Source organism: Geotrypetes seraphini, chromosome 2 (assembly GCF_902459505.1).
Source record: "Geotrypetes seraphini chromosome 2, aGeoSer1.1, whole genome shotgun sequence".
NCBI classification, from domain to species: Eukaryota; Metazoa; Chordata; class Amphibia; order Gymnophiona; family Dermophiidae; genus Geotrypetes; species Geotrypetes seraphini.
Window position 1 is genome coordinate 214,049,745 of NC_047085.1, and position 1,153,433 is coordinate 215,203,177.

Consider the following 1,153,433-nt stretch of genomic DNA (forward strand, 5'->3'; position numbering starts at 1 on the left):
ACTGCTCTGATGGCGGCCCTGACCGTACGGCACACCAGGCAACATCTCGCGGCACACTAGTGTGCCGCGGAACAGCGGTTGAAAAACACTGATTTAGAGGTGATTGGAGCAGTATTTCAGTGACCAGACATCAGAGTATTTTTTTGGAAGGGTTACAGAAACTTTGGATTCAATATGCCAGGTGTGTTGAACTTAAGGGTGAATGCTGAATGCCATTATACCTGAGAATGCTGAATAACTTGTAAGTTTCATGGCTCCATGTCATTTGCTTCTTGGATAGGCTGAGAACTTTTCAGCATCCCCTCGTAATCAGCGCCTATAAGTGAGAGATAGCTTTCACGAGACAATTGTGTCATGATGTAGTTATGTATACAAGTGTCCCCAGATGGTGCAATGTGTTGCCCTGTTGTATATAGGCAAGGACTCATTTTGCATCCTCTCAGAAAATAAGGCTGCTTGGTGTACTCTAATGCGGTACCTATTTTAAGTCATACACATGCATAAATATCATTTCCATCAGTTTCTTCGACTCAAGAAACTTTTCAAACAATTTTTTTAAAGTTTTGATTACTTTTTTTTTTTTTTTTTGCATAGCGTAGATAGTTCCAAATCTAATAGATGCTGGCATTGTCATCTGGAAGTTGGGACGTTAGATGATTTACTATACTATTGTCCTTTGATACTAAAATTCTGGAGATCGATTTGGGATCAGGTTAATAATTTATTAGAAAATCCAGTGGCATTATCATATGATACCGCTTTATTTGGAACATCTATGAGGGCAAAAAGTCAAATTTCGACATAAAATAATAAACTTTTGTTTATAATGACTGGAGTTGCCACGCAGCTTATTTTAAAGAATTGGAAAAATTGGGATAGATTAAATTATTCATTCTGGTAGGAATCCCTATGTTATATCTTTAAAATGTCTTGATATAACAAAACAATACAAACTTCAAATGGTATTATATACACAAAATATGAAACTATTGAAAACCATTTGCACAATATCAAAAATGGACACTACTTCTATAATCCAACTTATTAATTAGATTTACTACTTAAGTAATTGGATTTAATAATATGACTGTTGACTTTTTGACTTTTTAATCACATTACATTAATTTAGCTTCTAATGGGGACAAGCCTCAGACTTAGGAGAACATTTTTCCCAAAATGAGATTACTTAAAGAGAGAAACACATTACTCTCTTATCTCCTTATAACATCACCCGCTATTACCCCACCTCCCTACCAATATAGATAAATTAACTATTTTATTCTATCTCTATTTTTTAAAAATACATTACATTAATTTTAATAAATAATTCTAATTACTATGCCTCCTCTTTTATTAATTTAAATCCTTAAAAACTTATTAAATTTAAACTACAAGAACTATTTTGGTATGGTTGTGGATGTAGTAAAGAAGGGGAGGAGGGGAGGTGATTTTAAAAAAATCTTAACGCAGAGAGAACAACGTTGGATCTTTAAGTTATATTCTGTTTATCCTAATGGTCTTAACAAAAGCCTTGAATGGCAGCATTTCTATTAGTTGATAGTTAAATTGGAGCTTGTCTCCACTAGGTAGTGCTGTTCAAACAATATGCAGGGGTTTTGAATCTATTACGTTCTGTCTCTTTAAAAGTAATGGAAGAAAGTGTGGTCTTGCCAGTATAAATAGAGGGTGTATAGCCATTTTGTCTGTTTGCTCGAGTCCAATGTGATGAAGAAGATATACTAAGGTAAATGTGTATAGTGAATGTTTGATCAAAGTTTCTTTGTTCTTAATAGAATTTAACTCATAGCTTTTATTTCAGCGTTGCTCAGCCATTTCCCTGAAGCAGCGGGGGTGCTGAGTTTACCCTGTGAAACTAAGGCCTGGTCGGATATAAGTTAGAAGCAACGATGATGATTTGACAATGGGCTACTCGAGTTAAAGAGCTAAGTATTTGTAAAAGACTACATTAGTTTATTATATTAAATGGAAAGCTAGAAGTTATAAGCTACAATTAATTTCCTTTTGGATATAAGTTAGACGCAACGATGCTGATTTGATAATATCCCTTTTTTCATATGAACTACAAATGAACTTCCTTCTTTTCATTTGAACTTTTTTCAAAGCAAACTCAATTTTTGCTAATGAACTTATTTTAAATGAATGTTTGAAGAAATGTTTAAAACTTTGATAGGAAAGTCATTGATTTAGTGAATTTAAGATTGTCTCTGAGCATTTTTTAATATATTTATTGTATTTATAATATTGAAGCATTTTCACTGAGCACTTTATATTATGCACTTTAAGTATTAGTAACATTGTTAAAAATTTTGTGGTAATTAGTGAAATATATAAGATACATGAACTGATGAAAACAATGGGATGAACTATAATTAACAATAAGAGGAAATGAATTGCAGTGAAATTGAATAAGAATTTGAGATGAGATATCTTGGTTGAATTTGATTAGGTAATATATATGGTTTGATATGAGTTGGTCCTGAGTTTCAAAAATGGCATGCTGATCTATTTTAAGTAATATATATCCCATACCAAAATAGTTCTTGTAGTTTAAATTTAATAAGTTTTTAAGGATTTAAATTAATAAAAGAGGAGGCATAGGGGTTCATAATAAAAAAACAAGTCTAAAAAGTGTCCTAAATGGCTACTTGGATGATCAAAAAGCCTGATCATCCAAGTACCCATAACCAAAGCTGGTTTTTAGACGTATCTAAAAACAGCTTAAGCCTTTCCCCTGCCTCTAGATGCACAGAGAGAAAAGAGGCATGTTTAGAGGAGGGGAAAGGGCGGGCAGTGGGCGGGAGGTGGGCCGACCTACACATAGGCGTACAACAGGTATAACCAAGTCGGCACTTAGACCTTTTTGACTTAGACGAAGTCAAACCAGGTCTAAGTGCCGAAAAAGGGGCTGCTGAGCTGATGGCCACTGGCGCGATCAGTTCAGCGGCCCGGCAACCTACCCACCGCAACCATTGCGGCAGAAGAGATGCCTCATCTCCCCTACTGCAATGCAATCACCCCTCTACCCGAACTGCCGCAACCCGTGGCAGGAGAGATGCCCAATCTCTCCTGCTGCGGGTTGTGGAAGTTTGGGTACAGGAGTGATCGCATCGCAGCAGGGGAGATGGCCAATCTCTCCTGCCGAGATACATCACCCTCCCCCACCCCCGACAACATCGGGGCAAGAGGGAGCCCAAGCCCTCTTGCCCCATGGCACCCCCGACGATATCGGGGCAAGAGGGAGCCCAAGCCTTCTTGCCCCAGCGATCGTGCCCCCCCCGACTTGATATGGCCAGGAGAAAGCCCAAGCCCTCCTGGCCCCGGTGACCCCCCCCCTCCGATACAACGGGCCAGGAGAGAGCCCAAGCTCTCCTGGCCCCTGCGACCTCCCTCCCAATACAAAGGGGCAGGAGAGAGTCCAAGCTCTCCTGGCCCCGGCGACCCTTCCCCCTCCGATACAAAGGGCCAGGAGAGAGCCCAAACTCTCCTGGCCCCGGCGACCCCCCCGACTGGATTGGGCCAGGAGGGAGCCCAAGCCCCCCTGGCCCTGGCGACCCCCTACCTCCCACCCCCCACTACAATACGGGCAGGAGGGATCCCAGGCCCTCCTGCCCTCAACACAACCCCCCTCCCCCAATGACCGCCCACCCCAGAACCCCCAATCGGACCCCCCGGCCGACCCCTGGGGGGAGTCGCCGGGGCCAAGAGGGCTTGGGCTCCCCCCTGGCCATATCGAGTCAGGGGGAGCATGATCGCCGGGGTAAGAGGGCTTGGGCTCCCCCCTGGCCATATCGAGTCAGGGGGAGCATGATCGCCGGGGTAAGAGGGCTTGGGCTCCCTCTTGCACCGATGTTGTCGGGGGGAGGGGGTCGCTGTTCAACGGGGCAAGAGGGCTTGGGCTCCCTCTTGCCCTGATGTTGTCGAGGGGGGGGTCGCGGTTCGACATGGCAGGAGGGCTTGGGCACCCTCCTGCCTGGATCGTTGTGGGGGGGGGGATTCTGTAATTGGTGTTGTTTTTGACAGACACCGGTTACAGAATCCAACTTTTAGGTGAAGGACTGGCTCCTCCTTCGCCTACAAGCCCTTTTGTTGGCTTAGGCGTTTTTTTGATTCATTATGGCCAAAAAGTGTAGATGTCGTGGGAGTGTACTTGTAGACGTAGTGGTGATCTGGGCGTTTAGTAGAGGCAGGCCATAATCAAAACAAGGATGTTTGTTTTGGTTATGGACACTTTCCCTGCTTCTGCTTTCGGGCACATGAGGACATTGAAATCATCTTATTTTGCCTTGGTGCACCTCATTTTTCTCCACATGTACCTGTTTGTAGATAGAGGTGACAGTCTTCTGTGCTGGTAGAACAGCTACCTCTGATGGAGGATGCAGAGGACTTCTAGGAGTTCACTCTCCTCAGTTGAAAAGTTTTGCTGTCTCCTTTTAGCCATGTTGCACATCTGGAGTTGTTCAGAATAGGGGACACTATACTGTGTGGATCAGAGACTGGGCATTGTGGCTCACGTTGATCATCCAGAGGATGATTCCCCTCCCACTGATTTCCCCCCCAGTCTTCCAAATATAGTACCTTAATTCTTCCTCCCATTGAACCTCCCATCCAAAAAACTACTGGTGGTCTAGTGGGCAGAGCCAGGCCCCCAACTCAAGGACCTAACTCTCCCCCCTTCATCCTGGTTGTATGGTCTAGGACCACCCCCAATAATTAGATTGGAAGATCCCCCCCCTTGCACCCAGCTTTGAAGACCATCAGGAAGGTTGACCGCTCCCTCCTGCCTCAGGGACCACCCCTTCAAAATGGTGGCCCTGGGACGTACTGGGAGGGAAATTAAAAAAAAAAAAAAAAATTCCTGTGTGCACTAGACATTGTCATGACTTCACACGTCTCCCCTTTTCAGCACAGGGAAGGATATACATGTTTTAGAATTTAATTTAATTTTAATTTAATTTATTTCTTATATACCGCTATACCGTGAGGTTCAAAGCGGTTTACAAAAAAGATACATTAAAGATACAATAAAATAAAATAAATAAAGATAGGTACTTGGAAGTTCTCTTACTGTCCCAAAGGCTCACAATCTAGCTAAAGTACCTGAGAAAAGAATGTACAAATAGTGGACAGTCAGTTTCCAAAGTGGATTTTTAATGAATAAAATCCCATTTACAATGGAGAAAAATATGCCCTGGATGATATGGAGCAGATACCAATTCAGAATCCATGTCAAGGGGCACATTTGCCTTTCCCAAGACAAACAGGGACTTCAGGGTACAGCTTTTAACCCTGTGTGACAGCGCCATTTAAAGAATCGCACCTCTGGCAAAGGTAGGAGCAGGAAATGATCCTATCCTCATGTCTATCCTTTTGCATCCCGCTCAAATCCAGCCTGGTAACAGCACTGAAATATACTAGTTATTGCTGTTAATGTATAGGTATTTTGCAGTCCTGTGTAATAAGATTTCCTGCTTGTTCTGCATTTAATTTTCATTTCTATTGTGAATTATTGCATCATGTAAGGTGATCTTTTCATCCTTCATTGTTCTTTTGAGATTAAGGGGCCCTTTTTGTAAAGTTGCTTACGTGTGCATACCACAGCAAAAAAATAACTTCCTGCAGAGCATGCTGAGGCGTCCTTTGGCATTTTAGCTTGTGCATGTTCTATCCCTGCACTAAAAAAATAACATTTCTTTTTTTAGTGCTGGGGTGGGTCTGGGGAAAGTGGATGGGGAGAGTGTAGCACAGTGGTCAAAGCTACAGCCTCAGTACTCTGGGCAAGTCACCGAATCCCCCCATTGCCCCAGGTACTTTAGATAGATTGTGAGCCCACCAGGAAGACGGGAAAAATGTTTGAGCACCTGAATGAATTCAAGTACACCATTATGAGTTCCCCTGGGAGAACAGTGTAGAAAATTAAATACATATTCTGCCTTTCTGTGGTTACAATCAAAGTAGTTTCTTGTATTATATACATGTACTTATTTTATAGCCAGGGCAATGGAGTGTTATGTGACATGCCCAGAGTCACACGGAGCCATAGTGGGAATTGAACCCAGATCCCCAGGCTGTTGTTCTAATTGCTAGGCTACAACTCCACTCTGGATATGCTCTGCACTAATCAGTTAGAGCAGCTATTTCGCCCTACACTAACTGAGCAGCAAATGCACATGAACCTTTAGGCCCGGATTCTCCAAACAGCGTCGTTATCAGCGGCTGCCTTAAAAGCAGCCGCTGATTGCATGTCAATCGTGTGACAGCGCCATTTAGAGAATCGCACCTCTGGCAAAGGTAGGAGCAGGAAATGTAGGCTAGGGGTTTCAAGGCCTACATTTCCGGTGCCTATCTTTGATACGAATCGCGCCTCCAGAGACGTCTTCTGGCTCCTAGCGCCACTGCAGGCGACAGCCACGCCAACAGTGGCATTAGGTGCCAGTAGCTACCTCCAGAGGCACCTAAGTTAAGATGCCATTTATAGAATATGGGCCTTATTGCCTACATGGGTGGTGGTCGTAGGGATTAACACACTAATGGCCATGCACTAACATGCAAAATTAGCATATGGCCATTAATAAGGAAAAGAGAAAAGTTGACCATTTCATCCCAGCAGTAAAAATGGGCTTAGCATACGGGAATCACTAGTGTAAGGCTGCACTAAGATTGCTGTTTGGTAAAAGGGCCCCTGAATTATGTACACGGCACACAAATCTAGGTGGAGGCATTGCCGTTACAATAAGAATCTGTCCCCAGATTTTGTAAAGGATGCCCAAATTTGGGCACAACCCAGAGAAACATGTGCAACCTAATTGATTACTAAGCCAATGAACATCAATAATTGGACAAAACCCATCATTCACTGATGCTAATTGGCGCCAGTTAGGGGTTCCACATGTATTTGGTTGTATGCTATGCTATAAGCCTGGGCACCCACATACCACAGCACACAGCCCAAAAGGGGGCATGGCCATAGGGAAGGGTATGAAAGGATCGGGGCATTCTCAAAAGATGAGTGTAGTGTTATAGAATTCTGGTGATCCACCAGGTTTCAGCCAAATTTGGGCACAGGAATCCCCTCGAGGAGCTATGCTATAAAGGATGCCTATCCTGGAATGCCTTTTATAGAAAACCACTGAGCGCTGATTTTCCCCAGTGCTTATTTTTCAAGACCAGGTACTGAATCTGGCCCCTAGTTCCTTGAATTCAGATGCTATTCAAAGTTGTCATTCATTGGGCTCCATTATCACCTTTACAAACAAAAAAAAAATAGCAGTCTGGAGACAGAGAAAGAATACAATGAGGCTACTTTTATGGCTAAACACGGGAGAAAAATAAGCACCTCAAATAATCTGGGCCCCCCCCCCCCAAAAAGCCAATGAAAGATAACTACAATGAAAAATTCACTAACCCCCTCTTCTATGAAACTTCACTAGCATTTTCTAGCATGGGGAGCCGCGCTGGATGGCTCGCGCTGCTCCCGACGCTCATACCCCCTCTTCTACGAAACTGCGTTAGCAGTTTCTAGAACAGAGAGCCATGCTGAATGGCCTGCACTGCTCCCGATGCTCATAGGTACTCTATGAGCGTCGGGAGCAGCACAGGCCATTCAGCATGGCTCTCTGCGCTAGAAACTGCTAGCACAGTTTCGTAGAAGAGGGGGTAAGTATAATTTGATTCATTGTCACATGCATCAGCACCAAAAGTCACATTTGAAAAGAGCAGGAGAGAGACTGAATGATCTTATTGGAATTCTTTTTGTTGAACTACAGAACAAGCACAGATCTGTTTTTGCTAACATCATTAAAAAAAGAAGCCCTGGTTAGATTATTCTAAATATCAACATACTTGTTTCTTGGCTCTTTTTTCTAGAATGGGTTATTTCATTTTATTTGAACTGTTGTAAGATTCAGTCCATCTAACTTCAGGACTCATAATTTCAGCCAAAAGATATTGTTCAGTTTTTCAGATCAAGTGACAGCATTTGAATAGAGTAAAGCTTCTCTGTTTCTCGGGAACAAACCACACCCTCTGGCTCTTTTCAGACTGAGAACAATGAGGGAAGGAGGTGTCCGGGGCGGTGGCACCACCTGTGTCCTACTCTCCGTCCCCCTGCTCCTTCTACACACCCCACGCCACACTCGTGTCTCCCACTTCACCCCCATACCTCTTTAAATCTTCACCGGTGCAAGAAGCTTCTTCAGCCTGGCACTGGCATTCCTTCCGATGTCACTTCTAGCCCTGTGACCAGGGAGTGATTTCAGAGGGATTCAGGCCAGTGTTGAGCAGCAGACCAGAGAAGTTACTTGTGCTATCAAAAATTTAAAGAGGCCAATTGGCACCAATTTGGATTTGCACACATACCTTGCTACACACAATTATATAACTTTTTGTATATATAAATTAATATATTTTATTGGTTTTCAAGAAAATACAAAGCAAGACAAAATACAGAACATCTAAGTGTACAGACCAAACAAATGAGTCTCAACATTCTGTCACATTTCACCAGGATGTTCTGCACCCCTCCCCCCTCCAGGTATACCAAAAACAGCAAGTAACAAGCCATAAGCCCCATATATAACAATGTTTATGTTTATTGTCATTTGATATACTGCCCTTCTTGGTGAAGTTCAGGGCAGTGTAATTTTTTTTTTTTTTCCTATCAGGTACTTTTAAGTATTTTCCTTATCTGTTCCAGCAGACTCACAATGTAACTAAGGTGCCTGGAGCAAAGGAAGGTTAGGTGACTTGTCCAGGGTCACAAGAAACAGCTCTGGGCTTGAGCCCATAACTTCAGGGTGCTGAGACAGCATCTCTAACGACTAGGCCGCACCTCCACTCCAGTATGTGCTCATATCCCCTAGTGAGCAACCCCAAAAGGGGGTGTGGCCGTGTGAAATGCTTGGATGGGTCAGGGGCATTCCTAGAATTGTTACACAGTGTTATATGCCCCAAATTGGACACCAGGCATTGCGCGTGGTTTCAGCAGGCATATATCATAGAAACATAGAAAGATGACGGCAGAAAAGGGCTATAGCCCATCAAGTCTGCCCACTCTACTGTCCCACCCCATTAAGTCAGAGTGCTGCTCGACCCACGTAGAGATCCCACGTGGATGTCCCATTTATTCTTAAAGTCAAGCACGCTAGTGGCCTTGATCACCTGCACCGGTAGTTTGTTCCAGTGATCCACCACCCTTTCTGTAAAGAAATACTTCCTGGTGTCACCACCAAATCTCCCTCCTCTGAGTTTGAGCGGGTGCCCCCGTGTGACTGAAGGTCCCTTAGGAAAGAATATGTCGTTTTCCACCTCGACACGACCTGTGACGTACTTAAATGTCTCAATCATGTCACCCCTCTCCCTGCGCTCTTCTAGAGAGTAGAGCTGCAACTTGCCCAGTCTTTCCTCGTATGAGAGACCCTTGAGTCCGGAGACCATCCTAGTGGCCATTCGCTGGACTGACTCAGCTCGAAGTACATCTTTACGGTAATGTGGCCTCCAGAACTGCACACAGTACTCCAGATGAGGTCTCACCATGATTCTGTACAGTGGCATTATGACTTCAGGTTTACGGCTGACGAAGCTTCTATTGATACATCCCATCATCCTCCTTGCCTTGGATGAGGCCTTCTCTACTTGTTTGGCAGCCTTCATGTCTGCACTGATGATTACTCCCAAGTCCCGTTCTTCTGAGGTCGTAGCTAGTGTATCTCCATTCAAGGTGTATGTTCTGCATGGAATTCTGCTGCCGAGATGCATCACCTTACACTTCTTTGCGTTGAAGCCCAGCTGCCATGTTGAGGACCAGTTTTCCAACTTGATCAGATCCTGCGCCATACCATCCATGAGATCGCTTTCACCTACTATATTACACAGTTTGGCGGCGTCGGCAAACAGCGCTACATTTCCCTGAAGCCCTCGGGTCAAGTCCCTTATGAATATGTTAAAAAGGGATGGTCCCAGGGCTGAGCCCTGCAGCACTCCGCTAGTCACCCCCGATGTCTTAGAGAGGGTGCCATTGACCATCACCCTCTGAAGTCTTCCACTCAGTCAATCATTGACCCATGCCGTTAGTTTCTCACCTAACCCCATTGATTTCATCTTGTTTAATAGTCTACGGTGTGGGACACTGTCAAACGCTTTACTGAAATCCAAGTAAACTATGTCCAGAGACTCTCGAGTCTAGCTTTCCTGTCACCCAGTCAAAGAAGCTGATAAGATTGGATTGGCATGGCCTGCCCCTAGTGAATCCATGTTGACAGGGATCCCTCAGATTCTCCTCATCCAATATCGTGTCTAATTTCCCTTTAAGTAGAGTTTCCATGAGTTTACACACTATTGATGTGAGACTTACTGGTCTGTAATTCGCAGCCTCCGCTCTGCAACCCTTTTTGTGCAGAGGAACAACATTGGCAGTTTTCCGGTCCAGGGGGACTCTCCCCGTACTTAGGGAGAGATTGAAGAGCATGGCTAACGGTTCTGCCAAAACATCGCATAGCTCTCTGAGCACTCTTGGGTGCAGATTGTCCGGTCCCATGGCTTTGTTCACCTTGAGCCTTGACAGTTCTTTGTAAACATCAGCTGGTGTGAACTCAAACTCCTGAAATGGGTCATCCATGCTTTGCTTTGCATCCAGCCAAGGCCCGTGCCCTGGTGTCTCGCAGGTAAAGACTGAACAGAAGTAATCATTCAGTAGTTTGGCTTTATCGGAGTCAGTTTCCACATAATTCCCGTCTGGCGTTCTAAGGCGCACTATCCCATTGGTGTTCTTTTTCCTGTCGCTAATGTATCTGAAGAAGGATTTGTCCCCTTTCTTGATGTTCTTCGCTAGAGTTTCTTCCATACGAAGTTTGGCCTCCCTGAATGCCGTTTTGACCGCTGCAAATTTTGTCTTGTATTCAACGTTTGCTTCTTTTTCCCCCATGCGTTTGTATGATAGAAATGCTCTTTTCTTCTCCTTGACGAGGTATGATACCTCATCTGTGAACCATTGGGGTTTCCTTTTTCTTTGTTGTTTGGTTACCGATTTTATGTAGCGGATAGTTGCCTCATGAAGGATCGATTTCAAGGTTGTCCACATATCTTCCACATTATCAGTTACTTTTTGAACCTGCAGCGTCTGGTAGACGAAATCTCCCATGCGTGCGAAGTCAGTGCCCCTGAAATTGAGTACCCTTGTTTTTGTTTGTGATCTAGGGAAGCCTTTCTTAAGGTTAAACCATACCATGTTATGGTCACTGGTGGCTAGTGTCTCTCCCACCGAGACGTCCGAGACGCTTTCCCCATTTGTAAGTACCAGGTCCAGGATGGCCTGGGCCCTAGTGGGCTCTAGTACCATTTGTTTGAGCCGTACTCCCTTCATGGACGTTAATATCCTCCTGCTATCACAAGTTGTCGCTGATAGTGTGTTCCAGTCTACATCAGGCATGTTGAAGTCTCCTAATAGAACAGCCTCGCCCCGTAAGGTGATATTCTCAATGTCTTCAATTAATTCTGCGTCCTTTTCCTCCGATTGTCTCGGAGGTCTGTATACCACACCAAGGTACAGGCATTTTTCTCCACCTCTGGCCAAGTTTACCCAGATGGATTCCCCAGTATACTTGATATCTGTGATCCTGGTTGTCTTAATGTTCTCTTTGATATAAAGTGCTACCCCACCTACCCTCTCTATCTTGTCTAATCAGGTTGTATCCTGGTATGGTTATATCCCACCCATGAGAGTCCGTGAACCATGTTTCGGATATTGCTACTATGTCTATGTCTGCATTAACTATTTCTGTTTCTAGTTCTTGAAATTTATTCCCTAGGCTGTGTGCGTTAACATACATAGCTCTCCACTCTTTCTGTTTGCTAAGCTCCTGTTGTGAGCCACCCATTTGAGTCAAATTGTCTCCTAGCGATTCGTTTGCAGTAAGGGTACTTACCTCAGACCTAGAAGCGTAATGTTGGTTCGCTACATCAGGATTGTTACTTACTGCTCCGGTGTAAAAGTGGGTACCCACCCCCGACTTACCTAGTTTAAAGCCCTTCGAAGTAGGTGGGCTAGTCTGTGTCCGAAGACATTCTTACCTCTGTTGGTCAGGTGGAGTCCGTCTGGTCCCTGTAGTCCCTGCAGTGTCTCTCCGTGATTCAGGAATCCGAAGTTCATCTCCCGGCACCATCGTTGTAGCCACTCATTCGTCTTCAGGATGCGTTCGTCCCTGTCCCTTCCTCTGCCCCTAACAGGAAGAATGGAAGAGAATACTACCTGTGCTCCTATCTGCTTCAGCTTCTTTCCCAGAGCTCCGAAGTCTCTCGCTATGTCCTCTAGGGTGTTCTTGGCAGTGTCATTCGTTCCGACGTGGATGAGCAGCATGGGGAAGTGGTCCTGGGGCCTGAGAAGTCTATCGAGACAGGTGGTCATGTGTCTTATTCTGGCTCCGGGCAGACAGCAGACTTCCCTCGACTGCATATCCGGTCTGCATATCGGTCCCTCAGTGCCCCTCAACATGGAGTCCCCAATGGCTATTACTCTACGCTTCTTTTGGGGGTGTCGATCCATCGTCCCTGGAGATGGAGAAGTGTGTTGATCCTGGCCCACGTCGGTAGTCTCTTCTTGCAAGACCTGGAATCTGTTCTTCAGGCTCAGCTGTGGAGTCGATGTGGAGCTGCCCTGGTGAGAGAAAGAGTGAGAAGGTGAGGAGATTGTAAATAGGGGGGGGGGGAGGTCTCCTACGTTTACCTGTGGAGGAGGTCACTAACTGCCAGGAGTCAGTGTCTCTATCCATCTCCTGAACTGCAACAGTTGTTTTCTTTGTCGGCGTCCCTGGAGTCATCATGGGTGATCCGTCACGGGCCCGTTCTGTGATTTGGGATAGTTCCTGCACTATCCCATCGATGTAGGCCTCATCCTCTCTAATGCCTCTCAGACGTTTCACCTCCTCTCTAAGGCTTCTTAGTTCCTGCATGATGTCTTCATCTCGCTGACCGACCTCCTCTGTCTGTGTAGAGGCCGTGACGTACTGCTGTGGGTTGGCCTCGGTCTGCGCGGAGACGTCCTTTCCCGGGGCTGTGTTCTCCTCCGTCTTTGTATAGGCCGTGTTCATCTCCTGGATCATGTCAGTGCAGGGGATGCCAACCTTGCTTGTAGTTTTCACACTCCTCGTCCGCCCTGCCATAACAAAAGGGAGAGAGTAAATGAGAGAGAGTAAATGTAAGAGTATGAGAGATAATATGAGAGAAGAATGAGAAGAGGAGAAAAGTACTTTTTTTTTTTTTAAAGATAGGTTTTTTTGTTTTAAAAGATTAGAAAATTAGGTTTGCTGCTGGGCTGCCTGGTCTCCTTCTCAAGGCTCCTTCGCAAAGGCGCTCTCGCAGCACGCCGAACGGCTGGGCGCCGTTGGCTCCCTTCCTCTTAAAGGGGAGCCCGGGCCGATGTGATCTGTGATGCGGTGGGGGTGGGCGGAGCTAACTCTCGCCACGACCCCGGTCTGCCTCCCTGCTAGTTCTCCTCCCTTGTGCGTCCCCGGCTCGCCTCTCCTCTGCCTCCCCACCTGGAACTAAGGGGAAAAAAATAAAAGCAAAGAGAAAAATAAAAGAAAAAAGAAGCGCCGCTGCAGTTCACCTCGTGTCCCGGCTCCCTTCCTCTTAAAGGGGAGCCCGGGCCGATGTGATCTGTGATGCGGTGGGGGTGGGCGGAGCTAACTCTCGCCACGACCCCGGTCTGCCTCCCTGCTAGTTCTCCTCCCTTGTGCGTCCCCGGCTCGCCTCTCCTCTGCCTCCCCACCTGGAACTAAGGGGAAAAAAATAAAAGCAAAGAGAAAAATAAAAGAAAAAAGAAGCGCCGCTGCAGTTCACCTCGTGTCCCGGCTCCCTTCCTCTTAAAGGGGAGCCCGGGCCGATGTGATCTGTGACGTGGTGAGGGGTGGGCGGAGCTAACTCTCGCCGCGACCCCGGTCTGCCTCCCTGCTAGTCCTCCTTCTGCACTCAAATTTGGGGTGCCAAAATCGGCAATGTTTTTCTATAATGAGCGCTCATCTTTGAGTGCCCTCTATGAAATAGCGTTGAGTGCCAATTTAGTACAGATTTTTGAGCTTAATTTAGGCCCCCTTTATCAAGACACGTTAGGGGTTTCTATTGCTATCTGCTGCGATAAAAACTCCCATACGCATAGGTCTTCTATGAGCGTCTGAGCTTTTACCATAGCAGCCAGTGATTTTAAAAAACACCTAACATGGCTTGATAAAAGGGGCCAGAAATAAACTAAAAATTACCAATACCAAATAATCCAAATACAAAAAAATTGGTAATATCCTATCTAAGCACCAAAGTCTGAATCTTCAATGGCATGCACCAAGCATGACGTATAGTACGTTGCTATGGGCGGGGCTTCAGGGTTGTTCTTAAATGAGCCCCTCCTTTCTGTTTTTTTCAGTGCCAGCGTGACTGTGCCGCGGCCTGTGTAGCGCTCAGACCTTTTATTAGGTTCTGGCTCTCCAGTTTACCATACTTAATACATTGCATTGGTGACTCTTTTGTCTCCCTCCTGATGAGGAAATTGAAACAGGACCTGTCGAGTGGAGACACAACACGGACGAGTATCCACATTGAGTGTTCAACTCCAGCTGTTTCATCTAAGTACCTTAATTTTTACTGGTTCTGTGAGGTGGATTGGTTCTATTTATTTTATCATCACGTTTTATTTTATCATCACTGAATCATCTCACAAGTGGTCGATTCAGCTGGAAGTTACAGTGACTCTTTTAGTATTAAGTTTTGTTCACGGATGGTATTCTGCCTTTATTTTTGATATTGTTTTTCACTATTTTCTTTTGTTATTTTGGACACCCTTTCATATTCATCTTTACTAAGGAAGGACATTCTACATAAAGTTCCACTGATTGCTTTTCACTCCTGGTATTTGGAACGTGACTGTTATGTGGACTATGGACTATTTTGTGATCTCATTCTATTTATTCATTTGTTCTAGCGTTTTTTGATTGATAGACTTTTTGATTTTTTTTCTTTTCTTTTTATTTAGGTAGCGTGGGTTGTTTTTTGGAGGGTTGATTCATCTTCCCTGTTTCTTATTTTGGCTCCTTCTGTCTCTCCTTTGGTTTTGCTCAAGCACTTGATTTTTCCACCAGTTCACTAACATATAATTTATAAAGGCACGATGATGTACGGGGCAGGATTTATTTAGACTTTGGTCTAAGTGTTCATCACTTAATAAATACCTGCCTGGGGCTATTGGTCATCGCGAGAGAAAATCAAGCCCGTACTGACTAGTGCATTGCAGTTTGCTTCATTTTCTGTGGCCTTATTTCAGGACCTGTTGGTGGTGCTTGGTGCATGCCATTGAAGATTCAGACTTTGGTACTTAGATAGGATATTACCAATTTTTTGTATTTGATAAAAGGGGGCCATACTGAATCTAGCTCTAAATAATTTAGGTACCTATATGAATTGAATGTGTGCTCACAATTGTGCACTCCTAGAGAGGAGCTAGGTAAATATTATGACTCTTTAGCATAATAAAGCATCTAGGGCTGATGAATTCCTTTCAGAACGGCATGTCATTTAGCTATGCTGCTGGCGGGATTAAAGTAATGAAGTACCAAACTTACTAATGCTAGGTTTCTCTGTGTTACAGATTGTCTTACTTTTCTTTTTGAATACCAGTAGAAACATTAACGCTGCCTCCGAAATCCACTTAACAATTCCCGGTGGAAAGGGAAAGATCTTAGGCTTTCCATGCTGCTCACAAATAACCATTCAAGTCAGGCAGAACAGTAGGACACATTAATCAACAATGACAAAAAAGAAACACACCCAAGCAAGTAAGCAAGACAAATGGCTCAGGTAATTAATGTAAAATGCAAATCAAAAACGGAACACAACCAGAAGAGCCCCTCCCCCTTGCCAAAAACATCTTCAAATAATTTGCAGTGAAGCAGTTTGCAGGCCCCGTCTTTGAGTCGGAATGTCAAGTAGGCTTAAAGTAGTAACATACAATATAGGTTGTGGGAAAGCAAAACATTTCTATGCTAGAGTCGACAAAGCTCCCTGTAACAGCACCCTCTATTTGGAACTCATTACCATTACATTTAAGAGTAGAACAAAATTTGGTTAAGTTTAAGCGCAGCTTAAAATGCTTCCTTTTTAAGGATGCATATGATTAATGTAGCCCATCTAATCTTGATGTATCCTATATAATCTTAATACATCCTTATTTTTAATCAATTTAAAAAACTCTTCCCAATCCTTTTCCTTCGTTTCTTTCCACTGTTTATATTTTTTTTTAAGAATTGTAATTTTTCCCACTCTTCCCTTTTGTTCTATTCCTTCCCCCTCCCCCCCTGTCTGTTCCTGTATTCTTTTTTTTTTATTCATTCTTTATTTTTTATTTTAATTGTACAACACTTTGAAATGTAATGTAAAGCACTTTATCAAATTTTTAATAAACTATAAACTATAATTCTTCTTAATGCACATGTTTATTTAATTTCCAATAGTAATAGACTTTCTGCCTGTGCACTATTTCTACATTACTTAATAAAGATATCAAGTCACTGATAATAACTCACGCTGTCAGAGCTGTGAGAGTAGTGTCAGTTCTGCCTAACAGAGAAAGGCTATATCACCAAAACAGAAAATTTTCAGAAACAATTTTAGATATTTGATCCACTCAGTCAAACCAGCTGAAGACCTCTCGTACGGTATATATTAATATTTTTCTGGCCATAAAAGTATTGGAGAAATATTCTGAGGGCAGAAAAATACCACTTGATCCATTTAGTATGCCCAGTTATACTGGTCCACACCCCTATATGTCAAAACCACCAATCACAAAACCTTAACTAGTAGATTGCTTCTTTTTCTTTTAGATATTTATATACTGCCTATCAAGGTTATCTTAGTGGTTTACAGTCAGGTACTAGAGCATTTTTCCTATCTGTCCTGGTGAGCTCATAATCCAGGGGTGTCCAATGTCTGTCCTCGAGGGCCGCAGTCCAGTCGGGTTTTCAGGATTTCCCCAGTGAATATGCATGAGATCTATTAGCATACAATGAAAGCAGTGCATGCAAATAGACCTCATGTATATTCATTGGGGAAATCCTGAAAACCCGACTGGACTGCGGCCCTCGAGGACAGACATTGGACACCCCTGTCATAATCTATCTAATGTACTTGGGGTAATGGAGGATTGAGTGACTTGCTCAGAGTCACAAGGAGAAGCACAGGATTTGAACCCACCTCCTCAGGGTCCTGAGATTGTAGGTCTAACCATTAGGCCACTGTCTTCCTCATGGAGAGTGTACCATACTACAAAACTTAGTATAACCCCCAATCTCACCACCAAGCCCTGCCAACATTCCAGCCAAATTCAAAACCTAGTGAGGGCTCTGCATAAAGATCATGTTGCCTAGATCCCCATGGTCTTCCTACAGTAGCATCAGCTGATATTGATTTTTTGGACATTTGGATGCAAAGAAGGCCTTTGATCGTGTGGAATGGACTTTCATGTATCAAGCAATGGATTGGTTTGTTATTGGGTCTAGATTTATGCAAATGATTCAAACCTTGTATAGTTCTCCTTCTGCCAGATTATATATTAACTAGTCTTGAAGCCCGTTACATTAACGGGTGCTAGAATAGATGTCTGTCTTTCTTTCTGTCTGTCTCTCTGGCCCCGTCTGTCATTGTTTCTCTCTGCCTCAGCACTGTGAGGTTCTAGACAATGACACGGTGACAGAATCCGTCACTGCCACCGTCCCCACACATAACCGTGGGAAACCATCCCATGCCATTCTTTAGTGTTTATGTCAATTTCAGTCCTTTTACACTAGCATTCTTCATATCATGGAAATGAAAATACTTTTAGAACTAAAAGGAGGAAAAAAAATTTTCACTCATAGAATAGTTAAGCTCTGGAACACATTGCCAGAGGTTGTGGTAAGAGTTGATAGCGTAGCTGGTTTTAAAAAAGGTTTGGACAATTTCCTGGAGGAAAAGTCCATAGTCTCTTATTGCGAAAGACATTGGGGAAGCCACTGCTTGCCCTGGATCTGTAGCATGGAATATTGCTACTCCTTGGATTTTGGCCAGGTTCTAGGGCTACTAGGCTTGATAGACCATTGGTCTGACCCAGTAAGGCTATTTTTATGTTCTTAACTTGTAAGTTTCATGGCTCCACATCATTCTCTTCTTGGTTAGGCTGAGAACTTTTCTGCTGCCCCTCAGAATTATCTGAGCCATTATCTGATAATGACTATTTAAGGTACAGAGAGTTTGGTTCTAGAGACTGGAGAAAGACTGAGGCACCTGTTCGGGGACCTGCAAAATACTATAGGAAAACAGACTCGGAGGAAATGTTTCATATCTCACAGCCTGAAAGAGCAATTATTGGGGACTTTGACTTTACCCTTTGGAGTTTTCTAATTACTTTTACCCTATTTTGGAATAATTATATTGGGGTCACTCTAATCCCATTTCTGGTCACCAGAATTCCAAATTATAGAAAGCTAATAGCAATGCAGAATGTAATTCCAAAATGTCAAAAAAAAAATATAGGACTGGCATAAGGACACGTTCATGTATCTAAACCATGTTATCTACAAACGTTTGTGATAGGTCCCATACTGCTCTGGAAAAACGAAGCCTACAGTGAAGGAACACAACAAAGAAACAAAACAAAACTGCAGGAAAATGGACAGGGTGCAGGAATTTATTAAGATAACAGAAAATTAAAACAAATACATGAGCAACACAAAATACATCCAAAGAGCTGGTCCTAATATTCATGTGGACCGGACCCGACATGGTCCGTGTATCGAAGAAACACTTCTTCCTCGGGAAATTTTCACGCTTAAGGCCCATTTTACAAAGCCACGTTAGCGGCTGCTGCACGGTAACGGCCCCGAAGCCGATAGAGATTTAAAGGTCTTCGGGGCTGTTGCTGCACGGCAGCCACTAGCGTGGCTTTGTAAAACAGGCCCTTAGTGTTGATTTTGATTTAGTTCATGCATTCTGGTTTTCTGATAGTCTAATTATCAACATTTTGGGACCCCCTGAGGAAGAAGTGTTTCTTCGAAACACGGACCATGTCGGGTCCGGTCCACATGAATATTAGGACCCGTTCTTTGGATGTATTTTATGTTGCTCATGTATTTGTTTTAATTTTTTAATTTTCTGTTATCTTAATGAATTCCTGTCCATTTTCCTGCAGTTCTGTTTTGTTTCCATACTGCTCTGGCTCCATAAACAGTGCATTTAAAAATTTTTAAAAAACCTACAAAAGAAAAGAATGCTACACAATAATATGTGCCTGACAATGTTGGTGCTTTTATTTGCTGAGTGAAAGACAAAGAGTAAAAATGTCAGGCTCCCTTTTAAGAAACTGTGTGCTGAGCAGCAGATGAGAGGCAGTTATTCTGTCAATTCATAATGGCAGCCTTTTTTAATATTATTCTTTGCCCCAAGGTCATTTACATTGTATATTATTATTATTATTCCAAGCATCTGTGCATCTAGGAAGGGATGCTGAAAGGTTCTCAGCCCAACCAACTAACTTCCTAAATTCTGAGCGTTATTTTGCTACTGTAGTGTTATCTTATTTTGTTAAGTGCCAATCTGCAGAAGCAAAATTCTATGTTTTTGACATTGTTTCAGTTCATTGATTGAACCATATCCACTTCATTCTCTTCTTGGCTAGGCTGAGAACTTTTCAGCACTCCCCTTGTATTTCCTCTGATATGATCTCAACAAGCTTTGAGGTCTCAACAGAATTCTCCATTCTGTGAAACAAAAGAAAAATTGCTTTTAAAGGAACATGCACTTAAAATCTACTCTGCAGATCAATGTTCTTCTTTATAAGGCATTCAAAGGAGGCACCTTGACAGGGCTGTTTGTTATCACAGAGTTTTCTTTTGTTCTTGCTGTCCTTTAAGTATTAAACCTAAAATATGTTGAATGGCATTGAATGGTGTGGGGTTCATTGAACTAAACATTAGCAAATAAAAAAAAGAATACCTTAAAAATCTAGATCTAAAGGCCAATGATTGGAGCAGGAGCATCTGAACTACGCAGATTTTTCCAGTTTATGACTGTGTTGCTATGCGTAGGCTCCATTTCTGAGGCCGTATAGGATGCCTGTATGTAGAAAAAATTTTGCAACACTAATGTGTATGGTCCGATAGAGTGGTATTTTGTTACTAGTTTTGTGTCCTTTAAGTATGCCATGTTCTTCATCTCAATGACGGTTTGTAAACAGCAATGATCATCTCACCCTTTCTGCCTGTTGTTGAATTGTATATTTTTTTTAAATATCCAGTTTTGAATTGAAAAGGCTTTGCAGTTTCATATTAACAGTTTTTTCCACATTAAATCAGAACTATTTCTTTAATGCAAAAGCAACTGCCCGCTGGACCCGCCTCCTCATCAACTGCTCTAAGCTCCTTGCCTGTTTCGCCAAGCAAAGTAGTGGCCTGCTGGACCTACCACCTCATCAGCTGATATATGCTAATATTAGCCCTACAACTTGCGGCACATGCCGCAAAGACGTGTACTTAAGGAGCAGATGATGCTCCTTTGTGCACAACTTTGCACGCTACTTTAGCCACCTTTTTTTTTCTTTTCCGGCTTTCTGACTTCCTTGGCAGTTTATCCTAACCTATTCAAAAGGTTTTATAGAAAATCCACTCTCTATCCTTCGCCTTTTTGCTCTTCCTAACCGCATTTCACATCTCCAGTGCCATGGAATCCCAGCCTTTTCAGATTCTGGTCTTTGGGGGTCACCGACCAGTTCGCAATGCTAACTCCATCATTCCCCACCCTTCTAACCTAACTTAAATTTTACCCTGCTCTTATTACAATGTTCCCTTTTCACTCCCCCTCGGTTCCACACACAAATCCATAAATATAGGTTTTATTAATGCTAGATCAGTGCGTACGAAGTATCGTATTCTCAAAGACCTCATCACTAACCACTCTCTGGACCTTCTTTGTGTTATTGAAACCTAGTTGAGTAAAGGATATGAGGCATACCTAGCCTTTGCTAATCCCCCAGGTTATAACTACTGCTTTAATCATCGATCAGGCAAGAAAGGGGGTGATCTTGCCATCATCTTTAAATCTTCTCTTTCTGTGAATGTCGACATATCTCCTGCTAAATGTCTCATCGAAACTATACAACTCAAAATTAAAACCAGCCCCATCATTGACTTATTACTGCTTTATATTCCTCCCTCTGTTAGCCAAACTACTGTCACTCAGGCTTTATCAATTATATCTGACTTTGTCACCCTATTGTAATTTCCATTGATTTTAGGGGACTTCAATATTCACTTTGATGATCTCAACAATACCTTATCCACAGATTTCCTAACTCACCTACATGATCTCAACTTCTCTCTTCTAATCTCTGATCCAACCCACTCAAAGGGCCACATGCTTGATATGATTTTCACTCTCATCCCCCAAAATTTATACTTTATTAAACCACATATACATCAGGTTCCCTGGTCAGATCATAATTTCATTTCCACATCTTAATCCCTACAACCAGCCTCTTCTGTTTCTTGACCGCCGAAAACTGTTTCCTCTAGAGATTTTCGCAACCTTAATGACTCCTTAGCCCAGGGGTGTCCAACCTGCGGCCCGAGGGCCGAATGTGGCCCTGTGAAGTATTTTGTGCGGCCCCGGTCGAGGGCGATGCAGTGTTTTCCTCTGCTGCCTCCGAGTGTTTACCGTCTTGCCGGCTCCCTCCTCTGTCTTGCTGCAGTGTTTGCGCGGATCCAGAAACATTTTTTTCAGCCAGTGCGGCCCAGGGAAGCCAAAAGGTTGGACAACCCTGCCTTAGTCCCTTCATTACTTTCAATTGATGCCAAAGCTTTTGAAATCACGTATTCAAATGAACAAATAAGGATCTGTGACACTGCCTGGTGTTCCCTCCTAGACAATATAGCACCTGTTATTACTCGCACTATCAGTCCAAAAAAGCAGCTCAACCCCTGGTTCAATTCTTCCCTATGTCTTCTTAAATGACAATTACGCTCCCTCGAATGTAAATGGCACTCCAACCCTACTCTAGTTAATTACAATAAATACAAGGAGCACTTACAGCATTATTGACTAACTTTAAATGAGGTACAGAAAAAATACTACTGAAAGAGCATCTCCAAAGCTAAGAATTCCTCTGCCTTTTTCTCTATCCTCAAAAAACTAACCCAATTCAAACCAAAACAAGTTATCACTGTTGCTGACTCCCCCTCAGCCCAAAACCTTGCCAACTTTTTCAGGTAAAAATCAATACAATCAGGAATCAGTACCACTTCTGCCATCAACGAAGCCAATTCCAATTTTTTGACCACAAAATGTTCAAACTTCTTGCTAACATCTCTTACTGACATTCAACATATTATGCATTCTTTCAACACTAAAGGTTCCAACATTGAGATTATTCCTCCATTCATCCTAAGATGTTATTTCTCTATCATCAGTCCTTATATCCTTAAACTTATCCACAAGAGTCTTACAACAGCCAGTTTGCCTACTGCCTGGAACATTCTACTATCTAGCCCATCATCAAAAATCCCAAAGAAAGCCCTCAGAACTGCTCTAATTACAGACCCATTGCCAACCTACCATTCTTAGCAAAATTAATGGAAAAAATCGTATATAAATCAAATCTCTGACTTTGTAGCCAAAACTCAAATACTCCACCCCAACCAAATGAATTTCCATTAAAACCATTCCAAGGAACATTCTCTTTTAGGTCTCATAACAACTATTCAGTACTATCTTGATCAACACAAATTGGCTTATCCTCATTTCTCTGGACCTCGCAGTGGCTTTCGACACCATTAATCACCAGCTTCTAATTCAAAGACTTGCTTCGATTGGAATCACCAATCAATCTCTTGAATGATTCAGATCTTATTTTTCTGGTAGAACCTCCATAGTAAATTTCAATATTTCCACCTCTTCTTCCTTCAGAAACAATTTTGGCATCCCACAGGGCTCTATACTATCCCCGCTACTCTTTAACACCTATCTCTCTCCTTTACTTCACACTATCATCTTACTGACATCAATTTGATCAATTCTAAGCTGGAAAGAATCAGAGTGTGGTTAAACACCAAAATGCTTTCTCTCAGTATCACTAAAACAAACTGTGTACTTTTCCTATGGAAGGATAATCTTCAACTTGCAGCCCCACTGTCTATCGAAAATACTCCGATTGAATCACTCTCTTCAACTAAAATCTTAGGCATCATCATTGATAATAAACGTACTTATCGCCCCCAAATCAGCGCTCTTGTTAAAAACTGTTTCTACAGTCTTAAAATGATATGGTCCTTAGCCTCCGTCTTAAATTCCCAATCTCTTAATATTTTGATTCACTCCCTAGTTATTTCAAAAATCAATTGCTGTAATTCATTGTATAAAGGTTTATAATCAAAAAGATATGAGATGTCTTCAATTGATCCAAAACTCTGCCATTAAAATCATTACAAACTAAAAAAATACGATCATGTCACTCTGTTATTTAAAAAAAGCACACTGGCTACCCATTCCACATCGGATTACATACAAAATTGATCTCTTAACATTTAAAACACAATAAAAACCAATGAACCAGCCTTCTTAGACCGACTTCTGATTCCATATGATCCTCCCAGAGCATTAAGATCCACCTCTCAACAAACACTCTATATCCCATCACTAAAAATTATTGGTACCCATCGGGCCTCCATTTTCTCTGTCACAACATCTATGACCTGGAACTCTCTTCCATGTTATTTCAGAGCTGAACAAAATATAGACAAATTTAAAGGAAATTTAAAATGCTTTCTTTTCAAGGATGCCTATGAGTAATCCTTTCTTTCTACTATTTTTACGCCTTTTACCATTACCCCTTCCCCCTTGTTTTTTCCCTCCTTGTCTTATTTTCTTTACAATATTGTAGTTTTCCTTCCTTCCCTCTTGTTTGCAAGCCTTCCCTTTGTCAAGTATGTAAAGTCCTCGTTATGTTCCGTTTGTAATTTGGAGTTGGTTCTCCTTTTTATATATTTATCTAACTGTACAACGCTTCAAATTTTATGATTTGCGTTTAATCAAAATTTTAATAAACTATGAAACTATAAAACTAGCTTGCTGATATCTAAGAACATAAGAAGTTGCCTCCGCTGGGGCAGACCAGAGGTCCATCCTGACAAGCGGTCCGCTCCCGCGGCGGCCCATCAGGTCCACTGCCTGAACAGTGGTCTCTGACTAATTTTATAATTTACCTCTAATCCTGTCCCTATAACCTTATCTCTACTCCTATCTGTACCCCTCAACCCCTTTGTCCTCTAGGTACCGCTAATCCTGTCCCTATAACCTTATCTCTACTCCTATCTGTACCCCTCAATCCCTTTGTCCTCTAGGTACCTGTCCAGACCTTCTTTGAAGCCCTGTAGCGTACTTCTGCCTATCACATCCTCCGGCAGCGCGTTCCAAGTATCTACCACCCTCTGGATGAAAAAGAACTTCCTGGCGTTTGTTCTAAACCTTTCCCCTTTCAATTTCTCCGAGTGCCCCCTTGTACTTGTGGTTCCCCTTAGTTTGAAAAATCTGCCCCTGTCCACTTTTTCTATGCCCTTCATGATCTTGAAGGTTTCTATCATGTCTCCCCCGAGTCGTCGCTTTTCCAGGGAGAAAAGCCCCAGCTTTTTCAGTCTGTCAGTATATGAGAGGTCCCCCATACCCTTTATTAGCTTAGATGCTCTTCGCTGGACTCTCTCAAGTACCGCCATGTCTTTCTTGAGGAATGGCGACCAGGTCCATACAGATAAAACAAGGAAACAGAACCCCACAAAAAGCAAAGACTGAAAAAGAGGTGGAGATGGAACAGTACATATCAACCAGAAATTTATACATGGAATTATGTCTCAGTAATGAAGAAATGCACTTTATTGATGTAAATAGACCCAACACAGTCCTTGTTTCGGCTCAAAAGCCTGCCTCAGGGGTACATATATTATGGAGTAGGTGATGATCTAGGAGCTTTACTGGTTCAATAAATAAAGGTTGCTGAACCAACGCTCGTCGCTGTGCAGCGCGGCAAACCACATTCATGTGCTATCGACTCCCAACGATTTAGTAAATAGACCTGAAATGCAGGAACGAGTGCTTGTTTCAGATACTAAATCACAAGCAGTCGACAGCACATGAACGTAGTTTGTCGCGCTGCACAGCAATAAGCATTGGTTAGATTTCTTCATTATTGAGATTTAATTCTGTGTATAACTCCCCGGATGACGTGTACTGTTCCATCTCCACTTTTTAAAAATCTCTCATCTGACCAGAAAACTTTCACTAAGAGAACTCTTTACTAAATCACAGCAAGGTTGTTCAGTAAATGTACATTAACAGTGAAAGCTCCCTTATGGTACCTGAGGGCATACGCTGAGTGGGAGTTCTCCACCTACTTTCCTACTTGTTTCACTATCATATTTTCAATAGTGAGGGACAGACAAGCTTTGGAGAACTCCAGAAAACCTGCCAGTCTCAAGACACTGAGAACTCAATCATTGGGTAAGTGTCTCTTATCTGTACCCTTCTCCTCTACTGCCAACTCTAGACTCCGTCCCTTCTCTCTTGCTGCACCATATGTCTGCAACAGACTGCCTGAGTCAGTACATCAAGCTCCATCCCTGGCAGTGTTCAAATCTAGGCAAAAAGACCACTTTTTCAAGGCTGATTTAACTCCTCTTACCAATGAAGGGCATAATCAAAACTTTAAAACATCCAAAAACCTGCCTAAGTTGGCACTTGGATGTCCTAATAGCAAGGACGTCCAAGTACCGATAATTAAAACAAACTTTCTGGATGTTCAGTAGCACTTCTAAGCTGCTGTGCATCCAGAGCTCAAAGGGGCATTTTGGGAGGTGTGATATGGGAGGGCATTGGACGGGCTTAAACTTGGATGTCCTGGAACAATAATTGAAGCTTTCCCAGGACATCCAAGGCAGCACTTACACACCGGGACTTAGACGAATGTAAAACAGGTGTAAGTGCCCCAAAGGTGACCAAACTGAAAAGATGACCACTGGAGGGTTTAAGGCATGACCTCTCCTTACTCCCCCAATGGTCATGACCCCCCTCCCACCACCCAAAGAGTGGGAAAAAAAACACAGACTTCTTATCAGTTTATCGTAAGGGAATTCCAATCAGCTGAGCCAGTTTCAGAAAGTCCTGTCAGCTCATGGAGGATTCCCCTGCCAATTCCTTTCTCCCTCCCTCCCGCTCACCAATCCCACAGCCTTCTACACAGAGAACCTTACCCTACACTCCTCCCCCCAACATCCCCTGACAATTCTCATGCCCACCTGTACCTTTCCTCAGCACAATTGGCAGGAGGGACGCCCTCTCCTTCCTGCTGTCAGTCCCCGTCAAACCCTGATACCCCACCCCAAACCGTAGTACCCCCTGAAACCCCTGGTACCCCCCCAAATACTTCCCAAACTCCCAGCACCCCACTCCAACACTCCTCAAACTCCTGGCACCCCACTCTATCAACCCCATACCTTCAATGACAATTGGGCGGGAGAGATACCCACTCCCTCCCACCAGCAGGCCTGCTTTCATAATGACTTTTCCCTTTCCGCTGCATCCTGGGAGGCACCATAGAGGGGCCTAAGTCTCTGATTGGCCAAGTTTTCTAAAACCTCTTCCAGAGGAGGTTCAGGGAGTGTCAGGGTGGAGTGCCTGGAGTTCAGGTAGTGGACACCCCTCCTACCGATTGTGCTGAGGAGAGATACAGGGGTGTGGGAATTGTCAGGTAATGTTAGGAGAAGGGTGTAGGGCAGGGGTCTCTGTTTAGGGGGCTGCGGGATCAGTGAGTGTGAGGGAGAATTGGATGTCCAAATGCCAATTTCAAGATGTACAAAACATGAATAGAACGTCTAAATAACCACCTTAGGGCCTCTTTTACAAAGCCGTGGTAGCAAGGCTGCCACGGTAAATGCACCAAAGCCCGTTTAATTCCTATGGGATTTGATGCATTTACTGTGGCAGCATTGCTACCGCAGCTTTGTTAAAGGGACCATTAGTATGTTAAAATTGACGTATCAGTGCATGTTCTTGCCTGTTTTTTGTTGGGGGTTTTTTCAGTTCAAATATTTTTATTGATTTTAATAAAATACTAAGTTCTTTCCTGGTTTTAACTTGGTTTAGCAACCTGTTCTCTATTTATTTTTTATTTTTTTTACTATTACTGTTTTTTCTTTCTTTTGAATACTTCCTTTTTCAGAAGTTGCAAGAAGTTAAAAGCATGGACAGAAGGTATACTTTTTTTTAACTTTATTTAGTTTATAAAGCCAACAAAAAGTGCAATACAATTTATATATTAATAATGATAATCAACCAAGCACTTATAATCAATCAGTATCTATACGAAAGATAAAAATTCTCTCCCCCATCCATCATTACCATCAGTTTTAATACCAAAACAAAAGATGTACCCCCCTTCCCGCTCCCCCCTCCCCCCCCCGGATGTATGGGTGAAAAAACAATGGAAAGATAAAGATAAAGGATAACTATAGCAAATCTACAAAAGACGTCAATGGACCCCAAACTAATTTGAATATCTTATTATGCCCCAGCATGTCAGCATTCATTTTCTCATATTTATAAGTTAAATATAAGCTTGCCCACCAAAAAGGAAAACTAAGGTGATCCCAATTCTTCCAATTGCAAGTAATCATTTGCATGGCTATCCCAGTCATAATAAGGAAAAGCCGGCATTTATAGCAGTCCATGGGGGGGCTTAATATGCAATAATGTTCCACATATAACTTCCTCATATGTCAATGGAATTGATGCCTCCAGTATGGTATTAATCTGTCGCCATATTGAATTCCAAAAGTTAAGTATCAAAGGACAATAGAACAGCAGATGATCCAGTGTCCCTACATAAAGATGACAATGTCAGTATCTATTAGATTTAGAACAATCTAATTTTTATAAACAGGGGGTCCAGAAACTTCTATGCAACCAAAAAAAAAAACCCCATGTTTGTCTCATAGATGCTGATGCTGTACATCTCATCCTCCAAATCCAAATTTGTATACTAATTCAAACTCATGTAAGCATTTTTATTTTTGCGTCATTTCTCCAGGCAACTTATATCTATCCTATGTATCAAGTTTCAAGTTTATTAGTTTCAAGTTTATTAGACTAGTAGTTTGTTAGACTAGTAGTTTTCTTTGTTGTTTTTGTGGAATGTGTGAGAGTATAGGTATGTCAGGGAAGTGTTAAATTTGTCTACTGGACAAGCACAGTATATGTGAAAGGTTGATAATAGCAGTAATATATAGGTGTTACTGTGTATGAATTTAGAGTGAAAAAGTACAAATGATTATACAATGCTTTTGACGCCTGAACTGAAGTCAGTATAACGAGAAAAGGCTTTGTGTAAAGAGCACAGTGTGGCCTAGCTGGCAGCAAGATGAACATGATGGAATGCTCACATTAAGGCTTGAGAGGTTGTTTTCTCAGAGACTTGTTTAGCTTTAGAAGGCTGAGGAACTATGGAGCTTATTTTCAAAAAAGATAAACATCCAAAAGAAAGCATAAACTGGCACCTGGACGTTTCACTAGTCAAAACGGCCAAGTGGGCATTCTCACAACAGACTTTCCAGACATCTTTCTGGCGGTTTTGTCTCCAATGTGTCTAAGGGCTCCTTGTTCTACGCTGCGATAGCGTTTTTAGCGAGTGCTGAATTGCCCCGCGCGCTAAACCCGCGCTACACGGCTAGAACTAACGCCAGCTCAATGCTGGCGTTAGCGTCTAGCGCGCGGGGCAGTTCAGCGCGCTCTAAAACCGCTATCGCAGCTTAGTAAAAGGAGCCCTAAATCTTAAGGGGGGCTGTTAGAGGCATGTTTTGAGTGGGCTTAGAGCAGGCTTAGGACTTGGACATTTAGCAGGGATAATAACACCTTTAACAATACATCCAGGGCTTTTTTTTTAGATGTTTTGAGTTAGACCTGTTTTAAAAAACAAATAAGGGTCAAAAAAGTGCCCAAACTGACCAGATGACTACTGGAGAGGCATGACACCCCTTACTCCCCCAGTGGTCATCGACCCTCTCTCACCACCCAAAGATGTGAAAAAAACCCAGTACATTCTAGCCTGAATTAGGAGGGGATGCTGAAAAGTTCTCATCCCAACCAACCACCTTCCTAAATTCTGAGCGTTATTTTGCCACTGTAGCTGAATAGAGCGTTATCTCATTTCGGGGTCCTTTTACTAAGGCCCGCTAACCGATTTAGCACACGCTAAATGCTAATATAGCCATAGAATATAATGGGCGCGTTAGCATTTAGCGTGCGCTAATCATTTGCAGAATGTTTTGACATTGTTTCAGATTGCACCATATCCACGTCATTCATTTCTTGGTTGGGCTGAGAACTTTTCAGCCCTTCCCCCCTTACAGCTCATTTGACCACATAGATAGCTGAGCCCAGCACAGAAGAGTAGAGGGGCGCTCTAGGGGGTACTGTAGTGAATGTCACATTTAGAAGTCGCAGGTACACGTGTCACTATAACCTGCTTATATTTAAAAATGAGCCCTCCAAAACCACCAAAAACCTATTGTACCTAAATAAAGCTGACACCTGCAGGCATAAGGGCTATTCTTGTGGTGTACAGGTGGGTACCAAGTTTTGGGTGGGTTTTGGAGGGCTCACTGTACAATATAAGCAGGTTATAGTGACATGTATACCTGGGACTTTTATATGTGACATTCATTGCGGTACCCCCTAGAGTGCCCCTCTGCTCTGCTCAAATGTCTGTGTGGCCAGTTCGCTATGAATGCTGTCCGCTTGGACATCTGAAAAGCTGACTTTTGTGTGTTTTTCATATGGCCATCTTTATATTCAAGAATGGCCAAAAAGAAAAGATGTACTGGAGACTACCTGATCTTGAGGTGTAGTGTTTGGAGGACTGTTTCCTGTGTTCCCGTTAGCAGTGCTCTTTTTAACAACTAGAGCTGGTGACTTCAGATGCAGAATCTAGGCGGGCACCCGTGGAGACAGAAGCCCTGACATCAGCCGGGTCCTGTACTCGAGAGTGAAAAGGACACTGCTACTGCCTGACATCGGAGACTACCTGATCTTGAGATGCAGTATTTGGGGGACTGTTTCCTGTGTTCCCGTTAGCAGCGCTCTGTTTGACAACTAGAGCTGGTGAATTCAGGTGCCGAATCTAGGCGGGCACCCGCGGAGACAGAAGCCCTGACATCAGCCGGGTCCTGCACTCGAGAGTGAAAAGGACGCCACTACTGCGGCGCGTGGCCACAGGGCGTGGCCTAAGGGGCACGCCAAGCCCCTTGGGAGCCCCTTGGAGACACTGGGAGACACTATAGGACACGAGGAACTGTAAGTACGGAAATAATTATTTAAAATCTAATGGGGAAAAGGAAAGGGAGGCGAAAGTATCGACACCAGTAATGGCTGGCCCCATAGACAGACACCTCGTGTCTACTAATATTACTGGAGGTAATCGGGGTGCTGACTCCCTATCGGGGGCATCGTTCAGCCCCCTACATGAACTCCTCCTCCTGCACCGAATACAACTGTCAGTTTGGATCCCAAGAATGGTTCCAATTCTCATCCCGTGGTTTCTTTAGAGCAATTGGTACCTTCCTCATTAATCTATGAGGAGATACCTAAGGCCATCACCTTTCAGGAGGAGGCTTTAGTTGCTCTGGGGACCTGGAATGAGCCACAGGAAGTTTCCCTTAAAAATTTGTGGTTAATGAATACCAGAGTAAAGGGGTTATTAATGTCAGTGGTAACACAAAATGTTAAATTTTCAGAGGAAGCAGTTAATAAGTTGGAAAATATTGATTCAAACTTGAAAATTATTGAGAAATGTACTTTGACAACAGAGTCCCAGGTATCAACATTACAAGCTTTATCGTCTTCAGTCCTTAAAGATTCACATATTACCTATACTAGATTTGAGAAGATTGAAAATCTTTTACGGGCAAAAAATCTACGTCTAGTCAACTTTCCAAAAACTCATTTGTTGACTCCAGAAATTTTGATTTGGAAATATTTTAAAGAAGTTTTGGGGCTGACAGAAGCAGATACTTTGCCCTAAACAAATCTATATTATATTCCACAGAAAAAGAAAGTTCTGGCAGAATTAGGTGTAGACCAGTTGGAACAGATAGAATTTGACTTAACAGGTTTCCTGGAAGACTCACAGGACATAATCCAAACTAGGTCTACCCTATTAGTCACTTGTGCAAGAGAGTTAGACAAATCCTTAATTATGAAAGCTTATTTTAAAAATAAGCTAACAAAGTTTTGTGGAGATAATGTATTAATATTTCCTGATGTGGCCCAGGCAACACAACTGAGAAGGAAAGCATTTTTAAACTTGAAATTAAGGGTGTTGGCTCTGGGAGCCACATTTTATTTAAAGTTTCCATGCAAATGCTTAGTGAAATTTAAGGAAGGTGAATATGTTTTCTGGGACTCTATGCAGCTGGAACAGTTTTTACAGCTTCGTGAAACTAACACATAGTTCCCATCTGAATTAATTATAAATGGAGTTCAGTAGTATGTTGCACCATAAAATTAGATCTTAGATTAGATCATGATTATATTTTATTGTATTCCTAAGTTAATTTCAGTAATATTCTCCCATTATGTGGACTAGAGGAGATCAAAGGGTAATGTTGTAAGGAATATCCTTCAATGTTTGTAAAATTTTGGTATTTCTTTTTCTCTTTTCTTATTATTTGTATAAAATGATAATGTTTAAAATTGATAAATAAAAAAAAAAAAAGATGTACTAAGGACCAATACGTCTATGTAGGTCATTTTCAAAACAAAAAAGATAGACGTCTTTCTGTTTTAAGAATGGACATTATCTCTACTGGATTTCTGGCATCTTTTCCAAAACGTCCAAACTCAGACTTAGACATCCTATCAAAAATGCCCCTCCACACATTGGCCCATGTAACATTATCATAGATTGTGCGACTTTGAAATCTACAATCTGTATTTTAGAAAGCTAAATGATCCATCATTCCTTGCATCCCCCACTAATGGCTTTTACCGTTGGCTTTTAGCTCTCTAGTTTTTCTTTGTTTTGGCAACATCATTCATTATTGTTTATAGTTTTTGCTGTAATTATGGCACCTTTTAACCAAACTGTGGTTGAAAGAAATGGCATTAGTGCAGCCATACGTGGGTCATTCCCATGTGCTAAAGCTGTTTTTACCACGGGGTAAAATGGCCGATTTTTTAATTTTCCGGATTAATGACTATGGGGTCCTTTTACTAAGGTGCGCTAGCCGATTTGGCACACGCTAAATATTAACACATGCTAAATGCTAATGTGTCCATTATATTCTATGGACGCATTATTGTTTAATGCGCGCTAAGTCGGCTAGTGCGCCTTAGTAAAAGAGGGGGTATGTTTCCTGTTAGCATTTGACAATTAGCATGTGAGCCCCTACTGCCACCTATTTTGTAAGCAGTACGGGGTTCACACGCTAATATGTGGCAATGAAGCTGTACTGATTGGTTCAGAGCATGCCTATTTTCCAACCCAGCATGTCTATAGACAGCACATGTATGATTATATATCATCGTTAGCACACATATGTGTTCATAGAGCCAAATAAGTTTATAAAAGCTTTTTTCACTGTGTAAAACAGGTTTTAAACATGGAAAAATCTTTATAAAATTACCCTCTACAACAGTAATATAAGGAAGGAAGGGGGAGGAGAAACACAAAATGTCACTTTCCCTGCCCACCACTCTCTGATGAACAGAGTCATGTTTCAAAGTCTTTCCCAGCTTTTGTATAGCACTTGCAGCCCAGCAGATATTCCAGTGTCCTCTCCACACAAGTCCATTTGAATATTGACACTGTTTGTTTCTTTTGTGGTAATTTTGTAAATGGTTTTTCTTTTTTTTTAATGTTTTATTTTATTTATAACTCGCCTTTCACAAGGCAGCTCACAGTATAAACATGCACAATAAAATATACATAAAATACATATAGAAAACACAAACAAATAAATGACTTAATGCCAATATTTCATGTTACAGAATAGGTGTCTTTTCAGTAACTTCTTTAAAACATCAAAATTATTATGCTTTCAAATGTACAAAGGTAACCGATTCCATTCCTGGGGGCCCCTGCAAGAAAACATAGAAACATAGAAAGATGACGGCAGAAAAGGGCCACAGCCCATCAAGTCTGCCCACTCTACTGACCCACCCCCTTAAGTCTATACCCTAGTGACCCTATTCCTTATTTTCACCCTTGTAAGGATCTCACGTAGGTATCACATTTAGTCTGGGATGCTTCTGGCCTTGATCACCTGCACTGGAAGCTTGTTCCAATGATCTATCACTCTTTCCGTGAAGAAGTACTTCCTGGCGTCACCATGAAATTTCCCTCCCCTGAGTTTGAGCGGATGCCCTCTTGTGGCTAAGGGTCCTTTGAGAAAGAAAATATCATCTTCCACCTTGACACGTCCCGTGATGTACTTAAATGTCTCAATCATGTCTCCCCTCTCCCTACGTTCTTCGAGAATGTAGAGCTGCAATTTGTTCAGTCTTTCTTCGTATGAGAGACCCCTGAGCCCCGAAGGCCTGCACCCCCCTGAAGGCCTACACCCCACCCCTGAAGGCCTGTCCCCCCCCCGAAGGACTGTACCTTCCCCCCGAAAGGCCTATGTGCTCCCCTCTGGCATCCCGCACCTCCCTTTACCTGATTGCAGCATAGAGCAGCCTGTAGAAAGGATCGCGGGTACTTTAGCGATCCTTGCAGGTTGCCATAGGCCTCAGGAGCTGTCATCCCTCTGCTGCAATCCTGCCTCTGATGTCAATGGAGGGGTGGGACCGCGGCAGAAGGACGATAGCTCCTGAGGCCTATGGCATCCTGCAAGGATCGCTAAAGTACCCGCGATCCTTTCTGCAGGCTGCTCTCTGCTGCAATCAGGTAAAGGGAGGCCAGGGGGGAAGCCAGACATTGCAGCACTTCCCGACTGACCCTCCCCCCTCGCCCTCTAAAGCAGGAGCAGCAGCGCCGGCCAGCAAGAGGCAGCACTGCCGATCCTGCTTTAGGGCGCGATGGGGAAGGGTCAGACAGTGAATCGGAAGGCCGATTTTTTTTTTTGTTTAGAATCGATTCACCTGAAATGAATCGGTGAATCAATTTGAATCATGAATCGGGCAGCACTAGTGCTTAGCATTCACAAGAAACAAAAAACAAAAGCTTCAGTGCAAAGCACTATTTCTTATGGGCTTTATCAGATAATGATTCAGGTTAGAGCAGACAGAGATAGAAGTAATCCCACAGCTGGAACATTTCCCCTCAGTCCGTACTGCAGAGGTATCAACCCATTCCCCTCTCTGGGCAACAGCCACAGCAAGCTTTAACAGTGTACAAACAGTAGCCGTTCACTTTTAATGTTAACAAAAATGCATTTACAGTTCCTTAGTTCCCCACCTTTTTGCTTGGCTAGCAGCACCTCCATAGCTACTTGCTCACCAACCCCATTCTGGTGATTACATGCCTACTCGGGGGGTAACTTCCATAGGCTGGGGCTGTTCTAATGGGGACTCTCCATTGCTCTCAGCAGCATCCAGCATTTCTATGTCTGCTTTCTCCTGAAGGCTGGAGCTTTCATCCAAGTCCTCCCTCTGGCAAGCCTGCTGCTTGTGTTTGGATTCCTCTCCCCTTGGTGTAATGAGGCACAACCTGATAAGGCTTTCCTCCCCTCACAAGTGCTTCAGCTGTGTATTTAGAATGGCCATGAATCTCCAGGGACCCTGGTGTTGCTCTCTTTTCCTTCCCCTGGGAAAATGCAACCCAAGGTCTAGTTTGACAGCTAACCTCTCTCCTGTCAATTTGAGAGTTTTTATTTTTACCCACACCCTGTCATTCTTGTGGGTTTGGGATGCCCTGGCACCTTCTGGGCAAGGAATATAGGTCCCTTTCTGGGTCTTCTTAGAGCACACGGGTGTTATGGATGGCGCTGTGCTACCCTGCCCGTGACACTATGCTGCACTAATAAATAGGTTTTCATGCGTGCTAAGCTCATATCCAGCTTGGCCGAACAAGAGGCATTTTTCTATTTGTTATATTTCTGACATGTGCTAATGTTAGCATTAGCACATGGCCATTTTTAAAAAATTAACTTGGGAGAACTTACAGACTCCTATTTTAGAAGGCACTAGCTGATGCCCCGGCGTTGCACGGGTATTTAATTATAGCAATAACACTGTAAATGGATTCAAATAAAGATACTTTATAGTGGTGAATGAAATTATTTTTTTACAGCTTTATAAAAAGTACAATATTCAAATTATAATGTGAAATATTTGACAAAATGAATACAATACAACTAACACAAAACTTGATTATAAACAACATTTTTAGTTTCACCTCCAGGAGCAAGAACATATAAATTCTTGGGTGAAGAGACCCCCAGAACATATCACCCCAGTTAGTGAGGGATCTGCATACCAAGTTTCGTTCAAATCGGTCAAACCGTTTTAGATTTACTGTGAGAATGGCAGCGTTTTACTTTTTTTCCATTGACATGAATGGGTGAAATCTGATGTTCTGTTTGTAGCTCCGCCCACGTGTGCAGGTGGGCCGCGAGACCCCCAGAACATATCACCCCAGGTAGTGAGGGATCTGCATAGCAAGTTTCGTTCAAATCGGTCAAGCCGTTTTTGAATTACTGTGAGAATGGCAGCGTTTTACTTTTTTTCCATTGACATGAATGGGTGAAATCTGATGTTCTGTTTGTAGCTCCGCCCACGTGTGCAGGTGGGCCGCGAGACCCTCAGAACATATCACCCCAGGTAGTTGGAATTACTGTGAGAATGGCAGCTTTTTACATTTTTTCCATTGACATGAATGGGTGAAATCTGATTTTCTGTTTGTAGCTCCGCCCACGTGTGCAGGTGGGCAGCGAGACCCCCAGAACATATCACCCCAGGTAGTGAGGGATCTGCATACCAAGTTTCGGTCAAATCGGTCAAGCAGTTTTTGAATTACTGTGAGAATGGCAGCTCTTTACATTTTTTCCATTGACATGAATGGGTGAAATCTGATTTTCTGTTTGTAGCTCCGCCCATGTGTGCAGGTGGGCCGCGAGACCCCCAGAACATATCACCCCAGGTAGTGAGGGATCTGCATATCTAGTTTCGTTCAAATCGGTCCCACAGCTTTTTACATTTTTCCCATTGACTTGAATGGGTGAAATCAGATTTTCTGTTTGTAGCTCCGCCCATGTGTGCAGGTGGGCCGCGAGACCCCCAGAACATATCACCCCAGGTAGTGAGGGATCTGCATATCAAGTTTCGTTCAAATCGGTCCCACAGCTTTTTACATTTTTACCATTGACTTGAATGGGTGAAATCTGATTTTCTGTTTGTAGCTCCGCCCACGTGTGCAGGTGGGCCGCGAGACCACCAGAACATATCACCCCAGGTAGTGAGGGATCTGCATATCAAGTTTCGTTCAAATCGGTCCCACAGCTTTTTACATTTTTACCATTGACTTGAATGGGTGAAATCAGATTTTCTGTTTGTAGCTCCGCCCACCTGTGCAGGTGGGCCGCGAGACCCCCAGAACATATCACCCCAGGTAGTGAGGGATCTGCATACCAAGTTTCGTTCAAATCGGTCCCACAGCTTTTTACATTTTTTCCATTGACTTGAATGGGTGAAATCAGATTTTCTGTTTGTAGCTCCGCCCATGTGTGTAGGTGGGTCGCGAGACCCACAGAACATATCACCCCAGGTAGTGAGGGATCAGCATAGCAAGTTTCGTTCAAATCGGGCAAGCCGTTTTTGCGTTGGCAGCTTTTTACATTTTTTCCATTGACATGAATGGGTGAAATCTGATTTTCTGTTCGTAGCTCCGCCCACGTGTGCAGGTGGGCCGCGAGACCCCCAGAACATATCATCCCAGGTAGTGAGGGATCTGCATACCAAGTTTCGTTCAAATCGGTCAAGCCGTTTTTGCGTGATCGCGGCACATACACACACACATACAAACATACATACCTCCGATTTTATATATATAGATTAAGGACTTCTCTGTTATGGATGTACTAACCAGTTAGCAGGCCGATGAAGTCAGCATGCTAGCTGGCTAGTGCTTCCATGCAAACAAAGTATTTATTTATTTAATATCCTGTTCTCCTCAACAAGCTCAGTATAGGTTAACATACATAATATATGATTGAACTGGTTACAAATTTCCATACTTACAGTATTATACTACACGTTCATCCTAACTCGACATATACAGAGGATCTAGTTCAACATACATTTAGCATACATTTCTCTTTTTTTAACCATATGGCATTAGACAAGGGGTTTAGGTGAAGAGGTAAGTTTTTATTACTTTCCTAAAGCTCAGAAACCCTTCGAGGGATCTGATCCCTCGAGTGGGCAGTTGACTCCAGTAGTTTGTTATGAAATGGGAGTAGGATTGTCGCCTGGTATTCTGGAGTTGAAGGGAACGACCAGGGGGTATTTGGAGACTTGTTTCCTCCTGGGAGCGGAATGGCCTGTTTTGGACAAATAAATACTTCACACATAGGGATGAATTTAGTAAATGGTTGCCAGAAAGATCTATGCAGAAACTGTATTTCATAAAGTGCACTCCCGTGCCATGTGTCATTTATAGGATAGCGTTTAGCGCTGATTTCAGCAGCTTTGGTGTAAATCCTGATGTGCACGTTGAATGCGCAACCCAAGAATTCTATAGCATCAGTACTAAATGATGGAAACGCCCGTGGCCTGTATCGGCCCTCCCATGACCATGCTCCCTTTTAGTTTGCATGTGAGACTATTTGGATGCCCCACTTTATAAAATCTTAGTACAATACCAGTGTTCTTGTTATTATGTCTAATTCCAACCTTCCTTAGATAATAATAGAAATAAACATGGTTGGATATCCAGAGGATAAATAATTAATTCTTCTAAAACACCTCAGCCCCACCACTCCACCGCTATGTTCACTTCAAAACAGCGGGAGAGTTTTCCACGGAAGTTTTGATTGTGAGTCGGATGACAACGGCGGCCTCGGGAGACCCTTGAGACAGTACGTTTGTACGAAACATGTCGGGTCTGGCTCCCAGGTCCAGCTGTGTGGGTTAAGAGCTAAGTATACCCATAACTTGTTTTATAAAAAAGATAGACATACATGAAAAAAGATATTATAAGGATAAAAAAATGAAAAAATTGTCTAAAATTGGCACAGCATTAAGTTAGAAAAAAATACCGATGATGAGTTACCACATAAATCTCCCGCTGTTTTGAAGTGAACATAGCGGTGGAGTGGTGGGGCTGAGGTGTTTTAGAAGAATTAATTATTTATCCTCTGGATATCCAACCATGTTTATTCCACTTTATAAAATGTCAGTCTCTAACCCGAAGCTCCAAATGTAATCTTATCACCACTAGTAGTATCCAATATCTCACTCTGAGGAGACCTCAGCCCCACCACTCCACCGCTGTAGATCATTCAAAAGCGGGAAGAATCATGTGGTGCCTTTCATCATTGGTCTCAACATGTAACATAAGAACATAACATAATAAATGCCTTCACCGGATCAGACCGAAATCCATCAAGTCCGGCGATCCGCTCACGCGGCGGCCCATTTAGGTTCTCTATTATGAAAACCTGAAATTACCGTATCCCTCAATATGATTTGCAAGAAGGTGTAAATCCAACTTGTGCTTGAAACCCTGAAGAGTAGTCTCCGCCACAATATCCTCAGGATGCTTTGTTTAGGTCATTTATAGAGTATAAATAGCATGAAATAGTATAACAAAATATACTTGTATTGATAAATATTAATATAAAGCACTTAGTTCAGCCTTAGAACGGGAGTTGTGCCCCAACATGTTTCGCACACATAGCGCTTTGTCAAGGGGCACCCTAAAATAGAAAAAGGACAGGTGTAAAACCCTTATACAGCACTCCCCTCTTTCATTCTCAAATACATCTAATTCTAACTCATCCATATCACAAAACTAAATTCTCTTACTGGGGCTGTATCTGTCATCCGACTCCCAAAGTTATGTGAAAGGAAGCCGACGGCGGCATGCAGACCCGCTGTTTAAATAACAGGATACTACTAGTGGTGATAAGATTACATTTGGAGCTTCGAGTTAGAGACTGACATTTTGATACAGCTCCTGATTGAGATATTCAAAATATTGCCATTTGTTCCACTTTAAAAAATGGCACAGGTAAAAGGACATGTAAATAAATCCAAATAATTGTTAAGTAATTTATGGTGCACGTGTGCATCTCAGGATCACACCCAAAATTTCAGTGACCTTTATAGAATTGAGAGGATAGTGGAAAACATACCCCCTCTTCTACGAAACTGGGCTAGCAGTCTCTAGGGTGGGGAGCTGCGCTGAATGGCCCCCGCTGCTTCCAATGCTCATAGAGTTCCTATCGCAGTTTCGTAGAAGAAGGGGATAGTGCAGAACACTTTAGCCCATTTTTCCTGCATTAGCCTTAATGCAGTTTGGTGAAGGGGGTGAGATTGGGGCTTGTTTACTGCCTTTTTGTGGCTATAGAAACATAGAAACATAGAAGATGACGGCAGAAAAGGGCTACAGCCCATCAAGTCTGCCCACTCTGCTTACCCACCCCCTGTCTATGCCCTAATGACCCAATTTCCTTATCTTGACCCTCGTAGGGATCCCACATGGGTATCCCATTTATTCTTAAAGTCTGGCACACTGTCTGCCTCGATCACCTGCACTGGAAGCTTGTTCCAATGATCAACCACTCTCTCTGTGAAGAAATACTTTCTGGTGTCGCCATGAAATTTTCCGCCCCTGAGTTTGAGCGGGTGCCCTCTTGTGGCCGAGGGTCCCTTGAGAAAGAAAATATCATTTTCCACTTCGACACGTCCCGTGAGGTACTTAAATGTTTCGATCATGTCTCCCCTCTCCCTACGTTCCTCGAGAGTGTAGAGCTGCAATTTGTTCAGTCTCTCTTCGTACGAGAGACCCTTGAGCCCCGAGATCATCCTGGTGGCCATCCGTTGAACCGATTCAATTCTGCGCACATCTTTACTGTAATGTGGCCTCCAGAATTGCACACAGTACTCCAGATGAGGTCTCACCATGGCCCTGTACAACGGCATTATGACTTCAGGCTTTCGGCTGACGAAACTTCTATTGATACAACCCAATATCTGCCTTGCCTTAGATGAAGCCTTCTCCACTTGATTGGCAGTTTTCATGTCTGCACTGATGATTACTCCTAAATCTCGTTCTGCTGAAGTCCTAGTTAAAGTTTCTCCGTTCAAGAAGTACGTCCTGCATGGATTTCCGCTTCCGAGGTGCATGACCTTACATTTCTTAGCATTGAAGCCTAGCTGCCAGGTTGAGGACCAACTTTCCAATGTAAGCAGGTCCTGCGCCATATAATTCTGTAAACTGCATTCACTTACTATATTACATAGTTTGGCGTCATCGGCGAATAGTGTTATTTTACCTTGAAGCCCTTGAGTCAGATCCCCTATAAATATGTTGAAAAGGAGTGGACCCAGGACCGAACCCTGCGGCACTCCACTGGTCACCTCCGATGTTTTAGAGAGGGTACCATTAACCACCACCCTCTGAAGTCTGCCACTCAGCCAATCATTGACCCATGCAGTTAGTGTCTCTCCTAACCCCATCGATTCCATCTTGCTTAGCAGCCTGCGGTGTGGAACACTGTCAAAAGCTTTACTGAAGTCCAGGTACACGACGTCCAAAGACTCTCCCAAGTCCAACTTTCTTGTTACCCAGTCAAAGAAGCTGATGAGATTGGATTGGCAGGACCTACCCTTGGTGAATCCATGCTGACTGGGATCCCGAAGATTCCCTTCATTCAAGATCGTGTCCAATTTGCTTTTAATTAGTGTTTCCATGAGTTTGCACACTATTGATGTGAGACTCACCGGTCTATAATTCGCAGCCTCTGCCCTGCAACCCTTTTTATGCAGAGGAACGACATTAGCTAATTTCCAGTCCAGGGGAACTTTCCCCTTACTTAGGGAGAGATTGAATAGCTCAGCCAACGGTTTCGCCAGGACATCGCTCAATTCTCTGAGCACTCTTGGGTGCAAATTGTCTGGTCCCATGGCTTTGTTCACCTTGAGTCTTGCCAGTTCACTGTAAACTTCACCTGGTGTGAACTCAAAATTCTGAAACGGGTCTTCTGTGCTTTGTGTTGCCTTCAACTGGGGACCGTGTCCCGGTGCCTCACAGGTGAAGACTGAGCAGAAGTATTCATTCAGTAGTTCGGCTTTATCGGAATCTGCTTCCACGTAACTTCCGTCCGGTCTTCTAATGCGTACTATCCCGCCTGTGTTCCTTTTTCTGTCACTAATATACCTGAAGAAGGATTTGTCCCCCTTTTTAATGTTTTTTGCCAGAATTTCTTCCACACTTCCACACTATACACCACACTCAAGGTGGTCTTCATATACAGTATATACACAGGTACTTATTTTGTATCTGGGGCAATGGAGAATTGGATTCTTGCCCAGGGTCAAAAGGGCAGCCCTGGGATTTGATTCAATGATTTCACTTATTAAAGAAGCATCTCACATACAGATACAGCAAAGAGAATCGTCTGCTAAAGTGCTAACATTCGTAGTGCATTTGCATCTGTTGAACAGCAGAGCTGGCGAATATGCCAACCATCATCTGCCATATGTTCTTTTTATTAAATCTGGATCTATTAATCATCTGTCCTCCATAAGGTTGATAATATTCAAATTAACAAATCAGCCCTTCAAAGCCTGCTTCATATTGTTTCATACCATGGAATTAAAAATGTCCCGAGTGTTTTGTGTTCACAAGCAGGATCTGGAATGTCTGTAACATCAACAGTTGCAACTAGAATAGCAGAGTTTTAGGTCACTGTCACCTGTCTGTCAGTTATTTGAAAAAAAATAGATAGTGACAGTGAAACTGACATGACCTAGATTTATGGTAGTTACTTTGAGAAGCATTACATATTTTTTTCTTCGTTACATTTTTATTAGATAATACACCGAAAACAGAAATTACAAAATAAAACAACCTTCAGGTGACATAGCTAAAACTAAAGAGAACAGATATCAACTACATTTCAATAATAAGCATAAAGTAAATTGCTCTAACAATTTCAACCCTTCATCTGCAATAAAAGTATGGTAGGTATTTAAAATGTAAAGCTAGCTATCCTCTTCATAACCTCTAATTTCTTATTATGTCCTTCCCTCATTTATTGAATTTACCTGTAAACCGTGCCTAGCTCTATCTTTACGGAGATGATGCGGTATTGTGAGCCTGCCGGTGCCGGGATTTGCAGACGGCTCCCGACCAGGGCTCAGCAAAGACCGAGCTCTGCCGTGCCTTCAAAAGAGGTTGAAGGTCCTGCTGGTTCTTATGAGTGAAACAAAAACATGGCAGGAACAATAAAGCTTTTAACAAAACTGAGTCCAACTTTATTTCTCTCAAATAGCAAATTGTCCCAATTTGGACTACGAATTCAAAAACAATCATAAACAGAAAATTTGGGCATACAAAAAAATACAGCCCCCACCTTTCGTGCAGGTAAGTTCAAAATGGTTCTATTGTAGCCTTGCCCTAACAGTCTCACAATCAAAGAAGGCAAAATACAGCTACCGGAACACCCAGCCTTTTCCCTGGTTATTCCCAAAGGTTTTAAACAGTCCAGAACATGCTACCTAGGCCTGGTCTTTAACAGGCCTTCCCCAACCAACTTCACAAACAGCTGGTGGGGGAGGGGAGTAGCAGAATCCACTTAATTAAAGCTTGCCAAAAAATTGGCCCCACAATCCCGCCCTGAGGATCTTAAGTGGATTCTCCCCACTACTATCCCTTTCGCCCGGCTAAGTCCAAAGCAACATCCAAACAGGAAAAAAACCAAAAGTCCAAATGTTCCTCAAAAAAAAAACTTCTTCACTGTCCCAGGCAATAAGGCACACCTGCAGCCGTGAGCCTAGCACTGCCCACGCTGCACACACTATCCTGGTGCTTTCAGACAGCCCCAAAAGAAAACCAGATTCAAAAGTCAATAAAGAAAATAGCAAAAGAGTCCAACTTAGCTTTGGTCCATGTAGCTTTCTTCTGGTTTCAGGGAAGTATCCATTAATTCTATGGTGTCCTGGCTGGCTGGCTGGTTGACCTCAGGGACAGTGGATGCCTCAAGCATTTCAACATCCTGACACAATGAGGATTCAGGAGCCCAGTCACTCGAGCCTCCTTCCTGGGCTGACCCAGGGCATACTGAATTGTTTTTCTTCAGTGCAGCCTCTAAAGCCCTGAGCTGGACACGCCCTAACCTGTAAGGGGGAGGTACAACCTGTTGCTTCTGCTGAGCTTTCTGATTAGCCTTAATTGGGCCCAGCAGTTGTGCCTTAGCTGTGCTGGGAGCCTGCCTCTTAGGCTGTTCTTTTCTGCCAGGCACCTCCCGCTGCTCCAGGCTGTTCTCCCACTCATCTTCTCCTCCCCAGGGTTCTGTATCCTGGTGTTTCAATGGGAACTCAGACCCTATCTGTTTGTCTGAGCTTAGCCTGTCACTCTGATTAGCCATTTTTAGGGTAAGGCTTGGATTTGGAGGAGATTGACCTGGCACAACCCTAGTCTTAATGCTGGGGTTGTGACAGTATAGAAACAGTATATCCAAGACCTTTCCCCGTACCCATTTTCAATTTTTTCCCCCAAATACCCATCTCCCCACCGAAAACCTCACATCTAACAGCTTCTACCTGTATGAATGCTGATATCCTCTCAATCTAAACTAAAGATAGGCACTATATAAAATATCAATAGTGCTTCTAGATAATTGATTATGGTGCAAATTATATACCTGTGTATATATGCTTATCATGATTCTTGCCTTTACTGTACAGATTTTTCAACAGTTTATTATAAATTCATAGTGCATGGATTACACCGTACCAGATCCCCCCAATGGCACCCTTCTCATCTTTCCATATCAATACAAGCAGGTGACCCAAATCTGAAGACTGACCAGTGTTAGGATCCCATCATGATGTTACTCCCATGATGTTTTTATGAGCTCAGTCTTCCCCAGTCCAATTTCTAACTGTTCTCATACTTTCTACCAATATATTTATAGTAGTGGTAGTGCCAGAGCAGAAAATGACATGGGGACATCCCCACCAGAATTCAATTTCCCCATCCCATCCCCGTGAGTTTTGTCCCTGCCCCATGCCTGTAAGCTCTGCCTTAACCGCACAAGCCTCAAACACATGATTTTAAAGTGTCCAAGGCTTGTACAAATGAGGACAGAGCTTGCAGGAATGGGGCAGGGACAGGAAAAGGACTTGTAGGGATGGGACAGAACATAAGAACATAAGTAATGCCTCTGCTGGGTCAGACCAGAGGTCCATCATGCTCAGCAGTCCACTCACGCGGCGGCCCATCAGGTCCAGGACTGTATAGTAATCCTCTATCTATATCCTTCTATCACCATGGGGGATGGGGAAAAATGGGGGATGTCCCTGTGTCATTCTCTACTCCAGAGTTCCCCTCTCACATTTCTCCAATACAACCCTTGACTTCCATCTCCAATTCATTCACCTTTAACTGGGGGTGCAAAATTTCTGTGAATTAATTGGAACCAAAGCTGATTATAATTAGCAATTACAATACATTTATGTTATATGTTATAATGGATTTAGTCCATCATCTCCCTTAGGTTCAAGGCACGATACAAGAAGACCTTACTGATATATGGCATCAGGAATCACAAAAGCACATATTAAAAAAGCTAATTTAAAAACTTAGAAAACAAATATGTTTTCAACATTTTAGAAAACATCCAGGGCAGAATTTGAAAGTTGGGGCTAGATCTGTTTTTGATTTTTGGGTTTTTTAAATAAAATTTTTCAAGTAATCTCAAGACAATTCTTGATAATGAAAAGTCTACACAGCAATAATCAATAGACAAATCAAGCCAAAAAGTAAGAAACCAAACAATCCACTAAGCTAAAGAAATAGAGAAAGAAAAAAGAAGGGGAAGGAGATACACAAATACTAGATAGTAGGAGAAATTTAAACTAGCATCATAAAGAAAATTGTAAGAAATAATCGCATATCAAATCTGGAATGAGTGTGTATTTTGCAGTTTGGCTACTGAAGCTCAGTTTCTGTTAAGTTTGTAGCATAATCTATAATGTACATACATGTGATAGTTTTTTTTCTTTCAAGATAGCAAACCTAGGGGTCCTTTTATTAATGTGTGCTAACCGATTTAGAAACATAGAAACATAGAATATGACGGCAGAAAAGGGCTATAGCCCATCAAGTCTGCCCACTCTAATGACCCACCCCCCATGACTTTACTCCCAAGTTTCCAAGTTTATCCAAGTTTATTAGGTATTTTTGATTTATCGCCAATTCAAAATTCAAGGCGATGTACAAATAAAATAGTTGGTGACACACTTGCAATTATTAAATTAAACAAACAATTATCTAAAATACAAATAACACAAAAAACATTACATTTAAAGGTAATTTAAATAGGTTATAGTGAAACATAAGGAAAAATTATTTAATGGTTACATTCGATAATACAATCACTAATTCAAATTTAAAATATTTAATTAAATTCAGGGGAAAAACAATAGGAAGGGGGACAAAGACAATTGACCTTTTAAATTATGGATGCGGAGAGAAAAAAAGAAAAATCAGTTATTAAAGGCGTCAATATATAGAAAACTTTTAAGTTCTGACTTAAATTTTGTTAAGTTTTTTTCCTGTCTTAGGTACAATGGAAGATTGTTCCAAGATTGAGGGGCTGTTATGGAAAAGATAGTGTTACGCCTTGTGTTAATAACTTTTAGTGATGGAATAGCTAAAAGTTGCTGATCTTGAGATCTAAGAGATCTAGAGGAAGTATAGGGTATTAAAAGTCTAAATATAAAGGCAGGAGTTTTGTGTTCTAAAGCTTTAAAAATGAGTAAACATTGTTTAAATACTATTCTATGTGCTACTGGGAGCCAGTGGGCTTTCTTAAGCAGGGGTGTGACATGATCGAATTTTTTAGCCTTATAGATTAATTTAATTGCGGAGTTCTGGATTATTTGTAATCATTTAATTTCTTTCTGTGACAAACCTGTAAATAGAACATTACAGTAGTCTAATTTAGACATTACAAGTGAATGAATTAAGATATTCAATGATTTTGAACATAAAAATTTAGATATCGATCGGATCTGACGAAGTCTATAAAAAGTAGATCTTACGACTTGACTTATATGATCATGAAAGGACAATTTATTGTCAAAGGTAACGCCAAGAATTTTAACATTATTAGTCATTTTTAACGAAATGCCTTTAATAGTTATAACAGAAGAAAGTGTTTCACCGTCTTTCCAGGGAAAGAACATAAGATTTGATTTTTGAATGTTTAAAGCTAGTCTATTGGTTTCAAGCCAGTCATAAATTTGATGTAATTTCTCATTTATTGATATTATTTCTTGCGGGTTTTTGGTATTTACAGGATGTAATAATTGGATATCGTCTGCATACGCGTATACTGTAAATCCAATAGATTGGCAGAGTGTTAACAGTGGTGCTAGGAAAATGTTAAACAAAATCGGCGAGAGTATTGAACCTTGTGGGATTCCATACGGAAGGGAAAAACTATTCGAGGTAGTATCATTGAAAGAAACGCTAGATGTGCGGTGATCAAAATATGACTGGAACCAAAGTAAGACTTGGTCTACTATCCCGATTGATTGAATTCTATTTATTAAGAGGTCATGGTCAATGGTGTCAAAAGCAGACGATAAATCGAGAGAAATCAGTATGAAAGAACTATGGTGATCTATTAGAGATCCCACGTGAATGTCCCATTTTCTCTTAAAATCTGACACGCTGCTGGCCTCAATCACCTGCAGAGGTAGACTGTTCCAATGATCGACCACCCTCTCTGTGAAGAAGTATTTCCTGGAATCACCACAAAATTTCCCTCCCCTGATTTTCAGCGGATGCCCTCTGGTGGTCGAAGGACCTATAGGACAGAAGATATCATCTTCCACCTCGATACGGCCCGTAACATATTTGAACGTCTCAATCATGTCCCCCCTCTCTCTTCGTTCCTCTAGTGAGTACAGCTGCAATTTATTTGCAGCTGGAGACCATCTTGGTGGCCATTCGCTGAACCGACTCAATTCGCCGCACATCTTTCCGGTAGTGTGGTCTCCAGAATTGAACACAATACTCTAAATGAGGTCTCACCATGGATCTGTACAGTGGCATTATCACTTAAGGTCTCCTGCTGACAAAACCCCTACGGATACAACCCATCGTTTGCCTTGCCTTGGAGGAAGCCTTCTCCACTTGATTGGCAGCCTTCATGTCATCACTAATGATAACCCCTAAATCACGTTCCGCCGTGGTCCTAGCCAAGGTCTCACCATTTAGTGTGTAGGTTCTGCATGGATTTCTCTTACCCAGGTGCATTACTTTACACTTTTTGGCATTAAAGCATAGCTGCCAAGTCGATGACCACTGTTCCAGTAGTAGTAGGTCCTGCGTCATACTGTCAGGCAAAATGCTTGCATAGTTGCATAGTTTGGCGTCGTCGGCAAACAAAGATACTTTTCCTCTAATCCCTTGGGTCATATCACCTATGAATAAGTTGAATAGAATCGGGCCCAAGACCGAGCCCTGTGGTACTCCACTGGTCACGTCTGACGTTTTAGAGGGGGTACCGTTAACCACTACCTTTTGAAGTCTACCGTGTAGCCAGTCCCTAACCCATGCAGTTAGTGTGTTCCCTAATCCCAGCGATTTCAGCTTGTTCAATAACCTGCGGTGTGGGACGCTATCAAAAGCTTTGCTGAAGTCCAAATATATCACGTCCAGAGACTCCCCGGCATCCAGTTGTCTAGTTACCAAGTCAAAGAAGCCAATCAGATTAGATTGGCAGGACCTGCCCTTGGTAAATCCGTGTTGGTGGGGATCACATAGGTTTTCTTCGTCCAGGATTGTGTCAAGTTTCTGCTTGATCAGTGTTTCCATAAGCTTGCTCACTATGGATGTGAGACTCACTGGTCTGTAATTTGCCGTCTCTGTCCTGCATCCTTTTTTGTGAAGTGGAATAACGTTGGCTGTTTTCCAGTCCAAGGGAACTCTTCCGGTACGTAGGGAAAGATTGAAGAGTATGGCTAACAGTTCTGCCAGGACTTGGCTCAACTCTCTGAGTACCCTGGGGTGTATGTTGTCTGGTCCTATGGCTTTGTTTACTTGGAGTCTTGAAAGTTCGTAGTAGACGCTGCTGGGCGTAAACTCAAAATCTTGAAACGGGTCTTTCTGGTTGTCTCTTGTCCGTAACTGCGGACCGGCTCCCGGCGCTTCACAGGTGAAGACTGAGCAGAAGTATTCGTTTAGTAGTTCTGCCTTGGCAGAATCCGATTCTGCATAGTTTCCGTCTGATTTCCTAAGGCGCGTGCTAAATGCTAAGGCATCCATTATATCCTATGGGCATCTTAACAAAAGGACCCCCTAGTGCGGAAAGTTGATTGTAGAGGGGTGGGAGAAGAATTCAACAGTAGATATAGTAAGGAATTTGGGATGGGGTGTGAGGGCAGGACAAGGGAGGGGTAAGGGTGGGACATGCAGTAGGGCAGGAGTCGAGGTTTTCTTTGTCAAAAAATTGTCAACCCTATTCTAAAGTGAGCAAAGGAGCAAAGAAGAAAAGCCTGTATGAGGGCTTTGAGAACGGAAGATGTTGAGTCCTAATGGTTGCAGCGAGTGGCTCTGCCATCCGTATCAGCCACCAGCAACCAAAATGCCATCAGCCTGAGGAAGTTGCCCCAGGGCAGCCTGCTGGAGAGCCTGATGCTCCTTCTCTTAGCCTCCTGCATGTGTACTTGGAAAGGTAAAAAAATAAACCATTAGTTTTTCTCTCCTGTATGCCGGGCTTGGCCCAGTTCTTCCTTCCTTTGGCTATTTTATGGTTTCCTCCTTGCATCTTTTACTTGCAAGATCGGGTTCATTTATCTTGCTCCATATAATGTCAGTCTGTGTATAACTTTGAAGAATAGATTTTGGGAGAGACTATGGCAGCCATTTGCTATGAGTGATCTGCACGGGGCAGGAGCGTAGGAAGATCACTCCTGCCCCGAAAGCCCGCTAGACCACCAGGTAAAGCCTGGGATACTGGGAGGGAGGCATGAAGGTCCAGAATGAGGCGAGGGTGGATCAGAGCCAGCCAAAAACTTATTTGCGATTTTTCACACTTCGCTCTGCACCCAACCAAGTTTCCAAGTTTATTAGTTTTTAATATCCCGACCATCAAACAAATGTCTGTCCGGTTAACAATAAAATTAATAAAGAGTTTAAATGTAGTAGAATGTGCATGAAGAAATCTAAAATTAAACATAGATGACAAAGACTTGATGTACTGGAGAGTGAGGGTAATAGGGGAGGAAAGGGAAAAAGTTACATTGTATAGAAGAAATGGGAAAAGTGGGGGGGGGGGATTAAACGAAGGGAAGCGAATACTGAGGGAGCAGTCTATAAGATGTTATTTGTTTGTAATTGTCGATAATTGCATTATGAATGTCTTCTGTCACTCGCTTAGAATTGCAGGATGAGCAAGTAACACATTTTTAAATAAATAAAATAAATAAATAAATAAAAGGGCCTCTTGTGTTTTGTGTGGAGACCCCTAAATGTCTTAATCTCTAGCTCGCTGTATAGCTTGCTCACTGTATAGCTGTATTCACTCTGTTGTGTTTTCCTAAGAAAGTCGTTCTTTGCATCTGCAGCTCCAGCTTTTAATTCTCAGAAGGCCCTTTGATTCTTTCAAAATGGACACCAGTTCTGCTGTTTCAAAGGAATTTTATGCAGTGCAATGCAAAATGAAATGTATACAGGGAAGGTCAACTCAGTGCTAGACAGATCCATTATTCTCAGCATATAACAGTGCACAAAATGGAGCAGAGAATCATATTGCTTAATAAAAGTTTAGAGAGCAATATGTCAGAGCAGAATTCATTCAAACCGTTACAATGACAAAAGGAGCTTATAGTGCCTAGAATGAAATACATAAAGAGATCTGTTCCTCTCAGTATGCAGCAATGTAGAAAATGGAGACAGCACTTTGGCCTACATTTTCTATAGAGTGCCGATATCAGCGGCCACATAAAAAGCAGCCGCAGATTGCATGTTAATCATATGACAGCACCCTATAGAGAATTGTGCCTCTGCGAAAGATAAGCACCGGAAATGTAGGCCAGAGTTTTCTGGGCCTACATTTCTGGCATCTATCTATGCTGTGAATGCCATTTCTGGTATTAGCCACGGCCATAGTGGCATTAAGTGCCATAAAGCACCTATGTAGGTGCGATTCTGGTGTCTTTTATTTAGGCGCCGGTAGGTGCTTTATTTTTACTGTGTTATTTTGCCATTTTAAACGGCATTTCTCAATTAATTTAGGTGCCAGTAGAGTACCTACTGGCACCAAAGTTTCAGTGCCATTTATAGAATATCCCCCCTTTAAGACCAACAAATAAGCTTGCATCAGTTGGCATGCATTCTTCTAACACAGGGGTTTTCAACCCAATCCTTGAGATGCACCCAGTCAGGTTTTCAGAACAACCCACATTGACTATGCCTGCGATTAATTTGCTTACAATGGAGGCAGTGCATGAATATTCATTGTGGGTATTTTGAAAACCTGATTGGCTTTGTCCCAAGGACTGGACTGAGAACACATGTTCTAACACAAGGATTGATTTTCATGCTGTGTTACCTACAACTGCTCTGCATGAGTGAATTTTTAGAGGGTTACCATATATGTTAAAATATACACTCAGGTAACTTTTTTTCACCAAATAAAGGCGGGGGTAGGGGGGGAATGTTGAATCAAATATAAACCGAGGTTAAAAATTTGGGTTATCACGAAGACCAGACATAACATTAGCATTCACCTACAACTTAAAGCTCAACACCATCAATCAATAATCACACACCTCAATTTTGTTGGAGCTATTTGGTGTAAAAAAAATAGCTCCTGTTAAGTCTTTAAAACTTATAACATTCCCCCAAACATGACCAACGGTGATGCCAGGCCATGCTTCACTTCCCCCCAAACATGACTCATGGTGATTCCAGGCCATGCTTCCCCTCGTAGCGGTGTTGCCTACGAGTATTACATTTATTTATTAACTGCTCATCTCCCAGATCCAACTGGACCAAACCCCATTTTCCACATCACCCAAAGCTGCAACTGCCTCCCCCAACCCCAAAAGCTCAACTAAACCCACCCAAGTCCACATGAAACCTGTAACCTCCCCTCCCCCCCACCCAACACTGATTCAAAACATACCACCAGCACACATGGGAGGGAAGGAGGGATTTTTTTTTTTCTGAAAAGAGTACTCTATTTTTCCCCTTTCCTCACCGAACTCCCTCCAACCTGCCACAACATCTAACCAGTACCAACATCTAACCAGTACCAAGGGGGGGAGATCAGCCCCGGGTGCACGCCCCAAGGGAGTGCACAACTGGCCACCCACCGGGGAATAGGCTACTACCGGGGAAAGGCTACCACTGCAGGAAATTATTTTTGTAAAATCATGTTTTGTTATGTGACTGGCATTATTTAGACTTTAATTTCTATGAATGAATAGAATGAAAATGATATAAAATTACTTGCTTGCTTTTATGTGCGTGCGCTGAAGGAAAATGGAGAGAGAGTGGGCTGAGGACGCTGAAGGGAAATGGGGAAGAGAGAGTAGGGAGAAGACGCTGATTTATAAATTGACAATTGTACAGAATATTGTTTCTTTTTATACTTTAATATAATAAGTTCAATATAAAACAATTCAAGGCTTGTATGGATGGAATCAGTGGTTTGCGGGGATGGGGACCGAGCTTACAGGGATTAGTCCAATAAAATGGCATTTTCTTGTTTCTCATTATTTGTTTTATTTAATTTGTTAATTTGTAAAGTGGTGATTGTTATGTATCAGTTTTTTAAAATTTACATCTACTGTCTTTATATTTTGCACAGTATTAGAAATGTGTTACTGTTTTTGTGGTGTTGTGGTGTTGCATTGTATGCAGAGTCTGGTTTCTTGGCGGTTCAGTTTAACTTTTGTCTACATATTTCTATTTTTAGTTTGTGATTATTCCATATTGGGCGAGGGTGTATTTCTGTTCTGTGTGTATGAAAAGAACATAGTTTTCAGTTGGCATTGACTACAGGATCAATTGACTGTGTGGCATCTGGCTTGTTTATTTTTACAATGTATGTGTTGGTGTTCACTGCAGTGTGTAAGATGCTGCCCTTTCCTAGGTACACTCTTGTTGTGCGATATGTGGATTGTTACTAAAAATCATATTTTTCATATAGATGAGTACTCTATTTTTCCCCTTTCCTCACCGAACTCCCTCCAACCTGCCACAACATCTAACCAGTACCAAGGGGGGGGGGGGGAGAATAGCCCCGGGTGCACGCCCCAAGGGAGTGCACAACTGGCCACCCACCGGGGAATAGGCTACTACCGGGGAAAGGCTACCACTGCCGCCATCAGGAACAGGCCAGCGCCGAGTTCTCTCTCCCTGCTTAACTTCACCGCGGGGCTGACCAACTCTCGCCACCCGACTTCAATTCTGATGTCGGAGAAGTTCTGGGCCAGCCAATCACTGCATGGCTGGCCCGGAATGTCCTCTCCGACGTTAGAATTGACATCGGGCGGCGAGAGTTGGTTGGCCCTGTGGGGAAGAAAAGCAGGGAGGGAGAAATCGGCGCCAGCCTGTTCCGAATGGCTGAAGTGGCAGCCTTTCCCCGGCGGCAGTGGCAGCATCATGTTTCCCAATGGCGGTGGCATGGGGGAGGGCAAGGATAAAGAAAGAAAGGGGGCAGGGTGAAACAAAGAAACAAAGACAGACATAGAGAAAGAAAGGGGGCATGGGGAGAGAAAGAAAAAAGGGGGCAGGGTGAAACAAAGAAAACGTTGGGGGAGGGAATGAGGTCTGGAGGAGAGGAAGCATACAGGAGGCTGAAAGAAGGGAAGAAATATGGGAGCACAGTCAGAAGAATAAAGTGCAACCAGAGACTGATGAAATTACCAAACAAAGGTAGGAAAAATGATTTTATTTTCAATTTAGTGATCAAAATGTGTCCGTTTTGAGAATTTATATATGCTGTCTATATTTCGCACTATGGCCCCCTTTTACTAAACCGCAATAGCGGTTTTTAGCGCAGGGAACCTATGAGCGTCGACAGCGAAGCTCTCTGCGCTAAAAACCACTATCGTGGTTTAGTAAAAACGGAGAGGGGGTATATTTGTTTATTTTTGTATAGTTGTTACTGAGGTGACATTGCATAAAGTCCTCTGCCTTGACCTCTTTGAAAACCCGCAAATTATAAAACATAATTAACATTTTCTCTGCGTACAGTGTGCTTTGTGTTTTTAAAATGTTATTGTTGGTAGATCATTTTGACTTGGCCACGAAGGTAAGGGGGAAGGAGGGAGGGGAGCTGCTGAAAGACATCTAGTAATCCTTGCAGGCCTGACTGTGCAGGAAATTATTTTTGTAAAATCATGTTTTGTTATGTGACTGGCATTATTTAGACTTTAATTTCTATGAATGAATAGAATGAAAATGATATAAAATTACTTGCTTGCTTTTATGTGCGTGCGCTGAAGGAAAATGGAGAGAGAGTGGGCTGAGGACGCTGAAGGGAAATGGGGAAGAGAGAGTAGGGAGAAGACGCTGATTTATAAATTGACAATTGTACAGAATATTGTTTCTTTTTATACTTTAATATAATAAGTTCAATATAAAACAATTCAAGGCTTGTATGGATGGAATCAGTGGTTTGCGGGGATGGGGACCGAGCTTACAGGGATTAGTCCAATAAAATGGCATTTTCTTGTTTCTCATTATTTGTTTTATTTAATTTGTTAATTTGTAAAGTGGTGATTGTTATGTATCAGTTTTTTAAAATTTACATCTACTGTCTTTATATTTTGCACAGTATTAGAAATGTGTTACTGTTTTTGTGGTGTTGTGGTGTTGCATTGTATGCAGAGTCTGGTTTCTTGGCGGTTCAGTTTAACTTTTGTCTACATATTTCTATTTTTAGTTTGTGATTATTCCATATTGGGCGAGGGTGTATTTCTGTTCTGTGTGTATGAAAAGAACATAGTTTTCAGTTGGCATTGACTGCAGGATCAATTGACTGTGTGGCATCTGGCTTGTTTATTTTTACAATGTATGTGTTGGTGTTCACTGCAGTGTGTAAGATGCTGCCTTTTCCTAGGTACACTCTTGTTGTGCGATATGTGGATTGTTACTAAAAATCATATTTTTCATATAGATGGGGAGGAGGTGTCAAAAAATGATGGGTCCCGGGTGTCACATATACTAGGTATGTAATAGCTACTACAACTCAGATATATTGAAAACCAATGTATGTCAAAACAACACTTTCAAATGGGAGACTAAAGTGGTCATAAGATGTTATAATAATATAAATTTCTGCAGAAACAAATGGGAAACCAGTATTAGCTTCTAATTGCTCAAAAAGAAGGAAAAAACCTCAGAAAAAGGCCTCCCCACCACCACAATGGTGTCATCAGATCCTTCAGAGGGTGGATCTCTTTCTAATTCCGAAGAAGATTTTTTAGAACAAGGCCAACCTGGAGGGTCAGTACACCAAGGGACACGGGGAAAAACAAGAGGGCGGAGTACAAAACGCCCCGGAACCAGGGCACAGACCAGGGGAGAAACCAGCAGGAACAAGTAGTGTTCAATCTTTCCACATATCCCCTGAATCAGACAGAATTTTCTTTACTGTCACGAGGACTAACTTTTGTGCCAGTTCAACCCCTCAGCACCTTCCAATTGAGAATTGACCTTGAGAGATTCTTTAGGAAGCTTCATTTGAAAGAATATTTCATACAGTTTCCCCTTCATGATTCTGATGACTCTATAGTACGTAAGAAATCGACATGGGTTCCTCCCACTCCTCCCAGTCCTCATTTGACCCTGTATAAAGAGCTAGTCACAAGAGATGTTGGAAAGCAATTTGACAAAAGAACTTTCAGGTATCAACCATACAATTTATCTAAGGATGAGTTTAGCACTTTAAAGAATTTGAAATCTAATAAGGACATCAGGATCTGTAAAGCAGATAAAGGAGGTGCGGTAGTGGTACTCGATATGGATCACTATAAAATGATGGCATTAACATTATTACAAGAACCTTCAGATTATTTAGAGCTACAAGAAGATCCCACTTCCCATCTGGCAACTCAAATAAGGGATTTCACGTTGGATGCCTTGGACAAGGGGATTCTGAACAAAAAAGAATTCGATTTTCTGAACATTTTAGAACCTAGAGTCCCAGTTTTTTATGTTTTGCCAAAGATCCATAAAAATCTGAGCTACCCTCCCGGACGCCCTATTGTGTCAAGCCGCGGCTCCTTATTGGAACCTTTGTCCATTTTTGTTGACACTTTTTTACGTCCTTTTGTATCGAAAGGTTTCTCTTATTTGAGAGACTCCTCTCATTTTCTTTTAAAATTGTCTGAAGTACAGAACATCGAAGAGATAACGTTTTTTGTGACTTTTGACGTAAAGTCTTTATACACTATTATTCCCCATGCAGAAGCTGTTGATATCATCAGTGAATTTTTAAACAGTACCGCAATACCTCGCATTCCTGTTGATTTTGTGATCAAACTAATGTCTTTTGCAATGGAGAAAAATTACTTCAAATTTCAAGACAAGTTCTTTCAACAGGTTTCGGGGGTAGCCATGGGAGCGACTATGGCTCCCTCTGTAGCTAATCTGTTTATGCAGAATTTTGAAAATCTCTGGATAACTTGTAGTCCATTTTCCAACAAAACGACGATGTGGCTGCGTTTCATTGATGATATTTTTGTCATCTGGACGGGGACTAGAAACGAACTTGAACAATTTCATTTGTGGCTTAATTCCAGACATCCTAGAATAGAATTCAGTATGACTTGTCACTCGCAACAGATTTCTTTTTTGGATGTCTTAGTTATCAAGAACAATGATACAATCAATACTTCTGTGTTTAGGAAAGCCACCGACAGAAACACGTTTCTAGATTTCTCTAGTAACCATCCATTACCATTGAAACGCAGCCTTCCTACATCTCAGTTTTTTAGATATCGTCGCTTATGTTCTGAGTTGTCAGACTATAAACAGCAAAGTAAACATCTGTATACTAAGTTAAAAACCAGGGGTTATCCGGAGTATACTCTCAAAAAAGCTTACAAACGAGCGAAGTATCTGAACAGGGATCTTTTGTTTCTTCCCAGAGACAAAACAACAGAAGACAATATAGCTACATGTATTTTACAATACTCTCCGAGTGTGAATGGGATCACCAAAATTTTGAGGAAGCATTGGGAACTCATGGCAGCACATCCTATGCACTCTGAAACCCATCTCAGAGTAGCTTTTACCAGACAAAGAAATCTGAAGGAATTATTGAGTCCTGCCGACATCAGTCTAGTCTCATCTCAAACAAGGAGACTAAGTACGGAATCTACAGGACATTTTAAGTGTGGCAAATGTCAGACTTGTGCCATCACTGTCGAGTTCACCAATACCTTCACACATCCAGGCACAAAACAAATTTATCAGCTTAAACATTTTACTTCATGCTTCACCAAGTTTGTAGTATATGTTATTTTCTGTCCGTGTCTGAAGATCTATGTAGGACAAACTACACGGACCTTCAGAAGGCGCATCACGGAGCACAAGAGTTGCCTACACAATAACAAGTTACAAGCTCCTCTGGTAGCACATTGTCTCGAGTACAACCATACCTTTGAGGATTTGCATTGTTTTGTCATCGATCATATCAAAGAAGAAACAAATAATCGCCCCATCCGTCTATTGAGAGCTGAGCAATTCTGGATTCACTTACTCAACAGTGAAGAGCCTTTTGGGTTAAATCAGAAATTGGAATGGAGTGCTTTCTATTAATCATCACGTAGTAGCAATATTATTATTCTCCATTTACACATTTTTTTCTCAGCAATTACGTCACTGTTTACTCACTTCCGGTGGTGACGTGTCCCACCGTGAAGATTTAAGATTTGAAATCCCGAAGCCGCTCCTTGGGAGCCATTTTTTGGACTTTTTGTGAAGCGTTCACATTCGCTCTTTACAAGGTACGTTACAGTTTTGTTAAATAAAGAAGTAAATCCATTTGAGAAACTGCTAAGTTCCTTTGTTTTTCTTCTTTGTTCTGCAGACTGATCGGTCGGGTCACACCCTGATGTAGCCTGTCGGTGAAACGCTGGCCTTCGTTGGTGTGCCGATCAGCCTCAGATAAGTGGATTTTTCCTCTATCTATTATATATATGTGAAGCACAGTTTTTTACCTTAAACTGCTCAATTTTGAATGAAGGTTTTGCCTATGAGGTTATCGCCTAACCACTTGTATATCCACCATTGTGGTGGTGGGGAGGCCTTTTTCTGAGGTTTTTTCCTTCTTTTTGAGCAATTAGAAGCTAATACTGGTTTCCCATTTGTTTCTGCAGAAATTTATATTATTATAACATCTTATGACCACTTTAGTCTCCCATTTGAAAGTGTTGTTTTGACATATACTAGGTATGCCACTGCATCCAACCAATCCCATGACTGCTCCACCCCATCACCTCAGAAACCTCCCCAATCCTTTTTCTTTCTTATAAGCTGTCTATTAACCCTTTCTCAACTCCTCTTATAAACTTATCAATCCTTAATCTATAGACTTTTGACATCATTTCATATATTCCCCTCACCCTCTGAACCCCCATTTCACCCACATTATCATCCAATAAATATTACCAGCAAGTGACATTAGCTCAGCTAATGTTAGAGGCATAGCCAACTGTTAGAGGCATGTGTAACTGTCAGAGGCATGCGTAACTGTTTAGATGCATGTGTAATTGTTAGATGCATGAGTAATTGTTAGATGTATGTGCAACTGTTAGATGCATGTGCAACTGTTAGATGCTTATACTAGGACTTCTTAAGAACTATATCTTGTACTAGGTCTTCTTAAGAAATATATGCCCCTGGGTCACCTTACTGGGCCATCTTAAAGAGCCATATCAATCCGCCTAACAACCATACAAACTATAAATCAAGAATTCTAGGGAAACTAATACAGATTTTTGCGTCAGGAAGAAACAGACTACCCTACAATCATGAATCTCCTACTGTTCTTATTGATCTATCTGATAAGCGGTAGCATCAAAGACGTTAATTCACTTTACCCACAATTACAATCAATCCACTACCCTGATCTATCAATCATGCACATCATTAACCCACAGGAAGACACAATAAATCACATTAATGTTATCTCAAATAAAAAAAAGACATCAACGAACCCTTAAAAAAGAACAAGGAAAGTAAAACCTATCAAAACCACCACCTCTACCGAAACTATCACATCCACATCTATTCCCTGTGCATATCTTAATACTAGATCTGTCAGGAATAAGGCTTTCCTAATTAATTATTGGATCATCAGCAAGCAAATAGCCTGCCTTTTTCTAACCGAAACATGGCTATTGTCTGAAGATGATCCAATAATAATTGATCTCTTACCAGATAATTTTAAAATCCTTACACTAAATCGCGCAGGTAAAAAAGGAGGAGGATTAGCAATTATTCTTAAAGAAGGATTTAAGTTTAAACTACTGGATTCCAAAGTGACCGACCAACTAGAAATCTTAGCCTGTAAAATCAACAACAGTCAACTAGAAGAATTCCTATCTTGCATACTATTCTATGTCCCACCAAAAAGCTGGCCAAAAGCCAAAGAAGATTTCTGTGAATTTGTCCTACATAATTCAATTGGTCCTTCCTACAATATCATCGCAGGGGACATAAACATACACCAAGAGAACAATACAGACACGAAAGAATTTAAAAACTATCTATCCCTACTCAGCTACAACCTCCCTGTACCCACACAAACACATGAAAAAGGCCATCACTAAGATGTGTCCACAAAGGAAATCCTTGACCCCGTCGTCTCTCTACCTGAAGGCACCTGGTGTCACGACATCTGGTCTGACCACTTTACTTATTATTTCAAGTTGATCTGGTCGCACCGAAAATCAAAAATACGTCCGATGATAAAAAGAGAACATCACACAAGAGGTTATTTTAATCCAGAAGAATACTGGTCGCAATACGAACTGCAAACGGAGATAGAAGAAGGAGTCGACTTCTGGGAACATTGGACGACAACCAGCACATCCATTTTAGATAAAATTGCCCCTAAGCGTAATAGCAAAAGCAATGCAAATAAATATAACAAATGGTTCGATACCAAACTTCTAAAAACAAAACAACTAGCTAGACGACTGGAAAGAATTTTGAAAAAAACAGGAGAATTGGCAGACCGTAACAAATGGAGAGCTAACATAAAAATCTACAAACAATTGATAAAAGACAAACGTAAAGCATTCTACTCTACTAAAATCAACCTATCCAGCAATGGTTCCCAAGGAATCAACACAAAAGAGCTGTTCAACCTGATCACAAATCTATTTGACACCACTCGCTACACTATACCCTTGCACAACACTAAGTTACCCTCTGCAAATGACTTAGCGCTGCATTTTGATTCAAAAATTAAAAACCTAAGAAATAACTGTTTAACAAACGTCCCTAATGATCACCAAGTAGCTAACATACAAGGAAATGAAATACCAGCAGACATGATCTGGAGTTCCTTTCAAGATTTAGATTGGAATAACTACACCAAACTATATAACAAATACTCAAAATCTCATTGCATTCTGGACTCGTGCCCCCCGGAAATTATGAAAGTGGCGCCATTAGAATTTAAACTATCGTTGCTACACTACTTAGCCCATAATCTAAAAAATGGGAAGTTCCTCATTAAAACGGTCACATAATAATAACCCCAATCCTAAAAAACAGAAAAGAATCATCAGCACTAATAACCAAATACAGACCTATAGCATCCATCCCATTCATTGTAAAAGTCATGGAGGGATTGGTTCACACCCAATTGATGGAATATCTTAATCAGTTCTCTCTCCTACATGAAACTCAATCCGGTTTCAGACCTTTATTCAGTACAGAGACAGTAATTGCGGCTATCTTAGACAACCTGCGCCTATTGTTTAGCAAGGGCCTCAATGCCCTGATCATGCAATTCGATATGAGCTTTGCCTTTGATCTGGTAGACCATTGGAAAATGCTACAATGCCTAGATGCCATTGGTATCAGGGAAGAGGTGTTTAACTGGTTTCGTGGCTTCCTTACATCTCACACCTATCAGGTACGTTTCAACTACGATCTCTCTGATACCTGGAGCAATTCATCCGGTGTGCCACAAAGGTCACCGATATCCCCATTGCTTTTCAATGTCTACATGTCCTCATTGGATGCAATTAACCCTGCTGGGGATAAAACTATTCAGTTACGCAGATGACTTTACGATCATCATCCCATTTTCTAACTCTTTCTCGGAAACCATTCCCAAGGCATCAGAAGCTATAAATGTGATGGAGCAATGGATGACAGACTTCAAGCTCAAACTTAATCCAGAAAAAACGAAATTCTTCATTGCCTCTCCTCAACCACTTGACACCAAAACCTCACTATGCATCAAATAACTTAGTTACCCTATTCAGTCCACCATGATGATATTGGGTATAACTCTGGATCAATGCCTAACCATGAAAGACCAGGTGGACTCCTTAATCAGAAAGGGTTTTTTCACTCTCTGGAAACTTAGCTCCGTTAAATCATATTTTGATACGTCGGCATTCAGAATCCTGGTGCAATCCCTCATACTAAGTCAACTTGACTACTGCAACATCTTCCAAAAGAATATGCGACGTTTACAACTAATGCAAAATGCAGCGGTCAGACTTATCTTCGGGTTAAAGAAATTCAATCACGTGACACCTTACTACCTGCAGTTGCACTGGCTACCGATGGAAGCACGCGTAAAGTTTAAGTTCGCCTGCCTCTGCTTTAAAGTACTGTATGGACTTGCCCCCAAATACTTAATGGACCTCTTTTCCTTCTCCACCAACAGACGCAAGAGAAGCTCACATTTGAACTTCGTTTCCCCCCCCAGTTAGAGGTTGTAAACTGAAAAAACACCATGAACATCTTCTCTCACACCAAGCAGCATTATGGGGTAAAGACCTAGAACAATTGCTCTCGCCCACTACTTACAAGGAATTCAGGAAGTGCCTAAAAACATACTTGTTCCTGTTGTATCTAGACAACTGACCTGTACATCTCCCTCTCCTCAATATCGGTTTTCTAGACCTTTTACCCTCTCTCGTTCACCTCTCTTATGTTCAATCATTTTGAACCTTCTCTTAATCATTTGTAAACAGCATATAACTTCACGGTATTGTGGTATATAAACTGTTATTATTATTATTATTACCAGATGAATCTGGTGTTCTTCCTTGCCATAAGTTTTAATAAATTATTTAACTTGACAATGTCTCCTTTTAATCTCTTTGCTTCCCTAACCACCAAGTTGCACTTACTACCCATGTTCAAGACATTTATATTCATTTTCTGAACTTACACAGAAAGAAACAGGAGAAGAACCCTGAAAGCAGTATATAGCAAAAAGACAAAAACGAACAGTGAGGTGTAAAAACTCAAAAGACCTCCGGTTGATAATGAAATTATATAGAGAAGGAATCTTTTGTTCACAGGAGAACATAATAAAGAAGACTATTCTTCTAAAATCATCAACAGTCTTTCATTCTGAGCTGGCATGGTGTCCGGCCATGAATTTTAACTTGAATCAGTACCTGTACAGGTGGCAGTGTTAAATATACAGATAGTGCAGTCAAGGAGAAAAAAAAAACATAAAAGGAAAAAGATCATGAAAGCTAAAAGGCCTGAAAATATTTTCTTGACTCATCATGTTGCAGTCACAACTGAATGGGTGGGAGAGTAAAGCTATTGGAGTTGGATCGTGGAGGAGTCTGAGATAAAGAGAGGAAAATAGAAAGTGAGTATGTCTGAGAAGTAGGAGAGAAATCTTATATCTTATTTCCCCCCTCCCAGACAATTCCTTGCCAGTCTCTGGGTAAGGAGACAATCTCTTCCTCCTCCAGCTATGCCAGTTTTACCTTCCTACCTCATCGCCAACCAACTGCTGTTACCATAATACCACATCATCCAACAATGAGTTCCAGAGCTTAACTATTCGTTGAGTGAAAAAAAATGTTTCCTCCTATTTGTTTTAAAAGTATATCCATATAACTTCATTGAGTGTCCCCCTAGTCTTTGCACTTTTTGAAAGCATTAAAAATCAGTTTCAATTTTTCCTGTTCTGTACCACTCAGGATTGTGCAGATCTCAATCGTATGGATGGTCTGACCTAGTATGGATATTCTTATGTTCTTAACAAGATAAATTGTGCCTATGTCAGCTCTACAATACATCTCAGAGTCCAAGGTTATGTAGGATGGATGGCCATGGAGGCAGAGTGGCATAGTGGTTAGAGCTACAGCCTCAGCACCCTGAGGTTTTGGGTTCAAATCTCACGCTGCTCCTTGTGACCCTGGGCAAGACACTCAATCCTCCATTGCCCCAGGTACATTAGATAGATTGTGAGTCCACTGGGACAGATAGAGAAAATGCCTGTGTACCTGATTGTAAACCACTTAGATAACCTTGATAGGCAGTACATAAATACCTAAATTAAAAAAAAAAAAAAGTCTGCTGGGCAACATGGAGCAAAGAGCTGGAAGGAGTAGGGGGAGAAGCAGGGTTGTGGAACTAGAGTGAACCTAAGAGATGGTTAGGAAGGAGAGAAATTCAAGGAACAGGTCTAGAAAAGAAATATGAGTTTTGAGGTGGGGGAATGGCTAAAGCAATGATCGGGATGGGGCTAATATGCCAGGCTGGTCACAATAGGACAGCAGGAGCATAAATAGGAACCTCTGGGAATGTCACTGGGTAACAGCTAGTATTTAAACTGATTTGCCCAGATATAGGGCTCCTTTTACTAAGGTGCGCTAGCGTTTTTAGCGCGCGCTGCATTACCGCATGCGTTAACCCCGCACTACGTGCCAAAAATTAACGCCAGCTCAATGCTGGCGTTAGCGTCTAGCGCGTGCTAAAACCGCTAGCGCTGCTTAGTAAAAGGAGCCCTTAGTAAAATAAATTGTTCAGCCCATACCAATATAAAAAAAGGAGTTGTGATTTGCCCCAGTTTTCTTTGACGCTGTATCATAAAAATAAAGCCCCAGCAAAGGAAGTGCAGTATGTGAATCTTTCAGATGAAATGTTGAAGTAAGTTATCCATGTCACTGTGCCGGGGGGCAGAATTTCCAAAGCATCTCTGTTTGAAGCCATGCCTGTAAGAAGAATGCTGCCCTCTAATTCTTTATATCAAAGGACGAACAAAGAGGCCTTTTGATATTTTTCAGTAGTGGAAATTTTTTTGGTTTGCCTTTTCACTCTTAACAAAAACTTACCCTGGAAACCATAATAGCAACAGTACAGAAACATCAGGAAACATTCTGCTCAGATATGACTTTAAAAAACCCTATTGGAAATAACATTATAATGTAAATCTTATTCTGTAAGCAAGTGTGCTTCAGATGCAGATTCTCTCATTACTTGGAATCACATTACATTTCATAAATACTATACTGGTCATAAACCTCCCAAAAAGTCAATTTATAGAAAAAATAACATGATTTGGCATGCCAGGGTGTATCCATTAGGTTATGTCTGCAAAACAACGTTAAAACATTTTCATTCTTCATGATGATTTTTTAAAGGTTAGCTTATGAAAACAATCCTTCCAGTGCCATGAACTATGACATTATTTAAGCCGAGAAACATTATTGGTTTAATGAGAGTGAAAGGCAGTGGATGCACATGCCATAGATTTTAAAAAATTAAAAAAAAGAAAAATCAGCTACAAGTCATAAACAGTGTTCTCATTTTTTTATTGAAAATTTTCATGCCTACATATTTCCATCATAAACACAGGAAAACAATCTAGCCCACAACAAGGAAGGAGAGAAGAACAAGCAATTATGTTCCTTGCAGTCCGTTAAAAGCTTACCTCTTTGAGACTGCTTTCAACTCCTAACTCTTCTCACCTTGGGTTTTGCATCCCAAACCCTCTATATCATGTCTCTCTGTCCTAGATTGTAATCTCCTTCGAGCAGGGACTCGATTATTTAGGCCCTGATTCTCCAATAGTGCGTCCCGATTTTAGGCAGCTGTAGGCGTCCTACAGCTGTCTAATCAGCCAATCGGGATGCACGTTTTTTTAAAAAAATGCTCCCCAGGCAGGCCGCCTATATTGAAGGCGAGGCCCGCAAGACACCTAAGCCCTGATTCTGTATAGGACGCCCGGGAGAGGCGTCCTATTCAGAATCGGCCTAAACTAAACCCCGATTCTGTAAACCGGCGTCCATGTTACAGACGCGGGTTAGAGAATTGGGTTAAATTAGACACGGCCAATCAGACCTTAGACTTAGTGGGGATGGGCGGATCCGCTATGCCTAAGGCCTGATTGGTCCAGGCTTCTAGAGCCTGGGCCAATCAAGCCTTAGGCTTCGGCGGGATGGGCCGGGAAGGGGCGGGCCCGCCTCATTTCGACGAGGCTTGCCTGCCGGCTGGACGTGCAAGACCCATCTCGCCGGAAGAACAGGTTTGGTGGAGTGGAGGTTTGGGGGTTGTTAGCGCCAGGGGGGGGTGCGTCTTCAGGCAGGAGGGATTGGGCACCCTCTGCCAGCGATCGATATTGTCGGGGGGGAGATTGGTAATGTCGGGGGGGGGGAGGGCGGTCGGTAGTGTCGGGAGGGTGCGTCTTCGGGCAGGAGGGATTGGGCACCCTCCTGCCAGCGATCGGACAGGCCGCGGCCCACTATACTTATAGCGGCAGAGAGATCCCTTGCCGCGATAAGTATAGCGGCCGCATCTACTTACAATGTAGACCAGCATTTTGCTGGCCTACATTTTAAGCTTCTCCTCTACTAGGGAGACGCGTAGGGCCGCCTAGGTTCAGCCTAAGGTCCTCCTAAGGCCCTTAGATGAGCTTAGGCATCTTGCGGGTCTCCCTAGCTCCAGGGGGCACCTTCAGGCCTGCCTGGGGAGCATTTTTTTTAAAAAAACCGTGCATCCCGATTGGCTGATTAGACAGCTGTAGGATGTCTACAGCTACCTAAAATCGGGATGCACTTTGGAGAATCAGGGCCTTAATGTCTATTTAATGTGGTTTGCTGGAAGTTACATTGGAAAGAGAGACTCAGCGGCAAGAAGGTTCCTGGAGCACCACTGCATGCAGGAAGCTTCCACCTGGCTGGTAGGTCTGCCCAGGGAGGTGCGAAGGGGCTGACCCAAGAGAGTCGCAGGTTTGTTAGATTTTTTTTGATTTTTTTTTTGGGGGGGGGGATTTGCCACTGACTTTGGGGAAACCTAGAGAGGGAAGGTGTGAGGGCTGTTGGGCCCATGCTAGGGAGGGAGGGGGCTACTGGACCCACAAGGAGGGCTGCAAACCAGGAGGAGTGGTAAGGGAGACAAATCGCGGCAGATCCTTTACTGCGGGGACAAGGCCATTCACACGCTGCAGTAAATTGCCTTGTCCCCATACCCATGGCAACCAGTTGTTTTCTTCCCCTGTTCCTGCAGGTTACCCATGGGAAACAGTCACTGTGTCATTCTCTAGCCTCAAAATCCATTTTGGACCAATTCTGGTGGGATCCTCTGAGATTTTTGAACCATCTCGTACCTATGGATGAAACTTGGCTATATATACTGTATATACAGTATGATCCAGAGACAAAAGAACAATCTGAAGAATGGAGACACAGTGGTTCTCCATGTCCCAAGAAGTTAAGACAAAGAAGTCATCAAACAAGGTGTTAGTGTCTCCCTTCTTGGACAAAGATGGAATTTTGCCTATAGATTACCTGGAAAAGGGTCCAACCATCAGACAAAATACTATGTTGCACTTTTCAACAAACTGAAGCAGCAACTGGTCTTCAAACATTAAGGCAAGCTTTCAAAAGGAATCTTGTTTCTTCAAGATAATGGCGCTCCTCACAAGGCAGCCATTATGCAGAAGAAATTGGCAGATCTTAACTTTGAAAGTTCTGAAACACCTGGCTTATTCACCTGATTTGGCCCCTTCGGACTACAACCTCTTTCCTAACCTCAAGAAACACCTTAAGGAAAGAAAGTTTTCAAGCACTAAGGATGAGTGGTTTGCAATACTATCAAAAGAATGTTTCTTGGATGGGTTAAAGAAGTTAGAACAACAAAGTCATAAATTTGTGGAGATTAGTGGCAAATATGTAGAATAAATACATTTTTTCAATTCCCCAGCTTGTTTTTTGGGATTTGTTTGGTTTGGTTTTTTTTTTACAAAGTCAAGGGCTTCTCAGCCCCCTCTCATACCTACCACCTGTACCAAAATATATGTGAGCTGCAAGCCTGCAATGGTGGACCTCTAGGTACAGTAAATTTTCTCTGTTCCTGGAGAGCTCACCATGCAATATGAAGGGGTTTAGGTGGTATTTATACCTGGGTCCTTTTATGTGAAGTTCATTGCCGTAACCAGTAAGCTGCCCTTCCGCTCTGCTGGGATATCTGTGTGGCAGGATCACAGGCAATGCTGCAAAACATATGTCCCTATGGCTTATTTGTCTTCATTTTTTCATGGGACATAATGAGGGTCTTTTACAAAGCCACAGTAGCGATGCTGCAGCAGTAAATCCACTGAAGCCCATTCAAGTTGAACTTTGACATCACATCAAAAATGCCTTTATAGGAGAGGAATGGGTGTTAACTGTTTTATTGCGTACTAACAGCACAATCCAAACACTAAAGATGCCCATTATATTCCTATTACATTACATTAGTGATTTCTATTCCGCCATTACCTTGCGGTTCAAGGCGGATTACAAAAGGAGTTATCTGGCCATTTCCAGAGGAATTGAAGAGTAGAGCGAGTTGCTTCAGAGAATTGGGAAGGGTCTTACGTTGTTAGTTTGTCTTCATAGATTTCTTGAATAGTGTGTTTTTTATTTCTTTTCTGAATGATTTGTAGTCTGGGCTCATTAAAAGTAAATTGGAGAGTTGGTGGTCCAGTTTTGATGCTTGTGTGGCTTGATGTCTCTGATTGTGGGATGCATGAACGGTTTGTGGGTTCTCCTATGTCTAGTTGAGGTAGTTTGGATTAGTCGGTTGTTTAGGTAGGCTGGGATGGGTGTCTTTAACATTCAGTGTGCACTAATCATCAAAGGCACTGTTGATGAATTTACACCTCAGTGATTTTGGTGCACTGTTTATTGAATAGCAAAAAGCTCTTACACACAGAAAAGCTGATTACTGGTACCAATCACCCCCTAGAGCGCTACTATTTTATATACTATGGCATCTTTTTACTAAGCTGCAGTAAGCACTAGTGCTTGCTTACCACAGGTTAAAAAGGTACTATCATGGGATGCTAACCACACGCTATAAAATATTTTATTTTTTAGTGAGGTGTAGAGAATGATATAGGGGTGGTAAAGAACCCATGGGGCAGGGACAGAAGCAGAGACCATGGGGACGGGGTAAGAATTGAGACAGATCCTGCAGGAATAGGGTTGGGACAGAGAATGTAGGGATGGGGATAAACTGTATCCCCATGTCATTAATAGTCTAATTATCTTCCCGGATGATGTAAACACAGGCAACCAAATCTTTGGGAAGGCTGCACCAAAACTAAATCAAAATGTAAGGCTTTATTTGTGATTTACAAACAGTTGTACAGAATATTGACTTTTTGTATTTTAATAAATATTGACCCTATTTATATTTTAATAAAAAGATTTAAATATAAAATCATAAGCATTTCAGGCATGTGCAGATGAGGACATAGTCCATGGAGATGGGGTGGGGACAAGGACAGGGCCCAGGAGAATAGGGTGGGGATGGGGACAAACTTTGTCCCCATGTCATTCTCTACTGTGGGGGTATATTTGGAGGCAGAAAGTAGGTATGCCATGTGCTAATTGGTTAGTGCAGGTAAATAGTCATGCACTGACCTATTATCATAAGGTTAGCATGGGAGTCTTTACCGCCTACAAAATAGGTAGCATCAAAGGCTCATGCAGTAAGGTCATGTGCTAATAGGGAAATTATCATGTGGCCTTTAATAAGAAAAATAAGAAATGCAGCCACTTTACAGCTGTGCTAAAAGTAGCCTCAATGTGGGGAAAACCCTTAACCACATCATTCATTCCTTCCCTCTCCCCAACCTTTTTTGGGGGTTTCGTTGTAACCTACCAATTCCTTCCTCTTCTGACGTTTCTATGGTTGTCATACTGTTTCTCCAACTTTCATGTTTTGTCTATTTTTTCCCCTACTCCATTTTATTTAAATTCATTTTATATTTTATTGTAAACAGCTTAGATTTACCTTGGTTTTATATTTGCGGTATATTAAATAAATTGAACTTGAACTTGCAAGCCACTTTTTAGCACAGCTTTGTGAAAGTGCTCACCTTTCTGCGATAAATAAACGGTCAAATCAAAAAACCATACGCATTAAAAATCAAGGGCTCCTTTTACGAAGCCGCATTAGCGGTTTAACGCGCTAGACACTAACGCCAGCATTGAGCTGGCGTTAGTTCTAGCCACGTGGCGCAGGTTTAGCGCGTGCTAAAAACCTGCATGCGCTAAAATCACTAAAGCGGCTTCGTAAAAGGAGCCCCAGATGTGCATACAGAAGTTGAACTTAGTACATTGGCATGCTGAGTTGTTTCCCTTCCTTTTTTTAGTTTTATGTTATATAGAATGAAAACCAGTGAATAGCAGAATATCTTGCTGAAAGGGCAGAAAACCAAAAGACTATCCCAGCTGGTTTTCTACAGCGAGAAACCATTATTCAGGGCCCTGAGAAAACAGAGCTCTAATGCAAGGTGAACAGATAAGTGAAAAAGCAATTTAAGACTGGTAATCTTTGAAATGGTTCAGCTATAAGTAAGATAAATGAGAGATTTCTTACAATATTCTAACTTGCAACTGTTGCATTATTCAATATATAGCTCTTTATTTTTCCCATAGTCTACTGACCTTGAACTGAACTATAAATTAGCGTTTTGTATTAGGGTCTTTTTTTGGAAAACAGTCTGTTTAAAATGTAAAATACAGTAACTGCATCAACAAAAGTACAAAAAAATTTTAATGTGATCTATTTAAAGGAGGAAAAATCCATATTTTAGGATCTATACAGTAGAGTAACTAGCCAAGTTTGTTTTAGTCCTTGAGTTTGATGTGAAATAAGCCTTTAGTATTATTTGATTTGGGATTTCGTTAGTAAGTAGCTCAAGGCAAGTTACATTCAGGCATTAATTTATTTCTCTGTCCCCAGAGGGATTACAATCCATGAATCAGAAACTCGACAAGTATAACCTGATATGAAAGAGGAAAACCATTTAAGAATCAAACTAGAAATTCCACACAAAGCAAGCCTTGAGATCAGAAAAATGTGACTTACCACGTCAAAGGCAGCAGTCAAATCCAAAAGGAATAAGAACTACATAACCCCTATTAAAAAGTAACTGAATATAATTAAGAAGTGAAGTACGGTAAGTGAACTAATCTAAATCCAGACTGAAATGGGTGAAGCAAGTGGGAAGACTCAGAATGCTGTATCAATTGAGTACATATGATTCATTATATAGCTTTTGCCAACAAATGTAAGATGGAAATAGGTCTGTAATTCACAGGTTGAGAAGGATCAACAGATAGATTTTTCAAAATTGGTTCCAAAGAGAAGGAACTTCACTAGTGTTAATACTTATATTAAACATTGTCATAGCCAATGGTAGAAGACTATGGGCTGGGACTGAAAGCCATTTAGTCTTTCCATAAGAGCTGATCGCTTTAGAGAATGTGATCAGTAAGGGAATATTAAATTTCGACCATGAACTGGAAAGGGATCCATCTAAAGCCTCTGCTTGACAAATCAGAAGAAAACAAATCCCAGTGAGTAGAATCCAAAACAGGAGAAATTGATTCAATCAACAGGAGATGATAGAGAAGGAACCACAGACCTGCAATCTTTGATGAGAAATTTTTTTGGCAAAATCAGATGCCAAATACCTCACTCGGTACATTTGAAGACAGAACAAGGGAAGACAGGTATGAAACTACCAGAAACAGTTGCTTTGGGTGATTACTAGTTTTATTAATGGATTCAGAATAATGCTGGTATCACAATTTTCAAAGCTGGGAGCGGTAAAAATAAAGAAGTTGATTATAATGTTCAAGATCAATAGAAGACCTAGTTCAGTACCAGTGACATTCTACACATTGCAGGTGCCTTTTTAGCACGGTTCCTTCTAAGCCGAGCGGGAGCCCTCCAGTTCCATTGCTGCCAGTGGGGGCTGGTGCTTCAATATTGTATTTTCAATCTGTAGGGACAGTCAGGTTCCCTTGAGTCCTGCAGAGCTTGCCTGTCCCTCTCTATTGAAAATAAAATAGTGAAACAGCACCCCCCTCCCCCCATAAGCAGAATTGTAGATGGAGGACTTCTGCTCAGCTTAGAGGGAACCGTGCTTTTTAGTACACAAAGATCATCCCTATACCGTGGTTTCCTACTACTACTACTACTACTACTACTGATAACACTAATTTCTATAGCACTACTAGACATATGCAGCACTGTCTATCAAAACGTAGACGCGACAGTCTCTGCTCAAAACAGCTTACAATCTAGTCAAAACAGACAAGAAGGTGCATCAACACAATGTTCAGGTGGTGGAATTTCAGAAGGAATGATAAGACATATTGGTGAATAGGAGTTTGGAATCGAAAGCTCCCTGATGAAGCGAGATGCCCTACAATGGAAAGGCACAAATTCATCCACAATAGAATAAAGAGCAAAGTGTCAGGTGTTAACCTGAGTAGGTAAGAGTGTAGAAATGAGAAATGAGAGTAAAAAAGTGGAAGACTAGAGGGGTCTGTTGATCTAAATTCCTGTACTGATGCACCCTGGTTAGCAGTACATTGAGAAGTAACAGGGAGAGTCAAATGAAAAGTTATATGATAGTGAGCAGTCCAAGGCAAAGGAGTAGGAAAAAATCAGAATAAAGAAGGAAATCTGAGAGTTGAGAGAGCACCATATCCAAAGTGTGACGTGTTACATGTGTAAAAAAATTAAATGTGTTGCATGAAATCTAGTGGGAAAAAATAGTGAAGAAAGACACTTATCAAAGGATTGGGGTGGATTATCATAACAGATATTAAAATCATCTAGAATAATTAGATTTGAAAACTGAATTTCAGCCTCATAAATACATTGCAATAAATGTTCTTGTGAAATTGAGCACAAAGGAGAAATATAAAATTTAAAAAAGTGAAAAGGATAAGAGAAAGTTCAATGAAGCAAAAGATGTTAGAGAATTAAAAAAGAAATTAAGAAATTTAAATCAGCAAAAGACAAGTTTGATAGGGCCAGTAACACCACCCCTCCTCCTCTTCTATTTAAGGAGCAGATGAGAGAGAAGGCTAAATAATTAGCTGGAAAACACAGTAAAGGCTCTTCACCATCACGCAACCAGGTTTCAGAAAGGAATAAAAAAATCATGGCTGAGCAGACAGAAGATCATAGATAAGGTAAGTCTACAATTAATCATTATAAGAGGAAAAAAGAAAGTGGGAATGCAGGAGGAACAGAACAAAGATAAGAACACGCTGAGTTTGGAATCAGAGAAGAACAGGTGTGGTCACATTCAATCAAATTTTGAGGTCTTAGAGCAGCCGGAGTACAAGGATTCTGGTTGTCCAAGATAATCGGAATACTGTAGATGCCATCAAAAAGGACATAGCTGTAAGAAAGATGCCAATAAGGTAGTAATCTAAACATTTGACTCGAAATGGAGGTGCCTCAAAGTTGACCCAAGGAGCTCACACAAGCAGCATGTCCTACTCCTTGGATGTGCTCTTTGGGCATAGATGCTATTAGTATGATTAAATATATCATGACAGCAGTGGAAAGAATAAACTAATTTATTTTTTAAAAATTATATACTGCCTAAACTCCACGCAGTGTACAAACAACAAACAAAATAAATAACAATACAATACATACTCAACAAAAGGTATCCTACATCTTCCATAACTTACAAAGCTTATTTCATTCATAGGTATGCATTAACAAATAGCTGTATCTTCAAAAGTTGTTTTTTTTAAATATCCCTGGGATTACATAAACATAACTGGCCTGTCAGTGCATTACACAATTTCACTCCTAATATTTAAAACAGAGTTCCCAACCCTTGCATACATCACATTCCTTTCTCACATCAATGATAATCTCATCCCATGTTCAAATTTTAATTCCTTTCTTGGACAGTTCAAACGCTAATAAATCTTGAAAACATCCAGGGGCTTTATGATACAAGACCTGATAGCACTTTATATTGCACTCTTTGCTGTATAGGAAATTGTACTCTGATAGTTCCCAGTTCCCTTTACAGCATAGAGGACAGCAGGGCACAAATTCTGATCACGCCGGTGGAGAGAACATCAATCCAAAACAATGTCCACCTACTAGCGGCTGTGATCCCATTCCTCTCACCCTAGCCCCTCAAAACCATCAATACCCTTCATTCAGCAATTTGACAAATATCCTTGCAGTGCCCTAAACAAACCACTTCCCCTCTATTCCCTAGGGTGGGCTTATTTCTCCCACTATTTCCCCATACCCTATTCCAACCTCTCCTTAACCCTCAACAAAATTTGTTCAGGGTGATATGTTCATATAATGACTCAGAGTCATATACACCAGTTCCTAGTTACTATATTAATACTAGGTCTATAAAAAAAAAGATGAAAACAGTATCTTAACAGATCTCCTAGAAGACAACCAACCAGGTTTTCTGGTTTCAATGGATACATGGCTATCGTTAAATGGATGGTGCAAAGTTGAGGAATTTATGTCCAGCAGTACGTAAATTTTTACACTCAACGAAATAACCAAGAGGTGGTGGATTAGAATTGATTTATAGAGAATTTTTAGCATTGCAATTTTAGATTCAATTAGCTTGCAAGATCTAGAAATCAATGATAAATCATTTGAGGATCTTTTTTGTTGTATTTTATTGCTGCCTGGGCAGCAACTGAAAACAGATTTGATGAATTCATTGCAAGTATTGTCATGAAATTTGACCATAGTTTAATGGCAGGGGATGTGAACTTACATTTAAAAATTAATTCAGATCCTAAGACAAAGAACTGATTTGGTTTCCTTGAATCTTTAGGATTCAGTGGTTTGACTTCTATACTACATACATTAAAGGGCATCAGTTAGATTGTTTTTCATATTCCAAACATATTTCCCAAAATATAATACGGTAATTCAAGCTGGCTCGTGGCAATCTCTGGCGACCTGTGATGCTCAATCTGTTTATTCACTGTTAAGACCCGAAACGTACGTGTTTTGGCCGTAAGGCCTGCCTCAGGGGTATTGTTTCCAAAAACCAATTAAGACACTGTTAGAAGCCTGATCACTATACTGGCAACAATCTCACGCATCACTTTGAGTGGATGCCTGAGATTGTTGCCAGTATAGTGATCAGGTTTCTAACAGTGTCTTAATTACCATCTTTTTAGATAAGAAGCATATGTGATAAATTGTACTCCATTGGAAACAGGACTCCTGAGACAGGCTTTACAGCTGAAATACGTATGTGTCGAGTCTTAACGGTGAATAAATAAATTGAGCATCACAGGTCGCCTCTTTTGTCTTCTTTTGTTATACCTTGAGGAGATAGAATCTCCTTCGTGTATCATGGCAATCTCTACCTTGATCAGATTATTATTTATTAGAAATTATTATAAGATGGAAGGCAAGTCGGTACATTATCCCAGATAATCATATTATACAAGAAGTACAATAGACCCATTTAGAGCATTTATGGAGAGAAATTGATGACGTCATTGATAATGATAAAGAAGTTAAACATCTTTATGATTTAATAGATAATTGCAATACGGTATTTATATCATGGAAAAATCCAAGTGATACATGAAAACCTCAAGATGGTTTAATGAGGAATAATTCCAGATAAAAAAAAGAATGGTAGAATAGTCAGAACATAAATGGAGGGATGCTAAAACTGTAGAAACAAAAACCAATTAGAAGAGGGCAGTTATTCTTTATAAATTTCATCTGGGAAAAAGGAGTATTACTCTAATCTAATTGATTTGGGGATACCCGTCCAAAAGAAGCTATTTGGAATAATCACTTATACCCTCCCGCTCCACAAAGCTGTGGTAGTGGCTGCCGTGCGACAAACTCTCCGATGCCAATTAAATTCCTATGGGCATCAGATCAATTACTGCAGCAGCAACCACTACTGCAGCTTCATGAATGTTCATGAGTTGATTACGCCTTCAAATTTTTCAGTACCTGATGCTGAAGATCTAGAAAACAGTTGAAAATCTCAGAGACAAATTACCCCTCCCCCTTTTACAAAGTCGTGTTAGGATTTTTTTTTTATCACCGCCTCCAGCAGAATTAGCTCCAACACTCATAGAATTCCTATGAACATCAGAGTTAATATCTCCATGGTCAACAATTTAAAAAAAGCCTAATGCGGCTTCATAAAATGGGGTGAGGGGGTAATTCTATTAAACAGATAGAGGCTATTGTATGTTAGCCACTTGTACTGCAAACCTGATGCTTGCTGCTTCTCATTCCTTTCCTGGAGCATTGGCCATTTGGTTAAATCAACATTTAGGGCTCCTTTTATCAAGCCGCGCTATCGGGGTTAGCGCGCGTGACTTTTAATCACGCGCTAACCCCCGCGCTGGCCAAAAAACTACCGACTGCTCAAGGCAGGTGTTAGCGTCAAGCGCGGCTGGCAGTTTAATGCGCACTATTACACGCGTTAAACCGCTGGCGCGGCTTGATAAAAGGAGCCCTTAATGTTAGGAAAATGTCCTGCCTCTAAAAAGGTGAAAAAAACATTTAAACTTTAATTTTAAAGAACAAATGAGCTAAAATTCATGGATTAGCCAACTATAGACCACTGGTTTCTATCCTCCTTTATGTAAATATTACGGAAGGTTGGGTGACAACCCAATTGGAGAATTATTTAGATAAATATGGTATTTTGTACACTTCTCAATCAGGCTTTAGGAAAAAAATGTAGTACAGAAACAGTTATGCTTTTGTCTTGCTAAAGGGAAATCTTTGTTAAGTTGTAGACAAATATTAGTGATGCAATTTGATTAGCTAGTGCATTCCATCTTGTTGTTCATGCTCTTTTAATATACCTCTTTAGCGATTTGGATTTATCAGGAAATATTCTGCAGTGTTTTTTTGGTTTTCTTGGGGTTTTTTTTAATCAGAAGGACATATAAGGTCAATTTGAATGACATTTTATCCAAGCGATAGAAGGCCTGTTATGGCATTCCCCAGGGTTCACCGTTGTTCCCTATTCTGTTCAATGTGGTAATGCAGTCTATTGAAGTGGAATTTGAAATGTAATGCTCATCTATGCAGATGATATTATAATGTTGCTCCCACTCACTCTAGGACACCACCTTAGAACTGATGAAAGGCTGTATGGATATCATTGAGGGGTGTGTTACCTCACATAAACTAAAACTGAGTAAGGAACAGACACAAGTTTGACTAAATGGTTCTCCAAATCATCCTCGGAATCGCTTGTTATTCAAGATAGATAATTTTTTATAGCAATTTGATTCTAATGCACAGATATTGGGGATTCAAGTTACTGCCAACATTAAATTACTATATGGCTATGCCCATGGACAGAGTGGAGTTTGGTTTGCACAAGGCTAGCATGTTTGATTGTGTTTATATATAAATATTTGGGTGTGCGGGGGAAGTGTTTTACACATGGGGTATCTAAGGGGTATCTAGTTGTGCTGCTATGTTTACCCTCCCATGTGGGGAGGACAATTTGTATTGATACTTTATGTGTATGTGCGCTCATTGCCACCTTAAAAAAAATACTTGAAAAGAAAATTACTGTAATTATGTATATGCTATGTATATGCAGATTGCTCACCGTCTATTTTGAGAAAGTTACAAATGATCCAGAATATAGCAGTCGGAATACTCAGCCTGAAAATTTGATAGAATTACACTGTTTTTCTTATGCCTTCACTGATTACCAATGCAAACAAGGGTGACATTTAAGTTGTATATTCTTAAATTTAAAATTCTATATGGGATTATTCCCTCTTATATGATTAATCTTCTTCACCTTACCTTGTGAGATAAGAAATCATTTTCATAACCAGATGACCCGGTCAACATTGTATATCTGGATTTTCAGAAGGCGTTCGACAAGGTCCCGCATGAACAACTACTTTGAAAAATTGTGAGCCATGGAACCAATGGTGAAATACTCACTTGGATTAAAAACTGGTTGGCGGATAGGAAACAGAGTGGGAGTAAATGGACAATACTCGGATTGGAAAAGCATCACGAGTGGAGTGCCGCAGGGTTCCGCTTGGACCCATGCTCGACAACATATTTATAAATGACGAGCAAGGTGATTAAATTTGCAGACGATTTGAAGTTATTCATAGTGAAGACACAGAAGGATTGCGAAGGGTTCATAGACAATTGCGCGCAAGACAATCACGCGCGGACAAAATTGTGCAGACAACCGAACGCGAGACAACTGAGTGCAAGACAAATGAGTAGACGACAATTGAGCGTTAAGACAAGTGAGCGCAAAGACAACCAAGCATGAGACATTTGAGCGCAAGACAATTGAGCGCAACTTATTTTCCGAAATGTGCATGAGCGGGACAACTGAGCGCAAGACAACTGAGCGCAAGACAACTCAGCGAAAGACAACTCAGTGCCAGCAACTGAGCGCAAGACAACTCAGCGCAAGACAACTCAGCGCAAGACAATTTCGCGCAAGATAACTCAGCGCCATGATGCTGAATTGTCATGGCGCTGAGTTATCTTGCGCGAAATTGTCTTGTGCTGAGTTGTCGCTGCGCTCAATTGTCTTGCGCTCAAATGTCTTACGCTGGATTGTCTTTGCGCTTACTTGTCTTGCGCTGAATTGTCTTAGCGCTGATTTGTCTGCGCGATTTTGTCTGCGCGCGATTGTCTTGCGCGTTTTTGACCTGTCACCATTGCGAAGACCTGCAATGTGACATAAACACGCTTGAGAAATGGGCCACGACATGGCAAATGAGGTTTAACGTGGATAAGTGTAAGGTGATCATGCTGCTATACTGGCCCATGGTAAGCCCCCACCTGGAAAACTGCGTCCAGCATTGGTCGCCATACATAAAGAAGGATACAGTACTACTCGAAAGTTTCACCCTGAAGTGTCATTAGGCGAGCTTAAGCAGCCATAGGCATCTCCTTAGGGCCACGATAGGTGCCTGAAATGTAGGCCAGCATTAGGTTTTCTTTAATTTATTTTAAATGTAGGCCAGCATTTTTCTGGCCTACATTTCAGGCACCTATCGTGGCCCTAGGGAGATGCCTATGGCTGCTTAAGCTTGCCTAAGGATACTTCGGGATGAAACCACACCCACGCCTAGCCTTGGGTGAGCTTAAGTGTCCCTAGGCACCTCCCTGCACCCACAACTGATGCCTACAGTGTTGATGGCCTGCATTGGATTGTTGTTGTTTTTTTAGAAAATGTGCATCCCAATTGGCTGGGTGGACAGCAGTAGGATGCCTACCACCACCTACAGTCGGGATGTCGTTTACAGAATATGCCCTTCTGTGCTCCTCCAGATGAGATTTGAGTGCATAATTGTTCAGGGATAATTTTCAAAGCAGCACTGCATGTATTCTTCCAGTTTAAGTATCCATCAAAGTTTGAAGTGAAAAAGCACAGGTGTACTTTTTATTCATGAGCTCCTTTTATAAAATTATCTTCTTTACTTAATGCCATGGCAACACAAACATTTTCTTATATGTATGCATTTTATTTATTAGGGGGGTTTCACGCCTTTTTTTCAGTTACAGCTCTAAGTAAATTATATTTAAGTACTGTCATTGCCATTAGAGTTTCTTGAACATGAAACTACTTTAACTCTTAAGGTCCACAAAACCAATATTTAATTGGTTTGTCTCTATTTCAAGTTTATAGTTATTTCCCATAATGCTTGTTGTCCAATTGAAAAGAGTATAATACAAACCTACACAGACCTGCTTATATCAATCACTTAACACTTCCAAATCTCCAGTTACTAATGAGCACAATTTGTGATGTTTCCACCAGTAACATGAAAATCTGTTTAAAATAAATATCTTCTGACACTAATGAGACTGATATTCTTGCACACCATGGAAACTAAATGTGTATCCTTTCAGATTTTGTACTATTCACAGAAAAAGTTGCATCTGTTTATGCATCTTTAGAGATTGTCATTGAGACATCAACAGGCTTGTTCACATCTGTGATTTTCATTTTTTAAATCTATTTATTGAGATTTTAGCCCATTTTAATAATAGTACCCAAAATGGATTGTAATATTAAAATATGATTTATACAATGCTTAACACAAATCCACAAAGTCAAGAATAGCTGAGGGGCATTAGAAAGGTAGAACGGATTTTGGATTTCATATGGAAATCTGTTTGCAAATCAGGGTGTGTCATTTCTGGAGATGTCATTTCTGCAGATATCATAATTTTACCCTCCCCCCCCACTTTCTTTTAGCACCAGCCACTGCAGTAACAGCTCTGACACACACAGAATTCCTATGAGCGTCGGAGCTGTTACTGGTGTGGTCAGTACTAAAAACCGTGCTATGGTTTTGTAAAAGGGGGGATTAGAGTGCACTAGTGAAAAATGGTACAATTTCATGTGGAAAATCAACAACTAGCTTTAAATTGTGTGTAATATGCTATTTACCTACCTGTAATTTCTAGGAAATTATGCAAAAATGTATAATTTTTTTAAGTCAATCAATTTTTATTGAGAAAGTAACATAAAAAAAATAAGAACAAAACAGCTCATGACAGCAAAATAAACAATCCACTAATAAAAAGGTAGTGGTGACAAGCTCGCTGAAATACAATGGCATAGCAGTAACAGTCAGTAATATTATCAAGAGCACCAGCAATACAGTACTGTAGAAAAATAAAATAAAATAGAGTAAAACAAAATAAGATGCATCGCAAAAGAATAACTCACGTGATACACTCACAGTAAGCAATCAATGGAGACCAGATATTACGAAAAGAAGATTGAGAGCCTCTACACTCAGCCACTCTAGCCTCATATTTATATGCAGAAAGAACCATAGACCACCATTGAGAAATAGATATTGTTTTTTGTGTCTTCCAATTAAGTAGCACAGTCTTGATGGCCAAGCCACAGAGTATGTCAAACAAGGTCTCCATATGTCGAGGAAGAGGAGGTTCAAGTGCTGAAGATCGTAGTATTATCAGGTCATAGGACAACACTGCCGGAGAAGGAATAATATGACTCATTATATCTCCGACGTTCACCCAAAAGTTAGATACGAAGGAACAGTCAAAAAGCATGTGTTGTAGAGTTCCAGCAGCCAAAAGACATCTCCAGCACTCGCTAAATGAAGTGGACATAGCTCGTTGTTGCTTGATTGGAGTCCATAATGATTTGTGAAGAACAAAAAACAGAGACTGTCTAATAGAGGCTGAGTGCAAGGGTCTATTGGAGCGTCGCCATATCTGGTTCCATTGACTCTCAGAAACTGAACGAGAAAGATCCCGATCCCACAATCGCTGAACAGGTAACAAGGTGAGCGGACCCTCAGTCCGAAATACATTATATATCACAGACATGACATGTGGTTTGTTACTCCATGCGGACAACATAGGGATAATAGGAGATATAGGAGTGCGATGAAGACGACTTAAATCATTCCCAAAAGTAGCAAGTATGCTATGTCTGAGTTGTAAGTATCTATAGGCTTGAGTGGGAGGCAGCCCATAAGTGTACTTCAACTGTGTAAATGACATCAGGGTGTCCCTCCTAAATAGGTCTCGGAGGTACCAAATCCCACATTCAATCCAAACAGACCAATATATCTTACGGGAGCCCACAGTAATCTTGGGGTTACCCCAAACAGGTGAGTAAAAAGAAAGAGAAAGGGGAAAGCGCAGCTCTCGTCCAAGAGTCATAAGTGCTTTCTGAGATATAGAAAGAGTCACCCATTCCCTGAAACAGGGAGTCCCCATAGAAAAACAAATCCTGTCTAAAGAATAGGGAGTTACCAGATCTCTCTCAAGTTTGCCCCAGTAAGGTAGATCAGGACTGTCTGGGGGCAAAAACCATTTGCTAACGCCACGTATTAACGCCGCGTAGGCGTAGAGAGAGAAATGGGGGAAATTAACTCCTCCCATGTGCCAATGCTTCTTTAGAATAGATAGTGCAATGCGAGGTGGCTTCCCTTTCCACAAAAATTGTACAAGAATTCTATCTAATTTTTTAAAGAAAGTAGGGGGAAACAGAAGAGGGAGCATTTGTAAAACATACAATATTTGAGGAGTCATCATCATGCGTATGGACTCTAATCTACCCCACCATGTCAAATGCAAGGGGGACCATTGGTTACATAGCGTTTGGATCTTGGTCAAGAGGTTCGTAACATTCAGATCAATTGTGTCTTGCCAGGTGTTACAAAAACGAATGCCCAGATATTTAAGATCATGGGGACACCACGTGAGGCCAAAAGGGGATATCATTGCCTGAGTACAATGCGCATTCAGAGGGAGTACCTCAGTCTTATCCCAATTGATAGTATATCCTGACAAAGTGTCAAAATCAGAGAGAAGTGTAAGCACGGCCGGCAGAGTGACTTCTGGATTGGATACATAGAGAAGCACATCATCTGCAAAAGCGGACAGATGCACCTCTCTGGGGCCAACCTTTATACCCTGAATAGCGGCTGAAGTATCCAATCGTCGCAATAAGGGCTCCAGGGCCAGGTTGAACAGGAGGGCGATAGGGAACACCCCTGACAAGTTCCCCTGGTTAAAGAGAAGTAAGAGGAAAAGTGATCATCCACATTCAACCTGACCCTAGGACTAGAGTACAATAGGCGTACCATATCAATGAAGACATCACCCAGTTGGAACCAGTGTAGGGTATGACATAAATATTTCCATTCCACATAATCAAAAGCCTTTTCGGCATCTAATGACATCACACATTGAGGGATGGAAACATGACTGGCAGCCTGCAATACATGACAGAGTACTCTAGAATTATCAGCTGTAAGTCGTCCCTTGACAAAGCCACATTGAGTAGGATGTATAAGCAAAGGAAGAACCTTAGCAAGCCTATCTGCAAGTATTTTAGCATAAATTTTACAGTCATAATTGAGCAACAAAATTGGTCTATAATTTTTAGGGAGCAAGAGATCACGCCCGGGCTTGGGAAAAACCACTATATCCGCTTCAGCAAAAGTTCCTCCACTCGAGCCCTTCATCATAAAGTCATTGTAAAGCCGAAGGAGTAATGGTATCAATGTGGTTTGAAAGGTTTTATAAAAGCCCAAAGGGAGGCCATCACCTCCCGGGGCCTTGCCTGTACGTAGTCCACCAATGGCAGCACTGATATCTGAAGGAGATAGGGGTTGATTGAGTTCTTCATGAAGTTTAGATGGAATAGAAGGTGGCAACAGGTCTCGGAAGAATTCGTCAAAGTCAGTCTCAGAGGGATTAACTCCCGAAGTATATAGTTTCTCATAGAAAGAACGGAACTGATCAGTAATAACAACTGGGCCTGTAATGAGAGAGCCCCCCTGCTTAAGGGCAACGATATGACGAGCTCGTTTTTTTTGTTTAAGGTAATTAGCTAACAGGGTACCCGCTTTGTTTCGATGTTCATAGTATAGAGCACCTTCGTGTAGCAACATTATACCAGCTTGCTCAGATAGAATGGTATTGTATTGGAACTTTAGCTTACGTATTTGCATTAAATCCGAGGCGGTCGATGAGATATGGTATCGGACCTCCAGGGATTTTATTTGAGCATCAAGATCAAGCAGAGTTTTTTACGTAATTTGGCAAGATGGGCCGAATAGGCTATGATGCGACCCCTTAGATACGCCTTATAGGCATCCCAGACCATCTGATAAGAAACAAGTGGTGTATCATTGTACAGGAAATAATCAGCTGTCCATAACTCAACTTGGGAAAAGAATTCTGGCTCTATCAAGAGAGCAACATTCAAACGCCACGAGGGTGTAGAAGGCGAGGGAGTCAAGAGATCATAGGATATTGATATGGCAGAATGATCCAAAAGAGGGCAGGAGAGTATAGATGAAGAATGAACAGAGCGTATGAGCGAATTGGACATAAGGAAGTAATCCAGACGCATAGCAGACACGTGGGGCGCTGACCAAAAGGTATATTCTTGATCTTTGGGGTGAAAGAGACGCCATACATCAGCAAGGTCATAGGATTGAATTATATTTCGCAAGAGCAAATGGGTTGTAGGTAAGCGATAGGAGGAATGAGATTTACGGTCTAAGTGCGAATCCAACACCAGATTCCAATCACACCCTACAATGATATGGTCAGTAGAAAGGGAAGCCAACTCCTGAGAGATCTCGTGAAAGAACTTTGGATCTGCAGTATTGGGTCCATATACCGAGAGGAATGTGTACTTGCTGGAAGCTATATCAAGGGTGACTGATACCCATCGACCTTGAGAGTCATGGGAAGAGCCAATTATAGTGTAATGAAGATGTTTGGATAGTAAAATAGCGACCCTTCCCTTAGTTGAGACAGCTGGGGAAAAGAAACAATGTGAGACCCAATCCCTCTTCAGTTTGGCAGATTCAATGACATTCAGCTTGGTTTCTTGCAAAAAAACCACCTGTGCAGCATGATGTTTACAGAATAGCAACATTTTTTTCCTCTTGATAGGATGATGCAAGCCTCTAATATTCAAAGATAAAACATTACACACTCCCATCAAGGTTAAGTAGCATCAGAGTCAATACCAGTAACAGTACAGTATTATTGCCGAAAAACACATGCCAAGCAATTCTCAGAGTTGTAGTCTGCTGTCTAGAGCTGGAACAAAAAAGAAAAAAAACACCATACATACCCACATTCATACCTCCCTCCCTCCCCCCACCAGTCATAACAACTCCCACCCGCCCACAAGACAAATGCCTTGTAACCAACCCGCCCAAAAGGTGACCCGAAGGCCTGCGGAGGGGAGGAGACACAGCAACAACACGGAGGCTCGAAGTCCTCTCACCCCCCCCAGCAATCCCCCTGAAAAAAGATGAGTCAAACATTAAACAGCATTGGTGAAACACAGCACCTATAGCCACCATAGTGGACTTAAAATAGCAAAACAATTATGCAACCATCTGCACACATATCAGTTTTGGAAATCATGGCATGAATATACAGATATAATAATAATACATAATATCAGGTATCCATACGCACAAGGTCCTCTTGCTCTTTCAAAAACTTATCCACTTCAGTAGGATCCGTGTAAGTTTTGGTTCTATTTTGATATGTGATCTTAAATCGTGCAGGAGCCAGGAGACCGAAACGGGCCTCTATTGCACGCAGTCGAGGGCGCAGGGCAAGAAATTTTCGGCGCTTCTCTGCTGTATCTTTGGTGTAGTCTGCAGATATATAAATCGACTGCCCTTGCCATTCCACTTTTTTCATTGATCTCATTTTATCCAGTATCATAGCAACATGTGGAAAGCGCAGTAATTTCAACACCATCGGGCGTGCACGCTGGGAGCCTGAAGACATCTTGGTTGGCACTCTGTGGGCTCGCTCCACCTCAAGTGCCCGATCAAACTTAAGGGATAACACCCTGGGAAGCCAGTCCTCAAAAAATTTGCAGGCATCCGACCCTTCCGCTCCTTCATGTAAGCCATTGATGCGAAGGTTCTGTCTCCTGCCGCGATTGCCAAGGTCCTCCAGCAGACTCTCTAGCGCGTGCAGGGCTCGGCGATCCATCTTCTGGTTAGTGGCAAGCTCATCGACTACCTGATGTTTGCGTTCCAGTGCTAGCAGTCGGGTATCCATCGCCGAGAACTTTTCAGTTAGGTTAATAATTTCATGTTTGATGTCTTTAATATTGTCTTTACTCTCTGACATCATGTTAGAAATTAGCTGTAATTGCTCCGAAATCGTTAGGTCAGGATCGCCACGTGGTCGGGCCGCTTCCCCCTTAGTAGGCGTCGGTGGGTCCTGTTTTGGTCTTTTTGCGCCCGCAGTGCCGGCGAAAGCAGCCTCTATTTTACCCTGCTTAGGTTGAGGCATCGTCACGATCATAAAAGAGCAATGTATGTGCAGGTTAAAGTTGATGAAATGCGCTGTGTATCGGGATCGCTAGCGGGAGCTCGGGACCTAAGCCTCCATCTTGTTCGGGCTCTCTAGCGCCCCCCCAAAATGCATAAATTACTGAAATATGTTTAAGCATTATGGGGGTAATAATAAAAAAAAAAAAGTCTACAAAGTGTCCTAAGTGGCTACTTGGACGATCAAAAAGCCTGATTGTCCAAGTACCCATAACCAAAGCTGGTTTTTAGACGTATCTAAAACCAACTTAAGCCTTTCCCCTGCCTCTAAACGCACAGAGAGAAAAGAGGTGTGTTTAGAGGAGGGGAAAGGGCGGGCAGTGGGCAGGAGGTGGGCCGACCTACACCTAGCCGTACAACAGGTATAACCAATACAGTTTAGTCGGCACTTAGACCTTTTTCACTTAGACGAAATAAAACCAGGTCTAAGTGCCGAAAAAGGGGCCGCTGAGCTGTTGGCCGTTGACTCGATCGGGTGCCAAACCTGTCCGTCCGGCCATTCTGATTGGCCCAGGCGCCATTCTGATTGGCCCAGGCGCCTTAGTCCCCACCAGTAGGTGGGGCTTTGGTACCCTCTGGGCCAATCCGGCCCCATTCTTCGGTGGCCTGCATGCCGGACGGACGGGTTTGGCACCCGTCTGTCCGGCCATCGACGAAAAGGTACGGGGAAGGGGGTGGGGGTGGGGGGGTCGTGGGGTCGTCCAGGGGGGGTCGCAGGTCAGCTGGGGGCCCGATCGGGGGTTCTGGGGGGGACGGATGTTGGGGGGGAGGGGGGGTTCATCAAGGGCAGGAGGGCCTGGGATCCCTCCTGCCCATAATGTAGTGGGGGGGTGGGGGTAGGGGGGTCGCCTGGGCCAGGAGGGCTTGGGCTCCCTCCTGGCCCGAACGTGTCAGGGTGTAGGGGAGTCGCCTGGGCCAGCAGGGGTTGGGCTCCCATCTGGCCCGAATGTGTCTGGGTGTAGGGGGGTCGCCCAGGCCAGGAGGGGTTGGGCTCCCTCCTGGCCCAATCGATTCAGGGGGGGGGGTCGCGGCTTCAACGGGGCAAGAGGGCTTGGGCTCCCTCTTGCCCCGATCGAGTCGGGGGGGTGGGGGGTCGTGGCTTCAAAGGGGCAAGAGGGTTTGGGCTCCCTCTTGCCCTGATGTTGTCGGGAGGGGGGTCATGGTTTGCCATGGCAGGAGGGCTTGGCACCCTCCTGCCTGGATGGTTGTGGGGAGGGGGGGATTCTGTAACCGATGTTGTTTTTGACAGACACCGGTTACAGAATTCAGCTTTTAGGCGAAGGACTAGCTCCTCCTTCGCCTAAAAGCCCTTCTGTTGGACGTTTTTTGGCTTAGGCGTTTTTTTGTTTCATTATGGCTTAAAAGTGTAGACGTGCTGTGGGGGTACTTTTAGACGTAGTGGAGATTGGGCGTTTAGGCAGGGGAAGGCCATAATCAAAATATGGACGTTTGTTTTGGTTATGGACACTTTCCCTGCTTCTGGGTTGAACGTTTAGGGACTTAGGCCAAAAGGGGACTTAGACGCTTTTTTTTGATTATGCCCCTCCACCTGTTTGCATTGCATATTAATGTATTTTTGTGCTTCAAATATCAATTCATCTTGCAATTATTTACCCATATTGACGCTAGCACATTAGTTTCATTTTCTCATTCACAGGTTTTCAACATAGCCTCATCGTAATCTACTACTAAAAATGTCCAAAAGACAAACAAGACCGCAAGTTTGGACTCATTTACATCACTTGGTATGGGTTGTATGTGAGATATGAGTTGTTTGTGAGAGACATCAGTGACGAAGGCAGATGAAATTATAGCACTGATGAACTGGATTATTTGCTCAGTGGTACAAAGCAAATAAAAACTTCAGTAGTCCTGTTATAAACAGCCATGTTAGGATTAAAGCAAAGGTGGTTTTTTTTAACTCTTTATTAATTTTCCATTCAAAAACAGTGCATTAAAATATACATACAATTGACTTCAAGATAGCACTTACAATCGATCAAAGAAATACTACAAAACATTTCCTCTCCCACCCTAATTCAAGAACAAAAACAAAGTGGATACATACAGTAAAAATGATAAACAGCACTTTCATTTGGTCAATGAATACAAGAAAATATAATACCACCCCCCCTTTCTGGATGTGTAAATCAAATTGGAAATAAGGGGATAATCCAGCTAATCAGTGTTAATAAAATTTTTCAATGGACCCCATGTTAATTTAAATAGCTTATTATTACACGTAATTTCTGAATTCATTTTCTCATATTTGTAACATAAATATAAAGAACCCCACCAAAAGGAGAAATTAAGGGCTCCTTTTACAAAGGTGCGCTAGCGTTTTTAACGCACGCACCGGATTAGTGCGTGCTATAGCGTGAGCTAGCTAAAAATCTACCGCCTGCTCAAAAGGAGACGGTAGCAGCTAGCACGCGCGGCAATTTAATGCACGCTATTCCACACGTTAAGGCTCTAGCTCAGCTTTGTAAAAGGAGCCCCAAGTCTATCCCAATTTTTAGTAACCATTTGCATGGTCCCAGTCATTATGGCAAATAGTCTACTTTTATATCTATCCAATGGAGATTTAGGTGACAACAATGTACCACAGATCTCCACCTCAAAAGACTCCAGAATCAAATTGATTTGTCCCCATATTGATTTCCAGAAGTTGAGTATCAAAGGACAAAACAACAACAAATGATTAAGTGTTCCTATTTCAAGATGACAGTGGCAGCATCTATTAGAGTTTGAACTAACTTCTGCAAACGAACTGGGGTCCAAAAAACTCTATGCAACAGAAAAAAAAACAAGTTTGTCTCATAGATGCTGACGCTTTACTTCTCATCCTCCAAGTCCAAATCCGTGGCCATTGAGTAGCAGAAATCCGCTGCTTTATCTCAATGCTCCAAATGTCTTTTAGACTAGTTTTAGGCTTCTTGTTCAAATATTCAGATATTCATTTATACCACTTGGCAGCCTGATGCCCTAGCAAATCTGTCTGGAAACATAGGCCCGGCAAGCTATACAGAGTTTTTAAATTTCGCCATTCAGGGAACCATTTCTGAATGTCCTGTTTCAATTGCAACCATTTATAAGCTTGAGACTAAAGCAAAGTTGAAATCCATGTGAGAACAAGCAAGCAAAATTTCTGTGGGCAGAGCAACACTGATTTGTCCCTTTTGGCAAATTTTTTTTTGAAAATCTTACACTGGATGACTGTGAATAAACTTAAATGCTGAAAAAAAATACTTTGATATGAGTGAGAGAAGAGACTGGTTAAGAATATAAAAATTGCCATACTGGGACAGAATGAAGGTCCTTAAAGCCCAGTATCCTGTTTCCATCAGTGGCCAACCCAGGTCCCAAGTAACTTGACAAGATCCCAAAGAGTAAAACAATACCTAGCTAGAACCCAAGCAGTAAAACTGAATCCTGCTCATCCTAGGAATAAGCAATAGATTTCCCAAGCCTTTTTTTAAACCCCACTAAGCTAACTGATTTCACCACAGTCTCCGGCAATGAATTCAAGAGTTTAATTACACGTTGTATGAAGACATATTTTCTCCGGTTTTTAATCTACTACTTAGTAGCTTCATTGCATAGTATTTTGGGAAAGAGTGAACAAGCAATTCACATCTATCCACTCTACTCAGTATTTTATAGGCCTCTATTATATGACTCCTAAGTTATCTCTTCTCCAAGCTGAAGAGCTTCTAGCCACTTTAGCCTCTCCTCATAGGGAAGTCATTCCATCCCTTTTATCATTTTTGTCACCCTTTTCTAATTCTGTTATATCTTTTTTTCAGGTGCAGAAACCAGAATTGCACACAATATTCGAGGTGCGACTGCTTAATATCTTCATTACGATATAAATGATGCCATCTAGCATCTACGAGGCTGGCAGAACTGACTTTATATTTGTTTCTTTGAAAATGATAATCACCAGGCAATGCTGAATAATTTATAGATGTTTTATCACATCAAATGCTAGGCATATGTCCTACTGACTAACATATAAATTGACCATGTTTAGCTCTAGAGCAAAGGTCTTTCATTTATAGCCTCGACAAAAATGTATGGTAAGATCTGAGATAATAAATTAAGCTGTAACATTGTTTGTATGTTATATGATTTACATCAATATTATTCTTATAATTGTTACTCAGACTGAATCTCATTTTACAATCTAATATAGAAGACTTAATTTAATCCTTTTAAATCCTGGTAGTTTATGGTTTGATAAAGTACATACAAATCAGTGGATGGTTATATGACATTATAATCTCTTTTAAAGTGATTTGCTTGTTAAAATATCCATTTGTATAGTCATATGTTAAAGGATCGCTGCTATTATGGTATGTGAATACCACTGGGGTTATGCCTGGAATGGCACTACATTGTTAAATTATAATTCTCAGTTTTTTAGTATTTCATCAAGTAATGGTCTTTGTTGTTTTCTTTTTCTCTCTTTTAATTCGGTAGTCTGGGTCAGTACCTGTCAATCTGTCAAAAATAAATCTCAGATGTTGGTAAAGACAAGAAAGGTGACGCATTCAACTTTAAAATTTTCCAGATTTCCTTTCTGTTCTTATCACATTTCATACATTGTTGGACTTGACAAGTCATTCTGTTGGGAGAGTGTAACCTAAACAGTGATATAGAAGACACCAGAATGAGCTGGTGGAAGATAACATTAGCTGATCCTAGTTACCTGCTAGGAGTAACGAGGAGATGGGGTGGGGGATAAGAAATGGGTTAGTTTAGGTGATGAGGGTCAGGGGAGTAAGGATTGCAGGTTGTTTGGAAGCAGGAGATAAAGGGTTAAAGCAGTGGTCTCAAACTCAAACCCTTTGCAGGGCCACATTTTGGATTTGTAGGTACTTGGAGGGCCTCAGAAAAAAAATAGTTATTATCTTATTAAATGAATGACAATTTTTCAAGAGGTAAAACTCTTTATAGTTTATAAATCTTTCCTTTTGGCTAAGTCTTAATAATAATATTGTAATTTATAGCTAAAGAAACATCTGATCAAGAAACTTTTGTGATTATGACAAACATACTGAGGGCCTCAAAATAGTACCTGGCGGGCCACATGTGGCCCTCGGGCCATGAGTTTGAGACCATTGAGTTAAAGGCAGATGTAAAAATATATGTGATTGGTTGAGGTAATGGGAGATTGGAGGAGCAGTGGTTTGGGATTGGTCAGGCGTTTTAGTGGGTTGGAGGAATAGTGTGAAGAAAACAGGGAAGGTATGTAAAAATTAAACCACCCTCCCTCCCATGGGTTGTGTTTTGTTATAACAGGATTTCTAGGTTTGGGTGAAGGTTGGGCATTTTGGGGAAAATTCTGTATAGGATGCCGGTCTCAGTAGCCACATAAGAAGCGGTTGAGAATTGCAGTGATCCATCAAATGTGCGCAGGACATTGGCACCTCAACAATTCCGCCCGATTTGCATGCAGGACAAATGCTCACCACCCTAAAATCTTCACTTTCCGTTCTCAAGGAGGGTTTGGGGGGTTTCTCGCGCTCTAGTTGAGGTGGGGTGAGAACCCCCCCCCACTACACTCACGCACTCATCAGGGGGCTCTCATTTCGAACATTGCTGCAACCGCCCCCCCTATAATTACAATTGCGCTCTGAAAATCTCGCTACTTTCATGCGCACACTTGTCAGTGTGCACATTTGTCGGAGCGGAATTGTCGGAGTGCAATTGTCCTGTGTGCCACTGACGGTGTACCGAGAATCACACACCAGCATCCTATACAGAATCACATCTGCCCTAATGGACAGATGCCTAACCCCATCTAACCGCCCTGATTCTCTAACTAACGTCCCTGTCACAGACACCAGTTAGAGAATCGTGCCTGCCTGATTGAGGGATCCCTTGCAATCAGCTGATCCCGGCAAGGAAATCCCCCTGCCATGATCAGCTGAGCAGTTGCGGCAGGGGACCACCCACAAGTCCCACTGAAATTGGCAAGAGGGATGCCCACTCCCTCCTGTCCCTGAACCCCCCACCCCAAAGCAAAAAAAACAGTAGAGATGCCCACCCCCTCCTGCCCCTAAACTACCACCAACCTCCCATTGAAGACCTGCATTAGGGATGCCCACTCCTCCTGCTGCCAATCCCCCATAACTACCCCCCCACCCCCACCCCCAGAACCATTCTTGGATGCACCAGAGAGGGGCCTAAAGACCTGATTGGCTCAAATGCATAAGGCCCCTCCCATAGCAAGGACCTTAGACATATGGGCCAATGGGATGCACTGGGAGTGGCCTAAGACTCCAATTGATTCAGATGCCTAAGGTCTCTCCCATGGGAGTGGGCATCCCTTCGTCAATTTTGGTGGGACTTGTGGGGGGTCCCCTTGGCTCAAATGCATAAGGCCCTTACAATAGGAAGGACCTTAGTCACCTGGGCCAATCGTATTCTTAGGCCTCCTTCCCGGTGCATTCTGTGATGCACTGGGAGTGGCCTAAGACTCCAATTGATACAGATGCTTAAGGTCATCCCTTCTTCCAATTTTGGTGGAACTTGTGGGAGGGTCTCAAATATACACAAAAATCCAACTACAGGGAATTATCCAGAGAATCAGACACCAATCTGGCTAAGGAATTAAATCCAATACCAGGTTTCAATGGTTCAAAATTTCCATCACTGACTCTATGGCCTCCTCCTCCTATTTTTATGTTTTTTCAAACAATGATATTATATTTTTGCATTATCAATCAAAGATTGCTTATCTTAAAAAAACAGACTTGCTGACAAGTCCGACGGGAACCCGTTTCGCCATTTACATGGCTTTTTCAAGGGTTCTCAGGACGCTCTGCCAATCTATAAAATACAAACATTTAATCACCCATTTGAAAGTTTATTTAAAATTTCTCTAAAACACCCCTAAACTGTGTTTCAACTCCTCTCCGTACTTAACATTTCAAAACCACCGGTTTGTGAAAGAGCTCTCACATATCATTTCTGACTATCTATATCATTTAAGAAGATCAAGTGTTTACCCTTAAATATTATAAATATATCTAAATATACATTAAGAATCTTAAAAGACACAGCTCACATATAGCACTTGCTTAATTATGCATCCCACCTTACTTAGGGCCAGTATACTGCTAAATACAGTGTTCTAAACTGCAACACCACTTAAGGTTAATTTAAGCCCCTGTGCAGTTCATCTGTGAACATAGCACATGCACATCCCACATTCTAAATTTCCACTTCCAGGCAAAACCATGCCCACGCCCAGCCTCGGGCGAGCTTAAGTGTCTTGATGCATCTCTCTTGACAGTGACAAATGCCTACAGTGTAGGCATCTGCCTCATAGTTGGTTTTATTTATGTGCACCCAAATTGGCTGCTAGGTAGCAGTAGGATGCCTACCACTGCCTACAATCGGAATGCACATTTATAGAATCAGTCCCTTTTAGCATTTGGGTCGGGAGGAGGCGGTCACAGCTGGAAAAGGGGCGGAAAATGTGGTATTGGCCCCAGTTGCGGTTGGGACATCAGCAGTTAATTAAATGTAACACTCGTAAGCGATGCCGCCACCAGGGGAGGCCTGGCCTGGCATTGCCATGGGTCATGTTTGGATGATGTTATATAGTTTAAGAATTTAACGGGAGTAGCTCCCTGGGGATGTGAAAACTGCATTGGGGGGTTGTTTTTGTATGATATGGTTTGTATTTTGATTATGGGATGATGTTAAGATCGTTAATACAGCTGTGGCCAAATGGTTCTTCTACAAATAAGAGTTGTGTGATTATTTAGTTGTAGGTGAGTCATGCTGCTGGTGGCAGGTAACCGAGTGTGAATGCTAATATTATGAGATTTAGGTAACTGACTTGCTATCAGTTGCTGCTATTATTTCACATAACATAACACAGTACTTCTTAACTGTGTAACCATAAATTTTGAGGAAGGGGAAGCAAATGAAGGACAGAAGACCTGTGCAGATGTATAGGCGAAGATCATAAGACCTCCATGAAAGTGGAGGTGAAGACAGACCCCTGTGAACCTCAGATTAACAGATATATGGCAATACTATTATAGGCCTGAAAGCACCCTGAACAAACTATTAGAAGAGTCACATCTCTCATATGATTTCTCTCTCTGTTAACATAAGCAGGTTTCATGCAAAACTCATCTTTCACACAGAAACTAGGAAATATCTGCTGACTATGACAAACAAGAAGTTTGTTTGTGAGAATGGAAATTTGCAGCATCAGAAGGGAATTACCACATCTCTATAACTTGGGTCAAGTGGACTTACCAGAAAACAATACCAACCATAAGGATATGAAATTGATAGCTGTGCAAATAAATACAGGAATAGGATACGCCTTGCTCAGAAATTAGTGATTCTTGATATCAAAAGCACATATGTCAGGGAAATTATGCAAGCCATTTGGCCATAAGACATCACGCTTCAATATGGCTCAGAAAGTTTAATAATGAAATGATAATTATGAATATCCAATAGAAATCAAGAACGTAACATGTACTAACGTGGTCTTAGGTTGTTAAGAATGTATAAAATATCAGTTTACTAGTGTATTAGAACAGACACCAGGTATACAGAAGGCAAGCATTCTGTATATTTTCTGTTAACCCAATTGCAAGCTATTATTGATTACTAATAAATATATACATTATACAGCTAATTGGGTTGTCGTGTGAGGTCACTGATCGATGGAGGTTTCACAGCGCTTCCAGTTCTATGCGGTTTATGAAAGACAATTTAAGGATGACAAAAAGAAATTGTTTGACTAAGTATTTTGAGAAGAGATGAGTTTTCAGCTGAGTTTTGAAATGTTTATAAGAACAAACTCCAAGCGGTATCAATCGAAATTCTCTATCATGTGAAGCCACTTGGAATGCTAAAGTATGGTCAAGAAATTTCTTGCTTTTACAGCCCTGTACTTATGGAAAGGTAAACAGGGCATGAGATTTTCTACTATATTTATACGATGCTACAGAGAATCTGTAAACCATGTAAGACGGAGCAGTACCATACATAACCTTATAGCAAAAGCAACCCAACTTAAACAAAACGCGAGCCTCCTTTGGCAGCCAATGCAACTCACAATAAAATAGAGTTACATGATTTTTTAAGACCATAGATCCTTCTAACCTCTGTATTCTGAATCAGTATGAGTCTAACCATGTCTTTCTTAGAAATTGTTAAATATACAATATTACAGTAATCCAAAAAACTCAGTAATAAAGATTGTTTCAGGAGTTTAAAAGCAGAAAACTCAAAAAAGGATCTAATGGTACGCAGTTTCCATAACGTGTAATAACCCTTACGTACCATAGCATCTATTTGTTGTTTCATGGTCAGATGCATATCCAAAACGACTCCCAATATTTTAATTGTTGGTAGAATTATATACAAGGTAGAGTTTATACTAATCGATGGCTTGTGAATGATCTTATGTGGTGACACAACAAAAAACTTTGTCTTATTTCCACAGTGACTTACTGGGTACATTTTTAATAGGAAAAATTCATTTGATCTATAATACCACAATTCAGGGAAAGGAGTTGACTTAAAGTTCTCTGAATAGTATTTTCTCTTTGATGGATTTCTGAAGCTTATCTTAATTACCTCTTCTATATATCACCACTAATGTTCGCACTGTTGTAACAGAATTGTATTTTATGGCCCTATACAAAGATTTTTGATTGTTGTCCAACATTTTTTTTCTCTATCTAATTTGTATGAACATTGATCCTGATTGGTACACTTAACCATTTCCCCTCTTTTCTATCTTTTTCTCCAGGTTAATTGCCTAGTTTCTCAAGTTATGTTTTTCTAAAAGTATCCGTCTTTCTTAGCAAAAAGTATTAAACTGTCATAGGCACTTGGTATAAGAGTTTAGGATTTCCCAAAGTCTAGTAGCTCAGTTACAGAGCTGGCTCATGTGTATGATATCTTTGATTGGCAGACAAGTGCAGTACTGCTCTGTACCTCTAGGGGCAAATTCTATAAATGGTGTCCTAATTATAGGTGGCCTACTGCTGCCTAACCAGCCAATCAGGATGCATGTTTTTTATTTAAAAAAAAAAACATCTCGAGGCAGGCCACTTACATTGTAGGCACATTTAGGACCCTAGGGAGGTGCGTAGGCACACCTAAGCTTGCCTAAGGCTAGGCTAGGTGTGGCTTTATTCAAAAGTGGCCTTAGGTGACCCTACGCACCTCCCTAGGACCACAGTAGGTGTCTGAAATGTAGGCCAGCAAAATGCTGGCCTATATTTCAAGTACATGTGACTACTGAGCTTATCACAGCAAGGGATCTCCCTGCTGCGATAAGTTTAGTGGCCATGGCCACCCATCCCCCCCATGAAAACTAATGGAAGAAGGGATGCCCAATCCCTCCTGACAGAATCCTGTACCTCCACGAACATTGCCACAAAGACCATCAGCAGGAGGGATACCCAGTCCTTCCTGCTGGAACCATGGACCCCCCTCCCAAACATTGTCGGCATGAGGGATGCCCAATCCCTCCTGCCGGAACCCCTCACAAACATTGCTGGCAGGAGGGATTCCCAGTTCCCCCACCCCATAAAATAGCCCCCCCCGTACCTCCCCTCTTCCATCCCCAGCCCACCCTCCAGACTCTACTTTACCTATCCCCTGGAGCCCCAGCCCACCTGGACCTTCCCCTACCTTATGCTGATGGCTGGCCAGAGGCATCCTTCTTTCCTCTAGCCGGCTGGCCCACCTTCACTCGAACGGTGGGCCTGCCCCTTCCCAAGAGGGGCCTTAAGCACCTTGGATAATCAGGGCCTAAGGCCCCTTCACAGTGCATCCCACAATGCACCGGGAAGGGGAAGGTCCACCATTCGAGTAAAGGCAGACCAGACAGCTGGAGGCAGGAAGGCTGCCTTTAGCTGGCTATCAGCATAAGGTAGTTTCCAAGTTTCTTTATTCTTTGATATACCATTTATCAAATATGTACCTGAACAGTTTACAATAATGTTAAAAAAATAATAAAAATAAAAATTATTAAAAAGGGAGAGCAATATAAACAGACTTACTAGAATAAATGGGGGAAAGAAGAGAATATAAAAGTAAATAATTACATTGGGGTTAAAAGAAACTATAAGAAGGAGGGAATAATGGAGAGGGGTAAAAACAATAAGGTAGGGTTCGCTTCATAAGAAGCATTTTTATTTAGTATTAATAAGACCATGGATTCAGTTTGAACTGGAGGAGATCAGAGGTTGTAAGCATCTTTGACAAGGAATGCTTTGAGTTTTGACTTAAACTTGTCAAGAGAAGTTTCTAGTCAGAGGTCCAATGGCAGGGCATTTTAAAGAGGAGAGGCAGTGACTGAGAAGATGGTTTCATGGGTTGTGTCAAGAAATGGTTTGCAGATAGAAGGGATGGTAAGCAAATTTTGATTGTTGGAACGAAGAGTCTGGGAAGGAGCATAAGGAATTAGAAGTTTGTCAATTAATGCTAGTAAGTTGGAATGTTTGGTAGCGGGTTCCAGGTAAGCTGAGTTGGGTTGGGGGTGGAGGAGGGAGATCCAGTCAGTAGAGGAGGGGGGTCCTGGGGGGCTATTTTGCAGGGTGGGGAGGTGTCTGGCAGGAGGGACTAGACATCCCTCCTGCTGGCAATATTTGCAGGGGAGATGGGGAGTTCCAGCAGTAGGGATTGGGCATCCTTCCTGCCAGCTATGTTCAGGGGGGGTTCTGGTATTTTGACTCAGCTTTAGATCTTATCTTCAGAGCCTCAGCATTGAGCGGTGGAGTGGTGGTATACACTTGGAGACATTTATGTGAAATCACTTTCATATCTGGCATTTTTCAGTCCATTATGAAATCTGTGCCTTCTCATCCACTGGATCCATTCACATAGGTGACTTGAGTGATATATTGTTTCCCAAGATCCCACACCAACAAAACTAGGATCCTTGTTGGGACATGCAATTACAGAATTTAATAAATAAAACTATTTATGGCTGGATAAGGACTTCTCTCTTGCCGGTTTCTCATTGGCTTATATCTTGGCACCAAGTTTTACTATTGTCCCAATTAAAAATTATGGTAGATAAGGACTAAAAGACCCATCCAAACGGCCATTTTCTTCCCCAGTTATCCTCTGCCCTTCTCTTCACTTTGTTGCATATAAGACTCTCGTGTGCTTATTTCATGCTTTTTGGGTTTATTCAGTTCCTGTTTCTGTTTCTGTTTCTGTCTCCACCATTCCCCTGATGTTGCTCCTGGGTCTATTTGAAGTTTCATGCCATGACCTCCTGTTTCTATAGCATACTTTACTCTGAAAAAAAGTTTGCTTCTTTGCAGTGTTTTCAAGGACAAATGTAATGCCCTCTGTTTTGGAACGTGGTTCAGGGGCTATACTTCTTATATTCACAGACTGTTACATGTAAACACAAAAGCACATTATTGCTGCAAAATACAATAGTTATCAAATCATACACCATGCTTTGGGTGACCTATTGGAACCTCAGCAGACCACCGACTGCTTACATTACTTCTTAATTACTTATTTTTATATCCTGATTCATTCTGTAAGATAAGAGAACGGTGAAGTTTCAGCAATATGACATCATAACCAGTAATGGTTGGTTGCTGTTGAATTATGGAGCTATAAACTGCGGAGCCTGTGAAGATTTTTAGATTTAAAAACTATTAAAGTGATTCACTTTTTTTCATTCTTCTTGTGAGCTAAGATGCAATGCTTTCCAAGTTAGCATATTAAACTGATTTAAAAAGGCAATACACCAAAACATAAAAATCACATATGAAGGCATAAAACAGATTCATATTGGTTATTTTTCAAAGTTGCTCAGCAGTGGGGCAGTCATGAAGTGAGACTAGCATTAAAGATGGATAAAGCACTGTAATTATTACAAATGTAACTACAGATGAGAAATGTCATTAAATATCTCTCTAACCCTGTAGGTTAAATAATAAAAGAGTTTTGTTTGCCTCAGACATATTTCTTAGTAGCCAGTCATGTCAAGAAACTACAGCATCTAAAATGAAATGTTTTGTTTTTTTTAAATTAAGTTTAAACATTATTAATTACAAATAATGACAAAGAAAGGATTTTACAGACAAATCATATAAGAAACAAAAATATACCAATTGGTCACTATATCCTCTAGTCCACATCTTGGGAAAATAACCTGATCAGCTAAGAAATACAAACATAATCATGATTAAAAATCAAATATCAATGGTGCATAATATTCATTATGAACTCCTATTCTATTCAAGTCAAATGGAAACTATTTATTAGATTCATGATATTGCAAAAAATTGTTCAAGCTGTACTGAATCCCAAAATATTTACATGGAAACTTAAGATAAAATGTGGCTTCCAGGGCCAATATTCTAGATTTTAAATCCAAAAATGCTTTCCTTTTCAATTGAGTTGCCCTGGTCACATCTGGAAAAATTAAAACTCTATCTCCACAGAATTTTACATGTTTATTTTGGAAATAAGCTTTCATTATTAAAGAGTTTTTTAAAAAATTTATCATTTTCATATTTAACCTTGACTTCCAAAAAGCCTTCAACAAGGTACCACACGAAAGACTGCTTAAGAAGATATGGAATCACGGGATGCAAGGGGAGGTCCACCGATGGATCAAAAACTGGCTGGCGGACAGGAAGCAGAGGGTTGGAATAAAGGGACATTACTCAGACTGGAAATGGGTCACGAGCGGAGTTCCGCAGGCGTCAGTGCTGGGACCGCTCCTGTTAAATATCTGCATAAACGACCTAGAGGTGGGAACAAAATGTGAGGTCATTAAATTTGCGGATGACACCAAACTATACAGCAGGGTTAAAACCATGGAAGACTGCGAAGATCTCCAAAAGGATCTAACGACACTGGAAGAGTTGGCCATAAAGTGGCAAATGAGCTTCAACATAGGGAAATGCAAGGTCATGCATGTGGGGAAAAAGAACCCGATGTTCACTTACAAAATGGGGGGATCACTACTAGGGGTAAGTAACCTTGAAAGAGACCTGGGAGTAATGGTAGACACAACACTGAAGGCGTCGGCGCAGTGTGCCACAGCCTCAAGGAAAGCAAACAAAATGTTGGGTATCTTTAAAAAGGGTATCGTGCAATGGTGCGGCCGCATCTGGAATACTGTGTCCAGTACTGGTCGCCGTACCTCAAGAAGGACATGGCAGTACTTGAGGGAGTCCAGAGAAGAGCAACTAAGCTGATAAAGGGTATGGAAAATCTCTCATATACTGACAGATTGAAACAGTTAGGACTGTTCTCCCTGGAGAAGCAGAGACTTAGGGGAGACATGATAGAAACCTTCAAGATCCTGAAAGGCATAGAGAAAGTAGACAGGGACAGATTTTTCAAATTAAGGGGAACCACAAGTACAAGAGGGCACTCGGAGAAATTGAAAGGGGACAGGTTTAGAACAAACGCTAGGAAGTTCTTTTTCACCCAGAGGGTGGTGGATACATGGAATGTGCTTCCAGAGGCTGTGGTAGACAGGAGCACATTATAGGGCTTCAAAGAAGATTTGGATAGGTTCCTAGAGGACAAAGGGATTGAGGGGTATAGATAGGTGTAGAGGTAGGTTATAGGGATAGGAGTAGAGGTAAGTTATAGGAATAAGAGTAGAGATAGGTTATAGAGCTAGTCAGGGACCACTGCTCAGGCAATGGGCCTGATGGGCCGCCGTGGGAGCAGACCGCTGGGCGAGATGGACCTCTGGTCTGCCTCAGCGGAGGCAACTTCTTATGTTCTTGTACAGAAAGCAACATAAGCACAGATCAATACATAAAAACCAAAATAAATAATAATGCTTAATCCAGCTCTAGTCCCCAATAGTGAGATCCAAGAATTAAACTAGTGGAATCAAAAAGAAGAAAAATATACAGAAGAATATAAGGCTGATCAGGTTAAAAATCTAGTTGAAATCAAGCCCCTCATTGTAAAACTCTATTATAGGGCCATTCAGCTTTTTTCATTTTCCTTCTCCAGTCGCAAAAGTGATAGGAAAATAGATAGCTGGAAAGGTTCAAAGAATACATACTATTGAGAAGACTAATAAACAATACATTTACATGGGTGATGTAAGTAAAATGTCATCCCTAATGCAAGAACCCCAGGCTTTAATAAAAGAAAATCTGGCCAAATCTGGATACTTTCGTACTTTTAAACCTAAGAAATCTTTCTGCAATGTTTAAAGAAATTTTTCATCAGCCAATTTTTCATTATTAAAGATTTATCTATTTCCCTTGCACATGTCACCAATAGAGTTGCTTTAGAATGAATTGTGTCTTGAGAGTCTTCAAGGAAACCTGTCATATCAAACTCTATTGGTTCTAATTGATCTATTCCAAGATCAGTGAAAAATTATTTCTTCTGTAGGATATTATGAATTTGTATGGGCAAAGTTTCTGCATCAGTCAATCTCACAACTTCTTTAAAATATATTTGTAACAAAATATCTGATGTTAGCAAATGAGTTTTTGGAAAATTGACTAGGCGCCCTCAACATATTTTCCATGAGTTCAAATTGAATATGAATAATATGTGAATCCTTAACAGCTGAAGAGGAAACCGCTTGTAATGTTGTAATTTGGGATTCAGTTGTTACAATATGTTTCTCCAAAACTTTCAAATTATCATCAACATTTTCTAATTTATGTACTACTTCTTCAGAAAATTTCATATTCTGAGTTACTACTGACTTCAATAACCCCTCCACTCTAGTATTAATCGCCCACAAATCTTTTAAGAAAACATTCTGAGGCTCTTCCCGGTTCGCCTGTGCAACTAAAGCCTCGTCTTGAAAAGATAAGGCTTTAGGCATCTCCCCAAATACCAATAGAGAAGATAATGATTGCACAGGAGAGCCAGACGGAAAAGAAATGGACCCACTTGTTGGATCCCTACCTCCAGAGGTATTGGAGTACGCTGTAAAGGGCTGAATGATGCCCCCGAAAAGGAATCAGTGTTCACAATTTGACCAGTCACACTAGTTGGCACAAGGTGTCTAGGAGTAATGTTAGGAAAAAAAAATTTTCACTGAGAGGGTAGCTGATGCCTGGCATGCCCTCCTGAGGGAGGTAGAAGCAAAACAGTAACTGAATTCAAAAAAGTGTGGAATGAATACAGAAGATCTCAAATTAGAAAATGAATGGTATTTACTGCAGTGAACTATGGAATTTAGTGGTAAGAAGGGAGAAGCTTCTGCTTGGTACAAATTACTGCGAGATTATAAGTACTCTGTGTCTACAGCATTACAAGATATATGGCATAATGATATTCACATTGCATTCACGATGGTAGATTGGGAAAACATCTGGCTTTCTGTTCGCAGATCCTTTCGCTCATCTGCCATGGTTCAAATGATGTTCTTTGTTTTACATAGAGCATACTGGACTCTATATAAATTATCAAAAATTGACAAACGACAACCTAATGTTTGCTGGTCTTGTCTTATGGACATTGGTACTTTTGAACATATGCTATATTATTGTCCCAATGTCACTACTTATTGGTATCATGTGTGGGAAATTATATGTAATATTTTACCAATCAAATCTAAAATCTCATTTCCAGTGGTGATTTTTGGGTCATTAGCTGATATATTAGATACTCACCAAACTAAACTTCTGTCCTGCTTGTTACAACTCGCACTTAAATCAATCTTCTCCAATTGGATGGACTCTGCATCCCTAAATACCAATGTATGGTGGAATACTGTGTGTTTATTTGTTAAATTTGAGAAAGTAGCTGCGGAAAAAACTAATTCATTGTCTTCTTTTACTAAGGTTTGGGCTCCTGTTACTAACATATTATCTGTACCCTAATTATTTTCGATTTATGATATGTATGATCAGACTTCTGTAAATTCTTTACTGTGCTTACTGCTTTTTGCTTGGTTGTACAATCTTGTATCTTTCTGTAGTTTCTGGATGTTTTGACACAGATCTGTAACTTGCTGTTTCTTAGCATTGTTTTCTTATATACCTTTTTTCTAAAATAAAGAAATACATTGAATTGAAAAAGGAAATGAATGGTATAAAACCAAATCTTAAAAAGGTTACCTGCATGTTTCATGTGTCAAGTGGTGTTTTAAATGAACTTAAGGTTGGTACTGGGCAGATTTTCAGTCTGTGTTCCGTATATGGCCTTTTGGTTTGGAATGGGCAGGAGATGATTTCAACAGAAACTCCAGCAATTTGGAATACGAGGACAGTGTCGAGCAGACTTTTTCAATCCATGTCCTGCCAATAACAAGATGCTTTAGATAGGCTGGAGTGGACTTCGATGGCAGCTCCAGTAATTGGAACCTAAGGAGAGTGCCAGGTGGACTTCTAAGATTTATATCTTAGAAATGCCAAAGAAAGAGTAGTGTGGTCTTAAGATGGGTATCCTAATTGGGATCTCATTTAGTCGGACTGAGATTGCAATGGTGTGTGTTAGAGAGTACCATTGGGAGGGGAGGGGAAGGGGGATTGGGGAGAGGAAGTAGAGGGTATTGAAAGGTTTGAACGCCTAGTCATGTATAGATTAAGTGGCATTATCTAGGTTCATAAGAGTCAATGGCTTGGGAGTGCCTTCTCTCCCTTGCTCGCCATATGTAGTGCAGAAGGGGGGAGAGTTAATTTGCTGTTATGTTTTATTTGTAAATGTTTATTATATTATTGTATTCGATGCATCATTATTGTACTATGCACCTTGGGGTGTCCTTATGTATTATTTGATGCTGTTTGCATCAATAAAAATTGTTTGAACCTAAGAGTTTGTTTATTGTTTATTCAGATTTTTGATTAAACGTTTTATCGATACTACAAAGCATTGTACAAAGTTTAATATAACATTAAAACAAAATTAACGATTAAGACATATCTTTATAAAAAATTTTACTGTACTGACGGCAATTACATACAGGGTAATTAAGGGCCTAAAGGCTCCTAAACACAATTAGGATAGGGGGAGAAATACAATTGATATAGAAAATGTGAGAAACATTCAAGGAAAACACGAAAGGGACTGGGAAGTTAGATGAAATAATAGAAGTTAGTATATCTCAGAATTTTGGATAATCAATTAAAGGCATCTTTAAAAAGTCTTTATGTGCTGTCATTTACTATGTTACTACAAAGGACCAGTAGGCATCTAATTAGGCACTATTATATAAAGATGTGTAAGTGCCTATTTGTCTATAAAGTAGTAGTGTGACAGAATTCATGCTTACATTGCAGGTGGAGACAGATGCAGGTGGAGACAGTTATATCTGTTCATGAGCAAATGTAAATATTCATGCCAAGATTTTTAAGCATGTAAATTAGAGCATTTTATAATATCACACTTATTTTAAAAGCAGATGGGCATCTCAAAATTCCCCCCCCCAAACATCCCTCTGCCCAAAACATCCAAATTGTGATTTTGGAATGGTAGAATTTGGATGTTCTATACTGCAGTGCATCCAAATAGCTGGAGGGAGGGGGAGGAGGTGTTGGGGCATATTTTGGGAAAGACTGAGAAGATTGTCCCAAAATTAGGATATCAAATGGAAGAAAGGTTGAAGTCTAAAAAAGTAGGGCATTTTTATTTAGGCCTGTTTCAATCAGGGTACACAGGGTGCTCTGATTGAGTATCAGCACCTCTTTGTGTGTGTATTTGCAAGTCTTGACTATGCTCTACCCAAACTCTTCCCTTATGCTACAGTATGCTCCATCATGTCAATGTGTGCACTTTTATGCAAGTCTGAATTTTGTAGGAAATTACAAAAAGGAGCCAAGAAGACCACATCAGTATGGTCAGAATTTTGTAACATGTTATTTACACATATATGTGGCCATCTATGCACAAAAATGCCTTTATAACTATACCTCTTAATTATCTAATGTACATGATCAAATATAGCCACAATCTACCAAAAAATTCTACTGATGATACAGCCCTGATTCTTCTGAATTATATTTTTCTTATTACTTTATCTTATGTTATACTGGATATACTTTTCAATTACACTTTGAGGGGCATAATCAAAACTTTCACAAGTCCAAAACCTGCCTAAGTCAGCACTTGGACGTCCTAATAGCAGGAACATCCAAGTGCCAATAATCAAAACCAACTTTCTGGATGTGCAGCAGCAGCTGTGTGTCCAGAGCTCAAAGGGGCGTGTTGGGAGGTGTGTTATGGGCAGGAATCGGGCAGGCTTAAACCTGAATGTACTGCAGCCATAATCAAAGCTTCCTAGAGGGAATTTAGACACCGGCAGTTAGACATGTTTTAGTTGCGTCTAAGTGCCCCAAAACTTTCCATTCTGACCAGATGACCACTGAAAAGATTAATGCATGATCTCCCTTACTCCCCCAGTGGTCACTGATCCCTTCCAACCACCCAGAGATGGGGGGGAGGGGGGAAATAGCACATTGAGGGCTTGCCATCAGCTGATCGCAGCAGAGGAATCTCCATCAGCTGAGCTGGTCTCTGGGATTCCCTCTGCCGTCAGCTGAGCCGCGGAGCCCTACAATCCTCCCCTGGCATCCCCCAACATTTCTGCCCTCTCACATGACATGACACCACCTGACATCATTGAACATCCCCCCCCACACACACACATACACACACACGCATATCACCCAACACTCCCATACCCAACTCAAGAGAAGCATTGAAAATGTCAGTCAGTGAAGCTACCAGAACTTCCCTAACTTCCTTCAACACCCTCGGATGTACACCATCTGGCCCTATCACAGAGAAAATTTTGTACCTGCCCACCTTGGATTCAGGCATACCCAAAATTGGCTGTCTGGATATGTCACTGGTCCATTTGCTTTAAAAATGAGCCTCTTAGTCAGTTAAATGATACTCCACACTTAACCGGCTATAAAGTACCACATAAAGATAGGACTGTGTTTTAATCAGTTGTATTTATGTGATTATCCTAACCACTTAAGGGATGAATATCTCTGGTTAAGTTCTGACTCTGCCCTGGGAATGCCCACAAAATAGGCTTTTCAAACTGAGATGGGAAATGAAGATTTTCTGAAGGCTCTTTGTGATTAAAAACATTGAAAATATTATGAATTCAAGTACTTTGAAAAGATAAGTACATGATTTTCAATTATTGGATAAAGAAAGTTTATAATATTGTACTATGAAAAGAAGAATTTATAAGATGCTGTACTGAAATAGTGTTTAAGGTTTTGTAAAAGAAAAAATATGGACCAATGAAGAGATGCAATGGATTCATATTGATCCATGTTTGAATCAGAAAATTTTAATCATCTGAAGGACCTTACAGAGAACAATAGTGTGTTTGAGATCTATTGACGCAAATACCACAGTAGTCTGAAGCTATAGTCATTTTATATTATTTCATGAATAGCTTCTTAGCTATAAAGGATCAGTTTGAGCACAAAATAGCTTAGGCACTAGCCAGGCATTTTCAGAGGCACTGTCCAATTAAGTGCCATTAAATATGCCCAGTTAGCCCCAGATAAGTGATTTAAATGGTCAGAAGCCAGTTCTGGCCATTTAAATCACTTTGAGTATCTATCCCTTACAGCCTTTTGCCTCTGAAATGTTATGGATCCTATAGGAGCTGTTCAATATACATTATGATGGGACATAATTCCTAGATTACAGATACACATTTAGGGGGGAAATTCTATAAGTGGCACCAACATCAATAAAAATCAATTTCAAAACTGGCGTTAATGACATCATTAATGAGATTTAAAAGCTCATAATGGCAAAAAAAAAAAGGTTAATTGTGTGGTAGGCATCTACACCCAGGCACCTACCACCATGAAGGCATGGTTAGGGGTGGATATTGGGTATTTTTTTTTAAGTTAGGCTTTGGTAGGCTTCTTTAACAGAATTGTGCCTACTTTGTGGGCGTGGTAAACAGTGACCTAAATTAGAGATGCCTAAAATGTAGGCATCTACAATCTAGGCATGATTTTGTTAGAGAAGCGTAACGTGTGATTGACACATCTAGATGCCTCAATTGTAAGCAAACAAAAAAATTCACCAAATAGTTCCACAGTTTAAAAGGGGCAACCAAGAAACAAAACAACACTGTGGAGCCGATGATCTTGGATAAACAGTTTATTGTGTAAAAGTCTTCATAGGTAAGAGCGGTGCATATACTAAAAAAAAAAATCCAAATGTTACATAGTATCAGATCTGTGGTATGGACACGATACAGTCCATGTTTTGGTAATAGACAGCCTCGGGGTCCGTTCTTATAAAACCACAAAGAATAGAAACGCTTGAAAGCGTCCAGAATACTATGTAATAAAGTAGAGAGTGCAGCCAACACGGTCTGAATCCAGCAGTGACAGCGCCTAAATTGTACGCGAATACAAATTAGGTATCATTAACAGAATCTGGCCCTTAGCTTACTTTTGATCATCCTTCTTTCAAATCGTAGAAATTTCAGATACCAACATCGATATCAAGCCATAGTATTTCGAGCATTCATGCTTACTCTTCCTACGTTGAAAGGCATCATCTATACTGGAAAACTAGGGAAGTCTCTTCTTTTCAAAATTACTGAGCTTTGGAATCATTTTTCTGTCCAGTTGCGTGATCTGGGCTCTCTCCAATTATTCCGTAAACATCTGAAAACTTGGCTTTTTTCAAAATTGTGATCTTCGTTTCCTTCTATATTATCCCTATTGTATTTATTTTTTTCTTTAATTTTCTGTATACCATGTCAAGCTCAGTTCTTATAGAGAAGATGTGGTATATAAGCTTAAGGTTTAGTTTAGTTTAGGAGTTTTAATTGCTTATTTCCCCTCCTCTTGTTTTTTCCTTCTTTGTTCTCTTTTACATATTGTGGTTCATTCCTCTTCCGATTGTGTTTCAGTTCATCTGTCAAAGTTTTTATGTCTGCATTTGATTGTTCAATACATGTTATACGTACTCTCCCCTTTGCTTAACTATTATACATCACTTAGAAGTTTGGATAAGCGATCAATTAGATTTTAAATAAACTTGAAACTTCCGTTATAGGTCAATGCATCCCTCCTGCCCACCAAGAGGAGAAAAAAAAAAAAACATCCAGAGCTACATGCTGACTGAAAACTGGTTTGTGCATACCAAATATAAGACCAAACCTTTCTTTGTAATACTTCTTTTACAATTCTTTTTACTTCACTTCTTCAAATATTTTATATATCTGGGACAGTTCAAATTAGATATCATTAGGAAAATGGATTTTTCTATCCACTATGATTGGTTGTTGCTCTGCAGCTTGGCTGTTTAATTATACCCACTAACATTTCATGCTGGGTACTGTAACTGCAAATGAAATGCAATATCGATTCTTAGGAAATATGACTCAAATATGCTCTGTTAATGCAGTATCCCTCCGCTAAAGAATGTCTCCTAGCAAAAAGAAATTCACATGGTTGAGTATTAGGAGATGTTTAGAAATGAGGTTTTCTTAATAAACAGCTGAAAAAGATATTCACTAATATTTTTCTGTTGTGTACTTGCTGGAAGATATCGATTCAAAAATTAGCCTGACCTTGTTTTTTTTATATGCTATGTACTAGAATTAAACAAAAGAGTAAATGCTATGTTTATTTAGGTCAAGCAAGTGTCTTATAAAATGACACCTATTAAATCTTGTTTATTGCTCAGTTATTTATCAGAAATTATAGCAGGACACAGTTAAAAATACATCAAAGGTGGATTGGCTCAGTGTCCCTCTAGTAATTATGTCACGCTGTCATGCAGCGTACCTGGTTTATTTCCTGAACCTGGTCTCTGCTATTTATGAGAATTTTTGTTTTATGGCCATTTTGTTATTATTGGAGCAATGTCCAGTGGCGCAGCATGAGCATGCCTGGGTGAGCATAGGCCCACCTACTATGAGTTCAGGCCCACCCAGTAGAAGCACAGTTAGTTTGTGACTGGCAGGGATCCCCAAGCCCTGGCAGTTGAAAACTCCCAGTAAGCCAGTGTCTCTTAAGTTCAGTCCCCCAACCACATCCAGTACCTTTTAAATCTATTATTCCCATATTTTTCTCTGGGAAACCCCGGACACATGACCTTGCCCCGTTCTGCCTTCAACCCGCCCAGTTCTACTCCCTGCCCCGCCCCCACAAAGCCTCTTCTCTTCTTCCAGATGAGCTCCCATCGTATCTGGAGGGCCTGGGGCATGCACAGATATGTGTAACATCATCTGCACATGCTGAAAGGTCCTCCAGATGGGGCCAGAGCTCATCAGGGCTTTCCAAAACCCAGACAAATGCTGGGTTTTGGAAAGTCTGTCGGGAGCCTGGACAGTCCTCTAAAAAGTGGACATGTCCGGGTTTTCCTAGACATCTGGTAACCCTACCCCCACCCACCCGAACATACACAAGTACTTTTTAAATCCTTCGGTGCTGGGCCAGCAGTGAACAGCAACTCATACCTGCTGCTGGCGCTGACTCTGAACCTTTCCCCTCATGCTGAGAGATGCTGGTCAGGGTTCAGGGTTCAGGGTTCCTGTGCCCACCCACTTGCGGCTCAAGCACACAAAGGCGCTTTTTTTTCCTGCATGTTTTCATTCATTAACAACATGCAATTGTATGGGATATGTCATTGCAAACAAGAGCCTATCCCTAGTCTCTGCTCCTTGACTCATCCAGGTCTGTGGTATTGCAAACACTAGGGTTACCAGACGTCCGGATTTCCCCAGATGGCTTTTCAAAACCCGGCACTTTGTCCGGATTTTGGAAAAACTTCTTGTCAAAATCTTGTCAGAAAAGGGCATCTGCGCATGCGCGGATGCAATGTCATTGAGTCGCGTCTGTGCGTGCGCAGATGCCGTCTGGGGCTGGTGCTGGGGGGGGAGGCGGAATGGGGTATGATACAGGCAGAACTGGGCAGGCCTGGGGGCATGGCCTACGGGTCTGGATTTTCCTTCAGGAAAATCGGTGTCAGGTCAAAAGCGCGCCGGGACAAAGGCGCGCCCAGACAATTGAGCGCAGCGCGCGCCGCCGCGCTGCTCTAAATTACTGTTTTTAGCGCTCCGACGGGGGGGCGTGGGGGGGAAACCCCCACTTTACTTAATAGACATCGCTCCGCGTTGTGGGGGGCGTGGGGGTTGTAACCAGTGTTCCCGCTAAGCTGCGCTGGGGTGCGTTGGCGCACAAAATATTACCTCGCAGCGCACAAGTTTCTCGTCACAGCGCACACAGTGTAGAGCACAGTTCTTCAACCGCCGGTCCGCAAACAAAATCTTGCCGGTCCGCGAAGGATTCGGTCCCCGCCGCAACGAAAGGCCGGCGTCAGCTGACTTGCAACTTCCTGTTGCAGTTGCAGTGCCGGGACTCCTGCCTTCGCCGGGACTCCTGCCTTCCACCGCGTTTGCCTCCTGCCTTGTCTCCGCACCTCCAGACCAGCAGCGGCAGCTGTGTATGCTTTTAACTTCGGCACAGAGCTGCCCCTAATCAATAGTTTAGCGCGGTTTCATAAGGCAGCCTCGGGGCCTTTGCTAGGCCGGCCCACATCGCATCATCGAAGCGGGCCGGCTATCAAAGGCCCCGAGGCTGCCTCATGAAACCGCGCTAAACTATTGATTAGGGGCAGCTCTGTGCCGAAGTTAAAAGCATACAGAGCTGCCGCTGCTGGTCTGAACTCTTGGGCCGCTGAAGGAGGGCAAAAAGCAGCTGTCCTGGAGGTTTCCCTTCCTCTCGCCTTTACAGGTTCCTTTTTTCCACCTTTTTTTTTTTTCCTTCAAACGGCAACGGGCCCCAGCATCGACATCAATCAAGTAAGTTCCACTGTCAATCAAGCGGTTCTGCTCGGCCAAAGCTTCCCCTGTAACATGAGCCACCCTCAAGGGAAAGAAAGTGACCCACAAAGGTGAGGGGAAGGGGGGCAGATGATGGAAGTTGGGGGGGGGGAGAGAGAGAGAGAAGGGGCAGATGATGGAATGGAGGAGATGAGAGAGAGAGAGAAGGGGACAGATGATGGAAGTGAGAAGAAGGGAGAGAGAGCAGAAGGCAGATGGATGTCAGTTGAGAAGGGAGAGCAGATGCTGAATGGAAGTGGGGAAAGAACACATACTGGATGGAAGGAGGAGATAAATAAAGGGGGAAGAAAATAGTAAGATAATGGAGGGGTGAGGGAAAGGGGTGACAAGCTGTGTGTAGACACAGTGAAAAGAGGGAAACGGGACTAAATAGTAAGAAAGAATTTAATTTAGATGGAGGCAGAAAATAGAGAAGGAAGACCAGAGAAGAAAAGGGAAGAGAGAGCAGAGAATGATCAGATCTGAGTGGAGGAAATGAGAAGAGAGATATGCTAAAAACCACAGGGGGGAGGGAAGGATAGAGATGCCAGACCATGAGGGGAACAGAAGGAAGATGATGGATGCTAGACCAAATTGGGGGGGGGGGGGGGGCAGGAGGAGAGATGGCAGGGAAAGACAGACAGTGAATGGAAGGGGCAGATGCTGGACTGAAGAGACAGAGAAGGTTATCATGCTGCTGTACCGGGCCATGGTACGCCCTCACCTGGAGTACTGCGTCCAGCACTGGTACTTTAAGAAGGACACGGTACTACTCGAAAGGATCCAGAGAAGAGCAACTAAAATGGTTAAGGGGCTGGAGGAGTTGCCGTACAGCGAAAGATTAGAGAAACTGGGCCTCTTCTCCCTTGAGCAGAGGAGATTGAGAGGGGACATGATAGAAACATTCAAGGTACTGAAGGGAATAGACTTAGTAGCTAAGGCAGGGAGAACGAGAGGGCACTCTCTAAAGTTGAAAGGGGATAGATTCCATACAAACGTAAGGAAGTTCTGTGGTAGAAAGCAACATATTTATTTGGCTCATAACTTGCTGGCGCCCGATATTTTTAGCTCACAGTGAAAAAAGTTTGCTCACAACACCCGCCCGCTTAGAGGGAACACTGGTTGTAACCCCCCACATTTTACTGAAAACTTCACTTTTTCCCTGTTTTTAGGGAAAAAGTTCAGTTTACAGTAAAATGTGGAGGGTTACAACCCCCCAAACCCCCCATAATGCCGGCACGATGTCTATTAAGTAAACTGGAGGGGTTCCCCAACAAAAACCCCCGTCGGAACCCCTAAAAACTGTAATTTAGAGCGGCGCGGCGGTGCACGCTGCGCTCAATTGTCGGCGCACGCTTTTGTCTTTCGCGCCGTTGTCTATGAACCGGAAAATCTGGTAACCCTAGCAAACGCAGCATTCATAGACCTGGGGAAAAGGATTCTCAGTCACTGTTTTTAATGCAAACAAAAAACTTAGAGCCCTTTTACTAAAGCTTAGCTTGTGCTAAAAACTACGTGTGGTATTTTATACCTATGGGCAGCATGACACCCACTGTTTATTAGTATGCACTGAGCTTTAGCGAAAGGGCCTCTTAGAGTCCATGATTCACCAACAAGAAGTGTACTTGTCATGTTAAGTGACAGAAGGAAAAAGGGGTATGATGATGAACAGTGGGAGCAAAAAGCGCAAGGAGGGGAGCTTATGGCTGCCCGAGTTAAAGAAATTTCTGGTCAGATGTGCATTAACTCTTCACCAATACCCTCCCCCCCAAGGGATGCGGTACCCATCCATAGACACACTCTTTCTCCACTGGACAAACAGAGCAGCAGAGGGAATGCCAAAGCTGGAATTGAAATAGAGGCCAGTATGGGCCTAAAAGGGGGCATCCAAGCATCTTACCCGCCTTTTTTTAGCTTCCCTGCTCTCAACCACTCATAGACTTTACAGATGAGGTTAGGGGACTTTTGTGTTTCTTGCCATTTTGGAGTAGGCCTGTAGGCAGTTTGGCACCAGGCTACACCTGACACTTTAAAGGCAATGGCAAATCCAGGAGACCATCTGCATAAACTGGATACCAATCCTGAACAGGATCTTTTTTTTTTTTTTTATAAATCTTTATTAAGTTTTAAATATTAACAGTGCAACACACAAGTATAAGAACATATAACAAGTCAAAAAAAAGCACATTCAACTTACAGATATTCATAACCAATCATTTTATCCCACCCACCCCCTATTGATTAATCAATAACACAAATGTATATACCCTTTCAATAACCTGTTCTTATTTAAGATAATATAATCATATTACAATCCCACCCCTACCTCCCTCCCCCCTGGATGTGTAAGGACATAACACAGAAAATAAAGAGAAAGACAACTATAGAGAAATAATAAAAGATGTCAACGGGCCCCAAAGCATTTTAAATACATTACCATGCCCCAACATTTCAGCATTCATTTTTTCATACTTATAGCTGGAGCATAAGTTCGCCCAACAAAAAGGAAAAGTGAGGCGATCATAATTCTTCCAATTACGTGTTATCATCTGCATGGCTATCCCAGTCATAATTAAGAAAAGCCGGCATTTATAACGGTCCATAAGGGGGTTTAATATGTAATAATGTTCTATATATTACTGCTTCATACGTCAATGGAATTGATGACTCAAGTGCAACATTAATTTGACCCCATATCGACTTCCAAAAATTGAGCATCAAAAGACAATAGAACAACAAATGATCCAGCGTCCCAATGTCTATATGACAGGATCATTTTGAGCCCCCCCCCCCTTCTGATTCAGAGAGCATGCTTGGCCGGGCTACTCTGCAAGCTGCAAGCGGCCGTGGAGTTGGCATTGGCAGCATGTGCTTCTACAGCTTCACCAGCTACAAGTGATGCACTTAAGAATACAGCACACAGGAAGCACACTTGTTTTGTTAGATGATGCTGCAGCCACAGGAGAAAGGAAGAAGTGTTTTTCCGAAACACAGCCCGTGTCGGGTCCAGTAATTTCACACATGATAACCACTATGGGCTCCTTCTATGAAGCCGTGTTAGCGGCTTTATCGCACACGACTTTTTATCACGCGCTAACCCCCGCACTAGCCGAAAAACTACCGCCTGCTCAAGAGGAGACAGTAGCGGCTAGCGCAGCCAGCAGTTTAGCGCGTGCTATTACACGCGTTAAACTACTAACGCGGCTTCGTAAAAGGAGCCCTATATTTTATTAATTTTAATAAAGTATCAGTTTCACACTGTGCAGCAGCAAGCAGGAAACAATTTGGCAGTATTTACTGTCCACTGATTTGTCGTATTCATTTCTCAATATCCACGGTTCTCTACAATTGTGATTTTATCCCATTTGGACCCCTGAGGAAGGCGTGCTTCTCCGAAACGCGGCCCGTATTAGGTCTGGTATTTTCACACATGAGAACTACTATTGAGATTGCTGTATTTTATTAATTTTAATAACGTAGCCTGGCGCTTTGTACATCGCCTCTGCAGTTCTTTCCTTTTTGTCATCCATCGCTTGACTTGTTTACTGCAGACTAGTTGAATTTATTTTTTTTTATAAATTCTTTATTCATTTTTAAATCAAATACATAGTGCAAACATTTGAACAATCAAGTAATATAACATATTGCACTCTACTCCAACAAATAATATGCAGCTATTAAAACCCTCCTCCCACCCTAACCCTCCTCCCCCTCCCCTCCTGGATGTGTATAACAATATTTCATGAATCAAAGGGAAATAATATTAATAATTCATAACTTATAATATTTTGTTAACGGGCCCCAAATTTCCTTGAATTTGCTATGGTGTCCCTTCTGTATAGAATTAATGTTTTCAAACTTATATATTTGACATAAGGATTCCCACCAGAAACTATAATTTAAGTTATCCCAACTTTTCCAATTTTTCATTATCATCTACATGGCTACCCCTGTCATGAGGAGGAACAATTTATTCGGATTTGCATTTATTGGTTTCTTGGATAATAATATTGTTTCAAATAATATTATATCATATGCTAGTGATAATGGAACTTCCAATATCGTAATAATTTGACCCCAAATGGATTTTCAAAATTTGAGTATCAAGGGACAATAGACTAGTTGGATTGCAGATTAATTGGATTGTGTTTTTTGTTTTTCAGACACAGGAGGAGACATCAGAAACATTTCATATAGAAACTGGGATCAGAAAGTGAAGGAGATAAATGAGATGCACAGATCAGAGAAGTCACCATATGGGGCTCTACAGTTCCAGTGATCAACAATTGGCAGAACAACTCCGTTTATAAAAAGCTTTACAGATGACAGCAGGATGATTTTTGGCCTGGATAAATGTGCTAAGGTGACATTCTGGAGAGCAAAATTGAGTAAAGCTGAAAACATTCCTCGCACTGGTGATTGTGCCATCAAAGAACATGAGCAGAAAGGGGTATATAAATATCAAGGAACAGAGAGAAAAGACCAGCCAAGAATTCTACAGGACGGTAAAATGGTTCTGAAAAGTCATCTAACATCAAAGATACAGGCCATCAATAAGCTTGTGATTACTGTACTGTTTTATAGCTTTTGAAATTGTAGATTGACCTCTTAAATATCTTGAAAAACTGGATGTATGAACAAAAACACTTCATGCTTAAGAGGTAGTCTATAAGAATCAGTATATATCAAGACTACATTCCTAGGGCTGAAGGAGGAATGCGTCTCATAGAAATAGATTATACCAATACACAGGGTTGGGCAGTAATATATCACTGGTCATATATTATCATAAAATGTTACTTTTACAAGTAACTTAATTCTAGATCTTAGTATCATAGAAGTTTGGTCGGGATGCAGCGGTTCAATACTGAAGGGGGGACTTCTTCTTGATAAAGCCCTTGGCAAAACATGTCGGAGTAGTCAAGTCCCTTCCCAATGTTTTAAGTTAAGCAATTATTCAGCAAAAAAAGCTAAGTAACAAGTTTGGTTCACATCTGAAATATGAACCATTTTAAAAGTTTATTTTCCTTTAACTGCACAAAGAATGCACTTTAGCACATAAGAGCACAATTATAAATGGTATAAAACAAGTCTGATGAGGATGAACTTGCCATAAAATAACTCAGCCAGAAAATCAATTGGCTGGTGGTGGCACATTCTGAAGACTTACCAAAAAATGTCTTCAACATCTTCATAAACGATCTGGACATAGGTATGACGAGTGAGGTGATAAAATTTGCGGACGATACAAAGTTTCAAAGTTGTAAAGACGCAGGGGGATTGCGAAGATCTACAACGTGACATAATCAGGCTCAAGGAATGGGCTGTGACATGGCAGATGAGGTTTAACATGGACAAGTGTAAAGTGTAAAGTGATGCATGTTGGTAACAAAAACCTCATGCACAAATACTGGATGTCCGGGGCAGTACTTGGGGATACTTCCCAGGAAAGGGACTTGGGAGTTCTGATTGACAAGTCGATGAAGCAGTCCGTATAATGTGCAGCAGTGGCGGCGGCGAAAAGGCCAAAGAGAATGCTAGGAATAATAAAGAAGGGAATCACAAACAGATCAGAGAAGATTATCATGCCGCTGAACCAGGCCATGGTGTGCCCTCACCAGGAGTACTGCGTCCAGCACTGGTCGCCGTACATGAAGAAGGGCACAGTACTACTCGAAAGAGTCCAGAGAAGAGCAACTAAGATGGTTAAGGGGTTGGAGGAGCTGCCGTACAGCGAAAGATTAGAGAAACTGGGCCTCTTCTCCCTCGAACAGAGGAGACTGAGAGGGGACATGATCGAAACATTCAAGCTACTGCAGGGGATAGATTTAGTAGATAATGATAGGTAGGGAGAACGAGAGGGCACTCTCTAAAGTTGAAAGGGGATAGATTCCGTACAAACGTAAGGAAGTTCTTCTTCACCCAGAGAGTGGTAGAAAACTGGAACGCTCTTCCGGAGTCTGTCATAGGGGAACACAGCTTCCATGGATTCAAGACAAAGGTAGACAAGTTTCTGTTGAACAAGGACGTACGCTGGTAGGGCTAGTGTCAGTTAGGGCGCTGGTCTTTGACCAAGGGCCACCGCTTGAGCAGACTGCTGGGCATGATGGACCACTGGTCTGACCCAGCAGCAGCAATTCTTATGTTCTTATGTTAATTGAGGTATTTAAAGTCAATAAGTAAAAGTTTTGTTAGCTGCTTTATATATAAAGTATCTAACAGACTGGCAGCTAATACAATTAATGGGTTATATCTCCATACTTTATACATTATTTTTCACAGTAACCTACCTAGACTAATAACTGTAGCATATTTCTGTTTCCTGTAGCATATTCCTCTTGTATTATCTACGCTTGATTACTGTCACTCCATCCTCATAGATTTAACTGCACATTAGATACATTGATTGTAATTAATACAAAATATTGCAGTGAAACATTATTGCTTAAGGAAATATGATCACTCCCCTTCTCACTGCTGAACATATGCTTCCAGTTATTTATAAGATTCCTTTTAAGATTATTGTCTTTGCTCAACAAATTCAATCCTCTAGCTTACCTTCCTTCTTAAAAAAAACCCAAACAAACCCACAAACAAGAAAAAATCATCTGCAAAAAACACAGTACAAAAAAAGCAACACAGCAGTGCATATGAAAAAACCAAGGTAGTCAAAAAAATTCTTAATGTATTTTGACAAAATTTTTTTATTATTTTTATTATCATTTGTATTTTTTATGTGAGTTATCTGTTCATCATACAACAAAAGAGTCATCTGTGCACCATATATATATAATTGATTCAACCAATTTTTTGACTACAGAGGAGAATGGACGGGGCAAAGCAGAAAGTTTAGGAGGAAAGAGGAGCAGTTCAGTCATAGACATGCTTAGTTTCAGGTGGCAGCTGGACATCCAGGCAGCAATGTCATTTAACACTTTTCCCCCTTTTACAAAACCATGCAAGAGGTTTTAAGTAGAGAATGACATGGGGACCGTGATCACCACAGTAAGTCTGCAGGAATGGAGATATTTGCAACTGGTTTACTGCAGGAATGGGGACAAGACCTTTTACTTCCCCTGCACCTGTGTCAGACTCAGCATCTCCTCCCCAGCTCCTCTTGTGCCTATTTTACCTTCAGAGGCCAGCCATACCACGATGAAGACAAAAGAAACCCAAAATCAAAGCCTGAGACCAATGCGATTTGAAGAATAAAATTACCAGACAACAAAAGGTAGAAAAAATAAATTTATTTTATATTTTGTGATTAGAATATTTCAGATTTGAAATATGTATCCTGCTAGAGCTGGTATTAGATATAACTGGGGATTGCAAAGCCCAGGCTGTGCTTCTTTAGCTTCCAGCTGGCTTAGGGCTCTCTCAGACCAGGGGGCAGTTGCCCTAGTTGCATTCCTCTAACACTATTCCTGCCATGTGTGACTGAAGTTTTCTGTTAGCTTGATTTTTCTATGTAGCATTCTGTAGTACAGTAATTTGGTTTGTTCAGTTTTCACAATAGTGGAGGGGATATTTGTGAAAGGGAGGGGAGACAGGGTTTTGTTGATCCTTGCTCTGTATTATTTCTGTTTATAAAATGACAATTGTACAGAATATTGCCTCTTTTTATACTTTAATAAAATAAGTTCAGTATAAAATCATAACTATTTGAGGCTTGTGCTGATGGGGATCTGACAGTTTGCAGGGCAGGGACGTGAGTTTCAGGGCGGGGATGTGGACTAAGCTCGCGGGGACAGGGCGGGAATGGTAATAAATTTTTCCCCGTGTCATTCTCTAGTTTTAAGCACTGGCACGCTGAATGCTCTGTGCTGCTCCGACAGTTATAGAGCTCCTATGTGGGAAAACGGCAGTTCAAAGCATTCAGTGCTAAAAACCTCTTTAGCAGTTTTGTAAAAAAGGGAGGGGGGAGGTCATTTCCCTATATACAAAATAAGTACCTATCTAAAATATGTAAACCACTTTGATTGTAACCACAGAGATACAAGACCCATCCCCTTTACCTGATTAAGCTCCCTTTTTTACTAATGCATAGCGCGGGTTTTAGTGCCGGTAGCAGCGGTAGCTGCTCCGATGCTCATAGTATTCCTATGAGCATCAGAGCAGTTACCGCAGCTGCCGGCGCTAAAACCCAAGCTATGCATTAGTAAAAGAGTGGCTAAGGTTGTAAATAGTCAATCACTTTGGATTGATCAACTCTATATTTTATTTTAAATGCAATCGATTTAAACTTTACCCTGGCTTCCAATGGAAGCCAGTGCAAACATACTAAATATGATGTTATTTTGTTAACTTTTTGAGCTGAATATAGGTCTACCCACTGTGTTCTGGATCATTTGTAACTTTTTTAAAAATCATCGTAGAACATCCCATATATACATAGTGTGACTGGGCATGGCCTTGCTGGAAGTGTCCAGGGACCAGGGCCCGGGTCACTCAACCTCGGCCGAGCGAAGGCGAAGGAGTTGGTAGATTGGGTTATTGCAAAAAAGGTTCCAAGAAAACAATCCAAAGTTTTTTTTAAAAAACTGCAAAAAAACCTGCTTTTATTCAGTTCTTCACATACAGTGCACATATGTGGAAAACTCAAAACATTCAGTGTATGGTCCACAACAGAGAAGGACTTTCCTTAGGCCACAACAAATGAATGCACTCCACCACAAACACAGGCCAAACTCAGCAGTAGGTATGAAATGTTACAAAATATTCTTCATTTGTCCCTGAATATTTTGAGTTTGCCTACAGGCTTCAGCCAAGCCTTAGTCTGCTGTGCCAGACCATCACTATCACACAGCATCTTGCTAACATGGAAAAACAACTTCTCAATCTTCTAGCTCTGTTTTAGCATCCACAGTCCCTGCAATTTCAGCACCAGAGACTTTCCTTGGGTTTGTCTTTTATCACAACCCCCCAAGGCATGGGATCTATCCACCCAAAAGATCAATCAGCTTGAATTAGATTATTAGACCCCCCCCCCCTTCTGAAATTCCAACCGGATTTTACTTCTCAACAATGTCCTTTCCTTTTTTTAAAAAAAATTATATTTAGAAGAAGAGTAGGAGCACACAGTACAATCAGCAAAACAATATATATAGTCAGCATCACACCCACTCTCACCCTTCCCCTGTTTGAACAACTCCTCAAACCCCTACCATCCCCCCTACCACAACAGCAGGTAAACAAGAGAAAAAAGACATAACCCCCAGAATATATGACACCTGTTACCTTGAGTAAAATATCTTCCAAATCTAGTGATTTTTGCTGGAGGGGGTGTGGGCAACGGGGTACATTCTTCCATATGTGGTGGGGCTGTCCGGAAATTCAAGTGTCTTTTTCAACTGCAGTACCTGTTCCTAAAACAGGCTTAAGCATGTAGGTCTTTCCTCAGAGCAAAACAAAAGGAAACCACACAAAAGTAGTCTTTTCTTCTTTACCCAAAAAATAAGGCTTGCCTTCAGGTCTGCTTCCCTGTAAAATTGCCTTTCTTAACATAAACAGTTTTCTTTAACAATGGTTTGTATATTATTTCCAATTCAGTTCAAACATACAGCAGTTTCTTCTGTCAGCCACTCTCTTTAACTGGTTTCTGTTCATCTCAATTTCCTCACAGCTTAGGGCTACTGAATAATCACTATCCCCTTCATAGGAACCAAGGCTTTCTTCCATCTCTACTTCTTCTGGGCAAACAGTTAAAAATTCCTCTAGAGCCTCCCAATCCTGGGTTCCCTGTTGCTCCTCTGTGCTCAGCTGCAGAGGTCTGAATTCGTCAGACTTGCTAGGAACTCTCCAGTTATGTGGCTGCCTTTTGCTGCTAAGGGCTACACCATTTTCTTTGCCTGCAACTGGGTAATTAGTTCTAGGTGCAGGTGTGTTCCTAATCCTGACTGCTCTAGCATTCTGTGGCTTGTTGGGCTGATTTAGACTGGCCCTGAGTCTAATGGCTACTCCAGCCCTGGGTTGTGGTTTAACCAGCCCCTGCCTAGCTGGGACTTGTAGTTCTGTCTTTACTAGTTTGTGTTCTAGGAGATGATAAACAGGTTTTAGAAGACTCAGACTCAGTCTGAGGCCTGTTTCTCAAAGGGGTTTGTTTTCCCTGCAATTGCACAGGGCCTGATGGTTGTGGAAACCTGTGCCAACTCCTTGCTTTTGGGTTTTGCTCCCTGATACTGTGGGTGTTCCTTTGAGCCCACAGTGTCTTCCCTGTGACAACAGTTACAGTAATCCAACTGGGATAATAGCAACAATTGTACTATCAGAGTAAATTTTAAGTAATTCAAAATATTGCCTAATCCTCAGTTTTCTTGACAAAAGGAAGAATTTATTTACTTGTGATTTCATTAATAGCTGGCTGTCAACTTGGATCCTCAGGACCTGATTCTGCAAAATGCGTCTAAAGTTAGATGCCGTTTTGGTGCCTAAGTTAGGCGTCCTTTGTAGAATCGCGCTCAGCAGAGTTCAGAACTGTTTAGGGGCCTACATTTTTAGACATCCTTTAGAGAATCATGCTTTATGTGAGATTTAGACGTCCAAACAATGTCCTTAATGTTAGAATATTTTATTATTATTATATTAGAATGGTGATTTTATGCTGTTTTTCATTATAATTGTAGTACTAGGAGTTGGATCTGTTTAATCCTTTTATTTATTTCTCTTCCATCAGACAGAGTGACTGGGATTCGAACCAGTAACATTACAATAGAATGGTATAGGTTTAACCAGTGTGCTATAGAGTGAGCTAGCAAGCTGTATAGCAATTGTAAAACTGAGTCTTATAGGCATTGTAAAGACGTCTACTTCTGAGCACAGTTAGACCTGTGTTTTATGGACAGAACTTAGGCACCCTTTGGACATTCTTCCAGAACTTAGGCACAGTTTGGATATCCTTAATGAGATCTGCTAAATAGCTCTCTGGGTTTTTATTTTTGCTTTAAGCTCAAAATACATTTAATAAGGCGCCACATAAACGGGGCACATCAAAACAGATATACAGTACTCCCCCGATATTCACGGGGGGTTCTGTTCCAGGAACCCCCCACGAATCTTGTAAAACAGTGAATACGGTTTTTCATGGGGGAGACTGGAGAGGGCAGCGGGAGAGGCAGGAGAGAACAGCCGGAGTGTCGGCGAGTGAAGGAAATCACTCGCTGTATGCTCCGACCGCCTCTTCCTGCACTAAAGTCGGGCCTTACCAATCAGGAGCTGCATGTCAAAGCAGCTCCTGATTGGTAAGGCCCAACTTTAATGCAGGAAGAGGCGGTTGGATCATACAGCGAGTGATTTCCTTCACTCGCCGGCACTCCGGCTGCTCTCTCCTGCATCTCCAGCTGTCCTCTCCTGGTCGGCGGTTCGCAGTCGGAAAATACCGTGAATGACCGTGACCACGAACTGCCGACCACGAATGACCGGGGGAACACTGTATTGCATGCAAAACCTATTTTTGTGGACAAACAGCAATGTTATTTGCTAATTAGAGGAAAAGATCCATTAACTGAATCACAGCACATGAAAAACATAGCTTTAGTTTTCCTGCTAAAAAGCTACCCTTTTTTCTGATTAAACAGTGCTCCAATCAGCTGATTCTTGAAAGCAAAGAAAGCACATGACAAAAATATATAGATTGCATACATAACTTCATTTGCAAAAGCTTAAAAACAGAAAAAGACAGATACAGACCTTAGCATGGCTTCTACTTCATTGCTAATGGAGGTTTGCAGCTGCACAATGGTGACCTCATTGTGAGATCATCAAGGTGCATCTACAAGGTAATAATAATAATAATAACAACAGTTTATATACCGCAGGACCATGAAGTTCTATGCGGTTTACAATAAATTAGAAAGATTTTACAAATTGAATGGAACATTCATAGTTAGAGATTAGTGGTTAACAGTTTACAAGATCAGATTTGGGGGTGGGATTGTGATGGGGTCTATTGTTCAGATTCGTTACCTAGGTATTTCAAGAATAGGTATGTTTTTAGGTGTTTCCTAAATTCACCATAGTTGTTTGTGTGTGAAATTCGTTTTTCCAGGTCTTTGCCCCATAAGGCTGCTTGATACGATAGAAGTTGTTGATGATGTCTCTTAAATTTGCATCCTCTAGCCGGTAGGGAAACAAACTTCAGGTGTGTTCTTCTCTTATGTCTATTGGTTGAGAAGGAGAAGAGGTCAGTTATATATTTAGGGGCTAGACCAGATAGTACCTTGAAGCAGAGACATCCCAGCTTGAACTTCGCACGTGCCTCCATTGGCAGCCAGTGCAGGAGTCGGTAGGAAGGGGTTATGTGATTGGACTTCTTCAACCCGAAGATCAACCTGACTGCTGCATTTTGTATCAGTTGTAGTCTCTGCATTTGCTTCCGGGAGATTGCCAGATGGGCAATGTTACAATAATCAAGGTGGCTTAGTATTAGGGATTGTACCAGAATTCTGAATGCTGAAGTGTCGAAGTATGCTCTAATGGACCTAAGTTTCCAGAGAGTAAAAAAACCCTTTCTGACTAGGGAGTCCACATTGTCTTTCATGGTTAGACCTTGGTCCAGTATTACCCCCAGGACCTTCATTGTAGGTTGAATAGGGTAGTTGAGATTGTTAATGCGTAGTGGTGTTGTAGTGACAGGTGGGTGTGGCGAGGCTATAAAGAATTTAGTTTTATCTGAATTAAGCTTCAGTCTGAATTCTGTAGTCCATTGTTCCATCAGGTTTAGTGCTTCTGTTGCCGTGGGGGTGATTTCGGAGGGAGAAGTATTGAACGGGATAATGATTGTAAAGTCATCCGCATAACTGAATAATTTTATACCCCGCTGGGCCAGCTGCACGCCTAGTGATGATATATAGACGTTGAAGAGTAGTGGGGATAATGGAGACCCCTGTGGAACGCCTGATGGGTTTCTCCATGTTTTAGAGAGGTTGCAGTTGAAACGTACTTGATAGGTGCGGGTCGTAAGGAATCCTCTGAACCAGTCAAATACCTCACCTCTGATGCCTATTGCGTCTAAACATTGTAACAATTTCTCATGATCCACCAAGTCGAAGGCCGAGCTCATGTCAAATTGCATGATTAAGGCATTATGGCCCTTGCTGAATAAGTTGCGTAAGTATTCTAGGGTCACTGCAATCACCGTCTCGGTGCTAAACAGAGGTCTGAAGCCAGACTGGGTTTCATGTAGTAGAGAGAACTGATCAAGGTAGTCCATCAATTGGGTATGTACTAAACCTTCCATTATTTTTACGAAGAATGGAATGGATGCTACCGGTCTATAGTTGGTTACTGATGTTAGGGATTGTTTATGATTTTTTGGAATTGGGGTGATTATAATGTGACCGTTATTCGTTAGGAATTTTCCATTTTTGAACTTATTGGTCAGATAACTCCACAGTGTTAGTTTAAAGTCTAATGGGGCTGCTTTCATAATGTCAGGGGGACAGGGATCTAGAATGCAGTGTGATTTAGTATACTTGTTATAGAGTTTTATGAAGTTATTCCATTCTAGATCCTGAAAGGAGTTCCAAAACATATCCATTGGTATTTCATTTTCATGTATGTTGGCTATTTGATGTGCATGTATATTGTTTGTTGGACAATTGTTCCTTAGGTTCATAATTTTTGAGTCAAAGTGTAGTGTTAGATCGTCTGCTGATGGAAGTTTCGTGTCGTGCATGGATTGATTGTGACATATGGTATCAAATAAATTTGTAACCAAGTTGAACAGTTCGTTAGTGTTGACTCCTTTTGAACTCATATTGGATGTATGAATTTTGGATGAGTAGAATGCTTTTCGTTTTTCTTTTATCAATTGTTTGTAGTACTTTATGTTGGATCTCCAATTGTTCCGGTCTGATATTTCTCCTGTTTTATTCCAGATCCTTTCTAGTCGTCTTACTGATTGTTTCATTTTTAATAGTTCAGAGTTGAACCATTTATTATATTTATTTGAGCGGTTTGTTCTGTTTCGTTTAGGGGCAATTTTATCTAAGATGGATGTGCTTGTTTTCGTCCACTGTTCCCAGAAATCATCTTCTTCATCTATTTCCTCATGTGATTCGTAATGTGCCCAGTATTCCTCTGGGTTGATGTGGCCCCTTGTGAGATGTTCTTTTTTTATCTTTGGGTGAGTTTTTGCTTTTGGTTGATTCCAGATTAAGTTAAAGTAGTAGGTGAAATGATCGGACCAGATATCGTGGCACCAGATACCGTCGGATAAAGAAATAGAAGGATTTAGGATCTCCTTTGTGGACATAGCTACCACATCTAACTGATGGCCTTTTTCATGAGTTTGTGTGGATGAAGGGAGATTGTAGTTGAGTGAGGATAGGAAGTTTTTAAAATCTTTCGTGTCAGGATTGTCCTCATTCTCTAAATGCCACAATTAAAATATGTGCTGGGGAGCTGGTTGGGATTTGAACGTATGACCTCTGGAAGAGGAGCACAGGGCTTTTAATTATTGAGCTATAGCAGTTTCCAGGCAGGTATCTTTGACTGCCCTGTGATGACTTAGGTGCCCTTTATAGAATCAGGGTGTCAGTGTCTGTATAATAGAATAGTCTGAATCATTATCTATTTTGAAGATATAATTGTTCCAGGAATGGTTTGATGAACCTATCAGCAAAAACTGAAAAACAGGAGAAAAAGCCAGAAAACAACAGCAAATGCACAAATGTAGTGGGAAATATAAAGTATTATTCCAGGAACAATATCCAGGCACATAAATGATTATGAAACAAGAAACATAAAGGCCAAATGGCTCATCCAATGTGCCCATACTGTGGCCCACTGTAGTCCAGGACAGGACTTAATAGCTCATACAGTGGAAACCACAATATAGCACTCTGACGTGTGACTCAAAATGGAGTCACCCTGCAAGACCGGATTCCAAGCAGGAATCAAAACAAAACAAAGTCACCACAATTACCATTCAAAGAAATAATATTGTTTTATTCCTTCTTGTATCCAGGTAAGTAGTCTTTCAAAATAGCCGCTAAGCTTGTCAGAATGTTCTAAACAGCAGCACAAAGAAAAATAAATAGCAAACCAAGCAAGCAAAAACCAGCATACAATAAAGTCCTTGCCTTGCATTCAGCAATGTTGCAACCTCAGCTGTGTCTGAGGGTTTCAGCTCACCTCAGCACTAGCACTGACTGCTCCACAGCAGGCAGTTTCAAAAACCAAAAAAAAAACAAAACAGTTCAAGGCACTTATCTCACAGCATTAGTGTTCCAAAGTTCCTTCAAGCCTCTGGCCAGTTTCACTCACTGCCAGGAAAAGGGGAGTGACAGGTTTTGCACACTAAAGTCCTTAACTTGACTTTCAAAATTCCCTTCCAAGATATAAGCAAAACCTCACCCCAAAATCACTCCCTAGCTTGCAAACAAAATGTTCCCCACACAGTCCAGCACCAACAAACTCCACTCACTGTTTGAGGGTGGAAGCAAAGTCCACCTGCATGGCTTCAGCAATCTCAGGAGCAAACTCTGCCAAACCTTCTTCATATTCCATGGGCTGTTCTCCTGGAAACATTGGCTCCTCAGCCTGACCCGCCTCCAACACCTCCATCGGAACGGGCTTGCTGCTCCTGCTTGGCTGAGGGGACTCCCTAGGGAGAAAAGGCTTAAACCTCCTCCCTAGCTTGCTTCCCTGCCTGTTCTCTGCAACAGGTTTAAATACCTTAGGGCGACACCCTGCTTTGTCAGCCCTGGCAGTGTTCCAAGGCCCTCTTGGGCTCCCCCGGTGGTTGGTGTCATTATTTTCCCAACTATGATCCTGAGAAATCCTGAAACTTTCTTTCCTGGATTTTTCCTTAACTTTTCTGGTTGGTTTAAGAGGATTCAAGGCAGGGAACATACCTTGTTGGTCACAATACACAGCATCCACTATCTTCTCCTCTCCCTAAGAGAGTTTCCACATGCCTGTCCCATGCTTTCTTGAAATCAGACACAGTCTTTGTTTCCACCACCTCTACTAAGATACTATTTCACGTATCTACGAGTACCACCCCTTCTGTAAAGACTTATTTCCTTATGAGTAGATTACTCCTGAGCCTATTACCTCTTAAGTTCATCCTATGCCCTCTCCTTCCAGAGTTTTCCTTCATTTGAAAAAGACTCACCTCCTGTACATTAACACCACTGAGATATTTAAACATTTCTATCATATCCTCTCTCTCCCATATTGCAAAAGTGTGGAGCTCACTACCCATTTGTGCAACCAATGTATAGGCACTTTTCCGCGCAAGTCAGAAAACATGTCTACAAAATACTACCATAGCTTGCATAGTACAGATCATGAATAATTCATCAACTCTGCCAGAGAGGAAAATTATTGGCTACAAAATAACTGCGTCTTAAGTAGTTTTCTAAAGATGCCCTTTTCATGGCAGTTTCATATCTGATCCACCAAGGAGTTCCATATCTTAACTCCTGCACAACAAAAAGTCATTTCACCAGTCTCAACAAGCCTTGGATTCTTTAGTAAAGCTAGATTCTCAGAGCACAATGATCTTTTTGGTGCATAATTAAGTATATTATTTTTAAACAATTCTGGAATGTTTCCACACAAGAATTGATGACAAATCATTACTGCTTTATACTGTATTCTGAAGGTGACTGGTAGCGAATGCAACTTGGAGATGTGGCAAAATGTGATCATATTTAGACAATCCCATTATCAATCTTGCTGCTGTGTATTGTATAACCTGCAATGCTCTACATCTTGCTTTTGTTATCTCAAGGTGCAGTAATCAAGTCTCGACAAAACCATGGCCTGGACTATAGTATAGAAATCATATGGTGCTAACATAAAATGAATTTGTGCGAAACACACTTGTACGGTCTTGATTACTTGCAACTTCATTGTTAGGTCAGAATCAAGCCTTACACCTAAGATGGTCATAGACTCATATATCGAAAGAACATCATCAATAACTTTCACTTCTTTAGGCCACTGATGATCCGGCTTTCCTACCAACATAAATTCAGTTTTATCTACATTTAATTTGTGAGGATTCAGCAGGATATAAGAATGCATGTAGCATAACATAACAATTATGAGGCAGTAATTGGTTTGTTATCCAATTAAACTGCATATGGAAATTTCCACATGCTATTTTTAGTGCCATTTATAGAATTAGGCTGAGTTTGTGCAACACTAACCCATTTAGAGAAATTGCCCCCAAAGCAAATTACTGACACCTGTACTTTACGCCATAGCAACAGCACAGGGTTGTCAGGCTTGGGGTGCATAGATTATGGGTGAATGATCTCCTTGAAAATGGTTACTACCAGTGGCATAGCGAGGATGAGAGATGTCTGGGGCAGTGGTGCCCCTCCTCCACCCTCATCTCTGCCCCCCACTCCTTCCCCGACTTCCTCTGCCACACAAGCGTCTCCCCTTCCCTTTCCCCATACCTTTAGTTGTTCACCACCATGATCAACAATTTCAATATGCTCCTCACGACCGCGTCGGCTCCCCCTCTGACCTCACTCCCTCTGACATCACCCGGAAGTGATGTCAGTGGGAGCTGATGATGCTGTTGCCTGCAACGGTGAGCGACTAGAGGTGCGGGGGAAGGGAAGGGGTGCACAATGGGGGGGGAGGAGTAGGAAGAGGCAGGGGGCAGACAGGAGGAGGGGTGCTGCAACTTCAATGTGTTCCCTATGACCGCATTGGCTCTCCCTCTGATGTCATTTCCTATGCGCGGCACCCAGAAGTGGCATCAGCGGGAGCCAACGCAGTTGTGAGGAGCATATTGAAGTTGTTGCTCATGGCGTTGAACAACTAGAGGTAGTGCGGAAGGGAAAGGGGCGTATGTGCGGCAGGGGGGGAAGAGTGGGAAGAGTCGGGGGGAAACAGGTGCCGGCGCCCCACCATGACAGCTCCTGGAGTGACTGCCCCCTCCCACCCCCTTACCATGACATTGGTTACTATACATGAATACATATTAAATAACATTAATGTAAGATGGCTCCTGGAGGAGCTAGAGTTTGGAATCCCAGGCCAAAGATCATTGCTGCAATAGTTGGGATAACCCCCACATGAAGGGAACTTTACAAAATGACCCTTCTGTTGCATACTTTGAATTATGTCCCAATTTTAGTAACTGTAAAGTACATGTTTGTTATTTATTTATTTATTTTTTAAATTTCTATACCGGTTTTTTCAAAACGGTTTACACAAAGTTACATACATAAAATATAAAAATCAAAACAAGATAGGAACATAAACAGACAGATTCAATCTTTACATAAGGTCAATTGCTCAAAGAAATGCATCTACAAATAGTTGTGTTTTTAACAGTTAAATGATTTATGTGCTATATTTTGTGGACTTGTCCTGATCTATGCTTGTTATATTCTCAGTTCCTATCTTTCCACATGTTTTATCTCGCCAAAACAAATTCTTCAGCACTGTAAGTCACAATTTACTTTGTCTGGATCTAACTGTGCATAATTATTTAGCCAACAAATTCTTCCATAAATTCAAGCTGACACAAGTTTTTCAGAACAATTCATGGAAGATAAAACATCTTTTATTTTATTTTATTTTTTTAATTTGGCTTCAGCATGTCACATTGGATATGGCCTTGTTATGCATAAAGAGGAACAGATCTGTCACAGGATGAGCAACTTTTCACAGCTAACTAATAAGATTGGGAATTTATGATACTTCAGTTTTATATTATTCTTGTTAATCCGTGAATCTAATTATTTACCTTCTACGTGCAGCTGATATATCTTTGTGCTCCTGAACCATTGTGGCATGCAAGACAGAGGGGTTGAAGCATGTAGGAGTCAATCAAGCCCCTTATTTCTTTCCCTTCATCAACGTTTATATTGAACTGGACTGAAGACCAGGAAGAAATAATTCACTCTGGCTTGCTCAAAAATCTATAGAGACACAAGCAACCTATAGGTTTGATTCAGTTATACCTAGCTTCCCCAGTCATTGCACATGGGCTTGTCGTGTCACTGGGGCTTAAGCACATCCAAGAAACTGAAAGCTATGCCATCGGAATTTTTATTACCAGCAGGGCCTCTCAAGGTGGATAGGTTTCAGTGGAGATGTCAATCTAACGATGTACCACCCATCTGGACTGCAGCAGATAGACAGCAGCAGCAGGAACTCTATAAGTGTCGGGAGCAGTGCCGAGCATTCAGCACGCCAGCCTGCGCTAAAAAACGTTTTCACTGTTTTGTAAAAGGGGGAGGGGTTTTAGTGAATAGCACACCAGCGACAGTAGCATGCTAGCTGGTTATCATGTCCATACCCATTTTCCATCCCTGACATAGCCCATTAAAAATAAATACTGCATGCTTCATGCACACAGATGGCAAAACAAATACAGAACACATTAGCACATCCCCCTTCTGGCCATTTTAGCTGTGTTAGATAATGCAGCTTAATAAAAGGGTCCCTTAGATAGAATACATACTCTAGTCTTCACTGAATTATTCACTTACCAGTTAGTTTCAAACTATCTTTGGATGAAGTTGATGGAAGACATTTCATTTTGCAATTTAAAACCATTTAGTAAAGTCATGGGTGGCATACGAAAGTTAAATGAGAACTATTCTACAGGATGAAAAATCAAGGCTTATGAGAACAGATAAATTTAGCTCTGAGAAATCATAATGCAGGACAGAATATCAGTCTGCTGTAGAAAATGTATAAAGGAAAAATAAGCCTTAATGAGCGAGAAAGATGATTCCTGGTGAAGAAGTTTAAAAAGCAAACAAACACAAAAAAAAAGCATTATGAAAAATTATGAAAGGAAAGAATTTCAAGTTTATTTGAAATTTCTTACACCGCCTAATCAAACCTTCTAGGCATTATACAAAAATGTTATAACCATCTAATAACTTAAAAGAACAATGAGGGAGAACATGAAACTGCAAAATAAGGAAAATGCAGAGATAGAGAAAGACATGGAATAGAGAATGGAAAAACTTTGCCACCCTAGTCACATTAAAAAATGAAACCCCTTTAATATTTTAAAAATAGAGCTTAATCCTAGATGGTGTCTTACTGAGAAGCATGTAAGGTCGGCTTTGTTGAGGCTCTGTGGTGGTGAGTGCGTCAGTTCTCCTGCTAGAGAGATGGGCAAGAGAAAGGAAATGGCAAAAATCTGAGTCCCTTCGATTAGCCAAGTCCCGCCAATGAAGCAAATTATCTTGGAAGATTTCAGAACTCCAACCAGACCCACGCCGGTGGATTCTTCTGCTCAAGCGCAGCACATGCAAGTGAATGGCACTAGTGGCAACAGGATCTCATTGAGTCCCAAGAACAGAATGGCACTCTTGCAGCCTGGAAGGAGTCTACTGGATGGAGAACTGTAGTGGGGAAGTCTGGGAAAAATTATTTTGCTGTCCTGGAATCTCTCCCCGATAGAATTTTCTCCCCCCACAGCAAGGTTCGTTGGCGAGGGTGTCCACTCCACAGACTGTATCAAGCTAAAACTGTGAATGGGGCACGTGGGAGGAAAGATTTTTCTAAAAGTACTACAGGTGTGCAAATTAAGAAACCAGCTATTATAACTTTAGAAGTAATTTGGGAGGCTATACAGGAACTAAACTCCTCTTTTTAGATAAGAGTGAATGGAATTGAAGGTGAAATGAAAAATGTTTCTGAACAAATTGCTGCTCAGTCCCAAAGCTCAGCTCAGCTCAGCAACTAGAGAAAGTAACATCTTTGGAATAGAAGGTTGAGGAGATACAGAATCTGGGAGTGGCATTGGTGAAAGATAAGACCTTAACCCAACAGAAGATCGAATACTTGGAAAATCAGTTAAGGAGGAATAACTTGTGTTTTTAAAATTTCCCAAGTCCCCATTGATATTTTCAGTGGACTTGGTGAGACGATACTTAAAGGAGTTCCTTAAGATACCGGATGAAGTATTCCTCTGATAGTAAAAGCTCAATATGTTTCTGGGGGAAAAAACGGGAGGGGCTCGGGCCTCAGGAAGATCAAATCCAATGGTGAACTTAACTGACTTTTTTGAGTCATCTCTTGAAATAGTGACCCAGAGATTGACTTTAGCTGTAACATTTGCTTTGGAACTAAGTAGATCACAATAATGTTTTGTGTTTATATTTCTGTAATATTAATCAGCAGTTTATGAGGTCAAGTATTTGGATTTTTCCTGATTTATCTAGAGACACACAAAAGAAGCGCCAGTCTTTCTTGGCTTATACACCAAGAATGAATGCTTTGGGTGCCAATTTTGTATTGAAATTTCCTTGTATTTGTATTGTATTGCTTGAGGGTTCTACTTATACTTTCTTTGACCCAAAACAGCTAATGGATTTTCTTGTAGCTAAAGAGGAAGTTAAGGTGACTGTGTAACTTTCCAATTTGAGAGTGAATGCTGAGAGTGGGCTGAGACAATGGTGAAGCTTCCAGAAAAAAAAAATTTGTTTATTTCATCACTGATTATTTCTAAGTATCTTGTATCTTATTCCTTTATATTGTGGACTGTTCTAGATTCTATATACCTGATATTTCTTGAATTATTTTTGTTGTATTGCTGAAATTTCATTATCATGGATATATTGAAGTGATTGAAAAATTGAAATGTTAGAAATAAAAAAATAAATATATTTTTAAAATAGTTTATTTATATAACTTATTTTATTGTAAACTATTTAGATATGTATGATTGATGGTATATCAAGAAATTAATAATAAACTTGAAACTTAGGGCTCCTTTTACAAAGCCGCGCTAGCGGTTTTAACACACGCACCGGATTAGCGTGCTAGCCAGAAATCTACTGCCTGCTCCAAAGGAGGCGGTAGCAGCTAGCGCATGTAGCAATTTATCACGCACTATTCCGCGCGTTAAGGCCCTAGCGTGACTTTGTAAAAGTAGCACTTAATAATAATCAACTTGAATAATAGCGTAGTCCAGTATTGTGTTAATTTACCATGGCAATATTTAAGTTGCAACGGATTACATAGTAATGAGATTCAAAACTGCTAATGTATGTTTTATATCTCATTAATATGCAAATACCTTAACATGATTTACATTTAGGAGCAACCACTTACACATATAAGAGGGAGCCTTGCCTATGTGCTGCCCATACTCTGGCCCTGTGTAATCTATGGAAGTTTACCACCGGATTCTTCTTCCACTTTCTGAAGGATTCTCTTTTATCTCTAATAGCTTCCTTCACCTCACTCATTAACCAGCCTGTCAGTGTGCGCTAATTATATGCTATCTGTAAGGAGCAGGTAATGGGCATGGAAGTGTTATCCAGTGAGCATGTTTGCATTAGTGTGTGCTAATTGGATAATGCAGACTTAATGCAGAAGCACTTAGGTCCATATTTTATACATGGCACCTTAACTTAGGCACCTGTACATGCCCTACCAGTGCCTAAGTTAAGAGGAAAGGGCCATTTAAAAGACTTTTCAGGAGGCATTTTACGATGCCTAATGCCACAGTAGGCGGGGTCAACACCGGAAGTAGCATTAGGCACCATAAAGTACCTCTGTAAGCATGATTCACATCAAAGGTAGGCACTGGAAATGTAGGCCTTGAAAATCCTGGCCTACATTTTTGCGCCTACCTTTCCTTGAGGCTCTAAACTGTGCCGTTGCGTGATTGACAGGCCACATTTAAAATGGTCACTGACAACGGCGCCATTTAGAGAATTCAGGCCTTAGTTCCTCAGTGTTCCCACATTTTATGTTTTTGCCGGTCTCTTTTGCTAATGGAAACATTAGCACAGGATCTGCAAAAAGAAAAAAAAAGGGACCTATTTTGGGCCATTTAGCATACAAGAGAGTCCCACATTAAAACACATTAAGCCCTTTTATTGATGCACTTTAAAAAAAGGACCCCTGAGTTCTTTAGTCCTGCAAATATACTCCATATCACTAACACATATATTTAAACAGAATAGAAATTGAGAGGAAAGGAATACTTGCTTTATAAATGATTTTCAATACAGTATTATTATCAGTGGACTTTGTGTGGATTGTAGTAAACAATTACTTGTCTACCACACTGTAGCTTAATCATGGAAATTTATTCCTCCCTAATTCACTCAAACCTGCTATTTTTGATGCACACGTAGTCATTTTTGATGCTTATCCCTCTAGATTCTGTAGGTAACAAAAATCTCATGCACGAATACAGGATGTTTGGGGCGGTACTTGGAGAGACCTCCCAGGAAAGAGACTTGGGAGTTATGATCGACAAGTCAATGAAGCCATCCGCGCAATGTGTGGCGGGGGCGGCGAAAAGGGCAAACAGAATGCTAGGAATTATAAAAAAGGGGATCACGAACAGATTGGAGAAGGTTATCATGCCACTGTACCGGGCCATGGTGTGCCCTCACCTGGAGTACTGCATCCAGCAATGGTCACCATACATGAAGAAGGACACGGTACTACTCAAAAGGGTCCAGAGAAGAGTGACTAAAAAGGTTAAGGGGCTGGAGGAGTTGCTGTACAGTGAGAGATTGCAGAAACTGGGCCTCTTCTCCCTTGAAAAGAGGAGACTGAGAGTGGACATGATCAAAACATTCAAGATAATGAAGGGAATAGACTAAGTAGATAGAGACAGGTTGTTCACCCTCTCCAAGGTAGAGAGAACGAGAGGGCACTCTCTAAAGTTAAAAGGGGACAGATTCCGTACAAACGTAAGGTAGAAAACTGGAACGCTCTTCCGGAGTCTGTCATAGGGGAAAACACCCTCCAGGGATTCAAGACAAAGTTAGACAAGTTCCTGCTAAACCAGAACATACGCAGGTAGGGCTAGTCTCAGTTAGGGCTCTGGTCTTTTACCAAAGGGCCGCAGCGGGAGTGGACTGCTGGCACGATGGACCACTGGTCTGACTCAGCAGCGGCAATTCTTATGTTCTTACTTTCCATCATTTTCTGGTCTTAGATATAAGTATTCTTTGCTATTAGCTTTTCATTAACAAGCAGTTCAAGTTTAGTTCTCTTTGCCAGTCGATGAGGATTGAATCCACTTATTTATCTTTGTAGATAAGACTGAAGATCCATCTGTTTCAGAAATCATATTTCTAATTTTCGATTAGAATCTTTTTTATTGTTAATCCACTTTCAACCTACTTATTGGGAGTAGGTGGATTATAAGCATCATATCACATCACATCTTAGCATATGTCTTCTCATTACTATTGTGTTTCTTACTCAGATGTAGCACCTCCAGAGCCAACCTCATTCATTTAGTGAGAGATACAGGTATAGATTTATCATAACATTCTTACAAAAGTTATTTATTTTATTTATTTGGATTTTGCTCAAACCATTTTTAATTGTAGCTCAAGGCAAACTACATTTGGGTATAATAGGTATTTCCTCTGTTCCTAGAGGGTTCACAATCTATTTATTTAAAACAAGAATTTGGTTATTTTTCTCCCCTCCTTTGAGGCCCATTTACTAAAGCTTCGCACATGCTAATGGAATTAGTGTCAGAAGGATGCTTGGGTGCATAGGGAGAGGAAAAGCCAGTAGGAAAAAGGAGGTATTGATGCCCCTGTATAAGAATCTAGCAAGATCTTATTTAGAATATTGTATACAATTCTGGAGACCGCACTTTCAAAAAGATATAAACAGGATGGAGTTGGTCCAGAGGAAGGCTACTAAAATGGTTGGTGGTCTATATCATATGGCGTTCGGGGATAGACTTAAAGATCTCAATATGTATACTTTGGCAGGAGAGGGGGGAAATATGATACAGTCATTTAAATCCCAAAATTTAACTACAAAATATTACTCACCAGAGATGGGTTACACCCCCCCCCCCCCGATAACCATTTCACAACAAAGTAGAGAAAAGCCTCAAAAATTTCAACGAAGCAATAAACAACTTCAATACTGTTTAAGATTCAAAGCTGCTTGTGTACTATCACTGGCAAAAAACTCCACCACCACTGAAATGTGATTATCAAAAGGGTAATATAGCCATCACTATGCACAGGAAAAGCAAAATCAAAAAAAGTTTTACTTAGCTTGGGACCATGGTCTGAAACACTGTGCTGTACTGATAGAGAAAGTCTGGCCAAGTACACGATGTCCAGGGACTCCCCAACATCCAGCTTTCTTGTTACCCAGTCAAAGAAGCTGATCAGATTTGATTGGCAGGACCTTCGCTTTGTAAAACCATGTTGATGGGGATCACGTAGATTCTCTTCGTCCAGGATCGTATCCAGTTGGCGTCTGATTAGTGTTTCCATAAGCGGGTGGAGTGGGTGGCATTTTTGGGATGAGTGACAGTTTGAAGAATGAATGGCAGTTGTATGGACGAATGGCAGCCGTTTTTTTGGCTGCTGTGATGACGCTGTAACCCGGAAGTGCCACCGGAAGTCGGATCCTGTAGTTCTTTTTAGCAATGGGCGTTTCCTGTGCCGGTGTGCAAGGTAGAGGAGTGAAGTTTTCCAGCTGACATATTCCCTAAGGAACCCTTTGAGAGGCAAAACAAGGCACTTGTTGGAGGATTGGGCATGGATTCTGGTGCCGTGGTGTTTTCATCGACAGTCTGTCCACTTTCTCTATCAGTACTGCACGGCGTTTCAGCCCATGGTCCCAAGCTAAGTAAAACTTTTTTTTATTTTACTTTTTTTTATTTTGCTTTTCCTGTGCACAGTGATGGGTATATTATCCTTTTGATAATCACATTTCAGTGGTGGTGGAGTTCTTTGCCAGTGATAGTACACAAGCAGCTTTGAATCTTAAACAGTATTGAAGTGGTTTACTGCTGCGTTGAAATTTTTGAGGATTTTTCTCCACTTTGTTGTGAAATGGTTATCGGGGAGGGGGAGGGGTGTAACCCATCCCTGGTGAGTAATATTTTATAGTTAAATTTTGGGATTTTTCTATTACTCTTAGGTTTTTCTTGTGAGACAGTCATTTAAATACCTATGTGGCATAAATACACATGAGGCGAGTCTCTTTCAACTGAAAGGAAACTCCAGAGTGAGAGGGCATAGGATGAAGTTAAGAGGTGATAGGCTCAGGAGTAATCTAAGGAAATCCTTTTTTACAGAAATGGTGGTAGATTCATAGAATAGTCTCCCAGTAGAGGTGGCAGAGTCAAAGACTGTATCTGAATTCAAGAAAGCGTAGAATAGATGCTGGCATTGTCACCTTGAGGCTGGGGCGTTAGATCATTTACTATTCTATTGTCCATTGATACATAGTTTTTAGGAATCCATTTGGAGTCAAGTAAATAATTTATTGGAAAATCCGGTGGCTTTATCGTATGATACGGTATTATTTGGCACATCAATGAGAGCGAAGAGCCAAATATCATCTAATAATAATAAATTACTACTTATCATGACAGGAGTTGCCATAAAGCACATTACAAAAAATTGGAAAAATTGGGATCGGCTAAGTTACAGTTTCTGGTGAAATTCTTTATGCCATATCTTCAGAATGGAACGTGCTATAGCTATTCAACAGGGGCATTTTAAGAAATTTGAGGATGTTTGGGAGCCATTAACTAATTACTGTAAAGAATGAATATTACTTTTTCCCTGTGAATATACACATCCAAGAAGGGGGTGGGGTGGGGATGATTCATTGTTTTTTTATAATTGAAGTTAATTGTTTGGGTATTAGGGGGATGGAATATTCAATTTGAATTAGTTTCTGATAGAATATTAAGTGATCTTAAAGTATAAACTGTTTTTATCTTATATTGCACTTATTGAAAGTTTTAAAAATGAATAAAGAATTAAAAAAAAAAAGAAAGCGTAAAATAGGCACATGGGATCGCTTAAGGAGAGGTGGAGATAGTGGATGCTGCTGTCATGTTTCTATGTTTAAATGCTCAGAAGCACATAGGTATAAAATGAGCTTTTCAGCATTTAATGCAAACTAATTCTGTTAACATATGCTTAGCTTTAGTAAACGGGCCCCTTTATGTCTTAACTAGCATACACAATGGTATAATTATTCTAATATAATTATTTTAATACTTTTATTTTCATCATTGATTTTTTTTAACCTCGGCCTTTTTTGCTTCTTACCTTTGTTCCCCTGTAGATTTATTAATTAATTATTTTACTGCATTCCACCTAGGTGACCCTTCTTTATAGGTGATGTATCAAATTAATAAACCATAAAAATCCCTCTTCTCTAGTTGTTTCTTTCACAGATAATTACCACTAATGTCTCATCTCTTAATGCTGCCCAACTGGATCCTGGGAAAACTGTTTTCTGCTCTCAGATTTAGCCTTCGTGTATAGTTCTGCTACCCTACAAAGGTGGGAGGAGTAAGTGAGGAGGCCAGGTTGCAGACCAGTGACTTCATCATTTCTGCTGGTTTTAAAATATAGCAGCTACTGAGGCACTATCAGACTAATTACCAGACAAGACTGTTTTCTGTAGCCTTTTTTTAGCTTTGTGTCCTGGTCTGCTAGCCCACAGGAGAAGAGAGTGGCATGGCTAGGTCAAAAACCAGTAATAGCATCACTTCTGCCAGTTTTAAAATGCCACAGCTACTGAGCCATCGTGCTTCAGGCATCTTGACAAAGGGGCATACCAGAGGGGTAGGACATGAACTTTTGAGAGCCCCTTCATGAGTCCTTTAAGAGCACTGTTTGAGGATAAATTGTTGTTTAGCTTTAGCTTTTATTCTTAAGACTGGGTAAATTCTCAGAATGCTTTGTGTTTTCTTTATCTAATTCCCCAGTTTAGAATCTCAAAACTTGAACATCCTGTATGTAGTTATATATTGAAGGGAATTGACTTAGAGAAAGAGAGATTGTTCACCCTTTCCAAGGTGAAGAGAACAAGAGGACACTCGCTAAAGTTATAAGGGATAGATTTCATACAAACGTAAGGAAGTTCTTCACCGAGAGAGTGGTGGAAATCTAGAACGCTCTTCTAGAGGCTGCTATAGGGGAAAGCACCCTTCAGGGATTCAAGAAAAGGTTAGATAAGTTCCTGCTGGACCAGAACATACGCAGGTAAGGCTAGACTCAAATAGGGCACTGGTCTTTGACTTAAAGTCCGCTGCGTGAGCGGACTGCTGGGCACGATGGACCACTGGTCTGACCCAGCAGTGGCAAATCTTATGTTCTTATGTTAATTTCTCCTAAATGCCTTAATTTTGCATTTAAAATCTCAGGCATATTTTCCTTTAATTTGGCAGCTTTTGTTAAAAATAAATAATATTTTTTGTTAAAAATAAAAAATACATTTTACAATGTAAAGGCTTGAAGCAACTTTGTTTTGTTCTACTTTTCAGCATTAGATAAGTTATTAAGGGGTTTTTTTCTTCCTTATTTTAAACAAATCCACTATCAGACATTCCAGAACTCCACAACTTAAATGGTTTGAGATACCTGTCACAATGAGGAACATAAGGATTATTCACCCAGGCTCAGTGGTTAAATTTTCTCTCATTACATAATGATAAACTCTACATTTTTCAATTGCTTTTACTGTCTCTCCCTCAGGTGCCAAAAGGATCTGAACACTTTACTAAGAGGTGCTCTCTTGACTTTTAAAAACAGTCTAACTTTATTTTTCAGACCTCTTAGCTATTGTCAGTTTTCCAGCCTTGCCAACAAGTACCATTATCTTTTAAGTTTAGTTTCTAGGTCTGCATCACTGACAGTTCTTTAAAAGATGCCAAATTTTCCCTGGAAGTGAACTTTAGCTCAGTAGACTTCTCAGAAGGGAATGAGGGCAGCCCTGGAGGCCCTACATAAAAGAAGAAAAAGGTCACTGGGTTTAAATCATAGAATCTCAATGCAAGAAAACCAGACATCACGGCAGGGGAGAAAAACACCAAAATGGCATTGATAATAGAGGTGTCAGTGCCAAGAGATTATTCTGTGAATCATGTGGAGAAACAGAAGATTCTCAAATACCAAGAAATGCAATCAGAGACCATAAAACATATGGCAGAAAGATACAGAAATACTTTCTATCATAGTAGGTGCCACAGGCTTGATTAAAAGCAGTTTCCAAGCAATCTTTGATAAGTTGCCAGTGCATATTACATCCTATGATGTCCAGAAGGAAAGTTTTTATGGAACAATCCAAACATTACAACAAGTATTAGATGAACAAAAGAGAGTATAAATAAAATGAAATCAAAATCCAGATTTATACCCCATGGGCTCTTAATTGGTGGTACCCAATTATAGAATTCCCCCATTAAGAGACAATTCTATAATGGGAGTCTTATATTTATGCATACATTACTCTTCTATATGTTCAGAATACTGAGACTGTCATGCACATGTGCGCACCTATGCACATAAAGAAAAAAATCACTAAAGGCCTCAAAAATTGGGACTATTCTTTAATATGTTACCGTATTTTTCGCTCCATATGCCGTACTTTTTTTTCCCAAAAAAAGTGGGAGGAAATAAGGGTGCGTCTTATAAAGCGAATACCCCCCCCCCCCCCCCAGTTATCTTATTTTAATTCTGGCTCCCTCCCTTGCTGGATGTGGCTGCCTCTTTAGCGGCAGAGCGGTGCACAAGGCTGCCTGCCTGGTGTCATGCCACTTCTCGTGAGAACTTGTGCCTTGTTATCTGTGACATCAACAATCAATGCATGATAAACTACATCCATATTAACTGAAGGCATTGTCCATACTATTCTCTACCCATTACACATCAATAATAAACAGTAGAGAATGACATGGGGATAAAGTTTTCTCCATCGCACAGGAACTCAATTTCCCCATCCTGTCCCCGTGAGTTTTGTCGCTGTCCCCATTCCTGTAAACTCTGCCTTAACCACACAAGCCTTGGACACTTATGATTTTAAAGTGTTTGAGGCTCATGCAGCTGAGGACAGAGCTTGCAAGGATGGGGCAGGAACAGGAAAATAACTCTCATGGACAAGACGGGATGGGAAAATGAGCTCCCGTGGAGATAGGGAAAAATTTATCCCTGTGCCATTCTCTAGTAAATAGCGACTTAATGAGAATTAGTAAATACTCCTTTAAATATGATTTAAGATGATGCAAGGGTCAAACATTTGAACAGCCTGCTCTCAGCTGAGCTTATGAATTGCTTTTCTGTTCATTGTGTTTTTTTTGCTGATATGGGTAAATGGAAGGCTAAAGTTTAAGCTGTGAACCTGATTGCCTTCCTGCCCTGTCAATCTTCTATTCTGCAGTTTGTGGCTCTTTCGCAAATTAACCAATTGCTGAGACTGTTCTTGAGGCAATGTGGAGAGGGGAAGTCCACCCTTTCTGTTCGACTGATTAACCCCCCCCCCCCCTCTGCTTGCACCTACCACTAGCTACTACCCAAAGGTAGGAGTGATTGCAGGGCTGGCTCCAGAGAATGATGTGACAAATACAAGAAGTAGTGGTGCAATCAGTGTGATAGTGACAGGAAAAGCTACTAGCGTAGTGGCTGACAGGGTTTCTCAGAAGCAGAGTTGTTTGGTGGTATTAGTAACAAGATTTCATGCACTAACTCTTCTTATTGTCCCAATCTAACTACTGGAACCCCTGGAGTACACAGCATACCTAGCTCTACCTTTAATCCTTCTCATGTGGAGTTGCCATCTAAGCATCCCTTCTTCTCATCGACTGATGTTCCTGTTGTGACGTTCCATCCCATCCAAGGATTGGCCCGTTTCTTATTGCAATCATTTAACATTGGAGGAGAGTGTGGCGTAGTGGTTAGCGTTACAGTCTCAGCATCCTGAGGCTGTGGGTTCAAACCCCATGCTGCTCCTTGTGATCCTGGGCAAGTCACTCAATCTTCCACTGCCTCAAATGCATTAAATAGATTGTGAGCCCACCAGAACAGATAGGGAAAATGCTTGAAGTACCTGTATATAAACCACTTTGAGTGTGATTGTCAAAACCACAAAAAGGCAGTATTCAAGTTCCAATCCCTTTCCCTAAAATTCTACTGGCCTCCCACCTGTCCCAAGCTGGGAGACATCACTCCTTTAGTCTTCACACTATTAAATTCACAATGACACATGCAGTAGCATACCTAGGACCAATCATTTTTTAACACCACCCCAATATAAAAAGGGATCAGAGGATCACTCCCTGAGAGCTGCACCATGGGCAGACTGCCCCACCCCACCCCCACCCCAGTCCTGGCCGCATTATCGCAAGGATGTGCTGAGACTGGAGTCGGTGCAAAGAATGGCCACCCGGATGGTCTCGGGACTCAAGGATCTACCATACGAAAAATGGCTTGACAAATTACAGCTATACTCGCTCGAGGAGCGCAGAGAGAGGGGGGACATGATCGAGGCGTTCAAGTATCTTACGGGCCGCATCGAGGCGGAGGAAGATATCTTCTTTTTCAAGGGTCCCACGACAACAAGAGGGCATCCGTTGAAAATCAGGGGCGGGAAACTACGAGGTGACACCAGGAAATTCTTTTTCACTGAAAGAGTGGTTGATCGCTGGAATAGTCTTCCACTACAGGTGATTGAGGCCAGCAGCGTGCCTGATTTTAAGGCCAAATGGGATCGGCACATGGGATCTATTCACAGGGCAAAGGTAGGGGAGGGACATTAGGGTGGGCAGACTGGATGGGCCGTGGGCCCTTATCTGCCGTCTATTTCTATGTTTCTATGTTTCTATGTCCCGTTCTCCCACCTTGCTCACCTTCCCTTGGTATGCCACTGCCTGAGGAAGGGGATTTGGGTCTCCAAAAGTTAGGAAAAAATGTATTAAAGTGTTATCAGAAAACAATATTGACTGCAGTTTGGCTTCAATAATCAGAAGTTTAGGAGTATATTTTGATAACAATCTTTCTCTGTTGTCCCAAGTCAACATGTTAAACAAAAAATCATTTGTTCTTTTTTGGAAACTAAGAAGATTAAGGAAATATTTAAAACACCATCAATTCTGTTTGCTGATGCAATCATTATTCCTGCCTCTATTGGATTATTGCAATATTACAATTTTAGACTATCCCAGAACAATATTTAAAAAAACACTATAAACTCTGCAAAATACAGCTATAAGACTAATTTTCAGATTGAAGAAGAATGATAGGATCACACCTTATCTACAAGAGCTTGAAGCTAGGAGCTATTATAAATGTTATTGTATATTATCTAAAACTCACTATGAGGACACTCCAGATTATATACCACAACTTTTTAAGTTCTCCACTGAGACAGCTTTTAATTTAAGACAAAACCATCCTTTTAATTTTCCTGAAATTAAAAATATAAAATATACCAGAATTTATAATTCAACCTGGGCTTATCAAGAAGCTAAACTATGGAAAACTCTACCTATTCAGCAAATTAACTTTAAGAGTTTTAAAAAAGGTTTGAAGACCTATCTTTTTGAGGAATCTGTAATTTAGAAAATATAATCGTAGGATAGCCAATCCACAATTTTTGTATTAACTCATTTGTTTTATGTAAACTGCTGTGAACTTCTTTGAGGTATTGATGGTATATAAATAAAGATTGTTTTGTATTGTATTAAAATTAGTCCAATAAAAAAATTACCTTATTTCTATTTTCTATTTATAAGTGTTTATCAATACAGCTACAATACTACTTTATTCTAAAGCAACAAAAAAAATATTTTTTCTACTTTTTGTTATCTCCGGCTTCTGCTTTCCTCAAGAATTTACGGGAGCCAATCAGAAAGCCACTCAGCGCGAGCAGCACCAAAGCAAGCTCATGCTTGGAACCGCTCAGTGGCTGAAGTTGGAACTCGCTGCAGCGAGTGACTGCCCATGTTAGCAGCAGGGCAGGAGCGCAGACAGCTCGCTCCTGCCCGTTACACCACTGAACCACTAGGGATTCCAGCAGTAGAGGAGATACGATGAACAGGGCAGGGAGGGGTGACATGGTGGAGAGCTTGGGTCAGAGGGAGGGAGGGAAGGGGGCTGGGCCTGACAGGGGAGGGAGGGGTTGCTGGGTGCAGATTCTGGTAGGACAGAGCACTTGAATATTAAGCCACCCGACATATTCGAGTCAACCATTTTTCCTATTTTGGGGGGAAACCGGGGTTCTCGACTTATATTCAGATCCACTTATATTCGAGTATATACGGTAAGTGATGCTAACAAACCAAAAGTGTGCTAATAAATGCCCATATCTACAGCTGGCCTTTTTTTTTTTTTTTTTAATGTTTCCTTCATACTACATCATGCAACAATCAGAAATATGCATACATCAAAGTACTATACTTCCATTGCAGAAAACAAAATGCATACCAATCCATATCATGGAGACCCAAATGAGCTTCAGGCATCCCTTATGAACTATAAGAAAATGTATCAGGCATAATGAGCTAAGATATATAAACTCTTAATTATCTACACGTCAAAAGAAAATACAAAGAAAACAAATTCATCTTTTCCTTCTCTATCAGAAAAATATCCAACTAAATCAGTTTCAAGAAAATATACATTAATTATTTCCATATGTTATTGAACATTTACATGGAAATTTAAGAAAAATAAAAGAGAACATAAGAATAGCCTTACTGGATCAGACCAATGGTCTATCAAGCCCAGTAGCCCGTTCTCATGGTGGCCATTCCAGGTCCCTAGTACCTGGCCAAAACCCAAGGAGTAGCAACATTCCATGCTACCGATCCAGGGTAAGCAGTGGCTTCCCCCATGTCTTTATCAATAACAGACTATGGACCTTTCCTCCAGCAAATTGTCCAAACCTTTCTTAAAACCAGCTATGCTATCTGCTCTTACCACAACCTTAGTTTCAGCTCTAAGAAGGCCTTTTGCCTAAGTTCAGTAGGTCTAGAACATCAGAGAAAATATAAATTTTATGTGCGGATCCTGCACCTATATTTAAATTAAAACCAACTAATGCTAATACTTGTTTAAGAAGTCAATTATCAATGCTAATCGGCTAAGTATTCAATTAAGTTGAACCCATTTTTGAAATATACCATATATACTCGAATATGTCGATCCGAATATGTCGAGACTCCCATTCCCCCCCAAAAGGAGGAAAAATGGTTGACTTGACTAAAAGACGGGGCTTAATATTCAAGTGCCATGCCCTGCCAGGATCTGAACCCAGTGTCCCCTCCCTCATGCCCTCCCCTGTCAGGTTCTGCACTCAGCCCCCCTTCCCTCCCTGCCCTGCAAAGCTTTTCACCCAGCCCCTTCCCTACCAGGCTCTGAACCCTGTCCCCCCTCCATGCCAGGCTCTGCACCCTGTCCCACCTTCCTTCTCTGTACCCTCTTCCCCCTCTAGTTGTCTATTGGTAGGCCGCGATAGGAGGGATCCCTCTTGTCTTCCGTCCCGGCCGATACTAACAATTACCCCCCTCCTCCTCCCTCCCTCCATCGTGTACCTTTTCCCTGATGTTCCAGCAGTGTATCCCACGCTGAACCCCTCCTGCCGATCTCGCAGCCAGCAGCCAGTGGCTCACCCGGGCAGGCATGCAGGAGTGAGCTTTTTGAGCTCCCACCCGTCCCTGCACCGCTCCCTGAATGGCTGCTGTGAGAGCCGGGAGAACTGTGAGTCTCACAAGAACTGGTGGCAGCCTTTCAGGGAGCAGCACAGGGTGAGGCGGGAGCTAGAAAAGCTCGCTCCTGTGTGTTGGCCCGGATGCGACATTGGCTGGAGGGGTTCAGCGCATGATACACTGCTGGATCATCAGGGAAAAGATGCGCGACGGAGGGAGGGAGGAGGGTGGAGGTAATTGTTAGTATCGGCCAGGATGAGAGACGGGAGGAATCCCTCCTGTCCTGGCCTAACGGCAGGCCTTCAGCAAGTCCGGGAGGGTGTCGGGTGGTTACTGGGTGATGACCCGAATATAGGATGAGACCTCCATTTTTGGGCCATTTTATTTGGCCCAAAAATCTCATCCTATATTCGAGTATATATGGTAATTCTGTAAATTTGAGCTGAAATGTAACTCAGTGCAAATACAGTTTTAACATATTATATTATTTATACCAGTGACCTGAAATTGCCCATTCTTGTTTTTTTTGTTTTTCATGTTTTGTGCACCTTTCAGAATTTCTTCATGTCTGAATTACCAACCCTGAAGGCAATCTTTATCACAGGCTGCCTATGTATGAACACCACATAGGAACCTATTTCAAGTCTGCTTTATGACACACAAAAAAATCCCAACTGGTAATGTGGAAGAAATCACAGCTAGAATTAAGCCACAGACATTTATGCCTGCTCTGGAGTAAGCATAAATGTTTGTGTGAAAAAGTATGCATAATATACAGCACATGCTTATTTAATAAGCCCAATATTCAAAGTATTTATGCTCCTAACTTTAAGAGTTATGCTCATAAATTGTCCTCTTTGAAAATTTACTAGGGCTGAGTGCACAATCTTATACTCAGAGTCCAATATTCAAACTGATTTTAAACAGGTATGAGATGATCCTGAGCTATTAAATCACACTCAGCATCCTGGCTACTGATATTCAGTGGCACTTAACCAGGTAATACCATTGAATATTGATTCTGACTGCTGTGGCACTGCCTGGTTAGTCCTGGCTTAGTCTATGGCTTGAGGTGAGAGGAGCCATTAGTTTGAGAGACACTATATAATGTGGCTATATTCTGTACAGCTAAGCAGGCAGATAGGACTTAACAAAAGCAAAGCCCAATCCTAGCCTGTGTGCCAGTACTAAATGTTGGATGACTTCCAAATAACATTCCAATCCACAGCTGACTCTGGATATTCAATGTTGGTGTTTGGACATGACTCAGATTTAAATATTGTTACAAATCCACACACAAGCGCAGTCTTCATGATCTATCAAGACATGACATGCTTCTCTCTTCTACACATCTACAACCTCAAATGTCCCCAGTGAGCCAGTGCTTGACTATACCACCAGACTGCTTTCAAGGTCCTGATTTTGGTTTGCTTTCTCAATCAGAGTGAACAAACAAGTTTTTCATTCTATTGTCAGCAAAACTATAAACTCATGAAGATTATGCTATAAAAGTTCATCCAATAAGCTTTAACCGTTGGATTTCTTCCTTAGGAAACTTTAATCCAAGGATTAAATCATCCATAATTTATATGCAAATTAGTCCCAGAGGCATCTAGTACATTCCCTTGTATCTTCTGGCTTTGGGCTTCTCCCCAGCTTTACAAGTTCTGGAGGCTCTGACAGCACCTTCCTTTGGGATAGTTAACTTATCAACTGGCACTATCTTCCATCCCATGCTGTCAAACTGTAAATTCTAGTAATTCTATGGGTAATCCCCCTTTCTCATATATAGTCCTTATCTCAGGGTACTGTTCAATTGGCTGCATCAGAACAGTTCATAAACTCTACCTCCTGGACTGGATCATCTTCTGGAAACTCGTACTTCTCCACTTTCATTACCTCTTCACTTCTATTGGAGTGGGTTCTTCATGCCATTTGGGACTCATTGGGAGCTCACCTCCTCTGGAGCTGCTGCATTTCATAACATATTGGCTGGAAATCCATGGAGGCACATCTTCCTCAGGGCTATTTTCCTCCTTAACCTCAATCTTGCAAAGTTTCTTGGGCATCCATGACCCTTCCTCCCCTCTTTCTCAGTCTGGAAACTCCCTGGCTTCTAGTGTTTTTGGTGTACTAAAACTTCTGCTCTACATGGGAAAGGAATTTAGGGTCAAATTCATGGACTAGGATATGGGGACACTCTTAAATATGACAATACCCATGCTTAATTCTACCCCCAGACTATAAGCTGCTTAAAATCCACTGACATGGGCTGACTATCAGCCTCATTTTTTTAAATGCATATGAAACATGACTCCACATGTGATCTGCCCAACCTCTACTTCTAAACATGCTTACACATAGACCCCTAAATTCTGCATATGGCACAAATCAGTGCACACAGCCAACTTAATTGTTTAACAAGTCAAATCAACTCCTTTGATCAAATTAAAAACTGCTGTTTTTAGACTGATTTTGAAGAGCTCTAAACTTAATCCTTTTCCTCTAGAGAATTACAGGCCAATTTCAAATCTTCTATTTATTGCCAAGATCCTAGAAAAGATAGTCTTTATTGCAACACGTCTTTCAATTTGCACCCATATCAATTGAGCTTTAGGCCTGGACTAAGTACATAAACCTTCACCATGTCACTCATTAATGTTTATCATAGTACTTTTGAGAGTGGGTGAGCTGCGTTTCTGGTGTCATTAGATCTCACTGCTGCATTTGGTCTTATTAACCTTGAGATTTTGCTGTCTGATGCAGTCAATTGACTTTCTGGTATAGGCTTTAAATGGTTTTCCTCATTTCTGATCACACTATGAGTTCTGTTGCATACCTAAGTTTAGCATATGTAATGTGTGCCATTTATAGGAGGGTTGATTAATATATCATGGCAACTATTTTTTTTTCTGTCAAAAATGTGCCAACGCTGGAAAACTAATATATATGTTTGAAAGTGTGTGACATGTACTTCTTAATGTTGCCACCAGATAAGAGATACAGGCACCTCTGGAAGGGGAGAAGCAAAAAATATTACATTTGAAATTATCATTTTATTATAGCTTACAATGTACAACATGAACAAAAAAGTACAAGTACAAGCTGTTGACATCCTTCAAAGTAGTCTGCCAGGTTGTCCACAGTTTGTTGCCATCGATGGGGAAGGCGGTGAATACCATCAGCTGCATTTGATTCGCTAATATGTGCCACCTGTCGCCAAAATGGAACGTTGCTACTATTTGGGTTTTTGCTAAGTACTAGTAACCTGGATTGGCCACTGTGAGGATGAGCTACTGGACTAGATGGACATTGTTCTGATCCAGTAAGGCTATTCTTATGTTCATGTGAAATACAGTTAAAATGGCCTGTTTGTTAGCAAACGGTTTCCCATGCAAGATCTTCTTCACTTTAGGAATCAATTGTCACTAATTATTGGCCACTAATGAGCAATTAACGGCACTGATTGGCAATAATTAGCATTTAAAGGCACAACTTTCTAAGCATATTCTAGGAAGTAATGTGCATAGGGGATGAGACTTGATATACTGCATTTTCTGTGTGGTTTTATACGATAAAAGCAGTTTACATATTTTAAACAGGTACTTATTTTGTACCTGGGCCAATTAAGTGTTAAGTGGCTTTCCCAGAGTCACAAGGAGCTGTAGTGGCAATTAAATTCACAACTTCAGGGAGCTGAGGCAGCTGCTCTAACCACTAGGCTACTCCTCCATTCTACTCTACACCATAAATTCTACTGTGTGGATTTGAAAAGGGGTGTGACCATGGGATTCTCATAGGTGGGCCATGGGCATTCCTAATAATTACATGTACAGTTATATAATACTGTGCTGTATTTAGGTATGGGCATTTATACCAGATTTTAGTTGGTCTAAATGGATGTGGTTAAATTTTATTCATAGGGCCGGACACTATGAATTATCTATGAACCAGTCCCAACTTTAGGCACAATTTATAGAATAGCACTAAGCATGGTTTTTTTTTTTTTCTGTGCTGTTATTTTTAGCACTATATAGAATGATAGGGGATAGTTTTTTCACCTCCCACCTAAGCATGCCACCTAGGCAGAAACAGGAAGTGTGTCAGAAGAGAGGCTTTGAGGCGCGGGACTTGTGAAAATGGTTACCACATCTGGACACCTCAGAAAGAGAAAACTGTTGAAGAGCGCCTGCGAAGGTGAGGAGAAGAGAGGGAGATAGCTAGACGAAGGGAAGAGCCGAATGGATGTTTTTTTGATTTTGGCAGCGGCGGGAAGAAAGCAAGTGTTGGGATCACGAGGAGGGCTGCAGACTGGTAGAGGTGGGAAAAGAAGCTCAATGAGGGGAAGAGTTTGAGTAGCAATGAAGGGAAGTGGAGAGAGAGGGAGGAGCAGACACTGGATGGAAGTGGGGAGGGGAGAGAGGGAGCAGACGCTAGAAGAAAGTGGAGAGGAGAAAGAGAGAGCACATACTAAATGGAAGGAGGAGATAAAGAAAAAAGGTCACATGCAGGATTGGAGAAGAGGATAGAATTAGTGAGATACTGGACGGGGTGAAGGAGTATTGCGTCCAGCACTGGTCGCCGTAAATGAAAAAGGACATAGTAATACTCAAAAGGGTCCAGAGAAGAGCAACTAAGATGGTTAAGGGGTTGGAGGAGCTGCCGTACGGTGACAGATTAGAGAAACTGGGCCTCTTCTCCCTAGAACAGAGGAGATTGAGAGGGGACATGATTGAAACATTCAAGATACTGAAGGGGATAGACTTAGTAGATAAGGACAGGTTGTTCACCCTCTCTGAGGTAGGGAGAACAAGAGGGCACTCTTTAAAGTTGAAAGGGGATAGATTCCGTACAAACGTAAGGAAGTTCTTCACCCAGATAGTGGTGGAAAACTGGAACGCTCTCCCGGAGGTTATCGTAGGGGAAAACAATCTCCAGGGATTCAAGACCAAGTTAGACAAGTTCCTACTGAACAAGGTCATACGCTAGTAAGGCTAGTCTCAGTTAGGGTACTGGTCTTTGACCAAAAGGGCCGCCGAGTGGGCGGACTGCTGGGCGCGATGGAACACTGGTCTGACCCAATAGCAGCATCTCTTATGTTCTTATGTAAGAGGTGGCAAGCTATAGGTAGACATAATGGAAGGGATATTGAGTACTGGAAAATAAGAAAATAAACAAGAGGTAGAAAACAAATTGAGAAGGAAAAGCAGAAAAGGAAGGGAGAGGAGAGAGATACCAGATCTGATGGAAGGAAAGGAGGAAAGAGATGCTAAAAACCACTGGGGGTGTGCAGAGGGAAAAAGATGGGTCCCAGACCAATGGGGTAGGGGGGTAGGGAGAGATTGAGGGGAAAGGCAGACAGTTTCTGGTACAGGCAAGTAGAGCATAAGGAAGAGGAAGAGAGAAGGTAGACAGTAGATGGATGGAAGAGAATGATGAGAAGATGAGACAAGCAGAAACCAGACAACAAAGGTAGAAAAAAAAATTATATATTTTTTCTTTTTTTTGCTTTAGTAGTAATGTAGCTGTGTTGATAAACGTTTATAAACAAAGCCCTGCCAGCTGAAGATCTCTTCCTCTAGTTCGGCAGCCAGAACTCTGATTTATAAAATGACAATTGTACAGAATATTGTTTCTTTTAATACTTTAATAAAATAAGTTCAGTATAAAACTATTTGAGGCTTATGTGGATGAGATCAGATGGTTTGTGGGGATGGGGCGGAGACGGGGACTGAGCTTGCGGGGATGGGGCAGAGACAGGAACTGAGCTTGCGGGGATAGGGCGGGGACGGGAACCGAGTTGCGGGAATGGAGTGGAAACGGGGACCAATTTTTTCCCCATGTCATTCTCTATTGCACTATTCCAGAGCCGAGGAACATCAGGCAACCCAAATGGTCAACTCAATGGTCCCAGGAAACATCTTAAAGGGACCATGGAGCTGTCACTTCACCCTGGACAGCACTCACACTTTTGGATTACAAATTCCTGCCCTGTTGATAAGTCTAATATCCCCCAAAGCACCTCTTCTACTACTACCATCAGAATCCTATTGGCTCATACTCCTCGGCATACTCCTTTCAAAAGTTTAGCATGTTTTACAGGGGAGCCTATCCCAACACATTCCTGTGACCTGAATTGTTTACTGTTGGAGATAGGATACTAAGCTAGATGGCGCTTTGGTCTGACCCTGTAGGGCAATTCATATGTTCTTAGGTAAGGACTGAAAAGAGAAAAAAAGAAATAATATAATGTGAATAGAACATCAAGAAGCACAAAATTTAAGAAATACATATATTTTCAGCTGATCAGGTAGGAGAATCGATGATACTAGTTGGGATTAGGGTTGGTGGGGGGATAAAGAGATTGTGAGCTAGAGTATGTGTGTCTACTGTGGATGGGTGGAAATGAGAGAGAGGGGGGGGAAGTCTATACTCTTTCCTCTTTTCTGCCAACCCATGCCAAACTGAAAAAGGAGAGAAGATAGCATTAACCCCATTAGTCTAATATTCCTATATCTTCATCCTTCCCCAGTTAAGCAGATAATGCTTATGGAGTTACTTTGCTTTGGCCAAGGATCCACATTTTTTGTCAGATTCAGCAAACTTTATTTTTAGGTATATATTTCACAGTAGTGAGTTTGGATAAATGAAGCCCAACATTATTTAGTGGCCTACTGTGTGTGGTAAGACACATGCAATAACAAATTTGAAAAGAAAGAATAAGGAATAAGTCTAGGGAAACCAAATAAATCCAATTTTTTTTCTTGCACTGCAATCCCCTCCCCCACCAAAAAAAACATAACTTCAGACAAATGGTAGTTAAAAAAAACAAAAAACTGGAAAGAACAAATACATGGAGATTGCTACCTCAATGTTTAGTTGACATTCATGTGCCATATGAAAAGAGCAATGAAATCAACTTGTCAGAAACTTTTTTTTTTAATGCTGTACTGTGAAAGAAATTGATAGCTAATGCTAGATTAGACAGGTGTTAATTAAAAAGTCACCCCTGTCTACATCTAGATGATGTAGAGGGCATTTCGCAGAACACTATTAGACAAATTGGAAGCTGTTGGAAGGACAGTGTTATGTTAGATGTTGTTCAGTTAGTCCCCTGAATAAAAAGTGCACTGCTATCAATGTTCATTTTAAACTTTCATTGGAAAACTTTAATGAGTAAAAAATATACACTGTTGATCCTTTTAGCAATGAATAATAATAATAATAATAATAACTTTATTTTTGTATACCGCCATACCCAAGGAGTTCTAGGCAGTTCACATTTGTTTATCAAAAAAATTACAAGTGGTTCACAACAATTGAACAAAGTTAGAAGCAACGAAGTAGTTGAGGTTAGAGAGAGAAGGGAGTGTGTAGGTCGGGGGGGGGGGGTGGAGGATTGAGGTGGGTAGGCTGGGTAGAGAGGTGGAAGGGGAAAGGGGGAGGTTGTGGTTCATTGGAGAGGGGGTGTTAGGTGTCTTGTCCATGGAATAGGTGAGTTTTGAGAGATTTTCTAAACCCGAGGTAGGTGGGGGCCTCAAGGACAATTTGGGCTAGCCATGGGTTCAGTTTGGCAGCCTGGAAGGCAAAAGTTTTGTCAAGGAATCTTTTGGAGTGACATAGTTTTAGGAAGGGGAAGGCGAACACCTGAATTCTGCGGGAGTGCTTGTTTATGCGATTCAGGTAGAAGTGAGGGTTTATGTAGCCTGGGGATAGGCCAAATACTGTTTTATAACAGAAGCAGGCGAATTTGAATAGGACTCTGGATTCAAAGGGTAGCCAATGAAGTTTGTAGTAAAAAGGGGTGACATGTTCCCATTTTTTCAGGCCGAATATGAGGCGGACCGCAGTGTTCTGGATCATTTTAAGTCTCCTAACGGTTTTCTTCATGGAGCTCAAGTAAATGATATTGTATGCTAAGGATGGAGGATTGTACTAGCAGGCGGAATGAGGTCTCGTCAAAGTATTTTTTAGTGGTGCGGAGTTTCCAAAGCACCAAGATGCTTTTCCTGACTGTGATATCTGTGTGTTTCTCCAGGGATAAATGTTTATCTAGTGTGACTCCCAGTATTTTTAAGGTTTGTTCGAGGGGGAAAGTAGATCCTTTCACTTGAATTGTGGTGTCTTTGATTTTGTCATTGGGGGTAGCTAGTAAAAATTTTGTTTTGTCGGGATTTAGTTTTAGTCTGTAGGATAACATCCAGCGTTCTATCTGAGTGAGTATACGTGAGAGTGAGGTAAGGAACTCTGGTGTGAAGTTGGTTAGCGGGATGACTATTGTGATGTCATCCACGTAGATGAAGAATTTGAGTTTGAGGCTTTGCAGGAGGTTTCCTAGGGAGGTAAGGTAAACATTAAATAGGGTGGGGGACGGGGGGAGCCCTGTGGAACTCCGCAGGAGTTGTCCCAGCTGTATGAAAGAGAGTCGTTCTTAAATACCCTGTATGATCTGTTTCGTAGGAATCCATGGAACCAGTTAAGAACTTGGCCGGAGATGCCAATGTATGCAAGGCAGTCTAGTAGAATGGTATGGTCGACTAGGTCGAAAGCACTGCTGCGGTCGAGTTGGACGATCAGGGCACTAGAGCCCAGGCTGAAGAGTGTGTGAAGGTGGTCAAGTAGAGAGGCTATAATGGTTTCAGTGCTGTGATCGGAGCGAAAGCCTGATTGATTGTCATTTAGGATATTGAATTTTTCCAGTTGTATTGTTTATGTGAAAATATGTACTATATAGGAGATGCAGTAGAAATATAATTCAATTGCACCATTAACTTTTATGTATAAATTTTATAAAACTCCTAGTTCACACATGCAAAAGCCCAAGGATAATTTGACAAAATGAACCTGGGCAAGTAAAACAAACATAGGGACCCATTTACAAAGCGTTTTAGTGTAGGCCGGCACGGTAAATGGCCCGAAGTTCATAGCGATTTAAAGGGCTTCAGAGCTTTTGCCGCACGACACTCGCTAGCTAAACTTTGTAAAAAGGGGCCATAGCTTTCTGACAAGGAACTGGAAGTTCACTTGTCATGTAGAAGGGATTGGTTCAAATTATACTGCATTTGTTTCCACTTTAAACGGAGCTGGTATTTTCCTTTAAAAACTAGGAATTAATATTCCCAGAAGGCATTGAGAAAAGAGGTTAGTAGGATCAGTCTTGGAGAAAGCCCCAGCTGCAGCAATCAAGAATTAATTGCTACCTGCTAGGAGATCCCACCTGCACTAAATTAGTAACTCTGGTTGAACCAGAAAAAGCATTGAAAAAGAATACTTGTTTGCTGGAAGAGAAAGAATCTCTGGATCTTAACTAGCCATGATAGCAAAGCAGGGCAAGACGTCGAAAGGAAAGGCAAATTTGTACTCTGAAGCAGAGCAGAATTGCATGGGGGCTGGGGAATTGCCCACAGAAGCAGGAAAAGCAGAGAGAAAGCAGAGTTCTGGATGGAGATGTTGCTTGGGTCTAGAATTACCAAACATCCGGATTTACACGGATTGCCCAGGCGTCCGGACAGGTTTTCAAAACCCGGCACTTTGTCCGTGTTATGAAAGCCATTAAGCTCAGAGCCACATCTGGAGAGCATCTGCGCTTGATGCCATTACATCGCATACTAAAGTATCTAAAGTACTATCTAGACAATTGATCCTCTCTTCTCTCTCTCCTTTATAGCGATTAACTTGTTCTATTGATCACTCTCTCCTCAAAAATGGATTTCCTGTCCTATTAACCCTCTTTCTTCCTCCCCTCTTAAAGTCAATCAATTTGTACCTTTGCTTAATCTTTGTAAACCGCATAGAACTTCACGGTATTGCGGTATATAAACTGTTATTATCTATATATATAAAATCGGAGGTATGTATGTGTGTATGTATGTATGTGTGTATGTGTGTATGTGCCTCGATCACGCAAAAACGGCTTGACCGATTTGAACGAAACTTGGTATGCAGATCCCTCACTACCTGGGGTGATATGTTCTGTGGGTCTCGCGGCCCTCCTGCACACGTGGGCGGAGCTTCAAACAGAAAATCGTATTTCACCCATTCATGTCAATGGAAAAAATGTAAAAAGCTGCCATTCTCACAGTAATTCAAAACCGGCTTGACCGCTTTGAACGAAACTTGGTATGCCGATCCCTCACTACCTGGGGTGATATGTTCTGGGGGTCTCGCGGCCCACCTGCACACATGGGCGGAGCTACAAACAGAAAATCGTATTTCACCCTTTTATGTCAATGGAAAAATTGTAAAAAACTGCCATTCTCACAGTAATTCCAACTACCTGGGGTGCTATGTTCTGGGGGTCTAGCGGCCCACCTGCACACGTGGGCGGAGCTACAAACATAACATCAGATTTCACCCATTCATGTCAATGGAAAAAATGTAAAAAACAGCCATTCTCACAGTAATTCAAAAACGGCTTGACCGATTTGAACAAAACTTGGTATGCAGATCCCTCACTACCTGGGGTGATATGTTCTGGGGGTCTCGCGGCCCACCTGCACACGTGGGCGGAGCTACAAACATAATATCGGATTTCACCCATTCATGTCAATGGAAAAAATGTAAAAAGCTGCCATTCTCACAGTAATTCAAAAACGACTTGCCCAATTTGAACGTAACTTGGTATGCAGTTCCCTCACTATCTGGGGTGATATGTTCTGGGGGTCTCGCGGCCCACCTGCACACATGGGCGGAGCTACAAACAGAAAATCTTATTTCACCCATTCATGTCAATGGAAAAATGTAAAAAGCTGCCATTCTCACAGTAATTCCAACTACCTGGGGTGATATGTTCTGGGGGTCTCGCGGCCCACCTGCTCACGTGGGTGGAGCTACAAACATAAAATCAGATTTCACCCATTCATGTCAATGGAAAAAATGTAAAAAGCTGCCATTCTCACAGTAATTCAAAAACGGCTTGACCGATTTGAACAAAACTTGGTATGCAGATCCCTCACTACCTGGGGTGATATGTTCTGGGGGTCTCGCGGCCCACCTGCACATGTGGGCGGAGCTACAAACATAATATCGGATTTCACCCATTCATGTCAATGGAAAAAATGTAAAAAGCTGCCATTCTCACAGTAATTCAAAAACGACTTGCCCAATTTGAACGTAACTTGGTATGCAGTTCCCTCACTATCTGGGGTGATATGTTCTGGGGGTCTCGCGGCCCACCTGCACACATGGGCGGAGCTACAAACAGAAAATCTTATTTCACCCATTCATGTCAATGGAAAAATGTAAAAAGCTGCCATTCTCACTGTAATTCCAACTATAAAACACTTTCTATGACACTATAACCACTAGGGACATCGTTTCTATTCTACCACGGACACCATACATATAGAGTTTGTATGTTCTAACTGTGTTTGTAACTGTTTCCTTCATGCACCCCAGTTCATAATGTTATTACATTACATGAGTACTCACATATCCTGAACTAGAAACACAGGTTCCATTCTGAACCGGGAACAAACTACATGGAGTTTCTTTTCAACCTGAGTTTCCACATATTGAGTTGTTTAAATCAATACTGAAACTTTTGGATGCCACTTATTCCAACAGATCTTCCTTTTCAGTTTAAGAGATTGCAAATTCCAGTGAGACTTGCAATCTCTATCACAATCAACAAATCACAGACTATTACATACTGTGGAGTGGATTTAAGATCCCCCTGTTTTTCCCATGGACAACTCTATGTTGCTTGATCAAGGGTGGGTTCACCCAAGAATTTATATGTTCTTGCTCCTGGAGGTGAAACTAAAATTGTTGTTTATAATCAAGTTTTGTGTTAGTTGTATTGTATTCATTTTGTCAAATATTTCACATTATAATTTGATTATTGTACTTTTTATAAAGCTGTAAAAAAATAATTTCATTCACCACTATAAAGTATCTTTATTTCAATCCATTTACTGTGTTATTGCTATAATTAAATACCCGTGCAACGCCGGGTTATCAGCTAGTTATTATTATTATCGCATCCGCACATGTGCAGATGCCCGCCAGATGCGGCCCAAAAGAGACAGGCTTTGTGTGGGGCCTGGGTTGGGGGCAGAATGGTGCAGGGCTATGGGTGGAAAGAGGTGGGGTCATGGGTGGAACAGGACAGGGCCACACATCCTCTTTTTCTTTTTTTTTTTTTTAGGACAAAATCTCACAACCCTACTTGGGTCTTAACTGACAAAGGGAGGCTTGAGATAGACTCAGTATAAGCCTTGTATTTAATTTTGTAAGCTGGAGGGATGACTAAGTGCTGAAAGCAGGGAACAGAAGCTGCACTAAAGGGTCAGAGATTTGATATGCTACCTTTCTGTGGGTACAAAGTGGTTTACATGTAGATAACTGTTTTGTCCCTAGTGGTCTCCCAATCTAAGTTATGTACATGGGGCAACAGAGGGTTAAATGACTTGCCTAGAGTCACAAGGAGCTGCTACGAGACTCAAACCCAGTTCCCCAGATTTTCAGCCCATTGAACTATCCCATTAGGCTACTCCTCCACTCCAGACGAAAGGAGGAAGAGAGAAACATTCTTCTGCTGTTCTAGGAGTTCAGGGCTTTAGAGTTCCACAACGCCTGAGCCTGGAGAATGGGTTTGCAATTGCTGGAGCTGCTAGAAACTGACTGTTAGATATTCTCTCTCTCTCATGTTATAATATTATGTGCATATCTTCATGCTTAGTGTGCAAAATTGTGCATATGCAAATTATAAGATGATGCAAGTTATGTGCATGTGAACACTGGACCAAACTTTAGTGCAAACTGCATTGCTCAATTTGTATTATGTGGGGGCTATGTTTTGCTGCTTATTATTATGCAGCCCTCAGTGGCTTATGCTAACATGATTTACAGTAACAGATGTCACACAACTATCCCCTGCTCTGTCTGGCAGGCGGTTTAGCTGTGCCGAATCCTGACCTGTCGGCATGGCTTCCCCGGGAAAGAGGAAGGCTTTTCAGGTAAAACAGACCTAGGCACCTGCCAGGCCACACTGCCTGTCTGCCAGGTCACACTGTCTGCCAGGCTTGTCTGCCAGGCCACACTGAGATACTTGGCCAAAAAGGAGACACGATTCAGGTTTGTTCAAATTCATATACTTAGGCTTTATTGAACAGGGGGTCTGAATATTTTCAGCCACCCTCATGGAATGCAAAAATTAAGCATAAAACAAAAATATCATACAGCTGTCAGAACTGTCAGAATGGCTTAAAGTTCAAGTATAAAGAGCGGATCAATTTATGAAATATCCAACCCACACTCCAATGTATACAGATCAAAAAGATGGGGGGTCTAGGATACCTTATGCCAGTGGCGTACCAAGGGGGGGCATGGGGGGCGGTCCGCCATGGGTGCCAAGCCCTGAGGGGGTGCTCCCGGTCCGGTCCGGTTCCCCCCCCCCTGCGCCGGGTGTCGCGTCTGGAAACAGCCTGCAGCAAGATCGCGATGTCAGCGATCTTTGCCTGCTTCGGCTGTTTCCTCCGCCATGGTCCCTCCCCTCCTCTGACATCAGAGGAGGGGCGGGACTGCGGTGGAGGAAACAGCCAAAGCAAGCAAAGATCGCTGGCATCGCGCGATCTTGCTGCAGGCTGTTTCCCCAGGGAAATGAAGCGGGGAGGCCGGGGGAATGAGCAGTGCTTCGTGGTGGTGGTGGTGGGGCCGAGCGATCCTTCGAGGTAGTGGGGGGAGGGCAGCAGGCCTTCAGGGTGGGGCGGGCAGGCAGACATTGTGGAGGGGGGGAGACAGGCCTTCAGGGGGACAGGCCTTCATGGAGAACAGGCAGGCAAGCCTTCAAAGGGGGAACAAGCCTTCGGGGGGTACAGGCCTTCGGGGGGGGACAGGCCTTCAAGGTGGACAGGCAGGCCTTTGGGGGGGCAGGCCGTCGGGGGGGGGGGGTGCAGGCCTTAGGGGAGGGACAGGCCTTCCAGGGAGGGCACAGGCCTTCAAGGGGGGGACAGGCCTTCAAGGGGGGATAGGCAGGCAGGCCTTCAAGGGGGAGACAGGCCTTCGAGGGGGTGTAGGCCTTCGGGGGGGTGCAGGCCTTCGGAGGGGGGCAGGTCTTCAAGGGGGGCAGGCCTTCGAGGGGGGTGTTGGCCTTCGAGGGGGTGTAGACCTTCGGGGGGGTGCAGGCCTTCAAGGGGGGGGACAGGCCTTCAGGGGGGGCAGGCCTCAAGGGGAACAAGCAGGCAGGCCTTCAAGGGGGGGCAGGACTTCGAGGGGGGTGTAGGCCTTTGGGGGGATGCAGGCCTTTGGGGGGGGGTGCAGGCCTTTTGAGGGGGGTTGCAGGCCTTCAAGGGGGGGGCAGGCCTTCAAGGGGAACAGGCAGGCAGGCCTTCAATGGGGGACAGGCCTTCAGGGGGGTGCAGGCCTTCAAGGGGGGGACAGGCCTTCAAGGGGAGCAGGCAGGCCTTCAAGGGGGGACAGGCCTTCAGGGGTGGGATGCAGACCTTTAAGGGGGTGACAGGCCTTCAGGGGAGGGGGGCCCTGGTGTAGAAGTACACGGAGGGAAGGGGGAGGGGTTCAAAGAGACGTGCATATGCTGGACTTTGGGTGGGAAGAAATAATGGGTCTGAAAATAGAGGAGAGAGAGAGAGATGATGGACATGGGTTTTAGGAAGGGAAGGAACAGAAAGGGAGAGAAGTTGGAAACAAGGGATGGTGTAGAGGGGGGGGATAGAGATACTGGTTAGGAGGGTAGTTGGGAAAAGAAAGGGAGGGATGGTGGACCCTGGGGTGGTGGGGAAGGAGGGAGAGCTGCTGGATGAAAGGGTAGTTAAGCAAAGATGGATCTGTGGAGGGAGACAAAAAAAGGAAAGATGCCAGACATCCGGGGGAGGGAAGGGAAACGGAAGGGGAGGACAGAGATGGCAGATGGATGGTTAGCATGGAAAAAAAGAAAGAAGGAGACCCTGGCAAGCAAGTTATCAGAAGACAACAAGAGCCTTGGACCAACAAGATTTGAAATATAACCAGACAACAAAAAGGTAGAAAAACTAATTTTATTTTCTGTTTTGTGATTACAATATGTCAGATTTGAAATGTGTATCCTGCCAGAGCTGGTGTTAGACCGCAAACGTGAGCTAGGATTTAACAGAAAGAGGAAAAGTCCTTTTTGTTTCTTTATTTTATTTACACCACAGCGCCAGTGTGATTAGGAGAAGCCAAAGGGGGGTGAAAAAGCTATAAAATAAACCCACCAGGATGTTTGAAAAAAACACCCAATTGGGCAGGAAAATCGAATCGATAAACCAATTCAATAGGCTGAATCGAATCGAAATTTTTTCCCCTGAATCTGGCAGCACTAGTTTGCGCTACTGTCTTAGACTTTAGGACCTGGGATTGGGGAGAGATGGCATCCTCAGTACTTTATAATGCAAGTGAAATGAGGATTTGGTCAGATTTTTGAAGGGTCTGCACTCTGCAGAAGAAAAATATTGTATAGGCCAGGGACATGAGACAGCAGGAAATGGGAACTTTTCTTCCTTCTATTTTTGTGAATGGCAAGGCTGAGGATGTCAGAGAGTTCAGTTAAAATATGTGCTTTATAAGAAAATATAATAATGTGTTTTATAAAGTTTATAGCATTGCTGGCCTACCCAGTGAGGTGTTCCTAGTGGTGGTGGCGGCAGCGTGTCAATGTGTTGAGAGGAAGAGGTGATCTGGGAAATTCTGCTGAGCAAACTCCGGGCCCATTTCCACCCCCCAGTTAGTCCACTCCACTCAACTGGTTCACACACTGAGTGGGTCTTTGGGTGTTGTTCCTGGGTAGTTGTTTTGGGATCTCTTCCACTGGTTTGTCAGTATCTCCTTCTAGTCCAAGGAAGGAAACTTTGTTAACCTTAGCACTGACCTACAGAATATGTTTGTAACAGCGCTGCTTGTGTGGCATTAGTCTATGTAGTGATCGAAAGAAAAAACCAGACCTTTACACATTTTTGCACTATATGGTGGGTGTATGAGGAGATTCACATTTCCTGCACAGCTAAGTCCGTGTGAAGTTACCTTGTGCTGTATTTGACAACTAGCAAAGTCTCTGTTTGGAAGGAAAGATCTCAGCTTAAAAATGAAGTGGCCAGAAGTTATGGTAAAAGCAGATAGTGTAGCTGGTTTTAAGAAAGGTTTGGACAAATTCTTGGAGGAAAAGTCCATAGTCTGTTATTAAGACATGGGGGAAACATCTGCTTGCCCTGGATCGGTAGCATGGAATGTTGCTACTCTTTGGGTTTTGACCAGGTACTAGTGATCTGGATTGGCTTCCATGAGAATGGGTTACTGGGCATGATGGACCATTGGTCTGACCCAGTTAGGCTATTCTTATGTTATGTTCTCATCTGTAGGGGCCTTTGTTTTCACTTCTTATTTTAATGTATTTTTTTTCTGAGAACTTATCTGTGTTTTTTATAATGGGAACAAAAATGGAAGAGAATTAATGTGTGTGGAATGGGGGGGGGGTAACTAATTTCTTCAGCTAAATAATTCAATCCGCCTCAACCAGACATAGGAGAACTCACGCACCATTCACACACACTCCAACCAAAAACGTCAAAAGAAAAAAACTGTTCGACAACCTCCTAACACTCAACCCCCAACTCTACAACCTATTGACCTCGACCACAGACTACAAAACCTTCAAAAAAGAAATAAAAACCCTTCTATTCAAAAACACATAAAACCGAACTAACACAATCAGAACTGTCCCAAGCATCACCTGCAACTACTCCATATGTACGTCTTATGTCATGACAATTCAGACATAATTTATGTTATGTTATGGTATGTTTGGAATAATGGTTACATATATGAGGTTCAATAAAAGAAAATTGTCACTGCCTGTTTCTATTATGACCATTTATTCAGTTTCATGGTTATTACAAAAAATATTTTTTTACATGAGGGGGGGGGTTGTAAAAAAATGATGGGCCCCGGGTGCCACATACCCTAGGTACGCCACTGCCTTATGCTACCTTAAATATAATTTTTCTCTTACACCTAAAGTGCTTACAGACATAAATGATTAAATTTATTAACCCACTTATATGAAACCTATAGACAATAAACTGATTTACAAAATAGAACTCATGCCCAAACTCTATAATGAAGTTGAAGTATCATAAGTATGCATAATTCTCAGTAAAGAGACCTCTTATAACCTAGATGTTATTTCAAGTCTTCATTCTGAAAACAAGACAAGAAGGTCCATAAGATTGGAAGGCAAGTGGCACAACAGCAACATTGTCCCCCGAGGAAGGCTTTTCATTAGCTGAAACACTCTGAATCAAATGTGAGCGTTGGGCAGTTTATGGTCCCCCAACGTTGGCTTTGGCTGGAAAGCCATTAAGATAAGTGTTGTCGCTCTTGCATAAAGTTATACTTAGAATAATTTATACACTTAGAATAATCCATACATGAATTAAGCTCAATAATCTTAAAATTGTATTCCTCAGTTAGTTAGTTGTTTTTTTTAACCATTTTATTAATAAATATTTCAATAAATACTCCATATGGCCTGTATCTACCTTCATTGTGCATGCTTTTATGTTTGTTTCTGATTCCACAAATGAGGTTAATGTTGATATTCCGTTGCAGTGCCCTCTTAAGTGTAGGTGAATATTGGTTGCTAGACTGCGGAGCCCAAAGGGGGCACAAACTTTTCCTGCTCATTTAAATCACTTTCAGTATTGCCTTCTTAGTTTTTTTATATATTTTTCTCATTTTTAAAAAAAATTGATACCCAACACTAGTTTTTTATCTTTATTTTTAAGCAGTCTTTTCAGTAATGACTAATTTGATCATGCTGTGATCATTATTGCATAGCAGCCCTCTGTCATTATACCTTGCACCAGATGTTGAGTACCAGAAAGGACTAGATCTAAAATAATTTGATGAATATTTCCTAAATAAGGCAATTGTTGTCTGACAAAGCTCAAATTTTTTTTTTCATATTTGCCCCCGAAGCTTAAAAGAATTCAAATGGAAGTACCTTAAATCTTCCAGAAAGAGACACCCCCCAATAAAATCATGTAAAAACTGCAATTTAACTGATTTGTAGGTATTAACACTTTTTTCCTTGCCCTACTTTCCTTTAAATTTTAAATAGATTTTGTTGTTGTTTAAAGCTTTTTTTTTTTTAGCTTTAAAATAATACAAGTGTGCATTCGAGTGCCTCTCAACAGTAAAGTTTCAAGAAGATGCAATTAAAGTACCTTCTCTTCAGCTTTCAAACACACACAAAAAATACTGTGCAGTTGAGAATTCCTCTGCTCACACTGTCATACTGAAAGGTTACTCTGACATTTCCAAAAGTTTTCTTTTCTTGCAAATGTGAATGAAATGTGCTTGCTCCATAGCCTTGTATGGAACTGACATTTGCTCTCTGCTAGATTTAAGATAGAAATATATCGGCAACATTAATTTTCTCATTGCCAGCTTGTCACTTTGTAGGGGCTAAGATTATAATGTTCCTTGGCAATGCATTCTTCATTTCTTTTCGTAAATTGTAACTTCCTAACCTTCAGAAAACATTTAGATTATTTTAATTTTTTGCCCTCATTGTTCTTTTGTATATTCTGGTAAAGAATGCAAACGATGGTATACAGATCCATATCATATTGCATATACCAAGAGCACAAAATTCAGTTTCAAATCTCACGAAGTTCAAACTAGGATGTCTCTGCTTCAAGGTACTAAATGGCTTAGCCCCTAAATACATTACAGACCTCTTCTCATTCCCAACCAACAGACACGAAAGAAAAACTCACCTGAAATTTGTCTCCCCACCGGCTAGAGGGTGCAAATATAAGAGTTACCATCAACAACTACTATGGTATCAAGCAGCCATATGGGGTAAAGACTTAGAAAAACTAATCGCACATACAAACAATTATGGAGAATTTAGGAAACACCTAAAAACTTACCTGTTCTTGAAATACCTAGGCAACGAACCAGGACATCAGCCCCCCCTTGTAACACCATCACATACCTGAACTTGTAAACTATTAGCCCTAACCCCCAATCACTAACTATGAACCACCCCACTCAATCCATAAACTATTTCCAATTCTTTGTAAGCAGCACGGCACTTCTTGGTCCTGCAGCACACAAACTATTGTTATCATCATTAATGTTGGTATTTTCAGATGTATACTACTAGACTCTTTAATTCGTTGTATTTACAGCTTCTCTTTATTGCATTTACTTACAGTTTCTCTCTATTGTAAACCACCTAGAAGTCGCAAGATTGTTGGCGGTATATAAGAATAAAGTTATTATTATTATTATTATCATTGAGATAAAAGCAGGTGAATACAATAAAGTACTGTAGTTTAAAAACTATCTGGCCTTAGCACTTAAAGATACACAGAAGAGTATACACATGGGATCTTCTATGAAAAATAACTTATTTTTGCAATATTTCCTACTAAAGAGAAGATGAGTAGCTTTAGTTACCTAAATTGGTTTTAGAGTGCTGACTAGGTTAGTGTAGCTGCCTCAGTGCAGGACACAAAAGACAGATCCAAGTTTATAAGGGGGTGTTGGAAAGTTCTCAGCCCAAACAACCAGCTTCTTACATTCTGAGCATTATTTCACCAATCGTGTTATCTTATTTTGTTAAGTGCCAATTTGCAGAAACAAAATTCTATGTTTTGACATTGTTTCAGATTATTGATTGTACCATATCCATGTCATTCCCTTCTTGGTTGGGCTGAGAGCTTTTTAGCACCCCCTAGTACGTAGATAACTAATCTTTGACTGCCTAGGTTTAGATAAAATTTATGCTGCAAGATAATTTATTGAACTTAACCAGAGAGAGGAAGAGATAATGGTTGCTGGGGATGGGCAGACTGGATGGTCCGTTTGGCCTTTATCACCCATCATGTTTCTATGCTCCCCTGAACACCACCCCCACTCCATGACACCCCCTCCCCCCATAACTTTGCTAGACGTTGAGAGCTAGAGGAAAGCACGTCCCTCCAGCTCCAAGCCCTGCCTGTGTAAAATGATGGGCCTTCCTGTCCCCAGTGCACCATGTGATACACCCTCTCCTTAGGGCCTTAGGCATCCCTCTAGCCTTTTTTTTCAGGAGGAAGGGGAGGGCCTCCATTGGCAGGAGGGAATGGGCATCCCTCCTGCCAATTTTATCTCATGGGGTAGGGATTCCCAGATATTTTGCGCATGTAAACACATGCAAAATATCTGTGCCATTGAAAAAAAAATGAAAAAAACAAACAAGGCAGACCAGAGTTTTTTTTTTTTTTGTATAGCCAAGTGATGTTAGTGCATCAGTCGCTTGGCTACTTTGCATTGGGTTTTAGCTAATTTGCATGGCCAGATCGGAAAATGGGCGATTGAGGGAAAAACACACAGTGAGCTGTTTTGTGTATCGGGTTGATAAAAGCGATCGTTGCTAAAACTGAGAAAACAGGTTTAGCGATAATCGCAGACTTTAGTGCATCTAGCTCTTAGAGAATGAGAGAATACGAAGAACACACACGACTCGGTTAAAGCTAGGCAATGACTCAGTGTGTGTGTGACAGAGAAAAGTTATAGTCTTTGATAGAGACCAGTGGCGTAGCGAGGGTGAAAGATGCCCAGGGCAGTGGCGCCTCCCATTTTCTTCTCTGCTCCCTGCTCCTATCCCGCACCCCTACCCTTCCCCCGTACTTCTTTAACTTCCCCGGCATGGGCAGCATCTCCATCTTGCTGCCCCGTGTCAGCCTCAGCTCTCCCTCTGATGTCACTTCCTGGTCCTGCAATCAGGAAGTGACATGAGAAGGAGAGCCAAGGCCGGCGCGAGCAGCAGGTTGGAGCTGTTGCTCACGCCAGTGAAAAGCTAGAGATATGTGGTGGGGAAGGGAAGGCGCGCATGTGGCAGGGGAGGGGTGGGAAGGAGTGTGGGGCAGAAAGGAGGAGAGGTGCCAATACCCCCACCAAAATGGCGCCTGGGGTAGTCCGCCCCCCTTACTATGCCCTGCTCCGCCCCCCCGATCTAGCCGGAGGACATATTTGATTAAAAAAGACACAACGCACCACTGCACAGAGGCCAGCCAGATCGGGCCGGCGTGGGAGCCCTGCTCCGCCCCCCCGATCCAGCCGGAGGACATATTTGATTAAAAAAGACATAACGCACCACTGCACAGAGGCCAGCCAGATCGGGCCGGCGTGGGAGCCCTGCTCCGCCCCCCCGATCCAGCCGGAGGACATATTTGATTAAAAAAGACACAACGCACCACTGCACAGAGGCCAGCCAGATCGGGCCGGCGTGGGAGCCCTGCTCCGCCCCCCCGATCCAGCCGGAGGACATATTTGATTAAAAAAGACACAACGCACCACTGCACAGAGGCCAGCCAGATCGGGCCGGCGTGGGAGCCCTGCTCCGCCCCCCCGATCCAGCCGGAGGACATATTTGATTAAAAAAGACACAACGCACCACTGCACAGAGGCCAGCCAGATCGGGCCGGCGTGGGAGCCCTGCTCCGCCCCCCCGATCCAGCCGGAGGACATATTTGATTAAAAAAGACACAACGCACCACTGCATAGAGGCCAGCCAGATCGGACCGGCGTGGGAGCCCTGCTCCGCCCCCCCGATCCAGCCGGAGGACATATTTGATTAAAAAAGACACAACGCACCACTGCACAGAGGCCAGCCAGATCGGGCCGGCGTGGGAGCCCTGCTCCGCCCCCCCGATCCAGCCGGAGGACATATTTGATTAAAAAAGACACAACGCACCACTGCACAGAGGCCAGCCAGATCGGGCCGGCGTGGGAGCCCTGCTCCGCCCCCCCGATCCAGCCGGAGGACATATTTGATTAAAAAAGACACAACGCACCACTGCACAGAGGCCAGCCAGATCGGGCCGGCGTGGGAGCCCTGCTCCGCCCCCCCGATCCAGCCGGAGGACATATTTGATTAAAAAAGACACAACGCCAATGGCGCGCCGCCGTTCGGCGTGCCGACGCGCCTTCGTGGAGCACCTGAGAGGAGCACTGGTGGACCTTGGAACCGGGAACACCTTACGCCCAAAGACCACCCACAAGACCTCCTGCCGACTCCCAACATAAGGTAAGGAGCGTGAGATCCCCGCTCCTCCCCCTCCTCCCAGCACGAAAAAACCAGCCACTCTCAATCCAGCCGGGACTCAAAGGGAGAACCATACCTTCTACCTAATACTCCGAACCAGACATCAAAAATGAAGCTCTCCCTGCACACACACACACTAGCCACCCTTTTGATAATCCTCCTCATTTCTAGTTGGAAAGCAGCAGCAAACAACTTACCCACCACAACCACATCCTCCAGTACAACCAACTTCCAACTTCCCAACAGAAGAATACTCACATCAAGAAACTCGAACCACCACGCCAGCACTCAACACCCCATCACTGTTACCTGGAGAAGAAGATCATCACTTCCGAAAACAAAATCTCATCCATCTCCCACAACACTCATATACCCGGAAACAACTCACATTCCCCAGACTGACACAACCTCCCTTACATGTGCCTATGTTAACATCAGAGCACTAGGACCCAAAACAGAAAACATAAAAAATTGGATAAAAACTGAAAAACTTGACTGCCTATTCCTCACTGAAACCTGGTTAACCTCAGACACAGACCCTAGAATAAAAGAAGTATGCCCGCCGGGATACAAAATAACAGTAACCTGCAGAGAAAAAAAAAGAGGAGGAGGACTAGCAATAATATTCAAGAACTCCCTAACTCTAAACATACTTGAAAAAACATCCACTCCACAAATGGATTTCCTAGCGTGTCATCTCACAAACCCAACACTAAAAAACTCACTAAACTGCTTGCTCTGCTACATAACACCAGGAAACTGGACCACAGTGAGACCTGAATTTGAAAACTTCATCTACCAAAACTCACTAACAGCAGAATACAACCTCATCCTAGGAGACCTAAACCTACACCTAGAAGACACAACCTCCACACCAGCAAATAACTGTCTATCCTTCCTCAATGCCTTATCCTTCCAGATCCTAAACCCACAAACCACCCATGAAAAAGGTCATCAACTGGACATTGCTGCATTCATGACTCACCAACCATCCAATCCAGCAATCCAAACTCCTAACGGAACATGGTCCCCATCCCTATGGTCAGACCACTACACATACAACTTCAACATCAACTGGACCAAGACCAAACACACACCTCAATCTAAAAAAACTACATATACCACACGCAAACATATCGACCCAACCATTTTTTGGTCAAATGTAGACGAAACTATCCAAGACTGCGACCCAAAAAACTTCATCTCCCACTGGAAAAATGTGTCCACCAACATCCTTGATGATCTGGCCCCCCTACAAACCAAAACCAGAATAAGCAGGAAATCAGACCAATGGTTTGATAATGAATTACTCCAACTTAAAAGACAGTGTAGAAGATTAGAAAGAAAATGGAGAAAAAAGAACCAAGATCAAACAAAAACCGACTGGAAAAAAATCAACAAACAATACAAAAATCTACTAAGGGATAAGAGGAAAAGCTACTATACCAATCTCATAGGCACGGAAACCCAAGATTCCAAAAAAAATTCCAAATCCTGAAAGAATTAACAGACACCAAACCATACACAACCACGACGAACACCCCTCCACCATCACCCACCCTCTTAGCAGAACACTTCAAGAACAAAATTACCAACACCAGAGCCACTCTCATCCTTAATCCATCCCATCAAAACACTATCACAATCCACCCTTCAGGAAAAGAGGCAACTGCAGCAGACAGAATTTGGACTCAATTCCCCATCATACAATGGCCAGAACTCAACAAATTCTACAAAAAATACAGTCATGCCTCCTGTGACCTCAACCATTGCCCCTCATATCTCCTTACCACCTCTAGTGTAAAATTCCGCACCATAATTCTACAATGGATTCAATTCACGCTCACAGAAGGCACATTCCCTGCTGACCTCAGTGAAATCGTCATCACCCCAATCCAAAAAGACCCAAAAGCACCACAAAACCACCCATCTAACTTTAGACCTATAGCCTCCATTCCGCTATATGTCAAAATTATAGAAGGCCTAGTAGCCAAACTCCTCACCAATTACTTAGACGACCACAACCTACTCCACCCCATGCAATCAGGCTTCAGAACAAACTTCAGTACAGAGACACTACTAGGCTCCCTTATGGATACCGTAAGACAACACCTTAGTACAGGGAAAAAAATGCTTCTCATACAACTGGACCTAACTGCGGCATTCGACTTAGTGGATCACAACATCCTTCTACAGATCTTAGACGCAATAGGCATCTCAGATAAAGTATACTCTTGGTTTGAAGGATTCCTAAAACTCAGAACCTACAGTGTAAAATCAAACAAAGAAAAGTCAGAATCCTGGTCAAACCCCTGCGGCGTACCACAAGGATCTCCACTATCCCCTACCCTCTTCAATCTCTACACCGCTTCTCTAGGAACGCATCTGGACAACCTGGGCATAACCACCTATAGTTATGCTGATGACATCACCATCCTCATCCCATACGATCATTCTACACCTACCATGACAGACAAACTTCACCAAACACTTGAAACAGTCACAACCTGGATGAAAAATCACAAACTTAAACTCAACCAAGACAAAACCAAATTCATCCTTCTCGAAAATGACAAGGTCCAAACCACAACCAACTTAGAGATAAACGCAATCAAGTATCCCATCCAAACCACCATAAAACTGCTTGGCATGACCATAGACAGATGCTGCACTATGCAACCGCAAATAAATAAAACAATTCAGAAATCATTCGCAATCATGAGAAATCTAAGACAAGTCCGAAAATTCTTTGAAAGAACACAATTCCAACTCATAGTACAATCCCTAATACTAGGTATATTGGACTACTGTAACATCCTCCTCCTTCCTTGCCCTGCAGGCTGCAACCACAATTAGACAACTCCAAACAATCCAAAACACAGCTTTGAGACTCATCTACTCATTGAGAAAACATGACCACATCACTGAAGCCTTCATCAACTCACATTGGCTCCCAATCCAAGAAAGAATCCAATTCAAATTCTACTGCATATTATTTAAAACCCTACACGGAGACAGCCCCGCATACTTGAACAATCGCGTCATCCAAGCACCCACTACCAGACATAGAAAAACGCACTCCCCATTCATACCACCCCCAATCAAGGATGTAAAAAGGACAAAACTACACGACGGCCTCCTAGCCACTCAAGCCGCAAGGCTGGACAACCAGATCTCCAACCTTCTGATGACCACCCCAGACTATAGGACGTTCAGAAAAGAAATAAAAACCACACTTTTCAAGAAATTCCTGAAGCAGCAATAACATCACGACCTCTTTGTAACTCTAAAACTGACATCTGATCTACCCATCACTGCACTAATAATAACAAAAGAACCTCCACTATGACCACCTATTAATTCTTTTACAAACCACCTCACCCTCAACAACCCGTTAAATGTTTAAAAGATCTACAACTTACCTCTCTAGCTAATCATTGTAACTCTGTTTTTTATTTAAATTAACCTTTTGTAATCCGCCTTGAACTGCAAGGTAATGGCGGAATAGAAATCCCTAATGTAATGTAATGTAATGTAATGTAATATTGCCTGTAATTCCCTAGGGCATACCCTGCTTATATCTTTGTGTCTTTTAAGCACCAGGTTTTTCTTTTGGGGAAATTATTGTACTAACAGGGAACAGACACCAGTGCATTTTTTTTTCTAGGCCATTCTACAGGAGTGGGGTGATCACTGAGGGGCCAAATCCTGCAGTAGACAGCTCCCTGCAGCCAGCCACACAATCCATGAAAAGGCAGCATTGAGTGTGCAGAACCTGGGCTCTTTTATTAATACTTGGGGATCAAGGGTCATTTTTATCAAGCAATGGAAAAGGTGCCATTACTCAGTACCCCTGAGTAACCCCTCAAAAAAGCCCTGACAGACACACTCCATAGGGTCAAGCTTGCTAGAAAATAAATTGAAAAGAGGAATGCCCTTTTTTGTACCACTGTACTCCTCTTCTGGTCCTTTGGGGGTCTTCCTGCCATCATTTTTTGATGGCACCTCAGGGTCTTCTTGTCAGTGTTGGTTTGCCTCTCTCCCAGTACCTTGGGCCTCTTTATTTCATTGGGCTGTTTTGCCCGTTCACCATTACTTACAGTCTTCATGCCATTATTAGAGGCTTTTTTCACTCTTGTGGGTCTATAGAGTCTTCCTGCCATTCCCAATGTCTTGCAGCATTGCAATGTTGTTGTTTTAACTAGCAATAATAGGGCAGAGTACGGTATTGGGGTTCAAGAAAGGATTGGACAATTTCCTGCTGGAAAAGGGGTTAGAGGGGTATAGATAGAGGATTACTGCACAGGTCCTGGACCTGTTGGGCCGCCGCGTGAGCGGACTGCTGGGCACGATGGACCTCAGGTCTGACCCAGCAGAGGCATTGCTTATGTTCTTATAATGCTGATGATTTAGCTGAAAAAACAAGCCAAAACTGCAGATATGTACAATGATGTAGGCAAAATTTATTGTGACAACCAAACTATATATTAAAACCTTTTTACCAAACAGGGGACCCAACACGGTCCGTGTTTCGGACAACCTTCATCAGGGGTCCATGGTAGAAAAAGGAAAAAACATATGTCACAACAAATGTATATAATAAAGCGATTTTTACTATTCACAGTGACTCTCGGCGTTACATAACATCAGTTTGGCTTTATTATATACATTTGTTGTGACATATGTTTTTTCCTTTTTCTACCATGGACCCCTGATGAAGGTTGTCCGAAACACGGACCGTGTTGGGTCCCCTGTTTGGTAAAAAGGTTTTAATATATAGTTTGGTTGTCACAATAAATTTTGCCTACATCATTGTACATATCTGCAGTTTTGGTTTGTTTTTTCCTGGTTGGTTTTTTCACTGCAGACAAGGTTGGACTCCCCTCTTTTTGTTTCTGATGATTTAGCTGACACATTTTTTTGCAGAAGAAGTAGATTATTTAAAAGAGGGTGAAGGCCTATTTTATTTATTTATTTTGCTCAGGCTCTTGCAGGAAAGATATCTTAGTTATGTCTTACTGAAATCTGTGATTTGGTTAAATGTTCTGAGTGTATTTATTTTAAGGACTGACAGGATTTTTGTAGTTTTTAATTGATTTAAAATAGCAGCACCTGAACTCTAGCAGTACATTGGGATACCCTAATAAGGAACAGTCTGCCAAAGAAGGCAATGCATCCCTTATGGGAAAATTGCCAAATAATTATATATTGGTATAAAAATAAATCCTAAGGGGTTCCTATTCCGTGTCATGTAAGGAGACAGGAGAGACTCTTGCCTGCTTACATTACAGCATGCTAAGTTGGCCAAAATTCAATGGCACTTAAGTGGGTGGTGCTGCTGAATATCACCTTTAACCACTCATTCAAAATCTGGGCACTGAATCTGAGGGCAGAGTCAGAGAGAAATCAGGAGTTATGAGGGGACCAATGATATTTTCTGCTGGTGCCACCATAGCTAAGTGATCAGATAGAACCTCACAAAAGGCTGCCCTATCTTTGGCAGCTTAGCTATGGGAGGGGGGGGGGAGGTAAACAGCTCCGGATATCAGCCGGCACCTGCATAATTTCCAGGTAGCAATCTGACACGTTCTGTGCTGTCTCCTCCCTCCTGCCCTTGAAGAAGAGCCAACTACCTCAAAAGCAGCGCCCCGTTCTGCATTCCCCAACAGGAATGTTTCCCGTAGGATCCCCCCCTCCCAAACAGTCTCCCCTTCCAGACCCCCACTAGAGAATAACACGGTGGCGGTTACCCACAGCTAGCCGCGTTTAGCCACGGGTAACCCACCGGAACGGGGAAAGAAAAATAGCAGTCGCTGCGGGGACGGGGACAAGGCCATTCACCGCCCCGTGGAGCAGTGAATGGTCTTGTCTCCGCAGTGAGGCATCAAGGATCGCGCGGTCCCAGCAGCCACCGCCCGTCGGTAGCGTTTAGCCAGCTCCCTCCCTCCACCTCACCTTATATTCCGAGTTTGACGGCTTCCTTTTTCTCGAACCGCATACGTTCAAAAAGCCGTGCACGCACGACTGCGCCAGTCGATCAATCTTCTCCTCTGATGCAACCGGAAACAGGAAGTTGCAGGAGAGGAGAAGTTTGATCGACTCGCGCGTCTTTTTGAATGCGTGCAGCTTGGGAAAAAGAAAGCCGGCAAACTCGGAATATAAGGTGAGGTGGAGGGATGGTGGGGGCTGCTGGATCGCATGATCGCGTGTGTTTCCGGCTCAAATTAGGAAGCAGGGAGTGAAAGGTAAAATGTACTTCAGGCAATCTGACCTGGCTTATCAGTTGCTGATCATAGGGTGCTCAAGCACTGTACCCCATCATGCTGTTTATCCTTAATTCATAATGGTGGTCCAGAAGAGTAGTCTGAGCAGAAGCAATCCCCACTAGGTCCTGTCCTTGAAAGCTTCAGTCTCAAAATTGCTGAGGGATTTATACTGTTTTGCATGTCATTTATGTGAATTTTTGTTTGGTCATTTTATTGTTTCTCAATTCAATACAATTTTTTTTTATATATCGCAAATACCTCAGTGACGTTCACTGCGGTTCACATAACAAGAGATGGAGACAGCGTCCAGCATTACAATGTCCAGAATTAGCAATTGCAAATAGCAAATGCTATGTGAAAAGAGGGTGCACTAACTTTCAGAGTTTGCACATGAACTCTAGTTTGCACATACACAATTGTTCTTTTATGCATGGTGGTTCTACTGTCAGGCAATAATATGCATTATTTCATATGGTTTAAATTTTTTATTGATTTTATAAAAACATCTTACAGAAAGTGTAACATATTATTAATCAATAACATTCTTAAAAAAGCACTTATGTACTATTATGAATACCATATAAAACAATCTCCTCCCCCCTTTCTGGATTTGTATGTTTTTATACAGCACAGCATAGATGGAACTTGGATGTTGTGACTTAGACCATTTAAAACATGGTCTAAGTCACATAAACCCACCTAAAGTCACCAGATAAGCACTGCAGACACAAACTACAGACCCCCACACACTACCCCAGTGATCACCCCCAATCCCATAAAAATCGTAATCACACCTTTAAAATTCAGCCTCCAGATCATCATCATCTGGCAGCCTGGCATAGGAAAGCCTAGTCAACCTACACAGAGGGGCTTAAGTTGTCTTGGGGGTGGATTAGGGACCTATGGAGAGGAGGACCCATGCCCATAAGCCCCTGTAATCACTGCATTGATACTGAAACATGTGCACTCCTCTATACATCCCAAAACCATTTTGTACTGGCATATAAGTGGCTCCTGCAGCCATAAGGGCTATTGGGGTGGTAGATAAGTGGGGCTCTAGGGGGATTCTGGAGGTGGTTTTGGGGGCTCACCATGACCTATAAGAGAGCTGTAGTGAGATGATGACATGGCACCCTTTTTGTGATGTTCACAGCAGTGCCCTGTAAGGTACCCCACTATTTAGGTGCCATGTCTGGGTGTTCAGTCCATCACTTTGCAGACTCCTCCTACATCCAACAGGGCTTGTTCTAGGTGTTTTTGAGTTGGACGAAAAGTTGGACGAAAATGTTGTATAAAGATGGATGATTTAGCGGCTTGGATGATCAGATTGGCAGGATGTATAGTTAGACAATTTTCATAACGAAAAAAAATTTGAACGTATTTTTTGAAAATGTGTCCTACGCTGTTTTTTTTTTTACTTTGGATGACTTGCTTCTTAGACAAAAACGGACTTAGGCATTCCTTTCGATTATGCCCCTCCACGTGTGTAAGTTGGAGACGTGTCTATGCCCTTCCTATGTTCTACCTACTATTATGACCCCCCTTTGTAGTTATGCACTAAGGTACTTATACACTACCTTATTGAACTAGGCACAGTGCAATTATGGGTGTAAGGTGATTATTTATACACTTGCCCTGGAAATGTTTAGCATACAACTCAGAAAAAATAGTATGTGTACGATATAACAATGGTCATGTACTCGCCAGTCAATACAGGGCACAGTGGTCAGCGTTTTTCTATAAGCTGACCACTAGGGGGCAGAATTAGACATAACCAACTCCATGCAAAGTCCAGGCACAAGCATTTAATAGCAGGATCTGACCACAATAATGATAGTTGCTGGGACTTAGGTGGGTCACAGCATTTATATGGGTCCTAGCTTAATACAGGTCAGGACCTGCATAAGGTAGGCCACACACACCCTGATCAGCATTGGAACCTCCTTCCCATTCCTCAGTCAACATCAGGACCCCATCTGCTCATATGATCAGCACAAGACCCAACAAATAACATCAATACCCCTTTCTAATCCCCCTAATCAGCACTGACACACCTGTCATGCCCCTGACCAACATGATTTTTCCTGCCTCCCCCAATTAGCATCAGCATCTTCTTGTCTACTGATCAGTTTTAGCACCCTTTACCAGCCCCACTATGAGTAACGTGACCATTTATTTTTTTCATCAAAACGAGGCATTTATTAATTGTCAGTCCCACTCCTAATCCCGCCCCCAATTTCTTCCATTCATTTTTCATGTACACATAATATCTTATTAATTCATAATGGTAACCATAAAATTAACCCCCCCCCTCACAAAGCACACTATACACTGAGAAAATATTAATTATCATTTATATATGTGGGGTTTCAAAGATGTCAAGGCAGATGACTTTAAAATATGCAATGTCACCTCAGTAACTATAGAAAAATAGACAAATATAGTGTAAAATATAGACAGCAGATATAAATTCTCAAAACTGACACATTTTGATCACTAAATTGAAAATAAAATCATTTTTCCTACCTTTGCTGTCTGGTGATTTCATGAGTCTCTGTTTGCATTTCCTTCTGACTGTGTATCCTTTCTTTCATTTCTTTCTTTCTGCACTCGGGCCCAACAATTGTCCCTTTCTATTCCCTCCCTTCTTCCTTCCTTCTTATGTCCTTAATGCCCCCAGTACCTCCTTCCTATGTCCTTAGTGCCCTTTTTTGTGTCCTTAGTGCCACTTCCTATGTCCTTAGTGCCCCCAGTGCCTCCTTCTCATGTCCTTATTGCTCCCAGTGCCTCCTTCCTATGTCCTTAGTGCCCCTTCCTATGTTCTTAGTGTCCCCAGTGCCTCATTCCTATGTCCTTAGTGCCCCTTCCTATGTTCTTAGTTCCTCCTTACCATGTCCTTAGTGCCCTCAGTGCCTCCTTCCCATGTCCTTAGTGCCCCAGTACCTCCTTCCCATGTCCTTAGTGCCCCCAGTGCCTCCTTCTCATGTCCTTAGTGCCCCCAGTGCCTCCTTTCTATGTCCTTAGTGCCCCCAGATCCAGTGTACCTTTGTTCCAGGTCTCCCTATCTCTCCCTCCTCTGTTATGATCTTGCCTCTCTATGCTCTTCCTCAGGGTCTCTCCCCCTCTATCTGCACCTCCCATAGGCCTGCATCTGCCTCCTGTCTTTCCCCTTTGGTCCAGGCCTTTCTCTCTCTAGTCTTTCTTCTGCTTACAACCCCCCTTTCTCTGCCTCTTTCTGTCCTTCCTCCCTCCCTCCTATGTCCCCTTCACTGCCTTCCAGCATTTGTCCCACCCCCTCCCCCAAAGCCAGCCTGCCTGCCTACCTCCCTCCCTCCCTGCCACGCCAAAGCCAGCCTCCCTCTTTTCATCGCCACCCCTGGTCTGCTGCCACTGATGCAGCTTGCTAGCCTCCCTCCTTCCCTCCCTCCAGTGCTGTTTCAAACCACCACCACCCCCGGTCCTCCGCTGCCGCAGCTTGCTGCCCAGAAGCCTTCTTCCCGACGTCAATCGCTGCCTGGCTGGCCCGGAACTTCCTCTCCGACATCAGAATTGACATCAGGAAGAAGACTTCTGGGCGGCAAGCAGTGTTGGCGGACTGGAGGGGGGGTTTTGAATCGGCACTGAAGGGAGGGAAGGAAGGAGGCTGGCAAGCAGCAGCAGCGGACCAGTTGGGGGGGGTGTTGAATCGGGCGCTGAAGGGAGGGAAGGAGGGAGGCTGGCTTTGGTGCGGCAGGGAGGGAGGGAAAGTGATCCCCTGTTCCATTGTCCCCACGCACAGCTTCAGGACACTGTCTCTGAAAACGGGACATTTCAGCGTCCTGAAGCTCTGTTGGGGACAACAGGACAGGGGATCTAAAAACGGGACGGTCTTTTCAAAACGGAACGTATGCTCACCTTAACCATGAGCCCTAGAAGGCCTCTAGGCCTACCTATAATCCCTAGTGGTCCAGTGGTCCATGGGGCAGAAGCAAATCTCCTTGTAGTTCCTTGAAGAAAATGGTCACCATGACCTCTGTCAGTAGTGTTGCAGGGAGTGGGATGGATTAGAGGGAGTGACTATACTAATCAGGGGGAAGGGAATACCAGTGCTGACCAGTGGTTGTGGGAGGAAAGATCACCCCAGATGGCTACCTGGGTGTCAGCCAATATTCAGTGCTGGCAATCACATAGCTAAGTGACCCAATTTAGGATCGCCATTTAATTAATTCTCTTTGGTTGCTTAGCTCTGCAGGCACCAGCCTTGAATATTCCCAGTACCTGCATCGCTCCAGGCTCCTCTTCAACTCTGTTTCCAGAGTGCCTAGTGCATGTATCACTCAAGCTTTACACTTATCAGGCCTTAACCCTTAACATATGCTGGTAGTTGCTCTAAGTGCAAAAACTTGCCTTACTATAATAAAAGACACCTGACTATGAAGGGGTTATGATGCTCCTTCCTGCATGAAAACAAGGGGTTCTATAGTCTGATCTCACCCTCTATTTCTTCTACAGAAATACAAACACCATATGACCCTACCTTCTTCTCATCTCTTCAGACATGAAGTGAAAGGCCACATATCCAAGCCTCCTTCTCCTCCCTTTAGAGCAGGGACTCTCAATCCAGTCCTTGGGGCACACCTAGATAATCAGCTTTTCAGTGGTATGGAAAAATAGAACTGGAGGTCAGATGACAATGATAAGACAGGCAGGAGTTTGTTATCTTCTGTTCTACTCTTCCTTCTGCCAAGGAAGAAAGGGGTCTGACTATCAAGGCATATGGCCTTTTCCCTCAATGGCTGGGGACACTGGAGAAGGGATTAATGCATATGTCTCCTTCTTTACCTATGGGAGAGGGGACTGATTTGGAGATCAGGGCATTTGGCAGCTTGATTTTCAAGCCAACATGTGAGGAGATGGGACAGATCATCATGGTGCAGCAGCTCATTTACCTTCTATGGAAGCCCACAGGACAAAGGATGATTTGTACCAAAATTTTATATGCACAGTACAAATAGAAGACATGGTACAAAGCATGGGCCAAAGTTTTTATCTCTGTCCAATTCTATGGTTAATGCTAATTTTTATAACACCCCAGTTTATAAAAGAAGTTATCCCAATGTTAGCCCAATCTTTATAATAGGAAGGGATGTCTTAACATGGCACTGAACTTAGGAGATATTGTAGATCACCCTTAATACCGTGTAACTATAGTTACAAGGTATTAAGGGTGATCTACAATATCACCTTAGGGAAATAATTAATAGCACCTTGTAAGAAACTACAGTTTAAACCGATTGTCCTAACTGAACTTAGGAGGTCATTTATTAATTACACATACTAATATTGCTATCATTGGGCCCATTTTAATCAACAAGTGATAGCAGTATTAGCATGCACATTCAACAATGTTAGCATGTTGATAATAAAACACTATCATTATTTAGCACTTACAATACGATCTCAACATGCAAATTAAAGTTTATTGCATAGGCATCTTAATCTATATATATAAAATCGGAGGTATGTATGTGTGTATGTATGTATGTGTGTGTGTGTGTATGTGCCGCGATCACGCAAAAACGGCTTGACCGATTTGAACAAAACTTGGTATGCAGATCCCTCACTACCTGGGGTGATATGTTCTGGGGGTCTCGCTGCCCACCTGCACACGTGGGCGGAGCTACAAACAGAAAATCGTATTTCACCCATTCATGTCAATGGAAAAAATGTAAAAAGCTGCCATTCTCACAGTAATTCAAAACCGGCTTGACCGCTTTGAACGAAACTTGGTATGCCGATCCCTCACTACCTGGGATGCTATGTTCTGGGGGTCTCGCGGCCCACCTGCACACGTGGGCGGAGCTACAAACATAATATCAGATTTCACCCATTCATGTCAATGGAAAAAATGTAAAAAAACAGCCATTCTCACAGTAATTCAAAAACGGCTTGACCGATTAGAACGAAACTTGGTATGCTGATCCCTCACTACCTGGGGTGATATGTTCTGGGTGTCTCGCAGCCCACCTGCACACGTGGGCGGAGCTACAAACATAAAATCAGATTTCACCCATTCATGTCAATGGAAAATATGTAAAAAGCTGCCATTCTCACAGTAATTCCAACTACCTGGGGTGATATGTTCTGGGGGTCTTGCAGCCCACCTGCTCACGTGGGCGGAGCTACAAACATAAAATCCGATTTCACCCATTCATGTCAATGGAAAAAATGTAAAAAGCTGCCATTCTCACAGTAATTCAAAAACGGCTTGACCGATTTGAACAAAACTTGGTATGCAGATCCCTCACTACCTGGGGTGATATGTTCTGGGGGTCTCGCGGCCCACCTGCACACATGGGCGGAGCTACAAACAGAAAATCTTATTTCACCCATTCATGTCAATGTAAAAAATGTAAAAACCTGCCATTCTCACTGTAATTCAAAACCGGCTTGACCGATTTGAACAAAACTTGGTATGCAGATCCCTCACTATCTGGGGTGATATGTTCTGGGGGTCTCGCTGCCCACCTGCACACGTGGGCGGAGCTACAAACAGAAAATCGTATTTCACCCATTCATGTCAATGGAAAAAATGTAAAAAGCTGCCATTCTCACAGTAATTCAAAACCGGCTTGACCGCTTTGAACGAAACTTGGTATGCCGATCCCTCACTACCTGGGGTGATATGTTCTGGGGGTCTCGCGGCCCACCTGCACACATGGGCGGAGCTACAAACAGAAAATCGTATTTCACCCATTCATGTCAATGGAAAAATTGTAAAAAGCTGCCATTCTCACAGTAATTCCAACTACCTGGGGTGCTATGTTCTGGGGGTCTCGCGGCCCACCTGCACACGTGGGCGGAGCTACAAACATAACATCAGATTTCACCCATTCATGTCAATGGAAAAAATGTAAAAAACAGCCATTCTCACAGTAATTCAAAAACGGCTTGACCGATTAGAACGAAACTTGGTATGCTGATCCCTCACTACCTGGGGTGATATGTTCTGGGTGTCTCGCAGCCCACCTGCACACGTGGGCGGAGCTACAAACATAAAATCCGATTTCACCCATTCATGTCAATGGAAAAAATGTAAAAAGCTGCCATTCTCACAGTAATTCAAAAACGGCTTGACCGATTTGAACAAAACTTGGTATGCAGATCCCTCACTACCTGGGGTGATATGTTCTGGGGGTCTCGCGGCCCACCTGCACACATGGGCGGAGCTACAAACAGAAAATCTTATTTCACCCATTCATGTCAATGGAAAAAATGTAAAAACCTGCCATTCTCACTGTAATTCAAAACCGGCTTGACCGATTTGAACAAAACTTAGTATGCAGATACCTCACTACCTGGGGTGATATGTTCTGGGGGTCTCGCTGCCCACCTGCACATGTGGGCGGAGCTACAAACAGAAAATCTGATTTCACCCATTCATGTCAATGGAAAAAATGTAAAAAGCTGCCATTCTCACTGTAATTCCAACTATAAAACACTTTCTATGACACTATAACCACTAGGGACATCGTTTCTATTCTACCATGGACACCATACATATAGAGTTTGTATGTTCTAACTGTGTTTGTAACTGTTTCCTTCATGCACCCCAGTTCATAATGTTATTACATTACATGAGTACTCACATATCCTGAACTAGGAACACAGGTTCAAACTACATGGAGTTTCTTTTCAACCTGAGTTTCCACATATTGAGTTGTTTAAATCAATACTGAAACTTTTGGATGCCACTTATTCCAACAGATCTTCCTTTTCAGTTTAAGAGATTGCAAATTCCAGTGAGACTTGCATTCTCTATCACAATCAACAAATCACAGGGACAGACTATTACATACTGTGGAGTGGATTTAAGATCCCCCTGTTTTTCCCATGGACAACTCTATGTTGCTTGATCAAGGGTGGGTTCACCCAAGAATTTATATGTTCTTGCTCCTTGAGGTGAAACTAAAATTGTTGTTTATAATCAAGTTTTGTGTTAGTTGTATTGTATTCATTTTGTCAAATATTTCACATTATAATTTGATTATTGTACTTTTTATAAAGCTGTAAAAAAATAATTTCATTCACCACTATAAAGTATCTTTATTTCAATCCATTTACTGTGTTATTGCTATAATTAAATACCCGTGCAACGCCGGGTCATCAGCTAGTCAGCTTATACAGATATCTTATCAATGTTAACCCCCTTAATCAGCTTATATTTATATCTTATCAAGGCTAGCCAAAAAAGTAAGTATACAACAACCATATAATGTTTTAGTAGACATCTGGCAGAGAGGCCAGAGGAGAACAGGGGATCTGATATTCAGAGCAATTTAAGCATCAGGAGAGGTCCTTCCCACTTAAAATTCATTCAGTGAGCCAGCTGCTGATATTCATTGGCAATTAACTGGGTAGCGCCACTGAATATCAGCATTAACCAGCTCCTAATGGCTCTGGATAAAAATGGTCACCGCAGCCTTTAGTGGTAGTCTCATAGTACAGCTGCTAGGGGCTTACTTTTAGTGGTAGAAGTTTACCATTAGAGATTGGGGTGGCCATTTTTTATTCAGAGCCACTAGGAACATTAATGAATATGCTTCACCCCTGCCTATCCACCACTAGATCACCAGGCCTGTTAAGGTAGGCTCAGGATGGCCTGCTGTGAATTCATGTGTGTGTGTGTGCTGCTGAAGGAGTCCTTTCCCTGGGTGAGGGGTTCAGGCAGGCAGTCCAGTCATAGTGGATGTATAGTTGGGATATGTGGGGAAATCTACTGTATCTCATCTTGGGAGCACAGGAGGGAGGAGGATCAGAACTTGTTGTGGGAGGGAGGAATAAATAATCTTATGACGGTACTGGCTGATATTTAGCTGGTTTGTCACTGGCTGTAATTTTCTACAAAAAACTTTTATCCAGTATAAATCAATATCGTTCTCAAAAAAGTATCTACTGGATCAAAACGTTTCAAATCCCTATATATTTTATTTAGGACGCCTCAGCCCCACCACTCCACCGCTGCAATAGATTTATTATTATAGCGGAAAGGCTGTGTGGTGCCTCATCATCGGCAGTCCATTATTTAATTTTTTATTTTGTTATTTTAAAGTAGTGAGTCACAAGTGTTCAAATATTTCTCAACCGAAACTCTTTTAGTGCAAATACTGAACTTAGTAAAAGTATAAATATTCACTTATCTCAGCCACCTTGGGAGCCAGACCCGACATGTTTCGCACTACACGAGTGCTGTTTCAAGGGTCTCCCTGCGAGATAAAGGGAGAAAACTAATATTTAGCTGGGCCTTGCATAACTCCCTATAGCCAGCATATGCTTGGTAAGAGCTGGATATTCAGTAACCATACCTGGACATGGCCCTGCATTCAATAGCTGGGGCTAATGTACTGGAGACAAAGAGAGAAAACTGATATTTAGCTGGGCCTTGCATAACTCCCTATAGCCAGCATATGCTTGGTAAGAGCTGGATATTCAGTAACCATACCTGGACATGGCCCTGCATTCAATAGCTGGGGCTAATGTACTGGAGACAAAGAGAGAAAACTGATATTTAGCTGGGCCTTGCATAACTCCCTATAGCCAGCATATGCTTGGTAAGAGCTGGATATTCAGTAACCATACCTGGACATGGCCCTGCATTCAATAGCAGGGGCTAATGTACTGGAGACAACCTGGGATTCTGATGTTGTGTCCTTAATGCAAAAGGTTTGTCATCAATTGTTGCTTGCTGCAGATCCGGTCATGGAGCTCCCAGAAATAGAATTTGAGAGAGTTCATCGAGCACTTGGAGTTCAGCCCTCTGACCAGCCACGGGACTTCGTAGCCTGCTTCCTACATTTCCGCTTAAAGGAAAAAATTCCTCAGATGACCAGAAAAGTTCAACATATCCAGCTAGAGGGATCAAAGGTGGAAATTTTCACTGACATATCTGCTGTTCCTCTACAACAGTGTTGCGATTTCCGAGAAATTACTAGATGTTTGACAGACCATAGCATCCGCTATCGCTGGAACTACCGTATTTTCACGCATATAACGCGCGCGTTATACGCGTTTTTACCTACCGCGCATACCCCTCGCGCGTTATATGCGTGAGCGCGGTATACAAAAGTTTTAAAACATAGTTCCCACCCCGCCCGACGCCCGATTCACCCCCCCCAGCAGGACCGCTCGCACCCCCACCCCGAACGACCGCTCGCACGCGCTCCCACCCGCACCCGCATCCACGATCGGAGCAAGAGGGAGCCCAAGCCCTCTTGCCCGGCCGACTCCCCGACGTCCGATACATCCCCCCCCCCGGCAGGACCACTCGCACCCCCACCCCGAACGACCGCTCGCACGCGCTCCCACCCGCACCCGCATCCACGATCGGAGCAAGAGGGAGCCCAAGCCCTCTTGCCCGGCCGACTCCCCGACGTCCGATACATCCCCCCCCCCCGGCAGGACCACTCGCACCCCCACCCCGAACGACCGCTCACACGCGCTCCCACCCGCACCCGCATCCACGATCGGAGCAAGAGGGAGCCCAAGCCCTCTTGCCCGGCCGACTCCCCGACGTCCGATACATCCCCCCCCGGCAGGACCACTCGCACCCCCAACCCGAAGGACCGCCGACTTCCCGACAATATCGGGCCAGAAGGGAGCCCAAACCCTCCTGGCCACGGCGACCCCCTACCCCCACCCCGCACTACATTACGGGCAGGAGGGATCCCAGGCCCTCCTGCCCTCGACGCAAACCCCCCTCCCCCCCAACGACCGCCCCCCCCCAACCCGACCATGTGCCTCAGGCCGCGCCCCCAGGTGGGACCTAAGGCTCCAGGGCCTATTCTGATTGGCCCACGCGCCTTAGGCCCCACCAGTAGGCGGAGCTTTAGGATGGATGGGCCAATCCGGCCTCATTCCTTCGTTGGCTGCCTGCCGGACAGGCGGGTTTGGCTCCCGTCTGTCCGGCCAACTACCAAAGGTACGGGGAAGGGGGGTGGGGGGGTCGTGGGGGTCGCCAGGGGGGTCGCGGGTCGGCTGGGGGAGCGGTCGGAGGTTCTTGGGGGGGGCGGTCGTTGGGGGGGAGGGGGGTTTGCGTCGAGGGCAGGAGGGCCTGGGATCCCTCCTGCCCGTAATGTAGTGCGGGGTGGGGTTAGGGGGTCGCCGTGGCCAGGAGGGTTTGGGCTCCCTTCTGGCCCAACTACCAAAGGTACGGGGAAGGGGGGTGGGGGGGTCGTGGGGGTCGCTAGGGGGGGTCGCGGGTCGGCTGGGGGGGCGGTCGGAGGTTCTTGGGGGGGGGCAGTCGTTGGGGGGAGGGGGGTTTGCGTCGAGGGCAGGAGGGCCTGGGATCCCTCCTGCCCGTAATGTAGTGTGGGGTGGGGTTAGGGGGTCGCCGTGGCCAGGAGGATTTGGGCTCCCTCCTGGCCCGATATTGTTGGGGAGTCGGCGGTCCTTCGGGGGGAGGGATGTATCGGACGTCGGGGGGGGGCATCAGGCTTTCAGGATGGGGACAGACCTTCAAGGGGGGACAGTGCACGGAAGTCAGGGGGGGTGAACGGAGAGTCGGAAAGTCAGGGCGGGCGAAAGGAGCGTCGGGCAGCATGCGCGGTATACCCGTGAGCGCGGTATACCAAAGTTTTTGTACATATCATCGTGATTTCTGCGCGCTATACCCGTGTGCGCGTTTTATACGGGTGCGCGTTATTTGCGTGAAAATACGGTACCCATCTGATCTTTCTTTCACCCTGGATAATAAGCTCCATCAGGTGACTTTAGTACAAGAGGCACAGAATCTTCTTTTGCTGGCTAAACTTTGGCAGGATGATCAGTCTCAAAAGCACACGGACTTCCCTGAGGCATGTTCATCTGGTGCTCAGCGCTGACATTGTGTGGATCAGAAAAAACATTTTCAATAGAATGTAGACACTTCTGTGAATCCCCCAGTCCAATGGGCCTGAGGGCACACTCTCTGAGTGTGCAGAAAGTCTTCTAGTGGACTACTCTATGTACTGTGCTCTCGTTTTGCTGGTGCGGTATTTGAGGCTCTCCTTTTTTTCATATGGTTTTCATCTTTTCTGTGGGTATTGGTGGAATGCTGTGGCAGTGACTTCACTGGGTCCTGCCCTCTCTTTTTATAGGCTATTTGATGTTGGGTGGCTATTGGGGTAGGGGGGAGTTAGAATGGTTGGGCTGCGAGTATGAGTGGGGATGTATGGAAGAGTGGATGAATGGGAGTTTGAGTGGGTAGGGGAATATGGTTTTGAACTGGTTGGCATACCTCTGTATTTGGAAAGGGGGTTTCCTATGCTTCTGTTCTTTCTTAATTTATGTCTTCTGTTATGAATGTTTGTATGTCCTTAAATGTATGGGTCCTTTCGTATTTGGATGTGTGCAGTTTGAGTACTTCAACAGCCTTTTCAGTTGCTGGTGCAGTAGGCTGAGATCGTACCCCTGATGCAGCTCAGCGAAACGGAGAGTTCCCTATCGGGTATGAGTGGCTGCGGGGCCTGAGCGGGCTGACACCGTTCGGGTGTGTGGAAGACAGCTTGGTGACCGTCTGCAGCTAAGTTATTTGGTTTATCCTGCTTGCCACTGACTGTGATTAAGACTGTTTCATGTGCTATTTACTACACTCGCCCTGTTGAGAATTTTTGCAGTTATGGCGTGCTAATGTTTTTTGGTGGTTCCCACGTGGGCTACTATTGTGTTTTTCACTGCTGTGTCTTGATTGACACTAATTTGGACCCCACTTGGTTATGTTTTTTGAAGTGGAGTGTTTTGCCAGATGAAGATGAACTGAGGCTTTTTCTCCACAATTTTTGTTATTTTCTTGGGTTGTGTGTGAGAGTGGGTCTTTGTGAAAGTGCAGTGAATGGACCTTGTAGTGTCATAGTGGGTTCCTGGGTTTATTCCAATAGGGTATACTTTTGAGTTAAGATTGGATATATATGCTCTTTCCTTATTGTTGTTTTGCTTAAATTCCCCCCCAGAAATATCAACTTTATTTAAGGAAGCGGTGCACTTAAAGATATCCATTGGCTTTGTGCAGGAGACCCATCTCTTGCCTTCTTTTGAAAGATATTTTATACATAAACAGGACAAATATATTTTTTGCATCTATTAGAACTAAAACAAAATCTAATGGTGTGGCTATTATTTTTGCAAATTCATTAGCTCCTATAGTAAAAGAGATCTTTCGAGATCTGGAAAGGAAATATCTCTTATTGAAGGTGGTTCTAGGGGGTCAGTTGTATACATTATTGAATCATTAAGCCCCCCAATATCAATCAGAGCCCCTTCTTTTAAAAGATTGGGAAGCTTTTGGTGGCTCATATGGAGGAGGGATTGATAGTGGGTGGAGATTTTAATTTAACCCTAAACACTACAAGAGATAATTCCACTAAAAGAGTGGAGTATGACGGTCCTGATAGAAAAAGAGGAAAGTGAGATGTCTAAGTCCAACCAAAGATGCTACATTTATTAGGCAATAATGAAGTCCAACAAACAGAAACACTCTTCTGTTGTGGTCCCAACTAGGATCCCAGTTTCAGCAAATGCCTTCTTCAGGGGACTACTGAGATACTAAAATAACATAAAAATAATATCTAAACACATAAATAACATGAAAATGGTATAAACACAGTGATAATAAAATTAACATAATTTAGTCAACTTGGAGAAATAAGAGAATATGGACATCATCATAGCAAACAAAAAGCTAAAAAACATACCCGACTGAAGCTAAAAATTGAAAACAATTAAAAATACATCACAAAATGAACTATAAAACAACTAATACGATCAACTAAAAAGGAATAATATCATTTAAATAGAGAAATTAGAGGAAAGGAAACAATGGAAAACACAGGTGGGAGATCACACTGCTTAACCGCAGCATACGCACCACTGTGTCAGGTGATTATGGACACATAAGCGCTGGCCGGACATGTATAAACAGAACACTTCCAGAGACAGCCTTTATCTTTGTTCTGTTAGCATACTGTGTCTCTTGTGCATACACAGTCTCAGATGGCTGTCTCTGGAAGTATTCTGTTTTATACATATCCGGCCAGCACTTATGCGTCCATAATCACCTGACACAGCAGTGCGTATGCTGCAGTTCAACAGTGGGATCTCCCATCTGTGTTCTCCATTGTTTCCTCTTCTCTAATTTCTCTATTTAAATGATATTATTCCTTTTTAATTGATCTTATTAGTTGTTTTATAGTTCATTTTATGATGTATTTTTAATTATGTTTTCAATTTTTAGCTTCAGTCAGATAGGTGTTTAGTTTATTGTTTGCTATGATGTCCATATTATCATGTTTCTCGGGGTTGACTTTATTATGGTATATTATCATGTTTCTCGGGGTTGACTTTATTATGGTTAATTTTATTATCACTGTGTTTATACCATTTTCATGTTATTTATGGGTTTAAATATTATTTTTATGTTATTTTAGTATCTCACTGGTCCCCTGAAGAAGGCATTTGCTAAAACTGGGATCCTAGTCCCGAGCAGATATACCAGGTGTTCCTTCATTTTTATCAACAACTTTACACACCAGAACATCAGTGCTCGTTCCCTGATATACTGTACATAGTTTTTTTGGACTGCGTGAACCTACTGAAGCTTACAGAGACTCAGGCCGACCAGTTGTCGCAGCCTTCACAGAAGATGAAATTTCCTGGGCTATTAGAGAGATACATTTTGGGAAAGCATCAGGTCTTATAGCTTTTCAGTGAAATTTTACAAGATCTTTCGTGTATATTTGCTAAAGTCTTTGGTGCGTCTTCTTAATAACTTAGAGGACAGGGCTCATTTACCCCTTCCTGGAGATTAGTGGGTATCACGATCCTTCTAAAGTCAGGGAAGAATCCCTCCCTTTGTGGCTTTTATTGATTAATATTGCTTTTGGATGTCGATTATAATATCTTCACGAAAATCTTGGCCAAGCAATCGCAACTTTATATGTTTGCTGACAGATCCCTCTTCTTCCTTACCAACAGTGATGCAGCTTATGGAGGCCTATAGCTGGGTATCAGGTTTTCACTTTAATATGGCAACATTTGAAATCTTAGATATAACCCTAACTGAGCAAGATAGCTGGTTTATTTGAGTTGCTTTTTCTTTTCATTGGGCTGCCACATCCTTACATTATCTGTGAATTAATTTAACGCACATATGGATGAGATTTATGCAACCAATTAGCCGTCCTTACTAAAGCATTTGTGGGAGAATCTGGATAGGTGGCAACATCTCAACCTTTCTTGGCTAGAGAGTTGGTTTAGATCAGGGATCTCAAAGTCCCTCCTTGAGGGCCGCAATCCAGTCGGGTTTTCAGGATTTCCCCAATGAATATGCATTGAAAGTAGTGCAGGCACATAGATCTCATGCATATTCATTGGGGAAATCCTGAAAACCCGACTAGATTGCGGCCCTCAAGGAGGGACTTTGAGACCCCTGGTTTAGATGGTGTTATTACCCAGGCTGCTGTATCTTTTCTCGCATTGCCTATTCTATTATCTGGGGCTTTCTTTCAGCGCTTAGATAGGAAGGTATTTTCCTATATGTGGAAAAAAAGAAACCTCCCAGTGTGCATTATAATATGATCTATCAACTTAGATTTAATGGGGGCATGGCGGTTCCTAATCTTCAATATTATTATCAGGCACCACAACTTCGGTATCTGGTTAGTTGGAATTGGGAGCACCAGAAAACGGGTATGTTCGAGCAAATGTTTATTGGGTAGGACTCTTCTGTGGGTTGTGTCTTGGCTCCCCTTGGCTATTTTGAGAGACCTTTTTATACAGAGAATCCCATTCTAGTTTGTCTTCTTTCTCTGGGCCTTGCCAGCATTTTCTAGGACATAAGCAATACTTTAGGTGAACTGCTATTTCATATGCTTCACATTTTGTCCCCAGAATAGCTGGATTTAGTGTTCCAGACCTGGGCTGGTAAGGGCTTGGGCATTTTGGGGTAAGTTTTTATAGAGGGTTCTTTGCTTCCCTTTGAGACCTTAGCGGAAGAATATGAATTAGGCCCCAGAGACCTTTTCTATTATAGACAGTTGGAGGATTTTATTTTAAAAAAACATGCACTCTCGGATTTAACGTCTCCAGATTCTCTTCTTGAAAAAGCCATGTTACACTGCAGTGGCAGAGGTTATATGGCTAGATTTTGTAAGGCCCTCCTGGTATATTATCAAGCGCCTCTAAAATATAGATCTCAGTGGGAGGCTATTTTGGGCCATAGTTATACTGAGCAAGAATGAGTTAACACTTTCTATTCTTTATTGCAGGTTTCGCTTGCTAGCTAGTAGAAAATGGATTCTGTATTACCAATGGTATTATACCCCAGTGAGACTTAAAGCAATTTGGAGTACTGGTTCTGATCTTTTCTGGAGGGCCTGTGGGGCACATGGCACTTTCATCCACATATGGTGGTTATGCCCTAAAGCCCAGCTCTTTTGGGATCAAGTAATGAAGTTTATCTCCACTGTCTTGAGGGTATCCATTCTTAAATCTATTGCATGTTTGTTGAATATGGGTCCCCTCTTAGTGCCCATCAAAAGAAATGGGTACATCAGGTTGTAATGACAGGTCACCTTCTTCTGGCATCTTACTGGAAGATGCAGGAGCTGCCTGACCTACCTTTGCTTTTGCTACAAATGGACTCTCTCCAGCAGATATCTAAATTGACAGCTTTGAAAAGCCATCGGTTGTCCTACTACCACAAGGTTTGGGGTAGCTATTCTGCATGGCGTGAGAACACTCAATTAAAGCCTTCTTAAATGTTTTCTTTTTCTTTGAAGCGCTCCCGTAGCATAGTATATGATTTCCCCCTTCTTTTGTGTGTGTGTACTCCTTCCCCACTTTGATTAGTATCTTATTTGGCTAGGGGGAGGGTGGGTGTTGGAAATGGTGTGGATTAGCTTTGCATTTTGCTTGTTCACAATTGTCATGTACTGAAGAGTTACAGCACATCATGTTTGCTCTTAATTTGTTTCTTTTTTTTTAATAATAAAATATTTATATGAAAAAATATTTTTTTTTTCAGTGGGCCAATGGGACATGTTGATCTGAAATGAACAAAACAGGAAGTGATGTTATAATAATATACCTCCTCCTTTACAAAGTTGTGCTAGCGTTTTTAATGCCAGCCAAGGCGGTAACAGCTTGGATGCTCAAAGGAATTCTATGAATGTTGGAGCTATTACCACTGTGGCCGGCGCTAAAAACACTATAGCGCGACTTTGTAAAAGAGGGGGATAATGTCAGAAAAAAATGTCAGTCTTTCAGGCTTGCAAATCTCCCAACAAAAAAACAGATTTGCACTGGAAAAAACTTGCCTTCTTCTCTCACCTAACTGAAATCATTTTAAATCCAGACTCTCATGCTCTCATCTTTCCAGAGAGAAATGCAAAGCAGCTAGTTGTAAAAACTGGTTTATTTCTCAAAAAATAAATACAAAAATATAAATATAAAACATTGGCAAATAGAATTTGATGAAACAAAGGTACGGACTTCTTGTTTTCACCAGCTGCATATCACACTTACTAACAACATTTGTACATTTTTTTCCAATTTTTATTTTTCAGTGTACAGAACAGAACATAGTTTTTCTTATTCCCTTTTTTTTCTAACTGTAGGTGAAAAGTCAGAGAACATGCCTAGCAGAAGCAGCTCATACATGAGGTTGCATGATAAACTATGATCCTGTCCATATTTCTGAAGGCATTTTTCACTCACTTGACCTACAACAATGCACTTCCATAGCTCTTGAGTCCTGGAAGTTGATTCAACAAAAGATGTTCCTCAAGTGATATCCTTCTAGAAAGAGATAATAAAATAAACAAGTTAGAAGAACAATGCTGGGGGTTAAGGGAAATTGTTCCAAATGTTAATATTGTCCAGAAGAGAAGTCTGAGTTAATTCCTTGTAGATTTGAAAGCAAATGGATTAATATCCCAAGTTAACAGTCTTTGTCGCTCTCTCCGCCACCATACATCTCAGCTAGTTTGTTGAATCGGGGACCCCATTCCTTGAGATAGTCATAGTTTTGGTCTCCCTCAGTAGCAGCAGACTCTAATGAGCTCAAGGACTCTGCAATTGAATCATTGCCTTCATATGCATACGTTGCAAGTGAATCATATGGTGGGGCAGTTGGATCAACATCGTGCTCTTTCAGCCTTTGGTTAATGAAATCTCTTACATCCGTATTGTCTGGTACGGCAGCAGTTCTGTGTGGTAACAATAGTGTGTCAGGGATAATATCTCTCCTAAGCTTCTTATCTTCAATAGCACCAGGGTTCCTAAGTGTACCAATATCAAAGGCTTGTGTGTCTTCCTCTCCGCCTCCTTCATCATTGTAACTCACAATGTTGTCTCTGATGTCCTCCTTAGATAAGATCAAAGGCTCCTTCTTCCTCTGTCTCTTCAGTGCAGCAAACAGCACCACTATCACTAGGAAAAGAGAAGAGAAGAAAAGATGTACTGCAGAGGAGAACAGAAGTTTATTCTGGCTTTACGGAGTGAAATGGATATTCCTTTAATTTAAGACATCAAAACTTCTACAATTGTTAAAATAAACTAGTGAGCTGTTAGGGTAAGGAAAATCAGGAAGATTATCTTTTAGTTTCCTGGCTTTTATTTCGCCTGGGACAAGAAATAATTGAAGGTTTTAAGATGCTCTTGTTCATGATGCTGCAGCCTCTATAAACTGTAATGTAACTGAGGTACTGTGATGATATATATCATGCCGCACCCATCGCATCAGGACTCTGAAATAATTAAAATAGAGCAGACTATGAACTCACTGTAAGTAACTGATGCCATGATCACAATAAATGATGTATATCATTGCAAATAATGACAGCAGGCAAAAATGGGAAAAAATGTAATAGATATGAAGAGAAATAGAGATTTTGGATTAAACAGTGCAGATTAAAGAAAGGAGTCAAGAAGCAGAAATGTTGAATTACGCAGGCTTTTACTGAACTGTGTTAGAGGCTTCTATGGCAAGCCAGCGAGGTAAATGGTCTGACCCTTTCAGAATTCCTATGAGTGTCAAAACATTTGCCTCGCCAGGCTGCAATGGAAACCTCTACCGCAGCTTTGTAAAAGGAGCCCTAAGTAAGGAATATGGATAATGCAGCTACTCACCATTATTACCATAATAATTGGAAATCAGGCATATTTATCAATTGTCTGATCTTAGTGTCTGTTTTAACCCTTGCAACTGTGCTAAAGATTACATTATATACTGTATTTCCTCACATATAGGCCGCTCCCCTGTAAAGGCCGCAAAAAATGCCTATACGAGTTTAAAAACTGGTAGATAAGCTGCCCCATTTTAGTAGCCGCGGCTTATCTACCAGTAACTGGGCGGCCTATAGAGCATTTTAAAATCATCCCCTGCCCTCCCTCCCCTTACCTCCCTTGCTGATGGTGGCCTCCTCGAATCGTGCTGCCAGCATTGCAGAGGAGGAGCGATCTTTGCGTCTGCAGGTCAGCCTCGTGCTGCTTCCTGTATAGCTTTGCCGTCAGTTCCTGTGAGTCCTGTGAGAACTGATGGCAAAGCCATACAGGAAGCAGTGTGGGGCTGGCCTGCAGATGCAAAGATTGCTCCTGCTCTGCAACTCTGGCAGTGTAATTTGAGGAGGCCGCCACCAGTGAGGGAGGGAGGTAAGAGAGGGTGGGGGATGATTTTAAAATGCTCTATAGACCACCCCAGATATGCAAGCTGCACCCACTGGGCCAGCTTACAAAACCCATATATAGGCCACAGCCTATATATGGGGAAATATGGTAACAATTTTTCTGTTCCTGGGTAATAAGTATTTTTTCTTAATTGCCTATGCAGCTACAGTATAGAAAATGGCTATCATTCCTTTCAAACTTTGCTTTTGTGACCAGGACATTAATCTTTTGAAATTTACCTTTTTTGTAGAATATTCCAGATTAATTCCAAACTGAATAAACTTAGGGTCCCTTTTATTATGGCACAGTAGGGTATTATTAATAATTCAGTGCACCTCAACAACAGCATCAGGACTTTACTAGGCACCATGAAGTATGATGAGTACGGCTGAGAGGTCATCAGAGACTTCGAAATGATGGACTTCCTAATGGTTCTCCAATGTGGTTTTACCAAGTTACTATCTCTGCCTTTGGGACAGCAGGGACACAAAGGCGCACTATCAAAAGCAGGATTGGCCACAGCAGACTGGGTGAGAAACAATGTTAAATGGTGAACCCCTGGAAGATGCTGATGCCACCACTGCACATCAAATTGGGCCTATTGAAACAATTTGTCAGAGCTCTAGGTAAAGAGTCAGCAGCTTTCCAGTACCTTCAAGACTTCTTCCCTAATCTGTCTGAGGCAAAGGTTACAGCTGGTGTCTTTGCTGGACCACAGATAAATGGAGATCCTGAGAGTGCAAAGAATTTCCCAAGAAGGAGGAAGGAGAAAGCGGCTTAGAATAGCTTTGTTGAAGTGGTTCGGGGCTTCCTGGGCATTACAAGGTTGAAAACTATGTGGAGTTGTTTGAAAATCTGGTGAAGAATTACTGTAAAATGGGCTGTAGGATGTCTCTCAAAGTCCAAGTCCATGATGCTCATCTTGAGACATTCAAGGAGAACATGGGTTCGTACTCAGAGGAGCAATGGGAGCGCTTCTACCAGGATATACTGGACTTTGAAAACTGCTACCAAGAACAATATAATGAGAACATGATGGGAGACTACACCTGGGGGTTGATTCATGAAAGTGGCTTCAAATATAATCGCAAATCTCAAAAATATACACACTTCTAGATTCCGGAACTTGGAGATGCATCTGTATTGAGGTGTAACAGCTGAGTTCTTATTCCTAGATATCTTTTCCCTCAAAACTGATACATCTATATATATAAAATCGGATATATGTATGTATGTGCCGCGATCACGCAAAAACGGCTTGACCGATTTGAACGAAACTTGGTATGCAGATCCCTCACTACCCGGGATGATATGTTCTGGTGGTCTCGCGGCCCACCTGCACACGTGGGCGGAGCTACAAACAGATAATCGGATTTCACCCATTCATGTCAATGGAAAAAATGTAAAGAGCTGCCAACGCAAAAACGGCTTGCCCGATTTGAACGAAACTTGGTATGCCGATCCCTCACTACCTGGGGTGATATGTTCTGGGGGTCTCATGGCCCACCTGCACATGTGGGCGGAGCTACAAACATAAAATCAGATTTCACCCATTCATGTCAATGGAAAAAATGTAAAACAGCTGCCAACGCAAAAACGACTTGCCCGATTTGAACGAAACTTGGTATGCAGATCCCTCACTACCTGGGGTGATATGTTCTGGGGGTATCGCGGCCAACCTGCACATGTGGGCGGAGCTACAAACAGAAAATCAGATTTCACCCATTCATGTCAATGGAAAAAATGTAAAACCTGCCTCCGCAAAACCGGCTTGCCCGATTTGAACGAAACTTGGTATGCGGATCCCTCACTACCTGGGGTGATATGTTCTGGGGGTATCGCGGCCAACCTGCACACGTGGGTGGAGCTACAAACAGAAAATCAGATTTCACCCATTCATGTCAATGGAAAAAATGTAAAACCTGCCTCCGCAAAACCGGCTTGCCCGATTTGAACGAAACTTGGTATGCTGATCCCTCACTACCCGGGATGATATGTTCTGGGGGTCTCGCGGCCCAACTGCACACATGGGCGGAGCTACAAACAGAACTTCAGATTTCACCCATTCAAGTCAATGGGAAAAATGTAAAAAGCTGTGGGACCGATTTGAACTAAACTTGGTATGCTGATCCCTCACTACCTGGGGTGATATGTTCTGGGGGTCTCGCGGCCCACCTGCACACATGGGCGGAGCTACAAACAGAACATCAGATTTCACCCATTCATGTCAATGGAAAAAATGTAAAAAGCTGCCATTCTCACATTAATTCCAATTACCTGGGGTGATATGTTCTGGGGGTCTCGCGGCCCACCTGCACACATGGGCGGAGCTACAAACAGAACATCAGATTTCACCCATTCATGTCAATGGAAAAAATGTAAAAAGCTGCCATTCTCACAGTAATTCAAAAACGGCTTTACCGATTTGAACGAAACTTGGTATGCTGATCCCTCACTACCTGGGGTGATATGTTCTGGGGGGTCTCGCGGCCCACAACTCTATGTTGCTTGCTCAATGGTGGGTTCACCCAAGATTTTATATGTTCTTGCTCCTGGAGGTGAAACTAAAAATGTTGTTTATAATCAAGTTTTGTGTTAGTTGTATTGTATTCATTTTGTCAAATATTTCACATTATAATTTGAATATATGTATTTGTGTGTATGTATGTATGTTGCAGCATAACTCTTCAATGCATGGACATATTTCAACCAAACTTGACATACACATTACTTACTATCTGAGGACAAACACTGTGGGGGTGGGAAGGGGGGATATGTAAAAATGATTGAAAATGACAGATTTTAGTATCTACCCCATAGTGTTTTCGGGGTCACAGATGAATACTCAGCATAACTCTGAAACGCATGGAGAGATTTCAACCAAACTTTGTACACATAAGACTTACTATCTGGGAAAAAATATTGTGCAGGTGGGACGGGGTAAAATACTGTGGGGGTGGGAAGGGGGTGATATGTTAAAATTATCAAAAGCGACAGATATTTATGTCCAACCCATAGTTTTCGGACTCGCATAGATAAATACCGACACTCCCGATGCCGTTTAAGTCTAAGTTCAGCCCCATAGAGAGGGACATTCCTTTGGGTCATGTGGAGGGTAGGGGGTTGGGACATGGGGGTGGGGCATATGGGACATGTGGGGGGGGGGTAACGTGGGGGTGGGACATGTGGGACATAGGGGGGTGGGACATGTAGGGGGTTGGACATTTTGGGATAAATAAATATCCGGGCAACGCTGGGTAATCAGCTAGTAAAATTATATTAATGGATGTCTTCTATCAAGCAAACCAAAGTTGAGATGATTTCAAACCCAGGAGGAAAAGCATAAAGGCAAAAGGCAGATCCACCTACTCCTTCTAAAGTTAATTTACCCATAGATGCCCTTGACATGATTGAGGTGCTGGAAGAATTAAGAAGCATTAAATCAATGATTGTTACAAATACTGAACAGCTAGCAAACCTGGAACAGAAGATGGATGTGGTAAGCAGTAGTGTGGGGCAATTAGAAGTAAGAGTTGATAAGATTAATTGTAGAATTTCAAGTGATATATCTATGTTAAAATGTTAATACCACTGCTGATGTACTTGATGTAAGTTATAAAATGAATAAAGAATTATATATAAAAAAAAAGAAGAAGTAAGAGTTGGAAAAATTGAAATGGAGCAGGCACAATTTAAAAATGATCACAAAGCTATTCAGGATCTAGAGAAAAAGATGGTGGATATGGAAAATAGATCTAGAATAAATAATATAAGAATTTTGGGTTTGGCTGAAAATATTGAAGGAAAAAATGTGGTTGCCTTTTTAGAAGATATGATACCAAAGTTACTCCCCATTAATCTAAAGGTGCCACTGGAGATTGAAAGGGCACACAGACTGCCAGGGAGAAGGGCCAATGGACAGGCACCTAGACCACTGATTTTTAGGGTATTACGTTTTTAACATGTGCTGGAAATACTTAAAGTGGCAAAGGAAAATAGAAACCTTACTTACAAAGGTTCAAAGATCCTTTTTGTTCCAGACTTTGCAAGGGAAACAGATAATAAACGTAGACAATTTTTGTCAATGAGAGCAAAATTACAAGAGATTGGAGCAAGGTATGGCCTTTTTTATCCTGGTTTAATGCGAGTTATTTACAAAGTGAAAACTATTCAATTTGATGAACCCGAGAAACTAAAAGAATTTTTGGAGCAGCAAGAAACACCAATGAACTGAATTAAAGGTCCTGTGACTGTCTAAGCAAAAACGGATTTTTTTAGGTTTATTTTATGTGAATTTATAAGCAAATAAAACTTTGATCATATGGCAATATATTTTTGTTTTTGGTTTTAATAATAACAACAATTAACGGTTACTTTGGGTTTTCAACTGCCATGGAATAGAAGATCCTGAGGGCAGACAGGAAGTTAAAAAAGCAGACAGACGTTGGAAGAAGTTCAGAGATGTTGATGATTTATAGAGTTACAAGATTCACCTGATGGACTATCTTCATGACTGGCACCTTGAGGTTTTGTAGGAACTTGCTTCAATTTAGAAAACTGCTTAAAACCTCCCTCTTTGCACAGGCCTTTATCATCTAGCTCTATGCCTCTCTTTAATGATTATGCTACCTTCATTAAGATGATTATAGTACAGTGCCTGTCATTTTGGCCTCTACCTTTTTTCCTGCAATATATGTGTTGCTCTAAATCATATGAGTCAAAAGCCACATATGTTGAATTGTGAGCCAATTTGGTATAAAGTGGATTATAAATGTTTTAAATAAAATAAATAAATATAAGAGCATTCTTCCCCCTTTTTTACATATCATTACATGTCATTCAGTAAACATTGATATGAAATCTTATCAAATGTTAGTGCAAACAAAAGTAGTGCTCTAAAATTGGAATAAAGCTGGCACCCACTCCATACAGAGTGGGTGTAATAACAAGACTGAGCCTGTCCTTCCTTTCTTCCTTACTATTTAATTAAAAGTGTAGTGATGAGGCTGGGGTGGGGAGAAGGTATACAGTAGGTTGGGGTAGTGAAGCTTAGTGACAGGAAGGGACAGATATGATTGATGTGCTAAGCTGGGATAGTGCATCTATCAGAGAAAGGAAAGGCTGAGGTGAGAACATTTTTTGGCAAGCTAGAGCCAGGGATGTAAGGTGCTGTCAACCCTTCCCCCTGTCCGGTGGTTCTGATGTGTCAACAGGGTCCAGGGGGTTGGGGTTGGGGCTGGAATGGAGCAGCTTGTCACAGTGGTAATTTTTTGGACTTTCTATATTGAATAGCACTATTTGGGGCATAAGGTGTATTTTTTAAATTGGTGAGTCTAGAGAGGAAGCAATGGGGTCGCATGTGCTACCTTAATGAGTCCTTGGGTGACAAGGCCATTTTGAATTTACAGTACTTGTAGAGTTCAGTTAGTCTGTTACTGTCTGGTAAAAATTTTAACTCTTTAATATTGTTATATAATGTTAGAATGTTTGAAAAAGATAAACATGATTCTTTGGTTGTAGCCAGGTCTTTTGAGAAGATTAATGAAGGGTTTAATTGGAAGTTAATAAAGCTGCGGCCAGATGTTTGCCAGAAGCCTTTTTTGTTGTCTAGTAATTATTTTTTGATTTCTATTTGTTTTGTTCTTTTCATAAGAGGTTAGGGTAGTGCAAATGCCTATGTTAAGGTCTGTAGCAATCTATCCTGGTTGAAAAACAAAGCCAGTGATGTAAGACATAAACCTTTATAATAGCTAGGCTCCTTAATATAATAGCTTTTTAGAGATGCATTAAGGCACTTGGAGAGGTAAAGTATGGGAGGCAGTTAACATGTAGCCACACACAGTAATGTGACCACGCATTAATGAATCATTAACACACAAGCCCTTTGTTGTTGCTGAGACATCCCATCATGCTCTAACCTTGCTAGCATGTGCTAACATTTGCCATTAATCAATGATAGTGGAAAAAACTTGCTTCATTTTAGTAAGATAATGCCATAGTTAAACGCAGCCTACCATAACAATTAATTTAGCAGATTAAGGGGCCCTTCTACTAAAGAGCATTAGCATTTAACCTGTCGTTAATCTGCAGGAAAAGGCTACCATGTGATTGAGTTCAGGGATTTTGCAGTAATTTGTCTGTTTCCACGCCTTGAACTGTATGTTACCAATTTGTTGAAAGTTTTCTTTTGGGACCATCGTATGGGTGGAGTATAGGTGTGGGAGCATTAGTCAACTAGCACGTTCTTACATGCTAACTGATTAATGCAGAATTAATAGGGACCATTTATTACTTCCTAAGAGGAAAACAGCAACAATTTATTATTTCTGTACCACTATCAGGCACACACAGTGCTATACATTGGACATTATTTCTGTGCCTGCCACTAACATCATGGGTATAATAATAGATAGCAAACTGACCTACCGCCCACAAATCAGCGCTGTAGTAAAGAATTGTTTCATTAGACTAAGGATGATTCGATCTCTTGCGAACATTCTGGACATTCAATTTTTCAATATTTTAATATATTCTCTTATCATATCTAAACTCGATTACTGTAATGCGCTGTATAAGGGTATTTGCCAAAAAGATATCCGTTGCCTACAATTGATACAAAATACTGCCATAAAAATGATCACAAACAGGAAAAAATTTGACCATGTCACTCCCCTGTTAAAAAATGCACACTGGCTACTTATTCCACACCGAATCATATATAAAATAGCCATCCTCTCCTTCAAGACTCAAAACACTAAAATCCGGCCTTTATTCACAAACTTCTTATTCCACATGAACCTACAAGAGTCCTAAGATCTTCCTCTCAGCATCTTCTTTATACACCATCCTTGAAAATCATTAGTACACATCGGGCCTCCTCATTTGCAACTACGGCCTCCACAGTATGGAATTCCTTACCACTTCATATCAGGGCAGAAAAAAACTTAGACAAATTTAAAGGAAATATAAGGTGTTACGTCTTCCAAGATGCATATGACTGCTAAATAGACTTGGATACAGATAAAATTGTTTAATAATTCTTATTCCCTAGCTTCCCTATTGTGGCTTACCTTTCAGGTATTCTTTACTTTTAAATTGTAGTTCTCTCTACTCTCCTATTGTTTTATGTTTGTCAAGTATTGTTTTGTGGGTATTTATTAGTTTATTGTCTCCCCCTTTTTAATACAAATTGTAAAGCACTTAGAAGTCTTGATTTACGTTTTATCAAAAGTTTAATATACTTGAAACTTGAAACTTGACCTACCGCCCACAAAGAGACAGTCTGCCAGAAAGAGCTTACAATCTAATTATGACAGACACACAGGGCAAAAGGTGAGTCAGAACATAGTGCTTGTGGAGGGAATTAGAGGGGGACTGATGAGGCGGAATAACATAGGACAAACAGGAGAGTCTGGACTTAGTATTCAGAGCAGGCTAAAGGAGGCACTAAGGGACATATTCTGTAATTGGGTGCCTAAAAAGATAGGTGCCTACAGTTAGGTACTTATTTCATGACATTCACATTTAGATGCCCATTACAGAATCGTACCTAAAATGTAGGACAGGGTTTTAAATGCCTACGTACATTACAGAATCACACCTAATGGCACCTAAGTCCTTCTCCACTCCGAAACACATCTACTTTGAAGTTAGGTGCCGTAAGGCACCATAAGATAGGCGCCTATCTTATGTAGAATCATACCTAAGAAGATAGGTGCCCATCACCCAATTAATTTTTTTTAACTATTATTTATACATTTTTCAAATTAAATACCAGCATATAATATATTTGAATATAGATTCATCAAGATCCAAGAAAATTATATTTAGTGAAAAAACTCCACCAAAACAGAAAACTAACAACCTTCTTTACAAAGATGCACTAGCATTTTTAGCACCAGCCACTGCAGTAACAGCTCCAACGCTCATAGAATTCCTATAAGCGTCTGAGCTGTTACCACTGCAGTTGGCACTAAAAACGCTAGCGTGGCTTTGTAAAGTAGGGAGTAAATTATTATTTAGTCCACAATCTTTAGGGGTCAAAGAGAGAAAACTAGTGAATAAAAACTTACAACATCTTTGCAGGGGACGGTCTTGGTGGTGTTTAACCGACAGCTAGTTCACGTTAATCTGTGGGAGGGGTTACAGATCTTATTACTACTTCTCCCCCTTCTTTAGCCACAATGAAATCTAACAATTGCTTTGGTTCAAAGAAAAGAAAAATTTTCTCACCAAACGATACGCAGCATTTTGCAGGAAATTTTAAAATAAAAGCACCCAGAGCATGACCTCTAGGCCGATAAGCCAGGAAATCCTTTCTTCTTCTTTGTGATACTTGTGATATAGCAGGAAATAGATGAATTGCTAAACCAAGAAAATGCTCGTTTATATGTCTGAAATAAGTCCAAAGATCTAAATCTCTATCATATTCCAAAGCGAACGTCACACTAAGAGCTGTTCTTTCCACTACAACTTCCAGAGAATTTTCCCAAAAATTAGCCAGATAAATTTCTTCATGCACAGCTCCAATATTGACAGATGGAGTAGAACTTCCTGGTTTATTCTTAATGGTGAGATAATGAGCCCTCAGAATTGGTGGTAAACTTTTCAACAACATCTGCAAAATCTCACGTAAATATCTTTGCATCATTTCAACAGTTGATACTATTGGAGATCTAGGAAAGTTCAACATTCTCAAATTGTTTTTCCTTTGGTAATTTTCTATATATTCCAACTTTTTTTTGAAAAAACCCCAAAAAACCACCTCTCTTTAATAATATCCATTTCTAGCTCCTTAATTTGCTTAAGTTCTTCATGTTTTGCTTTGTTTTTCCAATTCTTTATTCATTTTAACAGCCAACACAAAGTGCAACAGATTAACCAACATTGATACAAAAATAAAACAGCACTCATTACAATCAAATAACAAGATAAGTACATATGCCCCCCTCCCTCACACCCACCCACCCATCCTGAATGTGTATAACCTTCATTCAGAAATCAAAGGGTAATACTAATAATCAACTCTTCCAAATTTTTGTTAATGGAACCCAAACCTCTTTAAAATTTATTATAGTGTCCCAATTGTAACGAGTTCATACGTTAAAGCTTATAAACCTGGCATAAGGTTTCCCACCAAAAGTTATAGTTTAGCCTATCCCAATTTTTCCAGTTTTTCGTGATTAACTGCATAGCAACTCCTGTCATGATGAGAAGTAATTTATTCTTATTTGCATCAATTGGACTCATGGGCATTAAAAGAGTTCCAAACAATATATTGTCATATGACAATGACAGTGAAACTTCCAATGCCATATTGATTTGACCCCATATGGATCTCCAAAATTTAAGTATCAAGGGACAATAGAATAGCAGATGATCCAATGTCTCTATATGAAGATGACAGTGTCAGCATCTATTAGACTTAGACCTATCTAACTTTTGCAAACGAACAGGGGTCCAGAAAATTCTATATAACAAAAAAAAAACCAAGTCTGTCTCATAGATTCTGATGCTGTACATTTCATTCTCCAAGTCCAAATCCTTGGCCATTGAGTAGCAGAAATTTGCTGCTTTGTCTCAATGCTCTAAATGACTTTTAGACTAGTTTTAGGTTTTTATTCAGATGCTCAGATATTAATTTATACCACTTGGCTGCCTGATGCCTTTGCAAATCTGTCTGGAAGCATAGGCCCGGCAAACTGTACTGATTATTTAAATTCCGCTAATCAGGGAACCCCTTCTGAATGGCCTGCTTCAACTGCAACTTTCATGTTCTTCATATTTTTTAATACTCTTACTGTGTTCCCTTAAGGTTTCACTTTGGGTATTCACCAAGGAGTTGATATCACCACAATCACTTCTCAATACTAAAACAGCTTTTTATAGGTTGGAGTCCAAAAATTTAAACTATCCTTCCCCTCTTTAAAAGGCATATCCCATGCAGGAAAATTAGGGACATCCCTCTTCTTCAGGATCACCGAACTCTGGAATAGCTTTACTATCCCGCTTCGGAGTCTGACCTCCCTCCAACTCTTCCGAAAACATTTAAAAATATGGCTTTTCTCTAAAATGTAACAACCTCTCCCTCTTCGATATACTAAGTCTCTCTAAACTTCTTTGTACCAAGTTCTTCTACTTTTCTTTGGAGTTCCTTTCAATATCAATTCCTGTAAACCGTGCCGAGCTCTACTTCTGTGGAGATGATGCGGTATACAAACTTAAGGTTTAGTTTAGTTTATAACTTGACACATGGAACGCGCTTCCGGAGGTTGTGATAGGCCAGAGCACATTACAGGGGTTCAAGGAAGGTTTAGATAGGTTCCTAAAGGATAAGGGGATTGAGGGGTACAGATAGAAGTAGGTTAGAGAAATGGTCAGGAACCACTTCACAGGTCATAGACCTGATGGACCGCCGCAGGAGCGGACCGCTGGGTGCGATGGACCTCTGGTCTGACCCAGTGGAGGCAACTTCTTATGTTCTTATGTTCTTAATAGCCTTCCATTTTGATTATAGCAGGCTTCACCATTTCTCCAAACTACAAGATCTCATTCCCAGAAGTGGCTCCTACTTTAACTTCCAAACAGGATGCCGATGGTAAGGGTAATGCTCTTTAAGAGCTTCCCTTGCTGTTCCTCCAGGGCAGCAGTAACAAACTCGAACCCTTTGCAGGGCCACATTTTGGATTTGTAGGTACTTGAAGGGCCGCAGAAAAAATAATTAATGTCTTATTAAAAAAATGACAACTGTGCATGAGGTAAAACTCATTATAGTTTATAAATCTTAATTGCTTCTGATAATTTCAGCGATACACAGCTGAAAGCAGTGCAACATGCAGAAAGTGAAGTTTAGAGTTTTTCACTTTCTGCATGTTGCACTGCTTTCAGCTGTGTATCGCTGAAATTATCAGAAGCAATTAAGGAAAGATTTATAAACTATAAAGAGTTTTACTTCATGCAAAATTGTGATTTAGTTAATCTAAAGTATTAACTGAAAAAGACAAGAATTTGGTGTAGTCTTCTAGGCTTTTTTGTAGAGGAGAGAATCAATATCCGACTTGTGCCTGGAAAACTTGTGCCTTAAGTGTCCGGTGGTCGCATCCTCAACCGCCTTCAGCTCTCACCTTCTCCAACACCTGACACAACCGCCATCTTACATTAAGCAGTCACGGCCAGGGGAGGTGTCGAATTTCACAAGAGTTCACGAGATTACATACACACGCACAAGCTGCACTGCCTCCAGTGGTTACCTTACGTTCTGGAATGTTGCCCACCTTACTGCTGTAACCTCACGCAAGCGCTTTCCTGCATCTTTATGCGATTGTCCTCTCCACTCCACCTCACAATTGCATACAGATGCAGGAAAGCACTTGCATGAGGTTACAGCAATGAGATGGGCAACGTTCCAGAACAATTGTAACATACTGAGGGCCTCAAAATAATAATAATAATAATAATAACTTTATTCTTGTATACCGCCATACCCAGTGAGTTCTAGGCGGTTCACATTAGTTGAACAAGGATTACAAAATAGTACCTGGCGGGCCACATATGGCCCCTGGGCCGCACGTTTGAGACCACTGCTCCAGGGCATGGCATAGCTATATCCTCTTGGGAAATCAAATCCATTACTGTTCCTCTTGAGCTCACACTTCCGGGCTGGAGAGGGGCCTTTCTGGAATCCAGGCTCAGCGAGGCCCGATCACTGCTAAGGTTCACTGTTTTATCCAGTGTCTCTCCTGAAGCCGGTTGCATCTCCTTCACAGAACACAAAACCGCCCTCAGAATGGTAATCTTAACAAGACGCGTCGATGCCACGAACGCTGGAGGACCAGTCGAGGTATCCCTTTTCGTTTCCCCATAAGGAAAACCACAAAACTTCTCCTGTCCTAAGATTCAACCATTTTGGGTCCAAATTTGGTCCTGTATTTGTGAGATAACTGCTTGTACTGCTGATCTTTCTTTTGCCATTATCATATTACGTTCTTTACATCCATGCTTTAAACTTTGTACATGTGAAAACAAATTGATTGATATCATGATCTCAATAGGCATCCAACAGGTTCTTCAGAATTGGAAATCGGCGTCTAGATTGAACTTTACCTTCTGGTGGAATTCCCTATGCTTATACAAGCGATTTGAACAGCATGCAGCAGAAAAATTACATTATCATCAGAAATTGTCCGTTCAATCTTTGTGGACCCCCATTGACAGTTACTTGCTCACGTTATAAGTGCTTTCAATTTTATTTATTTATTTTATACTTTATGAGCACTACATTGCATCACAACCTTTTGTGAACTGTTGTTGTTTACTGAATGTTCCTTTTTCTAATGTAAATGTTGATTTTCAATAAAAAGATTGGAACTGAAAAAAAGGAAAATCACAAAACAAAGGAGAGATTTGTGCTTATGCATCTGTCCCCGATACCATCTTGGCCCTCCACCCAATTAGTTTTTATTTTTTTCAATTGTGAGTATATTAAAGCTCATGAAGCCATTAGACCAATTAAGTTAGGTGCCTAACATAGGCATTTATTTATTTATTTAGGCACCTAACACCTGGAAAACTTTACTTTCCACTCCTTCCCTTCCCCTTCTTGAATTTCCGCACTAATAATTCTTCAGCTTCATAAAATAAATATTTGATTCCAAAGAAAAAGAACCCAGCAATAGCACATGTGCCACAAAAATATTGACACATGCTTGTTTTGTACTTTCAAGAAACTATTAATTAACTGGAAAATAAACACCTAAATTCATGACCACCTAAAAGTAAAAGTCTTATAACTAATAATTATTATTATTAAACTGTTTGTTGGTTCTTCTTAGTTTGGAGATAAAGTTTTATGACAGAAAGAAAGGTACATTCATTTTGAAATGAAATGAAAAACATAACAAAACACTTTTTTTTCCATTTTTTCATTGCAAAATAAAAGATGCCTCTCACAATAATATGTGCTAGTCTGAAAACGAAACCCCAATATGAAATGAGAAAAAAAAGCCTGAATAAAACAAATGAAAGGAAACTGAAAATATAACCATACAGACCCCTGAAGATTAGAAATTGAGAATAAATCAGGTTTATTTTGTTGTTGTTCAATAATGTTTATTAACATCAGAGTACTATATACTAAACTGGGAACAAGTACAGATCTAAGCAGCAGTAGAGAATTCAACAGAAAAGAGAAACAAGAATTTACCCCCTTCACTGCATCGTCTCTTTCAAAGTATGCAATTTTGTTTTGATTGCCTGTCAGCACTTACCTAGAAATAGTAGATTAAAGCACAGCTAAACTAAAAAGGATGCTTACATGTGAAAATTAAACTGACCACCAAACAAAAGATTTCAAAACTGTACCAGTAGAGAAAAAAAAAAAAGTTCTGAGGGAGGAGGGGGGGAGGGATCGATTACCATCAGCATCTAACATCCCTTTCCTAGCAGAACATATAAAACAGATAGGTTGCATTTAATGACTGACTAAAAGAAGGAAACTAGCTAGATCCATGTTAATCTGGCTTCAGCCTGGGTATAGAACAAAAACAGTTTTTAGATTCCTGCTGGATGATCTCCACACAATACTAATGATGCTGTATTTCTCAGCAGCCTTTGACCCTGTGGACCACAATATGTTTGCATGGTGGCAGAAATAGTTTTCAGTGCCACAGTATTTGCTTGATTCAGATCTTATCTATCAGACGGTTAACAATCAGTTCTATTCAGCAACACCCCATCATCACCTCAGGCACTGAATTGTGAGATACCATAGAGATCCCTACTGTCACCTATTTTATTAAATATCTACCTCAAGCCTCTGGCTGAGCAGCTTTCATTGATAGGCACACAATTCTATAGCTACACTGATGATATAGAGCAGGCTTGTCCAACCTATGGCCCAGGGGCCTGAGTATGTTTATTTTCTGGCACTCTGAAGCTTGGTAATTCATGTAGTACTTATAGCAAAATTCATAGGAGCTATCTTTTGAAAATGATTAGAGGTGCTGAACTCAAAACTCACATCAAATTTCTCCTCACACAGCAAAGAAAAACAAAATACATCTGGTGGTGAATGACAAGCCAGTATCTAAATGTCAGAAGACCTGTCTTTTGCAGCATGTAGTCCTGCAGGCAGGAGGGAGTGGGCTTCCCTTTTGCCGATTTTGCAGCGCAAGGTATGGGGGTGTCGGGTGGGGGTGTATATATTGCCAGTGCTGTCGGGGGGTGTCGGGTGATGTGTGTGTGGGGTGTTGCCAGTGCTATCGAGAGTGTCAAGGGATGTTGGGGAGAGGGGTATAGTCCGGGGTCTCTCTGTGGTGGGAGCTGGAGGATTAGTGCCTGGGAGGGAGAGAGGAATCTCCCTGTCAGTTCAGCTGATCCTAGCAGGGGGAATCCCCATCAGCTAAGCCGGCTCAACTGATGTGGATTCCCCTGCCGTGATCAGACAAGGTAGTTGGATATGTCTACAAAACTTGCTTCTGTACGTTTTTCATGTGGACATTTTTATTTTTGAAAATGGCCACAAAAGACGTCCTAAGGACCAAAACTTATGCATAGCTCATTTTCGAAAATAAAAGCTTTGAAAATGGGACATTTTTTCTACTGGTTTTGTGGATGACTTGTCCAAAATGTCCAACCCAGCCAGCTGATTAACTGTTCCCCTTGTTTGTCTGTCTTGCCTGTTTAAATGTAAGCAGGGACTGTTTTCTTACTCTTTGTGACTCTGTACAGCGCTGCGTGCGTCTGGTAGTGCTATAGAAATAATTAATAGTAGTAACCTCAGACTTAGACATTCTATCAAAAATGCCCATCCACATATCCCTTCTCTCCCTCCCTCCATCTTTGTCAACCCTGCCACCTCTTCCTACTGCTACTGCTGTGATATTTTTTTAAGCTCACATAGCCCAGTGCCTATTTCTACTTCCTGTGGGATATAAAGGGGAATAATATTTTTAATTTTTGTGAGGAATTGGAACAGTGCTACTCTCCATTCCACTTCAGTTCAATCCCTGACCACAGCCCCTCTCAATACCAGAGCTGCCAAGAAAAAGTAAAGTTTAAAAGGGAGATTTCCAGTTCATGGAATTCCATTTTTCTACAACCTTGTTCCCTTTCCCCATTCTTCTAATGAAATACCTTATATAATACCTGCAAGTTTGGAATAAAAGAGCAGATATGTAAAACTTGCCCAACTCAATGTAATACATTCCTACCCAGCTTGGGCTTGCTCAGTTGTGGGAACAGCTGATAGAAACATGCCTCCACAAATCTGAAAATTATCTTAGCTTTGTTTCTTCTTGATATTTTTCTTCTTAGTTTCACTTCTTCTGCCACTTTCATCCCTCCAACCTCATCCTCTCTCTTCTCAGAACCTTTTTCTCAGGCCCCCTGCTCTTTGAACCCCAGTCAAGTATGCCAGAAGGAAGATACAATCAATATACATGTAAGATCCAATATGGGTATCAAAAAAGAACTTGACTTTTGCAGGTTTTGTTCACTACTTTAGTTCCCAGGTTGTATACATACTGTACATGCCTGACACAGCCACATTTCTCCAAAGGAGCTGTTTCAGTAGGTGTGACAGTTCAAACTTTACCAAACTGGTAAAAACTGTAACTCAGACATGTCCATCTCAGATGTTTATGCATAAAACCTGAGAGTTAATATAGTGAATAAAGCCTGAGAATAAGTTATGGGAAAGAAAAAGAGGAAGGCTCAGATTTATCCCTTGGTATCTGAACCCTTTCCCTGGATGGACCAGGCAACACTCAAGGAATACTAGCTCCGACCTTCTGGAATGGAACTAGGCTTGGCAGAACAGAGCTTGGGTGCCCACAAAAACACTTCTTGATTTTAAATGGTTACAAAACCAAAATTTATTGGAATATTCTTTCACCTTTGAGGCTACAGTTTCATCAACTCGTAAAGTTTCATATGGTATCTGTTGATTACATACACTCGATGTGCACCCCACCTGTTACTCGGCAAACATCGATGCGATAATCGAGCTCGGACTAGACTCTCCGAAGCATATCCGGCGTGATCACATTTATAGCTTCATAGTAACATAGTAACATAGTAGATGACGGCAGATAAAGACCCGAATGGTCCATCCAGTCTGCCCAACCTGATTCAATTAAAAAAATTTTTTTTTTTTTTTTTTTTCTTCTTAGCTATTTCTGGGCGAGAATCCAAAGCTTTACCTGGTACTGTGCTTGGGTTCCAACTGCCGAAATCTCTGTTAAGACTTACTCCAGCCCATCTACACCCTCCCAGCCATTGAAGCCCTCCCCTGCCCATCCTCCTCCAAACGGCCATACTCAGACACAGACCGTACAAGTCTGCCCAGTAACTGGCCTAGTTCAATCTTTAATATTATTTTCTGATTCTAAATCTTCTGTGTTCATCCCACGCTTCTTTGAACTCAGTCACAGTTTTACTCTCCACCACCTCTCCCGGGAGCGCATTCCAGGCATCCACCACCCTCTCCGTAAAGTAGAATTTCCTAACATTGCCCCTGAATCTACCACCCCTCAACCTCAAATTATGTCCTCTGGTTTTACCATTTTCCTTTCTCTGGAAAAGATTTTGTTCTACGTTAATACCCTTTAAGTATTTGAACGTCTGAATCATATCTCCCCTGTCTCTCCTTTCCTCTAGGGTATACATATTCAGGGCTTCCAGTCTCTCCTCATATGTCTTCTGGTGCAAGCCTCCTATCATTTTCGTCGCCCTCCTCTGGACCGCCTCAAGTCTTCTTACGTCTTTCGCCAGATACGGTCTCCAAAACTGAACACAATACTCCAAGTGGGGCCTCACCAATGACCTGTACAGGGGCATCAACACCTTCTTTCTTCTACTGACTACGCCTCTCTTTATACAGCCCAGAATCCTGATGCATTCCTGCAGATCATCCATAGTTGTGGGTAGTGGAGGTACTTACACTCTCCCCCTCTTTGACAAAGGTGCGCTAAACTTTTTAGCGCATGATATACATGCGCTAAACTCTAACACGTGCATGTTATCCTATGGATGCATTAGCAGTTAGCACACACATTGATTTAGTGCATCCTAAAATGCTTAGTGCGCCTTTGTAAAAGAGGGCCTCTGTCTTTCACGTACCCCCAAAGGAAAAAGTCACACACAGTAATGTCTGGTGATCTCGGGGGCCACTTGAGGAACACCTGGTCATTTTGTCGCATTGCATTGTTTGAAGGTTGTAACTTCTGCACCGATTGCAGCTTATAAGGGTGAAAGTTCAATCAATTGTGTAAGATCTTGCTAACCATGCTTTTTAGGACTTGTATTTGCTGTCATCTTATTAATAAGAACATAAGAACATAAGCATCACCTCTGCCCCATCGTGCCCAGCAGTCCGCTCCCACGGCAGCCCCCCAGGTCCATGACCTATAAGTAATCCTTTACTTAAGACATTTTGTCCTGTATAGTACCCCTCTAACTATACCCTTCAATCCCCTTTTCCTTCAGGAACTTGTCCAACCCCTTTTTGAAACCCAAAATCGTACTCTGCTCTACCACCTACTCTGGAAGTGCATTCCAGGTATCCACCACCCTCTGAATGAAGAACTTCCTAGCATTTGTTCTGAATCTGTCTCCCTTCAATTTTCATGAGTGTCCTCTTGTTTTTGTTTCCCCCGCCAGTCTAAAGAATCTGTCCCTCTCTACCTTCTCTATACCCTTTATGATCTTATAAGTTTCTATCATGTCCTCTCTAAGTCTCCGTTTTTCCAGGGAAAAAAGCCCCAGTTTCTCCAGCTTCTCAGCATATGAAAGGTTTTCCATGCCCTTTATCATTTTTGTTACTCTTCTCTGGACCCTCTCGAGTGTCGCCATATCCTTCTTAAGGTACGGCGACCAGTAATGAACACAGTATTCCAGATGAGGGCGCATCATCGCCCGATATAGCGGCAGAATAACTTCTTTGGTTCTGGTAGTGATTCCTTTTTTGATAATGCCCAACATTCTGTTCTCCTTCTTTGAGGCCGCTGCGCGTTGTAACCCCGGCTTCATTGTTTGGTCCACCAAAACCCCCAAGTCCCTCTCTAGGTTGCTTTTCCCCAATACCATCCCCCCATCGTGTAGTTGTACATCGGGTTTCCTTTCCCGATGTGTGAGACTTTGCATTATAAGCATATTCCAATAAATTTTAATTTTGTAACCATTTAAAATCAAGGAGTGTTTTTGTGGGCACGCTGTATATATATATATCTAATATAATAAAACGGTAAGCCGCGCATGCACACTTCCTATGCGTGCGTCTGTTTTCCGTGAGCTGTAGCACACATAGGAAGTACGCATATGCGGCTTACGGTCTGGCCTCACGCGAGGCAAGACAAGTGGCATGCGTGCCCTTCCCTGCTCTCCACCGCTGCCGGCCGCTAGCACCTCCTGCCCTCTCCGTCACCTCCCGGCTCCAGCGGCGTAGGCAGCACTATAAACACGCTGCTTCGCGCCCTTCTCTGCCGATTTCCTCTGCCGCGTCTCTGATGACATCATTGGAGACAGACGCGGCAGAGGAAATTGCCAGTAGAAGGCCGCGAAGCAGCGTGTTTAAAGTGCTGCCTACGCGGCTCGAGCCCCGAGGTTTGTCGGCGGTGGGAGGGTCAGGAGCAGGCCGGATCGACTTGCCGCAGGGTCTAAACATATAGCCAACTATTCATTGCTGGCCAATATCCAAGTATCAGTGCTGAATATGCGAGTCTGGAAGCAGTCACCGCTGTTATGGCGATATTCTGTGCCACTATCCAGATAAACTCAGGGCAGCTTGCTTGCTCTCCTAAGTTAACACCACTATCTGTGTGTTAAATAAAGTCAAAGAATATAAGGTGATATCTTTTTTATTGGACTAACTTAATCCATTTTGCCCGAAAGCTAATCAAGAAATATATTGTTACTCCAATAAAAGGTATCATCTTAGAAGGGGGAGGGGCCGAACGGAGCAGGGAAGATAAGGTAAGAGAAAGGAAAGGGGGAGCAGGGAAAAGGTACTATTGGACTGGGGGAGCAAGGAAGAGGGACGGGGAGCAGAGAAGAGGTGCTATTGGACCGGGGGAGCAAGGAAGAGGGATGGGGAGCAGGGGAGAGGTGCTATTGACCGGGGGAGCAAGGAAGAGGGACAGGGGGAGCAGGGAAGAGGTGCTATTGGACTGGGGGAGCAAGGAAGAGGGACAGGGGGAGCAGGGAAGAGGTGCTACTGGGCCGGGAGAGCAAGGAAGAGGGACAGGGAGCAGGGAAGAGATGCTATTGGACCGGGGGAGCAAGGAAGAGGGACAAGGGGAACAGGGAAGAGGTGCTACTGGGCTGGGGGAGAAGGGGGCTGCGGGGGGGGGGGGTAAAATTGGTTTGGAGCTGGAGCTGAGGGAAGGAGGCTTTACTAGCACCCGTTAATGTAACGGGCTTAAACATATATGCATGAATGAATGTGATGATATTTGGATGAGGGGTGATTTGGTTTGATTGTGAGAATGGTATTTACTAACAGTAAACCTGACTGCCAAAGGCTGGAGTATCATTAGTAGGTTCATGATAGAAACACACTATTACCGTAAGAACAAGCACATTTTATTTGCACCGTAAAAACATCTCCAAATGAGTGCAGCAGGGCTACATTTTGAGTAACTCACCCAATAATATAATAATGCAGAGCAGGATAGCAATTAGAGCTCCAGTGCTGAGTCCAGCTGGTAGGAGCAATGCCTCAGCATTACAGGACTGCATGTTCCCTTGAATGTCACAGGCACACACACGGATAGTCAGGGTGCCGGTGCTGCTCTGAATGGGGTAATCATTGTCTGATATCACCACAGGCAGGAGGTAGGTACTTATGTCATGCCGGTTAAAGCCATTTCTTCTTGTCAAAATTCTGGCAGTGTTGTCTAAACAAAATAAAACACAATTTATTCTACTTGGTGCAATCATTAGTTATCCAGAATTTATAGGGGAGAATTTTTTTCAGTGTTCAGTTATACAAATGCTTGTGAAAGTCATTATTCCTTCTTTTCTAAATAAACAGGAAGGCCACAATGACAGTGATCCCTCAGGCTGAGAATGTCGGTTACTCATTTCTGTCAGAGCCCTGTGCCTAGACTAAAATAAATATCACTTTAGTATTCAGGTAGCTTGTCAAGCTACAATAATTATTAATTAAAATGCAGGTCACAAATTTGCAAATAGTTGTCAACCGAAATTAATTTGCTCCCTGATTAATGCTGTTATGCTTGGCTTGCCAGTTAAGAAACAGGAAGGAATGCAATTTGGAAACCTTAGGAAAATATAAAGGCTAAAGGAGATTTTCTAGAATGAAACATACTTAACTAGAGGTTGCAGTTCATTTTTCTGGTAGAAACTTCATCATGTATATTCTAAAATAGTCAGCAGTATACATTATAGTACAGAAATTTAGGAGTTAGTCTTGAAGGTTTAGACATTAAACTGACTCCAGAGGGATCATTTTATTACTGCCCACATTGATGAAAGAATAAGTGCATGATTTCCACTATGAACGCTGCTAGATTTTCTTCCTGTTTTATTACAATTATTGCATAATGTATAACTCAAATATATAAACAGCCACTTAGAACTATCAGAATAACAATTACAAATGTACATTAAGATATCATAGCAAAAATCAGGAATAAACACATCAAAATGCTCTTGCAATCCTCTAATTAAACCTCACAAAATTGAGAACTTACACGAACTAAAGAGAAAATAAACATAAAAAAAGGAGTCATGCAAAATAGGCACAACAATTTAAAAACTAGAGCTACTGTACATCCTACCAGAGTGCTAAATGTAAAGCTAGATATCCTCTTCATAACCTCTAATTTCTTATTATGTCCTTCCCTCATTTATTGAATTACCTGTAAACTGTGTCGAGCTCTATCTTTATGGAGATGATTCGGTATTAAGGTTTAGTTTAGTTTAGTGCTATCCACTTCTGAGCCAGAGGAGGCTAGGATGCCATGTTGTTGGGCAAAAATGCTATTAGCCGAGAGGGGCCAAAATAAAATATGCTCAACCCCTGAAATTTAACAAGACATTTAAAAGGATATCTCAGTATAAAAGAGGCCCTCAATTTTTGAAGACATAATTTAGGGCCTTGCTTGTCAATCTTTATCTTGCTGTGACCCTATCTGTGGGGTCCTTTTACTAAGGTACGCTAGTGTTTTTAGCGCACTCAGGAAATTACTGTGTGCTACACCGCGCGCTACGCTTCTAGAACTAACGCCAGATCAATGCTGGCGTTAAGGTCTAGTGTGCGCGGCAATGTAGTACGCGCTATTCCACGCGTTAAAGCCCTAGTGTACCTTAGTAAAAGGAGCCCTAAGGTGCATTAACCAATTTAGCATGCACTAATTGATTTAGAGGGCGCTAAAGATTAGTGAACGCTAAATGCTAAGGCACCCATTATATTCTATGGGCACCTTAGCATTTAGCATGCGCTAAATCAATTAGCATGGTTTTAAGAAAGATTTGGACAAGTTCCTGGAGGAAAAGTCCATAGTCTGTTATTGAGAAAGACATGGGGGAAGCCACTGCTTGCCATGTATTGGTAACATGGAATATTGCTACACCTTGAGTTTTGGCCAGGTACTAGTGACCTGGATTGGCCACCGTGAGAAAAGGCTACTGGGCTTGATGGACCATGGGTCTGACCCAGTAAGGCTATTCTTATGTTCTTATGTACTAAATCAATTAGAACGCGCTAAATCGGTTAGTGTGCCTTAGTAAAAGGACCCTTGTGTGTAACCCTAGAGGTATAGAATAATGATATACCTATTTCTTTGTGAGCCCAAACACAAGTTTTGTGATCCCATTTGGGACCCCTCCCAACCCAAAGTTTGGGAAGCTCTAGCTTATGGGACCTTCTAATAAGCTGAGCTAGTAAATCAGCTTAGCATATCCTAACATAGGACTTTCCAGTGAATTAATCCCATTTCTAGCATGGCCAGAAATTTTTTTTTTTTTTTTTTATAATTTAGTTTTCTGGACGTTCACTAAAGTTAGCATTGGAAAAAAAAAAAAAGAATGTGGTTGCGAAATCCCTTAACATCTCTTATTTAGGAAGTGTTAAAGGCTTCCTCGTTAAATTAGCATTAATCAGTTAGTGTGCGCTAATGTCAACACGCTAGCTGAATTACATTACATTAATGTTTTCTATCCCGCTTCAGTTCTAGGCGGTTTACAAAAAAGAATTGGTCTGGGCATTTCCACAGAGCTTACAAAGTTGATAGAATGATCTTGCAAGAATTGATGAATAGCATGAGCGATGGGATGAATAATACTCTCGTGCCCATTCCCTGCCCTTGACACATTTCCTCCCTACCCCCCCAAACATATAAATGCTTTGTGGTTTGCAAACAGCAAAACTGATGCAAAATGCTTTAATGAGTCCTGTGTTAGGCCATTTTTCCTGCCTTAAGCACACATTTTTGCTTAATGCGATATGTGAAAGTGTCCCATAATTAACAAAAATTGTTCTTTTTTTGTGTGCAGAGAGATACTTCAGGAAACACAAGTATTTTACAATTCTGAAAAGAACACTACAGTAGGTATGGGCAAATTTTCCTTTTTTTTTTTCCCATGTCATTTTCAGCATTGTTTTTTAAGTGTAATTTGATTAGTCTTTATTTTTGTTTGGTGGGGCAATGTTGTTAAAGTGTGCAATATTCTGACACTCTTCCACTAGGGTACGCAGTGGCATGATATACATCAATCCTTAAACAATTTCCATGCTATTTCGAGAAAACCCAGCACAGGGATGTAAATCTGAAGGAACAACTTTTCCATCACATCAGGTGCCATCTATGAATGATGTGGACTTACAATGCCCCCCCTCCCCCCTTCCTCCATAGAGCAAACCTATTTACTTGGAACACTGGTAGCTTAAGGTCTGGCCTGATGATGAGACTGTGGACCCAGTATGCCAAGGAGTCTATTGCTATAATCTCAAGGGCTCTGAAAGATAATGCCTAGGATCACTGATGTTGGCCTATGCTACACATTGCATCTTTCCCCATTCCTTTGTGACCCAAGCTAAAAGCTTCAGCTTCCAGAAAGAAATACAACAGTATTCTTTCTCCCATGGATCACACATTTATTATTTTTATTTTATTTAAAATATTTATAATCTTCTTAATGCCTAAGCGGCTCACAATAAACATATACATAATATTCAAAACTTAACATATCTCTCAAATTATATAAAAACAACATAAAACTAACAAAAAATAAAAACAAAATTAAAAGAAATTTTCCCTTCAAATTTAGTCATCCTATCTTTTCCAAGGATTAATTTTGCATCTCACAGAGAATAATAATCTCCTTATATTAATAAAAGGGCAGCATATAGCATTCCAACTGGATGAGAGGTTTCAGAAGAACAGGCATTGTGCCCCCCCACCATGGCTTGCCACCCCTCTGCCACTCCCAGGTCCATCAGGCTCAGCATGATCTCTCTCCCTCCCACTGCCTGCCTCTGAGTCCAGCCCTTGGTAAGAACATAAGAACATAAGAAGTTGCCACCACTGGGTCAGACCAGAGGTCCATCGCGCCCAGCGGTCCGCTCCCGTGGCGGCTCATCAGGTCTGTGACCTGTGAAGTGGTTCCTGACCATTTCTGTAACCTACCTCTACATCTATCTATAACCCTCAATCCCCTCATCCTTTAGGAACCTATATAAACCTTCCTTGAAACCCTGTAGTGTGCTCTGGCCTATCACAACCTCCGGAAGTGCGTTCCATGTGTCCACCAAACTCTGCGTAAAAAAGAACTTCCTAGCATTTGTTCTAAACCTGTCCCCTCTCAATTTCTCTGAGTGACCCCTTGTACTTGTGGTTCCCCACAGTCTGAAGAATCTGTCCCTGTCCACCTTCTCTATGCCTCTCAGGATTTTGAAGGTTTCTATCATGTCTCCTCTAAGTCTCCGCTTTTCCAGGGAGAACAGCCCCAGCATTTTCAACCTGTCAGCGTATGAAAAGTTTTCCATACCATTTACCAGTTTAGTTGCTCTCCTCTGGACTCCCTCAAGTACTGCCATGTCCTTCTTGAGGTACGGCGACCAGTATTGGACACAGTACTCCAGATATGGGCGCACCATTGCACGATATAGCGACATGATGACTTCCTTCGTCCTGGTCGTGATACCCTTTTTAATGATACCCAACATTCTGTTCGCTTTCTTTGAGGCTGTCGCACATTGTGCTGATGCTTTCAATGTTGTGTCCACCATCACCCCCAGGTCTCTTTCAAGGTTGCTCACCCCTAGCAGTGATCCTCCCATTTTATAGCTGAACATCGGGTTCTTTTTCCCTACATGCATGACCTTGCATTTCTCTATGTTAAAACTCATCTGCCACTTTTTTGCCCACTCTTCCAGTCTCGTTAGGTCTCTTTGCAGGTCTTCGCAGTCTTCCGTGTTTCTAACCCTGCTGCAGAGTTTGGTGTCATCAGCAAATTTAATAACCTCACATTTCTTCCCCGTCTCCAGGTTGTTGATAAATATATTGAACAGGAGCGGTCCCAGCAAGGAGACATTAGAAGGCTTGGCACCAGCACTAACGTCAATGCTTAGGAATCTTCAAGCCTATCTGCTCAGGAGGCCCTTTTGGAACTACCCCTCTGATAAATATGTGTCAGAGAAGGCAGAGCCAATGGGGCTTTATCAAGCGCATGGGCTTGAAATTTCTTCATCGTTGAAGTTAGCGCCGGTACCAGGCCTTGTTCTATTTCCTTACTGCTGGGGTCTGGACTCAGTGGTAGGCAGTAGGATGGCAGGAGTGTGAGTAAGGTTTTAGGAAGAGAAATGCTGGATTTGGCAGGAGTAAGGGAGAGGGAGAGAGAGGGGCATTGTTGGGCTGAGGGAGGTGGGGTGATTCAAAGAGTAGGTAAGGTTGAATGGGTGGGTGGGAGGAAAGAGAGTAAAAATGCTAGACCTGAATGATAGAGAAAGGAATAGGGGATTTGTTGTATATGGGATTGAGAGGAAGGGAAGAAAGGAGGAAGAATTACACATGGAAGGAGGGAAGGGAAGGGGGAACTGAGGAAAAAGATAAAAATGAACATGGATTAAGAGGAATGGAAGAGAGAGAAAGATGTACATGGATAGAGTGGTATGGAAGCAAAGAGAAGAAGGCAATGCCTGTGGATGGAAAGGAGTGGAAGTGAAGAGAGAGGAAAAGCTGTACATGGATGGAAAAAATAGGCAAAACCTGGATATTCCAGATCCACTAGATCCATTCTATACCTCCTCCAGTCAAGTCCTCATAGGACCTGGTTTTTAGTTATATACTGCCCTAGATCCTCTGCTGCCTCTGAAACGGGGCTCCAACTTGTCTTGTTTTGCCCCAGATCTACTGCTTCCTCAATTTGTTCCAGATCTTGTGGCTATCAAGGCCGTGTCTACATCTTTGTGATTTTTTTTCTTAATATTAAAGGTGGATTTGGGAATCTCCTAAGGATCCAACTTTATTGCTGAAAAGTCAGATCCAGAGGAGACCCCTAGATCCAACTTTAATGTAAAATTAAAAAAATAAATAAATCCTGAAGCACCTGGGAAAAGTAACCTGCTGAAGCAGAGCAAAACAGGTGGAGAAGCAGCCACAGCAGCCAATGTATCTGGGACAGGCCAAGGCAGCAGAAAATCCAGGGTAGCACATAAGCAAAAGTTGGTTCCTCCATGGACCCCTTTGTAGAAGGTACAGAGCAGATCCAGAGGATCTGGTTTTTAACCAGTCCTGATGGATTGAGATGCACATGGATTGAGGAAAATGGAAGAAGAGACAGAAGGAGGATATACCACACATGAATGGATGAAAGGGAAAGGGAAGAGAGAGGGAGGATATGCTGCACATGGATTAGGTGAAGGGAACACTTGGAAAACTAGAATTGACAAAGGACAGAAAAATGGAAGAAAGCTGAATCTGAAAGTTTAGTCCCAAAGATGTACATAGGGTAGGAAGTGAAGAAGAAAGGGGACAAGTAAAGAAATAACAAATGGACAGGGGGGTGCTGGAAACTAAATTTTTTTAATTCAAATTTTTATTGAATTTTGGACAGAATACAGCAAACAATAGTGAAGAAAAAAGATACCATCATTAACAAAGTATAATAAAAGTCAAAGTAATAATAGCTTTCATAAAGCATTAACCGTAAAATTAAAAAAGAAAAAACGACAATGGGAATTAAGTACAGTTCTTCTGTAAATATATATCAAGCAGAGTCCAAATTGAGTGTTTAGAAGAGGGAGAGTGAAGCATTGAGGGAGGGCTGTTCTTTTCCTTTGCAAACTATAGATTTTGGAATATGTCTAATTTCAGAATTTACATCTGCTGTCTTTATAATACGGGAAGAAAAGTGTTTCTTTCTGTTTTCCTGGTGTGGTGTTGTGCTGCACGTAGAGTCTGACTTCTAGAGATTTCAGGTTAATTTTTGTCTGTATTTTGAAGAGAGGCTATCTCTGTTCTGCATATGTGACCGCAAGGCCAAGGGCTCCTTTTACAAAGGTGCATTAGGGCCTTAACGCACGGAATAGCGTACGCTAAAATGCCCCCCGTGCTAGCCGCTACCACCTCATTTTAAGCAGGCGGTAATTTTTCAGCTAGCGCGCACTATAGCACACGCTAATCTTGTGCGTGCACTAAAAACGCTCGCGCACCTTAGTAAAAGGAGCCCCAAGTGTCAGAATGGGGATCTGTTGTAATTCAGCTTGTTCAGTTTCTCAGTGGGTTTATGTTTTGGGGCTCATTGCAATATTTATAGTGCTATATTTTCCTAGGTATATTCTTGTGTGGGTTTTGGAAGTTGGTGACTGTTATAGGGATTTGTATTACTTCACAAGATATCTGATGCTGGAGAAGGTTTATGTTGCTGTTACTGAGATGACATCAAAATCAGACATTTATTTTGTGTGGTGATTTATATGGGGAAATGTTCTGGTTCTGCTCTGAAACTCACAGTAAGGCTTCTGTGAATGCAGATTATATGTTTTTAAACTGAAAAGCTTGATGATCCAGTGTACAGGGTCAGGGATCATTATTGTCCAGGCCACATAAAATAATTGCAACAATTTAAGCCCTTTTATATGCTCTTCTGCTGATAAGTGACTCCTGTGGGTAGAGCCATGGATAGTCACACCTTCCCTTAAGGGCCCTGTATGAGTACCAGGAACCTTTTTTTAATTCTAGGGAAAAAAAGTACTGGGTAAAAGCAGTCTACTCTGGTCCACAGTTTCCTCAGTTCCCCTCCCTTAGTGCAGCAGCTCTGATACCCCACTCACCAGCATCAGCACCAGTATATAAATAATTATGCAGCATTACTTTTAGGGACCTATGTATTAGACAATTTTCTCATGGACACCATCCCTTGGTATACAGTATAGTATAACAAGTCTTCTGAAGTATGATTGACACCTCCAGAACAGAATAGCTAATTACAGTGCCTCCACTGATTTCAGCTAATTTCCTTGACCTACTTCCAGCTACAGCTATGCAGCAAAACAATGAATGCACATAGCTGGCATGGATAGTGCCAATATTAGAGAGACAACTGGATCATTATCAACAGAGAGTATTACTCGAAAATAATTTAAACTCTAGATTGTACAGTAGAAGAATTGTGTTACTATTTAGTATTGTGAGAACACTGTACTTTATAACTGTTCAGGGCCTTCGTGATTCTTCCACAAAGAGGATATTCATTATTTTGTAACAGACCAAATTATCCAATCCAATCACGGTTTTATCACAGGCAGTTCCTGCATTGTGTAATGAGTTATTGTCCAATATGCCTTCCAAAAGACACTCTACACAGCTGCTTGGCAGTTTATGGAATTGCAAACCCATGTTTAGGGCTGATACTGGAACAAACATGCAAAATCAAGAGGAAATGTCTTCTTAGGTAGTGCTTGATATTCATTGGCCTGTGACTCTCTATTATTTGGACTATTCAAGTTTGAGATGCAGGAACTGGTGGATTCACTTAATGTACTTCTCTTCCAGCAGTCCTTAGGATTAAAAGTCAAAAGACATAATGCACTGGGAATTTAATAAAACAGCCTGATATGTAAATACCACAGTAAAAGTTTTAATTCTTTTTTTTAAATGTTGGGCATGGCAGCTAAATCATACCTGTATATCCAGTGCTGTTATCTCAGGGATGAAACCCTGTCAGGTTTTCAGAATCTCCCCAATGAATATGCACGAGATCTATTTGCAGGCAATACCTCCATTTGATGCAAAAAATATCTCATACATGTTCACTGGGGAAATCCTGAAACCCCACTGGGCGCAGCCTTTGAGGACTTAGGCTGCCCACCCCTGTGCTATCTGGATAGTGAATGACGCTGGATACGCATGCAGAACAGTGAGCACTGCTGCTATTAGATAGTGATGATATGTCTGCTATCATATAGCTCTCTGATGACTTAAAGATACCATAAATGCTGTCCAAGCTATCCAGATAACTAGATGGATAGGAACAGTTCATAACTGTGTGCCTTCGTTTATTCACTCCAAGGTTGAGCAGTAGAAGCCTATTCTATAAAAGAACTTAGCCACCTAGATTCCATTTTAGAATACGAGCATCACCCGGTATCAGTGTGCCTAACATTTAGGCGCCGGCATTTATGCCAGCCATAGAGCAAGAATGTATGGATACCTAAAGATGGAAGGGATACTTGTAATTTGTAGTTACACATGTGTGGGAGCCCTGCTTATATCAACCTTATATTTAAAATAGTCCGGCAGACAATTGTTCTTTCAGTTCTTGATTACTGTAGTTTGGTACTTCTGGGTATACCGATGTTGGTGTTGTGTGTGCTCCAGGTAGCCCAAAATTCAGTGATCAGAACTCTGTTACGGTTTGGGAGATGAGAACACGTGACAAGCACAGTTACTTACTGTAACAGGTGTTATCCAGGGACAGATATTCTCAAACATGGGTGACGTCACTGACAGAGCCCTGGTATGGACACTTTAAAAGTGCATTGCCACTTTAAGACTTTAGAAAGTTCACGATAGCATGCACTGCGCATGCGCGAATGCCTTCCTGCCTGATGCAGGGCGCGTATCTCCTCAGTTAAGATAAGCCAGCTAAGAAGCCAACCAGGGGAGGTCGGAGGATTGTGAGAATATCTGCCTGCCATCCCTGGATAACATCTGTTATGGTAAGTAACTGTGCTTTATTCCAGGACAAGCAGACAGCATATTCTCACACATGGGTGACCTCCAAGCTAACCAGAATGGGATGGTGAAAGTGATAGCCTTCAAGAAAATAAATTTTGTAATACAGACTGGCTGAAATGCTCATCCCGTCTGGAGAAATACTTGGGGTTGGATTAATGAATAGGCTCAGTAGGCATGTGCCTAGAGCCCAAAGTTGTCAGGGGGGGCCCAATGAAACAGAGGACTCAGGTGTTGTTTGTTTATTTTCCTTGGCAACGCGGGCCCCCCTGGGAAAGATCGGTAGTGCTGGCCTCCCCCTCTGGGAAAGATCGGCAGCGCTGCCCCCCCCTGGGAGATCGACAACGGCGCCCTCCACCCAGCATCGACATCAACGAACCAGAATAAGTGATGCTGGAGGGGTGGACTAGGAGATACAAGGAGTTGCTGCAAGGTCTCGGAATGACTGCGTCTGCTGGTCCAACCCCTCCAACGTCACTTACTTCTTCACTGAGCAGAGCCAGCAGATGCAGTCATCGTGGGACCTTGCAGCAATGCCTTGCATCTGCTGGTCCACCCCCTCCGACGTCACTTATTCTGGTTCGATGATGTCAATATCGGGGGGAGGGCGGCGTTGTCGATCTCCCAGGGGGGGCAGCACTGTCGATCTCCCAGGGGGGCCGGCGTTGTCGATCTCCCGGGGGGGGGGGGGGTGTTGTCAATCTTCAGGGGGGCGGGGCGGTGTTGTTGATCTCCCATGACTTGACTCAATGCAACTAAGACATGCGTCCCTGAGGATAAAGTCCAAGGAAACTATGACACCGGAGTTGACATCGCAGATCGCTGGATCCTACGGTGTTGATGGATCCTGATAGCTGAGACGTGCACCCTGTGTTGGGCAGGAAGGCACTCGCGCATGCGTGGTGTGGGCTATTGTGAACTTTCTAAAGTCTTAAAGTGGCGATGCACTTTTAAAGTGTCTGTACCGGGGCTCTGTCAGTGATGTCACTCATGTGTGAGAATATGCTGCTTGCTTGTCCTGGGATAAAGAATATTATGTGAGTTTGTATTGGTTGGGGGAGATCTGCTGTCTGCCTGGAGCCAGAATATGAGATGTGACCGCCTGTCTTGCTAGACTTCTCAGGCCCCAAGACCACTTCCCCTTGCTGCTCATTCACGTCGGAACGAATGACACTGCCAAGAACACCCTGGAGGACATAGCTAGAGACTTCGGAGCTCTGGGGGAGAGGCTGAAGCAGACAGGAGCACAGGTAGTTTTCTCTTCAATTCTTCCTGTTAGGGGCAAGAGAAGAGACAGGGATGAACGTATCCGGAAGACGAATGAGTGGCTACAACGATGGTGCCGGGAAATGAACTTCGGATTCCTGAATCATGGAGAGGCACTACAGGGACTCCAGGGACCAGACGGACTCCACTTGACCAACAGAGGTAAGAACGTCCTTGGACACCGACTAGCCCGCCTGCTTCGAAGGGCTTTAAACTAGGTAAGTTGGGGGAGGGTACCCACTCATATACCAGAGCAGTAAGTAACAATCCTGATGGGGCGAACCAAAACTCCGCTTTTAAGTCCGAGGTAAGTACACTCACTGCAAAAGATTCTCTAGGAGACACTTTCACTCAGATGGAAAACTCTCTACAGGGGCTTAGCAAACACAAAGAGTGGAGAGCTATGTATGTTAATGCGCGCAGCTTAGGAAACAAATTTCTAGAACTAGAAACAGAAATAGTGAATGTCTACCTGGACTTGGTAGCAATATCCGAAACATGGTTCACAGACTCTATACCAGGATACAACCTGCTTCGCCAAGACAGAGAAGGTAATTTAGGAGGAGGGGTAGCACTCTACATCAAAGAGAACATCACAACAACCAGGATCACAGATGTCAAATACACAGGGGAATCCATCTGGGTAAACCTGGCCAGAGGCGGAGAAAAAGCCTGTACCTTGGTGTAATATACAGACCTCCTAGACAATCGGAGGACAAGGACGCAGAATTAATTGAAGACATTGAGAATATCACCTTACGGGGGGATGCTGTTCTGCTAGGAGGCTTCAACATGCCTGATGTAGACTGGAATACACTCTCAGCGACAACTTGTGGTAGCAGGAGGATATTAATGTCCATGAAGGGTGTACAGCTCAAACAAATAATACTAGAACCCACTAGGGCCCAGGCCATCCTAGACCTGGTACTTACGAACGGGGAAAGTGTCTCAGAGGTCTCGGTGGGAGAAACGCTAGCCACCAGTGACCATAACTTGGTATGGTTCAACCTTAGGAAGGGCTTCCCTAGATCACAAACAAAAACGAAGGTACTCAATTTCCGGGGCACTGACTTCTCACGCATGGGAGATTTCGTCCATCAGACGCTGCAGGTTCATGAAGTAACTGATAATGTGGAAGCTATGTGGTCAACCCTGAAATCGACCCTACACGAGGCAACTATCCGCTATACAAAATCGGTAAATAAACAACAAAGAAAAAAGAAACCCCAATGGTTCACTGATGAGGTCTCGTCCCTCGTCGTGGAGAAAAAAAGAGCATTTCATTCATACAAGCATACGGGGAAAGGAGAAGCTAACATTGAATACAGGGCAAGGTCTGCAGCAGTCAAAACAGCAATCAGGGAGGCCAAACTTCAAGTGGAAGAAAATCTAGCAAAAAACATTAAGAAAGGGGACAAATCCTTCTTCAGGTATATCAGTAACAGGAAAAAAAACCACAAACAGGATAGTACGCCTTAGAACACCAGACGGGAATTGTGTGGAAGCAGATTCGGACAAAGCCAAACTACTGAATGATTACTTCTGCTCAGTTTTTACTTGTGAGGCACCAGGGTACGGTCCACAGCTGGAAGCAAAGTCAAGCACGGAAGACCCATTTCAAAATTTTGAGCTCACACCAGCTGATGTTTACAGCGAACTATCAAGACTCAAGGTGAGCAAAGCCATGGGATCAAACAAATTGCACCCAAGAGTGCTCAGAAAGCTGTGCGATGTCCTGGCGGAACCGTTAGCCATGCTCTTCAATCTCTCCCTAAGTACAGGGAGAGTCCCCCTGGACTGGAAAACAGCTAACGTCGTTCCTCTGCACAAAAAGGGTTGCAGAGCAGAGGCTGCGAACTACAGACCAGTGAGTCTCACATCAATAGTGTGTAAACTCATGGAAAAACTACTTAAAGGTAAATTAGATACGATCTTGGATGAGGGGAATCTAAGGGATCCCAGTCAACATGGGTTCACTAAGGGTAGGTCATGCCAATCCAATCTCATCAGTTTCTTTGATTGGGTAACAGGAAAGCTTGACTCGGGGGAGTCTCTGGACATAGTGTACTTGGATTTCAGTAAGGCTTTTGACAGCGTCCCACACCACAGACTATTAAACAAGATGAAATCGATGGGGTTAGGTGAGACACTAACAGTATGGGTCAATGATTGGCTGAGTGGAAGACTTAAGAGAGTAGTGGTCAACGGCACCCTCTCTGAGACATCGGAGGTGACCAGCGGAGTGCCGCAGGGCTCGGTCCTTGGTCCTTTGCTTTTTAACATATTCATAAGGGACTTGACCAGCGGGCTTCAGGGTAAAGTAACATTGTTCGCCGATGACGCCAAACTATGTAATATAGTAAGTGAAAGCAATCTGCAGGATAGTATGACGCAGGATCTGCTTACGTTAGAAAACTGGTCCTCGACATGGCAGCTGGGCTTAAACGCTAAGAAATGTAAAGTCATGCACCTCGGTAGTGGAAATCCATGCAGAACTTACACCTTAAATGGAGAAACATTAGCTAGGACTTCAGAAGAACGAGATTTGGGAGTAATCATCAGTGCAGACATGAAAGCTGCCAAAAAAGTGGAGAAGGCCTCATCCAAGGCAAGGCAAATGATGGGATGTATCAATAGAAGCTTCGTCAGCCGAAAACCTGAAGTTCTAATGCCACTGTACAGAACCATGGTGAGACCTCATCTGGAATACTGTGTGCAATTCTTGAGACCACACTACCGTAAAGACGTGCTTAGAGCTGAGTCAGTTCAGCGGATGGCCACTAGGATGATCTCCGGGCTCAAGGGTCTCTCGTACGAAGAAAAACTAAACAAATTGCAGCTCTACACTCTGGAAGAGCGCAGGGAAAGGGGAGACATGATTGAGACATTTAAATACATCACAGGACGTGTCGAGGTGGAGGACGACATCTTCTTTCTCAAGGGTCCCTCGGTCACAAGAGGGCATCCGCTCAAACTCAGAGGAGGGAAATTTAATGGGGATACCAGAAAGTATTTCTTCACGGAAAGAGTGGTGGATCACTGGAACAAGCTTCCTGTGCAGGTGATCGAAGCCACCAGTGTGCTTGACTTTAAGAATAAATGGGACATCCATGTGGGATCCCTATGGAAGTCGAGTCAAGGATCTAGGTCATTAGCACTCAGACTTAACGGGGTGGGTCAGTAGAGTGGGCAGACTTGATGGGCTATAGCCCTTTTCTGCCGTCATCTTTCTATGTTCTATGTTTCTAAGTTGATGGATAGAGTTCACTTTAAGCTATTACTAACTGTTTATATGTGCTTGCACAACTTTGCTCCTAAACATCTTGTTGAGAGCATTTTGCCACATGTCCCATCTCGTCCACTTCAATCTGCAGAACAATTAGAGCTGCAAATTCTATCTGTAAAATTGCTGAGGCTAACAATGTCAAAGGATAGTATATTCTATTGCATAGGGCTAGAATGGAACAATCTCCCTGAGTACATTCGTCGATAACAGAACATACAGGATTTTTAAAAACTGCTGAATCAGCATATTTTTTGCCAGATGAAATACGGAGTATAAGACTGTATGGTTGCTTTGTTTTGTGGGTGTATTTATTGTTCATTTTGTATGTAATTTTTAGTTTTGTATGTTAGTTGGTATCCCACCCTGGGTATGGGCGGGATATAAATAAATAAAGTAGCCTGAAGAAGGAGGTCAGGAGACTACAGGATCCAGGAGCTGGAGGGACTCCGCACCGTGGAATAACCGTGGGAAATCATGGAAACTGAGGATATCACCAGAGAGAGCCACATCAACGAGCAGGTTAGAGAGCTCGAGAGATTCATCGAGGAAGCCTGCAAGATGGTGGAGACACAGGAGCACCAGCAACCTAGAGGGGAACCAACAGAGGAAGACAGAACCCACCAGATCCCAGGGGGGAAGGATCTTGCGGAGGAACTGAGCGAGCAGAAGAGGCAGAGACCCAACAAAACCCGGAGGAAGGATTGGAGGATCGAGCCACTGATACAGACCTGAGACCCAAGAGGAAGCTGAAAAAAGGGAAATCTGCAATCATAGTGGGAGACTCAATCCTGAGGGAAGTGGACAGTCATGTAGCAGGAGGCAGAGAGGACAGACTAGTGACATGTCTCCCGGGGGCAAGGACAAAGGACATCTCCGACAGAATCGAGAGAATCCTTGAGGGAGCTGAGATGGAGGAGACAGCAGTGATAATCCACGTTGGAACCAACGACATCAGCCGAAGGAACTACAACAGGACCACACTGACCGAGCAGTTTAAGATCCTGGGGAGGAAACTGAAGCTGAGGACAAGGAAGATAGCCTTCTCAGAGATCCTGCCAGTTCCGAGGGCGGATGCAAGGAGGCAGACCGAGCTGCAAGCAATAAACGGTTGGTTGAGGAGATGGTGCGATGAGGAGGGTTTCCACTTTGTACGAAACTGGCCAACCTTCCGGGGGAAAAGTAAGCTCTACAGGAGAGATGGACTGCACCTGAGCATGGCTGGAACAAGGATGCTGGCACGCAACATCCAGAACGGCATAGACATGACTTTAAACTGAGGACAAGGGGAAAGCCGAGAGTTGAACTGACATCGACACATCGGACTAGAGTATCAAACAAGGATACTGAACTGGGAAAAGGTGATAGAGGGACTGAGTGGACATTTTTTGAAAAAACCAAGGACAATAGAGGGACTGAGTGGACATTTTTTGAAAAAAAAAAACAAAGACGCAAAGCAGGGGCCCAAGGAACAAATGAAACTAAAGAGCGGAAAAAAGAGGAAACAGCCAGAGCCAGAGGGACATACAAAAATGGAGAAGCAGGCTGAGGATGAGTTAGACGCACCACAGGAGCAGGGCGAGGACGAAACAGACACACCGCAGGAGGAGGATGAACGAAATGAGGCTCGGGGGCTGACCAACCATGAAGGGGTAGGCAGGAGCACCAATCCACGAGGAAAACAAGCAGAAAAGGTAAACAACAGGGACTTAACTTGCCTATACACAAATGCTAGGAGCCTAAGAATCAAAATGGGGGAGCTAGAAGTTATAGCCAGCAAGGAGGATCTAGACTTAATTGGAGTCACAGAGACATGGTGATCCGAGGACAATAAATGGGATGTGGTCCTACCAGGGTACAAACTCTATAGGAGGGACAGGACACATAAGAAGGGTGGAGGAATAGCGCTATATATAAAGGACTCCATTCCTTCAACCAGGATGGAAACAACAGTAAGGGCGGACGGCTTGGAATCGTTATGGGTTAAGCTGACAGGAGGAAAGGGAGCAGACATAAAATTGGGGCTCTACTACCGCCCACCAGGACAACTGGAAGCAAACGACCAGGACCTGGAAGCTGAATTGAGGCAGGTATGCAAAAGCGGAAGTGTGGTGGTGATGGGTGACTTCAACTACCCTGGGATAGACTGGAAAACTGGACACTCAAATTGCACGAGAGAAACAAAATTCCTGGAGGTGGTGAGGGACTGTTTCATGGAGCAGCTGGTCAAGGAACCAACACGGGGAGATGCCACTCTTGACCTAATACTCAACGGGCTAGGGGGACATGCAAAGGACGTGGTAGTACTAGAGCCATTAGGAAACAGCGATCACAGCATGATCCAGTGCAAGCTAGAAATGGGAGCATCAAAGGTGAAAAGAACTACAACAACAGCATTTAACTTTAGAAAAGGAAATTACGAGGCCATGAGGAAAATGGTGGGAAAGAAACTCAGCAACAGCTCAAGGAAGATGGAGACCGTAGAGGATACCTGGGCCCTACTTAAGGGCATAGTGCACGAAGCACAAAACCTTTATGTCCCCAGGTTCAGGAAAGGGTGCAAAAAAAATCAAACCAAAAACCCGGCGTGGATAACAAATGCGGTGAGAAAGGCGATAAGAGACAAGAAAACATCATTTAGAAAACGGAAAAAGGACCAAACAAAGGACAACCAGAAGGAACACAAAAGGCACCAAAAGGACTGTCACTGAGAGGTTAGGAAAGCAAAAAGAGAATATGAGGAGAGGCTGGCGGGGGAAGCAAGAAACTTCAAACCATTCTTCAGGTATGTGAAGGGGAAACAACCAGCCAGGGAGGAAGTGGGACCGTTAGACGATGGAGACAGGAAGGGAGTAGTAAAGGAAGAAAAAAGAGATAGCTGACAGGTTAAACAAGTTCTTCTCGTCAGTCTTCACGAGAGAGGACACATCCAACATCCCAGAACCCGAGGAGCACATAAACGGAAACCCTGATGAGAAGCTAGTCCAACTAGAGGTAAACAAAGAGGATGTTCTCAGAAAGATAGACAGACTGAAGAGCGACAAATCACCAGGTCCGGACGACATCCACCCAAGGGTATTAAAAGAACTGAGAAATGAAATAGCAGATACACTAAGCCAAATATGTAACCTATCCTTAAAAACTGGGGAGATCCCAGAAGACTGGAAAATAGCCAATGTCACGCCCATCTTTAAGAAGGGATCAAGGGGTGACCCGGGAAACTACAGGCCGGTGAGCTTGACCTCGGTTCCGGGAAAGATGATGGAAGCACTAATCAAGGAGGCAATCTGCGAATACATAGAAGGCAATGGACAACTGAAGGCGAGCCAGCACGGCTTCTGCAAGGGAAGATCGTGCCTCACGAACTTACTGTATTTCTTTGAGGGAATAAACAACCAGGTGGATAAAGGGGAATCCATAGACATCATTTACCTTGACTTCCAAAAAGCCTTCGATAAGGTACCTCACGAAAGACTACTTAAGAAGCTGTGGAGCCACGGGGTGCAGGGGGATATCCACCGATGGATCAAACACTGGCTGGCAGGGAGGAAGCAGAGGGTTGGAGTAAAGGGCCATTACTCAGACTGGCAATGGGTCACGAGTGGAGTTCCACAGGGGTCGGTGCTGGGACCAGTCCTGTTCAATATATTCATCAAAGACCTGGAGACGGGGACGACATGTGAGGTTATCAAATTTGCTGATGACACCAAGCTTTGCAGCAGGGTTAGAAACGCGGAAGACTGTGAGGTCCTGCAAAGAGACCTAACAAGACTGGAAGAGTGGGCAAAAAAATGGCAAATGAGTTTTAATATAGAGAAATGTAAGGTCATGCATGTAGGGAAGAAGAACCCGATGTTCAGCTACAAAATGGGGGGATCACTGCTAGGGGTAAGCAACCTTGAAAGAGACCTGGGGGTGATGGTGGACACAACATTGAAAGCATCAACTCAGTGCGCAACGGCCTCAAAGAAAGCGAACAGAATGTTGGGTATCATTAAAAAGGGTATCTCGACCAGGACGAAGGAAGTCATCATGCCGCTGTATCGTGCAATGGTGCGCCCACATCTGGAGTACTGTGTCCAATACTGGTCGCCGTACCTCAAGAAGGACATGGCAGTACTCGAGGGGGTCCAGAGGAGAGCAACTAAATTGATAAAAGGTATGGAAAACTATTCGTATGCTGACAGGTTGAAGATGCTGGGGCTCTTCTCCCTGGAAAAGCGGAGACTTAGAGGAGACATGATAGAAACCTTCAAAATCCTGAGGGGCATAGAGAAAGTGGACAGGGACAGATTTTTCAGACTGTGGGGAACTACTAACACAAGGGGTCACTCGGAAAAATTGAGAGGGGACAGGTTTAGAACAAATGCTAGGAGGTTCTTTTTTACCCAGAGGGTGGTGGACACATGGAACGCGCTTCCGGAGGTTGTGATAGCCCAGAGCACATTGCAGGGTTTCAAGGAAGATTTAGACAAGTTCCTAAAAGAAAAGGGGATTGAGGGTTACAGATAAAAAAGAAGAGGTAGGTTACAGAAACGGACAGGAACCACATTACAGGTCATAGACCTGACGGGCCGCCGTGAGAGCGGACCGCTGGGCGCGATGGACCAATGGTCTGACCCAGTGGTGGCAACTTCTTATGTTCTTAAACCAAACCAATCTATGCTTTACCCCTTTGTTCACCCCTTGCAAATATGGACTACATACATTAAGTGGCTATTAACAGAATAGTGCTTAGGCAGAATATTGGAATTGTATATTCATATTGCATGCATAAGGAACATAGTTATTAATGTTAAGAAGTGTTGTTTTACTCTTAATCCTAGTGTTGTAGCATGAGTGAAGAAGGTCATAGAGATAGGTAAGACAAGCTACACACACTCAGCAGATTACAGTGGAAAGCAAATGACTCCCCAGTTAGTAGTGATATAGAAGCTTTCAATAAACAATAAACTAACTCAAGCTAATGGCAACTGTTATCTGATTAAGGGTCTATGAAAATCTTGCCATTTGAATATCTAGGTCTTCTTTGTTCTTTCAGAAAACCCCATTTCATAGTGATCATTGATCTCATGACAGTTTAGAATCTGCTCCAGTTTGAAAAGGGGTGACCAGATTTCAAGAAAGAAATATGAAATGGCATAGCTGAGTTTTCTTGTTGAGGCACAAATCAAGAAAATACTCCAAGACTGGAAGGAGTGATACAAAATAGAATCTCATTATAACAAACACATATGCAACGTAATGTGGATGTTAGACCATATACTGTATATGCATTAGGTTGACTAGGTGGTCTGCCCCTCTTTTTTCCCCACTTTACATTTATTTTGTGTGGTTAAGTCTTGTTTCTCTTCTTCTCTTTATGGAGCTCTTACCCTAGTGATCTCTAGGCTTGATTATTTCAACATACTGTATAAAGGCTTTTGTTAAAATTCTCTCAAACATCTTAAACTACTATACAACACTTCAGAGTATGATCATTTCTCTCCCTATGAACACTGCTTCTCAATCTCTGCCCTTGTCAAATTCTTTTTTTGTACATAGTCCTTGCTGTCTTGCTGATCATTTAGTTCATAGTTCATTACATTCTACCCGTCCTCTTCAATTCTCTCAGCCAGCTTTGCTAACATTTCCATTCCTTTCTCATATTCATCTAGATGTTGCTAAACATTCTAGACTTGATATTCAGCCTACGGCAGTGTTTTGCTCATGGCCGACAGAGTTATTTCCAGATATTCAAAGCCTGACTGGGCTTTGACTTTGAATATTCGGTTATTTTTGAGCCAGCTAGCACCTAGTCACTTAAGTTGATATTCAGCCTTTAAACAGCTATTTCGTAGTGCATAAAGCTAGGACAGACTTTTATGTAGTCCCATTTATGCAATAAACCCAATCACTTGAGGGCTGAATATCAGCATTAAATGGCCACGTACCGTCTCCGCCCCTGGAACACCCCCAACATAGCTGGCTTTGCATTAGGCACTAACCATGAATTTAAGTGACACAGCCGGTTGAGTGCTGCTGAAAATTAGTGGCTGGTCTCGACCAAGTGATTTAACTAGTCAGGGCCTGATTCTGTAAAGGCCATCAATCGTGTGCCATTCACACAGTGGTGTCCTTTACAGAGTCGCGGCTAGTTTTCCTGCCAGACACCTTAAACATAGGCCAGCATTTTGCAGGCCTACATTTAAGGCATCTGTCTTGCATCTATAGAGAAACGTAGGGACACTTAAGCATGACCAAGGCCATTTCTAGGTGAAACCATGTCCACGCTCCACCTTGGGCATGCTTAAGCATCCATGTATATTTCCGTAGATGGACTACAGGCGCCTTTCTCTCAGGTGTCCTTCCTCACAGAATTTTTTCTAAAAACGTTTTTCCCGATTAGCTGCCAGACATCAGTAGGATGCCTACTTGCTGCCTAAAATCGGGGTGCAATGTTCGAGAATAAGGCCTTTAGTGGCCAGCTAAATCGCTTTGGATATCAGCTGATCTGTTTTTAGCTATTTTGGATCAAACCTGGAGTATAGTATAGGAGTAGCCTAATAGCCAGTAAAGTAGGCAGCCTGGGGAACTAGACACTGGTCCCACTACAGCTTCTTCTGACTCTGTGCAAGTCACTTAACCCTCTGTTGCCCCAGGTACAAGATTTAGATTGTGAGCCCACAGAACGGTGGTATATCAAATCCAATGATCCTTTATCTAAGGAATTTTCTTCCTCATTATTGATCTTGAACATTCATTTCAAAAATAAAAAAGTAACTGCTTACACTTGAATATTTCCCCTGACCTTTTGCTAAATCTTACTTTCTGCTTCTCTCTTATTTTATCTATGCCTCTGTGCGTCACTTGAGTTTGTGATCCCTTCTCCATACAATTTTTCCTTAATCTCTTCACCTTCCTTTCTATTTTCTTCCTAATTCATCACACTTCTTTCTTCCTTCTACTAAATTTTATTGTAAACTATATATTTGTGCTATTGTATAGTTGGCTATATACTATATGAAGGTTATATAAATAAATAAATATATAATTCATTGTTGAGATCTTGAAAACCAGATATATTTCTGGGTACTGAGGACCAGAGTTAGTCATGTCCTTTCTAGGAAGTCATTGTTTTATGATTTAGGATTACAAATAAAACTCAAAGATATAGTGAAAACAAAAGTGGTTACCTTCATTATCTTGGACTGTGAAGTTTGGATTAACAGCAGCTAAGCTGAAGAAAAATTTTTGACCACCTGGAGGTTCATCTTTGTCTATAGCACTTATAGTCTGTATCAACTAAAACAAACAGAGGATACAAATGTCAATCATATCTGTACATGAATACTGAGATTTATATTCAAACCAGCCTACTTTTGAAGCTAGCCATGCAAATGCCAGTGGCTGAAATTTTCCCCGCCCCTGACCTCTACAAATTGTTTCATGTTAGACTTTCAAGCATGTTCAGTGCTTGTAAGCTAAAAATGTTTGAGGAATCCAGTCTATCTGAACAGCAGGCCTAAAGTTACCTGGACATATAACTTTGGCATTCACACTTCCAATTCTGAAGATACAATTCAATAAACACAACAACTAGGCATGTGGCAATAACAAACTGCAAGTTATTGAAAATTTTGAACATACAAATATCATACCATTCCCCATATCAAACATTCATCAAAACCATTTTGGTCCGGATTGTGTAAACAACAGCCTCCTTAAAAATAGCTGTCAAACACGTGTTAATCACACATCAGCACCTTTTACAGAATTGCTGCTATGTAGAAGATAGTCACTGGAAATGTAGACCAGGATTTTTAAGGGCTACATTTCTAACACCTATTTTCCATGAGAATTGTGTCCACAGAGTGAACAAGATGACTAAGGGAATGGAACTCCTCTTGTATAAGGAAAGACTAAAAACTTTAGGACTCCAGCTTATAAAAGGGATGGCTGAGGGGAGATATGAGTAGTGTAGAATGGGTACAAGTGGATCGATTTTTTTGCTTTGTAAAAAATTACAAAGACTAGGGGCACTCAATGAAGATACAAGAAAATACTTTTAAAACCAAAAGGAGAAAATATTTTTTCACTCAGGGAATAGTTAAGCTCTAGAATGTGTTGCCAGAGGGTATGGTGAGAGCAGTTAATGTAGCTGGTTTTAAGAAAGGTTTGGACAATCTCCTGGAGGAAAAATACATAGTCTGTTATTGAGACAGACATGGGGAAAGTCACTGCTTGCCCTGGATCGGTAGCATGGACTGTTGCTATTATTTGGATATTTGCCAGGTACTCGTGGCCTGGATTGGCCATTTTGAGGACAGGCTACAGGGCTTGATGGACCATTGGTCTGACCCAGAAGGCTATTCTTATGTTCAGCAAAACCTTTGAAACGGTTCCTCATAGGAAACTCTTGAATAAACTTGATGAACTGAATTTAAGACCCAAAGTGGTGAACTGGATTTGAAATGGGTTGATGGAGAGATGCCAGAGGATGATGTTTAATGGAATCCACTCAGAGGAAGGAAAGGTGAGTAGTGGAATGCCACAAAGATTGGTATTGGGGCCAATTCTGTTCAATATATTTGTGAGCAACATTGCTGAAGGGTTACAAGGTAAGTTTTGCTTTCTTTGTAGATTGTACCAAGATTTGTAAAAGAGTGGACATCCTGGAGGAAGTGGAAAACATGAAAACGGATCTGCAAAATTTAGAATGGTCTAATATTTAGCAACTAAAATTTTTGTCTCCCTTTTTTATATTTATGGCCATTTGCTCTTCTGCTTGTGCTTTCGCCAGACGTATCTCTCTCTTGGCTTCTTTCACTTTCATCCGATATTCCTTTCTGTACTCCTCTTCTTGAGTTTTTTTTATATTTCATGAACACCAATTCTTTAGTTCTCTCAGGATTTCCACAGCTGGCATTGTGCTTGTTGCAGGTTTCCGGGTCTCGCTGAGAGAACATCTAACCCAGCTCCATGAGACTTTTTCCATTCTATGGATTTTCACAACAAAACTCAAATTTCTGACCAACTGACTTTCCCGCCACAATTCAAATTGTTGGACTGCCCTATTCCTAATCAGGTCAGTGAACCCACTATTTACAAAGTCATACTGCAGACATCAGAGCATACCCTGAAGAAAGCCACAGCATGGTGGCTGAAACATAGGTTTCTACCTGACAAAGACACAGCGAGACCCTGAAACCTGCAACAAACTAATTCTTTTGCCACTAGTTTGGAGAACCATATCGGTTTCCTTTATCTCTTATTTTTATTTATTTTCTTCCCATAAAAGTCAGTAGCTCAAGTTATTGCACCTTTCAACTTGGACCACTGTTTTTCCACTTCTCTTTTGTCTTTCAATCCATTCAGCTCTTTCATTTCATTTCAGCTACATGTACAGTCACAGGTTCTGACTGTGGGGCATAGTTAAAAACATGGGAAAGCATTACAATAGGTTATTTTATTGTACTGCAACAGCAGGGGTTCTAGTTTGGATATGGTACCGGACAGGAAGGAATGACTAAGGATTGCTCCTGCCCAATTACCACTAAACTAGCAGAGAATTCTATTGATTGATCCTGTCAGGGGTGGGGGGCTGCTTTGGGTGTTCTGTTGCTTGGATAGGAGGGTAGGGATGTATTTTTGGGGGGTGGGAGATTGGATTAAAGGGGATATTAAAGGGGAGGGCTTGGATTGAAGGTGGGTTGGGAAAAGAATCTGGCAGCCCTCAGTCTTCAGCTCAGGAACATTAGGTCATGGCTTTCTGACCCAATTCTCCCAGGTGGTAAGATTACTCCAGCTCTGTTATTTTACTATGATTTCTGGGCCATAACTTGACTTGCAGTTGACTTGTGGGTGGTTCCAAAGAAACTATCTATACGTTTTATCCCTTAGTACATCTATCTTTTTTGACATTCCCATATATAAAGACGTCCACATGAAAAACAGAAAATCAAGCTGTTCAATGAGATACCCAATTGTCCTACCCCATCAGAAGATCTTGCCATCAGCTGATTGTGGCAGGGGAATCCCCATCAACTGAGCTGGTTTCGGGGATTCCTGCTGACTCAGCTAATGGGGATTCCCACCTGCCAGGATCAGCTGAACTGGCAGGGAGATTCCTCTCTCCCTCCCTCACAGTCACTGATTCCTCAGCCCCCTCCATAGAGCCCCCTGCACTACACCCATCCTCTCCAATATCCCCTGACACTCCCCCGATATCCCCAAACACTCCTAACATCCCCCACACCCATGTATAAAAATCATCAAGAAGAATGCCCACTTCCTCCTGCCACCGGGCCCCATCAAACCCCAACACCCCACCCCAAACCGCGGCATCTCCCAATCTCATGGCATTTCTTTTCTTTGCATATTGCCTTCATAAATCCTAACATGTTTCATTAATAAATTACACCAATACCTTGCAGTAGTTAGTTTGATGGAAATATGATGTTTTTTTTATGGGGGAGGAGGGGTTGAATCAAAACTTTGTTATTGAAAGATTTACTAAAATATCTGTTGTAATGATCACATGCATGTTGATAACAGTTTTTTAAATGTACTCTATCAATATAGAATTTTAAGTACCTAGTTGCCATAGAGGTTTCTTGTGAAATACAGTTCTAATTATGTTTACAATAATTGATCTATATTCAAGTTTATTTAAAAAAATTGATTAATCACCTAATAATATATTCAAGGTGATGCACAATGTTTTCGTAGACAAACAAAATAGTAGATGCTTACCTGTCCTGCTCTTGCATTTTCACAAACAAATGTGTCATAGAACATGGCAAACTGAGGTGCGTTGTCGTTGATGTCCAAAATTTTGATAAAAACAGGTGCATGGGTGGTCTGTTTGGGATTGTCTATATAAAAATACATACATACATACATAAAAGTGAAAAAATATTTTAATATGATATTCATTGAACATTTATGTCTACCCATAAATGGCCCTAGTTACTGCAGTGCAGTAAACGTTTTTTAAAATTTGTTTATAAAATGGATATCTCAATTTATAGGCGGGTTCAAATAAATGCATACAAAATTACTAAGGCATGCTAATGGATTTAGCGTGTGCTACTGATTAGTGCAGACATGGGCAACTCTGGTCCTCGAGGGCCGGAATCCAATCAGGTTTTCAGGATTTCCCCAATGAATATGAATGAGATCAATTTGCATGCACTGCTTTCAATGCATATTCATTGGGGAAATGCTGAAAACCCGATTGGATTCTGGCCCTCGAGGACTGGAGTTGCCCATGTCTGGATTAGTGTGTGATAAAGGTCATGCAGCCCATAGGACTACAATGGCTATGCATCATTTTACTGCATACGGATTGTTAGTGTGCGCTAAATCTGTTAGTGTGCCTTAATAAAAGATTCCCAAATATTAGTCTGAAACAGCAGTCCAAACTGTAAAATAAATCAAATAAGACCAATAAAAAGTATAGCATAATATACGATAATCATTAAATTAGATGCCTGTCAATGGTGTCATAAGGAGGCGGGATAGGGAGGTGAACTGCCCTGGGTAGCGTCATGGTGGGGCGCTGGCACCTTTCCACCCCCCTCATCACTTTTGCACCCCGTACCTCTTTAAATCTTTAAACCAGTGCAAGCAATGTCTCTGGCCTGCTGCTTGTGCCGGTCTGGCTCTCCTCTGAAATCACTTCATAGTTGTGGGGCCAGGAAGTGACATCAGAAGGAAAGCCAACACCAGTGCAAGCAGCAGGCCAGAGAAGCTGCTCGTGCTGCTGAAGATTTAAAGAAGTATGGGAGGAAGGGAGGGCAGAGAGGAGGTGCCATTGCCACGTGTTCCTTCTACCCTCGCTATAGATAGAAACATAGAAACATAGAAGATGACGGCAGAAAAGGGCTACAGCCCATCAAGTCTGCCCACTCTGCTTACCCACCCCCTGTCTATGCCCTAATGACCCAATTTCCTTATCTTGACCCTCGTAGGGATCCCACATGGGTATCCCATTTATTCTTAAAGTCTGGCACGCTGTCTGCCTCGATCACCTGCACTGGAAGCTTGTTCTAATGATCAACCACTCTCTCTGTGAAGAAATACTTTCTGGTGTCGCCATGAAATTTTCCGCCCCTGAGTTTGAGCGGGTGCCCTCTTGTGGACGAGGGTCCCTTGAGAAAGAAAATATCATCTTCCACTTCGACACGTCCCGTGAGGTACTTAAATGTTTCGATCATGTCTCCCCTCTCCCTACGTTCCTCAAGAGTGTAGAGCTGCAATTTGTTCAGTCTCTCTTCGTACGAGAGACCCTTGAGCCCCGAGATCATCCTGGTGGTCGTCCGTTGAATCGATTCAATTCTGCGCACATCTTTACTGTAATGTGGCCTCCAGAATTGCACACAGTACTCCAGATGAGGTCTCACCATGGCCCTGTACAACGGCATTATGACTTCAGGCTTTCGGCTGACGAAACTTCTATTGATACAACCCAATATCTGCCTTGCTTTAGATGAAGCCTTCTCCACTTGATTGGCAGTTTTCATGTCTGCACTGATGATTACTCCTAAACCTCGTTCTGCTGAAGTCCTAGTTAAAGTTTCTCTGTTCAAGAAGTACGTCCTGCATAGATTTCCGCTTCCGAGGTGCATGACCTTACATTTCTTAGCATTGAAGCCTAGCTGCCAGGTTGAGGACCAACTTTCCAATGTAAGCAGGTCCTGCGCCATATAATTCTGTAAACTGCATTCACTTACTATATTACATAGTTTGGCGTCATCGGCGAATAGTGTTATTTTACCTTGAAGCCCTTGAGTCAGATCCCCTATGAATATTTTGAAAAGGAGTGGACCCAGGACCGAGCCCTGCGGCATTCCACTGGTCACCTCCGATGTTTTAGAGAGGGTACCATTAACCACCACCCTCTGAAGTCTGCCACTCAGCCAATCATTGACCCATGCAGTTAGTGTCTCTCCTAACCCCATCGATTCCATCTTGCTTAGCAGCCTGCGGTGTGGGACACTGTCAAAAGCTTTACTGAAGTCCAGGTACACGACGTCCAAAGACTCTCCCAAGTCCAACTTTCTTGTTACCCAGTCAAAGAAGCTGATGAGATTGGATTGGCAGGACCTACCCTTAGTGAATCCATGCTGACTGGGATCCCGAAGATTCCCTTCATTCAAGATCGTGTCCAATTTGCTTTTAATTAGTGTTTCCATGAGTTTGCACACTATTGATGTGAGACTCACCGGTCTATAATTCGCAGCCTCTGCACTGCAACCCTTTTTATGCAGAGGAACGACATTAGCTAATTTCCAGTCCAGGGGAACTTTCCCCTTACTTAGGGAGAGATTGAATAGTTCAGCCAACGGTTTCGCCAGGACATCGCTCAATTCTCTGAGCACTCTTGGGTGCAAATTGTCTGGTCCCATGGCTTTGTTCACCTTGAGTCTTGCCAGTTCACCTGGTGTGAACTCAAAATTCTGAAACGGGTCTTCTGTGCTTTGTGTTGCCTTCAACTGCGGACCGTGTCCCGATGCCTCACAGGTGAAGACTGAGCAGAAGTATTCATTCAGTAGTTCGGCTTTATCGGAATCTGCTTCCACGTAACTTCCGTCCGGTCTTCTAAGGCGAACTATCCCGCCTGTGTTCCTTTTTCTGTCACTAATATACCTGAAGAAGGATTTGTCCCCCTTTTTAATGTTTTCTGCCAGAATTTCTTCCACTCGAAGTTTTGCCTCCCTAACTGCATTTTGACCGCTGTAGACCTGGTCCTATATTCTACTTTTGCCTCTCTTTTCTCCGTGCGCTTGTAGGAGAGAAACGCTTTTTTCTTCTCCTTAATGAGGTGCGAGATCTCCGCGGTGAACCATTTGGGTTTATTGTTTCTTTGTCGTTTATTTACTGATTTTATGAAGCGGCTAGTTGCTTCATGTATGGTTGATTTCAGTGTTAACCACTTAGCTTCTACATCATCGGTCTCCACTTGGTCCTGCAGCATTAGGGGCAGGCTTAATAAAGGGCATTAGGATTTAATGCTGGAGCACTTAGGGGGTAATTCATCATTGTGTACTAAGCAATTTAGCGCATGCTAACCTCATTAGCACACGCTAAACATTTAGATATCAATTATATTCCTATGGGTGTCTTAGCATTTAGCAAGCGCTAAATCCAATACTACCCACTGATGAATTCTCTCCTTAGTAACTCTTACGTGGGAGCCGCTAAAAGATCCAGTGTTAACTCAGCTGTTACCTATTAGCATGCATTACCTAGAATATACTAGCAGGTTAATTTTTCCATGCCCATACCTCCCTTTCTCCCAAAAACAGTTCCTAATCTGCACATCAACAAGTATATTATAGCGGAACGCCTTAATGCCATCATGCGATAACCATGATAGAGAGTGTTAAGGGCTTAATGCCCTTTTAGTAATCATACCAATTCATGTTTTATGACTAGAGAAAAATAAACTGGCATCAGTATGGCTTCGTACTTTACCTTTTAAAACTAAACTTGCTTCAACCAGGACCCTCAGATATGTATATTGCATGGATATTTCAGCTAGATGGCAGTGTATGCTTAGCTATCCATTATACTTCTTCATTGGTCCAGGAAAAATTTACTTTACTATATATTTATTGTTTCACTACTTCAATACTAGAGAAATTACTTAGCTTCAGCTTTCTCTCTTTCAAATTCAAATATAAACATAATTAGACAACAGGGCTGATTCTATAAATAGTGCCTAAAACATAGGCCCAAGGCAAGCGATGCATATTGCATGTCATAAGAACATAAGAATTGCCATACTGGGACAGATCGAAGGTCCAAGCCCAATATCCTGCTTCTAACATTGGCCAACCCAGGTCCCAAGTACCTAGCTAGATTCCAAGTAGCAAAACAGATTTTATGCTGCTTAACAGTGGATTTCTCCAAGCCATTTCAATAATGGCCTATGGACTTCTCTTTTAGGAAATTATCCAAACCTTTATTAAACCCCTCTAAGCTAACTGATTTTACCACATTCTCTGGCAACGAATTCCAGAGTTTAATTACACGTTGGGTGAAGAAATATTTTCTCCGGTTTGTTTTAAATCTACTACTCAGTAGCTTCTTCACATGCCCCCTAGTCCTAGGATTTTTGGAAAGAGTGAACAAGCGATTCACATCTACCCTTTCCACTCTACTCAGTATTTTATAGACCTCTGTCATATCATCCATGAGCCAACTCTTCTCCAAGCTTTAGCCTTTCCTCATAGGGAAGTCAACCCATTCCTTTTGTCAATTTTGTCACCCTTCTCTGTACCTTTCCTAATTTCGCTATATCTTTTTGAGATATGGCAACCAGAACTGCACACAGTATTCGAGGTGCGGCCATACCATAAAGCAATACAAAGACATTATAACATGTCACTCATGAGTTAGATGCAGTTTATAGAATTGCACCTAGCAGCGCCTAAATTGAATGTAAGTACTCATAGGCATGAAAACCTTAGGCACCCCCTATCCATGCGATGGTTTTCTTGGCGTAAATAGTGGCTCATAAGTCCAATTTAGGCGCCTACATGCAAAACATCTCCATGGTCTGACTTTAACCATGCACACTTTCTGGTAGGAGCTTTGAACTAGGTGCCTAGCTGAAAGTGATAGTCGTCTACTGAGTTAGGGATCTAGAAAGCAATTAATTTTAAGCCAATTACGCTTGCTATTGGCACTGATTAAGCTTTTGAAATAATTAAGCGTCTAGACTTGATAGGTGCACCGATCTTGGTGCCTAACTTTAGGTGTCTTTTATAGAATCGGGGCCCAAATGCTTTCAAAACAATAACTGATTTGGCCGATTTGAGATTAGAATCTTGTTTGTCACACTCAGCTAAGTGAATTTTAATTTATGTATTCTACTCCTACTTGTTTACATAGCTCATGTTTTTCACTTTGATGTTTATGCTATGCAAATCAAACACAGATTTCAGAGTTTCAGATTGTGGGAACATCCTTAAGTATCTTCCCCTTCAGAATCCAATAGTCTAGGACAGGGGTAGGCAATTCTGGTCCTCGAGAGCCGAAGCCAGGTCAGGTTTTCAGGATATCCACAATAAATATGCATGAGATAGATTTGCATCTCAAGGAATTAGTGCATGCAAATCCATCTCATACATATTCATTGTGGATATCCAGAAAACCTGACCTGGCTCTGGCTCTAGAGGATTGGAATTGCCTACCCCTGGTCTAGGATGCTTATAAAAGAGGCTAGAAGGGCAGGAAGAAATCATATGGTAAAGGCTAATTTTATTTCTTTATATAAAAATGAAAAACACACACAATTTGACTTAAAACAAACAAAGTTTAGGGGTTGCCCCACTTCGCTATGTTTTAAAACTACCGCTGAGCTGTAATTCTTGTGCACTCAGCAAATCAATGGTCTATGAAATAAGAGCTGCCTTTGAAGCAGAAGGAAACTTAGCTGAAGAACAAATTGTTTCTGTTCTTCATCTTTTGTTAAAGTATTATATTTTTCAATGAGACATTCCTCTTTCTGTATTCTTTTGCAGTTGTTTGAAGCTCAATTCCACTCATACAGCAAGAAAACACGTTCTGTCTTTGCTTCTGTAGGAATTCTCAATATTCTTAATGTTTAAGTTCAGTCATAACATCTTTTTTTTGAAATATCAAACTGAGTTCACTTTTTTTTTTTATTATTATTTATTTATAATTTTAATACATCCTAAAATACAAGATGTTTAAAGGAAATACAGAAAATATAATACTCTCTTAGTCATAATACAAACCAAGAACTGAAATTTAAACATCCATAATAAATCAACTAATACAGTCCACAACCTGGGAGATGGAGACAAGATGAAAATAAAAACCCCTCGGGAAAGGGGAAATATACAAAGAAATAAAGATATTAAGAAATAGAGCAGCTAGTTCTTATCCTATCCAAAATAATAATACCGCATAATTAACCTGTATCATTCGGGCTGTGTGGAGATTCCTTTACCTTCAAGGAAAAAACCTAATTGGGCAGGTTCAAAGAAAATATATTTACTCCCCGGATAGGAGACAAAACACTTACAAGGAAATCGCAACTGAAAACTTGCCCCCAAAGCAATCACCTTTGATCTATATAACAAAAATTATTTCCTCCTAGATTGCGTCCACCTTGAAACATCAGGAAATATGTATACCCTTTCCCCCAAATAGGTAATCTGCTTTAAATTGAAATATAATTTCAGCAACATCTCTTTATCTTGAAGAAACACCAACGAGACCAATAAAGTTGCTCTTCCCAAAATTTCAATATCTGAAGACTGCAGAATAGCGGAAACATCTAATTGAGCATTTTCCTCTACTAAAGCTTTTTCTTTCTGCATTTGTTTTAAATAATAAGTTCTTTGTATCGGGGGAAGGCTTGCTTCTGGTACATTTAGAACATTCAACATAAAGTTCTTAAACAGTTCTTGAGGTGACATAAACTTGGCAACTGGAAAATTAAGAATCCTCAAGTTTAAATTCTTCTGCTGATTTTCCAAGTTTTCAATCTTTCTCAAAATCATCATTTTATCTGTTGTTTGTTTGGTAATTAAGTTCTTAGTCTCTGTTGTTACTTTTTCTAAGTTTTTTAAGTCCACTTGGTGTTGCTGGGTAATAGATTCTAAAGAGCTTATCCTGGAAGTAGAATTCTGAGTTATAGTAACAAAGTTAGAACATACCAGGTGAAGATTCTCAATCGCAGACCAAATAGAGTCCAGGGTAACAGCCTGTGGTTTCACCAACGGTCCAAGGAGGGAGATACCAGCCGTCTTTGGTACGGCTCCTGCTCCAGGAATGAAATTCTGGGCTCCTGCAACCTCCCCACCGCTGTCTACCGACGGCTCCTCTCCCCCAGAACGCTGCTTCTCCAACATCGAGGTCAGCGTGTCTGTTGTATGTTTCACTTCCGGGTTCGCTTCGGAGAGAGAGCAAGCCTCCCCCTACACACCGGGGGAGCCCTCTAGCCAAGTCTGCTGCTGCAAAGATTCTCCAGGATTGGGAGGGGTGTGCGGTCCTCGTGGGCTCAGCAAGAGAGACATCTCGCTGCCCAAGCTGTGGAGTTCCCGCTCCCCAGCAACGGAGACGCCCGATATGGAAGGAGGGACTGTAAAAGCTGTTATTACAGTCTGCCTCGGCGTCGAGGAGCCCGAGGTAGGTAGAGGGATACCCCTCATTTTTCCTCTTCGTTTAGGCATGGAAATAGCGTTTTAAGAATGAAATAAAGAAAATTTTCCCCTAGAAGAGAGAAGTGCTCCTCTCAGCGTCCTGCTCAAAACGCCATCTTGTTCCTCACCCCTGAGTTCACTTTTAAAGATGTCTTCATTCTATCACTTTCTTGTTGATGAGTTCTATTTCTTTAGGGACAAATACTCTTTATAGTTTCTTCAACTTCTTAATGCAAGGGTCTATACATTGTGTCAGTATCCTGGCTCAATCCCATACTGCCATCGCTGACTTATACGCCAACTTATACTGTTAGCTTTCCAGTAAAGGTTTTCCTTCATCATAGTGATGAAAATTAACCAGTCGAAGAATATCCAGTCCAGGTGTCAGCCTAGCAGTTGACAGCTGGCAGACTGACTTTCCAAGGAGCCAATTTTTGGGTGCAGATCGCAAACTAGATGATGCCATACAAACTAATTATGCACTTTTTGAGTTCTGGCGGTATAGAAGAATAAGGTTATTATTATTATTATATACACAACACACAATAAAACAGTGCTTTCTGGGGGGACCTCTAAATATTGTCTAATCAAGCTGAAATTTGACACATGAGTAAGACTTACCAAGTGGACAAAAATAAGCCTTGTGGAGACAAGGTTTGACAAGGTTGATTTTTTTGGATGGTACCATGGACCACCCTTTTGAAAGTGTGGTCTACAGAATTGTACACAATATTCCAAATGAGGTCTCACCAGAGTCTTATACAGGGGCACCAATACCTCCTTTTTCCTACTGGCCATTCCTGTCCCTATGCACCCAAGCATCCTTATAGCTTTTGCTGTCACCTTTATAACCTGTTTTGTCACTTTAAGATCATCACATACTATCACACCCAAGTCTCGCTCCTCTTTTGTGCACAAAAGTTCTTCACTCTCTACACTGTAGCATTCCCTTGGATTTTTGCAGCCCAAATGCATGGCCTTGCATTTCTTAGCATTAAATCATAGCTGCCAAATTTCAGACCATTCCTCAAGCTCCACTACATCCTTTCTCATATTTTCCATACCATCCGGGGTGTCTTCTCTATTGCAGATTATGGTATCATCTGCAAAGAGGCAAACCTTACCAGTCAGCCCTTCAGCAAAATTGCTTACAAAAATGTTAACACACTTAGACACACAAAGTACCATAGAAACCTATAGTGTGTTTCTTATGTGTTTAAGGGTTAGATGCACTTAAAAAAGTCGTTAAGACCATGCGGATTGCTGTGAGCTGACTTTTTTGACCAATTTCTAAACAGCAATTGATGTTCAAATGGCTGCACTTGCAAATGAGTTTTGCAGAGGCAGGCATAAGCCAATCCAATCACTTAGAAACTAGCTCTCACACATGTGCAGAGCCAGTTTGGCTGTTGGGGCTTTTTTTTTTTCCTTTTCTTTTTAATGGCACACATGTGCATGTGTTGCTTATGTACAATATCTGTTCCCATTTTTTTAAAATGTGAGCCACACCCCTGGTGATGGAGTTCCCCCTCCCCACAATGACAGTTCCCCCCGATGACACCAGGAACCAAAATAGAGGCAGGAAGGATACCTACTCCCTCCTACCGCCATGAAAACCCCTGCACCAAGCCAAACTGCACCCCCTCCCTGCACTTAAATAAAAATCAGCAGGAGGTATGCGCACTCCCTCCTGCTACCATGATCCCCCAGCCAATTGCCTTCCCCCCCAGGACCTCCTCAAACCAATTGCTCCCCTCCTCTTCCCTACTTTACAAAAAATCAGAAGGAGAGATGCCTACTCCCTCCTGCCACTGGATGCCCCCTAGCCCCCCAGAACCACCCCGACACCCCTCAAACCTTACCCATACCTCTCAATTATGATGAAAGCCGGAGGGATGCCCACTCCCTCCTGCTACCATGATCCCCCAGCCAACTGCCTTCCCCCCCAGGACCTCCTCAAACCAATTGCTCCCCTCCTCTTCCCTACTTTACAAAAAATCAGAAGGAGAGATGCCTACTCCCTCCTGCCACTGGATGCCCCCTAGCCCCCCAGAACCACCCCGACACCCCTCATACCTTACCCATACCTCTCAATTATGATGAAAGCCGGAGGGATGCCCAGTCCCTCCTTCTTACAGGTCCACCAATCCGAAATGGCGGGCCTTCCCCTTACCAGTGCATCCAGGGATTTATGAGGATGTGCCTAAGACCCTGATTGGCTTAGATGCCTAAGGCCCCTCCCAGGGGAGCAGCCTTAGGTTTAGAGAATCACGCCTCCGGCAAAGGTAGGTGCCGGAAAAATAGTCCAGGGTTTTCAAGGTCTACATTTCTAGCACCCACTGTTGACATGAATCACACCTCCAGAGGCGCCTACAGTGGCATTAGGCACAAGTAGGTGCTTCTAGAGGTATGACTCTGGTGTCGCTTTTTAGGCACTGGTAGGCGCCTTGAAATTTTTTTTAAAGTATTATTTTAAATGGAATTTTGGACTTAACTTAGGTGCAGGTAGGGCACCTACTGATGTCTAAATTAATGCACCGTTTAGAGAATATGAGCCTTACTGCCATCCATTTTTGTGGTGGTAAGGGCTCACACGCTAATTCTGCACTAATCAGCAGAGAAACACTCACTTTTTGCCAAGACACATCCTCTCTGTCAAAATATTAAACATATTTTTTTAGCATGCGGATTGTGTACATAGATTAAGAACTTACCACAAGAAGTCTAAGTATGTCTCATGGTAAGCCCTTTTAAAGCTGCAGTAAGCATATGTTTCAGGGTTACAAAAGTTTAGTAAAAGGGCCCTTATAAGAATGAAACATCTTAGTTGTCTTTTAAAAAATGCAATATAGTAAAAAAAAACATCTTCCTTCACAATTCTGAAGAATTAAAGTTTCTTAACCACCACCTTCAGATACGTCAAGAACATCTAAGAAGACATCTATTAATTCTTCTGTTAGCTCTAGGGAATTAACTCTTTTTTTTTTTTAGCTAGCTACTGTACTTGTAAAGACTATTGATTTCAAACACCTACAGAATTTTATTGACTCATTATAAGAAGTTTATTTTTTTGAAGGCTTACTGATCTCGGTAGCTATAACACTAAGATTATGCCATTGCGACAGTTCACGATCAAGAGGCTTCGCTGTGTAAATAGATCCATTTCCAGAGTGGATATTAAAAATTCTGTCAAGGTCTGTATGACGATCCAAAGTAAACCTATGCATAGAATGTGAAAAGAGAACACAGTAAGAGAAACATGGAAAAGTGTATTTGATTTTCAAATGCAATATACTCATCCAGGTTTTGGAATTATTTGAGAAACTCTATTGTTTCCATAGTTTGTAAGACATTTTCTTTTGCTCATTCATGCTTTCAGTGTTTCGGGTTACACAGTGAATTTTTTTCCCCACCAGTACTTTTAAGAAGCACAGTAATCACTTTTCAGGGAAACTGATTTGTGCATGAGGCAAAATCACAATAAAGTTGAAAGACAAAAGGAAGTTATCTATTTCTACAAATATTTCCAATCCTCAGCTGCTATCAAAATAAGGAGAGTCAAAGTAAATCAGTTCCCTTAAGAAATACGAATTACGAAGGGATGCTGTAAAGTTCTCAGCCCAATCAAGAAGAGAATGACGTCGATATGGAAACAATGTCAAAATATAGAATTTTGTTTCTGTAAATTGGCAGATAAGGAAATAAGCTAATGCTCTTTTCAGTTGCAGAGGCAAAATAACACTCAGAATTTGGAAAGTTGGTTGGATGGGCTGAGAACTTTTCAGCACCCTCGTAAAAAGAATAAAGGAAAAATGACCTCAGACACCCAAACACAACTGTTGGTTAATGTCTACCTGGGCTTCTAACTTTTTCATTGGTCCAAAATCCTCTCTTCACAATTACTCCCCCTCTCCCCCTTTTACTAAGCCATGGAAGAGGTTTCTACTGTGGCCCAGTGCTAAATGCTCTGATGCTGCTCTGACATAGTAACATATAGTAACATAGTAACATAGTAGATGATGGCAGATAAAGACCCGGATGGCCAATCCAGTCTGCCCAACCTGATTCAATTAAAAAAATTTTTTTTAATTTTTTCTTCTTAGCTATTTCTGGGCAAAAATCCAAAGCTTTACCCGGTACTGTGCTTGGGTTCCAACTGCCGAAATCTCTGTTAAGACTTACTCCAGCCCATCTACACCCTCCCAGCCATTGAAGCCCTCCCCTGCTCATCCTCCACCAAACGGCCATACACAGACACAGACCGTGCAAGTCTGCCCAGTAACTGGCCTAGTTCAATATTTAATATTATTTTCTGATTCTAAATCTTCTGTGTTCATCCCACGCTTCTTTGAACTCAGTCACAGTTTTACTCTCCACCACCTCTCCTATGAGCAGATTATGGATGGAGTTGTAATTTATGTATACCCTTCTCCCTCTGAATCTGCGGTTTCAGTGTCCGCGGATTCAGTTATTTGTGATTTTTTTTTTTTTTTGGGGGGGGAAGAAAAGAAACGCTGCATCCCGAACCTCACCTGGTAGTCTAGTGGGCTTTCGGGGCAGGAGCGATCTTCTTACGCTCCTGCCCCGTGCAGATCACTCATACAAAATGGCTGCCATGAGTTCCCGTAGTCAACAATTCCCCCCTGAATGGCTGAAAATAGGCATTATATTGATAAATCTTGCACTGTAATTATGTCAAATTTAAACTGTAAACTATATATTATGGGACTCATAATCGAAACTGAAATACATCTAAAAACCCACTTAAGTTGGCACTTGGACGATCTAAAAGACAGATCATCCAAGTGCTGATAATCAAAACGGCTTTTTAGATGTATTCAGGAACATTTTAGGCCTCTGAATCCCATTGTGCACCCAAACGCCTTGATGTATAGAAAGACGATTTAAATTTTTTATTTTTATTTTGGACGTACTTCTCTATAATAATAATAACAGTTTATATACCGCAGTACCGTTAAGTTCTATGCGGTTTACAAAAGATTAGTGAAGTACAAGTTGAGTTAACTTAAGGGATGTGGGAACAATGGGGAGAAAGGGCAGGAACACCATTAGAGAGGGGAAAGAGAGAAGTGGGTCAGCTGTCTAGGGATTTCAGGAATAGGTGAGTTTTGAGGCGTTTCCTGAATACCTCATAAGTGGTGGGCAAAAGGAGTTGTTCTAGGTCTTTACCCCATAGAGCAGCTTGATGTGAGAGAAGATGCTCATGGTGTTTTTTTAGTTTGCATACTCTAACCGGGGGAGAAACGAAGTGCAAGTGGGAGCTTCTCTTGTGTGTGTTGGCTGAGAAGGAGAAGAGGTCAGTGATGTATTTAGGGGTTAGACCGTAAAAAACTTTAAAACAGAGGCAGGCGAACTTAAACTTTACACGAGCTTCCATCGGCAGCCAGTGTAGCTGTTTGAAGTATGGCGTCACGTGATCGAACTTCTTTAGACCGAAGATTAGTCTGACCGCAGTGTTTTGCATTAGTTGTAAGCGTCGCATATTCTTTTGGGGGATTGCTAAGTAGACATTTTGCCGCTGCTGACTTTGGGCAACTAGCGCCCTACATCCAAATCGGACTTAGACATTTCTTTGATTATGCCCCTCCATGTATATTGGTATTAGATCCCTAGGATATATCAAGTTAGGATAAAACTTGTATTGAAAAACCTTGCACTGTGGAAAATTGTAAACTGTAAACTCTGTATATTGGTATTAGATCCCTAGTATGTGTTGAGTTATGATAAAAACTTGTATTACAAAAAACAACCCAAACAAACTTGTAACTATGGGCAGATTGTAGCCTGTTAACTGTATATTATATATGTTAACCTGTAACCCGGTCTGAGCTCTTTGGGGAGAATGGGATAGAAAACAAAATAAATAAATAAATTTGCCTGGTTTTCAGATATAGGTGTCCTGTTACAAAAATGACCTTGGGCATAGCTAAACATAATCCATATAAGTGCCTATGGGCTGGTTTCCATAAATGACAATGAAACAGCAAGATGGAGAACTCCAGTAGTTGGGAAGTAGGACTAAGGCCAGCCAGACTTCAACGGTTTCTGCCCCTAAAATTGTCAGGGAGATGGAGATGATTAAGTAAACCAGGGTTTAATCGTGAAGTGGGACTTTATCAGAGTGGCAGGGACCGCGCTGGTCACCTCGTTGGGTGGACTGGATGGACTGTGCAAGTCTTCATCTGCTGACATTTACTATCTTGTAATGCTTTAACCACATTTTATAGTCTAAATTATAGTAGAACTCTAGAATCTATTCAAAGTTCACTTGCATTTTTGCAGATATTTTAAAATATATGAGCAATGTTCTAAAGCAGTGGTTCCCAACCCTGTCCTGGAGGACCAACAGCCAGTCAGATTTTCAGGGTAGCACTAATGAATGTGCATGAGAGAGATCTGCATATAATGGAGGTGACAAGCATGCAAATCTGCCCCGTGCATAGTCATTAGTGTTACCCTGAAAAGCCGACTGGCTGGTGGTCCTCCAGGACAGGGTTGGGAATCACTGCTTTAGAGCAATGCTCATATATTTTAAAATATCTGCAAAAATGTAAGTGAACTTTGAATAGATTCTAGAGTTCTACTATAATTTAGACTATAAAATGTGGATAGGCTCTCAGTTGTGAAGAAGATATGATCCTAAAATGCCTATATCTCTTTCTCTTTGAATTTAAGTTAGATAGAAAAAGTTTGAAACTGCCTGGGAGGGTTGCAAGCTGAAAGTTAATTTCACAGAGATCCTTCTTTGTAGGCAATCCTTTTGAAATTTGGTCCAGCAGAGCACAGAAAATAGTTGGGAGGCAATAATCAAACTGCTTGCAATGGAAGAAACTGCATGGGTTATTTTTGACTCGTGGATCTGTACCAATAATCAAAACCAAACTGCTGGCATTGTACAGATATATTGAAACATTGCTTTGATTCTTTCTCCTTGCATAGACCTGTTCTTGGTTTCTCTGCAGGTCATTTTTTGAGGGCAAAAACAACACAGGCTAATGCTATTTCAAAGTCCCTACCCTATCTCCACGCCAAGAGCACATCTAGATAATGTGAGCAAAATTACCTGCATTGTTTTTTTTATTTTGTTACATGAAAATAAACATGTGGTGTAAGATCCGGTCAAGCTAAACCTTTAACACTTTTGAAAAAGCCATGTTTTCAGATTTTTTTTTCAAAACAGCATATATAGTGGTTATCAGATATCAGTGTAACACATCGCTTGGCTGTGTATGTGTTTAGCTATTGGTTAAATATGTTAAAATTCTGTTATTTTCCATAATAATGTCCAATGACGCAACCAAGCAAGTTGTTACACTGATAACTGACTTTGCCACTGGCATCACCACAGACCCAGTGCAGCATGAGGCCTTGTTGCAAGGAGTTGAATGCTTGGAATGAAATAAAGTACACACCAACGAGTGGACTACAAAAAAGCATCAAGTGCCTCGCAGATTGGGATAGTAGAGTGTACTTTTGAGCACCTGTGGTATTTCATGCACTGCGGACTTTAGGACTCCTCAAGAATACTATTCACTGAAACACAGACTGTGTTGGGTCCTTGCTATTTTAGATTTTAATAAATTGTTTCCTGCTGTTCCAGACTTTGGCTTTTTTTATGTTTGGATTTCTCCTTTTCAAGTGGGATTTGCTTTGCCCCTTTTTTTGTGATAGGGGTTTAATGGCCAGAAATCAAGTGGGGTCTTTTATGGCACAGTAGAGAAGGAGCTAATCTTTCAACAGTTATTGCATTGCCATGTTATCTTGCAATTTAATAAATTGAAAGAATCTGATTGCCAGCCCCATGCAATTAAATTATTACTTGGGAGCGCCTCTACTGACATGATATCTTATAGAGATGAACGGCAGCTTTGAAGCACGGTAATCATATATGGGAGCCTCAACCCTGACGAAAACTATTTTGAAACATGTGCATGTCGGTAGAGGCGCTCCCAAGTATTCATTATATTGATCAAGATAAGTAAATTTAATATAAATAATTTTTTCACTAATATATATCAAAAGATACATAATATATCAACGATACATAATATCGATCCTATGACGATCAGGTGATGGTGATTTGTTTCACAGAAACCAAATGGGCTTTGGTGCCCTCCAAGGATCACTTTATATGTATATAGAAAAACTTGAAAGACTGGAAGGTGTTTATTGATGTTTAAAATAATAGTGACATCACAAAGCAGAAGTGTGAAGTGCTGGTTGGTGATGGAGCTGCAGAATTGGTGTGGGGGCATCCAGAGATGCAGGGCTGGCGTTAGGAGGGGGGGTGCGAACAGGGTAGCCAAGCGTGCCGGTCCTAAGTCGCCTTCAACACCGCTGACATTTTTGTTAAAGGGGAATGCCGGCTGTAGCAGTGCCTCTGAAACGCAGCCTGAGGCCTCCCTCCCCGCGTTCCTTGTGCCGTGTTCTACCCCAATGATTTAACTTCATTTTTCAGCCCGGATGGATCGTGGCGCAAGGAATGAGGAGAGGAAAGCCGCAGGCTGCATTTCAGAGTCGCTGCCACAGCCGGCATTCCCCTGTAACAAAAATTCTAACAGAGGTGAAGGGGGAGGAATGCTGGGCCAGGAAGCCCCAGGACTGTTTTTTTTTATAAGTGGAATGGGGGATGGGTTTCAAAGACGTGCCAGGTGGGGAGTGAAGGGGAAGGACTTATAGAGCCAGAAACATGGGGGAACTAGCGATGGTCTGGAGGGATAGAAATAGAGAGTAGTTGGAAGTGAGGTGCTGCGAAGGAAAGGAGATACCAGAAAGGAAGAATGAAAGAGAAAGGCAGAAATGGTGGACCTGGGGATGGTGTAGAAGGAGATATATAGGAGGATAGGATAGTTGGAAAGGGAGAGAGATATGGCATGGGAGGGCAGGGAAGAACATATGTTGCTCAGGCTGGTTAGGAAGGACAGATTCTGCACTGGCTGGGGGGAGACAGGAAAGGATAGATGTTGCATGGGCTGGGAGGAGGTTGGGAATGACAGATGATGCATGGATGGGGTGCTGGGAAATGAGGGAAGGAATGAGAGATTTGTATATATGAAAAATGAATGGAAAAAAATAGTATTACAATTAATACTATCATTATTTTGGGGATGGGGTCAGGGGCGGAGCTTGGGTGGGGTCATGGGTAGGTCTAGGTGGAGCTCTTGGGCCCCCCCAAACAAAAAAATGTTCCACTGCCAATGTGCTTATCTACATAGAGTGATAGAAATACAAAAGAGAGTTTTTTGCAGGCTAGCAAATTGGTCTTAACATGGGCATTCATTTCTTTCTTGCATCATAACACCAAACTCAAAATTTATTGGCTGCAGCTTTATTATCAGAGAACAATTTATAAAGTTCTATAACACATCAGTGCACAATATAGTCCTAGGTTGTCTTTCCATGTTTCAAGACTCAAATTTTAGCTCTTTTTTTTTCTCCACCCCTTTTGGCTCTTTCTGGGTTAAAATTTTCACTTAACCCATATTGCAAGCGGTGAGTACCTTAACTTATAGTCTTTTACTTATTACCATTCCCCCACTGACTGCATTGTGGCCCCTCTGCTACTATGACTGGGATAAAGTTATACCGAGCTATAATCTATTCAGGCAGGACAGGGTAGGAAAAAAAGGAGGAGGAGTGTCATTATATGTTAAGGATAATATTAAAGTGACAAAATTGCAGGAATTATGAGTAGAGAATGACACGGTGACAAAATTCATCACCATTCCCGTCCCCGCGGATAACCGCGGGAAACCATCTTCATGTCATTCTTTAAGGAGAGAGGAAAGAATCAGAGTATAATTGGGCACAACCACTGACCCGCAAGCTTTGCTTTGAAGAATGCTGGTGTAGAAGGACCGAGCTTGAAATAGACACTAGAAAATGACATGGGATTATTTCCCGCGGTTATCCGCGGGGACGGGAACGGTGATGAATTTTGTCACCGTGTCATTCTCTAGGTTAGGAAAATGCATTGCAGATTCTAGAGGTCATCCAAAGTTGGGATTTGGTACACTTTACAGAACAGGGAATGAGAGGAGGAAGAGTATCCAGAGCAGAGGAGCGAATAGCACTATTGGAAGAGACATCCTCATTAACAGACTAGGAACGATAGTGTAGTGGTCTCCAATCTTTTTCATATAAAGAACCACAGTGTGAATTTGAGAAAGCTCTGAGGGATATCAAAAGATTTCAAACTTACGCACACGACTAATTTTGCAAACCTCCTTGATCCGCTTGTTCAGATGGATATTAAAAACATTTAAAAAGTAATGCCTATATTGATTCTACAATACTTCAAGGATATATTTCAAAAACTCACTTTTATTTTTTGGATCGTGAGCAGTAACACATTCCATGCATGAGACACCTGATCAGTTGCAGTGTTTGTCTGTCTTAGTTTCTATAACTTACTTTTCTTTCCTTTTAGCACCTAATCTCTTTGATACCTTTTATATTGGCAAATAAAGTTAGCTGTCCTAAGGTTATACATGCTAAGGTCCTAAGGTTAGATGCCTTTTTTGGCCAAGAAGTCTACAAGCAGTCAATTTTGTTTTTTTAAAATTTTTGACAGCTAGCGTTTTTGCCTATCAGAAATGCCCCTTCATGTATTATATTAAGCACTCTAATCATTTTGGAATGTTGGTTCCCATGCCACTATGTGCTCCTCTCCCCTTCTTTGATCAATCCCACCAGTCTTGCACCTTCACTTCCTTATCTTGCAAACATCTTAACCCCTATCCACTCACCCTCTTCTCAGAAGAGGATTTCCTTGTTATTTACTTTCAGACCACCTTTATCTGCTTTGATTCTCTTTGTTACTGCATTACTTATGTATCCATGTAATTTGCCTTTTGACTATGAAACATTAGGAATGTACATTCATTTGGAAATGAAAAGAGAAATGCAAGGGCACAGCCTTATTTTGTTTTGTTTCATTTCAAAATAGTTATTTTGTTTTGGAAATGGCCCAAAAAGAAACAAATGAATCAGCAAAATCCCAAAGATGTGATTAAGGGATGCCACCTTTCTGCACTCTCAGCATGAACACAACTCTTGGAGTGCATTCTTCTGCTTATAATGAAATAAGATTAAAAATGTATAGATGATACCTTTTTATTGGACAAACAACACATCTTTGACAAGCAATGAGCTATCCTTTCTTTATCAGGCTAGTGAAGAAACAATGCAGCTATAATGGGGTTAAAAAGCAGAAACTCATCTAGATTGTAGGTAGAGAATGACACAGGGACAAATGTTTCCCCGTTCCCACAGGAACTCATTTTCCTGTCCCGTGAATTATTTTCCTGTCCCTGCCCCATCACTGCAAGTTCCATCCTCATCTGCACAAGCCTCAAACACTTTAAAATCATAAGTGTTTGAGGCTGAGCTTACAGGAAAGGGGCAGGGACAGCGACATAACTTGCGGGCACGGGACGAGTAAATTGAATTCCTGCAGGGATGGGGAAAATATGTCCCCGTGCAATTCTCTAGTTGTAGGTTCACTGGGTATGCTGTTACAGCTGAGTGAAAGGTGGTGGGGGTGGAGGATAGACAGAGGTGATGAACAGTAACACTTTACAGTTCAAAAGATTTCTATCTGATAATGGGTGAGAAAGTCAATGTCTCTATTGAGTCCCTTTGTGTCAATCTCAAAGAATTTTGAAAGGTTTCCATTCCTGTGTGCTCTTCCTTTAAGCACCTTTATTGTAAATCCATTAAGGAAGTGACCTTCTGTTGAGAAATGCTAACCTATTGAGCTGCTATTCTTTCTTTTTTTTTTCTGTAATAGTTTGATATATCTATTAAGACAGAACATGTCCTCAGTTTTTAACTTCTTTCTCTGATGTAGCATCCCCCTTCACACTTTTTGCATTAGATCGCGTATACTCCTTGCCTGATTTTTCAAACTATGGGGAACCACAAGTACAAGGGGACACTCAGAGAAATTGAAAGGGGAGAGGTTTAGAACAAACGCCAGGAAATTCTTTTTCACCCAGAGGGTGGTGGATACATGGAACGCGCTACCGGAGGATGTGATAAGCAGAAGCACGCTACAGGGCTTCAAAGAAGGTCTGGACAAGTACCTGGAGGACAAAGGGAGACAGGGGTACAGATAAGAGTAGAGGTAAGGTTATAAGAATAGGATTAGAGGTAATTTATAAAATTAGTCAGAGACCACTGTTCAGGCAGTGGGCCTGATGGGCCGCCGCGGGAGCGGACCGCTGGGCGAGATGGACCTCTGGTCTGCCTCAGCGGAGGCAACTTCTTATGTTCTTATGATATTCAAAGTAAATTAACAGAGGAGAGATTCCTGCCTGTTAAAATTGCTTGTGTCTGACTAAGCACTGATATTCAGTCATACCTAACTAGACAGAGACATTGAATATCATTACTAAATACTACTGCATTGTCAGGTTTGTACTAGAGGGGTAACTGTGGGCAGAGCTTTGGCAGAGCCTGGAAGGGCAGGTTAGTAATGATATTTGTATCAGCAAATACACTATCCTAACTTCAGCTACAGAGGTAATTGGGCTCCATTCTGAATATTGGCAGTACCCGGTTACCTGTCCTTCTCCAAATGTTAGCCCTGGCTCAAGCCCCCATCCCACATCCTCAAGGTAGTCCCAGGGAAGGTCTATGAAGCTACTTGATGGTCTAGTGCAGTATATCGCAAACTGTGTGCCTCCTGAAATTTCAGGTGTGCAGCGGTACACTGGGGAAGAGGGAGAGGCGCGAAGAGAGATACGTCCTCTAAGCAATCTCCCGATGTCGGCACCTCTTCTTTCTGCAGGTCCTTCTCTCAGCGCAAGGCTCATGCATTGACGTCGGTGCGCTGCGTGACATCAACATGCCGATGCCAGTGCACTTCCAGGTGTCTCGAGCCGGGGACACTAGATTTAGTGTGCTCTGGCTCGAAAAAGTTTGCGAGACACTGGTCTAGAGGGCATATGCACAGGAATGATTCACTCCTGTCTGTTGTGAGTCCAGCCTCAAAATGGCTGCTGTGACCCCCTACTGAGTCTGCCCTTAGAGGTCACAGTGGCCATTTTGAGGCCAAGTCTGTGAGTTAGCATCATTTCTACCTGTATTCGTCATAGGGTATGGAGTGGGTGCTCAGACAGGACCTATTGTTTGGTTCAGGTGGAGGGAGAAACAATCAGGATGGGTGGAAGGACACACCAATGGTACAAACTAGCCTCCCCCCCTTCAGGTGAACTTAGGAAGAAGCAGCATGAATCAACATTTGTGTACCAGGGACCCAAGATATGGAATGGTCTCCCTCTCCACCTATAACAACCATGCCAGTATTACATCTTCGGGAAGAAACTTAAGACCCACTTTTTCTCCTAGGACACATAATGAAATCTCAGGAGCCTAGTTCCTATCCTTCATTCAGTGTTCATGTCCTCAGTTCTTAATCTTGTTGTAAACCACATTGAATCCTAGTTGAAATTTGTGGTGTAGATGAAAAATGTACAGTATGGTATGATATAAGATGTGACACTTTGCATTTGCCAGCTGAGTTTTAGCCAGATCCTCATCATTTTTTTTATGCAGACCCTGGCTGAACATCCACTGGTAAGTGCATAAGCTCCACTGGTCTACTCAGTATGAGTTAGCCCTGGATATTCAGTACTGAGTCCCCAAACATGGTCCAGCATTGAATATCCAGGACTAACTCTGTCCACAGTAATCAATGTTTAAAAAACACTGACCGCTTCAATATGAACTTATCATTCTGTCTTTCCTATGTGGGTAAGTAGGGTCCTGTGATATGCACTGGCCTAAAGATTGCATTGTGGTATCTGTCAAGGTTTTGTGCCATTTTCTTACAAGTTTTTGTTTCAGATTAAGTGATTGGAGGAAGGTTAAAACTGAAAGAGGGATGAGAAATACCTGATTTAGTAATTCATCATTCAGAAATAGGCATTGAAAATCTATAACTGAGTGTGTGCAGTTGGCCTCAAAATGGCAGCACATGTAGGTGCACAGAAAAATGTCACTTATGGCCATAAGTGTATTATGTGCTATTTATAAGGGTGCACATAAATGCTATAGAGCGTAATTCAAAGAGAGGTGTACACATAGGCTGAGCATGGGAAGGATAAGGGCAGAGCTTCCTTAGGCAGCTTATAGAATACTGCAAATTAATGCTGCCCGATTCAGGGGAAAATTTTTCAATTCGATTTGATTCAACCAATTGAATCGATGATTCAGTTCGATTTTCCTGCCTAATTGGGTGGATGTTTTTTTTTTTTTTTTAAACATTCTGGTGGGTTTATTTTGTAGCCTCTTCACCCATTCCACCCCCTTTGCCCTCTCCTATCCACACTGGTGCTGTGGTGTAAACAAAATAAACAAACAGAAAATACTTTTCCTCTCTCTAAGTCTTAGCACACATTCACTGTCTAACACCAACTCTGGCAGCATACACATTTCAAATCTGACATACTGTAATCAGAAAACAGAAAATACAACTTTTTTTCTACCTTTTGTTGTCTGGTCATTATTCAAATCATGTTGGTCCCAGGCTCTTTTTTCTGTTTGTCTTCTGTTAAGTCTCCTGCCCATTTGATGTTTTCTTCTTTCTCCGTGCTCACCATCTATCTTCCATCTCTGTCCTCCCCTTCTGATTCCATTCCCTCCCCCGGAGGTCTGGCACCTCTCTTTTTTTGTCTCCATCCCCGCAGTCCAGCATTTCTCTAATGACCACTTCCCCCATGCAGTATTTCTATCACCCCTTCCTCCATACCATCCCTTGGGTTCAACTTCTCTCCCTTTCTTTTACCTCCCTCCATTCCATTGTCCACCATCTCTTTCCCTCTCCTCTGTTTTAAGACCTATAATTTCTTTCCCTTCTCCCTACCCTCAGTCCGGCATGTGCCCCTCTCTTTGGATCCCCTCCCTCTGTGTACTTCTAATAGCTGCACCAAGGGCTTCCTGAAGGCTGGCATGTTTCCCCTTCTCTCCATCGTCGTCCAGCTTTCCCTGGCCTCCCGGTCTCACTTTCAAAACTAATTATGGCCTGTAGAGGATCCCCGGTGATATAGCAATTCTAGCAGGCTGCCGTCAGCCTCCGCTGCACGTTCCCTATGCTGTGATCCCGCCCCTCCTGTGATGTCACGTCCTGTTTTGGTCTGAGATGGACCACACAGAGGGAACATGCAGCAGAGGCTGACAGCAGCCTGCTAGAATCGCTACATCACCAGGGATCCTCTGCAGACCGTAATTAGTTTTGAAAGTAAGACCGGGAGGCCAGGGGGTAGCTGGACGATGGTGGGGAGAAGGGGGAAACATGCTGACCTTCAGGGAACCCCCTAAAGCTCAAAGTTAAGGGTACCCACAGTGCTGGCATCTATGCAGCACTTTCCAACCAACACCCTCACACCCCCAACGTGAGCTCTGATATCGGGCCTCCTAAAGTAGGAGCAGAAGCGGCAGTGGATGATCAACAAGAGGCAACGCTTAGGACAGGCTTTTTGCTGCTAGAACACTGCTGCTCCTGCTTTAGGAGGCCTGAAGGTATGCAAGGAGGAGGGTTGGTCAGTGTATCGGAAAACCCAATTTTTTAAAAGAAAATAAATCGATTCGAATCTGGTGAATTGATTCAAATCAGTAATTCGGGCAAATTGCAAATGCTGCATGCCACACTTAGAGGCACTATTTACAGCTGCCATTGACTCTGTATAAATGAGCAGGCCTACATTTAGGAGTACCAATACAGGTTTATGCTAGTATACTATAACATATTCTGGACTGTTATAGAAAAAGCAATCGAAGCAACCAGAGAGAGAATCCCAAAGTGCAATGGACAAAGCACTGCACAAAAACAGTGGGCCCCAAGAATTTATTAGAGTACCCGACATGGGCCATGTTTCAGCAAAATACCTGCTTAAAGGGTCAGCTTAGAAAGGGTTCCAACATAAGTAAATTGTTTTCATCAGTTAAAGATGGATTAGTCCAATGAGAAAACAGCGTCACAAATAGTAATTTCAATTCAGCGTGTGTCAGCAGAAATGAGTAAAAAAGTGTTTGGTGCCACATTCTTATACCATTAAATTGCAGTCCCAGAAAACAAATTAGTGGAGTAAACCCATGGCATCAAACACTTTTATTTGTTTTGCTGACATACACTAAATTGCTTCCGACTAATTCTTATGGCCCTTTGCGCTGTTTTTATATTATAGAGTAATTGCTAGAATGACAAGGGGACAGAATTTGTCCCAGTCCCCATGGTTAACTGTGAGAAATCATCCCCAACTCATTCTTTATGGAGAGATGGAAGAATCAGAGTATAAATGGGCACAGCCACTGACCCTCAAGCCTGAGAACTGAGGTTGAGATAAACACTAAAGAATGACATGGGATGGTTTCCCATGGTTATCCGTGAGGATGGGGACAAATTAAAGAATTGCCACCTAAGTGTTTTGAGTGAAGATGCAATTTTCTTGGTTGTATCAGAGGAGAAGCTTCCACTCACACGGAAGTTATGTCAGAGGAGAAGCTTCCGCCCACACACACGCGACTGCAGGGAGGCACAGGCAGGCTTCGCCGGCTTCAATTTCTTTTCTAAAGTGCCACAAAGGTAAGGGGGAGGTAGGGAGGGAGCTATGTGTGATCGGTGACCGCGCGCCTTCCCTCCCTTAACTGCAGGGACAAGGCCATTCACTGCTCCATTGGGCGGTGGATGGCCCTGTCCACGTGCCCGCAGTGAGCACTTTCCCCCCCCCACCGTTTCGGCGGGTTACCTGCGGATAGCTGTGGGTAACTGCCACCATGTCATTCTCTAGTCCAAAGTCCATTCTCGAAAAATACGTCCAAAATATTATTTTTTTCAGAATCATCTACTTGTACGTCCAGCTGTTTGATTGTCCAGACCGCTAAATCATCTTTCTCTATACCCCATTCTCGTCCAAAAAAATCATCCAAATCAAAAATGTATAGAACAAGATCTTTTGGACATGGGAGGGACCAGCAAGTGATGGACTGGACACCCAGACATGGCAACACAGTAGTGGTATACCTTATAGGTTACTGCTGTGAATTTCACAATAAGGGTACCATATAAACATCTTACCACAACTCCCTTATAGGTCATGGTGAGTCCCCCCAAAACCTACTATACCCACCTAACTACCACCCCAATAGCCCTTATAGCTGCAGGTGGCTCCTATATGGTCGTACAGTAGGGTTTGGGGGGGGTTGGTGGGTGCACATGTTTTACCATGAATGCAGTGGTTAGAGTGGCTTATGGGCCTGGGTCCTCCTCTCTATGGTTCGCTAGTCCACCTCCCCACCCCCACCCCCGACTACATAAGACACCTCTGTGCAGCTCTACTAGGCTTTCCTATGGAGGCAGGTATGTACTTTTTTATTCTGAGTTTTTATGGTGATGGGGGGACAGTGATCACTGGGGGAGTGTGTGTGGATCTTTACTTTGTCCCTGCAGTGGTTATCTGGTCACTTTTGATACCTTCTGGGCACTTAAGCCTGTTTTTAAATCACCTAAGTCACAATGTATATGTTACGTCTAGGAAGTCTCGTTGAATTTTCAATTATCGCTGCAGGATGACTAAGTATAGGCCAGCCCACATCCTGCCTACCTCCCGCCCTAACCACTCCTTAAAAAACACCCCTTTTCACTCTGGGCATACAGCGGCAGGGAAAAGGCCTAAGCTGCTTTTAGATACGTCTAAAACCCGTTTCAATTAGCGGCACTTTTTGATCATCCAAGTGCCGATTTAGGTGGATTTAGATGTATTTCTGTTTCGATTATGAACCTCTTTTTGTTTTGTTTTATTTCTTTTTATTTCTACATATTATCTTTAAATGTATGAATAAAGCAAACATTTTAACTTTCTCTTTACAAAGCATTTAATTTCTGACCTCCACATTGGCTTTGTACTCTACCTATATAAAATCGGATGTATGTATGTTCCAGCATAACTTTGAAATGCATGGACAGATTTCAACCAAACTTGGTATACTGTACATATCAATTACTATCTAGGGAAAAATACTGTGGGGGTGGGAAGGGGGTAACATGTAAAAAATCATTGAAAAAAGACAGATATTGCTTTGACCAATTGTGTGAAGGTTGGGCAATGAAGTGACCAAGTCATCTCCAAATGGCCCCCAAGTGACCAAGTACAATCAAAGCTACATATAGAGCTTCAGAGATAGTCCAGCAGCATAAGGCCTGACTATAGGATATGAAACAGAGAGGTGCTACATCTAGAGCTTCAGAGACAGTACAGCAGTGTGAGACCCAACTACAGGATATGAAAGATAAGTGCCTAATCCATAGTTTTTGGGTTTGCTGAAACACTCCCGATGCCGTTTAAGTCCAAGATCAGCCCCATAGAGCCATTCTTGCTGCTGAGATTGGGATATCTGGGATTGGGATTTCCGGGACTGGGATATCCGGGCAAAGACAGGTGATCAGCTAGTATTTATATAAGTTTTTGTATTTGTTAACCATAAAAATTGATGTCAATTTACAAGGATGATTGTAATGCAATATGAGCCTACTCATATGAAAAGGTGTTAGGAAAACATAGTTTTCACACACTTTTCTGGAAAGCAGTAACCTTCTGTTTGGTATGAAGAATATAATAATGTTGCATTAGAAGACTAAAATCTGTTCCACTAGATATTTGTTTGCTCCCTGATGCCTCTTTGTGACTCTGATCATCAGCTTCACTGTTGAAAAAAAACAACAAAACACACTCAAAGGTTGCTGTTTATCTGCAAATAAGCAGTTTAATGTGTAAGTCTTAAATCCCTATAGAAATAGGCAGAAAGTGAGGGCAGCATTCAATGTAAGGGGGTTATGGTGAGATGTGTACCTGGGCTTTTCTATGAAGTTTCACAGCAATGTCTCCTAGAGCAGTGGGATACGTGGCCTGGCCGCCTCTGGGGATCCCTCCCTGCCTCCCGCTGGGCATCTCTGCCTGCCCCCCCCCCCCCCCGCTAAAGCCGCCGGTGCCGGAGATTCCTCCATATCTCCCTGTGTGCCCGCCCACTGCACTATCCCCCACCCCTGAAGCCAACCTTCCCACCTCACTGGAGCTGGCATGCTCCATCACACCACCAGCAGCAACTCCGCACAGAGATGGACCAGGCCACATGCAGCAACTCACACACTGCATGTGGCTGGCCCACAAGCCTTCCCCCAGACATCAATTCTGACGTCTGAGAGAAGGTTTCGGACCAGCCGATCACTGCCTGGCTGGCCCAGAACCTTCTCGCCGATGTCAGAATTGACGTTGGGGGGAAGCTTTGTGAGCTGGCTGTGTGCAATGTGTGAGTTGCAGCATGTGCCCTGGACCATCCCTGTATGGAGTTGATGCTGGTGGTGATGGAGTATGTCAGCTATGGTGAGGTGGCAGGGTCGGCTTTAGGGGTGGGGAGTGATGCAGTGAGTGGGCAGGCAGGGAGGGATCCCCTCGGCAGTGGCTTCAGCGGGTGCAGGCAGGGATCCCTGGTGGCACCTGCGACTTCTGTAGACAGGTTGGCTTCAGGGGGAGGGGCATGAACTCGATACAGAAGGAGGGGAAGAGGCATGAAGATGAGGGCACTAACTTGGGACAGAGGAGGGAGGGAATAGAAAGGGAGAATTGATCAGCATGAGTGTGTGAGAGATGGTGCACATGAGGAAAGGAAGAAAGGAAAATTGGGCATAGAGAGAGAAAGGAGTGAGATAGAGATGCATGGGAAATAGAAGGATGAGAGGGATAAATGTTGGATATGGTGGTGGAGAGGGAACAGAGGGACAGATTGAAGGGGATGCAAGGGGGAGGAATGTTGGACATAGTGATGGAGGGAGAGATGTGGCATTGTGCTGGAGAGGGGTAATAGAAGGAGAAATGGGCATGGGGCTGGTAGGCAGTGGTGAGAAATGCTACACATGATCCAGGAGATGGGAGAGGGATAAATGATGGATGTGGCAGTAGATGAGGTGGGAGAGATGCCTGGATCTCTGAAGACAGATGGACAATGAGAGAGAGAGACAGAGAGAGAGAGAGAGAGAGGGAGACATATTGCAAATAGGGGTGGAAGAGAGAGGAAGAAAAGTTGGATTCATGAAGGGACAGAGAGAGATGTTGGTTGGGAAAGGAATGGGGTCCAGAGGAGAGGACGCGTGCAGGAGGCTGAAAGAAAGAAATATTGGAAATGCAACCAAAGACTCATTTAACCACCATACAAAGGTAGGAAAAATAATTTTATTTTCAATTTAGTGATCAAAATGTATCAGTTTTGTGAATTTATATCTGCTGTTTATATTTTGCTCTATATTTGTCTATTTTTCTATAGTTGTTACTGATTGCATATTTTAAAGTCATCTGCCTTGACCTCTTTGAACCCCCCCCAAATATAAATGATAATTAACATTTTCTGTGCGCACACTGTGCTTTGTGGTTTGTTTGTTTTTTATTTTGTGGTTACCATTATGTATTAATAAGATTATATTGTGTGTATATATTAATAATAATAATAACAGTTTATATACCGCAGTACCGTTAAGTTCTATGCGGTTTACAAAAGATTAGTGAAGTACAAGTTGAGATGACGTACAAGTTGAGTTAACTTAAGGGATGTGGGAACAATAGGGAGAAAGGGCAGGAAAAATGGATGGAAGAAATTGTGTTACAATTAGTACTATTATTTTGGGGGTGGGGTTAGGGGCGGAGCTTGGGCAGGGGTACTCAGTTGGTATTTGTTAGGCTTAGGGGGTACTTGGCTTGTAGTTGAGAAACACTGCCCTAGAAAGCTCCTGCTCTGCTAAGATGTCTGTGTGGCTAGTCTGCTACAAATGCTGGTCCTCCTATGTCCCAATGGCTTTTTTGTGTGCATTTTTCATTTAGATTTTTTTTTCTTTCTAAAATAGTTCTAAAAGATAAACATCCCGAGCGCAATCATATCTAGGAAATGACCATTTTTTAAAAACAAAAATATAGATGTTTTTCAGTTTTGAAAATAGTCATGGATGTTTTCTGCAAAATGTCTAAACTCAGATTTAAATGTCATTGAAAATGCCGTTCCATGTCAACCATAAACATCATCTATTTTGTTAAATGAAGTATGGGAGCTGAGTTAGAGTAAGGAGTATTGGGGATTAGCATGTAGCATTTATTGAACAGATTTTAAGGTTTGTGGAGAATATTATGGTTTTAGTAGTATGAATCTTATGTATATATTGTATGTCTGTATTTTTATTGTTTATGTTTATTTTGTTCTCCGCTTTTTACAAGGTGGATTATAAATTTAAAAAAACCTATAAACTATAAAAAAAATGTTTAAAACTTCCTCAAGTGATAAAATTAAAAATGAAACCTCTTAGAGTAAAGGTGCAAGGTATCAGAGAAAGAAGCCATATTCCCTGTTGACATTCTGAAAGAAACCAAATACAGACTCAGGCCTTCTTTCACAAAGCCAATTACTATGGTGGTCCACGGTAATTGCACCGAAGCCCATTGGGAATGAATGGGCTTCGGTGTCACTGCCTGATAGTCAAAATTATTTAACTGGCCACTGACTAGTAAAATCACTTGGTTGAGTTAGCTGCTAATATTCTGCGGCATTTATGTTTATGTTCATTAAGATTTGCTATACCACCTTTGCTAATTGGCAGATTTGAAAATATTGGGAATAATTCTGGATCGCAGTTTGACTTTTAGGAAGCATACGGATTTATTAATTTAAAAAAGTTATGCACTATTATGGAAGTTGAGAACAATTAAGAAGTATTTTGATATGGAGTCCTTCCTGTTGTTGGTCCAGTCTATTGTATTGTCTACCCTGGATTATTGCAATATTATTTATTTGGGGTTATCAAAAAAGATTCAGAATGCTGCAGTTCGCCTGATCTTTGACCTCAAAAAATATGATCACGTTAGTCCTTTTTATGCCAGATTGCACTGGCTGCCTTTTGGGGCCAGAGTGTTTTTTAAGTTTGGGTGTATCTGCTATAAGGCTCTTTTTTGTTTACTATCCTCTTATTTGGTAGCTTCTCTGAACTTGTTCACTTCCAAAAAATGTACCAGAAATTCAGGTATGTTCATCTTCCCTACCCCTAGGGCCTGTCGTTACAAAACGTTTTGGGACAGGACATTGGGATATCAGGCGGGGAAGATGAACTTCTGGATGAGCCCGTTGATTGCTCAAACTTCTTCATACCTTACATTTAGGAAACTACTGAAAACTTATTTATTTGAAAAATAATAATGCTGATTCTTATTCATATATTTACAGTGGCGTTTTAATTAGGCTATGTATTTTTATTGAATTTTAGATGCTGTATTTTAAATGATGTAGTATTTACTGTTGTGCGTTTTTGAAATTGTATTTTGTAACTGAAATGTTTAAGTTTACTGTTGTGAACTGCCCAGAACTGTCGGTGGTGGCGGTATACAATAAAATAAATTATTATTATTATCATTATTATTATCAAAGTGGTTAACAATTTAAAATCAATAGAGAGGAGAAAAGAAGTACAATATCAAATAGGACAGAGCCATACATTAAGAACAATTGGGCTAGATTCACTAACTTGTCCGAATTGGAACAATCCGTTTCTGATTCAGGCAGGTCTGACAAATTCACTGACCTACAATAAGCAAATGGGGGTTGATTGGATGTGGCTAACAGTTTCCCCCTCTCCCTAATGAACGAGGCAGGAGGGATGCCCAATCCCGCCTGCTGAAAGACCTCCCACCCGCCCTCGACAATCGCCTGCAGAAGGGTATCCAAACCCTCCTGCCGGTAGGCCCCCCCGCCCCACCACCTCAGACGATTGTGGCAGGAGGGTGCCCAACCATTCCTGCCGGTAGGTTCTCCACCCTTTCCTGAAGATCGCCAGCAGGAGGGTGCCCAATCCCTCCTGCCATACCCCCCCATCGAACCCCCTGTCCCTGAAACCCCCTAATGAAATGACCTACCCCCTCCGCGGAACCCCCTCAAACTCACCTAGCAAGTTGGCCGGCTGGCTGGGTACTCGCACCTGCCAGCAGGCAGGCCCATCTCTGTCCAAATGAGGTGGGCCCACCCCTTCACTGCCCAACCCATAGGAGGCGGGCCTTCCAGCCGGCAGGTGCAAGGACCTGTCCATCCATCCATCCAACTTGCTAGGTGAACCCATGAGGTGGGTTCCGGGGAGGGGGCGGGGGGCTTCATTGAGGGGGGTCCAGGGAAGGAGGTTTGGGGGTTTATGTTAGGGGGATTCGGGAATGAGGGGTTTCGTTGAGAGGGTCTGTCAGGAGGGATTGAGCATCCTCCTGCTATCAATCTTCGGAAAGGGTGGAGAGCCTACCGGCAGGAGGGGTTGGGCGCACTTCTGCCGTGATCGTCAGGGGTGGGGTGGGTTTGGGGGGCCTCTCAGCAGGAAGGGTTGGGAAACCTCCTGCCGGCTATCATCAGGGTTGGATGGGGGGGGGGTATTTCAGCAGGAGGGATTGGGCTTCCCTCTTGCCTCATTCATTTAGGGGGAGGGGGGCTATACTAATTGCAGCAGGGAGATCCCTTGCCACGATTATATATTGTAAGCATTGCCCGCTCTACTAGGGAGATGTGTAGGGTTGCCTAGGTTTGCCTAAGGCTGCCGCCTAGGCCTCCCTAGGCTTCCGGAGGCACCTTCAACATAGGCAGCCTGCCTGGAGAGCATTTTTTTTTTAAATGTGCATTCTGATTGGCTGATTAGACAGCTGTAGGACGCCTACAGCTGCCTATAATCAGGACGCAGTTTGCAGAATCCAGGCCAAAATGTCTAAAACTTGGATTTGAATGTCATATTGAAAATGTCCCTCTATATCAGCTAGTAGCGTCATTGCTGGAATGATATGTCCTTTATAATGAAAACTATAATATTGTATAAGAATGAAGTAAAACCTATGCTATTGGCTAGATGTTTAGTAAAATCAGGATTACAGGCAGTGCAAGAAAAATAATCTTTGGAGATACAATGAACAAAGACATGAACTCATATTATCTCAATGGCCACATATTTGGGCTTGGAGGATGAGATGTACAGTGTCGGCATATATGAGACAAACTTGTTTTTTTTCTGTTACATAGAGCATTTTGGACCCTAGTTCGTTTACAGAAATTAGATAGCTCTAAATCTAATAGATGCTGGCACTGTCATCTTGAAGCTGGGACATTAGATCATTTGTTATTCTATTTTCCATTGATACTTGCTTTCTGGAAATCAATATGGAGTCAAATAAATAATTTGTTAGATAATCCGGTGGCATTATCCTATGACACCGTATTGTTTGGCATGTCAAAGAGGGCTAAAAGCCAAATATCCTCTAATAATAATAAGCTTCTACTCATTATGACAAGGGTTGCCATACAACAGATTACGAATAATTGGAAAAATTGGGATAGGCTGAATTATAGCTTTTGGTGGAACTCTTTGTGTCACATTTTCAAAATGGAAAGGATAATTGCCATGCAGCAAGGAAATTTTAAGAAATTTCAGGTTATTTGGGAGCCATTAACAAGATACTCTAAAGATTGAAATTACTGCATAGAGCAAATATTAATTTTTCCCTTTTGTTCATACATGTCCAGGGTGAGGTGGGGGTGGGTGGGAATATTTCATGATTTCTATTGCTTATGAATAATTATTGGATATAAGGGAAGGGAAATATTTGGTGAGAGTTCAAATTTGATGATATATTAAGTGATGTTAAAATATAAAATGATTGTATTTTATGTTACACTTATTGTGAGTTTTAAAAATGAATAAAGATTTATAGAAAAAAAAAGACATGAATTCAGAGATAATCAACTTTTAAATGTGTATTTTTCTTTTAAAATGACCTGGTAGGACTGGAAGCAGCATCAGGATCTCGAGCCATCACAGTCCCTATAATTGTTCCCATGTCAGTATCTTCCTGGGCTTCAAAGAGGTAAGACGATCTGCTAAAGATAGGTGGTTCATCCACATCCTCTATCGAGATTTTCACAGTAGTGGAGTCCTTGAAAGGCCCAAGATAGTAAAAACGTGGATCCACATGAGTGTTCATTGCCTCCACTTTCAGAGTGTACAGTCGCTTGGCCTCATAATCTAATGGCTTGGAATGGAAAGGAGGAGACAAATGGGAAAGGAGTTATTATGACTGCTTTGGTTGAAAGATAGATTGAAGAAAAAAGACAATGTACATAATTTTTCAGCTAAAACTACTAAAGCATAAGGAATAATAGAATTCACAACAGTTGTAACTGGATAGTATAAAAACTCGTCAGCTTTCATTGTCTTTTCAATTTTGGCCATATAAAATCATGTCGGTGACATCTGAGACCTCTGGCATGACTCATTCATTCATTTGGGGCTCCTTTTACAAAGGTGCGCTAGCAGTTTTAGTGCACGCTAAAATGCTGCGCGCGCTAGCCGCTACCGCCTCCTTTTAAGCAGGCTGTAATTTTTCAGCTAGCGCGCGCTAATCCAGTACGTGCGCTAAAAACGCTAGTGCGCCTTTGTAAAAGGAGCCCGTTATGTTCGTAATGTTAGAAATGTCCATCTGGCATGAGTCAGGTATTAATACAACTAGAATGTATCTATTTATTTAAAAAATCTATCACACTTTCACGTTTTCCAAAAATGTCTGCAATCTAAACTGTGTATGTACTCTTGTAACCCGTTCTGGGCTCTTTTGGGAGGATGGGCTAAATAAATTAATAAATAAAATGAAGTAGGTGCCCTATTAGGCATCTAATGCTAGGTACTTTTTTATAGAATTATCTTCTCTATAGAGCTAAGCACCTCCATTTAGGACCTCATCCTTTAATGGCACCTGAGCACCCAGGTTCTGTTATAAATTATTAGTATAACCCAATATCAGCATGGCTAATGTTGCTAGCAGTGTAAAAGAAGCTCTTTATTATGTAATTTGATTTCAATCATATTATTTAGGGCCTCTTCTATTAAACCGCACTAGCGGTTTTAGCGCCAGGAGCCGCGCTCAATGGCCCGCGTTACTCCCGACGCTCATAAGAACTCTATGAGCGTCAGGAGCAGCGTGTCTCCCCACACTAAAACCGCTAGCGCGGTTTAGTAGAAGAGGGGGTTAGTGTTTCTTAATAATTTTGTCCTGCTGTACACTTTTTGTAAAATAAGTATCTGACAGGTGAAGTTTTTGAAAATTGCCCAACCCAAATATATTGTTTTCAAAGAACTAATCCCTCTTCAAACTATAAATGATCTTTTTTTTAGTTTTTTTTGGAAGAGATACTCATGTATGACAAAGCTCTAAGGCTTTGGCAATATTTTTTTAAATTGCCCTTAAGAAAATGGACTATCAAAGTTGCTTGCCCACATCATGCAAACCCTTCTTTGTAAATTCTACAGTGTAATAAACCAAAAAGTGATAAATATTTATATTCATAAATGTCTTCCAAATTAGACAAATATCTTCAAATTGAAAAGTCTCTCTTAAATCCAGAGAATGAAAAATTGTGCCACTCCATATACCACGTGTAGCAGGGCTGATTACAATACCATAGAAAATGTACTTATCTGGTACAAATAAAAATGATGGTATGAGAGTCCAACAGAGCACTCTGTTTTGGAGAATCCTTCCTCAGGGGCACTTCAACGTTTTCCACTGTTCATACAAAGTCTTTTGCCAACATAAGGAGGGTCATTCAAATGGCACTAAGCAGCTTGCTGCATGGCATTCATTTCCTTGTTCCTGAAGGCAATAAAAGGATCAGTTAATGTAATTACATCAGAGAAACCTAGGTAATGATTTGAAATGTATCAATGTTCAGGCCAATAGACTCACACGATTGTAGACCATTCAGTACAATCATTCAGGCCCTGTGGATCTACAGATTGCAGTTCAAAAATCCAGTATTGTTCCCTTAGCATTAAATAGAAGATTCTGACTCCCTGATATGTAACTGGAACCTGCTAAAATACAAACCACGAGAAGAGCAAAGAAAAGCACAAGGGTTCTGGGCAAATAAATGTATTGGGCCATGCTTCAGCATATTCACCTGTGCCAGGGGATGGACAAATTAAACCATCCAACATCAAATAATCCCTTTTAGACGATATTCATTGAGACACACATGAACATTTCTAATGGTGTGTTCCACATATAGGCACATGAATAACTATATAGCAAATGTAGAAGAAAATATAGTTGTATAGTAAAATCTATATGTTTTCAAAGTTGTGGGATGTTGCCAGATAGAACAATTGAAAGACATTGGACAAGCACTATAGTCCTGATTCTCTAACCCTGCATCCTGATTTTAGGCAGCGATAGGTGTCTTACTTCCATCTGGCAGCCAATCAGGATGCACGTTTTCTAACAAAACTCAGGCGAGGAAGGACAATTACATTGTAGATGTCTATTGTGGGTCTATGGAGATGCGTAGGGACACTTAAGCTTGCCCAAGATGGGTTGTGAGCATGATTTCACCCAGAAGTGGCCTTGGACGTGTTTAAGTGTCCCTACATGTTTCCATAGACGTACAACAGATACCTGAAATGTAGGCCTGGAAAATGCTGGCCTACGTTTCATAATCGTAAAAATAGACACTACAGCCGGTTGAGCTGATCATGGCATGGGAATCCCCGATCAGCTGAGTCAGGAGGACTCCCCTAAACTGTAGCTTCATGGAGTCCTGCCGACTGAGCTGATCAGGGGAAATTCCCCCGCCATGATCAGCTCAATGGATGCAGAGGGCAAAGGACACCCGAACACCCACCCCTGAGATTGACAGGAAGGATGCCCATTCTCTCCTGCCTGAACCTCCCCCCCCCAATATCCCCCAAGATTGTCAGGAGGGATACCCACTCCCTCCTGTCACCAGGCCCCTGAAACCCACGACTTCAACCCATACCTGTAGAGGAAGACCGGCAAGAGGGATGCCTAGTCTTCTCCTTCGCGGTGCATCCTGATATGCACCAGGGAGGGGACTAAGACCCTGATTATCCTAGGTGCCTAGGGCCCCTCCATGCACTGGGGTGGTGCCTAAGGCCCTGATTGGCCTAGGTGCATAAGGCTCATCTTATGGGAGAGGCCTTAGTCACCTGGGTCAATCAGGGCCTTAGTACCCTCCCCGATGCATCCCAAGAGGCACTGGGAAGGGAAAGGCCCACCATTATGAAGAGGCTTGCCTGCTAGCAAGAGTGACTAGGCATCCCTCTTGCCAGTCTTTCTCTACATCAGGGGTGTCAAAGTCCCTCCTTGAGGGCCGCAATCCAGTCGGGTTTTCAGAATTTCCGCAATGAATATGTATGAGATCTATTAGCATACAATGAAAGCAGTGCATGCAAATAGATCTCATGCATATTCATTGGGGAAATCCTGAAAACCCCACTGGATTGCTGCCCTCGAGGAGAGACTTTGATACCCTGCTCTACAGGTATGGGGATGTATCAGGGGTTTGGGTTGGGGTATCGGGGGTTCAAGGGGGCCCAGTGGCAGGAGAAAGTGGGCATTTATCCTGCCGAGCTCAGGGTTGGCGTGTTGGGGGGGTATCAGGCAGGAGGGAGTGGGCATCCCTCCTGCTGTTCTTGTGTGTGTGTGTGGGGGGGGGGGGGGTCAGGGTGTGTGTGTGTTCCTCTACCCACCACAGCTGATTGCGGCAGGGGAATTTCTCCCTGATCAGTTGAGCTTGCAGGACTTCCTGAAGCCGCAGGTTTGGGGAGTCCTGCTATCTCAGCTGATTGGGGGATTTCCATGTTGCAATCAGCTGATGGCAAAGGATCCCTTTGCAAAGATAGGTGGCTGAGACAGCTATCTTTATGATCAGACAGGCACAATATTCTAACTGGTGCCAGTTGACATGAGTGCCAGTTAGAATTGAAGTGTAAGGCATCTGTGCTTTAATGTAGATGTGATTCTGCATGGGATGCCGGTATGTGATTGACACGTGATTTTCGGCTGCTTCTTAGGTGGTCACTGAGACCGGCATCCTATACAGAATCAGGCCCTCCATGTTCCAAAAGAAGTATGTGCATGTTCATGAACCATCTGAACTTGTTGATATTTAAACTTCACTGACATTACAGTAAATAATTGGCCAAGTTCTTACCCTATGAATATGCTATACAAGGTCCCTCTTGGAATACAGAGTACAATTTTAATACATGTCAATGCTGATATATACTCTGTGCTATAGCCAGAGCTAAATTAGAATATGACAAAATGCAATGCAGTATGCAGATGACGCTATCATGCATCCTCAGTCTTCTTAGATTTCTGTAGGTCCTTTGGATCCTGCTATTGCCACTTTTTGAAACCTGATTCTGAACGTCATTAATACTTTGGAGACCAATCCTAATCGAAAATCTTATGTCAATTTGTCCACTAGGGAATTTAAAATGATTTTATTTATTTTTCTATACCGTTCTCCCAGGGAGCTCAGAACGGTTTACATGAATTTATTCAGGTACTCAAAGCATTTTTCCCTATCTGTCCCAGTGGGCTCACAATCTATCTAATGTACCTGGGGCAATGGGGGGATTAAGTGACTTCCCCAGGGTCACAAAGAGCAGGGTGGGTTTGAACCCATAACTTCAGGGTACTGAGGCTATAGTTTTAACCACTGCACCACACTCTCCCATTTAATGATTAAGCCTGCAGATAAATGAGGATCTATAGTTTTCTTACACCGTATAGATTATCAGAAGGAAATAATTGATCACTTAATCCCACATGGAACACCAAATGGAAAGATCTCATGTCTGACATTGTGTCCGAAATAGCAAAGATAGTAAGTAAGGCTTACTGCAAGGGACAGTTAATAAAGGCAGAAACAAACCCCCTCTTTTACAAAACTGCAATATCAGTTTCTAGCGCAGGAAGCCACGCTGAATGGCCCGCACTGCTTCCGATGCTCATAAAAACTCAATGAGCATCGGGAGCAGCGCGGGCCATTCAGTGCGGCTCCTCACGCTAGAAACTGCTATCGCAGTTTCGTAAAAGGAAGCCTAAGTTTCTAAAATTTTATTATTTATGTAAGAGTTATAGTCCACCTGAAACCTAATCTAAATATACCTATGTTTTACATGGTTCCTAAAATACATAAATCTATAAAGTCACCTCCAGGTAGACTCATTGTTGCTCTGGGAGGCTCAGCAGTAGAGCTATTATCAAAGTTTTTAAGAGTACTTTTTTTAAACCATTTGTTCTGCAACCTTTCTATATTCTGAAAACTACTCTTTATTTTATGGCCAAAATAAGACCAGTAAGAGATCTTCAAAATATTGACATTAGTCACTATGGATATCCATAGACCAGAATTCCACAATATGTAGCACTGGTCCTAGTGAATGAAACATTGAACAAGCACAGTATACCAACTCTGGTATCTACTACTTTTCTAACAATATTGACTAAGTTTATTCTGTTTATATACCGCAAGGCCATAAAGTATATATACCGCAATGCCATAAAGTTTATATACCGCAAGGCCATAAAGTTTATATACCGCAAGGCCATAAAGTTTATATACCGCAAGGCCATAAAGTTCTATGCGGTTTACAATAGTTTAAAAAAACAATAAAAGAAGTTGAATAGAACTAAAAAAGTTAAAAGCTAATAATTAGAGACACTAAAACGATCAAAATGGTGCACAATAAAATTTTTATGAATTAGCTGCCTAAATACTTTGAAAACGGATATGTTTTTAGATGTCTCTTAAATTCCCCACAAGTGTCAGTAAGCAAAAGCAATTGTTCTAAATCCTTACCCCCCAGAACGCTGCTTGATATGAAAAAATATTTTGATGATGTTTTTTAAATTTACATCCTCTAACAGGCGGAAAAACAAAATTCAGATGCGAGTTTCTCTTATGTCTGTTGGTTGCAAAAGAGAAAAGCTCAATTATATATTTGGGAGCTAAACCAAAGAAAGCCTTAAAACAGAAGCAACCAAACTTAAACTTCACCTGCGCTTCCATTGGCAGCCAATGCAGTACTCGATAGGAGGGCGTTACGTGATCGTATTTCTTCAACCTAAAAATCAGCCTGATTGCCGCATTTTGTAGTATTTTATGCTCCACGGTGAATTTTATGTTCAACGACAAGGAATAGCTATGAGGACAGCAGCTTCCCCAAATATTGCCAATTTATATAAGTATCTCATCCTTTGAACATAAACACATGTTTCCCTTGCATTATTTTTCTACCATAAAAATTTGGGTATGTTTTATTGATGACATACTGTTCATACAGCAGTCCACTGAATAACATTTATACAAGTTTTTTTTAAAAATTGAATAAACACCTTGGATGTCCATTTAAAACCGTCCATCAGGTTGTGCTTTTAGTTATTCAGGTTCCGAAAGTGGGACATGAATTACAGACTACTGCATATCATAAGAAAATTGAGAAAATCAGTTATTTGACATATACTAGCTGTCATCCTCAACGCTTGAGGACAGCGATCCTTATAATACAATTTTTGAGGAGTCATAGAGTTTCAGAAACAAGCTATGATTTTAGGCCTTTTTATTGACTGGAGCTACCCACATACTGTAGTGCAAAAAGCTTATTTAAGGGTTTTATATGCCAATCTGAACTTATTTTTTTAAGATCTTTTAAATGGGAGCCTAAAGAGAAACATATTTGTGTTTTTTGTCATATTCTAACAGCTCCGGCTGTAGCAAGGTATATCAACCCTGGCATATATTAAAATTGTACTCTGTATTCAAAGAGGGGCCTTATATAACATATGCCTGAAGCAAGAACTTGGCCCCAGTGAAGTTTAGATCTCAACCAGTTCAGATGGTTCATGAACCTGCACACGCTTCTTGTGGAATATGTAGTGTTTGCCAATGCCTTTAAATTGTACTATATGCCAACATCCCACAACTTTGAAAACATATAACTTTACCAAACAACTGATTGTTCTTCTACATTTGTTATAACGTGGTTGTGTCACAAGTTGTATGTGGGACCCACCATCAGAAGTATCTGTGTGTGTCTCAATGAACACTGGAGTCATTTAAATACCATTATAGCTCCAACGGTGGCACATTTTATGCAGTATTAACACAAATTGGTTTGCAGTTAAGCAGGTTATGGTTACATATCAGGAGACAGGATCTCCTGTTTAACACTTAGGCCCACACTCTATAAACAATAGCTTAAGTTAGGCACGGTACGCTAACTTAAGTGGCAAAGCCATTTAAAAACTGTTCAAAAATCATTTAAAAACAAAAATGTAGGTGCCTACAAAACCAGTGCCTAGATCACATTTACAGGGGTGCCTTAGAATGCCTAAAGTCAAAGTAGGCTTGTATTATGCCGGAAACAACCTTATAAATCCTTAGGTACCTCTGTAGACGTGGTTCACATCAAACATAGGCACCAGAAACATAGGCTTTGAAAACCATGGCCTACATTTCCAGTACCTATGTTTGAGGTAGCTACAATTCTACAAACGGCGCCATTGCGTGAGTGACATGCAATTGGCGGCCATTTTAAAGGTGGTCACTGATAACGGTGCTGTTTGTAGAATCTGGCCTTTAAGAAACAATATTGGATTTTTGAATTGCAATCTGTAGCTCCACAGAGTCTGAATGATTATATTGAATGGTTTACAATTATGTGAGTTCATTTGGCCTGAACGTTGATAGACTTCATGTCATTATGTAGGTTTCTCTGATGTCATTACGCTAAGTGATCCTTTTATTGCCTTCAGGAATGAGGGTATGAATACCATGCTGCAAGCTACTTAGTACCATTTGAATGAGCCTCTTTATGTTGGCAGAAGACTTTGTACGAACAGTAGAAAACACTGGTGTCCCTGAGGAAAGATGGCATCATTTTTGAACCAGATAAGTTCTATGGTTTTATTTAATTGTGGTTAGTATGTCCCTCTTATCTGTACCCTTCTCCTTCACTGCCAACTCCAGACTCCGTCCCTTCTATCGTGCTGCACTGTATGCCTGGAACAGACTGCCTGAGTCAATACATTAAGCTCCATCACTAGCAATATTCAAATCCAAGCTAAAAGTCCATATTTTTGAGGCTGCTTTCAACTCCTAACTCCCCATCACCATAAGATGACTATGTCCATCTTATCATTTCTCTGCAGGAAACTCCCCAACTCCTATCTGCCCCATCTATTCTGTTTGTCCGTCCTAATTAGATTGTAAGCTCATCTGAGCAGGGACCGTCTATTACATGTTAAATGTACTGCACTGCATATGCCTTTCAGTGCTATAGAAATGATAAATAGTAGTAGTAGTAGTAGTAGTAGTAGTTGTAGTAGAAGTAGACGACATGGAATATATAGAGTGGCTTTATTTTTCATTATATGGATTTAAGAGAGGCTTTTTAATTCAAAGATATTTGTCTAAATTGGAAGACATTTATGAATATCAGTATTTATCACTTTTTTGTTTAATACACTGCACATTTTAAAAAGGAGGGTTTACATGATGTGTGCACACACCTTTGATGGTCTGTTTTGATATGGGCAGTTTCCAAAAATATTGCCATAGCCGTGGAGGGACATAATTGAAAGGAACGTCTAAGTCCGTTTCATCCAAGTCGCAAGTCATTCAAAGTAAAAAACAGTTTAGGACACATTTTCAAAAAATATGTCCAAATTATTTTCCATTTCAAAAATTGTCTAACTATACGTCCTGCTGATCTGATCGTCCAAGTTGCTAAATCGTCCATCTTTATACCACATTTTCGTCCAACTTTTCATCCAAGGCAAAAATGCCTAGAAACAGACCTTTTGGACATGGGCGGGGTCTACAAAGTGATGGACTGGACAACCAGAAATGGCACCTAAATAGTTGCGGTACCTTATAGGGCACTGCTGTGAACTTCACAAAAAGGGTGCCATGTCTTCATATAACTACAGCTCCCTTATAGATAATAGTGAGCCCCCCAAACCACCTTCAAAATCCCCTAGACCCACCTATTTACCACCCCAATAGCCCTTATGGCTGCAGAAGCCACTTATAGGGCAGTACAAAAGGGTTTGGTTTTTTTAGGGGAGTGCACATGTTTAACCAGCAGTGCAGTGATTACAGTGGCTTATGGGCATGGGTCACCCCCAAGACGACTTAGGCTGCCCCTATGCAGGTCGACTAGGCTTTCCTATGCCAGGCTGCCAGGTGATGACTGTCTGGAAGCTGAATTTTAAAGGTGTGATTACGATTTATATGAGGTTGGGGGGGGGGTTGGTGATCACTGGGGTAGTATGTGGGGGTCTGTAGTTTATGTCTGCAGTGCTTATCAGGTGACTTTAGGTGGTTTTTTTGTGACTTAGACCAAGTTCTGTTTATGCTGTGCTGTATAACTTTTGGTTATACATGCAGTACAACTAAGTCTAAGCCGACCCATGTCCCACCCAAATCCCGCCCTTGACACTCCTCCTGAAATGCCCCATTTAGCTATGGTCGTTCAACAGCACTGTGAAGGCCTAGGTCATTTTTAAATATGTCGAAAACCTGGTTTTATTATTGGCACTTGGACGTTTTTGACTTATGATTGTCCAAGTGCCAACTTAGGATGGTTTTTGGACGTTTTTCTCTTTTGATTATGAGCCCCTTAGAGCTTTGTCACATGTGAGTATCTCCTCCAAAAATTTCAAAAAATATTCTAAAAAAAAGTTCTCACATAGTTTCAAGAGGGATTGGTTCTTTAACAGATCTGATTGTTTACCTCTCTTTATTGGGGTTCTATACTGTTTGAAATTCTTTTCATAAAAAATATAGATTAAACATTATAGGATATTGGTAAATCAGGGCATTTTATAAGCTGACAACCAGAAATATGCACCACTTATAATAGGTACATCAGAGACTATTGATTGACAGGCAGATAGTACCTAAGTGCCATAGCACCTCCTGCAAACGGGCATATGTGTGGGCAGAGTATGGATGAGCCATGGGTGTGTCTCCCAAATATGTGCCTAGTTTATAGAATACTATAAATTGTGTTTCATTTAATTCAGTTAGGTACATCAGCATACATCTGTCACTGACATAGATGTACCAATTAAAATTTACTCCAGGAATCTAAAGATGTCATTATAAAACTGATGCTAAGTCATGGCATTGAAGTGCCTAAATTTAGGCATCGCTATGGGGAAGCACAGGGAGGCAAATCCACCCCTGAAATTTTAGTTGCCCCCCCCTTATGTTTGCCACCCCAGTGACAGGCCATCATGCTGTGTGTGCCGTGGCTGCAGGGCCACTTTTACTAAAGACCTGCATCTCTCCCTGTCACATCTGCCTGCTCTCCTCCCACTCCCAGTCCTCCGTACTTTTCCATCAGTGGTGATTGAGATAGGCAGTGTTCTGCTGGCATTTGGGGCCTCTTCTCAAGCATGCACCAGCAACTCTGATACAACTTTCTTTTTTTTCTGCATAGGTCGTACATGCCCAACAAGCCCCGGTACCAGAAGAAGCCTTCCTGTTTCAATTGCTACTACTAGAGAAGTATGAAGGGCTGGGGTACAGAAAGAGCAAGTGGAAGGGAGAAGGAGAGATTCAGGATGCGCTGGGGTGTGAGAGAGAAAAGAAAAAGATAGATACTAGATTAGAGGAGGGGAAAAGAAGGGAAGAAATGCCAGACTGCTTAGGGGTGGGGACAAGCTGGGAAGAGAGAGATGTAGCAGTGGAGTGACATGAGGATGGGTGGGCAGGGCAGTGCAGAAAGAAGGGAAGGGAGAAAGGAGAAGCCAAAATTGGCTTCCAATGATAGAGAGAAGAGATGCTAGGCAGGGGTAATCATTGGGATAAGAACAGCCACTCAGTGGTGGACACTGAGAAGATAGGGACAGTAGAACACAGAGAGGCAATGCTAGAAAAGGGGGAGATGGGGGACACAGAGTGGAAAGGTGCTGGAAAGGAGGGAGATAGGGATACAGAGAGGGTAGATGATGCAAAAGGGTGGCTGAGGACACAGGCAGGAAAAGCGAGCATGAAGACAATGAGAAGTCCAGAGGCTGGAAATGGAGGTAGATGGGGGCACGGGGGCAGAGGCTGGATAAAAGGACCAATTATTATAATGGGGATCAAAGGTATCAGCACTCTTAATGACTACTATTTGGGTTTTTTGCCATGTGCTGGTGACCTGGTTTGGCCACCGTGAGGATGGGCTATTGGGCTGGATGGACCATTGGTCTGACCCAGTAGGGATGTTCTTATGAAGACAATGTGATGGGACCCGCTGAGGTCTTTTTTCCCCCTCCTTAAACACTTTTATTTTGATATGTCTATATAAAGAAAGAAGAAAAAATATTTTTTTATTTTTGGAAATATATATCTAGGATATCTTGCATTTCAGTTTCTATGTTCTTGTTTGGTTTATATGCAGAATCTGACTTCTTGAAGATTCCAGATTAGTTTTTTGCTTTCATATCTGCGGTGTCTTGTTTCATATTTGTTGAGGGTCTGTGCTTTGTGCTTATGACCAAGATGCGTTATCCTGCTAGAATGTAGAGCTTGTGTAGAGATCTTGTTGCAGTCCATTTATTTGTGTCTCTTTACACTAGATAGAGTATTGGTGTTTTAGGGCCTGGATAATATTTACAGTGCTGCCTTTTCACAAATAGGTTTGTTCTTTTTTAATTCCTAGAAGTTAGTGCTGTTAGGATATGATCAGGTTCTGAGTGTGTCTGTTCACAGTGTTTTGCAGTTGGCCTTACTGAGATTACATCACAACAACCTAAAATTATGTTAATGTAATATCAAATAGGATTTAAGAACATTGTGCAGGATCTGATATTTGTCTTATAGCAGACTTTTGTCTGATCAGGTTTAAATTATGAGATACTGCCTCTTGAGGAGTCTATAAATAGAGTTGAATTGTTTGCATAGGTGTGTATGTGATGTGGAGGGGCATTTTCAATATGATGTCAATTTTGAACATTTTGGAAAAACATCCCAAAATTCAGTAGAGAAAATTACCATTTTCCAAATGGCCAACTATTTTTTTGCCTCCCCCCAATGGTCATTTCCTAGATGTGTTTGTCCTCAGTACATCAATCTTTTTCAGCCATTTTTGAAAATATAAAGGGCCTCTTATCAAGCTGAATAGCATGAGCCAGTGCAGTAAATGCACTGAAGCCCATAGGAATTGAATGGGCTTCGGTGCATTTAATGCAGCTGCTTCGTTCCTTTCATCTAGCTGCCCCCTATGCCTGGAATAAATTACCCGAGTTTGTCTGTCAATCCCCTTCCCTTACTGTGTTTAAAAGCAGACTGAAAACCCACCTTTTTGATATAGCCTTCAATCCATAACCCTACTCCTCTGCCTCCAACCCAGCCAGCCGATTAACCGTTCCCCTTAACTGAATCTTGTTTGTCTGTCTTGCCTGTTTAGATTGTAAGCTCTTTCGATCAGGGACTGTTTTCTTCTTCTTTGTGACTCTGTACAGCGCTGTGTGCGTCTGGTAGCAGTATAGAAATAATTAATAGTAGTAGTAGTAGTAGTAGTTTTAGGTCATACATGTAGGTGGGGTTGTTTTACCATGATTTCATGACCTACTGTGCACACTGCAAGTTGTGTTATGGGTTTTTATATAGTAACGAGCTGCTTTACAAGCATTTGTAGGTTTTGCATATCATTCTAAGTAATTCATAGTGACCTAAATATCACTGCATTAGGACATGACAACCTGCATTAGAGGTCTTTAAGTTGCATTAAGGGGCAATTACCATGACTTAAGTCCCTATTGCAGCTTGGTAATTTTCCCCCTTAGTGTGCTTTAAATGAAAAAGTGCTTGTTAAGATAAGATGAAATCCCACAATATGAAAATATTCATTCCTAGTGATTTATACTAGAGAATGACACGGTGGCGGTTTACCCGCGGCCACCGCATTTTAGCCGCGGGTCACCCGCCGAAAACGGGGAAGAAAACTAGCAGTCGCTGCGGCGACGGGGACAAGGCCATTCACCGCCCGCGGGGCGGTGAATGGTCTTGTCCCCCGCAGTGAGGCATGAAGGATCGCGCGGTCCCCGCAGCTCACACCCGCCCGCCCAATCGATTCCAGTGTCCAGCCAGCTCTCTCCCCTCTCCTCACCCCAGTCCGCAGATCCTCCTCCTCAGCGACCCGCATGCTACCAGAGAGCCGCGCACACCTGCCGCTGCTCAGCCTCGATCTTCTGCTCTGACGCAACCGGAAACAGGAAGTTGCAGCAGAGCAGAAGATCGAACACTGAGCAGCCGCGCGTGTGCGGCTCCCTGGGAAAGCGCGCAGGTTGCCGAAAAAGAAAACCCACAAACCAAGGTGAGGAGAAGGGAGAGAGCCGGCCAAACACCAGGATCGACCGGGCAGGCAGGTAGTGGCCGCGGGGACCGTGCGATCGCTAGTGTTCCCGGCTCAAATTGGAAGGAGGGAGTGAAAGGAAAAAGGCTTATATGGATGCAGCGGGGACGGTGACGGGGCGGTGAATGGGATGGCAGTGGCGGTGACGGGGCGGTGAAAGGGATGGCGGTGACGGTGACGGGGCGGTGAAGGGATCGGCGGTGACGGGGCGGTGCAGAGGATGGTGGGCCGGTGACGGGGCGGTGACGGGGACAGATTTTTTCCCCGTGTCATTCTCTAATTTATACCACATGCATTTTATGTAATTCTGACTTACAAAATTGAATTAGATAAGCTACCAAGTTGTGGTCTATAAATTCTCTATCTGTATAACTCAGATCTTCTTCATACCTTCCTTGCAGTTATGACCCCTTGCTGCGTGCTTCTGTCTGTCACAATCTCAAACATATCCATTTCATTTCCATCCGTGATCCTGTATTCAACTTCTGCATTTTTCCCATTATCTGCATCAGATGCTTTAATGTGTCCAACTGAGGAGCCAATCGGTGACGATTCTGGAATTCCGAGGTGATACGTATCTGTAAAAGATAATCTGCTTAGAAAATGGATCAGTGACTTTCAAGGATCTATAATGCCCTCAACCCCTACTACCACTGTTCCACCTTGAGACCATCATTGAAAAGCTTTTTTATAGTTTATGTCATTTTTGCCCATTCAGAGGAAGGTGTTCATTCTAGAACACAATTCTAAAAATGTATTAATTAAATCTAATAAAAGCTATTGTGTCATAGATCCATGGTGAGGCCCCACCTGGAATACTGTGTGCAATTCTGGAGGCCGCATTATCGCAAGGATGTGCTGAGACTGGAATCGGTGCAAAGAATGGCCACCCGGATGGTCTCGGGACTCAAGGATCTACCATACGAAAAACGGCTTGACAAATTACAGCTATACTCGCTCGAGGAGCGCAGAGAGAGGGGAGACATGATTGAGACGTTCAAGTATCTTACGGGCCGCATCGAGGCGGAGGAAGATATCTTCTTTTTCAAGGGTCCCACGACAACAAGAGGGCATCCGTTGAAAATCAGGGGCGGGAAACTACGAGGTGACACCAGGAAATTCTTTTTCACTGAAAGAGTGGTTGATCGTTGGAATAGTCTTCCACTACAGGTGATTGAGGCCAGCAGCGTGCCTGATTTTAAGGCCAAATGGGATCGGCACATGGGATCTATTCACAGGGCAAAGGTAGGGGAGGGACATTAAGGTGGGCAGACTAGATGGGCCGTGGGCCCTTATCTGCCGTCTATTTCTATGTTTCTATGTTTCTATATCGGTGTATTGATTGAATGATTGATTCTGTAACCTTTAATTTTGTGCCTCGGAATACACAGGTGGGGTTTATCAGCCTGCAGTTTATGGCGTTAAGTGGGAAATATTTTTTCTGGATAAAAATAAAGCTTCTCTATTTCTTAGAACTTAGCTCCCTGTGCTTGTGCAAGCTATTCTGGATTTTTTTTGTCTGAATATGTTGTAACAACTCCAGAAGTCTGGATGACTATAGTGGTACAAGTGGCCGCTAAAAAGTTTTCAGCCCATCCAAGAAGAGAATGATGTGCAGTCATGAAACTTACAAGTTATTACACACTTCTCTTGACACTTTTCGTTTTAGTGAGGCAAATTCTTCTAGTAAATGGGCACAAGTATAGGGAAGCCAAGCCATTGTGACATCACTGCTGAGGTTGACTCTTTAGGTATTGGTGGAATGAGGCATTATGACATCACAATACGAGGGGCCACTGAAAAGTTCTCTGCCCAGCCAAGAAGAGAATGATGTGAAGCCATGAAACTTACAAGTTATTCCACACTTTTCTTGACACTTTACATTTTATTTCATATCATTGAAATAAAAAGTGTCAAGAAAAGTGGCCCTTCATAATTCTATAAATTGGTGCTAAGATTTAAGCGCCCCCAACACTATGTGCATAGCACTAATTCTATTATGGCATTTTGGCACCAAATTGCTGTTATAGATACTAGTGTAAATTGGCTTTGTTGAATCTAATGTTAGGCACTTACAGTTATACCATGTGGCAATGGCAATTGTAATATTTGGCACCTAAGTGTGTCCTGAAGTGCATGCATACTATTCTATGAGTATAAGTTATGAGTTTATCTCAGAGACATGCTTATGATCCATTCATATTCTGCCTATGTTTACGTACCCTTGCACTTATGCACTAATTGATTGTCTTCACCAGTACAATTGTAAGTCCAATAAGACATTTTCACCTTTCACCTTACTACTTGCACTATAATTGTATGACAGGGAAGGCAAAGTCTAAAGAATTTTAACCCAATGCTATTGTTTATCAGACAATAATTTGCATTCGGGGGGGGGGGAAGTGGGGGTAAAACCATTATCAGTCAGAAAAACCTTCCCTCCTTTATTCTTGTACTAGCTGATCACCCATTGTTGCCTGGATATAAATTCCCTTGAGGAACATTCACTTGAGAATTAGCATCCCACAAATTTTCAGTTTTCACTTTCTGTTTAGGCTTCCCCACACCACACCACACCACACCACACTTCACCACATCTGCACTTCTTTATATACTGTTAAATAATTTAGTGACATCATTCCTGAAGCTGGCACCTCTCCTCTCTCTGCCCTCCACCTCCCCACCTCTCCCATTGCTCCCCTCCATGTATGTGCCCCCTTTCCCTTTCCCTTTCCCATATCTCTAGTTGAAGTTGTTTGCGGTGTTGCCCGGATATAAATTCCCTTGGGTTTTGGTTTACATTCACTTGAGGATTAACATCACACAAATTTTCATTTTCTGTTTAGGCTTCACCATACCACACCATACCACAGCTGCACTTCCTTATATACTGTTGACGTAACACTGTTGCTTGTGCAGATCAGTAAGCTGTTTGCAGTGGCATAGCGAGGGTAGGGAGTAGAGAATGACACACCGTCCCTGCAGGAACTCAATTTCACCATCCTGTCTCCGCGAGTTTTGTCATTGTCCCTGCCCCATTCCTGTAAGCTCTGCCTTAACCGCACAAGCCTCAGATGCTTATGATTTTAAAGTGTTTGAGGCTTGCACAGATGAGGACAGAGCTTTCAGGAACGGGGCAGGGACAGAAAAAGAACTTGTGGGGACGGGAAAATTAGTTCCCGCGGGGACAGGGAAAAATTTGTCCCCATGTCATTCTCTAATAGGGAGAGCCCAGGGCAGACTTCCACACATCCCTGTTGCATGCTCCCTCCCCGCTACCAAAACCATGACCCCCCTGACATTCCCTAACACCAAGTGCCCCCTCCTTCTGATCACCCCATCCCCTCCCACAAAATCCTGTGGTCTAATGGGCTGGGTTTTTTTGGGGGGGGATCAACCCCTCCCCACCTTGAGAACCCTCCATCCTCGAAACTGCCTCCTTTTACCACCAGCATGCATTGGGGGGGGGGGGGGGAGAGGCAAAGGTCCTAATTGGCTCTTTTTCCATGGCTGTCAGCTCCTTAACTTTCTTATATACTTCCTCAGTCAGCCTTTTCTCCATTTCTTTGCATTGGACAGTTGGAACACTCTTCTCCAACTGTCCTTACAGTTCCTGCACCCTGCAGATTACTTCTTCCTTCACTCTCGCCTAACTGACTTTTTCCTTCACCAGTATACAATATTCTCCTTTAAGCTGGGCTTCCTTCCAGCATAGCTTTTCCATCTGCAGTTCCAGTCACCTGTACTGCTCATGTGACTGGCTGACATTAACAAAGGTATTCTCCCATTTCTCCTCTGCAACCCGGGTGAGCTCCTTTATCTTTTCCTCTGTAGCAAGCAGCCCTCCTGCCGCTTCTGCAGCATTTCAGTGGAGGATTTCATACTGGTTACCTGCTCCTGAAGCTAGGTAACCTCTTCAGTTTTCTGCTTCAGATAGTTGCTCAACTCTGTGATTTCCTGTCCTCTCTCATATTTTAGATACAAGACTTCCTGGACCTTCAGCTGGGCTCTCAGCCTTGCATTCTGGCACTGTGCTCACTATCTCTCTTTGTCTAGCTGCTCCTCTCTATAGCTTAAGGGGTTTCCAAGGCTTGGAGATCCTTCAGTCTTACCTGCATGCTTGCCCCTGCAGAGTTCCTCCTTAAAGATTTGGCACTCAGTTGCCTTATCTTCTCAGTCTTCTGTTCAAAAGCTCTGCTTTTTATATTTCTATGTTCTGCAACATGCCTTCATACTCGCTCATTTTTCCATTTTGACTTTGCAACTGGTCCTTAACTTCTACCATTTGTCTCTGGAGGGTCTTCTTTTTCTCCCTTAATTGACCCACATACTTAGCAGCTTGCATCAACTCATTTGCCAGCATCTCAATATAGCTGTTGACCTCCTCCAACTTGCTAACTAGATCCTAAGATGGGTCCGAAACCTTTAATGGATGATCTTCAAGGGGTTCTGTTTTTTCTCCTGATTGAGATACCATGGCAGACAACCAATCCAAGTCTTCTGTCACCTCTAGACTATAGTGGTTGACTTCCTTCAACCTCTTTTGCTGCACATTATACAAGCACTTAACCTCTGTTTGTTGTTCATTAACAGGTTCCCTTTTGCTTCTTGTGGATTCTTGGCTTGGGTTGCAACTCACTCCTTTGCCCAGGCATCCATTTGCTTTGCTTCCTGGCCACTTGTTTGGCTTCTGGCTTTCTGCCTTAGTCAGGGCACTTAACCTCCTGAAGCCCATTGACTTTTGGCAAAATCTTGCCCTACTGTCACTTTGCTTGCTCCCTCTTGGAGACTCCTATCGTCTGGCCAAGCTTACAGCAAAAATTGTATTCAACCAGCTGTCTCCCTTCCTCGAAAAAATGAATGCACTACATCCTAACCAAAAAGGGTTTAGGCCCCACCACTCAACGGAAATGCCTTTGTTTGGCCTCGTTATCGCTATCAAATACTTTCTTGACCAAAGGAAGTCAGTTCTACTAGTATCTCTAGATTTAACAGCGGCATTTGACATCTTTTTACTAAAGAGACTTCAATCATTGGGAATCTCAGGGATGGCACTAGATTGGTTTAAATCTTATTTCACGGAACGTACTTATTAGGTGAATCTTCAGGATTCAGTTTCTGAGCCTTACATCCAAGAATTTGGAGTTCCTCAGGGTTCTGTACTTTCGCCCATGTTGTTCAACCTTTTTCTGGCCCCACAATTGACTATAGCCCAATCAATTGGCTTTACAATCTTCACTTACACAGACAATATTCAACTTCTTCACCCTATCCAAACACAGAACATCATTGAGCTTCAGGAAATCAATCAAAAACTTGACATAATCCATGACTGGCTTGCAGAAAACATACTCTCTCTAAATATTGACAAGACTAAAGTCTTCTTATTACCAGCAAGAAATAACAAATCTCTGAAGATCCCTATTTGTATCATATTAACCCCAATTAAATTTGACACAACCATAAAGCTTTTAGGTGTTATCCTAGATGAAAAACTTTCCTTTGACAAACAGATCAGCTCAGTAGTTTGCAAGTGCTTCTTCAAGCTTAAAATGATCTGTATCTTACATTCTCTTCTAGATACCAAATCCCTTACAATTCTTATTCATTCGTTAGTGATCTCTCATTTAGATTACTGTAACTCACTCTACCATGGCATCACACAAAAGGAAATCAGAAGGCTTCAAATCATACAAAACACGGTGATTAAAATCATTTCAAGGCCAAAATATTTGATCACATGACACCCCTCCTAAGAAGCACATTGGTTGCCAGTAGCTCAGCGGATCACATTTAAAACATTGTTTCTCATGTTTAAGGTACATTCTGATCACTTTCCAGCTTTCATTGATAGATTATTAACACTAAATACCATAACCTCAAGGATACTTCAATCGACCCAACAGTTTCTTCTCACAATTCCCCCTATGTGCCAAATAGTTTACGACACCACCTGTAATACCATCTTTTCAGTTGTAGCACCATCACTGTGGAATTCCCTCCCTATCAATTTAAGACAAGAGCACTGTGCCTCCAAGTTTAAATCAGGCCTAAAATCCTTTTTATTTTCAAGATTCTTTCAATGTCTGAAGAACTCCAGGTGATAAAGGCCAGCAGCGTGACGGATTTTAAGAAAAAAATGGGATACTCTTGTGGGATCTTTAAGGGAGTAAATTCAGGGGGGGGATACTTGGAATGGGCAGACTTGGTGGGCTATAGCCCTTTTCTGCCGCTGTTTCTATGTAACTTCTTCAGCCTTAGAATTTCCCTCACTAGCTTTCACGTTTCTCTTCTTCTCTCACCTTCTTCCTCACATTTTACCCACCCTCTTGCTTTATCCCCTTCCCTAATCTTTTGTTTGATATGATGTATCCTCATTCTGTTTTCCCTTTTGTGTCCAGTGACATCCTTTAATGTTTTAATCAGTGTACATCCTTTGATTCTGTTTTTTAGTATTTTAAAACTTTTGTACAAAAGTTTTTCTTTTATGTAAACCGCTTAGGATTTTGTAGGCGGTATATCAAATGCAATAAACTTGAAACTTGGTGTGTCCTTGGCAACCCCAGGTGATTCTTTGCCATTCACTCCTCATTGCTGTTTCATGGCGCTCTCTTTGGCCTCTTCCTGGTCCTTAACTGTGCCCATTCCCAAGGCTGGTAGCCCTCTGAATTCATAGGACATTGCTGCAAGGTTAGCCAGGTGTCTTGCCATTCCTGGTCCCACACTTTCATCCTGCAGTCTCACTTTTTCATTTCACAAACTGGTCTCCCACAAGTATATTCTGAAATGCTGACTTTTGAACAGTTACTCCACTACAGGACCTCCAACTTCTCCAGTTGCAGCGGCAACAGCTTCTATTTTCTCCATAGCTTGGAGTCTAACTCCTTCTCTAGCCTGCTGTGAATTAAAGAGCTGGCTTTGTTTCAGGACACCTATAATAGCTCCTACTCCATTCTGTAGTCTGTACCAACTTTCCTTGACTGCTTTGATTTCAGCAGTAAAATTTCACTTTCACATAGAAGGCGATTCCCCCCCCCCTCCTTATTTTAAACCAACTTCTTTGGCAGCTACACTGAGCTACAATCACTGTGCTTGATTAGAGAAGGCTCTCTAGCATGTCATTTCCTCACTCTCACTCCATGCATTTGCTCACATGCTGTATTTGCTCACCAGGTGCATTCAGCAGCTTGATCAAGCTTCAAGCTTGTCAGAACCCTGCCACATTTGTTGCTCTCTCCCTGAATCCACAATCTACTCTCATTACTCTTCCCATTAGGAACAGTCTTCAGGATTTCACTTTTCCATGGAAGCAGTCTTTGTTTCAGAATAGCTTCTCTGAAAATCACACACAGGTGCACATAATTAAGGAAGCCTTCTGTTTGCAGCTTATTCTGAAGCTTCCACACTCTTCCACTGTTCCACACTCTTCCACTGTTCCATTGTTCCACTGCCCTTCCAATAGGAACAGTTAGCATAACAACATAAGAATTGCCATACTGGGACAGACTGAAGGTCCATCAAGCCCAGTATCCTGTTTCCAACAGTGGCCAACCTAGGTCCCAAGTACCCAGCTAGATACCAAGTAGTAAAACATATTTTATGCTGCTTATCCTAGGAATAAGCAGTGGATTTCTCCAAGCCATCTCAATAATGGCCTATGGACTTCTCTTTTAGGAAACTATCCAAACTTTTTTTAAACCCTGTGAAACTAAGTGATTTCATCACATTCTCCAGCAATGAATTCCAAAGTTTAATTACACATTGTATGAAGAAGTATTTTCTCTGGTTTGTTTTAAATCTACTACTTAGTAGCTTCATCGCATGTCCTCTAATCCTAGTATTTTTAGAAAGAGTGAATATGTGATTCACATCTACCCTTTCCACTCCACTCAGTATTTTATAGACCTCTATCATATCAACCATGAGCTGCCTCTTCTCCAAGCCTTTCTTCATAGGGAAGTCGTCCCAAACCTTTTATCTTTTTATTTGCCCTTCTCCTTTTCTAATTCTGCTATACCTTTTCTGAGATAGGGTGACCAAAACTGCACACAGTATTCGAGGTGCGGTTGTACCATAGAGCAATACAAGGGCATTATAACATTTTCATTTTTGTTTTCCATTTATTTCCTGATAATTCCTAACATTCTATTTGCTTTCTTAGCCGCCACCGCACACTGAGCTGAGGGTTTCAAGGTATCATCAACAATGACACCTAAATCATTTCCCTGAGCAGTGACACCTAACTCAGAACCTACAACTTTGTGTTATCAGCAAATTTAGTTATCTCACTAGTTATTCCCATCTCTAGATCATTGATAAATATGTTCAAAAGCAGTGGTCCTAGCACAGACCCCTGGGGAATCCCGCTATTTACACTTCTTCATTGAGAATAAGGACCATTTAAACTCACTCTCTGTTACTTTCTGTCTTTCAACCAGAAACATGATGGCAGGTAAAGGCCAAATGGCCCAACCAGTCTGCCCATCTGCAGTAACCATTATCTCTTCATCTCTCTAAGAGATCCCATGTGCCTATCCCAGGCTTTCTTGAAGTCAGACACAGCCTCTGTCTCCACCACTGTTCCACGCATCTACCACCCTTTCTGTAAAAAAGTATTTCCTTAGATTACTCCTGAGCCTATCATCTCTTAACTTTATCCTATGTCCTCTCATTCCAGAGCTTCCTTTCAAATGAGACTCGACTCACACATATTTATGTCATGTACGTATTTAAATGTCTATCATATCTCCCCTCTCCTGCCTTTCCTCTAAAGTATACATATTGAGATCTTTAAGTCTGTCCCCATATGCCTCATGATGAAGACCATGCACCATTTTAGTAGCCTTCCTCTGGGCCGACTCCATCTTTTTTATATCTTTTTTGAAGGTGCGGTCTCCAGAATTGTACACAATATTCTAAATGAAGTTTCACCAGACTCTTATACAAGGACATCCATACCTCCTTTTTCTACTGGCCATACCTCTCCCTATGCACCCTAGTATCCTTCTAGCTTTCGCTATCACCATAGAAACATGATGAATCATAAATCTAACTTTTGCTGTTCCTACTCATCCTTACCCACCCCATCTTCATTTCCTTTCATGTAGTGCATTCTCTCCCTGCCCCATGTAGAATCTCTCTCTTGCCCCCCACTCTTCTATATAGGTTTCCCTCTCTTTTCCACCTACCAAGTTCCTTGCAATGTTTTATTTTTCCCTTCTCATTCTACCTCCCTCCCTCTCCAGGTTTCCTACCCCATGTCTCTCTGGTGGGTTGCCATATAGCCAAAAGGAGGAATTGCACTTAATAGCACATTAGTTCCTTTTACTGTGAGTATATACAATCAATCTTCTGTTATGAACTGGATCTCAGCCTGTATTGGATCTTCTTTATAGTGCCTTTTGCTTCTTGTAAAAGTAATTTAGCATTTCAGGGAAGCATATTACAGTGGATATATCTCTATCTATCCCTCTTGTATTTAGAGACAAACAAAAAACTCAGGTGAATGAGAAGCAATTATAGAATTAACTTCTCTAAAGCACTTTATACCACATCCATTAAAATAACTCCTAATAAAGTAGACTGAGACATTGAAAGACTAGAAGTTAGACAAGCATTTAGCAACAGTTCTGTTCAGCTGATTAGAAGTTAATATAGTGTGTGGGCACAACATTTTGGTTTCGTTTTATTCACTTTTGACTTTTTTTTTCTATTTTTATTTAATTAGTTTTCATTTTATTTAATAATTTATAGGTTTCTTCCTGGAATCCAGAAAAAGGACCTGCTCAAAGCAATGTGTAATTGAATAAGATAAAACCAATGACTACAGCCTGTATAGAGGGCTATTTACTAGCAGCTAGCATTCTACAGGGCATATGATAGATACCACATGATAATGGTGTTTGTACATGCTGTAGTACACCAAAGTACTACCCCCAAAAATGAACTATAAAGGGCACAACATATTTTTAAAAACACAAAAAAACTAAATAAGAAAATCCAAAGGGTGGAGAATGGGATTTCTTCATAGGTTATTTTATTTTCCATTCCCCTGCAGAGTAAGGGAAAGATAAAAAGAAAATTGAAACATATGGGGTAGCTGTAGCAAAAGGCGTGTTCCAAAGCAAACTTTTTTTTTTCTGGATTTATCAGTGAAAATGTTGCATTTTTGTGATTTAGAATTATTCAATGAGCAATAATAGACCACAATTACTATACTACCATATAGGTGACACTTACAACCATAAAGATTATTGGGGTGGTAGGCAGGTGGGTACTGAAGGTTTTGGGAGAGTTTTGGTGGGCTCACCATATATTATAAGGGGGTTCTGGTAAGGTGAACACCTGGTACCCTTTATGTGAGGTTTACAACAGTGCCTCCTAAGGTGCTCCACTGCTCTGCTGGTGTGTCTGTGTGGCCAGTGTAGTATAAATTGTGGCCCCACCTACATTCAAATTGCTTGGTTTTGGATGTTTTAACTTTTCTTTTTGAAAACAGTTGAAAAGCATGGACGTCCTAAGGGCCAAGAAGTCTAGATAGCCAATTTTAGGGGGGAGGGGGGGAGATAGATGTCTTGTGGTGTGAAAAATGGACATTTTCATTTCCCGATTTTTGGATGCATTCCTCAAGACGTCCAAATCAGTCTTAGATGGTCTCTACATAAGTTTTGTTTGTTTGTTTTGTTACTGGGTAATAAGTGTTCTTTCTTAATTATCTATGTCAGCAAACTATAGAAAATGGCTATCATTCCCCTCAAACTTTGCTTTAGTGACAGGACATTGATATTTTGAAATTTACCTTTTTTTCAGAACACTCCAGATTGATTCCAAGCTGAATAAACTTAGGGACTCTTTTACTAAGGTGCAAACATCCGGCAGTTGCATTTTTCTATGTATGCATCCAATATCAAGACAAGAAGGAAAAAGTCTTCCATAGAAGCATCTGCTAAGAAGTGTGATGCTTACAAGGCATACAAGTATTTTGGCATGCTTGTTGGAGATCAAGTCAAACCATGGGCACCTCACTTCACATGCAAGCACTGCCAAGAAACTGAAAGGTAAGACCATTTTGTTTCTCACTAGGATGGCAGAATTTTCTGCTATAAAATTTCTTAGAATGTTTAATTTTTCATTTACTTTCATTGTTTCTTCCAATGTACTTTTTATCCAAATACCTAAATATTTTCCAAAGAAAAGGGAACGTGCCAAATAATCCTTTTGGGCAATGTACATTTAATGGAAGTACCTCTGATATACTCCAATTTATTCTGTACCCTGAAAATTTCCCAAATCTGTCAATCAGATCTAGCAAATGTGGAATGGTAGATTCAGGATTCTTCAAATGAAGCAAAATATCATCTGCATACACAGAGATTATGTTTTCACGACCTGCATAAGGAATGCCCTGTATTCCCTTTGCCTGTTGAATAGCCAATAACAAGGGTTCCAGAAAAATATCAAACATCAAAGGAGATAATGGACACCCTTGCCTAACTCCCCTCTCCAGACAAAAACTTTCTGAAAAAGTATTATTAATATATTATCTAGTAGAAGGGGAACTATATATGGTGGGCAGGTTGCCAGGGCCACTGAGCTCAGCAGCCCCTTTTCGAAACCTGTTTTGACTTGGTCTAAGTCAAAATGTGTAAGTTCCGACTAGATAACCTGTTAAAGGTTTTGGTTATACTTGCTGTATGACTAAGTCTAGGTCGGTTGGTCGGTCACTGCTATCGCTGCTGCTGCCGTTGGAGGCCTGAAGGAATGTCACATCTAATGGTGATGGTGGTGGGGGTGTCAGTTGGGTCTGGAGGTGCTGCACAGGGGGATAGGAGAGAGGGATATAAAGCTACTGCACATGGGGGGGGGGAGAGAGGAAGAATTGTTGCACATGGGCTGGAGAAGAGGAAGGGAGATGCAACAAAGAGGTAGAAAGGGGTGAGAGAGAAAAATCCTGCATATGGTGGAGGAGAGGGAGACATGCATGGAGGAAAGAGAAGGAGACATATTGGACATAGGGTGGAGGACAGGGAAAGATGGTGCATGAGGAGAGAGAAAGAAATTTTGCACATGATAAGAACATAAGAATAGCCTTACTGGGTCAGACCAATGGTCGTCCATCAAGCCCAGTAGCCCATTTTCATGGTGGCCAATCCAGGTCACTAGTACCTGGCCAAAACTCAAGAAGTAGCTACCTATACTAATACAGGGCAAGCAGTAGCTTCCCCCATGTCTTTCTCAATAACAGACTATGAATTTTTTCTCCAGGAACTTGTCCAAACCTTTCTTAAAACCAGGTACGCTATCCGCTCTTACCACATCCTCTGGCAATGCATTCCAGAGTTTAACTATTCTTTGAGTGAAAAAAAATTCCTCCTATTGGTTTTAAAAGTATGAGGATGTGATAGGACAGAGTACGGTATTGAGGTTCAAGAAGGGATTGGATAATTTCCTAAAGGAAAAGGGGATAGAAGGGTATAGATAGAGGATTAATATACAGGTCCTGGACCTGATGGGCCGCCGCGTGAGCGGATTGCTGGGCATGATGGACTTCTGGTCTGACCCAGCAGAGGCATTGCTTATGTTCTTATTATTTCCCTATAACTTAATTGAGTGTCACCTAGTCTTTGTCATTTTTGACGGAGTGTAAAATCGATCCACTTGTAACTGTTCTACTACGCTCACGATTTTGTAGACTTCAATCATATCTCCCCTTCAGCCGTCTCTTTTCTAAGCTGAAGAGCCCTAACCATTTTAGCCTTTCCTCATACAAGAGGAATTCCATCCCCTTTACCATCTTGGCCGCTCTTCTTTGAACCTTTTCTAGTGCCACTATATCTTTCTTGAGATAAGGAGTCCAGAATTGAATGCAATACTCCAGATGAAGTCGCACCATGGAGCGATACATGGGCATTATAACATTCTTAGTCTTGTTAATATCCTTTTTAAAGTAATTTCTATGATCCTGTTTGCTTTTTTGGCCGCTGCCGCACATTGGGCGAAAGGTTTTAGCGTATTGTCTATAATGATAATCCAGATCCTTTTCTTGAGCGCTAATCCCCAAGGTGGACTCTAGCATCCGGTAACTGTGGTTCAAGTTATTCTTCCCAATATGCATCACTTTGCATTTGTCCACATTAAATTTCATCTGCCATATGGATGCCCAGTCTTCCAATTTCCTAAGGTCTGCTTGCAATTTTTCACAATCCACATGCTTTTTAACAACTTTGAACAGTTTAGTGTCATCTGCAAATTTAATCACCTCACTCATCATTTCAGTTTCTAGATCATGTGTAAATAAGTTAAATAGCACCGGTCCCAGTACCGCCCCTGCGGCACTCCACTGTTAACTCTCCTCCATTGAGAAATATGACCTTCTGTTTTCTATCCGATAACCAATTCCTAATCCACAACTGGACTTTGCCATCTATCCCATGACACTTTAATTTTCTCAGGAGCCTCTCGTGAGGAACTTTATCAAAAGCTTTTTGAAAATCTAGATACACTATATCAACCGGCTCACCTTTATCCACATGTTTATTCACACCTTCAAAGAAGTCAAGCAAATTGGAGGGGAGGAAGGGAAAGATGATGCATGGAGGGGAATAGAGATGTTTGACACAAGGCACAAGGCAGGAAAAGAGAGAGAGAGAGATGGTAGACAGTGGGAAAGAAACAGAAATGTTGGATATGGCAATAGAAGGGAAGGTACAGATGGTGAGCATGGAGAAAGAATAAAAGTCAAATGGGCAGGCAACCCTGGCGAGTGCGTTAACAGAAGACAAACAGAAATCAGAGTCTGGGATCAACATGGTTTGAATAATAGCGAACAGACAACAAAAGGTAGAAAAAAATATTTCCTATTTTGTGATTACAGTTCGTCCGATTTGAAATGTGTATCCTGCCATAGCTGGTGTTAAACAGCAAGCATGACCTAACAGAGAGAAGAAAAGCTTTTTTGTGTTTATTTGGTTTACACCACAGCACCGGCATGGGGTTGGAGAGATTGTAACCCTATGTAATGTTATAATGCAACACTGTGAATGTTAAACTGTAATCCATTCTGAGCTCTCTGGGGAGGACAGGCTATATAAATAAATAAATAAAATTACTAGAAATATATATATTTTTTATATTGGGAGGAGGGGTTAAAAAAATGATCATCCCCTGTTGTCACTTACTCTAGGTACGCCACTGGGTCCTTTTACTAAGCTGCATTAGAAAGTGGCCAGTTTTCTATTTTTCCTATTAATGGCCACACTCTAATGTCAATAGCGCTCGGCCATTAAAAACAATTACCACGTGAGCACTTACTGCCACTCATTATGTAGGCAGTAAGGGCTCACCCGATAATCCTGTGCTAATCAGTAAGCACACAGTATTGTAGAACCACTCTCTTCCTCCAAACACGCCTCATCGACCAAAAAAATAATAAATATTTTTTAGTGTGCAGGTAAAGTGCGCCAAGTTGGAACTTACCACAGGATGCCTGAGCATTAGAGATTGGCATGGGGACAAATTTTTTCCCTGGCCCCGCAGGAACTTAATTTCCACGCCCCCGTCCCCGCGAGTTTTATTGATGTCCCTGCCCCATTTCTGCCCTAACCGCACAAGCCTCAAACACTTATGATTTTAAAGTGTCTGAAGCTTGTGCAGATGGGGACAGAGCTTTCAGGAATGAAGCAGGGACAGGAAAAGAACTCGCCAGGATGGGAAATTGAGTTCCTGCTGGGACAGGGACAAATTTGTCCCTATGTCATTCTCTACTGAGCATGTCCCCAGTAAGCATTTTTAAGCAGTGATAAATGCACACTAGCGCTTAGCTTAGTAAAAGGACTTCAAATTACTCTAAATGCTGGACATGAACAGTCTTACATCGGACACTAGATATACGTAATATAAAAAGCAGGTATTCCTATTCCCACGTGTCCTAAAAGAGAGGGTGATAGCTGCATTCTGTGGATTGTCCTGACGCTGTCCCTCTAAGATCAATACTGAGATGAATGGGATAATTCCTCGAGTACCTTGTGAAAAGTGCAAAAGTAAGAAGCAGATCCCAGAATATGGGTGTGCATTCAGTTTGCATGTGTGATTTAATTGAATCAAAATCTGGCATCTTAATGAGCAATTTATTGGTGCTAGCTGATGCCTTCGTCGGTGTCTGTTTATAACACTGGGCGTGATTCTATAAACTGCGCCTAAACATTAGGTGCCGAGGAACGTGGTGGCTTACGCCTGTCAATCTTAAGTCAGGCGCCATTTATAGAATTGCACCTAGCGGTTTCTAAAGTGCACTTAAGGCACCAGAAGGCCAGTGCTTTCTTGGCTTAAATACTGACGCCTAGGACCACTTTAGATATGTACCGTATTTTCACGCATATAACGCACACGTTATACACGATTTTACAAACCGTGCATAACCATGTGCGTTATAGGCGTGAGCGCGTTTTACAACTTTTTTTTTACATAGTTCCCCCCGACGTCCGATTCACCCCCCCCCCCCCCGCAGGAAGAGGAAGCAACGCAGACGCAAGGCTCACAGAAGGGCCGGGACCACCGGAAGAGGAAGCAGCAGACGCAGGGCTCACAGAAGGGCCGGGACCGCCGGCAGAGGAAGCAGCAGGACAACGGTAGGAGCTTCTCCATGATGGGAGGGGGTGGGGAGGCTGTGGGGGTACGAGCGGTCCTTCGGGGTGCGAGTGCGAGCGGTCCTTTGGGGTGGGGGTGCGAGCGGTCCTGCGGGGGGGGTGTGAATCGGACATCGGGGGGGGGGGGCAACAGGCTTTCAGGGTGGGGACAGGACTTCAAGGGGGAGAGGAGAGTCGGGGCGGGCGAAAGGAAAGTCGGGGTGGCCAGAGGAGAGTCGGGGCGGGCGAAAGGAGAGTCGGGCGGAGACGGGAGAGTCGGGACAGCATGCGCGGTATACGGGTGTGCGCGGTATATAAAAATTTCTTTACATAAATTTGTGTTCCCCGCGCGCTATACCCGTGTGCGCGTTTTACACGGGTGCGCGGTATATGAGTGAAAATATGGTACATGCAAAACGCCCACAGTCTTCCCACAATTTGCCCCGAATCACACTTACTTTTGATAGGTACCTTGGACTAGGTGCCTACCTGAAAGCAATAGGCACCTACCGAGTTAAACACCTATCACCCAATGAATTTTCATTTATGCCAATTATAAAGTGCTAATTGCTTGTTATCGGCTCTGATTAAGTTTTTAAAATAATTAAGTTAAATGCCTACATTGACTAGGCGAACTGATTAGGTGCCTAACTTTAGGCATCTTTTATAGAATCAGGGCCTTAATCTTTTGAATGACTGCACTTTATTTTGTCCTAATAGTGCATTTATTGTGAATGTCAAACTCCCCACATTCTCAAAGGCTGCACTTTCAGAGCATCATTAGTAAATATGCATATGATATATTTGCGCACAGTACAGTACAGTACAGTACAGTACAGTACAGTATATTTGAGACAAAGTACAAAAATATAAATGGGAGGGGGATAATCTAAAAATGGGGCCCTCTGCTAAAATAGCACAAATAATCAGAGGGAAGGCTTCCGGGTCAGCGGGCTGCATGCACGAACCACCGATCGCATCCTTGCAAGACCAGGGGACTACGTGCTGGAGCCGCTGCTGGCGGCTTTGACAACATGGCTGGGAGGAGGGAGCTGGCAAGAGGAGGTAAATGTGGGAGGCCCAAATTTGGGATGCAGAATGAAGGAGGACGACGAGGGGTGCATTGGGACATGGAGTGAAGAGGTGGGTCGCGTTGGGACAGGAAGGGAGGAAGAAGGAGTGTTAGCACAGGAAGGGATAGGCAGTACACCGGTTCATAAGTATGAGTTTAACGTAAGTCGAACATTCTTAAACCGGGGTCTGCCTGTATTATTATTCTTCTTCATGTTATACATTAACCAGTTAGCACATCTATATTACCACACACTAACAGGTTAGTACTTGGATAATGCAGGAACCCTTGGAGCCTACAAAATATGCTAATGACAACATTAATATGTGGCCATTAATGCTAAAACTGGAAAATCAGCCATTTTATGTCTGTGGAAAAATGGCTTCAGAAATTGAGAAAAGGTCTACAGAAGGACATGCTAAGGTTACTTTTTGCTGAAGTTTAGTAAAAAGATAATACGAAAAAAACTCCCACACACCAAGAAAGAAATTCCATCATCAATGAAATGTACTTGCTTCATGACTGTTTGTTTGTTTTTTAAATTACCTCCAAAGTCTACAATGTCTGAAAGTTTATGTAAATTCATAAATAATAATCTTCTCATTATTTGAAAAAGGGATAGGCCAACATGTCTTCACATATAAGAAATCTGCATGTCAATAGGTCTAGTTATCCTTTTTCATCATCTTTGGAACAAAATTTCCAGTGAAAGTTTGCCACCTGCTCAATTGAGAAGGAGGCCACTAATTCACGAGAAATCCAGTGGGTTAGTATATCAGCCTCTTTGAGTTTTATTTCCAATTGAAAATAAAATTTATAGCTATTTGCTGTGATATACTAACATAAATTAGCAATTGCACTCATGTTATAAGAAAAATATTTGCAATTAAACTACTGTGATTTGCCACGTCTATATGTATTATTTTATGAAATATTACAGCACATAGGGTATGGTACTTGATAAATAAACTTTGATTTAAATTTTTTATGATATAACTTAATTAGCAACTGAGCAGAGACACAAAAAGAAAAATGAATTAAAATGGGGAAATAATTAGCTATTAAAAATGACCTGCTATGCAGCACAATCAGATCCATTAATCATTAAAGCTTTAATGTAGAAACTATATTACAAATATTTTAAGATTAATTTTGTGACAAAGGGAAAGAAAAACCATATTTTTACAAAATTTATCATCAAATTGTCATTCTCCCATTGGCCAGATGTACCATTTACTACTGAGTTTGCTTTAATGATTAGAATATCAATTTCTACTATTACAGACATCATTTTTAGGGTGATAAAGCACCATGACCATGTGTTCTAGTGGTGGTATCAGTTCAATTGCTAGTGCAGAGACTGCAGCTCATGCCAGCTGATGATAACTGAGAATCTATGCCAGTAGCATCTCCTGGCTCCTGAATCTCAATGACTGTTTTGCTTGTTTTCTGCATTTCTGAGACACTGTGATAGTGTGTCATTTCAATAGAGTGGGTGTATAAAGAGAAGAGAGGGCCCAGGACAGAGTCTTGAGGTACATTGATAGACAGTAAGATGGCAGCAGAGGAGGATCCACCATAACATACATTGAAAAGAGAGGAGAGAAAGAGGAAGATATTCTTTTTCCAAGAGGACATTCTCTTTCTGAGAGGAGGAAAGTAGAAGATATATATCTCTGGGTAAATATACATTATTTTGCTCTGAGCTTTGATAGGTTTGGGGAGAAAAGCTAAATGGTAGGTTCCCTTTTATAGACAGTTTATATCTTAAAAGAGCAAACTTTACTTAGCTAGTCTCCATAGAATAATAGCCTTTTTTATAATTCTGCAGTTTGGTAAGCTTGAAACTTCTGCTAGAGATAGTCTCTGGCAGGTAGAACAGGGTCTGGCTTAGTTTTCATTGAAAAAAAAAATAAAAATAAAGGCACATTTAAGAACTAGTTAATAATAGAGTATACAACCCTTTCCAATAGTTTTAAAAGGGAAATGTTTTACCAGAAGTAAAACCTAAATTGAAACAGTTAAAAGATTTAAAGTTAGGAGCAGTGCTCAATCTTTCTGTTTAAAACAAACAGAAAGTCAGTTTCTGTCTTGCCATAAGAAACAGAAAGCAGTGCTTCGATCTGAATTATGTGTTAATTAGGTTCTGTGAACAGGGATGAATAGCTGTAAAGCTCACTAGGGTAATCTGATTACTGTGTTAGCTTCAAAAGGTCTATTTATAGCAGTCCCCTAAAAATTATATTTATATAAAGAGAGGAAAAGTCCAAGGTTGCATTCTTTTTGAGAGGAGAGAAAGAAGGAAGAGGACATTATCGTTCTGAGAGGAGAAAAGTAGAAGACATATCTCTGGGTAAGTATAACATTTTGCTCTGAGCTTTTATAGGCTTGGGGAGAAAAGCTAAATTGTAGGTTTCCTTCTAAAGACAGTTTAGATCTCAAAAGAGCAAACTTTAGTCTCCATAGAATAATAGCCTTTTATAGTTCAACAGTTTAGTAAGCTTGAACATTCTGCTAGAAATAGTCACTAGTAGGAAGAACAGGGTCTGACTTAGTCTCCATTCCCTCCCTTCCACCCTCCCTCCATTCCCTTCCTCCTGCCCTCCCCTCTCCCACATACCCCTGGCTCATTTCTTTACTTATAGTCTTAATTTATAATCAGTTATTCTAATTAGGACATTACCTGCTAAGAATCAAACACTAAATAAGCATATAATATAATCCTAAGGCTCTCTATACTAGTCTAGTATATTCCTAGTAACTTAATAAAGTTTAATTAATTAATCAGCTCAATAATAAGATGTAGACAGCAGTCCATCAGCAAGAGGGGCACTATCCAGTCTTTTGCAAGAAGTGTCACATGTATGATTTTCTCCCAGTTGACGAGAAGATATAAATGTGTGTGCTTACTACAAAGAGCTCCTAGCTGTCAGAGAACGAATGTGTTCCCTTGAGGCTAGAGTAGCAGACTTGGAGGAGCTGAGGGAGACAGCGAAGTACATAGAAGAGACCTATAGGGATGTTGCAGAGGAAAAGTCCATAGTCTATTATTGAGACAGACATGGGGAAGCCACTGCTTGCCCTCGATCGGTAGTGTGGAATGTTGCTACTGTTTAGGTTTTTTCCCAAATACTAGTGAACTGGATTGGCCACCTTGAGGACAGGCTACTAGAATAGATGGACCATTGGTCTGACCCAGTAAGGCTATTCTTATGATGGGGGAGAGATAGGAAGAAAACCAGGAGAGAACAGAACTCAGCAAAAGATAGCATATCAAGGAGCAGGTGGTGATCAACAATATAAAAGGCAGCAGACAGATCGAGGATGAGGATAGAGTAGAGACCATTGGATTTGGCTTGGAACAGGTCATTAGACTTTAGCAAGGGAAGTTTCCATAGAATGGAAAGGGTGAAAGTCCAATTGAAGTGGGTCAAGAGTATCTTGAGAAGAAAGGAAGTCTAGGCAATGGCGGTCAACAGCACGTTTGAGTAGTTTGGATAGGGAGGGGAGGAGGGAGAAGAGGCAATAGTTGGAGGGGTTGTACAGTCTAGTGATGTTTTTTTGAGGAGAGGTGTAACTACGTCATGTTTGAATGGCATGGTGCCATTGTCACAAGCCTGACTCTTGCTCTGGCCTTGTGCCAGGTTTTATTCTCAGAATTCTGCTTGCACTTCATTTCCCATAGTACAGAGAAAACAGGATTATGCACCTTTAAGGGCGTCCATCTTGAAATTGCTGGCTAAACAGGCTGAGAGGCAGTCAGAGCTGAGCAGGGACCATCCCCTGCGCAGGGCTGGGCTTAGCTCTGCAGCATTTAGATGTCTGGGAACCACAGTCAAGGAGGCAGCACAGGGAAATTCCTATGCTGGTGGAGCCTCCACAGACCCAGCAACCGGAGGATATTGAAATGCAGACACCTGAGGCAGGAGAGGATTTTCAAGAGGACAGTGTGCCTGAAGCCATGGAATGGAATGCCCTGCTTAAGCTTCCACTTTCTGAAGCAATGGAAGTGAGTTGAACTGACTGTTGGCTTTTTGCCAAGGTTTTTTTTTTTTTTTTTCTGCATGAGTTTTGTTTTTGTTTGCTACTAAGGAAGTTTGTTGGCTGAAAGTTTTCACTGGGATTGTATGAACCTTGTTGGGACTTTTGGTAGGGAAAAGTGTTCTCCTTGAAACCTGGCAGTGAAAGGTGGGGTGTTTTTTTTTTTTTGCTGAAGGTTTTTTTTTCCTTCTGTTTCAAGATGGCTGCTGCTGCAGGCAGGAGCTCTGCTACAGTTAAGCAGAGGTAAGACTAATGTTACCTGGACAGTTTGCTTTGTCTTCATTGGAGCTAAAGAGATCTTAAGGTTGGGGGCAGTATTTGCCCGTCATCTCAGAGGAGGGTTTTGTGGGTTTTATGCATTTTGTTTTTGCAAAGTGACGATTTGGCAGAGCCACCAGCCTTGCTCTCCTTAAAGCATTAAGAGGAGTAAAGTTTTTCAATGCCTGAAGTGAAATGTTTGTTTTTTTTTTTATGCTAAAGAACTGAATAATGAGGATGTTTTGATTCATGTTTTTGTTAGAGCTGGAAAATTTGCTGAACTTACCTGGGACATGAACTGAGCACTCAGGGTGCTTACTAGCCCAGGCAGAGAAGTTTTGATTTTTGTTTTTGTTATATGATTGGCTGTACTCCAGAATGCATTTGTGTTAACTTGAATACCAAATAAATTCTGTTTAGTTTTTGAAAGCTTACCTATTGGAAGCCATTCTGACTGTTATAAACTAGGTAAGCCCACCACAACAGGGACTTCCTCCTACTTAGATATCCTATCGAAAATGACCCTTTAAGCATTTTACAAGTTTTTCTCATAGTGACAAGGATTCTTCACTTCTTAAGAACATAAGAATTGCTGCTGCTGGTCCATCGTGTCCAGCAGTCCGCTCCCGTGGTGGCCCTTAGGTTAAAAACCAGTGCCCTAAATGAGTCTAACCTTATTTGCATACGTTCTGGTTCAACAGGAAGTTATCTAACTTTGTCTTGAATCCCTAGAGGGTGTTTTCCCCTATAACAGCCTCCAGAAAAGCTTTCCAGTTTTCCACCACTCTCTGGATGAAGAAGAACTTCCTGTTCAACAACATCAAGTGGACTTAAAAAATTTAGAGAAAGTAACAATTGAGACCAATAATTTACTTACTAAACAAATGACAGATAAATTGATGATCTTGAGGAAGATTGAAAACTTAGAAAACCAACAGAAAAATCTGAATTTGAGGATTCTTAACTTTCTGCTTGCTAAGTTTATGCCACCTCAAGAACTGTTTAAGAATTTCATGTTGACTGACTTAAATGTTCCAGAAGCAAATCTTCCCCGATACAAAAAATGTATTATTTAAAACAAATGCAAAAGGAGAAAGCTTTAGTAGTCGAAAATACACAGTTGGATGTTTCTGCTATTTTGCAATCTTCTGATATCGAAACTCAGGGGCGGGCAACATTATTGGCCTCATTGGTATTCTTACAAGATAAAGAAATGCTGTTGAAATTGTATTTTAATTTAAAACAGATCACCTATTTAGGTGAAAGGGTATATATATTTCCAGACGTGTATAAGATTTTTGTTACCAACATGCATCACCTTACACTTATCTACGTTAAACCTCATTTGCCATGTCACAGCCCATTTCTCGAGTGTGTTTATGTCACATTGCAGGTCTTTGCAGTCCTTCTGCATCTTCACTACTCTGAATAACTTCATATCATCTACAAATTTTATCACCTCGCTCTTCGTACCAATTTCCAGGTCGTTTATAAATATGTTGAAGAGTACGGGTCCAAGCACCGAACCCTGCGGCACTCCACTCATGACGCTTTTCCAGTCCGAGTATTGTCCATTTACCCCCACTCTGTTTCCTATCCGTGAACCAGTTTTTAATCCACATGAGTATTTCACCCTCGATTCCATGGCTCACAATTTTTCAAAGTAGTCATTCATGCGGGTCCTTGTTGAACGCCTTCTGAAAATCCAGCTATACAATATCAACAGGGTTTCAAAGAAGGATTGGATAAATTCCTGAAGGATAGGGGGATTGAGGGATACAGATAGAGGTAGAGATAAGTTATAGAAAGAGTATTGATAGAAGAATAAAGGGGATTAAAGGGCCTAGACAAGGAACACCTTACAGGTCATGGACCTGATGGGCCGCCGCGGGTGCGGACTGCTGGGCACGATGGACCTCTGGTCTGACCCAGCAGAGGCAACTCTTATGCTCTTATGTTCTTATGACCGGCCACCCTTGTCTATCTGCCTGTTAACTCCCTCAAAGATGTGCAGTAGAGAATGATACGGTGACAAAATTCATCACCATTCCTGTCCCCGCGGATAACCGCGGGAAACCATCCTCATGTCATTCTTTAAAGAGAGAGGGAAGAATCAGAGTATGAATGGCCACAACCACTAACCCACAAGCTTTGCTTTGAAGAATGCTGGTGTAAAAGGACTGAGATTGAAATAGACACTAGAAAATGACATGGGATAATTTCCCACGGTTATCCGCGGAGACGGTAACGGTGATGAATTTTGTCACCGTGTCATTCTCTAATGTGCAGCAAGTTTGTCAAGCAAGATCTTCCTTTGTTGAAGCCATGCTGGTCCTCATCAGATTGTGTCTGTCAAGGTAGTCAATGATGTGGTCCTTTATCAACACCTCTACCATCTTTCTTATTTCCTCTTTCAGTAGATATTAGGCCTGACTCTGTTCCTCATTCATTGGAAGCCCATATATCTTAGCTTTTCGCTACGCTGCAGTGTGCTCCCAGTCTGGTGTCTCATTCTATAGTTGTGGGTCCACAGATTTGACTGGTAGCTGTATGGTAGCTGGCCTAGAACTCTACTTCCTTCAATATCTGCACATCTTCGAGACTTGAGTTATAGTTCATTGTACCAGTCCACCTGGAATGCATTGAGACAGCAACTCAGTCTAGCTTGCTTTTTATTGTATGCAATGTCTTTTCAGGAGGCAAATTTAGTAGACACAGGATGATTGTTTTCTCCTGTCTTCTCTCATTATGCATGATTGGGAGATTTGTCATTTTATTTCACATATCACTATAGACCTCGGTGGACCCAACGCAAAAATGTATGTATCACTTTATGCAAAATAGCTCTCATCTGTCTATATTTACTATGCAAGTATATGTAAAATTATGCACCGATATTGAAGTTAATGAGTAATTTATTTGTGATATGCATAGAAACATGATTATGCCAAGGAATCTCACACATCTGTGAGCCTAAAAGGGAGAAGAATCTTAAAGCAGTATGGTGCATATCACTAGTCAGTTTGTCAGCAAGTAGGGTTTCTATGACTAGGTAGACGTGTTATCAAATGTAAAAAAAAAATGAAAATAGGAAACTCAGAGAAAAAGGAATGAAAAATGTGTGTTTTTAATGCTTTCCTTTGCCCCTAGCTCTTCAGTGAACATAAGTAACAAGTAATCAGAAAGAGGAGATTGTGTAGGCACTTTTTTTAACGAGTCACCCATCCCACAGCTGCTCGCTGATCGATCACCCTTTAATTCAATCTCCACTGCTAGGAGCAGGGGAAGATTCCGTTTTTCTGTAGCCGCTTTTGAATGCAGAATTAGTAGATGGTTTTCTAGTATGAAAAATCATTTGCAGCGTTGCTCAGTAATACATTCTCCCTGCTTCCCTTCCGATCCACCCTTATTTGAGTTCCATCAGTAAATTTCCAGATCTTTATGTGACAATGACTACGAATAGACATAATCAGCACGCCAATTTCAGTTTGGTTTGAAAATTATATCAGCTAATGCTTTTTTTAATGCATATTTGAGGTAGAATTCTCATATATGACTACCACAAAGATAGATGATTTTATAGATCAACTTTCTTCATTCTACATTCCCTTTCATTTGTCTTACGTAATAGTTTTTACTTGGTGCCATCACATGGGTTTTTCTGATGCATAATATGAATAGTAACAGATAAATTGTAACAGATTGGGAACTTGTAATCAATTATTGATTATTAAGAGTGTGATTGATGTCTCATGACTATGAATTACATAAAAATATCCAAAAGGTGAATTATTTTGTCACCAAAAAATTACTTTATAGTATTAATGCACCTATGACAAAATTTGAAAATACTGTGCTGTCATGTGCTACTGGATTTTCCAAATCTTTATCAAAACCATGCCAGACAATCAAGCTAGCTGGCAAGAGTCCAATAATCATAGGCTCCTCTTGTGTCCGGGTGTAATGACAGCAAAAAAACTCTGAAGTATCCAAGAAAAAAACTGTCATTCACCCGGGCACAGAGATATACTCTCTATAGCACAATGCTACAGAACAAAATAGTGTTAAATAATTTGTGGTGAAAAACAAAATACCCCCCCCACACACACATACACACACAAAATTACCAAAAACATGCAAAAATGCAAAACAAGCCAAGTACTTAGCTGCTAGCAGGAGGGATTTGAAGAGCTAGAACTGGGAGAAGCTTCTCTTAGAACAGTGTTTTTACGCGAGATGTTGCCTGGTGTGCCGCAGGGCCGCCATCAGGGCAGTACTACCAGTCTTGCATTCAGGGGCCCGGAGCTGACAGGGAGCCCGAGGCAGGGGCGCCAGTAGCTCGCCAAGGCAAAGTGAGTCGATCACCCAGGACTCACTTTGTCTTGGCGATCTAATCCACCGTTCTTCAACCGCCGGTCCGCGGACCGGTATCGGTCCGCAGGAAATTTTTGCCGGTCCGCACAGGACCGGCAAGATCAGCATCGGAAGCGTGCGCTTGGCCGGAGAGATCTTGGGGAGCCTCCGACAGTGGCTTTCTCCCCTCTCTGCAGCTCTCCTTTACTTCCCAGCGCAGCAATTCACGAAGGCAGCCTCGGGGCTTTTGCTGAGTCGCGGCTGCCTCTGATGATGCAACTTCCTCTTTCCTCAGAGGCGGCGCGACACAACAAAGGACCCGAGGCTGCCTTCATGAATCGCTGCGCTGGGAAGTAAGAAGAGCTGCTAGGAGGGGAGAAAACCACTATCAGTCTGGGAAGCTGCTGGGCAGGGGAAAAAAGGGACAGCTGCTACTGGAAAGGGAGAAGAAGGAGAGATGCTTCTGGGAGGGGAGGAGGGAAAGGAATCTGGGAAGCTGCTGGGCCAGGAAAAAAAAGGACAGCTGCTACTGGAGAGGGAGAAGAAGGAGAGATGCTTCTGGGAGGGGAGGAGGGAAAGGAATCTGGGAAGCTGCTGGGCCAGGAAAAAAAAAGGACAGCTGCTACTGGAGAAGGAGAAGGAGAGATGCTTCTGGGAGGGGAGGAGGGAAAGGAATCTGGGAAGCTGCTGGGCAAGGAAAAAAAAAGACAGCTGCTACTGGACAGGGAGAAGAAGAAGGAGAGATGCTTCTGGGAGGGGAGGAGGGAAAGGAATCTGGGAAGCTGCTGGGCCAGGAAAAAAAAGGACAGCTGCTACTGGAGAGGGAGAAGAAGGAGAGATGCTTCTGGGAGGGGAGGAGGGAAAGGAATCTGGGAAGCTGCTGGGCCAGGAAAAAAAAGGACAGCTGCTACTGGAGAGGGAGAAGAAGGAGAGATGCTTCTGGGAGGGGAGGAGGGAAAGGAATCTGGGAAGCTGCTGGGCCAGGAAAAAAAAAAGGACAGCTGCTACTGGAGAAGGAGAAGGAGAGATGCTTCTGGGAGGGGAGGAGGGAAAGGAATCTGGGAAGCTGCTGGGCAAGGAAAAAAAAGGACAGCTGCTACTGGACAGGGAGAAGAAGAAGGAGAGATGCTTCTGGGAGGGGAGGAGGGAAAGGAATCTGGGAAGCTGCTGGGCCAGGAAAAAAAAGGACAGCTGCTACTGGAGAGGGAGAAGAAGGAGAGATGCTTCTGGGAGGGGAGGAGGGAAAGGAATCTGGGAAGCTGCTGGGCCAGGAAAAAAAAAGGACAGCTGCTACTGGAGAAGGAGAGATGCTTCTGGGAGGGGAGGAGGGAAAGGAATCTGGGAAGCTGCTGGGCAAGGAAAAAAAAGGACAGCTGCTACTGGACAGGGAGAAGAAGAAGGAGAGATGCTTCTGGGAGGGGAGGAGGGAAAGGAATCTGGGAAGCTGCTGGGCCAGGAAAAAAAAGGGACAGCTGCTACTGGAGAGGGAGAAGGAGAAGGAGAGATGCATCTGGGAGGGGAGGAGGGAAAGGAATCTGGGAAGCTGCTGGACTAGGAAAAAAAGGGACAGCTGCTACTGGAGAGGGAGACGGAGAGATGCTGCTGGGAGGGGAGGAAGGGAAGAGAGTTACTGCTGGACAGGAGGAGGAGGGAAGGGAGAATGAAAAAAGGAAGGAAACAGCTGGCAGAGAGATTAGAGGAGGGGAAGGGGAGACACAGGCATGAGAAAGTAGAGAGATTGATGATAGGAAGGGGTCAGCAGAAAAATAAGCAGAGGGACAACGATGATAGATCTGGTGTAGGAGAGATAAAAATGAAGAGAGCAGTGAAGCTGGAATGAATCATGTAAATAGGAGAGAGGGGCACAAGCTGGATGGAAAGGGGAGAGGGACATAGAAAGAAGACAGATACCATATGGAAGGGGGAGAGGACAGATAGTGGATGGAAGGGGCAGATGATGGATTGAAGAGACAGAGAGGGCATACGCTGGAAGGAAGAGAGTGAAAAAAAGATTGAAAGCAGAAACCAGAGACGACAAAAGGTAGAAAAAAATAATTTTATTTCTATTTTGTGATTAGAATATATCAGATTTGAAATATATATCCTGCTAGAGCTGGTGTTAGACATAACTGGGGACTGCAAAACCCAGGCAGTGCTTCTTTAGCTTTCAGCTGGCTTAGGGCGCTCTCTGACCAGGGGGCAGTTGCCCTAGTTGCACTCCCCTAAAACTATTCCTGTCATGTGTTACTTCAGTATTCTGTTAGCATGATATTTCTGTGTAGCATTCTGTAATAATTTGGCTTGTTCAGTTTTCTTGATAGAAGAGGGGATATATGTGAAGGGGAGGGGAGACAGGGGTTTTGTTGATCCTTGCTCTGAATTATTTGTATTTATAAAATGACAATTCTACAGAATATTGTTTCTTTTTATACTTTAATAAAATACATTCAATATAAAATCATAACTGAGGCTTGTGTGGATGGGATCAGATGATTTGTGGGGACCGAGCTCGCGGAGATGGGGCGGAAACGGGATTTTTAAATTTTAGTCCTAGTAGTTTGCCGGTCCACAAAATAATTATTTTTTTTCTGCCGGTCCACGGGTGTAAAAAGGTTGAAGAACACTGATCTAATCTATTGAGCCGATAAGTCTTCTTCTCCCCGACGTCAATTCTGCAGTCGGAGAGGAAGTTCGGGCCAGCCAATCGCTGCCTGGCTGGGCGGAACTTCCTCTCCGATTGCAGAATTGACGTCAGGGAGATCATGCGTCGGCGTCGGCTTTGGGGCCTGTTATCCATTGGTGGGTCCTGTTCCCCGATGGCAGCGGCAGTGGCAGTGGCTTGGGGAACGGCAGGGAGAAAGAAAGAAAGGGGGCAGGCAGGGAAACAGAAGGAAAGAAGAGAAACAGAAAAAAAGAAAGAAAGGTCAGGGAGAGAGGAAGAAAAAGTTGGGGGAGGGAATGAGGTGTGGAGGAGAGAAAGCATACAGGCTGATAGAAGGGAAGAAAGATTGGATGAACAGTCAGAAGAAGAAAGTGCAACCAGAAATCACCAGACAAGGTAGGAAAAATGATTTTATTTTAAATTTAGCAAAGTGGAGGCAGTATTACCACAGTTTTCAAAGGAATTTGCCCAAATAACTTAATAGTTAACTGGGTAAATTCCCAGAGATGAAAACTTCCCTTCACTTACTATGCACAGTTCTGAATTTATATCTGCTGTCTATATTTTACAATATGGTCACCTTTTACTAAACCGCAATAGTGGTTTTTAGCGCAGGGAGCCTAGGAGCGTCAAGAGCAGCGCTGGGCATTCAGCGCAGCTCCCTGCGCTAAAAACTGCTATTGTGGTTTAATAAAAAGGATGGAGGGTATATTTGTCTATTTTTGTATGCTATAAAAACCAAATACAGAGAGAGACTGAGAGCTGTTGACGAAGAGCTACGTGTGTGTCTTTCTTCGATTCCAGCCAGAATATCAGCTTTGTGTTCAGCCAAACAGGCCCAGGTTTCGCACTGAATAAAGTATTTTATAATTTTTCACTATTCTGTTTACTTAATATTTCATAATAAAGTAATTATAAAATACTTTCTTTGTGTTTATTTGATTCCTATTCAAGAGAATTACTTTATATATAGTCAATATAGGCACAGAGTTAAATTTTTTAACATTTTCTAATGGTGGTGTGCCTCATGATTTTTTTTCATGAAACAAGTGTGCCTTTGCCCAAAAAAGGTTGAAAAACACTGTCTTAGAACACCAATCTTCAAGCAGGTCACATATATAGTCCACTGCTGTCCAATGCTGTCCTCCTCAAGTCCTGGTATGCTGTGGACATTGCAGATTTCAAGACTGTTTCTGCGCTGCCAGAGGGTGTCATAGGACAGAGTATGGTATTGGGGTTCAAGAAGGGATTAAATAACTTCCTAAAAGAAAAGGAGATAGAGGGGTATAGATAGAGGATCACTATACAGGTTCTGGACCTGATGGGCCGCCGCATGAGTGGACTGCTGGGCACGATGGACCTATGGTCTGATTCAGCAGAGGCACTGCTTATGTTCCTATGAGTTGAGGAGGGCAGCAGTGGACTATATATTTGACCTGCTTGAAGATTGGTATTCTAAGAGAAGCTTCTTCCAGTTCCTGCTCTTCAAAGTCCTCCTGCTAGCAGCTAAGTACTTGGCTTGTTTTGCATTTTTGCATGTTTTTTTGGTAATTTTGTGTGTGTATGTGGGGGGAGGGGGTTATTTTGTTTTTCACCACAAATTATTTAACACTGTTTCGTTCTATAGCATTGTGCTATAGAGAGTATATCTTTGTGCCCGGGTGAATGACAGTTTTTGTTCTCAGATATTTCTGAGTTTTTTTGCTGCCATTACACCCGGACACAAGAGTAGCCTATGATTATTGGACTCTTGCTGGCTTGATTGTCTGGCATGGATTAAGTTCCTGCCTGTTGTTCTGAGGCTCGTTTTGGTAAAGATTTGGAAAAGCCAGTAGCACATGACAACACAGGGCTCCTTTTACAAAGGTGCATTAGGGCTTTAACGTGCGGAATAGCGTGCGCTGAATTGCCCCCCGCGCTAGACCTCAACGCCAGCATCGAGCTGGCATCAGTTTTAGAAGCATAGCGTGGGTTTAGCGCACGCTAAAATCCTGCGTTCACTAAAAACGCTAGAGCACCTTAGTAAAAGGAGCCCACAGTGTTTTCAAATTTTGTCATAGGTGTGTTAATACTATATAGTAATTTTTTCATGACTATGAATGCCAGACAAAGAAAGTCACAATCACAGTATAAAACAAACATGCACACTACTTATTAAAGCTAATGAGTAAATGTTGAAAATTCCTTAGGGTAGTAGTAGATGAGAGCGATAAGTGAATCTACAAGAATTTCCATGGATATGCTAAAGGGGCCACATGTATATCATAATGCAGTTCAACACTACATTTCCCGTACAACTTTAATCAATATTTTCTATATCTTAGCAGCATTGTTTAATTTGTTTTAGGAAACTGGGACAGAAAGCATTCCTAATAGCATAAACATCATTAGAAATTATAATTAGAACAATCAGATTTCTAAATGATGTTAATAATAAAGGAAATAGCATTAATAATAAGGAAGTAATCAGAAAATTAATTTCCAACTCATGAAAAGTTTACGAGTTTCTACCAACATTCACAAAACTGATAACTTAACCAGTAATAATAACCGCAGGTTAAATAACTTGCAAAGGAGAATAAGAAATTGTGATTCTGACATTAAACCTGCAAATGAATAGCTGTAAATAGATATTAAAATGTTTAAAAATATTAAATTCAAAGCTTTTAATTGTGTTTGTTATAACCTGAACTATTGTGATGATGTTACTACTCTGTTTCCCCGAAAATAAGACCTAGCCCGAAAATAAACCCCAGCATGATTTTAAAAATGCTCCTAATAGCCCTACCTCAAAAATTAGCCCTAGTTAAGATCAACCCCTGAACATCCCCCCGAATGTCCCCGACACTCCCTGACTCCATCCCTGACACTAGTGTTGCCTGATTTGCTGAAAATATCAGACTCATTGATTCAGCAACCCCCAGTCCTGCTGCTTTAGGAGGCCTCGGAACGGAAGTATGTCAGTCTCACGGTGGGAAGGTCGGTAGGTTTCTGCTGCACAAGGGGATGGGTAAGAGGAATGATACTGCACATGGTAGAGGGCGGAGAGAAAGGAAAGAGAAAGAATTGAGGTATAGGAGAGGAAGAGAGAGATGAATGCTGTACATGAAAAAAATAAGTCATCCCCCAAAATAAGCCCTAGTGAGCTTTTTGGACCCAACATTAATATAAGACACTGTTTTATTTTTGGGAAAACACGACATATGGTTCCCAATCACTGATGCATGGCTGGCTCAAGGGTCTGTGGCACCCTGAGCCATCTTATGCTTTGGTGTCCCGTCTCCCATCAGCATCCCTCTCCTATGCATTGGTATATACCCCTCCTCACATCAGGATCCACTGCATTAGCCCTATTCTAGCCAGTCATCCCACATGTATAATCTTGTCTCAGCCCATGAGTCCCAGGGACAGAATGAATCCCCAGTTCTTCTTATTCTGGTGGCTGCCTTCTTCAAAATCGAGCTACTAACCCCTTCTTCTACAAAACTGTGATAGCAGAGAGCCACGCTGAATGGCCCGCGCTGCTCCCGACGCTCATAGGTTTCGTAGAAGAGGGGTAAGAGGTTCAAGCTGCCATATGAAAGAAAGAAAGAAAAAAGCCTTTATATAGCAGTTTAAACCCCCAGTAGTAATATTGCAAGACTGTTAGGGGTCAGCAGCACCTCTGTGAAGACAAGTCTAGATTAGAACATCAATACACCTACTATGAAATCTAAAAAGTCAAATTACTAATATCCCTATATAGAATTTCCAATGCTAACAGAGTACTTGAAGAGGTGCTGAGTGAGGATCTGCTAAGGGCAAGATAAACTCCATTGGAATATCTTACCTGTTGGCATTCAAACTTGGGAAAAGGTAAAACTTGGGCTTCAGTAGGTCATTTCATTGTCCTTCTCTTTTACTTTTTTAGCTCAGTACTCTGCTTTCTGCAAAGTAGTTTAGGCAATAGTGTAGCCTTTAGAGTTTCTGTTAGGATTTTTATATAAAAAGTGTTTAGTCTACATTAATATTTTAGGTTGTATTTCAGAGCCTAATATAAAATCAGATTAGGACACAGATAACAGATGAGGATAGCCTTTTTTTTAGTGTTTAATTCTCAAGCCCCTTCCCAGCTTACACCCTTCCAAGGACCCACCCATCCCTGGCCTGATCTCTGATTGATAGGCCCTTTAACAAATTAGAAGGCTAAAAAAGTAATCGGCTAATCTCTATAAGATATAAATGAGCTCTTAAGAAATAGTCTAAGAAATACTTGGAGAGTAACCTACCAATTACAACATTACAAAATAATGATAAAAATTAAACATTTCCATAGCCTAACATATAGCTAGAAATCTTATGGGACCTTAGTGTACATATTCCAACTCTCATAGCAACATAACAAATAAATCACCAATATTAACATGCAGGCAGCAATCCAGCAGCAAGATGGGGGCTATCCAGTCTTTTGCACTGAGTGTCACATGTTTGATTATTTCCCAGTTGGTGAGAGGTCTTATGTGTGTGCTCGGTTCAAAGAGCTCCTAGCACTTAGGGAACAGGTCCGATCTACTGAGGCTAGAGTAGCAGACTTGTGAAGCTTTGAAACATCTAATACTTCTTTAGAAATGATTCCCCTCCTAATGTTTTTGCCACTCCCCATTTACTGTCCTTTTTTATACATTTGTTTTGATAGACGGTATATCAAAAATAAAGAAAAAAAACTTGAAACTTGGAGAAGTTGAAGAAGACAGAGAGGTACATAGTGGAGATCTACAGGGACATTGTAGAAAAGTCTCACCTTCAGTGTGGCAGCTTCTGTGCTGCCTCAGAGGAGGGAGGTATTCTTAAAGGAGAACATCATCCTGATGAAGTAGGAGGCAACCCTGTATCCAGGACCAGACCACCAGGGGATGCAATGCCCTCTTGCACCAAGGATGTGTCTCCAGGGGCTTCTGCCCAGGAGGGAAGGATTAGGATGACTGTTATAGTGGTAGATTCAATCATTAGACATGAAGCTAGCTGGGTGGCTGGTGGACGTGAGGATCACTTTGTCACTTGCCAGCCTGATGTGTGGCAAATCTCACACATCACCTAGATTTTAGATGGTGCTGGGGAAGAGTCTGCTGTCTTGGTACATGTGGGTGCCAGTGACATAGGAAATGTGGTAGGGAGGTTCTGGAAGCCAAATTCAGATTCTTAGCAGGAAGTTAAAATCCAAAACTTCCAGGGTAGCATTTTCAGAAGTGCTCCCTGTTCTTCACGCAGGACCCAAGAGACAGGCAGAGCTCCAGAGTCTCAATGTGTGGATGAAGCAATTGTGCAGGAAGTAGGGTTTTAGATTTGTTAGGAACAAAGATGGGCTCCACCTTAACTAGGGTAGAACCATGCTGCTGCAACATTTAAAAAGGAGATAGAACAACTTTTAAACTAGAAACTGAAGGAAGGCCAACAGCTGCTCAAAAGAGCATGGTTTGGAACAAGGTATCTTTAAAAGATATCATCATGAAAGGGACGACAGAGCATACCAGTAGCTTGAAATACAGGCCACAATATACCAGATTTCCTTAAATACAGAGTAGGCTGATTTTAAAGATTGCAAATCACCCATGCCAACTGCTAAGCAAATTGTAAACAGATATGCTAAATATTGTTTGAAATATCTGTATGCAAATGCCAGAAGCCTAAGAAACAAGATGGAAGAGTTAGAATATATTACACTAAGGGCTCCTTTTACAAAGTTGCGTTAGGGCCTTAACGTGCGGAATAGCACATGCTAAAATGCCATGTGCACTAACTGCTACCGCCTCCTTTTAAGCAGGCTGTAATTTTTCGGCTAGTGTGCGCTAATCTTGTGCATGCGCTAAAAACGCTAGCGCACCTTAGGAAAAGAAGCCCTAAATGAAAAGATAAGATGTAATAGGCATGTCTAGGACCTGGTGGAAGAAAGATAACCAAAGGGACACTTTCATATTGGGGTACAACCTATATCACAGTGATAGGGTGGATCGAATTAGTGGAGGCATATTGTTATATGTTAAAGAGAGCCTTGAATCAAAAGGACTAAAAAATTCTATAGGAGCAGAAACACACCATGACATCCATATGGGTAGAAATTCCATGTGTAAAATGGAAAAGGATAGTGATAAGAGTCTACTACCAGAATGAATGGACAGATGCTGAAAAATTATCAGAAATTAGGGAGGCTAACAAACTGGGTAACACAATAATAATGGGTGATTTCAACTACCCTGATATTGACTGGGTAAATGTAACACCAGGGCACGCTAGGGAAATAAAATTCAATGATAAAATCAAGGACTGCTTTATGGAGCAGCTGGTACACAAACCAACAAGAGGTTAATCAATTCTAGATCTAGTTCTTAGTGGAAAGCATGAATTGGTATGGGAGGTAATGGTGCTGGGGCTGCTTGATAACAGTGATCATAACATGATCAGATTTGATATAACCCCTGGAATAAGTGTGCACAGAAAATCCAATACAACAGCCCTTAATTTTAAAAAAGGAGACTATGATAGTCCTGGATGAGGGACTTTAAACTCAAACAACCCAGATAAAACAAAAATCTTTCTGGTCTCACCTTCCAATGAGATCACAGAGAACACCATAAAGCTGGATGGCATTAAATAGTCTATTATGTCAGTCATAGACATAATAGGGATTTACTTAGACTGAAATTTATTGTTCAATGTTCAAATTAATGTATTTTAGTCAGGAAAACTCACTTTATGCTATGGAAATTGCAATTGATCAGGGCATATTTTGATTTTTCCTCTTTTAGATTGCTGGTAGAATCATTGATTTTGAGTACTCTGGATTACTGTAACATAATTTATCTAGTCTCCAGTAAAAAGAATATCAAAAGGTTGCAGTTCATTCAGAACATGGCTGTTCGGTTGATTTTCAATTTGAAAAAATTTGATTATGGCTCCCAGTAGAGGCAAAAATATAATTCAAGTTAGGCTGCACCTTCTACAAGACAGTACAGTCAAACCTCGGTTTGCGAGTAACCCAGTTAGCGAGTGTTTTGCAAGACGAGCAAAACATTCTCGCAAAACGTGTCTCGCAAACCGAGTGTTGACTCGATTTGCAAGCACCCCCCGATAACCAGCATCGCTCCCCCCCATTCGCAAAGCCCCCCCCCCCCGCTCAAACCGGCACCCCCCCCCGTGTGAACTGGCACCCCCACCCGAACAACTTGAACTTACCCCCCCGTCTGGCACCGGCACGCAGCCCACAGGACGTGCCGGTGCCGCTAGAAGATCTTCCTCAGCCAGCCTTGAGCATGCATCTGTGCATGCTCAAGGCCTTCTAATTCTCCCTCTCACCGAGAATCTTGGCGAGAGGGAGAATTAGAAGGCTTTGAGCATGCGCAGATGCATGCTCAAGGCCGGTAGAGACAGGAAGATCTTCTAGCGGCACCGGCACGTCCTGTGGGCTGCGTGTCAATGCCAGGTGGGGGTGGGTAAGTTCAAGTTGTTCAGGCGGGGGATGCCGGTTCGCACGGGGGGGGGCCCTTTGCGAGCGGGGGAGGGGAACAGCACCGCTGGTCTTTGGGGGGGAACGTATCAAAGTGAGTTTCCATTATTTCCTATGGGGAAACTCGCTTTGATATACGAGTATTTTGGTTTACGAGCATGCTTCTGGAACGAATTATGCTCGTAAACCAAGGTACCACTGTATTTGCTCTTATGCCTATTTATATTATTGATCACTTCAAATTTACCGACAGAAAACATTTTTCTAGACATTTAAGATTATTTACATTTCCTAAAGTAAAAGGTTGCTTGAATAAAAGATACTTCAATAGATTTCTATCTTTTTAAGCTGGATCAAAGGGACACTATAAGCCTCTTATCTCTCCTTTAGAAAATTGTTAAAGACCCACTTATTTGACAAATTCTTCTGAATGGGATTATAATACACTGTGCTTGTACGGTCTCTTAATTGTTGCAAACCACATTGAACTGAGAGGTTACTGAGGTATATAACTAAACTTGTTATGTTATAACATGAGGAGAATAGTAAAAAAGAAACTTAGAGGTACAGCAGCAAAGGTCAAAAATATACATCAGACATTGCTGTTATTCAAAAATACCATTCTGGAAGTCCAGACTAGATATATTCCATGTATTAAAAAATCAAGACCAAACGGCAGCCATGTTGGCTAATGAGCAAGGTGAAGGAAGCTATTAGAGCTAAAAGAGAATCCTTCAGAAAGTGGAAGAAGGATCTGACTGAAAATAATAATAAACACAAGGAATGTTAAGTCAAATGCAAGGTGCTAATAAAGGAGGTGAAGAGAGACCTTACGCTGAAGCAAAAACACACAGTATAATCTTTTTTAGGTATATTAAAAGCAAGAAACTTGGAAGATAATCAGTTGGACCAAGGTATATAAGAATGAGTTGCACCAAGGTATAAAAGGGTCTCTCAGGGAAGACAAGGCCATTGCGGAAAGGTTAAGGGTTCCTTTTACGAAGGTGCGCTAGCGGTTTTAGCGCACGCACTGGATTAGCATGCGCTGTAGTGTGCGCTAGTTGAAAATCTACCACCTGCTCAAAAGGAGGCAGTAACGGCAATTTAGCGCGCACTATTTCACGCGTTAAGGCCCTAACGCGCCTTCATAAAAGGAGCCCTAAATGAATTCTTTGCCTTGGTGTTTATCGATGGAACATGCTATAGAAACTATTGTACAAGGTCAATTCAATTATAAAATCTATTTTTAATTTATAATATTATTGATAATATTTTTGCAATTCTCTCTTTTCTTATTATTAAACTTACAATTTATATTAAACTTTATATTGCATTGTACCTCCCACTGAGCCTCATTACATACCCAGCACATTCAATGCAAACAAACATTCAATACAACTAACATCATTAAAAAATTTGGTGTTAAGTATTAACCACTTATCAAATTCAGTTTGAAGAGGGTTATCTTTCCAGTCAGTTGTTGTTACATAGGTAGACAGTTTATATGCCTCTGATTGCTTTCCATCTAGTCTTTTCCCAGTTGAATCACACTCCCACTCTTCACGCTTCTATGCATACTTGTTTCGGTAAGCAAACCATTTCTTTATATTACCTCCACAAATTGAAAATCAAGTTGTTTAATAATTGTATACTGCAGACTGTCAAAACTGTGATGCTGATTCATACAATGTTTGACAACTGGAGCCTCCACTTTCATTTTATGAACACATGATCTATGCTTAATAATTCTAGTATGAAAGGCTTTTGAAGTTTGTCCTCGTATATATCAAATCACATGGACACTTAATAAAATAAATGATATTTTTAGATGAATATGTAATAGAGTCAGAAAGGGCAATAGTTCTGTCCCCTTTAGTCCAGTGAAAAACAGTATCATTAATTGTCATCTCACAGATTGAACATTTCTTAAGCCGTGTACCCATCTCTTGTCTTATACCAGTTCAAACATCTGCTTTACATAGCCTATCTGCCAAATTAGAATTTGGTGGAAAGGAAACCATACAGTGACAGGCACTTAGGCCTGGATTTTCTATATCAGTGTTTCTCAACTTCTTCAACCCATGTACCCCCTAAATCTAACAAATATCAACTGGGTACCCCAACCACAAACTGCCCAAGCTCCGCCCCAGACCTCGCTCCATTACTAATTGTAATTCAATTTCTTCCATTCATTTTTCATATACACACAATATATATAGCAGATATAAATTCTCAAAACTGACATTTCAAGCATTATATTGAAAATAAAATCATTTTCCCTACCTTTGTTGTCTGGTAATTTTTCCCAGTCTCTGTTGCACTTCCTTCTGTCTATGCTCTTAACTGTATTTACAGGGACTTCTTATCCATTGATTGTTTTTCTCTCCTTCTTCACTTTCTGCCCTGCATCCATTTTTTGGCATTAACTTTTAACATTCAACTTTTTTTCCATTTTCATGCTTTCTTCTCAAAATCTATTTTTCCATCCCTTCCTATCTCTCTCTCCTTCCCTACTTCTCTCTCAGTAATCCAACATCTCACTCCTTCCCTCCCTTTACCCCCAGTAGTTCAACATCTTTCTCTTTCCCTCCCTCCTCCCAGTGGTCTGACATCTCTCTCCTTCCTTTCCCCCCTTCCCATAGTCTGGCATCTCTCTCTCTACTACTACTATTATTATTAATTATTTTCTCTAGTGCTACCACTCCCCTCCTTCCCTTCCATTTCCTGGACAGGCATCTTTTACTTCCTTGAATCATCTCTCCTCCCCACCCCCACCCAATGTAGCATTTCTCTCCCCTTCCTCCTTTCTGCCCCCTGTAGTCCAACATCTCCCCTCCCTCCCTCCTTTCTGCCCCATCTCACAATTCAACATTTCTCCCTCCTTTCCACCAGTCCAACATTTCTTTCTTTCTTTCTTCCTCCTGCATGCTTCCTCTCCTCTGGCCCTCCTTCCCTCCCCTAATCAACATCTCTCTCTCTCTATGAGTCCAACTTTTCACTCATTGCTCTCTCCCCCTTCCCCTGAGTATGACATTTTTCCTTCCCTCCTTTTTGTCATCCCCATCCATCTCTCCCTCTTTCTCTCTCTCTATGAGTCTAATACTTTCTGCCTCCTGCACACTTTCTTTCTCCTTGCCCCTTCCCTCAAGTGTGACATCTCCCCTTCCCATTCCTCCAGTCTTTCTCTCCCCAACCCCACTCATAACTAACATGCTCTCTCCCCATGCACCATTTCTCCCTCTCCTCCTCCCCAATTTTTCCCTCTCTCATCACTCACTCCTGCAACAATTTTCCTTCCTTCCCTCCCCAACCATACTCACAACTAATATGCTCTCTTCCCCCATGCACCATCTCACTCAATGTGCAGCACCTTTCCCTTCCCCTCTTGCCAGGTCCAACAGCATCTCTTCTCCCTTCCCCTCCTGTCCAGCAGCAGCTCTTCTCTCTCTAGTGGCAGCTCACTGTGTGCTTTTAACTTCCCCACACTCCTGGCGCTAGTGTTAGTTTAGCCATCAGGTAGCCTTGGGGCCTTTTCTAGGCTGGCCCACGTCTGATAAAAGATTAATCATCGGAGGTGGGCCAGCCTAGCAAACACCCTGAGGCTTCATGATGGAATCGCCAGCTCAACTAATGCTAGTGGCAGCTGTGTGCAGAAGTTAAAAGCACAATGTGCTGCTGCTGCTGGTCCAGGAAAGGTGGGGGGAAGGCTGGGGAGAGAAGATGAGGAATATAGGAGATATGCAATGGCAGAAGGAGTTGGGAGACATAAAGTGCCGGTGTCATGTACCCCCCTTACAATGGTACATGTACTCCTAGGGGTACACATACTGCATATTGAGAACCTCTGCTCTACAGTATATGACACCAATATGGGAGACCATCTTAAAAGCAGCCGCCAATCACATTAATCATGCAACAGCACAGAGAATTGTGCCTTTGGGAAAGATAGGTGCCTGAAATGTAGGCCAGGGTTTTCCAGGCCTATATTTCATGCACCTGTCTTTGTCATGAATCATGGTGCCTAACGTCACTTCTGGCATTAGTCAGTAGATGCCTCAGAATTGCGATTCCAGTGCCTTTTCTTTAGGCGCCTATAGGCGCTTTAAATTTAAAGTCATTTGCCATTTCAAATAACATTTCCCTATTAACTTTGGCACCGGTTAGGCCTAAGTTAAGACGTCATTTGTAGAATTTCCCCCTTAGTCTTTCAAGAACAGATAAAGTTTGCCAATGTTTCTTGTTTCTTGTTGCATAAAGTTCATTTATATGCTTTCCGTACTACTTTCTTGGGATATCTTCGTTGCAAAAACTTGTCACTAAGACCTTTTATCATCTACATATACTGTGCTTTCGGGTCACAAATATGATAAAATCTAAAAAATTGTGAAACCGGCAGATTGTTCTTAAGATGCACAGGATGCATACTTTTATAACTCAAAAGAATGTTACGGTCTATAGGGTTGGAGTATATAGAGGTGAACAATTTATTCTGTTGTTTTTGAAATACCACATTCAAAAACACAGTTTCAATCAAATAGCTGAAATCAAATTTGATCAATGGATGGTAAGCATTCAACATAGAATAAATTGTTCCAATTTAAACTGATTCCCTTTCCACATAAAAAATTATCATCTATATATCGGACCCAGCACATAACAAATTCATATTCTGCTAAGAACATAAGATTTGCAGCTGCTGGGTCAGACCAGTGGTCCATCGAGCCCAGCAGTCCGCTCACGCAGCGGCCCTTAGGTCAAAGACCAGTGCTCTATTTGAGTCTAGCCTTATCTGCATATGTTCTGTTCTAGTAAACCCATTTCTGCTCGCATTCTGCCATAAATAAATTGGCTACAGAGGGAGTGAATGAAAATACCTGTCACTGCACATGAAATTTGACCATAGATGACATCATCAAAAACAAAATAATTGTTTTTCAATGCCAACTGAGCCAAACCAATTCAGTAGGCACTTGCCAAAGTCTTGGTCTAGAATTAAACACCTTTTCCAAAACTTCAATTGCTTCCGCCTGAAGGATAGATATATACAAGGAGTGTACATCCATTGTTCTTGGATCCAATTTTCCCCTACCTCCTGGTATTGGATCAACAAATTTTAAAAATGAGTGGTATCCTTCACCAAAGGGTTTAAAAAATAATTAAAATACTTGCTCACTCTTTTCAATAAAGAACCCTCGAGGATACGATAGGCCAACCTTGAGGATTTTCCAAACTTTTGTGTATCTTTGGGAGAATATAAAAAATGGGCAACTTAGATTCCCTATAATTCAAAAAATAAAATTCATTCCCTATAATTTAAAAGGTAAAATTCATTTTTTCTTCCATGCTTCTACAGTAAGATTATTAATCTTTCATAACAACTGATCTGTAAGGTTTACTTGTAATTTAACATTTGACAGTTAGTGATTTACTTCTCACATACAATTGGTTTTATTCATCAGCACAATAGTGCCACCCTTGTCGGCCCAGTGAATCACAATGAAAGGTTCTTCCAGCCTCTTCAAAGCCATTCGTTCTTGAAATATCATATTATTAGGGTCCTAATTACAACCACCCTTCAATACAGCCATATCTCAAACTGCCAACTGTTTAAAAGTCCAAATTGCAGGGTCAACAAGGCCAAACCCAATCTCTCTTACTATTTAACCTGACACATTCCTATGTTGTAACCTATCTGCTTGAAAAAATAATTTGAGTTGGATGATGCGGATAAATCTTTCAAAGTTCACCCTAAACTTAAAAGGAGTATGTCTCTTTGTGGGAACAAATGACAAATCTCGAGTTAACACATTTTCTTCCTGTAGTCAGACAATTGAACACAGCAAATCATTCTGTTTCCTGGATCTGGTATTTGGTCTGTTCCGGTATGAGATTACCCCCCCGGTCCTTGACCTCTGACTTTCTAACCAGCTTGAGTCAGATGGTGTATCTTTTGTCCCCCGCCGCCCCGATTTTACACTATTGCCATTATCTCCACTAGATGATTCAGATGTTAATTCAAAACCTACATTTTTCCTAACCACAACATCTCCTCTAGGTTTCATCCATGTGTATACATAGCCAGTATAGTAGTTCATAGCATCCCACTGAAATTTCCTATTCCCCACTCATGCTCCTTCCTTGGGAATATCCCTCTAAAAAGTACATGTTTTGCCATTTTAGTAACTAATTAATGAATAGTGCTTAGGTATACAGTTAGCCCCGTATTCTTTATATGGTGCTCAAAATTGTGTGTGCAAATTTGGATGTGTGCCCAATTTAAGTAATGAACCAATTAGTGTCAATAATTGAGTGCTAATAATCAATAATTAATTTGGATTTAAGCGCTTATCATGCTAAGCATTATTCTATAAAGATGCAAGCGTACATCTTTCAGCATACAACTGAAAAGGAGGTGTGGCTATGGGATGAACATGAACTGGTCAAAGGTTTTAACTAAAGATGCATGCACCATTTCTAATTTATATATGAGGGTTTACCTCAGATATCAGTTGGTGTAAACCCTCATACTCAAACTTGTTCACAGATCCTAGCACTACATACTATTCCATACATGACGCCCAGCTCAAAACTCTATTTCTAGAATAGTGTTCAGTACTCTTTTTTTTTGGCGGGGGGGGGGGCAGAAACTTATTTGGGCCTCATTTATAGAATCTAGGCCTTATCATGTAGATAGCAGTATTCTATCAATTTAAGTACACAAAAGGACCTGATTTGGTCTTTGCCACGTATTTGTGACCTGGATTGGCCACTGTGGATACAGGTTACTGGGTACGAGTAGATGGACCACTGGTCTGACCAAGTATGGTTGTTCTTAGGTTCTTAATGAGGGGTAACTGTATGGGAAAATACAGGACATGTCTCCAATAGTCATCATATAAGCTTTGCATGTACCACATAGTAATCTGGATACTTATCATGTGGTAAATGTAAAACATTCTGTCATGGAATGATAACCTAAAATAATCTCTCCAGAAGATAAAGGAAGAGGATCTTTTTTTTTTTAAATCTCATAGTGCATTCTGATTATGTTCAATACATCCTATAGATTATTAGTTCCATATGTGACAGAATAACAGGCTATTAAGAGGGGAATTCATGAAAGGGCGTTAAGCGCGTTAGCGCATATGCTCACATTAGCATGCACAATTGTTTTAACGCTCACTAACCGCTAAAGATGTCCATAGGAATATGATGGGCATCTTTAGCGGTTAGCACATGCTAATGTGATTGTGTGTCCTAATACATTAGCATGCGCTAATGCACTTAATGCCCTTTCAAGAATTTCCCCCTAAATGTATCATCCTGGTTGAGATCTACATCGTACTGTTATATTTTATGGTTAAAGGTGAATAAATCCAGACACAGAGCCATTGTTTGTGTCTGACCTTAAAGCTTCAAAGTAGTTAGATGATCATTACATTATTTCCATCCTGGAGTTTAGCACAATGCTGGAGAACTATGAATTGTGGCTTACGCTGGGGGAATCGAGGAGGATTGTCGTTGACATCTGTCAAAGTGATATTCACTACTGTGGTCCCAGATAGTCCTCCCATTTGACCGCCCATGTCTTTGGCCTGGATAACAACTTGGTAGTGCTCCCTGTTTTCTCTGTTCATGTTTGGCAAAGCAGTCCTAATTATACCTTTAAAAATAAAATAAAAACATTTGTTATATGCCTCTGAAATCAAACACCACACACATTTAGGATGTCATTGTTATAAAGAGTCAGGTACTTAAGTGGTAAAGTAGGTGCCCATTCAATTGCATGTTATTCAATAATGTACTTTCACATGATGTTGCATACTTTGATGGTGGGCGTCCGCATGGGTGGGGTGCAGAAATACGCACATTGGGGCAGATTCTGTATAGGACGCTGGTTTCAGCGGCCGTCTAAGAAGCAGCTGAGAATCGCACACTGGAATCCTATATAGAATTGCTTCTGTCTTAAAGAACAAACGCTTTACCCCCCTGATTCTCTAACCAATGACCATGTCACTAGCGCCAGTTAGAGAATCGTGTCTTCTTGATCGCACAGATAGCCGACTATGTTTGCCAAGAGATCCTTTCAAATCAGTTGATCCTACCCTTGGGAGTGGCCTTTGGTATCTGGACCAATTGGAGTCTTAGGCCACTCCCAGAATGCTCCGAGCAGGGGGCCTAAGGACCTGATTGGTCCAAATACCTAAGTCCCTTCCCATTGGATGAGGTAGGCCTGCTGGCAGGAAGTGGGCATCCCTCTTTCTGGCCATCTTCTAAAGGTACAGGAGGGAGATTGTAGGTTGTCAGGGTGAGATATTGGGGTGTGGAGGGGTGTTGGGGATTGTCAGGGGTATCAGGGAATCAATGGGACCCAGCGGCAAGAGGAAAAGGGCATCCCTCCTGCTGATTGGATGTGGGGGAGGGGCAGTTGGAGGTGTTAGACAGGAGGGTGTAGGCATCCCTCTTGCCGCACAGATGTACATGGGGTGTGTGAGCATTGGGGGTGTTATGCAGGAGGGAGTGAGAATCTCTCCTGCTATGTGGATGTGGGTATCTGGGGGTCCTCTGCCGGCTCAGTTGATCACAGCAGGGGTATTTTCCCCCCAATCAGCTAAGCAAGCAGGACTCCCTGAAGCTATGGCTTTGGGGAGTCCTTCCAGCTCAGCTGATTGGGGATTCCCTTGCCGCAATCAGCAGCAATGTCTACTTATAGGATGAAATGTAGGCCAGCATTTTGCAGGCCTATATTTCAGGCGTCTGTCAAGGCTCTAGGGAGATGCATAGAGATGCTTAAACTTTCCTAAGACTATTTCTGGGTTAAAATACGCCCACACCCAGCCTTGGGTGAGCTTAAGTGTCCCTACACTTCTCCCTAGACCCGTGACAAACACAATGGTGGGGTTCTGCCTTGGGGAGTTTTTTTTTTTTTAAAACGTGCATCCCAATTGGCTGCCAGTTGGTGATAGGATGCCCACCACTGCCAACAATCGGGACACCCATTTGTAGAATCAGCCCCATGAAGGGCAATTCTGTAAGGTGTGCTTAAATTTAGGTGCCATTTATGCATCCATATGTATACAATAATAGCACTTCCGCATGTGCTTGGCATCAATAATTGGCAGTTACATGTGGAAACAATGATTGTTATTCTATTAAATGTACGCTTTAGTCCAGTGTTCTTCAACCTTTTTACACCTATGGACCGGCAGAAATAAAATAATTATTTTGTGGACCGGCAAACTAATAAGACTGAAATTTTTTAAAACCCCATTGCCGCCCCATCCCCGCGAGCTCAGTCCCATTAACCATCTGATCCCATCTGAACAAGCTTCAAATAGTTATGATTTTATATTGAACATATTTTATTAAAGTATAAAAAGAAACAATATTCTGTACAATTGTCATTTTATAAATATAAATAATACAGGGCAAGGATCAACAAAACCCCCGTCTCCCCTCCCCTTCACATATATCCCCTCTACTATCAAGAACACTGAATAAGCCAAATTATTATAGAATGCTACACAAATATCATGCTAACAGAATACCACAGTCACACATGGCAGGAATGGTGTTAGGGGAGTGGAACTAGGGCAACTGCCTCCTGGTCAGAGAGAGCCCTAAGCCAGCTGGAAGCTAAAGACGCACTGCCTGGGCTTTGCACTCCCCAGTTATGTCTAACATCAGCTCTAGCAGGATACATATTTTAAATCTGATATATTCTAATCACAAGATAGAAATAAAATTATTTTTTTCTACCTTTTGTCATCTGGTTTCTGCTTTCATCTTCTTTTCACTCTCTTCCATCCAGCGTCTGCCCTCTGTCTCTTCAATCCAGCATCTGCCTCTTCCATCCACTGTCTGCCCTCTACCCCTCCCCCTTCAATATGGTATCTGCGTTCTTTCTATGCCCCTCTCTCCTACACCAGATCTAGCATCTTTGTCCCTCTTTCCTTATTTTTCATTTGATCCCCCTTCCCAGCATCAATCTCTTTCTACTTTGTCATTCCTCTGTCTCTCCCCTTTCCCTCATCTGATCTCTCCATTCCATCCTGACTCCTTCCCCTCCTCTAATCTCCCTGCCAGCTGTTTCCTTCCAATGTTCCTCCTCCCCTGTCCAGCAGTACCTTCTCCCTTTCTTCCTCCCCTTATCCAACAGTAATTCTCATCCTTTCCCCTTCTCCCCTGTCAGCAGTAGCCCCTTCCCCTCCCTTGTCCAGGAGTACCCCTTCTCCCTTTCCTCCTCCTCTTATCCAACAGTAATTATCATCCCTTCCCCTTCTCCCCTGTCAGCAGTAGCCCCTTCCCCTCCCTTGTCCAGGAGTACCCCTTCTCCCTTTCCTCCTCCCCTTATCCAACAGTAATTCTCTTCCCTTTCCCTTCCCCTTCTCCCCTGTCAGCAGTAGCCCCTTCCCCTCCCTTGTACAGGAGTACCCCTTCTCCCTTTCCTCCTCCCCTTATCCAACAGTAATTCTCATCCCTTCCCTTTCCCTTCTCCTCTGCCAGCAGTAGCCCCTTCCCCTCTCTTGTCTAGGAGCACCTCTACTCCCTTCCCTCCTTCCCTCTCCAGCAAATGTTTCCTCGATGTAGGTTAGTGGCAGCTCTGTGTGGTTTTAACTTCGGCACACAGCTGCCCCTAAGCAGTATTTTAGCCGCGGTTTCATGAGGCAGCCTCGGGGCCTTTGGTAGGCCGGCCCACTTTGATGATGCGATGTGGGCCGGCCTATCAAAGGCCCTGAGGCTGCCTCATGAAACTGCGGCTAAAATACTGCTTAGGGGTAGCTGTGTGCCGAAGTTAAAAGCACACAAGCTGCCCCTGCTTGTCTGGGGGTGCGGAGAAATACGTGGCAGGAGTAGGAGATGGAAGGCAGGAGTGCCGGCATAGCGACGGCAACAGAAAGTTGCACGTCAGCTGACGCCGGCACTTTTTGCTGTGGCTGGGGACCCGAATCCTTCGCGGACCGGCAACATTTTTTTGTGGACCGACACCGGTCCGCGGACCGGCGGTTGAAGAACTGTGCTTTAGTCCATTAGCAGGCAACTTCATGGGATGTTAACATCATAAAGTTTGAACATGTTATGGACATTTCACCTAGTGACATACACAACTTTTAGGTTGCATAAATGGTAAGGAGTGGAGGTGTGGCCAAGTGGTTAGAACTGCTGCCTCAGCACCCTGAGGTTGTGAGTTTGATCCCAGCCTGCTCCTTGTGACTTTGGGCAAGTTGCTTAATCCCTCTATTGCCCCAGGTACCACAGTGAGACTGTGAGCCTGCTGGGAAATATAGGGAAATTACTTGATTACTATTCAATGTATTGTAAACTGCTTTGGGCGAATCTTCATGAAAAAGGCAGTTAATAAACCCCAATAAATAAATTTTGCATGTAAGCATTGCCCTCTTATACCTGTTTTAGAGTTGACAAAAGTGTCTACACATTGACCACTTTCCTGCTTATTCTGCTTTTTCTAGAAAAAAACACACCTCTTGCTATTGCATAAGCCTTTCTTATCACACTGTTTAGAAATTATTACTGCACTTGCTGAGAAAGAAAACACTTTTCATTGTGGTGTAATTTTTCTCTTTGTAGCAGATAACTTTGAAATTTTTTAAAAAAGAACCCTTTAGTCACATAAAGGTAGTCATAAAAAGATATGCAAATTTCTGACCTGTTTCAGGTTCCACAGAGAAATAGGGCTGTCCCTGAAGAATACTGTAGATGACTTTGGCACTATTCCCATAGGAAGGATCATCAGCATCCACAGCGGCAACTTGCACTACAAAGGTACCTGTAATAATCAAATTCAGATTAGTTTTCCTTGGTACAAATGAACTATTCTCCATGTGTGCACAGAAAACTCACTTTTTTTCCCATAGGAAAATTGACTAGAATTTCATTGAATAATATTTTAGGTCACTGTTTCCCAAGTCAGTCCTAGAGTACCTCCTTGCAAGTCAGATTTTCAACATATCCACAATGAATACGCATGATTTGCTACACTGCCTTATTATATGCAAATCTCTTTCATGCATATTCATTGTAGATTGCTATAGCAGGAGTGAAGTTGTGGAATGGCTTACCTGGTCTTTTACGATTATGTGAAAATAGATAGTCTTTAAAAACAAAAATGCTTAAAATCCAATTTTCCACAGCTGCTTTTTTATTATCTAATTAGATAAATGTGAATTGCTGAAAAGCTGGGTAGGAGCAGTTTATGTGGGGTTTTTAAAAAATTTATATTTTCATATTATGTAAGTTTTTTGTAAACCACCTAAGTTTAGGTGGTGTATACATTTTAAAATAAATAAATACCTTCCTCCCCCATTTACAAAACTGTAGTGTGTTTTTTAGTGCTGGCTGCAGCGGTAACAGTTCTAATGCCACAGCTGGCGCTAAAAAACGTGCTATGGTTTTGTACAATGGTGTGTGTGTGTGGCAAATAACTATCCTGGAATACGGCTTGGAATCTAAGCAAATTTCACTCAAATTAATTTCAAAGTATGTGTGGGTGTCCATTATCACTAAGGGGGGACATTGTGGAACTGGCATCATAAATTTGGCATCTAGAAGCAGTTCATTGAGCACTAGTTCAATAACAGCGTCTGGACACCCATATTTCATTATGGAATACTAGGGTAAGTTGTCATCTATGGAGTTGATATTCAATATGACTTAACTGGCAAGAAATGGCTCCTGGCCAGTGAATCACCCATTTAGAGCTAACTGGTCATTTTCAGCACCATTTAACCAGTTAGCACAGCTGTAAACAGTCAGTTAGTACCGAACCCAAAACCGGCTATTTGGGGGACATTTCATAGGCAGTGTCAGCACTTGACCAGCTAAGTGGTGATCGAGCGGGGGCTGTGGGGGGCAGAAGTGCAGTCTCCTCGCTCCCGCCTCTTGCCGCAGCTTTAGGAATAGAATGGTCCTTCAAAATGGCTACCGTGATTTCTCACAGCAGTTCACGGTACTACTGGTAGTATGCGGCTGCTGGCCCGATATTCAGCTCAAAAGCAGTCCTGAATTTGGCCACTTAGCTATCCGGGAGCTGACACTGAATACTGCCAAGGCCGCATAAGCTGGGCCTCCTCTCCGGTGCTGTCCCCCAGCACCAACCCTGACCATTTTTTTATTTGGGTGATCTGAGGAGATGTTCAACAGCACTCTCCATTTTAAGTGCCACCAAATATCCCCACTTAGCTAGAAGCGATTTAAGTGGGCAGGAGGCGCTGAATATCATCCTCTTGGTGTCCATGTCATTTGTAATTTCTCTAAGATATTGTCCATGTGTGGCATGTATCCCCAGTTAGCCTAAAAGGTTTCTAGCTTTTCAGTTCTGTACTCACTTTTCTTCTCTTTCACCATTGTGATGCTCTCCCTGCAAACTCTGATTCACATTTTCTCATGGCTGACCTTGATGTAACTGAATCTTCATTTCTCCTCCTCTTTATTATTATTAGTAGTAGTAGGAATAGTGGTATAGTTACTATCATAGGCATCCAAGAATACCTAACAATATTAACAGACTTAAATACTCAGGATATAATTTCTTTGAAATTATATCAGAAACATTAATATTATATATTTGAGAGGCAAAGGTGGATGATTTTGGCAGTGGCAGGGATTGATAGTACTAATTGATTGCTTGCATGCTGATCTAGAAAATAAAAGGTTGAAAAGCCTCTCCAAAGAGGATGTCTACATGCTATCTACTCTATATGACCAATGGGTGAAAGGAACTATCACTCCCCATGTAACATATCGATTTACTTATTTATTTAGATTTTTATCCCGTCCTCCCAAAAGCTCAGAATGGGTTACAAAAGCTCAGAATGGGTTGCATTCACAATGCAAAAACTAACCGCCCCTCTTTGTCTTCGAGGATTACATTACATTACATTAGTGATTTCTATTCCGCCATTACCTTGCAGTTCAAGGCGGATTACATCCAAACTAAAACAAGAATTACATTCAAAATTTGAAGGAATAAAATAAGCGATGATATAAAATTTTTAAGGTAATGAAAATGTCGGATAAAAGAGTTACCAAAGGGAAGTAGAAGTCTTTAGGAGATAGGAATAGGGTGAATTGTGGGGATTTTAGATAACATTTGGTAAATATAAGAAAGTTAGAGAGTATTAAAGGTATAGAGAATGTTGGATATTGGGTTGGGATTGGTCGTACCGGATAGGTTTTATGTATTTTTTGAAGAGTATGGTTTTAGTATCTCTCTTGAATGTTTTGTAGTTTGTAGTTGAAGATAACAGAGTGGTAATTTGTCTGTCCAATTTAGCTGCTTTGGAGGCTATTAGGTTGTCATAAAGTTTTTTTCGTTTGACATTTTTGGATGATGGGTGGGAGAATAGTGAGTGGGTTCTTCTGTGTCTGGTTGAGGAGGATTGATTTAGTCAGTTGTTCCAGTAGGTTGGGCTTTCTCCGTTGATAGCCTTGTAAAGTAAGCAGTAGAATTTGAAGTGCACTCTCGCTTCTATTGGAAGCCAGTGTGAGTCATGGAATGCCTGTGTGATATGGTCATATTTTTTTAGTGAATAGACAAGTCTTAGGGCTGTATTCTGTACTGTCTGCAATTGCTTCATCATGGTCGCGGGACATGGTAGGTATAGTATGTTGCAGTAGTCTATCATCCCAAGAATAAGAGATTGTACCAATAGTAGGAATTGCTTCTTTTCGAAGAATGTTCGTATTTTTCTTAGATTTCTCATGGTCATGAACGATGCCTTTATTATTTTGTTAATTTGGGGTTGCATGGTGCAGCCTCTGTCAATTGTGATTCCAAGCAATTTTAGTGTAGGTTGTATTTCGGTATGAGAACAAATTTATAACAAGATTAGTTAATGTTGGAGTTTTGTTGTTTTCTAATAGGATGAAATTTGTTTTGTCAGGGTTAAGTTTTAATTTGTGCTCTGTCATCCAAATTGCAACTGATTTGAGGGTTTTGTGTATTGTGCTTGTCATAATGGATACTGGTTAGTGGAAGGGTAGGAGAATAGTGATGTCATCTGCGTAGCTGTATGAAATTATGCCAAGATTATCCATATAGTAGCTGAGGGAAGCTACGTATATATTAAATAGTGTAGGTGATAGGGGTGATCCTTGGGGAACTCCGCAGGGGTTGGACCATGGTTCTGATTTTTCTTGCATTGTTTTGATTCTGTAAGTTCTTGATTGTAGGAATCCTTTGAACCATATAAGTACTTTGCCTGAGATTCCTATTGAGTCGAGGGTTTGTAGAAGCATGTCGTGGTCTACCAAGTCGAAGGCTGTAGAAAGGTCTAATTGTATCAGCAGGATTTTCTTGCCAGTACTGAGGTGTTGTCGTGCAGTGTCCATTAGTGTTCCTAGAAGTGTCTCCGTGCTGTATTTGGTTCTGAATCCTGATTGTGTGGGGTGGAGTATGTTGTGATTCTCTAAGTAAGAGGCTAAAGTTTTTGCAATAAGACCTTCCATCAGTTTGATGTACAATGGGATTGAGGCAATGGGTCTGTAATTGGATGGTTGGTCTGTTGCTCCTTTAGGGTCCTTTAATATCGGAGTTATTATGATTTCGCTTAGTTCTTGTGGGAAATAACCATCTAGTAGTGATGAGTATATCCATTGAAGAAGCACGGATCGGAATAATGTGCTTGATGTTTTCAGTAGGTATGGGGGGCAATGGTTGAGGTCACAGCCTGCATGGCTATATTTATTGTAAAGTTTGTTGAACTCTTCCTCATCTATAGTTGAGAAATGGGACCAGGTTCTATCTGCTGCTACTGATTCTTTTTCTGTTGGTGGAAATGATGTCTCTATGCCTCTATGTCTCTCAATCTTTATATTTTCTAATGTTGCATGCCAATTAGACTCCCATTTCGCATGTGGAAAGCGAAACCGAGACCAAATCCTACTTGTTGGCACTGCAATAATGACGAGGGCAATTTAGCCCATATTGCTCTTCCATTGTGATAAGGTTAAACCTTTCTGGATTCAAATCTGGAAAACTACAGATATTTCTTTTGATGTTATAGTTCTCCGCTCACAACACCCCTGTTTTACTGATCTGGACTGCCCACCTAAGCTGATAGATTTTCTGTTCGCCATTGGCATTCTGCAAGTTCTTAAAAAATAGGAAATCAGCACCATTGTTGAATTATACGTTTTGGTGGAACTCAGTATGCCTATATAAAACATATGAACAGGCGGTTAAGGGCAAAGGAAACAGCCTCCCACCAATTTCTCATCTTCGTTCACCTTGGACATATCTGGATTATTATGTAAAAGAAAACCTCATTCCTACTCCATAATTTTCGGATATTTTCTTATTTGATTTCTTCTTCCTTTTCCTTCCCTTTCTAGATCCTTATCCATGTTTTGATTTTTATGACATGAAACATGTTAGAGAGATATTTGTTGTAATGTTTGGTTTTCATCGAATTGTGAATGTGTTACTTTGAATGCTTTATATGTTTATTCAAAATTCAATAAAATAATACAAAAATTTAATTTAAAAAAATAATAATAATAAAAAAAAACAATGCAAGAAGGAAATGAGGGGTACAGTTAGGAGAAAGGAGTCTGTCCGCTGGGCATTTTAGCAGAAGAGCAAGGTGAAAAAAAAGTGCAAGAGGCAGAAGGGCAATGAGAAAGTAGCAGAGGAAAGAGTAGGCAAGCCTTCCAGCAGTAGAGGCAATATGAACAGTACCCGCACAGCTACTACGCCCCCTTCTGCCTTTATGTTCAAGTTCCCCATAAGCCCCATCACACAAAGAATCTTTGGTGACAGAGGCCATACTTTACAGTGATAGACTGCAAAGCCCAGATTCAGCTAGTCACTTGTGAAACCCCTGATCTAGATTCTGTAAATGCCTCCCTGCAGGGCACATTAGTGCCACAACCACAAACTCCTTCATATGCTGGACACATCAGTTTGAAGGTCTGGGCAAGTTTACCCTGGAATTCATGTCCTACCTAGAACCTAACATGCCCAATGACCATATATTCTCTGTGTCAGTGGATATTGTGAGTTCAAATCATTCACACCTAGCACTAGACATGGTAGAAACACTGGTGTTTCTCAAGAGAAACTTCCCTTATTTAAATTTTTCAAATTCTATGTTCATGCCATTAGTGTCTTGATTTTGTTTTTTGCCTGTTTTCACTGCAGTTTCTACGATCCGCTTCCTGATTTCCAGTTGGTACTTTTTGCCATTTCTTTCTCTATAACATCAACACAATGAATCCCTTACTTTCTTAAAACACTACCAAAACCCTTATCACCTCAACTTATCCCCCCCCCCCCCGTTTTACAAAAACACGATAGTGGTTTTTAGCGCAGGCTGGTGCACTGAATGCGCTGCTCATAGAGTTACTATGAGCATCAGGAGCAGCACAGAGCACTCGGCACGTCAGCCTGTGCTAAAAACCGCTATTGCGGTTTTGTAAAAAAAAAAAAAAAAGGGGGGGGATTTAGATTACTGTAGTTTTCACAATTCTCCCACTAAACCATCTCCTCTTCACTTTGCTCAAAATTCTGCCACAAGATTTATCTTCCGCCACATAGTCTGCGGAACACTTTTTTGTTTAGGGGAAGGGCCCAAAAGCTCCGCCACAGACCCGCCCCTGACTCCACCCCCAAAATAATAATACTAATTGTAATGCAATTTCTTCCATCCATTTTTCATATACACACAATATAATCTTATAAATACATAATGGAAACCCCAAAATTAAAAAAACAAAAAGCACACTGTACGCAGAGAAAATGTTAATTATTATTTATGATTGGGGGTTTTTCAAAAATGTCAAGGCAGATGACTTTAAAATATGCAATGTCACCTCAGTAACAACTATAGAAAAATAGACAAATATAGTGCAAAATATAGACAGCAGATATAATTTCCCAAAACTGACACATTTTGATCACTAAATTGAAAATAAAATAATTTTTCCTACATTTGTTGTCTGGTGATTTCATGAGTCTCTGGTTATACTTCCTTCTGACTGTGCATCCAACATTTCTTTCATAATCCAGCCCCATCCCCTTTGGATCCAGGTCTCTCTCTCTTTTCCCTCTGCTTACCCTCCCCAGATCCAGTGTCAGTTCTCCTTTCTACCTTCCACCATCTTTGTTCCAGGTCTCCCTATTTTCTCCCTCCTCTGTTATGATCTTCCATCTTTGTTCTTCCTTAGGGTCTCTCTCCCTTAGTCTGCACCTCCCATAGTCCAGCATCTGCCTCTTGTCTTTCTCCTTTGGTCCAAGCCTTTCTCTCTCTCTGTCTTTCTTCTGCTTACAACCCCCCACCCTTTCTCTGCCTCTCTGTCTCCTCCCTTCCTCCCTCCTCATTCCTATGTCCCCCCCTTTCAGCCTTTGTCCCACCCCCTTCCCCGAAGCCAGCCTTCCTGCTTGCCTGCCTCCCTCCCTTCCTGCTGCGCCAAAGCCAGCTTGCCTGCCTCTCTCCCTCCCTGCTGTGCCGAAGTCTGGCCTACTTGCTGCCGATTCTTACTTCCCCCTCCAGTCCACTGCCACTTGCTGCCTGCTGCTTCAGCAGCAAATCCAAGAAGGGAAGGGAAGAGTCAGGTAGGTGCAGCAGTGCTGGCTCACAAGCCTTCCCCCAATGTCAATTCTGACGTTGGAGAGAATGTCCGGGCCAGAGGCTTGTGGGCTGGTGGCATGCATTTGCTGCATGCGCCTGGCTCTTCCCTTCCTGCAGTTATGGCGGTGAGCGGTGGCAGTGGTCAGGGAGCAGCAGCAGTGGTGGGTGGGTGGCAATCAGCCTGCGTACCCCCCCTGACCCACGGGATGGGCAATTTTTGGGGAGGCCATGGCCCCTGTGGCCTCCCCCGTTCCAATGCCTATGTTCTGCCATTATTGTTATACCTGCATAACTCCTCTCTTCAAGCCATTGGCTCCCTATCCATTTCCATATGTAGTTCAAACACTTTTTATAATAATAATAACAACTTTATTTTTATATATCACAATACCACAAACAGTTCAGAACGGTTTACAGAGGAAGAGACTGTATACAGACAGCAATATTACAAAAAACTTTCAAAATTACATTAGCATGGTAAGATAATCAAATTTTTCCTGGAAGTGTTTTACTGACTTACAAGTGCATCCATTCTGCATTTCCTCTGTATCTCCAAAAAAGCTTGTTATTGAAGATGAAAAATATTTCAGCCATCATGCTGTGACTAGAGAATGACATAAAGACAAATTTGTTCCCCATGCCAGCAGGAACTCATTTTCCCGTTCCATCTCCGCAAGTTCTTTTCCTGTCCCTGCCCCATTCCTGCAAGCTCCATCCTCATCTGCACACACCTCAAACACTTTAAAATCATAAGTGTTTGAGGCTTGTGTGGTTAAGGCAGAGCTTATAGGAATGGGGCAGGGACAGGGAGAGCAACAAAACTCATGGGGATGGGATGGGAAAATTGAGTTCCTGCGGGGACGGGAACAAATTTGTCCCCGTGTCATTCTCTAGCTGTGACTTTCTTCAGGGTATGTTGTGAGGTCTGCAGTTTGTCTTTATATAGTGGGTTCTCAGACCTGATTTGGTTGAATTTCGAGCTGGGTGGATTTCTCAGGAAGGCAAGAGATTTTCAGCAGGAAGGTCCATTGGACATTCATTGGAAAAGTTCTGATTCTGGAGATGGGAGGAATTCCTGTAGGTCATATACTGAAACTTTGGGAGGGAGGGAAAAAGATTTTGTTCTCAATGCCAGTCCTTTTTGTGCTAAATTTCTTGTGAATGAATAGTTGCCAGACTTTGTTGAAGATGAGCCATTTGTCTCCATTGAAGTTATTAGGGTGTCTTGCTCTCTTTATTGCCTCTTTAATTCTTCTTTGAAGATCTTCTTTGTCCAAGATCTTTATTACATTACATTACATTACATTAGTGATTTCTATTCCGTTTGTGCCTTGCGGTTCTAAGCGGATTACAAATTAGAAGATATCTGGACATTACCGAGAGAATTATATAACAAAGATTCAAGTACATTACATGATACAGTTGAGAGTTACAAATTAGAGGATATCTGAAGTTATCCGATGGAATTACATAGTAAAGATTCAAGTACTTACAGGAAACAGTGGAGAATAACAATATATTCGGGTAACTCAAGAGGATTACCTAACATAGAAGGGATAGGTTTATTGGATACATGTGGTAGATGCTTGTTTAGTGGTCTGGATATTTTTTTGGTAGGTATGATTCGAGGAATTGACTAGTGTGTTATTCACGGGGGAGAAAGCATGTACGAGTGGGAGGAGATTAGTAAGTAAGGACGTGTTTTTTGAATAGAACTGTTTTGATTTCTTTTCGAAACACTTTGATGTCTGTTGTTTCGATCATCAGTTTGGTGATGGTGGGGTCAATTTTCGCTGCCTTTGTCGCCAGAAGGCTGTCGTAAAGTTTCTTACGTCGGGTACCATTATGTGGGGGGAAGGTGAATAGGTTCTGAGTTCTCCTTGATCTGGGTTTCTCAGATCTAATCATGCGACCAGTTGCCTTAGCATAGAAAGCTACAGCTAATTTTTCCATGTTGCAGAACTTGTGGTGTCTCTTATGTTCTATGTTACAATTTGTTGAGACTATATGGGATTTTATGCAGTCCTGGGATTTGAAGCAGAGGTAACCAGTCTTTCAAATGTGTGAGAGTGGATACTAGCTTTTGTATGCTGCTCTGACGTTGTTCATCTTTAGTTGTTTACATATGCAATCCATCACTCCTTAGACATAGAAGAGCACTACAAGTTTTTGTTGTGTTGTGGAGGTTATCATCTATTCATAGCTGTTAAATCACATGCGGACTGTGAAAAAGTACAGGAAAATCTAAGGAAATTGGAAAGACTGGGCATCTGAATGGCAGATGAAATTTAATATGAAGAAATGCAAAGAATAATTCAAATTCTCACTGCTTAAGAGTCGAAAATGTGCTGAAATCTTCTGTCCAGTATGTGGCAGCAGCCACCCCCTTCCCCCCAACAAACAAGATGCTAGGATTATGTATTAGGAAAGGGTTGTAAAATAAGACCAAGAATTTGATAATACCTCTGTATCGCTCTATGGTGCAGTTAGGTGATACACTAACTGCATGGGTCAGCGACTGGCTAAGCGGGAGACTTCAGAGGGTGTTGGTTAACGGTACCCTCTCTGAAACGTCGAGGGTGACCAGTGGAGTGCCGCAGGGATCAGTCTTGGGCCCGATCCTTTTCAACATATTTATAGGAGACATGACTCAGGGGCTTCAAGGTAAAATAGCATTATTCGCCGACGATGCCAAATTATGTAACACTGTGAGTGACACCGCAAGTAAAAATGATTTGTCCGACAGCATGAGGCAGGACCTGCTTTTACTGGAACATTGGTCCACAACCTGGCAGCTGGGCTTTAATGCGAAAAAATGCAAGGTCATGCACCTTGGTAACAATAATCCGTGTAAGACATACACACTGAATGGTGAAACCTTGTCCAGGACTACAGCAGAGCGGGATTTGGGGGTAATCATTAGTGGAGACATGAAATCAGCCAATCAAGTGGAGAAGGCTTCATCTAAGGCTAGACAAATGCTGGGATGTATCCGTAGAGGCTTTATTAGCCGGAAGCCAGAGGTCATTATGCCGTTGTACAGAAGCATGGTGAGACCTCATCTGGAGTACTGTGTGCAATTCTGGAGACCGCACTACCGTAAGGATGTGCTGAGAGTTGAGTCGGTTCAGCGAATGGCCACCAGGATGATCCTGGGGCTCAAGGATCTCTCGTATGAAGACAGGCTGCACAAGTTGCGGCTATACTCTCTCGAGGAACGTAGGGAGAGGGGAGATATGATAGAGACGTTTAAGTACATCACTGGTCGAATAAAGGTGGAAGACAACATTTTCCTTCTAAAAGGACCCTCGTCCACAAGGGGACATCCGTTGAAAATCAGGGGGGGGAAATTTCATGGGGATACCAGGAAGTACTTCTTCACTGAAAGAGTGGTGGACCATTGGAACGAGCTCCCGGAGCAGGTGATCATGGTCAGCAGCATACAAGATTTTAAGAATAAATGGGATGCCCACGTCGGATCCCTACGAGGGTAGCATAGAGGAGGGCAGCTTGGGGACTAGTGATAGAGTGTAGATTAGGGGAGGGTTGTTGGAGTGGGCAGACTTGATGAGCTATGGCCCTTTTCTGCCATCATTTTCTCTGTTTCTATGATCTCACCTTGAGTATTATGTGCAGTTCTGGTCACTTTGTCTCAAAAATGATATAGCGGAATTAGAAAAGCCTCAAAGAATGGCAACCAGGATGATAAAAGGGATGGTACTCCTCTCATATGATGAAAAGCTAAAGAGGTTAGAGCTCTTCAGCTTGGAAAAAAAGAGGGATAAGTTAGAAGTCTATAAAATCTTGAGTAGTATAGAGTCGGTAAAAGTGGATCTGCTTTTTAATAACAATAATAATAATAATAATTTATAATAATAATAATAATTTATTCTTCTATACTGCCACAATCTTGCGACTTCTAGGCGGTTTACAATCAAAAGTGCTGGACATTCAGCGAAATACAATAAGTAGATATTCAGAGGAAATACACAGATCAGAGACCTCAGGAGGCAATAGTATAGAAATTCAATTTGCTGAACGAAAATGTAATATGTACATTTTAGTAGGTAATGTCCGACAGAACCTGTTGGGGATAAATAGCAACGTAAAGTTACGATAAGATGAAGATAACGGATTATATTTATAAGAGTGCTGTAAGTTCAGGTGGAATAGGGAGGGGGGAGGGAGGGGGAGAGCGGGTCAATTGTTTAGGTATTTCTGGAACAGGTATGTTTTTCAAAAAGTACAAAGACTAAAGGACACTGATGAAGTTACATGATAATATTTTTAAAATTTATAGGAGGAAATAATTAAGTTAAGCTCTGGAACTCATTGCAGAGGATGTGATTATAGTGGTTAACATATTTAGGTTTAAAGCAGTTTTGGACAAGTTCCTGGAGGAAAAGTCCATAGTCTGTGAGAGACAAGATGGTGCCATAGTGGACAGCAGTGTTCCCGCTAAGGTGCGTTGGCCTGCGCGCGCGCACAAAATATTACATCGCAGCGCAAAGTTTCTCTTCACAGCGCACACACGCGTCGCAAAGGTAAGGGGAGGTAAGGTAAGGGGACGCATTGGGGGGATTGCACTTCCCCACAATTGCCATGCTTCGGTTCCTCTTCTTCCTTCCTTCCTCCCCCCCCCCCCCCGCGGGACCCTGCGGCACCATCAACTCTTACTCCCTCTAATGTCGGCCCTGCAGCTCCAGACTTCCTCGCACCTTCTCCCCTCCCCCTTTGGATCGCTATTATTTTAAATGTTATAGCCGCGGAGCTGTATCCATCAGTGGAGATGTCTAACCTCGGCCTGCCCCGGAACTCTTACTGCAACAGTGACTTCCTGTTCCTGCCTAGACGGGCGGCTGCTGCAGTAAGAGTTCCGGGGCAGGCCGAGGTTAGACATCTCCACTGATGGATACAGCTCCGCGGCTATAACATTTAAAATAATAGCGATCCAAAGGGGGAGGGGAGAAGGTGCGAGGAAGTCTGGAGCTGCAGGGCCGACATTAGAGGGAGTAAGAGTTGATGGTGCCGCAGGGTCCCGCGGGGTGGGGGGGGAGGAAGGAAGGAAGAAGAGGAACCGAAGCATGGCAATTGTGGGGAAGTGCAGAGCTGCAGGGAAGAGTGTTGCGGTACCCAGCTGGAGGGAGAAGGAAGATGAGGGAGGGAATTAAAGGAGATGCCAGGGCTTGGAGCATAGGAGGAAGGTATGCCAGTCTAAGGGAAAAGGAAGGGGGAGATGTGAGAGCATGGAGGGGGAACGAAAGATGGAAGAAAAGGAAAGGAGAGAGATGCCAGAGAATCAGGGAAGGGGAGATACCAGACTATGAGGAGAGGTGTGGGAGAGGGAAGGCGAGGAGAGAGATGCCAGACCAATGGGGTGAAAGGAGAGATGGAAGGGGGAGGCATACAGTTTCTGGAAGGGGCATAGAAGGAGAGAAGATGCCATATAGGGGAAGAGAGACGGCAGACAGTGAATGGAAGGAAGAGAGTTACAAGAAGATGAGGAAAGGAGAAACCACAGAAGACAAAGGTAGAAAAAAATTTCTATTTATTTATTGCTTTAGGAGACATGTGTCACTGTTTCTGTGAAGCATTGTATGCAGAGTCCAGCTTCTTGCTGGTTCAATTTAACCTTTGTCTATGTATTTTTATTTTATCCCCCCTTTTACAAAACTGTGAAGCGTTTTTAGCACCAGCCTTGGTGGTAGCAGCTCTGATGCTCAGAATTTTATGAGCATCAGAGCTGTTACCTCCGTAGCTAAAATCCACACTACAGTTTTGTAAAAGAGGGAGGGGTTAGTTTGTGATTACATATTCCTTACTAGGCGAAGGTGTTTTCTGTGTTCTGTGTGTTCGAAAGACATGGTTTTCTGTTAGGATTGACGGTGTAGGATTGATCTGTGCTGGTCTGGCTTGTTTAGTTTTACAATGGGTGTATTGATGTACTGCTCACTGCAATATGTAAGAAGCTGCCTTTTCCTAGGTACTCATGTGTGACGTGTGGTTTGTTACTAAAAATCATGTTTTTCTTACAGATGGGGGGGGGTGCCAAAAAATGATGGGCCCCGGATGTTACATATGCTAGGTACGCCACTGTATGTAAAGATACCAGAAAGCTGGCGTAGCAAAAACTTCTAAGTTTTGAGTATTTAACCCTCCCACAATCTCACGGGCACTCGTTTCAAGTTTATTGAGATTTTGATTTAAACGCAATATCAAATATTTTCAATGCATATAACAAAAATAAATTTGGGGAAATAAATAAAACCATTTGAACCAGTGTTCCCGCTAAGCTGCGCTGGCGTGCGCTGGCGCACAAAATATTACATCGCAGCGCACACGTTTCTCGTCACAGCGCACGATCGGAAGAGGCGTACGGCAGATGGCAGGGCGGCGAGAGGAGAATCGGGCGAGTTGGCTCATAACTTGCTGGCGCCCGATATTTTTGGCTCACGGTGAAAAAAGTTTGCTCACAACACCCGCCCGCTTAGAGGGAACACTGGTGGACAGATGTCCTTAGTAGAGCTCCTGCCTGTTGGGGGAATTTACCTTAGTTTCTGTGATTGGAAGCATTTCTGCTATGCCAAAGAGAAGGGGCAGGGTGGCGGTCTCAGCCCGACAATCGGAACCTGTTCTAATGCGGCATGGAGTTCTCATGGGCTTCCTCTCCTCCTTGCCTCGGGGCGCTCCCACTGAGCTGGAAGTGAGATCACGCTTAGCCCGATGGGACCAGCGCCTCCCTTGCAGCCGAGAGAGAGGGGAGTGCTAGCAGCAATGGCGGCGGTACCAACACCACCTGTGGAGCTTTTGGGCTGACTGGCCTCCTAGGAAACTCTGGCTGGAGGATCTTTACCGAGGGAGGAAATAGCAATCTCAGCGCAGAGAGGGGTAATGCTATCTATTCAGCCCCTCGTTAGACCCGCTGAGTTTACTTTGGACTTGATTTGGACTGCATTGGACTCCCTGTACCAGGTATGCCTGGAAAATTTCTCTCATGTTCAAGAACAAACTTTAAAGGTGTAAAGTGTGAAGAGGAATTGAAGACCCAAGGGGAGAAATTCAGTGATTTAGAGACATTAGTGCAAGGTCTTCAAACAACTTGTAGAACTGCTATTCAGGATAAGTTAGTTCTATTGAGGAAGATGGAAAATTTTGAAAACTATACGAAACAACTGAATTTAAGATTGCTGAACTTTACTAAAATGATTACTATGTTACGTAAATAAATATTTTACAAATTTTTGAAGGAAGGTCTCTAGTACCCTGAAGAAGGTCTTCCTCCTCTACGTAAAATATATTTCTTGCCAGTTTCTCCTAAAAAACCTCCCACGGGAGATTCGCTTTAAGTGATTTCTTCTACTCCATTAGATATTTCTAATATATTGGAAACTTCTCAGGAGGAAGTTGTACTGCGCTCAACCTTATTGGTAACATTTGTATTCCAACAGGTTAAGGAAGCACTTCTTTGACTTTTTTGTAGGCATAGAGAAGTCTCCTTTCTGAATGGAACGATCTCAGTTTTTCCAGATGTTTCAAGATCCACACAAACAAGAAGGAAGAGATTCCTGGAGATGAAAGAATATGTGAAAGTATTGGGGGTGAAATTTCAATTACGTTTTCTGTGTAAATGTATGATTTATTTGGATCAAAATACTTATGTGTTTTATGAACCCTCCCAATTACAATTTTTCCTTGAAGGAAAGGGAGTATCATTGTAAGTTTATATAAGAATTACCATACTGGGACAGACCAAACGCCCATCAAGCCCAGTATCCTGTTTACAACAGTGGCCAACCCAGGTCACAAGTATCTGGCAAGATTCCAAACAGTAAAACATATTTTATATTGCCTATCCTTAAATTAACTGGTGGATTTCCCCCGCATCCATCTTAATAATGACTTATGGATTTAGGAAGTCACCCAAACCTTTTTTAAACCCTGCTAAGCTGCTTTCACCATATTCTCCAGCAACGAATCCCAGAGTTTAATTACATAGTGAGTGATGTTTGTTGGCCTGAAACATTATATGGATACGGCTCATGTATTTGATATGATCAAAGCAATTTAAATATCACATACAGAAACTTTCTTTCAGTGACTAGAATCCAGCGAGATGCTTGAGGTGCTACAGAAAGCCCATATCTTGCTGTTTAGATAACCTAGCAGGCAGCAAAATCTTTTCTGACTACCTAACTTTCACTACTTTAAAGACCGTCAAACCCTAAACCACAGTGAAAAGCGCAGACAAATGACCTTGAAACAGAAAAACACCAAAAGCCTCACCATATCCACCACACCCCCTTAAAGATCCCACTCAATCCCCCCACAAGCACCTCCTCCCCCAACTGCTCTTTAATATATGTCATAGCATAGTCTGTACCCCCTCAAAAGGAAGAAAGAGGAAGCCAAAACCTGCCAGAGGCAGATAATCTGTCTTGCGTTGCGTCACGTCCATATGAGTTAAGTGATCATTATGGGAAGATGCAACCCAATGGGTAGAGGATGTGATGCAAGACATGTGCATCCCTAGCCCTAAATTGATTACAGCTTTTCTTTTTTGGAAACCGCCTAGAATTCTTTTGATTAAGGCAGTATAGAAAAATAAAGTTATGTTATGCTCCTCAGAACTTTGCTTTGTGCCAAGCAGACTGTCTCTGTCATGAGCAGACAGGTCTGCTGACCTTCAAGTCCAGCTGGGTTTCAGCAGCTGAGATTAGCAGCCAATCAGATATTTAAACCAGCAGGCCAACTGCCAGCTTTCCAGCACATGGCTGGCAAGTGACCTTGCTTCAGGTCTGCTTCCCTGAGAAAACCCCAGTGCCCTGCTCTCTCCCTCAAGAAACAGGAGCAGACCCCCTTGTGGTCCCTCTTCAAAGGACTATCACCCACCGTATCACCTATAAAATCATCTTACTCTGCTTTAAAATTAAACAATCTCATCAACCTTCATTCCTTGACAAACTCCTGATACCTCAATGCTCCTCCCGCACTCTAAGATCCTCTGATCAAAAACTTCTTTTCATCCCCCCTCTAAAAGATTTCTATTATACTCGTAAAACAAATTTTGCCGTAACTGCCCCTACATTATGGAACTCCTTGCCACAATACCTCCGCGACGAACAACAACTTGTTAAATTTAAATCTTGTCTAAAGACTTTCTTATTTCATGACGCTTATAACCTAACCTAGATTTTCTTCTATCCATTTTCTCTCTCTTCTCTTTTATTTCTATTCTCTCTCCTCTTGCAAGCAATTATCACTACAATATGCCCTTACCTTCACGTTTTTCCCCTACCCATTCTTCCCTTTTCTTCTTATTAAATGTAACTTTTTCCCCTCCTCCCTTACTATCCTCACAGTCAAGTCTGTCTTGTTTTGTCATTCATGTCCCACTTAAATATTTTATCCATTCTTCCCTTTTACTCCCTTTTTTAAATTATATTGTTAACCGGCCAGATATTTGGTTTATGGTCGGGATATTAAAAATTAATAAACTTGGAAACTTGGAAACTTAGTTACATGACTAAGGGCTGGGTTCTCAAAACGCATCCTGCCTTTAACGGTGGTTGTTAAATCACTTACTCTCCTTAAATGGTTAATGTTTAAAAATCGAATTACTGTAAGACTCTGTTAGGCCCATGAGGACTCATGAAACAACAAATTGGCTATTTTAGCTAGTTATTATCAATATGGGCAGTGATACACATCTTTAGAAAACATGCTTCTGGTACTCACAGATGCAGACAAATTCCCTTGTTTATATATGGAAGGTACTAAATGTGCTTTGACTTTGATTAATACATTCCTGTTAGTGTTGCAGAAGTTGAAAAGTGTCTAGAAAGGGATGTCATGCAAGGAACATTAAGCAGAATGCTGTAGCTGAAGACTCAAACCTGTATGCTTTGGCTTTTATTTGCAGAGCAGATGTTTATGCTGTCTTGCTCCGGGCTGTTTCTGCTAGGGAGATTCCTGCCATTAAGCTTCTGCTGCTCCCTCTTCCACTTGTCTGACATTTTTGCCTTTTCCTAACATTGCTTAACACTCATGCATAATCCAGGTGATCTGCCCTTCTGATCCTAGCAACCACGCTATCAGTTTGCATCCTCTGCAATCAGCCGCAATAGGTGTCTGCCTTTGATTTTCTAACTCTCTTTGGGCCCCGAGTTTTCATTTGACCTCTGTTGGTACTGTTTTATTCTTCCTGTGGTACCATGTGATCTTCTCCCCTCCATGGAATTTAGAAGAAACGGAGATAATTTATTTATTTACATTTACTATACCACTTCAATTGTATAGGCCAGAACTAAGCAGTTTACATTCTAAAATTTTAGAAACAAAAAAAAAGAGGAAAAGAATGCCATTGTGTAAATGGGAAAGAAACATATCAGAAAAGGCAAGGGAGGTGTCTTCTCAACCAATGATAAAGTCTTTATTTGGCAATCAATGATAAAATCTATGTTAAAAACAATAGTACCAACAAGGATCCCAGTTTTGGCATTTAGAAGACACCTTCTTCAGGGGACACTTTAGTTTAGTGAGCTCTTCACAAACATAATCCTCTTAAAATCAGTCAGGTTCTGCCACACCTCCAATCCTATTTCCTTTGTGTTTTCTGCTGTTCTGCTCCTGGCACTTCAGCTGGACGGCTTTTTATCAGCAAATTTCATCTTCACTTGTCATAAGATCTGAGGGGAAATATGATTGAAGTCTACAAAATACTGAGTGGTGAGGAATAAGTACAAGTGGATTGAATTTTTACTCAGTCAAAAATTACAAACATAGAAACATGATGGCAGATAAAGGCCATCCAGTCTGCCCATCCACAGTAGCTATTATCTCTTCCTCTCTCCATGAGATCTCTATCCCAGGCTTTCTTGAATTCAGACACAGTCTCTGTCTCGATCACCTCTTCTGGGAGACTTTTCCATGCATCTACCACCCTTTCTGTAAAAAAAGTATTCCCTCAGATTTCTCCTGAGCCTGTCACTTCTTAACTTCATCCTATGTCCTCTCATTCCTGAGCTTCCTTTCAAATGAAAGAGACTTGACTCATGCGCCTTTACATCATGTAGATATTTAAACATCTCTATCATATCTCCCCTCTCCTGCCTTTCCTCCATAGTATACAGATTGAGATGTTTAAGTCTGTCCCTATACGTCTTATGATGAAGACAACATACTATTTTAGTAGCTTTCCTCTGGACCAACTCCATCCTTTTTATATCTTTTTGAAGATACGGCCTCCAGAATTGTACACAATATTTTAAATGAGGTCTCACCAAAGTCTTAAACAGGGGCATAAATACCTCCTTTTTCCTACTGGCCATACCTCTCCCTATGTAGCCTAGCATCCTTCTAGCTTTCAACCTGTTTGGCAACATTAAGATCACCACATACAATCACAATCGTGCACATAAGTTCTTCACCCCTTAAACGGTATCGTTCCTTCAGGTTTTTGCAGCCCAAATGCATGACCTTGCATTTCTTTATTTCTTTATCAGTTTTCAAATTAACAATATCAAGAATTGGCCAGTACCTCTGGCAGCACTAACTCTTGTCATCACAGAAGGCAGTGCCCGCATCCAGCGCTCATGGAGGGGTCCTTGTTGGCCTCATTAAAATCAAAGGGAGCCATGGTACGTGGCCCACAGTTCTGAGTCTGAAGGGGTGTGGCCAAAGGGGCAGGACATGCCCCTTATGAGCCCCTTCAGAGCCCATGAGGAATCGGGAGAGGACTGAAACTAAATCCTTCTACCATGGGTAAGGGGCAAAAATTAATCTTCTAGCCTCAGGAATGGGTCCAATGGATCACTATCTTTTGGCCTCTTCTCTACCAAGGGTAAAAGAGCAGGTAACTTTAAGTATGCAGTCAGCTTCCCTTTCCTCAGGAGGGCCTTCACCACCTCCTCAGCCGTTAATTCCTGTTGGAAAAGTAGAGACATCCTCTAATGTTGAGGATGTAGCTTCTTCCTCACAATTTTTTGAAACAACTGGAGCAATCAAGTGGGGTGAAGACCAAAGGATTGACTCCTGTCTAGATGGTTATGGAGTCAACTCTTAATGTTCTTCTTAAGGACAAAGTTATCACTTTAAATGATGTATGGCTAACTGTTAATAGAACTGAGTCTTCTTTGCAAAGCACAGTTTTGAAATTGTGCCATTTCTCCTCAGATACTAGAGTTAAAATGAATGAGCATGAAAATCAAATAACAGAGCTAGGAAATAAATTAGATAAATTGGATGTCTTTTTTAAAAATCTTTATTACATTTCCAAACTACAATTATGCAAACAAATAATTTATATATATATATAGAATACTAGTGTTTAAGACCGTTACATTAACGGGTGCTAGTAGAGCCTCCTTCCCTCACATGTGCCCTATTTTCTGCCCCAGCTCCAAACCCATTTTTATGCCCCTCCCTCCCACCACGGTCCAACAGCACCTCTTCCCTGCTCCCCCGGTCAGCAGTACCTCTTCCCTGCTCCCCCGGTCAGCAGCACCTCTTCCCTGCTTCCCTGGTCAGCAGCACCTCTTTCCTGCTCCCCCGGTTCCTCTTCCCTGCTCCCCCGGTCCCTCTTCCCTGCTCCCCCGGTCAGCAGTACCTCTTCCCTGCTCCCCCGGTCAGCAGTACCTCTTCCATGCTCCCCTGGTCAGCAGGACCTCTTCCCTGCTCCCCCGGTCCCTCTTCCCTGATCCCCCGGTCAGCAGCACATCTTCCCATCTTCCCATCTCCCCCGGTCCCTCTTCCCTACTCCCCTGGTCAGCAGCACCTCTTCCATGCTCTCCTGGTCAGCAGCACCTCTTCCCTGCTCCCCTGGTCCCTCTTCCCTGATCCCCCATCAGCAGCACATCTTCCCTGCTCCCCCGGTCTCTCTTCCCTGCTCCCCTGGTCAGCAGCAACTCTTCACAAATCTCTCGCCTGTAGCAGCGGCCGCAGCACTCTACACACGCTGCTTCATGACCTTCAACTGCCCTGATTTGATTTGCCACATCTCTGATGATGTCATCAGGGACGTGATGGAGCAATTAGGGCAGTTGAAGGCAGCGAAGCAGCGTGTGTAGAGTGCTGCGGCCGCTGCTAGAGGCGAGAGGTTTGTGGGGACCGCGTGAAGGGGGGGCGGCAAGGGAGTAAGGATAGCGGTCAGACCGCGTGAAGGGATTCGTGTGCGCGGGGGGGGGATGGTGGCGATGACACACGGATACCGACTCCTCCTGGGGTCCGCGGGAAGGGAAGGGTGGGGTGGCAAAGGACTTGGGTCCCGGGCGGCGGGGTCAGTTTTTTGGTTCGTCCTGGGGGGGGAGGAGGCGGTCTTTGTACCCCAGTCCCGGCTTGTGGAGTCGATCGTCGGGTGGCTTGGAGAAGGCTTGTGGAGGCGATCGTCAACGTGTGAAGAAACTTCCATATTGTGAGGTGGCTGTGACATAAAACCCGCGCATGCGCACTCGTGTTTTCACGACGGATCAGGGAACACGTTTTTTTTGGTGCACATGCGCGGCCTATCATTTTATTATATTAGATTACAAGAAAAGCACATTAAACATACAGACATTAATGATCAATTATTTTTTCCCCACCCTCTCACCTAATATTCCGGAAAAATAGATACCTACAAGAAACTATCCATAGATTCTCCAAATCAAATTCCCAATGCAAAACCCTCCCCCCTCCCTCCCACCCTGGATGTGTATGTTTAAAGGTCAATAAAATAAAGACAGTTATCATTCCTTACAGAATTTAGTCAATGGCTCCCAAACATCCATACATTTCTTGCAACGTCCCTGCTGTATGGCCATCAGACGTTCCATTTTAAAAGTATGACAAAGAGATTCCCACCAGAAAATGTAATTTAACCTATCCCAGCTCTTCCAATTCCTCAAAATAAGTTGCATGGCAACTCCTGTCATTATAAAGAGAATAATTGGATAAGTCTGTGGGTAATCTACAGAGTATGGCTCTATCTAATATTAAAGAAAGTGTATTTTTCATGCTAAGATAGAAATAATGGAGAACTATATGAGAGCTAGGAATCTTTGTTTCTTAAATTTCCCTATTACACACTTCCTATCCCTTTGGAGCTAGTAAGAATGTATATGAGGGAGATTTTGCAATATTCTGATGTGGATACTTTTCAACCTGATAACCTCTATTATGTTCCAAGGGCATCTAGGGAGGAAGGAGTTGAGGGGAAAATTAATAAACTAGTTTCTCCTGATAGTTTAGATCTCGCTCAGTTTTTTGAGTCATCTAAAGACATAATTACAAAACGTGCCATACTTTTGGTAGTTTTCAAAACAGAGCTAGAGAAACAAACTATTTTGAAATTATATTTTACTAAAAAAACAAGCTCTGTTTTGTGGCCAACAAAGTCTTATTTTTCCTGAGGTCTCTAAGCAGACTCAAATGAAGAGGAAGCAGTTCCTGTTCAGATAGTACCCTAGAATTAATATTTTTTGTGGGTTTTATTTTCCTACTAGGAAGGATAATTGAAGAAATATATCGGTGTCACATTCTGCCTGCTTAGAAGTTAAAATGTGGTTTTTTTTATACTAAATTAAATCTGCTAAAGGAAAGGTACTCATGACCAGATAATGCGGGCTAGATTGCTGAATTATTTTATTTTCCTTCTTTGTAATTTGATATTCCTGAGTATGTTATATAAATTGTAACAAATGAATAAAAACAAAAATTTCCAAGTTTATTTAATCTTTAATATACCGTTTATCAAAAACATACCTAAACGGTTTACAATTATCAGAGTATTGTTAAAATAAAATAAAAACTTTAAAGTTAAAAAAAGTGGGGGGATGACAAAACAAAAAGACCTACTGGAATAAAAAGGAAAAGTGGGGGAATTAATCCTGTACAGAAAAGATGGTGTAGTCTAAACTACTCCTTCTCAAGTCCACATTAATAATAAGATCCTTGATTAAACATAAGTGGAGATAGTACAACTAGTTTACCTTTGAAATGAAAAGTACTTAAATAAATTAAATTCCCAACATCTAATACAATAAATTTTAATTCCTAAGAGTTAGATCTTCATACCCTCTTCGAGGTGTTTTAAAGACAAAAATGCAGTTAAGTGAGCAGGTTCAAAGAAAACATATTTCAAAGACTTACGGTATATTTTGCTATACATTTACATGGGTATCTTAAGTAAAAACTACCCCCTATATGCAAAACTCCTGATTTTAAAAGCAAAAACTGCCACCTTCACTTTTGGGAAGATCTGAACTTTAAGACCTAAAAAATCTTTGTGTCTATTTTGGAAGAACATCTTCATTATTCAAACTTTTATCCTGTAAAAGAACTACTGAAGCTACTAAAGTAGATGATTTAGCAACCTCTTTATCAGTTCTGGTCTAATGGCTCCTCATTTTTTTTTTTACTCTGGTCAATATTTTGCTGATCTTGTATCATTTTTTTGTTGGCAAGTAATAAACCAAGGAGAAAGAAGGAATAGATGTTTCTGGGACTAAAAAAACTTCTAGAAAATACCTTCTCAAGATTTCCCTCGGTGTTACTATAGGTACCCGAGGGAAATTCAAAAAATGCAAATTATTATTTTGTGCATTATTCTCTAATACTTATATCTTTTTCCTTAGGTTTACATTATCTTTAATCATAACTTTCTGACAGGCAAATTTCTCCTAATTCTTCATCCTCCTTATCCAGTCGAGGGGGGTCATAGATTCCATTTCAACTCTCAATTCTTTTATTTCTTCTTCTTGGTTTTTAATTCTTCCATCTAGAACAGGGGTGGGCAACTCCGGTCCTTGAGGGCCGGAATCCAGTCAGGTTTTCAGGATTTACCCAATAAATATGCATGAGATCTATTTACATGCACTGCTTTCAATGCATATTCATTGGGGAAATCCTGAAAACCCAACTGGATTCCGGCACTTGAGGACCGGAGTTGCCCACCCCTGATCTAGACTCTGTATTTGTGGTGGCAAAGATTTTCCAAGATAAACCACTAAATCCCATAAAGCTTCAAGGGTAACTTGAGGGGGGCTTATTAATAGGAAAATCTAACTTTTGTATAGTTATTAGTTGTTCATTACTGTGCACTTCCTCTTGAACACCTTCATCAGAAGTTTGGTCCAATTCAGCAGATATTAAATTTACAGATTTTTCAGATGGCAATTCCCCTCCTATAGGATAACCTGCATCTATGGTTATCTCTTTAGGGGGCCCTGGGTCAGGAGAGAGCTGAAAGCTTAACACCTCCTGACTCTGCTTTGGAGAGCTAGTAATCTGAGGCTGAGAAGGAGGAACTCTAGCATCAGGACCTGAGGTGGTTTCTAGCCCACAGAGATCTGTCGCTTCCCAGCTCATAGCCGGTATCTATAGTAGGCCTCTCTCTGATGTCATACCATTCTGGACTCTTGTCAAAAAATTATCTAAAGAGCCTGAAGCAGCAGGTACTGGCTGCTGTGAAATCCCAGCAGTATTTCTACCTCGCTACTTTGGCATTAGTGGGCAAAGTCTTTTCCCACCCCTAATTAATCAGGGAGGTAAAAAACAATTGTATTAAACAAGATCACTCCGATGTTAGATACTTAAAAAAAACAACTCAAGGATCTCAGAGAACTCAGAATCTTTGGTGTTGTCAGCACAAAAATAAAAAGGGAAATAAGACCATAAAAAGGAATTAACCTATTACAGTCCCCCAATGTCCTCCCAAAGGAGCACTTTTTTTGTTGCTCCTTCGTCGGTGCGAGAAGGAGGCAAGAAATGCCTCCAGCGCATCGCACCTCTGGCACTGTCTTGGCCTTTTTCACCTCATGCTTCCTAGTTACATCACCCGTAGGTAGGGCCAGAGATCGTCTAGGCCAGAACAGACTAGCAACGGCGTCCCTCCAAAGTTCTCTCGGGGGCAACACAGAAGAGTAGTTGAAGAACAGATTTTCACTGACAGACAGCAAGTATCCAAGGAAATCTCTGTTGACCTTGCATTTCTTAGCATTAAATTTTAGCTGCCATATTTCAGACCACTCTTCAAGCTTCAATCAAACTAATCATTTCTATAGTGCTACTAGATATATGCAGAGCCATACGCTTGATATGCAGGTACTTTCTCTTTCACATCTGTTTTTCTACTTGGGGCAATGGAGTATTCAGTGACTTGCTCAGGGTCACAAAGAGCTGCAGTGGGAATTGAACCCAGTTTCCTAGGATCAAAGTCCGCTGCACTAACCATTAGGCTGCTCCACTACCTCTTCTTGTATCTGCACATATAGCAGACTCTCTGTTAACCAGAACTCAATTAACCAGAACTCTGAAGCAACCCAAAAAAAATCTAAGAAATACTGTAATACTTTAAATAAAAATGAAAATAAAATCAATTTCTGGCAGAAATGTAAGTGCAAATTTGGCATGCCACACCTAATTATGCCCACGCGTTGCCTACCACATGTCCGGTAGTTTGTCTGGAACAGTTTATGGTATGGTATAGTATGGGGTATAGTATTAGTTAGGCCTATTTTTAATAGTAACTCTCAAGCAACCAGAAACAATATCTATCAATCCATCAATCTCCATGGGTGCCAGTTAACTGAGAGTCTACTGTACAAGTATTTGAAAAGGTATGCATGCTAGTTCTAATTTTTCCTCAACCTCACTCCTGGGAGCATCTCTATTCCTGTCACATAGGGCTCCTTTTACTAAGGTGTGCTAGCGTTTTTAGCATGCGTAAAATATTAGCGTGCGCAAACCACGCACTAAACGCAAGCTCTTTGGAGGTGTTAGCATTTAGCACGTGCGTTAAAACCACTAGCAAACCTTAGTAAAAGGAGCCCATAGTTTATGTAACTGTAGGCCCATATACTCTAGCCAACTTAAAAAAAAGTCTATATTTGAATTGAAAACATTGTTTTGCCTTCAGAAATATCTTTCAAAATTACCCCTAGAAGTCAGAAATTCTATTATGGGACTTCTTTCTTCTTCTCTTTATTATTTTATGTGCACGTGGAGTGGGGCTATTAGTGAACATAAAGTTTGAATTACCTAAATAAGGCAATGAATGGAATATGCATTAAAAAAACACCTTCTCACTTACCAACATCAGACATTTCAGGAACATTTGCAGTGTAAATTTCTTCTGGGAATCTTGGTTCATTGTCATTGATGTCATGGATTTTAATGACAAACTCAGATTCAGGTTCCACTGGTCTGCCAGTTCTTCGATTAACAGCCTGGGCACGCAAGGTATAGAAGGCCTTTTCCTCCCTATCAATTCTTCGAGTTGCATGAATGTCGCCTGTTTTTTCATCAATAATGAAAAGAGTTCCAGCACCATCTCCTGAAAGAATATACTTCAGAGTTCCATCTCCTTTATCCTGATCTGAATGAAGCTAGAAGAGAGAAAAAAAAAGTATTTTCATACTGAAATTTAATTATTGTGATCAGGGTTGCTACACATGAACATGTGGTATGTACAGGGCAGAGATTTTAAAATTCCTGGAACCCAGTGGCATTCTGAGAGGAAAACAGGCAAACAACTAGTAACACCAAAGCAAGATATAAGTAGTAATGAACCGAAAGATAAAGATATAGAACATTTCAGAATGTACAAAAAATAATGTGCATTTCATTTTCAGATTGTACTTTTACCTTTTATCATTTATGATTTTTATGCATTGTAAATTTTATACCCTCCTTAAAAAACAATTTTTAGATATATTCAGTATAGGTAAATATGTTTCTAAATATAAAAATGAAAAGACTATAAAATAGGCATATAAATAGGAATAAGTGAGAAAGAGGATAAAGAGATTTGAAAGACATGATAAAGGAGAAAGAAAATTGCAGGATATTTATTAATCTAAGAGACTGAGAAAGAAAATTGTGCTATTTTTAATGTGCATTGAATTATGAATTAATAAGAGTTATGCTAAAGAAAAGTTCCTGAATACAATATGTAAACTGCTTTGGTTGTATCACAGAATGGCAAAAATCAAGAATCTAATAAATATAAATTTTGCACTCTTACTGAAATGCAGATTTTTCAACTATATACACAAATAATTTGTACAGTAAGCTAAAAAACGTAGGGGTTGATATTCAAAGTGATTTAAGCAGTCAGGAATGGCTTCTGGATGGTTAAATCACCTGTTCAGGTCTAACCCGTCAGTCTCAGCAGCACTTAACCAGTTAGTGTCGCTGAAAATGACCAGTTAGTGCTTAGAGCTACATAGATTCAGTAAATGGTGCTAAAAAATCAGCACTTATAAAAATAAAGGCTCAATGTTAATTTTATAATAGGCACTGAAAGATATGCACTAGAGAATGACACGGGGAAAAAAATTCTCACCGTTCCCGCCCTGTCCCCGTGAGCCCATCCCCATCCCTGCCCTGTCCCCGCAAGCTCAGTCCCCATCCCTGCCCTGTCCCCACGAGCTCAGTCCCTGTCCCTGCCCCATCCCTGCGAGCTCAGTCCCAATCCCCGCCCTGCAAACTGTCAGATCCCACCCATACAAGCCTTGAATAGTTATAATTTTATACTGAACTTATTTTATTAAAGTATAAAAAGAGACTATTCTATACAATTGTCATTTTATAAACACAAATAATACAGAGCAAGGATCAACAAAACCCCTGTCTCCCCTCCCTTTCACAAATATCCCCTCCACTACAGTGAAAACTGAACAAACCAAATTGCTGCAGAATGCTACATAGAAAAATCAAGCTAACAGAATACATCAGTCACACATGGCAGGAATAGTGTTAGAGGAGTGCAACTAGGGCAACTGCCCCCTGGTCAGAGAGAGAGCCCTAAGCCAGCTGGAAGCTAAAGAAGCACAGCCTGGGCTTTGTGGTTCCCAGTTATGTCTAATACCAGCTCTAGCAGGATATATATTTCAAATCTGAAATATTCTAATCACAAAATATAAAATAAATTTATTTTTTTCTACCTTTTGTTGTTTGGTAATTTTATTCTTCAAATCACATTGGTCTCAGGCTTTGATTTTGGGTTTTTTCTGTCTTCATTGTGGCATGGTTTCCTCCTGAAGGTAAAATAGGCCCAAGAAGAGCTGGGGAGGAGATGCCAAGTCTGACACGGGCGCAATTTTTTTACTACAGGAGCAGGACTTTTCACCGCTTCCACGGGGTGGTGAAAAGTCTTGTCCCCATTCCCGCGGGGCGGTGAAAGGTCTTGTCCCCATTCCTGCGGTAAACCAGTTGCAAATGTCCCCTTTACTGTGGATTTTCTGCAGTGACCATGGTTTACTGCGGTAAACGATCCCTGTGTCATTCTCTAATACGCATATTTGGGCACACAACCCTGGTATTCTATAAAACTGTGCACAAATTTTAGGAACACCCCTGATCTACCCATGTATCTCCCATGGTTATACCCCCTTTTGAGTTATGCTCTACGGCCCCAATTTTACATACGTCACCTAAACAATCGACACCAACTAGTGTGGCGTTAAGGTCAATTCTATAAAACTTAGGTGCACTGTATAGAATCCTGCTTAGCATATTAGCTGTTCACCACCAATATTTAGTAGCTCGCTGACTAAGTTTGGCACCAAAGACAAGCATCTATGGCCTTTGAGACTTAGCCAGGTAGCCACTGAATATTGGCACAAATGGCTATGTTTCAGATGGCCAAAAATAGACCCAAAATTAAATTCCAGTGGCCGGATATGGCAACCGACATTGAATTTCTGGTTGCTTTGGACCATGGGAGTTTGCTGGTGATCTGCCATGGCCTGAATATGAGCCTGATCATATTTATGTCAAGATTTTTTTTTGGCCTAAATGCCTGTGCCTAAGTTAGATGTACAACAATACCTAAGTCAAAAACAGGTGTCTAACTTGAAAACATGCCCATGATCCAACCCTAACCATGCCCACTTCTAACTACATGCTTTGGACTAGGCACCTATTTTCACAGAATCGTGCTTTGTGAGTTGTGCACCTAACTTTCAATTAGGTCTAATTAATATAAGTGCTAATTATTGGCACCAATTAAGCCTATTAATCAATCAAGTTAGGAGTCTACATCTTGCTGATATAGGCACTTAACTTTTGGACTAGGGGACATGCATTGAAGCTACTAAGTAGTAAATTTAAAACAAACTGGAGACAATATTTCTTCACACAACGTGCAATTAAACTCTGAAATTTGTTGCCGGAAAATGTGGTGAAATCAGTTAGCTTATCAGGGTTTAAAAAAGGCTTGGATAATTTCCTAAAAGAGAAGTCTAAAGGCCATTATTAAGATAGGCTGGGGAAATCTGTTGCTTATTCCTAAGATAAGCAGCATAAGATCTGTTTTACTACATAGGATCTAGCTAGGTAATTGGGATTTAGGTTGGCCACTGTTGGAAACAGGATAGTGGCTTGATGGACCTTCAGTTTATTCCAGTATGGCAGTTCTTATGTGAGCCAAGCAAAGGACAATCAATTCACTGTGACATCACTGATGAGTCTAGCTCTTAGGCATTGGTGGAATGAGGAATTGTAACATCACAATCTCAGCTCTGGAATGTTGCTACTATTTGGGTTTCTGCCAGGTACTTGGGACCTGGTTTGCCACTGTTGGAAACAGGATACTGGGTTTGATGGATCTTCAGTCTGTCCCAATGTGGAAATTCTTATGTTCTTGTTTTATAGAATTTGGGGATATGTAATTTGGGTGTACATTGTTATAGAATAGATGGTGCCAAATTGTGTTAATTAGTGCCTAGTTATTGGCACTAATTGGCTTGAGCCAATTTAATTAGACATACTTCTTGGATCGATGCCTAGTTTGGGGCGTCATATAAAGCACCTGGGGGTTAAAGTAAAACTGGTCATTCTGAGGTGTTCAGGGGATGTAGTCGGTTAAGTGTCAATATTAATTACTTAACCAGCCAAGGTAACTGCATAAAAGGGTTCGCATGAAAGTCAGTCTTATCTTTATGCGGTGTCTCATTGTCGGTTAACTGCTGAATATCACACGTAACTGGCTCTGGTGTAGCAGGCTCTGAAAAGCCATAAATTCAATTCCAAAGCCTGGACTTGACCTTGCATTAAATTTCCAGGCATAAAGACCACAATAGTCAGCAAAATGCTGGGCACCATTGGCTGAATATCAACTCCTGCATCAAAGAAATCACCAACAGTAAAATACCTTATTATCATGTGTTTTTTTTATTTGGGTTTTTTTTTAAACCTTATCTTGAAATAAGTAACAAGTGGCTTGGCAACCCCTTTCCCCTTCATTCACCACTCCCTCCCCCACCAAACAGATAACAGGGTCTCTGTGCTCTGCTTCTTCTCAACCCCAAACAAATCAATGAGCAGGAATATCGATCCCCACTCCATCCACTTCACTCCTACCAGGAAGGAACCCTACAACCTACCTTTCCAATGAGAGATTTAAAAGACTGGGGCACAAAAGACCCTTGCATTGGCTTGAACGTTTTAACAATATCATTAGTTTCCCGTTTTTGTGCTGCTCGACACTTATAGAATGTGTACATCTTACCACATACTTGCAGTTGCACTTAAGTGCTTACAGTTAAACAGAACTGTAGGCACTTAAGTGCAACTGCAAGTATGCTGTAAGATGTACACATTCTATAAGTATCAAGCATGCGTCTGACCTGCCCTTCTCCCTCCTAGGTCCACATATTCCCATTTCCAGATGTGTGCTATCAAAACAGCATTCACAGTTTGTAGAATAGCAGCTAGGGGCAGTTACACACATGGCTGCTAATTAATGCCAATTATTTTTATGTTTATTAAAATTTGATCCTCTGCAATTTACAAAAAGAATGCCATAATTAATAGGAAAGACCTAACCTTACTAACACTAATTATACCCAAGAATTGGTTGTTAAAGATAATTTAACATCTGATTATTTATGTTGCATGTGACCTTATTCTATAAGTTGGATGCCAACTTTGCATACTAACATGTCAAGTTGGAAGCACAAATTTATAGAATGAAGGGGTTAATGCATATCGCATTATTATGGACCCTTGCTAAAAGGACTCGGTGTGCAAGTTAACCTTTCCTGCATAGATAAGGGTGTCAAACTGCAATTTTGTAGGGTTACAATATATCCCTAATAAATATTCATGACTCACAAGAGAGATTTGCATGCAGTGGCTCCATTGAATTCAAATGTAATTCATGCATGTTTACTAAGCGTATCCTGAGTGAAATGGTGTGATGGTCATGTTAGTCCAGTCTTCAAGGTAATATATAGAAATAAAACAAAAACATAAACCTTTTAAAGGTAACCCCTTCTTCTTCAAATCAGAAATAAGCAAATGTTGGTAGTGGTAGCTGGAGACTAAGAGGTGAGAGTTTGCCGTCCTACTCCAGGGCGCCTCCAACAGATATTCCACCAGAAATCTTTTTCACTTAAAATTCCTAGTATGCAATAACATAAAGTCTAGCAGGCAAATTACCTTCCCATCCCGTCCCATCCCGTATAAATGAGCAAAATGCTGGAACCAGCTACCACTTACACTACGATTTTGTGACTACTATTTGAGGGTCAGAAAACTTAAAAGCATGTGCATACCAAGACAGGGAAAACAAGAGAATTGACCCAATGATCTCCACAAACAAATCCAAGAAGAAGCATAAAACAATGTGGAGAAATGAAGTTCCTGAGATAGACTTTATTAATATTAAAATAATATTAAAATTTGACAAACCACATAAAAACCTCTAGAATGCAGTCCGCTGAAAAGCTTTGGACCCTGGACCCAACACGGTCCGTATTTCAACAGACTGTCTTCTTCAGGGGTCCCTATGAAGTCATGTGGTCAAGATACGTGGATAAAAATGCCAATTGGAAATAAACTGATCCATAAAAGCTGAGTGCAGGACAGGGTTTGCCAAGTTTTAATATTATTTTAATATTAATATAGTCCATCTCAGGAACATCATTTCTCCACATTGTTTTTTGTTTCTACCAAGACAGGGAGCCAGCACTGAAGTAACTGAAATGGTAATTGTAAAAGCCCAGTTCTAAACTGTCTAATGCAACTCCTAGGACATAATGATGAGCCAATGATGGCCTACTTGAACTTGTAACTATGTATTTGTAACTATGACCTAAATCTATTAATGACTGTACTAATCTACCTGTACTAGCAAATCTATTGAATGTCCTTGTCAAACCGTCCATTGTAACTTCTTGGGTATCTGACCCAACCTCTTGTAATATAATCCAATCTTGAACTGAATAGTTAAAGGCGGAATAGAAAACCTGGTTAACATAACTTAACACTTGGGGCTCCTTTTACAAAGGTGTGCTAGCGTTTTTAGGGGACGCACTGGATTAGCATGCGCTATAGCGCGTGCTAGCTGAAAAACTACCGCCTGCTCAAGAGGAGGTGGTAGCGGCTAGTGTGCGCTATTCCGCGTGTTAAGGCCCTAACACACCTTTGTAAAAGGAGCCCTTGGTATCTCAATAGCTGTTATTGTGTCCATAACAAATAAAGCTATTCTTCCCCATTTTACACCTAACCCATTCTTCCTGAAAAATTATATTCATTTCCCAGTCCTGATTATCACTGAACTGTGATTCATTTACTGCAAATATATGAATGTCGTCTTTCACTATTGTGGTTTCAGATCAATGGCCTTGCTATATAATTGAAAGAAAATGCAAAAATGGGGATGGAACAGTACATATCAACCAGAAATAAAACAGATGAATAAATATTTATTAAGAACCAAAAAACAATCCCTATCATATATTACATTCAATTTGTGTTGTAGACCTGACATGGTCCGTGTTTTGGCAATGGTATCTGCCTCAGAGGTACAAGAGACATCCAGTAGATAGGGGTCTTGTAACATCAATGATTGCTTGTAAGTGGTTCGGACACAATGCTAAAAAAATATATCCCTCCAGGGAAACATGCAGCAATTCAAACTCCCTAAAAGCTTTTGAACTGCTGTGTGTTTCCCCAGAGGGATATATATTTTTTAGCATTGTGCCTGAACGATTGTTACAAGTAATCATTGATGTTATAAAACCCCTATCTACTTGATGTCTCTTGTACCTCTGAGGCAGGCACCATTGCCGAAACATGGACCGTGTCAGGTCTACAACACAAATTGAATGTAATATACGATAGGGATTGTTTTTTTTTTTTTCTTAATAAATATTTATTCATCTGTTTTATCTCTGGTTGATATGTACTGTTCCATCCCCACTTTTGCATGTTCTGTTAGTTTCCCGTGGGGTTTACTTCTTAGCTTTTGCTCTGCATCTTGTTATATAATTGACAGGCAACATTCCAAGTTTTCATTCTCTCTCTCTATTTTGTTTCCTATTTGTTCCATTGGGCTTACACTAATCATCCCACTGTAATCTGACCTGTCTTCTTGATTTTCTCAGTTTGCAGCCTTTTATTTTATGTCTTGTATTTTTAACGCCTTACAATTTACTACTGTCTGTGTCACATCTGCCAACAGAGAACTCTCTAACTCCCCCTATTCTCACAATCTCATTACGGTTTCTGCATCTCCTGCTTACCTGTGGGCTTATATCACTATTTCCCCAAAATGCCAGCTAAAAGCTCTTCTCAATAGGTTGGAAAGTCTGTGAGCAATGATAGTATTGCCATACTTTGACAGGCATACCTCTTTAATGTCTCAGTACCTTCTACTTATCATGCCATGATCCAGAAAACCAAAGCCCTGTCTTTGATACCATACATATAACCATGTATTGATCTTCTAGTTATGAGTCCCCTGCCTTGATCCCATTGGCTTTTACTCATATTTATAGTGACATATAGTTCTGGTTTATCTCTTCATGGTTATACCCATGAATCTGTATTGATTTTCCCCAGAACACACATTATTCATTATTGCTCAGGCATGTAAAGCTTTGCAGTAATGGCACAGAGTTCAAGGATATTTCATAGCAGAACACACACAGAAGTATTTTTAGTGAGTAGAGAACACCCACAAAATTTTCCCCTTTCCTAGATATAGGGGGCATTTGATAATTTATCTACCTGAATATGAAAGAAAGTAGCAAGTGTGTTGAAACAAGTCTGTGCATATTGTGACATGTCTCAAGGTTACTCATTCACAGTTGCGGCTCAGTGTGTGTCTAACATTCTAAGAGACATGATGTCAGGAGAATCCTCATGTGAATCAAGTAAGAAAATGTTAGCTTTGAAGTACCATTCTGTGATGAAATTTCTCACAAAAGAAGGGAAGAAGCCAAAGGAGATCCATGAATGAATGACTCGTTTATGGTGAGTCTGCCCCATCCTCCTATACAGTAAAAATTTGGAGCAAGCAGTAGGAGCAATGTGGCGTAGACAGTCCATTAAAGGTAATCCTCAAACTGGATGGCCTGTGGAAGCAACTTCCACAGAAATGTGCAAGAAAGTTGAGGATTTAATTTGTCAAACAGATGAATTGAGGTTTTCTGAATAGCTGAAGAAATGGGCATCTTGGCAGATACAGTTTGGAAAATAATTCATGAAAAGTTGGGCATGTCCAAGGTTAGTTCAAGATGGGTTCCAAGAATGCTGATACCATGTCAGAAGACCAAGAGACTCCAGTGCTTTCAAGAGAACCTAGAGATGTTCTGTGAAGACCAAGTGAATTTTCTTCAGTTTGGTGACTACAGATGAGACTTGGGTCTATCACAGAGATCCTGAGTCCATGATGGAGTCAGTGAGGGGAGAACACAATCCCCACCCCAAAAAAGTTCATGACAGAAAAATCTGCAGTCAAGGTGATGGCAGCTATCTTCCAGAATGATGAAGGACTTCTGCTTCTGGAGTTCATGCCACACAAGACAACCATAATCAGGGACAGTTACACCAACACAATGATGGCTATGCTGGAGTCAATCAAGGAGAAAAGATGAGGAAAACTCACAGCAGGTGTTCTGCTTCTTCACAACAGTGTGCCAGTATATATGTCACGGTAATCACAGGCTGTCATCTGAGAATGTGGGTTTCAGCAGCTGAACCATCCATCCTATAGTCCTGACCTGGCTCCCATGGACTATTTCCTGTTTAAAGTTTTGAAGGAATCTCTCTATGGACAGCAGTTTTCAATTGATGAAAATGTCAAGAAAGTTGTGATGTCCTGGTTTGAAAGTCAAAGAGAAGAATTCTTTTCATAGGAGTTAAAGTCATAGCAGAAAAAGTAGATGAAGTAGATGGAGCTATCAAGGGACTATATTGAAAATAAAACAATACTTTTTTGAAAACTTCTTTCCTACTGAGATAGATAAATTATTGAACACCCCTCGTATCATGGGTGAAAGAAAAATGTAGATATCTCTCAGAAACTCCATCATTCATGTTATTGTTACAGTGGGAAGAGGAGCCACGGAGGTTTATGGAAGATGGAAGATGCCAGAGAACAGAAGACATAAGGATACATTTTTTCTTTTCATTTCAAGTTGAAATAACCTATTTATTTTTTTCATTTAAGACCATATTATATTTATAGTGCCCAGCACCTACTAGAAAAGCACTTACTGCTATATGTACCTTATAGAATTGCTCTAAGCACCAGTACATCACATAGGGTCACTCATTTAGGCCAAGGAAAACCAAGCCTAAATATGTATGCCTAATTTGTGCATGAATTGGGCATATTCTACAGCAGTGCGCATAAATTTTAGGAATGCCCAAAATATGCCAATGCTCCTCCCCTGGCCATGCCCCTTTTCAGATTCACACACTATTACTGGCATACTGTACAACTCCAAGTTTCCAAGTTTATTTAAAAATAACAGCCTCCACCGGGAGATAGCCCAAAAGCGATCATATTCCTATAACATACCTAAACTATGGAATCAACTCTCTCCTGCCACTAGGGCAATTGATATAACATAGTAACATAGTAGATGACGGCAGATAAAGACCCGAATGGTCCATCCAGTCTGCCCAACCTGATTCAATTTAAATTATTATTATTTTTTTTTTTCTTCTTAGCTATTTCTGGGCAAGAATCCAAAGCTTTACCCAGTACTATGCTTGGGTTCCACCTGCCGAAATCTCTGTTAAGACTTACTCCAGCCCATCTACACCCGCCCAGCCATTGAAGCCCTCCCCTGCCCATCCTCCACCAAACGGCCATACACAGACACAGACCGTGCAAGTCTGCCCAGTAACTGGCCTTAGTTCAATATTTAATATTATTTTCTGATTCTAAATCTTCTGTGTTCATCCCACGCTTCTTTGAACTCAGTCACAGTTTTACTCTCCACCACCTCTCTCGGGAGCGCATTCCAGGCATCCACTACCCTCTCCGTAAAGTAGAATTTCCTAACATTGCCCCTGAATCTACCATCCCTCAACCTCAAATTATGTCCTCTGGTTTTACCATTTTCCTTTCTCTGGAAAATATTTTGTTCTACGTTAATACCCTTTAAGTATTTGAACGTCTGAATCATATCTCCCCTGTCTCTCCTTTCCTCTAGGGTATACATATTCAGGGCTTCCAGTCTCTCCTCATACGTCTTCTGGCGCAAGCCTCCTATCATTTTCGTCGCCCTACTCTGGACCGCCTCAAGTCTTCTTACGTCTTTCGCCAGATACGGTCTCCAAAACTGAACACAATGCTCCAAGTGGGGCCTCACCAATGACCTGTACAGGGGCATCAACACCTTCTTCCTTCTACTGACTATGCCTCTCTTTATACAGCCCAGAATCCTTCTGGCAGCAGCCACTGCCTTGTCACACTGTTTTTTCGCCTTTAGATCTTCGGACACTATCACCCCAAGGTCCCTCTCCCCGTCCGTGCATATCAGCTTCTCTCCTCCCAACATATACGGTTCCTTCCTATTATTAATCCCCAAATGCATTACTCTGCATTTCTTTGCATTGAATTTTAGTTGCCAGGCATTAGACCATTCCTCTAACTTTTGCAGATCCTTTTTCATATTCTCCACTCCCTCTTCGGTGTCTACTCTGTTACAAATCTTGGTATCATCTGCAAAAAGGCACACTTTTCCTTCTAACCCTTCAGCAATGTCACTTACATACATATTGAACAGGATTGGCCCCAGCACCGAACCCTGAGGGACTCCACTAGTCACCTTTCCTTCCTTCGAGCGACTTCCATTAACCACCACCCTCTGGCGTCTGTCCGACAGCCAGTTTCTGACCCAGTTCACCACTTTGGGTCCTAACTTCAGCCCTTCAAGTTTGTTCAACAGCCTCCTATGAGGAACTGTATCAAAGGCTTTGCTGAAATCCAAGTAAATTACATCTAGCATATGTCCTCGATCCAGCTCTCTGGTCACCCAATCAAAAAATTCAATCAGGTTCATTTGGCACGATTTACCTTTTGTAAAGCCATGTTGCCTCTGATCCTGTAACCCATTAGATTCAAGGAAGTACACTATCCTTTCTTTCAGCAACACTTCCATTATTTTTCCAACAACTGAAGTGAGGCTCACCGGCCTGTAGTTTCCTGCTTCATCCCTGTGACCACTTTTATGAATAGGGACCACATCCGCTTTCCTCCAATCCCCAGGAATCACTCCCGTCTCCAGAGATTTGTTGAACAAGTCTTTAATAGGACTCGCCAGAACCTCTCTGAGCTCCCTTAGTATCCTGGGATGGATCCCGTCTGGTCCCATCGCTTTGTCCACCTTCAGTTTTTCAAGTTGCTCATAAACACCCTCCTCCGTGAACGGCACAGAATCTACTCCATTTTCTCGTGTAACTTTGCCAGACAATCTCGGTCCTTCTCCAGGATTTTCTTCTGTGAACACAGAACAGAAGTATTTGTTTAGCACATTTGCTTTCTCCTCATCACTCTCCACATATTTGTTCCCAGCATCTTTTAGCCTAGCAATTCCATTTTTTATCTTCCTCCTTTCACTAATATATCTGAAAAAAATTTTTATCTCCCTTTTTTACATTTTTAGCCATTTGTTCTTCCGCCTGTGCCTTCGCCAAATGTATCTCTCTCTTGGCTTCTTTCAGTTTCACCCTGTAGTCCTTTCTGCTCTCCTCTTCTTGGGTTTTTTTATATTTCATGAACGCCAACTCTTTCGCCTTTATTTTCTCAGCCACTAGGTTGGAGAACCATATCGGCTTCCTTTTTCTCTTGTTTTTATTGATTTTCTTCACATAAAGGTCCGTAGCCATTTTTATCGCTTCTTTCAGCTTAGACAACTGTCTTTCCACTTCTCTTATGTCCTCCCATCCTAACAGCTCTTTCTTCAGGTACTTTCCCATTGCATTAAAGTCCGTACGTTTGAAATCTAGGACTTTAAGTATCGTGCGGCCGCTCTCCACTTTAGCCGTTATATCAAACCAAACCGTTTGATGATCGCTACTACCCAGGTGAGCACCCACTCGAACATTAGAGATACTCTCTCCATTTGTGAGGACCAGATCCAATATCGCTTTTTCCCTTGTGGGTTCCATCACCATTTGTCTGAGCAGAGCCTCTTGAAAGGCATCCACAATCTCCCTACTTCTTTCCGATTCCGCAGACGAAACATTCCAGTCCGCATCCGGCAGGTTGAAATCTCCCAACAGCAGAACCTCCTCTTTCCTTCCAAACTTTTGGATATCCACAATCAGATCCTTATCAATTTGCTGCGATTGAGTCGGAGGTCTGTAGACTACACCCACGTAGATAGAAGTTCCATCTTCTCTTTTCAGAGCAATCCATATCGCTTCTTCCTCTCCACAGGTCCCTTGCATTTCGGTCGCTTGGATATTGATCTTTACATAGAGAGCTACTCCTCCACCTTTATGACCATCTCTGTCCTTCCTAAAAAGATTATATCCCGGTATGTTTGCATACCATCCATGTGATTCACTGAACAATGTCTCTGTGATAGCAACAATATCTAGATCTGCCTCTAATATCAGGGCTTGCAGATCATGAACTTTGTTGCTTAGACTGCGAGCATTTGTGGTCATCGCTTTCCAGCTATTTTTCAGCGATAATCTCATTTTTTGTATGGATTTTTGTGTCGTTTCACTTTCCGTTGCAATACTAAGAAATGAGTTGCTGATATTGCTTATGTTGCAGCCTTTACTACTATCACATCTTTTCTTTTGCCGGGGGTGGTCTCTATAATTGTCCTTCGTACATACACCACCCCCACCTTCTAGTTTAAATGCCTAGAAAAATATTGTCTAAATTTCTCTGCAAGGTTTCTTTTTCCTGCTGTAGTAATATGTAGCCCATCAGTGCAATATAGCTTCTTGTCCTTCCATGTATTTCCCCATCCTCCTATGTACCTAAAGCCTTCTTGATGACACCAGGCTCTGAGCCATCTATTAAAGTCCTCTGTGTTTTTCACTCTTTGCTCTCCTTTTCCATATGCAGGCAGTATTTCAGAAAAAGCTAAAGTCTTTACAAAAGGTTTCACGCCCTCACCAAGCTCCCGAAAAGCTTTCTGTGCTGCAAGTGTGGAGTTGTTGGCCAGGTCATTTGTTCCCAGATGGATAACAACATCAGTGTTAAAATCCTTAGTTTCTTCCTTAATTATAGTCAGTATTTGCCTGGAACTCCTGGTAGCTGAGGATCCTGGAAGACATTTCACTATTTTGGTCTCCTCGCCCTGTGTTCCAAGGTTAATGCCTCTGATGATGGAATCCCCCAACAGTAATAGTTTTCTGTTTTTGGCTTTTTTATTTGTACTTAGGGTGCGCTTGTTCTCTTGAGTTACCTTCATTGGTTCCAGTCCCACCTCCCTTCTGTTTTCCTGAGTATCGCAGTGTACTAGTGGAGCGAAGGAATTCTGTAGAGGTAATATTAGTGAAGGTGGAAGTTTCTGTGTTACATGTCGCAGTCTTCCTGAGCCTACTGTGACCCATTTATTCCTGGGCTGTTTTATTCTTTGAGGTAGAGGTGGTAAGTTGGTATGATTTTGTGGAGTGATGGAAGCTGCTTTAATTGTATTCAATTCCTGTTTAAGTTTGTAGAGCTCCTCCTTAATACTGGCAAGTTGAAGACAGATGGGGCAAGCCTTAAGCCTCCAAATAGTATGTCTTGGAATTAAAGCACCACAGTGATTGCATAGAATAAAGGTCATCTTGATTGGTTGTGAAGTGACTTGATTTGAGTAGTCCTGATTATATGGGTCTCTATATATGAATAGTGGTCCCTGGGGTTGGTGGGACTATAAGTAAGACTACTAGTAAGGCAGAAATATAGGCTCTATACTACCTAAAACACAGTATTTTAAACAAAACTGCAGGTTCTATCAGTGCTACCCTAAAACACAGGATTTATAACAGATTTTCCCTACTTTAGTCACCCTGAGCCACAGGCACCAGAAATATAGGCTCTATACCACCTAAAACACAGTATTTTAAACAAAAATGCAGGAAGAGGAAATAAGATTTAACAGAGGAAAGAGAAGGATTTTTTTGTGCTTTTTTATATTTTTATATTTTTTTTAGTAAGAAACAGGGAGGAGAAGAGAAATTAAGCAGATATAATGCTGAAAACCAGTCAAAAGAGCAGAATATGAAATGCTGAGTAACTTAGCTTTTAGATGTTTACAGGGCAGCCTTGTTCACAGCAATGTCCTACTGATCTTCCTGAAAACAGTAAAGACGCTTCTTTTCATGGACCGGATTAATTCTGGTCTCAAACTTTAATAGACCTTGCTTCAACGTACCTTATCTAAGAACACCTTATCTAAGAATAGTGCCTGCTAACCAGTTCTTCTACCATTCACTGCAGATATGTTAATAGCCATTTGTGACTCTATGCTTTATTTTCTTAGATTCTGCAAAGCATGTGTTCTTAGTCACATTCTTTATAAGTTGTAAGTTATTGATTCTATAGCTTTGTGTTTTGATCCTATAGCATGTTATTGACTCTCAAATGTACGTATCTCTGTTCCTGAAAACTTTGGGCTCCTTTTATGAAGCCGCATTAGCGGTTTAACGCGCGTAATAGCGTGCGCTAATTTGCCAGCCGCGCTAGCCTCTACCGCCTTCTCTTGAGCAGGTGGTAATTTTTCGGCTAGCGCGGCAGTTAGCGCACGCTAAAAAATTGCATGCGATAAAACCGCTAACGTGGCTTTATAAAAGGTGCCTCTTGTGTATGTATCCTTGTAACCCGTTCTGGGCTACTGGGGAGAACGGGCTATAAAAATGAATAAATAAAAAACATTTTCTATCCCTCCCTAGGGAGAACCTTCAGGGCGGCTTATAGTCTAAAACAGTGTTCTTCAACCTTTTTACACCTGTGGACCGGCGGAAATAAAATAATTATTTCGTGGACCGGCAAACTACTAAGACTGAAATTTAAAAAAAAAAAAACATCGCCGCCCTGTCCTCACGAGCTCGGTCCCACAAACCATCTGATCCCATCCGCACAAGCCTCAAATAGTTATAATTTTATATTGAACATATTTTATTAAAGTATAAAAAGAAACAATATTCTATACAATTGTCATTTTATAAATACAAATAATACAAGGCAAAGATCAACAAAACTCCTGTCTCCCCTCCCCTTCACATATATCCCCTCTACTATCAAGAAAACTGAATAAGCCAAATTATTACAGAATGCTACACAAATATCAAGTAACAGAAAACCACAGTCACACATGACAGGAATGGTGTTAGGGGAGTGGAACTAGGGCAACTGCCCCCTGGTCAGAGAGAGCCCTAAGCCAGCTGGAAGCTAAAGACGCACTGCCTGGGCTTTGCACTCCCCAATTATGTCTAGCAAGATACATATTTCAAAGCTGATATATTTGAATCACAAGATAGAAATAAAATTATTATTTTTTTACCTTTTGTCGTCTCTGGTTTCTGCTTTCATTGCCTTTTCACTCTCTTCCAGCCAGTGTCTGCCCTAAGAACATAAGAATTGCCACTGCTGGGTCAGACCAGAGGTCCATCATGACCAGCAGTCCGCTCACGCGGCAGCCCTCTGGTCTAAGACCAGCACCCTAATGGAGACTAGCCCTACCAGCGCACGTTCTTGTTCAGCAGGAACTTGTCTAACTTTGTCTTGAATCCTTGGAGGGTGTTTTCCCCTATAACAGCCTCTGGAAGAGCGTTCCGCTTTCTACCACAGAACTTCCTTACGTTTGTACGGAATCTATCCCCTTTCAACTTTAGAGAGTGCCCTCTCATTCTCCCTGCCTTGCAGAGGGTGAACAACCTGTCCTTAGCTACTAAGTCTATTCCCTTCAGTACCTTGAATGTTTCTATCATGTCCCCTCTCAATCTCCTCTGCTCAAGGGAGAAGAGGCCCAGTTTCTCTAATCTTTCGCTGTACGGCAACTCCTCCAGCCCCTTAACCATTTTAATCGCTCTTCTCTGGACCCTTTCGAGTAGTACCGTGTCCTTCTTCATGTACGGTGACCAGTGCTGGACGCAGTACTCCAGATGAGGGTGTACCATGGCCCGGTACAGCAGCATGATAACCTTCTCTGTCTCTTCAGTCCAGCATCTGCCCCTTCCATTCACTGTCTGTCTTTTCCTGCCATCTCTCCTCCTGCCCCCCCCCCCCCCCCAATTTGGTCTGGCATCCATCATCTTCCTTCTGTTCCCCTCATGGTCTGGCATCTCTATCCTTCCCTCCCCCTGTGGTTTTTAGCATATCTCTCTTCTCATTTCCTCCACTCAGATCTGATATCATTCTCTGCTCTCTCTTCCCTTTTCTTCTCTGGTCTTCCTTCTCTATTTTCTGCCTCCATCTAAATTAAATTCTTTCTTACTATTTAGTCCCGTTTCCCTCTTTTCACTGTGTCTACGCACAGCTTGTCACCCCTTTCCCTCACCCCTCCATTATCTTACTATTTTCTTCCCCCTTTATTTATCTCCTCCTTCCATCCAGTATGTGTTCTTTTCCCACTTCCATTCAGCATCTGCTCTCCCCTCTCAACTGACATCCATCTGCCTTCTGCTCTCTCTCCCTTCTTCTCACTTCCATCATCTGTCCCCTTCTCTCTCTCTCATCTCCTCCATTCCATCATCTGCCCCTTCTCTCTCTCTCTCCCCCCCCAACTTCCATCATCTGCCCCCTTCCCCTCACCTTTATGGGTCACTTTCTTTCCCCTGAGGGTGGCTCATGACAGAGGGGAAGCTTTGGCCGAGCAGAACCGCTTGCAAGGAACAGTGGAACTTACTTGATTGATGTCGATGCTGGGGCCCGTTGCCGTTTGAAGGAAAAAAAAAAAAGGTGGAAAAAAGGGACCTGCAAAGGCGAGAGGAAGGGAAACCTCCAGGACAGCTGCTCTTTGCCCTCCTTCAGCGGCCCAAGAGTCCAGACCAACAGCGGCAGCTCTGTGTACTTCTAACTTCGGCACAGAGCCGCCCCAAATCAATAGTTTAGCGCGGTTTCATGAGGCAGCCTCGGGGCCTTTGATAGCCGGCCCGCTTCGATGATGCGATGTGGGCCGGCCTAGCAAAGGCCCCGAGGCTGCCTTATGAAACCGCGCTAAACTATTGATTAGGGGCGGCTCTGTGCCGAAGTTAAAAGCATACAGAGCTGCCGCTGCTGGTCTGGAGGTGCGGAGACAAGGCAGGAGGCAAACGCGGTGGAAGGCAGGAGTCCCGGCGAAGGCAGGAGTCCCGGCACAGCGACTGCAACAGGAAGTTACAAGTCAGCTGACGCCGGCCTTTTGTTGCGGCGGGGACCGAATCCTTTGCGGACCGGCAAGATTTTGTTTGCGGACCGGCACCGGTCCGCGGACCGGCGGTTGAAGAACCGTGGTCTAAAACAAGATTTAATAGCAATACAAAAATAAAAACAATATAATGCATAAAATTAGGATTCAAGGGGCGAAATGCAAAAATTATAGCAAAGGAAAGGGAAAATAACATTAGGGACATTCTTCTCTGTTTTCCAAGATGCCAATAGCGTTGTCCATTAATCCTTAAAGTAAGGTAGGTTTTCAAATTTTCCTTGAACTTGTCAATGGAAGTTATTGATTTGAGTGTCAAAGGTATTGAATACGCCAACCAAGTTGTACACATCACGTTTTAAATAGTGCCAATTAGCATCAATTCCGAGGTGTTAATTGACAATTATTAGCGCCAATTACGGTTATTAAACAATTAAGTTGTGCCCACAAATCAGATCTATACGCCAATTTATGTGCATGACATAAGCATCATATACAAAAATTGGGGGTTAGTGAGTACCAAATAGTGAGTGCATACTCTTATTGCCATATGCTGTCACCAGAGAGTGAGCAGTATCTAGTAATACCATATGCTATGTATTAAATCATTCACACTAAAAAAAAATAATGTGTATTGAGAAAAAATAAAATAAAATAATTTGTTATAAAGCAAATGAAAAGTTTACTGCCTAAACACCTCTATAAGGCTGATATGTGTTCAGGGAAACGGAGATTTCCATGTAAAAAGCATTACTGGAGGAAAACTCCATCCTTATTTTAATATATACAGTGCCAAAATCTGCGGAATGCCATGGAAGGGCTGAGGGTTGCTGAGGCAATGTGAAATCAGTGTCATTTAAGTCAACAGTGCAACACTTAGGCTTACTTGGCAACCCAAAATACATCTGTGACACTAATAGACTGGAAACTAAAACACCCCTCACTATAATTTATACAAGCAAACTGACATACCGCTCCCCCCCCCCCCACACACACACACACTTTACAATAACCACATAGAAAATGTTTTTTTTCAGCAGTATGTTCCTAATTCACCAGCGAATTTCACTTGGCTCATAACAACTCCTGTTTGATCAAGGTTTTGCAGTGACACAGCAAAGAGACATTTAGCATGTACTCTGTCACAGAACACAAAAGCACTTGTCTTCATTCTTAGTTTTAAACGAGCTAGTCTTAGCTGGATTGTTGTGACAGATTTTAGTTTCCAGCAACACCTGCTCTCCACTGAGAAACATTTGCACCACAAATCTTAAAGGAGAATTTTATGCTAATGCTGACCTTTTCTTTCCTTAAAGAAAGCCTGTTAAAAATGCACAGCCTGCTGTGGTAGCTCTAGCGCCAGTAAGTTGATAAAGGACAGGGCAGATACATGACAATTAAAAGAATGAGAACGACTGGTATCATTGCACATTTTCTATTTTTATTTCTTGCAATTTGTTTCTTTTTTTTAATGCTTCCTTAAATTGGAATACATATCAGTATCAGCTGCCTTGAATGGCAAAGAGGGAAAGCTACTTATTATGCAATCGGTATGGGTTTAAAAGAGACTGGTTACTTAAACTAATTAATATGCTTCTTTTCCCGGTAATGTCTTTAGCATGAAAAGTACTACTAATGAGAAATAATTTCTATTAGAATCTCCTCTCTCTATAGTTACTTCACTGTTCAGGGATGGCAAGGTCTTTGATAACAAAATGATAATAGGAATGATTATAATGTGGATTAATTTAGACTTCCATATGGATTAGTGAAGTCCTGTATCAGATTGTGTAATAATAAATGGCCACCTTAAAAGTGCAGAGGACATGCAAGATGCAATCTTTTAAAGAATTAACCTTTTCCTTTTAACCCATTTCCCTTCCCTTCATCAGGACTAACGATTTTCCACTTGATAACTAAATGTGCTATCAAATTCTGCAAGACACGCTCTGGGCTCCTTTTACTAAGGTGCGTTAGGGCCTTAACGCGCAGAGTAGCGCACGCTAAATTGCCACGTGTGCTAGACCTTAACGCCAGCATTGAGCTGGCGTTATTCTAGAAGCGTACCGTGCAGTTTAGCGTGCGGCAATTTTGTATGTGCGCTAAAAACGCTAGCACACCTTAGTAAAAGGAGCCCTCTGTCTCTTAATCTCCCAGGGCCAGATGCACTAAAGTCAGCAATCGTCTAACTATTACCGATCCAATGCAGACAATGGTTCACCGTGTGGTTTTCTGCACAATTGCTCATTCTTCGATCAGGCCATGAAAATAAGTTCATTAACACTGAAATGTCATGTAAACTAGCAGAGCGATTGATGCTCTAATATGGCTTCCCGATGCACAAAAAAAGCGATCCCCAAAAAGTGACTGGTCAAGACCAGTCACTTACCTGTCTAACCATAGTTTAGCTCTTTTTTTTCACTCGGCACAGATGCTGTGCATGCCAAACATGCACAACATCTGCCCCATTAAAAAAAGAAAAGAAAAAAGCCCCTCCCCCAGACCATACAAAACACCGCCCTCAGACTGATCTACTCACTCAGAAAATATGATCACATAACTACTGCCTTCTTAGACTCCCACTGGTTACCCATACAAGCACGAATTCAATTCAAATTCTACTGCCTATTATTCAAAGCGTTACATGGCTCTTCCCCTTCCTACCTAAACAACCGCTTAAACCAGATCTCCACCTCAAGACACAGAAGAACCCCAAACCCTTTTACCTTTCCCCCACTCAAAGGCACACTACGCAAGAAATTGTTTGACAACCTTCTGGAAACACAAGCAGCAAAACTCAACCATACCATCTCCAATCTGCTGACAACATCGGACGACTTCAAAACATTCCGAAAAGAAATCAAAACCCTGCTTTTCAAAAAATTCATCCAAATATCTTAACCATTCTTCACCTACCTCAAGATATTACGTCCCCAAATAACCCACCTAAACACCTTCCAAGCAAACAGACCCCAAAAATTAGATGGTAATCTTACCTACTCTAACAATATTCTCTTTGTCCATATCACACAGTTCGGCACTGTCATTTTACTATCCAACCCCTAAATCCCCTTAGGAATCTATCCAGCTATCTCTCCTCTGTCAAAAAAAAAATAAAAAAATTGTATCTTCACTGGAAAATGTCCAGTCAAATCTTTTGTAATCCGCCTTGAACTGCAAGGTATAGGCGGAATAGAAATCCGTAATGTAATGTAATGAATGCCCTCCCCGACATCCCCCCTGATGAATCGGCACAGGGAACTGCCCCATCCAATGGAAGTGAAAATGGCAGGAGGGATGCCCACTCCCTCCTGCCATGATGCCCCCCTCCCAACATGAGAGAAAATTGGCAGGAGGGATGCCCACTCTCTCATGCCACCGGATGCTCCCCCAAACCTCCCTGTACCTTTTTCTGAAGATGCAAGCAGGAGGGAAGCACAGTCCCTTCAAGGCCCACCAATCCAAAATGGCTGACCTTCCCTCCTTAGTGCATAATGTGATGCATGGGGAGGGGCCCAAAGCCCTGATGGGCTTAGACGCCTAAGGCCACTCCCAAACATCTGTGTCTTTCCAGAGTTTAAATGTTACCCTTGACATATGAGGATGCCCTTAAAATAAGGGCCATTCTTTATACCACAAAAATTCTCAAAAACAATAACTCTTAGAAAAAACTAAAAATACCAGCTCCTCTGACCTCATCACATGTCTTACATATGAAGAAGCAAAGAGATTCTGCTCTGCCTGAGGTGCTGAGCATTTATAGTTTACTAGTCACACATATGGGTGACATCAAGGGCTCCTTTTACTAAGCTGCAATAGCATTTTTAGTGTGCGCTAAACCTGCACTATGTGGCTAGAACTCAATGCTCAATGCTGGCGTTAGCGCATAGCGCACGCTAAAACCGCTATCACAGCTTAGTAAAAGGAGCCCCAAGTGATTGTGCCAACATTGATATATTTCCCTGAGTTTTCTAGGAAATTCATTGAGTCTTCATAGGAATGTATACTAGTTTTCATACTTCAACACCCAAACATTGTATATGTCACTTGTATAATTAAGTTAATGAACTAAGATACAGAAAAGAAGGAAGACTAAAATGGTGCAGGTCTTCATCATAAGGCATATGGGGACAGACTTAAAGATCTCAATATGTATACTGAGGAAAGGCGGGAAAGGGGAGATATGATAGAGACATTCAAATACCTATGTGGTGTAAATGTGCATGAGTCAAGTCTTTCTTTTGAAAGGAAGCTGTGGAATGAGAGGGCATAGGATGAAGTTAAGAGGTGATGGGTTCAGGAGTAATCTAAGGAAATACTTTTTTATAGAAAGAGTGGTAGATGTGTAGAACAGTCTCCTGGTAGATATGGTGGAGACAGAGACTGTATCTGATTTCAAGAAAGCCTGGGATAGGAACATGGAATCTCTTAAAAAGAGGAAGAGATAATGGTTACTTTGGATGGGCAGACTGGATGGGCCATTTGGCCTTTATCTGCCATCATGTTTCTATGATATCTTCAATGAATAATAAAAAAAAATATATCACTATTTAAGTATATAGAAAACAAATGTGGGGCGTGGGCTTTCCATTTTGGAAAAAGAAATAATACCATTAATCATAAAAATTAGCCCTAGGATTGCTGGAGTTGGGTTGTAACCTTCAAAAAGACCCTAAAGAATAGATTGTTCACATCTGCTGTCATTTCATGTTTGCTGTCAACAAAAAATAATGTGAATGGGCAGGTTGAATTTCACAGTTCATTGTACAGTACATTTACTTGTATCTTCCATACAGTTGATCTTAGAAAAGCTAGCAGTGCAACCATAGCCTTGTTACTATGTACCTTGTAATACAGTTCTAAAGTTTACACTTGTTTTGACATTAGTGAAGGAATTTTTATGTTCAACCTGACAATTCCAGAATTTTGGAGCAAAAGCAAAACAGAAGCTGGGTAGAGATTCTTAGATCATTCATCTGCACTAGATATAATGTAATGTAATGTAATTTATTTCTTATATACCGCTACATCCGTTAGGTTCTAAGCGGTTTGTAGAAAATATACATTAAGATTATAAATGAGAAGTAAGAAGGTACTTAAAAAATTCCCTTACTGTATATATATATATATATATATACTGTATATAGATATAAGAGGAAGGGTGATAGTTCTCTTGAAGTTCAAACGTGTAAGACTGTTTAACGTTTTGCTGGCAAAAGACCTTAGGAAAACATGATAGAAGGTTGATTGGCTGAGTGTGTGGGGAGAGTGCGGTGCAGTGGTTAAAGCTACATCCTCAGAACCTTGAGGTTGTGGGTTCAAACTCACTTCTCCTTGTGACCCTGGGAAAGTCACCTAATCCCCCCCTCATTGCCCCGAGTACATTAGATAGATTGTGAGCCCACCAGGACAGATGAGAAAAAAATGCTTGAGCACTTAAATAAATTCATGTAAACCATTCTGAGCTCCCTTGGGAGAACAGTATAGGAAATTGGATGAATAAATGAATTAAAAGGGGAATCCAACACTATCTTAGAAAAAATTTGGGATACATCTAATTTTATTTTTTGTGTTTTTTTTTAAGAGGCAAATAGTTTTTACTTCATATAAGTAGCCTGATGGCTAGAGCAGTGGGTTGAGAGCTAGGAGAACCTGGTTCAAATCCAAGTGTAGTTTATTGTGATCTTGTGAAAGTGATTTAACCTTCCATTGCTGAGGTACAAACTTAGCGCTCCTTTTACAAAGCTGCAGTAGCAAATCACACATAGCAAATGCAATGCAGCCTATTAAATTCCTATGTAAGCCAGTATTTTGCAGTCCTACATTTAAGGTATCTGTCTCGTGCCTACAGAAATGTGTAAGGATGCTTAAGTATACCCAAAGCCAATTCCAGGCAAAACTACACCTACGCCATGCCTTGGGCATTCTTAAGCGTCCCTACGCATCACCGTAGATGTGCTATGGATGCCTACAATGTGGGTGTCCATCCTCACTCAATTCCGTTTGGCTGCAAGACTGTGGTAGGATACCTACCGCTACGTGCAATTAGGATGCACATTTCGAGAATCAGGCCCTAAGTGGCTAATACAGAGTTTACTTCTCACTACTAGGCTACATTTTAATTATCTTGAGGCAATCATCCAATTCAAAAGCAAAAATCAACCTCAATACAATCTTCATTACCGTATTTTCACGCATATAACGCGCATATGTGTATAACAAGCATACGCGTATAGCGCGCGGGTCCAAAGCATTTCTGTAAAAAAATTTTTATATAGCATGCTCACGCGTATACCGCGCATGCTGCTATAACCTACTCCCACTCCCGCTTACTCTTCTGGCCTGCGAACCGGCATCCTCCCCTCTGCTCGCGTCACCCCCCCTCCCCCGTGATCCTACATCCCCCCAAGCACCGCAAAACATCTCTTACCCGATTGGGCACCGGCACCAGCACCAATGCACAGGACGTGCCAGTGCCCGAAGATCCTCCCTCGTTGTTGCTGGGCTGAGCTGGCCGGAGAGAGCGAGACCAGAAGGCTTTGAGCATGCACAAATGCTCAAAGCCCAGTCCAGCCCAGCAACAATGAGGGAGGATCTTTGGGCACTGGCACTGGCACGTCCTGTGCATTGGTGCTGGTGCCGGTGCCCAATCGGGTAAGAGATGTTTTGCGGTGCTGGGGGGATGTAGGATCGCGGGGGAGGGGAGTTACGCGAGCGGGGGGGAGGATGCCGGTTCGCAGGGGGGATGCCGGATCGAAATGAAAAAAAAAACATTGTACAACGCGCTCACGCGTATAACGCGCAAGGTTATGCACGGTTTGTAAAAATCGTGTATAACACGCGTGTTATATGCGTGAAAATACGGTAATAACTCAAGAACCTCAGAGACACCACCCAGGACTCATAAAACTCATCCTAAGTTTTATATACCATCTCTTCACCAGTTCAATCAAATTTCATCAAAGAGTAAACAGCACTTAGCTTGTGGTCTTGAATGTCAGGGAGAAAGCCAACATGTTTTACTTCCTGCTCTTTCAAGGCTAGTCCCCTGTAAACATACAATTATTTTATTTAATTTCACACTTTTAACTTTATCTATATTCAGAAATTACCTATAAAACCTTTAGAAGTACTAACCTTTATCTCACCAACATCCGTCCTGACATCCGTCCTGACATCACCAACATCCGTCCCAACTTCCTCATTCAAGATGGCGGTGGTGTTCTTACTACCTCAATTTAAAACCAGACGCTGCCTCCGGTAACCCTACATCCCTTTTAGCTGAGTCAATGATCGGCAGCGTCGGGCTACCCTCCGCTGCTATTTTGAATGAGGACGTGGTCAGGATGGATGTTGGAGAGCTAAAGGTTAGTATTTCTAAGGGTTTTATAGAGTTAAACATATGAAATTAAATAAATGAATTGTATATTTACAGGGGACTAGCCTTGAAAAAGCGGGAAGCGAAACATGTTGGCTTTCTCCCCGACTTTCAAGACGACAAGCTAAGTGCTGTTTACTCTTTGTAAAATTCTTTAAAGCTTGCAATGATGAAATTTGATTGAACCGGTGAAGAGATGGCACATAAAGCTTAGGACAATGAGTTTTAGGAGTCCTCTGTAGTGTCTCTGAGGTTCTTGAGTTATTAATGAAGATTGTATTACTTGAGGTTGATTTTTGCTTTTTTAATACAGAGTTTATGCAGGAATTCCTATCACTTTCTACATAGAGGGTGCTAAGTGATCACACATTAACTTTCTGCAGGTACTAGGTACTAATGTAAACATTAATGCACACTCTGAAAATAATAATTTTAAAAAACCCTAAAAGTTCTATGTTCTTAGAGTGCATTATAATATGTTAAGACTAGATTTCATTGCATTTTAATAAAAAGGCCTCTAAAAGTTTCCAGTGATGCAGCAATACAATAAGAAACATGTGCTGCCTCTAAACCCATGAATGTACTCACTTTTCACATCTGCATGACAGGAAGTCTTTGTTAGGGAGGGAGTTGGAGGCAGTGGCGTACCAAAGGGGGGGTGACGCGAGCGGGGGGGAGGATGCCGGTTCGCAGGCCAGAAGAGTAAGCGTCAGAGGAGGGGCGGGACCGCGGCGCAGGAAGCAGCGCCGGGATAGCTGACGTCGCGATCCTGCTGCAGCTGCTTCATAGGCGGTGCAGGAAGGTCAGTGGGGCGAGCGGTCCTTCGGGGGTGGGGACTGAACGGCAAGGCCGGGAGCATAGGTAGTGCTGCTTCATAGGTAGTGCGGGGAGGCCAGGGGGGCGAGCGGTCCTTCAGGGTGGGGCAGGCGGGCAGGCAGGCAGGCTTTCAAGGGGGAGGGGGGTGACAGGCAGGCAGGCAGGCCTTCAAGGGGGGACAGGCCTTCGGGGGGGTGTGCAGACATTCAAGGGGGAGGGACAGTCCTTCAAGGGGGCAGGCATGCCTTCAAGGGGGGGCAGGCAGGCCTTCAAGGGGGGACAGGTCTACAAGGGGGTGGGACAGGCCTTCAAGGGGGGACAGGCCTTCAGGGGGGTGCAGGCCTTCGGGGGGGGTGCAGGACTTCAGGGGGGGGTTCAGACCTTCAAGGGGGTGCAGGCCTTCAGGGGGGGTGCAGGCCTTCAGGGGGGGTGCAGGCCTTCGGGGGGGTGCAGGACTTCAGGGGGGTGCAGGACTTCAAGGGGGGGTGCAGGACTTCAAGGGGGGGGACAGGCCTTCAAGGGGGGGACAGGCAGGCAGGCCTACAAGGGGGTGGGACAGGCCTTCAAGGGGGTGGGACAGGCCTTCAAGGGGGGTGCAGGCCTTCGGGGGGTGCAGGTCTTCGGGGGGGACAGGCCTTCGGGGGGGGTGCAGACCTTCAAGGGGAGGACAGGCCTACAAGGGGGAGGGACAGGCCTACAAGGGGTGGGGCAGGCCTTCAAGGGGGGTGCAGGCCTTCAAGGGGAGACAGGCAGACCTTTAAGGGGGGACAGGCCTTTGGGGGGGACCCTGGTTTAGAAGTACATGGAGGGAAGGGGGTGTTCAAAGAGACGTGCATATGCCAAACTTTGGGGGGGAGGAAGAAATAATGGGTCTGAAAATAGAGGAGAGGGAGAGAGATGAAGGACCATGGGATTTAGGGAGGGAAGGAACAGAAAGGGAGAGAAATTGGACACAAGGGATGGTGTGGAGGAGGGATAGAGATACTGGATAGGAGGGTAATTGGGAAAAGAAAGGGAGAGATGGTGGACTCTGGGGTGGTGGGGAAGGAGGGAGAGATGCAGGATGAAAGGGTAGTTAAGAAAAGGTGGATCTGTGGAGGGAGATGAAAAATAGGAAAGATACCAGACTTCCTGGGGAGGGAAGGGAAATGGAAAGGGAGGACAGAGTTGGCAGATGGATGGTTAGCATGCAGAAAGAAGAAAGAAGGAGCAAGTTATCAGAAGAAAACCAGAGCCTTGGACCAACAAGATTTGAAATATAACCAGACAACAAAAGGTAGAAAAATTAATTTTATTTTCTGTTTTGTGATTATAATATGTCAGATTTGAAATGTGTATCCTGCCAGAGCTGGTGTTGGACTGCAAACGTGAGCTAGGATTTAACAGAGAGAGGAAAAGTCCTTTTTGTTTCTTTATTTTATTTACACCACAGCGCCAGTGTGGTTAGGAGAAGCCAAAGGGGGTGAAAAAGCTATAAAACCCACCAGGAGTTTTGAAAAAAATCACCCAACTGGGCAGGAAAATCAAATTGAAAAACCAATTCAATAGGATGAATCGAATCGAAATTTTTTTTCCTGAATCTGGCAGCATTAGTTTGCGCTACTGTCTTAGACTTTAGGACCTGGGATTGGGGAGAGATGGCATCCTCAGTACTTTATAATGCAAGTGAAACGAGGATTTGGTCAGACTTTTGAAGGGTCTGCAGAAAAAAAATATTGTATAGGCCGGGGACATGAGACAGCAGGAAATGGGAACTTTTCTTCCTTCTATTTTTGTGAATGGAAAGGCTAAGGATGTCAGAGAGTTCAGTTAAAATATGTGCTTTATAAGAAAATATAATAATGTGTTTTTTAAAGTTTATAGCATAGCTGGCCTACCCAGTGAGGTGTTCCTAGTGGTGGTGGTGGCAGCGTGTCAATGTGTTGAGAGGAAGAGGTGGTCTGGGAAATTCTGCTGAGCAAACTCCGGGCCCATTTCCACCCCCCAGTTAGTCCACTCCACTCAACTGGTTCACACACTGAGTGGGTCTTTGGGTGTTGTTTTGGGATCTCTTCCAGTGGTTTATCAGTATCTCCTTCTGGTCCAAGGAAGGAAACTTTGTTATCCTTAGCATTGACGTACAGAATATGTTTGTAACAGCGCTGCTTGTGTGGCATTAGGCTATGTAGTGATCGAAAGAAAAAAACAGACCTTTGAACATTTTTGCACTATATGGTGGGTTGTCACAATCCTATCCCTAAAACGCAGCTTTTACCAGGGCAGGTCTTAGTGAAACCTGGCCCTTGGATACAGAGGGCAAACCACGGGGATAGGATTGTGACCAAGCCTAAGGAAAAACCTAGCTTTCCCTTGGATACTGAGGTGATTGATCTCCAGGGAGGAGAGGAGGAGCTTCAGAATAGCTCACAACAGCCACTGAGGAACCTCTCTCCCTCTGGTGGATATCAGCTGAAGGGAATGATTAGGCTCCCAAAGTCAGCCAGGAAAAGTAAGCAGAAAGCTCCTCCCCCTCAAAGGGCAGGGCAGTTTCCCTTGAGTACTTTGGAGGCTGCTTTGAGAGGGAGAAGGGCAGGCTGTCCTGAATGAGCTCAGGGAAGGATCTCCCCTCCTGAAGGTACTACAGGGGCTGAGGACTGGGAAATGCAGGAGCCTGACACAGACCCTTTGGACAACCAGCTACCCGGGGTGGAACCTATGGAGTTCAGTGAAAGTTCCAGTCTGCCTGAAGAAGTCCTTATGGAAATCAGCTAAGTGGCAGGGCTGGAGAATGTGAGGCTTATTTCCCTACTGGGGCTGGGGTTTGCACTGCTTTGGAGGAAAAACCCTTTGAAGGACTTGTGCTGGCAGTGCCTGCACTGCTTGAATTAAGCAGAGGGAAAAAAAAAAACACGTTTTTTTTTTCTTGTTGCAAGTTTGATTGGTCAGCTGGGTTTTAAGCTGACTGTATTTTGTCAGGGATTGAGTGAAAGCCTGAGGGAAGTAAACTGGGAAAGAATTCACTAAACAACTGGTTGGGTTAGTGGGGCCATTAGTGGCAGGTCTGTTATTCAGATTATTTAATTGGTGAATTCACTTGCTCCCCTCCCCCCTTACCAACTCTGGTGGAGCTGGCTGGGGAAGAGGCCAGAACATCGAAAGGCCTGAGGCCCTGCACTGATTCAGCAGTGCTGTGAAATTGGACTTTGTGTGCCAGTAAAAAGAACTGTCCATGCTCTTTTATTTTTCCTTTGATAATGGATTTTGGATTACTTACCTGACTAAAGGTCTGAGTTGGTCCCTTTTGCTTTTGGAGACCGCTTCCTTTTGAGTTCCTGATTTAAGGTATTTGCTTTATGACTGTGTGGTTGGGAACAAACTATTGGACAAAGTTTATCAAACTTTCACCGAATAAAGTGGATAATCAAGGATTAATGAATAATTGACTTTTTTTGTCTTTTTGCTTTACTGAAAAGCCAGAGAATAGTATCCAGCAGGACTTCCCTCAGTTAGGGAGGCACGTCGGAGCAATGTAACTGTGAGCGTGGGCCGGACCTCGTTGATCCACAGGTACCGGCTCCGCTACAGGGTGTATGAGGAGATTCACATTTCCTGCACAGCTAAGTCCATGTGAAGTTACCTTGTGCTGTATTTGACATCTAGCAAGGTCTCTGTTTGAAAGGAAAGATCTAAACTTAAAAATGAAGTGGCCAGAAGTTATGGTAAAAGCAGATAGTGTAGCTGGTTTTAAGAAAGATTTGGACAAATTCCTGGAGGAAAAGTCCATAATCTGTTATTAAGACATGGGGGAAGTGTCTGCTTGCCCTGGATCGGTAGCATGGAATGTTGCTACTCTTTGGGTTTTGACCAGGTATTAGTGTCCTGGATTGGCTACCATGAGAATGGGCTACTGGGCATGATGGACCATTGGTCTGACCCAGTTAGGCTATTCTTATGTTATGTTCTCATCTGTAGGGGCCTTTGTTTTCACTTCTTATTTTAATGTATTTTTTTTCTGGGAACTTATCAGTGTTTTTTATAATGGGAACAAAAATGGAAGAGAATTAATGTGTGTGGGATGAGGGGGTAACTAATTTCTTCAGCTAAATAATTCAATCCACCTCAACCAGACATAGGAGAACTCACGCACCATTCACACACCCTCCAACCAAAAACGTCAAAAGAAAAAAACTGTTCGACAACCTCCTAGCCATTCGAGCTGCAACACTTGACCCCCAACTCTACAACCAATTGACATCGACCACAGACTGCAAAACCTTCAAAAAGAAATAAAAACCCTTCTATTCAAAAAACACATAAAACCGAACTAACACAATCAGAACTGTCCCAAGCATCACCTGCAACTACTCCATATGTACTTCTGATGTCATGACAATTCAGACATAATTTATGTTATTTTATGTTTGGAATATAAGAAAATTTTCACTGCCTGTTTCTATTATGACCATTTATTCCGTTTCATGGTCATTACAAAAAATATTTTTTTACATTGGGGGGGGGTGTCAAAAAATGATGGGCCCCGGGTGCCACATACCCTAGGTACGCCACTGGTTGGAGGTATCAAGAATCTGCATGCCTACATTAGCTCACAGGCCCTACATGCGACTAATATGGTTAAGGGGCTGGAGGAGTTTCTGTACAGTGAAAGATTAGAGAAACTGGGCCTTTTATCCCTCGAACAGAGAAGATTGAGAGGGAACATGATCGAAACATTCAAGGTACTGAAGGGAATAGACTCAGTTGATAAGGACAGGTTGTTTATCCTCTCCAAGGTAGGGAGAACGAGAGGGCACTCTCTAAAATTGAAAGGGGATAGATTTTGTACAAACTTAAGTAAATTCTTCTTTACCCAGAGAGTGGTAGAAAGCGGGAACGCTCTTCCGGAGTCTTTTATAGGGGAAAACACCCTCTAGGGATTCAAGGCAAAGTTAGACAAGTTCCTGCTGAACCAGAACGTGCTCAGGTAGGGCTAGTCTCAGGACACTGCTGGGCACGATGAACCACTGGTCTGACCCAGTGGCGGCAATTCTTATGTTCTTATGCATTACTGTTGCAACCTGTTGCAAGTTCAGGGTTGTATCTGGAAGAGAGGGAATATATAAAGACATAGCTTAATTTGTCGGGGAAAGGCCTGGAACTTAGTTCCTTCACTTATTTCAGCCTCCAGAGAAGCAAGGGCAGAATGTTCTCGTCTCTCCTTTCCAAGCAGCCTGCAGGGAAGAGGAAGGTAGGTTGTGAGCTTGGACCACGGGAGGATTCTCAAGGTAATGTGCACGTGAAGATTCTTAAGTTTTGTTTTGAAAGGAAGCAGCAGTTGAAAGCTGGAAGTAGCAGCAATGAAGAGCTGTGTGAAGCAGCAGTTTTGAACAGCAGCAGCAGCAATGGAAAGCTAAATTCAGCAGCAGGTGAGAGCTGAATTCAGAGCTGTTTGTGGTAGAAGAGTACTCCAGGCATCCAGTGTGGCATCCAGGCATCATCCAGTGTGGCATCCAGGCATTCAGTGTTTTTGTTCCAGTGCTAGCCAACACAAGAGAGGTTAACTTTATTTTTACTGTGTGCACACAGAGTTAATTTTTGTTTTTTTTTCAATCCTTACTTGAGACATAGTTAATGTTTTTTTGAATAATTTACTTGAATAATTTTTATGTTTAATTTTGTTTTGTATAATAAACTGTTTGTTTATATATGTTATTAAAAGTATTAATCTCTTTCCTTACTGATATTTTTGCTGGAGACTACACGTAACCTGAAGTTTCCTAAAACCTCTGCAGCAATAAGGTGGAAGTGAGCCCTGTCTTAGGGATTTTAACACCATTGTGACACATTTTCTATTTCTGTGCGTTAAGACAGGGATGCACTGAAACTAAGGGGTGTTACAGGATTCTGGGAGAAAAGTGTGATATGGGGCATAGAGGGGATATGGAGGAAAAGGGCAACTTTGTGAGAAGGGAAACATGGAAAGAGGATAAATGAAAGAGGGTAGATACTGTCAGGATAAAAAAAGAGGAGGGATGCAAGGCAAGGGGGAGAAAAAGAGGGGAGACACTATATAGGGGAGAAGGACAGAGGAGATAGTAAATGGATAAAGACGAGGAAGGATTCTGGGTTCAAAGATAGAGCTTGAGGGGAAGCTGCTGGATGGGGGAAGAGAGAGTGGAATGCAGATGTACCTTAATTGCAAGTGGAGTGTGTTTTGCTTCTCACACTCTTGAATGAGACATTCATTGTATTCATATGACCTTTACAAAGTCATCATATGATTCTGAAAGAATGCTACCTAGTGTTGAAGGGTAACATCCTGAAAATGGATTCCACTATAATGGTCTTAGATCTAACAATCGTGTACTGGAAGCACCAGATTTCTTTGAACATTTAGCGGAAGCGTTAACTACCACAGATGAGCATTATAACTGGGACTATCAAATTACTCAACTGCCTGGACATGATATTTGACATTCAAGTTCTTATCAATCAGAAACAAATTGCATGACGTTCATCCTCTTACCTATGTGCTTACTATAGAGGATGCAGATAAGTATGGATTAAGGAGACAAAGCTGACTTGGATTTAGTCAAGGAAAATCTTGTCTCACTAATCTACTACATTTCTTTGAAGGGGTGAATGAACATGTGGATAAAGGTGAGCCAGTCAATATTATGGATCTGGATTTTCAAAAAGCATTTGACAAAGTATCTCATGAAAGACCTCTGAGGAAATTAGAATGTAATGGGATAGGAAGTGGCATCCTATTACAGATTAAGAACTGGTTGAAAGAAAATAGAGAATAGGGTTAAATGGTCGATATTCTCAATGAAGAAGGGTAAATAGTAGGGTTCCCTAGTGGTTTGTGCTGGGACTGCTGCTTTTTAACATATTTATCAATGATCTAGAGATGGGACTAACTAGTGAGATAATTAAAATTTGCTGATGACTCCAAATTGTTCAAAGTTGTTAAATTGTAAGAGGATTGTGAAAAGTTACAATATGACCTTGTAAGACTGGGAGACTGGGCATCAAAATGTGAGATGGTTTTTAATGTGAGCAAGTGCAAAGTGATGCATGTGGGAAAGAGGAACCCAAGCTACAATTAGGTGATGCAGGGTTCCACAATAGGAGTCACTGCCACGGAAAAGGATCTGTCAATGTTGCAGATATGTTGAAACCCTTAGCTCAGTGTGTGGCGGCGGCAGTGGCTAAGAAAGCAAATAGAATGTTAGGCATTATCAGGAAAAGAATGGAAAACAAAGATGAAAATGTTATAATGCCTTTGTATTGCTCTATGGTGAGGATGCATCTTGAATACTATATGCAATTCTGGTTGCTGCATCTCCGAAAAGATATAGCGGAATTAGAAAAGGTATAGAGAAAGGCAACAAAGATGATAAAAGAATCAACTCCCTTAGCAGCTCGATTTGGTTTACAGTTCGTTAAAAAGAAGAATAACATACTAATAGGCTGTATAGAAAGAATACTATTAGTTAAGATTAGATAGATGGTAAAGGTCAAAAATAGAATATACTTAATTACTGTTCATCAGCTAATAATCTTGGATAACTATTGTGAGAATAATCAGGTTTTTAAACTTTTTCAAAATTGATGTAATTGACCTAACAGTCTTAAAGAATCTGGAAGTCTATTCCAAATTCCTACCAATTTAAATGTAAAAGATTTGCTGATCTTCCCAGCACATTTAAGTCCTTTTGACGATGGAAATGATAATTTATAGATTGTTGTAATCCTTGAATAGCAAGATCTAATAGAATTCCAACTAAGAGGGATCAAAGGATCAAATATTCCATAAAGGAATTTAAAAACAACACATGCACATTTGAATTGTATCCTATGACGGACCGGAAGCCAATGATGTGTTCTCAACAATGGGGATATGTTATCATACTTTCTCTTTCCAAAAATAAGTTTGGTCGCTGTATTCTGAATCAACTGGAGATGATCTGTTTAATACCCAAATAAACAGAGTTACAATAGTCCAACTGAACAAGCACAGTGGACTGTACCAATAGTGAGTAATGTTCCTGATAGAAAAGTGACTTAACTTTCCTCAACATACGCGGACTGAAAAAAACATTTCTTTGCCAAAGCGTTTATCTGGTCACTAAAAGGAAGAGAAGACTCCAAAATAATACCCAAGACTCTAGAGGTAAAATCAAGTTGTAATATGAAGCTTGACTTCAGTGCAACATTAACAGGGAGAATTTCTAATTCAGGTCCAATCCAAAGCAATTTAGTTTTTGAAGCATTCAGTTTCATTTGGATGGAATTCGCCCAACTCTGGAGTTTGGAAATGCAGCTATCTATACCTGTAACCAAGTCACTGAGATCATGTTTAACTTCCAATAGAATAAAAATATCATCCGCATAGGTAAATATAGTCTCTGCAGACGAAAGACAAAAAAATTTCAATGAGGTCATATAGATGTTAAATAAAATAGGTGACAAAGGGGAACCCTGTGGTACCCTACATTTGAGTGTCCATGAAGATGAGATCTTGCCCTCTAAGCATGCCTCATAAGAGCGTTGCAAAAGAAATTTGCTAAACCAATCTAGGACCACATGTGTCAGTCCTATATCAGCCAGCATGCAAATCAGAATATCATGATGGACCACATCGAATGCGGCAGACAGATCAAATTGTAACAGCACTGCATACTTATTCTGCAGCTGTAAATTTTGAATCTTTGCAATTAATGATATCAGAAGAGTTTCTGTGCTGAAATTAGGTCTAAATCCATAATAATGGAAGATATGGATGGGAGGGATGGGAAAGGGGAAGGGATAAAATTTATATAATGTACCAATGATTGTTTATAAGTGATATATTTATTGTTACTTTGAATGAATATATTTTACACTTAATGTAATTTTGAAAATGAATAAAGAATATTTAAAAAAAAATGGTAATAGGATAGAAAACTTCTCTAAATAGTTGGAAAGTTGACTAGAAATATTTGATTCTAACATTTTTGACATTAGAGGTATATTCGCAATAGGACGATAATGAGAAGAAACTGAGGGGTCTAGATCGACACCTTTTAACAAGGGCGTTAGAACAATATTACCCATTTTCAATTAAAAATGGCCAGTGTAGTTTAATAAAGAAGTCGGCCAAGTAATAGCCTGTGAAGGAATATTACCATACAGATAGGAAGAAAAGGGGTCTAAGGTACAGCTACACCTTTTCAATTTATCACATAATTTTAGAACTTGAAGCTCTGAGACAGGGTCAAATACATTCCCAAAACGATCCATGTGGATTAATGTAGGATCAGTAGAACCTAAGGAAAAGTCATCAGGATTGACGGCTGGAAAGGTGTCTCTGTTGAAAAATTTAGGTAGTTCCTTAGCAGTTAGAATGCTATTTTACTACTTTATTTAATGAATGGGTTTTACACTTCTCCCTCCGTATTCACGGTTTCCGTATCTGCGGTTTCGCTTATTCACGATTTTTTAGCCGCTGACTCCGCCCCCCAAAAAACATCATCACTAAAATTTTTTCCTTTTACTGTACAGTACCAATAAAAAAAGTTTATCGCTTACCATTACTGTAACTCTGAGAATCGCTGCTTCCATTTTTTCTCCCACAAATTTGCTGCTTCCATGTTTCCTCAATGTGCACTGAGAAAAACGCTGCTTCCCAGCATCCCTAGAGAGAAAGGCTTCCCAGCATGCATGAAATCGCTGATTGGCTGCCCTGAAATCACTGGTTGGCTGCCCTGACATCGCTGGTTTGCTGCCCAGAAATTGCTGCTTGCTTGCCTGCCCTGAAATCGCTGGTTTCAATAGTTATTCGCGGTTTCAATAGTAAAAACGATGGCGCTTTTCCAAAACCACGAATAACATGTAAAAAAGTTATTCACTGTTTTTCCATTTTCGCGCCTATTGGCTGCCCCCATCCACCACAAATACGGAGGGAGAAGTGTACTATATATTGTTTTTAAATGAATAATTTACTTACCTCCCTTTTCATAAAACCATAGCACAGTTTTTTGCGCTGGCTGTGGCGGTAACAGCTCCAATGCTCATAGAATTCCGATCAACATTGGAGCTGTTACCACCGCAGCCAGCGCTAAAAACTGCACTACGATTTTGTAAAAGGGGGAATCAGATTTTTGTACAAACAATAATATAACACCATACAAAGGTGCTTTCTGAGAAAATTAGAGTATGACATTTTTGAGGTGGAGTCAGTTCACCAGTTAACATTTTTCAGTGAATTGTATAATGACTGATAAACAAACTAGGTCTGCTCAGTCGAACCAGGCTCAGTTGGCAAACAGGATAAGTAAAATTTCAAGTCTTTTATACTGCACATCTCTGATATTTCTAGAGTATAGATACATACCACATTACCCCTAAAGCATCGCCCCATATTTTTTTTAAGCTACAATTTAAAGACAAAAGAAATATGGCATCAAAGATGGCATACTCTAAATAACACTATATATGTAGGCTGCTGCTCGAGCCACACTTCTCATTTAAAAATTCCTCATAGACCTTTATAATAAAATAATTTCGTAATGGAACTCAAGCGCTCACATTTACAATGCCGTTAATGTATTTTTGGGCATATAACTTTAATGTGAGCTTTCATCGGCCCTTTTATTCTTATTAATTATTTAAAATTTTTATTTTGTTTTATTTTAACTATTAACTGTAGCCATTTACTACAAAAATTTTGTTATATCGTTATTGTAGTAATACTCTTAAATAACCACACATAGGAAGAATACTGGAATAATGGGTTACCGTAAATCACTGGAATGCCATCCCACTGAAATCACAGAGGCAAAATACATTTGCCGATTTGTGCCTGGCGTGTTAATTTCTCATTTTTTAAAAATCATGGCAAAATCCTGACTCAAGCAAGCTGCAGCTCAGCATACTAAAGTATTTGCCACATATTAGATTTGCTCATAGTTACAGGAGCACATTTGTGAATTCTGAAATATTTATGTGTATGTGTTACAGCAGGAATCACCTGCAAAGCCTTCATTATAGACACAATAGGATATGTCATTCATCCCCCCATTGCACACTGTGGTATTACTGTTCTTCTGAGATACAGTAAATGTGTTTACATGTTTCTTTTTTTTTTTTAATGGTATTGCTTCTTTTTAAAATCCAGGGTGCTGTTTTGCTTTCACTTCCATCTCTGAAGCTGGGAGCGATGCCAGTGTCATTCACTCTCTGATTATGAAATCTGCAGATTGTCAGAAATATACCCATGAAAGCTTCTGGCTATCTTTTCTAAAGTAACAGGTCTTTGAGACTCCTCTTATACTCTGCTATTACGGTTGTGCTGAAATGGCCGCCACTTCACTGCCAGATGAATCTGATGTCATTAAATAGTTGGTTGATTGTTAGCTTAGCTACTTATTTTTTTGGGTCTTTACATACACATTTTAAAATATGAACAGCTCATGCATAATGTAATGGACAAGATTAAGACAGTCCTTCTTAAGTATGATGTTTTTCACGTGCAAATGCATTTCAGAAATAGGAAAAAAAAAAACCAATATATTATCAGCTGCACGTTATGGTAGCCTCTGTTCTTTTCACTCTAGAATTTAGTTTCATGAATGTTGCCATAGATACATAATTGGAGAAATACTTTTGAAAACAGATCCCTGTAATTTTAAGACTTACTTGCCGTTTGCTACTTATGCTTGCCAGCACAGGTGGAGGACAATGATATACAGGTTTTTACATGTGTGAAGCCTGCATGAAAGGGGTTGTTGTTTGTTTGTTTGTTTTTTGTAAGATTGCATGTCTTTATACATATGCAAAATGTGAGTCAAAAGATGTCATGCACTTTAAAAGACTATGGGGCTCATAATCAAAAGAAAAAAAACGTCTAAAAAGTGGCCTAAATGGCTACTTGGATGATCAAAAAGCCTGATCGTCCAAGTACCCATAATCAAAGCTGGTTTTAGACATTTCTAAAACCAGCTTAGGCCTTTCCCCTGCTACTAAACGCACAGAGAGAAAAGAGGCGTGTTTAGAGGAGGGGAAAGGGCGGGCGGTAGGCAGGAGGTGGGCTGACCAAGACCTAGGCGTACACCAGGTATAACCAAAACTTTAGGTAGGTTGCCTAGTTGGCACTTATACGTTTTGACTTAGACCAAGTCAAAACAGGTATAAGTGCCAAAAAGAGGCCGCTGAGCTGATCGTGGCTGCTGCGATCAGCTCAGCGGCCTCAGCAACCTGCCTACCCCCTACTGCAACGTATGCTGCAGGAGAGATGGCGATCGCCCATCCCCCTCCGAACCGCGGCACTTTGGGGTGAGCATCGCGGCAGGGCATCTCCCCTGCCGGTGATCCTCACCCTGAAGTGCCGCGGTTCGGAAGGGGGTGGGCGATCACCATCGTTGGCAGGAGAGATGAGCCATCTCTCCTGCAGCGATCAACCCTCCCTCGGCTCTTATGATCGGGCAGGAGGGAGCCCAAGCCCTCCTGCCCCACGATCCCCAACCCCCCCCCCCGATTACGATCGGGACAGGAGGGAGCCCAAGCCCTCCTGGCCTCTCGCCCCCCACCCCCTACAATATTGGGCAGGAGGGAGCCCAACCCCATCTGCCCAGGCGGACCCCCTACCCCCCACCACCCACTACAATACGGGCAGGAGGGATCCCAGGCCCTCCTGCCTTCCACACAACCCCCCCACGACCGCCCCCAAACCCCCAATTGGCCCCCCCATCAATCCGCGACCCTCCCGCCGACCCCACAACCCCCCACCCCCACCTCCCTTCCCCATACCTTAAAATGTTGGCCGGACGGACAGGTACCAAGCCTGCCTGTTCGGCAGGCCAGCTGTCTCCGGAATGGGGCCAGATTGGCCAAGGTGGCTGAAACCCCACCCATAGGTGGGGCCTCATGCTCCTGGGCCAACCAGAATAGGCCCGGGAGCCTTAGGCTCCTCCTGTGGGTGGGGCCTTAAGCACATGGGCCGGGTTGTGTCGAGGGAGGAGGGCCTGGAATCCCTCCTGCCTGTATTGTAGTGGGGGATGGAGGTAGGGGGTCCGCCTGGGCAGGAGGGGTTGGGCTCCCTCCTGCCCGATTGTGTAGGTGGGTGGGGGGTGAGAGACCAGGAGGGTTTGGGCTCCCTCATGGCCTGATCGTAATCAGGGTGCCGCGGGTGCCCGGGGCAAGAGGGCTTGGGCTCCCTCTTGCCCCAATATCGTCGGGGAACGTCGGGATGCCGCGGGGTAAGAGGGCTTGGGCTCCCTCTTGCCCCAAATGTAATCGGGGGGGTGGGGGGTCGGTACCACGGGGAAGGAAGGCTTGGGTTCCCTCCTGCTCCGATGTCGTGGGGGGGGTTGGTGTGGATTCTGAAACCGGTGTTGTTTTTGACAGACACCGGTTACAGAATCTAGTTTTTAGGCGAAGGACTGGCTCCTCCTTCGCCTAAAAGCCCTTGTGTTGGACGTTTGGGGCTTAGGTGTTTTTTGGGTTCATTATGGGGTATAAGTGTAGATGTCGTGGGGGTATAAGTGTAGACGTGGTGGTGGTCTGGGCGTTTAAACAGCTGAATGTAGAGGCAGGCCAATATAAAAAAAACCTTCATATGGACATTTTTTTTGTTTATGGACATTTTCCCTGCTTCTATTTTCAAGGTTTAAGGCCTTAGGCCAAAAGGGGACTTAGATGGTTTTTTTTTTTATGCCCCTCCACGTGTGTAGAAAACACACATACATCTATACCATCTTAGGAGCAGGTATACTTTTGTGTGTTTGGACTTGTATGCTACTGGAGCTAGTTTTGGAGATCTATTTTATAAATGAAAATAGGCACAGAATTTGCCCTTATAAAACGGGGATAGGAAAAAAATCACCTTCTGGGACTCTCAACATGTGCATCCTATTAGAAAATTAGTTCAAATTATATGGCTTCTATGTTTCTAGTTTCAAGTTTAATTTATTTTGATATACCACATCATGACTATGCTTTCTGAGCAGTTTTCAATAGATAAATACTAGCTGATGACCCAGCGTTGCACGGGTATTTAATTATAGCAATAACACAGTAAATGGATTCAAATAAAGATACTTTATAGTGGTGAACGAAATTATATTTTTACAGCTTTATAAAAAGTACAATAATCAAATTATAATGCAAAATATTTGACAAAATGAATACAATACAACAAATACAAAACTTGATTATAAACAACATTTTTAGTTTCACCTCCAGGAGCAAGAACATATAAATTCTTGGGTAAAGAGACCCCCAGAACATATCACCCCAGGTCGTGAGGGATCTGCATACCAAGTTTCGATCAAATCGGTCAAGCCGTTTATTATTTACTGTGAGAATGGCAGCTGTGTACAATTTTTCCATTGACATGAATGGGTGAAAACTGATTATCTGTTTGTAGCTCCGCCCATGTGTGCAGGTGGGCCGAGAGACCCCCAGAACATATCACCCCAGGTAGTGAGGGATCTGCATACCAAGTTTATTCAAATCGGTCAAGCCGTTTTTGAAGTACTGTGAGAATGGCAGCTTTTTACTTTTTTTCCATTGACATGAATGGGTGAAATCTGATGTTCTGTTTGTAGCTCCGCCCACGTGTGCAGGTGGGCCGAGAGACTCCCAGAACATATCACCCCAGGTAGTTGGAATTACTGTGAGAATGGCAGCATTTTACATTTTTTCCATTGACATGAATGGGTGAAATCTGATTTTATGTTTGTAGCTCCGCCCACATGTGCAGGTTGGCTGCGAGACCCCCAGAACATATCACACCAGGTAGTGAGGGATCTGCATACCAAGTTTCGTTCAAATCGGTAAAGCCGGTTTTGATTTACTGTGAGAATGGCAGCTGTTTACATTTTTCCCATTGACATGAATGGGTGAAATCTGATTTTCTGTTTGTAGCTCCGCCCATGTGTGCAGGTGGGCCGCGAGACCCCCAGAACATATCACCCCAGGTAGTGAGGGATATGCATACCAAGTTTCGTTCAAATCGGTCAAGCCGTTTTTGAAGTACGGTGAGAATGGCAGCTTTTTACTATTTTTCCATTGACATGAATGGGTGAAATCTGATGTTATGTTTGTAACTCCGCCCACGTGTGCAGGTGGGCCGAGAGACCCCCAGAACATATCACCCCAGGTAGTTGGAATTACTGTGAGAATGGCAGCTTTTTACATTTTTTCCATTGACATGAATGGGTGAAATGTGAATTTCTGTTTGTAGCTCCGCCCACGTGTGCAGGTGGGCCGCGAGACCCCCAGAACATATCATCCCAGGTAGTGAGGGATCAGCATACCAAGTTTCGTTCAAATCGGTCAAGCCGTTTTTGCGTGATCGCGGCACATACATACATACACACATACCTCCGATTTTATATATATTGAGAAGAGATAATACACGCAACAGGAAAAGAATGGCAATAATTATAGGACAGGGGAATAGGGATGTGGGAACTATGTCTTGCAGATTTAGCCTAAAGATATGTTGACTGTATTCTACCAAAATCAAGGCAGAATTAACCCTTTAGTGAGCACTCCATTGTGACAAATATATTTGAAAAAATATCCAAACGGGACCCTTTGTGATTCTGACTGCAGAGGAAAACCAGCAGAGGAAGAAGCAGGCGGGAAGAAATGTTGCTTGCTGTCTCTTCCTGCCCAACTGGAGGCCAATGAACAGGAGGCGAAAGAAGCAAGCAGCAGCCAGTTTGGTTCTCCCTTCCCCCATCTTTTTTTTTCGCTAGCAACTGACTTACATTAGCTTATCTGAGAGAGCTCCACCTAAACATTTAGGGGCTGATTCTATAAATGGCGCCTAAATTGGCTGGTGCCGGTAAAAATGGCACCAGCCGTGTGTCAAACTTAGGCACCGTTTACAGAATCGTGGCTAGCGGTGCCTATGTAAAAACTTAGGCACCTGAAATGTAGACCAGGATTTTGAAGGCCTACATTTCAGACACCTACATTTTTGAAGAATCATGCTTAGCAATGCCTAAGTCACGTACCACCCATAGAAATGCCCACTTAGGCACTAGGCACTGCTAAACGCCATGCAAATAGGCACCTCTCATTAACAGAATCGGATAGGTACCTATCACCAAATTTTACTTTTTTTTAACAACTATTGAGGCTATTAAGGATATTTTGCCAATTAAGTTAGGTGCCTAACTTTAGACGCCATTTATAGAATCAGGCCCTAGGGATATGCCAAGTTTGGCAATGTCTTAATTCTGCCTTGACCAAAAGTATCATTCTACCTAAAGGTTAGATGTAAATACTTAAGGCCCTCCTTTTATCAAGTTTGGTAGAGCGTTTCAGTATGGGCTGGCGAGGTAAATGCTCCGACGCTCCTAACAACGGAATGAGCATCAAAGTATTTACCTTGCAGGCCCACGCTAAAATACTTTACTGCAGCTTGATAAAAGGGGGCCCAAATTATGATTTTCTGGTGATATCTCTTAGTTTTCTGCTTAAAAAAAGTATACTTTTTACTACTGTGGTTCCTTAATCCTCTCTGTTACAGTGTAGCGCATACAGCTCGCATGGCCTCATTTATTCATACTCTTGTAGATATCAAAGGATTATCCAAAGATGCCATATCAACTACTAATTTATTACATATGCATCTGGTGTTTACAAACTAACCTCCCCTCCCCCCGAATGCTCCATGTGGCTCCCAACGCTCAGAGTTCCTATGAATTGTTTTTTTTTTTTTAAGTGGCAAATCCCAATAAATAAAACTAAAATATCAACCTTCAGGAAATTCATCAATGAACGCTACTGCGTTAGCGTGTGCTATCCATGTTAGTAGATTATTGTGTGCTAAACGCTAAAGATGCACATAGGAATATATAATGGATGTCTTTATCATTTAGCATGCATTAATGTGATTAGTGCACACTAAGGTCTGGATTCCAAAAGTTAAGCAGCGGTAGGCATCCTACCGCCGCCTAACTTTTTAAATTGGTACTAAATGAGGTGACAATTGACCATGTCATTTAAAACCAATTAAAAAGTAATTACCAAAAAAAGTGCCACTACATGGCCTCTGGGACCAGTGCCTAGATCCATGGTGGCTAGCGGCACATAGTGAAGGATGGCGCTGGACTTTGGCACTACTATGCGCCGCTAGCTATGATTCTGATGGGACCCTAGGGGCTGGAAATGTAGGCCTGTGAAATCCTGGCTCAGATTTCTGGTGCCTAGGGTCCTGTCAAGCTATGACTCTAGAAGCAGCGCCTGTCGGTGATTGACATATGGCAGGTGCCTGTTTTGTAGGTGCCTGCTGCGGCAGGCACTACTTGCAGAATCAACCCCTAGCTGTTTTTTTATGAGCTGATGCTTATCACTGTTTTATTGCTGTTTTATTGTTCAAATTTTGAGTGAACCACTGTGATGCCATTTTTGGCCACTCTGCGATATATCAAATTTTAAAAATATTATACAAGATATGATAACACGGTTAGCACCAGTTGATGAATTTCCCCCCTCAAACTCTTGTATTATGGGAGGCCGAGCCAATTGCTTAGAAGGGGGGGGGGTTTAGGGTAATGGTATGGCTTAAGTTGGTGGGGGAGTGGTTATTAGTATTTGAGGTGCGGTATTGGTGGGATGTTTAAGGTTGGGGTTAGTTGCTAAGGTAAGATAATTGGGGATTGATGGAGATTGGGAGTTTGCCAATTGGTGTGTATTAGGTGGGAGACTGTGAGGAAGAAGATGTGTTGTAGTAGGGATATTTGGGAGGGTAAGAGCTAACGGGGAGAGTTGGCAACTGTTGGGGATTTCTGAAAGAACAATTTGGGTAGTTTTATTTTGCTCTTCCCTTCCAACTCTGATTGTTTTGGTGGTGGCGTGTGTGGAGAATTGAGTTTGTCTTTATTGATTAGAACAAATAGGGAGGGTGTTTGATTGCTTTGACCTCTGGTGGAAGGGAGGCTGGGAGAGGTCACAGCTGCAGGCAGGAAAGGGGGTTCTTTCCAGGTGGCAGATAGCTGTGAGGCCTGGTGACACCGTGGGTCTAGCAGATGGGGTAATTTTTGGAATTTAACATGAATTTACTGGTTTTGCTGGGACTGAGCAGCTAGGTTGAAACCGACTATCTGATGGGAGGGAAAGTTTATGGGGCCCTAGGAAGAGAAGGTGGGGGAGTGTGTGGCGCATTGACTAAAGCTACAGCCTCAGCACCCTAAGGTTGTGGGTTCAAACCCACGCTGCTCCTTGTGACCCTGAGCAAGTCACTTAATCCCCCCATTGCCCCAGATACATTAGATAGATTGTGAGTCCACTGGGACAGACAGGGGAAAATGCTTTGAGTACCTGAATAAATTCATGTACACCGTTCTGAGCTCCCTTGGGAGAACGGTATAAAAAATTAAATAAAAATAAAAGTAATAAAAAAGAAATGTTCATTGTGGTTGAATTCTTGTGAAGTCATTTAAAGCTGCAAATATTAGCCAAAAGTTAAATTGCAGGGCCAGTTATTTTGGTGGCTGATTTGGTTATGTGAGTGCAGTGGTAAGAGTGCAGTGGTAAGAGTGTTAAGATGTCTATTGTAATCTCTGTGTGTTCAAAGGAATGTATTGTCCAAGTAGGTTAAGTTAAAGAACTTTTTCAATACTGCTTTTAACTCCTGACTCCAACCCACTTGTAGAGTCTCCATGTCTATTTCGTCACTCCCTCTCTTATTTCCCTACCCCCAATTGTCCTGTTTGTCTGATTAGATTGCAATCTCTGTTGAGCAGGGATTGTCTCTTTATGATTAATGTAATGTACAGCAATGCGTGTTTGTGGCAGGGCTATAGAAATAAGTAGCAGCAATAGTAGACTGACTCATCCGTATTAGGATCTCATTCAGAGGCAATGCCTTTATAAAGCCATCATTTAAGGTACATTTGGCTTGATTTGAATATCTTGAGAGACAATTTCACTTTTATATATAGCTCAGAGAAATCAGTATGATTGTACGCTGCTGCTTTGTACATTATGGGCTCCTTTTACTAAGCTGCATTAGGGCATTGACGCGCGGAATAGCATGCGCTACAATATCGCCCGTGCTAGACGCTAATGCTAGCATTGAGCTGGCGTTAGTTCTAGCCGTGTAGCGTGGGTTTTGTGTGCGCTAATCTGCTGCGTGCGCCAAAAACGCTAGCGCACCTTAGTAAAAGGAGCCCTATATTTTGGTGGAATGATACAAAAGGACTAAAATTGCCCAATATTCTGCAATTTTGCAAAGCTTCAACAGTAATATGTTGGTTCATGGAACAAAAGATAAAAGTTAGAGAGGATTTTGCAACGAACCCATATGTCTGAGTTGCAGTAAACAATAGCAGGCTGCCAAAATGATGTCATTTATTTAACTATTTTCATTCAAATACATCAAAAATCTTCTCTAAAAGAAATAACTGCCAACAATTTGGCCCCCTTTTATCAAGCCACATTAGGGGGGTTTTATTGCCGACCACAGCGATTAAAGCTCCGACGCTCACAGAATTCCTTTAAGCGTTGGAACTTTTACCGCCAGGGCCAGTGATATAAATCCCTAATGCAGCTTCATAAAAGGGGGGATTTATTTGGCTGGATTTGTTTTTAAGTTTATTTTATTTGAAGCTTCCTGATACACCACCTATTGCACAAGCTGCTGCTTGGTGATTTACAATTTAATAAAAAAACAAAATAGGAGGAAACAGTGAAAGAGAAGGGGAGGCAAGGTAGAAGAATACAATTATATGTAGCCTAATTAGCTATAGCGATTTCATTGACTAAGAAGCTCAAACACTAATGTACATTGCATCCTGAAATCCAATTAACTGAGTAGTAATTCAGCTTCTTCAGTTTTGAAGAACATTAATTTGTACAGGGCTATGCTTGGGTGAGGACAAATTAGTATGATTGCCTAAGCCTCATATTTTGGAAGGCCCATGCTCCATGGTGACCTTATCCCTAGGAAACATAGATCCCAAACCTACCACCATGCAGTTTGGTCATGGTTAGAGAATGACATGGGGACAAATTTTTCCCTGTCCCCGTGGGAATTCATTTACCCATCTCATCCCCCCCAAGCTCTTTTCCTGTCCTGCCCCATTCCTGTAAGCTCCATTCTCATCTGAACAAGCCTCAAACATTTTAAAAATCATAAATCAAGGCAGAGCATACAGAAATGGTACAAGGACAAGGACAGCGACAAAATCATGGGGATGGGACGGAGAAATTGAGTTACTGCGGGAAGGGACAAATTTGTCCCCATGTCATTCTCTAGTCATGGTATCATCTTCTCATTCATCTCCCAACCTCCCTCCTATTTGCCAAGATGCATAAAAAGAACAGTGCTCTTACTTGTGTTAATTATTAGCTACCTAGAATTTCTAGGAAATTATGCAAAAATATACAAATTGCTGAAATATATTTAAGTGCTCTGACAACACTATGTAATGTGAATTTTGTTCCTGGTCAGCAAATGTAATTTCCTAATTGCTCATGCCTGAAATGTATAGAAAATGTCTGTTATTTCCATTTTGCAATTTACCTATTTAAAATGTAAATATGCCAAATTTTCATATTTTCATTCTTATAGTCATAAAAAGCAACATCTGAATCACAATTAACATGAATTTATTTTGAAGTTATACAAAGATAACCATAGAAAATTTAGAAGTAAGCAGTTTTTTGAGATTTGCAATTATAGTGTAAGTCAGTTTTATGAATTAGCCTCTAGATGTATTTATTTATTCAATTTTCTATACTGTTTTCCCAGGGGAGCTCAAAATGGTTTACATGAATTTATTCAGGTACTCAAGTATTTTTCCCTGTCTGTCTCAGCGGGCTCACAATCTATATATATAAAATCGGAGGTATGTATGTATGTATGTGTGTATGTATGTGTGTGTGTGTGTATGTGCCGCGATCACGCAAAAACGGCTTGACCGATTTGAACGAAACTTGGTATGCAGATCCCTCACTACCTGGGGTGATATGTTCTGGGGGTCTCTTCACCCAAGAATTTATATGTTCTTGCTCCTGGAGGTGAAACTAAAAATGTTGTTTATAATCAAGTTTTGTGTTAGTTGTATTGTATTCATTTTGTCAAATATTTCACATTATAATTTGAATATTGTACTTTTTATAAAGCTGTAAAAAAATAATTTCATTCACCATTATAAAGTATCTTTATTTGAATCCATTTACAGTGTTATTGCTATAATTAAATACCCGTGCAACGCCGGGGCATCAGCTAGTCTAATATATCTAGATCAATGGAGGATTAAGTAACTTGCCCAGGTTCACAAGGAACAGTATAGGTTTGAACCCACAACCTCAGGGGGCTGAGGCTGTAGCATTAACCACTGCGGCACACTCTCCCATCATGTAATCAATATTTTTGAGTGGGGCATAAAACCTTTATAAGTGGTGCCATTTTCTCTAAGGTCTTAGCTAAATGTGTATACCAACCTGTTCTGACACTGCAGTTGTCTTTTCATCAGCATGAAGATAGTTCATGGCCTCTAGAATGTTCTCTGCAGTCAGCTTTTTCTTGTCTCTGATCTCCTTCCAAACTGTGGGAGGTGCCATTTGGTTCAGTTGGTCACTTAAAGAAAACTTAATTAGAAAATGGTTTGTCCACGATAGGGGTGCTATTTCAATATTTATATCCTGGTATTCTGGAATGCCAACCCTTTTGTTGAATATCAAGTCTAGTGTGTGAGCCCTTTTATGCCTTGGAGAACTGATCTTCTGTGTGAATCCCAGAACTGTCATTGTGTCCGGTAAGAAAGCTGTGGTGGTTTCTGGGGTTTTGATATGTAGATTGAAATCTCCCATGATTACCATCCTATGATAATTCATAGTCACTTGTGTATATAGATCAATGAGTTATTGCACAGATGATGTGTTGTTAGAAAGTACTTGGTATATTATGAGCAGCCAGTTTGGTTTTTCCTCTTATAGCTGGATTAAAAGTGATTCTGATTCATTTAACTGTGGAATGGCGATTCTGAACAATCTCGAATCAGCACTGCTATCCCTCCACCCTCTTCTCTTGGTCTTGGTTGATGTTGTTGAAACCTGTTGAGCATAGTCTAGTCCAGTGTTCTTCAACCTTTTTACACCCGTGGACCGGCAGAAATAAAAGAATTATTTTGTGGACCGGCAAACTACTAGGACTAAAATTTAAAAACCCCGTTTACGCCCCATCTCCGCGAGCTCGGTCCCCGCAAACCATCTGATCCCATCTGCACAAGCCGCAATTATGATTTTATATTGAACGTATTTTATTAAAGTATAAAAAGAAACAATATCCTGAACAATTGTGATTTTATAAATACAAATATACAGAGCACGGACCAACAAAACCCCTGTCTCCCCTCCCCTTCACATATATCCCCTCTACTATCAAGAAAACTGAACAAGCCAAGTTATTATAGAATGCTACATAGAAATATCATGCTAACAGAATACTGCAGTCCCCAGTTATGTCTCTAGCAGGATATATAATTCAAATCTGATATATTCTAATGACAAAATAGAAATAAAATTATTTTTTTCTACCTTTTGTTGTCTCTGGTTTCTGCTTTCATCTTCTTTTCACTCTTTTCCTTCCAGCATCTGCCCGTTCCATCCAATGTCTGCCCTCTCCCCCTTCCATATGTATCTGACTTTTTTCTATGCCCCTCTTCCTTGTCCATCCTCCTCTCTCCTTTTTACATCATTCATTCCAGCTTCACTGCCTTCTTCATTTTTATCTCTCCTACACCAGATCTAGCATCTTTATCCCTCTCTCATTTCTCTGCTGACCCCCTTTCCAGCATCAATGTCTCTCTACTTTCTCATTCCTCTCTCTCCCCTTTCTCTCATCTGATCTCTCCATTCCACCCTGACCCCCTTCCCCTCCTGTAATCTCCCTGCCAGCTGTTTCCTTCCTTTTTTTCTTTCTTCCTACCCTCCTTCCTTTTTTCCCTTCTCCCTTCTCTCCTCCCTCTATCCAACATTAACTCTCTTCCCATCCCTTTCCCTCCTCCCCTCCCAGCAGCATCTCTCCTTCTTCTCCCTTCCCTCCTCCCTCTATCCAACAGTAACTCTCTTCCCATCCTTTTCCCTCCTCCCCTCCCAGCAGCATCTCTCCTTCTTCTCCCTTCCCTCCTCCCTCTATCCAACATTAACTCTCTTCCCATACCTTTCCCTCCTCCCCTCCCAGCAGCATCTCTCCTTCTAACTCCCTTCAAGTCCAGTAACAGCTCTCCCTTTTCCAGATCTTCCCAGCCTCCTACAGTGGCTTCCTCCCCTTCCAGCAGCTCTCGGTACTTGCCTGCAGGAAGTTGCCGGTAAATCACTTCCCTGGCAAATTGGAGAGCTGATGGGAGGGGAGACAGCCACTGTGAAGGCTCCCCAGGATCTTGTTCGCACACGCTGACCATCTCCCTCCACCTGCACCTGAATTTGCAGCTCTCTCCGGTCTAATTGCAACTTCCCCGCGGCCCTCTTCAGCAACTCGGCAGGGGTGGCGATCAAGACACGCTGCCGACGTCGGGACCTTCACTCTCTGAGTCCCGCCTATTTTGTTTCAACTTCCTGTTTCCGAACAGGCTAGACTCAGAGAGGGAAGGCCCCGACGTTGGCAGCCTATCTTGATCGCCTGAGGCTGGGAGAAACATTAGTCGGGAGGAACTGCAGTCGGCAGGAAATTTAACTGCCGACTTGATCTCGCTGGCCCTGCGCGGACCGGCAGAAATTTTCTGCGGACCGACACCGGTCCGCGGACCGGCGGTTGAAGAACTGTGGTCTAGTCAATGGTAACCCTACAGCCCCCACTTTCATCTAACCAGGTTTCACTTATTCTTAAAATGTCAAGATGCTCTTCAAAGATGACATCATGGATCACTGAAGATTTTCTAGCTGCTGATTTGACATTCACTAGTCTTATAGTTCCAAAGGGTAGTCTGGGGATGCTAGAAGTAGTGAGGTGATCTTTTGATTTCTGTAATATAGGCGTTTTACCTCTTGCACATTGGTCTTCTCTTTGGTTGATGTGGATTATTGTTTTCTCTACCACACACAACAGGGATCCCTGAGGTCTTTTGGTCTGCTGTAGTGCTGCCCGATACAGGGAAAAAAAATTTGATTTGATTCAGCCTATTAAATCGATTTTTCGATTTGATTCGATTCGATTTTCCTACCCAATTGGGTGTTTTTGTTGTTTTTTTTTCAAACATCCTGGTGGGTTTATTTTAAAGCCTCTTCACCCCTTTTATAGTCTCTTCACCCCCTTTGCTCTTTCCTACCCACACTGGTGCTGTGGTGTAAACAAAATAAACAAACAAAACAGACTTTTCCTCTCTCTGTTAAATCCTAGCTCACATTCGTGGTCTAACACCAGCTCTGGAAGGATACATATTTCAAATCTGATATATTGTAATCACAAAACAGAAAATAAAATTATTTTTTCTACCTTTTGTTCTCTGGTCATTTTGCAAATCATGTTGGTCTCAGGCTCTGGTTGACTTCTGATAACTCACTTACCAAGGTCTCTTTCTTTCTTCTTTCTCGGTGCTAACCATCCATCTTCCATCTCTGTCCTCCCCTTCAGTTTTCCTTCCCTCCCCCAGAAGTCTGGTATCGTTCCTTTTTTCATCTCCATCCCCCCGCAGCTGCAGCAAAGGACCCCACCATCCCCAGATCCACCATCTCTCCTTTTCTCAACTACACTTTAATCCAGCATCTCTCCCTCCTTCCCCACCACCTTTCCCGACCAGCTTTCCCGACCTTTTCCCGACCAGCTTTCCCTTTCTCTTCCCAACTACCCTCCTATCCAGTATCTCTATCCCCACCTCCCCTCCACACCATCCCATGTGTCCAACTTCTCTCCCTTTCTGTTCCTTCCCTCCCTAAATCCCATTGTCCATCTCTCTCCCTCTCCTATGTTTTTAGACCCATTATTTCTTCCCCCTCCTTCCCCCCACGTATCTTTGAACCCCCCCTTCCCTCCCTCTGTGTACTTCTATATCAGGGCCCCCTCCTGAAGGCCTGCCTGTTCCCCCAGCATCCCTGTCCACCATCCATCCTCCCTCTGAATCCCTTATCTATCATATTCAGCATCTCTCTTCTGTGTCATTGTCCCTATTCTCTCCAGTAGTGCCCCCTTTGTGTCCCTGTTCCATGTCCAGCATCTGTCCCTTTTGCATTTCTCTCTCCCTCTCGCCATTAGTCCAGCATCTCTTCTCTGCTTTCCTACCCCTTTTTTATGGTTTGGTCTCTCTCTTCCCTTCACTTCACCCCAGGTCTGGAATCTCCCCTCTACTCTCTTACTCTCTCTTACCCCTTCCTCCTCCTCTCTCTGCACAGGCCTGGCAGGCATCTCAAAATCTTCAACATATGAGTATTTCAAATGTGTTATACTGCTCCCCCCCCTCACCATGAAGGCCTGCTCCTCCAGTGAAGGTTTGACCCCCCTGCCGCAAAGGCCTCCCCCCCCAAAGCCTGCATGCTCCCCCAGCTTCCCCGCTTTTACCTTAAGCTGCAGGATCGCTGGTGCTGTAGTGATCCTTGCAGCTGTCGTTGTCCTCAGCGACACATTCTCTCTGGTACAGTCCCGCCCCTCCTCTGACATCCGGGGCAGGATCATAGCAGAGGGAACGTGCCGCTGAGGATGACGGCAGCTGCAAGGATTGCTACAGAACCGACGACCCAGCAGGCTGCTGTATTAACTTAAGGTAAGAGCGGGGAAGCTGGGGGAACATGGAGGCCTTTCCAACTGACCCTCCCCCCTTAAGCAGGAGCGGCAGTGGATGGCCAGCAAGAGGCAGTGCTGCGCCCTCTGCTTTAGGAAGGCACGGGTGGGGGGAGGGTCGGTCTTCGAATCAGGAGGCCAATTTTTTTAAAAAATCAAATTGATTCAAATCGATTCATCTGATTCGAATCGGTGAATTGATTTGAATTGAAAATCAGGCAGCACTAGTCTGCTGGGTCAAGGCACACATTTTGGGTCAGAAGCTCCTTAACACCAACACCCATTATAGACAATAATTGGTTGTTAATGCAAATTAGCAGCTAGTTATTAAATTAAATTATATGTGTAATAGACACTTCTATAACTTGCATGTGGAACTTTGCATGCAAAGCATAAAATTATGCTTATAAGTTTATAGAATTATATAGGCTTAGCATCTTTAAATCAGTCTCCATATGCTTTATTTTGAAGACTATTGACTATTTTAGTAGCCACCCTCTGAGCTAATTCCATCCTTATATCTTTTTGAAGGTGTGGGCTTCAAAATTGTATACAGTGGTTCAAATTAGGTATCAATAGAGACATACTGAGGCATTATCACCTCCCTTTTCCTGTTGGACATCCCTTTCTCTATGCACCCAAACATCTTTATGACTTTTGCCTACTCTTATTTTTACCTAATTGTCTACTTTATCATCATCAGATATGATCACTCCCAGCACCTCATTTTTCATGCCCAGAAGTACATCTCCTAGTATCCTGCACCTCTTCCTTCAGTTTTTGCAGCCCAAATGCACCTTGATACAAAGATTCTGGTTCAACTTCTCTAAAATTTTATTATACACCCATCCAATCATCTTAGGAATATTCACCATGTAGATATCTAGATGCAATTGTACTATCACCAGTCATATGCTCTACCATTCCATTCAGCTCTTTCTTGAGTCTTACAACTTCCTCCTCTTTTACAAAGGTGCACTATCCTTTTTAGCATGTGCTAAATATTACTGCATGCTAAACATGAGCTAAACGCTAATGCGTGTATGTTATCCTATGGGCGTATTAGCGGTTAGTGCACATATTGATTTAGCATGCACTAAATGCACGCTAAAACGCTTAGCGCGCCTTTGTAAAAGAGGGCCTTAGAGTTTTCATACTTGTAGTTCCCCCAGTGGCATAGTAAGGGGTGTGCAGGGGGTGTGGACTGCCCTGGGCACCAAGTCAGTGGGGTGCTGGCATCCCTCTGCACCACCTTGCCACACCATGCCACCTCGCGCCATCACTCCCCCCACCTAGCACCTCTGTATTATCTTCACTAGTATAAGCAACTTCTTCCTGATTCTCACACCAGCCTGGTTCCCCTCTGAATCACTTCTGGGTCACGGGGCCAAGAAATTATGTCAGAGGGAAATCTAATGCTGGCACAAGGAGCATACTTGCAGAAGCCACTTGCGCTGGCAAAGATTAAGAGGTACAGGGGGAGGGGGGAAGAAAAGCGCAAATGTGGCATGGGAGTGGGAAGGAGTGGGGGGCACAGAGAGGAGGGCACAGTGGGAGCACCCTTACTATGCCACTGAGTTTACCTCATGAGAATGGAGGACATTTGGGATGAAAATATATCTGGGATGAAAATGAATTTTGTTGGTCTGTTTCTATATTATCTATTATAGTCATTTTCTACTCCATCGCCAGGAGTTTTTACTGACAAATTCTTTAAACAATCACTCAAAAGCCACTGTTGAATTCAATCAAATCATATACTTATTGTGTCCTTATAGATATCACATAAATCCCTAGTCCTAAGTCTAATGGACTATTGCAATATCCTCTACCTTCCTTGTCCCACCTACTTAATAAAACAACTACAGTGCAGAACACTGCCCTCAGATTGATCTATTCCCTTGGAAATTTGACCACATCACCAACGCCTTCCTAGATTCACACTGGCTTCCAATACAAGCCCGCATCCAATTCAAACTATACTGCATATTATTCAAAACATTAAACGAAACGGCACCCTCCCACCTAAACAACCGCCTAAATAGGAACCTCTCATCCAGACAGAGGAGAACCCAGTCCCCTTTCTCCTACCCCCCTTTTAAAGGAACTAAGCGCAAAAAGATGTACGACAACTTACTAGCAACACATGCAGCTAAATTGGACCCCTCCATCACCAACCTACTGACAGCTTCAACTGACCTCAAAGCTTTCCGAAAAGAAATCAAAACCATACTATTCAAGAAATTCATCCAAATGTCCTAACCCCCATTCTTTTCCCCTCTCTCTCCCTCTTAGTATCCTCCCTTCAAAATTGTTTTAGACCTAACGCCTTTACTTGTATTCCTCTTCCTGAAAACGTCCAGCTATCGTTTTGATGTATTAGGCCCAACGTCTTTAATTGTATTCCTCTTCCTGGAAATGTCCAGTTATCTTTTTGATGTAATCCGCTTAGAACTGCAAGGTACAGGCGGAATAGAAGTCATTAATGTAATGTAATGTAATAAAGGGACTAGCCACAGATGTTATCACTTAAAATTTGTATGGACCTTCAGATGGCACCCGGGCAAAACACACCCGGTTGCTACTACTCTTCGTTGGTCCAGCCTTTATTAGTTTATTCATATAAGACTCATTTTGTGATTTTTTTTATATATATCTGTTTTCATTTTTATTTTTTCCCTCGACCCTGAAGAAAAGTTTCAATATGAAACATGCATGTCGGGAGAGGTGAATACAAGATATAGGACAAGATCACTATAAGCTAAGTGCCGGTCTTTTTTAAAAAAGTTTACATTTATAAAAATTCTAAGTAAAAATGAAAACAGATATATATTTAAAAAAATCACAAAGAGTCTTATATGAATAAACTAATAAAGGCTGGACCAACGAAAAGTAGTAGCAACCAAGTGTGTTTTGCCCGGGTGCCATCTGAAGGTCCATACAAATTTTAAGTGATAACATCTGTTGCTAGTCCCTTTATGTGATATCTATAAGGACACAAAAAGTATATGATCTGACAAATTATTTAAAGCATTTGATCACATAGAAGACTGCTAAGCATATTTCTACCACAGGAAAATGGTAGTATAGACCATAGAGTTACAGACACATTGTTGTTGTCTGTACTCTAAATATTTTCTCTCTATGACCTACCAATAGCCTATTGGTTAGAGCTCTGGACTTAGAACCAGTAGAACTGGATTCAGTTCCCACTGTGGCTCCTTACAACCCTGAGCGTATTTATCCTTCATTGTCCCAGGTACAAAACAGATTGAGAGTCCAAAATGTCACTTCAATTTTCTCTTATGGTTTTCAAGTTTGTTACGAAGTTCCAAAATATTTATTTTATTTCAATCTCTAACAAACATTTCTTTGCTTGCAACGCATTGTTGTGGTAACCTATTGCCTTCAAATACCTAAGCCAGAGAGAACACATACGGACACATTGAAATTATTTCAAATATGTCTGCAGTTCATCAGTTCCAAATCTGGTCTCAGCTGCAATATTTAGACTTTCCATTTTTTCAAGTATGTTGAAAATACCTGGCAGATGTGCAGCTATAAAATGTATACTTTCAACCCTTGCAGACCATTGGGTGTTAGACATTCTATGAAATTACCCATTGCTTTTTTCATAAGTATTTTCCATCTTTGAGATCTTGAGCCAAATAGGGAATATAAAAAACATAACAACCTGAGAATTGCATTCTGCTGCCTGGACTTCATAAAAATTTAGACTGTGATAAGCATAGACTGAAAACTCAGTCAACTGATTTATTTTTAATATGTGAACATTAGCACCACTGTAAACTCTACTCATGGTGCTACTCATATCATATCCCTGCCCCCCAACACTTGGAAATTAGAATGTTGTGTTTTCAGAGAACCTCAATAATTAGATTGACTAATATGTACTTTTATTGCAGTACAAAGGTCCACTGACAAGTTCTCAGCCCAACCAAGAAACAAATGATGTGGAGCCATGAAACTTACAAGTTATTCCACATTTTTCTCAGCACTTTTTGTTTCAATGATATGAAATGAAACAAAAAGTGTCAAGAAAAGCGTGGACTAACTTGTAGGTTTCCTGGTTCCACATCATTCTCTTCTTTGTTGGGCTGAGAACTTTTCAGCGGCCTCTCATCTAAACTCAAGAACTATTTCTTCAATTTCAAAGTATCCTGTTTTCTTCTTCAAAAGAACATATCTTAAGATGAAACTAGATTGTTCTATATGAGTGGAATCGGAAGTGACATCAACAATGACAGAATTATATTTTGCCAAATTTATTTCCATAAAAATTCTGTTCCTAAAATGATCAGCACAGCACTCTGTGAATTCATTCTGAATGTCAGAAAGTGAACTTGTATCTGAGAATGTTTCTTGTGATTCTTTTACTTGCTTGAGGCAATAGCCAAGAAGAGAATCATACTGACTTAACTCCTGCGTGCTATGAAAAGTTCCCTTATTTGGATCTTCAAATGACTATCTTTTCTAAATGCCAGACCTCTTTCCACTAAGATAAAATGTAACATCAGGAAGTCTCTGAAGTACTTGTTTCACAAGTATGCTTATCTATCTCTATCTTTTTGCAAATAATGGTTGATGTTTCACCACTTTTCAGTCCAGATACTATTTTGTGCTACATTACATAGCATTTTTTTTTTGTTCTGAATTTGCCCGATGTTCTGGAAGTTTCCTGTATAGCTTCTTCCATTTCTGGGAGCTGGAAATTGATGACAGTGTTGGATGAACATCTTGACTGAGAGTTGAGAAAAGGTGACAAAGAAAGCAGTCCAATATCTGCTTTGGTGACTCCACCCTGATCAGTCCCTTGGTATAATGTCCCCATTTTTTATGCTTGATTGTCAGGAGTGACATTGGGAACTGCTGATTTTACGAATTGAGAAAGATGGCAGTGAGGCTGAGGACCTCTCTCTACACATCTTCTTCTATTTCCTGGTTAGTATGAATGTAAGAATTCCGACATGAAGATGTGTCAATGCTTGTATTCAGCGAAATTGCAGCTCCAGCTTGTCCTTTATCAATTGGACTTTGTAATTCACGTTCGAATAACACTTAAATATGTGCTTCTTTTCTTACCATTACTGTTGTTGATGACAGCTCCTTTTAATAAGCTGCGCTAGCGGTTTTAGCACGCGCTACACACTAACGCCTCCATAGAGCTGGCGTTAGTCTTTTTTTGTGTAGCGCGGGGTTAGCACGCACTAATCTTTAGCACATGCTAAAAGTGCTAGCGCAGCTTAGTAAAAGAGCCCTTAGTACAGGGATCTCAAAGTCTCTCCTCGAGGGCTGCAATCCAGTCGGGTTTTCAAGATTTCCTCCATGAATATGCATGAGATCTATGTGCATGCACTGCTTTCAATGCATATTCATGGGGGAAATCCTGAAAACCCGACTGGATTGCGGCCCTCAAGGAGGGACTTTGAGACCCCTGCCTTAGTATGTGAGTATTGTTTACTTATATTTGCTTGATACATGTTTGTCTATTTCTTCATCCGTCTATATTACAAATGAAAATCCTAAGTTCTGAAGAGACTGTTGGCCCTTTCTAGCTTCGTCATCATGGGTTTTTTCTTTCCTTAGCATTTTTCAGATCCTGTTTTATGATGACAGCTTGTGCAGATACTCTAGTACAGGGGTCTCCAAAGCCCCTCCTCGAGGGCCAAATCCATTCAGATTTTCAGGATTTCCCCAATGAATCTGCATTGAAAGCAGTACATGCACATAGATCTCATGCAGATTCATTGGGGAAATCCCAAAAACCTGACTGGATTTGGCCCTCGAGGAGGGACTTTGGAGACCCCTGCTCTAGTACTATCTTTTTCTGCACAACATAATATTTATATCCCAACATAACATAATTGGCAGATCAATTAAAGAGTTTAATTCGAAATTTTCACAGAAAGCTATTGATAAATATTTTTTTTCCTAAAAATTAACCACAGTGCAAAGCATATTTCACTCCAAAATCCAGAGAAGAACTGAGCCTTGATGGCCAATGCCACAGAGTCATTGGTAACAGTCAGATCAAATAATAAAATAAATCCAAACTACTCTAACGTGCTATACGTTAGATTCAGTGCAATGACCTTGATTTCAAAAAAGTTAAAGGTACAGAAAATGGGGGAAAAAAGGAAATCAGGGATGGAGCCGGATGCCCAATTTTAAGTGGGCTTGGATCCAAGTTAGATAAGCAGATCTTTCCTTTCCCTGCCTGGACATTACACCCCCCCTAGCACTCCAGTGTCTCAAGCTGTTACCCCACTCTGGTGACTCAAGCTCCCTGCCACTGATGCATACCTTTTAGAGAGGAGATCTCTGCTGGCAGCGCTGCCTATGCTGTCCCCACAACCTGTCTTCTAACACAGCTTCTTGTTTCTGCATAGGTGGAGAATGTCAGAGGAAAGGCTATGGGGCCAGTGAAAATCTGTTGTTTAAGGTTATTTGGGAGCAAGAGGTTTTGGAATTTTTTAGCAGGCAGGGCTTGGGGATCCCCACAAGCTACCTCATAGGCGTGCTGCTACTGGGTAGGCCTGAGGCCAATATAGGCGGGCCTGGGCCCACCCATGGCTATGCCACTGAATCATAGATTACCTGGATTTCAATATAATTATTTTATCCACAAAGAACTGTTAATCTTGCAATAAATCATTTCATTTAATTTTACTTTCCTAAGAACAATTCAGAAACAATATTGTAGGCTATCCAGATGTTCTGCCAATTGGTGCCCTCTAAAAGGTTGAGGAAATTTTTGTTTACTGTGTTGGTGGTATTTCATTTAGTTGTCAGCTGAGCCCTTCTTGGCGGTTGGGCCTTATCCCCTCTCTTGGCGGATCTTATAGTACAGTAGCATTTTCTAACACATTATTCCCAGTCTTCCTGTTCATCTGAGTGGCTACCAAGTATACAAGGATACAGGGTTCAAAGAAAAAAAATCAGATGTTTGGAGATACTTTTGTGTCCTGGAAGATCAACGCTTTGCTGTTTGTGTGCACTGTAAAAAGTATGTGAGCCATGGAAAAAAATAATTGGCCATCTTCCCACTTCTATGAAGTACCACTTAGAAACATATTGCTTTCAGAGCAAGCTGGAAGTACTTCAGTTTAGAGCAATGAAACAGTAGTGTCATGAAAGAAGCAGGACAAAAAGGGAGGGTCTCACAGAAGTGATTAACCTACTTCCTTCACTACTATCAACAATTACAATGCAGGACCTCCCTCGGGCACAGAGATACAGGTTACAATTGAGGAAATTGGATGGTGTCTTACTACCCTGCCCCATGCCAAGAGGGCAGGCTGCATCCAAAGTGATTTAACATAACATAAGAATATAAGAATTTCCATATTGCGACAGACCAAAGGTCCACCAAGCCCAGTATCCTGTTTCCAACAGTGGCCAAACCAGATCCCAAATATCTGGCTAGATCTCAAGTAATAAAACATATTTTATGCTGCTTATCCTAGCAATAAGCAGTGGGTTTTTTTCCAAGCCATCTCAATAGTGGCCTATGGACTTCTCTTTTAGGATATTATCCAAACATTTTTTAAACTCTGCTAAGCTAATTGATTTCACCACAGTATATAGGTGCAATGATTGCTTTAGATGACCAGTACCTGCAGGTTTTAGAGAATGTGGGGTTTAAGCAGCTGTTCCACTTATTATCCCCAAATTAAAAAGTACTAAGGAGAACATTTAGCAGACATAGGATAGCTACTCTGTTCACTAGGTGGCTACTGGTGGGATGTAAGGCACTGGGTGGGCACCGGCAGTGACATACTGGAGTAGGTAAGAATGGAAGCAGGAAAGGCACTGGGTCCAGAAGCAGCAGAAAGGGTACTCTACACCAACAGTAGGCAAGGCTCTGGCAGAAGGGCCTGTCTGTTCCCTTCTGCCAGAGTGTTGCCTACTGTAGCTCTGGTAGACACAACATTCTATGAACCTCTGCTCAGGGCAGGATTAATTTGTTGAGGGCCCCTAGGCACACAAGTATACTGGGCCCCCTAGCCCTGCCCCGCCCACATCTCACCCACACCCTACATCCCTGTCCCGCCTACATTTATTTACCTGTTTTCTTATTTACTTCTTTATTTCCACTTGTATTTCTTTTTTTTTTTTTTAGACTCTGTATGTTATATAGATTGAGTGAATATCTTACAGGTTATTCAGAGCATTGTGAGCCCCTGTTTTAATTACTGCAATGGCTTAATTTTGGGTATTTTGCAGAATTTGATACAAGCCCTTCAGGTAGGTCACAATGCAACAGCATAACTTATTTGTGCAGGATCACGATACAACCATGTGACATGAATTCTGAATTGACTACATTGGTTGCCAATTTGGCAGAGAATTGAGTTTAAGGTTACTGTTGGTATTTAAGGCATTGAATAACTCTATATCTGATCATTGCATCTAGTCTAAAATTGTAGCAGCCATCCAGAGTTTTGAGATCGATGACTCAAAGCACAATTAGATGTGCCATCTTTTTAAATAGTGAGATTGGAATATTATCGCTCATCAATCTTCTTCATCCTGGGCCCAAAGCTCTGGAGCACATTATCGTTCTCTCTACATACACTACAGGAAATGAAGGAATTAAGAAAAGTTTGAAAACCTTACTGTTTCGGAAAGCATCTTATATTTAAGAACATAAGAATAGCCATACTGGGTCAGAGCAATGGTCTATCTAGCACTGTATCCTGTTTCTTATGGTGACCAATCCAGGTCACAAATACCTGGCAGAAATCCAAATAGTAGCAACATTCTATGCTACCAATCCAAGGGCAAGCAGTGGCTACCCTCAAGCCTATCTGAAAAGCAGTCTATGGACTTCAGATTTACTAGCACCTCCTATTCTCTATTCATGTTTAATAAAAGGACATTGACCGTACTGATGTCTATATCCATTAACTTTCTAATCTATATCTGATTTATATTTATAGTTGAAAGAGTACATAATTGTGAAATAAATATATATTATCATACATAACTGAGACTTCTTAAAAGTCTACTAGCCTTATGTCTCACTGTATTACAGTTGAGGGCTGATGCTGCATGGAAGATGCCAGATTCAATGGAATTAATTCAGTTTCTAAATAATTCAGTGGTGAAAAGTCATAGTTGGTGAAAAGTAGCTATTTTAGAAGTTATGCCTATCAAAGATGTCTTCCTCTTTCCAAAACAGAATGAGACTAATGTGATTACCTTTTCTAAAAGGTAGAAAAGCTGTCTGATACCCCCCCAATAAAGTTATAGCTGAGTCTTTTCTCTGCATTGTCTTTATATTGATGATAATACTGTATATATCTTGGCTTATATGTTGTCCTTCTTTAAAAGTCACCCTTCTAAATTAATATGCTTCCTTTAGACTAGATAGAAGTTATATTTATCATACATTTGCATTGTATTGAAATGAGTCCCCAGGGGCACCAACAGACTGGGATAGCACACCAATTCTGTCTTTTGTTTCTGACGTGGTCTGGTATTATAGACTGCTATTGAAGGTTACGCAAGTTGTTTGATGCCAAACATCAGTGTGGCTATTATTTTCTAGGCTGAGCAACTGATCATTTTGCGTGTGGTTTCAAGAATAATATAATACTTTAAAAATTGTGATTAATGGTTTCCTGCTGGGATCTCCTCTGGCTCTGTCGCTATTTATACTCATGGTATGTCTGTCCTACAGTGTAAGGTCATGATTTTAATAGAATATAAAGGTCACCCACTCTGCAACTGAAAGAATTAGAACATTTCCAAAGCATCGTGTTTTCATCCTTACCTAGACAAGATCATTGTCATTGTTTAACATCTTAATAATAAAAAAAAAAGCAAAAGCAAAGCTTGGAGTTAGCTTGGTTGTAATCAAGTAAAGAAAGAAACATCCCACAAATATTTAAGAATCACCTTAGACCCCAGTCCGTCCTACCATGCAACCCAGAAAGGACCATTTATAAAATAAATTCACATAAACCTCACTTCTAAATTGACAGGCAGCATATGGAGGATGGATTCTAGAATCAGTTACTGTAGTGTATAATCTTGCAAAATATTGGGCAGCCAAGTAGAATAACAACAGCTATCCAAAGTGCTTATATGCCATCTTAATTGGTACAATGCATCTAGTACTGGCACTCTTACTCCTATTTCTTTATCTTGGCTCACCATGCTGTCTAGTATAGCATCCCTCCCCATCCCCTCCCCCATATTCATCATCCAGAGTTCTTACTAGATAAATAAAAACAGTCAAGTTAAAACTCATAAAATCAAGCAAAGGCCAAACAGATTACAATATCCTTCGCTAGAGTACTTGGAAGCAATCATACCCCCCTTTTACTAAGCTGCAGTAGAAGTTTCTACCAGGTCTCAGAACGCTACATGTTCTGAAATTGCTCCGACGCTCATAGAATTCCTTTGAGTGTTGGATAAGCATGAGAGCTTTTAGTGCCCCAGGCCGCGGTAGAAACCTCTATTGTGGCTTAGAAAAAATAGATCTATAGATAGGTAAATAGGCATAAATCAGATAACTGAACCACATCACCGCTGTCATGATGCTTTGTTAAACAACTGTGCTTTTCAGACTTAATATGGTAGGCAGGTAATTTCACAACAGTGGAGCTATAGAATAAAAAAACAGATAAGCATGTGGAGATGCTGGCACTGTCATCTTGATATAGGGACACTGGATCATCTGCTGTTCTATTGTCCTTTGATACTCAACTTTTGGAAGTCAATATGGGAACAGATTAATACCATACTGGAGTCATCGATTCCATTGACATATGAGGTTGTCATATGTGGGATGATATTGCATCTTAAACCCTCATTGGAGAGGTATAAATGTTGGCTGTTCCTTATTATGACCAGGATAGCCATGCAAATGGTTACTCGCAATTGGAAAAATTGGGATCGCCTTAGTTTTACTTTTTGGTGGGCAAATTTATGCTTAAGTTATAAGCATGAGAAAATGAATGCTGACGTGCTAGGGCATACTAAGATATTCAAATTAGTTTGGGGTCCATTGATGTCTTTTGTGGATTGGTTATAGTTGTCCTTTATCTTTATTTTCCGTTGTTTTAGCACCGCACATTGGTGGGGGTGATATATCGTTTGTTTGGTATTATTCCCTGGTGGAAAATGTTGGGTGGGAGAGGGAGTTTTATTTTTGTACTGATACTGATTGATTGTAAGTGCTTATTTGATTATTATTATTTGTATGAATATTGTATTGCACTTTTTATTGGCTTTGAAAACTACATAAAGATTTATTTTATTTTTTTTAAAGATGAGCATGTGCAATCCAAATGGGCATGAGACACTAGAGAATACACAAATTACAGTCATTTAGGGGTTGATATCTAAAGTGATTTAAGTGGCCAGGACATCTCTCTCTCCTTCCCTCTACCCTCCCATGATCTGGCATCTCTATCTGCCCCTTCCCTTAAGTCTGGTATCTTTCCTTTCCTTCCCCATCCTCGCAATTCAACATCCCTTTATTACCTTCCCCATATCTCTCTCCCCTCCTTTCCTTTCATCCCATTGCCTTGTATCTCCCCCTCCACATGGTCTGGAATCTCTGTTCTTTCCTCTTTCCTTCCCTTTGTTCCCTTGGAAGTCTGGCATCTTTCTTTCTTTTTCCTTCCCATTCCCATGGTCCAGCATCTCTCTATTACTCTCCCCGTGTGATACACTCCCCCCCCCCTCAAATCTTGTGCTTGTTCACCATTCTTGTTCCCAGCAATGCTGCTCTTACTCTTCGTGCCACTGGCATCAGTGAAGTAAACCTGCTGCCTTCAGCGGCCCGGAAGCTTCCCCTCTCTTACCGCTTCCTGCCTATGTGGGGACAGGAAGCAGAAGCAGAGAGAAATGCAGCATGCTTACTTCATTCACGCTGTCAGCAGACCGAAAAATAAGAGCAATGCTGCTGGGATCAAGAATGGTTAGCAAGCACTAGATCTCGCTGGGTGGAAGGTGTCTCTGGATAAGTGAGCAGGCCATCCTGAAGGTCTCCGTGGGCCACCATTGGCACTCTGGCCTTGCACTGAAGATCACTGACCTAGGTAGAGCTCTCTAATAGGTTATCATGTATTTTCTATTTACCTCAAGAACAATTAGAGGGAGGGGGAAAATCTGTTCCTCCCAGCATGCCCAGAGACAAGAGGTAATAATAATGCTCCAAAAGGCACTGAAAGCAGAACCCAGGTGTTCATAAAGTCTAATCACAGAGGACAGTAGACTTCAGAGACGTGGTCCATTATACACAGATTAATAAATATACAGACACGTAATTGGTTACATACAGACAGCACAAGCTACCTTATATAAAGAGGACAGAATACTGAATATAATTTTGTCTTATATGATACTTTATTTCCTACCTAAGGGACCCTTTTATCAAACCATAGGCCAACGAGGTAAATGCTCCAAAGGTATTGCCAATTTTGCTTCATGTGTACCTGAAAGGGGGCAGACATATGGGTTGGCCATGGGTCAGCACACAATATGCACAACTTATAGCAATGTCTCTCAAACTTTTTTGGCTCTGGCACATTATAATTGAAATTATAAAATTGCAAAACCAGCAAAAAATTAAATTTGAGAGTTATTTATTTAAAATTCTTTAAACTATGTATGGGTAATTGTAATAAAGTGAAACTAAAGTAGAGAGAATAGACTTGCAAATCAATGCAATAGATGTGCTTGTTTTTGAGTGCAAATTAACTCAAAATATAGTACAGTAGTCAACAAGCAAACACACATTTCATCATTCACCACCTCCAGTCATTCTCTTTTTTTTTTTGTAATTTAATTTCTATCAGAGCTGAAAATCCAAGCTCGCAAAGATAAGAAGATCCAAATGGTATCAAAGCCTCGAATGCTTTGTTGCTCAAGTTAGGATAACTACTGCATAAAAAACAAAAATAAAATGACTTGCCATTAGTTTTCAAGGAGCAATCACGCCAAAGAATGATGCTTGTCTGAGCAGTTGTTTCCTTACGCATGCAGACGCTCATACCATTGACAGACTCATGTATGCAATGTACATGTCATCTATTCTAATGTATGCGAATGAAGGAAATTTTCAAAAATAAAGTAAAATTCTAGAATCTCTCATGGCAAACTCTTTGGGGCACAGTTTGAAAGACACTGACTTATAGAATACCGTCAATTCTGTAAATTGCATGGTACACTTAGGCACACCAATTTACAATAGCCATTGAATGTGCCAAAGTTTCAGTGACCAGACGTTTACACTAGTATTGTGTCACAGCTCAGTCATACTAAATTGTCAACATAGAATTAGTGCTAAGCAAGTCCCATTGTGTTTCCTATATTGAGGAGCCAAAGAATTACCCCCCAAAATGTATTACATTATTTAGGAAAACCACAAAAAAGTTGCTAAAAAAATTTAAAAAAGCTCATATTGAAGCAGTGTAATGATTATTATCTGAAGCATCTGATCCATGTTGGCACAAATGATACTGCGACGTGCACCTAATTCTAGCTTTTATATTTCTTTAATGTCTGCAAGCTCTTTGTTATTCACAGCTGCATCAATTTCAAGTTGCCCACAACAACATTTAACATGCTTCTGAACTGAGCAGCTGCCGGTATTTATTTTCTATCATGCCTTTAGCGCTTGGACATGTTTATGATTAACTTTGCTCCCTATGGTTTCATTAGTTAGGATTTTTGACCTTTATGAAGCTGTATTTATCTTTTTGCCAACAGCCATGTTTTTGTCAGGGGCGCCATGCATTATTACGGTGCTTCTCAAACCAGTCCTGGAGGCACACCTAGTCCCATCAGGTTTTCAGGATATCCACTGAACATGCACAAAACAGATATACATACAAAGGCGGCAGTGTATGCAAATCTTTCTCATGCATATTCATTGTGGATATCCTGAAAACCTGATGGAGCAAGATATTCCTCAAAGACTGGGTTCAGAAGCACTGCATTAGTAGACAAACTTGGTCAGGCGTTTCATTTCATTAGATGTGTTCTTTGTTTGATTTCAATTTATTTATCTTTCTCATGTGGAGGGTAATTTTACAGTAGTTCTCTTAGATAGAAAATCCAAGTTAGTACCTAACTTCTGGACTATTTTATAAAGGCAATATAGACATCTATGTGCCTTTATTTAAAGAAGCCTTACAAAACATGCACCAATAATGGATAAATGAACCCACATACATTTACACCTGCTTAGGAACCAATGTACAGTAAATTTATGCAAGTGAAGTACATGTATACATGTAAGGGACTGACATTCAGATGGTAGAGATCAGTGTTTTGCTAACTGCCGCCGAGTCTATGTCCAGGCAGAAGTATTGAATTTATAGGTTTGCGGAGTTGGCTAACACACAGGCAGTTACCGTATTTTTCGCTCCATAAGACGCACTTTTTCCACCCCCAAAAAGGGGGTGGAAATGTAAGTGTGTCTTATGAAGCGAAGATACAAATTTGTTAAGCCCGCTGCCACCATCGCATTTTAAATCCCCCCCACCGCCGCATATTTAAAACCCCCAGCTGCCGCGCCACCACATATTTTTAACCCCTCTGCCACTGCCACATCTTTAAAACACACCCGCTGCCGTCGTACCTGGTGGTCCAGCGTATTTCACAGCCAGCGGCGCACAGGCCAGAAGCGCAGAGATTAGGAGCAAGCCCTCCACGCTTCCACCTGGGCCCATGCCGATGGCTATAGTTAGCTCTTGCGGGACTTGTGAGAACTGACTGCAGCTATACGGAGATCGGTTTCTGGCCTGTGTGCCGCTGGCTGGAAAATAGATGAGGCAGCCGTCTAAGGAGGGAGGAATTAAAAAAATTACCGGTGATATGATTAAAGGTACAGGGGGGATGATTAAAAAAGGTACTGTGAAGTATGTGGGGGGATGATTTAAGGTACTGGAGGTACGTGGGGTATGGAGGATGATTTAAGGTACTGGGGAGGGGGCACATGGAAGTATGGGGGATGATTTAAGGTACTGGGGGGGTACGTGTGAGTTATGGGGCCTGCCTGTCACTAGGCCACTAGGCCTGCCTGCTCTGTGCCTTGTCCCTGCCTGCCCTGTGCCCTGTCCCTACCTACCACTAGATCACCAGAGGGAGGAACAGGGTACAGAGCCTGGCAGGGAGGGGGGCAGTGTTCAAAGCCTGGCAGGGAGAATTTAGTTCAGAATGTTTTTTTCTTGTTTTCCTCCTCTAAATCTAGGGTGCGTCTTATGGAGCAAAAAATACGGTAAGTAAGATATTCAGCGCTTAACCAGCTAAGGGTTACTGCATAGAGATAGGCCTGACTTTTATGTGGTACTATTTATGCAGTTAACCTAGCTGGTTAAGTTTTGATTACACTATGAAGCTCATTTTCAAAAAAATGCAGGCGTCTAAAAAATGACATAAAATGGTTCTTGGACGTCTTAATTGCCAACACATTCAAGGGTCAGTTTTTGAAACTGACTTTCTGGACGTCTTGCTAGGCTTCCTAGCCACCACGGGGCTCATAATTAACACTTTTAAATGTCCAAAAACCAGCCTAAGTTGGCACTTGAATGTCCTAATAGCAGGAATATTCAAGTGCCAATAATCAAAACCAACTTTCTGGACATATAGCAGCACTTCTAAGCTGCTGTGCATCCAGAGATCAAAGGGGTGTGTTATGGGTGGGCATCGGGCGGACTTTGTAGGGGTGATTCCTGCTTCACCTCAGACTTATGTCAAGCAAGACTTATGTCAAGCAAGACTTATGTCAAGCAAGTCGTGAACTATCTTTGCTGCCTTGAAGCATTCTGGATGTGTTTACAAGAACAATGGGTGTACAGTCAAGGACATTTGTCTATCCCAGCGTGTCTCCTCCTATGCGAACACAGAGGAGGGTTACTTTATGAACTATGCTTTGTGCTCTTATCATCTGTGGGGCCCACCAAGGCCTCTGCACAAGAAGAAGACTATTCATTCTTGTTGTTCTGCTTTGATTGGTCCAGGAGGGTCATTTGACACTATCTAAGGATTGAGGTCCTTTTCTCAGGGTTAGACAATTTTGAATTTGGGTGAACTCTGATCTAAACTTGTGTTTCTCCTACTTTGCACTGTTTTGCAATAAGAACTGATGAAAGGTTTCCTCTTGTGACCAGCTCTCGGTGGAGATTGAAGACGCAGAACTGTCTTTTGGACATATCTGAAAGTACTCTGGTTTACATTGCAAAAAGAAACTTTGGCCATATCTATTACAGCCATATCAGTGATAAACAACCTTGTCTGACCGGATGAAGATCTACAACATGCTAGAAGTCAGAGAAATTCCGTTCCCCAGGTTCTGCCGACGAGGCTATATCCAGTGGTGAGACAGGAATTATTTTATAGTCTTGCTGGGTTAGATAGAATCTTGTTTGTATGGACAGGATGTTAGGTCCCCTTGGTGATAAGCTCTAATAAATTGCTGCTAACTTATCAGGAATCAATATTGTAAGGAAGGAAGTATTAGTCATATATTTACTAAATTACTTAGTGATTACCGTGTATTAAATGTGTGCTGACATTTATATATTTGTATTCAGAGATATTGTGAATAATTATTAGTTTGTTATTTACTGCATCGTATTATCAGGCTGTGACTTAGTTAAACCATGTTTTTTAGGCACATTCTAATTATAAGGTCCATCAGAGCAAAGGTATTTAAAACTCCTTTATCTTAACCTGTTACATTTAGTTTATTTAGCTTCTGATTATGTTTTCTAATGTTGCAGTATGGTTTTAGACAAAAATGCACTCTTCTAGCACTTGTTAACCATTATGCCCTCTCATTCTTCTTGCATGTCCCCTGTTAACATGTTTTTACAGTATCTGTTATCATGATTGTTCATTATTTAGCATTGGGCACTATTATTATATTTGATTCATTGTATTATCTTTTTTTAACAAGTATTTATTTTGACAACTGTTCATTTACATTCAATTAGTTCTTGTTTCCATTATGTTTCAATTGAGTCTGTCATGATTATGCTGGATCTGCTTTCATTAGGTTTTATCAGAAGTTTGGTATTATTAGCTTGATTAATATTCGTCATCAACATGTTTTATCGAGTTTTAGGGTAAAATGTGAGTTTTTATGATATGTTTTTTAATAAAATGTTTATTATGATATGTTTTTATGAATATGCTTGTTATGATATGATATGTTTTTATGAAATGCTTGTTATGATATGTTTTTATGATTTTTTTTATTTCTAAATTTTCCAATATTACATTGCAAACATAATGAGTAAAGAAAAAAGGAAGCTGTTACAATTACATAAAGGAAAAACACATCATTTCAATATTTCCTTTCAAGCCCACATCAATGAGGTGCCACACTAAAACTCCCCCCCCCCAAAAAAAAATAATAGGTAAACAGTTGAGTGAAATATGAGTCCATAAAATAGACAGATTCAATCAAACATATCTAGAGCAAAATTATATTTATTCCTCTAATATCTGTTATAGGTAAACAGTAATTATTTCATTTCTCTTGCCAGCAGAAATTGTTGCAACTGAGTTGGATCCCAGAACACAAATTCCGTATCATGCAATTTAACTATACATTTACACGGGAATTTTAAATAAAAAGATCCTTCTAGGGCAATCACCCTAAGTTTTAATTTCAAAAATTATTTTCTTTTTAATTGGGTGGCTCTGGAGACATCAGGAAAAATTCTTACCAGTTCTCCACAAAACTTTGTTAATCTATTTTTGAAGTATAATTTCATTAGTAATATCTTATCCATTTCACTCATGCAGGTTATTACCAGAGTAGACCGAGTCTGGATCATATCTTGACTATCCTCTAAAAATTCTGTCAGATTCAATTCAGGTGATACCAGTTGGTCAACATCCTGGTTAGACTCAAGTTTTTTCTGAGGAATATAATAGTAATTATTAATAGGAAAGGTCTCAGCATTGGGTAAACCCAGTATCTCCTTGACATTTTTTTTTAACAATATTTCAGGTGAAAGCAAATGGGTCACTGGGAAATTAACCCAGCAGAGATTCCTTGCTCTATAATAATTCTCCATTATTTCTAACCTAGAGTGCATAACATATGAATCCTTAACTGCTGAAGTGGAAACAGTTTGCAAAGTAATAACTTGTAATTCCACAATACTCATCCTCTTATCCAAAACACCTATATTGGAATCTATATTCTCCAATTTATGAACAACTGCTTGTGAAAAGTCCATTGTCTGTTTTACTGTTGACCTCAGAAGCCCCCCCACTCTAATTATTACTAACCACAAGTTTTTAAGTGTAATATCTTGTAAACTTTCTGAAACTGAATGAGCCTCTGGATCACTTGAAAATTCAAGTACCTTGGGAATTTCAGCATAAACAATTTTGTTAGTATCACCGGAGAGAACTTCCGATTCAGTAGGATTAGTGGGACTTGCTTGAGACCCACCTGTATTCGATATTGGTTGAGGAGGAGGATTTCGATCGAGAAGGCTTAATGAAGCTCTAGAGAGTGAAGATGAATCCGTAGGGAGAGCCACTACTGAGGTGTTATCAATAATTTTTAAGTGCTTGTCCATTGGTCCTGTAGTTGCTGGAGTTGAACTTTTAAGTTTAGGTTTAATTTTCCTTTTACCCATACTTTATCAAAAGGCTACTTTAGAGTTCAGAGTACCTGTATTTAGATCTTCCAAGCTCCTCTGCTCCTCGTGGCTCCAAGGGGCCTGGCATTTTCAGCCACACCCTGCAGCCATTCTGCAGCTGCACTATCTTTTTTATGCTGGGAGAGATGGATCCGATGACGTCAGCAGTCCATCTCTACAAGTGCCTTCCTAAAAGCCTGCACCGGTCCCAGCAGGAAATTTCAGAGACGTTAAGGTAGGCAAGTGCGGAAGGCTCCGGGTCTCCAAACAAATCCTCTCCAGTGCCCTGCGATAGAGTATGGCTCCCCTTATAATATGTTTTTTTTATGCAACACTGGGTAAGAGCGAACAAGAAATGGACCTGGGTGTACTGATAGATAGGACCCTGAAACCGTTGACACAATGCGCAGCAGCAGCAAAGAAAGCAAATAGAATGTTAGGCATGATAAAGAAAGGAATCACGAATAGATCGGAGAAAGTTATAATGCCGCTTTATAGAGCAATGATCAGACCACACTTAAATACTGTGTCCAACATTGGTCTCCCAACCTAAAGAAGGATATAAAACTGCTGGAGAGGGTGCAGAGATGAGCAACAAGCTAATAAAAGATATGGAGAACTTGGAATACAAGGAATAACTTAAGAGACTGGGATTGTTCTCCCTTAAGAAAAGGAGATTGCGAGGGGATATGATCGAGACTTTCAAAATACTGAAAGGAATCGACAAAATAGAGCAGGAAAAAAATTATTTACAATGTCCAATGTGACACGGACAAGAGGACATGGACTGAAGCTAAGGGGGGACAAGTCCAGGACAAATATCAGGAAGTTCTGCTTCACGCAACGAGTGGTGGACACCTGGAATGCTCTCCCAGAGGAGGTTATTGCGGAATCCACCGTTTTAGGATTTAAAAGCAAACTATATGCACATCTCCTTACGAGAGGCATAGAGGGATATGGGTGACTAAAATTACGCCAGGTGTACACCTGGCTGGGCCTCCGCGTGTGCGGATCACCGGACTTGATGGACCGAAGGTCTGATCTGGAGATGGCAGTTCTTATATTCTTATGAATGCATTCTCGCTGAAACATGGACCATGTAATGTCCGTCAGGACAATCATACGTGTATTACTAATTCAGACTTTTATTTGTATTTTTATTGTGAAGAGCGAATAAAATCATCTTTCAGGACATCCACATCCACAGTCTGTTGTTTTTATATTTGGGTTGTTTTTACTGTGGATCATTAGGTCTCCCTTTTAATTTTTTCTTTTAGTGCAAATGATAGAGCATGCCACTATTTAAATGATGACCCAGTCGTTTTTCTTTACTGATGACCTGAAAGTAAATGAATTTTGCAAAACTCTGAGCTTCAACTGCTGTACAGCTCCACAGCTCTGATTTTCTCTGTGATTCCTTCTCCCTTCAAAAGGGAACTAGGAAAGAGAATAAGTAGAGTGAAAATACCATCAGCTAGAGCTGTAGCAGACACATTCTGGAGGAGATTAATATGAAGGCCCTGTAGAGCATAGACAAGAAGCAGAGTAGCTACACAACATGCAGGAGAATCTGGAAAAGGCAAACTTCAAAGCTATGGAATAGGCTGATGTAATAAGAAAGATTTAGAAAATGGATTGAAACAAGCCCCAAACTGGAAGATCCCTGGCAAAGGAGTGACCAATTTTTGTCTCAAACAATTATCACCACCAAGCCATGGCAAATTGCAAAACTAATTTGGTCAAAACACTTCTTGTTCAAAAGAGACATCCAGATAACATCCCTAAAAATTATACACGCAATGGTGCCCAAATTTGGTTGCTGGGAAAAATTGACTCTCAGCAACGTTCCAGGATGAACACTCTTTATAGAATAGCACTGGGCCTTGAATTATGTACCCAGTTACAGGCAGGAGAACCTACGCCACTTGGAACCTGTTGTAAATCTTTCCATGCAAAGTTGGGTGTGCATATGTGGTATTCTATTAAAACACATACAATTTTCCAGAATGTCATGGATCTGCCCAGGTTCCTCCCTTTGAAGTTACACTAAAAGACACTTGGACATTATTCTATAACTGAGCATGCATTTTCATCCCAATCTGCCTTTTCAGCCCCGCTGAGGCACCATGCATCCATTAGAATTCATTTCCACACCAAAGTTAGGTACCTAATTAGTGTCTAACTTTAGGCACCATTTATAGAATTTCCCAGAATGTGTCTACCTACAATTTAGAAGCTATTCACTGCAATAGATGCTAAAATAATATATGGTTATATCAACTCTAATATCATCTTGGCAATAGAACAAAAGGACATGAAAGAAGGACGGAGAACCAAGAACCCTAATAAAGCCATTATAGCCAGTGTGAAGAAAAGTAGACATCTCAATACAGAATGACTTGATTATAAGAAAGCCTTTGATGGCATCCCACTTTCCTGTATGATGAATAGTCTTGAAATGTGCAAAATAAACTCTGGATTCATTAAATGTGGAAAACCACATCCCACTTGCAACATGCAGATGGACATTTTGCCATTCCAAAAATCAAGATCCAGGAAGGCATATTTAAGGAAGACTCACTGACACTATTTTTTTTTAATGACACTCTTCTTTAGGATATGGTTTTAGCCATTCTTCTAAACATAGCAAATGATCCTGAGGTTACATTACACTATTTGTTGATGGCCTGAAGCTGTACAGAGTTGAACGAGAATTAGTGAAACAACGAGTACTGGAAAGTTTATCAGTTGATTTAAAGATAACTTTTGGTCTGGACAAATGTGTTAATGCAACTTTCCTTAGAGGATATGAGCAAAACTGAAAACATCCCTTTGACTGATGTTTGTAAGATAAAATAACTTGAACAGGAAGGTGTACATAAATAGATACTCACTGAGAGAAAAGATAAGTCAATAAATATTACAGGAAACTAAAGTACTCATTTTTGAACATTTCAAAAGGCCAAAATGAACATCTGTATGCTTGAAACATCTGATTTTGCAAAGGCAGACTAAGGATGTCAAACACTGCAGCATGTCAAAAAGCAAGGGGATGTTTTCTGGGTTATGTTTGAGCAGAACCAGAGAGGACCTGAAATCTGAATGCCCAACAGTGATTACAGGAGCGGAAGAAACATCCATGTCTAAAAATAATACCCTTATTTAGACCTGTTTCAGGAATGTCCAGGCTTACAAGAAGGTGCTATGATTGAACAGCTGTCCACTTGGAGAATTAAGACATTGACAGCTCTTTAATAGCACTTGGCTATTGTCTGAAGATGATCCAATAATTACCGATCTCCTTCCTGACAATTTCAAAATCCTTACACTAATCCGCGAGGGGAAAAAAGGAGGAGGATTAGCAATTGTTCTCAAAGAAGGATTCGAGTTCGAACTATTGGACTCCAAAACATCCAGCCAACTAGAAATCTTAGCCTGTAAAATCAGTAACATCCACTTAGAAGATTCCCTTTCTTGCATACTATTCTACGTCCCACCAAAAAACTGGTCAAAAGCCAAAGAGGACTTCTGTGAATTTGTCCAACTTATTAGTCCATCCTACAATATTATCGCAGGCGACATAAACATACACCTAGATGGAGAGGACAATACAGACACGAAAGAGTTCAAAAATTTCCTATCCCTACTTAACTACAACCTCCCTACCCCCGCACAAACTCACGAAAAAGGCCATCATCTAGATGTAGTAGCCATGTCCACAAAGTAAATCCCAGACCCCGTCATCTCCCTACCCGAAGGCACCTGGTGCCATGATATCTGGTCGGATCACTTCACCTTTTACTTTAAGTTAATCTGGTCCCAACGAAAACAAAAAACACGTCAGATAATAAAAAAAGAACATCTCACGAGAGGCCACATCAATCCAGAAAACTACTGGGCACAATATAAACTCCAAGCAGAGATAAAGGAAGAAGTTGATTTCTGGGATCACTGGACCACTACCAGCACCTGCATTTTAGATAACATTGCACCTAAACATAACAGCAAAAGTAACGCAAATAAATATAACACATGGTTCGACATCGAACTCCTAAAAATGAAACAGCTAGCCAGACGACTAGAAAGAATATGGAAAAAAACAGGAGAATTATCAGACCGTAACAATTGGAGAGCCAATATAAAAACTTACAAACAACTGATAAAAGATAAATGCAAAGCATTCTACTCAAACAAAATCAATTCATCTTGCAACAGACCACAAGGAGTCGATACAAAAGAGCTGTTCAATCTGATTACAAACTTATTTGACACCACCCGCTACACTCTACCTACACACAACACTAAATTACCCTCTGCGAACGACTTAGCCTTACACTTTGACTCAAAAATTAAAAACCTAAGAAACAATTGCTCCACAAAAGAACCTAGTGATCACCATATAGCTAACACACAAGGAAATGAAACACCTGCAGACATGATCTGGAATTTGGAATAACTATACCAAATTATATAACAAATGCTCCAAATCATATTGAATCCTGGACACATGTCCCCTGGAAATCATGAAAGCGGCACCACTTGAATTTAAACTATCAGTACTGCACTACTTAGCCCATAACCTGAAAAATGGGAAATTCCTCACCAAAAACGGCCACATAATAGTAACCTCTATCCTAAAAAATAGCAAAGAATCCTCAGCCCTAGTAACCAACTATAGACCAATTGCTTCCATTCCACTCATCGTAAAGATCATGGAGGGATTGGTACACTCCCAATTGATGGAATATCTTGACCAGTTCTCTCTCCTACATGAGATTCAATCCGGCTTTAGACCTCTTTTCAGCACTGAAACTGTAATTGCGGCTATCTTAGATTACTCGCATCTATTGTTAAGCAAAGGCCTCAATGCCCTGATCATGCAATTCGACATGAGCTCCGCCTTTGATCTAGTAGACCATGCAAATATGCTACAATGCTTAGACGCCATTGGCATCAGGGGTGATGTGCTAAACTGGTTTCACGGCTTCCTTTTATCCCGCACCTATCAGGTTCGTTTCAATAATGATCTCTCCAACACCTGGAGCAACCCATCCGGTGTACTGCAAGGGTCCCCACTATCCCCACTGCTTTTCAATATCTACATGACCTCACTGAGTATTCAATTAACACAGCTGGGGATAAAATTATTCAGTTACGCTGATGACTTTACGATCATCATCCCATTTGCCAACTCCATCTCGGAAACCATTCCCAAAGCATCAGAAGCCATAAATTTGATGGAGCACTGGATGACAGACTTCAAGCTCAAGCTCAATACAGAGAAGACAAAATTCTTTGTCATTTCACCACACCCGCTCGACACCAAAACACCACTAGGCATCAACAAACTTAACCACCCCATACAGCCCACCATTAAAATACTGGGTGTAACTCTGGACCAATGCCTAACCATGAAAGACCAGGTGGACTCCCTAATCAAAAAGGGTTTTTTCACCTCTGGAAGCTCAAATCCATTAAAGCATACTTTGATAACTCTGCATTCAGAATCCTGGTACAATCCCTCGTACTGAGTCAACTTCACTACTGTAACATCGCCTATTTAGCAATCCCCCAAAAGAACATGCGACGCTTACAACTAATGCAAAACACTGCGGTCAGACTTATCTTCAGTCTAAAGAAATGCGATCACGTGATGCCATACTACAAACAGCTACACTGGCTGCCGTTGGAAGCTCATATAAAGTTTAAGTTCGCCTGCCTTTGCTTTAAAGTTCTTTACGGTCTAACCCCTAAATACATAACTGACCTCTTCTCCTTCTCAGCCAACAGACACAAGAGAAGCTCCCACTTGCACTTCGTTTCTCCCCCGGTTAGAGGTTGCAAACTAAAAGGCACCTTCTCTCACATCAAGCAGCTATATGGGGTAAAGAACTAGAACAACTCCTCTCGCCCACCACTTACGAGGTGTTCAGGAAACGCCTCAAAACTCACCTGTTCCTGAAGTACCTAGACAGTTGACCCGTTCCTCTCTTTCCCCTCTATAATGGTTCTCTTGCCCTTTCCCCCTCTTGTTCCCCCTTCCCTTAAGTTCTCTCAACTTGTACTTCACTAATCTTTTGTAAACCGCATAGAACTTAACGGTACTGCGGTATATAAACTGTTATTATTATTATTATTATTTAATTCCCTAGTGGTTGCTGTTTCACTCCCTCTCCACTGAAAGTGAAAGTGAAAGGGGATACTAGACTCTGTGATATTATGGACATTCTTAATAAAGCCGGAAGCAGTGTTGTGTTGATTTTGGGTTTTTTTTAATTGTGAGTTCTCCAGGATACCTGAATATGTAAGACACCTGTAAAAGGGGGAGAGGTTAGTTTGTGATTACATATTCCATACTAGGCAAAGGTGTTTTCTGTGTTCTATTTGTATGAAAGACGTGGTTTTTTTGTTAGCGTTGAGTAGCCTTGTTTGGTGAAATGCATCAGGCATGGTTCTTGGGAGCACCTTGAATTAACCTGATTTGTATCTCCTTATTTTTCTGCTAATCTTCTTTTGTTTCATGTTGGATTCTTTGGTGGACTGCTTGCCTTGTTGTTTCATTGCAAGTTAACATACATGGAGTGGAACGTGCTAGAGGAGTTACAGATTTGGTTGTTTATACATAGTAACATAGTAGATAACAGCAGATGAAGACCCAAATGGTCCATCCAGTCTGCCCAACCTGATTCAATTTAAAAAAAAATTTAAAATTTTCTTTTTAGCTATTTCTGGGCAAGAATTGAAAGCTCTACCCAGTACTGTGCTTGGGTTCCAACTGCCAAAATCTCCATCGAAACCTACTGCAGCCCATCTACACCCTCCCAGCCATTGAAGCCCTCTCCAGCCCATCCTTCCCCAAACTGTCATATACAGACTGTGCAAGTCTGCCCAGTACTGGCCTTAGTTCAATATTTAATATTATTTTCTGATTCTAGATCCTCTGTGTTCATCTCACGCTTCTTTGACCATATGGGTTACAGTTGGTTGTTGTAGAGTGAGGCAGTTGGGAGGCGTTGTAAACTTGGTTATTAATATAGACATATTTCGGGTAGTATTACTGCTTTACAAATATTTGAACACTTTTATTTATGCATGGAAAGGGTTCAGAGTTAAAGTCCTAGGTAAGTAGGTGGGAAGGGAAGGAAGAAGGAAGGGGGATTTGTTCAGAGATGTTTAGGGGTTGCATGGAAGAAAAAACTGTGCACTGGTATGCTAATCTTTGTTTTGAATTAAAAAAAAAAAAGAAGAAATACAAGGGGAAATAAAGAAGTAAATAAGAAAACAGATAAATGGGGGCAGGATAGGGGCAGGGCATGGGCAGGGTAGGGGCGGGGCAGGGCCAGGATGGCCCAGCGTACTTGGGTGCCTAGGGGCCCTCGAAGAATTAATCCTGCCCTGTGTTTAGGGGAGTGCACGTTTCAATATCAATGCAGTGATTACAGGGGCTTATGGTTATGGGTCCTCCTCTCCATGGGTCCCTAACCCACCCCCGAGATGGCTTACGACGCCTCTGTGCAGCACGACTAGGCTTTCCTATGCCAGGCTGCCAGATGATGATGTTCTGGAAGCACAATTTTCAACTTGTGATTAATATTTTTATGGGGGGAGTTGGTGATCACTGGGGTAGTGTATGGGGGCCTGTATTATGTGTTTGCAGTACTTATCTGCTCACTTTAGGTGGGTTTTTGTGACTTAGACCATGTTTTAAATGGTCTAAGTCACAACGTCCAAGTTCTGTCGATCCTGTGCTGTATAACTTTCGGTTATATATGAAGTACGACTAAATCTAAGCCTGCCCATGTCCCGCCCAAATCCTGCCCTCGACACTCCTCCTGAAACATCCCATTTAACTATGGTCGTTCAGCGGCACTATGAAGGCCTAGGTCATTTAGAAATACGTCCAAAATCCATTTTTATTATCGGCACTTGATTTGGACGTATTTTGACAATGTTCGTCCAAGTGCCGACTTAGGCCATTTTTGGACGTTTTTCTCTTTCAGTTATGATCCCCAAAGTGTTTTTCAAGGAGTCATTCATTAATCAAAACTGGACACATGAATAGTTAAGGAAAGTTGAATTGAAACTTAAGGATGAGTGATTGAAAGTTGCAGCTCAAGATAGTAGATTATAGATGAAATGGTGTAAAACAAGCAGAGAGAAACAAAAAAAACAATACAACAGACTTCTGTAGATTCCATAAGAAAGAGCTGGAAACAGTCATTCATCTCTTAGCTAGCTGCAAAATTCTGATGGCAGAAAATTACTATACAGAAAGGCACAACGAGGTGAAAGTCTCATCCATTATAATCTTTGTAAATATTACAATGCACTATACTGGAAAAAAACACTCTAAGAGAATTATGAAGAAAGAAGAGGTTATGATCATATGGGACATCCCCATTATGACCAATAAAAAAGATGGATGCACGAAAACGGAACATAGTGGTACAAATGAAAAAAAAAACACACACATACCAAAACATATTTGATAAGATGTCAGACCCAAGCAATTACTCTACAAATTGTGTACAGAAATAAAAGATCTCCAAGTACCAAGGAATGCAGTCTTAGACCATAAAAAAAAGTGGCAGAAGGATATATGAATATTTTCTGTTATTTTGGGTGTCACAGGCCTGATTAAAAGGCATTTCCAGGCATACCCGGATAAGTTGTTAATACTTGTAGCATTATATGAACTCCAGAAGGAAGCTCTGTTTGACATTGTGTAATTACTACAGCAAGAGTTAGCAGTAATAAGAAGAATAAATATATATAACCAGTGAGAGACTGAGATTATACTCTAGGAGTGAGGTTCATTACTGTCATGGCATTTGCAAAATAATAATTTGGAATCATTGCCCCTAGAGAAAAAAAAAGAAACAAACAACAGGACAAGAGGGGCTTTAGGTGGCAGAACTGTTTTTGGGTTGTTGTTTTTTTTTGTTCTGGTATATCTCCTTCACTCATTATTTCTCCCCCTGTATTAAGAAACATAATATTGGAAGAACTTACAGCACTGTTATAAATATAATCTGTTATCTTCATCTTATCGTAACTTTACGTTGCTATTTATCCCCAACAGGTCCTGTCGGACATTACCTACTAAAATGTACATATTACATTTTCGCTCAGCAAATTGTATTTCTATACTATTGCCTCCTGAGGTCTCTGATCTCTGTATTTCCACTGAATATCTACTTATTGTATTTCGCTGAATGTCCAGCACTCTTGATTGTAAACCGCCTAGAAGTCGCAAGATTGTGGCGGTATAGAAGAATAAAGTTGTTATTATTACTAGTGTTTAAGCCCGTTAGATTAGCGGGTGCTAGATGACCGTCTCTCCTGCTTTTGAACCTGGGCAGGGGCAGAGGCAGAGCCGGGGCGGGAAGGGAGGGGCTAAGAGGATGAAGCTCAACATATTGGTTCCTGTTATTCCAGGACTCACCTTGAAGGCAGAATACAAGGAAACAGTATAAAACACAAATCAGGGAGCAGTAAGAGATTTATAAGAGAGTGATAGAGGCAAGGAGAATTCTGGGGTCAAGGAAGATAGATGGAAAATGTAAAATAATGGCCATCATTGGAAGGAGATAAGGGGTGGGAGAGAAAGAATATGTGTGTGAAGAAGGCCAACTTTGTTAAGATACAGGGGGGTGTCGGGGGGTCGGAAGGTGGGAGTGTCATGGGTTTTGGGGGTGATTGGGGGTTCAAGGGGTGATCGTGGTGGGGGTGCATCAAGGGGAGGAGGGCCTGGTATTCCTCCTGCTCGTATTTTAGTGGGAGTGGAGGGTGTTGGGCTCCATCCTGCCCCAATTGTGTCGCGGGTGCAGGTGGGGGTTTTGGCAAGGCAGGAGGGATTGGGCTTCCTCCTGCCCCGATTGTGTCACGGGTGCAGGTGGGGTTTCAGTGGGACAGGAGGGGTTGGGTTCCCTCCTGTCCCGATCTTGTTGTGGGTGTAGGTGGGGGTTAAAGCGGGGCAGGAGGGGTTGGGCTTACTCCTGCCCCGATCATGTCACGGGTGCGAGTGGGGGTTTCGGTGGGGCAGGAGGGGTGGGGCTCCCTCCTGCTCAATCTTGTCGTGGGAGCGTGTGGGGGTTTCGGTGGGGCAGGAGGAGTTGGGCTCTCTCCTGCCCTGATTGTGTCGCAGGTGGGGATTTCGGCAGGGCAGAAAGGGTTGGGCTCCCTCTTGCCCCGATCATGTCATGGGTGCGAGTGGGGGTTTCAGCGGGGCAGGAGGGGTTGGGCTCCCTCCTGCTCAATCTTGTCGTGGGAGCGTGTGGGGGTTTCGGTGGGGCAGGAGGAGTTGGGCTCTCTCCTGCCCGATTTTGTCATGGGTGTGGGTTTCAGCGGGGCAGAAGGGGTTGGGCTCCCTCCTGCCCCGATTGTGTCATGGGTGTGGGTGTGGGTTTCAGTGGGGCAGGAGGGAGCCCAACTCCCTCCAGCCCCGATCTTGTCGCGGATGCGGGTGGGGGGTTTGGCAGGGCAGGGGGGGGTTGAACTCCCTCCTGCCCCAATCGCGTCGGGGGTGTCTTGGGTCACCGGGGCATGAGGTGTTGGGCTCCCTCCTGCCCGATTCAATTGGCTATCTCTCCTGCCACGATCATTGCTGAAGGGGAGGGTGGGATGGATTCTGTAACCAGTGTTCTTTTTGACAGCATCCAGTTACATAATCCAGCTTTTGGGCAAAGGACTGGTCCCTCCTTCACCTAAAAGCTCTTGTGTTGGGCATTTGGGACTTAGGCATTTTTTTTTTAGTTGATTGTATGTTGTTAGTGTAGATGTAGTGGTGGTCTGGGCGTTTAAACTGCTGAACGTAGAGGCAGCTGAACATAAAGGCAGGCCATTATTTTTTTTTAAACTCATTTTAGATGTTTTCTTTGAGAATGGACATTTTCCCAACTTCTACTTTCACCATTTAAGGCATAGGCTAAAAGGGGACTTAGATGTTTTTTAAAAAAATTATGCCCCTCCATGTTTATGTACCGCATCCTCTATATAAATATAGAGCTCGGCACAGTTTACAGGAACTTCAATAAAAGGAAGGAAAAACATAATAAGAATTAGTGATTATAAGGAGGGTAGCGAGATTTACTTTTTTTTTTTTAAAATAATTCTTTATTAAATTTCAAAGATAACAAAAAGTGCAGAACAGTATATAAATATGAATCATAAAGTAAGCACTTATGTTCATTCAATAACCATACATAAGACTATATCCTTCCCCCTATCTCTTCCAATATATTCAATCAAAGATTAAAACAAATCAAAGAGATATCCATCCCCCCTCCTCGCCTCCCTTCCTCCTGCCCTGGATGTGTGTGCAGATCCCCAAACACTGAAGATAAAGACAATTATAACATGGTAATAAAAGACGTCAATTGGCCCCAAACCAGTTTGAATAGATTACTATGTCCCAAAATATCAGCATACATTTTCTCATATCGCTGGACTTGATAGACCGAAGGTCTGATCCGGAGATGGCGCTTCTTATGTTCTTCATAAATTTGCCCACCAAAAAGGAAAACAAAGTCAATCATAATTTTTCCAATTACGAGTAATCATCTGCATAGCTACCTCTGTCATGACAAGGAGTAGTTGATTTTTATATTGGTCTAGAGGGGGTTTAGGAAGTAATAACATTCCACATATGACAATATTATATGTCTGAGCTTGCTAAGAAAACAAATCTTTCCTAGCCAATTGTGAGAAAATCTCATTATATTTATATTTAGCTGTCAACAGAGCATTCAACGTAGTTTGTTCCCATTTTAAGGCCAATTGCAATTCTAAAGTCAAAATAGTTTGATCCAATTTTGAGAATTCTAATTTTAACTTTTTCTTAATGTATGCCAAATACAAAATTATTTGCCCTCTCATTGTAGACTTGAAAGCATCCCATAAAGTTTCTACAGAGATTTCCTCCGAGGAATTAAGCTGAAAATACTCATTCATTTTTACTTGAAGTTCCTCCAGAAAGTTTGAATCTGCAAGCAATGTATTATTAAATCTCCAAACAGGTCTAGTTGAATCTATTTCAGTAAGTTGAAATTCTATCCAAAAACCAGCATGATCTGTCAAAAGGATTGGACCTATGATGGCTTTTGTAACCTGTATAATTAAAGGATCTGATACAAATATATAATCAATTCTCGAAAAAGATTTATGAACATGAGAGCAAAAGGAAAATTCCCGAGCATTACAATGAAGAATCTGCACAAAATTTTCTAAACCTAATGATTTCAGTTGTTTCATAGGTTGTTTATCTAATAATGGGTCCATGACAGCATTGAAATCTCCAGCCACAATCAAATTAGAAGTAGCCCATGATAGAACCAATTGCTTGAGTGATTTAAAAAATTTGGCCTATTCATATTAGGAGCATATATATTCAGAAGCGTCAGAGTATCTTTTTCTGAGGTCATTTCAACATGAATCCATCTACCCTTAGGATCAGCTTTGCAATTACTAAATACAGCGGAACATTATTTGTTCCGCTGTACACCACACCAGCCTTTTTACCTACTGCAGGCACGAAAAAGCAATGTTTAACCCATCCAGATACTAATTTATTAGCTTCCAAAGGTGACAAATGTGTTTCCTGTACAAAACAAATATCTGCCTCCTGTTGCCTCAGGAAGTTAAGAATTTTTTCCCCTTAATGGGGTTATTAAGGCCATTGACATTTAGGGCTCCTTTTACAAAGCCACGTTAGCGGCTTTAGTGCGAGTGATTTTTCATCATGCACTCAAGAGGAGATGGTAGTGGCTAGCGTATCCGGTGTTAGTGCATGATATTACGTGCATTAAACCACTAATGCGCCTTTGTAAAAGGAGCCCTTAAAGAATATAATTTTAATGACATGTTAGTAAATGTTTATTATTATTAATATGTACACCACAAAAATCTCATTAATCAGTTGTTTATATAATAATAGTTCTATACACATCCAGGACCCAAATAACCCCCCTCCCTTATCCTCCCCTTCCCCCCTAAAATAATATGCATACTTGGATGCAAGCATAGGAATAATAGCCTCCAAGCCCTCCCCCTATGCCCAACCAACCTATACTCCTAACCCAAGTGCCTTATCTACTGGATATTCTCCTCTGTGAATAGAATACCCATGTCTTCTAACACCCTATGCTCCAGCTAAGCTAAACTAAACCTTAAGTTTATATATAAGAGTGTATGAGTGAGATCGTAAGAATTTCGAGAACCAGTCTACAACTGTGGAATCAATGCTTATCTCAGAAAGTTGGTAAATTAGAATATCGTGGTGGACAACATCAAAGGCCACAGAAAAAAGATAGAGCTCGGCACGGTTTACAGGCATGGCACGGTTCACAGGAACTTTAATAAAAGGAAGGAAAAACATAATAAGAATTAGTGATTATAACAAGGTAAGCGAGATTTACATTTTTGAGAATAGCCAAGTTTTCAGATGCTTTCGTAATAATTGGAAGGAGCCCAGATTCCGCAGCAGGGCAGGAAAGTTATTCCAAAGCTCAGTGATTTTGAAGAAAAGAGATTTAACTAATTTTCCTGCATAGATAACACCTTTTAACGAGGGGAAAGATAGTTTAAGTTTTTGGGTAGATCTGGTAACATAGTAATATAGTAGATGACGGCAGATAAAGACCTGAATGGTCCATCCAGTCTACCCAACCTGATTCAATTAAAAAATTTTTTTTAAATTTTTTCTTCTTAGCTATTTCTGGGCAAGAATCCAAAGCTCTACCCGGTACTGTGCTTGCGTTCCAATTGCCAAAACTCTGTTAAAACCTACTCCATCCCATCTAAACCCTCCCAGCCACTGAAGCCCTCTCTAGCCCATCCTCCACCAAACGGCCATATACAGACACAGACCGTGCAAGTCTGCCCATTACTGGCCTTAGTTCAATATTTAATATTATTTTCTGATTCCAGATCCTCTATGTTCATCCCACGCTTCTTTGAACTCAGTCACCGTTTTCCTCTCCACCACCTCTCTCGGGGTCACATTCTAGGCATCCACCACCCGCTCCGTAAAGTAGAATTTCCTAACATTGCTCTTGAATCTACCACCCCTCAACCTCAAATTATGTCCTCTGGTTTTACCCTATTTCTTTCTCTGGAAAAGATTGTGTTCTACGTTAATACCCTTCAAGTATTTGAACGTCTGAACCATATCTCCCCTGTCCCTCCTTTCCTCTAGGGTGTACATATTCAGGGCTTCCAGTCTCTCCTCACACATCTTCTGGCTCAAGCCTCCTATCATTTTTGTCTCCCTCCTCTGGACCGCTTCTGGTAGTGTCAGGTCTCGTAGAATTCCAAGATAGTGGAACGGGGAGGGGGGGAAGAATTCCATGTAGGATCTTGAATGTTAGGCAGGCACATTTAAAGTGAACGCTAGAAATTACTGGAAGCCAGTGAAGTTTTGACAGAAGCGAGGAAACATGATCAAATTTACTTTTTGTGAAGATCAACCTAGCTGCAGTATTCTGGATCCACTGAAGGCTTTGAAGACTTTTCTTGGTTAGACTTAGGTAGAAGAAGTTGCAATAGTCCATCCTGGAAAGAATGATTGATTGTACAAGGACAGCAAAATGTTGTTGGTGGAAGCAAGATCGCACTTTTCTCAACATGTGAAGATTAAAAAAAACATATTTTTTACCAGAGAGTTGAGAAAGTGTAGAGTCAATAATGAAGGAAATAGGCATCTCTCTTGCCGGTCATCAAATTAAGGTATGGAGGCATTTGTGGGAGGGGGTAACAAGGGAATATGCTGGTGTTGGGTGCACTCAGGGAGTATCTGGGGATCTTGGAATGCTGAGGAGTGTCAGGGGTGGAGTCAGGGAGTGTCAGGGTAGAGTTGTAGAGTGTCGGGTGGAGTTGGGTAGTGTTTATGGGGCTTTGAGTGATGATGGGGCCAGAAGCAGGAGGAAGTGGGCATCCCTCCTGCTAGGGGATGTATCGAAGGGTGGTGGCAGGAGAAATTGGGTAGTTCCCCTGCCACGGACATTTGAGAAGTGCTTCTGGGGTTTCAGCAGGAGGGACTGGGCATCCCTCCTGCCGGGGAATGTCTCAGATGGGGGTGGGGTGGTGGCAGGAGGGAGTGGGCATCTCTTCTGCCAGAGGATGTCATGGGGGTGGTGGCAGGAGGAATTGGGCACTTCTCCCTTCGCAGACATTCGGGGGGGGGGGGGCTTCAGGGGTTCTGGCAGAAAGGAGTGGGCATCTCTCCTGCCAGCCAATTTCATGGGGGGAAAGGTTCCCTGCTGTGGCCACAGCCGCTAAACTGATTGCCGCAGGGAGATTCCCTTGTGGCAATCAGCTCAGCGGCAGCGCAGCTCTCTAACTGGTGCCTGTGACATGGATGCCGGCTAGAGAATTGGGGTGCTTAGGTGGGGTTAGGCGTCTGTCCATCAGGATAGATGCGATTCTCAAAAGCCGCTTAGGTAGCTGCTGAGACCGGGCATCCTATATAGAATTCAGCCCTAAGTGTATAGCCCTCAATAAAGACTGCCCCAACTTTGTTGGTTGGGCTGAGAACTTTTCAGCAGCCCCTCATATAAAGGAAAGTACAGTAGGTACCTGCTTTCGTTTATAGAATACTAGCATAACCAGATATATACACTGGTGCATGGTTAGTTATGATCTCCAATGTCAGACATAGAGCTGGTATACTGTAAATATGTGTCTAGATGCCAGAGATACCTGTTAAACTTATATAATATTCTATAAGTTACACGTGTGAGTCTCCCTTCATACTTTCTATCCAGACTCTGCCCATATGTATAATACATGCTATAGATGACATGCACATAGTAACAGAGTAACATAGAATTTGGTATTTGCTTGCATATATGCACACATGTATACACTGATTTTCTAGTCATTTATACACATATTCGATGCATAAATGTTAGTGCCTTCTTTATTGAATTACCCTCTCAGTGGATCAGCTAGGCTTTTAGGCCCGGATTCTCTAAAAGGCACCAATTTTGGTTGCCACCTAAAAAGCAGCCGCAGATCATGTATCAATCATATGCCAGTGCCATTTACAGAATTGTGCCTCCGGGAAAGATAGGTGCCAGAAATGTAAGCCAGGGTTTTCAAGACCTACATTTCCAGCAGCTATCTTTGCTGTAAATTGAGCTTACATAAGTGCTTTATTGTGCCTAATGCCACTCCAGCATTATCCACACCTATAATGGCATTAGGCATTAGGTAGGCACCTCCAAAAAAGCAATTATGGTACCTTTTTAAGAATGCACCAGGAAGGGGAACGCCCACCATTTGGAGGTGGCAGACCTGCCGGCAGAAGGGAGTGGGTAAAACTATGCCCATGCCTTGCCTTGAGCAAGCTAAAGCGGTCCTAAGTGCCTTCCTAGGCTCATGAAAATGCCTTCAATGTAGGCAGCCAACCTCGGGGTGTTTTATTTTTGTTTTATTAAACGTACATCACAATTGGCTAGTTAGCGGTAGGACACCTATTGCCGCCTACAGTCGGGATGATGTTTATAGTCCAGTGATTTTCCACTTTTATTATTTAACTAGTCTTATAGCCCGTTACATTAACGGGTGCTAGAATCTTTGTGTGTGTGTCTGTCTTTATTTCTTTTTCTCTCTCTCTCTCTCCTTAGCCGCTTTCTTTTTCCTTGGCTGTCCATCACCACCCCTGGCCTGCTCCCCCTGTCCATTGTCCCTTCCTTTTACCTCCCCTGTGTCCACCACCACCCCTTCACTGCTCTACTTATGCAGCAGCAGCCCTTCTCCTTTTGTTTTACCTCCCCCCTGTCCAGCAGCACCTCTTTCCTTGTCCCCCTGTCCAACATTAGGCCTCTGTTCCTTTTTCTTCACCCCCCCTGTCCATCAGCACCTCTTTCCTTTTCCCCCTGTCCAGCAGTAGATGTCCTTCCTTTTTCTCCCCCCCCCTCCTCCTTCTTCTCCCTATGATACACTTACCTTGCTCTGCCCCTGATCAGAGGTTCCCGACAGCCGCCCAGTTGCACCCATTGGAAAAGTTCCCTCTGCCGCATCCCGCACCCCTCCTGACGCGACTCCCGCTGTCTTTCTTTCTGTCTGTCTCTGTCCCTGGCCCCCTTTGTCTGTCTGTCTTTCTGTGTATCTCCTTGCCCCTGTGTCTTTCTTATTTTCTTTCTGTCTCCCTTCCTCCCTCTGTCTGTCTGTCCGAAGCAGCATTCCCTCCCCCTCCATTTCTCTCTCCCCACACCAGTTAACTGTGTACCTGCCCCTGTGTCTTTCTTATTTTCTTTCTGTCTCCCTTCCTCCCTCTGTCTGTCTGTCCAAAGCAGCATTCCCTCCCTCTCCATTTCCCTCCCCCCACACCAGTTCCCTGTGCAGCAGCATTAGCATTTCCTCTACCCCGACTACAAACGCGGTCCCAAGTCCTTTACCGCCCCCCTTCCCTTCCCACGGGCCCAACTACAAACCTGGTGATTCAAGCAGCGTGTGCAGCAGTCTTCACACGCTGTTTCGGGTCCTTCTACTGCCCAGATTTACTCTGGCACGTCCCTGAAGACTGCCAAGTTTGTAGTTGGGCCCGCGGGTAGGAGGGGGGCGGCAAAGGACTCGGGTCCCGGGCAGTGGAAAGTTGCTGGGCTCCTCAGTAGGGCGCTGAGCGGCCGCGATCCCTCTCCTCCGAGACACACACCCCCACCCCGCTGGAGGAACGGAGATCGGCTGCTGGCTGCAGTCCCGGCTTGTGGAGGCGATCGGTGGCTGGTGACGTATAAGCGTGCATGCACACTCCTCCGGCCACAGACCTACTGATCACGGAAGCACGCAAATAGGAGTGCTCATGCACAGCTAGCCTTTTATTATATAGGACTGGAAACATATGGAATGAAAAAAGTAGAAAATTCCTGGACTAAATGTATAGCCCTCTATGGAGACTGCCCCAAATTTGTTAGTTGGGCTGAGAACTTTTCAACGGTCCCTGATAGAATAGGCTTCTATTTAGTGCTCTCTAGGTGCCCCCCTCATAGAACTGAATAAGGCAAACGTTTGTCCTGATCACTCCTGTTACAAAGAGTGACTCTGCCAACCATAATAACTGAAATGCAGTTTAAGGCCCACAAATTCCTAAATGATAACAGGACAGTTGTTCCCCAAGTTTGGAACATGCACTAGATGATACTTTATGAATAATACCTCTGAAGTGGTTATTGGTGAAATGGGGAACTTTATCTGGGATTTGCTGCTGTAGATGCAGTTTCTTAACAATTTGGAAATTCTTTGATTTGGAAGTGTCTGGGCTGTTAATTGAGCTTTCAAGATAAATGTTGGACAGTGATTGTTAAAAAGCTTTTTATAGATTATAATAAATTCACAATATACATATTAATGAGGAGTTTTTTATGACCTAAGATTCTAATTCTCAGTCTGACAGGCTATCATTTAAGATTTGAAGGCACTTGAAGTTCTGACATCTTTTCTCCTCATTTGCATCTTTCATGCACTTGCTGGGAGATACATTTTTACTTTATTGATAATAGTATCATTATTTGCATCACAAAGTTTAAAATGGCATCTTCTACAAAAAATGATAATGCAGAATTACTAATTACGGTATTTACTGATTTTAGGCTATTGAAAATCATGGAAAAGTGAATATGGCAGATGCAAAAGTTGGAAATAGTACTAGCTGATTTCTATTACTGTTTAAAATGATATTTAAGAAGACTTATACCAGTCATTTTTCAGCCTGTGACAGCCTTTTTTTTGTAATGCTTACCACTGTAAGTAGAATTAGCCCCAGATATTCAATGCCAGATCATATTCAGGTGTTGCCATTGAATATACCATGTAACATTTTTTTTTTTGTTCCTCAATAATAAGTGTTCCTTCTTATTTGCCTATGCTACAAATTATAGAAAATGGCTATAATTCTTCTCAAACTTTGATTTTGTGACCAGGACATTGATATTTTGAAATTTACTTTTTTTTGCAGAACATTCCAGATTGATTCCAGGCTGAGTAAACTTAGGAGCTCTTTTACTAAGGTACAAGCATTTATTTATTTTTCTATACCATTCTCCCAGGAAAGCTCAGAACAGTTTACATGAATTTATTCAGGTTCTCAAGCATTTTTCCCTCTTTGTCCCGGCGGGCTCACAATCTATCTAATGTACCTGGGGCAATGGGAGGATTAAGTGACTTGCCCAGGGTCACAAGGAGCAGCGTGGATTTGAACCCACAACCCAGGGTGCTGAGGCTGTAGATTTAACCACTGCGCCACACTCTCCTCCTGGCAGATGAGCTTATGGTATTGGCTGTGTTTTGACTATCACATAGTACTTTGGATTCAAATCAGCATTTTTATATCTTGTAGCCTGCAAGGTCAGATTAAAGGGTAGGCCCAGTAGGCACATGCCTCGGGCCCAAAAATATGAGGGGTGATCTAAGGCCGGTGTTAGCGGGGGGCAGCAAACAGGGCAGGGGCCTCCCGACTGCCTGGTGAGGTGAAGTCACTTCCCTTCCACTCCCTCACTGCCTTCTCACCCAAGCAAACTAAACCCAGGCCATGAGACTCTAACACTGCACATTCTGGCTTCCCTTCTCCTATAAACAGAAAGTGACATCATGAGAGGGGAGGGAGGAGAAGGAAAGCCGGCATGCGAAGTGTTAGAACGAAATGAACCCAGGCCACGGGGCTCTAACACTGCATGCGCTGGCTTTTCTTCTCCTCCCTCTACTTCATGATGTAATGTCCTGTTTTGGAGGAGAAGGGAAGCCAGCATGTGCAGTGTTAGAGCCCCGTGGCTTGGGTTCAATTTGCATATGGGCAGCAGGCAAGAGGGCAGCGAGGGAGTAGAAGGGAGGGAAGCTGACCTTACCTCACCTCACCAGGAAATTGGGGGGGAATAAATGCTGCTGCTCCCAACTGGGGGGAGAGAGAGGGAAGGAGGGAGAAGGAAGACCAGGGAAGGTAGAGGAGAAGAAAGAGAGATGCCAAGACCATGGGATGGAAGGGAAGGAAAGGAGTTACCAGACCATGGAGGGGGAGGGAAGGGAAAGAGATAGATGCTAGACCAAAAGAAAAGGAAGGAGAGAGATGCCAGGCCATGGGGTTGAGTGGGAAGGAAGGAAAGGAGAAGAGAGAATTGTCAGAGCATAGGGGAAGGGATGGAGACAGAAAAATGGAGAAGGGGTGAAGCTGAAATGAATCATGTACAAAGGAGAGAAGAGGCACAGAACAGTAATGAAAGGACAAAGAAAGAGGGAAGATGCCATATGGAAGAGAGAGAGAGGGCAATGGATGGAAGGGGTGAGAGAGAGGGTGGATAGTAGATGGAAGGGATAGAGAGAGGGGGACAGACACTGAATGGAGTGTGGGGTGGTGAGAGAGGGGAATGATGCTGAATGAAAGTGTGGAGGTAATAGAAGGGGTCAGACATTGAATGGAAGTGTGAGGGGAAGGGGACAGGCATTAAATGCAAGGGGGGGTGAGAGAGGGGAACAGACGCTGGGAGGAAGTAGGGAGAAGAAAGGAAAAAGGGCACATGCTGGATTGGGGAAGAGGATAGAGCTGGATACTGGAAGGGGTGAGGGAAAGAGATGGCAAGCTATAGTTAGATACAGTGAAAGAGGGAAATTGAGGACTAAAAGTAAGAAATAATTTTGACAGACAGAATAAATTGAAAAGGAAAACCAGGGAAGAACAAGAGGAAGGGAGCAGAGAGAGAAAGAGAGAGAGAGAGAGAGAGAGAGAGATGCCAGAACAGGGGGGAAAGGTAGGAAACAGATACCAGACCTGGGAGGTGGAAAGGAGGAAGGAGACAGATACCAGATCAGAGGGTAAGAAAGGAGGAGAGAGAGATAGAGAGAGAGAGAGATGCTAAAATCTGCTGGGAGGGAGAGATGGAAGGGAAGAAGATAGATGCCACACAATTGGAGAAGCAGAGAGAAGTAGATGGATCCCAGACCAATGGGGAGGGGAGAGATGGAAGGGAGAAGCAGACAGTTTCTGGAAGAGGAATAGAAAGAGAGTAGGTGTCATATGGAAGAGGCAGAGAGAGGGCAGACAGTGGATGGAAGGGAGAGAATGATGAGAAGATGAGGAAAGCAGAAACCAGACAACAAAGGTAGAAAAAAAATTATATTTGTTTTATTTATTTTTGCTTTAGGATAAATTATTATTGTAGCTGTGTTGATGGTCAGAACAGGGATACTGTAACAGCAGTATTGTTTACTGACTTGAAGAAAGAGGTTTTAAACTCAGAAAGTTAATTAAGAAATGTATTAGTACAATAAAACGATGGACACTAAATTTTGTTCCCGCCATGCCCCATGCCTTCTACCCAAATGCAAAATATAAATTTGTGGGCTTCCCAAAGCCCTGCCAGCTGAATATCTCTTCCTCTAAGAAGGAAGGGGGGATTTGCTCAGAGATGTTTGGAGGTTGCATAGAAGAAAAACTATACACTGGCACTGGTATGGTATTCTTCGTTGTTTGTTTTGAATTTTAAAATAAAAGAAATAAAGTGGAAATAAAGAAGTAAATAAGAAAATAAGAAAATAAGTAAATAAATGGGGCTGGGCATGGTGGGTGGGGCATGGCATGGCGAAGGGGTGTGCTAGGGTGGGGTATGGTGAAGCAGGGGGTGGGATGGGATGGGATGGGGCAGAGGGCCCAGTGGACTTGTGTGCCCCGATGGCCCCACAAGTACAGACCCCAGAAGAAGGTTTTAAGCCATTCTTTTGATATATTAAGGGGAAATGACCCACGAAGTATGCGGTGGGGCCGTTAGATGACCAGGTAATAAAGGGAGTACTGAAGGAGGACAAAGCCATTGCCGACAAACTGAACACATTTTTTGTGTCTGTATTTACCAAAGAGGATATATCCAATGTACGAGAAGCCAACAGGCTATACACAGGAAATGAAGATGGGAAACTGACAGGGTTGACGGTCAGTCTAATAGAGGTATACAGGCAGATTGATAGGCTCAAAAACAATAAATCCCCGGGACCGGACAGCATCCACCCGAAGGTAATCAAGGAACTGAAAGCTGAACTGCTTCAACTAAAAGCCAATTTGTTGATCAAATCAGGAAGGATTCTGGAAGACTGGAAAGTGGCGAATGTTACGCTGATCTTCAAGAAAGGTTCGAGGGGAGATCTGAGAAACTACAAACCGGTGAGTCTGACCTCGGTACTGGGAAAAATGGTAGAGGCGCTAATAAAGGACCACATCATTGATCACCTAGACCAGGGGTGCCCAATAGGTCGATCACGATCGACCGGTAGATCGCCAAGGCAAAGTGAGTCGATCACAGAGCCCATCCCGGGCTCCGTGATAGACTCACTTTGTCTTGGCGATCTACCGGGCCAATCAGCCTTCCTCTCCCCGAAGTCAATTCTGCCATCGAAGAGGAAGTTCTAGCCAGCCAATCACTGCCTGGCTGGGCTGGAACTTCCTCTCCAACGGCAGAATTGACGTCGGGGAGAGGAATGCTGGTCAGCCTGACACAGGGAAGCAGGGAGAGCTCGGGGAGGCCGTGGCGGCGGCTTTGGGGCCTGTTATTGGATTACGGTGGCGGCGGCTTGGGGGTCTGTTCCCCAATGGTAGTGGCAGTGGCTTGGGGGAGGGCAGGGAGAAAGAAAGAAAGAGGGCAGGCAGGGAGACAGAAGGAAAGAAGAGAAACAGAAAAAAGAAAGGGGGCATGAAGAGAGAAAAAAGAAAGGGAGGCAGGGAGAAAGAAAGGGCAGGGAGAGAGGAAGAAAAAGTTGGGGGAGGGAATGAGGTCTGGAGGAGAGGAAGCATACAGGCTGAAAGAAGGGAAGAAAGATTGGATGCACAGTCAGAAGAAGAAAGTGCAACCAGAGACTCATGAAATCACCAGACAACAAAGGTAGGAAAAATGATTTTATTTTAAATTTAGTGATCAAAATGTGTCTGAATTTATATCTGCTGTCTATATTTTACACTATGGTCCCCTTTTACTAAACCGCAATAGCGTTTTTTAGCGAGGGAGCCTATGATCTTCGAGAGCAGCGCTGGGCATTAAGCCCAGCTCCCTGTGCTAAAAACTACTATCGTGGTTTAGTAAAAAGGGAGTGGGGGTATTTGTCTATTTTTGTATGGTTGTTACTGAGGTGACAGTGCATAGAAAAAATCCCGGAATAGCAATGATAATTAACATTTTCTATGCGTACAGTTTGCTTTGTGGTTTTTTAAAAAATTTTTATTGTTGGTAGATAATTTTGACTTGGTCATTTTAAAAGTAGTTCGCAAGCCCAAAAAGTGTGGGCACCCCTGATCTAGACAGACACAATTTGATGAGGACCAACCAGCACGGCTTCAGCAAAGGAAGATCTTGCTTGACGAACTAGCTGTACTTCTTCGAGGGAGTAAACAGGCAGATAAACAAGGGTGACCCGGTCGACATTGTATATCTGGATTTTCAGAAGGCGTTTGACAAGGTCCTGCATGAACGACTACTTCGAAAAACTGTGAGCCATGGAATCGAGGGTGATATACTCACATGGATTAAAAACTTGTTAACGGATAGGAAACAGAGAGTGGGGGTAAATGGACAATACTTGGACTGGAAAAGCATCACGAGTGGAGTGCCACAGGGTTGGTGCTCGGGTCTATGCTCTTCAATATATTTATAAACGACCTGGAAATTGGTACATCGAGCGAGGTGATTAAATTTGCGGACAATACAAAGTTATTTATTCAGATTAGTGAGGACACAGAAGGATTGCGAAGACCTACAATGAGACATAAACACGCTCGAGGAATGGGCCATGAAATGGCAAATGAGGTCCAAAGTGCATAAGTGCAAGGTGATGCATGTCGGTAACAAAAATCTTATACACGAATACAGGATGTCTGGTGCGGTACTCGGAGTGACTCCCCAGGAAAAAGACTTGGGAGTACTTGTAGACAAGTCAATGAAGCCATCCGCACAATGCATGGTGGTGGCGAAAAGGGCGAACAGAATGCTAGGAATGATTAAGAAGGGGATCACAAACAGATCGGAGAAGGGAATAGACTTAGTAGAGAAAAAGAGATTGTTCACCCTGTCCAAGGTGGAGAGAATGAGAGGGCACTCACTAAAGTTAAAAGAGGATAGATTTCGTTCAAACATAAGGAAGTTCTTCTTCACCCAGAGAGTGGTAGAAATCTGGAATTCTCTTCCAGAGGCTGTTATAGGGGAAAGCACCTTCCAGGGATTCAAGACAAGGTTAGACAAGTTCCTGCTGAACCAGAACATACACAGGTAAGGCTAGACTCAAATAGGGCACTGGTCTTTGACTAAGGGCTGCCGCGTGAATGGACTGCTGGGCACGATAGACCACTGGTCTGGCCCAGTAGCGGCAATTCTTATGTTTTTATGAAACACAGACCATGACAGGTCCATGCCACAGGTCTTTTGCTATGTATAATTTGGATGTGTCAATTATTTGCATTACTTTTACCTGTTAAGACTTTTAACTTTTTAGAATAAACTGGTTGAGATCATCGTTTCCACAATTCTGTCTTGCTTTTGGTTGTCTCCTTCTCACCTTAGAAGTATTTGGTGAATTCTCTTTGTTTTGCCCTCATATAGCATTCACAGACCTGAAGGATCCCTGTTATCTGCATCTCCAAAATAAGCATAGCCTGAGTGCTATATATATATATAATACCAATTATTAATAATTTTATGATTTATTCACTACTCAATTCTAAATCTTCTGTGGTCATTTTTGTATAACTTCAATAAAAATACATGTTAACTGTGATTCATATGTTACTTTTTATGACTGTATAAGAACGAAAATATGAAAATTCTACATTTTTCACATTTTAAATAGTTAAATTGCTAAATTTGACTACTATGTTCACAAAAGTTTTATGGAAAGAAGACATTTTCTATACTTTTTAGGCATGAACAATTAGGAATTTACATTAATTACTCAGAAACAAAAAACGTGTTGCATAATGATATCTGAGCTATTTTGGCTGTTTTACTAAGGTGCGCTAAGTGTTTTAGCGTGCGTTTAGTGTGCGCTAACCGCTAACACATCCATAGATTAACATGTACGCGTTAGCGTTTAGCACATGGTTAGCACGCATTAAAAAGCATAGCACACCTTAGTAAAAGGAGCCCCAATTGTTGGGTCTTATATGGATCCCAGCCCCTATTCAGCAAGGACACAAATATTGCATAAGACACTTATGAAGGTTCCAGCTGAATATTGGCTAGGACTCACATAAGGGTTTCTGTCCAGGTTCCCCTGCCCCCACCCTCGGAACATCATGAAACATTTCTTATGATCCTCCTTCCTTCCTTTTACAGCCCCACAACATCAAAAACCCTCACCATGATCCACTAGGTCTACCCCCCGGTATCTGTTGTTTCAAGGTTTATTAAAAATTTGTTATACCACTTAATCTGAAATTCAAAGCGGTGTACAATAAAATTCATTGTCATCATACAATGACATAAAAACAATAAAATTCATTATCAGCATACAATGACATTAAAACAATTGATTAAAAACAGAACATATCATTACGGGGGATATGTCAGTAAAAACAAATGTACATACACCAGACAAAAGTAACAAGAGGAAGAAGGGGAGAACTACAATCAGTAAAGAAAAGACAAATAAGGGAAGAACAATAATGAAAGGGTAGACCTGAAAAATAATGAAGAAATTGTTGCCCTAATGAGGCCAGTTATGTCACAAAAGTGTCTATGAATAGGAAATTCTTCAACTTAATCTTGAAAGGGCCTACGGACAATGGACAGGAACATGCCATTTAGCTCCTGCAAATCATGGCTGCCACTTCAAAATGGAGACAACTCTGAAGTACTATCAAAGTGCAACAAAACTGCTGCTAGAGGTTATGGCAACCATTTTTTAAGGGGCAGTCATTCCCTGCTAGACCACCAGGGATAAGGCAGGTAGGCTCAAGGAAAATCACGGGGTGCAGGGTTTCTTAATTCTCTTTGGGGATGGGAGAGAAGGGGGCATTTTTGATATTCTGGAGGGATGGGAGGGAAGAAGGTAGGGTTTCCTGATGTTCCTGTGGGTGGGAGGGAGGGAAAGGAGATCAAAAGGGTGGGTTTCTTGATGTTCCAGAGAGGTGGGTAGAAGGGAAAGAGTGAGGGAGTGAGGCACACTTCAGACCAGTACCTGAAAATTATATGAATGCCAGCTAATATTTAGTGCTGGTACCTATTTGCAGAATCAGTCCTCCAATTTTTGTTCTAAATGTTCATAGCTTGCAGTTTCTTTTTTCCCCTCACTTTCTTGTCTAGTTGTCAAAGTGCAGTTAAAGAAAAAGTATGCAATATTATAAGCAATGTGCAGTTACTCTAGTCCACATCAAGGAGTGAAGAAATCAGAAGAACATTTTCTCAAAATAGTAATATTTGGGCTTCAATTTTTATTTAAACCCCAATCAATAAACCGGGCTAGTATGGTCCAGTAGCTCTCCTTCTATCTGAAATCCCCCCCCCCCCCAATGCTGGTGATATAGGGCACCAAAATCCTGAATCCCTATCCAGTATCTCTCCCTCCCCGCCTGCAGAGGGGATGAAAGAGAGAGAGAGAAAGATGCCAGACTGGGAGTTTGGCACCCTTTTTCGCTGGCATTCTGGGCTCTAATAGAGCCTCATCTGGTCCAGAGGCTGAGCCAGTCCTGTCAAATAACTGCTAAAAAAAAATACAGGAAAGATAAATCATAATAAATTTCCCCAGTAAAAATAATTCCAATTGCAATGGGTCATAAAAAACCAACAATCAGCTATTCCCCTGATAAGTATTAACACACTTGCATGAAAACATAAGAAAAAAAAATGTTGCACTCAGCTGTAACACTTAAGACTTCAGAGTCAAAAATAGATCCTACATACCTGTGTTTCCCTGGATACATTAGGAAAAATGTTAACTTTTGACTACAAAAACTTGCATTCTTGTGCTGAAAAAAATAAATTAATACAGCTATTTGATCTTCCTCTTTAGCAAAAGAAATCATACCAGGAAGCATCTCTACCAAGGCTGTTAAATGAATTGACATTCCATCCATCAGCTCCCTTCCTTCTTCACCATCCTTGGAAACAAGTTTAGCAGAAGAAATACTGTAATACACGTTAAAAATCAAAACAGAATCAACCTTAGGCAATTCTAGTACTGTACTTCTTTTAAGTATTTTTTTTAAACAACTTCTTAGGGGCTAGTAAATAGATTTTAGGAAATTTTGAGTCTTAGATTCCTTGCCCGATATGAATTTACTAAAAGCTCATCCTGCTTTTGTAGGAACAAGTATCCTTAATAAAAGAAACATTAGCAGACTGAATAACTGAGACCTGATTCTCCAAAGACTCCAAAGATGACAAGAGGTAATCAGTGACCACTGGGTGATTAAGGGGGAGGGTCATGTCTTTGTCTTGTCAGTGGTCAACTAGTCAGTTTGGGCATCTTTTTGGCACTTAGTCATACTGAAGCAGGTCCAACTTAAAACATCTTATTTTTAGCACTGGACATTTTTACGGTGTCAGGTCAAAAGCGCGCCAGGACAAAGGCGCGCCCAGACAATTGAGCGCAGCGCGCGCCGCCACACCGCTCTAAATTACTGTTTTAGTGCTCTGACAGGGGGGCGTGGGGGGGAACCCCCCCACTTTACTTAATAGACATCGCACCGCGTTGTGGGGGCGTTGTGGGGAGTGTGGGGGGTTGTAACCCCCCACATTTTACTGAAAACTTCACTTTTTCCCTGTTTTTAGGGAAAAAGTTCAGTTTACAGTAAAATGTGGAGGGTTACAACCCCCCAAACCCCCCATAACGCCGGCGCGATGTCTATTAAGTAAACTGGGGGGTTCCCCAACAAAACCCCCGTTGGAGCCCCTAAAAACTGTAATTTAGAGCGGCGCGGTGGCGCGCACTGCGCTCAATTGTCGACGCACGCTTTTGTCTTTCGCGCCGTTGTCTATGAACCCATTTTTACAATATTCCACTATTGCAGAAAAACATCATAGTCAGAAGCCCACCTTAGTCCTACCCAAAACAAGCCTCCAACATGCCCCTTGAGATTTAGATGTCTTGCATATGAACTGCATAGAAAACCACCTGTAAAATGGGTTGTGAAAATAGCAATTTGGATATTTTGGCAAAAAAAAGTTCATCTGCTACTTTGTGTCCCTTTTTTGGACATTTTTCTGTTTTGCAAATAAGCCTTGTGGGGGGGGGGGGCATTTTTGATAGGGTGTCTAAGTCCGGGATGAAGAAATGCCCCCTTTTTTTTTTTTTTAAACCGATGAAAATGTTATGGGGCTGATTCTATAAATGGTGCATAAATCAGCCAGTGCCTAGAAAAATGATGCCAGCCACGTGTCAGTCACACTTAGGCACCATTTGCAGAATCGTGGCTAGCGGCGCATATGTAGGCGAGGGTCTTAATGGCCTACCTTTCAGGCACCTAAGTTTTTGGAAAATTGCACTCAGTGGTATCTAAGTAACGCTTCAACCATATAAATACCCTCTTAGGTGTTAGGCGCGGCCAAGTACTACACAACAGGCTCCTATCTTTTATAGAATCGGACAGGCACCTATTACCCAATTAATTTTTAGATCATCAGGAGTGTCTTAACATGGCTAAGCTGCACAATATTAGTGGATCCCCTCTTTTTTCATCAGGGTTGTTGGCATTTTGGTGGCTTAGGTTTTCCCTGCCTCTTCCTCTGCCTTTTCCTAATGTAATCAATTGGGAGAAAAGAGGGAGGGGAGGGCAGAGTGAAGAATAGTTTGGATTCAGTGAGGTATGATTGGTGCTTGAGTAAAGTTGAGCACCATGTTTTTATTAGGCTGTGTTATTTTTTAGGGAGCTCGAGCTAATTGGTCGGAGTGGCTGGAAAATCCCTAACTTCTCTGGTTGCCAGTCTGCTGATCTAACCATTAAGTTCAGGCAGGGTAAAGCGATGCTCTGCCAACCTTATTTGATGACTTTGCCTAAACAGAGACAAGATAAATACTTTCTACACATTTATCCTTTTGGACCTCACCTCGACATTTGAAATGATTGGCATTTATCTTACTAGTTAAAATTGTTGGCCATGGTTGGGTGTATCGTAAACTGATTTGTGTCACTGTTTTTCACAAAAGAACTCAATTTGTTCATGCCCATTCCCCATGTCTTCTGGCTTTCTGCAAGGTTCTATTGTTTCCCCATTTCTTTTTTAATGTATATTTATTACTACTTGGCCAGTTGATTAGTGATCTTAACTACATAATTTCGGTACATAGGCAATTAGGAATCATATCTGCTGTTGGACTGTGATCAGGAAGCTGCCTTTAGAGAGATGGCTAACAGTTTGCTAGGTAGGAACTTATTATAGCTTAATTTGATGGAAATGGAAATTTTATGGATAGGCAAGAATGATCTTAATTGCCTGTAACATCTGCAACAGTCTCTCTGTCTAGAATCCCTTTAATTCTAGAGCCAGGAAGTTAGGCCTAATCTTGGTAATTAGGGCTTTTCTCCAGAATTTTATTTTTAGGGTGCCTCTGATGTTGATCCTAATGCTTGTGAGTGAGGAGGAGGGGAAGAAATCCTGAATCTTTTTTTGCAGCATTGCCTTAAGCAACACAACAGTTAGTTCTGATACTGGGACTAAGATTACTAAATATGTGGGCTTTGTCATGTTGTGCATGCTTAGCCCTATGTAATTGACAAAACAGGTCAGCACCTTTTAAGGCAGAGGTCAGCTGAAAATGGTAATGACTGTATTAGTGCTCACGAGATTAGATTGTAATAAGCTCTTGATAGGTTTGCTGAAAAAAGTACTTGCACTCTTTTCATCTGAACATTGCAGCCTGCGCTATTTTTGAGTACCTGAATGTAAAACTGCTTAGAAAACCTCCAGTGATAGGCAGTATATACACCCCCCCCCCCCAACAGAGACATAGCTTCCAACTCTCCCACACCTGGAAAGGAAGGAGCAAGCGTGGGTCCCTCTGGCAGGATTCCAATAATTAACCCTATGTGGGTCCACTGTTCTGTTCTCCTTCCTCCAAAGAACTTCCAGGTTGCTGCAGAGCTGTTCTATGTATTGGGATCATGGACTGTGGACTACAAAGAATATTACAGTCCCAAATGAATAATTTAGGTTCTTAGTTGCCTCTGTTCATGCTTGGCACACTTTCATGTTAAGCTGTCTTGAAACTATAACATGTCCAGAAGTTGAGGGAAATAATGGTACCCTTCCTCTACTTCCTCATAATTACAGAGAATAGAATGACCCCAAACTAGCTGCAGAAGCTCAAGTCAGAGCATCTGTGCCTGATACTATTGGTCACCCCATCCCCCTTGTTTCTTGTCAACAAGTACTTATGTACCGGTAATTATAAAAGGCCTATCTATAACTCATTTTATACTGGCATCTAATTTAGGTAAAGACAAGGCATTATGCCAATATGTTGAGTGGCAGCTATCAGCAGTAAGGAATACAAATCTTGAAAAATAAGTAGAAAAATTTTGTGCTATTGCATCTAGATTATATGTCAAAATACCTGAAGAATCTTTAACTGCTACTATCCTACATTTCATTTTTATAGGCCAAATTAAAACAATTTTTGCTTTATTAGCCCCTTCACATTAAATGTAATAGATTCATATATTATACCATCTTATCAGGTTCCATAGCAGTCAAATCTCCCTCAACTTTAAGTAATTTTTGAAACATTACTGTATTCCCTGTCTTTTTGTAATCAGATTCTAAAGTAGCCAGAGTGTCACATAGTGAATTCAATCTTTCAGTTACTTCTTGTTTTATTTCAGCTGACACATTTGAAATTGATCACAAAGGACTGCCTTGCTGGCATTCGAAAAGGTAAATCAAAGCTTTCTTTAAATATCAGATAGTGTAATAACTGCCTATTAAAAAATGACTGTTGCCCTGGCATAGAAGGCCTGATATTCAGTGCTATTTAGCCAATCAGAAATTTTTCCCAGCTAGCTAAAATAGCACATAACTGCTATCCACCAATATTCAGTGGGAGATTGCTGGATATTATCTACTGAATATTATCTACTACTGAATATCCTGCTCGGCAGATAGCCTGATGTGTGGCTATGTCATGCGACCTAGCTAGTCCCTGCCAATAATCAGTGATTCACCAGCTAAGTTCAGCAGCAAAAAAGCAGGTCAATCTTTGGCCCTGATCAACTCATAAATATTGGCTTAGTCAGTTATGTTTTTGGCTCACTCAAAAAATATCTCAGAAATTCAATGCCAGCCGCCAAATATGGCGTCAGCATCGAATTTCCGGTTTAGCCGCAGACCACAAGAGACCGCTGGCTACCCACCATAGTGTGAATATTGGGTGGAGTAAGGCCAGAGAAATCATATAATTCAAATTCATTTCTTTCAAATTATATCCCATCCTCCCCAGATAGCTCAGAATAGGTTATGTGTCTAGTTTGATTGTTCTATATTAGCAGATGCATGAAGCAGGCACAGGGAGAGAGCCCATAGAACATATATGAGGAATATTGTGGTCTGGGAGTTAAAGTCCGTGTGCTAGCTTGTCCTGAGGAGGTAGATTTTTATTGTTTTTTTCTAAAACTCAGAAGCCCATCCAGGGATTTGATGTCAGGAGGTAGTTAATTCCAATACTTTGGTAAGAAGTGAGAGTATGACTTTCGTCTAGCACTTTCTAATTGGAGGCTTTGACTAGGGGGGGATAATTGGAGATGTGTTTCCTCCTGGGAGTGGAGGGGTCTGTTTGGGACATAAGGTGGGGGTTTGGCTGATATGTAGCTAGGAGCCATGTTGCGTAAGTACTTGAAAACAAGTACTAAGTCTTTGAATATGTAGTGTTTGGCTATGGGTAGCCAGTGAACTGATGCTAGTGCTTGGGATACTGAATCATGGGTGCAAAGGTTCTTCAGTAGTCTAATTGCTGTATTTTGAACATATTGGAGACATTTTTTGCTGCATTTTGAACATGTTGGAGATGCTTTTTGCTGTCAGTCTGTTGAACAATGCGTTGCAGTAGTCCATACAGGAGAGGATGAAGTCATAGTGAAGTTGGGTGATGCCTGGTTCGGAGAAATAGTTTCTTATTTGAGGTGTTTAGTTGAAGCTTGTTTGTGGACATCCAGATTTTGATTTCTGAGACACAGTTTTGCAATCTGGGAGTCACAGTTCTCTCCTAGTGGAAGATATAGTTGGATGTCATTGGCAAATGAATGAATCTTGATTTTTATAGGCTATATCCAGGGTGGGTGTAATATAGAGAGTAAACAGCAGAGTGGATAGTAGTGCTCCTTATGTTACCCTGTACTTGATTGGTTTTGGTTTTGATAAGGTGGTATTGAGAAGCACACATTGGGATCTGTTGTTTAGGAAGGATGCGAATCAGAGTAGTGCCGTATCTCGGATGCCAAGCTCCGCGAGTCAGGTGAGGAGGAGAGGATGATCAATGCTGTCGAAGGCTGCACTGAGGTCCAGTATGTGACCGGGCATGGCCAGACTGGACCGATCCAGAGACCACACTCTGGACACACAAACTTTAGCCGAGCAAAAGACGAGGTATTTGGTAGCTTGGATAACCACAAGAAAAAGTTCAAAAGTAGTACTAAACTCAAATAAGCAATAAATGTGGCATTTATTCAATTTATCATATATTATAGGCATGTTGTAAAAAACAAGGGCTTGGTCCATCAAAACCACAGACACAATAAGTTTCACTTTCAATTCAGGTTTGGCATAGCAATATCTGTTCACACTTCAGAAAATAATTGCTTTCTGACCCTGAGTACTTCTTTTCCTTCCTTTGAAGCTTCTAGCCTGACTTAACAACTGTGTTTATACACCAGTGTATTGCAAACTGTGTGCCGTGGCACACCAATGTGCCTCCTGAGATTTACGGTGTGCCGTGACACACTAGCGAGGAGGAGAGTCATCCACACTGGCTGCCTGCCTACAGGACGTGCCTCTCACGTCAGCCGGCATGGACGACACTCCTCCTGGCCTGCATCTCTCCTCTTCTCCCTGCACCTCCCGGATCCCTGTAATGGAAGGATCATGGCAAGACAAGCCTCAACACATGCGTGGACGTTGACATGATGACATCATGCATGCGCATGACATCATCGTGTCGATTTCTGCATTCAGTGTGCCAACGGCCGGAAAAGTTTGCAGGCTACTGCTGTACACTATTGCACACAAAATCTTGCAATTTGAAAACACCTTTCAAACTTTCAACTCAGTCTCCAAAATTCTACAGTCTTTGCAAACTCAGACACTGGAGACTTTCCTTGGGGTTTGACCTCTATCACCATCCCCAAAGCATGGGATCCTTTCCTTTCCCAAAGATCAGCTTGAAACAGATCCTACCCGAGACCCCAACAGTTTTTTTGTACCTCCACAGTGTCTTTCTCTTGCAGTGCCTGTTCTACACACAGGCTTCAAATGGTAGGCATTTTCTCATAGCACAACGAAAAAGGAAAAAGCCACAAAAAGGTCTAACAGTATGGCTGCCTTATTACATACATTAAACATTCACAATTAGCCTTTGTTTCCTTTTCAAAGCCAGTTTGGTTCACACATAAATACATTGCTTTAAACAGTCACTTCAGCAGGTTCTAGCACATCTCCATCTCCTCATAGCTTGTAATGCCTAAATAATCCTCCTCCATTCCACAGGAGCTCAGACTGTCTTCCACTTCTATATCACTTGCTTCAGTATATAAAATGTCCTCGGAAGCCTCCCAATCTTAGGCTCCTACCTGTTCTTGCTTAAGTAATGGAACTTTCTGCTTCACTACACTTGGCTGTAGAGGTCTGACATCCTGAGTTTGGTCAGTAGCTCTGCAACTCTTTGGCTGCCTGCTGCTCTTGAGAGCTCCACCCTTTTCTCTGCCAGCTACTGTGTGATTAAGCCTAGTTGCAAGTATGCCCTTAGTCCTGGCTGCTTCAGCATATTGTGTCTTACTGATCTGGTTTAAACCAGTTCTAGGTTTGCTGGCAACAGAAGCTACTCCAGCCCTGGATTTGGGTTTTACCTGTCCTTGCCTTGCTGGGACTGATAATTCCATCTGCTTTTCTTCAGCTGGCTTCCTAGGAAAAGACAAACAGGTCCTAGGAGTTTATGACTCCATTTGTGGGCTGTCACCATTTGGCCCGGATCATTCCCTCTCTGCTTTCCTTAGTTCTCTTTGCTTAGTTCTTAGGTTCTCAGTGTACCAGGGGAGGAGAGATTGTGGGTATAGCATTTAATTTCTTTGAGTGAGGCTAGGCCCTCATAGAGGTTTTTGTTTGGGTGTGCCAGGTTGTGGCAATTTCATCGATGGATTTGGGTTTTGAATTTAGTGTTCCTGCCAGGTTAGAAAGGCCTGAGGAGAGATTCTTTAGGTTGATTGAGTCATTTTTGTAGACTTTCTTATGTTGGGTTTGTTTCTTAGCTGATATACTGTATGCTTGATCTGAGATGTACTGTAAATATTTCCACTATTGCTAGGTGTGATTTTATATCTAAGCTTATTAGAAAGAAATCATTTGGTCTATGTTTCTGATTGGTTAAATAGTGTTTTAGTACCTAACAGTAGATATTCTGCAAGAGATAACCGGCTATCTCCAGGTGAATATTTGCAGTTAGCGGCTAGCTGCTAACCATCTATATCGCGTCACATAGGTTGTGGTTAGGCATAGATATTCAACGCTAAACTATTTTTAGCAGTTAAAATAGTTTGCATGAATAGCAGGCCTATGTTTAACCACTAAGGGGGAAATTCTAAAACCTACTGACGCCTAAGTTAATTGAAAAAACACTCATTTGAAATGACTAAAACAACAAGGTTAAAGTGCCTACCAGCACCTAAATAAAAGGTATCAGAATGGTCCCTATGTAGGCGCTTTATGGCATCTAATGCCACTAAGGGCATGGCTATTGCTGGAAAACTCAGACATACATTTCCGACGCCTATCTGCCCCAGAGGTGTGATTCTCTATACGGTGCCATGGAATGGCCCAACATTGAATATCTGGGTTACATGTCAGCGGCAGTCAAAATGTTGCCCACTGCCGGCCATATATCAGGCCCCACAAACCTATTTGAGGAAAATTAATATGCACTGCTGAAAAAAAAAAAAAAAAATTCCTCTCTCCTCCATGCACGCTTCTCCAAACATCCATTAATCTTCAGTCTTTAACATGAGACGAGATATTTATAGCAGCAGCATTCAATTTAAAGGAGTCTTATGATTTATCCATTGCAGCAACTACACAGTTAAAATTTCCACTAAGACATAAAGGTTCTTTAATATGCAATGCTAAAGTCTTTAAACATTTACTAAAAAAAAAGGAAGAAAGTTTTCCTTAGGTGCATAAATATTGGCTGATGTTAAATATTCACCATCTAATCTGCCAGTTATGATTACAAACATGCCTTCAGGATCAGTTATAGCAGAATCACAAAGAAAGTGGCAGGTGTTTGCAATAAGAATTGCTATGCCTCTCCTAGCTTTAGAGTAAAAAGAGAGAGAAAAAAACCTGCTCTATTTAGCCACCTTCCAATTTAAGCTGTTTATGCTCCTTGGGGAAAATTCCTGGACAACTCCCAATTTTTGGTATGTGCTAAACTCATACTTTTAGCTCTTGCACTGTTTCCTTTCCTTTTCTACTTAGGGCTCCTTTTACTAAGCTGCGCTCGTGGTTTTAGCGCGTGTTTAGCGTGCGCTACAATGCCATGCACGCTAGACGCTAATGCCTCCATAGAGCTGGCGTTAGTTTTTCCACATAGCGTGGGGGTTAGCGTGCGCTAATCTCAGCGCGTGCTAAAAACGCTACCGCAGCTTAGTCAAAGAAGCTCTTAATTTGGCTTTTGTACCTTTTTTTGGGAAGGGGGGACATTGTCCATCTTCTACCTTAAACAGTGCCCCTGTAATTTGACCTTGTTGCCTGATCCTGTGTCTCCCTACTGACACGGGGGCCCTTTTTAGCGTGTGCTAAAAAATTAGCATGTGCTAAATGCTACCACATGCAGAGGCGTCCATTATATCCTATGGATGCGTTTGCGTGCATTAGCATTTAGCATGTGCTAATTTTTAACGTGTGCTCAATCGGCTACTGCGCCTTAGGCCCTCTTTTACTAATATTTATCGTGCACTATAAAGCATAGCGCACCTTAGTAAAAGAGGGGGGTTAGTAAAAGGACTACATTGTTTCTCTCATGTGCCCTCCATTTTGGTCCCACATGGACTGTTTTATTCTGCAAAAATATGAGTTACACATAATAATGTCACAGGGAATTTTGATGATCCACTGCTCCTTCAAAAATTTGTAGAAGATTCTCAATCTACTGCAATGAGCCGTTAGATTTATTTTGAGGGGGGAATGTGTCAGTACTTCTTTCTAAATGTACAAATTGGATAAGAGCTGGTTCCATTCAGATGTATGAGACCCCGATGGAGTGCTTTGCTTTTTTTTAACTTTAGTGTTATTTGATTTGATTTGTAATGTTTGTTTTTCTCTGCAAGGTATATCTTTATATATCACTTATAATGGCCATTTTTGCCCAAATATTGGTAATTATTTTTTATTTTTTAATGGCTAATATTAATATTGTATCCTTAACCTTTTCCTATCGTGTGTCCCAGATGACGGGACATTCCAAAAATGTCGTTGCCATCGTATGTCCCATGGCATGGGACATACAGTACACGACAGGAACACAAAATACAGTCAAACCTCAATTTACGAGTAACCTGGTTTGCGAGTGTTTTGCAAGATGAGCAAAACACTCAGCAAACTTTTGACTCGTAAACTGAGCATTGACTCGATTTGCAAGCCCCACCCGACCTGACCCGACTGCGGGAACCAACAGTATTGCTCCCCCCGAGGCCACTGGCACTGCTCCCTCCCTTCACGATCGTCTCCTCCCCATCTACCGACCGGCCCTGTCCTTACCCATGTGCCACCGGAGTTAGAAAGTGCCTGCCGCCAGTCTGCTGCTGAGCCTTGAGCATCAGCGCATGCTCAAGGCCTTTTGGATCTCATCCTCACCGAGATTCTCATGAGACTCGATGTCTCATGAGAATCTCGGAGAGGGTGAGATCCAGAAGGCCTTGAGCATGCGCTGATGCTCAAGGCTCAGCAGCAGACCGGCGGCAGGCACTTTCTATCACCGGCGGTGCAGAGGTAAGGACAGGGTCAGTCGGGGAGAGGGGGGGAAGAGGCGATAGCAGCACCGGTGGCCTCGGGTGGAGCATGGGAGTCGGGGTGCATCCTGCAGGATTGAGCCAGCACCTGAGAGTCCCAGCAGAAGGGATAGTGGCATCCAGGTGGGGGGGGCAGCGTCCGGGAGCGGCAGAGCCAACAGTGTCCAGTCAGGCTCTGTTGTGGCGGCAGTGGCGGCGTTTGCTTAGCCAGCACCACCCACAGTGAGAGGCAGCGCACAGCAGCAGAGGAGGAGAATTGGAGGAGCCGCGTGGATGGGTCTGTGGCAGAGGCAGCGGTGGAGGCGACCCTAATGGTAATTAAGTTTTTGGGGATGTGGAACAAATTTTTCAAGTTTACACTAACTCTTATGGGAAAAGTTGCTTTGATATACGAGTGTTTTGGTTTAAGAGCATGCTTCTGGAACGATTTATGCTCGTAAACCAAGGTACCACTGTATTTGAATTTATAGACAAGACTTATTTACATTATGTTTACAACAGCCGTAAATGATAACGGTGAATAATACAAAACTTTGCTAAAATAATTATGATTGGAATCAGCGTAACATAAAATTTATTACGATAGGAAAAGGTTACATGTAAAGGGTATTTCCCATCCAATTAAAAGAAAGAAATTTTGTTCTATTTAAAGAAATTAAAAGCTGATATCTGTTTTTTTTCACAAGAATCCCATGTCTCTGTGGTAGAAGCTAACCAAGCTCTCTGGAGGTTGGTTTGACCAATGCTATGCAGCTCCAGCAGATTGGAAAAAGAATGGGGTAATTATGCTTATAAGAAGATCTTTTCCTTTTGTTTTTTTTTTCCTCTAGACTTGAAGGTCACTTGGACAATAAACCAATTACTCTTGTTAATGTCTATGCTCCAAATTGTGATGATCTGGAATTTTTCAATTTAATTAACACCTCAAGCTATGCCTCTTTATTTTCTCATACTATAATTGGAGGGGATTTCAATTTTCCAATTGATCCATTTTTGGTCAGAACATCTACCTGAATGCCCACAAAACTTTGGATACATTCTGCACTAACAGCTCTTATGAATTTAAATGATTGGGTTGATTGTTGGCATCTACTCAATCCTACAGTAAAAGATTATGGGTCCTTTTTACTAAGGTGTGCTAACGCCTCCATAGAGCTTGCATTAGTATGTTTCATTTAGCATGTGGTTAGCACGCTAATCTTTAGCGCGCGCTAAAAACGCTAGCGCACCTTAGTAAAAGGAGCCCTATATGTACATTCTACTCTGCTCCCCATCACTCATACTCAAGACTTGATTATTTTTTAGTCTCTAAGGATTTGGTCCCTATGCTTCAATCTTCAAAAATACATGAAATTTCAGTCATGCTGTCTTCTTTGGTCCAGAGAAGATTCTTCAAGGTTTTGGATATTGAATACAAATTTTATCTCTCATTTTACCAAGTCAACTGATGATTTTTTTGTGTGTGTGTGCTCATAATGATAACATCTCCTTTTCTACAGTTTGGGAATCTTATATGGCATGGCTGCTGGAGAGGTTACTAGTTATGCTGTCTTTCTCCAGGTTACAAATTTCAGAATAACAAACTGCTTTCCGGCATTGTATCTGCTATCACTTTTAGACAAACTGCAATATCCTACGCTGAGTTTAATGAAACAGGCAAACTTTGGCTTCTTATATTAAAGGGAAAATAATTAAACAGAGACATCTTATTCAAGTAAAGTTCATCTTCTGATATCTTACACAAATTTCAAACATTTTACAAGGATCTTTACAGCACTGGATGTCAAGCGTCTGAAGAAGTTGAGTCATTCTTTTCAAAAATTGATCTTCCTAGGCTTTCTTCAGAACAAGAATGTTTTAAAAAATGAAATTACAAATAATATCACTGCGGCTATTGGTTCTCTTGCTCTTCCTTAGATGTTTCTTTTGATTAAACTCCTCCACATGTATATGGGACCTCAGAAAAATCAAAATTTATTGGCTGCTTTTTCAGATTACAGTTTTTTTTAACTTTATAGAAACAGAAACAGAAACAGAATATGACGGCAGAAAAGGGCCTACGGCCCAACAAGTCTGCCCACTCAAATAACCCTCCCCTCTAAGTTCCTCTTTGAAGTGAGCCCACGTGTTGATCCCATTTGATCTTAAAATCAGTCACGTTACTGGCCTCAACTACCTCGTGGAAGATTATTCCAACGGTCGACCACTCTTTCGGTGAAGAAGTACTTCCTAGTGTCACCATGGAATCTCCCGCCTCTGATTTTCAGCGGATGCTCTCTTGTCGCCGTAGGGCCTGTAAGGAAGAAGATATCTTCTTCCACCTCAATGCGGCCAGTAACGTATTTGAACGTCTCTATCATGTCACCCCTCTCTCTGCGTTCCTCGAGAGAGTAAAGGTGCAACTTACCTAGTCGTTCTCCATAAGGGACATCCTTGAGCCCTGAGACCATCTTGGTGGCCAATCGTTGAACCGATTCCATTCTTAGCACATCCTTCCGATAGTGTGGCCTCCAAAACTGTACACAGTGGTGACATTCAGATGGATCCTTGAGGCACTTATGATCTGAACAAGGGAACTGTTTCTCAAGTGTTTCTCAACAAGGGACGGGTCAACTTGTTGAGAAACACTGTATAGTTTATACAGATTTGATTTGAATTGTATTACAAAGACTCTAAATAGCAGCACATGTTGGGTAATTAAACTGTGGCACATATGATTGAAAATGTAATAATCAGAGTGGCAAGAACCGCTAAACTTGATATTATGCTAGCATCAGAGTATTTAAACAAAAGGTCAGAATCATTGTGGTACATGTGTCCAGAAGAAACACAGGTGGAATAACACTTTAATCTAGACTTATGCCAGCTGAGCAGAATATATATATACCCCCTCTTTTACAAAGGTGCGTTATGCGCTAAATATTTGCACACGCTAACCACGCACTAAACGCTAACACGTGCATGTTATCCTATGGACCCGTTAGCGTTTAACGCGCCCTAATCACACGTTAAAACGCTTAGCGCACCTTTGTAAAAGTGGGGGTTAGTTTCAAGATTGATACCTGCTAAAGGTAAATAAAAGGTGTATATTGTCAACTCCATCTTTGCTGGTCTTGCTGCAGAAAAGTTCCCTCCATCTCTCCAGGCCTCTTCAAAATGAAGAGATATCCTCCTTCCATAGGCCTAAAAAAAGCTTCTTCTTCTATGGGCTTGAGAGCCATGACAGGGTCCTCTTTATGTTCAAGGCAAAATACTTTAAATCAAAAGTCAACCACTCAAATATTAGTTCATCTCATCCAACTTATACAACATGAGGAGAGTCCGAGCCCTTCCTGCTTAGGAACACCTCGCTTACTCCCCCAGTTTCCTTCCCAAAGGGAATTTTAGTTCCATAAGCAAATTGTTATGTAAATCTACTTGACTCCAGAGTTCAGTTCATACCAGGATGTCAAGCATTTGTCATTTCCCACCCACCTACCACCCTTTCAATCCCAAGCAACAAGGGATAGTGGAGAACATTACTGTTCTTAGATCTGATCCATAACCTGCAGTTCCTTTGCAGGTTCTAAGCAATTCTACTCCATTCTCTTGGGTTCGGGCTACCCATGGAGGCCTGTTCTCCTCCTTGTGCTATCTCCCTCATAGGACCCATGACACTACCTCCATGAGTAGGAACAGTATATTGCTTCCAAGCCCATTGGAATTCATCCTTATGGGGGCTTCTATACATGGCAGGGGTCTTAGAGTCCTGCCCCAGCCAAGGACCTGCGTCCTCCCTCTCATCTTTTTCACAGTAGTATATATTTGGATGAATAGGATTTGTAGATATGATTCTGGCAGTGAAGGACATTAATGGAACAATTATAATAACTCTTGTGCACACTGATTATCCTTCAGAATATCCCCATTCAGCCCTATCCAAATCTCATGTTTTCTGAAAAGTCTGAATATCTACCATTATTTATCTTTCAGAGATCAAAATGCTTTGCATTTGTTTTCAGAACTTGTTGTGATATTTGTCCTATTACAAGCTAAGAACTATTGATTTGACTCATATAAAGGAATTGAACAGATTAGTTTAAGGATTCATGTTTTTCTTCTATCTCACTTGCTTATTTTTCCCTGTAGAATAATAATAGGCATGCATAATGTAAATCTCAGGCAGCTGGGGTTTTATTCACCATTTGTTTTCAGTTGTTGACTATTTTCCTTCTTATATTCTTTTAAGTACCACAGAGAAATAACCATAATTATTTTACTGTATTCTATAGTATTGATTTGTTTTGACTGCAGTGCATTTGTTCCACAATATCATTTTGTAAAAGCTGAAACAAAAAACCAGGGCATTAAGTATTTTCATTTATACTCTTCAGATGAATCTATCAAAAATTGTCTGTTTTCTGCTAAGCTGCATCTACTGTAGAATCAGCTGAGATTTACTTTGAATAGGAAAGAATGAATGCTATATGCCAGTTTGAGAGTGAGTATGTTTAATTGGTAACATCCCTCAAAATGATGTCATGTAGGATTATGGCATGACGCATGTGGTACTGCAGAAATGACTGGTAATATTATGCATTCACAGTGTGTCCCTGATGAACTGGATGACACACACGATAATCTGGGTGACTACTTTGAAGGATGTAACAGTTAAACATTTTATACTTGTACTTTGTTGTTCATGTTCTACACTGAATGCAATAATAAAGCGATGATTTCAAATATCATGTTTTTGCTTCTCCCCCTACTAGAGACCACTGCAATCATCTCTCACCTAATGGCAACATTAAGAAGTACATGTCACACACTTTCAAATGTTTATATTAGATTTTCAGTGTTGACATATTTTTGAGAGAAACAAAATAGTTGCCATTTGATATAGTGTATCTAGATTTTCAGAAACACTATAGGGCTCATAATAATAATTTAAAAAAAAATGTTCAAAAGTGGCCTAAGTTGGTACTTACAGGTCGTCCAAATACCAATAATCAAAGCTGGTGTTAGACATATCTAAAACCAGCTTAGGCCTTTACCCTGCTTCTGAATGCCTAGAGCGAAAAGAGACTTTTTTTTGAGGAGGAGCAAGGGTGGAAAGTGGGTGGGAGGTAGGCCGACCTAGATTTAGTCATCTGTCAGCCATAACTAAAAAGGATTAACAGGTTGCCAGACGGAACTTATACGTTCTGACTTAGACCAAGTTAAAACAAGTATAAGTTCATAATCGGGCCACTAAGCAATTTGCAGCTGCTACAATCACTCATCAGCCCAGAGAACCTGTCCCCCCACACCGGTAACAATTGCAGCAGGAGAGATGCCTAATCTCTCCTGCCACGATCTCCCCCAACCTCCCTGGCAGGAGGTTAGCCCAATCTCTCCTGCCGACAGCTGACCAGGAGGAGGGATCCCAGGCCTGCAACCTCCCCCCGACAAAAATGTGAACTGGCAGGAGGGATAACAAGCCCTTCTGCCGGCAAACGCACCCCAACACAACCACCGGACCAAACTGAGAACCGGCAGGATGGATCCCAAGCCCTCCTGCCGGCAAGCACTACCCCTTAGAAACCCAAACCGGCATGAGGTAGCCAAAGCCCTCCTGCTGGAAGGTAACTCCCAACCCCCAAACTTGCCCCCCTGGAACCCCCACAACTAACCTTATCAGATGGCCATCAGATGGCCGTCTTCTAAATGGCGGGCCTGCATCTTCCCGGTGCATTGTGGGATGCACTGGGGAGTGACCTAGGGCCTGATTGACTCAGGTGCATAAGGCCCACCCATAGGAGGGGCTTTAGGCAACTGGGCCAACTAGAATTGGGCCAGTTGCCTAAGGCCCCTGCTATGTGTGGAGCTTAGGCACATGGACCAACCGAATCCTTGGTTGTTCCATGTGCCTAAGGCCCCGCCCTTAGGAGGCCTCCTATTGGTGGGCCTTAGGCGCCTGGATAAATCAGGCCATAGGTTCCTTCCCGGTGAATCCCACAGTGAACCGGGAAGGGGCAGGCACGCCATTTGGAAGACAGCTAGCCTGCCATTTGATAAGGATAGTTGGGGGAGTCTGGTGCACATTTGGGGGTTTGGGGGGTTCACCTTCTGGCAGGAGGGCTTGGGCTCCCTACTGCCAGTTCGGGGGTATGCTTGCCTTCTGGCAGGGGGGCTTGGGCTCCCTCCTGCCAGTTCTGGGTTTCTGAGGGGTGTCTGCTGGCAGGAGGGCTTGTGATCCCTCCTGCTGGTATACGGTTTTGTTGGGGGGGGGGGGGTGTTGCTAACAGGAGGGCCTGGGATCCCTCCTGCTGGTCAGCTGTTTGGGGTTCAGAGGGTTGTGTTGGCAGGAGTGATTGGGCATCTCTCCTGCTGGGGAGGTTGGGGGGAGGGGATCACGATCGCAGCAGGAGAGATTAGGCAGCTACAGGATTCCGTAACCAGCGTTGTTTTTACAGACGCTGGTTGCAGAATCCTGATTTTAGGTGAAGGACTGGACCCTTCTTCACCTAAAAAGTCTGGTTTGGGTGTTTGGGACTTGGGCAATTTTAGGGATAGGAATGTATTGTAGGGATAGACATAGTGGCAGTCTGGGTGAGTAGATTGCTGAATCTGGAGGTAGGCCATTCTAAAAAAAACCCCTCATTTTGGACATTTTTTTTGAATGGACATTTCCCTGCTGTCTACTTTCTGTCTAGTGACTTAGGCCAAAAGGAGACAGACGTTTCATTTGATTATGCCCCTCCAAAAATCAGCACTTGGAGTTTTTTCTTGCTAAAATGTCCAAGTGCTAATTTTTGAAACCAGTTTTCTAGATGTCTTGCTAGAATTTTTTTTTTTTTTTTTGCCGAGTGTCCAAAGTTCAAGGGTGCACGTTGGAGGCATGTTATGGGCAGGCTTTGGATGGGCTTAGCACTTGAATGCCATGCGTTGATAAACATTTCCCTAGGCATCCAGGACACAATTTAGACATCTGGAGCTAGACCTGTTTTAAAAGCAGCTAAGTGTCACAAACTGACCGTATGACCGCTGGAGGGATTAAGTCATGACCCCACACACACCTCCAGTGGTCATTGCCCCCCTACCACCCTGCAAATATCTGAATAAAACAGTACATATCTGTCTGTAGAACAGCAACATCTGGTATGGGAAAGCCTAGTAGAGCAGCAAGCAGGTGTCTGGAGTAATCCGATGAGTGGTGGAGTAAACCATAGAGAGGTGGACCCAGCCCCATATCCCACTTTAATCACTCCATTTATGGTGAAAAGTATGAACCCACCAAAACATAAGAACATAAGAATAGCCTTACTGGGTCAGACCAGTGGTCCATTCAGTAATTCATCCTCACAGTGGCCAATCCAGGTCACCAGTAACTGGCACAAACCCAAATAGTAGCAACATTCTAGATTACTGATCCAGAGCAAGCAGTGGCTTTCCCCATGTCTGTCTCAATAACAGACTATGGGCATTTCCTCCAGGAAATTCTCCAAACCTTTCTTAAAACCAGGTACGTTAGTTTTCTTTTTTGGTGGGCGAGCTTATGTTTAATTTATAAATATGAGAAAATGAGTGCCGACATGCTGGGGCATAATAAGATATTCAAATTAGTTTGGGGTCCATTGACGTCTTTTGTAGATTTGCTATAGTTGTCCTTTATCTTTATTTTCTATTGTTTTTCACCCACACATCCAGAGGTTGTGGGAGCGGGAGGGGGATGGTATATCTTTTGTTTTGGTATTATTCCTGATGGTAATGACGGATGGGAAATTTTATCTTTTGTATAGATACTGATTGATTATAAGTGCTTGGTTGATTATCATTATTTGTATATAAATTGTATTGCACTTTTTGTTAGCATTAAAAACTAAATAAAGTAAAAAAAAACAACAACCAAAACCCAGCAACGTTAACTGCTTTTACCACAATCTCTGGCAATGTGTTCCAGAGCTTAACTATTCTCTGAGTGAAAACATATTTCCTCCTATTGGTTTTAAAAGTATTACCCTATAACTTAATTGAGTTTTCCCTAGTGTTTGAAGTTTTTGACTGAGTAAAAAATCGATCCACTTGTACCCATTCCTCACCACTCAGGATTTTGTAGACTTCAATCATATCTCCCCTCAGCCATCTCTTTTCCAAGCTGAAGAGCCCTAACCTCTTTAGTCTTTCCTCATACAAGAGAAGTTCCATCTCCTTTATCATCTTGCTCACTCTTCTTTGAATTGTTTCTAGTCTCGCTATATCTTTCTTGAGATAAGGAGACCAGAATTGAATGCAATACTGAAGATAAGGTTGCACCATGGAAAGATGCAGAGGCATTATAACATTCTTAGTCTCTTTTATCATCCCTTTTAAAATAATTCCTAGCATCTTGTTTGCCACCACTGCACATTGGGCGGTAAGTTTCAGCATATTGTCTATAATGACACCCAGATCTTTCTTGAGCGTTGTCTCACAAGGTAGACCCTAGATAGATAGATAGATAATGTCATCTACAGAGTAGGGGATAATCAGCCAGAATATGTTTGTGTTGTCTTTTTTTTCTGTTTTCTTTGTTGCTTTATATAACATGTCATTAACAGTGCATGTAAAGTCAACCATGTAACTGTGTACTTGATTATGGAAAAGGGAGAATTACATGTATAACATAATTAGCTAATCAGTACTAAACTGGTCCTTAATTGGGAACAAATACTAATAATTGGCCTTAATAAGCACTAATTAGCATTAATTAGCAGCTGTGCATGTAACTGATGTATGGTTCTGTTCTGTAAACTGAGGCCTGGATTCTCTAAATGACGCCATTGTCGGCAGCCTCCTTAAAAGTGGCTACCGATCACATGTCACTCACGTGATGGCTCCGTTAGTGAATCGTGCCTCTGGCAAAGGTAGGTGCTGGATATGTAGGCCAGGTTTTTCAAGGCCTACATTTCCGGTACCTACCTTTGACTTGAATTGCTCTTTCAGAGGTGCCCACTGGCGCCTAATGCCACTTCCGGCGTTAGCCACTTCTACTTTGGCGTCAAGCACCTCTGGAGGTGCAATTCTGATGCCTGTAGGCACCTAGAAAATCATTTTAAAACATCATTTAAACAGCATTTTCACTTAACTTAGGCTGTAGTAGGGTGCCTACTGGTGCCTAAGTTAAGGTGCCGTTTATAGAGTATGGGCTTGAGTATCTAATTTCTTTCATGCGCAACTACAAAGAGGGCATTAACAAAGGAGGAGAATGGGCACATCTGGGGTATTCCAAATAACCTTGCAAGTTCTTTATAGAATACTTGCTTTTACATGTCCATCTGCCAAATTTAGGCACCACCATTTAAATCAGTCATAGACATAGCATATGTGGTCAGTGGCGTGGTAAGGGTGAGCAGTGCCCGGGGCGGTGGCACCCCTCCCCCACCATCTTCCCAGCCTCCCCCGATGTGTGCACTCCCCCTTCCCTTTCTCCATACCTTTTTAACTTCTCCAAGATGAGCAGCATGCCCACGTCGGTATTGGCTCGCTCTTTGACATCACTTCCTAGACGCGGGTCCCTTAAGTGACATCAGAGAGAGAACCGATGCCAAGATGGGCAGTAACTGCGCCAGGGAAGTTAAAAGATACGGAGGAAGGGAAGGAGTACGCATGCATAGCAAATAGAGCGGGGGGGGGGGGGAGCGGAGAGGAGGAGGGGTGCTGCACCCGTGGGAAGACTATGCCCAGGGTGCACCACTTTTCCCCCACTCCCCTTACACCACTGTATATGGTCACACCTAAATTTAGGCATGATACTGTGAACTTACACTAGTATTCTAAAACAGATCTGGCATATAACTCTGACATCCCAGAATGCTAGTTTAGCACTCACTTGAGTAATATGTGATGTTAATTAATCCCCTCCTTTACAAAGCTAGCGTTTTTAGTGCTGGCCACCTTGGTAACAATTTGGATGCTCATAGGATTTCTATGAGTGTCTTTGATTTCTATGTTACCATGGTGGCTGGTGCTTAAAATACTAGCGCGGCTTTGTAAAGAAGGGGGTTAGTGAATGAAAAGATCAATATGTGAGACTTGATGAGGAACAGTGGCATCTTGTGAGATGACCTGTAAAAAGTGACTGGGCAATGAGAGATCTAGGCATTTTTAAATCCAGTGTGGTGCCATTTTGTATTGAGCAGCATTCCAAGCTAAGGGCTCCTTTTATCAAGGTGCGCTAAGGGGGTTAGCGCATCGGACATCTCATCACGCGCTAAGCCCCGCGGCAAGCCAAAAAACTAACGCCTCATCAATGGAGGCATTAGTAACTAGCACGACAGGCGGTTTAACGTGCGGTATTCCACATGTTAAACCCCTACCGCACCTTGATAAAAGGAGCCCTAAGAGTTTTGATATGGCTGAGGAGCCGAGAAGGAGCATTACATAAATATATCCTGAGGGTCTGTAGCAAGACGTAGGCTGCGGCAGCTGAAGTGATGACTAGCAGTTTTGCTGCGATTGACTTAATAGATGTCATCTGATCGAGAGGTTTGACTCAACTAATATTTATTTATTTTTTAAAATTTCTATACCGTTTAAAACTAAACGGTTTACATAATTTTAAAATAAACATACAAATAATCCTCAGAAATCATGTCTACAAAATAATACCATAGCTTTGCATAGTAAAGATCATGAATAATTCATTGGCTCTGCCAGAGAGGAAGATTATTGGCTAGAGAAAGGCATCTACAAATAACTGCGTCTTAAGTAGTTTTCTAAACATGTCCTTTTCACGGCAGTTTCGTATCTGACCCATCAAGGAGTTCCATATCTTAACTCCTGCACAACAAAAAGTCATTTTACCAGTCTCGACAAGTCTTGGATTCACAGTCGTCTTCAGTAAAGCTAGATTCTCAGAGTGCAATGATCTTTTGATGTCTAGCTAAGTATATCAGATATCAGATAAGTTCTCACTTATTTCAAGTTGATTTGAGAAAGTTGACTAGAAAGACTGAGATGTTATAGCTCAAACATTAGAGAGATGTTTAGATTAAGATTAAATAAATGGTTAATAGATACAACTGAGACCGAGATTGAGCAAATAGGTAATAGAAACAAACAAATTTCATAAGTAAAAATAGATTTGACTCAATGAACACAGGAGATACAAGATAAGTTTGCACGCATTTTTGAGTGGATCTGAGAAAGCTGATGAAAGAACTGGGATGCTACAGCTTAAACATGAAAGAGATGTTGAAATACTTCTTTAAAAAGAAAATAATGCATGAAACAATGATTTAATATTTAGTATTTTTAGGGGGATTTTTAGAAAAAGCAAAAAATAAAAAACAAAATATAGAAAATTAAAATTTTGAGGAAGGAGGTTTTTATGCCTATGATTGAAAACAAGGGTACTAAATATAAATTATTTTGTAACCCAATTGTTTTTCTAATGTTCAATAATTTTTATTAGTATTTAAAGAAAAGTCATATATATGTAATCACAATACAATACAATACAATTCAACATAGGTCATATCCATGAACCCCCCCCCCAAAAAAAAAAATCCACTAAACAAACAAACAACATTAATATAAAATTAGCGATTAAAATTGTTAATGATAATTGATACTTTCATAAATACATCAGAAAGAACAGTGTGGATGTACACCTTTATCAGACAAATCATTATGGTTTAATAGATGTGTGGCTATAAGATTACAATGGCTCCCATATTTTAGTAATTTTTTAGAGCTTTGAATCTCTCTGCAGCAACACGCTCATACTTGGCAGTTATACAAACAGTATTCCACCAAGTTATGTATTCCACCCTACAAGCATCCTTCCAGTGTTGCAAGATGATTTTGATGGCCAAATTAAGCAAAATTCTTAGTAATTTTGATTGATTATCAGATACTGACTGCTGAATCCCAAAATGGCCCAATACAATGATATTTAATGTGAGTGATTCATTGATATTCAACAAAGTACAGATAATATCCCATACTCACTTATGTGGTCACAGAAATATAATAGATGAATTAGAGTGCCAATCTCCTTTTGACACGACCAGCACTTATTAAATTTATCACCATTAATTTTGGATAACTTATAAGGCGTCCAACTGACTTTATGAAACACACACAGAAAAATAGATTGTTTAATTGCAGCCGATTTTAGTGATTTGTGAATGGAAGTCCAAATTTGTTCCCAACACTGCTCAGAAACAACCTTCTTGATGTCAAATTTCCATGTATCTTCAGTACCCTTAGGATGTAAAAATGAATTAACCTATAAAATTTTGTACTATTTAGAAGCAGCCTCTTTTTCAGATGTTATCACTGACATAAAAGACAATAAACTCGGTGTGGAAGAACTGAGAGGTTTATTCTTCAGTGTTTTCTGAGGCTTTTCCTCCCCCTTGTAAAATCAATAAGCTGGTAGCGTATTTTGTATGATTTTTCGGAGGGGGGATAGAGTGGGATTTTCTTAAGTATTAGTATAGAAAAATATCCAATCATAAGCCTATCCTAGTCCTGCCCCTATCATGCATTTAACACCCCCCCCCCCATTAAGATTTAGATGAACCACTTATCAAAAGCATCGATATCTGTTTAGAGAATAGGTTTTGAAAATAGCGATTTATAAGGGTTTGCAAGAAAAACATCCATCTGTCCCTTTATGCCATTTTTTGGATGTTTTTCTCTTTCGAAAATGAGGCCTAGAGCCATATAAGTATTCTTGTTCTTCTAAAGTAATGGTTCCCAAACCTACCCAGGGGGATCCCCAGCCAGTTAAATTTTCAGGATATCCCTAATGAATATGTATGAACCAGTTCACTGCAGGTGCCATCTTGGTGGGGGTTTTTGGCACCCATCCATCCTCTCCACCCTCCACTCCTTCCCTGCCCCTCCACCCCACTACTGCATGCGCACACACCCCTTCCCTTCCCACTTACCTTTTTAACATTCCCAGTGTGAGCAGCAAGCCTAACCTGCTGCTTATGTCAGCGTCAGCTCTTCCTCTGACTTTACTTCCTGGACCCACACCGTTCCCAAAGGCATGATTCTATAAACGACGCAATCATGTGATTGATACGCGATCGATGGCTGCTTTTAAGGTGGCCGCCATTTATAGAATCCGGCCTATATGCAGAAAACTAGCAAAATAGAAGAAGAAACTGTAAACATACATGAAGAAAGATATATTTCTATTTTTGCATTTCATTGCCCCTCTAAGAAAATAGTGGGAGAACAATTTTTATTCACAATAAATGTTAATAAATTCTCTTTAAAATCAAAGAATTATAGGTATTTCTATACTGCATTCTGTGAGTCACATCAAAGCAGTTTATAATATTTTTCAAATCATCTTCACCTACTTTTGGTTTTTCTAGATTAAGATGGAAGAGCTGACGGTGGCACGAGTAGCAGGTTGGGGTTGCTGCTTGCGCTGGGAACATTAAAGAGGTATAAGGGAAGGAAAGGGGTGAAGGGGTGGGGAAGGAGCAGATGGGGGTGGGGGACAGAGAAGAGGGCGGGGGAGGAGCACCTCTCACTTCTCACGCTCACTACACCACTGCTCCAGAACAAGTTTAAAAACTGCTGCTTTAGAAGAACAAGAAGTGTATTAATTAATTTAAATAAAGTGATGAATGAAATAATTTTTTTCAGAACTATTTTTTCCCTGTGAAATTAAAACTTTATATTAGTTTACTTTACATGGATGCTCATTTATCCTTTATGCATCTGTGTTTAATATGTATGTAAGAACATAAGAACATAAGAAGTTGCCTCCGCTGAGGCAGACCCTTGGTCCATCCTGCTCAGTGGTCCGCTCCCGCGGTGGCCCATAAGGCCCATTGCCTGAGCAATGGTCTATACCTATCTATACCCCTCAATCCCTTTTTCTTCTAGGAATCTATCCAAACCTTCTTTGAAACCATTTAATGTTTTCTTGTCTACAACAGCCTCTGGAAGCGCGTTCCATGCATCCACCACCCTCTGAGTGAAAAAGAACTTCCTAGCGTTTGTTCTAAACCTGTCCCCTTTCAATTTCTCCGAGTGCCCCCTTGTACTTGTGGCGCCCCTTAATTTGAAAAATCTGCCCCTGTCTACTTTTTCTATGCCCTTCAGGATCTTGAAGGTTTCTATCATGTCTCCTCTAAGTCTTCGTTTCTCCAGAGAGAAAAGTCCCAACTGCTTCAATCTTTCGGTATATGGGAGATTTTCCATTCCCTTTATCAGTCTAGTTGCTCTTCTTTGTACTCCCTGTATTATCTGTACTGTAAACTTTACTTTTTGTTATATTTATTTAATTAATGTTATATTTCATATCTTAAAATTCCAAGAAAAAAATTTCAAAAACTGGAAAAAAATAAAAGAAGAAATTAAAACTTTAGGGCTAAGCAATCAAAATCAGACAAAAGGATGAGTGAATTGTTCCCTAAGGATAATGGATTGAAAATTGCAGCCCAGGACAGCAGATTGCATATGAGATGCTTTATAGCAGTTATAGAAAAAAAAAAAAGAGGTTAAAACAGACATCTGTACATTCTCTTGGAGCTAAAAAAAAGTTACTCATCTCATAGCTGGCTGCCAAGTTTTGATGGCAGATAATTCATATACAGAAAAATACAATAAAACGCCATGTCTCTCCCATTGTAAACTATGTAAACATGACAATATTATGTACCAAAAAATAACCGGGATCACAATCTAAGAGAATTACAGGGAATGAAGAGATTATGATCATTTGGAACTCTCCAACTGATAAAAAGCTGGATGCAAGAAAACCAGACAAAGCGACAGAGGAGAAAAACGCGAAAACTGCATTGATAATAGAGGTGTCGGTGCCAAGCAATTATGCTATAAATTGTGTTGAGAGAAAGATCTTAAAGCAGCAAATATGGCAGTTGGAGACCAAGAAAAACATGCAGAAAGATGCTGAAATATTTCTCATTCAGGATGCGAAGGCTTCATTAAAAGGAAGTTTCAAACACACCTTGATAGGCTGCTTATACAAGTTACATCTTTTGCACTCCAGAAAGAACCATAGGGGTCGACTTTTCAAAATGATTGGGGGTGCTAAACTGAACACAAGTGAAATGCTTTCTGGTCATAGTAATGGAGTTTGTTCAATAAAGAAACCCTCACAGTTTGGACCATGTGGGTGCTAACACAGGTTAGCTGCCACTGACCGTAACCTTCTCTCTGCTGCAGTCCGTCCTTGTGGAAGCAGGAGGTTACGTCAGAAAGGGGTGGATGATGGCAAAGAGAAGGTTCCAATCAACACACAACAGCCTATGTTGGAGCCCTGTAAGGAGAATGGAACTTTTGAGATAAATGCTTGTGGGAGGGTGAGGTCAGAGCCTCACCCCCAGGCCCACCCAGTTCTACCCAGCCCTGCCCCATCCCATCCAAGTCATGCCTCATTCTGCCCCAGCCTCACCCCCCAGCCCTGCCCCCTCAACTTGTTCTTGTGCTCGGGGCCATATTGGGAAGGCATCTGCGCATGTACAGGTGTGATGCAATGACATCACACACATGCACACATGCTCATGATGCGCAGATGCCCTCCAGACATGGTCCCAAGGTAGAAGCTTTTCAAAACCTAGACAAAGTACTGAGTTTTGTTGTTTTTTTTTTTTCTTTATTCATTTTTAAAACTATAATTGTGCACAGTATAGGTGCCTAGCCTGGGACAATCAGTTCTTAGGATTAGTGGGGATGGGCGGACCCGCTATGCCTAAGGCCTGATTGGTCCAGGCTTCTAGAGCCTGGGCCATTCAGGCCTTAGATTTAGCGGGGATGGGCTGGGAAGGGGCGGGCCCGTTTCATTTCCACGAGGCAGGCATGTCGGCTGGACGGCAGCAAGACCCGTCCAGCCGACCAACATGTAAAGGTTAGTTGGGGGGAGGGAGGGGTCGTCGGGCTTTCTGGCAGGAGGATTGGGCATCCTCCTGCCAATTACGAGTTTGTGGGGGAGGGGGGTTCCAGGGGGGTTCTGGCAGGAGGATTGGGCATCCTCCTGCCAATTACCAGTTTGGGGGGGAGGGGGGTTCCAGGGGGGTTCCGGCAGGAGGATTGTGCATCTTCCTGTCGGCGATGGGACAGGCGGCCGCGACCGCGGCCGCTATACTTATTGCAGCAGGGAGATCCCTTGCTGCCATAAATATAGCAGCCGTGTCTACTTACAATGTAGACCAGCATTTTGCTGGCCTACATTTTAAGCGTCTCTTCCTCTACTAGGGAGACGCGTAGGGCCGCCTAGGTTCGCCTAAGGCCCTTAGGCGAGCTTAGGCGTCTTACGGGCCTTCCTGGGCTCCCGGAGGCGCCTTCAATATAGGTGGCCTGCCTGGGGAGCATTTTTTTAAAAAACGTGCATCCCGATTGGCTGCCTACAGCTACAGCCTACAGCTGCCTAAAATCGGGACGCATTTTGGAGAATCAGGGCCTAAGTGCTGAGTTTTGAAAAGCCATCCCGACGCCCGGACATGCCCTCTAAAAAGAGGACATATCCGGGTAAATCTGGACGGCTGGTAACCCTAATCATTAAGATATATTATTTTACGTTTACCCAGGTTATTAGTAGCTAGATTTCATTGCATAAAATAGATATTTTACCTGTACTAAAACACCACAAGTGGTAAAATAATGTGTCTTAACAATGGCCCAAATTGATAGCTTTCCCTTTAAAAGATAGACTATGTTGATAACAACAGGGTCCTTTTCTTATGCCTAATGCAGCTTAGTAAAAGGGATCTTATGCTCCTTAATTCATTTTAAATCAACTCTGAGCACGGACATTTTGAGGTGCGCTAACAAACTGAATGCATACTAATAAATCCCTAGTTACAGATATTATTTATGGCACGATATGGCTAATAATGGCATTTCTTGTTTGTCTTTTCATACCCTATACTGGTCGTGCATGGTGTAATCTAATAGATCTGAGTGATAAATTATCAAAGGTTTAATTTGAAAGGGCCATAAGAATTAAAGACAAATATATCTACTGTATATAATTCAAATGCTTTATAATATTTATTTTTTTTGCTAATCTTGGCGGTCTTGACAGATAAATGTGGTAGAATCATTGAAATAGTTTGACTCCAGTTAAAAGGTTTCTGGCTTTGTACAAAAATACCCCCTATATTTTGCAACATATAGTGTAATGAGAAAGGGAAGGAGAGTGAAAAATCAAGCCTATGGGAGCAATAGATAGTTGCTAGTATGAAAGATTGCCTATATCATTTCTTAGATTTGTAATGAGAAAGATAAATTCAGACAGGGAACTGCTTTAAAAAATATCCCAAAGCAATATGTCCACTAGTTTATATTGTTATCTTAAAAATTCAATATACCATTACTAAAAAAAAAAAAAATCTTCTGTAGGAGATAGTGATAAAGTGCTGTAAGACAAGAAAATCTTGTGAGAAAGGCTAAATATAATAGAAACATAAGGAAGCAAGGATAATACAATCACAGAATGAAATAAGCCTGGTTTTAGTGCCATAGCAGAGACATGAGCAAACCAGAAAATAGAGAATTTAAAATATCAATATGCGACATTAACTATGGCACCCATGTATCAAGCCGTGTTAGGGATTTTTATCACCGGCCGCTGTGGTAAAAGCGCCAATGCTCATGAGCATTAGAGCTTTTACCTCAGTGGTCGACGATAAAAAAAACCCCTAACATGGCTTTGTTAAAAGGGGGCCTAAAATAGTGGCTACCTTGAAAGCAATATGTAGGTGATAATTTTGGTTAGACATTGTAAACAGAAAGGTAGATTCAAGAAAAAGCGCAAACATTTAGACACTGGGATAATGCACTCTAAGCAATAAATCTATAATGGCAATTCTGTACAGAATTGCCATTATAGAATACTATCACAAGTCTGCACACCTAACTTTAGGCACAAGCATTTAGGTGCGTAACTCTGCATTCTATAATTTTTACGCCAAACTCATAGGCATGCCCCTGATCTGTTCATGCCTCTCCCAGGTCCATGTTGCCCTCCCCCTATAAGTTGAACACAATAGAATCTGCTTGTGCTATGTACAGTTCTGCTCACCTTATCTCAAAAAAGATGCAGCGGAATTAGAAAAGGTACAGAGAAGGGTGACAAAAATGATAAAAGGGATGGGACAACTTCCATATGAGCAAAGGCTAAAGTAACTAGAGCTCTTCAGCTTGGAGAAGAGACGGCTCAGGGGTGATATGATAGAGGTCTATAATATAATGAGTGGAGTGGGAAGGGTAGATGTGAATCGCTTGGTCACTCTTTCCAAAAATACTAGGACTAGGGGACATGCGATAAAGCTACTAAATAATAGATTTAAAACAAGCAAGAGAAAATATTTATTCACCCAACGTGTAATTAAAATCTGAAATTTGTTGCCGGAGAATGTGGTGAAATCAGTTAGGAAAAGTGCTTAGGCCATTATTGAGATGGATTGGAAAAATTCACTGCTTATTCCTGGATAAGCAGCATAAAATCTGTTTTACTACTTGGGATCTAACTAGGGCCCAGATTCACTAAAGATAGTGATTCAATCGCTGTTGGCTGATTTTAAAACATTGATTGATTCACTATCTTTTTTGCATGCAAACTCCCGACTCAATCGCTCAGTGAGCGATTGAGTCGGGGCAGAGCCCTGACAATAGTGACATGAGAAGCAGCCTCCTGTCACTGCTGTCAGGGCTTCTGCCATTTTTTTTTCTTTCTTCTTTTTAATCGGGCAGATATTTTGCATTTATTACACATGCAAATATCTGTCCGATTAAAAAAAAAAAAGCTCCCCCTCCTGACAAAGTGCCCTCTCCCCCCTCCCTCCCCGAACAGATAGCGTAACTGGTTTTAAGATAGGTTTGGACAATTTTCTGGAGGAATAGTCCATAGTCTGTTATTGAGCAAGACATGGAGGAAGTCACTGCTTGCCCTGGATCAGTAGCATGGAATATTGCTACTCCTTAGGTTTTGGCCAGGTACTAGTGACCTAGATTGGCCACCGTGAGAATGGGCTACTGGGTTTCATGGACCATTGGTCTGACCCAGTAAGGCTATTCTTATGTTCTGCCTATTGGGCAGACTGGATGGATCATTCAAGTCTTTATCTGCTGTCATTTACTATGTTATTATGGAAATGCCTTTGACATTTCTTATTTCATTTCAAATGGATGCACATTTTACTCCAAAATAGTCCATTTGTAATGAAATTACAGGCAATATATGATTCTTGGTAGGTACTATACATCTCAGGCAGATAAAGAAAAAGACCTAACTCCACATATGTACTGCTGAAGAAGTCCTTGAAAAAAGACCTAACACCACAAGTCCTCTTCCTTCCCTCCACTAGCTCCACAACCGCCCCCCCTCCCGAAATAACCTACTCTACTCTTTATTTTCCTGGAAAATGACCAGACATCTTTTGTAATCCACCTTGAACCGCAAGGTAATGGCGAAATAGAAATCCCTAATGTAATGTAATGTAATAATGAATGCTTTATTTGTGCTGTTAAGTAGAGCATGCAAGAAAACCAGACTTTGCTCATGGTAGGTTTAATTACCTGAATTTTGATCAGCGTAATAATTGCTCACAAAAACAGCATTGTACCACAGAGTCACTTTTTAAGGAGTTGATGAACAGCCTACATTACTGAAGAACTATTTTGGAGGTAATACTAAAATAATGTTTGGCATAATTGTAACAGTCACATAACTAGGATTTGCACTTTCATAAGGTTTGTGTGGTGCACTGGGAATAAACAATTGTTTTGTAAGGATGGATAGTTGAAATATTATTGAGGCTTGTGCTGGGAGTTTTAGTACCTGATTTACTAAGGCTTCCCCCCATCCCACCCCCCTGACACATGAACTATTCAGAATCTCAGATAAAATCATCATTTCCATTCTATGTCTAAGCATAAAGCCCAGCTGACATGCAACCTTTGCAACTGAATTGGATGCAACTCGTAGCAAGATTAGAAATAAAGTAATTTAAAAATGCCTGAAGAGCAAGGCCTATTGCTTGTTTCTAACCACAGGGGACTTTGACATAATGATGATATCAGAAAAAAAGACCTATAACTGAAATTTATTTCTGGATATCCATCTGGATCCTTGGCTACTGGGGTTAAGTGCAGATGTGAAGATGTGCTGACAAATGAATGGGTGTGATAGTGTGTGTAGGGAGGGGGAGTTGATCTGGCAGTATGGGTTAGTTCTACCATTAAGCTACTGTGCTCATCACATACCAGACTAATATCAAGCCCCCCAAACCCTCATAAATTACTAAACTGCCAATATCTCCTTCCTCTAAACCCTCAAATATCAAGAATGATTCATCTGATTGAAGAGTCAAGATCTGCTCTAGCAATGAGTTGTCAGAATGAAAGTGCTGCAGTACATTTAGCTGATACTACCGTGTTTCTCCGAAAATAAAATAGTGTCTTATATTAATTTTGGGCCCAAAAATGCACTAGGGCTTATTTTTGGGGTAGGTCTTATTTTTTTCATGTACATGATCAACTCTCCCTTCCTCTCCTTTACCCCAATTCTTCTTGTTTCCTTTCTCTCCCCCACATGTGCAGCATCTTTCCTCCCCTCTCACCCATCCCCTTGTGCCTTCCCACTGCAGCATCTATCTATCCCTCCCTATCATCCCTCAGGCAACAGAACCCTTGCACAGCTTCTATCCCTCCCTTCCATACAGCATCTTTCTATCCATCCCTCCCATCCCATTCATCATGCGGAAGAACCCTTGCACAACTTCTATCCCTTCTTTCCGTGCAGCAGAACCCTTGAGTAGCCCCCCTGCCCCTGCCCCACTACACAGCCAAACCCCTACTGACCCTCAAATCCTTCCATCTCTCCCTCCCATCTGGACCCCGCCGACCGTGAGACCTACATACCTCCCTCCAAAGAGCAGCACCCTAAACAGGTTGATTCACAGTCTTCTCCCGCCAGGGCCTTCTGTACACCATATTACTGATGACATCATCTCGAGGTCGGAGGGTCAGTTGGGTTTGGACAGGAGGGAGAAATGGAAAGATGCAAGGGTCAGTGGGGGATCGGCTGCGCGGCATGGGCGGGGAGGAAGGGCTGCTGCTGGTGGATCCAGGGACATTCAGGTTAGGCTTCCAGGGACAAGGGTTTACTTTTGGGGTAGGGCTTATATTAAGATCTACCCCGAAAATCATGCTGGGGCTCATTTTCGGGGAAACACGGTATTACCTTACTTCCAGCAATCTCCCTCCTGCTGCCAATAAGTGTCCCTCATTTCTCTTTCTGCTCCTGCACTGTTACACTGGAAAGTGAAGGAGGCTGCTGGTATGGCACAAAAGCCATCTTAAGGTCCTAGTCATTAACTTGGGCTACCAATAAGACATTTGATTTTACTGTTAACACCAGCTATTAGTAACTAGGTCTCATTGCATAAAATAGAACCTGTACTAAAATAACATGGGTTACTGACGAGTCTTAATGGTTGCTCATGTTGATAGCTACAGTCCCTAGTTTGTTGCTTCATGCCCTTCATCCATCAGTTCTAGCAGCTATCTCTCTTTTCTCCCTCATCTTGACTAGGGGGTTTGCCAGTTGTGGAGCCACCATTGCCCCAGCAGCCATAGACTGTTCCCAAAACCGCTGTGCTTGTGACTATCCCTGGGTACTTTCCTTTGTCTTGTCTTTTCCTTTGAGCGATGCTTCTTTTTGGCATGATGGATTTTCATAACAAGGCTGTCATAGAGGTGTAGTCTTTGTATAGCTGGTATGTCTACACAGCTAAGATTTCACCTCATTGATTCTTATTGAGCAGAATGTACCACAGAAAAAGAGTCAGGTGTCTATGTCCAGCAGCTTGAATGGCAGGTAAGTTAATTGGGTATCTTTATCTGGTCAACTTTATTTGGGTGTTTGGCTGCACTTAAATGACACCGAATACAATTGGACAAGGATAATTTAAATGTAGGCAGCTGTCTGGCATGACAAGAGTTGTCCAAGTTGTAATTGAAGAACTCTAAATATCAGCAATGATTGGTTAAGGTCAATATATAGCCGCTCCCCAAATTATCTTACACTATCTCTTAAGTGGCAGGGCATACAAATCAACACTCAGTATATTGTGTGTGTGTTGGAGGGGAGGAGAGGGGGTGTTGGGGGAGGGAGGTTGGGAATGGTTGTGAAAAAAAACGATTTGTCCAGTTAAGTCCTGAAGTTATCCACTCAAATCTTTTGAATATATCAGCTTTATTTACAGTTTAAAAATTGCTAACTGTGCTTGTACGGGAAAACAAAAACGCTTTCAGGAAGCGATACCCCTTTTTTTCCTCTTGTTTTATCCTTCCCTTCCTCCCTTCCTTTTATTTTTATTTATACCATGTATTTTTTTAAAAAAACTTTCCCTTCCCCTTTCTTTCCTTTTGTCCCATACCCATTGTAATCAAGTCTATGTTTTGATCGTAACCCCCTTATTTTTAAACTTTTTTTTTTTGTTATACATAATTTTAATATTTTAAATAATTTTTTTTACTTTTTATTATTGTAAACCGACCAGATACTTGTGATGGACGGTATATCAAAATATTAATAAACTTGAAACAATACAGAATTAGTTAATAGAACAAGGTAACAAAGCTTACTAAGGCCCTCTTCTATCAAACTGCAATAGCAGTTTTTAGCGCAGGGAGCCGCACTGAATGGCCCGCGCTGCACCCGATGCTCATGGGAACTCAATGAGCGTCAGGAGCAGCACAGGCCATTCAGTGCGGCTCCATGCGCTAAAAACGGCTATCGCAGTTTGATAGAAGAGGGCCTAATTGTTCTTTGATTAATACTAGAGATGTGCACAGGAAATGAAAAATTCTTTTTTTTTAAGCTATTTGACCTTTTCCTAGTTTTCAGTTTCATAGATCCATAATAACAATTTAAAAGCATAGTTTACAATGTTTACACACATTAATCCATAAGTGAGATCATGAAGAAATTATTTTGCACACATAAAATTTTTAAAGAAGGCTAACAAATTGAATGCTCCATCAAATGCATATCCTTAGTGATTACTTCCTTTTTTTCTGCCTCTGAGATCTGCTGATCCTGAAATATGACACTCCAAGCCCTACAGTCTACTGCAAAAGTCTTCAGTTCTTCTTTTATATGGTAGAATTTCAAGCTACAAAACCACCCTAGGGAAGCCAAGAGAGCTGTTTGAAGAATCCTGCTTCATGATTGCTTCCCTCCCTCCCCACTGGGTCAGTCAGAGAAAACACCTGCATTGATTCCCCTACAGATTTCAGTGGAGAATAGGACGATATAAAGAAAACATCAATAGAGATTCCGTTCCATTTTGGATGCAAATGACATGAAAAGAAGCAGATTTTTTTTGTAATACATTGATGCTTTTGATGTGAGTATCACAAAAGGTTTCTCTTATTATTTTGATCACTGTCCCCTGTTGACACTGAGTTATAAGGAGAGAGAAGGACATTTATCTTGGACGTTTCACAGTGGGAGATGTCTTTTAAAATATATATATTTGTGTGTGCTATTTATAATTGAGGAGCCTACTTGAACTGACTTTCTTTTTCCTTTCTCCTCATTTCCACCTTAGCAGTGCTCTGAGGCTGAAGAAAAGAGCTCTCAGGAACTCAGGAAAACAAGTAAGAGTGTATGTGTGTGTGCATGGTGTATGGTTGGGTGGGCCAACAGGTAGGATGGATAGGCACTAGAGTTGTCAACTTTTTGCAAGAGAAAAACTTGCAACTTGAAGCACTCATGTCACGCCCTAGCCCACCTCCAGTAACTGCAATGAGTAGCAATGCAGACATCAGTGGCTGGAGGCCATATGCAGTAGATGGCTATGAGAATTACAGAAGATTGTTACAATCTTCAGCCTCCATTGGGCCACAATCCAATAACATTCAGTACATATGATTCCCTATGTAATATTAAACTTCATTCAATTTTCTTTACTGTTCTCCCAGGGGAACTCAGAATGGTTACATGAATTTATTCATGTACTCAAGCATTTTTCCCTGTCTGTCCTGGTGGGCTCATGATTCCTGGGGAAATGGGGGGATTAAGTGACTTGCCAGGCTCACAAGGTTTGAACCCACAAACTCAGGGTGCTTAGGCTATAGCTTTAACCACTGTACCACACTCTCTTCCAAATAAATTCTGCATCCATAGAAACCACTGGCCCTCCCAAACGATGGATGCAGATCAGAGATAAGACATTTCCCTCTAATACTGATCATACAAAGACATTTCTGATACAACCATAAACTCACTAAGATTAATATATATATAATGCCCTCTTAATACCAGGCATTGGGGATCAGATTATTAAAACAGGTCTTGTCAAAAATGTCCTATTTCCCCCAGAATGTTTTCATAATGTTCCATTATGGTAGAAAAATGTCCAGATCATAAACCCATCCTAATGTCACCCAAAACATGTCTCCAACACACCCTCTTGAGATTGAGATGAACTGAATAGAAAAATCTTAACATGAGTTTCAAAATTAGCTATTGGGACATTTTTGTAACAAAAAAAGTCTTATCTTTCACTTTGTGCCCTTTTTTGGATGTTTTTCTTTTTAAAAATGAGCCCCTATGATCGTTAGGGCATACTTGGTGAAAAATGTTGTTAATTTGTTCAATGTTCCTGAGACCAGTTCATTATTTTGTTATTTATAGCAATTATAAAATACAAGAAAAAATACATAATAGCAAGGTTGAAATGAATAAAACAATCAATGCAAAGTTCACCAAAAAATAAGTAGGAGGAGTAAAAATGACATCATAACTCAAGAAAATGTATGACTGAAAATATAGAAATATAAATTAAATAGAATGTTCCTTATGTCCTCAACAATATAATGCATTAATAGAAAACATAACAGTGAGGAAGATTACCACAGATTAGATCAGAAAAGTGGAGAAAAGACCTCAATGTCACATTGGATTTAGTAAAAAAAAACAAAAACGAATCCTCCGGACAAACCAACTTCAAAAAATATTTTGAAGATGTAGACACATCCTCAGTCTAGAAAAACTCCAATCTCTTTAGGTTCTTTGAGTAAAAATATTAATCAGATAAGTAGCGTAGTAACTTTCAAATATTTCAACAGCTCAGTAGCTACATAACATGAGTGAATATTTGGGAATGAGAGAATGAAATAGCAAAGATTGTGTGATTGTATTTAACTGAAAACTTTTATAAGATTTAAATTGGGAAAATTTAGATGAACTGCAACATGTAGAAATTGACCTTGGTGAACTTTAGCTAGGGACTTTGTTACCATGGAATTTTGTGTAAATTACTGTAACAAATATAACTGTTATATCTTGTAAACCTTTCCTTTAAGCCTGTTCCCTGTAAAAGGCAAATTTGTGAGTGAAAGCCACTCCCCTACCATGTGTGAAATTCCTTATATGGTAGGAGGAATATTTTAGCCAATCATGTGAGGGTAGGGACAAAAGGTATATAAAGACTGTCGGCTCCGGGCGGCTTTCCCGCAAAGGAGAGAATCCTGCATTCACCGTGGACCTCATCTGGGGCAGCCTCCTTGGAGCGGCTGGGGCACAGGCAGTGTGTCTGGGAGGGAATACATGGATGGGAGAACATCGCAGGGGAGGAGACATAGGCATCCTGGGACTGTCGGCCAAGTCTCTTCCCTGAAGAAGCCCTTTCTGGAAACGTCAATCGCTCCTCCTAAACTTACTTGCTCCACTTCATCACTGACGCTGACCCATTCTGCTTCTATTCCTTTCTCTCCTCTCTTCTACCTTCCAAAGTATTTAGATCAATGCTGTCTTGTTAAAATGTTTATTTTATTTTTATTTTTCCTCTAACTCTACTTTTCACTTCTCTATTACCCTCCAGGTACTTTAGTTAGATTGTGAGCCTTCGGGACAGTAAGGGAATTTTCCAAGTACCTTTCTTATTTCTAATCTTAATGTATATTTTCTGTAAACCGCTTAGAACCTAACGGATGTAGCGGTATATAAGAAATAAATTACATTACATTACATATAAGTGACAGAATTACTACGGCATATTGGAATTCTTACCTTCAGCAAGTTGAAATTACACTGCTGAAGAGATGGATTCCCATTGTGTAAATGCAATCAAATGTATGAGCCTGTGTTGTAAGATTATCCCCCTCTTCTACAAAGCCGTGCTAGTGGCTGCTACGCGATAATGACCCCAAAGCCCATAGAGAGTTAAAGGGCTTTGGGGCTGTTGCCGCGTGACAGCCACTAGTGCGGCTTTTTAGAAGAGGGGGTATGTCATTAAATGATTATGAATAAATTAAAATTAATTGGTAATCATGTGTCCGTGCTCTTACTAAAACCCAAAGGGGGCATGTATAGAAATTGATGGCATCTTTGGAAAATTTATAGCATATAAAGTCCTGCATCACACCATACTCTCCAGATTTTCAATTCTTCAGTGATATCACCACGTTATTTTTCATAATACATGACAACCAGAACCTACATAACTTTTTTTTTATTTTCTCACAGAGCCCACTTCATTCTGGGCACCCTCCCCATCTAGCGATGACATTAATAATCTCCCACCCCATGGAATGACTTCTTACCCCCTGCCTTGCCTACTTTCTATCTTTGTTGGTCCATTGGGGGTGATGGCTGCCACAGCTTCTTGTGACAGCATAATGTTATCTAAGGCATTAGTAAGGGTAGGAATGAGAGGGATTCTCTTCTTCCCTCATCACCCCCATTGGAGCACCAGGGATAGGAAGTAGTACTGGGAGGTTAACAAACTCCAGGGGGGAGAGATATTCCAGAGGGAGAGGGATTGGTGATGTGGACTGGGGGAGGAAGGGGATACTTCAGGGGCTCTGGGGTAAAGAAAAAAAGTTGTTTGGGTCCTGACCAGTATTCAGCCGGGCCCTAGCTGAAAATCAGCTGAGACTTGCATAAGCTCTATTGGCTAGCCTTATTGAAATTAGCCTCTGATATTCAATGTTGATGCCCAGATGTGACCCAGAACTGAATATCTGAAGCTAATTCTGCCCACAGTTATCAGTGTTTAAAAAAAAAACCCTGACTTATGTGGGCTGAATATCTACCTCATTATTTGTAGATACTTTGGGCCGGATTCTGTAATTGGCACCTAAAAAAGATATGCAACTAAGTTAGACGCCTATCTCTTGTCAGTCACTCTTATGTGCCTATGTACAGAATCATTCTTAGTGGCGCATAACTTAAAACTTAAGCGCCTGTTATGTGGGCCAGGGTTTTAAAGTCCTTTAGAGAATTGCGCCTAGTGGCACCTAAGTCATTTTCCGCCTATGAATACACCTACATTGAAGTTAGGCGATGCTAGGCACCTACCTTATGTAGAATCATACCAATGAAGATAAGCACCTATCGCCCAGTTAATTTTATTTTTTTCAATTATGAGCTTGTTAAAGCTCATAATTGAAGTCAATTTACTAATTAGGTTAAGCACCTATTTAGACACCTCTTATAGAATTTCCCCCTTTGGAAACAGAGGTATGTCTACTAAAATGCATTAGTAAATGGAATTAGCGTATGATAACAAAGGACTTTTCACCTGTCAAGTACATTTACTAGTGCCCAGGAAATAAGGCATTTTCAATTATCATTTTCTGGCCATATACTAATGTTTGCATTAGCACATGGCCACTGATAAAAACAATGTGGGAGCACTTAGGTCCTTATTCTATTAATTCCACCTAAAGTTAAGCACTGCTATAGACACCAATTCTATAAAACTTAGGTGCCCATTATAGAATCAAACTCAGCATCCTAACAAGCAACTAACATTTAGGCATCCCCAATTTATGCCAGGGTTTTCTATTTCTAAAGTTCGGCGTTGATATCAGAGCCTAATGGCACCTGATTCACATAAACAAGCCCATGATCCACTTCCTAACCACACCCACTTTTAGTGTAGGCACTTTGGGCTAGGCATCTACTTTATCTAGAATTGAGTTTTTTGAGTTAGGCGCCTAACTTTCAATTAAGTTCAATTAAAGCTGACTGTGAGATGTTGAGTGCCAACATAGGCATTGATTAAGCCTATTGCTCATTAGGCGCCAATATCAGCACCTAAGTTTAGGTGGACTTTATAGAATCAGAGCCACAAATGTTGGCTTATTTGTTGAATAGCATATCTGCACCCATTCTTTGCCCCTGACATACCTTCTCAACAAATTAATACAAATAATATAAAAATAGTGCTCTTAGCCCATGATAAGAGTTTTTATGCAAAACACTTTAACTCACTTTGGGGTCCTTTTATTAAGGCACGTTAACCGATTTAGCGCATGCTAAAGATTAGTGTGTGCTAAATGCTAAGGCATCCATTATATTCTATGGGTGCCTTAGCATTTAGCAAGTGCTAATCTTTAGCGTGCGCTAAATGAATTAGCACGCCTTAATAAAAGAATCCCTTTGTGGTAAGTGTTTCAAGTCATAGTGTTTTACACCATGCCCAAGAAGTAAGCAGATGAATGATGTGAACCCCAGGTCTAAAAAAGCCCTTACTTTATTTCAAGTTCCTTATGATCAGAGATATTCCTTGCACAATAATTCAATATTTCCATTCCAACTTCAAAAGGGAAGACATTTTAAAAATTATATATTTCCTCCTTTGCTGGTCAAGCTGCTAAAATGTGGAAAGCATTAATGACCAATCTTCAATCTATTTCCAATTATGTGATATTTAGGAAATCTTTAAAAAAACATTTTTATTTCATAAATACTGTCTACATAATTGAAAGTTTATTCAAGACACTGAGGGCCAGGTTCTCTAAATAGCACCTAAGTTAGTGCTTAGATTGGTAGCACCTAGAAACACTTGACTGAAATTTGCTTGAAAGACAATTTGTTTTAATTCAGTTTAATTGGAATTTTAATTAAAAATGCCATTAAAACTCAATTAAAAAATGATTTAAAAAATAAAGCTCTTGGGAATTTTAGTTAGGCTTCACTAGGTGATTGGCGATGCCTAAACCTAGGCACCTAGGGGCAGAGAGTAGGTGTGTCCAACGCTATTTGATTTGCTCAGCTATATCGCCGTATGCTAATCGATTAGAGCCCTTTCTGTCTAGAAAATAGGTGATGGTAAGGGCTCATGCGCTAATGGAGATAATAGCACATGCCCATTAGTAGAATAAATGGAAAATGTGACCATTTACAGATATGCTAAAAGTGGCCTCGGTGCAGGGAAAAGCCCAAAGCTACTGACAGCATTGGACACTTTTTAGTGCAGTCTTAAATAGGGGATATATGAACTTATATATAAAGCGCCACCTTTTTTGGCAAATTAAGTATGGGTGCTAAAGTTATGCTTTAAAGAGGAAGGTGTAATAGTGTCTGGTATGCAGTATTTATTGGAAAAGTATTTTTAAGGATTTTGTGTAACAATTTGGTTTTAGGAGTATGAATTTTATATATGCTTGTACATTTTATTTGTGTATGTTTTTTTGTAATCTGCTTTGTATAAAGTAGACTATAAAATAAAAACTATAAACTCTATCTAATATTGATGCTTGGCAAAAAAATAAAAAATAAAATATTTCTCCCATCATATTCAAGTAGGAAAAATATTGTGTATTATGCATAATTGGAGGTTTTTAGTAACTTTGTTTTCAGTGTCAAAGTTTGTAAGCAAAAACAGTAGTCTCTGTTCTTTAAAAGATGTTCTCTTTCAAGATGTACCGTATTTTCGCGGATATAACGCGCACCATTGTAAAACGCGCACAGGGGTATAGCGCGCAGAAATCACGATGATATGTACAAAAACTTTTCTATACCGCGCTCAGGCATATAACGCGCATGCTGCCCGACTCTCCTTTCGCCCGCCCTGACTTTCCGTGCGCTGTCCCGACTCTCCGTTCACCCCCCCTGACTTCCGTGCACTGTCCTCCCTTGAAGTCCTGTCCCCCCTTGAAGGTCTGTCCCCATCCTGAAAGCCTGATGCCCCCCCCCCCGACGTCCGATACACCCCCCCCCCCCGGCAGGACCACTCGCACCCTCACCCCGAAGGACCGCCGACTCCCCAACAATATCGGGCCAGGAGGGAGCCCAAACCCTCCTGGCCACGGCGACCCCCTAACCCCACCCCGCACTACATTACGGGCAGGAGGGATCCCAGGCCCTCCTGCCCTCGACGCAAACCCCCCCCCCCCAACGACCGCCCCCCCCCAAGAACCTCCGCCCGTCCCCCAGCCGACCCGCGACCCCCCTGGCCGACCCCCACGACACCCCCACCCGCCTTCCCCGTACCTTTGTGTAGTTGGGCCAGAAGGGAGCTCAAACCCTCCTGGCCACGGCGACCCCCTAACCCCGCCCCGCACTACATTACGGGCAGGAGGGATCCCAGGCCCTCCTGCCCTCGACGCAAACCCCCTCCCCCCCAGCCGACCCGCGACCCCCCTGGCCGACCCCCACGACCCCCCACCCCCCTTCCCCGTACCTTTGGAAGTTGGCCGGACAGACGGGAGCCAAACCCGCCTGTCCGGCAGGCAGCCAACGAAGGAATGAGGCCGGATTGGCCCATCCGTCCTAAAGCTCCGCCTACTGGTGGGGCCTAAGGCGCGTGGGCCAATCAGAATAGGCCCTGGAGCCTTAGGTCCCACCTGGGGGCGCGGCCTGAGACACATGGTCGGGTTTGGCCCATGTGCCTCAGGCCGCGCCCCCAGGTGGGACCTAAGGCTCCAGGGCCTATTCTGATTGGCCCACGCACCTTAGGCCCCACCAGTAGGCGGAGCTTTAGGACGGATGGGCCAATCCGGCCTCATTCCTTCGTTGGCTGCCTGCCGGACAGGCGGGTTTGGCTCCCGTCTGTCCGGCCAACTTCCAAAGGTACGGGGAAGGGGGGTGGGGGGGTCGTGGGGGTCGGCCAGGGGGGTCGCGGGTCGGCTGGGGGGGAGGGGGGTTTGCGTCGAGGGCAGGAGGGCCTGGGATCCCTCCTGCCCGTAATGTAGTGCGGGGTGGGGTTAGGGGGTCGCCGTGGCCAGGAGGGTTTGGGCTCCCTTCTGGCCCAACTACACAAAGGTACGGGGAAGGCGGGTGGGGGTGTCGTGGGGGCCGGCCAGGGGGGTCGCGGGTCGGCTGGGGGACGGGCGGAGGTTCTTGGGGGGGGGCGGTCGTTGGAGGGAGGGGGGTTTGCGTCGAGGGCAGGAGGGCCTGGGATCCCTCCTGCCCGTAATGTAGTGCGGGGTGGGGTTAGGGGGTCGCCGTGGCCAGGAGGGTTTGGGCTCCCTCCTGGCCCGATATTGTTGGGGAGTCGGCGGTCCTTCGGGGTGAGGGTGCGAGTGGTCCTGCCGGGGAGGGGATGTATCGGACGTCGGGGAGTCGGCCGGGCAAGAGGGCTTGGGCTCCCTCTTGCTCCGATCGTGGATGCGGGTGCGGGTGGGAGCGCGTGCGAGCGGTCGTTTGGGGTGGGGGTGCGAGCGGTCCTGCTGGGGGGGTGAATCGGGCGTCGGGCGGGGTGGGAACTATGTTTAAAAACTTTTGTATACCGCGCTCAGGCATATAACGCGCGAGGGGTATGCGCGGTACGTAAAATCACGTATAACGCGCGCGTTATATCCGCGAAAATACGGTACTTCATTAGGCCCTCTTTTACTAAGGGCCTCTCTATCAAACTGTGCTGCTTCCGATGCTCATAGAGTTCCTATGAGCGTCAGGAGCAGCGCGGGCCATTTAGCGTGGCTCTCTCCGCTAAAAACTGTTTAGATAGATAGAAGAGGCCCTAAGCCTTGATAGAGGTTTCTTCCACAGCGTGGGGTGCTAAAAGCTCCAACACTCATAGGAATTCTATGAGCATCAGAGTAGCATCAGAGTAGCACTCCAGACTGTGGTATAAACCTCTACCATGGCTTAGTAAAAGTGGGAATAAGTAGGGTAGGGTTTAGAAAGGAAAATGAATATTTGGGTTAAGATTGTGCCATAGAGAAATTTTTTTTTTTAATAGCCAATTCCTATTGGTCATTTTCCATTGGTGTATTTATATATATACTAATATTTTAGCCTGTTATATTAACGGGTGCTGGAATATATGTCTGTCTGTTTTTCTTTATTTCTGTCTCTCTCTCCCTCCCACTGTCTTTCTTTCTATCTCTCTCCCTGGCCCCCTTTGTCTGTCTGTCTTTCTGAGTCTCTCCCTGCCCCTGTGTCTTTCTTCTTTTCTTTCTTCTCCCTTCCTCCCACTATTTGTCTTTCTTTCTATCTATCTGTTTGTCTCTTTCCCTGCCTCCTATGCAGCAGCATTTCTCTCCCCCCACTTTCCTGTGCAGCAGCCACAGCAGCATTCCCTCCCCCTCCATTTCCCTCCCCCCCACACTACTTCCCTGTGCAGCAGCAGCGCTTCCCCTACCTCCCTTTTCCCTTCCTGCAGTCTGGCAGCTCCCTTAGTCCCTTTCCGCGCCCCCCCTTTCCCTTCCCGCGGTCTCAACAAACCTGCGACTCCAGCAGCGTCTGCAGCACTCTACACACGCTGCTTTGGGGCCTTCTACTGCCCTGATTTGCTCTGCTGCGTCTCTGATGATGTCATCAGGGACGTGTCAGAGTAAATCAGGGCAGTAGAAGGCCCCGAAGCAGCTTGTGTAGAGTGCTGCAGGCTGCTGGAGTCGGCAGGTTTGGAGTCGGGACCGCGGGAAGGGAAGGGGGTGGCGGGAAGGTACTAAGTGAGCCGGTCGGATTGTGGGAAGGGAGGGGGGGGTGGGAAGGGACTGTGAGCCGGTTGGATCGCAGGAAGGGAAGGGGAGGGGCAGCAAGGGATTAAGTGAGCCTGAAGCCGAGCCGCGAGTGTGGGGCCGTTTCGGCAGCGGCTAGAGTTGGAGAGCAGGGATGCTTGTCTGGCGCGCATGCGCACTCCTACCGCCACAGCCCGACAGATCAGGGATCAGGGAAGCACATGGTAAGAGTGCGCATGCGCGCTTAGCATTTTATTATTATAGATATATATATATATATATATATTTACAGTAGAAGAAACAATTCTTGACAGAAAAAAAGTGCAGAAAATTTGTTCAAAATACATACCTTTCCTACGTATTGATAATCATTTCCTGTATATTCCTCCAACAAGAAAAACTGATTCCACATCCATCCTCGTTTGTGACGATGAAGCACTTTTCCGTCATCCCCAGATAAATGTGCTATTAGCTCATGTGGCTGGTAGTCGGAAATCCTCCTGAACACTGTTTCTGTGTGGCAGGAATTTAGGTGGCAGATCCAGAGGAGCAACAGTATGTTCTGGTACCTTATCATAGTTTTGAACTGTGAGTGAATCAGCAGAGAGGTTCTATGCACAGGGGTCTTCACTTCCTGCACTGGGCCTTTGTATCTGTTTAACTGGCAGGGCTGCCAAACGGTTTTCTATAGTTCATCTTTATTTGATTCATGCTTCCAAACCTTGAAAACAGAAAGAAAGGGAAAATGTGAAAAAACATCATTTTTAATGCTTTCTATTTTCCCAATGAAACAAATTTACTGTACTTAGAAACCCCCCCCCCCACTACTTTCTACTATAGTCACCATTAAAAAAAAAATCTAGAATGTGAATTCTAGTCACTAGAAAATATAGTATGAATGAAGTATAATGTAGTAAGAATATAGTATAATGAAGTATGAATGAAGTATAATGTTAGGGCCCAAAATTTGGAACTGCCTCCCAACCTGCTTACATCAGACCTCCTCAAATTAGGAAGATGCTAAAAACGCTCCATTTTCATTATAGTCTTGCTATGATTCATAATGTCTTTGTTACTAACCTTAATAATCTTATGTAAGCTGCAGTGATTCCCAGCTGACATTTGCAGGGTATAAGAAACAATATGGTATGATGTCAGACTAATAATATACCACCCATCTGGGCAGCAGCATATGGGCAGTGTTGGAGGTAGAGGCGCTTGATATGACAACGGTTACAATATTGAATTTATACTACACAGAAGAAAGGCCCAGCAATCTACTTCTACATTCTGCCATGAAAACTTGATGATGAGACATCGACATATAGTGCTAGAAGATGGTCAGAAGGCACTCACCATATTACTATGAAGAACTGGCCATCTCCCAAAAGTATGCCCATTGTTTATGAAACTGATGGATCAAAGCCACCAGGACATCTTGATACTATCAACAACTTGTATTTCTTTCCCCATTTCTTCCTTTTGTTTAATATGTTTTGTCAGGTTAGTCTTATTCGTTTGTTTTGTTTCCCCTAGAAATTTTGTAATTTTACTTTTTTTGTACATTGCTTAGAATTTTGAATAAGCGATTTATCAAATTTTTAATAAACTTGAAACTTGATGTTGCTAGGCAGAAAAGGGAGATCAGAAGCTGTAAAGATCTTTTCAACATAGGAACATGGAATGTACGAAGCATTAATCAAGAAAAAGTGGAAATTGTTAAAGATCAAATGGAAAAAAAACCAAAATCGATTTGATAGGAATCAGTGAGCTCAAATGGACAGGACAGGGCCATTTTCAATTAAACGAGCATTGGATCTGTTACTCTAGTCATTAAACACAGGAAAAATGGTGTGGCATTCATCCCCAGTAATAAGCTTTCAAATACGGTACTCAACTACAATGTTATCAGTGATAGAGTCATCTGCAGGGGAAGCCAATCAATGTCACCTTGATCCAAGTATTTGCTCCTGTAGGGGTGTTTCCTTATTCACACCTGAAGATTAGGCCTCTTTGACATCATAAAGCATGAACCATTGTCTGCAAGAAATCTTTCCAGCCTGAACCATGCAAGGAGAGAGAAAGGAAGAAAAACATCTTTGCTGTTTATGCCTGCCGATTCATTCTGGGTATGTACCAGAACTGTATTCTAGTCAAGAGCATCCAGCTATGCCTACATGCTCAGCCTGTGTGAATATTGGGGGAGGCATTTCTCCTGTTCTGTTCTTATCTCTCCGAAGGCGCCTCTGTTACACAGCCTGTGCGAGATTCTATACAGAAAGGCTATTCATCTAAGTTCTGTTTCTGGATTGGTCCTGAGAGGTCATCTGACGAGAACCAAGTAGAAGGTGATTAGGCACTCTGTGCTAGGATGTAAGGGAGCTTGCATCTTATCATAGGGTTCGCTACATGCATACCTTCTAATAATTAAGACCTGAAAAGTTATTTCTTGTGACTCTCTGCCTGAGAGAGAGAAATTGGACTTTTATCCAGATCTGGATTTCATCACATAAAGGAAACCTTGGCTGCCAACCTACTTTACAGCTGTTCCAGTGTCTATCAGGCTTTGTTCCTGATCTGAGAATTCATATCTTCCGTGCTGAGTAGAAGATAAATTTCTTCCCCCGGATTCTGTGCTAAGGCCTAATCGGATGGTGAGATAAGGAAATTTATCTATCTTATCAGCTGGGGTTAGATAGAATTCTATTGTGGTACGGGACATGGAAGTGAAGTACTCTTGGTGATAAGCTATTTGTAGAGTTGCTGCTAATCAGGAATTATTATTATAAGGAATTATTTAGTGTGTAAGAATTAGTTTTACTCATTTATCTAGCAAGTGTTGTGTAATAATTATGTACTGAGTTTCATATATGTATTTGGATATTCTGTGAACAATAGTTATTTGCTGCTGGCTTATGAATTATATTTTTCTATTTTCATAATAAAAGTATTTCATATATCCTGGGTCTCTTTTCTTAGTATAAACTGGCAAAATAACAAACCTTGGGTAAGGAGTTTATGATTTTCTCTAGAAAACTAAGAAACACGTAACTTATTTATGTTACGCTAATTAGTACAACTATAAATCTACCTACATCCTAATGACAGATGCAGAAGATGAGGATGTAGAATTGTTCTATGAACAACTTCAAAATGTAATAGATCAACACCGAAACAAGATCTACTGATCATTATGGGGGACTTCAATGCAAAAGTAGGAAGTACATCTGAAGACGCACATCATAGGTGAAAAAAAATGAAGGTGGTGATAGTACAGTTTTACAAAACAAACCAACTATCAATCATGAATACACATTTCCAGAATCACAAACGTCACCAGTACACATGGACCTCTCCAAATGGCATGTATTGAAACCAAATTGACTACATCTTCATAGGACAGAGATAGAAATTTGTAGTTTTGACTGCAAGGACTAAATCAGGAGCTGATTGTGGAAGTGACTACGAGCTTTTGACATGCAAGATCAAGGTGAAGCTTTGCAAGAAAAAGATCATTAGAGACCTCCAAAAATATGACATTGAAAACATTCCATGAGACTATTGGATAAACTGAACAACAGGTTTGCCTTGCTTGATACAAGAGATAGAGAGCCCAAAAGAGTTGTGGAATGACATCAAAACTGTAATTAGTGATGAAGCTAAAAAAAACAAACAAACACTCCAGAAGAAAAAAGAAAGCCAAGAAATCACCTTGGATCTCAGAAAAAACCAGAAAAGTAGCAGAAGACAGAAGATAAGCAAAACTATCTGGTAATAGAGAAAAAAGTATCACAAATGAACCGAGAGTTTTAATGTCAAGTTCGGCAAGACAAAGAATGATATGTCAAGGATATTTTTCAGAAAATTGAATCAGAACATGTAAATGGATAAACAAGATTAATTTTTCAGGAGATCAAAAAATTGCAATAGAAATTCCAACCTCGACTGGGGATGCTTAAAGATAATGAACTATAATCAGTACACACTACTTCCTTCAAAAGAAGTGGACACCACCGCTAGTATATCACAAAAAAAGTGGAGAAAAAAAAGACCTCAGTATTTAACGTGCACTTCCGTACAAATATAGCATGCACTTTTCATTCATTGGTCTATAAACACAACTCTACTTAGCTTTTGATAAACACATGGCAAATCCAACAAACTCTGGGATTATCAACAAAATTGTAGTCTCTTTAGGTAAGTAATAATGCTGATAAGACCTATAGTTCAGTTCAGCATAAACATCATAGAATACATAACCACCCAAAGCAGTACTTAACTTAGTCCATCGGTTTTATTCAATAGTCTCACCAACGGCTGATAATACCCCAACAATCTGCTGCTTCCTATCTTAGGGATGGGTTTTCATCCAGCCCAAGCTGAAAATAATTGTAGCTGTTCACTGCTCAATCACCAGCCATTTCCCTATATTCTCCAGCATACTCCATTCCCAACAGGCGTACCCTGTTTCACAAAAAGCGTATTCAAGGGAAGAAATCCAACTAAGAGAAAAAAAACAAACCTCGGCTAGAGGTTTCACACAAACTGCAACACGATGACATCATCCTACACTTTCCCATCCATAGCCATCATGGAGGAGCACAGAAGCAAGCACCAAAAAATGAAAAACAAACAAACAAAAAACAGAACAAAAAACAGTATTGTATTGCATAATCATAAGAACATAAGAATAGCCTCACTGAGTCATACCAATGGCCCATCATACCCAGTAGCCCACTCTCACGGTGGCCAATCCAAGGAGTAGCAACATTCCATTTACCGATCCAGGGTGAGCAGTGGCTTCCCTCATGTCTTTCTTAATAATAGAGAGAGCCAACCAGCAGGTAAGCTGGCTGGCAGCAAGATGTCACTCCTTCAATAGTCCTGCCTGAGGCTGCTGCCTCAGTTGGCCTCATTATAGGGCTTGCCCGAATGCTCTCCTCCAAAGACCTGAACCATAAAACTGACGAAGAGCTTTTTTGTCTTATTAATTTTTCAGCTTTTCAACAGCACATGCACAGACTCTTCCCGGAGTTCCTTTCATATGGACAAAAGCTTGTTTGCGGTTTTTACTGATCTCTTCTTCATTTGGGACCCCTGATGAAGGTGTGTTTTCCGAAACACGGACCGGGTTGGGTCCATTGGTTTGTTTGCCTTTAGGCAATGTTTTAAACCTCATTTTAACCATTGTCACAATAAACTTAGCCTGCATCATTGTACGCCTGTCTGCAGTTTTTCTTGTTTTGGTTTGCCCTTGTATCTTTGACTGCAGACCCTGTTGGTTCCCCCTTTTTGTTTTTGCTCTATTTTATTAATTTTTAAACCACCTGGTTATAGGTTTTGCCGTCTGACATCTATTATCTAAAATTTAATTATTTAGTTACACTGTGCTGTCTCTGTATCTGTATTGTGGTGTTCCATGAGCGTTGGAGCATTTACCATGCCGGCCCACATTAAAAACCTCTATTACAGCTTGATTAAAGGGGTTGTTAGTTCCTGAACTGGGGACAAGCTCTGCAAGGTTTATTTTCCATTGCCAATCCTTCCTAAGAAAGCACCTTTAGTCTTGCAGCTGGTTTATTGTACAGCTTTTTTTTTTTTTACAGAGCACAAAAACACAGGAGTTTTAACACCTGACGCCCACCTTTTCTCAGAGCAGAACATAGATTGTAAATGGCAAATGCGCTTTAACATGGAAAAATGCAAGGTCATGCATATAGGGAAAAAGAACCCATTGTTCAACTACAAATTGGGGGGGGCATTGTTGGGAGACAGCAGTCTTGAGAGAGACTTGGGTGTGCTGGTGGATACATCACTGAAGCCATCTGCACAGTGCGCAGCAGCCTCGAAAAAAGCCAACAGGATGCTGGGCATCATAAAGAGGAGCATAACAACCAGGACGCGGGAAGTCATCATGCCATTGTATCGAGCGATGGTGCGTCCACATCTGGAATACTGCGTTCAATATTGGTCGCCGTACCTCAAGAAGGACATGGCGGTACTTGAGAGAGTCCAAAGGAGAGCAACGAAACTGGTAAGAGGACTGGAACACTGCCCATACGCTGAGAGGTTGGATAGGCTGGGACTCTTCTCTCTGGAAAAAAGGAGGCTCAGGGGAGATATGATAGAGACCTTCAAGATCATGAGGGGCATAGAGAGGGTGGATAGGGATAGATTCTTCAGGCTGAAGGGGACAACAGGTACGAGGGGGCATTCGGAGAAACTGAAGGGAGATAGGTTCAAAACAAATGCAAGGACGTTTTTTTTCACACAAAGGGTCGTGGACACTTGGAATGCGCTACCGGAGGAAGTGATCAGGCAGAGTACGGTACAGGGATTCAAACAGGGATTGGACGGATTTCTGAGGGATAAAGGGATAGTGGGATACTGAGAGAGGTGCTGGGATGTAACACAAGTATAGAAAGCTAACCAGGTAATAAGTATAGAAACCAAATCAGGTCGTGCATGTGTAAGACCGGAGGGTTAGGACTCCGATGGGAAGATAGGACTTCAAATGAGAAACCAAGGTGGCAAGGGAGCCCCTTCTGGTGATTCAGACAGGTCGTGACCTGTTTGGGCCGCCGCGGGAGCGGACTGCTGGGCAGGATGGACCTATGGTCTGACCCGGTGGAGGCACTGCTTATGTTCTTAGGTTCTTATGTAAACCTGAATGCCACTGAAAAACAGTTGGGTAAGAAAAGAGCTAGTCAGCTTCAATTCTGAAGAAATTTTTTTTACACCTTTCAATGAAAGGAAGCCAAGAGGAAAAGTGACTTAAAGTCAACAGAGAATCTAGCAGAAAAGAATCAAACTTCTGAAAATAGTAAAGGAAAAGAGATTTTTATTTTTTAAACTTTACTGTCTAAGAGAGGTGTAGGACCAGTTATGGAACTCTGGTAAACCTGATGGAAAAGCAAAAGAAGAAAAAAACGGATGTGGAGATGAAATGGGCAAATATAAAATCCATACTAAGAGCAAAATCAAAAATAAAGGATTCATAATGACTTAGGAGTCCTTTTATCAAGCCGCACTAGCGGAGTTAGCACGTCAGACATTTCATCATGCGCTAACTCCCGCGGCCGGCTAAAAAACTAATGCCCGCTCAATGCAGGCATTAGCGGCTAGCACAGCAGGCGGTTTAACGCGCAGTATTATGCTTGTTAAACCCCTACCGCAGCTTGATAAAAGGACCCCTTAGCTTTCAGAGATGTCTATGAAAGCTTCAGAAATCATGCCTGATTTTAATGTAACACACTCTTCAAGGCACGATATGTTACTACTTCACATATCACAACACTTCTGTGATTCTGGCATGCAATTTACTTCTTCACCTCGAGGGACTTTAAAACACCACCCAAATCATTACCCAAATCAGCATGATTGGCATGGCAGCACTCCTCACAGGTGAGTGTTGTGATTTTAATGTAGGCATTTTATAAAGGGAGCCTAAAAAGGTGGAGTGGCATAATTTAAAAAAAACCCAAAATGTCTCAGTCCATTTTGGGCCTAAGTTGCAAGTCGCCCAAAGTTGGAAACGTCCAAAATCCATTCTCGAAAAATACATCCAAAATATTTTTTTTGAAAATTGCCTACTTGTACGTCCATTCATTTGATCGTCCAGAAGGCTATGCCATCTATCTTTATACACCATTCTCATCCAAAAAATCATCCAAGTCAAAAACACCTAGAACAAGACCTGTTGGATGAGGGAGGAACCAGAAAAGTGATGGACTGGATACTCAGACATGGCAACAGAATAGTAGGAAACTTACAGGGCACTGCTGTGAACTTCACAAAAAGGGTGCCACATAAACATCTCACCACAACTCCCTTAAAGGTCATGGTGAGCCCCCCAAAACTTACTATACCCACCTGTTTACCACACCAATAGTCCCTATGGCTGCAGGTGCCACATGTATGGCAGTACAGTAGGGTTTGGGGGGGTGCACATGTTTCACCATGAATGCAGTGGTTAGAATGGCTTATGGGCCTGGGTCCTCCTCTTTATGGTTCACTAGCCCATCCCCCAGACTACATAAGCCACCTCTGTGCAGCTCTAGTAGGCTTTTCTATGCCAGGTACTGATGTTCTGGAGGCAGGTATGTACTTTTTTATTCCAATTTTTATGGTTGTAGTGGGGGGGTCAGTGATCACTGGGGGAGCGTGTAAGGGTCTTTACTTTGTCCCTGCAGTTGTTATCTGGTCACATTTGATACCTTCTGGGCATTTATACCTATTTTTAAATTGACTAAGTCACAACGTATAAGTTCTGTCTAGGAAGTCTCTTTGAACTTTTGATTATCACTGCAGGATGACTAACCCTTTCTTCTACAAAGCCGCACTAGCGGCTGCCGCGTAGTAACAGCCCCGAAGCCCATAGAGATTTAAAGGGCTTTGGGGCTATTGTCGCACGGTAGCCGCTAGCGTGGCTTTGTAGAGTAAGTCTAAGTCAGCCCACATCCTGCCTACCTCCCGCCCTTACCAGTTCTTCAAAATTGCCCCTTTTCACTCTGGGTGTACAGCAGCACTGAAAAGACCTAAGCTGTTTTTAGATACGTCTAAAACCCGTTTCAATTATCAACACTTGGACGACCTGTGTTTTGGATCGTCCAAGTGCCGATTTAGGCTGGTTTTTAGACACATTTACATTTTGATTATGTACCTCTTAAAGGCTTTAAGAAGCTCTTAATTGAAAAAAATGAAAATGAAGTGGGCTATAAGTACCTATCTTCTTAGGCGTGGTTCTACAAAAGATAGATGCCTATTATATGATGCCTAGCAGCTCCCAACAATAAAGTAGATATGCTTAGAGGTGGAGAGTGACTTAGGCACTGCTAGGCGTGATTTTGTAAAGAACTTAGGGGCCTAGAATGTAGACCTTTAAAACCCTAGCCTATATTAGAGGCTAAGATTCTGACGAGTGTAACCAATTGGAAAGTTAACAAAATTATTTTAAAAAGAAAATATGATGTACTGAGATAATAAATACAATAAAGTTAAATAAGGACCTATGAAGAATTGAGCAAGTCATGACGCTATGAACTCTCTGAAAAAAATTACAACCGAGGACCAGTTAAAAATATTAAAATGCTACTCATATGTTGTACATAAGCTAGAAAGTTTGAGAAGTATTGAATTTCAATAAGTGATTAATATTTTGTTGAAAATAAGCATTAACATATTTGATGCAGGAACTCTTACAAAAGAAATTTCCACTGACCAGGAAATAGAAGAAGGAGTACGGAGAGAGGTCCTCAGCCTCCATCTTTCTCAATTCCCTAATGTTTTTCAGAATTGTCAAATAGTTATATTCCCTATTTGTCTCTTAGGGCTCCTTTTATCAAGGACATAACACGCTAACCCCTGCGGCACACCAAAAAACTAATGCCTCGTCAATGGAGGCGTTAGCAATTAGCGCGGCAGGCGGTTGAACGCACAGTATTCCGTGCTTTAACCGCCTACCGCATGTTGATAAAAGGAGCCCTTAGACTTCCAAAATGGGAAATAAAAGTTTTGAAAAACATCAATGAGTCATTGAATAGAATGTCTCTAACACCCATCGGTCTGTACAGCTGCCACACATTTTGAAGGCACTTGATGAAATTGAAAGTCTAAACATTACAGCTGAGACCAGATTTGAAACTGATGGACTGCAGACACCCTCCAGGGATTCAAGACAAAGCTAGACAAAGTTTCTGCTGAACCAGAATGTACACAGGTAAGGCTAGTCTCAGTTAGGACACTGGTCTTTGACCTAAAGACCACCACAAGAGCGGACTGCTGGGCACAGTGGACCACTGGTCTGACCCAGAAGTGGCAATTCTTATGTACTCTACCAGTGTCTGTTGCTCAAGCCAAATGTTCATTCTGCACTTTGAAAAGAGTAAAAGGTGTGCTTTGATAAACGACGAGGCTGCAGAGAGTCAGCAGTTTAGGATTGCTTGCCATTGAGGCTGAATTAGGAGGACACATCAACTTTGACAGTGTCACATAAACATTTGCCAACCAAAATGTTTGCAAAGCAAACCTCCATTAGACAACAAGTATGTGAGAAGCCTATTTAGTATTCTATATAATTACTGCAGTATATTAAATTATAACTGTGACTGTGGCAGGGAAGGGGGCTTGAAGATTGTTTGTCTAGGACCCGACTTTATCTCTTGGTGGCCCTGACCCAAACAGGCAGTCTGAGACCAAGAAACTGTGAAAGAAGGATATAAAAATACATATTTCCTATAGGTTTGGGTTCCATAGGCTTTATTATAATAATTTCCAGATGCCTATATATTTAACATCTTATGAAGTCCAGAAGGAAGCTCTCTTTGGCACAATATTAATACTATGGTGAGCATTAGCAGTACCTGTAATCCATTCTGAGCTCTTTGGGGAGAATGGGACAGAAAAATAAATAAATACATTTCAGAAACTGAGATCACATGCCACATGCCTGACTTTGAAAGGAGGTTCATTACTGTCACGGAATGCACAATAATAATCCATTTGGAGACATTGTTCCTGAATTAAACAAGACATTTTATTTCCTCTTTCTTATTTTGTATGTTAATTATAAACTGCTTAGCTTTTTAAGAGGTACATACATTTAAAAAAAATAAAAATAAATAAATAACCCATCAGCCAGATGGGGGGTGAGGAAGGGAAGGCAGCTGGGGGACAAGTATCTCCTCTGATGAAGGCCCCTGGCCACTTCTCTGCCCTTTCCTCCTTGGTAATTAAGTAGCAGAACACAAAACAAAGAGGAAATGAAAAGAAGGAAAAGAATAAGGAGTAATGAGAGGAAGATATGAGACAGAAGAGGAGGAATAAAATGCTGTTAAATTATTCTGACAATATAAAACGTTAGTTCTATAATAAGTATTCAATGTTTCACATCCCAGTCTGTGAACTATGCTCACATTTCTCTAATTCAATTTATTATCCAAGCATGAGCTATGATGAAACCATGGGATGTATCATAAAATAAAACAACTTTGGTAAAAACAGACTGAGTACCCACAAGAGAATTACAGCTTATGCTCTGTGGCCTTTGGGCTAATGATGCATGATTTGCTGGAGTAATTACAGTCACCCAATTGAATTGTGTTCTGAGATTGCAATTAACGGATTGAGAGGTGCCTTATAGGTCTCTGCATATATCCTTCTTGTGGCATGGAAAAATGCCTATTAATATACCTGGGAGATTCAAGAGAGGATTTAAGGTGCTCTACTTAATTATGTATTCAATTTTCTATACTGTTCTCCCAAGGGAGCTCAGAACGGTTTACATGAAATTATTCAGGTACTCAAGCATTTTTTCCCTGTCTCTCCTTGTGGGCTCACAATCTATCTAATGTACCTGGGGCAATGGGGGGGGGGGGGGGTTAAGTGACTTGCCCAGGGTCACAAGGAGCAGCATGGGTTTGAACCCACAACCTCAGGGTGCTTAGGCTGTAGCTTTACCCACTGTGCCACACTCTCCCAAGCCTTCCAGCTATTGGGATCTAATGAGTTCCTCAGCAGCACTGTGAAGATTCTAAGAAATACAGCCATCTCTACTGGCATCTCTGTTGATGTGCCAATGCTTGTAAATAAGTGCATCAGCGATGCCATTGCCAATACCAGGCAAATATCTTATGTCAACAACATATTTAATGATGGACAATATAAAACAACTAAACACAGGAACTCCACAAACAGTGGGCAATGAGCTGATTGTCTATTAACTGATTTGAACCATAGTAATATTGTTCTATTTATCAACCTTTTGCACCAAATGACCAAGCTGGAAACCAGGATGGATGCATTTATGGGTGGGTGGAGAATGTTGTGTTTTTATGAGAGGCTACAGGAGTATGTGTATGTTTTGGAGACAGGTAAGAATGAACTGGAAGAACTCGTTATGTTTTCATGAGGAATGGATGGATAGGAATATTGATAGGGGTGGGAAGTATATGGGAGTATGAAAGGGCCATCTCTTATCCTTCTACCAATCTGGCTAAGCCTATACACACCACTCTTCTCTGAAATAGATACCAAAACCATGACTCCCAGCAGAATCTGTGTGTAACTGCTGATCCATGTTAGACTGAGGGGCATATTAAACTGAGTCAAAAAGATATTCCACAATTCTAAATCATCCCTTACTCTCTGCAGAATCCAAATATGATAATGTTCTGCACACTTATTATTAACAAAGCTAAGCAGTGAGTAAAAAAAAAAAAACACCCTCTATCCATTGGAACGACCCTCAAAGCAAAACTGAAACCACTTAAGAACGACTGAATCTAGTGTGACATCAGCTTCTTCCTTCCAGATAGTCTATCTATATTGGTCCTCAATGCTCATACCTTGTCACCCTACAGATGAGACGCCATCCTCATGTAGTCCAATTTCACCCTCCAAAACATCAATTTAGTGCAAGAACCCTCAGACTTTTCTGCAAAAGAGATGCAAAGCTTAATTGCCACACTATGAACATCAGCCATCATCTGGCCACATTACCCAGATTGCATCTCTTCCCAAACAAAAAGAAGCTCATTTTCAACAAGGATAAACTTTCAAAAAGTGGCATAAAGGGACAGATAGATTTTTTTTTTTTTGTCAAACCCTTCCAATACACTATTTTCAAAACCTATATTCTAAACAGAAATCTATGCTGTTCATCTTTAGTTCATCCAAATCTCTAGGGGGCATGTTAGAGGTATGATTTAGGAGGACTTATGACTTGGATGTTTTTCTGCCATAATCAAACATTTAAGAAATAAGTCCAGGGCACAAATTAGACATCTGGATCTTGACCTGTTTTAATAATGAATAAATGCCAAAAAGGTGCCCTAATTGACCAGATGACCACTGGGGGGGGGAGATGCAAATGACCCCCTCACTCTCCCAATGGATAATGACCCCCTTCCCAACCCCCCCAAAGTTGTGAATAAACAGTACATACCTGCCTATATGACAGCTTTAGATGTTATGGCTAGTCCTAGTAGAGCAGCAAGCTGGTTCCTAGAATAGCCTGGTGGTAAGTGTAGTCAACCATAGAGAAGGGGACCATGGCCTATACATCATTCTAACTACTACACTTATGGTAGAATATATGAGCCTTCCAAAAACCCACCCAAATCTGACTGTACCTAAATATAGATGCCACCTGCAGGCATAAGGGCTATTGGTGTGGTGTACTGTTGGGTCAAGTAGATTTTGGGTGGGCTTTCAAGGGCTCATGATACATTATACAAGAGTTATAGTGAGATGTGTACCTTGGACCTATGATGTGAAGTTCACTGCAGTGCCCTCCTATGGCCCCACTGCTCTGCTGAGATGTCTGCGTGTCCATTCTAGTACAAATGCTGGCCCCTCCTACATGCCAATGGCTTGTTTTGTGTGTTTTTAATTTAGATTTTTTTTTAATTGAAAATGGTTCAGTTTTGCAGTTTTGAAAATGGACATGTTCACTACTGGATTTTTATGCATATTCCATAAACTGTCTAAACTCGGATTCAAATATATCAAAACTGATTCTTTGCCCCTCCACATCATCCAAATAATGGATAATGGTCAACAATCTGGCTTGTTGGTCCATAGCTCAGTGAAGAAAAATAGAAAATGTTTCAAGATATGAATAAGAGGCTGAACACTCCCTGGGCATACATTTATTTAAATTATACTGGCTGTCACATTTAAAAACCATTTAAAAAAGGGACCATGGATGAACTGGAAAAAAAACAAAAAGCCAATCCAATATCAGCCTTTGCCATCAAGGCATGAGAGCCCCAGACAACTCAACATTGCAATGGCTCAGTCAAAGAAAGCATATTGAACAAAACAAAAATGGCTGTTGATATAAACAAAATAAACAAAACAACTTACATTGCATCCCACTAGCTAAGAAAGATTGTGGATCAAATGGTACTTGTCGGACTCTTAGGTACTAAAAGGGAGATCATAAATTGATCAATGGAAGGTACCCCAAAAGGTCCAGCAATCTGACTCAGTCTCAATTCTTCAGTTAATTTTATCCTTCATGACTATGGCATGAACACTTGCAGAAGCCACATTTCCATGCTGATGGAACAAAGAAGGACCATCAAAAAGAATGACTAAACCCTCAACAACCCCTCACCTCAACTACTCCACATCATGTTGATTCAGATAATGACTAAACCAAGAACAGAGGGCAACTAAATTAATTGGGGAAATAGCCCTAATCAAACACTCCTGGAGCAGCAGGTAGTACTTGTTGAACTGCTTGATCCTTACCAACCACAATACACAACTGGGTTGAAACCATTATATGACTACCTCTATGACTGAATTTATACCCAACATGCTCACAATGTTTAGTGAACTAGAAACATATGCTAGCAAATAACCTACCTCTCTGCCTAACTAGGACTGCAACTGGATATTCTCCCCTGTGAATAGAATACCCATATCTTCTAACAACCTGTGCTCTCTAACACCCTGTGCTCCAGACTAAGCTAAACTAAATCTTAGGTGTATGAGCAAGATCGTAGGAATTTCGAGAACCAGTCTAAGACTGTGGAATCAATGCCTATCTCAGAAAGTTGGTAAATTAGAATATCATGGTGGACAACATCAAAGGCCGCAGATAAAGATAGAGCTCGGCACGATTTACAGGAACTTTAATATAAGGAAGGAAAAACATAATAAAAATTAGTGATTATAAAGAGGGTAACAAGATTTACATTTTTGAGAATAGCCAAGTTTTCAGATGCTTTCAGAATAATTGGAAGGAGCCCAGATTCCACAGCAGGGCAGGAAGGTTATTCCAAAGCAAAGTGATTTTGAAGAAAAGAGATTTCCTTAATTTTCCAGCATAGATAATGCCTTTTAACGAGAGGAAAGATAGTATAAGTTTTTGAATGGATCTGGTAGTATCAGGTCTTGCAGAATTCCAAGATAGTGGAATTGGAGGAGGAAGAATGCCATGCAAGATCTTGAATGTCAGGCAGGTGCATTTAAAGTGAACCCTAGAAATTACTGGAAGCCAGTGAAGTTTTGACAGAAGTGGGGAAACATGATCAAATTTGCTTTTTGCGAAGATCAACCTAGCTGCAGTATTCTGGATCTGTTGAAGTCTTTGAAGACTTTTCTTGGTTAGACTTAGAAAGATGGAGTTACAATAGTCCAGCCTGGAAAGAATGATTGATTGTACAAGGACAGCAAAATGCTGTTGGTGGAAGCAGGATCTCACTTTTCTGAACATGTGGAGACTAAAATTACATTTTTATTTTTTTTTTATCAGAGAGTTAAGATGGTCATTAAATGAAAGTGTGGAGTCAATAATGACGCCCAAAACTTTGCTTGAGAATTCAATCTGCAGTGTGGGTACAGAAGGTAATGAAATGAGTGAGGGAAGCTGATCTAATTTTGGGCCAAGCCAAAGTAGTTTTGTTTTGGACTCATTCAACTTCATTTGTACAGTGAGGGCCCAGGATTGGAGTTTTTTTTATACATTTTATTATATTCTCAATGAGGTTAGTAAGATTTGAATCTATTTCAGGAAGGACAAGGATGTCATCTGCATATGTATATAATAGTTGGAGATATAATATAGGAGATAGTTGGAAAAGTTTCAAAGTAGACATATAGATGTTGAAAAGAATAGGGGACAAAGGTGGTCCCTGCGGGACTCCGCATAACGGCTTCCAAGGAGATGACATGGTGTTATTCATATTAACAGTGTATGAGCGAGATCATAAGAATTTTGAGAACCAGTCTAAAACTGGAATCAATGCCTTTCTCAGAAAGTTGGTAAATTAGAATATTGTGGTGGACAACATCAAAGGCCGCAGTTAGATTGAATTGTAATAAGATTGCAAACTTATTACAAGAGTGTAGTTGTTGAACCTTTGAAATTAATGAGACCAGTAATGATTCAGTGCTGAAATTGGGTCTGAAGCCATATTGGCAAGCTAAAAGAATGGAGAATCTCTCTTAGTAAGATGAGAGCTGAGTAGATATGATAGACTCTAGCATTTTGGTCAGGAGAGGAATATTCGCTATAGGACGATAGCTAGATGGCAAAGATGGGTCTAGATCAGCTTTTTTTTCAGTAATGGGGTTAGGGCAATGTGTCCCATTTCTACAGAAATTAAGCCTGATAGTAAAGCAGAGTTTATGGGGTTCATAATCGAAAGAGAAAAACATCTAAAAACCGGCCTAAGTCGGCACTTGGATGAGCATTGTCAAAATACGTCCAAGTGCTGATAATAAAAACGGGTTTTGGACGTATTTCTAAATGACCTAGGTCTTCATAGTGCCGCTGAATGACCATAGTTAAATGGGGTGTTTCAGGAGGAGTGTCGAAGGCGTGATTTTGGCGGGACGTGGGCAGGCTTAGACTTCTTTGTACTGCATGTATAACTGAAAGTTATACCGCACAGGATCTACAGAACTTGGACATTGTGACTTACACCATTTAAAACATAGTCTAAGTCACAAAAACCTACCTAAAGTGACCAGATAAGCACTGCAAACACATAATACAGACCCACACACACTATCCCAGTGATCACTGACCCCCCCACCCCCATAAAAATTGTGCCTCTAGAACATCATCACCTGGTAGCCTGGTAGTCGTGCTACACAGAGGCATCTTGGAGGTGGGTTAGGGACCCATGGAGAGGAGGCTCCATGCCCATAAGCCCCTGTAATCACTGCATTGATATTGAAACATGTGCACTCCCCTATACACCCCCAAAACCCTTTTGTACTGGCATATAAGTGGCTCCTGCAGCCATAAGGGCTATTGGGGTAGTAGATAAGTGGGTCTAGAGGATTCTGGAGGTGGTTTTGGGGGCTCACCATGACCTATAAGGGAGCTGTAGTGAGATGATGACATGGAACCCTTTTTGTGAAGTTCACAGCAGTGCCCTGTAAGGTACCCCACTATTTAGGTGCCATGTCTGGGTGTTCAGTCCATCACTTTGCACCCCTCCCAAGTCCAACAGGGCTTGTTCTAGGCATTTTTGACTTGGATGATAATGTGGTATAAAGATGGATGATTTAGTGGCTTGGATGATTAGATTAGATAGACGATTTTCAAAACAAAAAAAATTTGGACGTATTTTGCAAAAATGTGTCCTAAGCTATTTTATACTTTAGACGACTTGCGACTTGGATGAAAACGGACTATGCCCTTCCACAAGTCTGGTGAGAGATGAAATAGCCTGCTTGGGAATTTTCTCATTTAGGTAAGAAGGAAACAGGTCCAAGGCACATTTGCAAAATCTTAAATTGTGGTACAATTTTGAAACCTTGGCCTTGGATACATGCTCAAAGATTGGCAAGGTTCTGTCTACTGGAATAGGGTTAGTGTTGCTGGAATGACACAGTGACAGAATTCATCACAGTTCCCGTCCCCACGGATAATCACTGGAAACCATCCCCTTGTTATTCTTTAAGGAGAGAGGGAAAAATCAGAGTTTGAATGGGCAGAACCACTGACCCTTAAGCCTTGCATTGAAGAATGCTGGTGTAGAAGAACTGAGGTTGAGAGAGACACTCATGAATGACAGTCTCTGGTACCCAGTGATGTCATAATGCCGTTTTCCACCAATGCCTAAGAGCCAACCTCATCAGTGATACCACAATGGCTTCATTGTCCTATACTTGGCTCACATAAGAATCAGAGTATGAATGGTCAAAACCACTGACCCTCAAGCCTTGCATTGAAGAATGCTGATGTAGAAGGACTGAGGTTGAGATAGACACTAAAGAATGACATGGGATGGTTTCCCACTGTTATCCGCAAGGACGGGAACAGTGATTAATTCTGTCACCATGTAATTCTCTACAGAGTTTAGACCCCCCAGCCAAGGGTAAAGAAGATCCTGAGGAGGTTTCCCCCTAAAAACAATAGCAATAGATACAATCATTGCTGTCATGTTAGCCACAAATCAACATCATTGAGATTTGCAAAAAATAAAATAAAATTACATTCTACCATACACCAAGGCAGATTGTTTTTTCAATCCTCAGTGGCATACTATGGATCTCTGGAACCTGGATGCAAATGTTTACATTTTTGCTCTTCATATATATCATATTTAGCCACTCAATGAAGTGCAGTTTTATTTCTGGTGGCTTTCCCATAGCACATTTCCTTGTGAAAGAGCTCTTTAGCTTCCATAGCAAACCTTCACATGCCCAGGCCACTAACTTATGAGATTAGTGTGTGGGCCAACTCATAAGGGAAGTACCCACTCAAGTGAACTTAAAAGACCTGAAAACCACTAATTGCTGTAAGAACTAATTGTCTTTCCTTTGAACCTTTAATTTAAAAAGCTTTTAGAAAAATGTCAGAAAAAGACATTGAATGAATGCTCTGTCACTGGTGCTGTGCTTATATACCTAATAGCGTTTTCTGCTTGACTTGGTTTACAAGAAATTTGGTGTTTTATTAATCTTATTTTCAAGAGACCTGCAGCTAATGCAAAGTAGTTTTAGAAACCACTGGCATGCCAAAACACATTGTCCCTAGAGTACTTTAAAAGGCAGCAGAGAACATCAGAAGAAATTTGACATGACAGTAGCAAACTTTTTAATATAAAATATAACTTGGCTGTGTTAGAAAAAAAACTAATGGAAGTAAATGGGAATTCAGCCTACACTTCATAATGTTTTAGAGCACAGGAACCAACTTAGGTATAGGGGAAGTGGGAGTTTAGTTAATTGGATGAGAAGCAGTGGTTGAAGGGGGTGGGAGTTGAAAAGGGTTATTGGGTTGGAGTGGGGCTAATATATTTTTCTGTAATGATGGTACGTTATTATCTCTATGATTTTAATATTAGCTGTTTTAAAGTCTAAGTGGCCATGAGCAGCTTATAAAGAATGAATCATAAATTAAAATACAGTTCATTATTATTGGCTATATTTTGTTAGGTATTGCTCCCAAATTCACAAATGATATAACCAGTGAATACCCACCTCAGACTCATAACATTTCAACACAGTTTCTACAATAACTAGGTAAGTTTTTTTATGAGCAAATTTTAAAGAAAAATTATAACCATAAATATATTATTAGAAAAAATGAAAAGCTACAAAGTTAATATGAAAAAATATTGTTGAAGCAGCAGATTGATGACGACCACAGTGCACAATTCTGTATTGCATAAATACTGCCTATCCTGTACATGGCTGACGATCTAACCTTCAAAGTATGAATTCTCTCTGTGATGAAATGTTATATGTTTACGGTGGGTATTCACTGGTTATACAATTACCGTGTTTCCCTGAAAATAATTTTGGGTCCAAAAAAATTCATTAGGGCTTATTTTCAGGGAATGTCTTATTTTTTTTCATGTACAACAATCTCTTCCTTCCTCTCCTCCACCCCAATTCTTCTTATTTCCTTTCTCCCCCCTCCCATGTGCATCTTTCTATCCCTCCCTCCTATCCCCCTGTGCAGCAGTACCCCACCGAACCTCCCACAGTGAGACTGACATACCTCCTCTCCGAGACCTCCAAAAAGAGCAGTGGCAGTAGTGCTCTGAATGGGCTGCTTTGCGGCCTTCCCTGCTGGGGCCTTCTCTTTGTCATGTCACTGATGACATCATCAGTGATGGCTTATTTGGGGGGTAGGGTTTATATTAGGAGTATCTTTAAAAATCATGCTTGGGCTTATTTTCAAGATAGGTCTTATTTTCAGTGAAACAGTAATATATGAATCTTTAGATAAACTAGCAAACCTCAATCTTTTCAGAAATGTTTATTGTCAGATTTTCTTGTCATTACTTTTTCATCCTTCTTGTCTCACCTTCTTCCCAAAATTTTTAAACAAAATTTCAAGACATTGATAATTATTTATTTAAAACTATTTGCAATCCATCAATCCAAATACAGCTAAGTAGTAATTCTATGATTTGTTGAAAAACTTTATGCACCAATAAATACACACTTAGGACCAGATTCAGTAAATAGGATCCATATTTGGGTACTAGAAAAAATCATTGCCTAGTGCTATTCTATAAAGGGGCGCTCCGGGGTGTGTGTGTGTGTGAGGAAGTCACTGCATTGGCAGGGGGAGGAAGTGGGTAGGGTCGCTACACTGTGAGGTCTGGCAGGGAGGGAAAATTCATCCTGCAGCCCAGGAGCATTAGGCTGCAACTTTGCACAGCTAAGTGTTCCTGGGCCACAGGACTAATACTGCTTATGAGGTAGCTTACAGGCAGTGTTATTCCTATAGGACAAAATTTAGCAATCTGTAGTACTAGAATACTGCAAGTTGCTAAATCCTGCAGTGCATCGAGGTGAGGTAAAGGGTGAACCTTTACTGCACCTTGATGAATCCCTTCCTTAGTGCCAATTTTTTCTGGCACTAAGGCCCTCTTTTACTAAGGTGTGCTTAGTGTTTTAGCGCGTGTTTAGCATGCGCTAACCGCTAATGTGTCCATAGGATAGCATACACGCGTTAGCGTTTAGCGCATGCTAAAAAGCATAGCGTACCTTAGTAAAAGAGGGGGTAAGTCTTGAGCTGACAATGTAAAAAAATATTACACAGGGAAATATCTCATCATGCAAAGTGGAGAGAAATTATAGGTAATGTGCAAAAATAATACTTTATTCCCATTCATATGATACTACATATAATAATGATATTTCTATGAACAGAATTGTGCAAACGTATAATATATGCTCAAAGACCCGGAATCCACCTGACAGTTGGACTTTTTCAATTCAATAATTAAGCAGTGAAGCAGAGATCTACTGTTTGAAAAAAAACAACAAAAAAAAACAACCTATGGGCTTTGATTCGGGTTCTCTGAAGCAGCAGTTGAAACATGGTTCATGTTGGGACCTAAAAAGTTTTTTCAAGATAACTTTGTTCTTTACATTTTTTGAGGTTGTGAAATGCTTGGAGGTTTTTTCATATGAAATATTTCTATATATATATATATATGTACTATGTATATGTATATATATATATATATATACACATACAGTATGGAGCTCTTAATAATAATAAAAAAACATTAAAAAGTGACCTAAATGAGTACTTGAATGATCAAAAAGCCTGATCGTCCAAGTATCCATAATCAAAGCTGGTTTTAGACGTATCTAAAACCAGCTTAGGCCTTTCCCCTGTCTCTAAATGCATAGAGTGACAAAAGGCATTTTTAGAGGAGGGGAAAGGGCGGGAGGTGGGCCAACCTAGACTTAGTTGTAAAGTAAGTATGACCAAAACCTTTAACAGGTTGCCTAGTCGAAACTTATACATTTTGACTTAGACCAAGTGAAAACAGGTATAAGTGCTGAAAAGGGGCAGCGAGCTGATCACGGCGGGAGGTGGGCCGACCTAGACATAGGCATACAGCAGGTATAACCAAAAGTTTAGGCAGGTTGCTAGTTAGCACTTATACTTTTTGACTTAGACCAAGTGCCGAAAAGGGGCCGCTGAGCTGATCGCTGCAGCTCAGTGGCCCCAGCAACCTGCCTACCACCTACTGCAACTATCGCTGCAGGAGAAATGGCTCATCTCTACTTCCACGATAGTGATCGCCCACACGTTTGAACCGCGTCACTTCATGGTGAGCTTTGTAGCAGGGCATCTCCCCTGCTGGCGATCCTCACCTTGAAGTGCTGCCGTTCCGGGGTGGGTGGGCGATCACCATCGTGGCAGGAGAGATGAGTCATCTCTCCTGCAGAGATCCACCCCTCCCTGCGACTCGATCTGGGCAGCAGGGAGCCCAAGCCCTCCTGCCCCAGTGATACCCCCAACAACAAGATCGGGCATGAGGGAGACCAAGCCCTCCTGCCCAGGTGACCCCCCCTTGACAAGATCTGGCAGGAGGGAGCTCAACCCCTCCTCCCAGGTGACACCCCCCCAACAAGATCGGGCAGAAGGGAGCTCAACCCCTCCTGCCCAGGCAATACCCCCCCCAACAAGATTGGGCAGGAGGGAGCCCATGTGTCTAAGGATAGTTGTCGGGGGTGTGTGTGTGTGGGCTTGGGCTCCCTTCTGCCTGGATCATTGTCGAGGGGGGGTTCGCTGGGGCAAGAGGGATTGGGCTCCCTCCTGCCCAGGTCGTTTTTTTTTTTTTTGGGGGGGGGGGTTGGATTCTGTAACCGATGTTATTTTTGACAGAAACCAGTTAGAGAATCCAGCTTTTAGGTGAAGGACTGTCTCCTCCTTCGCCTAAAAACTCTTGTGTTGGACGTTTGGGACTTAGGCTTTTTTTGGTTGATTATATGTTGTTAGTGTAGACATAGTGGTGGTCTGGGCATTTAAACAGTTGAATGTAGAGGCAGGCCATTATCAAAAACAACTTCCTTTTGGATGTTTTTTTTGATAATGGACATTTTCCCTGCTTCTTCTTTCAACGTTTAAGGCCTTAGGCCAAATGGGGACTTAGACTTTTTTTTTACTATGTCCCTCCACATGAATATATATATGTGGTGGTGAGACTTATTTTGTGGGAAGATTTTCCAGGTGGTCTCTGAGCATATTATACATTTGCAACATTATTTTTACAGAGATATCATTATTATATGTAGTATATTGTGACTGGGAATACAGTATTATTTTTGCACATTGCTAAATTTTGAGCACCATTTATAGAGCTGCTGGCAATCACTTAAAAAGGCAGCAATTGATTCAGAACTGCTACATCCAACCCCACATCAGCTAACGGGCTTAGCAAAAGTTGATGAACCACTAAATTAAATGCATCTGAAATGTCATACTGCAAACCACAAAGTAGAACACAACTCAATTTTAATTTATTGCAAAAAGGCTGCTGAATAGTCAAAAGTCAGAACAGAAAGTTGTCTGTAAAAATCTCCCACTGAACATGTAATCATTTCCTTATCTCCCTCCATCCAGGGGCCAAATTGAAGATTTTGGTACCCATAGCCAATACCAAACAGCAGATCTCAGAGAAAGTGGGTGGGGGAGCATCAGAGATGTAAAAGATTGAGAACCAGAAGCATAGGGAGGCTATAGAGCCACAGTGGCATCCGTTTAAAGCAGCACATGCACATGACTTAATAGCAGGGGGTTCTCAACCTCTAGCCAGTCTTGTTTTCGGGATACCCAAAATGATATGCATAAGATAGATTTGGATACATCAGAGGCAACATATGCGAATCTATCTCATGCATATTCATTATGGAATTCTCAAAAACCAGGTGTGTCCTGAGAACTGGGTTGAGAACACCTGGCGATTAGAACAGCCAATTTAGGATGCTTTTTGGATGTCTATGTTTTTTAAATTATGAACCCATTAGGCTATAAGTGGTATATAAGTACTTAAAATAAATAAAACCTAGAAGAATCAGTCCTTGCTTAAAAGAGCTTACAGTCTAGTCAAGACAGACAAAGTGGATCAGAATGGGCTCTTTATTGGCCCAGGTATCTAGTGCCTTCAGTTGGCTGCTTTTTTTTCTGCTTAGGTTTCAATTCCAATTCTGCCTTCAAACATGGGGTCCTTTTACTAAGGGATGCTAACCGTTTTAGCGCACGCTAATCGATTTAGCGTGCCTATAGAATATAATGAGCACGCTAGCATTTAGCGTGTGCTAATCGTTAGCGCATGCTAAATTGATTAGCGTGCTTTAAATCAGCTAGGGCGCCATAATAAAAGAGGGGGCTTGTGACTTTGGAGGTCAGGATAGATAAAAGAGCAACAAGATATTGCAAAGAATGAGGCTGCAGATCTGTGTCAGAATTTGTCACCATTCTAGGATAAAGAGAGTAATCCAGCACCTGAAGGAAATTTATAAAGATCGTTTTAAATTGCCCCATAGTTACCTAATCAGAAGAAACCAAATATCTTGAGCTGGAAATTAAATTTGTGGAAGCTTCTGCTCTGTTTTCACAATCTTTTTATAGCATTCACCTTGTTTGGCTTTCTTTTATTTTTCTGAACTCAGCGGTGCCATTTTGTCTCACAATGAATTCTTATTATGATATTACACGGTATTTTACTGAAGTAAATCCCCTGCTGACCTAGAAAGGACCTTCCTCTTACAACAGAAATAATATTATATATAGAAAACGGTGGACAATGTGATTGCAATTTCTCGAAGGTATACCTTTATCACAGTTTGGCTGATTTTCTAAACCTTTTAAACTTTTAACCTGAAGAGATCAGTCCAAAACCAAAAGGATAAAAGCCCTGACCATATAAACTTTTTGTATTTTATGTTTAGCGTGATGGTGGGGGTGGGTAGGGGAGAAGACCATTGATGAATCAAAACTAAACTACCTACTGAGCTTGGTGGAGATATTATTGTTGGAGAAAATGAATGAATTGGGAGGAAAAAAAACAAAACCTTCCTACAGATGATGTAGATGTACATATTTTGAAGGCAAGTTGTGGAAGGATTTATGAAGCATGAATGATCTCATTTTTTTTTTTTTTAGTAAAATGATAACCAAAGGATTTGAACAACATAAGATTGGTGTTGGGTTAACACAAGGTTAACAGTTGACTAAGGAGTCCTTTTACAAAGTCACACTAAAATGTGGCCTGAACTTTGATTTGCATGTGGGTTTCCCCGTGCACTGAGGCCACTTTAGCATAAAATGCCCATATTTTCCACAAGCTCAATAATGGTTACACGCTAGTCTTCCTATTAGTGCATGGCCTTTAGCACATGAGCCCTTAACTACACCTATTTTGTAGGTGTTAAGGGCTCATACACTAAATATGCGCTAATCGGTTAGTGCATGGTGTTATATCTCCGCTGATTAGTACTGGGCATGCTCTATTCTCCGTCCTCAAACACACTCCCAGCACTAAAAAATAATTATTTTTTTTTTAGCATATTGGAAGCATATGTAGATATTGGAAGAATATGTAGCATATTGGAAGCATATGTAGATACCAAAACTATCTGAGATGACTGAATACATCCCACAAGAGTGGATTTTAACCTGTAGTAGAAACATGATGGTAGATAAAGGCCAAATAGCCCATCCAGCCTGCCCATCCGAAGTAACCATTATCTCTTCCTCTCTCTAAGAGATCCCACGTGACTATCCCAGGCTTTCTTGAAATCAGACACCGTCTCTGTCTCCACCACCTCTACCGCGAGACTGTTCTACACACCTACTAACCTTTCTGTAGAAAAGTATTTCCTTAGATTACTCCTGAGCCTATCACCTCTCAACTTCATCCTATGACTTCTCATTCCAGAGCTTCCTTTCAAATGAAAGAGACTCGACTCATGCGTATTTACGTCACATAGGTATTTAAACATGCTTGCTACAGTTTTGTGAATAGACCCTGAAATCTGGAAAGAAACAGCTATGTGTGGATACATTTTCCAACATGTTATGCTAGTTTTCAGTATACTGACACATTTACACCACTTTTGGAGTAGGCGTGTGTGTGCTGGTGTTGCCCATTATTGGAGATGGTTTGGGGAATCTATTTTATAAAGACACATGGAGAGGCATTTTTGATATTGTGTTGAAGTCCGACTTTGGATATCTTGAGAAGTGAGTCCCAAAAAATTGGGTGGGAAAAATGTTCATTTCCAAAACCACTAGTCGTCTATTTTTTTTTAAATGACCTGTTAGATGGCTTGCACCCTCAGTGTACCTATATTTTCTGTCCATTTTTGACCAACAAGACGTCCAAATGAAAAACACACAAAACAAGCCATTTGGATGTAGGAAGGGCCAGAATTTTTAATAGACTGGACTCATGGCCATGCCAGCAGAGCAGTGGAGCACCTTAGAGAACACTGCTGTGAACGTAACATAGTAACATAGTAGATGACGGCATCTAGTCTGCCCAACCTGATTCAATCTAAAAATTTGTTGTTTTTTTAAATTCTTCTCCTTAGCTATTTCTGGGCAAGAATCTAAAGCTCTGCCCGATACTGTTCTTAGGTTCTAAATACTGAAGTCTCCGTCATAGCTCACTCCAGTCCTTCTATACCCTCCCAGCCATTGAAGCCTACCCCAGCCCATCCTAGCCCAAATGGCCATATACAGACACAGACCATGCAAGTCTGCCCAGTACTAGCCTTAGTTCTTCAATATTTACTATTATTTTCTGATTCTAGATCCTCTGTGTTCATCCAACGCTTTTTTTAACTCGCTCACCGTTTTCCTCTCCACCACCTCTCTCAGGAGCTCATTCCAGGCATCCTCCACACTCTCCATAAAGAAGAATTTCCTTATATTGCTCTTGAATCTCCCACCCCTCAACCTCAAATTATGTCCTCTGGTTTTACCATTTTCCTTTTTCTAGAAAATGTTTTATTCTACGTTAATACCTTTCCAGTATTTGAACATCTGAATCATATCTCCCCTGTCCTTCATATAAAGGGTGCCAGATATGCAACTCACCATAACCCCTTTATAATATATGTTGAGCCCTCCAAAACTCCCTCAAAACCTACTGCACCCCAACCTGTCTAGGACCGCATTAGCCAATATGGCTGCAGGTAGAACATATATGGCAGTACAGTAGGTTTTGGTGGACTCACACTTTCTACCATAAACTATGGGCCTGGGTTCCCCTCTCTATGGTTCATTACCCCACCCTCCAGGCTGCTCTACTAAGATTTCCCATTCCAGGTGCTGCTGTTTTACAGACATGTATGTACTGTTTCATTCAGATCTTTGGGGGGTGAAAGGCTGTCAGTGACCACTGGAGGATTGAGGTGATCATGACTTAATCCCTTCAGCAGTCATCTGATCAGTCTGGGTACCTTTTTGGCCCTTATGTGCTTTTAAAACAGGTCTAGCTCCGAATGTCTAAATGGTGTCCTGGGTGCCTTGGTAAATGTTTGTTTATTGCCACAAGATATCCGAGAGCTAAGCCTGCCCTAAGCCCGCCAATAACATGCCTCCAAGATGCCTCTTTGAACTTTGGATACATCGCAGACAAAGCCAAGCAAGATGTCTAGTAAGTAAGTTTTGAAAATGGTGATTTGGACACATTGGCACTTAAATGTCCAAATGTCACTTTATGGGGTTTTTTTTGTTGGGATTTTTAATGTCTCTATGTTTTGAAAATAAGCCCCTTAGTTGCTTATGCTGTCTTTATTATGTAGAAATAAGTGTCTTTTTAGACTAGGTAGGTGGTCTATAAATATTTAAAATAAATAAATACATTTTCACATAGACACCCTGCTATAAAATCAGACCTGATATTGCAGACTTTGTTAGTCATATCAGGTGAATGATTAATGGACTTTCTAGAGCAAAAGCAACTATACGTTCAAGCTGTATTTAGCTTTGCATATTGAGTATACTACAAGTTAGACCTTGTGAAAGTTCTCTCAGTAATCTCTCTGGTATTAAATCAGACATGTTCGTTCAATATGCTGTGTGATTTATTCAGGTTGATTAGTTAAGCCATGCAGTTGAACTCCAATTCCAGTCAGGGATTGATACTTTAATGCATGCATTTATTTCTGCTACATAAACTGGATTACCTGTAAGCAACATCCCTCTAAATAACAGAGCTTTTACAAGAAAACAAAATGCAACATCTTGCTTTTAAAGAAAATAGAATAAAGTGAATTCCAAGAAACCTATACAGCTTAGGGGGGCAACTGACCTGATAGGAGTCTTATCATGAAACTATTTACAAATGCCTCGGTCAAAAAAATCCTTCTTCACTCTTTGGAAGTTATGTATGATTAGGGGCTCCTTTTACGAACGCGCACTAGGACCTTAACGCGTGGAATAGCACGTGATAAATTACCGCATGCGCTAGCCGCTACTACCTCCTATTGAGCAGGCGGTAGCTTTTTGGCTAGCATGCGCTAATCTGGTGTGTGCATTAAAAACGCTAGCGCACCGTTGCATTCAGAATACTGGTCTAGTACTTAGCATACTGGACTATTGTAATTCAGTTCATCTGGCAGGCCTTCGATCAAATTTACATAGATTGAACAAAATCCAGAATGCTGCTGTGCATCTATTTTTTGGTTTAAAGAAATCGAATCATGTTATTCCATATTATAGACAACTCTATTAGTTGCCTTTTGAGGCCAGGGTTTGATTTAAATTTGGGACTCTTTGTTACAAAGCCATATATATGGTCAGGCACCTGGTTATTTACTAAAGCAATTTACCCTTTTTAAGGTGGATCGTCCACTAAGGATAACTTCATTGTTTGTGTTCCCTCCAGTGCGAGAATGTCTTTATAAAAACGTTTTGCATCGAACAATTGCATATCAGGCTGCTAGCTGGGATTCGAAACTGCGTATTTTGGGCTCCTTTTACTAAGCTGCGATAGCGTTTTTAGCGCACGCAGCATTTTAGCGCCTGCTAACCCCACGCTATGCGGCTAAAACTAACGCCAGCTCAATGTAAACCGCATCGAAATGGAAGGTATTGCGGTCTAGAAATGTATTTTAATATAATGTAATGTAATTTCAATTCCAAACACCAACCCACCTTCTAAGCACCAATACCTGTCTTATCATTCCCTCTGTAATTTCCCCCACCTGAGCACAGTGTGTTGATGCACCTTCTTGTCCAGTTTGTCTGTCTTGACTAGATTGTAAGCTTTTTTGGGTAGAGACTGTCTCTTCTGTGTTTTGATGTACAACGCTGCATGTGAATATGTCTAATAGCACTACAGTATAGACTTGATTATTATTGTTAGTAGTATTTCCTGGAAAAGGAAAATCAACCAACCGAAAACCAACATTTCTCACAATGGTTTGCAACCACTATGACCATTCACTTCTTCTACTGCTTTTTTTTTTTTTTTTTTTGGGGGGGGGGGGTAGAGCTCACTCTTATTTTTCATTCCCTGACAGGCCCTCTTCTTTCTTCTTTTCTTCCATTATTTCTTCTTCTCAAAATTGTTCTCATCTCAGTTTCTCTCCTTCCTAGGTTTTCGACACCGATTTCCTAACCATTAGGTAATTAGTCTCTAGCTTATTTGGTGGTTCTCTCAGAGGAAAAGAAAACACAGCTGTTCTACTGCTTACTCACATATTTTAGTGACTTTCTTATAATATTATGCTATTCTTAAAAATGAATTTTACCCCATTAATATTGAAAAATAATGATTAAGAAACTATAAATGCACACTTAAATGGCTTTCACACTTTAAAAAAGGCACAGAGAGGGCAACTTGCAATGAATAGCCACCCTACTGAGCAGAAAAAAATGGTCTTTATCTGTCTTTATTTACTATGTTATGAGTAATATGTAAAACCACAGAGCAAATTCAATAGCAGCAGTTAATCATAAGTCAGAACTTCAAAAGAGACTATCCCACACTAATTTTGTACTAAATTGTGGAGCAATCACAGATAAGAATTGCAATTTTGTAAACTTTTATCCAAGGCACCAATTTATTTAAAACCCAATTTTCTATAACCGTGGATAGCTAGCAAGCTGCATTCAAGCATCAATTTCAAACTTTGTGAAACATGAGGACCACATCCAAGATGGCAAAGATCCTAGAGGTGTGACAGTGCTGGTCTGTGAAACTCAGCAACTAATCTTTTGTGTGTGTGGGAGGGGAGGGGGTTGCTTTTCAGGGTGTCAGGTCAAAAGCGCGCCGGGACAAAGGCGCGTGCAGACAATTGAGCGCAGCGCGGAGGTGCGCGCCGAAGAAAAATTACTGTTTTTAGGGACTCCGACGGGGGGGCATGGGTGGGAACCCCCCCACTTTACTTAATACAGATCGTGCCGCGTTGTGGGGGCGTTGTGAGGGGTTTGGGGGGGGTTGTAACCCCCCACATTTTACTGAAAACTTCACTTTTTCTCTGTTTTTAGGGAAAAAGTTAAGTTTCCAGTAAAATGTGGGGGGGTTACAACCCCCCAAGCCCCCCACAACGCCGCCGCGATATGTATTACGTAAAGTGGGGGGCTCCCCAACAAAAACCCTACAAACAGTAATTTTCTTCGGCGCGCGCCTCCATCTTGCGCTCAGTTGTCGGCGCATGCCTTTGTCTTCCGCAATTATGTATATGAACCGCTTCTCAGTATGGGTAAGAGGAAAGATTAACCCCTTCTTTTACTAAGGTGCGCTATGCTTTTTAGCGCGTGGTAAATATTAGCGTGCGCTAATCACGCGCTAAACGCTAACACATGCATGTTATCCTATGGATGTGTTAGTGGTTAGCGCACGCACTGATTTAGCGCGCACTAAAACGCTTAGCACACCTTTGCAAAAGAGGGACTAAGTCTGGGTGCACCTAGCAGTGTCTCTGCCTGTGGTCCAAACTACCATTACTAACCCCCCCCCCCACACACTTTTTTTTTACAAAACTGTAGCACAGTTTTTAGTTCTGACCAGGGTGGTAACAGCTCCGATGCTCATAAGAATTTTATGAGCGTTGGATCTGTTACCGCTACAACTGGCAATAAAAACGCCTTTATAAAAAGGAGGGAGGGAGTAAATTTGTAGAGTGTGCAACTTAAAAAAAAAAAAAAAGTCATATTGTTTGTTTTCCCACGATTTTTGTCTCAGCAGTAGTGTTCAATCTCAAACAGCAGATGCTTAGGGCTCCTTTTATCAAGGTGCGCTACGGGGGTTAGCGCGTCGGACATTTCATCACACGCTAACCCCCGCGGCACACCAAAAAACTAACGCCTCGTCAATGGAGGTGTTAGCGACTAGCGCGGCAGGTGGTTGAACGCGCGTTAACCGCCTACTGCAGCTTGATAAAAGGAGCCCTTAGTAATGGTACTCCTATAGTTTAATATAGCACTCACTCTGGTTTGCTGCTATGGCCTCTACAGGATCAGCCCCATCCAATGCTTTGACAGCAGCTCCTGATTGGTGAGGCCCGACTTTAGGGCAGGAAGAGGCGGTCGGAGCATACCTCGAGTGATTTCCTTCACTCGCTGGCGCTCTAGCTGCTCTCTCCTGCTTCTCCGGCTGCCCTCTCCTGTCTCCCCCAGCTAAAAAACGTATTCGCGTTTTTTCAGCACTCATGGGGGTTCCTGGAACGGAACCCCTGTAAATATCGGGGGAATACTGTAATGCAGTTCAACGCTGGCCTCCTAGTAAAGGACTTGGCTTTGTTGAAGGATAGAAATCATGAAAGAGGAAATATTTCTGTGGACAGAGGTTGAGAAGACTGTATTTAGCCTTTAGGTAAATACTAGCATGCTGAACTGGTCAGTGTGATTCTAATTAATTATTTATTTTAAAAATTTCTATACAATTCTTATATACATAAAATAATAACAAATACATCAACACAAATTAAAAGACAAGTTACATTAGACTACCATGTTCCTGTTTCTAATATGCCAAGGGAACCTGAAACATACCCCAATCTTCAATCAGTTATGAAAGGCTCTCACAAATTTTATAGATGTTTTATAAGACAAAGTCTGCACATAGTCGCAGTGAACCTTTCAATGAAACTTAGAAACATATAAAGCATAGATAAAGCATAGAAGCAGATAAAGGCCCAATGGCCCAATCCAGTCTGCCCTTCCTAGTAAGTTAACCCCTGTAACGCTGCTGTATCAAATTTATAACAAATGTAACTACCCAGAACATATAACCTAGCTGCCAGATTAACTTCCCCATACACTTATTGTCTAGAATGTATAGGTAACTTGACCGAATATGTATCGTCTATAATGTAAATGTAACATCAACGAAATTGTAACTTCGCTGTAAATGTACAGTCTCTTCATCTGTTAACCGCATAGAACTTCCATGGTAATGCGGTATACAAGAATAAAGTTATTATTATTATTATTATTAATAACCATTATCTCTTCCTCTCTCTAAGAGATTAACTTCATCCTATGCCCTCTCATTCCAGAGCTTCCTTTCAAATGAGACTCGACTCATGCACATTTACATTACGTAGGTATTTAAACATCCCCCATACACCTTATGATGAAGACCACACACCATTTTAGTAGCCTTCCTCTGGACCGACTCTGTCCTTTGTATATCTTTTTGAAGGTTAGGTCTCCAGAATTGTACACAATATTCTAAATGAGGTCTCACCAAAGTCTTATATAGGCCATACCTCTCCCTATGTACCCTAGCATCCTTCTAGCTTTCACCGTCACCTTTTCAACCTGTTTGGCCACCTTAAGATTATCACATACAATCATACCCAAGTCCCGCTCTTCTGTCTTCTGTTCTTCACCCCCCCTAAACTGTACCATTTGTTTGGGATTTTGCAGCCGAAATGCATGACCTTGTATTTCTTAGCATTAAATTTTAGCTGCCAAATTTCAGACCATTCTTCAAGTCTTTATTTTTCAGGTCTTTATTTATGTTGTCCACACCATCGTGGGTATCTGATCTATTGCAGATTTTGGTATAATCCGCAAAGAAGCAAATCTTACCCAACAGCCCTGCAGCAATATAGTTTATAAAAATGTTAAAAAGAACAGGCCCAAAAACAGAACCTTGAGGCAAACCTTTCCTCAAAGCGATCTCCGTTGATCACTACCCTGTTGCCTTCCACATTCTTGGACCTGCCACAGAGACAGATGCTATACAGTTGTTGGTTTTTTTTACAATGTACATCATGATTGTTTCCCAAAGTTAATCTCATTGCAGATTCTGATTGCAATGCTCTATTTCAGAACCTGGGTCAGATACCCTGGTGCCTTCCCATACAGTACTTGATTCAATGGGCAACCAGTATGAACTTTTCAAAACTGGAGTTATATGATCATACCATGACAGTCCAGTGATGAGCCTTGCAGCTATATTCTTTATCAACTACAGGGCCCGAACCCTTGCTTTAGTCTATTTTGCTGATAACAAGACTTTGCAAGACAATTTGGAAATCTATCACTGCTAACATTGGTCTAAACTCTTGACAGAACCCTCATCTGCATGAATGCTGCCATAATTATATACAGAATATGATTTTCTATAGATATGATTTTCTATAGACAGGTGACTATCTAAATAAACACCTAATAATTTCATACAAGAAGTAACAACCAGTTTTACATTTTGCAATTCAGCTTCCTACACCTGTAACAAATACTCATTATTCCCAACAAACATCAATTTTGTTTTCTGTATATTTAATTTCATCATTTATACCTGTGAATATATTTTTGTTTACACTGACAACATGATCAGCATAAATTTATTGGAATATATCAACCTATCCTAGATAAGAAGAGTGTGCCTTATGATTTGCAGCTGGGCTCTATGTACGTGCAATATACAGTTCAAGCTCCTATTGCTGACCTACAAGTGTGTTCATTCGGCTGCCCCTCAATATCTTTCCTCTCTTCTCTCTCCTTATACACCTCCCAGAGAACTCCGTTTCTCAGATCAGCTGCTTTTAGCTGTAACCTTCTCCTCCAATTCCAAACTTTGTTCCTTTCATCTAGCTGCTCCCTAGGCCTGGAATAAACTACCCGAGTTTGTCTGCCAAGCCCCTTCCCTTCCCTTGCTTAAAAGCAGACTGAAAACCCATCTTTTTGATATAGCCTTCAGTTCATTACCCTATTCCCCACTGCCCTCCAACCCAGCCAGCAGAGTAACTGTTCCCCTTTATTTATTTATTGAAAATTATTTATAACCCGCCTATCTACAAATCTAGGCGGGGAACAATACACACATACAAAATCAGTCCAAATGACAAACAAAAATGCAAATAAAAACAAAATTAAAATAACTTGTTCCCCTTAACTGTATCCATGACATATCGTTTGTCTGTCTTATCTGTTTAGATTGTAAGCTCTTTCGAGCAGTGACTGTCTTCTTCTTCTTCTTTGTGACTCTGTATAGCGCTGCGAATGTCTGGGAGCACTTTAGAAGTAATTAATAGTAGTAATAGTGTGAAGAGTTTCAGTCTTTGGGAAGCAGAGCTGAGATTGTGATGTCACAATGCCTCATTCCACCAATGCCTAAGAGCCAACCTCATCAGTGATGTCACAATGGTTTGATTGTCCTGTACTCCCCTCTGCCCTCTAACCAAGCCAGCTGATTAACCGTTCCCCTTAACTGTATCCATGACATCCTTTATGTCTGTCTTGGCTGTTTATATTGTAAGATCTTTCGAGCAGGGACTGTTTTCTTCTTCTTTGTGACTCTGTACAGCGCTGCGAACATCTGAGAGTACTTTAGAAATAATTAATAGTAGTAGTAGCATGGATGGGCATAAACTTTTTCTTCTGTTATCTACTAAGCTTTCTTCAAGTAAATTTTGGAGTTATCCATATGTATTTGTTTATCATATTTGCAGTTTGTATATTATGACTTGATTTCCTACTGGTAAAAAATCATGCTGCTTTGCATCCTTAAATCTGTTTGGATGAAGATACACCATTCTTCTTTCCTGTAGTGGTGACTCTATTTATTTATCAACTACTGAGGTCAGACAACTTGACCTGAAGTTGCCTGGATCCTTTTCCCTAGTGCCACTTTTATGAAGAGAGAAATTTACTTCTGATGTACTGTATACCGTAAAGCCATTCCAAACTATATATCTAGGGCAACGTCCCGCAAACGTTTTTACTCGGTGGCACAATAAACTCTGGAGGGTAAACAGAAATGCGCAGACATTGACATGATGATGTCACATGCATACATGATATTATCACATCGATGTCTGCGCATGTACAAAGGTCCTGCAAACAGGGTCCTGAGCCGCCAGTGTGGGGGTGCTGGTGTAAGAGAGGCACAGAGAAGAGAAGAGGCACTGGTACGGGTGCCGGCTGACTGGCTACAGGATGTGCATCTCGCCATGAGAGGCACGTCGTATAGGCAGTCAGCTGGCGCCTCTCCTCCTCACCGGCATCTCATGGCACACCAGGAATCTCATTGCGACACACTAGTGTGCCACGGCACACAGTTTGCAATACACTGAACTAGGGGCTGATTCTACAAACGGCGACCCGATTGTAGGTGGCGGTAAACGTCCTACCACTGTCCCATAAGCCAATTGAGTTGCATGTTTTAAAAAAAAAAATAAATCCATGCCGCGAAGGACGCCTACAATATAGGCATCTGAGTCATGCCAACGAGGGCATGCGCACCATTAGTATCAGGTTAAATGTTTACTGGCATGTGCTTTTGGCTAGCTGGGTACTTTGTTCAGCTTCTTGTGAACAAGGGTTGGAGCTCCACAATTGGCACCACTGAGCTGGTTGTCTGGATACAGGGTGAGGGTAAGGGTGGGGAAAACATGTTGCTCGCAGACTGGACATGGGGAGAATGAGAAACCAGCAGGTTAGAAACAGAGGTACTGGACAAGAGTGGGGGAGGGGTTCAGAAATAAGATGCTGGCAGGTTGGATGGGGTAGTGAAATGCGCAGGGGTGAGAAGCAGTTGAAACAATAATAGCTCATATCATTACATTTTGGAATCGTTTCCTGTTTTCCAACTGAAGCAAAAATGAAGATGCTGTTTAATGGTCAATTTATATTCAAAGAAACAGCAAGCAGTGATTTGTAAGTTTTGTAAAGGTGAATTTAAATATTTTCGCAGCACATCATCTTTGTTTTACTATCTCAGCACTGGGGAGGGCTTCAATAGCTGGGAGGGCGTAGATGGGCTGGAGTGAGTTTTGACAGAGACTTCAGTAGTTGGAACCCAAGCACAGTACTGGGTTGAGCTTTGGATTCTTGCCCAGAAATAGCTAAGAAAAAAAAAAAAAATTAAATTAAATTGAATCAGGTTGGGCAGACTGGATGGACCAATTGGGTCTTTATCTGCCGTCATCTACTATGTTACTATGTCAAAAATGTGTTTTCTTCACAGCAGCAATTGAAGGATTCTAGCCAGTGTCAGCCCACCCTAATTCAGTTACAAGAAAAGAGTCAGACCAAGCCAATTGATTCAAATAAAAATGAAAATATTAGAAATGCTTTCAATGGAAGTAAAACCTGGATTTCTAGATTTGTCCTCCTTTTTCTGGAGCCATATGGAAACCCTACAGGGATGTCTGTGTGGTCATTCTTCTAAGAATGTTGCCAGACAGATGTCCTTGTCCTTGCTTTTTTGTCGTGCATATGTTAGATGTTTCAGTTTATAAAATAGTTGTTCATGCTGGAAGTCCTCAGCACATGGATGTCCATCTCACAAGGAAGATGGGCATCTGTTTGGTACGTTATGAGCTGGAGATTCTATTCTGACTTGGATGTCCTTTCAAAAGTGCCCCTCCACATTAATGTCTCTTTACACAATAAAATAGTTTTGAAGTAAACACCACCATTCCTGCCAGGAATTAATCAGTATTTCTGTCTCTTGTGTGCAGGCAGTTATTTGGACTGTTCATAGCTGCAAACGGGTTCAGTCATTACTCCTACATAAGCTGTATCTACAAATTGGCATCAATGTTATCCTCTCGTCTTCCTTTATACAAACATTTATCATTTTCTGTTTTGGTACATTGCCATTCTCTTATTATATGTGTTCACTTTTCTGATGGAAAATCAGAGTTTCTCTTCTTTTTCTAATCTGGTTACATTTAGCCTTGTGTAATATCCAAAGTGGCTTACAACTTGTAGAGAAGTAACCATTTAAAATGTCAGCATAAAAGGAAAAATATTCAACTCTTAAAGGATACAGTCAAAGAAATCAATAGTGGAGTCACATAAGAGAATTTTGTCAATTTAAATATTAATCTGGCAGCTTTTTTTATGTTTCACAAAGCTATTTGGATGCCGTATAAATTATCAAAAAATTAAAAGTGTTAAATCCAATAAATGTTGGTCATGTTTAAAGGAAGTGGTACCTTAGTTCACTCACTATACTATTATGATAATATTCGTGATTATTGGCTAAAAATTTGGGATATAATCTACAACTTGTTGAAAATCAAAGAACTATTAACATTAGATGTTAATGGTATTGGACCATCTTGGGCTCAGGCAACCAATATCTGTGGACCAATCAAAATGATTAAGAATATTGCTTAATTTGGCCATTAAAATTATCTTAAAACACTGGAAGGATGTATCGATGGTAGAATATATAACTTGGTTGAATACTGTGTGTATGACTGCTAAATTTGAGCGTATTGCTGCTGAAAGATTAAGGGCCTCTTCTATCAAACTGCACTAGCAATTTGTAGTGCGATGAGCCGCGCTGAATGGCCCATGCTGTTCCCGATGCTCATAGAGTTTCTATGAGCGTCGGGAGCAGCGCGGGCCATTCAGCACAGCTTTCTGTGCTAAAAACTGCTAGCGCAATTTGATAGAAGAGGCCCTAAATGCGTTAAATAAATTTAATAAAATATGGGAGCCTTTGGATTATTACAGTTATGCGCTTGTTAAAATAAGAGGATTTGTTTTGCGTGGTATACTTTACTGTTGTATCTATGATAGCATTAATGAGTATTGTTATTTGGTGTTTGTATTGTAATGTTTCTTTATTATCGTTTATATATACATTTGATTCAAGTTTTAATACATTGTATTGTATTATATGCAAATTTTAATAAAAATTATTGAACTATAAAAAAAAAAAATCTAGCAGCTAAAATGTGTAATAATTGCAGCAATTAGCCCTGTGGAGATAATGTTATAAAAGTCGATTTGCAGCAATATCAATTGTTGAGTTAATATTGCAAAAGAACCCTCATGGAAATAAGTTTGAAAGACTCTAAGGCCCAGATTCTCTATCGCTGTTGGCAGCTGCCTTAAAAGTGGCCGCCAATTGCATATCAATCATGCAACGGTGCCATTTAGAGAATCGCGCTTCTGGCATAGGTAGGCACCGGAAATGTAGACCAGGGTTTTCAAGGCTTACATTTCTGGCAGCTACCTTTGATGTGAATTGCACCTAATACTAATTCTGGCGCTAGTCATGTCTACAATAGCATTAGGTGCTAGTAGGCACCTTATAATTTTTTAAAGTAGCATTTTGAATGGTGTTTCCCTCTTAAGCACTGGTAGGGCACTTAACAGCATCTAAGTTAAGGTGCCATTTATAGAACATGGGCCTGAGTTATTTAAGAGTGAAAAAAACTTTTTAAAAAAAGTTAATTATTTGAAGATCAAAACAAAGATTGATTTTATAGCTTACACTTCCCCCAGAACACAATGAAATAGATTCAGGCAAAAGTTTAGCACTTTTTAACAAATCAAAGTATATTGGGGTAGATATTTAATGAGTGGCAGTCAGAATTATTGCCCACTAAACCGCCGGCCGTGCTAGCCGCTACCACCTCCTCTTGAGCAGGCGGCAGTTTTCCTGATAGCGGGGGGGGGGGGGGGGGGGGAGTTAGCACGTGATGAAAAGTCACGCGCATTAAACCCGCTAAAGCGCCTTCGTAAAAGGAGCCCTAAATTAGCCCTAGATGTTCGTTGCTGGGCCATGTATGGGCATTGGCACTGAATTTCCAGGGTTAATTATGGGCTAGAGTTACCATATGGCTCCAGAAAAAGGAGGACAGGTTGAGACATCTATTGCAGTAACCCTAATTTGGGTTGCCCTGGCCACTGAAGCTTATGAAGGTCCCAGCCGATATTCAGCCAGGACCAGTAAATATCAGCTACGATCACTCCAGGCCACAACAGGAAGACCCTCTCTGGAATAGAAACCAAGAATAGATCCCCCAGTCTCAGTAAGCTTCCCGGACTGCGTTAGCTCTCTGGTGGTACAACAATGGTGATAGAAGCAGGAATGAGGCCCACTCTCTCCTGCCCCTTGAGGTTAAAGAAAATGTCTGCCATGATCTCTGGTGGCAGTTTGTGGTACTTATATAATGAGCCTCAATCCTGCGCCTATTGACTCCACTGAACTACCAGGGAGCTAAGGTAGACTCTGGGGGGGGGGGGCTATGTTACTAAAAGATCTATTCTGGGTGGGAGGGGGGGCGTTCTTCCTGTAATGGGCTAAGGGGAAGGAAAAAAGGGTTGAGGGTGTATTTGGAGGGTTTCAGGAAAACAGCACATTTTTTCATGCCAATATTTAGTGCCAAAGCCTGCATAGTTAAATGGATGAATTTAGGATCAATTTTGAGCTGTCCTAAATTCTCCTCTTTAGCTATGCGAGTACCATCACTGAATAATGCCAGCACCCACATACCTGCTGGTGCCTCCTCAACACCACCAGTCAGAAACAATATTCAGCGGGCATTGCCTGGTTAAGTATTGCAGAATATCAGCGTTTGGGCAGCCCTGAGCAATATAAAAGGACAGGACCTCTCTATTGCCCACTTAAATTGTTTTGACTATTAACCAGATTGATTTTGGACTCGTGTTGCTTCAACCTATGGAAAACGGCACATCTTCGGTCGGAGGTTAGTTGAAAGCATATTTAAATAATGTAGTGTGGTGAATGAAACATGGGCAAGCGTTTTGACTTTAGTTCATGCTAGCATCGTGCTCTTATCAAGATCCATAAAATGTATCCCCTTTTCTGAAATTATACGAACTACTTTGTATGTCCAAAAAGGGATTAAGGGGCCAATGTACATTGGAATGAAAGAGAACAATGCAAGCAACATATTACAATGCAATACGATCCCTTCGCTCTTCATCACAAGGACATTTAATGATTCCATCCTTGAAGATAATTGGCACCAGACGGTATGACATATTTTCTGTAATGGCCCCCCAAACCTGGAATAATTTACCACTATATATAAGAGAAGTAAAAGATCTCAATAAATTTAAAACTATTTTAAAAACTTTTTTATTTAAAGACGCTTTTAACGTTTAAGAATGCTCTATATTTAATTACTATTCATCGATTTTTCACATTCCCTTTCCGTATGTCTTTTCCTACCCCCTCTTTTTTCATTTCTTGATTAAATATTGTAACTATTCCCTTCCATTTTTTTCCTTCCTTATGTATCATGTTAGTCTGTTTTGTCTGTTTGTATTTGAGCCTCATTTATTGTTTTACTACTTATTTTACATAAATTGTTAATCGCTTAGCTTGTAATAAGTGATCAATCAAATTTTAATAAACTTGAAACTTGAAACTTGTATCCAGTCTCAAAGAGTTGTATAGTGCCTCTCAATTGCCTTTTTTTTTTCCAGAGAATACAATTATTTTTATTTGTTTGGTGCAGCAAATCTCTTTGGTTGTAGATTATTTTAAGTCTCTAGCAGTAGGTGAATCAAGCCTATATTGTTTAAGTAGAACGTATTGAATACAGGAGGCATTTATTCTCATTGTCAGTTGTCATGCTTGTCAGTTCAATTTAGTTCTCCTTGGACATGAATAGACACTGACAGCGGCTGATAAAATGAAAACGGCTGATGTGTTTATAGTCACGGCACAGCAGCAAAAAAAAAAAAAAAATATGCAAACCGATGCAATAGAGACTCAGCTGCAGTTCATCACAAACTAGTTTTCCAAGACTGGCCAATTCTTTTGCTTCACTTTGCAAATCTTGGCTGTAAACCAAATAGGATTTTGAAAGCAAAACAGAAGAGTCAAGCAGAGGCATATATAGTATGTTCCTCATTCCTGGGGCACGCACAAAAAATGTAATTTCATTTCATTTTCCAAGACACTCAATATCCAATCGCCTTTATGAAAATATCAAATGAGTATCCTCAAAGAGTGTCGTGAAGCTGCATCAGCATACAGATCAATGAACTTCATAAAAGGCAAACAGTAAGAGCAAAAATAAGTGGATAGTAGATAGAATGAAGACAGCCTAGATGGTACTAGATTGTTCCAGAAGGCTGTAGACAAAACTAAAGAGTAATGAAGTGAACTCTGTTTCCCGTGCGAGTGATTCATACATTTCACATTTTCCTCTCTTTTGCGCTTGATGCAAATGAGAAAAAAAGTAATTGTAAATAACCTTATTGAATTGTGCAACACCTAAAAATGTTAGTACTCATCCTATTTTTGAAACATTGACTAAAACTTCAGGCAGCAGCCTCTCTTTAAGAGCCAATGCTACTTTCCAGCAGAGGACTCCTGTTCTTTGCCATCTAAAAACTACTTTGTTCTCTCCCCAAAAGCTAAAATCTTAACTATGACATTCACACATTCTCTCTTATGCTAATCTGCAGACGGCTTTCCTTGAATCTCCCTCTCACACTCACCCGGTAACATTTTTTCATGCTCACTCTTTATTCTGTATTTGGTTTTAATATACTGCCACAACTCACAAGTAGGACAATGTATTGAAGAGGCATAGCCAGGTTTTGATGTTGGGGGAACACATTTTTGAAAATAGACACCGGTTGGTATCAGCTAGGCTGCAGTGCCAGTGTTGTTGCTATGGTGCTACGGCTCTGGTGGGCAATGATTAATGCAGGTTGCTACTGCTGTGCCCTGCCTATGAAGAAATAGGAGGCAGGACTCAGCAGAGGTCCCAGGACTATCCAGACAACCTGCCTTCTTAACTACAAGTAAAAAAAATTCAAATTGTGACCATCACTTCAGGAACAGCACACACTCTGCTAAGACACCTCTGCTTTTGTTTGCGTGGTGACTCTATAGCATATGGAGACCACTAGCCCTGAGCATTTTGATTTTGGGTAACAAGGGCGGCCAAAGGTGGCCCTTACCTCAGAGTTCACTTTCAAATAGGGTCAGACACTTTGTGAAATAATACAATACTCTGCAAAAAGACACTCAAAACCTATACTGAAAACTTACCACACCATACCTACCTATGGAACGGCAATGCTATGAATATTACGCTTGGCCCTAGAGCACAAATATACCAACTACTGGGAAACTGGAACAAGCTGGACTCTTACAGATTCCTACACAGACATGGTAACACAATCCTTCACCTCAGCTGCACACGCAGAACATGGACAGGCCCTTATTTATTCATTCATTTATGTATTTATCCCATCTTCCCAAAAGAGCCAGAATGGGTTACAGGAGTACATACACAGTATAGTCGAGATAAATGTGGACAAAATGTATTTGGAAAGCACGTGGTACAATGATCGAGTTATGGTAAACAGAGATCACCTGAGAAGCACTAAGAAACTATATATGCTATCAGAACATAAGAATAGCCTTACTGGGTCAGACCAATGGTCCATCAAGCCTAGTAGCCAATTCAGGTCCCTAGTACCTGGCCAAAACCCAAGGAGTCCAAAATCTAGTTCAATAAGATTATTTTTTACACATCAGTGTCTAACTTCTTTTTTGTAAATAATCTATTGTTACTAAGAACCAATTTTTTATCATATAAAGAACAGCCATTTTGTGACAGCACATTTACCCCATTGTGTAAATTAATTAAATTAAGAGGCTGAAGTATCATAAAGGATGCATAGTTCTCGGTAAAGAGACCTCTTATAACTTAGATGTTATTTCAAGTCTTCATCCTGAATGCATATATTGTAATCATTTACTTCAGACCTCCTCCTACCTTTATTTTAATTTAATTGATTAATTTAATTAGAAAACTATCAGCTAACTAAAAGTACAAACTTATCTTTTGTTTAAATTAAATTAACAAATATATGTTATTAATTTAATTGTGATATCCTAACTTAAAATCATTTTGTTCTCATTTTATTCAACTTATCAATATTATAGAAAATTTTAATTGTAGTATCTAACACTAAGGTCAATTCATTCAATTCATCCAATATGTTTCTATATGTTAAAGAAGAACAGCAACACTTATCTTAGTGGCTTCCTTGTTAGTCAAAACCCAAGGGGTAGCAACATACTCCTTGCTGCACATACTGAAACTTAGTCCAGTGCCTTATATTGTGTTTAATTGTTGCCTTGAGTTTAGCCATCTATTTATCCCAGCTGACTCTGTACTACCCATCTTGTCACCATCTATACATATGTTCTGATGCATTGTGGGAGATCTATAAACCAGGAAGCCAAGAAATGTTAATTAACTGTCTTTTATGAATGCACAGTGCAGGTTTTGGCGCCGGCAGTGGCGGTAACTGATCCGACGCTCATAGGAATTCTATGAGTGTCGGAGCAGTTACCACCGCTAAAACCTGCACTATGTGTTCGTAAAAGAGGGGGTATACTTGCTGTTGTAGATATAAACATCTGATATGCATTTTAACTATATATGCTAAGCATCCTAGATACACTAATCAACTATAGTAGAAATAAATATGTGATACTAAATAGGGAACCATAAAAACCATGCACATAAAAACTGAAATCGAGACCCCCAAGAAAGCCAGACTTTATAAGCAGTGCAAATGCTGGTAAAACAAAAACAGAAATGTATTTCACATAACAGGTATATCTCAGTCTTTAAAAGTATTAAATAAAAATACAGTTTTCTTTTCTACTTATGTTATTTGAGCCTTTTATTTTTCTTATATTGGACTGGCCCCAGTCTCTTTTCTACTCATACTTTCCATGTGTCAGTCTTCTCCCAAATTCATTTCCAGGCTGGCTTTCCCTTTTCAGCTCTTGCCTCTTTTCATCTCTACATCTGTCTGGCATGGATCTTTCACTTTAAGTTTCCCACTTTTCTGCATTTATCTCCCTTTCTTTTCATCCTCTAGTCCAGTGTTTTTCAACCTTTTTTGGGCAAAGGCACACTTGTTTCATGAAAAAAATCACGAGGCACACCACCATTACAAAATGTTAAAAAATTTAACTCTCTGCCTATATTGACTATATATAAAGTAATTCTCTTGAATAGGAATCAAATAAACACAAAGAAAGTATTTTATAATTACTTTATTATGAAATAAAAATTATAAAAATTATAAAATACTTTATTCAGTGCGAAACCTGGGCCTGTTTGGCTGAACACAAAGCTGATATTCTGGCTGGAATCGAAGAAAGACACACACGTAGCTCTTCGTCAACAGCTCTCAGTCTCTCTCTGTATTTGGTTTTTATAGCATACAAAAATAGACAAATATACCCTCCATCCTTTTTATTAAACCACAATAGCAGTTTTTAGCGCAGGGAGCTGCGCTGAATGCCCAGCGCTGCTCTTGACGCTCATAGGCTCCCTGCGCTAAAAACCACTATTGCGGTTTAGTAAAAGGTGACCATATTGTAAAATATAGACAGCAGATATAAATTCAGAACTGTGCATAGTAAGTGAAGGGAAGTTTTCATCTCTGGGAATTTACCCAGTTAACTATTAAGTTATTTGGGCAAATTCCTTTGAAAACTGTGGTAATATTGCCTCCACTTTGCTAAATTTAAAATAAAATCATTTTTCCTACCTTGTCTGGTGATTTCTGGTTGCACTTTCTTCTTCTGACTGTGCATCCAATCTTTCTTCCCTTCTATCAGCCTGTATGCTTTCTCTCCTCCACACCTCATTCCCTCCCCCAACTTTTTCTTCCTCTCTCCCTGACCTTTCTTTCTTTTTTTTCTTCTTTCCTTCTGTTTCCCTGCCTGCCCCCTTTCTTTCTTTCTCCCTGCCGTTCCCCAAGCCACTGCCACTGCCGCTGCCATCGGGGAACAGGACCCACCAATGGATAACAGGCCCCAAAGCCGACGCCGACGCATGCTCTCCCTGACGTCAATTCTGCAATTGGAGAGGAAGTTCCGCCCAGCCAGGCAGCGATTGGCTGGCCCGAACTTCCTCTCCGACTACAGAATTGACGTCGGGGAGAAGAAGACTTATCGGCTCGATAGATTAGATCGCCAAGACAAAGTGAGATCGACTCACTTTGCCTTGGCGAGCTACTGGCGCCCCTGCCTCGGGCCCCCTGTCAGCTCCGGGCCCGGCGGCCCTGCGGCACACCAGGCAACATCTCGCGGCACACTAGTGTGCCGCGGAACAGCGGTTGAAAAACACTGCTCTAGTCCTTAGTCTCCGTGTAATTTCTCATCTTATTGCTTCTCCATAACTCCCATTGCCCCTTATTAGGTGCATTTTCAAAACACTAAGATGTTCAAGAAACAGCATAAATCAGCACTTGGACATCTTAAACGCCAGGAGATCCAAGTGCCAATTTTCAAAACCATTTTTCTGGATGTCTTGCAAGGCATCCCAGACTATGTGTCCAAAAGTAAAGGGGGCATGTTGGAGGCATGTTCTAGGTGGGCTTTGGGTGGGCTTAGACTTAGACATCTTGCAGTAGTAACTGAACCTTTCCCGAGATATCCTGGATGGAAGTTAGATGTTGTGAGCTAGATCTGTTTTAAAAGCATCTAAGTGCCAAAAGGGCATAATTGGGGGATGGGGATTAAGTTATAACCACCCCCATACTCCCCCAGTCGTCATTGATCCCCCTCCCACCTCCCCAAACTCTGAATGAAACAGTGCATATCTGTCTCTAAAACAGGTATGTACCTAGTATGAGAAATCTTAGTAGAGCATCACACAGGTATGAAGTAGCCTATTGAGTAGGCTAGTGATAGGGTTGCCAGATTTTACAATAGTAAAATCCGGACCCCCCTAGACCCGACTCAGGTATACCCAGTTGCTCCCTACCCCACCTGTTACATCCCAGTTCCACTCCCCAAAACCCGCCCCAGCCCCTCCCCCCCCTCTGCCTACTCTTGTCGGGCAGGAGGAAATCCGCATGTGCAGATTTCCTCCTGCCCAACACGATTTAGAGGAGGCTTTTCAAAACTCGGAGAACTTGCTGGGTTTTGAAAAGCCATCCAGACCCCCGGACATGTCCTCACAAGGAGGAAATATGCGGGGAAATCCGGACATCTAGTAACACCTTAAAGTGAGCCATAGCGAAGAATACCCAGGCTCATAAGCATCTCTAACCAGTACATTTATATGGAAAGTGTGAGACATGCAAAAAGAGAGACACCAGAACTAAAACAATTTTGAAGGTGGGAGTGGAAAAAGGATTGTGGAGAATAAGTGGTGGGGGTGAGGGAGAAGGAAAGTGGACACTGACCTTTGTTATGGGTCTGCAATGGAGGCAGTTTCAAATTGGGTCAGCAATAGTTTGCTCTGAATATCTGCTGTTAGGTGCCTTCAACTCATGTTCGATTCCTAGTGACTTGATGAACATCATCAAGTTTTTGGTGGCAGAATACAGAAGTAGATTGCCGGACCTTTCTCCTGGGCAGTACAAATTTGATGTCACCGTTGTTGCATCAAACGCGATCCTCCGCCTACAACACTGCCCATTTGCTTTTGCCCAGAAGGGTGGTATATCGTTAGCCTGACATCTCCGCTGAAACCCGTCTGCCATGGGAGACCCTGCTGGTAGTGAAACTACCGACAGCATAGCTTTCAGCTTCTCAGATACATGCAAACCCCAGTAGCATACCAAGCCCATGTACCATGACTGGAGTCTGAATATCTAAGGGTAAATTATTCCAAAGAGCAGAAGTGGTAAAGAAAGGACTTTGCATCTTGTTTGTCCATGCTGAGCCTATTTAGAACCGGAAAAATCCATCAGATGATTATTTAAAGAGCAAAGTAAATGGGTGGGTGCATAGGGAATTATGAGTGGAATAAGGAAACACAGAAACATGACAGCAGCTAAAGGCCAAATAGCCCATCTAGTCTGCCTATCCACAGTAACCATTATCTCTTTCTCTCTCTGAGAGATCCCACGTGCCTATCCCAGGCCCTCTTGAATTCAGACACAGTCTTTGTTTCCACCACCTCTTCCGGGAGACAGTGCCACGTATCTACCACCCTTTCCATAAAAAAAGTATTTCTTCAGATTACTCCGGAGCCCATCACCTCTTAACTTCATCCTATACCCTTTCTTTGCAGAGTTTCCTTTGAAATGAAAGAGACTCGACTCATGAACATTTATATTACGTAGGTATTTAAATGTTTTTATCATATCTCCCCTCTCCCGCCTTTCCTCCAAAGTATACAGATTGAGATCTTTATGTCTGTCCTCATACGCTTTATCACAAAGACCTCACATTGTTTTAGTAGCCTTCTTCTGGACCGACTTTTTATATCTTTTTGATGGTGCTGTCTGCAGAATTATACACAATATTCTACATGAGGTCTCCCTATGCTTTTGCCTTCACCTTTTCAACCTGTTTGGCCACCTTAAGATCATCACATACAATCACACCCAAATTCCGCTCTTCCATTGGGCACATAAGTTCCTCACCTCCTAAACTGTACCGTTCTTTCTGGTTTTTGCAGCCCAATGCATGACCTTGCATTTCTTAGCATTAAATTTTAGCTGCCAAATTTCAGACCATTCTTCAAGCTTCGCCAGTTCTTTCTTCATGTTATTCACACCATCCTGTGTGTTTACTCTATTGCAGATTTTGGTATCATCTGCAAAGAGGCAAATCTTACCCGACAACCGTTCAGCAATATCATTTATAAAAATGTTAAAAAGAACAGGCCCAAGAACAGAACCTTGAGGCACACCACTGGTAACATCCCTTTCCTCAGAGCGATCTCCATTGATCACTACCCTCTGTTGCCTTCCATTCAACCAGTTCCTGACCCAGCCCATCACTTTGGGACCCATGCCAAGGGCATTCAGTTTATTTATTAGACGTCTGTGTGGAACACTGTCAACTGTCAAAGGCTTTGCTAAAATGCAAATACACCACATCTAGCGTACATCCTCTATCCAATTCTCTGGTCACCCAGTCAAAGAAATTGATCAGATTTGTCTGACAAGACCTACCTCTAGTGCAGGGGTCTGCAACCTTTAAGACATAAAGAGCCACTTGGACCCGTTTTCGAAAAGAAAAAAAACTTGGAGCCGCAAAACCATTATAAAACAAATCTAACACTGCATATATTGTTTCTTATCTTAATGCTATATACAGGATCACTAAATTGAAAATAAAATCATTTTTCCTACCTTTGCTATTTGGTGATTTCATGAGTCTCTGGTTGCACTTTCTTCTTCTGACTGTGCATCCAATCTTTCTTCCTTTCTTTCAGCCTCCTGTATGTTTCCTCTCCTCCAGACCTCATTCTCTCCCCCCAACTTTTTCTTTTTGTCTCCCTGTTCCCCCTTCTTTCTGTCTCCGTGCCGTCCCCCAAGCCACTCGGTTTGCTGCCACCGCAATCGGGGAACAGCCCCCAAGCCACCGCCGTCCCAAGCTTTCCCTGCAGAAGTGTTGCGCTGACCAGCATTCCGCTCCCTGACGTCAATTCTGACGTAGGAGAGGAAGTTCCGGGCCAACAAGGCATTTCTCCTCATTCCATCCAGCCTGAGCCCCATCTCTCCTTGATCCAGCATTTCCCTTCTGTGTCTGTCAGAATTACCATTCCACCTATTTTCCAGCATCACCCTTCTTTGTGTCCATCTCACCTATATCCCTATCTCACCACTTTTTCAGAATCTTCATTTGTCTCTGTCCTTATCTTTACGCCATGTTCACCAATTGCCCTTTCAATGTCTTTATCTCCCCCCACACACTTTTTCAGCATTACTTCTATGTCTCTATTTCACCTCCTCTTCATGTCCCCTCTGTATCTCTATCCTTATTCAGTAGGTCCTGCTTACCCTTTCTCTTCTTTGTGTCACTATCTCCATTTTCAGCTTTCCCCCCCTTTTCCTTTGTTACTGCACCCTGTAGCTAGAATCTTTCCACCCTCCCTCCACTCCGGCCCAGCCCAGTATGAAAGATTTCCTTTTGTTTCCCTCCCCTCTCTCTTTCTCTCTCTCTTCTGCTCCCTCACCCACGAGTCCTGCATCTGGCTCTCTCCCTTCTACCTGCACCTGGCAACACCCCCCTGCTCCGCGGCTCTCTTCAGCAACTCGTCAGCAGCAGTGATCAAGACAAGCTGCCGACATCGAGGCCTTCCCTCTACGAGTCCCGCCTTTGTGGAAAAAGGAAGTTGAAACAAGCGGGACTCGCAGAGGGTAGGCCCCGACGTCAGAAGCTGCTGCTGAGTTGCCGAAGAGAGCCGCGGAGCAGGGGATGTGGCCGGAAGCAGGTAGAAGGGAGAGGGAGATAGGAAGGCTGTAGATCTCCGGAGCATGACACCGACCCCGGCCAGGATGACTTCTTTTTCAGGCACCTTACAAGTCCAGCGTCGCGGGGGAAATAGCCATGCTGAGCAGTGAGCTCAGCACTACACAGATGAAAGCCTTGCTTGCTGATTGGTCCGGCGGGGCGGGGCCGCCGGACCAATCAGCAAGCAAGGCTTTCATCTGTGTATGTGCTGAGCTCACTGCTCAGCATGGCTATTTCCCGCCGCGACGCCGGACTTAAGCTGCATGCCTGCGTGACACACTACCGGAGCCGCAGCAAAGGTGGAAAAGAGCCGCATGCGGCTCTGGAGCCGCAGGTTGCCGACCCCCGAGCTAGGACTTAGCGTTGTTGGTGCACAAGGATGGTACTCGTCTCTCTCGATTCCAGTTTTTAGCTGTTTTGCGTTATGGCACGCATTCTTTCCGCATTGGGGCTGCTACCAGTGCATTCGCTGCAGGGGTCCCTGTTGCGGTTATTCGACGGCTGGGACGATGGTCATCGGAGGCTTATCGCAGTTACATTCGTTCATAGGGTTCAGGTCGAGTGAGGATTCTAGACGGGTGGGTTAGGTCCGTTGGGGGAGCTCTTGGGTGGTGTCGGAAGAGGGATGGGGCGGTTGTGATTTGGGGCAGGGGTGTGCATGGGAGTGTTGGGTCACTGCATGGTTGTTCCTTACTAACCTTGTGGTTCTGGTGCTGTTGGCGTGACTGCTGAGTTTTGCTTTGCAGATGCGGTGCGGCTTGGCCTGTCAGTCTGGATCATTGGGCACTCCTTCGTCCATTGGGCTGGGGAGCGTGCAGTTGTCCGACCGTGTGGTCAGCTTTTGGGCCTTCGTCACCGTGGAGTTTTTGTCTCTTGGTGGGGACAGCGGGGCATGCGGTGGCATCAGCTGCTTCTACTGCTGGAGGACCTTTGGCGTCGTTCTCGGCGCCCGGATCTTTTGTTAGTGCACCTTGGGAGTACTGATGTTGACTCACTTAGTGGCAAATATTTGATCGATCCTGTTATCGGCGATTTGGGGGTGATTCAGGGTTGGTTTCCTGGTGCCCGACTGGTTTGGTCTGATATTATCCCGCGACCGAAACGGTTGGAATCATGCCGGTGGACCAGGGGGCTCACTAAGGTGAATCGCCAGATTGGCCGGTGGGTGGAAGCTCGGGGAGGGGTGCAGATTACACATGATTGGGGTGATGTCTCTTGTTCTGGGTTGTTTTCTAGGGATCGGGTGCATCTTTCCGACATTGGGTGGGACCTTTTATTAGACAATTTTGCCTCCTGTTGCGAGCGTGTGTTGACCCCTTAGCCGCAGCTCTGTTCATTGGGGGGGGGGGGGCCTGTAACGAGTTACAGGCCTGTGGCGGTATCCCAAGCTACTGGCTGCTGGGGTCATCAAGGGATGAGTGGTGGGCCGGCTGGGAGCCGTGCCTGGTGGGTCAGATGACCCGGGATAATGGGGCATGTGGGGACATGCCACCCCTCGGACCCTTGCTTAGACGGCGGGGTCGGGGGCCTTTTTACATCTGTGATGGTAGCTCGGGATCTGGGGCACAATGGTGATACCATTGTGTTGGTTTAATTCAATAATGTTATTAATGCTGTTTGCAAGATGTTTATTTAAGATATGTTAATAAGTTATTTAATTATGTTTATTTTCAATAAACAGGGCTGCGGCCAAGTTTCTACCACACAGGTGTCATTGTTTCCTTGGTTTGGGTGCGGATAAGAGATGTTGGGGGGAAGTCTTGCCTTGAGGTAGCGGGCCGTTCCAGGTTCCGCTGTTATGTTCCTACTAATAAAGTTTTATTACAGGCTCTTTTCAATCCCCATCATCATCAACCTTTTCTGCTCAGGATTTTGCCATTTATTTTTTAGACTGAGATTCTGACTGTTAGCAAGTGTTATAATTGAACTGTGTCAATCTTTAGGGTTAAATCTTCTTTTTCTTTGGAAAAACGTTGTTTCAGTTCCTGGGGTAGTTTTAGATATTGTTCAGAGAACTAGTGCTACTACAGTACATTTGCCTTTTTACCTTGATTGTTTAGCATGGCAGGGGCTGCAGTTTGAATTTGTAAAAAATTATAAATGGTTCTTTACAGGAAGGTATTTTCCCCTCATCTTTGAAGCAACTGTAGTTAAGACAGGACCAAAGCAAAATAGGGACTGCAGTTATTGGATAATATCAGGCCTCTTGCAAACCTCATGTATATGGGTAAACTGATATAGAGAGCTGTATCTGTTAGAATTTTTGAAGCAGGCTGATGTCATTAATTCCTTTTTCTTGATTTCATAGCAGTCATAGTACTGAAATGGTACTTCTTTCATAACAGATAATATGTTTCATTATATGAATGAAGAGTGGGAAGTTTTGGTCATCTGTTTAGTTATTTCAGCTAATTTCGATGTAGATCATTGCCTTGTCTTGGAGACATTTGACTTTTTGGGTATGGGAGCTTCTGTTATTTCATGGTATTATTCCTTAGAAGGGATTAAATAATAATAATTTTATTTTTCTATACCGCCAACATCCAAAGAGTTCTAAGCGGTTTACAAATAAGAGAACTGGACAATCAGTGATAAGATACAGATATGTAAAAATGTTTTTAAACAAGTAGGTCTTTACTAGTTTCCTAAAGGAACAATATGATACAACTTGACGGATGATGTCATCTAACGAAGATTGGAGTTTGTCTGCTTGAAAGGCCAAGGTTCTAGCAAAAAACTTCTTGTAACGGCAATTTTTAGGATTAGGAAAGGAAAATGGACAAGAACGACGAGTAAACTGATCTATACAATTCAAACTGCGAAAAATGGTAAAATGGTGATAATCCAGATAACAGTTTATAGCAAATACAAGCGAATTTGAATATTCTAGCTTCAACTGGTAGCCAGTGCAGTTGTTGGTTATAAGGGCTGACATGTTCTTGTTTTTTTTCAACCTGATTAAGCAAACTGCTGTATTTTGAATTAACCTTAATCTTCCAAGGATTGTTTTGTAAGATCCCAGACAGATTATATTGCAATAATCAAGAATGGACAAGATTAATGCTTGAACTAGTAATCTGAAAGAGATTGGGTCAAAATATTTTTTAATAGTTCACAATTTCCATAGTGCAAAAAAGCATTTCTTAACAAGTATATCAAATGACGATCGAATGTAATTCTCAGAACTTTAAGAGAAGTGACTATTGGATATTCTTATCCTGTTAGATAAAGAGTCTTGTCCTTAATTTTATCATTGGGGCTAGCAAGAAAAAATATTTTTTTCGGTATTTAATTTCAGCTTGAAATCGATAGTCCACTGTTCAATCTGATTTAAGATGAAGGTAATCTGATATTTTATTTCAGTGGTAAAGGAAATAACTGGTATCAGAATAGTAATATCGTTGGCATAAATGTGAAATATTACATTTAAACTTTGTAATAGATCAGCCAGAGGGGCAATATAAATATTAAACAAGGTAGGTGACAATGGTGAACCTTGAGATACCCCACACGGATTGCTCCAAGAATTGGAATATTGACCATTACTGAAAACTTGATACAATCATTTTTTCAAGAAACCTTAGAACCAATCCCAAACTTTTCCAGATATTCCCATAGCATTCCCAGTAGGATCTCATGGTCTACCAAATCAAAAGCACTACTAAGGTCTAGCTGAAGTATTAAAACACTAGTGCCTTGACTAAACAGGCAATGGATGTGGTCAATCAAGAAAGCTATTACAGTTTCCGTACTGAAGCCTTGACTAAAACCAGATTGACGGTCATGAAGAATATTGAATTTTTCTAAGTACTTGACTAGTTCTAAGTTAACCAAACCTTCCATTGTTTTACAGAACAAAGGTATACTTGCAATAGGTCTATAATTTTTTTTTAACAGATATAGATTCTTTATGATAGGAATAACAAAAATATGACCCAACCATCTGGGAATAACCCATTTATCCCCAGATGAGTTGGGTCATATTTTGGTTATTCCTATCATAAAGAATCTTAAAGAATGAGGATCTGACTTTCAGTTGACTTTCAGTTGGCAACCCTAGTATGCAATCCCTCAGGGCTTATTTTACTCCCTTATCATTTTAATATTATTGTAGGCAAATGTTACTTGTTTGGGGAGTTCAGTTTTACATGGTTTGTTGAAGACATCCAACTTTGGTTTTCATTACATTGTGATTCAGTACATGAGCATGAATATATTGTTTGTACTGGGCAGAGTTCAACAATGGTTCTCAAGGCCTAAATTAAGACTGAACCTTGCTAACACTGAGGCTTTTCTGGTGGGGAACTATGTCAGTGCTAGACTGGTGTTGTGAAATTGTGGATAAGAGAAGATTTTTTTTGAAGTATATGATCATGGGGAGTATGTCTTCAGAATTAGGTGGTATCCAAAAGAGGAGGGATTTGGAAAGTAGGTTTGAAGAAAAGTGGAAAAAAGAGCAGCTTGATTGAAGGGTGTGTTTATGGAGCTGGGGAGAGGAGCTGGGTCTTCTACATTATTGCCATTCTTCGGGAGGTTCCTTGTATGCCTGAACAGGTTCTAATGTTTCCCCTAGCCCAGGGGTCTGCAACCTTTAAGACATAAAGAGCCACTTGGACCCGTTTTCGAAAAGAAAAAAAAACTTGGAGCCGCAAAACCATTATAAAACAAATCTAACACTGCATATATTGTTTCTTATCTTAATGCTATATACAGGATCACTAAATTGAAAATAAAATCATTTTTCCTACCTTTGCTATTTGGTGATTTCATGAGTCTCTGGTTGCACTTTCTTCTTCTGACTGTGCATCCAATCTTTCTTCCTTTCTTTCAGCCTCCTGTATGTTTCCTCTCCTCCAGACCTCATTCTCTCCCCCCAACTTTTTCTTTCTGTCTCCCTGTTCCCCCTTCTTTCTGTCTCCGTGCCGTCCCCCAAGCCACTCGGTTTGCTGCCACCGCAATCGGGGAACAGCCCCCAAGCCACCGCCGTCCCAAGCTTTCCCTGCAGAAGTGTTGCGCTGACCAGCATTCCGCTCCCTGACGTCAATTCTGACGTAGGAGAGGAAGTTCCGGGCCAACAAGGCATTTCTCCTCATTCCATCCAGCCTGAGCCCCATCTCTCCTTGATCCAGCATTTCCCTTCTGTGTCTGTCAGAATTACCATTCCACCTATTTTCCAGCATCACCCTTCTTTGTGTCCATCTCACCTATATCCCTATCTCACCACTTTTTCAGAATCTTCATTTGTCTCTGTCCTTATCTTTACGCCATGTTCACCAATTGCCCTTTCAATGTCTTTATCTCCCCCCACACACTTTTTCAGCATTACTTCTATGTCTCTATTTCACCTCCTCTTCATGTCCCCTCTGTATCTCTATCCTTATTCAGTAGGTCCTGCTTACCCTTTCTCTTCTTTGTGTCACTATCTCCATTTTCAGCTTTCCCCCCTTTTCCTTTGTTACTGCACCCTGTAGCTAGAATCTTTCCACCCTCCCTCCACTCCGGCCCAGCCCAGTATGAAAGATTTCCTTTTGTTTCCCTCCCCTCTCTCTTTCTCTCTCTCTTCTGCTCCCTCACCCACGAGTCCTGCATCTGGCTCTCTCCCTTCTACCTGCACCTGGCAACACCCCCCTGCTCCGCGGCTCTCTTCAGCAACTCGTCAGCAGCAGTGATCAAGACAAGCTGCCGACATCGAGGCCTTCCCTCTACGAGTCCCGCCTTTGTGGAAAAAGGAAGTTGAAACAAGCGGGACTCGCAGAGGGTAGGCCCCGACGTCAGAAGCTGCTGCTGAGTTGCCGAAGAGAGCCGCGGAGCAGGGGATGTGGCCGGAAGCAGGTAGAAGGGAGAGGGAGATAGGAAGGCTGTAGATCTCCGGAGCATGACACCGACCCCGGCCAGGATGACTTCTTTTTCAGGCACCTTACAAGTCCAGCGTCGCGGGGGAAATAGCCATGCTGAGCAGTGAGCTCAGCACTACACAGATGAAAGCCTTGCTTGCTGATTGGTCCGGCGGGGCGGGGCCGCCGGACCAATCAGCAAGCAAGGCTTTCATCTGTGTATGTGCTGAGCTCACTGCTCAGCATGGCTATTTCCCGCCGCGACGCCGGACTTAAGCTGCATGCCTGCGTGACACACTACCGGAGCCGCAGCAAAGGTGGAAAAGAGCCGCATGCGGCTCTGGAGCCGCAGGTTGCCGACCCCCGCTCTAGTGAATCCATGTTGCCTCCAGTCCTGTAATCCACAGGATTCCAAAAACTTGACCATTCTCTGTTTTAAAAGTGTTTCCATTAATTTGATTACCACAGAAGTCAAACTTACTGGCCTGTAATTCCCTACTTCTACCTTACTTCCACTTTTTTGGAGAGGGACCACATCCACCCTTCTCCAGTCCTCCAGTACCACTTCTGACTCTAGAGACTCATTGAAAAGGTCAGCCAGCGGAGCCACCAGAACTTCCCTAAGTTCCTTTGGCACCCTTGGATGTACACCATCCGGCCCCATCGCTGAAGCGAGCACCTTAAATGCCGACAAGATAATTTTAATGCAGGTTGGTGGAGAATGAAGTCTGCTTCTTCACCATACTTTTTATTCACTACACAAATTAGTACACACATCAAATCATGAATACTGTATGTGTACTCCTATGCCCATAAGTGGCAGCAAAACACCTAAGTGCTATTTTACAAGAGTGCACACAAGTTGCATAGCACATAAATGCAAAGGGGGTGTTCACATACAGTGGCATAGTAAGGGGGAGGCAGACCGTACCGGGTGCCATATCGGTGGGGGCACTGGCACCTTTCCTCCTCTCTGCCTCTGCTCCATCCCACCCCTCTCCTATTGCACACACACCTTCGTTTCCCCCTGTTCTTCACCGGCATGAGCAGCAGCTCCAACCTACTGCTCACACCAGCCTCGACTCTCCCTCTGTTGTCACTTCCTGGTCGAGGGACAATGAAGTGACACCTTCAGATCATTCAAAACACCGCAATGAAAATCATCGCCAATAAGAGGAAATTTGATCATGTCATACCACTTTTAAAGAATGCACACTGGCTGCCCATTAACCATAGAATAACATACAAAATAGCCCTAATAACCTTCAAAGTTCACATGTCAAAAAGCACCTTCATTTCTGGAAAGAATACTCATTTCTCATACTCCATTTAGACCATTAAGTTCTGAGGATAAATATCTACTCTCAGTTCCTTCTTTAAAAACTATCAACACTCGAAGGAATACAATCTTTTCTGTGACAGCTCCCCATTTATGGAACTCGTTACCTGCACATTTGAGAGAAGAAACTAATCTAAATAGATTTAAAGGAAATCTTAAATGCTTTCTTTTTAAAGATGCATGTGAATGGTAAAAGCTGCAAGGCCACCAAATTACACGTGTTTTAACCTACTGTTGTTCCCTTTTTATGCTCTCCTTTTCTTTATGCATTGTAGTTCTACCCCCCTTCCTTTTGTCCGTGTCGTCGTCTATTTGTCTAAGTTACAGTCTTACTCTGTTTCTCACTCCCTCTTTTAAATTTTGTACATCGCATTGAATTTATGATTTTGCATTTTAATCAAAATGTTATTAAACTTGAAACTTGAGCCAAGGCAGGCAAGAGCAGCAAGTTGGAGATGCTGTTCAAGCCGGGGAAGTTAAAGAGGTACCGAGGAACGGAAGAGGCGCTTGTGCACGGTGGGAGGTGTGGACGAATTAGGGGGTGCTAATGCCCCAGGTGCCTCCCACCCTCAATATGCCATTGTTCACATATATAGAGCATAGGGGACTACCACTTATGTGTGCATTAAGTTATGAACATCCTTGATGCATTTGTGTCCCCATAAGGTTTATGGCCAATGTAACAGCTAGATCTTAAATGTATGGATGACCCTGATTTGCCCATGCCCCTCACATGGCCACATATCTTCTTGAGATCTACGTGAAACCAGTTGGATGTGGTTGGTGCAGCAGGGTGTGGTATCATTAGCTGCTTGTTAACACTAACAATTTCCCCAGTTATCCAGTAATTGACCCAATGAAGCAATTCACCTGCAAATTTTGGCACCAATCTTTTGGCGTCAAATATAGAATTCAGGGGTTAGTGCTTCCTATTTCAGAGAGAGTATGTGGTCCCGTGTTAACTGCATGTTAGCATATGGTTAGTGCCACTCTCCACTAGCCCTTTAACAAAATTGTGAGCTAGCAGTTAAAGCATGGTAAACCAGGCATTAAAAGTGGTTTAGCAAAAAGGACCCTAAGTCATCTAGCAACGGAAACACCCATTAACCAGAGCTAGAGCTCCACCATCTCAGGGTTCTCCAGACAAAGATCATTGTTATAATAGCTGTGAGTAGAAAATGGATTACCTATTTTCTTATCAGACATTATTACTATATTTAAAATTTAAAATAGCACACATCAGATTTTCAACATATTCAAGTACCCAAATTAAACTGATTTTTATACCAAACATTGGCATGGATAGATAGACTGATGTCCTGACATCTTGAGAGCCAGTGTACCCAAGATCTTAGACATGAATTAACAGACTTCATTTAATCGAGTTCTTCTCAATGTTCAAACTGGGCAGGCACTCTACTTTCATCCCACATTACACAATATCAACACACAACAAATTGTCTAAGAAGAAGAGTGGATTTATTATGGCTGTAGCATTGAACTGCATAAATATGTTAAACACGGTTTACAGTATGTTGCAATTACATTCATGAGTGTAACTTACAGTATAGTGCAGGGGTAGGGAACTCCGGTCCTCGAGAGCCGTATTCCAGTTGGGTTTTCAGGATTTCCCCAATGACTATGCATTGAAAGCAGTGCATGCAAATAGATCTCATGCATAGTCATTGGGGAAATCCCGACTAGAATATGGCTCTCGAGGACCGGAGTTCCTGGTATAGTGCAATTACATATATGAATCCTTGCAAATATTCTATCTAATCTAATCTAGCTTTGGTTTATATACCGGGTCATCTCTCATTGGAGCTCGACTTGGTTTACAAGTAGTCAGGAGACCAGAATATACATAAAATAAGGAGAAGTAAGGATAGTAGAAATTAATTTAGTCTATCATAAAAGTAGACCTTGCAATGTTAGCGATTAGTAGATTCTGCAGGTAAACTATTTAGGTACTGTGAAAATAGCAGGGTTTTTAAGGTTTTTCTAAACAATTGCAATTGGTCTATCATTCTAATAGAAACAGGAAGTCCATTCCAAATCTCTACCAATTTGAAAGCAAAGGACTGACAAAGTTTCCCATAGATCATTTCAGGGCAGGGTGCCTAGCCTTTTGAGTCACATGGCTCCCAATATTTTCCATCTTGCACCATAAAGCACAATTTTTGCCCTGTATGGGCATAGATTGTACAAATGCCAACACACTATCATCTCATTAGGCATTGTTATACAAGCATAACCCCTGTCAATGCATTACTATCACTTCTCTCATCAGGAGTTGTCATACAAGCACATTCCCCTACTTAACCATTAACTCTTTTTTTTCATGATGCTTTCTTCCCCCCCCCCCCCCAACACACAAACACACATTTCATCAAAGTCTGAGGTAAGCACCATTGTCCTTCTGTTTCTCTGGCACTGGCCCCCCTCCATAGACGAAGGGAACTGTCCCAAGTCTTTTACATTGGCCATGTCATTGTTAGCATGTGACAAACAGGTGGGGTGAAAGAGAGCAGTTGGAGCTGCAAAATGGTAATTGTGCACTTGCAAACTCCCCTCTCCTAGTCTCTACCCTTGACACTGACTCTTAGGTTTTCCCTCATTCCTAACTGCAGCTACCCTTTCCCCTCTATACCCTTAGTAATCTCCCATTTTCTTATTCATGTTCTAACCTGCTTAGACCTACCTATGACCCAGTCCCTTCTTTCCTATGTGCCTTTCTCCCGCTCACCTACTGCCCCCAAACCCTTTATCCAGCTAAGTGCTAGGCTGCCGCCCATTTGTGTTTCTGACTTCCCTATATGGCAAGGTAAGTTTCTTTCTTGGAGACACACACAGCTTCTCCAGATTACCATAATGAATATGCACAAGATAGATTTCCAAACAATATATCTCCAATATCAGCAATGTTATCGCATGCATATTCAGTGTAGTAAATGTTATTAACTACTGTGTTTCCCTGAAGATAATGTGGCAGAGTGTATTCACGGGTGGACAAGGCCGAGGCAGCCTGTTTAGAATACTGCCAACTTGATGCTGCTTAGGGAGGTATGTAGGGCTTACTCGTGTTCGGCGGGGTTCGGATGGGAGGGACGGAAGGATAAGGGTTCGGCTGTGTGGTGGGGGCGGGTGCTCACTCAAGGGTTCGGCTGCACAAGGGAGGGATGGGAGTGAAGGGAAGCTGGGCCAGCATCCTGCTGCACGAGGGATGGGAGGGAAGGATTAAAGCTTGGTAAGGGTCCTGCTGCACAAGGGATGGGAGGGAGGGAAAGTAGAAACTAGGTAAGGGTCCTACTGCACAAGGGATGGGAGGGAGGGAAAGTAGAAACTAGGTAAGGGTCCTACTGCACAAGGGAGGGGAGGGAGGGAAAGTAGAAACTAGGTAAGGGTCCTACTGCACAAGGGATGGGAGGGAGGGAAAGTAGAAACTAGGTAAGGGTCCTACTGCACAAGGGATGGGAGGGAGAGAAAGTAGAAACTAGGTAAGGGTCCTACTGCACAAGGGATGGGAGGGAGAGAGGAAAGATGCTGTACATGTGGGGGAGAGAAAGGAAAGACGAAGAATTGGGGTGAAGGAGAGGAATGGAGAGATGATCACGTACTGTACATACCCCAAAAATATTTTTGGGCCTAAAATTAATATAAGACACTGTCTTATTTTGGGGGAAAACATGGTAGGTGTGCCTTCAAGAAAGGTTAAGAAACACTGATTTAATCAATAGTTCTTCAGCTTTATTGTGGGGTTTTTTCACTTAATTTTCATATTAATTTTTCATTCACCATCTAATCTGATTAAAAACTGTATTTGCACTTAAAGTCATTGTCATGATGTAGGATATGGACTAATTCTTGAATGGTACATAAGTTAAGAACATAAGAATTACCATACTGGGAACAAATTGAAGTCCAATCAAGTCCAGTATCCTATTTCCAACAGTGGCCAACCCAGGTTCTAAGCACCTAGCTAGATCCCAAATAGTAAAACAGATTCTATGCAGCTTATCCATGGAATAAGCATTGGATTGCCCCAAGCCATCTCAATAATGGCCTATGGACTTTTGTTTTAGGAAATTATCCAAACCTTTTTTAAAATCCCACTAAGCTAACTGATTTCACCACATTCTCCGGCAATGAATTCCAGAGTTTAATTACATGTTGTGTGAAGAAATATTTTTTGGGGTTTGTTTTAAATCTACTATGTCGGATCATAGATAGGAACAAAATCAACAAACAGTCTGCATACCTTTTATTGTACTGTACTTTATAAGCTCAATAAAAATATTGGACTTAAAAAAATCTACTATGTCTCCTAGTCCTAATATTTTTGGAAAGCTGATATGTCGCTACCCTTCCAGTTATTCCCTCTTTTTCCATATTGGGGGTATTTTAAGTTCTAGTTTTACTAGGCATAACATTTCCTTCTCAAATATGTCTTTGGTAATAGCAATCCTTTTCTGTAGTCTACAGAACAAAGTAAATGTCTGTTGTGCTCCCTGCAAAAGAAAATGTTTTTATCAAGATAATCACAGAATGCCATTTCTTTTATTTGCAGACCCAGAACATATAGAGGAAATCAATATATGTTTGGAGTAAAATAACATCAGAAATAGTAAATCACATTAAAATCGCCAGTAGTGGATAAAGCTATGACAGTCTGAAACACATCATTATCCTTGAATTGTTTATAATGCTTTCATTTTTATATGCTTTTTTCTGAAGTATTCCCACTTTCAAATCATTACAACTCAATCCATTATATTGATTTGCTCTAATGGTCAATACTGCTGACTTTTCTTAATAGAATGTATATTTGTTTTCCAAAACAGCATGTTATCCTGAGGCCTAGGCTGAAATGAATGCAAGTTCGGTTTGGAGAAAACTGCAAATGCATTCACATTTTTCTAAACAGAACAATAACCTTTTATTGTACTGACACAATAGCATTTTCAAAATCACAGCTGCACCTAAGTGAATGTCCTGGGGTGCCATATGACCTTTATTTGCAAACATGAAAACAAAAAATTCCTATGTGATTAGAGAAATGCACACCTGACAGTGAATCCCCAGCACTAAATGAATGTCTTTATAATTTGATCCATTCACGGTTATGGTCTTCTTGTCTGTGCTCTGTATTACATTCATCTTTGTATGGGGTTTGGATAGCCAGATGAAAAATGCACAAAGCCAAGTGGCATGCTAGGGCCATCAAACAGATTGCCATAAAATAAAGAAACATGTTTTAAACCCATTAGTGGTCTTGGATGAAAAAGAGAACTCTGTTTTAGATAGAAATCCCACAAATCCAGTTCAGTAAACTGCAGAGTTGTTTACTCAGAAATGTTTGTTTTGGATCAGTTTTTATTTCATTCCTGTTCTAGCCTCCAGAAATTATTTGTATTAATTTGTTTCATTTGCATATATTACCTTCAGTGGGAAAAAAAAAACAATTTTGGATATTGGGGTTTTCCATTTGATATTTCTGGAACTTGTTTGAAATATGCTGGCAGGTCTCAGCAATAGACATATGAGCCACATAGGACTCCAAGATTAGCAAAACACCCCACAGCACCAAAAAGGGGATAAAAAGACACCAAGTGAGGCATAAACAAATAGCACAGATATTGGCATGGAAAACCTGGAAAATCAAACAAGAGCAAAACATCACAGTGTAATTAATACTCCAAAAATACCATAGAAAGAAAGAAAGTCATCACAACAGTAGAAGGAACACCTTGAGGCACCAGGACAGGGGCATTATCACTAGTATCAATGTTCCAAAGCTCTGTGAAAAGGGAAAAACAGTTTAAGGCTATGAACACCCCAAAAATCCTTAAAGAGGGGCAAAGAAACACCTGAAGACTATGAGAAAGTGTTGAAGCAGCACTAAACAGGAGTATGAAGACCCTAAAACACTTGAATAGGAGTCAAACAGCACCTTAGTGGCATAAAGATGAAAAGGCACTGGGAGAGGAGCAAAGCAGCATCAGTAGAGACAAGAACAATTGAAGTTGGGCAAAGTAGCATCTGCCAAAATCTGCTCTATATTTTTCTTAAAAGGGAACAAGGTACAACTATGAGGGTGAATCAAAAATTAAAGGCAATTGTCCAGAGGAAATCAAGATGGCGTACTAGACGTATGTGTTGATCTGAGCTCCGGAGATAAACCTTTTTTCTTTACCGGCCACTCGTTTGCCCGACCATGTTAAAGTTCCTGGTTGCATTTTATACAATCGCGCTTCAATTTACCTTTAAGATGGGGAAAAGAAAAGGTAAAATTAAGGCTTTTCCTCCAGGGCCTTCTGCGTTCCCTGCTTCATCCATTGAACGCTTTGTGGTTTGATCAGCGCTATCCTCTGGAACTGGTGCTGGCAGAGAGGCGGCCTTACTGGAGCTGAATGTTACTCTTAGCCCAGAGGAGAGACTCTCGCCCTTAGATTCAGGCATGGGGAAGCTCTGAGAACCATTGATGGAGCTGTATGAGGCAGGTAGCCTAGCGGCTAGGAAAACATTTATCGGAGGAGACAACCGGAGCTTAGAGGGAGCAGTTGGAGGAAGTAATGCCGTCGTCATAGACTGTCTGGAACCATTCCCTGGACAGCTGGAGCTTCTGGAGGGTTAGGTGGCCAGTTTACACCGGATCCTTGAGAGAGGAATTGAAGAACCATCAGAAAGATGGTGAGCCCTCTCTCTCCCCTTTGGTTAAACCTACTCATGTTACACTAGAATCCATCTGGGATGTAGTTGCCCGATTGGAAAACGTTTTTCTGGGAAATAAAGTATTAGTGGACATTTCCTTACAAGAATGTAAAACGCGACTGGTCACCCAGAAGGCAAAGAATTTTGAACTGAAAAGAAAAGTTGAGGAAGTTCAACAAGATCTAAAAGTGTTTAAATCAAATTCCTTAGTATTTGAACAAGGATACATGGGATTCAAGAACAAAGTGGAAAAGTTAGAGAACTACACACGGAGGTTAAACCTCCATCCGTTTGGTAAACTTTCCTCAGGTAAAAATGAGGGCCCCCATAGAAACTTTCAAGAAATATCTAATAGAGAATTTGGGGGTAATTAAGGAAGCAATTCCTCCTGTTTCCCAAACATATTTTTGGCCTGGGAAGAAGCAGCTGACTTTGAGCCAAGAAGAGCTATCAAGATAATGGCACATAAAGGAGGGACTTACCAGCTGAGCGGAGCTCATGGGGGGAAACATAATGGGAGAAATACTGCGGGGCAGCCGAGTGAATGCATTTGTAGGTCAGTAAGAGGAGTTTGAATTGTATTTGGAAATGGATGGGAAGCCAGTGAAGTGTCTTTAGGAGAGGGGTAACATGAGTATAGCAGCTCTCACAGAATATGAGTTGTGCAGCCAAATCCTGGACGAATTGGAGGGGAGAAAGATATACTTGTTTCCTCTGGAAAACAACATTGGCTAAACATAATCATTTTTCCTTTTTTCTTCTATTTTTTTTCTATGACTTTCTTTTATATTTAAGTCATAAATGGAAAGCCTCTTTAAAAAAGTATGTCTTAGAAGCAACCTTAAATTTCTGATATGATGACTTACCTCTAATCTCACGTGGAAGTGTGTTCCATAGCGATGAGGCGAGCCAAAAAATAGGATCTGTCCCTAGTCATCGCCCAATGTGCCTTAGTCAATGAGGGCATCAGAAGCCTGACGTCTTGTAAAGATCTAATACATCTGACTGGTATGGATAATGTAATCCGTCTCTGTTGATAAGGAGGCTGTTCTTCCCAAAGTGATTTGTGTGTTAAGCACAAGATCTTAAATTTACTTCTATATAATGCTGGAAGCCAGTGACATTTAATAAACAAAGGTGTAACATGATCATAAATTCTTGCTTTGGCCAGAAGTCTAATGGCAAGAGGTTTGTAAAGTTTGCAAGCATCAAAATTGTGATTTAGGGAGCCCAGAATACACTACATTCCCATTATCTAACCTGGATGTAAATAATGCATATATTAAGGTATGCATTGCTTCATCATTAAAAAAAAAAGTGATCTGATGGATCTTAATTGTCACAAGAGATAAAAACCCTAACTACTCCTGATATTTTGTCTGACATAGTAAGAGCTGAATCTAAAATGATCTCCAAATATCTAAAACTAGAAACTGTAGGAATATCAACCTAAAATAAATTTGGTGTAAGTGAGGGATCAGTCAGATCCCTAGTCATCCAGCAAGTTCTAGTTTTATTTATATTTACGATCAATCTATTGATAAGCAGACATAAGTTGGCTGCATGTAATGCTTGTTGCAAGTTTGAGAGATCTAAAGTGACTGATGATACTTTTGCTAGTATTAGAATGTCATCTTCTTAGCAATAGACATTCAGGCCCAGATTCACAAACAAGTCGCCTTACATTAAGCACTGGAAGGCACCTATATTGCGCCTATAGGCACCTAACATAAGTAGACACTCTACTAACGGCAGCAGATCAAGTTCGCAGCCTGGGAGTAACCCTAGACGGACACCTTTCCCTATCTGCCCACATATCCCAAGTAGTCTCCACCTCCTTCTACTACCTTCGCCAACTGAAAAGGATCAAACCCTACATCTCCACACCAGACCTCGCCCAACTCCTATACGCATATGTCCTCTCCAGAATGGATTATTGTAACTCCCTATTTAATGGACTAACCAAAAATAATATCAAACGCCTCCAACGGATCCAAAATGCAGCCATCCGCCTCCTACACAACCTCAACTACCACGATTCCATCTCCCCGGCACTCCATGCTGAACACTGGCTCCCAATCAGCCAACGCTGTACTTTCAAAGCCCTGGCAATTGCCCACAAGAGAATTTATTCCACCACCCCCTCCTACATAAAATCCAAGCTACCCATCTACAACCCCACTCGCACCCTCCGCTCAAAGTCAGAGATACGCCTTTGCACCCCCCCCGGAAGATCCCTGCTCACAGAAACAGCCCACAAACGATCCTACAGCCACTTCATTCCTCACCTTTGGAACCAACTCCCCCCCCAACTTAGACAACAGAACTCATTATTAACTTTCAGGAAATCGGTAAAGACCCTCCTCTTCAACTAAAGCTCTCCTCTGTCTTCTCCCCCCCTTACACCCCCCTCCACTCTCCTATCTCCCCCCCAAAACTCCAATATAACCCTCTCTTACTCTCTCCACCAACAAATTGTATCTAAACGCATATAACTTTCCTTAAACTAAACTACTGTATTTCCCCCTTCTCTCTTTCTGCTATACTCTCCCTGTACTTAATTCTCTCCAAATTCTATAAATCCAATGACTAAACCTGTTGTATTACTTATATGTCTATTTACTCTCCACTGTGTATGTTCATTTGTAGACCGTTCTGAGCTACTGGGAGGACGGGATAGAAATCCAAATAAATAAATAAATAAATAAATAAATAAAAATAAATAGTTTAATTTGGTTTAAGTGGCACCATAATTGGTCACACCATTAAAACACAATTAAACCCTTATTTTTAAAAAAATAGTTGTCACTATATGGCCTCTGGGACTGGCACCTAGGTCCCTGGTAGCTAGCAGATCATAGTTATGCCAAAGCCAGAAAGTGGGCATGTTTGGTGCGACACTGGACTTTGGCGTCACTATGCACTATGCACAATTCTGATAGGATCCTAGGAGCCAGAAATGTAGGCCTGTTAAAAAACCCTGACCTACATTTCCAGTGCCTAGGGTCCCTTGTACCGTGATTCTGGAAGCGGCGCATATCCAGGATTGAATTGCAAACTCCTAGAGCAGTGATGGCTAACCTTTTTGAGCCCGAGTGCCCAAACTGCCGCACAAAACCAAAGAATTTCCTCAAAGTGCCAGCACGTCAATTAAACCTTAATAACAAGATTTTAGTATCTAAAAACTCTTTATAAAGTTACCTGAACTATGTAACATCATTTTTAATGGTTGGAATCTTTGTATTGTCAGAGAATCAATTTGATTCACAATCCTTTGGTTTTCATTTCAATTTATTGGCAATTTATAATGTTTTAATGATTTCATTCATGGGCCAAATACACACATACTTTTCTCTGTCACCGCACTCTTTGACCAAAAGATTTGTAAGCCTGCAACCATGTCAAGGTAGACTCTTTCAGCAGCTCCCCTCCCTCCCCCTTACCTTTGTGGCCAAGTCAAAATGATCTACCAACAATAAAATTTTAAAAACACAAAGCACGCTGTACGCAGAGAAAATGTTAATTATCATTTATATTCCGCGGGTTTTCAAAGAGGTCAAGGCAGATGACTTTATGCAATGTCACCTCAGTAACAACTATACAAAAATAGACAAATATTCCCCCTCCCTTTTTACTAAACCGCAATAGCGGTTTATAGCACAGGGACCTGCGCTGAATGCCCCACGCTGCTCTTGAAGCTCATAGGCTCCCTGCGCTAAAAAACGCTATTGCGGTTTAGTAAAAGGGGGCCATAGTGCAAAATATAGACAGCATATATAAATTCTCAAAACTGAAACATTTTGATCACTAAATTGAAAATAAAATCATTTTCCTACCTTTGGTAATTTCATCAGTCTCTGGTTGCACTTTATTCTTCTGACTGTGCATCCAATATTTCTTCCCTTTTTTCAGCCTCCTGTATGCTTTCTCTCCTCCAGACCTCATTCCCTCCCCAAACTTTTTCTTTGTTTCACCCTGCCCTCTTCTTTCTTTTTCTCTCTCTCCATACCCCCTTTCATTCTGTATGTCTGTCTTTCTCTCTCTCTCCGTGCCCCATTTTTCTTTGTTTCACCCAGCTTTCTTTCTTTTTTTTTTTTTTGGCTCCCTGTCCCCCCCTTTCTTTCTTTCTCCTTGCCCTCCCCTATGCCACCACCATTGGGAAAATGCTGCCACCGCCACTAGGAATAGGCAGCCACTGCCGCTATCGGGAACAGGCCAGCGCCGAGTTCGCCCTGCTTGTCTTCCCCACGGGGCCGACCAACTCTCGCCACTCGACGTCAATTCTAATATCGGAGAGGACGTTCTAGGCCAGCCAGGCAGCGATTGGCTGGCCCAGAACGTCCTCTCCGACATCAGAATTGACGCGGGTGGCGAGAGTTGGTCGGCCCCACAGGGAAAAGCAGGGAGAACTTGGCACCGGCCTGTGTAGCTGTTTTCCAGTCCAGGGGGACTCTCCCCTTTTTTAGGGAGAGATTGAAGAGCATGGCTAATGGTTCCGCCAGGACATCGCACAGCTCTCTGAGCTCTCTTGGGTGCAATTCGTCTGGACCCATGGTTTTGCTCACCTTGAGTCTTGACAATTCACTGTAGACATCAGCTGGTGTGAACTCAAAATTCTGAAATAGGTCTTCCACGCTTGACATTGCTTCCAGATGTGGCCCTTGCCCCGGTGCCTCGCAGGTAAAAACCGAGCAGAAGTACTCATTCAGTAGTTTGGCTTTATCGGAATCTGTTTCCGCGTAATTCCCGTCCGGTGTTCTGAGGCGTACTATCCCGTTTGTGTTTTTTTTCCTGTCACTAATGTATCTGAAGAAGGATTTGTCCCCTTTCTTAATGTTCTTTGCTAGAGTTTCTTCCACTGCAAGTTTGGCCTCCCTAACTGCTGTTTTGACTGCTGCAGACCTGGTCCTATATTCAATGTTAGCTTCACCTGTTCCCGTACGTTTGTATGAAAGAAACGCTCTTTTTTTCTCCTTGACGAGGTACGCGACCTCTTCAGTGAACCATTGGGGTTTTTTGTTTCTTTGTTGTTTATTTACCGATTTTATGTAGCGGATAGTTGCCTCGTGTAGGGTCAATTTCAGGTTTGACCACATGGCTTCCACATTATCAATTGCTTCTTGATCCTGCAGCGTCTGATGGACGAAATCTCCCATACGTGCGAAATCAGTGCCCCGGAAATTGAGTACCCTCGTTTTTGTTTGTGATTTAGGGAAGCCTTTCCTGAGGTTGAACCATACCATGTTATGGTCACTGGTAGCTAGCGTTTCTCCCACTGAGACCTCCAAGACACTCTCGCCGTTTGTAAGTACGAGGTCTAGGATGGCCTCGGCCCTAGTGGGCTCTAGCACCATTTGTTTGAGCTGTACTCCCATCATGGACGTCAAAATCCTCCTACTACCACAAGTTGTCGCTGAGAGTGTGTTCCAGTCTACATCGGGCATGTTGAAGTCCCCTAGCAGAACAGTGTCCCCCCGTAGTGTAATATTTTCAATGTCTTCAATCAATTCGTTATCCTTGTCCTCTGTTTGTCTTGGGGGTCTGTATACCACACCAAGGTACAGGCACTTTTCTCCACCTCTGGCCAGGTTGACCCGATGGATTCCCCGGTGTACTTAACATCTGTGATCCTGGTTATTTTGATATTCTCTTTGATGTAAAGTGCTACCCCTCCTCCTAGCTTACCCTTCCTGTCTTGTCGATTCAGGTTGTATCCTGGTATAGTTGTATCCCACCCATGGGAGTCCGTGAACCATGTTTCTGATATTGCCACCACGTCTAGGTCGGCATTCAAAATTTCTGTTTCCAGTTCTAGAAATTTATTCCCTAAACTATGTGCGTTAACATACATAGCTCTCCACTCTGTGTGTTTGTTTAACCCCTGTAGAGAGTTTCCTATCTGATTCAAAGTGTCTCCTAGTGAACTTTTAGTAGTGAGGGTACTTACCTCGGACTTAGAAGCGCAGTTTTGGATCACCACATCAGGACTGTTTCTTACTGCACTGATATATAAGTGGGTGCCCTCCCCCGACTTACCTAGTTTAAAGCCCTTCGAAGCAGGCGGGCTAAACGGTGTCCGAAGACGTTCTTACCTCTGCTGGTCAGGTGAAGTCTGTCTGGTCCCTGGAGTCCCTGTAGTGCCTCTCCATGATTTAGGAATCCGAAGTTCAATTCTAGGCACCATCGCTGTAGCCATTCGTTTGTCTTCAGGATGCGTTCGTCTCTATCTTTTCCCTTGCCCCTAACAGGAAGAATAGAAGAGAATACTACCTGTGCTCCTGTCTTCTTCAGCTTTTCCCCCAGAGCTCTGAAGTCTCTAGCTATGTCCTCCGACGCGTTCCTGGCAATGTCATTTGTTCCGACGTGGATGAGCAGCATGGGAAAGTGGTCCCGGGGCCTGAGAAGTCTATCAAGTCTGGCGGTCACGTCCCATATTCTGGCTCCCGGCAGGCAGCAGACCTCCCTTGACTGCATATCCGGTCTGCATATTGGTCCCTCGGTGCCTCTCAGCATGCTTTAGATATAATTTTGCTTTAGGATTATATTCTTCCTTCCGGCAAGCTTTTTTTTCCAGATATTTTCAATCACCGGTAAACATTTTCAAAAGTTGTCCCTCAATTAGAAAACCAGAGATTTTGTTCCAGGCATAGTTAACTCCTTGTAGGTTTCTTAAATCTTTTGATCAAAAACCTTTGAAGGTAAAGTTGTTAGGTGCCTATTTATATTAATTGGTTTACCCATGGTTTGGTGGTAATTAGAAAAAAAAATGTTTCAATGAAGAAGTGCTAGTTGTAGATAGTGGAAAATCAGTGCCAAAGTATTCTTTCTAATGACCTGATTAAAAAAGGCTAAGAAGGAAATTGGAACAAATATGTCAGTTTAAATTAAGTTATATGGTGCATTTGGGAGTATATAGTTTTATGATTAAATAAACAAAACAAAAATATTTCACTGCTAAAATTTTTCAAGAAAAAAAAGAAAAGAAAACTGGTCAATTTTCAAGTAATTCAGGAGCACCAGGCCTGAGGATTTCTTGCTAATGAACAGAATTCAGCATTCCGTTTTGTTGTAATAGATTTTGCTAAGGCTTCTGAAGCAAAGAAAGGTACTGTTAAAGAAAATATTGTCATTAAGGCTATGATGTTTCCAAATAAGGTTAATCAGAGCGAGATAAATGAACCTCGCTCGACTATTCTTTGTCATTAACCTTGCTTCCTTTGAGTAGTTTTTATCTATATCAGAGAAAGAGATGCAAAGCATTGTCATTCCAAACTACTATATGGGTAATCTAGAGCAAGTGCCTGCCAGACATATGCATAATTCTACTGAATTTATTTTCTTTTTTGAGAGAAAACATTGAAAATCCTTCCCTGTCTAAAGGGCTCCTTTTACAAAGGCACGCTAGGGCCTTAACGTGCGCAATAGCGCATGCTAAATTGCTGCATGCGCTGGCCTTTTGAACAGGCGGTAGATTTTTGGCTAGCATGCGCTATAGCGCACGCTAATCAGGTACGTGCGTTAAAAACGCTAGCGTACCTTTGTAAAAGGAGCCCTAAATCTAAATCTCTTCCAAATAGAACCATGACTTAAAAAAAAAAAAAAAAAGATGCTGGTAAAATACTTTCTGTTTTACCAGCATTTTTTAAAAGAAAAAGTCATGGTTTGTTCTATTTGGAAGCGATTTAGAGTGTTCTAATAAGACTAACTATAAATCTATTTTGAACTTCCATTTGAGCAAATTGATTAAACATGCTTTATCAGGTCAACTCACTAAGGGCCAAAACGCAGAAAGCTGTGTATTAAGGATCTGCGCTAAAGTACAACACGAAATCTCCTAATGTATCCAGAAAAAAAAAACAAAAACAAATTGCAAGTAATACTTTGTGACATGGTTTATTCAACCCTGCATGCTCACAGATTTGGATTTCATTGTTGGTTTGTCATTTACCTTTTTTGGGACTTTAGCCAAAACACGGTCCGTGTCGAGTCCATGACTTGCTACGTGTTTTCATGATTGACAAGATTGCTTTACATATGGATTTTAAATTGAAATTTTGCTTTAACAGCGTCCCCTCCTGATGAAGAGCTGAAACTCGAGTCGGGGAGGGGGGGGGGGGGGTCATGGATACTGATATGGCAGTTTAATGTACACTTTTTAACATTGATTGGCACTTTCAAGCACATGTCACTTTATCACAACTGCGGCAGATTAAGTGCCCGACCCTCCAGTGAACCCAGATAAGTGGTTATCTTTTATCTTTTGTCGTTATATGCTTAAGGGTTGGGCTAGGAACATAAGAACATAAGTATTGCCCCTGTCGGGTCAGACCAGAGGTCCATCGTGCCCAGCAATCCGCTCATGCGGCGGCCCCTCAGGTCCATGACCTGATAGTGCTCATAACCTAAAACTCTCATACCCTTTTCGCTTAATGTCCTGTAAAGTAACCCTCTATCTGTACCCTGCAATCCCCTTTGCTTCCAGGAAGTAATCCAGTCCCTTTTTGAACCCCAGTATTGTACTCTGTCCTATCACCTCACTTGGAAGCGCGTTCCAGGTGTCCACCACCCTTTGAGTGAAGAAGAACTTCCTTGCATTCGTTTTGAATCTGTCCCCTCTCAGTTTTTCTGAATGACCTCTTGTTTTTGTTGTCCCCGCTAGTCTAAAGAATCTGCCCCTCTCCACCTTCTCTATGCCTTTCATGATTTTATAAGTCTGTAACATGTCTCCTCTCAATCTCCGCTTTTCCAGGGTAAAAAGCCCCAGTTTGTCTAACCTTTCGGCATATGAAAAGTTCTCCATTCCCTTTATCATCCTTGTTGCTCTCCTCTGGACCCTCTCAAGTATTGCCATGTCTTTCTTAAGGTACGGTGACCAGTATTGGACGCAGTATATCAGATGTGGGCACACCATCGCTCAATACAATGGCAAGATAACTTCCTTCGTTCTGGTAGTGATACCTTTTTTGATAATGCTTTCTTTGAGGCCGCTGCACATTGCGCTGCTGGCTTCATTGTTGTATCCACCAATACCCCCAGGTCTTTTTCTAGGTTGCCTTTCCCTAGCACCCTCCCTTCCATCATACAGCTGTACATGGGGTTTCCTTTCCCTATGTGCAAGACCTTACATTTCTCCACATTGAAGCTCATCTGCCATCTTTTTGCCCACTCACTCAGTTTGTTCAGGTCGCTCTGCAGTTCTTTGCATTCCTCAACAGTTCTGACCCTGCTGGAGAGTTTTGTGTCGTCCGCGAACTTGATAACTTTGCACTTCATCCCCGTTTCCAGATTGTTAATGAATATATTGAACAGCAGGGGTCCCAGCACTGACCCCTGTGGGACACCACTCGTGACCCCTTTCCAGTCAGAGTAGTGTCCTTTTACTCCTACCCTCTGCTTCCTGTTCGCCAGCCAATTTTGGATCCATCTGTGGACGTCCCCTTCCACCCCGTGGCTCCACAGTTTCTTCAGCAGGCGCTCATGGGGTACCTTGTCGAAAGCTTTTTGGAAATCCAGATATACAATGTCTATGGGGTCACCTTGGTCCAAAGAAATGCAGTCCCCTCAAAGAAATGCAGTAGATTCGTTTGGCATGATCGTCCTTTACAGAAACCATGCTGGCTTGTTCTCATCAGATTATTTTTTTCTATATGCTCACTGATACCTTCCCTGATCAGTGATTCGGCCAACATCTCCGGAACCAAGGTCAAGCTATAGTCTATAGTTCCCTGGGTCGCCTCTCGATCCTTTTTTGAAGATCAGTGTAACATTTGTTATCCTCCAGTCCTCCGGGATTACCCCTGTTCTCAAGGATAGGTTGCAAATATGCCACAGCAACTCCGCTGTTTTGTCTCTGAGCTCTTTCAGTATTCTCAGGTGGATCCCATCTGGGCCAGGAGATTTGTCAGTTTTTAATCTATCTATCTGCCTGAGAATGTCTTCGAGGCTTACCTCCATGCATGATAATTTTACCTCTTGATCCCCCTTGAAGATTTTTTCCGGTTCTGGCACGTTGGATGTGTCTTCTTTTGTAAAGACCAATGAGAAGAACTTGTTTAGTCTATCAGCCACCTCTTTTTCTTCCTTCACCACTCCCTTCCTGTCTCTCTCATCCAGAGGTCCCACCTCCTCCCTCGCTGGCTGTTTCCCTTTTACATATCTGAAAAATGGTTTAAAATTTCTTGCTTCCTTGGCTAGTCTTTCCTCATATTCTTTCTTGGCTTTTCTGACCACTCGGTGACATTCTTTCTGATGCTTCCTGTGCTCTTTCCAATTTCCTTCAGTTTTGTCCTTTTTCCACTTCCGAAATGATTTTTTCTTGTCTCCTATCGCTGTCTTTACTTCATTGGTTATCCATGATGGGTCTTTAGTCTGATTCTTTTTGCATCCTTTCCTAAATCTGGGTACATATAGGTTTTGCACCTCGCTTACCATGTCCTTGAGTAGGGACCAGGCTTGCTCCACAGTCCGAGCTTCCTTGGAGCTGTTTCTGAGCTTCTTCCTCACCATTTGTCTCATGGCATCATAGTTCCCTTTCTTGAAGTTAAACGCTGTTGCCTTGGTTCTCTTCCCCTTTGGTAATCCTATTTCCACTTGGAACAGAATCATGTTGTGGTCACTGTTTCCTAACGGTCCCATTACTTCCACTCCCTTTGCAGGTCCTTTCAGCCCGTTGAGGATCAGATCCAGGATCGCTGCCCCTCTCGTTGGTGTTTTGACAAGTTGTTCCATGAAACAGTCTTGGACGGCTTCCAGGAACTCTGTTTCCTTCGTACATTTTGAATTTCCAAGACACCAGTCTATCCCGGGATAGTTGAAATCTCCCATAACTATGGTGTTAGCATTCTTGCATTCCCTCCTCAGCTCGGCTACCATTTTTGTATCCTCTGCTTCAGTTTGCCCAGGTGGACGGTAGAACAGTCCCATCTTTATCTCGGATCTATTTCTTCCTGGTATTTTAACCCACAATGACTCCAGTTGTCCATTTGCCGCTGGTGTATCCACACTGGTTGAGTGAATGGTGTCCCTTATGTATAGTGCTATTCCTCCTCCTTTCTGATAAGTCCTGTCTTTTCGGTAGAGTTTGTACCCTGGCAGTAGTATGTCCCATTTGTTTTCCTCGTTCCACCATGTTTCCATGATCCCTATGATGTCTAGGCTCTCATTATTGGCTATGATTTCTAATTCCCCCATTTTGTTCCTTAGGCTCCTTGCATTAGTGTACATGCAGTTCAAGTCCTGGCATTTTCTCTTCCTCGCTATTTTCCCTTGTGCTTCAGTCTTCTTTCTGTCCCTTCCTGACCTGCCAACTCCTGAATATTTTCTCCTTTGTCCTCCCTTTGTGGTATGTTTCTATTGCCTTCCCCATGTGGTGTGTTCATATTTTCCTCCTCCTGTGCCTTCCCATCTTCCAGTTCCATTTTGACTTCCCCTTGTAGTATGTTTATCATGTCCTCCTCTCGCTTCTTCTGTCTCCCTTGTTTTTTTATAGTCTGTTGCTGTCCACATGTGTCTGCCCAGCATTTTCCTCCCTCAATACCTTCACTGGGTACTGTCTCCCGAACCGTCAATACCAGGTCGACAGTCGGCTTTCCCCTTCTGCTTAGTTTAAAGCTTGCTCTATCGCTCTTCTGATGTTATTTGCTAGTTGTCTAGTTCCCGCCGTGCTCAGGTGTAGACCATCCTTCTTTTAGAGCTTGTTCTTGCCCCATAACGCTGTCCAGTTCCTCACGAAGAGAAATCCCTCTTCCTCACACCATCTCCTCATCCATGCATTTATTAATTGTAGTTCCGTCTGCCTCTTTGTTTCTGCCCTCGGTACTGGCGATCTCTGAGAAGGCTATCCTCATCTTCAGTTTCCTTCCTAGGATCTTGAACTGTTCAGTCAGTGCATTCTTGCTGTAGCCTCTCCTGGTGACATCGTTCGTCCCGACGTGAACTATCACTGCTGTGTCTTCCGTCTCTGCTCCCTCCAGGATTCTTTCAATTCTCTCGACATTGTCCTTCGTTATTGCTCCCGGGAGACAGGTCACTAGCCGATCCTCTCTCCCTCATGCTAAGTGACTGTCTACTTGCTTTAGGATTAAGTTTCCCACCAGGATTGCAGATTTCCCCTTTTTCAGCCTCCGTTGTGGAGGTCTATGTCCCTGGTGTTCTTCGTTTCTTCTCTCTCTAGGCACTGAGAGTGCCTCTCCTCTTCTTTCAGCAAAATTCCTCCGTGGTATCCTCTACCTTGGTGTCAGATGTTTCTTGTCCTCTGCTCTGTGTGTCCTCCTCATTTCTGCGCTTCTCGTGTTCCTGCTCTTCCACTCTCCTGTAGGCATCTTCGATGAACTTCTCGAGCTCCCTGACTTGTTCCTCGATGCGCCCCTCCCACATGGGATCTTCAGCTGTCTGGAAGGGGTATACTGAGATGTAGAGTCTCTCCAGCTCCTGGATCCTGAAATTCAGGTGACTGACTTCACTCTTCAAGCTCTTCAGTTCCTGACAACGGCCGCACCTGTATGACTGCAACCCGGAGGGGAGGTAGTCATACATGTGGCAGTCCATGCAGTACACTGGGAAGCTTTTCCTTTGGGTTCCTTCAGATTCCATTCTTGTCCGCCCTGTAGGAGACCTGGTGCTAGTATGTTCACTCCTGCGCCTGGCTCTTCCTTACCTTCTTCGTCTTCCGCTCCCCTTTGCTTGTGCGTGTGTGTTGTTTGCCTCTTGTTTGCCTTGTGCTTGCCTTCTCCGCTTGCTCGTGTATTTGTGTTTTTTTCTTGAGTCCGCCTTTTCTTGTCCTGCTGTGCTTGTTGCTGTCTTTGTATATGTGTGTACGTGTGCTACCTCCTTGGCCTGCCTCTACTCTATCTTCTGCCCCTACTTCTTGTCTTCTGCCCCTGCTTCTGTTCTTCAGTGCCTTCCTTGCCTGTCGTTTCCCTTTATGTGTGGTCCTCCCTGGGCCTACTCTATCCTTTCTTCTGTGTTTGCTGCCCCTATGCCTTTCTTATTTGTATGTGTATGTGTATACTTCCTTACCTTACTGTCTTATTTTCTTGGGGTCCTTAGATGTAGCGACCCGGCCCTTCTTAAGGCCCTTCACAAAGGCGCTCTCGCTAAGGCGAGTGCTTTTGCCGCTCACCTTTGCTGCGCGCCGAATGGCTGCGCACCGTTGGCTCCCTTCCTCTTAAGGGGGAGCCCAGGCGATGACGCTGCGCTGATGCGGTGGGGTGGGCAGAGCCTCCTCTCACCGCTACCCGCTCCTCGCCGCTGGTAGATGGTCTCCGGCTCCCCTGGCTTCTCTCTCCGGCTCCCCTCTGGCTCCTCTGGTCTCTTCGCCGCTGCTTCCATGCGGCTCAGGGACTATAAAGATGCTATGATGGTCCCTATCTAAACCACAGTTTGGTGCCATCACTAAATTAATGGTTATATGGTCTGAGCACTTTATATTCACTTTTTTATAATTGATAATCTTTATAAGAGCTGTGATTGTTTTATGGTCTTGTGATTCTTCATCACAGATTCAAATTAGTTATCTCACTATTCTGTTGTGACAAGATTGCCTTACATATAGATTTTGTTATTGGTTGCTAATAAAGAGGGTTCTGAAGACCAGGCACGCTATGCTTTTTTCCTTTGGACTTGGTTGCTATTTGTGCAGAGGTGACTGTCTCCATTGTGGTTGTATACCTTCCAATGCAAATTATTTTACACATGGAGTAAAGAGGCATTATCTTCCTAATTTTATAACCTTAGGGGCAAATTCTATATACATCACCACCCCAAAAAAAATCAGTTCTGACTACAATGGCACTTAGCACGATTCTGCAAGGTATGTGTACCTTTTTTAAAATCATGCTAAGTGCCAGTACGTCACATAACTTTTAGGCACCTCTATTTAGGTCAAGGAAAACCAGGCTTAACTCCCCGAGTCTAACTTGTGCACACATTGGGCATATCTATAACAGAGCAGCTAACTTTTAGTAATGTCCATGATCTGCCCATGCCCCCTGTTTTAAATTGACACACTAGAACTGGCACACACTTTTTATAAACTCACACTTTCTAAGTTGTATGTGTTAGTGTTAGTTACAGGGTGTCAGTTGCCAATCATAGGCACCAATTAGGCCTTTTAAGCAATTGTTATGCACGCAAATTGGTTGTGTACACCAATTTGTATGCACAACCTAAGGCACCGTATACAAAATTTGCGGGTTAGTGCCATTTGTGCATTACAGTTGTAGAATGATAGTACTTCCGCACTTGAATGTAACATTTCTGCATGTCTGTGCTAGGCATTGGCTCAGCAGTATTCTACGATGGAAATGTACAAGCCGTCGAAGCCAGACTCTATAAATGCTGCCATAAATTTAAGGCTGTTTTATAGAAAAAACTTTGGGATGAGCATTCTGTCGAACAGTGTTGAGTACTGAATTTGACGCTCAGCTTAAGGCACAAGGCCTTATACCAGCTGAAACCTGGTATAAATCCTGGCACCTAGGTTGGGTGCAAATTCCTACTATTCTGTAACACTGTGTATACCTTTTGTGAATGTTCCTGACATGCCCATGCTCCACCCATGGCCATATTCCCCTTTTGCTTTGCACTTAGTCGAATGTAAGCGCCCATTGTTTCAGAATAGCGCATAGCCAGATCTGTGCCCAAATCATGCCATTTTTTACCATGAACATTTAAAATCAAGTGCTAAGTACTAAATCCTAAACATAGGGTTCAAATTATACTATAAGCATGAATGAATTTGCATTAATTTTAAGTCTCATCAGATATGCCAAATATGAAAACATAGGGCTAATGAGATAATTAGATATTATCTTCCTCTTTGGAAAAGCACACACACACACACACAAAAAAAATTAGTGCCAGTTACGTGCTTGTTAGCTCTAATAATTAACTCATTGGAGCCTATTAACAAACTATTTTGGAGTTTGGTGGAGGATGGGCAGGGGAGGGCTTCAATGGCTGGGAGGGTGTAGATGGGCTGGAGTAAGTCTTAACAGAGATTTCGGCAGTTGGAACCCAAGCACAATACCGGGTAAAGCTTTGGATTCTTGCCCAGAAATAGCTAAGAAGAAAAAAAAATTTTTAAAAAAAAATTTAAATTGAATCAGGTTGGGCAGACTGGATGGACCATTCGGGTCTTTATCTGCCGTCATCTACTATGTTACTATTTGTTACTATGCTGATATAGGGTCTGTGCCTAAGTTTGAGTGACCATTTAAGTTTTGTTTTGTTTTTAGACCATTCATTTTCTAATTAGAGATCCTCAGTGTTCATTAAACATCATTTTGAATTCCGTCACCATTTTCGTCTCCACCACCTCCCTCAGGAGGGCATTCCAGGCATCAACCACTTTCACCATAAAAAAAAATTTTTCCTGACACTACTCCTAAACCTACCACCCTGCAACCTCACACCGGACACTCTATTTTTTAACAAGAACATAATAGCCATACTGGGTCTGCCCAGTAGTCCATCTGGCCCAGTATCTTGCTTCCACAGTGGCCAATCCAGGTCACAAGTACCTACTATTACTACTACTATTTATAGGGTGCTACCAGATGTACACAGCACTGTACAGAATCACAAAGGAAATGGACCTGCTCGATCAAGACAGACAAACAGGATAGGGGTTGCAGTTAGAAGGGGACACTCTATTTTGTACCAGAACTAGAATTAGATTTGTTGGTCGAGAGTACTTTATAAGCACTGTTAGGTAGTATATGCACTAGAAATCTTAGTGGTTAATGGGTCAGTAATTTTACAAATAAAATGATATTTTTTAAAGTACATTCTGCTGCGTGAACTCTTGATAGAGACCAGCAGCTTGTTATAACATATATGCCCTTGGGGTGCACATAAAACAACAGTTCAAAGGAATTGGGGCAAGTTACAATCCCTAACAGAATGAATTGGAAATTATACAGTAAGTACACCATTTTAGCTCTGCATGCAGGATGAAAATTCAATTCTTTATTATTTAAAGTACCATATCAAATGGATAAATGTATCCAATCCAAAAGTTCCCTAGAGGTAAAGTAGAACATTTTAATGAAAATATATTTTATTTTGCTAGAAAGCCTATATAATAATCCATGCTTTTTTTTACCATGAACATTTAAAATCAAGTGCTAAGTACTAAGTCCTAAACATAGGGTTCAAATTATACTATAAGCATGAATGAATTTGCATTAATTTTAAGTCTCATCAGATAGGCCAAATATGTAAACATAGGGCTAATGAGATAATTAGATATTATCTTCCTCTTTGGAAAAGCACACACACAAAAAAAAAATTACATGTACTTTCTACGAGCAATTTATATTCGGCAGGAGATTTTTATATTACTGCATTCACACAACGTTTTGGCATGACAGAAAGAATGACATGTATTTATTATTTCATTAACTACCTTTAGCTTCCAAAATTTTCATAACAGACTACAAACAAATCTAGATGTCAAAATAAAGTCAAAATCAAAGCACAGACATAGCCCCACCGTACACATAGATAAAACGAGCAAATTGTATTCATGTTTATATTTAATTGTTAAATACTGCCTTTATAGCCAGGCAAATCAAAGTGGTGTACAAACTAGAAAAAACAGAAAAGATCACTATTGATCAAACAGGATAGGAACTGAGCAGATAAGCAAAGCAAAAAAAAAAAGGGGGGGAGGGGAACAACACATAAGAGTCAGTGTAGTAGACCCATTGAGGGGCATTTTCGACAGGATGTCTATGTCCGACTTTGGACATTTCAAGAAAAACATCCAAAATTGGGTGAAGAAAATATTTATTTTTGAACCCTCAAATATCTTTATTTTTTTCCCCCAAAAAATGGCCCAGCTAGATGTCTAATTTTATTTTGCTATTATTGCCATTATAACAACAAAAAAAGTTAAAAACAAAAAATGTCCAAATGAATATATTTGCATTTAGGAGGGGACAACATTTTTAATGGACTGGCCATACAGACATGCCAGCAGAGCAGTGAGGCTCCCTAGGGGGCACTGCTGTGAACTTCACGTTAAGGATGCCAGATCCACATCTCGCCATAACCCCCATACATTATAATGTAAGCCCTCCACAACTCATCCAGAACCTACTACAACCACCTATCTACCATCCCAATAGCCCTTAGGTATATAGAAGTACAGTTGTTTTTTTGGTGGTTTTGATCGACTTAAATTTTGTACCCCAAATATACTAGTTAGAGTGGCACATAGGCCACCCTAACTTCTCTGCAGTCCACTTCACTGCCCACCAGGCTACTCAAGAGACCTGCTTACAACTCTACTAGGACTGGTCATAGTATCTGCAGCTGCTATAGAGGCAAGGTGATGCATGTTGGTAGCAAAAATCTTATACATGAATACAAGATGTCCGGTGCAATACTCGGAGAGACACCCCCCCTCCCCAAGAAAGAGACTTAGGAGTACTGGTAGACAAGTCAATGAAGCCGTCTGTGCAATGTGCGTGGTGGCAAAAAGGGTAAACAGAATGCTAGGAATGATTAAGAAGGGGATCACAAACAGATTGGAGAAGGTTATCATGACGCTGTACTGGGCCATGGTACGCCCTCACCTGAAACACTGCGTCCAGCACTAGTCACTGTACATGAAGAAGGACATTGTACTATTCAAAAGGGTCCAGAGAAGAGTGACTGAAATGGTTAAGGGGCTGGAGGAGTTGCTGTACCTTGAGAGATTAGAGAAACTGGGCCTCTTCTCTCTTGAAAAGAGGATATTGAGAGGGGATATGATCGAAACATTCAAGTTAATGAAGGGAATAGACTTAGTAGATAAAGACAGGTTGTTCACCCTCTCCAAGGTAGAGCGAACGAGAGGGCACTCTCTAAAGTTAAAAGGGGATAGATTCTGTACAAACGTAAGGAAGTTCTTCTTCACCCAGAGAGTGGTAGAAATCTGGAACGCTCTTCCGGAGGCTGTTATAGGAGAGAACACCCTCCAGGGATTCAAGACAAAATTAGACAAGTTTCTGCTGAACCAAACTGTACGCAGGTAAGGCTAGACTTAATTAGGGCACTGGTCTTTGAACTAAGGGCCACCGTGGGAGCGGACTGCTGGGCGCGAAGGACCTCTGGTCTGACCCAGCAGCGGCAATTCTTATGTTCTTATGTAAATATGTACTATTTCATACAGACATTTGGAGGTGGGAGTGGAAGGGGTCAGTGACCACTGGGGGAGTATGTGGCGGGCCATATTTTCATCCCTCCAATGACCATCTGGTCAGTTTGTTTACTTTTTTGACCTTTATTTGTTTTAAAAGCAAGTCTAGCCCAAAATGACCAAATTGTGCCCTTAACATTTTGTAAAATGTTTATCGCTGTAAAATATTCAAGTGCTAAGCCTACCCTAATCCCAAAGAAAACATGCCTCTAACAAACCCCCTTAAGATTTAGGGCTCCTTTTACAAAGGTGCACTAAGCGTTTTAGCGCGTGCTAAATATTAGTATGCACTAACCATGCACTAAATGCTAACACGTGCATGTTAGTCTATTGATACGTTAGCAGTTAGCATGTGCGTATATTTAATGCGCTCTAAACACGCACAAAAACACAAAGCACACTTTAGTAAAACAGGGGGTTAAATGCACTGGAGACAAAATGACCAGAAAGATATCTAAAGAGTCAGTTTAAAAAACGTTTTGACTAGTAAGATGTCCAAGTTTATGCCATCTTTTGGACATCTATCTTTTTTTGAAATTGAGCCCCATTGGGTCTTTTCAAAATATAAGACAAACACAACTGGCTTTCAAAAGACTCAAATCTTAGAGAGGAGAGCTACTAATACTACTATTTATCATTTCTATAGAGTTGCTAGACGTATACAATGCTGTACTGTATATTAAAACATTCGAGAGAAAGTCCCTTCTCAGTAGAGCTTACCCAATCTAATCAAACAAACAAGACAAGTCAGGGATCAGGGAATTTCTCAGGCATGGGTACTTTACAATCAAGTGGGGTTAGGAGTTAAAAGCAGCCTCTCTGACTGAAGACCACATGGCAGTTCATTTCATAACACAGGAACAAGAGAAGAGAAGACACGATAGCAGTGTATCGCAAACTGTGTGCCTCCTGAGATTTCAGGTATGCTGCGACACAGGGAGGAGGAGAGGCGCTGGTGCCAGCTGACTGTCTGCATTACTAACGTGACCATTTATTTTTTTCATGAAAACGGAACATCTATTAATTGTCAGTCCCGCCCCAATCCTGCCCTAGCCCCGCCCTAATCTCACCCTAGCCCCGCCCCAATCCCACCCCAATTTTTTCCATTCATTTTTCATGTACACATAATATCTTATTAATTCATAATGGTAACCATAAAATTTTTTTAAAAAACTACAAAGCACACTATAAGCAGAGAAAATGTTAATTATCATTTATATTTGGGGGGATTCAAAGATGTCAAGGCAGATGACTTTAAAATATGTAATGTCACCTCAGTAGTTATAGAAAAATAGACAAATATAGTGCAAAATACAGACAGCAGATATAAATTCTCAAAACTGACACATTTTGATCACTAAATTGAAAATAAATTCATTTTTCCTACCTTTGCTGTCTGGTGATTTCATGAGTATCTGGTTGCGTTTCCTTCTGACTGTGCATCTTTTCTTTCATTTCTTTCTTTCTTTCTGCACTCAGGCACAATAATTGTCCCTTTTTATTCCCTCCCTTCTTCCTTCTTATGTCTTTAGCGCTCCCAGTGCCTCCTTCCTATGTCCTTAGTGCCCCTTCCTTTGTCCTTAGTGCCCCCAGTTCCTCCTTCCCATGTCCTTAGTGTCCCTTCCTATGTCCTTATGTCCCCCTCACTGCCTTCCAGCCTTTGTTCCATCCCCTCTCCTGAAGTCAATGGCTGTCCCGGAACTTCCTCCCTGATGTCAGAATTGACATCGGGAAGAAGGTTTGTGGGCTGGTGCCTGGACCTTACTGCTTTAGTATCGGCAGAGGCGGTGGACCGGGGCGGGTATTTGAAGCGGTGGTAGGCAGCAGCGGGGGTCGGTCCGGGGGGTGGGGGTGGCAGGCTTCGGCGCTGAAGGGAGGGGAAGTGATCACCTGTCCCGTTGTCCCCCACAGACAGCTTCGGGACACTGCCCCTGAAAATGGGACATTTCAGCGTCCTGAAGCTGTGTGTAACGACAAAGGGACAGGGGATCTAAAAATGGGACAGTCCCATTCATGTCTCTCACGGTGAGAGGCACATCCTGAAGACAATCAGTCAGCGCTAGTGCTTCTCCTTCTCTCTGCGCATATTCCCTGCCAGCACCCCTCACTGGCGGCTCAGGGCCCATCTGGAGGGCTTTCGTGCATGCTCGGACGTTGACATGATGACATCATATATGCACATGACATCATCGCATTGATGCTTATGCACTTCCAGATGCCTCAAGCCGTGGCCACTATGTTCAGTGTGCCACGGCTCAACAAAGTTTGTGAGACACTGCACTATAGCATAGTTTAGTTGAAAGACAACTCCAAAAATAAAATATGACCACCTCAAAATCCAGAAAAATAAGAAGCCCATGTTCCACTAAATTAAAAAAGTAATGCCAAGCTAACAAAATAGCAACAGAAAACAACACTAATAATAATAATAATAAAATACAAGGTTGGTAGTTAAAAGTAATTTTGTTGTTTGATATTGTAGCTTAAAAAACAAACTACTAAGGACCTCTTTTTACAAAGCTACGGTGCATTTGCCGGGGGGGGGGGGAGGGGCCGTGGCAAATGCACCAAAATCCATTCAGTTCCTATGGCCTTCAGTTCATTTGCCGCAGAAGAAATTGCTATTGCAGCTTTGTAAAATGACCCCTAAATGTGGCACTTATACAGATAGCTTTGGTCATTTAAATTCCTTTCTAATATCTAGCTTGTAGGGCAATTTCTGTCAAATAAAAACATTACGGTATATCCTCATCCACCTTATTCACTAGATATGGCACCATGTACTTTCTGGCTCTTCTCCAAAGTCAAAATGACCTTGAAAGGTAAACATTTTGAATCAATTCAGGACATCAAGGCGGCCACAACAGTGTAACTAAAGACACTCATGAAAGAGGACTTCCAGACAGTGGCGTACCAAGGGGGGGACATGGGGTGGTCCGCCCGGGTGCACGCCCCAAGGAGGTTCACAGCTGGCCACTCACTGGGGAATGGGCTGCTGCCGGGGAAAGGCTACCACTGCCGCCATCGGGAACAAGCCGGCGCCGAGTTCTCCCTCCCTGCTTTTCTTCCCCGCGGGGCCGACTAACTCTCACCACCCACCGTCAATTATGACATCGGAGAGGACATTCTGGGCCAGCCAATCGCTGCCTGGCTGGCCTGGAACGTCCTCTCCGACATTAGAATTGATGTCGGGCGGTGAGAGTTGGTTGGCCCACGGGGAAGAAAAGCAGAGAGGGAGAACTCAGAGCCGGCCTGTTCCCGATGGTGGCAGTGGCAGCCTTTCCCCGGTGGCGGTGGCAACAACATGTTTCCCAATGGCAGTGGCATGGGGGAGGGCAGGGAGAAAGAAAGAAAGAAGGGGGGGCAGAGAGCCAGAAAGAAAGAAAGGGGGCAGGGTGAAAGAAAGAAAGAAATGGGGCACGGAGAGAGAGAGAGAGACAGACATAGAGAAAGAAAGGGGGCATGGAGAGAGAAAGAAAAAGGGGGCAGGGTGAAACAAAGAAAGAAATGGGGCACGAAGAGAGAGAGAGAAAGACAGACATACAGAAAGAAAGGGGGCATGGAGAGAAAAAGAAAGAAGGGGGCAGGGTGAAATAAAGAAAAAGCTTGGGGAGGGAATGAGGTCTGGAGGAGAGGAAGCATACAGGAGGCTGAAAGAAGGGAAGAAATATTGGATGCACAGTCAGAAGAATAAAGTGCAACCAGAGACTGATGAAATTACCAAACAAAGGTAGGGAAAATTATTTTATTTTCAATTTAGTGTCAAAATGTGTCCATTTTGAGAATTTATATATGCTGTCTATATTTTGCACTATGGCTCGCTTTTACTAAACCGCAATAGCGGATTTTAGCGCAGGGAGCATATGAGCGTCGAGAGCAGCATGGGGCATTCAGCGCAGCTCCCTGCGCTAAAAACCGCTATTGCGGTTTAGTAAAAAGAGAGGGGGGTATATTTTTCTATTTTTGTATAGTTGTTACTGAGGTGACTGCATAAAGTCATCTGCCTTGACCTCTTTGAAAACCCGCAGAATATAAATAATTAGCATTTTCTCTGCGTACAGTGTGCTTTCTGTTTTTAAAATTTTATTGTTGCTAGTTCATTTTGACTTGGCCACAAAGGTAAGGTGGAGGGAGGGAGGGGAGCTGCTGAAAGACATCTAGTAATCCTTGCAGGCTTGACTGTGCAGGGAATTATTTTTGTAAAATCATGTTTTGTTATGTGACTGGCATTATTTAGACTTTAATTTCTATGAATGAATAGAATGAAAATGATATAAAATTACTTGCTTGTTTTTATGTGCGTGCGCTGAAGGAAAGTGGAGAGAGAGTGGCTGAGGACGCTGAAGGGAAATGGGGAAGAGAGAGTGGGGAGAAAACGCTGATTTATAAATTGACAATTGTACAGAATATTGTTTCTTTTTATACCTTAATATAATAAGTTCAATATAAAACAATTCAAGGCTTGTGTGGATGGAATCAGGTGGTTTGCGGGGATGAGGACCGAGCTTACGGGGATTAGTCCAATAAAATGGTATTTTCTTATTTCTCATTATTTGTTTTATTTTTATTTGTTAATTTGTTAAGTGGTGATTGTTATGTATCAGTTTTTTCAAATTTACATCTACTGTCTATATTTTGCACAGTATTAGAGGACATGTGTTACTGTTTTTATGGTGTTGTGGTATTGCATTGTATGCAGAGTCTGGTTGCTTGGCGGTTCAGTTTAACTTTTGTCTACATATTTTTATTTTTAGTTTATGTTTATTCCATATTGGGCGAGGGTGTATCTGTCTGTGTGTATGAAAGGGACATGGCTTTCTGATAGCATCGACTGTACAGGATCAATTGACTGTGCAGGATCTGGCTTTAGTTTTACAATGTATGTGTTGGTTTTCTAGTGCTCACTGCAGTGTTTAAGATTCTGCCTTTTCGTAGGTACACTCTTGTTCTGCGATATGTGGATTGTTACTAAAAATCATATTTTTCACATAGATGGGGGTGTGTCAAAAAATGATGGGCCCCGTGTGTCACATATGCTAGGTACGCCACTGCTTCCAGAACTGCTTCAGAAAGTGGCGTGAATGATGAGATGTGTTTGAAGTGAAGGGGAGTATTTTGAGGGGGATTAATGGTGATGTGTCTTTTACAATAACTGCTTTGTTTTGAGGATGTTGAATCAGATTGGAAGTTGTACAGTTTGAGATTACTTGTTCAGTTATGTTTGTTGTGTAGGTGACATTATGTGAATTTTATTGTTTTTCACTCTTAAATGTTCAAATTTGTATAACCTGTGATATGTTTCGATGTGATTCGTCTTGAATGTATGTCATTGGATTTTTGGCTCTGTTGAAGTTATAAACTAAAAATCAATAAAAATTTAAATATAAAAAATATATATATTTTTAAAAATTTAATATTCATTGTATTTTTTGATCACACTTTGTATTTTGTAGCAAGCATTTTTCCACACACTGTATTATTTAAATGGCATGCAAATTTATGTGCACAAACTGCATGCTGTCCTAAGATGTGCACACAACTAAATTGACTAATGAATTTATTAGCTGGTTGCTAACAATCTAATCTAATCTGGGATTTATGAGTTGCGCTATGCCTAAAAAGGTTCAGGGTGACTTACAGTACAATTTATGGACATACAGTTTAGAGCAGTGTGAGAATGCAATAGAGATATATTATAGAACCTTTGAGATTTATCATGCAGTTGAGAGATGCTGCTGGAAGTACATTATATAAACATATATGGAAAGGGTAAAGTACAGCGGAAAGAGCTAGTAAAGTTTGATAAAGGATGCCATGAGGTAGATAGAGTTTGCTATAGTTATTAACTGGCAGTTGGTAGTGTACTTGGCGCCATGGTGGTGATGGAGTAGAATGTAGTTATGTGGGTCAGTTTTCTTGGGCGTATTTTATGTCAAAGTCTGGTTTGGCTCTGATGGTTGTTGGGATTTAGTTGTTGGTAGAATATATGGAATTAAAGAGATAGGTTTTTAGTATCTTGCAAAACATGAGGTATTTTGGTTCACATCTGATGATTGTTGGGAGATCATTCCATGTTTTCGCGCCAGAGAATGTGAACATTATGTTGAATATGTGTTTATACTTTGAGGTTTCTTGTTGAGGGTAGGTTCAGCTGTGGAATGTGTTGCCAGAGGATGTGGTAAGAGTGGTTAATATAGCTGGTTTTCAAAAAAGGTTTGAACAAGTTCCTGGAAAAGTCCATAGTCTGCTGTTGAGGCAGACATGGGGGAAGCCAATAGCATGGAATGCTGCTACTATTTGGGGTTTTGCCAAGTACTTGTGACTTGGATTGGTCTCTGTGAAGATGGAACACTGGGCTAGATGGACCATTGATCTGACCCAGTAAGGCTATTCTTATGTTCTTATCCTGTTAAGATTTCTGGGCGGAGTATTAAACCAATGAGAATAAGTGAATAAGTGGTGCGGTGGAGTTTCCATTAAGTATGTTTTACATAATGCAGGATGTTTTGAAATTTATTCAAGATGAGATGGGTAGTCAGTTTAGTTGTTTGAGATAGAGACTGAGTCATTTTTTTTCAGCCTGAATATGATTCTTATTGTTATGTTTTGTATGAGCTGCAGTTTAACAATAAGGGTAGTGTTGATACCCATGTAGATGGAGTTGGAGAAGTCCAGCTGTGATAGGATTAGTATCTGCGCAAGTAGGGCAAAGTGTTGTTGATGAAAGTATGGTTTGATGAGTCTAAGTTGTCTCATAGTGAAGAATGTTTTCTTCCAGAGGTTGGAGATTTGTGTTTCAAGGGATAGTGTGGAGTCTAAAATGACACCTAGCACTTTGGAGGATTTTTCTACCACAAGAGTGTTTCCTGCTGCGAGGATGGTGTTTGTCAAAGCTGTCTGTAGTGAAACGAAATAATTTTGACTTTTGATGCATTTATTTTGAGTTTGTTGATTGTTGTCTATGTTTGTATTTTGTCTCTGTTGTCTGAGATTTTTTGGGTTGTATCAGATTGGATACTAGTTATTGGGATGAGGAGAAGGATGACATCCGTGTATGATAATATGCATTCATTATCTTTGAATGTAATATTGCCAAGTGAGCTCATAAATAAATTGAATAGGTTTGGGGGAAAGTGAAGATCCTTGGGGTACTCCACAGAAGGCCTTCCAGTTGTTGGAGAAGATTTTGTCTTTCCTGACGAGGTATTCCCTTTTTGTGAGGAAATTTTAAACCAATTTAGTACAATGCCTGTCACTCCTATTTCTGAGAGTTTCATTAGTAGGAGGTAGTGATCTACTGAGTTGAAGGCAGTGGAGATGTCAAATTGGAGAAGGGCTGCTTTCTGGTCTATGCTTAGTATCTGTTTGGTTTTTATGGTCAGTCAGGAGGAGTAGTTCTGTGCTGTGCTGTGGTTGGAATCCGAACTGAGAGGGATGCAAGCAGGAGTGTTGTTCAATATATGTTGCTTGCTTACATGGGTTTCCAGGGATTTGGTGAGTATGGTGAGTATGAGTATACCAGCGAAGTGTTTGTAATTTGAGGGAGTGGAAAGGTCTTCATTCTAAGATTTAGATATTGGAGTGAGAGCTGCGTATTTTTACCATTTCTTATGTAAGTTGATCCTGGTCTAGAATGTTATCTAGGGGTTTGGTGATCCACTTGATGATTGCTTCAGGTGCAGAAATGCGGAGGTAGGAAGGACTATTGTCTAGTGAGCTGTAGTGGGTGGATAGCTTGCTTAGTAGTTTGGTTTTTTTATGTATTTGCTTCAGAGGTCGATAATGGGGTGATGGAGTTTCAAATTTGGTCAGCATTGCAGGTCTCCTCTGGGTTCTTGTGTGAGGTGTGTTGGTTTCTGAGCGATGGTCATTTTGGCAACTTCTGTTTGAACTGTTTTGATCTTATTGAGAAAGAAGTCAGCAAGGTCCTGGACTGTTGGCTATTTTCACTGGGGCCATTTACCTGATGTTTTCACCCTAGGCCGGTGCCTAGGTAGCCTGAAGGATTCCTTGGTTGGAAGGAACGCGCTGGGAGCAGAATTAGTCGCGGTTAACCAAGCTCACTGCACTTATCAGGAGCACGGGTTGCGACACTGCCTAAAAGTGAGTTAAGTTAGAGGCAAATCATGGGCATGTTTTGGAGTTAGGTGCCTGTTTTTGACTTAGATGCCATTGTGCGCCTTACTTAGGTGCACATATTTAAGCCAAGAAAACCTTGGCATAAATACGATGTACCTAAAAGTTAGGACATCTAGCGATGCCTAATGGCATTTAGGCAGCACTAAATGTGATTCTATACAGTACGCCTACTTTTTATAGAATTGTGCTTAGTGATTGGCCTTGATTTTTTAGCCAACCTCTATAGAACCCTTTGTGTATAATACACATTATTTTTGATACTGTAAAACAATTGCGGAGATTCATAGCCTGGAATTCATTTCAACTAAAAATAACATGAAATGACAACGGAAATATTGTTGACAGTTCCCATGTTGTTTCAAATGAATATATAGTACATCCCTGATATGCACGTGTGTGTGCACGCACACACACACACAAACAGATACAACAGAGACAAAAACAAAGAGAAGGGTTGGAATGAATTCCATGAGGTGTGCTCTGCATGCTTTCTCCACTTGTTGAGGATCAGTGTTAAAGAGCCCTCAAAGGCCCTAAAATTGTCTAATTTTCAGCATATATAACATATATTTGTTTGCATTTAGTTTCATCTTTGTTTTTTTTGGACAGGTTTTTACACTGATGAGGCACTTTTGTTGCTGAAATGATCTTTTGAATTTATCTCTCTTTTGCCATCTGCTTCAATTCATTTGGATACGATCCAGTTTGTTCTAGGTCCCAAGGTCCCAGATTAAACCTGTTGTCCTATAGATTTTCATCAGTAGGCTGATTGACGAAAACTTGATATATTGCTCACAGACATTATGTTCTGATATGACCTGCCCTTGCTGATTCATATAATTAGATGATATCTTTATCAGCAGTGATTTGAATAACTCAACCTGAAACAAAACAAAAAAAAAATGCCAAATCATCAGACAGCTCAGCATGATCAATAGGGTTTTGGAGGCAATCCAATGTTCAGGCACCTGCCAGAAATAAAGTATACAGTACTCATTAAAGCCAACACAAAAAGTTTGATGTAGTCACAGAACTTACAGTACTCTATAAGCTAAGTATGTCTGAATCCATAAGAATATAAGAGCTGCCACACTGGGACAAAACGAAGGTCCATTAAGCCCAGTATTCTGTTTCCAACAGTGGCCAACCCAGGTCACAAGTACCTAGCAAGATCCAAGAATAAAATAGATTTTATGCTGCATAAAATAACAGTCTTAATAATGGCTTATGGACTTATCTTTTAGGAAGTTAACCAAACCTTTTTTAAACCCTGCTAAGCTAATTATTTTTACTACATTCTCTGGCAACAAATTCCAGAGTTTAATTACACATTGAGTGAAGAAATACTTTCTCTTGTTTATTTTAAATCTACTTCATAGTAGCTTCATTATATGCCCCCTAGTCCTAGTATTTTGGAAAGAGTAAACAAGTGACTCATAGCTACCCCCTCCACTCCATTCAGTATCTGATAAACCTCTATCATATCTCCCCTGATCCAGCTATTCTCCAGGCTAAAGAGCTTTAATCACTAGCCTTTGCTCATTGGGAAGTTGCCCCATCCCTTTGAGCATGTTTGTTGCTCTTTTCTGTACCTTTTCAAATTCCACTCTATCTTTTTTTTTTAGATGCAGCAACCAGAATTTCACACAGTATTCAAAGTATGGCCACACCATGGAGAGATGCAAAGGCACTATAACATTTTCCTGTTTGTTTTGCATTCCCTTCCTAACATTCTATTTGCTTTCTTAGTCGCCGTCACACGGTGAGCTGAGGGTTTCATTGTATCCCGAATAATGACACCTAGTTCATTTTCCTGGGCAATGACTCCTAATGTGGAAGCCTGCATCACATACGGTAGCTATAGTTCATATTCCTCCTTCTAACATGTATCACTTTGCACTTGCTCACATTAAACATCATCTGCCATTTGATTCCCAGTCTCCCAAGATCCACTTGCAATTAAACAACTGTGAATAACTTTGGGGCCTTTTTTACCAAGGCACGTTAACCGATTTAGCCCACGTTAAATGCTAAGGCACCCATTATATTCCATGGGTACCTTAGCATTTAGCATGTGCTAAATTGGTTCGTGCGCCTTAGTAAAAGGACCCCTTTAAGTCATCAGCAAATTTAATAATATCACTAGTTATTCCCATCTCTAGATCTTTGATGAATACAGTATGTTAAAAATCAGTGGACCCAGCACAGACCTCAGAGGAACCCCACTATTTACCCTTCTCCATTGAGAATATTAATCATTTAACCCTACTCACTTTTAACCAGTTCTTAATTCGTAATATGATATTATCTCCTATCCCATGACATTCTAATTTCCTTAGGAGTCTTTCTTAAGGCACTTTGTCAAATTATTTTTGAAAATTTAGATGCACAATATCAACTGGCTTACCAGACAAGAATCAGTTGGATCTCTAGATGATCAAGGGGTAAAAGGGGGCACTTAGGGAATTCAAAGCGGTAGTGGAGAGATTAAATTAATTCTTTGCTTGAATCTCCACCAAAGAAAATGTGGGGGAGATGCTGGTGTCAGAAATGGTATTCAATGTTGATGAGACAGAGAAACTGAACAAATCTTTGTAACACCGGAAGATGTAATGGGGCAATTTGACAAACTGAATGTCGGCTTTATCTCATTAATCTATGTTTATATAGATGCTCTACTGACGTATTGAAATAGCCCAATGTTGTTTATGACATTATCTATGTAATATACACCATCAATCCACAACGGCATATAATAAACTTCAAAGTGCCTAATTTCTAAGCAATCTTTTTTTCAGATAATACATTTCTTAGTACCTCTATGGTCTTCAGTTCCAGCCAACCACCAGCTAAATTATTTGAAGGCTGTTTTCTCTTTCTGGCTTTTATTCATCATCAGACCTTAGTTTTTTTAAATGGTAGGGCAGGGAGTTAACCATTTATAAATTAATTTTCCTACCCGGTCCCACCCTTCTTTTCTTTTCTGCTTCTGGATGGTGGTTTTTCTTTTAGTGGACTTGTGTAATATGTTGGTCTGGGAGTTTTTAGAAGAGGGGTGTGGTTCCAAACCATCATCTCTCTCTGACCTCCATTTTTTCTCAGTCCCTGATTGTAATCTTTCACTCAATTCTTCTTGCCATCCAGCCTTTTCTTCTTTCTCTTACTTCCCACTTAGCTTACCTTTATCCCTCTTCCAATTTTTCTTCAATCCCATTTCAACTTTATCTCATTCCTTCTACTGACCTTTGTTCCCTGAACATCTTCTTGTCCTTCCTAGATCCTTAATATCATCCTTTCACCCTTTCCTTCCCTCTTTGTACCCCTCTACGGGATCTTTACACCAAATAACTTGAAATACTATGAGGCCCTTTTGCTGAGCTGTCTTAATAGCTAACGTGGTTTGCCATGCCATAGGTAGTAGCATGAACCCATGCTATTATTTCCTGTGCTAAAAAGGTAACCACTGAAGTAAAAATCCCCACACTAGCTGCATAACATGGGAGAGGGTGGGATCTAGGTAAGAGAAGGGCAGAAATAAGAGTGGTTGGTTGTAACAGCTAGCACTCATGTCAACTATTTTTCCCTCTAACCTGAGTGGGAATCCTCCATCTATAGTTCTGCTAGTAGGTGGTGCTGTTTCACTATTACATTTTCAATCATGAGGAACAATGGGCTCTGCAGGAATCTGACTTTCCCTAACAATATAATGAAGCATCTCTCCATCCCACCCCTACCAACTGGCAATTTAGAGGAAGCAGTAGTCATAACCATATGCTAGCTGTTAGGAATGCCAATAGTTACTGCTGCCTCAAAAGGAGGTGATAGATACAGTGTCCTGTGCTACCAGCAGCGCAGGACACTGTTAATCACGATGTACTGGCATAAACCTCTGCATTTCTGTTTCCCCTCCTGACACCAATAAGCACAAGTTCAAATCCTGATTCCCTTCCTGATATGCCATTGCAGTTTAGAGGCAGTCCTCCACTTTCATAAGCCCTTCTATGTCCTCCTTCATAATCTGCATTCCATCCTGACAATCTAATTAAAGATAGTATAGTAGGTGCACTGGAAGGCCTGAAAAAGCTACTTCAGTGAATGCTGCATCATAGTCTACAGAAATGAACATGAGCTCATCACAAGTAAGGAGAAAAGCCAGCACTTTCAGCACAATCAGACATTTATTTATTTTAAATCATAAGAATTTATTGACTGGATTAGCAACAAAGTACAAAAACAAGCACCCTAAGCCTGAGTTGGCCAAATTTCAACATTATGCCTAGAGCTGCTTACACAGAATCTGTGAATGAATCCCACAGGAAAATACATCAGAAAACCCAATAAAACTAGGCAAAAGCAACACAATTCAGGCTATAATATTTTACACATTGGGGATTACACAAGTCAAAACATATGGAGGGGCATCTAAATCTGAGTTTAGATGTTTTGCAGAAAACATCCAAAATTCCAGTAGGGAGAATGACCATTTTCAAAACAGAAAAACATCTATGTTTTGTTTCAAAAATGGACATTTCCTAGATGTCTTTTTCCTCAGTGCATCTGTTGTTTTGAACCTTAAAAAAGTCCAAATGAAAAAGGAACAAAACCACCATTGAGACGTAGGAGGGGACCAGCATACCTAGTAGATTGACCACATAGCCATCCCAGCAGAGCAGTGGGGCACCCTGGGTAGCACTACAGTGAACTTCACATAAAAGGGCTCAGGTATACATCACATTATAACCCCCTAATATTATATGGTGAGACCTCCAATGTACTGTACTCAACTATATACCACTATAATAGCCCTTATGCCTGCAAGTATTACCTCTATGTGGGTTCAGTAGGTTTTGGGTGGGATTTGGAGGGCTCACACTTTCCACCACAAGTGTATCAATCAGACATTTATAAGCTGGAATTCATTTCAGTTCAAAACCACAGTCACACTTTGGGCCTCAGACACCAGCTAATCAGATTTTATTCTAATTGGATAAATAATGGTCTTAAATTTTCAAATTGTACTTCTATTCACACATATGCTTTCACTTAGCTTCTCTCAATCCTTCTAGACTTTAAAATGAGACTCTTATCTTCCCATTTCCTCATTACTTCTCTCCTTTGTTGAGACAATTCCACAATCAGAGGCATTCCTCCCCTCAGTCACACTTCTCCTCTTTTCAGGCTAATGGATTTTCCAGTGTTCCTTTGGACTATTTCATCAGTAAAAGTACTAAATCCACTAAAAATTGTCCCTATAATTATTTCTCCTTAAAAAATAAGTCACTTTTACATTTTCTCTAAACTTTCCTTAAGCCAAGAAATATCACATCTGCTCAGCTCTAGAATTACTGATGGCTCCCTAAGCTCTAACACTGAAGTTTCCTAAGTAACTGTGATGTTTCCCTCCCTCACAATGGATAATCTCCATGGAGATTCCATAGAAACATCAATATACTGTTCTTATGTGTGCTTATAAAGAATCTGGAAATATCACTCAACATCTTCTTTATTTGGAGCAGAAGTTTATATTCCAATGGCATACCTTGGCCCCCACAGGATTAAACAATGATATTGAATGGTTTCAATTATAATCAATCATGATGTCAGAAGTGATGATGTAGTAGGTAGTAAAAGGGGAGTGTATTTAAAGCGTGGCCTGCAGGGAAGTTCTTCTTGTCAGTAGTGCGTGTGTGAGCAGTATGGAGTGTTTGTGCCGGTAAGTTGTAGAGAGAGTGTGTACATTGAGTATTTCAAATGTAGTGTTTATTAAGTTAGCAAGCTGTGTGGTGCAGTGTTGATTTGAGTTATCTTGTAATTGTAGTACCCCTCCTGAAGAAGCCAGCGGGTGAAACCTAGGTTGGGGGGTCGGTATTGTGAATAAACGGAGGAGCCCGGAGCAGTTATGTGTACCATCTACACCATTCAAAGTTAAGTTGTTGTGAAATTTATGATTTTATTTTTATTTAAGTTTTATTTTCTGTTATTTAGTCTTTGTTTGGTGGAGGAGACTGTGAACAACTATGATGGTCTCCTTAACAGCTGCCCCGTGAACTTGTTTCACCGGACCTCAGCTGTGGGTCTGAGTGTTCACTTAACCACATCAGCCTTGTGTTGAAATTAGTGCTTGAAGTAAAACAAAGGTGATTAGTACAACAGTCACTTCTTTTTCTGGAGCCATATGGTAACTCTGCTTTAAAATTAAAACTCATCCTTATACAAACAGCTTCAGGCAACTCCACTCACCTCCTCTACATGTCTGGCAACTTCTCCTAGCAATCTTCAGCACTCCCCAAGGTCTTCAACTCCCAAATCTTGAAAAAAACAAAACAAAACATTACTCAGTTTATTTAAATATATTGTCTAGCAACTCTATAGCATTAGGCCTGTCTGCCCAGCAGGTGTCAGTACAGTTTGGCCCTTGCTTCCAGAAGACCCCGACAAACCATGGCCTGCCAGTTTGGACTTACCACACAGCTTCCTGATTTAGGCCTCTCTATGCAGCCCATACCAAATAGTATAGTGCAACAACATTGCTGCAGTCACTACTCAGAGCTAATCTAATCCTAATCAGAGTTCTTCAATTCTGCTTCCAGTCAAATAAGATTTGGACCAGATCACAATAATTCAAGCACTAATTTAAGGGGAGTTACAGATTATAAATCATTATAATCCTTTTTATTAAAATTTAACTTCAGTTGGTTTTACTAAGGTAACATATGTTGAAATAATACATTTTTAGAACCTTACAAAAAAAGTATATATGAATTGAGCAGTCTCAAATGAAAAGGAAGATCATTCCATACTTTAGTTGCCTGATAAGAAAATGTGTGCTCCAGATGTTTTTCTTAATCACATTTTTAACAGTTGGAAAATTTAATTTAAAGCTATGAGTACTTCTAACATAGTAACATAATAACATAGTAGATGACGGCAGATAAAGACCCGAATGGTCCATCCAGTCTGCCCAACCTGATTCAATTTAAATTTTAAAATTTTTCTTCTTAGCTATTTCTGGGCAACAAATTTACTTGGGATACATAATGAATGTGTTAATTGTTCTGTATGGTATCCATTTTGCGTGCCAATATATTTTGGAATAATTGCATTCTTGATAATATCTTCTTAGAAGCCCCACAAAAAATAGAATTACAATAGTCAAAATTTGGTAGTAATATAGACTGAGTTATTATTTTGAAAGTAGGTTGGTACCACAAAGACCTAATAGTCCTCAGTTGTCTTATATAAACAAACAACAAAAAAAAGAGATAAAATTAGATAAGGCCCTTAGATGCTAATTAAATTCTAACTTAGAATACACAATACCACTGAGAATTCTTGAAAAATTTTAAGTCTTGAAAACTGTAGTTTGACTTCTTTCACCTCTTGTTTCTCCACCAGGGCCTTAGTTTTCATGCCCTGAGAGTCAACTTATCTCAGCTGCAATTGGTGCAAGTGCTTAATTGAAGCCATCCATTGCTGCACCATCAGTACTGTGGCTTCTTTAACTTAAAAGCACTTTTACCATGTTCCCAGTCCTGATTGAGACCCAGTCTTTCTGCAGACCCACAAAACCTCTTCAGACCTCTACTTTCTCTTTGAAATCTGGTGCAAAACCCTCAGGTAAAAAATGTCCACATATGTTGCAACAATGAAAATTGCCCTTTTAGGAGTGAATTTATAACTGAGTACATGAGTTAATTGTATATACATATATTTTCCTGGGTTTGTATAGAAAATTTTCAAGGGCACTCAGGTCTTTTTAATAAATATGTACAGTACATACATATCCCTTTGTGGATACAGCAAAATTTCAAGGCCACTAATTCTTCTACTCTTTGAATTATAACATCTCTTTCACCTTTACTAGAAATCTGTTTTAGGTTTTGCCACCTACATAGGGAAAAAGTAGCTTCTTGCTATGAAAAAAGTATATAATTGAAATACCCAATCTTTCTTAAAGAACAATACCCCAGCTTGCCTTAACAGGAATGTAGATGAGAACCTGACAACGTGTAGGGCCCAAGGAAGGGAGTTACAGTAAAAACCTAATACCAGAGACAAGCAGAGATGTCTGGTCTTCCTTTTGGAAGAATTGCTGAGAGCAGAGAAAGTTTATTTGGGTCAATAGATATTACTTTTTGGGGAGATGTAGAAGGGCATTTTCAATATGCCAGTTAAATCTGAGTTTAGACTTTGGTAGAACAAGCACCAAAATCCAGTGGAAAATATCAATTTTTTTTGTTTCAAAAATGGCCATTTCTCAGATGTGTTTGTCCTCATCTATCATTGTAAGTACATATATCTTTTTGAAATATTGTTGAGAAAAAGTCCAAAAGAAAGTCGCACAAAACATGCTATTGGGATATAGGGGGAGACCAGCATTTTTAGTAGACAGGCCACACAGACATCCCAGAAGAGCAGTAGGGCACTGCAGTGAACTTCATACAAAAGTTCCAGGTACACATCTTACTTGCACCCTTATATTGTATGGTGAGCTCTCCAAAACCTACTAGACCCAGCTGTACACCATACCAATAGCTCTTATGCCTGCAGGCGATACCTATATGTAGGTACAGTGGAATTAGGATGGATTTTGGAAGGTTCACATATTCTACCATATGTGTAGTAGTTAGAGTGGGGTATGGGCCAGGTCCCCATCTCTATAGTTCACTAAACCACTCACTAGGCTACTCCAGAAATCTGTTTGCTGCTGTAATAGGATTACCTATAAAATCTGAAGCTGTCATACAGGCTGGTATAAGCCCACTCTATTCCTGCTCAGACCACACTTCTAACACCCCCTCCCCCCTTTAGATTTATATGCACTACAGACAAGCATAGAAATTCATGTAGAAAATAGGTTTTGAAAATAGCAAATTGAAAGGGTTTGTCCATCTGCTCCTTTATGACACTTTTTGGACATTTTTCTTTGTTGAAAATGAGCCCCTTGGTGGCATTGTCCAATAATGGCAGTAAAGCAAGTTCTTTACAAGCATAAAAAATCCTGGATATTAATTACTACTATTAATTATTTCTAGAGCACTGCCAGATGTATGCAGTGCTGTATAAAGTCACGGTGGAGACATCACGTGCATGCATGTACTTTGAAGTGTTTGAAGTACTGTGTTCAGTTTTGGATGCTGTATCTGGCTAAGGATGTGAAAAGACTTGAAGCGGTCCAGAGAAAAGCAACAAAAATGGTAATGAGCTTGTGCCAAAAGACACACAAAAAGAGATTGGAATAGCTGAATATGTAAACTCCAGAAAAGAGGAGGGACAGGGATGATATGATAAAGATGTTTAAACACTTGAAAGGTATTAATATAGAAACAAATCTTTTCCAGAGAGAGAAAAATGGTAAAACGGTAAAATAATTTCCTAATGTTGCAGGATGGTAGACTTAGGAGCAATATTAGGAAATTATTTTTTTGCGGAGAGGGTGGTAGATGTCTAGAATTCCCTCCCAAGGGAGGTGGTGGAGATGAAAACAGTAACGGAATTTTAAAAAAGCATGGGATTCACACAGAGGATCTCTAATTAGAAAATAAATGTTATAAAATAAACTAAGGCCAGTACTGGGCAATCCTGCAGACTGTGTCCCATATATGGTGATTTGGTTTAGGATGAGCTGGGGAGGGTTTTGATAGAAGCTCCAGTGACAGGTTGGTTAGGATAGGTTGGAATGGACTTCAATGGCAACTCCAGAAGTCGGAACCTAAAAACAGTATCGGACAGACTATTATGGTCTATTACCCAGAAATATTAAAGAATAGACAATTTAACCATAAATATACTGTGTAATGAGTGTGACTATTGGACAGACTGGATGGACCATTCATGTCTTTATCTGCTGTCATTTGCTATGTTACTATGGAACAGGAACTAGGGGCTCCTTTAACGAAGGTGCGCTAGTGTTTTTAGCGCACACACTGGATTAGCGCGCAAGGTATAGCGTGCACTAGCCGGAAATCTACTGCCTTCTCAAAAGGAGGCGGTAGCGGCTAGCGCACGTGGCAATTTAGCGCGTGCTATTCCACTCGTTAAGGTCCTAGCGCACCTTCATAAAAGGAGCCCTCGGTGTCATAATATGTTGAAATTTTATGCTTAGTGTGTGATGATGGAGAAAAATCAAATGAAATGTTAGGAATTATTGGGAAAGGAATAGCAAATAAAGCACAAATATAATAAAGCCTCTAAGTCACTACATGGTGTGACTGTATCTTGAGTATTACATACGTACAATTCTGGTTGCTGAATCTCAAAGAAATAGAAGAATTAGAAAAGGCATGAAGAAGAGTGACCAAAATGATTAAGGGGATGGAACAACCCTCATTTAAAGAAAGGCTAAGGCGATTGGGCTATTCAATTTGGAGGAGACTGCAAATGGGGGAGATACGACAGAGTCTATAAAATCCTGACTGGAGTGGAATGGTTAAATGTAAACTGATGGTTTACTTTTTTTCAAAAGTTATTGCCTTTCCTGGAAATTCAGTATCAGCATCCAGATATTCGCCAATACTGAATATTTAGATTTATGTTGCTGCAGCTAGCATTTTAAAGAAATATCGTCCACGATATTTAAACAATGACCCAGTATTTTCTAATAATCAAATCTAACAAAGTGCCTCTAGAGGGCAATAAAATATCCGCTCAATATTCAAAATGATTTAACCAGCTGCTGACTGGATAAATTTCTTCATCAGAGTTAGCTAATAATATCCAGTGGCACTTAATCGGTTAAGTGCCAATGAATATTGTGGTTAGCGCTGAACTCAAAGCAGGCTATCTTGGGGATATTCCAAGCGCAAAGTCAGCACTTCACTTAAGTGCCGATATACAGCACTTTAGTGACCAGGGTTAGAAGAGAAATGGGACTGAAGAAAAGTCTGCCCTATCCTTATGCAGTAACCTAGGGCCACTTAAGTACTGAATATCGACTTCAGTGGCAATTTGTTACCAGCTTAAAAATAATGAGATATTAAAAGTGAGGTCCGCCCAGGTCCCGACTTTAAATATCTGGAAATAAAACTGTTGATAGTGAGGAAAACATTTTCACCAGTAGGATATTTTGAGATGATAACAGGAAAAATAACCTACCCCGTTTGCCTCACAGAGGATAATTTGATTATCGATTTCTAAATATCTCAAGGAAGTACTGTGCAGCACTTTTATTCCCACGCATCTGATTATAGAGGGAATTAATAAGTCAAAATTTCCCATAACACTTGTACAAGTGTTTGGTGTATTCCCTGTAGCAATAGTGTTTGAAAATTAAGTTTGCATCCACTGGAAAATTTACTCAATTTCTACATTCTGTCTTTGTTTGGAAAAGACTATCTTGGCAGTAAGAAAGCAATTCTGTAGCCTGAGAAACAGCACCTTATTAAACTGCAAAGATCTACAGTCAGAAGGGGAAAATGAATGGCCTTGCCAGCAGGCCTTTTGCTTCGCAGTCTAGTCTATTAAAATTCCGTTTTCATTTTGTTTCAGCTATGTGCATTCACACATCTGAGGTGGCTCAGCTCCTCTGTCTCTGGAATAAGAATCAGAAGAGCAGAAACAGGTTGCGCTGTAATGCAGGTTCGTACTAACATCCATCATTGCGATCACCCGTGGGTACGAAGGCAAGAGGCCACTCAGAGAGAGAGACTCACAGCTTGGTTGACAAAAGAAGAGTGCTGCGATAAATACTTTCACCCTTCCCCTTCCACCCCACAGTTGACAAATATCCTTAAAGTAATTCTAAAGTCCTTAGTATAGAGATTTTTAATAGCTAGCGGGGAAACAGAGGTCTGTATGCCATTGGGTTTTTTTTCTCACGTAAATTAAAGGTTGTTGTATCATGTGTGCACCTATAAAATCACAGTGTATTGTTTAGCTCTTTTTAGTGACCTTCTTGTCTTTTTAAGAAACACTTTGGCTGCTCAACCCTAAAATATGTCAGTTATGTATCACTACTGTGGTACGGGAATGTATTTTTTGTTAACTTCTCTCACTGGCAGTACATAAATATATGTCACCTAGATTAGTGTGTGTTCCCTCAAGGCATACATTATTTTGACAGTCAGGGTAAGCATGGACTAAATGTACAAGTCTCATATAACAGTGATCAATCTTATCTGGCTGAGTTACTGAAGCAGGGTTTTTTTTCTACACCTGTTTTCTTTTGTTTCTTTGAAAGATTCATCTGTTGTGAAACGGAAGCTTACAGGTATTTTGAATAGTAATACCTCTGGGTTGTTTTGTTGTTTTTTTTGAAACCTAACATCTCAGGGAATGTTTAGACTGAAGTGGAAGAAATCTAGTGAAGGTATAATCCCGATTATCAGTTGGAAATGTCAGTGTGATAGGGGTTGTTGAGTTTTGGCTTGTAGTCAAGGTGTTGAGCAAAGGACAAATACAGCCAAATGTTTTCTGTTTTGCTTTCTGCTTTCAGAGATGGAAAAGATAATAGAGCAGAAATAAATCGGCTTAGTACTGGATGCTCAGCAGGACAAATGCATCTGCTATGAATTTCCAGTGTCACAGAGTCCATGGCATAGCCAGGGCTATAAAAGTCTGAAGTTGTACTTCATAATCCTGATTATTAGCCCTATGTTTTAATCAGTTCTTCACAAGAAGTGAAAATAAAAATTTTAAAACCCCTGCAAGCCGTAAAAATAAATGGGCTGATACTACAAAGGATGTCTAACGTTAGGTGCCTCTTAGGCACCTAACTATGGCCCCCTTTTATGAAGCTGCGTTAGGCATTTTTATCGCCAGCCATGGTGGTATTAGCTACGAAACTCACAGGAATTCTGTGAGCGTCAGAGCTTTTACTGCTGGGCGGGTGATAAAAAAAAAAGCCTAACATGGCTTCATTAAAGGGGGAGGGGGTATTAATTGGCAAATACCCTTAAACTTTTCCTATCGTGGGTCCCGGATGACGGGACATTCCAAAAATGACATAGAGAGTGGATAAACAGTCTGTATGGACTAATAAAGAGCCAGGAACACAAAATATTTGAATTTATAGACTTATGACTTATTTACATTATGTCTACAATAGTCGTAAATGATAACGGCGAATAATACAAAACTTTGCTAAAATAATTACGATTGGAACCGGCGTAACGTATAATTTATTATGATAGGAAAAGGTTAATAGGCTCTGTAATTGCTAAAATAAAATGTAATTGGATAATGGGCACCTATCTGATTCTATAAAAGATAGGCGTGGTGTTTAGCAGTGCTTATCGCCTTGGTGGGCATTTTTATGGGCGGAGCGTGACTTAGATGCCACTAAGCGTGATTCTCCAAAAACTCAGGCACCTGAAATGTAGGCCTTTAAATCCCTCTCCTGCAGGCGCCTAAGTTTTTATATCAGCGCCGCTAGCTGTGAATCTGTAAATGGCACCTGTGATTGACACATGGCCGACACCACTTTTTTTAAGCACCAGTCAATTTAGGTACCGTTTATAAAATCAGCCCCAAAAAGACAATCTGGAGACTCCCTTTCTTTATTAATCAAGTAGTGGTTTGATCAGGGCTGTTTAAATCACACATATTTTCATTATATAGAGGTAGAAGGCCAATGATACTAAGAAGTTTCTTTAGTTTCACAAAAATATGAAAAATACATTCAGTGTGTCATTCTACAGCAAACTGCTCTTCTGAATGTCAAACAGCTACTGTACTGTATAGAACTGGAATGAAGCTAGTACAGTGAAAGGTGACGCATTATGTTTCTCTATAGTATTTCAATTTCCTTCATTTTTATGGTACTGAATACTAAAACATAGTGCAGGACATACAATTTATATAGCAGGATTGGATCTGGTTGAGCTTAGTGAATACAGTAGGGATATATGTCGTTGCCAATGTAATTCAGTCACACTGAACTCTTACTGCATGAATGTAATAGTTATCTCTGTTTACAGGTGTGTTTTACAAATTATATTTTCCATATAAATTCTTGAATTGTTTGTATATGTTCTGCTCTGCAGGCTCTCCTGTTATTGAACAATACTTGTTTGATTAGCAATTTTATAATTTAGGACCTCTTCTACTAAACCGCGTTAGCGGTTTTAGCACAGGGAGCTGTGCTGAATGGCCCGCGCAGCTCCCAATGCTCATTGAGTTCCTATGAGCATCGGGAGCAGCACGGGCCATTCAGCGTGGTCCCTTCGCTAAAACCGCTAGTGTGGTTTAGTAGAAGAAGGGGGTTAATCTAATTTACTATAGTACTCAAGCTAGTACACAATAATTAATATACAGTATATCTCTTTAAAAGTGCACGAGTTGAAATTAAGCAATTACATGCTGTGGGATGATAATGCTATTCTGATTATTTGCATATTATGAAAATTGGGGGCACAAGATTCTTTTTGGTTTATTCATTCTTATTCTAAGGCAGATTACAAAGTCAACATGCATAATTTGACATAAAGTCAGACTAAAAACAATATCAAGAGAAAACAGCATTTGCTTCACTGTTCCTAAATAACTTCCTATTCCTCCCGTCTCTCATAATCTGCCCTATTTCACATCTCTTTTTGTTTATTAGGTATTAATATACTGCCTATCAAGGTTATCTAAACAGTTTACAATGAGGTACTTCTTCAAGGGAGTAAACAGGCAGATAGAGAAGGGTGACCCGATCGACATTGTATATCTGGATTTTTAGTAAAGGCAGATCTTGTTTGACGAACTTGCTGCACTTCTTCGAGGGAGTAAACAGGCAGATAGACAAGGGCAACCCTGTCGACATTGTATATCTGGATTTTCAGAAGGTGTTCAACAAGGTTCCACATGAATGACTACTTCGGAAAATTGCAAGCCATGGAATCGAGGGTGAAATACGTGGATTAAAAACTGGTTGGGGCATAGGAAACAGAGAGTGGGTGTAAATGGACAATACTCAGACTGGAAGAACGTCACCAGTGGGGTGCCGCAGGGCTCGATGCCATCACGGGACGGGTCGAGGTGGAAGACGATATCTTTCTTCTCAGGGGACCCTCGACCACAAGAGGACATCTGCTCAAACTCAGGGGAGGAAAGTTTCGTGGAGACGCCAGGAAGTACTTCTTCACGGAGAGAGTGATCGAGCATTGGAACAAGCTTCCAGTGCAGGTGGTCGAGGCACGCAGCATCCCAGACTTCAAGAACAAATGGGATACCCATGTGGGATCCCTACGAGGTCATGCCAAGGGATAGGGTCACTAGGACTTGAACGAGCGGGTCAGTAGAGTGACAGTATAATTACAATTATACTTAAGGGGTCAGAAGACTTAAGAGGGTGGGTAAATAGTGTGGGCAGACTTGATGGGCTATATGGCCCTTATCTGCCGTCATCTTTCTATGTTTCTATGATGCTTGGCCCGTGCTCTTCAACATCTTTATAAATGATCTGGACATTGGTATGACGAGTGAGGTGATTAAATTTTTGGATGATATGAAGTTTTTAAGAGTAGTAAAAACACAGGGGGATTGCAAAGATCTGCAACGTGACATAATCAAGCTCGAGAAATGGGTATCAGCATGGGAAATGAAGTTCAACGTGGATAAGTATAAAGTGATGCATGTCGGTAACAAAAATCTTATGCACAAATACAGGATGTCCGGGGTGGTGCTTGAAGAGATCTCTCAGGAAAGAGACTTGGGAGTTCTGATCGACAAGTCAATGAAGCTGTTCACGCAATGTGTGTCAGCGGTAAAAAGGGCGAACAGAATGCTAGAAATGATAAAGAAGGGGATCACGAACAGATTGGAGAAGGTTATCATGCTGCTGTATCGGGCCATGGTGCGCCCTCACCTGGAGTACTACTTCCAGCACTGGTTGCCTTACATGAAGAAGGACATGGTACTACTCGAAAGGGTCCAGAGAAGAATGACTAAAATGGTTAAGGGGCTAGAGGAGTTGCCGTACAGCGATAGATTAGAGAAACTGGGCCTCTTCTCCCTTGAAAAGAGGAGACTGAGAGGGGGACATGATTGAAACTTTCAAGATACTGAAGGGAATAGACAGTAGATAAAGACAGATTGTTCACCCTCTTCAAGGTAGGGAGAACGAGAGGGCATTCTCTAAAGCTGAAAGGGGATAGATTCTGTACAAACGTAAGGAAGTTCTTCTTCCCCCAGAGAGTGGTAGAAAACTGGAACGCTGTTCCGGAGTCTGTTATAGGGGAAAACACCCTCCAGGGATTCAAGACAAAGTTGGACAAGTTCCTGCTAAACTGGAAGTTATGCAGGTGAGGCTGGACTCATTTAGAGCACTGGTCTTTGACCTAAGGGCCGCTGCGTTAGCGGACTGCTGGGCACGATGGACCACTGGTCTGACCCAGCAGCGGCAATTTTTATGTTCTTATATTCTTTATGTACTCATGTTTTTTCCCTGTCTGTCCTGGTGGGCTCATAATCTATCTAAAGTACCTGGAACAATGGAGGATTGAGTGACTTGCCCAGGATCACAAGGAGCAGTGCAGAGTTTGAATCCACAACCTCAGGGTGCTGAGGTTGTAGCTCTTATCACTAGGCCACTCCTTCATTTGCTCTAACCACCAGGCCAGTTTCCTCAACAAGGCTAAAAGTTCATTCCCCTCTGGCCTACTCCAAAGGCTGTTTGATAAAAGATGACTTTTCAAAAGCTTTTAAATACAGTTGTGTTCGTCATCAGTCTTAATGTGGAGGTAAGTGGTTCCATTCTCCCAGATCAGCAATGGAAAATGTGTATCTCATAGTTTCCTCAGAATGTACTTTACATAAAGTCAGAATTGATAAATATTTTATCCCTGACCTTAGTAGTCTATAAGTCTTATGGATCTTACCATATATTTTTGATTCTAAGACACATCACAATTTTTCACTGCTGAAGTTTGAGATAAGTTTATATTGATTTTTGCTCTAATGGATTATGAAAGAAGATGATGAATATGAATATGTATGAAAAAGTAAATAGCAAATAAGTCAAAGGACATTTTTTTGAGGAGGTTTTTCTGATAGGTGATGGGGCACTAAATTTCCCATGGAGAGTTACATAGATAACTTGTGTTTGTACCCAATGAAATCTTTTCCTCCTTGAATTTGAATGTTCATATTCATTTTTATTTTGTATTCTATTGTTATGGAACTTTACATTTATTAGATTGGGGCAAAAGTGAAAAAGAAATAAGCATAAAAATGTAAAAACATAAACACATTTATTTGCAATTATAGTATGACAAACATATTCTTTTTTGACATGGTAACATTAACAGCACTAAATAAACTTACCAGTTAACTGCCATATAACTTTTGAAAAACAAAATTACCAGTATTCAATTAGGTGTACAATATACAATACCATATATTCTTCTAATCACTATCATTAGTACCAGCCAATTCCTCAGAAGTTAAGTCATCACTCATTACTCTTGGAATCACAGTTATCATTAGTTCCTTCCCATTTCATATCATCTTCATTCAATCAAGCACATTTGTTATAAAATTCATCTTAACCAAGTGCCGCACTATACCACTAATTATGTATGAAGTATATGTTTTACAAAATTGCAGGTATAAGTCCTCTTGCCTAAAATTTGGCACAGATCCCACAACAAAGGCTATGATATAAATGGCACCCAACTTGGCCTTCATTTTTTTTTTTTTTTTTTCAGTGCCAATTTTTCAGTGCAATATACTGAATCTAGCCCTATATTTTCTGGAACTTTTTTTTCCTAGGCAGCTGACACTCATTCTGCAATTTTTGAATAAGGTATGAGTTTTCTTTGATTTTTTTTCAAAAGGTGTCAAAGGAAGGTTGTTAGAAAATAAATCAGGTCTCATATTCTTCTCTTAAAAATGGTTTAAATGGGTTATTCACTGAAGCATCAACCCCTCCTTTTACAAAGCCATGCTAGCGGCTGCCACTTTGGTAAATCCCATAGGGATTTAAAGGGCTTTGGGGCTTTGACTGTACAGCAGCCGCTAGAACGATTTTGTAAACGGGGTCAAGGTGTTGAAGATGGCTTGTCAGACTATTCTGAATAATTACCAAATCACAATTGGAGTTGGGGTTGCCACTCGCGTCATGACCGTTAAAAAGGTATAAGGGAAGGGAAGTGGTATGCACGCAGTAGGAGAGGAGGGGAAGGAGGCGAGGGCAAAGAGGAGAATAGGTGCTGGTGCCAACATCAAGAGGGTGCCTGGGGTGGACCGCCCCCCCATACTATGCACTGTATATACTATCACCTTCCATGCATTTCCTGCACAATTAGCATATATTTGAGGGAAGGTTCCATGTTCAATATGCATTTTGTAAATTATTTTGCAAATTGTGAATGTCCAGACTGTGATGTTTTCTCTTCGTACCTTGACGACCTATGTAAAATATGAATTTCTAAAATAATTTATTAGGTGTATGTGGCTGCATAGGATCATCAGTGGCCTCTTCTTCGGTGCTGACCTGCATATAAGTACATGCAATGCCATAATGGCATACACTTTGCCAGGCAGTATATACTGGGGTGGAGTTGGGGCTGATGATGGATGGAGTTAACATCATGCACCTAGATTATAAAATATACAAATCTATGGGAGCAATTATATAAATTGGTGCCTAATTTCAGGTACCCCAATGCCTTGTGCTGAGCACCAATTCTATAATAGGCATCTGAACACAAAGATGCTATTATAGAATACCAGTGTAAGTCAGCATTGGCTTGCCTACATTTAGGCATCAACATTTGTGCCATCTCTAGAACGGTTAATGTAGCTAGTTTTAGAAAAGGTTTGGACAAATTCTTGGAGGGAAATTAAACTCTGGAATTTGTTGCCGGAGAATGTGGTACAATTAGTTAGCTTAGTGGGGTTTAAAAAAGGTTTGGATAATTTCCTAAAAGAGAAGTCCATAGGCTATTATCAACTGAGGACAAGGAAGATAGCCTTCTCAGAGATCCTGCCAGTACCGAGAGCGGACACAAGGAGGCAGAGCGAACTACAAGTAATGAACGGTTGGCTGAGGAGATGGTGCAAAGAGGAGGGTTTCCACTTTGTTAGGAACTGGACAACTTTCTTGGGGAAGAGCAAGCTCTACAGGAGAGACGGACTGCACCTGAGCACGGCTGGGACGAGGATGCTGGCACGCAACGTCCAGAGCGTCATAGACTTGGCTTTAAACTGAGGAGAAGGGGAAAGCCGATAGTCGATCTGACCTCGACACATCGGACAACAGTATCAAGTAAGGATACTGAGCAGGGACATTGTAAAAGAGGACTTGGGACTCAGTGGGAATTTTTGGAAAAAGGACATAAGGACGCATTGCAGGGGTCCAGGGCACAAATGGAACTAACAAGCGGGATCAACAAAGAACAACAGGAGCCAGAGGGGCAAAGACATTGTGAAAGAGGGCTCGGGACTGAGTGGGAAATTTTGGAAAAAGGACCTAAAGACGCAATGCAGGGGCCCAGGACACAAATGACACTAGCAAGCAGGATCAACGGAGAACATTGGGAGCCAGAATGGCAACCAAAAACGGAGAAACAGGCCGAGGACGACACAGACACACCGCAGGAGGAGGATGACCGAGACGAGGCTCGGGGACTGACGACCCATGAGGGGGTCTGCAGGAGTGCCAAACCACAAGGAAAAACAACAGGGAGGGCAAACAACCGGGACTTACATTGCCTATACACTAATGCTAGGAGCCTAAGGGCCAAAATGGGAGAGCTGGAGGTCATAGCCAGCAAGAAGGACCTAGACATAATTGGAATCACAGAAACGTGGTGGACTGATGACAATAAATGGGATGTGGCCATACCAGGGTATAAACTATACAGGAGAGACAGGACGCATAAAAAGGGGGAGGAATAGCGCTATACATAAAAGACTCCATACCCTCAACCAGGATGGAAACAAAAGTAAGGGCGGATGGCTTGGAATCACTATGGGTTAAGCTACCGGGAGGAACTGGAGCAGACATAAAATTGGGTCTGTACTACTGCCCACCTGGACAACCGGAAGAAATCGACCAGGATCTGGTGGCTGAACTGAGGCATGTATGCAAAAGCGGAAGTGTGGTGGTGATGGGGGATTTCAACTACCCCGGGATAGACTGAAATATAGGGCACTCAAACTGCACGAGGGAGACTAAATTCCTGGAGGTCACGAGGGACTGTTTCATGGAACAGCTGGTCACGGAACCAACACGGGGAGATGCCACTCTTGACCTAATCTTCAACGGACTAGGGGGACCCGCAAAGGAGGTGGCGGTATTAGCCCCTCTAGGAAACAGCGATCACAACATGATCCAGTGCAGGCTAGAAATTGGATCATCAAAGGTGAAAAGAACCACAACGACGGCACTCAACTTCAAAAAAGGGAATTACGATGCCATGAGGAAAATGGTAGGAAAGAAACTCAATGGCAACACAAGGAAAATGCAGTCCGTATTAAAAGCCTGGAACCTACTCAAGGACACTGTGCATGAAGCACAAAACCTGTGCGTCCCCAAGTTCAGGAAAGGGTGCAAAAAAAATAGAACTAAAAACCCAGTGTGGATAACACATGCAGTGAAGAAGGCGATAAGTGACAAAAAAACATCGTTCAACAAATGGAAAAGAGACCGAACAAAGGAAAACCAAAAGGAGCACAAAGAACACCAAAGGCAGTGTCACCGAGTGGTTAGAAAAGCAAAAAGAGAATACGAAGAGAGACTGGCGGGGGAAGCAAAAAACTTCAAATCATTCTTCAGGTACATTAAGGGGAAACAACCGGCAAGGGAGGAAGTGGGACCCTTAGATGATGGAGACTGAAAGGTAGTGGTTAAAGATGAAAAAGAGATAGCGGACAAGTTAAATGAGTTCTTCACGTCAGTCTTCACGAGGGAAAACACAACCAACATTCCGGAACCTGAGGAGATCGTAAATGGAGACCAAGATGTTAAGCTGGTCAAATTAGAGGTAAGCCAAGAGGATGTCCTCTGGCAAATAGACAGGCTAAAGAGCGACAAATCGCCGGGTCCGGACGGCATTCACCCAAGGGTACTCAAGGAATTAAGGAATGAAATAGCAGAGCCACTTCGACAAATATGCAACCTATCCTTAAAAACTGGAGAGATCCCGGAGGATTGGAAAATAGCAAATGTCACGCCCATCTTCAAGAATGGTTCAAGGGGTGACCCAGGTAACTACAGGCCGGTGAGCTTGACCTCGGTCCCGGGAAAGATGATGGAAACGCTGGTTAAGGACAGCATCTGTGAACACATTGAAAACAATGGGCAGCTAGAGTCGAGTCAGCATGGCTTCTGTAAGGGTAGGTCATGCCTTACTAACTTATTGAACTTCTTTGAGGGGGTAAACAGCCAGGTAGATAAAGGGGAATCTATAGACATCATTTACCTTGACTTCCACAAAGCCTTCGACAAGGTACCACACGAAAGACTGCTTAAGAAGATATGGAACTACGGGGTACAAGGGGAGGTCCACCGATAGATCAAAAACTGGCTGGCGGACAGGAAACAGAGGGTTGGAATAAAGGGACATTACTCAGACTGGAAATGGGTCACAAGCAGAGTACCACAGGGGTCAGTGCTGGGACCGCTCCTGTTCAATATCTACATAAACAACCTAGAGGTGGGAACAAAATGTGAGGTCATTAAATTTGCGGATGACACCAAACTATACAGCAGGGTTAAAACCATGGAAGACTGCAAAGATCTCCAAAAGGATCTAACGACATTGGAAGAATGGGCCAAAAAGTGGCAAATGAGCTTCAACATAGGGAAATGCAAGGTCATGCATGTGGGGAAAAAGAACCCGATGTTCAGCTACAAAATGGGTGGAATCACTACTAGGGGTAAGTAACCTGGAAAGAGAACTGGGAGTGATGGTAGACACAACACTGAAGGCGTCAGCACAGTGCGCCACAGCCTCAAGGAAAGCAAACAAAATGTTGGGTATCATTAAAAAGGGTATCACGACCAGGTCGAAGGAAGTCATCCTGCCACTGTATCGTGCAATGGTGCGGCCGCATCTGGAATACTGTGTCCAGTACTGGTCGCCGTACCTCAAGAAGGACATGGCAGTACTTGAGGGAGTCCAGAGAAGAGCAACAAAGCTGATAAAGGATATGGAAAATCTCTCATATACTGACAGATTGAAACAGTTAGGACTTTTCTCCCTGGAGAAGCGGAGACTTAGGGGAGACATGATAGAAACCTTCAAGATCCTGAAAGACATAGAGAAAGTAGACAGGGACAGATTTTTCAAACTAAGGGGAACCACAAGTACAAGGGGGCACTTGGAGAAATTGAAAGGGGACAGGTTTAGAACAAACGCTAGGAAGTTCTATTTCACCCAGAGGGTAGTGGATACATGGAATGTGCTTCCAGAGGCTGTGGTAGACAGGAGCACTGTACAGGGCTTCAAAGAAGGTTTGGATAGGTTCCTAGAGGACACAGGGATTGAGGGGTATAGATAGGTGTAGATATGGGTTGTAGGGATAGGAGTAGAGGTAAGTTACAGGAATAGGAGTAGAGATAGGCTATAGAGCTAGTCAGGGACCACTGCTCAGGCAATGGGCCTGATGGGCTGTCGCGCGAGCGGACCGCTGGGTGAGATGGACCTCTGGTCTGCCTCAGCGGAGGCAACTTCTTATGTTCTTATGTTCTTAAGTTGGCTTGGGGAAATCCACTGCACATTCCTAGGATAAGCAGCATAGAATCTGTTTTGCTACTTGGGATCTATCTAGGTACTTGGAACCTGGGTTGGCCTCTGTTGGAAACTGGATACTGGGCTTTATGGACCTTTGGTCTGTCCCAGTATGGCTATTCTTATGTTCTAAAAGTCCATAGTCTGCTATTGAGTCAGACATGGGAGAAGCCATTGTTTGCCCTGGATTGGCAGAATGGAATGTTGCTACTATTTGGGGCTTTGTATTCAGACTAACAGGGTTATTGGACATTTAATGATCAATTCATGTAATAATATTTGGCTTGCATATGCCTACAAATTAATATGTCTATTTAATTACTCCATTTTTTATATTGTTTTTCTCCCTTTCATTTAAAAATCATTTTATAATACCTTAGGTCACTATTCTTCATCCGCCGGTCTGCAGAAAATTCCTGACAGTCCACGCAGGACTGACGAGATCGACGAGCTGAAGTCCGCGCAGGGCCGGAGAGATCATGGGGAGCCTCTGACAGTGGCTTTGTCCCCTCCCAGCAGCTATACTTACTTATCAGCGCAGCGATTCAGGAATGCAGCCTTGGAGCTTTTGCTGAGTCGCGGCTGCCTCTGATGATGCAACTTCCTCTTTCCTCAGAGGTAGCGCAACCCATCAAAAGACCCGAGGCTGCCTTCCTGAATCGCTGAGCTGGCAAGTAAAGAGAGCTGCTGGGAGGGGAGAAAGCCACTGTTAGAGGCTGGGAAGTTGCTGGGCATGGTAAAAAAAAAAAAAAGGGACAGCTGCTACTGGACCTGGAGGGAAGGATAAGGAGAGATGCTGCTGGGAGGGGAGGAGGGATAGGAGTCTGGGAAGCTCCTGGGCAAGGGAAAAAAAGGGACAGCTGCTACTGGACCTGGAGGGAAGGATAAGGTGAGATGCTGCTGGGAGGAGAGGAGGGAAAGGAGTCTGGAAAGCTGCTGGGCAAGGTTAAAAAGGGACAGCTGCTAATGGACCTGATGAGGGAGAAGGAGAGATGCTGCTGGGAGGGGAGGAGGGAAAAACGTCTGGGAAGGTGCTGGGCAAGGGAAAAAAAGGGGACAGCTGCTACTGGACCTGGAGAGAGGGAGAAGGAGAGATGCTGCTGGGAGGGGAGGAGGGAAAGGAGTCTGGGAAGCTGCTGGACAAGGGAAAAAAGGGACAGCTGCTACTGGACCTGGAGAGAAGAAGGAGAGATGCTTCTGAGAGGGGAGAAAGGAAAGAGAAGGGAGGAGAGTTACTGCTGGACAGGGGGAGGAGGGAAGGGAGAAGGAAAAAGGAAGGAAACAGCTGGCAGGGAGATTAGAGGAGGGGAAGGGGAGAGACATGAATGAGATGGGAAGGGGGATCAGCAGAGAAATAAAGAGGGACAAAGATGCTAGATCTGGTGTAGGAGAGATAAAAATGAAGAGAGCAGTGAAGCTGGAATAAATCTTGTAAAAAGGAGAGAGGGGCCAGGCTGGATGGAAAGGGGAGAGGGGCATAGAAATAAGACAAATACCATATGGAAGGGGGAGAGGTCAGACAGTAGATGGAAGGAGCAGATGCTGGATTGAAGAGACAGAGAGGGCAGACGCTAGAAGGAAGAGAGTGAAAAGAAGATGAAAGCAGAAACCAGAGACAACAAAAGGTAGAAACAAATAATTTTATTTCTATTTTGTGATTAGAATATATCAGATTTGAAATATATATCCTGCTAGAGCTGGTGTTAGACATAACTGGGGACTGCAAAGTCCAGGCAGTGGCTTTGGGCTCTCTCTGACCAGGGGGGAAGTTGCCCTAGTTGCACTCCCCTAACTCTATTCCTGCTATGTGTGACTGCGGTATTCTATTAGCATGATATTGTTGTGTAGCATTCTGTAATTATTTGGCTTATTCAGTTTTCTTGATAGCAGAGGGGATATATGTGAAGGGGAGGGGAGACAGGGGTTTTGCTGATCCTTGCTCTGTATTATTTGTATTTATAAAATGACAATTGTACAGAATATTGTTTCTTTTTATACTTTAATAAAATACATTCAATATAAAATCATAACTGAGTCTTGTGCGGATGGGATCAGATGGTTTGCGAGGACCGAGCTCGCGGAGACGGAACGGAAACGGGGTTTTTAAATTTCAGTCCTAGTAGTTTGCCGGTCCACAAAATAATTTTTTTTTTCACCAATCCATAGGTGTAAAAAGATTGAAGAACACTGCCTTAGGTGATAAACTAGGAGGAGGGTATATCATATAATATTGGCAGTTCTCAGTGGATAGGACCTCACATAACATATGTTATCCCAAGTCCACATTCTGTCCACAGTATATAATCATCTATACCATGTCCTCTATCCCTTCCCTTAATCCTTAAAAAAATCCACTTTTTATTATTTTTAATTTTATAATTGTTTTTAATGTCTATCTCTCTAAATTAAAAATATAATTTAAATTCACTTTGGTGTCACACACCAGCAGGAAAGGAAAAGAAAATACACACTAGTTGTTTTATATAATTACAGTCAAATCTCAGTTTGCGAGTAACGCGTTTAGTGAGAGTTTTGCAAGACGAGCAAAATAGCCACAGGTAACCCGCCAAAACGGTGAGGAAAAACCTGTGTCCACCATGGCTACGGGGACAAGGCCATTCACCGCCCTGTGGAGCGGTGAATGGCCTTGTCCCCGCAGTTAAGGAAGGGAACGCGCGCGGTCACCTATCGCGCTCCCTCCCTCCTTACTGCCGCCGCCGAGTTGAAACAGCTCCCTTTCTCCCTCCCTGCCTCTTACATTCATGGTCGCAAGTCTAAATTTCCTTCTTAAAGCAGCTGGAGCTTTGAAGCTGCGTGTGGCTGCCGTAAAGGTCATGTCTGACGTAACCGGAAGTTGCATCAGAGACGACCTTTACGGCAGCCATATGCAACTATAACGCTCCGGCTGCTGTAAGAAGGCAGTTTAGACATCACCAGCCACAGGTAAAGGGCAGGGAGGTTTGTCGCACTGGGCGAAGGGTGAAAGCACCACGAAGGTAAGGGGCATGGAGGAGGAAATGTGGGATAGAGAGGAAAAGACACTGAAGGGAAATGGGTAAAACAGAGGGGGGAGAAGGACGCTGAAAGCACATGAGGGTGACAGAGGGGGGAGAAGGACGCTGAAAGGACATGGGGAAGAAAGAGGGGGGAGAAGGATGCTGAAAGGACATGGGGAAGATGGGGGGGAAATGCTGAAAGGACATGGGGAAGACAGGGGGAGAAGGACACTGAAAGCACATGGGGAAGACAGAGTGGGGAGAAGATGCTGAATGGAAATGGGGAACAGAGAGTAGGGAGAAGATGCTGCTGGGAAATGGGGAACAGAGTGGGGAAAAGATGCTGCAGGGAAATGGGGAACAGAGAGTGGGGAGGAGATGCTGCAGGGAAATGGGAAAGAGAGAGTGGAGAAAATGGCGCTGAAAACACATGGGGAAGACAGAGGGGGAGAAGGACGCTGAAAGGACATGGGGAAGACAGAGGGGGAGAAGGACGCTGAAAGTAAATGGGGAAGAGAGAGTGGGGAGAAGACGCTGAAGGGAAATGGGGAAGAGAGCGTGGGGATAAGATGCTGGCAGGGAAGAAGACAGAGATGCCAGACTATGGGGGGAGCAGAGGGAAGAAGGGTGCCAGACCAATTTGGAAAGAGGGAGAAAGGGAGAGGCACAGTAACAGAGCAAATAGAAGACACAGAGAGAAGAGAGACAGTGGATGGAAGAAATTGAATGAGAAGATGAGGAAAGCAGAAACCAGACTTCCTAACCTTTACTTCCCTTTAAGAAGGGAAGCCAGGGCACGAAGCAGACCTGTTGCAGGGTCCGTTCTTCTGTTTTTCTCTGTTTTTTTTTAGCGGCGGAGGGCAGGAGGAGGAAGCCACGAGGAGGTAGCCAGGGGAGGAAGGCAGAGCAGGCAGGAGGAACCGGGGTCGCGGTGAGAGGTAGCTCCGCCCACCCCCCACCGCGTCACAGGTCGCGTCGGCGCCCGGGCTCCCCTTTAAGAAGGGAAGCCAGGGCACGAAGCAGACCTGTTGCAGGGTCCGTTCTTCTGTTTTTCTCTGTTTTTTTTTTTTTAGCGGCGGAGGGCAGGAGGAGGAAGCCACGAGGAGGTAGCCAGGGGAGGAAGGCAGAGCAGGCAGGAGGAACCGGGGTCGCGGCGAGAGGTAGCTCCGCCCACCCCCACCGCGTCACAGGTCGCGTCGGTGCCCGGGCTCCTCCTTTATAGGAGACGAGCCAACGGCGCGACCTGCCTCGGACCGCGTGTTGAGACCGCAGGGCTGAGCAGACGCAGGGCTGAGCAGCAGGGGCGTGCAGAAGCTGGAGAGGGGAGACACGAGAGCCGCCGAGGAAGCAGGAGAAGGCGGGCAGGCAGGCAATCAACTGGGGTAGCGGCGAGAGGGAGCTCCGCCCACCCCCACGGCATCAGAGGCAGCGTCAGCGCCCGGGCTCCTCCTTTATAGGAGACGAGCCAACGGCGCAAAGCCGTTCGGTGCGCAGCGAAGGCGAGCAGCAAAGGCGCTCGCCTTAGCGAGAGCGCCTTTGCGAAGGAGCCTTGCGAGGGAGCCAGAAACGCCAAGTAATTCACTTTTCTCTTCTTTTCTCTTTTTCCTTTCTCTCTTTCTCTCTCTCTTACCCACAGCAGGAACACACCAGCACTTCACAAGAGCGATGGAGGACCCAGGATCCCAGAGGTACTTTCCGGTATACTGCACAGAGTGCAACATGTACGACTACCTCCCTTTGGGAAGGCGGGAGTACATATGCAGTCGGTGTCAGGAACTGGAAAGCCTGAGGATGGAGGTCGGCAGATTGAGGGTCAGGGTCCAGGAGCTAGAGGGACTGGAGGAACTGCGCACCACAGAGGAAACGAGCTGGTCTACCCAGAACACAGACGGAGCAGGCCCCATTGTGGACCAGGTGAGGGACCTCGAGAGATTCATTGAGGAGGCCTATAGGACGGTGGAGGAACGGGTTCAGCTGCAGCACAGACGGATGTCGGTAGACGAGAACCAGGATCCACAAGGAGATACCGAGGAAGGACCTAGCGGAGGGACAACGCAAGAGGAGGAGACCACGACACACCAGGACCCCGAGGGAGAGACACCATACTACACCGAGGACACGGACCTGAGGCAGAGGAGGTTGCTGAGGAAAGGGAAGTCTGCCATTGTGGTGGGAGACTCGATCTTGAGAGAGGTAGACAGTCACGTAGCTGGAGGAAGGGAGGACCGGCTAGTGACTTGTCTCCCAGGGGCTAAGACACGAGACATCACTGAAAGGATCGAGAGGATCCTGGACGGAGCTGAGACAGAGGAGACTGCTGTAATAATCCACGTCGGAACAAACGATGTGAGCCGGAGGAACTTCAGCATGGACGCACTGACTGACCAGTTCAGGGTCCTGGGACGAAAGCTGAAGCGGAGCACACGGAGGATAGCATTCTCGGAGATCCTACCTGTACCGAGAGCAGATGCAAAGAGGCAGGCAGACCTCCAAGCTGTGAATGCATGGTTGAGGAGATGGTGCCAGGAGGAGGGCTTCCGCTTTGTGAGGAACTGGACGTCCTTCTGGGGAAAGAACAAGCTCTACCGGCGGGACGGCCTGCACCTGAGCACAGCGGGAACCAGACTACTGGCAACCTATTTGAGGAAGGAGATCGAGAGGGCTTTAAACTGAGGAGAGGGGGAAAGCCGACAGCTGATCTGATGTTGACGCTTCGGACAACAGTATCCAGAACAGATGCTGAACGGGCTGACTGCAGGGAGGAAACAGAGGGACCGGAAGATCTCCAAATCAGACAGCGAGGGAAACATCAGGTAAAGGGAGCTTGCTGGGAGAGGACTAAGGGGCATGGGGACACAGGGGGACTGGGTGGCATAAGGGCGAAAGCCAAGGGTAATATAGAGGTACCACAAGGCGAGGGGGACCAAACAGAGGCTCAAGGGATGATAGCCCAGGAGGGGGCCGGTAGGGCTAGAAATCCCAGAGGAAAAGCGGGAAAGTGGGGTGGCAGGAATGTGGGGAAGCTGAAAGCTAAGAGGGTAAAGGCTGAGGGTAAAGCTGAAACACAGAGAGCGGGAAAACTGCCCGAAATCCAAGGGCAAGTGGCCCAAGTAAATGCAGAGTTGGGAGAAAAACGACGGGACCTGCGGTGCTTATACGCAAATGCAAGAAGCCTCACGGCCAAGATGGGTGAACTAGAAGTCATGGCCAAGGGGGAGGACTTGGATATAATTGGAATTGTAGAAACCTGGTGGACAGAGGAAAATCAATGGGATGTAGTGCTGCCGGGGTACAAGCTCTATAGGAGGGACAGGACCCACAAAAAGGGGGGAGGCATAGCACTATATATAAAGGACTCTATCCACTCGGTCGGGATGGATATGGCAACGAAGGCAGAGGGGCTGGAATCGATGTGGGTCAAATTACCGGGAAACAAGGGTGCGGGCATAAAACTGGGGCTGTACTATCGACCACCTGGTACACCAGAGGGAGTCGGACACGACTTGGAAGAGGAATTGAGACAGGAGTGCAGGACTGGAAATGTAACAGTGATGGGGGACTTCAACTACCCAGGGATAGACTGGAGTACGGGTCACTCCAACTGCAATAGGGAGATAGGATTTGTAGAAGCTGTGAAGGACTGCTTCATGGAGCAACTAGTCAAAGAACCGACGCGAGGGGGTACTACTCTTGACCTCATCCTAAACGGATTAGGGGGACCTGCAAGAGGGGTAGAAGTGGGAGGACCACTAGGCAACAGTGATCACAACACGATCAGATTCACATTAGAAAGAGGGACACCCATAGTTAGGAGGACCGCAACAACTGCGCTGAACTTCAAGAAAGGAAACTATGTTGCTATGAGGGAAATGGTGGGGAGGATGCTCAGAAACATCTTTAGGATGGAGACTGTGGGAAGCGCCTGGACCCTATTCAGGGACACCCTGCAAGAAGCACAGAGAATGTACGTCCCCAACTTCAGGAAAGGCTGCAAGAACAAGCGATCAAAGGACCCGGTTTGGATGTCAATAGAAGTAAAGAGGGCGATAAAGGACAAAAAAGTATCTTTCCGGAGATGGAAAAAGGACCCAACAGAGGAAAATCACCAGGCGCACAGGAAATGCCAAAAGGAATGCCACCGGGAGGTTAGAAAAGCAAAAGGGAAATACGAAGAGGGGCTGGCCAAGGAGGCGAAAAACTTCAAGGCATTCTTCAGTTACGTAAAGGGGAAGCGACCAGCGAGAGAGGAAGTAGGGCCGTTGGACGATGGGGACAGGAAGGGAGTGATTAAGGAGGATAAAGAGGTAGCTGAGAGGTTGAACACGTTCTTCTCGTCGGTTTTCACGAGCGAAGACAAATCTAATATACCAGACTCAGAGGAGCTCATGAGTGGGGAACAGACTGAAAAATTAGAGCACATAGAGGTAAGTAAGGAGGATGTCCTCAAACAGATAGACAGGTTAAAATGCGGCAAATCACCGGGCCCGGACGGGATCCATCCAAGGGTTCTGAAGGAACTAAGACAGGAAATAGCGGGCACAATACAACATGTTTGCAACCTATCCTTGAAAACTGGTGAGGTGCCGGAGGACTGGAAATTGGCAAATGTCACACCCATCTTCAAGAAAGGATCGAGGGGTGACCCCGAAAACTACAGGCCGGTGAGCCTGACTTCAATTATAGGGAAGATTGTGGAAGCTATGATCAAGGACGGCATTTGCGAGCACATCGAGAGAAATGGCCTACTGAGAACAAGCCAGCACGGATTCTGTAAGGGAAGGTCGTGCCTAACGAACCTTCTGTACTTCTTTGAGGGAATAAGCAGTCGGGTGGACAATGGGGAGCCCATAGACATCATTTACCTCGACTTTCAAAAGGCTTTCGACAAGGTGCCACATGAAAGGCTACTTAAGAAGCTGTGGAACCACGGGGTGGGAGGGGATGTGCACAGATGGATCAAGCACTGGTTGTCGGGAAGACTGCAGAGGGTTGGAGTAAAGGGTCAATATTCTGACTGGCGGGGACTCATGAGCGGTGTGCCACAGGGATCGGTGCTGGGGCCTTTACTCTTTAACATATTCATCAATGACCTGGAAAAGGAGGCAAAGGGTGAGGTTATAAAATTCGCAGACGATACCAAACTGTGCGGCAGAGTTACGACCAGGGAGGAGTGTGAGGACCTACAAAGGGACCTGGACAAGCTGGAAGACTGGGCAAACAAATGGCAAATGCGCTTCAACGTGGACAAATGCAAGGTCATGCATATAGGGAAAAAGAACCCGTTGTTCAGCTACAAATTAGGGGGGGTATTGTTGGGAGACAGCAGACTCGAGAGAGACTTGGGTGTGCTGGTGGATGCATCACTGAAGCCATCTGCACAGTGCGCAGCAGCCTCAAAAAAAGCCAACAGGATGCTGGGCATCATAAAGAAGGGCATAGCAACCAGAACACGGGAAGTCATCATGCCTTTGTATCGAGCGATGGTACGTCCACATCTGGAGTACTGCGTTCAGTATTGGTCGCCGCACCTCAAGAAGGACATGGCGGTACTTGAGAGAGTCCAAAGGAGAGCAACAAAATTGGTAAGAGGGCTGGAACACTGCTCATACGCCGAGAGGCTGGATAGGCTGGGGCTCTTCTCTCTGGAGAAAAGGAGGCTCAGGGGAGATATGATAGAGACTTTCAAGATCATGAGGGGCATAGAGAAGGTGGATAGGGACAGATTCTTTAGACTGAAGGGGACAGCAAATACGAGGGGACATTCTGAGAAACTGAAGGGAGATAGGTTCAAAACAAATGCAAGGAAGTTTTTTTTCACCCAAAGGGTCGTGGACACTTGGAATGCGCTACCGGAGGAAGTGATCAGGCAGAATACGGTACAAGGATTCAAACAGGGATTGGATGGATTCCTGAGGGATAAAAGGATCGTGGGATACTGAGGGAGGAGCTGGGAGGTAACACAAGTTTAGGAAGTAAATCAGGCAATGTGTATAAACTAACCTGGTCGTGCATGTGCAAGACCGGAGGGCTAGGACTTCGATAGGAAGGCAGGACTTAAATGGGAAACCAAGGTGGCAAGGGAGCCCCTTCTGATGATTCAGACAGGTCTTGACCTGTTTTGGGCCGCCGCGGGAGCGGACTGCTGGGCGGGATGGACCTGTGGTCTGACCCGGCGGAGGCACTGCTTATGTTCTTATGTTCTTATGTTCAGACAACAAAGGTAGAAAAAAAAATTCTATTTCTTTTATTTTTATTTTTTATTTTTGTGCTTCAGGATAAAGTAGTATATTAGTTGTGTTGATAAAAATTTATAAACAAAGCCCTGCCAGCTGAACTTCTCTTTCTCCAGTTCAGCAGCCAAAACTTTGATTTATAAGGAAGGAATAAGCTAAATATTGCAGTTCTGAGGCTTGTATGGATGCTGCGGGGACGGTGACGGGGCGATGAATGGGATGGCAGTGATGGTGACGGGGTGGTGAATGGGATGGCGGTGATGGTGACGGGGTGGTGAAGGGAATGGCAGTGATAGGGTAGTGAAGGGGACAGTGGGCTGGGGATGGTGCAGTGAAGGGGACAGATTTTTTTCCCCATGTCATTTTCTAGAGCAAAACATTCTCTCAAATCTTGTTTCGCAAACTGAGCGTTGACTCGATTTGCGAGCACCCCCCCCCCCATGAAACAGCATCACTCCCCCCGCTTGTGAACACCCCCACATGAAATGACACCCCCACCTGAACAGCATTTGGTCTTACCCCCCCCAACTGGCACTGGCACGCAGCCCCCAGGACGTGCCGGTGCCAGTGAAAGAAGTTCCTGCCTCTTGCCTGGGCCTTGAGCATCTGCGAATGCTCAAGGCCTTCTGGTTCTCGGAGAGAGCGAGAACCAGAAGGCCTTGAGCATGCACCTTGGGGGGGGGGGGTGTCCTCGGGAGGTGGGTTTGTGAGTCAGTGCAGTTCTCTCAGGAATGGGGAGACACTCTTAATTTTACTCCATTGGAAGATTAATCTGGTAGATGTGTTTTGAAGTAGCTGCAATCTTTTGCAATCCTTATCACTAATACTACAGAATAAGGAGTTGCAGTAATCTAGGTAGGGGAGAAGGATTGTTTGTGCAATTGTTCTGAAGTTCGACTGATTCAGAATGGATCTGATTGCTCTTAGAGAATGTTACCAGAGTAGGTCAAGTAGGGATTGCTCGTCATGTCTCCCAGTTTCCCTGGGTAGGTAAGAGCCCTAAGGATTGGGGACAGCCCTCAGATTTTGTGTTTTATGAGGTGATGTCTAGATGGGAGAGGTTCAGGGATCTGTTATTTTACATTTTGACCCTAGGTCAGAGCTGAGGAGCAGTGTTGCAGGGTTTCCTGACCCATCGGTGAGCAAATGTCCCCTAAGAAGTACTGGAGAACATCCTGTGTGAGCCACAGGGGCCCATCTTATTGCAGTTATCACTGAATTATGTGCCATTTTTATTTCAGTTGTGATTAAAAACTACTCCTCCAGTAATGCATTTCTTTATATGTGAAAACAAGTTCTTAAACAATACAATCAGTACAGAAGTGAAGGAATCACACTCAATAGTTTATAATCAATCAACTCCACTATTATAACAAAATCATCATCCAGTGTGCTCAGTTGAAACAACGGAGGATAAAGCCTTAGATTCCCGGTGAGCTAAAATTCAATAAAACTCTACCAACCAATATCACAAGCATAAAAAATCCTCTGTGATTCTTCAATAGACAAAAAAGTATGGGAAAGCCAAAAAAAAAAACCAGCACACAGTTGCACAACTTATCAATTGATTGTGTCTCAAAATTTGTGGAATCATACAAGTGGGGTTAGGAACTGTACACATCAACCAGGGATAGGTCAAATGAGTAAATATTTATTAAGATATTAATGTAACAATGTTTATCATATATTTATTGTGTGTCATGGACCCGCCACAGTCCGTGTTTCGGCTTAGAAGCCTGCTTCAGGGGTGTAATTGACATCTAATGAATGAATTTCATTAAAAAAAAAAATCAGCACAACAATGAATCAATACTGTTGTAAATAACAATAAAAATGTAAAATTACATGCAACGTGTCAGCAAAATAAAAGGACCCAAAATTATACAACCAAAACTATAATTAAATAAGGACAACAGAAGAAATATGAAAAGTATGGACAGGACAAAGGAACCCAAGAAAAAAGTATATCTATAGAATTTGTGCAAGGTGTCATATTATATAAATAAAATATGTAATGAAAATGTTAAAATATAATGTAATGTCAGGCGAATGGTGGATGTTTGACAAATTTTCACTACATATTGAATGTCTACAGTTCCTAACCTATGGTTACCATATATCCGGGAAGACTTGGACATGTCCTCTTTTTAGAGACTGTTCGGTCACCTGGAGGGATTTCCAAAACCTGGCAGTTTGTCCAGGTTTTGAAAGTCCTGAGCTCAGAGGCCATATCTGGAAGCCTTTGCGCATGTGTGGCCATCACCGTGATGACATCATATGCACGCGCGCATGCACGTGATCTCATTGCATCGATGTCCATGCGTGCATGAAAGCTTCCAAATGCGGCCTTCGAGCTCGGAGAAGTTCATGGGGGGGGGGGGGGGCGTGCAGCAGGGCAGGGCCTGGCTTCCTCTTTTTCAATGAGGAAATCTGGCAACCCTATCCTAATCCCACTTGTACAATTTCAATTGTTTCTCCGTGGGATTCATTTCCTTGTTTTTGCATCAAAATTTGTGGAACCGGCTCCATCTCTAGTTGGTAAATCTCCCTTAAATTAAAACTTTTAACATTTCTCTTCCTATCAGCTGAAAGGTTATTCAGCTTTAAGTTTACAATCTAGCATTCTTTTCAGTATTTTTCATTTTAACTCTCAAAGAGTTCATGCTCTAAGGCCCTCTTTTGGAGCATTTAGCACTCAGGACCAAGGTAGAAACCTCTACCCTGGCTTAGGCCCTCTTTTACTAAGGTGCGCTAACCGATTAGTGTGCGTTAATCGAATTAGTGCGCACTACAGCTAATGCATGCATGTTAGTCTATGGACGTGTTAGTGTTTAGCGCGCGCTAATCGGTTAGCGCACCTTAGTAGAAGAGGGCCTTAGTATGTGTGTGTGTTGGGGGGGGGGGTAATTACCAATTGAACATTCTGAACTGTTCTTACTGATTGTTCAACTTCCATAACTTCCCCAACATAGAGGTCGGTTTTCTAAGCTCTCAGTCTTAGTAATTTTTTACGAAATATTTTTAAATTTGTTATTGGTTTTAATTATTTGTTAGCTTATGTTACCTTGTGCTTTCAGGAGTTGTTGGGTTATTAGAACATACATGAATATGAGATTTTGGGGTATCAAATCTTATTAAAGGCAGTCTTGTATGAGAATATTTATACAGTACTAAACATTCATGTTACTTGGCTATAACAAACAGTAATTACAAAATAACACCCTCCTTTACAAAGCTGTTGCTAGCGTTTTTGCGCTGGCCCCGGTGGTAATAGCTCGGGCGCTCATAGGAATTCTGTGAGCGTGGGATCTGTTACCGTGGCGGCCAACGCAAACAAACGCTAGCGTAGCTTTATAACGGAGGCGATAAATGCAGAATTTCACATACTAAATAATTTAAAATTCAATCCTCTCTGAACGTTTCTACCCGCTTAGACCCAGAGGTCTGTATGAGTCAGAGGATATCTAGAGGCTTTTTTCATTTAATTTTTTTTTTTTTCTTTTCACATTCAGCTAAAAAGAGTCACTCAGAAAGCAAAAATACCATGGAGTACCATTGTTCTGATCATATATATATATATAATTTTTTTTTTTTTTTTTTTTTTAAAAGAACATTCAGCTAACAAAAGTGTTCCTATTGATTTACACTGGAGACATGAAAGGAAACTTACTTTTCAATAAAGTGCTATATGTTTATTGTGAATGAAAAGATTGGAAAGCAGTTTCGTTCTAAATGCAGAAATGATTTAACCCATTATTTTTTATAAGGACCTTATTAAAGTACAATACCGCACAATCCTGGACAAGCTAAGTTGCCATTCTTTCTTTAAACCCCTTTTCATTCCCAAACACAAACAGGCTATGTTGGGCTACCTTTATTATGACACTAAATTGAATTCTATCAAGTAGAGATGTAGGCTATTAAAGTCACTATGGTCATGGGTTATACTGTAGTTGGTGTAGAAAAGAAATCATTTTTGCTTGGAAAAAAGGAAACTATTTTACTACTTTAGGGTCCCTATTGCTAAAGTGCATTAGGCATTTACATTCTAATGCTATATATGTTCTTCAAAATTGTGCATGCAAATATAGGCATCTACCCAATTTGCATGTGCTATTTAAATGATAAATGAGCCAATTAACCCTAATGTTTGGGCACTAATAATTTATTGGCACTAATTGGCATTCATTTAAATTTGGGCACACATCTTTAGATTCTGGGATCCACATATACATGTTAGCCCTGATTCTATAAATAATAATAATAATAACTTTATTCTTCTATACTGCCATAGTCAGATGACTTCTAGGCGGTTCACATCAAAGAGGGCTAGACAATCAGCGAATTACAGAAAGTAAATGGTGAAGGTACAACATATTACACAAGGAATAGACAGAAAAAAAATATAAATTTAGTGAGGCTTCTGATTAGGAGATGAATCGGTCAAACAGTACGGTTTTTATTACTTTCCGAAAGGTGCCGTAGATCAGCCTGGCTCCATTGATGTAGTTACCTAGCCAGGAGTTAACGCTGAGCGGGACTTATGTATCCAAACTGGTGAGCCACAGCTGCTTCCTTTTGGTTGTGGAGGTTCCTACCATGAGAGCTTAGTGATCCTAGCCATGTGAAGGTGAAAATACCTGAGAAGATCATAGCTTGGCAGATCCCTAAGCTACCATATCAGATGTGAGGAAGAAAGATATTAGTGGAAGCTTCTGCGGCTCAAAGGGTAAAAGACCTGTTCCCATCTTCCAGAGGTCATAGGTCTAAATCCCAGCCCATATTTTAATTGTGGCATTCTACCTTGCAGGTGCACCTTGATGATCTCTCAATGAGGTCAGCATTGTGCAGTTGCACACCTCGATTTGCAATGAAGTAGAAGCCATGCTAAAGTCTGTATGTTTTTTTCTGTTTTAAAGTTTTTGCAAATGAAGTTATGTATGCAATCTATATAGTTGTATGCAATCTAAATATCTATATAGTTAGACATCTAAACAATGCTGAGCACCACTGAGCGCAATTCTACAAAGAACGCCTATCTTAGACATTCCAACACTGCCTAACTTTAGACACACTTTGAAGAATCAGGGCCTTAGTGATATAGAATTGAATTCCTTAACACACAAATTGGCACACATTAATTGCTACTGCACAAACATGGTAAGTATTTTTACATTACATTTTATAATTAGTTCATGCTAATTCATGCGTTAATGGCATTTTGGTTTAGGGGATGTAATTAAGCAGAGTATTGATAATGGGACAGATAATGGGCCTGGAGAGGATACCACCATGTGCTAGCCAACAATTTTGCAGTAAACGCTGGTCTACTTAGTGTCTCCTAAATTCCCCCTAGTAAGTACCACATTGGATTTGCACGTACCACAAAATTTAATGCACTTCAGTAAAAGGACCCTTAATTTCATAATATCAGCAAATTAACTAACAAATCAGTGAATATTAGTCTCATAAAGTGGAAAAATATGACAATCCCTACAGCTACTTCTATTACAATGAAAATAATTTCCATACACTACGGAATTTAAAAGTAAAAGTACAGATAATTCTACAGTATAGAAAATACATTCTGTATAAATTCAGAAAATACATTAGTACAGTGAATATGCATCTACCACTGGGAAAAGTGGAAAGCCAAAAGAAAACAAACAAGCAAACAAAAATAAATCAAGCCTAATGATACATTTACAGGCAAAAGTAGAATACCTTTGGGTGTATCTTTTGGCCTGATTAAGAGAACATTTATTATTCCTAAACTACTGCTTCTAGCTAACAGCATATTTTCCCCAGAGAAAATCTTTCAACTGTATGGTTTGGTAAATATAATGATCTTCCTCTAATTTTTTAATTAAGTATTTAAAAGGAAATTTAAGTAAATAAGCCATACTTAAGGAAATAATAACCTAACTTGTAATTCATAACTATTCAGAAATTCAGTTGTTCTCGTGGATTTTGTTTTCCCACCTTTCACATTCTTTCTATTATGTACACTTTATCAACAATAGAAACATAGAAATAGAAACATGATGGCAGATAAAGGTCAAATAGCCCATCCAGTCTGCTCATCTGCAGTAACCATTATCTCTTCCTCTCTCTGAGAGATCCCACATGCCTATCCCATGCTTTCTTGAATTCAGACACAGTATCTGTCTCTACCACCTCTTCCGGGAGACTGTTCAATGCATCTTCAACCCTTTCTCTAAAAAAAAGTATTTCCTTAGATTACTCTTGAGCTTTATCACCTCTAAACTTTAGCCTTTGCCCTCTAATTCTGGAGCTTCCATTCAAATGAAAGAGACACGATTCATGTACATTTACGCCATGTAAGTATTTAAATGTCTTTCTCATATCTTCCCTCTCCTGCCTTTCCTCCAAAGTATACTGATATCTTTCCTCCAAAGTATATTGAGATGTTTAATTCTATCCCCATATGCCTTATGATGAAGACCACACACCATTTTAGTAGCCTTCCTCTGGACTGACTCCATCTTTTTATATCTTTTTGAAGGTTTGGTCTACAGAATTGTTCACAATATTCTAAATGAGGTCTCATCAAAGTCTTATATAGGGGCATCAATACCTCCTTTTTTCTACTGGACATACCTCTCTTTGTGTTCCCTAGCATCCTTCTAGCTTTCGCCGTCACCTTTTCAACCTGTTTGGCCACCTTAAGATCATCACATACAATCACATCCATGTCCCGCTCTTCTGAATTAATGATTTATTTATGAACTGGCACAGATTTATGAAGACATATTTTTGAATTCCCTGCTGCTATACATGTCTCTAATTTTACTACTAACATTAATGTTTATTAACCCCTTACCCCACCCCCATTTTTAGCACTGGCCTGTGTGCTGAATTCTCTGAGCTGCTCTAACGGTCATAGAGTTCCTATGAGCATCGGAGCAATGCAGAGTATTCAGCACACCGGTTGTCACTGAAAACCTCTTGCGCAGTTTTGTAATGGGGGGGGGGGGGGGCGGGGTGTAAATTGAGACTTAAAAGCTCAGTTTTATTTTTAATATCAGGCGCTGAGCTCCTAAATTTAGACTCCTATCTTAAGACCATAAGGAGGAAGTTATCAACATAAGCTACCATTAAGGACCCATTTTATAAAGCCTTGGTAGCGATGCTGCTGCAGTAAACGCCCTGAAGCCCATTCAATTCCTATGGGCTTTGGTGTGTTTACCACAGCAGCAGCACTGCTGCGGCTTTGTAAAAAGGGCCCTATGATAGGTTATTGTACTGTTAGCTCCAGTCCCTTGGTATAAATCTGCTACTTTATTTACTGAACTCAGCAAGTCTTGCTTTAAAATTCCTAATATTGTTGCTAATAGGTGATATTAGTCTGAATTTGGATGATGATAGAAATACAGATGTTGCTAATTTTAAATCATCTATGTCATCACTAGTAATGATTTCCCCTCTGCCTAGCTACACTGATAACCTACAATTTCAAATTTCCAACTGTGAATGATAGAGTTTGCCTTGATCAGATCATCTCTTAGTCAAAAAATACATAAAACCACAACAGGAAGATTATTAAACCTAAAAAAAGGTTAATGTTGAGGAGTTTTGGTCTCATTTATTAGCTCATCCTGACTCCCCCATAGATTGTGATATTGATGATATACTGAATTTATGGAAGGGGGAATCAATAAAAACTTTTGACTATATGGCTCCTTTAATTTCCAAATCAGTCCATTATGCTCGAAAGGCTTCCTGGTTCACCTCTTGCCATCGTGAGCTTAAGCGTGACTGTAGAAAATTAGAACCAAAATTGGAAAAAAGTAAACCAGAGGCAGATTAATTGAATTGGATAAGAAAAATTAGTTTATAAATTGGAAATAAATAAAGCTCAAAAATCATACTATGGAAATAAAATTGGTAGATTTAAAGACCAGAGTAAAACCTTATTCAAACTTTGGAGATCTCTTACTAGTACCAATAAAGATAGCCATAAGAATAGGGCACCAAATGCTGATGAACTTGCAAAGTGTTTTGATGATAAGATCAAAACCATTAGAGCTCCCTTTCTTAATGCAAATCATAAGGACATACTATTTTATCTGGAAATAACAGTTTGTACCCCAGTAGATAGATACTGGAGAGAATTTGTACATACAGCCGAAGATCAGATTAGAACTTTATGTAATAGACTTGGACGAAGTAAATGTTCCTTGGACCCGTGTCCATTTTATAATTTTTGAGAAATTTCCATCCAAGCTGTCTCTTGGTTAACTTTAATGATAAATTATTTCTTAGATAATGGTTACTTTTCTGCATCCATGGGTCATATAGTTCTTACATCAGACTTATCTCCACCAATCACATACTTAAAATTCTTTATAGAGGAGAAGCCTCAGATCCCCGTGCATTGCCAGTGATTAACTATACAACAGCACTAGATATGGAACTAACCTCATTGGCACTCTTCCCCTCCTGCCTAATTTTAAGATGATATATATAAAAAAAACTCTCAAAAAACTGATAAAGAAATTAGCTTCAATTAGGCAGGGAGTTCTTGTAAGTTCTTATTGTATCCCATCATAAATTATCTCTCAGCTTCTGTTTTCTTTGCTTGACGGACCGTCAGCAGCTTTTGATGTGGTAAACCATGATATTTGGGCTCAATTGCTCTCAGACATGGGTTTGGAGGAAAAAGCTCTTAACTGGTTTAAAGGATTTCTTTCACTGCGTTCCTATGTGGTGAACTTTGGGAGCGCAACATTTTCTGCATGATCATTAGACTGCGATATTCCTTAGGGTTCCCCATTGTCTCCTATTCTTTATAATATCTATTCCGCCCTTTTACAAAACCGTGATAGCGGTTTTTAGCGCAGGCCAGTATGATGAATGCTCTGCACTGCTCCTGACACTTATAGAGTTCCTATGAGCATTGGGAGCAGCACAGAACATTCAGCACACTGGCCAGTGCTATAAACTGCTATTGTGGTTTTATAAAAGGTGGGTATATGACTACATTAAAACTCTACAAAATAAGTCCTATCGAATCATTGTTTACTTATGCTAATGACATTTTCATCTTGATTGAAGTAGACCCTAATTTGAGTAATTTTACAGCCAACATAAATTCTTGTATTACTAAATTACAGTCCTAGTCATTTTAGGTTCAAATGAAATTAAATACAACAAAAACAATTTTGTTTGGTTTGACCATGAAATTGTAAACCTTCCGAGTTCAGTCACCCTTAATTCTGGCGATGTTTTGTCAATTGAGCCTCTTCCAGAGTGTTGGGTATCTTTCCAGATTCATCTCTCTCTTTCCATTGTCAGGTAAATTATCTCATTAAGAAATGCTTCATCAGTTTACACACACCGAAAAGTATTTGTCACCTGTTTTATCAACATCATTTTGGCACAACTGGACTACTGTAATTCCAATTATGTTGGTTTAAGTAAAGGAAATGAGAAAAGACTTCAATTAATTGAAAATACCACCAAAAGGTTGATTTTTGGAAAAACAAAATTTGATCATGTGTCACCTTTGTTGAGGAGTTTACATTGGCTTCCTTTTCAATTGAGAGTTCAGTTTAAATGTGCCTGCATAGTTTTCAAAATTATATATGAACTCTTTGAGTCCTTTAATTCTCTATTTTTAAACTCCTCAAGATCTTCAGGTTGTAGAACCATTCATATATATAAACTTTCTTTTCCCTCTGTAAAAGGTATTAGATCTGCTAGCAAAATTGCTCAATCTTTCCCCTACATACTGATTTGGAATGACCTTCCTTTTCAAATAAGATCTTGTTTATCACCTCAGGTTTTTTTTAAAATTCATTTTAAAGCCAAAAATACTACTCTGTTTCAACGTTTTTTAGTTGATAGTTTTTAAAGATGGTAATGTCTCTCTTACAATATAACTATTGCTAACCGAGTCGAGCTCTATTTTTAGGGATGACTTGGTATATAAGTCCAAGATTTAGATTAGATTAGACATTTTACAAAAAACAACCAGAAAAAAAAACAGTGCCAAACTGGGTCTCTTCTCCCTTGAAAAGAAGAGACTGAGAGGGGACATGATCAAAACGTTCAAGATAATGAAGGGAATAGACTTAGTAGATAAAGACAGGTTGTTCACCCTCTCCAAGGTAGAGAGAACGAGAGGGCACTCTCTAAAGTTAAAAGGGGACAGATTCCGTACAAAAGTAAGGAAGTTCTTCTTCACTCAGAGAGTGGTGGAAAACTGGAATGCTCTTCCAGAGGCTGTTATAGGGGAAAACACCCTCTAGGGGTTCAAGACAAAGTTAGACAAGTTCCTGCAGAACCAGAACTTACACAGGTATGGCTAGTCTCAGTAAGGGCCACCGCATGAGCGGGCTGCTGGGCACAATGGACCACTGGTCTGATCCAGCAGCGGCAATTCTTATGTTCTTATGATATGACCATGTGACTCCACTTTTGAAGAAACACCACTGGCTACCTGTAAAATTTTTATTAATGCACAAAACATTAACATTGACTTTTAAAGCTTTACATTTAGGTACACCTGATTACTTATCAAACATTTTGGTACCATATAGACCAATTAGAAATTTACATTCTTCCAATACTCAGTAGTTGTCTTTACCATCAGTTCATTTGGCAAGACTGACTCCAACACGGAATTCTGCCTTTTTTGTATCTGCATCATATTTATGGAATTCTCTTCCTCCTGAATTACATATTGAACTTTCTTACATTAAATTTAGAAGTTTTTTGAAAACCTATATTTTCAGTTTAGCATATCCTAAGAATGACTTTTGCTCACTGTAATATGACTATTTGGATTGGACCCTAGGAAGGGATTCCAGACTGCAGCTTTTAGATGTTAATTTTTTTAGTAGGTTATACTTGTTTTATCTTGCTTTTGCTTGCGTTATCTTTTCTTTTGATAATGGAGTTCCTTTCTTTTGTGTGTTTAAATTTGTAAACCGCTCTGCTGTTACTGCGAAGGGCAGTCTATAAGTACTAATAAACATAAACCCTCGCTAAAGCTCTCTGAACACCAGAAGAGAAGGAAGTTGTTTGTGCTCCTTTCCACTACGAGTAACATCTAAGGCCTGGAGAGACACTGACACTCCCTTCTCTAGTGAATCTCTCAGTGGCCTGCCAACAGGACCCTAAGCCAAGGCAAAACTCCTCAAAACAAAGCCATCTAACAGACCAATTATATAGGTGGGGAGACCACGCTCTTGACTTCATGAGCCCATCCTCTCGTGTTTCGGCACCCAAATAAATGAATGTATGCTAATAAATGCACATTCAATAGGAGTTACTTAGATGGGGGATGTATTTTTTCTTCGATTCCCATGTAAATGTATTGTAAGATATTTGGATAAGAAATATGTGTTTTTTGAACCGTCGCAACTTACTGTTTTTTTGTCTCTGAAACGCTTGGAAAAGGAAGGAACATCAAGTTGGATAGACTAGGAAAGATATGCTCCACTAATCAGTCATCAGACATCTTTGTTTTCTTTGTAATAGACATTATGGGGCTCATAATAATAATAAAAAAAACATCTAAAAAGTGGCCTAAATGGGTACATGGACGATCAAAAAGCCTGATCGTCCAAGTACCCATAATCAAAGCTGGTTTTAGACGTATCTAAAACCAGCTTAGGCCTTTCCCCTGCCTCTAAACACATAGAGCAAAAAGAGGCATTTTTAGAGGAGGGGAAAGGGCGGGTGGTGGGTGGGAGTTGGGTTGACCTAGACCTAGGCGTACAGCAAGTATAACCAAAACTTTAGGCAGGTTGCCTAGTCGGCACTTATACGTTTTGACTTAGAGCAAGTCAAAACAGGTATTGGTGCTGAAAAAGGGGCCGCTGATCTGATCGCTGCAGCTCAGCGGCCCCAGCAACCTGCCTATCGCTGCACTGATTGGCATGCACTAAACGCTAAAGTCACCCATTATATTCCTATGGGCATCTTTATCATTTAGTGCATGTTAATCAAGGCTAATTAAGCGGTTTTTACAATCAGATACTCAAGCATTTTTCCACAATCTACCTAACGTACCTGGGGCTATGGAGGACTGAGTGACTTGGCCATTGAGACTTCTAAAGCTTCCCTCTGTTCCTGGCAATAGAAGACTCATAGCATGTGCATGAGTCGAGTCTCTTTCATTTGAAAGGAAACTCTGCAATGAGAGGGCATAGGATGAAGTTAAGAGATGATAGGCTCCGGAGTAATCTGAGGAAATACTTTTTTTAGGGAAAGGGTGGTAGATGAGTGGAACAGTTTCCTGGAAGAGGTGGTGGAGACAGAGACTGTGTCTGAATTCAAGAGGGCCTGGGATAGGCACATGGGATCTCTCAGAGAGAGAAAGAGATAATGGTTACTGTAGATGGGCAGATTAGATGGGCCATTTGGCCTTTATCTGCCATCATGTTTCTATTAAAAACAATTGTGCTAAGAATAGCAAGCAACAGACATGAAAGGAATTAAAGTGAAATAATTACATTAAATCAAGTGTAGAAAGTTCATAGGAGAGCTGGTGGAAAAGGAACTACAATCTCTGATACGAGAGCTGCAAATAAAGGAGTTAAAGGCTAGAAGCAAGTAGCATAAAGGGTTAGTATTGCAGTACCAGACCAGATGGATAAGAGCCAATGTCTGAGGTCTGGGGGAGTATTCCATAGATAGCATTACAGAATAGAAAAGGTTTTAAGGGTCCAGTGGCATAGTAAGGGGTGTGTGAGGGAACGGTCTGCCCTGTGTGCGATCTTCCTCAGGGTACTGGCACCCCTCCTCCTCTTCGCCCTCTTCCCACTCCTCCCCTTGCCACACAAGCATGCGCCCATGCCCCTTCTCCGTACCTTTTAACTTTGACGTGAGCAGTGACAAACATGCCGCCCACGTCGGCTTCGAGGTGACATCAGAGAGAGCGCCTGAGCTGATGCGGGCAGCACGTTTGTTGTTGCGTGGGCCGAAGTTAAAAAGGTACGGGGAAGGGGCATGGGCGTTCAGGCGTGACAGGCTGTGGAAGAGGACAGGAGAGGGGCACCACCACCCCAGGCGCTGGTCACCCTCGCTACGCCACTGTAAGGGTCATCTTGAATTTCCCCTAAAGATGTTTTCAGATGTAGATGTAGAGGTAGGGCATTCCATAGACTGAGACGGGTGATAAAGTAAAAAGTAACAGAAATGTTCTGCATACACACCCTTAGATTTCATCCCTTCCAGAAGCGAAGGCAGTCCGAGATCTCAGGAGAGTTCTCTGTTTGCGGTTGGGCAATGGCATATCTGAAAACCAGTTAGCTGCATCCTGGCATTGTTAAAGGAAAGTACATTTTATCTTACTTTGCTCAATTAAGATATCTAAGTGCTGTCTAGGCATGAGTCCAGGAGGGAGAGGTACGAGAAGAACAACAACATACTCAAGACAGAGCACAACAATCTTCTGTCCTTTAACATAGCCGAGCATTGGAAAACTAAGGTCCTGGGGCAGTGGTTCTTAAACCTGTCCCGGAGACCCCCGGCCAGTCAAGTTTTCAAGATATCCCTAACGAATATGCACGAGCCAGGTATGCATGGCTGCGCCTCTATTATACCACTTTTTGGGGTGCCCTAGTTGATCTCTTTTATCTTGTTCACATTGTAAATATCTTCCTGTAAACAGCTCTGATTTCTTGTATCTTGTTCTAAACCCTTCTTTCTGTAACTTGACCCAAAATATCTCGCTTCATATTGCTAACTCCTGTATTCTCATTGCCTGTATTTTCTTGCAAACTGCCCCATTCAGATGTACCCCGTTCCAAGCTTATGTATCTTAGATATCTTGTTCCAAAGCTTATGTATCATATATATATCTTGTTCCAAACATATGTATCTTGTTGTAAACATATGTCTCCTGCTGTAAACACTGCATTCTCTCTCGGCACGACTCTCATTGTAAACCGCTTTGAACTTAGGGTATAGCTATATATAAGAAATAAAATTATTATTATTATTATTATTATTAAATGAATTCCTAGATCAAGCCTTGTTGGAGGGTTATGCCAGTGAAAAATGCCAGATGGAGGATGCAGATTATTCCCTACGAATAATCTGTGCTAAATTATTTCTACGGAAGAAGATAATTATTGAGAAAATATTTATTGGAACACTACCTTAGATTCAAGAGCAATTATTTTCAGTCCAAGTGAAAAGATTGTCCTCCTTGCTAGCCCTGGAACATATTTTCCCCTGCTTGGAAAAGGATCTAGGCCCCCCCCCCAAAAAAAAAAAAAAAAAAGCCCTTCCTTTGTGCTGAAGACATGGGGGAGAAGCAACTTACTCCATATGTTTTAGACAGAATCACAAAATAAGATACAAGGGTTGCATTTTTTCAAGTCTATGGCCTGTTATTCTCCTTATAAAATCTACCCATATAAAAAACATGTGCAATGGTTTCCCACCTACTTTACTAATGCGTAGCATGGGTTTTAGCGCCATCAGGAGCAGTAACTGCTCCGATGCTCATATAATCGTCAGAGCAGTTACCGCTGCTGTCGTTGCTAAAACCCGCATTACGCGATAGTAAAGGAGGGGAGTTTGTTTCTAAGTTTGATATTCTGCTTTGTGCTAGGTATTATCATTCAAAGACTATTTATTGCTATGTAGCATATAATATATGTTCTATTTTCCGTCATGATTTAATCCTGCATCGGAAGTTAGCCTGTCCAAGAGATAGAATGAGAAATTTTTTAAAAGTAGCATTGAAAATAATATATTTGTAACAACCAAAATCATTTAATCTACTTTGTGCATGATTAAATTAGTGCTGTAGTAGTTTGGCTAATGATTTCTGCATGCAGATAGTACATAATTGTGAGGGATAGCATCAGACAGGAAAACTAAGAGTGCATGTGATGCTTTTCCTAAAGACCAGAAGATGGCACTATAAATCTGAAAATGAGCAGTCTCTTTCTCTCTCTCTCTTTCTCTCTCTCTCTTTGTATTTTCCATTGATAGTGGCTTAGAAGCTTTCAGAATTATTTTGATGCAGGAAGCATTAACACAGTGTCTGCCAAAGAATCGATAAAGTTTTTGTTTTACCTCATCCTGACAATTTGATGGATTTACAAAAACTATAAGACCTCTTTTTCCCACAATGTATTTTGAGTTTGTAGGTGTAATACCCAGACAGTTTTAAATTCTTACTTCTATCACCCTCAGGTCCCTTTACCTTCCCAAAAAAGGGAGAGCATATTGCTCAGACTAAGGGGTTCTTTTACAAAGGCGCGGTAGCGGTTTAACGCACGGAATACCGCGCGTTAAACCGCCTGCCGCCCTAGTACCTAATGCCTCCATTGACGAGGCGTTAGAATTTTAGGTTGCCGCAGGGGTTAGCGCATGATGAAATGTCTGACGCGCTAACCCCTGTAGTGCGCCTTGATAAAAGGAGCCCTAAGTATATTGGATCTCTAAGGGTTTGGAGGGGATAGCAGATGGCTTGGTTAGGTAGACCTAGATAGGCCATATGGTCTTTATTTTATCTGCCTTCATTTTTCCATATTTCTATATTTCCAAAGCAGGCTTTGGAATCCAGAAAAACAATTATGACTTCATAAACTATGAGTTGGCTTGTTCTAAGAAAACAGCATTATCACTCCTTTTTAAAATTAGTGTGACAGTTTTCTTGGATTACAATTTTACATCTTGCAAAGAAAAATCATTTAATTTATACAAGAATGTGAATCAAAATAGTCTGACATTCCAAAGGATTTGTGCAGTCGGTGACATTGCTGACTGCATGAAACCTTTTATTTTTAAATTGTCAGCATTTATAAGAATAACTTTCAAGCAAATAAGTCATTATTGGGAGCAATTCTATAAAGTTCCTGTTGCTAATTAAATATGCAAATGTTCAGAATCTCTGCGAGGATATTAAAAAGGTGGGCACACATTTAGACATGAATGCTATAAAATATGATAAGTTAACTTGGATGCATAAGTTGGGTCAGTAAAATAGCAAACCTGACTTATGTGTTTGAACATCAACATGCTTGCCGCTCAATTATTTATTCATTGGTGCCAATGAATAAGAGGGGGGGGGTGCTGAAAAGTTCTCAGCCCAACCAATGTTAAACCATAGAATTTTATTTCTGCAAATTGGTACTTAATGAAATAAGATAACACTCTTCAGCTACAGTGGCAAAATAACGTTCAGAATTTAGGAAGTGGGTTGGTTGGGCTGAGAACTTTTCAGCACCCCCTTGTATACAGTACATAGAACAGGCCTTGACAAATTTCTATTAAATCTAGCAGCCAAAAAACTTAGGAGCTAGCTGTTGAGACCTCTCTCACTTCTGCTTCACTAATCCAGTGCTCCCCCGCAAATTTGCGGTCAGCGGTTTGCGGTCCCGGTCATTCGCGGTATTTTCCGACCGCAAATGACCAGGCAGGGGAGGCAAGAGAGGGCAGATGGAGAGGCAGGAGAGGGCAGCCAGAGCGCTGGCAAGTGAAGGAAATCACTCGCTGTATGCTCTGACCGCCTCTTCCTGTACTAAAATCGGGCCTTACCAAACAGGAGCTGTGTGTCAAGGCCTTCTGGATCTCTTCTTCACCGAGATTCTCATGAGACTCAAGATCTCATGAGAATCTCGGAGAGAGTGAGATCCAGAAGGCCTGAGCATGCGCAGATGCTCAAGGCTCAGTAGCAGACCGGCGGCAGGCACTTTCTATCACCGGCGGTGCAGGGGTAAGGACAGGGACAGTCAGGGAGGGGGGTGGGAGAGGCGTTAGCAGCACCGGTGGCCTCGGGTGGAGCATGGGAGTCGGGGTGCATCCGGCAGAGTGAAACAGCACCTGAGAGTCCCAGCAGAGAGGGTAGTGGCATCCGGGGAAGAGGGGGCAGCGTCCGGGAGCGGCAGAGCCAACAGTGTCCAGTCGGGCTCTGTGGCGGCGGTTTGCTTACAGCCAGCACCACCCGCAGTGAGATGCAGCGAATAGTAGCAGAGGAGGAGAACTGGAGGAGCCGCGTGGATAGGTCTGTGGCAGAAGCAGCGGTGCAGGCGACTCTAATGGTAATTAAGTTTTTGGGGATGTGGAACGAATTGTTCAAGTTTACACTAACTCTTATAGGAAAAGTTGCTTTGATATACGAGTATTTTGGTTTACGATCCTGCTTCTGGAACGAATTATGCTCGTAAACCAAGGTACCACTGCATGTAAATGCATACCCACCAAGTTCCGCCTAAACTCCACCCACGTGAACAGCCACCTGAAAGTGACAGCACAACCTTGATGGATGAAGCAAAGAGGCAATTGCTTCTTCATTTCACAAATCACCATAGCCTGGATCCCCACCACTCTCTCTCTCTCATACCCCCCAGTCTTATCCAGTTTCTCTCTCATGTATCCCCAGCTTTTATCCAGTCTCTCTCGCTATCACTTTCTTTCATGTATCCCCCCTCCCCCAGTTTTTACCCAGGCTCTCCTTTTCTCTTCTCTCTCTCTCACACACACATTTTATTTTCTCAGGGCCTTATGGAATAGCAAGAGGATACGAGTTACACATTCAGCTTACGGACTACTGTTAGTTACCTGAATCCTGGTTGCATTTATGGACCCACAGTTATACCTGGATTATGGCTGGTGCAAATCCAAGTAAAGGTTAGGTGTGCCAATTCTGCATTATGCTAGTATTATGTAATGGAACCTGGGGGACCAGGTACTGTTATAGACATATACCATCCATCCTTGGGGAGTTTACATGGAAATATCCAGTTGTAGAATTGCCCTTATAAAATACCAGCACAAATGTAGCTGAACTAATGGATGAAATGGGGCTACAGGCACTTAACAATAGTTTTTTAAATTCTTTATTTCTATTTTAAATTTTTGACATACGTGGAGGGGCATAATAAAAAAAAATCTAAGTCCCTTTTTGGCCTAAGGCCTTAAACGTTGAATGTAGAAACAGGGAAAGTGTCCATAACCAAAACAAACGTCCTTGTTTTGATAATGGCCTGCCTCTACATTCAGCTGTTTAAACGCCCAGCCAACCACTACATCTACAAGTACACCCCCACGACGTCTACACTTATACCCCATAATGAACCAAAAAAAGGCATAAGCCCAAAATGTCCAACACAAGGGCTTTTAGGCGAAGGAGGAGCCAGTCCTTCGCCTAAAAGCTGGATTTTGTAACCGGTGTCTGTCAAAAACAACACTGGTTACAGAATCCACACCAAACACCCCCCTCCCCCCACAAACAAACACAACATCGGGGCAGGAGGGAACCCAAGCCCTCTTGCCCTGCGGCAGCCGCGGCACCTCCGACCATATCGGGGCAAGAGGGAGCCCAAGCCCTCTTGCCCCAGCGATTGTGCCCCCCCCCCCCGCCGAGTACGATCGGGACAGGAGGGAGCCCAAGCTCTCCTGGCCCCGGCGACCCCCCCGACTCGATATGGCTAGGAGGGCCCCTCGATATGGCTCCACTACAATACGGGCAGGAGGAATCCCAGGCTCTCCTGCCCTCGACACAACCCCTCTCCCCCCAATGACCGCCCTCCCCAAACCCCCGATGCCCCCCCCGCTGACGCACGCCCCCCCGGCCGCCCCATGACCCCCCACTCCCACCCCCCCTTCCCCATACCTTCAATGTTGGCCGGACAGGCAGGTGCCAAGCCCGCCCGTCCGGCAGGCCAGTCGGGTCCAGAGTCGCGGCAGTTCGGGTAGAGGAGTGATGGCATCGCGATAGGGGAGATGAGCCATCTCTCCTGCCGCGATGGTTGCGGTGGGTGGCTGGGTAGGTTGCTGGGCCACTGAACTGATCGCGCCAGTGGCCATCAGCTCAGGGGCCCCTTTTTCGGCTCTTAGACCTGGTTTGACTTTGTCTAAGTCAAAAAGGTATAAGTGATGACTAGGCAACCTGCCTAAGGTTTTGGTTATACCTGCTGCACGCCTAGGTGTAGGTCGGCCCACCTCCCGCCCACCGCCCGCCCTTTCCCCTCCTCTAAACACGCCTCTTTTCTCTCTGTGCATTTAGAGGCAGGGAAAAGGCCTAAGCTGGTTTTAGATACGTCTAAAAACCAGCTTTGGTTATGGGTACTTGGACGATCAGGCTTTTTGATCGTCCAAGTAGCCATTTAGGACACTTTAGACTTTTTTTTTAAAATTATTATTATGAACCCCTTAGTCAAATAAAGAAAAATACAATGTAAACAGAAATATTTCTATCAAGCATTACTTCTTGCAGAGAAATAAAACAATGACATGATAATCACAAAGTACAATCAGTCCTCAATAATTGGGGAGGAGCTGCAGTTAGGCTGAAAAATTAACAGGAAACATGGTTGAAGACTTTAATGCATAATCTCTGAAAATGCTTTGCGACTCTGTCAATACTATGCCTAGACTCTCAGTGGCGTAGCAAGGGTGAGAGGTGCCCAGGGTGGCCCCTCACACACCCTCATCTCTGCCCCCTCGCTCCTTCCCTGAACTTTCCTGCCGCGCGCACCCTCTTCCCTTCCCCCGTACTTCTAGCTGTTCACCGCTGCAAGTAAAAATTTCAATGTACTCCTTGTGACCCCGGCGGCTCTCTCTCTCTGATGTCACATACTATGTGTGATACTCGGAAATGAGGCCAGCGGGAGAGCCGATGCGATCGCGAGGAAAGCGCTGAAGTCATTGCTTGCGGAGGCGAACAACTAGAGGAACGGGGGAAGAGAAAGAGAATGGACGCGTGGCAACAAGAGGAGTGAGAAGGGGCATAAAGGTCGGAGAGGAGAAGAGGTGCCAGTACCGCCGCCAACATGGTGCCAGGAGGAACTGCCCTCTCGTGCCCCCTCACTATGCCACTTTAGACTCTTCTCCTAAACACTCCTATACCTGGGTCATGTGCAGATATGTACCTACTTGAGATATGTATGTATATACTTGGGATATGTATGTATATACTTGGGATATGTATGTATATACTGACATATATCCACCAAAAACCTTTTAATTAAATTATCCCCATGGTGTAGAAACACAAATTTATACCTTTCTCAGAGCAAGTGAAAATTTGTACATGGACATTTCTATGCTGTTGAGGCTGGTTAAAAAGTTAGTTGTATGACAACATATACACATCCTTGATGAATTTATAAAAACATCCAGTTCAAAAATGATCCCCATAAGGCTCAGGTCTGGTGCTTAACGTTATACATGTGGCAGACTCTCTGAATATCATTAAGCCCAAGGTGCCTGTCTCTCCTGTGCTTCAGCTTTGGAAATATGCCGTTCTTGCTATGATTCGCTTCAAAAATATTAAACCAAAATAAAAGTCTAATCTCTCAGTATGTTCAATAATAAAAAATCAGATTGAATGTGTCCAGCAATAATAGTCTGTAGTCTTTGCTTATCTTTTTACTTTCCCCTGTTACCATGCATTGCTATTTTTATCAGCAGTGAGTGTTATTCAAGATAAGAGAATTGAAATTTCACAGCATCAAATTGAGAATGAAATATTTGTTTTTTGTTTTTATTTTTTTCAAGTTTTTTAAAAACTAACATAGAAACAGGTTTAGGGGGAAATTCATCAACAGGTGCTAACTGCATTAACGCACACTGATTGGCATGCGCTAAACGCTAAAGGCACCCATTATATTCCTATAGCCATCTTTATCATTTAGTGCAGGGGTAGGGAACTCCGGTCCTCGAGAGCCATATTCCAGTCGGGTTTTCAGGATTTCCCCAATGAATATGCATGGAAAGCAGTGCATGCAAATAGATCTCATGCATATTCATTGGGGAAGTCCTGAAAACCTGACTGGAATACGGCTCTCGAGGACCGGAATTCCCTACCCCTGATTTAGTGCATGTTAATCGTTAGCACAAACTAATGTGGTGGCGTTCAATGATTAACTCCCCCGTAGGGTCTTATTTTTCTTTAGTATCAAAACTGACTTTGCAACCTTTAAGTTTCAAGTTTATTAGGTTTTTATATATTGCCTATCAAGGTTATCTAAACGATTTTTACAATCAGGTACTCAAGCATTTTTCCCTATCTGTCCCGGTGGGTTCACAATCTACCTAACGTACCTGGGACTATGGAGGACTGAGTGACTTGGCCATTGAGACTTCTAAAGCTTCCCTCTGTTCCTGACAATAGAAGACTCATAGCATGTGCATGAGTCGAGCCTCTTTCATTTGAAAGGAACTCTGCAACGAGAGGGCATAGGATGAAGTTAAGAGATGATAGGCTCCGGAGTAATCTGAGGAAATACTTTTTTTACAGAAAGGGTGGTAGATGCGTGGAACAGTCTCCCGGAAGAGGTGGTGGAGACAGAGACTGTGTCTGAATTCAAGAGGGCCTGGGATAGGCGCGTGGGATCTCTCGGAGAGAAAAAGAGATAATGGTAACTGTGGATGGGCAGTTCTATGACCTCACAATGCAGGTGCAAAGAGCCTTAGCCTATAGGAAGAGGAGATGCAAATGTTAAGAACCTTGGCCAATAGGGAGAGGAGGAGATTGTGGCTGCTGAAGATGGGTAGACTAGATGGGCCATTTTGCCTTTATCTGCCGTCATGTTTCTATGTTTTATAGGGTTGTGGGCCAGAGCTGGTAAAGCTGGAGAAGGTGGAAACTGTTCTCGAGCACCCTTTCAAGTTCCTATTGGATGTTTTTTAGGGATGAAGCTATCAATGTGGGTTATCATTAAGACATGTTATTCTACCTGTAACACATGCTATTTTAGAAAAGTGACATTTTATGCAGTGAGACCTAGTTACTAATAACCGGCGTTAATATTAAAATAACATGTCTTAACAGCAGCCCACATTAATAACTTCTTCCTTAACAGTTGCCCTCATTGATAACTGTGCCTATTATTTTACAGTTAACTTCAACATTTACTCCCCCACACACTTTTATTAAGTCATGTTAGCATTTTTTATCACCTGCTGTGGCGGAAAGAGCTCTGAAGCTCATAGAATTCCAATGAGTGTTGGAACTTTTACCATCAAGGCCGGCAATCAAAAATGCTAATGTGGCTTCATAAAAGGGTGTGTGTGTTAGTTATCAGTGTGGACAACCGTTAAGATGTGTTATTGTACCACCAACTTAGGCTGTTTTAGCACATGAATGGCAGGATCAGATAGAGGGGGCAAATGGCCAGTGTCTGTGGAACATAACTGTAGGGATCTTCCTTTATACTTAATCAAACCAAACCAAGTACAGCATGATTCTGGGAGTACATATCTTGAATTTGCAGGTTGTTCATACTGTTTTATGCGTCATGCTGCAGTGTGATCAGGATAATGATATAATTTCAAAAGAAAGCCATGTTCTGGAGGGTGGCAGCAGTTTGTCTGTTATCGTATGGGCTTTCATTGAAGCATGGAGACCAATGCATTTGGTGATGGTGAGATTGGTGTGGATGAGATGTGAGATGAGTGTGAGATGAGGTGTGCTGTGATGCTTCTGGTGAGACTTGAAGTAGGGGAAGACCCTTTAGCTTGGATGTGAAAAGCAGGACTCATAAGCCTTTTATAAGAAAATATTAATATTTCGAATTGGGTTACTTCTACTACCACTACTTATCACTTATATAGCACTGAAAGGTGTACGCAGCGTTGTACTTTTTGACATTTATAGACAGTCCCTGCTCAGAAGAGCTTACAATCTAACTTGGACAGACAGACACAACATATAGGATTGGGGATGCAGAACCCAAAGTGAAAGGAGTTAAGAGTTGAAAGCACTCTCAAAGAGGTGGGCTTTTAACTGGGCCTTGAACACTGGTAGAGACTGAGGCCGCCATAGGGTTTCAGGCAGCTTGTTCCAAGCATACGGCACAGCAAGGCAGAAGGGACGGAGTCTGGAGTTGTCAGTTGAAGAGAATGCACAGATAGGAGGGACTTACCAGCTGAGCAGAGCTCATGGGAGGGATCAATGGGGGAGATAAGTGAAGAGAGATAGTGAGGGGCAGCTGAGTGAGCGCATTTGTAGGTCAGTAAGAGGAGTTTGAATTGAATTGAATTGAATTGTTACCAGATGATCTCGATAATTTAGTGCTCAGATTTATCTATCTTAATGCCAGAAATGATTTTTGGTGATTGCTCTGTGTTGAGAGCTTGACTAGAGAGGTAGATTTTGGGCCTGAGTCTATAAATAACACCTAGGTTAGATGTTGCTAGACACCTTTATCAGCAACCTCTAGTGACTCCTAGCCGAAATCTGCACACAACTTAATTTAATTGACATGGCAATTGACCACACCATTAAAATCTAATTTTTTTTTTAATGTAAAAACTGATTAAAGTTGTGCATGGAATTCCATGTGGTATCTAGTGATGCTTAAGTTAAGGCATCTACCAGTACTTAACGATGCATACCTGAAAAGTAGGCATTGTTGGGGGGGGGGGAGAATAGATGTGGTATGACTTAGGCATGATTAGGGGCTCCTTTTACTAAGGTGCGCTAGCGTTTTTAGCGCATGTAGGATATTACTGCGCGCTATTCCGCGCATTAATGCCCTAACACAGCTTTGTAAAAGGAGCCCTAGGTGTCTAAGGTCAGTCCCAGTAAATTAAGCCTGGAAAACCTTGGCCTAATGTAATAGCGCCTTGGATATCTAATGATGCCTAAACCGCTAGGTGTGATTTTGTAAATGGTGTCTAGTAGTTGATTGACTCAACTGCACTGAGTGGCGCCTAGGAGTTTGGTGCCATTTATAGAATCAGCCCCTTTATGCAATGAGATCTAGGGGCCTACTTGCTAAAGTGCAGTAAAATTTGGGCGTAGTGCATTTTAGTGGGGGACTTTCACATGGACTAAACCCAGATTTAGGCCCTCTTTCACTAAGCCGCAGTAGAAGCTTCTATTGTGGCCCAGGTGCTAAATGCTCTGATGCTCATAGGAACTCTGTGAGCGTCAAGCAGCTTTGGAGCATTTAGCATTCTGGGCCACGGTAGAAAGCTCTACTGCAGCTTAGTAAAAGGGGGCGGAGGGTGTTAATGTGGCACTTTTTAGGGTTTTTTTGGGGTTTGTTTGTTGTTTTTATTTGCAGATTGTGCGCTAATCTTCTCATTAGTACCTGCAAAACATTAATAGGGGAGCATTTACTGCCTCCAATTTGGGGGGCACTAAGGGCTAGATTCAGTATATGGCACCAACAAATCTGCACTGAAAAAAAATCGGTGTTAAATGATATTCTATGAAGGGTGCTTAAGGATGGGCGCCCTTTACAGAACAGATCGCAACACCAGAATTTGTGCTCAACCTTTGGCATAAAGATTTGCACCAACTGAAAGCAGGTGTTAATCCCAGCATGGATCCCCTTAATTCTAGAACACTGAATACACTTTAAGGGAATGCCCCATATCCATCCATTTCCCTCCTTATGCCTGCTTTTCAGAACCACACGGATAAACTATAGGTACATAAGTACAGTTTTGTACGTAAGTACAGTTCTGCCTTTATTTTTTTTTTTTGGGGGGGGGGCCCATTTTGGTGCCTTGATTCTGCTATAATACTTTTCCACGCCATAAAATTGGCACAGAAATTGTTCCTGACACTAGATACCATATATAGAACTCCCTAGGATGTGTTCCTTCATTAAGGCACTCTTTTATCAAGCTGCAGTAGAGCATTTTAGCACAGGCCAGCGGCGTAAATACTGCGACGCTCATAGGAATTTAATGAGCATCGCCACATTTACCTTGCTGGCCTGCACTAAAACGTTCTACTGCGGCTTGATAAAACGGGGCCTAACTCTGCATTATCCAGTTATTTATTTATTTGGTTTTATATCCCATCCTCCCAGAAGAGCTCAGAATGGGTTACAAGTTTGCATACATAATAAAGCGTATTTGTACGAAAGTGATGGCATGGCAGACCATTGTCTGACAAATATGGCAAAATATAATATGACAAAACATAGGGGTCCTTTTATTAAGGCGCGCTAACCGATTTAGTGCGTGCTAAAGATTAGCACGCGCTAAATGCTAAGCCATCCATTATATTCTTTGGGCGCCTAGCATTTAGCGTGCGCTAATCTTCAGTGCACGCTAAATCGATTAGCGTGCCTTAATAAAAGGACCCCATAGTATTACAAGATGGCTAACCTAGTATGACATGATAGTACGACACGTAGTATGATAAAACCTAGCACGGTATACATGGAATGGCAAACATTAGGCTCCTTTTACAAAGGTGCTTAAGGCCTTAACGCGGTAAATTGCCACGCGCACTAGCCGCTACCGCCTCCTCTTGAGCAGGTGGTAGTTTTTCGGGTAGTGCGTACTAATCCGGTGCGTGCGTTAAAAACACTAGCGCACCTTTGTAAAAGGAGCCCATTGTGTAATAGACATAGCACATGATAATCACAATGTGTTAGCCAGATAATGCAGGAACACCCATTCTGCCTATCACATATCCCCTCTAAAAAATATTTTTGAAAACTCCATAACGCATGGGTTAGAGCATGCAAACAGGCAGAATATCACAAAATGCTTTAACGCGTTTCTGCATTAACCTGTTTGCGTTCACTAGTAAAAGGGCCTCTGAGTTGCTAATGAATGGGGTTAACAGTAAAATAATACCCCCCTCCTGCCCCCAAGTGGCTAAACTGTTGATACTTTGTCCCTCTGCAACACACCTTGTCTTGCAAACAATTTAGGCCTGAGGTAATGCAGAGCTTTGCACCGCTTGTAAACAGCTATGATGATGCACTTTTGTATTGTGTGACAACTACACTTGCTAGTATTTTATTTCTGCTCTCAGGTGGTTGTTTCCTTCTGTTATCCTCCCTGGACAGTTTGCTATGTTATTGACTATTCTTTGTGCTCTGGATTCTGTTTTCTTCTTTTGGTGTTGGCTGCATTATCAATAAAAATTATAAAAAAAAAAAAAAAAAGAATGCACACACTGCAATATTTCAGGAGAATTATAGCACTGGATTGTGTTTTTCTCCCACAATAAATCTTTATTTGTAAAAGGTAGAGCAATTTGCCCTGCATATTGTACAGTGTTCAACAATATGCAATTATTTTCTTCAAAAAGGCAGTAAATAAATCCTAATTTTAAAAAATAAATAAATACATTTAAACAAAATGTTAAAAGCCAGTTGTCTTCAGCAAACCAACGGTGTATCATAATGCCTAAATATTGTATACCCTCTTCCTTCCAAAGGAAAGGGAATGCATGAAATGATCCTTTCGTGGAATGCACATTCAAAAGAAGAACCTCCGATTTACTCCAATTTATTTTATATCCCGAAAATTTGTCAAATCAGTCTATCAAATCCAGTAAATGTGGAATGGTAGATTCAGGATTTCTCAAATGAATTAATATATCATCCGCATAAACAGAGATCTTATATTCCCAACCTGTATAAGGAATTCCCTATATCTCCTCTATAACACTATGACAGTAAATGAAAAATCTTTATTGCTGAAAGTCAAAGAAATGTGTGAGCAATGGAACCCTTTACATCTTTCTTGGTGGGGGGGAGTCCAGACTGTACAAATGATGATTCTCCCTGTAGTTTGTTACCAAATGAGCATGTTGCCAGTTTTTTTTCAGGGGTCCTTTTATAAATAATTAAATAGTATCCTTACGAAATTTATGTGGCTAGGTAAAAAGGCTAGAATTGAATTAGTAGCTTTACAGAAACCAATTGCGGCGGGTGGAGTAAATTTTCCAAACTTCTATAGATACCACCAAGCTTTTATTATGAGACAGGGTATGTATTGGATTCTTCCTGAAGTCTTGGAGCATCTTCCGGATTGGCTTTATTTGGAATGGCAACTCTTGTCTCCATTGCGTTTGAGTCATGTTTTAAGTATCAAGTTACCTAGGCTTTATAAGGACAATAGAATTTTAGTTTCCACGTGGCAAACATTAAAATGTATAAATAACCTAACACCTATTCCGATTTATCAATCCACATGTCAGTCCTTATGGTTGAACTCCAAGATTCAAATTGGCAAATATAAAGTCATCTGGAAGCATTGGATGCAGGCAGGTACACACACGTTAGATGATGTGATGTCAAATGCAAAGATGCTTGAGTTTTCACGACTGCAACAATCTTTCGGTATTTCAAAGTGCCAAGCGTTTAAATGGTTGCAGTTGAAGCAGGCTAGTCAGACAGGGATCCCTGAATGGCGGAATTTAAAAGATCAGTATAGTTTGCCGGTCCTATACTTCCAGACGGATTTCCTAGGACATCAGGCTGTCCAGTGGTTTAAATTAATATCTGAGACAAAGCAGCAGAGATTTCTGCGTCTCAATGGCCACGAATTTGAAATTGGAGGATGAGATGTACAGCGACAGCATCTATGAGACAAACCTGTTTTTTGTTGTTACATAGTTCTTTTTGACTCCTGTTAGGTTGCAAAAGTTAGACAGTTCTAAATCTAATAGATGCTGGCACTGTCATCTTGATGTAGGGACACTGGATCATTTGCTGTACTATTATCCCTTGATACTTAAATTCTGGAAATTCATTTGGGGGTCAAATTATTATGATATTGGAAGTTCCATTATCATTGTCATATGATATAGTTTTGTTTGGAATGTCATTATTGCCCAAGAGTCTCTCTGCTTTCCCTAATCACTAAGCCATAGGCATAGTTTGTTTCATATGGAGTGGCAAAGGGTAGACTGTGACACATTAGCATATTCATTTGCATATGTACATGTCATAGAGGCAGCACTATGTAGAAGATGTCTCTGGGCCAGCTTCGCCTAAGCCCTTCCTGTTTTGCATTCTGCCCATGATGCAACTTCCCTGAGTCAAGGAAAACACCCACCAATACTTCCCTCCTCAGAAGACTTCTCCTTCTTCACAGCCCCAGTGACCATGCAGACGAAGAATTGATACATTTGCTGTCAGCCTGCTCTGGTCTCACAAACATGACATCATCAAGAACTGACAGGAAATCACACAGATCAAAATACCAGTCTGCTTAAAACACACAAATTATGCTCTATCAAAACTTGATCCACAGATAGGGTTGCACATCGTATTAGCTGAGTCTTTGAAACAGTATGCAACTGGAACTAAAATGTTTACCCCCTGGTCTAAGGCACTTGTTACATTTGAGACCTTAGTGAGTGTGAAGAACAATACCTATATCATCATTTCTGAATTCTTTCATTTAGAGGAACCTACAGTATATACAAACGTAGGGTTAACATATGACTTCAGAAAAAGGAGGATGGATCGAGACATCCAGGTTTTACTTCCTTTGAAAGCAATGGAAGTAAAACTCAGGTGTCTCAATCCAGGTGTCAGGTCAAAAGCGCGCCGGGACAAAGGCGCACCCAGACAATTGAGCACAGCGTGCGCCACCGCACCGCTCTAAATTACTGTTTTTAGTGCTCCGATGGGGGGGCGTGGGGGGGAACCCCCCTTTACTTAATAGACATTGCGCCGCGTTGTGGGGACGTTGTGGGGGGTGTGGTGGGTTGTAACCCCCCACATTTTACTGAAAACTTCACTTTTTCCCTGTTTTGGGGGAAAAAGTTCAGTTTACAGTAAAATGTGGAGGGTTACAACCCCCCACACCCCTCATAACGCCGGCACGATGTCTATTAAGTAAACTGGGGGGTTCCCCAACAAAACCCCCCGTCGGAGCACCTAAAAACTGTAATTTAGAGCGGCGCGGCGGCGCGCACTGCGCTCAATTGTCAGCGCGTGCTTTTGTCTTTCGCGCCGTTGTCTATGAACCCTCAATCCATCCTTCTTTTTCTGGAGCCATATGGAAACTCTACACCAGTGTCTCTCAAACTTTTTTTTTTTAATCTCTGGCCCATTAAACAAAGTAAATGTATTTGCAGCATATTATAACTGAAATTATAAAATTTCAAAACCAACAAAAAATTTGAGAGTTATTTATTTAAAGTTCTTTAAGCTTTGTATGGGCAATTGTAACAACGGTCAAACTAAAGTAGATAGAATAGAATTGCTAATCAATGCGATGGATGTGCTTGTGTATGAGTGCATATTAACTTAAAATTTGGCTCAATAGTCTACAAGCAAGCATGCATTTCATCATCCACCATCTGCAGTCATTCTCTCTCTCTCTCTTTTTTTTAATTTAATTTCTGTCAGAGCTGAAAATCCAAGTTCGCAAAGATAAGAAAATCCCAACGGCAGCAAATCCTTGATTGCTTTGATACTCAAATTAGGATAATTAATGCATAAAAAATAAAACTAAAATTGCTTGCCGTTATTTTTCAAGGACTAATCACGTCAAAGAATGATGTTTGTCTGGGTGGTTGTATCTTTAATAGAAAGATGTGTTGTGGCCATTCTTTGTTCCAGACGCCCTCTGCACCATGGGAGTGGCTTTAGGTTTCACTTCGAGTTTGCTTTTGATGCTTGGATAAACTCTGGTTTCCCTGCTCTCTCCAATGAGAATTCTTCACTGCATCTTATAAGGAGTTCTTGGAGGGGGGGAATCCAGACACCAGATGCAGGGGGAGACAGTAGCTCAAGACACTCAGATAAGTTACTACGACCACTTATCAGGAGCCTGAAAATGTGTCTTTATCAAACCTGCAAAAAGGATAATTGATTACATAATCCACAAGATTTTTTAAAGGACTCTATTGGGACCCCTGAGGAAGACAATTTGGTTGAAACAGGGACCATGTTGGGTCCTCCTCATTGATTAAAGGATGGATTACTTTGTTGAACAACTAATAAAGTCTACATCAGGCACATCAGCTTCCAAAGCGTCTTTTGTTTCGGTTGTATCTTTACGCACGCAGACGCTAATAACATTGACAGACTCTTGCGTAAGCAACGACAAACATGTCATATTCTAATATATACTTATGAAGGGGATTTTTTTTTTAAATGAAAGAATAATGCTGGAATTTCTCGTGGCACACCCGGAATCTCTTCGAGGCACACCACTGTGCCATGGCACACAGTTTGAGAGATACTGTCCACAGAAACATCCTGTCAGAACAGTTTAATATGCACATTAGGACTTCTATGCATGGTAGACTATTTTTAGCATGTACAAATCATTCCAAATGTGCATTCTAAGCTTTAATGCACTAGCTCCTAGGTGACAGAATTTCTAGACAGCAGACATTTCTGCTCTGTGCACTTTGGTATTTGTGGCTTAGTTGAAAATCTGTACTACAAAAGCCAAAACTGATCTAAAGTGCCCTGCCCTGCGCCCCCCCCCCCCTTGCTCTTTGCTACAGGGTCACATGGTATTCTAGTTGCCAACTTTTGGAAACAGGGCTCTTAGAAATTCTATTTGTGGTGATTTGTATCAGGAGGACAGCTGCAGTCAGCGAAACTGGCAGGCTAACAAAACACAAAAGGTCTTTCACTTGCATTCACACTTTCAGCCTCAAGACTTTTATGATGACACATCATTGAACCAGTGTACAGCAGAGAGAGAGAGGGAGAAGTGAAAGGAGTGGTTATTAAATCCTAGTTGATGCTTTCAAGGGTACAGAAAAAAATAAAAATATATATACTGTATACTGTGCAAGTTAATGTGTGTCTATTACCCTACCTGTTTCTTTTCAGATGAAATGCTGGCATCTACTCTGTCAAAGGCTTATCTATAGTTGTAAGACTAAAATTAGGGAGCGAATATAAAAGAATTCAGCTTCAGATTCCTATAAAGCAGAGAGCACTTCTCAAATTCTGGAAAACCAATTAAAACTTGGCATTTGAAGCTGTAGTGGATTTTAAAAAAAACCTCTCACATATTATACTAGAAAATTGTTTGTTTGTTTTTTTTTTTTGCTGTTTTTAGCAGATTTTCCTTACTGTCAGAGAACAATCATATAGGTCTCAATGACAGATTACATTAATTAATGGATTTTAATTTATTTCAAATGTTAATATTCAACTTTTTGAAGTTAGGTAAGCCCAGCAAAGCTGTTTAAATAAAATTACTTAAATAAATATATATATATTTATTAATAAATGAAAATATATATATTAATAAATGAAAATCTTCTAAGAGAAAGAATAATTGATCATATTGTTATACCAAACACCCCAGAACCACAGCCTCAAGGGTCTCCAAAAGCCAGAGAGAATAAATAAGACTTTCGTGCTGTCTCAAATCACGGACAACTTGATTCATTTCTTACATGGCATGAATGTGAGTTCTACCCTGGTGCATCTAGTTGTGTTCAGACAGTTGGTAATCCTGGCCCATGGGTGTTGTAATTTAGACCAGTGGTTCCCAACCCTCTCCTGGAAGACCATCAGGCCATTCGGGTTTTCAGGAAAGCCCTAATGAATATGCATGAGAGAGATCTGCATATAATGGAGGTGCCAGGCATGCAAATCTGCTCCATGCATATTCATTAGGGCTATCCTGAAAACCTGACTGGCCTGGTGGTCCTCCAGGACAGGGTTGGGAATCACTGATCTAGATCTCTCCTCTGGGTCTTTTTTTTTAATTCCCACTCACCCTGCCTCTCTTGGGTTGGGCTATGCAAATTCAGCAGAGCAGCAGCAGGGCTCTTCCTCTCTCCCCTTAATTAGGGTTACCATATGATTCCAGAAAAAGGAGGATGGATTGAGACATCCAGATTTTATGTCCATTGAAAGCAATTGAAGTAAGGAGGACAGATTGAGACCGCTGGACTTTTCTTCCATTAAAAGCAATGGAAGTAAAACCCGGATGCCTCAATTCATCCTCCTTTTTCTGGAGCCATATGGTAACTTAATGGCTAGTGACCCACAGGAAATTCCCAAATCCTCAAACCATCAGAATGTCCTAAGAGTTACATGGTAATTAGAAGGAGGTGGAAGAGAACATTGGTTGATTAATTGGGATTTGATGGGTCAAGATGCGGGGAATAAGTAAATCAAAGAGATAAATAGCTATAGGTTTGGTGATCTTGGATTGCTATGTTTTAGTGTATATATGTTTTTATGTATGTTATTTTAGAAACCGCTGAGATTTTTGGAGGTATAGAAACTAAATAAATAATAAATGGGTAGTCCATTGTACAATATTACACATACAAGAACTAGGCACTAGGGGATAGATATTAAGCCTGCAAGAGTTAGTAAAAACAGGAACAACTGGGGATGCCTCCTTCCCTGAACCCCTAGTTACCAGATACGACTAGGGGTGATTGCAGGAGGATGAGGGTTCTTAGTGGGAAAAGTAGGACTCTCTAGAGAGTTGTGATTGGAGTCTGAGGGAGGGTTGATGGGACCTTCAGGAAGGGAGCTATTAGAAAGATTAGTTTTATGAGGAGGGCTTTAGGAGGGAGAATGTGTTTGCAGGGGGGCAGTGGGAAATTAAACTTTTATTGTCCAGACTCTATAAAATATGCCCTGATGCTCCTAGACCCTATAACACAGCTGTAAGGATGATTGCAATCTTGGCTATTAATGTACCTCAGAAGCCTCTAACCTGCTGTAATGAGGTTACTGCAGGTCAGTGATTCTTGCAATAAGCTAAGGTATGGTTAAAGCTTGACTTTCATAACATCTTAATAACTACTTCCCTGAGTCCCAAATTAAGACTAACAGATATTGGTCTGCTGTAAAAAAAATTCCCATATTAACTTGCTCTTGAATATTATCCTTATTTGCCAAATTGTTTAGATAATTTTGCACCTCTAATGTTAGATGACAATACAGTTATGGGGAGGCTGGATTTTTTTTTTTTAAAATTAGAAAAGACCCTGCGTATTAAGACACGAGTACATTTCATTCCTAATATCAAATATGGATGTGCTTAACACAGCTTGAAATGGCATACCATGGGACATAATCAGGCATCCTATGGTAACTGCCAAATTTGCATATACTAACTGCATGCTAAAAAATATATTTTTTGAGAGGCATGAAGGGGTGGAGAGTTACCATTTCTGTGCTAAACAGTTTTTTCATCTACATTAACTGATTAGAAGCATGACTCCTTAGGCCTGGATTCTCTATATGGCGTCGATATCGGCAGCCACCTAAAAAGCGGCCACCGATCGCGTGTCAATCACGTGACAACGCCAAATAGAGAATCACACCTCCGGGAAAGATAGGCACCGGAAATGTAGGCCAGGGTTTTCTAGGCCTACATTTCTGGCAGCTCTCTTTGTTGTGACTCACACCTATGTAGGCGCTTTAGGCTACCTAATGCCACTTCCGGCATTAGCCACACCCACAGTGGTGTTAGACGGACTAAAGCACCTACAGAAGCACAATTCCCATGCCAACTTTTTAGGTGCTGGTAGTCACCTTGAAACTCACTTAATAACGTCATTTAAACTGTGTTTATTTACTGAGTTTGGGCATCTACTGGTGGGGTGCGATTGGAGAATCAGGGCCTACTGCCTACAAAATGGATGGCAGTAAGTGCTCATGTATGTTTTTTTAATGGTTATGCACTAATGGCAACATAAGTGCATAATAATTAATGGAAAAAATAGAAAATCAGCCATTTTACAGTAAAAATGGCCTTAGCCTGTGGGAAAAACCCATATAAGGGCATTCTAGGGCTACTTTTCTTTTTTTTTTTTTTATCACAGCTTAGTAAAAGGACCCCCATCATATATTTAGGTTGGAATCCAGACAAACAAGATCTGACTAGCTTTAGGCCAACTATGAGTGTGACCAATGTTGTCCTTCAAAATTTAGGGTATCTTTTACTAAAGATTAGAATATGGTATCTCCCTATCCTATTTAAAACTGTATTTCTTCCCTTGTACTACTTTGTAATTACTGCTAGTCCGCACTGTCCATATGTACATGTATAATGTCTGTCAACGACTTTCGTTCTATATTACCCCCTTATTTTTATGCATAATTTTATCTTTGTAAACCGCTTAGAAAATGAATAAGCAGAATAACAAATTTTAATAAAACTTGGAAACTTATCTGCCATAGGACCTATTTCTTTTCCCTAAGGGCCCTGCTGCAGATAACATGAGCTAATCTTTAGTAAAAGAACCCCTTAGCTGGGTTACAATGAAAATCTGGACAGACTAAAACAAAAACCCAGACTGGAAACACCAAAACTGCTATTTCCTACCATCTGTGCATCCTGTAAGTTTTGGTGGATTTTTTTCAGAGATTTTCTCAGTAAAATTTCCAAGTCAGCTGGGTAAATCCTATGAAATCTGACTCTGCTCTCTCTAGCACATTATTCCCTAACTTCAGCATCACAGGCACGTCAAACTCTTTCTGTAGTACTGTGAGCTGCCTTAAGAGGTCACGGTAGCCATTTTGAATAGATGCCGCGAGAGGTGCCATGAGGGTACAGAGCAAGGGGGCCACACTTCTGCCTCCAAAGAACCCACTGGGAGGCCTACCTGGACATCAGGGGTGAAGAGATTTGTTCAGAGGGAGAGGAGAGGAGAGGGGACTTGTTATATCACAGGGGAGGAGTGAAAGGGGGAAGGGTTAAAAATGCCTGCAGGAGTTGATAATAATAATAATAACAGTTTATATACCACAATATCGTTAAGTTCTATGTGGTTTACAATAGATTAAGCGAGGTACAAATTGATTGAATTTAAGAGGGGGGAAGAGGAGAGTTAATAGGACCAGAAATGCATTGTTGAGGAGAAAGAGATTAATAGGACAGAGGAATCACTATGGAGGAGAAAGAAGATGAGTGGGTCAGTTGTCTAGATACTTTAGGAACAGTTGAGTTTTTAGACGTTTTCTGAATTCCTCATAAGTAGTGGGTGAAAGCAGTTGATCTAGGTCTTTACCCCACAATGCTGCTTGATGTGAAAGAAGGTGTTCATGGTGTTTTTTCAGTTTACAACCTCTAACTGGGGGGGGAGGAGAAAACGAAGTAGGAATGAGAGCTTCTCTTGTGTCTGTTAGCAGAGAAGGAGAAAAGGTCAATTATGAATTTAGAGCAAGTACGTTTACCGCTTTAAAGCAGAAGCGGTAGCCAATGTAACTGTCGGTAGTAGGGTGATACATGATCAAATTTCTTTAGTCCGAAGATTAATCTGACCGCTGCATTTTGCATTAGTTGTACACGTCGCATATTTTTTGGGGAAATAGCTAAGTAGGCGATGTTACAGTAGTCAAGTTGACTTAGTACGAGAGATTGGACCAGGGTTCTGAATGCCGACGTATCGAAATAAGCTTTAATGGATCTGAGTTTCCAGAGAGTGAAGAAACCCTTTCTGATTAAGGAGTCCACCTGGTCTTTCATGGTTAGGCATTGATCTAGAGTTCCGCCTAGTATCTTTATGGTGGGCTGATTAGGAGGAGACATTAAAAAAAAAAAAGTTATGTGGGTGCCGGTACAATATTCTGAGCCAGCACACACTTAGCGAAGCAGCCAGATGTGGGACAGCTTTTGAATATGCCGGCATCCATGTAACCTGAGGATCCTCCCCAGTGCCTCTCCCCAACGTTACCCCTGATTTGCCCAATTTATATTTGGGAGGCCTTAGGGGATATTCAACTGTAGTCTCCAGTTATGTGCACCTGAATATCCCCACTTAGGCAGCTGTAAACAATTTAGGCCTTCTTTTACTAAACCACAATAGAGGTTTCTACCACAGCCAGGGACTCTAAATGCTCCGACACTCAAAGGAATTCTATGAGCATTGGGGTATTTAGTGCTCTGGGCCACAGTAGGAACCTCTACCGTGGCTTAGTAAAAGGGGTGTGGCAGAGGATTAAACAGACAGGAGAGCTTCCTATCCACTTAAATCATTCTGAATATTGGCCCCATTAATTCTATAGTACCGATCCCTGGTTTTATTCTCTCATTTTTATGGGTTTCTAACTGCTTGATCCATAACGTGAGTTTAAAGAAACATAGAAACATAGAAATAGACGGCAGATAAGGGCCATGGCCCATCTAGTCTGCCCACCCCAATGACCCTCCCCTACCTTTCTCTGTGAATAGATCCCACATGTCTATCCCATTTGGCCTTAAAATCAGGCACACTGCTGGCCTCAATAACCTGAAGTGGAAGTCTATTCCAGCGATCACCCACCCTTTCAGTGAAAAAGAATTTCCTGGTGTCCCCGTGCATGATCTCTCTAACCTTTTTCTGATCTCTTATATTGGCAATGCACTTTGTACACTGCAATTATAGTTACCTTAATTGAAAGATTTCAACAACAGTTTCAACCGTTCACAGTGCTTCCAAATTGTTGCCTCTGAAAGTGTAAAGGAACTAACACTTTCACTGGTTAGTTGGTGAGACATCAAACATCTACATTTGTGTCAAAATATTGTTGTTTCACCTATGAAAGCATTTGTTTATCAGTTCTGTGGGAATCTCCATGTTTACCACCTTTTTCTCTAAAGTGCCAAAGCCCCCAAGTTTAGTTTAGATTATTTTGAAGGAAATGCAGTGCAAGTTTCTTCTGATAGTTTCCTGAGGTTTTAGAAATAGTCTACCAGCCATCAAAAATGTCCATTATCTCATCAGTGGAGATATGCTTTCATGTACAAACATGACATTTATGTCAGGGGAATGGTTTTATCTCAATTAAATAGAAAATTGTTTACCTGCCTATTTGCTTTGTGTCTTAAAATACTTACAGCAACGTATCGCAAACTGTGTGCCGCGGCACCCTAGTATGCCCCCTGAGATTTCAGGTGTGCTGCGAGACCCTGGGGAGGAGGAGAGGTGCCAGCTGATGGCCTACAGCAGGGGTGTCCAACCTGCGGCCCAAGGGCCGCATGCGGCCCTGTGAAGTATGTTGTGTGGCCCTGGTTGTGGGTGATGCAGTGTTTTCTTCTGCTGCCCCCGGGTGTTTACCGTCTTGCCGGCTCCCTACTCTATCTTGCTGCAGTGTTTGCACATTTGTGTGGCCCCAGAAACATTTTTGTCGGCCAATGCAGCCCAGAGAAGCCAAAAGGTTGGACACCCCTGGGCTACAGGATGTACCTCTCACGACGAGGGGCACATCATGTAGGCAATCAGCCAGTGCCAGCACCATTCCTTCTCTTCCTTTCCGGCACCCCTCACTAGTGGCTCAAGGCCCATCTGGAAGGCCTTCACACATGCGTGGACATCAACATGACATCACGCATGCACGTGACGTCATTGTGTTGATGTCCGCACACTTCCGCATGCCTCGAGCCGCAGCCACTATGTTTATTGTGCCACGGCTTGATAAATTTGCGAGACACTGCCTTACAGGCTGTGATGGAGTAGGGTCACAAGCAGTGTTCCCTCTAAGCGGGCGGGTGTTGTGAGCAAACTTTTTTCACTGTGAGCTAAAAATATCGGGCGCCAGCAAGTTATGAGCCAAATAAATATGTTGCTTTCTACCACAGAACTTCCTTACGTTTGTATGGAATCTATCCCCTTTCAACTTTAGAGAGTGCCCTCTCGTTCTCCCTGCCTTAGCTACTAAGTCTATTCCCTTCAGTACCTTGAATGTTTCTATCATGTCCCCTCTCAATCTCCTCTGCTCAAGGGAGAAGAGGCCCAGTTTCTCTAATCTTTCGCTGTACGGCAACTCCTCCAGCCCCTTAACCATACGTGACAAAAAATCAATTCATGTAGCAAATGCTACATTTATCTTTTGGCATGGCCCATCATGTAGCAAATGCTATAACTGATGGGCCATGCCAAAAGATAAATATATATATACTAAAAAATAAAAAATAAAAATAAATATATACTAGGAGTAAAGGGGCATGCAATAAAGCTTTTAAGTAGTAGATTTAAAACAAACCTGGGAAAATATTTTTCATTCAACATGTAATTAAAAAAAGATTTGGATAATTTCCTTAAAAAATCTGCATGACATTATTAAGATGGACTTAGGAAAGCCCACTGCTTATTCCTAGAATAAACAGCATAAAATCTGTTTTACTCTTTTGCACTGTTGTGCTTTCAGCAAAATGTTTTAAACACAAAAACAGAAAATCACATGCACAGGCATTAGGTCACCCAGGCATCTAGAATTAGCAATCTTGCACAGCCAGCCTATGATTGACAGGAGCTGCCAAATCACATTGAAAAGGATGATAAGGAAGGCAGATAAGAGATGGTGGAAGGAAGACAAAACGAAAAGGCAAGAACAAAACTGAAGTAGAAACGAGCCAAACATACAGTATAGCATACAAAAAATGTATGTTTTCCTTTGGCTTCCAAAAACTGATTGGCATCCAAGTTCCCTAAAGTTTCACACAGCCATCTTCTAATAATGTCACCATATACAGTTGGCTTGCCAGAAATATGTTTAGGATGCCACTGCAACTCTACCAACAGCATATTAACTTAACAGTGTAGCTTCAAAATAACTGCATCTCTATCCTTCCCTCCCCCCTGTGGTTTTTAGCATATCTCTCTTCTCATTTCCTCCACTCAGATCTGATCATTCTCTGCTCTCTCTTCCCTTTTCTTCTCTGGTCTTCCTTCTCTATTTTCTGCCTCCATCTAAATTAAATTCTTTCTTACTATTTAGTCCCGTTTCCCTCTTTTCACTGTGTCTACACACAGCTTGTCACCCCTTTCCCTCACCCCTCCATTATCTTACTATTTTCTTCCCCCTTTATTTATCTCCTCCTTCCATCCAGTATGTGTTCTTTCCCCACTTCCATTCAGCATCTGCTCTCCCTTCTCAACTGACATCCATCTGCCTTCTGCTCTCTCTCCCTTCTTCTCACTTCCATCATCTGTCCCCTTCTCTCTCTCTCTCATCTCCTCCATTCCATCATCTGCCCCTTCTCTCTCTCTCTCCCCCCCCCCCCAACTTCCATCATCTGCCCCCCTTCCCCTCACCTTTGTGGGTCACTTTCTTTCCCCTGAGGGTGGCTCATGTCACAGGGGAAGCTTTGGCTGAGCAGAACCGCTTGATTGACAGTGGAACTTACTTGATTGATGTCGATGCTGGGGCCCGTTGCCGTTTGAAGGAAAAAAAAAAAGGTGGAAAAAAGGAACCTGTAAAGGCGAGAGGAAGGGAAACCTCCAGGACAGCTGCTTTTTGCCCTCCTTCAGCGGCCCAAGAGTTCAGACCAGCAGCGGCAGCTGTGTATGCTTTTAACTTCGGCACAGAGCTGCCCCTAATCAATAGTTTAGCGCGGTTTCATGAGGCAGCCTCGGGGCCTTTGATAGCCGGCCCGCTTCGATGATGCGATGTGGGCCGGCCTAGCAAAGGCCCCGAGGCTGCCTTATGAAACCGCGCTAAACTATTGATTAGGGGCAGCTCTGTGCCGAAGTTAAAAGCATACACAGCTGCCGCTGCTGGTCTGGAGGTGCGGAGACAAGGCAGGAGGCAAACGCGGTGGAAGGCAGGAGTCCCGGCGAAGGCAGGAGTCCCGGCACAGCGACTACAACAGGAAGTTGCAAGTCAGCTGACGCCGGCCTTTCGTTGCGGCGGGGACCGAATCCTTCGCGGACCGGCAAGATTTTGTTTGCGGACCGGCGGTTGAAGAACTGTGCTCTACACTGTGTGCGCTGTGACGAGAAACTTGTGCGCTGCGAGGTAATATTTTGTGCGCCAGCACACCCCAGCGCAGCTTAGCGGGATGTCCGGGAAAACTTTGACATAACTACTTTTTAGAAGACCGTCCGGACTCCCGGATGGTCTTTCCAAAACCCGGAGTTTGTCTGGGTTTTAGAAAGCCCCTACAAGGTCCTGCTGCACCTGGAGCCGGAGCTCGTAGCAAAGAGAGGAGGCTTTCTGGGGGGCAGGACTAGAGGGTGGAATGGGGAAGGGCTAGAGGCAGAACTGGGTGGGGTTGGAGGTGGAACCGGTTAGGGCTGGGGCAGAATGGGGCAGGACTTGAGGTGGAATAGGGCGGGGGTTATGTGTTATGATAATCCTATGATAGGGGAAACTCTGTACTGTAAAAAGCCAGGGCATGGACCCATAGATCCCCCTTCTCTCTTCCTTCTCCCCTCCCTCCTAGACTTGAAGAAATCAGGGATGCATATGTCTCACAACTATAGCAAGAGGCAGCAATATGGTAGAACATTTTAAATGTAAAACAAATGTATTCTGACCAATGTCTGGTTTTTCAAAAGTCTTTCAGCTACATAAATGATACACAGAATAAGCCTAGGCATTCTTTGTTAAAATATGGCAAAGTTAAGTGATTTAGAACTCCATGACCTGCATGTGCATGTCCTCATGGATGGACAGCACTGTATGAGATGAGGTGGCATAGTTTGGGAGGGTGTAATTGGTTGAAAGGAATTAAAGGGAGGTATGTTTTTGTGCATGTGTGTGTGTTCTTTCAACCACTTCTCTCCCAGGAGCCGGTTTAGTGACCATCCTTAAAGGCACGATAAGATTTGCCAATCTGCTCCTGAGTCTTTTCTAGGTAATTTTGGAATTCTTTTCTTTAAAGTAGATTTTATTACATGTAAACTGCCTTGATTTGCATAGTAAATTAGGTGGCATATTACTAATTCATTCCAATGTATTTTAAGAAGGCGATGACTGTTTAGCATCCTGGTTGATCATTAACATCTGTAACGGTGTCACATTTGAAAAGTAATGATCGTCCGAAGTATGCAGAAACTAGAGAAGCTGCCTTTTGTTGTGCAGGGGTGAAATTCTGCACTCCTCCGGTCGCCGACATTCACAGGTGGGGGTGGGGGGTGATATCTTTGGGGGTCCCGGCGGGAAAGACTAGGCATCCCTACTGCTCGCCATGTTTGCGGGGGGGGGGGTGGGGTGTACGGGTTCCCTACCATGGCCGCTAAACTGATTGCGGCAGGGAGATTCCCTTGAGGCAACGCAATTCTGTAAAATGGGCTCCAGTTAGAGAGTCACGGTGGTTAGGCGGCTTAGGGTGATTTTGTATAGGTCGGCCATGTGCAATTCTCAAAAGCCACTTAGGCGGCTTCTGAGACCGGGCGCCCTATATAGAATCCAGGCCTTTAGCCCTGATTCTATAAATGATGCCTAAGGTTAGGCATGCTTAGCCAATCTAGGTGCCTTACATGTTTAAAGAGCTAATCAGTGCTGAGAATTGACAATTAACTCACAATTGACGTCAGTTGAACTTAATTGGATGGTAGGCATCTACCACTTTGAAGTAGGCGCCTAGTTCAAGGCACCTACAAGAAAATAGGCGTGGTTAGGGGCATATCATGTAGGCACCTATTTTGGACTTGGGAGCTAGTAGACGCCTAACTTAAGTATAGTCATTTAGACCAAGAAAACATTGGCATATATAGAATACCTACTGACGCCTAAGTCCACTTTAGGCACTAGTAAACATGATTCTATAAAGTGTTCCTAACTCTTATAAAAACAATGCTTAGTGTCACACTACTCGGAGACAAACTTTTAGGCACCATTTATAACATTTCCCTGTAAGTGCTATTCTCTAAAAGTGTCCCAAATTGGTCATCAATTGCAGAATATCACAAAGTGCTGGGATCTGCGCCAGCGTTTTTAGGTGTGAAGATTTATACCAGCTGAAACCTGATATAAATCCCTGTTCCTAAATTAGGCGCACATTAGATGTATTCTGTAACAGTGCCCACAAATTCTTGGAATGCCAATGACCCCCTCCCAATACTCTCCCATAGTCACACCCCCTTTACAGATCCTCACAGTAAAATTTACACACCACTTTAAAGGCGCACGTAAATTCTAATTGTTGGCAATTAATGTTGATAATTGATTATTAGTGTCCTCTAATTGGCACTAATTAGTTTGATATTTAATTGCAACAGAGAAATTGGGCATGTGCCCAAATTTCCACCTGAAATTTTGAATGCCATATCTAGAATCCCTGGGCATATGAGTGGTTAGCATGAGGCATTTCTCTAGCTTCATAACAGTCTCCTAAAAATCCTTAGAAACCCCATGAGACAGCATTGAGCCACTGGGGCCAAATGGGGTTTCTATGGGAAAATATTCTATACAGTAAGCCCTAAGACAGATGTTTGCTGTTTATCATGTATATCTACTTAAGAGTTTGATGAACCGAAAAATCAGGAAGATAGAGAGGATGTGCTGAAAGGAATAACATTATTTTAAAATGCATTTTGAAAAAAAGATTTACTTTATTCCATCCCCAAACTCAATGAAATCTATTTCTCAGCTATTATTTCATGTCTGAATGTGAAGATATGACAGAGACTTCTTGACTTGATATGCTGCAGGTGTGCTTCGAGTCTAAGGTATTAGCTTATTGACTTTGGCCACCTGGGAACTTTTCTGGCAGCCCAAATAAGTCTAATTTAGTGTGGCTTAATGCTGTCATTTTAAGGATTATTTTTATGGACTTTGCTCTTACTTTGTTTGTCTTAACTGAACAGGGCTTTCGTGCCATATCAATGCTTTCACCTAGATATTACAGTACAGACTCGTCATTGCAGGATGACTGCCAATCATACCATAATTTCGCACATTCAGTATTAATTATGTTATACTCATTCCAAGATTGTCATTAATATGTAAATACTCACTTCTAGATGGAAAGTGGATGTGAATCAGGAGCTAATTTTGCTGCTTCATTTAGCATGCAATATCACAGTCATCCCGGAATATTTTGAAGTACACTGATATGGAAACTCTTCATGCATGTTATTAAACATTGGGTCTTAAGATTTTCTCTCAGCTTTGCTGACAAATGTTATACATTGCACGAGGATCTAGCCTTTATTAAAAGTCTGTATGCTACATCTGATGAGTTCTGCAGAATTGTACTCATTTTCAAGGCAAGAATTTATCCATCCTAACTTAAAGTCTGTCATGACCTTTTGGCAGTAACGCAAAACAGGAGGATTGGATTTATTGCATTATCCTTTCCATAATGTGGCAGATGATTCAATGCCAGTGATAAAAACCATGAACTTTACAGAAAAGCGTAATTACATATAGAAGGATAACATCATAGAGTTGAATATGGTAGAGGATATATCAATCAAAAGGATTTTTGCTGTTGCAGTAATCTGTAAGAGTATATCTCCAATTTCTGTCTATATGCAGAATATTTTATGCTGATGTCTATACAAATCTTCTCTCTATCCTATAGTTGCTATTTGTTGATTAGGCAGAAAAGATCCAACAAACAAGCCTCAGGTGATTCTTTAGAGGACCTTAGTAGATTTCTGGCTAACTTTCCTTTCATCAGAATTTTTTTTGTATTGACACAGTAAAGACTACTCACATATGGATTTTAACTTTTTAGCCCGCCTTTCAAAGGAGCTCAGAGTGGACTACAAATCAGGTACTCAAGAATTTTCCCTACTTGTCCTTGTGACCATCTGTTTAATGCTTAGGCAGTTGAATGCTTTACCCTAGCTCTAGCTCTACCCTAGCCCTAGCAAGATCCTGCAGCATGACAACTCCCCCACCTACCTTCCCCGACCACTGAAATTTTAAATCTTCAAGCAGCCACTGCACAGCATCAATGAGCAGGCCTGCCCCAGAAGTCTTCATTCTACAGCGATGCTGTACAGCGGCTGCCCACAGATTTAAAATTACAGCGTCCATGAGGAGTTGGGTGGGGGAGTAGAGCAATAACTGACTATTCTGACCACCAATTTTGGGGGACCTCTGTGGCCACCCCCATTCCGACACCTATGATCTAATATACCTGGGGCAGTTGATGATTAAGTGATTTGCCCAGGATCATAAGAAGCAGTGTGGGGTTTGAACCCACAACCTCAGGCTTTAGCTCTAACAACCATGCTACCAAGCATTAACTATTAACTATTTTGTTGCCCTATATTTCTATATATCTAAGTGGACAAACAAGGACCATATTATTTTCACAGGCATAGACCTACATACAATGGACTCTCTGTGAACTGGACATCACCAACCAGAACTCTCAAGCAACCAGCAAAAAACAAAAAATCAAAGAAATACTGTAATACTTTAAAAAAACAAGAAAGAAAAGAAAATCAATTTCTGGCAGAAATTTAAGTGTAAACTTAGCACGCCACATCTGAGTATGCCCATACTTTGTTTACCACATGTTCGGTAGTTTGTCTGGAACAGTTTATGATATGGCATAGTATAGGGTATAGTATTAGTTAGGCCTATTTTTAATAGTAACTCTCAAGCAACCAGAAACTACATTTTCCAGGCATCTATCAATCCCCATGGTTACTTTACAAAGCTGCGCTATCATTTTTAGCACTGGCAGTGATGGTAAGAACTCCGACACTCATAGAATTCCTATGAGCATTGGAGGTCTTACCGCAGTGGCCAGCACTAAAAATGCTAGTGTGGCTTTGTAAAGGAGGGTCATAATCAGGTATAAGGCCAAACAATATCTTGTAACAGGTACAACCTAACTTAAATACTATTCTTGCCTCAACTGGGAGCCAATGTAGCTTCCAATAGAATTTAGTTACATGATCAAATTTTTTCAAGTTGAAAATCAACCAAACAGCCATGTTCTGAATGATCTGCAACCTTTTGATATTCTTTTTTTCTGGAGGCTAGATAAATGATGTTACAATAATCCATGGAACTCAAAATCAATGATTGTACCAGTAGTCTATAGCATAAAATAAGCATAGCATAAAATAAGTTTTCTTAACTAATGCATTAATTTGAGCATCGAGTGATAGATTTTGGTCTAAATAAACCCCTAAAATTTTTTATAAATGGCATAATAGAGTATGCAATGCTTTTCAACTTTAAAGTGTTCTCTGTGATCTTATTGGAAGATGAGACCAGGAAGATTTTAGTTTTGTCTGGGTTGAGTTTGAGTCTAAAGTTCTTCATCCAGGAATCCATAATCTGGATTATAGAAGAGATAAATTACATTACATTGGTGTCATCTATCCCGCCAATACCTTTCAGCTCTAGGCAGTCTACAACAAGAGATGGCCTGGGCATTTAGGGCTTTGAATAGGGTGCAGCAGAATTTGTATTGTATGCATGCTTGTACTGGGAACAAGTATGAATCTCGGAAAGCTGTATTTTGGACTGTTTGTAATTGTTTTAGCATGTTGGTTGGGCATGACAGGTATAGGATGTTACAGTAGTCCAGGAGTCCTAGGATTAACGCTTGTACCAAGAGTTTGAATTGTTTGTTGTTGAAGTATTTTCGGATTTGCTTTAGGGGGTTTGTTTTTTTCTAGAACTAAGAATTTGGTTTTGTCTTTATTCAGCTTTAATTTGTGGTCTCATCCATTTTTACACTGTTTCTATTGCAGTGTATAGTTTGTTTGTTGTGCTAGGATTGGTTTGGTCAAAAGGGAGGAGGATGGTGATGTCATCTGCATAGCTGAGCATCCACCGGTAAAATTAGGATCGGGACTACAGTCATTATATCATCCGCATAGCTATAATGTATGATTTTAAAGGAATTTAATCATGTTCCTAAAAAAGCTAGATAAAGATTAAAAAATGTTGGAGAAAGAGGTGATCCTTGTGGCACTCCACATGTATTTTTCCATTTAAATGAATAGTTTTCATCTTTATGAACCTGATAGGTATGATTCTCTAGGAAGCCTTTAAACCATAGGAAAACATATCAAGATATCCCTATAGCATCCAGACATCTCAGTAAGGTCTCATGATCAACGAGATCGAATGCACTGCTGAACAGTTGGAGAAGATAGTCTAACAGTGACATCATTAGTACAGTCTCTGTGCTATGGAAAGAGCAAAATCATGATTAGGATGGAAGTAAGACTGAGAATCTGTCTAGATAATTTCTCAATTCAACACTCACTAGTCCCTCCATTATTTTTATAAAGAAAGGAATAGCTGCAATTCTTGGTTATGGGTGTAATTAGAAAATGACCTAAATTTGCCAGAAATTTACCATTCTGCAGTAATATTGTAATCCAATCAAACATATCTCTTCTGAATTTCAAAGGAGCTGATTTTAAAATAACTGGACAGCTAGGATCACCAACAAAGATGTTCTTGATCATAAAAAATCCAGAGTTGTCTCTGGAAGGCAAGATTACCAGACAGAAACTAACCTATTTTGGACATGTGATGAGGGCAAATTCACTAAAAAATGATGTGCTACTTGGAATAGTCAGTGGTAAAAGGAAGTAGGGGAAACCAAAGGCCCATTGGCTAGATACCATCAAGAATGACACGGGAATGAACATCAAGCAAATGAAAGAAGTCGTGGAAAACAGGGAAACATGACGAGGACTGGCCTACAGAGTATCCAAGGGTTGGACAAATAAACATAAACAAAAAAAATGGATGCTTCGGCCACATGTAATGATGCATAAATATTCATTTCTTCATATATTTTAGAACAGGCTTTATGTCAGCAGATCCTGGGGGCCTTTCTACTAAGGTACACTAAAATGTTGTCTGAACTATTCTTTGCATATGGGTTGCCCACGCTCTGATGTCAATTTTTAAGCATGGTTCTAAAATGGCTGCAATTTGGCTTTCCCGGTTGAAATTAGCACATGGCCATTAGCACGTCAGCCCTTCCTGTCATCTATTTTATATGCAGTAAGAGTGTCTGTGCTAATACTGCACTAATCAATCAGCATGCCCAAGTGACCACATGCTAACCAATTAGCACAGGGCATGCCTACTCTCTAACCTCTAACACACACACAATAAGAAATAAAATATATATTTTTTTAGAGTCTGGGTTTCTTGCAGTTAGTGCATGGCTCCTGGCAATTATGTTTATGTTTATTAAGAAGTTTATATACCACATAACAGCCTAAAAGGATCTAAGCAGTTTATGATACACAATTCATATTCATCAAGAAAAGAACTCCATTAAAAATAGAAAAGGAAAGATTAAGAACAAAAGTTAAAAAAGGTTTTTTTTTCCATAAAATATCTTAGCAAATATCTCAACAGTAACAATTCTAATAGTAAAATAATAAAACACAGATCACAGTCCCAAACACTTCTAAGTTGAGAAAGCCAATTGGAAAAAATGTGCTTTTAAATGCCTATAAAATTTATATTTGATTCTTCTTTTCTCAAGTCTTTGGGCAGATTATTCCAGAACCGTGGAACTAAATAAAAAAATGCACAATCTCTAGTTGATGCAAGATGTGCCTTCGAAATATGAGGAATGACTACCCTATAGTCATTCAGAGATTGTAATAAATTAGAAAGTATGAAGGCTGTAACTGGAATAATGCTCTATGTGCTAACATTAAGATCTTAAATTTGATCCTAAATTCCATTGGTAACCAATGGAATTTTAAATACAATGGAGTCACATGATCACGAATAAACGCCCGGCCTAGCACAATATATAGAATCAGAGGAATTTAGGGCCTCTTCTATCAAACTGTGCTAGCAGTTTTTAGTGCAGAGAGCCACACTGAATGGCCCACACTGCTCCCAACGCTCATAGAGTTCCTTTGAGCGTCGGGAGCAGTGCGGGCAATTCAGCGTGGCTCACCGCGCTACAAACTGCTAACGCAGTTTGATAGAAGAGGCCCTAAGTGTTAAAAGAAAATTTTGTTATTATCCAAAGAAAAATTAACATGGTTCTCCATGTGGTGTGCTTACATCAAGGAAATAAAACAATAAATGGTCCTTTTACTAAGGTGCGCTAACTGATTTAGCACGCGCTAAAGATTAGTGCACGCTAAATGGTAAGATTCCCATAGGAATATAATGGATGTCTTAGCATTTAGCATGTACTAATCTTTAGTGTGCCTTAATAAAAGGTAGTGAACAGTAATAGATATCTAATCTATTTATAAATGTTAAAAAAGTAAGTTATATTCAAAGAATAGCTTAGGTAAAATTTGCCCTTTTGCAATTATCACAGCTTAATGCAGTATTTTACTGTAGGAAGCTGCAAATTTAATACAAGGGCATTTCTATTATATTTTTATTACATGTCATGTGTAAACATTATCAGTTAGAGCATGGTAAGTGCAGCTTGTTAACTACCATAAGCTTTCCACACCCACTCTCTGCCCATGCCATGCCCCTTGATGCAAACACCTCCCCCCCCTCCATTAACACCCAGTTTACTGCATGTTCACATCAAAAATACCATAAACCCCTTCACACAGCTCAATGCTAGCAGTTCACATGGTGTAAAACAGGTCCTAATGAGTAAGGGCTAAATTCACTAAGCCCACCATTCGTGTTTGCGATCATGTACTGACCCGATTTTCCTCCTATCCGATTCACTAACCTCCATGCCGATCATCCTCCGATCCGATCCATGCATGCAATTGAGGGGAAATGGCATGCAAAGTAGGAAGGCAGCGATTCACTAACCAAAATCAGGAACACCGACTGGGCTGGCCAATCAACAAAGAAGTGACTGCTGAGGACCAGTCTCTCACGTCCTTTCCGACTGCCCTGCTCTCTGCTGCCCTGCTCTCTGTCCCAACTCTCCTGCTCTCTGCCACACTGCTCTCTGCCCCAACTCTCCTTCTTGCCCTTCCCCACAGTGTGAGCCCGTGGTTTTAACTTGCGGGTTTAAAGTGGGTTAAAACCATGGGCTTGCGAAGTAAAAGTAAAAAAAATTTAAAAGTTTCCAGCTCTGTAAGCATGTGCAGACCATCTACAAGCAAAGAAGATGGTCTGCGCATGCATCAGGATTTTCTCTGTAGTCGGTGGGGGGGAGAGGGCGTGCCTCCGATTGCCCCCATTTAAGAACATAAGAACATAAGCAATGCCTCCGCTGGGTCAGACCTGAGGTCCATCGTGCCAGCAGTCCACTCACGCAACGGCCCATCAGGTCCAGGACCTGTGCAGTAATCCTCTATCTATACCCCTCTATCCCCATTTTCAACAGGAAATTGTCCAATCCTTTCTTGAACCAGATACCATATTCTGCCCTATTACGCCCTCTGGAAGTGCATTCCAGGTGTCAACCATACATTGGGTAAAGAAAAACTTCCTAGCATTCATTTTGAATCTGTCCCCTTTCAACTTTTCCGAATGCCCTCTTGTTCTCTTATTTTTCGAAAGTTTGAAGAATCTGTCCCTCTCTACTCTCTCTATGCCCTTCATGATCTTGTAAGTCTCTATCATATCCCCTCTAAGTCTCCTCTTCTCCAGGGAAAAGAGTCCCAGTTTCTCCAGTCTCTCAGCGTATGAAAGGTTTTCCATACCTTTTATCAAACGTGTCGCTCTCCTCTTAACCCTCTCTAGTAATGCCATGTCCTTCTTAAGGTACGGCGACCAATATTGGACACAGTACTCCAGATGCGGACGCACCACCGCCCGATACAATGGTAGGATAACTTCTTTCGTTCTGGTAGTAATATCCTTCTTGATTATACCTAGCATTCTATTCGCTCTCTTAGCGGCCGCTGCGCACGAGAATGCATATGAGAATGCGTTGAGAATCAGTTGGCCTGCCACGGATCGCCCACGGATCAGGTAGGATCAGTGGGCTTAGTGAATCTAGGCCTAAGTTCTATATACGTTGACTAATAAATTGATGCTGGAAAGGTTAGCACCTAGCATGATTCTATAAACTGCCTCTGGAATAGGCATGGTTTATAGAATTACATGTAGCACCTGTTCACGGGACTACCAATCAAATCCAGCCCTAAATGACTGTGCCTAAGTTGTGTACAGATCAGGAATTTTCTATAACAGAGTGCCGAACTTTTAGGATTGATCATGGCCCGCCTGTGCTTCTCCCCTGGCCACGCCCCCTTTTGAGATCTACGCTCTAGAATTTATGTGCACCACTTTATAGTATATGCTTAGAAAGTTGTGTGCGTAAATTACAATTTGTGCCAATAATTGCTTGTTAATTGGCAATTACTGTGGCAGATTAGCTTGTTAAACACTTATATTGCATGTGCAACTTTGGTCACAGTATACATAATCTGGGGGTAAGTGCATAATGGATTAAATAAAACAGTCTCTTAGATTCTTTGATGTGTGAATTTGCCTGATTATTAAGATTAAGAATGCTCATTTTCATTATGTTAAGCTTTATTTCAGCATGTGTTAATTTGTCTCATGTGCACCAAGTAATTCCCATTAGCACAAATGAATGTGCACCATGAAATAACACACTTAAAAAGCAGTTCAGTAACTATGGGCTAGATTCACTAACCTCCGATCCGTGTCCGATCCATCTCCGTTTGCATGCAGGTTGACAAATTTACTAAAGGCCTGCATGAAAATGGAGACGATCGTTGGCACACCCCCAGCCAACTGCAAGAATTTCTAAAGCCCTGACATTAGTGACAGGAGAAACAGCCTTCTGTCACTGCTGTCAGGGCTTCTGCCGGCTTAAAATTTTTTTAAAAAAAATCAGGCAGATATTTTGTGTGTTTTACACATGCAAAATATCTGCCCAATTAAAAAAAAAAAAATGATGCCCCAAACACCCCTCCCTCCCTGAACCCCCTAAAAAATTTGCCCCACAGCCACCGCCATTTAAAATTATGGCAGGAGGGTTCTCACTCCCTCCTGCCATCGGTCCCACCCACCCAAAAACTAACAGCAGGAGGGATGCCAACTCCCTCCTGCCCTCCCCCAGATGCCCCTCCCCATTCCTGGTCCCCTCCCCACCCCCTACCCCGTACCTTTAACGGAGCAGGAGGGGTGCTCAATCCCTCCTGCTCCAATGCCTCCCGCGATGAGTCTGAGGACAGGAGATGGGGGCAGAGAGCAGAAGATCGGGGCTGAGAGCAGGGTTTTTGCACAGGGTTTTTGGATTGGTCAGCCAATCAGTAAGTTTTGTGAATCATGTCCTTCCTGCTTTGCATGCCGATTCCCCTCATTTGCATGCACTGATCGTGAATGAATTGTTGGAGAGGTTAGTGAATCGGGTCGGAGGGTAATCGGGTTGCAAAGGGCTCGCAAACCGATCTGTACACAATCGGTTTGCTTAGTGAATCTAGCCTTGTGCCCCAACAATTGTATGCCCCTTTGCACATAAAAACTAGGAATTGCCCTGTGCTATAATGGGGTGCATAAGTGCTTTAGCCCATTACTCGTAAAGGGGTTTACACGTGAGTGAAGCATGGGCAGGACATGGGTTTGTGTTTCACTTACAAATGTAACTTACCAGAATACTGTAAGTTAAATGTGTTGTATGTAGGGCAGTACTGAATATTCATATGTGATTCGATTCAGCCCCAAATAGTACCCAAATATATTAATTGTAGTTGGCCAAATAGTGATTTGAATTTGAATATGAATATTCTGGGTGTCTACAGTGCTAAATCCTACTGAGATGCACACTTGATCTCTGATTTCACATAGCATCTTTTATTGGTGGTGGAACTCCCTTCCAAAGGAATTAAAACTAGAAAAGGACACCAAAAAGTTCAAGAAAGGAATAATGACCATCCTTTTCATAGACCACTTTAACTAATAAACATTCAGGGGGGAGTAGCAACAAGGAGGAAATAATGGTCAAACCCCCACTTGGAACATGACAGGATGAACACAGGAAAATTCATAAATGCAAAGTATATGATAAATAAAACACAAATAATAGAAGTATAATGTATATACATAAAATGAATGTATTATGGTGCCCAAACCCTCCTGCTGGAAGATGTCCCCCCCCCACACTACAGATCACCGGCAAGAGGGTGCCCAATCCCTCCTGCCGGAAGATGCTTCTTATGCTTACATTCTGGAGAAGGTGATTGATGGAATAACTCTCTTGATAATCTACCCCTTCTATCCTCAAAAAACATTTCTTTATCTTTGGCCATTTCTACATTACATGATCAACAAAACCTTCTCCACTGGCAATATGCCACCTCCATGGAAATTTGTGATTGTGTTCCCAATGCTTAAACAAACAAAAATATCTGAAAACCAAATCACCAATTACCGTCCTATCGCTAATTTACCTATTTTAGCTAAAGTAGCAGAAAAATTGGTCTTTAATCAGCTATCCAATTTTGCTGAAAAAACTAACTTGGCTGTTCGTCTGATCTTTGGATTTAAAAAGTTTGACCATGTAAGCCCTTTTTACGTGCAACTTCATTGGCTCCCTTTCGAAACTAGAGTTATTTTTAAATTTGGCTGCATTTGTTATAAAGCACTCTTCGGACTACTACCATCATACTTATCCACCCAACTAATATTCTCATCAAATAAGAACACAAGAAACTCGGGTATGTTTATGTACCCTGCTCTGAAAGCCTGTTTTAAAAGTTTCTTAGACAAAACTCTGGCTTTTCAAGCAGGGAAAATGAACTCTTGGCTGTGTCCTCTAATTGCCCAATCCCAATCTTACCTTGAGTTCAGAAAATAGATGATAACCTATTTGGTAAATTTATGCGATGATTTTACATTATATTACATTGTACTGCATCCTATTGTATTCCACTGAATTCTACTGTGTTTTGTATCTTCGTTGATATGTCTCGGTTCTCTTGCTGTGAACCGCCCAGAACTTCTGGTTGGGCGGTATATAAGAAAAAAAGAAAAATATGTAGGATAAATGTAGATATAGGGTAAATATAGTAACCTAAAATGCACACATATAAGTTGAAGATAGTGTTCAAATATTGTTCACTTATAAAGGATATGTAAATGCACCACTTCAGGATGCCCAAAATCACCAAAACCAACAATAGAACACTTCTGAAGCTCAAGTATGGATAACCATCACAGAAACACCCTCTGTACTAAAGCTCATATATCATAGCTCATGTGTTGTAAAACCATTACTGAAGCTCGTTATCGTAACATCATTATAAAAGCTCATACATAGCTTATGTATTGTAACACCATTACAGAAGATTGTGTATCATAACACTATTATATTAGCTCTTAAATTGGAGTTCATGTATTGTAACATCATTATAGAAGCTCATAAATTATAGCTCATGTATAGTAACACCATTACTAAAGCTCATGTATTGTAACATCATTTACTCATGAATTGTAACACCATTACTGAAGCTCAGGTATTGTAACATCATCATAGAAGCTCATAAACTGTACCTCAGGTATAGTAGCACCATTATAGAAGCTCATGTATCGTAACACCGTTATAGAAGCTAATGTAAAATGCTCTGAATTGACTACCCAGTCATTAGTAACAGTATAGAAGCTTTCAATAAACAATTATGTTTTATGTTAAAGCTCACTGACCATGATTTGTATTTGGCCAAATAATAATGTATGCTGTTCGGTACTACTACTACTATTAATTATTTCTATAGCGCTACCAGATGCACGCAGCACTTTATAGAGTCACAAAGAGTAAGAAAACAGTCCCTGCTCAAAAGAGCTTACAATCTAAACAGGCAAGATAGGTAAACAAGATGTCATGGATACAGTTAAGGGGAATGGTTAATCAGCTGGCTGGGTTGGAGGGCAGAGCTATATCAAAAAAGGTGGGTTTTCAGCTCTAATTGTACCACACCTAGTCGTATCCATTTGCATCTGCTACTGACCTGGTATAAGTGGATGCATCTACATTTAGATGCACCGATGAAGGTTTATGCTAGTACTCTTTACAGGAATCTGGGCACCCAGGTGTTGTTATAGAATAGGCATTCCTTGTGCAACAATGGGTCACTTCACGGGGTCACCCAATTATAGAATTGCTACTCCTTGGGTTTTTGCCAGGTACTAGTGACCTGGATTGGCCTCCTTGAGGCTATTGGGCTTGATGGACCATTGGTCTGACCCAGTAAGGTTATTCTTTTTTTTAATTATTTATATATTATTGCTATTTAAACATATTTTACAAGCTAACTCTTGCTTTGGAAAAACAGAAAAAATATTGTAAAGAAAATTACAGAGAAAAAAAAAGGCAATTAGCTAAGGGGCTCATAATCAAAAGAGAAAAACGTCCAAAAACCGACCTAAGTCGGCACTTGGGCGAACATTTCTCAAAAACGTCCAAGCGCCGATAATAAAACCGGGTTTTGGATGTATTTAAAAACGACCTAGGCCTTCATAGTGCAGCTCAACATCCAAAGATAAATGGGGCATTTCGGGAGGCGTATCGAAGGCGGGAGTTGGGCCGGACATGGGCCGGCTTAGACTTAGTCATTCAGCATGTAAAACCGAAAGTTTTACAACAGAGCTTAGACAGAACTTGGATGTTGTGACTTAGACCCTGTAAAACATGGTCTAAGTCACAAAAACCCACCAAAACTCACCAGATAAGCACTTCAAACACATAACACAGACCCCCACATACTACCCCAGTGATCACCAACCCCCCCACACCCATAAAAATTGTATTCACAACTTTAAATTTCAGCCTCCAGACCATCACCTGGCCGCCTGGCATAGGAAAGCTTAGTCGTCCAGCCCAGAGGCAGCTTAAGTCATCTTGGGGGTGGGTTAAGGACCCATAGAGAAGAGGACCCATGCCCATAAGCCCCTGTAATGACTGCATTGATACTTAAACATGTACACTCCCCTATATACCTCAAAACCCTTTTGTACTGGCATATAAGTGGCTCCTGAAGCCATAAGGGCTATTGGGGTGGTAGATAAATGGGTCTAGGGGATTCTGGAGATGGTTTGGGGGGCTGACATCACGTATAAGGGAGCTGTAGTGAGGAGAAACCATGGCACCCTTTTTGTGACGTTCACAGCAGTGCCCTGTAACGTACCCCACTATTTAGATGGCATGTCTGGGTGTGCAGTCCATCACTTTGCAGACCCTTCCCATGTCCAACAGGGCTTGTTCTAGGCATTTTGGACTTGGACAGAAAGTTGGATGGAAATGTGGTATAAAGATGGATGATTTAGCGGCTTGGATGATCAGATTGGCAGGACGTATAATTAGACAATTTTTGAAAGTAAAAAAAGTTGGACGTCTCTTTCAAAAATGTATCTTAGGCTCTTTTTAACTTTGGACGACTTGTGAGATGGATGTAAATGGACTTAGACGTCCCTTTCGATTATGCCCCTCTAGACCTTCCTTAGACCACAATAGATAGGGGGGAGGCCCCATTAAGGTAAAGAAAAACTAAAATTACAAATATTACAAAAGAATGGGCTTAACAGCTAGGTCCCGCTATCTAAACTGTTCATAATAAGTAAACATTCCGCGCTGTCAACTTTTTAAATCCAGAAAAGCTCACAACTGTTCAAGTGAAAAAAAACAAACATACCAAAAAACATATTTCAATCCAAGATATTTAACCATGCATTTATATGGCTAGGACAAAAGAAAAGAGACAGCCAAAGTCACTGTTTCAGTTCTCATCACCAGAAATAGTTTCCTTCACTCTTGTGTTTGTCTGGTAACGTCAGAAAAAATTCAAACTTTTTTTTACCACAAAACAAAATTTGAGAATTACGAAAATATAACCTTAATACTATGTTAACATCTTGACCAAAAAAAAATGACACTAATAAAGTAGCTCTCTCAGAAATATTGGATGCTGTGATTTCAAGCAAATCCATAACATTCAATGGTTCCTTTGCACATAAGTTTATTTCTTCTGCTTCTGGGGTTACTCCTACTTCTTTCTTTGCAGGTAAATAGTATATTCAGTTCACTGGCAGAATTTTTCAGGGGAAAATCTCAATACCTCAATTAAATACTTTTTCTATTGGAGTTACTCCCAGAGATTTTGGAAAATTCAAAAAGTGCATATTCAGTTTACGATTATAGTTCTCTTGTTGTTCCACTTTTCTATTAAGCAAAATTTTGTTCTTAACAATTCCAGAATTCAGGACTTGAAGACCTTCCACACTATTTTTAACTTGTTTCAATTCTAAGATGTATCATCAGGTTTTGTATCATCAGGTTTTCCCCCCAAAGCATCCACAGTACTCACAAGAGTTGCGACTTCCTGGGAAGACTTGATAACTAAGGCGTTCAGCTTCGAGAAAGCTTTCCAAATGATCTCTAGTGTCACCACCAATGGTCTTATTAGTTGAGAGCAAGCCCCGAGGCTAGATCCCAAATCTCACTGCTCCTTTAGATTTCTTGCGGCTTCAGCCCCTGGAATTGGGGTCTCCCCTGCAAGAGAAACTACACAGGGCTCCCCCAACTGAGCCATGATTGAAGCAGGACACAATGGGGGAATAGCTTCCAGAGGAAAGAAAGAAACCTCCAAGTCCAGGTCCTCAGCAACTCTTCCTACTGAAGACAATGCGGACAACTCTCCGGACTCAACACGGGAACCCATGACGCAGAGGTAGAAGTCCTTACCACAAGGGAATCAGTTTGGATATTCTCCTTGTATTTCGAATGAGGCATCTTGGTTCTGCAAGTAAAATTGAGTTCCTCTAGTGATCTCCTTTAGAGACACTGACACCATGCTGCTGCCATCTTGGACCACCCCTCAGTAACACTATTCTTATGTTCTTATCTGATCATGCAGTTACTGCACAGAACAGGTTTTTACCACATCAGAACATAAGAATTGCTGCTGATGGGTCAGACCAGTGGTCCATCGTGCCCAGCAGTCCACTTCCGCGGCGGCCCTTAGATCAAAGACCAGTGCCCTAACTGAGTCTAGTAAGTATATTGCTGATAGTGCACATGCCTTACCACACTGTGATGCACTTACTGTAGTCGCTGCATCTCCCTGCCATCAGCTCTACGTACCACCCACAACCCCCACCTCTTGTCATAGGCTCTGACCATCTCCTGACCTCTGACATACCTAACATAGTTTGTGACCACAATCCATCTCCCTAACACCCCTGCCTAGACAGCATCCACTGCCCCCACTCCCATGACATTCCACCCTCACAATTGTTGCATCTACAGTACAGAATTCTTTTGCTCTGTTGAAGCACTGCAATACTAAAGAAAAAAGAATTGAGATGGAACTGGAACCAGCAAAGGTAACTCAAGAAGAAAAGCACTCCCAAAGGGAAAAAAAGAAAGCTCAATCAAGAAAATTGTTGCTGTTAGGAGATTCCATCATGAAAGCCATTAATCTTGGAACACAAGTCAAGGAGACAAAAAAGAGTGAAGTGTCTCCCAGGATCCTTGGCTACCAGGAATACCAAACAAATACTGTCTATAATTAGAGAAGAATCTAAGAATTCTAAAGCTGAAATTGTTATCCACTTGGGAACAAATGACTTAACCAGCTATACTCCACTTGCATTACAGAAAGCTTTTCGGGAACTGAGGGAAGGGTTAAAGTGTTTTGTAAAGACTATCATTTTCAGAAGTAATACCTACATATGTAAAAACCTTTAACACTGTTCCTCATAAGAGGCTCTTGAATAAACTCCAAGGGCTGAAGTTATTGAACTTGATAAGAAAATGGTTGATGGACAGTCACCAGAGGGTGGTGGTTAATGGAATTCGGAGGAGGGAAAGGTGAGTAGTGGAGTGCCTCAGGGATCGGTACTGGGACCAATTCTATTCAATATGTTTGTGAGTGACATTGCTGAAGAGTTAGAAGGTAAAGTTAGCCTATTTGCAGAAGATAACAAGATTTGTAGCAGAGTTGATACCCCGGAGGGAATGGAAAACATGAAAAAGGATCTGCAAAAGTTAGAAGAATGGTCTAACGTCTGGCAATTAAAATTCAATGCGAAGAAGTGCAGAGTGATGCATTTCGGGGGGGGAGGGGGGTAGAAATCCAAGGGAACTGTATATGCTGGGAGGTGAGAGGCTGATAAGCACAGACAGAAAAAGGGACCTTGGGGTGATTGTGTCTGAGGATCTAAAGGCTTCTAAACAATGTGATTAGGTGGTGGCTGCGGCCAGAACGATGCTAGGCTGTATAGAAAGAGGAATAACCAGCAGAAGAAAGGAGATGGTGATGCCCTTGTATAGGTCATTAGTGAGGTCACACTTGGAGTTTTGTGTCCAGTTTTGGGGGCTATCTGGCGACGTATATAAAAAGACTTGAAGTGGTCCAGAGGAAGGCAACAAAAAAGGGAAAGGGTTTGAACCAAAAGAAAACCAAGAAGAGACTGAAAGACCAAAACATATATGCTTTGTAGGAGAGGACAGGCAGGGGAGATATGATACAGATGTTTAAATACTTGAAAGGTATTAATATAGAACCAAATCTTTTCCAGAGAAGGGAAAATGGTAAAACTAGAGGGCATAACTTGAGGTTGCAGGGAGAAAGACTTAGGAGTAATGTTAGGAAATTCTTTTTTTACAGAGAGGGTGGTGGATGGCTGGAAGGTCCTCCAAAGGGAGGTGGTGGAAAGGAAAATGGTGATGGAATTCAAAAAAGTGTGGGATAAACACAAAGGATCTCCAATTAGAAAATAAATGATATATATTAAAGAATCAAGGCCGGTATTGGACAAACTTGTATGGTTGGGGCCCATATGTGGTGATTTGGCTAGGAAGGGCTGGGGAGGGCATTAATGGGAGCTCCACTAATTTAGAACATGAGGATGTTACTGGCTAGATTTTATGGTAGATATCCTGCAAACAATGGAATGGTTGGATAGGCTGGAGTGAGCTTGGACGGTAACTTCAGCAGTTGGAACCTAGGACATTACCAGGTGGCCTTTAGTCTATGGCTCAGAAATATCAAAGAAGAGACAAGTTAATTTAATCATGGTAATGGCAGAATAAAAATCACTAATGTAATGTAATAACTAATGGGTAGATTGGATGGTCCATTCAGGTCTTTATCTGCCATCATTTACTATGTTATCACTTTACCGTTCTCGTCCAATCTATCATCCTGTCCAGACTGGACTACTGCAACTCAATCTACCTAAGCCTTACCAAGAAAAACCTTGATAGACTTCAGCGGATCCAGAATGCCGCGGCCAAGCTCATGTTTGCAAAAAGTAAATTCGACCATGTCTCACCGCTCCTGTGCAAGCTTCACTGGCTTCCGATTATTGCCAGGGTCCACTTTAAATGCACCTGCCTAATTTTCAAAATCCTTCACGGCATCCTCCCTCCCTTCATCTCACTCTCCTGGAACTCCTTAAATCTTAATACCACCAGACCCACTCACAAACTAAAATTATCCTTTCCTTCATTAAAAGGCATTTCCCATGCAGGAAAACTAGGGACCTCCCTCCCCTTCAGATTCACTGAGCTCTGGAACAACCTTACCTCCCCCCTCCAGATCCTGAGCTCTCTCCAACTCTTCCGCAAACATCTGAAAACCTGGCTTTTTTCAAAAATGTAATACCTACCCCATCTTTGGCATCCTAAGCCCCCCAAATATCCTTCTCACTATACCCTTTAACCTCATTGGAGTTCCTTTCTCTCTCAACTCTTGTAAACCGTGCTGAGCTCTACGATTGTGGAGATGATGCGGTATATAAACCTAAGGTTTAGTTTAGTTTAGTTTAGTTACTATGTTATTGGGAGTTTTCTTGATGTTTAGCAGACGGCAGACGTGATCCCCAGTTTCTCCTACTCTATTGATAGGCCTAGTGCGTTGCCTATTATTTGGCAGCTTGTCCCCTAGTGGTAGTACTATAAGACTTCTTCTAGAGGTCAGAGATGCCACAGAGAGCCCAGACTGCCAACAGAAGAGATGTGACAGGGGATAACTTCTGCTCCAACTAGACTAGTATAAAAATATAAGAGCCTGGTAAGAGCCAGGAAATGATGGTTATGAGGTGAAATCAAATATACTTTTTTAACAAAATATTTATTATTTAATATTTAGTATTATTATTGCCATCAGATTTAGATAGAGTCCAAGTGTAGGAAAAGCCTCAGAGTTCCACTAGGAGTCACAAAGAGAATTTCTCCAAGCTCCTTATACTTGGAGAAATTCTCTGTATGACTCCAGTGGAACCCTATGGCTTTTCCTACCCTCGGACTCTATCTAAATCTGATGGTAATAATACTAATAATAACATAAATATTTTGGTTAAAAAAAGTATATTTGATTTTGGTAGGCGATTTCTCCTATTTTGGAGTTGGTGCATATACAGAGTTGGTGCATACCAATGGTGTTATCAGTTATAGAACACTGGATGCAGGAATTTAGATTAAAACTCAATAAGAACAAGACAAAATTCTTTTTTGCTACTCCTTGTAAAAAAAAATAGCCGAACAAAGCACAGTAGTAGGTGGAATTTCATATCCATTAAGCCCAACAACTAAGATCCTAGGGATCACATTAGACCAAAATAATGTTTTCATACACTTTGGGAGCTGCGTACTATAAGATCTTATTTGATTATCCCACTTTCAAATTGCTGGTGTAATCTGTGATCCTCAGTTCTCTGGATTATTGTAACATTATCTATTATGCTGGCCTTAAGAGTAATCACCACAGACTGTGACTGATCCAGAATACAGCTGTAAGGTTGATTTTTAACTTGAAAAAAATCGGATCTTATCACTCCTTTTTATCGTAGGCTGCACTGGCTTCCGATTGAGGCCAGGGTTATTTTTAAATTCGGATTACTCTGCCACAAAGTGTTGATTGGTCTCACATCTGATTATTTAGTGGAACATTTTGTATTTGCTACATCTAAACGCTCACAACGTGTTCTGACATATTTTTCCTTTCCTTCTGTTAAGAACTGTCGACATAAAAAAATTCTTCGATAGACTACTCTCTTTTCAGGCAGCAATTAGAGACAAAGAATTTAGCCGGCTATTAATTAATGCTGTGTCTTCTACACATTTTAGAAAACTTCTGAAAACACATCTATGTGATAATTTTTTACAAAATTAGAACTGGATAATTTGTTAATCTGTACTTCCTGAGACTGTCTCAGCTTCTTCTAGTTGTAAACCTCATAGAACTGCAAGGTTATGTGGTATATAAATAATGTAATATAAGAGTAATTTATTTCCCTACTACCCAGTGTTTGACGTATGAGGTGAAGTCCAGGAATGCATCAGGGACTGGTGGTGTTGATAGTAAGGGTACATGGGTACAACAAAAAACTATTTACATATATTATATGCAAGTGTGGTTTAGATAAACCTACATGTGTAATGAAACCCTAAATAACTTGCTTTATGATACTAAAATACATCTAAAGATCCAAGATGGCACTTAGGCGGTAACTTTGTGCAGGAGCTCCGAATCGACTTTTAAAATATTTCTTTGTCAGGATCATCAGGTGGTACATAGAAATGGCATCACAGACAGTGAGAATACAGTAGTGGCAACTATCCTTTCTCCAGTGTTAATGTGCCAATGGTAAGAGTCCATACTCCAACTCTCTCTTCCCTCCTCCGCCTCCCCCCCCCCCTTTCCTTGGCAATAAGTTACTGCACAAATTAGCACATAACTAATTCACATGGTAATTGCTTCTCAGTTTTAATAAACAGGTTCCAATATTTCTTGTTTGATACAGTTTTCTTTTGGTGAACATTGTGTTTTGTTAAAGCACATAATTAAATGAGGCATTTGAAATAAATGAAAGTAAATTAAAAATTCACTGCATACTATATACTTAAGGGGATAGAATGAGGAGTATCCTTAGAAAATACTTTTCCAGGGGGATAGCCCCATACTGGGTCTATTACCAGTTGTGTGATTTAAGAGAGCAGTCTGGAGTTATCTGCCTTTTGTTTCTTCTTCCTGCTAGCAATGTGGTATTTATATTTATATTTTTCTTCTTGTTACTATGTTCTTTGATGTTGATGCTTGTACCGCATTGGTCCCAGATGCATATGTTTATATCTGATTTTACTGTATTCCACTTGTTTCTCTGGTTGACCTCATTCCTAATAAAAATGATTTAAAAAAGAAAAAAAAACACAAAACTTTTCCACAGAAAGGGTGGTAAATGTGTGGCATGGCCTCCCAGTGGAGGTGGTGGAGACAAAAAAATGTATCTGAATTCAAGAAAACTTTGCCTTAATTTTTTTCTTTGTTCGTTTTATGTTTTCTCCCTAAAGGTTGTGCGTTTTGGGTTGTTTTGGGTTTTTTTTTCTCCACAATATGTAGAAGGGAATGCTGAAAGGTTGTCAGCCCAACCAACCATCTTCCTAAATTCTGAGCATTATTTTGCCACTGTAGCTGAAAAGAGTATTATTTCGTTAAGTGCCAATCTGCAGAAAACGGCACCCCCCCCCTCGTATGGCTGGTGCATCTTCCACAGGACGTTAGGCAGGAACCCTCTTACTAGAAGTTTAAGAAAAGCTTGAAAAAGTGGTTGTTTAAGCAAGTTTTTTGTTTTTTGTTTTTTTAACTTGCAATGAGTCAGATATTGCGTTTTAAGATTATTGGAACATCAGATTAATTCATGAAGTTTGGCTTTCCCCCTCTTTTACTAAGGTGCGCTAACCGATTAGCGCGTGCTAATCGATTTAGCATGCGCTAAACGCTAGCGCGTGCATGTTAGGCTATGGACATGTTAGCATTTAGCGAGCACTAATTCGATTAGCCCACGCTAATCAGTGCACCTTAGTAAAAGAGGGCCTTGGTTCTAGATAGATGGTGCGATGATGGTTATTGGAAACTCCATCTTCCTTTGTAGCAGACATTTGAAATGAACTTTTATTTTATGTTATTATTACATAAATAATTGTTCTACTGTATATGTTCCCCTTCTTGCGTGTCTCCCTTTGTTGTGTTATGCTTTGGATCACCTGATCATCACAATGTTCTTTTATTTTCAATTGCTCATAATATTTTGTAAACTGCTTGGATATTGCCTAAATGTTAGATGTGCTGATACCAGGGTACACTAGTTTTCTGTTATGGAAACTAGCGGCCTCTTTTACAAAGCCACATTAGCGGCTGCCGCGCAGCAAGAGCCCCGAAGCCCTTTAAATCTCTATGGGCTTCGGGGCCGTTAGCGCAGCGCAGCCACTAGTGCGGCTTTGTCAAAGAAGCCGTAGGTGCCACAAAAGCAAAAAAGAGGTAAATAATCCAATCTGCAGTTACAATTGAAAGAAAAAAAAAAAAAGAGTAAAAAAAGGATACGGCTTAAAATGTGCTTTATTAATGCCCCAACAAAGAGTGATCCCAGGACACTCTTTTTAAAAACTGCTGTTTTTGATATTTTTTTTCATTTTTAAAATTTGTTTATTGAAGTGTTTAGAAAAAAACCCCCAAGAAAAACAGAAGTGAAGAAGGAAATTGTACATCAAACATGTTACTTATGTCAAGATGCAACGAGGTAACAATAGGAAAAAGCAAATCTCCCAAGCCCCAAAACAGAAACTGTGATCAGGGGGAGGGACTGCCCACAGAGACGATTGAAGTAGAAAACTACTTCCTTTCACCACTACTAAAAAGTAACTTAACTAATAACTCAAAATAATTTATAGAGAGCCCTCAGTCATACAGCCAACCTCCGGACACCGGAGGAAAAGGCTGCCACTGGTTTGCACCTAGAAGGTGTCAACTGTGAAACATCCTAGGGCTCTCTGTGAATTTAGGTGCTAAATAACACAAAAGTGCTGTAAATGCAAAAAATCAAAAACGTACACTGTAAGCAGTCTCTTCCCCTAAACCAGGGGGGCAAAAGAACAAGTGTCCAAATTCAATCTGTAAGCCAAAAGAAGGTACCTTGCTTTTTCCTAGTTTTGTTAGCTCCCATTGTTCGGGTTTTCTTTAGATTCACGAGGTAACAATAAGCATCCAGAAATAATCAATCTATATAAGTATATATATGAAGCTATATAAAGTTTCAAATTTTATTTTAATTTGATGAATCGCTTAATTAAATTTTTACTAAGCGAGTTACAACATTGAAAAAAAATAACATTTAGAGCTTTTATCAAGGCGCGCTACAGGGGTTAGCGCGTCAGACATTTCATCACGTGCTAACCCCCGCGGCAGCCTGAAATCCTAACGCCTCGTCAATGGAGCATTCCGTGTGTTAAACCGCTACCGTGCCTTTGTAAAAGGACCCCTTATTTTAGCATAATGTTTAAAAAATTTTAAATAGTAGTTAAGACCAACAGACTTACAGACCAACCGAGACACTAGGTAAAAAAAAAGGGAAGAACTACAATTCATTATTTTTAGAGTGCAGGAGAGAACCATAAATGGAAAAAACATTAGGAGGGGGGAGGTGGAAACCTAGAAGGTAATATAAAATTATTGAACATAATTTATAGATTAAAAGCATCTTTAAAAAGAAAGCTTTTTAAGTTACTTTTAAAATGACTCAAATTATTTTCCTCTCGATTGCTGAGGTAAACTGTTCCAAAGTTGTGGAGCCATCACCGAGAACATATCTTGTCATCGAGTTCCAATAATTTTCCGTGGAGGGAACCACTAAGAGTTTTTGGTTAGTAGACCAAAGGGAACGCGACGTATTATAAGGAATAAGTGATTTATTGATAAATTGGGGTTCATTAGTGAATACATCAAGCACACATGGAGACCTTATGAACATGACATATCCTAATAAAAATAATAAGGCTAGTAATGAATTAGGGTAAGCCTTGATATAAAACAAGCAAACCAGTTGAAATGACCGAATAGATAAGGAGTGAAGGGATAAATCCCTAAGTGGCGACCATATTTTATTAACTTTGTATATTTTTTGAGTGTTTTTTAATGATTTCCTGGTGATGACATCATCAATGATAGTTTTTGTGGGAATGTGATGTTTTTATACAGGATTCATGTTACAATGCCAGATTTTGGGCTCCTTTTACAAAGATGCGTTAGAGCCTTAATGTACAGAATAGCATGTGCTAAAATGCTGCGTGTGCTAGCTGCTACCACCTCCTCTTGAGCAAGCGGTAGTTTTTCAGCTAGTGTGCGCTATAGCACGCGCTAATCTGGTGCGTGCGCTAAAAACACTATCCATCTTCGTAAAAGGAGCCTTTTATGTTGGCACACATTTGTAAGCTGGATTTGCTATTTTACAAGTAAAAATGCTGTTTTTTTAATGTTTTTTTTAAATTGGGTTTTACTTTCACTTTGAAATTGTGGCTTTTTTAAAGCCTATTTTTTGGCATTTTTGAGCAAAAATAGGATTCTTATGAAGCCATGGACAAGAAAGATTTAGGGATCCTTTTATCAAGCTGCGACAGGGGCTTAACACGCGTTAAACCGCCTGCCACGCTAGCCGCTAACGCCTGCATTGAGCAGGCGTTCGTTTTTTAACTGGCCGCGTGGGTTAGCGCATGATGAAATGTCCGACGCGCCTGGCTTGATAAAAGGGCCCCTTAGTTTAAGTGGTGGTTAATTAAAATTGAAACATTTGTTTTTCAATTTGATTCAGCTGTTTTTGCATTTGATTGTATGAGCAGTGCTCCAGTATTTTGAATGTAAGATTGCTATTTTAATTTTTGTAATGTATAGAACCCTTAATAGTCCCCATGGTTTTTAATATTACTCTTATAAAGTCTACCACAGTTCCCCCTGTTGGATATAGAGTGGATTATTAAACATGTTTTTTAAATGTACTTGTGTACCATCAAGAGGTTTTTATGCTTTATTCACAGTACTCTGAAAGGCTCTTTGTACTGTGGTACAGTTTTGAAGGTAATTTCACCAACCTTTCGTGTTTTCTAATTTAATACTTTTTTTTTCTGCTGTTTTCTCTAATGATTCTAATCTACATTTTGTCTGTCTCTTATAGGAGGATATATATGTTTCTGGACTCATTTAATTGTTTGACTGTAGCTCCTGATGCAAGCGCTGTGTCACCAAAACATGTTGGGCATCGTGTAAAATTTGACTTTGAAGTCTGGACACAGATTCACTTGAGACATTAATAAGGAACATTCTGAGACTTATCCTTGTTTTGCTGCTCTTGTTCTCTTTGCATGGAAACTAAGGGGCAAATTCTATAAAAGACGCCTAAAAGTTAGGCATCGTTTAGACATCCGACAGTACAACACTTAACGTGATTCTATTATGCATAGACACACAATAGATAATCACTCTAATTGCGTCTATATAGTTAGGCGTCCTTTATAGAATCACTTTTTAGGCATTGCGCAGCAAGAATATAGACGTCCACACCTATCACAATAGACCAGGGGTGTCAAATGTCATTCCTCGAGGGCAGCAATCCAGTCGGGTTTTCAGGATTTCCCCAATGAATATGCATGAGATCTATTTGCATGTACTGCTTTCATTGTATGCTAATAGACCTCATGCATATTCATTGAGGAAATCCTGAAAACCTGACTGGATTGCGGCCCTTGAGGACTGACATTTGACACGCTTGCATTAGACGTTGCTTTTTCCAATGGGTATCTATGAAATTCTGGATGCCTATTCTGTGAATCGCACATAGCCTTTGGATATCTAACTTTCAATTATTGCATGTTAAAGTCTTTAATTGTGCTTATTATTCAATCTATTTGGATGCCTAAGTTGTTGGACGTCCACATTGCGGATGCCTAACTTTAGGTGTCCTTTTGAGAATTTGCCCCTAAGTGACCAGCTACTATTATAGAATAAGTGTTCACTGTGCGGCCTTGGGGTGCCTAAATGGAGATACAGAGGAACCTTGGTTTGCGAGCATAATTCGTTCCAGAAGCATGCTCGTAAACCAAAGTGCTCTCGGAGAGAGTGGGAGCCAGAAGGCCTTGAGCATGCACAGATGATCAAGGCCCAGGCCAGCGTCAAGAGGCAGGATCTTCAGGCACTGGCACGTCCTGTGGATTGGTGCTGCGTGCCGGTGCCAGATCAAGGGTAAGGGTTTGGGTTTGGGCGGGCAGGTGATGCTGGATCTTGGGGCGGTGTGGGGGGCGGCATTCGTGGGTGAGGGGAGGGAGTGATACCAATTCTCGGGGGAGGGCTCGCAAATCGAGTCACGATTTGCTTGAGTGTTTTGCTCGTCTTGCAAAACAGTCATAAACTGCGTTACTCGCAAACCGATGTTTGACTGTACTCAGTTGTAGAATTGGCCCTAAGTGTTTTGAAATATTTTGTGCATTAGCATTTCCAGGAATACGTGGAATTCTCAGTTGTGGCAATGTGCCAAAGAATTCTCTGAAATTCAGCTATATATGCAAATTAGCCAGTTGTTATCTGCAAGGATAGCTTAATTTCTCAAAACAATGATTGCTAGCACCTAAATATTTTGCAGATTAACATATTGACTCATATGCTTGAAGACATGAAGAAATAGATGAACTGAGTATCAATCATTAAAACCCACAATGGTATGTGTTATACAGCTCAACTACTTATAATTATTACAGTGCTACTAACATTTGCAGCTCTGTACATTAACATATACTAGGCAGACTCTGATCAAAACAGCTATCTAATCAAGACAGATAAACAGGACCAATTAGGAATTAAGGAATTACTTATAGAGGGAATGATAAAAGCAGATATGGGTACTGAACAAGTGAATTGGAGTTAAAAGCAGCCTCAAAAAGGCAGGCTTTTAACTTAGATTTGAAATACTGGCTCAGGGGGAGATGAAGTAAGCTTCACCACACATACCGCCAGAAAAATACTGCAGCATGCTGTAATCAATGAGCATGCAAATTACTGCCATGTTAAAATTGCAGTAGTAATACACAGATCAATGATTTAATATCACCTTTCCTGTTAGTACCTGAGTGGAGACTGGCTCAGACACTGACAGGCAGGTTGACAATATAAAAACAAAATAAAGGCAAGCATGCCGTGGCATTTTTCCAGTCTGAGCCGATCTGAACATTCATATGAGGGAATTTCTCCCTTATATGGCAGACTGGCCTTGCCTAGTACATCCCAGAATGCATTGGAAAGAGCTGCCATTTCAGAATTACACTAGAGTCAGAAGCCAGTGGGCATAGTTCCTGCCATTAAGATGTATGGGGTCTGGTTGAGGGTCAGATGGATGGCCCTAGATTCTGGTTGGGCAAGGTGGGAAGGGAGAAAGGCTGATTGGTCCCGATCAGGCCACTAGACACATGAGAAAAAATTGTAAAACCCTTGTTTCTCCAGGATGCTAGCAATGGGCACATAAAGTTTTTTATTTGTTGAGGACCAGAGCAGGAGCCAGCTCTTTAGGTTTGGGCTCCACAGCAAGTTTGCACCAGACTTCCACTCACTCCTCTAAATGAAATCAGATCACACCAATAGTTGAAAGAATAACTCCAATCTTTTCTTCTTCTTGGAATGCTTGAACAACAATAGTTTTTTCAACAGCTCCAAAATTATGTACACATTCTAAATCAGATACAAATAGTTTAGATACACTGGGATCCTCTTTGTTGGATGGATCCAGCTGCAAAGTCTAAAAGTCCAGATTTCTTGGTGTGGAATAGACCTAAACATAAATCAGAGTTTTCTGCTGTGATCGATTAGGTTGTGCAACCCATGTGACAACTTTCCGCCCAGAGCCAGGTCTTAAGACTCCTTAGGAGTGAGGTCACTTTTCTAAGACCATCCTCCAGATTTTACTAAAGCACTAAAGTAAAATCTACTAATTTAGTTAAGTAAAATCTGGTAATCCTATCAAGGAAGTCCCAAGAACTGGCTTGGCTTCTCATATTAATGTGTGATTTCTGGAAAATGATGGAAACCAAAGGCAGTTTGAAAGGTGTATGTCTGCCTCTACCTTCCAGTTTTCTTGGGAAACCAAGTGTAAGCAGCTTTTCACACACACACATACACACACACACACACACACACAGGTCAGAAGTTCACACTCCATCTGTAGAACACAGTAAAACAAAACACTGATCATTTTAGACTACAAATACCACAACATCAAAATGTTTACATCATTTACTTGCAGTCATGGGGAATATATACACTATTCTCTCTTTTTTCCTGTATATTTTGCTGGAATATATACACTACACCTTATAAAATTCACCCAGGGCTATACACTTTTTTTTTCCAAGGGATGGGGTGAGAAAACAATCTTTTTTTTTTTTTTTAATTATGATTTATTGTAGGAGTGGGAGAAAATGGGGTCAGGTGATTTGGGGGGGCGGGGATGGGACAATGCTGGAGTGGGACAGAAGAAGGCATGTCGTTCAGAATACTACAGTTAACCTCATTCACAATGTACATAAGTTTGATAGTGTCACTCCCCTTCTGAAATTGGAACTTTGGCTCCGTACTGATCACTGTATTTCTTTTAAAGTATTTATTTATTTGTTGCATTTATATTCTGCCTACAACCTAAGTGGATTACAGTAAAGACAAAGAAGCTTCAAGTTTCAAGTTCATTTGAATCTTGATATACTGCTTTTATAGTCAAAGCGGTTTCTGATTAATACAAAGTTTTAAAAAGATTTTTAAAAAATAAAATAAAGGGAACAAATTCACAATTACCATACAGACACAACATGATACAGATGGGCAAATGGGGAGGATACATTGCATAAAATATAAAAGGGGGAGGTAAAAAACAAAAGGCACAAAAGGAATCATTAATGTAAGGCCTGATGTCTGAGATTTTGAATTAAAAAATTAAGTATAAATCTCAAGTTCATCTCTGAAAAGAAATGTTTTAAGATTAGATTTAAAATTATTGAGATTCTTTTCTTGTCTGAAGGTCAGAGGTAATGTATTCCACAGTGTGGGAGCGGTCACAGAAAAGATTGTTTTCCGCGTTTTATCATATAACAGTTGGCGTATAGAAGGGACTACTAAAATGTTTTATTGGGAAGAACGTAGAGTTCTATGTGGATCATATGGGATTAGCATCCTATCTATAAAGGATGGAATGTGATTAGATTGAACTTTAAAAGTATGAAGTAGTATTTTGAAAGTAATCCTAACACACTATACAAAAATAAAATGTAGCAGAACAAAATTACAGCAGCTCATTCCATCACAGTAACAACTCTGATCCAACATGACAGCCAAATTCACCCTGTAAAGTAAGCTTGGCCAAACAAATAGGTTTTCAAGAACTTCCTGAACTGGCCTACAATACTGCACAACCTGAGCTTGCCAGGCAACTTATTCCATCAAAGAAGACCCATTATGGAAAAAAGCCATCAACCTTGCATATTATTCTCAGATCTTAAGGACCGCCTTGTCTGAAAATGCTGAATCACGGGACAACTGTTCCTGGTAACTGCTTATATGCTAGTTGAGGGAGAAGTACCAAGAACTTATATTCAATCTGAAAGGATATTGGCAGCCAGTAGAATTGTTTTAATCTTGGAGTCTTTTGCATCAGTCCACAACACCCCATTAAAATCCATGCTGCTGCATTTTCCACCACTTGCAATGCCTTAATCCTGGTCTGCGCCATTCCCAAGAACAATGCATTGCAGTAGTCAATCTTCACCAACACCATAGACTGCAGCATGTGTCTAAAATCATAAGCTTAATATAACAAAATCAATTGAGCCAAGACACCTATACTATTAGTAACACACTTCTCAAATCACATGTCTTACCTCAGTGTCAAGTGATCACCAAATGAGCATTACACTTATCAAATGGACCTCAGAATCCACAGAATATAACTCACAGAACCAAAAGGCTTCAAAAAGAGTTAACCTAATTTTATCATTGGTCCACTCCGGGTAAACCAGGTCAGAGAGAAAAAACTCCCTTTAAGAGAGAGAAAAGGTCTCTGGCTCAGAACTTGGGCTCAATTCAGAACTTTATAACTACAAAAGGGGGTCACCTGGCACTAAGGGCTTTTCAAATCTATATCTACAGAGTTAAGTCTATATTCTAGGGTGTAGCGTAAACCTCCAACATTAAATAAGGAAAGGAATTTCAGACTTAGATTCACTTTGTCATTGTTCTGTTGTATAGTCCTTTCCAGATAAACAATTCAGCCAACAATTGTACTCCAAACTTAGGCAAAAAACAGCCCGCCAACACCTAGGAATAGGAGCAACTATTTTTCAAAAGAGAATCCTTGTTTCGTTGACAGCATTGGCTTCAAAATGGCCCAACAGGTGAAGCTTAATAAATACCGATTTCACCTTCATTGCTACTCAATCTTGCATTTTCAACCTATAATCTAATATTATTCCCAAAACTTTAATACAGCATTCCACCCATAACACCATGAGAACATAACATAAAACCATAAGAGTTGTCATACTGGAACCATAAGAGTGGTCATACTAGAACCAAAAGAGTGGTCATACTGGAACAGACCAAAGGTCCATTAAGCCTAGTATCTAGTTTCTAACCATGGCCAATCGCTGCCTGGCTGGCCTGGAACTTCCTCTCCGACGTCAGAATTGATGTTGGGAAGAAGGCTTCTGGGCGGCAAGAAGAAGGTGCAGCGGTGGCAGTTGGACGGGGGTTTGAATCGGCGCTGGAGGGAGAGGAAGCGATCGTCTGTCCCATTGTCCCCGCGCACAGCTTTGGGACGCTATCCCTGAAAATGAGACATTTCAGTGTCCCAAAGCAGTGGGTCGGGATAACGGGATAGCCGGTCCAATAACGGGATGGTCCCGTTGAAAACGGGACATATGGTCACCTTACTCAAGGCTGACCAATCCCAGGTCAGCACAGTGTTTGGGCTTCTTCATTATGTCCTTCCATTGTAGAGTCATGGGATTCAGTTCCTAGTTGTGAATCCCTTAAGACATTTTCTTTTTCTTTTAATTTGATTGGTTGGACTGGCAGAACTTCCAAGCCTGCCTAACCAATCAAATTAAACAATAAAAAGCCTTTAGAGATTCTCTCCAGGCACTGAATTCTCCAAAGGAACTATGCTCTCCTGTGCTTTGACTGCTGGTTCGGGTTTGCCATTCACACCTTCCTGACTGCTGCAGTATTTGGGGGACCTCTGGAAAGGACCCCATGGCATAAGCATCAGAACAGGGGCCATGGCCTCCCCAAAAATTTAGCCCTGGTGGTCCAGAGGTGCAGCGGGCAGGAGCAAGCTTTCCGCGCTCCTGTCCGCTGCTAACTCGGTGGGTGGCGGCCACGGGATGTGTTTTCTTCTGCCGTTCAGCGGCAACGAGCACGAGTGTGCTCTGGCGCTCCTGCTTGGCGCTGAGTGGCTTTTAAGATCTCAGTTTTCATAATCAAATCAGTAATGTTACTCAGAAGTCTTTTTACAACTAAGCCTCATCCGTTCTATCCTTTCTCTATTAGACCCCCCTACCAACATTCTGATTCACTCCTTTGTTAGCTCCAACATTGATTACTGCAACACCTTATATCAAAGCATTACACAAAACGAAATTTGTCAGCTGCAACTATTGCAAAACACTGCAGTCAAACTCATTTATAAAGCAAAAAAATTTGACCATGTCACCTCCCTCTTGATCAAAGCACATTAGCTACCAGTTCTTCACCGCATCACCTAACATTTAAAACCAAGCAGTCCAATTCACCAGCATTCATTGATAAACTTCTTATTCCATATGCTACCTACCCGGAATCTGCATTCCATTACTCAAAATCTGCTTTCAGTCCCATCTATATGTGAATTATTTCTTGACACAACCCGCAAAACTATCTTCTCAGTCACTGCCCCTAGAACGCCCTTCCATCTGACCTTACACTAGAAACATCTCTCAGAAAGTTCAAATCTAAACTAAAAACATTCCTTTTTAAAGACACCTATACATTCTGACTTTTTTCATTTCAATAAGAGCCAAAAAAGCTTCTATGCAGTTGGTAATACCGAATTGAAACATTTCTTTTGAAGCGACCCCTACTCTAGTGTCTTAAGCCCCTCCCTCTTATGAGTTTATTTTTTATTTAATTTCTCACCATTTCCCATTCATTCCCTTTGGTACCAGTAAGTCAACATGTTTTGTCCCCCCCCCCCCTCTACTTTTATTTTTAACTTTTATTTTATTTTAATAATATTTGATAATTGTAAACCATTTAGGTATGTTTTTGATAAACGGTATATCAAAGATTAAATGAACTTGGAAACTTGATTTAGAGAAGTAGATCTGGGAGTCATCAGCATAAAGAGAATCCTGAAAACCATGGGAGGAGATCAGAGTAGAGGTCTGCACGGGAACGGGGATTGCGGGGATCCCGCGGGTTCCCCCCCTGGCCCACGGGACTCCCACGGGGACGCCCCCTGGCCCACGGGACTCCCACGGGGATGCCCCCCTGACCCACGGGACTCCCACGGGGACGCCCCCTTGCCCACGGGACTCCCACGGGGATGAAAACAACCTACCTAAATTCTGGCGATGCAAGAATGCAGCTTACAAGTCTGGCGTCGCGTCGGGAAATAGCCATGTTGAGCAGTGAGCTCAGCACGTACACAGATGAAAGCCTTGCTTGCTGATTGGTCCGGTGGCCCCGCCCCACCGTGCCGCCGGACCAATCAGCAAGCAAGGCTTTCATCTGTGTATGTGCTGAGCTCACTGCTCAGCATGGCTATTTCCCGACGCGGGCATTAGGCTGTTTTTTGTCATTTCGGGTGGGGGATGGCAGCGGCAGCAGCAGCCTGAAAAAGAAATCATCCTGGCCGGGTTCGGTGTCATGCTCCGGAGCTTCTACAGCCTTCCTATCTCCCTCTCCCTTCTACCTGCGGCTCTCTTCGGCAACTCAGCAGCAGCTTCTGACGTTGGGGCCTACCCTCTGCGAGTCCCGCTTGTTTCAACTTCCTTTTTCCACAAAGGTGGGACTCGTAGAGGGAAGGCCTCGATGTCGGCAGCTTGTCTTGATCACCGCTGCTGACGAGTTGCTGAAGAGAGCCGCGGAGCAGGGGGGTGTTGCCAGGTGCAGGTAGAAGGGAGAGGGCCAGATGCAGGACTCGTGGGTGAGGGAGGAGAAGAGAGAGGGGAGAGAAACAAAAGGAAATATTTCATACTGGGCTGGGCCGGAGTGGAGAGAGGGTGGAAAGATTCTGGCTACAGGGTGCATTAACAAAGGAAAAGGGGGGAAAGCTGAAAATGGAGATAGTGACACAAAGAAGAGAAAGGGTAAGCAGGACCTTCTGAATAAGGATAGAGATACAGAGGGGACATGAAGAGGAGGTGAAATAGAGACATAGAAGTAATGCTGAAAAAGTGTGTGTGTGTGGGGGGGGAGATAAAGACATTGAAAGGGCAAATGGTGAATATGGGGTAAAGACAAGGACAGAGACAAATGAAGATTCTGAAAAAGTGGTGAGATACGGATATAGGTGAGATGGACACAAAGAAGGGTGATGCTGGAAAATAGGTGGAATGGTAATTCTGACAGACACAGAAGGGAAATGCTGGATCAAGGAGAGATGGGGCTCAGGCTGGATGGAATGAGGAGAAATGCCTTGTTGGCCCGGAACTTCCTCTCCTACGTCAGAATTGACGTCAGGGAGCAGAATGCTGGTCAGCGCGACGCTTCTGCAGGGAAAGCTTGGGACGGCGGTGGCTTAGAGGCTATTCTCCGATGGCTGTGGCAGCAAACCGAGTGGCTTGGGGGAGGGCACGGAGAAAGAAAGAAAGGGGGCAGACAGAGAGACAGAAAGAAGGGGGAACAGGGAGACAGAAAGAAAAAGTTGGGGGAGAGAATGAGGTCTGGAGGAGAGGAAACATACAGGAGGCTGAAAGAAAGGAAGAAAGATTGGATGCACAGTCAGAAGAAGAAAGTGCAACCAGAGACTCATGAAATCACCAAACAGCAAAGGTAGGAAAAATGATTTTATTTTCAATTTAGTGATCAAAATGTGTCTGTTTTGAGAATTTATATCTGCTGTCTATATTTTGCACTATGGCTCCCTTTTACTAAACCGCAATATTGTTTTTTAGCGCAGGGAGCCTATGAGCATTGAGAGCAGCGCGAGGCATTCAGCGTAACTCCCTGTGCTAAAACCTACTATTGTGGTTTAGTAAAAAGGGAGGGGGTGTATTTGTCTATTTTTGTATTTTGTTACCGAGGTGACATTGCATAGAGTCATCTGCCTTGGGAAATGTATATGGCAGATATCTTTATTTTGTGTTCAAAAGAAAAGGAAATGCATTTCTGGTTTTATTTCTACAGTGTTGAAGTACTTGTTGGCCCTTGCTGTGACTGGTGGGGATCCCCAAGCACCGCCAGCAGAGGACCTCCTCTAGAGATGGTCAGAACTCCCCTCCACCAAGCGCAGCAGTCGCTGGCAGCATCCATGAGCCACTGAGGTGCCAGCATCTGTGACTCAGGGACGCTACTGCTGCCTGCCAAGCTTGGCAAAAGGGACCCCAGGCCAACTGCAAAGGAAGTCCTCAGCTGACAGTTTGTGGGTTCTCATCAGCTGAGTATTTATATTTTATATTTACATTAGAGGTTCTGGTAGAAACCCATTTACAAAGTATGTATTCTTCCCAATTAATATTTCCAAATTAATAGTCTCTTTGCTTATTTGTAAATGGGTCTCTACCAGAGCCTTTAATTCAGTAGCATAATTAAATAAAATAACTATTTCTGAAGTTTATAGGGAAGGATGGTGACGGAGGGGATTCCTCGCGGGGACGGGTGGGGACGGAGGGGATTCCTCGCGGGGACGGGTGGGGACGGAGGGGATTCCTCGCGGGGACGGGTGGGGACGGAGGGGATTCCTCGCGGGGACGGGTGGGGACGGAGGGATTCCTCACGGGGACGGGTGGGGACTGAGGGATTCCTCACGGGGACGGGTGGGGATGGGTGGGATTTTGGCGGGGACGGGTGGGGACGGGTGGGATTTCTGTCCCCGCGCAACTCTCTAGATCAGAGCACCAAAGGAATAAGTATAGAGAGAGAAGAGAAGAGGTCCTAAGATATAGCCCTGATGTACACTGACTGATAGTGGGATAGCATTGGAAAAGGATCCATCACTGCACAGACTAAAAGTGTGATGAGACACAATAACATTATATTGAAAGTTCCAGCATGACAAGCCTACAAGCAAAATATTTGGTGCAATAGTCCTTTTGCCTCAAGATATCATGAGAATTATGACATACTGTACAGTATTTCTAGCATATCCTAAAATGAATAAACTGTGCCCAGGTGAATGACTACTGAGAATCACAGTGGTGCGCATTGAGGCAATCAATTTATTGAGGCATGAACTTTCAGGGACCAGAATCCACTTCATTAGATGCACTGCAATTTTCCTTCGATTCCTTTATATAAACATTCCGATTTCCATAAAGTGGAAAATCTAAACAAAGTGTGATAGCATGTCTATTATAAACAAAACAGTATTTAAGCTATATAAGTACATTGCAATTCTTTTTCTGCATCTTGCTGAAGTTTCCTAAAAACTGACTCTCTGTCTCTAATAGCTTTCTCCTGTAATCTAAAATAATGTGTTTGAATTGCATGGCTTCTTTTTATAAACCAGACAAAGGCCCAGTTCCTCAACTAAAACTATTATCTTAAAAGATAAGAACAGTGCTTGAAAATAATCTGTTCAATTGCAAATGTTGCAAGCATAGGATCTAGATTTCTAATTCAGGCTGAATTAGCAATTATTGTTAACTTCACAGGTTATAATAATTTGCTGGGTAATTACAATACTGCTTACATAGGTGAAAGGTGCAGGTATAGTCTTCACTCTGCAGACCACCAGACTTTCAACATGAAAGCACATGTACTTTCACTTTGTAAATGATTTCAAGGGGGAAAAAAACACATTCACATCTGTTCACATGTGTGGTTGCTTTTTGCCTAGTTAAAATGCATGCAGACTTTTGAAAATTTAACCGTATGGATATACACTCATAAGAACATAAGAATTGCCGCTGCTGGGTCAGACCTATGGTCCATTGTGCCCAGCAGTCCGCTGCCCTAACTGAGTCTAGCCTTACCTGCACACGTTCTGGTTTAGCAGGAACTTGTCTAACTTTGTCTTGAATCCCCGGAGGGTGTTTTCCCCTATAACAACCTCTGGAAGAGCGTTCCAGTTTTCCACCACTCTCTGGGTGAAGAAGAATTTTCTTACATTTGTACAGAATCTATCCCTTTTTAACTTTATAGAGTGTCCTCTCGTTCTCCCTACTTTGGAGAGGGTGAACAACCTGTCTTTATCTACTAAGTCTATTCCCTTCATTATCTTGAATGTTTTGATTATGTCCCTTTCAGTCTCCTCTTTTCAAGGGAGAAGAGACCCAGTTTCTCTAATCTCTCACTGTACGTCAACTCCTCCAACCTCTTAACCATTTTAGTCGCTCTTCTTTGGACCATTTTGAGTAGTACTGTGTCCTTCTTCATGGACACAGTATTCCAGGTGGGGGCGTACCATGGCCTGGTACAGCGGCATGATAACCCCTCCATATTCGCGGTGGTTAGGGGCAGAGCCAGCCTGCGAATATTGAAAATTTGTGAATAACTTTTGGACCGGTTCTGACCCACCCCTACCTTCCTCCTGCCTCCTGGACCTTACCTGGTAGTCTAGTGGTAACACGTGGCAGAAGCAATCTTCCTACCCTCCTGCCCCCATGCAGAGCCTTCTTCAAAAATGGCTGCTCTAAGTTCACGTTGTAGTCTCGTCAGACCATGGGAATCAATAAGATTAAAACAGTTCAAACAGAAATTACCAAAATGACCATCGCCCCAAACCCAACACATCATACATATGAAAATCCTATGGAACCCATCAATACAGACCAAATATGGAACTCTGAGACAAAAAAAATTTACTAAACAAGCTTTCCACTCATTGCAGCCTCCTAGACAACTGTCTCTCCTACCTTCTCTCTTCTGCACCTGAAGTAATCATCACATGGATTACTAAGCTCCTAAATTGCATTCTAAAACAAGGCCAGCTTCTGGAAGAATTGGGAAAAAGAGTACTCATGCCAATATCTAAATCACCGAATGCAGATATTTCTACCCTCTCAAACTACAGACCTGTTTCTGGCATACCCTTACTCATCAAACTCCTAGAAACCCATATAAGCAAACAACTTGTAACATATATGGAACAACACTCCTGCTTACATCCTTCTCAATTCAGTTTCTGGCCACAACACAGCACTTAACTTCTCCTTCTAACCCTGACCACAAAAATAAAACAATTACCAAGCTTTGGCCAAGAAGCAGTTCTTCTCCAATTTGACATCTCTGCTGCCTTCGATTCAGTAGATCTTCACCTCCTCCTAATGAAGCTCTCAGAAATAGGAGTGACAAATACCATTCTAAAATAGCTTAAAGATTTTCTCATAAAAAGAAAATACCTCATCAAGAAAGATGACACCTTCTTCAACTGGAAGGCCTTCTGTGGAGTACCCCAAGGCTCTCCACTTTCCCCTATATTATTTAATCTATTTATGAGCTCACTTGGCGATATTAAACTTAACGATGAGTTCATACTGTCATATACAGATAGCATTCTTCTCCTCATCCCAACAAATAGTAACCAATCTAATACAGCCCCAAAATCTCAGACAACATAGATAAAATACAAACATAGACAATAAATAAACTAAAACTAAATGCATCAAAAAACAAAATGCTCTTCTTTCACACCCCACGACAGACAGCTCTGACTAACATCATGCACCCTTGCAGTAGACAAATCCTCCAGAGTTCTAGGTTGTATTTTGGACTCCACTCTATCAATGGAGCTGAAAATATCCAACCTTTGGAGGAAAGCCTTCTTTGCTATGAGACAACTGAGATTCTTCAGACCATACTTCCATCAACAACACTACAACCTGCTCATGCAGATGCTGATCCTGTCTCACATAGACTACTGCTACTCCATCTACATGGGTATCAATGTCACTCTTCTCCGCAAACTACAGCTCTTACAAAACATTGCAATAAGGCTCATATTCAAACTGAAAAATATGATTCAATCTGTAACTACCTCAAACTGGCTACCCGTCTCATCTCAAATAAAATTTAAAACATCCTGCATTATGTATCACATACTCAACGGAAACTCCACTGAACCACTAATTCACTTACTCTCCTTGGCATGGTTCACGTCACACAGAAATATTGACAGGATAAAGTTAAATCTCCCCACAACAAAAAACCTCAGGTATAAACGCATATTCCATTCAATGTTCACATTCTCTGGTGTGAAAGCTTGAAACGACCTCCCAAGAACCATCAGATCTGAATTAACTTACACCACATTTTGCAAGAAACTAAAGACTGTTCTTTTCAACTCCACATACTCTACTGGCAACTAAGCCCAACATCCATCAATGCCAATGGGGTAGATAGAGTTTGTTACAGTCATTAACTTGTGATTGACTGAGTACTTGATTCCATGGTGGTGATAGATTGAAGAGTTCATCCTATTACCACCATATTGGTATTGATGGATGTTGGACTTAGTTGCTAGTAGAGTATGTGAAGTTGGAAAGAAAAGTTCATCCTCTCACCACCATGGAACCAAGTACTCAGCCAATCACAAGTTAATGACTGTAACAGACTCTATCTACTCCATGACTTCTTTCAACAAATCTTATCAACTCTCTTACTATATTTTATTCCTCAACTAAATGTTCATTTAATGTACATCCTACAACTCCGCTGAGTCATACCTAACTGCTTACTTGCATATTAAGATAAACGTTAACCAAAGAATCCCAAATGTCATTATGTTCCCCTAGAGCAGTGGTTCCCAACCCTGTCCTGGAGGAACACCAGGCCAATTGGGTTTTCAGACTAGCCCTAATGAATATGCATGAAGCAAATTTGCATGCCTATAACTTCCATCATATGCAAATCTCTCTCATGCATATTCATTAGGGCTAGCCTGAAAATCCGATTGGCCTGGTGTTCCTCCAGGACAGGGTTGGGAATCACTGCCCTAGAGCACCTTTGTCCCTTATGTACATCTAAGCTTCTTTGTACTGTAGTAAACTGTTCTCCATATACTATACTGTAAGTCACCTTGACCCTTTATAGGCATAGTGCAACACATAAATCCCAGACTAGATTAGCTTTATTCATAGAAAATGTTTTTAAAATTACCCTTCCTAGAGTCATTTAAGAACCAGCAAGTATGCTAGGATAATAACAGATTTTCAGTGCTTAGAATTTACATTTATATAAAGATCTCTAAGGTTTTGACTTGCTTAGAAGGCAAACATCTCTAGTGGCTCTACTACAGTATTGTGCTGTGACCTGTATACACCTCTGCATTTTCCAGAACAAGGGGAGGGTTCATCTGACCAGTGAGATAATAGTCAGAGGGAATTAGGGAAAAAGAGATACAGGTAAGTCAGGATTCAAATCCCACTGCCACTCCTTGAGATCTTGGACATATCACTTACCTCTCCAACTGCCTCAAGTACAAAACTTAGCGCTGGCTTTTACAAAGCTGTGGTAGAGATTTCTACCATGAGCTGGCAAGATAAATGCTTCGACACTCATAGAATTCTTTTGAGCGTTGCAGAATTTTCTGTGCCGGCCCATGGTAGAAACCTGTACTACAGCTTTGTAAAAGGAGCCATTAAATTGTAAGCTCTCCAAGAACAGGGAAATACCTTCTTGCCTTGAGCTTCTACTGAGAATCCAAAATCCAGTACTAGGCATACTGTGAAGTAATGCAAAACATTACAAATGTCACTCAGTACCTAAGGAGCAATTCTACCATACTATAATAGCACTAACTTCCATGAGTTATACAACAAGAGCCCACCTAGTAAAAGACAGCACCAGAAACACTGCAGTGGACACTAGCATATCAAGAAATCAATTGGAAAATTAAGCAAAGATAGATTCTCACCTAGGATAGAATACTTAAAACTAAAATAAATTTAAAACAGAAAGATATAGATGAAAATTAAACTGAATTGGCAACATAAAAAAAGGTGGTGGGGGGGGAAAAGACCCAGTTGCTTCACAGTAAAGACAGTCCAGAGAACAAAAACCAAAAGAAACTGTGGAGAATGATGTTCTTGATGCTACTTTCTTGTTGTATCATTCCAAGACAAAAAAATATACAAATCCAAATTTGTTGCCATGTGACAGGACCCAACACGGTCCGTGTTTCGGCGGACATGCCTTCCTCAAGGGTCCAGGTTGATGTAAATATACAAATATGGATGAATAAACAGATTAAAAAACTTGGAATTTCCTATGTAAAGTTCACTACAGTGTCCCACTGTTCTGCTGGGATGTCTGTGTGGTTGGTTCCTCCTACATCCCAATGGCTTGTTCTGTGCGTTTTTCTTTTGGATGTGTTTTTTTTTTTTTTCTTTGTCTTTCAGTCTTGTCTACTTGGAACTCCAAAACTCATCTTTAAGTCCCAAGCAGCACTAGAAATTTGGGCACAGAACAAGCCAATGGGATGTAGGAGGAACCACACAGACATCTCAGCAGAACAGTGGTACACGGCAACATATGTGGATTTATACTTTTTTTTTTGTCTTGGAATGATACACCAATTAAGTAGCATCAAGAATATCAATTAAACTGAACCCCCAAGAAGCTAGACTCCATATACAGTGCACACCAAAGAAAAAAAATAAAGTGATGCATGGCCCACTGTACCATGCAAAATATAAAGATAGCAGATATAAATTTCAAAAACTGATATTTTCTAACCCTTCTTTAATACAACAAATTTAGACTCCCTTTTACAATGCCATGCAGCCAATTGCCGCAAGGCAAATGCACTGATGGCCATTAACATAACTACTGCACTATTTTATTTAAACTTAAAATAAACCCCCTCTTTTACAAAGCCACGCTAGCGTTTTTAGTGCTGGCTGTGGCAGTAGCAGCTTGGATACTCATAGGAATTCTATGAGCGTCGGAGCTGTTATCGTGGTGGCCGGCACTAAAAACACTAGCACGGCTTTGTAAAGGAGGGGGGGGAAATTTTTTTTATACCTTTATTTTTTAATACCTTTATTGTCTGGCCATTTTGGCTCCTGGTTTCTGCTTTTTTTGCCTTCTCTTAATTCTTTCCAGGATTTTCTGTCCATATGTCTTTTTTACCCTCCTCTCTTCTTTTCCTTTCAGTTTTCTACAATTTATTTTTTTCTCCCTCTGTCCAGATGTAATTCTTTTTTATTATCCAATCTTCAAATTCCTTCCTTTTACTGAGTCTACCTACAGCTTTCCATCTCTTTCACTCACCCTGGCTCTCCTATTCCCCTTCTTCTTTTTCCCCAATTTCTTACCCTGACTCTCCTATTCCCCTTCCTCTTTCCCCCCAATTTCTCACTAACTCTATCCTCTTTCTTCCCCCAAGCATCTGCCTTCTCTCTCCCTTCCATCTAACATCTGCCTTCTTTTTATTCTTCCCTTCCATCCAGCTTCTGCCCTTTCTCTCCCATCTAGCATTTGTCTTCCTTTACCCCCTCTTCAATCCAGCTTTTGCTTTCATAAGAACTTAAGAATTGCCATACTGGGACAGACCGAAGGGCCATCAAGCCCAGTATCCTCTTTCCAACAGTGGGCAACCCAGGTTCCAAGTATCTAGCTAGATCCCAAGTAATAAAACAGATTTTATGCTGCTTATCCTAGAAATAAGCAGTGGATTTCTCCAAGTCATCTCAATAATGGCATATGGACTTCTCTTTTAGGAAATTGGCCAAATCTTTTTTAAACTCCGCTAAGGTAACTGATTTCACACCATTCTTTGGCAACAAATTCCAGAGTTTAATTAGATGTTGTATGTAGAAATATTTTCTCCTGATTGTTTTAAATTTACTACTGGAAAGCGTGAAAAATTGGTTCACATCTACCTTTTCCACTCCACTCAGCATTTTATAGACCTCTATCATATCACTTTTGAGTTGTCTCTTCTCCAAGCTGAAGAGCCCTAGCCACTTAGCCTTTCCTCATGGGGAAGTTGTCTCATTCCTTTTATCATTTTTGTTATTATTATCTGTACCTTTTCTAATTCTGCTATATCTTTTTTGAGATACGGTGACCAGAATGGCACACAGTATTTGAGGTATGGCCGTGCTATAGAGCGATACAAGGGCATTATAACATTTTCATCCTTGTTTTCAATTCCTTTCCTGATAATTCCTAACATTCTGTTTACTTTCTTAGCTGTCGCTGCTGCACATTGAGCTAAGGGTTTCAATGTACCCTCAACAATGACACCTACAGTAGATCCTTTTAATGGGCAGTGATTCCTAATATGAGAACCTAGCATCAGGTAGTTATAGTTTGGGTTTTACTTTCTCATTCTATCTCCCTTCAGTGTCTGCCTTACTTCACTCCCACTTCCATCCAGCATCTCTCATTTTTTCTCTCCCCTTTTCCATCCATCATCTACCCATCATCCCCTTCTTCTCCCCTCTCTGTTTCCTTTCTCAAGTCAGGATCTACCTCCTCTGTCTTTTTCTTCTCGATTCAGCATCTGTTCCCAACCCCTGTCACTTACAGCAGCAGTGGTTAAACAATGGAGTAGACTCACTATTCATGCAGCTACTGGCTCTGCCTTAGAACAACAGGTGACACTAAAGGGGTGAGGATGGGGCTGTAAGCCATTTGAATGGAGAATTCAACCCTGTGATGGTTGTAGCTGTTTTTGCTGAAAACTATAAAAAACAGGACCTTTCGCTTAGCTAAGATATGTAAGCATTCATTTACAGTGTTTTCTGACCCGCCCTTAGAAGCACAGCTGTCAGATTTTCAGGATTATCATAATGATAATATATGAGACTGATCTGCATGCACTAATGGGGGGGGAGCTGTTATCAAGATATGCTAATGTTAAAATGAGTTATTTTACTGTTAATCCCAAACATTTTAACAAAGGATTTCAACTTGTGGCAAGCTCAAACCCAACATTGCCTCAAAAAGAGATGTTCCCAGTAATTTTTATTGCGAGTTGTGTATTAAGGCAGGATCACTAACCACTTCCTACACTGTATTTAGGAAATGCCAAATGCTCCTGCATTAAACAGTTACCACATGATAAGTGTAACACATTTGCTGACTAACACTTCCACATCAACTCTTGGCCCATGTCACACTCCCTGACAGAAAAATGCTGAAAGATTCAGTAAAAACCAAGGAAATTGACCCAATGACTCAACAGTAGAGAAATATATCCAAAGTAAGAAGACTCTGTGGAGAGTTGATGTTCCTGATATGGACTTTATTGTAAGTGCAGCTTTATAATCCACATAAAAGTACATATAAACAAAAAGGATCCAATCCACTGTAATATGGGACCCAACACGGTTCGTGTTGGACAAAATTGTCTTCTTCAGGGGTCCTAAAGGGAATAATGTAGTATAAGGTGGGAAAATGGTACTAAGCTTCGTTAGGTGAATACGTGAATGGATTTGAGTCTGTGGTGATTAGTATAAGCATTTCTCTCTCCCTCCCAGTATCTCTACTTCTCTCCCCCTCCCCCCCTTTTCTGGTGTCTCCTTTTATTCCTTCCTCTCTGGACCCGATAGTCTAGCACAAACCCTGTCCTGGAGGACCCCCAGCCAGTCAGGTTTTGGGGATAGCCCTAATGAATATGCATGAGAAAGATTTGCATATAATATTGGGGACAGGCATTCAAATCTGCCCCATGCATATTTGTTAGGGCTATCCTGAAAACCTGACTGGCTGATGGTCCTCCAGGACAGGGTCTAGCACACCTCTCCTTTTCTCACCATCATGCAGGTCTGGTCAGTGGTGTAGTGAGGGTGAGAGATACCCCTCACCACCCTCTTCTCTGCCCCACCTCCATCCCTTCTTCCCTGCCCCCTCCTGCCGCGCATGTGCACCCCTTCCCTTCCCCCTTATCTCTTTAACATTCCTGGGGCGAGCAGGAATCACAACCTGCTGCTCATGCCAGCATTGGCTCTTCCTGTGATGTTACATCCTAGGCACGGGTCCAGGAAGTGATGTCAGAGGAAGAGCCAACGCTGGTGTGAGCAGCAGGCTGGGGTTGCTGCTTGCATTGGGAACATAAGAATAGCCTTACTGGGTCAGACCAATGGTCCATCAAGCCCAGTAGCCCGTTCTCACGGTGGTCAATCCAGGTCACTAGTACCTGGCCAAAACCCAAGGTGTAACAATATTCCATGCTACCGATTCAGGGCATGCAGTGGCTTCCCCCATGTCTTTCTCAATAGCAGACTATGGACTTTTACTCCAGGAAATTGTTAAACCTTTCTTAAAACCAGTAACGCTATCCGCTCTTACCACATCCTCTGGCAACGCGTTCCAGAGCTTAACTATTCTCTGAGTGAAAAAAAAAATTCCTCCTATTGGTTTTAAAAGTATTTCTGTGTAACTTCATCGAGTGTCCCCCTAGTCTTAGTAATTTTTGATGGAGCGAAAAATCGATCCACTTGTACCCATTAAAGAAGTATGGGGGAAAGGAAGGGTGCACGATAGTAGGGGGTAGAAAGGAGGATGGGTGCCAGTGTTCCCACCAAGACCACGCCCGGGGCAGACCGTCCTCCCTGCCCCCCCCCTATTACTACACCTGGTATATCTGGTATATCTCTGGTAATAGTCTGGTATATCTCTCACTCTTACTTCCCCTGCTTACCACAGGTCCTGCACTCCCTCTTCCTTTCCCTCCCAGGAGTTCAGAATCTTTCCCTTTCCTTCTACCTCTCCTGTTACCCTTACCCCACCCCTCCCCAGATCACAGCCAGTAGTAGTGATGCAACGACATGTTGTTGCTGGCCAACCCCTCAGTCTTTCCTCTGCCATATCCTTCCTCTTCTGACACAAAATTATGTGAGCAGGATATGACAGAGGAAAGAGAAAGGGAATGAGACTTGATATACTACCTTTTTGTAGTTACAAAACAAAGCAGTTTACATATTATACAGAGGTACCTATTGTGTACTTGGGGCAATGTAGGATTAAAGGACAAATTCTATAAGAAGCTCCCAAAAGATATGCACCGCATTAGGCACTGTTCAGCGTGATTCAATTAAAAATTGGGTGCTGTTTAATGAATTACGCTGAGTGGCACCTATTTTGGAGGCACCCAATAAATAGGCCAGCTCTAGGCACAACTAAAAGTTAGGTTTCTTTGTGAGCGCTTAAGCATGCTTAAAAGCAGTGATTCTGCAATAAGGCGCTAACACATATCCACGCCCACGCCTAACGTGCATAGCGCCTATTTTTAGAAAACCACCTACATTTTTAGAGGCACCTTGATGCAGAATTGATCTTTCTTGATAGGCGCCTAAGTTTCAATTATTATTGATTAAAATGCTTAATTGAGCTCGTTATTCAATTTAGATAGGTGCCTATCTAGTTGAGCGCCTCCAAAATAGGTGCCTAACATTAGGCGCCGGTTACAGAATTTGGGCCTTTGTGACTTGCCCAGAGGCACATGGAGTTGCAGTGGGAACTGAATTCTCTTCCCCAGGTTCTCAGGCTACTACACTAACCACTAGAGGGCGACAGAGAGCAACTAGACGCAGCATCTCTTTGCATTGCTGCTGCTGCTGCTGCTGCTGCTGCTGGTGGCAAAGTGGTAGAAGTTTTTGGGGATGTGTGAAAGGGGAGGAAGAGACTTAGAGGGAAAGATGCTGGACCCCAAGGAGAAGCATGGAAGGGAGAGAGTGTCAGATGCATGGTGGTGAGTGCAGGAAGCCAAAAATTGCAAAGAAGAGTGGCACAGCAGGCATCCCCTACTATTGAGTGGCCATGGACTTTTTGTTGGGCTCACTTAATTGTAGTTACACCTCTGGCTATTGCAAGCTGGCAACAATGCCCCTAAATTAAGCACACCCACTTAAGCCTGCTGTATTTGAAATGTAAATATCCATGACTTACAGCACATACACACACAACTGACAGTATTCAATAAAGTGTGCACTGGAATAATGACACCCATGCCCCCCCCACACACATATACCTCCAATGTGAACACCCCTTTGCAGTTACACGTTAGAGCACTTAGGCACCATGCTACAGAATAATGTCTAAGTGTCATTACAGATGTACCTGCCATTTCACCACAATTTTGGCATGTAACTAATCTAATCTAATCCAATCCAGTATTTCTGAGTCACACTATGCCTAAATATGTTCAATATAGGAAAATACATCCAACAGGAAAAGGAAGTGAGATTAGCAGAGTATGAGGAAGAAGAGTATGTGGGTTCTCTGAGGAAGCCGGTCTGGCGAAACGCGTCAGAACCCGATACTGCTTGCTTTTGAAGATCATTTCAGCAACCTCAGCTAAGTACCCAATAAAGAGATTTAAGAAAGTTTATAGTTTTCAAAGAAACAAACAGTAATGATTTATTGATATGGTATCTCTAAAGACTGTTTGCTGTGCAACGATAGACTAAGGAAGCTGAATTTAGGGGCTTGACCCCCGTTTGTGATCTTTCTACCTGACAACGGTTATGAGCACATCTCTGTCAACAAGAGATTAGTGAAAGTACAGGGATGCCTTTTGTTGTTTGAATACAATATAAGAAAATACAGATATATATTCTACATTATGTTATAGCAGTTTGAGGAGAAGGGAAAGGAGAATAGTGGTTCCATGACTGTACTGGTGTAACACTTGAGCTGAGTATGGAATTTGGTGACACTAGGTATTTTGAGTTAGTTGTCTATAGTGTGTATGCTTTCAAAGAAGAGAGGTTTTTTTTAAAAATTTCAGAATCTGTTGTAGAATGTTTCCATCTCAATGTTAGTTGGAAGGTTGTTCCAGGTCTTGGTGCCAAGATAAGTGAAGAGCGAACTGAATGTGTGTTTGTATTTAACTCCTTTGGGAGAGGCAAGGAGCAGTTGAAGTGATTCCAGTTTTCTGGCTGAAGTTGACCGGGGATTGACGAATAAGTATGAGTGGCCCTGCAGTTTTTGCATATGGGATGTGGAACATTATACATGATAGTTTGAAGGTGATACAAGTTTTGATGGTTAACTAATTTAGCCACTATTGTAGCACAGATGTTAAGTACTGAATTGACACCTATATTTTAGTGGATTATAGAGAATTAAAGAGACATTCTTTTCATTGTCCTAAATTGACTCACATGGCTGTAGGGTTAGAGTTGGAATATCACCTAGCCACAAGGTTAGTTGGTGATATTCCCACCATCATGATTTGAAATAGGAGCTGACAATCCAGAACAGTTCTATGTCTTCCTTTCAACTAGAGTCAGCTCATCTCAATTTGTTATAAGTTCCTCTACATCTGATGATACAATTTGCTTGTTTTGGGCACAAGTTATAGATTTTTGTTACCATTCAGGCAAAATGATATGAAATTCTGGAAACTGTTTTTTCTTCTTCTTCTTCTTTTTTTAATTTTAATGTTGAATTATTGGGAGGTAAAGATCATGTTGGCTTTCTTCTATGGGACTGAGGATGAATAAAATTCAGTTTAGCATGTAGATTCTTTCAGTTGAAATAATCAGGCTACCTCTGGAGTATGGGATGGGAACATGTGGATGGGTGTGGTTATAAAGATGATTCAGTTTTCTTGTATTTTTTTACGTGTACCATACTTTCAGTGATTTTAAATAAGGCAGTCATTTTCTCATTGATCTTTAAGCAATTTACTGTCATATGTAGTTTTACAGTAAATGGTTTGTATAAAGAGCTAGAAAGCAAGTATGAAAATATACCGACGAGCAGTCACTTTAAAGCCCTCTGGAATTTTCTTTGAATTAAATATGTTATAAATTTTAAGATTTCATCAGACTACAATCAATATAACATTTTCTCTAGGCTAATAATATGGTTGCCTCTATGTTGATTGCCTATTAGCACAATAGTATATATATCTCTAGTGGCATACAAAAAGTGATTATCTATTATCTTTTTGGGGGGAAAATCTGAAAAGAGGTTGAGGGCAAGTCTTATAAGAACATAAGAATTGCCGCTGCTGGGTCAGACCAGTGGTCCATTATGCCCAGCTTTGTCTTGAATCCCTGGAGGGTGTTTTCCCCTATAACAGCCTCCAGAAGAGCGTTCCAGATTTCTACCACTCTCTGGGTGAAGAAGAACTTCCTTACGTTTGTACGGAATCCATCCCCTTTTAACTTCAGAGAGTGCCCTCTCGTTTTCTCTACCTTGGAGAGGGTGAACAACCTGTCTTTATCTGCTAAGTCTATTCCCTTTATCTGCCGCTTCATTATCTTGAATGTTTCGATCATGTCCCCTCTCTGTCTCCTCTTTTCAAGGGAGAAGAGGCCCAGTTTCTCTAATTTCTCACTGTACAGCAACTCCTCCAGCCTCTAACCATTTTTAGTCGCTCTTCTCTGGACCCTTTCAAGTAGTACTGTGCCCTTCTTCATGTACGGCGACCAGGAATTAGACACATTTGAAGTCTGTGAATGCTTGCTTCTATAAAGCCTTAAGCATTAGTTGTATGATTCTTATTAACTTTCTTCTTTGCAATTGAAATTGCATTTCCCAACTTATTAAATTATCATATTTATTAATATGTACTGTGCACCACAATGTGTTGCCGAGTATAGGCCATGATGGGAAAAAAATAAAAAGCACCAGCTTAATCATGTTCATCATCAAAGTACATGATTTACCTTTCAATCTTTTTTTCTGCTGCTTTTTATCATTGTTCCCTTCTCTCTTCATCTTTGTCCAGACATTGCGATTAAATAATTGCTAAGCACTGTAACTGAATGCAAGAGAACATTGCCAGCAGAAGTGAACACGAATACACTGCAAAGATTAATTAGGAGGCCCGAGAGCTCCTGCTATAAACTAAGGCTGAGAATATGGAGAGTATAATTATTAGGAACTCCACCTCCTTGTTTTTCCTGATCAGTATTTCAGTTGACCCAGGGCAGGAACCCTTCACCCTGTTGGCATAATTAGCTATGAAATTAGAAATGGTTTTGAAGTGATGCATTGCCACCTGCCACACTGCTTTAAATCTAGACAGCACACAGAGAGAAGAACTCATCTGTCTGGAAATCACCTAGAGGACAGTCACTCTTCCTTAGAAATTTATTTTCTTGGTAGGTCACGTTCAGATCGAGAAATGTCTTTCATAAAACCAGAGGTTGGGTATTATTTTCAAATTAACCTTTTTCTTCTTTTGATCTTCCATTTGGTGCTTTGTAATGGGAAAGATGGACTAATATCTATTCAGTTCAAGTTCACATTTCTTGAACTATCCTAAAAAGCTTTATGGGCAGAAATGAATTGCTTGGCCAGAACATAAGAAAGCAATTTTGATTAGCTTTTGAATGCAAGTCCAGGACAGATTGAGAGGAAAGAAAGAGAAGCACACATGGGGCATTCCAGCTAACTAAAATGAAACGACTTCACCTAGAACACTGCTGTCGAAATTTTAATCTGCAGTGTACAGAAAGTACTTTGTTAAAATCAACTTGAAGACTTATTTGAAAATAATGTATTAAAGAGGGAGCAAGCAAAGTAGATCATTCTGCTGTACAACAAATGGGCAAATGAATCGATCCTCTGACATTTTCCTATGCTTCTTATAGGTGTGGAAAACAAATCAATGAGGCAATAAATTTGCAACATGAGTGTCAAACTGTCCAGTGCAGAAATCTGAACTATTGTGTCACTAATAAATATAACCAAACTCCATGGACAAAGGTTCAGAAACAATTCTGAAGCCGAAAAACAAAATGTATCTGGAAAGTAAGTAGAGTCAATCAGAGCTCACTCCCACTTTTATTCATTTGCTTATTTACAGAATCGCTGCTCAGACTAACAATGAGCCCTTCATCCCACTCTTTTGTCTCGTAGGTTGAGGAGCAGAGGAGGCAGTTGAGAAGTTCCCATGGCACAAATGAGATTAGCAGTTTAGGTTCCAAAAAAAGTATTTGTCTCCCTTTGCAAGGCACATTGAATTTTTTAAAGCAGCTTATTTGTATCTTGTTGGAAGTGTAGCCTTTCCTTTTCAGCTCCTTTGCCTTTGTTGGGGTTTTTTTTTTTTCCCCCAAAGAAGAAATTTTCTTTCACTGAAAAGCTGCTAGCTTAGGGAGGAACTTCAGCCAGTTTGAAATGCAGGAGTACATCAATAGAACGCAAATGAACAAATCACTAGTTAGAATGCGAATATTTTCACAGGCTATTTTTAATCCACATGCATTCCATGTTAAAGTCTAATATCCTAAAGAAACAAGTTGTATGCTTATAGAATAGCTTCATAAAGAAAAGGCGACGTGTGCCAAATCATGTGCCTCTTGGAAGTAATAGATATGCAGTCCGGGGTAGCGGAAATACAGTTACTGGACTGAAAGATGAAGATTACAGGGAGCAGCTCCCTTCATCTGGGAGCAACTGGCTGCTGGCTGTCACAGAACAGATCACACGTGCAGAATCGTTTTAAGGCGAAAGAGCTTCTTGAATTGCCTGCTTGCTGTTAGCATTATGCACGGCATTAGTCCATAAGTCTTAGATTCCACAGCACTACTGCCATCAACAGTTGCTGGAAAGGAACGTGCATTTGCACTTGCAATCTGCTGCATTAACATGACATAAAATATGGATTTTATTGCAGCAGTGACAATAAATGCTCGCGCAACTGCCGACTAAATATGCCGTCTCTTCTCCCTGGCTCCCTCTCTCTGCCTCCCCACCCCCACCCCTTCTCTCCCTCTGCTTCTTCCCTTCCTGCCTCACTCGCCCTCCGATTTGTAGCAACCGGTTCGATCCCCGTTACCCTAAAGTGTCATACATTTAGGCTTTCATGTAGGCAGCCAATTCTTGCCAACCTGCCTCCACGTAGGCAGACTTTTCTTTATAAGAAACAGTCACCGCTCTAATGCGGGCAGCTATAATTAGATGTAAGGCTGTAACGCAGCCAGGACCGTTATAATGGAAAGTGATATGAGAGTGTTTTGTACCTGATTCTTGAAAAGATATAAAGTGGTGTCTAGATATATAGATAAAGGCAGTATTACATGCATTTTTTCAAATTTTATTTTACTAGTTATTGTTTTTTCATAATATATAATGCAATTCTTCACACTATGAACCACTATTTTGTGTTTGAAAGAACTCACATATTTTTCCAACCTAAATAGTCACCATCATTCAATTTTTATTTTTTTTAAAGTTCACTACATTATATAATTCTAACCAAACTTGTAATAGAAAATGTCAAATTCATGCATTGGACTGATGAAGGAGATTATATTAATCCATGCATTGACTTGCTACAGTAGCTCTAGCTACCGTACCAACACTTTTTAAATGTATTTTCTTTTTTTATTTTTTTGCAGTGCATTCAAAGTTCTTCAGATGAAAATGGAACAGGCAATATTAATAAGCAACGCTTCTGCTATGCAAACACGTTGAACAAGCATCAAAGCATAGAAAGTAGAAAAGACTTCCTACCTTTTTTTCATTCTGCTTCAGAAATAAAGATACAGTAGGTTTGCCAACAAGGCAACAGTGGTAAATTTTGCCAATATCTTCCCTATTTTGTTTGTTTTTCTGCTGTTATTTTCCAAGTCTGATCTCGTTTGAATCTAACACAGGCTTTTTCCTCGCAGCATCACTTTTAACTCTGAAAGACAGGGAAGCAAAGCTAAGGAGGGAGCTCTCACTCTGATTGGTTTTCATTCCTGGCTCCTGATTAATAATAATATATATATTAAAAAAAAGCCCTCCCTTCCCTGCACACAGCCAGACTCTGCTGATAAAGCTGCAGTACTTACCACAGGAAGGTTAGGGACCAGGGAAAGTGCAGGCTGTTCCAGTCATCCTGTGATTTGCAAGTGAATGCAGTGGGAGGCTTCAGTAATGACACCTAACTATAATGAGGCTCTTTTATTTGAAGTCTAAAGTCATCAGCTCAATCTAATCCAATTGTTTTCCTGGCAACTAAGAAGGGAAAATGTATGCATGTTTACTAGATTTAAAAATGACTTTCCTACTATTGATACCGTAAGCAAAAATATTAATATGTTTCAAAGATGCCTAATGATTTCTCTCTCTCTCTCTCTTTCTCCATCTACCTATATATTTGCATGCAAATACATACACGCCACTTATCTGCAATAATCCACTAGTAGAATATTATACTTGTAAATTGTATTTTTTTTTTTTCTGACATCACTGCTACCAACACATAGAACACCAAACCGCTGGTCCTTCCCAGTTGTTTGTGCCATGAGTTTAATGAGGTTTAGCTTGGTATTAATTGTCAATGTATATTCATAAGACTACTTGCAGTCCAAGAGATTGCATGTTTCACATTGTAAAGTCCAGCAAAATGAATAGCCTGCAGCCAAAAGTCTTGTAGAGGATTGCAAGGCAGAGAAAGAGAAACTGAAGGGAAAAAAAAAAAAGTGGGTCTGTGTTAACAATCTGATATCAAGATTATGACAGTATTTAGCACCAAGACATTTTTTTTTCCCCAACATGTTTCAGATTTTAAAAAGAAATCCATTTTAACCCAAGTAAATTAGCTATGGAATAGAAATGATGCATTGTCAGATTTGTTCCCTTTACTTACCATGGTTTCTTTGATGAAAAAATGTGGACAAGTAGCAAAAGAATATAAAAGCACAGATTCAGGAATGATTTCCAATATAAATCTGCAGAGAAGAGAGACAGGGTTTTACTTTACACATTGAGTACATGTGGTGTTTCAGATGGGTTTTCTAATTGTAGAATATTCCACTTTCTGTACAGATGAGGTAAAAGGGGGTGTGCTTGTGTGGGGGGCTACAGGCAGAAGCATAGCCAGGCTATGACATCAGGAGGAGATCTTTTGTAATACTGTATAGGCATTAATGCAATGCTGAAGGGCCAATCTAAATAGTCACCATTTCATTCAAAATCCAGGGGGGAGGGGGGAGAGTGACTGCTCCCCTTGCACCCCAGCTAGCTATGCCTTTGGCTATAGGATGAATTGTGATTTTTTTTAAATCATATTTATTGGTTGCAAAAACAAGAACATAAACGAGTATGAATAAGCAGTTATCATAACAATTAATTATGAAATTTAGGGGGGGGAGGGGGCAATTAGAGGCTGAGGGATAGTGAATGCTTTTTGTCAAAAGCTATCCCCCTGCCAACAGCATTACTAGATCAAAACCAATAAAGTATCCAATCTGCTCAGTTACCACAAAACATTCTGACATCAATGTTTAAATGATTGTTTCTGCAAAATTTTGCTTGCTACATTAAAAAAAAAAAAAAATGCTGATTTTCAATCTGCTCCTTCCTTTCCCCCACCACAGATTCAACAAATTTGGCAACACAACTTGATGTATGACACAATTTATATCCAATCAAGGGACCCTATTGCTGAGCTGCATTATACAGCTAACATGGGGTTTCATGCATGGCAGACAGCACAGACCTGCATCACCCCACTCCTGCTTTAAAAAGACAGCCACTAGGGTAAAAATCCTGTGTTTGCTGTCTAACACGGGAGTGGGTGAGATCTGGACTAGTCTGGGACATGGGCTGGCCTGCTAGTGCGCGAGTCAGTATTCTGTGCTAGATGAAAGGCATAGAGAAGGTGGAGAGGGACAGATTCTTTAGACTAGCGGGGACAACAAAAAACAAGAGGTCATTCAGAAAAACTGAGAGGAGACAGATTCATAACGAATGCAAGGAAGTTCTTCTTCACTCAAAGGGTGGTAGACACCTGGAATGCGCATTCCGGAGAGGTGATAAGACAGAGTACAATTCTGGGGTTCAAAAAGGGACTGGATGACTTCCTGGAAGCGAAGGGGATAACAGGGTACAGATAGAGGTTTACCTTACAGGATATTAAGCGAACAGGGTATGGACATTTTAGGTTAGGTAGGGAACACTTACAGGTCATGGACCTGGGGGGGCCGCCGTGGGAGCGGACTGCCGGGCACGATGGACCCCTGGTCTGACCCGGCAGAGACAATGCTTATACAGCAATACTTACCTCCTCAACAGTATAGCCACACTACTGGTAGTCCAGACTGCTGTCAAACCAAGGTCTAACCAAATCTGCATTGCCTCTCCCTGACTCTTCCCAACACTACAAAGAGCACCAGATCCCTCTCCCCACCCCTCACATTTTTATTCATTCAAATTCTATCCCATTCTCCCAGGGGAACTCAGAATGGTTTACATGAATTTATTCAGGTACTCAATTTTTTGTTGTCAGTCCTAGTAGGCTCACAATCTATACGATGTACCTGGGGCAATGGGGGGATTAGGTGACTTGCCCATGGTCACAAGGAACAGGGGGGAGGGGGTTGAACCCACAACCTCAGGGTGCTGAGGTTGTAGCTTTAACCACTGTACCACACTGCACTGTGGGGTGTCAGGGTTTGAGGAACAGGAGATCCAAAGCCCTTTGGGCTGTCAGGTGAGTGGGGGGTGTGAGTTAGAGAATGACATGGGGACAAAATTTTCCCTGTCCCCGGGGGAACTCATTTTCCCGTCCCATCCCTGCAAGTTCTTTTCTTGTCCATATCCCTGCCCCATTCCTGGAAGCTCCATTCTCATCTGAGCAAGCCTCAAACATTTTAAAATCATAAGTGTTCAAGGCTTGTGCGGTTTAGGCAGAGCTTACAGGAATAGGACAGGGACAAGGACAGCGACAAAACTCATGGGGATGGGACAGGGAAATTGAGTTCCTGTGGGGACGGGGACTGATTTGTCCCCCATGTCATTCTTTAGTGTGAGTGGTTGGATGCATTGCTGTGGCAACTCTGTCCCTAATTTATTTATTCATACTATGCCCCCACCACATTACCTACATAGGTTCCTCCCACGCTATCTGCCACTGCTGGTAACACAGTTCCATGCGCTGTGGTAATTCTATGCCCAGTATAGTAAAAGCAGGACACGTTTCCTGCATGTACCTTAAAGACTTTGCATTTCCTGCACATTAATTTTGATGTTAAATACACAGTAAGTACAAAACTTACCTGCACATTTAGTAAAATGGCCTCCAAATGTGGGAAGAGAGATTGGAATCCCTGGTGGCCCAGTTCAAAGTGAAAAGATGGTGAAAATATCCTGCCACTATCTGATTTACTGCTTCTCTCCTCTGTAGATACAGCAGACCAAAGGTTAATAGATAAAGATATCCATTTATCTGAAAACTGCTGAGATAAGCAGTATTGCCTTTGAATATCTATTTAAAGCCAGCTGTACAAGTTAGCGTTCATCTTTGGGTAGAGAGCACCCTGCGGAATATTGTCCTGTCTGATATTGATTCATTAATAAAATTGTTTACGCTACTTCCTGTGACAGAAAAACTTTTCAAGGTAGTTTACAATAAGCCATCATTGCACTGCAATAAAAGAAAGCAAACTTAAATTATAACCCGCTTTAGAGAACATTTAGAAATAAAATTGGAAATTAAGCAAAAAATTGTGGGCAGCTTTCAGAAATATGAGGAAGCACATATGAATTTCAGCTACGTATATGTGTGTACATAAATTTAGGGAGGATTGTTGATCATATGAAAGAGATTTTGTAGGGGGGAGGGGGGATTTATGTTGCTTGTGGTATATCTGGTAGTGAGTGTATTGATTGTCACAAAACAAGGCTAAGAACTAATGAGCGGCAAAGTGGAGTCGATGTACTAGATGCAACCGAGTTCATGGATAAGCAAAAATATACAAATAAATTAAAAAAACAATTGCAGCTGCCACTGTTAACACAATGGAATGACACAATTTGGTGTGCTGTAAAAATTGTCCCCTTGATGAAGATTACCATTTCAGCAGTTCAAAATAGTTGACAAATGGTAATGACACACAGATGGACTTCTGTGGCCACCGTTGTTCCGAGTGCGCTCTTTATTTTTATGCTTTGTTTTAGCCGTGGACTTACAGTTACAGACCCGTGATAAAGGCAGACAAATAGCCGACACATGGGCCGTGTAGGGTCCCTGATTTCTATTTGTCGACAGAAGTCGGGTATCATACCATATGTCAACTATTTTGAACTGCTGAAATGGTAATCTTCATCAAGGGGACATTTTTACAGCGCACCAATTTGTGCCATTCCATTGTGTCACCAGTGGCAGCTGCAATTGTTTCTAATTTATTTATGTATTTTTGCTTATCCATGAACTCGGTTTGCATTCTAGTACATTGACTCTACTTTATTGCCCGTCAGTGGCTAGTTTGCGACTTTGATTGTATTCAGTGGAGACAGAGGTTTTCTGTTTGTGTTGTGAGTGTATTGATTGTAGCATTTGTGTGTGTATTGGTATAGGTGTTTGTGTGCTGATGAGTATGATTGTTGTATGTTTGTATTAGAGTACAGAGGCAGCATGTTTTGCTTCACAAACTGAGCAGGCGGCACCTTGGCACTCTTTCATCCCGCATACAATATCAACACACAACAAAATGTCTAAGAAGAAGAGTGGATTTATTATGGCGGCAGCATTATACTACGTACATACATTAAACATAGTTTACAGCAGGGGTGTCCAACCTGTGGCCCAAGGGCCATATGCCCAAGGGCCATGAAGTATTTTGTGCGGCCCCGGTCAACACAATGTTTTCTTCTGCTGCCCCAGGGTATTTACCAACTTGCTGGCTCCATCCTCTGTCTTGCTCCAGCGTTTGCGCGTTTGTGTGGCCCCCAGAAACATTTTTTTTCGGACAATGCAGCCCAGGGAAGCCAAAAGGTTGGACACCCCTGGTTTACAGTATCTTGCAATTACATATATGAGTACAACTTACAGTAGAATGCAATTATATATATGAATCCCTGTAAAGACTCTATCTAGTTCACTTCAGAGCAGGGTGCCTAGCCTTTCGAGTCACACAGCTCCCACTATTTTCTGAACCCCTGCCAAATGCTGTGACGTGACTCCTATCTCCCCTAGCTTGGGTCGGGTGGGGTGGGAGAGAGCAGTTGGAGATGCAGGCAAAATGGAGATCACGCCAGTTGCCCACTCCCCTCTTCATTGCTCCTAGTTGTCACCCTTGACACCGCCTCTTAGACTGCCCCTCATTCCTACTGCAACGGACCATCCCCCCTAACACCCTTAGCTACCTCACCATTTTTCTTATTCCTGTTTTATACCTCTTAGACCCAGCCCCTTTATTTCCTACCTGCCTCCCTTCCCCCTCCCCCTGCCTCAAAACTCTATTCCCCAGCTAAGTGCCAGGCTGCTACCCGTTTGTCGTTCTGACTTTCCACTCCCCACCCCCACCACTTCCCCTACACTCCTTACAACACTATACTTCACCATCACCCATTATTACAGGTCAAGGGCAGATACGGCGATCTCTCCCCCCAACCTAAAAAAAGCCGTTCCAGAAACCCTGCCAATCTCATCCCCATTCTTCCCTCCCCACAAGCCCCCCTCCCCACAATACACTCAAACTGGCACTCATCAACGCAAGATCAGTTAACAATAAATTCCTTCCTCCTACACGACCTCATCTGTGACAAGACTTGGGACGCCCTCATGATCACTGAAACCTGGCTCCAAGACAATGATGGATAACACTAGGCGAACTATGTCCTTCAGGCTACCAGGGCCCTAGCCTGCTCACGTACCTCTGGAAAAGGAGGTGGAGTGACCACCATTGTCAAGACCTCCGCCACACCAAAACTGATAAACTCCATTAATACTCCCTCCCATAGAAGCAATTGCATTCACCATAGGCCACAAACAAAAAATCGCCCTCTTACTCCTCTATAGAACCCCCAACTCCCCAGCAGATACCCTAGAGACCCTACCTCGAATTCATCACCGAACTATCCATTTCACACAAACACGTGTACAATCCTGGGAGACTTCAATTTCCCAGACTACCTCAACCACTTCAGGACAAACTGACAATTTCCTCTCCTCCCTCTCTGACCTAGGATTCCACCAAGCGATAACCACCCCCCAACGCACTCAGCAGGCAACATCTTAGAACTTTCTCTTCACCCTCAGAGACCCAAATACAGAGCCCCAACAAACTTATACTCCACATCTGTCCCATGGTCTGACCACCCACCTCATTGAATTCGAACTCCCACTCGATACCACCTTAACCCCCGCGTAAAGATCCCTACCCCTCCTACCCTACGTCAACATCCCTAATTCAGTCAACCCTCAAGCTATGGCCGCAGGTATTCGCACCCTTAATGAAACCTATACCCAACACCCCCACTCAATTGACCTGGCAGCCTCCACTTGGCACTCCAACATCCAATCCCTCTATAATAACCTTGTCCAGACAAAAACAACCCAAATAATCACCAACAAAGCATCTGCTCTCTGGTACACTAATGACCTCCGTTCCATAAAACGATCACTAAGAAAAGCAGAAAGGATCTGGGTCAAACATCCGTGCACAGAAACCAAAACCCACTGGAACAACATATCCATCACCTACAAAACAGCCATCCTAGAAGCAAAAAAGACCTACTACTCTCGCCTCCTACAACTAGCCCCATCTAGATCTAAACAACTGTTCACCCTCACAAACCAACTCTTCACTAACACCCAAAGAAAAAGTCACAGCAACCAAACAGAACTCGATAGCGAAACCCTCTCGAACTTCTTCCAATCCAAAATACAAACCATCCAAAATAATCTCGACGTCAACACCAAACCCACTCCTACTCAGCCCCAGCCGATTCAAAATACCCCCTCTTCCGCCGCTCTCTCCCAATTTCATATGGCCACTCATACGGAGGTTCTCGAAACCCTGAGAGAACTCAAACCCTCAAACACCATCCTCGACCCCTGCCCGTCTACCCTCCTGCTGTCCACAGAAGACGCCATGGCAGAATCCATCCTCCCCATCATTAACACCTCTCTAACCACGGGGACTGTTCCCCTCAGCTGGAAGTCAGCTATTATCAAACCCACTCTTAAAAAACCCACTCTTGATCCTAACGAACCTGGCAACTATCGCCCAGTCTCCAACCTCCCATTTGTCTCTAAACTCCTTGAACGAATCGTGCTCCACCGACTACACCAGGGGTGTCCAATGTCAGTCCTCGAGGGCCGCAATCCAGTCGGGTTTTCAGGATTTCCCCAATGAATATGCATGAAATCTATTAGCATACAATGAAAGCAATGCATGCAAATAGACCTCATGTATATTCATTGGGGAAATCCTGAAAATCCGACTGGACTGCGGCCCTCGAGGACCGACATTGGACACCCCTGGACTACACCCTTTCATTGAAGAACAAGCTGCTCTATCCCCAGCCCAGTCCGGCTTCCAAAAAGGCCACAGCACAGAATCAGTACTCCTTGATATCATGGATGACAGCTGGTCAATTCTCGACAAAGGCAATGATGCCCTACTAGTACTACTTGACCTCAGTGCTGCCTTTGATACAGTCGACCACCACCTCCTCACATCTAGACTCTATGACCTCGGAATCAAAGACACAGCCCTCCAATGGATCACCTCCTTCCTCCATCAAAGAACCCAGACTGTCCTTCTAGGGACACATAAATCTAGCCCCAAGCCTATCAATTATGGTGTTTCTCAAGGAGCCCTTCTATCCCCTTTCCTGTTCAACCTCTACATCAGGCCCGTCATCGATATAGCGCAGAAATATAACATTAAAATCCACTCTTATGCAGATGACATCCAGCTAACCTCCAACACTGCCTCACTGACATGAAAACTTGGATGTCAAACAACAAACTTCAACTTAACGCCTCTAAAACCGAACTTTTATGGATCAGAAAAAAAAAACACCAAATACCCACGTCCTACACTAGCATGGGACTCCACTCTACTAACGGCAACAGATCAGGTTCGCAGCCTAGGAGTAACCCTAGACGGACACCTATCCTTATCTGCCCACATATCCCAAGTAATCTCCACCTCCTTCTACTACCTTCGCCAACTGAAAAGGATCAAACCCTACATCTTCAAACCTGACCTCACCCAACTCCTCTACGCATATGTCCTCTCCAGAATGGATTATTGTAACTCCCTATTTAATGGACTAACCAAAAATAATCTCAAACGCCTCCAACGGGTCCAAAATGCAGCTATCCGCCTCCTACACAACCTCAACTACCACGATCCCATCTCCCCAGCACTCCGTGCTGAACACTGGCTCCCAATTAGCCAGCGATGTGCTTTCAAGGCCCTGGCAATTGCCCACAAGAGAATTCATTCCACCACCCCCTCCTACATAAAATCCAAGCTTCCCATCTACACCCCCACTCGCACCCTCCGCTCAAAATCGGAGATACGCCTATGCACCCCCCCCCGGAAGGTCCCTCCTCACAGAAACAGCCCGCAAACGATCCTACAGTCACTTCATTCCACACCTCTGGAACCAACTCCCTCCCCAACTCAGACAACAGAACTCATTATTAACATTCCGCAAATTGGTAAAGACCCTCCTCTTCAACTAAAGATCACTTCTGTCTCTCCCCCCCCCCTTAAGCACCCCCCTCTCCTCTCTCCTACCTCCCCCCTAAACTTCAGTACAGTCATCTCTTAGTCTATCCTCTGACAAACTGTACCTAATCTCACATAACTGTACTTAAACTACACAACTACCTAATCTCACATAACTGTACTTAAACTAACTACTTATATTTGAACTCTACTCTTAAATTGCTGTATTGCCTGTACTTAAACTCACATCACAGTCCTGTAGTCCAATCATTCAAACCTGTTGCACTTCTTATATGTCTAATTACCCTCAATTGTGTATGTTCACTTGTAGACCGTTCTGAGCTACTGGGAGGACGGGATAAAAATCTAAATAAATAAATAAATATATGTATACTGATTGTGCTGTGCATAAGTTTATATTTCTGTGCTGGTGTACACTTTGATTTGGTAGTGAGTGTGTATATAAACTTGTGCTGACTGATACATATGTACGAGGGGCGGCTGAAAATTCTCATATGCCACAGTTAGCAGATAGCAGTATAGATAATCACATATGAGAGGCCAATGAAAGTTTTCAGACCAAGAAGAGAATGATGTGGAGCCATGAAACTTACAAGTTATTCCGCACTTTTCTTGACACCTTTCATATTAGTGAAGCAAATGCATCTAGTAAATGGGCACAAGTATAGGGGAACCAAGCCATTGTGACATCACTGATGAGGTTGGCTCTTAGACATTGGTGGAATGAGGCATTATGACAACATGATACAAGGGACCACTGAAAGTTCTCAGCCCAAGAAGAGAATGATGCGGAGCCATGAAACTTACAAGTTATTCCACATTTCTCTTGATACTTTTTGTTTCTGAGATGAAATGAAATGAAAAGTGTGGAATAACTTGTAAGTTTAATGGCTCGGCATTATTCTCTTCTTGGTTGGGCTGAGAACTTTTCAGCGGCCCCACACATGTGAATATGTGCATTGGTGTCTGCTAACTATGGTATATGTATGAGGGTGGTTTGAACGGTTTGGTAAAAAAGCAAGTTAAACAACAGTCTTCATTGAGGGCTATACAGTTAGTACAGTTTTTCTAGGTCTTTTTTTCATATCATAGGAAAAATAGTTTATGAAAAAACTAGAAACTTACTGAACTAAGGCCTAGATTCTCTAACTGGTGTCAATTTTTTAGGTGCCGGTAGGCACCCAAGCTCAGTAAAAAACAAAAACAAAACACTGTTAAAACAACATTTCTAAACTGAGTTTCAAGGCGCTAAATTCAGTCTGCTTATCGCCACTGTGAGCATATCTAACACTGGAAGAGGCATTAGGCAGCCTAAAGTTCCTGTGGAGGCGCAATTCACATCAGAGGTAGGCACCGGAAATGCAGGCCTGGAAAACCCTGCTCTATGTTTGTGGTGCTTATCTTTGCCGGAGGCGCAATTCCCGTCACCGTCACGTGATTGAGGCGCTGGTTACAGAATCCGGGCCTAAGGCCCTTTTTACTATGGTGCGCTAATCGACTCGCGTGCGCTAAACGCTAATGGGTGCACGTTAGTCTATGGACGCGTTAGCGTTTAGCACCCGCTAATTGGTAATAGAGCATCTTAATAAAAGAGGGGGTAAGTATACAGCCCTCAATGGAGACTATGGCCCTCTTTTACAAAGGTGCACTAAGGCCTAAGTGTTTTAGTGCAGATTTAGCATATGCTAAATCAACGCATGCACTAACTGCTAACGCGTCCAGAGGATAGCATGCCCGTGTTAGCGTTTCACCTTTGTAAAAGAGGGGATAAGTTGTTTAAATTGCTTTTTTACCAAACTTTCCAAACCACTCTCGTATACCGTATTTCTCCACCTATAGACTGCACCCATGTATAGGCCACAGAAAAGGGTGGCCTATGTTTAAAAAACGGAAGATAAGCCGCCCCATGGTATTAGCTGTGGCTTATCTTCCGGTATCTTCCCTGCCTTTTAAAACTTCCCCCCCCCAACACCCCTGGTACCTTTATCGTAGACCCCTTGGACGGCGAATCTCCAGCGGTGCAGGATAGCCGCAACCTCTTCAGCGTCCGGCCTGTCCCTGCACTGCCCACTGAATGGCCGACATCAGCTCTCGCGAGACTCATGAGAACTGACACTAGTCACTCAGTAAGTGGTATGGGGGCAGGCTGGGTGCCAAACAGATCGCGGCTGCCCTGTACCACTGGAGATTTGCCATCCGCCATCCAGGGGGCTCCGAAATAGGTACCGGGGGTGGGGGGATGATTAAATATTTTTATATAGGTCGCCCCATATAACTAGGCCGTGCCCCATACATGGGTTTGTAAAACCCATGTACAGGCCGCGACCTATATATGGGAAAATACGGTATGTGAATGTTGGTGTGTGTATGTGCATGCTGTTTGTGCTATGTTGGATAGTATCGGTGTATATCATTTTAAAATGAAGGAGTGTGTTGATTGTGGTGTTTACAAGTGTGCACATTGGTATATGAATTGATTGTGATGTATGATTGTGTGTGTTTATGGAATGTATGAATGCATGCTGATATGTTTATTGAGTGTGTGAGTATGTATGTGATGAGGGGTGTAGGTGTGAGTGTGTGATGTGGGAGGCTGTGCCATGCTTTACCCTATTGTTTTAAAATATTATGCCCTGTTTACCTGTTTTGCTCCCACCACCCAGAAAAAAACAAAATCTACTGGAAGGGAGAGAGGAAAGAAACATTCTTCAGCCTCTATTAATGTTGTTGGGTTGTTGTTTGTTTGTTTGTGTTTTGGGGGGGGGAATGGTTCACTTTTTAAAAAATCAAGATGTGCCTTGATTTATTTTTTGCAGCAAATCAAATTTAGTGATGATCTATACCAGGGGTCTCCAAAGTCCCTCCTTGAGGGCCAAATCCAGTCGGGTTTTCAGGATTTCCCCAATGAATGTGCATGATATCTATGTGCACGCACTGCTTTCAATGCATATTCATTGGGGAAATCCTGAAAACCCAACTGGATTCGGCCCTCAAGGAGGGACTTTGGAGACCCTTGATCTATACCTTCTTAGGGAGATTATTTTGCCCCTGGACAAACAGATCTATATCATTTTATTTTATTTCTTTTTACAAAATTCTTTTCAAGTTTCTGTATTTTGGAAAGCATTAAGTACAGAACATGTTAAGTATGCACCTTGGAATGTCTGGCTGTTGTTGAATGTTGCCTTAAATATTTTTATATCTGCTTTCTGGTGGCTAGGTAGAATTAATTAATTTTCATTTGATTTGATGTTATTACAGGAATACAATTGCAAGGTAATATCTAATATGTGTAACCAGGCATTCATATTGCTTCAATTCAAAACTAAATTTTGTTCACAAATTTATTTTAGATACAATAAATACATATGAATATGAAATCAGTCTCATGAAACAAATTATGAATGCATTTTTTATACTCTCTGGAGTTGACTCTCTTTATTATCTGTAAGCAAATCTTATCATACAACCACTAACTGCCTCATTATTTACCTTCTGTTTCTTAGTAGTAAAATTCTCCATGAGATAAGGATGTGCATTCAATGAGAAACATTTTATGTATGTAAAAATGCCCATTAAGGAGCTGTGTAATGTGGGAATTACTAGATGTTAACAGAGCAGGCCCATGCTAGAAGTTACACAGTGCTTTAATGTGTATTCATGTGGATTTAACTCACACCTTTTTCAGTGTCAGTTCAAGCTATTACATTCAGGCTCAGTATTTATTTCCCTGTCTCAAGAGACCTTCAGTCCAATGGGGAAATTCAAAAAATTTGCATCAAGATCAAGCATCACAATGGTTTAGGCTTAGTACCAATTCTATAATGACTTTGAGTGCAAACTAAGCTTTGCTTCCTGGCAACCGGTAAAGAACTGTTTAAAGTTATTTTTAAAGGTCAGTTCCATTGACATCAGGAGCTGCCCAAGGAAATCCAGCAACTGCAAGGGGGAGGGAGAAGTAGGCCAATGTGGGAGCTAAGCTCCTCCCCCTGACAACCAGTAAAGAGTAGCGCCTACTTAAGGCGGCAGAGCAATAGGATAAATTAAGGTAACTACTCACTATGCACTTCCTTCTGGATTGTTCTCACAATTTAACTTTAGCTAGAGTGCACCCTTACTGCTGCTACCACCTTGACTGTATGTTACCCCATTTAATGCTCACATAGTACTAACATCATATGATAATAATAAATGGAGTCAGTGTATACTGGAATATAATGAATAAGCTGCTCATGAGTGCATTGGGACCACTAAATAACTATTTTGGCAGTTTTTTTTAATTTTTTTTGTTGTTGTTTGTTTAACCATCAATGTCATACTACTAGTAGGGTAATGGAAAATATTGAGTTAATTGCTGAATGGATTATATATATACTATACTAGTAGATGTTATATTAAACTAGTTGGATTGAATACAGTTTACTAGATGATTACAATGTTTGGCAGTATATAAATTTTAAGTTACACACAAGGCATTACTGTACTATGATAAAGACACAGAAGTAAGTGGAGCAGGTTCTCTAGGTCAACACATCCAAACATAGGTAGAGCTTTGGAATGGTTTTAAGGAGACTAACTTCAACAAGGAGAGGGGTGGAGACACAGAGGTGCATAAAAAAAGAAAACTAGACAATCAATACACTCTGTTAAATAAATTAGCAAACAAAATGCACCATGGAGAGGAGGCCTATTCAATATAAGATCCATGACCAAGAAGGGAATTCTGACTGCAGACTTAATTGAAGAACACAAATTGGATTTTTTATTAATAATGGAATCCTAGCATTCAGATAATAGTGGGATTGTTATGAGTGAAGCATGCCCACTGGACTATCACATTATGTTTCAGAATAGAATAGGTAAGAGAGGAATGGGTATAGCTGTAATATACAAATAGAGCCTGAAAGAAAACAGAAAGAAACCATCAAATGCAACCTAACTAGTAAAGATTTCAACAATTTTTTCACAGAGAAAATTAAGAAAATCCAGTCAGACAATAGCATAATTAACAATATATCAATAGACATACATATATTCCTAAAGAGGATAAAGGCAAAGGAACAATACCAGGAGATTTGGATCTCACTGGTATGTTGGAAACATCTCAACAAGAAGAAATATTAACTAGAGCTACTTTATTAGTAACCTTCGTTTTTCTCCAGGATAAGGAGGAAATTCTTCGTCTATTCTACAGGACTGATAATGTGGAATTTCATGGATTCAAAATTTCAATGTTTCCTGATGTTTCAAAATGGACGCAAGCCAGATGGAAGAAATTCCTGGCTTATCATCAGTTAACTCTGAGTATGGGAGCAACTTTTCAGTTACATTTTCCTTGTAAATGCTGCATTACCTATCAGGGTATTAGATATATATTTTATGAACCTGATCAGTTAAACTTTTTTATTAAGGGTAAGGCAGCTGGAAGACCTTCAGAGGCTTCCATGGAGTCCCTCAACCAGGCCGTTAGTTAAAAGAATCCAACTGCACTTGGTAATGTGATTTAATTTTGAACTATTCCTGAAAACCAACTTCCCTTGGAGGTGATGGATTCTCTCTTCCCATATTGTGGACTTTGATATTGGTTACTAATGTGGAATTATTTCATAATTTGTTTTACTTGTTTCTTATTTCAATTATTTATTTCTAGTTAAATTGTTGTTTAACAAAGTAAAAGTATAAATTTAAAAAAATAAAAATAAAAAATAGACATACATATGAGGGAAACAGGATACTCAATGGAAGAATTCGAACCAATCAGAGATCCAAATAAATAAGTTTCTGATAAGAGTAAAACCTAGCCCACCATCCCTCAATCTATGCCTAATATACCTGACGAGAGATCTTGAGGGCATGGGACTAATCTACTTTACAAATATATTAAACAAATCATTACAGTCTGGAGAAGTTCCACTTAAATGAAAACTCACAGTCATCAAACCCATTTAAAAAAAAAAAAATAAAGGAAAAGACCTAGAGGATTTCTCCAACTATAGGCCAGTAGCTAACCAGCCATAGGAAACTTATAGACAAAATGGCCTGCCAATAAATAGCAGACTTCATAGAAAACATGTCAAAGCTAGACCAGGCCTAATCAGGGTTCAGAAGTCACCTGAGCACAGAGACAGTATTAGTAGCAGTACAGGACTCAGTCCTTAAACACCAGGTTAAAGGAAAAGATGTTTTATTAGGGTTCCTAGACTTCTCAGCAGCCTATGACCTAGTCCAACATGAATGGCTAATATCAAAATGCACTGAATTGGGCCTTAAAGGAAAAGTGTTTACATGGATAGAGGTGTTTCTTTCCAAAAGACTAACAAGAGTTGAATGACAGGGAGGTACGAGCAACTGGAAATAAATAGACATAGGAGTACCACAGGGATCAGCTATGTCTCCAATGCTGTTCAACATATTCCTCTAACCATTGGGAAAATTCATCAGAGAACTGAGTTAGGAATGTTACTTCTATGAGGATGATGTCCAATTAATCATCCCACTAAAGAAACAGAATGTGAAGACTAAACTGAGGATTAAGACAGGCCTGGAGAAGGTTTTCGGCTGAGTCCATTCAAATGGTCTAGTAGCCAACAAGGAAAAAAACTGAACTACTTCTAATTAATATATAGGGAGGGAACTGCCCAAGATATCAACTAATGCTGAATGGAAATGCCATAAAGTCATCCATGGAGAGTGTGAGAAACCTAGGGGTATAGCTGAACCCAAATTTAGACATGTCAATACAAATTCAGCGCATTGTTAAAAATGCTTATAGCAAACTCTACTGGATCAGAGGACTAAAATCATATCTGAATTATCAAGCAATGTCCAATATAATATGTCTGGTACTCTCTATTTTGGACTACTGCAATGCAATCCTGCTAGGTGTTCCTAAGTACATGATTGATCAAACATATAGAGATAGTACAGAATGAAGCAGCAAAATTTCTGCTGGGACAATTGAAACATACAAGTGCCATTCCGATTCTGAAAGAATTACCCTGGCTCCCTATTGAAAGTAAAGTGAAATTCAAGATCATGTTTTGACACATAAAATCATTCATCTTTCAGAACTGCATTACTTAGGAACCTCACTATACAATCATACTACAACACTCACACTTCACTTGAGTCAAGAATAGACATCAAATAAAAAAGGGTCAGGAAAAGAATGTGCTCAGTGGTAGAACTCCCTATCAAAGTAATTCAAACTAGAAAAAGATACCAAAAAGTTCAGAAAGGAATGAAGACCTTCCATTTTTCAGACTACTTTAATTAATATAAGAATCATCCAGGGCGAGTAATTGATATGGTGGAAATAGCTCACTACTTTACAGTTCATACATGATAGGGCGAAGCAGTTTATACACAGGAAGATTAAATTATGATACATTTAAATGGCAACTAAAAGTTTTGGTATGTATATTTATAGAGGCTAATTATGGGGGTCTTTTACTAAAGCGCGTTAGCCGATTTAGCGCACGTTAAATATTAGTGCGCGTTAAATGCTAACGCATCCATAGAAAATAATGGGCACGTTAGCATTTAGCACGCTCTAAATCAGCTAGCATGCCTTAGTAAAAGACCCCCTATATACCGTATTTTCACGTATAGCATGCGCAAATGCTCAAAGCCCAGTCCAGCCCGGCACGAGGAAGAAGGAGGATCTTCGGGCACTGGCACTGGCATGTCCTGTGCATTGGTGCTGGTGCCGGTGCCCATGTAGGATCGCGGGGGAGGGGGGGGTGACGCGAGCGGGGGGAGGATGCCGGTTCGCAGGACAGAAGAGTAAGCGGGAGTGGAAGGAGGTTATAGCAACATGCGCGGTATAGGCGTGTGCGTGCTATATAAAAATGTTTTTACTGAAATGCTTTGGACCCGCGCGCTATACGCGTATGCATGTTATACACGTATGCACGTTATATGGGTGAAAATACGGTAAATAAGTATAATGAATGGATTTAGGGTTAGACAAGGTAAATGATTTGTACATGTATATGTATGCTGCACATCTTAAAAACAAACTAATTCTGTATGTAAGACTATTACTAAGCTATTTTATCATAACTCCAGCAGGGTTGTGTTACTCCTTGACTATAGTTCATATATTGTAGCTCATGTATTGTACCATCATTACTGAAGTTAATGTTTATATTTCCATCTCAAAGCTGCTCATGTAAACTGCTCTGAATTGACTTCATATCCATTAGGTAGTGGTATAGAAGCTTTAAATAAACAATAAACAACATATGCCACATTAATGGCTGATACAAGTTGGTATGTCTATGCGTGTCATGAGAAATCTGAGGAAATACTTTTTTAAGGAAAGGGTGGTAGATGCATGGAACAGTCTCCCGGAAGAGGTGGTGGAGACAAAGACTGTATCTGAAGTCAAGAGAGCCTGGGATAGACACGAGGGATCTCTCAGAGAGAGAAAGAGATAATGGTTACTGTGGATGGGCTATTTGGCCTTTATCTGCCATCATGTTTCTATGTTTCTATTTAATGTGTGCAGCTAATAGTATTCCATAAGTTGTGCACATTGCTTGGCGATAGGACCATAAGATGCCCATGCATACCCCTTCGGCAGTTCTGCTCTTAGGGCCTGATTTTATATACATAGCACGCAAAAAATCAGCACCAACTATAACAGGGGTGGGCAACTCCGGTCCTCGAGGGCCAGAATCCAATCAGGTTTTCAGTATTTCCCCAATGAATATGCATGAGATCTGTTTGCATGCACTGCTTTCAATGCATATTCATTGGGGAAATCCAGATTGGATTCTGGCCCTCGAGGACCGGAGTTGCCCAGGTCTGATCAAATAAAAGTCTGAATTAGAGAAGCGCCAAGACCAAAAGATTGATATCTGACCTTGACCACAAAATAAGAAGAATTAGAGAAGTGCACTTCTCCAAGTCTTTTTATCTTGTAGTCAAGGTCAGTCATCAGATTTTCATGCATAAGGTTGATACCATAGTCACCTTCATGTTATTTTTTCTTCTCATTTTTCTTTCTTTCTTATTTCATTTCATTTCATTATATCTTATCCCCTTTAGGACACTTGAAGAAGGTGGTCTCACCAAAACACGGACCGTGTAGGGCAGGGGTCTCCAAAGTCTCTCCTCGAGGGCCAAATTCAGTCAAGTTTTTGGGATTTCCCCAATGAATATGCATGAGATCTATGTGCATGTACTGCTTTCAATGTATATTCATCAGGGAAGTCCCGAAAACCTGATTGGATTCAGCCCTCGAGGAGGGACTTTGGAGACCCCTGGTGTAGGGTCTGTCAGGACAATCATATGTGTGTTACTAATACAGACTTTTATTTGCATTTTTATTGTGTAAGAGTGAATAAAAATCATCTTTCAGGATATCCACAATCCACATCCACAGTCGTTGTTTTTATCTTGATTGTTTTATTGTGGATCATTGGGTCTCCCTTTTGTTTTGCTTTTTCGTAATGCTCTTTAAAGGCAAGCACCATATATAAAATCACACTTAGCAGCTGTGTGTGTCTCTAATATTTGGGAACACCCATTTAGGCCAAGGAAAAACAAGGCCTAAATACCCATGCCTAATTGTGCATGATCAGGCATATTCAATAGTCTGTGTCAATAACTTTTAGGAATGTCCATGATCTGCCCATGCTCCTCCCTTGGCCACACCTCCCTTTTGTGATTCTCACACTATAACTGATTGCATCACTTTATAGATTGCGCTGACCATTTGTACGCATAACTTCTAATTAGTGCCAAGTAGTGGTCAATTAAGAGGTGTTGCCAATTATTGGTGCCAGAGTGAGAGGGCATAGAATGAGGTTAAGTGATGATAATGCTCACGAGTAATCTAAGGAAATTCTCCCTACCACAATCAGTTTAGCGGCTGCAGCAGGGGAACCCGTCCTCCTGTGAGGTCGGCCAGCAGGAGAGATGCCCAGTCCCTCCTTCTGAAACCCCGAAGGCCCCCCCCAATGTCTGGTGGCAAGTGGAATTCCCAATTCCTCCTGCCGCATTCCCCCGATGATCACTGGCAGGAGGGATGCCCAGTCCCTCCTGCCAGAACCTCCCACCTCCCCAAAGATCAATGGCAGGAGGGATACCTAGTCCTCTTGTTGGAACCACCACGAATATCAATGGCAGGAGGGATGCCCAGTCCCTCCTGCCGGAACCCCCTTGAAAACTTGTCCCCCACAATGATTCCAGCCCTCAAGATACCTGAAGAAAGGGTAACATCTTCCTACCTGAAATAGATGAATTGTTTGTTCCTTTTACACTAAATTATATGTGTCTGAAATACACTGTTTTGCTAATGATTTGGATGTTTGGTTGGGAAGGTTACTGCTACATAAGATCATAACTTTAGATAATGAACATCTTAATGCACCTATCTCAGGAGAGGAGATCCAGAGGGCTTTTCTGCGCTTCAAACCTCATAAGTCACCGGGCCCAGATGGATACAGTGTTGAGATTTACAAAATCTTGAAAAGTACACTTAATGGGTCCCTTTAGAGACATATTATAGCCTCTGCAATACAGAAAGGACAGTTTCTTTCACATACCATCAGGGCAATGGACTTCTAGGCCTGCATAAGCATGAGAAACAACGCCAAGAAGTCCATTGCCCTGACGAAGCTACATAGCGAAACGCCAGCTAGCCTCCGTTGGCAAAAGTGGACCGACAAAGACAGCAGGAGAACTAATATGCCTGCAGCCCATAATTGAAGCCCTGCCTAAGCTAAGTTCTTTGCTTTACTCTTTTGTTCGTGAAGTAAAATGTCTTTAAGAATATAACATGTTGAAGTGTGAGCTAGCATCAAATGATTTACATCAGGCTGAAGGGGGAGTGGAGCCAGTGAGGTATTTTCCCTTTCTAGTGCGGTTGTTCAGTTAACACACTTCACAACACACAGTGAACTGAGGCTCCTTCCCCTTTTAAATAATCAACAATACATTTGAGAAAGTTGTGGAAAAGAGCTTTTATTGCCATTTCTTCCAAACAAAATAACACATACAGAAAAGACATATAAAAGTGAGGTATTTTTTGCAGAAGTACCTCATATTATTTCCCCAGGACAACTAGAACAATCACTCTTGTTGCCATTGTCTGGATCCTATTTACTTCATGCATAATCTCTGATTTCTGAATTTGAGTGATGGTATAGTAAATCATTTGGCTATATGAGGACTAATTGGAAATGATTATGTCATTGGATGAGTGTAAACCCATTACTTACTCCTCTTCTACCACTCTGTGGGAATAAGAACTTTCTATCGGGGCTGTTTGGGTGCTCCTTTTAGAAATGGAGAGATAAAGGCCTGTGTTGGGTGGGGATGTGTTAGATGAGTCTCTTTGTACCTACATTATGCAATATGTTTGACCTCAGTGCAAGTGATCATTGTGGAGTTCTACAGGTCCACCACTATATATCAACACTTTCCAGGCAAGACCTAACAGTATTCCGTTCAATTCTGGTCTCCTTATCTCAAGAAAGATATAGTGGCGCTAGAAAAGGTTCAAAAAAGAGCGACAAAGATGGTAAAGGGAATGGAACTCCTCTCGTATAAGGAAAAATTAAACGGTTAGGGCTTTTCAGCTTGGAAAAGAGATGGCTGAGGGGAGATGTGATTGAATTCTACAAAATCCTGAGTGGAGTAGCACGGGTACAAGCGGATCAATTTTTCACTCTGACAAAAATTACAAAGACTAGGGGACACTCGATGAAGTTAAAGGGAAATACTTTTAAAATCAATAGGAGAAATTTTTTTTTCACTCAGAGAATAGTTAAACTCTGGAACGTGTTGCCAGAGGATGTAGTAAGAGCGGATAGCGTAGATGGTATTAAGAAAGGTTTGGACAAGTTCCTGGAAGAAAAGTCTATAGTCTGTTATTGAGAAAGACATGGGTAAGCCATTGCTTGACCTATATCGGAAGCATGGAATATTGCTACTCCTTGGGTTTGACCAGGTACTAATGACCTGGATTGGCCACCGTGAGAATGGGCTACTGGGCTTGATGGACCATTGGTTTGACCCAATAAGGCTATTCTTATGTTCTTATGGTCTTACCTCCTTTGTATATTTAGACCCGGTGTAGAGACTGAGAGAATCTACAGGAAATTAAAAGACATAAACTTTTGAGCTGCCCATCCCTAGTTGGTAACTGGTGAATGTAGAATGTGTGCCTCTCCCATCTCTCGTGGCATTTTGTGGCTGTCCTGTGCATATGCCACAAGCCTGCCTATATTGTAACTACTGTGAAATCTACATGCTCTATTGTAATAGAGTTTGTACTCCCTTCTTCTTGATCCAGATTTAAGGGAACCTCAGCTGACTGCCTTCCCAACCTCTGAATAAATTATCCTCTGAAAAGTTAGACAGGCTTCAAGTTGACCTTTCTGTCCTAGTGTGAGCCATTTGTTGTGCCCGTGCGCTTCTGTCATCGGGACTATCCATAAGAGATATATTTATTTCCTGAATCAGATGAGATTCTTATTTTCTGCCATGTTCTTACAAAACTTCTCATCATATATCAACCACACTGTACCCCCCTCCAAATGCCCTAAAGGCCTCATATCAAGTGTTACTATTTGAATAATTCTAAGCATTTCTCTGTTGTTTTCTAGCCGTGACTTCCGAAGGCAACTGACCACTTTATTATAATTTTGGCATTGTCTCTGCTTTCTTATCAGCTATTATAAATTTACTATGACAGCTACTGACTTAGCATGTTTTTTTTTTCTGTTTCCCTGTGGAGAATATAAAACATAATTCTTCTATATTTTCTTTTCAGTCCTGTCTGGTGCATAGATACTGGATCTGTGGGCTAGTGTCACAAAAGGACAGCACCAGCAGTGTGCTGTCCACCCAAAGCTGGCACTCAGCCTGTATACTTAGGCCCAAATTCTCTCAATAGTGACAAAAGTTAGATAGTGGTAGGGGCCTTGTCGCCGCCAAACAATCATTTTAATCAGTGTGGTAATTGGCCTCATCAATTAAAACTGATTAACATATAATTTAAAAAAAATTGTAGGTGCCAGTAGGTGCCTACAAAAAGAATGCTGTAATAGTATCTACAGAGGTGCCTAAGATCAAAGCAGGTGTGGAATACGCTGAAAATGATCTTAGGCACTGCCAGGCACCTCTGTAGACACGATTCTCATTAAATACAGGCACCGGGAATGTAAGCCTTCAAAAACCCTGGCCTACATTACTGGAGCCTATGTTTAAAAGCAGGCACGAATCTGCAAACGGCACTGTAGTGTGATTGACACACAATCGGCAACATTTTTATAGGCGGCAGCCACTACAGTTGTTGTTTGCAGCATCTGGCCCTTAGTACCTTGGTGTTTCCTGTGACTGGACTAAATATTTGGGGGTTTTGTTTGGCCAGCTGTAACCTAAACGGCTAAGTGAATATTCAGCGCTGGCTGGTTAAGTTAATGAACTTTTTGAGTTAATTTTAATTAGGTTAGTAGCTTTCCTCTACTCTGGGATCTGCAAATCAAGAGCACTGGCACCCAATGCAAGAAAGGAGAAAAGAGAAGAGGAATTCAAGAAAGTTCTACTTATACTTACCTGGGTCCGCTGAACGGAAGTTCAGTCATCATCTGAAGCACATGTAGGAAAAGTCACAGAAAGAACTAAATTCTTATATTAACCATCTCCTTAAATCTTTATTGCAAAAGTTCAATTAAAAAGAGCCTAGAAAATTTAACTTATCTGATAATACTGTTTTCTGTTGAAATTCACTGAAATTAACCCCCCCTCCCCCTTTTACATAACCGTAGCACAATTTGTAACGCTGGCTGCATCAGTAACAGCTCCGACGCTCATAGAATTCCTATGAATGTCAGAGCTGTTACTGACATGGCCGGCACTAAAAAAACGTTCTACGGTTTTGTAAAAGGGGCGGGGGGTGGGGTAAGTGAGGTGTATAATTTAAATCTGTTGGAAGAACAGAACGATAGTTAATTGGTTAAAGTTCATAAATTTTATTTAATTGTTAATCACTGAGAATATTATTTAGGTTTTTGTTTTATTTCATTTATAATTCGCTTTTCCTAAAGCGGCTCACAATTTAAACATACTTGATAAAAATACATAAAATACATGTAAAAACTCACAAAATAAGCGACCATCACTTACAACTAATTTGGGGGCCTTCCTAATCCTAATCAAAGCATGCCTCCAACATGCCCCTTTGCTGTTTGAATGAACTGCATAGAAACATAGGAATATGTTAAGACAGATAAAGACCATATGGCCAATGTACAGAATTCTGCCCATCCGTACATCATCAATCCTTCTCTTCACCCAGGTTGAGTAGGAGGTGACAGAAGGTAGTACTCAGTTGAGATCACTCTGAGGAAAGGGTGGTGTGCCTCAAAGTTCAGCTCTTGGGCTTGTTCTTTTTAACATTTATGTAAGTGATATTGCTGAAGGCTGACTGGTAAGATTTGCCTCTATGTGGAAGATCCCAAAATCTACACTAGAATAGGCACCTCTGATTAAGTGAATAACATGAGGAAAGACCTAGCAAAGCTTGAAGAATGGTCAGAAATTTGGCAGCTAATATTTAATGATAAGAAATGCAAGGTCGCACATTTAGGCTGAAAAAACCCTGAGGGAATGGTGTGGTTTAGAGCAGTGGTCTCTAACTCAAACCCTTTACAGGGCCACATTTTGGATTTGGAGGGTTTTTGGATGGCCTCAGAAAAAAATAGTTAATGTCTTATTAAAGAAATGACAATTTTACATGAGGTAAAACTCTTTATAGTTTATAAATCTTTCCTTAATAATAATATTGTAGTTTATAGCTAAAGAGACACATGATCAAGAAACTATTTTATTTTACTTTTGTGATTATGATAAACATACTGAGGGCCTCAAAATAGTACCTGGCGGGCTGCATGTGACCCCTGGGTCGCGAGTTTGAGACCAGTTGTTTAGAGAGTAAAAAACTTTTTTTGCATGAAAGAGGAGCAGGGCTTGGATATGACAGTATGTGATCTTAAGATGGCCAAATATGTTGAAAAGGCAATAGCAAAAGCTAGAAGGATTCTAGGGTACATAGTGAGAGGTATGGCCAATAGGAAAAAGGAGGTATTTTTGCCCATGTATAAAACTCTGATGAGACCTTATCTATATAGAATATTGTGTACAATTCTGGAGACTGCACCTTTAAAAAGATCCAGAGGAAGATTACTAAATGGTTAGTGGTCTTCTTCATAAGGTATATGAGGACAGACTTAAATATCTCAATATCTATACTTTGGAGGAAAGGCAGGAGAGGGGAGATATGATAGAGATATTTAAATGCCTATGTTGTATAAATGTGGCTGGGGTGAATCCTTTTCATATGAAAGGAAGCTCCAGAATGAGCTCAGGAGTAAGCTAAGGAAATCCTAATTTACAGAAAGGGTAGTAAATGCATGGAATAGGCTTGTGGTAGAAGTGGTGGAGACAAAGACTGTCTGAATTCAAGAAAGCATAGGTCAGGCATGTGGAATATCTTAGGGAGAGGAGGAGATAGTGGATGATGCATATGGGCAGAATGTATGGACCATTTGGCCTTTATCTGCCATCATGTTTCTATGTATAAGCTGCAAACACTTCATATTATCACTTGTCTCCTTTCCGAATAAAAATATATCATCCAAGAAACTTTTCCATCGTATATATTTGAACCGTTTCTTCAAAAGCTGTTACCTTTAAATTGGCCACTAATTGTGTTACTAATGCCCTCATGGCTACCCCTTGGATTTGTTGATAACAATCTCTCTGGAACCTAAAATAATTTCTCTAGATTACTAAAGACATTAAGGGGCTGATTCACTTTAGGACGCCGGTCACAATGGCCGCCTAAGAGGCGGCTTAAGTTCATGCACCAGCATCTGCCCTAATGGAGAGACGCCTAACTCCCAATTCTCTAACCAGTGCTCATGTCACAGAATCACTGAGCCACCTATCTTTGCTGAGGGATCCCTTGCCATCAGCTGATTGAGTCGAGGGAATCCCCAATCAGCTAAGCCAGCAGAACTGCCGCACTTTGTAGAGTCCTGCTGGTTCAACTGATTGGGGAGATAATACCACTGCTATGATCATCCAAGCCGGCTGTAGCAGAGGGCCTCCCGACATGTATTCCCCAAAATTGGCAGGAGGGATGCCCACTCCCTCCTGCTGATACACTCCCCGAACCCTTGACATCCCCCTAACCACTAACACCCCCAAACCTCAACACCACTCCAACTACCCTGAACTTTAACACCCCCTGACACCCACCAAACCTCAACCCCCCCCCCATACCTGTACTTTTTTGAAGAAAGTCCGGCTGGAAGGATGCTTACTTAAATGGTAGGCCTTCCCTTCCTGGTGTATCCTGGGTTGCATCAGGATGGCTCTGATTGGTTCAGATGCGCAATGCTATAAAAAGCCTAGTCCAAAGCACATAGTTAAAAGTGGATACGCAAAAAAAATGTACGATGGCCTCCTAACGACGCAGGCAGCGAAGCTGGACCCATCCGTCTTCAACCTGCTGACAACTACAAGTGACTTTAAATCATTCCGAAAAGAAATCAAAACTCTGCTTTTCAAAAAAACTATCAACCTTCTTATCCCCCCCTCCACGCAAACTACCAGCTAACCTCCTCCCTTCTACTATTATCAGCCCTATGACTCTATCAAGAAACCAACCCTAAACCTCTTCTTCCCTTCTAGTGATCATAACTCTCCCCTTTGCCTTACTCTTCAATTCCCCTAATCTGTAATTCCCCTGCATCCACTGTATAAACGTCCCCTGCATCTACTGTGTAAGTGTCCCCCAAATGACATCTTCCTGGAAATGTCCAGCAATCTTATACTGTAAATTGTAACTTCCTGGAAATGTCCTTATACTGTAATCCGCTTAGAACTGCAAGGTACAGGCGGAATAGAAGTCACTAATGTAATGTAATTAGGCTGGACTGTGGGCATATTTTTGACTTAGGCACCAGTCTTTGACTTAGGCATTGTTGTGTGCCTACAGTAACTTAGGTACAGGCATTTAGGCCAAAAAAATCCCTGACATAAATACAGTGTGTCTAAAAGTTAGGATGCCTAGTGACACCTAATTCCACTTAGGCAGCACTAAGTGTGATTCTATACAGCACGCCTAACTTTTAAAGAACTGCCATTAGAGCTGCATTAGTCAGCATTGATTTTTTAAGTGATATATAAAGTTCATGTCTAACTTTGGGTGTGTTCTAATTCCTCACAATGATTGAAACAACTCACTATTACTTTATGAGAGTGTTGGAAGAAAGAAAATTATATCACCTTAAATCAATTTTTAAATATATAGAGAGAAGAGCCCTCAGTTCGCTGTAGCACTTTAGAAAAGCAAATGCTTTCTCATGGGAGCCTTTCTATTGAATCCCTCCAAAGCAGGAAATGGTTACTATGAACATCAATGGGCCTCTCCAAATTTTTAATGTGTTAGTAAAATTAATATTGCGAAACCATATTCACTTCCATATGTTTGTACTTCAATCCAATAACTCTGTCATTAAATGATTAGATATTATCAAAAAATACACAATCCTGATTTTGATGATGCAAACTCTCATTCACAAGCACATATAACAAATCTTCAACTCCAACTTCAAACTTATATCATAAATCCTTTTAGAGGAATCACTTATTTGAATCTGTGTTTCAAATTGAATCAGTCCTTTGGTAAATTCCTCTGGGTAATAGTGAATTGTGTGAAAATCATTATGAGGAATTTTTTTTAATATATTTTGGTTTTCTTCACAAGGGGTTTAATACAATGAAATACCTTTGGTATCCTTTTACTAAAGCCTACAGCTTGGCCACCCTGAGTAGGCCTGCTCTTACTGTTGGAAGCTAAGCAGGATTGGGCCTAGGAGACCACCTAAGAATACCGGTGACCTGTCAAATGAGTACAGAACAATTGCGCTCTGACAAATGCGCCCCAACAATTGCACTTATTAAAATTTCTAAGCGATTACATAATAAAAATTGGGGGAAAGGAACATGTAAAGACAGACAGAAAGGAACATGTAAAGACAGACATTGACTATAACTTACTTGAGTCTCAGAGAAAGTAGGGGTAGAACTAGAAATTTATACAGAAAACAAGAACGCAAAGGGCTAATAACAATAGGGTAAAGGCTTTAAAAGGCTACTAAATTGAGGCTTTAGTTATAAGTTGTATTATTTAGACTTGTGTGACTTGTAAAATTGGAGGCACATGTTTAAGTATTTCCCATCTCAAATGCATCTCTGAAAAGAAAACTCTTAGTGAGCTTTTAAATCCTAGCGTTGTTTCCTCCATAATTTGAGCTGGTATGTTGTTCCATATCTGACAAAAAGAGGTCTGTGTGCCTCAAATTAATGGTTTTTAAAGAAGGTATTGACAGAAGATGTTGATCTGTTGATCTTAATGTTCTGGGGGGAGCATATGAGATAAGGTATAGTAAAAAAAAACCAAAAAAAAAAAAACCCAACAGGACTTGACAGCAAAGCAAGCAAAAACAATACTGCAAAGACATGTACAGGGCACAGGAATTTATTAAAATGACAAAAGCAAAAATCTAAAAACAAAATGCATAAACTGCATTAAAAAAACTGTTCCCAATATTCCTGTGGACCGGACCAGACCCGACACGGTCCGTGCTTCAAAGAAACACTCCTTCCACAGGGGTTCCTACTGTATCAGAAAACCAAAATGGATAAGATAAACAAAATCGATAATGTACAGGCATGAACCTCTCTGCGCTCTCTGTTTGATAAGAGATAGTGGAGTCATACATTGCACAGGAGAAGGCATAAGAACATAAGAATAGCCTTACTGGGTCAGACTAATGGTCCATCAAGCCCAGTAGCCCGTTCTCACGGTGGCCAATCCAGGTCACTATTACCTGGCCAAAATCCAAAGTGTAACAATATTCCATGCTACCAATACAGGGCAAGCAATGGCAAACTCCTCCTGTACTCTGCTATGAAACATCACAGGGTGGATTCCTCAATATGCATATTGCCATGAGGTGATGGCATAGTCCATCTATTCATCCTTTTACTAAACAGCAGTAGAGATTTCATTTTCATTTTTTCCATTTTTTATTTGAATTTTAACATATGAAATATGACACTAATTAAATAAATATAACAAAAGGAAATTTTACAGTATAGAATACATACATACAAAACACAGATGCAGGAAGGACTAATGAGCATCCATGTAGTCTAATCTAATATATATATATATATATATATATATATATATATATATATATAAAGCCATATAATTGAAAATAAGTTAGAAGCTCCTGTGGAGACCAGGATATTAGGGCATAACATAATAAATTTAGCTAAGCTAACAATAGGAAAAACTTTAGGGTTAAATATTACACCCAATGTATATACCAGCTGAAATGTATCCAAAGTTTAGGACTGAGAAGAGACATTTGTTATCGGCAACCATATTTTATTAGTTTTAAAGCTCTTATTAGTGAGGGAATTAGCTTTACATTCATAATTATGAATCATCAGGACCACAGGTCAGAGAGGTAAATGCTTTGACACACATAGGAATTCTATGAGTGTCGGAGCACTTTCCTCACCAGCACGCAGTAGAAACTTGCACCGCCATTTAATAAAACCCAGCATTTGGATGTGAGCATTTATGCCTGCCAAAATCTGCTGTAAACTCTCATGCCCAACTACTGGTAGTTAGGTGTGAATACAACGGGAACTCCCCGCAGCCATTTTGTCTCAGTGATCTGCACGGGGCAGGAGCGTAGGAAGATCGTTCCTGCCCCGAAAGCCCGCTAGAACACCAGGTAAGGTCATGGGAGGTCCGGAATGCCGCGTTTCCTGTATATTACCAAGTCTTTTCAAAGCAATCAGTACAGTATGCAGCGTTTCCTGTATAAAAAAAAAATCGAGAATAACCGAATCCGCAGATACTGAAACCACGAAATTGGAGGGAAACACCTATGACCCTCCTATGGCCATGCCCCCTTTGGAATCACATAGAGCAATGTTTCTCAACTCGGGCCTGGAGTACCCCTTTGCCGGTCAGGTTTTCAATCTATCCATAATGAATATACATGCAAGAAATTTGCATATAATGGAGGCAGTATATGCAAATCAATCTCATGCCTATTTATTGTGGATATCCTGAAAACCTGACTGGCAAGGGGTACTCCAGGATCGAGTTGAGAAATACTGGCATAGAGCAAAGGAAAGGAGGTGGTCTAGCCCTTCTCTACAAATCATTCTTTAACGTCGAGCTCCTCAAAAAGGGCAGTCACCCTTCCTTAGAATTCATGCTAGCTTCAATAAACGACGAACTTCATCCCCACCCATTAGGCATCCTGCTACTTTACCGCCCACCCACCCCCTGGAATAAATCCTCTGAATCTGTCCTTGAGACCATAACAAGGGCCTACCTAAAATTCCAAAGACTACTGATCATTGGTGACATAAACCTTCACCTAGAAGACAACACCAACAAGGACACAACTGATTTCAAAGACTTCCTCACTTCCTTAGGCTTCACTGCCCCACCGCCCACCCCTACCCACGAAAAGGGGCACTCCATTGATATCATCAGCTTTCTTGACCTGACTGAGCACAAAACCTCCACTGATGAGACCCGTTGGAAACATCTCCCCTGGTCTGATCACCTCCTAGGCTCGTTCTGACTCCCTGTCTTCATGTCAGACCTTGGTGCCCCAACCCGTGCCACATACTACATCACCTACCGCAAAAAAATCACAAGTGAACTGTTCTGGTCCCAGTTTCTCAACAATCTCCCTCCTCTTCCCAATCACACGGACCCAGACTCAATCTGGCACAAATGGGTGACTCTTTCGGAAACCACGTACCATGCCCTTGCCCCTCTAGCCACTAAACCCATCTCCTACTCTCATAAGGCTCCCTGGTATCTCCCATACCACAAGGAACTAAAACAGAAATGTCGGGCCATGGAACGAAAATGGAAAAAATTGAAATCCCCTTCAGATAGACAATCCTAGAGAGAAAACATCAAATTCTACAACTCCGTTCTAAAAAAAGCTAGGAAGAATTTATATGGAGATAAAATCTCCAGGTCAAAAAACCAAAACAGTACACTGTTCCACATCTGGCGAAACCTAACTTCTAAAAACGACCCCTCCCCCTCCCTCCCATCTCCAAATGACCTATCCAAATTCTTCAACGAGAAGATCTCTACCATAAAGAGTTCGTTCCCCCCAGCTATCTCGTACAACTCTCTTCCTCCAAATGACTCCGACCCTATCCCCGCTGACAGATCATGGACTACTTTCAAACCCGTATCCATAACCCAGATCTCTAAACTCTGCCTCAAACTTAAATCCTGCAAGTGCATCTTAGACCCTTTCCCATCCTACCTTTATGAAAACATCCCTGTTCAGGCCATCTCTTCCCTTACCAACCTTATAAATAAAGTTTTACTATCGGGCCTGTTCTCCACAGAAATGGGACACATTGCCTTATCCCCTCTTCTAAAGAAAGCCGATCTCGACCCTTCCTTACCATCGAACTACCGCCCCATAGCAAACATCCCTCTTTTAACAAAACTTCTAGAGACCATAGTCGCTACTCAGCTTTCCTCTTACCTAGAAAGATTCTCCATTCTCCAACACTACCAATACGGATTTAGACCCAATTTCAGCACCGAGTCCCTCCTAGTCTCCTTAATTTCAAAGGTGCAACAATTACACGCTCAAAACAAATTTGCTGTTCTTCTACAGTTCGATCTCTCCGCAGCTTTCGACGTCGTGCACCATGACATATTAATCTACCAACTTTCTGAGATAGGAATAGACTCCTTTGTCCTAAAGTGGTTCTCAAACTTCCTTCGCGCGCGTTCCTACATTGTCAACACAAACGGCTCCAATTCCACTCCGTGGTCACCATCCTGTGGTGTCCCACAGGGCTCCCCCCTATCCCCTATTCTCTTCAACATGTACATGACCTCCCTGAAGCTCCTCAAATTAACCCCCCTTGAAACAATATACACATACGCAGATGACATACTTATCCTCCTAGAAACAGACCAGAACCTCACAAACCTCCAAGAGAATATCACTTCATGCATAACGAGACTTCACGCTTGGTCCCTCTCTGTACAGATGAAATTAAATGAATCAAAAACAAAATTACTCTGGCTCGGCCCAAAATTATTACACCTGCCCACCCTCTTCACACTGCCCACAGGCCCTGCTCTGCACCTTGAATTTTCAAGCAAGGTCCTCGGCATCACTATCGATTCCTCCCTCTCCCTCAACGATCACCTGAATTCCCTGGCAAAATCATGCTTTTTCAGCCTCCACATGCTGAGGAAAGTAAGATCCTATTTTCACCAACAACATTTCACCGTCCTTGTACAATCCATCATCCTATCCAAACTCGATTACTGTAACGCCATTTATTTATGCCTAACAAAAAAAAGTCTTTGCAGACTCCAACTTATCCAGAATACTGCAGCCAAGCTGATTTTTGCTAAACACAAATTTGATCATGTCTCCCCCCTACTTACCAATCTCCACTGGCTCCCAGTACTTTCCAGAATTCATTTCAAATGCTCCTGCCTGGCCTTCAAGATCATTCACGGCATCCTTCCGCCCCTAATCCCTCTATCCTTCCTCGTCCGGATGCCTGCTACCACCAGATCCGCTCACAGATATAAACTATCCTTCCCCTCTCTACACGGCATCCTCCACGCTGGCAAACTGGGAAAATCCCTTCTCTCCAAAATCACAGGCCTTTGGAATGATCTCACTATTCCGCTGCGGAACCTCCAACTATTCCGAAAACAAAAGAAAACCTGGCTTTTCTCTAACATCTAACATCTCTTCCCCTGTCCACACTCTCCTCTATTCACATGGTCTTGTAAATCTCTCTCCTCTCTCTTCCTATATTTTTAAACATTGTAAACGGTGTCGAGCTCCACTTCCGTGGAGATGATGCGGTATATAAACTTAAGGCTTAGTTTAGTTTAGTTTAGATCCATGTGTAACTTCTAATTACTGCCAATTAATTGTTTGTTAACCCCAATTATTGATTATTAGTGTCGGCGTCGGCAGTTATTTTGCACATGGATCTATGATTCAGGCGCTGAACTGAATGCCTGACTTTGGCAGTCCTTTACAGAAGCTGCTGGTGTATTCAATGCCACTATCTGAACATATCATGGCACTGAATATACAAGTGTAGGCCCCCTTTTATCAAGCTGTGTTAGGGTTTTTTATTGCCGGCTGCTGCGGTAAAAGCACTGACTCTCATAGGCATTCTACGAGTATTGATGCTTTTATCGCAGTGGCCAACAATAAAAAAAATTCTATTGTAGTTTACTTGGAATTAACTAAGACCAGCCTTCAAAGACTCCAATTGATACAGAATACCACTGCTAAATTGATCTTCAGAAAAGGAAATTTGATCATGTGTCCCCATTGTTCAAAAAGTTACATTGGCTTCCTGTTCATCGCAGGACCTATTTCAAATGCGTCTGTATTGCTTTCAAGATTTTGTTTGGGTTCTTTTGTTCCTCTTGTTCCCTTATCTTGGAATGCTCACAGGTCTCATCTTGCCAGAAGTACCCAAAAATTCAAACTCTCCTTTCCCTTATTTAAGGGAATAAAAGCTGTCCAGAAATTTAGCGAATCTTTTATTTTTAAATTAATGGAATTAGGGAATGGTTTGCCACTAACTCTAAGGCAGGAGTGTCAAAGTCCCTCCTCGAGGGCCGCATTCCAGTCGGGTTTTCAGGATTTCCTCAATTAATATGCATGCACTGCTTTCATTGTATGCTAATAGAGCTCATACATATTCATTAGGGAAATCCTGAAAACCCGACTGGATTGCGGCCCTCGAGGAGGGACTTTGACACCCCTGCTCTAAGGGGTCCAGGCTCCTTTCAATCATTTTGAAAAACTTTAAAAACAATCCTGTTTGGAAATCATTCCTACTAGTTTTTTTTGTTTTTTTTTTACTTATGATTCCTCGCTCTTTTTCTTCCTTTTTTTTTCTTCTATGTATTTTCAGTTGTTGTTAACTGATTCAAGCTCCTTTTTTGGTGATGACCCAGTCTACAAATCTAAGTTTTAGTTTAGTTTAGTTTGATAAAAGGGGGCCTTAGTTAAGCACTGATGCCTAATCTGCTTGCCTCATTGACTGAAAACCTGACTCATATCTTTTGGGCTAGATATAGAGAAATACATTAATATAAATATTGTTCTGTGATGCCATGATTCTTTCAAACTACTATGCAAATTATATATGGAATGGCTAAAACTCTATTTCCACAGTTTGTCCAGAAATATTCTGTCTTTCCCCCCAGATTTCTACAATTATATTTAATATGCAAATAACGAAAACCATGGTACACACTATGATGTGTAATAAGAATGCTAAGGGCATGCATAGATGAATCTACCATCAACATTCAGAAACTAGATATATTTTTGCAATATGATCTCTGCAGTCATAGAAACTGTGCTATGAATTCTCTTCCTACTGTGATAACTGCCATAGGGCTGCAGATTTCATGACACGAAAATCAGACCTGCAGCCAAAGCTATCCAATTTTCTACACAGCAGATTCAGTGTGGTAAAGGAAAAAGTCAGCCCACACAACTGTATTGATGAACACTTCCCTCTCCGTATTTGTTGGGGTTAGGGGCAGAACCGGCCCGCGAATATTAAAAAACTGCGAATAATATTTGGGCCGGTTCTGCCCCTAATCCCCGCTTCCCCTGGCTAATTTAAGCCCTGAAAGCCCCCTGAAACCCCCTTAAGCCTTACCTGGAGTGACGGGTCAAAAGCGCGCGAAGACAAAGGCGCGCCAACAACCGAGCGCGGACAACTGAGCGCAGGGCTTAATTGTGCTGAAGAAAACCCGTATTTTAAAAGGCTCTGACGGGGGTGTGTGTGTGTGTGGAAAACCCCCCCACTCTACTTAATAGGGATCGCGCTGCCTCACGCTGCCATGTTGGGGGGGTGTAACCCCCCACATTATACTGGAAATTTAACTTTTTCCCTGTTTTTAAGGGAAAAAGTTAAGTTTTCAGTATAATGAAAGGGGTTACAACCCCCCAAACCCCCCACAACGCCAGCACAATCTCTATTAAGTAACCCTCCGTCGGAGCCCTTTAAAATATGGGTTTTCTTCGGTGCGATGAAATCCTGCACTCAGTTGTCTACGCTCAGTTGTCGGCGTGCCTTTGTCCTCGCGCGCTTTAGACTATGAACCCTTACCTGGTGGTTTAGCGGGTTTTCAGGCAGGAGCGATCTTCCCACGCTCCTGCCCCATGCAGATTGCTCACAGGTAATGGCTGCCTTGAGCTCCCGTAGTCTCTCGAGCCATTTCCTGTGAGTGATCTGCATGGGGCAGGAGCGTGGGAAGATCACTCCTACCCCAAAAACCCGCTAGACCACCAGGTAAGGCTTAAGGGGGGTCTTATAGGGCTTAAACTAGCTCAAAAAATTAAAATGGGTTCTTGGGTTTAAAACAGCAAATAAGCGAATATGTAGATACGGAATTCGCGAATACAGAGGGGAAAGTGTAGCTGCTGAAATCCAGTTCAGGAGGGATCGTTTCTGCTGGAGAAGAGCAGAAGGCATACATTAATTTTCTGACCCATCTGTTGAAGTTTCTTGCTCCAGTGTCAACTATCACCATGGGAGACAATCGGTATGATAGGAACACTTGTCCAGGAGGAATTCATTTTCATATAAATCACCGGCAGGTTATCATATGAAGTACCAATAAAGCTACTTTAAATGCTTTTAACCTAGAGTAGTGCTCAGACTCCAAAGATGGATTTGTAAGAACTCAATGTGGGGACAAACCCCTGTAGAGATTCTTATGGTATCTATCATTGCACCATTTTGTGGTTAAAGGTAGTTTAAAGTGCTATTTAAGCCATGTTCATGATTCATTAATCCATAAAGAAGCGTAATGTCCAAATGTGAATAAACTTCAAATTGATAATTTCAAAAATAGACTTAGCTTGAAAAATATCAACAGCATGTGTTCAGCTGGGTCCTGACGCGTTTCGCCGCTATGGCTTCCTCAGAGAACCCGCTAAATAGCTGGAAATGTTCAATGCTGTGAATATCCTAAACATACAAAACACAGTGCATGTGGTTATAAAGCTGAAAATACAAGTAAATAGTCAATGCCTATAAAACGCTCACAGCACTACCGGCTGAGTACCTGATTCAAAAAATAATTTTTCTGTTTCCTGTGACGTAAGTGCTCAGCTGAGCACCCCATATTTATACTGTGGAAGATGTGTCAATCACCTAGTGGAGAAACGCCCACCACTCCACTAGGTGGGCGTTTCTCCACTAGGTGATTGACACATCTTCCACAGTATAAATATGGGGTGCTCAGCTGAGCACTTACGTCACAGGAAACAGAAAAATTATTTTTTGAATCAGGTACTCAGCCGGTAGTGCTGTGAGCGTTTTATAGGCATTGACTATTTACTTGTATTTTCAGCTTTATAACCACATGCACTGTGTTTTGTATGTTTAGGATATTCACAGCATTGAACATTTCCAGCTATTTAGCGGGTTCTCTGAGGAAGCCATAGCGGCGAAACGCGTCAGGACCCAGCTGAACACATGCTGTTGATATTTTTCAAGCTAAGTCTATTTTTGAAATTATCAATTTGAAGTTTATTCACATTTGGACATTACGCTTCTTTATGGATTAATGAATCATGAACATGGCTTAAATAGCACTTTAAACTACCTTTAACCACAAAATGGTGCAATGATAGATACCATAAGAATCTCTACAGGGGTTTGTCCCCACATTGAGTTCTTACAAATCCATCTTTGGAGTCTGAGCACTACTCTAGGTTAAAAGCATTTAAAGTAGCTTTATTGGTTCCTTTACTAGTGTCAGGATATCATTGACCTTCAGGAACTTTCTCTTTATACTTCCCCAGTCGTTTATATTGTATCATATGAAGTAGACATTTACTCACCTGTGATACAGTAAGTTCTCTGGGTCTTATTATCTCTTCTTTTGTACTATGTTGAATGGTTGGTTTTAAAAATGCAAAAGCTAGTACACAAGTTGACTGCTATTTCACAAATGAATTTTAGATTGAATCTGTTATGTTTTCAAAGTTAAACCAGCAGAATGCAAGCTTCATCTCAAGATTTTTCTATAGAAACTGCCCAAGTTTGCCTGATACATACAGTATATGCATTCATTAGGGCACTTTTAGGGCCATAGTTAATAATCTGCCTTATTGATAACATAATAATAGAATGATGATAACGTGTAATTTATTTTTATTATTTTTAAAACAATCTGTTTGGGACCTAGGGGGTAATTTTATGAAATATAAGTGCCAAATATATACCAATATATTGCAGATAGGCACCAAAATAGTAGGGATCACATTAAGGCTCCTTTTATTCGTTTTTAGCGCACGCAGCATTTTAGTGCACACTAAGCCCACGCTACATGGCTAGAATTAGTAAAAGGAGCCCTAAGTGTGATTCTCTAAAGGAGGAAAATCTGTGCCCATATAGGGGTAAATTCTAAAAAAAGCTTTTGAAATGTAGGAGCTGGGATAATGCATGGTAAGCATGAATTCTATAATCATAGTTTCTGTTCACTGGGGCCAGCAGACTAATTATCTACACACTGTGAAAGTTTCTTTACAAGTAAGGCCTCTTATTGGATGTCCTATCTCTACTAATTTCTCAACTCTCCAATGGTTCACACAAATTTTTATTTTCATAATAACCCATAATGGACTTAAGATAAACATTTTCTTTGTTTTCTTTCTGATTCAAACACTGCTTATCATCTTCATTTCCTAACACAGGTTGCTAGACATACCCTTGACCCGGTCCTTTCTTCTTTCTCATTTGCTTCCTTTGTTCTATCTGGCTTTACTTCAGCTCCTATCCCATTGACTGACCACTTAATTCCATTTTCCTTATCCACTCCATCTTGCTGTTTTCCAACTTCCCTTCCCCCCCAATAGTATCTCATACCTGTTTCCTTTTACAGACCCCACCACTATCCCCTAGACCAGTGGTCTCAAACTCAAACCCTTAGTGGGGGGCCACGTTTTGGATTTGTAGGTACTTTGAGGGCCGCAGAAAAAAATAGTTAATGTCATATTAAAGAAATGACAACTTTGCATGAGGTAAAACTCTTTATAGTTTATAAATATTTCCTTTAATCTAATCTAATCTAATCCTTAGGTTTGTATACCGCATCATCTCCACGTTCGTAGAGCTCGGCGCGGTTTACAGAAGATGAAATAGGAAGGAACTACAACAAAGGGTTAGAGGTCAAAGTATGAAGAATATTTAGAGGATTTGGGATGCCAGATATGAAGAGTTTTTGAGGACTTGGGATACCAAAGTTGGAGAGAGGCTTACATTTTTGAGAAAAGCCAGGTTTTCAGATGTTTGCGGAAAACTTGGAGAGAGCTCAAGTTCCGAAGAGGGGAGGTAAGATTGTTCCAGAGTTCAGTGATTTTGAAGTTAAAGTGAAGATTTATAAACTATAAAGAGTTTTACCTTATGCAAAATTGTCATTAACTATTTTTTCTGTGGCCCTCCAAGTACCCTATTTTTTCTGCAGCCCTCACATTTAAAGTTTAATATTGTTCCTTTCTAAAAACTGACACATTTCAATCACTATATTGAAAATAAAATCATTTTCCCTACCTTGTTGGCTGGTGACTTTATTTTTCTGTGCTTTTAACTATGTTTCCAGGGCCTTCTTGTCCTTTGACTGTTTTTCTTTCCGTCTTCACTTTCTACCTTGCATTCATCTTTATATAACAAAGAAAAAGCTGACTTCACATGAAAAACTGTCTGTGAAGAGTGATCAATTAATTTTGTAAAATGCTCAGAGACATGAAACTCTGAAGGGAAGGCTAACAAACCCCCCTATGATAAGAGTTCACCTTCCAGTTAAAGCAACTTCATAACTTAATGATCATGCTTCAAGACGCGGTGAACAGTTTATATGGATTTCAAAAGTGGTGTTATACATCAAATTTGAGAGTAATATCTTCTCTTCTCAAATCGTTAAACAGCCCCCACTGCATGATTAGATGAAATAATGTTCACTTAGCTGATACAAATGATTTGAGGGGTCCCAACTAGAGAGTTGCGCGGGGACAGAAATCCCACCCATCCCCACCTGTCCCCGTCAAAGGCCCACCCGTCTCCACCCGTCCCCATGAGGAATCCCCTCCATCCCCACCCATCCCCGTGAAGAATCCCCTCCGTCCCCGCCCGTCCCTATAAACTTCAGAAATAGTTATTTCATTTAATTATGCTCCTGAATTAAAGGCTCTGGTAGAAATCCATTTACAAATAAGCAAAGAGACTTTATTAATTTGGAAATATTAATTGGGAAGAATACATACTTTGTAAACAGGTTTCTACCAGAGCCTCTAATGTTTATAAATTTTTATCAACACAACTAATATACTACTTTATCCTGAAGCAAAAAAAAAAAAAGAAATATAATTTTTTTCCTACCTTTGTTGCCTGGTTTCTGCTTTCCTCATGTTCTCATTCAATTCCTTCCATCCACTACCTCTCTTCTCTCTGCGTCTTCCATTTGCTCTGTTACTGTGCCTCTCCCTTTCTCCCCCCTTCCAAATTGGTCTGGCACCCATCTTCTTCCCTCCGCTCCCCCCATAGTCTGGCATCTTTGTCTTCTTCCCTGCCAGCATCTTTGCCCCACTCTCTCTTCCCCATTTCCCTTAAGCATCTTATCCCCATTCTCTCTTCCCCATTTCCCTTCAGCGTCTTCTCCCCACTCTCTCTTCCCCATTTCCTTTCAGCGTCTTTCACCCCCATCTTCCCCATGTCCTTTCAGCATCCTTCTCCCCCTTCTGTCTTCCCCATGTCCTTTCAGCATCCTTCTCCACTCCTTTGTCTTCCCCATGTCCTTTCAGTGTCCTTCTCCCCCTCTGTCTTCCCCATGTCCTTTCAGCGTCCTTCTCTCCCCCATCTTCCCCATGTCCTCTCAGCATCCTTCTCCCCCCTCTATCTTCCCCATGTCCTTTCAGCATCCTTCTCCCCCCATCTTCCCCATGTCCTCTCAGCATCCTTCTCCCCCCTCTGTCTTCCCCATGTCCTTTCAGCGTCCTTCTCCACCCCTTTGTCTTCCCCATGTGCTTTCAGCGTCCTTCTCCACCCTCAGTTTTACCCATTTCCCTTAAGCGTCTTTTCCTCTCCACTCCACCTTTCCTCCCTTTCTCCCTCCCTGCCCCTTACCTTCATGGCGCTTCCCCGCCTGACTGACAACAGAACAGGCCCGGTCCAACAAACCTTACTGCCCTGAATCCAGCTGCTGTAAGAAGGTAATTTAGATTCGCGGCTACAGGGCAGGGAGGTTTGTCGGACCGGGCCTGTTGTCAGTTAGTCGGGGGAAAGCGCCATGAAGGTAAGGGGATCTGGCCAGCTCTGCACCCCTCCATAAGGCTGCCCCTGGGCGGACCGCCACACCCCCTTGGTACTCCACTGCCTTGAAATTTTCCTACCTGCCCTGCCGCAGCACTCAGCTGACCGGAAGTCTTCCCGATGTCAGAGGGAGGGAGGGCTTTGCTTAAGCCCTCCCTCCGACGTCAGCACTGACATCGTGGAAGACTTCTGGTCGGCTGTGTGCTGCGGCAGGGCAGGTAGGGAAAAGAAGATGAGCCTCGCGGCTCGAGTGCATCCAACCGCGCAGGAACCCTGCGACCCTAGGGGGCGTCCCCATGGGATCCCTGTGACCCTAGGGGGCATCTCCACGGGATCCCTGTGATCCGAAAGGGGAAACCACGGGATCCCCGCGGGTCCCGCGGGATTCCCGTTGTCTCCGTTCCCGTGCAGCTCTCTAGTCCTAACATGGCCCCGTTTTGATCTCTGCTTCAGGAGACCCGATACCGAATATTCTGAAGAACGAAGTTCAGTAATGATTCTACAAGCTGGCCTGGAACTTCCTCTCCGACGTTAGAATTGACGTCGGGTGGCGAGAATTGGTCGACTCTGAGCTGGGGAAGATAAGCAGGGAAAGCTAAGACCTCGGCGCTGGCCTGTTCCCCCGATTGTGGTGGCTTGGGGGAGGGCAGTGAGAAGGGAAGGGAATCAGATTGGGGACCCCTGCTTTAGACAAGCTGTGAGCCATTTGCCGACATTCCCTACAGAGAGACGCAAGTCCAATTACAGCAGTTGCGGTCTGTACAGGATTGTCCTCTCCACAATTGGAAAACTTGTGAAGTGGAGAGGACAGACCGCGTGCCGCAAAATGGTCCCTGGAGGGCCGCAAGTTTGAGACTGCTGCCCTATACAATGACACGGGGACAAATTTGTCCTCATCCCTGCAGGATTTATCTCCATCCATGTCCCGTCCCCGCGAGTTCTGCCTCTGTCCCTGCCCCATCACTGCAAGCTCTGTCCTCATCTGCACAAGCCTCAAACATTTATGATTTTAAAGTATTTGAGGCTTGGATAGATGAGGAAAGAGCTTGCAGGGATGGGGCAGGGACAGGGGCAGAACTCATGGAGATGGGATAGGGATGGTGATAGATCCCGTGAGGATGGGATACGAATTTATTACCGTGTCACAATTTGCACTGTGCTTCCCTCTGCTTTTATGACTTCTTCCCTGAAAACTCAAGCATCTCTCTAGGATTCTCTCAGGTCACAATTCCCCTCATTTCCTATACATCCCAAAAGTCCTGCACTTCATCAGCCCCAAAGAAATAGATAGTATCATAAGGGTCTTTGCCTTTTGTGCCATCACATCTGACATGTGAAAGAGTATGGTGAAAATATAGATCTCCAGACTGTCTCCAACTTTGTGAAAGAAGCCATTATTTTACTGTACACCCAAACAGGAGATTCTACCTCGTCATTTTCAATGTATTTTTTTTGTATGGTTTTTACATGAATTATGTTGTACTAACCTTTAGGTTTTTGGAAGTTTTTCTAACATTTTTATTTATTTTGTTTACATGGTTTTCATGTTTTAATTTTATTTGTAGACCCATGAGGCAGGTCTTACGGCCGAAACATGTGTCGGGTCTTGACTATGAATGAAGACATTGAGCCAAGGAAAAATTTTAATCTTACCAAATATTCAAGTCTGTTAACAAACCTCAAATGCTTTTTTTCCCCATCCTTTAAGAACTTACTACCTCCTCCCCTGGAATTCTAATAACATTTAACTCTATTTCCCAGATAATATTGCAACTCCACTCTCAGCTTCCTTCCCCTCAATCCCAGTCTCACCCTTCCAAGAATTCACCCAGCACTACTCCTCTATTTTCCTCCCCCTCCGCTGCAACTGTTATACAGCATCTGAACAGTGAAGTGCTACCTGCCCTCTGTGTAAATATTGGGAATCTTGCTCTATCCCAGGGGTGTCAAACTCAGGCCAGCGCCTGTTCATTGGATCTCATTCCATCATCCTGTCTTACCCTCCCAAATCACTGTCTTCTGCAATAGAGTAGACGCTCCTGATGGTGTAAATAACATGAAGAATGACCTAGCGAAGCTTGAAGAATGGTCTAGAATTTGGCAGCTAAGATTTAATACTAAGAAATGCAAGGTCATACAGTTAGGTTTAGGGAACGGTACAGTTTAGGGATAAAGATTTTTGTGCACAGAAGAGGAACAGGACTTTGGTATGATCATATGGGATGATATTAAGGTGGCCAAACAGGTTGAAAAGGTGACAGCAAAAGCTAGAAGGTTGCTTGGGTGCATAGAAAGAGAAATGGCCAGTAGGAAAAAAAGGAGGTAATAATTCCCCTGTATAAGACTCTAGATTGACCTCATTTAGAATATTGTATATAATTCTGGAGATTGCACCTTCAAAAATATATAAACAGGAAGGAGTCAGTCCAGAGGAAGGTTATTAAAATGGTCAGAAGTCTTTGTCATAAAGCGTATGAGGGCAGACTTAAAGATCTCAATATGAGAGGGCTTAGAATGAAGTTAAGAGGTGATCTAAGGGAATACTTTTTTTTACAGAAAGGGTGGTAGATATATGGAATAGTCTCCTAGTATAGATGGCGGAGACAAAGACTGTGTCTGAATTAAAGAAAGTGTGTGACAGGCATTTGGGATCTCATAGGGAGAGGAAGAAATAGTAGATGTTGCAGATGGGAAACTTTTTGTCACTTTGGCATTTCTAAGCTGACATTCAAAGCAGTGGGTACTGGAGGATTAAGTGACTTGCCCAGGGTCATAAGGAGCAGCACCAGGATTAGATCTCACAACCTACATTAATTTCTACATTAAATTGCATATTTCCTCAGTATTTTGAAATATTTAACAAACTGTTGATTTCTATTGGAGGTAGAGGTGAAAAAAAGTATCAGTTAAAAGACAATATTTTTATTTTAACACTAGTCTTTAATCCCGTTACATTAACAGGTGCTAGAATAGATATGTGTATCTGTCTTTCTTTCTTTCTCTCTCTCTCATTGGCCACTTTCTGTCTGTCTTTCTTTCTTTCTGTCTCTCTCTTTCCTAGGCTGTCCACCACCACCTCTTGCCTGCTCCCCCCTGTCCATCAGTAGCCCTTCTCCCTTCCTTGTACCTTCCCTGTGTCCAGCAGCACCCCTTCCCTGCTCCTCCAGTCCAAAAACAGCCCTTCTCCCTTCCTTTTACCTCCCCACTATCCAGCAGCACCTCTCCCCTGCTCCCCCTGTCAAGCAGTAGGCCTTCTCCCTTCCTTTTAACCCCCTCCCGGCCCAGCAGCACCTCTTACCTGATCCCCCTGTCCAGCAGTAGGCCTTCTCCTTTCCCTGCTCCCCCTGTCCAGCATCCACTAGCCTGGGCAGCCTCAGGGCTTTTGCTAGGCCGGCCCACCTCGCATTATCGAAGTGGGCTTGCCTAGCAAATGCCTCGCGGCTGCTGCCTTTGCTGGTCTGAGGGGTGAGAAGAGGCATCCCGGCAGCGCAGGAGTCAAACCGCCACTGAAATCACCATCACAAGCTTCCCCACGCACCGCAAACTGCCCCACACACCGGAAATAGAATTCGGCACGGAGGGGCACAGCACATTGGCAGGGATCATAAGAACATAAGAACATAAGAAGTTGCCTCCGCTGAGGCAGACCAGAGGTCCATCTGGCCCAGCGGTCCGCTCCCGCGGCGGCCCATCAGGCCCATTGCCTGAGCAATGGTCCCAGACTATCCCTATAACCTACCGCTACTCCTATCTGTACCCCTCAATTCCTTTATCCTCTAAGAACCTATCCAAACCTTCTTTGAAGCCTTGTAACGTGCTCTGGCCTATCACAGCTTCCGGAAGCCCGTTCCATGTGTCCACCACCCTCTGAGTGAAAAAGAACTTTCTGGCATTTGTTTTAAACCTGTCCCCTTTTAATTTCACCGAGTGCCCCCTTGTACTTGTGGTTCCCCATAATCTAAAAAATCTGTCCCTGTCTACTTTTTCTATACCCTTCAGGATCTTGAAGGTTTCTATCATGTCTCCTCTAAGTCTCCGCTTTTCCAGGGAGAACAGCCCCAGCTTTTTCAGTCTGTCAGTATATGAGAGGTTTTCCATACCCCTTATCAGCTTAGTTGCTCTTCTCTGGACTCCCTCAAGTACCGCCATGTCCTTCTTGAGGTAAGGCGACCAGTACTTGACACAGTACTCCAGATGCGGTCGCACCATTGCACGATACAGTGGCAGGATGATCTCCTTTGTCCTGGTCGTGATACCCTTCCTAATGATACCCAACATTTTGTTTGCTTTTCTTGAGGCTGTGGTGCACTGTGCCGACGCCTTCAAAGATGTGTCTACCATCACTCCCAGGTCTCTTTCAAGGTTACTTACCCCTAGCAGTGATCCTCCCAATCTGTAGCTGAACATCGGGTTCTTTTTCCCTACATGCATGACCTTGCATTTCCCTATGTTAAAGTTCATTTGCCATTTTTTGGCCCATTCTTCTAGCGTCGTTAGGTCCCTTTGCAGATCTTCGCAGTCTTCCGTGGTTTCAACCCTGCGGTAGAGTTTGGTGTCATCCGCAAATTTAATAACTTCGCAATTTGTTCCCGCCTCCAGGTCATTAATGAATATATTGAACAGGAGCGGTCCCAGCACCGACCCCTGCGGAACTCCGCTCGTGACCCCATGCCAGTCCGAGTAATGGCCCTTCACTCCAACCCTCTGTTTCCTGTCTGCCAGCCAGTTTTTGATCCATCGGTGGACCTCCCCTTGCACCCCGTGTTTCAAGTTTCAAGTTTCAAGTTTATTAGGATTTTATATACCGCCTATCAAGGTTATCTAAGCGGTTTTTACAATCAGGTACTCAAGCATTTTCCCTATCTGTCCCGGTGGGCTCACAATCTATCTATCCACAGCTTTTTAAGTAGTCTTTCATGCGGTACCTTGTCGAAGGCTTTTTGAAAGTCAAGGTAAATGATATCAATGGATTCCCCTTTATCCACCTGTCTGTTTATCCCCTCAAAGAAGTACAATAAGTTTGTGAGGCATGACCTACCCTTGCAGAAGCCGTGCTGGCTCGACTTTAGCTGTCCATTGTTTTCTATGTGTTCACAGATACTGTCCTTAATCAGTGCTTCCATCATCTTTCCCGGGACTGAGGTCAAGCTCACCGGCCTGTAGTTTCCCGGGTCCCCCCTTGAACCCTTCTTGAAGATGGGCGTGACATTTGCAATTTTCCAATCCTCCGGGTTCTCTCCAGTTTTTAAGGATAGGTTACATATTTGGCGAAGTGGCTCTGCTATTTCGTTCCTTAGTTCCTTGAGTACCCTTGGGTGAATGCCGTCCGGACCTGGCGATTTGTCGCTCTTTAGTCTGTCTATCTGCCTGAGGACATCCTCTTGGCTTACCTCTAGTTGGACCAGCTTTTCATCCCGATCCCCATTTACGATGTCCTCCGGTTCCGGAATATTGGGTGTGTCCTCCCTCGTGAAGACCGACGTGAAGAACTTATTTAACCTGTCTGCTATTTCTTTTTCCTCTTTTACCACTCCTTTTTTGTCTCCATCATCCAATGGCCCCACTTCTTCCCTTGCCGGTTGCTTCCCCTTCACATATCTGAAGAACGATTTGAAGTTTGTTGCTTCCCCCGCCAGTCTCTCCTCATATTCTCTTTTAGCTTTCCTAACCACACGGTGACACTCCCTTTGGTGTTCTTTGTGCTCCTTTTGGTTGTCCTTTGTTTGGTCCTTTTTCCATTTTTTGAATGATGCTTTTTTGTCACTTATCGCCTTTTTCACTGCAGTTGTTATCCACGCTGGGTTTTTTGTTCGGTTTTTTTTGCACCCCTTCCTGAATCTGGGGATGTACAGTTTCTGGGCCTCTTGCACCATGCCCTTGAGTAGGGACCAGGCTTTTTCTACAGACTCCATCTTCCTTGCGCTATCGTTGAGTTTCTTTCCCACTATTTTCCTCATGCCATCATAATTCCCTTTTTTGAAGTTGAGTGCTGTTGCTGTGGTTCTTTTCACCTTTGATGATCACAAAACCCTAAGTTCTCATGCGCACTTAGGGTTTTATTATAGAGGATTGGAGTTTATACTAGGAAGACACTGTAAAAAATATTGCAGTTCAATAACAGGAAGGGGATTTCTCCTTGTGGCAGGCTCTTTATACATGCAAAGCAGCTCATTATGATGTAAAATGAATAACACAGATCCCACTAAGCTTCACAGGCTATTCTATTTTTGGAAAGAAAACAACACCTCTGGAGGTTTTATTACCTTTCTCCCAGGACCATCAGCCACAGAAGCGAGGGCCGATGCTCTTAGGAAATGTAAAAAATGTATTCACGTGACCAATTCCTTTTATAAATTAAGAACCCTGACTCAGCTTCATGCACCTGATCCTCTGATATGGTTTTAAAAAATCTATTAAGTCCATCCACTAATTTTGCCATTCTTTTTAAAACAAAAACAACTAACCCCTTCTTTTACAAAACCGCAAAAGTGTTTTTTTAGCACCGCCCGATGCGCTGAATGCTCTGTGCTGCTCCCGACACTCATAGAGTTCCTATGAGCATCTGGAGCAGCACAGAACATTCAGCGTACCGGCCGGCACTAAAAAATGGGGGGGGGGGGGGGGGTAAAGTTCCTCCCAGTCAAGCCTCATACACCAGTCCTAAAAAAAAAGGTTAATTCTATATAGGGGACCTTTTAGTTAGCTGTGCTGAACAGTGGCCTGCACTATGACTAGCATGCGGTTATCCTGCAAGCTGAGGCCACTTTTAGAGCAACTGTAAAATGGCTGCATTTTCAGTGTTCACAAATAATGGCCATGCACTATTTTTCCAGTTAGCGAATTGCCATCAGCGTGGAAACTTTATTGGCACCTATTTTCTAGGCACTAAGGGCTCCTATGCTAACCACATGCAAATTGGTTAGTGCGCAGCAAAGTGATTGCACTAACTAAATAGCACTGGACCTGCCTACTCTATCCAAACTTGCCCCAGTACTGAAAATACAAAGTATATTTTAGCACATGGGAAGCAGGTGCAGATCAGAAAAGTACCACAGAATGCCTGAACTCATGGTAGTAGATTTTAACCTGAGGTAAGCATGCATTAATGTTTACTGCAGTTTAGTAAAATGGTTTCTTTGGCACTTAGGGCCATATTCTATAAATGGTGTCCTGACTTGAAGTGGCAGTAGGCATCCTATCACTGTTTAACCAGCCAATCGGGATGCACATTTTCTAAAACAAAAGGACCCAAGGCAGGCCACCTATACTGTAGGCATCTGTCACAAGTGCAGGGAGGTGCCTAGGGACGCTTAAGCTCATCCAAAGCTGGACGTGGGCATGGTTTCACCCAGAAGTGGCCTTAGGCAACCTTAATCTGCCCTAGGCATCTCCCTAGGGCAACAATAGGCGCCTGAAATGTAGGCATTTGATATGCTGGCCTACATTTCAAATAGACGTGGCCACTTAACTGATTGCAGCAAGGAAATCTCCCTGCTGCGATTAGCTTAATGGCTGCAGCCGGGAACCTCTGAACCTCACCACAAGCCGTCCAGCAGATGGGATGCCCACTCCATCTCGCCGTAAATCTCCCAACATCCCTGGCAAAAGGGATGCCCACTCTTTCCTACCAGCACCCCCTTCGAACACATGACCCCCCACCCCCTGAAACCCTACCCCTCCATTCCCCAAAGCCCACCCAAACCCCCGTACATTTATAAGCAAAGCCAGCCAGAGGGATGCCCTCTTTCTCTGGCAGGTAGGCCCGCCTCTTCAGAATGGTGGGCCCTCCCCTTCCTGATGCATCCTGGGATGCATCAGGGAGGGGTCTAAGGCCCTGATTTGCCCAGGTGCCTGGGGCCCCTTCCCTAGGGGTGCTTTAGGCACCTGGGCCAACTGGAGTCTAAGTCCATGCCATGCCATGGGCATGGCCTTAGGGATCTTGCCAATTGGAGTTTTAGGCCACTCCAAGTGCATAACAAAATGCACTGGGAAGGATGCCTAAGAATCCGGTTGGCCAAGGTGCCTATAGCCCCTCCTCTTCTCCACCCTACCTTCCTACTACTCCCCCTGCCATGCGCATGCCCCCTCTCTTCTCCCATAGCTTTTTAACTTTTGTGTAAGCAGCCACCAACTTGCTGCCCATGTTTGCTAGACCTGTGCCTAGGAAGTGACGTCAGAGAAAGTGCCGAAGCCACCATGAGCAGTAAGTTGGTGGCAGCTCGCGCTGAAGTTTAAAAGATACAGGGAAGGGGGTGCATGCGTGCAGTGGGGGAGGGTCGCCACCACTCTGGGCATCGATCACCCTCGCTACGCCACTGTGTAAGCACTGCCTAGTGGTTGATTGACAACTGCGCTAAGCAGTGCCTACAATGCAGGCATGCTTAGGCACCATTTATAGAATCTGGCTCCTAGTTTCTTTATAAAATAACAATGGTGTAAAGAATCATACTTAGATTACTAGGGAATGTGGATAAATTGTTAAGCTATGTGAATGCCTACATAAAAACTATGAACCACAGCTGCAATATTGGCATTTATGAGTGAATGTGTCCATATATAGGCATATACATGCCAGTATTCAGGTTATGTATGCTCATTCTTGCTGCCTAAATCTTGACACCCTGCTTAGGGGCCCTTTTACAAAGCTGAGGTAAGCACTAACACATGCCTACTGCAACAAAAAATGGTGTACCAAGGGGTGTGCTGAGGCATCCCATGGTAATTTTGGGATGTGAATGTGGTACCAATGAGCTATAAAGTTGGTAACTTAGCTTGCTTAACAGCAACTGTTAAAAACTTAAAACTAGTCTAAGAGACATTTGGAGCATTGAGATAAAGCAATACATTTCTGCTGCTCAATGGCCATGGATTTGGACTTGCAGGATGAGATGTACAGCGTCAGCATCTATGAGACAAACCTGGCTTTTTTTTTTTTACCGATCTTTCTGGACTCCTGTGCATTTGCAAAAGTTAGATAGTTCTAAATCTAATAGATGCTGGCATTGTCATCTTGATATAGGGACACTAGATCATCTGTTGTTCTATTGTCCTTTGATACTCAAGTTTTGGAAGTTGATATGGGGACATATTAATACCATACTGGATTCATCGATTCCATTAACCTACATAAGAACATAAGAATTGCCGTTGCTGGGTCAGACCAGAGGTCCATCATGCCCAGAGGTCCGCTCACGCGGCAGCCCCTAGGTCAAACACCAGTGCTCTAAATGAGCCCAGCCTCACCTGCATACTTTCCAGTTGAGTAGGAACTTGTCCAACTTTGTCTTGAATCCCTGGAAGGTGTTTTCCCCTACGACAAACTCCGGAAGAGCGTTCCAGTTTTCTACTACTCTCTGGGTGAAGAAAAACTTCCTTACATTCATACGGAATCCTTTCAACTTTAGAGAGAGCCCTCTCATTCTCCCTTCCTTGGAGAGGGTGAACAACCTGTCTTTATCTACTAAGTCTATTCTCTTCAGTATCTTGAAAGTTTCAATCATGTCCCCTATCAATCTCCTCTTTTTGAGGGAGAAGAGGCCCAGTTTCTCTAATCTCTCGCTGTATGGCAACTCCTCAAGCCCCTTAACCATTTTAGTTGCTTTTCTCTGGACCCTTTTGAGTAGTACCGTGTCCTTCTTCATATACGGTAACCAGTGCTGGACGCAGTACTCCAGGTGAGGGTGCACCATGGCCCAGTATAGCAGCATGATAACCTTCTCCAATCTGTTCATGATCCCATTCTTTATCATTCCTAGCATTCTGTTCGCCCTTTTTGCCACCACCGCACATTGCATGGATGGCTTCATTGACTTGTCGATCAGAACTCCCAAGTCTCTTTCCTGGGAGGTGTCTCCAAGTACCGCCCAAGACATCCTGTATTCGTGTATGAGATTTTTGTTACCGACATGCATCATTTTACACTTATCCACGTTGAACCTCATTTGCCATGTCAATGCCCATTTCTTGAGCCTGATTATGTCACATTGCAGATCTTTGCAATCCCCCTGTGTCTTCACTACTCTGAATAATTTCGTATCATCTGCAAATTTAATCACCTCACTCGTTGTACCAATTTACAGATCATTTATAAAGATTATGAAGAATACGGGTCCAAGCACCAAGCCCTGCAGAACCCACTGGTGATGCTCTTCCAGTCCGAGTATTGTCCATTTACCCCTACTCTCTGTTTCCTATGCTCCAGCTAGTTTTTAATCCACGTATTTCACCCTCGATTCCATGGCTTGCAATTTTCTAAAGTAGTCATTCATGTTGAACCTTGTTGAAAGCTTTCTGAAAATCCAGATATACAATGTCAACTGGATCACCCTTGTCTATCTGCCTGTTTACTCCCTCGAAGAAGTGCAGCAAGCTCGTCAAACAAGATCTGCCTTTGCTGAAACAGTGCTGGCTGGTCCTCATCAGCCCGTGTCCATCAAGGTGATCAATGATGTAATCAATTTTTGGAAGTCGATATTGGGATATGGTATAGTAATACCATACTGGATTCATCGATTCCATTAACCTACAATGTAGTTATCTGTGGGACGCTATTGCATATTAAACCCCCGTTGGATTGGTATAAATGCCAGTTTTTCCTGATCATAACCAGGATAGCCATGCAAATGGTTACTCGCAATTGGAAAAATTGGGATCGCCTTAGTTTTACTTTTTGGTGGGCAAATTTATACTTATGCTACAAGTATGAAAAAATGAACGCTAACATGTTGGGACATAATAAATTATTCAGATTAGTTTGGGGTCCATTGACGTCTTTTGTTACTTCGATATAGTTGTCTATTATTTTTATTTTATTTTTCTGTGGATTTGCACACACATCCAGGGAAGGGGGGGGCTATCTCTTTTGGTTTTGTTTTATTACTTGAAGGGAGGGGGGTTTCTTATTTCTGTATTGTTATTGATTGATTATAAGTGCTTACTCTGATTATTAATGTATGTAAAATGTTCTGCACTTTTTATTAGCCTTGAAAACTTAATAAAGATTTTTTTTTTAAAGGTTTCAAGAGGTGATCAGTGAAATTATAGATTGGTAAGACTGATGTCAGTGCCAGGCAAAACTATTATAAAGAACAAAATTATAGAGCATATGCATAAGCATGTGCGACAAAACCAACATGGATTTTGTCAAGGGAAATCTTGCCTCACCAATCTACTACATTTCTTTGAAGGAGTGAATCTACATATAGATAAAGGTAAGCCAATCAACATTGTATATCTGAATTTTCAAAAAACATTTGACAAAGTACCATATGAAATACTCATGAGGAAATTGGAAAGTCATGGGAAAGGAGGTAATGTCCCATTGTGGATTAAGAACTGGTTAAAGAAAACAGAGTAGGGTTAAATAGGATTCTGAATGGATAAGGGTAATTAGTTGGGTTCCCCAAGGGTCTGTGTTGGGACCACTGCTTTTCAACATATTTATAAATGATCTAGAGATGAAAATAACTAGTGAGGTAATTCAGTTTGCTGATGACACAAAATAGTTCAAATTTGTTAAATCATAAGAGGATTTTGAAAAATTGTAAGAGGAACTTGTGAGATGGGGAGATTGGGAATCAAAATGGCAGATGCCATTTAAGGTGAACAAATGGAAAAGATAAATCATGCCAAACAAATCTGATAGAATTCTTTGATTGGGTGACCAGAAAATTGCTAGATGTAATTTACTTAGACTTCAACAAAGCCTTTGACATGGTTCCTCATAGGAGGCTTTTGAATAAACTTTATGGGATGAAGTTAGGATCCAAAGTGATGAACTGGATTAGAAATTGGTTGACGGACAGATGTCAGAGGGTGGTGGTAAATGGAATTTGCTCAGAGGAAGGAAAGGATTGATACTGGGGCTGATTATGCTCAATATGTTTATGAGTGACATTGCTGAAGGGTTAGAAGGTAAGGTTTGCCTCTTTGTGGATGATACTAAGATTTGTAACAGAGTGGACACTCCAGAGGGAGTGGATAACATGAATAAGAATCCGCAAAGGTTAGAAGAATGGTTTAATGTTTAGCAACTAAAATTCAATGAGAAGAAATGCAGAGTGATGCTTTGGGGAAGTCGAAATCCGAGGGAGCCATATGTACTGGGAGGTGAGAGGCTGATATGCATGGATGGGGAGAAGGACCTAGGAGTGATAGTATCTGAGGATCTGAAAGTGAAGAAACAGTGTTACAAGGCAATGGCTGTAGCTAGAAATACGCTAGACTGTATAGAGAGATGTGCAATCAGCAGAAGAAAGGAGGTGTTGATGCCTCTGTACATGTCATTGGTGAGGCTACCCTTGGAATATTGTATTCAATTCTGGAGACCATATATGGCAAAGGATAAAATAAGACTTGAAGTGGTCCAGAGAAAGGCAACAAAAAGGTAAGGGGTTTGAGTCAAAAGATATATAAGGAGAGAATGGAAGATCTGAATATATATACTCTAGAGCAGTATTGTTCAACCTTTTTACACCTATGGACTGGCATCGGTCCATGGACCGGCGGTTGAAGAACACTGGGCTAAGTCGTGGGCCAGACCCCGCCCATCTCTATCCAATCTCCATCCCAGACCCCGCCTCCATAATAGTACTAATTGTAACACTATTTTTTCCATTCATTTTTCACAGATACATAATATAATCTTATTAACTACACATAATGGTAAATCACAAAATTAAACTACACAAAGCACACTGACAGCAGATGTAAATTCTCAGAATTGACACTAAATTCAAAAATAAAATCATTCCCCCCTATCTTTGTTGTCTCCCTCCCTCCATGCAATGCCTTACCTTCTGGCCTGCTCCCGCCTGGCCATTTTATGCCGCCCCTGGTATTATCTTCAGGCTGGCTCCCTCTTCCTCACTGATGCAGTGCACAAAGCTGCGAGCAGCAGCTTCTTGTGTGTCCTGTGCCTCATCTGGAAGCCTTCCCTCTGACGTTGCAACATCAGAGAGAAGGCTTCTGGTTCAGGCGCAGGACGCCCGTAGGAGCCACTGCCCGTGGCTTTGTGCACTGAATCAGTTAGGAAGAGGGAGCTGGCTCAAAGATAACGCTGCATCGATCGCACCGTGGACCGACGGTTGAAGAACACTGTTATGGGCCTGATGCACGTGCTGGTCCTGTGGACCGCCAGGAAATTTCTGTGGACCGCCACCGGTCCACGGACCGGTGGTTGAAGAACACTGCTCTAGAGGGGAGGAGAGATAGGGGAGATATGATACCAATGTTTACATATTTAAAAGGTATTAATACAGAACCAAATCTTTCCAGAGAATGGAATATGGTAAAACTAGAGGGCATAAATTAAGGTTGAAGGGTGAAAGACTAACCCCCCTGTTTTACTAAGGTGTGCTATGCATTTTAGCACACGTTTAGTGTGCACTAAATCTACACACACGCTAAATGCTAACGTATCCATAGACTAACATGCACATGTTAGTGTTTAGCGCATGGATAGCATGCACCAATATTTAGCATGCGCTAAAAAGCATAGCGCACCTTAGTAAAAGGAGCCCTAAGAGTAATGTTAGGAAATTCTTTTTCACAGAGAAGGTGGTGAATGCCTGGAATGGCCTCCTGAGGGAGGTGGTGGAGAGCAAAACAGTGACAGAATTCAGAAAAGCATGGGACAGACACAGAGGATTGTAGACGTCAATCAAAATGTAATACAACCAAAAAAAGGTCTTTATTCAAAATAATAAGTTTCTTATATAAAAAAAAGTCCCCCTTGTATTTTCTTTGTTGTTGCGTCTGTATCCTAAGACGAGGGTCTCTTCTGTTTTTGCCTGCTTGAATAGATTATAAGCTCTGTTGAGCAGGAACTGTCTCATATGTTTTTTGTCTACAGAACTGTGTATGTCTAGTAGCACTATAGAAAAGATAAGTAGTGGTAGTATTAGGTTTTCAGACCAGGAAGTTTATCCAGCTATTATCTAGGCAGCTCCCTTTGAAAACTGTTTTCACTCTGACTATATTCTTTTAAAAGCACCAATGCAAGCTAAATATAATTTGCTATTGCTTTTTCCATTTGTGAGCTTTTTTTTCACATATAAAATTTTGAACATATATACCTCAGACACATCAACCATAAATCTCACTCTTGGAGGCAGTCTACCTTAGCATTTCTAGTTTGTATCAGAGAGGATGAAAATAACTAGCTCGACATCCCTGCTTCTCAGCCCAACTACTCCAGAGCTGCCAAGTTACCCAGTTCCAGGAGAGAACTTTTTGCCTCGTCTTGTTTTGGAATGTACATCCTAATTCAATGTGCTATTTGTAGTTAGGTCCCATAATATATGAGAACCTGAGACTCTGTACTGATTGCGTAAATTTTAAGAGACCATTAAAAACACAGCTATTTGTTGACGCCTATATGTAATATGTTGGAGGCAGATAATAAAATGTCACAGCTAGTATCTATGCAATATGTCATAAGTAGTAGCTCAGCAGAGAAAGAGTAGATAATGTTTGTGTATTGTGTGTAGATACGTATTTTATTATATGTATGTTTTTTTTTAAATCGCTTACATTTAAGCGGTATATAAATTTATAAAATAAACTTAGGACTCCTTTTACTAACCTCCTCTTATACTAAGGTGCGCTAATCAATTAGCACACGCTAAACACTAACACGTGTATGGACACATTAGGGTTTAGTGCGCGCTAATCGGTTAGGGCACCTTAGTAAAAGAGGGGATAAGGTGCGCTATGCTTTTTAGTGCACACTAAATATTAGCGTGTGCTAACCACGCACTAAACGCCAACATGTGCATGTTAGTCTATGGACACGTTAGTGTTCAGCATGCATAGATTTAGCACACGGCTAAAACTCTTAGCGCACCTTAGTAAAACAGGGGGTAAACTAAAACTAAACTAAAACTAACAAGTCCTTTTACTAAGGAGTAGCCGATTTAGCGCGAACTAACTGATTTAGCGCGCACTAAACACTAACATGTCCATAGACTATAATGGGCGTGTTAGCATTTAGTGTGCACTAAATTGATTAGCGCACGCTAAATTAATTAGCATGCCTTTGTAAAAGAGGGAGTTAGGTTTATAAACCGGGCCATCAGCCAATTTGGAACTCGACTTGGTTAACATTAAGAAAAGGAAAAATACAAAAGAACTAGACGGGAAAAGAACTAAAGCAGGAGAGGTAGAAGTAGTTAATTTCCAAAGTGCTTGGCGAACAGAATTGTCTTCAAAGCCTTCCTGAATGATAAGGGGCCTAAGCTTCTTAACGAAAGTAGCAAGTTGTTCCAGAGCTCTGTCAATTTGAAGGAGAAAGAATGACTAAATAAACCTGGTAGGAGATCTAGAACTAGCCTAAAATATAACTAACTAGGCAACTTTCTAACTCTAGCATTTACACTGCTCCCTCTGAAGCATGTGCTTGCCTAGTCTCCATGCTCACTCTCAAAGTATTATTGTCACCAGTGGCATAGTAAGGGGGGAGGGTCCACCCTGGGTGCCGTCCTGGTGAGGGCGCAGGCACCCATCCTCCTCTCCACTCCCCAGCTTCTTCCCTGCCCCCTCCCTACTACCGTGCCTGTGCGCCGCTTCTCTTCCCCGTTCTCTGTAACATTCCTGGTGTGAGTGGCAACCCCCAAGCTTCTGTCATGCCAGCGTTAGCTCTTTGTCTGATGTCACTTCCTGGACTTGCACCTAACTGCCCATGCTAGGAATGTCATAGCAGGAGGGAAGGGGAAGGAGCATGTGAAGGTGGGGGGTAGGGTAGGAGCACCACCGTCCCGTCAACCTCTCACCCTTGCTATGCCACTGACTGCCACCATTCCAAAGATATACTCTGCGCTTTTTGCTGTTGCCTCTGGAAAAGTGAAAGGTTTATGTTGTGTGAGCGTGTGCGTATGTGTGGGGCATGAATAGAGATCTTGAGGGTGGAGTGGTGGTAAAAAAATGAAGTAAATTGTGGGGGATTCATGGTACGGGGGCATACAAATCAGTCAGTAGGGAATGATCGGAGAGGACAAAGATGTATAAATTTCTTTTTTTTTTTGAGATCTCCTTTAGGTACTTTAATATGCACAGCTTGGAGATGCCAAGATGTATTTTCAAAGTTAAACTTTGTGGACTTGCAAACTTCTTAGGTAAATTGATAATTGCCCCTATAATTCACTTTGGAAAAAAATATTAAAATGGGTTTAACTCTTTAGGAACATCAGTCATTTAAAACCTTATATTCAGTGTTATAATACTGAAATGTAACAGATTGAATTCATAATTTTTTTTCTCTGTGATTAAAGACAAATATTCCATGATCAAAATGATTTATTTTTTTAAAAAGATGAAATACGTTTTTGATTAAAATCCATCTGCATTATCGTATATAGAAGATAACTGATTATTTAGAGGAAGACATCTCTTTTATTTCCAATTATCTCATATTATGCAGAATAAAACACTTCTTCCTTTTATAAATTGAAGTTTCTCTCATACTGACATAACTGTATGTATTATTGTCTACATTTTAAAATCATTAATTCAAGTGTCAGACTGAAAAACCTCTTAACTGACTACCATTTATTACATGCAGTTTTGCTTCTGAATTTTCAACAATTGATTTCTGCTAGAATACATATGAGAAAGTGAGAGGACAGTACAGAAAGGTGAAATATGTAAGGTATTTTTAAAAAGAAATCAGCTGTACTGGATGCTTTGAGCTGGCCAGCAGTCATTACAACCTTCAGATCATTTTGTGGTTAGTTCTGCAGTATGAGTACAAGAGAAACCTGTGGAAAAGTCTAAAAGAAGTTAGAACAATGCTCACAAGTGGTTGGGTGGGTGGTACAGAAGGCCTTTTGAGAGGGTGAGTTATAAGTATACAAGATGTGATTTAAAAAATACCGTGAATGCTTAAATTAAAAAATAATAATAATAATCCCCCTCAAAATACCCCCCCGCCTCGCTTTGAACACACTTATCCCATCGTTCTTACTACTTTCTGAAACAGTTCTGGAAGTCCTTTGTCATGAGTGTTTTTAGTTGTACTGCCATGGCTGCCTCGATATCCTGAATAAATTCAAAATGCTTACCTTTCATAAGAACATAAGCAATGTCTCCGCTGGGTCAGACCTGAGGTCCATCGTGCCCAGCAGTCCGCTCACGCGGCAGTCCAACAGGTCCAGGACCTGTACAGTAATCCTCTATCTATACCCCTCTATCCCTTTTTCCAGCAGGAAATTGTCCAATCCCTTCTTAAACCCCAGTACCGTTCTCTGCCCTATTACATCCTCTGGAAGCGCATTCCAGGTGTCTACCATGCGTTGGGTAAAGAAGAACTTCCTGGCATTTGGTTTGAATCTGTCCCCTTTCAACTTTTCCGAGTGCCCTCTTGTTCTTTTATTTTTTGAAAGTTTGAAGAATCTGTCCCTCTCTACTCTTTCTATGCTCTTCATGATCTTGTATGTCATTTTGAATTTGAGGAAGAGTCAGAAGTCGAACATGCCATCTATTGTGTATTCCTAGCTAATCTTGTGTAAACCACATTGAACTTAAAGCTAATGCGGTCTAGAAATTGATTTTTATGTTATATTATCCGGTGAATAAGGTGGATGAGGACACACCGTAATTTTTATATGTGACAGAAATTGCTGTACCAAAAGCGATATGTAACATGGAGCATCGTCATGATAGAGGATGAAACCGTTTGCCCTTTTCTCAGGTCATTTTCTACTCACATTATTTCTTAAACACTCTAATAAACCCATATAAGAGATGTTCAGATCCTCAGCAATTTCCCTAATAATCAATCACCTGTTTGATCAAATCATTTTGCTTACTCTTTCAACATTCTTTTGGGTTTTTGATGTTGAAGGACATCCCGATCTCTCCTTGTCTTCAACTGATTCACAATCATTGCGAAATTGTTTGAACCACTTGTAAACTATCTTCAAGGTGACTGCAGCATCACCATAAACTAATTTTAACATTTTGTGTTCCTTTAGCACTTTTTGTAAAATTTCATGTTAATGTGTTGTTTGTGATATATGATTTATGACACACTGTAGAACACACCTTCTCTCAACCATAGCTCACAACCGACTGATAGTACTGAATAAGTTGAAACTTGTCACACACTGTTACCAAGGCTTGATGCTCTGCTTCCCGTATTGAAGATCCCTGTCTTTCCATTGGGTGGCACTCAGCAGCAGCATTCATTGTATTTTGGGTGGTTTAGAAGTATGTGTGTATGGTGTATGAAAAGTGTCATTCCCCTTCCCTTATAGACATTATCCCTCCTCCCAAATACTCATTTCTTTTCTTTCCCTCATACACTGACTCTCCCATCTCTTCCCTTTACAATGATTCTAATTCTCCATCCTACTTGCAGTCATTCTCTCTAACCATAGAAAACCTCCTCAGTTTAAGAACATAAGAATAGCCTTACTGGGTCAGACCAATGGTCCATCAAGCTCAGTAGCCTGTTCTCACGGTGGCCAATCCAGGTCCCTAGTACCTGGCCAAAACACAAAGAGTAGCAACATTCCATGCTGCCAACCCAGGCCAAGCAGTGGCTTCCCCATGTCTTTCTCAATAACATACTATGGACTTTTCCTCTATGAACTTGTCCAAACCTTTCTTAAAACCAGCTATGCTATCCGCTCTTACCACAACATCGGGCAATGCATTCCAGAGCTTAACAATTCTCTGAGTGAAAAAAAGAATATTTTATCCTATTTGTTTTAAAAGTATTTGTTTGTGGCAATCTCACTTCCATGACTGCTTTGACTATATCCTAACCTTCAGCTGGGTACAAGGAGTGCAAGGATGTACCTACTTCTTAGTATCACACCATTCCACCCAACATTCTCCTTATAGCTCTGTCTTATTTCCTCTTTGAGCTTGTAGCTGGTAGAGTCCAGGCAACCCTCCTCTGCTTCAGCTGATACATGTACCAGCATGCTAAGCTCTTCCATTGTAACTGGCAAATGCAAATTTAAATCACTGCTACCACAGAGCTTGGGATTCACATAGTACTACTAGATCTCCTTCCACCAGGCAACAATTTATTAGTACACAAGAGGTTAATGTATGAATAAATAAAACCATACAGACGGACAAACAAACCAATTGATGAACAAGCATACCTTAGTACAGTGTATCGCAAACTGTGTGCCTCCTGAGAATTCAGGTGTGCCCTGACACAATGACGAGGAGGAGAGCTGTCCCTGAGGGCTGACTGCCTACAGTGTGTGCCTCTCTCATTGAGAGGCATGACCTGTAGGCAGTCAGCTGGCGCAGATGACTCTCCTTCTGGCCGGCATCTCTCCTCCTCTCCCCGCACCACTCGGATCCCTCCACCAAAGCGGGTCGCAGCCAGATGGGCCTCTACTCATATAATTCCTATGAGCGTAAAGCTGCGTTACGCTTTTGTAAAAAAAATTAAAGGGGGGAGGTTAATGCAGTAAACATGGATATGGCAAAATTGAATCCAGTTGATAGGACAAACATGATACAGTATCAAAAATATAAACATTTTAAACAATCATAAAACAGCAATATGTCAGCAAAATATGAATGACCCAATAATAGGCTGAATGGATGAACAATCATATAATATGATGAGATAATATACACATCAGCACAAAACAAATGAAGCACATTAGAATAACCAAATAACAGATATGATGCTAATGCTGTTTATGCAATACAATTAAATATTTTAATAGGCAGCTGAAGGGATAAGTGCAGGAGAAGATGAATAGTACAAAATCATTGGAGAAATAGATGGGTGGTTAAACTAAAAGCAAATTATTTGAATAAGATTTAAGATATGAGGAACTAGTCTAAATTACAGAGGGATGCATTAAGATAGTTCAGGTGTGGAGTTAGTTGATAGTCAGTTGCCAAATTTATTTATCTATTTGGATTTATATCCCATTCTCCCCAGAGAGCTCAGAATGGGTTACAGCTGACATTCATAGCATTATAATAAGGGTTACTGTTTGGCAGTCAAGGGGTTACAATCCAGATGAGCAGAATGATGATTCAATCTAATAGTATAATCTAGTGCACATGTTCCATAGGAATTGAATTAACTTAACGTAGATATTACGGATGTGACAGATAGTTTGTCCCACGTGCAGGCATTGTTTTTTTACAAGGATGGCCTAAAACATCAAATAGCAGTTGTTTTATTAATTTATTATTTCTTAATGTATTAAAGACTTGGGATCAAAGCCAGGCTTCTACCTGCTTCCTGAAGTAGAAGTAATCTTGAGTTCAATTTAGTAAGTAAGTTCCAGTGTGGGGGATGCTCCTGAGAAGGTTCACTGGTGGGTATCAAACCATGCATGTGTGTGTGTATATAGTTGGTTACAGTTTATATACAGTATACTGTATATAGGTATGTAGTGTGTATATAGGTTAGAACCTGTGGAATTGGGTTCTGTTCCTACTGCAGCTCTTTATAACCCTGTGCAAGTCACTTAGCCTTCTATTATCCCAGGTACTAAACTCAGATTCTGAGTCCACTAGGGACAGAAAAATACCTGAATATACAGTAGTATGAGTAAACCACAGAAAGGCATATCAAATCTGTGTCCCTTTACTTTCCTGTACAGAATACAAGAATTACCCCATAAATGACTTGCCTAAGATCTCAAAGAGCAACAGTGAAATTTGATGCAAGTTCCCTGGTTTGCTGCCTGCTGCTCTAACCATTCAGTTACTCCTTCACCTCAAAGAAAGAGTCTAGACCTATTTTTGTATATTTTCACACCACTGAAGACAAATAACAATGGCATAATATAACGCATGGGAGACGGGGCATCCAGATGACCTGTCCTAGCACACGCTGGCACATTGTTAGAAATTCTGACTGCTCACAGCATGACTAAGTGCCAAGAATATTGCTTCTTCATGAACTTCATTCATACAGTGATGGAGCTTATTATCTGACTTGTCATAGTCTAAGACATGAAACTCTGAAATACAGTAGGGGCTAATTAGAAATGGGAATGGTTTGACATGGAAAAAGACTGGCACCAAAATTAGAAGGTTGATTGATAAGAAGCATATAAGGAGGACAAGGAAGGCTGGATGGGGTTACATGCTATTCTGACTAGCTAGTTCAAGGATATAATTAAATTCTGTTAATGTGGGAACTTCACGTTTATCTGTCAATTTTAATTCAAGTAGGCAGGCAATCCAGATATGCCAATAGTTAATCCAGGTTTAGGTAATGGTTAGCCTTGGTCAACAAGCTGGGATTAAAATGCCTCTGTTGGGATGTGAATGAATTATTATGCATTTGGTCCGACAGCATGCCTTAAAAATGTAATATGGCCCAGATTCTGTAAACAATGCCTGCCGCTACAGGTGCCTACAAAATGGTCACCTGCCACATGTCAATCACCGACAGGCACTGCTTCTAGAATTGTGGCTCTCAAGGACCCTAGGTGCTGGAAATGTAGACCAGGGTTTTACTACACCGTCCCCTAAGCATGCCCATTTCCAGGCTTTGACATCACTAGGTGACGCTAGGCACCAAGGACCTAGGCCTAGCATCTCCTGCTTCTTTGTTTTGATTAGGTTTTAATTTTTTTTTTTTTTTGTGCAACCATTAAAATCCTTTTAGAACCAATTAAACCCATTTAGACCTATTTAAAACTCTTCCCCTAGTCACCGGTAAGCACAATCTTGGAGCCTGCTGGAGACTAACCTTTGGAGGCTTTTTGAGAATTCGGACCTAAGTGCATAATCAATTCAACATAAGTAAAGTCAATTTGAATGCATTCAAATGTTGTGGTGCATATCTTTTTAAAAAAACATGTGAAATTAAAAAAAATATATGAAAAAGGTATGATATTGATCTAAATGATATATTTAAAAGGAAACATCAATGCTCTAAAGCAGTGATTCCCAACCCTGTCCTGGAGGAACACCAGGCCAATCGGGTTTTCAGGCTAGCCCTAATGAATATGCATGAGAGAGATTTGCATATGATGGAAGTGATAGGCATGCAAATTTGCTTCATGCATATTCATTAGGGCTAGCCTGAAAACCCAATTGGCCTGGTGTTCCTCCAGGACAGGGTTGGGAACCACTGCTCTAAAGTACCAGTAAATGCACACAGAAACAAATACACATGGAGGCCTACCTAATATGAGTGTATACTAAAGAAAGAAAAAAAAAAAAAAGAAAGAAAGATTATTCAGAGGTCGATTTCATGCTGCTTTATTCGGAAAGCTTCCACTGCCAATTTGAATGATGATCAGCATTTTCCTCCATGGGCAAAAGTAGGCGGAAGAAAATCTTGATAGGGCTTACTGTATTCTTGAGGGATCTGGTGCTAGTAGATTAAGGCCCTCTTTTACAAAGGCACGCTAAGCGTTTTAGCGCAGATTTAACATGTGCTAAATCAACATGTATACTAACCGCTAATGCAGCCATAGGATAACATGAACAAGTTAGCATTTAGCACGTGTTTACCGCGTGTTAATATTTAGCGAGCGCTAAAAAGCTTAGCGCACCTTTATAAAAGAGGGGGTAAGGGGCACTAGAAATAATAAACATTAAACATATACCATATGATTTATTTGAAAAGAGGCTCCAGTGATGGCAGTGATGTGACCAGAAAGGTAACAAGTAGTAAGTATGAGGAATCAAGGCAATAAAAGAAAAAAGGAAAACGCACAGTACCAGAGACAGGATGTCCGGGGCAGTACTCAGAGAGACCCCCCAGGAAAGAGATTTAGGAGTATTGGTAGACAAGTCAATGAAGCACTCCGTGCAATTCGAATGGTGGCAAAAAGGGTGAACAGAATGCTAGGAATGATTAAGAAAGGGATCACAAACTGCTGTAACGGGCAATGGTATGCCCCCATCTGGAATACTGTGTCCAGCACTGGTCACCGTACATGAAGAAGAACATAGTATTACTCGAAAGGGTCCAGAGAAGAGCGACTAAAATGGTTAAAGGGCTGGAGGAGTTGTCGTACAGTGAGAAATTAGAGAAACTGAGCCTCTTCTCCCTTGAAAAGAGGAGACTGAGAGGGGACATGATTGAAACGTTCAAGATAATGAAGGGAATAGACTTAGTAGATAAAGGCAGGTTGTTCACCCTTTCCAAGGTAGAGAGAATGAGAGGGCATTCTCTACAGTTAAAAGGAAAAAGATTCCGTACAAACACAAGGAAGTTCTTCTTCACCCAGAGAGTGGTAGAAATCTGGAACACTCTTTCAGATGCTGTTATAGAGGAAAACCCCTACAGGGATTCAAGCCAAAGTGAGACAAGTTCCTGCTGAGCCAGAACGTACACAGGTAAGGCTAGACTCAGTTAGGGCACTGGCATTTGACCTAAGGGCCGTCACGGGAATGGACTGCTTGGCACAATGGACACTGGTCTGACCCAGCAGTAGCAATTCTTATGTTCTTATCTTCAGAGCCTCAGCGGCACCACTCCACTACTCCAAAAACTTTCATAGCGGCCAAGATTTACGTTTCAAACTGTCATTGGCTTGATCATTTGTCTGATATCTTTTTATAAATATCTTTATACTTTAAGGCACTCTTCAATGCTTTTAAATGTATTAAATATGTGTATATACTATATGAATTATAAGATAGACTTATCGCAGATGATATTCTCTTAAGCTTGACCCAGGAGGGTTGAACCCAACATGTTTTGCAGAAAACTTTTTCAAGGGTCCCCCTTACAAGTAAAACATTAAAATTGAATACTTTTACTTTCTCAACTCACAAATTAATTATATCATATACACTAGCAAAAAGCTGGAATTATAATAAACTTTTTACTATACTGGAGCCGCCAGTGTCATCACCTCATTAAGATTTTCAAAGCAAGATGGAATTGTTGTCTTCTCTGACGTTTAAATATGCTAATTCAAACTCAATGATAGATCCATTTTTATTCTTTTATATCGTTTAGATATGGTTGAACCTAAGGCACTAAGGCCCTCTGTTATTAAGGTGTGCTAAATGTTTTAGTGCGCGTTTATCACACGCTAAATACTAATGAGTCCATAGGATAACATGTATGCATTAGTGTGTATCGTGAGCTAAAAAGCATAGCACACCTTAGTAAAAAAGGGGGTAAATGCTGAGGTTCAGTGGAATTCACTGTTTTGAAAGCTCCAACCAATGATATGCAGGGGATATCAGCTGTTGAGTTAAACTCTTAATAACATATACACCATTGAGAACTTTACGAAGATCACAATTTACTTGTAATTCCCTCCCTAAAAGTCATTAATACTTGATGAAACAAAATATTCACAATTTATGCTCCGCAGCTATGGAATACTTTACCCTCATATCTTAGAAAAGAACAAAAGCTTGATCATTTTAAGAGCAGCTTAAAGTCTTTTTTATTTAAAGATGGTTTTCACATTTAAGTATCAAATGTATGATACTTATTTTAAAGAAGTATATAACTCAGGAGACATCAATCCTCTATGTGCTTCCCTAAACTCCTTTCTTTACTATAACTATTGTAGTTCAACCCCTTTCCCTGTCCTATCATGTTGGTCCTTGTATGATTTGAGATGTATTTTTATTTTATAATAATGTACTCAATTTTAAAGTGTACATCGCTTAGAAGTATTATAAGCGATATAATCAAATTTTTAATAAACCTGAAACCTGAGCTTGAATTAGCATATTTATAGAATCTTTTCCATAAGGGAAATTCTATAATTGGATACCCCTTTAATGCTCCAGTGCTCCAGTGCTGTGTGGTGACAGCCTATACCAGTGTTCTTCAATGCAAGGTCTGGAGGGGGAGGGGGATAGTTTTTACCATTTTCCTGAAATGTAGTAGGGAAGACACACTTTTTTATTTCAAAAGTGGAGGTAATTCTATAAAATAACTTCTAGATGCATGTCAGTACAAACCAAAGGAACTAAAAAGAAGTCCTACATTTGGAAATCCAAAAAAAAAAAAAAAAAATTAAGGATGAACCAAAAAATTTCCAGCACTGAAGAATAAAAAAACATTTTTTTTTTTTTAGATATAAGTAACAACATCCAATATAAAACAACATTTTGTAACCGAATCATTGACACTCCTGAGAAATTAACCATCTCCATTTGATTTTTGACAGCTGTTTTATATTGGATGTTACTGCAACGATAATCTTATATTTACAACACAATCCACAGAGCATTTTAGGCCTGATGCTATAAATGGTGACCAAGTTAGTTGCCAGTAAGTGCCTAGATTGGTGACACCTATCAGTGCCTATATTTTTTTTAATTGGCTCAAATGGCATGATAATTGAGATCACTATTAAAAGCACATAAATTGGTGTGGCACCTACCGATACCTATGTTGAGATGCCTACCCATTTCTACTTCAAAAGTATGTCTGGTTAGGGGTGGGGAATAGGCATGATATGGCAGGCATCATTAAGCATCTGTGTTAGGCACTGGAAAATTAGGCCAGGAAAACTTTGGCCTAATATATTGGTGCCTAATATTAGGATATCTACAGACATCAGTCAAGTTAGGTGCCACTAAGCGTGATTCTATAAAGGACGCCTAGCAGTTGACAACAACCGTGCTGAATGGCACCTAGTCATTAGTGACCGCTAGGCACCATTTATTGAATAAGACCCTTTGTGACCCCTAAGGCAGGAGGTTTTTCTGTTGAAACATGTCTGTCTGTCCCCCCCCCCTCCTCCATGGTGGCACTTTATCAATTAAAAAAAAACGTTTTAATTCTTGAGTGCTGGAAATTCTTTGGTCCTTCCCTACTTTGCCTAGATATATGTGCCACTCACAATTATCATAGATATCAGCAAATGGTAGTTATGTGCAAATATACACTTGGTGCTATTCTATAAGTTGGTGCCTAAATGTATAACTATAGGGGCCATATATAGGGATGAAGCATGGATGGGCTATGGATGAGTCTTCAAGTAACATATATAACTTATAGAATGCTATGAATTGCATATGTCACTTGGCACATATACGAGTAGGAGCACTCATTTCAGTTTATTTTTGATATACCTTAAATCATATTAAAATAAGTTAAGTGTTTAATAATAGCTTAAAAGAGAGACTGGATAAACTTACACAAGGACAAAAAAAAAGATATAAAACATAAAATAGAAACAAAAACAAAAATCAAGAGGAGAACATAAAAGTTAAGCCATTTAAATTATGATGCATGCTTAAAAGACAAATATGTTTGGAAAAACACATAAAAGTATACTGAGACACACTAATATAGAATTATCTAGAGCAGGGGTAAGCAATTCCGGTCCTTGAGAGCCGGAGCCAGGTCAGGTTTTCAGGATATCTACAATAAATATGCATGAGATAGATTTGCATCTCAAGGAGGCAGTGCATGCAAATCCATCTCATACATATTCATTGTGGATATCCTGAAAACCTGACCTGGCTCCGGCTCTCGAGGACCAGAATTACCTACCCCTGCCCTAGTCCCATCCACACAACACTTCTAACATGCTCCCTTGAGATTTAGATGAACTACTGATCAACAGCATAGATATATGCCTAGAAAATAGTCTTCAAAAATGCAAATGGAAGGGTATGGTTTGAAGAACATCCATCTGCCCCTTTATGCCACTTTTTGGACATCTTTCTTTTTTGAAAATGAGCCCCTTAACTTTCTATTGCCCCAGGCACAAAAGCTTAGATTGTGAGGCCACTAGGGACAGATAAATTACTGCTGTATAGTAAATATGAACTGCTTTGGTTGTACCACAGAAAGGTGGTATATCAAATTAATGATCCTTTACTTCTGGGGAAAAAAAAATCTCCTGCTGGCTGAATATATGTATATTGTAGAAGTCTACATCTTCAGCTAGTCAAACAGATTTAAAAACTGCTCAAAAATGGACTTGTCAAGTTGAAATATCTCCTGAAACCTACCACCCTATTTAACTGCTGGATAGTTGCATTTGAGGTATCACTGTATATCATAAGCTGTATTTTATTCCTGTTATATTTTTCTTGTTCAGCAATATTATATTTAATGACAGAATGTTATAAATTACAATACAAATAATCTAAGAAAATGAGATGGAAGAAGTCCACTGTCACTCAAACAGACCAAATCAACACAACTTGACAGGATTCTTATGTTCCATTCTCATAGTTAGAAGGAAACCACAGGATTCAAGAGACTGCACTCTGATTGATACTGCATAATTAATCAAATTTTATTACAGGAAGCTGAATAAAATGGTTCACAGTCCAAGCTATCAGCCTGACTGCTAATGCACTGAATGTTTCACAGTCCTCGCTAGTTTATGGAAATCTTAAATATTTGTTTAAATTGTTTTAATACATTGGTCTCAGCTTTAATATTATGCAGCTGTTTGAATACCACAATCTCCATGATGACACAGGGACAGCAATTTTTATCAGGTTGTCAAACTTGTATAGCAGGTACACAAGAGTTATACCAGTCTTCTAAGGAAAAATTTGCATACACTTCCATTTTTGATATGTATAAATTTCTAAATCTAGTTTGAGTGTATACATGCATGTTTCATATTCGGTGGCTTTTAAAAATAAAAAGCAAACAAACAAACAAAAAATAAAAGCAGGTAATCAGTCTGCAAGCACCAGAATGGCAGACCTAAGCAGTCCAGTATGGTCGAAAACAAAAGATAGGGTCCCTTTTACTAAGCCACGGTAGTGATGCTGCCATGGTAAATCCATCAAAGCTCATTCAATTCTTATGGGCATCGGTGCATTTCTACTGCGACTGTGTAAAAGCGGCCCTTATTGAGATAACAACACAGAAGAGGGCAATTTAATTTTGTATTAGGTCTCTTTTTCAGTTTGTTTGGTGGTTTAGAAATTAAAATGAACCACATCCTATATTTAAAATCTCATGACCCTTTCTACCTTTTTGTGGCTACCTTAATATCATCAGATACAAGTACCCTCAGGTTCTTACCTTCTGTAGTTCGCAGTGTGTACTTCACCACCTATACTGTAGCACCCACTTTGATTTTTGCAGCCCAAATGCATCAACCTACATTGCTTAGCAGTTATGTTTAAATGCCAGATTGTAGACCAGCTTTGCTAGGAACCCTCCACCTCCAACATTAGCCACACCTTCCAGATTATCCATGTTATTGCAGATGCTGGCTTCATCTGCATAAAGACCAAGTTTTCTATGGTCCGATAATTGGGTCCATAGCACTGAGCATATGTTTAAGTTTCTTACTTCATGCTAAGCTTTAGAAAACAGCCTCTTGGTAAAGAAAGGATGGTGGCAGATAAATAAAAAGCCTTAAAGGATGTAATGCATGAAACCTATCAATATACTTCACATCTGCTTTTTGTGATCAGGCAAAGAAGAATAGCAGATATATATTTCAAAAAAATCCCAATGCATATGCTGTTTGTTTCCCTCTGAGTTAATACACTTGGAATGGTAGAGGAAAGGGCAAGTCTATAACACACATAGAGGAGTAGCATAATGGCCAGCTTAGTGGGCTGAAAACTTTGGGGAACTGGATTTGATTCCTACCGTGGCTTTGTATATGCATGGATGGACAAAGCCCGCAATATCAAACGATTGAAACGCCCCACATACACACATACGTCATCAGATTCATCAGAAGATGACCATAAAACACGGCAGGGGTCTGTTCAAAGTCAATCTCACAATGTCCATTTTCAGGGAGGTTCCAAACCACCCAACAAGAGACCGGCAAGGTCCAAACCAACAAGGACACAACCTTAACATCTAATATCTTTAATCTATCACATCAGTCTCTTTCTGTTACAGAGGCATCAGTGTTAAACAAGGGTCTTTCTTTTGTTCCCACCAGTCATTATTTTGCTTTTGACACACGAGTGGCTCTGTTTAAATTCATCAGGTCTTGCAAGCTTAATAAATTTTTCTATACAGATGAAGTTACTATTGATCAGCCACAAGACAGCACACATACTTTACGTATTAAATCCACTTGGTGCCCCCCGGGCACGGTTGACCCGCACATCCAAACCTTTGAAGATTTGATACTGAAAGATATTGGCAATCTAGAGAGTGACCCTCCCCCCACCCGGTTTAATTTGTCCAGACAACAACATATTGCAGTATCTTCTTTAGCCACTGATACAAGTATCATTCGGCGGACAAGGGTGGTGGGGTGGTCATTCAAGATACTTATCAATATGTCATGGAAGCACAACGCCAGCTCAGTGATTCCACATATTATGAACTTTTGCAGCACGATCCTACGCAATCCATACTTGACATAATTTCTCATTTACTGTTACAAGCTGTAGAATCGGGAGTCATCACTGATAGGGAATTTAGATTCTTGAATTGTAAACACCCTCGGATACCTGTCATTTATTTTCTTCCAAAGATTCACAAATCTTTGTCTAGCCCTCCAGGAAGACCAATTGTATCCAGTATTGGTTCCCTTCTTGAACCCTTATCAGCTTTTTTAGACTTTTATCTCAAAGACAGGCTCCCTCTTATGTTTTGGATTCTACTAGTATTATTCAATTTTTGTCATCATTTCAGAACATACCAGAGTACGCTATTTTGCTTACCTTTGATATATCAGCATTGTACACTAATATTCCCCAACGTGAAGCCATTGAAGTCATTAGAACAGAACTACAAGCACAAGAAATGTCTGATATTAGAATTCAGTTTTTGCTTGATTTAGCCCATGTGGCACTCAGCATGAATTATTTTCAATTTGATCAGGATTTCTACAAACAGATAAAAGGCACTGCTATGGGGTCAAAAATGGCCCCCTCCATAGCATGCCTTTATGTGTCTCAATTTGAACAACAGTTCTTATATCCATCTGACTTTTGGCAATATTTTTTGTTCTGGAAGAGATACATTGATGACGTGTTTGCTGTGTGGATTGGTACAGAGACAGATTTGGTGCTATTTTTTGATAGTTAATAGTTAATAGTTGTGATTCCAATTTACAGTTTACTATGATTAAGGATTGTCATCAGGTTTCTTTTTTAGATATCAATATTACATTGCATCATGGCAGCTTTCAGACATCTATTTACCGGAAGCCCACGGACAGGAACAATTTACTGCAATATGACAGTTTTCATCCTAAGCACCTAAGGAACAACATACCTACTGGACAATTTTTATGCCTTAGGAGACTCTGCTCCACGGTGGAAGAATATGTGTATAGGGCAGAGGAAGTTAGGCATAGGTTCTTATCAAAAGGCTATCCTCCTTCTATTCTTAAGAAAGCCTACAAGAGAGGCTTATATGCCAACCGTTCCCTGTTGTTGCAGTCACAATCTAAATCAGAATCCTGTCCGTTGGTCTGTGTCTTACCTTATTCTATCCATGCTTTCCAAATTAAGAAAATTATTAAACATCACTGGCCTATCATGCAGTATCACGAAGCTTTTCAAGAGCTTCCCAGGTTTGCATTTTCTAAACCTCCTAATCTCAAACAGAAATTGACACATTCTCAGTTTTCAAGTCAACCTTTTCACCAGCCTCTGCGGGCTCAGCATTCTCCGTGTGGACATTGTAAAATATGTAAATACAGTGTTACCATTCAACAAATGTCATTGCCGTCTCATTTTAAGTAACCCAGTTAACTACCAACTGCAACTCTCATCATGTAGTATACGCTATTTCATGCCCGTGCCAGCTCGTGTATGTGGGGTGCACCACTCGTAATTTGAAGCTCCGCATTGGGGAACACATAAGCTGCATACGGACAGGGGTACAGGAAGCCCCCCCTGGTGCACCATTGGCAACATGCGGATCACACTTTGGAAGATCTTACATTTACAGTGTTGGACCTGTTTAATTTGCTCCAGGGGTGGTGATACTGCCCGTATGCTGTGGAGGAGAGAACAAAAATGGATTTACCACCTCAGCACTCTCCACCCGAATGGTCTTAACAACGAGATTGAGTGGACTGCTTTCATCTGATCACGTCTGGCTACTGTAGTAAGAAATTTTTGCTGCTTCTGTTTGTGAATCTATGATGTCATCACGTTCTTACGCTCGTTTCTCCCCCCCCCCCCCCACTCCGGTTTAAAAGTCGGAGCAGGTGCCGGCATTCTCCGTTGCACGGAACTTTTCAATTTTTTTGACAGGTATGTATGTTTCAGTGTGCCTTTTCTCCGGAATGACAGCTATAAATATTTAATTGCTTTGCACAGTTACTGTAGCCTTTCGAGTTTCAGTGCACGTTTCTGTTGCATGTTTCTTAAGTTTCCTGTTTTTGCATTTTAGATCACAGTTATCAAACTTGAACATGGTGTGACTTTGTAGCAATTTTCAACTCTCAGTTGGCGGGGTCTCCTGAAGCAGTAACTGAAACGGGGCCGCGTCGGGACCCTGATGAGCTGTTCTTTGCAAATAAGCTAAGTGAAGCTTTTATATTGCTAGTGACAACCTGAGTGCAATTACTCTTTGGAAATCCTTTTTTGAAAGCATTTTGAAAGCACTACCATTAAGAGCTATATATATATATATACAGTAATTGATTACTTGAACACCTTTGAGTTGGATCCGCTTTTATCAATAATTATGCTATGATTGGATGATAAACTCTTGCCCCAAGAGGGGTTAACCTCCCCCTCTTCAGAGTTTTATGTCTCTGAGCTGAGTTACTGTATAGTGGTTCCTTCTCTTTTGGTGGTTTAATTGACTTGAGTCAGTCTCTCAATTACAACAACAGTCCATGATATCTTGGGCAAGTCTTATGGAAGGACATTTTCGATAAGTCCGAATTTAGACATTTTGCGGTACACGCACAAAAATCTAATATCAAACATGCCCATTTTCAAAACTGCAAGACATCTCTACCTTAGATGTTTTTTTTTTGTTTCAAAAATGGAAGTGCGTCTTATCTTTTTGAACCATTTTAGAAAAAACAAAAATGCACAGAATATGCCATTGGGGTGTAGGAGGCCAGCAGTCTTAGTAGATTGGCCACAGAAACATCCCATTAGAGCAGTGGTGCAACCTAGGGGGCATTGTAGTGAACTTCAAACAAGAAGTCCCACTTACACATCTCACCAAATTTCCACAATATCTCTTGCAAATTTCCACAATATCATTTCCACATCTCACCAAATTTCCACAATATCTCTTGCAAAAATGTTGAAAAGAGCCAGCCTTATCTTCTGATTGAACTCTTCTCTTAGAAACATCACAAAATAGAAAATGACAGGAGATTAAGGGGAAAGGGCAAGTCTATAAACTGGCAACTCAGTCTGGGTGCTCCAATGTCTCACCCTAAGTATCAATTCTATAATGGCAACTTGGTGCCAAGATTTGATTTTAGAATAGGCCATGCAAACTATAAGGTCATCACTGATATACCCATGTATGTCCTCCTATGCTATGTCAATAGTAGGTATAAGTTGGCATGCCTATGTATACCGAGTGACTTGTATAATTTATATTATATAAACTGTGCATATAACTGGGAGTTAAGTCTATGATCTGCCCATGCTCCACCTATATTTATGCCCTCCTGCAGTTAGGTGCTATATCAATTATAGAACACCTAGGGGCTGATTTTACAAACGGAATCCCGATTGTAGGCAGCAGCAGGCATCCTGTCACCATCTCACCAGCCAATTGGGATGCATATTTTTTTTTTAAATAAAATCTATGCAGTGAAGGACGCATATAATATAGGAGTCTGGCTCATGCCTATAGAGGCGTCTAGGCATGCCTAGCAAAGCCTAAAGCTGGCATGGGTTTGGTTTCCACTGGAAGTGAACTTGGACATCCGTAAATGTCCCTATGCATCTCCGTAGGCATGAGACAGATGCCTTAAATGTAGGCCTGTAAAATGCTGGCCTACATCTAAGGTGTCTGTTCGATAAAAAAAAAAGACACAATTCTCTGAGTCTAAAGGACGCTGCTGTGAGATTGACATGCGAATAGCAGCTGCTGAGATCAGCATCCTTTAGAGAATCAGGCTCCTAATGCATATAGGTACCAAACTGTCAATTTCATGGTGCCTTTGATGTGCATAGGTGGCACCACACTATAGAATTGCCCCAATAAAACTTATCCAACTATTTATCATCAACCATTAACACTTCCTTCTCAACCAGTTTATATAATAATAATAATAACTTTATTTTTCTATACCGCCACAATCTTGCGACTTCTAGGCGGTTTACATTCAAGAGAGCTGGACATTCAGTGAGTTACAATATGCAGATAGTTAGAGGAAATGCAGAGTACATCAACTTTAAGAATGCGAAAGTATAAAGTGTACAGTACGCTAAGACATTTTCGAGAGGACCTGTTAGGAAAAAGGTTGCAAATTATAAAAATACATTGAAAAATTACAATATACAGTTTAGGATATTTTCAGAGGAGCATATTAGAAGATATGTCCCAAATTGTAAAATACGGTTTGATAAGGATTTCAGAGGGGGGTGGAAGGAGGGGGTAAATTGGGAACGAGAAAAGAGAGAAGTGTTCGGTGAGGAAATTATTTAGGTGATATATTTGTCGAATAAGATAGTCCTGTGGCATCAAGTGCACTGCTTGACACCACTAGGATAGATAAACCGCCAACTCAAAGTTAAAGAACTCTATAGTCCAAGCAGATCAAGTAGATGGAATATCGAATAAACATCAAAGTTCCCAGTCTGAAAACAGGTTGAAAAGAGTCCAAAGGCCTAAAACTCAAAAATTTAAACTGAATACATGGAAAAGAAAAGAAATATAAAAATATGGAAGAAAAAAGTAACAGGAAGGCCCAAAAAATACACTAGTTTGACACGCTTGGAGAGATCCTAAATCACAGCTTCTCAGCTCTGTGGAAAAAGGAAGGTCCTGTGAGCTGACATCAGGCAGGAAGGCACCAGCATGTTCATGGTATGGGGGGTCTTAAAGTTTTAAAGAGACAGTACATGATTTGACTGACAGGTTTTGTGGATGACGTCAACCACATGTAAGAACATAATACCTGCTTGTCCTTAAAGAACTACAGCTATGTGATATAGAGCAGTGGTCCCCAACCCTGTCCTGGAGGACCACCAGGCCAAACAGGTCCTCAGGCTAGCCCCAACAAACATGTATGAGAGAGATTTGCATATAATGGAAGTTACAGGCATGCAAATTTGCTAAATGCATATTTATTAGGGCTATCCTGAAAACCCAATTGGCCCGGTGATCCTCCAGGACAGGGCTGGGGACCATCGATATAGAGTACCATATTAGGAGTCACCACCCAGGAAAAGGATCTAGATGTCATCTTCAGCTCAGTGTGGCAGCGGCTAAGAAAGCAAATAGCACAGTTACTTACCGCAACAGGTGTTATCCAGGGACAGCAGGCAGCAATTCTCACACATGGTCGACGCCATCCGATGGAGCCTCGACGCGGACGCCCCACAAGCAGTCCCGCCCGAAGAAACCAGAAGCCCCAGTGCACAGGGTTAGTCCTAATTGTAGGTGATGGTAGGCATCCTACCACCGTCTGGAAGTCATTTGTCACGGGTCTAGTGAGACGGATAGGGACACCTAAACTAGACCCAACCTAAAGATAAGGGCACAAATATTCAACAACCACCCCAAAATGTGCCCTAAATGGAACAATCGGGGGGGGGGGGGTCTCTCGGGACACTGCAAGACCACAAACACACCACTTAACACACCACAATCTGAAAAATATCAAAAAAATAGACACACAAAAAATGTGGAGAAAAAGCCTCAGTTAAGCTTCATATGGCAAAAACCTCCACTCTTGTGTCTTAAATTTATTCAGAAAATTAGTGGTGGAAAAAATGAGGCACAGTAGCAGCCCCCACAAAACACCCTACACAAGCACACCAAAAGTATCATAAAGTTTTTGTGTGGAAAACATTTTTGCAAAATTAAGAAACAGTTATAAGCATCGCGGCTTGAGCTAGGAAGGTAAAAATGAAGATTTAGCTACAAATGAAGTCCCAGCTGTGTCCAATCGTACTTGATCACAGTCAGCACGCCTAAACAAGCCCAAGGATGGGCCTGGGCGTGGTTTCACCTGGAAATGGCCTTGGGTGAGTTTAAGTGTCTGTACACAACTCCTTAGAGCTGTGACAGATGCCTGAAATGCACACCAGCAAAATGCTGGCCTACATTTCAAAATCTAAACGTAGATGATGCCAGTTCAACTAATCTTGGCAAGGGAATCCCTGATCAACTGAGCTGGTCAGAGTCTTAATCCATACCTATTGCATCCCAGTGAAGGAGGCCTAAGGCTCTGAATGGCCCAGGTGCATAAGGCCTCTTCTATGGGAAGAGCCTTAAGCATCTGAGTTAATCAGGTCCTTAGGTTCCTCCCTGGTACATCCATTTTGAAGAGGCGGGTCTGCCAGCCGGAAGGAATAAACATCCCTCTAGCCGGCTTTTCTTCAACAAAGGTAAGGAGGGTGGGGGGTATCAGGGGCAGCTTAGAGGTGTCGGGGGGGGGGGGTTGAAGTTTGAGTCCTTTAATTAACTAGATTCAGGAAACTGCACTATCCTCTTTTAAGCAATGTTTTCTTTAATTTACTCAATACCAAGATCAGACTAAGTGGCCTAGTTTCAAGTTTAATAAAATTTGATAAAATCACTTATCTGGGATTACTAAGCGAATAACAATTCAATAGTAATAAAATTAAAACATGAAATAAACACTTACAAATAACAGGGGGACATAACAAACTGGTACATTAGATCAAAAAGGGGAGAAATACAATCTTTATAAGAAAAGAGACAAATAAGGCAAGTACAGCAGGAATAAGGGGATGAAAAGAGAGAGCCTTTTACTTTTGCTTTGATGTACAGGAACCAAAAGTGAGCCCACAAAAATAACACCTCACAACCATTGCAATTGCTACAAAACACTAAAAGTGGCAAACAAAAACTGTGGGGATGACCAATAAAATATATATATATATTTAAATCTGACTATTCAGGAATCTTCAAGATAAAAACTTGTATTATAAAACACCTTATGATATACAGTGGTTGAGTGGCATGGACTGAATATTGGCCACATTTCAGCATAATAACCTTTGTCAGAAGTCGTGGCATAGCCAGACAGCCAATTTTGCGCTGTCATGAGCCCAAAGAGTGCGGGTATTTCTCTTTTCCCTAGCCCTTGCAGCAGCCTCTCTCTATCCCTACCTGCCTTCCCACCCCCAGCTCATATAGCAGCCTCTCTTTCTCTCACTCTCCACCCCCCAGCCTGTGCAGCAGCATCTCTCTTTCCCTTCCTTCCCATCCTCCCAGCCTTTGCAGTATTTCTGTTTCTCTTCAGGTTGCTGACAGTGGTTCTTACACGCTGCTGGTGGCTACCCTGGAAGCCTTCCCTTTGACATAAAACACAAACGTGTCAGAAGATAGGTTTCTGGGACACAAATGTGTCAGAGGGAAGGAACCACTGTTGGTGACCTGTAGCTATTGGGAGGGTGGGCCTGAGCTCAAAGTGGCCCACCAATGCCAGATCTGTGGCTATGCTCCTGGTCAGAAGTCCTATAATTAACCGATAAAGATGATAAAATTTAAGAGGTAATAAAAACAATTTTCTTCTATATAGGAACAGATGTGTCACTGAGTGGGAAGTCTCTCCAGCAACTATGAAAATGATACTCAAGGAGACTATTTGTGAATGTTCCAGCACTGAATACTGCCAGCACCCTGATAACCTTTGGCTCCTCCCCAGCTCCACCCCTTATATCACCACTGGCCCACCCACTTTTTTGTCAGGTGGTCTGTGGTGATATTTAGCAGCTGTCTAGTTACATGTCACTGAATATCAACACTTAGGCAGTGATGTGATTTAAACACATTCAAAATTAGCCAGCTTGTTTTCTGAAGATGCTCAGAAGTTTTCCTTGAAATTAAGACTGGTTAAAGTCAGTCTTACTTGCAAGAAAGCTCTGCATCCTATGCTCAAAAATTTCTAAGGGGCTTTTACCGAACCTGGTAGCAGCCACCGAAAACCGTAAGCAAATGCATTGCAAGGAGTTGATTAGGATTTAAGTGAGCACTCCTTGTAATGCTCAAAAAAGGGAATGCCCACCTCTTAATTGGGATTTTTTAATGGCAGGCCTGGAGCTGTTGTTAGCTGCTGTGCGTGTGTTGTATGAGTGTAACATAGGCATGGGACACACACACACACAACAACAACAAAGGTTAAAAATATCATTAAAAACAAACAAACAAGGGGACTTGTTCTTTATCTTAGCGCCAGCGGCAGTGGGAGAGCAGAGCCAGCTTGGCTAATCGGGGCTTCCCCTACCCGTTCAGTTGATCACGAACAGCTTAACCAGCAGAGGAAGCCGAAGGAAGGAAAGAGCCTGTTGTGACAGGAGGGATGGCAGGAGAAGTTGTGCCTACCGCTTTGATCTTCTGAGCAGGCGCCAGGCACAGTTCATCCCCTCTTTTTACCAGGCTACTCAGCACAGTTAGCATGCATATGATTTGCATATCATTGTGCTAAGAATAGCCCATAAACAGAAAATCGCTCCCAATCCAGCTTGCCCGAAGCTTTGTGCATCTTCCTTCCAGTCTTTTATCTGTGAACACAGAGCAGAAATAATTTTTAGGCAATTCTCTTTTACCCTTATCACCCTCTGCATCTGAGTCTGACAATGCCACATTTTCACTTCCTTCTCTCACAAATATCTCTAAAGGCTTGCTCCTCCCTCCCTTGTTTTACTGAATTGGCACCTTTGCTTTCTCGTGTACTTGACCTGATTCTATTAAAACCAAAGGACTTCTCTTCAAAATAAACAAATCAGAACAGAAAGGAAATCCAAATGAAGAAAATAGTTAAGAACATAAGCACTGGTAAATTATTATAGGATGGGCTGTCAATTGAAACGAATGTTTGCTGATAACAGAGTGCACTATTGGGAAAGAGCGTATACTGTCTTGATAGTACATGCATGTGCAAATCATCACACATGCACAAATAACACACATTCTTTAGGATATCCTAAAGAGCAGTGTGTCACAACCTTTTTAAGCTGCTTTCACACTAATCTCGGGGCTGCGGCTGGAGGGCACCCAGAAATGCACGGACATTGATGCAATGTCACAGGCATGTGCGGATGCCCTCCAATTGCGGCCCTGAGCCTCCTATTACCACCGGTGGGGGAGGGGTGTGTGCTGCAGAAGGAGAGGTGAGGAAAAGGAGCAGAGGTGCCGGCGAGGGGGAGAGGCGTAGGTGCTAGCTGATTGACTACAGGATGTGCCTCTCGCTGCATGAGGCATGTCCTGTAAGCAGTCAGCCAACGCCGACACCTCTCCTCCTCTCTGGCCTCTCAGGACACATCTGAAATCCTCCAGAGCACACCAGTGTTCCGCAGCACTCAGTTTGCGATACACTGCCCTAATGCGTGTGCATTATTTGTGCATGTGTGATGGTTTGCACATGAGTGCACTATCAAGAAAGAGTGCACCCTATTAACATATATTTTGAAGCAAACAAACAAAAAAAATAAATAAAAATACAAGTTTTCTGGTTGCTCGTCTCTACATGTAAGGCAAACCAAACAAGACTTTGAAAAGAAGCAAAACTCATAATAAGAGTTTTCAAGTACATGTGTAGCAAGACATCTTGAAGATGTTAGACTGCTAGGGGGCTAAAATGTTATTCAAGGAGGACAAGCGGACAATTGAAATTAACCCCCCACCCCCACCCCTTTTACAAAACTGTAGTGCAGTTCTTAGTGCCAGCCATGGCAGTAACAGCTCCGACACTCATAGGAATTCCATGAGCGTTGGAACTGTTGTTGCCATGGCCAGCGCTAAAAAATGTGCTAGGGTTTCATACAAGGTGAGGGAGGGGAGGCTGAGGGGGGTTAAATGTTTACTTTGATCTTTATTGAAGATGAAGTTGGGGAGTTCCCAAGATCCGAACTATTCTTAAATGGTGATTATTCAGGGAAAATGAAGTAAATCAAGGTGAAACTGGATTATGTAATAGGGAATATTGGCAAACCAAAGAGCAACAAATCATCATAAGTGAATGGCATGTAGCCCAGATTTCTGAAATAACTAAAAAAAATTGAAATTGCAGAATTAGAGTAGTACAAGTAAACAGTACCCATTATTTAAGTCAAGTACAATACCTGAGGACTGAAATTTGGTCAATGTAGTAATCATTTTTTAAACAATAGGAGTAAAAGTAATATACCCTAAATATTTGGGAAGGATTCCTAATTCCAATAAGGTCAAGACCCAGTCAAAGAGCTGTCCCCAAAACTTAGAAGGAGCAGCCTGAAAACCCCCAGGAGTGCAAGATTTTAGCACACAATAAGAGTGGTCATATTTCATATATGTAGATTTAGAAAGAGACAGATATGGCACTTCAAAATCACTCCTTACCAGATCAGCATGACAGCTCCCAGAGGTTTACTCCACATTCCTTTCCCCAACACCAACAATGCCCTTACAAGCCTGCCTTAAAGTGCAAATCTTTTAGAAAAAATAATCTGCTAAGGAGTCTGCACAAGGAGGAACTAATTGAAGAACCTGCTGATATGACTTAACATCAGTAAGCCCCCTTACTATCTTAAATAATTCCCTAGTGTTCAATACCTCAGTGCCTACTAACTGTGAATAATAAGCATGCCATTGAGCTTTTAAAATTGAAATATTTATACACCGCCTCTCTCCTCTATTGCTTTTCACTAATAGAACTAGTTTTACGCCAAAAGCGCTCCAAGCTACAAACCAACTGCTTCAAGCAGACAAACTCTTATCAAACCAAACATCAGACTTGCAAGGACAAACCCTACAGCCAAAACATCAATAATTTTAGTACTTAATATAATAATAATAATAATAATAACTTTATTCTTCTATACCGCCATAGTCAGATGGCTTCTAGGCGGTTTACACCGAAGAGAGCTGGACAATCAGTGAATTACAATATGCAAATAGTGAAAGTACAACATATTACACAAGAATTAGACAGAAGGAAAATATAAAGTTTAGTGTGGCTTCTGTTTAGGAGATAAATCTGTCAAACAGTACAGTTTTAATAACTCTCCGAAAGGTGCCCTAGGTCAGCCTGGCTCCATTGATGTAGTTACCCAGCCAAGACTGCTGTTTACTTGCTTGAAACATGAAAGACCTCTCCAAAAAGGACTTATATTTACAACCAGTGATCCTTGGGTATGCAAATATGTTGCAGTTTTTGGTTGACCGTGTGGGGTTGTGTAGCACGAAATGAGGTAGAAGATAAGAAGGGGCTAGTCCCCAGGCCTGATTGAAACAAATACAAGCAAACTTGAGTGAAAATCTAACAGCTGTAATAAATCAGTGCCTGAATCATAAGTTGCCCAAAAAGTTACTGCATCAGCATATCAAATATATATGACTGAAGGTTTGAAAATTCCCTTCTGTACCTCCTATTGCTAAAATGTTTTCTCTGTCTATTTTTAAGTAGAAATAAGTGAAAAGGAGATAAGTAACTAAGAGAGATCACCTGGAGATTGACTTTGAGAACTTGACTGCTGTTCTTGAGAAGACTGAAGCTGAAATGATTTCTTCTGCTACCTTGCTTCATTGACTTTATTTTCAGATCATGATTGGTTGCTAGGTTTATTTGTCAAACACAAGGATGAATGCTTTCTAGGCTTTAAGATAAGAATGTTTGCAGATATCTCTAAGGTCACCCAGAAGAAGAGACAGCATTTTTTATGACTGCAAGAAGGGGTTATTTGGCTGAGAGTGTTATTTCTTTTCTGAAATGTCCTTGTAAATGTATTATACTGTAAATACCAATATGTTAGATATATTTTTTTGAGATATCTCTACTGTCTGCCTTCCTAGCTTAGAAAAGATAGAGAAGTAACTCTAACAATAGTATATAGAGTCAGGTTTAAAACCTGAATACTACTAGTAAGAGTGGATTGTGTGATCTTGGTATCTTTTTTTTCATTATTCAAGATAGATGTGAGAGAGTAAGTTGAACAGGTTTCCCTAAAAACACTCCTTCACTGGTGCTGAAGATGGTGCTAACCTGCTGAGTCAGAGGGATGGAGCTCAGGCAGGAAAGAGGTTAAAGGTTATGGTGCAGAACAGTTCAGGGATACACCGAGTAAAGGAATCCTCCCAGGATTTCCTTGGTTACAATACCTGGGGAAGAGGAGAGGCTTTTAGCAGAGATTGCTACCTTGTGTTTCCCAGAAACAGAGGCTTTGATAAGGTAGGCCATGTTTCCTTAGAACCTCAAAGTTAAGAGAGTGAGTGTTGACTAAATATGTGAAGCTCTGTCATAAAGAGAGAGAGAGAGACCACAGAAATCTTGGAGTGAAGAAGTAGTGATTGTGTATTTAACCTGCAGAAGCTATGTCAGGGGCAGACTGCAGGGACTACTAACACATACAGGATACAAAAGGATCTGAATTAGCCTAAGCTAAAGCTACTACACCACTGAAAAGGTCCCAAACCCTCTTCGATGAGTCCAATATAAAAATTAGTTAAGAATTTATTACAGAGAGGAAAAGGATCTCAGAAAACCACTCAGACATAAAATTGAATATCTCAGACTTACAGGTTGCAAATTCCAATCATAGATCCTGAAAACCTCAGGATCTGTGATGAAAATTTGCAACTTGTAAGTGGTCCATCATGCCCAGCAGTCTGCTCACGTGGCAGCCCTTAGGTCAAAGGCCAGTGCTCTAAATGAGTCCTGTTCCAGTTTAGCAGGAACTTGTCCAACTTTGTCTTGAATCCCTGGAGGATGTTTTCCCCCACAACAGACTCCGGAAGAGCGTTCCATTTTTCTACCACTCTCTGAGTGAAGAAGAACTTCCTTACGTTTGTACGGAATTTATCCCCTTTCAACTTTAGAGAGTGCCCTCTCGTTCTCCCTACTTTGGAGAGGGTGAACAACCTGTCTTTATCTACTAAGTCTATTCCCTTCAGTATCTTGAGTGTTTCAATCATGTCCCTTATCAGTCTCCTCTTTTCATGTCTTTTATTAAAATGTTATGTCTGAGCAGATTTTTGAGATCCTTTTCCTCTCTGTAATAAATGCTTAACTAATTTTCAATGCTAGACAGACTGCAGGGACCTTGAAGCAAGTGAGGGCAGTACTCAAAGGAACTACAGTAAAGCTCCAAGTGATTGGTTAATGTTTCCAGCCTGTGAAGAGAACAGACTTGGAAAATCCTCATTATGAATTTCAATAAAACTATTGTTCTACTTCCAGCCCTTGTGTGTGGCTATATTCATGAGAGTTCCAACCTTGGTTATGGAGTCATGTTGCCACAACTGGGTTAGTGCCAGTTTCCTGCTAAATTATGTTTAAAATCTTGTTTAAAATTATGTTTAAAATCTTAAATTATGTTTAAAATTATGTTTAAAAAGCTTTTGAGGAATGGGATGGGGGTTGATTTTTTGCTCATGGCAGTTCAACTTTCCTTAATTTTTGTGACATATTCTCATTATCTTTAGAGTTTATTGCTTGGAATGTATTGAAAACCTACAAATAAAAAAAGAAATTAAATAAAAGAACCCTATGTTTAGTCACCTACATTTTCTTTATGTATTAAAAATAAAAGATATATTTTTTTGTAAATTTATAATGGTAATCTTATAAAGTTATTCCCTCCACACACATACATCTTTATCTGATAAATGACTACATTAATTGGGATAACACTGATGTAGACATTGTTGTGTCAGCAGAAATTTCTGAATTTCATGCATGGCTCAAGATCACAGTTCATAACCTCTAAACATGCATTTAGCATACATGTGAGGTGCACAGTTCAACAAACAATTCACAAACCAATTGATTGTCATGACTAAGGAGAACAGAGATGGATATCCACATTATGTAAGATGATCATCTGTAGTGTTGAAACCTTCAAGATAATGAAGGGAATAAACTTAGTAGATAAAGACAGGTTGTTCACCCTCTCCAAGGTAGGGAGAACAAGAGGGCACTCTCTAAAGTTAAAAGTTAAAACGTAAGAAAGTTATTTTTCACCCAGAGAGTGGTGGAAAACTGGAACGCTCTTCTGGAGGCTGTCATATGGTAAAACACCCTCCAGGGATTCAAAACAAAGTTAGACGAGTTCCTGCGGAACTGGAACGTACACAGGTAGGGCTGGTCTCAGTTAGGGTGCTGGTCTTTGACCTAGGGGCCACCACGGGAGTAGACTGCTGGGCACAATGGACCACTGGTCTGACCCAGCAGCGGCAATTCTTATGTTTTTATGTTCTTATGTTACCAGATTTTATATATATAAAATCCAGACCCACCCCCAAGCCCACTTAGTTTCACCCATCCCTGCCCTGTTATACCCATGCCACGACCAAGCCTCACCTCTAGCCCCACCCCTTCAGTGGATGCCCCTCTTGACATGATTTGCTTTTCAAAACCTGGACACAGCCACACAGGGTTAAAGGTGAAAGAATAATGTTTATGTACATGCAGAAAAGTGTGCACAACCTGTTCTCTTCACAGGTCAGGGATAAATGAACACAGAAAGCTACTTCTTACAATCACAAGTTTCTCTCCCATGGCCTGCTCTTGTAGGCCCACAGCACACACTTGGTCACCCCTCTACTAGGAAACCCAACCATCTTGTATCATCCTGGAACTCTCACCATTCTAGTTCCAATATTCTATACTGAGCACTACTTGTTCCTGATTTTCCAAGTCATACTGACAACACGGTTTTAAGCTAACTGTCAACACATGTGGATAAAGGTGAGACAGTCAGTACTGTGATCTGAATTTTCAAAAGGCATTTGACAAAGTACTTCATGAAAGATTCCTGATGAAATTAAAGTCATGAGATAGGGATTAATGTCCTATTATGGATTAAGAACAGTTCAAAAGATGGAAAACAGAGAGTGAGGTTAAAAGGTCAGCATTCTCAAGGGAGAAAAGTAGATTGTTGGGTTCCCCAGGGGTCTGTCCTGGGACTGCTGCTGCTTAACATATTTGGCAGTGATCTAGAAATGGGAATAACTAGTGAGATAATTAAATTTGCTGATGATACAAAATTGTTCAAAGTTGTTAAATCACAAGTGGACTGTGAAAAATTATAAGAGGACCTTGCAAGATTAGGACACTGGGCATCAAATTGTAGAAGACATTTAGGGGTAAATTCTCTATTACTGCGTTTAACTAAGGCGTGCTTTGGACGTCCGATGTAAGTGAATAATTACGAAGTTAAGGGTCTTAATTAATGTTAATTGGGAAATTAACGACATATAGACGTCCCTATGAGGTAGTTGACGGACTGACGTCTATAGAAAGCATAGTCCCGTCTCCAGCTCTGGACGTGGGCGTTCCGTGGGCGTGCCAAATGGGGACGCTAGATTAGCGCTGCCTGAGCGAGCAACTGCGTCTAAATATCGTGTATTATATAGACGTAAGAAACCCTGGTCTAACTTGGATTTTAATGCCGTTTCAACTATCGTAATTGCGGCTCTTTGTTAGACGCGAGGCAGACGTCCGCTGTGTTTTTTCATCAATAATTCCAATAGTGAGTTTGAATAGGTAATTTTCATCTTTTCTCTGTCCTAATAAATATAATGACACCATAACAATGGAACACATTATATTGCATGGATAACAAACCACATTTCTGCCCAAACAATAATATAATTTAAACATGGCTTTTACAACCCCCTTTTTTTTCTCAACAAACAGCACTGCAATCGGCTCTCTTTTGAAAGCAAAGAAAAAACAGCACACATTATCAGCACTTAAAAAGAGAATAAACAGATACACACCTTAACATTCAAGCTTCCCTCATTGCAAAATGGAGGTCTTCAGTTGCACAAAACTGACCTCATTGTGACCTCATCAATCTGCACCTTCAAAGTAGTATGCCACAATTAAAAGATGTGCTGGGTGTAGAACTCACAACCTCTGGATGTTAGGAGCACAGGCTGGCGCCTAACACATAGAGCTACAGCTGCTTCTACTTAGGTCCATCTCACCACCCTTCCATATCATACTTGACTGAGCTGTCTATGCTCATTAGCGATCATATCAGGATGAACTCAAATAAGTTTAAGCAAAGGAATGCCTAAAGATTTGGAAGGTTTTCAAGTAGAAAACAAATATCAACTATGTATTAAAGAATTGCAGCACAAATGACGCTGATCGGTAAGGGCAAAAAAAACACCACTTTTCCGGTATGACGCCTAAACGGAACAGATAACTTACAGTCATATATGCATTAGTACAGTGCTTAGAATGAAGATTAGCATGTGAGAAAAATGGAGCTTCACCTCACATGCATTCAAGCACACTTGGGAATATGGGTTTGGGGCTCAGTGAAAGCAGCACTTTTAACCATTGAGCTACCACTCTTTTATCTCAGCCTACTATGACATTATAGCTAAACTCCTTTTCCCTTAGCACTTCACTAAGATATGATATGACAAGGGAGCCAGAGGCATTGGAGCTGTAGCTCAGTGAGGAAAGGCACTCTCTACCAATCTTCCGGGCTTTGAGGGTTCAAATCCCAGCCTGTATTTTACTTGTGGCATATCTACTTTCCAGGTGCACTTTGATGATGCTTTCCACTTCTTATAGGAGTTGAATATAACATTACTGTACAACTTTGCTGTGTAGCTGAAAAATAAACTTTTCCCCCTTCCATGCTAAGAATTTGAGTTCAACTCATCTTATATTTCTCCTTTTAAACATGGCATACTTTGTTAGTTTATATCATGGTAAAGTATACATTTCTGAAATGGTGAAGAAACAATAATATACAACTGCAGTGTTTTGTCTCACCAAACTGCTATAAGCACAAGAAAGCATTTGTAGCTCAACACGGTAATGCTCCTGTTCTGAGCTTTGACCTCTGAAACTCCCCGGTTTGACTCCCACCTTTGCTCATTTTAATAAGGTCCTAGTTTTTTCCTATTAGCTCTTATAACAGGGTCTACATGGTGGACTTTGCCATTTGTAAGGTGCACATTTCCCTTTCCAGGCAAACCTATTTTCAACTTACCATGGCTCGGACATCCTAAGCAGTGATGAGAGCACATTAACCAGGCGATCCACAAATGTCATCTTGCTGTCAGAGGAAAGGTTTCCTCTCATCACTGCTTAGGATGTCCGAGCCATGGTAAGTTGAAAGCATGGAAACTCGAATAAAGTGGGGAGAGTATTGGCAAATTATCTCAAAGCTAAAAAGCAAAGAGAAAAGATTGCAGCCATTAAAAATGAAAAGGGCAAGATTTATACCCATATATCTGATGTGTTAACCCAATTTCTGGAATATTATAAAGCTTTATACTCTTCTGAGCTTAATTCAAATAATGGGAATGAAGGAGGAGACTTCTTGAAGTCTATTCTTAGGCCCAAAATTCCAGAGCATATAAAAGAATCTCTTGATGTGCCTATATCTTTTTTGGAACTCCAATCAGCATTGAAGTCTCTTAGAGCAGGATCCATTCCAAGTAGTGATGGATTTACAGTGGAGTTTTTCAGATCTTTTCAAAATATATTGCTATCTCATCTTTTTCAATTATATCAATCACAATTGGCAAAAGGTCAAATATCAGGTACAATGGCTGAGGCTCTTACAATTGTTTTACCAAAGCCAAAGATCCTATGTTGGTAGCAAATTACAGGCCAATCTCTTTAATTAATTTGGATGGGGAAATCTTGGCAAAAATATTGGCTCGGAGGTTAGCTAAGGCTCTCCCTCATATTATTGGAATGCACCAAATGGGTTTAGTTGCTCGAAGACATTCTGCAAATAATACTAGATTGGCACTTCATATGCTCAATTTGGCAAAAACAATAGATGACCCGGCTTTTTCTATATACTTGATACAGAGAAGGCCTTTGATCGAGTAGAATGCTCTTTCATGTACAAAACAATGGACTGGTTTAGAATAGGCTTTGGATTTATTCAAATGATTCAAGCATTGTATAGTTCCTCCTCTTCCAGAATTTATATTAATAATACATTTTTGGAGCGTTTTTGTTTAAAGAGGGGAGTTCGGCAAGGATGTTCCTTATCTCCTTTGCTTTATGATATTGTTTTGGAACCCTTGTTGTTAGCTATCCAGCAGGCAGAGGAGATAAAGGGACTTCCATATGCAGGTCGAGACTATAAAGTTTTGGCTTATGCAGATGATATATTGCTTCATTTGATGAATCCTGAACTAACTATCCCTCATTTATTGGAATTGATTGATCGTTTTGGAAAATTTTCTGGATATAAGTTAAATTGAAGTAAATCAGAGGTTCTTCCATTGAATGTTCACTGTGTAAAGGGATTATTTGACTCTTTTCCATTCCTTTGGAAGAAGGAGGGGATAAAATACTTAGGGATAATGACTCAAAAGACACTGGAAGATACAATGTTGGTAAATGAAAGATCCTTATTGTTGAATGTCAAAGAAATGTGTGAGCAATGGAATCCATTACATCTTTCTTGATGGGGGAGAGTCCAAACTATCAAAATGATGATTTTTGCCTTTAATTTGTTACCAAATGAGTATGTTACCAATTTATTTTCAGTTATTTTTTAAATAAAAAAAACTAATTAGGATTCTTTCAAATTATCTTTGTCTTGGTAAAACTCCTAGAATAGCCTTAATATCTTTACAAAAGTCTCAATTTTTGGGAATGGTAAATTTTCCAAATTTTTATAGATATCATCAAGCTTTTATCTTGCGTCAGGGTACATATTGGATCCTTCCTGAACTCATGGAGAACCTGTCGGATTGGTTGATTCTTGAAAGTCATCTTATGTCTCCACTTCATCTTAATACATGTTGAGTATTAAGCTTCCTAGAATTTATAAAAATAATGTGATTTTTTATTCCACTTGGAAAACATTAAAATTTATAGATCATTTAACTCCAGTCCCGATACATAAATCCAAGGGCTCCTTATACAAAGGCACGCTAGGGTCTTAATTCATGGAATAGCGTGCGCTAAATTGCCACGCATGCTAGCCGCTACCGCCTCCTTTTGAGCGATAGATTTTTGGCTAGCGCACCTTCATAAAAGGAGCCCCAAATGTCAGTCCCTATGGCTGAATTCCAAGGTATTGATAGGAAATTCTAAAATCCTATGGAAGCATTGGTTAAAGGTAGGCATTTGAACACTAAGGCTCTGATTCTGTATAGGACGCCCAGGAGAGGTGTCCTATACAGAATCGTTCCTACACTAGATCCCGATTCTGTAACCGGCGTCCATGGTACAGATGCCGGTTAGAGAATCGGGTTAAATTAGATGCGGCCGCTATACATATGGCAGCAAGGGATCTCCCTGCTGCAATAAGTATAGCGGCCGCGGTCGCAGTCGCCTGTCCCATCGCCGACAGGAGGATGCCCAGTCCTCCTGTCGGAACCCCCCTGGACCCCCCCTCCCCCCAAACTAGTAATCGCGGGCAGGAGGATGCCCAATCCTCCTGCCAAAAAGCCCGACGACCCCCCCACCCCCAAAACTAACCTCCCTTCCCCCAACCTCCCTTCCCCCAAGTGCCTATCTTGGGCCAATCAGGTCTTAGGATTAGTGGGGATGGGCGGACCCGCTATACCTAAGGCCTGATTGGTCCAGGCTTCTAGAACCTGGGCCAATCAGGCCGTAGATTTAGCGGGGATGGGCTGGGAAGGGGCGGGCCCGTCTCATTTCCACGAGGCGGGCCCGCCGGCTGGACGGCAGCAAGACCCGTCCAGCCGACCAACATGTAAATGTTAATTGGGGAAGGAGGTTAGTTTTTTTTTGGGGGGTCTTCGGGCTTTCTCGACAGGAGGATTGGGCATCCTCCTGCCCACGATTACCAGTTTGGGGGGGAGGGGGGGTCCAGGGGGTTTCCGGCAGGAGGACTGGGCATCCTCCTGCCCGCGATTACCAGTTTGGGAGGAGGGGGAGTTCCAGGGGGGGTTCCTGCAGGAGGACTGGGCATCCTCCTGTCGGCGATGGGACAGGCGACCGCGACCGCGGCCGCTATACTTATTGCAGCAGGGAGATCCCTTGCTGCCATAAGTATAGTGGCCGTGTCTACTTACAATGTAGACCAGCATTTTGCTGGCCTACATTTTAAGCTTCTTTTCCTCTCCTAGGGAGACGTGTAGGGCCGCCTAGGTTTGCCTAAGGCCCGCCTAAGGACCTTAGGCGAGCTTAGGCGTCTTGCGGGTCTCCCTAGGCTCCTGGAGGCGCCTTCAATATAGGCGGCCTGCCTGGGGAGCATTTTTTAAAAAAACGTGCATCCCGATTGGCTGATTAGACAGCTGTAGGATGTCTACAGCTGCCTAAAATCGGGACGTACTTTGGAGAATCAGGCCCTAAATGATGTAATTTAGGATGATAGAATGGCTTCTTTACTGCAACTACAACAATCATTTGGTATTTTGAAATCTCAAGGATATAAATGGTTGTAGTTGAGGCACGCCATTCATAAAGGGTTCCCTGAGTGGCATGCTTTAATAAGTCAGCATAGTCTGCCAGACATATGTTTCCAAGTGGAGGTTCAAGAACACCAGACCCCTAAATGTTATAAATTAATATATGAATATCTGTCATAAAAAAAACAAGAACAAGCTTAGGAGATATTAGGTGTATGGAAACACAGCAAAATATTTCTGTTACTCAATGGCCATGAGTTTGGGCTCGGAGGATGGGTTGCACTGTGTCATCTTCTGTGAGACAAACTTTGTTTTTTCTATTATATAGAATATTTTGGACACCAGTCAGATTGCAAAAACTGGATAACACAAAATAAAATAGATGTTGGCACTGTCAGCTTGAAGTAGGGACAGTGGATCATCTTTTATTTTATTGTCCATTGGTATTTAATTTTATTTAAATCAATTTGGGGTAAAATTAATTTTGTCTTAGGTGTTGCTATTCCACTGTCCTATGATGTGATTTTCTTTGGGACATTGTTACAAACTAAAGTCCAATGGACAAAAATAAGGATAGACTTCTTATAATGACTGGAGTAGCCATACAACTAATCACCAGAAATTGGAAAAATTGGGATAGGCTGAATTTTACTCTTTGGTGGGAAACACTTTGTTTATATTACTGTTATGAAAGAATGTAAGCGGAGCAATCTGGGCAATTTAGGAAATTTAAAGAAATTTGGAGTCCATTGGAGTCATTTGTTAAATACCTTAGTATCACCTCCCAGATTTGATTTTAGTTCCAAGTGTATCCAGGAAGGGAGGGAGGGAATGGGGGATGGGTAAAGTGAATTCAGTAAATTGCAAGTATGTAAGTGCTGCTTTTTAAATTTTTGAATGTATATGTGTTGCATTTTTGATATGTTTAATAAAATCAATAAAGATTTGTAAAAAAAAAATAATTATCAAGAAAGGAATGGGAAACAAAGATGAGAATGTTATAATGTATTTGTACTACTCTATGGTCTTCGTAAAAAGAGCCCTAAATTTTGAGCTGCCCATAGGAATAGAATAGGCGACTTCTAGTTTACAGTTACAGTTAGTTTATTTGATATACCGCTTTTCTTAACAATTGTAGTCAAATCAAGGCAGTTAACAAAGTTAAAAACAATGGATGCAAGATAAAAAAAATTCAGACAGGGGAAAGACTGATACTGTAGACAAACTGGGACAAAAGGATATTCAGGGAAGGGATGAGTTACAATATTTATAACGGAAAGAGGAAATTAATAAAACAAATTAATAAAACATAGGAAATTAATAAAACAAAGGAAAAACACAAGAGGTTAAGGGGATAAAGTTGTTTTTGTTTTGTTTATTCCGGGATACGAAGCGTTTGTAGGGATTCACAGTCAAAAGCCTTTCTGAAACTTTAGCTGTGACTTGAAGACTTTAAGAGATTTTTCTGATCTCAGATAAAGTGGTAACGCGTTCCAAAGGCTTGGGGCCATCACCGAGAAACTTGACTCGCGGTTAGCATCCAGGAACATTTGTCGAAATGATGGTACAGTTAACAAATGCTGAGAAGAGGGAGGAAAACAAAAGGTAAAAGGACCCCTTTGTGCATAAAGGCCATCTGATGGAGGACTTAAAGTGGTAATTATTTTTTTTTTAATTATTTGCACAGTGACCAATTCATGGCAAGGAGGCAACATTAATAGTAAGCTGTTTGGATAAGAACAAAAATGGATTTATAACGGGGACATAGTACAATCTAGAGGTATGAATTAGAGATAGATCATGTAGTTTTATGAATAATTATTTTACGTTAAAAAAAAAAATAGTTCAGTGATGTAAATGTTCCCCATTTTTCTATTTATGTGCATGAGTGAATTGCATATACTGTATAATTGTAGAATTTTAAAAAAATTAATTTTAGATATACATGAGGGATTAGATTGATTATATGCTCTTTCACTAAAAATTAGAAAAATGTAAGAAAAATATATGAACTCAATTAGAAGAGAGCTTTTATGAGGGCTTTTCATAAGGGCTTTAAAATATTGCTTGAAAAATACATAGTAACATAGTAACATAGTAGATGATGGCAGATAAAGACCCGAATGGTCCATCCAGTCTGCCCAACCTGATTCAATTTAAATTTTTAAATTTTTTCTTCTTAGCTATTTATGGGCAAGAATCCAAAGCTTTACCCGGTACTGTGCTTGGGTTCCAACTGCCGAAATCTCTGTTAAGACTTACTCCAGCCCATCTATACCCTCCCAGCCATTGAAGCCCTCCCCAGCCCATCCTCCACTAAACGGCCATATACAAACACAAACCGTTCAAGTCTGCCCAGTACTGGCCTTAGTTCAATATTTAATCTTATTTTTTGATTCTAGACTCTTTGTGTTCATCCCACGCTTCTTTGAACTCAGTCACAGTTTTACTCTCCACCACCTCTCTCGGGAGCGCATTCCAGGCATCCACCACCCTCTCCGTAAAGTAGAATTTCCTAACATTGTTCTTGAATCTACCACCCCTCAACCTCAAATTATGTCCTCTGGTTTTACCATTTTCCTTTCTCTGAAAAAGATTTTGTTCTACGTTAATACCCTTCAAGTATTTGAACGTCTGAATCATATCTCCCCTGTCTCTCCTTTCCTCTAGGGTATACATATTCAGGGCTTCCAGTCTCTCCTCATACGTCTTCTGGTGCAAGCCTCCTATCATTTTCGTCGCCCTCCTCTGGACTGCCTCAAGTCTTCTTACGTCCTTCGCCAGATACGGTCTCCAAAATTGAACACAATATTCCAAGTGGGGCCTTACCAATGACCTGTACAGGGGCATCAACACCTTCTTCCTTTTACTGACTACGCCTCTCTTTATACAGCCCAGCATCCTTCTGGCAGCAGCCACTGCCTTGTCACACTGTTTTTTCACCTTTAGATCTTCGGACACTATCACCCCAAGGTCCCTCTCCCCGTCCGTGCATATCAGCTTCTCTCCTCCCAGCATATACGGTTCCTTCCTATTATTAATCCCCAAATGCATTACTCTGCATTTCTTTGCATTGAATTTTAGTTGCCAGACAGACCATTCCTCTAACTTTTGCAGATCCTCTTTCATCTTCTCCACTCCCTCTTCGGTGTCTACTCTGTTACAAATCTTGGTATCATCTGCAAAAAGGCACACTTTTCCTTCTAACCCTTCAGCAATGTCACTTACATACATATTGAACAGAATTGGCCCCAGCACCGAACCCTGAGGGACTCCACTACTCACCTTTCCTTCCTTCGAACGACTTCCATTAACCACCACCCTTTGACGTCTGTCCGACAGCCAGTTTCTGACCCAGTTCACCACTTTGGGTCCTAACTTCAGCCCTTCAAGTTTGTTCAACAGCCTCCTATGAGGAACTGTATCAAAGGCTTTGCTGAAATCCAAGTAAATTACATCTAGCATATGTCCTCGATCCAACTCTCTGGTCACCCAATCAAAAAATTCAATCAGGTTCGTTTGGCACGATTTACCTTTTGTAAAGCCATGTTGCCTCGGATCCTGTAACCCATTAGATTCAAGGAAGTACACAATCCTTTCTTTCAGCAAAACTTCCATTATTTTTCCAACAACTGAAGTGAGGCTCACCGGCCTGTAGTTTCCTGCTTCATCCCTGTGACCACTTTTATGAATAGGGACCATATCCGCTCTCCTCCAATCCCCAGGAATCACTCCCGAACCTCTCTGAGCTCTCTTAGTATCCTGGGATGGATCCCGTCTGGTCCCATCGCTTTGTCCACCTTCAGTTTTTCAAGTTGCTCATAAACACCCTCCTCCGTGAACGGCGCAGAATCTATGTATATTTGATAACTGTAACTATGGCAAATTGTAACCTGTTAACTGTATATTATGTATGTTAACCTATAGCTCTTTGGGGAGAATGGGATAGAAAATGAAAGAAAGAAAGAAAGAATAGAGGCTGAGTCCTCTTCTGAAGCAAGAATAGCTGGAGAGAGGCTGAGGTGCTTCTGGCAAAGGTATGTATGGTGGGGGGATGGTGGTATAGGCTGGATTGGACAGAAGGGGAAGAGGTAGAGGGGGTGTGCAGTTAGTAGAGAAGTAGTATTTTGGCAGGCTAGGAGTTTTGGGTAGGACAACAGTAGGATAGATATAAAGCTCATTTTATGAAGGCACGCTAGCGGTTTTAGTGCGCGCTACATTGCCATGCACGCTACACTCTAACGCCTCCATAGAGCTGGCGTTAGTATTTTCCGTGTAGCATGGGTTTAGCACGCGTGGCATTGTAGCACATGCTAAAAACGCTAGCACACTTTCGTAAAAGGAGCCCATAGGGCAGGAGATTTGTGAGAAGTTTCTTTGTTAGAGTGCTTGTTTGTTTGGTGAGATTTCTGTGGTATTGTATCCAGGGTGGCACCGGAGGGAACGGTTACCAGCATCTGTTATTTTTCTGTTCTCACTGGTGGTATTCCCTGGAGTGCAGGTGAGGTCATAGGTATTTGGATAACTGAATCGGGGCTGACTCGTATCACACATGGACCAGTGATACAGAGGATCCAAGCAGACTCATGATGAAGCAATGTGACTTGAGATCCTGGATAAAAGTAGTGCTGGCTTGAGGGTGACTACTAGCAGTGGTACAGTGTGAGCATCTTTTTTGCCTGGGCAGTGTTGTGGTGGCAGATATTTTTTTTTTTTGCGGGGGTGAGAAGGAGGGTTGCTTGAAGACAGTTAGTTATGTATTGGAGAGAAAATAAATCTATCGCAGAAAAACATTTCACCGTTGCACCAGAACAGAGAATCCTTAGGGTCAGTCAAACAGGCCAGCTGGTTGGGCACAGTGTTACCGTATATACTCAAATATAAACCGAGGTATCCTTTTTTTCCTCCAAAAAAGGGGGGAAAAGGTTGCCCGAATATAAATCAGAGGTTAGAAATTTGGGTTATCATTGTGAGCCAATCTATGAAGACTGCTCACCTTCCCTCCCCTTCAGCTATCTCTTAAGTCACTAAACATAATAGAAATATCTGTGATGCATATATTTCAAAGTAGAAATAGATTTTTGAGTTGGATACTGTCAGCCCTAAGGGGCTGAACGTAGAATTGGAATGGATGCTGCTGCTTTGAAAGTGGGAGGGCTCTATGTGGAGTGATTCGTGATTGGATGAATGTGATCTCAATGTGTATTTAACGTTTGTAGTAAGACGCCGCCGCCATATTAGAACAGCACGGAGAATGGGGTGAACTGATCTAAATGGTGAGAATTTATGTGTATATGAGTGTAATTTGGTGGGTTATTTAATTTTGTTAGTCAGTTTATAACGATGCTTCATATGTATTACAGGGGACTTTCCTTGAAACAGCTATTTGCGAAACGCGAATTCACGCCGGAGTCCCTCATTGCTGCTAACTAAGAGAAGTGCTTTTGGCATGACATTAATCTTTAAAAATATATGAATGAATTTTGACCGATGAGGAGGCTTGCTACAAAATACTTGAATTATACATGAAATAGGTAATTCAGGTGTAGACCTGAGGTCATAAGAAGAAATGAAAGAATTTATGAATTTATAAATGAATTATTAAGTTATATCTATTGAAGCAATTTTATATGATGAAGAATGAACTGAGCAATAAGAGTCTTTATTCTGAGTGTTGCATGGATTGAAGAATTCACGTTATTAGCTTCACTCTAAGTTATTTCTAAATAAGTAGAGGGGCATAATTTAAAAAAAAAAGTCTAAGTCCCCTTTTGGAATAAGGCCCTAAACATTGAAAGTAGAAGCAGGGAAAATGTCCATTATCAAAAAAAACATCCAAAAGGAGTTTTTTTTATTTTTTTTTTTATAATGGCCTGCCTCAGTGGCGTACCTAGGGTATGTGGCACCCGGGGCCCATCATTTTTTGACACCCCCATGTAAAAAAATATTTTTTATAATAACCATGAAACAGAATAAATGGTCATAATAGAAACAGGCAGTGAAAATTTTCTTTTATTGAACCTCATATATGTAACCATTATTCCAAACATACCATAACATAACATAAATTATGTCTGAATTGTCATGACATCAGAAGTATATATGGAGTAGTTGCAGGTGATGCTTGGGACAGTTCTGATTGTGTTAGTTCAGTTTTATGTGTTTTTTGAATAGAAGGGTTTTTATTTCTTTTTTGAAGGTTTTGTAGTCTGTGGTTGAGGTCAATAGGTTGTAGAGTTGGGGGTCGAGTGTTGCAGCTCGAATGGCTAGGAGGTTGTCGAACAGTTTTTTCTTTTGACGTTTTTGGTTGGAGGGTGTGTGAATGGTGCGTGAGTTCTCCTATGTCTGGTTGAGGTGGATTGAATTATTTAGCTGAAGAAATTAGTTACCCCCCATTCCACACACATTAATTCTCTTCCATTTTTGTTCCCATTATAAAAAACAATGATAAGTTCCCAGAAAAAAAATACATTAAAATAAGAAGTGAAAACAAAGGCCCCTACAGATGAGAACATAACATAAGAATAGCCTAACTGGGTCAGACCAATGGTCCATCATGTCCAGTAGCCCATTCTCATGGTAGCCAATCCAGGTCACTAGTACCTGATCAAAACCCAAAGAGTAGCAACATTCCATGCTACTGATCCAGGGCAAGCAGATGCTTCCTCCATGTCTTAATAACAGACTATGGACTTTTCCTCCAGGAATTGTCCAAACCTTTCTTAAAACCGGCTACACTATCTGCTTTTACCATAACTTCTGGCCACTTCATTTTTAAGCTGAGATCTTTCCTTCCAAACAGAGACTTTGCTAGATGTCAAATACAGAAAGAACAAGGTAACTTCACACGGACTTAGCTGTGCAGGAAATGTGAATCTCCTCATACACCCACCATATAGTGCAAAAATGTGCAAAGGTCTGGTTTTTTCTTTCGATCACTACATAGCCTAATGCCACACAAGCAGCGCTGTTACAAACATATTCTGAAGGTCAATGCTAAGGTTAACAAAGTTTCCTTCCTTCAACCACAAGGAGATACTGACAAACCACTGGAAGAGATCCCAAAACAACTACCCAGGCACAACACCCAAAGACTCACTCAGTGTGTGAACCAGTTGAGTGGAGTGGACTAACTGGTGGGTGGAAATGGGCCCGGAGTTTGCTCAGTAGAATTTCCCAGACCACCTCTCAACACATTGACACGCTGCCACCACCACTAGGAACACCTCACCGGGTAGGCCAGCAATGCTTATAAATTTTATAAAACACATTATTATATTTTCTTATAAAGCACATATTTTAACTGAACTCTGACATCCTTAGCCTTGCCATTCACAAAAATAGGAAGAAAAGCTCCCATTTCCCCCGGCCTATACAATATTTTTCTTCTGCAGACCCTTCAAAAGTCTGACCAAATCCTCGTTTCACTTGCATTATAAAGTACTGAGGATGCCATCTCTCCCCAATCCCAGGTCCTAAAGTCTAAGACAGTAGCGCAAACTAGTGCTGCCCGATTCAGGAAAAAATTTTTTGATTCGATTCAGCCTATTGAATTGGTTTTTCAATTCGATTCGATTTTCATGCCCAATTGGGTGTTTTTTTCAAACATCTTGGTGGGTTTATTTTATAGCTTTTTCACCTCCTTTGGCTTTTCCTAACCACACTGGCGCTGTGGTGTAAATCAGTGGTTCCCAACTCTGTCCTGGAGAACCACCAGACCAATCAGGTTTTCAGGATAGCCCTAATGAATATGCATGGAGCAGATTTGCATGCCTCTCACTTCCATTATATGCAAATCTCTCTCATGCATATTTATTAGGGCTAGCCTGAAAACCCGATTGGCCTGGTGGTCCTCCAGGACAAGGTTGGGAACCAGTGGTGTAAACAAAATAAAGAAACAAAAATGACTTTTCCTCTCTCTGTTAAATCCTAGCTCACGTTTGCGGTCTAACACTAGCTCTGGCAGGATACACTTTTCAAATCTGACATACTGTAATCACAAAACAGAAAATAAAATTATTTTTTCTACCTTTTGTTGTCTGATCAGTATTCAAATCTTCTATGTCCCAGGCTCTGGTTGTCTTGCTTGCCATGGTCTCCTTCTTTCTTCTTTCTCCGTGCTAACCATCAATCTGCCATCTCTGTCCTCCACTTCCGTTTACCTTCCCTCCACCGGAGGTCTGGCATCTTTCCTTTTTTTTCATCTCCATCTACAGATTCACCTTTTCTCAACTACCTTTTCATCCAAGATCTCTCCCTCCTTCCCCACCATCCCAGGGTCCAACATCTCTCTCTTTCTCTTCCCAACTATCCTCTTAACCAATATCTCTATCCCCCCTCCAAACCATCCCTTGTGTCCAACTTCTCTCCCTTTCTGTTCCTTCCCTCCCTAAATCCCATTACCCACTCATCTGTTTTTAGATCCATTATTTCTTCCCCCAAAGTCCGGCATATGCACGTACCTTCCCTCCCTCCCTCCCTTCTACTTCTACACCAGGACCCCTTCCCCTGGAGGTCTGTCCCCCCCGAAGGCCTGTCCCCCCACAAAAAACTGCAACTCCCCCCCCGAAGGTCTATCCCCCCTGAAGGCCTGCACCCCCCTGAAGGACTGTCCCCCTGAAGGCCTGCACCCCCCCTGAAGGCCTGCACCCCACCCCCCGAAGGTCTGTCCCCCTGAAGGCCTGCACCCACCATGAAGGCCTACACCCCACCCCTGAAGGCCTGCACCCCCCACGAAGGACTGCACCTCCCCCCTGAAGGTCTGTCCCCCCTGAAAGCCTGCACCCAACCTGAAGGCCTGCACCCCCCTCTGAAGACCTGCACCCCACCCAAAGGTCTGTCCCCCCTGAAGGCCTGCACCCCCCCGAAGGCCTGTCCCCCCTGAAGGCCTGTACCTCCCCCTACACCCAAAGGACTGTCCCCTCTCCACCTCCCCTCGGGAAGGCCTGCGTGTTCCCCTCTGGCCTCCCTTTACCCAATTCCTCTTCACAGCAACCTGCAGAAAGGATCGTGGGCACTTCAGCGATCCTTGCAGGTTGCCATAGGCCTCCCGAGTTGTCCCTCTGACCGCGCAAAGGGAGGCGAAAGCCTTGGGGTCAGGCCATGAGAAGGGAAATTCCCGGGCCATGACTCCAAGGCCGGGAACACCCCCTCATGGCTTGCACCCGGGGCGGACCGCCACCCCCTTGGTACGCCACTGGCCTGCCTCTACGTTCAGCTGTTCAAATGCCCAAACCACCACTACGTCTAAACTTACACCATATAATCAACCTAAAAAAGCCTAGGGGGTTCATAATAATAAAAAAAAACATCTAAAAAGTGTCCTAAATGGCTACTTGGATGATCAAAAAGCCTGATCGTCCAAGTACCCATAATCAAAGCTGGTTTTAGATGTATCTAAAACCAGCTTAGGCCTTTCCCCTGCCACTAAATGCACAGAGAGAAAAGAGGCATGTTTAGAGGAGGGGAAAGGGCGGGCGGTGGGCGGGAGGTGGGCCGACCTACACCTAGGTGTGCAGCAGGTATAACCAAAACCTTAGGCAGGTTGCCTAGTCGGCACTTATACGTTTTTGACTTAGACGAAGTCAAAACAGGTCTAAGTACTGAAAAAGGGGCCGCTGAGCTGATCGTGGCTGCTGCGATCAGCTCAGCGGCCCCAGCAACCTGCCTATCCCCTACAGCAATAATTGCGGCAGAAGAGATGCCTCATCTCCCCTACTGCGATGCCATCACTCCTCTACCCAAACTGCTGCGACCCGCGGCAGGAGAGATGCCCAACCCAGCCAATGTTCCTAAGGCCCCACCCACAGGATGGGCCTAAGACTCCCGGGCCTATTCTGATTGACCCAGGCACCGTAGGCCCCACCTGTGTGCGGGATTTCAGACGCCTGGGCCAATCCGGCCCCATTCTGGAGCTGGCTGGCCTGCCGGACGGGCGGGCTTGGCACCCGTCCATCTGGCCAACATTTCAAAGGTATGGGGGGTGGGATTGGGGGTGGGTGGTCGTGGGGTCAGCGAGGGGTCGCGTGTCGGCGTGGGGACCGATCGGGGGTTCGGGGTGGCAGTCATTGGGGGTGGAGTTGTGTCGAGGGCAGGAGGGCCTGGGATCCCTCCTGCCCATATTGTAGAGGGGGGTGGAGGGTAGGGGGTCCACCTGAGCAGGAGGGGTTGGAGTTCCTCCTGCCCTGATATCGTCGGGGGGGTTGTTGGTTCCGCGGGGCAGGAGGGGTTGGGCTCCCTTCTGCCCCGATATCATTGGGGGGTCGTCGGTGCCGCGGGGCAGTAGGGCTTGGGCTCCCTTTTGCCCTTATGTCGTCGGGGAGGTCAGGGGTGCCGCGGGGCAAGAGGGCTTGGGCTCCCTCTTGCCCCGATGTCATCGGTGAGGTCGGGGGTGCCGCGGGACAAGAGGGCTTGGGCTCCCCCTTGACCCTATGTCTTGGGGGAGATGGATTCTGTAACTGGTGTTGTTTTTGACAGACATCGATTACAGAATCCAGCTTTTAGGCGAAGGACTGGCTCCTCCTTTGCCTAAAAGCCCTTGTGTTGGACGTTTGGAGCTTAGGCATTTTTTTGGTTCATTATGGAGTATAAGTGTAGACGTCGTGGGGGTATAAGTGTAGACGTAGTGGTAGTCTGGGCGTTTAAACAGCTGAATGTAGAGGCAGGCCATAATAAAAAAAAACCTCCATTTGGACGTTTTTTTGATTATGGACATTTTCCCTGCTTCTACTTTCAACGTTTAAGGCCTAAGGCCTTAGGCCAAAAGGGGACTTAGACATTTTTTTTTATTATGCCCCTCCACGTCCCAAACGCCCAGAACAAGGACTTTTAGGCAAAGGAGGGTCCAGTCCTTCACCTAAAAGCTGGATTCTGTAACCGGTGTCTGTCAAAATTAACACCGGTTACAGAATTCACACCCCTTCCCCGACAACGATCCTGGAAGGAGGAAGCTCAGGCCCTCCTGCCCCGGTGAGCCGCAACCCCCCTGACAACATTGAGGCAGGAGGGAGTGCAAGCCCTCCTGCTCTGGCGAGCCACGACCCCCCCCCCCCACGAAAACATCAGGGCAGGAGGGAGCCCAGGCCCTCTTGCCCCAACACAGCCCCCCACAACCGCTCACCCTGAACCCCCGATCGGCCCACTGAACACCTCCCTTGCGTGCTCCCGCTCCCCCCCACCCCCAAAACCCCTCGTACCTGTAAAAAAGGTGGCTGGATGGACGGCAGGCCCGCCATCCTCAGAATGGCGGGCCTTAGGGCTTGATTGTCTCAAGCGCCTCAAACACCTCCCAGAGGTGGGGCCTGAGGCACCTGGGCCAACCGGAATTGGCCCAGGTGCCTGTATACCTGTTTTGACTTGGTCTATATCAAAACGTATAAGTGCCGACTAAGCCTGTCAAAATGTTTGGTTATACCTGCTGTACGCCTAGGTCTAGGTTGGCCCACCTCCCGCCCTTTCCCCTCCTCTAAAACTGCCTCTTTTCACTCTATGCGTTTAGAGGCAGGAGAAAAACCTAAGCTGCTTTAGGCCACTTTTTAGACTTTTTTTAAAAATTTTATTATGAGCCCCAAAGGCTTTATATTTGGTATATTCCAAAACTAACATATTCACAACAAGGCCCCTACATAGGAAAGCGCAACAACAAGCAACCACAAACTTAAATAAATGTAGAGCTGAGACTAGAGGCAAATTTAAAATCTTTCAAAATTATGTTAAAAAACAGTATTTTTTAAAAAAAGAAGCATTCAGACAAGATTTTAATCAATTTGATATTATTCATATATTCTGAATGTTCTAGATCTTCAATTAACAGTCTTGGGGAAATTTAAAGATTAATGGTAACTATATGATTTCATCTAGGAGTGAATGTTTTTTGTAAGAATGAATGTTCCTTAGTATGCCTGCTGTTTATACAGATTAGGTCTGCACTATCTAATAATGGAGTTCTTTTTTATATTTGTTTTATCTTATTTTTATTATATTATGTAAACCGCTTGGACCAGTAAAATGAACGAGCAGTATAACAAGTTTAATAAACCATAAACCATAGACAAATATCAAACTTAAACCTCAAGAAGCCATATGCAGTTCAACACCAGAGAAAGAGAAACAGCACTCTACACTTTGGAAAATAAAAAGAAAGTAGTGCAAATTGCATTTTCTGTTCATGACATTAAAAATAAAATTATCTTTTCTACCTTTGTTGTCTGGTTATTTTATTCATGTTTATCCCAGTTTCCAGTTTTTGCTTTCTTCTGTTTTGTTTTTTTTAGTTTTCTTTCAGGGTCTTCAGTCTATCTGCCTTTTCTCTCCTTCACTTCATCTCCTACATCCATCTCTGACTTTAACCTTTTCCTTTCAGTTTTATTCCATTTATTTTTCTGAATCTCTATCTGCTTCTATTTACAGCTTTCTATCTCCCTCATCCTATTATTTTCCAGTTGTTGTTTTTGCTAACATTTCTCTGTTTCCCCCTCCCTTCCAGCATCTTCTCTTTCTCTCTCTTTCCCCCTTTATCTTCACTCTTCTAACCAGTATCTATTGTCTTGCCTCCTCCAGCCAGCATATCCTCTCCCCTTTTTCCTCCAACATCTCATCTCTCTCCCTCCACTTCCATGTAATATTTTTCCCCATCACCCTTTGCCACTTCCAGCACTACCTACCTGGCTGCAGGGAATGGAGTTGTAGGTCCGGGGCAGGTCCGAAATGTGAAGCAGGCAGCTGATTCCTCTCGGCGGTGGACATCCAAGCTGTTTGCCTGCCGCCTGGAGGGGGTGGGGTGAAAAGTCAGTGGTGCATCTGGATTGTGATAAGCCCTGTCTTCAGTCCTAGTCCCAGTCCTGATAAACAAGCTGACAATGAGAATCCACACACTGCGGGGGGCCTTCCCTCTTACCAAGTCACTATAGGCTCTGCCAGTCTCAATCTCACCCCTCTCTGGTTACTTGCTGATTTTGAGGGCAGGATGAAGACTAACAGAGCCTATAGTGATTTGGTAAGAGGGAAGGCCCCCACGGCATATGGCTGGGAGGTATCAGCTGCCTGCCTTGCATTTCAGGCCTGCCCCAGACCTACATCTCCATTCCCTACAGGTTTAAATTCTGATTTTTTTTTTCCCCCAGTTAGAGAAGTACTCAGGTGTAGACTCAAATATAAACTAAGACCCCCATTTTTTGGGTCCAAAAATTTGGTTTGTATTTGAGTATGGTAATAAGAAATAACAAGGACATTGGTGGTAGTACTTAAGGTGTGGCTAAGGATAGAGGTGTGTCAAAGCAAGGTTGACAGGGGAAGTGCTGGAGACAAGGCAGTGGCATTTCAACAATGGTCATCGGGTGAGACAGCGTGATGATATGTTTCAATAGAGACTATGTGTGCTGAGCATTGATCATAAAGAGGGAGGGGGGCAGGGAGAAAGCAGTGAACATACTGCAAAATTGGCAGCTGGCACCACAGGTGAAAACATATATACATACACACGCACAGGAAAGGTCAGATAACTGCACAGAAGCCACACAGGCATTCAAGAGGATGCTACAGAGACCAATTTGAGTGGTATCAGGTTGTAGTGGATTTGTTTGAAGAGGTGAGTTTGCAGGAGGGAGCTGGAAGATAGAAATGGGGCTAGGGGGCAGTAAAAATAAGTTGAAAGCTTTGGAGCAGTGCTTGTATGAAAAAAAAAAGACACTTGAGGAAAGTAGTGAAGTATTTATGTTTATTTTTTTGTGTTTAATATCTCACTATTAGCTGTCTTAACACATGGGTCATGTCATCAGCTTTGCTCTGAGACGTACCCCTACACTGTATTACTTTGACGTTCACACAGACTTTGTCTATGTTCTTACGAATTTCTTTTCACGTGGTAGTGATCCACAATGCTCATCAAATAAGAACCACTTTGGAACTCTGAGGAAGATGTGTTAATCGAAATGTGGACCATGTCGGCTCCTCGTTTCTTTAGGACACAGGTGGACCACTTTTTATACAACGTTTTATTGACTTTAAAAAAAAAAAAATCCTACATCAAGTACAATCACTTCTGCAGTTCTCTCTTTTTGGTTCCTGTTGCTGTTACTGCAGACTTGTCGGGATTTTTTTTCTTCTTTGTAACTTCAGGAATTTTCAGAGTCCATTACCAAAAGTCCAGTATCCTGCTTTTAACAATGGCTAATCCAGGTGATAAATACCTGTCAAAAAGTTGCAAGAGTCAAAACTATCAACTCTTAAGGTAGGGATGTGTCAAATTCTGATAGTAATTTAGAGAAGGATTTACTAACATAGGGCCTTTCTAAAATACATGTAGGAATGAAGCTATATGTACTGGCTATAAAGTATATGGTAGGAATAGCCATTTTATAAGATCTAAGACATCAGCAGGTTAATGTGTCAACATACACATCTATATGTCAGCATATACATGATAGACTTGTAAATGTTGATTCTTAGATGTCTATGTCTGCCATTTTAGAAACCTACATATCTGTACTGCCAATTAACCCCCTAACACCCCTTTTACAAAACCGCAAAAGTGGTTTTTAGCACAGGCCGGTACACTGAATGCTCTGCACTGCTCCTGATGCTCATATGAAGTTTATGAGTGTCAGGAGCAGCCGGCACTAATAAACACTTTTGCAGTTTTGTAAAAGGGGGTGGGGTAAATGTCTGCTAGTGTGCTTCACACTTTATTAAAAGGGCCACTAAATGGTTAAACTGGTTTGTTGATATACTAAATGACCCATGATTATATTGGAGTGATAAATACAAGTATGGGAAGTTTCCAACAAGATTGCTCTTTTCAAATTTAAAGATCTATATTCATTGTTAAATATTTTATCATGGAGAGTAGTTTAATAATAGTAATAACTTTATTTATATATACCGCCATATAGTGGTGTACCTAGCATATATGGCACCTGGGGCCCATCGTTTTTTGACACCCCTCCTCATTTGTATGAAAAACATGATTTTTAGTAACAATCTAAACGTCACACAAGAGTATACCTAGGAAAAGGCAGCATCTTACATACTGCAGTGAGTACATCAATACACCCATTGTAAAACTAAACAAGCGAGACTAGTACAGATCAATCCTGCAGTCAATCCTAACAGAAAACCATGTCTTTTGAAAACAGAGAACACAGAAGACACCTTCACCTAGTATGGAATATGTAATCACAAACTAACCCCTCTCCCTTTTACAAAACTGTAGTGTGGTTTTTAGCCATGGTGGTAGAATTCTGAGCATCAAAGCTGCTACCACCACGGCTGGCGCTAAAAAACGCTCCACAGCTTTGTAAAAGGGGAGATAAGATAGAAATACATAGACAAAGGTTAAATTGAACCAGCTGGACTCTGCATAACTCCACAGAAACAGTGACACATGTCTCCTAAAGCAATAAATAAATAAAAAATTTTTGTTCTACCTTTGTCTTCTCTGGTTTCTGCTTTCCTCATCTTGTTAGTCTCTTTCTTCTATCCACTGTCTGCCATCTCTCTGCTCCTATATGGCATCTTTTCTCCTTCTATGCCCCTTCCATGAACTGTATGCCTCCCCCTTCCATCTCTCCTTTCACCCCCATTGGTCTGGCATCTCTCTCCTCTTCTTCCCTCTCCCACACCTCTCCTCTGCAATCCCTTTCCCTTTCTTCCCTCATTTTCCTTTTCAATTTATTTTCTGCATCCGTCTAGATTACGATCTTGCTACCCTCTCATCAATTTCCTTTTTTACTGTCTACCTACAGCTCGCCACCTATTTCCCTCACCCCTCCAGAATTTCACTAATTCAATCCTTTTCCCTCCATCATGTGCCCTCCTTTTATTTATCCCCTCCTTCCATCATGTGCCTTCTTTCTCTACCCCTTCCATCTAGTACCTTATCCTCTCTCTGTTCACTTCCATCCAGCATCTGCTCCCCTCCTTCTCTCCTCCCATTTCCTTCCTGCATTTGATCCCTTATCTCTCCTATCCACACTTCCATCTAGCATAGGCTCCGCCTCTACCTTCCCCACTACCGTCCAATGTCTCTCCATCCATCCCTCTTCAATTAGCATCTACCCCTTTCTTTCCCTCCAATCCAATTCCATCCAGTATCCTTTCCCCTTATGCTTCTCTTCCCTTTCCCTGCACACCAATTCCATCAGTACCACCCTTCCCCCTTTCTCTCCCTCCACCACTCTTGAAGTCCTGCGTCCTTCATGCAGCAAGGTCCCGCGATGAGTACGTTTGCTGGGTCTGCTTTGGAAGAAGTTATGTCTGCCGTGTCCACCCCCTCCAACGTAACTTACTTCTTCCGGAGCAGAGCTGGCAGATGTACTCATCGCGGGACCTTCCTGCATATCAGAGTGGCTGCCGACTCTGCTCCAAAGCAAGTATATCGGAGGGGGTGCACCAGCAGCCATGCTGAGGTGCAGGTCTTTCTTAACAGTAGGCTGTTCATTCCGGACCCGGACCACTATGCACCCCCTTAGGGCGTGCACCCGGGGCGGACCACCCCCCTAGGTACGCCACTGCTCCATACCACAAACAGTTCTAAGTGGTTTACAAGGGAAGAGACTCTATACAGACAGCGACATTACAGAGAACTTTCGAAATTACATTGGTATGTTAAGTTTAGTCAGGTTTATCTGGAAGTGTTTTGGAAGTACATCAGGTTGAGGTACATCAAGTTGAAGTGGAGTCAGAGAAATATGTCATAGAGATAAGTTTTTATTGACTTCCTAAATGTTTGGTACGAAAGTGCATTTGAGATGAAGTTGGTTAAACATTTGTTCCATTTGCCTGTTTCGAATGATAATGTTCTATCGAGGTTCTAATAAAACAGACACTTGTAGGTGGGTTTTTTTGTCATTTTCTAAAAAAAAAAAAAAAATCACAACAAAATAAAAAATAAAAAACAAAACATAATAAACAAAAGTAAAACACAGAGATGTATGAATTAAAAGGGAAAAATAACTAAGATATATGCACATACATTTAAAAGTAAGGAATTGTAGTTAGAATAAGTTTCCATCTTTTAAACCAAACTTTTAAGAAAAACTTTCAAATTCTCTGGGTAAAGTACAAGCAGTCACTAGTAAATAACTTTGTATTTACATGGGGAGTTTAAAGCAAAGTCCTTGGTCTGAATTACTTACCAATAGAGATCTATAAATATTTTCTGCCTGGCTCGTATGCCATACACTAGATCGGTAAAACCCCAAATGCTCTGATGTAAAAACAATAAATCTATTTTATTGAAGAACTCCTTTGACATCCAGTTTCTGTGCCATGTCCTAATGTGAATGTCACCGTGTAAATGGCTTTCCACAAACACTTTTCTTCATCAGGTTTCAGTTATTGGGCTAATTTATCCACTGTGTATTCCAATCTTACCTCGTTCCTGAACAGCCAGTTTGAGAAAGGCACATGAGAGGCTAAGGGATAGTAGCCTCATTCAGTATCTGTTGTAACTTAAGATATGTTTTTGTTTGAGTATGGCACAGCAACAAATGAAGACGTGTGAAAGGGAACCTGAAATTACCGTATCCCGCAAATCATATTGAGGGATACGGTAATTTCAGGTTTTCATAATAGAGAACCTAAATGGGCCGCCGCGTGAGCGGATCGCCGGACTTGATGGACCTCGGTCTGATCCGGTGAAGGCATTTCTTATGTTCTTATGTTCTTGGATTCTCTTTATTACATTACATTACATTAGTGATTTCTATTCCACCATTACCTTGCGGTTCAAAGCGGATTACATCCAAACTAAAACAAGAATTACATTTCAACTTTGAAGTACATAAGAACATAAGAAATGCCTTCACCGAATCAGGCCCTTGGTCCATCCAGTCCGGTGACCCGCACACGCGGAGGCCCAACTAGGTGCTTCATAATGAGACCTTGTTTACCTGTATCCCTCAATGTGATTTGCAAGGAGGTATGCATCCAACTTGCCCTTGAATCCTATAATGGAGGTCTCCGTCACAACCTCCTCTGGGAGAGCGTTCCAAGCGTCCACCACTCGCTGTGCGAAACAGAACTTCCTGACATTTGTCCTGGGCCTGTCACCTCTCAATTTCAGTACATGACCTCTCGTCCAAGTCACATTTGACAACGTGAATAACAATGCATCTTGCTGGATTTTATCGTCCTTTTAATATTTTAAAAGTCTCTATCATATCTCCACGCATTCTTCTTTTCTCTAGAGTGAACAAGTTCAGTTTTCTGAGGCGTTCTTTGTAGCTCAAATTTCCCATACCTTTTACTAGCTTTGTAGCTCTCCTCTGTACCCTTTCCAGCAGGGTTATATCCTTTTTTAGGTAGGGAGACCAGTGTTGGATACAATACTCCAGATGTGGCCTGACCATTGCTCTATAAAGCGGCATTATGACGTTAGCCAATCTACTTGTGATTCCCTTCTTGATCATGCCCTGTTCGCTTTCTTTGCAGCCGCCGCGCATTGTACCGACGGTTTCAATGTCCGGTCTATCAGTACCCCCAGGTCCCTTTCCTGTTCGCTCTTGCTCAATGTCACACCTAAAATTTTATATTCATGTTCCTTGTTCTTCGTGCCTAGGTGCATCACTTTGCATTTTTCTATATTGAATTTCATCTGCCACTTTTCCACCCATTTCTCTAGCTGGTTCAAATCTCTCTGGAGTTCTTCACTATCTATTTGTGATCCAACTGACCGACATAGTTTTGTGTCATCTGCGAACTTGATTATGTTACTCGTTGTTTCCTCTTCCAGGTCATTTATGAATATATTGAATAAGATTGGCCCAAGGACCGAGCCCTGGGGCACACCGCTTGACACCTTTTCTCAGTCCGAGAACTTCCCATTTATGCTTACCCTCTGCAATCTGCTTTCCAGCCAATTCGCTATTCATCTTAGTATATCCCCCTCAATTCCATGGCTTTGTAGTTTCTTCAGAAGCCTAGTGTGTGGAACCTTGTCGAACGCCTTCTGGAAGTCTAAGTATATTATATCCACCGGGTGTCCGCTATCAATATGTATGTTCACCTTCTCAAAAAATTGAAGTAAATTCGTCAGACATGACTTCCCCTTCCTGAAGCCGTGTTGACTGTCTCTCATCAGGTCATGATTTTCCAGGTGCTGCACTATGCTGTCTCTGATTAGCGCTTCAACCATCTTCCCTGGAACCGACATAAGACTCACAGGTCTATAGTTGCCTGGTTCTCCTCTCGATCCTTTTTTGTAGATTGGAATGACATTCGCTATCTTCCAATCCTCTGGTATTCGCCCGGTTCTGATTGACAAATTAGCTAAGGATTGTAAGAGCTCTCCGATTTCTACCTCAAGTTCCTTTAGCACTCTCGGGTGAATTCCGTCTGGTCCAGGGGACTTGTCACTTTTTAGCCTATTGATCTGATAGTATATCATGTCCAGGTTCACACTCACTGTGGTGAGGCTATCCTTGATTTCTCCCTTGAATACTTTCCCTGGTTCAGGCATTGATGCAGTGTCTTCCCTGGTAAAGACAGACACGAAGAATGAATTTAGCCTATCGGCAAACTTTTTGTCTTCCTTGATGTACCCTTTTCTTCCCTGATCATCGAGAGGGCCTACTGCCTCCTTTGCTGGGTTTTTTTTCCCTTTTATATATCTGAAAAAGGGCTTGAAGTTTTTGGTTTCTTGTGCTATCTTTTCCTCATAGACCTTTTTGGCGTCTCTTACTGCCTTGTGACACTTCTTCTGGTCGGCCTTGTGACAGTTCCAGGCCTCCATTGTATGTTTGCGTTTCCATTTTTTAAATGAGTTCCTCTTTTCCCTTACCGCATCCTTCACCCCTTTAGTCAGCCAAGCTGGTTCTCCTTTGTTCATATTTTTCCTTCCTTTGGCTATCCGCAGAATGTAGAGATTCTGCACTTCGGTGATAGTAGTTTTTAGTAAGGACCATGCTTGATCGACAGTTTTGATTTTGGCTGTCGTTTTCTTGAGCCTTTTTTTAACCATGGCTCTCATGCTGTCGTAATTCCCTTTTCTGAAGTTAAAGGTTGTGGTTTGAGTCCTGGTTCGTTTCCCCTTTCCGATGTCGATTTTAAAATTGATCTTGTTGTGATCATTCGTCCCTAGTGGGACCGTGACTTCCACATCTGATGTCCTTCCAGTTATGCCGTTTAGGACCAAGTCCAAGGTTGCGGTTCCTCTTGTCGGTTCTCCTACCATTTGTTCCAGGAAGCAGTCTCCTATTAGTTCCAGGAACTTTGTTTCCCTGCCGCAGTTTGAGGTTCCTAGGTTCCAGTTTATCCCCGGAAAGTTGAAGTCTCCCATGATTGTTACGTTACCTGTTCTACATTCGTGGTTGATTTCCTCTTTCATTGCTGCGTCTGTTTCTTCCATCTGTGTTGGGGGGCGATAATAGAGGCCAATTTTTGTGTCTGCTCCGTTCTGGATTGGGATCCTTATCCAGAGGGACTCCAGTTTATCCTTTCCATCCGTCATTCCTTCTCTGCTAGAATCTACTCCCTCTTGAACATACAGGACAATACCTCCCCATTTTTGCCCTATTCTATCTCTTCTGTATAGTTTGTATCCCTGCAGTGCTGTGTCCCATACATTTTCTTCATTCCACCAAGTTTCAGTTATTCCAATGATATCTAGTTCTTCTCGTCTTGCTAGTGCTTCCAGTTCCCCCATTTTGTTTCTCAAGCTTCTGGCATTCGTGTACATGCAGTTGAGCTCCCTTGTTGCTGCCTTCTTGGACTTTTTAGTCTTCCCAGCCCTTTTTGTATCTTCTTGTACTCTTTCCTTTTCACTTTCGATTTCAACATGATCGTCCCGTTTATCTGAGTTGTTTGTTGATCCATCTTTGGGATCATCTGATGCCCGGGCCATCGACTGGCTGTCGACTGTCGGCTCTCCCCTGTTCCTTAGTTTAAAGCCTTCTCAATGGTCTTCCTCATGTTATCTGCCAAGACTCTCGCTCCTTGTTTGGTAAGGTGAAGGCCATCATTTCTATAGTATCTGCTTCTTCCCCAGAATGCCGTCCAGTTGCGCACGAAGTCGAATCCTTCCTCGTCGCACCATCTTCTCATCCAGGCGTTGATTTCTTGCAGCTCATCCTGTCTCTTTCCGTCTGCTCTTGGCACCGGGAGGATTTCCGAGAAGGCCACTTTCACCTCCCTGACCTTGCACATACATCTTGGGCGCATGCAGAAATATGGGCACACAGTTCTGGGCACCATATAGAGCAGGGGTCTCAAAGCCCCTCCTTGAGGGCCGCAATCCAGTCGGGTTTTCAGGTTTTCCCCAATGAATATGCATTGAAAGCAGTGCATGCACATTGATCTCATGCATATTCATTGGGGAAATCATGAAAACCCGACTGGATTGCTGCCCTCAAGGAGAGACTTTGAGACCCCGGCTCTATATGGTGCCCAGAATTGTGTGCCCATATTTCTGCATGCGCCCAAGATGTGTGTGCAAAGTAATTGAATAGGAAGTTAATTAACTTCAATAATTGAGTGCTAACAACCAATTATTAATGTTAATTGGTACTCATTAAAATTTCTGTGTGCATCTGGCTCCATGCTATTCTATAAGGCATGGTGCCTAACTACCATAGACCATAGACCAGACATGGGCAACTCCGGTCCTTGAGGGCTGGATTCCAATCGGGTTTTCTGGATTTCTCCAATGAATATGCATGAGATCTATTTGCATGCACTGCTTTCAATGCATATTCATTGAGGAAATCTTGAAAACTCGATTGGATTCCGGCCCTCGTGGACCGGAGTTGCCCATGTCTGCCATAAACCATAGGTGTGTCAGGGGTGTTCGAAAATGTTGTGTAACAAATTATATAATATGGTCTCAGAAGGCCTGATTCTATAAAAGGCAGTTGTCAATCATCCATTAGGTGCTGTTTATAGAATCACATTTAGTGGCGCCTAAGTGGTCAGGTGCCAGTAGGCGTTGAATCCTTAGGCACACTGCCATTTAGTCCAGGGTTTTCTTGGCCTAAATGAGGGCGCCTAAGTCAAGCCATGACCAAAATCCACTCTGAATCCGTCCCTATGCATGCCTACTTTCTGGTAGGTGCCATATTATAGGCACCTACCTCAAAATGGTAGGCACTTAGGGCTGGATTTTGTAGCCAGCGCCTATGGCAATGGCTGCCTTAAAAGTTACCACCGATCATATGTCAATCACTCAACAGTGCCAGTTATAGAATCGTGCCTAAATTCAGCCAAGATAGGCAACTGAAATATAGGCCCGGAAAACCATGGCCTACATATCAGCTGCCTATCTATGCCACTGCAGGATCCTTAAGTCAGGTCACAGCAGCCATAAGCTGATCGTGGCAGGAAAAGTTATCCATGGTCAACTGAGCAGGCAAAGCTTCCTGAAGCCTTGATTTCAGGGAGTCCTGCTGGTGCAGCTGATCGGGGGAAATACTCTTGCCTCGATCAGCTGAGCCCCAACCCTGGCTGCCTCGGTCTTCTGAGCCCCAAACTTGACTCCCAATGACACCTTCCAGTATATCCCAGTATGCACCAGTAAGAAGAAGGCCCGCCATTGTGAAGAGACGGGCCTGCTGGCCGGAGGGTGTAGGCATCTCTCCGGCCAGCCTTACTACAAAAGGTACGAGGGGGGGGGAGCAGTGTGTGTGTGTGGGGGGGGGTTTAGGGCTTGGGAATTGTTGGGTTGGGGGGTTCAGGAGTATCGGTGATTAGAGGGTCATGGGTTTGGGGGGGTTGGGTTTTAGAGAGCTGTCAGAGTGTGGGGTTTGGGGAGAGTCATGGATTGGGGGGGCCTGCAGGCAGGAGGGAGTGGGCATCTCTCCTGGTTATCACAGGTGGGGGGTGCATTAGGGGTTCTGGAAGGAGGGAGTGGGCATCCCAACTGCTTATCATGGTTGGCGGGGTGCTTTGTGAGTTCTGGCAGGAGGGAATGGACATCTATCCTGCCGATTCTCAGGGGTCCCCTGCTGTAGCAGCTCAGTTGATCACAGCAGGGGTAGTTCCCCCCCAATCAGCTGAGCTGACAGGACTCCCCAAAGCCTTGGCTTTGGGAAGCACTGCCGGCTCAGCTAATCGTAGATAACTTCCCATGCCACGATTAGCTTATGGCTGCTGCGGCCTGACTTTAGGATCCCACAGCGGCATAGACAGTTGACTGAAATATAGGCCAGGCTTTTTCGGGACTAAATTTCAGCTGCCTGTCTTGCCATGAATCACAGTCAGATAGCCGTTTTAGCCCGCCTAATGCTACTTCCGGCGTTGACCATTGCCTACTTTGGCATTCCATGGCCTAAAGTGACTACCTAGCTGCAATGCCAGCTGCCTTTTATTTAGGCATCAGTGTTTATTGCTGTTTCTGATTTTTCAATTAACTTAGGCATCAGCAGGGCGCCTACCAACTCCTATGTTTAGGCACTGGTTATAGAATTTCCCTGTTAGCGGCTAAGTAATTTTTTAAAATCATTTTTTAAGGCTTTTTCAATTAACAACACTGATTAAGCCAATTTATTTAATTTTCTATACCATTCTTTCAGGGGACTTCAGAATGGTTTACATGAATTTATTCAGGTACTCATTTTGTCCTGTCTAATCATCTATCTAATGTATCTGGGGCAATGGGGGGATTAAGACAAAGCCCTGTTAACAGTCCCTTCTTTAAAAGTTATAGACTCTAGGAGAGACATGTTTTTTTCTGTTTCGGCCCCCCCAAATCTGGAACTTACTTCCACTTAATCTAAGAGAAGAAAGACTATTGAACAAATTTAAAAGTATCCTAAACAGCTGGCTTTTTAAAGACGCTTTTTAATAGATCAGTCTTACTATATTTTAGGATAGGATGAGGAGGTTACTGAAATACAGTGTCTCCCATCCTGTGTGTACTAAACCTATCCCCAATTTTATTTTTGGTTTTACTTTTTTAATATTGTAATTTAAGTTGCCCTTTTCCCTAATGTTTTAATGTCAATTAGCAGTATATGTGGATTTTATTATTTTATCCGATTTTTATCTGATGTAAATCGCATTGAAATGAGATTTTGCGATCTAATCAAAGAATTTATTAAACTTGAAACTTAAACTTTGAACCCACAACCTCAGTGTGCTGAGGCTGTAGTTTTAACCACTGTTTCTAGACCGGCACACTTTGGTGCCGTTTATAGAATCTGAGCCAGAGTGCCTAATTTGTGCACCAGCATTTATACCATGTTTCAGTGAGTGTAAATTTGGCACCTTAAGTTAGGCATATTTGTCAGCACTTGTCACTACTCTATAGAATCACATTTAATGCCACATTTTTCCAGTGCTGATTTTTTTTAGCACCATTTATAGAATTCTTTCCTAACTGCATGAAAGGATGCCTAGGTTAATAGGGCAGGAAGGTGCCTATTTTATGAAAACACCTATGAATATTTATAAAATACTAGCACAAATCCTGTAGAAAAGCATCTAGATTTTGATTGTTGATTTATTCACCTGTTTAGATATAGGCTTAACTTATGACTCTGCCTATCCTCCACCTGAAATCCTCCTCCGAGCATGTCAATTCTACAAAAATGCACCTATTTGCACCATGCATGTTTTTAGTAAATGTGTGCATCTACATTAAAAAATATATATATGTAGAAAAGCAAGTGTGGAATTGAGTACACTAGGCAGATCTTCCCTACCCCATTAAACTCCCCTTTTTCTATCGTATTGGAGCTCATTTGCAGGGTCTGTGCTTTACCTGCCATAATGCTTTCTAAAATTATCCTTTCTGTGCCTACTAATTATAGCACAGTCATCTCCATTTAACACACACTAAAGTAGAAAATAGAAGAGAAAAATTTAGTTTTTCTTTCATTTTGAAAATGACACAAAACAAAACAATGGGGAGGTAATATTTTAAACCTGATTTATGCACATAAAAATACTCTTATAGTATTAAGTAAAGGGAAAATTTTCTAAAGCTTCCTCAAAAATGGACACCAAAAAAGTTTGATGCTAAGTGTTATTCTACTTGGGTGTATGTTCTTTATAGAACAAAAGTTAACACCAATTTCCGTGTCCAACTCTGGGTGCCAGATTTATACTGGCTGAAACATGGTATGCAAGGGGCTCATAATCAAAAATCTAATATGGTCAAAAAACCATAGAGGTCGGCACAAATGGGAATACTCAGACAAGAGGACATGGACTGAAGCTAAGGGGGGACAAATCCAGGACAAATATCAGGAAGTTCTGCTTCACGCAACGAGTGGTGGACACCTAGAATGCTCTCCCAGAGGAGGTTATTGCAGAATCTACCGTTCTAGGATTTAAAAGCAAACTAGATGCACATCTCCTTACGAGAGGCATAGAGGGATATGGGTGACTAAAATTACGCCAGGTGTATACCTGGCTGGGCCTCCGCGTGTGCGGATCATCGGACTTGATGGACCGAAGGTCTGATCCGGAGATGGCAGTTCTTAAGTTCTTATGTTCTAAATAACTCAGCTGATAATGAGCCTCTACAGAAATTAAGAAGCTGTAGTGAGAACTGAATATGGTAACACTGATTAGCTTACAATAAAATGTGGTGTCAGTCAAGGATGAATCTTGTTACCTTATCTGTTCAGCCTTTACAGTGTAGCCATCTTCAGAAAAGCAAATTTGTGCGAATAGAGAGAGCATTGGCTTCAAAGTTGGTGGCCGAAAAATATAAATAACCTGTGCTATGCAGATGATACAACGCTCATCACCAGCAGCAAAGAAGACATAATATTCCGCCCTTAGAATCCAATCACTTGTCACACTGAACAGGATAAGTTTCCTTTTCTCGCTGTTTATCTTCTTTCACTTCTCATTCATTTTATTCCTCTCAAAATTGTCTCAGTTCACAACCTACCAGAAGGGCTGGTGATGACTTATCCAGTGAACATGGAGGCACTGGATAAGTCAGAAAAAGGAAGATGGGAGATGGGGTCAGTAGCCATATGTGGGGTTACAAAGCCAACTAGTGATTATGTTGTGAAACATTAAGTTTACCTCATTGTGGAATGCCTGCAAAGGTTTAAATGTTAAACTTACAGTTAAAGGGCCTGATTCTCTTTAGGACGCCAATCTTGGCGGACGTCTAAGAGGTGGCTGCCAATTACATGTCAGTCACGCATTGGCATCCTAAAAAGACTTGCATCTACATCGTTGAACAGATGACTTAAATGTAAGCCTATATTTTACTGGCCTACATTTAAGGCATCTGTCTCACATCTACCTACATGCGTAGGGACATTTAAGCCCGCCCAAGGCCACTTCTGCGAGAAACCATGCCCATGCCCTGCCTTGGGTATATTTAAGCATCCATACGCATCTCCATAGATGCACTATGGATGCCTACAATGTAGATGTCCTTCCTCAAACATTTTTTTTTAAAAAACGTGCGTCCCAATTGGCTGCCAAACGGTGATAGGATGCCTATTGCCATTTGCATTAGGGGAGTGAATTTCAAGGATCAGGCCCAAAATGTATTTCTTATCCAGCTTTAACAAGGTGGATTACAATAAGCATAGATAAAATAAAATATGCTTAAAACACATACCTATTAATCAAGTAGAAAAACACATAGAGGCAAATATTCAGATCATGGGAGAAAGGCTGGCTAACTCCTGTAGTTGGCATTCACCGTGGATGTTCAGTGCTAGGCTGTTTCTGTGATCATCACTGAATATATATATTTTTGTTTTGTTTTGTTGGGTCAAAATAAACTTAGGGCTTCTTTTACTAAGGTGCGCTAGCGTTTTTAGCGCACGCAGAATATTACTGCGCACTACACCGCACGCTACATGGCTAGAAATAACGCCAGCTCAATGCTGGCGTTAAGGTCTAGTGCGCAAGGCAATTCATTGAGCGCTATTCCGTGTGTTAATGCCCTAACGCACCTTATTAAAAGGAGCCCTTAATCATCTAAGTCAGTATTCAGCACTGGTAAGTTAAGTTTAAAGGGTCAGCAAACCAGGAAATTCAGTGACAGAGTTGTATCCGGCAACTGACATTGAATTTCTGGTCTGTTTTTCACTGTGTTTGACATAGCCAGCCAAGCTGATATTCATCGGCTGACTGGCTAAGTCATAGTGGCCAACAATAGACCTGCTATTTATGTGAGTCTATCTGGTTGCTAAACTTATCTGTTCAGCCAATGAAATTGGTGCTGACTGGCCTTGTCATGTGATGTAGCTATTGACCGGGATATACAGCAGGAGATAGCCATCTATTTCCACTGAATATTACTGGTTAGCTGGCTTTATACTATTTAGCTGACAAGGAGCCTATCCTGGCTGGTTAATATCAGGCAGATAGTGGCAAAAGATAGGACTACAATTTTCATGGCCTGGTTTGGCCACTGTGCTTGGTCAGTCAGCATTAAAAATGTACAATTATTCCACAATATAGCTGGTTAATGTTTAACTGCTAACTGTAAATATTCAATCAATTAAACTGGTTGTAAAACATTAGAAAGGTCTGTGATAGTAATTAGTTCAAATATAGAGATAATAGACCAATCATCCTATCTTCTGAACAAAACTTGTATAGAAGTATATATAACAATAGCACACTTCTCATTTTTTTTAAATCAATAGTTACTTATTTTTATGCACCAGTTATTTCTTTTTAAACCAACAAAGCCATCAGAAGTAGCACTTTATTGTGTATCCAACACAAGGCAGTATAGAGTTTTGATGGCCGCTACACTTAACATAAGAACATAAGAACATAAGCATTGCCTCCGCTGGGTCAGACCCGAGGTCCATCGCGCCCAGCAGTCCGCTCACGCGGCGGCCTAACAGGTCCAGGACCTGCATAGTACTCTTCTATCTATACCCTTCTATCCCCTTTTCTAGTAGGAAAATGTCCAATCCTTTCTTAAACCCCAATACCGTACTCTGCCCTATTACGTCCTCTGGAAGCGCATTCCAGGTGTCTACCACACGTTGAGTACCACACTTCCTCTTAGGCTGTAGTTGATATATTTAAGAATAATTTATTTTCATTCACTAGTTACTTATTTAAATATTTTAAGTTATATAAAGTAGATTAAATTTAAACTTAATCTGTAAATCTGGTAGGGCTTATCTGGTAGATGCCGATCTCTACTAAACAGTAATGGCTGGTATAAACTCGGTGGTGGTGTACTCTAAAATAGTAACGGCTGGTATAAACTCAGCGATATGCTCAAAGATAAGTTTAAATTTAATCTATTTTATATAACTTAAAATATTTAAATAAGTAACTGGTGAATGAAAATAAATTATTCTTAAATATTCCAGCTACAGCATATGAGGAAGTGTAGCAGCCAACAAAACTCTATACTGTCTTGTGTTGGATACACAATAGAGTGCCACTTCTGATGTCTAGTTTAAAAAGAAATAACTGTTGATTAAAGAACGAGAAGTTTGCTATCGTTGTATATATTTTTATACAAGTTATGTTTAGAACAAGGGTGCCCAAAAGGGCGATTGCAATCGACCAGTAGATCGCGAAGGCAACGCGAGTCGATCACGAAGCCCATCCCAGGCTCCATGATAGATTCGCTTTGCATTCACGATCTACTGGGCTAATCAGCCTTCCTCTCCCTGACGTCAATTCTGACGTCGGTAAGGAAGTTCTGGGCCAGCCAATCGCTGCCTGGCTGGCCTGGACCTTCATCTCTGACATCAGAATTGCCATAGGGGAGAGGAAGGTTGGTCGGCCCGATGTTTCTTTGTCGAGAAGCAAGGAAAGCTTGGGGCGGCGGTGGCTTGGGAGCCTGTTCCCCGATGGCGGCGGCAGTGGCTTGGGGGAGGGCAGGGAGAAAGAAAGAAAGGGGGCAGGCAAGGAGACAGAAAGAAGGGGGCAGGGAGAAAGAAAGAAAGGGGTCACGGAGAGAGAAAGAAGAAAGAAAGAGAGACAGAAAGAAAGAAGGGGGCACGGAGATGAAAGAAAGGGGAGGGGGTAGGAAGAGAGGAAGAAAAAGTTGGGGGAAGGAATGAGGTCTGGAGGAGAGTAAGCATACAGCAGGCTGAAAGAAGGGAAGAAATATTGGATGCAGTCAGATGAAGAAAGTGCAACCAGAGACCCATGAAATCACCAGACAACAAAGGTAGGAAAAATGATTTTAATTTCAATTTAGTGATCAAAATGTGTTCGTTTTGATAATTTATATCTGCTGTCTATATTTTGCACTATGGCCCCCTTTTACTAAACTGGAATAGCAGTTTTTAGTGCAGGGAGTCTATGAGCATCGAGAGCAGCGCGGGGCATTCAGCGCAGCTCCCTGGGCTAAAAACTGCTATCGCGGTTTAGTAAAAAGAGAGGGGGGTATATTTGTCTATTTTTGTATAACTGTTTCTGAGGTGACATTGCATAGAGTCATCTGCCTTGACCTCTTTGAAAAAACCTTGGAATATAAATGATAATTAACATTTTCTCTGCGTACAGTGTGCTTTTTTAAATTTCATTGTTGTTAGATCATTTTGACTTCGTCATTTTAAAAGTAGCTCGCATGCCCAAAATGTGTGGGTACCCCTGGTTTAGAATATGGGATGATTGGTCTACTATCTCTATATTTGAACTAATTGTGAATATTCAGCAGAGATAACTAGTTATCTTACATTGAATATTCACATTTAGCTGATTAAGTGCTATTTTACTGGTCAGCACCATTTCAGTATGGTTAAATAGTGCTAAATACCTGGAAAATACCTAATCGTGGCTGCAAAGTTCTTTGGAAATACTTTGAAAAGACCCTTCTTCGTGCATGTTTGCATCCATTGTAGCTCCCTCAGTTTTGCATTTACAGCATTTAGACAATAACGCAAGAGTATTCCAGGTACAGTTCTCAACGTATCTCCTACTAGCTGCTAAGCAGAATGACTGAACGAACACTTTGTTCTGCATCAAGCTCAAGTACAGGATCAAAAATTAAATTTTGATCACTGTTTGTTTCATACAGGCCTCATCAGCTGATGTATAAAATTTACATGATCAGTTTGCGGCTGCCATAGCTTGCCAAGCACCCATTTATTTTAGTGTTATTTCAGCAAAATCAAATATTAAAATATGTTTTGGATCTCTAACCTTGAGGTTTAATAAAAGAGAGAACATTATGCTACTTCCCACTGAATTCTGCACCTCCAAGTTATCAGTGACACATTTTTAAAAACTGCATAGCAGCAAAAAGATAACTAAGGGGCTTTTTTTTTTTGCTAAAGTGCACTAAGTTTTTGCACTTACTGCATGCTAGGTGCAAGAACTAGTGCATGGTAAGTATAGGGGCCATGTCTAGGGTTATCAGATGTCCGGCTTTCCCCGACAAGTCCTCCTTTTGAGGGCATATCCGGGGGTCCAGGCAGCTTTTCAAAACCTGGCACTCTGTCCGGGTTTTGAAAAGAAATCACGTTGGGAGGGGGCATCCGTGCATCATCCAACGTGATGACGTCATGTGCATGCGCACAAGCATGTGCGGATGCCTTCCTGCCCGATGAACAGGCAGTGGGGGGGCGGGGCTGGGTGGAGCTAGGGCATATGGGTAGAACTGGGCAGGTCTGAGGGGTGGGTCTAAGGGTCCGGATTTTACAGAGGTAAAGTCTGGTAACCCTAGCCATGCCTGGTTCATAGACAACCCCGCGAAAGACAAAGGCGCTCGCAGACAACTGAGCGCAAGACGGAGGCGTGCGCCGAAGAAAATTACAGTTTTTAGGGGATCCGACGGGGGTTTTTGTTGGGGAGCCCCCCCAGTTTACTTAATAGAGATCACGTCGGCGTTATGGGGGGTTTGGGGGGTTGTAACCCTCCACATTTTACTGTAAACGTAACTTTTTCCCTACAAACAGGGAAAAAGTGAAGTTTTCAGTAAAATGTGGGGGGTTACAACCCCCCAAACCCCCCACAACACCCCCAAAACACGGCAAGATCTCTATTAAGTATAGTGGGGGGGTTCCCTTCCACGCCCCCCCGTCGGAGGCCAAAAAACAGTAATTTTGTGTGGGGTGCGCCCCCGCGCTGCGCTCAATTGTCTGGGCGCGCCTTTGTCCCGGCGCGCTTTTGACCTGACGCCGCCATGCCTAGCCTTTAATTTATTACATAAAAAAGTGGATGGGATTTCTCTGGTTACAATCAAAGCAGTGTCTATAATTTGTACCTAGGACAATGGTGAGTAAAGTTAGAATTAGGAACTACTATGCTAATAGGTGCTATGAAAGTGTTTCTCAACTCAGTCTTCAGGGCACACCCAGCCAGTCAGGTTTTAAGGATATCCATAATGAATATGCATTCAAAGAGGATGAGATGTAAGGAAATAATTTAAATGGGAAGAAAATGGGACTTGATATAAGAACATAAAAATAGCCTTACTGGATCAGACCAATGGACCATCTAGCCTAGTACCCCGTCCTCACGGAGGCCAATCAGGGTCACAAGTACCTGGCAAAAACCCAAATAATATCAGCATTCTTAGGGTTACCAAATGTCTAGATTTCCCCGGACATGTCCTCCTTTTTGAGGAATAGCAGCACCAGACCCTCCTCCCCCACTTAGGTATGAAATCAAGGCAGCAGTGGTTGGGGGAAAGAGGAGGAGGAGGAGTATGAGCAGGTGGGATATGAGCAGGATTACCAAGGTGAGGAAGAGGAGGCAGATGTTGAGGGCAATGAGTTGGGTAAAGATCAATCCCCACCTCAACAACTTACCCCCTTTGAGCTGAATATCCATGGAAACACCATGCACCAGACTCAGGTCCAGCTCAGGGAAGAGATTGTGGGGCTCTTTGAAGCAGTAACCTCTGAGTACGGCTCTGGATGGTCTCACCAGGAAGGCAGATACTATTAATGAGCATCTCGCCAACCTGGTGGCAGAGCATGCTGCTACCCGGCAGTCTCATGAGAACATGCAGGCCATGTTTACAGATCTTCTTGAACAGCTCTTCACCTAGGGTCACCTACCTGATGATTCTATAGCTCAACCAACCCTGTAAGCTTCCTCCTGGCAGGCCTCCACCAGCCAGAGCTCCATCCCTGGCACATCTTGTTGAGGCCAGGGGCATGGCTGTGGCTGGGGGAAGGGGCCCCATTAGGAATCTTTATGGCCTCTGTTTCCCCCTCAGGGTTGTTGTACCACCATGGACACTGTGACTCTTCCAGACTACCTCCACATTGATCCACTACAGACTCTACCTCAAGGTGGTCTCATTGCAGATCCAGGTTCCACGTAGAAAATGGAACACATGCATTGTCCAAATCAGCTATGTATCCCATAGTGGGCATCATAGTTAGAGGGAGGAGGGAAGGGGAGAGGAGGAATGGGACCCCTGTGTGAGGCAACATAGGGGGAAAGGGGAGGAAGGGGAGAGAAGTTGGAACCCTTCTGTGAGGCAACATGGAGGTAATGGGGGAGGAAGAATGGAAAGGGAGGGAGAGGGAGGGGAGGGCAGAGAAAAGGAAAAAAGGAATGGGGACTAGGAGGAGAAGGTACTTGAGACCTGGGTTAAGCACTGTTGGAAGCAGGATACTGGGCTTGAAGGACCCTCGGTCTGTCCCAGTATGTCAATTTTATATTCCTAAGGAGGAGGGAAATATGTAATGAGTAGGGTTAACAGATGTCTGGATTTACCTGGACATGACCTTTTTTTAGAGGATTGTCTTGGTTTCTGAATGTCTTCCTGGAATGGAGGGAGTATGTCCAGGTTTTGGACTCACTCTCTCCAGTCCAGTTCTCACCTTGGAATATTCAGCATATACCCTAAGCTTACAAAAGCAGGGTTTTATGTCTGCCTACCTCCCATCAGGGTGCATATTGATGATGTCAGGATAATGCATCCAAAAATGGCCACTTTCTCTGATCAACTGCAAATGTGAGTGTTCTCTCTGGCATTCTTTTCCTGAGAGTTGGGAATGAGGTGTATCATGGAACAGATTATTCACATTTCATTTGCTATATTCATAGCTTTGAGCTAAAACTGAAGACTCCATCTTCAATCCAACATGTGCACTAGGGGACAGAACAGTAGAAGAACCTGCAGGTATGGAGAAACTCCTTAAAATAATTCAGAAAGAAAAAAGTTGTGAAAACCATATATCTATAAATGGTTAATTAATAGAGAATCACAAAATGTAGAACATTAAACAACATATTTTGGGGGGAAAAACTAAAATATAGCATTATGATGAATTACCTTTATGAGCACCTAACTAACCCCCCATTTTAGAACATGTTCTATAGTGTGGTTTTTAGCACCGACCATGGTGGTAACAGCTCCGATGCTCATAAAATTCCTATCAGCATCAGAATTGTTACCACCATGCTTAAAACTGCGCTACGGTTTTGTAAAAGAGGGGGGGGGTAAAATGGCCAAAAAATAGGCAAGCTTTCAGCATGACTACAATATAGACAGCCCAAACGAGCACCCAAGGGCACCTAACAACATCAATTCTGTAACAAAGCGCCTAACATCAAGCCACGCCCATGTCTAACGAGCATAGCATCTAATTTTTCAAAGCTGCCTAAATATTTTGAGGCACCTTTTTATAGAATTGATATTTCTTGATAGGTACCTAGTTTCCAATTATTGCCAATTAATAAGCTGAATAGGGCTAGTTATTCAGTTCAGATAGGCACTTAGAGGGGCATAATAAAAAAATACGTCTAAGTCCTCTTTTGGCCTAAGACCTTAAACGTTGAAAGTAGAAGCAAGGAAAATGTCCATTATCAAAAAAAACGTCCAAAAGGAGTTAAAAAAAATAAAATAATGGTCTGCCTCTACATTCAGCTGTTTAAACGCCCAGACCACCACTACGTCTAAACTTACACCATATAATCAACCTAAAAAAAACTAAGTCCCAAATGACCAAAACAAGGGCCCCACAGCACCCCCACCCTCCAATCACGATCAGACAGGAGGGATCCCAAGCCCTCCTACCCAGGCAAACCCCCCCCACACACTCCCACTAAGATATGGGCAGGAGGGATCTCAGGCCCTCCTGCCCTCGACGCAACCCGCCATGACCACCCCCAACCCCCAATCGCCCCCATGCCGACCTGCAAAACCCTCGCTGACCCCTCTAACCCCACCCCCAATCCCCCTCCCCGTACTTTAAAAATCATTGGTCGGACGGATGGGTGTCAAGCCCGTTCGTCCGACAGACCAGCCATCCCCGGAATGGCTGCCCTTAGGGCCTGATTAGCCTAGGTGGCTCAAACCCCATCCATAGGTGGGGCCTGAGGCAACTGGGCCAACCGGAATTGACCCAGTAGCCATAGGCCCCTCCTATGGGCGGGGACTTAGGCACGAGCCCAACCTGCCTGTCCGATCGTGATCGGCGGATGGGGGGGTGGGGTGCCACGGGGCAAGAGGGCTTGGGCTCCCTCTTGCCCTGATTGAGTCGGGGGAAGGTGGATGCCGCCCGGGTAAGAGGGCTTGGGCTCCCTCTTGCACCGATCAAGTCAGGGGAAATTGGGTGCTGCCGGGGCAAGAGGGCTTGGGCTCCCTCTTGCCCTGGTCGTGTCAGGGAAGGTGGGTGCCGCCTGGGCAAGAAGGCTCCCTCTTGCCCCAATTGTTGTTGTTGGGGCCAGGAGGGCTTGGGCTCTCTCCTGGCCCGATCGGATCAGGGGGAGGGGTGGATCGCTGCAGGAGAGATGGGTCATCTCTCCTGCCGCTTTAGTGATCCCAAGTGCCGCGTTTGGTGGCACTTGGTGGTATTGCTATTGCGGCAGGGGAGATGAGGCATTTCTCCTGCCCCGATGGTTGCGGTGGGGGGATAGATAGGTTGCCGGGCAGCTTATACCTGTTGCCGGTCCGCTTATATCTAGTCAGCACTTATACCTGTTTTGACTTGGTCCAAGTCAAAATGTATAAATGCCGACTAGGCAAGCTGCCTAAAGTTTTGGTTATACCTGTTGTATGCCTAGGTGTAGGTCGGCCCACCTCCCGACCTTTCCCCTCCTCTAAAAACACCTCTTTCTCTCTCATTTAGAGGCAGTGGAAAGGCCTAAGCTTGTTTTAGATACGTCTAAAACCAGCTTTGATTATGGGTACTTGGAAGATCAGGCTTTTTGATCATCCAAGTGCCAATTTTTAGATATTTTTTTTTAAATTATGAGCCCCTTATCTTTTTAAAAAAAATTTCTTTATTCATTTTCAAAACTTTCAATAAGTGTAACAAAAATTCAATCACTTTACACTTTAACATCACTTACTGACCCATCAATGAATAAATCACATCAAATACCCCCTTCCCCTAAATCCATCATTAGAACTTTAGCATAATATAACATTAAATATCTCCCCCTTCCCCCCACCCTGGACATTTATGAATAAAAGGGAAAAGATTAAGGGCTCCTTTTACGAAGTCGCATTAGCGGTTAAACACGCGTAATAGCGCACACAAAACTGCCAGCCGCGCTAGCTGCTACCGCCTCCTCTTGAGCAGGTGGTAGTTTTTCAGCTAGCACGAGGGTTAGCGCGTGATAAAAAGTCACGTGCGATAAAGCCGCTAACGTGGCTTCATAAAAGGAGCCCTAAAATTAAATCTGTACAATATTTTGTTACTGGCTCCCAAACATCATTAAACTTCTTAAAGTGCCCCTGCTGTATGGCAATTACTCGTTCCATTTTAAAAATATGGCATAATGAATTCCACCAAAAACTATAGCTTAGTCGATCACAGTTTTGTTGGCTGCCTCCATAATGGGTGCCTATCCTTAGGCACCTTAGATTGAATTTGCCCCTTGTTGCCCAGTACAGATAGTTAAAAAAATCTTAAATCCTTGCTATTTTTGCTAGTATATGGCATTGGTATGTAGATGACTGCTTTTGCTGATTAGTATATTTATAGTGTTATTTGCTGCCTCCTTGATATGTTGTAACTATATTGATTAATTTTTTAGGACTATATTTTGACCATAACTGTAATATAGCTCTTCTAAAATATTTATCAAACACCAAACATAATTTTTTAAAGCCTTTTTTCATTTTTAAAACTTTCAACAAATGTAACATAAGATACAATCATTTTATACTTTAATATCACTTAAAATACCATCAAAGTTTAACTCACATCAAATATCCCTCCCCCACCATATATCCAACAAATGTACTTAAGCATAATAAATCATAAAACATTCCCTCCCCCTCTCCCCACCCTGGACGTGTATGAACAAAGGGAGAAAATAATATTCTTTTTTTATATATAATTTTTATTGTAAAAGCAGTCAAAAACACACATCCGTGGTCTGGCAGACGACCACATAACAGGTATAACAACAAAGTAAAACAATAGGAAATACAGAAGCTTCATAGCAGAAAAGGGGTGGTCATAACATCCGTCATGAATGAACAAACGAGACTCATTGTGGCGAGAAAATAATATTCTTGCTGTACAATATTTTGTTAATGGCTCCCAAACATCCCTAAATTTCTTAAAATGCCCCTGCAAACCAAACAGAATTTGATTTTAGAAAATACAGTATATATACATAATAGATAATTGAGTCCCCCTGAGAGACTGCATTTTTTATCCTGTGTTTCTCCCTGCCATAAGTGAAAATTATGTGGTTTGCAAAAAAAAAAAAAAAAAATATATATATATATATATATATATATATATATATATATATATAAGCAATCCAGCTTCTTGGTCCTGTTATAGACCATTTTTCTTTCCTCTTTAAAGGAATAGAATATGGTCATACTGTAGATGTCTCAATGCTCAGACTGGTAATGTTCAGAATAGAGAAACAGGTACAAATGCAACAAAATGTACTAGACTGCCAATCTCTGAGGTTGTTTAGAGAAGTTCAATACCATAAATTTGGAGACAAGTATTGTAAAATGGGTCATGATTAGATGAAATTTAAAGAATTGAATGTTATGAACTGAATTCAATAAAGAATGAACATTGTTATGGCATTTCTGCTTGGATAATGTGTTGCAAGTATCACCATACTTCAAAAGGTATTACCCCTTGAACAAGTCACTCCTAGAAATACAAGCTTGATGAGCTAAATACACTTTAGAATCAATCAGCATCAAGGGTACAGATATTCAAGTATCAGTATCTCTGTTCTCTACACCAGTGGTATTTGCATATGGTCTTTAAGGGCCACAAATCAGCTGATCCCTAATCACAAATCAGAGATCCCTAATGAATATGCATGATACATATTTGCATACTGGCAAAACTGCATGCATACAAATCTGATTCATGCATATTCATTAGATATACCTTGAAAACCCCACCCTGTTTGAGATATTATTAGTTTATTTTAAAAAAAAATTTAAAGAAAGTGCTGAAATGGCTTCATTAAAACAAACAAAACTAGAAAATTCTTTTTCTACCGGAGTTAAAGCAAAGAGATTGAAGCCTGAGTCGGTAATAGCTGCTCAAGTTCCCTTACCGAAAGAGAGTGCAGATCCTGTATCGGTGGATATTCTGGAGGAACTTCGGGTGATTAAATCAATGTTAAAAGATAACGCAGAAAATATGGCAGCTATGAGAGAGGAGATTTCTACTGTTACTAAGCAGCTGGAGATATCTAATCAAAGGGTTGATCAGTTAGAGTCCCGCATTGAGAAAATGGAAGTGGACCAGAGGCAGTGCAAAAAAGATCACGCTGAGCTTAAGGACCTGCAAAAACGTATGGAAGCTTATGAGAATTACTCTCGTAGATGTAATGTTAGGATCCTTGGGATGGCTGAAGGATCGGAAGGAAAAGACTGTGTCACCTTTTTAGAAAATTTGCTGCCAAATTTATTTTCAATTTCAACGAAGTTTCCGTTTGAAATAGAACGTGCACACAGAATTCCTGTGAGGCAGTTAAATGGGCAGCCTAGACCAAGACCTATAATATTAAAACTTCTCAGATTTCAGCATGCAATTGAAATTTTGCGGCTTGCCAAAGAAAAAAAGAAAATAGAATATAAAAATTCAGCTCTTATGTTTCTTCCTGATTTTGCCCCAAAAACAGCTGAAAAAAGAAAACAGTTTTTATTATTGAGACCCCAATTACAGCAATTAGGGGCAAGATATGGTCTCTTTTATCCTGCTTACATGAGGGTAACTCATGATAATCATACTATAAAATATGATGATCCTGTTAAACTTCAACAATATATTGAAGGCTGTGAAAATCGTATGGAATAGGACAGTGTTCTTCAACCTTTTTACACCCGTGGACCGGCAGAAAAAAAATAATTATTTTGTGGACCGGCAAACTACTAGGACTAAAATTTAAAAATCCCGTTTCCGCCCCATCTCCGCGAGCTCGGTCCCCACAAATCATCTGATCCCATCCACACAAGCCTCAGTTATGATTTTATATTGAATGTATTTTATTAAAGTATAAAAAGAAACAATATTCTGTAGAATTGTCATTTTATAAATACAAATAATTCAGAGCAAGGATCAACAAAACCCCTGTCTCCCCTCCTCTTCACATATATCCCCTCTACTATCAAGAAAACTGAACAAGCCAAATTATTTCAGAATGCTACACAGAAATATCATGCTAACAGAATACTGAAGTAACACAACACATGACAGGAATAGTTTTAGGGGAGTGCAACTAGGGCAACTGCCCCCTGGTCAGAGAGCGCCCTAAGCTAGCTGAAAGCTAAAGAAGCACTGCCTGGGTTTTGCAGTCCCCAGTTATGTCTAACACCAGCTCTAGCAGGATATATATTTCAAATCTGATATATTCTAATCACAAAATAGAAATAAAATTATTTTTTTCTACCTTTTGTCGTCTCTGGTTTCTGCTTTCAATCTTTTTTTCACTCTCTTCCTTCCAGCGTATGCCCTCTCTGTCTCTTCAATCCAGCATCTGCCCCTTCCATCCACTATCTGTCCTCTCCCCCTTCCATATGGTATCTGTCTTCTTTCTATGTCCCTCTCCCCTTTCCATCCAGCTTGTGCCCCTCTCTCCTATTTACATGATTCATTCCAGCTTCACTGCTCTCTTCATTTTTATCTCTCCTACACCAGATCTATCATCGTTGTCCCTCTGCTTATTTTTCTGCTGACCCCTTCCTATCATCAATCTCTCTACTTTCTCATGCCTGTGTCTCCCCTTCCCCTCCTCTAATCTCTCTGTCAGCTGTTTCCTTCATTTTTTCATTCTCCCTTCCCTCCTCCTCCTGTCCAGCAGTAACTCTCTTCCCTTCCTCCCCTCCCAGCAGCATCTCTCCGTCTCCCTCTCCAGTAGCAGCTGTCCCTTTTTTTTCCTTGCCCAGCAGCTTCCCAGATTCCTTTCCCTCCTCCCCTCCCAGAAGCATCTCTCCTTCTCCCTCTCCAGTAGCAGCTGTACCTTTTTTTCCTTGCCCAGCAGCTTCCCAGATTCTTTTCCCTCCTCCCCTCCCAGAAGCATCTCTCCTTCTTCTCCCTCTCCAGTAGCAGCTGTCCCTTTTTTTATCTTGCCCAGCAGCTTCCCAGATTCCTTTCCCTCCTCCCCTCCCAGAAGCATCTCTCCGTCTCCTTCTCCCTCTCCAGTAGCAGCTGTCCCTTTTTTTCCTAGCCCAGCAGCTTCCCAGATTCCTTTCCCTCCTCCCCTCCCAGAAGCATCTCTTCTTCTTCTCCCTATCCAGTAGCAGCTGTCCCTTTTTTTCCTTGCCCAGCAGCTTCCAAGATTCCTTTCCCTCCTCCCCTCCCAGAAGCATCTCTCCTTCTTCTTCTCCCTGTCCAGTAGCAGCTGTCCCTTTTTTTATCTTGCCCAGCAGCTTCCCAGATTCCTTTCCCTCCTCCCCTCCCAGATGCATCTCTCCTTCTCCTTCTACCTCTCCAGTAGCAGCTGTCCCTTTTTTCCCCTGCCCAGCAGCTTCCCAGACTGATAGTGGTTTTCTCCCCTCCCAGCAGCTCTTCTTACTTCCCAGCGCAGCGATTCACGAAGGCAGCCTCGGGTCCTTTGTTGGGTCGCGCCGCCTCTGAGGAAAGAGGAAGTTGCATCATCAGAGGCAGCCGCGACTCAGCAAAAGCCCCGAGGCTGCCTTCGTGAATCGCTGCGCTGGGAAGTAAAGGAGAGCTGCAGAGAGGGGAGAAAGCCACTGTCGGAGGCTCCCCAAGATCTCTCCGGCCCAGCGCACGCTTCCGATGCTGATCTTGCCGGTCCTGCGCGGACCGGCAGGAAGTTCAAATGAGTCAATCTTGCTGGTCCTGCGCGGACCGGCAAAAATTTCCTGCGGACCGTTACCGGTCCGCGGACCGGCGGTTGAAGAACTGTGGAATAGGATACTATCCAAGATTTAAACAAAAACTGCTATGATTTGTTACTAACTTCTTCAATTTGTTTGAATCCAAACTAGTTCAATCCAAACTAGTTTGTAGCAGAAATGTTTTAACTGCTATTACAACTTCATCATATAATACGAGACTTTTAATTTGCCTGAATTGTAATTTCATTGAAGCATTTTAACATTCAAAGGAAGAGTCCTGAAGAAAGACTTTTTACAAAGTTCTATTAATTTTTTGAGCATTTTTTTCTGTTGTCTTTCCTGTGGTTTTAACAAGACTGACTTTCCTGGGGAATTAACAAGTCTTTGAGGTCGACTGGTTCTGTGGTTTTGCAACTTCTTATGAAACCTAATATTGATTAACAAGCTTATCCTGGAGATTATGTTCTGGTCATTAATTTTTTGAAATCTAATTCTATTTTTTCTGATGTTATGGATTAACAGATGATAGATGTTTATTTGATTTATTAATTATAATTTATATATCTTTTTTAATATTATGGCAGATACTTCCATAATAACATAAATAATATAGAGATATGAGTTTTATTTTATTTTTTTTATCCTCTAGCTGTAACATTAGTGTTTAGTAAAGATGATTTGAATCTTTTATAAGTTGAGAAATTGATTACTTTTATCTTTAGATATGATTTTCTTCTAGTGTGACAAGTATTTAGTATTTATATATATTTATTCTTATATGTTCTTTGTTTGCTGATTTTAGGTTTTTATTTTATTATAAAATTTATAATGAGGGAATGAATGGATATGAACTTTAAAGATTGGGAAGATTTGGAATTTTTATTATTTTAATGTTCATTTATATTCTGGATATCTAGTAATAATCATTTTATTTAATCATTTAGTCTTCATTTTTAATATTTATTAATTTTTCTAAATTTATTACGTTTTGGTTGAATAGGATGATAATTTTATATAATAATTTCTACTGTCTCTAATTTTAGATAATATAAATTATATAATTTAATATATTAATTTTAACATTTCATATTTCAATATTTATTATTTTAATATTTTATTGGGTATCTATTAATCATAAACATTAATTTATTTATTCATTTAGTTTTTTATAATTGGTATTTATTAATTTTTGTGATTTTTGTTTTATTTGGATAAGTTGGAAATTTTATATAATAAGTTTTAATGTCTATAATGAAAAATGATATTAGTTATATAATATAATTTATTATTTTCAAGATTTCATTTTATGGTAATTTTAAGTAATGATTTTAATTTAATTCATTATTTTAAGATTTTATTATATTATGAATTGATAGTTTGCTGGTTGGGGATTTCTTTCGATTTCCTGGTCTTTATGTGTGCTGTCATTCACTTATATTTGTTATGGGGGATGGGTGTGGGAGGGTATATAGGGGTTTTAAGGGAGGGTAATTGGATGTGTAATTGGGATAATTTATATATAAGAATTAAAATCTTTTCAGGTCATTTTCTTTGGTTCCTTAAAATAAATATAAATATAAATGTATTTTAAAATGTATTTGTTGAATGTTAATGGACTCAATCACCCTATAAAGAAAAAGAAAGCCTTATCTTTTCTTAAAAGACAGGGGGCAGATATTTATTTCCTGCAAGAAACTCATTTATCTGCATTAGAATCAAGTAAGCTGGAAGGGGGTTGGGTTAAACAGTGATTTTTTTGCCCCTGCTGTAGGCAAAAAAGCTGGTGTGGCTATCTTGATACATAAAAAATGTAAGGCTACTTTTACTATGTTATCTATGGATCCTTTCGGAAGATGGGTCCAAGTAAAAATGAGCTCAGGGAAAGATACCTTGATACTGTTCAATATCTATGCACCTAATTTGAATCAATCTGAGTTTTTTAAAAACCTTCAACAAATAATTTTACCATCATCTTCCTCCAATTTAATTTTGGCAGGGGACTTTAATGCAGTAATGGACCCTATTTTAGATAAAAAGCCTAGTAAAATTTTAAAATCTTTAGGATTAGATAATTTGATAAATTCTTGTGGTTTAAAGTGGCTTGCAGATTAATCTGCGGGCTTATAACGCTGGATGAGCTAGCGAAGATTGGGTTGGGGAAGAAAAGGGTTAATTGATATTAGCAGGAAGTTAGGAGAATAGGTAGTGGGTTGTTAGGCAAGTTAGAAAAAGGGAGGAGTATGGAAGTAAGAGATGCAAGGATAGGGTAGAGAGAGAAAGTGTGGATTGGCTGAGGAAGGGGCTCTGGGATTGGAGGTTTTTTTGTGAGGAGAATTGGCGGGCAAGGGAGAATTAAAGTGGGAGGGAGTGTAGGAAGGTTAGAGTTGTGAGGGAAATTTGTCCCGCCCTTCCCTTCCCTCTTTATGGGTCCTCTCTGGGTGGTTTGGTGTTTTTTTGGTGGGTGGGGAGGGGAGGGTTGGTTTGTCGCAGTTTTGTTGGCGGAAAATTTCTATGTTGGGGAAACAATTTTGGATCAGTGTAGCTATGCAACAGATTGGGTGATTAAATTTTGTTAACTGCTCATGTGCGATACCGCCATGGGTGGCGGCTGGACTCTGCGACACCGCGTGTCTTGCCGAAAGGGAAGTTGGGAATGGGGGTAAATTTTGGATGAGGAGCTAGTTCGCCACCGAGTAGCTCCAGAATTTTGAGAATAAGCTACACTGTATTGGAAAGTTCTAAGTTTTTGTTAAAGTCTGATTTTATGACAATAAAGCTGCGGCCCATTTTTTGCCACTTTATATGTGTTGTGTATTTTATGATCAATCTGAGTGAGATGCGAATTCCAGTGTTAAAGATATTTGGAGGATTTTTCATTTCATTGATTAGGAATTTTCATTTTATTCCCATGTTCACAAATCATTTTCTAGAATTGATTATTTTTTCGTTTCAGATAATTTAGTACAGAAGGTTAAGAAGGCGAATATAGATTCAATTATACTTTCAGATCATGGGGGTATTTGGATTGATTTTGAGATAGATGAACAAGAAAATAATAGACCTGTTTGGAGGTTTAATAATACATTGCTAGCAGATTCCAATTTTATAGAAAAATTTAAGTTAAAAATAAGTGAATTTTTTCAGTTTAATGAATCAGAAGAAATGTCTCAGGAAATTTTATGGGATGCCTTTAAAGCTACCTTGAGAGGACACATAATTTTGTACTCAGCATATGTTAGAAAACAACTAAATAAAGATTTTTTAATTTTAGAACAAAATATTAGAAAATTGGAAATTAAATTAAAGGAAAAATGGGAACAAAGTATTTATCAGAATTTGCTAAAAGTAAAATTTAGATACAATGAGATATCATCACAATTGGCTAGAAAGGAGTTTGTGTCCTATAAGGCATTGTATTATGGAACCTCAAATAAGGCGGGAAGATTACTAGCTAACTATTTAAAAGCAAAAAAAAAGGAAAGCTAATATAATGGCTATTTCAGATGATAATGGAATAATTCATTCTCAAATAAAAAATATTTTACAACAATTTTTGAAATTTTATGAAAGCTTGTATTCTTCTGAGCATTATTTTAATAAAGAGAAAGATGGTTTTGAATTTTTAAAGTTGATTAATGGCCCTAAAGTTCCTGATCATATGAAAGAAAATCTCGAAGCACCTATAACACAAAAAGAAATTCAGAGGGCTTTAAAGTCCCTTAGAGTTGGATCCGCTCCAGGAAGTGATGGATATACGGTAGAATTTTTTAACTCTTTTCAAACTATTTTGTTACCCCATCTTTTCAAATTATATCAGTTTCAACTAAATAAAGGTTGTATTACAGGTACTATGGCAGAAGCTTTAACAATAGTTTTGCCTAAGCCAAACAGAGATCCCATGTTGGTTTCAAACTATAGGCCTATTTCTTTGATTAATGTTGATGGGAAATTGTTAGCTAAAGTATTGGCTTTGCGTTTGAATAAGGCTCTCCCTTATATTATTGGTATGCATCAAACAGGTTTTGTTGCTCAAAGACATTCTTCAAATAACACCAGATTAGCGTTTCATATTTTACATTTAACAAAGGATATGAAAGATCCGGCTTTCTCTGTTTCTTTAGATGCAGAGAAAGCATTTGATCGGGTAGAATGGACTTTTATGTATCAAGCAATGGATTGTTTTGGTATTGGTTCTCGATTTATACAAATGATTCAATCCCTGTATAGCTCCCCATCTGCTAGATTATATATAAATAATACTTTTTCAGAAAGGTTCTTTTTAGAAAGGGGAGTTAGACAGGGTTGTCCATTATCTCCTTTGTTATTTGATATTGTTTTGGAACCTCTACTTTTAGCTATTCAACAATCAAAGGAGATAGAAGGTGTTCCTTATGCAGGTCGGGAATATAAAATTTCTGCTTATGCAGATGATATTTTGATTCATTTGAGAAATCCGGAGTCAACCATTCCACATTTATTGGATTTGATTGATAAATTTGGAAAATTTTCAGGTTATAAAATAAATTGGAATAAATCAGAAATTCTTCCTCTAAATGTACATTGTATAAAAGGCTTATTTGATTCGTTTCAGTTTAGTTGGAAGAAAGATGGAATAAAATATTTAGGAATTTGGATAAAAAGTACATTGGAAGAAACAATGAAGGTAAATGAAAAATCCTTATTACTAAAAGTTACAGAATTGTGTAAGCAATGGAATCCTTTGCATATTTCTTGGTGGGGGAGAGTGCAAACAGTAAAGATGATGATTTTGCCTATAGTTTGTTACCAAATGAGTATGTTACCAGTTTATTTTCAAGAGTCCTTTTACAAAAAATTAAATAATATTTTGACAAAATTTGTTTGGCTTGGGAAAAAACCAAGAATTGCTTTAGTATCGTTGCAAAAATCAATTGTGGAGGGTGGGGTAAATTTTCCAAACTTTTATAGGTACCATCAAGCCTATATATTGCGTCAAGGTATGTATTGGATCCTCCCTGAGCTTATTGATCATCAACCAGATTGGTGTCTCCTATGAGACTTCCACATGTATTAAGTATCAGATTTCATAAATATGCTAAGGACAATATAATTTTATTGAATACTTGGAAAACTATTAAATTTATTGATAAATTAACAGAGGTACCAATAATGAAATCTACTTTACAGTCCTTATGGTTAAACTCCAAGATTCAAATAGGCGGTGCTGGAATCGCTTGGAATAATTGGATGCAGGCAAATATTAGGACATTAGATGATCTTATTTCTAATGGTAATCTGCTTGAGTTTTCACAACTGCAGCATTCATTTGGTATTTCAAACACTCAACAATATAGGTGCTTGCAGTTGAAGCAGGCTATTCAGATGGGGTTCCCTGAATGGAAAAATTTGAAAACTTATTTTAGCTTGCAAATCCTTTGCTACCAAACAGATTTAATAGGACATCAGGCTGCCCAGTGGTATAAATTGATTTCTGGATTTTTAAATAAAAAACCAAAAAATAGTCTTAGAGATATTTGGAGTATCGAGTTAAAACAGCATATTTCTGTTTCTCGTTGGCCACGAATCTGGACTTGGAGATTAAGATGTACAATGTCAGCATCTATGAGACAAACATGGTTGTTTTTATTACATAGAATTTTTTGGACTCCAGTTAGGTTGAATAAAGTAGATAGTTCTAAATCTAATAGATGTTGGCATTGTCATATTGATATTGGGACTTTGGATCATCTTTTATTTTTTTGTCCATTGATACTTGGCTTTTGGAAGTCGATTTGGGGGCAAATTAATAATATTCTTCAATCCTCTATTCCTTTGACATATGAAGCAATAATTTTTGGAACGATTCTGCATGATAAACCCACTTTGGATAGAAATAATAGTCGCCTTTTCATGATCTTATCAGGAATAGGGGTTCAAATGATCACATCTAATTGGAAAAATCATGATAGGATTAATTTTAGTTTTTGGTGGGCAACTGTATGTGCAACATATAAATATGAAAAGATTATGGCAGAGCATTTAGGGTTTGTTAAATCCTTTAAGGGGATTTGGGGTCCATTAACTAATTTTATCACATTATAATTAAAGTGATTCCTTTTTCTTTATGTTAGATTCCTTTGCACATCCAGGGTGGGGGGTGTATTATTTATTTAGAGGTATAAATTTCATAATATTCTATAATATTGATGAGTATAATATAATATCATTACTGTTATAGGTTAAGAAGGGATTTAAAATTTTTATTGTAATATTTCTGATGTTAATAGTGTATTTTCATATAGTTGTTGTTTTTTTTTCGATTTTTCAAATGTATACATTGTCAAGTTCAAAATATCAATAAAGAAATAAAAAAAAAAAAAAAAAAAAGAAAGTGAATCCCAATTCACTGCTTTCTCTTCTCCAGTACTGTATATAAGGTTGAATCCTTTTTTAAAGTTTCTAATGCAAATATTGTTTTGGGTGATTTTCTTTTTCAAACAATTAGTATATAAATGCTTATAAATAAATAAACGGACTCACTCTGCCACTAAATCTTTGGGAACTGGACTTAGAAGTTTTAATCAGAGAATTTATAGCATATGCTAACAATGGCTGGAGGAAGATTCTTACAGCTTACTCAAAGGATATGGGGAGGATATTGTTGAGTAGGAGACAATAAAGATTACAAAGAGCTTTTTCTGACACTTTCTGTTTCTTGAGCTAATGAAGGACATTATTGTTACTGTGTGTTCTGTTCTTTGCCCTTTGGACAACAAGCTTGCACAGCACTGGTAATGTTAACTCTGCCTGGACAGTGTACTACCTCTGTCCATTCTCAAAAAATACATCCAAAATATTTTTTTCAAGAATTTTCTACTTCTACGTCCAGCCGTTTGATCGTCCAGACTGCTAAGTCATCTATCTTTATACCCCATTCTCGTTGGAAAAATTGTTCAAGTCCAAAACACCTAGAAAAGACCTTTTAGATGTGGGAGGGGTCAGCAAAGTGATGGACTGGCCAGCCAGACATGGCAACAGGGTAGTGGAGCACCTTACAGGACACTGCTGTGAACTTCACAAAAAGGGTGCAACATAAACATCTCACCACAACTCCCTTGCAGATCATTGTAAGCCCCCCAAAACCTACTATACCCACCTGCCTACCACCCCAATAGCCCTTATGGCTGCAGGTGCCACCTATATGGCAGTACAGTAGGGTTTTGCGGGGGTTTTGGTGGGCTCATATTTTCCACCATGAATGCAGTAGTTAAGAGTGGCTTATGGGCCTGGGTCCTCCTTTCAATGGGTCACCAGCCCACTCCCCATACTACTTATGTCACCTCTGTGCAGCTCTACTAGGCTTTCCTATGCCAGTTCTGGATGCAGGTATGTACTTTTTTATGGTGGTAGGGGTGGGGTGGCGGGGATGGTGGTGTCAGTAATCACTGGGGGAGTGTGTGGAGGTCTGTACTTTGTGTCAAAAAGGTCTTCAAAGCCATAATTGTACACATTATTAGTGAATGTCCAGCTCTGGCTCCTCTAATTGCCTCCTTATGAAATGTAGCTTGTTTGCTTACTGCTGTGTTATTTTCAATCATTATTAAAAAAAAACAAACAAAAAAAAAACTAAACAACAGCACATATTTCTTTTATACTTAACTTTTTAATGCAGATTAACTCTAGCCCCAAAAGAGAAAGGACGCTGAGTAAGAGCTCCTTTGTGAACTCTTGAGAAAGCCCTTTTGGGCGAAATGGGTCCCGTCGGGGCATGCTAGAGACACTGCATTAAAAGGATAAGTAAAAAAGGAATATGTGCTATTGTTTAGTCTTTTTTTGAATAATGATTGAAAATAACACAGCAGTAAGCAAACAAGCTACATTTCATAAGGAGGCAATTAGAGGAGTCAAAGCTGGACATTCACCACTATTGTGTACAATTAAGGCTTTGAAGACCTTTTTGCCATCCTGTAATTGAATCCGAACCAGTGAGGAGTACGATTGTTGTGGTTGTTTCCAGTTTGTCTCACTTTTTCATCTTCTACATCCTTCTAGTGGTCTGTACTTTTTCCCTGCAGTGGTTATTTGGTAACTTTAGTTACCTTCTGGGCACTTATACCTGTTTTTAGATTGCCTAAGTCACAACATATAAGTTCCATCTAGGCAGTCTCATTAAACTATCTAGGTCAGCCTATATCCCGCCTACCTCCCGCCCTAACTACTCCTTCAAAAATGCCCCTTTTCACTCTGGGCGTACAGTGGCAATGAAAAGGCTAAGCTGTTTTTAGATACGTCTAAAACCCATTTTGATTATCGTCTTTTTGATCGTCCAAGTACCGATTTAGGTGGATTTTTAGATGTATTTCCGTTTTGATTATGAACCGCTTAATGAACAGTGGTTTATTTATTTTAAAAGTTTCTATACCATCAAAAATCTCAGCGGTTTCCAAGATTACATACATAAAAAGCATAAAATACACCTACACTAAAACATAACAATCCAAGATCACCACACCTATAGCTATTGACACAAACAGTACCATTTACATTACTTAAAAAAAAAATACTCCAGAGTAAGGCAGCTTCAAAGAAATTATCAGGTCATATTAGAAGCGCCAACAAATAACTTTATCTTAAGCAATTTTTTAAAAGTGGGATATTCTGCATATAACCTTATTTGACCAGATAACCTATTCCATAATGACATCCCTGTGATTGTAAACATTTTCACCTGTAGATACATAGGGCTCCTTTTACAAATGTGTGTTAGGGCCTTAACGCACGGAATAGCGTGTGCTAAAATGCCGCATGCGCTAGCCACTACTGCCTCCTCTTGAGCAGGCGGTAGTTTTTTGGTTAGTGCACGCTTATAGTGTGTGCTACTCCAGTGCGTGCACTAAAAATGCTAGTGCACCTTTGTAAAAGGAGCCAAAGTTTATATTTGTAAATGATTGAAATACTAATTTCATACTACAAACTGATTGGTACCAGAGTCACTGGTATCAATATGGCACCACCTGGTGCAGAGTTTGATGCACCAGAGATAATACCTTAAAATGAATCCTCTGTTCAATTGGTAACCAATGTAAACTTTTTAATACAGGAGTAATATGTGATGTTCTCATCGCACCACTAATTAGTCTGGCTGCAGAATTCATTATAACCTGCAATGCTCTCAGCTTTACTTTAGCCAGTGCCAACAGCAGCGAATTACAATAGCTCAAGAATAGCGATTGTACCACCATTCTAAAGTCATATGTTGTTAGGAGAGATTTTAATCTACTGTATATAGTAGACGAAGCTGAGCATAGCCCTTTTGAACCGTATTCAGAACTTGTTACCCCTTGCTAATCTTTAAAAGTAGTCAACCTCTGGATTAGTATCATAAATTAGAAATTCTGTAGAAATGAGAACCCAGTAAAAATTGGGTCTGATATTTAAAAGAGGTGTGCTCCTAACTTCGAGAGTTTAAGGGAAATATTCAACTATCTGTGGTTTCACCGGGTGGGATAGGACTGAACAAATTGCAGCTCTACACTCTTGAGGAACGTAGGGAGAGGGGAGACATGATCGAAACATTTAAGTACCTCACGGGACGTGTCGAAGTGGAAGATGATATTTTCTTTCTCAAGGGACCCTTGGCCACAAGAGGGCACCCGCTCAAACTCAGGGGCGGAAAATTTCATGGCGACACCAGAAAGTATTTCTTCACAGAGAGAGTGGTTGATCATTGGAACAAGCTTCCAGTGCAGGTGATCGAGGCAGACAGCGTGCCAGACTTTAAGAATAAATGGGATACCCATGTGGGATCCCTACGAGGGTCAAGATAAGGAAATTGGGTCATTAGGGCATAGACAGGGGGTGGATAAGCAGAGTGGGCAGACTTGATGGGCTGTAGCCCTTTTCTGCCATCATCTTCTATGCTTCTATGTTTCTATGAATTGGAAATCATCAAATTAAACAATATTCAGCAATAGCTCAGTTTGTGGAAATTCATTTAGCAGAATTTTATGATAACTGACTTCCTTCACTGATAACATGGAGGGATATTTTCAAAACATAAGTCTAAGTCCGATTTGGACATATGGCGCTAGATGTCCAAAGTCAGCAGTAAGAAAATGCCTATTTTTGAAAGGCAAACCACCATACGTGTAGAAATAATTTTTTTAAAAAAAATATCCTCTATCTAGACGTCCAGGCTATTGGGACACCCAGACCACCAGGACGTCTATCTTTATACCACATTTTTGACCAAAATTTTGTCCATGTCCCAAACGCCCAGAACAAGACCATTTGGACGTAGGAGGGGCCACTCCTGTAATGGACTGACTACCCAGACCTTGCAACAGATCAGTGTGGCACCTTAGAAGGCCCTGCTATGAGCATCACATAAAGGGTGCTAGATAAACATTTCACCAGACTCCCTTATAGGTTATGGTGAGCCCCCTCCAAACACCGCCCAGATCTACTATACCTACCTGTCTATAACCTCAATAACCCTTAAGGCTGCAGGTAGCACCTATATGGCAGTAGAGTAAGGTTTTGGGTTTTTTTTTGGTGGGATCACATTTTCCACTATGAATGTATTGGTTAGAGTGGCTTATGTGACTTACTACTCCTCTCTATGGTTGACTAGCCCACCCACCAGTCTACTTAACCCACATGTGTGGAGCTCTACTAGGCTTCCCTATACCAGATGCTGATGTTCTGGAGATAGGTATGTATGTTTGTATTTTGATCTTTATGGATGTGAGGGGGGCCTGTGAGCACTAGGGTAGTGTGGGGGTGTTAATGCATGCAGTGGTCATATGGTCAGTTTGGGCACCTTTGTGGCACTTAGACCAATCTAAAACAGATCTAGTTACAAACATATAAACTCTGTCCAGGATGTATTGCAAAATGTTTGATTATCACAGCAAGACGTCCATGTCTAACCCACCCTTGAGACTGCCCAAAGCCTACCAATAACACGCCTCCACCACACCCATCTCGTGCTCTGAACATACAAAGGCTAGAACACCACACTAGACGTACAGAAAGACAGATTTGATTATCGTCACTTGGACATCCTGGTGATTAGGATCTCCAAGTGCTGATTTAGGATGCTTTTTAGATGTCTATATCTTTTGATTATGGCCCCCTAGATTCCATATATAGGATCAGAGAATTCATTATAATAGAAATTTGTTCTAACATGCTTCCCATAGTGTTGATCTTTTTGTGGGCAACTTTCCATTTGAATGGAGATGCAAAGCCTGATATAGGCTACTTTGCTATTAATGAAGAATGAAAAGCCTGATATATTCCAATGCAAATAAGAACAACTGATGTCTGTCTCTTCCCAGACCTGTAGGAGTGCAGAAAGCCTACTTCAGTTCAGAGTAGAGAATGACACGGTGACAAAATTCATCACCGTTCCCGTCCCCGCGGATAACCGCGGGAAATAATCCCATGTCATTTTCTAGTGTCTATTTCAACCTCGGTCCTTCTACACCAGCATTCTTCAAAGCAAAGCTTGCGGGTCAGAGGTTGTGGCCATTCATACTCTGATTCTTATGTGAGCCAAGGATAATGAAGTCATTGTGACATCACTGATGTGATTGGCTCTTAGGCACTGGTGGAATGAGGCATTATGACATCACAATATCTGCTCTGGATACTAGAGACTGTCTCTGGATACCAGAGACTATCTCAACTTCAATCCTTCTAAATCAGCATTCTTCAAAGCAAAGCTTGCGGGTCAGTGGTTATGCCCAATTATACTCTGATTCTTTCCTCTCTCCTTAAAGAATGACATGAAGATGGTTTCCCGCGGTTATCCGCGGGGACGGGAACGGTGATGAATTTTGTCACCATGTCATTCTCTAGTTCAGAGTTGTTGCAACACCTCTGGCAAACACATTCCTTCACACTCTGCTGAATCCTGTGGAAGAGAAGTTAAGCACAACTGAATGGAGATGTCAGCAAAGGATGCATTATTAAGAGATACATAAGAGCATAAGCATAAAAAGAAGTGAAATGTAATAGTTTGAATGTAAAATTAGAAGCTTTAAGGCACTTACTTTAAGTCTGAGGAAAACCAACCTAAATACTTAAGATAATCAGCCTTATAAAAGCCTTATGGAAACAAGCTATGAAAGCCCATTAAAATTAAAAACACGTAGAGAATCCATCATTTAAAGGCTAGGTTAATGAAAAATGTCCTACCTTATTAGTGCCTGCTATTTGCCTTTCACGTTCATTATTAATTAACAGATCCCTTTGCATAAAATGGAACTTGTAAAAGCACGTTTCTTTCCCATCATTTCCTGTTTAAAGTGCAAAGTAGCACTGTCCTTAGCCCAAGTCAGAGCTTGTACTTCCAAAGATTTTATCTTAATCTCAAAGTCACCCGTTTTATTCTCCAAACTTGATACTTTATTTTTAAGTTCCAAATTTTCCGAAAGCTTGGTGGTACAAAGCGTAGAAAGTTGTTGAATTTGATTCCCCTGTGAAGTTTGCATATTTGATATGGCCTCCCATATGGATTCCATAGTAATTACCTTAGGCCTTTGTAAGGGAACAATCTCAGTTCTAGAATTCCCTGTAGCTCCCAAAGTACCTGTAACCACCTCAGTTATCACGGAAACTTCTTGGCCTCCCAAAGTACCTGTAGCCTCCTTAGTAGTCAAAGAAACTTCATGGGCTTGCTGTAGTCTCACCACCGACTGCTGCAATCTTTAAAGCTCCTCCTCCTCCTTCCAGGATTGGTCCTCCCACTCAGAGAGGCCAGCAAGAGGGATCCCAAGCCGGCAAGTCAAAAAAGACTCCTCCATCGCAACGGGGCAGCAAGGCGGACTTCGCTCATCCAGAGATAGAGTGGCACCCTTGAAGGAGAAGTCTCGCGCTTCAGCTTGAACATTCTCTCCAGCTGTGGAAACCTCCGGTTTTGGGGTTCGTGAACTGCGATCCACCAAGGCGTCCATCGGGTCAAATGGTGCTGCAATTAGGAGATGTAATCTCTGGATTATCAATTTTCTGAAAGTTCAACCTATAACAGCCTTAGCTATATTTAAAAGATATTTGAATGAAATTCTGAAAGTACCAGAAACCTCGCATCCACCTCTCTCAAAAATATATTACCTTCAATAAGAATTAAATCTCAAAATCCTAACCAGCAGAATTTATCTGCTGATAGTTTGGATTTGACACAGTCTCTTGAGAGGTTTGATACTGAGGTTCAGGTTCCTGCTACATTAATACTACAATTTGCCATCAATTCAGATAGAGATTGGATGCTTAAGATGTTTTTTAAGCATAAAGATGTTCCCTTTTTGACTAATATAATAAGAATGTATCCTGATTTATCTCGTTCAGCCCAGAGGTCAAGAAAGTAGTTTCTTATACTGAGACCTCTGGCTGTACAGTTAGGGGCAACCTTTGTTCTGAAATACCCTTGTAAGTGTGTTATGGCATTTAGAGGTAATAGATACGTGTTTTATGAATCACTGCATTTGTCTAAGTTTATTTCGGATAGAGAGACTATATGAGTTTTGCTTTTCTGAAGATAGCTCAGAACAGAAACGTTCATGAGCAGTCAGGTCGCCTCTTTAGTTTGCCTGATTTTTATTTTCTTTGGTGTTGTATTTCAGTTTTTCTTCAGCTACGTCTCCGATTATTGAGGACTAACTATACGTTGTAATAAGGTGATATTCTTTAAGTAATTTGGAATATTAGTTTTATTTACAGCTTACATTGTATTTTTTCTTATTATTGACTTGTAAAATTTATAAATAAAGTAAAAAAAAAAAAATAAAAGCACGTTTCTAAACTGTCTAATACAACTCCTGGAACATTCCGATGAGCCAACAATGTCCTACTTGAACTTGTAACTATGGGCTCCTTTTACTAAGGTGCGCTAGTGTTTTTAGCGCACGCAGGAAATTACCGCACGCTATACCACATGCTATGTTTCTAGAACTAACGCCAGCTCAATGCTGGCGTTAAGGTCTAGCGTGTGCGGCAATGTAGCGCGCGCTGTTCTGTGTGTTAAAGCCCTAGCGCACCTTAGTAAAAGGAGCCCTTAAAATGTTAACACAAACATGGCAGAAAAGGGAAATATTTACTGCTACCAAAGAGTGGTTTGAAAAATTTTAAAAGCTTAGAGGGTCTTTTATAAAGCCACCCATTCAGTTTCTATGGGCTTTGGTGCTTTTACTATGGCAGTATCTCTACCACGGTTTTGTAAATGGGGCCCTTAATGACTTACACAATGTCAAAATGAATTGAGCAAATAAATGTAGCATTATAAACATGAATATCATGAACTACTACAGAAAATTATTGAAAAAACTGGTAGAAACCAGAACAAGTTTCCTACTGAAAGTAAAGTCCTGAAAATATATTTTATTGATATTTCAAAAAGTGTTATATCAAAGAAAAATCTTTGATAAGGGAATTTAAGAATAAGCATGAAACAGAACAATTTCAAATAGAGCTAAAACAATTAAATCTGCTTGCATTTCTTGTTCATTCAAATTAGATCACAAATGCAGAGGAGAACAATTTTATAAGCCAAAGGAAATTGGCAGAAAACAAAATCAGTAAATAATAAGAAATCAATTACACCAAGCCTTATCTGTTTTTTTCTTGCAGACAGTTCTGGAAACTAGTTCTGTTTCTGATGATACAGCACTTGTTACTTTTTTGCCCTCAAAGAAAAAAATCATAACTGAGTTCTATCATAGAAAGCATACTTTATATTTTTAAGCAGAATAACACATTTACAAAGATATTTAAATTGAAATTTTGCCCCTAAGGAAACAACTTAGGAACAAAACTTTTTTCCTTCCTAACCTGTGCATATTTTCATACATACAGAAAAATGCTAATCTTATCACCCATGAACAAGCATTCAGTAGTACAAAAAAAGAAAGGATCCCTTTTGCAAAGCTGCAGTAACGATCCCCATGCAGAAAATGCAGCTCAGCACATTCCATTTCTATGGTGTCACAGAGAAGCCCCTGCTTTGAGCACCAGAGTATGTCTGGAGAAACTAGCAGTGGGTAAAATACCCAATGATTTGGCCCATGGTTCCTACACCTATACCGTAAACCAATACCATAGCCTAGAGCTGGGTGAAGGAAAGGGACACCTATGGGAAACCCTAGGGAAAATGTAATGTAGTCCAGGGTCCAAAGAGATAACACTATCAGCAGCAGGATAAAAAATGAATTAAATAAATAAATGTACAACCATATTGCACTTTAGGAAAGAGTGTCCTTTGTGTGCCTGTTTGATGGATGTGAATGTAGGAGAACAGTTTCATGGCGAAAGTTGGCAAATGTGTAAGAGATTATGAAGTTGAGGCATGAATAGAAAGTATGGGAACATGTGATGAGTAGGAATGTTACTCTGAATAGTTCATAGGGTTTGAAAATCACATGTGAAATGAGCATTGCTATAATCCCTGACAGGGAAAATAAAACTGTTCTTTTAATAAAAGCAATGAAGACTGGCTAAATGGGCCTCTTTGGGATCTCTGTCAGGACATTTTGTTTGCATTCCTTGTTAGTGGAACATTAAAGATTTAAAGGACAGTAAGCGGCACACTCGGGCTCATGGTTTTTGTAGAAGAAAAAGAAAAAAAAGGAAAAATGTATTTGGAGCTGAAACCAAGAAGCAAACACAATGTAAATGTGTAGGTGAATAACTCATTATGAGTGAATAGCTCTAACCAATATTACACCAATATAGCCAATGGAACTTCCATGTTGGCTCCATTTCCTGTCCACCCCAAATCTAATTTTTCAAGATATGCTGATTACCTTTATTTCTAGCCTCAAATATGTCCATAATAGATGTTTTTATGATAGATGCTGTCCAAGAGAATATGAACATATCATGTAATTAACTCAAACATGTGTCAAAATATGGGTATCATCAACATACGTATATGAGTTTTTATGGTGTATTATTTGTATTATCCAATTTTTATTGTACAACCACCTTGAACTATATGATAAGGTGGTATATCAAATTATTAATAAACTTGGAAACTAAATAAGGAATAACAAGGACCTTATGTAGTAATAAACTTCTTGATCACTTTTGACATAGAATTTCATAATTAATGCATTCTAGCACACATTTGACCTTGCAACAATAATCTGGCATGAAATACTCATATTTAACTCATGGTCCAGCAAAACACCTAAACAATTTTCTTTATTTGTTTTGGCAATCATTGGCTCATTCAATATATAGCTTGCTTCACTGTTATTGAGAACTAGGTTCCTCGCCACATTAAAACCTCATTTGCTATTGATCTCTTCATTTTCCAAGGATGTCTAAAATCATTTTACAGTACAAGCATGTTCTCTGTGGCATTTACTACCGTGCCCAATTTTGTATTATCAGCAAAGATTGAAACATTACTCTTTATGCTCATTCTCCAATCATTTCTAAATAGATTTAAAAAGTAATGGACCCAGTATTGAACCTTGAAAACATAAAAAGGTCATTATGCATTGCAGACAATGTGTTTAGTTTGGCTATTACGGAAAACACCAGAAGATGTAATTTGAAGCTTCAAAGGGGAGGGGGGAAATATTGTTTGCTTGGAGGAGCAGTCATTTTATCTTTGGGATGCATGTTTATGGAATCTTATACTATAGAATTTGGTGTGTAGTGTCTTTGGACCTTTTGAAGACACAGTTGTATAATATGACCGTAATAGGTATTAATATATATGCTAATGCACTACCCATCAATGAAAGGAAGCTCTTTCAATGATACTAGTAATTTTGTAAGATATATAGAATGAATGCATTATTGTATAAATGCATAAGATGAGGTATATAGGGTAAATATAGTATACTCAAGTGTGTATATAGGGCAAATATTTAGTAAGTAATTGCTGTAAAAGACTAAATGTAAACGATATGTAAATGCATTGTAACATCACTTAGAAGCTCTGTATTGTAACACCATACAGAAGCTCAAGGATTGTAACACCATTATAGAAGCTCATACAAACTCTCTCTGAATTGACTCCCCAGTCATTAATAGCAGTACAGAAGCTTTCAATAAACAATAAGTAAAAGAGGAGAAGACTAGCTCTAAACCTATAGGCACAATTCTACCTAAGTCAGGAAGTACAAAGGTAAGTAAATATCAGGAGGCACTCATTTGTCATTTCATTCTCATATTTGGCAAATGCAATACACAATTATTTTAACTCCATAATAAGAATAGCAATTTTGTTTATTTTAAAGTTTGGAGATAAGATATGGGTGGGCGTACGAACTTGAATTTGGATTCAGTGCGCATTCTTGCAAGCACAACTACCCAGTATGATATAGTCAATGGTATAGTAAGATTTATGGTACACTAATCAGTTACATAAACAAATACGTGCCTGTTAGTTTTCTAGGGAAGACCATAAGATCTCATCCAGGTTCAGCTATCAGACCTAGGCTAAAGCGAAATACTTTTATTATGAAAATAGAAAAATATAATTCATAAGCCAGCAGCAATAACTAATTATTGTTCATAAAATATCCGAATACATATATGAAACTCAGTACATAATTATCACACAACACTTGTTAGATAAATGAGATAAACTAATTCTTACTCTCTAAATAATTCCTTATAATAATAATAATTCCTGATTAGCAGCAAACTAAGTATATCGCTTAACACCACAGGTGCTTTACAAATCCTTATCCTAAAGACAATAGGATTCTCTCTCTCTAACCCAGCTGAAAAGACATATAATTCCTTATCCTCACCATCCAATTAGGCCGTAGCACAGAATCAGGTGAAATGGAAGACGTCTTCCCTCAGCTCAGCAGATATGGAGATCCTTCTGTTTAGGAACAGTCCGTCAGCAAATGGAGAAGCTGTAACTTAGGTTGGCAGCAAAGGTTTCCTTTATGTGATGGAATCCAGATCTGTTTAAAGTCCGGTTCTCTCTCTCTCTCTCAGGCAGAGAGTCACAAGAGGTAACTTTTCAGGTCTTAATTATTATAGAAAATGCAGAGTAACCTATGATAAGATGTGAGTACCCTCACAACCTGGCACAGACTAAATTATAATTAGCACATTTCACTTGGATCTCATCAGATGACCTCTCCAGACCAATCCAGAAACAGATGAATAGCCTTTCTGTATAGAGTCTCGTACAGGCTGTGAGACAGAGGTGCCTTCGTTAGATAAGAAGTATAAGAGCAATTCCTCCCCCAAGATTCACACAGGCTAAGCATTAAGGCATAGCTGGATGTCCTTGACTAGAATACAATTCTGGTACATACCCAGAATGCATCAAGCAGAAACAGCAAAGATGTGTTCTTCTTTCTCTTCTTGCTAGGTTTAGGCTGGAATGATTTCTTGCAAACAATGGTTCAGGCTTGATGATATCAGAGAGGCTTAACCTTCAGGTGCAAATAAGGAAACACCCCTACAATGGAATAGAAAAAAAAAATAAAAGATGTGACTTGAATAAAGAATGTATTCTTTCCCCAGTTTCTCCAATTTATTATGTAACTTCTTTCTTCATGCATTCTGTAATTCGCTGACTGTCCAGCCTTCTTTCTATGTGAACTGCCAATGTTATCCCACTCCACAAAAAGGGATACAGGTCAGAGGCTGAAAACTATAGACCGGTGAGTCTCACATCGTTAGTGAGTAAACTCATGGAGAAATTGATCAAGAACAGATTGGACACATTTCTGGATGATGAAAGATTAAGGGATCCCCGCCAGCATGGCTTTACAAAAGGAAGGTCTTGTCAATCCAACCTGATAAGCTTCTTTGACTGGGTAACAAAAAAGTTGGATGAGGGTGAGTCCCTAGATGTCGTGTATTTGGACTTTAGCAATGCTTTTGATAGTGTTCCACACCGTAGGTTATTAAACAAGATGAACTCACTAGGACTAGGAAAAACACTGACAGCATGGGTACAAGACTGGCTTAGCGGCAGACTTCAAAGAGTAATGGTGAATGGTATTCCCTCAAAAACATCAAAAGTGACCAGAGGAGTGCCACAGGGTCCGATGCTATTTAATATCTTTGTTATGGATCTAACTCAGGGACTTCAAGGCAGAATTACATTATTTGCTGATGATGCTAAACTATGCAACATTGTGGGCAGAGCAACAGAGCCTGGTGACGCAACCAGGCCCAACACTATGGAGCAGGACCTGCTTTTGTTGGAACAATGGTCCAGTACTTGGCAACTAAACTTTAATGCCAAAAAATATAAAGTGATGCATCTTGGGAGTGGAAACCCATGCAGAACATACACCTTGAACGGCAAAAACTTAGCAAGAACCACTGCAGAAAAGGACTTGGGAGTTCTCATCCGGGAAGATATGAAAGCTGCCAATCAGGTGGAGAAAGCTTCAGCAAAGGCAAGACAAATGCTGGGTTGCATCAGGAGGAGCTTTATCATCCGGAAGCCTGAAGTCATACTACCACTGTACAGTACTCCAGGTGAGTCCTCACCTGGAGTACTGTGACCAGTTTTGGAGACCACATTATCGAAAGGATGTGAAGAGAATGGAGTCGATCCAGAGAATGGCCACTAGGATGGTCTCAGGACTTAAAGACATTCCATATGAAGCATGTCTGACCAGACTACGCTTATATTCTCTCGAGGAGCGCAGAGAAAGGGGGGACATGATAGAAACATTCAAATACATCACGGGTCGAATTGAGGTGGAGAAAGAAATCTTTTTTCTTACAGGTCCCACGGCGACAAGAAGGCATCCACTAAAACTTAAGGGGGGAAGATTTCATAGTGACATCAGGAAATACTTCTTCACCGAATGGGTGATTGATCGATGGAATAAACTTCCACACCAGGTGGTCGAGGCCAGTAGTGTACCAGACTTCAAAAGTCGATGGGACAAACAGGTGGGAGTGCTACAAAGTTATGCATGAAAGAGAGGTACACCAGGGAGGGAGGGTTCTTAAGTTGGCAGACTTGTTGGGCCGCCGGCCCTCTTCTGCCATCATTTACTCTATGTTTCTATGTTTACAAGCAGTCAGTCTTGTATGGATAGCAGCTGGAATACATCCATTCAATATAGAGTGGAATAACTGAGTAGACGGATTGGCCAATTGATCCTTTTCTGCCATCATACAGTATATTTAGTTCCTGAAAGCTAGTTAAAAATGTTAGTCCAATAATAACAATATTATTATTATAATCACATTATGGGGCCCTTTTACTAAGCACCAGTAAGCCACATAAATAAAGCCAGACAGGCCTACAACACATTCCGAAAATCAATTAAAACCGCTCTATTTGACAAATTCCTTGCCTAATCAAATGACCTCTCCCAGGTATTCTTTCCCCATTTAACCCCAACGAATTATGTAACATCTTTCTCCTCTCATGTATTTTTTCCCCAGGTTCTCCAATTTATTATGTAACTTCTTTCTTCATGCATTCTGTAATTCGCTGACTGTCCAGCCTTCTTTCTATGTGAACTGCCTAGAAGTCATTTTGACTATGGCAGTATAGAAATGCTTCCCCCCCCCCCACCCAATAGTTAGCAGTACATAGCTGGCTGGAAACGGCTCTCAGCAGACTTACCCCCTCTTTTACTAAGGTACGATATGCTTTTTAGCATGTGGTAAATATTAGTGTGCGTTAAACATGTGCTAAATGCTAACGCATGCATGTTATCCTATGGACGTATTAGTGGTTAGTGCACGCGTTGATTTAGTGTGCTAAACTGCTTAGCGCACCTTAGTAAAAGAGGACCTTAGTCCTATTTGGTTGGCTATTTGACGATATTCAGTTGGGAGATAGCTGCTATCTCCCATTGAATATCAGGCTCAAGGCAAGTCTGATGACTGTCTATGTCATCGAGTGTCCAGCTAAGGAACATGGATAGATAGACCCACCTAAAAGTCTGGGCTATTTATGGCCATTAAGCCTTAGCTGTCTAAGAGTGAGCAGGCAATCTGTGCCCTGGATCTTCAATGCCGGTGACCCCGTGGTTCAGTATCGATTCCTTTATGTACAGTAGACTCAAAAGTTTTGTGCTCCAACTTATATAAACCATGGACAGACTGTAATAGACTAACTATTGAACAGGGCCTTATCTACAAAAGATAACAGCTGTGTGTTCCTGTCAGATTCAGGCAACAGATGCTTGGAAGAATTCATGCAAGTCATATTGATATCAATGAATTCAAATGATATGCTAAATAAGTACTTTTTGGGCCATCTATTAATCCTGAAATTGATAACTTTGTCCAGAGGTGCTATATATGCTAAGATCCAATCAAACATTGCCCAAAAAACCCTACACTCTCATCCAGCACCTACTAATCCATGACAATAGATGAGAATCAGCATATTTCACTTTGAGGAAGTTGAATACATCCTAGTAGTGAATTACTTGAATAATTACTTTGAAACAGATAGCCTGTATAAGAAAGATCCTGCCATTATAACTAATTATAGACCTAGTTCCGATCATCCTTTTGTTTTGAAAATCTGACTGCACCAAACAAGTTGAAACTTATTGTCACATACTGTTACTAAGATTTGATGCACAGCTTCCCATATTGAAGATCCCTGCCTTTCCATTGGATGGCACTCAGCGGCAGGAGTCACTGTATTTTTTAATATATGCAGGTGACAGAATTTGAATGTTAATGTTATCAAGTTACAGTTTCTCGAGAAAATAGAGCTGAGATTGAAGGGATCCATTATATATCTGCAAAAGCCATTCAACCTTTTAGTCACAAATAATTTTATAATAAAATTTGTATATTTCTCTCTTCTACATTAGATAGCAATTGTAAGAAAATTTGATTTTTATCAAATTCATTTTCATATTGTTCACTTCCTTAAAGGAAGAATCAAGTCTTCTGTGACAGCATAACACCTTGTTATTTTAATAGCCCCTGAAGAAGTCATAATTTTTTTTTTTTTTTTCAGTTTCTGTTTAGTACTTTGCAGCCTACATATCTGCTGGGAGCAGGCGTTAGTTGTTATCCACAAATACTTTCAATCAGCAAGATTTTTTTTTTTTTTTCCCATTTATGGTATCTAATCGAAATCATTTAGTGAAAAATATGCAAGATGTCAACATATTTTGACATCTACAATAAAGTCAGAGCAGTAGAAGCTGTTCATTTGTTTATTAATACAGTGCAATCTCTTTCCTGCTGTAGAAAGCAGAATCTGAGAGAAAACAGATAAACGGAAGCCTGTTAATTATTGAACTTTTGTCAAGCAGCTGATGTTTGCCAGCTCCATGGTGTTTCACATCAAATCCCAGTCAATACAGGACAAAGAAGAGTTGCTCTTCATAACACAAAGTATTAATTTAACCTGCGACTGTGTTTACTGGATTGTTCCACTGATAGTTTAATGAAATGTCTGTTCACTTCTTCATTTAATATATAAATACTTGTTCTTCTTTAGTATATTATTATAAATATTTCTATTTTTTTTTTTGTTTGAAATAATTTTTATTGAGCAGAAAATACTGAGCAACCACAACAATGCAATAGGGAACAGAAAGCATACAGGGCCAAAAAACAGGAAAACAAACGGGAAACCCCCAACCCAAAGGGAGGAGGTACAGACCCCACAATAATATATTTTCTTTAAAGCAATACTTAGGGCTCCTTTTACTAAGGTGCGCTATGGTTTTTAGCGTGTGCTAAATATTAGCACGTGCTCACCACACGGTAAACGCTAACGTGAACATGTTAGTCTATGGATGCATTAGCGGTTAGCATGAGCTAAAACGCATAGTGCACTTTAGTAAAACAGGGAGTTTTCTTTCCACATACAGTGGTACCTTGGAATCCAAACTTAATCCGTTCCCGAATGCCGTTCAAGTTCCAAGACAAATTTTCCTTTTGAAAATAATAGAAACTAGATTAATCTGTTCCTTGGTCCCACAAACTCAGATTTTCAAATAAATTTAACAGTAAATACTCTGGACTTGTTTTGTAATTTTTATTCATAACACCCTCAGATATTAACCAATGATAATACAGTACAGTAAAGTAATGTGCAGTACAGTAATGTAAAGTAACCAATGATAACGGATTATGATGTTGAACCTAGAACAGGAGAGAGATTAACATTAGGTGGTTCAGGTAGAGATCGAATGTGAAAGCATGTGTTACCTTTTTAGGCTCTGTGCCAAGGATCCACTTGGGATCACCTTCCGTGTTGGCGTCAAGTGGTTCAGATGGTTCTGGAGTCTGCATTCTGCTCCTTTTTAGGCTTTTTGACAAGGTACAACATGTAGAGGGCTTGGGGGTCACTTTCCCTGTTGGCATCAGTTGGTTCAGGTGTCTGCATTCTGCTCCTTTCTAGGCTCTTTGCAAGGTACCACTTGTAGAGGGCTTGGGATCACCTTTTGTGTTGGCATCAGGTGGTTCAGATTGTTCTGGTGTCTGCATTCTGGTGGTATCTTTTGTGAACCAATGTTCCAAAGTGGTCCGATGATGGCGACCATTTTGAACTTTTCTAAAATGTTCAATGATGTTATCATTGAATAAGTTAACACACCTGTTAACAAGGGCTTTATCGGAGTGCCACTTCTCTATGACTGCCTGTGTTTTTGACCACATGCTGAGCAGATCCTTGATTTCAGCAGTGGGTATGGTACCTGCATCTCCCTCTTCCTCCCCTGAAGAAATTTCTTCTGCTGCTTCTTTTTGCTGCTGCTGGTTGAGGTGCTGAAACTCTTCTGTTGTCAGCTCTGTCCTGTGATCATCCACTAACTCATTGACATTCTCTTCACTGACTTCCAAACCCATGTACTTGCCCAGAGATATGATGAGAGGTGGTTCTTCAAAGCCTTCAACATTCCTTTCAGTAACATATCTGGCCAGAGATTTTTCCATGCAGAGCTCAACGTCCTCAAAGACACTTCCCTCCATGCTTTCTCAGTGATTCTTAGGCAATAGAGGATATTATAATGATCCTTCCAGAACTCTCAGAGAGTCAGTTCCATTTCATTTGTAACTTCAAAACATTTCTGAAACATAGCCTTGGTGTACAATTTTTTGAAGTTCAAGATCACCTGCTGGTCCATGGGCTGTGTAAGAGGAGTGGTATTGAGGGGCAAAAATTTTATCCTGATGAAGCTATATTTGCCCACCAAATTATCCTCTAGCCCTGGTGGATGTACAGGAGCATTGTCAAGGACAAAGGACAGCTTTTATCAGGAGGTTTTTCTCCTGCAGGTAAGCCTTTACATGAGGAGCATACTCCTCCTGACACAGAAAAGCCGACCTTTTTCAAAGATTAGCACCGGAGGAACCTGCCTCTTTCGCCGGCCCTTCTGCAGCAAGGAGAGGAGCGTGGGAGCCCTGCTCCGCCCCCCTCCAGACACAGAAAAGCCGACCTTTTTCAAAGATTAGCACCGGAGGAACCTGCCTCTTTCGCCGGCCCTTCTGCAGCAAGGAGAGGAGCGTGGGAGCCCTGCTCCGCCCCCCTCCCGACACAGAAAAGCCGACCTTTTTCAAAGATTAGCACCGGAGGAACCTGCCTCTTTTGCCGGCCCTTCTGCAGCAAGGAGAGGAGCGTGGGAGCCCTGCTCCGCCCCCCTCCAGACACAGAAAAACCAACCTTTTTCAAAGATTAGCACCGGAGGAACCTGCCTCTTTTGCCGGCCCTTCTGCAGCAAGGAGAGGAGCGTGGGAGCCCTGCTCCGCCCCCCTCCAGACACAGAAAAACCGACCTTTTTCAAAGATTAGCACCGTAGGAACCTGCCTCTTTCGCCGGCCCTTCTGCAGCAAGGAGAGGAGCGTGGAAGCCCTGCTCCGCCCCCCTCCCGACACAGAAAAGCCGACCTTTTTCAAAGATTACCACCGGAGGAACCTGCCTCTTTCGCCGGCCCTTCTGCAGCAAGGAGAGGAGCGTGGGAGCCCCGCCCCGCCCCCCTCCCGACACAGAAAAGCCGACCTTTTTCAAAGATTAGCACCAATTACAACAACCAGCAAACATGAAGCTCTTATTGATCCTATTGATCTATTTATTAAGCAATAACGTTAGGGATGTTATCTCGCTCTATCCAAAACTTCACTCCGTTCATTACCCTGTCACACCCATTAGGCCTCCAATTGACCAACAGGAAGAAAGAGTAAATCATATCAAAATAATCACAAGTAACGGTAGACCACACCGTACCACCAAAAAAAGAACAAGGGAAATAAAACCAATCAAAACCACTACACTCACCTTACCCATCACAACTACCTCTGTTCCCTGCGCCTACCTCAACACTAGATCAGTAAGGAACAAAGCTTTCTTAATCAAAGATTGGATCATCAACAATCAGTTAGCCTGCCTCTTTCTAACAGAAACATGGCTACTGTCCGAAGAAGATCAAATACTAAACGACCTAATGCCAGATAACTATAAAATTCACATGTTAAACCGCGAAGACAGAAGAGGGGGAGGACTGGCAGTCATCCTTAAGGAAGAACTTGAACTTGAATTAGTAGAATCCAAGATAACCAACCAATTAGAAATACTAGCATGCAAAATTGGTAATAAGAATCTAGAAGAGTACCTCTCCTGTATTCTATTTTATGTCCCGCCAAAAAGCTGGTCAAAGGCCAGAGAGGACTTCTATGAATTCATTCTACATAATTCAATTACTCCGTCTTACAATATTATAGCAGGAGATGTAAACATACACTTAGAGAATGAGGACAATCCTGACACGAAAGATTTTAAAAACTTCCTATCCTCACTCAACTACAATCTCCCTTCACCCACACAAACTCATGAAAAAGGCCATCAGTTAGTTTTGGTAGCTATGTCCTCAAAAGAGATCCTAAATCCTTCTATTTCTATATCCGACGGTATATGGTACCACGACATCTGGTCCGATCATTTCACCTACTACTTTAACTTAATCTGGAATCAACCAAAAGAAAAAACTCACCCAAAGATAAAAAAAAGAACATCTCACAAGGGGCCACATCAACCCACAGGAATACTGGGCACATTACGAATCACGTGAGGAAATAAATGAAGGGGATGAGTTCTGGGAACAGTGGACGAAAACAAGCACATCCATCCTAGATAAAATAGCCCCTAAACGAAACAGAACAAACCGCTCAAATAAATATAACAAATGGTTTGACTCCGAATTATTAAACATGAAACAATCAGTAAGACGACTAGAAAGGATCTGGAATAAAACAGGAGAAATATCAGACCGGAACAATTGGAGATCCAACATAAAGGACTACAAACAATTGATAAAAGAAAAACGAAAAACATTCTACTCATCCAAAATTCATACATCCAATATGAGTTCAAAAGGATTCAACACTAAAGAACTGTTCAACCTGGTGACAAATTTATTCGACACCACACGCCACAATCAATCCATGCACGACATAAAACTCCCATCAGCAGACGATCTAGCTCAACACTTTGACTCAAAAATTAAGAAACTAAGGAACAATTGCCCAACAAACAGCATACCTGCACATCAAATAGCCAACATACATGAAAACGAAATACCTGTGGATATGTTTTGGACCTCCTTTCAGGATCTAGAATGGAATAACTTCATAAAACTCTATAACAAGTACACTAAATCACACTGCATTCTAGATCCCTGTCCCCCCAACATTATGAAAACAGCCCCATTAGACTTTAAACTAACACTGTGGAGTTATCTGACCAATAAGTTCAAAAACGGAAAATTCCTAACGAATAACGGTCACATTATAATCACCCCAATCCCAAAAAATCGTAAACAATCCCTAACATCTGTAACCAACTATAGACCGGTAGCATCCATTCCATTCTTCGTAAAAATAATGGAAGGTTTAGTACATACCCAATTGATGAACTACCTTGATCAGTTCTCACTACTACATGAAACCCAGTCTGGCTTCAGACCTCTGTTTAGCACTGAGATGGTGATTGCAGCGACCCTAGAATACTTACCAACTTATTCAGCAAGGGCCATAATGCCTTAATCATGCAATTTGACATGAGCTCGGCCTTCGACCTGGTGGATCACAAAAAATTGCTACAATGTTTAGATGCAATCGGCATCGGAGGTGAGGTATTTGACTGGTTCCGAGGATTCCTTACGACCCGAACCTATCAAGTACGCTTCAACTGCAACCTCTCTAAAACATGGAGAAACCCATCAGGCGTTCCACAGGGGTCTCCATTATCCCCACTACTCTTTAACGTCTATATATCATCACTAGGCATGCAGCTGGCCCAACGGGGTATAAAAGTATTCAGTTATGCAGATGACTTTACAATCATTATCCCGTTTAATACGTCACCCTCCGAAATCACCCCCACGGCAACAGAAGCGCTAAACCTGATGGAACAATGGACCACAGAATTCAAACTGAAGCTTAATTCAGATAAAACTAAATTCTTCATAGCCTCGCCACACCCACATATCACCACAACACCACTACGCATTAACAATCTTAACTACCTTATTCAACCTACAATGAAGGTTCTGGGGGTAATACTGGATCAAGGTCTAACTATGAAAGACCATGAGGACTCCCTAGTCAGAAAGGGGTTTTTTGCTCTCTGGAAACTTAGGTCCATTAGAGCATACTTCGACGCTTCAGCATTCAAAATTCTGGTACAATCCCTAATACTAAGTCACCTTGATTATTGCAACATTACCCATCTGGCAATCACCCGGAAGCAAATGCAGAGACTACAACTGATACAAAATGCAGCAGTCAGGTTGATCTTCAGACTGAAGAAGTCCGATCATATAACCCCTTCCTACCGACTCCTGCACTGGCTGCCAATGGAGGCACGTACGAAGTTCAAACTGGGATGTCTCTGCTTCAAGGTATTATCCGGTCTAGCCCCTAAATATATAACAGACCTCTTCTCATTCCCAACCAACAGACATGAGAGAAGAGCACACCAGAAATTCGTTTCCCCACCAGCCATAGGATGCAAATATAAGAGACACCATCAACAACTTCTATCATACCAAGCAGCCTTATGGGGCAAAGACTTGGAAAAACTAATTACACACACAAACAATTATGGTGAATTTAGGAAACACCTAAAAACATACCTGTTCTCGAAATACCTAGGTGACGAATCAGGACAATAGCCCCCATCGCAATCCCTCCCCAAATTAGATCTTGTAAACTGTTACCTCTAATCTCTAACTATGAATGTTCCTTTCAATTTATGGAATTTTTCTAATTCACTGTAAACCGCATGGAACTCCACGGTCCTGCAGTATATAAACTGTTGTTATTATTTTCATTGTTGCTACTATCAGATATTCACTGCTACACTCTGTAATTCGATGTCTGCACAGTTTCTCTTCATTGTAAACTGCCTAGAAGTCGCAAGATTGTTGGCGGTATATAAGAATAAAATTATTATTATTATTATTACTCCTCGTGTATCCACTCAGTGACGAACTGCCTGGTAACCCATGCTTTCACATTCAATCTCCACATAACATTAAGTTTGCTCTTAATGATGTTATTCTTTTTAAAGACCCATGGATTTTCTGAATGGTATACGAGGAGAGGTTTGATCTTGCAGTCCCCACTAGCATTATAACACACCAACAGAGTGAGGTGGTCTTTCATTGGCTTATGGCCTAGTATAGACTTTTCTTCCTTTGAGATGTATGTTCATCGGGACATCTTTTTCTAAAAGAGGCCAGTTTCGTCACAATTGAACACTTGGTTTGAAAAATAGTCCTCACTGATCACAAACTTCTTAAACTCCTTTACAAACTTTTCAGCTGCTTCCAAATTAGAACTGGCTATCTCTCCATGCATAACAACATTATGGATCCCAGTTCTTTTCTTAAAGTTCTCAAACCATCCTCTACTGGTTTTTCATCAGTAGAATCAGGCAGGCCTTTCACTAGATCATCGTGAAGAACCTTGGCTTTCTTACAAATGATTGTCTCAGAAATCACATCACCAGCTAGCTGGCATTCATTAATTATTATTATTATTAGGATTTTGTATACCGCCTATCAAGGTTATCTAAGCGGTTTTACAATCAGGTACTCAAGCATTTTCCCTATCTGTCCCAGTGGGCTCACAATCTATCTAATGTACCTGGGGCTATGGAAGATTAAGTGACTTGCTCAGGGTCACAAATACAGAAGAGTTTTCCCATTTCCTCCATACTTTTTGATCTCTTAGAGGTCAGTTTAGTAACCTCTTTGGCCACATCAGCTGCTTTGATAGCTTCTTTATTTTTCAAAATCGTACACACAGTTGATTTAGGCATCCCAAACATAGTAGTGAGATCAACTACACGTGTACCACTTTCATGCTTAGCCATAAGCTCTTTATTAACTTCAATTGTAGCTCTAACAGCTTTCCTCTTGTTCTTATTTTCCGCTGGACACATGGCTAATATAGATGGCCTGAGGGCTATGCAGGAACAAGATCATGTCCCCCTGGCAGAGGCAGCAAGATCGAGTCCCCCTGGCAGAGGTAGCAAGATCGGGCCCATGTGGTAGAGGCACAAGATTGGGTCCCTCTGGCAGAAACAGCAAGATTGGGCCCCCTGGCAGAGGCAGCAAGATCAGGCCCCCCTGACAGAGGCAGCAAGATCGGGTCCCCCTGGTAGAAACAGCAAGATCGAGTTCCCCTGACAGCAACAGCAAGATCTGAATGTACGGGAACTACAAGCATTGCTCAGCTCAAAGCTTCCTTCTCAGGCGGAAACAGGAAGCTGCATCAGAGGGGAAGCTTTGGGCTGAGCAATGCTTGCAGTTCCCGTATGTTCGGATTCCAAAGCAGTGTTCAGATTCCGGGGCAAAATTACATTAAAAAAAAAAGTTCAGATTCCAAGTTGTTCGAGTTCTGGGGCATTCGGATTCCAAGGTACCACTGTACTGTATATGGTTTCATAGACAGGGTTAGTGACAGCCAAAATGTTTCACCTAGAACTTTTTCAAGGCTTTTCAAGTTTTATTTAAAATTTGATTCAATCACTTATCAGGACTTCTGATAAGCAAGTTACAAGTAAAAAAAAAAGGGGATTAAAATACAAAATGATTATAGTTGGGCCTCAGAACTCCATTTAGACCTTGGTACTTGGGAGGTTTCCCGGAATCTGGCAGGTTTGCCGCGTTTAATTCAAGGAGCTGTGTTGCAGGAATGTTATGCTCGCATTTTGTATAGAGGGTATATCACCCAAGCTCAACTATTCAAATTTGGGGGTGTTGCTTCTCCCCTGTGTTTTAAATGTGGTCAAGATCCGAACACGTTTGCGCATGCTTTGTGGACTTGTTGGTGTACGCAGGCTTTTTGGACTGAGGTTGTCTCCTATTTGAGCTCGCTTTTGGAGTCGTCGGTAGAGGGCACGGTTGAGCAGGTGGTACTGGATTTACCGGGAGCTTTTAGTTCCTTGCTTCCGGGGGCTCGATGGCTGTGTCGTAAGGTGTGTCTCCTGGCCCGGCGTTGTATCATGCAGCAGTGGACTTCCTCGAGTCCTCCGTCTTTTTGGCATTTGAGGGCTCTTCTCCATGAGTTGGTTCTTTGTGAGGCCCGGGAGGTGGGGGTTTCCCTTAAGCGTCGGCGGAGCTTTTTGCTGATCTGGGACCCATATGTCAACTCCTTGTCTCCTAGGGGGCGTGGCCTGCTCCTGAACACCTTGACTTGAAGCGGCTTTCTCCTGGCCAGTTCTGGATCTCGACGTCTCTCTGCTCTGGGGTTTGGGGGGGGGGGGTTTGAGGGGGGGAGGGGGGTTGTAGAGGGCTGGAGGGGCTCTGCTTAGAGGGAGGGGGATGCCTAGTTGGGTTTGTCGCCCTAGGGTCATCAGAGTTCAGACCCTGGGGGGGGGGAATTGGGTTTGTGCTTTTCTATGTCCGGTGTTCCACTCCCTTAGGGGGGTCGGGGGGGGTGTTGATGGGGGGTAGGTTTGGGGGGAGGCGGGACCTTGCGATGGTGGGAGATTTTCTGGGTTGGTGTTTGTGACATGCTTTGGTATGATTGTCTTGGTGTATGCAGCCGATGTATCTTTTTCTCTGAGCTGGTGTTTGTTGTTGCTGTATTCACTAATGCGTGCCTTATATTTTTTCATGTCAATAAAAATTGTTACAACCTAAAATACAAAATGATTATAACATAAACATTTTTAAACAATTTTAAATACAACTGGCTTAACATGAGACAATTACAACTTAACTAAAATGAAACTAAAGGTAAGTGGGAAGGAAATACAATTGAAATAGTAAAGGAGAACAATTAAGGGAAGCACAAAAGGTCCGAGGTTGCTGAAAGTTGTTTCTTATGGAAGTTAAAGATAGATGGAAAAAGTACCGAAATCAAGTTTTGAATGCTTCTTTAAATAAATGACTCTAAAAAAGAACAAGTATTTATATATTAAATTAAGACGTGAACCAATGATAATTGGGCACATAAAGCCAAACTAAGCAATGTAGAGGGCAAAAGCACAATAGACATAAATTCAATGTCCGACAACATGATGCACGACCTACTCCTACTGGAGCGCTGGTCTAGGTCCTGGCAACTCAGCTTCAATGCCAAAAAATGCAAAGTCATGCACCTGGGCAGCCATAATCCATGCAAGACTTACACCCTTAATGGCGAGATCCTAACAAGTACTGAAGCAGAACGAGACTTAGGGGTGATCGTCAGTGAGAACATGAAGACTTCCAATCAAGTGGAACAAGCTTCATCCAAGGCAAGGCAAATCATAGGTTGCATACGCAGGAGTTTCGTCAGCCGTAAGCCTGAAGTCATTATGCCATTGCATAGATCCATGGTGAGGCCCCACCTGGAATACTGTGTGCAATTCTGGAGGCCGCATTACCGTAAGGATATGCTGAGACTGGAGTCGGTCCAGAGAATGGCCACCTGGATGGTCTCGGGACTCAAGGATCTCCCGTACGAGGAACGGCTGGATAAGTTGCAGCTGTACTCACTCGAGGAACGCATTGAGAGGGGTGACATGATCGAGACATTCAAGTATCTCACGGGCCGCATCGAGGTGGAAGAAGATATCTTCTTTTTCAAGGGTCCCACGGCAACAAGGGGGCATCCGTGGAAAATCAGGGGCGGGAAACTGCACGGGGACACCAGGAAATTCTTTTTCACTGAAAGGGTGGTTGATCGCTGGAATAGTCTTCCACTTCAGGCTATTGAGGCCAACAGCGTGCCTGATTTTAAGGCCAAATGGGATAGACACGTGGGATCTATTCACAGAGAAAGGTAGGGGAGGGTCATTGGGGTGGGCAGACTAGATAGGCCGTGGCCCTTATCTGCCATCTATTTCTATGTTTCTAAAGCTTAAAGCAATGATAGGCTTGAGCTTTGAGTGGTGTCACTGAGGTTCATGTAAAACTTAAAGCATTTCAATAGGGATGGTAGTGAAGTATGTGTAAGAAGTTTTTAGACATACTCTGATACAGGTATATATATGACTATCCAAGAGAGAATTAAGCCAAAAAAATAAAATAAAATATATAATAACATAAGGAACAAGATAGAAAAACCATTGATAAACAATATTATATGTACTTAGACTAGCTAATACAAACATATAGAAGGTAGCATGATATGTTCTCAAGTCATGAGAGCAGCTAAGTACAAACATATACTGTACAGGGGGAAAAACCCCATGCACAAGGATATTAAAAATATATATACATATATAAATAGAAAACATCTTTGCAAAAAATTAGCCAAAAATATATGCCACATACCAGCTTTCCACCATTCATTTACGCTCTTTAAGTGCAGAGTGTTATGCAAATTTTTGGTATGTTCTTTTCTCCTACACTCTTTTTTACATCATTAGTTTTTAGCAGCCTCTTTTAATAAATTATTTCCAGACCATCTACATGTGATTGACTCTTACATAATGTGATTAATTAATGGCCATTGTTTTCTAAGATATTTTTGCAATTTTATTCTGTGGCCTTCTTTCTTTAGATCAGTATCGTGGTTGGATTTATTAACACCTATCCTTGTGTCTTTTACTTTTCTGCTTATGTTAAAAAAAAGTAATGTAAAAAATGTTCCCCTACTTTTATTGTGGACTTATGAAATAAACATTATTTTATTTTCCAACAGTTGAATATAATATTGCATATCAGATATTTTATTTATCGAGGGTCTGGAAGACAAGTGGTTGATATGTGACTTACTCGTATCTGTATTTGGCTCATTTTTTTGCAAAGAAGTTTTCTATTAGCGTGCCTTAGTAAAAGGACCCCAATATAGTTTATCAATGGTTTTTATATTTTGTTCCTTATGATATTATATATTTTATGCCTTTTTTATATAATTGTTTACATAACGTTTTTAATGCCCCTTATGATATGATATTTTAGATTCAAACAATTTTTATTGATGCAAACAACATCAAATACAACATAATACGCTTAATACAATAACATAGATGATGAAACATAGATGATGACGGCAGAAAAGGGCTACAGCCCATCAAGTCTGTCCAATAATGATGCATGAAATACAATAATATAGTAAACACATATAAATAATGCCTTCAACCCCCAAACAAACCCCACTTAATATATGACTATGTTTTCAAAACATTCAATACCCTCAATCTCTCCTCCCCAAGCCTCCCCTTCCCCTCCCCACCCAATGGTACTCTCTACCCCATCTCATCAAAACACACCATTTCTATCTCAATCCTACTAAATAAAAGCCCAATTAGGATATCCATCTTAAAACCGCACTTCAGCCTTTAGGATGTAAGGTTTGCAAATATGGATCCCAGATTTGCATAAACAACAACTTTCGCTTCCTAGCCCTTCCAGCATCTCTAGCTTCCCAGATGGCCAACTGATATAACTGGTTCCGCCAATGCCAAAACTTCGGAGGGTCAGGGATCGTCCAATATTGAAGAAATGATATGATATTTTTATGTTTCCAGTTTTTACTGCTCCTTATATTTATGATATTTTCTTTTTACATGTTGTGAGAAAATATGTTTGATAATGTGCTCTCGGGTGATTTCATATAAGTTACTACTACTACTAATATTACTACTAATTAATTCTGTAGCACTACCAGATATACACAGCGCTGTACAGAGTCATGAAGAAGACAGTCAGTCCTTGCTCGAAGGAGCTTACAATCTAAACAGACAAGACAAACAAATAAGATGCAATGGATACAGTTTAGAATGCCATGTTCAAAAGAAGGGTCGTTATTTTGTTCTTGATATTTTAAAAGCTAGTGGAAGCATTGATATGGCATGCACACTCTTAGCAACATTAAAAAAAACAAACAAACATGCACTTCATCAACCAAACAGCTTTTTATCCATCCTACTGAGTTACAGTGTTCTAAGATTCACACACTCTTAGGGCAGACACTCCACAATATTACATCAAGCCAATAGTGAGTGGCATCATAAGAACAGCCTCACTAGGTACAATCTATAATGGACATAACCTTATTTCCAAATCCATTCTTCAGGATAGTGCAACAATTCTTCCTAACTAATTTGTTCAGTACATGAAGCTTATTTTCATTTGCCCTCTGTATTCTATCGTGTCATATCCCCTGTCCTGTGCTGCATTATGCCCCAAGCATTATCAATATCAGAAAAGAAGTTTTGAAGGGATTACTTCCTTCCTCAATATTGTAGAAAACTGCTGTTTTTCCCCTCAGATAATAGCCAACTTTAGAGCAAAAGAGGCTTATATCAAATCCCTATGTGCCAGTAGGAATGTGTCAGTCCAAGGGCTTTTACTGAGGTGCGCTATGTGTTTAGCATGCTCTAAATATATCTGCACACTAAACGCTATCGCATCCATTATACATCTATGGATGTGTTAGCATTTAGAGTGCTCTAATATTTAGAGCTCCTTTTACTAGCCTGCGATAGTGGTTTTAGCAATGTCGACCAATGGTTGAGAACGCTGTCCGGTGGCGTCACGAAGGGGGCAGGATAGAGCCAGATCTGGAGGGTGTTCCTTAAAGGATGCTTTCATCAATCCCGCCATAGCAGTGGCGTAACAAGGGCGGACATGTGTGTCAAAAAAAATGATTGGCCGGGGGTTGTCAAAAAATGATGGGCTGGGGGGGATGTATGTGTAAAAAATAATGGGCCCCTGGTGTCACATACCCTAGGTATGTCACTGGTGCTATCCTAACTGGGCTTGCAGTAACTATTTCTTTGAACAATTAAATATTCTTTATATGAAAAAAGTGTTTTCTTGAGTTTGTTCTGAGGAGCTGGCCCCTATTCTGTGTTTATTACCTTTATTTTTTATTAACTGAAGGCAGTGATGTACTAGTGGGGGGGGGGTGCGGACATTCCGCCGCGGGTGCAAGCCATGATGGGGGTGTTCCAGGCCTTGGAGTCATGGTCGAGGAACTTCCCTTCTCATGGCCCAGTCCCAAGGCTCCAGGTAGTCCCCGTGGCCCAGCAAGTTCCCAGCCTTCTCACTTGTCCGATCTGATGGCCCTTTTCCTTCCGTGAGCCTGAAAAAACTTCTGGCCTCGGCAGTGATTCAGCTACGTCACCCACGGATTCCCTTCCTGCTTTCCGCATCTGCCAATGATGCAACTTCCTGTTTCTGCCCGGGTGGATTGTGGCAAAGGAGACACGGAAAAGAGGAAAGGGAGCCGTAGGCGATGTAGCTGAATCAGGGCCATCGGACAGGAGAGAAGGCTGGGAACATGCTGGGCCACAGGGACTACCCAGAACCTTGGGTCCGGGCCGTGAGAAGGGAAGTTCCCGGACCATGACTCCCAGGCCGGGAACACCCCCCTTATGGCTTGCACCTGTGGGAATATTACTAAAAATATTTTTTTACATGGGGGTGTTAAAAATGATGGCAGGGGCATCAAAAAATAATGGGCCCCAGGTGTCACATACCCTAGGTACACCATTGACTGAAGGGTCAATTTTGAAGAAATACTCTGTGACTAAATTAGGTCTCTAAATCTGAGTTAATTTTATCTGAACTTAGAAGCCAAAATTTTTAACTCAAACTCAACTGAATTTAGGATTTATCACTTGAGATTCTAAACTGAGACCTCTAACTTATTGTGCTCTATGTAACACTCTACAGACTTAGGGGCTGATTCTAAAAATGGCATCTAACTTCTAGGCACTGTTCTCACTGTGCTGTTTATTATTTTATGTGCATGTATTTGTGGCCATCATGCATTGTATTTTATTTACATGTTGCATTTGTAGACCCTTGAAAAAGGCACCTTGGTGGCCATGATGATTCCAGACGAATAAAGATCTAATAAAGCTCTTTTTTTATGAACAACATCCTAGCTGGTGGCATCTCTTCTTCACAACTTTTATGTTTGAACACAGTAATCTCAACAGTAATATTCTCATTCACTTGGACAATTACTGGGTAGATACCAAACTAACCAATGTCACTTAAACAAGCACCCTGTGCAAAACTTCCTACTGACAAGGTCTGTAGCAATGCCAAACCTTCCTTTTCTCTGAAGACTCACAATGGTATCACAAATAGAACTCCCCCATACACACCTTTTGATCCTCAGTTAATTTCTTCACTCCTCTCCTCCAAAAATCCATCCAAAAAGGAATGGCAACATAAAACCCTGCTACCATTGATAACAGTCTAGCTTGTTATGGTTTCCCCCCTCACACACACACACACACACACACACAAATGAGCCAATAGCTATTAGCGGTGTACATATACCTCCAACAAATATTGAATTTATGACAAAAATATGTCCAAATCAATATTGGAATAGGAAAAAAGTATCGTCAGAATTATTGAAGAATATACTCATAGTTACCTTTTGTGATTGCTTGTGTTAGATGACAATTAGGAGAATTAGGATGAGTGTGATTAGAAACAAAATGTATTTTATTCCTGATTCCATAAAGATCATTTGGAAGAACCAGGAAGGAAAAAGACTTATGAAGATTCCTCACGGGAGATGGAGGGTGCTAGTGGGAAAATGGATGAGATGAAACATTGTTTCATCAACAGACCACTGTACTGCCAGAGGCCATGGAAAAGGAACAGAAAGTTCCTTATACATTTTTAAGAGTGGTGCACATATGTTCTACTTTGATGGAATTTATAACCATGAAAAGGTAATCTAGCAATAAGTTTTGGATCATAGACATCTTGCTTTGGTTATTTGCAAGGCATATTTGCGAGCCTGTATTGCACAGAATGAGTTATTAGTCCAGTTCTTCATTTTGACTCAAGAGGATATATTAGTCTGTGTTCTACCATTCTCTATATTTTCAGCATCAGTTGCATCTATTATTGATTAACACTAGTATATGCTACAGCTATATCCTATTTTTAAAGATTTTCTAATCATAGCTTATCAAAGGGACAAGACCACTGGTGAATATCTTTCATATAAGAATTTAAACCAAATACTTCAATTGCAGGAAGTTGAACATCTTATAGGTGGCAATTATCAGTGGTATTGTTTTTTGATATATGGCCTAATTTGCAGTGTTGATCAAAGTATTTAAGCAGAAGTAAAAATAAATATTCCCCTCTTTTACTAAGGCACGCCAGCCATTTTAGCACGTGCTAAATGCTAACATGTCCATATAATATAATGGATGCGTTAGCATTTAGGGCTCCTTTTACGAAGGCGCAGTAGCGGTTTAATGCGTGTAATACTGCGCGCTAAAATGCTGGATGCGCTAGCCACTACCGCCTCCTTTTAAGCAGGCGGTAGTTTTTGGCCAACGTGGGGGTTAGCGCGTGATGAAAAGTCACACGCATTAACCCTGCTAGCACGCCTTTGTAAAAAGACCCCTATATTTTTTAAGTTTGAAGATTTTATTGAATTAATATACAAAAAGTACAAAAAGAGAAATGTTAACGAGGCGAGATACAGACAGGTTGTACATAGATAATATTGTATGGACCCCTATATTTTTTTAATACTTAAGTAAAAGTACAGTGAAGAACACATTAAAAAATTTACTTAAGTGACAGTAAAAAAGTTATTGCCTAATATAATACATTTTGAGTAAAAAGTAAAAGGATCGTAACTACAATGAATGCAACTATTGTTAATGTTTTTATATCAGAGAGAAAAGCCAGAAAAGTCTTTACGACAGGGAGAACAATCCAGATACATGAGTCATGAGGAAAAGATGTCAACTGTACAGCAGTGGACAATCCAAAGCAAACTTTATTTTGTCAGAAGAATAGACTCGACACCGACAGTGTTTTGGCAATTTTGACTTTGTCAAGAGTCTCTCACCAAAATAAATATGTGTGGTTCCTTAGTTTGCAATTCACATTCCGTGGTTATGAAGGAAGAAAATCCCTTGGCAACAATGCACACGATGTCACAATTCAATCTACTTTGCTTTTTCCTGTCTCAACTGTTTATTAGTTTTATAAACTTCATACAGAAAATGCATAAAATGTAATACAATAAAATCCATAAAAGCACATCAATTCTATGAAATATTAAATCCCTTTCCTCCCACCCACCCTCCCATCCAAGTCCACCATCTCATTTTTACTCTGGATACGCTTTCGGAATTTGAAAGTTGACAGGATCATATAAACCTTATTTAAAGATCTTTTCTGTAAAGTTCCAATGGTCCCCAAATCTCCTTAAATTTCCTGGAATCACCTAGTTCCTCTGCTAATATTTTCTCATATTAATAGTACAAGCAAAGAGTCTCCCACCAGAAAGGTAAATTTTAAACGATCCCATTGTTTCCAATTCCTCATAATTATTTGTGAAGCAACGCCAGTCATAATAAGGAGAAGCCGATCCTTATGTTTTTTAAGTGGACACTTATTCATGATTGAGGTTCCAAACAGTATATTTTTATAAGATAACAAAATGGGCACCTCAAGAATAGAAATTATCTTACTCCATATTTACTTCCAGAAACTTAGTATTAAGGGACATTGAAATAGAAGGTGATCTAAGGTACCCACCTCCAAATGACAATGGCAGCATCTGTTAGACTGTGTTTTATCAATTTTTTGCAGTTTCACTGGGGTCCAGGGAATTCTGTATAATAAAAAATACAAAGATTGTCTCATGGAAGCTGAGGCTGTGCACTGCACTCTGCACTTCCAAAGTTGAGGCTATTGAGCCACTGAGATATTTTAATTTATCTCTAAACTCCAAATGTCACGTAATTCTGTTTTGGGTTTTTGAGGTAAATATTGATGTATAACTTTGTACCATGTAGAGGCTTTTAGTAAAACTAAATTTTGAAAATGATTGTCACTAATGCAAGTGTGTTTTGAGTCATTATTAAACCAGTATAACTAAAAAGGTGTTCAACAACTGTACTGCCAGAAAGTGGATTGAGTGGCTTGCAGATTAATCTGCGGGTTTATAACGCTGGATGAACCAGCGAAGATTGTGTTTGGGGGGAAGGGGTTAATGAAATATTGACAGGTAGGTGGGATAATGGGAAGTGGGTTGTTAGGCAAGTTAGGTAAGGGGAGGGGTGTGAAAGTAAGAGGTGTAAGGATAGGTGTAGGAGAGTGAGTGAGGATTGGCTGGGAAAGGGGATCTGGGATTGGAGGAGTTTTGTGAGGGAATTTGTGGGCAGTGGAGTATTAGAGGTTTGGAGGGAGTATAGAAAGGTTAGGGTTGGTGGGAAAAAATTGTCAAGCCCTTCCCTATTTTGGGGGTCTTTCTTTGTGGAGGTTTTGGTTTGGGGGGGTGAGGTAGGGTTGGTCGCAGTTTTATTGGCAGAAAAAATGCTATGTTGGGGAAACAATTTTGAATCAGTGTGGCTATGCAACAGATTTGCTGACTAAATTTTGTTAACTGCTCATGTGCGATACCGCCATGGGTGGCGGCTGGACTCTGTGGCACTGCGAGTCTTGCCGAAAGGGAATTGGGGAATGGGGGAAAATTTTGGAAGAGGAGCTAGTTCGACACCGAGTAGCTCCAGAATTTTGAGAATAAGCTACACTGTTTTGGAAAATGTTGATAAGCTGATTTTATTAAGGTTTGTTCTTAATGACAATAAAGCTGCGGCCCATTTTTGCCACTATATGTGAGTTGGTGTTTTTTATTTGAACAATCTGAGCGAGGTGCGAATTCCAGTGTTAATCAGTTTGATTAAAAAGTTCCTTCAAATCAGGCCAGGTTGCAATATTACTGATGTGTTTTGACTGAGTCTGAAAATATTTATCATTGGAATTTATGTCTGAAAACTTAACTTCCATATACAGTACCAAAGAATAATTAATATCTTCATTGTCATTATCATCTACATCAGAAGTGGTGAAGATTAATTTATCACTTGCATTTTCATCTTTGTAATCATCATCATCATGCTGGCCAATTACAAAGAAGGCTTTCACAAAGTTGGAATCATTGTCTATTGCTGTTCTGATAATTTTTCATCTAATAGCAAACTTGGAGCCAGACAAGCATTCTTCCTCTCTAAAGACTATCATCTATTGGACAGTCACCCCAATGTAAAAATTTCTATCAGATGACCATCCATCTGTTGTGGTAGAGACAGATCTGTTTACCAAGAATTGCTATCAGCCCGACTTATCACTGTTCAGTTTGGCTGGAGAATAAGAACTGTTCAACAAACACAGGCAATTCCACTGTTCTCATAGGCTTTATTCACTGAACAGCAAAATTTAAGATGAAATGATCCTCTGCATGATGAGGTATGCAATAACGAAATCCTGTTCCAAGTTTTGCTGTTTTATTTGGTTTACTGAGGAACTGTCATTTGCATTTTGTTCCTTTTTTTACTTTTTAACTTTATTTTCAAGCTTCAGAGGTAACTAGGTAAAAATAATGAACTTATTACTTCAGTAAAAGTAAAAATACTTGGAACAAATGCTATCCTGTATTTCTTTACAAGTAAAAGTAGCCAAACCTTTACGTAAGTACAATATTTAGTAATACCGGTATGTATTTAGTTATCATAGAACTCTGCCAATTTGAGAGGATCCACAGAGAGGATATAAAGTTTGATATTGGAATTTAACACATGTGCTTTGATGGAAGTGGTGTAATGTAATTCTGTGTCTCTGCAACCTGTTGGAAGAAGTTTGTGTATAATCAAGGTGTCTTTAAATAAGCATAAATCCAGGATATTAAGTGGCAATGTACAGGAACCATCGGCTCAACATTGGGTGAACTTTAAACATCAAGTTATGGAGATCTATTGAATAATTATTGAAAATGTACAGATCAGTTGGGAGGGAGGCAATTTTGAACAAATTTTAAATTATTATTTATTTATTTAAAACATTTCTAAGCCACTTTTAACCAAAGCGGCTCACAATTGACATATGAATATACAGCTTCAAAGACATACATGTCTACAATATCTAAATAACAAAACAAAGGGTTCCTTTTACTAAGGTGCGCTATGCTAAATATACACATGCGCTAAATGCTAACATGCTCATTATAAGTCTATGGGCGCATTAGCATTTAGTGCACGCTAAAACGTATAACGCACCTCAGAAAAATGAGCCCTAAATAGGAGCAACAATGGATTTTTAGGTTGAAGACTGCTATGCCATAAGGGTTAAACAAAGAAATTGAGTGGATGATGCTAGTCTGACCCTGCTTTATGATTGGCTATTAAATCTAAAGGCATGGCTATTTAATTGCAGAGCAAAATGCCACTGCTAACCTGAATGAGACGCTAGAGAGGTACAAACTTTGAGAAAGAAGGTTGATGGATTGTGAATTATTGAATCTTATTATGAAGGGTTGACTTTATTTATGCTTTTGCCCTCTTAGGAGACCTTTCCATGATGCAAAGTGAAATATGATTTCATATTAAAAAAAAGAAGTCGCTCAAAATGTGTGTTATGGCTCACTGACAGTTTGCAAGAAGATTTATCAAAAGACAAGTGACAGACATCTTTCTGAAGATGTTTTTAAATTAATTTTGTATTTATGTATTACATTACATTAGTGATTTTTATTCCACCATTACCTTGCGGTTCAAGGCGGATTACAGAAGAGGATTTCTGGACATGTCCAGAGGTGTTACAGAATAGAGCGGGTTGCTTCAGAGGATTGAAATGTTTCATACGGTGTTAGTTAGTCTTCATGGATTTCTTGAATAGCAGCATTTTTATTTCTTTTCTGAAAGTTTTGTAGTCTGGGGTCGCGATTAGTAGATTGGAGAGTTGGTGGTCTAGTTTTGCTGCCTGTGTGGCTAGAAGGCCATCACACAGTTTTTTTTTCCATTTGATGTCTCTGATTGGAGGGTATGTGAATGGTGTCTGGGTTCTCCTGTGTCTGGTTGTAGTAGTTTGGATTAGGCAGTTGTTCAAGTAGGCTGGTCTGTCACCATTTATGGATTTAAATAATAGACAGTAGAATTTAAATATTCTTGTTTGAATTGGGAGCCAATGTGAGTCGAGGTATGCCTTGGTTATGTAGTTGTGTTTTCTTAGTGAATAGATTAGTCTCAGGGCTGTGTTTTGTACTGTTTGTAGTTGTGTTATCATTGTTGTGGGGCAGGGGAGATAGAGGATGTTGCAGTAGTCAAGGAGACCTAGAACTAGGGACCGGACCATGAGCTGGAATTGTTTTCTGTTGAAGAATTTTTGAACTTGCCTTAGGTTTCTCATGACCACAAATGATTTCATAAATTGTTTTGTTGATTTGTGGTTGCATGGTACAGAATCTGTCTATCATCATTCCCAGAAGTTTTAAAGTGGGTTGAATGGGGTATGTGATTGAGTTTATTACTAGGTTTGTTATGGTTGGGGTTTTATTTTTTTCAAGAAGTATGAATTTTGTTTTGTCTGGGTTCAGTTTTAGTTTGTGATTTTTCATCCATATTGCCACTGTTTCTAGAGTTCTGTGTAGAGTGTCTGTGATGGTGGACATTGGCTGATCAAAAGGAAGGAGAATGGTGATGCTTTCTGCATAGCTATAGGAGGTTAAACCTATTTTGTCTGGGCAGGTGTCGAGGGATGCAATGTAGAGATTGAAGAGTGTTGGTGATAATGGCGATCCTTAGGGTACGCCATAGGGGTTGGACTATGGTTCTGATTTTTCTTTGTTTGTCTTTACTCTGTAGGTTCTGGATTGTAGGAATCCTTCAAACATGTGTTCATTGAAAAAAAAATCAATTGAACAGCATAGACCTGATGATGATGAAAGGTGTATTATCTGTTTGAAACATTGAACAAGACTCTTATACCTCTAAAAGCTCTTCTTTGAAGATCTACTATATATAAATATATGAGGGATCTTCAAATAGTTTCTACACTTTTATTTTTTTAAAACACTATTTAATATCTCAAAAGTAAATTATAACACTTTTCACAGGTGAGATGACTTGTCTGACTGGTCACATGATATTCTATGACACTCCATCTTACAACTTGTCCTACCCCCAACTATTTCCCACAAAAATATGAAAGTACAGAATTCTCAAGCAAAGTTTTGGGCATCATTATTGACTCTATACTTTCCTTTAATAATCATCTCAACTCTCTGGTAAAAAAAGGTTTTTTTAGTCTTCACATGTTGAGGAAAGTGAGATCCTGCTTCCACCAAGAACATTTTGCTGTCCTTGTACAATCAATCATTCTTTCCAGACTGGACTATTGTAATTCCATCTATCTAAGTCTAACCAAGAAAAATCTTCAAAGACTTCAGCAGATCTAGAACATTGTTGATCTTTGCAAAAAGTAAATTCAATCATGTTTCCCAACTTTTGTCAAAAATTCACTGGCTTCCAGTGATTTCTAGGATTCACTTTAAATGTACCTGCCTAATATTCAAGATCCTACATGGTATTCTTCCTCCCCTAATTCCACTATCCTGGAATTCTTCAAGACCTGACACTACCAGATCCGCCTACAAAGTCAAACTATTTTTCCCCTCATTAAAAGGCATTATGTATGCAGGTAAATTAGGGAAATCTCTTGTCTTCAAATTCACTGAGCTTTGGAATAACCTCCCTGCCCCGCTGCTAAACCTAGGCTCATTCCAATTATTCCGAAAGCATATGAAAACCTGACTTTTCTCCAAAACGTAAAGCTATCTATTTAAAATGTAAAGCTAGCTATCCTCCTCATAACCTCTAATTTCTTATTATGGCCTTCCCTCATTTATTGAATTTACCTGTAAACCGTGTTGAGCTCTATCTTTATGGAGATGATGTGGTATACAAACTTAAGGTTTAGTTTATGAAGAACCCTCATATATTTACTGTATGGATATAGTGATATTGTTGAACTAGATATAGGATTGGGGATACATTTTACAGCATGGGCATTCCTATGCTGCCACGATGACTTTCATATAGCTTGTTTTTCCCAGTTTATACAATGGAAGTTCATGCTAGACATTACCAGTAAATGGACATCCATTTCTTGTGTATTTTAGTACAGGCTGTATATCAGCAGATCCTCTTATAAAATACCAGCACTACCAAAGACATACTGACCTGGATGTCCTTATTCTGGGTTGTGAAATAGACCTTGATAAAACAACCGAAGGATCATTTGTTATCTGTTTGATGAAGCTTATGTTTTATAATCAACTAGTTTCATTGCCCCTGATGCAGCCTGTGTACGGCACAACATGACCATGTCAGGTGTCACTTTTTAATCCCTAGGACTTTCTACATAATAATAAATACGATGATTATTTTATCAATGTCAACTTCTGTTTTACTTTTGCACATTGGATCTAGTGAATAATTTGCCTTGCTGTTTTCTAATTCAGGGTTGGGACATCCTATCTAAAATTCCATTCAATATGTATATAGTCTTTTTGTAAGTATTATAGGAATGGAAAGAGTTTAGGAAAGTAAATGTATGTGGTTTTTAGTAATTAATAAGTCATGCAATATTCCCCCCCAATTCACAGGGATTCTGTTCCAGGAACACCTGCAAATTTCAAAAAACTTCCAAAGTGGTTTAGGAGCGGATCTGAGGCAGGAGAGAACAGCTGGGGCGCCGACGGGTGCTGAAAATCAGGTGTGAGATCATTCTGAGTATTTTCCAACCACCTCTTCTGAGAACTAAAGTCAGGCTACACCAATCAGGAGCTGCTTTGACACGCTATCTGGTGTGTCAAAGCAGCTCCTGATTGGTGTAGCCTGACTTTAGTACCAGGAAGAGGCAGTTGGAAAATACTGCAAAAGACTGAGTCCGCGATTCACGAACCGCAAATTCACGGGGGTATCCTTTATATAACTTTACCTTTAAACTATACCTGCACTAGAACAGTTGAAGATTTGCGCTTGTAATTTGTGATGGAGCAATAACTTTGTCTGGTATACTTAAGCTATCAAAGGCAGGTCTATCTAACACAAATTTGCTGAAGACCAACAAGCAGGGTCTGAAAAAAGAATGGCATCAAACTAGCTAAGGGATGCATCTAAAGTTTTTATTATGTTTTAAGGCAAGGAAATTGTTCATTTTATAATTATTTCTACTCTGGTCTATTAAAATCTTTTATATACGGCTCAAGAGCTAATTAAAGCTATCTAAGTAGTATACAATAACATCCTCCCAATCAACGTTTACTACAAAAGCCCATTTCTAAAAACATTAACAAGTCCAATAACCCCAACTTGTTCAAAATATGAGGGGGGTGCTGAAAAGTTCTCAGCCCATCCAAGAAGAGAATGAGGTGGATGTGGTTCAATCAATGATCTGAAACGTCAAAACCTAGAATTTTAGTTCTGCAAACTGGCACTCAATGAAATAACACTCTTTTCAGCTACAGTGGCAAAGTAATACTCAGGAATTTAGGAAGTTGGTTGGTTAGGCTGAGAACCTTTCAGCACCCCTTTGAATTCCACTTCTTCAATTATGGGGAAATAACTATCCAGTTGATATTCAATATGATTGAAGCGGTCAGGAGAAGCCCATGTCCATGGCTAACCATCAATATTCAGCGGCACTTAACTGGTTAGTTAGCACCTGTGCCAAAACCAGCTAACTTGTGGGTGTTGCAGAGGCAGAGTTGGTACTTTTCTGGTTAAGTACCAGTATTCAGCCCTTGACTGTATAACATAGCTGCTTAATTTGTGTCACATAAATAGCAGTCCTATGTTTAAGTGTTTCAGCAAATGCAGTCAAGGCCTGAATATTGTCGATAACCACATATGCTTGTGGCCAACTTAAAACGGAATATTCAGTGCTGATATGATCTTTACCTTATCTTTGTTTGAATTTGATATACTGCTGGTGGTTGCAAGGACATCACAGATGTTCACAAAGAATGTAAATAAAAAACAAATATACATGGTCAAATTAAAACATAAAACACACATATAATCAATTTAAACAAAAAAACAGCTGACACAACATTTAGGGCTCCTTTTACAAAGGTGAGCTAGGGTTTTTAAACTAAACTAAACTAAACCTTAGGTTTGTATACCGCGCCATCTCTGCAAGCGTAGAGCTCAGCATGGTTTACAGAGTTAGGATAGAAAGGAACTCCAATGAAGGGTTAAAGGAAAGGAACTAAGAGGGTAGAGAGGGGCCAGGGTACGAGAGAGCGTGAGGTATTAGATTTTTGAGAAGAGCCAAGTTTTCATGTGTTTGCGGAAAAGTTGGAGGGAGCTGGAATTTCTGAGCGGGGATATGAGGTTATTCCAGAGTTCTGTGATTCTAAAGGGGAGAGATGTTCCTAGTTTTCCTGCGCGGGATATACCTTTTGTAGAAGGGAAAGATAGTTTCAATTTTTGGGAGGATCTGGCGGAATTAGGGTTTGAGGAATTCCAAAAGAGTGGAATAACGGGAGGGAGGATGCCATGATTACAAAATTACCGCATGCGATAGCATGCAGTAGCTGAAAATCTACTGCCTCCTAAAAAGGAGGCGGTAGTGGCTAGCGCGCTCGGGAATCTAACGCATGCTATTACGCACGTTAAGGCCCTAGCACACCTTTGTAAAAGGAGCCCTTAATTTGATCTTAGTCACAAAATATTTGAATAAATGTGTTTTGATACCTTTATTTTTTAATGCAGTCCACGTGGGAAGGTTCCTAATCTCTGGTGGGAGATTATTGCAAAGCTTGTGTCTCAGCAATTGTTTTGGCTGATGTTCACCGATCTGCCAAAATCAGCTCATGGACATAGTTAACAAGTTCAGGAGTTGACACCATTTGAGGCCTCCTAGACCTCGCTCTCAAAATCTCCATGCTGAAAGTTTGCATGCCACTTCTTCACTGTAGAATATGATGGAAATTTATCACTCAGTGTTGGCATCATACATTCATGGATTCATTTAAGAGCATAAGCAATGCCTCTGCTGGGTCAGACCTGAGGTCCATCATGCCCAGCAGTCCGCTCACGCGGCGGCCCAACAGGTCCAGGACCTGTGCAGTAATCCTCTATCTTTACCCCTCTATCCCCTTTTCCAGCAGGAAATTGTCCAATCCTTTCTTGAACCCCAGTACCGTACTCTGTCCTATTACGTCCTCTGGAAGCGCATTCCAGGTGTAAAGAAGAACTTCCTAGCATTCATTTTGAATCTGTCCCCTTTCAACTTTTCCGAGTGCCCTCTTGTTCTTTTATTTTGCGAAAGTTTGAAGAATCTGTCCCTCTCCACTCTCTCTATGCCCTTCATGATCTTGTAAGCCTCTATCAAATCCCCTCTAAGTCTCCTCTTCTCCAGGGAAAAGAGTCCCAGTTTCTCCAATCTCTCAGCGTATGAAAGGTTTTCCATACCTTTTATCAAATGTGTCGCTCTCCTCTGAACCCTCTCGAGTATTGGACGCAGTACTCCAGATGCGGACGCACCACCGCCCGATACAACGGCAGGATAACTTCTTTCGTTCTGGTTGTAATACCCTTCTTGATTATACCTAGCATTCTATTTGCTTTCTTAGCGGCCGCTGCACGCTGTGCCGTCGGCTTCATTGTCATGTCCACCATTACCCCCAAGTCCCTTTCTTGGGTACTCTTGTTCAATAATATCCCTCCCATCGTATAGTTGTACCTCAAGTTTCTGCAGGAATTGGGACTTCATGATGGCTTGGAGTTCTGCACTTGAAAATTCCATACTTTTTGTTGACATGGTTTAATCAATGTTCTGAAGCAATGACAAAACATAGCCCCTATACTGGATGATGCGTAATTATAGGTTTCTCTAACGTTTATTCAGTAAAGGAGACCCCCCATCTAAGAAAAGGGGAAAGTTTATAGAAAAGGGGAAAGTTTATTTAAACAGTGACTCTTATAAAGGATAACTATTCCAATCAACCAACACTCCTGATGATGATGTTTTTAAAGATGTAATGTGTTGATTAGCAACAATTAAGATTAATAAATAGTCAGTTTTTATTTTAAATGTTTTTTTTTTTTTTAATAAATAGTTTAAAAGATTGGTTTAAATGTTTTTAAAATGGTATTAAAAATGTGAGCTAACAAACAAACAAGTGTTAACATTCAAAAAATTATTTTCCACATTGCACATTCCCCAAAATGATTGATTTACAAAGTACAACACTTTGGGCTCCTTTTACTAAGGTGCGTTAGGGCCTTAACGCGCAGAATAGCGCACAATAAATTGCCGTATGTGCTAGATCTTAATGCCAGCATTGAGCTGGCGTTATTCTAGCAGCGTACCGCACGGTTTAGCATGCGGTAATTTTGTGCGTGCGCTAAAAACCCTAGGCACCTTAGTAAAAGGAGCCCTTTATGTTGAATTTTCAAGTTTGAAAGATTCCACCAAACAAGACTTGTTTGAAACCCAGCAGGAACAAGCAATATTCCCTCAATGAAGACCTATTCACCATATCAGATAAGCGAACTACTTAAAGAATTTCTTTTCAATGTTCTTTAATTCATTCTTTATAACGAGTGTTATAAGAATTTTTATTCTTTTTTCCAACTCTTTTATTTTCCAGTTCCTTTGAGAGGACAGGTGGTGCTATGATGGTTTTTGATTATACAATGCACATTTATTTTTTTGCCGCTGTACCGGGCCATGGTGTGTCCTCACCTGGAGTACTGCGTACAGCACTTGTCACCATACATGAAGAAAGACACGGTACTACTCAAGGGGGTCCAGAGAAGGGCGACAAAGATGGTTATGGGGTTGAAGGAGCTGCCGTACAGCGAAAGATTAGAGAAACTGGGCCTCTTCTCCCTCGAACAAAGGAGATTGAGAGGGGAGATGATCGAAACATTCAAGGTACTGAAGGGAATAGACTTAGTAGATAAGGACAGGTTGCTCACCCTCTGCAAGGTAGGGAGAACAAGAGGACACTCTTTAAAGTGCAAATCTGACCATGCCTCCCCACTACTTGCCAAACTTCACTGGCTCCCAATAATCTTCAGAATCCATTTCAAATGTTCCTGCCTGGCTTTTAAGATCATTCACGGCATCCTCCCTCCCCTTATCCCACTATCTTTCAACTCCTCCAGTCCCGACTCCTCCAGAACTGCCCAGAGGTATAAACTAGCCTTCCCCTCTCTACGCGGCATTCACTATGCAAGCAAACTGGGAAAATCCCTTCTCTTCAAAATCACAGGTCTTTGGAATGACCTCACCATCCCATTGCGGAACCTGGGCTCCCTTCAATTATTCCGCAAACAACTGAAAACCTGGCTTTTCATCAAACTGTAACTCTATCCTCCCCCCCTTTTTCTCCTCCCCTCTACACATAAGTTCATGTAAACCTTTTTCTTCTTTTCTACCTACTATTTAAGTTCTTGTAAACCGTGTCGAGCTCCATACTCATGGAGATGATGCGGTATATAAACTTAAGGTTTAGATTAGATTAGATTAGATTAGATTAAAGTTGAAAGGGGATAGATTCTGTACAAACGTAAGGAAGTTCTTCTTCACCCAGAAAGTGGTGGAAAAATGGAACGCTCTCCCAGAGGCTGTTGTAGGGGAAAACACCCTTCAGGGATTCAAGACTAAATTAGACAAGTTCCTACTGGTTGTCGGGTAGACTGCAGAGGGTCGGAGTAAAGGGCCAATATTCTGACTGGCGGGGAGTCACGAGCGGTGTGCCACAGGGATCGGTGCTGGGGCCGTTACTCTTCAACATATTTATCAATGACCTGGAAAAGGAGACAAAGTGCGAGGTTATAAAATTTGCAGACAATACCAAACTGTGCGGCAGAGTTAGGTCCAGGGAGGAGTGTGAGGACCTGCAAAGGGACCTGGACAAGCTGGAAGACTGGGCAAACAAATGGCAAATGCGCTTTAACGTGGAAAAATGCAAGGTCATGCATATAGGGAAAAAGAACCCGTTGTTCAACTACAAATTGGGGGGGGGGGGCATTGTTGGGAGACAGCAGACTTGAGAGAGACTTGGGTGTGCTGGTGGATGCATCACTGAAGCCATCTGCACAGTGCGCAGCAGCCTCGAAAAAAGCCAACAGGATGCTGGGCATCATAAAGAGGGGCATAACAACCAGGACGCGGGAAGTCATCATGCCATTGTATCGAGCGATGGTGCGTCCACATCTGGAATACTGCGTTCAGTATTGGTCGCTGCACCTCAAGAAGGACATGGCGGTACTTGAGAGAGTCCAAAGGAGAGCAACGAAACTGATAAAAGGGCTGGAACACTGCCCATACGCCGAGAGGTTGGATAGGCTGGGGCTCTTCTCTCTGGAAAAAAGGAGGCTCAGGAGAGATATGATAGAGACCTTCAAGATCATGAGGGGCATAGAGAGGGTGGATAGAGACAGATTCTTCAGACTGAAGGGGACAACAGGTACGAGGGGGTATTCAGAGAAACTGAAGGGAGATAGTTTCAAAACAAATGTAAGGAAGTTTTTTTTCACACAAAGGGTCGTGGACACTTGGAATGCGCTACCGGAGGAAGTGATCAGGCAGAGTACGGTACAGGGATTCAAACAGGGATTGGACGGATTCCTGAGGGATAAAGGGATCGTGGGATACTGAGAGAGGTATCCAGGTAAAAAGTATAGAAACCCAACCAGGTCGTACATGTGCAAGACCGGAGGGTTAGGACTTCGATGGGAAGATAGGACTTAAATGGGAAACCAAGGTGGCAAGGGGGCCCCTTCTGGTGATTCAGACAGGTCGTGACCTGTTTGGGCCGCCGCGGGAGCGGACTGCTGGGCAGGATGGACCTATGGTCTGACCCGGTGGAGGCACTGCTTATGTTCTTATGTTCTTATGTACTGAACAAGGACGTACGCTGGCAGGGCTAGTCTCAGTTAGGGCGCTGGTCTTTGACCCAAAGGGCCGCTGCGTGAGCGGACTGCTGGACATGATGTATCACTGGTCTGTCCCAGCAGCGGCAACTCTTATGTTCTTATGTAAGTTGATCCAGCTTTCTCTATTCCAGGTGAGTATGTTAATGTTCCTTGTGTTGCATCTGTACTTTAGTGGTTTTGTTTTGTTTGTCTCAAGGGTACTTTACTACAGTTGATATAACTTATCTGTTCTGGCAGCTTTATTCTGTTATTTGGGGCCCTTTTGTTGCCACTCGCTGCTTCTGGATTCCAGAATTCTTCTCTTCTTTTTGACACCTGTTGTTAGCTTTAAATAAATAAATAAAAGAAACTATCTGACTTTATGTGTATGTATATAAACTGGTGTTCCTCACAGGCATTAAAAAAAAACTCACTGTGTATAGTCTAAATAAAGAAAATTAAATTAAAATTATCTATGAGTTCTAATTTTAACTTAATTTTTATTCCTTTACCATGCTATATCTTCTGCTGCTCTGAGCTATACCCAGAACTCCTCACATGCATTCACTGGTTCTTACTTTAAACCATTTCACCATCACCTGCATAAAATCATATAGAAACCTTTATTTTTTTCTTTTTTTAAGTGTTTCTTTCAAATTATCTCTGATTTCTCTCATTTATATTAAAATCATCAGAGAATATGTTTATTTTCTTCACTCTTGCATGCGCTCCTAGCCAAGCATACCGTCAAACAAGCATTTAAATCGTTTCTAAGCAGGAGCTCTCATACACACATCCACACTCTCTGAAATCCAGCAGTACTCTCCAACTGCAAACCAAGGTTCAGCTTCTAACATCTGACACATTATAGCCAATCAGTGTAAGTGATACAAAAGTTGCAGTTAATGGAACCTTTATTTACAATGTTCCAGACTCCATTTTTCCCCATAGACTATAATGGAGGGGGAATATTTTTGGGATAATTTGATCAATCTTAAAAAAAAAACAAAATACTTCCCAGTTGGCAAGATGATCCAGCACATCTCTCATGATGGTCCTGTGCCTTTAAATTTCCATACTCGCACATTCACATGGACACCAGGCATTTTCCTCACAAAAATACTTTAAAATTATTCCATTGAATATATTGTTTCAAAACCATCTTAATCTAGTCTAAAAAGTCTCTTCAGGTGACCCCCAACCATTGGAACCATTTAAATCGATCTCCAATATCCCAAAACTTTCAACAACAAAAATATTTTTTCTCTGGAAGTCGAGGCCCAGGTTTCATTTGTGGCCTTCAGGAGGTTAGTTTGCGTACTGAGCATGTGCAAACTCTTGTACATGCTCAATTGTAAATTAGCACTAGGCCACATCCCCGGTCTTTCCTGCTTGTTCCTTCCCATTGACTTTCACTTGCAACTGGGCATTGACACAACAGTCATGTCTGCTGTGGCTCTGCCTCCAGGACCCACTGGAACAGTCCTAAAATTTGCAGCAGCCACTATGAAGCCCAGAAAATTCCCCCAAAACATCAGAAGTTGCTCAAAAACACCGAAGCAACCCTGGGGAGGTAAAACTTTTAATTTTTATATTTTTTTATCCCCTAGGGAAAGGGAATTATATCTTTATAATCTAAATTTTTTTTTTCTTAATTACTTTAGCTAGATTGTGAGCCTTCAGGCCAGTTAAGGAACTTCCAAGTACTTTTCTTCATTTATTTTATTTTATTGTATCTTTACTGTAAACCGCTCTGAACCTCACGGTATAGCGGTATATAAGAAATAAATTATTATAAAATTATTATTATTTACAATTCTTCAAATTGGCACTTTGCAAAATAGAATTCCCTCTTTTCAGCTACAGTAGCAAAATAATGCTCAGAATTTAGAAAGCTGGATGGGCTGAGAACTTTTCATCACCCCCTCATAACATGAGGTTTGAACAACTGAGTTAATGTGTAGTTTAAAGGTTAGATTTACATCAAATATTACTCCTAAAATACAAACTGATTCTGAGAAGCTGAGAGAATGTTGATCAATGTTAGGCCAAGAGTAGAATTGGAAGATGATGAGAAACAGATGCATTCATATTTATTAGGATTTAAGGCAAGCAAATTGTTTATAAACCACAAGGAGACCTGACAGAGGCAGGTGTTAAGGTTGGATATTGATTAAACAGGGTCAGAAATATGGGTAAAGATTTAAATATCATCTGCATAACAAAAAGGAGTGAAGCCATGGTCATGAATAAGAGTCAGAAGGGGAGAGAGGATGATATTAAATAGAAGCAGTGTCAGAATTGAGCCCTGCTGACTTCTTGAAATTCCTTGACCCTGGAGAACCTGAGTTCCACCATTGCATGGACTGTTGTTTTGTCTCAGAATCCAAGTGGTGTAACCATGTTTTATCAACAGTAACTAATTGTTCTCAAAAGTTGGCACCAGCTCCCTGAAAAATGCTGCAAAATCAACTTGGAAGTGTCCACTCTACGTTGTTTCGTAACAGCATTCAAACATTTGGGCACCTACTTGGCTGTCAGCTTATACATACTCTTCTACTCTGGGAGTGTGTGGTGCAGTGGTTAGAGCTATACCCTCGGCACCCTGAGGCTATGGGTTCAAATCCTGCACTGCTCCTTGTGACCCTGGGCAAGTCACTTAATCCCCATTGCCCCAGGTACATTAGATAGAGTGGGAAACCACAAGGATGGTTAGGGAAAATGCTTGAGTACCTGAATAATTTGTAATCCCCATAGAATTGTAGGATATGTGAAATATAAGTTATTAAACGTAAGTATTATATACCCAACATGTTCCCTGGATTTCTGTAGTGTCATAGCCAGTATTCCCTGATCTGTCAAAATCAGGTCATGGACATGGTCAAAAATTGCAGGAGTTGACACAATTTGAAGCCTCCCAAACCTTGCTGCATCTTCAGTCTCAAAATCTCCACACTGATAATTTGCATACCTTTTCCATGGAGTATGATGGGCATTTGTCACTCAATGTTTACATCATACATTCAAGGATTTTCTTTGGAGTTTTCTTCCTTAGGAATAGGAACTTCATAACAGCTCAGAGTTCCAAACTTGGAAATTCCAGTTTTCATTGACATGACTCAATTGATGATCTGAAACAATGTCAAGACATAACATTACTTGTATAACTTTTCTTATTGTTTACTACTATAAAACAATAAAAATATTGAACAACAACAACAAAAAAAAGACATAACATTACAACTCTGCAAATTGGCACTTTGCAAAATAAAATAACATTCTTTTCAGCCTCAGTGGCAAAAATAACACTCAGAATTTAGGAAGTTTGTTGGATTGAGAACTTTTTAGCATCCCCCTCATATTTAAAAAGACTATTTGAAAACAGAGAAACCAGAAGAAATGAGAATTTCCAAGTTATATTATTTGCCAACAGGGAAAAAGAGTGAGAATCTTGAGGAAGATGATTTTGGATTCAATAGTATCAGTGGGCAGCTTGGATATTTCAGTTTTTGGTTACTTTAGGACTACCTTAATAGTTGTTTTGTCTGTTGAGGAAGATAAGGGTTTCTATTTTTCCTGATGTGCCTAGGGCAGGGGTAGGGAACTCCGGTCCTCGAGAGCCGTATTCCAGTCGGGTTTTCAGGATTTCCCCAATGAATATGCATTGAAAGCAGGGCATGTAAATAGATCTCATGCATATTCATTGGGGAAATCCTGAAAACCCGACTGGAATATGGCTCTCGAGGACCGGAGTTCCCTACCCCTGGCCTAGGGGTTCGCAGATGCGAAAGAAGGTTGTTGTTTGTTTTTTTAAATTACAATTTAAGCTTCGTGTGCTAGCGATAGGTGTCACATTTTTCCTTGATTTTCACATAAGTGCCTTGTGAGCTATTGAGGAACTAGGAACTCCTTTGTACAACCACTTCATGTAGAGTTGTATCTTGTATCAAAAGTTCCCTCTTAAACTTGTTTTTCTTTTATCTTGGTAACTAGAGCTATGATAATATGTAATATTATGTGGCATTTGATTTACTATGGGGCTTATTTTCAAAAGAGAAAAACATCAAGAAAATTGCATTTTGGGCTTTTACCATTTATGAAGCACATTTTTAGACAGCTTTCTATGCTGCTTGTCTGCAGTGCGTTTAAATCTCAAGCGGGCACATTGAGGTTTTGGGTGGGATTAGATTGGATTTATGATTTGGATATTTTTCTGTAATAATGGAACGTTGCATAAAATGACTAGGGCAAAACTTGGGCGTTTGAGGCTAAACCTGTTTCAATAACAAATAAGTGCAAAAAAGGCAGCCAAACCCACCAGAATACCACAGGAGGCATGAAAGCACGGCCCCTTTTCTACCCCAGTGGTCACTGATCTGCTTTTTCCTCCCAAGGATGTGAATAATAATGTGAAAAGTTTAGCAAGGAAAGACCATATTGTGATCAAACCTGATTGTAAAAGCAGTAGAACTGTCATAACGAGATTCAGAGATAGTTGGACAGAACTTTTTACTTATCTTTAGAAAAATACCCTACTATAGAATGTAAAAGATTTTTTAAAAACTCACTATAGCTTATTCAAGTGACAGCAATCTGAAAAACCTTATTATATTTTCAGTGTTACCTTTATCCCAATGATTTATTAGAAAGAAAAAAAAGGGAACAAATCAGTTTTTATTCATGTTCTATTTGTGCCAAATTGCTGTCAATCAGTAGGTTTATATACCCACAAACTAGTAACCAGTACCCTTTGAACCAGTATTTGACTAATTCTGAGAATGTGTTTTGTATCTCAATATGCCTCTGCAATTTATTATACTGGATATCTACAAGAGGGTGCTGAAAAGTTCTCAGCCAGTTGATAGTGTATCTAGATTTTCAGAAAGCTTTAGTCCAAATTCCTCATGAGAGGCTTCGGAGAAAATTAAAGAGTCATGGGATAGGTAGCAAATTTCAGTTGTGGACTAGGAATTGGTTATCAGATAGAAAACAGAGGGTTGGGTTAAATAGTTATTTTTCTCAATGGAGAAAAGTAAACAGTGGGGTGCCACAGGGTTCTGTACTGGGACCGGTGTTATTTAACTTATTTACAAGTGATCTGGAAATTAGAATGATCAGTGAGGTGATTAAATTTTAAGCGCATGCAGATTGTGAAAAATTGCTGGCAGACTTTAGGAAATTGGATGACTGGGCATCCAAGTGGCAGATGAAATTTAATGTGGCAAATGCAAAGTGATGCACATTAGGAAGAATAACCCAAATCACAGTTACCAGATGCTAGGGTCCACCTTGGGGGTTAGCGCCCAAGAAAAAGATATGGGTGTCATTGTAGACAATATGATGAAACCTTCCGCAAAATATGCAGTGGTAGCCAAAAAACAAACAAACAAGATGCTAGAAATTATTTTAAAAAGGGGTGGTGAACAAAACTAAGAATGTTAAAATGTCTCTGTAACATTCCATGGTGCGACCTCACCTGGAGTACTGCGTTCAATTCTGGTCTCCTTATCTCAAGAAAGATATAGCGGCACTAGAAAAGATTCAAAGAAGAGCAACCAAGATGATAAAGGGGATAAACTAAAAAAAAAAAAAAAGGGGGGATGGAACTCCTCTTATATGAGGAAAGACTAAAACGGTTAGGGCTCTTCAGCTTGGAAAAAAGATGGCTGAGGGGAGATACGATTGAAGTCTACAAAATCCTGAGTGGAGTAGAACGGGCACAAGTGAATCAATTTTTCAATCCATCAAAAATTGCAAAGGCTAGGGGACACTCAATGAAGTTATAGAGAAATATTTTTTTTTAAACCAATAGAAGGAAGTTTTGTTTCACTCAGAGAATAGTTGAGCTTTGGAATGCTTTGCCAAAGGTTGTGGTAAGACTAGTTAACATAGCTGGTTTTAAGAAAGGTCTGGACAATTTCCAGGAGGAAAAGTCCATAATCTGTTACTGACACAGGCATGGGGGAAACCACTGCTTTCCCTGGATCAGTAACATGGCATGTTGCTACTCTGTGGGTTGGTGTCAGGTCAAAAGCGCGCCAGGACAAAGGTGCGCCCAGACAATTGAGCGCAGCGCGGAGGTGAGCACCGCAGAAAATTACTGTTTTTACGGCTCTGACGGGGGGGCTTGGGGGGGAACCCCCCACTTTACTTAATAGAGATTGCGCCGCGTTGTGGGGGCGTTGTAGGGGGTGTGGGGGGTTGTAACCCCCCACATTTTACTGAAAACTTCACTTTTTCCCTGTTTTAAGTGAAAAAGTTAAGTTTACAGTAAAATGTGGAAGGTTACAACCCCCCAAACCCCCCACAACGCCGGCGCGATCTCTATTAAGTAAACTGGGGGGCTCCCCAACAAAACCCCCCGTTGGAGCCCCTAAAAACTGTAATTTTCTTCGACGTGTGCCTCCATCTTGCGCTCAGTTGTCGGCGCGCGCCTTTGTCTTTCGCGGGGTTGTCTATGAACCCTGTGGGTTTTTGCCAGTTACTAGTGACCTGGATTGGCCACCCTGAGAATGGGCTACGGGGCTAGATGGACCATTGGTCTGATCCAGTAAGGCTATTCTTATGTTCTTATGTTAGCCCATCCAACCAACTTCCTAAATTCTGAGTGTTATTCTGCCATTATAGCTAAAAAGAGTGTTATTTTATTTCATTAAGGGCTCCTTTTACGAAGGCGCGCTAGCATTTGCAGTGCACGCGCCGGATTAGCACGCGCTATAGCACACGCTACCTGAAAAACTCAAGAGGAGGTGGTAGCGGCTAGCACACGGGGAATTTTAGTGCGTGCTATTCCGCGCATTAAGCCCTCAATGCGCCTTCGTAAAAGGAGCCCTAAGTGTCAATTTGCAGAAACAAAATTCTATGTTTTTTGACATTGTTTCAGATCATTGATCGAACCATATCCACACCATCTTCTTCTTGGGTTGGGCTGAGAACTTTTCATTACCTCTTCAAAAGTGCAACCATTAGCAAAATTACAACAAGAAAGATGGAACATAAGAACATAAGAACATAAGAAGTTGCCTCCGCTGAGGCAGACCATAGGTCCATCCTGCTCAGCGGTCCGCTCCCGCGGCGGCCCATCAGGTCCATTGCCTGAGCAATGGTCTATACCTATCTGTACCCCCCAATCCCTTTTTCTTCTAGGAATCTATCCAAACCTTCTTTGAATCCATTTAGTGTTTTCTTGTCCACAACAGCCTCTGGAAGCCCGTTCCATGTATCTACCACCCTCTGAGTGAAAAAGTACTTCCTAGCGTTTGTTCTAAACCTGTCCCCTTTCAATTTCCCCCAATGCCCCCTTGTACTTGTGGTGCCCCTTAATTTGAAAAATCTGTCTCTGTCTACTTTTTCTATGCCCTTCAGGATCTTGAAGGTTTCTATCATGTCTCCTCTAAGTCTTCGCTTCTCCAGGGAGAAAAGTCCCAACTGCTTCAATCTGTCGGTATATGGGAGATTTTCCATTCCCTTTATCAGTTTGGTTGCTCTTCTTTGTACTCCCTCAAGTACCGCCATGTCCTTCTTGAGGTACGGCGACCAGTACTGGACACAGTACTCCAGATGCGGCCGTACCATTGCACGATACAGCGGCATGATAACTTCCTTCGTCCTGGTCGTAATACCCCTCTTAATGATACCCAGCATTCTGTTTGCTTTCCTAGAGGCTGTGGCGCATTGCGCCGATGCCTTCAGTGTTGCATCTACCATCACTCCCAGGTCTCTCTCCAGGTTACTAACCCCTAGTGGTGTTCCCCCCATTTTGTATGTGAACATCTGGTTCTTTTTCCCCACGTGCATGACCTTGCATTTTCCCACGTTGAAGCTCATCTGCCATTTTTCGGCCCACTTTTCCAGCTGCGTTAGATCTTTTTGGAGCTCCTCGCAGTCTTCCTTGGTTTGAGCCCTGCTGTATAGTTTGGTGTCATCTGCAAATTTAATGACTTCACACTTTGTTCCCGCCTCTAGGTCATTTATGTAGATATTGAACAAGAGCGGTCCCAGCACCGACCCCTGCGGAACTCCGCTCGTGACCCCTTTCCAGTCTGAGTAGTGACCCTTTACGCCAACCCTCTGTTTCCTGTTTGCCAGCCAGTTTTTGATCCATCGGTGGACCTCCCCTTGTACCCCGTGGTTCCATATCTTTTTAAGCAGTCTCTCGTGTGGCACCTTGTCGAAGGCTTTTTGGAAGTCAAGGTAAATGATGTCTATAGATTCCCCTTTATCCACCTGGCTGTTCACTCCCTCAAAGAAGTACAATAAGTTTGTGAGGCATGACCTACCCTTACAGAAGCCATGTTGACTTGGTTTTAGCTGCCCATTTTTTTCGATGTGCTCACAGATGCCGTCTTTAATCAGTGCCTCCATCATCTTTCCCGGAACTGAAGTCAAAAATGAAGTCAACTGAACACAAAAAGGATATCATGCACAAGTTATTTACTTCTCCTTTAGTGGCTCCGTGTTTGTCAAATAATCACACTTTTACAGAGCTGAACTTCTTTGTTTTCAAGGTAATCAATGCTCTTGAACAAGTGGAAATATTGGGTACTCCTTGGCATCATTGTCATACCTCTACACACTGAAGGATAACTTATCCTCTTTGTCCTGCCATGTGTGTCTTTATTTCTCCTACATGTTTCTTTTCAATGCCCCTTGTTCAGTACAAGAATAGTATAGAATAGGCCAATACTCAGACAGATCTAGAGATTTTTTTTTCAAGAGGAGTTACTTTCCCATGATACTGACAGAAAACCAGGTTGCCAGTTTCTCTTTGTTTGCCCTGTGTGCAATTTTTCCTACCTTTGTTCTGTAGTGTTCACTGCTTCGTGACTGCAGAGTGAGCCCATGAACAGCCAGACAGCCTTAGAGATTTCTAGAAGAGTCATTTTTTGTTGTGAAACTGAGAAAACAGCAGTGATGCTTTCTCGTTCTCTCTCAGGGCTCTTATTAGACTTTTATAGTTTTTGTTCTCAAGTTTTGGACTCAACAACATTTTTTGTCTATGAGGAGGTACTGACAAGTTCTCAGCCCAAGCAACCAACTTCCTAAATTCTGAGCGTTATTATGCTACTGTAGCTGAAAAGTGTGTTATCTTATTTTGTTAAGTGCCAATTTGCAGAAATGAAATTCTATGCTTTGACATTGTTTCCGATCGTTGATTGAACAAGATCTACATCAGTCTCTTCTTGGTTATGCTGAAAACTTTTCGGCACCCCCCTCGTGGCTAGCACCTTACTTTTTCTCTTCTTACAAGATAGAAAAAAAAGTGTCTGCTGCGGCTTTGTTTCGCTTGCTTAATCAAGTGCTGATGACATCATCAGTCATGGGATTTTGGGAAAAAAGTGACAGGGTTAGGCTTGTTTGAAGGAGTGAATGCAGATGAGCAGATGTGCCGAGAGAAAGGTCTGCATGAATTAGATTTTGATAGCTTGGGAGAGTTTTAATGCAGCGCCTCAACAAAATGCTGAATATATGAGCTCCTAAAAGATCTCTAGCTGTGCATTCCAGCACCTGAGTGCCATGTTGTAAATCAGTACAATTCCTGCTCTACTCATATTGGGAAAATCAACAGAAAAATGACTATGAGTGAATAGCCTGGCCCTTTTTTTCCTAGTGGATTTTATGATGATCATGATATATGAAAAATAAATACTGGGTACTGCTAAAAAAAAGATGATTACTGAGGGGTAGGAAGCACAATTCTACAAACATATTGAATAGGCTCATTTATGTGCTAACAGTAATACATTCACTCTACAACTGTCTGTAAGTTTGATCAGTGTTTCTATTGCAGTAAAAGGAGCTTAGACTGCACTGCAGTTACTGTATATCCTTCATTGGTGCACAAACACTGAAGAACAGTGCAATGCAAAACAGTGCAGAGGTAACGCCCTCGTTTAAAAAAAAATCTTTATGATTAGAGCACACGGGTCCACAGCTATGTAGAACCAAGGTAACATATGCACATACAAAAATGTATATACTGTTTTTGAATTAAATGAAACAAAGAAATGTATCCCCTAATTCTAGAAAGTTGCATGCCAAAATTGTGACTAGTATGCAAATATGCACACACAATTTATAGAAGGGTCCTTTTACTAAGTTACACTCAGGCATCCCATGGTAGTCCTTGGATCGGCACATGTAAAGCCCCCTCTAAAAGAATAGGAAATAGTTTATATCACAGGGGTGTGTTTGGAGGTGGCGAGTAGGTGTACCCTACTCTAATCGGGTAGCACAGGTAAATTGTCATTTAGTACAGAGTTAGCGCAAAAGTTCTTGACCACCTACAAAATAGATGGCTGTAAGAGATAACACACCAATGCCCATGTGTTAATTTCAAATGTACGTGACCATTTATAGGAAAAAGCAAATTGTGTGTATTTTAACCCTACCCTGGAATAGAGTAACATTTCAGGTAAATCTTATAGTATAATTGTCCCAAAAAGAGATACTCCAGTGCAACTTCAGACTTAAACTAAGAAACTTGTATTCAGGTCTTGTATTTGTCCACAATTCAGATCATTCAACAAATGAAACAAGGAAAAACATACAGCCAAAACATTCTTAACAGCTTTGGTTTAAAGTCCATGCCTGTGATTGCAGGCTTAAAATCCTCTACCTCTTCACCAGAACCAGGGGACAAACAGAAATTTTACTCTCTGAGTGGAAAAACAGAAAAGCACATTGCTTGAGGCACTCATAATATGTGCATAGCTTGCACTGCAGGGAACATGAAGCTCCAAGGCTCTAAATCAGGTATTTGCAGCACCTGTGCTTCCTGTTGGCAAAAAAAGGGAAAGGAAATATTCTGGATCCCAAAACTCACACCTTGTTATAATATGGATTTTTCCATAAACCTTCATCCCTTTGATTTGCTCCAGAGCTGTGATAAACAATTATCCTCCTTGATAGTACATGACAAGGCTTTAATTAAAAAAACAAAAACACTTTTTTTCCTCTTTTTTCTCTTTCTTGCTTTCTTCACCCACAAGGTCCAGGTTGCACCCAGTCCTGATCATAACACAGTCTTTCAGGTTGACAAAGGAAAAATCAATTCACTGACGTGAACCTCCTCCCTTTTTTTAAAGGAAAAATCTTAAAGAGGCAAAACAAAACCATACCACCAATAGTTAAAGCAAAGTTCACTGTTCCCAAACATTAGGGACCCACCTCCATGCTGTATTTCAACACACCTGACTCAGTAGACCATTAAATAGATTCCATAGCTTCCAAACCTTCTGGACTCTCTGTGGGTTCAAGCAGGCAAGCCTCACTTTCCTCCATGATTTCTATTTCACTCCCTTGTCATGGCTAAAATGGAATGTGCCACCTTTTCTCCTGCTCAGATCCTCCCCTCCTGTCTTCAGAGCTATACCTCATGAAACCACGCCCTATCCTTCTGGGAAGGGGGATGGGCTCTAGAACTCCAGGGCTCTGTATGAGCTGTCTTAAAGGGACAGAGTTCTCCCTACCAAATGAAACCCTATCTGGTTTTAAAGTATTTTTATTTCCACAAGGAGCCTATTGTCTGCTTTTAATAACGTTATCTCTATTCTGTTCTCCTTCATTCTCAGAGTAGTAGTCAGCTAACTCCAGTTGTTCATTGCTAATATGGTCAGCTCTTCTGACCCTGGGGAATGTGTTTTCCCTCAATTTCTTAGTGACAAATCTCTGGAACTGGGGCTAGGTTTGTCACAATATACACTGCTTAAAAATTTAGTGCTGAAAACGACAGTGCTTAGTGTGATTCTATAAAAAGCCTCCAAAGTTAGGTGGAGTTTATAAAATCACACATGACTAACATTTAGGTGCAACCATTAATGCCAATGAAAACCAGGTCTAAATACCTGTGCCTAAGTTCTGCACAGATCAGACATATTCTATAACAGTGTGCCTAACTGTTAGAAATGGCCATAACCTGCCCATGCTTCTCCTCTGGTCACACCCCCTTTTGAGATCTGAACATTATAATTTACTTTATAGAATATGCTTAGAAAGTTGCGAGTACAAATTCTAATTAGTACTAATTATTACCAAGTTTATTTAACATTTGATATACTGTCTATCAAACAATAGCTAAATGGTTTAGAATAGGCAAAATATGCAAAAAAATAAATTAAAAACAAGATCAGGTATGATATAATAAAACTGCAGTGACAATATCTACAGTTTAATGAACCAACTGCTGGAAGCTGTCTCTCTAATTTCTATTATGTCCTTATGATTCATTAATAATACTTTTTTAAAAAATTTGTGGACTACATAATTAATATTTCTTATAATTTAGTTTTGGATGAGCTTAGACCGTCCATATTCTTATATTGTAATCCCAATCAATATTCAAGTTGATGTTCTTGTTTAAAATGTAATAATTTTGAATAAAAATAAAGTTAATTAAAAAAAAAAAGATATAATAAAACAGGGGTTAAAAACAGACCTGAACAGAGAGGGTCAAGGGAGAGAACATTGGGGAATATAATTACATCAACATACAAATAAAATAAAAATGATGAAGGGGGGAGAGGAAAGTCACAAAAGGGAGGGGGGAGGTCATTTCTTAGGAAGCATTTGTAGTTCTCAACTAAAGTGTTTGTCCATGTTTGAGGAGAAAGTGAGATCCATACACATCCATGAAGAGATAAGTTTTAAAACTGGAGTGGAATTTGGAGTGGAATTTTTCCAGCGAGGGTTCTAGCTTAATATCCAGTGGTGGAGCGTTGCAAAGCGAGGGTGCGGTAACTGAGAAAATGGCCTTTCGGGTGGTATCATGCAATAATTTCGACTGTGCTGGCCAATCAACCCAAAAAGCGACTGCTGAGGATCAGTAGCTGAAGCCCTTTCCGACTGCCTTCTGCCTTCTGCCACCCTGCTTTCAGCCCTGTCAGCCCTGATCTCCTGCTTCCCCGATCCACCTGCCTGCCCTTGACTGTAGCTGCCCTGATCATCTGCCTGCCCCGATCTGCCTGCCTTCCCAACACTGCTCTGATCACTTGCCTACCCCGACGCTGCCCTGATCACCTGCCTGCTCCGAGCTGCCCTCGTCGCCTGCCTGCCCTGACTCTCCCACCCCTCCCTGCAGTGTAAGTCCATGGTTTTAACCTGAAGGCTTTAAAGTGGGTTAAAACCATGGACTGTAAAAAAAAGTTAAAAAAAAGAAGAAAAAAAGTGCCAGGCTGGAGGTCCAACGCATGCGTAGACCATCTAAAGATGGTCTGCGCATGCGCGGGGATCGCTATATAGCAATCCGTGCCGGCAGATGGGGGTGTTCCTCCGATCGCCCCATTTGCATGTTACAGTTTGGTGAATTTGTTGGACCTGCCCGGATCGGGCCCAATCGGGCAGGTTAGTGAATCTAGCCCTTAGTTTGTGTTTATGTATTTGCATAGGAGTTATCAGTGTTCTACATGTGTGACCAAGGCCAGGTGTTCTGGTAGGAATTAAAGCTGAAAAGCATCATACGGTATGCTTTGTGTAGTTTAATTTTGTGGTTAACCATGATGTATTGTTAATAAGACTATATTGTGTGTATATATATGAAAAATGGAAAAATGGCATTACAATTAGTACTGTTATTATGAGGGTGGGGTCAGGGACTGAGCTTGGGAGGGGTATGGGTGGAGCTTGAGTACCCCCAATCATTTTAAGAAGTTGGCTCCTATGCTATTCACTATTATATAATGTAGCATGGGCATATCTCCAACATATACTATAAGTTGCACTGTTGCATGGTGCACATAGACGTTTCCATTTATGCCTGCCATTGGATTGGTGTAAATGGTTGCCCCTGGGTATATGCTAGTATTCTATAAGAGTATCATTGCACAGGTATAATAGAGTTGGCACTCTGTGAGTGACACAGGAGCCCTGAACTAGAGATGTCAAATTATAGAATTACCCTCTTGGTTCCTGCTTAACTGAAGAACAGGAAAAAAAAAAAAATCCATTCTATGCTTAACATTTGTGGTGGTGGTGGTCATTTTTTGTCCAAAAGGGAAATCATTTCCATTCTATGTCACAACTATAAACTTTTGTTGTCCTTATCTCATGGCTAGGTTGGTATTCTACTTCTGTACCATGAAAATACTCTGACAAGCTATAGCTTTCATCCAGCTTTTAGTTCATGATTACATTAGAGATTTCTATTCCGCCATTACCTTGCGGTTCAAGGCGGATTACAAAAGGTTTATAGAAGGTGGGTTACAAAAGAAGATCACTGGTCAGTTCCAGTGAGGGTAAAGAGTAGATCAGGTAGTATCGGTGATCCTATCATGATTATATTTTAAGACAAGTTCAGCTTAAAGCTCATAAAATGTGAATTTGAAAATGAAAGACATGATATATACAATATTTTACATATGGATTCTTTTCCACTGTTTGAGTTTTTCTGTAAGATTCTAACTCTGAAATCAGCATGCCCTACACTAATTCCTGATTCCTGTGTGACCCTTGCTAAAGCATATCTGATGAAGATATCACACTAAATATTTCTTTTAAATTCTTATAGAACAGTTTTCAAGGTTGCATATTTTAAATTCAAAGCATACCAAACTGTTTTTGAATGAATACTGCATATTTGAATGATCTCTATCAGCATAATGTTTCTCTTTGCTTGCATTTTTTTTTTTTCTTTATGAAGATTGAAGCATACATATGCCTCCATTTCTAAGTCAACTTTATGTTGATTGAAAATAATAGCCTGGGCAGAGCTCAATTACATTGCGGAAATTATGTTTCCCACTAGGAGGATACTTGTAAAATCTTTGACTCTTGGATAATAGGCAGAGCGATGACGAACTGCTATTTTCTTATCAAGGGGCTCTCATGAGTTCTGCTTTGCTTTGTGAAATACTCTTTCTTTTCGTAAAATAATTTAACCTGAGATTCCCAAAAAGAAACAATAGCCCCCTCCAGTGCACTACAACTGCACAATATCTAAATAGAGTTCCCCAAAAGATTGTGACTTATTATTATTTTCCTACCAGCTTCTGGTATACTGTATAGCTCAGTAAATGTAGGCACATAACCCTAGATTGTATATATGGCACTGGAATTTCAGTACCAAAATTTGTACTTAGATCAAAGGTGGCTTATGAGCCACTTAACTGAATTGAATCGATGTTATCAATTAATGCAGTTAATTGGCACTAATGAAAAGTTTTATTTATTTATTTATAAATTTATATACCGCACAAAAACTATACAGTTTATAAAATTACATGCATACAATATTAAAAATACTAAAACATGTTTCGACAGAACAAACACAATAAAAACATTAACAGTATCATTAAAACCTTCTTTCAAATTTATCCAACAAGATAGAAAGACAAAATCCCATAAAAACATTTTATAACTGCATGTGCCTAAATACCAAGCATGCAATTCAAAAGGGGACGTACTGTATATACTCAAATATAAATCAATCCAAATATAAGTCGAGACCTCCCTTTTCCCCATAAAAGGAGAAAAAATGGTTGACTCGAATGTAAGTCGGGCGGCTTAATATTCAAGTGTCTTGCCCTGTCAGGCTCTGCACCCAGCACCCTTTCTGCCAAGCGCTTTACCCAGCACCCTTCCTTGCTCCCCTCTCCTGTCAAGCTCTGCACCCAGCACCCTTCCTTCCTTCCTTTCCCTGTCAGGCTCTGCATTCTCCCTCCCATGCTCTGCCCTATGTTCCCCCCCCACCCGCCCTATCTGCATACCTCTGCCAATCCCTGGTGGAGGTGCAGCAGGTCCTCTGCCGATCTCTGGTGGAGGTGCAGTGGGCAGGAGCAAGCTTTCTCAACTCCTAACCCGCTGCTAACCAGCTGCGTGGATCCACTTTGTTCATCTCAGTGGCGCGAGCAGCAGCGCGATTTGGCGCTGCTTCTCGGCAATGAGCAACTTCTATACTGGCTCCCATGAATTCTCGTGATAATTCACGGGAGCAAGTAAGGAAGCTGCTCAGCACCGAGAAGCAGCGCCAAATCGTGCTGCTGCTTGTATTTTGGTACCAAAAGGTACTTTCAAGAGTCAAAAATGACTTATAGACCAGGAAATCTTCAAACTGGTCATCTGTTTTCTAAAATAAAATAGTGGAACCCCGCCACTTATCAAAGAAGGTATATATCGAGAGGTACTTTGGTGGCATTGTTCTTTTTTTTTTTTTTTAAGAAAATAGATGACCAATTGGAAAATTTTCTATTACTACTACTATTATCATTAATTATTTCTTGACCACTCCAGACGTACGCAGCACTGGTCTATAAGTCATTTTTGACTCCTGAAGACGGTACTTTTTGATACCAAAACACTGGCCATGTCAAGTAATGCGGAATCATACCATGTTTGAATAAAGATCCCAAGTGGAAGCATCTTATTTGTTCACACTTGCATTGACTGACTTGACTTGGATTGCCATTTATAGAGTAATAATCTGTGCCATTTTAGTAACCAAATATTAAGATACAGATTTGGCAGGCTTCATTTTTATCCAATGGCTACTGCAGTGCAGAACTTAAAAACAACAATTCTACAAACTGTTAGAATTAGCAGTATATGTAAGTCATATGGTGCACAACTGCAAAAGGGCAAATATGTGGGCTGACCATGGATGGGGTTTTTAATTGCACATGGAACTAACAGAATACTTAAGTTACGCACACCCTTGCTGCATTTATGGTTGACCAGTTTGCTAGCTCTGTGGCTGGTTACCTGCAGGTATTGTAAGTGTTAAGCATGTTGATGACAGCTTATGCTATTAATTTATAATGAAATTTGGATGCACATATATTATTATAGAATAGTAGCTGAGGATCTGGTTGTGTAGAGTGCTACCAAAGCTGCATGCACAAATCATTGTGCATTGCTTATTTGTGCATACAACTTAATTGTTTAACAAACCAATCAGCACCAATAATTGGCAATTAAGTCATAATTGGAACTAATTGCCATTAATTAGTATATAGGGGTGCAATTATTATATATAGGGCTCCTTTTATCAAGGCGCGCTACGGGGGTTAGCGCGTTGGACATTTCATCACGCGCTAACCCCCGCAGCAAGCCTAAAAACTAATACCTCGTCAATGGAGGCGTTAGCAACTAGCGCGGCAGGCGATTGAACGCATGGTATTCCGCGTGTTAACCACCTACTGCACCTTGATAAAAGGACCCCATAGTATATAGGGGTGCAATTATTATATATTTCACTTTTCAGCAGTCCCTTGTAAGTGAGCATCTCCTTTCAGGTGCTCCAATGCCATATAGTGAAGGCAAAATTCTATATTTGTATATATAATATGTATGTATATAATATATATAATATATTTGTATATATAATATGTATGATATATTTGTATATATTATATATTTGTAGATATAATATGTATGTATGTATATAATATATTTGTACATATAATATGTATGTATATATAGTATTTTAGACCGTTACATTAACGGGTGCTAGAATATATGTCTGTCTGTCTTTCTTTCTTTATTTCTGTCTCTCTCTTCCTCCCACTGTCTTTGTTTCTGTCTATCTCTCTCCCTGGCCCCCTTTGTCTGTCTGTCTTTCTGTGTCTCTCTCTGCCCCGGTGTCTTTCTTCTTTTCTTTCTGTCTGCCTTCCTCCCGTTGTCTGTCTTTCTTTCCCCCCCCCCCACTTCCCTGTGCAGCAGCCACAGCAGCATTCCCTCCCCCTCCATGTCTCTGTGTAGCAGCATTTCCCACCACCCTACTTCCCTGTACAGCAGCATTTCGATCCCCCCCCCACTTCCCTGTGCAGCAGCCACAGCAGCAGCATTCCCTCCCCCCACACCACTTCCCTGTGCAGCAGTAGCGTTTCCCTTACCCCCTTCCCTTCCCGTGGTCCCGACAAACCTGCCGATTCCAGCAGCATGTACAGCACTCTACACATGCTGCTTCGGGGCCTTCTACTGCCCTGATTTACTCTGGCACGTCAGAGCAAATCAGGGTGTAGAGTGCTGCATATGCTGCTGGAATCGGCAGTTTTGGAGTCGGGACCATGAAGAACGTAGCGGCTAGAGTGTTTTGTTGGCGCTTCCCTTCCCACCTCGCGAGGTGTCGCCGTGGCTCCTCTCGATCTCTGCCAGCGTCAGAAGCCTTCTCTGACGCTGGTGCGGCTGGTGAGAGGAGCCGAATATTGTGGAGAGCAGGGAGTCCAGCGCTGGCGGCCAGTCCTGTCGGCGAGTGTAGGTAGGTGCTTCGAAGATGTAAGGCTGGGGACTCGTGCATGCGCACTCCTGCGGCCACAGACCTACGGATCATGGAAGCACGCAGTTAAGAGTGCGCATGCGCGGCTAGGGTTTTATTATATAGGATATATACATATATACATATTATATATACACACTTTTCTAATCACGTTTGTATATATAATATGTATGTATATAATATATATAATATATTTGTATATATAATATGTATGTGATTAGAAAAGTGTGTGTATTATTTTATATATACACACACTTTTCTAATCACATTTGATAAAGTGATACATGAAAAATTTAATGTTGATCTCAGAGGGCATAGCCAATGGAGGAGCTTGAGTGGGTCATGGACATTCCTAAAGGTTAGGCGTACTGTTATAGAATATGCCTGATCCATGCACAACCTAGGTGTAGGCATTTAGGCCCGGTTTTCATTAGCTTAAATAGATGCACCTAAATGTTAATCATACAGATGGGTGTTATGCATGATTCTATAATGGTGCCTAATGCCGGTTGTGGCTTATAGAATCACATTAAGAACTGGCCTTTTCAGCACTAATATTTTAGGCAACAAATATAGAATTTTGCCTTCACTGTATGGCATTGGAGCACCTGAAAGGAGATGCTCACTTACAAGGGACTGCTGAAAAGTTAAATATATAATAATTGCACCCCTTATAAATACAATTGTAATAGGAGAAAATTTCCTCAGATACCTTTTTTAAACTACTGCACCAATTAATGGAGAGACAAGTAGTCGATCAAGTCTCAATCACTGGTCCAAAAACTCTTAGTTATTTGTGAATTAAACTCAAAATTATATGGTGCCTTGTGAACAAACTTAAATTCAAAAGCACTTATCTTGACTAGGAATATCAAGGACGCCACTGCATCACCAACGACCTGTTTTTTGTACCCAACAGAGGCTCCGTTTCACCAATCGACGAGGCTTCTTCAGGAGCTAACTGGAATGCTTGGCTTTCTGATAGTATTCAAAAAATGGCAGGATCTGCAAGGCAGTTACTGTTAAAGTGTTCCAACAAGGCAAATAAAGGTATGTAAATGGACTTATCTTTGCGGTGCATATGGGCTTCTGAATACCCGCCCCAACCAATGGTAGCCAGAGCGTTTCACCTTCTGGTTGCTTCAGGTAAAGGGGGGTTATTCACTTCAAGCCGGCACTGAACATGCTCAATGGGCCCACGCCAGCGTAACATACACTGCCATGCTAGAACACTTTAACAGTAACTGCCTTGCGAATATTCAATCGCCTGTTAACAGCTGTTTGTTGGGTTAACACCTAGCTGTGTTGTGGATTTTCCTCCTTTGGCAATATGTTGATCCTTCTATCTCTGTAGTTAGCAGCTTATATTTTTGAGAGTTATAAGAACGCTAGCTGCATTGGGTTTTTTGTTGTTTGTACCCCACTATTTACCCTTCTCCACTGAGAATATTGACCATTTAACCCTACTCTCTGTTTTCTATGTTTTAACCAGTTCTTATCCACAATAGTTTTGTGCCTGGTGTCTACAAACATTTGAGGTACATTCTGAAAAAGGAGAGACAACATTTTTAAAGGGGAGGGGGTTGTCTCAGATATTGCCTTTTTTCTTTTTGTTCTATAATTCTTAACTTACTTCAAATTGGCTTAAGAAAACCCCATTAAAGCTTTGGCACAGATGAATTATAGAAGAAAATGTTTATTGATTTCAGTTGAAAGAAAGGTGATGAGCTAAAAGTACTGATGACTATGGGTCAATTCTTTTTGGAATAAACAACTTGATAACAGGAACTTTTGAATATTGTGAAAGATTGTGCCATGCTGTGAAGGGCAGCACTTCCTTTTTGGCTTTTAATCTATCAATACATTTTACATTAGCTTGCAAAGAAATATAGGATTTCTCTCTCTCATATAGACAGGGCACACTTTGCCTTCATAAAAAGGAAAGAGTGTAATGCACAATTTTAATATAAGAAACAAGTGTTTATGGAAGGCTGAGGTATAATAGACCCTTTTAAGTCTGGATGAAGCTCTGATTTATTTTCTGTTGTGTAGCTTTTTTTCACATATGCCTTGTGTAGTCTTGAAGGATCAAGATAACATCACAGCTAGTATCAATTTCAGAAAATTTTAATATGTTTAATATGACTGTTTTCAAAGTACTAATTAATTTATTATTCTAGGAAACATTAAAAGTTAAATTATGAGACCAGTTTACTAAAGTGTGCTAAGAAGTTAATACACAAATTAATGTCTGTGCAATAACCATTAATATGCCATAAGGGCTCATGCATTATGGATTTTCGAACCAGTTAGCCTGGCAATAATGTTAGTGCATTATCTGATAAGAGCATCCACGCCCATTCTCCAACCCTGGCATGCCCTATCTCCCCCAAATAATACCCCCCCCCCTCCTTTTAATCAAGCTGCGTTAGGGTATTTAATTGCAGGCTTCAGCGGTAAAAGCTCTGATGCTTACAGGAATTCTATGAGCTTTGGAGCTTTTACCGCCACAGCCTACGATAAAAAAAAAACCCTAATACAGCTTGATAAAAAGGATGGGGGGAAAATAAATAACATGGGGTTTGCATGCATAGATGACAAAACTAATGCAAAACAATTTGGTGCATCCTGCATTAGGCCATTTTTGCTGTGGTAGGCATGCATTCATGCTTAACTCAGCTTAATAAAAGTGTCCCTTTGTTACTAAATCACATGTCATCATGTTTCTGTACCTCTGTCCCTGCATCAAGGGCAGAGTTACTTGTAGTAATATATCTGGGATCAGGATCCTACCTAAAACAAAGAAAGGAATATTCAAACCAGCAGCCTTTAATAAACAAAACCTAATAAAACTCAAAAAGCAAGAATTTATAGATCACATTTGAACTAAGCCAGGAAAGGAACAGGGAAAATGAAAAATAAATATGGTCTTAAAAAATTCAAAGAATAAAAAAAAGTCTGAAAGGAGAGATTCACACTGTGTGACCAGAAACAACAAGAATGCATCCTATGAAACTATTATTATTATTATTATGACCTTTAGTGGAAACATATATAACTCTTACGATTTCTCACAGTGAGCTCCTCGAGCAAGCTACATTACTGAGGCAATTTTAAAAAAGACTGCGCTAATGAAAGATCTCCCTCTAAAAAAGTGTGAGTGTACATATCTGCTACTTGCATTAATAAGCTCATAAAAACCACCTTGTAAAGACCATCTAGTACAGGTCTGATGTGTAAAGAGAAAGCGCCTTTATAGAATCCTACCTAGCAACACTTAGACGTGCTTAGGCATCACTAAGCATCCTAGAGGGAAGTGCCAATATATTAGGCCAAGTTTTACTTGGGGCTCCTTTTATCAAGACGCGCTACAGGGGTTAGCGTGTCGGACATTTCATCCGCGCTAACCCCCGCGGCAAGCCAAAAAACTAACACCTCGTCAATGGAGGCGTTAGCGGCTAACGCGGCAGGTGGTTTAACGTGCGGTATTCCACGCGTTAAACCCCTACCGCACCTTGGTGAAAGGAGCTCTTGGTCTAATTTACCGATGCCTAACTCAGATGCCTAGAGATGCCTAATAATTTGAGTATAGAATCTATCTTCATTCAAATATAAGCATCAATATAAACATCAATGTTAGTGGGTAACTGAGAAAGTGTTCATACCAATACAACAGAGAATTGTAGCAACGGGAGTTCAGATTATGACCTCAGAGTTTAAAGTACTCATCTGGTCTGGCATTCGTCATTAATCCCTGCTGATATTCTCGTATTTTCAACATTTTATAAACTTTTTGTAATATTTTTGTTTTATATTTTATCACTTATGTTATCAATAGTATAATATTTAGACCACTTAGCTTCTTTTGCGAATATGCATTCTGTGATCTACTGGTTCACCAGTGCTGTCCCAGCATTAGAGTAAATGTTCCCCCATGCCAACGCGTTTCGCTTAACTTTATCAAGGCTGGGGAGTCATAGTTTTAACTTTCATACTAACACGCACCTAGCATCACCTAATGTAAGCATCCTAAACAGAAACAGGCCCACAGGAGAAAATTCTATAAACGGTGTCTAAAGTCAGGCACCTACATAAATAAGTGCATAAAGTTAGGCTCTTAAGTTAATTGGTAAATTGGATTCAATACAGTATAATCTCATTATAACGGACTTCAAGGTACCTGGAAAAACAATCCGTTATATCCAGAGTTGCATTTTTTAAAACTTTATTTAGGTCAACTTGAAACAACATCCAATCAACGAACAACAGTCACTGCACAACCACATCAGCAACATCAAGAACAAAACTCAGCAAAACATCGGTAAGGCACGAAATGATTGCAAAACCAGAACACTAAAAGGTGTTCTAAAGCATTATGTCATACTGTACTGGAAAGAAAATACTCTGTCATTTTCTTCTGGGCTGCATTTTGATACTATATCACCGGCAAGCCAGGCGCCTTGTAGGCGGAGCCTGCATGTCCGTTATAGCCGAACAAAACTACAGCTAAAAGCGGCTCTGGGGACCAAATTGGTTGTCCATTATATCCAAAAGTCCGTTATATGCGAGTTCACTATATGCAATAATTTTCTGTATGTTTATAAAGATGAACGGCTGGAACCAGCGGACCTTGTCCGCTATAGGAAAGGTTCCGTTATAAGCGTGTCCGTTATAACAAGATTATACTGTAATGAACTTTAACAAGCTCATAATTGAAAAAAAAATAGAATTTAATTCGGAGAGAGGCACCTGTTTTCTTAAGCACAATTCTACAAAAGATATGCATCTATTGCATGGTGCCTAACACCAAAGTAGGCATATTTAGGGGTGGAGAAAGATTTAGGCACTGCTAGGCATGATTCTCTAAAGCAGTGTTCTTCAACCACCGGTCCATGGACCAGTGCCGGTCCACAGAAATTTCCTGCTGGTCCACAGGGCCAGCACGTGCATCAGGCCCAAAACAGTGTTCTTCAATTGCCAGTCCACGGTGCGATTGATGCGGCGTTATCTTCGAGCCAGCTCCCTCTTCCTCACTGATTCAGTGCACAAAGCCAAGGGCAGTGGCTCCTACGAGCATCCTGCACCTGAACCGGAAGCCTTCTCTCTGATGTTGCAACGTCAGAGGGAAGGCTTCCAGATGAGGCATGGGACGTGCAAGGTGCAATTAGTACTTTATTCTTCTGACTGTGCATTCAATATTTCTTCCCTTCTTTCAGCCTCCTGTATGCTTCCTCTCCTCCCTCCCCCAACTTTTTCTTTGTTTCATCCTGCCTCCTTCTTTTGTTCTCTCTCCATGTCCCCTTTCTTTCTGTATGTCTGTCTTTCTCTCTCTCTCCGTGCCCCCTTCTTTCTTTATCTCTCCATGCCCCCATTCTTTCTCTATGTCTGTCTTTCTCTCTCTCTGTGCCCCATTTCTTTCTTTCTTTGTTTCACCCTGCCCCTTTCTTTTTTTCTCTCTCCATGCCCCCTTTCTTTATCTATGTGTCTTTCTCTCTCTCCGTGCCCCATTTTTTTTTTCTTTCTTTCTTTGTTTCACCCTGCCCCCTTTCTTTCTTTCTTTCTTTCTTTCTCCCTGCCTTCCTCAATGCCTCCGCCATTGGGAAACATGCTGCTGCCACTGCCACCGAGGAAAGGCTGCCACTGCCGCTATCGGGAACTGGCAGGTGCCGAGTTCTTCCTCCCTGCTTTTCTTCCCTGCGGGGCCAACCAACTCTCACCGCCCGATGTCAATTCTAACGTCAGAGAGGATGTTCCGGGCCAGCCAAGCAGTGATTGGCTGGCCCAGAAAGTCCTCTCCGACATCAGAATTGATGTTGGGTGGCGAGAGTTGGTCGGCCCCGTGGGGAAGAGAAGCAGGGAGGGAGAACCCGGAGCCGATTTATTCCCGATGGCGGCAGTGGCAGCCTATTCCCCGGTGGGTGGCCAGTTGTGCACCCTCTTGGGGCATGCACCCAGGGTGGGGCGGGGCGGGGCGGGCCGCCCGCCCCCCCCCCTTTGTTACACCACTGCTTAAGATCCCATTCGTCTGGGACTATGAATGGTCTTTTTAAAGGCCTAGGACTTTTGTATTTTTGTATGTATTTGTTATGTGAAGTGATTTGAATAAATGTAACTACTGGTTGGTTTAGACATCTTGCTCACTTATGCTTTTCTATAATACAACTTATATGTTAAGAACTATGATTTGGACCTGATGGGTTAATAAGTAGTATGGGATTTAAAAGCTCCAAGGGCTGTCAAGCATGTGATAGTCGAGTCCAAAATCTTATATTGGTAAACCTTTTATTGATGGATCTAACCCAAGCAATATTTTGGCATCATATCCCCGAATCAAGGTCAGAATCTTATCTTCTGCCACTTCAGTGCGCCACACTGTTTAAATACTTTTATCACTAAATTGTATTAAATTTGAAAAATGTTCACATTTCATATATGCACACGTCCGTATCCTGTGATGGTGTGAGGCTTCAGAGTGAGTTTGTGGACATTTTATAATACATGTAAACTTATTATAAGGTTGACATATCTCTGCCCTCCAACCAAGCTTCTCTGCCCTCCAACCAAGCTGTCTAAAAAACATGAAAATGTATAGAAGATAGCCTGGAAAAAACCAACAACCTAGCACCATGGTAAACAGAAATCTAGAATGTTCTGGATAAAAAAGCCTTGGACAACACAAAACATGTGCATAACCTAATTTCACACATGTTGGGATCAGCATCCATCACTGTGGAAACTGACCGTATAGATCCTGCATGAGAAAATATTGCAGAGTTCAGTGGCAGCACTAAACATGCAGAACCATATGTATCCCAAGATCACAATAGTTTTAATGGATCATCAGACAGCCAGTCTAAGTATTTTACTCAGAAATTCCAGCTCAAATCCTTATTGATCCAATGTTCATTTTACATTGATTTTCTCAATATATGTTTACTGCGGCTAGAAACTACTGGTTTAGTGCAAATTTCTACTTATCTCATATTTATAATTTATTTTTCATCTTATCCAACTTATCTTTTAGTTGTGGAAACGTTGATCACCTCTCCCGACATGAATTCACATTTCACTTCCTTCCTCAGGGTTGAGGTATCTATAATGCCCAGACAACTACAAAAAAGAAAAGCAATCAGACTGGATGTTTAAATCAACCTGTTCATTGAATAAACATATAAAAAGAATATATAAATTGGAATAAGCACCTTTTATTTCATAGCCACATACTTGAAAATACATCTTCAATATAGCGTCACCATCTTACTGGTGTTCAATTTAAACATATCAGCTGACTACTCAATTGCAATGTAGACAGCAAAATGTGTTCTGTCATTTTAATCAAGTAGATTAGCTGTTCAATTTATTACCTAGCAACCAAAGGAGCACCACGGAATACTTCTCAAATGTAGCTTAAAAATAGGCAGCTTCACACTTTGCTAGTTCTTATTGTTTACTACCATCCAGTAATTTCAATTTAGCACGGGTGTACTTTCTACCATATACAGTAATCTTTGAGGATAATTAGTCAATCTAACTGCAGTCTTCCTTCGGCAACCAGTTTGTGTAAACTGCTTCTTCAATATGTATAGAACTAAACAATCAACACTATGGTGCTGATTCTGTAATAGGGCGTCTCGATTGTAGACAGCGGTAGGCGTCCTACCGCTGTTTGGCAGTCAATCAGAACACCCATTAAAAAAAAAAAAACAACCACTCCTAGGCAGGCTTCCTACACTGCAGAGTTTTGCCTGGAAGTGGCCTTGCGTGAGCTTAAGCGGCCCTAGGCATCTCCCTAGGGCTGCAACAGGCACCTGAAATGTAGGTCACCCCCCCCCTTTGAAATAGGCTGGCAGGAAGGATGCCCATTCCTTCCTGCCAGAACCCTTGACCTCCCCCCATAAAGTATACCAGAAGGAGAGATCCCCACTTCTTCCTGCCAGAACCATAGAGCCCCCCAAACAGTAACCTCTGAACCTTCAGACTCCCCAGTACTCCTTCAAACTTTTGAACTCCCTCCAACAACCCCAAACCTTTATACCCCCATCCTGTACCCCTAAGATAACCACAACACCCCCCACCCCTGTACCTTTAATGAAGGCCACCTGGATGGATGCTTACTCCCTCTAGCCAGCCAGCCCGCCTTTTCAAAATGGCAAACCTTCCCCTTCCCGGTGCATTCTGGGATGCACCAGGTAAGGGCCTAAGGCTCTGATTGGTTCAGATGCCTAAAGCCCTTTCCATAGGAGGAAACACATACATACATGTTTCAGCTAAAACATACATGTTTCAGTTAAAGCCTGCATCAGCAGTCTGAACAAAGATTTGTAACCTAATAATCAATCCTTTATTATCATGTCCTTGATGTAATGACTGATAGTAACAACACTATGTATCGCCTCAAAAGGTTAAATTGCAGTCCTCTAAAAATCGTTCAGGGTTTACTAAGTGAACTTATTGCAGGGAGGGCCTATACTTAGGAAAAAGATTTTCAGAAATTCATGTCCAGTCAGCTTCCCCTTGCTCTAGTCTGTAGTAGAGGTCTGCACGGGAACGGGAATCGCGGGAATCCCGCGGGTTCCCCCCCCTGGCCACGGGACTTCCATGGGGACGCCCCCTGGTCCACGGGACTCCCACGGGAATGAAAACAGCCTACCTAAATTCTGGCGATGCAGCTTACAAGTCTGGCGTCGCGGCAGGAAATAGCCATGCTGAGAAGAGAGCTCAGCACGTACACAGATGAAAGCCTTGCTTGCTGATTGGTCCGGCGGCACGGCGGGGCGGGGCCGCCGGACCAATCAGCAAGCAAGGCTTTCATCTGTGTATGTGCTGAGCTCACTGCTCAGCATGGCTATTTCCCGCCGTGACGCCGGACTTGTAAGCTGCATGCCTGCATCGCCAGAATTTAGGTAGGCTGTTTTCATCCCAGTGGGAGTCTCGTGCTCTATGGCTCTAAGTCGTCTTTAAGTCTTCTTACTCTGGGGCACCAGACCTCCCTCATTCAAAGGCCGGGAATGCAGAGTTGGTTCCATTCTTGGTAGGGGATGCCTCGGTAGGCTCACTGCTCAGCCACTGGGAACCCAGATTTGGTCCTGTTCTGGGTGGAGGACACTTGTGGGGTAGGGTAGGGTGGGGTCGGGATGGGGGGCTAGTTTGCACCATCGTGCAGGCTCACCACTCTGCCTCAGCCGGCAAAAGCACAGTCTGTCCCATTCTAGGGGGAGAAAACCTAGCAGGGACCAGGCTGCACCACAATACTGGCTTCTAGAAAGCACAATTGACTGGGGGGGGAGTCTAGCAGTGTGTGGCACCATTTGGACCCATGTAGACTTGCACGGCCATTCAGATGCTGACCTGAGGTCCCTTTCCATCCAGCATCTGCCCCTCCCCCTCTTTCCATCCAGCATCTGCCCCTCTGTCTGCTGCTTCTGCCCAGCATCTGATCTGTCTCCTCTCTTCCTCCTTTCTGCCCCCTCTGTCATCCCATCCATCATCCACCCTTCTTTCTCCCCCTTCCATCCAGCATCTGCCCATCTTCCCCCCTTTCAGCCCAGCATCTGCTTCATTTCTCTTTCTCCCCCTTCTATTCAGTGTCTGCTCCATCTTTCTCTTTCCTCCCTTTCATCCGTATCCTCCCCCTCTCCTCCTTCACATTCAATGTCTTCCTTCTCTCTCCTTTTCTTTACATCCATCATCTGTCTTTTTCTCTCTCCCCAGGCATTCCAGCTTGTCTTATCTTTCCCCTTTCATCCCGTGTGTCTGATCCCTCCCCATTTCTATCTACAGTCTGTCTCCTCTCACCTCCTACATCCAGTATCTACCCCCTCCCACCTGACACCTCAGCCACCACCAGACTGATGCAAATCCTTCCCTCCGATGTCAGCTCTGACTTCGGGGGAAGACTTCTGGGTCGGCTACATATGGCTTGCTGTAGGCTGCCTCCAACCCCTGCTGTTATCTGGACTCGAATGAAGTGGTGGAAGGGAGTGCATTTTTGGACACAGAAGTCATGAACTGGGGAGAGAGGAAGGGAGGGAAAGCGATGCTGAGGTGGGGGAGGGAATAGAAAGGGAGAATTGGGTGTGGGTGTGTCAATGAGCGGGAAAGAGAGATGGTTGTGTACACACGGCAAATGGAAGAAAGAGGAGAATTTTTGTCGTAGGGAGGAAGGTACAGAATATGATAGGGAAGAAAAAGATGAGAGTGAGAAATGTGGCAATGGAACAATGGGACTGATTGAAAGGGATGCAAGAAGGAGGAATATTGGACAGTGGTGAAGGGAATGGAGGGAGAGATGTGGCATAGTGCTGGAGAGTGGTGATAGAAGGAGAAATGTTGGGCATGGGGCTGGTGGGCAGGCATGAAAGATGAGAAAGAGATAAATACTGGACCATGGTAGGGGGGACCAATGGACAGCAACAGAAGAATTTACAGAAGATGGGAAAGCGGAAAAAAGAAACTGGGACCAACTTTATGGAAAAATAAGTCTCCAGACAACAAAGGTAAAAAACGGAATTTATTGACTAAAATATGTTAGCTTTGGGAAATGTATATGGCAGATGTCTTTGTTTTGTGTTCAAAAGAAAAGGAAATGTATTTCTGGTTTTATTTCTACAGTGTTGAAGTACTTGTTGACCCTTGCTGTGACTGGTGGGGATCCCCAAGCACCGCCAGCAGAGGACCTCCTCTAGAGATGGCCAGAACTCCCCTCCACCAAGCGCAGCAGTCGCTGGCAACATCCATGAGCCACTGAAGTGCCAGCATCTGTGACTCAGGGACGCTACTGCTGCCTGCCAAGCTTGGCAAAAGGGACCCCCGGCCAACTGCAAAGGAAGTCCTCAGCTGACAGTTTATGGGTTCTCATCAGCTGAGTATTTATATTTTATATTTACATTAGAGGTTCTGGTAGAAACCCATTTACAAAGTATGTATTCTTCCCAATTAATATTTCCAAATTAATAAAGTCTCTTTGCTTATTTGTAAATGGGTCTCTACCAGAGCCTTTAATTCAGTAGCATAATTAAATAAAATAACTATTTCTGAAGTTTATAGGGAAGGGTGGTGACGGAGGGGATTCCTCACGGGGACAAGTGGGGACGGGTGGGATTTTGGCGGGGACGGGTGGGATTTCTGTCCCCGCGCAACTCTCTAGTCTGTAGTGCAGGGCACGGTCTCTCTCCCCATTAACTCCACCTGAAGCCCTATTGTCATACAGTTATATTTACCTACTAATCAAGGTGGTGTTAATTTTCCTAATATATATAACTATCACTGGGCTTGCTTTGGATATAACCTATCCCAGCTCCTGAAACACCCAGTTGGTTGAAAATTGAATTGCATTATGCTATCCATTTGATCTTCAATATATCATCAATATTGTGGCTCCTGCTTGTATGAAAGATAATCATATTTTCAAATCTACTTTGAAGGCTTTTAATATAATTTATTCTATTCATCCAATAAAAACTGAAGATACTTCTTACTTTGGAACAAGCCTATAATTAAGGTCAATGGCAAATCAATAATTTATGACTCTTAGGTCAAGGAAGGTACTGTATCTTTTTTTAGGCTAAGCACAGGCATGGACTCTTGTTTACATAATGTTTTAAATGGGTTCAGCTTAGACATTCTCTTAAAGCAAATGACCCTCCTTCTGCAATACAACATTTTACATCATACGTCTTCTAACTGGTATAAGATTATCAGAGTAAATACCCAGAAGCCTATCCTTAACAAGCTCCTTAAAACATGGTCTTCAAATGTTCAAATTAATCTTACTGAAGAAGACAGATAATATTTTTGGTCTATTCATATTGGAATTAGAAAATCTGCATCTATTTGACAATCTTTATATTACCTTGCACACAGAGTTACACAAACTCCTTATAAAATGCACATTTCTAAAGATGTATCCAACATCTATTAGTCTTGTTTGAATTATGTTGGCACCTTTGACCATATTTTATTTTATTGCCCTCAGGTTCAGCTATTCAAGTTTGGAATCATATATAACATTTTACTTCAAATTGCAGAATCTTTTAATTTTTAACACCTAGATCCTTAATTCTTTTATATGATATAACCATGTATAATAACTAATAGAAATGTTTATAGATATAAGACTCCAAACTATAATTTATGTTTTGTGTCTCAAAAAAGTTAAGTTTTATACTGGATATAATAATGGTGGATCTACTCAGTTATCAATATTGGCCTGAAAATCTGAAGGATAATGCTTGACCATAAGCATTTAAGCTTTAGATAGAGTCTGATTATTATCATAGGCCTATACGGAAAAAAAGAGTGATGTAGAAAACTCCCAAGAAATCTACAGATGGAGAAAAAACTATCTTGCCAAAAAAATGTATGATAATCACCAGTCAAAACTTATCTATACAGCATAAGACTAGAACTGATAGAGGGTTGAAAGTGTTTGCCAAAAATATGATATATAACCATGTATAATAACTAATAGAAATGTTTATAGATATAAGACTCCACACTATAATTTATGCTGTATGTCTCAAAAAAGTTAAGTTTTATTCTGGATAGAATAATGATGGATCTACTCAGTTAACAATATTGGCCTGAAAATCTGAAGGATAATGCTTGACCATAAGCATTTAAGCTTTAGATAGAGTCTGCTTATTATCATAGGCCTATACGGAAAAAAAAGCATGAAGTAGAAAACTCCCAAGAAATCTACTGATGGAGAAAAAACTATCATGCCAAAAAAACGTATAATAATCACCAGTCAAAACTTAACTATATAGCATAAGACTAGAACTGATAGAGGGTTGAAAGTGTTTGCCAAAGTGTGTGGCACAGGGGTTGGATCTACAGCCTCCGCATCCTGGGGTTGTGGGTTCAAACCCTGCGCTGCTCCTTGTGACCCTGGGCAAGTCACTCAGTCCTCCATAGCCCCAGGTACATTAGATAGATTGTGAGCCCACCCGGACAGATAGGGAAAATCCTTGAGTACCTGATTGTTAAAAACTGCTTAGATAACCTTGATAGGCGGTATATAAAATCCTAATAAACTTGAAACTTATCAAATTCAATACTGTTTATACTACTTAGCTTGCCAGCCAAACATCAAATCTCCAGATCAGCCGACGGTTATAATCCAACATGGAAAAAGAGCCCGAAACTCAATTCAGCCAAGCAGTTCGAAAAAAGCCATCCAAAAGTAATTACGCTTCCAGAGAATGTTATAGGGCAGAGTACAGTTTTGGGGTTTAAGAAAGGATTGGACAATTTTCTGCTGGAAAAGGGGATAGAAGGGTATAGATAGAGGTTTACTACACAGGTCCTGGACCTGTTGGGCCGCCGCGTGAGCGGACTGCTGGGCGCGATGGACCTCAGGTCTGACCCAGCAGAGGCATTGCTTATGTTCTTATGTTCTTATGTTTTATTCCATATAGGCCTGTGATAATAAGCAGACTCTATCTAAAGCTTAAATGTTTATGGTCGAGCATTATCCTTTGGATTTTGAGGCCAATATTGATAACTGAGTAGATCCACCAGTATTCTATCCAGTATAAGACTTAACTTTTTTGAGTCACACAACGTAAACTATAGTGTAGAGTGAACATTGGCCCTCTTCTATCAAACTGCGATAGCAGTTTTTAGTGCAGGAAGCTGCGCTGAATGGCCCGCGCTGCTCCCGATGCTCATAGGAACTCAATGAGTGTCAGGAGCAGTACAGGCCATTCAGCGCAGCTCCCCATGCTAAAAACTGCTATCGCAGTTTGATAGAAGAGGGCCATAGTGTCTCACCTTGCAGTTTCTTTATATATACAGTTTCTTTCACCTTTATAGATAATTTTTTCAGCTATATCATATAATTTTTATGTGATTATGGTGCCTTTGAATTCATATAAATTCAGCCAATTATATTTATATCATCACACATTTATGGTACTTTGTTTTGCAGAATAATTCTCATTATTGGAGCATAGTCTTCACAATTAGAATATAAAATACAAGTCTTGCAAGTGGAAGAAAGTGTACTTATCTTAATTCCCAGCTGTGAAAATTATTCATATATTCACTGTATTCATGTTACATTTTTAATTGCAAGCATTGTGGCTTCTAAACAAATCTTCCAAAAGAAATAATGGCATGATGGAGCCAGTATCTGCAAACCACAACATGGATCCACATTTCACCTAATGATCGGTCTCATTAGGATGAACTTCTGCTGATCATACTATGCACAAAAGACATCTAAAAGTTAGGCATCATTTAGAAGTCCAGCAGCAAAACGCTGAGCGCAATTCTATTAAACATAGATGCACAATAGAGAATCGTTCTCAGTGGCATCAGCAATTTAAGTGTGTCTATATAGTTAGATGTGCTTTATAGAATCGCCTTTTAGGCGTTGCATAGACATCTTCACAATGTTTATAACATTATCGCGTGTTAGCATTATGACATCATTAGAATGGTGATTTAAAGCTGTTTTTTTCCATTAAAATTGTATGCAATAAAATGACATGCAGAAGGGAGCCCAGTTTTACAGAAGCACTATTATATTTTATGTATTTATCTTGTAATTGTTTATTTTCAGCTACTTTATCATATTTCCCTTCTGTCCTGGTGGACTCAAGAGAATTAAGTGACTTGCCAATGGTCACAAGGAGCAGTGAAGTGTTTGAACCCACAACCTCAGGGTACTGAAGCCATAGCTCTAACCACTGCACCACATCCACTCAGATATTAAACCACATGTCAATTCTCTAGGATAAATATCAAACATGTACCTTCAACACTTGTCCAGTTCCTTTTTTGGCCTCTGTGTTCCTCGATCAAAAACGTGCTATATATATATATATATGCATACTAAACCTATTTTTTTAATGTAAAGAGGACTCCTCTTTGATAAAAATGGAAAATGAATTTTAATAATGCATTACTCAAGCAAAGCACATGATAAAATGTATTGCATACTAAACCTCTTTCCCAAAGTTTAAGAGAATAAGAAGAGAAACCCTATTCACAATTGCTGTGGCTCAGAACAAGTAGACATGTTTGATGCACAATCATGACATCATTGTGATAGCCATTTTGTGATAGAAGCCATGATGGGCAGGAAAATATGGCCATCATTCCTGCACAAAGGACCCTTCTATATTACCATGGCATTAAAAGTTAGACCTGGAGGCCCAATAGGGGGAGGATAAGGGAGAGTTGGGGGGGGGGGGGCTCGTTTCAATTTACAGGCTTTGGGGATAGGGAAAGATGGAGGGAGATCATGACCAGGAGGAGTAAGGGAGTCAGAGGTATCAAGCGATTCTGCTGTTACTGATGCAGGTCCTGGCCACTGTTCTCTCTAACCCCTGCCAGTGGGGGGTGCTGTTTACTATTACATTTTCAATAACGAAGGACAGACAAGCACTGCAGGACTCCAGGGAACTAGCCTGGCTCTATCAATTGAAAATACAATATTTAAGCGCCACTCCCACTGACAGCAATACAGTTGGAGAACTCCTGCTCAGCTTAGAGGAAACAGTGGTCCTAGCCAATATTCATCCAGGGCCCGCATATGCGTCTTTTGAAGATTGCAGTTGAATATTATCCAGGACCTGCAATGGCTTCAGTGGCCAGTGCTGTTTCGGTAAGACCCCGATATTGAATGCTGTTGCCCGTACATGGCTCAGCATTGAATATCTGGGGCTAATTCTGGCTATGGTGGTCAGTGTTTAAAAAAATATTGATTACCATAGACTAAATATTGACCAGAATGTGCCTAAATTATTTAATACAAGACTATCAAGGGGCATACATATGGGCAAAATGCGGGTGTATCTTGTATGATGTACGCAACTTATAGAATAATATTACATGGCACACTTATGCACACACATTTATGCCAGCCATTGCCCTGTCAAAAACTGGGTGAGTCTAACTGTGGGGGCACTAATATGGCTTTTCTCAAGAATGCACATTGGAAAGAATAACCTAAATCACAGTTACCAGATTCTAGGGTTCACCTTGAGGATTAGCGCCCAAGAAAAGGATCTTGTAGACAATATGATGAAATATTCCACCAAATGTGTGGCGGTGGCCAAAAAAGCAAACAGGATGCTAGTAATTATTTAAAAGGATGGTTAACAAGATTAAGCATGTTATAATGCCCCTGTATCACTTGAATTAGTCAATTGTTCCAATAAGCTGGGCTGTCTCCATTTATTGCTTTAAATAGTAGGCAGTAAAATTTGAAGTGTACTCTCGCTTGTATTGGGAGCCAATGTGAGTCATGGTATGCCTCTGTGATGTGGTCAGATTTATTCAGTGAATAGACCAGTCTTAGGGCTGTGTTTTGTATTGTTTGTAGTTGTTGTATCATGATTACTGTGCAGGGGAACATAAGAACATAAGAATTGCCCCTGTCGGGTCAGACCGGAGGTCCATCAAGCCCGGCAGTCCACTCACGCGTCGGCCCCTCAGGTCCAGGACCTGATAGTGCTCATACCCTAAAACTGTCATACGCTTTTCGCTTATGACCTGTAGAGTAACCTTCTATCTATACCCTGTAATCCCCTTCGCTTCCAGGAAGTCATCCAGCCCCATTTTGAAACTCAGTATTGTACTCTGTCCTATTACCTCATTTGGAAGCGTGTTCCAGGTGTCCACCACCCTCTGAGTGAAGAAAAACTTCCTTGTATTCGTTTTGAATCTGTCCCCTCTCAGTTTTTCTGAATGACCTCTTGTTTTTGTTGTCCCCGCTAGTCTGAAGAATCTGCCCCTCTCCACCTTCTCTATGCCTTTCATGATTTTATACGTCTGTATCATGTCTCCTCTCAGTCTCCGCTTTTCCAGGGTAAAGAGCCCCAGTTTGTCTAACCTTTCGGAATATGAAAGGTTCTCCATTCCTTTTATCATCCTAGTTGCTCTCCTCTGGACCTTCTCAAGCATCGCCCTGTCTTTCTTAAGGTACGGTGACCAGTATTGGACACAATATTCCAGATGTGGTCGCACCATTGCTCGATACAATGGCAGGATAACTTCCTTCATTCTGGTAGTGATACCTTTTTTGATAATGCCCAGCATTCTGTTTGCTTTCTTTGAGGCCGCTGCACATTGCGCCGCTGGCTTCATTGTTGTATCCACCAATACCCCCAGGTCTTTTTCTAGGGTGCCTTTCCCCAGCACCCTTCCTCCCATCGTATAGTTGTACATGGGGTTCCCTTTCCCCATGTGCAAGACCTTACATTTCTCCACGTTGAAGCTCATCTGCCATCTTTTTGCCCATTCACACAGTTTGTTCAGGTCGCTCTGTAATTCTTTGCATTCCTCAACAGTTTCTACTCTGTTGGAGAGTTTTGTATCGTCCGCGAACTTGATAACTTCACACTTCGTGCCCGTTTCCAGATCGTTAATGAATATATTGAACAGCAGCGGTCCCAGCACAGACCCCTGTGGGACACCACTCATGACCCCTTTCCAGTCAGAGTAGTGTCCTTTTACTACTACCCTCTGCAGTAGTCTATGAGACCTAGGATTAGGGATTGCACCAAGAGTTGGAATTGTTTTCTGTCAAAGAATTTTCTGAATTTGCTCAGGTTTCTCATGACTGCAAATTATTTTTTTATTGTTTTGTTGATTTGTGGCTGCATTGTATAGCCTCTGTCTATTAGCACTCCTAGGAGTTTTAAAGTGGGTTGGATATGGTATGTTGTAGAGTTTATGACAAGGTTTGTTACGGTTGGGGTTTTGCTATTTTCGAGTAAGATGAAGTTTGTTTTGTCCTGATTCAGTTTCAGTTTGTGGTCTTTCATCCATGCTGCCACTGTTTCAAGTGTTCTTTGAATTGTATCTGCCATGGATGGTGCTGGTTGATTGAAAGGAAGGAGAATGGTGATGTTGTCTGTATAGCTGTAGGAGGTTAGACCTTATTTGTCTAGGTAGGAGCTGAGGGAGGCAATGTATAGGTTGAAGAGTGTGGGAGAAAGAGGTGATCCTTGAGGTACTCCACAGGGGTTAGACCATGGCTCGGATTTTACTTTGTTTGTTTTAACTCTGTATGTTCTGGATTGTAGGAATCCTTTAAACCATGATAGTACCTTACCACTGATTCCTATTAAGTCCAGTATCTGTAGAAGGATATTATGGTCTACTAGGTCAAAGTCTGTGAAGAGATCTAATTGGATAATTAGCATTTTTTGCCTCTGCTGAGGTGTTGTCTGGCGGTGTCCATGAGTGAGCCTAGTAGGGTCTCAGTGGTGTGGTTGGTTCTGAACTCTGATTGTGTTGGGTGGAGTAGGTTGTGGTTTTCTAGATATGAGTTTAGGACTTTGGCTACGAGGCCTTCCATTAGCTTGACATAAAGTGGTATTGAGGTTATGGGTCTATAGTTGGATGGTTGGTCTATTTCTCCTTTGGGGTTTTTCAGGATTGGAGTGATGATGATTTTGCTGAGGTCTTGTGGGAAAAGGCCGTCAGTGAGTAGGGTTTGTATCCATTGCAAGAGTAAGATGCAAAATAGTGTACTGGAGGCTTTCAATAGGTATGGGGGTTAGTGGTTAAGGTTGAAAGTTGTGTGGCTGTTTTTGTTGTAGAGTTTGTTGAAGTCTGAACATTGTATTGGTGAGAAGTGGGACCATGTTATGTCTGCTTCTTCTTCTGTGGAGGGTGTTGTGATCTCTTCTAGGTGCGTAGGTGTTCCATGGAAGGTGATTTTGTCTTTGAAGAATGTCGCTAAGAGGGTGGCTGTGGACACAATATTCCAGATGTGGGTGTGAGGGCGTTGTTGCTTGTCTGGTAGGGTTTGGTGTCTGTGAGCTGTTATTGCCTTTCCCCTTTGAGTCTATATTAAAGCCCTTTCATATGCCAAACTTTTAGCTATATGTGGTTTTACTTGGGAATATTCCCCCTGATATTCAGCACTGTTTAATTGGCCAGGAACAGCTCACGGTTGGTTAAATAGTATTGAGTTGGTTAACTGCCAATATCTAGCAGGAGATAGCTTGTTATCTCCTCTGAATATACAGTACAGAGTTAATAGCTAACCACTAATAAGTTATGTTTCACAACTTAGCTGACTAGCTGCAAATATTCAGCACTAGTCAGCTACTCATAAGTTGTTGTTTTTTAAAATTATTATTTGTATTTTCAATTAACATGCAAAGAACATTTTTTGTCAGGAAATTATCATGTTTACAACCAATGTACATTGGATAAGGAAAAAAGGAAAAGGAAGGGAAACTATAATTTCTTAATACAGTCCACAATCTGAGGGGGCAAGGAAAGAATACTGTGAGAGGGTAGACCCTATGACTGAGAAGGGTAGTACGAAGACATCTGTTCCCAGGTCTAGGCAAGGGAAAACATTGTCCCAAAATGGAAGAACCCTACCAACACCTCAACCCAGAAATAGAACCAGTCAGGGAAGGTTTAGTCATGAGCAGGAAAATACCTATTTGTTTTCACCTGAATTAAGAAAGGGGGAACAACGTGCAGATGGAACTAGTAGTGCTGAGAATATTGTTCCTAGGGGGAATGTTTACAAAGCAACTCACAACATTCATGGGGGACCCAGTTCAAGGCAACACCAAGAACCTTCTAGTCTCCGTTTTAGCCAGGAACAAGCAACATGTGCAGCTCATTATCTTGAGGCTTATAAGGGTCAGCAGCAGTGCTCAGGAGGCAGCCACTGAGCCAACCCAAGCTAGAGAGGGGAATACAACATTGAAGGAAGACCAGTTCCTAGGACTTGAAGCAGCATACCTCAACAGAACACACAGGTCAGATCTAACCCTTTTGATTCTGAAATGTGGGAAGATTTTATGAGTGAAACTTCTGAGAATGAAGAGTATTTAGACCCTGAAATTGACCTGTGTGATATGGAAATTGATTGTGTATGAACTGAGGTTATGCTGGGTTTGCCAAATAGCAAACTTGAAAGTTAAAATGGTTTGTTAGTGTGCTAAAGAAGTAAAGGGGCTGGCTGCCCCAGTATACTTAAGTTGAGAAAGTTTACTTTAGAGCCTTTATGCCATGTGAAGGTTTTGACAAGTTTCTTTTGAAAACCTGAGTTTTTCCAAGCTGTGGCAGTTTGCACTGGCAGTGGTCTTTTTGGATATTTTTCCCTTTTTGGTTTCTTTTTGACTGGATTAAGAACATAAGAATTGCTGCTGCTGCTGCTGTTGGGTCAGACCAGTGGTCCATCATGCCCAGCAGTCCGCTCACGCGGTGGCCCTTAAGTCAAAGACCAGCGCCCTAACTGGAGGGACTACAACCAACGGTCGCTGTGGGAAGAGGCCCCTTCCTCCTTGGGCTCTGCTGTCAGAAGAGCTCAGAGGCAAGATCTAGTCTGACACTACCAGTGATAATTTTGAATAGAAACTGTGTGCAAGTATTTTTGAACCAGTTGAATATAGTACTGGGGTTGGCAGCATTTCCTGGTGTAAGAAGTTTGAGAAGACCAGGAGGGACATAGGCCCAAGGGAGGCCATTTTAGAATATATTTTTGAAAGCTAAGTTTTCCTTTTCAATCATTTTGGGTTTTGCTGAAAATTGGAGTTCCTGAAGGAATAAAGTACTTTAAGTTTGAATCAATCCAGGTGTTGTTATTACTTGATCCACCACTCCAAATGTGAACTGATTAGCCTCTTGGACACCGCCGTGTGCTCTGGGCTATCTCGACAATACCTGCTTGGGCACACACGGTGACAATACCCTTGGGAAAGGGGAAAAATTAAACTAAAAATTAAAAAAGGAAATATAGCAGAAATCTCCAGCAAATTAAATACAGGATCTGAATTGCACTACATTTTCCTGAGCAGCAAAAAAGAGACCCCTTTATCTTCCAAAAATAACCGCAGCTGAATAAAAAAAATATATCTATTATCCTGATACAAAACATTTACATGGAAATCTTAACTGAAATAAAGCCCCTAGAGATAGAACTTTATCACAATATGAATACTCATAAGTTTAATGGCCAAATCAGACCACATAAATAGCAATCCTATCTTTTTACACTATTAATTAACCAGCAAGTGCTGAATATTCACTTACAATAGCTGGTAAAGGCCCCGTTTTAACAAGTTGGGTTTGGGTTTTTTATCACCGGCCGCTGCAGTAAAAGCTCCAACGCTCATAGGAATCCTATAAGCATTGGAGCTTTTATTGCAGTGTCAAGCAATTTTAAAAAAACCTAATGCAGCTTGATAAACGGGGGCTGAAGTTAGAGCTGGCCCCCCTAAAAAAAGCTGATATTCATTGCCTGTCACTGGGTTGGACATCACACTGCATGACGCTCACTGAAAATCGCCTGGATCGTCTCTAAATAATTTTACACATGACAAGAAAGAAATGAACCTTACTCGTGTGCTAGGGTACGTTAAAGATTATCTCAGTTTCTTGTGATCTAGGAGCAAAGAATTCTATATTTTATTCTCCAACTTATATTATTTTATGACTAGTTTATATTTATTAAAACGAAAGGCTTGATACACTGCTTTCCTTATTCAGACTCAAGCAGTTTACAATTCTAAAATATTAAAATAGGTTCATAAAAGTGAAAGGAACTCCAGCAGTATGACAGGAAAGACCTAGCCACACAATTTAAAGGTTTCTCACTCCTTCTGTCCAGAGGAATCCCTAAAAGGACAGAGCAGACACTCTTACGCTGTCATGCACATATCAAGGCCAAAGCCTCCCTGAACAGATAAGACTTCAGTAAGCACCTAAATTGGAAACAATTATATGGGGCTCATAATCAAAACCTAAACACGTCTAAAAACCAACTTTCTAGACATATCGCAGGACTTTTTATGCCTCTGAATACCACTATGCACCCAGAGCTGAAAGGGGCATATCTGGAGAAGTGATTAGGTCAGTATGTGGGCGGGATGGGGGCTGACCTAGACTTAGTCATCCTGCAGGGATAATCAAATGTTTTACGAGACATCCTGGATGAAACTTAGGGCTCCTTTGATCAAGCTGCTCTAGCGGGGTTAATGCAGTCGACTTTTCATCACGCGCTAACCCCCGCGCTGGCCAAAAACTACCGCCTGCTCAAGAGGAGGCATAGTGGCTAGCACGGCAGGCGGTTTAACACGTGTTATTATGCGCTTTAAACCGCTAACGCGGCTTGATAAAAGGAGCCCTTAAACTTTGAGTTAGACGATGTACGAACAAGTATAAGTGCCAAAAAGTTATCCAAAGTGACAAGATACCCACTGCTGAGTCAAAGTACAGACCCACACTTCCCCAATGTTTACTGACCCCCTCACACCCCCAGTATAGGAAAACCTAGTAGAGCTGCACACAAGTGTCTTAAATAGCCTAGGGGGGTGGGCTAGTGAACCATAGAGACGGACCCAGGCCCATAAGCCACCCTAACCACTACATTTATGGTGGAACATGTGCGCCCATCAAACCCCCCCCAAACCCTACTCTACTGTCATATAGGTGCCACCTGCAGCCATAAGGGCTATTGGGGTTGTAAACAGGTGAGTATAGTAGGTTTTGGCGGGCTCATCATAACCTATAAGGGAGTTCTGGTGAGATGTTTGTGGCACCCTTTTTGTGAAGTTCACACTAGTGCCTTCTAAGGTGCCACACTGCTTTTTTGCCATGTCTGGGTGGCCAGTCCATTAAAAGATTGGTCCCTCCTATAGCCAAAAGGTCTTGTACTGGGTGTTTGGGACTTGGACAAAATTTTAGTTGAAAATTATAGATGTCCTGGTGTTTGGACGAACAATAGCCTAGACATCTAAATAGGCAATTTTTGAAAAACAAAACAAATTCAAGATGTATTTTTTTGAAAATGGGCATGTTCCCACTGCCAACTTTGGGCATCGAGCACCATACACCCAAATTGGACTTAGAATTATGCTTTGATTATGCCCCTCTATGTATCTTTAATCTAATAGTATACTACCAGAATCAATAGAAACACAGCTTCTCACTAACCCCATCTTTTACTAAGGTACGCTACACATTTTAGCGTGTGCTAAATATAGACACGTGCCCATTATAAGTCTATGGACGCGTTAGAATTTAGCACGCGCTAGAACGGCTAGTGCACCTTAGTAAAAGGAGGCCTAAAAGAAAAGTCCATGTTATAAACTATAAGCTGTGTTTAAAAGTATATTTTTACTCAGTTTTGGGTATAATTGAGCATTGCTCATTTGTGCTTCTAGGTGGAAATTAAAGGTTTCAATAAGAAATAACAGGCTGTAGTGTAATTAAAAAGTCATATCTTCGGTAATCCTAACTCAAAGGAAAATTTCACAATTTGAAATAAAGGTTAATGGTTTATTTTGTGTACTTCTGTAAGAAAAAAGAATAATAAGCTTACAACATAATATAGTAATCATAATATTAGTGACATAATTATCACCAGCAAATCTAGCTGTGAGTAACTCAGCCCTGCAGCTGGTAGTGTTATGCATGCCATGCAAAAACTGGCTAGTCTGACATAGAAAATATATATTTTTTTTACAATGTGGTTTTTCAAATTGGCATGTCTTAATTTTATTTACTTAATTGGGATTCTCTTTACACTTGTTATGAGCAATTCTATAAATTTGCACCTGATTCATGTGCCTCTCAGTGGCATAGCCTTAGGGGGCCCTTGGAGACCTGAGTCCCCCCAGTTGGGGCTTGGGCCCCCTCCAACACCCTTTTAAATGGCTGGCGGAGATGCAAAGCCCCTCAAGCCAGCTCCAAAGTCCCTCCCCTCCTCCTGGCACTGATTTTTGAATGTATAGGTTGGCAGCAGGCCTCCATCTGCCAGAAGTCCCAGCAGCGGCTTGAGACACATAACTGATCTCTACATTGAAAAATCAGCACCAGGAGGAAGGGAGCAGCTTGAGAACTGGCTAGTGGGGCTTTGACGAACCTGCCAGACAAGGTTTATTTAGTGTGTTATGCATGGGGAGATGAAGAAGGGGAGAAATGCATTAATTCCTATGTTCTCTCTATGTGGAGCACATGAGCCATCACTCATACATTTTAAATGGTCCATCACAAAATAATTGGTCTGACATGACTTTCAAACAAAACTAAATTATAGAAAATCACTGGACAATAAATTTTTCCAAAAGTTTTGTTTCCTTAAAGCAAACTGGTGATTATGATAGACCCTTTCAAAATAAACACAAATATAATTTCCTAAGTAGGAATTTTGAGAAACACGATGGTATCTTAACTTAATGCGCAAAGTTTCTGATACACTGTGATAGTTTGTCATGGCTAAAATTGTTTCCTGCTGATTTATATTTGTACGCAGTGTCCAACAATAGTCAGCTAGCATTGATGGATTCCAGTTGCCCTGATATCTTTTTGCATAGTGGCAATGTCGTGGTGAAACCTTTCACCACGTTAGTCACTGACTGCATCAAGATTTGTGGTGCAGAAGTTCAAGTGTGAAGGCAGAAAGTGCATCTTCAGTGACATGTTGCACTTCACGGTTTTGTATGCTCTTAAGAAGTTTGTCAACCAGTTGAATATAATTTGATACTCTGTAACTGCCAAGAAAATTCTCAACAACATCCTTGAATGCTTTCCAGACAATTTTCTCTGGCCTGACTAACAGATCTTCAAATCTCTCGTCATTGATGACGTATCTGATCTTTGTACTGACAAAAATGCCTTCCTTAATCTTGGCCTCAGTTATTCTTGGAAACATCTGTCTTAAAGAAAACCTTTGCCTTCCTTGTTCATTGTTTTTACAAAATTTTTCATCAGTCCAAGTTTTATGTGAAACTGAGGCAAAAATATCTTTGTCAAGTCAACAAGTGGTTCATGTACCACATTTTTCTGTTCTGGAATCAAATTCTTATGGAGTGGTCAGTTCTTTTGAATGTAATGCATCTCCTTAGCATGGCTGCTGCATTCACAAATAAAACAGTACTTAGTATTAGAGAATGACATGAGGACAAATTTGACCCCATCCTCGCAGGAACTTAATTTACCCACCCCCTTCCCCATGAATTTTGTCGCTGTCTCTGCCCCTGCTCCATTCCTGTAAGCTCTGCCTCAAACACTTATGATTTTAAAGTGTTTGAGGCTTGTGCAGATGAGGACAGAGCTTGCAGGAATAGGGCAGAGACAGGAAAAGAACTCTCTGGGACGGGACTGGAAAATGAGTCCCCACGGGGACCAGGAAAAATTTGCCCCTACGTCATTCTCTACTTGGTATATCTAAGCTGAAAACGTCCTGAAAACGTCCAGCTATCGTTTTGATGTATTAGGCCCAACCTCTTTAATTGTATTCCTATTCCTGGAAATGTCCAGTTATCTTTTTGTTGTAATCCGCTTAGAACTGCAAGGTACAGGCGGAATAGAAGTCATTAATGTAATGTAATGTAATGTAAGCTAAATTCCAAATAGCAGAGCTACTACTTTAAAATCACTACAAATGTTCCAGTTGTACTTTGTGTACTGGATATGCTTTAACTGCAGTTCCATGTTTTCATATACTTTTATATAGCCTTTTCAGGCAGCATCTATCAAGCCTATGCCCAGATTGCATCATTTTAATGGACATTATGCAACCTGCACTGAATATCTGCCTGGACATGCCCACACTATATCTAGGCCTATGTTAAGAATTAAGCTAAGAATTAATTGCATTAGCCTGAAAATATAACAAAAAATTGTAAAAATGAATGTGATACATGATTTTCATGATCAGTAGCCAAAAATTTGTAAGAAACACCCGAATGCATTGAAGAAGCAAAAACTTTGTTCTCCAGTGAAATTAATTAAACTAATCATTTACCATTTGTGTGATAGTTGTTTTTTAAATGCTATATACACATATATATATTGCTAATACTGTGAACAAAAATTGTTGTTTTTTAGAACTTGTTGCTCACACACAAAACATATTTGCACACACCCAGCCATTCCTTAGAAGAGGCAGTGGTTGACTCCTCAGTCCACCTTGAGTATCCCCAAAGTTGGAGAACTGGCCACTAATGCATGTAACACCCAAAGTGCTATTCTATAAGGACTTTGCAAGGAGACATACACATAGAACGTGCATTGGCAGGTCATGGGCATGCCTCCCACTTACGGTAATGAACAAAGGCAAATCAAGTTCAAAAATCCAAGAGGCATACACTTTTGAACCAAGGATAACTTGTCTTTTAACATAAGGGCAAATTTATTGTGGCAAATTCCTTGAGCATTATGCCGCCAATAGAACATACGGAAGAAGAGAGGGGGAGATATTCAAACCCACTTTCTGTACATTGCCAACTTTCAACTTGTGACCGAGTCCAGTCCAGGGTTTCCTGGATCCTATATAAAGTGGTGCACATCAGTTCTACTGGTGAATCTCAAAAGGAACTATGGCCAGAAGAGAAGCATGGGTGAATTGTGAGCATTCCCAAAAGTTATGCACACTGTTATGGAATACTCCTAATCTGTGCACAATTTAGGTTCAGGTATTTAGGGCCGGTTTTCCTCAATCTAAGTGGTTGCGCCTATAAATTAGTGCAGATATGGTCTCTAAGCGCAATTCTATATATGGTGTGTGACATTTATAGAATCACACTAAATATCATTAAAATTGGCACCAATTTTTTATGTTATATATAGAAGTAAGCTCTTAGTATGCATTAATCCTCCTCCCCCCCCTTTTACTAAACCATGATAGCAGTTATTAGTGCAGGGAGCCACACTGAATGCTCTATAATCATCGGGAGCAGCGCGAGCATTCAGCGTAGCTCCCTGCGCTAATAAATACAATGCGGTTTAGTAAAAGGGGGTAAAATAATATAGTGCACATTTAATTAAAAAAATCAACATTTTTGCTGCTGCATAGCCAAATATTCCAATCTTAAGACAAAACAATTCTCATTGACATTTTTGGTTATGTACATAATTCTATATTTTTGTTATGGTTTTATGCTAATTTACTATTGGAAACACAGGTTCTGTGGCATCATGGCTTCGAGCCATCTATAAGCAAATTAACTATGGAAAACTGCTGTGCCTTTATAAGACGATGATTTGTAGTATCTAATTGCACAGCACGTCCTTTTCCCATGGCCATTCACTGTGCCATGCATCACAGGGTTAATAACACTGTACAAGGACTCCTCACTGAAAACGCCATAGGAAGCTGCTTCCCCTCACTGTGAAGTTAAAAGACAAATACCAAGAGATGAGGTTTCATGAAGAGAGTCATTTCCTGTATTGGTTGTCTGACTATAAACATTGGCAACTCCATTTTGAGCGAAGTTTTAAAATGCTACATAGAAATAAAGGTCAAGAAACACATTATAGCTGATTCTTTTTTTGAACAGGTTTCCTCTCTCCCTTTATCAAAAAGCAAAGCTCTTGAAAACTAGCCCCAAATGTACTTGGTTTGGGCATTCAGGTTTTCTCATACGTCAATATGTTTGATTATGAAAGAGCCTTAAACAATTGTCTATGAAAAAAATATATTAATTGACTGATCAAAAATGTATAAACAGGATTTACTTAAAAATCATAGAAATATGTTTTTTTAGGCAATACAAGCTGAACTTCCATAAATCTAATTAAGAAAGTTCAGCTATGGGGAGACTACTATTACCTGCCTGGAGACTGAGGGACTGTTTTCTGCCCTTTGGGGACGCAGCGTTTTGCAAAGTTGCCTGCTGGTGACTTTTGGAGCCGACCCCCATGCAGGCACCTGTGGGGACGTCGGGACTGCATCACCAGGGTCTTTCCTTTTCCTCTGAAGAGATGCTACGTCTGTGGTGCGGCCGCAGAGTGTGGCCAAGGGGGCATGCCCTAGGCCCCTTGGGAGCCATGTGGAGCCACGTGGAGTGACTAGAGTAGTTAGGTATATAATTGCTTAATATTCTTTTTCTACTTTGAGACTTGGATATTAGCTTTACTTGGATAATAATGGGAAAGAGAAAAGAGAAACTTAAAAGTTCAACTCCAGTGTGAATGGGCCTGACTGACCGCCATTTGTTCCCTCGTAATGTTAATCCTATGATAACTAATGCAGCGTCAACATCTGGGGCATCTCTCAGTCCCTTGGATAGAACTCCTCCCACTCCTTCCGGTGACTTCTTCTGAGGCCAACCTACCAGGTTTGACATCAACTCTGAGTTTTGGAGTGATGCCAAAGGCCATCTCTTTTTAAGAGGAGGCCTTAACCCTACATGAGACTCAAGAGGCTCCTCAAGAAATATCCCTTAAAGACGTTTGGTTGATTAATAGTCATGTAGAGGGATTGTTAAAGTCAGTAGCTACTCAGAATTTAAATTTTTCTCAGGAAGTAATTCAGAAGCTGGAAAATAATGATACAAATGTATGCATTTTGGATAAACATCTTGCAGCAACTGAATCTCAGGCATTATCTCTGCAAACATTTTCAGCATCAGTTGTATAAGATTCCCACATAGTACATTCCAAGTTTGAAATGTTTAAAAATGTACTGAGAGTAAAAAATCTGCTTTAGTTAACTTTCCAAGGATTCATTTATTATTACCTGACATTTTGCTTAGGAAATACTTTAAGGAAATCCTTGGTTTACTTAATGCAGATTTATTACTTATATTGACATGTTACTATGTTCCACAAAAAAAAAAAAAAAAGAAAGAAGAACTTGCCCCCATAGAATTTGACCTGACGGGTTTTTTGAAAGACTTACAAGACACCATTCTGACTAGAGCTACATTACTTGTAAAATGTTTAAATGAGTCTGACAAAACGCTGATTTTAAAAACCTATTTTCAAAATAAAAACAAGTTCTGTGGGGACAATGTTCTGGTTTTTCTGGATGTTGCTAAGGCAATCCAGTTTAAAAGAAAGACATTTCAGACATTAAAGCCTCGAGTCTTGGCATTTGAAGCATCTTTTTACTTAAAGTTTCCATGCAAATGCTTAATTAAATATCAGGATAAATATTATATTTTTTGGGACCCCTTACAAATAGAGCAATTTTTATTAGTTCAAGAAGCTCATAAGCTATAAACTGATAATTACTGCCTTTTTGGAGTTAATTAAAAGACACCAGTGTGATTTGAGAATTTAAAAATTTATCTAAATATTACTTAATTTCTTATGGTTCAAAATGATAATCTCCCCAAAAGTGGGCTTGATGGAAATCAATGTTTAAATATTTCTATAGTTGTATCCTTTTTTTGTTGGAAAAATTCCATTCTTATATTCTGTATAGATAATTTTTGAAAATTACAATTAAAAAAGAAAAAAGTAAGTGCAGCTATGGAAAGTGAATTCAAAGGAAGGCTTTTTTTTTTATAGCTTGCCAGTGCTAAAGTGATGCATATAGTTTTCAGTTACATAGAAACATAGAAGATGATGGCAGAAAAGGGCTACAGCCCATCAAGTCTGCCCACTCTGCTTACCCACCCCCTGCCTATGCCCTAATGACCCAATTTCCTTATCTTGACCCTCGTAGGGATCCCACATGGGTATCCCATTTATTCTTAAAGTCTGGAACGCTGTCTGCCTTGATCACCTGCACTGGAAGCTTGTTCCAATGATCAACCACTCTCTGTGAAGAAATACTTTCTGGTGTCGCCATGAAATTTTCCGCCGCTGAGTTTGAGTGGGTGCCCTCTTGTGGCCGAGGGTCCCTTGAGAAAGAAAATATCATCTTCCACTTCGACACGTCCCGTGAGGTACTTAAATGTTTCGATCATGTCTCCCCTCTCCCTACGTTCCTCGAGAGTGTAGAACTGCAATTTGTTCGGTCTCTCTTCGTTCGAGAGACCCTTGAGCCCCGAGATCATCCTGGTGGCCGTCCGCTGAACCGATTCAATTCTGCGCACATCTTTACTGTAATGTGGCCTCCAGAATTGCACACAATACTCCAGATGAGGTCTCACCATGGCCCTGTACAGCGGCATTATGACTTCAGGCTTTCGGCTAGCGGTCACATTCAAGAGAAAGATTTTGCTGTTGTAGGGGACTATTCCATAACTTGGTACCGAGCTGTAGATGAAGCAACGGGGCACACCTCTATGAAAGGGTACTGAAAAGTTCTCAAACCAACCAACTTCCTAAATTCTGAGCATTATTTTGCCACCGTAGCTGAAAAAAGTGTTATATTATGATGTTAAGTGCCAATTTTCAGAAACAAAATTATATGTTTTGGCATTTCAGATCATTGATTGAACCATATTGACATCATTCTCTTTGATTGGACTGAACTTTTCTGCACCCCGTCTTATGGCAGCATTTAGGAACAAGGCTACCAGTAGGTGTCATAGTCATGATTTTGAAGCTAGATAAACAAAAATCACGGTTGAATCACCCCTGCTGTGCCACTAGCATACCAGATAAATCACTGGTAAGTATCAGGGGAATCTGACGGTGGGGAATGATTCACAGTACTGCTCAGAGGGGTGGAGGGGTTCACGGATCAGTTTGGGAAATGGGAACAGCTTCAGGATGTCGTTGAGGGTGAGGAGAGTTTGGGATGCTGCTCAGGTTATATAATGATGTTGCTTGGAGGGATAGGGGGTTACAGAATGTTGACTAGGATTTATAAAGTTGATCAGGAAAATTTTTAAACAGCAGACTATGGTAACAGGGTATGTATTTTTTGGTGCACATTTGTTTTCTTAGCTTAGCATAGAATATTTAGGAGGGATATTATCAAGATATGATAAAAGGTGTGTTTTTTTGTCATGCCTTGATTTACCATGGGAGTCGGCTGACTCCTGTGGTAAACAGCAACATTATTCCATCTACCCAGGAGAAGTCCTTTGCCGGCTTCTTGCTTCTTACAAGGGGCCATTGAAAAATTCTTAGCCAAACCAACAAAATTGGAGCAATCTCTATTGGAGGCTATACACTTAGGCCCCCTTTTATTAAACTGTGCTAGTGTTTTTTTTTAGCGCAGAGAGCCATGCTGAATCCTCCGTGCTGCTCCCGATGCTCATAGAGTTCCTATAAGCATCTGGAGCAGTACGCAGCATTCAGCGCGGTTTATTAAAAGTTAAGTTTAGTCCCACAATTTTCCACTTATTCATTCTGACAGAATGAAAAAAGTGAAAAATTGCTGGACCAACCCCCTCTTCTATTAAACGGCGCTAGCCGTTTTTAGCGCAGGGAGCTACGCTGAATGACATGCACTGCTCCCAATGCTCATAGGAACTCTATGAGCATCAGGAGCAGCGCGGGGTATTCAGCGCAGCTCCCTGCGCTAAAAAAGCGCTATCACAGTTTAATAAAAGGGGGCCTAAGTGTATAGCCTTCAATAGAGATTGCCCCAACTATGTTGGTTTGGCTGAGAACTTTTCAGTGGCCCCTTGTAAGAAGCTTCCTGCGCTAGAAACTGCTAGCGCAATTTAATAGAAGAGGCCCTAAGTGTATAGCCCTTGATGGAGACTGTCCCAACTTTATTGTTTGGGCTGAGAACTTTTCAGCGACCCCTCAAATATATATGTTTTTGCTGCAATTGAAGCAGGCTATTCAGGAGGGGTTCTCTGAATGGAAAAATCTTGAAAATCAATATAGCTTGCTGGTCTTATGTTTTCAGGCGGACTTCCTGGGACACCAGGCCACTCAGTGGCCTTCGGGATATTTGGAGCATTGAGATAAAGCATCAAATTACTGAGTCTCAATGGTCATGAATTTGGGCTTGGAGGATGAGGTGTACAATGTCTGCATCTATGAGACAAACTTGTTTTTTTCTGTTACATAGAGCATTTTGGACCCTGTTCATTTACAAAAATTAGTTCTAAATCTAATAGATGCTGGCATTGCCATCTTGAAGCTGGGACATTAGATCATTTACTATTCTATTGTCCATTGATGCGCAGTTTTTGGAAGTCCATTTGGGGGTCAAGTAAATAATTTATTAGAAAATTTGGTGGCATTTTCATACGATACTGTATTATTTGGTATATCAATGAGAGTTAAGAGCCAAATATCCTCTAATAATAATAAACTTTTGCTTATTATGACAGGGGTTGCCATACAGCATATTACGAAAAATTGGAAAAACTGGGATAGGCCGAGTTATAATTTTTGGTGGAACTTGTTGTGCCACATTTTTAAAATGGAACGAGTAATAGCCATACAGCAGGGGCATTTTAGGAAATTTAAGGATGTTTGGAGCCTGAATAGTGGCTCGTGGCCAGCAGGGGGTGCTGGTTATGGGACGATAATGGAATGGATGTCGGAGCATGATAGTGCAGTATTTTTGTGAAGTTTTTCTACAAAAGCGCCAGTTTTTCATATGATTCTGGGTAATTCTAGTTAGAGACAATTCTGTGTCAGTTAAGGACCACGCCCAAATAGAAGCGTACGGAAAAACAGGTGAATAAAAATTTGAATATAATGTAGCTAAGGCCAGAGAAAAACACCCTAAGGATTAATATAAGGGAAAGCATAATAATATCTGTGTATGTACTTTGCTGTTGAGCCAAATCATGGTGGAAATCATGATTACATGGAATCCAGTTTGCGTTCTTTGTGTGTACTATATCTGTCCTGTCTTCGGCCACCATCTTGGGCCAGTGAATAATATTCTGTCTTTGTCCTCTCTGAGTTTTCCCGCTCCCAGCCTTGTGGTGTTAATTAATACCACATGGGCTTGCTTTAGACTGGTAAAGAAGGATAACGTGTCTCAAACTGAATTGGATGTAGTTTTGAATGAAAATTATGATTTATTGAATGGAAAAGCTTGGCCAAGCAAAGAGTGAATGAAGCAAAGTATAAATGAAGTGTATGACTGTGTTGCTTTGAAAAAACATATTTTATATATTTTAAACCTGAAAAAACACTAAGGAAAATCCTGAGGCAACATCTGGGAGTAATTAGAGTCAGAGACTGTTGCTTCAGTCTCCAGCATAGGAAGGGGGGGGCATTGGAAGCCCATGCTTATCACTGTGTGTAACATGAAGCTGTCAGCTTTCCTCTTCCAGATTAAAGTTACTGTCAATTTAGGGAGAGGTTGAGAATTTCTCAGCACCCTGTTAATAATTGTAGAATTCTTTTGAATATGTTAATGTTAATTCAGAAATCAAAAGTAATTTTCTGAAACTTTGTCTAACTTTTAAATGTGGAGGAATGTTTCTTTGTCCAACTTTAAGACCACCCATAGGATTGTTATTGGTTGATTATGATGATGATGTCACAAAAAGCCAACAGCATATAATAGGAAATTTGGAGCTAGTAAAACGAGACCGTTGTGAAAAGGCCAGTATTTGGCACCTCTGACGATCTCCCATTAGCGCAACCATAAGCATTAATTATGCTGGATTCTTTTGATCTAATAATGGAAAAATAGAAACAATAATTCAATAAATCTTGGTTATAATTTTTAAAACCTTGCGCTGGTGTCATTTTGCATGTAGAATTATTTTCAAACCTGAAGCTTTCACAAATGGCGTCAATGACCCTTGCTCAAGCCCATTAACAAAATATTGTAAAGAATGAATATTGTTTTGTCCCTTTGTTCATACACATCCAGGGTGGGGAGGGGGAGGGGGATATTTTATGTTTTCTTATGTTCAAGTGTAATTGATGGATAAAGGGAGGGGATATTTGATGTGAATTACATTCTGATGGTATATTACCGTATTTTCACCCATATAACGTGCATACATGTATAACACGCATATGCGTATAGCACGCGGGTCCAAAGCATTTCAGTAAAAAAAATTTTTATATACCACGCACACGCGTATACAGCGCATGCTGCTATAACCTCCTCCCACTCCCGCTTACTCTTCTGGCCTGCGAACCGGCATCCTTCCCCCTGGCTCACGTCACCCACCTCCCCCGCGATCCTACATACCCCCCAGCACCGCAAAACATCTCTTACCCGATTGGGCACCGGCACCAGCACCAATGCACAGGACGTGCCAGTGCCAGTGCCCAAAGATCCTCCCTCGTTGTTGCTGGACTGGGCTGTGCTGGGCAGTGCAGGGAGATCCTCCTTCTTCCTCGTGCCGGGCTGGACTGGGCTTTGAGCATTTGCGCATGCTCAAAGCCTTCTGGTCTCGCTCTCTCCGAGATTCTATCTCACACATTTCACTGCATTAGTAATAATGTGACTGGTAAGTTTATACAACCATTGGGATTTTCATACATTGCTGTGTATATTTGTCAGTATGAGATGGCATCATGAATTCTCATTAATATTAACATGTATATTTTGGTTTGTTAATAAAGTTATTGAGAACTCATGACATCACATACTGCAGTGGTAACAATGTAGGGTAAAATGCAAGGTCATGCATATAGGGAAAAAGAATCCGTTGTTCAACTACAAATTGGGGGGGGGGGCATTGCTGGGAGACAGCAGTCTAGAGAGAGACTTGGGTGTGCTGGTGGATGCATCACTGAAGCCATCTGCGCAGTGCGCAGCAGCCTCGAAAAAAACCAACAGGATGCTGGGCATCATAAAGAGGGGCATAACAACCAGGACGCGGGAAGTCATCATGCCATTGTATCGAGCGATGGTGCGTCCACATCTGGAATACTGCGTTCAGTATTGGTCGCCGTACCTCAAGAAGGACATGGCAGTACTTGAGAGAGTCCAAAGGAGAGCAACGAAACTGGTAAGAGGGCTGGAACACTGCCCATATGCCGAGAGGTTGGATAGGCTGGGGCTCTTCTCTCTGGAAAAAAGGAGGCTCAGGGGAGATATGATAGAGACCTTCAAGATCATGAGGGGCATAGAGAGGGTGGATAGGGACAGATTCTTCAGGCTGAAGGGGACAACAGGTACGAGGGGGCATTCGGAGAAACTGAAGGGAGATAGGTTCAAAACAAATGCAAGGAAGTTTTTTTTCACCCAAAGGGTCGTGGACACCTGGAATGCGCTACCGGAGGAAGTGATCAGGCAGAGTATGGTACAGGGATTCAAACAGGGATTGGACGGATTCCTGAGGGATAAAGGGATCGTGGGATACTGAGAGAGGTGCTGGGATGTAACACAGGTATAGAAAGCTAACCAGGTAATAAGTATAGAAACCCAACCAGGTAGTGCATGTGCAAGACCGGAGGGTTAGGACTTCAATGGGAAGATAGGACTCAATGGGAAACCAAGGTGGCAAGGGGGCCCCTTCTGGTGATTCAGACAGGTCGTGACCTGTTTGGGCCGCCGCGGGAGCGGACTGCTGGGCAGGATGGACCTATGGTCTGACCCGGCGGAGGCACTGCTTATGTTCTTATGTTCTTACCATTAGCTAACTTCAAGCACTTTCCATTCCTATAACCTAGCCATTCTCCAACCCATGCTTCTGCAATCAATGCATAATAAGTGTCACAATCCTGTATAAATTAGTGCACAATAAGTGTCACAACTCATCAACTTCATCAGCTCATCACCTCCCAACCCCCCAAAAACAAATAAGTGGCCAATTGCTACCCATACATTTAGGAACCTTCAAGTTATTAACCCTGACACTCTCTCTACCACTGTCTCATCCCTCCTTTCTACTACTATATCACACAATGTCAATGAAGCTGCCCTCTCCTATAATTCCATTCTCTCTTCTTCTATTGATACCCTCATCTCTCACATCCTGTAAGATGTGCCAAAACCCAGCCCTGGTTGACCCCCCAACATTCTTCACCTATGCTCCTATGCCCGAGCTGCTGAATATCTTTGGCTTAAATCCCACATGCATGCCAACTTCATACATTTCAAATTCATGCTGGTTTCCTTCCAATCTACTCTTGTGCTTGGCAAACAAGAATACTACAACCATTTAACTAACTCTTAGTGCCAACCCTCACCGTCTCTTTGCCACACTTAACTCTCTACTCAAAATACCGCCTCCTTGTATCCCCTCCTCACTTTCCCCCCCCGACGATGGCAATTCTTCCACAACAATATTCACAAGATTCACCTTGAATTCTCAACCATGTCATCTCTTCCACCACCCCTTCCAGCTGTCCACTTTGCCAAACTCCCTTTGACAACCCTTGCCACCTTTTCCTCCTTTTCTGAAGTCACAGAAGAGGAAATTGCTCTTTTTTGAAGTTGCTATCAACTCTTAATTTCCACTCACTGTCCCACCCACTATACTCATTCCTACTCACTATACCCACTCCCACTCACTCTTAACTCCCTCTCACTATACCCATTTTATCATTCCTTCTACCTCAACCCTGAGATGTCCTTTCTGTTTGTCCAAATTAAATTGTAACCTCTTCTGAGCAGGGACCATCTATTGAATGTAAACTGTACAGAGCTGTGTACAACTTTCAGCACCACAAAAATGATAAATAGTAGTAGTGTCACAGTCCAGTGCAGTTATCATGGTAACTGTTACAGTGTGCTAGTTTGTGTGGCAAATGGCTATGGTTTTTAATATACATGCAGGCCCCTTAGTTTTTATGTATTCTGTTCTCACTGTATATGATGTATACAGCTGTGCAGAATGTTAAATCAGCTTTTTCTGTGACTGAAACATATTTCTTAACTTCCATAACTTCACTGAGCACTAGTGTAAGCATACAGCTTACTGGAAGATGTAAAGCCAGGGTGTCACAGAAGTCTCTGAGCAGAGCAGCTGCTATAAGTTCTGCAATATTTCTACTGCATTGTAATTGGTATGAAACAATGGCTTTCTGCAGACTCTGGAGAGACAGACAGGTGCAGGCTGCAGACTCCAGAGAGACTGAACTACAGTGACAAAAATGGGCAATCTTCTCACACAGGAGAAGATTCCCAGCACACTAGGTTTGCCCAGTCAGAATAAAGATTATATTGTATGTTTGCTAGCAAACACAGGAATATTGATGTAGTTGTCCTCTTTGAATGGCAAGTGGCAACATACCACATGGAAAAGCCTAAGCCTGCAGAACATCAATAACAACAAATTACTGCTATGACAAGACATCATGTTTTATTCTTTGCTGACCACAGTTTTGGTACTATTGATTTCCCTGCTAGTGAATGTCCTTTTTTTTTTTTTTTTTAATTTGCATTTATTGAGCCAAATATTCTGATGCTAGGTGGGTTATAAATAACTGAAGTAAAATGGAATATCTACATAATTAAAATTGGTTCAACGGCAGTGTCACGCATTGCCCATAAGATCCTCGCTTGAGAGGAGGTAGATCTAAAGTATGAGGAATGGGTTGTCATTTAGAGCCATTAAGAAAAGAAAAATGACATTTGTTGGTTAGTACTAGAATTCCCATCTCAAGTATATAAGGACAAATCAAACTACAAAACAGACTCCCTTAATGACCATCAACACACTTATTGTAAAGTACGCAAGATAATTGCAGTCTAAAAGGTTATTAAATCATAATAACTTAAGCTTCAAGCATCAATGGCTTCAAAATTGGTTAAAAATCCAAGAGGTAGGAAAAAGCCTCAAAACCCTTCCACACCATATACATTTCAGTGTGGGAAGACTTTTAGGGAATAGTTGAACCTCATTGGCTTTACTGCGGCCATTTTTTTTTTTTTTTTGCGAAGCTGTTAAGACACCATGCAAGCCTTATTCATCAAAACAAGATGACTGATGCCCTCGCATCCTGAAGCAGCCAGCATAGGTGAAACGCTGGCCATCATCAGTGTGATGGATTCTCCAAACAGATGAGTATCAGGCATATCTGTCTTAAAGTAGAGCGACTTTTGTTCCTTGCATTGCACAAGACTTTTGGTATAAAATTAAATTGAGGTTATTTTATACCGATGAGGTTCACCTACCCCCTAAAAGTCTTCCCACACTGAAATTATTTGTTGTTTGGTGACATGCTATTTCCAAAAGGCCATAAAAAGCGACCTTAAGTTTTCTGAGAATCGTGCGGGAAATTCTATAAATGACGCCTAAACTCAGGTGTCAGTAGTCACTCTATTTGCGCCTAAGTTAATTGAGAAACACCATTTAAATGGCAATAAACATTAAAGTTAAAGCGCCTACTTGCAGTTAACCAGAATTGCACCTACATAGGCATGTTACAGTGCTTAATACCACTATGGACATGGCTAATGCCGGAAGTGACGTTAGATGCTGTAATTCACCTATGTAGGCATGATTTACAACAAAGATAGGCACCAGAAATATAGGCCTGGGAAACCTTGGCCTACATTTCCAGTGTCTGTCTTTCCTGGAGGCACAATTCTCTATATAGCGCTATCGCATGACTGACACATGATCGCCGGCTGTTGATATTGACATTGTTTAGAGAATTCAGGCTTTAGTACGTAGTAATACAATTTTAGTGCAATTACCCACTCTTTTATGAACACATAGGGCTCCTTTTATCAAGGTGCGGTAGGGGTTTAACGCGCGGAATACCGCATGTTAAACCGCCTGCCGCGCTAGCTGCTAACGCCTCCATTGACGAGGCGTTAGTATTTTAGTTTGCCGCGGGGGTTAGCGTGTGATGAAATGTATGACGTGCTAACCCCCGTAGCGCACCTTGATAAAAGGAGCCCATAGTACGGGTTTTTCGCCGGAAGCAGTGGTAACTGCTCTGACGCTCTTAGGAATTCTATGAGCGTTGGAGCAGTTACCGACGCTACCGGCGCTTCAACCCACACTATGTATTCATAAAAGAGGGGATTAAAGAATAGAGTGCCGTGAAATTGGATATAATACAATTTTATACATATTAAGGGCCCCTTTTAGAAATCTACAGTAGCTATTCACGTACCGTAAATGTGATGCAATCCATTCAATTCCCATGTGTTGCATCACATGTGCCCCGCTGGTACTCGCTACTGTGACTTTGTAAAAGGGGCCCTAAATGATCAAAAAAATTGAACAAGTAAAACAGAAAATAAACAGGAAAAAAGGTGGGCTATTTTAATAAGCGGCCTTAAGCGTTAATGAATGCTTAACGCAAGAAAAATAGCCTAATGCACGACACGTTAAAGTGTTCTGTATTAGTTTTACCATCTGAACATGCTAAGCACGTGTTTTTTTTTTTTTTTTTTTTTTTTTAATGTGGAGGGGGCATGTCAGAGATGGAGATTGAGCATTACCGTTATGCTAACTGATTAACATGTCCATAACATGGGAGACCTAGTGCCTTCTAAACAAGATTGATTTTTTTTGAAATAGCCATGTGAAAATGTAAACATTAGAGCATGGCCACATATTAACAAACTGAAAAATCTCTTTTATGGTCATGCTAGAAATGGCTTAGCACACCAGAAAGATCCACATTGGGATGTGTTGTCCATTTACTAGTGTAGCTTAGTAAAAAGGCCTCAAAAAATACAATCAAAGAGAACAATATTCAAATCTATTTAAACAGAAATGGTTCCTGGCTATTTAAACCATTTTTCTGGGGCTAACTAGGTATATTCAAAGGTGCTTAACCTGATAGTGCCTTGGGAAATGCCCAGTTAGCACCTAAGCCAAAACCAGCTACTTTGTGGGTGTTCCAGGTGCCAAGCTCAGCCCTTAGCAACAGAGGTGATCTTGCTGACACTGGGATCTAGCTAGGTATTTGGGACCTGGGTTGGCCACTGTTGGAAACAGGGTACTGGGCTTGATGGACCTTCGGTCTGCCCCCGTATGGCAATTCTAAAGTTCTTAACCCTAATCCTAACCCTAACTAATCCTGAGCTCAAAGTCAAGCTGTCCCCAGAAGAAGGGATCAAATTACCCTGCCTGGGAGCAGAGAGCTTGTTTATATCGCTAGTGTTATTGGGAATTTCTGTTGAAAGCTTGCCTGAGGGAAGAGGTGAGAAATGAAGGTTCTCAGGTTTCTGCTTAAGACATCAAGCAGAAGGCTGCAGAAGTGATTGGAGGAATTATGATCCCTGCAGCATTGGAGGTCCAACCAAAGGGAAGCCAGACTCTGTTATACCACAAATAGGGGTAAGACCTGCAAATTTATAATCTGTTGTAGAAGATCTAACTCAGGGGGAAATTTATAGGCCAAAACCCCCTTTTATTTTAAGGCCGCTATTCAAAAAATGTATTAAATTAGTCCAATAAAAAGATGTCTCCTTAAGAACTTAAGAATTGCCACTGCTGGGTCAGGCCAGTGGTCTGCGGTGGCCCTCAGGTCAAAATCCAGTGCTCTAAATGAGTCCAGCCTCACCTGATAACATTCCAGTTTAGCAGGAACTTGTCCAACTTTGTTTTGAATCCCTGAAGTGTGTTTTCCCCTATAACAGATTCCGAAAGAGCATTCCAGTTTTCCACCACTCTCTGGGTGAAGAAGAATTTCCTTATGTTTGTATGGAATCTATCCCCTTTCAACTTTAGAGAGTGACCTCTCGTTCTCCCTACCTTGGAAAGGGTGAACAGTCTGTCTTTATCTACTAAGTCTATTCCCTTCAGTATTTTGAACGTTTTGATCAAGTCCCCTCTCAGTCTCCCCTTTTCAAGGGAGAAGAGGCCCAGTTTCTTCAATCTCTCACTGTACGGCAACTCCTCCAGCCCCTTAACCATTTTAGTCACTCTTCTCTGGACCCTTTCGAGTAGTACCGTGTCCTTCTTCATGTATGGCGACCAGTGCTGGACGCAGTATTTCAGGTGAGGGCACATCATGGCCCGGTCCAGCGGCATGATAACCCTCTCCGATCTGTTCGTGATCCCCTTTTTAATCATTCCTAGCTAATACCCTCTAGATGGGAGGTGAAGGAGAGTACCTTTGAATGGGGAAGGGAAGGGAAGGTTTGGGGAGGGAAGGTAGAGGGTATTAAATGATTTAAAACATGTAGTCATACATAGATTGATTGCGGTTTGATGGGGGATGAAGGTATTTTCTAAGTTTATGTGGGATGTAATTTACTCAATGCCTCATTATACTAAGCACCTTGGTGTTGTATGTAATATTGACCACATCAAAATATGTTTATCATATTATTATATTTGATGCATCATCATTGTTATACAAGTTTTAATGTTGTATTTGTTGTTGTTTGCATCAATAAAAATTGTTTGAACTTAATCATTCCTAGCATTCTGTTCGCCCTTTTCGCCACCACCGCACATTGCATAGATGGCTTCATCGACATTTCGATCAGAACTCCCAAGTCTCTTTCCTGGAAAGTCTCTCCAAGTACAGCCCCGGACATCCTGTATTCGTGCATGAGATTTTTGTTACCGACATGCATCACCTTATACTTATCCACATTGAACCTCATTTGCCATGTCGCAACCCATTTCTCAAGCATGTTTATGTCACGTTGCAGATCTTTGCAATCCTCATGCGTCTTCACTACTCTGAATAGCTTAGTATCATCTGTAAATTTAATCACCTCGCTCGTCATACCAATTTCCAGATCGTTTATAAAGATGTTGAAGAGCACGGGTCCAAGCACCAAGCCCTGTGGCACCCCACTGGTGACGCTCTTCCAGTCCGAGTATTGTCCATTTATCCCCACTCTCTGTTTCCTATGCTCCAACCAGTTTTTGATCCATGTGAGTATTTCACCCTCTATTCCATGACTCGCAATCTTCCGAAGTAGTCGTTCATATGGAACCTTGTCGAACACCTTCTGAAAATCCAGATAAACAGTGTCGACTGATCTATCCAGCAAGTTCATCAGACAAGATCTGCCTTTGCTGAATCCGTGCTGGCTGGTCCTCATCAGACCATGTCCATCAAGGTGATCAATGATGCAGTCCTTTATCAGTGCCTCTACCATCTTTCCCGGTACCGAAGTCAGACTCACCAGTCTGTAGTTTCCCGGATCTCCCCTCGAACCCTTTTTGAAGATTGGCATAACATTTGCCACCTTCCAGTCTTCCAGAATCTTCCACGATTTGATTGACAGGTTGGCTATTAGTTGAAGCAATTCAGCTATAGTCCCTTTCAGTTCCTTGATGAACCTCGGATGGATACCATCCGGTCCCGGGGATTTATCACTTTTTAGCCTATCAATCTGTCTGTATACCTCTTCTGGACTGACCGTCAGCCCTGTCAGTTTTCCGTCTTCGTTTCCAACATAGAGCCTGATGGGTTCCAGTATGTTGCGTATATCCTCTTCGGTAAATACAGACACAAAAAATATGTTCAGTTTTCCAGCGATTTCTTTATCTTCCTTTAGTACTCCCTTTATTCCATGGTCATCCAATGGCCCCACCGCTTAATGTATTGAAAGAACAGCTTGAAGTTTTTCGCCTCCTTGGCTATTTTTTCCTCATAGTCTCTTTTGGCTCCTTTTACCACCTTATGGCACCTGCATTGATGTTGTTCGTACTGATTCCAATTTTTGTCCGTTTTTGATCTTTTCCATTCCTTAAACAAAGTTTTCTTGTCTCTGATCACTTCCTTCACCTCTACAGTGAGCCACGCCGGTTCTTTGTTCTTTTTCCTCTTGTATCCTTTGTTGATACGTAGTATATGAAGATCTTGTGCCTTAAAAAGGGACCAAGCTTGCTCTAGCGTTTTTACAGTGCTTATCCTCTTCTTCCCCACCATGAGTCTCATCCCTTCGTAATTCCCTTTTCGGAAGTTCAATGTCATGGCCGTTGTTCTGGTCCAATATTTCGCCCATGTATCCAGGTAGAAGCGGATCATGTTGTGATCGCTGTTTTCCAGCGTTCCTTCTACTTCTACACCTTGTGCCAGTTCTCATAGTCCATTTAGAATTAAGTCCAGTATTGCATTTCCTCTAATATTTTCCTTGACAGGTTGTTCCAGGAAGCAATCGCCTACAGCATCCAGGAACTTGGTCTCCCTAGCACAGCCGGAGTTGCCTAGGTTCCAGTCTATCCCCTGATAGTTGAAGTCACCCATGATAACTGTGTTGCCTCCCTTGCAGTTGCGTTTAATTTCGTCCATCATTTCTCCATCAATTTCTTCGGACTGCCCTGGGGGTCAGTAGTAGATGTCGATCTTCATTTCCGTTCCATTCGTTCCTGGAAGTTTGACCCATAGAGACTCTAACTTATCCATCAATTGCGGCGTGTTCTCTCCAGTGGATTCAATTCCCTCTTTGACGTATATGGCAATGCCCCCACCTTTTTGAGCCACTCTGTCTCGGCGGTATAGCTTGTATCCCGGTATCACAATGTCCCAGATGTTTTCCTCAGTCCACCATGTTTCTGTGATTCCGATGATGTCAACATTATCTTTTTGTGTCATTGCTTCTAATTCACGCATCTTATTCCTTAGGCTCCTTGCATTTGTGGACATACACTTGAGTTTGTGGCCTGTTCCCTTCTTGCATTTTCTTCCCTCTTATGTCCCTATTGGTCTGTCTTGCCTGTGATCTGGTGAGTCTTCCCCTATATCTTCCTGCACAGTATCCGCCGATGAGTCTCCCCCTCTATCTTCCTTTACAGTATCCTCTGGGTATATCGGTTCCCAAACCACCGACTCTTTCTCTTGGTCGACTGTTGGCTTTCCCCTTCTTCCTAGTTTAAAAACTTCTCAATGTCTCTCTTGAAGTTGCTTGCAAGTAACCTCATTCCGTCTCTGCTAAGGTGGAATCCGTCCTTCCTGTACAGCTTGCTCTTCCCCAGAACATCGTCCAGTTGCGCACAAAATGGAATCCTTCTTCCTCACACCAGCGGCACATCCACACATTGACTGCTTTCAGCTCTATCTGCCTCTTCTCGTCGGCCCTGGGTACCGGCAGGATCTCTGAGAACGCTATCCTCTGTGTTCTGGTCTTCAGCTTCCTTCCTAGCATCCGGAACTGGTCCTTCAGTGCTTCTCTGTTGTAGTTCCTGCTACTCATGTTGTTCATCCCCACATGGATCATCACTGCTGTATCTTCTTTTTCCACACTGTCGATGATCCTGTCGATGCGGCTCACAATGTCTTCAACCTTGGCTCCTGGTAGGCAGGTCACCAGTTGATCCAGTCTTCCTCCCACTATGTGGCTGTCGACTTGTCTGATGATGGAGTCCCCCATGATGATTGCTGTCCGTGCTGTTCTCTCTATCTTCTGTTGATTCTCCAGCCGCAGGTCCGTGTCCCTGGTGTATGTCCATCTCTCCAGGCGTAGGTCCGTGTTCTTCATTCCCATCCATTTTCTCTCCTCCTGGCATAGGCTTGCATCGGGCTTATCTTCTTGTGGGTCCCCTCCACTGTTTCTGGATCTCGCTGCTGAATCACCCATTTCTTCTTGATGGTTGTCTGTTGGGTGGTCCACACTCTCTGTAGGTGCATCTCGGCAGTTCCACTGTTGCTGGTGATTCTCCACGGCTTCCCTGTATGCTTCCTCTATAAATTTTTCCAGCTCTCGGACTTCTTCCTCGATGGTGTTCTCTGTCTTGATGTTCTCTGCATCTCCGTCCTCCTCCTCCACTGCTTGAAGTTCTCTGTATCTCTGTCTTCCTCCTCCATAGCTTGAAGTGCCTCCAGTTCCAGGATTCTGCCCTCCAGGAGCCTGACTTGTTTCTTCAGGCTCTCCAGTTCTCTGCATCGAGTGCATACGTAGGATAGCCTCCCAGAGGGGAGGTAGTCATACATATGGCAGGCAATGCAGAAAACTGGGTAGCTCAACACCCTGCTCCTGTCTACTGCTTCCATTGCTGCCTGTTTGCTGATCTGCTGTGGATGTCTTCTGTGGCTGTCCTTTGCGCCTGCTGTGTCCTTTGCATGTGCCTAGTTGTGTGCCTCTGTACCTGGTTGTGTCCTCTGCGCCTGTTGTGTTCTCTGCGTATGCCTAGTTGTGTGCCTCTGTACCTGGTTGTGTCCTCTGCGCCTGCTGTGGTCTCCTTCTGCTCTCCTTTGAAGGTCGCTCGTCCCTTCTCAAGGTCCTTCGCAAAGGCGCTCTCACTAAGGTGAGCGCCTTTAATGCTCACCTTCAACGCACGCCAAATGGCTGAGCGTCGTTGGCTCCTCCCCTTTTAAGGGGAAGCTCGGATCCGATGTTCTGCTGACATCGGAGGGGTGGGTGGAGCTATCTCTCGCCTCTGCTCCTCACTGTCTCCTGCCTTCTCTCTCTCCAATCTCCCTTCTGCTTTCTCCTCCTGCTCCCAACTCTCCCTGCTGCTGGTCAGCTGCCTCCTGACTCTCCTCAGCTGCCTCTGACTCTCCTTTCAGCCCAGCAGTGATCGCCTCACCATTGGCTCCTCCTCTTTTAAGGGGGAGTTCATCTCCGATGTTCTGCTGATGTCGGAGGGGTGGGCAGAGCTATCTCTCGCCTCTGCCCCTCACTGTCTCCTACCTTCTCTTTCTGTTCTTGTTATATTTTCATTTATTTACTTTTAAAGTGAATTAATGAAGCTATCATACTACTTCATCACAATTTATGTTTTTTATTTTTAAAATCTTTTTTCTACCTTTTGGCCATTTAATTTTTCATTGTGTTGGTTCCAGTCTCTGCTTACTGTTTTCCTGTCTTCTTACTAAGCTTCAACCCAAATTCTACCCCCAATTCCATCCCAACATTCAAACCCCAATTTGCATGTAGTAGATTTTATGTAAATCATATAGAGCATTACCAAATCGAACAATAACATTTCCAAGAATGGGTATAGAGCAGATGTTGAATGTTTCACTTAATAACTCAATGGAACAGGATAAGTACATTTGCAAACACAGTGAAAATGACCGATAAATGCTGTTATGCTTTATTTTTCTAGCTCAAGACTCAACACGGTATGTATTTTGGCTATATGGCCTGCATCAGGAGTATCTTTAGCTTTATGTAAACCTTTTTTGAGCAATGTGTCTTATTACAGTACAGTATTGCAAAAATGCTATACTCTTTTTGGCAACTGCACTCTTTTTGGCTGAAACATGTTCATGTTGAGTCTTTTGAACTAGAAAAATAGAGCATCACAGCATTTATTGGTCGTCTTCACTTAATAACTCAACATACAAAAACATTCTCTTTAAACCCTGGTTTCAAATACAAACGTAAGGAAGTTCTTCACCCAGAGAATGGTGGAAAACCGGAACGCTCTTCCGGAATCTGTTATAGGTGAAAACACTCTCCAGGGATTCAAGACAAAAGTTGGACAAGTTCCTGCTAAACTGGAACGTACACAGGTGAGGCTAGACTCATTTAAGGCACTGGTCTTTGACCTGGGGGCCACCGCGTGAGCGGACTGCTGGGCACGATGAGACACTGGTCTGACCCAGCAGCGGCAATTCTTATATTCTTATTAAAACTAATATGTAGAAAACAATGAAACAAAGAAATATTCAAAGATCAGGAAGAATGTCCAAATGACCTAAAAACAATTATGTAAATCTCTAACAGGGACTATAGAAGTTACGGGCAAGTCACAATACCATGCTCAGTGGAAGCCACAGTTGCTTTTCTTTTCTTAATAATTTATATTCTGCATATCCTACAATTCTATGTGGATTACAGATTATTTAGGTACTCAAGCATTATTCCCTAACTGTCCCAGTGGACTCCCACTCTATCTAATATACCTGAGGCAATGGGGATTAAGGCCCAAATTCTGTAACCGGCACCTAATGATAGGCACCTAGTTTGAAGGCGCCCATCTAGATAGGTGCCTATCTAAAATTTATTAACAGCTCAATTAAGCTTTTTAAATCAGCACTAATTGACACTTAGGCGCCTACCAAGATAAAGCGATTCTGCAATAAGGTGTCTCTATAAATTTAGGCGGCCTTCAAAAAATTAGGCGCTATGCACGTTAGGCATGGGCGTGGCTACATGCTAGGTGCCTTGTTGTAGAATCGCTGCTCTTAAGCGTACTTAAGTGCTCAGATAGGTGCCTAACTTTTTAGCTGTGCCTAGAGCTGGCCTATTTATTGGGTGCCTCCAAAATAGGTGGCACTCAGCGTGATTCATTAAACAGCACCCAATTTTACTTGAATCGTGCTGAACAGTGCCAAATTCGGCACTTCTTATAGAATTTGCTCTTAAGTGACTTGCCCAGGGTCACAAGGAGCAGTGCAGGATTTGAACCCACAACCTCAGGGTGCCAAGGCTGTAGCTCCAACTACTGCACCACATACTCTCACCAATCTTGATAATAACTAACCCCCTCCTTTACAAAGCTGCACTAGCATTTTTAGCACCAGCTGCCACGGTAACAGCTCCGATGCTCATAGAATTCCTGTGAACATCCGAGCTGTTGCCATTGCAGCCAGCGCTAAAAAAAGTTTGCGCGGTTTTGTAAAGGAGGGGGCAAATGCAGAGTTCTCCATGTTCCTGTCAGATAATAATAATAATAACAACTTTATTTTGTATACCGCCATACCCAGAGAGTTCTAGGCGGTTCACTCTTTCCACCATAAATGTAGTGGTTAGAGTGTCTTATGGGCCTGGGTCCTCCTCTCTATGGCTCATTAGCCCATCCTCCAGGTTACATAAGCCACCTGTGTGATGCTCGACTACCCTTTCCCTATACCAGATGCTGCTGTTCTACAGACAGATATATACTGTTTTATTCATATTTTGGGGGGATGTGAGTCCACCAAAATCCTACTATACTGCCATATACGTGCCAACTGCAGGCATAAGGGCTATTGGAGCTAGACCTCATGACCTTTTTGATCTAAACTAAATCAACCCTTCTTGCCATCCTCTTTTCATGCTGCTAAAGTTAATAAGTTAATAAGATTACACACGAAAATAGCCTTGGAATTTACAATTTTTTGGAGTGTACAAGTCGTTGAAGTTAAACAGGAGTTTAAAATGCTATCAGTAGGAATATACAAGGAAATATACATGGAGTATACAAGGAGTATGATATAAGGAATATGCGAGGAATATACATAAGGAATATGCCCTTTCATTCATACGTAGCAAACAACATTTCCATTAGGCTAACTTATAAGTGGTATTTTAGAAGATTGCCTTATAGTTCTAGGAGCTGAACTGAGAGTTGCAGGCATCACACTTTATTGATACATCCTAGATGAGGACACTATGCTGAATGAGTGGTCCAAAGGGAGCTTTATATTTTGGTTTCTGCACTTGGTTGCTAGAACCAGAGAGTTCTTTTCACTCATTTACCTTACCTCAAAACACATTTTCCCGGAATTGCTTACATTTATGCTTCCAGTTTAATACACAAAGGACCCCTTTTATAAGGCCACAGTAGCGATGCTGCCATGGTAAATGCACCGAAGTCCATAGGAACTGAATGAGGCTCAGTGCATTTGTAGCAGGGGCCCAAAAGTAGAGCATAGAAATTGCTTACATCCAATTTTGCAGCTTTTGTCCACTTTTAAAAGAGAGAAAATAAGAAGGATAAGCTTTTCAGTGCAGGTAAATGGATGGACTTTTAATTTCCTAAAAGAGAAGTCCATAGGCCATTATTGAGATAGCATGGGGAAACCCACTGCTAATTCCTAGGATAAGCAGCATAGAATCTGTTTTTCTACTTGGTATCTAGCTGGGTACTTGGAACCTGGGTTGGCCACTGTTAGAAACAGGATACTGGGCTTGATGGACCTTCGGTCTGTCCCAGTATGGCAATTCTTATGTTCTTATTTGCATCTTTCCCCCTTTTTTTTTTTTTTTCATTTCTTCTTCAGATTTTCTTTGCCAAAATATGACTGCGAGTAGACAGTAGGCATATTAGCTTTTGTTTGTTTTGAATATGTTTTGGTGTCTCTAATCCATTCTTTTTATCTATGTGTTGCAAATTCTATAAACATCTAGGCCCAAACCTCTACAGCTAATTAGGAGGCTTCAATTTATTACCTTTTTTTTTTTTTTTTAATAATCAGGCGTAGCTGGGGGTTTGCTAATAATAGGAACATCAGCAAATCTGTCGTGCTCACCAGTGTGTAAACAGAAAAGACAGTTAGCCTCTATTCTATTACACCAAACTTTGGCATTGTATCAGTTGTAAGAGCAATTATACCAAATAGTAGTACATTATTTAGCTTAAACCACCATATATGCACTTTCTGCATGATGTTATTTATGTCCACCTGATTACTAAGCTACTTTCACGATGTCATAATATGGTACTGTGTATGTCAAAATGATTAGAACCCCTCCCCCCATCCCTCTTAAACCACACTGTGTTTTTATCTAGAAGGACTCAGCCTTTCACTTGGTTGACTTTACTACTGAAATAACGTGTTGCATTGAGGTGGAACTGAATGCTTGCAGAAGAAAAATGCTTTCTTATGCGATTCAATGAGAATGCATAGAATTTAAGCCTACCTCTGCATAAAAAGCTCCCCATTAATGTTGCACTCCTACAGCACATGATGTATAGCATATTATCCAATGGCTAATGCACGGACAAAGCCTTTCAATGTCAGAAAATGTAATAGCGAAGCTTTGAAATGTATAAAGAGGCTTAAAGTTATAATATGACGACTCTGTGGGGTATGATTATCATCAGATAAATGGACACTGAGCAATAGGAAAGCATTAGCTATTAAAGATACCTAATGAACTGCAAAGTGTATTTATTCCTTTGAGAGATTTTTTTTTAGCTAACATGTACATAAGCCAATATATAAATACAAGGACCATGCTGGAAAAAAAAACACCTCACTTTGAAAAAGAGGTAGATTACATACTTCAAGGTTTTCAGGATAATTCTTAGATTTATAATATATCTTACCTGCCAGAATTCATTACTAAGTGGACCAAATATCCATTTACCAATTCAAACCACATGCACATTTGTAATCAAAATTTTAAAGGAGTTAGAGGATGTCACATTTGGAGTAATGAAGCAGCTTTTAAGTAATTCTCAATAAGTCACAGCACCAGAGATAAGATATATATGCCCAGCTGTAGTTAAACTGTGATCTTAACTACCATAAATCTTATCAATTTGAGCTAATACAGTACAGCACCACTTGACAAAGCTATACTAACATAATGATGTATTTTCTCCTTAGAGTAAAGTTAGTAACCCATCGCTCTGCATTAATGACACCACCCTTGTATTATTCTGAAGCCCAGGTACCAGAGCATCGGGAAGTGAATCATTTATGAAAACCCAATTACGTTTGCTAGGTGAAAAAGAAAATACAGTATATGTACACACGGCTCAGATCACAGCGAGTGACTTACAGCACAAAACGTACACAGAAAAGCCTTGAAAGTGGTGGTGAGGCGTGCAAGTGACTAAAGAGCAATTATTTAATAAAGTAAAACATATTCGTTCATGTTTGAAAATAGGGAAGTTCATTTTATGTTTAATTTTATGTGAAAAGCACTTCAAGAGTGGCATGGACAATCACAAAACAGATCTATACAGAAAAAGAAAGCACATGGAAAGAAAGGTAAATGTTCTGCCTGTTCCCCCTTGGTTGAAAATATATTTCAGATTAGCCTGGCCAATGAAAAATTCTTTACCAACTTTAAGACTCTTTGTAATTAACACAGATACACTTAATATCTCCCCTTGAGGAGGTGATAAGGAGTAAATTCTATACAGTGGCATGCAGACAGGGCCTTCAGAGGATTCATCCCACCCCCTAAAGGCCCTGAGGGCACTGCTGTGAATTTGATTAGCTGAACAGGCAATAGGCAGATCCTGCTCAGCCAATCAAATTCAGATCAGTACTTTCAGTGTCAGGGCCTTCAGGGGATTTGGAGAATCCCAAGCCCAAGATCCCTGCTTATTATTATGATTTTTTTTTTAGGGGGGGGTTATTTTTTGTTTGATGCAGTTTGACTAGTTGAGCAGGCTGCCTACTCCAAGCTGTATCAAGTGAAAAGTAAGCAATAAAAAAGCAGGTCTGTAGATTCACTGAATCCCCTGAAATCCCTCACTACACGCCGATTGATTTTATATATATATATTAGAGAATGACTCAGAGAAGAAATTTGTCTCCGTCCCCACAAGCTTGGTCCCGTCCCTGCCTCTGCCCTATCCCTGCAAACCATCTGATCCCATCCATACAAGCCTCAAATAGTTTTATACCGAACACAGCTACAATGCTACTTTATCCTAAAGCAAAAAAGAAAAGAAATACAATTTTTTTCTACCTTTGTTGTCTGTTTTCTGCTTTCCTCATCTTCTCATCATTCTCTTCCTGCCATCCACTGTCTGCCTTCTCTCTGCCTCTTCCTTATGGCATCTGCTCTATTTCTGTGCCTCTACCAGAAACTGTCTCTCCCTTCTATCTCTCCCTCCCCCTTTCATTGGTCTGGCACCTATCTTCTTCCCTCCACTCCCCCCATGGTTTGGCATCTCTGTCTTCTTCCCTTCCATTTCTCACTCCTTCCCCCAAGTAGTTTTTAGCATCTCTCTTCTCATTTCCTCCCTTCTGACCTGGTATCTGTCTTCTACCCCTCCCTCAAAGCTATGGTATCTCTTTCTCCTCTCCCTTTCCTTTTCTGCTTTTCCTTCTCAGTTTGTTTTCTATCTCTTGTCTACTTACTTTCCAATCCTCAATTTCCCTCACCTTTTCCACCTCTTTCCCTCACCCTCTCCAGTATCTCACAAAATCTATCCTCTTACCTCAGTCCAGCATGTGCTCTTTTTCTTTATCCCCTCCTTCCATCCAGGATGTGGTAGCTCTCTCTTCTCCACTTCCTTCCAGAATCTGCTCACCTTTCTCTCCTCTGCCATCCAGTGTCTGTTCCCTTCTCTCTCTACCCTCCCATATAGCGTCTGCTTCCCTTTCTCTCCTCCCCACTTCCTTCTAGTGTCTGCTCCCTCTCTCTCCACTTTCAACGTCTGTTCCCTGCTCTCACTCTCCCCTTCCAGTCAGCATCTGTCCCCCCTCTCCCTCCACTTCCCTTCAGCGCCACTCAACCTCTTCCCTTCGTCGGGCCACCTTCCTCCCTTCCCTTCACCTTCACAGGCACCCTTCAGACTTTTTTCTTTTTGTGTGTCTGGATGCGTCAACGTTCTTACCAGTCCCGTGCGACTGCCCAAAGCTTCTCTGATGCAAACAGGAAGTGCATAATGTTGTTTGCTTGTGGTTTGGGGTCTACACATTGGATTATACATGTGTTTGCCCATCACCTTGACACTTTTGTACCCTAAAATAGTCTTCACTCATACCATCTTTATCACTCTAGAGGTCACTCATCCATCAGGCTGCTCTATGGGGTAAAGACCTAGAACAACTGCTATTGCCCACCACTTATGAGGTATTCAGGAAACACCTCAAAACTCACCTATTCCTGAAATACCTAGACAGCTGACCCACTTCCCTCTTTCCCCTCTCTTGCCCTTTCTCCCCATTGTTCCCACATCTCTTAAGTTAACTCAACTTGTACGTCAACTCAACTTGTACTCCACTAATCTTCTGTAAACGCATAGAACTTAACAGTATTGCGGTATATAAACTGTTATTATTATTATTTCACATTAATAGTATCCATTTTTCCACTATCTCCATTCAGAAGGTTTCCATTTTACTTTACTTTACTTTATTTTATTACATTTTTACCTAGCACACATCAGTACACATAACATTTTACACATATTTATTTTACTTATAGGACCCCTGAAGAAGACAATAGTGTCAAAACACGGACCGTGTTGGGTCCATATGTTTCCAGCGATTCAGGCCCTAGACATTTTGGGTTTGTCTCTTTTGTATAGAGACCAGGGTCAACTTTCTTGTTGCCTAGATGTAAATCTAACCCCTTCTTTTACAAAGTTGCGCTAAGCATTTTAGCGCACGCTAAACATGCGCTAAACGCTAACGTGGGCATATTATCCTATGGACCCGTTAGCGGTTAGCACATGCGTTGATTTAGTGCATGCTAAATCCGTGCTAAATTGCTTAGCATGCCTTTGTAAAAAAAGGCCTAAGACATCAGGGCTGCTTTCCATAACTTGTGTAATCTATGCTACAGAGAAGATGGATGAATGTGGTGGCAAAGTGAATTAGTGTGTCTTTCAAGAAAGGCTGACTTAGAAATATAGCTTGTACTTGGAATAGGTCTATAACCTAGCTGCAACTGCTCTGGAATGGTTGATCAAGACCAGGTCTTACCCTGTTGCCTGAGTGATTACTATATTTTCACTTCAGATTAAGTGTATGCCTTTCAGTGGTAATTCAAGATGAATTACATTCAGGTGCAATAGGTATCTCTTTATCCCCAGAGTGTTCTGGATCTAAGTTTGTTCCTGAGGCAATAGAAGGTTAAGGGGTTTGCCCGGGATCAGAGGGAGTGCCAGTGGAATTTGATGCATGGCTTTTCTCATTCTCAATCCTCAGCACTAATCATCAGGTTAGTTCTCACTTTACCAGCATTAAAAATAAATAAATAAAGCAAGACAAGCTGATGAAAGCAGCGTGGTGCAAGGAGGTATGCATCAGAATGTCCTGAAAATGTGGAGGCAGGTGATGATGTTATTAGTGCATTGATGCCTAATTGGAAGGGTGCAGAGATGTGGGTGTGTAAAACTGAGAAATGGATGTCTACCCAAGAAAGGCAAAGCAGAAAGATCATATCCAGCTTGTGGAAGCAGGCATTTATTATTATCATTGCAATCTTTTTATTTACTACAAAATGACAATATTATCAGGTCTAAATTAACAAGTTATAAACCACATAGCATATAGCACATATTTATATATTATTTTCTATTCTAATAAAGTATTAAGAGACATCTCCCAGGAGCCAGACTTTCCAAAAAGACATCATGCTTTTTCGCCTCATAGCTACCACTTCCTCATGTTTCTGAGTAGTGTACACTTGGCTCTATATTAAATGCATTGATAAACTAGTACCATATTTTCACGCATATAAAGCGCGCGTTATACACGATTTTACAAACCGTGCATAACCATGCATGTTATACGCGTAGTTCATAGTTCCCCCCGAACTATGAACTACATAGTTCATAGTTCCCCCCCCGACGTCCGATTCACCCCCCCGCAGGACCGCTCACACCCCCACTCCGAAGGACCACTCGCACACACTCGCACCCGCACCTGCACCCCCCACCCCGAAGGACCGCTCGCACCCCCACAGCCTCCCGACCCCCCCCCATCATGTAGAAGCTCCTACCGTTGTCCTGCTGCTTCCTCTTGGCAGTCCCGGCCCTTCTGTGAGCCCTGCGTCTGTGCTGCTTCCTCTTCCGGCGGTCCCGCCCTTTCTCTGACATCCGCCGGAAGAGGAAGCAGCGCAGACGCAGGGCTCACAGAAGGGCCAGGACCGCCAAGAGGAAGCAGCAGGACAACGGTAGGAGCTTCTACATGATGGGGGGGGTCGGGAGGCTGTGGGGGTGCAAGCGGTCCTTCAGGGTGGGGGTGCGGGTGCGAGTACGTGCGAGCGGTCCTTCGGGATGGGGGTGCGGGTGCGAGTACGTGCGAGCGATCCTTTGGGGTGGGGGTGCGAGCGGTCCTGCGGGGGGGTGAATCAGACATCGGGGGGGGGGCATCAGGCTTTCAGGGTGGGGACAGGACTTCAAGGGGGAGAGGAGAGTCGGGGCGGGCGAAAGGAGAGTCGGGGTGGCCAGAGGAGAGTCGGGGCGGGCGAAAGGAGAGTCGGGCGGTGACGGGAGAGTCGGGGCAGCATGCGCGGTATACGGGTGTGTGCGGTATATAAAAATTTATTTACATAAATTACAGTTTCCCGTGCGCTATACCCGTGTGCGTGTTTTACACGGGTGCGCGGTATATGAGTGAAAATACGGTATTATTTTTCTAGTTAGAAAGAATTCAGAGTACAGCAAGGGCAAGAAAAACATCCTAAAGCTTGGCATGCATTACAGTCATTACTAGCGCAGCTTAGTAAAAGGAGCCCTAAATGTGTAAATGAAGCAATGAAAGGTAAACTTGCTTAAAAACTAAAGGAATAACAATGATGGATGTGGGATTTGAACTCTTGTTTTCAGTTAATTGCTATATCCATTCAGCCACTTTATCAAAATAGTACATTCTTAAAAACATAAATACACTATGGAAATCAAGTTCCAATTTTCAGCTTTTAGGGACAAATTTATTGGATTTAGAGTTTTTTGTATTTTCTATAAAATATTTGTGCTATTCAGGCTATATTTGTACTTTTTTCATAGCATACCACATAAATGAAACGATAGTGCCTTCTCCCTTCTCTCTCACCGAGAAACTCTGCTCATAATCCACTTTCCTTCTAGCTTCATTTCAGAAAAAAATAAAAAATAGTCCTAAATTTTATTTTCTCACAGCCTATCATTGAACTAAACCAAATTAAGCCATTTTTCTCAAACATCTTCGCTCCTATGGTTTTTTCAATGGATGTTTTTCAGACTGGATCAGTGACCTGAAGTAACATAACAAATTAAATAATGATGGATAAGTATCATACTTTTTTATTGTAATGGTAAATTCCAGGCTAGATTATCATTAATAAAACTTCATGGGAAATGACCATCAATTACCATGAAACACAAACTCTGTATTGTAACACCATTACAGAAGCTCATATAAACTGCTCTGAATTGACTCCCCCCTGTCATTAGCATCAATATAGAAGCTTTCAATAAACACATATAAATAGATGCTGGCAATATAGGATATGTAATTGAAACAAACAAACAAACAAAAAACCCTGTAGAAGGACTGTGTAGCATGATATGCTTAATTTTGCTGAATCTAAGAATTAGAACAGTATGACTTGAACTCTGGATATAAGGATTATATTAAATGTATTCCTTAAACTGATCTCTGAAAGTCTCAGCTGCCTCACCCTACCATCCTTTGTAATCCATTGAATTGGCACTTATCTCCTTTTGTTTTAGGTTTTCAATGTTCTGAAGACAAATAGCTACAGAACATTGAAAACCTAAAGCAAAAGGAGATAAGTGCCAATTCAATGGATTACAAAGGATGGTAGGGTAAAGTAGCAGAATCCCCTCAGACCAGAAGTGTTAAACAGGAACTCTACTCTCCAAGATATGCACAACAAAAGAAAACTTCAGCTGTCAGACATTTCTAGGCAAATCCTGTCAGAAATCAGGGCACAACAATCAAAAGAGGTTCAAGTAAGACAAAAAGTGACATTGGTGGGTTGAGAGACATTTTGGTATAGGGAATTATAATTGATTGTCATTTGAATTTTGAAGAACAGGTCTCGTCCATAGTTGCTAAAGGGTTTGTGGCATTAAGACAGCTTAGAGCTATTCGAGGTTTAGTATATGCAGGAATAACAGAAGGGCAATTAAAGTGCTTACAAACAGTACAAAATGCTGCAATTTGGTTGTTAGGCCAGGCACATATTCATGATCATGTGACTCTTTTGTATTTGAAATTTCACTGGTTATCAATAAAATTTAGGATCAAATTTAAGATGTTGATGTTAGCACTTAGAGCATTGTTTGAGTTATAACCATTATATCTTTCTAACTTACTTACCTTTTACTAAGGTGCGCTAGTCACTTTAGCGTGCTAAATATTAGCAAGCGATAAACGCTGGACACGTTAGAGTTTAGCGTGTGTTAAAATGGCTAGTGTGCCTTAGTAAAAGGACCCCTTAGTTTTATTCTATGCACCTAGGTGTTTATTAAGATCTTTGAATGATAACAGAGTAGTTCAAAGGCTCATCTTGCCTCAACTAGAAATTGTACATTTTTTAATTTAGTCACAATATTATGGAACAGCTGGCCTATAGAATTGAGAAAGGAAGAATGTTTTCAAAATTTTAAATGACATTTACGGCCTCTTTTACAAGGCCGCGCTAGCGGCTGCCCTGCGCTAATGGCCCCGAAGCCCACAGAGATTTACAGGGCTTTGGGGCTGTTGCTGCGCGGCTTTGTAAAAGAGGCAGTTAAAGTTATATTTTTTTTCAACTGGCCTTTTTAAATTGATGGGGACTGCAATCTGCATTTATACATTCTTATAATTTTTAATTTTAATTAATTAATTAATTAATTTTTAAATTTAATTTTATTAATTTATATGTTATATAATATTATATATTGGAAATGTTATTTTTCTTTTTTTTCTATTTAAATGGAGTTCATTTCATAATTTTGATTGAATTATATTGTAAATCACTCCGATCCTTTTTTGGCTTTAAATGCGGTATACAAAGATTTTAATAAGCATAAACATATAGGCCCCGATTCTTCAAACTGCACATTTTTTTTTTTAAATGCTCTCCAGACAGGCTGCCTATATTGAAGCCTAGGGAGGCCAACAAGCCCGCCTAAGCTCGCCTAAGGCTAGGCGTAGCCTTAGGCAAACCTAGGCAGCTATACGCATCTCCCTAGGCCAGTAGAAGATGCCTACAATATAGGCCAGCAAAATGCTGGCCTACATTATAAGTAGACATGGGAAGGGGCAGGCCTACCTCATTTCGATGGAGGCGGGCCTGCTGGCAGGACGGTTGGAAGACCTGTCCCTCCGTCTAACTTTTCAGATTAGTGGAGGGGGGGAGGGGGGACAGCTATGTGTGGGGGAGGGTCTTTGGACAGGAAAGGTTGGGCTCCCTTCTGCCATGATCTTCGTGGGTGGGTCGGGTCTTTGGACAGAAAGTGTTGGGCTCCCTCCTGCCACAATCTTCATGGGGTCTTTGGGCAGGAGGGGTTGGACTCTCTCCTGCTGCAATCCTCGTGGGTGTGTGGCGGGGTAGGGATTGGGCAGTCTTTGGGCAGGAGGGGTTGGGCTCCCTTCTGTTGCAATTTTCATGGGGGTGGGGGGTGAGGTCTTTGGGCAGGAGTGGTTGGGCTCTCTTTATGTTATGGTATTTAGAGGCTTAAAAACTCACTGAATTCCAAGAACCTAAGGTTTTTAATTTCCCTCAAACTAGGCATTTGTCTTCAGATATTTTATTGAAAAGTATTTTAAGGAGATGCTGAAATTTTCACAACCAAATGAGATTATGATAGTTCAGAATTATATTTTTCAATGTTTTTGACTAGTGAATCTGACAGAGGGCAGTTTAGGTTCCCTTCTGTAATCAAGTTTGAATTTGACTAATTTCCTTGAGAGCTCTAATGTGATTATACAAGAGCTACTCTTTTTGCTACATTCTCTTCTGAGAAACAGTTATGATGTAAAAAGCTTACTTTAAATATAAGGCATAATTTTTCCCAAATTGAGCACCATTGTGCTCAAAGCCACAGCCCAGTGCTCCCAAGCAATAAGATCAGGGACCCCAAACTCAAGCCCCAAGTCCCCCTGGAGTTCTATAGTAAGCCTTTCCTCATACCCGTACCCCCACCTCTACTACACCATGTTCATTGGTGGTTCGGGGGGTTGGGGGGTCTTCCAGGGGTCTAGGGGGTCTTCTGGGTTCCAGGGGGGCTTTTCAGGCAGGACCAATGCTCAGTCACTCCTGCCCAAAATGGTGCAACTACTGCTAGGGGTCAGTGTGTGTGGACTGTGTGGCACAGTGATTAGAGCTACAGCCTCAGCACTCTAAGGTTGTGGGTTCAAATCCCTCGCTGTTCCTTCTGACCCTGGGTAAGTCACTTAATACCCCCCATTGCCCCAGGTACACTAGCCCCCTATTTTACTAAGGTGCGCTAACCGATTAACGTGCACTAATTGAATTAGCACGCGCTAAACGCTAATGCATCCATAGACTAACATGCACGTGCTAGTGTTTAGCGCGTGCTAAATCGATTAGCGTACGCTAATCACTTAGCACACCTTAGTAAAAGAGGGCCTAGATACAGTTTGAGCCCACTAGGACAGATAGAGAAATATGATAAAGTACCTGAATATAAAACTTAGGACAGTGTTCTTCAACCTTTTGACACCTATGGACCGGAGGAAATAAAATAATTATTTTGTGGACCGGCAGTTGAAGAACACTGAGCTAAGTCATGGGCCAGATTCCGCCCATCTCCACCCAATCTCCGCCCCCGCCCCCCTAATAGTACTAATTGTAACACCATTTTTTCCATTCATTTTTCATATATATACATACACACAATATAATCGTATTAACAACACATAATGGTTAACCACAAAATTAAGCTACACAAAGCGCACTGTATTTTTCTCAATATTCATTCCTACCGGAACACCGATAACCCCATGCAAATATGAGACCAAAAACTAAAAGTACTAATATAGACAAACAAACCCTAAGATGCAAGACTCTGCATGCAGTACAACCCCAAAGGAAAATAAGCAAATACATTTCTTCCTAAACAGACAGCAGATGTAAATCAATCACTAAATTAAAAAAATAAAATCATTCCCCCTACCATTGTTGTCTCCCTCCCTCCATGCTGTGCCTTGCCTTCTGGCCTGCTCCCCGGTGTTATTTTCAGGCCGGCTCCCTCTTCCTCAGTGCTGCAGTGCACAAAGCCTTGGGCAGTGGCTCCTCGCGCAATCCCGCGCCTCATCTGGAAGCCTTCCCTCTGACGTTGCGACATCCGAGAGAAGCCTTCCGGTTCAGGCGCTGGACGAGCATAGGAGCCTCTGCCACGCTTTGTACACTGCAGCACTGAGGAAGAGAGAGCCGGCTCGAGGCCACATTGATCGCACCGTGGACCAGTGGTTGAAGAGCACTGTCTGGGGCCCGATGCATGTGCCTGCCCTGTGAACCGGCAGGAAATTTATGCAGACCGGCACCGGTCCACAGACCGGCGGTTGAAGAACACTGACTTAGGATATATGTGGTATATAAATAAATAAATGAATTGAATATAAGGAAACATTTCCTTAAATGGAAGAATTGACCTCTTAATGATAGTTGTGCAATACTATCATTAGGGGTGTTCTTTTGGAGCTGAGGAAGGAGTGGGCTGAGCATCATTTCTGCCCAAAGAGCCATCTAGGACCCCATAAGACCCCACCCCCACCCTGAACCACCAATGAACATGGTATAATAGGAGTGAGGGTGGAGGTTGGTGGAAGGGTTTGATCTTTGGGGAGAGCTTAAGGCCTGAATCTAGTGGCCTAGGAGCATCAGGCGGAAGCTTTGAGGACTGATGCTCCTGGATAGTAAAAAAAAAAAATAATCTCAGGCAAAATCTGGGGTTATTTTACAGTGGTTTTTGGATATTTATGGGCTCCTTTTACTAAGCTGCCCTAGCGATTTTAGCGCGCGCTTAGCGTGCGCTAGACGCTAATGCCTCCACTGAGGTGGCATTAGTTTTTCCGTGTAGTGCGGGGTTTAGCACTAATCTGCAGCGTGTGCTAAAACGCTATCGCATCTTAGTAAAAGGAGCCCTAAGTGTCATACATTATTATTACTTAACTAGTCTTTAAGCCCGTTACATTAACGGGTGCTAGAATAGATGTCTGTCAGTGTTTCTTTATCTCTCTCTCCTTGGCCGCTGTCTGTATCCTTCTGTCTCCCCCTCCCCCCCCCCCCCCCCCTCGAGCAAAGCTGTCTGCCCCCAGCACCCACCTCCCCTCCAAATGTCTCTCCATGGCCCTCTTCTGTCCTCCCACCCCAGAGCAAAGCTGTCTGTCCCCAGCACACCTCCCCCCAAAGCAGCCCCCTTTCCCTATCTCTCCATGGCCCCTTCTGTCTCCCCCAGCACACCCCCCCCCCCCAAAGCAGCCCCCTTTCCCTCTCCCTGTCTCTCCATGGCCCCTTCTGTCTTCCCCCCAGAGCAAAGCTGTTTGCCCTAAGCACATCCTTCCCCCTAAAGTAGCCCCCTTTCCCTCTCCCGCTGACTCTCTCTCTGGCCCCCTTTCTCTGTCTGTCTTTCTGTTCCTCTCCCTGCCCCTGTGTCTTTCTTTCTTTCTGTCTCTCTCCCTCCCGCTGTCTGTCTGTCATTTTTCCCCATTTCCCTGTGCAGCAGCATTTCCATCCCACTTCCCTATGCAGCAGCAACAGCATTTCCCTCCTATCCCCCCTTTTCCTGTGCAGAAGCAGTAGCAGCATTTTCCCCCACCCCCGTTTCCCTTCTCTTCCCTGCTCCTTTCGGCCCCTCCCCCTTCTTTTACTGCCCGATCTGGCCTGCTCCTGACCCTCCCACCGCCGACAAACCTCCGGGCTCCAGCCACGTAGGCAGCACTTTAAACACGCTTCTTCGCGGCCTTCTACTGCCGATTTCCTCTGCCGCGTCTGTCTCCGATGATGTCATCAGTGACGCGGCAGAGGAAATCAGCAGTAGAAGGGCGCGAAGCAGCGTGTTTATAGTGCTGCCTACGCCGCTGGAGCCGGGAAGTTTGTGGAGGGTCAACGGCCAGAGCGGGGCTGCTGTCCACCACTCGGTTGCTGCCACTAGTGCTGCCTACGCTGCTGGAGCAGGGAGGTTAGGAGAGAGAGAGAGAGAACACAGTCGCGCGCCTTCAGCCCCCGCATGCACCGTGAGGTTAGAATGTTGCCACAGAAGCACACCTCACGGCGCCACACCGCACAAATTTTTGAGAGCGCATGCGCGCTCTAGCATTTTATTATATATGATAATGATAATGGCAGCAACTTAACTATCACCATGCTATATTTGGAAAAGCAGTGTTAGGGCTGTTTAAATTGTGGTAAGGGCCAATTACCACGACCTAAAGCCCTAACGCTGCTTGATGAATTTCCCCCCAAATCAGTGTTATTTAGATAGTCATATGGACTTCTAACTTGATTGATACCAGTTTTGTTATTTGCTTTTGAAGTACAGTATGTACTCTTCCCTTGAAATGGCCAAGATCACTGTTCCACCCCCCACCCCTCTTTTATGAAGCCGCATTAGGCTTTTTTATTGCTGGCCACGGTGGTAAAAGCTCCAGCGCTCATAGAGTTCCTATGAGCATTGGAACTAATACTGCCATGATTGGCGATAAAAAAGCACAACAAGGCTTTATAAAAGGGGGCCTGTATTTCTAGTTTAGCAGTAACTTGGCTGGGTTTTGCCATTTGCTATGATTTTGTAAAAATCTGACATTTTAGTTAAAATATAATGCAAAATACTTTCATACGCTAATACTAACGAGTATATCAACAATTAATACAAAGCAAAAAAAAAAAAACCCAAACACCTAATATATTTAGTTTCAGAAATCCAAGTTTTCAATGCTTTAATAAAACCTAAGTAACTAATATTAGCAGGCTTGCCCATCGGAGAGGAGAATGGTAAGATGCTGGGTTTTCTAATACTTCAAAATGTACCAGTTCTGTATTTGTCTCACTTTAAAGTTGACTGTCTTCATCCCAAAACACTATATTTTCTAAAACTAAACAAGCATATACAGTACTTTAGGGGAGTATATCGCAAACTGTACGCCTCCTGAGATTTTAGGTGTGCCACGGCACACTGGGGAGGAGGAGAGGTACCAGCTGATTGTCTACAGCAGGGGTTTCAAAGTCCCTCCTCGAGGGCTGGAATCCAGTCGGGTTTTCTGGATTTCCCCAATGAATATGCATTGAAAGCAGTGCATGCAAATAGATCTCATGCAGATTCATTGGGGAAATCCTGAAAACCCGACTGGATTCTGGCCCTCGAGGACCGATTTTGACACCTGTGGTCTACAGGATGTGCCTCTTACCGCGAAAAGCACATACTGCAGGCAATCAGCTAGTGCCAGTGCCTCTCCTTCTTTCCAGCCCTCTTCCGTGCGCGGACATCGATGTGATGACATCATCACGGCGATGCCTGCGTACTTCCGAGTGCCTCGAGCTGCGGCCACTACCTTTAGGCCCTCTTTTACAAAGGCACGCTAAGCGTTTTAGCGCGTGTTTAGCGTGCGCTAAATCAATGCATGCACTAACCGCTAATGCGTCCATAGGATAACATGCATACATTAGCATTTAGCGCATGTTTAGCACACGGTAATATTTAGCGTGAAAGAGGGGTTTAGTGTGCCACAGCTTGAGAAAGTTTGTGGGGCACTGCTTTAGGGGATTAGCAGATAAAGTTTCCCCCGATGGGTGTTTGCTAAACATCAATACATTTGAAATAGAGCATTCATAGAAGTGGTGGTAATAAAAAGATGATTTGGCAGCCACAAACCCTCATAGGGACCAAACCTCTGCAGCCAAGGATCAAAAGGCAAGAAGCAGTTACTTCATAGGAAGATCAGGTACATCCCATGATGCAATTGGCTGCTTTACCTCCAGCCTAGTATGCTAAGGACCCCTGAGGAAAGCAATTCATTGTCGAAACACGGACCGTTTAGGGTCTGTTTATTTTACATATAGCACTATTTTCATGTTCTGCAACTGTTGGCATCGGTTAGATTTTCATGATATGATTTTATGACATTATATTGTATTTTTTAATAAACACCAATAAATGTTTATATTTTAACTCCTGCATGTCCAGGACTTGGTTCCACCTTTTGCTTTCTTTATCATTGACTTTTGTGGTGCCAAGGTCCTTTGCTCTGAGGAGTTGGACCGCCTTTTGGGCGTTGTCCACCCCACAGTGTTTTTTATTGTTTTTTCGCTGGATAAAAAGATGATGAACATCAAGGTGTATTAGGCTACAAGTCATTACAAAACATATAAATAGTTTTCTTAGTCCTTAAGTCTGCCTTTCTATCTCGTTTTGAGAAGCATAGCTTCTAGCTGCTTGCCTTATTACTAGCTCACTGTTTTCATTGGGGAAATAGAAGGTGGTTACATAATCTGTTATTTTACTGAGATATTGTATTATGTTTTGCTTCAATAAGCTGTAGGAAAAACACGTTCTAAAGCTAAAGACATTGCCATACATAAATGATACTGCTCTCCTAAGCATAGTTTATCTCTTCCAAGACCTCTCCCCCTTTAACTGAAACAAATGATTTCTTATTCAATCATTTCCATGATAATAGTCTAAATCAGGGCTGCCCAAGTCCGGTCCTCGAGATCTACTGGCAGGCCAGGTTTTCAGGATATGCGCAATGAATATGCAAGACAGAGATTTGCATACCAAGAAGGCAGTGCAGGCAAATCTCCCTCATGCATATTCATTGTGGATATCCTGCCCTGGTCTAAATCAAAGACGATCCTTTGGGGGGAAAAAAAGAATCACCAGGGAAGTGTGTGCATTGCCCTATGTACAATATTCTATTACAAGTACATTGTTGTTGTTTTTTCTGTCAATATGTGAATTAAAGGATAAAGGTGAACAGTAATTATTACAGTTCTTCATCCTACTTACTCAATTTTTATTTAGCTAAAGTCGAATAGTAGAATAATTATGGGGTCCTTTTATTAAGGCGTGCTAATCGAATTAGCACACACTAACTGATTTAGCGTGCGCTAAATACTAATGCGTCCATAGAATATAATGGGCGCATTAACATTTTGCACGTTAGTGCACCTAATAAAAGGACCCCTAAGGGCTCCTTTTACGAAGGTGCACTTGGGTTTTTAGGGCACGTACAAAATTACCAAAGGAGGCGGTAGTGGTTAGCACGTTTGGGAATTTAATGTGTGCTTTTGTAAAATGATTCCTAAGCGTCTAATGCCAAATATTAAAAATACTATATATTTTCTCCTCCTCGGCATCTATTGATTGGAAGCTTTCAAAATATGCTATATGTATAATGTACAAATTAGTTGTATACTGCATTAATCAAGCATGCTCAGCATACAATTCCTACCTGAAAAGAACGCACATTCAAAAGTCTCCTTTATGGAGTGATCATAATAAGACCTCCTTCAAATTACAAAAGTGATGTCTTAATATAATTGTTTTTCCCTTTACTTTTAATGAAAAACTTTACTTCCAAGTGTTAAAAAAGTAGATGTTGAAATGCAAAACTTTCTAAAAAAAAATAAAAAAGAAGACAAATGTAAACGAATGTTATCACTGTTAGACCTTGGCTGTGGCAGTGGTTGATGCTTCAGAGGATTTCTTCTGCCTCAAAGGAAAGTGTAATTCAGCATCTGAAATCCTGAACATTAAACTCATATAATATTGCTAGAAAAACTTGTATGAGAATCTACATTTATATGATCAAAACAGGAAGACACATAGATGTTTTGAGCCTCCAGCTGCTGTAATATAAAAAAAATGTGGCATAATAGGGCAGATGGTCTTTTTTTCTCACCAAACCCTTCAAATTTGCTATTTTGGAAACCTATTTTATAGATGGATAACCATGCTGTTTATCAGTAGTTTGTCTAAATTTCAAGAGGGCATGTTTGAGGTACGATGTGGGTAGGATTAGAACATTTGAATCTAGATCCCTTTTAATAATGAATAAGTTTCAAAAAAGCTGCCCAAACTGACTAGATGAACACTGGAAGGTTATAAACATGATAACCCCCCTCCCCCCCACACACACACTCTTCATTGGTCACTGACCCCCCTCATACCCCACAAAGATGTGAATGAATCAGTACACACCTGGCTAAATGATAGCTTCAGATGTTAAAGCTGCAAACTGGGAAGGCAGCACCTTGGCACTCTTTCTGCCCACCTACAATATCAACACACAACAAACTGTCCAAGAAGAATAGTGGATTTATTAAGGCCGCTGCATTGTAGTACTTACATACGTTAAACACAGTTTGCAGTATATTGCAATTACATATATGAATCCTTGTAAAAATTCTATCCAGATCACTTCAAGGCACGGTGCCTAGCTTTTCGAGTCACACAGCTCCCATTATTCTCTGCCTTACCAGATGAAGCACAAATGCCAATGAACTACCATCACTTCTCTCATCAGGGGTTGCCGTAAAACCACAATCCCTTCCTTAATCATTGACTCCTTTTCTTATTGCCTTCAGCCCCCTCCCTGCCCCTCCCCCCCCCATTTTGTCAAAGTCTGGGATAGACACCGCTGTTTCTCTGGCACTGGCCCACCTCTGTAGAAGAGGTAGACTGCCCTGGGTCTTTTATAACATCCATGTCACTGCTAACATGTGACAAAACAACTTCACATTTAACCACTGTTAAGCTTGATTTGGTCAAAACATACTGCTTTGTGCTCTGTCAGGCTAGGAACCCCCGCCACAGACTGAGACAGCGAAACCTCGTTTGTCATGGTCTCCCTACCTACCCTACTCATAGCTGCGGCCATCGCTTAACTCAGATACTTACAATGCCCAGTTATAGTAAACTGTAACCAACATATAGGTCAGCTTCATAACACTATTTGTTTTGAAGTTAATAATATCTGATGCCCTCATACAGCAGTCAGAGGCCAACCTTATAAATATCTTGAATACTCTCTCCTGTGGCAGGAAAATATCTGGTGTCTAAAGCAAAGCTCAGGTTCACAAGTGTTTTTTCACTCATGACCCTGAACATACGAACATAAGCAGTGCCTCTGCTGGGTCAGACCAGAGGTCCATCATGCCCAGCAGTCTGTTCACGTGGCAGCCCATCAAGTCCAGGACCTGCATAGTGATCCTCTATCCATATACTTCTATCCCCTTTTCCCCAATCCCTTCTTGAAACCCAATACCGTACTCTGTCCTATGAACTTAACTTTGGACACCAAATTTTTCCTGTTCCTTCTAAATTTACCTGCATTGAATGCTCTACTTATGGGATAGAGCTACCAGCCATTGAGACTCTTGACAAAGGCATAGATGCTAAAACACTGTTAGTGTCGAGTATTACTATCAATAAAATGAACTTTGAACTTTACACCCGTGGCTGAATTATTGACATCTCATCCTCCCAACTCCTTTGTTTTGCCTTGATTGTCTCGTCGATGAGGCCACCTAGGGCTCCATTTTTGGTGTTATATATTAGAGAATGACACGGGGAAAAAATCTGTCCCCGTCACTGCAGCGTCCCCGGCCCACCATCCTCTGCACTGCCCCGTCACCGCCGTTCCCTTCACCGCCCCATCACCGTCACCGCCATCCCTTTCACCGCCCCGTCACCGCCACTGCCATCCCATTCACCGCCCCATCACCGTCCCCGCAGCATCCATATAAGCCTTAGTACTGCAATATTTAGCTTATTCCTTTCTTATAAATCAAAGTTCCTGCAGCTGAACTAGAGAAAGAGATGTTCAGCTGGCAGGGCTTTGTTTATAAATTTTTATCAACACAACTAATATACTACTTTATCCTAAAGCAAAAAATAAATAAATAAATATAATTTTTTTTTCTACCTTTGTTGTCTGGTTTCTGCTTTCCACATCTTCTCATTCAATTCCTTCCATCCACTGTGTGTCTTCTCTCTGCGTCTTCCATTTGCTGTTACTGTGCCTCTCCCTTCACCCCCTCCCACAATTGGTCTAGCACCCATCTTCTTCCCTCCGCTCCCCCATAGTCTGGCATCTGTCTTCTTCTTCCCTTCCAGCGTCTTCTCCCCACTCTGCCTTCCACATTTCCAAGGAAGAGAAACTTTTCCCTTTCACCCCCTCCTTCCTTATGTGAGCCGGAACATGCGGTCCCCGCAGCCCCCACCCACACGCCGGCTCGATCGTTTAACCAGCTTCCTCTCTCCAGCTCTCCTTAGTTTGCCGGCTTTCTTTTTCGGCGACCGGCACGCTTTCAAAGAGCCACGCATGCGCGGCTGCTCAAAGTTCAATCTTCTGCTCTGCTGCAACTTCCTGTTTCCGGTTGGGTCAGAGCAGAAGATTGAATACTGAGCAGCCGCGCTTGCGCGGCTCTTTTGAAAGTGTTACGGTCGCCGAAAAAGAAAGCCGGCAAACTAAGGTGAGGTGGATGAGAGGAAGCTGGTTAAACGATCGAGCCGGTGGGCGGGGTGGGGGCTTCGGGGACCGCACAATCCTTTATGCCTCACTGCGGTGACAAGACCATTCACCGCTCATGGGGCGGTGATGGCCTTGTCCCCGTCCCCGCAGAGGGCTGCTAATTTTCATTCCCCGTTTTTTGGCGGGTTACCTGCGGCTAAAAGCGGTAGCCACGGGTAAACCGCCACCGTGTCATTCTCTATTATATATCCAACTACATAGCAAACCTTAAGGTATTAAGAATTTCCAAATTAGCTCAGATCCTTTTTTGAGTCAGCACACTAATTACTGCAGAGGTTAGATAAATGGGGGGAAAAAGAGTGATAGGGAATCTGCATTTTCTGGAAAACAAAAATTAGACAGCTTGATAACATTTTTACATTTAGCTTTCCTTGTTTTTATGTCATTAAAGCATTTACTTCAATGCTTTTCACATTTCACTAATTTGCTATCATCATTCCTTCAAATGTTACATCCAGCACAAAAATATTCACAGTCATACATTCTGCTTTCCTACATTTTTCAGTACTAAAGTTTTTTTTAAAAAAATAAACAGAACACTCAACATTTATTAATGTTATATTATGAAAACGGGGGACTGCATATAATATTCCCTCTATGTGCAGTAACCCTCCATGTACATTCCTGCCAGTGGGGGGTGCTGTTTCATCATTACATTTATAAGTATGCGAGGGGCAGGCAAGTTCTGAAGAACTCCAGGGAATCTGCCTGTTCCTAAAAATTGAAAACACAATATTGAAGCGCCATCCCCCACTGGCAGGAATGCAGTTGGAGGAGTTCCATACAGCTTAGAGGGAACATTGACCATATGATGACAGCTTATAGTTTATATGGGAAGCTTCCTCCTATATCATTAAATTGATTCCTGAAATTGTGTTTTTCTTGAAATATAAACAAGCTGCCCCTCCACTTATAATTGTTTAGACAATATCAAAGGGCATATTATAAACATGTATATGTAAAAAAACAATATTTATCTACATACCAGGACAGCACAATACATATAAGTTATATATGTGCTGAATACCCCTGGGTCTTTTTATTTTAAGAAAAAGGCCCTGTCTGGTAATTGCTAGCACAAAGGCTTCATTAACCCAGTACATTAGGACAATCTGATTTGCTCCTGCAGCTTTCTTTTTTTAAGAGATCATTACATCCTTAATGACCCTGAGCAAAGGCAGCACTAGATTCTCACAATGGGAGACCTAGAGATAAGTTGGGCCTGATTTATTATAGAACTGATTAGTGGCTGCTGAAGGTGAAGAAAATTACTGTGGAAGTGAGTCTTTTCCTTTTTTTTTTTTTCTTAGATTAAGGAAACATTATGGGCCTGACAATCTGTACATGTATTATTAAAGTTAAACCTATAGGCCTACGGTAGATTTAAAGTGTGCTACCAAAGGATAATGCAAGTTAATATACATTATTTACCTTAGCTCCTATTTTTATTTATTAATAATAGACATTAAGAAAGTAGTAGGTGTGATGATCAGGGAGGCAGATCCTAAGATTCAAAACCTTTCCTGAAAGTGCTTGGCCCTATTCCTTCCCAGATTATGTACAGGGCCCACAGAAAGGAGAAAAACCTAACATGGCCTCAGGAAGAGAGTGGTTCTCAGGCTGATACATGCCTGGAAGAGAAGGTGTCAGTCTTTACGAAGGAGGTGGGTTTTAGATCAAGCCTAATTCTCCTGGGTAACCAAGTAACATGCTATGGAAGCCAGGTGGAAGATAGATATATATTGGGATTCATAGTCCCCTTTTATCAAGCCATGTTAGGGTTGTTGTTTTTAACATAGGCAGGCTGCACCACCTCGTTCGCCCTGGCCCACAGACCTATAACAGAAGTCATAGAGACATAACATTGGGAATAACAGGCCACAACTTTATTAACATTATGTAGGAAATAACTCCCTAGGAAGCACCCAAGCCATAATCTCTCTTTAGGCCTGCTCCACGCCCTGTCCTCCAGCGGGGGAGCATGCACATTTAGCCGCTTCCGTGACCTGCCCTCCTCATTTTCCAGTGAGTCCACTGCCTCACTCCTTCAGTCCACCTGCCATGCAAGCCAGCGAGGCGGACATGCCTTGACTCTAGGCGTAGTATGCTCTCTCCGGAATTTTCAGGGCTTGGCTGCATCCGCCATTGTGACAACATTAGTGGAAAGAATACAACAATTTGGCATGCTTTGTAACATTCTCATGCCTACTTAGCCATGTACAATCCAGGAGCAGACTGAGCGCCAGGAGCCCGAAGGAAAAGGCTTCTGCTGCTCCCGGCGCTCGGTATTTGGATCCCCTGTCGACAGGGAAGCTCGGCCACCATTCCCTGACTCATCCAATGAGGGCAGGGGTGATGTCTGAGGGACCCATGGAAAGTCAGGAAATGGGGCAAAGCGAAGGGCCGAGCTCCCTCCAGGCAGCTGCCATGTTATCAGCAGCATGCTCAGAGGGCCATCACTGCCGGCATTTTTTTTATCACCAGCTGCTGTAGTAAAAGCTCCAACACTCATAGGAATTCAGACGGTGATTAAAAAAACACCTAACGCAGCTTGATAAAAGGGGGCCTAACATTGTTATTTTTAATATTAAAGATTTTAATAAAGACACACCTATTTTTTGCCATCTATGTGGTGCCAATGGATGCTGTGCTCCCCCAATATTGAGCAAATTTCTTCATTGTGTCCAGGAGGAGGGCTTGTAATTTGAATTGCCTTTGGCACCTTCAAATATTTTCAAATTTTGGAGTCTGTGATTTACTTTTCTTTTTCATGAGTGTGGTGAGGAGGGAGCTGCTACTGCGGCGGCTGCCACTAAAAACGCTACCGCAGTTTTGTAAAGGAGGGGGTATGTTATGACCTTTCTAAAGGTGTCAGATATGAAGATGATGGCTCGTGCCTTTTTCTTCTCACATTTAGATTACGAGTTGTCATCTTCTGAATTTTAATATGCCTAAGAGGCTCTTTCTGCATTTTAATATGTCTAAGAGACCGTTAAATGCATCATAATTGCTGTAAAATAACGCATTTGAATCTGATTTACCCCTCTCTTTTACTAAGGTGCGCTATCCAATTAGCACGCGCTAATTGAATTAGCATGTGCTAAATGCTAACGCATCCATAGACTAACATGCACACGTTAGCGTTTAGCACGCGCTAATCACTTTGCGCACCTTAGTAAAAGAGGGCCTTAGTTTGCATTGGTTTCTGGTTGATTTTAAAAGATTGTCTCTAAACTTTTGGGGGTTGAAATTCCGAGCGATTTAAGTGGTCTAGAGTGACTCTGGCCTGCTTAAATCACCTATCGGGGGCCAATTGCCAATATTCAGCAGCCCCAAGAGCAAGTAGTTCTTCTACTACTATAGCTACTATTTGTTATTTCTATAACACGACCAGACATGCAAAGCTGTACATTAAACAGGCAAGAGACAGTCCCCGCTCGAAGAGCTTACAATCTAATTAGGACAAACAGGACGAAAAGGATGAATCTATGTACACACTGCTCAGGTAGAAAATTTCAAAGGAAATGATGAGGCAGATACAGTAGGGGACTGTAGAGGAAATGACAAAGTGGTTGAATATCGACTCTCTGACCAGCCCAAGAAAAAGTGGGCCAGTCAGGAATGGTGCTGGGATGGAGTGTTCTGGGGTCAGAACTCCCACCTTAGCGCCCTAAGATTGCAGATTTGATCCAAGCACCATTCCTTGTGACCCCGGGAAAGTCACTTCAACCTCCATTGCCCCAGGTACCATAACTGGATTGTGAGCCTGCCAGGACAGATGGAGAAAATATTTAGAGTGCCAAATTAGATTGTGAACCACTCAGATGAGGTGATATCATATCAAAAATAAACCTCGTCTCCATGTAAGGAGTGGTGCAAGAAACTGGAAGAGCTTGCCACACCTGAACACCATTACAATTATTCAAAAAGAAACCCTAGATATGCAAGCCCTTCCTCTCCTGCATGGGAATCCACAGAAAATGATGTTTATGAGTCATCCCAAATATCAACAGGGACAGGCCTTAAATAAACTCTCTGCACTTTGGTATGCCTAGACAAGCAAAATTAAACTGTCCAATAAGTGACGCATTGTTATAACAAAAGCCTTATAGTCAAACAGACCTTGTCAATTGCCCTAGACAACTTATTCATCTTTTTAGAAGGCAAACTATTTGTTTATTCATTATTTGATATACCACCTGATGATAATTTTGTTAGCCTTTCACCATAGATACATTCTATGAGCATCGGAGCATTTACGTCTCTGGCCCGTGGTAGAAACCTCGACCACAGCTTTGTAAAAGCCAGCGTAATTGTACATTCTCAGTGTTTTTGAATTTCTTTCCTTGAGTGGAAAATATTTGTCTGAAAGGACAAATGAAAAAAAAAATAAAAATTTCAGAAACTCAAGTGCAATGGTTCTTATTCTGCCCTTTCTGAAATTTGAGTGTATGGAAGTGTGACTAAAACTGTGTGGGTTTTAGAGTGGCAGAAACTGTTAGAACAAGAGAACTTTAACCTCTCCTGTAAAAAAAAGGCAGGTAACTAGTTTTGTAGTGCTGTAAGGAAGGGAATACATTAATTTTATTTTGTGAAATTAGAATGTCACAGTTGAGGTATACTGACAGGTAGACAGCAAGCCAAGTGTACACACAGAGGAAGCACAACGCCTTTCCTGTAACAGGTTATCTGAGGACAGCAGGCAGTTATTCTCACATTTGCGTGACATCTCCGATAGAGCCCCAGCACAGACATTCAAAACATGTGATACAGCTTTAAGAGATTTGGGCATGTCCCCAGTGCCCGTGCATCGGCTCCACGTGGCTTGAGAGATCCCCAGTTACTGAAGGGATGCTGGAGGGTTGTGAGAATAACTGCCTGCTGTCCTCTGATAACATCTCTTACAGGAAAGGAACTGTGCTTTATCGTAGGACAAGCAGGCAGGGTTCACACATATGGGACTCCCTAGCTGCCACGATCATGATTGAAGAGTGTATTTCCACTACCATGAGCCTGGTGAGACCAAGTGGGTTGGAGGGATATTGGCTTCTAGGAGGAAAGTGTAGGTATTGGAATGCCTTCTGTGTGGCTGAGGCAAGCGAGATATGGAAAAGGATAAGGTGGTCATGCAATCAGCATGACACTTGATTGTCTGAGAAGCCTCCTCTATGTGATCTCCAAATAAATCTTCCCCTGTACAGGGTATGTTAGCAAGATGGTCCTAGATGTTAGGATTGAGATCTGAGATCCATAGCCACACCTGCCGTCACATCACAATGGCGACTGCAGAAGTCCGAGAGGTGATATCAAATGCATCACATGCAGAGCGTGCTCTGTATTTCCTGTTGTACAGTAGATCAGCCACCAGCTACTGGTAAGAAGAAAAATGTTATGATGGGATATAATTATCATAACCAGCTATCTTCTGCACAAGGGACTTCAGGAAAGACAGGGTAGGAAGAAAAGGCGGAGCAGTGTTATATGTTAAAGATCATATTAAAGCCATACAATTGCAGGATCTGCAGGGCAAGGAAGAGGCACTGTAGATCAATTTGGAAATAGGAAATGGTGAATATATTTACATTGGTGTGATATACAGGCCTCCTTCACAGATGGAAGAAGTAGATAGAGATTTAATAGTAGACATTCAGGCCCTGATTCTCCAAAACTGCGTCCCGATTTTAGGCAGCTGTAGACGTCCTACAGCTGTCTAATCAGCCAATCGGGATGCACGTTTTTTTAAAAAAAATACTCCCCAGGCAGGCCGCCCGGGAGAGGCGTCCTATACTAAATGCCGATTCTGTAACCGGCGTCTTTAGAGAATCGGGTTAAATTAGACGCGGCCGCTATACTTATGGCAGCAAGGGATCTCCCTGCTGCAATATGTATAGCGGCCGCGGTTGTTGCGGCCGCCTGTCCCATCACCGACAGGAGAATGCCTAACTCCTCCTGTCGGAACCCCGAGCCCCCTCCCCCCAAACTCGTAATCGCCGACAGGAGGATGCCCAACTCCTCCTGTCGGAACCCCGGACCCCCCTCCCCCCCCAAACTCGTAATCGCCGACAGGAGGATGCCCAACTCCTCCTGTCGGAACCCCGGACCCCCCTCCCCCCCCAACCTCATAATCGCCGACAGGAGGATGCCCAACTCCTCCTGTCGGAACCCCGGAACCCCCTCCCCCCCCCAAACTCATAATCGCCGACAGGAGGATGCCCAACTCCTCCTGTCGGAACCCCCTCCCCCCCCAAACTCGTAATCGCCGACAGGAGGATGCCCAACTCCTCCTGCCGGAAAGCCCAACGACCCCCCGCCCCAACTAATCTCCCTCCCCCAACTAACCTTTCAATGTTGGTCAGCTGGACGGGTCTTGCTGCCGTCCAGCTGACGGGTCTGCCTCGTGGAAATGAGACGGCACGCCCCTTCCCGGCCCATCCCCGCAAAATCTAAGGCCTGATTGGCCCAGGCTAGGCACCTTGGCCAATCAGGCCTTAGGATTAGTGGGGATGGGCGGACCCACTATGCCTAAGGCCTGATTGGTCCAGGCTTCTACAGCGGCCGGGATGGGGATGGGCCGGGAAGGGGCGTGCCGTCTCATTTCCACGAGGCAGACCCGTCGGCTGGACGGCAGCAAGACCCGTCCAGCTGACCAACAGGTTACCCGCAGATAGCCGCATTTAGCCGCGGGTAACCCGCCGGAACGGGGAAAGAAAAATAGCAGTCGCTGCGGGGACAAGGACAAGGCCATTCACCGCCCCGTGGATCAGTGAATGGTCTTGTCTCCGCACTGAGGTATCAAGGATCGCATGGTCCCCACAGTCACCGCCCGTAGCGTTTAGCCAGCTCCCTCCCTCCACCTCACCTTATATTCCGAGTTTGCCGGCTTCCTTTTTCCTGAGCCACACGCATTCAAAAAGCCGTGCACGCGCGGCTGCGCGAGTCAATCAATCTTCTCCTCTGACGCAACTGGAAACAGGAAGTTGCAGGAGAGGAGAAGTTTGATTGACTCCCACAGCCGTGCATGTACGGCTTTTTGAACGCGTGCAGCTCGAGAAAAAGAAAGCCAGCAAACTCGGAATATAAGGTGAGGTGGAGGGAGGGTGGGGGCTGCTGGACCTTTCATAGATAGGGGTAAGGGAGAAAATCCCTAATGGGAACATTAAGAGGTTTGTGTTTCCTGCTATGGCAATCTAGAAGCTTGAAAATTGGAGCCACAATGAATATGCTGTTCTTTTTCTATGTAAAAATTGTGTATATGTGAAAATAGAAAATGTGGGTACTTCAGATTGGTTTGCTTGTGGGAGGTTTTTTGATTCTTCTATCTTGCTCATTTTTTGTTAGTAAAATTATTTTGTATTGGAACAAGCTTCTCTAGGTGTGACATATTGTTTAAGTGGAATGAGTATGATGCCATATGCTGATTTCACAGCTATTGCTTTTCACACTACAGAAACCTAATTCCAGACATTGCAGTTAATGGAGTATTTTTGTGTTGCAATCTCTAAAGGTGAACTCTTACCTTTACCAGAAAGATCTCTAACAAAAATCTAGTTACAAAAATAAATAAAAGTAATAACGTGAGAAGAGGTGGTTAGAAAGGTAAGAACAAGGAAACAGAGGAACATACCACCTAATATTTAAAGCAGTTTAATCGCATAGGAGGGGATCCTGCCTCGTTAAATCACTTGTAAGTTACTGAGGCTTATATGGATGCTGCGGGGACGGTGACGGGGCGGTGAATGGGATGGCAGTGGCGGTGACGGGATGGTGAAAGGGATGGTGGTGACGGTGTAGGGGCGGGTGAAGGGAACGGCGGTGACGGGGCGGTGCAGATGATGGTGGGCTGGGGACGGGGCGGTGACGGGGACAGATTTTTTCCCCGTGTCATTCTCTAGTTGGCATCTATGAGACAAACTTGGTTTTTTCTGTTACATAGAGCATTATGGACCCCTATTCGATTACAAAAATTGGATAGCTCTAAGTCTAATAAATGTTGGCACTGTCATCTCAAAGCAAGGACTTTAGATCATTTATTATTCTATTGTCCATTTATTATGAATTTCTGGAAATCAATTTGGGACCAAATTAATTGTTTATTAGATAACCCGGTGCTATTTGGTATGGCAATGAGAGCAAAAAGTCAGATTTCTTACAAATAATAACAAATTATTACTCATAATGACTGAGGTTGCCATTCAACAAATTATGTATAATTGGAAAAATTGGAGTAGATTAAATTATAATTTCTGGTGGAATTCCTTATGTCATGTTTATAAAATGGAAAGATTTATTGCAATACAGCACGTTTTTTTCAGGAAATTTCAGGATGTGTGAGAGCCATTTACAAAGTATTGTACCGATTAGATGACATTTTATTTTATTTTTTTCCCTTAAATTTACAAGTTTTTTGTGAGGGGGAGGGGAGGGTAAATTTATTGTTACATATTGTATAAGGTATTGATTATATGATAAGAAAGGCTGGGAAGGGTGGGAGATAAGAGTATATTATTTGTATCATTGATGATTATTAAGTGTTATATTTATTGTTAATTTGTTTGGATATATTGTTACACTTATTGTAAATTTGAAAATGAATAAAGAATTTAAAAAAAAAATAGTTTGTATACTCCATCATCTCCATAAAGATAGAGCTTGGCATGGTTTACAGGTAAATTCAATAAATGAGGGAAGGACATAATAAGAAATTAGAGGTTATGAAGAGGGCCACCAGTGCTGTGAAGCACTTCTCAACATCGGGGCAGTCCGTCCCGCAGCTTACTGCTCCAGGCAGCTGAGAGGGTCCTTCTGGGATCTTTAAATCAACACCCAGCCGCGGAGAGAACCTGCCGCCAGTGCTGTGAAGCACTTCTCAACATTGGAGCAGGCAGTCCCGTAGCTTACTGCTCCAGCCAGCTAAGAGGGTCCTTCTGGGATCTTTAAATCAACATCTAGCCATGGAGAGAAACCTGCCGCCCAGTGCTGTGAAGCACTTCTCAACATCGGGGCAAGCAGTCCCGCAGCTTACTGCTCCAGCCAGCTGAGAGGGTCCTTCTGGGATCTTTAAATCAACACCCAGCCATGGAACGTGGTCCCGTGGTCGCGAGCCTCGGGTTGTGAGCCAAAGGGGCGTGGCGAAAGGGGCTAGCCCCTTTTGAGCCCCTTCAGAGCCTAAGAGGAGCAGGGAGTATCAAAATTTACCAATATGGGCAAGAGAAAGGCCCATAACACCAACTTTGATGACTGATCCGATGGATCGCCACCTTATGGCTCCTTGTTGTCGCAAGTGAAAGAGCAGGTAAACTTAGATACTTTAACTGCTTCTCTGTCCTCTGTGGAATCCACACCACCTCCTCAACCACCATATTCTCCAGGGTTAGAAGAGTCCCACCCAGCGTTGGAGGGAACATCTTCTTCCCCACAAACATCTTTACCTTCTGGACTAGAGAACTTAGTACAATCCTTGGAGGGACTTAAAGAGCTGACCCCAATGCAGGTGGCCACAGGGCAAGGCTCTGAAGTTCTCCCTAAAGATAAAGAGATCACTCTAAACGATGTATGGCTAAGTATTAACAGAATAGAGTCATCATTACAAAAAACTGTTTTGAAATTATGTCAGTTTTCCTCAGATGTAACAGTGAAAATGTATGAATATGACGTTAAACAGGGTGAAACAGCAAAAACGTTAGAAAAAAATAGATCAAGTTGTTAATACTTTATAAGTTACTGCTGTTTCCAATATTAAAGATGGTATGCTGACTCATGCTAAGTTAGAAAAACTAGAGAATTCTATAAGAGCTAAAAACCTCCGTTTATTAAATTTTTCTGTAACACATTATTTGTTTTCCTTAGAACTCTTGAAAATGTACTTGAGGGATATATTACAATATACTAAAGTGGATACTCTTGAATTAGATAACCTCTATTACATTCCAAGAGTGTCTAAAAAATACTTGAAGAGGGTGAAATGAATAAACTTGTCTCACCTGATAGTTTGAATGTATCACAGTTCCTTGAATCCTCTAAGGACATAATTGATAAACGAGCAACTTTAATAGCGGTCTTCAAAACAGAGTTGGAAAAACAGGCTATTCTGAAATTATGTTTCTTGAAAAAACAAGACCTGTTTTGTGACCGTGTGACAATTTTTCCAGATGTCTCTAGGCATACACAGTTTAAAAGGAAGCAATTCCTCCAGCTATAACCTAAGGTAGTGGCAACTGGAGCTACCTTCTTTCTGAAATTCCCATGCAAGTGCTTAGTCTCGTATGGAAGTGATAAGTATTTTTTTTTTTGAACCAGTCCAGTTAGAAGACTTTATTAAAGGAAAACCTTTGCTGAAAGCTTAATTTCTATTATTAATAATTTTATATATATTGGAGGAGGGTGTATGATTTATATAGATTGGCCAACTACTGCCTGTGATGTTAAAAGATAGATGGATTTGAGTTTCTAATTAATACTGGTGACCATTATAATGTGGACTATATCATGGTTGATTAATTTCCTTTATATGTTAAGTTGTATTTTATATACAGAATTTAGTGGATATTAATGAATATTTGTTATTATAATGAATAATCAAATAAAGAATTAAAGAAGAGGTTATGAAGAGGATAGCTAGCTTTACATCCTTACAGCATCTCTTGTTCTTGTTGTATACCGTCTTGAATGAAAAGGTATGACGAGATGTAAATAAAGCTATCATTATTATTATTACTAAAATGGTGCATGGTCATTTTCATAAGGCGTATGGGGACAGATTGAAAGCACTTTAGGCAAATGTGAAGTCAAGGGAGCTGCATTTAAGTTGTATATATTGAAGCGCTTTTGGCCCCTGTGATTAAATTCATTCAATATTTTATAAATTATTACAAATGTTATCAATTATTATAAACTATTACAAATGCTATCATAAAAAAAGATAAAAATGTCTAAAAAATTGTAGTATTAATAATTAACATCTTAAAAGACAATGGAGGTTTTTTTGATCAATGAAAGAAATCCACACCACAACTTTTTTAGGGAGAAAACATATATGTTCCCTAAGTGGTGAATCTGAGATCTTTTCCTCCATTTAGGCTTTAATTTTCCAGTATCAACTTCTGGTTGTACTTGGTATTAGATTGTTGATACATATCTTTCACTGTTTCAATTTGACAGATTGAAAGATCTCAGTCTTTATATTTTGGAGGAAAGGCAGGAGAGGGGAGATATAGAAACATTGAAACATGACAGAAGATAAAGGCCAAAGGGCCCATCTAGTCTGCCCATCCACAGTAACCATTATCTCTTTCTCTCTCTGAGAGATTGCACGTGCCTATCCCAGGCCCTCTTGAATTCAGACACAGTCTCTGTTTCCACCACCTCTTCCAGGAGACTGTTCCAGATAGAGACATTTAAATATCTATATGGTGTAAATGTGCATGGGTTGAGTCTTTCATTTGAAAGGAAGCACTGGAATGAGATGGCATAGGATGAATTTAAGAGGTGATAGGCTCTGGAGTTATAAAAGGAAATTTTTTTTACAGAAAGGTTAGTAGATGCATGGACAGTCTCCCAGTAGAGGTGGTGGAGACAGAGACTGTGTCTGATCTCAAGAAAGCCTGAGATAGACACATGGGATCTCTTAGAGAGAAGAAAAGATAATGGTTACTGTGGATGGGCAGACTGGATGTGCCATTTGGCCTTTATCTGCCATCATGTTTCTATGTTTCTATCTACTGTCTCTCCTTTCCAAATGGCATCTGCCCTTTTTCTATGCCCTTTCCAGAAACTTTCTGCCTCCCCCTTCCATATTCCCTCCCCCCATTGGTCTGACATTCATCTTCTTCCCTTCCATCCCTTCCCCCCTTAGTCTGACATCTCTGTCTCCTTCCTTACATCTTTTACTCCCCCCTCAGATCTGGTATCTCTGTCTCTTCCCCCTCCCCTATGATTTAGCATCTTTCTTCTCTCTTTCCCTTCCCTCTTTCCCCTCACTCCCCCCTCCCCCAAAGTCTGGCATCTTTCTCTCCACTCCTCTCCCTTTCCTTTTCTTGTTAGGCATATAGATCAGTGTGCCTAGCCAATCTAGGTGCCTAATTTAATTTTTATTAATTGGATTAATTAGCATTGATAATTGAAAACTATTAAAAGCTGATTTAAACAAATCATTAAATAAATTACACCCTCCTCCCCCCATTTTACAAAACCGTTTTGTAAAAGGGGAGTTAATTAGCCGATAGGTACCTACCACTTTGAGAAAGGTGTCTACACTGAGGCATGTGGACATGATTAGGGGCAAATGTGGGGTACAGTTTGGGCTTGGATTTACTTACCCCCTCTTTTACCAAGGTGCGCTATGATTTTTAGCATGCGCTAATCATACGCTAAATGCTAACAAGTGCATGTTATTCCAAAAGATGCATTAGCGGTTAGTGTATGCGTTTATTTGGCGTGCGCTAAGCACATGCTAAAATGCTTAGCGCACCTTAGTAAAAGAGGGCCTTAGTTGCTGGTAGGCTCCTACCTTAGGTACATTAATTTAGGCCAAGAAAACCCTGGCCTAAATAGTAATGCACCTAAGAATTCAACAAGACTCAATTATAGGAACAGTGCCTCATGGATAATTATAGAATCAGGGTCAAAAAGCATAACAAAATGCTTGAGTGTGAAGGTTTTTTTTTTCTGGTTTTCCCCCTATAATAAATGGAATTATGTACTGTAAATTTAAAATTTCAAAGTATTTTGGGAGTCCAGAGCTCCAATCACTATTATTATTATGATTATGATTAGTATTATTGCCACTTACCACCCAGGCAGCAAAACTAGATCACCACCTCTCCAACCTACTGATCACAACACCAGACTACAAAACCTTCAGAAGAGAGAGGAGATATGATGTAATGAGTGATGTATGAGTGATGTAAATGCGCATGAGTCGAGTCTCTTTCATTTGAAAGGAAACTCTGCAATGAGAGGGCATAGGATGAAGATAAGAGGTGATAGTAATCTAAGGAAATACTTTTTTACAGAAAGGGTGGTACATGTGAGGCACAGTCTCCCAGTAGAGGTGGTGGAGACGGAGACTATCCCCATGTTTTTCTAAGGTGCGCTAAGCATTTTAGTGCATGCTAAATCTACACGCACACTAACCGCTAACGCGTCCATAGACTAACATGCGTTTAGAGTGTGGTTAGCGCGTGCTAATATTTAGCTCGTGCTAAAAAGCATAGTGCACCTTAGTAAAAGGAGCCGTATGTCTGAACTCAAGAAGGCATGGGATAGGCACGTGGGATCTCTTAGAGAGAGGAAGAGATAATGGTTATTACGGATGGGCAGACTGGATGGCCATTTGGCCTTTATCTGCCATCATGTTTCTATGTTTCTATTGTCTAGGATCTGCATAAGACCTGACTGCTAGCATACGTTGAATTAGCTCTAGATATTCAATGCCAGAGCCTAGACATGGTCCAGTACTGAATATACAGGGCTAATTCTGTCTGCAGCAGTCAGTGTTTAAAAAAAAACACAAAAAACTGACTGCTTCAGGCATAGAATCGACCAATTAGTGTTTAATGAGTCCAACTATTAGTGACTCTAACTTGGCTAAACCCAAAGTTTGCTATTCTGCTTTCCTCAGCCCTGAGTACCCTCTTCTTTGTTAGCCACAAGGCTGAAAGCAAAACAGAAACATGCAGAGAGAGAGCGTTTGCAATACATTATTTTCCAACAGGCCCTTCCTCTTTTCCCTCAAATCCAGATGCTCAGATTTTCAATCATGCACTCATATTTTGAGGTGAGAATCTACCTGCAGGATGGACACATTTCTAAATGGCTTTTATTTTTCATTTGATATTTCTTTCAGTCTGAGAATTAGGGTTGCTGTACTATTTATTTGTGTATGAAATAGGATTTTAGCTAATTAGTAAAAATCCAGAATTAGCATTTCTCTATTCTTTTCTAAAAGTTCCAATTTACATCTCCATAGGACTCACTGCAAGTGCCTGATCATCACCAGCATGTCTCATTACGCTATAGAAGGCTGTAGGTTCTTCATTTTTTAAAATTTGTAGTCCATTTGAAATAGGTATTTCTCTCTCCTCAAAACTCAGCAGAAGTTCATTACAAAATGAGTGGCATGTTTACTAAAGGACATTCAAATTTGGAGTTAACATGGATTTTAGCACATGTTAACTAAAAATAGATATATATATTCAGTGGCGTACCTAAGGTATGTGGCACCCGGGGCCCATCATTTTTTGACACCCCCCCAGTAGCGTACTAAGGGGAGTGGCGGGGGGCGGTCCGCCCCGGGTGCCAGCCCTGAGGGGGTGCTCCCGGCCTTGCCATTCAGTCCCCCCCACCCCCGAAGGACCGCTTGACCCACTGACCTTCCTGCACCACCTATGAAGCAGCCCGCAGCAGGATCGCGATGTCAGCGATCCCTGAGCTGCTTGGGCGCTGCTTCCTGTGCCGGGTCCCGCCCCTCCTCTGACATCAGAGGAGGGGGCGGGACCGCGGCGCAGGAAGCAGCGCAGGGATCGCTGACATCGCGATCCTGCTGCGGGCTGCTTCATAGGTGGTGCGGGGAGGCCAGGGGGGCGAGTGGTCCTTTGGGGTGGGTCGGGGCATCAGGCCTTCAGGGTGGGGTGGGCAGCAGGCAGGCTTTCAAGGGGGAGGGTGGTGACAGGCAGGCAGGCCTTCAAGGGGGGACAGGCCTTCAAGGGGGGGACAGGCAGGCCTTCAAGGGGGGAGGCAGGCATTCAAGGGGGGGAAAGGCCTTCAGGGGTGTGCAGACCTTCAAGGGGGAGGGACAGGCCTTCAAGGGGGGGCAGGCAGGCCTTCAAGGGGGGACAGGCCTACAAGGGGGTGGGACAGGCCTACAAGGGGGTGGGACAGGCCTTCAAGGGGGGACAGGCCTTCGGGGGGGGGGCAGGTCTTCGGGGGGTTGCAGGCCTTCGGGGGGAGGTGCAGACCTTCAAGGGGGGGACAGGCCTTCAATGGGGGGGACAGGCAGGCAGGCCTTCAAGGGGTGGACAGGCCTACAAGGGGGGGGACAGGCCTACTAGGGGGTGGGACAAGCCTACAAGGGGGTGGGACAGGCCTTCAAGGGGGGTGCAGGCCTTCGGGGTGGTGCAGGCACTTCGGGGGGGTGCAGACCTTCAAGGGGGGGACCAGGCCTTCAAGGGAGGACAGGCAGGCCTTCAAGGAGCGGGGACAGGCCTTCGGGGGGTGTGCAGACCTTCAAGGGGGTGCAGGCATTCAAGGGGGGGACAGGCCTTCAGGGGGGGCAGGCAGGCCTTCAAGGGGGGACAGGCCTACAAGGGGGTGAGACAGGCCTACAAGGGGGTGGGACAGGCCTTCAAGGGGGGGGACAGGCCTTTGGGGGGGGTGCAGGTCTTCGGGGGGTTTGCAGGCCTTCGGGGGGAAGTTCAGACCTTCAAGGGGGGACAGGCCTTCAATGGGGGGACAGGCAGGCAGGCCTTCAAGGGGGGGACAGGCCTTCAAGGGGGGGACAGGCCTTCAAGGGGGGGACAGGCCTACAAGGGGGTGGGACAGGCCTTCAAGGGGGGGACAGGCCTTCGGGGGGGTGCAGGCCTTCAAGGGGGGGGCAGACCTACAAGTGGGTGGGACAGGCCTTCAAGGGGGGACAGGCAGATCTTTAAGGGGGGACAGGCCTTTGGGGTGGACCCTGGTTTAGAAGTACACGGAGGGAAGGGGGTGTTCAAAGAGGCGTGCATATGCCAAACTTTGGGTGGGGGAAGAAATAATGGGTCTGAAAATAGAGGAGAGGGAGAGAGATGATGGACCATGGGATTTAGGGAGGGAAGGAACAGAAAGGGAGAGAAATTGGACACAAGGGATGGTGTGGAGGAGATAGAGATACTGGATAGGAGGGTAATTGGGAAAAGAAAGGGAGAGATGGTGGACTCTGGGGTGGTGGGGAAGGAGGGAGAGATGCAGGATGAAAGGGTAGTTAAGAAAAGGTGGATCTGTGGAGGGAGATGAAAAATAGGAAAGATGCCAGACTTCCTGGGGAGGGAAGGGAAATGGAAAGGGAGGACAGAGTTGGCAGATGGATGGTTAGCATGCAGAAAGAAGAAAGAAGGACACCCTGGCAAGCAAGTTATCAGAAGAAAACCAGAACAAGATTTGAAATATAACCAGACCACAAAAGGTAGAAAAATTAATCTTATTTTCTGTTTTGTGATTACAATATGTCAGATTTGAAATGTGTATCCTGCCAGAGCTGGTGTTGGACTGCAAACGTGAGCTAGGATTTAACAGAGAGAGGAAAAGTCCTTTTTGTTTCTTTATTTTATTTACACCACAGCGCCAGTGTGGTTAGGAGAAGCAAAGGGGGTGAAAAAGCTATAAAACCTACCAGGATTTTTGAAAAAATCACCCAACTGGGCAGGAAAATCGAATTGAAAAACCAATTCAATAGGCTGAATCGAATCGAAATTTTTTTTTCCTGAATCTGGCAGCATTAGTTTACGCTACTGTCTTAGACTTTAGGACCTGGGATTGGGGAGAGATGGCATCCTCAGTACTTTATAATGCAAGTGAAACGAGGATTTGGTCAGACTATTGAAGGGTCTGCAGAAAAAAATATTGTATAGGCCGGGGACATGAAACAGCAGGAAATGGGAACTTTTCTTCCTTCTATTTTTGTGAATGGAAAGGCTGAGGATGTCAGAGAGTTCAGTTAAAATATGTGCTTTATAAGAAAATATAATAATGTGTTTTATAAAGTTTATAGCATAGCTGGCCTACCCAGTGAGGTGTTCCTAGTGGTGGTGGTGGCAGCGTGTCAATGTGTTGAAAGGAAGAGGTGGTCTGGGAAATTCTGCTATGCAAACTCCGGGCGCATATTCACCCCCCAGTTAGTCCACTCCACTCAACTGGTTCACACATTGTGTGGGTCTTTGGGTGTTGTTTTGGGATCTCTTCAAGTGGTTTATCAATATCTCCTTCTGGTCCAAGGAAGGAAACTTTGTTATCCTTAGCATTGACCTACAGAATATGTTTGTAACAGCGCTGCTTGTGTGGCATTAGGCTATGTAGTGATCGAAAGAAAAAAACAGACCTTTGCACATTTTTGCACTATATGGTGGGTGTATGAGGAGATTCACATTTCCTGCACAGCTAAGTCCATGTGAAGTTACCTTGTGCTGTATTTGACATCTAGCAAGGTCTCTGTTTGAAAGGAAAGATCTAAACTTAAAAATGAACTGGCCAGAAGTTATGTTAAAAGCAGATAGTGTAGTTGGTTTTAAGAAAGATTTGGACAAATTCCTGGAGGAAAAGTCCATAATCTGTTATTAAGACATGGGGGAAGTGTCTGCTTGCACTGGATCGGTAGCATGGAATATTGCTACTCTTTGGGTTTAGACCAGGTATTAGTGTCCTGGATTGGCTACCATGAGAATGGGCTACTGGGCATGATGGACCATTGGTCTGACCCAGTTAGGCTATTCTTATGTTATGTTCTCATCTGTAGGGGCCTTTGTTTTCACTTCTTATTTTAATGTATTTTTTTTCTGGGAACTTATCAGTGTTTTTTATAATGGGAACAAAAATGGAAGAGAATTAATGTGTGTGGGATGAGGGGGTAACTAATTTCTTCAGCTAAATAATTCAATCTACCTCAAACAGACATAGGAGAACTCACGCACCATTCACACACCCTCCAACCAAAAACGTCAAAAGAAAAAAACTGTTCGACAACCTCCTAGCCATTCGAGCTGCAACACTCGACCCCCAACTCTACAACCTATTGACCTTGACCACACACTAAAAAACCTTCAAAAATAAATAAAAACCCTTCTATTCAAAAAACACATAAAACCAAACTAACACAATCAGAACTGTCCCAAGCATCACCTGCAACTACTCCATATGTATGTCTGATGTCATGACAATTCAGACATAATTTATGTTATGTTTTGAATATAAGAAAATTTTCACTGCCTGTTTCTATTCTGACCATTTATTCCGTTTCATGGTCATTACAAAAAATATTTTTTTTACATGGGGGGGTTTCAAAAAATGATGAGCCCCAGGTGCCACATACCCTAGGTACGCCACTGCCCCCTCCCATCAATTTGAAAAATATGATTTTTAGTAACAATCCACATATCGCACAACAAGAGTGTACCTAGGAAAAGGCAGCATCTTAAACACTGCAGTGAGCACTAGAACACCAACACATTCATTGTAAAACTAAACAAGCCAGATCCCGCACAATCAATTGATCCTGTAGTCAATGCCAACTGAAAACTATGTTCTTTTCATACACACAGAACAGAGATACACCCTCGCCCAATATGGAATAATCACAAACTAAAAATAGAAATATATAGACAAAACTTAAACTGAACCGCCAAGAAACCAGACCCTGGATACAATGCAACACCACAAAATCAGTAACACATGTCCTCTAATACAGTGCAAAATATAAAGACAGTAGATGTAAATTTGAAAAAACTGATACATAACAATCACCACTTTACAAATTAACAAATAAAAATAAAACAAATAATGAGAAATAAAAAAATACGTAATCCCCGTAAACTCGGTCTCCATCCCCGCAAACCATCTGATTCCATCCACACAAGCCTTGAATTATTTATATTAAAGTATAAAAAGAAACAATATTCTGTACAATTGTCAATTTATAAATCAGCATCTTCTCCCCACTCTCTCTTCCCCATTTCCCTTCAGCGTCCTCAGCCCACTTTCTCTCCACTTTCCTTCAGCGCACGCACATAAAAACAAGCAAGTAATTTATATCATTTTCATTCTATTCATTCATAGAAATTAAAGTCTAAATAATGCCAGTCACATAACAAAACATGATTTTACAAAAATAATTCCCTGCACAGTCAAGCCTGCAAGGATTACTAGATGTCTTTCAGCAGCTCCCCTCCCTCCCCCTTACCTTTGTGGCCAAGTCAAAATGATCTACCAACAATAAAATTTTAAAAACACAAAGCACGCTGTACGCAGAGAAAATGTTAATTATCATTTATATTCCGCGGGTTTTCAAAGAGGTCAAGGCAGATAACTTTATGCAATGTCACCTCAGTAACAACTATACAAAAATATACAAATATTCCCCCTCCCTTTTTACTAAAACGCGATAGCGGTCTTTAGCGCAGGGAGCTGTGCTGAATGCCCCACGCTGCTCTCAATGTTCATAGGCTCCCTGCGCTAAAAAACGCTATTGCGGTTTACTAAAAGGGGGCCATAGTGAAAAATATAGACAGCATATATAAATTCTCAAAGCAGACACATTTTGATCACTAAATTGAAAATAAAATAATTTTCTTACCTTTGATAATTTCATCAGTCTCTGGTTGCACTTTATTCTTCTGACTGTGCATCCAATATTTCTTCCTTTCTTTCAGCCTCCTGTATGCTTCCTCTCCTCCAGACCTCATTCCCTCCCCAAACTTTTTCTTTGTTTCACCCTGCCCCTTCTTTCTTTTTCTCTCTCTCCATACCCACTTTCTTTCTGTATGTCTGTCTTTCTCTCTCTCTCCGTGCCCCATTTTTCTTTGTTTCACCCTGCTCCCTTTCTTTCTTTCTGGCTCCCTGTCCCCCCTCTTTCTTTCTTCCTGCCCTCCCCTATGCCACCACCATTGGGAAAATGCTGCCACCACCACTGGGGAATAGGCTGCCACTGCCGCCATCGGGAACAGGCCGGCGCCGAGTTCACCCTGCTTCTCTTCCCCGCAGGTCCGACCAACTCTCACCACCCGACGTCAATTCTAACGTCGGAGATGACGTTCTAGGCCAGCCAGGCAGCGATTGGCTGGCCCAGAACGTCCTCTCCGATGTCAGAATTGATGCGGGTGGCGAGAGTTGGTCGGCCCCACTGGGAAAACCAGGGAGAACTCGGCGGCGGTGGCACTCAAGTGGCTAAAGAGCCGCAGTTTGCCGGCCTAGGGAGAACACTGGAGGGTGGCCAGCTGTGCACCTCCTTGGGACGTAAACCTGGGGCGGACCGCCCCCCCCACCTTGGTATGCCACTATCTGTACCTCACTCCCTCCCTATGACCAAAAATTCTTCTTTCTTCTGTACCCCGTGTACACAACCATCTCTTACCCTCCCTTCCTCTCTCCCAAGTCCATGCCTTCTGTGTCCAAAAACCCATTCACTCCCCCACCTCAGCATCTCTTTCTCTCCCTTCCTCTCTCCCAAGTCCATGCCTTCTGTGTCCAAAAACCCATTCCCTCCCCCACCTCAGCATCTCTTTCCCTCCCTTCCTCTCTCCCAAGTTCATGCCTTCTGTGTCCAAAAACCCATTCCATCCCCCACCTCAGCATCTCTTTCCCTCCCTTCCTCTCTCCCAAGTTCATGCCTTGTGTCCAAAACGCACTCCCTCCCCCCTTTTGTGTTCCGCATTTGCCTCCCAGCCCATCTTTGCAACTTTCTCAGCAAAACGGAGCTCGAGCCACGAGGCTTGTCTTCTGTTTTCTGCCTGCCCCGCCATGCACAAATAGCCAAACGGAAGTATTTTCCGACGTCAGCACTGACGTCGGAGGGCAGGCTTTGCTTAAGCCCTCCCTCCGACGTCAGCGCTGACATCGGGGAAGACTTCCGATCGGCTATATTTGAGCGGCAGGGCAGGTAGGAACAGAAGACGAGCCTCGCGGCTCGAGATGTATTTAACTCCGCGGGTCCCCCGTCCAGCTCTCTCCTGTGCACCCCCTTGGGGCGTGCACCTGGGGGCGGATCGCCTCCCCCGCCCCCCCCCTAGGTACGCCACTTTTAATGCAGGCTATGGGGCTCATAATAAAAAAAACATTCATAAAGTGGCTTAAATCGGTACTTTGATGACCAAAAAGCCAGATCGTTGAAGTACCGATAATCAAAGCTAGTTTTAGACGTATCTAAAACCAGCTTAGGCCTTTATCCTGCCTCTAAATGCCTACAGCGAAAAGAGGCATTTTTAGAGGAGGCGAAAGGGCAGGAGGTGGCCGGGAGGTGGACTGACCTAGAGTTAGTCATACAGCAAGTATAACCAAAAACTTGAGCAGGTTGCCCAGTCAGAACTTATACATTTTGACTGAGGTATAAGTTCTGAATAGGGGCCGCTGAGTTGATTGCGACTGCCATAATCAGCTCAGCAGCCCAGGCAACCTGCCCACCCCCCACCGCAACGATTGCGGCAGGAGAGATTGCTCATCTCCCCTGCCACAATCGTGATCTCCCCCACCCCCCGAATTGCGATCCACGACAGGAGAGATGCTCAATCTCTCCTGCTGTGATCACGATCCATCCCACCCCCAAAATCCAAAACAATACCGTCAGGACAGATCCCAACCCTTCCTGTCCACGATGCATCCCTCACCCCTCCTAAAATACGGGTAGGAGGGATCCCAGGCCCTCCTGCCTGTGACCACCACCCCCAAACTCCCTTGAACCCCCAAACCTCCCTAACCCCACGACACCGCCCACCCTCATCACCCCCCTGAAGTTACATGAAGATGGCCGGATGGATGGGTCCCCAGCCCGTCCACCCAGCAGGCCTGCCATCCTTTGAATGGCGGGCCTAGGGCCTGATTGGGCCAAGTGCCTAAGGTCCCAACCATAGGAGAATTGGCCCAGTTGCCTTAAACCCCCTCCTGTGGTCGGGGCCTTAGGCACATGGGTTGGGTTGGTCCCATGTGCCTAAGACCCCCCCAAGAAGGGGCCTAAGTCAACTGGGCCAATTCTGGTTGGCCAGGTACCTAAGACCCCTCCTATGGGTGGGGCCTTTGGTGCCTGGCCCAATCAGGCCTTAGGCCCGCCATTCAGAGGATGGCGGGCCTGCCGGGTGGATGGGCTTGGGACCTGGCTGGCTGGCCAACTTCATGTAAGTTCAGGAGGGGTGGAGGGGGGGCAGAGGGGTGTTGCGGAGTTAGGGGTGTTCAAGGGGGAGCAATTGGGGGTATGGGGGCAGTCGCAGGAGGGTGCGTCGTGGGCAGGAAGGCCTGGGATCCCTCCTGCATGTATTTTAGGGGAAGTGTGAGGGGGGTGTTTTGGGCAGGAAAACCTGGGATCCCTCCTGCAGGTACTTGAGAGGGGGGTCACAGGTCACCTCGGCAGAAGGGGTTGGGCTCCCTCCTGCTAGTATTGTTTTGGGCGTTTGGAACTTGGGCCAATTTTTTGGTTGATAATGTGTTCTATTTAAACGTAGTGGTGGTCTGGGCGATTAAACTGCTAAACGTAGAGGTAGGCCATTCTCAAAAAAATACCTCATTTTGGACTTTTTTTTTTTTTTTTTTTTTTTTTTGAATGGGCATTTTCCCTGCTGCTACTTTCAGCATTTTGGGCCTTAGGCCAAAAGGGAACTTAGACGTTTCTTTTTTTATTATGCCCCTCTATGTGCATAAGTAGTCAGCTTGTAGTACCTGTTAGGATTAAATGTTGGAGCACTTACCTCCAAATTCTGCACATAGCGCCATAAGTTGTGCGCACAAATCTGTGCAAACAACCGATTTGTGCGTGCAACTGCAGAGGTTCTTTTGGCCTTGCACTGCATTACATGCACTTATAATTTGCTATTAATACCTCATAATTGATGCCAATTGGTACACAACTTGATTGGTGCATTCTATAAAGTGGTGTGCATCACTTCTAGTATACAAATCTCAAAAGGGGGAGTAGCCAGGGGAATGGTTTAGGCAGATAGTGAGCATTCCTAAAAGTTAAGTGTACTGTTATAGAATATGCTCTGGAACACGTTGCCAGATGATGTGGTAAGAGCGGATAGCGTAGCTTGCTTTTAAGAAAGGTTTGGACAACTCCTGGAGGAAAAGTCCATAGACTGCTATTGAGAAAGACATGGGGGAAGCCACTGCTTGCCCTGTATCAGTAGCATGGAATATTGCTACACCTTGAGTTTTAGATAGATACTAGAGACCTGGATTGGCCACCGTGAGAACGGGCTACTGGGCTTGATGGACCATTGGTCTGACTCAGTAAGGCTATTCTTATGTTCTTATGCCAAATCCATGCACAACATAGACACAGATATTTGGTCTAAATGTGTGTACCTAAATGTTAGTGATGCATATACCCAGGGCCGGATTTAGATGAAAAGAGGCCCTAGGGTATTCCACTTATGAGGCCCTTTCACCTCCCATTTTTAAGTTTGTAAATTACATGAGAGATAATAAAATACATCATTACTGTGATATATATCAATATGTTAAATAAAACATGTTGTTATTGGTACTAACCTTTATAAAAATTATGACACGGATAATAAATAAAAAAAAGTCGAGAACACTTATTTGGACATTTATTCTCAGCACCATATATAGTACTTGTAACAATAACTAATCAAACGTAACACACAACATTGCCCCTTCCTATGTCCATAGTGCCCCCAGTGCGTCCTTCCTCACCTCACCCCCCCTCCGATGCCCCCTGCCTCCCATCCCCCTTCCATTGAACACCCCCCCATGCCATCCTGCCTGCCTGCCTTCCATTAACCCCCCCCCCCCCCCTCCGATGCCAGCCTGCCTGCCTCCCATCCCCCTTCCACTGAACCCCCCCCCCCCCCCGATGCCAGTCTGGGCCGCCCTGTCCTGATGGATCCACGTTTTGCCTCTCTCCCCGCGGGGCTGGGCTTTGCTCAGCTGTTTCCGGACTGACATCTTTCCCTCCCCGATCCTCCTCCCAGGGCGAGAAAAAGAAAGGGAGAAGCCGAGTCAGCGCCCCGTTGCGGCCGGAGCCGGTTCTGATCCTGAAGCGTAGAATTTCTCCTTATTTTCGGTTCAATGTTTTAGTGTTCACTGTTTTTAGAATAGCGTAATTTTAATTTTGCTAACAATTTGAATGTAGGCCCCTCTTGATCTTGAGGCCCTAGCTGAAGCCTAGTTAGACTATAGGAAAATCCGGCCCTGCATATACCTAAGGCTGATTACTTGACATCTTATCCTCAAGTTGTGTGCAATTTCCTCATCATTGAGGCCTTCCTTTAGCTTCTTCTTCAGTGTCCTAACTTTGTGTTTTTTTTCCTAGGTGTCTAATGAGTTAGAATCAGGTCCTTCATGTTTTTTTTTTCTGCCAATAATAATCGCTGCTCTTTCAAAAGAATATGCAGTATTTGTACTCTTTTCCTGATAGGGTGTCCATCCAAACCACTGCATATATGTGATCCATCATGCATGCATAATGTACTGTGCATGCACAAATAGTGCATTCATGTGTGTACTATTAGGAAAAAAAGGGTGCTTTCTTTTTGACAGTGTGGCTCCTGTTTGCAAATGGTGTACATTCTTTTGAAATATATTACATTTTGCTCCCATAACAACAAAACACCCCCCCCCCCCAAAAAAAAAAAAAGAGAATATTCCTGGAAAAACATGAAAACAATTTTCTGACTGCTCATCCCTAGCAACCAAAGATGCTGGGCATCTCCTACACTTTTACACTTTCTTCCAGTTCTAAAGAACACCCACTACCAGGGTCTGTCACACTAGCCCACTCCTCATTACCACTGAGTGCCCCTAATCCGGAGCAGAAGCCCAGAAAATCCCCTCTGGTACTGCAATGAAAGCACGTTTTGGCAAGAGGACAGAACATGATCAAAACATCTTTATGTAGTCTAAGAAAGAGCGCAACATGATAAAAACATATTCAACATTTTGGGGGGTCCTTTTACTAACCTGCAGTAAGCAGTAATGCGTGTTTCCTGAAGGTTAATAAAAGCACTACCATGGGATGTTTCAAGTAGGGCTACCGGATTTTCCATCTGGAAAATCCAGACCCCTAGACCCACCCCCAGGCTCGCCCAGTTCTACCCATTCCCACCCCGTAACGCCCCAGTCCTACCCTAGCCCCGCTCCCACTTTTGGAGGGGCAAGAGCGCTTGGATGCGATGCAACACCACGCGCGTGTGCATGTGATGTCATTGCGTGGCATCCACACTTTCCTGCCCAACATGGTCCCTACTGAAAAATACTATCACAGAAGCACAAGATCTCTACATTCCGAGGATTTCCAAAGATCGGAGAACAAAGAGCAAAAGAGAACCGGCATGGCTTACCATAAAGGTGAAGGAAGCCATAAAAGAAAAGAAGGACTCTTTCAAAAAATGGAAATGCATAAAGACAACCGAAGCCTGGAACAAACATAAAGATGATCAGAAGAAATGTCACAAGGCGGTGAGGGATGCAAAACAGGAATATGAGGAAAAAATAGCCCAGGAGGCCAAAAACTTCAAGCCCTTCTTTAGATACGTGAAAGGGAAAAAACCTGCAAAAGAGGCAGTGGGACCCCTGGACGACCAGGGAAGAAAAGGGTACATCAAGGAAGATAAACAAATCGCAGACAAACTAAATTCCTTCTTTGCGTCCGTCTTTACGAAGGAGGACACCTCAACAATACCTGAAGCGGAGAAAGTGTTTGCAGGAGAAATAGAAGACAGCCTCACCACAGTTGAAGTGGACTTAGACCAGATATACTATCAGATCGACAAACTTAAAAGTGACAAATCCCCTGGACCGGATGGAATTCACCCGAGAGTCTTAAAGGAATTGAAGGTTGAAATCGGAGAGTTATTGCAAAAACTTGCAAACCTGACAATCAGAACTGGACAGATACCGGACGACTGGAGGATAGCGAACGTCACCCCAATTTTCAAAAAAGGATCGAGAGGGGAACCGGGCAACTATAGGACCTGTGAGTCTTACGTCTGTCCCCGGCAAGATGGTTGAAGCACTGATCAAGGATAGCATAGTCCGGCACTTGGACGCACACGACTTGATGAAACCCAGTCAACATGGATTCAGGAAAGGGAAATCATGTTTGACGAATTTACTCCAATTTTTTGAGACCGTGAACGAGCAAATTGATAGTGGGAAGCCGGTGGACATAATATACTTGGACTTCCAGAAAGCGTTCGACAAAGTTCCACACGAAAGACTTCTCAGGAAACTACAAAGCCATGGCATAGAGGGGGATATACAAAGATGGATAGGCAAATGGCTGGAAAACCGAAAGCAGAGAGTGGGCATAAATGGGAAGTTCTCCGACTGGGAGAAAGTGACTAGTGGTGTACCCCAGGGCTCGGTACTTGGGCCGATCCTTTTTAATATTTATATCAATGACCTGGAGGAAGGAACATCCAGTGAGATCATCAAGTTTGCAGACGATACAAAACTATGCCGGGCGATCAGATCGCAGGAGGATAGAGAGAAACTCCAGAGTGACTTGTGTCGGTTAGAAACATGGGCGGAGAAATGGCAGATGAAGTTCAATGTGGAGAAATGCAAGGTAATGCATTTAGGCAATAAGAATAAGGAATACGAGTATACAATGTCAGGTGCAACTCTGGGGAAGAGTGAACAAGAAAAGGACCTGGGTGTACTGATAGATAGGACCCTGAAGCCGTCGGCACAATGCGCGGCAGCGGCAAAGAAGGCAAATAGAATGTTGGGCATGATAAAGAAAGGAATCTCGAGTAGATCGGAGAAAGTTATAATGCCGCTTTATAGGGCAATGGTCAGACCACACTTGGAATACTGCGTCCAACATTGGTCTCCTTACCTAAAGAAGGATATAAAACTGCTGGAGAGGGTGCAGAGACGAGCAACAAAACTGGTGAAGGGTATGGAGAAACTGGAATACGAGGACAGACTTATAACACTAGGATTGTTCTCCCTTGAGAAAAGGAGACTGCGTGGGGATATGATCGAGACCTTCAAAATACTGAAAGGAATCGACAAAATAGAGCAGAGAAGATTATTTACATTGTCCAATTTGACACGGACTAGAGGACATGTAATGAAGCTATGGGGGGACAGGTTCAGGACTAATGTCAGGAAGTTCTGCTTCACTCAGAGAGTGGTTGACACCTGGAATGCCCTCCCAGAGGAGATTATTGCGGAATCAACCGTCCTAGGCTTCAAGAGCAAACTAGATGCATATCTCCTTAAGAGAGGCATATAAGGATATGGTGGACTATAAATTACGCCAGGTGTACACCTGGCAGGGCCTCCGCGTGTGCGGATCGCCGGACTTGATGGACCGAAGGTCTGATCCGGAGATGGCAGTTCTTATGTTCTTATGTTCTTAACAGTGATTTGTTCCAAGCTTTTCAAAACCTAGACAAAGTGCCGTGTTTTTATAAGCCGTCTGGACTCCTGGACATATCCTCAAAAGGAGAACATGTCCAGGGACATTCCTTGGTATTTTTTAGTGCAGGGGCGTGTTATGGGGTGGATAGTAGGCATGCCCTGAATTAATCGATTAGCAGAGCTATATTTCTGTGTGTGAGTGAGTTATAAAATAATGGTTACAAAATAATGTTATATAGTATTATTATTGTCAGCACTACTGTATATGTTTGTCCTGAAATCTAAAGGAATTTGAGAAAAAAAACAGAGGGCCTCAAGCAAGGAACTGTGGAATGTGGTCTGTGCTAACCAGGCCTCAAGCAAAGGTTGTAGTATGTATGTGAGGACATAATAGCCCTGGGAATTTGGTGCCTGAGAAGGGGGATTTATGAGTGGTACATGTTTCTGTAGACCACCTAGAGATAAGAAACCTGGGACTGAATTAGGATTCCCATAGCAACAGGATAATAAATTCCCTTTGAGAATCAGCAGGACTTTTCATATTAGGAACAGTGCAGAAAAGCTCTATAAAATTACTAGATAAAAGTCTGTTTTTTGACCAGAGAGAAAAGTGTCAGGCTGACTTTGGCATGTTGACTGTCTCTCCGAATCAGGGTTCTTGTTTTTTTTTTTGTTTAAAGAAATTTGCTTTTGAATTGATTTGTACCAAAATTGTTTTAAGCTGCTTGCATGTATTAATTTTGTATTAATGTTAAAATTTTGATTTACCAATGAAAAGGTAAAATAAAATAATGATTGCCAAAAAGACACTGAGTTCAATTTTTGGGGGAGAAGCACTTTGTATGGTCAATGCAGCTTGGTTATGTGCTAACCAATTAGCATATAGAAACTTGATGGCAAATAAAGGCCAAATGGCCCATCCAGTCTGCCCATCCACTATCTCCTTCTTTCCACTAAGAGATCTCATGTACCTGTCTCACACTTTAATTCAGACACAGTTTTTGTCTCCACCACTTCTACTTGGAGACTATTCCACACATCTACCACCCTTTCAGTAAAAATAAAAAGTATTTCCTTTGATTATTCCTGAGCCTATCACCTCTTAACTTCATCATTTTCCCTCTCAGTTTGGAATTTCCTTTCAATTGAAAGAGACTCACCTCAAGCGTATCTAGCCACTTAGATATTTTAAATGTTTCTATCATATCCCCTCTCTTCCTTCTTTCTTCCAGTCTCCCCCCAAACACTTTAGGGCAAAAGCCACTAACCAATTTTGAAGCACCCCTCTGTACCAATTCCATCCTATTTATATCTTTTTGAAGGTACTATCTCCAGAATTGCACACAGTATTCCAAATGGGACCTCACCTGAGACTTATACAACGTCAGTATCACTTCCTTTTTCCTACTGGCCATTCCTCTCCTTATGTACTCGAATATCCTCCTGCTGGATTTTCTACCTGTTTTGCCACCTTAAGATCATCAGATGCAATTACCTCCAAGTCCTGCTCTACTTTCATACATAAAAGTATTTTGCCTCCTATACTATTTGATATCCAAGTGCAAGACCCTGCATTAAATCTTAGTTGCTTCGCTAGGTCCCACCTCATGTTATCCACACCCTCCAGAGTGTCTATCTTATTATAGAGTTTGGTATCATTAACGTGACCATTTATTTTTTTCATCAAACGAGGACATCTAGTAATTGTCAGTCCCGCCCCCAATCCTGCCCTAGCACCGTCCCAATCCTACCCTAGCCCCACCCCCAATCCCGCTTCCAATTTCTTCCATTCATTTTTCATGTACACATAATATCTTATTAATTCATAATGGTAACCATAAAATTTAAAAAAAAACTATAAAGCACACTAAACACAGAGAAAATGTTAATTATCATTTATATTTGGGAGGGTTTCAAAGATGTCAAGGCAGATGACTTTAAGATATGCAATGTCACCTCAGTAACTATAGAAAAATAGACAAATATAGTGCAAAATATAGACAGCAGATATAAATTTTCAAAACTGACACATTTTGATCACTAAATTGAAAATAAAATCATTTTTCCTACCTTTGCTGTCTGGTGATTTCATGAGTCACTGGTTACGTTTCCTTCTGACTGTATATCCTTTCTTTCATTTCTTTCTTTCTGCACTCAGGCCCAATTGTCCCATTCTATTCCCTCCCTCCCTCCTTCCTTCCTATGTCCTTAGTGCCCTCAGTGCCTCCTTCCTATGTCCTTAGTGTCCCTTCCTATGTCCTTAGTGCCCCATCCTGTGGCCTGAGTATCTCCAGTGCCTCCTTCCCATGTCCTTAGTGCCCTCAGTGCCTCCTTCCTATGCCCTCAGTACTTCTTCCTATGTCCTTAGTGCCTCTTCCCATGTCCTTAGTGCCCTTAGTGCCTCCTTCTTATGTCCTTAGTGCCCCTTCCTATGTCCTTAGTGCCCCCAGTGCCTCCTTCCCATGTCCTTAGTGCTCTCAGTGCCTCTTTCCTATGCCCTCAGTGCTTCTTCCTATGCCCTCAGTGCCTCTTTCCTATGCCCTCAGTGCTTCTTCCTATATCCTTAGTGCCTCCTTCCTATGTCCTTAGTGCCCCTTCCTGTTTCCTTAGTGCCTCCAGTGCCTCCTTCCCTTGTCCTCAGTGCCTCCTTCCTATGTCCTTAGTGCCCCCAGGACCTCCTTCCCATGTCCCCCTCACTGCCTTCCAGACTTTGTCCCACCCCCACCCCCGAAGCCAGCCTGCCTGCCTGCCTACCTCCCTCCCTCCCACGCCAAAGCCAGCATGCTTGCCTGTCTACCTCCTTCTCTCCCTGCCACGCAAAAAAAAAAAAAAAAAGCCTCTTTCTAGCACTGATTTAAAAAAAATCCCGTTCCTCTGCCGCTGCTTACCTCCCTGCTGCTGCTAATCGCAGCCCAGAAGCCTTCTTCCCGATGTCAATTATGACGTCGGAGAGGATGTTCTGGGCCAGCCAATATAGATAGTGAATCAATCGCTGTATAAAAATCTGACAGGAATCGGCCAATAGCAATTGAATCTCTATCTTTAGTGAATCTGGGCCTTATTTATCTTATTCTCTGCATTCTGGGAGGATATTTCCAGCAGGCATTATTAGCTCAAGTGCAGGGCGCATGTTGGTATGCAGTCTGACTGCTAGGTATTGTGGTTCTGAGAGATGAATGGTTTTGTTAGTAACAAGATCTTGAATTTCACCCTGCTTTCAATCAGAAGCCAGTGTAGCTCTTTCATTAGTGGGGTGGCACTCGTCTGCCTTGATTTTCCCAGCAAGAATCTTGCTGCCACATTTTGTGCTACTTGGATCTGTCTGATGATGTAGTTCAGGGTGCCCAATAGGATTGTATTATAGTAGTCAAAGTTTGAGAGTACCAAGGATATTATTATGTTGGATGGGTGAGGTAGGGTTTAAGTCTTCTAATCCAGTAGAGTTTGACATATGCATTTTTTTCATAATGTGTTGGATCTGTATTGTCATTTCTAGGTTTGGTTTCAGCCATACTCCTAGTTTTCAGCCATGGCAATCTAAATAGATTGTGTTCTCTAAAGATATATGTTTAGTTCATAAAAATTAAGCATTATTCTTAACAATGACTGCATTAATATAATTGTAATGGAACAGCAAAATATTCATAAAGTTCTGAGACAATAGTGGGGGGACACCATGGAGTATGAGATTTTATAAAAATAAGTGGAGAAAAAAGCTGGGATTGTAATGATCAGGTTTGAGGATTACAAATTAAAAGTTTGAGCTGGGACTTTGCTGATGAAGTATCAGTTTTCGGGGAAATATTGGGGTCCTTTTACTGAGGCACGCTAATTGATTTAGCATGCGCTAAATGCTAAGGCGGCCATTGTATTCTATGGGCGCCTTAGCATTTAGCGCACGCTAAATCGATTAGCGCATATTATCATATTTTCACGCATATAAAGCGCATACGTGTATAACACGCATACACGTATAGTGCGCGGGAACAAAGCATTGCTGTAAAAAAAATCTATATAGCACGCACATGCGTATACCGCGCATGGTGCTATAACCTCCTCCCGCCACCCCTGCTTGCTCCCTCTTCTGGCCTGCGAACCGGCATCCTCCCCCTCCCCCGCAATCCTACATCCCCCCAGCACCGCAAAGACATCGCTTACCCGATTGGGCACCGGCACCAATGCACAGGATGTGCCAGTGCCAGTGCCCGAAGATCCTCCCTCGCCTGTGCTGGGCTGGGCTGGGCGAGGGAGATTCTCCCTCTTCCCTGTGCTGGGCTTTGAGCATTTGTGCATGCTCAAAGCCTTCTGGTCTCGCTCTCTCCGAGATTCTGAATCTGAGAATCTCGGAGAGAGCGAGACCAGAAGGCTTTGAGCATGCGCAAATGCTCAAAGCCCAGCCCAGCCCAGCACAGGGAAGAGGGAGGATCTCCCTCGCACCGCCCAGCCCAGCCCAGCCCAGCCCAGGCGAGGGAGGATCTTCGGGCACTGGCACGTCCTGTGCATTGGTGCTGGTGCAGGTGCCCAATCGAGTAAGCGATGTCTTTGCGGTGCGGGAGGGATGTAGGATCGCGGGGGGGGGGGGGGTGATGCGAGCGGGTGGGAGGATGCCGGTTCGCAGGGGGGATGCCGGATCGCAATGAGAAAAAAAAAATTGTATAACGCGCTCACACATATAGCGCGCATTGTTATACTCAATTTGTAAAATCATGTATAACACGCGCGTTATATGCGTGAAAATACGGTAGTTAAAGGACCCCATTGAGAAAATTGCAGTGGACAGCTAAGTTTTCTTCCTTTTTTATCGTGTACACACTAATGAGTTGTTGCCTCTGGAGATATGGATGGTGTTTGGCAAAGTGGGAGGTTTTTTTTTATGCCTATGATAGAAGATTGTCAGCTTGTTACAGAATATGTGATTACTGCTGTATATGTTTTGAGGCTTTTTCTTCCATTTATTTTATAAAACCACATACTCCAATACGTCTCCCCACTATTGGCTTAGTAACTTTATGAATATTTAGCTGCACCATTAGAATTGTTACTAAAATTGTTGACAGTTTGTGTGATTACTATAATTTTATCGTGATAAAAACTAAGACAACTGAGAGATTCCTTCACAGACGCTGCTAAATGCCAAACTGTGAATGCATTTTGTTCAAGGATTTCAAGGGCTCGGAGATCTAATTATTTACAATATCATTAATATTAACTTAACCTTGTTGATTGGTTTGAAGGATAAATTAGTGGGCAATTAAAGAGAAAGTCAGTGTTAACCACTCCTAGAGAAACTGATATTCAACCTAATAGGAAATTAATCTGTTTTGAAAAACTGCCAAAATGAAATCTTATTTATGCTACCTAACAAAGTCCAATCAGGCATATTAGACTGTGAACTTCATGCTTTATTGTCAAATATAGCAGACAGATTTGAAACCTATTCAACTTTAAACCAAAGGACATTGATGCTAATTCAGAGGACTGTCATCTTTTGCTTAAGGCGATGCCTTTGTTTGCCTGACACCTTATCAGGGTGTTCATTAACATACTTTTAAGTTGTATTCCCAGCATGAAAGGACATCCTTCCAGACCATTGACTTCACAACTGGATCTGAGCCTGCTCGTTCAGCAGAGATACACACTGGAACCAAACTGACTTTTTATAGAGATTCTGATTTTACTCACAGCAGGAAAGAAAATGGGAAATGACATTGGACAGATCTTTCATTGTCGAAGAAATGAATGAGACACAGTCATATAGAGTTTCCCTAACTTGGGAAAGTGAATGCTTGCAGTAATCAAAGGCATGACAGGCTGAGGTCAAGAACTGCAAAGGGAAGGGGTAAAACGCCGACCTCACGGACCTCGCGGATCTAAAACCGCACGTCCTTAAAAATCTGAGGTCCATGTCCATGCTGCTTGTAGTTTCTGTCTCTTACAGACCTCTATGATATTTTAGCTCTGACGGATCCGTCTCAGCATAGGGAGGGAAAAGTATTAGGATCCGTCAGCACTAAAATCTCATAGCGGTCTGTCAGAGCCAGAGACTAGTGCTGGAACAGCAGAGCAGAAGCCTTCTTATGTATACCGGATCTTATTATTGCTGTTTTGCGCTCTGCTTATCCTTTAAGCCCGACATAGAATTTGGCTCTGACAGACCTCTATGAGATTTTAGCGCTGACGGATCCTAATACTTTTCCTTCCCTATGCTGAGATGGATCCGTCAGAGCTAAAATGTCATAGAGGTCTATAAGAGACAGAAACTACAAGCGGCACGGACACGGACCTCAGATTTTTAAGGATGTGCGGTTTTAGATCCGCGAGGTCCGTCAGGTCCGTGAGATCTGCGTTTAACCCCTTCCCAACTGCAAATTACTTTCATTAAGGCATCATAAGAACATAAGAAGTTGCCTCCACTGGGTCAGACCAGAGATCCATCATGCCAAGCGGTCCGCTCCCGCGGCGGCCCATCAGGTCCACGTCCTGTGAAGTGGTTTCTGACTACTCCTGTAACCTACCTCCACTTCTATCTGTACCCCTCAATCCCCTTTTCTTTTAGGAACCTATCTAGACCCTCATTGAACCCCTGTAGCATGCTCTGGCCTATCACAGCCTCTGGGAGCGCGTTCCATGTGTCTACCACCCTCTGAGTGAAAAAGAACTTCCTAGCATTTGTTCTAAACCTGTCCTTTTTCAATTTCTCCGAGTGCCCCTTGTACTTGTGGCTCCCCACAGCCTGAAGAATTTGTCCCTGTCTACCTTCTCTATGCCCTTCATGATTTTGAAGGTTTCTATCATGTCTCCTCTAAGTTTCCACTTTTCCAGGGAGAACAGCCCCAGCATTTCCAATCTGTCAGCGTATGGGAAGTTTTCCATACCTTTTATCAGTTTTGTCGCTCTTCTCTGGACTCCCTCAAGTACCGCCATGTCCTTTTTGAGGTACGGTGACCAGTACTGGACACAGTACTCCAGATGCGGGCGCACCATTGCCCGATACAGCGGCAAAATGACTTCCTTCGTCCTGGTCGTGATACCCTATTTGATGATACCCAACATTCTGTTCGCTTTCTTTGAGGCTGTCGCACACTGTGCTGATGCTTTCAATGTTGTGTCCACCATCACCCCCAGGTCTCTTTCAAGGTTGCTCACCCCCAGCAATGATCCCCCATTTTATAGTTGAAAATCGGGTTCTTTTTCCCTACATGCATGACTTTGCATTTCTCAGTGTTAAAACTCATTTGCCATTTTTTTGCCCAGTCTTCCAGTCTCGTTAAGTCCCTTTGCAAGTCTTCACAGTCTTCCTTGGTTCTAACCCTGCTGTAGAGTTTGGTGTCGTCCGCAAATTTAATAACCTCACAGTTCGTCCCTGTCTCCAAGTCGTTAATAAATATATTGAACAGGAGCGGTCCCAGAACCGACCCCTGTGGGACTCCACTCGTGACCCTTTGCCATTCTGAGTAATGGCCCTTTACTCCAACCCTTTGTTTCCTGCCTGCCAGCCAGTGTTTGATCCATCGGTGGATATCCCCTTGCACCCCGTGGTTCCACAGTTTCTTTAGCAGCCGTTCATGGGGTACCTTGTCAAAGGCTTTTTGGAAGTCCAGGTAAATGATGTCTATGGATTCCCCTTTATCCATCTGGCTGTTTATTCCCTCAAAGAAGTACAGCAAGTTTGTGAGGCATGACCTCTCCTTGCAGAAGCCGTGCTGGCTTACCTTCAGCTGCCCATTGCTTTCTATGTGATCGCAGATGGTGTCCTTAATCAGTGCTTCCATCATCTTTCCCGGAACCGAGGTCAAACTCACCGGCCTGTAGTTTCCCGGGTCACCCCTCGATCCCTTCTTGAAGATGGGCGTGACATTTGCTATTTTCCAGTCCTCTGGGATCTCCCCTGCTTCTAGGGAAAGGTTACATATAAGGCAAAATGTTTCTGCTATTTCGTTTCTCAGCTCCTTTAGTACCCTTGGGTGGATGCCGTCCGGACCTGGTGATTTGTCACTCTTTAGTCTGTCTATCTGACGGAGGACATCCTCCCGGCTTACCTCCAGTTTGACCAGCTTCCCATCCCGGTCTCCATGTAAGATCTCCTCGGGTTCTGGAATATTGGATGTGTCCTCTCTCATGAAGACTGACGAGAAGAACTTGTTTAACCTGTCAGCTATCTCTGTTTCCTCCTTTACCACTCCCTTCTTGTCTCCATCATCCAAGGGTCCCACTTCCTCCCTGGCCAGTTGTCTCCCCTTCACATACTTGAAGAATGGTTTGAAGTTTCCTGCTTTCCTTGCCAGTTTCTCCTCATATTCTCTTTTTGCTTTCCTTATCACCCAGTGACATTCTTTTTGGTGCCTTTTGTGTTCATCCTGGTTGTCCTTGGTTTGATCCTTTTTCCATTTTAGTAAGCTGTGGTAAGCTCTAATGCATGCTTAGCACAGGTTAAATTCCACTACCATGGGACACGCTCAGGCGTCCCGCAGTAGTTTTGGAATCGGTGCACACTACCCATGAGTTAAAAAACAGGACTCATATTTTAGCATGAAGGCAAATTTGGAGGCAGAGAGTAGGCATGCCCAGAACTAATGGGTTATTGCAGCGACATCACCACATGCTAACAAATTTGTGCACACTTAGCGCATGAGCCCTCACCACTTAGCAAATAGGTAGCAGTAAGGGCTCATGCAGGAATGGCCACAAGCTAATTGATAAATTAGCATATAACCATTAATAGGAAATATGGGGAAATCCAGCCATTTTACAGCCCATTAAAAGTGGCCTCAGAACGTGGGAAACCCATGCACTAAAAAGACATGTACACATTGAAGATTGTTTTATTTTCTTGTTATTGCTTTATTTCAAAACTTAATAAAAAAATCTTTTGAACTAAAAAACAAATATATATATAGTGCAGGCCACGTTTTAGCACAGCTTAGTAAAAGGGACTCCTAAGTTTCTTGGCTTCTCATATATTAATAATGTAGGCTTGTCATTATTGGCACAAGACTATAAACTAGACACTTACATAAATATGCCCATTATGCATGTAAATTTTTAAAATTCTAGCATATATGTGTGTGTGTGTGTGAACTTATGCATGCAGATATCAACATTCCACCTAACCGGTGCTATTCTCCAAAAAATTCATTTAACTGTGTTTTTGCAAGGAGGGATTACACAGGAGCAAAGCATGGGCAGCATAAGGTTCATACTTCTGCCCATAACTTACAGAATAATGTAAATTATATGTGTCCCTACAACACTTAGGTGCCAACACACCGGCTCTATGGCTAGTATGAGTGATTGTGCCTAAATGTTAGGCCTGTTAATACTTGGTTCTACCACACAACCATCCTTCTTTGCATTTGTATTCTATGGTCCTGCTTCTAGCACTTCAGTTGTGAGCACAGAACAGAAATATTTGTTAAGCAGTTCAGCATTTATCAGCTTCTACATATTTATCCCCTTCACCTTTGAGTCCCACAATTCTTTGCACCCCCCAATGCTTTACCATTTTGGCTATTTTTTTTTCTTCCATTTGCATCTTTGATTTCCTGTCTACTCTCTTAACTTTTCTAGATATTTTAGCCTATCTTCCTCTTTCTGCAATCTTTTCTAGTTTTTGAAAGCTAACCTCTATTTCCTTACCTTCTCAGCTACTACTTTTTAGAACCAATGCGGCCTTCTTTTCCTCTTAATTTTACTAACTTTCTTTATAAAATGGCTAGTTGCCCTTACAATAGCTCCTTTCAATTTTGCCTACTGCTTTCCTATTTTTCCTACAAGATGTTCTCTGGGCACCTAATTGTATGCCCCCCTGTACAGAATTATGCCCTACAAAAATAAAAAATGGAGAAACCCAAAGCAAAGCTCCCATTTGGAAGGAGTTCCATCTGGACTAATTTGTAGCTTAAGTCAGAACACAGATGATGGGATATGATAAGGTCTTATTTCAAGTCTTTTTGGTACAGAAGATGCTGAGGCCTTTACAAAGTTTTATTCAATGCCAAGCCTAGATCCATGGAACTGTCATCACAACTGAGAGTGCATATTTTGAAAAAAATCAATGCCCACTATGCCATATAGCATTTGAAAGTTGATGATATGAAGGAAGGAGGAGCGGAGAAAGCAGAGTGAACGTTGTGACTTTGATGAACCTGGGAAGTAGACACAGTTGGGGTATGCACATTAAGAATGGCAGTGTACATAAGAAAATAAGAATAGCCTTACTGGATCAGACCAATGGTCCATCAAGTCCAATAGCCTGTTCTCACTAGTACCTGACTAAAACCCAAAGAGTATCAACATTCCTTACTACCGATCCAGGGCAAGCAGAGATTTCCCCCATGTATTAATAACAGAATATGGACTTTTCCTCCAGGAGTTTGTCCAAACCTTTCTTAAAATCAGCTACGCTATCCACTTTTACCACAACCTCTGGCAACACGTTCCAGAGCTTAACTATTCTCTGAGTGAAAAAATATTTCCTCCTATTGGTTTTAAAAGTATTTCCCTGCAATTTCATTGAATGTCCCCTAGTCTTTGTAATTTTTGATGGAGTGAAAAATCGATCCACTTGTACCTATTCTACTCCACTCAGGATTTTGTAGACTTCAATTATATCTCCTCTCAGACTTCTCTTTTCCAAGCTGAAGAGCCCTAACCTTTTTAGTCTTTCCTCATACGAGAGGAGTTCCATTCCCTTTATCATCTTGGTTGTTCTTCTTTGAACCTTTTCTAGTGCTGCTTTATATTTCTTAAGATAAGGAGACCAGAATTAAATGCAATAGTCCAGGTGAGGTTGCACCATGGAGCAATACAGAGGCATTATAGTATCTTTAACTTGTTAACCATCCTTTTTAAAATAATTCCTAGCACCTTGTTTGGCCGCTGCCACACATTGGGCGGAAGGTTTCATCGTATTGTCTACAATGACACCCAGATCCCTTTATTGGGCGCTAACCCCCAAGGTGGACCCTAGCATCTGTTAGCTGTGATTTGGGTTATTATTTCAAATATGCATCACTTTGCATTTGTCCATATTAAATTTCATCTGCCACTTGGTCACCCAGTCTTCCCATTTCCTAAGGTCTGCCTGCAATTTTTCACAATTCGCATGCGTTTTAACAACTTTGAACAGTTTAGTGTCATCTGCAAATTTAATCACCTCACTCATCATTCTGATTTCCAGATCATTTATAAATAAGTTAAATAGCACCGGTCCTAGTACAGATCCCTGTGGCACTCCACTGTTTATTCTCCTCCATTGAGAAAAATGACCATTTAACCCTACTCTCTGTTTTCTATCCAATAACCAATTCCTAATCCACAACTGAACTTTCCTCCTATCCCATGACTCTTTAATTTTCTCAGGAGTCTCTCATGAGGAACTTTGTCAAAAGCTTTCAGAAAATCTAGGTACCCTATTTCAACTGGCTCACTTTTATCCACATGAGTATTCACACCTTCAAAGAAGTCAAGCAAATTTGTGAGGCAAGATCTCCCTCGGCTGAACCCATGCTGACTCTGTCTCATTAAATCATGTTTGTCTACGGGTTCCACAATTTTATTTTTTATAATTGTTTCTTTTTTTTTTTATTTATTTATAACCTTTTAAATTTAATCAAGCATACATAACTTGAAAAAGATCGGAAACAGTTGTTTCCACCATTTTTCCCAGTACTGAAGTCAGGCTTACTGGTCTGTAATTTCCCAGATCGCCCCTGGAACCCTTTTAAAAATTGGCATAACATTGGCCACCCTCCAATCTTCAGGTACTACAGATGATTTTAGTGACAGGTTATTGATGACTAACAGTAGGTCATTAATTTCATGTTTGAGTTCCTTTAGTATTCTGGGATGTATACCATCTGGTCCAGGTGATTTATCACTTTTTTACTTGTCAATTTGGCTTAGTATGTCTTTCAGATTCACAGAGATTTATTTCAGTTCCTCCACATCATCACCCTTGAATACCATTTCAAGTTCTGGTAGATCTCTTACATCTTCTTCTGTAAAGACTGAAGCAAAGAATTTATTCAGTCTGTCTCTATGGCTTTATCCTCCCTGAGTGCCCCTTATGCTCCTTGATTATCCAACGATCCCATGGATTCCCTCACTGATTTTCTGCTTCTGATGTACCTAAAGAAATTGTTGAGTTTTTGCCTCTTATGCAAGTTTCTCTTCATATTCTTTCTTAGCTTTCTTTATCAGTGCTTTGCATCTTAGTGCTTGTGTCTCTTCTTATTTTCTTCATTCAGATCCTTTTTCCATTCTTTAAATGATGTTTGTTTGGCTCTAATAGCCTCTTTCATTTCAGTTTTTAACCATGCCAGCTCTCGTTTCCTCTTCTTTCCATCTTTGCTAATATGTGAGATACATCTGGTCTGGGCTTCCACAATGGTATTTTTAAATAATATCCACATCTGATTTATAGTCCTAACCTTTGTAGAGATGAGATATGGCATGGAACAGGCCAAGGTGAATCACAGGTAATTTTGTCAGCTAGAGAAATTTTAAGTGTAGGTCTGGCTTCTCTTGAATCTTTGTAGGTTCCAGTAGGATTGTTGGCTAAACCTCCAGAGATCATTCTGGAGGTGATAAGGCAAGTAGTAACCAACTTAAAGTGAAAGTCTTTTAGGTTAATGAATTGGCTGAATAAGTTAGGCTCCATGAAGAACAGTAAGGCTTCCTTTTATCAAGCTGTATTAGGGGTTTTTTTTAATCACAGGCCGCTGCGATAAAAGTTCTGATGCTCATAGAATTCCTATGAGCTTCAAAGCTTTTACCGCAGCGACTTGCGATTAAAAAACCCTAATACAGCTTGATAAAAGGAAGCCTTACTGTTCTTCATGGAAATGCATGGTCAAATACATAATTTTGAGAACTGTGACTTTTCTAAACAACTTCATAACACATTGATTAAATATTTGGGTAATCTATGGGCTAAAATGGAAAAATTGCAAAATAATGCAAGGAGCAGGAATTTGTTCTCTGGACTTTGTTATTTTAATTCGACAAAAAAAGATATGCTAGGAATATATTTGACTGAGATGTTTGAAATGTTAAGCAAGAGATTAATCTTTTGCATATTTGCCAGTTAAAATGGTGGAAGTAGAAGTTGAAAACACTTTGAAGACTGGCGTCATTCCACAAATAATACATGCTTCAAAGATGGATGAAGATTATTCTATTGCATTATTGTCAACTTTTACTTGAGTTGTAAAAATAAATTTAGGGTCCTTTTATTAAACTGCACTAAAAAGTGGTCTGCGCTATGACTAGTGCATGGGTTTTCCTGCACGCACTTTTAGCATGATTGTAAAATGATCAAAATTTTCCATTTCATGAATTAATGGTAATTTTCTAATTAGTGCATGGCTATTAGTGTAGAAGCCCTTACAATACCTATTAACCGTCTGCTAATTGGTTAGCTCATGGAGCTGTATCTATACTAACCAATTACCGCTGTATATGCCTACTGTCTGTCCCTAAACATGCGCATACATGGACATCAACATGATGACATCACACTCATGTGCGTATGTACATGATGTCATCATGTTGACATCCACTCATGTTCAGGGGCCTTCAGACGCTACTCCAAACTTGGGGCCTTCCAAAAACCAGACAAACTGCCAGGTTTTGGAAATCCCTCCGGGTACTTTAGAATACATCTTATTCTTCCACAACTTAGGTACAGGTATTTAGGCTAGTCTTTTCTTGATATTTATGAAAGGGAATATGTTGTTATAATTATCAGCCCTGTGTACTTCAATACTTTCCAACAAATTCCAGGACAAGTTGACTAAAACAGTAAATAAGTATATAAATATCACTTCCAAAGTGCCAAAACACTAACAGGTGTTTAGTGAAAGAAGTGCTCAGTGTCTTACAATTCTCCAATATGGAGGAAAGAAATACTAGGAACCATCATAGCACTTCAACTGTTCCCCTCCACCACTATGTTATTAATATATAGTCGCTTATCTGAAAAAAATCAGATGAAAATGCGGTGAGTATCCATAATATTAATAATGTTCATGTTCTTGCATTCTTATCTCCATGATTCCTCATTCTAACAGATATTATTATTTACATCTCAGACTAACTGCAACACAACTAGGTTGATTTATTGTATAGGCTGCCTATGCAGGCTACATTATATAGGACAGACAAAAACAGAGCGTTAAGATATGAATAGCTGAACATTTAAACTGTATATGAAATGGACACACTGAAGCTCCACTAACAAATCTGATTTGAAGTATGTAGTATTGCACCAGGTTCACTCAGCGATGGAAGGTGATGTAACACAAGTTTTGTTATATAAAGAGCAGTGTTTTATTTTTCGATGGAATACCGCTGACCAATGTTCCCTCTAAATTTTCATAGGATGTGTGCTCAAAAAATTTCATCTGTGCGCATTTTAAAGAAAAACTAAATTTGTATGCGCTATAAAAATGATTGCCAGAGGGCCCGGAGATCAGTTATGGGCATTTATGGGCAGGTCTTTGAGTTTAGTCTGAATTAACGAAAACACAATGTAATTTTAGTTACACTTTATGTTAGTTACATTTTATGTAACATAAAGTCTCATTTCAATAAATCATTTTAGGCAAAAATTTATTTTTTTGTGCGCACTATTTTAATTTGTGTGCGCGGGTTCGGCAAGTTGAGTGCGCGCACACGAGCGCACAGTTTAGAGGGAACAGTGCCGTTGACCCTTATGGGTGGAACACTGAGATTGAGTGGCATAATTTGTTAATTTGCAATTTACAGGGTGAGGGTACATACAAGTAGATAATTCCCAGGAGCAGTGGAAATTTGTGATCTGAATGTGTTGTTGATCAAAGTGGGTGAAAGCGATTGGTTTATAGATCGGGATGATAGGTGGGTAAATAGTTGTGTGAATGAATGAAGATCGATATTAGGTTTTAAGTGTGTGGTTGATAGTGAGTATGATGATTTGCTTGAGTACCTGATTGTAAAACCGCTTAGATAACCTTGATAGGCGGTATATAAAAACCTAATAAACTTGAAACTTGAGTATGTCTTATAGGTGACAAGTTGGGTGTCACTTTATTAGTAAGGGTGAAAGTAGTATGATAATATAGGAGGATGAATGACATAAGCGTGGGGTCAATTGGGGACCTATAATGTGTGAGAGGAGGTTGAATGAATGATGCGTTTGGTAATTCTGCATAATGATTCGCTTTTTAACAACATGACCATATTCATGTGACATAACGGCTCAAGTACACGATGGCAATCACTTTATCTGTCAGTGCTGGTAGAGTTCAATCCATTCTATGAGATGTTAAATAATGTTTGTAAGGTATAAGAATTGAATCTATTTATATGCAATTAGTTGTATTTAATAATGTGATATATATATATAAATGAAGAAAGTTTTCTCTCCTGATGAAGCCAGACGGTGAAACCCAGATCTCAGTTGGGGAAAGCTGCTAAGCAAAAAGAATTGGAGGACAGTTTTAAGCAATGAACACAAAAAATTCAAGAACATGAACAGTATTAATATTATGGATACTCACCATATTTTCATCTGATTTGCAGACTGATTATTAGAAGATGGCATGTTTAAAGAAAGCAGATTTATTTAATATGTATTGATGAATATGTGGAGTTTGTTTTATTTTGTGTGTGTTATAATTTATTACCCGCTTGGTAGATAAGTGGGATAGAAATTTTAAAATAAATCCTTCAAAAACTAAACTCCTCTCTTATTCTGACCCTTGACTCAGACCCCAGATTTACTAGGGGCCCCTGATATCTCATGGAGCATAAGCAATGCCCATTCACTAGCACCTCATGTCACCAGCTCTTCAAAATGTCTAACAGTACTTCACTCTCAGCTGTGCCTTTCTCCAGTGCCAACTGCAGATCCCATTCCTTCCATCTTGATGTGTCATACACTTGAAATAGACTTCCTGAATCAGTATGTCTTATGCAGTCTCTGGACTGATTCAAATTCAGACCACCTTTTTAAAGCTGCTTGAGATAGGATGGGATCTCCCCATTTATCCCTCCTGCTCCTTCTTATGGGATGTTGTACCCAGATTCAGCTGTTTTTCTTCTCCTCACTCTTTCACCTTAGCCTAAAATATTTCTTTCCTCTATATTGGAGAATTATAAGGCACTGAGCACTTTTTCACTATTGTGTATCGGCACTTTAGTGGTGATATTCATATACTTATTTATTGTTTTAGTCTACTTGTGACGTCCTGGAATTTGTTGGCTGACTTTTCTTGGCCTAAATGGGTGCACACAAATGTGATGCTGCGCACATCTGCAAAGCACAATTCTTTAGATAACGGGAACCTTTTGTAGAATTGTGCTAAGCACCATTCTGATCAGCACTGATTATTTGGGGGCCATATATACGAGATCTGACAATTAAGATTATGAGCTTGCCAGTTTGCACTTACATTGGCAGCAATGAACAAACAGCTCAGTAAGGTTTCATAACCTTGGTATATCAATGTCTCACAATTCTGTTTGTGTTGACGTGTGGCAGTGTCTTGCTGAGTGGCGTTCATTATTGTTGTTGCATGTTTTTGTGTCGTGAGAATATCACAGCTTGAATTAGAGAAACATTAAATTTCTTATTAAACTTGGCAAGAGTGGAAGTTAAATCAGGGACATGTTAGTCCAAATTGTTTTTTTTTCTTCAAATTATCTTTATTAACAACTGCAAAGGAACATACAACCAGGAGCAGAATAATCAGAAACATAAAACAGAGCAGCCAGAAAACAGCATGGGGAGACTATGACAACAAATGTTGCTCAACACAAGAAACCCCATGGGTGGATGCCCATCAGAATTGACATTTTGAAATAGCAAACCCCTCCAGACAAACACACGCAAATCCCAAGCCCTCACCTCAGACCACAACAAGCACACCTCTAGACATCCAAACACCACGATGCTCACCCCCTCACACACACAAGTGCAGCTACCCGATGAAAAAGCAAAACAAAAACAAACAGAAAGAGAGCATGAGCCCCCTCAAAAAGAAAAATCAAGGTAAAGATTCCGTGCCCACTGTCTCCAAACTGGAACAGATCCTCAATGCTCACTGCCACAAATCTCGATAGCAGCGGTGGGCCAAAGTCCCAGACTTAGGGACACATTGAAGCTCATATCTCCCCACCTCAACCAATCGAGCCAGCCATTGCGGAAAGGATGCCACTGAGTCTTCCACCCAATGCTGCAACAGGAGCTTTTTTACCACCAAGACAGCCATGTAGAGAACCCTGCGTTGGGGAAGTGTGAGCCCCCCCTCTATCAACTCACGCTGATCTCCCAAGAGCAGAAACCCATAAGACCAAGTTTAAGGGGATAATGTCTTGAAGAAAATGGCACTGTATAAATGGATTAAACATTTTATTGAGGAGAGAGAAAACATCACTGATGAAGAGAGGTCACGGCGGCCAGTAACAAGCAGAACTGACAAAAACATTTTAAAAATTAATCAAATTATGTGTCAAAATTGTCGGCTGACTGTGAGAATCATAGCAGACCAAGTAAACATTGATAGAGAAGCAGTTAGGAAAATCTTAACTGAAAATCTGAGCATGAGAAAGATTTGGTTCTCAAAAGTAGTAGCTGAAAAGGTAAGGAAAAAAGGTTAGCTTTCATAAACTATGAAAGATCTCCAAGAGGAAGACAGGCAAAAAATATCTGGAAAAGTTAAGGAAAAGTAGTCAGGAAAGCAAAGAAGAAAATGGAACATGGTAAAAAGGGGGCCAAAGCATTTTTTTTAGATATGCTAATAATAGGAGAAGTACAAAAGTGGCATTGTGAGACTCAAAGATGAAGTAAGGCAATATAAAGAAGCTAACAAAGATAAGACCAAACAGCTTAAAATATATTTCTGTTCTGTATTCACAGCTGATGTGCTGGGATCAAGACTGCAGAAGATAAACACAAATAGGGATGGAGGTGTAGTGGACCCTGAATGATTTTCAGAGGGTCGTTTCATGAGGAAAAACTTTTAAAACATGAGAATAGGACCCAAGGCAACATGGATTCATTAGAGGTAGGTCTTGTCAAACAAATCTGATCAATTTCTTTGAATGAGTGACTAGAGATTTGGATAGAGGGTGTGCCCTAAATGTGGTGTATATAGATTTTAGAAAAACCTTTGATACTTCTCCACTTTGGTGTCTAATAAATAAACTGAGTGCCCTCAGTAAGAGCCCTAAAATGACAAACTAGGTCAGGAACTGGTTGAGGGGAAGACAATTGAGGGGAAGATGACTGAGAAAAGTAGTCAATAGAAATCAATCTGAAGAAAGGGATGTTATCAGTGGTGTGCTGACAGGTTCAATTCCTGGGCCTGTTCCTTTTAACATTTTGTAAGAGATGTTGCTGAAGGGATGTCTGGTAATATTTGCTTCTTTTGGATGATACCAAAATCTGCAATAGAGTAGAGACACTTCTGATGGTGTGGATAACATGAGGAAGGATCTAGCGAAGCTTGAGGAAGGATTCAGAATTCGGCAGCTAAGATTTAATGCTAAAAATTACAAAGTCATGCATTTGAGTCACAAAAACTCGAGAGAACGGTCCAGTTTAGGGGGTGAAGAATTTATGTGCATGAAAGAGAATTGGGACTAGGATGTGATAGAATGTGATGATCTTAAGGTGACCAAATAGATTGAAAAGGCAATGGAAAAAGCTAGAAGGATACATAGGGAGAGTAATGGCCAGTAGGAAAAAGGAGGTACTGATGCCCCTATGTAAGATTCCGGTGAGACCTGATTTAGAATATTGTATAAAATTCTGGAGACCGCATCTTCAAAAAGATATAATCAGAATGGAGTCTGTCCAAAAGGTGGCTACTAAAATGGTCAGTAGTCTTTGTCATAAGGCGTACGGAGACAGTACTACTACTACTGTTATATCATTTCTATAGTGCTGCCAGACATATGCAGCACTGTACATTACATTAACTATGTAAGAGACAATCCCTGCTTGACAGAGCTTACAATTTAATCAAACAGCCAAACAGGACAATTAGGGGTAGGGAATTACAGAAGGACTTAAAGATTTCAATATATGTACTTTGAAGGAAAGGCAGGAGTGGGGAGATATGATAGAGACATTTAAATACCCGTGTGGCATAAATGCACATGAGGCGAGTCTCTTTCAATTGAAATGAAACAATGAAATGAGGAGGCATTGGGTGAAGATGATAAGGATTAACATAGCAGAACATAAGACATAAGAATTGGCATACTGGGACAGACCAAAGGTCCATCAAGCCCAGTATCCTGTTTCCAACAGTGGCCAATCCAGGTCATAAGTACCCAGCTAGTTCAGAAGTAATAAACAGATTTTATGCTATTTATACTAGGAATAAAGCAAAGGATTTCCCCAAGCCATCTTAATAATGGCTCATGGACTTCTCTTTTAGGAATGGCCAACAAGTTGAGAGGGTGGAGTTAGAAAATGTTATTATCTAAATTCAAAAAAGCTTGAGACACGTATGTTGGATCTCTAAGAGAGAGGAGGGGATAGTAGATGACTTGATTAGGCAGACAAGATAGGCAATTTGGTCTTTACCTGCCCTCATTTTTCTATGTTTCTATGATAATATTTTAAAAATAACTGTTTGTATGGTTACATATGTATATTTAAAATTGTCTACATAGATGTGTTTAGTCTTCTCTGCATCTATGTTTTACATTTATAAATCATTTGTTCTGTAAAATTTCATTGTATTTTATTTAAGCATTTGTTATATTTTAAACTTCAATAAAAAAATTTTAAAATAAAAATAACTGTTCTCTTCTACCCCTTACTTTTCAAACCAAAAAAAACAAAAATAAAAAATGTAAGGGTAATGATCAAAACCATTTTTCTAGCCACTGTAATCCAAATAAGAGCCTTCGTCATCAATGTAGGCTACCTTTAATATTTGTTATTTTACCACTACCACTAGGGTTAACAGTAAAATAAAATATCTTAACAGTAGCCCATGTGAATAATTTATCTCCTTAGTTGGGCCTATCCATGAATATTCAACAGGACTGTTTTTATAGTAGCACTGATTATCCATATAGACTGACTTAAACTATCCAAAGAGTATCAGGTCCAGAGGTGGAGTCTGGGCAAAGTTTAGAGTTACCTGATTAGCGGTGATATTTAGAGGGAAAGTTATAAAAACAGCTGACACTGTAGCTTGTTATACCATGGGTGTCACTAACCTGAGGTATCTCTGTAACACAGTTTAATGACTCCTGTGGTAAAGAACAAACTCTGCTTGCAAGCCACCTCACAAGCAGCATTTACTCCATCAGCCTTGGAGCAATGGGCTACCAAGATGTAGCTCAAAACTTCTGTGCCATTTCTAATGGGGAAACACCCCACCCCCAATCAAGACCCCTAACCTGAAAGGCCAACCCCCCCCCCAAATCAAGAAGGTCCCCCAACACCTATGGACTCCTCATTCCTGTATATGCAAAAATCCCTGGGGTCTAGGGGCTGGGCAGGAGCTGGCATCCACAATGGAGCTGGTGAATCCTAGCAATAACCTCAAGGTACTATTTCTGTATTTCATCTTTCCATGTCAGGGGAGTTAATATTGGGAAGGGAGCACTGAAGGGGGTGTAGCTTGATTTGAAGGAGTCACATGGGGATATTTTCTTTACAAAGATAGTGCTATCCATTTTAGAAGCGACTCAGAAGCATCAGGCCATAGCTTGGGGGCCCAGTGTTCCTTAATGGTAAAATGAGATCAAGCTATACTGTTGCTTGGCACCGTGGCTTGGCAGACTATATCATGGCTTGTGCAACCAATGTACTGTATACCACAAGCCATGGTAGAGTGCTTACATAGAAATGAACTGCTTTACATGCATTTGCATGTCAGCATCTCATTACAATGTAACCTGCAGCAATTTAAATACTTATCTCTGTATTATGGCAAGGCAAACCTCATTAGTGCCCTTTAAGTCATGTTAAAAAGCAAATAATCCAGATTATTGTCCTAACCCAACTTCAAAACAACCATAAATGGCCCACTGAACTGATAATTATTATGTTAAAATTGAGGCACTGTGGTAATGTGGGTGAGCAGTAGGCTTGGATTTCTCAGGAAAGCAGACAGACAATGGGTAGGAGTAACCAAAAGACATTATTATTAATGTAACTTGCACTAAGACAGTAGCATCAACATTCCTTGTAAACCAAAAGAAGGTAGACCAACTAGGCTGGCCCCTGGCCACACCCCAAACACAAAATTATAATTCCATGGCTAAATACAGTCCCACAGACTTGCCTTCACTCTGTATCCTAATATCTGGGTCTTCAAAATAAGAGATTTCCTACCTTAATAGTCTCTCCCCACACAAAGATACCTGAGCCTATCTTCAGATACTAATGCTCAACCCTCCACAGGAGTCATCTTGACTCACTCAGGACCTCCCTCCTGGAAGTGTCTATATTCAAGGCCTAACTGTTTCTACATCCTGTCAGAGCTTTTAGCTCTCCTTTCCTCTGAATTCCACCCCTCTGACTTGAGGCTTGTTCTACCACAGTGGTCTCAAACTCAAACCCTTTGCAGGGCCACATTTTGGATGTGTAGGTACTTGGAGGGCCTCAGAAAAAATAGTTAATGTCTTATTAAAGAAATGACAATTTTGCATTAGGTAAAACTCTTTATAGTTTATAAATCTTTTCTTTTGGCTAAGTCCTAATAATAATATTGTCATTTATAGCTAAAGAGACAGATGATCAAGAAACTGTTTTATTTTACTTTTGTGATTATGATAAACATACCGAGGGCCTCAAAATAGTACCTGGCGGGCCACGACTTTGAGACCACTGTTCTAGCTGTTGTGTGCCATCTGCAGTCACAGCTAGGGTTACTAGATGTCTGAATTTACCCGAACGGCTTTTCACAATCTGGCTGAGGTGAGGCTGGGCTTGAATGGGGCTTGATGTAGGTGGAATGGGGCAGGGCTGGGTAAAACTGAGCAGTCCTGGGGTGGGGCCATGGTTCTCGATTTTACACACATAAAATCTGGTAACCCTAGTCACAGCTAAACTGCTTCTTTAGTGAGGAAGTGCTTTTTATCATCTCGCCCACTTTCTAACTTCATCCAGTTTGCTTTTTGAATAGTGGTCTTCATATTGTGTTATTCAGATATCAGAACTGGTCACCACTGAATCCTGATATTCAGGCCTGGCTGCTCTCCTGTTACTGGCACTCGCTGTCCAAACTATTCAGCCATAGCAGCCAGTGTATTTAAAAAAAAAAAAAAAAGAAAGTAAAACTCAGTTTGCTCTGACTGAATATTGACCTACAAGTCGTTAAGCTCTGCAAATTTCATCTGGTAATTTATTCCATTTACATGGAATTAAAAAAAAAAAAAAAAAAATCAAACACATTTTCCCATCCAACCCTTGATTTTCTTTAGACCAGTGCTGGAAATTTCAGAAACTGCTGAGATTGAGATCAGAATACATATTTAAATGAAGAGGATCAGATAAGGTTACCAGACGTCTGGATTTACCCGGACATGCTCTCTTTTTACAGCTCAAAATATTTTGCCACTGGATTAGTACTGAACCATATATCCACACGTGAAAAGTACTACTTACTAATACTGAAACCCTATCACACTTTATATGAAGCTATATGTTCACCACATAGCATATAGCGGCTACATATGTAATAAATTTTTCTATGGACCTTCAGAGTACAGCCAGGCATTTCATACTACTGGCTGCTAGGGTCATCGTCAGTCCAATCTTTTATTGAAATTTTTTTCTTTAATAGCTGTTAGCTTCAATTTTTTCTTTATTTTCTTATTTTTTAACCTATTTTCTTACTTTATCCATAAAATTAATGTAAACCACTTAGCTTATAATGGATTCTTAAATTTCAACTTTGCCACCTCTCCCGACATGCATGTTTCAAAAGAAACTTTCTTCAGGGCCGAGGGGAACTGAAAAACGAATCAAGCATCGTTCACTCAACATCTCTTACTGTCAAAAGCTTCTAAATAGAATAGTGAAAACGTATATGCCCCAGAGTTGGTTAAAATTGCTTGTATATCCCTTAACCCACTAGGTAAAAGGGATTCATCCATCTTTTTAGAGGACATGTCCAGGCGTCAGGAAGGCTTTTCAAAACCCTGCACTTTGCCCGGGTTTTGAAAAGATTCCAGCTCGGGAGTCACGTTGAGAGGGCATCTGCGCATGTGCGGATGCAACACGGCAACGTCAAGCGCATGGGTGCGTGCAGGTGATATATACGTGGATGCCATCCTGATGTGGCTCCCGAGCAAGAGAACAGGTGGAGGGGATGGGTCTGAGGCAGAACGGGGCTTGACGTGGACGGAACAGGATGGGGCTGAGTGGAACTGGGTGAGCCTGGTGGCGTGGCCATGGATCCAGATTTTATGTGCGTAAAATCTGGTAACCCTAGCGCCACCATGTGTCTTTCAAATGGAATAGTTCTTGCATTGTAATGAATTGCTTTATATGTACCATATTTGCCGGCGTATAAGACGACTTTTCAGTACCTTAAAATCCTCCCCAAAGTCGGGGGTCGTCTTCTACGCCGGGTACTGTTTACATGCTCTTACTTTACATGCCCTAACATCTCCTTCCTTACCTCCTTACGGTGCTTACGGTACTAGTAAACCTGCCGGGACATCAGCGGGGCCATGGCGGGACATCAGTGTGACAAGGGTGCCAGCTCCTTCATCCTGCGCAGCGGGAAGCAGCGGCGCTCTGGCCCCACCCCTTTTCTCTTTACTATGTCTCTCGCACATGCGGCCGTGTGTGGAGTCTAGCCCTTAAGGAAGTTGCGGGGGCGAACAGGAGGCTTTTGAAGGCTTTTAAAGGGAAACTGTCATGCCAGCAAACTTGCTAGGGACTTGCCCGGCACTTGCTCTCTCCCTCTATGTGTTATCTTCCTTCTATCATTGACAGTTTCAGTTTGGTTAACAGTTTAGAAAACAAATAGCATGGCAGCTCCCATGGGTTTATTGTTCTATTCAGCTTTAGTGAATTAATTAAAATTGTTGAAATAAATTCTGATGTTCTTTTAAGTTTTATTTGTTGTGCAGAAGGTGTGCGGAAGAAGGGGTAGTCTTATATGGCGAGTATATAACAAACTCTATATTTTAACTGTAAAAGTTGGGGGGTCGTCTTATACGCCCAGTCGTCTTATACGCCGGCAAATACGGTATTTATTTATTTATTCATTTTAGTTGTTTATATACCGCCTATTAATTGTCTAAGTGGTTTGCATTCAGTTACTCAGTTAATTTGTCCCTATCTGTCCCAGTTGACTCAAAATCTATCTAATGTCTAGTCTAGTCTTCGGTTTATATACCGGGTCATCTCCTAACAGAGCTTGACTCAGTTCACAAATAATTAAGACCAGAATATCTAAAAGAATACGAACCTGAGAAAGTGAATGTGAAAATGCTATTAATTCGTCACTTCAGTAGGTAAACCATTAAGATATTGTGTGAGCAACAAAGTTTTTAGGGCTTTACAAAACTGTTGTAGCTGACCTGGCAATCTTACAGAGTCAGGGAGTTTGTTCCAAATTTCTACCAGCTTGAATGCAAGAAATTGGCTAATCTTCCCAACAGATTTAATTCTTCTAAAAGAGGGGAACAATAATTTATATTTCTGTGGCAAGATCTAGTAGTATTCCAATATAAGGGAACTAAAGGGTCAAATATTGAGATAACACATGCATACTTAAACTGGATCCTAAAATGAACTGGGAGCCAATGAAGCTTTCTCAACAAAGGAGAGATATGATTGTACTTTTTTTCCCGAAAATAAGTTTAGTTGCCATGTTTTGTATTAACTGTAGTCAATTTAGATTACCCTGCTTGATGCCCTTATAAACAGCAATGGGGCAATGAAGGACTGAGTAACTTGACCAGAGTCACAAGGAACAGCATTGGGGCGGCATTACAAAATATAACATACAAGACTTTTACAAACATCGTGGACCAACTCCATTCTGTTTATATCTTTTTCAAGGTGTGTTCTCCAGAACTGTACATAATATTCTAAATGAGGTCTTACCAGAGTCTTATACAAGGGCATCAATACCTCCTTTTTCCTACTAGCCATACTTTTCCCTATAAACCCTAGCATCCTTATAGCTTTTGCTGTCAACTTTTCAACCTGTTTGGCCACCTTAAGATCATCACATACTATCACACCGAAATCCCGTTCTTCTTTTGTGCTCACAAGTTCTTTACCCCCCCTAAACTATACCGTCCCCTCAGGATTTTGTAGCCCAAATGCATGATCTTGCATTTCTTAACATTACATTTTAACTGTCAAATTTCAGACCATTGTTGAAGCTTCGCTAGACCCCTCCTCAAGTTAACCACACCATCAGGGGTGTCTATTCTATTAGATTTTAGCATCATCCACAAAGAGGCAAATCTTACCTGACAGCCCTTTGGCAATATTGCCTATAAAATACCTAGATTCCACAACCTAACATAGCAAATTAGAACCAAAAGTGGATCTTATAATCCATTAAGGAAAATAGTAAAAAAGTGCTTCTTTTTAGATCATCCCCAGAATATCATTGTTGTATATATAGTTTTTTCTTTGGAAAAAGGACCTCAGACAGATTTCTGCTACTTTCAAACCAGCTGAAACAGCTGTTCAGCCGGAAGCAACCGTGTTTTAATCATTAGTCCTCCTCCTCCTCCATAATTATTTAGATGTGCAAAATTATCAATACTATATATAAAAATATATTTTTTAAATTTTTTGGTTTTTAAAGGCTTTTTTAAAATAATGCCGGCTGTCAAGGCCACTTGTCTTATAGTGCTAATTCTAACGAATCCATTTTGTCCACTGCTTCTTCAGAGAATCAGTCCAAGAGGTCAAGACTGGAACAAGTCCAGTCTGCCTGTTCCATTGCAGTCAAAAGTGTGATTGAGAAGAAAATCTGTCTTAAGGTGCTGCCGATATGCTTTTCCAGTGCAACTTTAGATAGGGTTACCAGATGTCCGAGAAAACCCGGACATTGTTGGGTTGGGGTTCGGGGTTCCAGCAGGAGCATCCCTCCTGCTGGGGACAGTGTCAGGTAGGGGTTTGGGAGTAGCAGCAGGAGAAAATGGGCATTGCTTTTGCCGGGGACAGTATCGGGTGGCAGTTCAGGGGTGTCAGCCGGAGGAATTGGGCATCCCTCCTGCTATGGACAGTATCGGGAGGGGGATGCTGTGGTGGTAGCAGGAGGGAGTGGGCATCTCTCCTGCTGGCTGACTTGTGGTGGAGTTCAGGGGTTCCCTGCCATGGCCACTCAGCTGATTGCAGCAACAATCATCTCAGTGGCCACATCTATTTGAAATGTAGACCAGCATTTTAATGGAATACATTTCAGACATCTGTCGTGGCTCTAGGGAGATGCCTGGTGCTGCTTAAACTCGTACAAGGCCACTTCCAGGCAAAACCACGCCACCGTCCAGCCATGAGTGAGTTTACGCATTCCTATGCATCTCCCTACATGCACAAAAATGGTTTGACAGCAGTAGGATGTCTACAGCTGCCTAAAATTGGGACGCCATTTATAGAATTTGCCCCAAATTGTGCACACAGTTCAATTTAATAACAAGCTATCTAGTCCTGATAATTGGAATCTTAACTAACAATTGTTAGTGCTAATTGTGACTAATTAAAACTTATGCATGTAAATTTAGGCATGAGGCATAGAAATCGGAGCGTCAAGGGCAGATTGAGGGCATTCCTTAAATGTATGCATGTAGTTATAGAATAAAAGAGATCCGTACATAATTTAGACACAAGGATTTACACCATGTTTCAGTTCATGTCAATGGCTGCACCTAAAGTTAGGCTCAGCTCTTGGCTCTAAGCACTAGTCTATAAGCAGTGTCTAACTTTGAGCATTGGTTATAGAGCAATGTGAAGTGTTATTGCCTTCTTAATGATCTATATGTTTCAAAATTCCGATATAGAAAATTAAGATTACTTTGTTGCTTAAATTGTCATAAAAATAATTAACGAGGCAGCAAACCATACACAGGGGTTAAATCTTTTTATTTGAATGTCCTCTAAACTTATGTTAAAATATACCTTTAAAAGCTATTGCTTGCGTGTATGCCTTAAGCAATATTTTCATTAAGTCCTTGTACTCTGATTTGTAGTAGACCAACAGAATGCATTAAAGGAAGGGAAATGCATTTGAAAAGTTTGTTCTAAATCTTTTAAAAATGACAATTGTTTAGCTCAATATTGAATGTAAGAATATCTCTTCAGGATTTAGTTCTTGGATTATACATTAGCTATGTGGGAAAAAAAAGCCCCTAGAGATCATTTTTATGTGTGTACCAGGAACTGCAGCTACAAGCCATTGATTTGTGCTCTAGAGTTAAACGTAAGAGTGTCAGGGACAGTCTTAATAGCTGCTGCAAGGCTCTGTGTGGAACGTGCTTAGAACTTTGTGTATAGCCAGAGGATTTGTACAAAGACTGTCTTAAAATTAATGGAGTAAGGTACTCCTACGTTAGCATTTCACAATATATCATTTTCTTGTTTAGCATACAGTATATCAGGATCCTTCTGAGTCTGAGATTTGTGTGAATGCTGCTGAAATTCACAGATGTAATTCTCAAAGCAGATATAAATAAAGCTATTCTGTTCTTCTTGTATCACATGTCCTGGAATGAGGCTAATGCTCTTATGAGACTAGGTTATGCATCTTATACTGGAACTCAATATAAGGTTTGCAAGTTATCATTGCAAGTCTGAAGCTAATGATTTGTGTTTCGCTTCCAAGTGATGAGGGTATATCTGGCACATGCTGAAAAAGAACTGGTGAGACCTCGCTGCCACCCCATCTCCTAAAATGACAGATTGTTTGCCACTCCCTGAAGTGCCTCATCAAACACTTCATGCCCAGAAAGACAATCCCTACTCAAATCACCCAATATAAATATGGCCTCAAGGACTACTTGCCAATCTCTACTATAGGCCTTCATCCTGACACATAACCCCTTCCCTCCCACCACCAACACCATCCCCAATCCACAGTTGTAATATGTAATACAAAATACAGTGGTACCTCGGTTTACAAGTGCACCGGTTTGTGAGTGTTTTGCAAGACGAGCAAAACATTTGCAAAATCGGCACCTCGGAAACCAAGCGTGGCTCGATTTACGATCGCCCCCAGTAATCCGGAACCCTCCCCCCCCGCGATCCAGCACCCTCCCCCCACGATCCAGCACCCTCCCCCTCCACGATCCAGCACCCCCTCGCCACGATTGGGCAACCCCCTGCTGTGATTGGACACTCCCCCTGCCGCTTCTTACTGTTTTCTGGGCCTGGGCACCGGCATCGGCATGTCCTGTGCATTGGTGCCGATGCCCGAAGATCGGCCTCCTCTTCTTGCTGGGCCTTGAGCATCTGCGCATTGTGGCCGGTCCAGACCCCAAGTAGGTGGGAAACCCCGGCTCGGATCACAGGTAAGATTTTCAGGAGCGCCTTTTATATGGTTGGTCAAAGGAAAACCCGGACACTGGACTTCTCACCAAACTTCACCGGGTTTATTAAAGTAATCAAAACTTCCCTGAAATGAATACTTGTCTCAGGCTTAGTCCTTAATCTGGCCGTATATTGTACACAAGTCCAGGACACGCTGGGTGCGCCTCTGCCCAAGACTGACAAGCTTTGTCAACACATTGGTATCATAAAAACAAACCAAAAATGCTTCTGCAGTTTCTTCACTGCTTCTGAATTGTCCCCTCTTAGGGCTAAGGGCTTCCCCTAGCCAGAGTTGGCTTGTTACTTTACAGCTGAGCACAACAGGTGTCAGCAAGCTTTCCACTATACTTTCCGTAAAAAAAAAACGTTTTTTGGCTTTTATTATTTTTCCCCTTTTCCTCCTAGTCCCTCCCTTTGAAGGACGTTCACAACCTGAACCCAGGTTGTGCGGGCAAACCTCCCTTATGCTAAAGGTCTTATCGCCCACCCAAACATGCCTCTAACATCCAGAATTTTACTTCAAAGGGCACTTAAGAGAACTGAGGTTCAAGGAATTATTTTGGCATTACTTAATTAGGCACTGCTGCCATGCCTTTTCTAGCTCAAGACTCCATGTCCATGTCTTCCTCAAACATGTATTCTCCAGAGCCTTCCTCACTGAGCATTTCCCAGGCTGGCTCCAGGGGATTAGGGCTCTCTATGAAGTCCTGCACTTCTGCTGGTTCTTCCCATCCCCCTCTCTGAATACCTGCCAGCCCTCTCAAATCATTTTCCCCTTCAGGAACACCCTCTAGCTCCTCACCCCAAAACGTGCTAGGAAAGTTATGGTACTTCCCTGGAGGTAATCTCTCTCCCCTGGTGAGCTGGTGTCCTGAAAGCTTTCTTGGCTGGCTGGTGGAAGAATGGAGATAGCAGCTATCTTGGTTTGCTGCTGGGCTCCTACAATCAGGAACAGGTGAGCCTCCTCCTCCTTTCTGATTACTCTGCCTTCTGCCTATTTGAGGTTTGCCTGGTTGTAGGGCTCGGTGACCAGCTCCACCCCCTTCTACCTGGATTCCTCTAACCTGGGGAAAGGAGTAATAGGGACTGGCTTGTGGTTTCAGTGCCCTCCCTTCCAGAATCCTGGGCTGACTCCACCCCTGCTTTTCCACCATGTTATTTGGTTGTGCTACCCTGCTGCTTTTACCAGGAGAAATAGGCTTTATTTTAGAGCTTACAGCCTTAAGGGCAGTATTTCTGACTGGACCCACAGTCTTTTTACTTGTGACAGGGGCTTCCCTGTCACAGCATGCTCAAGGCCTGTGAGTTCACGTTCTCTCCAAGATCTCCGAGAATCTCAGAGAGAGCGTGAACTCGCAGGCCTTGAGCATGCACAGATGCTCAAGGCCCAGCAAGAAGAGAAGGCCGATCTTCGGGCACCAGCACCAATGCATAGGACATGTCGGTGCCCAGGCCCAGAAGACGGTAAGAAGTGGCAGGGGGGTGCAGAATCACAGGGGGAGGGGGGAAGGATCGCAGGGGGGGGGCGGGTGCTGGATCGCAGGGGGGGCCTTTGGGGGGAGCAATGCCGGTTCTCGTGGGGGGGGGGGAACGTATCAAAGCGAGTTTCCATTATTCAGGTAAACACTTATTTTAGGTCTATTTTATAAAGAGATGTGTAGGGACATTTTCAATATGACGTCCAAATCCGAGTTTGGATGTTTTGCGGCACATGCACCAAAATCCATGACCATTTTCAAAACAGAAAAATGTCTATCTTTTTGTTTGAAAATAAAAGTAATTTTTCAGATGTGCTTGTCCTCAGTGTGTCTATCTTTTTGAACCATTTTTGAAAAAAATAAAGTCCAAAAGAAAACCACACAAAACCAACCTTGGGATGTAGGAGAGGACAGCATTTGCGATAGAGCAGAAGGAGGGGCCAGCAGAGCAGTAGGGCACCTTAGGGAACATTGCAGTGAAATTCACACAAAAAGGCTCATCTCATCATCTACTGCAGTGGTTCCCAACCCTGTCCTGGAGGAACACCAGGCCAATTGGGTTTTCAGGCTAGCCCTAATGAATATGCATGAAGCAAATTTGCATGCCTATCACTTCCATCATATGCAAATCTCTCTCATGCATATTCATTAGGGCTAGCCTGAAAACCCGATTGGCCTGGTGTTCCTCCAGGACAGGGTTGGGAATCACTGATCTACTGGACCCAACTGTGCACCATACCAATAGTCCGTATGCCTTCAGGTGTCATCTATATGTAAGTACAGTGGGATTTGGGTGGATTTTGGAAGGCTCACATATTCCACCATAACAGTAGTAGTTAGAATGGGGGATTATCCTGAGTATAAACCAAAATCTACACTCTGCTGTTGCTAAGGGAGATAACTTAGGATCCCTTATCAAAAATCACACAAAGTGGATTAAAAAAAAAAAAAACAACAAAAAGATGTACAAGAAGAGATTGGAAGTTCTGAATATGTACTGTATATTCTAGAGGACAGGACGGACAGGGAAGATATAATAGAGATGTTTAAATGCTTAAAATGTATTAATACAGAACCAAATCTTTTCCAGAGGAGGGAAAATGGTAAAACTAGAGGGTATAAATTGAGGTTGGAAGTTGGAAGACTTAAGAGTAACGTTAGGAAATTCTTTTTCACGAAGAGGGTAGTAGATGCCTGAAATGCCTGCCCGAGAGAGGTGGTGGAGAGCAAAATGGTAACAGAATTCGTAAAAGCGTGGGATGAACACAGAGGATCTCTAATCAAAAAATAATGGCATAAATAAAAGAACTATGGCTGGAACTGGGCAAACTTGCAAGGTTTGTGTCCTGTATAGGACTATTCAGTTTGGCATGGGCTGAGAAGGGCTTCGATGGGAACTCCAGTAATTTTGGATGATTTAGATAGGCTGGAGTGAGCTTCAATGGCAATTCTGGTAGTTGGAACCTAAGGCAGTACCAGGCAGACTAACATAAAGAATGACACAAGGACATATTTGTCCCCATACCTGCAGGAACTCAATTTCCCTGTCCTGTCCCTGCAAGATTTGTTGCTGTCCCTGTTCCTGCCCCATTCCTGTAAGCTCTATCTTAACAACACAAGCCTTGAACACTTATGATTTTAAAGTGTTTGAGGCTTGTGCAGATGAGAACAGAGCTTGCAGGATGGGGCAGGGACAGAAAAAGAACTCGCTGGGTTGGGTGGTGGTCGACTGTCGGCTTTCCTCTGTCCTTTAGTTTAAAGCCTTCTCGATGGCCCTCTTCATGTTGCCTGCCAATATTCTTGCTCCTTCCTTGTTGAGATGTAGTCCGTCCTTTCTGTAGTACTTGCTTTTCCCCCAGAACGCCGTCCAGTTGCGCACGAAGTCAAAGCCTGCGAAGAGGAAGGTTTTGACTTTGTGCGCAACTGGACAGCGTTCTAGGGAAAAAGCAAGTACTACAGAAAGGACGGACTACACCTCAACAAGGAAGGAGGAAGAGTATTGGCAGGCAACATGAAGTGGGCCATCGAGAAGGCTTTAAACTAAAGGACAGGGGAAAGCCAACAGTCGACCGCCAGTCGATGGCCCGGGCAACAGGATGCCCCGAAGAAGTAACTACAGATAACTACTCAGACACGGGAGGGGATGACCAACAAGCAAATAAAGGAGACAACGCAGGAACAGAAAAGGATACCGTGAAAGAAACAGTAGAGACTGCTAAGCTTAGAAAGTCCAAGAAGGTAGAAAGGGAACTCAAATGTGTGTATACGAATGTTAGAAGTTTAAGAAACAAAATGGGAGAATTAGAAGCAAAAGCAAAAAATGACGAACTGGAAATCATTGGCATAACAGAAACATGGTGAATGATGAAAACGAATGGAACACAGTACTACAGGGATACAAACTATACAGAAGAGATAGAGTGGGGCAGAAAGGTGGAGGTATAGCCCTGTATGTTTAGGAAGGAATAGAATCTGTTAGAGAGGCTACGACGGAAGAGAAAGAGAAGCTGGAATCCCTCTGGATCAAGATTCCCAGACAAACAGTGCTGACACAAAGATTGGCCTTTACTACCGACCACCAGGACAGAAGGAGGAGACAGACTTGGAAATGATAGGGAAATTAAACATGAATGTAAGACAGGAAATGTTATAATCTTGGGGGACTTCAATTTCCTGGGGATAGACTGGGACCTGGGAACCTCTAACTGTGGCAAGGAGGCAAAGTTCCTGGAAGTGCTAGGGGACTGCTTCCTGGAACAAATGGTAGGAGAGTTGACGAGAGGAAACGTCACCTTGGACTTGTCCTAAATGGCATTATGGGATTGGCAAAGGACGTAGAAGTCACGGTCCCGCTGGGGACAAGTGATCACAACATGATCAACTCATTGTAGGTAGTCTGAAATAGAGAATGACACGGTGGCGGTTTACCCGCGGCTACTGCGTTTAGCCACGGGTAACCCGCCAAAAAACGGGGAATGAAAATTAGCAGCCTCTGCGGGGACGGGGGACAAGGCCATCACCGCCCCGTGGAGTGGTGAATGATCTTGTCACCACAGGTGAGGCATAAAGGATCGTGCGGTCCCCGCAGCGCCCACCCGCACGTCGGCTCGATCGTTTAACCAGCTTCCTCTCTCCACCTCACCTTAGTTTGCCGGCTTTCTTTTTCGGCGACCGGAACGCTTTCAAAAGAGCCGCGCACGCGCGGCTGCTCAGTATTCAATCTTCTGCTCTGACCCAACCGGAAACAGGAAGTTGCAGCAGAGCAGAAGATTGAACTTTGAGCATCCGCGCGTGCGCGGCTCTTTGAAAGCGTGCCAGTCGCCGAAAAAGAAAAACCGGCAAACTAAGGAGAGCTGGGAGAGCAATAGCGTACCAAGGGGGGGGGCGGGAGAGGGGCGAAAGAAGGTAATGGCGTCAGGGCCTTGGAGCACCGAAGCAGACCGCTTCTCCCCCCTTCCCAGCCGAACCCCCGCTGACCCTCCTATCTCTCCCCCCCCAAGTGAACCTTTCCGACCCTCCCAGCGAAAGCAGCAAACCTCACTCCAGTAGCGTCGGCTTTCTCCTCCCTCTGCTGCATCACTGATGACGTCATCAGTGACGTGGCAGAGGGAGGAGAAAGCTGTGAAGGAGGTTTGCTGCTCTCGCTGGGAGGGTCGGAAGAAGGTTCACGGGGGGGAGAGTAGGAGGGTCAGGCGGCGTTCGGTTGGGAGGTGGGGAGAAGCAGTCTGCCTCGGTGCTCCATTACCTTCTTCGGGCAGCAGCAGCGTTTACAATTCGCTGCTGTTTGCCGGCTTCAGGCCTTGTTCTCTGCCGGGTCCTGCCTACTTCCTGTTTTCATGAAGACAGTACCCGACAGAGAGGAAGGCCTGAAGCGGGCAACAGCAGTGATTTGTGAATGCTGCTGCTGCCCGATGAAGTTCAGGACATCAGGACATCGGGGAAGGAGCAGGGAGAAATCGGCTGCTGGCTTGGGGGTGAGGGGTAGGGGAAAGAATCGTGGGTGAGAAATTGGCATGATGGCTTTGTGGGGGCTAGAGGGAGAGAGAAAGAAAGGAAAAAATAAAGAGGGGGGCCAGGGGGAGAGAGAAAGAAAGGCAGAAATAAAGAGGGGTCAGGGGGAGAGAGAAATAAAGAGGGAGGCCAGGGGAAGAAAGAAAGAAAGGCAGAAATAAAGAGGGGAGCCAGGGGAGAGAGAAAGAAAGAGGGGGGGGGCAGGAGAAGAAAGAAGAAGGATCAGAAGAAGGACCAGAGACTCATGAAATCACCAGACAAAAAGGTAGGAAAAATGATTTTATTTTCAACTTAGTGATCAAAATGTGTCCGTTTTGAGAATTTATATCTGCTGTCTATATTTTGCACCATGGCCCCCTTTTACTAAAACGCAATAGCGTTTTTATAGCGCAGGGAGCCTATGAGCGTCGAGAGCAGCGTGGGGCATTTAGCGCAGCTCCCTGCGCTAAAAACCGCTATCGCAGTTTAGTAAAAAGGGAGGGGGAATATTTGTCTATTTTTGTATAGTTGTTACTGAGGTGACATTGCATAAAGTCATCTGCCTTGACCTCTTTGAAAACCCGCGGAATATAAATGATAATTAACATTTTCTCTGCGTACAGCGTGCTTTGTGTTTTTAAAATTTTATTGTTGATAGATCATTTTGACTTGGCCACAAAGGTAAGGGGGAGGGAGGGAGGGGAGCTGCTGAAAGACATCTAGTAATCCTTGCAGGCTTGACTGTGCAGGGAATTATTTTTGTAAAATCATGTTTTGTTATGTGACTGCCATTATCTAGACTTTAATTTCTATGAATGAATAGAATGAAAATGATATAAAATTACTTGCTTGCGGGGACCGCGTGTTCCGGCTCACACAAGGAAGGAGGGGGTGAAAGGAAAAAAGTTTCTCTTCCTTGGAAATAGATTCTGAAGTGACCTCATCAAAGAAGACCAGCACCAAATGTACAAGAAATCCCTTAAACAATGTCAAAAGAGTCCAAAATAGAAAACTGCTATTGCCTTGAGACTCCATTATTGAAGGAATCAACTTGAAATCACAGAAGAGACATGAAAAGGTTAAATGCCTCATGGAATCCTCAGGTACAAACATAAAGCAAATTGTGAATGAAATCAGAGCAGACAGTAAGAATTATAAAATTGATGTCAGTATCCATCTGGAAAAAAAGGCGTACTAGAAATAATGCCTCAGCAATACAATTTTCAGAAGTTCTATTTGCTCATGGTAAGGGAGAAGAGAGACTGCTAGTGATGGTGGGGGGACTGATAGAAGATATGAAAGAAGGGTGGTAGAAAGGAACATATGGTAAAGGAGGGAGGGAAGGGTGGTGGTGGAAAGGAATAGAACAGACATTGAAAGAGGGTAGAGAGGAACAGACCCTGAAAGGAAATGTGGAAGGCAGAGTGGGGAGAAGATGCTGGAAGGGAAGAAGACAGATGCCAGACTATGGGGGAGTGGAGGGAAGAAGATGGGTGCTAGATGGGGACGGTGATGGGGCGGTGAATGGGATGGCAGTGGCGGTGACGGGGCGGTGAAAGGGATGGCGGTGACGGTGACGTGGCGGTGAAGGGAACGGCGGTGACGGGCGGTGCAGAGGATGATGGGCCGGGGACGGTGCAGTGACGGGGACAGATTTTTTCCCCGTGTCATTCTCTAGTCTGAAACTTCCATTGCTTGAAGTCTCCTAGGATAGGCTAGGGAAGTACTGCAGTAGATGCTAAGGGAGGAAAAGTTATCACTGTGGTTTACAGTTATAAGACTTTGTTTTTAAACAGCATGGCTTGTGGTAAAATAACCCATCTTACTAGTAGCCCATATTGATAACTTCCTCTGATTGGTGATTTTATTCCAGAAACATGATTCCCTAGTGGTAGTAACATGATATTACCACTAGGGGCGTTGTTTTAGTCATGATGCTGGCAGAGTAGAAGAAACTAGCAATCACTCCTGCTCTTGAAATAATGGACTACCTGGTACAGGGTCTTTAAACCCTTGCAGATGGAACGAGCCTTGGAGGTGGTCTGGATTCAGTGGAGAACATGAATGGGTATAGGGACTATTGATCCAAGAGGAAGCTATGGAGCATCAGGCTGTGGCTTTGAAGTCTGATCCTTCTAGCATTGTAAAGTTACCCCAGCTCTAGCTGGGGTTATTTTACAATGATTTTCTGCCCTTAACACAACTTATAGAATGCACCCAGTATACACTACAAGTATACTTTACATGCATTTGGATACACTACAAGTATACTTTACAAGCATTTGGAACTGCTTTACATGCATTTGGATATTTTTGCATTTCATTACAATGCAACCTGTGGCAACCTAGATATTGCTGCAGTAACATAGGCAGCAGAACACTTTTGTTTGGGGAGGGGCCCAAAAGCTCCCCCTTAGATCTTTCTCTCCATCTCCCAGCTCCCCCACCCACCTCTTCCCTGGCCGCTTTCATTTTAAATCTGTGGGTAGTGTCACGAGTGAGCCTGCTGCCGTCAGCTTGCCCCGGAAGTCTTCATTCTGCTACAACTGGACTTTGTAGAATGAAGACTTCTAGGGCACATTGATAAAGGTCCATCTTGGGGTTAGCGCCCAAAGAAAGGATCTGTGTGTCATTGTAGACAATACGATGAAACCTTCCTCCCAATGTGCGGTGGTGGCCAAAAAAGCAAACAAGATGCTAGGAATTATTATAAAAGGGATGGTTAACAAGACTAAGAATGTTATAATGCCTCTGTATCATTCCATGGTGTGACCTCACCTGGAATATTGCATTCAATTCTGGTCTTCTTATTTCAATAAAGATATAGTGGCACTAGAAGAGGTTCAAAGAAGAGTGACCAAGATGATGGCAGATAAAGACCTAAAGGTCCATCCAGTCTGCCTATTAATTATACCCATTAAATATATTTCTGGGTCTTAGGGGGGCCTTTTACTAAGGCGCGCTAGCTGATTTAGTGCATGCTAAATGCTAATGTGCCCATTATATTCTATGGACGCTTTAGCATTTAACGTGTGCTAATATTTAGCATGCACTAAATCAGCTAGCTTGCCTTAGTAAAAGACCCCCTTAGAATGTAAAGTCCACCTGGTATTGTCCTAGGTTCCAAATGCTGAAGTTGCCATCCAAGCTCACTCCAGCCTATCCAACCATCTTGTTTGCAGGATATAATAATAATAATAATTTATTTTCTCATATACTGCCCAATCGGAAGTTCCGGGCGGTTCACAGCAAGAGAACTGAGACACAAAATGCAGTAGAATTCAGTGGAACACAATACAGTGAAATATAACATGATGCAGTACAATGTAATATAATATAAAATCATCGCAAAAATTTACCAAACATATTTTTTATCGATTTTCTGAACTCAAGGTAACATTGGGATTGGGCAATTAGAATATACAGCCAAGAGTTCATGTTCCCCGCCACACATTGATGCCCTCTCCAGCCCATCCTACTCCAAATCTCCACATATGGGACACAGACCGTGCAAGTCTGTCCAATACCGGCCTTAACTCTTTAATTTACATCCTTCATTTTCTAAATTAGAGATCCTCTATGTTTATCCCATACTTTTTTGAATTCTGTCACTTTTATCCTCTCCACCATTTCCCTCGAGAGGGCATTCCAGGCATTTAACACCCTCTCCATGAAAAAGAATCTCCTAATATTGCTCCCAAATCTTCCTCTCTGCAACCTCAAATTATGTCCTCTAGTTTTACCATTTTCTCTTCTCTGGAAAAAAATTTGGTTCTATATTAATGCCTTTCAAGTATTTAAACATCTGTATACTGTAAAGGGGATGGAACTCTTCTCGTATGAGGAAAAACTGAAAAGGTTAGGGCTCTTCAGCCTGGAAAAGAAACAGCTGAGGGGAGATATGATTGAAGTCTACAAAATCCTGAATGGAATAGAATGGGTGCAAGTGGATCGATTTTTCACGCCGTCAAAAATGACAAAGACTAGGAGACACTCGATGAAGTTACAGGGAAATACTTTTAAAACCAATAGGAGGAAATTTTTTTTTTACTCAGAGAATAGTTAAGCTCTGGAACGCATTGCCAGAGGATGTGGTACGAGTGGATAGCGTAGCTAGTTTTAAGAAAGGTTTGGACAAGTTCCTGGTGGAAAAGTCCATAGTCTGTTATTGAGAAAGACATGGGGAAAGCCACTGCTTGGCTTGGATCAGTAGCATGGAATATTGCTACTCCTTGGGTTTTGGCCAGGTATTAGTGACCTGGATTGGCCACCATGAGAACGGGTACTGGGCTTGGTGGATCATTGGTCTGACCCAGTAAGGCTATTCTTATGTTCTTATTTTCTCCTGAATTGAGTAGAATATTCCTGTGCAGTGGCTAAAGCACTTGTTTTTCCTACTAGTTATGTTTCTTCCAATGTCCCCTATCATCCATCTAGTTTTGAACAATGCAATGTCACAGTTCCTGGCTAACTTAAAATCATCAGATATAATTTCTCTAGAGACTGCAGTGCACCAATGTTGACAATATCAGCAGTTTAAAATTATTTCTTTGTAGCAAATCCACTCTGCGGCCAAAGTTGTGTGCATAGATCTGTGTGCGGTGCTGGTTTCTATGCACAGCTTAATTGTTTAGCAAGCCAATCTGAATCAGTAATTAGCAATTAATACCTAATAATTGATACTAATTAGAAACTACATAAATAATTCCTGAATCCTCTATAATAAAAGACTTACCTGCGCATGCGCAGTTGACACGGTGTGATCCCTGCCGTCGTGATTTCTGCTTCTGTGCCGTATTCCATTTGCGACATGCAGCTTGCAGTGCATTCGGCGGCTTGCAGCGAGTGTGACGTGCTGCACTTGCGGCGGTGAGAGCAATGGCAGAAGAGTGTCCGAGGTGCTGTGAGGCGTCCAGCTGCTACTGCTGCACAGGGAAGTGGAGGGGGAGAGGGAAAACGGGCTGCTTTGGGGGATGGGTGTGCTGGGGTAGGCAGTAATCTTGGTTTGCTCAGGGGGCAAGAGAGAGATAGGCAGGGGGCCAGGAAGAGAGACAGAGAGACAGACAGAAAAAAGTGGAGGGGAGAGGGAAAAGAGCTGCCTTGGAGGAGGGGTGTGCTGGGGGCAGGTAGCATTCTTGGTTTGCTCAGGGAGGGGGAAGAGCGAGATAGGCAGGGGGCCAGGGAGAGAGACAGAAAGAGAGACAGAAAGAAAGACAGACAGGCAAGGGGCCATGGAGAGACACAGACAGAAAGAATTACAGACAGAAAGACAGACATTGGCCAAAGAGAGAGAGAGACAAAGAAAAAAAAGACAGACAGCTGCCAAGGAGAGAGACAGAAAGAAAGACAGACAGCGCCCAAGGAGAGAGAGAAACAGAAAAAAAGAAACTCAGACACATTTATTCTAGTACCCGTTAATATAACGAGCTTAAAGAATAGTGCATTCTATAAAGTAGTATTATATATAAATTCTAGAATACAAATCTCAAAAGGGGGCATAGCCAGAGAAGCAGGGGCAGATCATGAGTATTTAAAAGGTTAAGTGCATTGTTATAGAATACACCTGATCTGCGAACAACAAAGGCACAGTTATTTAGGTCTGGCTTCCATTGGTCTAAATCGGTCCTCAAGGGCCACAATCCAGTCAGATTTTCAGGAGTTCCTGAATGAAAATGCATAAGATCTATTAGCAAACAATGAAAGCAGTGCATGCATATTCATTACATTACATTAGTGATTTTTATTCCGCCATTACCTTGCGGTTCAAGGCGGATTACAGAAGAGGATTTCTGGACATGCCCAAAGGTGTTACAGAGTAGAGCGGGTTGCTTCAGAGGACTGTAATGTTTCATATGGTGTTAGTTAGTCTTCATGGATTTCTTGAATAGCAGAATTTTTATTTCTTTTCTGAAAGTTTTGTAGTCTGGGGTCGCGATTAGTAGATTGGAGAATTGGTGGTCTAGTTTTGCTGCCTATGTAGCTAGAAAGCTATCGTACAGTTTTTTCCATTTGATGTCTCTGATTGGAGGGTATGTGAATGGTGTCTGGGTTCTCCTGTGTCTGGTTGTGGTAGTTTGGACTGGCAGTTGTTCAAGTAGGCTGGGCTGTCACCATTTATGGATTTAAATAATAGACAGTAGAATTTAAATAGTATTCTTGCTTGAATTGGGAGCTAGTGTGAGTCGAGGTGTGACTCGGTGATATGGTTGTGTTTTCTTAGTGAATAGATTAGTCTCAGGGCTGTGTTTTGTACTGTTTGTAGTTGTTTTATCATTGTTGCGAGGCAGGGGAGATATAGGATGTTGCAGTAGTCAAGGAGACCTAGGACTAGGGACTGGACCATGAGCTGGAATTGTTTTCTGTAGAAGAATTTTCAAACTTGCCTTAAGTTTCTCATGACCGCGAATGATTTCTGTATTGTTTTGTTGATTTGTGGTTGCATGGTGCAGCATCTGTCTATCATATTCATTGAGAAAATGCTGAAATCTGACTGGATTGCGGCCCTCGAGGACCAACATTTGTCACCCCTGGTCTACATGGATGTGCCTACATGTTAGTCATGTATACAAATGCTAAGCATGGTTCTATAAACTGTGTATAACTTCAGAGGTGTTTTACATATTTGAGGGTTCTTCAGAAAGTTTTATCATGCTCAAATTTTTACAGGAAATAGTTGGGAAGGGAGAAGTAGCAGGCAAACCAGCTCACCTGTAGAAAAGTGATATACTGTATATACTAGAATATAAGACAATATTTTTGGATAAAAAAATGGCCTACAAATGGGGTCTCTTCTTATATTTGGGTCATCGCCCATCCGCCCCCTCCCAGACTTGTTGCAGGATTCTGTCAGCCTGCTCTATGGCCTTGTAGGCCGGGACAGGAGGGATCTCTCCTGTCCTGACCAATTCTAACATTTTTTTACCTCCCTCCTGCCTCCCCCATGTACTCTTTTTGGCTTTTTTGAATCCCTGGTGGTCCAGCAGTGTATTGGGCAGGAGAGAGCTTTCTGCGCTCCTGCCCCATGCTGAGCCTCTCCCTCCCTGAATGGCTATCTGAGTTCTCATGGTCCAGAGGTGTACTAGGCAGGAGCAAGCTTTTTGTGCCCCTGACAGCCCTGAGCCACTCTCTGAATGACTGCTGCCAGTTCTCGTTAGTTCCACAGCAGCTATTCAGGGAGCAGCTCAGGGCCGGGCAGGAACACAAAAAGCTTGCTCCTGCCCGATACACCACTGGATCACCAGAGATTCAAAAAGCCAAAAAGGTATATGGGAGGTAAAAAAAATTTGGGGTACGTAGGGATAGGCAAGAGGGAGGCAAAAAAAAAAATCCTTCCTGTCCCAGTCTACCACTGGACCACCAGGTCATATGGCAGGCTCAATGGAGGCCTGCAGGACATTGGAAAAAAGGGGGGCAAGGTACATGACAAGGAAGTGGGACAGTGTGCAGAGCCTGGCAGGGCAGGGAGGGGAGACAGGGTGGAGATCCTGGCAGGGAAAGAGGGGGACTGGGTGGAGAGTCTGGCAAGGATGGAGGGAGGCTGAGTGCAGAGCCTAGCATGGGAGGGAGGGAGGGGGTTGGCAGGGCACATATCCTGGCAGGGCACATGAATATTAACCCTCCCCCCAGTCTTATATTCAAGTTAACCTTTTTTCCTCCTTTTTGGAGTGAAAAAGGATACCTCATGTTACACTCAGTTCGACTTATATTTGATTATATACAGTAATTTGCTTTTGAGATATTTAATAAACAGTGCTTAATAAAAATGAAAGTGCGGAAACTTTTTAAGATCCCTCATAGAATCATACTAAGCGCTGTCCTTTTCGGTGCTGATTTTGTAGGCATCATATATAGAATATGAGCCTTAGGGTTTGGTTTCCCAAAGCTCTTTTTTCTTTCTGATGTTATAGGGAAAAATAATTTAGTAAACCAGGTAGTGTATGAAGCATGCAGCATATGAATGTAGATCAATGACAAATAATTCTTACAGTAAGTTCCACTACATCAGATCATGGTGCTGACATGTAAACAAAATTAGTAGAACATTTCCTCTACAAATCAAATTCACTGTGGCGATATTCTATAAACAGCGCCTTAAATTAGGCACTGGTGGGCACTCTACTGGCGCCTAACTTAATAGGCAAAGCCATTTAAAAGCAAATTAAAAACCCTTTTAAAACAAAAAAATGTAGGCACTTTCATCACATCTACATACCGTATTTTCTCGCATATAACGCGCGCGTTATACGTGGTTTTAACGTTATACGCGTGAGCGCGTTGTACAAAATTTTTTTTACATAGTTCCCCCCCGACGTCCGATTCACCCCCCGCAGGACCGCTCGCACCCCCACCCCGAAGGACCGCTCGCATGCACCCCCACCCCGAAGGACTGCTCGCACGCACTCCCACCCGCACCCGCACCCCCACAGCCTCCAGACCCCCCCCATCATGTAGAAGCTCCTACCGGTGACCTGCTGCTTCCTCTTGGCGGTCCCGACACCCGACACGATCGGGGCAAGAGGAAGCTCAAGCCCTCTTGCCCCAGCCAACCGCGGCACACCCGACATGATCGGGGCAAAAGGGAGCCCAAGTCCTCCTGGCCCTGGCGACCCCCCCCCCCCCCCGCTAGTTGTTCAGGCCAGGAGGGAGCCCAAACCCTCCTGGCCACGGCGACCCCCTACCCCCATCCCACACTACATTATGGGCAGGAGGGATCCCAGGCCCTCCTGCCCTCGACGCAAACATGTTTAAGCCCTCCCTCCCCTCCGACGTCAGCGCTGACGTCAGGAAGACTTCCGTTCGGCTCTGTGCTGCAGGCAGGGTAGGTAAGGAGGAGTAGCCTCGCGGCTCGAGTGGCTACCAAGGGAGGGGGAGCGGTCCGCCCCGCCCAGCCCCGTGTGCAGCACAGCCGGCCAGGTCCCCTTACTTTTGTGGTGCTAACCCGATCGACCGACAACAGCCCTGGTCCGACAAACCTCCCTGCCCTTAACCGCGAATCTAAATTACCTTCTTACAGCAGCTGTAAGAAGGAAATTTAGATTTGCGGTTAAGGGCAGGGAGGTTTGTCAGACCGGGGCTGTTGTCGGTCTGTCGGTCGGGGAAGCGCCACAAAAGTAAGGGGACCTGGCCGGCTGTGCTGCACCCGGGGCGAGAGAGAAGGAGGGGGGAGAAGGACGCTGAAAGCACTGGGGAAGACAAAGGGGTGAAGAAGGACGCTGAAAGGCCATGGGGAAGACGGGGTGGGGGGGAGGACAATGAAAGCATTTGTGGAAGACAGAAGGGGGAGAAGGACCCTGACAGGACATGGGGAAGATGGGGGGGAGAAGGACACTGAAAGCACATGGGGAAGACAAAGGGGTGAAGAAGGACGCTGAAAGGCCATGGGGAAGACGGGGTGGGGGGAAGGGACACTGAAAGCATTTGTGGAAGATAGAAGGGGGAGAAGGACGCTGACAGGACATGGGGAAGATGGGGGGGAGAAGGACGCTGAAAGGAAATGGGGAAGAGAGAGTGGGGAGAAGACGCTGGCAGGGAAGAAAACAGAGATGCCAGACTATCGGGGGAGTGGAGGGAAGAAGATGGGTGCCAGACCAATTTGGAAGGGGAGAGAAAGGGAGAGGCACAGTAACAGAGCAAATGGAAGACGCAGAAGGAAGAGAGACAGTGGATGGAAGGAACTGAATGAGAACATGAGGAAAGCAGAAACCAGGCAACAAAGGTTGGAAAAGAATTCTATTTCTTTTTTTCTTGCTTCAGGATAAAGTAGTATATTAGTTGTGTTGATAAAAATTTATAAACAAATGAGGCTCTGGTAGAAACCCATTTATAAAGTGTGTATTCTTCCCAATTAATATTTCCAAATTAATAAAGTCTTTTTGCTTATTTGTAAATGGGTTTCTACCAGAGCCTTTAATTCAGTAGCATAATTAAATGAAATAACTATTTCTGAAGTTTATAGGGACGGGCAGGGACGGAGGGGATTCCTCACGGGGACGGGCGGGGACGGAGGACATTCCTCGCGGGGACGGGTGGGGATGGAGGGATTCCTCACGGGGATGGGTGGGATTCCTCACGGGGACGGGTGGGGACGGGTGAGACTTTGGCAGGGACAGGTGGGGTTTCTGTCCCCGCGCAACTCTCTAGTCCGCAATTAAGATATGCGGCGCGGCGGGAGGCGAGTGTGCCGGTGTCTGCTTTGCAGCTCACCTGGCAACAGGGCCGGACTGGCCATTGGGAGGACCGGGCATTATCCCGGTGGGCCGCGGCCCATCCTCCTGTGGTGGCTGCATTCCTGTGAGTGGATGTTTAGCCTGCCTGTCTTCCCCTTAGTATCCTATGAGCCAGGCAGTGTGTGAGGGGGAAGTGGGGGGAGGAAGAGAAGCTTCACACTGAATCTGTCACAGGAACTCAGTGAGGCTGTAGTGTGACTCCACATGTGACATCTGTAATCAGGAACAGTTCCTAGTGCTTCCATGCTAGAGAGGTGAGGATATGGGGGGAAGTTAATGTGTCTAATAATGTGCTCCTCTGTAAAAACCTCTGTATCTTCCATGGGGGACATGCTAAATTCGAGGAAATAAAAAAGCTGCTTATGATGATTGCATAGAGAAGTTCAGTAAGCTGAGAGGAGGGCTGGGCTCTCTGTGAACAACCAACACACTAATCCTCTGCGCTGTACCTTATAGAAAACTCAATATAGCAAAAAACAGTAAAGTGTATATGTGGCCCTTCACAGTGCTTTTGTAAACATCATAATAAAATAACAAAGGCTCCAATAATGAAAAATAAAAGTCCTTTTCCCATACACTCAGGTTGCACAAGTCCGGTTTTCACCCGGACAGTATATTTTTTGACCAAAACGGATGTCTACAATTAGTAAAATTCCCCAATCACATATTTTTTTATGGGGACGGATTTGTATACAGCACTTCATTAGATTTTTTTATTATACAAATTTTATCTTTTTGTAGACCTGAAGTCTTGAACAAAGAAAATGAGTACAGCAAAAAAAGCAAAAACAGATAGTGGAAGACCATTCCAAGAGGCCTGGACAGAGTACATATGGAGTGATTGAACGCAGTGGGAAAGCATTGTGTATTATGTGTAATGAAAGTGTTGTGTCTCGCACATCAAGTGTCAAACGTCACTTTGAGACCAACCATAACAGTGTTGCTGAACTTGCTTTAGCTCAAAGAAAAGAGTTCCTTGTAGGAAAATTAAAGAAATATCACTCCCAGTCTCTTAGTTTTAGCAACTATCTTTCAAAAACTAATCATCTTACAGTTGCCAGCTTTCAAATTTCACTGTGCATGGCAAAACATGGTAAGCCCCTCTCTGATGGAGATTTTATCAAAAAGGCAATTTTGGCTGGGAGTAATTCACTCTTCCATAATTTCCAAAACAAGGATAAAATTGTGCAGCGCATCTCTGAGATGCCGCTAAGCAGAAATACTGCAAAAGATAGGGTTCTGCGAATGGCTGCTGATGTTAGTCAACAGCTTACTTGCGACTTACAAAAAGCACCCTTCTACTCCATGTGCTTGGATGAAAGTACAGATATTACTAACCATGCAAGACTAGCGCTCATTTTGCGTTATGCTACTGGTGACATCATGAGAGAAGAGCTTGTAAAACTGCTGTCTTTGCCTGGAAGAACACAAGGGATAGATATCCACAATGCTGTGATGGAGGCTTTTTCATCACTAGACATGTCCAGAAAAAGTAGTTTCAGTTACTAGCGATGGAGCACCTAGCATGGTGGGGACAACATAAGGATTCATTCATTTCTTTGCTAAGGAAGCAAAACATCCACTGATTCAATTTCACTGCATAATACATCAAGAGGCTCTCTGCGCCAAAGAAAGCAGCAAAAAACTTGACGATGTCCTCTAAGATGTAACAAAAATGGTGAACTTCATCATGGCGCGTGCTCTTAATTTTTGACAATTTCAAGCCCTTCTTGATGAGGTTCAGGTACAATATAACACTTTACTGATGTACAATAATGTCCGGTGCCTGAGCAGAGGACGAGTGTTAGAAAGATTTGTGGCCTGCTTGGAAGAAGTTAGGCTATTTATGAACGAAAAGGGGGAAGACTATCCTCAACTCACCAACATGGCCTGGCTTACCAACCTCATGTTCTTTACAGATTTTACTAACCACTTTAATGTACTAAACAAAAAATTACAAGGCATGGGAAAAACAGCAGAAAGCATGTTTAGTGACATCAAAGCTTTTGAGAGAAAATTGCATGTTTTTGAAAAAGACCTTGAGAGTGGACAGCTAAAATATTTTCCCAACCTAAAAATACATTTGGATAATTCTACAACATTTGTGGACAGTCATAAAAAACACCAGGAAATCCACAAAGCATATTCCACCATTGTAGCCGAAGCAAAGGAGAATTTTAGTAAAAGATTTTCTCAGTTCCGTAAGATGGAGACAACCCTTTCATTTATAACTTCCCCAGAAAAGTCCACATTTGAAGATCTTGATCTTTCCTGCTTACAGTGGTTGGATATTCAAAATTTGGAAATGGAGCTACTGGAATTTCAAGAAAGCTCTATCTGGAAAAGTAAATTCAATGACCTGCGTGCGGCTCTTGAACGTATTGCGTGTGAAAGGGTGACAAATGAAATCACTGCTAGCAGTTCTGAAAATGAAATCCTAAAAGCGTGGAATTCTCTGCCAGACAATTTTAAGTCCATGAAAGCACTTGGGATTGCTCTTCTTACTTTGTTTGGGTCATCCTATGCTTGTGAGCAGCTGTTTTCGGCTTTGAATCATATAAAATCTGATGCTAGAAACAGATTAACGGATGACATGAGTGCTGCATGTGTTGCTCTGAAATTAACGCACTATGAACCAAGGATTGACAAGTTATCAGCATGCATGCAACAACAAAAATCACATTAATTTTTTTCAGAGCATGCCCAATGCATATGTTTACATGAAGCAGTGTTTTCAGTTTGCAGTTAAGACACTTTCTAAGTTATTTAAATATTATTTAAAGATGTTATTTAAAAAAGGGACTTTACATGGCTCTGTTGTATTCCAATCTAGAATTTCCAATAAAAACGGTTGGTTTAAATGAAAGCTCTTTTGTTTTCTTTACATCATATTATTAGAAATGTATTGATTTAACTATTTTCTAATTTGATTGTAAATTTTACAAAAAAACATGTATAGACTCTTTGGGAATGCACACCGAGTCTTGACACAGTTAACAGTTTTAAGAAGTTTATCTTTTTTTTTACTCAAGATACATTTGACATGTTATGTGAATAATACATTTAAAATATATTGTGTAACTGAATCAAATTCTTCCTAAATTCATTAAATTGAATGAAATCATTAAAACATTATAAATTGCCAATAAATTGAAATGAAAACCAAAGGATTGTGAATCAAATTGATTCTCTGACAATACAAAGATTCCAACCTTTAAAAATGATGTTACATAGTTCAGGCAACTTTATAAAGAGTTTTTAGATACTAAAATCTTGTTATTAAGGTTTAATTGACGTGCTGGCACTTTGAGGAAATTCTTTGGTTTTGTGCGGCAGTTTGGGCACTCGGGCTCAAAAAGGTTAGCCATCACTGCTCTAGGGTATACATATTCAGGGCTTCCAGTCTCTCCTCATACGTCTTCTGGCGCAAGCCTCCTATCATTTTCGTCGCCCTCCTCTGGACCGCCTCAAGTCTTCTTACGTCTTTCGCCAGTTACGGTCTCCAAAACTGAACACAATACTCCAAGTGGGGCCTCACCAATGACCTGTACAGGGGCATCAACACCTTCTTCCTTCTACTGACTACGCCTCTCTTTATACAGCCCAGCATCCTTCTGGCAGCAGCCACTGCCTTGTCACACTGTTTTTTCGCCTTTAGATCTTCGGACACTATAATCCCAAGGTCCCTCTCCCCGTCCGTGCATATCAGCTTCTCTCCTCCCAGCATATACGGTTCCTTCCTATTATTAATCCCCAAATGCATTACTCTGCATTTCTTTGCATTGAATTTTAGTTGCCAGGCATTAGACCATTCCTCTAACTTTTGCAGATCCTTTTTCATATTTTCCACTCCCTCTTCGGTGTCTACTCTGTTACAAATCTTGGTATCATCTGCAAAAAGGCACACTTTTCCTTCTAACCCTTCAGCAATGTCACTCACAAACATATTGAACAGGATTGGCCCCAGCACCAAACCATGAGGGACTCCACTAGTCACCTTTCCTTCCTTCGAGCGACTTCCATTAACCACCACCTCTGGCGTCTGTCCGACAGCCAGTTTCTGACCCAGTTCACCACTTTGGGTCCTAACTTCAGCCCTTCAAGTTTGTTCAACAGCCTCCTATGAGGAACTGTATCAAAGGCTTTGCTGAAATCCAAGTAAATTACATCTAGCATATGTCCTCGATCCAGCTCTCTGGTCACCCAATCAAAAAATTCAATCAGGTTCATTTGGCACGATTTACCTTTTGTAAAGCCATGTTGCCTCTGATCCTGTAACCCATTAGATTCAAGGAAGTACACTATCCTTTCTTTCAGCAACACTTCCATTATTTTTCCAACAACTGAAGTGAGGCTCACCGGCCTGTAATTTCCTGCTTCATCCCTGTGACCACTTTTATGAATAGGGACCACATCCGCTCTCCTCCAGTCCCCAGGAATCACTCCCGTCTCCAGAGATTTGTTGAACAAGTCTTTAATAGGACTTGCCAGAACCTCTCTGAGCTCCTTAGTATCCTGGGATGGATCCCGTCTGGTCCCATCGCTTTGTCCACCTTCAGTTTTTCAAGTTGCTTATAAACACCCTCCTCCGTGAATGGCGCAGAATCTATTCCATTTTCTCATGTAACTTTGCCAGACAATATCGGTCCTTCTCCAGGATTTTCTTTTGTGAACACAGAACAGAAGTATTTGTTTAGCACATTTGCTTTCTCCTCATCACTCTCCACATATTTGTTCCCAGCATCTTTTAGCCTAGCAATTCCATTTTTTACCTTCCTCCTTTCACTAATATATCTGAAAAAATTTTTATCTCCCTTTTTTACATTTTTAGCCATTTCAGAGGCGCCTTAGAATACCTAAGGTCGAAATAGGCATGGTTAATACCAGAAATGTCCTTAGGCATTCTAAGGCACCTCCGTCAAAGGTAGGCGCTGGAAATGTAGGCCTTTAAAACCTTGGCCTACATTTCTGGTGCCTACTTTTGACAAAAGCCACAATTCTGTAAACGGTGCCATTATGGCCCTTTCTTGCTAAGGTGCGCTAATCGATTAGGGTGCGCTAAACGCTAACACAGGCATGTTAGTCTATGGGCGCGTTAGCATTTAGCGTGCACTAATTCAATTAGCGAGCGCTAATCGGTTAGCTCACCTTAGTAAAAGGGGGTATGTGATTGAAATGCGATCAGTGGCCATTTTTTAGGTGGCCACTGATAATGGTGCCATTTACAGAATACGGCCCTGTGTACATACATCATATAAGGTGACATCATATCCACTGACCACATCACCCTCAACAAAACACACCTGAACTGGGATTTCTGGCTTAGTCTGCTTACTAATTGGAAAATCTCTTCTTTCTTGCTATCCCTTTTTACCATCCAGTATAAAGTAGTATTCAGAAGGTTATGTTATATTTATTTATATTCTTTCAGGGGTATGTAAAAATTGATTATGTGGTTGAGTCTTCCTCAACACAATACATTTCACTGATAATGGCTAAAACATTATTTTCTAATATTGAATTTCTAAGCAAGGATATTAAAATGTTGTTGATTTTATCTATGAGACATTCATTGTATAAATTTCCCTTGTGAAACAGGAAAAGCCAGAAATTGAGTTTAAGCTCAAATAAGGCTGAAATTTATACCCGATTGCATATTTTTGCCTGTAAGATATATACAGAAATGCAATAAACATCCTGATGACATAGGGAATTTAGGGCTATGAACCTGCCCAATCGGGCCTGAACCGGGTAGGTCCCATGAATTCTCAAAACAACAATATGCAGATGGGGGCGATTGGAGGCATCTGCCTGCCTGGATCGCTCTATAGCAGTGGTTCCCAAACCTGTCCTGGGGGACCCCCAGCCAGTCAGGTTTTCAAGATATCCCTAATGAATATGCATGAGAGAGATTTGCATATAATGGAAGTGACAGGTATGCAAATCTCTCTCATGCATATTCATTAGGGATATCTTGAAAACCTGACTGGTTGGGGGTCCCCCAGGACAGGTTTGGGAACCACTGCTTTATAGTGATCCCAGCGTATGCGCAGACCATCTGTAGCATGCGCCGGACCTCCGGGCCCAGTAGAGATTTTTCTTTTTTTAATTGAGCCCATGGTTTTAACCCGCTTAAGCCTGTGGGTTAAAACCACGGGCTTGCACTGCGGGGAAGGGTGGGAGAGTCGGGGCAGGTAGGCGATCCATGGCAGCGGGAGAGTCTGGGCTGCAGGAGGCGTTCGGGGCGGGCAGGAGATCAGGGCAGTGGGAGAGTCATGGTTGAAGCCAAGAGAGATCGGGGCAGAGCATGCAGGAGAAGAGCATCGAGGCAGCAGGCAGGAAAGATTAGTGAGCAGGGCATGCAGAGAGCAGGGCTTTGGAAAGTCGGAATGACATTTTCGAATGGTCCCCAGCAGTTGCTTCTTGGGATGATCAGCTAGCCTAGTCGGTTTGGAAAATTTGGTTGGTGAATCGCGTCCCTGTCTACTTTGCATGCGTTTCTCCTTATTTGCATAGATTTGAAGCGGATCACAGGAGAGGTTAGTGAATGGGACTTGAGGGAAATCTGGTCACAAAGAGGTTGCAAACCGATCGGTACACAATCAGTTTGCTTTGTGACTCTAGCCCTATATTATCTGACAAAACCTTTTTTTATTGCCCCCCTCCCTTCCATACTCTCACTCTGATTTGCAAGCTTTGATGTTCATATTCAATGGGTTTGTCTAATTAACTAGGTGTTTTTTTTTAGTTAACAGGACAAACACTGATGACAAAAATTTCCCCTTGTTCACCCCCATCTTCACTTCCTGAGCCCAAAGCATGAGCATGATTATTTTTTTTTTTTATTGGGGATATTGTTTTCTGGAAAATATTTTATCTGGTAACAAAAAAAAAGTCAATGTTCTGGGCATTCTCAAGTGCACTTTTTTCACAATGGCTAGTCAGTACTGAAATATTTTGTGCTGGTCAAATTTGTCCTAGTAACTGAAGCTGATAAAATTGGAGACCATCATTATCTAGTTAACTTTAAACCAGAGATTCAGCCCAAGTGAAGTCATGTTGAATATCCAGATAAAGTTAATAAAAGTTGTTCCAGTTAGCTTTCCCTGAACACATCTGGCTAAATGTTGGTCTAATTCAATTATTTGAAGATGCATGTTATCATAACCTCTGTAAAAGAGATGACACAAATAGAGATAGGAGTCTGATGATCAAATGTTGTGTGGTAGGGAAGATAATGCAAATCTCTACAGCGTTTTGCTAAACATTGATTATGATTAACTTACTCTCAACATCCAGTAAAGATAGGAAAAGTAAACAACAAGTTCCTGTTATCACTATAAGGGAAGAATGGGAGGTAGGGTTACCATATGGCTCCAGAAAAAGGATTAAGGCATCCTGGTTTTGCTTCCATTGAAAAAGCAACAGAAGTAAAATCAAAATGTCCAATCTGACCTCCTTACCTCTGTTGCTTTTAATGGAAGTAAAACCAGGATGTCTCAATCTGTCCTTTTTCTCTGAAGTAGAGTGGTTTTTGATTTAACTACAAATGAAGCAAATGAGAGGGATTTGGAGTTATGCCTCTTCATTAGGACGAGGCTTGGATTTAAATGAGGTATATAAGTGAGACGCCCCCAGGTACATATTTAGTTTACTGCCTTCGGTGTATTTCCAGAGTAGTAGTCCCATTACCGATAAAATGTGTAGAACTTTTTATGGTAATTTTGTTAAGATGTTATGGAATTATGCTGTTTATTTTATTTAGAAATTATTGAATACTAGTGTGGGAGTATGAGTGTTTGGAGACACATAGTTTTGTGTGAATTTAGGTTGTAAGGGTATTTTGTTTTATTTGCGGTTTACACCCTCTTGATGATGCAACATGCGAAACTTGAGTTGAGGTTTTAGTCCAAGATAGGGGTTATATAGTCACTTGGCACTGATAAGTAGCATCAAACAGACAATAGAAGAACCGCCCTATTCATGGAATTTAAATGTATTACCTAAGATCTTATTATATAAATAGATGGGTGCGGTACGGGACTGTAGAAGTGTGGTGATGGTCCCGGTCAGCGACCTCTGCTTATTTCACGATTAAAACACGAAGGTTTGCGGATCTGAGCACTTTACACACAGAAAAATATTTTATTGAAGTGTTTGATTTTAGGATTGAATATATCGGATACATTTGGTGAATTTATAAAGCCTGTGTTTGGGATCAGTTGTAACAGAATCACAGGGAAATAACATTATTGTACTCCAAGGATTCAGGGACTCCTTTTTCTGGAGCCATAAGGTAAACCTAATGGGAGGCCACTTTTCAAATAGGAGTATTTTTAGTTTTCTGAAACCTAGAGCAGAAAAGAGACTTCAGAAGTGAAAAACAACAATATGGGGTGTGTCACAAAAGAAATGTTTGTATTTCTGCTATGGGGATACATGGATTATAAATTATATGACCTTGTCATAAGGACATGTGGAATAAATGGTTAATATTTTCTTAAGATGATAAACATTTCTGTATTCAACCAGCAGATGACAAAGCTCAAAAATATTAAAGGTCTAGCAACTTAGTAAGGGGCAAGAAGGAGACATCTTCCTACAGGAGAGTTAAAGACAGGCACTAATGTTTCCACTTCTTACTGATGCGACTATGATGGAGTTGAATAGTAATATTCAGTCTTTTTCTTCTGGATCATATCAGAGGAATCTGGAGAAGTGGTTCAAGGACTTTGGAAAGAGCTTTTGGAACTGGCAGAGAGAAACCAGCAACCTGGACCTACCAGAGAAAAGAGTAAATAAGAGATGGCCCTAGTAGCCTAGAGCCTATCAATCTATTAGATTATTGCATAAGAATGGTAGCCAGACTTGAATGCAGAGTTCGTAGTTTGTCTAAAGAATTCATATGACTGGACTGTACAGTATATTTGCTGTGTTCTGTTTGGATTTGAAGCTGAACATCAGCATAATAGCACAACTGGGAACCATATTTTGAGTCAAGTGTAACGACTTTACTGAAGGATATAAAGTTACTGGAAGGACTGCTAGAGAAATGTGTCCCCTCAGGTACAGGCTTTGCAGGAAAAAAAAAATTGTCGCTGAATGAAGGTAGGGGAAGGAAGGTTATGCACAACTAGATAAAAGTAAAATGGGCTAAAAAGGTAAAAAAAAAAACCTCATTAAATTAAATCTGGAAAAGCTACTGTTAAGCCAAAGGACCTAAAAATGAAAAGCAGAGAAATAATCACATACATGTTAAGGATTATGGCCACCAACTGCCAATATCTTTAACACATTACCTTTAGGAAACTTGAAAACATCACTGCAATAGATAAATTGAGAAGCAAAAGTTATTTAAAAAAACATTACTGAGAATTGTAGTGGAAGAATTGATTTTGTGAAGATTTGTACAATGTAAATTAATGTTGGGCATTGTGTTTTTACTTTGCATGTAATTTAACAGTGAATTAAAAGGATTGATTTCCTTATACACAACACCCACCTTCTATCTTTGTTAATTCCATATAGATACTGGTGAACTGGATACATCCATAACCAGCCTCCCATGGATGAATATATACACTGGAATTCTAGTTGTACATTTCAGGTACTGGGAATGCAGTTCCATATGTGTATGTTAACCCAATAAGGGCCCCGTTTACAAAACCGCCGTAGCAATTCCTCTGCGGCAAATGTACCAAAGCCCATTCAATTTCTAAAGGCTTTGGTGCATTTACCGCAGGAGAATCACCAGCGTGGCCTTGTAAAAGGGGCTCTAAATGATGTACACACACAAAATAAATGTACCAAATTATTTTTTAGCATATTTACATCCCAAGACTTATGAAAATTGAAAATACATGAATTTATTATTCATTAGCTCTTGTATGCATAATTAGGTATTATAAATGTTTAACTTTTGTGGCCAAATTTTACAGCATGGTGTGCATGATAGATATATCAATAAAAGAGAATATAACTGTAATACAGCAAAAAGAAAGTCTACTGTAACTATAGATGATTTTTGAACAATGAAAATAGTTAATTTTTTTTAGGACTGAACAATTAACACATTAATAATGTGATTAACGTGTTATTAGTTTACCAGTGTTATATTTTTTAATGGTATTAATACACTCACAGCATTCGTCATTAGGCTGACAGCACTTCCAGTGCGCCTCCACCGAAAGTGGTCAGGCCGAAAACAACGTTGGAGGAAGGTTGGATTAGAGCTTCCTCTCTGCTGTTGCCCATCACCAGAGAGCTACCTTGCCGCTGCTGCCTACCCCTGGAGAGCTGTCTTGCTGCCACTGCCACCACCGCCTGCTGCTGCCTACCACCGCCTCTGTCTGCCCCTCTCTCCCTCTAATCTTTTATAGCCTGTTGGCAGTGCTAGCAATTAAAGCAGAGCACTGCTGGCAAGCTCGCCGGCTTCAGTCTCTCACAATCTCCAGTCCCTGCAACACCAGAACAGGAAGTTACATCAGCTGTTCTGGTGTAGCAAGGACTGAAGAGACTGTGAGAGGCTGTGAAGCTGGTGAGCCTGCCAGCAGTGCTCTGCTTTAATCACTAGCACTGCAGGCAGGCTATAAAAGGTTAGTTAGAGGGAAGGAAGGAGACAGTCTGACTCAACCTGACCACAGGGGGGAAGGGAGGAAGGAAGAATATACAAAGACTCGATCATGGGGGAAGAGAGAGGGGCAGGGAGGGGGAGAGAGAGAGACTGAACTATTGAGGGAGGGAGGAAGGAAGGACAGAGAGTGAGACAGATCCAACCACGGAGGAAGGGGGGAGAGAGTCCCAATTACAGAGGGAGGGAAGAAGGAAGGAGAGAGAGAGGGTAGGATTACAGGATGACTTGCTGGGAGTAAGAGGTGCAGACTAGAGAGTTGCGCGGGGACAGAAATCCCACCCGTCCCCACCCGTCTCCGCCAAAGTCCCACCTGTCCCCACCCGTCCCCGTGAGGAATCCCACCCGTCCCCGCGAGGATTCCCTCCGTCCCCACCCGTCCCCGCGAGGAATCCCCTCCATCCCCACCCGTCCCCGCGAGGAATCCCCTCCGTCCCCGCCCGTCCCTATAAACTTCAGAAATAGTTATTTCATTTAATTATGCTACTGAATTAAAGGCTCTGGTAGAAACCCATTTACAAATAAGCAAAAAGACTTTATTAATTTGAAAATATTAATTGGGAAGAATACATACTTTGCAAATGGGTTTCTACCAGAGCCTCTAATGTTTATAAATTTTTATCAACACAACTAATATATTACTTTATCCTGAAGCAAAATAAAAAAAAAGAAATATAATTCTTTTCCTACCTTTGTTGCCTGGTTTCTGCTTTCCTCATGTTCTCATTCAATTCCTTCCATCCACTGTCTCTCTTCCTTCTGCATCTTCCATTTGCTCTGTTACTGTGCCTCTCCCTTTCTTCCCCCTTCCAAATTGGTCTGGCACCCATCTTCTTCTCTCCGCTCCCCCCATAGTCTGGCATCTGTCTTCTTCCCTGCCAGCGTCTTCTCCCTACTCTCTCTTCCCCATTTCCTTTCAGCGTCCTTCTCCCCCAATCTTCCCCATGTCCTGTCAGCGTCCTTCTCCCCCCTCTGTCTTCCCCATGGCCTTTCAGCGTCCTTCTCCACCCCCCCGTCTTCCCCATGTCCTTTCAGCGTCCTTCTCCACCCCTTTGTCTTCCCCATGTGCTTTCAGCATCCTTCTCCCCCCTCTGTCTTCCACAAGTGCTTTCAGAGTCCTCCCCCCCGCCCTTCCCATGGCCTTTCAGCGTCCTTCTCCACCCCTTTGTATTCCCCATGTGCTTTCAGCGTCCTTCTCCCTCCTCTGTTTTCAAGTGCTTTCAGAGTCCTTCCCCCCCCTCCCGTCTTCCCCATGGCCTTTCAGCGTCCTTCTCCCTACTCCTTCTCTACCGCCCCGGGTGCAGCACAGCCGGCCAGGTCCCCTTACTTTTGTGGCACTTCCCCGACCGACCGACAACAGCCCCGGTCCGACAAACCTCCCTGCCCTTAACTGCGAATCTAAATTACCTTATTACAGCTGCTGTAAGAAGACAATTTAGATTCGCGGCTACAGGGCAGGGAGGATTGTCGGACCGGGGCTGTTGTCGGTCGGTCGGGGAAGGGCCACAAAAGTAAGGGGACCTGGCCGGCTGTGCTGCAACCGGGGCGGGGTGTGGCGGGGCGGACCGCCCCCTCCCTTGGTAGCCACTCGAACCGCGAGGCTACTCTCCTCCTTACCTGCACTGCCTGCAGCACAGAGCCAAACGGAAGTCTTCCCGACGTCAGCGCTGACGTCGGAAGGAGGGAGGGCTTTGTTTAAGCCCTCCCTCCCCTCCGACGTCAGCGCTGACGTCGGGAAGACTTCCGTTCGGCTATGCTGCAAGCAGAGAAGGTAGGGAGAAGAGTCGCGCGACTGAGTACATCCAGCCCCGCAGGAACCCCGCGACCCTCGGAGGCGTCCCCACGGGATCCCCGCGACCCTAGGGGGCGTCCCCACGGGATCCCCGTGACCCAAAGGGGGAACCCGCGGGATGCCCGCGGGTCCCGCGGGATTCCCGTCGTCCCCGTTCCCGTGCAGCTCTCTAGTGCAGACAGGAGGGGGAGATAATAATAATAATAATAACTTTATTCTTTTATACTGCCATAACCAAAAGTTCTAGGCGGTTTACACTAAAAAGAGCTGGACAATCAGCGAAATACAATAATACAGTAAAAAATATAAATATTTGTAAAATAGAATTTCAATAATAAAACTCACTAAGTAATAAACTTATCGAACAAAGTGGTCTTAATTAATTTCCGAAAACTGCAATAGGATAACATAGCTTGCTAAATACATTTATCTAACCAAAATTGTTGCCTACCAGCTTGAAATGCTAGGGTTCTATCTAAGAAGGTCTTATATCTTATATCTACACCCATTAATTTGTGATGTTTGAGAGGGCTAGATTTTCGAAATAGGGGTAGAATAAAAAGGGAGATGGTGAGAGAGGAGGGAAGAAGAGAAATATGAGCACAGAGTGATGGGCAGAGGGAGGGGAGGAAAGGGTGGGAAGAAAGGATACTGATGGGAGGGAAAGGAAGGAGAGGGAGATGATGTTGCCCATGAATGGCAGAGAAAGGAAGAGGAGAGACAGAAACTAAACATTTGAAAAGGAAAAAGAAAAATAGAAGAAAAGTTGATCATAAAGCATGGATATATGACAGAAAGTAAAGAGGAGAAAAAAAAGAGACTGAATAGACAGAGCACAGGGAAGCAGAACCAGAGATGTGGACCAAGATGATGCATTTGAAATCTATCAACATTCTGTTTTGGGGTTATTGTTGTTGTTTTTTTTTTGGGGGGGGGGGGTTGGATTCTCATTGGAAAATTAGTCCAATTGGCACATTTCTTCCATGGGCCAGATAAAATCATGGGCCAGGCTGGATGTGGCTTGTGGGGCATACTTTGGAGACCCCTGTTATAGACTAGTGTCTCTCAAATTTGTTTTAGCTCCAGCACATTAAACTGAGCAAATATTTTTCATGACACATTATAATTGAAATTATAAAATTGCAAAACTAACAAAAAATTAAATTTGAGAGTTATGTATATAAAGTTCTTTACACTTTGTATGGGTAATTGTAACAACAGTGAAATTAAAGTAGATAGAATTGCTAATCAATGTGATAGATTTGCTTGTTTTTGGGTGCAAATTAACTCAAAATGTGATTCGATAGTCGACAGGCAAACTCGCATTTCATCACCCACCAACTACAGCCATTCTCTTTTTTAAATTTAATTTCTGTCAGAGCTAAAAATCCAAATTTGCAAATATAATAAGATCCTAACAGTAGCAAAACCTTGATTGCTTTTATGCTCAAGTTAGGATAACTACTGCAAAAATAAAAAAATAAAATAAAATTACTTACCATTAGTTTTCAAGGACCAATCACATCAAAGAATGATGCTTGTCTGAGCAGTTGTATCCTTATGCACACAGATGCTCATAACATTGACAGACTCTTGCATACGTGACGTACAGGTCATCTATTCTACTGTATACTTATGAAGGAAAATTTAAAAAATAAAGTAAAATTCTGGAATCCTTCATGACACACCCAGAATCTCTTCGGGGCACATCACTGTGCCGTGGCACACAGTTTGAGAGACACTGTTATAGACATTAGCTCAGCCTATTTCTACTTTTAATCACATCTAAAGATAGATCCAGGCAGAAGTCTCAGCTTTGCAGATTCCAATAAGGTTTTGATAATATAACCTTATAAAGAACCCCACAGTGATGTACACATTTGACATTTTAACATTGTTTTATTCTTCTCAGTTCTTCTTAATGTCTGTTTTCCTTTTTTTTTTTTTTCTTTTGCTTTCTTTCTGGTTGATTTACTTTATCATTCATCTTCTGCCTGCGCCAGCAGGGAAACCTAAAGGAGAAAGTTTCTCAAAATTAGAGTTATTGAGATGTAAAGCTTTAAACTGCTGCCTTAAGATTTCCATTTTAAAGCTTTTCCTTCTCCTCCAGGCTCCTTGGTAAGTTGGATGGTTTGCCCTATTCACATCAGTGTAGCTTCCTGTCGTAGAAATATATGGCTAAAATTTGAACTCAGAAGTTTCAAAAACACAGTGGACAAGCAGTACATTTCTGAGGGCACTATACCAAATTTTATTGTTAGACCTTATTGAACAGCAAAAAGAAGGCTTTGACAACAACAATATCACATATTTTTAAAAGGGTTAGAGGACAAGGCATGAAGGCACCGTTGCATACAGTTTAACAGAATTCTTGCACTAAGAATCTGATGTGAAGAGTACCATCTGTTCTCATTGTATTACATAACCATTTGCATAAAATCTATTAAATTTCTTGAGTTGCATGCTTCAGGAATGTAATAACTTAGAATTCTGCATGATGTAATATTTGTAGTAATAAATAGTAATAAACAGGGATTGTATTTCTCTTTTAAACAAGGCACATAAATTAATTTATTCTTACCAAGAAAACATCCATTGTCTGGAATGCATGGTAAACAGATCTTAATTTTACATGTACCATATTAATTAACTACCACTTGAGGATTCTCAAAAACTCAGGCTTATATTTTTGTACTTCAGAAAAAGAGAGAAAATTTTGAAAATATGTATGTCTAGAAATAAATATTTGTGCCCCATTGATCCATTCCTTCCTTGTTTTCTCTTCAGGAGCGCTGTCTGTTACTGAGAAAAGTCAGAGGAATACTGTACATGCAGTGGCATAGCGAGGATGAGAGGTCCCTGGGTGGTGGTGCCCCTCCCCCACCCTCTTCTCTGCTCCCCCACCTCTGCATGCTCCTTCCCCACCCCCTCCTGCCATGTATGCATCACTTCCCTTCTCCCATACCTCTGTAACATTCCTGGCATGAGCAGCAACCCCCGAGCTGCTGCTGTTTCTTCTTTTGATGTCACTTCCTAGGTGCGGGCCCAGGAAGTGATGTCAGAGGAAGTGCAAATGTTGGCATGACAGCAGCTTGGAGGTTGCTGTTCATGACGGGAATTTTACAGAGGTACAGGGAAGGGAAGCGGCATGCACGCATTGCAGTGGGGGTTCGGGGAAGAAGCAGGGGAGCATAGAGGAGGATAGGTGCCTGGGGAAGACTGCCCCCTGCCCCCCATTTACTATGCCACTGGGTACATGTTCACAGTTCTGAAATACTACTATACCCTTTTTTCACTGGATTACTTAGGAATGGGGTGTCCCATGAACAACCTAAGATATGCTTTAGTTTTCCTTTGCGATTACCATATATTCAGCACTCTTAATAACACTATTCACAGATTTTGAGCATTTGAGAGTTATTCTTGAGAGCTGACACTTCTCTCTTTCTCAGTATTTCTATATATGTCAATTTATCTGTAGATATTTATTTATCTATCCAACCAAATAATTTAAGGAGAATATAACAATAAAATTCCCCAAACTGATCCAAAATTCAATTATCAAACAAAATTCAAGAAAAAAATTCTAAATTCTATATATTGAATATACAAATAATAAACAACAAAAACCACAGTCATATGTAGTTGAATAAATTTGTCTGAAAGTGTTCAGTGCCATGTCCCCTGCAACAGAGCTGCACAGAGATCAACCAAGGACCATCATCGCACCTTTCCTGTCTCCTTGGTTGCTTCAAACACTTCTCAAGTGCACAATTCTTCCAAATTAATAGGAAAAAGCAACACTTATCTGAAATCAAATGGTGCTAATAAGGACAGGTAAGCTAGTATTCCAGTGTGTTTTTCTATCATTTGTATATTTATTATTTCAAATTTTTCCTTGAATATCTATATCTATCAACATCTTAATCTCTATATATCTACATTCATTTCTATATCTTTGTACTGTGATGAGTATCTTCCTCTAGGAGGTCTCAGGAGGTAGGGATCTGTAATAAACAAAGATATCTACCCTGTTGGCTATTCCCTTCTCGGAGGTCTTCATTTCATGGTTAATATAAGGTAAAGCACTGATGAAAGTCCATTCTACCATGCTTGACAAAAAAAAAAAAAAGATTCAGAACTACATGTTCACTATTTCTAACATATAAGCATCTGGGTTTCTTCCAGGGTTTCAAACACAAAGTCAGACCTCTCTTATTGAAATCCCTGAGAATAAAGACTCTTTCTGACTCTGACATTGATTGGTTGGCTATTCTGACCTTTTTATACCCTACTTCTTGTATTTTGTTGCAATTTGCATTAAGTGCTTCTGTCCTGTTTGTTTTCCATGCTTAAAAATAATCCATTTGGAGAAATGGCTTCACATTATACATTGATATTTCCACTAGTTCCACTGTCTTATTTCACAAAAACACTTCTTCCTGCATAACTTCAATATTTTTCCAAGTACTGATTAGAAGAGTTTTACGGCAGTTGATTCATCTATTACTGTTCTGGGGAGTTGCCAACAAAGTAGCAGGAGCCATCTTCCTTATCTGGATGTATGCAGGTGTTTTCAATGTGACTATCAATCACCTTTGTATGAGACAAACAAGTGCATTTCCATGCCTATGTTGAATTTCTTTACAGATACACAGAGGGCCATTTTTGATAGTGCGTCCAAGTCCAACTTTGGCATCCAAAAGTCAGGGTGGAGAAAAATCCATTTTCAAAACTGCTAGACATTTACATTTTTTAAAGTTTTTGCATCAATTTTTTCAACAAACTTCTGGAGTAGCCATGGGGGCCACCATGGCCCCTTCAATAGCAAATCTATTTATGCAGAAGTTTGAGAATGATTGGATTCTTTGCAATTCTTTTTCTGACCGGGTTTTAACCTGGCTATGTTTCATTGATGACATTTTTGTCATCTGGACAGGCACGAGAGAAGATCTGGAGTCATTCCATACTTGGCTGAATTCGAGACATCCAAATGTGGAATTCAGTATGGTTTGTCATCCCTGTCAGATTTCCTTTTTGGACATATTGGTCACCAAAGAGGAAGGGGAGATTAAAACTACAGTCTTTAGAAAAAGCACTGATAGAAACACCTTTTTGGATTTTTCCAGTAATCACCCCATGCCTCTGAAACGTAGCCTTCCAACCTCACAGTTTTTTAGATACTGTCGTCTTTGTTCAGATTTTGCTGATTTTAAATGTAAAAGCAAATCTCTGTACACAAGATTAAAAACGAGAGGATATCCTGGCCCGATATTGAAGAAAGCATACAGGAGGGCTAAGTTCTTAAATAGAGATCTGCTATTTAGCAGGAGAGACAAAAATGGGAATGAGGATGTGGTCACTTTCATACTACAATACTCCCCTCGAATGAATGCGATAACAAAAAATTTAACTTAGACACTGGGAAATTATGGAATTAAACCCCTTGTTTACAGAAACACACTTTAGGATTGCTTTCACACGTCAAAGGAATTTCAAAGAGTTACTAAGTCCGTCGAATATGGACCACATACAAATGAGTTCCCCTGAGACCAGAGACGTGGCCTCGGGTCATTTTAAATGTGGAGCATGTATGACCTGTGAGGTAACTTTGGAGTTGACAAATACTTTTTTACATCTATCCACGGGCCATGTTTTCCATTTAAAACATCGGACTTCCTGTACCACCACCTTTGTCGTGTATGTCATTCTATGCCCCTGCTCCAAGGTCTATGTGGGACAGACTTCACGATCCCTTAGGAGACGGATCACTGAGCATAAAAGCTGTTTACATCATAATAAAATTCAGGCTCCTTTGGTGGTTCATTGCTTGGAGCATAACCATGTGTTCAGTGAGCTAAGGTGCTTTGCGATTGACCATATTACAGAAAATGTTCAGAACAGATCCCTTCGACTTCTTCAGGCTGAACAATTTTGGATCCATCTCCTCAATAGTGAAGAACCGGTGGGTCTAAACCAAAAACTGGACTGGAGCGCTTTCTACTGAGTTTACTGAGTTTTACTGGTATCATTTGCTGCTTCTTTTTATAATTGCAATTTGTATAACAATTGGGCTGAACTTTATCACAGTGGGGGTTACATCATTTTTAAACATTTTTTCCTCCATTTGATTTTATTATCGTGTCTTATGTGGTACTGTAGCATGCCTCACACACTTATTTATGCACTTATTTATTTATTTATCTAATCTAATCTAATCTAATCTAAATCTTGGGTTTATATACCGCATCATCTCCGCAGATGGAGCTCGACACGGTTTACATGGTTAGGGAAGGAACGGAACTCCAGTGGAATTATATAAGTATGAGAGAAGAGAGGTTGGTGTGAGAGTGCCAGGAGCGGGACGGGGTTACGTTCTGGAGAAGAGCCAGGTCTTCAGATGCTTACGGAATGGTAGAAGGGGGCTCAAATTGCGGAGAGGGGAAGGGAGACTATTCCAGAGCTGAGTGATTCTGAAAGGGAGGGAAGAGCCAAGTTTACCAACAAGGGAGATGCCTTTTAAGGAGGGGTAGGATAGTTTTAATTTTTGAGTGGATCTAGTGGAGGTTGGATTTGAGGAATTCCAGGATAGAGGGATAAAAGGAGGAAGGATACCGTGGAGGATCTTGAAGGTTAGGCAGGCACATTTAAAGTAGACCCTGGAAATAACGGGAAGCCAGTGGAGTTTGGATAGGAGCGGTGTGACATGGTCAAATTTACTTTTTGAGAAGATAAGTTTGGCCGCGGTGTTCTGGATTAGTTGGAGTCTGTGGAGGCTTTTCTTTGTTAAGCTTAGGTAAATGGAATTGCAATAATCCAATCTGGAGAGGATAATGGATTGTACGAGGACGGCAAAGTGTTTTTGGTGGAAGCAGGATCTCACTTTCCTCAGCATGTGAAGGCTGCAAAAGCATTTTTTTATCAGGGAGTTGAGGTGGTCATTGAAGGATAATGATGAATCTATGGTGATGCCCAGAACTTTGCTAGAGAATTCCAGCTGTAGAGAGGAGCCTGTGGGCAGTGGGATGGAAGTGGGTAATTGATCAAGTTTAGGGCCGAGCCAAAGTAGTTTAGTTTTGGACTCGTTCAATTTCATTTGTACAGTGTGAGCCCAGGATTGAAGTTTGGTTATGCAAGAAGAAATGTTAGCTGCGAGATTGGTGAGGTTCGCGTCGGTCTCGATGAGGACCAGGATATCGTCGGCGTAAGTGTAGAGTGTTTCTAGGGGGGATAGGTGGAGAAGATTCAGGGAGGACATATAAATGTTGAAGAGGATGGGAGAAAGGGGGGAGCCTTGTGGGACTCCACAAGTCGGTTTCCATGGGGAGGAAGAGGAACCATGTTTGGTGACGGTGTAAGAGCGAGAATGTAAGAAGTTCGAGAACCAGTCAAGGACTGTAGAACTAATGCCTATCTATTTATTCATTTAGCTATTTATCTGCATAATTTAACTTTCAGTATTTAAAAGCATGCTTATAGGACATTAGCTCGGTTTTAACGATTTTTAACATTTTTTAACTATTTACAATCACGAGTTCGCTTTTGCACATGCGGTTTTTGCACATTAGGACGCTGTTGTTTGCACTCTGCATCTCAGTTCGCTCCGGTCTTCAAGTCAGTAATGAAAGCTCCGGGTTTTCTTAAGTATAATGTTTCCCGCCTGCTGTGCTCCCTTTCAACTGTAAGATTGACAGAATTATTTTGCTGCTTAACCAATAGCGTCTTTGCTGACGTGGCTTGGTTGTCTATTTCTATTTCTACTCAGTGGAACTATTCAATCTCCGGTTTCCCCCTGTGACTGTCATTTCATATTGAGACGTGGAGACGTCCGTTTTGAAGAGGTATGTTCTTTATACATTCTAAAACTTTTTTGTCTGACACATTAGACAGATAGAACCTGTAGATATATGCTACACTATATTCTCTTTCGTGTTATAGAGTCTGATCAGTCGGGATACACCCTGAGGCAGCATGAGAATGTAAAACGCTGGCCATCGTTGGTGTTCCGATCAGCAGGATAAGTGGATTTCATTCCTCTATTTTCATTTATTTATTGGCATTATACAGCACAGCATAAGACGTGCACTTAAATTGAAGGTTTTTTGCCAGTGAGGTGACCGCTCAACCACTTCTTTAAGCTGTTTTGGTGAGGTGGGAGGGCCTTTTCTGAGGCTTTTTCCTTCATTTTGTAGTAATCTGGTCTGTGCTGTGTCTGTCTGATTTACTTAACTGGACTTTACCATACTCCTTTTTGAAAGTGTTTATCTCATCATACATTGAGTTTTCAAGATATCTGGGTTTTCCAGCTAGTACCTAGCATATGTGACACCCGGGGCCCATAATTTTTTGGCACCCCCCAATCTGTATGAAAAACATGATTTTTAGTAACAATCCACACGTCACACATGAGTACCTAGGAAAAGGCAGCATCTTACATATGCAATGAGCAGTACAACATCAATACACCCATTGTAAAACTAAATAAGCCAGACTAGTACAGATCAATCCTACACCGTCAATCCTAACAGAAAACCATGTCTTTTGAACACACAGAACGCAGAAAACACCTTTGCCTAGTATGGAATGTGTCATCACAAACTAACCCCTCCCCCTTTTACAAAACTGTAGTGTGGATTTTAGCCACGGTGGTAACAATTCTGACACTCATAGAATTCTGGGCATCAGAGCTGCTACCACCATGGCTGATGCTAAGAAACGCTCCACAGTTTTGTAAAATAGAAATACATAGACAAAGGTTAAATTGAACCAGCAAGAAGCTGGACTCTGCATACAATGCAACACCACAGAAACAGTGACACATGTCTCCTAAAGCAATAAATAAATAGAAAATGTTTTTCTACCTTTGTCTTCTCTGGTTTCTGCTTTCCTCATCTTCTTGTTACTCTCTTCCTTCCATCCACTGTCTGCCATCTCTCTGCCCCTATATGACATCTTCTCTCCTTCGATGCCCCTTCCAGAAACTGTATGCCTCCCCCTTCCATCTCTCCTTTCACCCCCATTGGTCTGGCATCTCTCTCCTCTCCTTCCCTCTCCCACACCTCTCTTCTGCAATCCCTTTCTTCCCTCATTTTCCTTTTCAATTTATTTTCTGCATCCATCTAGATTACATTCTTACTACCCTCTCATAAATTTCCTTTTTTACTGTCTACCTACAGCTCGCCACCTCTTTCCCTCAGCTCCTCCAGTTTTTCCCTAATTCAATCCTTTTCCTCCATCATGTGTCCTCCTTTTATTTATCCCCTCCTTCCATCATCTGCCCTCTTCTTTTTCTCCACTTCCATCATCTGCCCCTTCTCTCTCTTTCCCCACACTTCCATCATCTGCCCCTTCTCTCTCCTTCTCTCCACTTCCATCATCTGCCCCTTCTCTCTCTTTCCCCCCTCCTTCCATCATCTGCCCTCTTCTCTCTCCCCACTTCCATCATTTGCCCCTTCTCTCCACTTCCATCATCTGCCCCTTCTCTCTCTTTCCCCCACTTCCATCAGCATCTGCCCCCTTTCGCTCCTTACAACCCAATTCCATGCAGTATCGCTCCCCCTTATGTCTCTTTCCCTGCAATTCCATCAGCATCTGCCCCTTTCTCTCTCTCCACCACGCATCCATACCACCCTGACCCCCTTTCTCACCCTTCACCATGATTCCATACCACCCTGACCCTCCTTTGTCACCCTTCAGCATGATTCCATACCACCCTGACCCCCCTTTGTCACCCTTCAGCATGATTCCCTACCACCCTGACCCCCCTTTGTCACCCTTCAGTATGATTTCATACCACCCTGACCCCCCTTTGTCACCCTTCAGCATGATTCCCTACCACCCTGACCACCTTTTGTCACCCTTCAGCATGATTCCCTACCACCCTGACCTCCTTTCTTTCTGCATCCTAAAGGTCCCGCAATGACTGCTTCTGCTCGGATGGAAGAGGTAAGTGACATCGGAGGGGGCTGGCCGGCAGACGCAGTTAGTTGCAGCAAGATCCCGCGATGACTGCGGCTGCCGGTACCCCCCCCCCCCCGTCACTTCCCTCTTCCCAGTCATCGCGGGACCTTCTTCACTTCTGTGCGGCTGCCCTAAGTATGGCAGCCGTGCTGAAGCACCGTTTGAAGCAGCGTGGAAGTTTCCGGATCCGGCCGGCTGTGCACCCCCTTGGAGCGTGCACCTGGGGTGGACCTCCCCCCCCCCCTTGGTACGCCACTGCCTCTTGGCCATCAGGATGTTCAACCTTAGAATGCCTAACCTTTTTGGCCATTTTTGACCATAAAACATCCAAGTTTAAAATGTTCAAAATCCAGACCATTTGGATGTGGGAGGGGCCAGCATTGGCCACATAGACATGCCAACAGAGCAGTGGGGCACCTTAGAAACTCCCCCCAAACCTACTATACCTACCTACTATACCAATAGCCCTAATGGCTGCAGGTGGCACCTATATGGCAGCATAGTAGGATATGAGTGGGTTTTGGTAGGCTCATACTTTTCATCATAAATGTAATGGTTAGAGTGGCTTATGGACCTGGGCCCTCCTCTCTATAGCTCACTAGCACACTCTTCTGGCTGCATAAGACATCTATGTGATGCTTTACTAGGCTTTCCCATTCCAGGTGCTGCAGTTCTAGAGACAGGTATGTACTCTATCATTCAAATATTTTTTGGAGAAGGGGGTCTGTGACCACTGGGGGAGTGTGGGGATCATTAATTAACCCCTCCAGTGACCATCTAGTCAGTTTGGGTATCTTTTAACAATTAGATGCTTTTAAAACAAATCTAGCTCCAGACGTCTAAGTTCCATCCAGAACGTCTTGGGGAAACATTTGATTATATTGCTGTAAGACGGCAGGGTCTAAGCATGCCCAAAGCCCACTCATAATATGCCTTCAACATGACCCTTTGAGGTTTGGATGCACAGTGGCTAGAATGCCTCGCAAGATGTCCAGAAAGACGGTTTCAAAAATTAGCATTAGGACATCCAAGTGCTGTTTTTTGGACATCTTTATTGTTTTGTTTTTTTAAATGAGCCCTACAGCATCCTTGAACAGTAGAAAAGAGAGAATTATTTATTCTTGTTCTTCTCATTTGAGATGTGAATTGTCTGCCTGCACTACATCTAGGGTGACCCTACATTTTTATTTTTATTTTTTTTTATAACTTGTACCCAGTGAAATCAAAATGCAGGAGATATCTGTTTCAGTGTTTTAAGTGTGGTTGAAAATACAGGCTATTATGGGCAATCTACCTGTCACCAAGACAGACAGCTGCATGCATTAGTTGTGGGCTGTGTAAGCCTTGAGTGCCTCTGAACAAATACTGGCTAGCTCTTCAGTGAGATAGACTACTAAGCGCAGTCATGTTTACAATAGGGCTTGCAATTGCTGAAGGATCACTTAGCTGACAACCTATGGTGCAGGGAAATGGGATGCTGAGGCAAGTCAGTAACAGTGGTCACTTTTTACCTGCAGCCTTGTACATTTGTCTGTTTACCATTTTAATAATTCAAAATTTATAGTATTGACAGACAGTGTGAAAATGATTGCCAGCTAGGAGCAGTCTTTTGTCAGGAAAATGTAAATAAAAAGTCTTGCTCAAATATCTAAGGGATAGGGAGAGAGTCAGAAGTCACATATATCTAAATCTATGTCTAGCTAGTTTGCTAGGTAGCTATATATCTATATAGTATGTATATGTACTATATAGAAAGGCAGTAAATCATAGGCATTACTCTTATCTATCTATCTATTTGTGTGTATTGTGACAAACCCAAGGCCAGCCCTGGTTTTGTCCTAGTGAAATTAAGAAAAAAAAAAACCAACATGTCTCCTGACCAGAAGAGCTGACCAAGTTTATCATAAATACCCTGAGCCAGCTTCCTACTCCTCTGACAGTGAAGGGGAACAAGTTATGGAGCTGGAAAGTGATAATAGGCAGGGAGACCCTTATAAAAAATAAGCCCACTGCAAAGTAAGTCAAGTTGGCTTGTTTTAAAGTACAGCCTGTGCCTTTAAGGCAGCCTCAGTACAGAGAGCCTAGAAAAAAAGCACATACAGATCTTTATGGAGCTGAGCTCCACTTCCTCCCAGGAAGGTTTGGGTGTGGTGCTGTGTATCATAAGCAGCAAGCCCTGAATCAGGAGAAGGAGGAACAAAAAGCTAACAACTACTTAACTCCATATCTTCCTCACCTCTGGAATTACCAGCCTCCTCCGTATCCAGACTGGGTTTCCTCCAGGTCCATGCACTCCAACAGCTCCTCACTGTGAGAGTTTGGCTCTTCCTGTTCCATGGGTTCCAAGTCTTCTACCACATGGTTAGCCCAGCCCTTTGTTTCATCCTCAATGGCCCAAAGTGACCTCATTCCCTATTCCTTGGACCAAATGTTCCTCTGAGTGACAGCTCTAGGTCTGGGGATACTGGGCTTCCTCAATATATATGTACTAGTGTTAAAGCCCGTTACATTAACGGGTGCTAGAAAGCAGCCCCATTTCCCTCTCCCCCTCCAGTTCCTCCCTGACTGTCTCTCCTTGGCCCCCTTCTGTCTCCCCTCCCCCAAGCAAAGCTGTCTGCCTCTCAACACACCCCTCCCCCAAAGCAGCCTCCTTTCCCTCTCCCCCTCCAGTTCCTCCCTGACTGTGTCTCTGTGGCCCCCCTTCTGTCTTACCCCCCCCAAGCAAAGCTGTCTGCCTCTCAGCACACCCCTACCCCAAAGCAGCCTCCTTTCCCTCTCCCCATCCCCCTCCTTTGAGAATTTTTACCTGCATGGAACACCTGCAGCACCAGCACCATACCCTCCAGCCGTTCCTCTAAGCGAAACTGCCACCACCGCTGAAACTCCTTCACGCACCGCCCGCCTAGACACTGTTGAGGCTGCTGTGCACCGTCCCTGTGGTCTGGCCAGCTCCCTTAGTCCCTTGCCGCCCCCACCCCCTTCCCTTCCCACGGTCCCGACAAACATGCAGACTCCAGCAGCGGCCGCATCACTCTAAACATGCTGCTTCGCGGCCTTCTACTGCCCTGATTTGCTCTGCCATGTCTGGATCAGCGGCAAGGGAACCAAAATAATGCTTAAGTTGATGGAAAGCGAAGCAATGCCCCATCTCGCCAGCCCTCTCTGGAAAAACTCTTGATAAGAAGGGAAAGCACCACCAGGGCGAACGATGTGCTACAGAAAAGTAATCCCCAAGGCCTCCCATTAAGAAAAAGCACTACTGCTGAGTTCTGGGGGAAACTCCACATTCCCAAGAATCGTCAAAAGATCAGTGACTTGAGGATTGCCACAAAGGCGGAAAATCACCGTCCGCCACACATCCCGCAGAGGTCGAACCACCCAGCTAGAATGAAGATGAGCAGGAAGGAGATGAAGTGGGGCCTGTAACAAAGAGGCAAAATGATAAGGTGCAAAGTATGCCCACTTATAACGAGTTTGGCCATATTCCTGTGTTGAACGCAACCAATCACAAAGATGTCGCAAAAGACAAGCATCATTATAGGACCAAAGATCAGGTAAGCCAAGGCCCCCTACCTGCCAGGACCCAAATAAATGGACAAGAGGCAGCTTAGCCTTCCTACCTACCCAACAAAACCTACGAAGATAATTATTCAACAAGCGAATGTCTTTCTTCCTAATTCTCAGGGGAAGCACCTGAAGAAGAAACAGCCATTGAGGAAACAGAGACATCTTATAGAGGTTGATACACCCAACCAAGGAAATAGGAAGGGAAGTCCATGCCTCCAGTCTATGCTGCGTAATATCGAGGAGGCGGGGGATGTTACTAACATAAAGATCAGCAATCTGACGGGGAAGCATAATCCTGAAATACCGAGAGGAAAAGTTGGGCCCCACTCATGACGCAACTCAGCCAAGAGAGCCATGGTTTCAGATTTGTCGAGATTCAATTTAAAGCTGGCGAAATCTCCATATTTCCGGATAAGGTTGAGCAGGATTGGCAAAGATGTTGTAGGCTTCAATAGATGAACTAACAAATCATCTGCAAAAGCAGCCACTTTAAATTTGTGATCCCCCATCCGAACCCTCAAAACCTCCGGATTGCCAATGATATCTCTCAAAAGAGGGTCAAGGTTCAAGACAAACAGCAGGGGGGAAGAGGGCACCCCTGCCTAGTACCCCAACAGATAGGGAACGAATCAGAAAGACAGTCATTTATCCAGAGTTGAGCACGAGGAGTATGGTATAGAGTTCGGATGCCCTGTACAAAAGCGCCCTGGAATCCATATGCTTGAATCACCACATAAAGAAAGTTCCAGCAGACACGGTCGAAGGCCTTCTTCATGTCAAAACTAATGACCAAAAAAGGCCTCCGAGCCCAAGCCAAGCTTCCATGGCCACTATGATCTGCCGCATATTGCGTATAATATATCTGCCCTTTACAAAGCCCACTTGCGAATCATGATGAAAAGCTGGTCCAACTAGAAGTAAGCAAAGAGGATGTTCTCAGACAGATAGAGACTGAAGAGCGACAAATCACCAGGTCCGGATGGCATCCACCCAAGGGTATTAAAGGAACTGAGAAACGAAATAGTGGAAATACTACGCCAAATTTGTAACTTATCCTTGAAAACTGGGGAGATCCCAGAGGACTGGAAAATAGCCAATGTCACGCCCATCTTTAAGAAGGGATCAAGGGGTGACCCGGGAAACTACAGGCCGGTGAGCTTGACCTCGGTTCCGGGAAAGATGATGGAAGCACTGGTCAAGGACACAATCTACGAACACATAGAAAACAATGGACAACTGAAGGCGAGCCAGCACGGCTTCTGCAAGGGAAGGTCATGCCTCACGAACTTACTGTATTTCTTTGAAGGAATAAACAGCCAGGTGGATAAAGGGGAATCCACAGACATCATTTACCTTGACTTCCAAAAGGCCTTTGACAAGGTACCTCACGAAAGACTGCTTAGGAAGCTGTGGAGCCACGGGGTGCAGGGGGATGTCCACCGATGGATCAAACAGTGGCTGGCAGGCAGGAAACAGAGGGTTGGAGTAAAGGGCCATTACTCAGACTTGCAATGGGTCAAGAGCGAAGTTCCACAGGGGTCGGTGCTGGGACCGCTCCTGTTGAATATATTTATCAATGACCTGGAGACGGGGACGAAATGTGAGGTTATTAAATTTGCTGATGACACCAAACTCTGCAGCAGGGTTAGAAACACGGAAGACTGCGAAGACCTGCAAAGAGACCTAACGAGACTGTGGCAAAAAAGTGGGCAAAAAAGTGGCAGATGAGTTTTAACATAGAGAAATGCAAGGTCATGCATGTAGGGAAAAAGAACCCGATGTTCAGCTACAAAATGGGAGGATCACTGCTAGGGGTGAGCAACCTTGAAAGAGACCTGGGGGTGATGGTGGACACAACATTGAAAGCATCAGCACAATGTGCGACAGCCTCAAAGAAAGCGAACAGAATGTTGGGTATCATTGAAAAGGGTGTCACGACCAGGACGAAGGAAGTCATCATGCCGCTATATCGTGCAATGGTGCGCCCACATCTGGAGTACTGTGTCCAGTACTGGTCGCCGTACTTCAAGAAGGACATGGCAGTACTTGAGGGGGTCCAGAGGAGAGTAACTAAACTGGTAAATGGTATGGAAAACTTTTCATACGCTGACAGGTTGAAATGCTGGGGCTGTTCTCCCTGGAAAAGTGGACATTTAGAGGAGACATGATAGAAACCTTCAAAATCCTGAGGGGCATAGAGAAGGTGGACAGGGACAGATTCTTCAGACTGTGGGGAACCACAAGTACAAGGGGTCACTCGGAGAAATTGAGAGGTGTCACAATCCGTCCCCTGTGGCTCCGCTCATCCCAGAGCTGCCGGTGACTAAACCCTATCCGGTCATACAGCGAGCTAACCACGGGGATAGGATTGTGACCAGTCCCAGGGAAAAATGTGTATTCCCCTTTAACTTGAATCAGTCTGAACTGCAGGGAGTAGAGGAAGGGGAGCAGAACAGCTCAGAAGAGCCCCAGAGGAACCTTCCTCCCTCTGTTCACTCCCAGCTGAAACCCATAATGAGAAAACCAAGACAAGCTAGGCAAACAGTGCAGGTAACTCCTCCCCCTCAGAGAGCAGGGTGTGTTCGGTTGAACAATATAGAGGCTGCTCTGAGGAGAGGAAAGTTAGTTGGCCCTGAGCCAGCTCAGGGAAGGGTCTCTCCTGATTATGTTCCTGACTGTGAGGATGTGATAATGCAGGAAGCTGACACTGACCCTGTTGCCAACCAGCCAGCTCTGCCTGAACCCATGGATTGGGGAGAAAACCTTGGACTGCCTGAAGACATGCTCCTGGAGTGAGGATAAGTGGCAGGTCTGGAGGTTTGTGCAGGCAGGAGCTTTTCTCTGTTGATAAGAGTATTGTTGTGCAGTAGTGCTGTGTGTGTGAAACTGCATAGACTTGTGCTAAAAAAAAAAAAAAACGTTTTTTTTTAGTTAATTCAATTGGCCTGAATTGGGGACTCATGTATGTGAATGTGAGGGAAGTAAATGTTGTTACTTTGGGGAGAATTCACTTAAGATCCAGGTCGGGATAGTGGGGCCATTATTGGCATTCTGAAGTATCAGAAAAGTAATAAGTGAATTCCTTTACTCCCCTCCCCCACCAACAGCTTCTCTGTTGGTTACAGCCAAGCTTTAAGACTTGCTGAGCTTGGAGGCCCAGAACTTGAGTGAGAGGGAAAAAGGTTCCTTTACCTTCTTAGGATAAAGACAACCCCTCTAGAGTTCTGTTAGTAATTGCATTATTGAACTGTTACTTACCTGAATTGCCTGATTGAAGGTAGCAGTGGTAAACCCATTCCGGTGGGTCCACTCCATACTTTATTTTTTGATATTTGGATAAAGCATTCTATTTGGACTTTGTTTTTGCTTTGAATGCTTAAGGGAGACGTTGCTCCCATCATCGCTTCACTGAATAAAGTGACTGTGAACAAGTAAAGCTGATTTGTTTTATTTTTATATTGGATTTCTGACAAGTAAGGATATACCAGCAGGACTTCCTTCCTTCATCGGAAGCACGCCGGAGTTGCGCTCGGGTGAGCAGAGACCGGGTTCCGGAAAATACAGGTACCGGCTCTGTCACATATGGTATCAGGAGTGGGATAGAGCGCCTCCTGTTGGACACTAGTGGAACTTTTGGAAAAAAAAAAAAATTTTGTTTATGGTTGAAAAAAAAAAAAGTTTTGGACTTTGGAGCTAATTTGTTGTTTTAGCTTATTATTTTAGTTTGTTGTGTGTGTTCCTGTCCTGGAATGCCTGCTTCCTGAGTCTTCTGCCGGAAGTGCCGAAGAAGCTCGTGACCAGAGGGATCATGGTTAGCCCACGGTGAACCGGTGTCGGAAGAGGACCAAGGGGAGCTGGAAGCTAAGATAAGAGGACAGAAACGCAGCTATACGACTGGGGGCCAAGGAGGCCTACAAACAAAAGGCAAAGACTCACCTTACGCTCTGGTAAGAGGCTTGACCAGGGGGGTGAGGGAGTTTGACTACCCTTATATAGTGGTACCGCACTTGGGTTGGTCTCTCTCTTTGTTTCTTGTAGGTTACCCGGCACGATGGACCAGCAACAGCTGATAGCGTTCCTGACGCCGGAGCGACAGAAGCAAAGCGAGGACTTACAAGCAGTGTTAAAAACCAACCAAGAGTTATGGTATCGGTCCCAGGAGCTATCTCGGCGGCAACACGACGAGATGGTGCTGGCGATGGGGGAGCAAACGCAAGTACTGTCTAGAATTTTGCAGAACCCATCGACATCTGCAGGCAATGAGCCTGGACTTAGTAATCTACCGCAACCCTCAGGAGCAGCTAACCCTCTAGCCACGCTGAATCTGTGCAAGATCACACCAGCGGATGCTCCGGATGAGTTCCTATCCGCATTCGAGAGGGTAGCTACTGCTGCTGGTTGGCCTCAGGGTCAGTGGGCTGTAAGGCTACTCCCATGCCTTGCAGGAGAAACCCTGTCTGCCTATCAGACACTAGCCCCTGAGGTAGCTAACAATTACCAAATGGTGAAAACACATATCCTAGAGTACTTAGGCTACACCCAGGAACATTACCGTCAGCGGTTTAGAGCAACCCTTATGCAGGATAAGGAAAGGCCTAAGGCACTTGCTCAAAAACTGTCTAAACTGGCTGAGCGGTGGCTTAGTCCATGGCTTGGGGATGACCGGGCTATTGTATTGGAGTTGATCAGGGAGCAATTTCTGCAATCCGCTCCAAAGAATTTGAGGGGCTGGGTGCAGAAACAGGGCTGCAAAACCCTAGCCCAGACCTTAGAGGTGGCAGAAGCCTATTTGGACGCTCAAGGCGCCTATGAGGAGGAAAAGACAACCACCCTACTAGGCCTGGGAAAAGCTAAGGGCAGCCGAGGTCAGGACCCGCCTAGGAAAACTACAGGGTGTCCTAGGGCGAAGGAGCCTGTCCCTGAGAAACCCCCGAGGTGTTATCGTTGTGGGAAAATAGGGCATACCCAGAAGTTCTGCAACTCTAAAAGAGAGCTGATGGTAACTCAAGGAATACATACCCAGGTTCCGGAAGCTTATAGAGTTACAGTCTCAGTTGCAGGGAGAATGGTGGCTGCTCTGGTAGACACAGGAGCGGATCAATCCATGATGTCTACCCCATGTTATAGGAAATTGTTTCCCTCCGAAGCCGAGCATAAGGGGGGAGAATCGGTGGTTATTAAGTGCGTACATTGAGACAGGGTAAGGTATCCTCTTCGTACCACGACCATATTGAATAAGGATAGGGTAGACCGGGTCAAGATAGCCATAGTACCCGGCGCACCCTACGACCTCATATTGGGTCGGGATTGGAAGGGTTTAGAGGAGTATCTCAAACCTAAACAAGGCCTAGTGAGCACTCGATCCCAGGGACCCCTTACTTCAGCCGGAGAGGAGGAACTGGGGAAGATTTTTCCCTTTAGTGGGGAGGTAATAGGGGAAGCAACCCAGAGGCCGAATCGAAGCTCTAGGGCACAGAACCGCAGACAAAGGCAACAACGGAGCCAGGCTCTGAAACAGGCTAGCACAGGCAAGGATATTCCCTGGTTACCCAAGGAGGTGACACAGGTATTTCCCACCTTCGCAGCAGAGCAGAAAGCGGATGCCTCTCTGGCAGAGTTCTGGAAACAAGCTTCCCAAACCCCTAGGTCCCCAGTGGGCTTTAAGGTGAAACAAGGGTTACTGTACAGACTCACATTGGGGAAGGACTCCAATTGCAACAAGGAACAGCTAGTAATTCCTCAGGGTTTCCGGAGGATAATAGTGGAGACCGCTCACGATCATCCGCTTTCTGGTCACAAAGGGACTGAGTCAACGGAAACTCAGGTCTCCCAAAGATTTTTTTGGCCAGGCCTCGGTCAGGATGTAGCAAGTTTTTGCAAATCTTGTCCCACATGTCAAAAATTCTCATTGAATAGACCAGCTAAGGCCCCGTTAATACCTATACCCAGAGTAGGAGAACCTTGGGCCCGGGTGGCTATGGATATTGTGGGTCCATTAGAGAAGACTCCAAGGGGATATAGCTACATTTTGGTGGTGATGGACGTGGCCACTCGTTATCCCTGGGCCTTCCCGTTACGGAAAACAACGTCCTCGATACTTATGAGGGAATTAATGAACCTTTTTTGTACGATGGGGTTCCCTCGGGAGGTCTTAACCGACCAAGGAAGTAATTTCCTGTCAAAAGAAATGGAGAAGTTTTGGCAAGGGTTCGGGATCCGCCACCTTAGAACGGCTGCTTATCATCCCCAGGCTAACGGGATGGTGGAAAGGTTCAATCAAACCTTAAAGCAGATGATTAAAAAAGTGGTGGGCTCGGAAAAGCGAGATTGGGATCTTTTTCTGCCATTGGTTTTGTTTGCAGCGCGTGAGAGAGTGCAGGATTCCTTGGGGGTAAGCCCTTTTGAGATGATGTTTGGGAGGGTCCCTAGGGGAATACTGGATGTGGTTAAGGACCAGTGGGGCTCACAGGAAAGCGAGGATATGAATGTAGTGTCCTACTTAGCCCAACTAAGGAAAAGATTAGAGCAGGTGGCCCAGGTGGGCAAACAGAATTTGGAGTGGTGTCAAGAAAAACAAAAAAAGTATTATGATAGGGGGACTCGGGTTCGCCACTTGGAAATAGGAGATAAGGTCCTGGTTCTGATACCCACAGACCCTCATAAGTTCCTAGCAGAGTGGAAGGGGCCCTCCACGGTGATAGAGAGAGTGAATGAAGTGGACTATAAAGTCAGGGATAAGGCAAACCGCGTTCAGACTTTCCACATAAATCTCTTGAAGCCCTGGAGGGATAGGGAAACGTTAACTATGATGGCAGAACAGAAATCCGATGACGACCTGGGCCCACAAATAGCGGATATGGCCCAAACTGAAGGGGTCAATATTGGGACTGAATTGTCCACCAGTCAAGCCAGACAGCTGGAGACTTTGGTACAGGCTTTTGGGGATGTATTCTCACCCATCCCGGGGCGGACCGAAGTAGTCACCCATGAGATAGTCACTACTCCAGGGAAGGTAATCCGGGTGAAGCCTTATAGACTCACAGAGGGAAAGAAAGAACTGGTTCACAAGCTGGTGGAGGAGATGCTAACACTGGGGGTGATCGAACCATCTCAAAGTCCTTGGAGCAGCCCGATTGTTATTGTTCCAAAGGCTGATGGCACACCCAGATTTTGCATCGACTTCCGTCAGTTAAACGAGGTCTCGCAATTTGATGCCTTCCCCATGCCCCGGGTGGACGACCTTTTGGACCGATTGGGTCAGGCCCAATTTCTCTCCACGTTAGACCTAACGAAAGGGTATTGGCAAATCCCGCTATCCCCATCGGCCAGACCAAAGACAGCCTTTAGCACACCCCACGGGCTGTACCAATTCAGGCGCATGCCCTTCGGCCTTCATGGGGCAGCTGCGACTTGCCAAAGAGGAATCACGGAGGTCCTAAGGGGGCATCATAGCTACGCAGAGGCGTACCTCGACGACATCGTGATTTTCTCTAAGGATTGGGACCAACATCTGGTACATGTGCAAGCGATACTGGAGTCCCTAAGAAAGGCAGGGTTTACAATCAACCCAAAAAAATGCTATCTAGGGCAAAAGGAAGTGAAATACCTAGGGTATGTAGTAGGCAGAGGGCAAATTAGACCTTTAGTGGACAAGGTACACTGTATCAAGGAATACCCCATCCCTAGCTCAAAAAAACAGTTGAGGGGGTTTTTGGGACTCCTAGGGTACTACCGCAGGTTTATTCCAGCATTCTCCACCAAGGCCGCAGTCCTCACGGACATGCTAAAAAAAAATAGTCCGGACACCTTGCGTTGGAAGGATGAGGGAAGGAAGGCCTTAACAGAATTAAAGGAAGCTTTGTGCACTAACCCAGTGCTCATAGCAATCGACTTTAAGAAACCATTAATTTTACAAACTGATGCGTCTGGAACGGGGCTGGGGGCGATATTAAGCCAAGAAGTTCAAGGGGTAGAACATCCAGTCCTCTTCCTCAGCCGCAAGTTACATCCTAATGAGAGGAGTTATGCAACGGTGGAGTTGGAATGTCTGGCAGCCAAATGGGCTATGCAAACCCTTGAACACTACTTGCAGGAAAGAGAATTTACCTTAGTAACCGACCATGCAGCCCTGAAGTGGCTGAACACTATGCGAAATAACAACGCAAGGCTGACACGGTGGTACTTGGCTCTGCAAACGTTTAGGTTCAAGGTTTTGCATCGCCCTGGCAAGTTAAGTGTGAATGTTGACACTCTGTCTCGAATGCAAGAGGATAGTGAGTTGCCCCTGGAAAATAGGGACAATCAATCCTTAAGGGGGAGGGTATGTCACAATCCGTCCCCTGTGGCTCCGCTCATCCCAGAGCTGCCGGTGACTAAACCCTATCCGGTCATACAGCGAGCTAACCACGGGGATAGGATTGTGACCAGTCCCAGGGAAAAATGTGTATTCCCCTTTAACTTGAATCAGTCTGAACTGCAGGGAGTAGAGGAAGGGGAGCAGAACAGCTCAGAAGAGCCCCAGAGGAACCTCCCTCCCTCTGTTCACTCCCAGCTGAAACCCATAATGAGAAAACCAAGACAAGCTAGGCAAACAGTGCAGGTAACTCCTCCCCCTCAGAGAGCAGGGTGTGTTCGGTTGAACAATATAGAGGCTGCTCTGAGGAGAGGAAAGTTAGTTGGCCCTGAGCCAGCTCAGGGAAGGGTCTCTCCTGATTATGTTCCTGACTGTGAGGATGTGATAATGCAGGAAGCTGACACTGACCCTGTTGCCAACCAGCCAGCTCTGCCTGAACCCATGGATTGGGGAGAAAACCTTGGACTGCCTGAAGACATGCTCCTGGAGTGAGGATAAGTGGCAGGTCTGGAGGTTTGTGCAGGCAGGAGCTTTTCTCTGTTGATAAGAGTATTGTTGTGCAGTAGTGCTGTGTGTGTGAAACTGCATAGACTTGTGCTAAAAAAAAAAAAAACGTTTTTTTTTAGTTAATTCAATTGGCCTGAATTGGGGACTCATGTATGTGAATGTGAGGGAAGTAAATGTTGTTACTTTGGGGAGAATTCACTTAAGATCCAGGTCGGGATAGTGGGGCCATTATTGGCATTCTGAAGTATCAGAAAAGTAATAAGTGAATTCCTTTACTCCCCTCCCCCACCAACAGCTTCTCTGTTGGTTACAGCCAAGCTTTAAGACTTGCTGAGCTTGGAGGCCCAGAACTTGAGTGAGAGGGAAAAAGGTTCCTTTACCTTCTTAGGATAAAGACAACCCCTCTAGAGTTCTGTTAGTAATTGCATTATTGAACTGTTACTTACCTGAATTGCCTGATTGAAGGTAGCAGTGGTAAACCCATTCCGGTGGGTCCACTCCATACTTTATTTTTTGATATTTGGATAAAGCATTCTATTTGGACTTTGTTTTTGCTTTGAATGCTTAAGGGAGACGTTGCTCCCATCATCGCTTCACTGAATAAAGTGACTGTGAACAAGTAAAGCTGATTTGTTTTATTTTTATATTGGATTTCTGACAAGTAAGGATATACCAGCAGGACTTCCTTCCTTCATCGGAAGCACGCCGGAGTTGCGCTCGGGTGAGCAGAGACCGGGTTCCGGAAAATACAGGTACCGGCTCTGTCACAGAGGTGACAGGTTTAGAACAAATGCTAGGAAGTTCTTTTTACCCAGAGGGTGGTGGACACATGGAACGTGCTTCTAGAGGTTGTGATAGGCCAGAGCACACTACAGGGTTTCAAGGAAGGTTTAGATAGGTTCCTAAAGGATGAGGGGATTGAGGGTTACAGATAGATGTAGAGGTAGGTTATAGAAATGGTCAGGAACCACTTCACAGGTCACAGACCTGATGGGCCGCCACGGGAGCGGACCGCTGGGCGCGATGGACCTCTGGTCTGACCCAGTGGTGGCAACTTCTTATGTTCTTATGTTCTTAAGTCAAGAAGCACCCTCGACAATCTATTGGCTAGGACCTTTGCCAAGAGTTTAGTTTCAAAATTAAGGAGAGAGATAGGTCAATAAGAACTTGCTAACAGCGGATCCTTCCCTGGTTTCAAGAGCACCACAATATGGTCCTCCTGGAGACTACTAGGCAAGGTCTGCTGCTCAATACAGTGGTTAAATATGTGAACCAATGGCACAGTAATTTATGTACGAAGAAGTTTATAGAATTCTGCCTGATATCCATCAGGTCCTGGTGCCTTCATGAGCACACTTTGGGCAATCGCTCTGTCAATCTCCTCTTCCATACAGGGAAGTTAAGCCGAGCAATAGCGAGAGGTGAGACCTGTGGAAGCGTCATCATCTGCAGATATAAAGAACTCTCCAAACCCGGCTCCCCCTGAGCATCATAGAGGTGGTGATAGCTCAAAAAATAGCCATGATGCTGGCAGTGTCCGTATGTTTCTGGCCCTGATCATTCCGCAACCGCAGAATAGGTTTACAACCTTCCGCAAGTACCACCAAACGGGCTAACATTCTGCCACCCTTATCCCCATGTCGGTAAAATTTATATTTATAATAAAGGAGCGATTTGCGTGCCTGCTGATGTAACAGTGCATCAAGTGCTGTTTGGGTCTGAAGCAAGAGTTCTGTAGCCAGAGCAGTGGGCAAGGCACCAAACTGTTGTCAAAGTTTATACAAAATGGTCTCTAAGTGGAGAATTTCATGATCTCTAGCATTTTCTTGTGATTGGAGTAACTAATAATAAGTCCTCGAAGGACTGCCTTCGCAGCTTCCCAAAATAAGATTGGATCAGGCAGATGGGCAGCATTCTCGAAGGTATAAGACTTCCAACAAGACAATAACAAATCATAAAATCTAGGATCATGTTAGAGATCCAAAGGAAATCTCCATACAGCATCTCCAATCTCTCACGGAGGCCATCCCATTCAGTCCATAGCATAGCGTGATCGGAAATCTCTCCCAGCCCTATCTGGGGTCATCGAATGCAGTACAAGGATGTAATCAATCTGAGATTGGGTAGCATGGGCACAAGAGGTGCGTATAATCAAAGTGATCTTCTAAATACAGTTCAGGGATTTTATTTTGTGATTCATCAAATAAACAGGACACATCCATACAAGCATATTGAATTTAAAACTTATTCATTTCCTGGCTAAAGAAGCAATGTTATTAGCTAATGTCAGCACATGAAAATCACAGCTTTAGGTTTCTTACTCCAAATAACACTTTCTTTCTCACTAAACATTGCTTCAATCACCTCATTCTTCAAAGCAAAAAAAAGCCCATAACTTCATTTGTCAAAGCTTAAAAAACAGAATAAAACATAACAGACCTGAATGTGGCTTCTAGTTCATTGCAAAAGGAGGTGTGCAGCTGCACAATGCTGACCTCATTTTGAGATCATCAAGATGCACCTACAAGGTACAATGCCACCATTAAAAGATGGGCTAGGAGTTGAACTCACAACCTCTACAAGATAAGCACAGAACTTTTTACTCATTGAGCAATACCACCTTCTACTCCAGTTTCTCTGACTCCCCTGTCATATCATAGCTTAATGATCTACTAAGGTATCATCTCCTTAGCTATCATATCACAGTTAGCTGAGACAAAAGACTGTTAGCTCAATGGCTTATAGCACTGCTGTCATTGTCCCAAAAGCCAGAATCTCAGGTATGGTTGAATAAATATGACATGGAGTCAAATCCTGCTGTTTATATCAATTGCAAACTCCTCTTTTGGAATTTTTTGCTTCTAGTATTGCTAATGTTGTGTTGTCTGAGATTAAAATTAGATTTGATTGGTCTGTAGCTTGTAATTTTTATTAAAATGAGTATTGTGTCAGCTGGATTACACCAGGCTTACACGCTAACCTTCATTCAAACTGCTGTGCTAGACAATGAGCCATAAAATAGAAACATAGAAACAGAGAAACATAGAAGATGACGGCAGAAAAGGGCTACAGCCCATCAAGTCTGCCCACTCTGCTTACCCACCCCCTGTCTATGCCCTAATGACCCAATTTCCTTATCTTGACCCTCGTAGGGATCCCACATGGGTATCCCATTTATTCTTAAAGTCTGGCACGCTGTCAGCCTCGATCACCTGCACTGGAAGCTTGTTCCAATGATCAACCACTCTCTCTGTGAAGAAATACTTTCTGGTGTCGCCATGAAATTTTCCGCCCCTGAGTTTGGCGGGTGCCCTCTTGTGGCCGAGGGTCCCTTGAGAAAGAAAATATCATCTTCCACTTCGACACGTCCCATGAGGTACTTAAATGTTTCGATCATGTCTCCCCTCTCCCTACGTTCCTCAAAAGTGTAGAGCTGCAATTTGTTCAGTCTCTCTTCGTACGAGAGACCCTTGAGCCCCGAGATCATCCTGGTGGCCGTCCGCTGAACCGATTCAATTTTGTGCACATCTTTACTGTAATGTGGCCTTCAGAATTGCACACAGTACTCCAGATGAGGTCTCACCATGGCCCTGTACAACGGCATTATGACTTCAGGCTTTCGGCTGATGAAACTTCTATTGATACAACCCAATATCTCCCTTGCCTTAGATGAAGCCTTCTCCACTTGATTGGCAGTTTTCATGTCTGCACTAATGATTACTCCTAAATCTCGTTCTGCTGAAGTCCTAGTTAAAGTATCTCCGTTCAAGAAGTACATCTTGCATGGATTTCCGCTTCCGAGGTGCATGACCTTACATTTCTTAGCATTGAAGCCTAGCTGCCAGGTTGAGGACCAACTTTCCAATGTAAGCAGGTCCTGCGCCATATAATTCTGTAAACTGCATTCACTTACTATATTACATAGTTTGGCGTCATCGGCGAATAGTGTTATTTTACCTTGAAGCACTTGAGTCAGATCCCCTATGAATATGTTGAAAAGGAGTGGACCTAGGACCGAGCCCTGCGGCACTCCACTGGTCACCTCCGATGTTTTAGAGAGGGTACCATTAACCACCACCCTCTGAAGTCTGCCACTCAGCCAATCATTGACCCATGCAGTTAGTGTCTCTCCTAACCCCATCGATTCCATCTTGCTTAGCAGCCTGCGGTGTGGGACACTGTCAAAAGCTTTACTGAAGTCCAGGTATACGGCGTCCAAAGACTCTCCCAAGTCTAACTTTCTTGTTACCCAGTCAAAGAAGCTGATGAGATTGGATTGGCAGGACCTACCCTTGGTGAATCCATGCTGACTGGGATCCCGAAGATTCCCTTCATTCAAGATCGTATCCAATTTGCTTTTAATTAGTGTTTCCATGAGTTTGCACACTATTGATGTGAGACTCACCAGTCTATAATTCGCAGCCTCTGCCCTGCAACCCTTTTTATGCAGAGGAATGACATTAGCTAATTTCCAGTCCAGGGGAACTTTCCCCTTACTTAGGGAGAGATTGAATAGCTCAGCCAACGGTTTCGCCAGGACATCGCTCAATTCTCTGAGCACTCTTGGGTGCAAATTGTCTGGTCCCATGGCTTTGTTCACCTTGAGTCTTGCCAGTTCACTGTAAACTTCACCTGGTGTGAACTCAAAATTCTGAAACGGGTCTTCTGTGCTTTGTGTTGCCTTCAACTGCGGACCGTGTCCCGGTGCCTCACAGGTGAAGACTGAGCAGAAGTATTCATTCAGTAGTTCGGCTTTATCGGAATCTGCTTCCACGTAACTTCCGTCCGGCCTTCTAAGGTGTACTATCCCGCCTGTGTTCCTTTTTCTGTCACTAATATACCTGAAGAAGGATTTGTCCCCCTTTGTAATGTTTTTTGCCAGAATTTCTTCCACTCGAAGTTTTGCCTCCCTAACTGCCATTTTGACCGCTATAGACCTGGTCCTATATTCTACCTTTGCCTCTCTTTTCTCCGTGCGCTTGTAGGAGAGAAACGCTTTTTTCTTCTCCTTAATGAGGTGCGAGATCTCCGCGGTGAACCATTGCGGTTTATTGTTTCTTTGTCATTTATTTACTGATTTTATGAAGCGGCTAGTTGCTTCATGTATGGTTGGTTTCAGTATGGTATGGTTAACCACTTAGCTTCTATATCATTGGTCTCCGCTTGGTCCTGCAGCGTCTGATGGATGAAATCTCCCATGCGTGCGAAGTCTGTGCCCTGGAAATTGAGTACCTTTGTTTTCGTGTTTGATCTAGGGAAGCCTTTCCTAAGGTTGAACCATACTATGTTGTGGTCGCTGGAGGCTAGCGTATCTCCTACTGAGACCTCTGAGACGCTTTCCCCGTTGGTGAGTAGCAGGTCGAGGATCGCCTGGGCCCTAGTGGGCTCAGTTACCATTTGTTTGAGACGTGCTCCCTTTATGGAGGTTAAGAGCCTCCTGCTACCGCTGGTTGTCGCTGAAAATGAGTTCCAGTCTGCATCAGGCATATTGAAGTCCCCTAGCAGTACAGCTTCTCCTTGTAGAGTGATATTCTCTATGTCTTCAATTAATTCTGCATCCATGTCTTCCAGTTGTCTTGGGGGTCTGTATACCATACCTAGATACAGGCATTTTTCTCTGCCTCTTGCCAGGTTTACCCAGAGGGACTCCCCGGTGTACTTGACATCTGTGATCCTGGTGGTTTTGATGTCCTCTTTAATGTATAGAGCAACCCCCCCTCCTAACCTGCCCTCTCTGTCCTGACGAAGTAGATTGTAGCCCGGTATAGCCATATCCCATCCATGTGAGTCCGTGAACCAAGTTTCAGATATTGCCACCACATCTAGGTCGGCATTCCTTATTTCAGCCTCCAATTCTAGAATTTTGTTACCTAAACTGTGTGCATTGACATACATGGCCCTCCATATCTTGTGTTTGCTAAGTCCCTGTGAGGCGTATCCTACCCGAGTCGGTGTGACTCCTAAAGAACTGTTTGCAATGTGGGTACTTACCTTGGACATGGAAGCGGAGTTTCGACTCATCTCATCAGGATAATTCCTTTCTGCACTAATATGTGAATGGGTATCTTCCCCCGACTTACCTAATTTAAAGCCCTATGAAGCAGGCGGGCTAGTCGGTGTCCGAAGACGTTCTTACCCCTACTGGTCAGATGGAGTCTGTCTGGTCCCTGAAGTCCTTGTAGCGCTTCCCCATGGTTTAGGAATCCGAAGTTCATATCCAGGCACCATCCCTGTAGCCACTCGTTCGTCCTCAGGATACGTTCATCTCTGGCTCTTCCCTTGCCTCTAACTGGGAGGATCGATGAGAAAACCACCTGCGCTCCTGTCCGCTTCAGCCTCTCACCCAGTGCTCCAAAGTCTCTGGTGATGGTCTCCGGCGTGTTCCTGGCAGTGTCGTTGGTTTGATTATACTGTTCCGTATAGGCATCGTTATGGCTGTAGCTATGGCGTGCTTGCAGCTCCATAGCGGAGCGCCCAAAACACGCCTTAACGGCATCAGTTAAGCATATCTTAAGCTGTTAGGGTAGGAAACTTTTCCCTTTACTGAAAGAAGTTAAGGCACCATGTTGCACCTTGTTCATCCTCTCCAGATCTCATATAATGCCATTTTCTCAAATATGCTGTTTGCAGGCTGTGAGTCAGGAGAAATGCTAGCCCATGCCCCCCCCCCCCCCGAAACTTAGGCCAGCTACCCTGTTTGCCACCCACTAAGGGCCACCCCACTTGTCTCCTTTGTAACCTGGGCCTCATGGAACACTAGATAAGACAAAGGTCACTGTGACAAAGTAGTTGAAGTGGTGCTTATTAAGGAAACACTAATGGCCAGATGCTATTCAATGTATCTGAATAGGCCCTGGCCTTTCTATTGTAAATAAGCATAAGGTCAAAAATGGTTTAAGATTTTTATTGTAGAATGTCTAGGAAAGTAACATGCAAGTGTAACATCAGGCAAATGTAGTTCGATGAGATAGATGACAGGTATGCAGAGTAAGCCATGCCTAGGTCCAACTGTGGTTGAATTGTTAAGGTCCTGGTAGGAGAAGGCAGGCTGTAGAAAAAGGAAGATGGATTGAGACAAATTGGTGAGTTTTAGGCTCTCTTTTACAAAGGTGTGCTAAATCAACGCAAGCACTAACTGCTAACGCGTCCATAGGATAACAAGCACATGCTAACAGCGCCCTAAAGGGCAATGGGTTTAGCGAGTGGTAAATGTTAACGCCTGCATGTTATCCTATGGACACAGCAGTTAGCTCAAGCATTGATTTAGTGCACCTTTGTAAAAGAGAGCCTAAAACTCACCAATTTACTGTTCTATTAGAAAATCATCAAGAAGTACACCCTTGTGAAGGAAAAAAGTGTGAAACATGTTAGCATTGTGAAAATGTATTTAATTTATCACAAAAAGTATAGTTATTACAGTACAGATAGTAAGCAAAATTTGCAGTCAAGTAAAGGATATCTACCGTAAACAAACAAAGGTTACAATACATCATTCTCATCTATTCTTTCTGTTTTGGTATTTGAGCTGCTGCCAATAACTCTTTGTCCAAGTGCAAGCTGGTGTGCTGAACACAGTTTTAACAGACCTTCTCTGGCCTCTGAGAAAGGGGACCTGAAAATCAGGAGAAAAGGGGGGGAAATGTTAGAAATACATCTATGGAAAAAGTAAAAAGCAGAAGTTGTGGAAGAATATGTCACAGCACAGTCTGAAAATAACACCTAGAATGAACAGAAGCATAAACACTGTAGGACTCCTAAAAAGAATAAAGATGCCTAACAATTACCACCAAAACTGATTAGTTTTTTGAGCTACCTCTATATGACTCTAAAAAGAATTACCTTTAGCTCTATGAGTAAAAGTACTGCTTCCATCTTTCCAACATCATAGGTTCCACTCTCGAATACAGTTAACACATATTCATGTAATTTGTGTATCCATTTTCCTGGCACCAAGTTTCAAAAAGCATGGTGTTTTTTCAGCAAACACACCTGGAACCAATTTTTATCATCACTAATCCTCAGACCTGCTAATGGCCCTGTGGAATGGAAAGAGTTGTGGCAGATATCAGGGGGACAAAAAGTTAAAGGAGAATCACCATAAGCAATAACACAAAATGGGAGTCCAAAAAAAGAACTCAATTCTGCCTGAGCTTTTTTGTAATAAAGACACCTAAGTAACTAGCAATATATCATTCTCACCTGGATTTGGTATCTGAGCTGCTAGCAAGGAGTTCCTTGCATAGGTGCAGCATATTCACCTGAAAAGATTTAAAATGTTAGAAAGACATTAATTGCAAATTGCTATAGTTGCTAAAGGTCTGGTGAAATGGAGACAGTTGTAGCAGATATAGGAAAGAAAAAAAATAAAAGATAATCAGGAAGACAAGGTCTCAGAAATCAACATAAGCATAAGCAATAACACAGAATGAGAGTCCTAAAAGAGAAAACTCTGCTCTGATGGACCTTCTTATACTAAGCACATCTAAGTAGCATCTGACATCATAGGCACCATTAGGACTTCCTGTCAGAAACCTTCAAACTGATTGGGTGTGCTTTGAGTGTGGTTTGGCCAAACACACCTGTACTGACTTTTAATCATTTCCTTCACTTCTCAAAGCTTTGACAAGAAGCCATTTGTCATCTGCTTAGTCTGTAGAGGCTCCTGTTACCAAATTCTAAAAGCAATTCCCTCTGTAGCTCTATGCTTCAAAGCACAGCTTTTTATCTTCCAAATATCAGGGGTTCAAGTTTTGAGTATGGTTCGCAAAAATGTAATATTCATTTTTCTACCAGAAAACCTTCAAACTGTTTGGGCGTTCTTTGGTCATTCCTTTGCTTAAACATATTTGGGTTGAGCTTTAAAAGAATACATAGAAACATAGAAATAGAAGGCAGATAAGGGCCACGGTCCATCTAGTCTGCCCACCCTAATGACCCTCCCCTACCTTTCTCTGTGAAAAGATCCCACTGACGATCCCATTTGGCCTTAAAATCAGGCACGCTGCTGGCCTCAATCACCTGAAATGGAAGACTATTCCAGCAATCAACTACCCTTTCAGTGAAAAAGAATTTCCTGGTGTCACCGTGCAGTTTCCCGCCCCTGATTTTCCACAGATGCCCTCTTGTTGCCGTGGGACCCTTGAAAAAGAAGATATCTTCTTCCATCTCGATGCGGCCCATGAGATACTTAAATGTCTCGATCATGTCCCCCCTCTCTCTGCATTCCTCAAGTGAGTATAGCTGTAATTTATCTAGCCGTTCCTCGTACGGGAGATCCTTGAGTCCCGAGACCATCTGGGTGGCCATCCTCTGGACTGACTCGAGTCTCAGCACATCTTTGCGGTAATGTGGCCTCCAGAATTGTACACGGTATTCCAGATAGGGTCTCACCATGGATCTATACAATGGCATAATGACTTCAGGCTTACGGCTAACAAAACTCCTGCGTATGCAATCTATGATTTGTCTAGCCTTGGATGAAGCTTGCTCCACTTGATTGGCAGTATTCATGTCCCCACTGACGATCACCCCTAAGCCTCGTTCTGCTACAGTTCTTGTTAGGATCTCGCCATTAAGGGTGTAAATCTTGCAAGGATTTTGGCTGCCCAGGTGCATGACTGCATTTTTTGGCATTGAAGCTGAGTTGCCAGGTCCGAGACCAGCGCTCCAGTAGGAGTAGGTTGTGCATCATGTTGTCGGGCATTGAGTTTCCGTCTGTTGTGCTTATGCCCACTATATTGCATAGTTTGGCATCATCGGCGAATAATGTTATTTTACCTCGGAGCCCCTCTGCCAAGTCTCTTATAAAGATGTTGAATAGGATCGGGCCCAAGACCCACTGATCACCTCCGTTGTTTGGGAGGGGGTGCCGTTCACCACTACCCTCTGAAGCCTACCTCCAAGCCAATTCCCAATCCATTCCATCAATGTGTTGCCCAATCCTATAGAGCTCATCTTGCTCAGCAACCTGCGGTGTGGTACACTATCGAATGCTTTGCTGAAGTCCAGGTATACGATATCCAGGGACTCCCCAATATCCAGCTTCCCCGTCACACAGTCAAAGAAGCTGATCAGGTTGGATTGGCAGGATCTCCCCTTGGTAAATCCATGTTGACGGGGATCCCATAGATTCTCCTCGTTCAGGATCGTATCCAATTGGCGTTTGATTAGAGTTTCCATTAGTTTGCTCACTATTGATGTGAGACTCACTGGTCTGTAGTTCGCTGCCTCCATCCTGGATCCTTTTGTGTGGAGTGGAATGACATTAGCCGTCTTCCAGTCCAACGGGACTCTACCTGTACTAAGGGAGAGATTGAAGAGCGTGGATAGCGGTTCCACCAAGACATCACTCAACTCCCTGAGTACCCTGGGGTTTAGGTTGTCAGGCCCGATTGCCTTGTTAACCTTGAGCTTAGACAGCTCACAGTAGACCCTGCTGGGCTTAAACTCGAAATTACTAAACGGGTCTACTGAGCCATCCCTTGTCTGTAGCTGAGGGCCGAGTCCCGGCACCTCGCGAGTGAAGACTGAGCAGAAGTATTCATTTAACAGTTTGGCTTTATCCGAGTCCAGTTTCTACATAGTTTCCATCTGGTTTCCTAAGGCGTACTATCCCGCCTGTGTTTCTATTTCTGTCACTGATATACCTGAAGAAGGATTTATCTCCCTCTAGATGTTCTTCGCTAGAGACTCCTCCATGCGGAATTTGGCCTCCCTAACTGTTGTTTTGACGGCTCTTGACTTGGCCAGATAGTCTTCTCTAGAGTCCTGCTTCCCTGATTGTTTATAAGAGATGAATGCTTTTTTTTTTCTCTTTGATGAGGTCCGAGATCTCCGCAGAGAACCACTGTGGCTTATTGTTCCTTCGCCGTTTACTTACTGATTTTACATAGCGGATGGTTGCCTCCTGTATGATGGCTTTCAGAGTTAACCACATTTCTTCCACGTTATCGGTTTCTGCTTGGTTTTGCAGCACCTGATGAACGAAATCTCCCATGTCTTCGAAGTTTGTGTCCTTGAATTTGAGGACCTTGGTCAGTGTGGTAGAATTAGTGAAACCTTTCCCGAGATTGAACCATATCATGTTGTGGTCACTGGAGGCCAACGTGTCGCCCACTGAGACCTCTGTGACACTTTCTCCATTGGTAAGTATCAGGTCCAGTATTGCCTGATCTCTTGTTGGCTCCAACACCAGTTGCCTGAGTCTTGCTCCCTTCATAGAGTTTAATAGCCAACTGCTGTTGCCGGAAGCAGAGGAAAGTGTGTCCCAGTCCACATCAGGCATGTTGAAGTCGCCTAACAATACTGTGTCCCCATGTAAGGTGATATTTTCTATATCTCCGATTAATTCCATATCTAGGTCAACCTGTTGTCTTGGGGGTCTGTATATTACGCCAAGATACAGGCAGCAATTATCAGATATCTAAAGCAGCCTGTTCTCTAATCCTAAACCCCCTCTCCCACCCCAACACACACTCCTCAGGCATGAAACCACACCCCCAATTCTAAAGGCAAGCTGAATTTACCAATAGTAATGTCTCTAGGATACATCTCAAAACATGTACCTTCCTTCAACACCTGTCCAAACCCTCTGAAGTTTTAGTAAACTCTTATACCTGTTGCCCTGTGTGCATATTGCATACAAATAAATACATTTCTACCACAATGTCTTGTAGTTGAGAGCAAATGAATGTATCTGATGCACAATGTTGACTTCATTGTGAGATCTTCAAGATGCACCTAGATGACAGATTGACACCCAAAAATTGAACATGTTTTGGGGTATCCAAACATCATTTGCATTTGACCTTCAGAGGATGGGAGAAGTGCCATTAACTGTTGAGCCACAGCCACTTCCTTTGAGTTAGGGGTTTCTTACCATGAGAGCGTAGGATATCCTAGCCATGACAAGATCATAAAAAGTGTGCCTGAAAACTGCTGATGAAAAACTGCAAAGTCCACCATGTATACTCCTATGAGACCCAATAGGACGTTGTTAGGAAACTGTTAAAATGAGTGAATGTGAGAGTGGGATTTGAACTTGTGAGCGTGAGAATATGGATAAGGTACAACAAGGCACCTTAACATGGTGAGCCACATATGGCTTTTTTCTGTCAAGAGAGGTTTCCTAAAATGACAGCTTAGGATGTCCTAGCCATGTGAAGGTGAAAATATGCTTGCCTGCAAAGGGAAATGTGCTTATGAAAACTGGCAAAGTCCACCATCTAGACTCTCTTATGAGAGCTAATCAGAAGCTGTTAAAATTAGTGAAGGTGGGATTTGAACTGGTGAGCTGGAGAGGATAAAAAAAGGTGCATTAACAACTTGGTGAGCTAGAAATGTTTTCTTTGTGATGATTGTGATATCATTCCTAAGCAGATGATACATAGGTAGGTCAGTAAGCTTTGATTTGACAGGGTAGTGAGAACCGCCTGATTAGAAGATGATGTAGCTCAATGTGTTAAAATCCTGTGCTGATCTTGCAGAGATTATGAGTTCAACACCCAGTGCATCTTTTAAGTGAGGCATTCTACCTTGCAGGTTCACCTTGATGATCTCACAATGAGGTCAGCATTGTACAGATGCACACCTCCATTTGCAATGAAGGAAAATGCATGTTAAGGTCTGTATCTGGTTTTTCTATTTTTAAGCTTTGAGAAATGAAGTGATATTCTTTCTTTGCTTTCAAGAAAGAGCTGATTGTAGCACTGGTTGGTGAGAAAAAAGGGGTTCTTTTTAAGCAGGAAATCCAAAGGTGTGTGTTTTTCATGTGCTGTAATTAGCAAATCATATTGCTGTTTGTATGGAATATGTTTGTATTGATGTGCCCTATTGATATGATGGCTTATTAAATTTATTAGGAGGGAAAAAAAGAGGAAAAAACATATTCCTAACCTCTATGTAGAAAATATAATTTCGGAAGCCCAAAGCATGCCTAAGTTTCGCCCATAGAAAGTCGTGTTCAACCCAAGCAGAAACCACACTTAGACCAGCTTTTAATTCACCTACAATTTCCACGATGTATAGACGCACTCTGCCACCCAACTAGTGCCTACCTCGAGCCTACCCTAACCATGCCCAGGTTATGACCAGGTTACGTCCATGTCTACATACTTAGATGCGACTTTTCTTAACGCCTACAAATATAGAGACGTATCCAAAAATTTGTATCTATATTTTAAGCACGCCTAGCTAGCACCTACCTCCATCTAAGTCCCAATTAACTCTTGTTAAGACCATTAAATTGCTCATTAACTCTTGTTAAGACCCTTAAATTGCTCATTAACCATTTAAATTAGAAGCCTAAACAGTGGGTGCCACTTAGGCGCAATTAGGCACTCTTTGCAGAATCGAGGCCTTTGTGTAAGATGTCCACAAACCCAGTAGGAAAAATGTTCATTTTCAAAGCTGCCAAATGTTTTTTTTATTTTTGAAAATGAGCTACATACAAGTTTTTGTCCTTAGGACATCTACTTTTTTGCCCATTTTCAAAAATAAATTGTCCACTTGAAAAGTGTACAAAAGCAAGTTTGGTAGACGTACCCACTACCTTGTCTAATCACAGCAGAAGGAATCCTCATCAGCTGAACTGGTTTCGGGGATTACTGGCAATTTTGAGCCAACCAGGGCCTTTGGCCCCTCTCACTGCATCCCAAGATGCAATGGGAGGGGAAAGCCCCGTCATTTGCAGCATGCAGCCCTATAGGCAGGAGGGACTGAGCTTTCCTCATGCCGTTTTCTCATCTGAAGGTACAGGAGGGTCTGGGAATATGGGAAGGGGACCCAGGAATGTTGGGTGGATGTGGAGGAGGTGGAGATGTTAGGGGATGTCAGGGGAGGGCAAGGATATCAGGGGGATGTTGGGGATGTGGGGAGCTCGGGGAAGGTCCGGGAATGTCAGAGGGAAGGGTATAGGGCTCCGTGGCTCAGTTGATTCTGATATGGGGAATCCCCATCAGCTGAGCCACAAGGAATCCCCAAAACCAGTTCAGCTGATGAGGATTCCTCGGCCGTGATCAATGATGGGAAGTCTATGGATTTTTTTTGCTTTTTGGATTGTGGAAGAGATCGTGACCACTGGGGAGTTAGGGGGGATCATGTCTTAAACCCTTTAGTGGTCTTCTTGTCAGTTTGGGCAACTCAAACAGGTCTAACTGCCAGCATCTTAGTTTGCTGTAGGAAAGCTTTGATTATGGCTGGGTTATGTCCAGGTTGAAGCCCGCCCGATACCCACCTATAACACCTCCCAGCACACCCCTTTGCTCTCTAAATGCACAACAGCTTAGAAGTGCTGCGGCATATCCAGATAGTTGGTTTTGATTATTGACACTTGGACGTCCATGCTATTAGGACATCCAAGTGCCAACTTAGGCTGGTTTTTGGAAGTTTTAAAGTTTTATGAACCCCCATATTCTATAACATACACGTGTAACTTAGAGACCTGCTTATGTCCTGCACAGTACTGACCACATGTACTCCCTTTGCAGTTATGCGCTAATTCACTTATAATGCAGAGACTGGCTTATTCCTGAGTTTGGGTGCTTTTAGTCTTAAGGTTCATTAGCTGTATCATTTAGCATTAGCAAAATAAGCCTTAGGCATGTGCCTGAATATCAGAACTCTGTTTCTTTGGTGGTATTGAGATTTAAAACACAAGGGACTACAGTCAGTAAATGGCACCCAAATTTTGGCACCAAAACAATGAGTGCTAAGCACTATTTTATAAATGTCGCTCTGAGTTGGACGCTGTTTATAGAATAATGCTTAGCTATGGAATCCACACCCAGTTTTGGGAGAAGGATTCACAACTGAAACTAGTGCAAATCCTTGTACCTAAATTAGGCATGGATCCTGAAAATTCTGAAATGCCCCAACCTGTCCATGTCCCTCCCATGGTCACATCCCCTTTTCAGTTGTACACTAAAAATTTGCATGTGCATTTTTATAGAATATCACCTAGCAAGATGAATATGTAAATTCAAGTTGTTGCCATTTAGTGCAAATAATTGATATCATCCAATTATTGGTGCTAATTGGCTCATTACTCAATTAAATTACTCGCACAAATTGAGTGTGTGTCCAAATTTGTATGCACAATTTTGAATGCTATTTATAGAATTTGGAAGGAAGTATATGAGGGGCCTCTGAAAAGTCCTCAGCCTAACCAAGAAGGGAAAGATGTGGAGCCATGAAACTTACAAGTTATTCTACACTTCTCTTGACACTTTTCATTTTAGTGAGGCAAATGCCTCTAGTAAATGGGCACATGCATATGGAAACCAAGCCATTGTGACATCTCTGATGAGGTTGGCTCTTAGGCATTGGTGGAATGAGGCATATAACAAGGGACCGCTTAAAAGTTCTTAGCCCAACCAATAAGAGAATGATGTGGAGCCATGACACTTACAATTTATTACACACTTTTCTTGACACTTTTCATTTCATTTCATATCATTGAACCTTTTTAACCTGTTTGGTCACCTTAAGATCATCACATACAATCACACCAAGTCCCGCTCTTCTGTCATGCACATAAGTTCTTCACCCCCTAAACTGTACCATTCCCTTGGGTTTTTGCAGCCCAAATGCATGACCTTGCATTTCTTAGCATTAAATTTTAGCTGCCAAATTTCAGATCATTCTTCAAACTTTGCAAGGTCTTTCTCATGCTATTCACACCAACCAGGGTATCTACTCAATTACAGATTTTGGTATCATCCACAAAGTGGCAATATCATCTATAAAAATGTTAAAAAGAATAGGCCCAAGAACAGAACCTTGAGACACACCACTGGTAACTTCCCTTTTCTCAGAGTGATTTCCATTGACCACTATACTCTGTTGTCTACCACTTAACCAGTTCCTGACCCAGTCTATCACTTTGCAAACCCTCCCGAGGGTACTCAGTTTATTGATTAGACATCTGTGTGGAACACTGTCAAAGGCTTTGCTAAAATGTAAATACACCATATCTAGCACACTCCCTCTATCCAATTCAATGGTCACCCAATCAAAGAAATTGAACAGATGTGTCTGGCAAGAACTACCTCTAGTGAATCCATTTTGCTTCTGGTCCTGTAATCCATAAAATTCCAGAAATTTCACCATTCTCTTTTTTAAAAGCATTTCGATTAATTTGCTTACCACAAAAGTCAGACATACCAGCCAAAAATTCCCTATTTCTTCCTTACTTCCACTCCCAAATCTAGAGAAGCATTGAAAAGATCAGTCAGCAGAGCCACCAGAACTTCCCTAAGTTTCTTCATCACCCTTGGATGTACACCATCCAGTCCCATCGCTTTGTCCTACCTTTAATTTAGCTAGCTCCTCATAAACACAATCCTCCTGCCTTTACTCTGCATCCTAGCCTGTCATAAATTACTGTCCTCCTCCTTCTTTGCATCTTTATCTTAAATTGGTAACTACAATCATTATAAATTTTGGAACTTTCGTAATGTTTTTATGCGGCATTTCTTTTTTGTTTCAGTGACTTGAGTGTTGTGGCATGCAGCTTTTGGTATTCCTCTGTGCATTTCCTATAATTATTTCTCTTTCTGCATCATCTCTCAACTATTTTAAGATATCATCACTCAGCTGCTTCTTTTATTTGACTTTTCAAGAGAACATAAATTTTCATCAGTAGCATTTTGCAGTTTATCTTTTGATGTTTTTGTTCTTTCAATTTTTGCAAACTGTCTTTATAAAATTCTTTATTTTTAAATACATGGGGCTTATCAAGATGAATGAAAAGGAAATAAACTAAAATTAGAAAAAAAAATTAAAAATACATTGAGATAAAACTGAAATATATAACAACATCAAGATAAGGAATGAAGCAAGTACTGATATGAATGATGCCCCTAAGTAACTCCCCCTCCCACCTTTTAATAAACCGCTATAGCGATTATTAGCACAGGGAGCGCACTGAATGCTCCGCACTTCTCCTGATGCTCATAGAGTTCCTATAAACATTGGGAGAAGTGCAGAGTAGAGGTCTGCACGGGAACGGGGATCACGGGAATCCCCCCTAACCCAAGGGACACCCACAGAGACCCCCCTCTGGCCCACGGGACTCCCACGGGGATGGAAGGCTTTGGAAGCAGGGTTCATCCATGTAATATAATGGACACATCAGCCTTAATAAAAGAGGGGGTTTATAAGTTAATTACCTGAACAGAAAACAAAAAAAAGGGTTCCACCAAAGAGATTCCACAAGGAAAACAGCAGCGCAAACACAAAAGAAACTGTGGAAATGATGATCCTGTCAGAAGTAATTGCTGCTTTTTTATGGGGACGGGCGGGGATGGAGGTAATTCCTTGCGGGGATGGGTGGGGACAGAGAAGATCCTGGCGGGGATGGGTGGGATTTCTATCCCCGCACAACTCTCTAGTGCAGAGCATTTAGCACGGCTCCCTGCGCTAATAACTGCTATTGTGGTTTAGTGAAAAGGGGTGTGTGTGGGGGGGTAAATGATGTGGAGGGACATTTTTGATATTACAACCAAATCTGAGATTGAGTGTTTTGCAGAACACGCCCAGAAATCCAGTAACAAATATGACCATTTTTGAAACACAAAACTGCTAATCTTTTTGCATTGAAAATGGCTATTTCATAGATGTGTTTGTCCTCACAGCATCTATCTTTTAGAGTCATTAAAAAAAAAGCACAGCTACAAGAAAAACAAGCCATCGGGATGTAGAAGAGGCTAACATTTTTAGTAAACTGGCCATAGAAAGATCCCAGCAGAGCAGTGGGGCACCTTAGGAGGCACTGCAGTGAACTTCATATAAAAAGGCCCATAATCCCCTTATAGTATTTGGTGAGCCCTCTGAAACCTACCCAATATCTACTGGACCCAACTGTGCACCACATCAATAGCACTTTGCCAGCAGGTGTCACCTATATGTATGTAAAGTGGGATATGGGTAAATTTTAGAAGGCTCACATAATCCACCATAACTGTACAGTAGTGGTTAAAGTGGGATATGGGCCTACATCCCCATCTCTATAGTTCACTGCATCACCCACCAAACTACTGCAGAAACCTGCTTGCTGATCTACTAGGACTGGCCATAACATATCAAGCTATCAAACAGGCAGATATGTACTGCTTCATTCACATCTTTAGGAGTAGGAGGGCCTACTGGGGGAGTGTGGCGGGTTATGCCTTCATCCCTCCAGTGGTCATTTCATAAGTTTGGGCACCTTTGTGAAACTTATGTCTCCCCCCCTTTTACAAAACTGCAATAGCGTTTTTTAGTACAGGCTGATGCGCTGAATGCACCTGACACTCATAGGAACTCTATGAGTGTCAGGTGCAGTGCAGAGCATCCAGCGTGCCAGCCTGTGCTAAAAACCGCTATTGTGGTTTTGTAAAAGGGGGGGGGGGGGCAGTGGCGTACCTAGGGGGGGGCGGGGTGGGCGGGCCGCCCCGGGTACCAGCCCTAAGGGGGTGTTCCCGGCCTTGCCGTTCAGTCCCCCGCCACCCCCGAAGGACCGCTCGCCCCACTGACCTTCCTGCACCACCTGTGAAGCAGCCCGCAGCAGGATCGCGAAGTCAGCGTCAGCATCCCTGTGCTGCTTCCTGCGCCGCGATCCCGCCCCTCCTCTGATGTCAGAGGAGGGGCGGGACCGTGGCGCAGGAAGCAGCGCAGGGATCGCTGACGCTGACTTCGCGATCCTGCTGCGGCTGCTTCATAGATGGTGCGGGGAGGCCAGGGGGGCGAGCGGTCCTTCGGGGTGGGTCGGGGCATCAGGCCTTCAGGGTGGGGTGGGCGGGCAGGCAAGCAGGCTTTCAAGGGGGAGGGGGTGACAGGCAGGCAGGCAGGCCTTCAAGGGGGGACAGGCCTTCGGGAGGGGGTGCAGACCTTCAAGGGGTGCAGGCCTTCAGGGGGGTGCAGGCCTTCGGGGGGGGTGTAGGCCTTTGGGGGGGTGCAGACCTTCAAGGGGGTGCAGGCCTTCAAGGGGGGGAACAGGCCTTCAAGGGGGGAAAGGCAGGCAGGCCTTCAAGGGGGGGACAGGCCTACAAGGGGGGGGACAGGCCTACAAGGGGGGGGGACAGGCCTTCAAGGGGGGGTGCAGGCCTTCAAGGGGGGTGCAGGCCTTCAAGGGGGAGACAGGCCTTCAAGGGGGGGAAAGGCAGGCAGGCAGGCCTTAAAGGGGGGACAGGCCTACAAGGGGGTGGGACAGGCCTTCAAGTGGGGGGACAGGCCTTCGGGGGGGTGCAGGCCTTCGGGGGGTGCAGACCTTCAAGGGGGGGACAGGCAGGCAGGCCTTCAAGGGGGGTACAGGCCTACAAGGGGAAGGGACAGGCCTTCAAGGGGGGTGCAGGCCTTCAAGGTGGGACAGGCAGACCTTTAAGGGGGGACAGGCCTTTGGGGGGGGACCATGATTTAGAAGTACACGGAGGGAAGGGGGTGTTCAAAGAGACATGCATATGCCAAACTTTGGGGGGGGAAGAAATAATGGGTCTGAAAATAGAGGAGAGGGAGAGAGATGATGGACCATGGGATTTAGGGAGGGAAGGAACAGAAAGGGAGAGAAATTGGACACAAGGGATGGTGTGGAGGAGGGATAGAGATACTGGATAGGAGGGTAATTAGGAAAAGAAACGGAGAGATGGTGGACTCTGGGATGGTGGGGAAGGAGGGAGAGATGCCGGATGAAAGGGTATTTAAGAAAAGGTGGATCTGTGGAGGGAGATGAAAAAAAGGAAAGATACCAGACTTCCTGGGAAGGGAAGGGAAATGGAAAGGGAGGACAGAGTTGGCAGATGGATGGTTAGCATGCAGAAAGAAGGAGACCCTGGCAAGCAAGTTATCAGAAGAAAACCAGAGCCTTGGACCAACAAGATTTGAAATATAACCAGACAACAAAAGGTAGAAAAATTAATTTTATTTTCTGTTTTGTGATTATAACATGTCAGATTTGAAATGTGTATCCTGCCAGAGCTGGTGTTGGACTGCAAACGTGAGCTAGGATTTAACAGAAAGAGGAAAAGTCCTTTTTGTTTCGTTATTTTATTTACACCACAGCGCCAGTGTGGTTAGGAGAAGCCAAAGGGGGTGAAAAAGCTATAAAACCCACCAGGAGTTTTGAAAAAAATCACCCAACTGGGCAGGAAAATCGAATTGAAAAACCAATTCAATAGGGCTGAATCGAATCAAAATTTTTTTTTCCTGTATCTGGCAGCATTAGTTTGCGCTACTGTCTTAGACTTTAGGACCTGGGATTGGGGAGAGATGGCATCCTCAGTACTTTATAATGCAAGTGAAACGAGGATTTGGTCAGACTTTTGAAGGGTCTGCAGAAAAAAAATATTGTATAGGCCGGGGACATGAGACAGCAGGAAATGGGAACTTTTCTTCCTTCTATTTTTGTGAATGGAAAGGCTGAGGATGTCAGAGAGGTCAGTTAAAATATGTGCTTTATAAGAAAATATAATAATGTGTTTTATAAAGTTTATAGCATAGCTGGCCTACCCAGTGAGGTGTTCCTAGTGGTGATGGTGGCAGCGTGTCAATGTGTTGAGAGGAAGAGGTGGTCTGGGAAATTCTGCTGAGCAAACTCCGGGCCCATTTCCACCCCCCAGTTAGTCCACTCCACTCAACTGATTCACACACTGAGTGGGTCTTTGGGTGTTGTTTTGGGATCTCTTCCAGTGGTTTATCTCCTTCTGGTCCAAGGAAGGAAACTTTGTTATCCTTAGCATTGACCTACAGAATATGTTTGTAACAGCGCTGCTTGTGTGGCATTAGGCTATGTAGTGATCGAAAGAAAAAAACAGACCTTTGCACATTTTTGCACTATATGGTGGGTGTATGAGGAGATTCACATTTCCTGCACAGCTAAGTCCATGTGAAGTTACCTTGTGCTGTATTTGACATCTAGCAAGGTCTCTGTTTGAAAGGAAAGATCTAAACTTAAAAATGAAGTGGCCAGAAGTTATGGTAAAAGCAGATAGTGTAGCTGGTTTTAAGAAAGGTTTGGACAAATTCCTGGAGGAAAAGTCCATAATCTGTTATTAAGACATGGGGGAAGTGTCTGCTTGCCCTGGATCGGTAGCATGGAATGTTGCTACTCTTTGGGTTTTGACCAGGTATTAGTGTCCTGGATTGGCTACCATGAGAATGGGCTACTGGGCATGATGGACCATTGGTCTGACCCAGTTAGGCTATTCTTATGTTATGTTCTCATCTGTAGGGGCCTTTGTTTTCACTTCTTATTTTAATGTATTTTTTTTCTGGGAACTTATCAGTGTTTTTTATAATGGGAACAAAAATGGAAGAGAATTAATGTGTGTGGAATGGGGGGTAACTAATTTCTTCAGCTAAATAATTCAATCCACTTCAAACAGACATAGGAGAACTTGTGCACCATTCACACACCCTCCAACCAAAAACGTCAAAAGAAAAAAACTGTTCGACAACCTCCTAGCCATTCGAGCTGCAACACTCGACCCCCAACTCTACAACCAATTGATATCAACCACAGACTGCAAAACCTTCAAAAAGAAATAAAAACCCTTCTATTCAAAAAACACATAAAACCGAACTAACACAATCAGAACTGTCCCAAGCATCACCTGCAACTACTCCATATGTACTTCTAATGTCATGACAATTTAGACATAATTTATGTTATGTTATGTTTGGAATAATGGTTACATATATGAGGTTCAATAAAAGAAAATTTTCACTGCCTGTTTCTATTCTGACCATTTATTCCATTTCATGGTTATTGCAAAAAAAAAAAAAAAATTTTTTACATGGGGGGGGGGGTGTCAAAAAATGATGGGCCCCGGGTGCCACATACCCTAGGTACGCCACTGGGGGGGGGGGGGTTGGTCACTATTAAAACAAGTCTAGTCAAAACGTTCAAATTATGCTCTGGCCGTTTTCAAAAATATTCAATTATTGCAGATAAATGTTCAGCTCACAAGCCCACTGTAGTCCTGCACAAATCACATCCTTCAAATTTAGATGCAATGCAGACAGCCACCATAAAAATCCATCTAGAAAATGGGTTTAGCAAGACTGCCGCTTTATACCATCTGCCGCTTTATACCATTTTATGGACATTTTTCTTTTCGAATATGAGCCCCTTTATCACATAAAATTTAAAGCTTAATGTTGTAGGGTAATATTCCCACCCACCTCTTTTACAAAACTGTAGTGCGCTCTTTAGCACCATCTGTGGTGATAACAGCTCAGATGCTCACAGAATTCCTATGAGCGTCAGAGCTGTTACTGCCATGGCCGGCACTAAAACCCACGCTACGGCTTTGTAAAAGGGGGGGATTGCTATGAATAAAAATAAATTATAAAACTAAAAAAATATATAGGTTGAATACACCAGAGGCTTCATTCTCAAAAGAAAAAAGCATCCAAAAAGTGGCATAAAGGGACAGATAGACGTTTTTTCTCACCATACTCTTTCACTTTGGAATTTTCAAAATCTGTTTCTGGACAGATTTCTATGCTGTTCGTCTGCAGTTCATTTAAATCTCAAGACGGAAAGTTAAAGGGGTGGTGTTGGTGGGTCTAGGACAGGCTTATGACTTGGATGTTTTTCTGCCATAATCATACATTTTAGAAAATGTCCAGAGCTCAATTTCTATATTTAGGGCTAGACCTCTTTTTTTTTTTTTTAATTCAAGATTTTAAATACATAACATTTCACTATACACCTGGGATATAATAGAAAAATTACCAAAATATGAAAAAGAATAATAATACAATCCATGAAAATAGATAAATACAGTGCACAATGAATATGAAATATAGATCCAAGAATCAGATAAAAAGGAAAAATAATAATTTTGGAGGATGCAACTGCATTCTTTACTTCTAGTCAGCCTTAAGTAGCGAACATAAGGGTTATACAATAATATTCACATCTTTCTTTAGTTTTGAGAAATTCTTCCAATTGATTAGGCTCAAAAAACTGAAATTGTTTACCCTCAAAGATTATAAAACATACACAAGAAAATCTGAAACAAAATTAGCACCTAGGGCTATAACTGTGGTCCGAGGAGCCAGGAAAGTCCTGTCTCCTCTGTGTATCAGGATCAGGAAATACCCAGACTTTTGAGCCTAAAAATAAATAATGTAAATGGCTGAAAGAAAGTTTCAACACAGAATTGTGGTCCGGTTCCAGGGCAAAAGATACCACCAGTGTAGTTCTTTGTGTAATCACTTCCATGGATGACTCCAAAAATGATGTGAGATTCATATTATCCTCTTGTCCTTGACCTTGATGGGCTAAGTCTCCAGATCTTCTAGAGCCGACAATACATATAGTGGGCCCTTGTAATAGGGGGTAAAAGTCTTCTAGCATCATTAGAACCTCAACCAAATATATATATTTTTTACCATATCTATTGGAAAAATGATCAGAAGGAAAATTAAGCATTCTCAAATTATGTTTTCTAATTTGGTTCTCTAAATATTCCAAACACTGATGTGTATAGATCTTATCCTTTAGAGATACTGCTTCTAAACTTTCCAGTTTCTGAATCTTAGTATCCAAGACTTCTAACTTAGAGAACTGCTGGCCAGATGTCTGAGCCTGGATTAGTATTGCTTCTGAAATTAATTTAGGGCTCCTTTTATGATGCTGCATTAGCGGCTTTATCGCACGCACCTTTTTAGCATGTGCTAATTCCCGCGCTAGCCGAAAAACTACTGCCTGCTCAAGAGGAGGCGGTAGTGGCTAGTGTGGCTGGCAAGTTAGTGCATGCTATTATGTGCGTTTAGCCGCTAACGTGGCTTCGTAAAAGGAGCCTTTAATATCCTTCATATTATCAAAAATTATAGACTCAAAGGAAGTATGAATGCTATGCATAATATCCAAAAGTCTCTCCAATGTCAAAACAGTTGGCTCTTCAATAACCCGATTCTCAATGTAGGAAGTAAGCTTATTTCTCACTTGGGCCAAACTATTCTGTTTCCTTAGTTCTTCGCTCAAGAGAAACACTGAAAGCAATGCAGACACTTCCCTCTATTGCTCAGCTTCTACTTCTCTCTGGGTGACATTCGCTGAATGCAGGTCTACTTCCAGGTTGCAGGGGCGCTACTCATTCTATGGGGATCAATTGGATCCCTTCCACACTGCTGGTGGATACCCGTTGAGCAGAATTTTGATTCTACCCTGCCCCTAGGTGCACTGACATGATGATGATTGTACAAATATTTCAGATAAAATATTGTTTTATTAAAATTGAACAGACAGTCCTGTTTCAAGGCATTCATTTGTACAATGGAGGAACATTACAAGTCAGAGAGTGTAAATGCAACTTCCCTGTCATAACGCCCTCAAAATTCTGTTCTGCTAGGTTCACTTAAATATACCTAATACATGATGACATTTTACTGCCTGCATCTAATTGGTCATGAATACTTGATACCATATAAGGCGCTTGTATGAATATTGGGGGAGTGTACATCCCCCTCACACAAAGATTCTTAAAAGTTACATTTTAATACTAGCTTATCTAATAAAGAAAAGGTACAGAAGAAACCAGGAAAAAGTATTACAATATACTTACAGAGGAAAAATTATCCGTTCACACAGCTTTAAATCATTTCTCTTTAAGAGTCAAACTACTGCTCCCATGTTACTGAGTCATTTAAGAGCATGCACTGAAAATCCCATGTCTCAGTGAAAGAAAAGGGTAATGGCCAATCCACTCCCACAAACCCTACATTTTCCTATATGCATCCTCCAGTACAATTGTTAAAGGTAATTATATTTCAATCTGAACCCTTAAATATGAAAGACTCTATGTTATTAGTTTACTAAAATTTAATTTATCATTTTGTATATCCAATTAGCATTTCTAACTTTACCCTGCAAAAAAGGAGAGGGAACCCCCTCCCCTGGAATGTAATCTCCGTAGTAAGAAGAAAAGTCCATCTCTGTAGCAACCAGGTCAAAAGCCAAACCTTATCTGTTCTGCAGTTCTCTGGAGACCAGACTGGGCACACATTGAAACAATGGGACTTCATAAAACTAAGCTACAGCCTGTGTATATCTTCTCTGGTCTTCAACAGAGCTTATATATTAATTCTTGTGACATGAGAGAAGGCCTACTCCTGTTTCCAGTGACCTCAGCACAAAACACATATTTAGGTCAATATACTATCCCCTGTTTGTCTTATCTGGTTTGTGTTCTGGCTTCTCCAATTGTAATTTTATCTAGCCATTTAAACCTTCCTCCTTTGCCCTTGGATAGGTCCTTATCTTATAAACAAACCCTGACTAGTAAATCCAGAACAATGGAAGGAAAATATAATGGCTATTTTATTTTTCATGCTTGCCCATTCCACCACATAGCTGTCCATTTTTAATAGGCTGCCACACCCAGGTTCAAAAGAGCCTCATCATCGTGTGTCGGCTCCAGTTTAAGAAGAAGTCAATGAAGGCATAGTAGGCATTCCAAAATACTCAAGTGTTGTCTGCTTCATCGGAGTGGAGGAGGGAACAGGAGGTAATTCTCTCACCTTCCCACTCCTTTTCCCAGTCATAAAAAAATGATAAGGGATCAATTCAAAGCACAAAAACTGGACCACCAGGAGCGACTGCCCTTACGACCTCACAGTAAACACCTTCTTGGATCTCTTGGGTTAGACCTGTTTTGATAATCAATGTGTCAAAATGGTGCCCTAATTGAGCAGATGACCCAGACACTGAGCCACCTTCTTCCCTCCCAAAAATATGAATGAAACAGTACATACCTGCCTGTATAATAGCATCAGATGTTATGGTCATTCTTAGTAGAGCAGCAAGCTTGAAGAATAGTCTGAAATTTGGCAGCTAAAAATTAATGCTAAGAAATGCAAAGTCATGCATTTGGGCTGCAAAAACCAGAGGAACAGTACAGTTTAGGGGGTGAAGAACTTATGTGCACGACGGAAGAGCAGGTGTGATTGTATGTGATAATCTTAAGGTGGCCAAACAGGTTGAAAAGGTGACGGCGAAAGCTAGAAGGATGCTAGGTTGCATAGGGAGAGGTATGGCCAGTAGGAAAAAGGAGGTATTGATGCCTCTGTATAAGACTCTGGTGAGACCTCATTTAGAATATTGTGTACAATTCTGGAGGCGGCACCTTCAAAAAGATAGAAAAAAAATGGAGTCGGTCCAGAGGAAGGCTACTAAAATGGTGTGTGGTCTTCGTGATAAGGTGTATGGGGACAGACTTAAAGATTTCAATCTGTATACTTTGGAGGAAAGGTGGGAGAGGGGAGATATGATAGAGTCATTTAAATACCACATAATATAAATGTGCAAGAGTCAAGTCTCTTTCATTTGAAAGGAAACTCTGCAATGAGAGGGCATAGGATGAAGTTAAGAGGTGATAGGCTCCAGAGTAATCTGAGGAAATACTTATTTACGGACAGGGTGGTAGATGCATGGAACAGTCTCCATGAAAAGATGATGGAAACAGAGACTGTGTCTGAATTCAAGAGGGCCTGGGATAGGCACGTGGGATCTCTCAGAGAAAGAAAGAGATTGCTTTTGGCTATTCAACAGGCAGAGGAGATACAGGGTATTCGTTATGCAGGTCGGGAAAATAAGGTCTCTGCTTATGCAGATGATATTTTGCTTCATTTTAGGAATCCTGAATCTACCATCCCGCATTTACTAAATTTGATTGAGCGATTTGGAAAATTTTCTGAATATAAAATAAATTGGAGTAAATCGGAGGTTCTTCCGCTAAACGTACACTGTCCAAAAGGATTATTTGACTCATTCCCTTTTCTTTGGAAGGAAGAGGGTATAAAATATTTAGGTATTTGGATTCAAAAAATGTTGGAAGAGACGATGAAAGTAAATGAAAAATCCTTATTGCTAAAGGTCTCAGAAATGTGTGAGCAATGGAATATACTATATCTGTCTTGGTGGGTGAGAGTCCAAATGGTTAAAATGATGTTTTTGCCTGTGGTTTGCTACCAAATGGGTATGTTGCCAGTTTATTTTCAGGGGTCCTTTTACAAGAAGTTGAATAGCATTCTTATCAAATTTATTTGGCTAGATAAAACTGCTAGAATTGCTTTAGTATCTTTACAAAAACTAATTGCGGCAGGTGGGGTAAATTTTCCCTATTTTTATAGGTATGTATTTGGTATGTATTGGGTCCTTCCTGAGCTCATGGAATATCTTCCTGATTGGTTGTACTTAGAGTGGCAACTTATGTCCCCATTACGCTTGTCTCATGTATTGAGTATCAATTTACCTAGTTATGTTAAGGTCAATAGTATTTTATTTGACACCTGGAAAACCTTGAAATTTATTAACAATTTAACAGAAATTCCAGTAGAGAAATCCATGTTTCGATCCTTATGGCTAAACTTCAAGATTCAAATTGGAGAGTCTAAGATTGCCTGGAAGCACTGGATGCAGGCAGGCATATGTACATTAGATGATGTTATATCAAATGGGAAAATGCTTGATTTTTCATGACTGCAACAATCTTTTGGTATTTCAAAGACTCAAATTTATAAGTAGTTGCAGTTGAAGCAAGCCATTCAGAAAGGGTTCCCTGATTGGCGAAATTTAAAAAATCATTATAGCCTGCAGGTCCTGTGCTTCCAGGCAGATTTCATTGGACATCAGGCCTCCCTGTGGTATATATTAATATCTGAATTCTTGAATAAAAAACCAAAAACTAGTCTTAGAGACATTTGGAGCATTGAGATAAAGCAGCAGATTTCTGCGTTTCAATGGCCACGAATTTGGATTTGGAGGATGAGATGTACAATGTAAGCATCTATGAGACAAACATGTTTGTTGGTTTTTTTTTGTTACATAGAATTTTCTAGACCCCTTGTTCATTTGCAGAAATTAGATAGTTCTAAGTCAAATAGATGCTGGCACTGTCATCTTCTGTTATATTGTCCTTTGATACTCAACTTTTGGAAGTCAATATGGGGGCAGATTAATACCATACTGGAGTCATCGATTCCATTGACATATGAGATAGTCATATGTGGGATGATATTGCTTCTTAAAACCTCATTGGATAGATATAAATGTCAGCTTTTCCTTATTATGACCGGGATAGCCATGCAAATGATTGCTCGTAACTGGAAAAATTGGGATCCCCTTAGTTTTACTTTTTGGTGGGTGAATTTATGCTTCAGTTATAAATATGAGAAAATGAATGCTGATATGCTAGGGCATACGAAGATATTCAAATTAGTTTGGGGTCCATTGACGTCTTTTGTAGAGTTATTATAGTTGTCCTTTATCTTTATTTCCCGTTGTTTTAGCTACCACACATTCAGGGGAGTGGAGGGGTTATATCTTTTGTTTGGTATTATTCTCTGATGGAAAATGTTGGATGGGAGAGGGAGTTTTATTTTTGTATTAATACTGATTGATTATAAGTGCTTATTTGATTATTATTATTTGTATGTATATTGTTTTGCACTTTTTGTTGGCTTTGAAAACTAAATAAAGATTTTTTTAAAAACAAAAAACCTGCTAATTCCTATTATATCCCAGTGGCTTGTTTTGTGCATTTTTCTTTTGAACTTTTTATTTTGTCAAAAAAGATAAATGCACTAAGAACAAACACATCTAGAAATGATTATTTTCAAAACAAAAAGATAGAACTTTTGCTGTTTTGAAAATTATCATTTTCTCTACCTGATTTTTGGATGCACGACCAAAAATGTTTAAACATGGATTGAGATGTCATATTGAAAATTCCACTCTTTATCATCATCACCATCATAATTATGCATAAAAATTATTATGGACCACCAACCCCCTTGTGGCCCATCATCTTGATATGAAGTGAAGGCTTTTTATGGCTTATGGTTGTAGTTTATTTCTAACTCACCTGGGCCGAGGCAGGGAACAACTTATACATGCATAATTTAGAAACATAAAATCACACAAGAGCAATCTAAAGTAAGACACACTCAAATCAAGATGTCTCCTACATAAATACAATGGGGCTCATAATTGAAAGAGAAAAACATCCTAAAACTGGCCTAAGCTGGCACTTGGACAATCATCAGGCAAACCGTCTAAGTGCCGATAATAAAACCGGGTTTTGGATGTATTTCAAAATGACCTAGGCCTTCACAGTGCAGCTGAACGACCATAGCTAAATGGGGCATTTCAGGAGGAGTGTCAAGGGCAGGATTTGGGCGGGACGTAGGCAGGCTTAGACTTAGTCGTACTGCATGTATAACCAAAAGTTATACAGCACAGCATAGATGGAACTTTGACGTTGTGACTTAGACCATTTAAAACATGGTCTAAGTCACAAAACCCACCTAAAGTCATCAGATAAGCACTGCAGACACAAACTACAGACCCCCCACACAGTACCCCAGTGATCACCAATCCCCCTCCAACCCCATAAAAATCATAATCACACCTTTAAAATTCAGCCTCCAGACCATCATCACCTGGCAGCCTGGCATAGGAAAGCCTAGTCGACCTGCACAGAGGCGGCTTAAGTCATCTTGGTGGTGGGTTACGGACCCATGGAGAGGAGGACCCATGCCCATAAGCCACTGTAATTATTGCATTGCTAGTTAAAACACGTGCACTCCCCTAAAAAAACCCAAACCTTTTTTTACTGCCTTATAAGTGGCTTCTGCAGCCATAGGGGCTATTGGGGTTGGAGATAGGTGGGTCTGATTTTGAAGGTAGTTTGGGGGGCTCACCATTATCTATAAGGGAGCTGTAGTGAGATGAAGACATGGCACCCTTTTTGTGAAGTTCATAGCAGTGCCCTGTAAGGTACCCCACTATTTAGGTGCCATGTCTGGTTGTCCAGTCCATCACTTTGTAGACCCCTCCCATGTCCAAAAGGTCTGTTTCTAGGTGTTTTTGCTTTGGCCGAAAAGTTGGACGAAAATGTGGTATAAAGATGGACAATTTAGCAGCTTTGATGATCAGATCAGATAGTTAGACAATTTTCGAAATGGAAAATAATTTGGACGTATTTTTTGAAAATGTGTCCTAAGCTGTTTTTTACTTTGGATGAAAACAGACAGACATTCCTTTTGATTATTTACCTCAATACTGTCATAACAATGCCCATCTTAGGTTTTGTAACTAAAGCTCAAGTAAGTATGATTTTAACAACTTTTTAGAAGCTGTGATATCTCTGATGATTTGCAACTGCATTGGTAATTGGCTCTAGTTAAAAGGATCAGCCACTGTAAAAAAAAATATATCTCCTTGATTCACTAAAATTTATATCCTGGCTTATAAATCTGCAACATTGATTGCCAGTAAAAATTTGATTCTTGACACAATGCTTTATGCATACAAATGACTTTAAAATAATTATTTTGTGCACTGGTAACCAATTCAGTTGCTAAGGATACAATAAATCATATGTGCAACCTTGGTCTCTCTCCAATTGTCCTAGACACAAGCTAAGCTCTTCGGGTAAGGCACCCTGATCAGGATCCAAAAAATCAAATTGCTCCTTTTACTGAGTAGCAGAAGAGCATTTTACCGGAGGCCAGAGAGGTAAATGCTCCGACGCTCATTGAATTCCTATGAGTGTTGGAGCATTTACCTCGCTGGCCCACAGTAAAATGTGCCTAAACTATGTAATAAAACCCAGCGAAAGAGTCTATTTTCAAGTTGGGTGCAAGCCAAGACCAGGCTAACACCAGTAGGCTGAATGGCCATCTTTTGTTTTACTCTTATTTATAAAAAAAAAAACACTGCTTGACATGACCCAGTTCCTACATTGATATCTCTAGGTGTCTTATGCCCATGGGAAGGGAGTGATACCCTGAAATCTACCTCTACTTCCTACACTCTGCTTGATTGTTGGTTAGTTAGTTAGTTAGGTGCCATCAACTTGTGTTCGAGTCCTAGCGACTTGCTGAATTGCAAATCTATAAAGAAATTAGTTTTGTGCTAGTCCGGTAAGGTCCTCCAGCATCAACCCCATGGTTGTTTTCAACATGTCCAGCCATCTGATCGCAGGTCACCCTCTTCGTCTGGTTCCTATAATCTTCCCAAATAGGATGTCTTTCTCCAAAGAGAGGAGAGAGTCCAAAGGAGGGCAACGAAACTGGTAAGAGGGCTGGAAAACTGCCCATATGCTGAGAGGCTGGATAAACTGGGGCTCTTCTCTGTGGAAAAGAGGAGGCTCAGGGGGGATATGATAGAGACCTTCAAAATACTTAGGGGCATAGAGAGGGTGGACAGGGACAGGTTCTTCAGACTAAAAGGGACGACAGGTACGAGGGGGCACTCAGAGAAACTGAAGGGAGATAGGTTCAAATCAAATGCAAGGAAGTTTTTCTTCACCCAAAGGGTCGTGGACACATGGAATGCGCTCCTGGAGGAAGTGATCCGGCAGAGTACAGTACAGGGATTCAAACAGGGATTGGACAGATTCCTGAGGGAAAAGGGGATCGTGGGGTACTGAGGGAGGTGCTGGGGTGTTGCATAAGTATAGACAGCTCACCAGGTCGTGCAGGTGCAAGGCCGGAGGGTTAGGACATTGATGGGAAGATAGGACTTCGATGAGAAACCTAGGGGGCAAGGGGGCCCCTTCTGGTGATTAAGGCAGGTCATGACCTGTTGGGCCGCCGCGGGGGTGGACTGCTGGGTGGGATGGACCTCTGGTCTGACCCGGCAGAGGCACTGCTTATGTTCTTATGTTCCAATGATCTTTCCCTTCTGACAAGTCTGACAAAAATAAGACAGTCATAACGTCATCATTTCCACAGTACTAAATAATAATGGTAATAATAATAATGAAACAAAGAAGACTGGAAAGTACCTAATAATGATGTGAACATAAAACTTTGAAATATATAAAAATAAACGAGGAAAGTTATGTAACAGACACAGTCATATTAATAATCATAGCTATCAGAGGAACAATGAGCCAGAACCCTGAGAGATACATAGATTTTTTTTTAAATAATGACATAATAAAAAAACAGCAATACAATTAAATATGAATGCAGTGCAAAATAAAGAAAAAAAAAAGAATGAAATAGAATATCAATATGATATAATGTTGCAATAGTATTAAAACAATTATCAATAGTAAAAACACAGCATGGAAAATAAGTTTATGTTCCAAACAGATGCCATGGTGTAACTTTTGATTAGGATTATATTTGGCATTAAAAAAAATATATCAGCCTCTCTTCCTGAATGAGTGGATAATATTAGTACCACCATCATGCTAAGTGGAAAAAATTGGAATGCAAACCATTTTTCTACCCATGGTGACAGTGATTTATTTATTGACCATCCTATAAGGAAAATCATACATGTTGATCTGCACAGGTCCCACATCCTAACAGACAACTCTGATTTTATATTCCAATGAGCAAACTAACAATTTCCTTTTATTCTGATCACTAGTTGGAAGCACCACTGTCCCCTCCTTTTTACGAAGCCGCGTTTGACTTTTTCATTGCAGGCAGCCGCAGTATTACCTCCAACGCTCAAAGGAATTCTAGGAGCGTCGGAGCTTTTACCACCGCGGCCGGTGATAAAAAAAAAAAAGGCCTAATACAGTTTCATAAAAGGGGGGGGGGGGAATAACAACTATAGAATTGCTTCAATCTGAGTTTTACTTAATAATACTTAAAATTATTCTCAGGGCTTGAGGACAGATGCAAATTTGCTTCAGCTGAATGCCCTGATCGTTTGGCTATTAGGGGATTTTGTGATAAAGAACAGACCAGGAGGAGGCTGCTACACTTATTGGGAGTGCCAAATGATGTCCTTGGGAGGAAACCAGGACATCATTTGGCAGTAGCATCTGACATAATCTGCCACCACCGGAACATCTAAATAAAAGAGGAGAGTGCCAGCTATACTTTGAATGAAACTGATTCACTTACTGGAAACCTCCCCCTCCGGGAATGAGACTGGGACATCATTCGGCGGCTGCATCTGACAGCATCTGCCACCTCCGAGACATCTGAATAAAAGAGATCGTCAGTGGCACGTTGCCACTGGGTGCTCAGCCATTTAACGTGCCCTAAGGGGCATGCTACAAGGGCTACACTAAGTCCTCTAGGAGCCTGGAAGGAGCTAGAATGAGCCAGATGAGGGGGCAAAGGAAGGAAACAATTTAGAATTCTGGGTTTTACTACACCGCAGAAGAGTTTCTTACCATGGGCCAGCGAGGTAAATGCTCTGATGATCATAAGAATTGAGTGAGCATTGGAGCATTTACCTCACCAGCCCGCAGTAAGAAGCTCTTCTGCAGTTTAGTAAAAGGAACCCTTAATCTGACAAATTTCCAGGAATCCCCTCAAGAGGATATTACTACAAGGGCTACTCTTGAGGTCACCCTATCTACTGAACAGAAAAAAAAATTAACATTTTAAAGTTGTATTTTGGGAAGAAAGATGTTCAGTTTTGTAGTCATTCAGTCTCAGTTTTTCCAGATGTAGCTAAGACCATACAGCTGTGTCAAAAGGAGTTTTTTTTTAAATTAGAAGACAATGTAACTGCATTAGGAGGAATTTTCTTCCTCTAGCTTCTCTGTAAATGTGTGATAACATTGAATTCCATAAGATATATTTACTATGATCCTACCCAACATGAAAGATCACTGATTGCCAATCAGCCAAGATTCTGTTACACATACTATATCCTAAATCCACCTGTTTAGCTTATGTGGGCCTTGGTTGAATATTGCTGGCACCTGCATAAGTCCTAGTTCCTTGCCAGCACTGCCCCCTGGCCCACTTCTGACAAGCTTAAACCTCCCTGCCTGCTTAAATTTATCGTAAATCTGCTTGTAATTTGTTGTAAATCTGCTTCAAATTTTGTTGTAAATCTGCTTGTCAATGCAGATCATTTGCTAATTGATGTAAACCGCCTAGAACTCACTGGGTATGGCGGTATATAAGAATAAAGAATAATATATAAGAATAAAGAATAAATTGCTTTGAACATTGGGCCCATTGTGTTTTGGGTGATTTTAATATACCCTTAGTACCTGTGTCAGATAAATTTCTACATTGCATTAGATTTGTATTTATGGATCACTAATATGCCCCAGAAGTTCAATGCGACTTACCATATAGAAGAGCCTTGCCAAATCCAGGGATTACACTACCATACCGTACAGTTTCTTATAACCCACAAAATTTCAGCATGGATTTACTGCAGTTTATAATAAGATTTCAATATCAATCATTAAAGTTGAGAAGGAGTCTTAGAACATAGACAGGTAGAGCTTGTGAGGATATGTCTTTCATTTTTCTGATTTTGTTGTAAGAAGAGAGTTGATGCAGACATAGAGTAAGGCTATTCCAAACTTTGGGACCCTGGAATTCAAAGGTAGACTCAAATAGTGTCTTCTGTTGGACTTGTTGAGGTGATGGAAAGTTTAGCTAAGGCATTGTGTTCTTGATGTTATAGAAGGAACACAGAACCTTAATGTCTGATTCTAGTTAGAGTTTTTCCATATATTGCCTTATAGACCATATAAGAGATCTTGACATGAACTCTGTTTTAATTATTTCATTAGGGTTCATGATAAATAACTTGGTCTGTGCTTATGTAGGCATATAATTATGGCATATGATTTGGAAAAAAGATTGGCCATTTCTGATGTTGTTGTCTTAATGTTCTGTGTAGGTGTTACTTTCCCAGTTTATAGGAAGCTTGGGTACTGTACATGAGGAACTTTAGTTATTTGATTTCTTTGCTGCATACTCTTTAGTACAAATAGTGATACCTTATGTGTGGCATTTTTAAGCTGCTGAACTTAAGAACAGATTGATCTATCGACCTGTTGTGAGTAAAACTGAGAGGTTAGATCACTTTCTGATTGATTTTTCTTTGAAATTGGATATATATAAAATATGTAATCTGCCCTATGGGTGGCATCAAACATGATAAGGAACGTATTAGAGCAGATCATTTTGTGCAAAGTTTAGTTGACAAAATGTGTTGGTTAGAGGAGCAGTCAGGAACAGAAATTGATTTGAATCTAGTAGGAAAACGTTCTTCTGACAAGTAACCTGGACACAGTTTCAGGATGTTGATGAAGATATGCAAGCTTAAGTTATTACAAAGAAACAATGTCACTCCTATCTTTATTCAATTACATTGGCTCCCAGTTAAATACTGCATATGTTTTAAAGACTTATGCTTTGAAATAGTCAGCTCATTATCATTTTTTTGAATAAAGATAGGAGTGACATGAAAAACAAAACAGCAAAGAATCAAAATCAATGCCTATTGGGAAAAAGACCTCACAGGACAGGGCCAAAAAACCTTCTAGATTCACAATCACTCAATTAAAAATATATATATTAATAATGTGAATAGGGGTCCTCATAGTGAGGTAATAAGCTCAGAAGAGAGGGTACCGGGACCCACTCAATTGCTTAAACAAACCATAGGCCTAAATCAACCAGTTTTTAGCTACACACCATCATCAGGTGCCCCTATTGTGTGCTCATACAGTGAATAACTAATATCCGCCAAAATGGTGATAATTTATGTTGATAATGTTGAATCAAATCAAATCAATACACTAGAAAGTTTATTTCCCCGTCCCGTAAGCCAGACGGACCAAGCACTCACAGCAACAATGTTCATTTCACACATCAAAATGAAAAAAAAAACCAAACAAACCCCACTACAAATCAGCTGGTTGAAAAAAAATCACTTAGCTGCGTGGAAGTCCAATCTCAGGAAAATCATCATTCTGCTGGAAATAAACATTTATCTGGAACTGGAGCTAGAAGAACAGTGACCGATCAAAGTCTGACCAAGCTCGGTTTCAAGGCTAGAAGCCCCTTCATCAGAGGCCACCGGAGAGCTGCCCGGAGAAGGCTGGAAGACGCTGAGTAGCTGTCGCTAATCCACTCAAGGAGGGGGAGGAGCCAGTGAGGCGCGGGAACTTTAAGCTGGCAAAAAAAGATGTACAGCATGTACATCATTGATTCTAAATGCACCCACAGCCAAAGAGGCTGGGGGAAACAAAAAAATAGTTACTAAAAATACAAAACAGGAAGAAAGGGGAGAAAAAAACAAATGAAGCCAACAAAGTCAATTATTGTCCCATACTATCATTATTAGATAGATGTGCTATTATGTTACTCTGTCTTTAACGCATTGTGAACAAATTCGTGCATATGGGTGATATGCCACAATTGTTAATAATTGTAACAGTTAAATCATTGTTAAAGAATGTAAATTTGGATGCTTCAAATGTTATTAATTATAGTCCTCCATCAGTGTTGCCTAGGGAAGGTAAAATAATTGAAAAGATAGTGCTGAGACAGTTGAAATAGCATGTAGAACAAGTGAAAGATTTAATACTATTTCAAATTGGCTTTAGAAAGGTCCATAATATGTAGACTTTATTGATTTCAACTTTTGATGAGTTGCATAGAGGTACGGATGACAGAAAAATGTTTTGCCTTGTAATGTGTTTGTTGAAATTAAAAAGCCTAAGATTGTGGTGCAGTATGTTGGCTTGGTTTTGATCATGTTTGACTAAAAGAATTGTACAAGGATAAAATGTCTGTTAGACACGCTGTATCAGTGGGTGTGTCAGAAGACTCAGCTTTGTGCATCGCTTTTTAATCTTCGAATATCAACTCTAGGTGAATTGTTTACTGATAAGAAAGTAAGCCCCAGAATGTAACCAGATGATATAGCTGGAACTAGATGAAAAAAATGTAAGCTAATGTTGAATTTGATGAAAATAGACATCATGCTGATTGGTAATAAAGCAACATTTTGTATGAATGGGGTGACACTCTACAAAACAGATTCCCCCTTTTTACTAAGGTGTGATAGTCAATTTAGCGCGTGCTAAATGATCACGCACCCATTATATTCTATGGACATGTTAGCATTTAGCGCACTAATATTTAGCGAGCGCTAAATCGGCTAGCGCGCTTTAGTAAAAGACCCCCATAGTGAGACGTTTGGGAGTGTTTCTTGAACCCTGCTTATTCTTTTTTTTTTTTTTTGTATAGATTGGGCACATTGTAAAGTTCAGTTGTTGGGGGGGTTTTTTTGTTTGTTTTTTAAATTGTGAATGGTTGCAAAATTGAAATGCATGATCTCTGCTTATGATTGAAAGATTGTAGTGTAATCCTTGGTATTGAGTAGACTAGACCAGTGGTTCCCAACCCTGTCCTGGAGGACCACCAGGCCAATCGGGTTTTCAGGCTAGCCCTAATGAATATGCATGAGAGAGATTTGCATATAATGGAAGTGAGAGGCATGCAAATCTGCTCCATGCATATTCATTAGGGCTAGCCTGAAAACCCGATTGGCCTGGTGGTCCTCCAGGACAGGGTTGGGAATCACTGGACTAGACTACTGTAATATGTTGTTTCTGGAGATTGTGAAGATATGATTCAAGGTAGTACAGATTATTCAGAACTCTGCAGCATAAATGATAATGTTGGTAATAGATGTGAGCATATAACACCAAAGTTGAAACATCTGCATTGATTACCAGGTAAGTTCCAGGTACAATATACTCTTCATGAAAAAGTGATTAATAAATCTAAAATAATAATAATAATATCCCCCCCCCCTCTATTACAAAGCCATAGTGCGTTTTTTAGTACTGGCCGCGGCAGTAACAATTCTAACGTTTATAGGAATTTTATGAACGTTAGAGCTGTTACCGCCACAGCCAGTGCTAAAAATCACACTACGGCTTTGTAAAAAGGGGGGGTGGGGGGGGTTAATGTTTTAGTACAGATATCAGTGTCTATTTTTGACAGTACCTTGGTATTTGAAAAAGATAATTCAACTTTTATAAATCTTCATGCCAGTTAAAATCAGATACGGAAAGGATGGTACTAGTGCCAGATCTGACCAAATGCAGTGGGGTATAAACTCTATTCCTTAAACTGCTTCTGGAGATAGATGCAATTTGTAGAATCACATGTAAAGCCCATTCAGGTGACTAATATTTAGGTGCAACCAAAAAAGAGGTAGTGAAGAAGGGACACAAATCAAACCACTATACGGACAATCAATTTATTGAAATATCATAAATCAATAATACACATATAACATATACATAAAATTAGAGAATGACACGGTGATAAATTTATCACCGTTCCCGTCCCCGCGGATAACCACGGGAAACCATCTTCATGTCATTCTTTAAGGAGAGAGGAAAGAATCAGAGTATAATTGGGCACAATCACTGACCCGCAAGCTGTGCTTTGAAGAATGCTGGTGTAGAAGGTCCGAGGTTGAAATAGACACTAGAAAATGACATGGGATTATTTCCCGTGGTTATCCGCGGGGATGGGAACGGTGATGAATTTTGTCACCGTGTCATTCTCTACATAAAATGAGGCAGGCATAAAAATCCTTTATAAAAAATATATATTGGGGTTTAGTATATATATATATATATATATATATATATATATATATACTGGGATCCAGTATCTACTTTAAATAAAAAATTCTTATAAGAGCTGATTCTATATGACCTGTATAATCTCTTACAATGTTTTTGTCTTGTTTTGATACTCTTTTGTGACATGCATGTTACCTATTGTTCTTTTATTTCTATTACTGAAACTGAATAAAACTTATTGAACTAAAAAAAATGATTTTTATGCTTACCTCATTCTATGTATATGTTATATGTGTACTATTGATTTATGATGTTTCAGAAAATTGATTGTCCTTACAGTGGTTTGATTTGTTTTCCTTCCCCACTTCCCCTTTTTTGGTTCTATATTTTGCACATGGGGTTGTGATATTTTCCTTTGTATTGTGTCTAACATTTAGGTGCAGCCATTTATGCCAATGAAAACCAGATCTAAATGTCTGTGCTAAGCTGTGCATTGATTGGGCATATTCCATGAAATGTGCTTAGCTTTAAGGAATATCCATGACCCGCCCTTGTCCCTCCCAAGGTCATGCCTCCTAAAAGGTTCCACACACTAGAATCTGCATGCACCTCTTTATAGAATACACCTATAAAAATGCGTGTGTAAATTTTAATTACCTCCAATTAGTGCTAAGAATTTGTTGAGTGGCCAATTAGCAAAGCTGATTTGCTTGTTAATTGATTAAGGTACCTGCACAAATTGGGTGGCACGCCCAAATTTGCCTTTGCAACTCAAACTAGAAAAGGACACCGGAAAGTTCAAGAAAGAGATCAAGACTAGAGAGTGACGTGGGGACAAAAATTCATCCCCGTCCCCGCTTTTTCATCCCCCATCTCCACAGTGAAGTGCAATTTTCATCCCCATCCCCTCCCCACAGTCTTAAATTTTCTTTCCCACATCTCCCCACAAAGAGCAGAAGCATGATTTTATACAATTTTATGAGCCTAGGGCATTGCAAATAAACATTTTAAGCCTCTATACCAGTGTTTCTTAACCTTGTTGGAGGTACTGAACCCCACCAGTTTCATAAGCGTGTTCACCAAACCCTTCTTTATTGGAAAAATAAAATATGATTTTTACAAATTCAAAACATAAGTATACAGTGAGGGAAAAAATAATATCAATTTTGAAAACAAAAAAGGTTCTCCTATATTTCGAATAATAATAACATAATAATGAAATTTACTGCAAATCAGTGTGACTTCTGCTGTTGATTGATAGATCAAGAAACCGAGTACACGATCATCTTGATCGTGACCGAAGCGCTATATGAGTTGGAGGTGTGTTTTGACCTCCGCCGAACCCGTGAGACTGACTCACCGAACCCCTGGGGGTTCAGTCAAACCCAGGTTAAGAACCACTGCTCTATACAAACACTCACAGGGAAATTGGAATGAATGCCATCCTCTGCATGCGTTCCCTACTTATTTGCATGTAGTTTATAGCTACTCTGAATAAAATTCAGATACTGGATGCACACCACTCTTTAAAAAACATCCATGAGTCGCATAACAAGGACCTACCTAGTAACACAGTATCAAACACTACAATGCGTACTAGAACATCAATAAACCTATTGGAAAACTAAAGAAGCCAGTTTAGTACAGCTCCATCTTGCACAGTTAATGGTAACAGAAAACCATGTCTCAAATTCATATGTGCAGAACATAGACCCTCATACAATGTAGAATAACTAACCACAAATTTAAAATATTAAATTGAATCCCCAAGAAGCCACAATGCAACACCAAAGACAAAGAAAAAGTAATATCCCTCTGTACTATGCAAAATATAAAGATAGTAGATGTAAATTCCAAAAACTAACATATTAGAATCACTACATTAAACGTTAGCACCTGTTGTGGATCTCTCCCTCCCTCTCATACACTCTCATGTTCAACATCTCTCTCTCTTTCTCTCCCTCTCTTGCACCCTTGGTCCAACATCTCTCTTCTCTTTTCCCCCAAGCAGCATTCTCTCCCTTTCTCTTCCATGTCAAAAATGTCTGCCTCTCTCCTACTATCCACCATCTCTCTCCCCCTCTTTTGTGTCCTTGGTCTAACATCTCTCCCTTCCTCCTTTCCACCATAATTTTTAACATTTTTTCCTCTGCACCCATGCACCCCTAATCCTCAATATTTTCCCCTCTCTTCCCCCTCTCCTTGTAGTATTTCTTCCTCCCCTCTACCCCATAAGTAACATTTTCTCACCCCTCTCTACCCCTTTGCAGTATCTCTCCCTTCTTCCCATACACTCCATGTCCTATAATCCTCCTTCTCTTGTCTTCTCAACCCAACCTGTGCAGCATTTTTCCTTCCTTTCCCTCTCCCATCACACTTATAGCTAACTCTCTTGCTGGCATTAGGAGTCCCTGCACCTCCCTCTTTTCACTCTCTGCTGGTCGGCTTCAATGGGTCAGAGTTGGTGGCAGCCATTGCTACAGGCTGCCTGCTGGTAATCCTCTGCTGCAGCTCATCTGGTCAAAAACAGGAAATTGTAACAGTGGCAGAGGAGAGGCTTCCGGTTTACAGGTCGGCAGCCTGTAGCAATGGCTGCCGCTGACACTGACCCATTGATGATGACTAACAAGAGGGAAAATAGGGAGGTACAGGGACCGTGGGACCAGCCTGCTTCCCTGAAGTTCTCTGAGGGTGGGCAGCTGAGTGCACGGGCTAGGTTGCCAGGGCTGCCCATTGCTACATCCCTGCCCACTTCCTCTGCTCTGCCTGCCATCCCTCCCTCCCTGCCATCTGTCTATCTGACTATCCATCTCTCCCCTCCCCTGCCTTCCATATCTTCTGTCTACCCCCCCCCTCCTGTGGTGCAACCTCCAACACCGACCCAACCCCCTTGTGCAGTACCTTATCATCTTTCCTGCCCCTGCTGCTGCTAGAATGCCTGCGGTCTGAAGATTTTCAGAATGGTTACCGAGACTTCATGGGGCAGCCGGGTGAAAAAATTCAAAATTTCTCCAGATAATGCTGTGCATGCTTTCAAAGAAATGCATTCTATGCCCCCAATTTTTAAAACTTTGTGATGGCAGGCAAAGTTGCATACATAATTTATAGAATATGGCCAGTTACTTGCATAATGTAATTAGCTAACAATCTGCTAATTAGCATTAACAACCAGTTATTGACAATAATAGATGCTAATTGGCAGAAATTATCAGTTACACGCTTAACTGTCCCTGATTTATATTCTGTGGGCATAGTTTCCAGAGCATGCAACTGATTAAGAACATAAGAATTGCTACTACTGGGTCAGACCAGTGGTCCATCGTGCCCAGCAGTCTGCTCCCGCGGCGGCCTCTAAGTCAAAGACCAGTGCCCTAATTGAGACCAGCCCTACCTGCATATGTTCCGGTGCAGCAGGAATTTGTCTAACTTTGTCTTGAATTCCTGGAGGGTGTTTTCCCCTATAACAGCCTATGGAAGAGCGTTCCAGTTTCCCACCACTCTCTGGGTGAAGAAGAACTTCCTTACATTTGTACGGAATCTATCCCCTTTTAACTTCAGAGAGTGCCCTCTTGTTCTCCCTACCTTGGAGAGGGTGAACAACCTGTCTTTATCTACTAAGTCTATTTCCTTCAATATCTTGAATGTTTCGATCATGTCCCCTCTCAGTCTCCTCTTTTCAAGGGAGAAGAGGCCCAGTTTCTCTAATCCATCGCTGTACGGCAACTCCTCCAGTCCATTAACCATTTTAGTTGCTCTTCTCTGGACACTTTTGAGTAGTACCGTGTCCTTCTTCATGTACGGTGAACAGTGCTGCATGTAGTATTCCAGGTGAGGGCATACCATGGCCCGGTACAGCGACATGAGAACCTTCTTAATCATTCCTAGAATCCTATTCACCCTTTTCATCGCCGCCGTGCATTGCGCAGATGGCTTCATCGACTTGTCGACCAGCACTCCCAAGTCTCTTTCCTGGGGGTTGTCTCCAAGTAACGCCCCGGACATCATGTATTTGTGTATAAATTTTTGTAACAGACATGAATCATCTTACACTTATCCACATTGAACCTCATTTGCCATGTCGCAGCCCATTTCTCAAGCATGTTTATATCATGTTGAAGATCTTCGCAATCCTCCTGTGACTTCACTACTCTGAATAACTTAGTATCGTCTGCAAATTGAATCACCTCACTCGTCGTACCAATTTCCAGATCATTTATAAATATGTTGAAGAGCATGGGTCTAAGCACCAAACCCTGAGGCACTTCACTGGTGACGCTTTATCCCCACTCTCTGTTTCCTATATGCTAGCCAGATTTTAATCCATGTGAGTATTTCACCCTCGATTCCATGGCTTGCAATTTTTCGAAGTAGTCGTTCATGCGGAACTTTGTCGAACACCTTCTGAAAATCCAGATATACAATGTCGACCGGGTCACCCTTGTCTATCTGCCTGTTTACTCCATCAAAGAAGTGCAGCAAGTTCGTCAAGAAAGATCTTCCTTTGCTGAAGCTGTGCTGGCTGGTCCTCATGAGATCGTGTCCGTCAAGGTTCTCAATGATTCTGTCCTTTATCAGCGCCTCTAGCATCTTTCTTGGTACCAAGGTCAGACTCACCAGTCTGTAGTTTCCCGGATCACCCCTCGAACCTTTCTTGAAGATCGGCATAACATTCGCCACCTTCCAGTCTTCCGGAATCCTTCCCGATTTAATCGACAGATTGGCTATTAGTTGAAGCATTTCAGCTATAGCTCCTTTCAATTCCTTGATTACCCTTGGATGGATGTCATCCGGTCCCGGGGATTTATCATTTTTAAGCCTATCAATCTGCTGACATACCTCTTCTAGACTGACCGTCAACCCTGTCAGTTTTTGTCTTCTTTTCCTGCGTATAGCCTGTCGGCTTCCGGTATGTTGGGTATATCCTCTTTGGTAAACACAGATGCAAAAAAATGTGTTCAGTTTGTCAGCGATGGTTTTGTCCTCCTTTAGCACTCCCTTTATTCTATGGTCATCCAACGGCCCCACCGCTTCCTTCGCGGGTCATTTCCCCTTAATATATCAAAAGAACGGCTTGAAGTTTTTCGCCTCCTTGGCTATTTTTTCCTCGTAGTCTCTTTTGGCACCTCTTACCAGCTTATGGCACCTGCTTTTATGCTGTTTTTCCAGTTTTCATCCGTTTTTGACCTTTTCCATTCCTTAAACAAAGTCTTCTTGTCTCTGATCGCTTCTTTCAGCATTACAGTGAGCCACGCCGGTTCCTTGTTCTTTTTCCTCTTGGATCCCTTGCTGATACATGGTATATATAGATTTTGCACCTCTGTGACTGTGTCCTTAAAAAGGGACCATGCTTGTTCTAGCGTATTTACAGTGCTTATCCTCTTCTTAATCTTCTTCCCCACATGAGTCTCATCCCTTCGTAATTCCCTTTTCAGAAATTCAGCACCATGCCCGTCATTCTGGATCGATGTTTTGTCCCTGTGTCCAGGTCGAAGCGGATCATATTGTGATCACTGGTTCCCAGCATCCCCTCTACTTCTACACCTTGTGCCGGTCCTCATAGTCCATTTAGATTTGTCCAGAATTGCGTTTCCTTTCAAATTCTCCTTGACAAGTTGTTCCAGGAAGCAATTGCCTACAGCATCCAGGAACTTGTCTTCCTACCGCTGCCGGAGGCGCCTAGGTTCCAGTCTATCTCCGGATAATTGAAGTCACCCATGATAACTGCGTTGCCTCCCTTGTAGTTGTGTTTAATCTCATCCATCATTTCTCCATCTTCGTTTCCATTCCATTTGTTCCCGGAATTTTGACCCATAGAGACTCCAACTTATTCTTCATGTTCTCTCCGGTAGACTCAATTCCCTCTTTGACGTATAGGGCAATGCCCCCACCTTTTTGGGCCACTCTGTCTCTGCGGTATAGCTTGTATCCCGGTAGCATAGTGTCCCAGACGTTTTCCTCATTCCACCATGTTTCCATGATGCCGATGATGTCAAGGTTATCTTTTTGTGCCATAGCATCTAATTCACCCGTCTTATTTTTTAGACTCCTTCAGTTTGTGGCCTGTTACTCTCTTGCATTTCCTTCCCTCTTGTGTCCCTTTCGATCTGTCAGGATTTCTGTCTTGCTTATGATCTGGTGAGTCTTCCACACTATCTTTCTTGTGGTGAGGACCTAGGAAAGGCAAGGAGTCAGAGCATGCCTAGCAATACTTGTAGTATATTAAAAAATATACTTGCATTTACATGCCTAACTGCCTATAGTTAAGTGTGAGTATCTATACCATCCATTTGGCAGGCATAAAGTTAGACACCTAAATGCAGACTTACACAGTGTCTGTGTATGGCCGTTTGGTAGAGGATGGGCAGGGGAGGGCTTCAATGGCTGGGAGGATGTAGATGGGCTGGAGTAAGTCTTAACAGAGATTTTGGCAGGTGGAACCCAAGCATAGTACCGGGTAAAGCTTTGGATTCTTGCCCAGAAATAGCTAAGAAGAAAAAAAAAAATAATTTTAAATTGAATCAGGTTGGGCAGACTGGATGGACCATTCGGTCTTTATCTGCCATCATCTACTATGTTACTATGTTACACACACAATTGCTGTCATAGAACCTGTGTTTAGCATGCAGCATCCCAGTGCCCAACAATAGGCAACCTTTTGAGGGCTCACTCTTTTCCTATTATTGTGCCTATTTGAACCATAGCACATGCACAGATCATCATGCATGCTAGCAGGACTGGCTCAAAGGATAGCGACACCCTGAGTCAACTTGCTTTAGTGGCACCTCCACTCATTACATTGCTTCTGGCACCCCCTTTCCTGGGTTTAACATCACTCCATCCCTTGGGCTGGCATCTCTTCCACCCTCCACTGGTTCATTCCTCCCCCACCACCACAGGTCCAATATTGTTTCCTCACCTCTTTCACTCCCCCAGGCTCCTGCAAAGTTTACATCGGGCACCAACAGCAACTGCAGGATGATAGGTTGCTTTCAGCCAGCCCCCAAGTCTTCCCTCTGCTGCCCCACCCATAGGAAATTGCATCAGAGGAGGCAGAACATGGTAGAGGGAAGATCCAGAGGCTGGCAGAAGTTTCAAGTTTATTAAAAATCTTTTTAAACCGCTTAATCGTTATTCTAAGCAGTGTACACTCTAAAATTATTTAAATACATGTTAAAAAAGAGATACTAGGTAAAAACCAAGTGTCATAACAAAACACTGATAGACATATGGACTTAATTCAAATAATAGGGGAGTGGGGAAGAACTACAATCGTGAAAGAAAAGAGCAACATAAAAGGGAAATACAATAGGTTAGGGGAAAAATTATCAATTTAATCTAAAATGTTCTTAAAAGGACAGTTTTTATCCAAAGGTGTCCTGGAACAAGAATGTTTTTAGTTTTGTTTTAAATTATTTTAGATCGGACTCATTGCGCAAATAAGTGGGCAATGAATTCCAGAGAGCAGGGGCAGTGACAGCAAAATTATTGGAGTGCAGCGTGTTAATCAATTTTAAAGATGGTATAACAAGAAGATTCTGAGATGTCGAACAGAGGGTTTTTATAGTATTGTAAGGTATTAGAAGTCTGTTAATAAATTCTGGTTGGGTATTTAATTTTGTTTTAAATGTTAAAAGCAGGATTTTATAACTGATTCTATGTTCAACTGGTAACCAGTGTGCGCTAATCAACAAGGGTGAGACATGATCGTATTTCTTTGCGCCACAGATGATCTTAATAGCTGTGTTTTGCACAATTTGAAGCCGTCTAATTTCCTTTTTTGTAATGCCCTTATATAGGGCGTTACAATAGTCTATACCATGGCCTGTCATGCTGATGATGATGATAACTGATGGAAACTTGACAGGAACCCAGGGGAATAAGAGGAGTTTGGAAGCAATGTGTGGAGGGGGAAAAGAGAAGAGGAGAGATCAGAGCTGGAGGGGAGGGGGGGACAAAATACTTAACTTGTAAGCTACCCTGTTTCCCCGAATATATGACACTGTCTTATATTTTTAAAAACTCCAAAATATACACAAGGTCTTATTTTCAGGGGGATGTCTTATTTTTCCATGAAGAAGAATACAGTACACATTTATTGCTGAAAAAAAGACATTTATTACCTGTATATGGTACAGGTCATCACAAACCAGAAAAGCTGTATCACAAACCAGAAAAACATTTACTGTATAACAGTTTACAGTATGATTTACACATTTACACATTTAATCAATGACAATCAAGTCATCATCTTCTGGAACATCATCATAATAACTCACACCCTGAGGTTCCAGGTCAATTACTTGGGACTCCATTTCTTTCACAATCAGTGGACCAAATCTCTCATGTTTAGCAATAGCAGTGTCCTCAAATGAGTACTTCTTATCAAGGTAGCCTGCTCGTAATGCATGTTCAATGCAACTGTCAGTGATTTTATCCCATGAATTCTTCACCCAAGTCACAACCTCTTGCAGTTTAGGTTTCACAAAGTTTCCACGCTGATTTCTCTCCATTCTATTTTCAATGTAGTCATTAATTTCCATGCGCAGATTGTCCTTGAATGGCTTGTTGATTGCAATATCAAGGGTCTGGAGATAGGCCGTCATTCCCGCAGGAATCATTATTTGATCTATTTTTCTTTCATGAAGAAATGACTTCATATCTTTAGCACGGTGAGTGCTAGCTGCATCCCAGACTAGCAGACCTCTTTGACCTCCTCGCATAACAAGTGGCAGCATTAAATCTACCCACTTTCTTATAACAGCTTGTGTGGCCCAGGCTTTTTCAGTTTCAAGGACAAAAATTCCTGAAACACGTTCAATCTTTTCCTTCTTGCCCTTAGAAATTATTAGAGGTAGGACTTTAGTGCCATCCAGACGAATTGCCAAAATACAGGTCACACGTGCACTTTCATAAGCAGTGGAGGGAATGTACACTGAGGAGGCACCCCGCTGTTCAATTGTTGTTTGAGATGATTGGCCCATAAACACTGCAGTTTCATCCATAGCAATCATGTTGGAAAGCTTGTATTTAGAGAAGTCAATCTCATCAATAAAGGACTTGAATGCAAGTGCTCGCTTAATCACTTGAGCATCTTCCAGCCTAAACAATGTCGTGGATCTTCTTAAAGACAATTCACTTCTCTGAAGGAAATTATCCAGCCAGTGTTGTGATGCTTTGAAATTTTCAGAGGCTATGTTAAACTGTGGCGCCATTGCAAGGGCGAATTCTTGAATATGAGCCCTATTCACAACCAAAGCCTTTGTTCTCCTGTCAACAACCCATTCACAGATCAGATCTTCCAGCTCAGAAAATATTGGTTTCCGACCTGATTCACACTTGCGTTTGTTAGAATTTCCCTTTTCCACTTGTTCAACTAGTTTACCATACTCTGCTCGCCATTTGCGGAGCAATCGTATATTCAACATTTTTTCTTTGCAGAAAGCAGCAAGATTTTGGCCCCAAGAATCTTCCACGATTCTCCTCTTGTACTCCACAGAGTAGCTTTTTCTTTTTGTGGCCATGCCTAAGGGAAAAAGAATAAAAAATGGCACTAGGGTATCCTGGGTGGGGGGGGGGGGGGTGATCTTTTAAAATGATACAGAGGGCATCAGAGGGGGGAATCAAAATGGCACAAGAGAATCAGGGGGATGGGCGGTTACCATCTTAACAGTATGGAGAGAAAAACGTTAGCTTGCCATGTAAAAGGTAAATAAAAATTGGCATGCAAATCCTTTAAACCAGATTTTTGATTTTACAGTTAACAATCTGGTTTAAAGGATTTGCATGCCAATTTTTATTTACCTTTTACATGGCAAGCTAACATTTTTGGAAATGTGTCTGTAACACGGTAAATGTACACTTGTAAAGTTTGAACTTGAAATCAGCTTTCAAATCTGTTAGAAAACAGCATCCTCCACATACCGTACAGATCAGATACAGATTTGCAGTTTGCTTTTAAAACACTAGATGGCAGCATCACTATGTACGGTATCACTACAAGTACCGTATTTTCACGTAGATAACGCGCACCCGTGTAAAACGCGCACACGGGTATAGCGCGCGAAAAACACAAATTTATGTACAGAAATGTTTATATACCGCGCACACCCGTATACCGCGCATGCTGCCCGACTCTCCCGTCGCCGTCCGACTCTCCTTTCGCCCGCCCCGACTCTCCTCTCCCCCTTGAAGTCCTGTCCCCACCCTGAAAGCCTGATGCCCCCCCGACGTCCGATTCAACCCCCCCTGCAGGACCACTCGCACCCCCACCCCGAAGGACCGCTCGCACGCACTCCCACCCGCACCCGCACCCACACCCTGAAGGACCGCTCGCACCCCCACAGCTTCCCGACCCCCCCCCCCCATCATGTACAAGCTTATACCGGTGTCCTGCTGCTACCTCTTGGCGGTCCCGACTCCCCGACACGATTGGGGCAAGAGGGAGCTCAAGCCCACTTGCCCCCCCGACAGAATCGGGGCAAGAGAGAGCTCAAGCCCGATCGTGTCGGGACTGCCAAGAGGAAGCAGCAGAACATGATGCTTCTACATGATGGGGGTGGTCGGGAGGCTGTGGGGGTGCTTGCCAAATAGTGCCTTATTTTCGGGGGGGGCCTTATATTTCCCAGGTGGGGAAAAAAAGGGGGGTGTCTTACTAAAGGAGGAGGTCCTATAATGGGGGAAACACGGTAGGTGAGATTGGAGGCTATGTGTTTCGGTGTGCTTAATCACTGGAGATCTGGGACAGAGCCTCACCTGGTCCAATGGTTAATCCAATCCTAATCCTGGAACTTCTGTGCATCTGCAGATACTTGCCTGTGTTATTTGGAACAGATTGTGACCTCTTTTGCAAATGGGGCCGGATTCTTTAAACAGTGCCTACATCAGCAGCCGCCTACAAAAGCGGGACTGTCCACATATCAATCACGCACAGGCACCATTACCAGAATTGCGACCACTGTTAAACATAGATTCCAGTAATGTAAGACAGGGTTTTGAAGGCTGATATTACTGATATCTATGTTTGAAGAGAATCACATCTACAGAGGTGCCTAGTGGCACCTAAGGTCATTTCCAGCTGTAACCATGCCTACTTTGTGATTCTCTTCAAACATGATTCTAGTGCCCTTTTTGATGTTTTAATTGTTTTCAAGTTTATTTAAAATTTCTTATACCGTCTAATCAGACTTCTAGGCAGTGTACAAAATCATAAAAACATACATTGGCTAAAATACAAACTTAAAATAACAAGGCATCTCTAAGGATGACGACTACATTCAGAGACATTTAAAACCATGACAAACGGGGACAGAAGGTAAAAAGGCAAGAACTACAATATTCAAGGTAAAAGATAACATTTAGGGGAAAAACAATAGGAGTGGATACTGAAGGTAAAATCATTCTAGGTCGCCCTTACAAGGGCAGTTAGGTCTCAAAGGCATCACAAAATAGAAATGTCTTCAGCTTTGTCTTAAATTGATTAAGGATTGAATCATCTCGGAAATAAGCCGGGATACTATTCCATAGAGAGGGAGCATTCACGGAAAAAATGGTAGACCTCAATGCAGGTATTAGCGGCTAGCGCAGCAGGTGGTTTAATGTGCGGTATTATGCGCGTTAAACCCCTACCACAGCTTGATAAAAGGACCCTTAAATAAAGTTAAAAAAAATAACAAATATTCCCAGAAATGACTTGAACAGTGAAACAAAATAGACATTTTCAAGCTGCTTATTTCTATTATTTTTTTTCACATGGGGCACCACAAAAGTAGCACCAGTCCTAGAAGAAACAACAGCAAAAAGTATTCATAAGAGCTGGAAATAACTGAGATTACTTAGAAATCCATTGACTAGTGCAGTTGATGGTTGTTTTTTTTTCTTCAAGTTTTATACATCTATTCAGTTCATTTCACACATTCATCTTAATAAAAAATAAAAAAAAGTATTAATGCAGGCTTGAACTTTTTAATGCATGTTAGTCAAGTTTGTGTGCATGAATTACATGAATTTATAGATGTATGTGAATTTAATCTGTTTAACTTCCGCTACATTTTTTTTAAGGTGCACCATCAAACTGAATGTATGCTAACAAATGACGATTCTTCTTATGCACCTTCTCTCTCCTCTAGGTCTCTCTCCCCTAAACTTCTACTCCCCCTGCTCTCCCCTCGATTTCTCCCTCCCAAAACTTTTAATCTGCCACAACCTCTTCTAGCTCCCCTCTCCCAACACAAAAAAATGCTTTTAATCTCCTACTCTCTCACTAGTCATTTCTTTGCTCACAGCATTCACATCTGTGTGTTCCTCTTTTCCTAACTTGCATCCATTTACTTGTTCAAGCATTTCTTCTTCGGCTGGTAGGACTTAAGTTACTCTTTCCATCAATGGCTCTTCCTACCTCTGCAGAACACAGGACTGATATGCTAATCTAATCTAATCTTAAATGTATATACCGAGTCATCCCTAAAAATGTAGGGCTTGAATCGGTTTACATCAATTCATCTAAAAGGGATAAGATTACAATCCTTAAAATATTATTGTTTCAAAAACAATGAAACAACATGGTTTTTAAGATTTTTCAGAAGGTCTGAAGCAAAATACAAGATCTTATTTGAGAAGTTAGATCATTCCACAATGCAGTTAATAAAAATGAAAAAGAATGAGTCATTTTACTGACTGATCTAACATAGGGAAAGGAGAGTTTATAGGTATGAATGGTTCTACAAAAATCATGAAAAATTTAAGGACAAAGGAATCAAAGAGTCCATGTATAATTTTAAATACTATACAAGCATATTTGAACTGGACTCTAAAATGAAACGGAAGCCAATGTAGGATTTTTAGCAAAGGTGTCACATGATTGAATTTTGATGGATGCATAATTCAAATCCTATTATTGCTTCTTGTGTAAGTTTTGTACCAACTGGAAGATCTAAACTTAGGTTCCCTTTTACTAGTGTATGCTTACCACAACTTAAAAGGGTTTACCATGGGGTGAACTTGGGCGTCCTGTGGTGAGATCCTAATTTGTGTGCACAAACCACTTGCTAAAAAAATACTATTATTTTTTTGTGGAGGATGTATGACTGGGGGGGGGGGGCAGAATTAGCATGTGAACTCATGTGATTTTTGTTTATTATTATTATTGCTGCGCAGTAACATTAATGAATGGCTAATTCAAATAACTGAAAATTGGTCATTTTCCTACTGCAGTAAAAATGGCCACAGCACATGCAAAAACCTGAGTAATGTCACTTTTTGTTGCAGTTTAGTAAAAGGAGCATGGAGTACCTACTTAACTGAATACAACTCGTCTTGAGCCACCATTTCTAAAGGTTCTGCTAGCTGAGTCACAGGTTGTCATGCCAGTCTGTGGAAGGTGTGGAAATATTTACAGGATGTGTGAAGAGGCAGGCCCAGCAAAGGCAATGGCAGTGATAGCAGCAGGAATGGATGGGAATCCCACATTCCTGTGTGGGGAGGGGGGGGGGGCGGAAACATCAAGGGGTTTTTTAGACTGAGAGAGCTTGGGTTTATGCTTTGGCTGTTTAAGCAACAATTTTCTCTGACATTTACTGTGATTGTAGTACATGCTTTTGCTGGTTCGGAATGTGCTGCAAACCTGTTATCTTGGCAGGTCATAACTGGCAAAATAAGCATCCACAATAAGGAATCTTTGAGCAAGAACATGCTTTTCGTGATCAATTTGGAAATTTCACATCAACATGACCTGTTCTGTTTATGAAACAGATGAAGATAATAATAATAAATGGAATTTGATTAATGGAGTACTATTGTGAAATTCCCTGTCCGGTGAGATAAGGCATGAGGGATGGCATGGCATTTTTAGGATGCTTGGAATAAACACAGCAGCAGTAGATGAGGCAGAAAAAAAGCAATCAACCTATTTAGTCTGCTGAGTTGCTCCTGACTATATTGTGTTGGCAATGTTATTAAAATGCAGTACACATGGACAAATTAAGACATATAGCAGACATAGGTATCGAGGGATGTAGAGGAGCAATCTACATACATATTTTGTAAAATATGTGTTTAAATGCATAGACTGTGTACACACATTTACATATTCATTGTTACAGGTTACTTTTTGTGTGAGAAAATGTGTACTCTATTGTGTAAGAACCTAATGTATAAAGACCAGGTTGGGGATGGGGTGGCGAGGGAGGGAAGTTATCAACATGAGCTACTGTTAAGATGTGATAATCTTTAGGAAGTTTTGTCATCTACATCACTAGCAGACAGAGATTGTGGTGCCGTAGTTACAGCTACAGCCTCAACACCCTGAGGTTATGGGTTCAAACCCACTCTGCTCCCTGTGACCCTGAGCAAGTCACTTAATCCCCCTTTGTTCCAGGTACATTAGATAAATTGTGAATTCAGGAGGACAGACAGGGAAAAATGCTTGAGTACCTGCATAAATTCATGCAAACCGTTCTGAGTTCCCCTGGGAGAAGTTTCAAGTTTAATTAAAAAAAAAAAATTGATTAAATCGCAGTTTCAAATTTCAAAGCAATGTACATTTAAAAATTAGAGGAGACAGGCTGCGTTTATTACATTAAGACGTGTACCAAAAGATATAAGTACAGAAGGTGAAAGGGTAGAACTACAATTTAATTAAAAGAAAAGAAAGACAGAAATGGGAAAAACAAGAGGAAGAGTGTAATTTTATTCATTAAAATTAAGGCCTCCTTTTACGAAACTGCAAAAGCAGTTTCTAGCTCAGGGAGCCATGCTGAATGGCCTGCGCTGCTCCCGACGCTCATTAAATTCCTATGAGTGACAAGAGCAGCGTGCCTCCCCACGCAAGAAACTGCTATTGCAGTTTCATAAAAGAGGGGGTAAGATTAAGATAGCCTCATGGAAGGTTCAAGTTTTGAATGTGTCTTTATAAAGCCAACACTTTAATGCTCCCTTAAATTTAAGGATCCTTTCTTCCCTGATAGAGCCTGGTAAAGAGTTCAATGTTTGTATTAATTATTCTTGTAAAAATTATTCTCAAAATATTATATAAATTATTCTTGTACAAATTATTCACATTTTTGAGTATTACTCAATCCCCAGATTGGACTGCTCTTTTTTTTTTTTAACTCCATTCTTTGTTCTGTTCTGTTTTTATATGAGAGGCCTTTCAAAACTTTTTCACCTACAACCACAAACAGTACAAAACATAGCCCTGAGACTAATCTATTTGCTAAGAAAACACAACCACATCACCGAGGCATACCACGACGTACACTGGCTCCCAATTCAAGCTAGAATACTTTTCAAAGTCTACTATTTAAATCCATAAATGGAGACAGCTCAGCCTACTTGAACAATCGCCTAATCCAAACGACCACAACCAGACACAGGAGAACCCAGACACCATTCACATACCCTCCAATCAGAGACATCAAATGGAAAAAACTGTACGATAGCTTTCTAGCTACATAGGCAGCAAAACTAGACCACCAACTCTCCTATCTACTAATCGCAACCCCAGACTACAAAACTTTCAGAAAAGAAATAAAAACCCTGCTATTCAAGAAATCAATGAAGACTAACTAACAACGTATGAAACATTTCAATCCTGTGAAGCAACCCACTCTACTCTGTAACACCTCTGGACATGTCCAGAAATCCTCTTCTGTAAACCACCTTGAACCGCAAGATAATGGCGGAATAAAAATCACTAATGTAATATAATGTATACACATTACTTCCAAAATGCCTCCAAGCATAGGTGTTGGAACAGAGGCCACAGGGGCCATGGCCTCCCTAAATATTGGTGCCCGCCCACCCTCCCGAGTTCCAGGGTTTAACATAAAATGATTGGGCAGCCACCACCACGCAGCATCAAGGAGCAGGCCTGCCCCAAAAAGAAGAATGAAAACTCTGGAGGCAGTTTTAATATGGAGAGAAATCTATAAAATATCCTGTGATAATGTGTTTGAACAATGCCTTCTATAATCACAGTTACTCTTATAATTATAATTATATATTGTGGAAATCTCAGACCCAAAAACCCGTGAATGGTGATATCAGCATAATGAGGTTCATTTAGGGGACCATCATAGATTTTCACCGTCCCCTCAACCATCCAAGTAAAAATTATATAGAAAACAAAATAAACAAGCAAATTAAACAAAACTTATCTGTGAATAGGATGGTATGATATCGATAATGAGCCTCATCGGTGATTGAATGATTCTAGTGCTTGTGACATGTTAAAAACAATCGTTGCAATTCCTTCATAATATATGCTTGTCCCTCCGACTCGAGTTTCGAATAACTTCCTTCTTCAGGGAAGGACTGAATCTCATGCTAGTACCGGCTCCACAGTACGGAAAGAACAGCTTTCTGTTCTTTCCGTACTGTGGAGCTGGTACTAGCATGAGATTCAGTCCTTCCCTGAAGAAGGAAGTTATTCAAAACTCGAGTCGGAGGGACAAGCATATATTATGAAGGAATTGCAACGATTGTTTTTAACATGTCACAAGCACTAGAATCATTCAATCACCGATGAGGCTCATTATCGATATCATACCATCCTATTCACAGATAAGTTTTGTTTAATTTGCTTGTTTATTTTGTTTTCTATATAATTTTTACTTGGATGGTTGAGGGGACGGTGAAAATCTATGATGGTCCCCTAAATGAACCTCATTATGGTGATATCACCATTCACGGGTTTTTGGGTCTGAGATTTCCACAATATATAATTATAATTATAAGAGTAACTATGATTATAGAAGGCAACTCTGGAGGCAGGCCTTCTTGATGCTATGCGGTGGCTGCCCGATCATTTAAAACGGCAGCTGGTGCACAATTTTGATGGGGCATGGGCAGAACGCCTTGCCCCCCCCCCAAACAAGACATCATTCCGCTGCCCCTGCCTCCAAGAACAATGTTACTGGTATGAACATAGCAGGAAGATTTGCCATTCTGGAGCAGCAGTCACCTGCTCTGTCTATCTGAATGCAGCTTTGTTGGAAGCAAACAGTGTAGTAAGTATACTCGCACAACAGTAATCAAGCTCATTACGGATGAATCCTATTTGCATCCTGTGCTTTAAGCAGAAATCATTGATCTCTTCACAGATAAAAGCAGATGTTAGTAAAATAGATGGCTATTGAGTTGTGATAAAACCCCACCAAATGATGAAGATTCATTATGAACATACTGCTGGAATACTGATTATGAAAATGTTCTGCAGATTTAATGAATCACTTTCAGCTGGCAAGAGGTCCTAACTCATTCAACAGAAGGTGCCTTGCACGGATCGGCATACAGAAATAAGAAACATTTGCTGCACCAGAGAGATGGTGTTATAATGCTGACCAACTGAAAAGACAAAATATATTTTTCAGTCTTGCAGACTAGCAAAGCTATAAATCATACAGTAATCTTGTTGCATTCCGAGTAGGTTTAATCTACATAAGCCTGACATTGCCATTTACTTTATGAAGACCATTCTTTCTGAATGCCATAAACACAACTATGATTTGATTATATCTTCTAGAGCCAAATGCACACAATGGTATAAGGACCTTAAGATTGTGATACAAAGATCATAAGCATGGCCACTTAAAACTGTTAACACCAGCCATTCGGTGACTTTCAGAGTCTTATATTTCTATGACTTTTCTCTGAAGATAAATTACAGAACAATCTTACACAGAATTTTGTGCTTTGAAATTCAGATGGGTGCAGAAAGGATGTGCACAGCAATAAATTTTCGTATGACGGAACCAAATATTCCACCATCTCTCTTTCTCCCCATAGATTTATTTGTATTTATTTATAGGATATTTTACTTGAAGATGGATGGACCTCACAGGTCTTTATCTGCCGTCATCTGCTATGTTTACTATGGGGTCTCTTTATTAAGGTGTGCTAACCGATTTAGTGCACACTAAAGATTAGCGCATTCTAAATGCTAAGGCAGGCATAAAATACAATGGATGCCTTAACATTCAGTGCACGCTAATCTTTAGCATGTGCTAAATTGATTAGCACATCTTAAAAAAGGACCCCTATGTTACTAGTAGCTAATACATCTTATAGTAATACAACAGATAATGTTAACTATTCTCGTTTTATGATTCTGATTGATGTAGTTCTACCCTCCTTTCTCTCTTGTGTCAGTATGCCTGTTTAATCTTTTTTATAGTATAATCCTTATTTTTTTTAATTTTTTAAATATTTTGTCTGTACTCCACTTAGAAATTTGTTAAGCGGATTAACAAATTTTAAATAAACTTGAACTTGACAAAGGGTCCTATTTGGTATGCTAGATTATTTCCAATCTGTGCTGCTAGAAACATACATGGATATTTGGCCATATATAGGATCTCTCTTCTTACCTGATCTTTTATAAAATTCCTCCTTTGTGCTTCACCATTCTAGGTAGATGAGCATAATTGATGCCATGCTTTTTGGCTCAATTACCAGGACCCAGTCTCTGTCCCCGTGTCATATTTTTTTGGGCATGGGTGTTTGGTTTCGTTTTCAGTATTGTACTATCACAGACTGCTAAAGGACCCTTTAATAGTCCTGCAACCACGCTGTTAATATTCAGCTGTTTTATTATTTTTATGGTTTTCTATCATTGAGGCTTTCAAGACATCTATGACCCTTGAGGAAGCAGTTTCATCGAAACACGGACTGTGTTGGGTCTTGGTTTCTAACATTGAGAACCACATTGTGGAAAACAATAGTTTTGTATCTTCAATAAAGTTCCTGAATCACGTACACCATCTCTATAGTTTTCCATTTTTATTTAGTTGTTTGGTTTCCAGTTTCATTTCAGAAAAAATAAGGCATGTAAAAAACACTCAATGAATTGCTTTTAAAACATACTAGGCCAGAATTGATCAAATTTTGCATGCATTAATTTATGAAATGAACCTGAAATGTCCAAAAATTGTCCTAAAATGGAGGAGGGTAAATAGTGGAGTGCCACAGGGATCAGTGATATTTAACATATTTATAAAGATCTGGAAATTGGAATAACAAATGAATTGATTAAATTTGCAAATGATACAAACTATTCAAGGCCTGTGGAAAACTGCAGGAATACCTTAAGAAATTGGAAGACTGGGCATCCAAATAGCAGATGAAATTGAATGTGGACAAATGAAAAGAGAAGCATATTAGGAAGAAAAATGCAAATCATAGTTACGTTATTATGTTAGGATTTACCTTAAGAGTCAACACCTAAGAAAAGATCTGGGTATCATTGTAGATACCACACTGAAATCTTCTGCCCCATGTGCGGCTGTGGTAAATAAAGCAAACAGGATGCTAGAAATTATTAGGAAAGTGATGATAAATAAAATCGAAAATATAATGTCTCTGAAACACTCAATGGTGTATCCTCACCTTGAGTATTGTGCACAGTTCTGGTTGCCATATCTCAAAAAAGATATAATGAAATTAAAAAATGTTCAAAAAAGAACAAAAAAATAAAAATGATATAGACTGGATGGAATTCCCTTCATATGAGGAGAGCCTAAAGAGGTTGGGGCTCTTCAGCTTGGAAAAGAGATGGCTGAGGGGGGACATGATTGAAGATGAGCGTGAATCAATTTTTCACCCTTTCAAAAAGTACAAAAACCAGGGGATACTCAATGAAATTATTTGGGAATACTTTTAACACAAATAGAAGAAATTGTTGTAGGTTTTGTTTTGTTTTATCAAGGAATGGTTCAGCTCTGGACAGAGGATGTTGTTCAGCAATTAGAGGATGTTGTTCAGCAATCAGTTTAAGAAAAGTTTGCACAAGTTCCTGGAGGAGAAGTCTATAGTACCTTGACATAGATTGGTCACTGTTAGAACCAGGAAACTGGGGTAGATGGACTAGGGCTTGGGATTCCTCTTGTCGAACAGCTGTTAGGGCTTCGGGGGTGGGGGTGTTCTTTACAGAAGAAGAGATTGGGCATCTCTCCTGTCAGTAATCGCAATGTTTGAAGGGAGGGGGGAATTCATGGCAGCCGTGATTGGCCGGGGGGGACGGACAGTTACAGGATTCTGTAACCAGCGTTGTTTATGACAGGCGCCAGTTACAGAAGCCTGCTTTTAGGTGAAGGACTGGCCCCTCCTTCGCCTAAAAGGTCTGGTTATGGGTGTTTGGGATTTGGGCGATTTTTGGTTTGGGAATGTGTTGTAGGGATAGATGTAGTGGCAGTCTGGGTGATTAGATAGCTGAATGTGGAGGTAGGCCATTCTAAATAAACAAACCCTCATTTTGGATGGTTTTTTTTTTTTGAATGGACATTTCCTTGCTGCCTACTTTTAGCGTCTAGTGCAGGGGTGTCCAACCTGCGGCCCGAGGGCCGCATGTGGCCCCGTGAAGTATTTTGTGCGGCCCCAGTCAACAGCGATGCAGTGTTTTCCTCTGTTGCTGCTGGGTGTTTACCGTCTTGCCGGCTCCTTCCTCTGTTTTGCTGCAGCATTTGCGCGGCCCCAGAAACATTTTTTTTGGCCAGTGCGGCCCAGGGAAGCCAAAAGGTTGGACACCCCTGGTCTAGTGACTTAGGCCAAAAAGGGACTTAGACTTTTTAAAAAAAAAATTATGCCCCTCCACGCCTTTTGAACTAAGCTCAATGTATAGTTATAGTCAACTTAGGAAATATTTGACAGCTTTCTTATTTGTGTTTTAACCGAATATAAGGCATATTAAGTTGCTCAGGAATTAATTACAGTTTCTAGGAATACCTAGCTGCTTGTTTGTATCCTGCACTGAAATTATAAAAAAGCATATGTGATATATGAGAATTGTATTGATATATTGATATAACTGTCAACATACTCTCTAATTATTGTGTCTGAACTGAAGTATTTTCATGTGGGGGAAAAGCCACAACCTGAGTGTCCTATCAGTGTCAAACAGAGAAGCTTCTCCCTACAAATGAGACTCTATTCCTAGCCCACTTGCTATAGAAATGAACCAGTTAATCAGCAGTTGCTCATCTGACTGAGAGGGGATGATTGTAACTTCAAGCTAATAAGTCTGAACTTTCACCTTCCATGCTGGTATTAATTTGAAAGTAGTAAAAATCATCCTGAAAAGTAAAGAGATCAAAAGTGCATATAGCTGCCACAACAAGCAGCAAGAAATGATCTCAACGTACCCATAACCTATGCTGCCAACTTGTCTCTTTAGAGAGCTCATTAACTTGGAGAAGACCATTTTGAAAGCTATTTCGGTGAACAAAAAAAAGAAGTGTTTTATCCTCAAACATGAGCTTTACAAAACTGCCTCCTAGCCATATGTATAGGTAAACATCAGCACATAAAGGTTGATTCCTTAACAAGGCATCCATTTTTAGGTGGCAAAAATGTGTGTCGATACCCAGAATCTATCTAAATAGGAGGAGTGAAGGTCTGGAAAACCTGATTATTAACTAAAGAGGAGCGCTTAAAGACATATTAATGCTCACAAAACATAAAACCTTAGTTTTTGGTGAGTCCATGTGACCCTACCTCCATCACATCATCGGTCACATATGTTACATATCTCATTTACCCTGTCTTTTACTAAAGCATACTAGCCGTTTTAGCGTGTGCTAAATATTAGCGTGCATTAAAAGCGTATAATGGGCTCGTTAGATTTTAACGCATGCTAATATTTAGCATAAAAGATAGGAGATAGGGTCATACGGACTCACCAAAAACTGAGGTTTATTTCTTTCGTGAGCATTAATATATCTTTAAGTGCTCCTCTTTAGTTAATCAGTCAATACCCAGAATACCACGATATATGCATATCAATGCTAATTTCTATAAACTGGTGCCTAAATGTGGTGGTGCATAATTTAAAGTGGGCATACAAGATCTGACAATTAAGTTCACAAACTCATCCTAGAAAAAGTGCTACATACCTCATTGCTGAATATCATCTCAGTCACCTTTGAAGTGCTCCTCTCGGGGAGCTTAGAACCGACGCCAACACCTAGGGCTCCTTTTACAAAGGTGCGTTAGGGCCTTAATGTGCGGAATAGCGCGTGCTAAAATGACACGTGCGCTAGCAGCTACCGCTTCCTCTTGAGCAGGCGGTAGTTTTTCGGGTAGCGCACGCTATAGCGCAAACTAATCCGGTGCGTGCACTAAAAACGCTAGCGCACCTTTGTAAGAGGAGCCCCTAGTCCACCCTTCAAAACCATGTTGGAACTCTTTTTCTGGAATGCCCACCAGAACTGTTGTCGTATTACCCTTGATGTCCTGAATGTCTACAAAATGTCTTCCTTTCAATATTTCCTTTATTTTCAGTTGAAGAAAACAGTCTTTGGGGGCCAAATCAAGTGAGTAGGGAGGGTGTGCCAATACAGTTATTTGTTTTCTGGCTAAAAACTCCCTCACAGAGAGTGCTGTGTGAGCTGGTACATTGTCATGATTCACATCAAAAGTAGGTGCTGGAAATGTAGGTCTGGAAAACCCTGGCCTACATTTCTGGTGCCTTCGTCTGCTGGAAGCATAAGTCTTTAACCAGTTGATTGACACGGAACTGGTTAAAGAATTATGCCTCCAGCAAAGGTAGATGCCAGACCGCTGACAATGGTGCCAGTTAGAGAATCTGGGCCTGATGGAATCAACTCAACTCTCCAAAGTGTCCTCAGCTCATAATCCTTTACCATCGGATTTAGGGGTCCTTTTACTAAGGCGCACTAGCCATTTTAGCGCACGCTAAAAATTAGCACGCACTAAATGCTAATGCATGTGAATGCGTTCATTATATCCTATAGATGCGTTAGCACGCATTAGCATTTAGCGCGCACCAAATCAGCTATCATACCTTAGTAAAAGGACTACTTAGGGACTACTTTTATCAAGCTGCGCTAGTGGGGTTAGCACGTCAGACGTTTCATCATGCGCTAATCCCTGCGGCCGGCTAAAAAACTAATGCCTGCTCAATGCAGGCGCTAGTGGCTAGCGCAGCAGGCGGTTTAATGCGTGTTAAACCCATACCACAGGACCCCTTAGTATCTTCCCAAACCTGCTCCATAAATATCTCAATTTATTTATTTGGATTTATATCCCATCCTCCTAAAAGCTTAGAATGATTTACATACATAATAAAACATAACAGGGCTTACATAATAAGGTATAATGGGTTTACACAATAAAGTAGAACATGATAGTACATTTTTGGTCATGAAATGATAGGACTATACTTAATAGGATATAGGGATGGTGATGTTATGAGTTTGGTTTGACTTTGAGGTAATAATAGAGCTTGACAGTACAAAATGTGGTAAGGCAGTGTGTAACAGAGCATGGCAGTGTATTAGGATGTATGACAATACATACTGTATATGGCAGACAATAAATACAGGAACATGGCAGGAATATGACAGTACAATACATACCTGTGAATGATAATACTGTATATGCTAGGTGTATTATACCATGGAATGTCTGGCAAAGTGAGGAATTATTGGCAATGACAGTACGTGGCATAGCAAGATTGTACATAACAGCACATAAGCACATAAGCACATAAGCAATGCCTCTGCTGGGTCAGACCTGAGGTCCATCGTGCCCAGCAGTCCGCTCACGCGGCGGCCCAACAGGTCCAGAACCTGCGTAATAATCCTCTATCTATACCCCTCTATCCCCTTTTCCAACAGGAAATTGTCCAATCCTTTCTTAAACCCCAGTACTGTACTCTGCCCTATTACATCCTCTGGAAGCGCATTCCAGGTGTCCACCACCCGCTGAGTAAAGAAAAACTTCCTAGCATTTGTTTTGAATCTATCCCCTTCTAATTTTTCCGAATGCCCTCTTGTTCTTTTATGTTTTGAAAGTTTGAAGAATCTGGCTCTCTCCACTTTCTCTATGCCCTTCATGATCTTGTAGGTCTCTATCATGTCTCCTCTGAGTCTCCGCTTTTCCAGGGAGAAGAGCTCCAGCTTCTCCAATCTTTCAGTGTATGAAAGGTTTTCCATGCCCTTAATCATTCGTGTCGCTCTCCTCTGGACCCTCTCAAGTATTGCCATATCCTTCTTAAGATGCGGTGACCAATACTGAACACAGTACTCCAGGTGCGGGCGCACCATTGCCCGATACAACGGCAGGATGACTTCTTTCGTTCTGGTCGTAATACCATTTTTAATAATACCCAACATTCTGTTCGCCTTCTTCGCGGCTGCTGCGCATTGCGCCGTTGACTTCATTGTTGTATCCACCAGTACACCCAAATCTCTAGGTATAAAATTTATAGCAGGGCATGGTTGAATCAGTGATGGCTGATTTTGTTACACAGACAGTAGTATTTAGACTGGAGCTATTTCATAGAAGGTTAGAGGAAGAGGTGAGTTTTTATTGCCTTCCTGAATTCAGTAGTCCTTCTAGTGATCTGATGTGTTTCCAGAGGTGTGGTAGGTAGTGCTGTTCCGGATATTTTCAAGGCAAAGGGAGCATCCTGAAAGTGTGCATAGTCTTTTTTTCCTTCTTGTGAGCAAAGTTATCGGTTTGGGCTATAAGGTGGTAGTTTGGAGCCCATATAGGTTGATACCCATATTGTGGAAGACTTTGTAGGCTATTACCAGGCCCTTGAATACACATTGCTTGTTGATAGTTAGCCAGTGACCTATGTACAGTACTGGGCCAATTGGGTCACATATGTGAAGGTTTTTTAGGAGGCTTATGGCAGCGTTTTGTAGTCGATTGAGATTTTTTGAAATGAGACTATTTAGTAGTGTGTTGCAGTAGTCCATGCAGGAGAGGACAAAGGCATAGAGTGCTGGTGCTGGTCACGGAGGTGTTCTATGGTCTGGTTTGTTTTATTTGGTTTATTGATGTCTGTTATTGAGGCATCTTGTATGACTTATGGAATTTTATATTTTGATGTATATCTGTGGGTTTGGCCAGTTTTGGCCTTAAATGAAATTTGTCATTGTTGTGATGTGTGTGTTATATGCAATTTGATTTGATATGTAAGTATGTAATTTGTTATAGTGTGTCTCTGAAGTGTTTTGCACGATAAATATATATCTTTTATTTTGGATGTCAATATGTAACTCGCCCTGGATAAGGGCGGGTGAGCAATAAACAAAGAAACAATGATTAGAGCCTCAGGTGGGCAACAAGGGAACCCCAGTTCAAATTCTGCTGCTGTTCCATGTGATCTTGGGCAAGCCACTTAACCTTTCATTACCTTAAGTACAAATTTAGGGCCCCTTTTACAAAGCCACGGTAGCAATGCTGCCATAGTAAATGCACTAACTGAATGGGCTTCGGTGCATTTACCACAGCAGTATCGCTACCACAATTTTATAAAAGGGGCCCCTTAGATTGTAAGTCCTCTTTGAACAGGGAAATACCTAGTGTACCTGAACATAACTCATCTTCAAATGTTTCTGACAAAGATGTGAGCTAAATCCAAAGATACTTTACTGTGTTGGCTTTATCTGCTAAGAACATAATAATAGCCATACTGAGGCAGGCTGATGGTACATCTAGCCCAGTATTCTGCTTACAATAGTGGCAAATCTAGGTCACAAGTACCTGGCAGAATCCCAAATAATAGCAAGATTCTATAATATTAGGGATAGCAGCGGCTTTCCAAATTTCTATATTAATAGTATAAACTTTTCCTCCATGAACTTGTGCAAATCTTTTTTTTTTTTTAATTTTCTTTTACCAGATATACTAACCACTGTTACTACATCTTCTGGTAATGATTTCTAAAGCTTAATTATTCACTGAGTGAAAACATTTTTTCCTCTTACTTGTTTTAAAAGTATTATCATGATACTTAGGGCTCCTTTTACGAAGCCGCGTTAGCGGTTTAACGCGCGTAATAGCGTGTGCTAATTTGCCGGCCGTGCTAGCCGCTACCGCCTCCTCTTGAGCAGGCAGTAGTTTATTGGCTAGCATGGGGGTTAGCGCGTGCTAAAAATGTGCGTGCGCTAAAGCCGCTAACGCGGCTTTGTAAAAGGAGCCCTTAGCTTCTGGAGATCAATATGGGGTAGAATAAATAACATTTTGGAATCATCAATTCCTCTAACATATGAGGCAGTTATTTGTGGTATAATATTACATGTTAAACCCTTATAGATCAATATAAAAGTCGTCTTTTCCTTATAATGACTGGGATAGCTATCCAGATGATCACCCGAATAGAGGTCTGCATAGGAACGGGGATCGCGGGAATCCTGCGGGTCCTGCGGGGGGTCCCATGGGAATCCCCCCCTAACCCATGGGACTCCAAAGGGGACCCCATCTAGCCAACGGGACTCCCACGGGGATGGAAAGCTTTGGAATCAGGGTTCGTCCATATAATATAATGGACACGAAAGCTTTAGTAAAAGAGGGGGTTTATAAGTTAATTACCTGAAAAGAGAAAAAAAAAGGGTTCCACCAAAGAGATTCCACAATAAAAACAGCAGCGCAAACACAAAAGAAACTGTGGAATTGATGATCCTGTCATAAGTAATTGTTGCTTTTTATGGGGACCTGATGAGATCCGTCCTAGGGTATTGAGGGAACTCAGATAATTTATTCGGGGAACTCTTGTGGATTTGCTTACTAAATCCATGGAGAAAGGAGAGGTTCTCTGGGATTGGAGAAGAGCGAATGTGGGCCCTCTTTGCAAAAGTGGTAACAGAGAAGAAGTTGGAAACTACCGGCCAGTAAGCCTTACTTTGGTGGCTGGAAAGATAATGGAAGCTCTGCTGAAGGAGTGAATAGTGAACTATCTAGAATCAAACAGGTTACAAGATCTAAGACAACTTGGTTTCACAAAGAGGAAATCATGCCAAACAAATCTGATCAATTTCTTTGACTGGATGACCAGAGAATTGAATAGAGGATGTGTGCTAGATATACTGTTGTCTACCTGGATTTCGGCAAAGCCTTTGACATGGTTCCTTATAGGAGACTCATTAATAAACTTAGTGGGCTGAAATTAGGATCCATAGTGATGACCTGGATTAGAAATTGGTTGACAGACAGACAACAGAGTGGTGATGAATGGAATTTGCTCAGAGAAAAGAAAGGTGAGTAGTGGTGTGCTGCAGGGATTGGTATCAGAGCCTGTTCTGTTCAATATATTTGTTTGTGATATTTCTAAAGGATTAGAAGGAAAAGTGTGTCTTTTTCTAGATGATGCCTTTAACTGAGTTATTTGAATTCTATATAATTAGGATACTTTTTAGTGGATTAATAATGCTGTTAAGTGAAAATTGAGCGGGTAATCTTTTCCCATCCTATTGTTTCATTACCTATGCCCTTTTTATTTTGTTTACAATTTGTATTTACCCGTAATCCTTTTTTTTTCTTTTTTTCCCTGTTGTGGTTGGTTAGTCAAAAGTTGTATTAATTGTCTGGTTTAATCAATGTGTTTTTCTTTTTTACCCCGATTTTATCTTTATTTGTAAATCGCATTGGATTATGATTTTGCGATAAAATCAAATTTTTAAATAAACTTGAAACTTGACACAAACATTTACAACAGAGTAGATGCACCGGAGGGAATAGAAAACATAAGAAGAGATCTGTGAATGTTGGAAAAATGGTCTAATGTTTGGCAGTTAATATTTAATGCGAAGAAGTGCAGGGTGATGCATCTGGGGAGTTAAAATCCAAAGGAACGGTACAATATATGCTTGGGGGTAACAAGTTGATATGCATGGACAGGGAGAGAAACCTTGGGATGATAGTGACTGAGGATCTCAAGGCTGCAAAACAATGTGACAAAACGGTGACCATAGCCAGAAGGATGCTAGGCTGAATAGAGAGAAGAATCATCATCACAAAAAGAGAAATGTTTATACAAGTCATTGCTGTACAAGTCATTGGTGAATCCCCACTTGGAGTATTATGTTCAGTTCTGGAGGCCATACCTTGCTAAGGATGTAAGAAGACTTGAAGAGGTCCAGAGAAAGGCAATAAAATGATATTGGGATTCTGCCAAGAGATGTAAGAGAAGAGGCTTGAATTCCTGAATATGTTTGTTGCTCTTACAATAGCTCATTTCAGTTTTTCCTACTGCTTTCCTACTTCTTCCAGATGTTCCCATACAGACAATTCCTTGACATAATTCCCCATCTGAACAAAATTACCCCCCATTTTACGAAGCCACATTAGGCTTTTTTATTCCTGGCCATGGCGGAATTAGCTCAGTGCTCATAGGAATTCTATGAGCATCAGAGCTAATACCACCACAGCCGGTGATAAAAAAAATCTAATGTGGATTTGTAAAATGCGAGGTTATTTAAAAATAAAAAATCTAGAACCTTTACTTTTGAATATTCTTGTACTCTCAAGGTAAATGTTTTAATGAAGAACTGATTTGTAATTGTTTTAATTAATTGTTTTTATTTGTTTACTATTGTGTAGCCTTTCAGGAGAGGTGGTACAGAAAATGGAAATCAAATTACATAAATCCTATTTATTTACTCAAAATAAGGCCATCTTAACTAGAGTATGATGCCAAAAGAATAAGTAAAAGCTTTATCTAAAATTTACAACTTGTTTCATTCTTTTTTTGGGGGGTGGGGGACTAGGATTGTGGATATCAGTATGTAAAGATCCTGTAAAAGAAATGCATCCTTTGATGGGTTTCTCTAGGTAATTGATTTCTCTAGAACAGGGTGCCCACACTTTTGGGGCTTGTGAGCTACTTTTAAAATGACCAAGTCAAAATGATCTACCAACAATAAAATTTTTTAAAAAATAAAGCACTGTATGCAGAGAAAATATTAATTATCATTTATATTCCGGGTTTTTTTCAAAGAGGTCAAGGCAGATGACTTTATGCAATGTCACCTCAGTATCAACTATACAAAAATAGACAAATATACCCCCTCCCTTTTTACCAAACCACAATAGCGGTTTTTAGCGCAGGGAGCTGTGCTGAATGCCCCACGCTGCTCTCAATGCCCATAGGCTCCTTGCGGTTTAGTAAAAGGGGGCCATAGTATAAAATATAGACAGCAGATATAAATTCTCAAAACGGACACATTTTGATCACTGAAAATAAAATCATTTTTCCTACCTTTGTTGTCTGCTGATTTCATGAGTCTCTGGTTGCACTTTCTTCTTCTGACTGTACATCCAAAATTTCTTCCCTTCCTTTAGCCTCCTGTATGCTTCCTCTCCTTCAGACCTCATTCCCTCCCCCATCTTTTTCTTCCTCTCTCCTGCCCCTTCCCCTTTCTTTCTTTCTGTCTCCCCTTTCTTTTTTTCTTTCTGTTTCCCTTCTTTCTTTCTGCTCCCCTGTCCCCCTTAATTTTTTTCTGTCTCCCTGCCCCCTTTCTTTTTCTTTCTCCCTGCTCTTCCCAAACCACTGCCGCCGCCATCGGGGAACAGGCCCCTAAGCTGCCCACTGCCGAGTTGTGAGATGTCCTTGCTTCCCGACCAGGGCCGCCATCAGAAATTTCTGGGCCCCTTACTGAGCAATCCTATTGGGCCCCCCACGTACCCCTTCCCCCCTCCCCTCAATGCCCCCCCTTCTTCCATGGGCCGAATACACACATACTTTTCTGCTAATGCTCCACCTAAGCCAGTCCCGTAAAATCTTCTCACGTCCATTGGGTGATTTGGCATAGAGGAGATATTCATAAAAAGAACGTCCGTCAAGATCTTTACTCATAGACTGTGCCATTTGCTTTAAATCATCTTCCATCATTAATCCAAATTGCACAATTCTTTCTCTGTCTTTGTCCTGAATGGCATCTGGCCACATTGCTGGATCCTTCCAGTCAACAAATTTATGAGCAGGCGCGGAGAACGCATTTTTAAACAAATGTAGTTTATCCTTGTACTCCTTATGTAATTTTAATCATCTATGGATATGTTTGTATGTTTATTGTTCAAATGGTTTTATTTATTTCCCCAAATTTATTTTTGTTATACGCATTGAAAATATTTGATATTGCGTTTAAATCAAAATCTCAATAAACTTGAAACTTGAAACGAGTGCCCGTGAGATTGTGGGAGGGTTAAATACTCAAAACTTAGAAGAATAACAATTTACTTAAAGTTTTTGCTACGCCAGCTTTCTGGTATCTTTACTTACAGTGGCGTACGTAGCATATGTAACACCCGGGGCCCATCATTTTTTGGCACCCCCCCCATCTGTAAGAAAAACATGATTTTTAGTAACAAACCACACATCACACATGAGTACCTAGGAAAAGGCAGCATCTTACATATTGCAGTGAGCAGTACATCAATACACCCATTGTAAAACTAAACAAGCCAGACCAGCACAGATCAATCCTACACCATCAATCCTAACAGAAAAACATGTCTTTCGAACATACAGAACACAGAAAACACCTTCGCCTAATATGGAATATGTCATCACAAACTAACCCCTCACTCTTTTACAAAACTGTAGTGTGGATTTTAGCCACAGTGGTAACAGCCCTGACGCTCATAGAATTCTGAGCATCAGAGCTGCTACCACCACGATTGGCGCTAAAAAACGCTCCACAGTTTTGTAAAAGGGGGGATAAAATAGAAATACACAGTTTCAACGCTCTAGCTCAGAGGTGCCCAAACTTTTTGAGCTTGTGAGCTACTTTAAAATGACCAAGTCAAAATGATCTACCAATTATAAAATTAAAAAACACAAAGCACACTATACGCTGAGAAAATGTTAATTATCATTCCTATTCTGGGGTTTTTTCAAAGAGGTCAAGGCAGATGACTCTATGCATTGTCACCTCAGTAACAATCATACAAAAATAGACAAATATACCCTCCATCCTTTTTATTAAACCACAATAGCAGTTTTTAGCGCAGGGAGCTGCGCTGAATGCCCAGTGCTGCTCTTGACGCTCATAGGCTCCCTGCGCTAAAAACCGCTATTGCGGTTTAGTAAAAGGGGACCATATTGTAAAATATAGACAGCAGATATAAATTCAGAACTGTGCATAGTAAGTGAAGGGAAGTTTTCATCTCTGGGAATTTACCCAGTTAACTATTAAGTTATTTGGGCAAATTCCTTTGAAAACTGTGGTAATACTGCCTCCATTTTGCTAAATTTAAAATAAAATCATTTTTCCTACCTTGTCTGGTGATTTCATGAGTCTCTGGTTGCACTTTCTTCTTCTGACTGTGCATCCAATCTTTCTTCCCTTCTTTCAGCCTGTATGCTTCCTCTTCTCCAGACCTCATTCCCTCCCCCAACTTTTTCTTCCTCTCTCCCTGCCCTTTCTTTCTTTTTTTCTGTTTCTCTTCTTTCCTTCTGTTTCCCTGCCTGCCCCCTTTCTTTCTTTCTCCCTGCCATTCCCCAAGCCACTGCCACTGCCGCTGCCATCAGGGAACAGGCCCCAAAGCCGACGCCTGCCCCCTTTCTTTCTTTCTCCCTGCCGTTCCCCAAGCCACTGCCGCTGCCGCCGGGGAACAAGACCCAAACGCCACCAATGGATAACAGGCCCCGACGCCGACGCATGCTCTCCCTGCTTCGGGCCGATCAGTCTTCCTCTCCCCGACGTCAATTCTGCCGACGGAGAGGAAGTTCCGCCCAGCCAGACAGCGATTGGCTGGCCCAAACTTCCTCTCCGACTGCAGAATTGACGTCGGGGAGAGGAAGACTGATCGGCCCAATAGATTAGATCGCCAAGACAAAGTGAGTCCTGGGTGATCGACTCACTTTGCCTTGGTGAGCTACTGGCGCCCCTGCCTTAGAACACTGCCTAGGACCCTGGGGGAGCCCGGGCCCCCTGTCAGCTCCGGGCCCCTGAATGCAGGACTGGTAGTACTGCCCTGATGGCGGCCCTGTTCCCGACGCGGTAAACAGAAGTGCTGGGCCGTCCAGCCTTCCACCCGACGTCAATTCTGATGTCAGAGAGGAAGTTCCGGGCCATTCAGGCAGTGATTGGCTGAGCCAGAACTTCCTGTCCAATGTCAGAATTGACATGGGGGGGAGGGGAAGCTGGTCGGCCCGGCACTTCTGTTTACCGCGTTGGGAAAGCAAATGTCCATGGAGGAGCAGGTAGAATGCAAAGGCAACATGAGTCTATCACAGAGCCCGGGATGGGCTCCGCGATTGATTTGCGTTTCCTTCGCGATCTACTGGTCGATCGCGATCGACCTTTTGGCCACTCTTGCTCTAGAGAATTAAATAATGCATTAACATTTTCACTGTCAAGGTAAATGCAACTTTCTATTATCAAAGAAATTTAGTTTGGTTAGAGACAAAGGGAAAGAGGGGGAGGATTGGTTGCAATAAGCTTTTGAAACCACAATACCATCAGGATCAATTTTCAATTTATCCATTTGGGATAAAATCCCTGGTATTTTATTTCTAGATCTTGTACCAGTTTTCAAAATGAAATCACTTTCCCATTTTGGTTTAAACTTGCAGACTTTACATTAACATTTTCTTGGAATTTAAAATGGATTCTGTGATTGCTATTTTTCTTTTCACTCCTGGGAAGGGTTTTAAAAAAAAGAACAACCCAAGTAAAAGTAGCCATATTGTGGAACCTTAGGTGTACTCTGCTGTTAGTTGCACTGAAGATGGAAATATCAAACAGCTAATTTACAGTTCTAAATCTCTATTTACCCACATAAATTGCCTTGAAAATTGTTTTCCTCGCTCTTTGCCATGTACCTTGGAAAATGACATTTCTTTCTTTCTTTTAGAGCAACAAGTTGTTCCCTCTGATTCAACACTTGGTGGATGTGCTCATTTCCTAAGCTAAAGCAAATGTGTAAAATTATACTACCTTTCAGTTACAGTGATCCAGTCCATTTCAGACATTTTCAGATTGTAGGAAAAAATGTTTTATAGTAGTACATACCCAAAACACATGCTTTGTCTACTTTTATTTAGGAATATATTTTTTAGCTAGTTTCAGAAAATTAAGTTGTGACAGGAAATTCCTGTATATAAGACAGGTTCCATAGAGCAAATTTAATGTGGATCTTAGGCTTTTTTTATTGGAAATTGGATCCCATTCCAATTTTTCTTGTGAAAACAGTATCCTGTCTCAGGCTAGTCCCTCTTAAACAGCAGTGTGGACCAGGAACTCAGCAAATAGCTGTTCTTTTCCATAAATGAAGCAAAACACCGATGTGTTGTTTAAAAGGTTTATTTACAAAGGAGCATATTTACTAAAATGTGCTAAGTTTTTGCACTTAATGTGGGTTAACAGTCAAAATCAATGTGCCTTAAGTGCAAATCTTCAGAGGTAACCATTAGGGGTATTATTTAGCCTCTGCCACCCCCCATCCCCACCCCCACAGTTTCTGTATAGATAAGTATTCTAATGCATTTTGCTTGCAGGCCCAAAGAGTGTAGGTTCACCTAATGCCATCTCTTGACCATTTCCTAGACTTGCTTGCCAGCGTGTCTATCTTATTGAACCATTTTTGAAAAAAAGTCCAAACTAAAAATTACATTTAGTGATTTGTATTTCGCCATTACCTTGCGGTTCAAGGCGGATTACATAAGGATTGTCATGAAATTAGAAAATACAAAGGGATAATTTGAACATTTTAGATTTGCTAAGGACTAGATAGTAATGTAGGTGAAGCTTGGGACGGATTTGGTTGTGTTAAATAGGTTTTATGTATTTTTTTGAAGAATAGGGTTTTTGTTTCTTTTTTGAAGGTTTTGTAATCTGTGGTCAAAGACAGCAGGTTGGTGAGTTGTCTGTCTAGTTTTGCTGTTCTGGTGGCCAGTAGGTTGTCATATAGTTTTCTTCTTTTGACATTTTTGGTTAATTGGTGTATGAATAGTGCGTGGGTTCTTCTTTGTCTGGTTGAGGTGGATTGAGTTAGTCGGTTATTCCAGTAGGTTGGGCTGTCTCTGTTTATAGCTTTAAATAGTAGGCAATAGAATTTGAAGTGTACTCTTAATTGTATTGGGAGCCAGTGTGAGTCGTGGTATGCCTCGGTGATGTGCTCGTATTTTTTAAGCAAGTAGATGAGCCTTAGGGCTGTGTTTTCAGAAATAAACAATCATTGGGATGTAGTAGGGGATATCATTCTTAGCAAACTGGCCCACAGGCATTCCAGTAGAACAGTGGGGCATCATAGGGGCATTGCAGTGAATTTTGCATAAAAGGTCACCATAAACCCCTTACATTGCATGGTGAGCTTTCCAAAACTCACCCATAACCTAATGTACATAATAGCCCTTACGCCTTCAGGTGTCACCTATAGTATATGTCAGTACAGTAGTTTGTTGGGCTCATACTTTCCACCACAAGTGTACTAGTTAGAGTGGGATATGGGTTTGGGTCCTCTTCTCTGCAGTCTACTACACTGACCACCAGGCTACTTCAGAGACCTACTTACTGTTCAAATAATATTGTCTATAACATCTGAAGCTAGTATGTACTGTTTCATGCATATATTTGGGGGTGTAGAAGGGGGTAAGTAACCATGGTGGTCAGCTTGGCCACTTTTTTTTTTTTTTTTAACACTTATTCATTATTGAAACAGGTCTAGTTTCAAGCGTCCATGTTTTGCCCTGAACATTTTCTGCAATGTTCCATTATTGCAGAAAAATGTCCAACCCTGTGCCAAATTTTTAAGTGCCATATATATTGGTTCAAGATCAAAAAGGGTACAAGACAAGGATGCATCCTCTCTCCTTTCCTTTTCAACCTCTATGCAGAAGTAATCATGAAGAAACTGGACTTAGATGATTCGAGTGTTGGGGTGAAAATAGGTGGAAGAACCATCAGCAATCTGAGATATACAGACGATACTACCCTGCTGGCAGACAGTGAGAAGGACTTCAAGAAGTTGATCCTAAAACTGAAAGAAGAAAGCGAGAAGATAGGACTTTACCTGAACATCAAGAAGACCAAAACTATGACTACTGCCAACAAGAAAGTCCACATAAAGATCAACAAAGAAATAGAAGTGGTTGACAGCTTTGTTTTCCTTGGGTCCCTTACTTCTCCTTCCGTATTTGTGGTGATATGGAATTAATAGACCCGCAAATACAGAAAAACTGCAAATAACTTTTTAATATGTTATTTGCAGTTTTCTATTAAAAAACATCGTGAATATGGTAAAACCGCAAATAACAAAAAAAGACCACATTCACAATTTCAATTGAAAACATTTACAGTATTTATTGCAGTTTTTGAATAACATAGTTGTACATTAAACATGGGTGATAGAATATAGAATACAATACTTATCTCTTACTCAGTTGGTGTCTTCCTCCTCATCGTCCAGTACTTGTACTGCATGCAGTTCAGGAGGAGGAGAAAAAAAGGATAAGTGAGCACCAGGTGCCTCCTCAGGCAGTGGAAGTAGATCTTCAGTATGCGGTACAGGTGTAGGAGGAAGACGAAGAAATGAAGGGGATGCCTCCTCATGGGTAGATGAGCTGGATGGAGAGGCAGTGACTCTAGGTATCTTTTGGAAATACATTGTGATTTCCGTCTGGCTCTTCTGCTTCTTCATTTCTTTATATATATTTGTGTATGTAGAAATCGCTTCTTCTGCTAACTCCTTCACCTTTAACGCACGTACCATGGATGTGTGGATGTCATAGAAAAAGTCCATCACACCACTGAACCTGTGTATGCCCTCTGCAATATTATCCACTGTAAACTTGTCTTCTAGCACTTCTTCCTCTTCTACTCCTTCCTCCTCTTCATCTGGTATGTAGGGGTGTTTCTTTATTTGCACCTGAAGGTTAGGCCTCTCTCTGACATCATCAAGCCTGAACCAATGTTTGCAAGAAATCATTCCAGCCTAAACCTAGCAAGAAGAGAAAGAAGAACACATCTTTGCTGTTTCTGCCTGATGCATTCTGGGTATGTACCAGAACTGTATTCTAATAAAGGACATCCAGCTATTCCTACATGATCTGCCTATGTGAATCTTGGGGGAGTTATGCTCCTGTGCTGGTCTTATCTAACGAAGGCGCCCCTTTTTCAGCCTGTACGAGACTCTATACAGAAAGGCTATTCATCTAAGTTATGTTTCTGGTTTGGTCTGGAGAGGTCATCTGATGAGATCCAAGTGAAACGTGCTAATTATAATTTAGTCTGTGCCAGGATGTGAGTGAACTCGCATCTTATCATAGGTTACTCTGCATTTTCTATAATAATTAAGACGTGAAAAGTTACCTCTTGTGACTCTCTACATGAGAGAGAGTGAAACCGGACTTTTATACCTCTGGATTCCATCACTTAAAGGAAACCTTGGCTGCCAACCTAAGTTACAGCTTCTCCAGTTGCTGACGGACTATTCCTAAACAGAAGAATTTCTATATCTGCTAAGCTGAGGGAAGATGTCTTCCATTTCACCTGATTCTATGCTACGGCCTAATTGGATGGTGAGGATAAGGAATTATATGTTTTTTCAGCTGGGTTAGAAAGGGAATCCTATTGTCTTTAGGATAAGGATTTGTAAAGCACCTGTGGTGATAAGCGATATATTTAGTTTGCTGCTAATCAGGAATTATTATTATAAGGAATTATTTAGAGTGTAAGAATTAGTTTTACTTATTTATCTAGCAAATGTGTTGTAATGATTGTGTACTGAGTTTCATATATGTAATCAGATATTTTGTGAACAATAATTAGTTATTGTTGCTGGCTTATGAATTTTATTTTTCTATTTTCATAATAAAAGTATTTCTCATTAGCCTGGGTCTCTATTCTTAGTATAAACTGGCAAAATAACGAACCTTGGGTACGGAGATTATGGTTTTCCCCTAGAAAACGAAGAGACACGTAACTTATTTATGTTACGCTAATTAGTAATAACAGGAGCAGTCAGGTCAATTAGGTCATCTTCCGTTAGTTCTTGTGCTCTGGTGTCTATTAAGTCTTGAATATCCTCCATATTCATATCTTCAAAGCCTTTCCCATCCATCTGCTTTGCCAAGTCCATGATGTCTTCCAAAATTTCTTATACAGGCTCTGTGATATTGAAAGTGTTCTCCCTTTTTACACATTCAGGCCAAAGATTTTTCCAGCACAAGTTCACTGTCTCTGGTTTGACATCTTTCACCACTCTTTCAATAATATTGATGGCATCGGGAATAGTGAAGTCCTTCCACTTTTTCATGATGTTCTCTACATTGGTACCTTCGTCCATCACATGGACAATCCAATGAATACCTTGTGTAGTGTGCCTTAAATGTCCTAATTACCCCCTGGTCGAGAAGACAGATGTGTTTGGGGGCATGTAGACAATCTGAACACCCTCAATGTGGAACTCATGTGGGTCTGGGTATCCAGGGGCATTGTCCAATATCAACAGAACCTTGAATTCCATTCCTTTATTGGCCAGGTATTTTCTTACTTCAGGCACAAAACACTGATGAAACAATTGTAGGAACAGTGGTCTGGTTGTCCAAGCCTTCTTATTGCTCAACCAGTAAACAGGCATCTGGAACTTATCTTTTCCCTTCAAGGCTCGGGGGTTTGCAGCTTTATAAATCAGTGTTGGCTTTATCATATGGCCTACTGCATTTGCACAAAGCAGCATGGTTACTCTATCCCTTGCAGCCTTAAAACTGGTGCTCGCTTATCCTCTTTGCTAATGAAAGTCCTCTGTGGCATTTTCTTCCAAAATAGAGTAGTTTA

General features: G+C 41.8%; 1 protein-coding gene and 1 long non-coding RNA gene across 9 annotated transcripts; one reads left to right on the forward strand and one right to left on the reverse strand.

Moving 5' to 3' along the window:
- The first annotated feature begins 68,912 nt into the window (after nucleotides 1-68,912).
- Nucleotides 68,913-88,440, forward strand: LOC117354006. 2 transcript variants are annotated; one of them, XR_004538092.1, is made up of 5 exons: nucleotides 68,913-69,047; nucleotides 69,500-69,716; nucleotides 71,622-71,748; nucleotides 86,084-86,171; nucleotides 88,233-88,440. It is a non-coding gene; the product is annotated as an uncharacterized LOC117354006 (long non-coding RNA). The 2 variants fall into 2 exon arrangements; XR_004538093.1 differs by lacking the exons at nucleotides 86,084-86,171; nucleotides 88,233-88,440 and adding an exon at nucleotides 76,446-76,502.
- Nucleotides 88,441-189,357: 100,917 nt separating this feature from the next.
- On the reverse strand, nucleotides 189,358-707,373 carry CDH10 (cadherin 10). 7 transcript variants are annotated; one of them, XM_033934922.1, is made up of 15 exons: nucleotides 707,302-707,373; nucleotides 706,179-706,350; nucleotides 588,944-589,011; nucleotides 506,176-506,264; nucleotides 494,181-494,552; nucleotides 353,966-354,260; nucleotides 328,980-329,099; nucleotides 324,807-324,974; nucleotides 282,213-282,400; nucleotides 268,382-268,635; nucleotides 246,615-246,751; nucleotides 236,103-236,224; nucleotides 232,544-232,652; nucleotides 211,262-211,513; nucleotides 189,358-190,385 (listed from the first exon to the last, which is right to left on the reverse strand). In XM_033934922.1, exons 5-15 carry the CDS (start codon nucleotides 494,406-494,408, stop codon nucleotides 189,895-189,897), a joined length of 2,364 nt encoding a protein of 787 aa, XP_033790813.1. In that variant the 5' UTR covers nucleotides 494,409-494,552; nucleotides 506,176-506,264; nucleotides 588,944-589,011; nucleotides 706,179-706,350; nucleotides 707,302-707,373; the 3' UTR covers nucleotides 189,358-189,894. The 7 variants fall into 7 exon arrangements, with proteins under 7 accessions (XP_033790813.1, XP_033790811.1, XP_033790812.1 ...); XM_033934920.1 differs by lacking the exon at nucleotides 506,176-506,264; XM_033934921.1 differs by lacking the exons at nucleotides 506,176-506,264; nucleotides 707,302-707,373 and adding an exon at nucleotides 706,502-706,516.
- Between the last annotated feature and the right edge of the window lie 446,060 nt (nucleotides 707,374-1,153,433).

Bases quoted from the DNA above. Each gene is read 5' to 3' on its own strand.
- CDH10 (XM_033934920.1), bottom strand. From the start codon at position 494,408: ATGATAAGGTACCAGAACATACTGTTGCTCCTCTGGATCTGCCACCTA. The intron at 211,514-232,543 runs GTAACCACTTTT...TATTTTGTTTAG, and splicing joins CACAGTCCAAGATAATGAAG to ACAACACTGCCAGAATTTTG. The intron at 190,386-211,261 runs GTGAGTTACTCA...CTCTTTTCCTAG, and splicing joins CTGCATTATTATATTATTGG to TGATAGTGGTGCTGTTTGCT.